The 920,748-nt window shown below is 47.0% G+C and overlaps 132 protein-coding genes, 12 long non-coding RNA genes and 3 other non-coding genes across 307 annotated transcripts; 74 read left to right on the forward strand and 73 right to left on the reverse strand.

Annotated features, from left to right (window-relative positions):
* Positions 1-1,155: 1,155 nt before the first annotated feature.
* Positions 1,156-12,973, forward strand: LOC137840803 (macrophage mannose receptor 1-like). The gene is made up of 37 exons (XM_068652620.1): positions 1,156-1,406; positions 3,721-3,920; positions 3,985-4,091; positions 4,241-4,353; positions 4,426-4,470; positions 4,543-4,698; positions 4,785-4,870; positions 5,270-5,384; positions 5,455-5,505; positions 5,577-5,744; positions 6,862-6,981; positions 7,056-7,163; positions 7,252-7,281; positions 7,625-7,827; positions 7,892-7,998; positions 8,112-8,224; positions 8,289-8,342; positions 8,412-8,567; positions 8,658-8,743; positions 8,914-9,025; positions 9,105-9,152; positions 9,232-9,399; positions 9,647-9,769; positions 9,854-9,961; positions 10,027-10,059; positions 10,131-10,268; positions 10,505-10,648; positions 10,771-10,905; positions 10,988-11,136; positions 11,218-11,338; positions 11,413-11,464; positions 11,531-11,594; positions 11,664-11,794; positions 11,862-11,911; positions 11,972-12,145; positions 12,226-12,371; positions 12,450-12,973. Exons 1-37 carry the CDS (start codon positions 1,346-1,348, stop codon positions 12,558-12,560), a joined length of 4,086 nt encoding a protein of 1,361 aa, XP_068508721.1. The 5' UTR covers positions 1,156-1,345; the 3' UTR covers positions 12,561-12,973.
* A 1,867-nt stretch (positions 12,974-14,840) lies between these two features.
* LOC137840832 (uncharacterized) lies at positions 14,841-16,308 on the reverse strand. The gene is made up of 2 exons (XR_011087927.1): positions 15,977-16,308; positions 14,841-15,882 (listed from the first exon to the last, which is right to left on the reverse strand). It is a non-coding gene; the product is annotated as an uncharacterized lncRNA (long non-coding RNA).
* Positions 16,309-16,582: 274 nt separating this feature from the next.
* LOC125981402 (C-type mannose receptor 2-like) lies at positions 16,583-28,425 on the forward strand. The gene is made up of 37 exons (XM_068652614.1): positions 16,583-16,841; positions 19,139-19,338; positions 19,403-19,509; positions 19,658-19,770; positions 19,843-19,887; positions 19,960-20,115; positions 20,202-20,287; positions 20,689-20,806; positions 20,877-20,927; positions 20,999-21,166; positions 22,286-22,405; positions 22,480-22,587; positions 22,676-22,705; positions 23,049-23,251; positions 23,316-23,422; positions 23,536-23,648; positions 23,713-23,766; positions 23,836-23,991; positions 24,082-24,167; positions 24,338-24,449; positions 24,538-24,585; positions 24,665-24,832; positions 25,080-25,202; positions 25,287-25,394; positions 25,460-25,492; positions 25,564-25,701; positions 25,928-26,071; positions 26,194-26,328; positions 26,424-26,572; positions 26,654-26,774; positions 26,849-26,900; positions 26,967-27,030; positions 27,100-27,230; positions 27,298-27,347; positions 27,412-27,585; positions 27,653-27,798; positions 27,877-28,425. Exons 1-37 carry the CDS (start codon positions 16,781-16,783, stop codon positions 27,985-27,987), a joined length of 4,089 nt encoding a protein of 1,362 aa, XP_068508715.1. The 5' UTR covers positions 16,583-16,780; the 3' UTR covers positions 27,988-28,425.
* A 1,011-nt stretch (positions 28,426-29,436) lies between these two features.
* Positions 29,437-32,529, reverse strand: hdac8 (histone deacetylase 8). Of its 2 annotated transcripts, none has more exons than XR_007486161.2 (11): positions 32,300-32,529; positions 32,177-32,229; positions 31,987-32,117; positions 31,601-31,742; positions 31,419-31,531; positions 31,273-31,350; positions 31,084-31,192; positions 30,779-30,951; positions 30,360-30,454; positions 30,068-30,163; positions 29,437-29,812 (listed from the first exon to the last, which is right to left on the reverse strand). XR_007486161.2 is itself a non-coding variant. In XM_049741683.2 (11 exons), the coding sequence occupies exons 1-11, from the start codon at positions 32,411-32,413 to the stop codon at positions 29,790-29,792; spliced, it is 1,137 nt and encodes a 378-aa protein (XP_049597640.1). In that variant the 5' UTR covers positions 32,414-32,528; the 3' UTR covers positions 29,437-29,789. The 2 variants fall into 2 exon arrangements, 1 of the variants encoding a protein (XP_049597640.1); XM_049741683.2 differs by having other exon boundaries at positions 30,068-30,173; positions 32,300-32,528.
* A 737-nt stretch (positions 32,530-33,266) lies between these two features.
* phka1a (phosphorylase kinase, alpha 1a (muscle)) lies at positions 33,267-43,705 on the forward strand. Of its 9 annotated transcripts, XM_049741538.2 has the most exons (33): positions 33,267-33,524; positions 34,124-34,282; positions 34,792-34,839; positions 34,932-35,100; positions 35,579-35,661; positions 35,744-35,824; positions 36,502-36,600; positions 36,882-37,028; positions 37,118-37,171; positions 37,255-37,377; positions 37,505-37,600; positions 37,664-37,771; positions 37,848-37,926; positions 37,998-38,132; positions 38,200-38,309; positions 38,425-38,569; positions 38,647-38,725; positions 38,803-38,966; positions 39,627-39,788; positions 39,868-40,111; positions 40,326-40,479; positions 40,560-40,718; positions 40,784-40,913; positions 41,036-41,137; positions 41,205-41,320; positions 41,558-41,593; positions 41,795-41,830; positions 42,046-42,075; positions 42,241-42,285; positions 42,397-42,558; positions 42,648-42,701; positions 42,804-43,004; positions 43,085-43,705. In XM_049741538.2, exons 1-33 carry the CDS (start codon positions 33,447-33,449, stop codon positions 43,256-43,258), a joined length of 3,762 nt encoding a protein of 1,253 aa, XP_049597495.1. In that variant the 5' UTR covers positions 33,267-33,446; the 3' UTR covers positions 43,259-43,705. The 9 variants fall into 9 exon arrangements, with proteins under 9 accessions (XP_049597495.1, XP_049597470.1, XP_049597494.1 ...); XM_049741513.2 differs by having other exon boundaries at positions 42,046-42,285; XM_049741537.2 differs by having other exon boundaries at positions 38,803-38,870; positions 42,046-42,285.
* Positions 43,706-43,794: 89 nt separating this feature from the next.
* Positions 43,795-50,892, reverse strand: ache (acetylcholinesterase (Yt blood group)). The gene is made up of 9 exons (XM_049741558.2): positions 50,750-50,892; positions 48,106-48,598; positions 47,582-47,805; positions 47,241-47,501; positions 46,921-47,143; positions 46,648-46,848; positions 46,352-46,541; positions 46,101-46,279; positions 43,795-45,962 (listed from the first exon to the last, which is right to left on the reverse strand). The coding sequence occupies exons 2-9, from the start codon at positions 48,557-48,559 to the stop codon at positions 45,841-45,843; spliced, it is 1,854 nt and encodes a 617-aa protein (XP_049597515.1). The 5' UTR covers positions 48,560-48,598; positions 50,750-50,892; the 3' UTR covers positions 43,795-45,840.
* A 4,431-nt stretch (positions 50,893-55,323) lies between these two features.
* Positions 55,324-58,157, reverse strand: si:ch211-63p21.8 (kelch-like protein 33). 2 transcript variants are annotated; one of them, XM_049741551.2, is made up of 5 exons: positions 57,340-58,157; positions 56,699-57,264; positions 56,241-56,611; positions 55,997-56,167; positions 55,324-55,918 (listed from the first exon to the last, which is right to left on the reverse strand). In XM_049741551.2, exons 1-5 carry the CDS (start codon positions 58,079-58,081, stop codon positions 55,399-55,401), a joined length of 2,370 nt encoding a protein of 789 aa, XP_049597508.1. In that variant the 5' UTR covers positions 58,082-58,157; the 3' UTR covers positions 55,324-55,398. The 2 variants fall into 2 exon arrangements, with proteins under 2 accessions (XP_049597508.1, XP_049597507.1); XM_049741550.2 differs by having other exon boundaries at positions 56,699-58,157.
* Positions 58,158-58,303: 146 nt separating this feature from the next.
* ltb4r (leukotriene B4 receptor) lies at positions 58,304-60,622 on the reverse strand. The gene is made up of 4 exons (XM_049741701.1): positions 60,483-60,622; positions 59,810-60,325; positions 59,470-59,746; positions 58,304-59,400 (listed from the first exon to the last, which is right to left on the reverse strand). The coding sequence occupies exons 2-4, from the start codon at positions 60,277-60,279 to the stop codon at positions 59,017-59,019; spliced, it is 1,131 nt and encodes a 376-aa protein (XP_049597658.1). The 5' UTR covers positions 60,280-60,325; positions 60,483-60,622; the 3' UTR covers positions 58,304-59,016.
* Positions 60,623-60,714: 92 nt separating this feature from the next.
* LOC125981771 (leukotriene B4 receptor 1-like) lies at positions 60,715-63,644 on the reverse strand. 2 transcript variants are annotated; one of them, XM_049741713.1, is made up of 5 exons: positions 63,523-63,644; positions 62,303-62,861; positions 61,593-61,793; positions 61,486-61,526; positions 60,715-61,271 (listed from the first exon to the last, which is right to left on the reverse strand). In XM_049741713.1, exons 2-5 carry the CDS (start codon positions 62,849-62,851, stop codon positions 60,974-60,976), a joined length of 1,089 nt encoding a protein of 362 aa, XP_049597670.1. In that variant the 5' UTR covers positions 62,852-62,861; positions 63,523-63,644; the 3' UTR covers positions 60,715-60,973. The 2 variants fall into 2 exon arrangements, with proteins under 2 accessions (XP_049597670.1, XP_049597680.1); XM_049741723.1 differs by having other exon boundaries at positions 62,303-62,864; positions 63,523-63,638.
* A 1,632-nt stretch (positions 63,645-65,276) lies between these two features.
* On the reverse strand, positions 65,277-69,939 carry tec (tec protein tyrosine kinase). Of its 2 annotated transcripts, XM_049741555.2 has the most exons (17): positions 69,755-69,939; positions 68,832-69,019; positions 68,663-68,767; positions 68,120-68,201; positions 67,920-68,048; positions 67,780-67,832; positions 67,527-67,702; positions 67,381-67,446; positions 67,240-67,294; positions 67,052-67,134; positions 66,853-66,989; positions 66,700-66,774; positions 66,451-66,622; positions 66,090-66,371; positions 65,901-66,019; positions 65,667-65,824; positions 65,277-65,599 (listed from the first exon to the last, which is right to left on the reverse strand). In XM_049741555.2, exons 2-17 carry the CDS (start codon positions 68,967-68,969, stop codon positions 65,516-65,518), a joined length of 1,914 nt encoding a protein of 637 aa, XP_049597512.1. In that variant the 5' UTR covers positions 68,970-69,019; positions 69,755-69,939; the 3' UTR covers positions 65,277-65,515. The 2 variants fall into 2 exon arrangements, with proteins under 2 accessions (XP_049597512.1, XP_049597513.1); XM_049741556.1 differs by lacking the exon at positions 69,755-69,939 and having other exon boundaries at positions 67,920-68,071; positions 68,832-68,981.
* Positions 69,940-70,068: 129 nt separating this feature from the next.
* Positions 70,069-71,953, reverse strand: mrpl48 (mitochondrial ribosomal protein L48). Of its 2 annotated transcripts, XM_049741747.2 has the most exons (8): positions 71,717-71,869; positions 71,547-71,575; positions 71,449-71,480; positions 71,281-71,369; positions 71,040-71,209; positions 70,854-70,956; positions 70,299-70,388; positions 70,069-70,229 (listed from the first exon to the last, which is right to left on the reverse strand). In XM_049741747.2, exons 1-8 carry the CDS (start codon positions 71,735-71,737, stop codon positions 70,152-70,154), a joined length of 612 nt encoding a protein of 203 aa, XP_049597704.1. In that variant the 5' UTR covers positions 71,738-71,869; the 3' UTR covers positions 70,069-70,151. The 2 variants fall into 2 exon arrangements, with proteins under 2 accessions (XP_049597704.1, XP_049597695.1); XM_049741738.2 differs by having other exon boundaries at positions 71,449-71,575; positions 71,717-71,953.
* A 156-nt stretch (positions 71,954-72,109) lies between these two features.
* Positions 72,110-76,070, reverse strand: LOC125981729 (E3 ubiquitin/ISG15 ligase TRIM25). 3 transcript variants are annotated; one of them, XM_049741646.2, is made up of 9 exons: positions 75,433-76,070; positions 74,195-74,848; positions 74,004-74,112; positions 73,818-73,916; positions 73,522-73,755; positions 73,406-73,428; positions 73,165-73,313; positions 72,954-73,102; positions 72,110-72,884 (listed from the first exon to the last, which is right to left on the reverse strand). In XM_049741646.2, the coding sequence occupies exons 2-9, from the start codon at positions 74,833-74,835 to the stop codon at positions 72,633-72,635; spliced, it is 1,656 nt and encodes a 551-aa protein (XP_049597603.1). In that variant the 5' UTR covers positions 74,836-74,848; positions 75,433-76,070; the 3' UTR covers positions 72,110-72,632. The 3 variants fall into 3 exon arrangements, with proteins under 3 accessions (XP_049597603.1, XP_068508750.1, XP_049597596.1); XM_068652649.1 differs by having other exon boundaries at positions 72,110-73,102; XM_049741639.2 differs by having other exon boundaries at positions 72,110-73,102; positions 73,818-73,913; positions 75,433-76,069.
* A 475-nt stretch (positions 76,071-76,545) lies between these two features.
* supt16h (SPT16 homolog, facilitates chromatin remodeling subunit) lies at positions 76,546-84,110 on the reverse strand. The gene is made up of 24 exons (XM_049741547.2): positions 83,780-84,110; positions 82,839-82,931; positions 82,590-82,760; positions 82,153-82,305; positions 81,933-82,079; positions 81,708-81,859; positions 81,424-81,596; positions 81,236-81,326; positions 81,100-81,173; positions 80,895-81,007; positions 80,732-80,797; positions 80,558-80,656; positions 80,167-80,282; positions 79,940-80,093; positions 79,740-79,867; positions 78,779-79,041; positions 78,593-78,711; positions 78,282-78,520; positions 78,022-78,097; positions 77,774-77,943; positions 77,574-77,703; positions 77,367-77,493; positions 77,217-77,291; positions 76,546-77,092 (listed from the first exon to the last, which is right to left on the reverse strand). The coding sequence occupies exons 1-24, from the start codon at positions 83,843-83,845 to the stop codon at positions 76,992-76,994; spliced, it is 3,096 nt and encodes a 1,031-aa protein (XP_049597504.1). The 5' UTR covers positions 83,846-84,110; the 3' UTR covers positions 76,546-76,991.
* Positions 84,111-85,064: 954 nt separating this feature from the next.
* On the reverse strand, positions 85,065-90,271 carry tox4b (TOX high mobility group box family member 4 b). Of its 2 annotated transcripts, none has more exons than XM_049741554.2 (8): positions 89,714-90,271; positions 88,574-88,642; positions 88,218-88,502; positions 87,888-88,148; positions 87,437-87,760; positions 86,682-87,353; positions 86,137-86,291; positions 85,065-86,043 (listed from the first exon to the last, which is right to left on the reverse strand). In XM_049741554.2, exons 1-8 carry the CDS (start codon positions 89,717-89,719, stop codon positions 85,986-85,988), a joined length of 1,830 nt encoding a protein of 609 aa, XP_049597511.1. In that variant the 5' UTR covers positions 89,720-90,271; the 3' UTR covers positions 85,065-85,985. The 2 variants fall into 2 exon arrangements, with proteins under 2 accessions (XP_049597511.1, XP_049597510.1); XM_049741553.2 differs by lacking the exon at positions 89,714-90,271 and adding an exon at positions 88,744-89,702.
* Positions 90,272-90,513: 242 nt separating this feature from the next.
* anapc10 (anaphase promoting complex subunit 10) lies at positions 90,514-91,893 on the forward strand. 3 transcript variants are annotated; one of them, XM_049741778.1, is made up of 5 exons: positions 90,515-90,707; positions 90,809-90,931; positions 91,176-91,266; positions 91,332-91,452; positions 91,564-91,893. In XM_049741778.1, the coding sequence occupies exons 2-5, from the start codon at positions 90,817-90,819 to the stop codon at positions 91,792-91,794; spliced, it is 558 nt and encodes a 185-aa protein (XP_049597735.1). In that variant the 5' UTR covers positions 90,515-90,707; positions 90,809-90,816; the 3' UTR covers positions 91,795-91,893. The 3 variants fall into 3 exon arrangements, with proteins under 3 accessions (XP_049597717.1, XP_049597735.1, XP_049597726.1); XM_049741769.1 differs by having other exon boundaries at positions 90,517-90,707; positions 91,561-91,893; XM_049741760.2 differs by having other exon boundaries at positions 90,514-90,707; positions 91,332-91,893.
* A 113-nt stretch (positions 91,894-92,006) lies between these two features.
* LOC125981741 (F-box/WD repeat-containing protein 7) lies at positions 92,007-97,154 on the reverse strand. Of its 2 annotated transcripts, XM_068652653.1 has the most exons (13): positions 97,009-97,154; positions 96,010-96,092; positions 95,792-95,921; positions 95,267-95,401; positions 95,052-95,175; positions 94,877-94,992; positions 94,702-94,815; positions 94,437-94,618; positions 94,137-94,362; positions 93,668-93,734; positions 93,444-93,587; positions 93,235-93,384; positions 92,007-93,104 (listed from the first exon to the last, which is right to left on the reverse strand). In XM_068652653.1, the coding sequence occupies exons 1-13, from the start codon at positions 97,045-97,047 to the stop codon at positions 92,923-92,925; spliced, it is 1,692 nt and encodes a 563-aa protein (XP_068508754.1). In that variant the 5' UTR covers positions 97,048-97,154; the 3' UTR covers positions 92,007-92,922. The 2 variants fall into 2 exon arrangements, with proteins under 2 accessions (XP_068508754.1, XP_068508752.1); XM_068652651.1 differs by lacking the exons at positions 95,792-95,921; positions 97,009-97,154 and adding an exon at positions 96,320-96,467.
* Positions 95,915-97,816, forward strand: LOC125981825 (uncharacterized). Its single transcript, XR_007486175.2, has 3 exons — positions 95,915-96,014; positions 97,400-97,519; positions 97,672-97,816. It is a non-coding gene; the product is annotated as an uncharacterized lncRNA (long non-coding RNA).
* trmt44 (tRNA methyltransferase 44 homolog) lies at positions 97,566-101,348 on the reverse strand. Of its 2 annotated transcripts, XM_049741566.2 has the most exons (12): positions 100,916-101,348; positions 100,770-100,831; positions 99,963-100,080; positions 99,581-99,800; positions 99,427-99,495; positions 99,241-99,348; positions 99,048-99,119; positions 98,844-98,950; positions 98,582-98,765; positions 98,212-98,488; positions 97,999-98,115; positions 97,566-97,875 (listed from the first exon to the last, which is right to left on the reverse strand). In XM_049741566.2, exons 1-12 carry the CDS (start codon positions 101,107-101,109, stop codon positions 97,640-97,642), a joined length of 1,764 nt encoding a protein of 587 aa, XP_049597523.1. In that variant the 5' UTR covers positions 101,110-101,348; the 3' UTR covers positions 97,566-97,639. The 2 variants fall into 2 exon arrangements, with proteins under 2 accessions (XP_049597523.1, XP_049597516.1); XM_049741559.2 differs by having other exon boundaries at positions 100,770-101,348.
* A 2,008-nt stretch (positions 101,349-103,356) lies between these two features.
* On the forward strand, positions 103,357-108,207 carry tnk1 (tyrosine kinase, non-receptor, 1). Its single transcript, XM_049741886.2, has 13 exons — positions 103,357-103,636; positions 104,501-104,710; positions 104,849-104,919; positions 105,002-105,166; positions 105,288-105,440; positions 105,516-105,793; positions 105,950-106,076; positions 106,142-106,383; positions 106,600-106,821; positions 106,915-106,976; positions 107,058-107,476; positions 107,655-107,750; positions 107,858-108,207. Exons 2-13 carry the CDS (start codon positions 104,554-104,556, stop codon positions 108,032-108,034), a joined length of 2,169 nt encoding a protein of 722 aa, XP_049597843.1. The 5' UTR covers positions 103,357-103,636; positions 104,501-104,553; the 3' UTR covers positions 108,035-108,207.
* Positions 108,208-108,769: 562 nt separating this feature from the next.
* Positions 108,770-111,609, reverse strand: LOC125981856 (phospholipid scramblase 2). Of its 2 annotated transcripts, XM_049741897.2 has the most exons (8): positions 111,324-111,608; positions 110,981-111,049; positions 110,618-110,871; positions 110,367-110,409; positions 110,083-110,303; positions 109,336-109,497; positions 109,097-109,258; positions 108,770-109,021 (listed from the first exon to the last, which is right to left on the reverse strand). In XM_049741897.2, exons 2-8 carry the CDS (start codon positions 110,985-110,987, stop codon positions 108,962-108,964), a joined length of 909 nt encoding a protein of 302 aa, XP_049597854.1. In that variant the 5' UTR covers positions 110,988-111,049; positions 111,324-111,608; the 3' UTR covers positions 108,770-108,961. The 2 variants fall into 2 exon arrangements, with proteins under 2 accessions (XP_049597854.1, XP_049597862.1); XM_049741905.2 differs by lacking the exon at positions 110,981-111,049 and having other exon boundaries at positions 111,324-111,609.
* A 591-nt stretch (positions 111,610-112,200) lies between these two features.
* On the forward strand, positions 112,201-115,869 carry LOC125981868 (uncharacterized). Its single transcript, XR_007486189.2, has 5 exons — positions 112,201-113,442; positions 113,926-114,009; positions 114,094-114,233; positions 114,520-114,589; positions 114,666-115,869. It is a non-coding gene; the product is annotated as an uncharacterized lncRNA (long non-coding RNA).
* A 13-nt stretch (positions 115,870-115,882) lies between these two features.
* Positions 115,883-127,965, reverse strand: LOC125987913 (C-type mannose receptor 2-like). The gene is made up of 37 exons (XM_068652659.1): positions 127,697-127,965; positions 125,162-125,364; positions 124,991-125,097; positions 124,734-124,846; positions 124,617-124,661; positions 124,389-124,544; positions 124,220-124,302; positions 123,701-123,818; positions 123,580-123,630; positions 123,341-123,508; positions 122,142-122,261; positions 121,960-122,067; positions 121,842-121,871; positions 121,296-121,498; positions 121,125-121,231; positions 120,899-121,011; positions 120,781-120,834; positions 120,556-120,711; positions 120,380-120,465; positions 120,098-120,209; positions 119,962-120,009; positions 119,715-119,882; positions 119,343-119,465; positions 119,149-119,256; positions 119,051-119,083; positions 118,842-118,979; positions 118,472-118,615; positions 118,215-118,349; positions 117,960-118,108; positions 117,760-117,880; positions 117,634-117,685; positions 117,504-117,567; positions 117,304-117,434; positions 117,187-117,236; positions 116,953-117,126; positions 116,740-116,885; positions 115,883-116,662 (listed from the first exon to the last, which is right to left on the reverse strand). The coding sequence occupies exons 1-37, from the start codon at positions 127,755-127,757 to the stop codon at positions 116,534-116,536; spliced, it is 4,107 nt and encodes a 1,368-aa protein (XP_068508760.1). The 5' UTR covers positions 127,758-127,965; the 3' UTR covers positions 115,883-116,533.
* Positions 127,966-129,437: 1,472 nt separating this feature from the next.
* Positions 129,438-137,067, forward strand: LOC125979791 (FH2 domain-containing protein 1). 9 transcript variants are annotated; one of them, XM_049738404.2, is made up of 15 exons: positions 129,438-129,766; positions 130,786-130,888; positions 131,983-132,297; positions 132,361-132,519; positions 132,711-132,772; positions 133,586-133,688; positions 133,786-133,871; positions 133,959-134,059; positions 134,138-134,208; positions 134,275-134,382; positions 134,505-134,575; positions 134,648-134,765; positions 134,876-135,040; positions 135,168-135,263; positions 135,330-137,067. In XM_049738404.2, the coding sequence occupies exons 3-15, from the start codon at positions 132,109-132,111 to the stop codon at positions 136,941-136,943; spliced, it is 2,943 nt and encodes a 980-aa protein (XP_049594361.1). In that variant the 5' UTR covers positions 129,438-129,766; positions 130,786-130,888; positions 131,983-132,108; the 3' UTR covers positions 136,944-137,067. The 9 variants fall into 9 exon arrangements, with proteins under 9 accessions (XP_049594361.1, XP_049594380.1, XP_049594400.1 ...); XM_049738423.2 differs by having other exon boundaries at positions 132,019-132,297; XM_049738443.2 differs by having other exon boundaries at positions 129,438-129,622.
* A 757-nt stretch (positions 137,068-137,824) lies between these two features.
* Positions 137,825-139,291, reverse strand: LOC125979825 (uncharacterized). The gene is made up of 2 exons (XR_007485420.1): positions 138,970-139,291; positions 137,825-138,509 (listed from the first exon to the last, which is right to left on the reverse strand). It is a non-coding gene; the product is annotated as an uncharacterized lncRNA (long non-coding RNA).
* A 391-nt stretch (positions 139,292-139,682) lies between these two features.
* Positions 139,683-142,981, forward strand: ccnb3 (cyclin B3). Of its 2 annotated transcripts, none has more exons than XM_049738514.1 (12): positions 139,683-139,831; positions 139,984-140,048; positions 140,129-140,233; positions 140,598-140,713; positions 140,776-140,887; positions 140,948-141,046; positions 141,220-141,312; positions 141,395-141,532; positions 141,634-141,789; positions 141,997-142,146; positions 142,214-142,344; positions 142,674-142,981. In XM_049738514.1, exons 2-12 carry the CDS (start codon positions 139,989-139,991, stop codon positions 142,765-142,767), a joined length of 1,254 nt encoding a protein of 417 aa, XP_049594471.1. In that variant the 5' UTR covers positions 139,683-139,831; positions 139,984-139,988; the 3' UTR covers positions 142,768-142,981. The 2 variants fall into 2 exon arrangements, with proteins under 2 accessions (XP_049594471.1, XP_049594482.1); XM_049738525.1 differs by having other exon boundaries at positions 140,132-140,233.
* A 9,294-nt stretch (positions 142,982-152,275) lies between these two features.
* Positions 152,276-169,921, forward strand: htr2cl1 (5-hydroxytryptamine (serotonin) receptor 2C, G protein-coupled-like 1). 2 transcript variants are annotated; one of them, XM_049761246.2, is made up of 7 exons: positions 152,276-152,734; positions 164,528-164,653; positions 165,602-166,241; positions 166,352-166,552; positions 166,934-167,209; positions 167,348-167,541; positions 168,187-169,921. In XM_049761246.2, the coding sequence occupies exons 3-7, from the start codon at positions 165,854-165,856 to the stop codon at positions 168,757-168,759; spliced, it is 1,632 nt and encodes a 543-aa protein (XP_049617203.1). In that variant the 5' UTR covers positions 152,276-152,734; positions 164,528-164,653; positions 165,602-165,853; the 3' UTR covers positions 168,760-169,921. The 2 variants fall into 2 exon arrangements, with proteins under 2 accessions (XP_049617203.1, XP_068508236.1); XM_068652135.1 differs by lacking the exon at positions 152,276-152,734 and adding an exon at positions 152,833-153,319.
* Positions 169,922-170,974: 1,053 nt separating this feature from the next.
* Positions 170,975-179,011, forward strand: zgc:109889 (uncharacterized protein LOC553542 homolog). Of its 2 annotated transcripts, XM_049761214.1 has the most exons (11): positions 170,975-171,199; positions 173,637-173,770; positions 174,634-174,768; positions 175,549-175,702; positions 175,766-175,883; positions 176,232-176,300; positions 176,651-176,698; positions 176,896-177,029; positions 177,091-177,366; positions 177,438-177,856; positions 178,013-179,011. In XM_049761214.1, exons 2-11 carry the CDS (start codon positions 173,638-173,640, stop codon positions 178,168-178,170), a joined length of 1,644 nt encoding a protein of 547 aa, XP_049617171.1. In that variant the 5' UTR covers positions 170,975-171,199; position 173,637; the 3' UTR covers positions 178,171-179,011. The 2 variants fall into 2 exon arrangements, with proteins under 2 accessions (XP_049617171.1, XP_049617178.1); XM_049761221.2 differs by lacking the exon at positions 176,232-176,300 and having other exon boundaries at positions 170,977-171,199.
* Positions 179,012-179,466: 455 nt separating this feature from the next.
* Positions 179,467-184,707, reverse strand: gpr185b (G protein-coupled receptor 185 b). 2 transcript variants are annotated; one of them, XM_049761711.2, is made up of 2 exons: positions 184,157-184,707; positions 179,467-183,422 (listed from the first exon to the last, which is right to left on the reverse strand). In XM_049761711.2, exon 2 carries the CDS (start codon positions 183,418-183,420, stop codon positions 182,383-182,385), a length of 1,038 nt encoding a protein of 345 aa, XP_049617668.1. In that variant the 5' UTR covers positions 183,421-183,422; positions 184,157-184,707; the 3' UTR covers positions 179,467-182,382. The 2 variants fall into 2 exon arrangements, with proteins under 2 accessions (XP_049617668.1, XP_049617667.1); XM_049761710.2 differs by lacking the exon at positions 184,157-184,707 and adding an exon at positions 183,638-183,739.
* Positions 184,708-189,265: 4,558 nt separating this feature from the next.
* On the forward strand, positions 189,266-204,284 carry si:dkey-172j4.3 (diacylglycerol kinase delta). The gene is made up of 31 exons (XM_049760482.2): positions 189,266-189,598; positions 189,687-189,879; positions 189,960-190,106; positions 190,580-190,684; positions 196,788-196,898; positions 197,008-197,088; positions 197,161-197,265; positions 197,371-197,503; positions 197,578-197,684; positions 197,759-197,884; positions 198,189-198,291; positions 198,362-198,521; positions 198,586-198,694; positions 198,784-198,923; positions 198,996-199,083; positions 199,155-199,246; positions 199,324-199,423; positions 199,686-199,751; positions 199,813-199,984; positions 200,054-200,237; positions 200,324-200,431; positions 200,565-200,661; positions 200,743-200,850; positions 200,918-201,031; positions 201,160-201,294; positions 201,459-201,622; positions 201,715-201,820; positions 202,089-202,178; positions 202,261-202,374; positions 202,457-202,565; positions 202,850-204,284. The coding sequence occupies exons 3-31, from the start codon at positions 190,023-190,025 to the stop codon at positions 202,981-202,983; spliced, it is 3,345 nt and encodes a 1,114-aa protein (XP_049616439.1). The 5' UTR covers positions 189,266-189,598; positions 189,687-189,879; positions 189,960-190,022; the 3' UTR covers positions 202,984-204,284.
* Positions 204,285-204,542: 258 nt separating this feature from the next.
* On the reverse strand, positions 204,543-214,929 carry nfkb1 (nuclear factor of kappa light polypeptide gene enhancer in B-cells 1). Its single transcript, XM_049760597.2, has 23 exons — positions 214,617-214,929; positions 213,392-213,443; positions 213,205-213,289; positions 212,484-212,524; positions 212,241-212,339; positions 211,942-212,093; positions 210,253-210,416; positions 209,674-209,832; positions 209,418-209,522; positions 209,248-209,339; positions 208,758-208,896; positions 208,497-208,643; positions 208,304-208,408; positions 207,891-208,119; positions 207,691-207,808; positions 207,404-207,602; positions 207,145-207,314; positions 206,955-207,057; positions 206,733-206,854; positions 206,367-206,433; positions 206,066-206,229; positions 205,416-205,536; positions 204,543-205,309 (listed from the first exon to the last, which is right to left on the reverse strand). The coding sequence occupies exons 2-23, from the start codon at positions 213,428-213,430 to the stop codon at positions 205,224-205,226; spliced, it is 2,706 nt and encodes a 901-aa protein (XP_049616554.1). The 5' UTR covers positions 213,431-213,443; positions 214,617-214,929; the 3' UTR covers positions 204,543-205,223.
* Positions 214,930-219,759: 4,830 nt separating this feature from the next.
* tnfsf10l (TNF superfamily member 10, like) lies at positions 219,760-230,050 on the forward strand. The gene is made up of 7 exons (XM_049761784.2): positions 219,760-220,160; positions 224,779-224,922; positions 228,422-228,458; positions 228,535-228,642; positions 228,707-228,855; positions 228,931-229,041; positions 229,105-230,050. The coding sequence occupies exons 1-7, from the start codon at positions 219,927-219,929 to the stop codon at positions 229,288-229,290; spliced, it is 969 nt and encodes a 322-aa protein (XP_049617741.1). The 5' UTR covers positions 219,760-219,926; the 3' UTR covers positions 229,291-230,050.
* Positions 230,051-235,111: 5,061 nt separating this feature from the next.
* Positions 235,112-241,891, reverse strand: LOC125992128 (H(+)/Cl(-) exchange transporter 5). 6 transcript variants are annotated; one of them, XM_049760778.2, is made up of 16 exons: positions 241,753-241,891; positions 240,821-240,993; positions 240,630-240,729; positions 240,348-240,535; positions 240,060-240,182; positions 239,763-239,969; positions 239,543-239,623; positions 239,236-239,470; positions 238,989-239,164; positions 238,783-238,923; positions 238,505-238,691; positions 237,649-237,791; positions 237,423-237,572; positions 237,165-237,270; positions 236,872-237,088; positions 235,112-236,396 (listed from the first exon to the last, which is right to left on the reverse strand). In XM_049760778.2, the coding sequence occupies exons 2-16, from the start codon at positions 240,950-240,952 to the stop codon at positions 236,309-236,311; spliced, it is 2,274 nt and encodes a 757-aa protein (XP_049616735.1). In that variant the 5' UTR covers positions 240,953-240,993; positions 241,753-241,891; the 3' UTR covers positions 235,112-236,308. The 6 variants fall into 6 exon arrangements, with proteins under 6 accessions (XP_049616735.1, XP_049616743.1, XP_049616747.1 ...); XM_049760786.1 differs by having other exon boundaries at positions 240,821-240,996; positions 241,753-241,888; XM_049760790.2 differs by lacking the exon at positions 241,753-241,891 and adding an exon at positions 241,490-241,687.
* Positions 241,892-246,877: 4,986 nt separating this feature from the next.
* LOC125993397 (uncharacterized) lies at positions 246,878-253,599 on the forward strand. The gene is made up of 2 exons (XR_007490191.2): positions 246,878-247,888; positions 247,989-253,599. It is a non-coding gene; the product is annotated as an uncharacterized lncRNA (long non-coding RNA).
* On the reverse strand, positions 248,049-258,862 carry znf219 (zinc finger protein 219). Of its 7 annotated transcripts, none has more exons than XM_068652100.1 (6): positions 258,343-258,862; positions 258,160-258,260; positions 253,295-253,366; positions 251,199-253,215; positions 250,974-251,126; positions 248,049-250,490 (listed from the first exon to the last, which is right to left on the reverse strand). In XM_068652100.1, exons 4-6 carry the CDS (start codon positions 253,210-253,212, stop codon positions 249,493-249,495), a joined length of 3,165 nt encoding a protein of 1,054 aa, XP_068508201.1. In that variant the 5' UTR covers positions 253,213-253,215; positions 253,295-253,366; positions 258,160-258,260; positions 258,343-258,862; the 3' UTR covers positions 248,049-249,492. The 7 variants fall into 7 exon arrangements, with proteins under 7 accessions (XP_068508201.1, XP_068508204.1, XP_068508199.1 ...); XM_068652103.1 differs by having other exon boundaries at positions 251,199-253,218; XM_068652098.1 differs by having other exon boundaries at positions 258,157-258,260.
* Positions 254,252-257,279, forward strand: LOC125993408 (uncharacterized). Its single transcript, XR_007490202.2, has 2 exons — positions 254,252-256,719; positions 257,087-257,279. It is a non-coding gene; the product is annotated as an uncharacterized lncRNA (long non-coding RNA).
* Positions 258,863-260,257: 1,395 nt separating the features above from the next.
* arhgef40 (Rho guanine nucleotide exchange factor (GEF) 40) lies at positions 260,258-271,743 on the reverse strand. 5 transcript variants are annotated; one of them, XM_049760115.1, is made up of 28 exons: positions 271,595-271,743; positions 271,156-271,296; positions 270,626-270,771; positions 269,108-269,197; positions 268,928-269,035; positions 268,015-268,300; positions 266,906-267,944; positions 266,443-266,660; positions 266,230-266,367; positions 266,048-266,153; positions 265,884-265,977; positions 265,737-265,817; positions 265,491-265,607; positions 265,283-265,381; positions 265,081-265,226; positions 264,476-264,614; positions 264,280-264,399; positions 264,006-264,197; positions 263,475-263,939; positions 263,070-263,407; positions 262,749-262,998; positions 262,591-262,680; positions 262,243-262,455; positions 261,644-261,841; positions 261,376-261,556; positions 261,143-261,232; positions 260,960-261,066; positions 260,258-260,791 (listed from the first exon to the last, which is right to left on the reverse strand). In XM_049760115.1, the coding sequence occupies exons 3-28, from the start codon at positions 270,626-270,628 to the stop codon at positions 260,765-260,767; spliced, it is 4,935 nt and encodes a 1,644-aa protein (XP_049616072.1). In that variant the 5' UTR covers positions 270,629-270,771; positions 271,156-271,296; positions 271,595-271,743; the 3' UTR covers positions 260,258-260,764. The 5 variants fall into 5 exon arrangements, with proteins under 5 accessions (XP_049616072.1, XP_049616081.1, XP_049616089.1 ...); XM_049760124.1 differs by having other exon boundaries at positions 266,906-267,941; positions 271,156-271,252; positions 271,595-271,647; XM_049760132.1 differs by having other exon boundaries at positions 263,484-263,939; positions 271,156-271,252; positions 271,595-271,647.
* On the reverse strand, positions 271,723-277,484 carry apold1b (apolipoprotein L domain containing 1b). Of its 4 annotated transcripts, none has more exons than XM_049760940.1 (21): positions 277,323-277,484; positions 277,155-277,216; positions 276,893-277,070; positions 276,414-276,585; positions 276,304-276,342; positions 276,178-276,234; positions 276,031-276,102; positions 275,242-275,301; positions 275,093-275,161; positions 274,837-274,899; positions 274,646-274,711; positions 274,472-274,504; positions 274,295-274,336; positions 274,155-274,232; positions 274,028-274,081; positions 273,926-273,946; positions 273,788-273,862; positions 273,638-273,677; positions 273,518-273,563; positions 272,934-273,348; positions 271,723-272,276 (listed from the first exon to the last, which is right to left on the reverse strand). In XM_049760940.1, the coding sequence occupies exons 4-21, from the start codon at positions 276,582-276,584 to the stop codon at positions 271,803-271,805; spliced, it is 1,875 nt and encodes a 624-aa protein (XP_049616897.1). In that variant the 5' UTR covers position 276,585; positions 276,893-277,070; positions 277,155-277,216; positions 277,323-277,484; the 3' UTR covers positions 271,723-271,802. The 4 variants fall into 4 exon arrangements, with proteins under 4 accessions (XP_049616897.1, XP_049616905.1, XP_049616915.1 ...); XM_049760948.2 differs by having other exon boundaries at positions 277,155-277,213; positions 277,323-277,478; XM_049760958.2 differs by lacking the exon at positions 276,893-277,070.
* A 755-nt stretch (positions 277,485-278,239) lies between these two features.
* On the reverse strand, positions 278,240-281,383 carry mettl3 (methyltransferase like 3). Its single transcript, XM_049761131.2, has 11 exons — positions 281,128-281,383; positions 280,544-280,743; positions 280,022-280,474; positions 279,760-279,935; positions 279,482-279,695; positions 279,232-279,419; positions 279,059-279,097; positions 278,879-278,987; positions 278,749-278,814; positions 278,569-278,681; positions 278,240-278,480 (listed from the first exon to the last, which is right to left on the reverse strand). Exons 1-11 carry the CDS (start codon positions 281,240-281,242, stop codon positions 278,354-278,356), a joined length of 1,800 nt encoding a protein of 599 aa, XP_049617088.1. The 5' UTR covers positions 281,243-281,383; the 3' UTR covers positions 278,240-278,353.
* A 171-nt stretch (positions 281,384-281,554) lies between these two features.
* Positions 281,555-284,174, forward strand: ttc5 (tetratricopeptide repeat domain 5). Its single transcript, XM_049761518.2, has 9 exons — positions 281,555-281,820; positions 282,059-282,191; positions 282,280-282,491; positions 282,557-282,707; positions 282,793-282,884; positions 282,957-283,160; positions 283,327-283,541; positions 283,611-283,755; positions 283,823-284,174. The coding sequence occupies exons 1-9, from the start codon at positions 281,782-281,784 to the stop codon at positions 283,940-283,942; spliced, it is 1,311 nt and encodes a 436-aa protein (XP_049617475.1). The 5' UTR covers positions 281,555-281,781; the 3' UTR covers positions 283,943-284,174.
* A 1,306-nt stretch (positions 284,175-285,480) lies between these two features.
* si:ch211-212k18.5 (sal-like protein 2) lies at positions 285,481-290,951 on the forward strand. Its single transcript, XM_049760538.2, has 3 exons — positions 285,481-285,823; positions 287,221-290,246; positions 290,316-290,951. The coding sequence occupies exons 1-3, from the start codon at positions 285,748-285,750 to the stop codon at positions 290,469-290,471; spliced, it is 3,258 nt and encodes a 1,085-aa protein (XP_049616495.1). The 5' UTR covers positions 285,481-285,747; the 3' UTR covers positions 290,472-290,951.
* A 1,462-nt stretch (positions 290,952-292,413) lies between these two features.
* On the forward strand, positions 292,414-297,278 carry slc7a7 (solute carrier family 7 member 7). The gene is made up of 12 exons (XM_049761361.1): positions 292,414-292,565; positions 292,706-292,842; positions 293,032-293,151; positions 293,315-293,931; positions 295,147-295,272; positions 295,344-295,488; positions 295,834-295,957; positions 296,035-296,138; positions 296,221-296,317; positions 296,392-296,541; positions 296,607-296,790; positions 296,986-297,278. The coding sequence occupies exons 4-12, from the start codon at positions 293,442-293,444 to the stop codon at positions 297,057-297,059; spliced, it is 1,494 nt and encodes a 497-aa protein (XP_049617318.1). The 5' UTR covers positions 292,414-292,565; positions 292,706-292,842; positions 293,032-293,151; positions 293,315-293,441; the 3' UTR covers positions 297,060-297,278.
* oxa1l (OXA1L mitochondrial inner membrane protein) lies at positions 297,279-315,439 on the reverse strand. 3 transcript variants are annotated; one of them, XM_049761496.2, is made up of 11 exons: positions 315,277-315,439; positions 301,079-301,213; positions 300,923-301,000; positions 300,635-300,854; positions 300,239-300,382; positions 300,071-300,156; positions 299,810-299,974; positions 299,630-299,734; positions 299,378-299,540; positions 298,928-299,008; positions 297,279-297,469 (listed from the first exon to the last, which is right to left on the reverse strand). In XM_049761496.2, exons 2-11 carry the CDS (start codon positions 301,142-301,144, stop codon positions 297,363-297,365), a joined length of 1,215 nt encoding a protein of 404 aa, XP_049617453.1. In that variant the 5' UTR covers positions 301,145-301,213; positions 315,277-315,439; the 3' UTR covers positions 297,279-297,362. The 3 variants fall into 3 exon arrangements, with proteins under 3 accessions (XP_049617453.1, XP_049617450.1, XP_049617441.1); XM_049761493.1 differs by lacking the exon at positions 315,277-315,439 and adding an exon at positions 315,165-315,183; XM_049761484.2 differs by lacking the exon at positions 315,277-315,439 and adding an exon at positions 301,795-301,954.
* snapc2 (small nuclear RNA activating complex, polypeptide 2) lies at positions 302,407-304,408 on the forward strand. Of its 2 annotated transcripts, XM_049761600.2 has the most exons (6): positions 302,408-302,743; positions 303,169-303,342; positions 303,409-303,535; positions 303,608-303,790; positions 303,912-304,000; positions 304,080-304,408. In XM_049761600.2, the coding sequence occupies exons 1-6, from the start codon at positions 302,528-302,530 to the stop codon at positions 304,296-304,298; spliced, it is 1,008 nt and encodes a 335-aa protein (XP_049617557.1). In that variant the 5' UTR covers positions 302,408-302,527; the 3' UTR covers positions 304,299-304,408. The 2 variants fall into 2 exon arrangements, with proteins under 2 accessions (XP_049617548.1, XP_049617557.1); XM_049761591.2 differs by having other exon boundaries at positions 302,407-302,743; positions 303,912-304,408.
* Positions 305,100-311,422, forward strand: LOC137840375 (mucin-2-like). The gene is made up of 13 exons (XM_068651585.1): positions 305,100-305,160; positions 306,097-306,218; positions 306,261-306,512; positions 306,723-306,974; positions 307,107-307,394; positions 307,857-309,032; positions 309,117-309,368; positions 309,453-309,620; positions 309,705-309,998; positions 310,083-310,418; positions 310,587-310,712; positions 310,755-311,313; positions 311,385-311,422. Exons 1-13 carry the CDS (start codon positions 305,100-305,102, stop codon positions 311,420-311,422), a joined length of 3,924 nt encoding a protein of 1,307 aa, XP_068507686.1.
* Positions 311,804-316,665, forward strand: LOC125987824 (uncharacterized). The gene is made up of 12 exons (XM_049752341.2): positions 311,804-312,288; positions 312,365-312,480; positions 312,787-312,851; positions 312,931-312,982; positions 313,071-313,126; positions 313,366-313,487; positions 313,956-314,015; positions 314,088-314,262; positions 314,348-314,509; positions 314,661-314,758; positions 316,037-316,218; positions 316,301-316,665. The coding sequence occupies exons 3-12, from the start codon at positions 312,787-312,789 to the stop codon at positions 316,346-316,348; spliced, it is 1,020 nt and encodes a 339-aa protein (XP_049608298.2). The 5' UTR covers positions 311,804-312,288; positions 312,365-312,480; the 3' UTR covers positions 316,349-316,665.
* Positions 316,666-317,653: 988 nt separating this feature from the next.
* On the forward strand, positions 317,654-322,154 carry htra3b (HtrA serine peptidase 3b). Its single transcript, XM_049761294.2, has 10 exons — positions 317,654-318,215; positions 319,637-319,754; positions 319,820-319,952; positions 320,025-320,114; positions 320,253-320,447; positions 320,519-320,551; positions 320,616-320,833; positions 320,914-321,012; positions 321,140-321,314; positions 321,837-322,154. The coding sequence occupies exons 1-10, from the start codon at positions 317,810-317,812 to the stop codon at positions 321,885-321,887; spliced, it is 1,518 nt and encodes a 505-aa protein (XP_049617251.1). The 5' UTR covers positions 317,654-317,809; the 3' UTR covers positions 321,888-322,154.
* A 399-nt stretch (positions 322,155-322,553) lies between these two features.
* acox3 (acyl-CoA oxidase 3, pristanoyl) lies at positions 322,554-328,371 on the reverse strand. Its single transcript, XM_049760858.1, has 19 exons — positions 328,227-328,371; positions 327,531-327,660; positions 327,371-327,468; positions 327,156-327,291; positions 326,989-327,063; positions 326,816-326,905; positions 326,581-326,724; positions 326,420-326,508; positions 326,139-326,235; positions 325,889-326,071; positions 325,081-325,203; positions 324,847-324,967; positions 324,640-324,762; positions 324,403-324,516; positions 324,220-324,335; positions 323,653-323,827; positions 323,359-323,426; positions 323,164-323,250; positions 322,554-322,979 (listed from the first exon to the last, which is right to left on the reverse strand). Exons 2-19 carry the CDS (start codon positions 327,648-327,650, stop codon positions 322,860-322,862), a joined length of 2,079 nt encoding a protein of 692 aa, XP_049616815.1. The 5' UTR covers positions 327,651-327,660; positions 328,227-328,371; the 3' UTR covers positions 322,554-322,859.
* A 103-nt stretch (positions 328,372-328,474) lies between these two features.
* On the reverse strand, positions 328,475-334,815 carry pelp1 (proline, glutamate and leucine rich protein 1). Of its 2 annotated transcripts, none has more exons than XM_049760230.2 (19): positions 334,630-334,815; positions 334,323-334,387; positions 334,139-334,244; positions 333,915-334,064; positions 333,698-333,769; positions 333,578-333,637; positions 333,339-333,495; positions 333,134-333,266; positions 332,867-332,954; positions 332,697-332,785; positions 332,511-332,624; positions 332,288-332,438; positions 332,056-332,209; positions 331,925-331,980; positions 331,689-331,822; positions 331,241-331,343; positions 329,706-331,169; positions 329,048-329,317; positions 328,475-328,802 (listed from the first exon to the last, which is right to left on the reverse strand). In XM_049760230.2, the coding sequence occupies exons 1-19, from the start codon at positions 334,768-334,770 to the stop codon at positions 328,710-328,712; spliced, it is 3,600 nt and encodes a 1,199-aa protein (XP_049616187.1). In that variant the 5' UTR covers positions 334,771-334,815; the 3' UTR covers positions 328,475-328,709. The 2 variants fall into 2 exon arrangements, with proteins under 2 accessions (XP_049616187.1, XP_049616186.1); XM_049760229.2 differs by having other exon boundaries at positions 329,048-329,320; positions 334,630-334,814.
* Positions 334,816-335,145: 330 nt separating this feature from the next.
* med11 (mediator complex subunit 11) lies at positions 335,146-336,180 on the forward strand. Its single transcript, XM_049761938.1, has 3 exons — positions 335,146-335,342; positions 335,714-335,844; positions 335,915-336,180. Exons 1-3 carry the CDS (start codon positions 335,273-335,275, stop codon positions 336,065-336,067), a joined length of 354 nt encoding a protein of 117 aa, XP_049617895.1. The 5' UTR covers positions 335,146-335,272; the 3' UTR covers positions 336,068-336,180.
* On the reverse strand, positions 336,080-340,551 carry arrb2b (arrestin, beta 2b). Of its 2 annotated transcripts, XM_049761633.2 has the most exons (14): positions 340,425-340,551; positions 339,475-339,505; positions 339,354-339,414; positions 339,241-339,285; positions 338,260-338,453; positions 338,063-338,190; positions 337,828-337,963; positions 337,526-337,610; positions 337,379-337,451; positions 337,162-337,299; positions 336,978-337,061; positions 336,707-336,768; positions 336,561-336,618; positions 336,080-336,294 (listed from the first exon to the last, which is right to left on the reverse strand). In XM_049761633.2, exons 1-14 carry the CDS (start codon positions 340,445-340,447, stop codon positions 336,219-336,221), a joined length of 1,194 nt encoding a protein of 397 aa, XP_049617590.1. In that variant the 5' UTR covers positions 340,448-340,551; the 3' UTR covers positions 336,080-336,218. The 2 variants fall into 2 exon arrangements, with proteins under 2 accessions (XP_049617590.1, XP_049617582.1); XM_049761625.1 differs by having other exon boundaries at positions 338,063-338,453.
* Positions 340,552-341,005: 454 nt separating this feature from the next.
* Positions 341,006-344,010, forward strand: cd99l2 (CD99 molecule-like 2). Of its 2 annotated transcripts, XM_049761857.1 has the most exons (10): positions 341,006-341,173; positions 341,610-341,663; positions 342,263-342,283; positions 342,362-342,397; positions 342,505-342,591; positions 342,755-342,823; positions 342,905-342,958; positions 343,034-343,153; positions 343,224-343,289; positions 343,686-344,010. In XM_049761857.1, exons 1-10 carry the CDS (start codon positions 341,101-341,103, stop codon positions 343,745-343,747), a joined length of 642 nt encoding a protein of 213 aa, XP_049617814.1. In that variant the 5' UTR covers positions 341,006-341,100; the 3' UTR covers positions 343,748-344,010. The 2 variants fall into 2 exon arrangements, with proteins under 2 accessions (XP_049617814.1, XP_049617823.1); XM_049761866.1 differs by lacking the exon at positions 342,505-342,591.
* Positions 343,637-349,813, reverse strand: mtmr1a (myotubularin related protein 1a). Of its 3 annotated transcripts, XM_049760887.2 has the most exons (19): positions 349,671-349,813; positions 349,406-349,559; positions 348,728-348,818; positions 348,503-348,568; positions 348,115-348,196; positions 347,918-348,012; positions 347,541-347,648; positions 347,381-347,479; positions 347,228-347,311; positions 346,930-347,079; positions 346,385-346,573; positions 346,134-346,319; positions 345,905-346,063; positions 345,783-345,830; positions 345,545-345,637; positions 345,362-345,475; positions 345,255-345,298; positions 345,058-345,190; positions 343,637-344,811 (listed from the first exon to the last, which is right to left on the reverse strand). In XM_049760887.2, the coding sequence occupies exons 2-19, from the start codon at positions 349,492-349,494 to the stop codon at positions 344,662-344,664; spliced, it is 1,980 nt and encodes a 659-aa protein (XP_049616844.1). In that variant the 5' UTR covers positions 349,495-349,559; positions 349,671-349,813; the 3' UTR covers positions 343,637-344,661. The 3 variants fall into 3 exon arrangements, with proteins under 3 accessions (XP_049616844.1, XP_049616852.1, XP_049616860.1); XM_049760895.2 differs by lacking the exon at positions 348,503-348,568 and having other exon boundaries at positions 349,406-349,723; XM_049760903.2 differs by lacking the exons at positions 348,503-348,568; positions 349,406-349,559; positions 349,671-349,813 and adding an exon at positions 349,140-349,342.
* On the reverse strand, positions 349,783-361,193 carry mtm1 (myotubularin 1). 2 transcript variants are annotated; one of them, XM_049761049.2, is made up of 17 exons: positions 361,064-361,193; positions 357,460-357,679; positions 356,483-356,557; positions 356,334-356,406; positions 356,175-356,269; positions 355,816-355,926; positions 355,631-355,732; positions 354,801-354,884; positions 354,593-354,742; positions 354,327-354,512; positions 354,076-354,258; positions 353,370-353,525; positions 353,244-353,291; positions 353,069-353,161; positions 352,408-352,521; positions 352,131-352,307; positions 349,783-352,017 (listed from the first exon to the last, which is right to left on the reverse strand). In XM_049761049.2, the coding sequence occupies exons 3-17, from the start codon at positions 356,537-356,539 to the stop codon at positions 351,817-351,819; spliced, it is 1,830 nt and encodes a 609-aa protein (XP_049617006.1). In that variant the 5' UTR covers positions 356,540-356,557; positions 357,460-357,679; positions 361,064-361,193; the 3' UTR covers positions 349,783-351,816. The 2 variants fall into 2 exon arrangements, with proteins under 2 accessions (XP_049617006.1, XP_049616997.1); XM_049761040.2 differs by having other exon boundaries at positions 349,783-352,020.
* On the forward strand, positions 359,288-367,547 carry nat16 (N-acetyltransferase 16). Of its 7 annotated transcripts, none has more exons than XM_049761778.2 (7): positions 359,289-360,007; positions 362,273-362,647; positions 363,002-363,133; positions 363,980-364,205; positions 364,447-364,671; positions 364,741-365,078; positions 365,154-367,547. In XM_049761778.2, the coding sequence occupies exons 4-7, from the start codon at positions 363,987-363,989 to the stop codon at positions 365,380-365,382; spliced, it is 1,011 nt and encodes a 336-aa protein (XP_049617735.1). In that variant the 5' UTR covers positions 359,289-360,007; positions 362,273-362,647; positions 363,002-363,133; positions 363,980-363,986; the 3' UTR covers positions 365,383-367,547. The 7 variants fall into 7 exon arrangements, with proteins under 7 accessions (XP_049617736.1, XP_049617735.1, XP_068508249.1 ...); XM_068652148.1 differs by having other exon boundaries at positions 362,355-362,647; XM_049761774.1 differs by lacking the exon at positions 359,289-360,007 and having other exon boundaries at positions 361,385-362,497; positions 362,578-362,647.
* Positions 367,548-372,251: 4,704 nt separating this feature from the next.
* Positions 372,252-373,373, forward strand: zgc:92664 (uncharacterized protein LOC436695 homolog). The gene is made up of 5 exons (XM_049761889.2): positions 372,252-372,392; positions 372,576-372,670; positions 372,736-372,923; positions 372,992-373,096; positions 373,181-373,373. Exons 1-5 carry the CDS (start codon positions 372,306-372,308, stop codon positions 373,243-373,245), a joined length of 540 nt encoding a protein of 179 aa, XP_049617846.1. The 5' UTR covers positions 372,252-372,305; the 3' UTR covers positions 373,246-373,373.
* A 1,003-nt stretch (positions 373,374-374,376) lies between these two features.
* Positions 374,377-376,840, reverse strand: si:dkey-6n21.13 (P2Y purinoceptor 3). The gene is made up of 2 exons (XM_049761725.2): positions 376,347-376,840; positions 374,377-375,484 (listed from the first exon to the last, which is right to left on the reverse strand). Exons 1-2 carry the CDS (start codon positions 376,375-376,377, stop codon positions 374,379-374,381), a joined length of 1,137 nt encoding a protein of 378 aa, XP_049617682.1. The 5' UTR covers positions 376,378-376,840; the 3' UTR covers positions 374,377-374,378.
* Positions 376,841-376,977: 137 nt separating this feature from the next.
* On the reverse strand, positions 376,978-379,607 carry si:dkey-6n21.12 (schwannomin-interacting protein 1). Of its 2 annotated transcripts, none has more exons than XM_049761843.2 (7): positions 379,329-379,607; positions 378,441-378,644; positions 378,096-378,259; positions 377,897-378,014; positions 377,649-377,777; positions 377,459-377,576; positions 376,978-377,363 (listed from the first exon to the last, which is right to left on the reverse strand). In XM_049761843.2, the coding sequence occupies exons 2-7, from the start codon at positions 378,618-378,620 to the stop codon at positions 377,257-377,259; spliced, it is 816 nt and encodes a 271-aa protein (XP_049617800.1). In that variant the 5' UTR covers positions 378,621-378,644; positions 379,329-379,607; the 3' UTR covers positions 376,978-377,256. The 2 variants fall into 2 exon arrangements, with proteins under 2 accessions (XP_049617800.1, XP_049617799.1); XM_049761842.1 differs by lacking the exon at positions 379,329-379,607 and adding an exon at positions 378,851-378,987.
* A 404-nt stretch (positions 379,608-380,011) lies between these two features.
* Positions 380,012-384,433, reverse strand: abce1 (ATP-binding cassette, sub-family E (OABP), member 1). The gene is made up of 19 exons (XM_049761120.1): positions 384,265-384,433; positions 383,540-383,681; positions 383,390-383,475; positions 383,234-383,331; positions 383,052-383,169; positions 382,805-382,942; positions 382,652-382,721; positions 382,489-382,585; positions 382,324-382,413; positions 382,035-382,156; positions 381,834-381,958; positions 381,636-381,732; positions 381,504-381,563; positions 381,358-381,416; positions 380,999-381,109; positions 380,785-380,927; positions 380,575-380,697; positions 380,355-380,466; positions 380,012-380,289 (listed from the first exon to the last, which is right to left on the reverse strand). The coding sequence occupies exons 2-19, from the start codon at positions 383,640-383,642 to the stop codon at positions 380,242-380,244; spliced, it is 1,800 nt and encodes a 599-aa protein (XP_049617077.1). The 5' UTR covers positions 383,643-383,681; positions 384,265-384,433; the 3' UTR covers positions 380,012-380,241.
* Positions 384,434-385,496: 1,063 nt separating this feature from the next.
* LOC125991780 (C-type mannose receptor 2) lies at positions 385,497-397,585 on the reverse strand. Of its 3 annotated transcripts, XM_049760191.2 has the most exons (38): positions 397,467-397,585; positions 397,315-397,375; positions 394,805-395,007; positions 394,634-394,740; positions 394,379-394,491; positions 394,262-394,306; positions 394,034-394,189; positions 393,865-393,947; positions 393,349-393,463; positions 393,228-393,278; positions 392,989-393,156; positions 391,764-391,883; positions 391,582-391,689; positions 391,464-391,493; positions 390,918-391,120; positions 390,747-390,853; positions 390,521-390,633; positions 390,403-390,456; positions 390,178-390,333; positions 390,002-390,087; positions 389,720-389,831; positions 389,584-389,631; positions 389,337-389,504; positions 388,967-389,089; positions 388,775-388,882; positions 388,683-388,709; positions 388,471-388,608; positions 388,091-388,234; positions 387,834-387,968; positions 387,601-387,749; positions 387,399-387,519; positions 387,273-387,324; positions 387,143-387,206; positions 386,943-387,073; positions 386,812-386,879; positions 386,574-386,747; positions 386,361-386,506; positions 385,497-386,282 (listed from the first exon to the last, which is right to left on the reverse strand). In XM_049760191.2, exons 2-38 carry the CDS (start codon positions 397,373-397,375, stop codon positions 386,172-386,174), a joined length of 4,098 nt encoding a protein of 1,365 aa, XP_049616148.1. In that variant the 5' UTR covers positions 397,467-397,585; the 3' UTR covers positions 385,497-386,171. The 3 variants fall into 3 exon arrangements, with proteins under 3 accessions (XP_049616148.1, XP_049616140.1, XP_049616157.1); XM_049760183.2 differs by having other exon boundaries at positions 397,315-397,573; XM_049760200.2 differs by lacking the exons at positions 397,315-397,375; positions 397,467-397,585 and adding an exon at positions 395,380-395,484.
* A 1,541-nt stretch (positions 397,586-399,126) lies between these two features.
* phf23b (PHD finger protein 23b) lies at positions 399,127-403,191 on the reverse strand. The gene is made up of 5 exons (XM_049761836.2): positions 402,694-403,191; positions 401,194-401,225; positions 401,016-401,108; positions 400,284-400,821; positions 399,127-400,171 (listed from the first exon to the last, which is right to left on the reverse strand). The coding sequence occupies exons 1-5, from the start codon at positions 402,719-402,721 to the stop codon at positions 399,978-399,980; spliced, it is 885 nt and encodes a 294-aa protein (XP_049617793.1). The 5' UTR covers positions 402,722-403,191; the 3' UTR covers positions 399,127-399,977.
* A 93-nt stretch (positions 403,192-403,284) lies between these two features.
* Positions 403,285-405,338, forward strand: elp5 (elongator acetyltransferase complex subunit 5). Of its 2 annotated transcripts, XM_049761833.2 has the most exons (9): positions 403,307-403,398; positions 403,497-403,570; positions 403,639-403,699; positions 403,767-403,847; positions 403,921-404,132; positions 404,210-404,379; positions 404,447-404,527; positions 404,955-405,055; positions 405,136-405,338. In XM_049761833.2, exons 2-9 carry the CDS (start codon positions 403,516-403,518, stop codon positions 405,236-405,238), a joined length of 864 nt encoding a protein of 287 aa, XP_049617790.1. In that variant the 5' UTR covers positions 403,307-403,398; positions 403,497-403,515; the 3' UTR covers positions 405,239-405,338. The 2 variants fall into 2 exon arrangements, with proteins under 2 accessions (XP_049617788.1, XP_049617790.1); XM_049761831.2 differs by having other exon boundaries at positions 403,285-403,570.
* Positions 405,339-406,134: 796 nt separating this feature from the next.
* LOC125993029 (CTD nuclear envelope phosphatase 1A) lies at positions 406,135-408,868 on the forward strand. The gene is made up of 8 exons (XM_049761875.2): positions 406,135-406,722; positions 407,164-407,230; positions 407,311-407,429; positions 407,537-407,608; positions 407,684-407,800; positions 408,026-408,137; positions 408,209-408,293; positions 408,397-408,868. Exons 1-8 carry the CDS (start codon positions 406,618-406,620, stop codon positions 408,455-408,457), a joined length of 738 nt encoding a protein of 245 aa, XP_049617832.1. The 5' UTR covers positions 406,135-406,617; the 3' UTR covers positions 408,458-408,868.
* A 1,276-nt stretch (positions 408,869-410,144) lies between these two features.
* Positions 410,145-422,384, forward strand: kif1ca (kinesin family member 1C, a). 4 transcript variants are annotated; one of them, XM_049760247.2, is made up of 27 exons: positions 410,145-410,395; positions 412,625-412,740; positions 412,808-412,884; positions 412,955-413,033; positions 413,095-413,195; positions 413,364-413,429; positions 413,492-413,670; positions 413,811-413,922; positions 413,989-414,066; positions 414,123-414,188; positions 414,285-414,363; positions 414,668-414,746; positions 414,805-414,953; positions 416,229-416,428; positions 416,529-416,608; positions 416,674-416,749; positions 416,867-416,946; positions 417,033-417,127; positions 417,635-417,718; positions 417,784-417,964; positions 418,050-418,122; positions 418,207-418,305; positions 418,382-418,543; positions 418,789-419,058; positions 419,226-419,339; positions 419,417-419,609; positions 419,791-422,384. In XM_049760247.2, the coding sequence occupies exons 2-27, from the start codon at positions 412,635-412,637 to the stop codon at positions 420,477-420,479; spliced, it is 3,567 nt and encodes a 1,188-aa protein (XP_049616204.1). In that variant the 5' UTR covers positions 410,145-410,395; positions 412,625-412,634; the 3' UTR covers positions 420,480-422,384. The 4 variants fall into 4 exon arrangements, with proteins under 4 accessions (XP_049616204.1, XP_049616196.1, XP_068506289.1 ...); XM_049760239.2 differs by having other exon boundaries at positions 412,629-412,740; XM_068650188.1 differs by having other exon boundaries at positions 412,629-412,740; positions 416,253-416,428.
* Positions 422,385-422,580: 196 nt separating this feature from the next.
* Positions 422,581-425,691, forward strand: LOC125992263 (platelet glycoprotein Ib alpha chain). 3 transcript variants are annotated; one of them, XM_049761154.2, is made up of 6 exons: positions 422,581-422,777; positions 423,098-423,193; positions 423,259-423,450; positions 423,526-423,621; positions 423,679-423,858; positions 424,271-425,691. In XM_049761154.2, the coding sequence occupies exons 1-6, from the start codon at positions 422,616-422,618 to the stop codon at positions 425,258-425,260; spliced, it is 1,716 nt and encodes a 571-aa protein (XP_049617111.1). In that variant the 5' UTR covers positions 422,581-422,615; the 3' UTR covers positions 425,261-425,691. The 3 variants fall into 3 exon arrangements, with proteins under 3 accessions (XP_049617111.1, XP_049617120.1, XP_049617100.1); XM_049761163.1 differs by having other exon boundaries at positions 423,259-423,621; positions 424,271-424,775; positions 424,876-425,046; XM_049761143.2 differs by having other exon boundaries at positions 423,259-423,621.
* A 358-nt stretch (positions 425,692-426,049) lies between these two features.
* Positions 426,050-429,124, forward strand: badb (BCL2 associated agonist of cell death b). 2 transcript variants are annotated; one of them, XM_049761899.1, is made up of 4 exons: positions 426,050-426,217; positions 426,530-426,694; positions 427,361-427,584; positions 427,696-429,124. In XM_049761899.1, the coding sequence occupies exons 2-4, from the start codon at positions 426,538-426,540 to the stop codon at positions 427,831-427,833; spliced, it is 519 nt and encodes a 172-aa protein (XP_049617856.1). In that variant the 5' UTR covers positions 426,050-426,217; positions 426,530-426,537; the 3' UTR covers positions 427,834-429,124. The 2 variants fall into 2 exon arrangements, with proteins under 2 accessions (XP_049617856.1, XP_049617864.1); XM_049761907.1 differs by lacking the exon at positions 426,050-426,217 and adding an exon at positions 426,292-426,433.
* On the reverse strand, positions 429,114-431,489 carry zgc:101765 (uncharacterized protein LOC450036 homolog). Of its 2 annotated transcripts, none has more exons than XM_049761837.1 (6): positions 431,331-431,489; positions 430,594-430,861; positions 430,310-430,455; positions 430,104-430,243; positions 429,877-430,035; positions 429,114-429,749 (listed from the first exon to the last, which is right to left on the reverse strand). In XM_049761837.1, exons 2-6 carry the CDS (start codon positions 430,842-430,844, stop codon positions 429,570-429,572), a joined length of 876 nt encoding a protein of 291 aa, XP_049617794.1. In that variant the 5' UTR covers positions 430,845-430,861; positions 431,331-431,489; the 3' UTR covers positions 429,114-429,569. The 2 variants fall into 2 exon arrangements, with proteins under 2 accessions (XP_049617794.1, XP_049617795.1); XM_049761838.1 differs by having other exon boundaries at positions 430,594-430,850; positions 431,331-431,453.
* A 968-nt stretch (positions 431,490-432,457) lies between these two features.
* LOC125992525 (WW domain binding protein 1-like) lies at positions 432,458-436,479 on the forward strand. The gene is made up of 5 exons (XM_049761643.1): positions 432,458-432,607; positions 433,264-433,730; positions 433,908-434,072; positions 434,153-434,354; positions 434,419-436,479. Exons 2-5 carry the CDS (start codon positions 433,586-433,588, stop codon positions 435,140-435,142), a joined length of 1,236 nt encoding a protein of 411 aa, XP_049617600.1. The 5' UTR covers positions 432,458-432,607; positions 433,264-433,585; the 3' UTR covers positions 435,143-436,479.
* On the reverse strand, positions 436,470-438,658 carry cyp17a2 (cytochrome P450, family 17, subfamily A, polypeptide 2). Of its 2 annotated transcripts, XM_049761398.1 has the most exons (9): positions 438,517-438,658; positions 438,325-438,445; positions 438,121-438,259; positions 437,724-437,953; positions 437,578-437,664; positions 437,310-437,504; positions 437,083-437,249; positions 436,916-437,019; positions 436,470-436,846 (listed from the first exon to the last, which is right to left on the reverse strand). In XM_049761398.1, the coding sequence occupies exons 1-9, from the start codon at positions 438,609-438,611 to the stop codon at positions 436,575-436,577; spliced, it is 1,410 nt and encodes a 469-aa protein (XP_049617355.1). In that variant the 5' UTR covers positions 438,612-438,658; the 3' UTR covers positions 436,470-436,574. The 2 variants fall into 2 exon arrangements, with proteins under 2 accessions (XP_049617355.1, XP_049617344.1); XM_049761387.1 differs by having other exon boundaries at positions 437,083-437,504.
* Positions 438,638-440,980, forward strand: LOC125992336 (uncharacterized). The gene is made up of 2 exons (XM_049761282.2): positions 438,638-439,612; positions 439,731-440,980. Exons 1-2 carry the CDS (start codon positions 438,994-438,996, stop codon positions 440,639-440,641), a joined length of 1,530 nt encoding a protein of 509 aa, XP_049617239.1. The 5' UTR covers positions 438,638-438,993; the 3' UTR covers positions 440,642-440,980.
* Positions 440,981-442,177: 1,197 nt separating this feature from the next.
* LOC125992081 (E3 ubiquitin-protein ligase Topors) lies at positions 442,178-446,494 on the forward strand. 3 transcript variants are annotated; one of them, XM_049760674.1, is made up of 4 exons: positions 442,178-442,306; positions 443,513-445,404; positions 445,499-445,597; positions 445,824-446,494. In XM_049760674.1, exons 2-4 carry the CDS (start codon positions 443,516-443,518, stop codon positions 446,209-446,211), a joined length of 2,376 nt encoding a protein of 791 aa, XP_049616631.1. In that variant the 5' UTR covers positions 442,178-442,306; positions 443,513-443,515; the 3' UTR covers positions 446,212-446,494. The 3 variants fall into 3 exon arrangements, with proteins under 3 accessions (XP_049616631.1, XP_049616640.1, XP_049616622.1); XM_049760683.2 differs by lacking the exon at positions 442,178-442,306 and adding an exon at positions 442,846-443,076; XM_049760665.1 differs by lacking the exon at positions 442,178-442,306 and adding an exon at positions 442,847-443,037.
* LOC125992618 (methylcytosine dioxygenase TET) lies at positions 446,384-450,791 on the reverse strand. 5 transcript variants are annotated; one of them, XM_068652380.1, is made up of 5 exons: positions 450,383-450,791; positions 449,852-449,998; positions 448,217-449,194; positions 447,569-447,650; positions 446,384-446,789 (listed from the first exon to the last, which is right to left on the reverse strand). In XM_068652380.1, the coding sequence occupies exons 2-4, from the start codon at positions 449,966-449,968 to the stop codon at positions 447,603-447,605; spliced, it is 1,143 nt and encodes a 380-aa protein (XP_068508481.1). In that variant the 5' UTR covers positions 449,969-449,998; positions 450,383-450,791; the 3' UTR covers positions 446,384-446,789; positions 447,569-447,602. The 5 variants fall into 5 exon arrangements, with proteins under 5 accessions (XP_068508481.1, XP_049617675.1, XP_068508480.1 ...); XM_049761718.2 differs by lacking the exon at positions 446,384-446,789 and having other exon boundaries at positions 447,173-447,650; positions 450,383-450,448; positions 450,595-450,791; XM_068652379.1 differs by lacking the exon at positions 446,384-446,789 and having other exon boundaries at positions 447,173-447,650; positions 450,078-450,448; positions 450,595-450,791.
* A 569-nt stretch (positions 450,792-451,360) lies between these two features.
* Positions 451,361-451,432, forward strand: trnag-ucc (transfer RNA glycine (anticodon UCC)). Its single transcript has one exon. It is a non-coding gene; the product is annotated as a tRNA-Gly (tRNA).
* A 607-nt stretch (positions 451,433-452,039) lies between these two features.
* Positions 452,040-456,493, forward strand: cnga1b (cyclic nucleotide gated channel subunit alpha 1b). Of its 2 annotated transcripts, none has more exons than XM_049761062.2 (15): positions 452,040-452,293; positions 452,400-452,481; positions 452,787-452,834; positions 452,909-452,959; positions 453,210-453,290; positions 453,507-453,611; positions 453,695-453,801; positions 453,871-454,045; positions 454,125-454,261; positions 454,336-454,508; positions 454,568-454,693; positions 454,842-454,994; positions 455,076-455,307; positions 455,421-455,596; positions 455,663-456,493. In XM_049761062.2, exons 2-15 carry the CDS (start codon positions 452,420-452,422, stop codon positions 455,867-455,869), a joined length of 1,833 nt encoding a protein of 610 aa, XP_049617019.1. In that variant the 5' UTR covers positions 452,040-452,293; positions 452,400-452,419; the 3' UTR covers positions 455,870-456,493. The 2 variants fall into 2 exon arrangements, with proteins under 2 accessions (XP_049617019.1, XP_049617026.1); XM_049761069.2 differs by having other exon boundaries at positions 452,403-452,481.
* Positions 456,494-456,531: 38 nt separating this feature from the next.
* nfxl1 (nuclear transcription factor, X-box binding-like 1) lies at positions 456,532-462,374 on the forward strand. The gene is made up of 25 exons (XM_049760611.2): positions 456,532-456,666; positions 457,014-457,178; positions 457,248-457,418; positions 457,512-457,621; positions 458,207-458,337; positions 458,414-458,458; positions 458,523-458,656; positions 458,731-458,816; positions 458,880-458,955; positions 459,030-459,127; positions 459,208-459,322; positions 459,407-459,531; positions 459,592-459,714; positions 459,776-459,866; positions 459,930-460,050; positions 460,261-460,417; positions 460,513-460,604; positions 460,681-460,702; positions 460,780-460,902; positions 461,042-461,196; positions 461,287-461,356; positions 461,569-461,673; positions 461,746-461,826; positions 461,929-461,982; positions 462,058-462,374. The coding sequence occupies exons 2-25, from the start codon at positions 457,055-457,057 to the stop codon at positions 462,244-462,246; spliced, it is 2,598 nt and encodes an 865-aa protein (XP_049616568.1). The 5' UTR covers positions 456,532-456,666; positions 457,014-457,054; the 3' UTR covers positions 462,247-462,374.
* A 65-nt stretch (positions 462,375-462,439) lies between these two features.
* Positions 462,440-470,248, forward strand: corin (corin, serine peptidase). Of its 6 annotated transcripts, none has more exons than XM_049760410.1 (24): positions 462,440-462,688; positions 463,241-463,388; positions 463,960-464,184; positions 464,493-464,604; positions 464,677-464,781; positions 464,843-465,024; positions 465,332-465,445; positions 465,524-465,631; positions 465,735-465,845; positions 465,927-466,049; positions 466,125-466,196; positions 466,296-466,536; positions 466,694-466,836; positions 466,911-467,018; positions 467,096-467,209; positions 467,533-467,643; positions 467,756-467,879; positions 468,027-468,155; positions 468,309-468,358; positions 468,440-468,626; positions 468,741-468,903; positions 468,971-469,079; positions 469,243-469,376; positions 469,495-470,248. In XM_049760410.1, exons 1-24 carry the CDS (start codon positions 462,440-462,442, stop codon positions 469,678-469,680), a joined length of 3,348 nt encoding a protein of 1,115 aa, XP_049616367.1. In that variant the 3' UTR covers positions 469,681-470,248. The 6 variants fall into 6 exon arrangements, with proteins under 6 accessions (XP_049616367.1, XP_049616376.1, XP_049616336.1 ...); XM_049760419.1 differs by having other exon boundaries at positions 463,244-463,388; positions 466,305-466,536; XM_049760379.1 differs by having other exon boundaries at positions 468,309-468,626.
* A 146-nt stretch (positions 470,249-470,394) lies between these two features.
* On the forward strand, positions 470,395-474,059 carry LOC125992399 (sodium/hydrogen exchanger 9B2). 10 transcript variants are annotated; one of them, XM_049761433.2, is made up of 13 exons: positions 470,395-470,755; positions 471,204-471,374; positions 471,440-471,582; positions 471,644-471,771; positions 472,097-472,178; positions 472,268-472,361; positions 472,427-472,533; positions 472,602-472,751; positions 472,866-472,974; positions 473,045-473,181; positions 473,271-473,445; positions 473,602-473,717; positions 473,932-474,059. In XM_049761433.2, the coding sequence occupies exons 1-12, from the start codon at positions 470,668-470,670 to the stop codon at positions 473,676-473,678; spliced, it is 1,461 nt and encodes a 486-aa protein (XP_049617390.1). In that variant the 5' UTR covers positions 470,395-470,667; the 3' UTR covers positions 473,679-473,717; positions 473,932-474,059. The 10 variants fall into 10 exon arrangements, 8 of the variants coding, with proteins under 8 accessions (XP_049617390.1, XP_049617398.1, XP_049617379.1 ...); XM_049761441.2 differs by lacking the exon at positions 473,932-474,059 and having other exon boundaries at positions 470,395-470,606; positions 470,668-470,777; positions 473,602-473,733; XM_049761422.2 differs by lacking the exon at positions 473,932-474,059 and having other exon boundaries at positions 470,395-470,606; positions 470,668-470,755; positions 473,602-473,733.
* A 183-nt stretch (positions 474,060-474,242) lies between these two features.
* LOC125992024 (sodium/calcium exchanger 1) lies at positions 474,243-499,785 on the forward strand. 3 transcript variants are annotated; one of them, XM_049760567.2, is made up of 17 exons: positions 474,243-474,389; positions 490,309-490,496; positions 490,714-490,853; positions 490,928-491,080; positions 491,223-491,450; positions 491,618-492,004; positions 492,075-492,185; positions 492,279-492,431; positions 492,535-492,631; positions 492,699-492,890; positions 493,268-493,460; positions 496,435-496,541; positions 496,718-496,833; positions 497,292-497,327; positions 497,676-497,775; positions 498,302-498,574; positions 498,702-499,785. In XM_049760567.2, exons 2-17 carry the CDS (start codon positions 490,355-490,357, stop codon positions 499,079-499,081), a joined length of 2,808 nt encoding a protein of 935 aa, XP_049616524.1. In that variant the 5' UTR covers positions 474,243-474,389; positions 490,309-490,354; the 3' UTR covers positions 499,082-499,785. The 3 variants fall into 3 exon arrangements, with proteins under 3 accessions (XP_049616524.1, XP_049616533.1, XP_068508465.1); XM_049760576.2 differs by lacking the exon at positions 474,243-474,389 and adding an exon at positions 477,597-477,751; XM_068652364.1 differs by lacking the exons at positions 474,243-474,389; positions 497,292-497,327 and adding an exon at positions 477,598-477,751.
* Positions 499,786-502,319: 2,534 nt separating this feature from the next.
* LOC137840752 (uncharacterized) lies at positions 502,320-504,123 on the reverse strand (the record flags this gene model as incomplete). Its single annotated transcript, XM_068652806.1, has 3 exons — positions 502,320-503,351; positions 503,907-503,916; positions 504,049-504,123. Coding segments are annotated over 3 exons (690 nt in total), but the record flags the coding sequence as incomplete, so codon positions are not given.
* Positions 504,124-504,775: 652 nt separating this feature from the next.
* Positions 504,776-506,815, reverse strand: bmp15 (bone morphogenetic protein 15). The gene is made up of 2 exons (XM_049761708.2): positions 506,300-506,815; positions 504,776-506,086 (listed from the first exon to the last, which is right to left on the reverse strand). Exons 1-2 carry the CDS (start codon positions 506,637-506,639, stop codon positions 505,209-505,211), a joined length of 1,218 nt encoding a protein of 405 aa, XP_049617665.1. The 5' UTR covers positions 506,640-506,815; the 3' UTR covers positions 504,776-505,208.
* A 992-nt stretch (positions 506,816-507,807) lies between these two features.
* Positions 507,808-525,743, forward strand: shroom4 (shroom family member 4). The gene is made up of 11 exons (XM_049760141.2): positions 507,808-508,017; positions 513,184-513,335; positions 517,619-517,804; positions 519,564-521,883; positions 521,987-522,045; positions 522,818-523,507; positions 523,577-524,173; positions 524,248-524,374; positions 524,464-524,736; positions 524,829-524,971; positions 525,037-525,743. The coding sequence occupies exons 1-11, from the start codon at positions 507,895-507,897 to the stop codon at positions 525,191-525,193; spliced, it is 4,827 nt and encodes a 1,608-aa protein (XP_049616098.1). The 5' UTR covers positions 507,808-507,894; the 3' UTR covers positions 525,194-525,743.
* A 173-nt stretch (positions 525,744-525,916) lies between these two features.
* Positions 525,917-529,985, forward strand: btr12 (bloodthirsty-related gene family, member 12). The gene is made up of 8 exons (XM_049761176.1): positions 525,917-526,060; positions 526,473-526,936; positions 527,019-527,210; positions 527,293-527,388; positions 528,124-528,357; positions 528,605-528,752; positions 528,837-528,863; positions 528,977-529,985. Exons 1-8 carry the CDS (start codon positions 526,054-526,056, stop codon positions 529,513-529,515), a joined length of 1,707 nt encoding a protein of 568 aa, XP_049617133.1. The 5' UTR covers positions 525,917-526,053; the 3' UTR covers positions 529,516-529,985.
* Positions 529,986-530,057: 72 nt separating this feature from the next.
* On the forward strand, positions 530,058-533,731 carry si:dkey-46i9.6 (E3 ubiquitin-protein ligase TRIM39). 2 transcript variants are annotated; one of them, XM_049761015.2, is made up of 7 exons: positions 530,058-530,133; positions 530,515-531,331; positions 531,528-531,623; positions 531,682-531,912; positions 531,988-532,135; positions 532,777-532,803; positions 532,875-533,731. In XM_049761015.2, exons 2-7 carry the CDS (start codon positions 530,543-530,545, stop codon positions 533,426-533,428), a joined length of 1,845 nt encoding a protein of 614 aa, XP_049616972.1. In that variant the 5' UTR covers positions 530,058-530,133; positions 530,515-530,542; the 3' UTR covers positions 533,429-533,731. The 2 variants fall into 2 exon arrangements, with proteins under 2 accessions (XP_049616972.1, XP_049616983.1); XM_049761026.2 differs by having other exon boundaries at positions 530,066-530,133; positions 530,568-531,331.
* Positions 533,732-533,806: 75 nt separating this feature from the next.
* Positions 533,807-539,374, reverse strand: casq1b (calsequestrin 1b). The gene is made up of 11 exons (XM_049761612.2): positions 538,981-539,374; positions 535,939-536,032; positions 535,775-535,875; positions 535,580-535,691; positions 535,437-535,510; positions 535,196-535,326; positions 535,076-535,121; positions 534,933-534,987; positions 534,756-534,856; positions 534,602-534,676; positions 533,807-534,518 (listed from the first exon to the last, which is right to left on the reverse strand). Exons 1-11 carry the CDS (start codon positions 539,215-539,217, stop codon positions 534,270-534,272), a joined length of 1,275 nt encoding a protein of 424 aa, XP_049617569.1. The 5' UTR covers positions 539,218-539,374; the 3' UTR covers positions 533,807-534,269.
* Positions 539,375-542,859: 3,485 nt separating this feature from the next.
* On the forward strand, positions 542,860-551,298 carry LOC125993237 (astrocytic phosphoprotein PEA-15). 2 transcript variants are annotated; one of them, XM_049761936.2, is made up of 4 exons: positions 542,860-543,244; positions 548,837-549,046; positions 549,125-549,280; positions 549,548-551,298. In XM_049761936.2, exons 2-4 carry the CDS (start codon positions 548,875-548,877, stop codon positions 549,610-549,612), a joined length of 393 nt encoding a protein of 130 aa, XP_049617893.1. In that variant the 5' UTR covers positions 542,860-543,244; positions 548,837-548,874; the 3' UTR covers positions 549,613-551,298. The 2 variants fall into 2 exon arrangements, with proteins under 2 accessions (XP_049617893.1, XP_049617892.1); XM_049761935.2 differs by having other exon boundaries at positions 542,864-543,236.
* Positions 551,299-551,534: 236 nt separating this feature from the next.
* On the reverse strand, positions 551,535-557,449 carry abcg2a (ATP-binding cassette, sub-family G (WHITE), member 2a). 2 transcript variants are annotated; one of them, XM_049760917.2, is made up of 19 exons: positions 557,309-557,449; positions 556,866-556,919; positions 556,666-556,793; positions 556,201-556,260; positions 556,002-556,116; positions 555,329-555,481; positions 555,113-555,270; positions 554,827-554,929; positions 554,711-554,759; positions 554,540-554,638; positions 554,374-554,472; positions 554,153-554,298; positions 554,002-554,084; positions 553,574-553,663; positions 553,373-553,497; positions 553,110-553,264; positions 552,950-553,039; positions 552,732-552,808; positions 551,535-552,021 (listed from the first exon to the last, which is right to left on the reverse strand). In XM_049760917.2, the coding sequence occupies exons 2-19, from the start codon at positions 556,902-556,904 to the stop codon at positions 551,874-551,876; spliced, it is 1,917 nt and encodes a 638-aa protein (XP_049616874.1). In that variant the 5' UTR covers positions 556,905-556,919; positions 557,309-557,449; the 3' UTR covers positions 551,535-551,873. The 2 variants fall into 2 exon arrangements, with proteins under 2 accessions (XP_049616874.1, XP_049616885.1); XM_049760928.2 differs by lacking the exons at positions 556,666-556,793; positions 556,866-556,919; positions 557,309-557,449 and having other exon boundaries at positions 556,015-556,116; positions 556,201-556,235.
* On the forward strand, positions 552,353-567,411 carry LOC125992528 (protein phosphatase methylesterase 1-like). 5 transcript variants are annotated; one of them, XM_049761676.2, is made up of 14 exons: positions 552,360-552,533; positions 558,545-558,792; positions 559,260-559,458; positions 559,536-559,593; positions 559,730-559,781; positions 560,210-560,442; positions 560,613-560,703; positions 560,776-560,841; positions 560,915-561,062; positions 561,238-561,400; positions 561,808-561,872; positions 562,036-562,103; positions 562,180-562,202; positions 562,301-567,411. In XM_049761676.2, exons 2-14 carry the CDS (start codon positions 558,764-558,766, stop codon positions 562,303-562,305), a joined length of 1,200 nt encoding a protein of 399 aa, XP_049617633.1. In that variant the 5' UTR covers positions 552,360-552,533; positions 558,545-558,763; the 3' UTR covers positions 562,306-567,411. The 5 variants fall into 5 exon arrangements, with proteins under 5 accessions (XP_049617612.1, XP_049617618.1, XP_049617633.1 ...); XM_049761655.2 differs by having other exon boundaries at positions 552,353-552,533; positions 562,180-567,411; XM_049761661.2 differs by having other exon boundaries at positions 552,353-552,533; positions 558,640-558,792; positions 562,180-567,411.
* Positions 562,503-566,821, reverse strand: LOC125992479 (RING finger protein 150). Of its 2 annotated transcripts, none has more exons than XR_007489650.1 (6): positions 566,365-566,821; positions 565,460-565,710; positions 565,073-565,227; positions 564,594-564,690; positions 564,178-564,516; positions 562,503-564,108 (listed from the first exon to the last, which is right to left on the reverse strand). XR_007489650.1 is itself a non-coding variant. In XM_049761560.1 (6 exons), the coding sequence occupies exons 1-6, from the start codon at positions 566,819-566,821 to the stop codon at positions 563,990-563,992; spliced, it is 1,323 nt and encodes a 440-aa protein (XP_049617517.1). In that variant the 3' UTR covers positions 562,503-563,989. The 2 variants fall into 2 exon arrangements, 1 of the variants encoding a protein (XP_049617517.1); XM_049761560.1 differs by having other exon boundaries at positions 564,273-564,516.
* Positions 567,412-567,974: 563 nt separating the features above from the next.
* On the forward strand, positions 567,975-576,785 carry LOC125987830 (SH3 domain and tetratricopeptide repeat-containing protein 1). Its single transcript, XM_049752355.1, is given in 20 exon segments — positions 567,975-568,058; positions 568,253-568,300; positions 569,032-569,162; positions 569,234-569,339; positions 569,412-569,552; positions 569,775-569,973; positions 570,220-570,296; positions 570,706-570,792; positions 571,432-571,457; positions 571,459-571,573; positions 571,662-571,798; positions 571,800-571,841; positions 571,843-571,882; positions 571,978-572,024; positions 572,026-572,159; positions 572,237-572,387; positions 572,619-572,747; positions 573,591-573,741; positions 574,956-575,152; positions 575,365-576,785. Coding segments are annotated over 20 exon segments (2,223 nt in total). The 5' UTR covers positions 567,975-568,027; the 3' UTR covers positions 575,599-576,785.
* A 68-nt stretch (positions 576,786-576,853) lies between these two features.
* On the forward strand, positions 576,854-595,287 carry LOC125991676 (secretory phospholipase A2 receptor). Of its 3 annotated transcripts, XM_049759976.2 has the most exons (61): positions 576,854-577,065; positions 578,894-579,093; positions 579,172-579,272; positions 579,417-579,523; positions 579,612-579,665; positions 579,743-579,898; positions 580,010-580,089; positions 580,431-580,548; positions 580,634-580,678; positions 580,752-580,919; positions 581,452-581,565; positions 581,644-581,751; positions 581,855-581,896; positions 582,134-582,330; positions 582,394-582,494; positions 582,616-582,728; positions 582,811-582,855; positions 582,924-583,079; positions 583,157-583,227; positions 583,749-583,860; positions 583,958-584,005; positions 584,088-584,252; positions 584,639-584,767; positions 584,833-584,940; positions 585,011-585,046; positions 585,826-586,022; positions 586,088-586,188; positions 586,308-586,420; positions 586,503-586,559; positions 586,626-586,781; positions 587,872-587,942; positions 588,422-588,533; positions 588,612-588,659; positions 588,760-588,924; positions 589,350-589,469; positions 589,536-589,652; positions 589,717-589,749; positions 589,922-590,124; positions 590,198-590,298; positions 590,419-590,534; positions 590,604-590,657; positions 590,733-590,888; positions 590,988-591,052; positions 591,162-591,273; positions 591,350-591,583; positions 591,683-591,802; positions 591,916-592,029; positions 592,105-592,212; positions 592,283-592,315; positions 592,385-592,519; positions 592,782-592,922; positions 593,051-593,182; positions 593,267-593,421; positions 593,490-593,619; positions 593,701-593,755; positions 593,828-593,894; positions 593,953-594,086; positions 594,157-594,197; positions 594,260-594,433; positions 594,524-594,669; positions 594,733-595,287. In XM_049759976.2, exons 1-61 carry the CDS (start codon positions 577,005-577,007, stop codon positions 594,877-594,879), a joined length of 6,798 nt encoding a protein of 2,265 aa, XP_049615933.1. In that variant the 5' UTR covers positions 576,854-577,004; the 3' UTR covers positions 594,880-595,287. The 3 variants fall into 3 exon arrangements, with proteins under 3 accessions (XP_049615933.1, XP_068508263.1, XP_049615950.1); XM_068652162.1 differs by lacking the exon at positions 591,916-592,029; XM_049759993.2 differs by lacking the exons at positions 582,134-582,330; positions 582,394-582,494; positions 582,616-582,728; ... (7 more) ...; positions 584,833-584,940; positions 585,011-585,046.
* Positions 580,921-583,755, reverse strand: LOC125993386 (uncharacterized). Its single transcript, XR_007490185.2, has 3 exons — positions 583,103-583,755; positions 582,599-582,757; positions 580,921-582,487 (listed from the first exon to the last, which is right to left on the reverse strand). It is a non-coding gene; the product is annotated as an uncharacterized lncRNA (long non-coding RNA).
* Positions 585,440-586,790, reverse strand: LOC137840686 (uncharacterized). The gene is made up of 3 exons (XR_011087590.1): positions 586,653-586,790; positions 586,286-586,449; positions 585,440-586,181 (listed from the first exon to the last, which is right to left on the reverse strand). It is a non-coding gene; the product is annotated as an uncharacterized lncRNA (long non-coding RNA).
* Positions 595,288-596,723: 1,436 nt separating the features above from the next.
* Positions 596,724-599,254, reverse strand: si:ch211-63p21.1 (uncharacterized). Of its 2 annotated transcripts, none has more exons than XM_049761929.2 (5): positions 599,091-599,254; positions 598,040-598,098; positions 597,906-597,972; positions 597,660-597,831; positions 596,724-597,320 (listed from the first exon to the last, which is right to left on the reverse strand). In XM_049761929.2, exons 2-5 carry the CDS (start codon positions 598,070-598,072, stop codon positions 597,302-597,304), a joined length of 291 nt encoding a protein of 96 aa, XP_049617886.1. In that variant the 5' UTR covers positions 598,073-598,098; positions 599,091-599,254; the 3' UTR covers positions 596,724-597,301. The 2 variants fall into 2 exon arrangements, with proteins under 2 accessions (XP_049617886.1, XP_049617878.1); XM_049761921.2 differs by having other exon boundaries at positions 597,902-597,972; positions 599,091-599,246.
* Positions 596,904-598,142, forward strand: LOC125993345 (uncharacterized). The gene is made up of 4 exons (XR_007490156.1): positions 596,904-597,037; positions 597,148-597,339; positions 597,666-597,793; positions 597,860-598,142. It is a non-coding gene; the product is annotated as an uncharacterized lncRNA (long non-coding RNA).
* A 2,249-nt stretch (positions 599,255-601,503) lies between the features above and the next one.
* ndrg2 (NDRG family member 2) lies at positions 601,504-609,481 on the forward strand. 2 transcript variants are annotated; one of them, XM_049761740.2, is made up of 16 exons: positions 601,504-601,821; positions 604,392-604,476; positions 605,431-605,475; positions 605,546-605,651; positions 605,726-605,846; positions 605,959-606,021; positions 606,101-606,161; positions 606,241-606,327; positions 606,409-606,465; positions 606,624-606,727; positions 606,808-606,846; positions 606,932-606,983; positions 607,053-607,100; positions 607,172-607,207; positions 607,783-607,834; positions 607,919-609,481. In XM_049761740.2, the coding sequence occupies exons 2-16, from the start codon at positions 604,402-604,404 to the stop codon at positions 608,080-608,082; spliced, it is 1,110 nt and encodes a 369-aa protein (XP_049617697.1). In that variant the 5' UTR covers positions 601,504-601,821; positions 604,392-604,401; the 3' UTR covers positions 608,083-609,481. The 2 variants fall into 2 exon arrangements, with proteins under 2 accessions (XP_049617697.1, XP_049617702.1); XM_049761745.2 differs by having other exon boundaries at positions 605,434-605,475.
* Positions 609,482-610,154: 673 nt separating this feature from the next.
* Positions 610,155-617,503, forward strand: LOC125991927 (uncharacterized). 8 transcript variants are annotated; one of them, XM_049760354.2, is made up of 34 exons: positions 610,155-610,300; positions 610,382-610,435; positions 611,269-611,334; positions 611,407-611,463; positions 611,541-611,582; positions 611,722-611,748; positions 611,849-611,887; positions 611,970-612,646; positions 612,737-612,824; positions 612,897-612,998; positions 613,062-613,154; positions 613,234-613,284; positions 613,345-613,404; positions 613,475-613,510; positions 613,571-613,636; positions 613,697-613,741; positions 613,809-613,877; positions 613,951-614,019; positions 614,099-614,176; positions 614,239-614,304; positions 614,371-614,448; positions 614,519-614,629; positions 614,740-614,781; positions 614,842-614,895; positions 614,980-615,072; positions 615,160-615,261; positions 615,332-615,442; positions 615,502-615,546; positions 615,621-615,683; positions 615,937-616,011; positions 616,089-616,128; positions 616,233-616,284; positions 616,364-616,709; positions 616,799-617,503. In XM_049760354.2, the coding sequence occupies exons 1-34, from the start codon at positions 610,280-610,282 to the stop codon at positions 617,198-617,200; spliced, it is 3,420 nt and encodes a 1,139-aa protein (XP_049616311.1). In that variant the 5' UTR covers positions 610,155-610,279; the 3' UTR covers positions 617,201-617,503. The 8 variants fall into 8 exon arrangements, with proteins under 8 accessions (XP_049616311.1, XP_049616261.1, XP_049616281.1 ...); XM_049760304.2 differs by having other exon boundaries at positions 611,970-612,824; XM_049760324.2 differs by having other exon boundaries at positions 611,970-612,824; positions 615,505-615,546.
* A 2,717-nt stretch (positions 617,504-620,220) lies between these two features.
* On the reverse strand, positions 620,221-627,248 carry LOC125992023 (retinal guanylyl cyclase 2-like). Its single transcript, XM_049760551.2, has 23 exons — positions 627,067-627,248; positions 626,296-626,543; positions 625,978-626,208; positions 625,742-625,897; positions 625,438-625,580; positions 625,155-625,310; positions 624,933-625,082; positions 624,504-624,868; positions 624,314-624,398; positions 624,127-624,243; positions 623,978-624,061; positions 623,744-623,920; positions 623,526-623,679; positions 623,286-623,429; positions 623,076-623,224; positions 622,822-622,985; positions 622,637-622,760; positions 622,507-622,575; positions 622,246-622,420; positions 621,945-622,043; positions 621,763-621,848; positions 621,278-621,363; positions 620,221-621,206 (listed from the first exon to the last, which is right to left on the reverse strand). Exons 2-23 carry the CDS (start codon positions 626,534-626,536, stop codon positions 621,119-621,121), a joined length of 3,243 nt encoding a protein of 1,080 aa, XP_049616508.1. The 5' UTR covers positions 626,537-626,543; positions 627,067-627,248; the 3' UTR covers positions 620,221-621,118.
* Positions 627,249-628,013: 765 nt separating this feature from the next.
* On the reverse strand, positions 628,014-630,441 carry LOC125993043 (eukaryotic translation initiation factor 4E type 2). Its single transcript, XM_049761876.2, has 7 exons — positions 630,149-630,441; positions 629,506-629,581; positions 629,295-629,429; positions 629,111-629,215; positions 628,891-629,043; positions 628,356-628,492; positions 628,014-628,178 (listed from the first exon to the last, which is right to left on the reverse strand). The coding sequence occupies exons 1-7, from the start codon at positions 630,163-630,165 to the stop codon at positions 628,139-628,141; spliced, it is 663 nt and encodes a 220-aa protein (XP_049617833.1). The 5' UTR covers positions 630,166-630,441; the 3' UTR covers positions 628,014-628,138.
* Positions 630,442-630,487: 46 nt separating this feature from the next.
* On the reverse strand, positions 630,488-635,796 carry atp1b2a (ATPase Na+/K+ transporting subunit beta 2a). 2 transcript variants are annotated; one of them, XM_049761829.2, is made up of 9 exons: positions 635,519-635,796; positions 633,880-634,008; positions 633,699-633,803; positions 633,483-633,562; positions 633,288-633,413; positions 632,506-632,565; positions 632,372-632,398; positions 632,052-632,147; positions 630,488-631,711 (listed from the first exon to the last, which is right to left on the reverse strand). In XM_049761829.2, exons 1-9 carry the CDS (start codon positions 635,622-635,624, stop codon positions 631,547-631,549), a joined length of 894 nt encoding a protein of 297 aa, XP_049617786.1. In that variant the 5' UTR covers positions 635,625-635,796; the 3' UTR covers positions 630,488-631,546. The 2 variants fall into 2 exon arrangements, with proteins under 2 accessions (XP_049617786.1, XP_049617787.1); XM_049761830.2 differs by lacking the exon at positions 632,372-632,398 and having other exon boundaries at positions 635,519-635,794.
* A 2,148-nt stretch (positions 635,797-637,944) lies between these two features.
* mogat3a (monoacylglycerol O-acyltransferase 3a) lies at positions 637,945-640,759 on the forward strand. The gene is made up of 9 exons (XM_049761749.2): positions 637,945-638,203; positions 638,708-638,886; positions 638,959-639,019; positions 639,082-639,225; positions 639,465-639,595; positions 639,974-640,017; positions 640,123-640,213; positions 640,362-640,470; positions 640,555-640,759. Exons 1-9 carry the CDS (start codon positions 638,110-638,112, stop codon positions 640,707-640,709), a joined length of 1,008 nt encoding a protein of 335 aa, XP_049617706.1. The 5' UTR covers positions 637,945-638,109; the 3' UTR covers positions 640,710-640,759.
* Positions 638,599-658,682, reverse strand: hmgb2b (high mobility group box 2b). Of its 2 annotated transcripts, XR_011087183.1 has the most exons (11): positions 658,489-658,682; positions 656,834-656,992; positions 656,603-656,754; positions 656,325-656,499; positions 651,199-655,078; positions 650,719-650,872; positions 649,547-649,673; positions 649,215-649,458; positions 642,099-648,016; positions 641,286-641,347; positions 638,599-640,646 (listed from the first exon to the last, which is right to left on the reverse strand). XR_011087183.1 is itself a non-coding variant. In XM_049761879.1 (5 exons), exons 2-5 carry the CDS (start codon positions 656,981-656,983, stop codon positions 655,718-655,720), a joined length of 603 nt encoding a protein of 200 aa, XP_049617836.1. In that variant the 5' UTR covers positions 656,984-656,992; positions 658,489-658,679; the 3' UTR covers positions 655,125-655,717. The 2 variants fall into 2 exon arrangements, 1 of the variants encoding a protein (XP_049617836.1); XM_049761879.1 differs by lacking the exons at positions 638,599-640,646; positions 641,286-641,347; positions 642,099-648,016; ... (2 more) ...; positions 650,719-650,872; positions 651,199-655,078 and adding an exon at positions 655,125-655,843 and having other exon boundaries at positions 658,489-658,679.
* Positions 642,137-644,931, forward strand: LOC125992936 (TSC22 domain family protein 4). 3 transcript variants are annotated; one of them, XM_049761844.1, is made up of 4 exons: positions 642,137-642,634; positions 643,369-643,490; positions 643,571-643,607; positions 644,210-644,931. In XM_049761844.1, exons 1-4 carry the CDS (start codon positions 642,137-642,139, stop codon positions 644,417-644,419), a joined length of 867 nt encoding a protein of 288 aa, XP_049617801.1. In that variant the 3' UTR covers positions 644,420-644,931. The 3 variants fall into 3 exon arrangements, with proteins under 3 accessions (XP_049617801.1, XP_049617802.1, XP_049617803.1); XM_049761845.1 differs by having other exon boundaries at positions 642,137-642,571; XM_049761846.1 differs by having other exon boundaries at positions 642,137-642,472.
* On the forward strand, positions 647,661-654,181 carry zgc:158659 (uncharacterized protein LOC791141 homolog). Of its 3 annotated transcripts, XM_049760467.1 has the most exons (26): positions 647,661-647,814; positions 647,882-647,985; positions 648,352-648,514; positions 648,589-648,798; positions 649,102-649,169; positions 649,246-649,374; positions 649,438-649,491; positions 649,570-649,679; positions 649,741-649,882; positions 649,949-650,034; positions 650,131-650,236; positions 650,315-650,467; positions 650,544-650,675; positions 650,762-650,886; positions 650,971-651,052; positions 651,210-651,478; positions 651,547-651,646; positions 651,714-651,785; positions 651,859-651,965; positions 652,117-652,238; positions 652,317-652,395; positions 652,465-652,635; positions 652,792-652,909; positions 652,969-653,120; positions 653,196-653,344; positions 653,552-654,181. In XM_049760467.1, exons 1-26 carry the CDS (start codon positions 647,661-647,663, stop codon positions 653,674-653,676), a joined length of 3,282 nt encoding a protein of 1,093 aa, XP_049616424.1. In that variant the 3' UTR covers positions 653,677-654,181. The 3 variants fall into 3 exon arrangements, with proteins under 3 accessions (XP_049616424.1, XP_049616416.1, XP_049616407.1); XM_049760459.1 differs by having other exon boundaries at positions 649,246-649,491; XM_049760450.1 differs by having other exon boundaries at positions 652,969-653,344.
* A 1,328-nt stretch (positions 658,683-660,010) lies between the features above and the next one.
* On the forward strand, positions 660,011-667,380 carry ctc1 (CTS telomere maintenance complex component 1). 3 transcript variants are annotated; one of them, XM_049760290.2, is made up of 24 exons: positions 660,011-660,169; positions 660,537-660,624; positions 661,069-661,159; positions 661,226-661,448; positions 661,548-661,759; positions 662,093-662,222; positions 662,297-662,578; positions 662,642-662,764; positions 662,987-663,216; positions 663,281-663,422; positions 664,009-664,223; positions 664,443-664,606; positions 664,682-664,796; positions 664,866-665,217; positions 665,275-665,364; positions 665,438-665,583; positions 665,660-665,745; positions 665,820-665,955; positions 666,035-666,103; positions 666,173-666,332; positions 666,553-666,608; positions 666,675-666,831; positions 666,909-667,005; positions 667,199-667,380. In XM_049760290.2, exons 1-24 carry the CDS (start codon positions 660,110-660,112, stop codon positions 667,282-667,284), a joined length of 3,510 nt encoding a protein of 1,169 aa, XP_049616247.1. In that variant the 5' UTR covers positions 660,011-660,109; the 3' UTR covers positions 667,285-667,380. The 3 variants fall into 3 exon arrangements, with proteins under 3 accessions (XP_049616247.1, XP_049616226.1, XP_049616238.1); XM_049760269.2 differs by having other exon boundaries at positions 664,866-665,364; XM_049760281.2 differs by having other exon boundaries at positions 664,866-665,364; positions 666,176-666,332.
* A 1,692-nt stretch (positions 667,381-669,072) lies between these two features.
* LOC125992118 (disks large homolog 4) lies at positions 669,073-676,832 on the reverse strand. Of its 2 annotated transcripts, XM_049760755.2 has the most exons (20): positions 676,700-676,832; positions 676,507-676,617; positions 675,885-675,955; positions 675,087-675,203; positions 673,282-673,332; positions 673,031-673,155; positions 672,799-672,968; positions 672,594-672,730; positions 672,372-672,522; positions 671,976-672,244; positions 671,796-671,898; positions 671,627-671,723; positions 671,381-671,557; positions 671,278-671,315; positions 671,168-671,206; positions 670,959-671,060; positions 670,198-670,370; positions 669,977-670,086; positions 669,811-669,902; positions 669,073-669,427 (listed from the first exon to the last, which is right to left on the reverse strand). In XM_049760755.2, exons 1-20 carry the CDS (start codon positions 676,734-676,736, stop codon positions 669,321-669,323), a joined length of 2,277 nt encoding a protein of 758 aa, XP_049616712.1. In that variant the 5' UTR covers positions 676,737-676,832; the 3' UTR covers positions 669,073-669,320. The 2 variants fall into 2 exon arrangements, with proteins under 2 accessions (XP_049616712.1, XP_049616721.1); XM_049760764.2 differs by lacking the exons at positions 675,087-675,203; positions 675,885-675,955; positions 676,507-676,617; positions 676,700-676,832 and adding an exon at positions 674,536-674,679.
* Positions 675,202-680,761, forward strand: LOC125993375 (uncharacterized). Its single transcript, XR_007490175.2, has 2 exons — positions 675,202-675,358; positions 679,216-680,761. It is a non-coding gene; the product is annotated as an uncharacterized lncRNA (long non-coding RNA).
* LOC125992280 (7SK snRNA methylphosphate capping enzyme) lies at positions 676,853-680,389 on the reverse strand. The gene is made up of 7 exons (XM_049761188.2): positions 680,112-680,389; positions 679,654-679,898; positions 679,225-679,495; positions 678,370-678,910; positions 678,085-678,297; positions 677,901-678,009; positions 676,853-677,819 (listed from the first exon to the last, which is right to left on the reverse strand). Exons 1-7 carry the CDS (start codon positions 680,387-680,389, stop codon positions 677,782-677,784), a joined length of 1,695 nt encoding a protein of 564 aa, XP_049617145.1. The 3' UTR covers positions 676,853-677,781.
* Positions 680,762-681,745: 984 nt separating the features above from the next.
* Positions 681,746-683,778, reverse strand: trappc1 (trafficking protein particle complex subunit 1). 3 transcript variants are annotated; one of them, XM_049761930.2, is made up of 5 exons: positions 683,665-683,778; positions 683,126-683,224; positions 682,362-682,432; positions 682,031-682,169; positions 681,746-681,953 (listed from the first exon to the last, which is right to left on the reverse strand). In XM_049761930.2, the coding sequence occupies exons 2-5, from the start codon at positions 683,222-683,224 to the stop codon at positions 681,825-681,827; spliced, it is 438 nt and encodes a 145-aa protein (XP_049617887.1). In that variant the 5' UTR covers positions 683,665-683,778; the 3' UTR covers positions 681,746-681,824. The 3 variants fall into 3 exon arrangements, with proteins under 3 accessions (XP_049617887.1, XP_049617888.1, XP_049617889.1); XM_049761931.1 differs by lacking the exon at positions 683,665-683,778 and adding an exon at positions 683,479-683,658; XM_049761932.1 differs by lacking the exon at positions 683,665-683,778 and adding an exon at positions 683,442-683,658.
* Positions 683,779-683,859: 81 nt separating this feature from the next.
* LOC125992462 (voltage-gated potassium channel subunit beta-2-like) lies at positions 683,860-687,903 on the forward strand. 4 transcript variants are annotated; one of them, XM_049761538.2, is made up of 15 exons: positions 683,860-684,923; positions 685,394-685,667; positions 685,872-685,915; positions 685,988-686,025; positions 686,105-686,184; positions 686,255-686,299; positions 686,393-686,437; positions 686,509-686,552; positions 686,653-686,739; positions 686,821-686,906; positions 686,976-687,096; positions 687,158-687,252; positions 687,354-687,474; positions 687,557-687,645; positions 687,738-687,903. In XM_049761538.2, exons 2-15 carry the CDS (start codon positions 685,396-685,398, stop codon positions 687,828-687,830), a joined length of 1,260 nt encoding a protein of 419 aa, XP_049617495.1. In that variant the 5' UTR covers positions 683,860-684,923; positions 685,394-685,395; the 3' UTR covers positions 687,831-687,903. The 4 variants fall into 4 exon arrangements, with proteins under 4 accessions (XP_049617495.1, XP_068507623.1, XP_068507625.1 ...); XM_068651522.1 differs by having other exon boundaries at positions 687,557-687,903; XM_068651524.1 differs by having other exon boundaries at positions 687,030-687,096; positions 687,557-687,903.
* Positions 687,904-688,536: 633 nt separating this feature from the next.
* Positions 688,537-690,819, forward strand: slc25a11 (solute carrier family 25 member 11). Its single transcript, XM_049761730.2, has 9 exons — positions 688,537-688,720; positions 689,099-689,251; positions 689,324-689,441; positions 689,517-689,605; positions 689,823-689,913; positions 689,993-690,083; positions 690,148-690,247; positions 690,318-690,369; positions 690,469-690,819. Exons 1-9 carry the CDS (start codon positions 688,656-688,658, stop codon positions 690,622-690,624), a joined length of 915 nt encoding a protein of 304 aa, XP_049617687.1. The 5' UTR covers positions 688,537-688,655; the 3' UTR covers positions 690,625-690,819.
* A 1,247-nt stretch (positions 690,820-692,066) lies between these two features.
* eno3 (enolase 3, (beta, muscle)) lies at positions 692,067-695,699 on the forward strand. The gene is made up of 14 exons (XM_049761577.1): positions 692,067-692,226; positions 692,871-692,960; positions 693,037-693,132; positions 693,201-693,259; positions 693,639-693,708; positions 693,792-693,925; positions 694,051-694,167; positions 694,241-694,346; positions 694,580-694,777; positions 694,859-694,935; positions 695,013-695,137; positions 695,216-695,324; positions 695,408-695,466; positions 695,555-695,699. The coding sequence occupies exons 2-14, from the start codon at positions 692,876-692,878 to the stop codon at positions 695,622-695,624; spliced, it is 1,305 nt and encodes a 434-aa protein (XP_049617534.1). The 5' UTR covers positions 692,067-692,226; positions 692,871-692,875; the 3' UTR covers positions 695,625-695,699.
* Positions 695,700-698,138: 2,439 nt separating this feature from the next.
* On the forward strand, positions 698,139-698,858 carry zgc:85858 (uncharacterized protein LOC405879 homolog). The gene is made up of 3 exons (XM_049761940.2): positions 698,139-698,358; positions 698,488-698,563; positions 698,629-698,858. The coding sequence occupies exons 1-3, from the start codon at positions 698,275-698,277 to the stop codon at positions 698,667-698,669; spliced, it is 201 nt and encodes a 66-aa protein (XP_049617897.1). The 5' UTR covers positions 698,139-698,274; the 3' UTR covers positions 698,670-698,858.
* Positions 698,708-707,718, reverse strand: camta2 (calmodulin binding transcription activator 2). Of its 6 annotated transcripts, none has more exons than XM_049760214.1 (26): positions 707,624-707,718; positions 707,043-707,137; positions 706,874-706,962; positions 706,257-706,324; positions 706,062-706,197; positions 705,923-705,994; positions 705,702-705,849; positions 705,500-705,628; positions 705,032-705,215; positions 704,038-704,776; positions 703,390-703,851; positions 703,056-703,182; positions 702,839-702,973; positions 702,307-702,497; positions 702,065-702,246; positions 701,903-701,981; positions 701,624-701,831; positions 701,415-701,549; positions 700,865-701,019; positions 700,616-700,788; positions 700,300-700,504; positions 700,158-700,229; positions 699,960-699,980; positions 699,354-699,550; positions 699,202-699,276; positions 698,708-699,144 (listed from the first exon to the last, which is right to left on the reverse strand). In XM_049760214.1, exons 2-26 carry the CDS (start codon positions 707,077-707,079, stop codon positions 699,090-699,092), a joined length of 4,074 nt encoding a protein of 1,357 aa, XP_049616171.1. In that variant the 5' UTR covers positions 707,080-707,137; positions 707,624-707,718; the 3' UTR covers positions 698,708-699,089. The 6 variants fall into 6 exon arrangements, with proteins under 6 accessions (XP_049616171.1, XP_049616182.1, XP_049616181.1 ...); XM_049760225.2 differs by having other exon boundaries at positions 700,868-700,995; positions 707,624-707,717; XM_049760224.2 differs by having other exon boundaries at positions 700,865-700,995; positions 707,624-707,717.
* A 749-nt stretch (positions 707,719-708,467) lies between these two features.
* On the reverse strand, positions 708,468-714,733 carry plod3 (procollagen-lysine, 2-oxoglutarate 5-dioxygenase 3). Of its 2 annotated transcripts, none has more exons than XM_049760840.2 (19): positions 714,527-714,733; positions 713,015-713,106; positions 712,823-712,959; positions 712,591-712,754; positions 712,083-712,195; positions 711,940-712,003; positions 711,757-711,854; positions 711,527-711,622; positions 711,321-711,452; positions 711,131-711,252; positions 710,954-711,058; positions 710,738-710,863; positions 710,519-710,660; positions 710,318-710,431; positions 710,158-710,229; positions 709,780-709,884; positions 709,528-709,674; positions 709,199-709,324; positions 708,468-709,120 (listed from the first exon to the last, which is right to left on the reverse strand). In XM_049760840.2, exons 1-19 carry the CDS (start codon positions 714,648-714,650, stop codon positions 708,965-708,967), a joined length of 2,235 nt encoding a protein of 744 aa, XP_049616797.1. In that variant the 5' UTR covers positions 714,651-714,733; the 3' UTR covers positions 708,468-708,964. The 2 variants fall into 2 exon arrangements, with proteins under 2 accessions (XP_049616797.1, XP_049616789.1); XM_049760832.2 differs by having other exon boundaries at positions 711,521-711,622; positions 714,527-714,732.
* A 711-nt stretch (positions 714,734-715,444) lies between these two features.
* On the forward strand, positions 715,445-716,687 carry cyb5d1 (cytochrome b5 domain containing 1). Its single transcript, XM_049761878.2, has 4 exons — positions 715,445-715,668; positions 715,824-715,900; positions 715,965-716,183; positions 716,264-716,687. The coding sequence occupies exons 1-4, from the start codon at positions 715,545-715,547 to the stop codon at positions 716,492-716,494; spliced, it is 651 nt and encodes a 216-aa protein (XP_049617835.1). The 5' UTR covers positions 715,445-715,544; the 3' UTR covers positions 716,495-716,687.
* On the reverse strand, positions 716,575-717,889 carry LOC125993340 (uncharacterized). Its single transcript, XR_007490155.2, has 3 exons — positions 717,700-717,889; positions 717,047-717,173; positions 716,575-716,902 (listed from the first exon to the last, which is right to left on the reverse strand). It is a non-coding gene; the product is annotated as an uncharacterized lncRNA (long non-coding RNA).
* asgr1a (asialoglycoprotein receptor 1a) lies at positions 716,859-718,685 on the forward strand. Its single transcript, XM_049761847.1, has 7 exons — positions 716,859-716,916; positions 717,065-717,175; positions 717,259-717,348; positions 717,750-717,815; positions 717,937-718,029; positions 718,095-718,365; positions 718,465-718,685. Exons 1-7 carry the CDS (start codon positions 716,859-716,861, stop codon positions 718,610-718,612), a joined length of 837 nt encoding a protein of 278 aa, XP_049617804.1. The 3' UTR covers positions 718,613-718,685.
* On the reverse strand, positions 718,635-723,682 carry si:ch73-71d17.2 (RPA-related protein RADX). The gene is made up of 19 exons (XM_049760717.1): positions 723,549-723,682; positions 723,027-723,129; positions 722,786-722,960; positions 722,591-722,685; positions 722,416-722,526; positions 722,158-722,327; positions 721,945-722,101; positions 721,543-721,654; positions 721,364-721,452; positions 721,178-721,294; positions 721,000-721,095; positions 720,760-720,915; positions 720,344-720,468; positions 719,911-720,044; positions 719,790-719,837; positions 719,672-719,715; positions 719,371-719,616; positions 719,017-719,166; positions 718,635-718,940 (listed from the first exon to the last, which is right to left on the reverse strand). The coding sequence occupies exons 1-19, from the start codon at positions 723,636-723,638 to the stop codon at positions 718,819-718,821; spliced, it is 2,340 nt and encodes a 779-aa protein (XP_049616674.1). The 5' UTR covers positions 723,639-723,682; the 3' UTR covers positions 718,635-718,818.
* A 438-nt stretch (positions 723,683-724,120) lies between these two features.
* On the reverse strand, positions 724,121-726,252 carry ift46 (intraflagellar transport 46 homolog (Chlamydomonas)). Of its 2 annotated transcripts, none has more exons than XM_049761782.1 (6): positions 726,007-726,252; positions 725,683-725,745; positions 725,269-725,576; positions 725,081-725,174; positions 724,876-725,007; positions 724,121-724,722 (listed from the first exon to the last, which is right to left on the reverse strand). In XM_049761782.1, the coding sequence occupies exons 2-6, from the start codon at positions 725,737-725,739 to the stop codon at positions 724,375-724,377; spliced, it is 939 nt and encodes a 312-aa protein (XP_049617739.1). In that variant the 5' UTR covers positions 725,740-725,745; positions 726,007-726,252; the 3' UTR covers positions 724,121-724,374. The 2 variants fall into 2 exon arrangements, with proteins under 2 accessions (XP_049617739.1, XP_049617738.1); XM_049761781.1 differs by having other exon boundaries at positions 725,644-725,745; positions 726,007-726,251.
* A 22-nt stretch (positions 726,253-726,274) lies between these two features.
* On the forward strand, positions 726,275-731,484 carry LOC125992048 (serrate RNA effector molecule homolog). Of its 3 annotated transcripts, none has more exons than XM_049760628.1 (18): positions 726,275-726,398; positions 726,473-726,583; positions 727,249-727,423; positions 727,503-727,613; positions 727,686-727,829; positions 727,893-727,953; positions 728,043-728,340; positions 728,555-728,694; positions 728,761-729,054; positions 729,131-729,192; positions 729,257-729,335; positions 729,420-729,584; positions 729,667-729,822; positions 729,889-730,042; positions 730,511-730,623; positions 730,699-730,930; positions 730,999-731,191; positions 731,267-731,484. In XM_049760628.1, the coding sequence occupies exons 3-18, from the start codon at positions 727,305-727,307 to the stop codon at positions 731,340-731,342; spliced, it is 2,397 nt and encodes a 798-aa protein (XP_049616585.1). In that variant the 5' UTR covers positions 726,275-726,398; positions 726,473-726,583; positions 727,249-727,304; the 3' UTR covers positions 731,343-731,484. The 3 variants fall into 3 exon arrangements, with proteins under 3 accessions (XP_049616585.1, XP_049616595.1, XP_049616579.1); XM_049760638.1 differs by having other exon boundaries at positions 728,764-729,054; XM_049760622.1 differs by having other exon boundaries at positions 728,555-729,054.
* Positions 731,485-732,420: 936 nt separating this feature from the next.
* On the forward strand, positions 732,421-734,304 carry gabarapb (GABA(A) receptor-associated protein b). Its single transcript, XM_049761937.1, has 4 exons — positions 732,421-732,655; positions 733,408-733,486; positions 733,630-733,748; positions 733,830-734,304. The coding sequence occupies exons 1-4, from the start codon at positions 732,566-732,568 to the stop codon at positions 733,908-733,910; spliced, it is 369 nt and encodes a 122-aa protein (XP_049617894.1). The 5' UTR covers positions 732,421-732,565; the 3' UTR covers positions 733,911-734,304.
* Positions 734,305-734,535: 231 nt separating this feature from the next.
* On the forward strand, positions 734,536-737,888 carry gps2 (G protein pathway suppressor 2). The gene is made up of 11 exons (XM_049761780.1): positions 734,536-734,706; positions 735,562-735,679; positions 735,770-735,879; positions 735,979-736,091; positions 736,169-736,248; positions 736,362-736,441; positions 736,742-736,913; positions 736,993-737,076; positions 737,277-737,353; positions 737,425-737,520; positions 737,599-737,888. The coding sequence occupies exons 2-11, from the start codon at positions 735,586-735,588 to the stop codon at positions 737,689-737,691; spliced, it is 999 nt and encodes a 332-aa protein (XP_049617737.1). The 5' UTR covers positions 734,536-734,706; positions 735,562-735,585; the 3' UTR covers positions 737,692-737,888.
* Positions 737,889-738,515: 627 nt separating this feature from the next.
* LOC125993162 (eukaryotic translation initiation factor 5A-1) lies at positions 738,516-741,778 on the reverse strand. Its single transcript, XM_049761913.2, has 6 exons — positions 741,471-741,778; positions 739,826-739,995; positions 739,646-739,750; positions 739,442-739,573; positions 739,037-739,107; positions 738,516-738,893 (listed from the first exon to the last, which is right to left on the reverse strand). The coding sequence occupies exons 2-5, from the start codon at positions 739,991-739,993 to the stop codon at positions 739,045-739,047; spliced, it is 468 nt and encodes a 155-aa protein (XP_049617870.1). The 5' UTR covers positions 739,994-739,995; positions 741,471-741,778; the 3' UTR covers positions 738,516-738,893; positions 739,037-739,044.
* A 388-nt stretch (positions 741,779-742,166) lies between these two features.
* Positions 742,167-747,177, forward strand: LOC125992884 (tetraspanin-5). 2 transcript variants are annotated; one of them, XM_049761839.2, is made up of 10 exons: positions 742,167-742,629; positions 743,037-743,087; positions 743,549-743,695; positions 743,809-743,979; positions 744,361-744,486; positions 744,578-744,625; positions 744,721-744,837; positions 744,912-744,973; positions 745,333-745,432; positions 745,839-747,177. In XM_049761839.2, the coding sequence occupies exons 1-9, from the start codon at positions 742,549-742,551 to the stop codon at positions 745,403-745,405; spliced, it is 876 nt and encodes a 291-aa protein (XP_049617796.1). In that variant the 5' UTR covers positions 742,167-742,548; the 3' UTR covers positions 745,406-745,432; positions 745,839-747,177. The 2 variants fall into 2 exon arrangements, with proteins under 2 accessions (XP_049617796.1, XP_049617797.1); XM_049761840.2 differs by lacking the exon at positions 745,333-745,432 and having other exon boundaries at positions 742,169-742,629.
* Positions 747,178-747,314: 137 nt separating this feature from the next.
* Positions 747,315-755,244, reverse strand: rap1gds1 (RAP1, GTP-GDP dissociation stimulator 1). Of its 2 annotated transcripts, XM_049761083.2 has the most exons (15): positions 754,861-755,244; positions 753,885-753,992; positions 753,693-753,815; positions 753,410-753,535; positions 752,233-752,379; positions 751,763-751,891; positions 751,354-751,479; positions 751,023-751,166; positions 750,821-750,952; positions 750,601-750,735; positions 750,323-750,448; positions 750,069-750,208; positions 749,853-749,979; positions 749,642-749,770; positions 747,315-749,492 (listed from the first exon to the last, which is right to left on the reverse strand). In XM_049761083.2, exons 1-15 carry the CDS (start codon positions 754,862-754,864, stop codon positions 749,365-749,367), a joined length of 1,824 nt encoding a protein of 607 aa, XP_049617040.1. In that variant the 5' UTR covers positions 754,865-755,244; the 3' UTR covers positions 747,315-749,364. The 2 variants fall into 2 exon arrangements, with proteins under 2 accessions (XP_049617040.1, XP_049617049.1); XM_049761092.2 differs by lacking the exon at positions 752,233-752,379.
* A 60-nt stretch (positions 755,245-755,304) lies between these two features.
* On the forward strand, positions 755,305-762,531 carry slc1a1 (solute carrier family 1 member 1). The gene is made up of 12 exons (XM_049761269.2): positions 755,305-756,509; positions 757,549-757,689; positions 757,752-757,844; positions 758,160-758,274; positions 758,340-758,382; positions 758,448-758,570; positions 758,910-759,094; positions 759,282-759,389; positions 759,683-759,805; positions 760,068-760,262; positions 760,329-760,463; positions 760,643-762,531. Exons 1-12 carry the CDS (start codon positions 756,410-756,412, stop codon positions 760,881-760,883), a joined length of 1,602 nt encoding a protein of 533 aa, XP_049617226.1. The 5' UTR covers positions 755,305-756,409; the 3' UTR covers positions 760,884-762,531.
* Positions 762,532-763,294: 763 nt separating this feature from the next.
* trmt10a (tRNA methyltransferase 10A) lies at positions 763,295-765,708 on the reverse strand. Its single transcript, XM_049761791.2, has 7 exons — positions 765,299-765,708; positions 764,979-765,147; positions 764,851-764,922; positions 764,585-764,659; positions 764,266-764,415; positions 764,055-764,160; positions 763,295-763,981 (listed from the first exon to the last, which is right to left on the reverse strand). The coding sequence occupies exons 1-7, from the start codon at positions 765,484-765,486 to the stop codon at positions 763,797-763,799; spliced, it is 945 nt and encodes a 314-aa protein (XP_049617748.1). The 5' UTR covers positions 765,487-765,708; the 3' UTR covers positions 763,295-763,796.
* A 2,719-nt stretch (positions 765,709-768,427) lies between these two features.
* Positions 768,428-771,843, forward strand: serpine1 (serpin peptidase inhibitor, clade E (nexin, plasminogen activator inhibitor type 1), member 1). Its single transcript, XM_049761717.2, has 8 exons — positions 768,428-768,592; positions 769,433-769,680; positions 769,788-770,012; positions 770,090-770,284; positions 770,365-770,563; positions 770,861-770,961; positions 771,148-771,234; positions 771,533-771,843. Exons 2-8 carry the CDS (start codon positions 769,434-769,436, stop codon positions 771,655-771,657), a joined length of 1,179 nt encoding a protein of 392 aa, XP_049617674.1. The 5' UTR covers positions 768,428-768,592; position 769,433; the 3' UTR covers positions 771,658-771,843.
* A 716-nt stretch (positions 771,844-772,559) lies between these two features.
* Positions 772,560-775,545, forward strand: LOC125992755 (Y-box-binding protein 2-A-like). Of its 3 annotated transcripts, none has more exons than XM_049761820.2 (10): positions 772,560-772,753; positions 773,485-773,548; positions 773,623-773,656; positions 773,722-773,811; positions 773,910-774,128; positions 774,255-774,337; positions 774,414-774,600; positions 774,672-774,785; positions 774,847-774,920; positions 775,032-775,545. In XM_049761820.2, the coding sequence occupies exons 1-9, from the start codon at positions 772,669-772,671 to the stop codon at positions 774,880-774,882; spliced, it is 912 nt and encodes a 303-aa protein (XP_049617777.1). In that variant the 5' UTR covers positions 772,560-772,668; the 3' UTR covers positions 774,883-774,920; positions 775,032-775,545. The 3 variants fall into 3 exon arrangements, with proteins under 3 accessions (XP_049617777.1, XP_049617770.1, XP_049617766.1); XM_049761813.2 differs by having other exon boundaries at positions 774,258-774,337; positions 774,844-774,920; XM_049761809.2 differs by having other exon boundaries at positions 772,561-772,753; positions 774,844-774,920.
* A 72-nt stretch (positions 775,546-775,617) lies between these two features.
* Positions 775,618-780,369, reverse strand: LOC125992377 (solute carrier family 2, facilitated glucose transporter member 4). Its single transcript, XM_049761340.2, has 11 exons — positions 780,106-780,369; positions 778,964-779,059; positions 778,583-778,743; positions 778,052-778,176; positions 777,858-777,973; positions 777,621-777,783; positions 777,179-777,366; positions 777,010-777,114; positions 776,798-776,899; positions 776,521-776,724; positions 775,618-776,358 (listed from the first exon to the last, which is right to left on the reverse strand). Exons 1-11 carry the CDS (start codon positions 780,136-780,138, stop codon positions 776,140-776,142), a joined length of 1,512 nt encoding a protein of 503 aa, XP_049617297.1. The 5' UTR covers positions 780,139-780,369; the 3' UTR covers positions 775,618-776,139.
* A 1,562-nt stretch (positions 780,370-781,931) lies between these two features.
* Positions 781,932-788,278, forward strand: c1h4orf54 (chromosome 1 C4orf54 homolog). Of its 2 annotated transcripts, none has more exons than XM_049760228.2 (2): positions 781,932-787,053; positions 787,858-788,278. In XM_049760228.2, exon 1 carries the CDS (start codon positions 783,357-783,359, stop codon positions 787,044-787,046), a length of 3,690 nt encoding a protein of 1,229 aa, XP_049616185.1. In that variant the 5' UTR covers positions 781,932-783,356; the 3' UTR covers positions 787,047-787,053; positions 787,858-788,278. The 2 variants fall into 2 exon arrangements, with proteins under 2 accessions (XP_049616185.1, XP_049616184.1); XM_049760227.2 differs by having other exon boundaries at positions 787,861-788,278.
* A 307-nt stretch (positions 788,279-788,585) lies between these two features.
* trnas-uga (transfer RNA serine (anticodon UGA)) lies at positions 788,586-788,667 on the reverse strand. Its single transcript has one exon. It is a non-coding gene; the product is annotated as a tRNA-Ser (tRNA).
* Positions 788,668-791,688: 3,021 nt separating this feature from the next.
* zanl (zonadhesin, like) lies at positions 791,689-824,415 on the forward strand. Of its 3 annotated transcripts, XM_049759529.1 has the most exons (92): positions 791,689-791,831; positions 792,615-792,640; positions 793,058-793,207; positions 793,282-793,550; positions 794,570-794,654; positions 794,724-794,876; positions 794,952-795,116; positions 795,732-795,829; positions 795,906-795,984; positions 796,156-796,251; positions 796,508-796,701; positions 796,787-796,928; positions 797,051-797,295; positions 797,402-797,550; positions 797,678-797,806; positions 797,904-798,042; positions 798,147-798,288; positions 798,409-798,605; positions 798,700-798,838; positions 798,937-798,984; positions 799,065-799,258; positions 799,343-799,484; positions 799,607-799,851; positions 799,958-800,106; positions 800,234-800,362; positions 800,460-800,598; positions 800,703-800,844; positions 800,965-801,161; positions 801,256-801,394; positions 801,493-801,540; positions 801,618-801,811; positions 801,896-802,037; positions 802,155-802,399; positions 802,506-802,654; positions 802,782-802,910; positions 803,007-803,145; positions 803,244-803,385; positions 803,504-803,700; positions 803,795-803,933; positions 804,032-804,079; positions 804,157-804,350; positions 804,458-804,599; positions 804,722-804,966; positions 805,073-805,221; positions 805,347-805,475; positions 805,573-805,711; positions 805,810-805,951; positions 806,074-806,270; positions 806,365-806,503; positions 806,602-806,649; positions 806,724-806,917; positions 807,011-807,152; positions 807,231-807,475; positions 807,577-807,725; positions 807,813-807,941; positions 809,670-809,805; positions 809,886-810,027; positions 810,270-810,466; positions 810,560-810,698; positions 810,776-810,892; positions 811,139-811,263; positions 811,721-811,866; positions 812,035-812,178; positions 812,616-812,723; positions 813,036-813,205; positions 814,061-814,263; positions 814,437-814,581; positions 814,656-814,906; positions 815,034-815,211; positions 815,603-815,711; positions 815,844-815,938; positions 816,024-816,200; positions 816,579-816,932; positions 817,553-817,650; positions 817,735-817,881; positions 817,947-818,111; positions 818,368-818,495; positions 818,712-818,983; positions 819,113-819,321; positions 819,474-819,618; positions 819,757-820,007; positions 820,403-820,532; positions 820,616-820,820; positions 820,907-821,068; positions 821,164-821,294; positions 821,618-821,820; positions 822,141-822,276; positions 822,588-822,725; positions 823,091-823,187; positions 823,566-823,610; positions 823,756-823,796; positions 824,139-824,415. In XM_049759529.1, the coding sequence occupies exons 1-92, from the start codon at positions 791,749-791,751 to the stop codon at positions 824,192-824,194; spliced, it is 13,854 nt and encodes a 4,617-aa protein (XP_049615486.1). In that variant the 5' UTR covers positions 791,689-791,748; the 3' UTR covers positions 824,195-824,415. The 3 variants fall into 3 exon arrangements, with proteins under 3 accessions (XP_049615486.1, XP_049615494.1, XP_049615729.1); XM_049759537.1 differs by lacking the exon at positions 823,566-823,610; XM_049759772.1 differs by lacking the exons at positions 796,508-796,701; positions 796,787-796,928; positions 797,051-797,295; ... (5 more) ...; positions 798,700-798,838; positions 798,937-798,984.
* Positions 824,416-824,491: 76 nt separating this feature from the next.
* trappc14 (trafficking protein particle complex subunit 14) lies at positions 824,492-828,751 on the reverse strand. Its single transcript, XM_049761201.2, is given in 11 exon segments — positions 824,492-825,350; positions 825,437-825,588; positions 825,742-825,925; positions 825,927-826,130; positions 826,193-826,254; positions 826,383-826,530; positions 826,592-826,712; positions 826,791-826,877; positions 827,006-827,135; positions 827,475-827,558; positions 827,833-828,751. Coding segments are annotated over 11 exon segments (1,677 nt in total). The 5' UTR covers positions 828,220-828,751; the 3' UTR covers positions 824,492-825,232.
* LOC125993337 (uncharacterized) lies at positions 827,974-833,773 on the forward strand. Its single transcript, XR_007490154.1, has 3 exons — positions 827,974-828,120; positions 828,765-828,842; positions 833,420-833,773. It is a non-coding gene; the product is annotated as an uncharacterized lncRNA (long non-coding RNA).
* On the reverse strand, positions 828,914-834,792 carry gal3st4 (galactose-3-O-sulfotransferase 4). Of its 4 annotated transcripts, none has more exons than XM_049761326.2 (4): positions 834,532-834,792; positions 831,732-831,848; positions 831,304-831,601; positions 828,914-831,033 (listed from the first exon to the last, which is right to left on the reverse strand). In XM_049761326.2, the coding sequence occupies exons 2-4, from the start codon at positions 831,845-831,847 to the stop codon at positions 829,957-829,959; spliced, it is 1,491 nt and encodes a 496-aa protein (XP_049617283.1). In that variant the 5' UTR covers position 831,848; positions 834,532-834,792; the 3' UTR covers positions 828,914-829,956. The 4 variants fall into 4 exon arrangements, with proteins under 4 accessions (XP_049617283.1, XP_049617275.1, XP_049617271.1 ...); XM_049761318.2 differs by having other exon boundaries at positions 831,304-831,604; positions 834,532-834,791; XM_049761314.2 differs by lacking the exon at positions 834,532-834,792 and adding an exon at positions 833,434-833,575.
* A 76-nt stretch (positions 834,793-834,868) lies between these two features.
* On the reverse strand, positions 834,869-837,213 carry tm4sf21b (transmembrane 4 L six family member 21b). Of its 2 annotated transcripts, none has more exons than XM_049761882.2 (5): positions 836,760-837,213; positions 836,199-836,264; positions 835,971-836,122; positions 835,653-835,839; positions 834,869-835,108 (listed from the first exon to the last, which is right to left on the reverse strand). In XM_049761882.2, exons 1-5 carry the CDS (start codon positions 836,949-836,951, stop codon positions 835,106-835,108), a joined length of 600 nt encoding a protein of 199 aa, XP_049617839.1. In that variant the 5' UTR covers positions 836,952-837,213; the 3' UTR covers positions 834,869-835,105. The 2 variants fall into 2 exon arrangements, with proteins under 2 accessions (XP_049617839.1, XP_049617838.1); XM_049761881.2 differs by having other exon boundaries at positions 834,869-835,111; positions 836,760-837,207.
* Positions 837,214-838,408: 1,195 nt separating this feature from the next.
* Positions 838,409-839,815, reverse strand: mblac1 (metallo-beta-lactamase domain containing 1). The gene is made up of 2 exons (XM_049761877.2): positions 839,279-839,815; positions 838,409-838,836 (listed from the first exon to the last, which is right to left on the reverse strand). The coding sequence occupies exons 1-2, from the start codon at positions 839,687-839,689 to the stop codon at positions 838,594-838,596; spliced, it is 654 nt and encodes a 217-aa protein (XP_049617834.1). The 5' UTR covers positions 839,690-839,815; the 3' UTR covers positions 838,409-838,593.
* A 443-nt stretch (positions 839,816-840,258) lies between these two features.
* On the reverse strand, positions 840,259-841,200 carry lto1 (LTO1 maturation factor of ABCE1). The gene has a single exon (XM_049761933.2). The coding sequence runs from the start codon at positions 840,894-840,896 to the stop codon at positions 840,471-840,473; it is 426 nt and encodes a 141-aa protein (XP_049617890.1). The 5' UTR covers positions 840,897-841,200; the 3' UTR covers positions 840,259-840,470.
* Positions 841,201-843,845: 2,645 nt separating this feature from the next.
* mpdu1b (mannose-P-dolichol utilization defect 1b) lies at positions 843,846-850,473 on the forward strand. The gene is made up of 14 exons (XM_049752369.2): positions 843,846-844,068; positions 844,284-844,349; positions 844,441-844,573; positions 844,650-844,735; positions 845,122-845,240; positions 845,438-845,548; positions 845,733-845,869; positions 846,864-846,994; positions 847,127-847,192; positions 847,349-847,481; positions 847,544-847,629; positions 848,248-848,366; positions 848,439-848,549; positions 848,811-850,473. The coding sequence occupies exons 1-14, from the start codon at positions 843,942-843,944 to the stop codon at positions 849,021-849,023; spliced, it is 1,638 nt and encodes a 545-aa protein (XP_049608326.1). The 5' UTR covers positions 843,846-843,941; the 3' UTR covers positions 849,024-850,473.
* Positions 850,474-852,110: 1,637 nt separating this feature from the next.
* LOC125992750 (transcription factor Sox-19a) lies at positions 852,111-855,504 on the reverse strand. Its single transcript, XM_049761799.2, has 2 exons — positions 854,490-855,504; positions 852,111-853,205 (listed from the first exon to the last, which is right to left on the reverse strand). Exons 1-2 carry the CDS (start codon positions 855,146-855,148, stop codon positions 852,947-852,949), a joined length of 918 nt encoding a protein of 305 aa, XP_049617756.1. The 5' UTR covers positions 855,149-855,504; the 3' UTR covers positions 852,111-852,946.
* Positions 855,505-858,210: 2,706 nt separating this feature from the next.
* Positions 858,211-863,230, reverse strand: LOC125992577 (eukaryotic initiation factor 4A-I). Its single transcript, XM_049761709.1, has 11 exons — positions 863,112-863,230; positions 861,991-862,033; positions 861,777-861,909; positions 861,534-861,673; positions 861,287-861,455; positions 860,637-860,746; positions 860,403-860,546; positions 860,197-860,334; positions 860,026-860,115; positions 859,624-859,703; positions 858,211-859,550 (listed from the first exon to the last, which is right to left on the reverse strand). The coding sequence occupies exons 1-11, from the start codon at positions 863,132-863,134 to the stop codon at positions 859,406-859,408; spliced, it is 1,215 nt and encodes a 404-aa protein (XP_049617666.1). The 5' UTR covers positions 863,135-863,230; the 3' UTR covers positions 858,211-859,405.
* On the reverse strand, positions 860,836-860,976 carry LOC125994103 (small nucleolar RNA SNORD10). The gene has a single exon (XR_007490496.1). It is a non-coding gene; the product is annotated as a small nucleolar RNA SNORD10 (small nucleolar RNA).
* A 483-nt stretch (positions 863,231-863,713) lies between the features above and the next one.
* senp3b (SUMO specific peptidase 3b) lies at positions 863,714-869,909 on the reverse strand. Its single transcript, XM_049761233.2, has 12 exons — positions 869,552-869,909; positions 868,449-868,574; positions 867,416-868,081; positions 867,096-867,209; positions 866,903-867,014; positions 866,654-866,801; positions 866,084-866,131; positions 865,907-865,984; positions 865,700-865,837; positions 865,479-865,562; positions 865,324-865,374; positions 863,714-864,571 (listed from the first exon to the last, which is right to left on the reverse strand). The coding sequence occupies exons 2-12, from the start codon at positions 868,534-868,536 to the stop codon at positions 864,461-864,463; spliced, it is 1,638 nt and encodes a 545-aa protein (XP_049617190.1). The 5' UTR covers positions 868,537-868,574; positions 869,552-869,909; the 3' UTR covers positions 863,714-864,460.
* Positions 869,910-870,558: 649 nt separating this feature from the next.
* afap1 (actin filament associated protein 1) lies at positions 870,559-884,227 on the reverse strand. Of its 3 annotated transcripts, none has more exons than XM_049760660.2 (18): positions 884,048-884,227; positions 880,545-880,673; positions 880,221-880,303; positions 878,642-878,750; positions 878,335-878,546; positions 878,083-878,262; positions 876,443-876,523; positions 876,177-876,252; positions 875,929-876,084; positions 875,315-875,526; positions 875,073-875,218; positions 874,893-875,007; positions 874,283-874,447; positions 873,438-873,567; positions 872,926-873,090; positions 872,444-872,634; positions 872,154-872,321; positions 870,559-872,026 (listed from the first exon to the last, which is right to left on the reverse strand). In XM_049760660.2, the coding sequence occupies exons 2-18, from the start codon at positions 880,669-880,671 to the stop codon at positions 872,000-872,002; spliced, it is 2,343 nt and encodes a 780-aa protein (XP_049616617.1). In that variant the 5' UTR covers positions 880,672-880,673; positions 884,048-884,227; the 3' UTR covers positions 870,559-871,999. The 3 variants fall into 3 exon arrangements, with proteins under 3 accessions (XP_049616617.1, XP_049616608.1, XP_049616618.1); XM_049760651.1 differs by lacking the exon at positions 884,048-884,227 and adding an exon at positions 882,846-883,053; XM_049760661.1 differs by lacking the exons at positions 874,283-874,447; positions 884,048-884,227 and adding an exon at positions 882,846-883,051.
* Positions 884,228-884,581: 354 nt separating this feature from the next.
* Positions 884,582-897,567, reverse strand: ablim2 (actin binding LIM protein family, member 2). Of its 5 annotated transcripts, none has more exons than XM_068648853.1 (21): positions 897,317-897,567; positions 893,862-894,011; positions 892,615-892,798; positions 892,087-892,199; positions 891,868-891,994; positions 891,690-891,783; positions 891,470-891,557; positions 891,333-891,391; positions 890,721-890,798; positions 890,478-890,621; positions 890,280-890,397; positions 889,890-890,123; positions 888,378-888,485; positions 887,966-888,019; positions 887,692-887,729; positions 887,396-887,504; positions 887,257-887,315; positions 886,808-886,868; positions 886,675-886,682; positions 886,524-886,604; positions 884,582-886,371 (listed from the first exon to the last, which is right to left on the reverse strand). In XM_068648853.1, exons 1-21 carry the CDS (start codon positions 897,327-897,329, stop codon positions 886,258-886,260), a joined length of 2,034 nt encoding a protein of 677 aa, XP_068504954.1. In that variant the 5' UTR covers positions 897,330-897,567; the 3' UTR covers positions 884,582-886,257. The 5 variants fall into 5 exon arrangements, with proteins under 5 accessions (XP_068504954.1, XP_049616958.1, XP_068505067.1 ...); XM_049761001.2 differs by lacking the exon at positions 897,317-897,567 and adding an exon at positions 896,120-896,307; XM_068648966.1 differs by lacking the exons at positions 887,966-888,019; positions 897,317-897,567 and adding an exon at positions 896,120-896,304.
* A 383-nt stretch (positions 897,568-897,950) lies between these two features.
* Positions 897,951-902,411, forward strand: zcchc4 (zinc finger, CCHC domain containing 4). Its single transcript, XM_049761472.2, has 14 exons — positions 897,951-898,029; positions 898,168-898,430; positions 898,499-898,617; positions 898,939-899,021; positions 899,105-899,377; positions 899,583-899,663; positions 899,777-899,849; positions 900,007-900,157; positions 900,239-900,339; positions 900,996-901,117; positions 901,191-901,266; positions 901,804-901,855; positions 901,996-902,134; positions 902,301-902,411. The coding sequence occupies exons 2-14, from the start codon at positions 898,343-898,345 to the stop codon at positions 902,386-902,388; spliced, it is 1,446 nt and encodes a 481-aa protein (XP_049617429.1). The 5' UTR covers positions 897,951-898,029; positions 898,168-898,342; the 3' UTR covers positions 902,389-902,411.
* Positions 902,412-903,783: 1,372 nt separating this feature from the next.
* Positions 903,784-905,939, forward strand: LOC125987844 (uncharacterized). The gene is made up of 7 exons (XM_049752381.2): positions 903,784-904,152; positions 904,780-904,831; positions 904,917-905,080; positions 905,149-905,213; positions 905,283-905,440; positions 905,556-905,776; positions 905,871-905,939. Exons 2-7 carry the CDS (start codon positions 904,801-904,803, stop codon positions 905,937-905,939), a joined length of 708 nt encoding a protein of 235 aa, XP_049608338.2. The 5' UTR covers positions 903,784-904,152; positions 904,780-904,800.
* The last annotated feature ends 14,809 nt before the right edge of the window (positions 905,940-920,748 follow it).

The following is a 920,748-nucleotide window of genomic DNA, read 5'->3' on the forward strand; positions in this document are numbered from 1 at the left end:
TTCCGGGATTATTTCGGACTGCCTCAAACTTAATACATGCACAGCACATTGTCAATAGAATTGCCACTTTGTTCCGTTTCACTCCATTCCAGGTTTCTCAGTATGGTTCGCAAATGAGTCACGCCTTTCTCCTCAAATGTATCACTTTGCTGATTGTCACTCCGTGTGTGTGTGTGCGTGCGTGTGGATGTAGGGTGGGCTCGTCATCTTACACCGAGTGTTTACAAGCAATGCCGAAACGAAACTGCACGTTCACGGAGGAGCTGAATGAAAAATTCGATAAGAATAATATGAGACCTTTTCTTGTTATATTTATATTATAAATATTATTAATCAAAAGTATTTTACGTATGTTTGGCGCTATTCAAACCAATAAATGCAATTGCGATACAGACATGTCATTTGTGTCATAACATACACAGACACATTCATGACCCCCCCCCACCCCCCTTCCTTTTAAAAAACCCAAATCTGGTCGCCCTGTGTAAGAGCCTGAAAATGCGTACAAGATAACAATCCCATCGAGGAGTAGTCTGAGTCATCAAGCGTTTGCTTCCCCCAAAGAGCCAACAAGCCACTAGATCCGCGCATGGTGTGCAAACTTTTGCACTCAAGGCCCGCAAGGCTCAATTGGAGACGTTTCTCCCTCATTTCTCTCAGATTCATTTGCTCATCGTCTCCTCGCTCATTTTCATTCACAAGTACGTCCACTAAATGTATTTATTTTCTCGTGCTCTCTGAAAATCAACACAAATTCTGAGAGGCGTGAATGGAAAAGTTTCTCCATTCTCGTCTGTACTTGAACACAAATGCAGTGACACCTCATTTCATTCCCACTTTCATGCTTGGATTTCATGATTTCCATTTACTGTTAAATGAATACATTGAATGACACCTCCTTTCATTCCCACTCTCGTGCTTGGATTTCATGATTTCGATTTACTGTTAAATGAATACATTGAATTACACCTCATTTCATTCCCACTCTCGTGCTTGGATTTCATGATTTCGATTTACTGTTAAATGAGTTGACTGCTTCTTGCTGTTGTTCACGCATACACCAGAACATTTACAAAGTAACAAAAAAAATAAAGCAATCAAAGGCAACAGTGCGTCCGTCACACGCGCTCGCCACTCCCACATTTTGTGCTATGTGACGTGGTTGGCGTGTGGGCTTGGCTTGCCTCTGGCTTGGAGCAGGCACGCCAAACGTCCATCCATTTGTTTCTTCTGACTGGAATCCACAGGCCATTGTCAGTAAGACGACTTATCGTTTCTCTTCTCCTGACTGCAATCGCTGCGACACTCAGTGAGGCGATTTTTTTTTTCGCCCTCTCTCTCCAAGATGTGGGAGGCACTCGAGTGGTCTATTCTCATACTTGTCCTATATTGGACATGCGTGTCAGGTAAGCAATTGAGTCCATTCAAAACAGTCAGTTCAACGGAGTTCATTGCTAAAACAATACCGCTGTCGACAACGTGATGAAATGTACTGTACTGTGAGTTCGCATGACTGCATCTGCTTCTACTCTTGTCAAAACGTTACGGTGCCTGAGATCAAAACACTTTATTGCAATGTATCCAATTCTGAGCACAAAGACTAGCTCTTGTGAACTTTTGAATTATTCGGATGCTGTCGCTGTGTACAACTTTGATGACGTCACTCTTGCTCGAGTGAGCGCAATGGCTTCCTTCGTACCGTTGCCAGTCTTGGTCTTTCCATTCGTTTATGTTGGCTGCTGCTCTGTCAGAATATACGACCAACTTGACTTTGAAGTAATTACAAAGGGCCCATAGAGGGAGTCGAAATTGACAAACTGTGCCGCTCTACTATGCTCCTTCAAAGGGCACGCTCACTCAAACGGACGAGCGCATCTCGGTGCTCTGGGGAGACCTCTAGTGGTGGATGTGAGAAATAGGAATGACGGGCGACGGACGGCAGGCAGCCAGCCACACGTTTCAAACGTCCGCCATTTCTCCACGCCACATAACGATACAAAGTAACACGAAAACAACGTATCATGCAACAACAACCACCGTGTACAAAGTAACTTCTTTGTTGGCCGTGAATCCTGCCGAACTTGCTGAACTTCACATGAACTTGTAAAGCACTACTTTACGAAACTGCGCTCTTCCTAACTAAACTATTATCATTATTGATGTTATTGAGACATATTATGAATAATTATTTCTTACATCCCTTTATACAACTGATAGTTCTTAGCGCCTCTATTATAAAGATATTTCTCGTTTTTTTAATCTAAATATAATTAATCATTGAAAATGATGTACATTGTAATGAAATTATAAATGATAAATACTCATTATAATTTAACATAATAACTTCTTACAGCCCTTTTTACAATAAGCGTTTCTTCATGAACAAAAATGTCTCATGAATTATATGATCAAAAACCTCATCAAAGAGACATCAATAAACACACAAATCCATAGGATGATTTGTTTAACTTGCGAGGCTATTTATTTTGCCAGCCTTATCTTTCACAATCGGGACAATATCGACTTGATTAAATTTGGCTCGAATCGAAAGCCCACAAAAACAGATGGCTGGTATTGTTTTCCCATTGAAAAGTGTCAGTGCTCAGCAGATAACTTGTGGGCACAAGATGCCTGATTTCTTCGGCTTGATAACAATATGGTTGACTTCCTGTACAGAAAAGAATCACACCTTCCTGTTTGTTCTGTTATCGCACACAAAAAGAACTTGCGACACTGTTGCTAATATTTCTGCCATGAGTCTTCCATTTGCATCATCTAAATGTCTTTTCAAAGAATTCACTTAGTCGTAGTTCATTTCTTTTTCATAATGAATTTCGCTCCGAAAAATGCAGTTCTTTTTCTCAATGGATTTCGCTTCCAAAAATCCATTTCTTTTTCTCAATGAAATTCTTTGCAAAATTCCGCCAGACCTTTTCGAGAGAGACTGATTTTCAGTGCGTGTTCATCTGCATATTGCATTTGCCCCTCAGAGTCCATTCGAGGCCCGTGCTTATTCGGTTTACTTGACTGAGCCCGCAGTTTAAAAGCCCCTCTTCCCCATGAAACCCCTGCTCAGCTCAGCTCAGCTCAGCCCAGCCCAGCCCGGCCTGGCTTGGCTTTGTACTTTGTGTCTTTTAATTCAAGGAGACGGGCTTCCTGAGATAAAGAGTGGAGCGGGCTCCAACTGTTGCAATGTTACAGTCAATTGAGTTGCCTTGTGCTTTAGCACCCTCCAGTGGTGAAATGTGCGATGACCTGATTTGGGCTTACGTCATTGGTCATGGATATGCCACACGTGCGTGACTGGTGGGTGGGGATCGCTGATGGTGAAGAAGAAGCGCTAACACTGTGAGTTTGAGTTCGATTCATTTAGTCTCTCATGGTGGCGCTGATGAAAGTTACAGGCATCTTTTAACTTGCACGATTGGTGGCTGACTACATCCTTTGTTTGCCACACCGAACATCTGAAGCTTAATAGCAGAACTTTGGGGCAGTTGTGTGCAATCTCATGTCATGATCAATGCACATGGAATCATGATCAATGATGTTGTGAAGAAGTGAATCAATAAACCAATCAATCCTTGGCAGGACAATGGGCGTTGTCCCCCCGACAGAATCCTCGTGCATTTGGTTGCCATGCCTCCAATGAAGAGCATCGAGTGAAAACATGTCATCGGTGTGCTCTGATCTGTCCGCCTGTTCCCCAAATTGTGCCCTCAGCCAGCCAGTGTTCTCCCGGGTGGCGCAGGGACGGCACCAGCTGCTACAAGATGGGAGTCCCCAACGGTTGGCTGGGCGCCTGGCACCACTGCGTCTCTGAGGGCGGCAACCTGGTCTCGATCCCCTCCTCGGCCGAGGAAAACTTTGTGAAGACGACCATGGCCAAGTACGACCGCTTCTGGCTGGGACTCTCCAACCAGGTGAGACGGAAGCGGCAGTGGACTCTGCGGCGACAACTGGAACCGTATTCTTTTCTCCCACCAGAAATGCGACAAGGTCTGGTGTCGCTTTGAAGGCGGGAGCCAGAACCTGACCTGGTCCGATGGCCAGACAACAACATACCGCAACTGGGCCCCAAATCAACTCGAAAGGTAAGACCTCACAACTCTGCATGCTGTTGTCAGGCGGAGAGGTCGGCGTAAAGGTTCTGGAACCAATTTTGAGAAGGACCACTCAAGGAAAAATAGGAAAATGTTCCTTTTTTTTTTTTTTTTTTTTTTTTTTTTTAATCTACCGACAGCGCCGACGTCGCGTCCTGCGCCTACGTCAACCAAAACGTTTATCACAATTCCGGGAAGTGGTGGTCTGGCTCCTGCGCTTCCTCCTTCGCCTACATGTGCAAACGGCCGCTGGGTAAGCCTGCATGTTTGTAATCAGGTTGACTTTGAAAGGAGAAAAGCTCAAACAGGGTCTTTTTGTATGCAGACTGCCCGACGTGTCCCGTCAAAAGTGGTCCTGCTGTGGTGAAGAGTGAGTTACTGCACGCCTATTTGCACCATCTCGTCATGGTTTCCTCCTCAATGTTTTTCTATGTGGCCTCAGCTTCTGACTGCGACAATGGCGAGGTCCTTTATGGCGATCATTGCTATTTTTTTGGCCCGACTCATAAAACTCAAGAGGATGGTGAGGATTTCTGTCTCGCCCGGGGAGCCCACCTGCCTCGCATCCACTCTAAGCAAGATGCCCGATTCCTGATTGGTAAGCACCAAGAGGAACCGCCGTAGTCGTCACTTGGCTGAAGCTCTTCTTGCCCTGAAGCTCTTGTTCTCCCTCCTTTCATCAAGGTCACGGTTCCCAAAGATCCAATGCACCTTGGTTGGAACTCAAGAAGAACGGGAAAGACTACAAGTGGAGTGACGGAACAGCTTTGGTAAGTGAATTGCTGGAGGCCTTTGGAAAAGTCAGTTTGCAGGCATCTGTTTTGTCTTGAGGCATCGGGCAGCCGATGACACATTTTTGGCGCTCTGATTTTGGAGACAGAGGAGGCAGTTAAGATGTCCAGGAAATATCCTGGATGGTGGCTCTGGTTTGTCTTTAGGTCTTCAGGTTTAGTTGCCTTGTGCATGAGAACTTTGGCTCGCCAGAAAGGGCACAACATGCTTCATTTCATTGCAATGTTCATACTACTTTGACTGACAATAATGTGAAGCCGACAAACCAAAGTGAAACTTGAATGAGAGAAGGTACGCCATTAAGTGAGGAAATGCGGCAGGAAGACGACCAGATCAAATGCAACACGCTAAAGTTCTGTCCAAAATCTCGTCCGCAGGACTACGACAACATTCAGTACTACACCTATAGTGGTGAATGTGCATACGTTTGGAACGAAGTGATCTACCTGAACTACAGATGCGGATATAAGCAGTCAGTTATCTGCCAAACAGGTGCTAACGTCGCTCCCGAGCGCTCCTTTTGGACGGGTCCCGCATTTGCTTATAGCTCCTTTTTCTGCAGCCAAGCGCGGCGGAGGGCGTCCACAGCTGCCACCATTGGTGGGCCAACCTGGTAGGTGTCCAGCACTGGCGCCGTCTGTCTTGCACTGTCTTGCGTAACGCCGTCTTATGTCTGTCTCGCAGACTGGACTGACAAATGCGGCTGGTGGCTGGACCAGCCCTCCAGCGACTTCTGCTACCTGATCATCCCACAGCCCACCAAGACCTGGCAGGAGGCGCAAGACCACTGCAAAGCCCACGAAGGGAACCTGCTCAGCATCGCCGACTCGCACGAGCAGGACATTGTACACGGTAGGCGGCCGTGAATTGAAATATTGGCCATGAACAAGTTGTTATGTTTATTTTGCACATATTTAAAACGTGTAAATAGGAAAATGAAGCACTTTAAAGTGCCATATCTAAGTCACCCGAAATGAAAAAACAACAACAAAGAATGCTGGAGTAGGAGGAAGCAGAGCTTTTTAGATTCCCAGCCTAATCCATTCAACAAATAATTCGACTTACAAATCAATAAAACAGAAGTAGACACACTTGAAGGATTCCTTTTTGTCACTTTGTCTTTTTTCTCATGCATGTTAAGAGACCAGATTTGATACACTTTTTTGAGCAGTTTTTACGTGCGCTCAATTTCTCGACCATTGCACCATTTCACCCCACAAACACTTCTACACATTTGTATGGTTGTTCAGCAGACTTTTCCACTCCTAATATTCAGTTTCAGGATGGATCCAGTTTCCCTGCCTGCCTTTCCATAAAAAAAAAAAAAAAAAAAAAAAAAGTGTCTCCCGCTTGGAAGAAGGTCACCATATCTTGCTGTGTACATCATAATTTGAGCTGTCTTGTGTTTGATCAGGATCCCTGAGTGACAAAAAGTTTTGTCTGGTATCATAAAAAGTGCGTTTGTATTCTCCTTGTTATTTTTCTTATTGCTTGACTTATTCGGTGTTAGCCCATATTCCCCACGGAGTAGTTCAGATATGGCAATCTGAGTAGATGTCGGTATCTGGAGTCCGCAATGCTTCAGAATTGCCTTTGACATTTTTTGTTTTTACATGACTCATGTGTGTGATTTCCAGCGGATTTTTATTGTCAACAGTCACAGCCAGGAATTTTATTTCGGAAGCTCTTTCCATCATAAGATTGTCAATTTTCCCTTCCAAGTGAGGTTCGACACGTGTACTTTGCAAATCATACAAATTTCACCCGTTTTTTTAAACATACATTGTTTGTGTATCAATAAGTGGACATGAAACCATATAAGCGCATATAAGCGTTATCATTAGAACATGAAATAATAGTTCAAGCTTAGTATACCGCACTGTTATTGCTGGCTCGGTGTTGATACTACTTCTCGTCATCCTGGCTAACATCCCCCTATTCCTCTCGCATGTTCTCTTTTGATCCACAGTTCTCGTCAAGAGTCAGGCACAAGCGTCCTCTCTGTGGTTGGGCGCCGATGTCTCACTCGACGACGACGACGGCAAATGGATTGACGGATCCTCGTTCACGTACAAGCGCCAGACTGACGGTCGGTGGAGGACGGTTGCATGCTGCATTTAGGAGGAACAGAGGAGCACTGACATCTAACCTCCCTCCCTCCAGGTGAAGCCAAAGGGGCGAACTGTCTTTCCTTGCCCACTGGCAGCGACAACTGGAAGTACGACCCGTGCGGCAACAAGAGAGGCTACGTCTGCAAGAAAAGAGGAAAAGGTAAGTGAGGCATGACGCCCCGCCGACCGTTCTCGCCCCTTGACGTCCGTCTGTGCCTTAATGTCTATCTTTTCTTTTCCTCTTGCAGGAGTGAAAGAATCTTTGCCGTCTCTTGACAGTAAGTCAGACTGAGCGTCAAAAACACATGATCCTGGAGTCACACCATGCCAACCAACAAATTCTGTCCTTTATTTTTTTCATTTTCATTAAGTACTCAGCCACGCGTTGAATGCTTTTTGCATCGTCTTAACTTGTACACTTTGTGTGCGGCCGCGGTTGTTTCTCAAGCGTGAGGGTGAATTTTCCGGAATCATTTCAAAAAATGCACGGGCCTGAGCTTAACCAAGTCGAGGGATCTTCCAATTTGCCCGAGCCGAGAAAATTACCCTTTGCTCAAAAAGGTGGACTGCAGGGCAAAACCAGGAGTGTGCTCTGATCTGTTGCCCAAATTGTGCCCTCAGCCACTAAGTGTCCTCCCGGGTGGCTCGAGCACGACTCCAGCTGCTACAAGAAGGAGGTGAAGCCCAACGGTTGGGTGGGGGCCTGGCACCACTGCGTCTGGCTGGGCGGCAACCTGCTCTCCATCACCTCCTCGGCCGAGGAGGACTTTGTGAAGGGGACCATGGACAAGGACACCCCCTTCTGGCTGGGACTCTCCAACCAGGTGAGACGGAAGCGGCAGTGGACTCTGGAGCGACAACTGGGGCTGTTGTTGTTTTTCCCCGCAGAAATGCGACGACTCCTGGTGTCGCTTTGAAGGCGGGAGCCAGAAGCTGGCCTGGTCCGATGGCCAGACAACCCCACACCGCAACTGGGCCCCAAATCAACTCGAAAGGTAAGACCTCACAACTCTGCATGCTGTTGTCAGGCGGAGGTTCTGGAACCAATTTTGAAGACAGACACTTGGGAAGGAAAAACAAAACGGGAAATGTATTTTTCTCCCGACAGCGCCGACGTTGCGTCCTGCGCCTACGTCAACCAAGGGGGAATAGGAGCGCCTGGGAAGTGGCGCTCTGGCTCCTGTCATTCCTCGTTGGCCTACATGTGCAAACGGCCGCAGAGTAAGCCTGCACGTCCGTGCTCACGTTGCCAATGAAAGAAGCAAACGGGTCTTTTTTTGTGCAGGCTGCCCAGAGAAACAGACGTGTTCCCCCAAACATGGTCCTGCTGTTGTGACGAGTGAGTTGCAGCACGCTTATTTGCACTTTGGCCGTCTTGTCACGGTAACGTTTTTCTTTGCGGGCCCAGCTGCCTACTGCGACGACAACGCCTTCCACGATGACGATTATTGTTACCGTTACGTGAAGACGCATGAGAATTATGACGATGCCGAGAAGTTCTGTCAAGCCCGGGGAGGCCACCTGGCTAGCGTCCACTCTAAGCAAGAGGCCCAATTTGTGTATGGTGAGCACCAAGAGGAACCGCCGCACTCGTCATTTGCCTGAAGCTCTTCTTGCCCTGAAACTCTTCTTGTCCTTCCTTCCTTCCCTCAAGATCACTCGCAGACCTCACAATCTGCTTTGGTGGGACTCAAGAAGACGACGGGCGGCGACTACGAGTGGAGTGACGGAACAACCTTTGTAAGTGAATTGCCTATTTTTCAAAAGCTGCACTGTGAAAGTCCAACTTTGAGCAGCATCAAAGAAAGGGGAGAAATGCCGCTCAACGATTGGATTGTTTTGGGCAAAACGTGGGCGCGAGTGAGCCGAGGAAGGGCGTCGGGAGTCCAATACACTCGTGTCGTCCGCAGGGGTACAAAGAGTGGGAAAAAAACACCAAGGGGGACTGCGCATTCCCAAATTCTGTTGGGGAGTTGAGTGGCTGTCAGTGCTCAACGGCGCGGCCATTCTTCTGCAAGACAGGTGCAAACGTCGCTCCCGAGCGCTCCTTTTTGGACGCATCCATCGCATTTGCTGATATTTGACCCCCCCTTCCTTGCAGCCAAGCGCGGAGGGACTCGACGGCTGCCATCATCGGTCAGCCTAGTCAGTAGGTGTCCCGCACTGCCGCTGTCTTATGCCGCACTGCCGCTGTCTTATGCCGTCTTACGCCGTCTGTCTGCTCGCAGGCTGGACTGACAAATGCGGCTGGTGGCTGGACAACCCCACCAACGACTTCTGCTACCAGATGATCAGCCAGCCCACCAAGACCTGGCAGAAGGCGCAAGACCACTGCAAACGCCTCGAAGGGGACCTGCTCAGCATCACCGACTCGCATGAGCAGGGCTTCATAGAGAGTAGGCTGACCGTGAATTTGCGTATGACTCGATAAAGAAACTTTTTTTTTTCCTACTTCACCTTCCTTTCCAAATCGAAACGTGATCAAGCTGAGATATGGGTAGCTTTGCTTGGTTGTTTTTTGTTGTTTGCTTCACTCTTTGTTGCAGTATTGTTAGCACTTTGTCATGACTGTGCCACACCCGTCAAGTTGTAGTCAAGTGTGAGTCGTTTTGGAATCTTGCGTGTTCTCCTTGGGATCCAAAGGTATCGCCAAGATTATGATGGGTGATGACGCCTCCCTGTGGTTGGGCGCCAACGGAGGCATCGAGGGTGACGGCAGCAAGTGGGCTGACGGATCCCCCTTCTCTTACCTCCACTCGAGTGCAGGTCGGTCTGAGGCGGTTGTCAGCTGCACTTTGGAGGAACGGATGAGCGCTCAGATCTTGTCTCCCCCTCCCTCACTCCCTCCAGGTGACGCCAAAGGGGGGAAATGTCTTTCCTTGCTCACCGGCAGCAGCGACTGGAAGCGTGACAAGTGCGACAACATGAAAGGCTACGTCTGCAAGAAAAGAGGAAAAGGTAAGTGAGATGTGACGCCCCACGGTGGGTGGACCTTAATCACACGTTCTGGTTCCCACTTCTAGGAAAGAAAGCAAAACCCCAGCTGCTACATGACAGTAAGTTGCCTTCAACGTCTCTGTAAAAAAAAGACGGAGAGAAGTCAACGGTTGTGCTCTCTCGCTCTCAGGCTACAAGAAGGAATTTTTCTGCCAAGACGATTGGAAAGTCCTTAAATGTTCAGATGAAAGAGTTATCCGCGTACAGTCGGCTTTCCTCGGACGGAGGCGTAGCGACGTCTGTCTGAGTAGCGGCGCCAAATCAGAGGGTAAGAATCCTCCAGTGGCATTGTTGATTTTAGCTCGCTGTCCTGGAGCCGTTTCTGTCGCGAGGTGTCACACGCAGTCCAGTAACTCATTTGTAATCTATAATTCAATACCAATATGCATGGACTTAGACAGACGCTTTAGTCATTAACCATTGAAATTCCCTTTGTCCTGCAACAAATTGAAGTCGGTATGCGAATGAAATGTGCATAAAATGGCGCTGTGTTGTCATTTGCAGATCGCTGCAGGATGAAAGGGGCTCTCTCTCACTTTAGAGCATTGTGTGACAAACATCAGCGTTGCCCCATTCAACCTACGGGTACGGACCCCTGCCCTGGTGTCTCCAAATACCACCACATCGTCTACAGCTGTGAGGAAAAAGGTGGGCTTCACAAGGAAAGAATCCAACGGATCCCCAGAAAGCGCGTCGGCTAGGGACGGACGGCTGGCCAGACGTGAGAGTGAATGAACGAGCGTTCCTTCCACTTTTTTGTCTTTCCTCAGTGTGTCTTGACAGTCTGGGCATCGCCGGCGGGACAATCCCAGACTCCTCCTTTTCAGCCTCTTCGTATGAGATAAATGGTGAACCTCACAAAGCGCGTCTGGGGGGCAGCGGTTGCTGGGAACCGTCCAAAATATGTATGTAAAAAAAAAAAGAACCCCACAGCTCTCCGTCTCCGTGGTATCCTGAGCAATGCAATGGAATGCCTTCCGCCCTCAGTCGGCAGCTGGATCCAGGTGAACCTCGGTCAGCGCTTCAAGGTGACGGGCATTGTGACCCAGAGGTGTATGTACCAAGAGTATTCTTACAGGAAGTTTGAGTTGGAGTTCAGTACTGACGGAAAGACTTGGTATCGCCACCCAGAGCAGGTGAGCGAGCGGTAGCCGACTCCAACTTTGTCATCCAGGCTGTTGTCATTCATTGCAAACGCGCGTGTGTTTTGATTCCAGCCTGTTGTGGGGACGCACATGCTAACCACGTTCGTGTTCGCCCAGTATGTCCGCCTCCTGCCAAAGTTTCTTGGCCTTCGCTTTGACGTCTTAGGGTGCATGCCTGACGACACCTCTCGCGGTGAGTACCGATGTTTGGAGGGCAGTGGAAAACCCAGCAAGAAACAGCCTTTGATATGCCCTTCTGACCTGCAGACATCTTATGCAGTGACACAGCCACCAGCCTCGGCCTCGACGGTTCAATGACGTGAGTCGAACCCGCCATCAATTTTTCTTGCGGAAAAGCCTCCTTGTAACTCAAGGTCTCCCGCAGGGTACGGTGCCCGTCGGGTTGTGCCCAAACCTACAGGGTCTACGGAACACATATCTACAAACAAGTATGTTAATTAGTTCACCACCTGCCAGCAGAGTTCTTTTTCTTTGTCCGAGATGTTTTCTGACTGCAGGAGTCAAACATCTGCGCGGCTGCCATTCACTCGGGCGTCATTGAGAACGCGATCGGAGGAATTGTGACTTTGCTGAAGAGAGACCCACAGAAGGCCTACAACAGCTCCCCCAGGAATGGGATCACCTCGAGGTTGGCTCTCACTGCAGCGTCTATTTGAAGACGCCCGGCTCATTCTCACTCTCTTTACTGTCTGCAGCGGTGGTGACGCTTTGGCTCAGTCTCCGTCTTACACTTTTGTTGAGCAGGGTGAGTAGGCTGTCTAGAATAGAAAGCATACTTCATCACGTGACGCCATCTTGTGCGCAGAGCCGAGATGCTTGGGACCTGAATGGGAGGAGTTTGCGGACTTTTGCTACAAACGTTTTGATGAGAGAAAGACGTGGGACGGCGCTCGACAAGCCTGCTGCCATCTGAATGCCAAGCTGGTGTCCATTCGCTCCAAGGTTGAGCGGGATTGGCTGCAAGACCTCCTGATGTCAGGTGCGCGCTCGCCAAGCGTCGCAACTGCTTGATCGCTGCCATATCTGGAAAGCAAATGAGAGCTCTCTTGCTGTTTGCAGCCCCCGGCGACACGTGGATCGGACTGAACGCCCTGGTGTCTCCCGGCAAATTCGCGTGGTCGGACCACCAGAAGGTGACCTTAACCGACTGGGCTCCGGAAGAACTTGCCGACAGGTTGGAGAATTGCGTGGTCGCCTCGAGCCAGGTGGGTGCGGAAAAGATTGACCCGCTCGCCGGAGACGAGGTATTTTTGCATTAAAATCAATCTCACTTGGACTTTCAGTCTGGCAAATGGAAGATGATGTCGTGCGTGCAACTCAACGGCTACATGTGTAAGATGCCCACGGAGCGTTATGCGCTGGATAAAAAAGGCGCCAATGCAAGTGGCGAGTAATCACATGAATGCAATTGACCTTGCATGATCGTTCTGTTTGATTTACCATGCATTTGGATGGACTGATTGATGCATTATTATGATTGATTTACCATGCATTATTCCTTTGTCTAATTTACCATGGTATTATTCTCTCAGATTTACTGTTCATTTCCATCATTGATTTCTTATATTTCATTTACTTATTGTTAAATTTACCATGCATTATGATTATGCCATCTGATGATTTACCATGCATTATTAATCCTTTGTCCAATTTAGCATGTTATTATTCTCTTAGATTTACCGTGCATTTTCATCATTGATTTCTTATATTTCATTTACTTATTGTTAAATTTGCTATGCATTATTATACCGTCTGTTGTTTTACCTTGTTTGTTAGACCAAAAAAATAAATAAAATAATAAAGACAATCGGTGTGTCACCTGGTTAACTCATTTAATCGTTTACTGGTTTGGACAGGGCAATTTTATAATCTGGTCAATTTGATCACTAGTTTATTACGCCCGAGGTACGAGTATTAGTCAGACTTCCTCATGACGCCATTTGGGTGCATTTTGTGTTGCTCTTTGGAACCATTTGGAAAAAAATCATTGTATACTGCTTTGTAACAATTTTAATATCGCTATTAATGGATAGACAGACCTTGGCTCTTTTATAAACAAATGTGCAAGGAATTTGTGGTTTTCCCGATTTGTTCATTTGTGATATGGGTCCAGGTGCCAGGCTTCAAAATTGTATCTTCTCGTCCTCTTTTTCCCGGACATGTCCTACTTTTGAGCGCTACAAAGATGTCTGGGGGCAATTTCAAAATCTTCCGGGATTTTTTCAGACTGCCTCAAACGTAATACCTGTACAGTACATTGTCAATAGAATTGCCACTCCGTTCCGGTTCACTCAATTCCAGATTTTTCTGTATCGTTCGCAACTATGTTCACGCCCTTCTCAAATCTAGTCACTTTGCAACGAAGGAGGGTGGGGTGGCCCGTCTACACCGAGTGTAAATGCACGTTCACGGAGGAGTTGAATCAAAAAATTCCCGTGCTTCCGCCAGAGTCGTGATTCTTGCGAAGCTGAGTGCTTGACATGAAAGGCAGGCACTTACATGTCTGGGGCAAATAAATAAAGGTGCCAACGCAAGAGGACTGAAGAAGAGCCCTTTTTGTTTATCTTCAAATGCACCGATGGCCGTATATATATATATTTTTTTACTTAGTGTACCACTACAAAACTAAAAAATGTCAGTGTACACATGTCTTAGTTAGTGTAAATATGCAATTGCTAGACAGACACCATGTCATTTGTATCATAACATGACAGAAAATGACGCCCCCCCCAATTAAAAAAGACCCCGCCTCCTCCATAAATGACCACGCCCCCTTGCAAAAAAGGTGTCCCCGTTTTCACAAATTAACCCATGTCGAAGCTGACGTTACACTGCGACCACCCACTAGAGGGCATTAAATACTTGAAATGTTGGAATTTATTGTCAATATCATGCAATATTGGTAGAAATAAATGTTGACACTTTTATGACCGGCTGAAGTAGAAAGTAAAAGAGACCAACGATACACGTTCCAAGTCGCCTGGGACCACTCAAACCAACCGCTGCTTGTCACTTGCTTGTCGTCACTCTTCTGTCATGCCACTGGTGTCACGCTGCAAGAAAAAGAAACAAGCCCCGTGTTTTTATGGATTGCGTTTTCCCGCTGACGGTCGTAGTGCGATGTCAAGTGTCAGAGGCTCCAGTTGCTCTGATAAGACTCAGGGTTGAATTTTTCTCTTTTTCTCGGTATGTTTGTTCTAAATGTTGGAATTTGTTCATGCTTTGCACTTTTGTTTCCAGCATAGTAACTTAAATAGTTTCGTATCTTCTTTTATTTTAAACTACTATATATGGATGGCCCATTTTTTGTTTTTTTGTTTGTTTGTTTGTCTCAGGTGACAGAACAAATCCCTTGTAGTTCTGCTTTAATGAAATGGACATTTTCCTCACTCATTGACATGCAGTTTCTTCTCGCCATGACACATTCCTGTGTAACTGCAATACTTCCAATATCATGAGCAAAAGTCTCAGAGGTTGACCCTCGTGGACGTCATGTCTGGGAGAATGAAACAAAATGAGGCATGGACCATCCAGGCAGAAATGACCAGTATGCATGTGTGGAATTTTATAAATGATTCATGTCCTACTGTCTGTATGTGTGTGAATGAGCGCTTGTTTCTAAGGGTGAGCTGTAACCTGTTTTTTGTTCTCCAAATTTTTGTGTTACGGTGCAGGGATTTACTTTTGTTTTTCAAACGTTATTGTATTTCCTGTACATAATGACAGAGATTCCAAGATGTATCTTTTTTTAATTACACAATTGGCATAAAACTTGTTTGGTTGAACATTTTGGGAATAAAGTGATCCAGAAGAAACAAATGTTGCCCCTTCAGTGAAGTTCTCCTACAGTAACAATTTCAATGATTTTGCCTGTCTCCGCCCCACCTGCCTGTAACAGCTGTGAAGGCTGAAACTGTCGAAATTAATTGTAATTCTTCAAAGAATCTATTTCCTAGAAATTCAGATCTAAATGGGGTTTTTTTGCGCCCTTTGTCTCAGATTTTGTTCTCTTTGTGCCCAGGCTGCCCTTTGTCTCTGATTGTTTTCATAACATTTATTGATGAGAACTTTAATGTTACTCCATTTGCTCCCAAACAATATTTACTCAATCACAAAATAATAATACGTATTAGTACTACTACTGCTTCTTCTTCTACTACTGCTTCTACTACTACTACTTCTGCTACTGCTACTCTTACTATTACTACTACTACGACTACTACTACTACGGCTACTACTGCTGCTGCTGCTGGTGGGTCTCATCACCAAGGGCGACAAGACTCAATACAGGTCGGAGGTTGTCCTTCTGGCCACATGGTGCAGGGACAACAACCTCCTGCTGAACGTCAGCAAGACCAAGGAGATTGTTGTTGACTTCCGGAAGGGTTACACCCAACACCTGCCACTGACCATCGACGGTGCTGTGGTGGAGAGAGTGAGCAGCACCAGATTCCTGGGGGTGCACACCAGTGAAGACCTCTCCTGGACCACCAACACTGCATCACTGGCGAAGGAAGCTCAGCGACGCCTAGACTTCCTGCGGAAACTCAGGCGAGCAAGTGCTCCTCCAGCCGTCATGACTACGTTCTACCGTGGCACCATTGAGAGCGTCCTCTCCAGTTGTATCGCTGTGTGGGGTGGCTACAACTTGAAGGCCCTGCAGCGCATAGTGAACACAGCCGGTAGGATTTGATGGTGCTTCACCTCCCATCTCACCTGCAAGGCGACAACGATTGTGAGTGATGTGAGTCACCCCGCTCACTCTTAGTTTGATCTTCTGCCCTCTGCGCTCCTGCACCACCAGACTCACCAACAGCTTCGTACTCCAGGCTGTTACGATGCTGAACTCTCTCCCCCCTTCTGCGTAGCGTCCTGTGCTTTTGAGCCATATTCTGACTGTCTGCTGTTTGCACACTTGCTCCATTTTTGCTCCTCTTATTTATTGTGTTTTGTTTATTTATGATTTATTCATCACTCCTATTTATTCATTGTTTGTGCCTTCTTGTTTTTATATATTTTTTGTGTTGTTTACTTGTATGTATATTGTGTACTATGTCTTGTCACCGTGGGATAGTGGGAACGTAATTTCGTTCTCTTTGTGTGTCTAGGCATGTGAAGAAATTGACAATAAAGCAGACTTTGACTTTGAACACAAATGCAGTGACACCTCATTTCATTCCCACTTTCATGCTTGGATTTCATGATTTCGATTTACTGTTAAATGAATACATTGAATTACACCTCATTTCATTCCCACTCTCGTGCTTGGATTTCATGATTTTGATTTACTGTTAAATGAATTGACTGCTTCTTGCTGTTGTTCACGCATACACCAGAACATTTACAAAGTAACAAAAAAAATAAAGCAATCAAAGGCTACAGTGCGTCCGTCACACGCGTTCGCCACTCCCACATTTTGTGCTATGTGACGTGGTTGGCGTGTGGGCTTGGCTTGCCTCTGGCTTGGAGCAGGCACGCCAAACGTCCATCCATTTGTTTCTTCTGACTGGAATCCACAAGCCTTTGTCAATAAGGCGACTTATCGTTTCTCTTCTCCTGACTGCAATCGCTGCGACCCTCAGTGAGGCGATTTTTTTCGCCCTCTCTCTCCAAGATGTGGGAGGCACTCGAGTGGTCTATTCTCATACTTGTACTATATTGGACATGCGCGTCAGGTAAGCAATTGAGTCAATTCAAAACAGTCAGTTCAACGGAGTTCATTGCTAAAACAATACCGCTGTCGACAACGTGATGAAATGTACTGTACTGTGAGTTCGCATGACTGCATCTGCTTCTACTCTTGTCAAAACGTTACGGTGCCTGAGATCAAAACACTTTATTGCAATGTATCCAATTCTGAGCACAAAGACTAGCTCTTGTGAACTTTTGAATTATTCGGATGCTGTCGCTGTGTACAACTTTGATGACGTCACTCTTGCTCGAGTGAGCGCAATGGCTTCCTTCGTACCGTTGCCAGTCTTGGTCTTTGTTGGCTGCTGCTCTGTCAGAATATACGACCAACTTGACTTTGAAGTAATTACAAAGGGCCCATAGAGGGAGTCGAAATTGACAAACTGTGCCGCTCTACTATGCTCCTTCAAAGGGCACGCTCACTCAAACGGGCGAGCGCATCTCGGTGCTCTGGGGAGACCTCTAGTGGTGGATGTGAGAAATAGGAATGACGGGCGACGGACGGCAGGCAGCCACACGTTTCAAACGTCCGCCATTTCTCCACGCCACATAACGATACAAAGTAACACGAAAACAACGTATCATGCAACAACAACCGCCGTGTACAAAGTAACTTCTTTGTTGGCCGTGAATCCTGCCGAACTTGCTGAACTTCACATGAACTTGTAAAGCACTACTTTACGAAACTGCGCTCTTCCTAACTAAACTATTTCTTATCATTATTGATATTATTGAGACATATTATGAATAATTATTTCTTACATCCCTTTATACAACTGATAGTTCTTAGCGCCTCTATTATAAAGATATTTCTCGTTTTTTTAATCTAAATATAATTAATCATTGAAAATGATGTACATTGTAATGAAATTATAAATGATAAATACTCATTATAATTTAACATAATAACTTCTTACAGCCCTTTTTACAATAAGCGTTTCTTCATGAACAAAAATGTCTCATGAATTATATGATCAAAAACCTCATCAAAGAGACATCAATAAACACACAAATCCATAGGATGGTTTGTTTAACTTGCGAGGCTATTTATTTTGCCATCCTTATCTTTCACAATCGGGACAATATCGACTTGATTAAATTTGGCTCGAATCGAAAGCCCACAAAAACAGATGGCTGGTATTGTTTTCCCATTGAAAAGTGTCAGTGCTCAGCAGATAACTTGTGGGCACAACATGCCTGATTTCTTCGGCTTGATAACAATATGGTTGACTTCCTGTACAGAAAAGAATCACACCTTCCTGTTTGTTCTGTTATCGCACACAAAAAGAACTTGCGACACTGTTGCTAATATTTCTGCCATGAGTCTTCCATTTGCATCATCTAAATGTCTTTTCAAAGAATTCACTTAGTCGTAGTTCATTTCTTTTTCATAATGAATTTCGCTCCGAAAAATGCAGTTCTTTTTCTCAATGGATTTCGCTTCCAAAAATCCATTTCTTTTTCTAAATGAAATTCTTTGCAAAATTCCGCCAGACCTTTTCGAGAGAGACTGATTTTCAGTGCGTGTTCATCTGAATATTGCATTTGCCCCTCAGAGTCCATTCGAGGCCCGTGCTTATTCGGTTTACTTGACTGAGCCCGCAATTTAAAAGCCCCTCTTCCCCATGAAACCCCTGCTCAGCTCAGCTCAGCCCAGCCCAGCCCGGCCTGGCTTGGCTTTGTACTTTGTGTCTTTTAATTCAAGGAGACGGGCTTCCTGAGATAAAGAGTGGAGCGGGCTCCAACTGTTGCAATGTTACAGTCAATTGAGTTGCCTTGTGCTTTAGCACCCTCCAGTGGTGAAATGTGCGATGACCTGATTTGGGCTTACGTCATTGGTCATGGATATGCCACACGTGCGTGACTGGTGGGTGGGGATCGCTGATGGTGAAGAAGAAGCGCTAACACTGTGAGTTTGAGTTCGATTCATTTAGTCTCTCATGGTGGCGCTGATGAAAGTTACAGGCATCTTTTAACTTGCACGATTGGTGGCTGACTACATCCTTTGTTTGCCACACCGAACATCTGAAGCTTAATAGCAGAACTTTGGGGCAGTTGTGTGCAATCTCATGTCATGATCAATGCACATGGAATCATGATCAATGATGTTGTGAAGAAGTGAATCAATAAACCAATCAATCCTTGGCAGGAAAATGGGCGTTGTCCCCCCGACAGAATCCTCGTGCATTTGGTTGCCATGCCTCCAATGAAGAGCATCGAGTGAAAACATGTCATCGGTGTGCTCTGATCTGTCCGCCTGTTCCCCAAATTGTGCCCTCAGCCAGCCAGTGTTCTCCCGGGTGGCGCAGGGACGGCACCAGCTGCTACAAGATGGGAGTCCCCAACGGTTGGCTGGGCGCCTGGCACCACTGCGTCTCTGAGGGCGGCAACCTGGTCTCGATCACCTCCTCGGCCGAGGAAAACTTTGTGAAGACGACCATGGCCAAGTACGACCGCTTCTGGCTGGGACTCTCCAACCAGGTGAGACGGAAGCGGCAGTGGACTCTGCGGCGACAACTGGAACCGTATTCTTTTCTCCCACCAGAAATGCGACAAGGTCTGGTGTCGCTTTGAAGGCGGGAGCCAGAACCTGACCTGGTCCGATGGCCAGACAACAACACACCGCAACTGGGCCCCAAATCAACTCGAAAGGTAAGACCTCACAACTCTGCATGCTGTTGTCAGGCGGAGAGGTCGGCGTAAAGGTTCTGGAACCAATTTTGAGAAGGACCACTCAAGGAAAAATAGGAAAATGTTCCTTTTTTTTTTTTTTTTTTTTTTTTTTTTAATCTACCGACAGCGCCGACGTCGCGTCCTGCGCCTACGTCAACCAAAACGTAAATCACAATTCCGGGAAGTGGTGGTCTGGCTCCTGCGCTTCCTCCTTCGCCTACATGTGCAAACGGCCACTGGGTAAGCCTGCATGTTTGTAATCAGGTTGACTTTGAGAGGAGAAAAGCTCAAACAGGGTCTTTTTCTATGCAGACTGCCCGACGTGTCCCGTCAAAAGTGGTCCTGCTGTGGTGAAGAGTGAGTTACTGCACGCCTATTTGCACCATCTCGTCATGGTTTCCTCCTCAATGTTTTTCTATGTGGCCTCAGCTTCTGACTGCGACGATGGCGAGGTCCTTTATGGCGATCATTGCTATTTTTTTGGCCCGACTGATGAAACTCGAGAGGATGGTGAGGAGTTCTGTCTCGCCCGGGGAGCCCACCTGCCTCGCATCTACTCTAAGCGAGATGCCCGATTCCTGCATGGTAAGCACCAAGAGGAACCGCCGTAGTCGTCACTTGGCTGAAGCTCTTCTTGCCCTGAAGCTCTTGTTCTCCCTCCTTTCATCAAGATCACGTTTACAAACGAACAGCGGCACCTTGGTTGGGACTCAAGAAGAAGGGCAACGACTACAAGTGGAGTGACGGAACAGCTTTGGTAAGTGAATTGCTGGAGGCCTTTGGAAAAGTCAGTTTGCAGGCATTCGTTTTGTCTTGAGGCATCGGGCAGCCCATGACACATTTTTGGCGCTCTGATTTTAGAGACAGTGAGGAGGCAGTTAAGATGTCCAGGAAATATCCTGGATGGTGGCTCTGGTTTGTCTTTAGGTCTTCAGGTTTAGTTGCCTTGTGCATGAGACCTTTGGCTCGCCAGAGAGGGCACAACATGCTTCATTTCATTGCAATGTTCATACTACTTTGACTGACAATAATGTGAAGCCGACAAACCAAAGTGAAACTTGAATGAGAGAAGGTACGCCATTAAGTGAGGAAATGCGGCAGGAAGACGACCAGATCAAATGCAACACGCTAAAGTTCTGTCCAAAATCTCGTCCGCAGGTCTACGACAACATCAACTCCAACCACCAAACTGGTGGTGACTGCGCATACACTTGGAACGAATGGATCTACCTGAACTACAGATGCGGAGCCAAGCACTCAGTTATCTGCCAAACAGGTGCTAACGTCGCTCCCGAGCGCTCCTTTTGGACGGGTCCCGCATTTGCTTATAGCCCCTTTTTCTGCAGCCAAGCGCAGCGGAGGGCGTCCACAGCTGACACCATTGGTGAGCCAACCTGGTAGGTGTCCAGCACTGGCGCCGTCTGTCTTGCACTGTCTTGCGTAACGCCGTCTTATGCCTGTCTCGCAGACTGGACTGACAAATGCGGCTGGTGGCTGGACCAGCCCTCCAGCGACTTCTGCTACCTGATCATCCCACAGCCCACCAAGACCTGGCAGGAGGCGCAAGACCACTGCAAAGCCCACGAAGGGAACCTGCTCAGCATCGCCGACTCGCACGAGCAGGACATTGTACACGGTAGGCGGCCGTGAATTGAAATATTGGCCATGAACAAGTTGTTATGTTTATTTTGCACATATTTAAAACGTGTAAATAGGAAAATGAAGCACTTTAAAGTGCCATATTTAAGTCACCCGAAATGAAAAAAGCCCAACCCAAAAAAAACAAAGAATGCTGGGGTAGGAGGAAGCAGAGCTTTTTAAATTCCCACCCTAATCCATTCAACAAATAATTGAACATACAAATCAATAAAACAGAAGTAGACACACTTGAAGGATAACTTTTTGTCACTGTCTTTTTTCTCATGCATGTTACGAGACCAGATTTGATAGACTTTTTTGAGCAGTTTTTACGTGCGCTCAATTTCTCGACCATTGGACCATTTCACCCCACAAACACTTCTACACATTTGTATGGTTGTTCAGCAGACTTTTCCACTCCTAATATTCAGTTTCAGGATGGATCCAGTTTCCCTGCCTGCCTTTCCATAAAAAAAAAAAAAAAAAGTGTCTCCCGCTTGGAAGAAGGTCACCATATCTTGCTGTGTACATCATAATTTGAGCTGTCTTGTGTTTGATCAGGATCCCTGAGTGACAAAAAGTTTTGTCTGGTATCATAAAAAGTGCGTTTGTATTCTCCTTGTTATTTTTCTTATTGCTTGACTTATTCGGTGTTAGCCCATATTCCCCACGGAGTAGTTCAGATATGGCAATCTGAGTAGATGTCGGTATCTGGAGTCCGCAATGCTTCAGAATTGCCTTTGACATTTTTTGTTTTTACATGACTCATGTGTGTGATTTCCAGCTGATTTTTATTGTCAACAGTCACAGCCAGGAATTTTATTTCGGAAGCTCTTTCCATCATAAGATTGTCAATTTTCCCTTCCAAGTGAGGTTCGACACGTGTACTTTGCAAATCATACAAATTTCACCCGTTTTTTTTAAACATACATTGTTTGTGTATCAATAAGTGGACATGAAACCACATAAGCGCATATAAGCGTTATCATTAGAACATGAAATAATAGTTCAAGCTTAGTATACCGCACTGTTATTGCTGGCTCGGTGTTGATACTACTTCTCGTCATCCTGGCTAACATCCCCCTATTCCTCTCGCATGTTCTCTTTTGATCCACAGCTCTCCTCAAGAGTCAGGCACAAGCGTCCTCTCTGTGGTTGGGCGCCGATGTCTCACTCGACGACGACGACGGCAAATGGATTGACGGATCCTCGTTCACGTACAAGCGCCAGACTGACGGTCGGTGGAGGACGGTTGCATGCTGCATTTTGGAGGAACAGAGGAGCACTGACATCTAACCTCCCTCCCTCCAGGTGAAGCCAAAGTGGGGAACTGTCTTTCCTTGCTCACTGGCAGCGACAACTGGAAGTACGACCCGTGCGGCAACGAGAGAGGCTACGTCTGCAAGAAAAGAGGAAAAGGTAAGTGAGGCATGACGCCCCGCCGACCGTTCTCGCCCCTTGACGTCCGTCTGTGCCTTAATGTCTATCTTTTCTTTTCCTCTTGCAGGAGTGAAAGAATCTTTGCCGTCTCTTGACGGTAAGTCAGACTGAGCGTCAAAAACACATGATCCTGGAGTCACACCATGCCAACCAACAAATTCTGTCCTTTATTTTTTTCATTTTCATTAAGTACTCAGCCACGCGTTGAATGCTTTTTGCATCGTCTTAACTTGTACACTTTGTGTGCGGCCGCGGTTGTTTCTCAAGCGTGAGGGTGAATTTTCCGGAATCATTTCAAAAAATGCACGGGCCTGAGCTTAACCAAGTCGAGGGATCTTCCAATTTGCCCGAGCCGAGAAAATTACCCTTTGCTCAAAAAGGTGGACTGCAGGGCAAAACCAGGAGTGTGCTCTGATCTGTTGCCCAAATTGTGCCCTCAGCCACTAAGTGTCCTCCCGGGTGGCTCGAGCACGACTCCAGCTGCTACAAGAAGGAGGTGAAGCCCAACGGTTGGGTGGGGGCCTGGCACCACTGCGTCTGGCTGGGCGGCAACCTGCTCTCCATCACCTCCTCGGCCGAGGAGGACTTTGTGAAGGGGACCATGGACGAGGACACCCCCTTCTGGCTGGGACTCTCCAACCAGGTGAGACGGAAGCGGCAGTGGACTCTGGAGCGACAACTGGGGCTGTTGTTGTTTTTCCCCGCAGAAATGCGACGACTCCTGGTGTCGCTTTGAAGGCGGGAGCCAGAAGCTGGCCTGGTCCGATGACCAGACAACCCCACACCGCAACTGGGCCCCAAATCAACTCGAAAGGTAAGACCTCACAACTCTGCATGCTGTTGTCAGGCGGAGGTTCTGGAACCAATTTTGAAGACAGACACTTGGGAAGGAAAAACAAAACGGGAAATGTATTTTTCTCCCGACAGCGCCGACGTTGCGTCCTGCGCCTACGTCAACCAAGGGGGAATAGGAGCGCCTGGGAAGTGGCGCTCTGGCTCCTGTCATTCCTCGTTGGCCTACATGTGCAAACGGCCGCGGAGTAAGCCTGCACGTCCGTGCTCACGTTGCCAATGAAAGAAGCAAACGGGTCTTTTTTTGTGCAGGCTGCCCAGAGAAACAGACGTGTTCCCCCAAACATGGTCCTGCTGTTGTGACGAGTGAGTTGCAGCACGCTTATTTGCACTTTGGCCGTCTTGTCACGGTAACGTTTTTCTTTGCGGGCCCAGCTGCCTACTGCGACGACAACGCCTTCCACGATGACGATTATTGTTACCGTTACGTGAAGACGCATGAGAATTATGACGATGCCGAGAAGTTCTGTCAAGCCCGGGGAGGCCACCTGGCTAGCGTCCACTCTAAGCAAGAGGCCCAATTTGTGTATGGTGAGCACCAAGAGGAACCGCCGCACTCGTCATTTGCCTGAAGCTCTTCTTGCCCTGAAACTCTTCTTGTCCTTCCTTCCTTCCCTCAAGATCACTCGCAGACCTCACAATCTGCTTTGGTGGGACTCAAGAAGACGACGGGCGGCGACTACGAGTGGAGTGACGGAACAACCTTTGTAAGTGAATTGCCTATTTTTCAAAAGCTGCACTGTGAAAGTCCAACTTTGAGCAGCATCAAAGAAAGGGGAGAAATGCCGCTCAACGATTGGATTGTTTTGGGCAAAACGTGGGCGCGAGTGAGCCGAGGAAGGGCGTCGGGAGTCCAATACACTCGTGTCGTCCGCAGGGGTACAAAGAGTGGGAAAAAAACACCAAGGGGGACTGCGCATTCCCAAATTCTGTTGGGGAGTTGAGTGGCTGTCAGTGCTCAACGGCGCGGCCATTCTTCTGCAAGACAGGTGCAAACGTCGCTCCCGAGCGCTCCTTTTTGGACGCATCCATCGCATTTGCTGATATTTGTCCCCCCCCTCCCCCCCTTCCTTGCAGCCAAGCGCAGAGGGACCCGACGGCTGCCATCATCAGTCAGCCTCGTCAGTAGGTGTCCCGCACTGCCGCTGTCTTATGCCGCACTGCCGCTGTCTTATGCCGTCTTACGCCGTCTGTCTGCTCGCAGGCTGGACTGACAAATGCGGCTGGTGGCTGGACAACCCCACCAACGACTTCTGCTACCAGATGATCAGCCAGCCCACCAAGACCTGGCAGAAGGCGCAAGACCACTGCAAACGCCTCGAAGGGGACCTGCTCAGCATCACCGACTCGTATGAGCAGGGCTTCATAGAGAGTAGGCTGACCGTGAATTTGCGTATGACTCGATAAAGAAACTTTTTTTTTTCCTACTTCACCTTCCTTTCCAAATCGAAACGTGATCAAGCTGAGATATGGGTAGCTTTGCTTGGTTGTTTTTTGTTGTTTGCTTCACTCTTTGTTGCAGTATTGTTAGCACTTTGTCATGACTGTGCCACACCCGTCAAGTTGTAGTCAAGTGTGAGTCGTTTTGGAATCTTGCGTGTTCTCCTTGGGATCCAAAGGTATCGCCAAGATTATGATGGGTAATGACGCCTCCCTGTGGTTGGGCGCCAACGGAGGCATCGAGGGTGACGGCAGCAAGTGGGCTGACGGATCCCCCTTCTCTTACCGCCACTTGAGTGCAGGTTGGGCTGAGGCGGTTGTTAGCTGCACTTTGGAGGAACGGATGAGCGCTCAGATCTTGTCTCCCCCTCCCTCACTCCCTCCAGGTGACGCCAAAGGGGGGAAATGTCTTTCCTTGCTCACCGGCAGCAGCGACTGGAAGCGTGACAAGTGCGACAACATGAAAGGCTACGTCTGCAAGAAAAGAGGAAAAGGTAAGTGAGATGTGACGCCCCACGGTGGGTGGACCTTAATCACACGTTCTGGTTCCCACTTCTAGGAAAGAAAGCAAAACCCCAGCTGCTACATGACAGTAAGTTGCCTTCAACGTCTCTGTAAAAAAAAGACGGAGAGAAGTCAACGGTTGTGCTCTCTCGCTCTCAGGCTACAAGAAGGAATTTTTCTGCCAAGACGATTGGAAAGTCCTTACATGTTCAGATGAAAGAGTTATCCGCGTACAGTCGGCTTTCCTCGGACGGAGGCGTAGCGACGTCTGTCTGAGTAGCGGCACCAAATCAGAGGGTAAGAATCCTCCAGTGGCATTGTTGATTTTAGCTCGCTGTCCTGGAGCCGTTTCTGTCGCGAGGTGTCACACGCAGTCCAGTAACTCATTTGTAACCTATAATTCAATATCAATATGCAAAGACGCTTTAGTCATTAACCATTGAAATTCCCTTTGTCCTGCAACAAATTGAAGTCGGTATGCGAATGACATGTGCATAAAATGGCGCTGTGATGTCATTTGCAGATCGCTGCAGGATGAAAGGGGCTCTCTCTCACTTTAGAGCATTGTGTGACAAACATCAGCATTGCCCCATTCAACCTACGGGTACGGACCCCTGCCCTGGTGTCTCCAAATACCACCACATCGTCTACAGCTGCGAGGAAAAAGGTGGGCTTCACAAGGAAAGAATCCAACGGATCCCCAGAAAGCGCGTCGGCTAGGGACGGACGGCTGGCCAGACGTGAGAGTGACTGAACGAGCGTTCCTTCCACTTTTTTGTCTTTCCTCAGTGTGTCTTGACAGGCTGGGCATCGCCGGCGGGACAATCCCAGACTCCTCCTTTTCAGCCTCTTCGTATGAGATAAATGGCGAACCTCACAAAGCGCGTCTGGGGGGCAGCGGTTGTTGGATACCGGCCAAAATACGTATGTAAAAAAAAAAAAAAAATCCCACAGCTCTCCATCGTAGTTGTTGGTAGTTTGGTATCCTGGCAATGCAATGGAATGCCTTCCGCCCTCAGTCGGCAGCTGGATCCAGGTGAACCTCGGTCAGCGCTTCAAGGTGACGGGCATTGTGACCCAGAGGTGTATGTACCAAGAGTATTCTTTCAGCAAGTTTGAGTTGGAGTTCAGTACTGACGGAAAGACTTGGTATCGCCACCCAGAGCAGGTGAGCGAGCGGTAGCCGACTCCAACTTTGTCATCCAGGCTGTTGTCATTCATTGCAAACGCGCGTGTGTTTTGTTTGCAGCCTGTTGTGGGGACGCACATGCTAACCAGGTTCGTGTTCGCCCAGTACGTCCGCCTCCTGCCAAGGTTTTTTGGCCTTCGCTTTGACGTCTTAGGGTGCACGCCTGACGACACCTCTCGCGGTGAGTGCCGACGTTTGGAGTGCAGTGGAAAACCCAGCAAGAAACAGCCTTTGATTTGCCCTTCTGACCCGCAGACATCTTATGCAGCAGCACAGCCACCAGCCTCGGCCTCGACGGTTCAATGACGTGAGTCGAACCCGCCATCGATTTTTCTTGCGGAAAAGCCTCCTCGTAACTCAAGGTCTCCCGCAGGGTCCGGTGCCCCCCGGGCTGCGCCCAAACCTACACGGTCTACGGAACATACATCTACAAACAAGTATGTTAATTAGTTCACCACCTGCCAGCAGAGTTCTTGTTCTTTGTTTGAGATGCTTTCTGAGTGCAGGATTCAAACATCTGCGCGGCTGCCATTCACTCGGGCGTCATTGAGAACGTGATCGGAGGAATTGTGACTTTGCTGCAGACAGACCCACAGAAGGCCTACAACAACTCCGACAGGAACGGGATCACCTCGAGGTTGGCTCTCACTGCAGCGTCTATTTGAAGACGCCCGGCTCATTCTCACTCTCTTTACTGTCTGCAGCGGTGGTGACGCTTTGGCTCAGTCTCCGTCTTACACTTTTGTTGAGCAGGGTGAGTAGGCTGTCTCGAATAGAAAGCATACTTACTTCATCACGTGACGCCATCTTGCGCGCAGAGCCGAGATGCTTGGGACCTGAATGGGAGGAGTTTGCGGACTTTTGCTACAAACGTTTTGATGAGAGAAAGACATGGGACGGCGCTCAACAAGCCTGCTCCTGTCTGAATGCCAAGCTGGTGTCCATTCGCTCCAAGGTTGAGCGGGATTGGCTGCAAGACCTCCTGACGTCAGGTGCGTCGCAACTGCTTGATCGCTGCCATATCTGGAAAGCAAATGAGAGCTCTCTTGCTGTTTGCAGCCCCCGGCGACACGTGGATCGGACTGAACGCCCCGGTGGCTCCCGGCAAATTCGCGTGGTCGGACCGCCAGAAGGTGACCTTAACCAACTGGGCTCCGGAAGAACTTGCCGACAGGTTGGAGAATTGCGTGGTCGCCTCGAGCCAGGTGGGTGCGGAAAAGATTGACCCGCTCGCCGGAGACGAGGTTTTTTTGCATTAAAATCAATCTCACTTGGACTTTCAGTCTGGCAAATGGAAGATGATGTCGTGCGTGCAACTCAACGGCTACATGTGTAAGATGCCCACGGAGCGTTATGCGCTGGATAAAAAAGGCGCCAATGCAAGTGGCAAGTAATCACATGAATGCAATTGACCTTGCATGATCGTTCTGTTTGATTTACCATGCATTTGGATGGACTGATTTACCATGCATTTTGATTGACTGATTGATGCATTATTATGATTGATTTACCATGCATTATTCCTTTGTCTAATTTACCATGGTATTATTCTCTCACATTTACTGTTCATTTCCATCATTGATTTCTTATATTTCATTTACTTATTGTTAAATTTACCATGCATTATGATTATGCCATCTGATGATTTACCATGCATTATTAATCCTTTGTCCAATTTAGCATGTTATTATTCTCTTAGATTTACCGTGCATTTTCATCATTGATTTCTTATATTTCATTTACTTATTGTTAAATTTGCTATGCATTATTATACCGTCTGTTGTTTTACCTTGTTTGTTAGACCAAAAAAATAAATAAAATAATAAAGACAATCGGTGTGTCACCTGGTTAACTCATTTAATCGTTTACTGGTTTGGACAGGGCAATTTTATAATCTGGTCAATTTGATCACTACTTTATTACGCCCGAGGTACGAGTATTAGTCAGACTTCCTCATGACGCCATTTGTTCATTTGTGATATGGGTCCAGGTGCCAGGCTTCAAAATTGTATCTTCTCGTCCTCTTTTTCCCGGACATGTCCTACTTTTGAGCGCTACAAAGATGTCTGGGGGCAATTTCAAAATCTTCCGGGATTTTTTCAGACTGCCTCAAACGTAATACCTGTACAGTACATTGTCAATAGAATTGCCACTCCGTTCCGGTTCACTCAATTCCAGATTTTTCTGCATCGTTCGCAACTATGTTCACGCCCTTCTCAAATCTAGTCACTTTGCAACGAAGGAGGGTGGGGTGGCCCGTCTACACCGAGTGTAAATGCACGTTCACGGAGGAGTTGAATCAAAAAATTCCCGTGCTTCCGCCAGAATCGTGATTCTTGCGAAGCTGAGTGCTTGACATGAAAGGCAGGCACTTACATGTCTGGGGCAAATAAATAAAGGTGCCAACGCAAGAGGACTGAAGAAGAGCCCTTTTTGTTTTTCTTCAAATGCACCGATGGCCGTATATATATTTTTTTTTTTTACTTAGTGTACCACTACAAAACTAAAAAATGTCAGTGTACACATGTCTTAGTTAGTGTAAATATGCAATTGCTAGACAGACACCATGTCATTTGTATCATAACATGACAGAAAATGACGCCCCCCCCAATTAAAAAAGACCCCGCCTCCTCCATAAATGACCACGCCCCCTTGCAAAAAAGGTGTCCCCGTTTTCAGAAATTAACCCATGTCGAAGCTGACGTTACACTGCGACCACCCACTAGAGGGCATTAAATACTTGAAATGTTGGAATTTATTGTCAATATCATGCAATATTGGTAGAAATAAATGTTGACACTTTTATGACCGGCTGAAGTAGAAAGTAAAAGAGACCAACGATACACGTTCCAAGTCAACTTTAAAAGTTTCAAAAGACACAATAACATGGGTAAAAGTATTTACAAGTAGCAGTGCAAAATTCTCAGAGCTGTACTGTTCCCATGGGAATAAACCTGCAGGTTGGTTTGAACTCATTCTAAACAAGTACTTGTGGACTCAGTGAGGCAACCGTGTAATTAAAATGCACTTTTATAAAAAGAAATTAAAAAAACAAGAAACAGACACATCCAAACATGTGAATATTGTACAATCCTCTTCAAGGTAGCAGTGTGCCAAAAGTTCCCTAATAACCTTCCGCATTCCATATAAGGCAGACGGCTGAACGAACGCATGCCTTCCATATTGTCTTTGGCTTCTAAACCATATTCTTCAGATTTCCTGAGAAAAAAAAAAAAAGAGAAGCTAACTGGCTGTCCTCCCCAACTAACAGACTGATTAAATAAAATATCACTTGTCTCATTAATTGGTTGATCAGTTTGAATTAATTTGTGACTTTTATATTATTCACATCATACTTGAGCCCCAAAACATTTTCATCACCATCATCATCATATATGGTTCACAAAAGCCAGCTGTCATGTGTGCGTTTCACTAACTCACTAAAACCAGTTCTGCCGATTTCCTCTTACGTACGTTTAATGGTGGCCACGACCTGGTCCAGATGTTTGGCGTCGTTGCGGTCTGGTCGGCAGCTTGGACTGATTTCTAGCGAATAGTCAGGGCCGTACTCTGTAAAAAACTAACAAAAAGACCATAAGCGCTAATTTGGGGCATGAATAGATGGGAGGGGATGGCGATCGGTTAGAAAGTAGAAAATTGAAAATGAAACAATTTGAAGACTATATCACCCTCATGGTTGGCGTTCCATCTGACTGCATTTGCCTCGGACAAGCTTTAGGTTACTTTTGCGTGTGTGACATATTACCTCGTGGTCAGGTATTTCTGAAGTGAGGGTCTTTCCCAGAAGCACTGCTGTGAGGTGGGTCCAGCAGCGGGCTGTGTTGGCCAGATTGTATCCCCCTGGTGGAAAACAATGACATTACTGTTAATAACGTTCTCATGTTGCCCAATATTCACATTAGCGGTTACAAGTAACCATACATAATGCTTTTGAGTTGATTAGTTACTAATGATTAGTATGATGGTAAAGAGTGAAACTTGGTTAAGTAATACATTTCAGATGTAAATTAATTAACACAGGGAACCACTCATCAAAAGTATAAATCACTGGTCATGTAAATATTGACTTTTTTTTAGGTTGCTCTACGTCATATTTATGTGACCAAAAGCTGAATTGCTGCAAGGAAATAGCGCCCTCCTCTGGAGGACCAAGGCAACACTCACCCCCTCCCAGCAGCAGAGTCGGAAGGCGCCACTGCAGCACGTACTGCAGGCACTTGGCCACCCCCGGTGGCGTCATATTAAACGAGCACATAGGATCGCCTGCCATGGTGTCGGCGCCCAGTTGCATCACCACGGCGTCCGGGTTGAAGTGAGCCCGCACGTCAGGCATGACGCTGCGACGGAGACAACGGCGTTAGCGCTCAAGCACTTTTCAGACTCACGACAGGGAGCTTCAATTCAACATAGTTCCACGGCACCGAAGCGATCTTTTAATCTTCCACTTCATTGGCATGGCAGTGACTTGCCTGGAGAAGATTTGGTAATATCGGTCGTCTCGGATGCCGTCCTCCAGAGGAACGTTAACCGTATACCAGCGGCCTTTGCACAAGCCAACATCAGTGACATCACCCGTGCCTACACACACAAGCACAGAAAGTACACGGCTATAACAGAAATGTCACCTGAGATGAATATCACTTACAAAAGGTAGCGACCTGGGAAGAATCCTGGAGAAAACTTGTGCAGGGACACCGTCATGACTTTGGACGTGAAGCTGAAGGCTTCCTCAACACCTGCGTGGTTAACAAAAAGGACAGGAAGTAAAACAAAAGGATCGAAGTATTGCAAAGGTCCTGCGTACCGTCTCCATGATGTAAGTCCACATCGACGTAAAGGACTCTGTCATATTTTTCCCTCAGCTTGAGGATTCCCAAGACGACGTCGTTGACGTAGCAGAAGCCCGACGCTTGGTCCCTGGAGGACAGGGAGGGAAGCGGATGAGAGGCAAGTGGTCACATCGAGCCCCGGAAGAGCGACGCTTACTTCTTCGCATGGTGCCACCCACCGGCCCAGTTGATGGCCACATCGCATGCCTGCTCCAGTAGGCACTTGGCGGCTGTGAGTGTAGCGCCCCCTACTGCTGCCGCATAGTCAAATATGCCCTCCACTACTGGGCAGTCGTAACCTGGAGCAGGATGAATGGATTTTGTGGAGAAAGTGAGGTCGACAAGGTCCCAACTTGCTTCTCCATGTTTATTTACATCTTAAAATGTCTTTAAACCCGCAATCACATCTATCAGTCCAAATCTCAACTGTGCTTGAATTTAATGCGACTAATTTATGCTGCTGAATCACACAACTGGTATTAGGAGACTTTGAAAAAAAATGATTTGGACATTGTTGTTGAACAATTTAGATCAGGTTCTCACCCAGGCCGTAGTCAACCGAGTGCGGGTCATCGTTGTCTCCGTCCTGACTGATTTTGTGAAGATGCTCCAGGTAGAAGTCTGAGTGGAACTCAGCCATATCCTCTATGGTGGCCACACGAGGTTTCACAATGCTGGAGGGAGAACAGTAGGATCCAGCTGATGCCTTCCTAATTGCCCTCATGTCACTTACCTCATATGTTTCAGGAGTCCATAAGCTTCTATCAGTGAGTGGACCATACTCGCCTATAAAAAGGATACAACTATTCTCAAACTGCATTACCAAATACTACACAATGCAAAGATCCAAACTCACCCGGTTCGGCACTTTGGATAAAGAATCGCAAGTTTCAATGTATTCCTGGCTAAAAATATATGCGACTAATCGTTTAGTGGCACCAGCGTCATCGGCGTCCCCTTCACAACTCATATTGTGTGGATAAAATCTACAAGGGCGATAAATAAATATCAAAAATAAAAACAGTCAAGAGCGAGCGGAAAGTATGGCTCGCTTCTGGTGTTACACTGTAAACGTTCCCCCTGACAACTTGAAAAACATTTGTTTTATGTCTTCTCCCGACAAAAAAAACATATCGGAATTAATGCCAGTGTCTTTTTGGTCGTAACTTAATCACTGGAAAATTAAAATGTTAAATATTCGATGGGAAGAGTAAACAAGGTAAAACTTTGTCCCCGGTGGGACATTTTAGAAATGGGGACTCAATTGGGCAAATGGCCTGGAGCATGCTGGGACTGTTTGTAGTTTATAACTTGCGTTTTATACTTGAATGAATGAATCAATTTATTTCGAGCTTAAAAACAGGAAAATGTATCAATAAAATATAAAAGGAAAAAAAAGAAAACAGGACAGTAACAAAACGTCCCAAGTAAATCATAAATAACTTAAACAACAATGGCATATTTGCAAATATTCTTTACGACTTGTAATCCATTTCACATTAAAATTTTCAAATTAAAGCCGTTTCTTTAAATTTTTTATCTTCTGTTCAGATTGCTGCTTATATTTGACATTTTGCCACAACCGATCGGGACATCATTTCCTCTTTGTTTTGTCCTCGCATCGGTAGCGGGTGCGAATGCTTCGGTGTCAGAAATGTCATCACAATGCCATCATAAGTTTATTTTTCATGTATCCCTTATATCTGCAATTCATTTAATAACACCAAATAATAAACATCAAAGTTGATTAGTTTTAGTTTGAAAGTAAAACGTGGCGCTCATTTGTCGTTTATCTTACTTTGAAAGTTCAAACTATATCTATTTATATCTATATATATCCGCTTTTCCCGGACCGCGAGCTTACTTTGGCTCCCCCAGCTGGCTCGCTGTTTGGTCCGAAGTTGACCGTCTTTCTCTCTTTCTGAGCAGCAATGACTTTAGTGCGGGACATTTAGCGAGTTTGTCAAGTGCTTACAAGCGCGAGTCCCACACACGTTGTCGCCATGAGAAGCAGGAGCAACTCGGGCGTGAAACTGGACAACTATGCCCGGATCGTGCAGCAAACTATTCTCCAGCACCAAGTGAGTGTTTCAAACGGTGTAGTATCACAGTAATAAACTTAAATAACAGCCACCTCCCCTCCCTCCATACATTGCCTCCACAAAAGGGAAGTAAGCGCTGTTGCGCAATTCTTTTCACATTGTTAGTATTGACCTAAATGACGTAATTTGCCTCTTCACACATTCATCCATGAACCTGCACTGACAGGTGGTAAAAATGGAAAGGTTTGGCGCTAAACATCTGCTAAAACTATAAGAAGAGCCCATCAGACTCAGTATTTGCAGCCAGTGTTGAATGCTGAAGGAGTTTCCAAGTAAGCTGTCTTTCACACCCAACTCCGGCTTATTCAAAGGCAGATTTTTATTTATTTATTATTCTCAGTAGGATCCCCACATGACAATTTGTGGCAGGCATGTTTCTCCCACACACATTTGAACGGACTAAAAGACACTTATTACAAAATATTTCTTAGTGCCTGTACTCACTCATACAGTTCTCCAAATAAGATGCCATGTGTGCTTGCTTCGATTTGTGAAATGCTTGGATGTCTTACGAATTATTTTTTTTTTTACTAAAACAAGTTGCGAAAAAAAAATCATATGTGGCACGTGCTCCACAGGACCCCGTCACGGGCCTTTTGCCCGGAAGCAGCGAGCAGCCGGACGCTTGGGTCCGAGACAACGTTTACAGCATCGTGTCCGTGTGGGCGCTGAGCCTGGCCTACAGGAAGAACGCCGACAGAGATGAAGACAAGGCTAAGGCCTACGAACTTGAGCAGGTTTGAAGTCAGAAAGCATAAATACTTACTTCATTATTTTTTCAGTACTGCGGTCGCTTGAGATGAAAGTAGTCAGAGCTACGAGATTTTTGTCATAAGAGCTGTCAATTATCCAATGAACCTCCATTGCACAATACCGCCCCCCGGTGGCCAAGGCAAGCATACCGGAAGGAGCAGCACAATGAGCATTAAAGAATGATGAAAAAATTGTTTGAATTCTTTATATTGTATTTAATCACAATGTTAGTCTATATTATATCAAAGTAGAATGCTAATTACTGTGTTTTATCTTAAAACATGTTTTGTATGGTTTTGTAGGTAAGCTAGAACGCATTAAAGGCATTTCCATTCATTCCAATGGGGAGTGATGATTTAAATGTTGTATCCCTAGGTACCACTGTACATTGTCAAAGTGGTCTCGTTAGTTTAAACAACAATGTCTCCAAAAAGAGGGAAAGCCAATTGTCTGTCATTACTGATTGTGTCCTTTGGTTTGTGCGTTTCTGCAGAGCGTGGTGAAGCTGATGAGAGGAGTGCTGCAGTGCATTATGCGCCAAGTGTGTGGGCCCCCCCCCCCTGCGTACAGGAAGCACCACGACATTTTCTGGTCCGCTCTGATCTTGCATTGTAATTTTTTTCTCGCTTGCAGTTGGATAAAATAGAGAGGTTCAAGTACAGCCGCAGCACGTCCGACTCGCTTCACGCCAAGTATAACACCAGGACTTGCGCCACTGTGGTCGGCGATGACCAGTGGGGCCATCTGCAGGTGGACGCCACCTCACTCTTTTTGCTGTTCCTGGCTCAGATGACAGCATCCGGTACGAGCGCGATTCCTACCGTTTCGATGAAATGGACTCAAATAAGCTCTTTGAAATGTGCGCTTGTACAATGATGCAAAAATACGCCCCACTGAAACCATCTTCAGGTAGGTGTAGCATGCAGCTTTCTTCAAAAACAAACAGTTAGCTTAATCTGCTCGCCAAGGTCATTCATTTAAAATTCAAGACTCAAGCTTTCATTTTTGCAGTTTTAGTCGGTCCTAGAGACCTTACAGTCAGTTTCTTGACGTTGTTCTCGAAGTTCCTCTCTCCTGAATTTCACAGTGAGACTTTCTGCGTCACTGAGGTTTGCTCATAATGATTTGGCATGAAGAGGACACATTAGATAATATTCAAATTGGCTTTTTTGTTATTATTACAATGCAACTAATAACACAAGTCAGTTTTCCCAGAGCTTACCTGACCCCGATACAGTTAGTGTGTTTGGGAATGATCACGTTTTTTTTTTGTGTGCCAGGTCTTCATATCGTCTACACGCAAGATGAAGTGGACGTAGTGCAGAATCTCATGTTCTACATCGAAGCGGCTTACAAAGTGGCAGTGAGTGGTGGTATTTTTTGGGCTTTGTTGATTTGTATTCATTTTCGGAGTACTCACAGAGTCTGTTAATGGCTGCTCGCAGGATTACGGGATGTGGGAAAGAGGGGACAAAACCAACCAGGGCATCACTGAGATCAACGCCAGCTCTATCGGCACGGCCAAGGTAAGTCATTGAAGATCGCCCGCCCGCACGTGGTGTCCGGTCGCTCTTGTGACCTTTTTGACGATCTTTAAATGACCTCCTTGCTAGAGAGCAACTAGGGACAGTCAGTCAACAGACTTTCACTGCAAAATAAAATTCAAGTCAACACAATCAAAATTTCAGGCGATAAAGGTTGTAAGATTTTACTGATGTTGCAAAACTTGACATATTGATGTGGAGCCGCGCAGTCAGCAAGGTTCTTGGCCTTGTGGCGATCGAGAGGGATCAGGTTCCCCATGTCTTCCAAGAATGGCTTCACACTCTGAAATAACACACACACACACACACACACACACACACACACAAAATGCATGGTGGCTAAATTAAGATGCTAGGAATCCAGTTTCACAGTGGAATGTAATTATCGTCAAAACATAGTAGCAAGCCGTCCATTTGTTATGACAAAATGTGCAGATTGATACAGATGTTTAATCTTACAACTTTTGGTCTGACCAACCGATTGGGATCTCAAACAGCTGCTTCAATCAAGGAAGTTGTGAGGACAAATTGGAAAAACAGTCCAAGTGTCACTTAGCAGCGCAGCCAAGACACACTCAAAACGTTTGAAATAAAATCACGCCAGTGTCATTCCTCGCTAACTTAAAACACGTCGCTTGATGAATTTCATCCACTTCCAGGCAGCTCTGGAGGCTCTGGACGAGCTGAACCTTTTTGGAGCCAAAGGTGGACCAGGATCGGTGGTCCACGCCCTTGCTGACGACATCCAGCACTGCCAGGTAGTGTTCATGTTAGGTCAGTGGTCGGACTCCCTCTAGTGGTCAGTAAAGGAAGCACAGAATCATGCTCATCATGTTACAGTGGTTACTTGCACTTTTTTTTTTTATTCAGTTCAGAATGTTTATTAAGTTCAGTTTAAATGAATTGAACTTTTTGCATTTAATGTTTTTCAACCATTTGTTCTTAATATTTCGTTAGGTAAAATTTACATACATTGAAGCACTATTGACTTCTATGATAGTGCTAATTGGAGCGACTTTGACTTTCTCCTTGTCATTAGTCCATCCTGACCTCCATGCTCCCCAGAGCATCCGTGTCCAAAGAGGTGGATGCCGGCGTCCTGGCCATCATCTCCTATCCGGCCTTTGCCGTGGAGGACATGAACATCGTCAACATGACCAAGGAAGAGATCATCTCCAAGCTGCAGGTACTCATATCAGGAGCTCCCTTGTGGTTCAATTTTTAAAAAAGAGTAGTCCGATACCTCCCTGCCTGCGTGTGTGTGTGTGTGTCCAGGGTCGCTACGGTTGCTGCAGGTTCCTCCGAGATGGACACAAAACTCCCAAAGAGGTCCAGAGCAGAGAAACAAAAGCTTAAGTAACACGTATGGAGTCGACACCTTTGATTGCCGCCGTCTTTTATTCCACCCTCAGGATCCCAACCGTCTGTATTACGAGTCGGCCGAACTCAAGTTGTTTGAGAACATCGAGTGCGAGTGGCCTCTCTTCTGGACGTACCTCATCCTGGATGGAATTTTCATCAACAGCCCCGAGCAGGTACAGCAGAACCTCGTCTCAGGAATTTGCGTTACCAAGCAACGCTCACTTGTTGAGAGCTTTATCTGCTCTGTGGATCTCTCCCCAAAAAGTTTTTGCGTAATTCTATTATTTGTGCTGCACGCAGGTGCAAGAGTACCAGGACGCTCTGGAGAGCATCTTGATCAAGCGAAAGGACGGAATACGACTATTGCCCGAGCTCTACAGTGTCCCGCCGGACAAGGTCCACCCTTTGACACGCTCCAGTCTGCCACTTTTGTTTTTCATGTTGTTTGTTGTCAAACAGGTGGAGGAGGAGTATGTCAATCCTCACACAGTGGAGAGGGTTCCCATGGGGAAGTGCCCCCTCAAGTGGGGACAATCTCTTTACATCCTAGGAAAACTTTTATCTGAGGTCAGTGTGGCTTTATTTCGCCCCCAAAGATGATGGTGCCATTATGTCGACTTCCTCGAATCGTCCCTCCCCGCAGGGTTTTCTTGCGCCCGGAGAGATCGACCCTCTAAACCGTCGCTTCTCCACCATCCCCAAGCCCGACGTGGTGGTGCAAGGTTAGCACACTCTAATGCGCTGGGCCGGTTCAGCTTGACAGCTGATAGTCACGCCGGCCCTCTGCCGGCAGTGTCCATCCTGGCCGAGACGGAGGAGATCAAACAGCTACTGTTGAAGGACGGCATTAAGGTGGAGACGGTGGCCGACATCCACCCCATCCACGTGCAGCCTTCCAGAGTGCTCAGCCACATCTACGCCCGACTTGGTACGCCCGCAACGGTCTGTCCCACGACATGGAGAGCGGTCGGTGTCTCAACGGCGCTGTGCTTCAGGTCGGAACCCCAGACTGGGTTTGACAGGACGACCCTACAGGAGGATCGGAGTGCTGGGGACCTCCAAGTTCTACATCATCAGGAACACCATCTTCTCATTCACGCCTCAGGCGAGTGCCCAATGGAGCAAAGAAATCCTCAAAAAAGTCCATGTAAAATACTAAATGCCTCCTTTCCTGGTGTTACGTGAAATCCTGAAAAAGTTCTTTCTTCATCGCTCCATAGTTTCTGGACCACCAGCAGTTCTACCTTGCCCTGGACAACAAAATGATCGTAGAGATGCTGAGAACGGAAATTTCCTATCTGTCGTCCAGATGGAGGATGACAGGGAGACCCACCGTCACGTTCCCCGTTTCGCAGACAATGCTGAGTGAGCGCACGGAGACGCTGCCACATGTTGTCTTCCGCGCTTATCAGTTCTAAGGTTGATCCTCCAACGCCTTACAGCCGAAGACCACAGCAACTTGGACCCTGCTGTGCTGGGAACCCTGAAGAAACTACAAGACGGCTACTACGGCGGAGCAAGGTCAAGCTGCCACCGCCGCGCCGGGTGCATCTCCTCACACGTTGTGACACTTCCTCCTCCTCCCATGCCCGCTCCAGGATCCAGACCGGAAAGCTGTCGGAATTCTTGACCACTTCGTGTTTCGCTCACCTCAGCTTCTTGGATGGTAAGGGCTCGTCGGGCAGCACGGAGCACCGTGCCGAGGACGAGTTTGCTGATGCCGACGGCGAGGGATACGTGCATGAGTTGGGCTGTGATGACGGTAAGCAAACGGCAGAGGAGTGATGGATGACGGGTCGCCTCTTTGTCGTTCGACCGGATCCCTTCCGGTCCTTTATAATATGTCCATCCATATGTCAATCAAACAGCACCCGGACCCCATCCCCTCTCGCCACCTCAAGACGATGTCTTCTTCATGACAGCATCGCTTCTCTTTGCTTTCATGGTGGGCTAGCCAAAGGCTTCTCAAACCGACAACATTTATGATGAACAGATCTCTTGACAAAACGTATATACAGGAACTGGCGCATTCATTTTGAAAGTCATGTCAAGCAAATTTGGTTATCCCCATTTGATATTATGACTACCTTGGAGAAATTTGATGAGAAAAAGAATTTATTTCTTTTCAAAAGTGGGCAACATTTTAATCTCATTTAGGGGGTACAGTTTGAGAAACCCTTGTCTGGTGTATGTATGCTTGACATAGTTCTTTCTACCTTGGAAACTGGCCTGCGGGCTTTCTGCTTGGAATTGCTTACACTCCTTTTTCTTTTTCCGCCATCGGCCCAAAACGTGCATGTTAGTGTGTGAATGTCGCCGACATTGTGTCCGTGCTTCAGCGTTGATTAGCAACAGTTGCTAGATATTTCAGTAAAACAACAAACCGCAGCGTTAGTGTCAATGACGACTCCCCCTCCCATAGAGGCTGACGACCTCGCTCAGTACCTGGACCACCTTCTGGCCCATGCCGCCCCCAAGAAGACCAAAGCGGAGGTCGGAGGACTGGGCAAGTTCAAGGCGGCCGCCACCAAAACAAAAGAGATGGTGAGCCTGATGAACAAAGCTCAGGGCCTCAACGTGCAAGGTAGGCAGAGCTGTACAACTTGTCATGCTCAGAGAAAAGCATCGTCACCCACCCTCCTCTCTGCCCCATAACTTTCTAGAAGTCAACATGTACCTGCCCAATAAGCTGTTCCGCTCACATCAGACGTCCCTCAACCTGAATCTTCCGGAATCTCCCACACCTTCACCACTGGTTCAGGTCCAGGAAGTGACGGTCTCGCCTCTGAGCGGCGTGCCGCGGGATGCCAGTGGAGCCGTGGATTACCACGCTCTGGCACACCTCCTGAAAGACACGAGAAATCTGCAGGACCAAGCCGACATCCTCTACATTCTGTTCAAGGACAAGTGAGCTTTGCATCAAACACTGCTGCCTTGAGTTACATGCGGTCCAATTCACCAGTTTCCAGCAGTTAGCAGATGTCCGCCCTTGCGGCTACGAGACCATGACAGGCCACACGTCGCGACTAGTCTACAAAAACACGTGACAGAATCTATAATGACGCCAGCGTATCAGGCGTGCCGCTACTGGCTGTCGTTCTAAAGCTTGTATCCGACGCAGGGGCATGGACTGGGACACCGGTCTGCACGGCAAAGGCCCGACAGTGAGGTCGTTGCTCAGCGAACTGTACGAGAAGGCTGGCGAGCTGAAGCACTGGGGGCTCATCAGGATGATCTCCGGCATGCTGAGGAAGAAGGTGGAGGAGCTGGACTCGGTACGTTTTGGCTTTGGGATTCCCACAAAGCGGTCCAATTATGGTGACTTATTTTGGGTTGAACTCCCCCGCCCATCCAGGCCTGCTCTGATTTGCTGGCCCACCAAAAGCACCTGACGGTGGGTCTGCCCCCGGAGCCCCGAGAGAAAACCATCACGGCCCCCATCCCCCTGGACCAGCTGGCGTCCATCATTGATAAGGCCAGCGACAACAACATCAGCGTGGCTATTCTTACCCAGGTGAGTCCGCAGACCCCCCCTCCCACCACCCGCCCTCGTTCACCGTGGGGCTCCTCCCCTTTCAGGAGATCATGGTGTACTTGGCCATGAGCATCAGGACGCAGCCCAACTTGTTCAGCGAGATGTTTCGTCTCCGCATCGGGCTCATCATCCAGGTCATGGCCACGGAGCTGGCCCAGTCGCTCAACTGCTCCGGTACCGCTTTTTACAGTTTGGCCTTTTGACCTAGAGCAAACTAACACTTTCCTAGTAGCATACAAACATTCAAATAGAGTACCTATGTCAACCCAACTGTTGAGCTTTCCATTTGCGTTTAGGGGAGGAGGCCACCGAAAGCCTGATGAGTCTGAGCCCCTCGGAGCTGAAGAACCTCCTGCACCACATCCTGAGCGGAAAGGAGTTTGGCGTGGAACGCAGCGGTGAGCCCGCCTGTCACCTCAGCTTCGGCGCGGTCGCCTCACTCTCGCCGCGTTTGTCGTCATGCAGTGCGAGACGTTGACAGCGGCGTCAGTCCGGCCATCTCTATCCATCACCTTGGCAACGTGGGCGCCACCAAGAGCGAGCGGGCGGGTATCAGCAAGCTCAAGAGCGACATGAAAATGGTAGGAAGGGAACCTCCGTTAGCATTTCCCGCTTGGTACTTTTCTACAGTTGGCTTGCGGTGTGTGTGTGTGTAAAATAATCATCTGTGATTCACAAAATTCAGCATGTTGGTAATGACTTCAAAAACAGATTCAGGACATCTTCTCATTCCTCAAGTTGCCATACTCTGAAATTCCCTAGCCACCTCGTCCCGTCCGTTCAACCTTTTTCAGCCTTCCCACTTGTTTTCTTTGCAGCTGGAGCACAGGATGTCTTTGCGGGGCCCCAGTCAGGTGAAGATGTCGCTATGCTTGGGTGCTAATTTTCAGAGACAGGGCTCTGTCAAATAATTCCCATCAAGGAAATGATTGCACTTGCGTTCCTGATTTGAGTTTTTAATTAGCGCAATTCCTGGACTTTGGTGGTGTTTCCCCTCACTTCCTTGTGATGGCCACGGATGGGGAGAAGCATGTCATTTGTTGTTTTTGTTGCAGGCGGATCGCAGAGTGTCTTTGACAGACGCAGTCAAGGTGACCCCGTTGAGCCAGGATCGCATACGAGCTGAGACGCTTCATGGGCCAAAGTTTTGGGATACATTCCACTGGCAGAAAATGAAAAATGTGCTCGTGTGAAGTCGCGAGACTAAGAGTTCCTGATTGAGCCGTTCATGAATCGTCCCAAGATTTTGGTCCGTGTTGTGTTGGTGTAAAGTTTGAGGCCCTAAAATGTCTTTCCTCCCTCTTAGCCGGAGCAGAGCTCAACATCCGCTCGCAAGGTGATCATCGCTCAGCCGCCATCGCTATTTATTTATTGCTTGCTAGCTTGCTTGCTTGCCTGCTCGCTTGGGTATACTCCAATTTGCTCTCCTGGCCATTATGGTAGCGTGAATGTGTTGATTGGCGTTGTGGGTTTTACTGCTCTTCCTGCATCTTTTCATCAGAACCTTCGATCTCAGTCACTGGACATCACCAACGTCCAGTCAGGGGTAAAAATTGTTGTCTCGTTGTTCGCTGCGAGAGAAAACTTTTTTTTTTGGTCACGTTGAGGTGGCTCCTTTCTCTCTTACTTACCCGCTTGCTTGCTTCTTCCGCCTCAGAGCTACCGACTTCCTTCCATCGAGTCACTTGACATTCCCGTGAGCGCCTCGGTCGCCAAGGATACGAAACACGGGCAATGGCTGCGCAGGAGGCGCCTGGACGGATCGCTCAACCGCGTCCCGGTCGGCTTCTACCAGAAAGTTTGGAAGATTTTGCAGAAAGTGAGTTGCTAAAATTTCAGAGTCAAAACTTTTGATTTCAGACTTGCTTGATTTGCCGGGACTTTGTTATCTCCCACATTGTCGTGCAGTGTCACGGGCTGTCCATCGAGGGCTACGTCCTCCCGTCTTCCACCACCAGAGAGGTGAGTCTGTCGAGGGTCAGATGTCAGAAGTCATGCGGTCGGAGGCTGACATTTTATATGCAGGAAAGCACTCATGATAGGGATGATGTGAACGATCCCCAGATGACACCCGGTGAGATCAAGTTCTCGCTCCACGTGGAGACGGTGCTGAACCGCGTCCCGCAGCCAGAGTACCGCCAGCTGCTGGTGGAGGCCATCTTGGTGCTCACCATGCTGTCTGATGTGGACATCCCCAGTATCGGCTCCATCGTCCATGCCGAGAAGATTGTGCAGCTCGCTAACGATATGTTCTGCAAAGATCAGGTGGGAAGGCAAGGGCGGCAGCTGTATTCTCGCTCACCTTGCAACCCCCCCTCACTTAGCTTTGGCTGTCATCCCTCCAGAGAGACCTGGGCGCAGAGGAGCACATGCTGGAGCGGGACGCGGCCACCGGTGTGTGCAAGCTGCTGTACGATAGCGCCCCCAGCGGGCGATTTGGAAGCATGACCTACCTGACCAAGGCGGTGGCCGTGTACGTGCAGGACTTCCTACCTGGTGGCTCGTGTGCCGTCCAGTGACTGGGAGCTGCATTTCAAAGTTTATTTATTTCAGTGTTCTTCAAAAAAGCAAATTAAGTGCCTTCAAGGAAATCGATTGTGTGTGGGTGTCTTTTCCCCCTAAAAATTGACAACACTAATATCATAATAAAAATGTCCTTAGGTCAAAGCTCACAGCACATTAAAACAATTTTGCTAAATGCATGGCTGTCAAACAAGGGGGGAGTCATATTGATACCTGTAGCCTCTCTCACAATACTTTAAAAGTCAATTTTTTTTTCCGAGCGTGTAAGGCATGCTTTCATAATGCATGACAGAAAAAAATGAACGTTGAGTGTAGTAGGATTCCATCCAATTTGAAGTCATAATGTAGATAGCAGACATGTTGCAGTAAGACTGTCAAGTTGATTTCATCTCATAATTGGCGTTTAATGTTGTTGAAAAGCAATAAAATGAAGATTATGACCATTTCTTACCTTAACATGTCTTGATTAGAGAAACTGGCGTTAGCTTGTGAAACTGACTGGCCGCAAAATGAAGCAGACATGAGGTCAGGCTGGACAGAAGCACAAGGATATCTTTATTCATTGCTACAAGTCAGCATTCAAGATACACAGACATATTGGAAAGCGACAGAAGCCTTCAACATTTACTACTTGAACTGTGAGGCTGAGGGAACGCTTTAGCGTCATTACTGCTTCGGTTCTATTGCTTTGAAAGCCTCTTCATAGTTGGAACACTTCCCGGCCTTTACCACATTTGGAAATAAATATCAAATATAACTTGTATTTTTTTATGGCTAACATCAAACCTAGCAAACAGTTGAGATACAGTTCTCACTTACTCTTGAAAAATAAATAGGAAATAAGAGTCTGGAGCAATTTTCAGGAATACTGGAGGACATGCATTAGGATGGAATTGCTTGAGGGCAAAGGGTAACATCAGATGAGAGCATGCATTTGGACATCAGCTTCCTCATCCATTCAACATGCCGACGCGCATTCATTTCAAGTCCGGTTCAAAAAGAATTTTTGGTTAGTTTTGTTCCGAAAAACTGTTGAGGGACGGATGAGAACCCATCTCAAGCCACCCATTAAGTGACCAAAATTTGATACTAACAGTAAAATATGTGATATACAGTTAGGCCTTGAGATAGTGTCTGAACATGACAAATATCAAACTCACGATGAAGATAATGAGGAACTCTATTGTCTTAATGTGTCCCGTTTGAGTTCAAATATCTATTGCTTCTGAAACAGCAACTAGCGATGCTAAGGTTAGCATGTTTTGCATTATTTGGTAGCATTAAGCTAGTGGAAGCCTAATTTATGTAGTTTCAAATACAACACATTCTCTCTGACTTCTGAACTGTGTATAAATTGAAATGACAATGGTTTTTTTCTTCAACAAATGGCCTACACAAAGCCCAGAGGGTTAATGCTCTAAGCAACATTCAGTCTCCTATGTGTGTTATGCAAGGATGTCTTTTCTCTTCACCCCCCCCCCCCCCCCCCCTTTTCCATCCATTCACTGTGCTCCACTGGCTGGCAGGCCAGAGGCTGAGCCAACGCTCTGTCACATCATCCCGCCGCTGAGTGAATTACTCAGCCTCCATTAGGCTAACGAGAAAAGAGAGCGAGATGGCAAAAGGGGCTGCGGATGCAGGTCGGACGCAGAGAAGAGAGGGATGACGGATAATAGCAAGGAGGAAGGTAGATGGTAATCGGCGGTGACGTTGACAGCCACGAGAACCGAAACTAATCACCTACGTAACAGACAACTAATGCCATTATTGTTGCCACACAACATCAAAATCAGTTGGTGGACATTTTGGAATAAATATTAAACAAACAAGGTGGTTGTGATGCCCAACCCACAATGCAACTTCAGTGAACACAGCAAAAATAAAACAACACGGCGAATAGAAACCTACCAAAAGGGGGTCATAATTGCCTACGCATGCCACAAGATGGCAACGACACATTTTTTTTTCTATTAGACAAGGCTACGGCTTGCCCAAATGCTCTCCCCTCTTTTCAACAATTTCCCCAAGATGGCACCAACGACTTATCAAAGAAACAGAAATGATCTCTGCGTATATTTGATTTTCTTCTCAGAAAAGCATGGGAGGGGGCGAGGGGGGTAAACTACTCACAACACATTCCAAGAGCACTACAAAATGGCCAACTCACTATATAGGCCACAATATAGTGGCTAGCAAATGATTTCCAGCTAAGATGGCTTATGTTGAAATTGAGGGATGGAATTGTTTTTAAAGCCCCAGTGGCAGAAATCAACACAAAAATAATTAAATCCTGATGTGTCGGAAAAAAAAAAAAAAAAAGACGAGCGAGGAGACGCAGATTCTCTCCATTCCCTCAGACGCAAAACACAGAGAGCGAGAAATAAACAGTCAATAAATTAAGAATTATTCAAAAATAATAAATATGGACATACAGTGCTCGAGCAGTTTATCTACTGTTGTCATTAAAGTGGCTGTGGAGGAAATAAGCTTGCCTGCTCCGTTTCGCCTGTGGCTTGAACCCGCTGGCGCCCCCTTTTGGCTCCACTCCCTCCTCCACGCCCTCGCCCACCCGGGAACCTCAGAGCTCGGTGCAGCGCTCCTGCCTGCTGTAATGGTCAAACTGGCTCTTCCAGTGCATCATGTAGGAGGACCAACGGTGGAACTCCACTTTCCACTGGCGCTCGGCCTCATCGATATTGTCTGGGGGAGGAAAAGGCACAAGTAGCGATCTGTTAGAATTGCCTCTTGCATAGTGCTGCTATTGAGAGGCCCGCACGAGATTTGAGCCCAATTGGGTTTGCCTGTCACCGTTGCCACGGTTACTCGGAAGGGCTTAACCTGTGATGTTGAGGAGGCGTGGCAGGAAGTGGTTCCAGAAGGCGCACATCTGGTTCCTCAAACCCCTGTGGACCTTGACGGGCTCCGTGTTGAGCGCCACGTATTTCTGCTCGGCCACGGTGAAATGAGGCCAGCGTTTCCTGCTCTCCACTGAGCCGTCCACGTTCACGTTGGGATTGCTGAGTGGTGACAAGATGGCAGAGTGAGCGGCGGATCCGGTCGACCCGCTGACCGATTGCCGCCACTCTCACCCGGATCGTGCAAAGTTGGCCCAGTATCTCATGGTGCGGCGACTCAGCTTCTCCTCCTCATGGGTGTAGTTTAATCTCTTCTCTAGGGGAAGGCCGAAGACAAACTCGATCTCGTAGCCGTGGATGACGCCCATCCACTCGGGCCAGGGCAGGTTGGACGCTCGGTGGTCAAACAGGTAGAGATAGACCCCTGATGGTGGAGCGTATGATGACAAAAAGCTTTGTGGATTGTGTTTTGGAAGAAATTGCGGGGGGTTAGGGTTAGTCGGGTGAGATGGAGCGGCGGTGGAGCGTACCAGTGTTGGACTTGAGAGCGTTGTGCTGAGCGAAGGCGCGGGCGAAGAAAGCCAGAGGGCAGATGACGTTGTGGTCGCCCACAATGTCATCCAAGGCGTCGCGGTTCTTGAGGCCGTTGTTCTCGTCCATCCAGTCGGTGTACTGCAGCACCACCGCCTCCAGGCCGATGTCGTTGGCGTGCGGCACGCTCAGCTTGGCACCTTGCAGAAAGAAGGCGCCGTCGGTGGCTCAGCCGCAATTCGACATGGACGGCCATCTCGGGAGAGCCTCACCTTCCAGAAAGTCCCCCCTGGAGATGAGGCTGTCGTTGTCCTTGCTGAAGCCAGGGGCGCCGTACAGCAGGAAATAGGTGCCCTCGTCCTGGTTAACCCCGAGTAGCACCTGAGTGTCCTTAAAGTTGCCCGCGTTCAGCATGGCCTCCGGCGCGTCGGGCACAAAGTCGCCGTCCACCACGGGGACGAACGAAAACCGAAAGATGGACATCCACGGGAGGACCTGCTCGGAAGATGGCGCCAATGCCACAAACGTATTGTTGAAGTTATAGATAACATTCCGAGTGTGCAAGGGTTGCGGGCGTCGTGGTGGTCCTCACCTGAAACTCCTGGTCAATCAGCTCCTGTGGCGTTTTAGTGCGTAGACAGTCGACCAGCTCGGTGTCGTTGCCCCAGCTGCAGCCCACCAGTTTGGCCAGCTGCGTGGCCCGTCGACGGGCCTCGGCCGGGCTGACGGTGGCCCAGGGGGTGTTGGGAACTCCGCTTTGGAGGATGGCCCTGGTGAAGAGGGGCCGACTGTCCGGAGACAAGAGGTGGAATCCCACCGAGGCGCCGCCGGCGCTCTCCCCGAAGATGGTTACCTTTTATTGAAGCAGAAAAACACGCCCGAGCCGCTCACAGCCTGCCGACATCGGATTAAGTCTGCGGGCTTGAAAAGAACCTGCTTGGGGTTTCCGCCAAAGTAGTGAATGTTGTCTTGGACCCACTGCAAGGCCATCCTCTGGTCCAGCAGGCCTACGTTGCCGGGAGCCTCCGAGGAGCCGTCCAGAGCCAGGAAACCGAAAGCGCCGATGCGGTAGTTCATGGACACCACGATGACTGTCTCGCTGTAAGCCAGGTAACGGCCATCGTACACGTCCAGGGATGAAGAGCCGCTGTAGAATCCTGCAAAGCACAAGAGCCTGACTATACTAATGGAAAATGAAAACAATCAGGCATCATTGTCAGGTCAGTGTCACATGACGTACGTAGAAAGTCTACACACCCCTGTTGAAATGCCAGGTTTTTGTTTTCATAAAAAAATTAAATAAAAAAAGAGCTGAACGACTGCAATAACCAGATTGAAGTGTGCATCAGCATCATCATCATCATCATCATCACCGGTTTAAAGTCCGCTTTCCAGTTATAGGAGGGTGTGTACACATGTGCAAATCCCAGAGTATTTTAACAAGACAAGTAACGTACCTCCGCCGTAGATCCACACCATGACGGTCAGATTGTGAGGTCTGGGCGACGGCGGCACCCACACGTTGAGGTAGAGGCAGTCCTCACTCATATCCCTGTTGGGGTTCCACATCTCAGTGCCCATGAAGCCAGGGAAGGTGACGTCCACAAACTGATAGCAGGCGTTGGGGTAGTGATGGGCGTCGTACACTCCCGCCCAGTGACGTTTGGGCTCGGCCGGGCGGAACCGCCCCTTCCCCACGGGCGGCTCGGCAAAGGGGACGCCCAGGAAGGCCGTCACGTGGCCCCGCTCCAGCACGGGCATGTGGATGCCCCGGACTCGGCCCGCCTGGGTCATGACGGTGAGGTCCGCCTCGCTCTGAGAGGATGCGATCGGAGCCAGGAGGGAGAAGAGGACGAGCGGGGACAGGAGAAGGACGGCGGTCTGCATGACGGCGACCGAGACGCCAAACATGGAGGGCTGCGGGGCTCGGAGATCTGTTTCCTCGCAGACCTGCAGATGGACGCAGGGGGTGACGAAGTAATTGGATTAAGCGGAGCCATGGCGAACAGATCCAAAGTGCAAGAATAAATCAGTGGAGGACATAAAAGCGAGGACATCCGGAAGTATCTTCAAGGTGACCACGTGGAACGTGAACTCAAGCTCGGGTCGGAGGCCGTTAAACTGAGACAATGCGACAGCAAATACAAAGACAAAGGAGTTGACAGGCTACAAACAAGTGTGTCCTAAAGTGCAGTTATTGTTGTTAAAAAAATATTTGGGAAAGTGCACAAGATGGCTCAAATAGACTGTCGATTAAACAGAGAGGGAATGTTCCAAAATAGTGGCTATATCCTCCACATGCTCACACACACACACCCACACACGCACGCACGCGCACACACACACACACACACACACACACGCACACACGCACACACACACACAGTAGGGCCTAATGCTGACTTTGTCACTATGACAACCATACATCGCAAGACATAAATAGCCGCCTCGAGGCAGACAGGTGCTTGTCGTGCATATTGTAGCACATTTACACTGCAACTAAAATCAGCTCGTTGATTCGTTTCGTGGGATCCTCCCCATCGGATGGCGGCGTGGCGGCTCGCGCCGTAGCTTCAATACAACAGCGAGAGACTGAACGAGTGGAAAGAAAGTGTGTCACTTCTCAAATTAGCCCAAAGAATTTGTGTGTGAAGTTCACAGGAGGATTGAATTTACAGGAAGAGACGCTGGCAAGCGAGGGGGGGGGGTCATGTCATATGTTTCCAAATCCCCTCATGGAAAACACTCCGAATGAGCGTTCATCAAAGGACAGTTTATTAGGTACCTCTGCAATGTGGAATCACCATGAGGATTATCTTCTGCTAAGGAAACTGACGTGAAGTCATCCCAGTTTTCATAACCCAATGTTTATAATGTGCATTTTGGTGGACGCTTCAAAGTGTCAAGAAGCCAATAAATCGCCGCGACTTATTCGAGTGCTGCAGTGGCTTGACTGGCAGCGGGGGAATTTTCCATCTGGCAACAGCCCGAGCGGATAAACATAAACACACCAGCACACAGAATAGATCAAAAACCACAACGTACAAATGCCAGAAAATGGGCACAAATGTCGATCATTGACAGGCAAAGCAATTGTTTATAAATGTCTTGTTTGGAAAAATATTTAGGCTGCGTTCATGTCCCTCAACAGAAATAAAAAAATATTTTCTGTTTGAAGCCTGAAATTCAAAGGATTTGGACTAATTTAAGTGATAACGTCACTTAAGGATTAATCGATTTTGAAAATAATTTTCGATTCAGTTGGTAATCAATTAGGTAAGTGTTGCAACTCAGTCTGATATGAAGAGGTTATGAAACGGTCTGTTCTGATGCAAAAACTAAAAAGCACTCTCTGTTGCTAGTGGCAGCATATATGCGATTTAATGGAATCAATCAGGTTTCTATTTGACTATATATTCTATAAAGACTATTTGTTCTCCAGCAACATTGATTTAACATAAACAGACAACATTTTTAGATCGTTTTCACTTTTCGGAATGTCTGAGGAAGTATCCAGCGGTACAAAATAACCCACATCCTCACAAGTGTGAAGCCGATGTACTCATTAAGTACTCACTCACCAACTTGTCCAGAAATTAAAAAAAAAAAAAAAAGTTTATTAATTGTGGAAAAGTTGAGACAAAACACTGCTGCTTAGCTTCAATGATAATTAGGGAAAATATTGTAAAAGCAAATTAAAGACGTTTAGAAAATGTCATTAATTTTTGGGTGCGTGTTTTTTAACAAAGCGAAGAGCTAAGAAAATGAGCTGAATTGTGATGTTTGCTTTTAGTTTAAGGCCACGTCAACGTACATTAATTAAATGCAGTAGTTGTATTCTCGGGCATTGCGAGTAGATCTGGTAACCATGGCTACGGGCGATGTTGCAAAGATGAACTTAAGGGCGTCATGTCATTTAACGTCGTGCTTGCTAACAACGTCAGCTGAGTGATGGACGAAGCCAGCACAGGTTGTGATCAAACGCGCCTCTCCTCCGCTCGCGCTGGCGTCGACAGTCACGGTAAGCACATCATTCCAAAAACAAAGTGTTCGTCATTCGAATTATAGGGAATAAGCTATGACTTTAGGAGTCCGACCTACCTGGCTGGCTTCCCTTCGGCGGCAAAGCGAATATGAGCACTTGCTAGCAGTCGTCTCCTCCTCTTTCTCTTGTCTTTTTCGGATGGACGTACAAATGCAAAATTGTGAACAAAATGTGGCCCGGTTCCTTTTACGAGCAGGGGCGAGGGGGGCTCACATCCAGCAGCAGCAACAGCAGGAGCAGCGACTGCAGCAGCACGACAACACAGAAGTGTGAGGGAAGAGGAGGCGGGGTGTTTGGGAAGGGCTCACCAAGTCTCGCGAGAACTCACCAGCGTGAGGTCCTGTCAACGACTTCACTTTCCTTCTGTCAAGTTCACGTTCAAGATGCACAGTAAAAACGCAACGGCAGCACAAAGCAATTCATTTCTTTGCTAGTCTCACTCTACATATGCTTATATGATAAAAGATTTAAAAAATAAATGCAGAAATTCATTATTTTGATATTATGAATATAGACAGACGTGTTTTGCTGTGAACAACCAATCAGAAAATGCTTTAGTCATTGTAATGCGATATCTTCTGAGGTAAATTCAAGAGTTCCGAGATTTGAAATTGTACTTTCGACTCATTACTGTCAAAAATGCATTTTACTCGTGCAATCGATCATTTTAGAACTATTTGTTAGTGACATCCCAAATCTTTCATTTAAAAAAAACATTTGTACTAAATTACATTTTGTTGGATCAGCAATTGTACCAAGTATCTGAGTGTAACAACCTTAGCTGCCGATGCTGGGCGATACGGCCGGAAAATGGAAAATGCTACGATCGGTCGACTTTGGTCAACATGTCAGGAATGTCGGGAAGAGACGAAGGGAAGGGGGGAGTGGACGAGGCACTGCAGCTGACAGATTTTAATCAATTTAAGTGGCATCAAAACGACCTGTCCTGCTTCTCTCTTCTCCTTCGGGTAAATTAAAACACGCACGCACGCGCGCGCGCGCACACACACAGCCGGGCAATTGCTGCAGTGCTCAATTTTTGGTTTTCTTACATTCATCATCCATGAATCCGGCAACACTTCTCAGGTCAGTTTACAGAAATAGCCATAATAAATATAATAGCATATATATTATTGCAAGGCACAAATGTAAAAGTAACTCAATTGGCCAGGAAGTCCCGAGACATGTCAAAATAAAGTAATGATAAAGAGATAAGAAAGATTGTTTGAATGTGTTGGAAAAATGTGCTCAAAATTGCAAAAATCAAGTGTTTAACGTGCACAGACGAATGAGTGTAGTTTTGAACAGTTGAGTTTTGCGAGTAGAATAGTTTTGAAGTCAATGAATAAATGTTTTGAAAATCGTGATTTCTGTATTTCTTTTTTTCTATAATCACCCAACGCTTCATAGTTGACTTTCTTTCCTACTTGGACAAATGTTTTAATGATGCTGATATTGTGTCCAGTTCTGTGACTGATGTGAAGCGACAGAAACAAATATGACAAGCAGCCATTTGGATAGCTTTTTTTCTTGTGTCAGTCATGCACCCCCGTTTCCTCAGTGGCTACGGTCATGTTGGCGACAAATCTAATAGGCTGACTGTGGCCCAAGTGTGCTGACTGCTAATCCAGACCTCTTATCTAATTGCCACTGCAGCAACACTGACTGGGCAGAAGACATCAATCTCTTGCTGCTTTCTTCTTCCAAGCTCTGCTCTGCCAGTCCCTCCCTCCTACCCGGCCGACTCATCTGCCTGTGCTTGCTGACACGCCATTTGTGACTTTTGCTCATCCGCTATTGTTTGGATCACGTTCGATTAGACTTAGACTTAGACTTAGACTCAACTTTATTAATCCCTTGGGATCACTCCTTCAGGGAAATTCTGTGTCCAGTAGCAGCAAAACACAAAATACACAAGAAAAACACAAGAGATCAAGACACACAGAAGATGCAGAAATACACACAGTGCAAGAGACAGCAATTAAATGCAAAAGAGGCCAAAAGATTAAACTAGGCAAGAAAACCGAGGGAGGTAAAACACTACACAGTAGTTGCCATAACATGGCATGCATAATATGTCCATGTCACCTCCTCCCCAGTGAGGAGTTGAATAGCTTGATGGCTTGGGGGACAAAGGAGTTCTTCAGTCTGCTTGTCCTACAATTGGGGAGGAGCAGTCTCCCACTGATCCGGCTCCTCTGATTAGTGATGACAGAGTGCAGAGGGTGACTGACATTGCCCATAATGTCCAACAGTTTTTTCAGTGTCCTTGCCTCTGCCACCGTCTCCAATGAGTCCAGCTTCTTGCCGATCAGAGAGCCGGCTCGCCTGACCAGTTTGTCCAGTCTGGAGGTGTCCTTCTTGGATGTGCTGCTGCCCCAGCACACCACGGTGTAAAACAGGACACTGGCAACCACGGACTGGTAGAACATCTCCAAGAGTTTGTTGCAGATGTTAAAAGAACGTAGTCTCCTCAGGAAGTACATCCTGCTCTGTGTCTTCCTGTGAAGGTGGTTGGTGTGAGTTGACCAGTCCAGTTTTTTATCCAGCCACACCCCAAGGTACTTGTAGGAGTCCACAGCCTCCACCTCAGCCCCCTCCAACAGTACGGGCCTAGGCTTAGGCCTGTTCCTCCCAAAGTCTATGACCAGCTCCTTGGTCTTGGAGATGTTGAGCTCCAGTTGATTGGCACGGCACCAGGTGGCGAAATCCCCCACCAGGCTCCTATACTCCTCCTCTCTATTGTCCCTGATACACCCGACAATGGCTGTGTCATCCGCGTACTTCTGTATGTGACACAGCTCAGAGTTGTAACAGAAGTCTGAGGTGTACAAGGTGAAGAGTACAGGGGCCAGCACTGTGCTCCTCTCCAGTGCTACTGACCACAGTGTCAGAGATGGTGTCTTTTAGTCTGACGTACTGTGGCCTGTCTGTGAGGTAGCTGGAGATCCAGGTCACCATGTATGGGTCCACTCCCATCCTGCCCAGTTTGTCTCTGAGCAGGGGGGGCTGGATGGTGTTGAACGCACTGGAGAAGTCTAGGAACAGAATCCTCGCTGTGGCGCTTCCCTTATCCATGTGGGAGTGAACTCGGGATTAGTCCAATGTTTAGATGGACTGCATGGAAGGCTCACTGTCATTCCCTGATGAAAATCAAGTAGGTCAAAAGAATGACTTGAGTGAGTAGAAAGGCAACCATGAGAGCAAAAAGCTCCAGCGAGCTCGACGTATGGCAAGGACTTACGACAAGAGCTCAACTCTCATAACGACATGCACGCAGCAGCTAAATATACTGTGGTGCACTTTTAAAATAAGCAAATGCTCTCAATATGTCAGCCTCACAATCCGATTGGTCAATCGCAGTTATTTTTAGCGCCTATTCAAGCCAAACATACTCCCCCCCCCCTCTATGTTCAAAAGTGTTTTGTACACCTTTATTGTTCTGAGGCAGCTCACCACAAGCGTCTTTCACATTTGTGAATGACCAGATTCCTTTTTCCACATGTGACTATTCATCTTACATCTTATTTCATGCTTTAAGGGTTGAACATTTTGGCTCCACACAGGAAGAAGCCTGGCAGGCCCCAGTTCCACCCATAAAAAAAAAAAAAAAGGATTACAGTGACTCCCAGTGGCTCAACAATGACATTACTTGACACCACACAAGTGCCCAACTATCCACCCATCCACCCATCCATCCACCCATCCATCCATCCATCCATCCATCCATCCATCCATCCATCCATCCGTCCGTCCGTCCGTCCGTCCGTCCGTCCGTCCGTCCGTCCGTCCGTCCGTCCGTCCGTCCGTCCGTCCGTCCATCCATCCATCCATCCATCCATCCATCCATTTTCTGAACCGCTTAGTCCCCACGGGGGTCGCAGGTGTGCTGGAGCCTATCCCATCCGTCAACGGGCAGTAGGCGGGGGACACCCTGAACCGGTTGCCAGCCAATCACAGGGCACACAACTACTAGTGCCTAAACATCTTTCCTCCACATCCAACTAATGCATGTACGTTCTTTATTAGCGCCATTTATTATTATAATAATAAGCATCATTATAAATAACTACATAAAACCTTTTTGTGATTAGAAATATCTTTAGTAAAAAAACAGGTTATCGGTGAGGTTGACACCTGCTCACTGGCTGAGCTAGAAGGGGGCCAAAGAGGCACTTGCCCCCTGAAATCTATTAATTAGAATAATAATAATGCGTGCTAAATCAAACATACTAATCATTATGCATGGTGAATCAAACAAAATGATGCATGGTAAATAAAACAGAAGAATAATGCATGGTAGATTTATCATAATAATTGTTCTGCCCTCTGTATGTTTTGTATTGGAAGGTCAACATTTTCTGTTTACTAGTTAAGAGCACCCTCCTGTGGACGCTTAGTGCAAGTGTTTTGCTCACTCAGTAAGAAATCCGTAACACCGTGGTTTCACCGGAAAATAAATGTCAAAGCTCTTCAGCTTTACTCTTGGTCGCTGTCATTCTTGAGTGTCTGTGACTAAAATGAAATAACCACATTAATATACAGGAATAAAAAATACTTTTGTATCTGTTGTCCTTCTACCTGAGTTGGTCTATTCAGCAATTCCTCTCACATCAATCTGCAATGTCACTTTTGTTCATGTTACCATCCCTTTATTCGCAAAGGCACACTGGTGAGAAAGCCAGTCCACACGTGACATTTCAAGCTAGCATCGCAAGTGCCGGGGCAGTCCAAGCACACAGGCTCGAATGTCAGTAACGGCCGCTGGCACTTTTCCCATCCTCTCCCAGCGTTGTGTGACAAGGTTAAACCTGTGGACGAGTCCAGATTCGCTGTAGTCTTCCTGACAGTACCCTCCAAGGATGTAGACATTCTCCTCCAAGATGGCCGAGGCTGCACCCACATGAGGTACGGGCAGCGGCGCAAGACACGTCCAGCAGTCAGTAGAAGGATCGTAACGCTCGCAGGTGAGCTGGTCTGTGTAATACTTCCTCAGGTTGCACATGCCGCCGGCCACGTAGAGGCGACCTCGCAGCGCCTCCATGCAGTGTTGGGCCCGGTTTTGAAGCATATCAGCCAGGTGGGTGCTTCCCACCTCGGGGTCATACACGAAGAGGGAAGCGACACAAACATACTGAGGGTCAAAACCTCCAGACACCAACACCCTTCCATCGAAGACTGTGGCGGCATGGCCGCTTAGCGGCTGGTGCAGAGGATGGGCGAAGCTGAGAGAACCCGGGAATGGCGTGAGACAAGAAAGAAAAACAAATCAAGCCAATATATTTGTCCTGACTTAAGCTCACCTCCAGCTATCATCCTCAGGGTCATAAATCTCCACACTGCTTAAATTAGTGTTGAGTTGCTTATCTCCACCAATGGCACAAAGATGACCTCGGTGCATCACCATTGAGAAGTTACTTCGACATTCCTGCATGTCAGTGCACCTTTTCCAGAGGTCTTGCTCAGGGTCATAGCTGGTTCGATGGGGAAAAAAAACAACAGACTTGTGAGCGCCCACCACTGTGGAAGAGCATCAAGCGTGCTCACCTGTAGGTGGATTTCATCACGTTGTCTTTGGCGTAGAAGTGACATCCTCCGACCACAAACAAGCGCCCGTTGAGTCTCGCGACGCCGTGTCTGAATTTTGGCTTATCTGGAATGTGGCCCAGCCTCCTCCAATCAATGTCCTTCACCAGGCCTATGCCGGAGCGCAGGGAGTTTACAAACCACATTTCGTCGCTTGGTTTGCGTTGACCCGTATCTGGGTCCAGCCGGTCCCCGCCGACAAGAACCAGGGAGTCTTTGGGGCGCCTCACCCGACAGTGATCCTCCATTGAGAAGCTGGATCCAAATTCCTTAAAAGCGGCAACATGAAGTTGCACGTCTTTGGTCTCCATTCGCAGGTTGATGGCCCTAACCTAAAGCAAAGATCACAAAGTGGGAAAGGAGGAAAGCATGTCAGTGCAACTCCACTTCGTTAAGATGCCTTGAACAAGATCACTGACCTCCCTGAACTCTCGAAAGGTCATGAGAGGGAAGCGAACTCCTCTCATCAGTTTGTCGGCGTGTCCCAGGCGCTCCTCGGGATCCGCCTCCACCCAGGAGACTAAAGCTCGAAACACGATCAGCTCAGACGGCACGCTGAGACCGTCGCTGCAGAGAAACTCCAAAAGCTTCTCAGCTTGGAGGTCCAGAAACTTTTCAGTAGCCGACACCTCCGAGAAGTGTCGCAGCACGTAGTCATTGGCTTCCTCGAGGAGATCTGCCATTCCGTAAGCTTCAGCAAAAGAAGCCACATCCAGGCAGGAACCAGCATCCATTTCCTGTTTCATAAAGAGGAGGCAAAGCGAGACAGCCGACCGGAACTGGAACTGGAGCGCCGTGCAGGCCAGCTCGAAAACGCAGTCCCAGTTAAGAGGAAGGCTCCCGCGGTAGCAGAAGCAAACCAAAGCCGCCATCTCTGGGGTTACTTGGCAAGGAATGGCAACACTGCTTTGACGAGACTCCCTCATACCGCTGGCGAACATTCCTCGGAAGTAGTCGCTGCTTGCTGCCAGGATCGCCCTGTGGACTGCCACGAGCCGAAGTTCAGTTCGAGCAGAAGCAAACGTAAAAATAACTTCACAATCAGACCGATTGTACAAACCATGGAAGAAAGCTCCGTCCACGTCCAAAATGACATCACAGCCCACACCTTCAGCCCACAGCTGCTCTACGGAACGAAGGGTTTGTCTCATTTCCTCCTCGGCAGAAATTGCTCGTCGCCTTCCCGGACCCGCCTCGGCTCCTGCGGTTTGCTCGCAGAGCTCCGACAATCTCGGAACGCCGAGCCCATGAGCCGCTGCCTCAATTTGGGGTAGGGTGTCGCCCATTCTGAGCTCCCCCGTGTAGGCAAAGTCTACAACTGCCCGCAGCCCACAATGACCCACGTCTGGACCCAGAAGCAGACACCATTGATGGGCAGCGGTGTCTCCTTGATGGCCCTTGAGCATTTCTTCCTTCACCCTCGCCTTAATCAAAACGCTGACGGCGGCAAGGATGGAAGAGTGAACGTGGACGCTGCTCCCGTCTTCAGTAGTCAAGGTCAAGTCTGTGAGGAGACGCGAGTCGAGAAACTCCCTCAGGACCTTGAACGTCTCACCGGGAAAGCTTTCGCTCCAATATGGTCGGACATCGTCTCCATCTTCCCTGAGTTTGGATCCGCGTGGTTCCGCCTTCTCACTCGTCAGCCCCAATCTGGAGTCATTAAAGGCCACGATGGTCCTTAGCTCACGTTTGTCCTGCTCGACACCTTCCCTCCCTTCTCCCAGTACTTGTGTCCTCCTTTCCTTTTCCTTTCTCCACTGCTCTTCCCATTCCACTGGCAGGCCACTGCCGCTCGCCTCCATGTCGACTCAACCGAATTTTTTTTTTTTTTTTTTAAATTACAAATGAAAGTGCGCCTTGTGCACTCTTCTCTCCCTGCAAGATTCAAAGCTGTCTGCTCGTGCTGGACAGCAACAAGATTCTATTCTAAGCGCGGTCGTCCCTCGGATTCACTTTCACACCGAGTTGGCACCATAATAGCATCGTGTGTCCGATTGCTCGCTTTCACAATCAAGAGGTGAATCTTACTTTCCAGCAAACAATTTATTTAATACTTTTCCCGCTCTAAGAACATGACGCAAAGATTCTGCTGAAGCTGACAGTTCTCAGATGAGCCAAAAGTCTCACGTGTGGTTTTGAAAATAGCGTGTGTTGAAAGACAGGAAGTGCACTTCGCCACAAATCTTGATCGTGCAATTTATGCGCGAGCGGACCAACTCTTGCTCTTATAGTAACAATAATAAACATACAGTGATCCCTTGCTACTTCGCGTTTCGTTTATCGCGGCTTCACTACATCGGGGATTTTTTTCCCCCAAATTAAAAAAAACATTTAAAAGTCCAAATAAAACTTCTAAATGGAGGAAACATGTGTCTAACCTTTAGGATAATGTAGTATTGCTCCAAATATTCGTTTAAATTCCATTAGAAGTCCGTTTTCGCGTGTTAGCGCAATCGTGAATTAGCATCTTTCCGCTAACTCGTTAGCCTGCCCAGTACTTCTTGATGGTGACCGTACTTCGTGGATTTCACTTATCGCGGGTGGTTTTTGGAACCAATTATTCGCGATAAACGAGGGATTACTGTATTACATGAATAGCTCTCTCAAAATGAAGCAATATTAGCTGTGTGAAGGCAGCATTGTGACAATGTAAACAATGGAAGTGGGTATCATTGTAGGTATACAAAAACAAAATGAAGAATCCACCTTAGAAAGAAAGATGATCAGGGTATTCACGCTATTCTAACGGCTCGACACTTGCCAGAGTCTTCAGTTCCGGCTCGTCCATCTCTCTTGTTGACACGTCGCCGCCGTCTCCCTGCCTCACCCTGAACGGCTTCCCCAATTTGACCGACAGGGTCTGCAGCACCGAGGTGTCTTCCCGCGACGAGCTGGTGCGTCCGCTGCGGGTGAAGGTGGACGTGCTCCTGCTCTCTGAGTTGGTGGCCTCAAAGAGCTTGCCCATGAAATTGAGGCCGGCCTGGCGGATGTGAGAGCTGCCGGCAAAGACGTAGAGAATCGGATTGACGGCGCTGCTGAAGTAGGCGAAGGCGGTGACGTTGGGGCGGGCCACCAGGGCAGCCTCTACCGTCGGCTCGCTGCCCTGCAAGAGACCGATCACCTGGCGGAGGGGAGCACGGGGTTAAATGCGGGAACGTCCACCATCCTTGCATACGGAAGATCGAATCACCTCGATGGTGTTGACGATGTGATACGGCAGCCAGAAAACGGCGAAGGCGCAAATGATCATCAAGATGAGCCGGCTGCCTTTGCCGCGCCGCTGGAACATGGCGCTCTGCAGGCGGCAGATGACCGACGAGTAGCAAGTGTTGATGAGGGAGAAGGGCACCAGGCAGCCCATGATGGTCTCAAAGGTGTACTGAAAGACCCGATGGCCCACACTTTGCCAGTGGTACGGCATGCAAAATTTCAACGTGGCGTTGTTGGGGAACACTTTCCTCAGGTTGCTGCGCACACACACGAGAAAACGTCAGGCTGCAATCAACGATCGGCGCACACGCGGGACTTACCTCCGGTAGAAGGGCATCGGAAGTGACAGCACGAAGGCCATGGCCCAGACTCCCAGGAGGAGAATCAGCAGGGAGCGCTTAGTCCGCATCCTCTGGGATAGGAAAGGCCTGCTGACAGCCAGCCAGCGATCCATGCTCATCAGACAGATGAGGTAGATGGACACGTACATGTTGACACTGGACAGGTAGTGCACCAGCTTGCAGGCAGCCGAGCCAAACTCCCAGCCCTGCCCCCCGGCCAGGTAACGCAGGAAAATGGGAGCCGTGAGCAACACCAAAGCGTCGGCCACCGCCAGGTTGAGGACCAGCAAGCATGTCACTGAGCGCTTTTGAACACGACAAACCACCGACCACACCACAAAGAGGTTCCCTGGAAAGCCCAACGCGAAGGCCAAGGTCAGGATGGCGATGCCGACCTTGGCTGAGGTGCTGACGGGGAAAAAGAAGGCGCCGGTGCTATTGGACACCATGGCTTCGTCGGCCGAATACTTTGACTTCTCCTATTGTGGACGACGACTTTTCATAGACAGAACAGGAAACAGGATATGTTGAATTAACCGCAGGGAGGACAACTAGTTTCTGCTCGAGTCACGTTACAACATCGGCGTTTCGCAAAAGGTGACACGGCCAACAATAAGATCTTCAAGGATGAGCAAAACAAAATGAAGCTTACCTGGATGGATGAGAATGACGCTGTTTCGAATATTTGGAACCAATGTTGGAACCAGTGATGCAGTGTCAGTTGTCTTGTTCAATGACAAGTGTGGGTCTCATCAGCTTGTACGGGTTTGCCCAACGAGAGGGCGTCCGGTTGTGAAAGCAGAACATGAATGAATAGAACAAGAAAAACCTCAGGAAGTTTCCTGACGGCAAGTCGGGGACATGACGTCTCCAGTGAGTCGTCATTTTTGTAATGGTGCGGCTGGAACAGCTTGTTTATTTGGACCTTTTCTGTTATGCAAAGACATACTTGCATAAGACAACAACACAGACCATGGCAAGAAAAAAAAAATGGACATCAAGAAGTCCCCGAGCTCTTCTTTTGAGCTTCAACACGACAACGGCTCGCCGTCCTCATTGTTCATCAGGACAGCTCACCGTGCCAAAGGACGGACGAGACATTGGGAGATGCCAGCCAGCAGCGGCATGATGTCGGAGGCTTCGTCACGTCAGAGACTTCATCACTTTGACATTGGCGCTCGAGTTGGAGTCCTGAAATTTCTCCTTCAGCATGACCCCATCTGCCTCTTTGTCCTTGTCGCGGCTGTTCTGGCTGTTCTGACGGCTCTTCCTAGAGATGGAGTCCAGGCCGGCCGCCTCAAACAGGCGGGCCATGAAGGCCAGACCCTCGCGCCGGATGTATGACTTGCCGGCGAAGAAGTACAGCACCGGGTTGGCGCAGCTGCTCATGAAGGCCACAGAGGACGTGACAGCGCGACTTCGGTGCCAGATTTTCGCCAGCCTTTCGGACAAACAAGCTCTCATGAGATGAAACGGACAACTTGTAATTCCACAATCAAAACACTGAAAAGGAGAAAAGCAAATTTGGGAAAGCCAACGAGACATGGACAGTTGACTGAGACCGACAGCAGAAGATCCCCAAGGAACCACAAAGATGACGGAAGGCAGCCGAAGCATCAAGACATCAAGAATTTAAAGGACGCGTGACGGCTTACGTTGTTTTAACCGAACCTTCAGGACAGAGCGCCCACGTGACCTAAGGAAACAAAAAACGGAATATAAATTGGTTTGTGGACATCACGCGTGCGCGGCGAGCACATACGTGCACCATGTTGACGATGTGGTAGGGCAGCCAGAAGACACAAAAGGTCACCACGATGGCCAAGATGAGTTTCTCACTACGAATGCGTCGGCGGAATTTGGTCTGTCGGATGCGGCGTAGGATGCAGATGTAGCTGACCACCACGATGCTGTACGGGATCAGGAAACCCAAAACAAGTTCCAGCATGTACTGGACCACCGTCTGCAAACAAGAGGAACGAGACGACGTCCTCCTGTGAATGAGAGTGCTCAAGGCTCCGTGAGTCATCCGAACAATTGAGTCATTTCAATATGGGGGTCAATTTTTAGTTTTTTTTTTTTTTTTTTTTCTTGGACAGCATCTGGAGTTCAAAGCGCATTCTCACTAACCGAAATTTGGTTGCAAAAGTCTACACACCCTCTTAGAACTGGGGATGTGGCTCTGTTAGGAATGAACCAGTCATATTGAATCTCGTGCAGCTGCTAACATTTGAAGTGACTCCGATTAACCCAAAATATAGTTGAGCTGTTCTACTGGACAGTAACATATTTCACGACATGAGGTTTTGGAGGATTGTGGTCTAGTGAAAACTTGAAAAGATCTTTGAGGCCATAATTACTAAAAGTATGTTTGGCTGAAAGACAATTTGAGCTTCTGCTAAAAATATATTTTTCAAAAAAGTCAGGCTTATTTCTTTTCTCTGGGGAAAAAACAAATAGGAGAAAACTCACGTGACTCTCGTCGTCGTGGTAGGAGTCGCAGATGGCGCGGTCGGCATTCGTCCTCACGTCGCGGAAGACGATTGCGGGAACGGAGGCGATTGCCACCAACGCCCACATGAGCGCCAGCGTCCACGTCACCGTCCGGTGGCCCACCAGGACGCTCACGCGCTGCGGCCGCAGTATGGCCAGCAGCCGATAGAGACTCATGATGGTGATGATGTGGATGGAGGCGTACATGTTGGCCAGGCACAGGTAGAAGAGCACCTTGCACATCACTGTCCCAAACACCCACCTCTTCATCACCAAGTAAGCGATGAAGAACGGCGTCAGCGCCATCAGCGAACCGTCAGCGATGGCCAGGTTGAGGATGAGGAGCGTGGTGATGGTTTGCTTTCGGGCTCGAGCCATGATGCTCCAGATGACAAAGAGGTTGCCCGGTAAGCCCAAGAGGAAGACCAGGCTGAGGATGAGGGCGCCCACGGTGGTGGCGGCCGTGCTGTCCACGATGTTTTCGTTTTTCACCGGGTGCAACGTGGAGGAGCTATTGGCTAGCGCCATCGGGGCGCAGCTGCTGGGAAAAAAAAAAAAAAAAAAAAAAAGCACAAGCAAGTTTTGTCAAAGTGTGTGGGGTGGGGTGAGCTTAACGAGTTTTAACAGAGACTCCTAATTCCAGAGTCCAGACCAGACATGCTTGGGTTAAGCAACATGTGATTCTTTTTTGTCAAGCGACCTCGACGCAACAAATGTTTCACGAGTATCTTAATCTCACCGACTTCTTCTTGAGCTCTCTCTCAACTTGGAAACGGGACAGAAAAACAGGCAGATAAGAAGTTTGCTCCGGTTCTTCTCGGCTGGGAAGCGTCTGATGCTTAGGGCTTTAAGAGCAGGCACGTTGCCATGGTAATGAGGCTACAACATGTTGACCCACACTGACAGAGAAAACTTATTTGGGTTTGAACGATTTCTTTTGGGTCGCCAATTGTTGAGCTTCTCCAAAATATCTCATATTTTGTTCTCGTTCTCTAATGTTCTCGTATGGTTGCGCTCCACCACATTGCTACTGAAAGCCAAATATTGCGCAATCAGATTTGTCTTGTGTGTGGCTGCGTTTGTTTCCTGTGACTCACAACCTGCAAAGGAATCAAAGCAGCAACACACCCCTCTCAAATCGGAGTCTCTTGGAAAACGGATACGCAAACACTCCCAAAGCGAAAAAACTCAAAACTCACCTGTGAAAACCCAAAAGGGAAACAGACGGTGTCCAAAAACAATTGTGAGGCTGAACTTGCTGCGGTGGCTCGTCTTAACCTTTGCTCCCGCCCACCAGCTCGTCAAGGAGTCGCGCCTGCTGCAGCACGCAAGCTTAGGAGGGAGGGGGGGAGGGAGGGCCTTTCTCGTTACCTCTCCGCCTACGCTTACCTGGATGTGGAGTGTCGTAGAGCAACGAAGGTCAAGGAGTGTCGGCAGCGGATTGTGAGACAACAATCATAAATGTCAACTTAATATCATTTTCTACAACAGAAGTGATCTCAAGGCGCTTGAAACAGAGCTTCTGTGGAGACAAACGTGAGCCATCCTTGACTATGAGCTTGATCATAAAGAAAAGGTGGAGAGACGGCGTTTGCCCCCCCCAGACTGCATCAAGGAGAGGCCCCTGTTGGCGAAAGGCTCAATCTGTTACTCATTCCATAAAGTCATACCTGGTAATCATTTGACTGAGCCCTCTTTAAATGTGTTGGAAGGAAAATTTACATCCTACAAATGTAAACATCGGGCTATGCGCTAATGACGGCTGGGAACATAGCTCCAGGCTTGTGAAAGGCTTAAGTTTTGAAATGTCAATAAAAAAAAAAGGGGCGGGGCGGACTCCTTGATGGAAACGCATCCATTTTCCAGGTGTCACTGGAGCTGTCAGACTTCGCTTGATCTAGAACATTCTATACATACGTATAATAACTCCACAATGGGCCCTGGACCAAAGTGACTTTGGATGGTTCGTCACAAGATGATGTGAGGCAGGAAGATTAAATTTAACATTAGTTCTGGTGTGTTCCAAAGACTCACCACAGACCACAGATTGTATCGCGCCCCGGATGAGCATCAAGATTTTTTACTCCGATGTACTTGTGGCCGCTCCAGGAAGATGACAACCATTTTCCTGATCACTCTGCTCATCGGCCTGATGTTTGTCAGCGTTTGTAAGTTGTCCTAATCTGACGCATCTGATCACGTAACCTGAGTGCCCTCACGTTGACTTCTCCAGGCGGATTAGACGTGAACGTGACTCAAGACTCCTACTGGGCCCGAGAGAATGACAACATAACCCTGGGTTGGAAGTTCACCAGCGATCCCAACATGTCCCTCACCTCGCTTCGGATCCGCTGCGAGTTCTTCAGGGAGGGTGAGGTCACCGTCCTCTTTCAACTGCAGGACGGCGTGGTGGTTCATTTGGTAGGACGGGTGCGGTGCGACTGGGATGCTCTGAGAAGGGGACAAATAAGTCTGCAACTGTCCAGCCTGCGAATGGAAGACTCGGGCGTGTATCGGTGTCAAGTCAACACCAGCAATGATGTGGACTCTGGAAAATATCACGTCATGGTCACAGGTGAGCTTTAAAAAAAAAAGGTGAAATGCAAATGGTGCGTCATAACCTTGGCTGCGTGTCGTTTTTGCAGCTAGTCCTGTCGACGGGACGCAGGCGAGACCGTCGACGGGCAACGCGCTCATCCTCAAGGGACTTCTCCTGATTGGGGCGGCGGCGGCGGCCGCTGCGGCAGCCATTGCCGCCGGCTACCTATTCTCACTGATGCAGCTTTGACATTTTGTGCCAACTGGAGCCTTGGCACTGGCTGCACAAAATGGCTGCATTTGTATTGTTAGGATTATTTTCACGACATGAAATTGTTCTTGCATATGTCAAATTAAAATTTGGATGGGATGATAAGAGAGACAATGCAATCGTTTGAGAAATAAGTACAGTGCCTCGAGACGCAAGTTTAATTCCTTATGCAAAAACAATGTGTTGTTTTTCTCAATAACACTGACAGACAGGTCAGACATCTTTTTTTCTCGTCTGCCAAACTTAATGTGAAGTAAGTGGACCCGTACAGCACTCATATCCCAAAAATCAGGGGAGAAGAACGATCATCTAGTTTGCATGCTAAAGCGTCCAAAAGGCACAGTCTTTGTCTCGGACCGCTCACCGCACGACCGCCGCACGTGTCAGTTGGCGAGCGCAACATCGCCCTCCAGAAGATCAGCGACCATGAGGCAGAGCTGCGAGAAGGATGGACGGTCCTCGGGTCTCTGTGGACATAGCAAGAGTGACTCATTGGTACTAAGAAACTTCTTCGTGCGCGTGGGGTGGGCTGACCTCCTGCCAGCACAGCTGCATGATGTCATAGATAGTCGCCGTGGCAAGTTTGGGCCGAGGGAGGCGGTGGCCCTTCGTTACCAAGGTAACAACCTCGTGGTTGTCACATTGCTCAAACGGCATGCGGCCTTCAGTGAACACCTCCCACATCAGCACACCTGCGTGGTCGCAGAAATGAAAATGCATCTGGATCTGCTAAACGTACATGGGAATTTGTGAAGTGTGATGTCTGACCGTAGGACCAGACGTCAGATTTGCTGCTGTATCTGCAGAAGTTGAAGACTTCTGGAGGTGACCACTTCACAGGGAACTTGGAGCCCAACGACGAGGTGTACTGGTCATCCAAAATGTACCTGCACCGCACAGCGGAACACCTGCCAACGCCGCTTCATTCACGTGATGGGCAGCAAACGCCACGCTAACCTGGCCATGCCGAAGTCAGACACCTTGACCACCAGGGCGTCGTTCACCAGGCAGTTCCTGGCCCCAAGATCTCTGTGAATGAAGCTGCTGCTCTCCAAGTGCCGCATGCCCTCGCACACATCCAGGCAGACGCTCATCAGCGAGGCCGCGCCAAAGCTGCCCCGCCGACTCCGCAGGAAGTCCAGCAAGCAGCCGTGCTCCATGAACTCGGTGACGATGTAGATGGGCCGCTGCTGGCTGCACACGCCGTACAGCTGCACCAGCTTGGGATGGGACAACTTCCTGGAGGGATAACAAAGCCTCCGGGAAGACTACAATTGTCCAGAAATGTCATCGCAAATAGCGGCGGGGTTCCTCATACATCATGACCTTGGCTTCCTCGATGAAGTCCTCTTCATACATGGCGCCCGGCTTGAGGGCCTTGATGGCAATTTTATGCTGCGCTCTCCACATGCCGAGCCGCACCACCCCTGCCTGACCGCTGCCAACCTCTTTCATGAAGGTCAGGTCACTGGGGTTGATCTCCCACTTTTCTGGGGGGGGATGGACACGTCTCAATAGATGAAACTAGCTGCATCTAAGCAGCATCATAAGGGAAAAAAAGTCCCACCGTAGCTGAAGCCAGCTGTGGACGGAGCCGACCTGTCCTGTTTCCCGACAGGATATCTTAATCTGGTGACCATCCCTGATGTGATGAGAGGTGTTCTGTTTTTCTACCATACGTGAAAATTGTTTGCACTTGACTCTTTCATAACAGCCGTACCTGCCGCGTTGTGTTGATGGTACGTGATGAGCTCAGCGATGGATGGAAACATATGTTTTCCCGCCAGGTAAAACTGTTTGGGCGAGCCTTTCGTCTCCCGGATTCGGTAATGTTTAATGGCGCCGCCGCCTCCCTTCCTACGGACCAACGCGATAAATGTGACACCCGTCGTCATCCCTCGCGCGAGTGTGGCGTTTACCCTGCCATGGACTTTGTGTAGAGCGAAACTATGTAAGTCCCCCTGGTGCTGGACTCTCTGACAATGAAGGCTCCTTCTTTCTCCTGTAGAGGGCGACAGAGACACAGGTAGTAGCATGGTGGAACCCCCTATTATTTGCAAGGATAACAATTTTTGTATATCAAGAAAGGATAGCCAGAAGTCTTCACCTCTTTCCGCAGGAGCTCCTCAGCCTTGTTCCGGTTGACATGTTTGCTGTACCAGCTTGCACACACACAAAAACACACACGTTCCTCTGAATGCTTTTAAACGGCAAACACACTCCCCTCTACTGATTAAAAACAACTCACGCAAACTGCGCCAGGTTGCCAGATTTCTTCTCAGTGACGTAGTTACTCGGGATGTAGCCTTCATCCCTGTGTGGAGAGATGATGCTGATGTTTATTAATGTGATAACGATGTGCCTATGTGGGTTGCAGTAAGGTTTCCAACGCACCCGTCTTGGTTGCGTGCTTTGTACCAGTTGACGTCACAACGCTCCACGATGACGTATTCGTCTCCTTTGACAAGACTCAGGTCGTGCGGCTCGCTGCCGGTAAAGTCATAAAGCGCCACCACAGTGTCTTCAGCGTAGTCGTCGTCGCACACCTCGGGGAGGAGAGGTCGCGGGTGCTAGAAAAAACGGGGCGGGTCAAAGGTGGACCATGTGTGTGTGGAGGGACAACGGGAGTGAGTGTGCGGGCGGTTACCCTTCCATATGTGCCGTCCTCAGCGGGAATCGGGGGTAGCGGTTTCCTGGAAGCTGCAAAAGAGGAACGGAAAGTGGAAGATGAGTAAATAAGTGCGAGTGGTATTGGATTGTTTGGAGGATGGAACGGCGGCCGCTCACTATTTCCAAACGGGTTGTACTCCTCACAGCCGGGGGCTTGCTTCTCCACCTGACCACAGCACAGCCACTCGCCCTCCCACCAGAAGCGCGGGTGAAACTTGGTCAGGATCTCCAGGTTGTCTCGGATCTCTGCGCGCGTACGTGGGTGCATGCTGGCATTGGTGCAACAGTTGAAAGGCAGAAAAGCAACCTGAACTAACCCTCTTTGATTCGCTGGACCCAGACGCTCCTGCTGCCGTGGCTTGGCGTGAACACGTACAGCGTGTTGGTGTTGTGCACCACCTGCATGGAGAATTGTTTTGGCCAAATTACAAAGTTAAGGGCACCTGTGATTCACAGTGCAGTTGTTAATAGTAATAAATGTGGGAGAGAGAAATCAAGTGTTAAATATGAGCTTCTCACGTTTATGAGACTCATAAAGAGCTTTTGGCATGTAAATTGAATAGAGTTTGTGTAAGCAATTTTTTTTATGTTGCACTTATGATTATTTTAATCATTGTTTGATGACTAAATCTAGATTCGATTAAAACTCAACAAACACACCAAGCATTTAAAAGATAGACATTTTTTGGTTTTAAAGAGGGAGTCAAATAAAAAATGTTATACATGGTGTCAAAGGTGTCACATGACCAAGCAAAGCGGCAAGCGGGCGAGCCGTGTTTGGTCGTTACTATTTGTAGTGCTTCTTTTCAGTGTGGTTGTGCTAGCACTGCATTTTTCCCAAATGAGCTCACACGACCTACCTGGAAAGGATATTTGTTCTGGCAGGGGTTGAGCCCAACCTCGTCCTTGACCACCTCCACACATCGGATGCGACTCAGCTCGATGCAGCCTCTTTGGAACTTTTTCTGAGAACAAAAATACAACTTGTTAGTTCTTGACTTCTTATGCACGGCAAAAGAGAAACATCACCTCCGCCCTGCCGTCGTAGTAGCTGAGGCTGTGCTTGGTCAGGACAAACAGCCTCTCCTTGAAGTTGAGCGGCGAAATCCTCCTCTTCTGCTGCGATCGCTTGATCAGCTTCTCCTCCAACAGCGGCTCATCACTCATCTTGGCCAAATGTCATCCCATGGCCGGTCGCTGATGCAACTCTATCTGAGCTGTGGGGGAAAACTCTTAGCTTTGTAATCATTAATCACAGATCTGGGAAAAGAACGGCCATGGGACACATTTTTAGCATCCATAGTCTCTGACTGAACCTCTGACCAAAGTTTTTATGCAGTCAAAATAAATCTTACTCAAGAATTGAACGATGATGATTTTTACATGGGCGTTAACCATTCACTCCTTAAACGGAGTCATTTTTTGCTCACAATCATGACATGATTGACACATAAATCATGATCCTTCTGACAGATGAGCGAACCATTAAGTCCACGAAACCAAAATAATTGGTGATTAGGGAGTCAGTAAAGTATTCTAAACACAGGCCACCCTGATAATAATCCAACTTCGTTAATAAGGTGCTAACAAGCTAATCAGCACCATTAGCAGCTAGCTGACGTCTACAACTATCTACAGATTTTTTTGTATTTTCTATAACAAAGTTTGTTTGATGCAACGTTTTTCAACGTTTGATTTAACTTAATATGATAAAAAGAAACAATCATTTCTCTGACACATCATTGAAAGAATATTTAACAGGAATATTTGCACAAAAGTGAGTTTTGGAATAAACACGAGAAGCTTTTGTTTTCCCTTCATCATGCCACCCCAGTTGGCAAAAAGGTGCAGGGTTGAACAAATGAGATGGCGTTAGAACGACAAATTCAATCAGAGCATGCATTTCTTTTGAGAAAATGTGTACACACCCAAAGACGTGATAAATGACTTACAGGTCAAGGTGCCCCAGCTGTCTTGTGCTGGATTTTCTTTTTCTTCCACGCTGTTTCTCAAGCCAAGTGTGGCTTGAAGGATGATCTGACTGATATGATATGTTCTGTCATTTATTTGCAACTTTCGCTTCTCCTTTTGTCTGCCTCTCATGCATTTGTGACACGCATGCATTGGTCCAAGTCAACTTCCTGCCAAAGGCACAAACACTAAACACAAAGTGGACAAGAAAATGTTCAACTCAAATCAAGAATTCATTCACACCCTCGATAATCACATTTTCACTCCATGTGTAATAAAAGAAAAACACAGAAAGGAAACAACAGACATGATTTTATTTTTTTAAAAACCCACCATACAGTGCCAGCCTTTTTTTTTTTTTTTTTTTTTGTCCACAGCCTATTGGCCCATCTGAGCCATGAGACCCTCCAGCTCAGGTCGTGCCTTGAAGCGGGCTAAGAAGTCCGCCTCCGTGTGCTTTAAGGAAAAAGACAAAATAAAACGTTAACGTGGAGGAGACGAGGTCTTCCACCAAAGCCAACTCACCTCCTTCACCGATAGGTTGACTCCCTCCGGCTGGTTCTTCACGAGGATGTCCATCAAGACGGGACACAGCGTCGCCTTCAGGCTGCTCAACTGTGTGTGCACCAGAATAAGTGGCAGAATAAGCACTTCAAACTTTTACTCCCAAACAAAACATTCTACACAAACATGTGTATGCAACAATTTTGCTTTTGGAATGGCCCCACTTGCTTAATATGAGCACATAATGACATGCCATTGACTGGCTAACAAAAAGCAATGGCTATGTGAAGAAAAATGTTTAGGAACTGTACTATTTTTCAGTGCTGCCCCCTGGTGTTCAAAGAAGGCACAATTGAATTGATGCATCAAATCATAATGCGCAAATTGATTAAGTCTCTATTCTATTTTTTAGTTTAACTCGGTTTTTAGTTCATAAGTACAATCACATAGATTGCTATATTTCTTGATTAAAAAACATTTTTTTCTTGGGTTTTCTGAAACGGCCCAGACAGATTAACGGCTCTTTCTGCAGTGCTAGGAAAAGGTGACATTTTAAAACATCTGTGCAAGTGTTACCTGAATGACACGTTTATGCGTCTTCAGAAGCGAGTCGACGTACATCTTGGTGCCACTCTCCTGCATCAGCATCACCTCAGTGCTTTTGGTGGGCAGCGCGTAGCTAACCGGGGGCCAAACAATGCACATTGGATTTCATGCGTCTGCAGCTTTTAAACAACTGAGATTTTGCATCCCCGATGTCACCTCTCTGCCACGGTGATGTCGAGCCGGTTGCACAGGTTATGGAGATATTGAGCGTAGTGCTCCACCGTTGTCATGTCGTACCCCGACACGTGGATGTTGAGGGTACCGTACGCCACGTTTGTAGCGGCCATGATGCTCTGTATCTGATGCTTGTCTTTCTTTTTCTTTGGCTGTACATGAATAGATTTTATTTCCAGGCTGTGATGTTGGAATACCGTTTAAGCTTCTAGCCACCACTCACCACTTCTCTGGGCAAGAGATGCCGCCACCTCCCAATACCTTTGGTGGGCGAGCTTCTGTATGTCCTTTCTTGAGGTTGGGCCAACCCTCCTGCACGCCACACAGCAACATCTCAGGTAACCAACGCGCACAAGCCATACAGTTCCACACATTTCTCGTGTGCGCTTACCCCACGCAGAGAGTCGGGAGCATACTGGAGCCCTACAAGGACAAAAAGAATAGTCAACACAAAAGGAGACTTTTCTGAGCGCAACTTGGAGTACTTGCCTGCAGAGGTAAAGCGCTTGACTCGACACCTGGTAATTCAAACCAAACATCATCACTCAGCAATCATGGGAGGACGGCATCAACATTGAAGGAAGCGAAAGTCAATGACATTTTAAAATAAAAACAAGACTTGATCAGCAAAACAAGTATCAAATATACACAATGCATACCTTTCGCAGGACAGGATTCATATTTGTACAATTTAGCAATACAATGGCGACAAATGACTTCCACTAAAATCGCTAACCGTGAAAGCTCTCGGGAAGCTGGTACGTCATCTTCACGTGTCCGTGTAGAGAACAAAATGTGTCTTGTGGTCCGTCGTTTTTTTTAAGCATATAACATTCTAACTTTTGACGGTATGATAATGGAACTATAGTATCAGACGAAATATTTAAAGTACCACAGCATATATTGTAATTTTGAAAGCTAATTACAAAAATGTTAAGTGTTAACCAAAAGTGAGTACGTCGCTTTTAAGCGTCCGTGTTTGCGTTTGCTTCCGCTTTACAATTTTATTTTGACAAAAAAAATGTTCAAGTGTGGGAGAAATAAAAAAAAAATCGTTCATGCCATTTTATTACAAACTTTCATTTCAAAAACTATTTTATTAACAGTTTTCCTTGTCCCAAAATCATTTATATGAAAACATTTAGATTCAACATTCAAATATAGTAGGCCCAACATAGCATAGCAGCCAATTAAATTAAGTGCAAACTCTTGCTTAAGTGAACATTCTAAGTTTGGCAGAAATAGAACACACCCAGTTGCTGATATTAGCAGAGGGCAAACAATCTTGTATTTGTCCACACAAAATATACACAAAATATATTTTTTACACCTCTTTGGCTAACTACCATGAAGGAAGGCATTAATGCAATACAATAGCTATTCTACTGACCCCAGTTAGCTTTGGGCGAGAGGTAGAGGTTGCCCCGGAATGATTGCCAGTCAATCATTAGTTATGTTATCGCCAAACAAGCGTTTGCGTGGAGAGCCTCTAATTAAACTAGGATAAAAAAAAAAATCACAGAACCCAAGTGACGTCACTGGATTCTACATTCAGCTGTGTATTTGTGCGTGACTCTAATCTCCCTCTTCCCCATCCTCAATATCTTCATAGTCCTCATCCTGAGCTTCCTCTCCCCCCTCATCCCTCCCCTCTTCCCCATCCTCAATATCTTCATACTCCTCATCCTGAGCTTCCTCTCCCCCCTCATCCCTCTCTTCTGATTCTTCTTCCTCCTCCTCTTCGGGGATGTAAAGTGTATCAGAATCACTCAGTTCATGACTTTCATTCTCCTGCCCTTCTTCTTCCTCCTCTTCCTCCTCCTCCTCCTGTTCGGGGATGTAAAGTGCATCAGAATCACTCAGTTCATGACCTTCATTCTCCTGCCCTTCTTCCACCTCTTCCTCACTCTCCTCCTCATCCTCGCTTAGCTCTTCTTCGCTGCCATCATCGTGGTCACTGCCTTCATCAGGTTCGGCATCTTCAGTTTCCTCCCTGATCACGTCCTCGTTTTCATAACGCTCCTCCTCGTTATCACTCTGTTGACCTGATCAAAAGGAACATTTAATCTTGTTGCCGGGTCGGATTGAGTGGACGGCGTTTGCTCACATATTGAGTTGATGGCTGCAAAGATGTAAAAGGTGAGATCCAGGTTGAGGAACTTTTGCATTTCCTCCTCCATCATGATGGCCAGAAGCCCTGGATCTATATCCACGTAGTCTGGGTCGAACATGTTCTTCTTCAGCAGTTTGCGACATCTGGAGAGCGGAAAGATGATGCAATGATTCTTTAACATATCACTAGGTAGAGGAAGTCCATACCAAACTGCAATATAGAATTGGCAGCTTACTGTTTTCCTGTTGTCTTGTATGCCTGGAGGTGGGCCGGGAGCACGACATGAAACATGGTCATGATAAAAGTTGAGAGACTGGGACACACAAAGACGTCTATGAAGACGCGAGTCACCTCGATGAAGCGAAACGCGTCTCTTTCCTCCATGAGGCTCTTGATGCCGCTATGAACCTCCCAGAGACGAGTCAGGTCCTGGTTGATGCGGGTGATGTTCTTCTGAATGGTGGGCATGATGGCTTCGCAGTTGGTACGCGCACACTCCAAAAGTCGGTTCACAAAGACCGCCACTTTAGCCTCCAGATCTTGACGCAGCCTGGTCAAGCAGGCATCAGAGTCCTCCAAGAACTTCTGCAGAAGAGACGGGGTCACGGAAAAGAACGAATAACATGACACGCCAGAGCCTTCCTTGCCTTGTTCGCGCTCTCCTTCATTGACTGCTCGTGGAGCATCTTCTGGGCCAAGGTGTACTTTCTCTCCATCTTATTGAGCTGCTTGTGTAAACGCACCTGCTAAAGGACACCAACATTGCTTCATCTGAAAGTCTCCAAGCCGCACGCCGAACATTCCTGTCAAGTGCCGAATGCTCCGTGTCACACCTTGATGTCGATCATGGTGTTCCTCAGGGTCTTGATTGTGTGTCCAGTATGTCGTCCTTCAACGGTGCAAGCGTTGCACACGCACACTTCATCCTGAAGGCAGTAGTACCTGCAGAATAACAGAATTGGAGACTTTCTGAGAGAGGGCATTGTTGAGTCTCGGCGGAGCGTGCGTCTCCTCCAACACATACTTAAAGATCTCATCATGGTCAGGGCATTTTCTCTTCCAGAAGTCCTTCATAGGTTCTGTCAGCGGATGCTCTCGAAACGCAGGCAGCTCCAAATGGGGTTTGGCGTGCTCTGGACACATTGACACCTCGCATTTGAGGCACATCGTGATTGCCATGTTAGAATCGGCAGCGGAACCAGCCTGCATGTCTCCCTTGTCTTGCGAATTGCCAGCGTCTGCAGAAGTTCCAGGGCCTGACGACTCGGCAGTGGGAGGTGGGCAGTAGTCACACGGGACGCATTCTCGTTGGCCAGTCGAGATGGATGTAACACACACTTTGGGAGCCAGGGCTGACGCGTCAGCTCCAGTAGAGGAGTTGGCCGCTCTGCGGCGACGGCGGAAGTCAAAGGCGATGTTGGCCAGCTTGAAGTTCTTCTGGAAGCTCCTGTTGCAGCGGTGGCTCTCGCGGCACTCTGGGCACTGGAATCTGCTCTGATCCGTCAATTGCCGCAACCGATCCAGGCATATTTTACAAAAGTTATGGCCGCACGGAAGCAGGCGTGGGTCGTGGAAGACGTCCAGGCACACGGGGCAGGTCAGCTCCTCCTGAAGGACTTTAGATTGGTCCAATGGGCTGGATCGGTCCAACGGGCCCGATGCCATGTTGGTGACGGTCCTGAGAAGTGCAAGTGATGACACGAATGGAAGAGGCACGGCACATTTGACCGGAAAGAATCTCCATACAAGTGTATTTACATGATTAAAACTAATGCAAACTAAAAAGACTGGTTGACATAAAGGACTTAAAACAGGCCACCAAAAACAAAACATGGCATCTGCATGTCCCCACTAAGCTTTTTTTTTTTCTTTAAGTCAAACATTTATTCAAACACTAACACATTATGTATAATAACATCTCTATCCCCACCAAGCTTCTTCTTCTTCCTTTATCTATGCAAACGTTTTAAGCAGTGCTCCCTTGTGGTCAGACTGAATAATACAACAACTGAAATACTACGTATTTTAGGTTATATTTGAGGCAAACGAGGGAAAGACTTGGACAAACGATGGATAGCAAAATGTCACTTGTGATAAGTTGCACTTTTTGTATTAAAATGTCAAAGTTACCCCGAGGGACACCGCTGACAGACAAGTGGAGAAGTCCAAAAGTCCAAAACATTCAAGTCAACAAGCTAGCATAGTAGCGACAGCGGTAAATCCTCTTAGCGATTTTCTGATCTGGGGCTGCCTTGTACTCACCTTAACGGGCAAGGCGGACCAGCCTGTTGTCGGAGCTCACCGACCAAATACGACGCCGATGGAGGGCGAGGACCACTGACCTCGGATGTCTGGGCTCACAAGCCGAGACGAACAATCTCGAAGCCGTGCTGCACCTGCTGGGCTAGCTCCCGCGTGACGCATCCATGGACACAATCCCCCAGCTTGTTGTACAATTGGTCCACAGTGTGTTTCTTCCTGGAAATTTCCGTAGGTTACACGACAGTTCGAAACGGACTGAACTGTGGGATTGACACGAAAACGAGATAGAAGAAGTCAAGTCGCACGTTGATGAGGCGAGAGACTTTCAGGTCGCCTCGGATATCCAGCAACCTGCCATACCCTATTTGCTACTTTCACGGCAACGCCGTTACACTTAAACAAATATAGTTAAAAAAAAAAAACAAAAACAAAGAAGATACAACGGCGTTCTGGTTAACATTCTACGACGCCATTTCATGTGTAAATCAAACACACAAAATATTCGAGTCACGTTAAATTAGAATAAGACGAAACGGAAATGAGACGTCCATGGCACTCTTGGAAAAATGGCCGGTCAAATGTGCCGCATCGTCTTACTTTTCTGCTACGTATCTGTGGAAAGACTCGTTTTTGTGTGACTTTGTAGCAGTAATAATACCTTAGATAGAACAGAACGCTCACTTCGAGTCGTTGGCGCCTGCAGAGAGACTGTGATGTTTCAAGGCGCCTTAATGCTCGTGACGTTAGACGCGAGTCCAAAAAGTTTCTTTCGCGTTACGTCACGGTGACGTCAGCGACCATGGCCTTGCTCGCCTCACAGTGTACGTATTTGAATAGTAAGTAAGGGACTATTATCTGCGCATGGCTTGTTTCTTCTTTGCTGTCACCTAAAATGTCAGGTTTTTGTCTCACAAATCAAAACAAATCACTTGAAAACCTTTTTATACTCAGCAGAGCGTAAAGTATGCATGTGCATGAGGAAGCCAACAGCCATTAACATTCATTCAAATCACATGAGTCGATGTTTCCCTATACTTCCCTTCTCATATTTAGAAAGAGAAAATATTTTAAAAAGCTTATCAAAGCTTTTTAGAGATCCACGCAAATCAGTCATGTGTTCCTTTTCATTTTATTACAAAAACAAAAAAAATGGATTTTTAGAATTAAGTACAACAAACATCTATCCAGAAAAGAAGACAAAGGAGGCAGACTGTGTGTGTTGTTTACAAACCCCATTAAAAAACAAAATACCCCCCCCCCCCCCAAATCATGTTGATTTCACAGTTAACACAACACATGGGAGGGACTCATCATAAAAAGACTGTCAGGGGGGCATGTCAAGTGTTTTCTTTGGGAGCCAACAGAAATATTGGTGGTAAAAATGCATTTTGCGCGCACACACACAATGTAGAAGGTTGAGGAATGAAGAGAAAATGAACTTTGCTGGTACGTCACCATGATGACGTGACGTGGCTGGCGACCTCTACGCCGACACACGTCGTGTGAGCCAGAGTGCGGGAGGGCGAGACGAGTTGGGGCGGGCGGAGCGAGGCAGACATCTAGGACCGCCTCTTCTTCTTGACTGGCTGCATCCTTGACGACCGGTGCTTTCTCTTCTTGTTGGATGTGTCCTCGTCCTCGTAGTGACTTTCCTTGTCGGCTGCGTACGACAACATAAGCGGGCTTCACCCTTGGACTTTGTTCGATAGAATCATCCGTTTGAAAAAGATTGGATAGTGGCGGCCCAAGTTGAACTGAAGTCTGGTGACAATGAGTTGACGCACCTTTCCTGGCCTCTTCTTCCAGCTCGTCCCAGTCCTTGCCACTCTCCTCCTCGCTGCCCAGTGATGCACTGTAGTCTGCGGGCGACAGACATCACGCGGCTTTATAGGTCTTGATGCAAGTCTCATATCGGGGTGGCAGCGCAAACGTACCGGAATTCTCCGTCTCGGAGCTGTAGTCTTCGTCGCTATCTTCCTCCTCCACCTCCGTCTCGTCCGCAGAGGGGTTGAATGTCTCGTCCTCCATCTCAGACTCGGAATCTTCTTCGGCGCCGCTCCCCTGGTAGCCAAAGGACACAAATTGAGCCGAGTGCGGACGCAAAAAGGCCGCCTGGCGCGGCAGACGAGTGCCGAAAGGACCTCGCTCTCCGGGTCCAGGAAGGACCAGCCTCCTTGCTCGAAGAATCCCTCGGGGTCGTCCACAATGGTCTTCATGACCTTGGTCCAGTTGAGGGACTGGACGCCCTCCGTATACTTAATGTCACACGAGCTGCAAAGGAGAGGAAGAAGCATGATGAACCCGGCACGGCGGGTGTCTTATTTGGCGACGGCTATCTTACTTGAGCCACTCCTTGATGGGGTCCAGGGAGTTGACAGGCACGGCGTTGATCATGGTGACCTTTTTGTTGTAGTCCTTGTAAACGATGACCACATCAAAGTTCTTCAGATGGAACTGCACACGCTCAAAGTGGACCAGCTCCACCTCGTCCAGAGTCACCACGAACGGCGGCTGCACACATTTCGGATTTATGAGGAGGAGTTTAAACGCACGTGCATTGTTGAAAATGGCTGCGCGTGTTGCACTCACCCATTCCGTAACGTTGACAAGGGAACTGGAGGTGGGCTGCAGCAGGCAGGTACTCCTGTAAGGGGCGCCCTGGAAACTGCAAACACATTGGAGGGCATGTTAGCCGGTTGAACGATTCAAAATCCATTCCAATGGAATCAACTGGTTGAAAACTGTAATTGACCAAATTGAAGGATGGCTCTTAGTTGTCTTATTTTGCATGGATGTCAGGTTTTGGGGAAGGAAAAAACAAATCCTCTACTTATGCTAGAAAATCTCACCCTAGGTCTCTGAAGGGAACCTCGAACTCCAGCTCTTCTCGGGTGAGCGTCTCAACCTTCTCGATGAAATTCTTGAAAGCCGACTTGAGCTTGTGCCGCATTTCGCGCTCCATCTGCTCAGCGTAGAGGTCGTCGCGGTCGTGCATGTGCTGGTGCTTGCCCAGGTCGGTGGTGATCTCGCCCACTTCCGTGTAGAACTGCACGTCCGTGTGGCGGCGCTTGCCGAACATGATGGCGTTCTACAAAGCGGACACTTTTCAGCCCGGCCGGGGAAGAACGTGGCCGCGTTTTCCTCGATCGCCCGGCGGCACCTTGAGGTGGAAGTGCAGGACGATGATCATCTCGCCGTCGCATGGCTGGAAGATGGCGTGCTTGATGTTGTTGTAAAGGATGTCCACTTTATCACCGCGGACAGATGTGAAACGGAAACCTGACCCGGGAGACCATTGTTATTATGATGAAGTGGATGCGGGCGGAGGCGCGACCTCCGACCTTACCGTTGGTATGCGCCTCCAGCGAGCCCTGCATCCTCTTCTGGGCAATGTTGGGGCGGATGTAGAGGTCTTTGAGTTTGGGGTTGCTGCGATTTAGGTTGATGACCAATGAGTCCTGCTTGACAATGCCCTCTTTCTCCTTCTCCTCGGCCTCCCGCGTCTTGTAGCGCTTCTGGACCTCCTTGATGATGCGGAAGGCATTCTGCAGGTTGGTGGATGGCACCGAGGTGTCGCCAGGCGTCTTCAGGTTGGACGCACGGTACGTGCTAACGGTGCAGGAAAGAAGAGTCACTTGACAGTCTAACATTCACTGTGTGAGCAGTATTATCGCTTTCAAATTAATTTATATTTTAAAGACTCATTTATCATGAAATATGCACGGGGTGAAGCTTTTTTTTTGGGGGGCCACATGGAGTAGCTATACTCGTGTACTGGCGAATTTGTGACCCAGTGTGTGTGGCTTTAAAAGGCGGGGCCTAGCCAGGTGTGTCAGGGAGCCAATGGGAGGCATTGATTCCGCAGGTATGACTTAGGATAGGAACTAAGTAGCAGTTAATTTATTCCAATACTTTTTAATCGTGATTCTATTTTTCTGTTCCGTAACTGCTTGCTCTCCGCCCCAACACAGTTCTAGTCAGACTTTGGTACTGTACACCAAAGCGTCTACTTGTAGCCTTATTCTGGTCTTTTGCAACTGTGCATTTCACAAAAGTGCTTAGCATTAACCTCTGTCTTTTCTCTTCTTGTTCGGATCGCTCCTATTACATAAAATGATTTGATGTGCAATTTGAAGTACCATTTCGAAATTTGCGATGCATTGACACCTCAATGTGGCGAGGACCAGACTTATCCCGATGCCGTCTCAACATTTAAGTGTGAAGAATATTTGCTCAAAACACGTAGTCACTACAAGAATGCAATCCTTGAACGGCAACCTCCAATCTCATGCTGTTAAGATACGCACATTTCCTTAACAAAAGTGGCGTCTGGATTGGGGAAGATGTTCCCTTCCTGTCGGCCCAAGGAGCTGCCGGGAACGTAGAAGTTAATTCTCAAGTACGTGTAATCCCCTTCCACAGACATGCTGATGTTCTGGACAAGGACACGGAGGTTAGCTGCAGTCCAACTCAGAAGTGGCGGGAAAAGGAGGCCCAGATGGCTTACCTTGATTGTGGCGATGTGAAACGGCGTGGCAATGCCGAAGATTGGCATGACGACAGTCTCGTATTTCTTGTCTATGAAGATCTTCATTTCTCTGATGTCCTTCTCTCTGGGCATCTGAGACACGTTCTTGTAGGACACGTTGGATTTTCTGGCCCTAAAGAGAAAGAGGTGAGAAGTGGAGTCTGGTTCCAAAGCTGATTCTGGTTTCATCTGCAGCCGACACTCACTTTTGGATCTGCTGCTCGCCTTTCTGCTCCGTCAGTCGTCGTTTGGCCTCTTCGTTCAAATTGTTGGCGAGCTCCTTCTGGTGGGTGCGCCGCTTCTCCTCCGCCGTCATCTCGTTCTGAGAGCACACACACCCGTACGTCATTTTGGTGGACCGACACACTCGACACAGACATGCGATGATAAAATGTTGAACATCAGAATATGGAATACAAACGCAAACATAACCACACAAAAAATACAAAAAGGACATGTGGTGTCTTTCAGAGTGATTTGAAATGAATTGCTGCCTACTTACCTTCCCAAGTAGCTAGTAAAGACCAAAAACACGCACACGCTTAGTCAGCAGCTTTCACGTGCGCATCAGGTCAACGCACCGCCGCGTAGACTCACCCGAGTTCTGTCAGCTAGCAGCGCCGCGCCACGAGCGCCCTTCCCCAGCAGCTCCTCTGCATCGTCTCCGTCCTCCTCCTCGTCTTCCTCGTCGTCATTCTGAGGGAGGCCACGTGTTCAGAAGATGGCGGTTGCAGACCATCGGGACTTCAGAAGGAAAGCAGCTACGCTTACCTTGAGGAAGATCCCCACGTTTTTGATCTTCTTTTTGACTGGTGTGAGTACAGTGGCCACTTCCTCCTGTCACCACCGCGCACAATTAGAGGTGCAACAATTAACATCTAATTATGAATTTCTAAAGAAAAATTTGACAGCTGTAGCTTGAAGCGCATCTCACCTCATTGATCTGCACCGTGTCGCCGATAAACAAGGCATACTTCTTCTGCTCTTCCTTTTTGCCTTCTTTATTTGTGAGGTCGGCAAACCCTAAACTGACACTCAGCACCATGCCTGACACGGGACCAAAAAAAAAAAGATGAACATAAAAACAAAATGAAGACTCAGTCAACTGGGTGGTCAGAATTTAAAGTGACAGTGGAAACCTTTCTTCAGTTTGTATTGATTCTTTGCGTTGAGCACCAAGGAGCCTTCTCTGAACTCGATGCCCATGGCAAACCTGCAAGCGGAACACACGTGAGATGAGCGTGTTACAGCGTGCAGTTTTTCGCAGGAACCTACCCGAGGTTCTTTGTTAGCTTGGCGACAAGATCCGGTTTCTCCTTCTTCACGTACTCCAAAACAGTGTTGTAGGCGTCAGAGATTTTTACACCTAGAAAAAGAAGGCAGGTCATATGCACGCAAAAAAAAAAAAAAAAAAAAAAGCAAAAATATATATATAATTTTTCTTTTTTTATAAAACCACACACCATGCTTGAGCTCCTTCAGCAACTCCTCCTCCAACTGCAGCAGGAAGTTGTAGTTGTCTTGCATCTCCTGCGGGGGGTCCACCATGAGGGTGCGCACCAGATTGGAGCAGTACGACTTGTAGCGGATGCCCATGGCGCACGTGATGGCACCAAAGTGCATGTGGTTCTTGTCACTGGCAGGAAGAAGACAAGTTCAACTTTGCCTTGAATCATATTTTGCGGGTCATGGCTAGTTTTCGGCTCCGATGTTGGTATCAACATTGGTGTCGGTATTGACGATCTACCTGACAACGCTGAACTTGAGGCTGTAGTTTCCACCGCTCTGGATGATGGGAGGGTAACACATCTCCACAGTGGAAGGATCCACTCCGCCCAAGTACTTCTTCTCCTCAATGGCCTTTTCTACAGATTCGGCCAGTTTGCTGTGGCGCACTTTCTGTTGGCGAGATAAAAACACGCACATGAAGGGGGGGCGAATGGCACTAGTGCGTTTATTCAGGCGTCCTCACCTCATCTGCGTCGACAATCTCCATGACTCGCTCCTTAAAAAACTTGGAGTAGACCTCGCTAGTGATTGCCGCTGCTTTCTTCATTAGGCCAAGCTCGCCGTCCTCCTTCACCGCCATGGTGTACGCCACCACGGCGCTGATGTCCACCTGCGGGCAAAGAGGAAGTGACATCACACCCCCTCGGTTGAATGCCGGTTGGCGGCCACGTCGCTTCTCTTGCCTTCTCCAGCCCCTCGGCCGCGAGCGTGTCGTTCCAACTCTTCATGTACTCGCCGGGAAATTTGTCCTTGCTGAACACACCCACCGTCTTCCCTCCACGGCTGCCGCGAATGGCCTCGATCATCTTGTCGAAGTTGGGCTTGTTGCTCTCGTTCTGAAAGAGACGCCGCATCAGCCGCCGTTGCAATTGTGTTTTTAGAATAGATTAGATCTTTATTGTCTCACTTGTACAACAAAATTTAAAAGTGCCAGCTGATCAGTGCATAAAATAAAATAAATAGAATAAAAAGATTAAAAAAAGTACAATCTAAAAGACCTACAGAAGAACATACACAGACATACAGCGACAATCTTTTCTTTTTAGCGGCATTTAACGTGACTACCGCTGTGTCACGTTTCCTTCAAGAAGTGAAACGGGCACCCGTCGGCCAATATCACCTTTTCCCTGGTGAGAAGCGTGATGGGCGGGACACCGTTGGCATTTTCGTTGCCCTTGGTTAAGGCCACCTGTTTGAGGAAGTCCACCTTCTTCTTACTGGCGAGGAAGAGGATCTTGGTTTCGCAAAAGACCATGATAGTGTCCGTCACCTCGTAACCAAACAGCCAAGTCTGAAGACAGAAGAAGAGCCTTAATAAAACACAAGGCCTCGTTACGTAGTTGCTGATTCTCTAACCACGTGCTCTCACCTGTATGGCTGTGGATTTAGCGTAGACAATTTCTTCATCCACTCCAACAGACACCACGATGGCATCAATTTTACCAAACTCATCCTCTCCTTTCTGGGAAGAAAAGCACGTTGACAAGCCGTTGAAATTGAGCAACGTATAGAGAAAATGCAAATCTGCATCAAGTTTGAGTTGCAATTGACTTATCGGAAAAATTCGGCACTTCCCCCCGATTCCTCAGTGCAACACAGATTGTAGTCAGGTTGAAATGGCCTTTCCATTCAGGCATTTGTCAGGTCAATCTTGACACATTGACCGACATATGCAAACTCTGTTTGACTCTTACCATTATTTTGTAAACTCAAATTTCATTCTGATTATATATTGCCAGTTTCTGTGTTCGACAACCTTTCCTATGATACCATACCAGCCTTTTAAAAATGGGTCAAATGGGACAAAAGTCTCGAGGAAACTCTTGTCACGCTGCTGGTACTTAAGTCAGAAATTGGTACCTTTTTACTGCTTTTAAAAAGAATAGTCGTAACTGTCCAAACATTTATCTCAGGGAAACTTGCACTGAAATAGTCTGATAATTATCTTCTTGTGTTATATACCTACACGGTGGTGTGGAGCATGTGTGGCGCTGGAGAACAAAAGTTGAGCTGCTCTTGCTCGCATGCACGCTGCTTGCCTGCCTCCTCAACCACTAACTTGGCAGCTAGCATTAGCGAGTAGCGGAATTGCTGCTCGTAGCGGGGAAAATGTCAACACAAACGACTGTCGAGACTTTCTTGATGTTAGCACGTTACCTGGGTGCAATTTTGGCCACGCCGACGCTCTAATTTGGTGAATAACAAGTGCGTTGGCGCGATGCTGCGCTAGCTAGCGAGCTAGTTAGCGGGCTAGTTAGCTAATGGTGATTTCGGCCAGTCCGAGAGCTGCAGTGCCGCTCACAAATTTACCTTCCAATTGCCGTAGAGTCTCTTAATCCGCCGGTAGTAGGCTTCCTTGTCCAGGTTAGCCGCCATGGTGAATCTGGTGTCGCACACTCCCGCTACCCGCCGCCGCCGGCCTCGCGTTCAGCTCAGCAGGCCGGATGGTGAAGATGAGGAAGATGATGATGACGATGATGCGTGTCACACCACACACAACGCGCTGTCGTCCCCCTCTTCTTCCGCGCACAAAGATGCTGCTGCTATTGTAACGCTCTTAAAGCTGCGGATGTTACAAAGGAATATTACGGTTTCGTGTTTCTCTTCCTTCCGAGCACGCGCACCAATATTTGAGTCCACCTCTCGACCCCCTCCCCTTTTCGAGGTTTTGGAAAAAAAAAAAAAAAAAGAATACATAAATTCACAAATATCACGTCGAGGATCAACACCTGTTTGTTTTTATTTATTTATATTTTTTTTATTTTGTCTTTTAAATTAATTAATGGCCGTATTGTGATTGCAACACGCTCGTCTCACGTGGACTGTCCTATTTTGCTTCTCCCGATAGCGTCTCCTGTCGCGTGTTGACTTTGTTGCTACTTTCCCGCCACGCTTGGTTTTTCCCGCCGGTGTCATCTAAAGTCGTCAACCGCCTCAAATCTCGCGACAAAAGGAGAGAAGAGGACACGGAAGTTAACCGATGTTATGACAAACTTTTTTTCTTTAAGACAGACGTTTGCGTTGACGGATCGTGAAATTTTGCGAAATGTCCCCAGAAACATCTATTCGGGCAATATCGCAAAACTATTAATTCAGAAATTTAAAGATGTATCTTTGTATATCTTTGATAACACTGACTCGCACCTTGTCATTGAGGAAAAAAAAATGTATTACAGTATTTGGTTTCCTTAATAATGGTAAGAGCAAAATAACACGTTCTTTGTTATTAATACTTCCCGTTGCAAAAACAAATGCCAAACAGACAATTTATCGTTTTGTTTTCTATGAAAACGAGGTAATATCTCATTAGCATTTTTCATTCAGGGAATAGTAGTTCCATTGGTCAAGAGATCAGCTAGCTTTGTGACGTCACACTTCTTTTTTTCCGGCTGGACAGTATTTGCGTGGGTACCTGAGCGCATCTGTGTTGTGTGCCCAGGTCAAAGGAAGTTCTGCCCCGCTACCAGCTGTGGTCTGCTACATTTTTATATACCTACATTTTTACCGCTGTATTTTTTTAAAATATAATATCGAGATGCAAAATTGTGACAATTTCAGATGTAATTTGTGAGCTCTCAGCCATCAAAACATCAGCTATATTAAAACGTAAAATATTTTATTCGCCCTTCCTGGTGAATTTCTCAGCACACAAGCGCTCAATGATATTTCATATTCCTTTTTTAAAAAACTCTTAAATTCATTTTCAGTAGCATCAACAGAATTGGTGTATTTTTCTTGACACCTCAGCTGTTCCACACGACACGAAATATGCATCACAGTTAATAACAACGATAATCCAAGCGAGAGGACAGTTCTTGTTTTGTTTCTTGAATCTTAGCACCAGTTCTCAAGTGTTGCTTTGTCCTGAAGGCGGCTAGTACATCGCTAAAAACCTTGAGCCCTCTCTTTTAACCTCAAACTAAAACCTAAAGTGCCCCCCCTCACCCAAAGTCAGAAGCTGCCTTTTATAGCAGTCACCTTGCAAGCACGACAGAACGACAAACCTGATCCAACGATCCAGACGACAGACGGAAAATAATTGTGCGTGATGGAATGGGGTGCATTTGTTCCACCTTTTGCCATGGCCCGAATGTTAACAGGGTAGCAGGCTTTTCACATTTCACTCACACACCTCAATCATCAATATAACACAAACACACAATTGAATCGTCACAAAGAGCTGAATAAAGAAACATCCGGCAGCAGCGTCTTGACTCCTCAAACTGGATCAAAGATGTGTGCCAATACCTGAGCCTCTCCTAGCCTTCACTTGCTCACTGGGTGGGTGGGGGTGGGGGGGACTGGGGGTCTGATTTTGTGACTGTAGGTGTAAATGGTTGTTTGTGTCTATGTGCCCAGTGATGGGCTGGCAACCAATTCAGGGTTCAGTCCACCTTTCAGTCACTATTAGCTGAGATAAAAACTCCAGCTTCCCCATGACCCTGAAATGGGTAAGCGCTAAAAACAACAACAACAAATAGGATGGATGGATGGATTCCTTACAAAGGTTCCTCCGCTAGGTGACGGTGGTGGAGTTCTGCCCTCGGATGGCGCACCAGGCCGTGAACACATCCCTGTCGAGGAGCAGCAGAGAAAGCATACGCTGAAATGTCAATCAAAGCTGCTGTATGAAAGAAACAACAAAGTTTGAAGGAGCAGCCAGCCACCTGCAATGTGTGGCGACACACTCGTTGCTACAGTACTCTTTGTCCCAGTCTTTGCTGTCCACCGCTGGGTTGGTGCAGCCGGTGCGCACGCAAATGTTTGGACTGCCAGCGGGCGTGATGCCGGGCCCGGGGGCCACTTTCACCTCCACCTCCATCTGACACACAAGAGACAATGGCAACGTTAGGCCTAGCCAATGCATTTTCCAGAGGAACTGGAACACATTGTAGTTGTATTCAAATTACATAAATGCAAATACAGAGTTATCCAAAAACAAAAAAAAACCCTTTTTGTGTTGACATTTTGTAGGGACAAGCGGTATGGAAAATTTTGGAGCCCCAACCTAGAAAAGCTTTTTCCACACTGCACTTAGCACGACCAGGCTATTCATTTGTATGTAGTGCTGCATGCCTATGTCCCTGCACATCACAATATTTGTTTCTGACTTCATACAACACTGTGGAGGGAGGACACACTTTGCCCAGGCCTGGTTAATGTTGACAGCAGCGCCCTCTGGGGATCAAACTACAAAATCAAACGTGCTTACTCCTTCCTCCGCTTCCATCACTTCCTCCCCTCTTGTCACGGCAGCAGCAGCGGCCGACTGTCCCGCCGCCTTGGTCGAATCCGAAGTTTCACAAGACGATGCCACAATGAGTTGAGTGCCAGGGTCCACCTGTCGTACCGACGGGACCACCTTGATCTGTAGCGGCGGTGGGGCGGCTGAAGCCACGGCGCCGCCGCCCCGAGGTTTGGCCTGCAGGGGCGGCGGTGCTTGGGCGTGCACCATCTGCTGCAACCTGGGCGGCGGCGGCGTGCTCTGCATTTGCTGCAGCGGCGGCGGCTGTCGGGGCGACGAGGCGGACATGGCCGTGACGGACACACCACCCGAGGGCAGCTGTGTCTGCTTGATGATGATCTTGGCGACAGTGGGCGGGTTGGATTCGGTCGGTGGTTGCGGTCTAATGGCGCCTGTGCGGGAGCGCGTGGTGACCTGAGGCAGGTCCAAGATGATATTGGAAGTGCAGATGTTGGTGATGGTGTTCTCCTCAGGGTTGTACTGCTGGGCCCTGCTAGGGCGAGAAGAGGCTGGGGCCGGAGGAGGCGACGGTGCCGAATCCAACACTTCGATGGGAACCTGACAGCTGAGGTTGGCCCTGTACTCTGCAAGTGCTCTCAAGTAATCCTTCTTGGCTAACTCGTTTTTCCTCTTATAAACCTGTAAGAAAGGAGACAACCATTTATCACCTGTGAAGTCACTCCAAAGTCAAGGCAGCATTGCAGACATATTAGGCACATGACCTGCTTCTGTTCCTTTCCGAGGCTGTCCCACATGGAAGCCACGATCTTTGAAACTTCTCCTATGGTAGCTTTGGGGTTTTGTCCTTTGATGGCCGCCTGAGTGTCCCTAAAGAAGAGAGCGTAGGCCGGCACGGGCTTCTGTGGCTCGTTAGGGTCTTCCTTCTTCTTCCCCGTCTTCCCGCCCCTGCCGCTCCCTCCCTTCCGGCTGGAGAGCGGCAAGGCGCCGGAGGCGAGGCCAGATGGCGGCGCCTCGGCCACAGTGGGGTCCAGGGAGATGACGCCGGGACAGAAGTTCTGAGATATGGGAGATTCCACCAGAATGCTCTGATGAGCAGGGAAAGAAACGGTGTGTCACATCTCGTGAAAAGTCGGCATGAAAAAAAGTTGCAAGCTTGAAACTTTCCTCAAGAATTAACAAGAAATTTAAAGGAAAAAGGAGCGGGAATCTCACCCTCCGGAAGTCGTCCATGTCATCATCCTGCAGCGAGCTGGTGGGTGACGCCGTGGCCGACAGCGGGCGCTCCGGCGACTGCGGGCGCTGCAAAATATTCCCAGCCCCCAATCCGAGACCCAGTTGAGCGCTGAGCTCTGACTGGTCAATGGTGGTCAGCTGGTTGGAGCCCAGCAGGCCTTGGCTCATGTCTCCCAATGGAACGTCGATGGTGACCGGAGATGAGCTGCTAAACTGCGAGCCGATGGGATGGCCCAAATCCTGCGCACATGGAAAGGAGAGGAGCGTGTTTTCAAGTGTTGGACAGATCGCATCTTAGAACACCCTCACCATTCCCAAAGACGAGCCCAGCAGAGCGCCTCCAGACTGGTTGATGACTCCCAGACTTAGGTGCTCCAGACCCTGGGAAGGAGGGTGGACAAACGTGGAGGCAAAAGAGGGGTCGTCGCCTTCCACCACGGCATTCCCAGGGACCACCACGCTGTTTGAGGGACTGGCATCCGACAGCTCTCCAAAATGGGACACCACGTCGGAAACGGTGAGGGATGAATCCGGGTCCAGTGAGATGGGAGGGATCTCAAACTCCTCATCGCCCAGACTGGGAGTGTGAAAAGTCTGGAAGGTGGGATGAGATACATCAATAGTAACATTTATATCATCTGGAACATACAGGAAGGCTTACTCACCTCCGACGGAGCCAGGAAGGGGTGGCCTGACCCGGAAATCGTCAGGTAGTTGTCACTGCCACCCGGGTACTGAAACATTGAGGAGTTTGTCAAAAGATGGAAACATAGTTGAAATGATGGGAATGATAAATGACTTCAGCCTCCCCCCTGCACTCAACCAACGGGGTCACCTTGTTGTCTGAGTCAAATCCATTGAAGGACTGCGGGTCCAGGAACCCTGGATCCCCGTCGTGCTGCCCGCTTCCGCCGGTAAGATGGGAGTAAAAATTCAGGTCCATCACGCCTCCCCCACGAAAACAAACGGAACGGCGACTCGTTGCTCAATAATGCCAATAACGCTCTCACGCTCTGCTTCTGGCACAATTGACAAAAGCCAACAAAAGCAGCGGCGGCAATCCAACATGTGGACGCCCAAAATAACCCCTCCTAACGTGGTTCTCTCCACGTCGTACGGCCGTTTAGCTTTTAGCCGGATTTGACGCAAGGCTGCGGTATTGCTGCTCACTTGGCGGCCGCTCGTCTGTTTGTCTGTCCCCCCAATATGAAAACACCCTCGCTCCCCAATCAGCGGGCACACGCCGGCCAAGGTCCGGGCATGTCACCGCCGGTTCAAACCACTTGAAGCGTGACCGTCGCGCGCGACCCAAATCGCAGACGTCTGGCACGGCCCAGGCTGCTCAATGGAACCCGAGCAACCGATGGGGGAGGAGGAGTCAAGGTACGCTAAACGCCAGAGCGGATATACTCCTTCAAAATAAAAGCTCATCACCCCCCCCCCCCCCTCGGGGATTACTTCACAACACCGCGCTAATTGTGTGTGTCACAATCGTTTCCAAGCAACAATACTGTCAAGCGCCAACCCGAGTTCCACCGGCGTGTGATTTTACGCTGACAAATCCGCTAAACTTTGCATCGCGCTCAACAAATACCAACAAGGTTAATCTTTCTTCAATCCGAGATGTTCGTACAGTCTCCACAACACAAACAAACGCGTAAATTAAAATGAAATCGTTATTTACGCCAAGCCTGTTGAGTTGAAGTCAGCCATTATTTTTGTTTATGTATTATCACCGTCAGTCATCACTTATTCCGACAAATGTGGACATTCTTTTTCGTCATTTGGTGTCAACTCCCCCTTACCTCCATGGTCCTTGTCAAATTGTGCTCTTAGTAGAGTTTTAGATCCACTTTGCCGAGTGAACTTCGGCCACAATCGATTTCCTCAACGATCACAACATGGCATCGGCGGCGCCGGCCGGATTGGACGACGTCCGATTGGAAGTGACGTCAGTACGTCCAAGTGGGGCGTTTGCTGACCTAAACTCAAGGTAGTACATTTAAAAACGGAACGAGACAACACAAGGCAAAACAGGTTTGCCGAATTGCTAAAATAAAATGAAATAAATGAAAACCCATCAATCTATTCTCTTGCATTTATCAGAGATTATGTTGAGAAGACAGCAACTATAGCAGGGATGCCGAGTCTTCCCTCTCCCCAGCCATTTCGTCCAGCTATTCCACGGGGCTCCCAGGTGTTCCCGGGCCACCTGGGAGTCTCTCCATGGCTCCTGGGTCTTCCCAAAACACCCCCTCCACGGTACGTGCCTGGATCACCTTTGCAGGGAGGCATCCAGGCGGCATTGTAACCAGTTACCCGAGCCACCTCGTCAGGCTCCTTTTGGTGTGGAGGAGCAATGGCTCTAATAAACGTAAATATCGACGCCATATTGAATGTGGCAAATGAGATAAATCCGGGAAATAATATTATAGATAATTGAAGACGCAGTGAAAAGTACAGTACCACACATGATACATTTGGACATGACTACCCATTTATGTACTAAAAGATGCATTATGCCGGACAAATAGCATTTGTGTGTGACTATACAATACCGTTTAGTTCGTTTCCCCTCCAGTCCGGAAGGTGGCGGTAATGTACATAAAACAGTATTTTTGCCAAACGTAGATTCCCTCGAAGAAAAGCAAAACGCAGAATCGTCTTCAAGCTCTTGTATTATTTTGCATCGACGCAGTAGAATTTCGGGACTTTTCCAAATGTTATTTCTAAGCGCCAGGGGCCCGTCGTAACCTCCGTTTAAATCGTGAGCGCGGACTACAGAGGGCCTTGAAAAAGGTCAAAATTAACAACACAAGTGTTGTGTGTCAGCCAGTTTCTGCTTGCCAGGTCCAAAGCCGCCAATCTAGTCCGTTCACGGTCTCTTGTTCCTTCATCAGATCAGTCGATGGCCACGCCGAGCAAGACGCCCCCCGGAGCTGATCCAAAGCAGCTCGAGCGGACTGGTACCGTCCGAGAAATCGGCTCACAGGCGGTGTGGTCGCTGTCCTCCTGCAAACCGGGTCAGCACCCTGCTGCTAAAGTTTGTAGAATTCAAGGAGGTTCCTGCTAAAACGAAACAACAGGATTATGGAAAATAAACGTGTCTGTTATGAAATTAATGACATAACAAAAGAATAATAGTTACCCGCATTGTATCAATAACTGTGCAAAAGAGTCAGAATAATGCAAATAAGCAAACCAAATAGGCAAGTTTGCCATTCACACAGATCAATGTCGACACCACCTGAACGATATGCCACTTAGGATTCGGCGTGGACCAGCTGAGGGACGACAACCTGGAAACGTACTGGCAGTCGGACGGATCCCAACCGCATCTGGTCAACATCCAGTTTAGGTAGGTGCTTGTGCGCCTGCCCCTTTTTGTGTGCCACCGTTTAGTTGTCTCATTCCTGCATCCAGAAGGAGGACCACGGTGAAGATGTTGTGCATCTACGCTGATTACAAGTCGGATGAAAGCTACACACCTAGCAAGATTTCCGTCAGAGTGGGGAACAATTTCCATGACCTGCATGAAGTCAGGGTGAGAAAGTCCATACCAGAAACTCGCACGTCAAACCTAAAATTATGTTTGAAGTCATACCTGATGTGGTTGTCGTCCGTTTGCTTTTCTTGGTGTTGGTGCCTGCAGCAGTTGGAGATGGTGGAGCCCAGCGGCTGGATTCATGTGTCACTTCTGAACCAGCGGAGCAACGAGCCCGTCCGGACCTTCATGATCCAGATCGCCGTGCTGGCCAACCACCAGAACGGCCGGGACACGCACATGCGGCAGATCAAAGTGTACACACCGGTGCAGGAGAGCTCCGTGGGCAAGTTCCCACCGTGCACCACTGTCGACTTCATGATGTACCGAACCATCAGGTGATAGGCGGGTGCACCTTTTGCTCTTTTTTTTTGTAATTTGTATTTTTTTTTAACCAGAGCCCCTTTTGTCGATACCCAAATAAATCTCTTCTTAACCTCGTTTTTGGTGTCACTACTTATGGCCAAAATGTTGCCAAGGTAATTAAGATGGCTCAGTTGAAGGATGGCTATGCAGTTTGCCGATTCAACTCAAATGATGGTGTCACGCGCACATCTTTCGAAAAGTCGTCTTTATTGACATCTTCACCGTTACGGTTCGTTTTGCAAAAGCACAATATGTACACGCTTTCTCATGGATTTACACTTTCTTACAAGAGCTCTCGTACTACAGATGCAACAATTTAATCAATTAATCGTCAAATTGCTTACTAATATCGATTAACTTCAAATCGTCCAAATGCTCAGAATTTCAAACTCTCACCAGTAACAAAAAGTCTTTTAGCAATATAAGACATTTGCAAACATTCGCTTTTAAAACAATCCAAACCATTTTTGCCGATTTTTGGACAAATGCCATTGACCAATCCAGTGTTTGAGTCCTTCATTTATGTTTTCTGAATTGTCCATTTGCAATGTCCTGATTTTTAATTGAGGGATGTAGATATAATGCGCTCTTAAAAATCTACTTGAATTAATCAAAAGTTAACTGACAGATTAATCGATTATTGTTTACATCATTACTTGAGCTGTATCAGTCAGACACTCGCGTCTATCTAGTGGATGCAAGCGGTAAGCTTCGGTTTTGGCAGGCGGCGGTGGTGGTGGAGTTCTTCACAATAATGATTCTTAGCATTCCAGTTAAAACGTTTTGATTTGGGAGTCACATTCTCACTCTTCACAGTCAATTAAGTCCCCAAACGATACGCAAATTCATGACAGCACAACATTTTGGCCACTGAAAGAGTTAACAAGAGCGTCAATCGACGGGAGCCAAGGAGGGAAACGATCTCGGCAAAGCGTGCACTGGGGATGTCCACCGTTCGGACCGCGACCGCACTCTTGTCGGTCTGATGTGAACTTCCCCATTGGATAGCAGCAATAGTTAAGTCAGCACTTTCTGGTGCTGGAAATGTTCCGCGTCCTCAAAACTTGGATCACCATGCGTACGGGTCCAGCGACAAATCCGTTTTTAATGAACGGAATCCTCAGCGTCGGAATCTTGGTCTGACTCAGCCGGTTCTTTTTGGTCCGTCTGGTGTTCGTCCAGGTCGAAGTCCAGCACCAGCAGTTTGGTCTCCTCGGTGCCCATCCTGCTCCCGGCCGCGCAAACCAGCCTGGTGTCGGAGGCCTTGATGCGCCACACCACACCACCTGGACAGCGATTGCATTGGAGTTCATCCAGAGAAGTAACCATCCCGTCTTACATTCTGGATTCACAGGTCCATTTACTCAGGTGTCAGGTTGTTACAGCACCTTTGTGTCGTGTGGAAGCGGCGCTTACCGGATCCGCAGCTCTGCAGCGCCACCACGTCGCGCAGCCATGCGCCTGTTCGGAGGTCCCAAAGTTTGACCGTACCGTCGTCTGAGCTGGACAGGACCAGACCTCGGCAGAACTGGAGGCACGTCACCGCCGATTGGTGCTTGTTGGGACCTGGCGGTGACGACACACGGTCGGTGACGCGTTCTCGTGACGTGGCACCGATGGCTCACCTTGGAGGGTGTGCAGACAGCGTCCCGTCCGGATGTCCCACACGCGAACGGTGGAGTCGGCGTTGCCGGACACCAGTATGCGGTCCCGCAGCTCCATCCCGCTGGTCAGAGACTGGTGGCCCGTCAGCGTGTGGACGCAGCCGCCTGCGGGGAGAGACAAAACCGCTGGAAATCACAGCCCTATTTTTTTACACGCCGAACCTTCCTCCCATCAAACGTCCCACCTGTTTCCACGTCCCACACTCGGATGGACGTATCGAGCGAGCCGCTCACCACAAAAACGCCGTCAAACTGCACAAAGCAAAGATCTGTGGATCAGCGCTTTCAAAGTTAGGACAAACTCATTTTTATTCAGCAATTTCATCGAGGTTCAATGACACATTTTCACACATCACTCACCAATACCAAGTAGATACCTCCAATATGGAACATTGTATTATGGCCAGCAAAACCAAATCTTGTGCATCGACTTCCACGATTCTTGCTCAAACATCGCAAAATATCACATTTTCATTCGTGATAAAAATCTTCACCATCACTTGAACAATTCTTTTCCTTGACTTCTGATTTCAAAGTACGTTATTCATCAAATGTGTACGCATTTCCAAATGACATCACAATCAATGATTGTAAAATAAGTTGTGGACAGCAAAGCCTTTCGCCACTTTAAATCTTGAGCATGTGCGTGCATACCTGAAGTGAGTACACTCGGTTGGTGTGTCCCTGCAGAGTGTGAAGACATGCCTCCGTTTGGGGGTCCCACACCTTCACCATGTAGTCGTAGCCCCCCGACACGATGCGGCGGCCGTCGTACTGGACGCACCGCACGGCCGCCACGTGGCCAGTCAGCACGTGCTCGCAACGACCGCTCGAGACGTCCCACACGCGCACGGTCGTATCTCGGGAGCCCGACACCACCCTGAAAGGCGCACACGAACAAGGCGCCGCTCTATCCGTTGTCCAAAAACGCAAGTACAGAGAGCGTGTTGTTACCGGTTGCCGTGGAGATGCATGCAGCGCACGGTGGACGTGTGCCCGTGCAGCACGTGGACGCACTCGCCGTTGTGGGCGTTCCACACACGCAGCGTGCGGTCGGTGGAGCCGCTGATCACCGTGGCGGCCGTCATCTGACTGCACCACACGCCGCCCGTGTGGCCCGTCAGCGTACGCAAACACTGACCGCAACACAGTAGACACCGTGTGGTTGCATAAGTGTCCACCCCCTACGATAAATATACACGCACGCATGCACTCCCACCTTGCCAGTGATGGCCGACCACACGTTGAGCGTGTTGTCGTCAGAGCCGCTGACGATGAGGTCGCCGCTGAACTGGAGACATGTGATCACATGGTCGTCGTGACCTTTCAGCACCTGCTGGCCACACGCGAGCACTCAGTCCACGTTTACTAGCTTTGTCCGGGCATGCGCGTACCTTGGGCTGGCGCTCGTCCCCCTTCCTCCAGTTGGTGTCAATGCGGTGTTGTCGTATGTACTTGGACTTCCACGTGACGCATTCTCTGCGGCGAGGTGACGCGCACTCGGACACACCTACGCACGTGATAGTCAGACGGTTTGTTTCCCAAATACGCGCTCGGCGGTTAGCTCACCTTCCTCGTGACACTTCTCCCTCCACAGCAGGTTATCCTCGGCCAGGATCCGCCAGTACCTGCAGGTCTGTGCAGCCCGCAGCAGGTCTTTGGGAGCCAGGAAGTTCAGCACGTATAGAGCCAGCTGAGACACACATAGGCGTATGTATCATGTGTAAAAAGCCCCAGGGGAGGAGGAGGGGGGGGGGGGGCACCAGTGCGGTCGGCTATGGCACCTCTTTGGGCAGTAGGGAAATGAAGTCCCTCTGGAAGTGCGGTTGGATGAGCTGCATCACGTGCTTGAGCTGGCCCGTTTCACACACGTCAATCAAGTGATCCAGCACCAGTAGCCTCTCAGGTCCACTCCACGCCTGCAGAGTGGGACGCAATCGTGTACTTGACACACTCCCCCAACACTGGGACTGATTTTCACACAGGCCGGCCGTGGGTAAGGATTCCATTTCACTTCAATGGCCTGAGGTGAGTTTTTATTTCTGATATAGATTTTTGTTCCGTAAGTTATGCCGATGACATATGACAGGCAGAACATAAATTCTGGTCCACTTCATGGCTGAATAAGAAACAGTCAATTTGTAAGCCCCACCAGTTTTTTGAAGCCAATTCCAATAATGGGTAGAACAACATAAAAAAAAAAATACAAACAAACATAACGCTGACGTTGGCATTATCACTCCCGAATATGACGAAAGGAAAAGTGCGGGATGTTCGTACATGCGAACAACAAAGAAAGAGGGCAGTGCCTGAAAGGTGTGAAGCCAGTCTTGCAGGCCACGAGGGGGAGGGCCCGAGGTGACGCGCCGCCGCTGAGCTGAATGCCCGTTGGCCAGCCGGAGTTCCCCGAATGTGGTGGGCGGGCTCTGAACCGGAGGACTACAAGCCGCAAGGGAGCAAGGAAGTAAGGAAGCAAGAAAGGAAAGCAGTCCATGAGCATCTGGAGCGCTGCGGCTTCCCAGCGTACCTGAAGTAAGCGTCGCCTCTGCAATGCTTCTTTCCTGAGGAAAATGGCCGACCGTCAGGACCGTAATCCAATTTCCTTTTCACCTAAATGGAGGATAGAAATACAATGATCATTCAGCATTTCTTACTCATATTATATAGGGACGGTTTAAATTATGGGCTATACCAGGTGGTGACAAGCATAGTTCAAGTGGGCACCAGATAGTTCTCAAGGGCCACATGAGTAACCCACAGAACGCTTCTAATAATAGGTCACCACTCAACACTGATTTAAACAATGGTAGCGGTTTATTGGAAAATTGCATATTTACCTGTTTTCTGATTGTGTGAAATCCTTGATCATTTTCAATTATCACTCCTAGATACTCACTAAAAATCTCAGAAATTATTGGGAAGAGTCAGGAATCATGAATGACTAAGAACGCAGTTTCTGGAACTATATCTGTGGCGTTGTACTGAAATGTGCTGCCATTGAAATCTTTAGAAAGCCAGCTTCAAATTCAGCTGCAAAACGTCACTTCCGAGTCTCTAGGCCAGCTGGGCCTGCAGTCAGCAATCAAGGCCAGCCAATCAAGGTGCTCCATCGGCTGCTTTGGCCTGGCATCTCCGAGCAACCCGGAAGTGACATTTTGCAGCAAGCCAAATGTGCAGCTGAATATTGAAAATGTATTTGGTGCTGAATGTTGAAAATTGATTTGGTGCTGAATGTAAATTAAATGTTTTACAGTTCAGTGCCAGGAATTCAAACTGTGAATGTCCAAACATGTCCTCCTGTGGGAGCGGACAATCTCCCCAATGCAGAGCATTTCAGGCGAGAGCAATCAATACCAAATATGTCATTCGAGTTATATTTGTCATCGTCGTTCTTGCGGTTCTCATCACGAGCACTCTCCTCATCCACCGAGCCGCAGTGGGCCACGCGCACGCGCATCACAAAGCGCCTCGTCATCGCCAAAGCGCGCGCACACTTGGCTTGGTTGGGAAATGTTTGCCGGCTCACCTTGTAGAAGATGAGCTTCAAGGTCCCATAGAAGCCCATGGTCGCGAGTTCGAAAGCTACCAAGGAAGGATGAAGGAAGGAAAGAAGAAGCCCCCGCAGCGCGAGAGGGGTCGTCTCGTCTTGCGTGCGCGTTCACGACGCCGCTGAAGTTGGCTGCATCGTCGCGCTCCCGTCTATTCCATCCTGCGTTGTGATTGCAATTGTGCTCCCTATCCAATAGGGGGCAATGTTTGCCGGTAGAGAGACTGCTTTTCATCGGAGTGAGAAGAAAATTTCTCCCACTGCCACAAAATTAATTCGGCATTGAGTTTAGTTTTTTTTTTTTTTTTCATACCACTTTGATCTGGTGAAATCATAACTTCATTTCTGCATGTGTTTTACTTTCCATCAGGTAAAAAAGGTTGCTGTTTTATCAGAATAACATTACCAGAATTAAGTTGGAGTATCATGAGAAAAAGTCAGAATTTCACATCAATAACGCCATGAAGATGGAATCGTAGGCCAACAGAGAGTAAGTGTTCATTTTGCAAGAAAAACTCACAAACAATGAAAAGTCATCATTTTTAACAGTGTATTTTCTCAAAAAACATTTGGTGGTAACATTCCCAACAGTCAGTTGAAGGCGCCAAACTCAAATATTCTTATTTGTCTTGTTCCTCACAGGTCTGGTGGACTCTCGCAGCTCCTCAAGCCCGTGCGCAAAGGTGCACTCTTCGGCCAGTAGGGGGCATCCCTGAGGGTGGTGACGGTCAAACCAGCACTGGCGGGTTTTAAGCGCGTTGGAGGAGGCCTCCGCCTTTCTTTTGCCATGTGTCCTCCAGGGCGTCCCATCCCGCCAGTCCCGGATGCGCACCTTTCCCCCTTCCACTGAAAGAAATGAAAAAAGCCTTTTTAACAACAGCCAAAATGAAATCGGGTGACACAAGAACCAATTTTCTAAGAAAGAAATAAAACAATTGGCCTTACTAGCCAAAGCAGTGCCTTGTATACCTTGAAAAACTTGATGGTTGTTCTTAAGAAGCGTCTGCAGGCCTCCGCATTCGTTCTTGAGCTGCTTGAGTGTGTCCTGTTCCAACAGCGCCGCCACCTCACCCACACACAAGCTGCCTAGAAGTAAAGGGCAACAAACACAAAGCAGAAAGTTAAAGACGTTCGATGAGAAAGCCGCATTTTCACGTCAAAAGGCATACGAGGTTTGTGTACCTCCTCGTTTCCAGTCGTCGGAGGGCCGGTGCTCGTCGCACATTCCCAGCAGGGCTTGGGCCACGCGGAGCACGACGCCGTCCACCAGGTCGCGAGAGAGCGCCATGCAGTTGCGCACCGTTTCCGCCCGCTCTCGAGGCCGGAAGCCTGATCCCCAGCCGGTGACAATGTCGCTTTCGGGAGCGGCGTGGCGGCTCCGGATGTAACCGGCTCGTTGATCTTCCGCTTGATCTTCCTCACTAGCCTTGTACGTCCGCCTTTTTCCCAGCAGACACACCTGCATCAACAACAAATAAAAATAAAAAAAAACACTTAACTTTTTTTCCAAATTGATTTTCAGTCCAGTAATTAAAAAAAAAAAAAAGCATACCCGTTTAGTGGAGGGAATCCTGAGGCAGTCCCGGAACGTGTGGAAGCCACTAACTCGGCTCACTTCGTCAACAAAGTCAATGTATTCCTTGTACTGAGACTTTTGGCTATGCCGCCGCCGGTACTTTCCGTAAAAGTCGAAAAAGCAACAAGGGAGAACGAAGTATCGGCACGTGTAGGACGACCTGCAAAGCACACAAATGCCATCAAAGTTTCATCCAGAAGCCCCTCCCTCTTAGCCACTGCAGAACATAACGCCTCGCCTGGCCGCCATGATGGGGATCCAAGGCGTCAGCTCATCCGAGTGATTCCCGATCAACCAGTCCGTCTCCGGGAACAAGAAGTCCTCGCCGGGAGTGATGGCTTCCTCCTGAAAACGCAGACAAGAAACAACAGGAAATGGAAGGTTTTGCACAGCTAAACTAAACCGATCAATAATATGGAAAAGTGGCCTTCTACTTGCTCACCTGTAGCACAGTGTCGGTGCCGTACATGTCCCAGATCTTCCGCTTACGAACATCAATGCCCTTTCCTGGGTGCTGCGAAAACAAAAAAAATGCAACCAATTATAGTCGCAATGTTATAAAGACCATGTCATTTGACGAGATTAAATCTGTTACAGGACCAAAAATGCATCAGAATTGAAAATCCTAATTTTACCCCTTCGTTAGCAAGGATGTGCACAAGGAGTCCATTTCCGCAGCCGAGGTCTACAAAGGACTGGCGAGCGTCCACGTGGAGTTCCGCTCGCTCCTCGGACCAAAGCACCTGCGGTGGTGCCAGCGCGCATCGATTAAATAGAGTCAAGTTCAAGTCCCATCAGTGGAAATGAAACGACACACCCACCAGTAGATACGTGGCGATGGCGACATCTTCGTAAACAAACTTGTCTGGATCCGTCACCTCGGGCCATACCTAACGATACCAAACCATGCGAGAAACCTGACAATTTTTTTTCTCTTCTCCTTTTTCTGACTATCTTACATTGTTTGAAACCTACCTTGACCAGGGCCTTGTACTTTTCCTTGAGCCTTTGGTAGACCAGGCTGTACTTCTCGACGGGCAGCAGCGACAAGGTGTTGGGGAAAAGGCCGCTTTTGCACGTGACGGCCCAGCGTAGAAGCTTGGGCAGCAGGTCGGTCGCCAGCCAGGCCAGATTGGGGTAGGATACGCCGTCCGAGAACCACGTCTCCGCCGTCCGCACGTGCAGCTCCAACGCCCTGAAATTCATCAAGCCCCAATTTGTAATAATAATACGTGTGACAAGTACGTCTAGAATATTAACAAAATAGAGAATTAAATAATATGATATAAATTGACAGTACTAAAGCCTATATAAAGGCCTCCTGCCTATAATAGATGCCCGATGGCCACTCAATCACCACTGGCCGGAGTCCACCGCACACAACTTGATGCTGTAAATGTTGTCCTTTTTCCAAGACACCTGGCCGGCTTCGGCCTCCTCAAAGGGAACAAATGTCACCTGCTGTCCGTCCAAGTCTACAACAAAGATAACAGAAGTCAACAAGATATAAAACAATATAAATAAAATACAAGAACGCAACAAAATAAGATGACGCTAACGACAACAACAACAAAGCTGTTAGCTTAATCCTGTTGTCATATAATATAATTTTACTGTTCTAGATTGTGTATATATATTAACCTTGTTTTGTGTCATTTTCAGCATCCCGTTCCCCACCCTCCTCAAAGAGTCACTGTTCTTTGGGTCAGGCCGCGATTGTAAATGAGAACTTGTTTTTAATTGTTTGCCTGGGTAAATAAAGGTTAAATTAAAAAAAAAAAAATAACCAGGCAAGAAGTCAATACTACAAGGCAAAAAGTCAACTGGAATACAAAAAGACCACAAAAAGTCAACAAAAACATGACAACACACACACACACACACGCACGCACGCACGCACGCACGCACGCACGCACGCACGCACACACACACACACACACACACACACACACACACACACACACACACACACACACACACAAAGACAAATCAAGTGTGACGATCATTGGGACTTTAACTTGAAAACAAGACCCCGAGTGGAAGTAAAAAAAATAAAATAAAAAATAAAAAGCAAGGCGGGGAAACAAGAACACACAAAAAACCTACAACAAAGCAAGACAGCAAGAAGAAATCAAGAAGTCTTGCTTTTGCTTCCAGCTTTTACCTTTGACAACAACCTCTTTCTGCTTGCGTGTTCCATATGTGTTGACTTTAGGGATAAACGTCCTGATATGAGAGGAAAGACATGTTCGGTGAGTGTTGTCTCTGCAGCTGCCACTGAGCCAAGCCACAACATCATGGGGCAGCAACCGTAGCGCTGCTTCTTCATCATCTCCGTCCATCGTCTCCTGGACGCCGCACAGGCGCTTGTTGACAACGTGAGGTTTCTTTATCCAGACGTCCACGGCTGACCAGAAGCCATCGGGAAGGTTTTCACATTCCGCCGGAAATCTGACCTCAAATTGTTTGGGCATAGTTGAGCGTAAGAGACGCTCCAGCCACATGCGTACATGAGCAGCGCGATTACTTCCGGGTTTGTTTTTCTCTTGACAAACGACCGCTTCACGATTTTGACAAACACCGATGTCTGAGCATTGATTAAATCACAGAATCGTACTTTGTGCTAAAAACACAAAATGAGTCAAATTGAAATAAGTTTCTCAACAGAGGAATATATCTATTTGTGGAGCTGAATATTCTTCTCTGTGATGGCGTCTTCACACGTGACGACCAAAGAGGGCGGGTTTGAATAAATGGCATGCGCTAGGGAGATAACAGTCTGTTACCACAAGAGAGCGCTATTTATTTGTATTTGAGACGTGCACGAGCGAAAAAATACTTGTAACGTCCCTTTTTCACGTTTTCAAAACATTGTTTTTAAATGATGTGATGTTCTCTTGTGTGTTTTACAAAAATAACACACGATTTGTAAAATAATAGACGGTTGGATGGATGGATGGATGGATGGATGGATGGATGGATGGATGGATGGATGGATGGATGGATGGATGGATGGATGGATGGATGGATGGATGGATGGATGGATGGATGGATGGATGGATGGATGGATGGATGGACAAACGGAAGGACCCCCTTCTGCGTAGGGTGCGGCACCGTTGCGCTATTTTCGGGAATGTCTGCTGTACGCGCACTTGCTCCTTTTTTTTCTGCTCCTCTTATTTATTTATTTATTGTTGTGTTATTTATTCATCATTTATTCAGCACGCTTTTGTTATACTTGTTTACTTGTTTGTCTGTTGTGAGCCATGTCTTGTCACCGTGGGATAGGGGGGAACGAAATTTCGGTTTCTTTGTGTGTCTTTGGCATGTGGAGAAATTGACAATAAAGCTGACTTTGACTTTGACTTTGAAATGAATCATCAGAATCAGCTTAATTGGCCAAGTTTGTGCACGCCAAATAAGAAATCTGATTCCAGTTGATCTCAGCCTCTGGACAACATTTAAGTGACTAACAACATTCAGGTGACTAACAACATTATCAGTGTGTCATCACATACCACGAGGTAAAACTCGTTAAACAATTTTAGAAGAAAGGGAAACATTAGTTACATATGTTGTGAAATACTCAAGACATATATCGAAGAAACATAATGGCCTGTGATTGGCTAAAGGTAAGTCAAGGCAGTCACCCACTCGTGAAATGAGAAATTAAAAACAATTCCCACACTGGAAGTGTTAGCTGAAACTAAACTTCCCCCCCAGAAACTGCTCATCCATTACTGGAAATAAACAGGGTTGCGCAATACAGTCCATGGGCCTACATTATTCTAAACGTCTCTTCAGAATGATTTTAGGGCCAGGGACCGTAGGTTCCCCTCCCCTACCGTAAATGGTTATCATTGCTCTTTTCCACTCTGAAAAGCAACAAATCATCCGGTCCGATGTGGAGGACTGACTGTGGCAGGAAGTGCAAAGTTCAGACAAGATTGGATTGCTGCATACAAACGCGTCAGAGGCTGCAAAGAAATCCTGTTGAACCTGCTTAGCAGGCGCCGCTATAGAGTGGGAGAAACCCTTGAAAAACACATACTTCACCCGGAGAACATCTTTTCAAAACTGGAAACCACTCATGTAGCCATCATGAAACTAACATTTTATACTTTTAGAAAACATGATCATATTTGGTTATATTATCCCGAAGAAATACTATATGGTGTAGGTTTGGCATTTGTAATTATATTCGTAATTGTATTTGGTCAATTAATTAAATTGTTTTGGATATCTTACATGAAACATACTGCAGTAATACTAAACAGTCATTATAAAATCAGATTAACCAAAAGAGGCCAAATTGCCAAAATATTGAATTGCTTATTTTGTAAAGGCTTTTCATGATTTATATAGTCTTTATGCAGGTTTTCATTGTATATTTTGATCATCTATATTTAAATTTGTTTTAATATTGGGGAAAATATAAAACCAATTTGAGTAGTATAATGTTGTAATATTAAATGTAGCTACGATGAACGATATTTAATGGAAAGAAAGAAATAGGCGTTTCTACATTTTTTTTTTGCCTTTAAACAAAAACATTTTCATTAAGGACTACATTTTTAACACGTTGAGCACAAAGCCCACCCCGGCTGTTGTACTTTCAATTAAGTACTAGGTTTATTTTAGATACTTAAAAAAAATATTTTTATTCATTTTCTTTTGTTTCAAATGTCACTTGCGTCCTTAACGCGTCGATTCAGGTGAGGCATGGGCGGAAAAAGGTGTAACTTATCCCGGAAATGAGAAAAAAAAAAAAAAAAAAAGACAGGTACGTTCCTGGAGTCTCACTGACTTTTTGTTGACTCGCTCCGAATTGAAACCGAACGAGCTTAAAGTGACGTTTAGCGGATTTTTTTTCTTTTTCTGTTTGTGAAAGACAAGAGGGAATTCTGGAATCTGTGGCGCTTTGTGAAGACTTTTCAAAAGATTTGTGGGGTGGACGAAGACATGCCGTCTGGAGTAAAGGTGTGTGTGGGGGGGTGACGACGAGCTGTCAACATTCGTCGCTTACTCTATGTAAGTTTCAAATAGAAAGCACGCATGACACATTGGAATTATATTTTGCATATCTTTCATTTGTAATGAATAACTTATTAACACTTGCATTACACTGCGATACACACCACTGTATCTACTCCGATATAGTGACGTTTTATTATCGATAATAGTTAATGTATAGAATATATTTGTCGCGTAAAATGACTCACCTTTACAGTATATAATTAAATAGGAAGTGTTTAGCTTGTCCGCCTTACAATTCTGAGGGTCTGGGTTCGAACCTGTGGAACTTACACTTTTGCAAGACTAAATACGATTTTCAGCATTATCAAGAGTCCAGTCAATTTTTGTGAACCAATTTAGGTGTTTGTATTTGTTGTTCATTATTAAAAGAATTAAATGTAAGCAAATGAGAAATGTAAATATTTAACCGTACACACTTTAACTACTTTTTTTTTCCAACGTCATCAATGATCAACCTGGCCATGACTGCCCTTTAAAAAGATGAACTAAAATGTCCATAGATGTGAGCGCTATTGCTCGTTTATCATATGGTAGGTCCCCTGCTCGTGGGTGCACCCAAAGTCAGGTACCATGGATGGATACCAACTGATGATTGTGTTGACGTTACGGAGTGTGATCACAAGGAGTCAAGTGTGTTTTCAGTAGCTGAGCCGGTTAAAGATTCATCACTGTGCACATAAACGTTAGCATCACAAGCGCTAACTTTGCTAGTTCCCGTTCATTTGTCCCCCCACATGCTGACAACTCAGGGTAGTTGAAGGCCAACTGGGCATTAAAACACATTTAACATGAGCCACATCAAGATCAAACAAAACAAGTTATTTGTCTCCTGCTAAAATCTCAGTGAAACTATTGCAGAAAAGCTTCAGTATTACCCGCCCGCTGCCTGCTTGCGCTCCGAGCGCCCGCCAATGGAGCAGGACACACAATGGTTGTATCAACTCCTGGCTGACGTGCAGCTGGAGAAGTTCTACCTGCGCGTCCGCGACGGCCTCAACATCACGCGCATCGAGCACTTTGCCTACGTCAAGGAGACCGACCTGGAACACGTCGGCATCAGCAAACCCGGTGAGCCTCATATTAAAGAGAGTATGCGCCATTGCAAAATGTCCAAAGCGTCGTAATACATTCAATCAAGCGCATGTACTTGGTTTTCATTTTCCATCGGCCGATTCTATTCTTGACATCGCACTTTTTTTTCTGAAGCACAAAGAAGATTATGGGACGCACTAAAACGTCACAAGACATCTCGAAGCTGGCGCTCGTGGGTGCCTAAGGTATGAGAACATGGAAAAAAAAAAAAAAAACACAACTGCATTCATGACGCACCTGAGCCACCGTGATGTCTCGCACACGCAGGGGCCGAGCGGTCGCGGTCCAGACAGCGAGCCCAACGTGGAAAGCGCCAGCCGGGCGCTCCCCAGCCTCATCCAGGATAGCGAGCTGGTTCTCGGGGAGAGGCTGGGCTCCGGCTCCTTTGGGGTGGTCAAGAAGGGCGAGTGGCACACGCCCACCGGAAGAGTTGTAAGATAAATGCAAACGTGGAGGTTGGGGGTTTGATGTTTTGACGGTCTTTGGATGAGAAAAGTTTCTAAAATAATACCGCAAAATGAAGAAAATGTCACTTTGTTTTGGTTTGCTGCAGGTACCCGTGGCGGTGAAATCTCTGCGGAGCAGTTTGTCCCGCCAGGCGGACACCTTAACAGACTTTTTGCAAGAAGTCACCTGCATGCAGTCGCTGGACCACCCGCACATCATACGACTTTACGGCGTGGTGCTCACGCAGCCCCTGAAAATGGTGAGTGAAGCCCCACCGCTAACGCCCGCCACCTTCTTGGTGCTAACGAGCCTGCCGCTCTGCCCCCCCTTGCAGGTGACCGAGCTGGCCTCGCAGGGCTCGCTGTACGACACGCTGCGCTCGCGGCAGTTCGAGTACCCGCTGTCGCGTTTGTGGCTCTTCGCCTGCCAGATCGCGTCGGGCATGGACTACCTGGAGACGCGGCGCTTCATCCACAGGGACCTGGCGGCCCGCAACGTCCTGCTGGCGTCTCGAGAGATGGTGAAAATCGGCGATTTTGGCCTGATGAGGGGCCTGAGCCATGACGCCGACCACTACGTCATGTCGGCGCATCGGCGGATCCCCTTCGCATGGTGAGCGCCCAAACTAACTCATTCGCTCGTGTCAAATGGATATGACGTCTATAGCCGTCAATGGCAGTAAAGTTAAGCAGCAATTGACTACAGTCGCCGTTTTGAACTTTGGTACCCCAATTGCTCTGCTATTCACAATTTTTTTACGCCTGCCAGGTGTGCTCCGGAGAGCCTCCGCGTGGGTTCCTTCTCGCATGCGTCCGACGTGTGGATGTTTGGCGTTACCCTGTGGGAGATGTTCACTTACTGCGAGGAGCCGTGGTTCGGCCTGTCGGGAAGACAGGTAAATGGGCGGGGCACAGCGGCCAGCTGGGCTGAGCTGAGCTGAGCTGAGCTTTTGTTTTGCAGATCCTATGGCGCGTGGAGCGCGAGGGCGAGCGGCTGGAGAAGCCACCCGACTCGCCTCAAGAGTTGTACGCCGTCATGAGGAAATGTTGGGCGTGCGAGCCGGCCGAGCGGCCCGATTTCGCCCGCCTCATCGCAATGGTGACCGAGGCCAAGCCCATGGAGGTCCAGGCCGGCCGGGAATTCTCCGAAGCCAGGAAGCTGGCGCTGGCGCCCGGGGATCTCGTTACCGTCGTCGAGCACGGGTAACTAGGACTGGGCATCTGTAAAGCTGTCGCTAGGCTATGCCTGATAAATTTTCCTCACAGAAATATATTTTTCGTTGGATTATGACTAAATTATACAATTCATCTCTGATAAGACGGCAATTGTTTGAAAGAGTCGTGAGGCGCGGGCAAATTAAAAATGGAAGGCGTATCCCAAAACTGACCGAGCTGATGCGATGTCCACCTACCGTCCAGCCTAGAGCTCAGCGAGTGGCGTGGCCAGAACCAGAGGACGCTCAGTGTGGGCTGGTTCCCTCCGAGCGTCATCGTGCCCCCCGCTCCGGCACTAGTCCCTCCCGTTGCAGTAAACCCCACCTCCACTTTCATCTCACCCCCGCTGAAGGGCAGCCTGCATCACGCGGCGCATGGGGATGTCCACGTGTCTCGTAGCTGGGGATCGCCCGACAACCTGGACGAGTCAGTCGCTGCAATATAATACAATACGCGGCGGGGGGGGGGGGGGGGGGGGGGGGGGATGCTTACCTACTCATACTTGTGTGGTGTGTGCAGAGGCAGTAGCAGCTGGAAGCAACCCAGGGAGAAGGAGACATCCAATCTGCTCAAATTGTCAGGTACTGTATTTCTTCAGATAATTCCCTCCGATCCAGAAAAGGCCCGACCTACATTCTTCATTAGTGTCGTATGTCCCGCAGGTATTTCCCGAAGCCTAGAGTCAGTTTTGAGCGGTCGGCAGTCGCAAGCGCCTCCACCGCCCCCCTCAGGGAGGGCGGGAGCTCCGCCGATGGTGGCCCGCAGCGTGGTTGTCCAGCAGGACCCCCGGCGTTTCAGCGAGGCCAGCGTCCTGCCGCCTGCCCGACCGCCACCGCCCAACCTCAAGCGCTCCAACTGGAAACCTCAGAAAAGGCCCACAGTGCACCCGATCTCGGGCTCCCACTGGCTGCCACCGCCGCCGCCGCCACCTCCTTCAGGAGGGGGCGCCAACCTGGCCAAAATGTCCCAGCTGGCACGTTCCACCCCTCAACTGGATGATTACGGGGACGGGAGAGAGCGGCTTCGTGAAAGGGAGAAGCCGTCCCCTGTGCTCTACACCAGGGACACGCTCATCTCACAGGTATTTTATTTCCTCCCCGTAATTAATTAATCCAACGAGATTACAACTGTACTGGGGAATATTTTCTCCCAACATTTGTTGCTCATATATAAATGTAAAAATCGTATAAGATGACAATCTAATTTCTCGTAAAATTAGGACGGTCGTCTCTTCTCACTCTTCTGGTTGTTGTGTTCAGGTGATGGAGGCCGTGCACGGGGTAACCATCGAAGAGGCTCACGGCGCTCTGCAACGCAACGACTGGAACCCGCTGCGAGCTGAGCAGCAACTTAAGGTGAGAAATCAGACCTTTTTTTTTTTTTTAATCCTGCGAAGATTACGACTTTATTTTCTCGTTTGTTTTGTCAAAACCTTTGCACTAATACTTTGGACTGTCACTAGTTGGAACAGCTCTACTCGCTGAGTCTGTGCTCTCGAGAGGACTGCCTGCGGATCCTGACCAGGTACCAGTGGAACCTGCAGCTGGCCAGCCGCTACCTCATCCGCTGGTCGCGCGACGAACGGTCCGCTTCGGCCGAAAGGGAGCGGGCAGCGCTTAGCGGCGAGCGACGGCTGTAAAACTGCAATGTCACTTTTCAAAAGACACTACTTACACTTTTTTAAAAGTATATTTCCTGGGATGTTCATATTGTTCTGTTGAATGAATTGATTTTGAGAAGTTCTTGCATCTTGTATAACATTTACATTTAAAAAAGACATTTTTGTGCGATTCATTTTCTTTTTAACTCAAATGTGTGTTTGATATTTATTTAAGTACAACTACTGGTAAATTGCTGCGAGCATGTAGCTTTCCTTATTATGGAGTGGGCTCAAGTTTTTTTTTTTGGTCCTATATTATTTAAACAAAAACTGAATTTATCAGAAACTAATGATCACAATTATATAGGTATAGATGAAAAAAGAAACAACGTGACTAGCAGTGTCATGGGTATATTAATACACAGTGCTTCTATTTTTACATTCATATTGATTAAAAAATGTCAGAAATGTTTCAAACAGATATGTAGAAAAGTGACTATTGGATGAGAGGTAGTGTCAATATCTGCCAACAATTCTCGGAGTGGCTAAATAATCAGGCATGTGAGTAGGAGCCTGGCACATTATCCAAGGAGAATAAATGAATTTTGCGGGATGACTGGCACGGCTTCAGTGGAGGAAAAATTTCATTAAAATCGCATTATTTACAATTTGCACATATTCGGACTGAGCCTCATCACACAGCCTGGACGTGACACGCCACTACAATGCCCGCTGTTGGATGTCTTGACATAAAGTCAGTTCAAATCCAATTCGTTTTTCTTTTTTTTTTTTTAGCTCTTGCAAGTTTTTTTTTTTTTTTGCCATGTGGCATATTGTGTTTGGGGGAGCCTCCTTAAACATTGCAGTACTATCCGACCCAGGATACACAAAGTGGAACTTCCTATTGGAGTGATAAGTGGCGGTCGGACAGATATTCCCAAAATTCTTAACTATTCATTTGCTTTTTTAAGAGAAGACGGTGCTGCGCTGATTGGCCTCACCCACTTTCTCAAAGAACATGAAATCCTGTCAAGAAAACGAAAAGGAACCGCTCAGCAATGCGTTTTGGGCGTAAGCGAGATGAAGAGGAAGCAAACTTACAATGAGGAAGCAGGTGCCCAGGAGGACAGCTTTCATTTTCACGTCCAGATCCAAAGGGAACTGGATGCCAAAGTTGTCCGTGTCGGTGAAGACTTCCTTCAAGAGGCCGCTCCACTGCTTGCTGATGCGACCGATGGGCTGACTGCTATCTTTGCCCGTCAGCTGCAAAACAAACAGCGAGAGTCACAAATGTACAAGGGAAAAAAATAAATCTATAAAAGTGCTGTAGTTTGTTTGACCTCAAAGTTGACATCCCCGCAGCAGTTGCAGGCGAAACAAGGCCCCTCCAGCTTCAACAGGGTCTCCTTGTTGGGCCCCTGGATGGAGAAGCGTGGAATGAACGGGTGCCAGTCCTGCTTGACGAAGCCCACGGTGGTACCTGGCGGCGCCTGCACCTCCATCTGGGGAGAAGAGGGAGGGGCCGGGGCATCAGACACAACCACAGAATTCACACTTGACAATCCTTGACAATCCCACCATGTCGCTAGCGGTTCAATGTGGTTTCCATAGTCCTCTTCAAAAGTATTGGAACACCAAGGTCAATTTATTTGTAATCAAGCCTTCACTATAGTCATCGTTGCAGTATACAAATTGGCCTTGCTGTTCTAATACTTTTGGCACGGACTGAACAGCTGAGTTTAGAGAGCGCGTTAGCAAACATCACCGAGGTGGCATGACTCCAGTTAGGAGCGCAAACAACAAGCGAGCAGTCAAAGAAGATCATGTGTGTGCTCAAACCAGCTGCTCAGCTTTCCATTCCACAAAGCACAGTGGGTTTGGGAAATCCCACGGGATCAGGACTAAATTTGATTGATTTGATTTGGATTCAAATTGAATCAACAATTTCAAATGTGATAGGTTTAACAAAATGGCTCATCGCCAATCAGATTGCAGCGACAACGCTGAGCGGGCAGATTAGACTGACATGGCAACACGGAGACTGAAATGTGATTGGAACAAAAAGAAAAATGAGAAGGAAAGCAAACCTCTTGCAGGCAGCACGGACACCAGCACGAAACGCAGCGGAAGGGCCTGATGAGGCGGATGACCTCGCGGTCACTGTTGTCCTTAATCTTCATGTCAAAGCTGCGCAGCGAGCCGCAGCAGTTGCGCGTGCAGCAATCGTTCTTCTCCTTAGCTTTGTAGATCTTCTGACCAAGGCTGTTCTTGATCTCATACTGGTTGTTGGTCTCGAAGCCGATGAACGCTAGCAAACGGCAATCGGTTACCTTGCGACGTTTTTAGTCGAGGGGGAGCCGGAGCAGCCTACCTTCCAGAAGTTCCACTTTCTGGTGGATCAGAATCTGGTCAATCTAAAAAGAAAACAAACAAGGAGATGAACTGCATTGTTTTTCTCACTGCTAAGTGTTTGACTCATAAAATAATCACAATCTTGCACAACGTACCGTACAAAGGTCAAAAAGCAGAAGCTGAACCTTTATGGTTTCTTTTTTTTTTTTTTTTACAAACAATACTAATAGAGTCAACCACACACTAAGACATGCTGAAGAATCGAGTTACCTGAGTGAGGTATTCGAGCCCGGGAGGAACCCCAACAGGTACCACAGGAACTGGGGCTGGCGCAGGGCTGATGGCCCCTGGGGAGCCGCCCATTGGTCCCGGTTGAAACACAACAGGAGGTGGACCTTGGGTGTAGTCAATGTTGAAACCTGGGGTTGGAGCGGGGGCCCCATACCCGCCTTGAAATGTAGGATAGGGGGCCACCGATTGGCCCCCTTGATGAGTCATTGGGTAGGGCACCTGGTTGTTGTAACCTGGCAAAAACAACAGAGCTCAGCAGCACAAAACTGGTGTGACACAACCATGCAAATCTTGTTAAACAACTTAAAAAGTAAAAACAGATCAAACATGTGTGCAACTAACCTGACATAATGAGTGGTTGTGACTTCACGTTACCTCTTTCTCAACTTCCTGTCACTTCTTCTGGGGAAACTAATGGGAGTGACGGAAGCGCGTTTAAACTTTTTCAAAAATGTTAAAGTGACGGTTTTGAAAATGTATACAGATACACAAACAATGCCCCTCTACAAATAATTATTTGTTTCCATCACTAGCGAGTGCGGGCCTTCGGTGACTGGAACAAAGTTAAACGACATTTGACCGCATGGAAACGAAACATTTTTTTTCGTCCGACCACTCAAAAATAACGTTGTTTTTTTCATCGTTGTTGTTTTTAAAGCTGAAGCTACAGTCGACATAAACTCACCAGTTGAATGAGCAACTGTTTGAGCTCCTCCAAGGTAGAAAAAGTCCACAATCTCGTCGTTTGGTTCGTATATGTTGCTGTAGATTCCTCCCAAGGAAACAGTCTTCCCGTTTGATCCACGCCCCTTTCTTTATCCTTTTTTTTTTTTTTACGTTCGTCATCACGCACAGTGAAAAAAGTGAACGCCCAATCTTTAAATAGTCACGATTGTGGCTCCATAAATGCTACGGGATGTATGGATGGCGTTTCAGCTTGTTCTCTTCGATTTGCGTTGTTTCGATTTTGCTGAAAGATAAGTACCAGTGGATACTGACGTCATTGGATTTACTGTTATTGTGCTGTCCACAAGAGGGTGCCATTACGCCACTCACGCTTACCTCTGAAAAATATTGCAAAAGTTTTAGTTTTTTAAATACATTAAGATCATTGCTTACGAAATAGAACTTGTCTTCATTAAATTAGTTATGGGATATTATTGCATTTCTAGTTATTATTTTATCGTTTTTCTTTTGCTGTCATTCATTCTTCACTCGATTTTTTTTACTTCAGAAATATATATTTTACGAATAAAGACATGACCACAATGACAGTAATAATAATAATAATAATAATAATAATAATAATAATAATAATAATAATAATAATAAAAATTTGTTGGCAGACAGTCATGGAATACAGACATCTTCCTCTCTTTTGCCACAATATAATAATATGAATACAGACACGCAATTCATTAAATGTAATCAGCAATAATTGTATTTGTTTTAATTCATTTATGTATTATTTTTAAAAGCATATTTCTCATACATTATTATTATTATTATTATTATTATTATTATTATTATTATTATACATACACACGTTCACATACACGCATGCATACACACTGTATATACAACTGTCATGTTCTTTCTGTCATGTCCTTTTTTAAATTTAGTTTGTATTTAGACTTTCTATGTTTTCCTTGTTCCTATATATATAAATGTCATTTTTCTCTTGCGTTCCAATTTTTCAATATCTCGTTAGGTTATTGTTTCCACCTTGTCTTGTCGGTTTGATGTGGGTCTTGCGGTATTATCTCCATCCGCACTGGGTGGTCCCCATCTACACGAGAAATTTGATGAGTCCTCGATAAGGACGCTAATCAGTCAGTGTGCAAAAGCGGCGCTGCCTCGCTTCATTTACGTGTGCGCTCGCTCAACGCTGGAAAATGCAACTTCAAGACTGCTCAACGCACTTAGCCGCGGGAATTCGAGACGTAAAATGGGCACAAAAGTCTTTTGTAATCGCTCCCGAAACAAAGTCGGAATTCTAATGAGAAATAGTGCCCATTTAAGAGGAAAGAATTAGGAGAAGAAAGTCACGATTCCTCACACAATTATTATTTGTCGTAAATGTTACTGAAACCTTACGGGTGGTTCTGAAAAAGTCATTTTTAAGTGAAGCAGTTGTAAAAAAAACATTTCTTTGCGTATGTAATATACTGCCTCCTGGTGGCCATGGCGCGGACATAAACAGAAGGAGCTGAGCAATGACATTTAAATTGTATTCAAATTTTCGTACACCTCTTATACCACGAATTGTATTTGATTATATTAGTATTTTAGAATATTAGTACTGTTGTATATCTTTTTATAAAATACAATACTGGTGAAAATTAGTTTTCAGGGCGGCTGGAACAGATGAATGGCATTTCTATTCATTTCAGTGGGGTGAGATGATGTGAGCTGCGCTTATGCTCACAGTACGAATCAAACTCATTGGTCAATTAAAACATGATTTAAAAAAATATACTGTTTGTTTTTCCATCCAAAATGTAAGACAAGAGGAAAAATTAGTAGCAACGTCTCGTTTGGCGACGTGAGGAAATTGCTATGATATGCTCTTGGCATGTGAACGTGTGCCAAGGCGTGTCGCGCACATTTTTCCTGTTGTTGATAACGTGAAGATGGAGATGGAGCGTAATTGTCTCGCGCAGCCTAAACAGCCCTGTGTCATATAAACCCTCCCAGGACTCGGAGCTACAAAAAGCCCGCACGCCGCATTTACCCACAACACTACACCGCGCCACCACACCACGACATCATCGCCCCGCTTACGAACTGAAAATCTCGAAGAGGTAAGAGCTTCACGAGCACATTGAAACGGAATTAAAGTCGATAAAAATGCTAAATTGACTAAATCATTTGTGGATTTTATATCAGCTACAAGTTTTCAAGAAAAAAAAATCATTTCCAAAAGTGATGTCAGAACTTTACATAAAAAGTCATCAATTTTACAACCATTTTTTTTTTTTTACAAGGAAATGTATTTAAGAAAAGGTGTCAATTTTACAAGATAAATGTAAAACCTTTGCATTGTAAAAACATTCTGAGAACAGTCATAAAGTTGCAACTTTGCCAGATTAAAGGTATTGGGAATTAGACTTTCCTTTAACAATTAAAAAAAAAAATCATAAACTTGTCAAAGAAAAAATATATTTATGGGGTTTGCCTTGGAAGCTAGCGTACTTCAGCAAAATAATTATTTCAATCATTAGTCTTATTTTGTTGCTTCTGCTGGATTACTTTTCTTTTTTTCCCCCCTCTTGTCGGTGTTTTAGATGCTTTGTTCCAGGTGTGTGCTGCCCTTGTTGGGTGTGTTCCTGTTCCTGGAAGTTGCGGCCGGAAGACCGAGGACCAGAAAGGTAGTTTGTTCTGCTGCTATGAGATGCCATGATTGGGTTGTAATCTCTTGCTATTCTCTGGTGACCTGCCGCTCGCCACATCAGGAAGTCAGCACGGTGGAACAAGAGCAGGAACAGGCGCAGATGGCAGGCTGGGATGTCCCAGCCATCGATGGCGAGTTCAACCCACAGCCAACGGCAGTCCTCCGCACTCGCCACAACCAACATACCAGCAACCAAAGGAGGTAAACAAGGAGCTCTTTAAAATCCAAAAACTATAAACATATTGGAGGAAAAAATGCGATGAGTTTTCATTCTGAATAAGAAAATAAGGCAATATATGACAATGAAGGTTCCAATTTGACATGCAGAAGTCCTATTTTAGCAATTAAGGCAGTCACAAGGATGATGTTGCTTGACGACAAAACCAAACAACTCCCTTTAAAAACAAGACCACAAATACAATTTGCAGCATGACAAAAATATCTCCCAATTATGATTGTTACGAGACCAAAGCTTTTGTTTTTGCAGAAGGAAGGCGAAAGTGGCTCGTGTGGATTCTATTGGCAGTTCGCTGATGTCAACTTTCAGGAAAGCAAAGGTGCTCTCCCCAAAATCAGCTCACAATTAACAAGTGCTCAGTTGCGTTTGAATAACACAGAACTTTTTTTTTGTAGGATTAACCGGACCACGACTGGCAAGAACGCATTGGCCATCTTTCATTTGAATTATTATCATTATTCACTTCACTGGTTCTTTTATCTCAAACAATTTATTTTAGGTGCATTACCTGACATGTTTCGGTTTGTACTTCCGCCTTCATCAGAGTGCCAAGGTCTGTCTATACGTTGGGCTCAAATAATTACACCAAAATCAGAGAATACTGCAAGAAGTGTCCATGGCCTTCTCAACATGAATTGTGGCCGAGAGCCCGAAATGAACCGCCCAATCATATTGAACTGTTTCATTAAGAACAGTCATGACTCCCTACAGAGAGTTCAGGATCCTAACAGCCTGGAGTACGAAGCTGTTGGCGAGTCTGTTGGTGCGGGAGCGCAGGCTCCTGTACCTCTTCCCAGAGGGCAGCAGATCAAACAAAGTGTGAGCGGGGTGACTCACGTCAAACACAATCGTGGTCGCCTTGCGGGTGAGATGGGAGGTGTAAATGTCCTTCAGGGAGGGGAGTGAAGAACCATCAAATCCTACCAGCTGTGTTCACTATGCGCACTATGCAGGGTCTTCAAGTTGTAGCCACCCCACACAGCGATACAACTGGAGAGGACGCTCTCAGCGGTGCCACGGTAGAATGTACGCATGATGGCTGGTGGAGCACCTGCTAGCCTGATGTTTGCATGAAATGACTTTTTTTGTGTCTTTCTTTTTTACGCTACACTAGTGTGGAGGACTTTGGAGAAGCTGTCGGTGAATGCTTCATTTGCGCAATACTACATTAGGCGCAGGGTTCATTGCCATCGCCGGCCATCTTGTGTGGGCTTTGCATGTTTTCACCCCTTCCCTGCGTGGGTTTCCTCCCACGTTCCAAACACACGCATGATAGGCGGAATGGCCGCTCCTAATTGGTTTTTTTTGTTTTGTTTTTTTAATGGTGACAGACAGACTACCCGCGACCCTCGTGGGGATAAGCGCTTCAGGACAATGGATGGATTTGATTACGTGAATAGCAATATCAAAATTGTTACAAAGCAGTATACAATCATTCTTTTCCAAATGGTTCCAAAGAGCAATACAAAATGCACCCAAATGGCGTCATGAGGAAGTCTAATACTCGTACCTCAGGCGTAATAAATTAGTGATCAAATTGACCAGATTATAAAATTGCCCTGTCCAAACCAGTAAACGATTAAATGAGTTAACCAGGTGACACACCGATTGTCTTTATTACTTTATTTATTTTTTTGGTCTAATAAACAAGGTAAAACAACAGACGGTATAATAATGCATGGTCAATTTAACAATAAGTAAATGAAATATAAGAAATCAATGATGAAAACGCACGGTAAATCTAAGAGAATAACAACATGGTAAATTGGACAAAGGATTAATAATGCATGGTAAATCATCAGATGGCATAATAATAATGCATGGTAAATTTAACAATAAGTAAATGAAATATAAGAAATCAATGATGAAAATGCATGGTAAATCGAAGAGAATAATAACATGGTAAATTGGACAAAGGAATAATAATGCATGGTAAATCATCAGATGGTATAATAAGAATGCATGGTAGATTTAACAATAAGTAAATGAAATATAAGAAATCAATGATGAAAATGCACGGTAAATCTAAGAGAATAACAACATGGTAACTTGGACAAAGGAATAATAATGCATGGTAAATCATCATATCACGTTAAGTCAAGAAGAAGAAGAAATAAACAGAATCATAACGCTTGGTAAATCTTAACAAAAAGACTAATGCATGGTAAATCAATCATAATAATGCATCAGTCAGTCAATCAAAATGCATGGTAAATCAGTCCATCCAAATGCATGGTAAATCAAACAGAACGATCATGCAAGGTCAATTGCATTCATATGGTAACTCGCCACTTGCATTGGCGCCTTTTTTATCCAGCGCATAACGCTCCGTGGGCATCTTACACATGTAGCCGTTGAGTTGCACGCACGACATCATCTTCCATTTGCCAGACTGAAAGTCCAAGTGAGATTGATTTTAATGCAAAAAACCTCGTCTCCGGCGAGCGCGTCAATCTTTTCCGCACCCACCTGGCTCAAGGCGACCACGCAATTCTCCAACCTGTCGGCAAGTTCTTCCTGAGCCCAGTTGTTTAAGGTCACCTTCTGGTCGTCCGACCACACGAATTTGCCGGGAGCCACCAGGAAGTTCAGTCCGATCCACGTGTCGCCGGGGGCTGCAAACAGCAAGAGAGCTCTCATTTGCTTTCCAGATATGGCAGCGATCAAGCAGTTGCGACGCACCTGACGTCAGGAGGTCTTGCAGCCAATCCCGCTCAACCTTGGAGCGAATGGACACCAGCTTGGCATTCAGACAGGAGCAGGCTTGTTGAGCGTCGTACCACGTCTTTCTCTCATCAAAACGTTTGTAGCAAAAGTCCGCAAACTCCTCCCATTCAGGTCCCAAGCATCTCGGCTCTGCGCACAAGATGGCGTCACGTGATGAAGTATGCTTTCTATTCTAGACAGCCTACTCACCCTGCTCAACAAAAGTGTAAGACGGAGACTGAGCCAAAGCGTCACCACCGCTGCAGACAGTAAAGAGAGTGAGAATGAGCCGGGCGTCTTCAAATAGACGCTGCAGTGAGAGCCAACCTCGAGGTGATCCCATTCCTGGCGGAGCTGTTGTAGGCCTTCTGTGGGTCTCTCTTCAGCAAAGTGACAATTCCTCCAATCGCGTTCTCAATGACGCCCGAGTGAATGGCAGCCGCGCAGATGTTTGAATCCTGCACTCAGAAAGCATCTCAAACAAAGAACAAGAACTCTGCTGGCAGGTGGTGAACTAATGAACATACTTGTTTGTAGATGTATGTTCCGTAGACCGTGTAGGTTTGGGCGCAGCCCGGGGGGCACCGGACCCTGCGGGAGACCTTGAGTTACGAGGAGGCTTTTCCGCAAGAAAAATTGATGGTGAGTTCGACTCACGTCATTGAACCGTCGAGGCCGAGGCTGGTGGCTGTGCTGCTGCATAAGATGTCTGCGGGTCAGAAGGGCAAATCAAAGGCTGTTTCTTGCTGGGTTTTCCACTGCCCTCCAAACATCGGTACTCACCACGAGAGGTGTCGTCAGGCATGCATCCTAAGACGTCAAAGCGAAGGCCAAAAAACTTTGGCAGGAGGCGGACGTACTGGGCGAACACGAACCTGGTTAGCATGTGCGTCCCCACAACAGGCTGGAATCAAAACACGCGTGTTTGCAATGAATGACAACAGCCCGGATGACAAAGTTGGAGTCGGCTATCGCTCGCTCACCTGCTCTGGGTGGCGATACCAAGTCTCTCTGTCAGTACTGAACTGCAACTCAAACTTGCTGGAAGAATACTCTTGGTACATACACCTCTGGGTCACAATGCCCGTCACCTTGAAGCGCTGACCGAGGTTCACCTGGATCCAGCTGCCGACTGAGGGCAGAAGGCATTCCATTGCATTGCCAGGATACCAAACTACCAACAACTACGATGGAGAGCTGTGGGATTTTTTTTTTTTTTTTTTTTTTTTTTTACATACGTATTTTGGCCGGTATCCAACAACCGCTGCCCCCCAGACGCGCTTTGTGAGGTTCGCCATTTATCTCAGACGAAGAGGCTGAAAAGGAGGAGTCTGGGATTGTCCCGCCGGCGATGCCCAGCCTGTCAAGACACACTGAGGAAAGACAAAAAAGTGGAAGGAACGCTCGTTCAGTCACTCTCACGTCTGGCCAGCCGTCCGTCCCTAGCCGACGCGCTTTCTGGGGATCCGTTGGATTCTTTCCTTGTGAAGCCCACCTTTTTCCTCGCAGCTGTAGACGATGTGGTGGTATTTGGAGACACCAGGGCAGGGGTCCGTACCCGTAGGTTGAATGGGGCAACGCTGATGTTTGTCACACAATGCTCTAAAGTGAGAGAGAGCCCCTTTCATCCTGCAGAGATCTGCAAATGACATCACAGCGCCATTTTATGCACATGTCATTCGCATACCGACTTCAGTTTGTTGCAGGACAAAGGGAATTTCAATGGTTAATGACTAAAGCGTTTTTGCATATTGATATTGAATTATAGGTTACAAATGAGTTACTGGACTGCGTGTGACACCTCGCGACAGAAACGGCTCCAGGACAGCGACCTAAAATCAACAATGCCACTGGAGGATTCTTACCCTCTGATTGGTTGCCGCCACTCAGACAGACGTCGCTACGCCTCCGTCCGAGGAAAGCCGACTGTACGCGGATAACTCTTTCATCTGAACATTTAAGGACTTTCCAATCGTCTTGGCAGAAAAATTCCTTCTTGTAGCCTGAGAGCGAGAGAGCACAACCGTTGACTTCTCTCCATCTTTTTTTTACTGAGACGTTGAAGGCAACTTACTGTCATGTAGCAGCTGGGGTTTTGCTTTCTTTCCTAGAAGTGGGAACCAGAACGTGTGATGAAGGTCCACCCACTGTGGGGCGTCACATCTCACTTACCTTTTCCTCTTTTCTTGCAGATGTAGCCTTTCATGTTGTCGCACTTGTCACGCTTCCAGTCACTGCTGCCGGTGAGCAAGGAAAGACATTTCCCCTCTTCGGCGTCACCTGGAGGGAGTGAGGGGGGGGGGGAGACAAGATCTGAGCACTCATCCGTTCCTCCAAAGTGCAGCTGACAACCGCCTCAGCCCAACCTGCACTCGAGTGGCGGTAAGAGAAGGGGGATCCGTCAGTCCACATGCCGCCGTCACCCTCGATTCCTCCGTTGGCGCCCAACCACAGGGAGGCGTCATCACCCATCAGAACTTTGGCGATACCTTTGGATCCCAAGGAGAACACGCAAGATTCCAAAACGACTCACACTTGACTACAACTTGACGGGTGTGGCACAGCCATGACAAAGTGCTAACAATACTGCAACAAAGAGTGAAGCAAACAACAAAAAACAACCAAGCAAAGCTACCCATATCTCAGCTTGATCACGTTTCGATTTGGAAAGGAAGGTGAAGTAGTAAAAAAAAAAAAGGTTCTTTATGGAGTCATACGCAAAATCACGGGCAGCCTACCCTTTATGAAGGCCTGCTCATCGGTGTTGGTGATGCTGAGCAGGTCCCCTTCGAGGCGTTTGCAGTGGTCTTGCGCCTTCTGCCAGGTCTTGGTGGGCTGGCTGATCATCTGGTAGCAGAAGTCGTTGGTGGGGTTGTCCAGCCACCAGCCGCATTTGTCAGTCCAGCCTGCGAGCAGACAGACGGCGTAAGACGGCATAAGACAGCGGCAGTGCGGCATAAGACAGCGGCAGTGCGGGACACCTACTGACTAGGCTGACCGATGATGGCAGCCGTCGAGTCCCTCCGCGCTTGGCTGCAAGGAAGGGGGGGAGGGGGGGGACAAATATCAGCAAATGCGATGGATGCGTCCAAAAAGGAGCGCTCGGGAGCGACGTTTGCACCTGTCTTGCAGAAGAATGGCCGCGCCGTTGAGCACTGACAGCCACTCAACTCCCCAACAGAATTTGGGAATGCGCAGTCCCCCTTGGTGTCTTTTTCCCGCTCTTTGTACCCCTGCGGACGACACGAGTGTATTGGACTCCCGACACCCTTCCTCGGCTCACTCGCGCCCACGTTTTGCCCAAAACAATCCAATCGTTGAGCGGCATGTCTCCCCTTTCTTTTCTGCTGCTCAAATTTGGACTTTCACAGTGCAGCTTTTGAAAAATAGGCAATTCACTTACAAAGGTTGTTCCGTCACTCCACTCGTAGTCGCCGTCCGTCGTCTTCTTGAGTCCCACCAAAGCAGATTGTGAGGTCTGCGAGTGATCTTGAGGGAAGGAAGGAAGGACAAGAAGAGTTTCAGGGCAAGAAGAGCTTCAGGCAAATGACGAGTGCGGCGGTTCCTCTTGGTGCTCACCATACACAAATTGGGCCTCTTGCTTAGAGTGGACGCTAGCCAGGTGGCCTCCCCGGGCTTGACAGAACTTCTCGGCATCGTCATAATTCTCATGCGTCTTCACGTAACGGTAACAATAATCGTCATCGTGGAAGGCGTTGTCGTCGCAGTAGGCAGCTGGGCCCGCAAAGAAAAACGTTACCGTGACAAGACGGCCAAAGTGCAAATAAGCGTGCTGCAACTCACTCGTCACAACAGCAGGACCATGTTTGGGGGAACACGTCTGTTTCTCTGGGCAGCCTGCACAAAAAAAGACCCGTTTGCTTCTTTCATTGGCAACGTGAGCACGGACGTGCAGGCTTACTCTGCGGCCGTTTGCACATGTAGGCCAACGAGGAATGACAGGAGCCAGAGCGCCACTTCCCAGGCGCTCCTATTCCCCCTTGGTTGACGTAGGCGCAGGACGCAACGTCGGCGCTGTCGGGAGAAAAATACATTTCCCGTTTTGTTTTTCCTTCCCAAGTGTCTGTCTTCAAAATTGGTTCCAGAACCTCCGCCTGACAACAGCATGCAGAGTTGTGAGGTCTTACCTTTCGAGTTGATTTGGGGCCCAGTTGCGGTGTGGGGTTGTCTGGCCATCGGACCAGGCCAGCTTCTGGCTCCCGCCTTCAAAGCGACACCAGGAGTCGTCGCATTTCTGCGGGGAAAAACAACAACAGCCCCAGTTGTCGCTCCAGAGTCCACTGCCGCTTCCGTCTCACCTGGTTGGAGAGTCCCAGCCAGAAGGGGGTGTCCTTGTCCATGGTCCCCTTCACAAAGTCCTCCTCGGCCGAGGAGGTGATGGAGAGCAGGTTGCCGCCCAGCCAGACGCAGTGGTGCCAGGCCCCCACCCAACCGTTGGGCTTCACCTCCTTCTTGTAGCAGCTGGAGTCGTGCTCGAGCCACCCGGGAGGACACTTAGTGGCTGAGGGCACAATTTGGGCAACAGATCAGAGCACACTCCTGGTTTTGCCCTGCAGTCCACCTTTTTGAGCAAAGGGTAATTTTCTCGGCTCGGGCAAATTGGAAGATCCCTCGACTTGGTTAAGCTCAGGCCCGTGCATTTTTTGAAATGATTCCGGAAAATTCACCCTCACGCTTGAGAAACAACCGCGGCCGCACACAAAGTGTACAAGTTAAGACGATGCAAAAAGCATTCAACGCGTGGCTGAGTACTTAATGAAAATGAAAAAAATAAAGGACAGAATTTGTTGGTTGGCATGGTGTGACTCCAGGATCATGTGTTTTTGACGCTCAGTCTGACTTACCGTCAACAGACGGCAAAGATTCTTTCACTCCTGCAAGAGGAAAAGAAAAGATAGACATTAAGGCACAGACGGACGTCAAGGGGCGAGAACGGTAGGCGGGGCGTCATGCCTCACTTACCTTTTCCTCTTTTCTTGCAGACGTAGCCTCTCTTGTTGCCGCACGGGTCGTACTTCCAGTTGTCGCTGCCAGTGAGCAAGGAAAGACAGTTCCCCCCTTTGGCTTCACCTGGAGGGAGGGAGGTTAGATGTCAGTGCTCCTCTGTTCCTCCAAAATGCAGCATGCAACCGTCCTCCACCGACCGTCAGTCTGGCGCTTGTACGTGAACGAGGATCCGTCAATCCATTTGCCGTCGTCGTCGTCGAGTGAGACATCGGCGCCCAACCACAGAGAGGACGCTTGTGCCTGACTCTTGAGGAGAGCTGTGGATTAAAAGAGAACATGCGAGAGGAATAGGGGGATGTTAGCCAGGATGACGAGAAGTAGTATCAACACCGAGCCAGCAATAACAGTGCGGTATACTACGCTTGAACTATTATTTCATGTTCTAATGATAACGCTTATATGCGCTTATGTGGTTTCATATCCACTTATTGATACACAAACAATGTATGTTTAAAAAAAACGGGTGAAATTTGTATGATTTGCAAAGTACACGTGTCGAACCTCACTTGGAAGGGAAAATTGACAATCTTATGATGGAAAGAGCTTCCGAAATAAAATTCCTGGCTGTGACTGTTGACAATAAAAATCAGCTGGAAATCACACACGAGTCATGTAAAAACAATAAATGTCAAAGGCAATTCTGAAGCATTGCGGACTCCAGATACCGACATCTACTCAGATTGCCATATCTGAACTACTCCGTGGGGAATATGGGCTAACACCGAATAAGTCAAGCAATAAGAAAAATAACAAGAGACAAAACTTTTTGTCACTCAGGGATCCTGATCAAACACAAGACAGCTCAAATTATGATGTACACAGCAAGATATGGTGACCTTCTTCCAAGCGGGAGACACTTTTTTTTTTTTTTTTTTTATGGAAAGGCAGGCAGGGAAACTGGATCCATCCTGAAACTGAATATTAGGAGTGGAAAAGTCTGCTGAACAACCATACAAATGTGTAGAAGTGTTTGTGGGGTGAAATGGTGCAATGGTCGAGAAATTGAGCGCACGTAAAAACTGCTCAAAAAAGTGTATCAAATCTGGTCTCGTAACATGCATGAGAAAAAAGACAGTGACAAAAAGTTATCCTTCAAGTGTGTCTACTTCCGTTTTATTGATTTGTAAGTCGAATTATTTGTTGAATGGATTAGGCTGGGAATCTAAAAAGCTCTGCTTCCTCCTACTCCAGCATTCTTTGTGTTGTTTTTTTCATTTCGGGTGACTTAGATATGGCACTTTAAAGTGCTTCATTTTCCTATTTACGTGTTTTAAATATGTGCAAAATAAACATAACAACTTGTTCATGGCCAATATTTCAATTCACGGCCGCCTACCGTGTACAATGTCCTGCTCGTGCGAGTCGGCGATGCTGAGCAGGTTCCCTTTGTGGGCTTTGCAGTGGTCTTGCGCCTCCTGCCAGGTCTTGGTGGGCTGTGGGATGATCAGGTAGCAGAAGTCGCTGGAGGGCTGGTCCAGCCACCAGCCGCATTTGTCAGTCCAGTCTGCGAGACAGACATAAGACGGCGTTACGCAAGACAGTGCAAGACAGACGGCGCCAGTGCTGGACACCTACCAGGTTGGCCCACCAATGGTGGCAGCTGTGGACGCCCTCCACGGCGCTTGGCTGCAGAAAAAGGGGCTATAAGCAAATGCGGGACCCGTCCAAAAGGAGCGCTCGGGAGCGACGTTAGCACCTGTTTGGCAGATAACTGAACCCTTATTTCGGCATCTGTAGTTCAGGTAGATCCATTCGTTCCAAGTGTATGCGCAGTCACCACCAGTGTGGTAGATGGAGTTGATGTTGTCGTAGTCCTGCGGACGAGATTTTGGACAGAACTTTAGCGTGTTCCATTTGATCTGGTCGTCTTCCTGCCGCATTTCCTCACTTAATGGCGTACCTTCTCTCATTCAAGTTTCACTTTGGTTTGTCGGCTTCACATTATTGTCAGTCAAAGTAGTATGAACATTGCAATGAAATGAAGCATGTTGTGCCCTCTCTGGCGAGCCAAAGGTCTCATGCACAAGGCAACTAAACCTGAAGACCTAAAGACAAACCAGAGCCACCATCCAGGATATTTCCTGGACATCTTAACTGCCTCTTCACTGTCTCTAAAATCAGAGCGCCAAAAATGTGTCATGGGCTGCCCGATGCCTCAAGACAAAACGGATGCCTGCAAACTGCCTTTTCCAAAGGCCTCCAGCAATTCACTTACCAAAGCTGTTCCGTCACGCCACTTGTAGTCGTTGCCCTTCTTCTTGAGTCCCAACCAAGGTAGATTTCCTGGGTAAGTGTGACCTTGATGAAAGGAGGGAGAACAAGAGCTTCAGGGCAAGAAGAGCTTCAGCCAAGTGACGACTACGGCGGTTCCTCTTGGTGCTTACCAGTCAGGAATGGGCCATCTTGCTTAGAGTGGATGCGAGGCAGGTGGGCTCCCCGGGCGAGACAGAACTCCTCACCATCCTCTTGAGTTTCATCAGTCGGGGCAAAAAAATAGCAATGATCGCCATAAAGGACCTCGCCATCGTCGCAGTCAGAAGCTGAGGCCACATAGAAAAACATTGAGGAGGAAACCATGACGAGATGGTGCAAATAGGCGTGCAGTAACTCACTCTTCACCACAGCAGGACCACTTTTGACGAGACACGTCGGGCAGTCTGCATAGAAAAAGACCCTGTTTGAGCTTTTCTCCTCTCAAAGTCAACCTGATTACAAACATGCAGGCTTACCCAGCGGCCGTTTGCACATGTAGGCGAAGGGGGAAGCACAGGAGCCAGACCACCACTTCCCGGAATTGTAAGCAACGTTTTGGTTGACGTAGGCGCAGGACGCGACGTCGGCGCTGTCGGTAGATTAAAAAAAAAAAAAAAAAAAAAAAAGGAACATTTTCCTATTTTTCCTTGAGTGGTCCTTCTCAAAATTGGTTCCAGAACCTTTACGCCGACCTCTCCGCCTGACAACAGCATGCAGAGTTGTGAGGTCTTACCTTTCGAGTTGATTTGGGGCCCAGTTGCGGTGTGTTGTTGTCTGGCCATCGGACCAGGTCAGGTTCTGGCTCCCGCCTTCAAAGCGACACCAGACCTTGTCGCATTTCTGGTGGGAGAAAAGAATACGGTTCCAGTTGTCGCCGCAGAGTCCACTGCCGCTTCCGTCTCACCTGGTTGGAGAGTCCCAGCCAGAAGCGGTCGTACTTGGCCATGGTCGTCTTCACAAAGTTTTCCTCGGCCGAGGAGGTGATCGAGACCAGGTTGCCGCCCTCAGAGACGCAGTGGTGCCAGGCGCCCAGCCAACCGTTGGGGACTGCCACTTTCTTGTAGCAGCTGGTGCCGCGCCCGAGCCACCCGGGATCACACTGGCTGGCTGAGGGCACAATTTGGGCAACAGGCGGACAGATCAGAGCACACCGATGGCATGTTTTTACTCGATGCTCTTCATTGGAGGCATGGCAACCAAATGCACGAGGATTCTGTCGGGGGGACAACGCCCATTGTCCTGCCAAGGATTGATTGGTTTATTGATTCATTTCTTCACAACATCATTGATCATGATTCCATGTGCATAGATCATGACATGAGATTGCACACAACTGCCCCAAAGTTCTGCTATTAAGCTTCAGATGTTCGGTGTGGCAAACAAAGGATGTAGTCAGCCACCAATCGTGCAAGTTAAAAGATGCCTGTAACTTTCATCAGCGCCACCTTGAGAGACAAAATGAATCGAACTCAAACTCACAGTGTTAGTGCTTCTTCTTCACCATCAGCGATCCCCACCCACCAGTCACGCACGTGTGGCATATCCATGACCAATGACGTAAGCCCAAATCAGGTCATCGCACATTTTACCACTGGAGGGTGCTAAAGCACAAGGCAACTCAATTGACTGTAACATTGCAACAGTTGGAGCCCGCTCCACTCTTTATCTCAGGAAGCCCGTCTCCTTGAATTAAAAGACACAAAGTACAAAGCCAAGCCAGGCCGGGCTGGGCTGGGCTGGGCTGAGCTGAGCTGAGCAGGGGTTTCATGGGGAAGAGGGGCTTTTAAACTGCGGGCTCAGTCAAGTAAACCGAATAAGCACGGGCCTCGAATGGACTCTGAGGGGCAAATGCAATATGCAGATGAACACGCACTGAAAATCAGTCTCTCTCGAAAAGGTCTGGCGGAATTTTGCAAAGAATTTCATTGAGAAAAAGAAATGGATTTTTGGAAGCGAAATCCATTGAGAAAAAGAACTGCATTTTTCGGAGCGAAATTCATTATGAAAAAGAAATGAACTACGACTAAGTGAATTCTTTGAAAAGACATTTAGATGATGCAAATGGAAGACTCATGGCAGAAATATTAGGAACAGTGTCGCAAGTTCTTTTTGTGTGCGATAACAGAACAAACAGGAAGGTGTGATTCTTTTCTGTACAGGAAGTCAACCATATTGTTATCAAGCCGAAGAAATCAGGCATGTTGTGCCCACAAGTTATCTGCTGAGCACTGACACTTTTCAATGGGAAAACAATACCAGCCATCTGTTTTTGTGGGCTTTCGATTCGAGCCAAATTTAATCAAGTCGATATTGTCCCGATTGTGAAAGATAAGGCTGGCAAAATAAATAGCAAAGACAAATCATCTTTGCTCGCAAGTTAAACAAATCATCCTATGGATTTGTGTGTTTATTGATGTCTCTTTGATGAGGTTTTTGATCATATAATTCATGAGACATTTTTGTTCATTAAGAAACACTTATTGTAAAAAGGGCTGTAAGAAGTTATTATGTTAAATTATAATGAGTATTTATCATTTATAATTTCATTACAATGTACATCATTTTCAATGATTAATTATATTTAGATTAAAAAAACGAGAAATATCTTTATAATAGAGGCGCTAAGAACTATCAGTTGTATAAAGGGCTGTAAGAAATAATTATTCATAATATGTCTCAATAATATCAATAATGATAAGAAATAGTTTAGTTAGGAAGAGTGCAGTTTCGTAAAGTAGTGCTTTACAAGTTCATGTGAAGTTCAGCAAGTTCGGCAGGATTCACGGCCAACAAAGAAGTTACTTTGTACACGGTGGTTGTTGTTGCATGATACGTTGTTTTCGTGTTACTTTGTATCGTTATGTGGCGTGGAGAAATGGCGGACGTTTGAAACGTGTGGCTGCCTGCCGTCCGTCGCCCGTCATTCCTATTTCTCACATCCACCACTAGAGGTCTCCCCAGAGCACCGAGATGCGCTCGTCCGTTTGAGTGAGCGTGCCCTTTGAAGGAGCATAGTAGAGCGGCACAGTTTGTCAATTTCGACTCCCTCCATGGGCCCTTTGTAATTACTTCAAAGTCAAGTTGGTCGTATATTCTGACAGAGCAGCAGCCAACATAAACGAATGGAAAGACCAAGACTGGCAACGGTACGAAGGAAGCCATTGCGCTCACTCGAGCAAGAGTGACGTCATCAAAGTTGTACACAGCGACAGCATCCGAATAATTCAAAAGTTCACAAGAGCTAGTCTTTGTGCTCAGAATTGGATACATTGCAATAAAGTGTTTTGATCTCAGGCACCGTAACGTTTTGACAAGAGTAGAAGCAGATGCAGTCATGCGAACTCACAGTACAGTACATTTCATCACGTTGTCGACAGCGGTATTGTTTTAGCAATGAACTCCGTTGAACTGACTGTTTTGAATGGACTCAATTGCTTACCTGACACGCATGTCCAATATAGGACAAGTATGAGAATAGACCACTCGAGTGCCTCCCACATCTTGGAGAGAGAGGGCGAAAAAAAAATCGCCTCACTGAGTGTCGCAGCGATTGCAGTCAGGAGAAGAGAAACGATAAGTCGTCTTACTGACAATGGCCTGTGGATTCCAGTCAGAAGAAACAAATGGATGGACGTTTGGCGTGCCTGCTCCAAGCCAGAGGCAAGCCAAGCCCACACGCCAACCACGTCACATAGCACAAAATGTGGGAGTGGCGAGCGCGTGTGACGGACGCACTGTTGCCTTTGATTGCTTTATTTTTTTTTGTTACTTTGTAAATGTTCTGGTGTATGCGTGAACAACAGCAAGAAGCAGTCAACTCATTTAACAGTAAATCGAAATCATGAAATCCAAGCACGAGAGTGGGAATGAAATGAGGTGTAATTCAATGTATTTATTTAACAGTAAATCGAAATCATGAAATCCAAGAATGAGAGTTGGAATGAAATGAGGTGTAATTCAATGTATTCATTTAACAGTAAATCGAAATCATTAAATCCAAGTATCAAAGTGGGAATGAAATGAGGTGTCACTGCATTTGTGTTCAAGTACAGACGAGAATGCCGAAACTTTTCCATTCACGCCTCTCAGAATTTGTGTTGATTTTCAGAGAGCACGAGAAAATAAATACATTTAGTGGACGTACTTGTGAATGAAAATGAGCGAGGAGACGATGAGAAAATGAATCTGAGAGAAATGAGGGGGAAACGTCTCCAATTGAGCCTTGCGGGCCTTGAGTGCAAAAGTTTGCACACCATGCGCGGATCTAGTGGCTTGTTGGCTCTTTGGGGGAAGCAAACGCTTGATGACTCAGACTACTCCTCGATGGGATTGTTATCTTGTACGCATTTTCAGGCTCTTACACAGGGCGACCAGATTTGGGTTTTTGAAAAGGAAGGGGGGTGGGGGGGGGGTCATGAATGTGTCTGTGTATGTTATGACACAAATGACATGTCTGTATCGCAATTGCATTTATTGGTTTGAATAGCGCCAAACATACGTAAAATACTTTTGATTAATAATATTTATAATATAAATATAATAAGAAAAGGTCTGAATGAAAGGGCTGAATGAAAAATTTGATAAGAATAATATGAGACATATTATTCTTACCGAATTTTTCATTCAGCTCCTCCGTGAACGTGCAGTTTCGTTTCGGCATTGCTTGTAAACACTCGGTGTAAGATGACGAGCCCACCCTACATCCACACGCACACGCACACGCGCGTGCGCGCACACACACACACACACGCACACACACACACGCACACGCACACACACACGGAGAGACAATCAGCAAAGTGATACATTTGAGGAGAAAGGCGTGACTCATTTGCGAACCATACTGAGAAACCTGGAATTGAGTGAAACGGAACGGAGTGGCAATTCTATTGTCAATGTACTGTACATGTATTACGTTTGAGGCGGTCCAACAAAATCCCGGATGATTTTTGAAATTCCCCCGGCCTTTTCTTTTTTCTTTTCTCAAAAGTAGGACATGTCCGGGAAAAAGAGGACGTCTGGTCAGCCTAACGCAAACAAATTTAAAAATAAGAAATGTGGCCCGTCACACCTCAGTGAGTGCGTGCGTGCGTTCGTACAGCGCGTGAGCGTGTTCGTGCGCGCGTGTGTGTACAGGCAGAAATCTGTTTCCGGTGAAGGGTGGGGCACGCGCAAGTCTTATCTTTGCCGCACACACCGGAGTACGCACATAAGCGCTCGTTTCGAAATAGTCTCTCATGTGTTGCGCGTGCATGCCGCGGTAGTCACGCATGCGCTGTGGTCGGCTTGCGACGCACACGCGCTGCAATTGAGTATCACCAGCGGCTTCTCGGGAAATAGTTCATTTTCTCGGTGTGGAGACTCGGTGAGTTGTTTTTGATTCGTGTTGCTGTTGTGGTGACTTGTGGCTGACTAGCGGCCAGGCTAACTAGCGCCACAATCGACTGACTACTGAGGCGTTGTGGTCCGTCAAGGAGCCTCACCTGCGCTAAACATCTGTCACATTTTGGTGAGTCAGATATTTTCCATATGTACTTGGTGGTAGTCTGAGTTCGACATAGTTGTTCTCACGAGACTTTTTATTTCCTTGTGAGCAATGTACAGCGCGAAAACATCTGTCTTTGTTGCCATGGAAACTCGGCCCCTGCTTCAGCATCCTGACTCCGAGCAGGCGAGCTGCCCACTCCCCCCACCCCCTAGAATATCAAATACAGTCTGCGTGTCATGATTTGATGCTGTAGTCGAAGTCGTGCTGCTCCTTCTGTTGTGCCTGCCTTGGCCTACTAGGGGCGCTATTGTGTAATACAATCATGCAAAATACACTTGTTTCCAGACGACTTTAAAGTTGTAATGTTTGTAGTTTTTGAGAAGACAAATATGCCTGTGGTAATTGTACTGTACGATCTCTCTACATGTTCAAATAGCTCAACTATCTACTCTATTATTGGTTGAAAAATGGGGGAGTGGGGGTGTTTTTAGCATTTACCCTGCATTTTACAGTACTTTTAAAATCTTCTTCCCAAAAAACATCAGCAGAACTTCTTTGCTTGCTTTTTTCCACTCTTTCTGCTTCTTGTCTTATTTTTAGGCGTGTGATGTCACACCCATCTGCAGCCTATTTATCCGTTTCTCACCCATTCCCAAGTTTAACAGCTGAAGGTGTTAACAAGGCCCCATGCTTCTTTTTACCATGCACGTGATGGAGCTTCTCACCTCACATCCGACACCTTGTCACTGGTGTGGAAAAGGCTGTAGAAACTTCCACATGATTTGTCACCTTGTATGAGTCAGCCCTCATTTGTGGAAGTGTGACAGGTCAGATGAATTAGTAGTGTCAATATTTGCCCGCGTTGGGTCGACAGAGGTGTGCGAGTGCCTGTTCTGTAAAGCACATTTGATGTTCCGGCCTGGTGTTAAGTTCCCAACGTGAATGCAAGTGGACGCCGTGTTCTGACGAACCGGAGCAATCTTGTTGAACGAGCGCTCTCCTCAATCCCCCCTCCCCCCTCTGGATTTTTCTTCAAACAGATTCTACTTCTGTGGTCTCCTAGCTGCGTTTTTGTTCATCGCATGCCCGTCAGAACTGCCAAGAGAATCGGTGGCAGGTGATCCGGTTCAGCTCTCCATAAAGGTCAGTGCTGACTGTGGGAGCATGAAGCCAAGTTTGTTTGGATCGATGGTTCACGATGGGGTCAACAGAGAGGCTTTTTATGGTATGTTTGGGAAATTGCATGGGATGGTGTCATCGGGGCTTCGAATCAGCTCCAGGAGGCGCCCCATTAAAAGCCGTCGCCACACATGCGGCGACTGTCATGTCGGCATCAGACAAACAAAGCCCCGTTGTTGGTGAGTCGCTTCATTGAGCGCGGCGGTTTTGAGCGGTTGCCACGGTAGCACGTGGCATCTGGGCAACAGCCGCGAAATAGATGATTGAAGCCCATTGGATATTCTGCTGACTTTTGAGTGACCCACCTTTCACTGCTTTTTATTTCTTGTTTTGCTCTGAGCTCAAACTGTCGTGACCAGTTAGGTCAAGTCAAAAAGGTGCACTTATGTTACTTGTGTTGACATATACTAAGGAACATGTACTAGTACACAATTTAAAATGTTTGGTGTTCAAACACCTTTTTCACTTTCACTCATACAAAAGTACATATTTGTACAGGTATCACAACAAGCAGCAGGTCTTCTTCATTGAACCGTTTTAAAGAAGATTGCCTCACTCATACGACTTCTTTCGTGTCTGTGCATGGTTGGCGTTTTAAGTTTTTAATGGTCTGATGTCCTGTTCTGTCATGTTTGTTACTGTGCATAGTGAATAGTGCACTCGAGTTGAATTTGAAGAAAAGGGTGAATTCAATCCAAATCGCTATACCGGTCAGAAAATAACAATTCAGTCTTTTGCTCAAATCGTTTTGCTTTGCGTCTTAACATTAGCGCCGCAAGAGGAAGAGCTATTGGGGGGGAGCACCTTGCATGCGGTGCCAAGAAAAACCAGACCAGCAGGTTTCACTCACAAGTACACAAAGTCAGCTCGCACGTGAACTTTCAAATGACATCAATGTGAAAGACACACGCACGCACACACACACGAGCACACACGCACACACAAACACACGCTTAAATCCAGCAAGCTGTGGTTTTGGGCCTGTGTGGAGATGTCTTCAGGTAGTGGCTGCTTAACCGCAGGAGTTTTTTTAAATTGTTTTATTATATTTTTTTTAGTTCCTCGTGTGTGAACATGGACTGTCAAAAACGCAGGCTGGGAGGTGCCATTCCGTATGAAGCAAAATGATTGGCCATCATGCACGACCGTGACCTCGCCGCCGCTCCCGTCTGTCTGCCGCCGGGATGCGCATGATGGACGGCGTGTCGCCGGCCAGTGAGAACCAGACGGCGGACATGATGCCGCCGCCGCCGCCTCCTCCACCACCTCCGCCTCTCCCTCCGCCGACTCCCCTTCCAGGAGCGTCCACAGGAGGCCTGAGGCTCAGTAAGAGGGTGAGGAGTTTCTTCTGGAAGACAATCCCGGAAGAGCAGGTAAGGAAGGAAGCGCACCTCGTCCGGCTGCGTGTGAAGGCGACGTTTCCTTTGGGCCGGCAGGTGCGGGGGCGCACCAACCTGTGGACGCAGGGCCAGGCGCAGCAGCACTACCAGATAGACGCCAACACGGTAGAAGAACTCTTTTGTCAGACACGAGACGGCGACACACCTGCAAGGGGAGGGAGGGGCCGCTCCTCCCTGCGAGACACAAAGGACCAGGTTGGTAATGATGAAGACGGTGACGATGACAACAGTAACGATAAAAAAAAGTTATGACAACGGCAGTGCCGTCAGCAATTCACTTCAATTCCACCTCTGTGACGACGACGATGATCAAAAACAGCAACGAGGTCGATTCAATGTAACTTGGTGTCGACGGCGGCAACGATCATTCCAATGTCGGCCCGCAGGTCTCCATCTTGGACAACAAGCGAGCGATGAACGTGGCCATCTTCCTCAAACAGTTCAAGAGGTAAAAAGCGACAGAGGCGCCCTCATGCCCACAAGGTGTTGTGGGTAAAACACACGGCGTCACGACCATTGCATGTCCGTGAGCATTTTAGGACAGTGTGCAAAAAGAAAAAAAGTTAAATATATTGTTATTTTGCTACTATTGGGATCCCATAAATTAATCAAATGTCACTGCTATTTATTAATTTAAAATGAATTAACCGCATCTTTAAAGCGAACCTGGCAACTGATGTCATTTTCAGGCCACAGCAACTGGCAAGATGGCTGCCCCCTGAAAGAACAGGCTGATTTTGCCTGTTTAATTCAAATTCCTACTATTAATCAAAACACACGACTATTTAGGCTACACAGAACGCTACTACAAAAAAAAAAAACATGGTTGGGTTGACTTCCGCTTTAATTCCTATTTGACAAGTGCAATATTAATCAGAATACAGTGTTTGGAATAGTGTAAGATTGTAATGAAAAAAAATGGAGTTGATTTTGGTTTAAAGGTATATAAATGTAACAAAATATACAAATTATGATTGTGTTTGAGTGATTAGTTTTAAGGGAAAACATTGTAAATAATTGCAACAAGGACAGCATGGTCAAATGCATCATCCAGAAAAGTAAAAGGTGAAAACGTCACAGATGTTTGTCAAGCTCCAAGTAAGACAAGACGCAAAACACCGAGTCAAACGTGACATTTGTGTTTGCGTGCTGTTGAGCGTGTTTACTCAACACTGCGGCGCACACAAAAGCCCTATTGCACCCTTGCTAGCAGGAAGCGCTCGCTTCAATTTAAGGATTAGCACTCGTCCTTCTCGTTCAGGTCCAATCAGGCCATCGTCAACGACATTCGCAATGGCAACAGTGAGCCTTACGGGGCGGAGCCTCTTCGAGAGCTGATGAAGCTTCTACCAGAGGCGGACGAGGTATGGTCCACTTTTCCGCTAACTGAGGTCATTTTGCATGTGCGTAAAAGCGCAAGTGTGTGCTAGCGAGTGATTCCTAATTTGTGTTTGGAGCAAGGTGAAGAAGATGAAGGCGTACGACGGCGACGGATCGAGGCTGCCGTTGGCCGACTCCTTTGTCTTCCTGCTCATTCAGCTCCCCAGGTCAGCCGCTAAGCTTTCGCACGCTGCGTCGCCGCTGGCGGATGGCGGATGGCTCGTCATCATTGCGCTGTCCTGATCGGTCTGCAGTTACGCCGCGCGCATCGAGTGCATGCTGGGCAAGGAGGAGATTCCTGGCATGTGCCAAGCCATGCGGGCACATATTGACGTCCTTCGCTCTGCAACCAAAGGTGAGGCCAAAGCCATTAGTGTCGGCTCCTCGTCCTCCTATGTGTTTTGAGAGAGTGCTAATGCTTTCTCCGCTGCAGAGGTTCTGGGCTGTAAGGAGCTGCACACCGTCCTCCACTTGGTGCTGCAGGCCGGGAACATCCTTAACGCTGTGAGCCACTCCTTAGCGTGTTAACGTTGTTACAGGCGTGATAAGTCACACACGCGTGTGTTGCAGGGAGGTTACGGCGGTAACGCGGCGGGTTTCAAACTCTCGTCGCTTCTGTCTCTGGCGGACACCAAAGCCAACAAACCTGGAATGAACCTGCTGCACTTTGTGGCTCTGGTGGGTCGCCACAAACAAAAACAAGCCAAGTTCTCCTTTGCCCTCGTCTTCTTCCGCCGCATCTTTCCTTCAGTGACGTGACTGTTGGTCGTCCTCCTAACGGATCAAACTCATCTTCCCAGGAAGCCCAGAAAACCGAGGAGAAGTTATTGGACTTCCCAGTGAAGTTGAGTCATATTCAGGCCGCTTCAAGGTTAGACAGAGTCTTCTCTTCTCGGTCATGGGGTGGACGTTAGTGTGTGTGGAACTTTTCTCTTTTGCAAAGGGTCTCCTTGGAGACGTTGGATGCCGAACTGCAGCGGCTGACGTGCCACATGCGCGTTCTCGAGGAGAGTGTCCAAAAGGACAGTGAGCTCCTGCAGCAGCTGGCCGTTTTTCTGCAGGTACCGTTGACAAGTATCTTCATGACTTGCCCTATTTTTGCCAGTGTCGCTCGAGACTTGCCTGAAACTTTGTGGTGAGGATTCCTCAATTCCTTCTGACCGTGTTTTAGGACACAACAGCGGAGCTGTGCTCGTTGCGCAGCAGCCGCCAGCTGCTGAGCAAGGAGGCCGGCGAGCTGATGGACTTCTTTTGCGAGGACGCCGACACGTTCCGACTCGATGAGAGCTTTGCTGTCCTGCAGGGTTTCTGCTGCAAGTTCAGCTGCGCTGTCAAGGTAGGCTGCTGGCACAGTTTGAACAGGGCGAAAAATGTCTGCAGCAATATTTCTCGATCATATAGTACATGCTCGCAGAATGGCTCAAGCGGTTGTTGTTGACGAATGGCTCGTGTGCTGATTGAAGGAGAACAAAGAGCGGGAAGCCAGGGAGCGGTCTCGGCGCCATCGCTTGCAAGTGCTGGAGGAGCAGAAGAGACATTCGTGGGCCGGCGGCGAGGAGGTACAACCGCACCAAATCCCAAAGCGTGCTGTAAATCAGTTGACCGACCACTTTGCACTGTGGCAGGTGGGGGGCACAATCAGCTCGTACTACAGTAGTGAAACAGATCTTTCGGCAGCCACGTCGGAGCATGACGAGGCCAGCGTGCTCCTGGAGCTCCTCTCCCCCAAGTCGCGCAGCTGGCGCGCTTCTCGACGGCGTACGGGACACGCTCGACACTCGCCGTCGCAAAGCCCATCCTCGCCCTCCTGGAACACGTCGCCGTTGACACCGACAACTCCATACATGGCCTCCGACTTGGACAGCACCGGCCGAGACCACGCGGTTGCCTCCGTGACACAGCCGGCGCGTCGTCGCTGCAAAACACCTCCCGAAGACGGCCACGGTGACGCTAACGACGGCGGGAACATCGTGGCGCTCCTGGAGAACTGTTCGCTGGTCCCTGAGCCAAAGACCTCCAGAGAGATTGGTGTCATTGCTTGCCTCCGCGATGTCGCCACCGTGGGTGCGGTAGAGCCGCGAGCTTCCGAAGAGGCGACGACAGCGCAGGCGGCGGTGACGTGGTGCGTGACGGCCGTGTGCGAGACTGACCAACCGGGAGAACAAGACCCGGCGTCCTTTGTTGCTCCGACCCATTCCGAGCCAGTCAGTCACCAACCGCCGCCTTCCTCGTCGCTTTCCGTCCCACCCGTGGATTTTCCTCAGCCAGACCAGCGCAAGAAGTCTGGCTCGTCGGAAGCTGTCGCTACTGTCGCGAGCGGGATCCCATCCAAGCTGGTGCGCACCCTCACCAGCTCTGAAAATCAAAACATGAGGAAAGTAGTGCCCATTTCCAGGACAGGCAGAGAGAAACGAGGAGAGAAGCCCTCTCTTGCTCAGTCATCCCGACGCGCCAGCCTCCAGCTCCAGGATTCAACAGCACGCCGTGTTCCTTCTGCTCGCAAGCCAGCAGAGAAGATATGTCGCTCGACGCTGCAATCGCATGGCGTTAAACGCAGCGGCGGCCCTGCCGCCGACGGCTCACCTGTTGCTCGTCCTCCCAACCTGTCGCCAGGCCCGTCTTTCGCCCGAAACACCGCTTCTTCCTCTTTCAGACAAACGCAAGCCGGCTGTCCGCCAGCGAATGTCCCCAAACATGCTTCTGAAGCATCCTCCAAAGCTTCCGCATCTGCCGCGTACCCTCGCGCCTCCTCATCTTTGTCCTCGCCCAAGAGGACTCTGAGTAAGAAGGGACCTCCAAGCATTGGCACACAGAGTATCAGGCCATCGGCAGGCATCAGCACGCCACCAAACATCAGGCCCACTTCGGAAATCAGAATCCCAGCGAGTGCCAGGGCACCAGCGAGTGCCAGGGCACCAGCGAGTGCCAGGGCACCAGCGAGTGCCAGGGCTCCCTCGAGTGCCAGGGCTCCCTCGAGTGCCAGGGCATCACCAGGAATCAGCACACCACCAAACATCAGGCCCCCTTTGAGAGTCAGGGCACCTGCAAGTGTCAAGACTCTTTCGAGTGCGAGATCACCTCGGAATTCCAAGACGTCGTCAACCGTCGGGAAGCCTCTGGACTCGACAGCCCCCAACTCCCCGGCCTCCTCTAAAAGCCACAGAGGTGACGGAAGCTTCTCGGACAAGTCTGGCCAATCGCGGCGTTCGCTGGAGGTCCGCAAACCCAGCTGGAGATAACACGAGACACGGATAACATGAACTACCACAAGCAGATACTCTCTTCACGAAATGAGCATTTGTGATTATTCCATGCTACGCAAGTTTGGCTTTACTCAATAAAGGGAGCAATTTGTACTGAGAACAGTGAATTCCTTGTTAGATGATTCACAGCTGTTAACTTGACTGACATGTTCATTTCTGTGTCACTGGGAGTCTGGTGGCTTTGGGAAGCTGTCGCTCATCGAAGAAAAATGTCTCGGGAAACCTTCGCAATGCCAAGATTAGATTAGAAAAAGCATTATTTGTATGAAAATGCAGGAACTGTAGTAGAACCCTTCCATTTTTATTTTCATGTATTTTCAAGCTTCTTGCAACTCCTCCCACAAAGCAAAAAAATGAAACCCTTGTTCCAATTCATGACATTTGCCAGTTCCAAAATAGGAGGAGCAAGCTAAACGCTTCCTTTCATTCCTTGTCACAACATACAGCAAAGCTCTAGTGGTCATCTGTCACGCCAGGAGGTCCAATGTCTCAAAGTGCGGGGTTCCAATGCCTCCATGTGATCATGCTTTTAGGAACTAGCTACTCCCATCTTGTCCTCTTGTGTCAGCCACTCAAAAATGATGGCAAAATTCAAGTCGCTGCTTTGCTTTGCTTTGCTTTGCTTTGCTTTTCTTCCCCTCGCCCACAGTCCAATGAGAGTGGTGTCGTCCGGAGAAGAGTCGCCTGAGGGGCAATTGTTGGTGTAGAGCAGTGAGGTGCGCCCCCCTAGGCGGTGCGATACCAAGGGGGGCGCGTGTGACACCAGGCAACATGCTCTTCCTTTGGCTGTACTAGATTAAAGGAGTATCCGCTCTAACGTGGAGAGAGCACGGAACACTCGCATACAACGCACAAAGCAGGCGATAAAAAGTATTTTTATTGTATTTTTTCCAACATAAAATGGCAGTTGGTCAAGAATATTTATAGTTTAAATAAATTATAATTCATTTTTAATTTCAGGCAAAGTGATGCACATGGAATTTGTTCTGTTACAGACTAAAAACCAATGTTATTAATAGTTATTCTTTATTGTAAGTTGATCTTTCCTTTTTATTTATATTTTGTTTTCTTTAATGTTAATAACATGGGGAGGGGGGGCCCGAAATGATTTCTTCTCCTTGAAAGAGAGAGAGTAGGTGATAACGGCGATGGAGGTGTGAGCATGGGGGTTGTGGGGGGAACTGTACTCAGCCAGCTCGGCCTCCTGTTAAAGTTTCCAAAGGGTGCTCCCATCTTGTGGACAGTTTGACCTTTTGTGAAAACAACCGTGGCGCCTACGCGTTCTCATATCAAAGTTTGAAGAGAGGAAGTGATGATGCTTCCAGCCAGTTGTCGGGCGAGTGCACCAACTGGGTCTTGGTCACCCGGTCGGCTGCTTTTGCCACGCAAGAGTTGGCCGACGACGTCGCGGGCCAGATAGTCGGCGAAAGTATCCAAGGCGGATCTGGGAATGCAGGTGGGCGGATTGGATCGCTGCTGCCCTTCCTTCACGTGTCCGGATAACCCGCTGGGATTTTCAGTCAATGTATTCATCGTGGTTCCCTATTGATATGGAAACAGAGTCGATCAGACAGATCGGATCAAGGCCAGTCCGATCAAAGCAGCAGCAGTGGTGATTTCTTTTTGTTTGTTTTATCACGCCATCACTCCAAAGAATCTTCACACACATCAACAGCAGACCACATTACTGCTCATGCAACATGCGTGAAGGACGAGGGCCTCTTGCAACAGTTGGAGGCCACGCATAGGCCCGTTCCCTATAGCTGTTCATTCTTTATAGTGACCTGGTTTTTGGTCCCCGTGAATGTTGTTGGCATCAGGCGGAATCATTGTATCTCCGAAATCATCACTTTTCAGTAGAACCCCAAAATGGCGGGATTTGTTCAACCATAAGCAATGCATAATAACAACATGTACACACTTTGCGAAAATATCACCACAAAAACAGTACAATGTAGAAAACAAAAACAAATAAATGCAATCATTGTTACATCGAACTCACCTAAAGGTTTTCTCAATGCTCCCACGACACTTGTGTCACTGAGTTTGAACACAAACCACCACGCTCACTTCCTGAGCCTTTAACAGGAAGTGTATTGAGTGTGTGTGTGTGTGTGTGCGTGCGTGCGCGCATTAATATCCTTGATATGACTAGAAATCGAGTGTGCTGTTTGCATTGTATTTGTGCTGTCATCCTGACCTCTGAGGCCTATTTGGAACAATTGCTGGGATGTGTGTAAAGTTTGCAAGTAGTAATAATTGACTCAGTTGTCATCACTTGGTGAGAAAAAAAGCACATGACTGAATCTAAATGTTACTGTGTGGATGGTGGTGTCAAGTATTGTATTTTTTCAGAGGACACTATTCGTTGGTCACGTGTTTCAAAGCTATATAAATTCGTATTGGTCGATTCCCAGCCTTGGCCCTTTGTGTGTTTGAAAGTAATGCAGGATAGAAGAATCCCGGTAACATTTGGAACTCGACCACAAATACAAGATGAGAAGTTGACTTTGTTTTTGCATTGGGATTCATTTAATGACCTTTTAAATGACACATAAAATAGCACCAATCAACTGAGTTACTTGGTGTTTGGCTTTGAATGCAGTAAGACCACGCGTCTCTCCCACTTGGGAGAAGACATCCAAAAAAACGAGCAGTCCTTCAAAGCCGCATTCCTAGGAGCTCGCTGATTGGTTCGCATTGCTTTAATTCTAGCCAATCGCGAGGCTGCACCATGATTCGAGTCTGCAAAAGAAAACATAACGTCGGTCTTGGCGGTTGGTAAAGCACGGCTTCCAATCTTCTTCAAGTGAACATCCTCCGCCGTTTCCCAAGCGCTCCACTTGCGGGCATCGTCACACAAGGTAAGCAAAGCGCTCCTGTTGACAGTTTGGATGCAAGCGAGTTCAGAGATTCTCGTGTTGTCCATACAAGTCGATACAGAATTGCTCCACTTTGGAGGCCTGAGCTTTGGGGCTTACGCGTTCCCCCCGATGCCAAACGCTCTGTTGTGCAGGTGCCATGCCTTCCGTCAGAAGCAGGAGAGCCCCTGTTGCTGCTGCCCTTAATGTTCCCGTTGAGGTAGGCAAAAATGTAGCCGAGTTATGCGTGCGCATGTTGTGACGCCCCTGTCCCACTCAATCATCTCGGTTGTTTTGCAGCAGCAAAATGAAGAGCAAGAAGTTTCAAAGTCCAAGAGGTCCACTTCGCCTTGCCTCGGAGTCCCCAAGCTCAAGAAAAGGACAGCCCTCGTCGACATGACCAATGTGAGCATCGCATATTGTTTCACCTCTAAAATTCACTACCAACCATCACGGCCATAGTCATCAAAGTGTCGATCAAAAAACATCACGCACGCAGGCTTTTGCGCTTCACCCCTTCGGTACACTATTGCTGTGCACATGACATGGCTGCGTGTCTTAACCAATAAAAATCACAGCATTTTTGATGATTTCAGCACGCCTGGTTTATGTTTGAATCCTAGCAAATCAATCACAATCAAGTTAGCAATCAACAATCAATGCTCGTTTTTTGGAGCCATTACACGAAACGATCGTTTTCCTGCCGCACACCCGACGATCCCTTGCCGCGTTTGGGAATTGTTGCATTCATTTGCATTGTGCTTTACAGGCTCACAAAGTCCACATCAGCTTCCTGGGCAAGAAGAAGAAGAAAAAGAAGCAGCAGCAGCAGGAGGTGACGAAAACCAGCTCGCTGTCAGAAAAAAGTCAAGCCGAGCAGCAAAGGTAGCGTCCCGCGTCTTTGGTTTCCTCGCACCGTTTCCAGCAGCTTGTTTCACGTTGCACAGCTCGACGTCTGAGGGCACTGAGGGAAAATCGTCTGAAAATGATGAAGAGGAGAAAGAGGAAGCTGAAGAGCAAGCGGTCTGCCACGTGGAGCAGGACCTTGTTACACCTGAGGTGAGCCCCCCCCCAAATCCTAGCCAGGAGAGCTTTCAATATTCACTTCCACCTCTCCAGGTTCCGGTCGAGTTTGATGTGGACTCTGAAAACCGCAACGATTGTTTCATGATTCCCGAGTACGCTAAGGACATTTTCGACTACCTCAAAAGTCGAGAGGTGAGCGGTGCAATCTGGTCCCGGCAGGAGTCTTTCTTTCTTTCTTTCTTTCTTTCTTTCTTTCTTTCTTTCTTTCTTTCTTTCTTTCTTTCTTTCTTTCTTTCTTTCTTTCTGTTTAATGATCCTTTTGGACTCTCTGGGGCCCCACGTGTATTTCTTACGCTTGCTTTCAGGAGAAGTTTGTGCTGCAAGATTACATGTGCCAGCAGCCCAACATCAACGCCGGGATGCGCGCCATCCTTGTGGACTGGCTGGTGGAAGTACAGGTGAGTGGCGTCGTCGCGTGCGACGGCTACCCGTGCCACTCTCACACTAACCCCCCCCCCACACACACACACACACCACCAGGAGAACTTTGAGCTCTACCACGAGACTCTTTACCTGGCTGTGAAGCTGACGGACCACTTCCTGGCACGGACCCCCATTCATCGTGACTCGCTGCAGCTAGTGGGCTCTACCGCCATGCTGCTGGCTTCCAAGTTTGAGGTACGCGGGTGGGGGTGCCTTTTGAGACCTGACAACCCGGAACCAAGGTTCATTCCCGCTAATAAATAGACAACACCGTGTTGTGACCGTGTGTTTTGCAGGAGCGCGACCCACTTTCCGTGGACAACTTCCTGTACATTTGTGACGACGCCTACAACAGGGAGCAGTTTCTCCGCATGGAGGCCAGCATCCTGCAAGCGCTCTCATTCGACATCGGCATCCCTGTTGCCTACCACTTCCTCCGGCGCTACGCCAAGGTAAGTCCCGAGCCAGTGTTCCTTCTTTGCATTTTCATTTGGCCAAAAGACTATAGGGAAAAGAGAAACTTTTGGCAGTGGCTTAAAGAGATCAATTGAGATAATAAATGGCGTGATGTTTAACACACATATTTTATGTGTGTGTGTTTGCAAAGAGCAAGAATGGCAGCTACGCAAGTCACTCATGTGTTTGTGCCGTGTGTGCAGTGCGCCGGCGTGGGTATGGACACGCTGACACTGGCACGCTACTTTAGCGAGCTGAGCCTGATGGACTTTGAGCTGGTGCAGGAGCGAAGCTCGCTGCTGGCGGCCGCCTGCCTGCTTCTTGCTCTGCTCACCAAAGATCGGCCAGGATGGGTACGGATTTGTGGCGACGCGTCGCCGGACGCCTTTCGTCTTGTCATTCTCGTTTCTGTGCTCGTAGCCGCCCGTCCTGCAGTTTCACAGCGGCTACGAAATTTCCGAATTGGCCCCCGTCGTCCGGAAGATTTACTCGATGGTGACGCAGCCTCCCGGCAGCGAGCTGAAGGTGGTCCGCAGCAAATACTCCCACGAGTAAGATGACACACTACAAAATTATTATTACTATTATACATTAAAACAAGGAAGAATTACTACATCTTTGGGAATTTGGGTTTCTAATTGTGCATCAGAAACCACACCGAGTCATCGTCCAACTTTTTTTTTCTCCATTTGACTGTCAATTCAACTTCATAGTCTACTTCTGCAAACAAAAAATGGAAAGAGGAAAGACTTTAGTCCACAGCCAAATAATCCCCCCCCCCCCCCCACACACACACACACACACACCTTTTCTCTCTGATTCAACATTGATATTTAACAGGTGATTTTCCAATTTATTTGTGTTCTATTCCCCTTCCCAGGGTATTTTTCCGAGTTGCTTCCCTGCCACTGGTGGGCTATGATGTCTTGGAGAAGACTTTAGAACCTCAAAGGTTCCCTCTGATACAGTTGTAAATAGTTAATATGTTAAATATTTATACTCATTGTTTGTCCCATTTTATTTCTCTAGCAAAAAGTGTTCAGGTTCTTAAAAACATTTTAGTATTGATGTTTGGCCGTTAAAAAAAAAAGAAGGTAACTTGGCAAAGGTAATTTTGTCCATTACTTTTCTAATGGCCCATGTGTATTAAGGTTTGCCAGTGTTTTAAAATAAAGATGTTTCATACTGTGAACGTCTCCATTTGACTTTTGTGGCGATTAAGACACAAGCCGCTAGAGGGCAGAAGCAGACCAGCTAGCTCGTCTGGTGAGGTTAGGGTTAGTTTCATCACGGTTCATTCGCTCGCGTTTTGTCATGACGTCACAGGTGCAGCCTTTTGGCAACAATAGTAAACAAATCCTAACTATATACCCCATATGTACAGTACAATTTGCAATCATGAATTAAATACATTCTCTTTCTAATACAAGTATTTACGCTTAATCAGCTTTGTCAGCATTAATTTGATGACGTATAGCTTATTCAACTTTATTTTGTCGGGACTATCCTGATTAGAATAGAGTCTAAGATGTATTTTCATTGCAGTTTGAATTTTAGTAAACAGCAACCTCACCCTCGGTTACCGTAAAGGATTAATTTAATGGGTTTTGAGGCTTTCTGTGTAATTTTTTGCTGTTCTATTCTTTTTCTAAACCACGAGGTAACCCCTAAGGACCACTTGCTGTTTGTATTTTAATTGTGCTGGGAGAAAATAAGTAATCTTATCACTCAGCTGTGTTTAATCTTTTGAAATAATTTGCACAGAAGTAAATTTGGTCACAATATGGGGGGTATAGGGCAAAGGTCACCCTTGTACCGAACGACTACATAATATTGTTCATAGAGAAGTGCTTGTGGCAGAAGCAATTATGAGGGGGATATTTTATTACCAAGTATTTTGAAACAATTTGCTTCAAACTGATGGTAGCCATTTGCATTCAGCATTAACCACGACGCCGCTCTCAGTTTCAAAAAGGTTGCTGACCCCTGCTCTTGACACATTACAATGAACCTGTTAATTTGCTCTTCATGGCTGGTTGCACTTTTAACGCGTCTCCAACCAGACTTGTGTGGAAAGTGCTCTGTTCAACACCAAAGCACTCTTTCACATTAGCTTTGCAATCTCATTTCTTGTTTGGTGAGTCTCACGGGCCGCTACCCCTACTTCGCCTTTAGCCATCACGATGCTTATTAGAAGTGTAGCTTATTTGCTGCCATGGAGGCGAGGAGTAGTTAGAAGAGATGATCTATACTTTGGGTGGACAATGTTTAGCCACGTCAGCAAGCAAGCGCATGAGCATGCCTTTTGAGTTAGGGTTGAAGTAAGACAAGCTTGAAAACGTTCGGTCCAGACAGTGCAAGAGGAATGCATATCCTTTAATTTGGGAGGTCCCCCAGGGGTTAGTCCCAAGTGTCCCTTTGTGTTCCCTTTGAGTGATGATCGCGATGATCTTTGATGAGGCCCCTTGCGTTGGGATTGCTCGAAAATGAGAACAGCCTGGTATAAACGGGGACATGTCTTCTGTTTTCGATCTGTGTGGTTTGATTAAGCTAGAATGCAGATGCCAAATATGAATTGGGAGGGTTAAGCGCGGCATTTTGATCTAATTACGATCAGTTGTTGGGAGATTAACTCATTATCCAAATGATCATTGGAAAACGCTTTTCACTTCCCTCGGGCGTTGACTCATGCGCTATTCTGTATACTCCCTCGCTCAGCTGCTTTGACTCCCATTCAAATTTAAGTGACGTACTTACATCCCTTTCATCCCTGGGGTCTCATATGATGTGATTCATATCCCGCTGTTATGTTTTTCCAGAGTGCGAAGAAGGCGCCGTTGCCTAGTCAGACCACAAGACAGACACGCCGTCGACGCAACAACCCAACGTCCCGTCGCCTTTCCGTGATGCTCGTAGGTGAGCTCAACACGCAATTGAGTCCTTTACATCAGGTTTAAAACTTTTAGATAGAGTACCAGAAGTTATGGAATGATTTTGCCTCATGTTGCCTTCAAGTAGAGTCACAAGTTAGCTTTGTGAAATGTTGACTTTTGTGTCCATTCTTGTTATGATGTTCTTGCGCTTCTTCGAGTGAGGATATTTTGAAATTTATCTCGTGGCCAAAATCACACCTTACCCTGGACCCTCTTTTTCCTTGAGGAGCACAATGCATCATCAGATATATATTGATAACTGCTGCGCTCACTCGGGCTGGTACCAAATATCGACAAACTAAGGCTTGGCTACGCTCGCCCTGCAAATTCAATATTGATTCAGCACATTCACAGGTTGTTTGGTTTGAGGTTGCTTTCCTTCCACCAAATAACAACAAAATGACGAGGCAAGCAAGTGACGGGCCTTTTAGCTTTCAAATCTGAAGATTGGATTATTGTGCAAGACAAGAAGTAGTTGAAAGGAAAGTTGTTCCAAGTGCCCTTTGGGATACATGAGGCTCAACCTTCAGGCCTTCAGCTTCCATCTCTCAGTTGACCGAATGATGGTCACCAAACAGCGTCGTCATGTTCCCAAACATTACAAATACCCATGAGCTGAAATACACTGGTACAAATCCACTTTCCAATCCATCTTTGGGCATTAATCAGGTGTCGCATCCCTGCCCCCCTAATCTCTTTTGTAATATCACACACACACACACACACACACACACACACACACACACACACACACGCACACACACACACACACACACACACACACACACACACACACACACACACACACACACACACACACGCACACACCAGTTGCCACCCTTCATTGTGCGTCATTATGCAAACAGGACTGGAACAGTCTAGAAAGCTCTTGTGTCTTATATAAATTCAAAGTGGAGCACATACGCTGACGCCTACAGGTGTGTCGTACGTCCACACAAATACACACACACACGCACGCACGCACACACACACACTTACACTGCACACACTCGAGCAGTATTATCATCCGCCCTCCTGACATGACACAAAATGTCTTTTAAAAGATGGCCGGCATGCGTCATCAGCCTATGTTTGTATTTTTTTTCCACCATCTCCACAAGCTTGTAACTTTTCTTTCCTTTTGATCCTGGACTGTATCATATTGACAGATCCTAAAAATATATTTTGTATGTGGCCCTTTTGGATCAGTATAGCATGGCCACACTATTTTTTCAATGCCAAGGCGGCTTCGGTCTAGGGATGCAGCTGCAATTAGAATTGGCTCTATCTAGTGGTCACGAAAGAAATTATGAATCGGGGGCACCTTATTCCACTCGAAATGAAAGACGTTTCAAAGTCCTCGTCTAGTCGGAACACAACTCTTTTGTCTCGCTGTCTTCGTACTGCCGTACTAATCATCCATCTGGGAGATTCAGACGTGTGATCAGCTGCTCTCTGTTCGTTTAACTTCTTCAAGGTCACAAAGATAGAAAGCCACAGAAAAACTTTGCCAGCCCTACAAGCTGTCTCAATGTTTTATGTTGTAATTGGCTTTTGTGCATCTGCAGAAGTGTGCAATGGAAAAAGTTTTTTCTTCGAGGACAGGGACTTTGGCGCCATTCACACGAGGGAGATGGCCACCAGGTCTCAGCACACACAGATGATATTTTTTCCGTTTTTTTTTTTTTTTTTTTTAATCCCACTTCTTATCAGTAAAGTTGGATTTTGGAGTCAAGTTTCCAATTCGGTTGCTTTCCCGAGGTTCAGCTCACATTTAAGTCATTGCTCATTTGCTGACAGAAAGACCAAGTGCTTGTAGAATTCAAAGAAACCGCAAGCATCAGTCTTGCAATATCATCTTGTTCCCTTAGGGGGTGCCATTGAACCTCAACCTGGACTCCGAAAGTCATTATGATGCATTATTTACCATACGTCAGTGAAGAGGTGTGTGTGTGTGTGTGTGTGTGTCTGATTTGATCACATCAGAAAAATTGACGTCATGCAACTCGGAGTTCAGATTGCACATTTGTAAGCTTTATATTATTTATATTATTCTGCCATGTGCTTGTCTTCAGTCACTCTGAAGTGACCGATGGAATCTTTATCGAAGCAAACGATTGCTGACTTTGGGTCATTTTAAGTGGATGCAACGTGTGACGCTTGCATGAGTGGATTCAGCACCTCGCGAGCTGATTGGTTGACTTGAAAAGGAGCGCTGACAAATTTGCATTTATTCTTCATATTCAACTTGAAAATGTTTCCCATGCATCCATCCGTGAAGATTTTTCTTCCTTTTTGCACTGCTGCCTTTTTTTTTCTTTGCGTTCCCACTCATCCACAGAAGTTTCTGCTTCTTTCTGCTTCCCTTTTTGGGAAGACCCCCCCCCCCCCCCCCCCTTCCACTTGCGCCATCTTGCACTGTCAGTGTCAGAGCAAGACGCATCCGTCTCAGAGCCTCATTTGCGCTCTCCATCTGCCGGCGCCTCGACTCGGGCTCGGGGCTCAGACGCACACTCACCTCAATTAAAGCATACATGTTTGATGTGTCTTTGCGGCTGCCTGACCTGAAAAGATGCTCGGCGTCAAGAGCACACGTATTTATTCTGTGCATTGGCTCGCAAGAGTGCAATCGTGGGTGATTGTGGCTTTGAACAGATTGGAAATCCCTGACCTTTGTCTCCTTAATGCTGCAAAACTACTTGAGCATTTTTCATTGACTTAAATGGATCAATAGGCGGCTAAGTGCTACTTTTGTCTAAACGGAGTTCCTCAACTCGCTTCAACATACGGTATTTTTTTGGCGCCAATATGAATTGCTTTGGCCTGAGCAGAGCAAAGGCTCTTAAACAAAAGTGCGTGTCAATTTGAAAAAAGCTGGATCCCCTGGCATGTATTTGCATTCCGGGGATCAAATGGTTTGTGTGCCATAACGTGACGAGCTCAAATGGCTTTTGTGGCCCTTTTCAGGATTTACTGCATCAAAAAGAGCTTTTCTTTCCCGTTGGACTGATGATCACTTGTTAACTGGGAGAGTAGGTGTGTCTCGTATGTGCGTGCCCGAGTGTGCGTGTAGTGACTTAGTGTGCCACTTGGCTCTGGCAAGCGAGTTCATTCTCCTTCTGCCAATATAGTTAAATCGTTTGTTGCTGTGAGGGCAAAATCGTTATTGTGCTCGAAGACTCCAATGCTCTGTGTGGTCAGCTGCGTGCGAGGAGAGACAGAGAGAGAGAGAGAGAGAGAGAGAGAGAGAGAGAGAGAGAGAGGGAGATTATGCGCAGTTGTATCGTGGTTATTGCTTTGGAGGACATGCTCACTTTGATCCGCGCTTACCTCAGCATCACATAAAACATGCCGTTGATGGCACGATCCAAATTAGCATCTGCCGCCATGGGCTGCAAGCACACTCGTACCGCATTAAGACGCCGATTGCATCAGCGATCAATGGCGCTTGAAGGCAGGCGGAGCCCCCGAAAGCAAAAGATTACAAAACGTGACGACTCGACAATGAAGGCCGCTCGCTCTGTTGCATGTCGTTTGAATCAACAGGATTTTTTTGGTCCAAACTGTCAGTAGGAAGAAGCTTCACGCAGAACGACTGGCTGAATGTAGGAGCAGCCGTGCTGATTTGGTGACGTTGAGATGAATTTGTTTGATGGACTTGCATCAGTCTGGTGGTGCAAGATCGTGCAAGGCTTCACTCTGGTTTGGATTTGGTGGAACAAAATGCTTGAAATATACGGGGAAGAGAAATTGCAATTGAAGTCCATTTTGGGGAACTTGCAACTGTCTCGCCCCCCCAAACTGAGTGTGTCAGGAGCAAAGATGTTTTCTTTTAAGAGCGAACCTCAGACCATCTTCCAAGTTTTGTTAACATCCTCTTCCTGAAGGCCATTGTTAGAGTGGTGCTCACTCTAACTTATTTGCAAGAACCACACGGGAGACAGTTTGCCTTTTGAACACTTGCAAATGGAGAGGTCGTTCGTCACTGTGCATACAGACATGTTCGAACGAAGTCTGCCTTTGGTCTCTTGCAAGAGCATATTTATTGAGAACAAGCAGGGTGGGGGTGACATTGGACATGTTTGTTGGTCACCTCAGCAACTGGTTAATCAGTGCGGAGGGTCCCAGCTCATTGTTTTACAAGGTCCTGGAAAATAGAAACTAGTGGAGCATTTTAGATGACTAACTAAGCAAGAATGTTTCCACACCATTTGGAAAGTTTCAACAACTGAATGGTTAAACTTTACAGAGTCAAGGAAAGGTAAAAGTTAATAATTCTAGTCTACATTCCAACAGAATCATACGATCAAGATAATTTGTCAATTCTAACAGCTATCTTCAAGTTACTCGATATATATATAAAAATCCCATGTGGTGTTCAACAAGGATCTATCCCGGGACTATTTCTATTTTATATCAACTTGCTGCCTCTTGCTCAGATTATGCCGCACCATTCCATTCCCATCTAGTTCGCGGGGAATTGCGCAATCCTGGTAAAGCTCTCAGGTGCTGCTAAGCGTCTGGACAAGCCACTCTTTAGCATCCCGACAGTTTCTGTTTATACGAGATTACTCACTAGGACAGTTACTTCTGGTTTCGGCTTGACCCCGGTGGCGCTTTGATTGTGACCTTTCCTGTGTTCCAAACAGACAATAGCGTGTGTCATCAACGTGGTCGTTTAGCGCCTACTCACACCGGCTTGTGGATGAGCGACAAGAGGGATGAGAGTGACTACTGTTTAGCTCGGAGTGGAACTAAATGAATTTTGCACCATCTTTTTTAATCCGGTCAGTGTCGAGACCCAGCAACAAACGAGATGAAATCTATCTTCTAATCTTTATTTTCATCACTATTTTATCTGGGATCCAGTTGGAAACCAATTACATCCAGGCAACGTGGCTTCAACTTTGACCTTGAAGGAAATCTCAAAGAGTCTCCTCTCTCGTTTTCCAATCTCACAGGGTTGCCCGAGAACCACGAGTGACTCTGATTTGTCGAAAGATTTCCTTTCGATCCTGGAGCTTTGAGGCTGAGTCACAACATGACCAGGAGGCTTATTTCAATCTTTGCTCACTCTCCACTTCAACTCCAAAGTCTTTGGCACACAATAGAGTTGCTAGCAAAGCTTTTTGAATTTCGACAGAGTGAGAATGTCAACGTTTAGCACGAGTGGCTATTGAGCGCTTGGATGGAAGCCACCGTTTATAGGATTATACTGTGCTCGACACCATCAACACTACGACTCGTCTTGTTTGCGCCGTGGGCCATTTGGAAAAAAAAAAGACAGCGACTTTTTTGTGAAAGTCCACCTCGTCGTCAACTTCTGGCCTCGGGCGACTTTGTCACCAAAAGTCTAAATTGGACGCAGGTCCACGCCATCTCTTTCTTTGTTCTAATAATAGTACTTAATGATCTGTTTGAGATCATTCCTGATTGATGTGCCCATTGGGAACGTATGCCTGCGGAAATGTAAACAGGAGTGTGTCTGCGTGCGTTCCCCCTCCACCGCACCCCCGAATCTAATTTTAGAATCGCGACGCATGAGTCGTCAATCACAACCGACATTTTTTTTTTTTCCCAGCAACTTGTCTGGCATATTTTACCTTGCACTGGAAAGGGGAGGAATGGGAGGTGGATCGAAGGAAACACAACTAATCCTGGATTTGGGGCAACTGGACTGTCGCGGTTGTCGGAGATGTTTGGCCTCTCGTCGGACTTCATCAGCTCATCTGTTGGCTCGTTTGAAGCGGCAGTTGGGATTGAGTGGAAACGCTCTAATGTGGTTCAGGTGCTATTTGGCAGCCAGAACCTTTTGTGTGAACCACTCCCACTCTAACCAACTGTTGAACGAGGTTCCACAGGGTTCCGTTTTAGGGCCCCTGCTGTTTTCATTGTATTTGCTGCCCCTCGGCTCTATTTCAAACCATGGTAATGTACTTTATTTTGGAGACAACCAGTCCTCCCTCAGGTGTCTTCAGTAGGTCCAAACCGCGTCTTCCGTTGGTCCAAAATGCTGCCGCTCGCCTCTTACCTGGAGCTCATAGGAGGCAGCACATAATTTTAGCCTTCTTTAACTTAACTCTTTTAGAATTTGTCGGAAGATTGTTTTGTCTTTAAGTGGTCTCGCCCCACATTGCCTTTCTGAGCTCTGCTACCTCTAAGAACCTGTGTGGCGCCGTAACCATGCTGTCATAGATCACATAGATCTTTTTTTTTAAACGAGCATAACACTGCCGTTGCTACTCGGAAGATTTAACGGGAAGTTCAAAAAGAGATAAATGTTATTAGAGAAAAATGTCTCGTCACCCGCTTAATTCGTCATCTGAATGACATTTCCTCTTCATAATAATAAATCAAGATTTACATTGCTCCATTTCAAGGATGCTTGAGTACCGCAGGTCGTTCAGACGCATCAGTTTGAGCCATTGGAGCTGCAGGATTTTTCCTTTCAAAAACGAAACGTAAATGGGCAAGACTTGTCAAGTCGTGCGCTTCAAATCAAAATCAGGTGGAATCTTTCATAAATTCTCAAACAGCAAGTTCCAAGAAGTCTGAGTGGAGTCAAATCACAAGACTGCATGGAGGAAATGTCCCAAAATTACACATTTTGTTCTTCTCCTGTCTTTTCCTGAATGAATTGGATAAAAAATAAAATAAAAAAGTGAAGCGTACCCATATGAAGCGTGCTCTGTTTTACCGATGGGATTGTTCATGCAACCATTATGGGATTAAGGGAAGCTCTGATTTTTATTCCTCCAATAATCCTGCTTTTACGTGCACGCGAGAGAATTTCAATGCTAGTTGCCTAAATGCGAGTTAGCCAGTAAATCTTAGGTTTTAATTAAACATCGGCAAGCACCATCAATGTTTTCCGGGAAAAGCAAAGACGATTGAGGGTCGAGGCAGGAGTCACACTAACGCATCCCATCAATAGAGACCCCCGGGTTGCATCACAGTCGACATCTTGTTAAATCCCCTTTAACGTATTGGCAGAAGGTATTATCGCCGTAATCATGGTGCGAAGAAGCCCCGAGCACTGGTCTCTGGATTCCTTTCTACTAATTCTGTTTGTTCCGCACATTGCATATTGTATTCCATCTGCTCCTCTGATTAAGATTTAAAGTGTGTGTGTGTGTGTGTGTGTGTGTGGGGATCAGGATTCAATTTCCTTCTTGTGGAGTAATGCAAACACATAGTACAACTCATGACCCACTAATGCTGTATTACAGGAGTTTCGAGGGGCTTGACGCAGATGAGCACACTGAATGATCATTTAGGTCGCTTTTCGAATTTAAAAATGGTTGTTGAATAGTCTAAGGTGTAATGAATGTGTCGAACAGGGGCGTCTGCCCAGAAGTTGAGCAGAATCAATTTCTGTACTGCGTGAGTGAGTACCTGTTCAGCGTGTTTTGCCCGTCCTATGTAATTTTTTTTCAAAAAAGAACGTTTTGACAAGTGCTGTGAGGAAAGGTGTTTTCGTCACGCAGTGCAGCCTGCTCCCCCTGCCGCGCGCGCGGTTGTGAGATCAGATCTGCCTACTGCTTTTGATTTCTTCTCTCCTTGCGTCCTTACCGCAGGGACGCGCGCGACAGGAGCTTTTAGCACACGCACACGCTGGCTTTCTTGCAACGTGACGGCGAGAGGTAGCTGCTTTCCTTCTTTTCATGCTTTTTTAACTTTCAACGAGGCGTATCTTGACGCCTTTGCATGAGCAAATGAGCGGCATCCCTAGTGGACTGGACACGCGAGAGGGTCTTTTGTCACCGCCCCCTCCCTCCTTTCTATTTTTTTTTTTTTTTTAAAGTCAGCCTCGCTGCAGGACTGCTTTGCGCACAGGCAGCTGAGTCCGGAGACGGAACCGAACCGAGAGCACTACGAGGCGGGCACCTTGCCCTGCCTTCGCCCTCTGTTGGGAAGTGACAAGTTCTCTCAAGTGCGCCCAGACAAGCTGCTGCTCCTCAAAGCCACGACGTGGAGCGATCGGAGGAGGACGAAGACGAGCTGGCAGGTGAGACGCGACTCTCCCCATTCAGCTCGGATTTATCCCATCTCTCTCCCTCTCTGCTTCTCTCTCTCTCTCTCTCCGCTTCTCTCTCTCCCTCTCTGCTTCTCTCGCTCTCTTTCTCGCTCTCTCGCACTCTATTTTTTCTCTCTCCATCTCGGTCTCGCTCTCAGTCTTGGATGCATTTGGAAGCAGATTTTGGGTGACACAACAAACAAATGCGTGCAGCTTTTCCGGGTCCTGGGGGAGCAGGGGGAGCTGGAGGGCGTGGCCGTCCCTGCCGCTCTCTAAGCATGAATGGGCGGGACTGTAGCGCGCAAATGTCTGCAGCAAAAGTGCCAGTCGAATAACGCCAAGTGGCTTCGTGACACCTGTCGTCGAGATGCTCAACTGAGCGATGCTCTTACTGCTACTCAGGTGTCCCAAATAAAGAGGCAACGCAGCCGCACGTGTTAGTGCGAACCGCATGTGCAATGCTGGTGTTCCTAATATAGTGGCCGCGATGTGTCGATATTTCAGGCTCTGACGTCAGTCATCTGGCGGTTCTCCAGGAAGCCAATGAGAAGCGGCGAGATTTAAAGGCTCCTTCGGGTACGTCCTCGGAATTGAAATTGTTCCTCAAGTCTCATTTGAATGCACGCCAGAGCCTCGCTTGTTGCCTTTGTCTCGCTCTTCACTTGCCACTTGGACACCGCGTAAAGAAACGTTGGGGAGGATTGTGTCCCCCCTACGACCCCCAACAGTTGGCGCTTCGTATTTCTCAGGCTCATCTCCACTGGGCTTGATTGTGTGACCTTCTCTCTGTCACATATGCTTTTCTTTCGTCCGTGTGTGTGTGTGGGGGGGGGGGGGGGGGGGGGTGCGACAGACCTCATCAATCACAAACATTTGATTGTTACGATATTTTTTTTCTGAAAGGCGGAACACTGGATGATGTCATTTAATGGCTTGACCACAACGAATGTTGTACTCGTGACGCTGAGCCAGAAACACCAGCCAGCTTTGCATCACGCCGTCGCTTTCGAGTTGTCACTATGTGCCGTTGAATCTTGAATTTGCTTAGCTATTCGGATTGTTCTTCTGGAACGCTCGTACCAAATGCTTCCTCTTAAGCGGCAGAGGTTCGATTAGCATCTGGGCTGACATTAAGGACATTCCAAAATCCACAAGTCGTGTAAGGTTTCGGCGTGCGGCCTTCGAGGACTTTCCCCTAGAAGGAGCTTTCTTCACTTTCGGAAGACCCACTGGGATTTACAACTGGGACTTTGCTCAGGATTTTCCCAGACCAAAATGACTCCTGTGTTCCGTCATCCTTCTCCTCTCATCTTACGAATGAGCCTTTAACTGTCCTCACCCATATTCAAAGAGAGCCTTCCTTCCAAGCGCTCCGAAACAAAAGGCCAGAGGGGCCGCTCGAGCGCGCAATTGGAGTTCATATCTTCAGTTTTTCTTATTCAATGTCGAATATTGGACTTGCCATATACGTAGTAGGAGCACGAAGTAGTGCATGACTGTCTCGCATGGGGAAAAAATGGCGCTTTCTTTTTTGCTCTACCTCGTCACTCATCTAAATGCGGTGCCACACGTCGGGGTGAGAAGTCAAAGTCAGGGACGGCGTAAAATGAGATGATGTAAGAAGGAGCTCAAGTTAAAAATAGCCAAAGGACGAACGTATAGGAGCCAGGTTAAGAGTGATGGTTGTAAGAGTGGTGCTCACTCTGACTTATTTGCAAGAACCGCACGGGAGACAGTATGCCTTTTGAACACTTGCAAATGGAGAGGTCGTTCGTCGCTGTTCGATGTTCGAACCAAGTCTGACTTTGGATTCTTGCAAGAGAGTATTTATTGAGAGAAAGCAGGGTGGAGGTGAGAGTGGACAGGGTGGGGGTCAACCCCTGGCCTCTGGTCAAATCATAGCAGGGGGTATTTTACAATGTTGTGTAAACAGAACAACTTAGATTGCTTCCTCTGCAGCTGGTCTATCAGTTCAAAGGATATTAGCACTTTGTTCTACTACTATGTTAAGACAGGACAAGTTTGGTTAATTATTACAGGTTACATTCCAACATAAGCATAGGATCAACCCTAACAATGATTGCTGAAGCGGGCAGAGAGTCTACATATCATTGACATCAAATGCTAAAAGCAGATTTGCACGTTAGCCTTCCTTTGCATTGACCATATTTGGTTAGACGTGCAGAAGGCGGGATTCATGTCTAATCGAGAGAAAACATCCGACAGGTGGATTTGTGTCTGGGACTGTTTTCCGTTCCGCCAAAAGTTCGCTGGCAACACCACGGCTCCTTTTGCCCACGTGCTTAGCATAATTGCTACCCCCGCACCCCACCCCCGCTCCTGTGCGCAGGGTCCCGTGAGGTCGAACTTTTTCACGCGTGTCAACCGCCAACGCAGCGCCGATGCTCCCTTTGATCATTTGCCAGATTAGTCGACATGTTCTCGGCCGGTTTCACTGACATGATGTGACGGGTAAAAAGGAAAGGAAGAGTGTTTGAAAGATGAGCCATGATGAAATTGGGCAATTGTGCAAGAAAGTCAGCTGCTGTTTTGTTTTGTTTTTTTCCTTTCCCCACATGGACACGATCGGTCTATATGAATACTTGAGTTGTTGCTTCGGTGGATCCATCCGGCGCTTCCTCCTCGTTGGTGTGACCAAGCTGCCTTGCCATTTCTTTCTTCCCATCACATTGGAGAGATTGCCTGGTGGACCCCCCCCCCCCCCTCCCGCTTGCCTCCCACCATCTTATTTCCCGCTCTGCTGCTCGATATTCTTCTCGCCTCTGAACCAGTCGGGCGCCTTCCCTCTCTGGGCGCTCACAGCGACTGCCGCCTTTCTCCTCTCTTCTGAAGGCCTCGGGGATTCGTCTGTTCCGCCCTCGCCGCCTGACAGATTGACACCAGGATGAGCAGTTGAGTTGGCGTGCGTGCCGCCGAGTACTCGCCGTTCACTCACTGGCTCACTCTTGCGTTTGTCACTTTCCTTTCTTTTCCCGCACTTTTGCAGTGGAATGAGGCAGACTTTCAGTTAGGCCAATTTCAGGGAGTCCTTGCGACTAAATTATTGACCAACTTGGCTCTCAAGTTTGACAAAGAAGGAATTGTGAGCTGCTCGGCTGAGGCTTCTGGTTTTCAAACGTGTACTTGGCTCTGGTCTTGCTTTTTGCACGCTTAGTAGATGTGAGACATTTTACTGGCTGCCCTTATGGTTTGGATACTACCTGATTGATTTACATAGTTAAAAAAATATATATATATATAAAATGAAATGCACCCTCATCAACAAAATGTATTGAAATGTTGTTACTCTATGCAGCACTTTTGCTGACATTTTTTTTTTTTTTTTTATTGATTTGTGTCAACCTCCTGTGTGCTACAATCCAGGTGATGTCCTATTTAATACGGTGAAAAGGAAAATCAAATTTTATTCTATGCCATCTATGCTGTTTTTGGTGGGCGGGAGTAAAACTGTTATTAAATTTGGAACAAATTAAAATAAAAAATGAGTGATATTAATAATGTTGGTTAGCACAACAAAGCAAGCATAGTAAAGTTGTTTTGAAAGTTGTTTTCTCTCTCTCTCTCTCTCTCTCTCTCTCTCTCTCTCTCTCTCTCTCTCTCTCTCTCTCTCTCTCGCGCTCTGTGTGTGTGTGTGTGCGTGTGTGTGTGACAAATGGGGAAAAATATGTGGGAAAAACAATTTTCACTAGCGTCACGTTAGCTAACTGCCCAAATTTGATCAAAGTTTGATGGCTCAAAAGTTTGATTTTGACAGTGAGCTATATTCCTCGTGATGTTCTATCGAGTGCTGTGAAAAAGGCTCCATTGAAACTAAAATGATGGGTTGATGTTTGGAGCGTTTTGCTCAGTTTTTGCTCTGCAGTTTGTTGTCCCGCAACAAGCACAAAAGTTTCTGGTGACTTGATTCATTGCTGCTAGCGTTTAAGGGAAGCCGGAAGGGGAAAAAAATAAAGCGTGTTCCTACTACCGCCTGCTATCTGTCAGATGGAGTTTGATGGCTTACTATGTTTTACTGTAATTACCATCAATTCTGGGATTTGCGATGGCCGTCGTCTGTATTTATCGGTCGTGCAGCAAATTGTCCTCCTTTGTTCCCCTTCAGGCACGCGTAGCATTTGCACACGAGCGTTCCAGAAGAAGGGAACTTTGGAATGAAAAAGGTTTACTGTGGCTTCATTTTTTTGTGTGCGTTGGAACAAATCAATGGATGGAGCAAAAATAAAGAAAGCAAAGCAATAAATGCCAAAGCCAAAGGCAAAAATCCCCACAAGTGGATGTTGATATATACGAAATTGAAAGCTTGAAAAGCTTGAAAAGTCAACGCGGGTCGGGAGGTTTTTCTTCCCAGACGAGGTTTGACTTGATGGCAAACATTTGTAGCCTGTAGCGAGTGCAGGAGCCGCCTCGGGTGATTAGAAGCCACACGGCTTTTGTGGCTTCGCTACAAACACTCGGCGTGCGGGACTTCAATGAAGATTTATTGATGTGGAATAGCCGCGCGCTCGCCTCTCTTTTCCCGCCGGCAGGCTCGCGGCGGTAAATAAACGAGGGCTCTGATTCTCGCTTGATTCCGGGTCCGACACGATTGTTCCGAACTGTTCCTGCCGTCTGGCCCGTCGGGTGACCTTGACGCGTCCTCGTCCCTATTTTTTTGCATTCCAACCTCTCGCTTGGCTCTTGCAGGCTGCACTCGAAACACAGGGTGCCGTTTAATACACTCAAAGCAAACTCCTCAATGTGTCATAACCGTGAATAAACATCAGCGATAAACGAAGACGTGGGCTGATTGATCGTGACGGAATGTGCAATCCAAAGTGCTCACCTTGGGAGGAGGGCACGGGTGGAGCGGAGGGAGGGAAAGAGAGGCGGCGGCGGCGGCGGCAGCGGCATCGCATTTGATGAATGGAAAGAGATAAGCATTGGAAATAATTAGCTGACCAACCAACCCGGCTGCTTTGCCTTGAATGCGTCCGACGCGTCAATATGCAGCAAGCCCCCTCTGCCTGTTTATTGACTTGACCAGAAGAATCAACAATGACAAATGAAGGCAGGGAAACGTGTGTGTGTGTGTGTGTGTGTGCGCGTGTGCGTGTGTGTGTGTGTGTGTGTGTGTGTGTGTGTGTGTGTGCGCGTGTGTGTTTTGAGAATGAATTAGAGGAAGTGATGTGCCAAGGCGCCCAGGTTGACCCTTTGTTGGGAGTTAGCCTCACAGCTTCTCCAGCGTGCCGCTTCTAAACATGAAAAGCATGGGTAGCCCCTCTCAACAAATTTTCCGTTAAGTGGAGGTCATAGTGGCTTTTCCTTATCAGAGCTCTCCTTTGACGTCAATAAAGCCAAACTACTGCACAAATGGCTTTTTACATTTTCAGAGTTGAAACATGAATTTGGATGACAACGAGTCATCATTTCAGAACGTGACAAATCCAGGAAACAAAAGGCCTTACAACACTGCTGCAGGCTGAGATGATAAATAGTCCGGCAGCAAAAGTGGGTGGGATTATCCGTGGTTTAAATCCCACAAAATCACTACATTCTTTTATTAAGAGCTAACGTGCTGTTTACATTCAGACCTGTGCCAATGTTGGACCCACTGAAATGGCCTGCCGCACTAGCTGTTGAGACTTCTTTTCTTTACGCCTGACCTGTCTTCATCCGTCGTAGTCTGCCTTGGCGCTGCCCACAAAAAAGTACACATTTGACTCAAAATCCCATAGGGGCATTTTGAGGATATTTGCCATGTGACGGTATTCCAATTTTGCTTCAGCTCTCTTTCTCTCTCTTCCATGGGGGGAGGTCGTGTTCAAGTTACTCTGGTTCCTCTACTCCACAAGAAGGAAGCGATCGATTTCTCACGTGGGATTCTTCTGGGTTTATTCTTCAGCCTCGCCACGCTTGCCCAGTGCAGCCACGGTGTAAAGTTTTCCTCTCGTAAGGCTGACTCGTCCTTGACAGTGATGACGTTCCACTTATGTGGCCTCCAATTAGTCTGAGAGTGTCGCTCAGCGCGGGACATTGGGCGGAATTTATCTCTCGACCTGTCACAGCGTGCGACTCGCTATTGGCCGAGCGAGGAGAGGCAGGCTTAAGTGTTGCCGCTCGGCTCGTTAGTATGGACGGCGCGGCGCGGCGCGCGCGCGCTGATGCTCTCTTCCTATTTTCAAAGACGCCGAGTCACTCGAACTGATGTGGGCCCGCCGGGCCGATTGATTAGGGACAATCTTTTGGTCTCTGAAACGGTGGGTGGCGGTCTCCTCATTGTGCATGCTGTGTGTATGTTTGTGCGCACCACACAGCGCCTGCAATGTGGAGGCCGGGACACACGCAAACTCCGACCCGGTGGCTGCCATCTTTAGCGCTGTCCGTCTGTTGGCTGAACTGCTGGCTCACTTGTTTGTTGGGATATTTTATTCAATTCAAATATATTCCCTTTTAAAGCGCTGTTCAGACAACTCGCTAAGGATGCCTCGATAGCACTTTTTTTCATACCGATACTCAGTCCTTGAATAGTTACCGATACCAAGCACTGATATCACTAGAACGTTTGATAAATGAAGTTTCCCCTCATTTTGAAAAGGACATTAATATACCAATTTACCTCAAAATTGCATGAAATTAATGTCAATTTTCATTTCGTTTAATTTCTAGTTCCTCAACATCGTAAATACAGATTTTGTGAAATAACGCCGGTATCGACAGCGATACCTGGAGCCGGCAATCGCCCACCCCTTGTATTCAGGATATTGTACATGAGTTAATGGTGGCAAACAAGAAAGACACATTTTGGTGTTTTGGGAATGCAGAAATCTACTTGCACATCTGAGGCGGCAGGCAAAATGATAACCACAGTTTTGTTTTACTTTGGCTTTCTTAATCCGAGGAGGCCGACTTTGATGATTCTCCGTCCAATAATTGTGACGGTGTAATTTTCTCATCGCCGTAATTGCTGTTTGTCTGTTTGTATTCCTTTCATCTTTCCCCGGCCTTTTTTTTTTGTTTGCGAAGAACCATTTGCCATTGTCAATATTGCAAACAAACGTTGATCACTCTCACGGCAAGATGGAACATCAGCCAGCAGAGGGTGCTGTCAAGCACAAAGGGAAACCTACCAAAAAACCTACCAGCTTGGCTTATGGTCCTCAGCAGTCTCGAGTCTGTACTTTGCGTGCGTTTGAACAGTTGGCGCCGGTTGTCAGGAGTCAGACGTGTACTGATAAAGGCTGCCTGTGATCTGCTGATCAGAACGTCGTTGGAGACCGTTCCCTCAGCAGATAATTTTCAGTGAGTTTTCTGCCAGGGCAGGCCTTGAAACGAAGAACTCATGTTTGATCATTTTGCTCTATGTCTTCCATCTAGTGGTCATTGGTGGCATCACAACTCACATCAATTGATGGGAATTTATTTTCCTTTTTTCCTCAAGATTCTTTCCTTCTGCTCAAGGAGAATGAGAATCTGGCGTGTCATTCCCCAAAATACACCCCTTATTGACAGGTTGTCAAGTTCATGCCAAAGCACCAGGTGGCGCTACACCCAGCCCAGTCAGAAGCTGAAATCAAGCAGACAAAAGCTCATTGTGCGTCATTTGAGCGAGAAAGGCATTGAAAAATTCCGTTTCCAGGGCTTCCAGAGTCTTTGTCGTCTCATGCGGCAGAAGGCCCCGCAAATGTGTTGGAATCTTTTCAAGCAGCTTTGTGCTTCTTGTTGCTTGTTGACTTGTACTGCAGCAGCACTGCGGACAACCTCTCCTCACTCACTCACTCACTCACTCACTCACTCACTCACTCACTCACTCACTCACTCACTCACTCACTCACTCACTCACTCACTCACTCACTCACTCACTCACTCACTCACTCACTCACTCACTCTTTATTCTCACTTTTCCCTCCCATTCTGCACCTTGGTTTTTATCGGCTCACCAGTGGGGTCCGTTCGGTGTGTCCTCCTTCGCAGTCGTCTGCCTCCGAGTGTGTGCCGCCGTTGCTCGATTGCATGTGACAGACACTATCAGTGACTGCGGCCGCGCAGACGTGCACAATCGCACACAAATGCGGCGCGGTGGCTTCTTTTCGTTTTCTGTTTTTCCTGCCTCTCGAGGAGGCAATTACACGGGTCATCCTGAATTTTAATGCGGAAATAATGGAGTCGGTGGGAGATAAAGACAATGAGGCGCGGGCGGGTGGAGGGCTTGGGAATGGCTGCAGCAAGCAAAGAGTGAAGAGCGCCGAATAACAATCAGCAAGCAGAGTGAGGAATAGCAATCAGACACGGAAGGCGCGTGCCAGGCCGATTGGCGTCCTGCACATAGACGAGACGCCACTTTGCACAGCTTCCCTTTACACTTGGCATTGCCGTGAGAAAAATGAAGCCAAGAATGTTGCTTGATGTCTACCGCTGCTTTACCATGGCAACAGTTCTTCTTTGGGCTCAAAAGCACATACCTTGAATCAAAAATGTCCACAATGACTTTTTTTTTTTTTTTTTTCTTTGCTCATTGTGTCTTTTTGTCGTCGTTTACTAGCAGGATTAAACTTCCTGGTTGCTTTCAAATCAAATCACTAACGTGGTTGGAAACGTTATTTTGCCTCAACGGTCAACACTGACTGTCCTTTTTGTAAACTAGCTTCTTTCTGTGATAATAATCTTCGTGTGCGCTTGTAAGCATTTCTGCGTCATCTGTGCTCTGCAAAGTGCCCATTATTTATTTACATTTCAATTTTGATTGTAGTTTATATTTGTATCCTTCTCTTTGCACCGAATGGTCTAAACTTTACGTTTTGTTGCGGTGGCCTGCGCTACTATTGGGATCAGAGAAAAAAAAACATCTGGCATCTTGAACGTGCTTTGTAACATGGATGTGCTCCAGCCCGAGCACTGCAGCTTTTGCTACTTGTCGCTCTGTGACGTCACGGCTGCACGCGATGACTCTCGTATTGATTCACAACACGCACACATGCAGATGAGGCAAGAGGAGGGAAAGGTCGTGTCTCTCATGCTAATTAGCCTCCTTTGGCCTCCGGGTGAGTCTGGAGGAGCTTTCCAGCCCTTCTCATGCCTCGGGTCCTCCTCTTCCGCCTATCTGCGCCTCCATCCTTCGATGTACTTGACCCCCCCCCCCCCTACACCATGAAGGTCAAACATCCTCTTGTGCGCTTTCAGTCACTCGTTAACTGTCAAACAGAGTGGTGTGACGAGAATTTAAAAAAAAAAAAAAACTGGCATAGAAAACAAACATGACGCTCGCAGGCATCAAATTGACTCCCAGTATATTCAGATGCGAATACACGTCATGCTAAAGGCTGTTAGCAAGCACAGGGCTCTTGATAAACGACAACAACGAACGGATTATGTTCGCCTTGGCCCATCCCGTTCGTCCTCGCTTCGATCGCTTCGAGGCTTCGTCGGTTCCATTCGGATTGATTGTCCTCTCCAGCTTGTTTGGCTTTCAAAGCTTTCACCGACGTACGCACGTTTGCGTTTTGTGCTTGAGAACATTGTCGGATAAAAATCAAACACATTTTCGGGACCTTTGTATTCGCGAGTACTCGTACTCGGTCTGAGAAAAATCTGGGCGCATTATTGTCACATTAGGAACGGTTCTAATTCAATGCGTGTTACGATCTCCAATGGGCTGCCTGTTATTGGCTAGCAAAGCTGAGGCGTGCAGTTGATGTGTGTGACATTTGGCGGTGGGGCAGCGAGCCAGATGACTCTCATCATCACTAATAGACGGCGCATAAACGCCTTTATCGCCATCAAGTTCCCATGTGACTGATGACGGAATCGCGTTGGCCGGCTGGGTCACCTTCAGCAGTTTTGGTCCGCTCTATCCGCTAACGTTTTCTTGGCTCGGGATGACAGCTGCAAAATGCGCTAAAGCTGGCATCTCGTTTACGTTTGTGCAATTGGTGTGACGGCTAGAGTGCATTTGCATCTGCCCTGCGCTCCGAGGGTGTTCATCCAGGTTTGCTCGTCGTTGCATGCAGGACAAAATTGTTTTGGGGCTGGAGGAGCACCATTGATATGCACAAAGTGGCTGTTCTCCTCCAAGTAGAAGATGGAGAGATGGATAGCGTGAGTGCAAAGCTGCCCACTCAAGGGCAAAGAGCACCTTGACAGCCTTCCTGACAACAGATGTGTCCCTTTCTTTCTTTCTTTGCTCCCCCCCATCGCTGTTACCCTTCCCCCCCTTGCTCCGACTCAAGTCTGAAAGATTACGACTGGATTTGACGCGGCTGATTATTTCGTACACGAGACCGCACAAGGACTGCAGAGAACCATGGTGGCATCAATGAAAGAGTCCCAACAATTGCCTTTAACGTGCAAATGAACGCGAAGCCTCATTGATGGCTCGGGTGTGAGTGGGAAGACAAAAAGCGGACAGCTTGAAGGTCTTTTGTGCGCGTCTGCCTTTCAATCCTCCTCCGGCCTTTCCAAACCAAAAATACTACTTCAAGAGCATGTTATCTTTTTAAACACACACGCACGCACACGCATGCGCACACGCACACACACACACACACACACACACACACACACACACACACACACACACACACACACACACACACAGCTGTCACGGACTGAACGAAGGGTGCGAGTCATTTGAAAGGATTTTTTTCCCTCAACTTGTACTTGTTCACTAATATATATATATATATATATATATATATTGATATATATATGATATACATATATATATGTATATATATATATATATATGTATATGTGTGTGTGTATATATATGTATATGTGTGTGTGTACATATATGTATATATGTGTGTATATATATGTATATATGTATATATATATATATATATATATATATATGTATGTATGTATGTATGTATGTATGTATGTATGTATGTATGTATGTATGTATGTATGTATGTATGTATGTATGTATGTATGTGTATATATATATATATATATATATATATAATATGTATATATATATATATATATATATATATATATATATATATATATATATATATATATATATATATATATATATATATATATATATATAATATGTATATATATATAATATGTATATATAATATATATAATGTTGAAGTCAGGTCTTGATACAAAGGCTAACCTGTTGCCACCAAGTTCCAGATGGAATACATTTCAAAGAAGCTTACACATTCCTCCCTCGCTCGCTCGCTCGCTGGCTCCCAGCCATAGCTGCGTAATGGTATTCCATCTGTGAGCTCCAGTTGGTGGCCACCTGGCTTAGTCCCGATGACAGAGTCCTTTGGCCTGACATGTTCCTACATCATTGCTGAACCCCGGTTTACAGCGGGAGAGTCATTCTAGGTTAAAGTGCATTCCGAGCTCAGCACTGCCCAGCATGTTGCGACTGTAAAAGTCACCAGCAAAAGAACGCATATGGACAGACAATCATCAACACTCACATGAGCAATTTTCAATTTTGCATGAAGCTAGCATGTTTTTTAGCAGCGCTGGGCACTTGCGTAAGTTCTGTTGGTCTGTCATTTGTCATTCGCAAGCGGCCCACTAGTCGGCCATCATGAGTTCAGGCCGGCCCAGTCCGTCGCGTCGTCATCTACAGTTGGTCAACGCTATTTTAGGAGAGTCCGTAAAGCAATTGTTTACAAGGGTATAAAATTGTTTATGGACCCCTGTGCGCGAAATGCAATTAAATTTTTAGACTTATCGCCAAAGTGCCCCTTGTAGCAGCTCCCGACAGTCGTGGTCAAAAAATAAAAAGCCTATCCTCCCGTCCTGTCCACGCAGGCGCAGGGACACCCGTGATCCCGCCGCTGGACTGATAGATGACGAAAGCGACAACCAGGTGGGAGCGTGACAGGAAGAGCCGGACGACATCGGGAAGGCTCACAAATAGCGGCCGTCCCTCCCGAGGTGAGAAGCCGTCCAGCGACTTTTTTCATGTTCCTAACGTGGTGTGTTTAAATTTGAGTTTGAGTGACACGTGCCAGATGTATCTCAGCAGCGTTTCTTCTTCTTCATGCCAGTTTGGGACTCTAAGGCTGACTGGCAGATCCGCACCTCACGCGGAAACGCCCACGCAGCCTCACACTCTGCCATCCTGTGTGTGCAAACACAAGCTTCGCAACTTTTCACCCACACGCTTTGAAATGGCCGACTCAGCGCGCCGGGAAACACTCGCATATGCCAAATGGCACTTTGTGATCTTTGCGATTGTGGCATCCAGTCAGTCGAGGACACTTATAATCCTTACCGTGGAAATTCTACCCTCAAAAAATTTGTCATTGTTTTTCGTTGTCTTTATTTCGGGAGCAAAGCCAAATAATAAGGTGGCAGCGGAAGTGGATGGAGACCTCTTGCCAATAGCAAAAGTCCACAAGTGGAACCGTGAAGTCCCGCTCCACTCATGCGGAGAAATTCATCGAATGTACCTATCTCGGCTCAGTCCTCTCCAGTCGTACCATCAAACGTACTCTCTGAGCAATTCCATTGACCTCATCTTTCCCAGACCGAATGAACCACTTTGATTTTCTTTTCAAATGTCTCCCCCCGGAAGACTGAAGCACCCTGCAGCAAACAATAAAACTCATCTCAGTCATCCTCATGTCAGAATTTCAAAAGTTGACTTACCTTCCTCTCCCGCAACCAGGTTGCGGATAAAAGAAGGGAGAGGAAATGGGATGAATCACAAAAGAGAGGACAGTGGGAGGGAGTAGACATGACTTACTTCACAGTTAATGTTATCATTTCAAGTTTTCAAGAAATGTGAGGTGAAAATTTAATGAGAAGGGACTGAGGGAAACCTGACAAGCGGTATATTTCCAGACTTTAATGGCATTTTATGAATCCTGTCCTCCCCAGATTGGTTCCCACGTGACAAAGGACATCCCCGTAAGCGTTTTCCAAGTGTGCCATGAACATCGCGAGCCCACACTTGAGATCCAGACGGAGGGCTGTGGAGCTTCCTAGGTGGAAACCTTTGGCATGGGATTTGAACTTGAACCTGAAATGATCATCGGCACTCGTTGTTTTAAGAATTGCCTCCAAAGCGGTCGAGTAAGTCTCTCTTGATGCCTCTCCGACCTCCGACGGGTTAAGGCTCTCTCCTCGGGGATGGGCAGCCTGGCGACGGCTCCCCTCGGCGGCTTCGGGACCACCGTCGCCGCCTCCCCGGAAGTCGCCGGCCGGACATCCTGGTCGGGTAATGGCTCGCCAGAGCTCAACGAGAGCCTCGGCACGGTGTTGGCGACGAGTGCCGGCGTGGACAACTTGACGTGGGAGGGGGTCACTCGCTCGGCCATGAAGGAGAAGAACTGGCCGGCGTTGCTCATCCTGGTCATCATCGCGCTGACCGTCGGCGGCAATATCCTGGTCATCCTGGCCGTCTCGCTGGAGAAGAAGCTTCAAAACGCCACCAATTTCTTCTTGAGGTCTCTGGCGGTGGCCGACATGCTGGTGGGCATCCTGGTCATGCCCATCTCACTCATCAACATCCTGTACGGTGAGTCCGCCGACGCCCCCGCCCCCCTCACCCCAACTGGAAGACCAATGGGAAAAGCTCTGTTTGGGATTGGACTAACAGTTGCTTTTTTTGTTGCGTCGTCAACGTAGATTACGCTTGGCCCCTGCCCAGCGCATTGTGTCCCATCTGGATCTACCTGGACGTCCTGTTCTCCACCGCCTCCATCATGCACCTGTGCGCCATCTCGCTGGACCGCTACGTAGCTATTCGCAACCCCATCGAGCACAGCCGCTTCAACTCCAGGACCAAAGCCATGATGAAGATTGCCGCCGTCTGGACAATATCCATAGGTATCCATATATTGAGTCCTGTCTGCCAATCAATCGCTTTCCGTCACTTTCTCTCATTCTATCCAAGAGACACGGAACTCGGTCGAGTGAAATCAATCCATTATTCATACGGCCGCTGTTTTCTTTTTTAATATTTGCATCTGGAATAAAAAGCTTTCAATGGCATCCTCTCAGGTGAGGCATAAATTCCGCGCTAACAAGAGAGAACGCAGCAACAAGCCTTAGAGAGTGCACTTTTGATGCGCGTCGGCACTCCACAACCAAAAGACGTCATTGTCTCATTACGTTTGACTTGTGCTTGTTGAGATGAACCAAAAGAATCTCCTCATCCAAGAATTGAAAGTGAAAAGCTTGAAGACACAACACTTTGGTTGTTCGCAGGCGTCTCCATGCCCATCCCGGTGATCGGCCTCCACAACGAGGACAAGGTCTTTGTCAACGGCAGCTGCGTGCTCAACGAGGAGCGCTTCATACTGATCGGCTCCTTTGTGGCCTTCTTCATCCCGCTGGTCATCATGGTGGTGACGTACGGCCTCACCATTCAAGTGCTGCAGAGACAGGCCACTGTTTTCCTGTGCGAGGCCAAGACGTCCTCCCAGCAGCCTTTGCAGCCCTCCACCTCGGAGATCCACCCGCAAGCCTCGCCCGAAGCATCAGGTGAGCTCCCGCTTCACAACTTTTGTCTACCATAGGCGGGGTGTGGACACTTTCAGATGGCAAATACTGTATGTATACCTCAGATGGTTTCCTCCCAAAATTTGACAACATTTAAGATGGACGCCTCTCCTAAAACAGAGCTCAAGCCGGCGTCTGAGCCCGGTATCCTCCTCAGCGTCTCCACGTCGGAAAGCGTCAGCATCCTTCCGGGATCAGAGGCCACGTCGCAGCTCAGCTCGCCGGCCGCCGGGCCCGGACGGAGCGAAGGCGGCGGTTGCCACGGGCGACGGGGGATGATGCAGGCCATCAAGAACGAGAGGCGGGCCTCCAAGGTGGGATTGGCTGTTTTTTCATGAGCTTTTAGTTTGAAAAGAGTGCCAAATGTTGCAGTTTGATGAGAGTGCAGAAATCTGAGTGGTGACCTTTTTATATTTGCACTTGTCAAGCTGCTTCAAGTTAAATCATTTGTGTACTGCAATTTTGAGGTCTGATCTCAAGCAGCTCAGCTCCATTTCTGGTGCAAAAATAAATATTAAGAAGAGGGGAGGCGTACAACCTGCGTCCTTGAAAGATGAATTGCATTTGCAACTTGTTCACAATATGATGAAACGCACGTCGAAAGGCTACGACTTGACTGGGCATCTGGAGCGTCAAGGCTGTAATTAAAGCCTGCGTGGAATTTTCCGCCACACCAGACCTTGAGGGGAGCAGAGAGGCCTTGGTGTTTCATTTAAAAGTATAGCTAAAAAATGTCTTCATTCTATAAAAACTTCCAATTAACTTTGAATGTTGTCGGCATCTAATAAAATAACGTGTAGTAACGTGAGTAAGTAGTAGTAAAAAGTAATCAAAAAGTAATCAGGTGACGTACTGCCCCCTAGTGGATATGTATGCGCAATGCTTTTAACGTTCTCTTCATCAGCCCGTCTTTCCCATCACTTCAACTTCCGCTTTACTCCCACTGTGTCCGCCTCCAGGTGTTGGGAATTGTCTTCTTCCTCTTCCTTGTAATGTGGTGTCCCTTTTTCATCACCAACGTCACCCTGGTGCTGTGTGGCACCTCCTGCGGCGAGTCTCTGCTTCACGAGATGCTCAACGTCTTCGTGTGGGTGGGCTACATCTCGTCGGGGGTCAACCCGCTCGTGTACACCCTCTTCAACAAGACCTACAGGAGAGCCTTCTCCAGCTACATCCGCTGTCGCTACAACATGGGTGCCAATGCCAACGTAGTCGGGGCCGGCCAGGTCTTCAAGAACCCACTTATGGCGGCGCCGCCGTCGTCGTCGCATGCCGTCACGCCGCTCCGAGTGGACGGCCACAGGAAGCCGAGCGCCGAACGGGGTAACTGTCGAAACGGCGGTCAGCCGCCACCTGACTCGGAGGACGCCACGGACGACGGGACACAAATGGCGGGAGGCGTGGTGCCAAGACTCTCCCTGTGCCACGACGTTGGCGGGGCCTTGTCCGAAACCGAAGCTGAAACAGAGGAACAGGAGCTGTCGCTCATTAGCTGCAGCCCCGCCTCCACGGTCCACACAAGCAGCGTGTGACGTTTTTGGACGTGCTCTCTTCTGGCTCAGCCTAGCCTGAAAAGTGGAGGAAGCCTCATCCGTGTAGTAGTGGAAGCCAGCAGAACCCCAAACACGAATGTCTCACAGCGCCTCCTGGTGGCTATGTGCCCCATCTAAAACGCGTGCGTGTTTGCGTACGTACGTGTGTGCGTGTCCTGGTATGTCTGTATATATCGTTTTAAATAAACAAGAACAAAGGATTCATTAGGGAGCGTATACACACAGATGCATTCACGCACGCGCGTACGTGAGTTTCTATATGTATATATATATCTCTATATATATGTATTTATACGTGTATATACGTGTATATGTGTGTACAATGTACATATATACACTGACACATCCACACATACATAGTAGGTCTTCCGCAAATGTGATCTGGTCACGTTTGCACTGTGAAAATGAGAAAGATTAACACAGAGGTCATACGTTAGAACGCCTCATTCATTTTCCTACAATGCCTTTTTTTCTGCACGAGCACTTCAAGTGTGACCACACTGGCCTCCTGCTCGTTCAGTCCGTCTATCCCCTCACTAATGCACGGAAGAGTGTGAGAGCTGGCCGGGGAAGTCAAAGGCCCTTGGGTTCATGCTCAACGTTTGATTTGATCCAAACTGCCCTGATTTACGAGAAAATATCCTAATTTCCATCTATCCAAATCCATCCCATCAGAGGGATCCTACGATTTATCCTAAGTAGGTGAAAAGAGATTCTCACTCAAGTTGCATTGAGTCAAAGAGGAGATGTTTGTCATCAGAGTGGAGAAAGTAAAAACAGTACGTAGGAAGAGAATGCATGTGTGTGTCCTTCAATGAAAACTTGCAGCAGACTTTTTGTTGCTAGGCAACAACGTTTTGCAAAAGATCAAGCTGTATTGTTGTCCCGTAACCTCCTGAACGATTCAATATCATCACAGCCTCATAATGGAATATTGATTCATTTGTGTGTGAGCATGGTAACACTTTTGTTGAATACATCAACAAATATATCCTCAACTCTGCCTGTGTACAACCAGGAAGTCGCCAGCAGTTTTTTTTGTGACAATAATCGACCACAGAGCAAATGACCAAATGTCTTGTTTTATTTCTTTCAAGCGGGGTGTTGCAATTTATTGACATAAAAAAAGGATTCCAATGGATGGCCGCGTGTCTTTTATCCAACCTGCAGCTGTCCAAACTTTGTTCACAGAAGGCCACACAGAAAAATGAAAAATGGTTGCATGTTTCAACACACTGTACGTCAATATATGCAAAGCAATTCAGAAATATGTATGTTTTCAAAGCAACAGTTTACTTTTAAACTTTGTCTTCTGGTGTTATAAGCACAGTAGAAACAACGCTCTGAGCAACAAATGTCTTTTGCTCACCTGTCTCCACTTGTAAAAAGTATAAATACATTTTTTAATATAGAAGCAATTTTAAATAATGTAAGATTGATTTAAAAACTAAAATTTAAAATGGGAAAAGATTGTAATGTGAAAAATTTGGGGGCCTTCAAATTACTGCAATTCTATACATAAAAAATATCAGCATTAAATATCATTAAAGATCAATTTTAAAAAAGTGTAGTGATTTGCACGATGCAACATTCAACTTGAATTCATTCTGCCATGAAATATTCATCTTGATCAGGACCGCGGACAGCGAATCGCAAACTTGTTTCTATTGCCACAGCGACACCGTGTGGCAAGAGGACGTACTTGGTAGCGCGTGACGCAATTGAATTTCACCTGAAAGTTGAAATAGATGATGATTATGGTCAAAATTCAGCTAAAGAGACCATTTATTGTTGAGCAGCTTCCATCACGTGACGTCATCTTAACAATGACTACTCGAGAAATCATTTCGAGAGGCCGTTTTTTAACGAAGGAATCGCTGACGTCAGAGTTGAACGTGCACGCACGGAAGAACGGACATTCCTATTCATTTGATAAACGAGTACATAAAGAACAGTATTATAAATAAATGTAAATAAATTGACATCACACACACACGCGCGCACACACATTAAGATGTTAAGATGTTGCATTTGCAATGAGTGATTTGTAATAAAACCCAATATGTAAAAGTGTTGATATGCAAACTATAGTTCGTTGGTAGTCGAAATCCTTAAAACAAACGTGCTCAGCGATTTGAGTAGCTCATGTCGTTAAATTCTGCAGTGCATTTTGTTGTGAAACTCATACCGGAAATTGTGTGTGGTTCACCGCAGGGTGGCTTGACGCTTATCATGTCGACGTCGCTACCGTGGAAACCACACACGGGCAGCCCGGCGACAGTCGAGCCTCCATCCGTCTGCACGTCCATCCACTGATCCCCCAAAACATGGACGCCGTCAACTGAGTGGGAGGCGAGGGGACAAGCGGAATCGTCGGAAGGCTCGAGAAGCAAGCAGCAGCGACAAGCCAGGCGGCCAGGTAAGTCTCATAAGCGGGAGCGTGCACACGCACAAACGATGAGGCCCCTCGCGCGCGTTCTCATACGAAGACGCGCTTCATCCGCAAAGGCCTTGACAATGTACCCCACCCCATGCCTCCACACGCCCCCCTTTACGCGTGTTTGCGGCGGACCGTCGTCGACGTCCAAGCGCGTGTTCGTCTTACGAATTTACGTGCAAGGGCGTGCGTGAACGAAATCAGGACAAAGCTCGTTCCAAACAAGACACGAGTGCGCGCGCGGAGGGCAACGCACGTTTGTGTGTAGTTTGTGTGTGCCATGTGCGTATGTGCGTATTGGATCGTGTACATCCATCGCATGTACGACGACGTGCCTGCCCCAGATGCCTTCGAGCAAGGCACCAATCCGCCCCCCCCTCTCTCTCTCTCTCCCTCTCTCTCCCTCTCTCTCTCTCTCTCTCTCTCTCGCTCCCTCGCTCGCTCTCTCATTCATTCTCTCCAGCCCGAGCTCTCGGACATTCCGGTTGCCACGGTAACCCCAAGACATGCTCTGTGTGTCAGTCATGTTGCACTAGACTGGAGAATCTTCAAGCGTCGTTTGTGTGGAATATTGGAGTCGTTTTCCACCTTCTTCGTGCTCATTTGCAGTCTGCAGAGATTCTTCTGGCTCTTACGTCACCAAATTGTGGCAGAAGGAGCTCAAATGTAGTACAGGCGCTCACTGGTGCCAACTTGAGGTGGTGTTCGCATTCGTCCGTCTTGTCACAATCACTCAAAGTCAGACGGCACTTGAGCCCGCTCCTCCCTCACTCGTTCGCACCAGTAGACCCCCAAGTTGACCCCATTGGGCCCCCCGAGCTCACTGACACTTTTCTGTCGCATGACTGCGGCCGCGCTGAGATCAACACATTCAATTGTGAGGCACCGGGGGTGCTGCGCTGTGCGGGGGGCGGGGAGGCTGCCGCCGCCGCTGCTTTAGCTCCTGACCTGTTTACTGGGTGCATCAAGTGAACGTGGCCGCTTCAAGTTATCTTCTGAACTTGGGACAGACGACTCCTGAGACCTGTTTTCACGTGTCGCCTGAGGACACGCAGACGGAGCGTTAAGAGCATTAGCGTCAGTCGGTTGGGTCGCACAGAGCGAGGAATGATCCAATTACACCTAATTGTCTCCCCCCTAAAAAAAAAAAAAAAAAAAAAAATCAAACTGTATGACTGCAACCAATGTCGGTTATCTCCGTTCACTTATCCAAGCTCGCGATAAATGTCAGGCAGAACAATGAAATAGTAATCCACTAGATGGCAGAAGCTGACATTTTGTTGCCATTTATCCAACAAAATGATTGACGGGGGGGGGGGGGGGGGGTCCTATTCTTGAGCCCACATTTCCATTCTAAGGAAATTAAGATGAGATCAGCATTATTTTACTTTTCACACTTTTGGTGATATTTCTTTTGGTGTGCCCATGCTGTGAGATTTTCCGAATGCCAAATGCCCTTCTTGGTTTAAAAAAGGTCGAGACACACATGGATGATGATGATGGTGGTGAAAATGACGAGGACAATGCTAAAGGGGAGGAAGAAGTGTGTAAAGGTCTCTTCATCCATGTTTCAAGTTCAACACCAAACGTCCTGAGTCCCTTCCTGCATGTTGCAGTTTTCAGCGGACATGTTGCCATGGCAACCCTCCGTCCCTATCACATCATTGCTTCCCACTCATCGGGATCTGAGTCAGCTCCATCTCCAAAATTTAATTTCGCTTAGAGCCTTCCATCTCCGCCAACCATATTGCTTATTGATTCATTATTGTTGAAATTCTACTTGAGAGATTGGAACGAGGATAATAAATGTCGACATGACATGTTCAACCGTCCCCAAGTTCTTAAAAAATCTGACCAAAATTTATTATGTGGGGACATGTTGATTATTTTTTGGCCTGGCACCTGCAGCATATTTCAGGGGGGTGCAGTGGCTCCTCTTCTAGATCCACAAGGGGTGCCAACCATGCAGCCCTGCAGCATCCAGATCAGTGGTTCTTAACCTGGGTTCGATCGAACCCCAGGGGCTCAGTGAGTCGGCTTCAGGGGTTCGGCAGAGCTGGTATGTCATTGCCACGCCCCTGCCCCGCCCCGCCCCATATCCGCGGATGGCCAAACACACCGCTAGCACCCCCCCACCGACCGCGGATGGCCGAAAACACCGGTAGCACCCCACCCACGTCCGCGGATGGCCGAACACATCGGTAGCACCCCCCCTCGACCGCGGATGGCCGAACACACCGGTAGCACCCCCCCACCCCCACCCCCAAGAGGGGTTCGGTGTAGGCACATATGAACCTGATGGGGTTCGGTACCTCCAAAAAGGTTAAGAACCACTGATCCAGAACCTTTAGGAACCCAGGCGAATCTCACCCACCCTCTATCTGGACTGTTATTGTGTGTGTGTTTGTTTTGTGTTTAGCATGCCGCTGGTGAAGAGGAGCATCGAGCCCAGGCACCTGTGCCGAGGGGCGTTGCCGCACGGTGTGACCAGCGAGCTGGAATGCGTCACCAACAGCACGCTCGCCGCCATCATCAAACAGTTGGGAGGCCTCAGTGAGTACGACAAATTTCTCCTTTGGTCTTTAGATTCTTCTTTTTTTGTAAACGTTTTGTAAAACTCGTGCACTACATCCCAAAACTCGCCACTGTGGCTATAAATAAAATCCCTTGCCTATAAAATCTCATCCTTAACATTAACAAAAGAAAATAAATGTTGGTCAACTTACAAAAAATAATACCTTATTGGCCCGAATATAAGACGACCCCGATTATAAGACGACCCCCTCTTTTTCAAGACTCAAGTTTGAAAAAAGCCATTGTCTAGACCCCAAATGTAAGACGACCCCCCCTTTTTCAGTTTTATTTCAATGAAAAAAAAACTCGTCTTACATTCGGGCCAATACGGTAACATGGATAAATAAATAATGAATTACTAGTTCAAAAGATGTGAAGTGCATCAATTTGCTTGATTTAAAAATAAAAATAATAAAAAATAATAAAAATAAATAAATAAATAAATAAATAAATAAATAAATAAATAAATGGACGGACGGACGGACGGACGGACGGACGGACGGACGGACGGATGGATGGATGGATGGATAGATAGATAGATAGATAGATAGATAGATAGATAGATAGATAGATAGATAGATAGATAGATAGATAGATAGATAGATAGATAGATAGATAGATAGATAGATAGATAGATAGGAGTGACACTGCCACCTATTGTTGTGGATGTGCAATTACACTTGATTCTTTTACGGCAAAAATTGCCCTCCTTCAGACATCACATTGTGCTCCTCTTTTGAGAAAGCTAGTGTTAAATCAATATTGTTGAGCAATATCTGAAGATGTCTATATATTTAGCAGTTATGTCCGACTAAAATTGAAAAGTCTGTGCGTGTGTGCAGGTCGTCACGCTGAGGACATTTTTGGGGAGCTGTTCAATGAAGCAAACAGCTTCTACCTGAGGATGAGCAGCCTGCAGGAGCGCGTTGACCAGCTCGCCGTCAAAGTCACTCAGTTGGACTCCACGGTGGAGGAAGGTAAGCGAGCGTGCGTGCGTCTGTGGCTGCGTGTACTTGCCGTTAATATCAACGTATTATTTGGACTTTTAGTTGCAACCAAAAGGTTGACGGCTCGCTGGAATTGATACAAATTGCCAAATTGCCTTTTTTTTTCAAATTAGACAGCAAATTTTGGAATGGCAATGGTGTAGCTAGTTTTTCTGTTGTTGTTTTTTAACCCAGGGAGGGCAACACGGGGAGGCTAAGAATATCACAGCGGGTTTGAAAAACAAAAATTACCAATCCAAATAATTCTGAGAAAGAAAAAACGCTGATAAAAATTTACAGTATGTTTCTTTGTGAGGTTGGTCTGGCACCTGGTCCAAATATATTCTGGCCTCCCGTCCAGCTCCGCCGCTGGTCAAGAGTGTTTTTTTCAGATAGCACATCTTGTCACTCAATTCTGTTACTCCACCGAGATGACAATCTACTGCACATCTCAACCGCACTTGACTTTCCCTTTGTCTATTTCTGTCTTTTTGACATTGCGTTGCCATTCGTACACATGGGCAAAGAAGGTAATCTGTTTTCAAAAGGAAAGCCATCAGAGAAACATATGCAAATTGGGAATACATACCTGAAAAATTGGCTCACCCTCACACACAAATGTCAGTGAATGTTGGGAGCATATGCCATATCAATGGGGGGGGGCGTGGCCATCTGGTAGTCCTTGGATAGTGTCTCAACCGTGCTAAATCTCCAGTACAGCGCACCCATGAGGATGTCAGCATGACACGTTGTGTCTGTTGTCGTTCTCAGTATCCCTACAGGACATCAACATGAGGAAGGCCTTCAAGAGCAGTACCATCCAGGACCAGCAGGTAGTGTCCCGGACGTCGGTGCCCAACCCGGTGGTGGAGATGTACCGGCGCTGCGACAAACCTCCTCCGCTCAACATCCTCAGCCCCTACAGGTCAGTGCACATCGCAACATGACATATATGTTTGTGCCGTGAGTGAGCAACGTTCCTCTTCAGGGACGACAAGAAGGACGCGCTCAAGTTCTACACGGACTCGTCTTACTTCTTCAATTTGTGGAAGGAGAAGATGCTGCAGGCCACCGAGGACAAGCGCAAGGAGAAGAGGCGGCAGAAGGTGAGCGCCGGTGTGGGTTTGCGCCCTCGTTCGATTGCCTGTTCTTTTTCTTTTCTGCTGCTCACGCGGCAGAAGTTGGTCAGGCGGTGTCAAATGCGCCAGTTGGCGTACACTTGAATCATCTACAATCTCATTGGACCTCCACCATGACCCTGACCAGCTTCCGCCCAAAGCCTTTGCTCACCTTGCTCTACATATCTTCATTTTCTCATGCCTCCGCCGGCATTGCGTCTTTTTAGCACTCCGTAGCACGAGCTGGCTTTCCTCTTTGAGGCCCTTCCTCTCCTCCTCCTCGTCCTCCATCTTCTCAGTCTAACGCAGCAGCTTGTGTCTCCCGTGTTTCCATAGGGCTGTCCGGCCCATCCAGACAGGTCCCACTCCAGACAGGCCCCACTCAGGAGCCCCCTGTCTATCTGTGTAAGACAACCCTGACCCCTGACCTCGCTCCCTAAGCTCTCCCCCTTCACCCCGCCAACACGCGCACTCACGTATACACACATACACACACACACACACACACAAACACACACACGCACGCACACACATCACTGAGGATGTATCGTCTAAGCACGCACACGCTCATCTTGCCTGTGTTTTGTGTTGTGTTGGTTCGCATTGTGTTATATCTGCATTGTGTTGTATCTGCAATTTTGTTTTATTTCTGCACGTGTGTGCGTGTACGTGTGACGTCGTGACAACGGGGTCTTCACCCACCTTTCAAAGTCGAGCGTAACGCGCAATCAAGTGTCTGCGTTGTCTTTGTGTAGCAGGAGCAGCAGAGGCAGGTGGACGACCCGGGGAGAGAAGTGAAGAAGGTCAGTGTGGAAAGGAGCACCAAAGCCCCAAAAGACCCAGCGAGTTTATTCGCATGTGTCGTTGCCATAACGACTGCACATCATCTGTCACCCTCGCTCTCTCGCTCTCTCTCTCTCTCGCTCTCTCGCTCTCGCTCTCGCTCTCTCTCTCTCTCTCTCTCTCTCTCTCTCTCTCTCTCTCTCTCTCTCTCTTCAAGGTGCGCAAAGCTCGTAACCGGCGTCAGGAGTGGAATGTTCTAGCCTACGACAAGGAGTTCCGACCCGATGCCAGGCTCACGCCGTCGCCTTACCACGGCACCTCTCCTGAGGGCTCCTTGTCACCCGACAGCAGGTACACTGCTGAATGAGCTTTTTTTGCTCCGCCGCCTTTAACTGACGCCCCTCACTGTCAGATCGGCGGCATCCGATTCGTACCCCGCCAGTCCCAGCCACCCCTCCAGCCAGGTGGCCGCCTCAGACCGCCACGCCAGGGACCACACGGGGGCGGCCGCGCAGACCCAGTCGCTGGATCGGGGGCTCAGGCCGGCCAACCAACCTGCGGCAGGAGCGGGGCCCGCCGGGCGCCATGCCGCCTCCCTGGGCCGGACCCCGTCGGGTCAGGCGACACAGGCCGCTGGCGATCTGACTGTCAATGGGCCGAGGCAGCCGTCGATCAAGGATTACCGCGGGTACGCCCATTGCCATTCGTCCGAGCTCGTGTCTGACATCTGACCTCTGAAATGGTTTTGTTCCCCCGCAGTGGCAACCAGCCCTCCACAATTCCAGAGTACTATATCCCGCCCGCACCACCCCCACCTCCCCCAACCATCCCCTCTGCCCAGACCGCCTTCGACCACACACCGGGCCCGCCCTCCGGAACGGCCTCAGCCGTTCTCCCCGCCTCCTCCGCCCTCTCCCGTCCCTACTCGCCCTCCCCTCCTCCGCCCCCCGTCAACTATGTCCCCTCTCCCGCCCACCCCCCTTCCGGGGCGCCGCCGGCCGCCCCGCCGCCACCTCCGCCCGGAGTTTCCGTGGGCCACCAGGCGCACGCCTCGCCCACGCGCGCCGCCGCAGGTCAGGGAACCGCGGACGCCGCGCCCCCTGCCAGGAAGGGCGCCGTGCTGGGCATGATCCCCATGAGCGACGCCCGCTCCGACTTGCTCGCTGCCATACGCAGAGGTGGGTCTCCGTTACTTTTATCCTCCCACCAAATTGAAGCATCCAACTTTTGTTCATCCGGGTCGAGAGAACATTTAACAGAAGAATTGCAACGGGTGCGCCGTTTCACGCCTGCAATTGGACCGGTGCTGATTGGATCTTCCTCTTTTGCTGCAGGTATCCAGCTGAGGAAGGTACAGGAGCAGAGGGAGCAGGAGGCCAAGCGCGAGCCGGTCGGCAACGACGTGGCCACCATCTTGTCTCGGCGCATCGCCGTGGAGTACAGCGAGTCGGACGACGACTCCGAGCTGGATGAGAATGAGTGGTCCGACTAAAAATCTCCGGTGAGCTCACGCACACTTTGCCGACACATTTTCACGTCATTGTAAAGTGACCATAACGTATCTGCTAATATTGAACTGATCTTCAAATCTAAAAAAACAAAAAACAAAAGGAACCGTTACCCCATATGAGCACACGTAACTAACCGTCGTCAGTCACATGAAGCTAGTCAGGTGTGTCCACAGACGCGACGTTTGTTGACGTACCAAAGCGGCCAGTTAAGCGCCAGCAATTAGCCAACCCCGTTTGCTGCTTCGCCGTTATTTGTTTTGAATCTTCTTTGACTTGAGAGAAGTGTGGAGGTGTTTTACTGTAGACAAAATGAACAATTGTACAGTGACTTTGTTGTAACTTGTTTTGTCTTTTTTTGTTATTTGAATAACAAGTTGCGTTAATGTGGCGACGTCCTCACTTAGCTCCGACTTGACTGTTTTGTTGAAATGCACTGCTGTGAGTCATCTGCTACTGTAGTATTATTTCATAATTTCTTTTTAGGCCAAAACTGAAACATTGTGCTTTGAAAAAAAAGAAAACCAGTCAAATAATTGACTTATTTGCAATTGTGATGATAGAATACTTGATGACACACAGTAAACATGAAAATGTGTGAGTTGAATGGACTGTTGAATGCTACTGTTTGAGCTAAATAGTTCCATAGATGTAATTCTAAGAAAACGTTTTCCAGGCCCATGTCAAGTTTTCAATCTCGTGTGCTGTATTGGATTGACATCTGCAAAATGCTGCAGTCAGATTATTCTTATTTATTCAAAGACATTTGCTGTAAGCGAGTATGCATGCAACTATAGACAATAAATGCTCACTTTGTGTCTTTAATGGATGTTGAATATTAGTCTTTTTTTTATTCATTTGTCAAAAACTGTCCTTGGATTTCAGTCGTCAGTCATCAATACTCGGTCAACAACAAAAACACGAGGTCTAAAATGACGTTGTTGGTTTTTTGTTGTTGTGTGTGTTGGAGGGGAGGGGCGGAGGCTGCCATTTTTTTTTGGTCACACAAACATTCCCACCATCATATGAGGAAATCAAACTTACGGTACTCAACTCATGGAACTCAAGGGAGAAAAGAAAATTAGATTGCTATTTGCATTAGGCATTCTGGAAAATGAAGTGCATCACTAGGTTGGAAAGGCTACCATTTATTTTGGGTGCGTGGAGGGAGGGTATTGTGACGTCAAGAGGCCGATGTTTGTCATCGTGAAACTCCTTGTGACAACCCGATGGCATTCTTCCTCCATGTCTGCACCCGTGATGCAACAAATAAGAAACGCTCACCATCTTGACTTCATTTTATTTTCTGATTTCACAGTCAGACGTTTTCTTTTTTTATTCATGTACAATAATAAAAATAAATCTTTCTCTTCACGGTTCTACATTCGACATACAAGTGCAACAATTGTGTCCCACATATAAAGTGCGTTTTTTTTTTTTTTCATCCTGATGCTGTTTAAACGGTCACAGTATCACGCACGCACGCATTCACACAAATAACACAACATGCAACTCAAATAACATTTGTCAATGAAGGCCATACTCGGTCCATATATTAGCTCTGTCGTGGTTTTTCTGAATCGATCCTGTATGTGGGACTTCCTGAATTGCGCACGGGTTCATTCCCGACCGACTTCGGACTCTTTGACCTGAGCCCAGTAATTTGAAAGCCTTGTGTGAATGCTGGACACCCCAAAAGTGACTGAAAACAACTCTTGAATGGGAATACATGAAGAAGAAATGAGCGTGACATTCCGTACGTATGTTTTCCAAAAGCGCTCAGGCAGAATGAAAGATGTCAAATGTTTTTTGTCCGACAGACACGTACAAACAAAAATAATACACCAGCAAGGTGGAAAGTATGGCCCTTTTTTCCTAACGCACCATTTGTCCCAGAATAAAAAAAAGAAAAAAAAAATCCCAAAGTGAGCAGGAGGAACAGCAGCCGACATGTCCCCTGATCAAACATTACAAAAATAGACATTTCTGTACAGAATTGCATAATAAAAATAATACAATTAGTTGCTTGGATCAGAATGTCAACTCCATATCACGTAGTGTGAGCGAGCGTGTGTGTGTTTGCTAATGGGGATGATTTCATTCCAATTTGGCTGTGTGAGTGCTCGCTCCACTCTTGCTCCAGAAATGCTTTAATATTCATACATGACAGAGATGAATTGTGATTCAAATAAATCCGACAAAGGATGTTTTACATCAGGGGTCCCCAACCCCCGGTCCGCGGACCGGTACCGGGCCGTGGGCCACTTGGTACCAGGCCGCCAATCCGCACAGAATTTTTTATTTTTATTTTTTATTGACGATCAATTAATTCAGGTCAAGACGCTCGTCCCGGTCACGTGACGTTTCCCCCAGTCGAGCCCGCAAAGCTAGCAAAAATGAGTAAAATTTTATTTTGAAAAATATATATTTTTTTTAAATTGGCGATTGTTTCCAAATTACATCCGTCGGGTCAGAGTCAGGACGCTCGTCTCGGTCACGTGACATGTCACCTCAGTCGAGCCCGAGAAGCAAGCAAATATGAGCAAGAAACAGATGTTTGGAAAGCTTCTTCGGAAAGGGAAAAAAACTCAATGAGAAGAAGAGGTTCTAAGAATCGGAAAGCTGCATTTAAAAGAATATTTCTGGAGTCCTACTTAAAATATGGGTTTATCGCCACACGTGACCAAGCCCACTCTGCATAATATGTGGCGACAGGCTAGCTAACGAGGCAATGAAGCCTTCAAAACTGCTTCGGGACATGGAGACCAAGCATCCTGCGTTAAAAGACAAACCTTAACCGCTTCGGGTGTCATTGTCTCCGATTACGCCGAGATGATAAGGCTCAGTGTTCCCACTATTTCAACGTAATGGTGAGTTTTATTTTTATGTCGTTTATACTTGTTTTTATGCCAGTCGTATCATTTTAGTTAATCGTATTTATATATTTATTATAAATGTTTTATTTATTTATATAAATGTATTATTCATTTGGCGCAAAAAAGGTTGGGAACCCCTGTTTTACATGATGCCACATTCACCAGAATGACTTCTTGGGGATGGCGCTACACTTGAGCTAGGATGGGCTATGACCTCCTCAAAAATGATTATAGCCTCGTTTAAGCCCCTTTATTTGATTAAGTATAATTAATTATATTTATTTTAATTATTTTCAGAGCTCCCTATGTATTAGTCACATGCCCCCCTTTCTCCTTTTCCAAATTCTGGAGCTGTGCGTGTTGCTAACAGAAGATTTCATTTATCCGTGTGTTCTACCGGCGCCAAGCTACCCTGAACAATCATCTCGCGATAACGACAAATACCCACGAGCTACCTCACGCGCTGTATGCGCTATAACTAGCTTAACGTGTACCAAAAGTTAGCTTCTGTGCAAGAGTTGACTGCAAAACATGTGCTTCAGAGAGAAGGATTAATTGATGGTTATGCTGACCTCAATGATGAGCTTTGGTGTGTCTCTGACAAATTGTTGGAAATGTTGCATGAGAGCCAAAAGAAGACACTGAATGGCCGTGAAAGATGTGCGCAAGTTAGAATGCACACCAACAACCTGCGCTTTTGGTTTTGTGTTCACCAACCATTTCCCCTCTAGTTCACCATCAAGTCCCCCAAATACCACATTTGAATGTCGTCGACACATTTCATGTCGTCTCTGCAAAACACGTTATGGAAAAAAACTTAGATGGCACATCTTGATGGCTCTGTGAAAGCAGATACCAGCTCAAAGAGCACTTTGTCACATTGTTTCCTCTGAATCAGGCCGTTGACAGAAGAGGCTGTGATCCGATCACGAGGCACACTGAAGGAAACGAGCCCACCCCGGCCGCCAGCCCGACTGGCCGTGGCGCTGTCCTTGGTGCCTAATTCAGGCCACATGCTTCCCTCGCGCATAGCAGGAGGGTTAGCATTGACGTCAGACGCATGCTATCCCTCTCTTTGGATTGTGCGCTCGTTGGTCCAAATGTGCTTGTGATGGAACTCAATGGAACGATGAGATGATTCCACACTTGAAGCCTCCGCCTCATGGCCTTGTTTGTGGGGCAGGCTTGCTCGACAGGGTCCTGGTGTTCATGCTACTCCTGAGAAAGGCCTCAAAGAGAGTTAGGCCGGCCCCAAGGTCGCATCTCCGGCTGCTCACGTGTAGAGTATCAGCTTCCGCCGCCAGATTCCACCTTCCCGGGCTACACGTCGCTGGAGGCCCGCGGTCTGAGCGAGAGGTTGGACGGGACGCAACCGCAGCAGGCCATCCATAGCGATTTCTGGATGTCCGGGTTTCGAAAGGCGTAGATGACGGGGTTGATGACGGAGCAGCAGGTGGCGGGCAGCGCCGCGGCATAGGTGTACACGGCCGGGTAGCTGGAGTCAGCCACGATGGAGTACATGGCAAACGGCAGCCAGCATGCCCCGAAGGCACACAAGATGGCCGACAGCGTAGAGACGCCCTTGGTGGTGGAGATAACCACAAACTGTTGCTGCACGGCGATCTGCTGCGCGTGGCGGAAGGCGATCTTGCAGATCTGCAGGTAGAGCTGCATCATGAGACCGAAGACCAGCAGGAAGGCCACGGCGAGCGCCACGGCGTTGCTTTTGGTGACCGGCCGGCAGATGCTACACGCTGTCTCGTCTCGCAGGCAGTTCCAGCCCAGCGCCGGCAGCAGGCCCAGCGTCACGCACGAGAGCCAGATGAAGAGCACCATCACGTAGGTGAAGGTCAGCGTCCGCTCAGTGTGGTAGGTCAGCGCGTTGTACAGCGACAGGTAGCGGTCCACCGTGATGGCCAGGATGTTGAGGACGGACGCCGAGAAGGCCGACAGCAGCAGTCCCGCCGACAGCAGGCTGACCGGCTCCGGCGACCCGTCGGCCAGGTAGGTGAAGACAAAGTTGAGAATGAGGCCCAGGCCGGCCAAGAGATCGGCCACCGCCAGGGAGCCGATCAGGATGAAGGTGGGCCCCCTCAGCGTAGGCGTGTAGAAAAGCACGGCGATGACTAGCGCGTTCTCGCAGGAGATGAGCGTGCCTGTCACGCACAGCACCACGTCCCACGGGCTCACCTCCGGGCCAGCCGGCCGCAGCTCGGGGCTCATCTGCACCGTCGGCTCCGAGGAAAAGTTGGACGCTTCTTCCGAGAGACCCCACCACGACCACGAGGGCGTGGACGAGTCCAGGGGGGAGGAGGAATTGAGGCCACTCGCGGTGGCCGCCGCCAACGACAGGGTCATGGCTGAAAGAGGAAGTGCAAAGGAAGGACGGAAGCTTGTCAAGCGGGTCGGGATCGGCACGTGGAGAAAACGGCACCGAAATAATGCAGAGGGGAGGCTGACGGCCAGTGGCTGCCATCCCCGTCGTCTCACTCGTGCGTTCATTCATTCACTAAAAACAGCGCACGCAAACCATTCTTCATGCAGCGGAACACGCGCACGGAACAAATCGACATACCGATAAAAGCTTCCATCGGAAGGCTTCTCGTCCTCATCCGGAGGAATAGGTCTCGGGCATTATCAACAAAAGCTATTTTTAGAGCGCCTCTAAAATTGGTGCATGACGTTCTAGGGCAGGCGCGATTCTCAAGCTGCGCGAGTGTGCAATTTATAGAATTACTTCGACATCATCATCAGAAGATGCTGATGATGCAGTCTGGAGGGGGAAAAAAAATCCTGCTAATTTTAGCTCAGCGAGCCAAAAGCTATTTGGAGCTCCATTCACAAAAAGAGAGGAAAAAGGGCTAGCAGCAAGACCCCCAGCTGCTCCTCCCCCTCCGTGTGATTCTGGGAAGGTCACCACAGCCGACTAAGACCACCCCTTTCCCCCAAAACCCTGTCGGCTGTGCGGTGCACATCACTGCAGTAAAAAAAAAAAAAATGTAAAATGGACTTCCAGACTTGGCAGCTCCTGCAAAGCGGAGGACTTCATGCAGCAGCAGCAGTAGCGGCAACGCATAATCAAACAAGAATTCACCTGTTATTCAGCTGCAGCGAAGCGGGAGTACGAGCGAGCGGACGGGGGAGCACGTCTCGCTGAAGAAGGGGGGGAAGGGGGCTGACCTGCCTTGTTGTCGTTCCCTGCAAGAAAGAAACAATGTTCTCCCCTACTCCTCCTCCTCTTCCTCCTCTTTGTCTGCTCCCTCTTTTTCTAGGCAGTTAGCATCACGCGCCTGCCTGGGCGCTTGGCTGGCATGGTGAGTCGGCTGCCGTCTTCACGTCGCATGCACGTCCGCCCGCCCGCCTCCACACACGTGACGTCACCAAAGTCTCCTCCTGAGCCGCCAGCGTCATCTTGAATCATGCCAGGCGGGATGAAAAGCATCCAGAGGGAGGGAGGGAGCTTGGAGGAGCGTTTACGTGCACGGAGCTCCTTGGGACGCATTTGTCCTCATTGGCGTATGGGCACGATCTTGATGAGGATGATGACGATGTAAAGATTTTTTGGTATGCACCACACGAACCGTGATGCAGCTGGACATCACAAAAATGATTGGGAAATTCCTGCTCCTCAAAATGTACCCGTGACTCAACATTGCATCATCAGAACTGATGACCTTTGCGAAAGGTCACCCGCACAGGAGTTTTTGCAGTCTGCTGCGGCGCTCATCACATGAAGCCCAACTTCAATGCCATTGTTGCTTTTATGGCCCCATCAAAGAAAACAGAAACAGCATCGTGTCAATTTCATGGCAAAGCTACTTCCTTTGAATAAGATGTCAACAAAAGCCAACTCTCCCCTGAATGTAAATAAGTTTCTTTTTTTGCCATATTTTTTTTATGAAGGACTTCTCATCATTTTTAAATCATTTTTTTCCTTGTAGTAAACTCTTTGCTTTTTTGTATTGAATATTGTGAAAGTTTCATGGTAATTTGAGACAATGTTGTAACATTGCTTCAATGCTTTTGCATTTTTTGTCTTTGCTTGTGAATGAAATTAATGTGCTATTAGAAAAAATCGTGTATTTGGGGGTAAATTTGTACTTGTTAATACTTTGACCTTCTGTGTCAATGAGAATCTGTTCTTAATGGGCTTACCTGTAGGCATTGGCGGAGCTAAGGGGGGGGGGGGGGGGTTACACTGATCCCCCGCTCTAAAATATGCTTATGGGTACTTCACAGGAATCTTTCCCTCCATCCCCTGTAGAGAATATTTAGTAAATTTTTATCAGTGTTTTTTCGTAAATTTTAAAGATTTGTATTTTTAGCGTGTGCATTTTTTTTTTTTTTTTAGTTTGTTTTGCAGACACGTCCTTGCAGACTATGTCGGTGACCTTCACAAATAGTCTCAGTGGGACACATCAGTTGTGGCTGCGTGAAGGGACATATACACCGTTTATGTACAAAATGTCAGGTGAGGAAAAAGAGGCTCCCTCGAACCGGGATGCTCGCCTTCCCCGTCAAAGTTGTATCCTGCAAAGAGAAAGTGCTGCGTCACTGCTCTGATTTTCTGACACTTGCGGCGGTGACTCATCCCTCGCTCTCCCCGCATCATTGAGCTTACAGGGTGCCACAAACAGCGAGTGCTTCGCCGGCTCTCAATCGAGACGCACGAACGCGATGACCGCGTTGGGTGTTCGATGAAAGGTCTCCGAAAGCGCAAGAGGGAGCCACTCAAGTGAACTTGGGCGCCCCAAAAGCTAACTTTGTGAATGAAAGTCGCCAGGAGCGTCCGCAGTCGTGTCAGCCGATGCTTTTTTCCTGCCTGGTCCTTTTGTTTTGATTTGGATTGGGTGCCGACGGCCGCTAGGGGGCGCAGTTACACACTGTCTGGGGAACATCGGCTCATTTGGCTGTGATGTGTGTGTTAGTCGTTCTTTATTTGGCCTTCTGTTTCATTTGTCAGATTTATGCTACATTTATGTCCTAGTGAGACAACCAGGTGTGTGTGTCCTATTGACTGAAGGAATTCCCTTCAAGAGCTGTTCCAATGCTGACAAAGGCAGAAGGCCGCCCGCTGTCACTTTCATGACTGCAAGAAAAAAGCCTGAGGCAACAGAAAGACAAAACAAACAGGAAAGGAGTGCATCCCTGTATGCAACAATGTGCAATGTTACTGACATCATTAAAGTGCACTAAGCCAAGAAGCAAGTAGAAGCAGCGCTGTTGGGAACGCAAGCCTCGACTCGTTTTGTGTGTCCATAGCGCATGCATGGCCGCTTTCTGTGTCACGTGTCTAGACCAGTAGTTGTTGCCATGGAGGCCGCTTGTGCCTTTAGTTTGGTGCAAGATGGAAGGCTCCATGGTAGATGACGTAGAAGCTTTAATTTGGTTTTCTTCCATTACTACTGCTGCCCTTAATTGAAGTGCTTACAGTTGGCCCGGTTCTTCTCTGTGCATTGTTCGGAATCTTCCGGTAGACTTGCGTTCATCCAAACACAGCGGCTGTTTGTAAAAACCGTGGCTCTCACCTGTTTGTTCCCACAATTTCCTGCATGTTGTCATGGGAACCAATCTGCTGACGGGTCCAGCACACAGCGGCCTCTTTGTTTTTCCACTCTGCCTGCATGTGTGCCATTTTGTTATTGACTCGTTCTCTTGGATTCCATCAAGTTGCTTACGTGCAGCCTGCATGGCCGCCACTTGTGGATCAACATAGCCGCTACAAGCAGATGACTCAAATGATGCCCATCCGCCCGCCTCCCAGCGGTATTTATATCTTGAATAGATATTCTCCCCCCCACACGTTTTCAGCGCTTCACTCTCTGGCTATCGACATACCGACTGTGGCAAAGGAGCAGCATTCCATTTGCCGCGCAGCCGGTGCTCTGCCTCATTAGCGTTACCAGCCTTTGGCCCGTCCCTCTGATCAAAAGGCAAAAGACGTGACTCCTCTAAATAAATGATCTCCCTCACGGTTGATGGATGGACGGATGGATGCCCTTTTCAAACTTGTCCACACTGAAGGAGCGATGGACGGCACGGCACCGCTAGGTGGCAGCATTGCAGTGCGCAGGGGCCAAATACAAATGAGTGCTCCTGCTCCATCCCTTCATCTTCTCATCTATCACTGAGATGCTAATTAGCTGATTGATGAGACGTCGCTCCCCGTGACCCATTAATGACCTTTCGAAATGTAGGTCATTCTAAAATGACGATCGATGCTTTGCTCATACTGGTGTACTGTTAAATGTTGCCCTTCTTGGTTTTGTTTCCAGTGTGAGCTGTGTGTCCTCTCTGCAGCTATACTTTTGTCCTCTTCAGCTAGCGTGAAAAATTACCATCAGCCTCCAAGCTTTTGATGGAGTCCTTTTTCAGTACTTTAGCTTTTTCTTGTATTCCTTCATCATACTAGGCCACATCTCCTTTTAAGTGGTGTCTTTTTGTTAGCACCTTTGCTTTTTTTCCCTATCATTTAGACCTTTTCAGCTAGTCTAAATGCTATCCCAAGCACTGACTTGTATTTAGAACTCCTATTCCTTTTGTTTTCATTCGGAATTTACTAACTATCGTTTTCTTCCTTGTCTCCTAGTTCAACTGTGTCCTTTACTTTCTCCAGTCCGTAAACCAAACAGCATGTTGACCATTCGTCATACTTTAAATAGACCCACATACGGACTCGCAGATTACAAGTTTCAATAATAATAATAATTAATTATTATTATTATCATCATCATCATCATGCTGTTAAAAGGGGGATTCTGTGTGGTAAGCCCCCACCGAACGCTCACATCTCCAAAAACATAGTCCTGGCACGATGGAAGCCCTGACCACCTATCCTAGAATTGCCCCTGATATGCCAGAATTATTATGATCCATCATTGTATTTATTAGCAGGGTAAAGAAACGTGAGAGCTACTTTTTTCTTTATTCTCTCTCGCTCTGCAGCAAAAGAGGAAACCTTGGAATGCTGTGAAAATCATCGCCTCCTCTTCTTGCTTGCGTCATCTTTTTGTTGTTAAGGGCAACCACAGGATGGAGTAGAATGCAGGAATGCTGTCACCTGAGCACTGTGTGTGTCTGTGCGTATGTATCATTCAAATAGCCTGAGATTTCACAAGCTGGTAGTATATAGACAAAACACACAGAATGAGCTGTACTTGTGTTTATTTCAAGCAGGAAGCACCCAGGTGACCTCTGCCCTGGGCCAACAGTTGCTACCAAAGGGGACACATTTGTGATGAATGTGACGCTTGTGCACATTTACGCAGGACTGTATCACAATGTACCGACGAATGGAGGTTATGACGTGCATTGGCGATCGATCGAGTAGTTATGGACAGCAAATGAATATTTTTTAATTATTTGTTTGTTTGTCAACCATCTGCCATTTGGAATAACTTTTTTTTTGGAAGGTTAAGAAGTCTGGAGGTTCAATTGAGTCCAAGGCTAAAAGATGTTAGTGACTGTAAATGTAATAGGAGAGCGGGGATGTCCATTTACTGTGTTGGGCTTGAATTCCTCATAGCTCGTCGGGTTCTATACCAATTTTGACATGGATTCTCAGCAGACATGCATTCATGATATCAGACTGGAGGGTAGTTTTATAATTGGGCCTTTCAAAACATATCAAGGTGGGAGCTAATGGCATTGGTGAAGCTAGTTTTTTTATTTTTTATTTTTTACTGCAATGGCAATGGTCAAGGATATTTCAAACATCTAAACTTTTTTACTATCCAAAGAATTCTTCGGAAAATGCGCATAAAAATTCCTTACATATTACTGACAGGATGGGTGGAAATGTGGACAAAAAAATACCTGTAAATATATCCAAATGTCAATTCACTGGCCTGGCACCTGGAGAGTCAAGTATGTTTCCGGGAAAGGGGGTCGATTGCCCCGCTACCCCCTTCTAGCTGAGCCAATGCCAAATAGGCACTTTAAAAAATTTTAAAAGACATAGTAGCTACAAACCTGTCTTTGTATTGAATTGCAGCGTTGTAATTGAAAGCTTTCAATGAAGGTCAACTCTGAAATCGAGGCTAATCTTCCATCTTGGCTTCATTTCCATTGCTTCGCCAGTTATGAACCTCGCCGCATTAATGATCATTAATAATTGCTCGCTGCACAATACTCCCGTGCATTTGGATCTGCTTGCCGTGCGTGTGTACTTGCGCGTGCGCGCGCAACAGTTTAACCTCGGAACCGCAACAACTGACGCTTTCTAATCTGTCTCTCACTCCTTCCTCCTCCACCCTGCAGCCTCGCTGTAGCCGCCTTCTCTCCCTCTCTCCATTTGTCCCTCTCTCCCCTCCTGCCTGCCTGCTTGCTTGCCTCCCTCCGCTCTTGCTTCCTGATCCGACTCGTTTCTGACACCGCGAGCACTACGCCGCCGCGAAGCAGAGCACCAGCGGCATAGGAGGAGGAGGTGCAGGAGGAGAGGGCCCCGGTAGCGAGAAGTCGGAACCGGCCAACGAGCGCGCGCGCTCGCGCGTGGCAGGTCGGCGAAAGGTAAGCCGACTGTGCCCTTGGGTCCACGGTGAGTTGCCGAATTGACCGACGGTGGCTTGATTTCGAAGCGGCTTGATTCCGCCACTTGAAACCAGCCGCTTGCCTTCGACGTGCAGGGCGGGATGGGGGATCGAAAGCGCGCGTGGATCTGCCAGCAGGCTACATTGCTACGAGAGTCATTTTCCTTCCGTCTTTGCCCATCATCATCATCATCATTATCGTGGTCCTCCTCATCATCACCACATATGTCGCCATCCTAAAGGGCTGTTCTGTAGGTCAAAAACGGAGGAACTTCCTGTACAGGAAAAGGTTTGTGTGCGCGTGCATGTGTATAAGCTACGATGCGCGGAGAGCGCAACTGATGCTCCATTTCGTCACCTCATCTGCAGTTGGTGCCGGATCGAACCTAACCAAGCGGACCTCATCCCAAATCTTTCCAAGCCCCCGCCACCATGGCTTCCAAACTGAACCCCAACGTGCTCTACGTGGCCGAGCCCAGCGAGTCAGCCCAAGCGGATGGCGAGAGGACACATCTTGTAAGTTCCGTTTTAAGACTTGCATTTAAAGCCATACTGACAAAGCCCCAAACTCAACTGCTATTCGTAACATCTCTCTGTGTGATGCATGATGAATGGCATTGCCTCCTGTGGTTGAACAAAAAGAAAATGCTGTACAAGCTCATGGACAAGCCACAGTATCACTTATTTGTTAAACCTTTAGTTTACGGCAACTGAGAACATCCTCATTCTCATTTGGAATGCGTACCTGGTAATTGACTGCAGAGAAAATGAAAGCAAAAGCAAACCAAATACAGGTGACAAACAGAACATTGGTTGCATAGTTTCATAATAAGAAAATTACATTGCATCATCGCAATAAATGAAAGGTTCCAAACAGGCTACTATCAGGTGAAGGTGAGAAATAGAACGTGAAATCCGGTTTGTGCTGGAGGCGCTTGGCACCCAGAGCAGACGGGCAACTTTTTTTTTTTTTGCTGGTACGCTTGCAGGCCGGCGATGCGGGAGACGAGTCTTCCGACAGCGACGGTGAGCAAGAGGAGACGTCGCACAAGCTCATCCGCAAAGTGTCCACTTCAGGACAGATGCGGGCCAAGGTAGGCGCATTTTAAATTGAGAACGCCCCAAAGTCTTTTTTTTTTTTTTTTTTTTTTTTGCGACAGGACTAACTACATCAGACACGTTCTATTATCTGTCATGTGGCCAAGTTTTCTCCATTAATACTCTCTGGGCCAGCTTTTACTGTAAAGCATGAACGGAAACTCTTGTCATATGAATCATTAATCATGAAGTGAAGCACCATTCGATCCACTCCACTCAGGCAAGCTCAATGTCATGGTGTCAATCTATCACCGCTATCAAACGTTTGCTGTAAATCACATTCAGATCAGAAACAGCATCCCGCTGCCTGTTGCCATGGCGACCGGCGGGCGGACGGGATATTTTTGTGGGATTTTTTGCCCCGGTGAGGCTGACCTTGATAGAGAAATGAAAAGGCGATTGAATGAGAAATGTGGGCAACTTTGGCACGAAGTAAAGCCATGCCAGGGCTGGACTTGGCCTCTGGCGTGCAGGGCTGATGCCCGCTGGGCCGCTTTGTGATTGGGCCCGCAACAGTTTGTCCTTAAACTGTCAGGTTGTGACCAAACGCTCAACCTGCTTGTATGACTTGAATCCATACTTATGTTTTCTTACCGTGTCCAAGGAAAATGTGTCTCCTCATCCTCCTCTGCTATGCGCTCACTCGCTTCAGGCTCCATTACATAAGGTTTCACACTCTTCTTTTTTTTTTTTTTTTTTTTTTGTTCCTTCTCACGTGTTTCACTTTTGTAGCCCAAGTATGCTTTTGTTGGTGTGCGACGCAAATGCAAACATGCAGGAATGTCAAGTCAACTTTGTCGCTGAAAAAAAAACTACACGCATGCAAGCCCAAGTATTTATTTTCATTATTTATTTATTTTTATTATTTTATTATTTATTTATGATTTATTAAAGATATAGATAAATACATAAACTTCTATTTCTATTTACTGACCGTAAAAGGATGTACTTGAAGGAAAAAAATAACCCTATCAATGCTCGCTTATTGGGGATAGTTTCTGGGAAAATATATTGACAGACCTGCATCTATGCATATTCTTCTTCCGGATGTATTTTGTCTTTTGCACTCTTTCTCCCCCCCTCTCCTCCTATAGCTGAAGAGAGATGTATTTTTGTCTTTTGGGTTGCGTCGATCCTTTTGCCCTCCCAGTGAGACCGTTGTCATTTTAATTGCCTCGCGTCCGGCGGAGCTCCAAAGTGGCCTACTGAACTGCTTGGAAATCTTTGTTGGCGCTATGAGAGAGTCAAACAAACGTATATGTTGTTCCAAATGCGCCAGGAAAGCGCCACTTTCCCAGAGTTATTCTGGCCTCATCGCATTTGTTCACTTTTATCTTCATCTCGCTCGCCTGCTATAGCGCACCACTCGATGCGCGTGTGGGTGTCGAATGTAGCCAAGATGAGGACGAGTTCGAGGTGCGCGTGTGGGTTGGCGAAAGCAGCGCACACGCCGTTGTGTGGGATCGCCAACGTCGCGCCCGTGTGTCTTTTTGTGTGCGCGCTTTGATTTATGCCCCCCGGCTGGATGCGATAGCGTCGCAGAGCTATACGCCGGGTTCGATATATAGCCAAAGAAGGGGGAGACAGACGGAGAGACAAAAGACTGGAGGTGGGAGATATTGTCCAACTGGAAAAAGTACACTGTTCAACACCTACAGGTGTTCATTTTTATACTAGCGCAAAGTGTCTAAGTAACATTTACGTAAACATAGTTTAAAACTATAAATGTTCAACGTTCAACACGCTCGCACACACACACACACACGCACACACACACACACACACACACACACACACACACAACCAAGTGCAGTGTTGAGTATTTAGATGAACACAAATGCCTTACTGCCTTAAACACAATACAAAATTTCAATTCCATCCATCCATCCATCCATGGTTTCAATTTCCACTCCAATTAGAGTCGAAACAAGATGACACCTCATTTTAACACTTAACGAGCTTTTTTTTTTTTTTTTATAGCCGAGTGGTGTTAACGCGACACCGATATTCTGTTTATGACACCGTCAACCAACTCTCGACATTTGCGGCACATCAATGTCATTTTTACGATTTGGATTATTGGGCCTTCGCTCCGCTGTGGTCTGCTCGCACGTCTACTTGTCCTTCATGTCCTTCTCTTGTATCCATCCCGTCTTGTCCCTAAACTCCCGCTGCGACATCCCTTTTTATTCTCTCCTTGTTCTTCCCTTGTGTCATTCTCTTGACTTTTTTTGTCTTTTCCCACTCGGTCACGCCCCGTCCTTTCTCCTCCCATAAGATCTCCTCCGCCTACCCATTAACGGGGGCCGCGCGCGAGCGAGACAAAAATACCGCTAATGAGCTATCTTCGGCGCCTGCGTCGAACCGGTGACATGGACTCGCTTTGTAAAAAGCGCTAATGACAACGAAAAGAACGATGTCTCCCGCGCTTGCCCGTGTGCTGAACTCAAAACGACTGCTCTCAGTCGGGACCGCTGGTGCGTTTGCGTCATCGCTAATGACCTGACTTGTGTTTTTGTAGCCATCCCAACAACTGCAATCGATAACTGGCGCGTGTGTACGCGTGCCAGTTGCGTGCGTGTGTTTGCATCGATCACTCTCCATCTCCCGTTTGATTCCTAATGGAGGCTGACAGCGCAATGTTTGTTGAGAATAGGAGCGACTGCACATTGCATTTTGAATCGCAACAAAGCGTCCGGGGGTCATCTCGCTCGGCCGGGAAAGGAGAGTTCCGAATTCATGAGCGGAATCCAAAAAGGCGCACTAAATTATATGGCAGCCCCTGCACTTGTTTTTTTTTTCAAGTGTGCAATCCGGGTAACGAGGCCACACAAATCTTTTGCAGTCGCAAAGCGCTTGCAGGCCGCCAAGCGGGCAACCACATCCTTCCAATGCAAAGCTTCTGCTCATCATATATTTGGAGCGACTCTTTTACGAACCCTTTGCTTACGTTTTTGGGGCGTTTGTTTCACAGAAAGTGGAACGTTGAAAAGGTGTCTGCAATTGTCATTACGATGGTGCCTTTAATCCTGGGCCGCGCCAGACTGAGCAGATATGAAAAATCTGATTACTTTATGGAACCTGTTGATGATAGATGTTAGCAAGGCCCAATAAGCAGGTCATGCCTCCAAAAGTGTCAACAAATGATATTGACGGAGGAAAGAATGTGGCCACTGTCTCGCCCAATCCGAGTTTGACTGATAAATTAGCAAAGTATTTGAAAGGTGATGGAGCTAGATAGTTGCTAGGTCCCAAAATGTTCTTTGCATCCCCAATGACTCGTGTACGCCTAAAATTTTCATGAGGTTTAAAATGCTGTGACATGATTTGATATATTCCTCAAATGCACATGATTTTTAATTTTTTTTTTGTTCCATCACAAACACAATTCTTGTCACATTCAATAAGAACATGCTAATCACATCAGGACATTAGGGAGAAGCGGCTGTCATCACTTTTCCTTTTCCTGTGTGTGTGTTTGTATGTGTGTGTGCGCGCGTGGGGATTATGCAGCGGCACACCAGATTTGGTCCGTATGCTCTGACGAATCCCCCCACACTCCATCCTCCCTCCTCCCGTCACTGGCAGGAGATTATGTGTCCTTTCACGCACAAACCCTACAGGCACAATCCCAAAAAGGGGATGATAGTACGAAATTACATTAACAGTAAAAACGTGGCGGAACTTGACTCTGTGTGTGTGTGTGTGTGTGTGTGTGTGTGTGTGTGTGCGTGTGTGTGTGTGTGTGTGTGCGTGTGCGCGTGTGTGTGTGACAGCGTAGACACTCATCCGTTTCTTTTCCTGTACAAGTCATGTGTGCTGTGTGTGTGTGCGTGTGCTTGTGTGTGTGCGTGTGTGTGTGTGTGCGTGTGTGTGTGTGTCTATAAATACATCCACGGGGGTGCATGAGACAGGATGTGGTCGCCATGGTGCAAAGTCCTCCCACGCCTTGTTTTAACTGCGCCTCCGTGCTAGCGGTCAGAGCTACATGTTTGTGGGGCGTGTCTATTTCAAGCCTCCTAAATATTTGTTCTCTCTCTCTTTCTGCACCCCGCCGGGCAACACACACGTCCCGGACTGGTGGGACTGGAAAATCGTGGGCAAGCGTGTGTGAAAAGATCGCAGTCCCTGCATTTTATTAATAAGCAGCTACTGAACAAAATAAGCAGCACCGCCCAGAATAGAAATTTTTCAAATGAAAGCCCACATCCTTATAGATCCAAGTTAACTTTATCAGCTTTTGTTGCAAATTTCACATTTTCCATTTAAACTGTCAAAATGATGGATAAAGCATTTGATCACTAATGATGAAAAAACAGCACTCAACGTAATAATAACCCAACACAATAGTATTGTCATGAAATATAACTTTTAAATGTAAAGTAACTCGGAATTTGAAATATATTACATTTTCGAAGGCCAACATTACAATTGAGTGTATGTTCAAGTAAAGTTTATCAAACACAGCAAAGAAAAACTTTTTGAATGAACACATACGCATCTTAAGCATGCGCTTGTCTACTACTGTGAAAGTATTTTGCATCATATCATAAAATGGCCAGATGATAGGGAGAAGAGAAATTCTATTTTTTTTTTTTTTTGTCTTTGTAAAACAATAAATTGGAGCCCACAAGTCAGTATGTTTTCAAGTCCGCCATACAAAAGGCTGACTCTGAAATGATGGGTTTATTTTAGAGGAAGTGTGAGAGGCCTTCAGGACGAGTGAGTCGCTGGCTTTGAACGCATTAAAATAAAAAACCAGAACAACAAGACACACACACACGCGTGTGTATACACACCTACGCACACACAAGCGCACACACACCGTAGAGGTGTGGTGTGTGTGTGTGTGTGTGTGTGTGTGTGTGTCCGTTCAGGTAGGAGCTTATTTCCTTGTGGCTATAAATATTCTTGGTGGAACCTGTCTGGCCGGCACTGATAGTAAACATGCAAACACTGAAAGGGGGCGGGGCTTCCAGCATACCTGAGGGGGTGTTGCCAATACGCAAGGTGCGAGAGGCAGGAAGTGGTAGCGGCCACGTATTGTTTGAGGAGCCGCTAGTGTACAAAGTAAGTTGCGAGCTAATCCGGTCGGGGCGGGTTAAAAAGCAGCAGCTTGAGAGGCGTCGTGTGTTGTTTCATCGTTTTGGGTGAGATTAGTTAGTTTTTGGGTGAGTGAAAAAAAACCAGCCGGTCCGCTGAGGTCCATCCTACCGATGCCGGCCCTCTGCCCAGCGAGCGGGTGCTGCTTGGCTCCTGTGTGGTTCCGGCGCAAGGGAGAGCGGCTGGGTGAGGATGAGCATCTGAGCCAAGATGAGCGACCGGAACCCCTTTTGGCCCAGAGCTGCTGCTCCGTGCAAGAGGTCAGTGCCTCCGTAGTGACGGGGAGCGAGGTTTCGTTACTTTGGACCCATTCTGTGTGCTTGTGCCATGTTGGAACAAAGTCCAAGCTGCCATAAAGGGGAATGCTGTCAAATCGCCTCTGGGGCTCAACTCATTCTCCCTGACACTTTGACAAGTGCCACTTTCTGAGTGACAGTACTTTGGACCCCCACCCACCACACACACACACACATCACACTCATACTTAGCCACCATTGCACACATAGTTGACACCAGTGCCAATTTGATGCGCCCGCGATGATCACTGATGGCAGACAGATTACGACCAGTGTTGTTTTTTTCTTTATGGAAGGTCACCATTGCTGACTGTTGTCGGGCACTGTGTAGCTACGATTTTTTTTTACCTTTCGGAGAGGATATCCACAAAACAAAATAAGATTTTTTTTGTACACTTTTTTTTTTTTTTTTTTTCAACAAAACGCAGATTCTTATGTTGAAATGTGGAAGAATATTCCTGGAAAATATCTAAAAGTCAATTATCTGGCTTGGCATTTGGGGGAAGGGTCCTAGCATATCTCGGGGAAGCCTCCCCCCCCCCCTTGCTCCGCCAGTGTAGTCAAGAGAGTTTGCAAAGTGGCCTGATAGATAAAGGACTCGCCCCCCCCCCTCGAATGTCCCATAGTGCGCAATCTCTTTACAAAGAAGGAAGCAGCCACAGCTTCCCAGTCATGTCTTCCCTTTTATTTGTGTGCTCAGAAGAGCGTGAAAGAGGGAAACCTGTTGAAGCAGACAAGTTCCTTCCAAAGATGGAAGCGCCGCTACTTCAAACTCCGAGGGAGGACGCTCTACTACGCCAAGGACTGTAAGGTAACAACGTCTGCAAAAAATAAAAAATAAATCATGTTCGGAATTGCTGTCAAATTGTCATTGTTGTTGCAGAGAGCAATTTTAACCTGTTGTCATTTTCTTTCTTTAGTCTCTTATTTTCGACGAGGTGGACTTGTCAGACGCCAGCGTGGCCGAAACCGGCACCAAGAACGTCAACAACAGCTTCACAGTGAGAGAGACCCGAATGTTGCCGATGACCGTGAGGCCGCATTGCTAAGGTGCCGTCCGTCATCTTTGGCAGGTGATCACTCCTTTTCGCAAATTGATGCTGTGCGCCGAGAACAGAAAGGAAATGGAAGACTGGATCGGGGCACTCAGATCTGTCCAGAAGTGGGAAATCTATGAGGTGAGCGAGCTCTCCCTCCATTGGAGCGGCCTGTTGGACTCTTTCTTCATTCATCACGTTCTCCACATGAGAGCACGTTTCATGAGGGCTTCCCTCTCGGTGCAGGCCAGCCAGTTCAACGTGGAGCATTTTTCGGGCATGCACAACTGGTACGCCTGCTCGCACGCCAGGCCCACCTTCTGCAATGTCTGCCGGGAAGCTCTGCCGGGCGTCACCTCTCACGGCCTTTCCTGCGAAGGTACACACGCGGCCTTCTTTTTTTTTTTTTTTTCCACGGAAGTCAACGCATTTTTCCTTGCTGTCTTCCCAAAGTGTGCAAGTTTAAGGCTCACAAGCGCTGCGCCGTTCGCTCCACCAACAACTGCAAGTGGACGACGCTGGTTTCCATCGGCAACGATATCATGGAAGATGAGGACGGGGTATGTTGTTGTGGTCTCCCGCGACCTTTTTTCCTAAGCGGGCTGGAATGTGCTCACACGGTGCTTTTCCCCAGGTGGCCATGCCCCACCAGTGGCTGGAAGGCAACCTGCCCGTCAGCGCCAAGTGCGTGGTGTGCGACAAGAACTGCGGGAGCGTGCGGCGGCTGCAGGACTGGCGCTGCCTCTGGTGCAAGGCCATCGTAAGAGCGATCATCCCGGCATTTTTGCCAAACCAAAACGATCGTGGAAAAGAATGAGAAAATATGCTACGTGATGCGAACTCCATCCCACGCTTGTGTTTAACAAGGTGTGTGTTGGCGTTGGGTGTTTTGGTCGCGCATGTGAGATCCTCACGCTTGAATAAGTACTCACACATACACCCACACACAGGCACACGCACACACAAAAGTCCCACACTGGTATTTGCAAAGGTTCGTCAAGTGTCATCGATTTGCATTTGTGAACTGGAATGCGGAGACGACCGCACTTTTCTGTACACGCCAGGTCCACAACAGTTGTAAAGAGCAAATGGGAAAAGTGTGTCCCCTGGGTCAGTGTCGAGTGTCCATCATCCCTCCTACTGCACTTAACAGCATCGACTCTGACGGTGAGAGGCCTCTCGCGCACGCTTCGTCCCGCCCTCGACCTTTCCAGTTTATCAACCCGCTGCATTTTAGGATTCTGGAAGGCCACGTCGGCGTCCTGCTCCAGTCCTCTCCTGGTCCTCGTCAACTCCAAAAGTGGCGACAACCAGGGAGTCAAGTTCCTACGCAAGTTCAAGCAGCTCCTCAACCCGGCCCAAGTCTTTGACCTGATGAACGGCGGGCCAGAGCTCGGGTAGGGTTTGGCCGCGTCCTCCAGAGCTAGCGCTTTTCTCATCTCGTCTTGTTTGGCGTTCCAGCCTGCGCCTCTTCCAGAAGTTTGTGACGTTTCGTATCTTGGTGTGCGGGGGTGACGGCAGCGTGGGCTGGGTGCTTTCGGAGCTGGACAAACTCAACCTCCACAAGCAGGTGAGGGCCTCGACGGTCGAGACGTTCGAAAACGTGGTTCCGTTAAGGGCGTCAGTTCAAACTGTGGATTGACTTCCCGCTTTGTCAAGTGCCAGCTGGGCGTGCTGCCGCTGGGCACCGGGAACGACCTGGCTCGAGTTCTGGGCTGGGGAGGCCTCTGCGACGACGATGCGCAGCTGTTGCAGATCTTGGAGAAGCTGGAGAGGGCCACCACCAAAATGCTGGACCGGTAACGCAGCTTGGGCGGATCTCAAAGAGCGTCGTTTTAGTTGGAGACAGTTTTGACGTAGTATGTGCACAGGTGGAGCGTGATGACCTACGAGGTTCCTGCCACCTCCAAATGCGCGCCGTCGGCCAAGGAAGACGACACCCTGGACTCTTCCCTCCAAGTGAGCGCGTTTGGCGTCGATCAGCCGCGCCGCCATCTCCCCGATTATCATCACCATGTGGAATTTTCCAGGTTCACATCACTCAATATGCCGACTCCGTGGCGTCCCACCTGGCCAAGATCCTGGATTCAGATAGACACAGTGATGTCATTTCCTCCGCAAAGTATACGTCCGATGCAGCAGGCCCGTGGTGGAGCTGTCACGTGACCACTCACAACCTCATACCTCCTCCCTCGACAGGTTCCTCTGCGGGACGGTGAATGAGTTTGTGGCAGAGGTGGGCAAAGCGTACGAGAGAGCCACGGAGAACAAGGAAGAAGCGGATGCCATGGCAAAGAAGGTGAACGTTATACAAGGAAACCTACAAGTGTCCTGTCACAAGTATTTATAAAAAAGAAAAAAGGATATTTATCCAAAATGCTTCCACTAAATTACAACCCCCAAAAATATAAGAAAAATAAATAAATGAATGAATTAAAAAATACTAAATAAATAAATGCATACATGCATAAATACTTAAACAATAAATAAATAAATACAAATACATAAATACAATAAATTAATTTAAATAAATAAATAAATTGTCTTTTCTGTTCTCCCAGTGTGCTTTGCTGAATGAGAAATTGGATTCCCTGGTCAAAGCCTTAAGTGAGGAAGCTGAAGCTCAGGTGAGAAAAAGGACGGTGCCTTTTGTCCAGGACAGGAAAAAATGAAGTTCTGTTTTTCCAGGTCGTTCCTGCGGGTTCCCTGGCCAGCCCGGAAGGCGGTGGCTCAGACCTCGATAAATATGGAAGCGACGCGTGCTCCGACGGCCAGACTTACCGCTCTCGGGAGCAGCTGATGCTGCGGGCAAACAGTCTGAAAAAGGCACTGAGGCAAATCATCGAACAGGCCGAGAAAGGTGAAAGAGCGACGGCCGTTTGTTTGGGCTCTCTCAGTGGCCCGCTCGCTCACTCACTCACTTTTGCAGTGGTGGATGAGCAGAACCGACACACTCAGGACCACAAGATGTGGTCGTCATCTACCCTCAAGCGGGAGAACAGCGAGGAACTTAGCCAAGCTTCCTTCTGTCCCAGCTACAGATGTCCGTCCTCGTCCATCGTCCTGGAGAAACCGGCGAGCCTCCACACTGTCAACTTCAACGACGACTCGGTGTAAGAGTCCATTCGCTCGTCGTCTACTTGGTGTCACGCTCATTCTTTTTGTTTGTTGTCCTCACTGAGTATCTGTTCATCTGCAGACAATGTTGGGAGAAGTGTGTGATGAACAATTACTTTGGCATCGGTCTGGATGCCAAGATCTCGCTGGAGTTCAACAACAAGCGCGATGAGCATCCGAAAAAGTGCAGGTAGGCAAAAAAAAAAAAATGGAGCACCACAGATGACGGAAACGGTTAGGATTTGGGTTGGGGTTGCTGTAGGTCGATGTTTAGGATCCCACTCGGTCAAAACGAACGAAATCTCTTTTTGCGTGTCCTGCAGCAGTCGCACAAAGAACATGATGTGGTACGGAGTTCTGGGGACGAAAGAGCTGGTCCAGAAGACCTACAAAAACTTGGAACAGAGGATTCAGCTGGAGGTTTGGTGGAACGATGTTTTCAAGAAAGACAATATGGCGGTTCATGAAAGGCCAGCCGTTCAATTTTCCTTCTCTGTTTAGTGCGATGGTGTGGCCGTTCCTTTACCAATCCTCCAGGGCCTGGCCGTGCTCAACATTCCCAGCTACGCAGGAGGCATCAACTTCTGGGGGGGCACCAAAGAAGACAACGTAAGCGCATCTTGGGAGTGAAAACCTGGGTGCCGGCGAGCTCTTTTCATTTTCGCTCTCCTTCCAGAACTTTGGTGCTCCGTCTTTCGACGACAAGAAGTTGGAAGTCGTGGCGGTGTTTGGCAGCATGCAGATGGCTATGTCCAGAGTTATCAACTTGCAGCACCATCGCATTGCGCAGGTTAGACACACACACACACACACAATTTTTTTTTTTTTTTTTTTGTGACACCGATGAAAGTCAAGTTACGTAACTGCGACGTCATGGTCACGTTGAGTTTTGCTGATAGTCGTCTATCTTATGCTCAGTGTCGCCAGGTGAAGATCACCATCCTGGGGGAGGAGGGCGTCCCCGTGCAAGTGGACGGCGAGGCCTGGATCCAGCCGCCGGGGACTGTCGAGATCCTCCACAAGAATCGAGCGCAGATGCTGACCAGGGACAGGGTATGTTGATGATGTCATTCTTGGTGAAAGCTCTCAGGTCGGGAGACTTGTCGTTTTGATTCCATGAACCTGACGCGTCCTCACCTGAACTGAGGTCATCTCTGTTCTTTTGGAATCTTCCTCACCATCTCTTGCTGCGGGTCGACGCTCTCGCGTGCGGCCAGGCGTTTGAGAGCACGCTCAAGTCGTGGGAGGACAAATTAAAAATCGACAGCGACCGTGCCAACAGACCCCGCCTCAACTCGCAGCAGTCCATGGAGTACCTGACGGAGGAGGAGTGCGCCCAGGTGCAGCAGCTGGGCATCGTGGCCGACACGCTCATCAGCAAGTCGGTGACCCCGCCCCCGCGGAGAGAATTTTTGCGTTTCGCCCACCAGAGCAGTCGATCTTCATGACTCTCCTGCTCTGCTTCCTCCCCAGGATCCGCGAGACCGCTAAGACCCACAAGCTGGTGGAGCAAGAGCTGGCGCATGCTGTCAACGCCAGCGCCATGGTGCTGACTGAGGCCAAGCTGTCCAGCCCCGAGGTAGGAACGCCAGGCGGAGGCAGATGGGTCCAGACGGGTCGGCAGATGGGCCCTTGGACCCACGCAATGCGCATTTGTACACGAGATGTGCGGGGACACCGTTACATGTCAAGCCTAACCGTCTCGCAGCGTGTCAAGACCGAGGACGAGAGATATTTACGTTTACATCGCCACACCTTTTGTGCATTTCATACCAAACTCAGCCAGTGCAAATGTTTCACTGTATTGGTGTCAAGTTTTAAATGAAAGGATCATTATTTATTTTCAGTTTCTGAGTCGCAGTACGGCCGTGGAAATCGTCAACAGCAGCAAAGTTCTGCAGGCAGAGACGAGCATGCTTTTGGACGGACAACATCTGGTAATGTCTCTCGACAGTCGCCGCAGCCACCTTTTGCCGTCTGGTCTATGACACACCCTCCCCTCCGTCTCCTTCGCCCCAGTCCGAATGCCCCGAGGAGGCAGAGCTCCGTTTAACCCTGAACAGCTTGGGTGCTGAGCTCCACAAGCTGGTCGATATCCACTGGATCTGTCCGCTGATGCACTGTGCTGAGGGAGTAAGATTTGCAACACATTGTGGTGTGGGCGCACGTGCCTGCTTGCCTTTCTGATGGCACACGTGATTGTTTCTGCGTACAGGAGTCGGTGCGTCCCAGCAGTAAGAGCAGCATAAAGCTAAAGATCATGCCTAAAGTCAAGAGGGAGAAGGAAAAGCTCCACAAGCAGAAGTCCAACAGCTCACTCTCAGGTTGGAACAGCTGACCAAAATCATCTGTCGGACAAATTAGCTTCAAGCTCTTCACGTATCTAAGTCGCCAGATCGTGCAAAATCAACTTTTGGCGAATCATTTTGAGATGTCCTACTCCATGAACGGTCATTGAACACAACTCGAGTCAACATTTGTCACAAAATAACTCGTATGAAATTACCTACCCCATTGAGCCACAGCTGATCTATGTAATCCAGTTGTAGCCGTGCATGAGCGAGCGCACATTTGGAGTTTCGAATTGTCTGTCGTCACTCTGCTTTAGGAACATCGTCAAGTGCGGGACTCTTGAAGCCCAATCTCCAAGCAAGTGACGATCTTTCCCGGCCTCTCAGTTTGACCGCCGCCGATGGCGAGACGCCTTCCCCCAGAGCTGGCCTGACTGAGAGCCACCGATGATGAGCTGGTCGTTTTACGTTTTCCTGCTGTAAGGTTGTTTTTAAAAGGGTCTGCTAGCCTGCGCTATCAAAGGAGCCTTCAACAAATGTGTCTTTTTGTCAGAAACAATGTTTACAACGTCGCTTGCATGCCGGGTGCAGCCATCTGTTCCGACCCGCCGACTGCAGGCTTGCAAACGGAATTACGCTCAGATTCAAGTGAGACTTTTGGCGACGCCTTGTTGTAACCTTCCATGACAACCGAATCCGATGTGCAGAAAAAATCTTACTTGCTGGGGGGGGAGACAAAAAACATTATGAATGTAATTAGTGTAGTGAGCTATGAATAGTACTCCTGATAATAATCCTAATCTTAATAATGTGCACATCCAAGGTTCTCAAGTGGATCTTTGTTTTGCTTGTCGTGGCCTCAGCAGGTAGTCCAGAGGTCACAGGTTGACTTACAAGCAGCTGATTGTAAATGTAACGCACCAATGTGAGCCTTCGCTTTGCAAGTGGTTCCCAAATCTTCTTGTGGCTTTGCTGCTTTCCCGTGCAGAGCGGGAATGGAGAAATCATGAATTTAAGTAGAGCGATAAGTAAAAAAAAAAAAAAAAAAAAGTGTTTAAGATGGGGCGAACAAAATCATACTGCGTGGTGTTAAATTCTTATCAGGAAAATGCTCATTTGCACTCACGCTCGCCCCTCTGTGGTGGGATGCTGTTACTGCACCCATCTAGACTGCTGCCGCCTTTTTTGCCTTCCGAGGCTTTTGTGGTGTTGTGCCAAGTCGAGCGAGCGGCACACTCCCGACAGTGTGTCACTTTGTGTGTTGTGATGCAAGGGGTGGCGTTCATTTCAAGTTTACGGTGTCTTGCCTTGCACTTTACAGACTACTTTAAGAGTGTGTGTGTGTGTGTGTGTGTGGGGGGGGGGGGGGTTAAATGCGTATGCATGTGTTTGTTTACATGTGTGTAATATTAGGTGAGTAATATGGAAATTAAGATTAACTATAAAAGATGAGAAAACACGTGCGCGCATGCCAGTTGATGACATGTGATCCGTGTCGTTCCTCCTGCTGCTCTGCTGTTGCGCCGGTCCAACATGTAACTATGGTAACCATGTCAGCCATTTGACGTTTGAAGCCAAAGCTTAAGTGGACTCATGAAATATCACTGAAATATCGATTAAGATGTTTGTGCACAGGATGTGTAACTTTTTGAAATTCTCAACGTGTTCTGAACATATGATTGCAGCGCGTGTATTGGTCTTAAAATGAAAGCTTATGCATATTTAATTTTATAAATGATTGTTTTAACGTCATTTAATGGGGTTATTGATGATCCAGCATTGTGTGTGCCCGTGCACGCTGCCAGTTCTGTCTGCTCTGTACCCTGTGATGGCATATAACAAAGATAACAAGTTTTGGAGATTAAAATGACTAAACGGGGGGGGGGGGGGGGGGCAGCTTCTCTTCCTACAGAAACGACCAGATAAATGTAAAGCATACTGTATTATATCGTGTTATTAGCTTCCTTTTTTTTATTTGAGCATATTTGGTATGGGAGTAAATCCAAAATGTAACTGCAAATTGTTACTTTAATGGTATTTGGATTACCAACTACAAATCTTCAATCAGTAACTAGCAACACATTTGGAGAAAAAAAACTCCCAAGCCCAGTGTTGGAGGTGGAATCATAGTTCAGGGCACTTTTGCTTCCTCTGGGCCTGGATGCACTGACACAAAAAAAAAAAAAAAGGTTTGAGGCACTTTGCAGGAAAACTTGAGAATCCGTTCAACCTCCAAAGCCTGACAGAAGCTGGCCGAGGCAAGAGGAAACCACCTGAAGGACACCATTCAGGTCATGTATGTCAACTGTTGTGCGTTGGATGAAGATCCCACCATGTTTCAGGAGCATTTTATGTACACGTTTTTTGTGACGGAGCACTGAGAGCTTCACTTTCCGAGCATGTGACGGATGGAGTTTGCATTTGAAGGAGTGTGCCAGGTGACTTCCTGTTCAGGCGTGCGGAAGAGAAAAGTTCCTACGTGATGTGCGCGTAGCTGTCCAATCCAAAGTTGTCCACAACTCATGTTGACTGCTCCCGGAGTGGAGTGTGTATGTGTGTGTGCGCTTTGACTTCTCGAGCAAGTTTTACTTCCTGGCCCAAGATTGGTCTTAGCAGTTAGGGGGGGGAGGGGTTGACAGAGAGGTCAGGGTCTGTGAGCATCTGCCAGTCTTCTGGCAACCAATCAGACACTCACGCCACAGAAAGCTCCACCCCGCTATCGCACACGCCGTCCACCTTGAGGTTCTCCAGCTGAGTGCACGTCATGTCATCGCCACCTGCAGGTGGTGACAGGAAGTCCCATTTCACAGTTGCCAAGCAGTTGAAAAATTAAGTGGGGACGGCTGCCATGGAGACATGAAAGGTGTGGACGCTTTCCTTTACCTGTTGTCAGGTCACGCTTGTCATCTTGGTAACACAGCGCCTCCTCCAGGACGCTCAGTGCTTTGCCTGAACCAACTGATCTGAGAGCAGCCTCGAGGTCCCGCACTGTACCGCCAGACACCTGAAACACATGCGAGTACCTCAACAAACACTCCAGAAACATCAAGGGTATATTTAGATCAGAAATGTCCTCAAGTCCGGTTGTTTGGTCCGGACCAAAAGCGGACTTCATTTTTTTTCATTTGGTGCGGTTCCCATTCAAACTGTCCATTTTATAAGTGAAATATATTTTGTAAACACATCCACGCTTGTGACGATCTATGGTCCAGCAATGATCAGGGCGGCACACAGAACGCTGACCTGGAAATGGAGGAGAACGTGCCAGCGGATCTACGCTGTTTGCATTCACACCCAAAGCGAACCGCACCAGAGTTCGTTTGGAAGTGAACTGAGACAACCTGAAAAAGTGGGTCTCGGTCCCTTTCTCTAATCCGCACCAGGATTTGTTTGCGTGTATTCACACCTGCGCAAAAGGTTTGGACCAGCCTTCCAATCATACCCTGGTCCGTTTTTAGCGGACCAATCAGTCACACCCTGACATGCTCGATGTGCTCAACACGACATAAGCGGTTCTTGTGCCACTGTGTTACCTCGTAGGAGTCGACGAGCGTCTTGACCGGGTCCGAGCTAAGTCTGAAGGCGGCCTTGAGTATTCCTAGCCCGAGAGCGTCGGCCAGCTTCTCCCAGAGCGCTTCGCTCATCACGGCGTTACACAGCCTCGTTTTCACCGAGGCATCCAAACTCTGAAGGTCGCCTGGCTCAAACAAATGCACTCAAAAAACAAAAAGTCTGTTCTGTGTGTGTGTCTAGAACGTTTCAAACCCAAAAGGCGGAAGGTTGGAGAATGGCAAATTAGGATATTCATGTATCTGGTTGACTTCACAAACTCACCCTGAGGCGGGAGAACCACACTGGGACATTTGGGACGGTATTCGCTACCACTGAGAAGCTCCAGCACCTGACAACACACAAAGCATCATCTTCATTCATTCCTTCCTTGCTTCAGCTCACATCTGGAAACATTTTATGTCAAGCCTCTAATGAAATTGATGTTAATTATTAAAAATGATGATGAAATCATATCAAGTGGTTTCCTAAACGGCTAAATCCATGGGAATGTGCAAGTTGCAAACATTTGATTTTGGATATTCTTGACATTGCACTTGTTTGACCATGTCTGATCGCTTATGTAATTTGCAACAAGATCATTCATTATCAACACAAGTGAATCATTTCCAATTGGACTTGGCGATGTACCTGCTCAGAGGCAGCCAAGTTAATGGGGCTGGTGCCGGGAACACAGCCCTCGTCGTCGTCGTCGTCGTCGTCATCATCCTTGTAGAAAAGTGGCTCCAGATTCTCCCTGTGAGGGTCCGCACCTGAACACGCACGCAAGCACGCAGGCGACAAGCATCAACACATAAAGACGTCAATGGCGCACGAATATAATCAGGTTGATCAGTATGCTTATATATGTACCTGCCGCCATGAGTAGCGCCGTCAGTTTGACGGAACCCCGCCCGGCGGCCACGTGCAGGGGGGTGGAACCGTCGAAGGTGCAACAGTCCACCTTGGCGTTGCCCTGGCGACAAGTGCACAGGGCTGATGACGTCATCACGCAGGGCACAAGAGCAGAAGGTTCGCGTCACGCCGACAACGCCATCGTTACCTCCAGCAGCAGGCAGCCGGCGAGCGACACGTTGTCGGCTTCGGTGGCGAGATGCAGGGCCGTCTTCCCGCTGCCCCGCTCCTGAGCCTCCACGTCGGCACCCCCCTCCAAGAGCTCCCGAAGAGATCGCAGCTGATTGGAGGCCACAGCCAAGTGGATGGCACACAAGCCTGCCAGCGAAAGTCAGTCAAAACACTGTGTGTGTGTACTTTGTGTGTGCGTAGTGTGTGCGTGGATATGTTTGTGTGCATGTGTGTACCGGCAGCGTTGCAAGCATCTACGCTCCGTCTGACAGCGTGATGACCTAAGAGCAAGCGCACCATGGCCCCCCCCTGTCGCGCCGCCAGGTGCAGCGGCGTGTCGCCGTGGCGATCACCCAGCGTGGGGTCAGCCCCGGCCGCCAGCAGCGCCTGCGCTGCGGATGGCTGCTGCGTTGTCACCGCCAGGTGCAGAGGAGTCTGACAAAAGCGAGAGAGCGTCTTGTAGGACGTTACATAATCCATTGTTTGTCTCCATGCGCCCCGATAATGAGTGATGTGAGCCTGCCTGGTAGAGATGGTTTCTCATGTCGAGAATTCGGTCCCCGGGCGGCCGCACTGCCAGCACCCGCGTCAGACTGTCCAACGCCCCCTGCTGGCCGTGGAGGACGGCCAGATGGAGTCCCCTGACAAACGCAGCGGCGATCGCTCATTGGACTCAAATGTGTGAGCAGCAGAGGCGATGGACTCGAAGCGAGGCGCACTCACGTGTCCCCCTCGTCGTCCTGCGCCGCCAACAGGGGATGCTGCCCAGCAAGCAGGTACGCGGCATCGCCCGTGGCGGCGTACAGGAAGACGGCTGACGCTTGCCTATCGATATCCTCGTCCTCGTCTTCTTGCTGAACATCCTGTTGCTGTGGCGGAAGCGCCACTGTGCACGCTGCTGAGTCGTCATCGGAATCCGAGTCTGTGTCGTCGTCATAGCCAGGAGTATTTTCTATAAAGACACAATCAAAATAAACACATTTTAGTCATTTAAGGAACAGCAGTCTGAAGTAGAACAATTAAATAAATGGGTCAAACATAGTGGAAATTTAAGGTGTGAACGAGAGGGAAAAAAATCAAACTTGAGGCTTGTCACTACTAGGCCGAGGTTTGGCAACCCCAGTTGTTTTTCTCACCGTGTTTGACTCCACCTCCTTCTAGACCCGTCGCGTATCCTGTGGGAAAAGCTCCGCCTCCAGCTCCTCTCCCATAGTTGAAGGTGGACAAACCATGGAAGTAACCTGTCAGAGCAAAATAATTGGTCAGCCTTTCACCCACCTGGCAGGATCGCGTGCGAGAGGGGCTCAAAATCGGCGTGCCAGGTTTTACCTCCTCCTGCAGAGCCCGGCTCCCCGCCTGCTCCGGGGCCTCCTCGGTACAGACTGCCGCCGCCGCCGCCACCTCCTCCGCCGAGGCCGCTGAAGTCCTGGAAGTTGGGCAACGTCTTCTGACGCTTCCTCTGCACTTCCTCTTTGTCTACGCACGCACACTCGCATCAGCCATGACTACACTCAATACTTTGTGTGCTCCATTATCATCATTTGGCTGACATGTTTGTATCGCGCTATCGTTGTGGCGGAAAGAACGTACCGACAATCTGAGGGTGGTACGTGAAGGGCTTGGGCTCGCTCGTCTCGCTGTCCGACTTTCTCTTGAGCTGCACAAAGACCTGGGTGGGCTTCTGCAGGTTCTGGTCATGGTACTTGGGCGTCTTAAACACGATGGCAAACTGGAGAGCCGCCGCCGTGGTTAGCAGGTTTGTAGCAGTTTGGGACGATTCATTAGGTTTAGTTATGGATTGGATTTTAAACTAATTTAGATTTTATTCGTTTTTGGAAAGTTCATTTCTTGGCTATAATTCCTCTCATATTTGATCATGATATTGAAAAGGTTGAGAACAAAGGACACATTTGCTCTGATTAGTTTTAGACATGTAAGATGCAATTTGAGTTAGTTTTTTAGTAACTAGCTTTTGATTGCATTTGATCTCATTAATGAAGATGTTTTTCCAACAATTTTATTACTTTATGTTCAGTAGTGTAACTTTGAGTTAGCACGGCTTGCATGCGAGGGCACTTACCTGTCTGTGCACGTCCGTTGGGGAAAAATCTCCCAAAGCTTCCCAGGTGACACCCGAGTCGTCTTCCTCGAAGAAGCGCACCTGGATGTCGTCTGACGTACGTACACAAACGCACGTTGGTCATGTGATATTCACGAGAGCTCAACGTGCATTTTGTGAGTGTGCGCAACCTTTCTGGACTTTGTCACACAGAAGGTAAACTTCCTCTCCGCCGCTCACGCAGCCAGCCGTCCGGTCCATCCGCACGATCTTGAGGTTGGACGCGTTTGGAGCCTCTGAAATAACAAACAATGAGTCACTAAGGTGCGACGTTTGGTCGTCTTGGAAAACTTTTCTAATTGTAAAGTTATTTTCCTCATCCATAACGATTTAAAAAAAAAAAAAAAAAAAAAGTACTAGCAGGTGCTTAGTGGTGTGTGTACTGACTGCTGTCATAGATGGGGTGTGAGAGGACAGGGTGCAGCGGTCTGGTGAAGCCGCCATCGCTGTCGGGGAGAAAAGCGGTGAACATGAGGCGCACCACGCTGAGGTCCATCTCTTTGGCCTGCGCACACGACGCGCCGCAAATGGCGCCGCGCTGCTGCTCTGCACACACAACACACCAAAACACCGCAAACCATGACGCTCGACACCTGAGAGGTAGGAGAAGCCAAAGGTGTCCTGGGAAATGTGGAAGGAGCCTGTCCGGTCCAAATACAAAACAAGAATTACACAGTTACCTTAAAACCAGCCTCCTAAGCTCGATGTTAACAAGAATGGAAAATGCCACAGGCAATGACAGGCTAACAGCTTGCATTGATAGGCGCCATTAGCACAATATCTGAACACATCCGGGGGGAAAAAAATAAAAATTCTCCATCGACAGACAAGACTCAGATGTAGAATATTCTTTATCCTCTGCCAAGAGCGACAAATAATAAAGCAATCTATGGAGCCGTAGCCGGCAGCTTTCACACAGCAACACAGGAAAAACACGCAGAAGGCTGGGTGGCTGGATGGACACACCGGAGAGCTGTCGGGGCACGTGAATGTCGGCACGCGGGGTGTCGACCTCAGGGTGAATGGAGACTCCGAAGTTGTAGCCCATGCGGACAGCCTCACACATGCGCTCCTCTAACGTCTTGGCCACGTTTTTCTTGGTCACGTGCTGGATTCCCAAATTGGGGAAGCTGAATACAACAATGGATCAAAGTGAGAACACTGAAAAATAATGTGAAAAATGATAAAATGCCTAATTGAGATTAAAAAAAAAAAAAAAAAAAGTTTCGTTTACAAAATAAAATGAATGCAGAAAAAAAAAATCAACTGAAACTACTACTACTTTACACCTGGTGATCCCCTTTTTTTTTTAAACCTGCATCCATATTGTCGGCCGTTATGCATAATTGCAAGTTTTAATATTTGGATAAAACGAGAACAAACAACATTTAGAACCCCGCTATTTTTTTTTTTGTTGAAGTTTTTATTTCAATATAATTAAAAAAGTACAAGTTGTGCGTTTTCTAATTTTTGAATAAGTTATTGCAGCAGTCCCCAACCTTTTTAGTACCACGGACCGGATTACCGTCAGAGAATTTTTGCTAAGAAAACTTCTAAAAACAATTCTAGAAAAATCAAATGCATCAACAAATAAATAGCCGCAATAAATCAAATAACCACTGAATTTCTTTGAAAAAAAATTGTCCGTGTTTGAACTCCAATCTTGTTTCCCACATTCCTAATCGTAAGGTAATCGTACTGTCTTTCCAGCCCATCACATAACAGAACAACGGAAGTACGTCACCACATAGACACCACCAGTTCCACACACCCTTCGACTATTAGTTCCATGAGGGGATTCTTATGGGAACACCACAGTATTATGTAATAATGATACTAGTAATAATAATAAAAAACGGGAATCCACTGTATATTCTATGCAGCATCCTCATAACGCCACGGCAACAACATTACATGAGTGATGTTATGTACAGGTCACTGAGGTGTAAAATAATGCATTATTTATTCTTTCTTGTGCGGCCCGGTACTAATTGATCCATGGACCGGTGCCAGTCCGCAGCCCGGTGGTTGGGGACCACTGACTTAAAGTCCCAAAGTCCCAAGTCCCAATGATCATCGTCACACACACATCTGGGTGTGGTGAAATTTGTCCTCTGCATTTAACCCATCCCCATGTGATTTTGATCCATCCCCTGGGGGAGAGGGGAGCAGTGAGCAGCAGCGGTGCCGCGCTCGGCAATCATTTGGTGATCTAACCCCCCAATTCCAACCCTTAATGCTGAGTGCCAAGCAGGGAGGCAAATGGGTCCCATTTTTATAGTCTTTGGTATGACCCGGCCGGGGTTTGAACCCACAACCTTCCAATCTCAGGGCGGACACTCTACTACTAGGCCACTGAGCTGGCAACCATGCTATGTGGCCGAGGACATATTAATAGAATAGAACTAAACTAAACCAAAATGGAAATCTAATAAAAAAGGAACAACCTTAGCTCTGATAAGAAAAAATGAATTTGAAAACGTCAACACAATGAAACTAGTTAGATTAAAAAATCTATTTATTTATATATAAAACAGATACTACATAGAAACAGAAATCGGAAACCTGCTCTGAAGTGCATGGCTGTACAAATGCGTGTTTACGTCTGCGCATGTGTGTGTGTGTGTGTGTGTACGTGTGTGCGAGAGACCCTACGTGATGCTGTCATCTTTTGGGGGCACGTCCAGGATGCAGATGCCCTTGTCACACTGCTTTCCCACCAGACTGTGTGCGTGCAATCGGGGAAGAGGCGTCAGCGCCGTCACCAGCTGGACCACCACACGGGCCGGACCCTGGTAGTTGCAGATCTAAGCACACAAAACTAGAAATGTCAGTTTCTTTTCAATCTGTTGCTGCAATGCTTGACAGCTAGGGTAGAATAGATTTACGTTAGCGTGAAGCTAGCAGAATGTAAAACTAAGCTACAAAAATAGAATGACATTGTTTTTGTTTGCCTTGACAGTAGGATACGTCTTCTTGTTCTTCTCGCTGGAGGCTCCGGGCAGGCCGCCGTGAGACGGACCCTCGCAGCCGTAACGAAAGCGAAAGCCTCGCTGTTAAAACACAAAGCCGGAACAAACACGTCGCGAGGTGTCGGACTTCTTTGGAATGTGTGTGTCAAGGGGACTTTGCCCCTTGGATGAATATGATGGGAGACAGGACGAGTGTAGTCAAGTTGACATATGGTGGCCACGCACCTGTTTGGGCTCCTCCAGAATATGCAGGAAGGGACCGTCCCCTGGAAAGCAAAAGTTCCCCATCATGGTCCGTTTAGCGTTACAGTTACAATCAATTTGAGTTTAAGGTGACCGCCGTTGCTGCGCGAGGTCCGTTAAAATGCTTTTCGATCAGCAAGTTCTTTTTTTTTTCTTTTCATTTTTAAAGTCTCACTGTGCCGTCAACATTCAGAGTGCGTCACCTCAGCACTGAAACGTATAGGCGGCCGATCTCGCATGGAGAGCAGCAAACAGGAAGTGAAAGCGGAGGGACGCCGCCCGCCACGTCACCAAACTCTTCTTTCACTTTCCCGCCACCGCAGCGTATCACTTGACATTCAAATTTGCCTTTTTTTTTTTTTTTTATTATAAACTTCCTCAGCTTGAAGTGCTGTGCTTACAAGGCAAAAAAAGAGCATTTCATTTTCAGGTTAAGGCTTACGCAAATCCAATATAACTATTCAAAAGATCAACTTTTAAAGCCTGTAGGGGGCTAAAACTAGGAATGATTTTTTTTATGCACTGCAATTTGGGGACTTTAAATGGTTTCAGAATACAAGTTATATTTTTGGCCCAAGAACAGCAGAGCTCAGAAAGAGCATGTTGAAGACATCAACACAAAAAAAAACTAGTTAGAAAAAAAATCCATTTATGTATGTATATATATAATAGGGGGGGGGGGGGTGGGGGGGGATACACTCACCCATCCTGGAGGACGCCGGGTGGGACTGCAGCGTAGGGAATTGTGGGACGTCCCACGAAGGGTCAATCATCAGCGTGTCCAGGATCTAGCGCCGCAAACAAACACAATTATTCAACAAATGAAATAAAACACAAGGTGGTGTTTACGTACTTTGATACAACACAAACAAATAAGAGCACATACACACCTGACCGCCAACAGGAAGGAAGTGCTCATCTCCTGCCATGGTGCCTGAAAAACTGAAAAAGGAGGGGGGGGGCAATTGTTTACCGAGTCGGGCGCAGTTGAAAGCTTTGATTTTCTCGAAAAGCAAAGGTGCACCTTTTGTGTGGACCGAACTGCAACATCAGTAAATGTGCTTGTGTGGCACAATTCAAGCCAGGATCATTGCCGAAGAGCAACGTAACAGCGAGTTAGACAACAGCGAGAGGGAACTGTCACTGTCTTGCTCCTGTTGTGTTTTTTTTTTTGGCGTGTCTACCATAAATTATGGCATGCTTCCACACTTTAATGCAGTGCACCCTCTGAGCGGATTAAGTACAGAATTGCCCTCGCAATTGAGTTTGTGCCTTTTAATCCCAAGCGCCTTATTGTGCGGAAAATACGGTAGCTTGTAGGTGGATGACATTCATACAGTACAACTTTTACGTGATAGACAGGGTTGAAAGAATGTGTAGGTGCACACGTGAGTTGGTCTAAGACGATTTTTGGTTCCAATTCAGAGCTGGCAGTGAATACCTCCCACCGCCATGCTCGGGGCCCCAGACACCCCCGCCGATGGCCCCGCCTTCTGGACGCCCCTGAATAAGATTTCATTCCAACAAGATTTTAAGTAGAGCATTATTAATGAGCCGACTACATGCAAAGTACGAGTGGAGTCGAGTATTTTCGACTTCAATTCCACGTACAAAGTAGTGATAATAATAAATCAGCTCTGCAGTTTCCGAGCCCCAGCTAAGTAGCACAGCAACTTGCTTGCCAAACACTTTCATCTTGTAAAAGTAAAAATCATTCATGCTTGAAATTCGAGCAAAACGAGGACGAGGAGGTGACTCGAGGTGAATGAAATGTTCGCGACTTCCTCGAATGCTTTAAAACTTCTTCTCTGTGGGCATGTAGGGGGAGTAATCGTGCACAATTAAATCTCTTTCAGTCTTCCGGGGGGCGCTTTTCAATCCCGCGCCCAATTCCTGCGCTATTGTCCAACATTCCCGAGTGGTCCGCCTCCACGCATAACAGCGTTTCGTGGGTTTTGGCCGATGTATGGAGCGAAGCGGTCGAGTTTCAAAGCGACTTAAACGAGGAAGTGAGCAGGCGACAAAAGGACGCTTTACTTGCCCTGGCAAAGTGACTTTGAACCAACATCGGTCAATTTTCACTGATGGGTCTCGCAATCACACGCGTGTCGTTACCTTGCAGGTGAAGTGGCCTCACTCGCTCCTTAGTATTTGTGTCAAATTGACGTCTTGATTGACACGCGCGGCGCCGCCATTGCAGTCACAAGCCGTCGTGACGTCATTTCGCTCAAAGGCACGGAAAGCACGGGGGAATAAATTTACAAATGTCCACCAGCATGAACACACTTGCTTAACTGGTTCCTCATTAGAAAAACATAACAAAACAAAAACGCGAATAGAAATTCTAGGTACTAAAGTTTGACTTGCTTCCCGTCGGGAAATTCCCCGTGACGCGCTGCAAAGATTCACACTGCGAGAAGATGTCTCACTCTTGATAGCAGAAAACCAAAACGTGCTGATTTGTCATTTGGAGTAGTTCTACAGCGAACCAAATTTATTTTATAATCAAGCAAAACGTCCATTGTTTTCGAGTAATTGTTGTTTTTTGTTTTGTTTAGATATATATTTGGAAATCAAATAAACCAATGAGGCACGGTGAGGCACTGCAGTGCTAACCATGGTTAGCGCGTCCGCCTCACAGTTAGAGAGTGCGGGTTCGATTCCACCTCCGGTGGGCGTGCCGGAGCCGATCCCAGCAGTCATCAGGCAGTAGGCGGGGGACACCCTGAACCGGTTGCCAGCCAATCGCAGGGCACACCAAGATGAGCCACCATTCGCACTTGCACTCACACCTAGGGGCAATTTGGGGTGCTCAGTCGGCCCACTATGCATGTTTTTGGGACGTGGGTGAGGGGAACACACACAGGCACGGGGAGAACATGCAAACTCCACACAGGGAGGGCCGTGGAGGAATCGAACCTGCACCCTCCTTTATGTGGCAAAAGAAAAAAAAAAGACCCATTCTGATGACGGGAATAAGCGGGGGCAACGAGCAGCCCTCTGTTGATGGAAAATCGTACTCCGATTTATCACAAGAGAGCTCTTGATACCATCTAGCAAATCACACGTTACATTACAGCCGATGCGGCCATAAAGCCTGTTTGGTGTTGACAAACTCGTCGGTCCATTTGCCAAACGCGAGGATCTTGCACTCTGTTGTCAAAAAGGGGCGCCGATTTTCAGGTTTTGGAACAAGCGATGTTACTACATTTAATCAGTTGAGATATTTCAAATAGATCCATGCATCCATCCATTCATTATCTGTACTGCCTTTTCCCCACAGGGGTCGACGGCGTGCTGTAGCCTATCCCAGCAGTCATCGGGCAGTTGGCGGGGGAAACCCTGAACTGGTTGCCAGCCAATCGCAGGGCACATAGAGACGAAGTACCATTCCCACTCGCACTCATACCTAGGGACAATTTGGAGTGCTCAATCGGCCTACCAAGCAAGTTTTGGGGACGTGGGAGGAAACCGGAGTGCCCGGAGAAAACCCACGCGGGTCCAGGGAGAACATGCAAACGCCACGCAGAAAGAGCCGGAGATGGAATCGAACCGCACCCTCCTTACTGTGAGGCAGTCGTGCTAACCAGTGCCCCACCGAGCCTAATTATTAGCATATTAAATTATAGTATTTCATATACATGTGAAAGAAAATACAATGCAGTACACGTACACGGCCGGTCGGATGGTGGGTTTGAGAATTTAAGAAATAAAAGCCAGCGTCAGTGTGCTCCGCCCTCTAGTGGTTGGCGAGGGGAAGCAAAGCAGCGACTTGAATTTTGCCATCACGGCTGAAACCTTCATGTTTATTGGCAAAAACAGGAAAAAAAGTGTGTGTGGTGGTGGTGGTGTTTTTTTTTTATAAATACATGCAAGAACGTTAGATTAAAAAATCTCACCTGTCTTTAAAACGTCCATTTTTTTTAAAAGTGCACGCAAGAACGTTTGATACAAAAATCCCACCGGTCTTTTGGTAAAAAAAAAAAAAGAAAAAAAATGTCAATGTTTTGAAAAGTGCACGCAAGAAAGTTCGATCCAAAAACCCCACTTGTCTTTTGGTAAAACTGAAAAAAAAAAAAGTCCTTCAATTTGATTGAAAAGTGCATGTAAAAACGTTCCATCCATTCATCTCAATCTGTGTTGTGTAATGGGCCGCAATGCATCGCCCCGTTGGCCCATAAGATGACATCGCGCGCGCGCTTCATTGACATCAAACGCCACCAAGTGGGATGAGGACTCTATTGCGGTTTCGACTCCATACACGACACCAATGCAAAGTTGCACCATCAAATTCGAGCAATCCCTTCCAATGCGCTGCAAGCAAAGCAAATGCATCAAATTCAGGCAAGCCCTTCCAATGCGTTGGTTGAAAGCAAAGTTGCACCATCAAATTCACCACCTTCCTTCCACAAAACGTTTGCCAGCACCCCCGATGCTAAAGTTCAAGTTGAAAAAAATTGCAATAAGTAGAAGACAGAACAAAAAGGTTGCACAATCAAATTCACCCCATGGCATTGACCACCTTCCTTCCAGAGCATCCCAACAAAACGTTTGCCAACCTCCCCACCCGATGCAATCAATAGTAAATAACATCATCAATGGAGTTGAACATTGAATAAGACCAAAAAAATGCACTTTCCCGCTCCAAGAACATGTGGACCATTCTTCTTTAGAAAACGGAGGGGTATTTAAGGCGGCCGGCCGCCCACTTGCAAGTTGTTCTCCTCTTTGCATCTCCTCTGAACTTTTGCATCTCCTCTGAATTCAGAGCGGCAACATGGGAGCCTCCAAACAACTGGCAAGCGACCTGAAAACAAAGATTGTTCAACGTCATGGTTCAGGGTAAGGATCCAAAAAAAACACTTAGCGCAGAGATTACAGCTGTCACTGACAGCGAGTGAGCGAGGAACATAGTGATGCTATTTAGCTATGTAGGTTATGTTCTTTCTGGAAAAGGACCAGGTCCTAAATATTGAGTGACATGGCACTTTTCTGTTGGGGTGCCCAACGTTAGGCAGCGGCCTCCTTGGGTCATCTTTCGCTCAATCGTGTAAACTCCACTTCACTCTTTTTGTCTGCTACTATATGACGACGGACTGAAGTGAAATTGCTGATCCCAACAACCAGCCATTTTTCGAATGGAACATCTCGAAAGCAATCAGGGCTGCCCCAACCACTGAAAATAACACAATCCAAAGAACTTTGGAGAACACCCGCCCAGCCGCCTGGCACTCGGGTGACAGCTAGCTGCCTCTCTCTTCGCTGCTGATAGATGCAAAGGGTGACCAGTTGGATGGCAAATGACTTAGTATTTGTGCTTTACAAAGTCATATAAACGACATGTAAAGGTCATTGCATAAACAGTTTGGGCCTTTAGTAGGTAGTAAAACATGGATATTTAAAAAAAGCTTTTTGAAAACAAATGCATTTATTAACAGCATTAAAAACAAAAAAAGAAAAGATTTCACCCCAAAACTACTGTCAATGATAAGAGCAGGTCAGATTTAACAAAAGATGTTTATCTTAGTAGGCAAACTCAGATCAAACGACAAACACTCTAACCAAATACATCATTGTGAAGAATCAGTGAAATAATACACGTAAGTTATGTAATGAAGAAATCAAAACGGCAACATGGTGACGCATATTTGAAAATCAGAGCAGAGCTTTAACAGAGGCGAGGAAACGGGAAACACTTCGTTCAAGTTGGCCTAAAGAACTCTTGAAAGTTAAGATTAGTTGCAAACAGGTGGTGTATCAATGTCCTTGAGCATCCTGCAGTTTCAAAGTGAAAATGGTCTCTAGTTTCAATCTCTGCTATTTGTACAAATGATGTTCAAAAGGCTTCTTTTTTTTTTTTTTTAAAACAAACCAGAGGATCCTCCATTGTTTGATAATGAGTATGGTCCCTCATTTCAATCCCTGCTATGTGTACATTTTTTTTTCTTTTTACAACAAACCAAACTCCCCTTCATTTTCAGTGGAAACAGTGTTGTTGGTCAAGTTTAAGACTTGCTCCCATCTCTGCAAATCAACATGTTTTCTCCCTCCTAACCAGTAAGCACCTGAGGCGTCATGTTCGCAGGTGCTGAGCGCCCTTTTGTTGAGTGTGTCTGCGGTCCGCCGTGCGACCTTGCAGACTCCAAACATACACCCGCTGCACTTTCCCCACAAGTCGTCATCCAAAACATCATCGGTGTCTGCAATATGTTTTTGGCTCAACTCGCCTTCTTTCTCTCTACATGAACCCAAGCTAAGACGAGCACACGTTCAGTCCTGCTGAGTCGTCGCATCCCACAAACAGGAATCTTGAGCAATAATTAATAATCACAACTTAAAAATACTCTAAATCAATTATTTATTTGAACATTTCCTCCTTATGTTTTTGTGTTTATTCTTGAATGAATAATAATAATAATAATTCTTTTTTGTTTTGCATGTTCGAAATAAAGATATCAATCAATTTTCTCCAACAAATTGATTCATTTCAAATCGGATATTGCTTGGCTCCCGCCTACCCCAAGCCGCTCAGAAGTTTCATAAAGTAGTTTCACCAGATACTTTTGGGTTGGAAGGCCAAACCACTCGTACCCGCTCTTTAGGTTATCGAATAAAAAAAAAAGTCCCAAGTCTACCGGGGCTAGCATTTTCTTCCTTGCGGTTGACAAGGATTTCTCAGGGGGTTCATTTCCCCCCACACACATTCATTAATAAATCCTGATAAACATTCAGTAAATATTTCCAGAAAAAAAAGAAAAACAAGAGGAAAAGAACCAAAATTCATGTGCATAAAAAATCGATACGACAGAAGAAACGACATGAGCCCTCATCTTGGTTACTTGAAGAGCTGGAGCGCTCTCGTGTGGCCACAATGTGTCACTGCGCGTTTATTGTCCGTCAAAAGAAAACTCCAGGCATGGCAGCAGCGTAGCAGCACCGAACAATTTGCCTCTCCACGCCTTCTAATGTCTTTCATGTTTCTTTTATGTCTTTTAAGCCTTGTCATCTTAGCCACGTTATTTTTCATTGATGTCCAGTATGATCGCTTAGGTCCTTCGAGAGTCTCAGAGCAAAAACGTGTGCTGTGACCTAAATACAAGCGTCTACCAAAATGGATAGACAGAACAATTCGAAAGAGAAAGCAACTTTCCACTGTGTGAAGAGGGTGTAAGTTGTTTGCTTTCAGGCCTCCTTGCTGCTGCTCCTCCTCCCCCGCCCTCCCCCGGGTGACGAAGAGGTTAAGACAGCCCCCTCCGTAGCTTCTTGTTGCAGCCTCGTCCTGCGGCCAGTTCCACTCATCCGTTCGTCCGCTCCAGCAGGCATGGTGGGCACGTCCCCGCTTTAAGTTGGCGTCCTCTTGCGTGGACATTGAGCGTCACCGTTGTCGCTGTCCCGTGGGTTCCATGTGCGGGGGAGGGGGGCGCCATGGCCAGTCCGAGTGAACAGCAGCAGCAGCAGCAGCAGCAGGATTATTTCCGATCGGTGAGCAGCGAGTCCACAACCTACATGATGGTTCCGACCGGGGGGCCCAGCGGTGGCGCAAGTCGGCGGGAAGCGCCGTCCAAGATGTGGGTGGCCCTGGTGGTGGCGGTAGTGGTGGTTCTGCAGGTGGCTTCCACCACAGGGCTCTTTGTCTACCTGAACATGTCCATCTCGCAGGTAAGAACAACTCAACTCTCACACTCTGTAAAAGTCGAGTGAAATATGGACGCCCGCTCAGGACATTTTTCTCTCCTGAAGTCATAATAATTAGATGTCTTTCCCCCGCACTGGAGCTCATTTATGGACTTAATCACAGCAGTATGCTCCTTTCTGCACAGCAACAATCCAAACAAAAATTTTGTAGAGGTGAAGATCGAATCCATCTGGAAGCATTCTTGGTCAGGGGGGAAGTGAAAGCAATCAAAATGTGCATTTTTGTATTTAAAGTCAGAACCCCCCCAGATGTGCCCAGCTTTGAAAAGACGCGCTGCAGTGGTCAGTGGCGCGACGGAACAAGACAGGCTGCAGAGGAGAAGGACCATCTTATGTTCGTCCTCATTACACACATGTGACTAGATAAGACCCCCCAAAGGGAACAGTGACAGCAACAACCTCTCTTTATCTTTATTATTCCAAGCACAATTTGCCAAAAGCCCAACGCCGCCACGCTCTCTGACACAAAGAGGCGCAATGACAACAAGTTCAGTCACACTCAAGTGGGCACATGCGGTCGAGGAGCACACAAAAAAACTTCTTCTTCCAATAACACTACACGTATTGTGTGTTCAGCTCTTAACTTGTTTTCAGGCCATTCACAGGCCTCATGAAATGCATGAGGCCTGAATATGTGTGTTTGGGGTGGGGGAATCCCCCACCCCACCCCCCTTTGTCTGAATGTACCCCCTTCTGTTAGCAAACAAGGGCAACCTGTGGAGAGCAACAACACGGGACAAGGAGGAATTCTCCAGCATTGCCACCAAACAAACATTGCGTGCCATGCACCAAATGTTAAAAAAAAGACTTGCCACAAAGACCAAGAAGTCCTTTCAAGCAACACACGTGCCGCCGCAACGACCTGAAAAGTGGCTGTGAGGAAAAACAAGTAGGGCAGCAGCAGCAGCAGCAGTGCCTCCACAGATACGGAAATCACTTTATGACACCAGAACGTTCCATCGAACATTTACAAGAAGTCTGTACGACAACCATTTCAATTCAGCGCCCAGTGGCATAAAAAAACTGATTCAATATCAGTATAGAAATATAATGACTGGACAATTGATTAGGCAAATGCAGCACACCTTCTCGCTTTTCTCTAGAAATGCTTGTTTTCGTTTGTTTGCATGTCATGCCTGAGGCACAATAGTTTTCCGTAATAAGGATTTAGAAACATTCATTAAAAACCACAAATGGAAACCATTCCGGGAAATTGACAAGAGCAACGCAGCTTGCACATGATGACAGAAAATCTGGATACTTGCCTATTTGCGCGTGTGTGTGGGTGCGTGTGTGCGTGGGCGTGTTATCACTTTGTTTGCACCCTTTGTCTGTCAACAAGTCCTGATAAAGGCTCAAAGCCAGATTTACAGCGCTGATGCTGGTGCAAACAAGTGTAATTGTCGCACTGCAGGGAGGCTGGCGTTTGCAAATGTGTCAGGTGGCACGCAGCCAATCACGTGGAGCGAGCGCGACAAGACGACGGATGGCACTCGCTCGTCAAGACGTCTCCATCGTATTTATGACCGGCTCATTTGTGTGGCTTTAGAGGTTAAAGCACACAAAAGCACCAGAGACATAGCAGCCCACCCACATGCTGGTCCGAGAGGTCCCGAAGGTCTGGGACACACTCAACCGTCTTCAATTTTGTCCCCCGAAGCCGCAAGTGAGCGCTACTCAACCATAGCGGACGCCCTCGATGAAGCGTCATCTTAGCTTCTGTCTAAATCAAAAACTCGCTTCCTTAGAGCGGCCGGAATGCCAAGTGTGGGTCTTTCCGATAACATCAAGCCATCGTTTTGATTTGCTGTGATGTGATGACCACTATCTTCTTGCCCATCTTGTCATACTCGACCATTAGCATTATTTGCAAAGAGCCGAGATGCAGCTTGTGGGACGTCGATCCATGCTGCCGTGCGCCGAACAAGAGTCCTGACCCATTTTTCAACTGTTTCCTCGTTCCTGGCCCGCTTACGAGAATCGTAAACAGACCTTTGGCCTTGAGCGTCAGATATAAATCGCTATCTTGATGGCCATTAAAACGAGTTCGCCCTGCGTATCAGTCAAAGCAAGACAGAATCTAGAGCAGTGTGGCTGACAATGGCGGGTCAGAGGACAGCATGCCAAGGCCCGAGAGTGGTCTTGTTGCATAGGTGTGTGTGTGTGTGTGTGTGCTCACAAGCACACAGGTGCACACAAAAGACATCTTGAGACCGGTTTGGCCGCTCGCAGCATTCCTGAGTGGACGCGGCCGCTCGCTGGAGCCTTGCTGAACACGCAACGCAGACACACGTGCGCACCACATGAAGCGCCTCGACTGGGAATTCAGCACGCACGCACAACAGCTCATTACGCAGCAATGATGATGGAGCATCATCTATTAACCCTCTCATGGCTCGTCAGAGTCCAGAAACAAAATGACATGGCCATCCACCAAGTCACACTCATTTTTTACAGCTTGAAAACAAAATCATGTTGTGTTTGTCAATGCTTCCGCAAGGTTCTCTGTGCACATGAGGACTTGCGTGTGCAACAGGCGTGTGCATGACAAAGCCATGTTGGACCTCTTCCCATGTTTGCTCTTACTTTGACATTTGAGCTTCTCTGTCTTTGACCAAAGTGATTTATGCCTTAAGTCCAGCTGTGACCACTGGCCATGTATATGATTGTATGTGTGCGTGTTTGTGTGTGTGTGTGTGTTCGTTCACCCCCTCCACCCCCAGCCAGTCTGTTTTTGGCTGGCCTTCGCTGGACACCAAAACCCGAAAAGTATACTTTATCTCTGAGGGCTCCTTGGAAAGCGCTCTGAAAAAATGTGTATTGTGAGTGCGCGTGTGTGTGCGTGTGTGTGTCAATGTGTGTTTGCATTTGGCAGTGCACAGCTCTCATTTGAGAGGATTAGCGAGAGTTGAGAGGGGCCACGTAACTCAAATCCAGCAGGCAAGAGGGACAGACCAGGCTATGGCTCTAAATTTAGACGTGCACTTTCATGTAATGTGCATGCTATGGTGTACGCACACACGCACACACACACACACACACACACACACACACACACACACACAGGGTGGGAACAGTAAGGTATTGTTCCCCACTTCCTGAGAGTCGGAGCTGCTACATCCAGACTTCGTATGAGCTCGTTTACTCTGGTTGCCATGGTGATGTCCCATCAGCGTGTGGACAAAAATGAGCCCGGCGGTAGACAAAGGAAAACTGCGTTCCACAATTCCATTTAGCTTCCAGTTGAGGCTCAATGTTGGATGGCTACTTTTGGGAGTACTTGTGAGACGGAGAAGAAAAAGACTCGGCTGCCGCAGACACGAGTTGTCTCGCAGCGCTTGATGGGAAAAGCTCGCAGTGGGAGGACAAAGTTAGAAGAAGTGGTTTGGCGCCAGTCAGCAGCCACACATTCACGAGTTGCGCTCAGGCATCGCATTCTAGTTTTCAGTGGGGGCATTGATGGCTCTAATCAATTAATTGGTAAAGGACAAGAGAAAATGTTACCTTAGCTAACCGCTTCACTTTAAAGTTTCAAAGTCTCTTTTTTGGATGAATTTATTCATCCCTTAAAAATAAAACTTATACAAGAGCCATAAAGTAGATGCTGAATCGGCTTTAGTAGACCCCGTTAAAATGATGAGCCAGGCCGCATTTGGCCCCCCGGCTGCATGTTGGACACCTTGTATTGCTCCTTTGACTTTGAACGTTCTTTTTGGCCGAGCGAGCGCGACGACGGCCACGGCCGCCTTTCCCATCGTAGATCAAACCCTCCCCGCTGGCCTTGTCGAGGTGAATGGACACAACGGAACGGAATAACAATTGCAAAGCAGGGAGGCTGTTTTGGCGAGCCGCACGGACGTGAGCCCGCTCCTGGACTCCGCCGTCAGCACTTTGGGGTGAAAAGATGACAAACATAAATGCTTGCAGTCATGCACCTGTTTTTCGTTAGCGCTTCAAGTAGCGCAGACTGGCTGCTCATCCATCCGTCGGATCAGCGCGGCGGGAAGCCCGTTTGTCAGACAGAAAAAGCAAACGCTAACATTTCTAAAGCGTGACAACGAGGCGAGTAAGAAAGTACCGGAGCCGTGGCTCACGAGCACCTCGCCGCGAGCTTCTGGAGAGAATCCAAGCAACACAACAATGCAGTTGAAAGCCTGAAAGAAGCAAACGGCAGAATACGGAAACATTGGGGTTCCTTCCGACATGTGAATGTCATTAGAGCAGAAGGCTGAGTCACTCGCACTGACGCTTCTTCGAAGAATCTTAACCTCTCCCGCAAACTCGTCAACCCCCACCGCGTCGACCCACTTCCACAGGCGGACGGACCGGCAAAACATGGAGACAGAAAAAAAAGCGCATGCTGTTGTCTTTGCTCACGCTAGCTCAGCGTGGTCGTTAGCTGCGCTCTCGCACCGGGCCCGAGCATCACGGGGGGGCTCTGGGGCCAGTTTTCCCAGATAGTCATTTTGTTGGAAATGGTCGGTCATTCTGCTGAAACACCTCATCAGAACTTTTGGTGGAATTTTCCCTAATCAGTTGTGCAGATGGCTGCTGATGTTTCTTCTTTGTGTCGTGCGTGCAGGTGCGCAGTCAGGGGGTGACGGAGGAGCTCAAATGTCTGACTTTACTCAACGCTCTGGACCAGGACATCCCCGAGCAGCTGGCCAAGCTCCTGGGAGAACCTTGCATCAAACTCGCCAAAGGCATCAAAGCCTACATCTCCAAGGTAAAGTCCCACGACACCTCTCAATGGAGGTCGTCGCGGAGGAATCCATAGCTCTCACTTTCAAAATGAGTCAAGCTGCTAGCATGTTTTGCTTTGCGCGTTGTTTGGCTTGCTGACTGCAGACGGACAAAGATTGTTGTTCTTTTGTCAGGCTGCCGCCAGCCATGACTCACACATAAACACCGTTGACCTTCTTTTTCTGCTTACATATGTAGTGTGTGTGCATATGTGTGTTTGTCCTCATCCAACACTTCAAATTAAGTAAAGGAGGGTTGCCTTGTCATGTCAAGCGTAGACCAATCAGAGGTCAGCCATTGCTAAATTCGACCTGATGCTATTTTTAGATTTGATGAGAGAGCGCGGGTGACGCTGACACAAGATGATAAGCTTTGGCTTTCTTTTCATCTTGTTTGGCTCAAACGGAACTTTCCCGATGCGTGCGTGAGAAAAGAAAAGCAAGCAGAGAGAGGGAGGGAGAAAAAAAGGACATCATGAGCTAGTAAACGTCTGCTGAAAACAAATTCAATTACACGAGTGCCATCTCGAACTGAGCAGCTACTGAGCAGCTGATGGCTGCAGAAGTTGAATGTTCACCATCGAGTTGGGATTCATGACGAGTCACAAACCCGACTTTTTAGAATTTGATGGGCGCCCCCAGAGCACAAATCTGCGAGCGGAGGGAGGGAGGGAGGACCACACTGAATGGAAGGACAAAGAACGTCACGTGACTGGCGTTCCTCGTTTGCAAAACATTTCATTTTCATCATCTCGTGTCAGAGTTGGGCCGTTCTGCGTCGTCGTTCTTCCACACGGGACTCAGTGGAGTGTGCAACAGAAAAGGAATTCCCCCAAAGTGGGTAGCTCCGTTTATAAATAAGCTTCGGCATTCCGTCAAACCTCCAAAGTCGCCAAACTACCACAGAAGAATATAAAAGCAATTCTGTGTTTCTATTTATATGCTTTCCCAGAACACTTGACATGAAACTCAAACAATTTCCTTTTAGTGCATTCCCGCTTCCTCCTGCAAATGTCACGACACTCTGTTACGGCGGATTATTAATCACCAAGCCGCCGCCGTCGCCACACAGAGCGAGCCGGCCCGGGCCTGTCGAGTCGTGAGCGGCGCATTCAAGTATTAGGTTGCAGCTCCCACTCATTTGCGGGAGAAAAGTTCCTTCATGTGCCTGCTTGCCAGCCAGCCAGCCAGCCAGCCAGCCTTCCTTCTTTCCTTCTCCTCTTCCCCGCACGGGGCGTCCTCTCAGCAGCATCTTTTGCGCTTCACCTGCCCAAGAGAGAGAGACTCGAGCGGCACTAAATCCAGCAAGTCATAAAGCAGCGGGCGGCAGCTTTTTTTTCACAGCTTGTATTCACGAGCTTGGTGGGGAGAAAGTTGACCTTGCTCCATTTTGGGACGGAAAGCGTGAAGCGCCGGTGTGGCGAGGTCACGCTGGAAGCAAAGTTGAAAGGCTCGTTTGTTGACGAAACAGCCAGAGAAGGAATGCAGGCAGTTTTGCTGCCTGCCGCAAGAGCGCCGTTGTCACGTTTTGAACTGCACAAAGCTTTTGCTTTTGCTTCTTTGTGCTGGAATTCTTTGTCTTCTCGGTCTTCAACGTCCGAGAAAGAAGAAATGGGTGGCTCTGAGAGTCCTCTAAGGTCAGACGCTTCAGAAATTAAAAAAAAAAAAAAAGGCTCCCTGTCCGCAGAGCACTGAATCATAGAACCGAGACGCATTTTGTTCGACGTGTTTCTTTCTCATTTCGGTTTCCCGATGGAGGCGACGCCCAAGTTAGATGACGTTTGTCTTTTCTTCAACTGGGCGCACATGGAGACGATCCAGATGACGTTTGATGGCGAGACGTCGGAGCTCAGTCCAGATACTGCCTGTTTTTGGCGCATCACAAAAAACACAGACGTGCCTTTTTGATGACTTGGAAGCATTTCTTCTTTCAGGCCCCGGAAGGAGAAAACGGCGTTCACACGGGTGCACACACAGCTCGACGACGGGTTTCACTTTTTGTCCACCCGGTGGCTCATTATAAGTCAGCTTTGTTAAGTCTTGTGAAGACAGACAACCAGCCGCTCTGGAATCAGACGAAGCCCGGCGGCCGGCCAGAGGATGAAAAGCTCATTTGTTCACACAGAAACAAATGTGCTGCCAATTTTCTTTCCCCTCACGGGTGAGGAGGCAATTTTCTGCTCCCAGGACCTGAGGAACGCAAAGCCCAGACGGACATGCTCGGCCGAGCGTGACCGTAGACTGCACAAACATGTGGAGGAGGCCACGGTGACCGCCAATAGGAAGCCAATGCGACCGCGCCGGTGAGCGCAAGACAGGACTTGCCCCCCCCTCCCCACCCCCGGCACCTGACCAGATTGTTCCAATTGGGCTAACATTTGTTTTTGTTTGTTTTGCGGACCCTCTGAGATATCCTTGGCCAGCCCATGACCCTCCCCCCCATAAAAAAAATAAAATAAATCCTAGCTTCGCCACTTTTGTCCCAAAAGCCTCCCGCGTTGAAGTTTGCAGCTTCTCAAATGAAACCAACACCTGACTGAACGAAGCCAGAAGCATTGAGTCCCATTTGCAGCTGGAGTATTAGCTGAAGGAGAAGCTGGCCGGCTGCTATGCTACCACCACTTGGAGGTCACCATTAGCTCACATTCCGCCTTTTCGGGCCTTTCAGGGAGATTCATAGCAGAAAGGCCAAGTTTGTGACACCAAACTGCTAACATGGGAGTAGAAAAGAAACAAAACAAGGGAAGATCCCTCAGCTTGATTTACAAGGCGTGCCCGCGTGCTTCCGGGACTCCCGGCGACATGACGGACACCAGCGGGACTTTCGGGGAATTAAAAGTGATGGGGAAAGAAAGTGAACGGTGAAGTTGACGGTGACAGGGTGAACGGGAGAGAAGAAACAGATGGCGGCGGGCAGGGACGCCGCACCAAACCGCCGTGGAGTCGGATATCAGAGAGGGGGGGGCGACTTCACACAACTTGCTGACCAACCATGCTTGAGTAATGGGAGGTCATAGGAATGTGTAAATGTTGGACATGTTGTGACTTCTTGCTCATCCTCCAAACAAATCCATTCACAAGCTATTTAATGAGATTAATCATAACAAGGACCCAAACGATACAAATACTTTAAGGCTGATACCGATTTTTGGCAGATTACACATGAATTAGTCGATCAATTAAAAAATATAGTTGAATGGGTGTTACATTTAACACACATTTGTTTGATTTATTTGGCACTAGGTTTTTATTTTACATAAAAAAAAAACGTACCCTACTGTAGGGTGTGTGTAAAATTATTACATGCTGGCGCTTCTTCATTTTCAGTCGACATCAAGTGACAAAATGGCCGACCCGGAGACCTTAATGAATGAACACATTTCAATTGAATGAATGCAACAACTGTTTCCTAACTGTGTCAATATTATCTTAATCATGTCACTGCTTGGTATAAAAGTTGTTTCCACATTTTTCTTCTTCTAGGTGACTGAGAACATCATCTCCAAACAAACCTTCATGGGTGAGCACATGCACACAAGCACACGCAGATTGGTGTTGGTTGTAACCTTACTGTATCTTCCTTCATGTGCCCTTAGTGGCCAGAACCATGCCTCGCTCTTTCAACAACTCGGGCTCAAAGTTCTTGAGCTCAGTTGTCCAAAGGCCTTCGGCCCACTTGACCCTACAGGACAACAAGTCGCAAGGTGAGACACGTCGATCGGAATCATCGTGAGATTAGTCGCGACCTCAACGTGACCTCTCCAACAGGCTACCCTCAAGCGGGACTGCACCAGTCCTGCCGCCACATGGTGCGCTCGTGGGCCAATAGGAGCTTGGGCGCTCACCTGCACAACATGACTCTCAGCAATGGCAGGCTGCGAGTTCCCCAGGACGGCCGCTACTACCTGTACTCACAGGTGAGCGTCCTTTTCCTCGCGCCGTGTCTACTCCCTGAACGTTTCCAAAGTCAGCCGCCTGGACGTCCCTTCCAGGTTTACTTCCGCTACCCGTCGCCCGCTACCGGTGACGTGGACCAGCGCAGCGTCAGCCACCAGCTGGTGCAGTGCGTCTACAAGAAGACCTCCTACCCCAGCCCCATCCAGGTATGCCGGCCGAACCGCTCGCAGGCTCCGACCTTTCCCGACTAACCCGTTTCCTCCCGGCAGCTTCTAAAGGGGGTCGGCACCAAGTGTTGGGCGCCCGACGCCGAGTACGCCCTCCACTCCGTCTATCAAGGGGGACTCTTTGAGCTGAGGGCCGGCGACGAACTTTTTGTCTCGGTCTCGTCGCCGACTATGCTCAACGCGGACGATTCTTCCAGCTACTTCGGCGCCTTCAGACTCGACCTATGAGCGCCTGTGTGACGGAGGAGCCCGTAGAACTAATTGGAGAAGGACCACGGTCCGGAGGATGAGTTTCTCGCATCGCTCGGAGGGATGCGCGGAAACACTCGATCAGCGAGGGACTCTGAGAGTGAAAAGGCGGGACAAAGTCCTAACAACTTCTTTGAGCCAAAGCAAACCACTAAAGGAGCAGAAGATGCAAGGCTGCTGATGAACAATGTTTTAATCCTCCAGGAAGGATTCTTTAAAAAAAAAAAAAAAAATGTATAAGCAAAAATGGGTCTGCTGCTTGTCTTGTGAGGGAATCCTAAATTTTGGACTCCGGACCGAAGAATGTACAGACTATAAATCGTTGAAGGAATGCAGAGGAGAAATCACACGTGTAAGGACTATTGTGTACAGAGAAATCAGTGAAGGGTGGAGATATGAAAAGTCATCCATGTCAACTTTTAATTTGACCGTTTAAAGCCACTGGGAACTTTTTAAGGGAGGACAGTGATGAAGAGGAGGAGGAGGAGGAGACTGAGCCAGATGATGAAGGGAAAAAAACTAGGTCGAGGCTCACCAGCAGCCAGACCAGTTTAGCCTTGTCTTTCTCTTTCCCATGTAAATAGTAACAACGCCAACGACAAACCTGGTCTTTCCTGCATAACCTGCAAAGCCCAGTGTGGAACATTTGCACAAGTTTCATCAAAGTTTACATTTTCTACACAAATCAAACCCTTGGACCATGTCCAGTACTCAATAAAGCAAAATAATGTTTTGAAAACATGTTTTGTGGAGCGAGAACACGGTGAGTTGATGCTGGTGGGCATGAAGTTGATCTGAACTTTGAAAAAGAATTGCGTTTCAGCTAGTAGAGCTTCAAATGCGCAGTAGGTAAACACGTGCAAACATTTTGCTGACAGCGGCTCCGAGCCGAACCATCTGCTGCTCATTTGGAGCAAGCCAAACAGTTTGTCCGGCAAATTAGAGGAGAGACAGTGAAGAGCAAAGAAGACATCTACAGACGCACCCTGGACCCAGCCCGGCGCATGTGCACACACGTCACCAGCCAACAAACATACACATTTGACCACACCCATTTCCGCCCCACCCCAATATGCTTGGACCCCCATGTGTCAGTCCAAATATTTGACCTAAGGGTATTTTCATAATTTTCCATGTTTATCAGAATCTTTTGAAGAATTTTAGGGGTGTGATCAAAAGTAAAGGTCAACTACAGTATGGACACGCCCGCACGACTGATAACCTAGTTAGGCTTCCGGAAGGCCCCGTTCCACATTTGAGCTGCGGGAGGGATACTAAAGCAATGAGCCGGAAGAGGAGAACTTTCCACAAGTCCCGCTCGGCTTTTCTTTCAAACGAGTTCTCCACAGTAGTGAGCGTTTGAAGGAACAACAGCGACGTTGCGATCGCTTTGTCAGCTTGAGCTTGGCACGCCAGCGCATCGGAACGTTTGTTTTGGCCATGTCACTGGCCCAAAAAATAAAATAACAGTCTATCCATCCATCTAGCCGGAGAAAATAAAGGACATTTAAGTCCAAAGTCCACACCCTGGTGCCGCCTCGACATGGCACCGGTTCATCGGAGCCACATTGGGCCCAAGATCGCATTCCCAGCAGAGTGTGCCCGGGCTTGTAAAACAATCCGAGTGCTCTTTTTCTCATGGAATCAAATGGCGATTCGCAAAGACATTTTCCACCTCTTGTTGCCGTTTGCTCCGATAGGCACGCCTGTCAAACTCATTTTTGTCACGGGCCAGAGTTGTTCTGCTTTCCCTCAGATAGTTGCTAAGGAAAAGAAAAAAGTCTTAAGAGCCCTGTTCATAAAGAGCCAAGTTTTAGTGATTTAAAAAAAAAAAAAAAGGCCATGATAAGATAACAATCAAAATTTTTTCCCCACCATTAATGTGACCTGTAAAGAATAAATGTTACATGCAGTCAGCACAGACCTGATTCAAATGATCAGCTTACCAGATCCTGATCATTTGAATCGGGAGGGTAACATCTAAAACATGCCCGTTTGAACACACACACAAACAAACACACACACACACACACACACACACACACACACACACACACCAGCTGGCAGGCGCCACATTGCTTCACGCCCTTCCTCCATTCTTTTGAAACTTGTGTTGACCTTTTGAAATCATGGCCGCAAAGTTCAAGCACACATTCATTGTGTGATTTCAAGTGTTTTCTTTTTCTTCTCTATGGAAGACTTTTATATCGCCAACATGAGCACGACATATGAAGATGACGAGAGGTTGTTGTCACGTGTTGCTAGTCTGTGCCGTGAATTGTGACATCCCTCCCAGAGGGTGCTGCAAGATGCGACACAAACACAGAAGAACCTTTGAATTTCAAAGCCATTTGAAATGGTGGCGGGTGTGACTCCCATTCCAAAAGTTTGAACGGGTAAAATCCCCAGTTTCAAGAGGGTGTGAACACTTGTGCAACTCCCTTACTATTACTACGACTACTATCTGTACTTTCAGAATCCAATTCAAAATGAAAATGTACATTTTGGGACAGATTTTGTGCCAAAATGAATCAAAGAATCCCAATTGCGTGAGACTATTTAGAGGCCCCACAAAATGACGCAAAGGGCCAGACAGGGCCCCCGAGTTGAAAATTTGACACCACTCTCACGGGCCTTCAACTGAGATGTTTCCGCCTGTGGCCTCGCAATCATTAAAGAGGAATGTTATGCCTTTCTTTCCGGTGTTGTAAAAACGTCGTGCACGGACATGAAGCCAATCAATGAGCGATGCGAGGGCTTAGATGATGGATTAGAAGCAGGCCAGCACCATTTGTTTTCTTCTTTGGCATTTAGAAGAACATATGAAGGTTTGTTCTTTGGCCGCGAAGATGTGCAAAGCTCAGAAGCGGGACTTTATGTACTCTGATGATACTACAACGTGCATCTCATATTCGCACGACATGAGCTCAAAATGTCAACATGTGACATTTCGGGCATAAAACACAAGGGCTCAGTTACGCCTCTTTGTCAAAAAATAAAAATAAAAAATGCTAGATGAGGAGCGCTTGGAAGGAGAACAAAAGCCAATTCCAAACGTGCTTTTCAAGTTGTGCGGCAACATTATTTGTTGTCAAGCGGGCGTTGACCTGCCAATTTCTTTGATCATTTCTAATCAAAACGGGAAACGGCAGCATGCTGAGACCGCAACTTTATCATCGGTCACAAGAAAAGCCAGTAGGCTGCTGTGGCCTTGAAAATTTGAACTTGTTAAACTCATCTGTTGCCAAACATGAATAGGGCAAAATGCCGGTTAAGCAAAAAGGATCAAAAACGACCGCATGCTAACTGCTTTGGGCCCTTTCCAAAAACGATGCCATGCAAACATGCGGGCTAACTAAGCCACGCGCAGACTGCAAACATCTGTTGTGACCGAGCTAACTTGCGTGAGACTTGATCAGGTCATGACTTGACCCAACTCGAGCCGCTCAATTCGGAGGAACGTCGTCCCACTTGAGTTTGAAGTGCAGCTCGCGGCACGAGCCACAAGCAGCACGACGCGCGGCTCTCGGCCGTCAAGCTCCCGCCGTTTGACGACCCGTTGAAGACGAAGCAAGCGTGGCGGTCGCCACACGAGGCGCTGATGTAAGAGGGCCGACGTCCACGGACATCCAAACGATTGACGTGTCGAAATGAGGTCGAGAATCTTGCTCGGCGTTCACAAAAGGCCGAGTGTGATCGTTGAACCTTCGCCACCCATCCTGCGCCCGCTCACCTCCGAGCAGGCACTATCTGAAGCCGCCGTCTCACTTTCTCACACACGTCGTCATTTATCAACAACGGCCGGCGCTGCCAGGTTATTTTTATTAGCCGCTTTGCACTGTTTTCCTTCAAGCAAATCAGGAAATGACTTCTCAAACGCGTGCGTGTCTACGCACGCGGATCCCCAAACATCCTGAGGAGACGAAGCGGGGCCAGGCAAGAACTGCGGGCTGAAAGCCACACAACAATACTTTGGTTGCGGCCCTACTGGCCCGACTACCGGCCATTGCAAAAGCGCTATCGTTATGCTATCGCAATCCCTGGCAGGGCACCTCAAACAATGCAATAAAGCCTCAAGCATTACTGAGGTCTTGATAAGGTCTTTGAAAAGGCTTCCCCCCTCCACACGAAGTCACAAAAGGCTTAGTCGCAGGAAGCCGGAGCCAAATGCGCCTGGGAATGCCCACGCACGCCCAAAAGTTTTGGAAACCTGAAATGCAGTCTGGTAGCAAACTGCCCCTCAAGTAAGTTGCTCCCCTGAAAGTACAGTGCTAAACAAGAAGCCAGAAGTCGAGCTTTCCTTCTACCTCAGTGGAGAGTGACGACTGTGTTCACGATGGCACTCCATAACATTTTTTGCATATTTAACAAGACGAAAAAGACCTGCGAATACTCAAGACAAACGCTTGGAGTGGACATCTCGACATGTTTCGGCGACAAAGGTCAACGGCGTCATTTTGCTTTACGTGAGCGACTGAGGCTGTGGGAAAACACCTCAGGTGAAGCCAAGCCGGCACACGCAACACCGCACAGCCGCTCGGGTTGCATTCAACACACAAGCACGCGTTTGCAAATATGCACGCATGCGTCACGTGTGGGTGATGTGACACTTTGGGGTGTAGGGTGACACCTTGAACTGGCGTTGGCGCAGCCAAATGCTTTGAGCGCCTTGTAAGACTTGCCAGACAATGGCGGCGTCCATGGGAACCCAGGACTGGCTCACTTCATTGTGCAACAGCCCCCCCCCCCCCTTCCAAGTGAAAGTGCAAGGTGACGGGATGGGGCCGGAGGGGAGGCGCAGAACGCGTGTGAGAGCAAGTCAGGTGGGTAACTCGAGCCCCATGTGAAGTGTCAGCCGGCGCGGGAATACAAGCCGGCCGTCGAGACGCCGCACACATTCCGCACACCCCCTCCCTGCCTCCCGCTGCAAATACCTTCTAGCGGAGACTGTTCAAATCAAGTGCACAAGTGGATGTTGTCTCTCGACAGCTATTTTGGCTCAGACATCTTGAGCAAAGTGCGCAGACCTTCCTTGTTAGGTTGAGGCCTCCAGATGTTTCAGTTTGTGTCCAACAGTATTATACAAATGATCACAAGACCATTGCCCCACAGCGGCCAGCAAATACGTATTTCAGCAAATTCGAGCCTCACGCTGCAGTTGGGGATCAGGCGGACAGATCAGAGCACACCGATGGAATACTTGTGTTGCTCTTTGTGTAGTTCCACACGTGGGAGTTAGGTGGTACCATTGGGGCATCGCAACCAAGTGCAGATCTTGTCAGGGGAGTCAACGCCCATTGTCAACTTCTGGGTTCCCTCCCCAAGACCCAAAGAAACAAAAACTTGTCTGCCCTTCATTCTCTGGCCTGTTGCCAACAACATGGAGCTAATTCTGTCAGCATAAAAGCATCACTTATGCCTGCCAAGGCTTGCATAAATGATGCAAATGATGATAAACTTTAGTTTGTTTTGGCTTTGATTTGGATTTGTCATCTATCATGTTTTAACATTTCACTGAATCCCACCAGGTAGTTGAATTATACAAGTAGGATTAAAGATGGCCATGGAAGACAGTGTGCACAAAATTGAGGGATTTTTTGAAAGGATATATTTCAAGTTACACTTTGATACCAATATTTCCTGCTTTTATAACAACTCAAATATATAAACAGTATTTTTTTTTTCAAAAAACAAAGAAAAAATCAGAAGAGGCAATTATGAAGCAATGTATTTTCAAGTATCTTATTTAAAATTTTAATATTGTCCAAATATTTATGGACAAAAAAAGGTGGTGCCAAAAAATGTTTTAAGTTCATTTATTGAGATGGGGGATTCTATATAGTTCCCAGACTGCATGACACCAGCCAGCCCTTTCTAGACCTTTGGCCTTAGCATGACCTTTACAACTTAAAAAATACCATACAAATACATTTACTTATTCCAAAATTAAGTCAAGAATATCATTTTGCTTTTCCTTGTCCTATCAGCTAATGTATGGAAACATGTACGTTACCCGAAAAACAGTTGTGTTGCAGTAACACACACACATGAACATATTTTCTGCATTTCAGACTTGCATTGACATTTGTTTACCACCGTTTGTTCTTTAATCCAGTTTATTTCTCTCCGCTAACTCACATAGCGATTAACTTTAGTGTGCAATATGTACAGTACATACGAGTGGCAAAAGATCTTATAAAGAATTAGTCATTTTGAAGTTACTAAAAGTTGAAGGACATTACTAAAAACATGAGAGGAAGTTTAGGCTTACCTCGACTGTGAGTGACTGAGTATCTCTGTGCCTTTTCCGCCATTTTGTAATCGCGCGGTACACTTGCTCTGATAACTGCCAATAACGAGACCACTTATTCCCACATCGTTGGCTTATTCTAACACAGAGTACTCTGTATGCTCTTATCCAGGGCACTCCTGACACCTGCTGGCCATTACGCCTCATTACAATCATTCACAAGGTTGATATTTTGTGAACCGCGTTAGACATCAAATGAAGTCAGAGAAATAATTTAGTAGGGTGAACTGTTGAACATATTCGACATGATTTCTGTTCTTTATTTGTTCCCTCGACTCGGTCTTTCTCACACTGAAGGCATCGGCAGCTTGGGGGGAGGAGGGAGGGGCAATCCATCAGGCCCGACTCGGAGCACTCTGTTTGGCCTCGTCCGACAGGCACAGGGCAGGCACAAAGATTCGCAAACATTATCTGCTCTGACGTCCTGCATTCTTCTATCGGCTTACAAATCCTCTGCGGGCTGGATGAGGAGGCGGAAGCTGCGCACTCCTTCGCACGGAAGGATGACAACAACAACAAAAAATGGAGCAGATGTGAAATATTCCAGAGGCCCTGCCTGCTTCCACGTGACATTTCCTTTTTGTTCAGGTGCCAGACTTCCAAACGGATCACGTTGTTGTCACTTTTGTGTGAGGTGAAAAAAAAAAAATGAAAAAAAAAAAAAAGAGTAGTACTGGATCCAAGCATTCACTTGAGATGGGAGTTGGGGTCTCTGTTGGCTAGCTGCATCATGTATTTGATGGTATCCTTTTTGGTGATAATGCCCAGAAGCTTCCTAAGCCACACAAACAGGAGACAAAGGACAAGCTGAATGAGGCCAGACCACACAACACAGGAGGTCATGGAACAGCAAGTCAAGTGTGACGGGCAACTTGTAACAACACGAACCACGCCGACTCAAAACGCTAAACTGCTTCAGGGGGAGCTATGACGACAATTAGAGCTTCAACTTCCGCACCTCGCGTGGATCAGATCATTTCTATGACTGACTCCAGAAAATAAACAAGAGAAATGAAATATACACAACTCGCGTTCCATAACTGTAAATGGAATTTGCAACATAAAAATACTCATACGCAAAAAGAATCATGTTGGTCGAGAGCCAAAACAGAGCAAAAGTACACAAGCCATCTTGGAATGTTGCATTCTTATTTCACAACACGCAAGCCTGATGGCACTGAACTCTCGGATTGGCCAAGTACGTGAGAATGTGAGCAGTCAGGTTTTACCATATTGGGGGGTTCTCTTACCTGTTGCGGGTGACCAAGCATTGTCGCAAGCCCAGTTTGCGGAAGATGTCAACAGTGATGCTCATGGGCGTGCGGTCAGAGATGGTGAAGGGGCTAAGGTCCAAGATGTCCCGGAGGAGGATATAAGGGGGGGCTTCGGGAGGCTGGGTGGGGACGTGCTGTCTAAAAAGCACCTGGGATGCGCTGACCACACCCTTCTGCCACTGACGAGCATTATCTGGATGGAAGCGAGAGAGCACCAAGTGACTTCATTTCTAGCCAAAGTGGACACCTGGACATGCGCGCACACATACCTATGGCTATGAGGAGATCGCTTCGGAGCACGAATCCCAGCAACCTCTTGGACTGCCGGGAGACGACCACCGGAAAGCCGCTGAAACATGTGCTCGTCACTAGCGCCTACCCACCGACAAAGTCATTCAAGGTCAACGCAATATCAATAATTAAGTACACTCAATATAAAATAAAATGACACTTTATATTCCAGCTGAGCAAGCGTCCGGTACTTTAAGACTAGCTTCAAGTCTGTCTCTGTCTGCGTGAGTGCATACCTCCACCTGGCCCAGCGTCATGCCGTCCTGCGTGAGCACGACCAGGTCGGGGTCCGACTTTGTGGGCCTCATCACGTCCTTGGCCAAGCTGCTGTGCTCAAGGTCCACTTTGGGCTCCAGGAACGGGTAACCTCTGAGGCGGATGAGCGCCTGATGAGAACACAGGCAAACTTGGACTTGCAGCTTGAACGTCACGCACGCACGCACGCACGCACGCACGCCTCACCTCGTCGATTCCCACCCGTCCAAATATGTCGGCTACGCATTTGCTGGTCAAGGCGGCGGCCATGAGCGGGATGACGTGCTCCCGTTTTCCCGTCAGCTCAAACATGATCACTACCAGGGACACGGTCACACGCGTGACGCCACCTGCAAATACGAAGGTGCGTCTTAGAAGGGACCTTTGACCTTGCGGGATAATTACAGAAGTGAAGGAGACAAAATATTGAGGCTTCCACAGCAACTCCACCTTGTGTGCAGAAAAAAAACAAATGTTGCGAAAGAGCAAAAGCAAGGAAAAACACTTTATGTACAGTATTGAAAAACAGCAACGAGCATAAAAAAACAAAAAAATCTGCCAGACTGCGGAACAGCAAAAAACAAACTGGAATGTTCATGTCTGGAAATCAGTAAGCTGTCGAGCAACATAAGCAAAGCAACAAAATCTCACATATTGCTGAAAACTTGAAATTTGAAAAACTATTTTTTTCTACATTTAAAATTCATTTGTGAAGTGCGATATCTTGTGATATGTAAACAGTGACCATTTGTATTATTAAATGACTGAAAATAAAAAGAGTTATAGCCTGTAATTTTTCTACTTTTTCTTGTACGCTCGTCATGCGGGCTGTCTTGTGAGAGCGGGTGAGCTGACAAAAGTTCATCTCGCATTCAAAGCCAAGGCATGTCAGCACACGAGACAAAGCAGCGCTCTCTAGTGGCTGAAACCTGTATCCGGTCTGACTTGGAGTTTCGAAACACCGACCGAGGTTGAAGTGTCAACAAGTGTCAAGGCCCATAAATGGACTTGCTTATCCCTTTTCCAGTCCTTACAACCGTTAAGATCAGGCAGGTTGTCTTACCGAGGCAGGCGGTGGCGCCCACTACAGCATAGAGGGCCGGGGCAATGCATTCGGAGCGAGGCGAGCACCAGCCTCGGAAGAGCAACCAGTCGTGATGGTAGTAGGCCAGCTGCTTCATGGCCACGCCCAGCAGCCGTCCCGCAATGGCCCCCACCGCCATGCTTGGAATGAACACGCCCGAAGGAACCTACAGCGCACACACAAACGTGACCATGAATTCACATTTTGTTGGAGGAAAAAAAAATGCATGTGGGTGCGCGCCTGTGTGCGCAGAAGACCTTGATGCCAAACGTGCCGATGGTGGTGATCATTTTGAAGGGCAAGGCCAGAGCCAGCTGCCACGAAGCCATGCGTAGACCTTCTTCAGCTGGCCATTGTGCCACATCTTTGCCTGTGCCGGTTTGGGACGTGTTGGTAGGCTGATGGGCGTACGCAAGCACTGAATCAGCCAGCCGCAGCAAAGACAGGCACAGAGCACGCCAACCTGTTGGTGTCCGCAGAGCTGCGAGGAATTGAACAGCGAGCAATCATCGAAGAGTTTGGAAATGAGCTCCTCTCCGCTCATCCTGGTGTAGACGTTTGGGAAGGCCAACAAGGCGGTCAGCGCCGTCACCAACAGGACCTCTATCACCGGGTAACGGCCCAGACGTGTCGAATTATCTGCGGGGGACGGACACGGGCACGTGCTTAGCAACTCTCTCGCACGTACACCAGCACGTGGAAGCTCTCACGTGTGCGGCACCACGCAAGGTTGGCTTTGATGAAGAGCGCCCCCCACAGGCCTCCAAATACGCCCAAGAGGATGAAGGGCACCAGCTCTACAGGGTGCCAGCCAGCGTGGAAGTTCACATTGAACGGACCGTGGTGGCCGCTGACGGATGGGTTGATGGAGTGCAGCGTGAAGACGGCCACCAGGGCGGCGAAAAACGAACGGCACAAAGTTTTCAGGGAGAAGTAGTAAGTCACCTGCAACAAGCAACCGACATATTTAGCACGAGGGCACACCTCGCTTGTTCAGAAGGCGCCGGTGAGGCTCACGTCCTCCAAGCTGAACAGGGCGCCACCGATCGGAGCTTCGAATGCCACCGACAAGCCCACGGCCACGGCTGCAGACAGCGCCTGCGAAAAAAACGGTTAGTTTGCAAACAATGACCATGAAATAGTTGCCGTGAAACAAAAGAAGTTGAATAAATTGATGGATGATTTGACCGAGGCCCAATTTATGGCTAGCGCTATGTCCAAGTATCATTTTTGACACCTCTCTCCGCTTGGCCTCGTTCAGGCGGAATTTGGTGAAGTAGTGACAAAGGATGTTGGCGCAGCAGCAAGCCACATGGATCAGCGGCCCTTCCTTGCCCAGGCTGAGCCCAGATGACACAGCCAACACCAGCGCCATCGTCTTTATGATCAGCGTGCCCTTGCCCAAATAGCCTCGGACACGGAAACCGCTCAGGATGGTTTTAATCTGGAAGACCAAAGTCACATTAAAGCAGACAGGGAAAAAAACAGCCACAGGTGAGCGTTTCGACAAAAGTGAGACCAAGAGTCGACTCACCTCAGGGATTCCGGAGCCCCTTGCGTACGGAGCAAAAGCCCGGACTAGCACCACGGCCAGGAAGGCAAAGAGAAGAGCCCAGAACATGTACATCAGGTAGTCCACGGTGTAGGCAAATGCACCCTGACACACACATGCACAAACACACAAGATCTTTGGCTTGAATTACAAAACTCTGAAACCGCAGGCTCGTCTGTCTGTGCCCCCCCTCCCTCGTTCTCGTTGTGTCGGCACATTTATGACTGAGGGTAAGCATTGTTTGTCTCATTTGCAGAGATGCTCCATTACCTGGGATGTCCCAGTGATAAGCAGAGACCAGCTCTGCCACTTTGGACAGCGCTCACGCTCCAGAAAGGTGTTCTGGCGAGAGGTGGCACAGCAGTGTCCATGGTTGGACCAGAAGCTCGTCAAACACACGCCGTCCTTCATGTCCGACAGCCAGCGGGTCATAAAGTCGATGCCAGCTGCCACTGCGCCTGCCAAGGCCAAAACAAACAAAAAAAGCATTTTAGTCTACACTGACGTGAATGTGATGTGAACTTGATGGAGGTAACGACCACGCGTACGAACCTGACATAAGGCCTACCAGAAGCATGAGCAGCCATCCCGAGAAGGCGTAGCTGATGCTGAGCAACAAAGCTGACAGCGACTCCTTCCTTTTGTTGCTAATCTAAACAAACACACAAACAAAACAAGAGCCACAAAGTCAGCCACCATGTCAACAAAGCACCTACAAGACGAAAAAATAGGGCAGATGGTACTTTTTGATGCCTGTCGCGACCCTTGCTCTTCTCCCGGATCCAGTCGATGGTGTTGAAGTCCTCGAAGCTACCCAACCCCAGCAGCGGGTCCTCCTTGGGGTCTGCCGGCTTCCCCACACCACCGCCGTTCATGGATCCACCGGCGCCGCCACCGTGCTCTTCTGTGGAAACTCCTGCTGGAGCCATGGAGGGCGATAATAATGATCATTGTGCTTACGTTCTTTAAGTTAACTTTGCTATGGAAGGCTGATTGTCCTCACCAATCAGACAATTCCGTGCACAAGTAGAACTGTGTCACAACAAGTTAAGTTTTCAAGTTGATGGAAAAATTGAGCCTTGGTGGCTGAGTACTGACGTGTTCAGGTTCATCCTTCATATCTATGTCAACTGTCATCAAATTGCATGTGGACATCTCTACTTATGTCCACTTTCAGATATTCGATGTGGGCATGAGTAGATACGTGAAAATACATTTTGGTGACGACTGATGACGGGTTTTGAACATGAAAGGACGTTAAACTTTTTGACATTGAACGTTCTCGTCTGACTCTCGTGCCAACAACAACAACAACACCAACAAAAGATGTGGGTTTCCTTCAACTGTCGAAGTGATCGCTTTTAATATGTTTGCCTCTTCCACTAACAGCACAAAACCAAAATAGCGTCTACCTCCTTGTTGTCCCTAAAGAAGTGGCCGATCCACCTGCTCGCTACTTGAGGTTGCCACGAAAAGAGTGGGAAAAAAACGATGAAAATGTTTTCATGGTGTTGTTTGCCTTGCTTGTGGTTGTAAAAGGTCACCAACTTGAAGTCGTTTTGCTGTTTTCTCCAGAGTACCACCGTGAACCATTAAGCTACGTACGAGACGTATATCGCGCTACAATAACCTCAAGTATTGACGTATATGTATTTGTTTGAAAAATACTACTCACGTCATTCTGCGAAATAATCGTTTGCCTGGAGTCTGCTTTGAAAGAAGATCATCTGCTTGCATCGCGATATAAGAATCAGGTCTTCTTTTTCTTCTTTGTTTTGTTTTGTTTTACGGCGGGGCAACAGCTTCAAGATACATTACCGCCATCTACTGTGTTGGAGTGTAAGAATAAGCTGGATGTCGATGAAGCGCGCGCGCGGCGCCATCTTCTGGGCCAACGGGGCGATGTATTGCGGGCCATTTCACTCGTCACACAACAAACAGATTGAGATGAATGGATGTAACGTTTTTGCATGCACTTTTCTATCAAATTGATTGACCTTTTTTATTTTTTGCAGACAGGTGGGGTTTTTGGATCGAACTTTCTTGCGTGCACTTTTCAAAAAATTGACTTTTATTTTTTTGCTAAAAGACAGGTGGGATTTTTGTATCAAACGTTCTTGCATGCACTTTTCTGCCAAAAGACCGGTGGGATTTTTGTATCAAACGTTCTTGCGTGCACTTTTCAAAAAAATTGACTTTTTAAAGACAGGTGGGAGTTTTGTATTAAACCTTCTTGCATGCACTTTTCCCCAAAAATTACTTTTTAAAGACAGGTGGGATTTTTGTATCAAACTTTCTTGCATGCCCTTTTCCAAAAAGTTTAGACTTTTCCACGAGTCTGCGTGGTGTATACGCTGCGCACCACGACCACGGCCAGGTAAAACCTTGCCTAGGGCACTAAATTGCTCAGGCCTGCCACTGGTTATCGGCACCTCCTCATATTAGGTCGAGTGCAGCAGCCGGATACAGCCTTGGTCAACATTCTCATCAAATAAATTTGGACAGTAGAAACTATCAATGTGTGTTTTTCAAACGAATAGAGCATCCTCCCCTTCTGGTAATGCTTTTCCTCTTGACGGGTCACCTCCCAGGTGAGCTTGGCGGTGATGAGAACGGAGCCAGCTCCTCTGGAAGAGGATCATTCTGGTATACTTTGACTTCCTTCTGAGCAAACGCACAAAAGGCAGACAGCAACACGACTGGAATGCCAAATGCAGCAGATTTTATTGAGTGCACAAAAAGAAAAGTGTTGTGGACGTCACATGCCTCCAGAATAGGAATAATACACAAAGCATTTCAACAAATAAAAACAGCAGTCATGTGAAGAAACACTGTAGAGGACATCCATCGTTAGCTTGGCTGTGTTTGGAATCGCATGCTCACGTGCTAATGCGCTAAGTTTGACCTTCCATGTGTGCAAACAAACTACGGCAGCGACTTTTTGCGGGGACAAATTCAATTGTCAATTCAATTATCATCTCGATTCGTCTAACATAATCTTGCCCTAATTGCATTTGTCCTCTTTAAACTCATTTGAATCTTTTTCCGGGGATTGTCATACGCGGCGATTTCAAGCACAGCCCGAAACACTTAGTGATGCAAATTCAGACTTAAATGTTCGCCGATACAAAGAACAACAAAGAAAGCGAGTAGAGCAACAAGGAAGGGTGTGTCGAATAGAACAACTCAAGGGTACCCGAGGAGGAAAAAGGAGGAAATGGTGCCTGGCTGTCTGGAAATAGAAACGAGGTTACATTCCAATAATAATGGACTAATTAGGCTCTTTTTAGCAGTTAGCGAAGCGTCGCAAGGTGGCACCGTGTGCTTGGAATCTAGGCCGACTTTTGTCCTGGTTTGTCCCTGTCGATGTCCTGAAGGTGACGAGCTAACGGACGGACGTTCAAGCTGGCAGGCGCCAAAGTAACACAATGCCGGCGTGAGGAGTTCAAGTTACCAAAGTTAAGAGGCTGACGTCAGTGCTAGTGACACCTCGGATCTAATGACCGGGGAAAGATTCAAATACATTGGGCTGCACTTTCCATGTCCGTCCCGTCTGAGACACAAGGGACAACTGTCACCTCTGTCAACTTGGTCGTCGTGAAACCGGACGCCGACCGAGTGTGCTTATCTTTTGTCGTCTGTGTTTGCTTTTGTGCGTTCTGAGCCGCGGCCATCTCCGGGATGTGCTCCTGAGTTGCATTTTTTTTTTTTTTTTTTGGTACCCGGGTGCCTCCGCTCAATCTCATGCAAAAAAAAAAAAAAAACCTCTGATACTTTGCAAATAATAGCAAAAAACCCTCAACAGTTAAATAATAACCCCACCCACCCTAAAATTTCTGTACATCCATTTTGTTGTTTTTTTGTTTGTTTTTCGTTTGATATTTTTAGTCTCCCATTGTGGCAGTCTCTATTTCTTTTTCTTCTGGAAACGCCTGAACTGGTTTTGGATGGCCAGCGCCGCCTTCTCCGTTTCCGGCGCCTCCAGGTCAATGTCAACCTCCTCCTCCTGCTCCTGAGGCTTCGCTGCCGAGGCCTTCTCTGCATGGGGAGCGACCAGAAAGAGGAGCTCACTTAAATTTGTCCAAATCAAACACAATCTTTTCTCAATTAGCCATGTCCTTACAAATCCTGATGACAGTTGTCCTTCTCAAAAAAAAAAAAATCAAACATATTTGTCGACTACAAACAGTAACCCACACTTTCACAACCACAGCACAAAAGCCAAGGTGTCGAAGATGTTCTGGCAGAAATGTGGTTGTGTTTACGCACCTTTGTTGTCGTCCGTAGCTGCCTGGCCGCTGTTGGCCGACTTTGGAGACGTCAACTAGAGGAAGAGGAAGGGGGGGGAACATGTTAGCGTAAATGTTCATCAAATGGTGTGGTATCAGGAACTCTGGAATCCTGCCAGCGTGTGGCCGAGAGGAGATGGCATGATGCAAGCGGAAGACAAGTGTGTTTTGATGATGTCTGAAGGATGCTATTTTTCACTCCCTGAATTCTAAGCAATCACTTGATACGTCTCAAATTGAACTAACACCGGAGATGACCGATCAGACTCTGAGGAGCTCATCCGTTGCCTTGTCTCATCTACCTGATCCCATTTCAGTAGTTAGTGTTTGGTTTGACATTACACCCACAGATGCTTTACAAACAGTGGCGGCGCTAAGGGAGAGGCAGTGGGGGCAGTGGGGGCACTGACCCCCCCCCCCCCAATATACATGTGCCAAGCCATATAATTGACATTTGGGTATTTTCAGTTTTTTATGATTTTTTTTTTTTTTTTAGGGGGGGGGGGATATAAAAACAATTTGTTGAACAACCAAAGTCAGGATCAGGCAGGCTGTCGGTGGCACTGAGCCTGAGAGACAAAGACAGATTGCAGCATTTAACGAGAAGCCCCCGGGGGCGGACGGCTGACGGCGAGAGAATGACACATATGGAGCATGAGGAGAAGAAATGCGGAAAGATTGGAACAAACGCGGCGTATTGAAGGAGAAGTGGGCCAGCGTGAATGGGAGCCAGATGGATGCACAAGCAACAAACACCCCCCAGCCCCCCCAGTGTGCTTGTCTTCTTGGAATGAGGCGCATGTGATATGCAGTGATGCTTCTTGTGATTCCTCCGCAGTGGGAATACAAACCAGGAATATAGCTCTTATGTAATCCTACAATACCTCCATTTTGTCCTCCTAATGTTACCTTGAGAGCTTTTTGCCTTGATTTGGTCGTACAAGTCCCGCTCCCAACCACTGCGTTTCGGTGGTTCCTTGCAAGAATGACGATTCAATTCCCAAACGCCGATGGTGGTGGCGCAGCGGTGTACGGCATTGTGCTCTTAGGGCAATAGTAAAGATAGAACAAAGCTCTCGTGGGTAGAAATAGTAAGGGGCACTTAGCCAGCATTCGACTCGTCGCTCTTTCTATTGAAGATGTCAAAGTAGGGCCATTAAAAATAGTGCCTTAATGGCTTTATGTAAGACACGTGGGTCTGAAATGGTCCTGAAGGGAAAAAGCGGCTGGAGAAGCTTATGTTCTGCTATGAATGTTTGATGGAAAACACACACACACACACACACACACAAATATAGAGGAGAGAAAGCAGCAGGAAGTCCCTCTAGTGTATTTTTAAACACGTCAAAGCATTCAATGTCCACATTGCTCACATTGAGGACCATCATGTAAGCTGCGACCATAAAGATTAATATTGTGCTAGAGGCCGGTAGGTCTGTGGGTGTGTGTGTGCGTGCGTGCGTGCGTGCGTGTGTGTGTGTGCGTGCGTGCGTGCACGAGCATGTATGAGTCAAAGTAAGTGTGCGAAGTGTGAGAGCGCGAGGAGAGGAAAATCCAGCAAGCAGCTGTCACACAGCGGAAGCGCTGCAAACAGGAATTCTACCATTACATAAGGGCTCTCCTGCATCCTCCCAAAAAGTGCCAAAACTCTTTGCGGGGGTGAACATGCCACCCATGCCAACGGATCTCTCAAGCTGATGCCAACGAGAACACAGTCAGAATGTGAGTGTGTGTTTATTTGTGCTGAATAGAAGCCGGTAAGAAGAGTGAAAAGGAAGCGGCTTTTAGCCCGAGGAGACGAGCTGTCAAACCAAGTCGTGCACGGCTTCTGATGTCAAGTATGCACCATGCAGGAAAAAAACAACAGCTAAGCGAACAAACTTCAATTTGACCATATCAGCAGAAGACATACTGACCAAAATCAGATATGACAAACAGACATGAACAAATTACCATTCATCCATTTTTCTTTTCTTATTTCTCTGCTAACCTGTCACACAGGTACAATGGCCATCAAAGCTAGTTTGAAAACTTGTTTGATGCTGCCGGATGGAGCAAGCTTGGGTTAGCTTTGCGCTAACCGGAAAATAAAACGATATTAGCAGAAAATTAAAAAAATAATAATAATAATACGCAGTTCAAGAAATGGATCTATGTTAGGACCAGTCCAGTATATAGCCAGAGCTCATCGAGAATAAAATAAGACATTTTAATCTAAATCCAACACAAACAAATCAGGCAGGGCGCCACCAGCTGCCGATACATTTACTGCTGTGTTGAATTTGTTTTGTTTTTCAGGTTAAAGCCCTCCTGCAAATAAATAAATTAATTAATTAATAACGTAAGGTTATCAATGAGCACTTGGTGACAACAAACACAATTCACACTGCCTTTTAAATGTTCTTCGAGATGGTGATTAAAAGTGCAAGTGTTGGTAAACTTTTGAAAATAAAACGGAAGTAAACGTGTTTGGCAAATGAGCTGGTTGAGTTTGAGCGCGTTTGCATTTTGTGCAGCAGGCCTCCGCAGTGCAACAACACTGCGACAAAAGCACAAGAAGAAGAAGAAGAAGAAGAAAGCTGGAGAGTTGACGCCGCACCTTGAGATCGAGGAAGACTCGGGAGAGGAAGAGGAAGAGCTTGTGGTGCATGATGAAGATGAAGCATTGGCTTACACTTACCTCGCTCATGGTGCAAAACTGCAGCGCTTCTGGACGATGAAGAAGACGATGAGGAAGGCGAGTTTCTGCCGCCGCTAAAGTCAGCAAGAAGAGAAAGAACAACGAGAAGCAGGGAGGAAGAAGAAAGAAAAGAACGAGAAGAAAGGGAGAGAGCAGAAGACTGCGACTGCTGCTGCTACTGCCGCTGCCGCTGCTGCTGCTGCTGCTGCTGCTGCTGCTGCTGCTGGAGCCGGCGGATGCTGCGAGAGCGAGTGAGGCTGCAGCTAACTGAGGAGGAGGGGGAGGGGAGGAGGTGGATGCTCGCTCGCTCGCTCGCTCTCCTCGCTCGCTCTCCTCGCTCGCTCTCCTCGCTCGCTCTCCTCGCTCGCTCTCCTCGCTCGCCCCCCACCCCTTCAACAGGAAGACTAATGGAGCGTCAGAAGGAGGTTGAGTCCGGAGCTGTCGATCAACTGCTGCGTGCTTTTGGTTGATTGTCCGTGTGCCGCTGCTGTTGCTGCTTCTTTGCCTCAAAAGCTCCAAAGTTCATCAGTGAGCTGACAGCCGAGTGCACTAGAGGGCGCAATTCCGTCAGCAACAGATCAACATCGAAGCATCCAAATTTAGACTTTACACAGATATGCAGATAAAACGGTTTTGTGCGTGTAATGTTTTTGGGTGGAGGGAGTTGCGTTAATTACCGGCTCCGTGTTTTTGTTTTTATCTGCCTCATTTGTTTGTCAAATGAAAATGAATTTTCTCTTGCGTTTTCTCTTTTTGTTACTGCTGCAGACACCTGTTGAAACGCGTGGCCCATTCCAAGCAACGTCAGCGCATCCGCCATATTGGAAATGGCTCTTTTCAAAGTAAATGCAAATACGCGCGAGATTAACAAGAGTTTTTTCTCAAGCAAACGACATGTCACTCAAGTACACATCTAATGTACAACTTTTTTTTTTTTTTTAGTATACCCGAATGGCTGTTCTGCTGTACAACTTGAGTGTGGTGAAGAAAAACACGTTCAAGCACGTCATCTATTTGTTTATTTATTTTTTGTTGATGTTGATGATATTAGTCACGACTAGAATATGTTAGCTGACTCGGCCCTCGCTGCAATGGCAGTCAACTACTCGAGAGCTCAAACCCTGCGCTGCCTTGTGACACCGGTTGATTAACGGGCGGTAGATAAGGTGCAAATATTCCAGATGACCAATTGCAGATTGGATTGCGGGAGGCTTGATTATTATTTTATTTTTTTGCCAATTCAGTGCCGGGCACATCACCATACATTCAAAGCGAGCTCTTCTCTACACCAAGCCGATGATCGGATTGCCGGGCTCTTTTGAGTCAGGAGGAGCGGTTACTCGGGTTTGTGCTCTCACTCTTTAAAAAAAAAAATACACAGTACCAGTGACACCTCTAAACTAGCTATCTGAACAACATTCAACAAGACTTTTCTTTTCAAACACAAGAGCATGTTTCAAACATGTCAAACACACACATGGAAGTCCAAGAAAGGCTTCTGGACCACAAATGGACGGATGGGCAGGGAAAGAAAATGATTGGTCGCCGTCTAGTTTTAGTGTCTCGTTGGACAGATTTGGACCAGATTCAATCCAGCCATTGGACTTGACCCTACGTGCTTGCGATAGGGTCTGGTCTCAGTGCTTCCTAAGACCGTCTTACACTACCCGCAGTAACTGTTCTTCATAAAGTAGAGAAGTTAAGTACGGTTGAATGATGACATTATTGACGAATGAACTCATCATCACGTCCCGAGTCATTTAACTCTCAAGTGAGTCGTCTTTTAATTAAGGTCATGTCAAGTTAGAAGTCAGTCCACTCCTGTTCGGTCCAAGTCACATCGACTCGAGTCTCCGCTTTGGCGCAAAGGACAGACAGAACGAAGCCGGTTGTACAAAAACAGACCAGGAAGTGCTTGAAACAGAAGGCACGGTGGAAATGACGCTCATTAGGAGCGTCCAGTCGGAAATCGGCCGTACAATCCCGCGGAAACACACAGCTCGGACCGGGAGCTGATCCGTCGCGAATAAAAAAAAAAAAAAAAAACGTTTGATCGACTAAAAGAAGAACAAGTTGCACAGTGCTGCGTAAGGACATTCAGTTCACAAACACCAAGTTCATTTTTCCCACCAAACAAACACCATTAAAAAGCTTTTTTTTCTCTCTTGTGGTAAAAGCTACACTTTCTACTGGGACATCTTTGCTTTTCATCATTGCCTTTGCACATTCTTATTTTCAGCTTTTCTTAATTCACAAAAAATACCGGAAGCGCGGACATACCCACCTCCAGTCTGAAAGCGTCGATGACCAGAATATTCCTCCCCCGAAGTCTGGATGTGACCACTCTCACTGGAATGCTTTTCTTGAGCTCACAAATGTGTTTTGGGAAAGGAAAAAAAAAAAAAAATCTGGAAAATGTGCGGTTGTTTTAACGTCCACCTTTGTTTTAATCGGCGAGGACATTCCCTTCGTGTTGGTCCTCCGGGCAGCTGCTGCCCTCCTCTTCGTCCTCCTGCTCTTCATCATCATCACCGCCCGACTCGCTTTGGAGAGCCGGCCCGACACATAAAGGCCAGTTGGACTCCGTTTTTTCACCACGATGGTCCAGAGGGAGCCCATTGGGGGTCCAGTTCTGGATTGAGGAGCCTTCCTGGGCTCTCGCTTGGGACTCGTCGGTGTGTCCCCAAATCCCGAGGGAGTCGGGTCTGTGGCAGGATCCGGCGCCCTTCGGAACCGCGTACTCGTCGTCAAAGGCGGACAAAGAGCTGATTTTGCGTCGGGACTTACTAGTGTGGTTGACCTGGAGGTGCATGGTCATGAGCTCAGCAGAGGAGGTTCGAAATGGACAGTCCAAACATTGCTTCAGTTTGGTCCCTTCTCCTCCAGCCGCTCCCCCTTCTTCTTCTTCCAGCCCTTCGAGGCCCGGCGTGGGACGGCGGGACAGATCGAGAGGTTCAAAGGTGCCCGACTGATTCTGGGCGGCCGACGCTGGTTTGTCGGAGGCCACCACCACCCGGTTGGTGGTAAGGGGCTTACGGCGGGAAACCTTGAGGACTTTTGGAGGAGGAGACGCCCTGATCCACGCTCCTTCCATTCCACCAGGGTAAAAGGCCCCCATTGCCCCTGATAGGTAGTGGTACTGGGTCTCTGGGTCGAGGGCTCCTTGACTGGGACGATGCTCCTGCTGCTGTGGTAGTCCAAGAAGCCAAGATTGCTGGGCGGGCCCCGAGGACGGACCGTCCGACTGAGCTTTCGGATCAGTTTGCGCTCGACGTCGCTTGACGGAAGTTAGACCGTTGATGGCGGCAACAATTTTTCCCACGGAGGAAGTGGCGGAACCTGAAGAGTTGCGTTGCTCCCTGTGGTGTCGCTGAAGGTGGTATTTGAGCGAGCCGGACTGGGTGCCGGCGTAGTCGCAGTGGGGGCACTTGTAAGGTCTCTCACCTTGACAAAACAAAATGAGCCTTGGTCACGGAAAATTGCATTGTAGTAACACAATGGTAAGGCAGAGGGCAGTGTTACATCATCGATTGAAATCAAAGTTCCAGATGTGTGATCAACTGGAATTCTTGAAATATGACCCGTCAGCTGGTGGTTACCATTGATGGATAGTACGTAAATGAGCTCAGAATCATTGTTTTGTGAATCTCAGCTACATTTGACATCATTTGGGTGGATAAACAATTGAAAAAATTAGCTGGAAAATAAATCAAGTCTTAATAATAAATCCATTTCATTTTGAACAATGTTCCAATTATTTTCCATTTCCAATTTCGCAGACCACCTGCAATACCGCCAAGGACCACTAGAGGGCTACGGACCACCGGTTGACAATGCCTGTCGTAAACAATTTCCCAAGCAGATCCGCTGAGTCATGCTGACAGTGTAGCTTTGATTAAGATAAAGTCAACAGCAGAAGCTTCCTACCTGTGTGGACTCTTAGGTGCACTTTGAGGTGATGGGATGAGCGGAAGGCTTTACCACAGTAGGGACAATCCTTGATCCCTCGACTGCGGACGCGCTCCCTGCTAGTGGGAAGCGAAGCCACAACGGACAGCGCCGCCATGGTCCCGTTTTCTCCTATGAAAGCAGCACGAGCAAACGTGAGGAAGGCGGTGAATGCAGTGAGCAAAAAAAAAAGTAGAGGCTGACCTTTGAAGCCAGGCATGACAGAGGGAAAGCTAGCCACGGCTGCATGTTGCACTTTGGATTCCGGCCTCAGGTCACCTTGGCTTCCTCTGGCTTGGCTGGAGCTGCAAGTTGCGTCCGTGTCACCTGCAGCGCCTTCCTCCTGGGTCTTGTGAGCGTGAACACGAGCGTGAACGAGCGCCTGCTGAAGGCTGTGGAAGAGCTTTCCGCAGTCGGGGCATTCCCACGAACCCTCCGCTGCGCCGAAGGCTCCTCCGGAAGCTCTTTTGGGATCCGAAGCGTCAGCGTAGGCTCTGAGCCGATCGCTCTCTCCTCCTAATGTCCTGGTTAGACGAGTATGGTGAGTCCTGTCTTTCTCTCGCTTCTGCTGCTGCTGCTGCTGCTGCTGCTGCTGCTGCTGCTGCTGCTGCTGCTGCTGCTGCTGCTGCTGCGCCACAGCGAGGCTTCGAGCCACCAGCTCCCACCAAGGGGTTTGCTCGCCTCCTTCAGTGGTGCATCTGGGTTCCGTCCTCTCTCTTCCCATCTCCCCTCCTTCCGAGCTCACGCCGCCACTGTTGTTTCCCCTCTCAGCCACCTGGGCCACGGCTTGGAGTCTCTCCGTGCAACTGGCCCCGCCGCTGTCACCGGGGAGGCCCAGGTAGCCCAGGATTGCTGACTTGCCGGAAATCGTCCGCATCCTGCTCGCAGTCTCCTTTTCCGCTCTCCCTTGCTCTGCTCTGCCAGAACCCTGGTGAGCCAGAAGAAGGCTGGAATAGAGGGCGTTTAGGGACAGGTGACCCAAAGAGCTTTTGGCCTGTGGGTCGGCGTCGCTGCTTCCCAAACTGGCTTTGAGACCGAGCTTGTTGAGGTGCACTTTCATGTGGTTTTTGAGGAACCAGGGCTCCTTGAAGCCCCGCCCGCACACCTGGCACTTGTGGTCCAAGGAGTCCTTGTGCTTTCGCATGTGTCCCTTAAGGAACCACGATTGAGTGAAACGCTGTCCGCAAGTATCACAACGGAATGCCGGCAACGAGGACGATCCTGCTACTTTGGCAGGCAACGAATTCTGGGGAGCTTCTGAGGTTGCACTGACCAGGTTGGAATTAGAAAAGGCGCGTGGCAAAGCGGGCCCCTCTGGTGAGGGGTGGCACTCCTGCAGATGGGACGCCAGGGAGCCTTCCTGGTTGGCAGAGAAAGGACAAAGCGTGCATTTGTACGGGTTGTGCAGAATGCGGACGTGGCGGGCCAATTCGGAAGCCGTGCGAAATTTTCCTTTGCAGGCATGGCAACGGAATGTCGGTGGGGCAGGAGCGGACACCGTCCAAGGAGCGAGGTCTTGGTTTAGCGGAGGGCTCAACCTCGCGCTGTTCTGGACGGATTCTGTACTTTTGAGCTCATCCTCTTCGTCCTCCTCTGGGAGCGCGCGTGTAAGATTCCCGCTCAGCGAGAATCTTCCGTGCTTCTGAATCCGCTCTTTTTTGTTCTGTTGGACGATGAGGTTCTGTTTGAGAGGCGCTGAGGAGAGAGCGCTCCGATAATGCGATGAGGCCTGGCGGTGTCGGTCCAGACTGTGGGCTCTGGCGTGAAGGGACAAAATACTTTGGAATCGGAATCTCTTCCCGCAGACGTGACAGGAGAACCGCAGCGACGGTCCTGTTGCTGTCCTGGTGAACGCGTCCTTCTGGAAGAGCTGCAAATCCAGCTCATCATTGCAGCTTCCGCTGGGTCCAGAAGAGAGCGCGAACTCCAGAGCTCCAAAGCCAAGAGGAGGTGCCGAGGGCGTGGCCGGCGGGGAAGAGTCCAAAGTCGGACTACGTCTCGCTCCCGGGAAAAGAGCCACGGCCGGGGTGGGGGACGGAAGAGCATCGCCGTTCTGTTGCTCATCTGCTTGGTCCTCGTGGTCCTCCTCAGCCGGGGGCGACGCGGAGAGAGGGGTGCACGGTGCTGCCTCCAGACCATGAGGGGATGCTTCCGGGCTTTTGGCTTGGGGCAGAGGCTCAGGGGAGCAGGGCAACAAAAACTCTGACGGGGAATCCATCCTCTGCTTGGACCACATGCGAGCACACATATTAGCAACCCAAAAGACCACTGCGGTGCTCGGCGGCACTGATGAAACCTACCTGGAACGTGTGCGGCGTTATGCCATTCTCCAGGGTCTCGGCCGGCAGGGGTGCAACTCCTCCTTCAATCCCCTGCCAAAAAGCAGAAGACAATGCGTATTAAAACTCCTAAGCTGAAAAGCAAGCTTCTCAGTCAAGTTAACACAATAACGCTCATGTCACATCACTTATATGATGAAAATGTACATAAACAGCATTTGTGCAGATAAGAGCAGGTGTTTCTTTGTTCTTCTGTCACTTATCTTACAAGCGATGGAATTTTTCTTTTTTATCATGCCCAGTGGCAATAAAATTATTGAATCTAATCTGACATATCTTTCTTCTTCAGTGTGTGTGTGAGCACGTGTGTGTGTGTGTGTGTGTAACAGGTGTGCACTTGTTACACACACACATACACTTTAGCCTGTACTTGTGTGTGTACGTGCATGTGTGTGATTATCTGTTCGGACACCAGCTCCGGACAGGAAGGGCGGTATTTGGACTTCCCAACACGCCCTTCCTGTGTGCACACATGAACATATACACTCGCAGATGCACACAGACACACACACACACACACACACACAATATTTGGGAAAAGTGGCTGCGGCGGTTGCAAATGAAAGCTGCACACTCGATCGTTCATTTGTTGGGTTGCTCAGATCCGTCATGGCCAAGATGGAGGTGTGCCACGACACACAAGGTCGCGACGTGTGACGTATGTGTGGATGGCGAGCAGCCGGATGACTTTCCAGCTCGGCTATGAGTCACAGTGATGTCGCCCGCCGCTCACAGGTTAATCCATGGTGATTGTTCTTTCTCTCCTGTCTGTCTTTTCTCGCCCTGACTGTTTCCTCCCATCCCCCTCTCTTCTCCTCTCTCATGTCTCTCTCTTGGTCCCTCCCTCCCTCCCTTCGTCAGTCGGTCCATTATTCACTAATTTTCTTTCATTCTCTGCCCCCCTGCCCTGGCCCCCCTTGCCCCCCCCACACACCACCACCACCACCACTCTCATCCTGCAGTGCTGTGAGTTGGCGCCATGCCAGAGAATGCTGATATCAGCTGGTAGACTGGAGGCTGCCAACATGGCGAAGTGCAAAGAAGCCAAGGCACAAGAGAAAGAAAACACGCGGCGCTTTTACAAAAAGAACATCAACCCAAACCTGCTGTGTGTGCGCGCGCGTGCACGTACGTGCACGCCTGCGTGTGTGTGCGTACGCATGAGTGTAAGCTAAATGTATCTGCAGCTTTTTCATAAGCCCCGGCTGGGCTTTGTTCTGCCATGACGGATCCTGTCACTACGGTGCCGCCGGGCCAACATGGTGCCAAGCGGCGGCCGTGGAGGTGGAAGGAAAGCCCCCAGAACCGTCAGAAACGGATCAGCGCAAAATGGCAGAACCTAAAATAATGAAATGCCTCACATCCTCAGAACGTCAGCTCGGGAGATTTATTTCTCAAATGGGAATTTCGTTAGTCCGTTTGAAAACGGAATGACTTTTTATTCGTACTTCAGTCCAATCAGTGCCCATCACAGTGTGAGCACTTTTGTGCCAGCACTGGGGCGCCACCTTAAGAGATTCTACAAAAAATCCGAATCACTCCTCCACTTTTGCACAAGTGGTAAACAGTGAGCAACAACTGGACCTATGAGGAACCTATCAGTCATGAAGACGATGGTCCGAAGGTCGCCGATTTTAATGAGAACATTCAATCCGCAAATGGCTGCGCTCAGTCACACAATTTGACCACCTCCACTAAAAGCTTGTGTCCGCCTCCAGGGGGCGCCAATACAATATGATGTCATCGTATAAATATCCAGAGTTGATCCGCAAGTGCAGGTTAGCGCACGTCTGGCTCAGCGCTTCCGTACGCTGTAGCGGAATTCTAAAAATGCTTCGGAAAGGTGCTGAGACGACATCAGTGTACGTTACTCCTCACTAACCAAGTCAAAATTCTTAAGGTTGCTCCGAGCAAGAGTCGACCGATGACGACTTGCGTATAAGCGAACGATATGTGACGAAACAAGAACTTACGGGCTTCACATTGGACGACACCATAGTAGCCAATAAATTAGGACATAAGAAATCAAATGTGAACTTATTCCCTTAAAAAAATATATATATAAATAAATAAATAAAACTAGCGGACCATACACTTTGCACACTTTTCATTTAGTTGGTGACAAGCTGATTGAAAGGAATGCGTCAAAACAAGCACGCTAGGAGACTGACACCAGCAAAACTTGCTAAACACTTTCTGGTGATGTCACTTCGGAAAGGCAAATAGAAATTTATTTTCAACAGTTCTGTCCTTTCGCAAAAGTAGCGCGGTGACCTCATGACCTTTTCTACAAATGTTAAGGAAGGGTGCAAGAAAGTTTTAGATTAGACTTTTTCCCCTTGCATCTACGCCACTATTTTCTGCTGTTGCTTATTTTCTGAAAGATTTTTTCAGGCTTCTGATTGGCCACCATGACGTCCACTTGTTGCTTTGGAACTCAAGTAGTAGAACATCTACGAGGGCACCGCTTAGTGAGGGGACTTCAAATGTTACAATACCGACAGGCCATGCCAGGAATCACAGACGCACATACACACTCAAGGAGCCACCTGGACAGCGTGCACAAAGACGTCCGTGTCATCTTCAACAAGAGCATACGCACACACCTGAGCATGAACTCTCTGCTAAATCCCGAAACAAAAATTAATAAAAGCAAAGAGTCGAGAACGAGGACAGAAGTCACGTGACTAGAACTTTGCAGAGGAACTTCCTCCTGATTTGCGTTAAAACACGTTAAAACATTTTCACGAAAGAAGACAAATCGTTTACAAAGTGGCAAAGTAAAGCGAACCGAGAAGTGAACTGAAGTCATGTGAGACGCCGGCTCCATTTTGCTCCCCAAATGTTCGAGGGCAGCACAAGGAGGAGGAGAAGGAACGGGTTAGGAGGAGGAGGCAGGAGGAGGAATCGCGGATCACTTGTAAAAAAAATCTCCACAAGCGAACGAAACGAATTCAAGTTCCATGCGGACCAGTCAGCACACTTCTTATTTTTCTCCTTACGTGCAACGTCCGGAACAATCGGATTATGCATGTGCGTGTTTGCGCGCGCCCTCCCTGCCTCCGCAACAAAAGACTGATTGCCGCAAATCTGCGTGAATGCTCGCAATTTAAGCGCCACATGTAATTTGAGCTCCGGTGACTTGGGTTTCGATTCCCTCGCGCAACTTGCTCAAAGTTAGCGAAGACAAGAACGGGAGAAAGTCCCATATGTGACTTGTGTGTCACGCGTGTCGCGCTCACAAACATGACGCACGCGCACGCGCGCGCACATTTGCAGAGGTGCGCGCGCGAGGCTCCACGCATGAAAAGTGCTTTTGAGCACAAAGCCACGAGCTGACAATAAGCTGCAAGAAAACGCGTTCCGGGAGCAAAGTGCACGTCGAGGTAAGTCGGCGCGCACACATGTACACGCACGCGCGCACATACGTGCTCACACGCACATCCATGCACATTTGTCGGGCGGGCAGGCGGCAGCAACGGAAAGCGTTCGTACTTACGCGTGAGCTGGCTCGCAGATTAATGACGCGACACGTCATGATTACGTTCGGCTTGAATTAAATACATTACGACTTGGGGAAAAAAATGGAAATCAGGCTTGTGTACAAGCATACGGCGGCTCCCCCTCCCTCCCTCCCTTTCTCTCTCTCTCTTTCTCTCTCCCCCCTCCTTCCCTCAATTCTTCGGGGTGGAGGGCTCCGTGTAGGTTGGAAATGTTAATTATGATCTCAGCACGGGCTCCATTTTACAACAGCTCATCGCGCCGTCCCAAATATGGCAGCTGACACGCAGGAGGAACAAGAACAAGAAAAAAGCGTTTCAGTTGTCACACGGATGGAGGGTAGCCACAACAACTTCTTTCAAGATGACAATTCAAGACTGAGGTCAAAGTGGCAAGCCGGAATATCGGCTGGTGTGGAAACAAAATGAGCCTTTTTCCCAAGTCACACTTGTCTTTCTGTCTTTTGTTTGGCGGCAAAGCTAAACTGTGTCCTACTCCGTTGGCTTCTGTGGGAAAGGCAACACCGTCTGAAAGACGGATTGGCCCACTTATTCTTCTTTTCTTCAGCAAGCCTGTCAAATGTCCTTTACTTGTTCCAAGCTCAAGATCACGCTACTGTAGTCAGTGGCATCGAGTGGCAAGTGTGCTGCCACTGAAATAACAATCAAACATGTTTGCATTTGTAAATACCTTGACTAAGATAACTTTTGATCTTTTTAGGTGCTTTGTTCAAGTTTTTGGACAAAACAACAGCAGCGTTTTTTTTTGGTTTTTTTTGGCTGCTTCTTGAGTTCATTGGCACGCTTGGGCCTTCTTGAACCGTCAATGTTAGAAAGGGGCCTACAATATCACACATTGTTTGCAAGCTTGCATCTTGGTGACCGATCAGACACGTCAATGACTATCAGACAAGGCTCCAAAATTCACCTAGAAGGTGGCCATTTTGTCTTAAAGCAACCATTTTGGGTCAATTCCAGGGCTTGGACTTTGACAAATTCCAATTGGGTATTGGTGCAAATGAGCCCCAATCTGGAGCAGGTCGGCTTGACAACAACACGTTGACATAGAAAGCTTTCAAACGCCAGTGGTTAGCCTTGCTAGCTTCTGCTAGCCCCGTCGCCTCTCGTCTAAGGACAGAAACGTATTACGTGTTGAAAATAAACTAACCATGTTGATTCTTCTACTTTGACTCCATTTTCGTTTACAAAAAAAATATTTGCCATGAAAAGTAGGCACACTGGTCTCTTTCTGTTGGTGTGTTTTTTTTTGTTTTTAAATTCTGATCCCATTCCCAATACACAAGCTTGACTTTGATTCCTTACCACCTTTGAAAGTGGACACCTGCGTTCCTAAAGAGTCCAAAAGCGCTGCGTGCCTGCACTGTCCTCCGATGGTCCAAGTGAGGGTCCAAACTCCTTCCCCGCCCCTACACACACACACACACACAAACAAGTGTGAAGAAGACAAGAGGAAGCTTCGACAGACTGATGAAGGTGCCGAGTACTTGCCTGGAGTTGACGAGCTGCGGCGGCCTTCGGGTTTGATGCTCACCACACATTTGCTGAGATTCCAAATGTCTGTGCTGACACTCGACATATCTGCTGGATGAGCCATTGTGTGCCGCATTTGTGTCAGCAGTCATGCCAGTCTACAGGAGCACACATGTGTACATTTGCCATTGTGCGTGTGTGAGTGTGTGTGTGTACAATAATGGCATGAGCTGCCGCCGCCGCTGCTGCCGCCTGTGATGCTTTGATTGTTTGCTCCGCCGCAGCAGAAATGCACCAATTAATATGCAGAGAGAGCGTGAGACACACACACAAATAAGAAAAACAGCCATGAGGGAGCGGGATGGGGGCGAGGGTGGGTGATGGAGGGAGAGAGAAAGAAAGAAAGAAGAGAGAGAGAGGGGCAGGCGAGATGGCAGACAAGAGGGAGGGGGTATGAAATGAAAGATAGGGAGACGGGTGAGGTAGCAGTACATGTTTGAGTGGGGAGGAGGTGGGGTGAGAAAGTGTGTGCGTGTGAGTGAGGGAAATCAATGGAAGGGAAGAGAGATTGATTTAGGGGTGAGGAGGAAGAGGAGGAGGAGTGATATGTGGCTAAGGCGGCTGTCCTTTTTGTCGCAGTGTCAGTGTATTGATACTGTAATACACTCCAACCAACCACACGCGCGCGCGTGCACCCCCCCCCCCCCCCCCCCCCCAACAATGCTACCGTGACAACGGCTGTCACGGCGACGCCTACTGGCACAATGCTGCCACAATAGTGAGGGCATTGAAGCGGCGCTCACGGGCAAAGAGGGAGCGGGGATGAAAGGGAGTACGGACGGACGGATGGACGGACGGACACGAGCGTGATGAAGACGAGAGATAAGATTACAAGTGGAAAACACGCGCACACACACGATGCTTTGACAAAGCATGTCTCCTTGCAATCAGCGTTTTGTTCTTCTTATTGTCTTACTTGAATGGGCAACTTGTTGGAATTTGTCACAACTTGTCCTCGTCTGCATGATTGTCATGACTATGCTCATTAAGTGTATTTTTTTATTTATTAGGATTGGTGCTATATACAATGCGTAATGTCCGTTTGCTTTAGTCAAAAGGTGTCAGTCAAAAGGTGTCAGTGCTTCTGTCTGCCTGGGATTCGTGTGTGTGTGTGTGTGTGTGTGTGCGCGCGCGATGTATAGTGTATCAGGGCCCTCCCCCACCCTTGCGTGTTGCTAATATGATGTAAAAAGCTAATGGCATGCAAATGTCTGTTGTCCCGGTAACCAGGCCTGAAAAATCCCTTTGATGTCTCCCCCCGACTCATTCTCTTCACGTTCTCTTTGTTTGCCACCATCAACACCCCCCCCCCCCCATTGCCCCCTCCCACCTAACCCACCCGCCGCTCTGTCTCTCTGCCTTCCTCATTTCAGTTAGAGTGAGAGGAGGGGGAAAAAAAAAAAGTTCTAATTCCACTTTTTGTGTCGCCGTCTTTCTTCTTGTGAGCCCTCCACTGAGCTGACCCGTCTGCCGCTCATTTCCCATCATTCCCACCTCGTGTGCCCCCACCCGTGTGCTGCCCCTTCCTGTTGCCCCCCTTCCTCCCCTTACAGCTAGGCCTTTATCTCTTAAACCTCGCATGCGCGCACGCACACGCGCGCACAGAACCACAGCCTTTCGGAGAATTTGATCCCTGCAACTATTTGATATTGTACTGCGTCTATTAAACAGCAGAGAAAGGCGGGGGACAGGGTGGGCTCAGCATGAAACAACTGGCTGTTCTGTGGAGAGACCATCGCCCCCTCCAGAACCCTAAAGATGCAACAGTTAATCCATTAGTCAACCTTACACAAAAAAAGTCTCACATATTTCCCTTCAAATGATCACGTGAGCAGCTTTACCACGCACGCACGCACACACACACACACACGTGTTAACTTCCATCCAGTTTTAATGTCCAAGAAACGTGTCAAGGAATGTGGTACAAGAGGGAGGCATCCCAGACCCGAAAGAGGAAAAATATTCACACAACAACGCACAAATGATCATTTGATGCTTGTGTAAGATGAAGATGATGATGATGATGCCTCTAGTGGGTAGAGCACCGAAGCGTGATATCAAAATCGAAGCCACGACACCTGCTAAGTCTCACGCGCCACCGGAGGCTACGCGCCATTTCCTGTTTACCATCAGAAAGCTGGGTCATGTGACGCAGGCGGCCGTTCGGGCCGAGCGCTCGCTTTGTTGGCGCACAATGGGCGCTTTGTTGGCGCCATCCGCTCCGGAACCCTCCGGGATTTTGCCAGCTGCCGAGACTGGCGCATCCAAGATGGCGTTTGGGTCTCGCTTTCAGTGGCGTCTGGCTGCTGCAGATGTGACGTGGCCGTCGAGCTGGTCCATGTGGATCAAGAAGCGTCACTCACTTGGGCTGCCATGACAGCTACACGGCAGTGGAGGGTGACTGACCCTGGAGGGGGCGCACACACACACACACACACACACACACACACACACACACACAAACACAGTATTAATGTTCGGAGTGACATTTCCCAGCCACTGCCACAATTCTCCAATTTCTATTAGTTTCATTAATTATTCTTATTATTGTTCATTTATTCATTCTATAAGGCACCTGAGAGCAGCTAGCGGAGCTCCTCCTGGTGCCCCTCCCTGATGCCGGGGAACCCCCTCCCTCCTTGTGGCTGCCGACGGACGACGAGTCAGAGCAGCTGCTGTGCACTAAGCGGGTGGGAGAGTTTGTAGAGGTTGGACGGAGCGCAAAAGATACCAGAGGGCCTGGTTGCGCGGCCCTCACCTCTCTCCAACTTGGTGGTTTCACTCCCGCTGGCGTCCAGCAGCAGCTTGCTGGACACGCCAACGCATAGCGACTCCTTCAGACACAACTCTGCAAGTGGAAATTTGGACATTAGAGGAGAAGCACTCCAAAAGTTGGGCACTCCAGTCACAAGACTTGAGTCGCCATCTTTACCATGTGGAACTTGCTCGGCTGAAACTTTGCAAAAACTCCAAGGAACTTGTCCGTCTCACCTGTGTTATTGATGGCGTGCGTCCACAATAGGCGAGCCACGTCCCGAGTCCAGGCCTTGCGCTGCTCTTCGTCCCGAGCCTGGAGCGTGACGGAGTCCCTGAGGCGAGGAGCCTGTCGTATCCAAACTTCAAACTTGACGCCGTCTTCGCCCAGGCTCTGCGTCAGACCCATGTCGGCCGTCTGGGAGCGGCGCCGATCATGACGTCGCGAGAGTTAGCGGGCAGGCGGTGGCATCCCAAAACATTTGTAGCGTGACTACTTTTGCACCTTCATGCTGTGTTTGTAGCTGTAGGTCATGCGTCCCGGTCCAATGCTGCCGCCACCTCCTCCGCTCTTCTGTTTGGTGAAGATGATGATGTGTTGGTAGAGGAAGACCCTCCTGACGCCCACGCGCTTCCGCCGGGTGCCGCCGCACACCGTCAGCTCGCCCTGACGCACCAGCTCGCCTCGTTCCTCCACAGGAATCTGACGCACATGATAACAGCTCATATACATTTTTTCTTCCCGAAAATGTTGAGGCCATCATTGAAGAGTTTGGACAATAGTCAGGCAAGATGGAATTTCCATGTGCAGTACCGCATTGTGCCACAACATGCCAGGCAGCACTGAGCACTCCTGAAAGACACGTAGTGTAATTAAGGGCAAGAAGAAGAGGAAGAGAGCTTCTGATTCTTTGAAAATGTTGGTTTGAAACATGCAATATTCAAGTCAGCCCAGTTTAGCTGCAGCTCAGCCGCAAGCCCAGAGAGGACGAAAATAGAGGGCTGGTATTTATTTAAAAAAAAAAAAAAAAAAAAAACCACAATGGCTGATTAAACTTTTCATCTCCAAAGTCGAAGCAGAAAAAGTGGGACAGGGCCTCTCACCGGACACCCGATCATCAGGTCACTGGCCCTCAGGTCCTCGCCGTTCTGCTGGACTTGTCTCAGGAAGGAGAGGGTGGAGTCAGAGGTCGGGTTAATGGCACCCAGCTCCTCAAGGACTTCGCAGTACTGCTCCAACCTCTGCGGCGGCGCCTGCAGGCACTGAGGGAAGCACAGAGGCGACAAGGGGGAGGCGGCGGTTGCGGGGAGTTTGGACTGACCCGAGGGTGAAGGGGGAGGGGAGGAAGAGGACATAGAGTCAGCATATTTGGGTGGATCGTGGACTTAAACAAGCATAGCAGCCATATTTTACAGATGATTGTTCAACGCTATTTAACGATGGTGACTCACTTTGAAGAAGTCTGCAGCTTGTGTGACCAGCGACGAATCCGGTTCCGCTTTGGTCCTGATGTAGTGAGAATAATGCAAGAAGTGCTCCCGCTGTGAGAAGAAATCAGCACGACACGTTGAGTGAGAAGAAAAGCTGCCGCTGTGGACTTTTCACTCACAAATTTACTGAAGCAGTCCTGCTGGAGCAAGCTTTGCACCAGCGCGTCCTCCATGGCGGGCAGTAGATTTTGCGAATGGAATTCGCTCAGGGCAGCCCAGCCGGGGAAGAGGGCGTCCGCCTTGCCTCGAATAGATTCCGGCGCCTCCGAAAGTTCCAGCAGGGGGAGGTAGGTCTCCTGCACCCCCTTGAGAAGGGCCACGTACTGTCGCTCGCTGCTCAGCATCCTGCACCACAGCAGGTAGAGTTTGCTGCAGAGGAACACAAAGACGGCAGATGAAGGATCAATGGATGGACCAAAAGGCAAAAAAGCAGCAGATACCTTTGAGCCGTGGATCCGGCCCGTTCCATGCCCATCTCCCTCTCGGTCCTGCCCAGCAGCACATGTTGCCGCGGAGAGCCCGTGTGGTCCACCACTTCCTTACTGCTGACCTCCACCCCCCTGATCAACACCCCTCCTCCCCCTTGGACGGCAGCGGCCATGCCAGTGGTGACCACTGGGTCCACTAGGGCCCGGCGTCCCAGCCAGGACTTGGGGGAGGTACGGCACTCGGGGGTTTTGGGATTGCCGGCACCTCTGCGGGGGGCCAGGAGGGCCTGGAGGTCGAAGCTGGGGTGTCTCTTTCTGGGGGGCTTGGGAGGGAGGGGCGCCTCTGTGGGCTGAGAGGAGACAGACGTGGGTAAGAATGCCGAGGCACGGCTGGAGAAGCAGGAAATGAAAATGGACCATGCTCACGCTCTTCTTCAAAAGGTTCTGCAGAAACTTCCCTCCACCCCCTGCGCTCTCCTTTTTGCACCCCTTCTCATCTCCTATCTTCAGCGTGGAGCAGGTCTGTGGTCTGAACAGTGAAGCCAGTGAGCCCCAAGACTGGAGCCCCCCCTCGCCTCCTCTGGCCCCCGGTTCCCATTCGCCCTCTCCGTCCGCATCCCACAGGTTACCGGTGAGCGGCGTCTTGCCCTTCCCCTGGCTCTGGTTTTGGGCTCGCTCGGACTGGAGGAAGCGTGGCTTGACCTGTGCGACCGTCTGCTGGTAACGCTCCACCGTACGACTCCAGAGATCAAGCAGCTCTCCGCCACCCAAGTCCACGGCCAAGGAGCGGGCATCCTGGAAACGGGACGGCGGAATGGGGGGGAGGGAGGCAAGGGAGCAGACCGGCGAGGCGGAACACACCTCATCGCACCACTGTGAAGCCTGGAAGAACAGGGGACATGTTCAAGTCTGGAGGTGGGTGCGGGCACGGCGCTCCATCACACTCACTTCGGTCAGGGTGGAGAGTAGCCGCTGCGTGTTATCCAAAGAGGTCCAGCGGTCGGACAGACAGTGGGACATATCTCGCAGACGCTCCCTGAACGTAGGTACTTGGAGCTGGATGTCACTGAGGCCCGGCCAGTCCAACTCGCTCCAATTCTCCAAGTCGGTGAGCACAGACAGAGTCCGGCTGTGCAGCTCCTGAAACAAAACAAGATCTTCCCCGTTCTTCACATGACCATGGCAACTTTTCTCAAGAGTGTTGATGAAGCCATTTTCTCACGTTTGCCGTTTCTCGCAACTTTTTGAACTTCTGCTGCTGGAGCGACAATCTGCTCAGCGAGAGAGGCGGGTCTTTGTAGGTTTGCACCTGCGACTGCACTCGCCGCATATCCTCGTCACACTGCAAAGTTCAAATTGCTTTTTGGTGCTGGTCGCAGCAAACCGCTCTTCCCGATGTTCTCCATTTGCAGGCTCACCTTTTCCAGCTGGTCCACCAGGCCGGCCAGTCGGTCCAGCGCGTCCAGGTCGCGAGCCCTGCGGTTGGATACTCGCACCAGCCGATGAAGGGCATCGTCCACGCTGTCATAAAGTATGGAGGCGCTGGCGAGCGCGGCCCTGTAGGGGTACAGCCGTCACGGTTCGATCAGCGGGGGTAACCAAGAGCTTGGCTGTTTTTCACAATTTGGAATAAAAGCGACCGACTTTATTCTCAGCCTGCAAGGTTTCTGCTGAGTGGAATATGGAACGCACACAGGGCGACATCCAATCAAAATGTTTTCTACCCGCATCGTGTTGAAATCTTTGTGAATTTGCGCCATCTTGTGGAGACAATAAAAAGGGCATTTGACATTTTGGTTATTCGACTCTGTTTCGATAAGGGTGGCTATTTTGTTGTGTCCGCGACCCTCTTGAGGAGAAGCGGTTCCGAAAATGGATGGATCATGTTTTGTAGTCGTTATGTTTAATTATTTGTTGAACCCACGTCAAATATCAAACTCACAGATCCAACAGCTTTTGGTCAAACTAAGACGTTAAATCAGCAACACACTGAAAAGACACACACATTGAAAACACAGATTACCTGCAATCCGGGGACGTCCGCGCCAACCCGCTATTGGTCAATCCCGCCAGCCAGGCCCCGCCCCCTCGCTGAAGCTCAGTCAAGCGGTTGTCGGCCAGTACGCTGGCCATGAGGCGTCGGTGCTTCTCCGAGCTCGCCGAAACCTCCTGAGGAAGTCGCGATCAGATTTGCTGATCCATGCCCGGGACACGCTGGCACTCACCTTGATGTTGTCAACCGTTGGCTCGGCATCCATCGACTGCAGCGCTTCTTCCAGCAGGAGGAGGGCGCTCTCACAGCGCTCAGTCAGACTCTCTAAGCTCTAAAGAAGAATCCCAGGTTAGTACGTGTCAGTCATCATCGAAACACTACGATCTTTGGGGAGTTGAAATGGAAGTGAACCCGACGCAGGATGTGTTTGAGTTACCTACCAGTCTGAAGGAGAGCCAGTCTGAGTGGCAGTGGCTGAAGTCACCGCCCATTTCTGTGGGCAGCTGTTGCCTGTCTACAAACTGCTCAAGGACTGCTGTTCCTCGCACCATGTGGACCTGGGATTGACGGGACGAGAAGGAAGGGGAGGGATTGCATAAATCAGAGGCTGCAAGTCCTCAAAACATGACTAGCTAAAACCAGACACGCACTCTTTCTCACCAAAAATCACTTCACGTGCGGCTCACCTCTGTTGCCTCCAGGTCACAAGACGGCTGCTGCTTGTCCAGCAAGAAAAGCACCGCTCCGAGACCACCAGGAACCAGCCGCTAGAACGCAACATGTAAAGTTTGCTTTTTGCTTTTTCGGCAAAGCGTCTCAGCGTGACTTCTCACCTGGAATAACTTGAGTGCCGAGAGGCAGAGCGAGGACGGCGGCGAGCGCCTGCTGTCTATCAACACCGTCAGACCTTTTTCTTTGGCTGCACACCTGATCGTGGCAGACGGCGGCGGAGAAGGGCCGTCAAGGACCGCTGCCATCCACTCGCACCAGAGCTTACCGTGTGATCCTGTGGTAGCAGGCCAAGATGCGCGCCATCTCCTCGTTGCTGCCAGAATCGCCAATGTCTGCTATGACAAGGGCGCGTCCCAATCTGTCCACCGTACCTGTGATCACTTTTCATCACTCAACCGACCAATCGAGAAACCAGTCATGATTATTTTTTTGGTTTTGTTTAAATACCTATCAGCCGTAGCTGTCCAGACCGGAGGAGCTCTGCGTCTAATTCCCGTAGCAAGCGAGTCTCTTTACACGATTCCCCCGACTCTGCCTCCTCAAATGCGGCTGATATGCCGTTGCAGATTGGCAGAGATTCCGCCTCTGCCCACGTAAACGAAGGAACATTCACTCATTGGCTGGTATCTTGCGGGAAAGAGGCGTCCCGGTTCATCTCACCTGCGCTGCCGGTTGCAACACTCTCCGACAGGCACTCGCCATCGGACGACGGTTCCCAAACGCGCTCCTCCTCTGCGATTTGCCGCTGCTGCGTTGAGCCAGAGCAGAAAGCGGAGTCCAGATGAGGAGTAGCTTTCCCCTGCGGTTTGGAGCCAGTACGGAAAGCGCGAGCGCCGGCTCGACCCCTCCCTTTGGCTCCCCTTCCCTTCCTCTTCCTCCTTAAAGTGAAGGACAGTGAAGGTGAACATGATGCCAACTTGCGCAATATCATGAGCTCCACAGTGTGAATGTTCACTTTAGGCGGTATTCGTGGGACGGAAGGTTTTTTTTTCTCTTGGTGAGCGCCAGGTCTGATATTTTGGTGGCCTCCGTAATTCGCATCAAATATTTGAAGCGGCTCTTTTTATGAGGTTGCACGAAGCAGTCAAAAGTGAATATTTGGAGCTGATCATGCCGGCCTTACCTTGGAGCTCTGAAGCCAGAAGCTTTGACTTCCTTGCCTCTCGTGCACTCTTGAGTCTTCTTTGTCGCATCGTTGGGAGTCACATGATTGATATCCACTGCACCACTGCTAGCCTCCATGCTATCGCTAGCCACAGCGGCAAAAGTTGTGTCCGGTACGTTCCCTGTTGGCGTCGCGGCATCACTGTCTCCACTGGCTGGTTTGTCCGTGTCCTCGAAAACCGAATCCGAGTGGGACCCCGGGTCGGAGCAACCCTCCACCACATGACCCCATGTGTCGGGGAACTCTCTGGGGCATAGAGTGCTCTCAGAGTCTTCCCTCCTTGCCTGCGTCACCTTGTTGATCTCACCCCCAACGCCAGGGCACCTCATTCCTCGTCCATCTGCAGCTCCTTTGCTGAGATGGCCACCTTTATCGTCAAGGTCGCCGTGGGCTGGACACGGGAAAGATTGTGTTCCCGTGCTTGTTTGTGTGACTCCTACAAGTGCATTCTCTTTGGGGGCAGTCAAATTTGAGGTAGCTCCACAGATGCTTCCAAAGCTACCGGAGCTGTCCATCTGGCCGGATCCCAGCAGCTTTCCTCTCCGTAGTTTGATGGCATTAGTCCTCTTACAAAGCGGCAAAGTCTTTGTTTTGCATATCCCGTGCATCTCCAAGTACCTGTGCTTCATGTCAACACCTCCATCCGGTCCCCCTCTTGGCTCCAACAGCTCCACGTAGTCTCCATCCAGCTCGGGATGTCTCGCAGTCCGCCCAAGCCCATCTTCGCTGCGCCGCCGCCGGGGAAGAGCAGGGTCCGAGGCCAAGCCGTCCGGCAGCGAGGCATTGTCTTCCTCCCCCTCCTCCTCCTCAGCCCAGCCCCAGGAGTCTCTGCACCAGCCCTCGGACAGAGCCTTGGACACGTAGCCTTCAGGCTTGGGATGCTGGCTTGCCGCCTCAGACGGGTCGTGGATGAATTCGGGGTAGACCACCTCCTTCCACGGGAGGCGCAGCACGCCGTCACAAGTGCTCACCAAGCAGGTGTCGAGACCACCACCTGCTACGTTGACGGGAGAATAAAAGTGACTTGGGACTGCTGGATGGATTCAAAGCCTGAATGGAAGCGTTACCTTCCCTCCTGTGGCCCCGTTCTTTGTTGATACTGTGCAACCACTCGCTGGTGAACACAAGGGGATGCTGAGACTCAGGCACGAGGATTTCCTGAACAGTGCGTCCCCCGGGGGCCAGACACTTGAGGGCCAACCGGGGACAGCGAGTAGAGAAGGGTACCACCTGCAGGTAAAAGTCATTGCCGCGCAGCAGTCTCCAGTCCAGGGTGGAGAGCTGGACCACCACTTTGTTGCCCAGACAAAGCGGCCAGCCGGAGTGGAGGAACAGGCAGCCCAGGTACTGAGACTAAGGAGAGGACATAAAGTCTCAAAATGCACGCATCTGATGGGAATAGCAACTTTCAATCAAGTTTGGAGAACATTGAGCAGGAACTTTGGATTAACCAGATGTCAGCTCAGCTCTCTGGAACTTGCTTCTCTCATAGCCCGCTGGACCCTCATTCAATTCACATCCACATTCCGCCTGTGTTTATTTTCACTCCCTTAAGGCCTTTCTTCCACGGCGACTCCCTCTCGCGGCCCCGGTTTGGACTCCGGCCCGTCATGACTTTGGCACTCTGAAAGTCGGTTGCGGTTGTGCCGCTCCACTGTGTCCGACCCCTACCGCCCTCAAAGCGACCACTACATGTAACGTTCAGGAGCTTCCATTCTTTTTTGACGCAGGTAAAGGAAGCCAACGGTAATATCTCTAAAGATCTCCTTGACTTTCTAGTTAAAGGTCGAGGTCTCTCCGTTTGTCTTTTTTGCTTCTTTCACATCTGGAAGGAATTATTGACATGACTCACCATCTCACTGCAGCTCAGCGACAAGGAAAAACAAGCCACTTGCGAGTGCACGTGTTTGCGGTGCACACACGTGCGCGCTCGCAAACTCAACTCACTGAGCTCATCTGACAAAAAGACAAAAAACTCACACAGGCGTGCTGCTGGAGCTTGTGAAGGAGGTGCTTGGCGGGGACAAAGTAGTCCAGGAGGTAGCGAAGGCTGTCTTGCTGGTAGGTGGACTCCAACACGGTGAAGACCTTCGTGGAGGATATTGGCGACCGCTCAAGTTTGTTGGACGGCAGTAGCCGAGGCACGCGTGTGATGCATACCTGCGAGAGGAGGGGTGGGGCGGTGCTTTCGAAGGGTGGGTACAGGGATGAGAGCGCCCCCTGCACGCAGTCCTCCATGGCCTCAGAAGCCTGATTAGGACAAAAGAACGAGAATCAACTTTCGTTTCAGCTTTAAGTAGACGCACACAGGCGCCACAGTCACTCCTGTTTCCTGTTGAACATTCTGGGGAGTGTCAAACATTTCCTTGCGGGGGCTGGCACTCAGTGTGGAACCCTGACTCTCCCTCTCACACACAAGGGGTGTTTATTTCCGACGTGGCCTGTTGACATGGCAACATATGCAACTTCTGCTCTCACTTTCTCAACTTTGTTTGTCCAACATGCACCCCTCCGCCTCTCATAATTGTTTTTTCAGTCCCTCAGTTTTCCTTGTCTTACCTCCAACCGACCACGTTTGTCATCTGACAGCAATTACCTGGGTTTCGTCTCCTGCGGTCGCCGTCATAAAATAAAAAAAGAAATAAAAAAAGGACAGAAAAAAGCTTACACCTGCATGGACAAGTGAGGAGCATATTATTGATAGATTGCAATGCTTCATTTCAACATGCCGAGTGTCAAATTCCACTTAGGCGGGGTCCGAGTGGAAAAGTGTAGAGTGGGTGTGAAGGGTCCCAAAGTTGCTCTAGGAAAGAACGATTTGACTTTCCAAATTCTGAGTTTGGTGGTAAAAGAGAAAACAAGTGCGTTTTTTTTTTTCACTCAAGTTGGACACTTAAGTTCCACTTCAATTTTTTGCAAAGAAACAGTGGGATTCATCGACGCCTGGCCAAAAGACAGAAAAAGATAGACGACTCCAGACAGAATGTGTTTTGTAAGAAACAGAGGAGGGGCGAGGGGGTGGGGGTCAGAACGGTGGGAAAGCTGAGCGTCCATGATGGGAAGCAGATGTGAGGAGCGTCCACAGACTTGCGGGTTTTGGCCAGAGAACTGCCAAAGAATCCCCGACGCAAAAGGGAAAAGCAGACAAATTCTGTGGACGACTTCCAGCTGCCCGCGTGCATCATGGGAAATGAGGTGCCTGTCTCATGTCCGCCGGGGACAAGCGACTCGATTGTCTGCAACCAGCACACGTCAGAGTTGCGGAATGGGCTCGGGTTGATGTGGTCCACATGCATTTGTTGATCAGTTGGGACTCACATAAGCTGTCAACAAAGGCAGGAAGTGGCGTTAGCAGGGGATGTCTGTGATTGGCCCCTTGACTTCCATTCGCGCCTCAGAAAACAAGACACAGAAGAGGAGCATGTGTGTTTTCCCCAAACCTGGCTTCAGCTTTTTACCTTTCACTCTCTCTCTGTCGATTTCTTTCTCTAGTGTGGAAAATGCTGCCTCGGGTCTCAAGGCTCCAAGTCCCCCCCCCCCCCCCCCCCCCCCCCCAACAATCCAACAACAATCCAACTACATGCAGAGTCCTAAAAGTCATTTCTGGTGAGAGTCCATCTAAAAGTTCAATTGGGCTGAGCAAAACAAAAGAGCAAAAAGGCTTTCATCGGATCTTACCATGGCTGAGACTGCAATCAAAGTCAGTCCACGGCTCCTTTCCTAGACTGGCTTCCTCTCGGCATCTCCGCTGCGCTCTTCAACTCTTAACAGGCCGTGTTCTCCTCATCTCCTCGTCCTGCGTAATCGCCGCTGCAATTGCCAGCCTGGAAATGTACAAGCTGAATAGTCCTCACTCCCACAAACGTCCCACCACCACTCCTCCATCTCCTCCCCCTCCCCCCAGTAAGCCAACAAGAGCGCCACAGTCTCGCCGTACGTACACTCAAACTTTCCATTCTTAGCCCTAGAGGGAGCTATACTAATGGATAATGAAAAGGAACTTTCAATCAGATTAGTAATGGCAGGAGAGGGGAGGGTGTGCAAGGCGGACAATTCATTGGAGTGTGAGTTGGAGCAGCAAGCAATAGATTAAAATTCGTGAACAGCTAAAAAAAAAAAAAAAAAACCCAGCACGACAATTAAAAACAACAACATTTTGGGATATTTTGATGTCTGACATTGCTCCTGCTCTTCCAACGTACACTTACAGTACACTGGGTAGTTCTCCAAAAGTATGGTCCACTCGAATGGTCAGACGATGACTTCAAAAATACCTTCAACCAGAATCCAACCTCTCATTGGAAGCTATAGGAAGTGTTTGGAGGCTGTTATTTCTGCAAAAGGAGGATCTACAAAATATTGATGTCATTTTTCCTGTTGGGGTGCCCAAATTCATGCACCTGTCTACTTTTGTTTAAGTAATGATTGCACACTTTCTGTAAATCCTATAAACTTCCTTTCACTTCTCAAATATCACTGTGTTTGTCTGCTATAGGATTTCTTTAACTGAAATTGCTGATCCGAACAACAATGATTTATAAAGGAAAATCTTGAAAATGTTTAGGGGTGCTTTTGCGTACCGCTGTATCCGAAAATATGTGCTAAGACTGAGAACAATTTAGTCAAGAATTGCAAATTAGAATTAACCTCTTTTTCTTGTTGCCTCCTCAGTAGCCCAGATTTTTCAGGGGTATGGCCAAAACAGGGCCCGGTGACTGAAGCAGCTTCTCCCATAGCTGGCAAGCAGACTGGCTGTAACCAAGACAACAAGGACGTGTCAGAAAAATCACCGTTTTATTGAAAGAAAATTAAAAAGACAAGCAATGTAAAGCTTGGCAGCTGTAGCCAGGTTTGGTCACTCCTCCAGCTCAATAAGTTTCTTTAGCTCCGATTTGAAGTCGTCATCCTCTTCCTCTTCCTCCACCTGGATGCCGTCCATTGTCTTCTGCAACTCTTCCTTGATGCGGTTCAGCTCCAGGAGCCCATCCTGGAGGTCCTTGCAAACCTCTCGGATTTTGGCGGCAAACTCCGTCTTGGCGCCCTTCCGCAGCTCCATTGAGTCCTTTGCCAAGAAGAAGAGGTCGAGCGCAAGGAAGAGTCCTGACATGACCCCGGTGGTGACACTTATGACTTGAGCGGCTTTGGCAGCACCGCCCGCCACGCTGAGAATCTGCACGGTGTTGATCAGGCTCTCAGTGTTGATGACCAAAGCCTTGCCGGCCCGGCCGCCCTCCTTCATGACGTGCTTGACGTTCTGGTTCAGATGCTTCTGGGAGATGCTCTGGGCGTACTGCTCAAAGTTCCACTCCTCCAGAGTTTCCATCCCTTCCTGGAGAGGGAGAAAAGCACATGATAGCTGACACTTAATACAAAAAGAAATGTGAAGTTGTTTAACACAAATTAACCATTTGGAATCCCTTTGATGAATTAAAACGTTTTTAAACACTACAACAAGTAAACACCAAACATTTAAAATTTAAAAGTATTGGAAGACTACAGATGTTTACTGAAGCCTTCCGGCAGCATAACCCCTCAATTAATTCCGGACATTTCCCCAACCAAATACTGGGCAAACTTGTACAAGATATATTTGTTCTGTTTAGTGATTATAAAATGTAACAGGTAAAACAGCAAAGCTGTGGATGCGTTAGAAACCACAAATTGCGCATTTTAATAATGCATTGGACTTTTTTTTTTCCACCCGAGTTAGTTCTACGGTGTAAACTGTCTTTGAATGCATCCCTTGTCTCATGCGAACGTGTGTAAATTTCCTGGCAATCATTGCAGCCCCCAGAAGACATGTGCACCACCGTAGTTCAGGTGTTCAATCGTAACTGTTTCCTCTGTTATTCACTGGGGGGAATTTCATTACTTCGCCTTTGGCGCGCCCTTGTGGACATTTAGAAGAACACATACTATACAAAACAAAAACATCAACAAAGCGTGTATCGTACTAGAAGATGATAAAGAAAGAACCTTGGCTAACCTCCAAGAACTGCAGACACTCCTTGATGTCATTCATCTCCTCCTGGTAGTCCTGGATCATCTTCTCCACCTTCTTGCGGTCCGTCTTGGAATGCACCGTGTCGGTGATGTTGGCAGAGGCGGAGGTGATGCCGCCCGCCGTGGCTACGCCGATGCCCACGGCCGTGACGATGAGTGACGTTCCGGCCGTGAAGGGGGCCAAGATGAGTCCGGTGATGGTGGTGACAGAGCCGGCCACGCCGGCCACGCCGCCGCCCACGCTGGCCGAAACCGTCTTCTTGTGGAAGTTGTCGGCGGCGTCGGCTAGCGCCAGCAGCGCCAAGACGCGCTGCTGCAGCGAGGCACCACGCCAGTTGAACAAGCGCACAAACAGGCGCGCTGCCATGTACACACGGTCCGCCGCTTCTTCCACCACCCTGAGGCCCAAATAGGCGTTGTCAGTGCTCGCAGCGCTACTAGAATCGATGAATCAACACGTTCAAAATCGAGCCCAATAGCTCTTGCAATAAATTGACTGAGACAAAAGTTTGAATCTTGCTCGGACAGAAGCAGAATGTTTTAGAACGCAATATAAAGTCAACTTACTCTTCAGACTGGTGGTCTTGGGTGGTCTCGTTCCACTCGGCCCAGCCTGAGCCAAATGACGGCAATGAACGGGTTGCGCCCGCGAGCTCATCTGCTTTCCCGTCAAACGCGCTTACGTACCGTCAACTGTTCTCCACCATGCCAAGAGTCCGCCTTCATCCTTGGGGTGTGTGTGTGTGTGTGTGTGGAGGGGGGGGGGGGGGGGGGGGGGGGGGGTCATTTCTGTTCTGATTTCTCACTCGTACAGCATTCAAAGAAAATCTGAAATACCTCCAGCGGGTCGTCAGCGCCGGCTTCGTTCAACGAGGGCAAGTTGGCCATCTCCAGCGTTTGCACCTCCACCTCCTAAGTTCAGACGCAGTGCCATGACATGACGGGAACTTCCACTTGAAATTGATAAATCGCTACCTGAGTGCGAGCATCAGAATCCTGCGGCGGCCCACGCAAAGCGAATCAGAAGCCATACTTGGAAACAATATCATAAAAACGAGCCGCGCGGTCCACTCATACCTTGGCTCCGGAGCCAAAGAATGAAGCAGGCAGAATTCTTTTGATTCTGAAGGTCTACCAGACGAAGGGAGCAAACAAAGGGTTACAAGCAGTGCCAGGGTGATGTTTTGGCAGACACCGATCAAACCTTCTTTCTTTTCTTTGGCTGCTCGGTCGCACGGCGGTTCGGCTCAGCGTTGCTTGGATGCTCCGCGTGACCAACAGACTGCAGCAAAAAACAAATGTTTGCCCACGTTGACGCGACAAAGCGCGGCGGCGGCATCTTACAGCGGCGCCCGACCTCTCGGAGTCGGGTAACGATGCCACGTCCTGGGGGAACAGAAAATAAAAAAAATTCACAAGGCTATTCATGATGACGGGTCACAAAATTTTTAAACACGCCACACACCTCAACTCCAAATCTTTTCAACATGCTGACGGCCGAATAAATTTTTGGTTATTTACCTGCTGAACAGAGTCCGTCTCCTCGTGTGCTGTCTGCATTGCCCATACAAAACACACACACAAACATCACACACACACGTTCGCCCCGTTAGTCAAACACCCTTGCGATTAAATATAAAATCGTTTTTTAGAAAGACGGTCAAATAAATAAATAAAACAATAAATAAATCCCACCTCTGTCATCTTATCAGGCAGATTGCTGAGATCCGCTGGACTTTCTTGGCTGGAGGCTGCGTCGGGCTGGAGGGGGGGGGAATAAATAAAAATATATTAAAAAAATTTTTATTTTTAAATAAATCAAGAATCTGTCATTCAAACCGTAGCAGAGCAAAAGCAAATGTGAGGCTCCTCCAATAATCATTTACCTTTGACTGCCATGATTTGAACGGGTTGACCTTCTGCATGACACTCGCAAGCATTCCAGGATTCTAAAGAATCACAAAAAACACAAACGTAACAAAAATTGAAAGGCCACCAACCATAGTTCATTTAAATAATCAATCTTTGTGGTTCGATTAGGAAAAAAAAAAAGAACATTTGGAAGATTTAGAGCATTTGAATTGTGGTTCTTAACTTGCCCACCCCCCCTTCACTTTTGGTGCAACCCACTGTTTTGTCTACCTGTTTTCCATCCAGTCCATCAGTCTGTGGGGTTTCTGTAGACTCCTCCTGAGAATCCTTGTCAGCCGCCTAAAGTGGAGACCACGTTGAGTACCTTTCGGCACCACTTGAGCTCATTTTGACATATTTGTGCTTGGGGGAGGTCACACCTGTGTTGAAGACTTGAACGGATTGACTTTCTGAATCATCCCTTTAAGCATTCCCGAATTCTGAGGGATGAGAGATCGTTTTTTTCAAGATTACCATTTCTCATCCGAACACAAGAAGGCAGTGTTGTTTCATTTTCTTGTGCTTCTGCTTCTAATATTACTGAGACTCATCAACATGCTCCTCTTCATTTTCTTGGTCAATGGCGTGACGTCATTGTCACCTAAAGCAAATTGTTCATTGATTTACCTTTTTCCACGTTTGAGAAAAATTCAAATTGTCGTTGGCTAATTGGAGATGGAAATAGGTTGCTCCAGTTAGCAACGGGTCAACATTTCCATCAAATCACTGCCTTTAAAAATGCTGTATTAGCCAACTCGTGGACTGAGATCCTCGCTAAAATGTAGTGATTGGGGAGTATGAACAAATCATCCTTTCCTCTCCCGACTCACGAGAATAAACACACAAAATTTCCCAGAGAGAAATCTGTCATTATTATTATTAAAATCTGCTTGAATATTAAAATCTGCTTAAAATGTTCCTTCAAATTATGTTTGTAAAATATATTATTTTTTAACATAATTCAGGCTGAAACTTGGCGGGTTCTAAAAAGTCGAGTCATCGAATGACATCAAAACGAGACTTTGAAAATGATTGGTGAGGAAGAGCTCATGTACTTAACTCATCAAAGGGGAATCTAATTTGTTCTGGACGATTTCGAAGCAAATTGAGGTACTCATTCGATGTTTGTTTAAAAAAAAACAACAACAACAACTTGTCATTCTACTGACCTGTGTTGAGTCAGTTCCCATTTCGGTTGAGTCAGCAGTGACTGTGGAAGGAGTCTGTGAGAGAGGAGGCGCCTGGGAGGGAAGGGGGGGGGGGGGACATTTTGAGCCAGAACTGCCAGCACCTCAAAAGCACATATTTTTTCTTACCTGTGATGAAGCCTTGAAGGGGTTAACTTTCTGCATCACGTCCATCACCCGAGTCCTCTGCAAACACACGTGCCATTCATGTGTAGTGTTTGTTTGGATTATTCCGCTTCATGTGCGCGCACACACCTTGGACTTTGGGAGACTTGCAGGTTTCTGGTTGCTTCCCTAGAAGTAAGTCGATCCAGTCAAAAGATGGCACAGTGCCAACATGTCAATGTTTGCATGACAACACTTACCTGTTGAGCCCCGCCTGTCATCAGCATGGCCTGCTCTTGCGAGTCAAGGTTTGCACCGGAACCTCCCGGGACGGGACCCAAATCACTTTCGTCCGTCCCGGCCTGTTTGCTGGGCCGCGGCGGAAGCGTCGGGGTCGCCGCTGAGCCTTTTTCTTTCCGAAACATGTTCATGCTGAAACACGATCGTCATAGACAAGACTGACAATACATTCAATGAATAGACACACTAAGTTTTAATTACTGGTTTCTTTTCAGGGCCAGCCCAGAACAAGTTTCTTAAGTGCTTGAGCAAATGAAACCCACACAATATCTCAAGGACATTTCTGTCCAATATTTGAGAGGCCTTATTAAGTGACTGTCCCTTAAAATGAACGCAGGAACGTCACTGAAATGTTAGTGCCTTCACACAATGTCAGATTTGAAACTCTCAAGTCTCAATCGTTCAACACGTTTAGAAGAAACAAACATGAGCAACTTACCAGATGCTAGTACTTGTAAGGCTACAATTTAGTCCGACTGATAGAAAATAACGAATCAATTTGTTCTTTATTCATCTTTAGCCCAAAACGTTTGCTGGGCTGGATCGTGGACGGTGAAGTGCGTTTGTGGGGGGCTGTTTAAACATAGCCAGACGTGTGTGGAAGGTGAGCCAAAGTGCTAAAACGGAAGTGAAGGCAAAAGCCAAGGATAAGAAAGATGAGCAACAGTCTTAGTCAAGCTAAATAAAAGATAAGCGCTTACCTTCCGCCGAGAGCTAAATGTTAGGTGAGAGTTGCCCGGAACGCGCTGAGACGCTTCCTCTTCTTGTGCGCGGAGGAGAAGCAAGAGAGACGAAAAACTAGTTAGTCAGGTCACAAAGTGTCGCGTTTCACGCAAAGTGGGAACAAATAACAAGGAAGGGACACTCACCTGCCGGCAAAATATGGAGAAAAGTGCCACTTGTGCTCAAAAGAGCGAGGTACGTGCGCACCTGCGACACCTGTCCCGAATGCGATGGGACGAGTCCAATCCCGACCTTTCCGTCCGGCCGCAGTCAAGTCAAACAAGATGGCGTGAATCCAGCAAAATCATGAGAAAGCAATGCACTGGGAAAACTGTGACGTGTTTTGACTTTCCTAAAAGCTCACCCCACCAAAAGTAAAGTTAGATAAACTTGAGATACGAGTTTAATTTGCTCCCAGACCACGCCCTTCACTCAAAAAACAAACACTGATTACACAGAACACTGAAATGAATACGATTGACAATCCGGACGCTAAAAAAGTTTTTGAATGAGAAAATAGCGCTACATGACAATATATTAAAAAAAACAAAAAAAAAAAAACACGCACACCTTCAATAACGTCACCATTACCTAGACTTGAATAGAATGAAAATGCCTTCTAACGATGCTTGTGAATATTCTCATTCATTCAGATCTTCATCTTCGGAGATGTTTGGCCTTTGAGCCAAGAAGGCTTCATCAGTTGGAACAATTAAGTATACATAGTATAGGCATACAGCGCTCGTATCTCAAGTTTGCAAGTTACAGCAAAGGAAAGTAAACAGTCGGTGTCACAGAGCTACAAAACACAAGTGGGGTCAATCCTGAACATCGCAATGTAGTTGGTGTGATGTGAATGTCCACTGGCAAGTGACCTTCTGGCCATCGCAAAAAAAAAAGAACAGAAATATGGTGGTGAGAGGGCCCCTAAAAATCAAATAGAACCCCTTCGAAGTTTTGAGTTGCACTTGTTCATTGGAAAGTCTGCCATCTAGTGGTAAAGCATTTAATTGTTCCGCCTGTCATTGTACTTCAATGGTGTCAAATTTGGACATAAAATAGCTCAAAATCATTTTGATTTATTATTAAAAGAATAAATCATGGGTTGTAGAGGATAAAAAAGGGCTAATGGAAGCCCTGCTGAGCGTATGATGTCAACCGCCCCACCACGCCCAAATTAATTATGCTGCGTCTGCATGGTCTTGGGTTTGGAAATGACGCCATCCGGGTAGCGTTCCTTGAAGCGGGCCACCACATCTGGATCCAGGAGGTGAATGCCGTCCAGCTGGTTCCCAAGCGTCACCCTGGGAACGAGCAAAAAAATAAATAAATAAATGAGTACCACGGCGGGGGCACACAGAGCAACGGTCACTTAGGATTAGCGGCGCCTACCAGTTGGGCTGGACGTTGTGCGGTCGACCGAACAGCTCGATCTTCCGGGTTCCTGGCGAGAGTCTCTCGATCATTCCGTAGATTTCGTCCGGTTTGTGACTAGTGGAACGGACCTGATTGAAGACAAATGACGGTTACCACGCGGTATTCTCAGGCGGGCCCTGAGTGTGGCCGTATTACCTCGGCAACGATGACGTCGCAATCCAAACCTCTGTTGAACCCCTGAGGGTTGCCTTTCACGCCCACCTGGACACAAACACGTTTGAAACACCGAGACGGCGGCCCGGACCCGTGTTCGACGTCAACGCACCAGGCAATGCTCCTTCCCGTGGTTCAGCCAATGTCCTGTTCTCCCGGTGCGGATTATTCTCTGAAGCTGGTTGGTCTTCACCCAGATAATTTCATCAATACTCTCATAGCTGACACAACAGGGGTCAGGTCATGTGCGTTGCCAAGTTGCGGAAGACATTGCGGCGGCGGCGCAACTTACCCCCACAGACTCAGACACTCCCTCCCCAACTCCATCGCCCTGGAAGAAAAAAAAATTCTAATCACATTTTGACGGGGGAAAAAAAAAACACGTAAATGGCCATTGTTCAGTTTGGCACCGCCTAGGCTTTCATTTAAGCCAGAAAAAAAGCGCTGACAAAAGGTGGCGCTTACCTGCCAGTGACCCAAAGGAAGAGGAAGCCATCGTCCTGCAGGATGGGGATGTTGAGTTTCCTCATCTCGTCATCCGTCAGAGTACCGTAAGGCAGCTCCATGTGAATGTCCCAGGGTGGGTCTGCCATCACCACGGCAAACTTGCCCAGGATGGACACGTCCAAGTAGCGGATGTCGCAGCAGATCCACTGCCGGTCCGAAGAGCAAGGTCAGCTTGGCGTTATGCACTTAATACCACGCTTCACTTCACCTGAGAGGGGAAGAGTTTGCCCACGTTGCTGTCAGCATCGTCGCCGTGCAGGCCCGGCTCGGCGGCCCCCGGCTGGGCCCCCGCCGGGCTCCCCTCGGCTTCGGGAGGGCTGTCGATCTCATAGTGGACGTACTTGCAGGTGTCCATGTGGAAACACGTGTTGAGGAAGGAACAGTCGCCCAGGTTCTCGTCTGTATGATTGTTGATGATGCGGCTAGAAACAAACGGAGGCAAGTCAATTCAGAGTTGTCACCCAAGCGACGGACCAACCAACGGACCGGAAGTGGAGCTTGGTGCACGGTTGGGGCGTATCCACCGAGCGGACACACTCCTCCTTGGTGCCGTGGTCGCAAAATTCCTGAACTTGGGCGCGGCCACGAGAACGAAACTTCTCCACTATCGATTGTTCCTTGGCTGTGCTAGCATTGAGCAGCTCCAGGATTTCTCGGCTCACCTACCAAAAAAAAGAAATCAAATGCACGTCAGAAGTCACCAGAAATAGCAACAAACTTTTCCCGCTGGCCGCCTTGTCTGACTGACCTTCTTGCTCTGCTGCTCTTTTGTGGACTGCTGGTTGAGGAGGCTTTCGATTTCCATGTCCACGTGAGATGACTGGCTTTTACTGCTCCTGCTTTTTTTGTCGCCGCCACTCCCCGATGCGCTGACCATGCCCGCCGTCTGCCAAGACGCCACGGGCAAAACGGAGGTGATGGAAGCTGCCGCGGGTCGCGGCGGAGAAGCCGGGCCCTGCAGCGAGGGCGAGAAACCCGGACTTCTCGTGCACTGGGACTGGTCCTCTGCTTTTCTCTTGACACCCGTCCGAGGGGCGCCGGCGCCTGATCCGATCATAGCCCATAATTTGGTATGGTCCACCGCTACGACCACCGTCGTACAAGATGAGGACATAGCCGGCTGCCGGACTTCAATGAGCTCCTGAGCAGAGAACTTGAGCAAAAGACTCTGGATCCATTCGTGAGCGATGGCCGTCTCCGACTGCAAATAAGAGCACTGAAATGAAGGCAACATCCACACACCTGGTTCATGACGTTCTGCTCAACTCACGCCATTCAAGTCTTTTGTTATAGTGAGGGAATCCTTGGGCAGTGAGAGACTCAGATCGGACAAATAGGCCAGCATTCTCTTTTCCAATTCAGGGTCAGGAGGTTTCGGTGTGTCCTCCCGAGTGCCGCATGGCACCGACGCGGCTGACGGGGCAGGGCTGTCACTCCTGGACGTGGGAACATCTGCACTTGCACCCACCTCTGACACACAACGCAAGAGGAAGGAGAGAAAGTCAACAATGAATAGAATACGATTGTTGTTTTGAGGCTGAAAAAAGGAATCAATGACACTTTTCATTCACATTCTGAACCGAATGGGACATTTCAAACACCTGTTTGCTTCGTTTTATTATGCTCTTTTAGTGACAACAATCTTTAGGATTTAAAAAATAAGATTTGTTCTGTCATAAAGTTAAACGGCATGACTTTCGAAGTTGATCTCAATTGCAGGTTCTGTCGTTTTTTAATCATTTGCATCGCACTGGATTTGATACAATTAAGCTTAAAACATATCGAAATGTTTTTATTATTGTTATTAATGCTTAAATGAATGCAAACGTATTTGCAGCAAGGGAATTATCTTACCAGCGGCCAGTTGTGTCACTTGTGATGTCGGCTCTTTCCGCCTCCGCTGCAGCCTCTCCCGCAGAGAGTCCAGCTGCTTCTTGTGCGCCTGGATGTTGCTCCATGTGTCCGACATGGCAACCTGAACAAACAGCGGCGGCTGTAAAGTTGGCTTAAAAAGCCATAAAAAAATAACGCCAGTAATGAACGGAGGGCTACGGAATTTGCGGATAGCCGCAACGCGTGGTGCACATCTGAATATTGTCCGGGCAGCATCATATTAATCCGTAAAGTTTTCACTAATTTTCCAATTTCCGAATCCAAATAATTTACTTCGGCCCCAATAGAAAAATCGTAAATTCTGCTCTACTAACATTTACAATTTCGTATAACGTGTCCAGACATCAAAGACCGTAAGATCAAATGAATGGATTGTGATGATGTTGCTCGTCGGATCGATTTGGTAGACGGACTCCCCTCATTTCCGTGAGAGTCGAAAATCGTTATTCTGAAACCCGTGACAACATTGGAACAAATCTGTCAAAAAAAAAAAAAAAATTCTTCACGGGGAAATGAGTCCTTATCATTCTCATCCTAAGTGCAGAGTGTTGCCTTTAATGCTCGAGTCGTGACACTTTTTATCAAGCTTAACTCTTTTGTGGCGGACTGGAGAAGATGGCGGAGGAAAACGAACACGAACTCCAAAATATCAAGGCAATTCTTTTTTGTGTTTCCACTTGTGATAACGTACGCGTTGACAATGTGTTTTCTATGCTCACCTTCTACGCAGTCATCTTTGCGCCCTGGACAACATCTAAACAACGTGTGTGTGTGCGCGTGCGTGCGACAAATATATATTTGATGCCTTTTCTTTGGCTGGGTGACTTGTGGGATTATTTGTACTTGCATTTTACAGTTAACCACTTTGACTTTCTTACTTTGACGGTTCCAGGAGCTGGTGGATGAGTTGTACAATTATAGAGATTGTTACTTTGAGACTCACACTGTGGAGGAGGCGGACCGGAAACAACAGGACGTCGCGCTCGAGTTGGAAAAGTTGCTGAAAAAGCTGCAGGAGAAAGAAGGTAAGTTAGCAGGTGCGCTCCCGCTGCTGCTTTCTATGTGGGTGACTTGTTGAGCAAAAACTCCTGCATGCCACGCTTCTCCTTCTAGAATGTTACAAGCACAAAGCGGAGTTCCTGCTGCAGAAGGGCCGGTGCCTCAACGTAGCTCCAGATTTCAGCGCTGCCGCAGAGGATTGCCTTTCCCGAGCTGTCAAGCTGGAGCCTGGCCTGGTGGAGGGCTGGAACATTCTGGGAGAGCAGTACTGGAAAAAGGGAGACCTGATGGCCGCTAAGAACTGCTTTACGGGAGCCTTGCAACAGGTACACGATGACGTGGCGAGAGGGGGAGGCGTGTCTTTACTCAGCCATTGTGTGCTTGCTTTTAGAGCAAGAACAAGGTGTCTTTGCGCAACATGTCCATGGTCCTGAGGCAGCTCCCGGCGGCGGACGGCGACGCGCACAGCAAACAGGTCATGGAAAGCGTGGATATGGCCCGCCAAGCTGTCCAACTGGACGTCTCCGACGGGACATCCTGGTGTGAGTGTGCCGAGCGGCGAACGGTTGAGACGGTTTCATAGCTGATATCTTTCACTCGCTATCTGCTGCGTACTTGTCTTTGCAGATATTTTGGGCAACGCCTATGTCTCTCTGTTCTTCTCTTGTGGACAAAGGCCACAGTTGTCCACGCAGGCTCTAAGTGCCTATGCGCAGGCTGTTAGTACACACCACACATTCAAATGAATCAACACATGAATCAATGCTCAAATGTCACCCCTGCCTCGCCAGGAACGAGTGGATCGAGCTGCCGCTTGTTACCCAGAGCTGCACTTTAACCGAGCCACCCTGTTCCAGTACGAAGAAATGTTTGGGTCGGCGCTTGGGGGCTACAGCCGGGCGGCCGCTTTGGACCCTGGCTGGCCAGAGCCTGCGGAGAAGGAAAAGCAGCTGATGGAGTACCTCCACAACGTCACGGAACTCTGCCAGACAAAGGTGGCCGTGCTCTTCTTGCATCTTCACTTGTGATATTACACTTTTGAAAATGGAGGCGAAAGAAAATTAGAATTGCACATTTTGCCGTACAATAGCGGAAGGTAAAAGCTGCAAGAGGTTTGACAATGGGGGGTTGAAGGGAGCGTCTGTTGGACACTGTCCGCAGGGAAAGGTAAAGGCGCGCCGTTTACGGAGCATGCTGTCCAACCTGAGCACGTCGTCTCTGGGCCCGTGTTCCTCCCCTGAGTTCCGCTCATGGACGGGCCGCGTGGGGAGCCTGGAGCCACGGCCGTCGTCCTCACTGACGCACGGCCTCAACGGCGGCGTGGCCGCCATGGGCAAGGTGGTCTTCAGTCTGGCGTCCCGGGCTCGCATGGCCTTGTAAGTAAGGGCGTCTCTTCTCTCCTTCTTGCGTCCGTACTGGACACTGGTCTTTTCTTTGCTCTCCAGTACGTTCGGCATGATTGATAGCGAGGAGACTTGCGTGGTGGTGATGGTGTACAACACGGCCGACAGCTGGGGGGTCCTCATCGGAGACACGGTGGTGGTTCCTGAGCCGCAGGTCAAACGACACAGTATCACGCACAAAGACACGGTGAGTCAAAACGGCTCCGTCGCGGAACAGTCCCACCCCTGCTGACATTGTATTTTTTTCCCCCCAGTCGTTTGACTTCAAGAGCATCCGCGTAGACTCGCCTTTGTTTCTCGTTGTCAACGGCAAGGCTCAAAATGCCCAGAGTCTCATCGTCACTTCCGTCAGTTACAAGCCTCAAAGTGAATGAGGACCAAAAGACACAATTCGCTTATCATCTTTTGTACATAATGCCCGGCCATCGTGCGACTTTTTTTTATTATTTATTTGAGCGTATGTTGTTGTCAAGGCATCAACTGGTTGCAAAATAAAGTTGAATGTGCCATGCTGCTAGATAGAAGTGGTTGAACTGTTTGGAGGTTTACTGGATCAAATCCAGTCTTGAGGTATTACATAATAAACACTGAGTTATTCTTTGAAAAGTGTCAAAGGTTATCTGTTTTTTGTTGGAGATTGAAGATAAAATCTTAAATTGGCTGAATTAATTGCAACACAACTACAAGTCTAAAGCAAAGACAATTCTTCACGTCGTAGTTTGTTCAAATTTACATTTTGCGCTTCAAGGCAAAACTGCAAACAGGCGTTTTACGTAGCACAACGCAGAATTGCCGAGTTGCGGAAATCACTGAACGCGCCCGTAGCATCATCAGAGTGGTCGCTCATATCACACCTTGTAGTCTTTTGTTTCCATTACTTACTTTCAGCACATGCAAGGTGCCAGAAAATAATGTCAACAAATTCTGATACCTGATTGGATAAGAGGAGGAGCCCTGCTGAGTTCACCTTCATTGAAACTATCAAAGGCACTGGACAGACGCCGTTGCTATTTTTTCCCTTGAGTCTACTTCCACCAATGCACTGTTTTGAAAACACAATAAAAAAAACAAGCACAAACTGAGCAGCCTCAACCAACATATATTAATGTTATATATTTTATATTTCACATACATAAAATGCTCTTTGCATAATGTCAACTCTCGCTTTTGGAGTCTCCTCACCCAAAAGGATGAATTGGCAGCTGAGGTCAGTGCATTTCCTCGCACAGGTTCAACATGTCCCTACAGTCTCCTTCTCTTTCTTTTATCCAAAGCTCCATACGGTACGGGAGGTGACAGGGGGTGAAAGGGGAGCATTGTCCATTGCGCCACGGGATCCGGCCTGGGCTTCATAGTGAGCGGGGTGGTGGGAGAAGGGGAGGGGACGCTCACTCAACTGTGTCCTGCACGTCATTGTCACACATCGTGCCATCTATTCGCTCGCTGCCTTTTAAATAGAGCTCAAATGCATTAATGCCTGCGTGCGTGATTACGCGCGCGCACCCGCGCCGCGCTCGTTTCACACATTGCCTCCAATAAGCATTTAGAACTCTTGATTTCGCTTTTGACTCCGCAGTGAGAGACAAAATAAAAAAACAGCGCGCTCTTTGGAACACCTGTTGTAGTTGTTGCCTCAATTTCTCTTACGACTTAATTATCTGTCCACACTAAATTTGCAACGTTTGGTGAATGAGCCAAAGCGAGACAAATGACGCCGTACGTGGGGGAGACAAGAGGAGAGAAGAGGGGAGGCTGCGAGTTCCACGCCATTGAAATGCAAATACGGCAGAACAAGGAGCAGTTGTGTGTACGTACGTACGTACGTGTGTGTGTGCGTGTGTGTGTGCGCGCGCGTGTGTGTTCGCTACATGTGCATGCAGCGGGGCAAGCCGTGGGAGAGGAGGAGCGCAAATTGGTCAAGTTTTTTTTTTTTTTTTTGTGAGGGGGGAGCGGAGACTTTGCTAAAGCACACACACATACACACTGCGGTCGGTCTCTTATGAAGACCTGCAAGAGCTCCTCTCGCCTCTCCTTTTCTTTCCAGCGAATTGTTTCACGGGAAACTTGCAGGAACTTTTTCAATCTCTTGTCGTGGATGCATTTGAGGAGCGTCGCTAAACCATTGGCAACAGCCAGCAACCCTCCTCCTCCTGCACCTCCTCCTGGCTCGTCGTGAATCATGTCACGCCGGAAACAGAAGAGACCCCAACATCTCGTCAACGCCGATCCGGGGGGCCCGAAGGTGCTCGCTCACGGTAAGAAATCAAACGTGTGTCTCTATCGAAATGTCTTCCTTGATATTCAGCTTTTTCTGCTTTGGGACTTGGTCATTGGTACCAAAGCAACAGGCTGATCAAGGTCTTTGACGGTGTGTTGTTGAGGGTTTAGGTGGTGGTGGTGGTGGTGGTGGTGGTGGTGTTAATCTCGCACCCTTCTTTCTATTGTGATAATCTTTCAATGGCGCCCCCTTGCTCTCTTTCTCCTGCTTCTCTATAGAGGAGCTCAAACTTTCTGTCCAGAGTGATATTTTTTCAAAAGAAAGCCCTCACAGGCATCCCGGCACTTAAACAAAACTACGATATGTATGTGGGACTATTTTTGAGTGGTAATTTTATAAAAATAATGTTTAATGAAGAAGTTCATTTCAAAAATACAACTTGTAATTTTGCACCTCATAATCTAAGTTAACGCACGTTTATTTTTAAATAAACGCGACTTTCATTCTTTTAAAACCAAAACAGTGAAACTTTCTTCATTTGTCAATGTTCATTTGTCACTTTTACATCAGAACTTTTAATTGGCTGATGTAGTGTTGATTGATTCGTTTCTTTTACAAAATGATCAAATAGAATTCTTCATTGCTAAATATTTTTTGTGAGCCCCTCGAGCAACTGTGCAGCTAATTGGAGACTTTAGGTCTTTGAGTTGGACTTTTCAATGCGAAAGGCTTTGAGTTTTGATAAATCACTTTACCTCTGCAGGAGGGAATAGTTAAGTTACTCTCGCCATTGTTGCCCCCCCCCCCCTTCTCCGCACACATGCACTTTGCTTTTTTTCTCACTCTGAGCTCAAGATTCTGAAAGAATTTGACCCCTGAGCAGCAGAGGTCAGATGAGTTGACCAATCAGAATGTGCAGACAGTGCCAGGACCCTCAGCCTGGCCTGACCCTTGACCTCCTCTGTGACGTAAGGGGGGAAGGGTAAATGGGGAGATGAAAGACAGGGACAGAACGGGGGTGGAGGCTGTGGGGGGTTTAAGAGGGGTTAGGGGTTGTCTTGGTGATGCCCATTGTCCTGGGAAATGTGTTGCCTTGACAACAAGGTGGACTGGGAGCTTTTTGTGTGTGTGTTTGAGGACTTTGAGACAACACACACACACACACACACACACACACACACACACACACACACACACACTACTACTACTACTTGAATACTCCGAGATGTTTTTTTTGTGAGATGTTCTTAACGAACGCTTTAGGTGACTTTGATCTGACAACAATGTGTACCCAACAAGGCCACACAATCGGTGATATGGAGTCAACGCGTACAAATCTAGTTTAGGGCTGGGATAAAAATGAATTAAAATGGTGGCTCACAACATCAAGTGAGCAAAAGCATCCTGGTACATGTTGCCTTTCTTTCCTTCCAGATGATCCCCTGCGCATAAAGTCGCCATCCACCTCTCTCGGGTCCGAAGTCACCTCATCGGGGTCCTCTTCCTCCTCGCCAAGATCACTCCAAGACTGCCAGCCCCCTTTGGCCCCTCGCCCGTCCCCCGGCGGGCTCCACGCGCCCTCCTTGCCCAACGAGAGCTCCCCCCCTCCCCACTGGCCCAACCACATTGCGACCTTCGCTAGCTCCCTGCCAAACACTCACTCCTCCCTCTCGCCGGACTTTCCTCACCCGTCGCTGTCTTCGCAGACACATTCGCCTCCCCCCGTGGGACAGACGTCCGGCTTCAAAGCCATGTCACATTCTACCATGGGTGTCTCCTCCACCAACACTACCTCCTCGTCATCCTCCCAGTGCCTTCCACAGCAGTGTGGCGGTGACAGCCCACCTCAGCAGCAAGCCTCCAACTTGCTGGGTCCCCAAGTTCTTCAGGTGCCGCCCACCCTCGCAGTCCTGCTGGAGGAGCTTCGAGTTTTACAACAGAGACAAATACACCAGATGCAGATCACGGAGGAAATTTGCAGGCACGTTTTGAAGCTCGGAGGCGTCGTCCTAGTTCAGGAGAGCAACCTGCGAGCGGGTGGGGCCGAGAGCCAACAGAAAGCAACGTCTTTGTCGCCGGCGCGCCCCTCAACTGGCACGCCTGTCACCACGACGGCGGCATCGCTGTTAAGCGGCCTGCCGTCGGCCCTCTTTGCCCAGCCGCCTCATTCCAAACAAGGCGGTCTGCAGGTCAACGGCAGCAGGACACCGTCGTCCATATCGTCCGCCGTGTCGACCTCGTCCGTGGCCTCCCTTCACCCGCTCTCCTTGTCTTTGGGGCTGCCGCCACGCTCCTCGTCCAACACAGCTTTATTTGCTCACAGCAACGGTGTTAGCTTCTCCGCCGGAAGCCATTCCCAAGATCTCCCGTACGTGTCCTCTCTAGGCTCCGCCTCAGCGTCGGGACGACCGCAGCACATGTGCCGCTTTTGCGGCAAGATTCTGAGCAGTGACTCTTCGCTGCAGATCCATCTGAGGTCGCACACGGGAGAGAGACCGTACCAGTGTCCGGTATGCCTGAGCCGCTTCACCACACGAGGAAACCTCAAAGCTCATTTCCTGCGCCACCGAGAGCAGAACCCGGAGCTTTCCCTTTCTCTGCTGCCCCCCGCGCTTTCGGAGCAGACGCCGAGCGCCTCGGCCTCGGCCTCCAGCGCCGTCCAGAGGCGGAGGAAGCGGCGAGCTGACGACGACGAGTCCTTTCACGGAGTGAAAGGAAGCGTTCCCTCCAGCTTGGCGGAGAGCATGGCTTTGGGATTCCTGTCCAGCACATCGCCACGGCCGTCTCCTTCCTCTCTACCTCTGCCGCCCTCCGTGGACATGGCGCTGTTGTCAACAGCCCATTCCTTGCTACAACTGAACCGGGCCTCAGCGGTCGGCGGCGCACCCAGCTCCGTGCCGCCGGCTTCCACGTCATCCTCTTCCTCGCAGTTTAAAGGGGCGAAGCAGCAGCGCTTTGATGAAAACACTCCTCCTCACTCAGCCCTCCACACATCTGCCTCTTACTCCCGCGTGGCTCACCTCCCCAAGATTCTCTTCCCGGGAGGCGCGTCCCCTCACCACATGGCCCTTCTGCGGCCCGCGGGTCACCCGTCCACTTCCCACCTGACTTCAGCACATCAGCTACCCTTTCCTTTCCCGCCATTCCCCAAAGCGTCCACCTCTTCTCCCTCCTCCTCTCCCTCCACTCTGGCTCAGACCTCAGACACTTCCAAGCTCCAGCGTCTGGTACAGAAGCTTGAGAAGCAGCCGCAGGAAGGAGCCTCATCTTCCTCTGCCTCCTCACTCACCCTGGCCGAGGCCAACACTAACGGTCACGGCCTGAGTAGCGTCTCCGCCGCCTATCACAGGGAAATGTTATCCACCCTCGGCCTCGGTCCCAACGCCAGCCAAGGAGTTCCGGGCGCCAATTTGACCGCCAGCGTCTCCGCCGCTTCCCCTCTGCCTGCCGCTCAAGTGGCCAATCAGTGCGGGGTGTGCCTGCGGGTGCTGAGCTGCGCGCGAGCCCTGCGCCTGCATCAGGCCACTCATCTGGGAGAGCGCCCTTTCCCTTGTAAGCTCTGCGGTCGCTCCTTCTCCACCAAGGGCAGCCTCAGAGCCCACCTGGCCACTCATCGGGCCAGACCGGCCAATTCCCGGGCGCTTAACTCCTGCCCGCTGTGCCCACGCAAGTTCACCAATGCCTTGGTGCTTCAGCACCACATCCGCCTGCACCTCGGAGGGCAAATACCGCCCAATGAAGATGCAACGCAAGCAGAAGATGGTACAGAAATGGAGAGCGCAGTCTTTGATGCAGAGAACGAGCCGGGCGGCTCGCCGTCGGAAGCTCAGCAGCTCCTTCCGCTGGCTCTCACAACCTCCAAAAGTGCCATTTCCAAGACCGCCGCCACTGGCGATGTCAAGATGGAGGAATCTGAGGGATCAGCACCCAGCGTTAGCCCACCGCTAACCCATAAAGCACATTTGGTAGGACTTGAGGACCCCCTAGATCTGAGCGACACCAACCTTGATGACGCTAGCCCCTCAAACAACTCCCAAGAGTTGGCCCACACTGACGTGGGAAGCCCTGGCAAAGCCCCCACAGTGAGCTCTGCTTCTGCCGCAATGAACGTTAGCGACGGCCCATTCTCCTTGTGCGTGTCAAAGCTCCATGAGACCAGCGAGGTTGACAACAACGAGGAATGCACGCCGGATGGAAATCCCCAAAGCCCTCCAGAGAGCCCAGCAACTTGCAGCACGGTGGTAGACGTCAGCGTCCCGCCGGACGCGTCTCAGAGTGACAGCGAGAGAGACAACATGGTGCCACCACCTCCTGCTGCAGCAGAAGCAGAGAACGGAAGCTCAGAGAGTCTGGAGCTGCCCGTCATTGCGTCAGGTGCGCGCTCCCAACCTCCCCGCTCGGACAAACCCTACAGCTGCGCCCAGTGCGGAAAGCTGTACGCTAGCCGCAGTGGCCTAAAGGTACAACTTTTTGATTTGAAAATTCAGTAGCATGACACGATTGAATACAGCCGTGCTTCTCGTTCACAGGGTCACATGAAGATTCACCCTGTGGCTTTGCCTGCCTCCACCAAGTCTGAGAGCAACAAGAGTGATGCTTCCGAGGTTCCGGGCTCCAACCAAGAAAAGAAAGAAAGCGGCACAGACCCAGAAGCAAAGCTTCTTTGTGATGAGGCTTCCTGCTGAACTTATGGACAAGTCTAGGACGGCACTCTTGTCAGGCCAATGGCCGTTTACTAGTCCCTTCATCTCATACAGGTGATAGATAGATGAATAGTTTGTGTTGTAGTGACTCGCTTTCGACTCTTTTTGATGTATTTCCAAGAGCACGGCGAGGTCTTTTTGTCGACATATCAGACAGCACGGTCAATATTTGATTCAAGTGCACGCCAAAAGCAGCCGTATGACACTGCAAATCCACCCCGACTTTCACGATCCTCTTTGTTTTGTTCTTTTTGCTGTGGAATTGTGATGCTGCTACTGAACACGTGTGCTGCTCCAGCATCTCCAGCTGTGAATGTCTCACTGTAAATGGATAATGCTACCTGAGATGATTGTTGAACCAGCCCTTTCGCTTAAACCATGCCCCCTTTTTGACAGTCCAGCCAATATATATATATGTGTGTGTGTGTGTTCCAAGGTAATAAAATAATGGCCATGTGAAAAGCGCATTGTTTCTTTTCTGTCACTGGACACTACGTTAGCTAGCGTAGCTCAAGCACTCAACCAGTGATGTCATAGTTTCTCATCAAATTATACTCGGTTGCTCCCGCTGTACTTCAAACACCCACTAGAGAGCATGATTGTGTGGAATCATTTAGATTGCTGTGATGCGCTGTGATTTATTTTGGTTTATTGGTTCGTGCAGAGGGCGGCACTGGTTAGCATGATTGGCTGGCAACCGATTCAGGGTGACCACCCCGCCTACTGCCCGACGATTGCTGGGATAGGCTCCAGCACACCCGCGACCCCCGTGGGGACAAGCGGTATAGAAAATGGATGGATGGATGGATGGATGGATGGATGGATGGATGGATGGATGGATGGATGGATGGATGGATGGATGGATGGATGGATGGATGGATGGATGGATGGATGGATGGAGATGTTGGCCTCTATGTGAATGGATGGATTGAGAAGTGGAGGTGAGTGAGAAGTCTGTGTGTGGGGGGGGGGACGTTCCTTTGTCTGCGCCTAATTCAGCTTTTCTTGCCCAGTGTTTTGTGTGTGTGTGTGTAATCAAAGGTTGTGAGAGTGTGATTGTGTGTGCAGCTGGAGAGGCCATCACCCCCCCCCCCTCTGTGTCATACTTTTTCATGCACATTCTCTTTCATTTTCGTTTTCATTTCACTCCTTCGCACCCCCCACCCTTTTCCATATCCCACCCGTGTAATGAGCTGACACACAGGAAGCTCTAATCCCCAACACAATACTACCCCCTCCCACTCAAGCCCCCCCAGGATCTCTCCAGAGTGACTGGAGGCAGGATTGGTGAAAGTTCGGGGGGGACCTGGCCCAGCTGTCCCCAAAAGGGCTGTCTTTCATCCACCATAGTTTTTAGACTACATGGCAACCGGTCGTCAAGAGAAAGAACGTCCAGGGGAAGCGAGTGGAACAAAGAGGTTGAGATCCCCGTGTTTCTCAATCACATGTTGATCAGTCACTTCAATACACATTCATCAATGCAACACACTTAATCATCCTCAGTGAAAAGACACAATCACACGCAAAATGAGTAAAGGAATTTGCAAACGCAGAACCCAATGGAAAGACAACCGTCAAAGGTACCTTTTCAGCCCATTTAAGTTTTTATGACGGCTACTGCGTTTGGCCACAAGAGGTCGCCATGCTCCTTATGTGCAGTGTGTACGTGTGATCCTAAAATCATTCAGTGCACAAACATACAGTATTAAATTCTGTTTTATCCGGAAATCCAACTGAGACTGTTGGTCCTCTGTGAAGATGACGACAAACAAACTTTCAATCGAACCGAGTGGCAATAATTATGTGAAAGAACCCCCCCCCAGTTAGATACATGTTATAATCTCATTAAAAGTCACTCAGGAAACACAAAGACAGTTAGTTGTGACTGCCCCCCGACCCCCAGCACCACCCACCCACCCCAGCCCGCCACACGCCCTTCCTCAGCAGAAAGCACGAGTGCATAAAAAGGCTCAAGTGCACGAGGAAGAGGAAGCAAGCAGAGGAAGAGGACACATCAGCTCAGCACATAGCAACAACACAACACTTGTTGAGCCATCTGCAAGGACACTGGACAAGGTAAGCTTTCAAAGGGATCATTTGATCACCTTTGCCTCTCTCAATCCCAACAATGAAAGTGACATCTATTTTTAGACTAGAAATGAATCCCGAGAGCCATCAATGACGGGGATTGATCTGTCTTTGTTTCTCTGATAAAGAGCCAAGGCAGAATCTAACCTTGAGTAGGTGGACTTATCAGCGCCTTCTTTGGACCTTGCTCCCACGCGTATGTGGAGAGGCCACTTTGATCGCTAGCAAAGAAAGTCCTGGGCTGCGCCTCTTCTCCTCGTCAAAGGTAACAGCTTCTCCTAAAGCAACGAACGCACCGTAAAGACAACTTCTCCTCTCCCGGGACTTTTTTTTATTCGCTCGTCGTTTGTGATTGTTAAAAGAATGCTCGTGGAGACAAAAGAGCAAGCTTAAATCATATGTGCAGAGGCGTGTTTTTACAATGTGCTTACTTTTGCAATCTTCATCCATTCAGGGACTGGAAATGCTAAGAACGAGGACAATATTTTAGATTGCAGGGTGAAGAACAGCCTGACTCGGCATCAAGCTCCATTTGTATTTCCTGGAGCTGTTGATAATGAACTTTGGAAAACATGTGAGTAGTCAGCATGCTGACACTGTCAAAGTGTTTACGATTTGAGAAAGAAAAAAAAAAAAAAAAACACCGCCGGCAGCTGAAAGCTCTGAGCAAGGCCCTGTGCGGTCGGTCCCCATGCTTGACGGCATCTTTTTATGTCAACTTGGGTTTTTCTCCACAGATGGCAGGAGACCATTTGAGATAGCCAGAGACATTTCGGAGAGCCATTTGGCTTGGCCTGGTTCAGATCCTAACCAGACTGCAGAATTTAAAAAAAAAAAAAAAAGTGCGAGCCAAACACAGACAGGATGTCCTTTAGTCCGCTTCCATCAGAAGAGCCCTCCAACGGCCGCCCCCCGTCGGTCAAGGCCGAAAAATCTCAGGAGTCCATGAAGCTGAAAAAGGAGATCTCCCTTGTCAACGGGGTTTGCTTGATCGTGGGCAACATGATCGGCTCGGGCATCTTCGTGTCCCCCAAGGGCGTCCTCATCCACAGCGCTTCCTACGGCCTGTCCCTGGTGGTGTGGACGGTCGGCGGTATCTTCTCTGTCTTCGGCGCGCTGTGCTACGCTGAGCTGGGGACCACCATCACTAAATCGGGGGCTTCCTACGCGTACATTCTGGAGGCTTTCGGGGGCTTCCTAGCTTTCATCCGCCTTTGGACATCGCTGCTTATCATCGAGCCGACCAGCCAAGCCGTCATTGCCATCACCTTCTCCAACTACATGGTGCAACCCATCTTCCCCACCTGCATAGCGCCCTACGTGGCCAACCGGCTGCTGGCGGCCGCTTGCATCTGTAAGTAGACCCTCGCCCGTCCCGTTGCACAGAAGTGAAACCGCTCTGGAAGAAGGAAGTCTGCTGAGGGACTGCATGTTCCCGTTTAACAATCCTGCTACTAGTCACGCTCTTTGCTCTGTTTGCCGTGGGAACGGCAAGAAGCTGTTCTTTGGTCAGCGGCTGGCTGACCTTTCGCAGTTGACAGAAAAGAGCAACGCTGACGCATTGACCAAAGTATTAAGAAACACACATGTGACATGCTCGCTAAGCAAAAACGTGCCAACGCTTGGGCAACCAGAGGCCTAGACAACCTGAGGCCCAGAAGCAAAGCCAGAACTTGTAGCGGAAGTCACTCAGATAAGCCTTCATAATGCCGTCACTTGGCAAGTGATGAGAACTTGCGCATCTTTAAAGCGTTTTTATCACATTCACGCACACACGCGCGCAAAGCGATAAGGATAGCTGATTGCTTCGAGTTAAAGTCCTTACTGAGCTGAGACTCTGACCCCAACTGCTCGTCATACAAACTGAGGGAAAAAAAAACCTTTGGGTCCAAGATGTTAAAATACAACTGAGACCAATAGGGTTTTTTTTTTCGTTTTATGATTGCTCCAATGCCACTTTGGTGAGATTCTCAGACCAAATCCCAAATCGGAAGCTTTGTGTGACGATCTGGCTCACTTTGGCAATGTGATACAAGACACAAAAAGCCACCTGCCAATTGTGAGTTCCAAAAAAGCAATCACAAATGTGAAAACTAACGGAGCAGCTTCCCAGCAGCATGTGAGCAACCAAGTCGCGACTCCCGCCTTGTGAAATGCGATCCGAGCGCTTTCTTTCTTTTCTCTAGCAACACGCCTTAGCTTAGCTCTCAGATGACCTCGGTGTAGCGCTTGTTGTCTTTGAGCCCCCTTCCTGCCGAGTTCCGAATTATTTTGATCCGGGAGCTGTCAATATTCTGGAAGATGATCGAGGTGGTGCGGACCCTTGGTGGCCGGCGTGTTTTGGTCTTTCAGGAGGGTTGCCGAGGACAGGGAGCGAAAGGGAGGACGAGATTTTTGAATGTATGTGCTGTACTCGGTTGTTTCCTGCGCGCTCCAGTCAGCAGCAGTGTTTCCTAGCGCAGCGCAAACGTCAGCAAAGGATGGAGCTTGTTGAGAGATTTGAGGGTGTGCATGTGTGCTGTGGCAATATAACATCCCCCCCCAAAAAATGCATTTTGTATCTCCGCAGGTTTGTTAACCTTTGTCAACTGTGCCTATGTGAAATGGGGAACCAGAGTTCAAGACTTCTTCACCTACGCCAAAGTCATTGCCCTCATTGCGGTCATCATCACAGGCCTGGTCAAGATCTTCCAAGGTTCTTAGAAGATGGACGATGATTGATCGTCAGCACGGTGGTCATCGAACCTAATTTTGCACTTTTGGTAGGTCATACACAGAACTTTGAGGGCCTCTTCGATGGATCGTCTCAGGATCCTGGAGACATCGCTTTGGCTCTCTACTCTGCTTTGTTCTCCTACTCCGGATGGGACACGCTCAACTTTGTCACAGAGGAGATCAAGAACCCAGAAAGGTACATGAAGAAAATCTGTCAGAGGGGTTTTACAAAAGAGACAGCTAAGAAGATGACCAATCAGGGCTGTTGTTAGAGGCAGAAACTAAAAGTCACACCGTTAGGGGAACTGTTTCTGAAGATGTATGGTAGATTTGAATTTTGGTTGTCATCCATACAAGAGAGACAATTTGACAGAATTAGAGTTGCCTCGAGACAGAACCGTGGGGGACGCCAGAGGGCGATTGAAATGACCCCAAGTCAACAAAAGATGGGCCAAAAATGGCAGGTTGACGTGTGAGGTGAGTGGGGACACACACACACACACACATTAAATGACCCAAGATGTGTGCTATTGCCTTGCAGAAATCTGCCACTGGCCATCGCTATTTCCATGCCCATCGTGACGGTTATCTACATTTTGACAAACGTGGCCTATTATGCCATTCTGCCCATGAACGCCATCTTGGATAGCGACGCCGTCGCTGTGGTGAGTGCGCGAGCAAAGAATCACTGTCTGCCCAATAATCTTGGTCATCATGCTTGCTATGACGTGTCCACCCGCAGACGTTTGCGGACCAAGTGTTTGGTGTGATGAACTGGACCATTCCCTTGGCAGTGGCTCTGTCCTGCTTCGGAGGACTCAACGCTTCCATCCTGGCGTCCTCTCGGTGAATACAAAGACACAGCTCATTGTCCCGCCGTCCGTTCCTGTGATCCATATTCCGTTTTGTTGTTGTCATGCGTATGAAGGCTGTTCTTCGTGGGCTCCAGAGAAGGGCACCTGCCCGACAACCTGTGTATGATCCATGTGCACCGCTACACGCCCATCCCGGCGCTGCTTTTCAACGTTGGTCACCTCCACTGCACTTTTGCCCTCCATTGTTGCATTCTCGGCTTTTCATGTTCTTCTTCTCCCCGCAGGGCATCATGGCGCTCATCTACTTGTGTGTGGAGGACGTCTTCAGGCTCATTAACTACTACAGCTTCAGCTACTGGTTCTTTGTGGGCCTTTCCATTCTGGGGCAACTGTACCTGCGCTGGAAGCAGCCAGACAGGAAAAGGCCGCTGAAGGTAGGAACCAGTTGAAAGGCCGTTTCCCAAAAGCTATCCCATCGCTAAGTGCCTTTCCCTTGCAGCTCAGCCTCGTCTATCCCATCATTTTCTGCCTGCTCAGCATCTTCCTGGTAGTGGTGCCCCTGTACAGTGACACCGTCAATTCCTTGATTGGCATCGGCATCGCACTGTCTGGTGTACCCGTTTACTTCCTCTGCTGCTACACTCCTGCCCACAAGAGGCCCGCGTGGTTACGGAGCATCATTGGTAAGCAAATATGACCGCAAACATGAAATATTAGCATACAAAAAGCATCACATAGGGGAACAGTCAGTTAAATCTTTGCTGTGTCAAGAAAAGAACAGTTTTTCCTTGTCACAACTTAACACAGATGAAAGATAACACTCCTTTCACAAATGGGTGTGCTTCTTTCTAACCCAGCTTCTGTTCATGTTTTTTCAGCTCAGTCCGGAGTGCTCATCCAGAAGGTGTGCTTCTCGGTTTTAACAGAAATGGACGTCGATCATGATGATTGAAAACGCACACACCAACACACACGTACACAGCTCTTGTGATGAAAATGGGTTTTCGAGGAGATTTAAGTGTGGCATCACATGATGGGAGAGATTTATTTTTAAATGGACTGCTTTTTTGAGATGACAATTATTATATGTTACTCCAACCACTGTTCTTCATGGTCTTTCGAACATTGAGAGTGCTGGTGGAGCTATTTATAATAAAACAATGAGAAAGGATTTGTGTCAATGCTTTTTCCATTTTAATGTAAATAGAATTCATACAGTGACAATATTTATCAATAAATATGCACACGACACACTTCATCCCATCGTGTCCTTCCACGGCCTTGTCTTGGTTGCGCTCTTTGTATCTTTGGCGGCAGGGATCTGCTGTAGAGGATTGTGGGTAAATGTTTGCCTCAGTGGACCTGAGAAAGAAAGAAAAATAATAAAATAAAATTAAGGGGCTGGTCAATTATGGGCAAAATAACCATCACAATTATTATGATAAATAATGTCATCACAGTTACTGATCAGAATTATTCATTATGTTATGGAAAACGTGTTTTTTTTTTTTTACTACTTTTACAACACTTAGGTTGTTTGCAAATTAATGTAAAAATTGTACTACGAATAAATGTTTAAAAAATATATAAAATCTAACCAAGAATTAACATTTTACCAGAAAAAAATATATACTAAAACAAATTGCATTTAAAAAAAAAAAATCAAGACAATGATGTCGACCCCTTTGGAGAATCGAGTTCCTCACCGTGATGCGTCATTTCCAGTTTTTGCTGTACTTTCTTCTCTCGACGCGACTTGCTTTCATCAGTCAATGGGGACTTCGTTTTTATACAAGCAGCTTCGTAAAGCCTTGAGCATGTGTTTGCCCACAAGTGCTTGGCTGACTATCGGTTAAAGTGCTTCAATCGACACGCAGCAGAGCCTGCATTAATATTACAGACAGTCGGGATAATTTAATGGTGGCAGCCAAAATTGTGATCCCCATGAAAATTGGACACACCGAACCTTGATTGACGTCCAGCTAGCAAAAGCTTGAGTTCCATATGACTTCAATCACACAGTGAAGGTAAGTCAATCACTTATTTTAGAAGATGTAAACTATACTGTATACATGAGCACTTCTAGAATTGGCATCAGTCCATCTTAAACCCACAAAAAAACTTTTGATTTGATGGAGCACTTTTTTTTGTCCACAGTCATTTTCATCGTTTTCATTTACGACATTTTGATACTTTTACACGTGCAAAAAGGTCATTTCACTTTGGTCAAATGAACCGCAACGGACAGGAAACACACATCATTCCAGAAACAAACACAAATGTTATTGTTGACCATGGATGTCCATTAAGTACCTCTAAGTAGCTTGCGTTGGTAGCTCTCGTGGCGGTGAAGAATATATACCGTGGCTAAAGCCCGAAATATTTTATGCTACTGATATAGCACCCAGTCAATGACAGTGAATGACTTTAAAAATAATAACATTGCACTTATGCAAGGGACATCAATAGATACTGTGCAAACAAAGAATTTTACATTTGTAAATTGTCCTTTTATAAGTAGCACACATAAGTAGCATGTTGTGAACACTTGAGTTGAGACAGAGCAATTAAATGCTCTTCCACTCGAGTGCACACTTGTTTCCATTCACGCAACAAACAAAGTCAAGACACACCAAAGTCGATTGGTAAAATGAGACGAGTAAGCGAACCACAATTCCAATACAGAATACCTTTGGTGTTTTGGGCTGAATTGAGGTCGCGAAAGATACGGCACAAGCAAGCCTACTCGACAAAAAACTTCCCTTGGTGTGTGTGTGTGTGTGTGTGTGTGAGAACATTTGAAGGTCTCAGGTCACTTACCTTTCGCAGCGAGGTCCAGATGATTTTTGATGCGTCTCTCTCGCTCTTCCAGCTGCTGAGCCAGCTGCGCGTTCTTCCATCCTGGAGGGCACAGAGGAAACATTTTAACAGGTCTGACATCAGAGTGGAGCACAGCCTCTGGTCTTTTCTTAAAAAAGGGAACCAGCAGCCTAGTCTGCCAACCTAGACACATCATACCTGATGTTCTTGCGAAGTTGCAGATTTCAACCACTGGGAGTAAAGATAAACGTCCTTGGAAAAATACATTCCCAAGTAAAGGGCAGATACTCAACACTTATGGTACGAGCAAACTTAAACTACGCTAAAAGTAGATGGCAGCAGGGAAGACCTCGACATCTGCGTCTACATCTACATCACGACATCCCCAAAATGAGTTGTGAGTTTAGTCACGGAACCAGTTAGCATCCTACATCTCACATTTGAACCGACCTTTCTTCATGCTGGCGATGAAGCCGTCATTTTGAGGCAGCGCCGAGGCCGGGTGCTTGATCTTCTCGGGGATGGACAGCTTGTCTCGGACCAGCGGGTGTCTGAGCAACGCCACTTGAGCCAAGGAGAAGCAGTTGGAGGTGAGCCAGTAGGTGAACACGGCCTGAAGCCACAATGGAGGGAGGGGATCGCCCTTCATTTTTCGCCCAGGTGCAAAGACGAGAAAGGTGATAATGTCAATGATGACCTCACCGTGGGGAAGTTGATGGTGAGCGGGAGGATGACGAAGGGCATGATCCGGAACACGGTCTTCATGGCACGCAGGTTGGGGTTGTCCACGCCCGACTCGGCGCCCAGCTAAGCGCAACAGAGCACATGCTGACGGTTTGGATGTAACAAGAAGCCTCGAGGATACGCATCAGGGACTCGTACCTCCAGAATGAAGAACATGGTTCCCGTGACAGCCAAAGGCAGGACATAGAAGGGATCGGCCATCGTTAAATCCGGAAACCACAGCGCGCCTCCTGTCTGCATGCTCGGCACTGGCAAGTACGACATCTGCCTTAGCGCCATGAAAAATGAGATGAAGATGGGAGCCTGGGGAGAAGGACAAACATCAGCCAGACAGACCCAAAAAAAAAAATAACACCTTCATACTGTGGAGGATACAAACCTTCCAGAACAAACACTGACCTGCACCAGAGGAACCAAGAAGCCGCGGAGGGGGTTGACGTCATGCTTCTTCTGGAACAAGGTGAGGTCGGTGTACGCTTTGGCGACTGCAAAGGACCAGCGTGAAGGTCAGCGAGCGCAAACGCAAGAGGAACGAACCCGAGGGGAGCCGAGCGCTGCTGCGCTTACATTCAAACTTGTTCCCGCTGTTTTTGGCCTCCGTCATCCTGGTGTTAAGTCGGCTCATCTCGGGCATGACATTGTTGAGTTTGGCCGCCTCCCGCTGGCCCTTCACGATGACGGGAAAGATGGCCAGGCGAGCCACCACCGTCCCTGATGACACACAAACAGTCCACCTTAGATCAATCACATTCTTAACTGGCGCGTGAGTGAAGTCCTTGCTGCCCTCTACTGGTTCATGTACTTTTCAAAGGGACCTTTTTATCAAGCCCTGAAGCGGGTGAGTTTTTACTGTGCCCACATGTACATTTCAGCGTAGTTCAATTTACTCCGTTCAATGGACATTTTCAGCCAAAGACCTTGCAGCAGTACTTCCAATGATGTGCTGTTGTTGCGGTTGCTTACCGATAACGATGGCCGCCCACCAGGGCAGCCCCACATCCATGTGCGCGAACTCCAGCAGGTTCTGGATGACACCCACCGGGGTGTGGCCAGCCAAGCCTAGGTCGATCAGACGGGCTTCCGGATCGGCAGCTCGCAGGACCTCCGCTCCATCCGCCGTCGCCTGCGTCAGCAACAGGGCAGCATTGTCTCCCGTTGCCACGGAAACAGGCCCAATTGGAACCTGGAAGCACCGACCAAATGTAAGATAACACATCTACCAATTTGTCACACTTTAGATGTTCTACTGACCTGTTCGGGGATCGCTTGCTGAAGGACGCTGGTGCTGTCGGCCGCCACCACAGGGTCACCCTCACTCAGTATCTGAGTCTGGCAAAAACAAAGAACGCTGTTCAAATAGTTGCGTGGCTTCTGAGACCTCCTGAGTTCAACAGCTTGCATACAGACCTGGGAGCTGTTGTATCTCACGGCCATACAGAGCAGCAGCTTCTCATGGCGCCGCCTGCGCAGCATAGATGTGGTGCCGGCGGACCAACTGTTTGAGTCAAATGCCGTGTGCACATGAGACCTCTGGAGCCAGCGCTAGTTTGATAGGGAGACGGAGCAACAGGCAAAGTTAAGCAGGAGCTAGGTTGGTGTTTCGCAAACATTCTCAGAAAATTCATAGGGTCAAAGGTTATAAATATTGCTCCCACATCTGGAAAACCTTAAAGTTTCAAATCAACAGCAACTGGTGATATTCACTTTATAAAGTGCCCCCCAAAAATTCTGGTGTGACTTCTGAGTTAGAAATTGGTACAATGGTGAGAGGAGAGCGCTTAACGGTCAGGATTTCACATGTAAACATGCTCGGTCGGATTCGAATTTGCTTAGGTCACAGACTAGTTTGTTGTAACTGTGACTGATTTGGAATTTCTCTAACTTTACCGTTTGTTGAGGTTAACCGGTCTAATAATATTACAACCGGAGAAACCGCGTTCATAGTTCTCCTCAATACAGTCGTCCGTCGTGTTCGGTTGAGTAAAGTCTGCTGTCTTGATGCTCTTGTCAAAGTCACAATCCGATGTGGTGATGCTAGCTGGCTAGCCAGCTGGAATGACCCTTTCGGCCGTTTTCTAGCTCTGGGAATGAAACCTAAAGTAGGAGACGGAGGGGAAACATACGTGCTTCCAAATGTCCGACCACGTTTGCCTGCCCGCGTTCGGTCTCGCAGTTTGAGTGAGGACAAAACGTCCCACGAGACAAGCCGGAGTCAGGCCATTCCTCATGGCTGCCATCTTGACACAGGAAATGATATAACTACGGAAACCCAAAAGGAAGCCGGTGGAGATTTTTTTATTTTTTATTACGTTAACTATTATTGAGCGACCGAATCACAAATTGACAATAAGTTGTAAATTTAGAGCATAGACCAATAGTTTAAAACGGATTTGGTTTGGTAATTGAATAGGTTTACTCATGCAAATTATCTGCAAGTTTCCCCCAAAAAATTTACCAGGTTGGAATGACGAATATTTTTTTATATTTATAATAAAGACTCCATAATCAAGACTCCAGCGAGGCGAATTGAATTGCACGATCATAAATTATATTTGCTGAAGAAAGCGCTAGTTGGCTAGCGACATAATCTTCAACAGTCGTCTAACTCAAAAAGCTTTTGGGTCTTCTTATTTAGGCGGACACTGCTCAACAGTAGGCAATTAAAAGCCATGTAAAAAGTAAAATACTGGAATATGTTCGTAATTTCAAGTGACGCTATCGGAGATGGTTGGGACGCTTTCACCGGAAATATGCGTGACGTCACGAGCAATACGGGAAGTCAGTCTGAATTGTGTTTTGCGTTTTACTATTAAACGAGTCAGATTGATTTGCAGCCTTGAGCGCAGTCGAATCGACATGAAACCGCCGCCTCGCACGCGCAAACCGGTTCGCAACCTGAACCCGGACCCCAAGCCTTGCCGAACCAAGCGAGCCTGCGCGTGGTCCAGAAAGGAGCAGCGAAGGCTGCTGGACGCCCTGAAGAGGCAGAGCTCCTCCCGCGACGGAGGCACGCTGGAGAACATCGACTATAGTCTGCTCAAGACGGATGTCCCTTCTCGCTCCGATTGCGAGGTTCGTTACTCTTCAGTCTTCCGAACAGTTGTTCTGACACAGTCGAACATGGCGTCGGGACTGTCGTGTCACCTGCACATATGAATTTATTCGTGGGTTCTTTTGCCAATTTATCCACACGTTCCCTAATCACCATGAATGACGTCATTATTGTCGCACAGTTACAACCTCGCGGGTGGGAAATTTTGGGAAATACAAACCTTGCACTACATCAGTTTAATCTTTGACGCTACAATCTCGTGACAAAAATCAAACCCTTGGAACGGAATAATAATAATAATTTAAAAAAAAAAACATTCTATGGGTGCAATGTATCATCAGCTAAATTTCCAGTGACGGTTGTTCACGCCTGTGTGTTGTGGGGCACTATATGGCCAAGTCAGTCATTCTTTACAAGTGTCTCAACACTGGTTTGGTCTTCTTAGATCCGGTCTGTGGTGGAACGCCTCCAGAACAAGGTGATCTCTGGCGCTATCCTGCAGCTGAAGACCAGAACATTGGCAAAGAAGAAGGCGACGGTGCCCATCCAGATGTGGACTCGTCTGGCCCAGGCCGTGTCTGGGAGCTTCAACGGACCACTTTCCAAGGCTTTCGCTCAGGTGCCGTGGGCCAAATGATGCTCAAATGTGTGTACGTGTTGCTCACCAAAGTTTTCTTGCCAGAAGATGTGGACCGTGGCATCCACGGAGCCTCACACTCTCAGGAACAGTCAACTGCCCCAGCTCGATGCAGCGATGAGCAACGACAGAACCGTCTGTCTGAGTGCTGCTGTTGGACCCACGCCGGGCGAAGGTATGGACCAGGATGCAGACAGGGATTGGGAGCAAATGTCTCAACACATTTGGCTCTTTGCCTTTGTCCAAGTGCTGGTAAAAAGTCCAGCTGCTGCCAGTGCGGGTCCGACGGCCTCCCCTGCAGTCCCAGTTGAGCAGCTGAGTCTTTCGAGTCTAACCACCTCTGAGGACTTCGCGGTGGACTTTGAGAGGATTTACAATTACCTGAGTGGCCTTCACAAGTCAGAGGACGAGTGCGAGCTCACGGCCATGGGTGAGTTCAGGGCGAGTCCATTTCAATTGGTCCTTTTTTTTTTTTTTTTAATTTTAGTAAACAAGTTGGCTCTGTACTTGTACTTTTACCAGTCTATTTACGCTCTTGTCATGTTCTTTAGAGAGCGCCGTGGTCTTGGACTTGGTGATGTCTCTCCCAGAAGAATTGAGTCTCCTCCCCTGCCAAAGTTTGCACAGACATCTCATCCAGGTGGAGTCACTCCAACAAGAAGACCAGCACCGAGGAGACAGACCACTGACTAATTGCAGCCCTGCTCTCCGTTCCGCAGGCCCACCAGAACTTGTCCGAAGCAAAGGACTCCGAGAAGGCGCGACAAGTTCTGACGGAGCTTCAGAAGCAGCAGCGAGGACGCGATCCAGAGCCTCAACAAAACGTCGCAAATGCCGCCAAAGGGGAAACATTGTGGAGGGGCGAATCAAAGTGGATGGGACTCTGTCCCCCTCTCAACCCATTCATGATTCCAATGGAACTGCTGAAGAGAAGATAGGACTTCATATTGCTTTTAGGCCCACGACATTTCCATTGGGTGTAAATTCACTCTTGTATTACTGTTGATTCTTGGCTCTAATAAAACCACTTACTCAAAGGGCCAATCTTTCCCGATGCTGCACGTCTGGTGAATGGACAAAGAGTTTTAGTGATCCTTGCCAATGCATTGAATGAATGTCAAAGCAGGATCATTATCGTAATCCGTACGATGATACGTCGTGTTTTTTTTTTAATCTTCCCCACAACCAATACTGCTGATGGTCAAACTGAGCTGCTAATGTGCTGGGGAACCTGTTTTTGATTATATACTACAGCAAAATTTGAACAAGGCGTGGTGAAAGACGCTGCAGCTAACTCAAAATAAGGCGTAGAGCACTTTTATTGCTTTATGACATTTGGCCATCGCCTAAGCATGATTGTGTAAACTGGCAGTCACTCATTTAACAACAAAAATTCCAATATGACTGGAACCAATCTGACTTCCTTATTGGAGAGGGCCTCAACCAAGCAGGCATAACGTTGCCAATGACGCATCGGAAAGCAAAGGCTTGCTTTTGTTTGTTTTTTATCACTTGTCATAAAATGCCGCCAGAGTGTCCAGGTGTAAGAGGGCAGAGTGCAACGGCGTGGCAATACGGCACATTTGTTCGGCTTTATCTTCTTATCGGTGACAAAGCTTTTTCCACTTTGATTGTGTGGGTGGAGGAAAAACCAAGTGTTGTGAGACATCTTGCCAAAGTCCACGCAGCTCACACCTTGTGCCATTCATCAGCGTCGACCGTGATGTAAAGTAACGCTCATGGCGTCGCTCTCTATCGTGATTGTAGCTGCGCTACTTGTCGGACTGTCTTCTGCCAATGGTAAGCTTGAGGTCATGTTTGTTCTCTGTTAATTTCGAGTTGGGCGTCCAACGCGATCAAGTAAAAGGCTGTTTAGGGCCCCAAACATTATGAAACAGACGTATGCTGTATTACATCTCGTCGTGTGGATTTTCACAATAAGAGTAAAGAGGACTTGAAACCGCTCTTTTTGTTTGGGGGCGGTATACGATTAGCAATCAATTATATATATTAATATGAGCGTTCAAACCAATATTCTGCACAGTTATACCCAATCCTCTTGAACGCGATGACATTCAATACAAATCCAACAACAGGAATCGTCCACATCAAAGGTGTCATGTTATGTGGTCCATGAAGACAGATATTTGCATAGACTTTGTATCATTACTAAAATTACCAATTGTCTTCACTTTAAAAAAAATTAGCCATATTACCATTTGTCTTTTTAAAATATTTGAACAGTTTTTTACCAGTCTCTGATTTCAAAGCTCGTTATTGATCAATTTGTTTTATAGCCTACACTGTATATACACCGAAGACGTTGACAATCATAACGGCCCTCCGAGGGAAACTATGATTATGATGCGGCCCGTGACAAAAAAAGCGTTTGACACCCCTGGTCTACATACATCAGTTAAAAATGGACAAAAACACGCTAAGATTGTCTTTTGGAAAATGATGTACTGCTCTTGTGTATGTTTCAAGATTAAGATGGAGATTCTTGCTCATTGCCAATAAAGCCTCATACTAAGTAGCTCACATTTGTAAAGCTTCCCCCATGAAGTATCACTGCTGCATTTCCTGGTATACTGTAATACGAGGATACTGGAAGAAACAGGAAGCCTCTGTTGTGTGGCAAATGTATCGATGCTTTGTTTCATGAATGCAAAATTCAATTAATACTACTGCTCACTTCCTAAATAATATGTTGACTTCCATTTCCTCATCCTACAGACCCCTTCAATGTCCTAGAATCTAATGTTTCAGACAGTACAGTGACACCAGAGACAAGCGATCCAGCCACTACCGAGCAGGTCCAGACCACAAGCCCAGCCAGTCCGGCCACAACCGAGCAGGTCCAGACCACGGGCCCGGCCAGTCCGGCCACTACCGAGCAGGTCCAGACCACGGGCCCAGCCAGTCCGGCAACAACCGAGCAGGTCCAGACCACAGGCCCAGCAAGTCCACCCACAACCGAGCAGGTCCAGACCACGGGCCTGGCCAGTCAGGCCACTACTGAGCAAGTCCAGACCACGGGCCCAGCCAGTCCGGCCACAACCGAGCAGGTCCAAACCACGGGCCCAGCAAGTCCGGCCACAACCGAGCAGGTCCAGACCACAGGTCCGGCCAGTCCGGCCACTACCGAGCAGGTCCAGACCACGGGCCCGGCCAGTCCTGCCACAACCGAGCAGGTCCAGACCACGGGCCCGGCCAGTCCGGCCACAACCGAGCAGGTCCAGACCACGGGCCCAGCCAGTCCGGCCACTACCGAGCAGGTCCAGACCACGGGCCCAGCCAGTCCGGCCACAACCGAGCAGGTCCAGACCACGGGCCCGGCCAGTCCGGCCACTACCGAGCAGGTCCAGACCACGGGCCCAGCCAGTCCGGCAACAACCGAGCAGGTCCAGACCACAGGCCCAGCAAGTCCACCCACAACCGAGCAGGTCCAGACCACGGGCCTGGCCAGTCAGGCCACTACTGAGCAAGTCCAGACCACGGGCCCAGCCAGTCCGGCCACAACCGAGCAGGTCCAAACCACGGGCCCAGCAAGTCCGGCCACAACCGAGCAGGTCCAGACCACAGGTCCGGCCAGTCCGGCCACTACCGAGCAGGTCCAGACCACGGGCCCGGCCAGTCCGGCAACAACCGAGCAGGTCCAGACCACGGGCCCGGCCAGTCCGGCCACTACCGAGCAGGTCCAGACCACGGACCTGGCCAGTCCGGCCACAACCGAGCAGGTCCAGACCACGGGCCCGGCCAGTCCGGCCACAACCGAGCAGATCCAGACCACGGGCCCGGCCAGTCCGGCCACTACCGAGCAGGTGCAGACTACGGGCCCAGCCAGTCCGGCCACAACCGAGCAGGTCCAGACCACGGGCCCGGCCAGTCCGGCTACTACCGAGCAGGTGCAGACCACGGGCCCAGCCAGTCCGGCCACTACCGAGCAGGTGCAGACCACAGGCCCAGCTAGTCCGGCCACAACCGAGCAGGTCCAGACCACAGGCCCGGCCAGTCCGGCCACAACCGAGCAGGTCCAGACCACGGGCCCGGCCAGTCCGGCCACAACCGAGCAGGTCCAGACCACGGGCCCAGCCAGTCCGGCAACAACCGAGCAGGTCCAGACCACGGGCCCAGCCAGTCCGGCCACAACCGAGCAGGTCCAGACCACGGGCCCGGCCAGTCCGGCCACTACCGAGCAGGTGCAGACCACGGGCCCAGCCAGTCCGGCCACTACCGAGCAGGTCCAGACCACGGGCCCGGCCAGTCCGGCCACAACCGAGCAGGTCCAGACCACAGGCCCGGCCAGTCCGGCCACAACCGAGCAGGTCCAGACCACGGGCCCGGCCAGTCCGGCCACAACCGAGCAGGTCCAGACCACGGGCCCAGCCAGTCCGGCCACTACCGAGCAGGTCCAGACCACGGGCCCGGCCAGTCCGGCCACTACCGAGCAGGTGCAGACCACGGGCCCAGCCAGTCCGGCCACAACCGAGCAGGTCCAGACCACGGGCCCAGCCAGTCCGGCCACAACCGAGCAGGTCCAGACCACAGGCCCGGCCAGTCCTGCCACAACCGAGCAGGTCCAGACCACGGGCCCGGCCAGTCCGGCCACAACCGAGCAGGTCCAGACCACGGGCCCGGCCAGTCCGGCCACAACCGAGCAGGTCCAGACCACGGGCCCGGCCAGTCCGGCCACAACCGAGCAGGTCCCGACCACGGGCCCGGCCAATCCGGCTACTACTGAGCAGGTCCAGACCACGGGCCCGGCCAGTCCGGCCACTACCGAGCAGGTGCAGACTACAGGTCCGGCCAGTCCAGCCACTACCGAGCAGGTCCAGACCACAGGCCCGGCCAGTCCGGCCACAACCGAGCAGGTCCAGACCACGGGCCCAGCCAGTCCGGCCACAACCGAGCAGGTCAAGACCACAGGCCCAGCCAGTCCGGCCACAACCGAGCAGGTCCCGACCACAGGTCCAGGCAGTCCGGCCACTACTGAGCAGGTCCAGACCACGGGCCCGGCCAGTCCAGCCACTACCGAGCAGGTGCAGACCACGGGCCCAGCCAGTCCGGCCACAACCGAGCAGGTCCAGACCACGGGCCCGGCCAGTCCGGCCACAACCGAGCAGGTCAAGACCACAGGCCCAGCCAGTCCGGCCACAACCGAGCAGGTCCAGACCACAGGTCCAGCCAGTCTGGCCACTACTGAGCAGGTCCAGACCACGGGCCCGGCCAGTCCGGCCACTACCGAGCAGGTGCAGACCACGGGCCTAGCCAGTCCGGCCACAACCGAGCAGGTCCAGACCACGGGCCCGGCCAGTCCGGCCACAACCGAGCAGGTCCCGACCACGGGCCCGGCCAGTCCGGCTACTACCGAGCAGGTCCGGACCACGGGCCCGGCTAGTCCGGCCACTACCGAGCAGGTGCAGACCACGGGCCCGGCCAGTCCAGCCACTACCGAGCAGGTCCAGACCACAGGCCCGGCCAGTCCGGCCACAACCGAGCAGGTCCAGACCACGGGCCCAGCCAGTCCGGCCACTACTGAGCAGGTCCAGACCACGGGCCCAGCCAGTCCGGCCACTACCGAGCAGGTGCAGACCACAGGCCCAGCCAGTCCGGCCACAACCGAGCAGGTCCAGACCACAGGCCCGGCCAGTCCGGCCACAACCGAGCAGGTCCAGACCACGGGCCCGGCCAGTCCGGCCACAACCGAGCAGGTTCAGACCACGGGCCCAGCCAGTCCGGCCACTACCGAGCAGGTCCAGACCACGGGCCCGGCCAGTCCGGCCACTACCGAGCAGGTGCAGACCACGGGCCCAGCCAGTCCGGCCACTACCGAGCAGGTGCAGACCACGGGCCCAGCCAGTCCGGCCACTACCGAGCAGGTGCAGACCACAGGCCCAGCCAGTCCGGCCACAACCGAGCAGGTCCAGACCACAGGTCCAGCCAGTCCGGCTACTACTGAGCAGGTCCAGACCACGGGCCCGGCTAGTCCGGCCACTACCGAGCAGGTGCAGACCACGGGCCCGGCCAGTCCAGCCACTACCGAGCAGGTCCAGACCACAGGCCCGGCCAGTCCGGCCACAACCGAGCAGGTCCAGACCACGGGCCCAGCCAGTCCGGCCACTACTGAGCAGGTCCAGACCACGGGCCCAGCCAGTCCGGCCACTACCGAGCAGGTGCAGACCACAGGCCCAGCCAGTCCGGCCACAACCGAGCAGGTCCAGACCACAGGCCCGGCCAGTCCGGCCACAACCGAGCAGGTCCAGACCACGGGCCCGGCCAGTCCGGCCACAACCGAGCAGGTCCAGACCACGGGCCCAGCCAGTCCGGCCACTACCGAGCAGGTCCAGACCACGGGCCCGGCCAGTCCGGCCACAACCGAGCAGGTCCAGACCACGGGCCCAGCCAGTCCGGCCACTACCGAGCAGGTGCAGACCACAGGCCCAGCCAGTCCGGCCACAACCGAGCAGGTCCAGACCACAGGTCCAGCCAGTCCGGCTACTACTGAGCAGGTCCAGACCACGGGCCCGGCCAGTCCGGCCACTACCGAGCAGGTGCAGACTACAGGTCCAGCCAGTCCAGCCACTACCGAGCAGGTCCAGACCACAGGCCCGGCCAGTCCGGCCACAACCGAGCAGGTCCAGACCACGGGCCCGGCCAGTCCGGCCACAACCGAGCAGGTCCAGACCACGGGCCCAGCCAGTCCGGCCACTACCGAGCAGGTCCAGACCACGGGCCCGGCCAGTCCGGCCACAACCGAGCAGGTCCAGACCACGGGCCCAGCCAGTCCGGCCACTACCGAGCAGGTGCAGACCACAGGCCCAGCCAGTCCGGCCACAACCGAGCAGGTCCAGACCACAGGTCCAGCCAGTCCGGCTACTACTGAGCAGGTCCAGACCACGGGCCCGGCCAGTCCGGCCACTACCGAGCAGGTGCAGACTACAGGTCCAGCCAGTCCAGCCACTACTGAGCAGGTCCAGACCACAGGCCCGGCCAGTCCGGCCACAACCGAGAAGGTCCCGACCACGGGCCCGGCCAGTCCGGCTACTACCGAGCAGGTCCAGACCACGGGCCCGGCTAGTCCGGCCACTACCGAGCAGGTGCAGACCACGGGCCCGGCCAGTCCAGCCACTACCGAGCAGGTCCAGACCACAGGCCCGGCCAGTCCGGCCACAACCGAGCAGGTCCAGACCACGGGCCCAGCCAGTCCGGCCACAACCGAGCAGGTCCAGACCACGGGCCCGGCCAGTCCGGCCACTACTGAGCAGGTGCAGACCACAGGCCCAGCCAGTCCGGCCACAACCGAGCAGGTCCAGACCACGGGCCCGGCCAGTCCGGCCACAACCGAGCAGGTCCAGACCACGGGCCCGGCCAGTCCGGCCACAACCGAGCAGGTCCAGACCACGGGCCCGGCCAGTCCGGCCACAACCGAGCAGGTCCCGACCACGGGCCCGGCCAATCCGGCTACTACTGAGCAGGTCCAGACCACGGGCCCGGCCAGTCCGGCCACTACCGAGCAGGTGCAGACTACAGGTCCAGCCAGTCCAGCCACTACTGAGCAGGTCCAGACCACAGGCCCGGCCAGTCCGGCCACTACTGAGCAGGTGCAGACCACGGGCCCGGCCAGTCCGGCCACTACTGAGCAGGTGCAGACCACAGGCCCAGCCAGTCCAGCCACAACCGAGCAGGTCCAGACCACTGGCCCGGCCAGTCCGGCCACAACCGAGCAGGTCCAGACCACGGGCCCGGCCAGTCCGGCCACAACCGAGCAGGTCCAGACCACGGGCCCGGCCAGTCCGGCCACAACCGAGCAGGTCCCGACCACGGGCCCGGCCAATCCGGCTACTACTGAGCAGGTCCAGACCACGGGCCCGGCCAGTCCGGCTACTACTGAGCAGGTCCAGACCACGGGCCCGGCCAGTCCGGCCACTACCGAGCAGGTGCAGACTACAGGTCCAGCCAGTCCAGCCACTACTGAGCAGGTCCAGACCACAGGCCCGGCCAGTCCGGCCACTACCGAGGAGGTGCAGACCACGGGCCCGGCCAGTCCGGCCACTACTGAGCAGGTCCAGACCACGGGCCCGGCCAGTCCGGCCACTACCGAGCAGGTGCAGACCACGGGCCCAGCCAGTCCGGCCACAACCGAGCAGGTCCAGACCACGGGCCCGGCCAGTCCGGCCACAACCGAGCAGGTCCAGACCACGGGCCCGGCCAGTCCGGCCACAACCGAGCAGGTCCAGACCACGGGCCCGGCCAGTCCGGCCACAACCGAGCAGGTCCCGACCACGGGCCCGGCCAGTCCGGCTACTACTGAGCAGGTCCAGACCACGGGCCCGGCTAGTCCGGCCACTACCGAGCAGATGCAGACCACGGGCCCGGCCAGTCCAGCCACTACCGAGCAGGTCCAGACCACAGGCCCGGCCAGTCCGGCAACAACCGAGCAGGTCCAGACCACGGGCCCGGCCAGTCCGGCCACTACCGAGCAGGTCCAGACCACGGGCCCAGCCAGTCCGGCCACTACCGAGCAGGTCCAGACCACGGGCCCAGCCAGTCCGGCCACTACCGAGCAGGTCCAGACCACTGGCCCGGCCAGTCCGGCCACTACCGAGCAGGTCCAGACCACGGGCCCGGCCAGTCCGGCCACAACCGAGCAGGTCCTGACCACGGGCCCAACCAGTGCGGCGACTACTGACCAGGTCGAGACCACCAACCCAGCGAGTACGGCAACACCAGACCCTTCAGCAACCAGTCCAGGATCACCATCACCAACACCTTTTGAGCCCTCATCGGATCCCACAACAGTGGCTCCAACAACATCAGAGTTCCTTCAATGCCAAAACGGAGGAACATTTGATGGAAGCAAATGCCTTTGTACCAGTGGGTTCAATGGAAAGCTTTGCCAGTTCGTGGAGGAAAGTGTGGAGTTAGGTATGTGCTAACCCGTCAACAACATGCTTGCCGTCTGCTACTATGGTTTGCCCTAATTGCGTTTTTTGTACCGTAGAGAACGTTGAGCAGTTGGTGAAAATTCAAGTGGTAATCGACCAGGAATATAATCCCAATTACGACAACTTGAGCTCGACGGAGTACTTGGTCTTTGTTAAAGACTTTAAGGATAAGGTGAACATGTTTTTTTTTTTGCTTGACATGATGATGATGTGCTTTGTAGTCACAATTTGACTACCCGTTCAGTTTGTAATGTTCCACAACGACTGAGTTTTGCTTAAAGTCGAGTTGATTTGCTTATCTGAGATCATGTTGAGAAAACATTTGCGCCAAGAGCAAAGATGCAAAAAGTTTCAAAACTTAACTGAAGAAAGTGAAGCTGCAGCAGTCAGCGCCTCAGCCAATGAACTCTAAAGATACAATTTTGTTTCAATAGTTCAATCATTTGTGATGACTGTTACTCCATTGTTACTATTTCAGATGGAAGACTTTTACAGAAGATCTAACCTATCAAACTTTGAGAGACTAGTGGTAACCAAAGTGAGGTAATTGTGGTCCACGCAAATTGTATTCTTGTCCTGCGATCAGGCCAATGTCTAAATCTTTGTGATTTGTTTTTCTCAGCCCGGCGGCTTTGCCAGGTTTGGTGAGACGTTCGTCTTCTGGAGTGGAGCAGGTAAAGCCAATCAACCGACTTACACTTTGGATATCACATCGACCTTTGTGGATAAGAACAATACTCCATCTTATTATCTTTATTGCAGCGCAGACTAGTTGTTGATGCCATGACCGCCGGCAGAGTCACACAAAGACCACCAGGGTAATTGGACAACGGAAAAACACATGTCACACAAAACAAAAACAACTTAGTTGCCATTTTCCACTTCCCGTATGGTCATACGGACTCCAACAACAATGCTACCAACGCTAAACATGAAAAAGTCGTTAGTAACACAATTTCTTCCCACGAGATGTCATGCATTTTTTATTCCGCATTGTCGGTAAAGAAAGCCTTCCTCAAATTCAAGACTATCGTCTAATCGTGTAATTGTGTTTCAGCATCAACGTCAGCCACGATGTGGTTTTGATTATTCCAAACAACGGCGACTTTGAGAGCCAATACGAGACGCAAGTGAATGCTGTCAATGAGACTTTGGCAAATCTTGTTACGTGCACAACAGGTGGGCTGCAACACTGTGTACGAGGTACAGTCAGAGTTGACTATTCGAATTGGAGACCCCTGGGACTTGTGCTGGTTGCTGAAGATGATTGCCCCTTTAACTCACAAAGCTTCTTCACCACACTACAACAAACTTCAGGGAACCAAGTCCTAGGCGACACACCCACCACAGCTATCGTTAGAGGAACTCCAAAACGATTTTAGACTTTCACTCGTAAAAGCCTTTTGGGTACAAAGTGAAACAAATCAACTAGTTGGGTCACTTGGTAAGGTTTGCAGTTTACCGACAAGGACTATGATCTCTTATTCGTCCTGCACTCGCTATTCAAATGATTCTGAAGATGGTTCTGGTCTCTCGAACGTGAAAGTGTCTTCACATAAGTTCTGTTGTGAATTTATACTGGAGGAATGAAGCGGACAAATCTTGGACAAATGACGCACTGAGTCATATAAACACTTCCATTTTCAGGTTGTCCCTTCAATGTGACAACGCAACCGACTGTAACCGCAACTGAAGTGGATCCGAAAAGTAAGTATATTTCAGTCAATGGCGAGCGAGTGTGATCCAATGATCGACTCTTCCCTCGTCTTCTCCCTGTAGCCTTTTGTATGTCATACGTGAAGGATCCGGACCTGGCCCGGCACTACAGGGCCGTGACCCACAACAATACCCTGGTGTGCGTCACTCGATGCCATGCCAACTATGACCTCGACAAGCTCACCTGCTACAACGGTGGCGCGTGCAGGGTTTTCAAGGATGTCGGCGCCGTTTGCGAGTCAGTCCTGTTGGAGCCTTTCATTTGCCTTCATTGTCGACGCTCGCAGAATACTGTTCCTATAATCTCAGTTGCATGTTTTCAGATGTAAGGCTTTGGACGCCACATGGTACTTGGGCTCTAACTGTGGGCTGCCTATCAAACGTGTGGCCTTCTACGCCGGTTTGGTGGTCACTCTGGCTTGTCTCGTGGTCACCGTGTCAGGCTTGATCGCATACGTGATCATCAACAGAAAAGAGCAAATGAGGTAAGGTGGGCCAAAACTACTACACTGGTAATATTTGTGTGTGAAATCATCAGCAATTTTCACACAATTTATTCACAAATTGCACTCCAGTTTCTGCACGTTATATTGGACTTCAAATTGACTAAAAATTGTGTTAATTACCACCTTCCAGGAAAAAAGACGTGAAAAAGAAGCTGGTGAACAAATGGCTGAACGACGAATTTGAGTGGTCCCGATCTGATAAACTTTCGACAGACACGTTAAATGCCGGTAAGAAAGTCATTTCCATTTTAACCTTAGCATAGCAATTCATCTCAGTGACTCCTCCTAGCTTAATGCTAACATATAACGCAACACTTAACATACGTAACAAAACACAAAAGACAGAAAATGACAACACGTAGATGTGAAGCTAATTGTAAACCTCCAAAGAATTTTCTCCTAACTTTTTACATGTGGAGCGCCAACTTATATAAACAGTGCACAGCAATATTCACTGTATTCCCTCTATGGCGGGAAGAACAATTAGTTGGCGACCTTCGCTGCCATGTCCTCTTAATCAATTGGGGAAACTTTTTAGCGCCACGGACCGGTTACGTATCATTAATATTTTTGCGGACCGGCCTTTATAACAAATATAACGAACAAATATAAACCGCATAAAAATAAAACTCACCTTTACGTTGAATTATTGGAAGCTTGTTTCACAGAAATCTTCACCAATAGTGAGGTTTCTTCGCCTTAGCAATACGGTTAGCCACTAAGAATGATTCTCTCAGTGAACTCACATTTGTTGATGTGGTTGTGCTGGCCTTCAGTAATGGCTTCTATCCTTCTTCCTTACGTCTTTTTCTTTCAGAAAAATTCCAAAGGTTTGTCTTGTGCCGAAGCAGTTTTGAAGGCTTCATTGCCTCGTTAGCTAGCCTGTCGACACATATACAGAGCGGGTTTAGCGTGTCAGAGTCACCTGTTGCGATAAATCCATATTTTAAGTAGGACTCCAGAAATGTTCTTTTAAACACAGCTTTCCTTTACTTAGAAGTCGTAGCCTCTTCTTCTTCCGTTTCCTCATTGGGCATTTTTCCCTTTCCGAAGAAACTTTCCAGACATCTATGCCTCTTGCTAATTTTTGCTAGCTTCGCGGTCTCGACCGGGGTGACGTCACGTGACCGGGACGAGCGTCGGGAGACACAGATGCGCCGACGGATGTAATTAGGAGAGACTCGCCAATTGTTTTTATTTTTCAAAATAAATTCTTACTCATTTTTTGCTAGCTTTAAGGTTCGACTGGGGGGGGGGGGGGGGGGGGACATGTCACGTGACCAGGACGAGCGTCTTGACCTGAATTAATTGATCGTCGATGAAAAAATCGTCTTTCTGTGCGGCTTGGCGGCCCGGTACCAAGTGACACGCGGACTGGTCCGCGGCCCGGTGGTTGGGGACCACTGCTCTTACTGATGCTGCGTGTCTTCCAGTTGGCACGTTGTGTCACATTGCGGTTCTAGACTGAAAGCGAAATAAAAATAACATGAGCTTGCATTTTTTCAGGACACCTGAACCCGTCGTTCCCCTACGACGCGCCACCGCGGTCGCCGCATACTCGCCAGCACACCGACTACAGACAGTCGGGCCGGTCCAGCCCGGCCGTGAGCATGTACAGGCTGGACGGAGCGGCCCGCGGGTATGACGCCTCGATTCAGCACAACGGATTCCCCCCCTCCGATCAGGTGGTCAGTCAGAGGAATTTTCCGTCCGTTTGTCTGCATGTCGGTGACTGCTTGTGAGACGTTGCTGTGTTGTGCGCTCGTCTAGCAGATGAGGATCCACAGGCCGCAGATCAGGTCGTCGTGGGACGTCTGACCGCCACCGGCGTTCTTTCAATAACAAGCACCTTAACGAGCCATCGGGAGCAACAACGCTTTTCATCTTCGGGAGTTAATTTATTGGATCGCTTTTCTTATAATGTCGTGAGAAATTAATGATTGTCTTTAAATTCTATTTGCCAGTCAAGTAGTAACAAAAAAAAACATTGTGATCATTGCTTTGTACACCATTCACGTTACGCCTTAGTTGTATTTACGCATCAAGTGTTATTTTGTTTAAATTAACCAAACGTTCGTATGCACCAATCAATGTTTGGCATTCTTTGCTGCATTAAACACGATTGCAATTATGAATTAGTCTCCACAATAGGCCCACGCACCAATTGGAAGGCCCATCGTCACACGATGGTGACAATATTGTTGTTGGCGTCTAGCAAACGGCAAGTCGACTGACTTGATGAGTCATCCGTCAAATGAATTGAAAACATGTGCTGGCACATGCTATACCAAACACAGCTCACATTCTGGAACTCTATATTTTTTTTATAACAGCACAAACAACACTTGTGCAGAGTGAAGTCATTTTCAGTGCCGTTAAACTTTTCCCCCAGCCAAAGATATTACTGCAAAAATGTTTGCAATAGCGCACGAATGTACACATGAGCTCATTTCCATGGTTGGCTCCATGCAAGGACATGAGCGCTTTTAATCAAGGGGGTGAGGTTGACCCACATCCGGGCAAAGAAAAGCATCATCCAATAATATTACTCGGCATATTTGAGCTACGCTAGATCTGGTGACGACAAAACAACCTTCCCCAACTTGGGTGAACCTTAACTCTGAAGAAACGCCTCCGACATGATAAGGTGATGACTCAGAAAGGAGATTTGAAAGCTCTCCATTATCATGACAAAAGATGCATATACATTTCGATTCTATTATTGAAACTAAACCTAATAGCACCTTCTGAAAATATGTCAATTAACTTTGGCTGATAGCGGATCGATATCAATATCGTGTCTTTCCTACTGTATTCCCAATCTAACCTCTCGCATTATCCAGCGAGGTTAAAGGGAAGGCATTTGGCAGTTTACTTTCCAAACCACCAGAGACAAACAAATGCAGGCTGTGGCTCAAGCTCTTCAAAAAGTCTTCCACGAGGAGCATTTCAAAGATCAAAATCCAAAGTCGGTGGCGCGTGCTGACTGCAGTCGTTCGGCCTGCTTTTTCCTTGGTGTTCAAAGTCAACCGCACACAGCACAGATGTGAAAGTGGAGACATGAAAACAGAACCTCGGTCTGGTCGCTCCTCCTCCAGGGCCGCCTCCTCCTCCTCCTCCCGAACTGCGGGATGGCAGTTTCCCGCTGCAAAGAGAGACGGGACAAAGGCGATTCCTCGACAAATCCGGAGGCAGCTCGAGGATGCATTTGGCACGAGGAAGGACACGGCCACCGCAAGCACCAGGAACTCACTTTGCACATCTTTAAGTTGAGCCAAAATGCAGATGTTGCTGTTGGTGTGGGCATTGGCGCTGCTTGGACCAAAGGCATCCCTAGGCGCAGAATGTCCGTCAAGGTGCGACGTGAGCGCCTGCCCCAGCCCCAGTTGCCCCGACGGCTACGTGCCGGACCGCTGCAACTGCTGCTTGGTGTGCGCTGCCGGCGAGGGCGAAGCGTGCGGCGGCCAGGACGCCCCGGCCTGCGGGGACGGCCTGGAGTGCCGACGCCCGGACGCCGGGCTGCCGTCACGGGCTTTGTGCCGCTGCAAGCTGCGCCGGGAAGTGTGCGGCAGCGACGGGAAGACGTACGCCAACGCGTGCCAGCTAAGGGCTGCCGGCAGGAGGGCGCGGCAGTGGGGGCTTCAGCCCATCAGCCAGGCCCCGCCTGGAGCCTGTCACAACGCAGGTAGGACAAACGGCAAAGCACACATCACGTCACCATCGATTGCTGGCAGGCAGAAGATCTCACGGTGCACCACTATTCAAAAATAGCACAAATAGTACAAGACACATCAGTGGAAGAGAACGAAATCCTACTTGAGTCTTACAAATCATAATCATCTCAACTTGGCCTGTTCAGTTGAGCACTTTTCTATGAGGTCACACAAAGGTTAACTGGACTGTCTGCCATGTGGCAGGGCTTGACTGAAGGGCTTTTTCTTTTCACTTGAACAGAAACGTTCTTCAGTCCTCTCCGGTAGACGCACTATGACTAAAATCTTCCAGGTGTTACCAGGTGTCCTCCCTGTCGCTTTCACATCCCTGGCACATTGTAGCGATTGAGAATGGCTGCTATTTGAGCGTGGCGGTGTTTTTGAGGAGTGCTGCAACAGCTGCCTCACACATTTGTTTTGGCACATTCCACAATGACACGCCAGCCATTCTCCTGCTCACTGACTCATTCAAAGCAGCAAGAAAGCAAAGAAACCTGCAGGGAGAACTGAGGAACTTGCCCCAAAAAGACAGCAAACTAGGCTGACATCATGCCGGGCTCGCTTCCAACTTCAGTCTCAACATGGCCATGTACCTCAGATCGCTTTAGCGACATGCTATTCTACGCTACATAAGATTCATTTACTTTTAGCTTTAACTTTAGTTTACTTAAGTTCCCAATTGGGAACAAGTTGGTGGCAAGCCCCTTGAATGTACTTCCACGTTTCAAACAATTCAATATATGGAAGCAAAAGAAAGATGCTGGATGATGTAGCATCCTTTTTTTTTTTTTTTTTTTTTTTGCCGGGTGTCGTTTCAGTCTGCGGACATGGCCACAACGTTTGAGTGGCATTTTGGCTATATTTTTTTTTTTCAAGCAATTACATTTGGAAGTATATTTTTTTACAACACTCTCTCTTCGCTGTGGTGCGTCAAATGTACAAGTTACAGTTTTGACTTTACACAGACTTTAAAAATTGTGGATGTGAACGTTGCTCATTATAATTTTCTTCCCATCCCTGAAAATCTACACCGGCAAGATTTAGCAAGAATGAGACCTATATTTTTAGTTCACCACGCCCTTTACATATGTAACGCACCAGCGAAACTGCGTGTGTGTGTGTGCGGGCGTGCGTGTGTGTGTGAGTACACGCCAGACAAAATAGAGAGTCAGTGATTAAAGACAAACATAAGGCCAGTCGGCCACAATTTTGAGCTGGAAGGATTTCCTGTTTCCTTAGTTGCTATCTGTGTGCGTGTGTATGTGAGTGTGTATGTGTGTGTGCGCTTTCCAATGACTGAAATGAGGCCAAGTGGGGATGATGTTGTCCCTGCAGCTGTTAAAAGCGTTTCGAATTCATCAGCATTGAAGGCAACTCGTTTTAACCCATCCAGGTACTCTCGTTACTGTCGGTGCATCAAACGCTGTCAGCCCTCGATACAAATTCAACTTCATCGCCGACGTGGTGGAGAAGATCGCCCCAGCAGTGGTTCACATAGAACTGTTCCTCAGGTACACGCTCTACTGTGTGTGTATGTGTGTGTGTGCGCGCTGACGTGTGCATGTTCTGACCCAAGGCATCCCCTCTTCGGGCGCAACATCCCCCTGTCGAGCGGCTCGGGTTTCGTCATTTCCCAGCACGGGCTGATCGTCACCAACGCTCACGTGGTCTCCAGCAACTTGCCCGTGTCAGCTCGCCAACACCTGAAGGTACACAGACCAAAAAATAAAAATAAAAATGACACATCAGCAAACGACTGACAACTTTGTCTTTTCTTGAAGGTCCAGATGCAGAATGGCGACGTTTATGAAGCAAGTATCAGAGACATCGACAAGAAGTCAGACATTGCCACCATCAAAATTAACCCTAAGGTCAGTTGGAATTTTGTTCTCTGAAAGTTAAGGAAAACTGGTTCAAAGTTTTGCTGGCTACACACGATGAGGTGGACACGTTTGGGTTGGGGTTCGGATGCCAAGTGCCGGTCTTGAGTTTCCTGTTTCCAATCCCAGAGCGAGCTCCCCGTCCTGCTTCTGGGTCACAGCGCCGACTTGAGGCCGGGAGAGTTTGTGGTGGCCATTGGCAGCCCCTTCGCCCTGCAGAACACGGTCACCACCGGCATCGTCAGCACCGCCCAGAGGGACGGCAAAGAGCTGGGCCTCAGGGACTCGGACATGGACTACGTCCAGACGGACGCTATCATCAACGTGAGAGTCCGCCAGGGTTCGTCGGCGCCGAGGGAAAACCTCACTTGGCTTTTTTGTTTTCTCCTTCACAGTTTGGCAATTCCGGAGGGCCTCTGGTGAATTTGGTAAGACTTTCTCGAGCCACCTTGCTTTCCGAAGACAAAGCGAGCTTAGCGTCTTTTATTTGAGGACGGCGAGGTGATCGGCATCAACACCCTGAAGGTCGCTGCGGGAATCTCCTTCGCCATCCCCTCTGACAGAATCACTCGCTTTCTCAACGACTCCCTGGACAAGCACGGCAAAGGTGAGATGTTAAACGTGCCTCCGCCCCCCCGTCCGTCTCCTTCGGATGTCAGGCCGGTCAAGAAGCGCTTCATCGGCATCAGGATGCTCACCATCACGCCGGCGTGAGTGCAGCCGCTCGGCTCTCGTTTACTGCCGCCTTCGGGAATCGTTCGGTTCCCCTCAAGGCAACTCTGTCCCGCAGGCTCGTTGAGGAATTACGACAGCAGAGACCCGACTTCCCCGACGTCCCCGGCGGCGGCATCTACGTCCACGAGGTGGTTCCTCACTCCCCGGCGCAGAAGTAAGACTTCTTACAAAAGCTGGGCATGAAAATAGACCGAATGAGCCAGACAGGATTACGATTCCTGGATGTTCTCCAGTGTGAGCTTGCTGTCCTCACAAACAGAATGTGACCCTTGTGCTTCCAGAAGCGGCATCAAAGATGGCGACATCATTGTCAAGCTGAACGGTCGGGCAGTGGTGAGCACGGCTCAGCTGCAGAGGGCGCTACGGGAGGAAACGGCCCTCCTGCTGGAAGTCAGGAGGGACAACGATGACCTGCTCTTCAACATTGAACCAGACGTCATCATGCAGTACACCACAGTGAGACAAGATACACGTAGTCATACATATAATACGTAGATACAAGTCGTTGAGTAAGCCCAGTTTGTGTGGCGGAAAGATCCCAGAACCACCCAAAATCCCTCGGACATCTTTCCAACACACCGAGACTTTCTGATACTATACAAAGCATTCCTGAGCGCCCGTTCCCTCTCTGTCATCGTCCAGAAATTTGAGAGGAATAGATAACATGGCTTTGAGGAAATCAGCTTGTAACCCCGCTCCCAGGCGCCAAGTCAGATCATTGACTTTTGCCGACATTTCCGCTGCTTTTTGTATAGAATTATTTGGGTTTGCATTTTTTGTTTTGCGGGCCCGCTTCTTAGCCTTCTTGGTGCCCCCCCTCCCCGGAAAAAAATCCTAGCTACGCCGTACGGAAAAAAAAAAAAACGGGGTCATATATGTATGTTACGAGGTGTTGCCGACTCACCGCCACAGGAACGCTTTGTAAACAAAACTGCCATCGTTGTACTGAAGTCGCTTTCTTATCGACCTCATGGATAGGAGCAGCTTGGGGGCGATCAAGGAACCTCTTACGAGCCCGGACAGCATTGAGGAGATAAACCAACCCACACATCTTCAGCATCAGCTGCAAAAAAAGAAACAGAGACCCCAAGAGAAGCTATGCTTATATTTGCAGCTCCTTCAGATGGCCATCATCATGTTTGAAAGTTGACATGCTAACAAAAGGACGCCCCACCCTTAAAATGTATCAAATAAACATTGCTCGTTTAAAGTATCCTGCTCTAGTAGATGTTGGGCCGGTGTAGCATGATTTTTTTTTTTTTTTTGAAGAGTCAATAAATCCATGAGTCCTCAGTTCTTACCTTCTCCTTTTTCCTTTGACTCGCCTCACGCAACTCCTTGGCTTGATGCGTACACCTAAGAACAAACATTCCTGCAAGAACTTAAGACTCATGAAATCCACCCCATCTGCATTTCCTGCCCTGAAAATAAAGCTCAAAGGTTACGAGATGCGCCATCCTACCCTTTGCTTCTTAGCTGACGGCAGCTGGAGTAGATTCTACTTTGCGATATGGATCGGATACGTTTAACGTGCACGTACATACAAGGCGTTTCCTTTCCAGACGGCATGAACTTATTTTGACCCGCTAGGCCGGAAAAGTGACCGCAAAAAGGCTTCTGACTCACAAGGAGCGTCAACAACACTTTGCTTCGGGGAATTCTCCTCAATGAGCATTAAGAACACAATACCCAAAATACGGAATTGATCAAGTTGGTATTTTATTGGTAAGGCACTAATTAATAAGTTATAATCGTCTCTCTATATAAACACACACACCTATGTATATTTGATCAATTTTAGTTTTAGTTGAAATTCCCAGATGAAGAGAGCAGTGTCATGAGTCTTTTCGGTTTTTGGTCACATTGCAAAGAGGACTTTTGGGAAACAGATTTTTTTTTTTGTGGGGAGTAGAGTAGTATGGAAGCAAAGGCAAAAAAGAAAATGAAGCGAGTGTGTGCCGCGAGTGTGTGCCGCGAGTACGCTCGCCCGGCGTTTGTTGTCTAGAGCTTGGGTCGCAGAGACCCCACGGCGGGCTTGTCGGCACAGAACTCTTTCCACCAGGACGGGCGCTCCAGAGCTTGGTTGCCCTGCATCACCGTGGACCAAAGGTTCTTGTAGAGCTGTGGTCGCGGGGGACAAACAATTTGCATCACTTAACGGGCTTTCTTTGCCACTGGCGGAGCTTAAAAAAAAATTAAATATCATTTTTATGTTGTATGTCATTGATAGTAAATTTTCAATTGGACTTATTGAAGTTGTGTGTCCTGAGTACTGTGTGAATAGTGCACGTGACGAAGAACTTGCCTGTCCATCAGCGTTCCCGATTGGGGAGTTGAGAATGAAGTCCGGGGGAGCCATCGCATCCACCAGCGCTACCGCGTCGTCCTTCAGCTGCAAACAACTTGAATTTACTCGACTTTTACAGCAGCCTAATTCTACAGTTTTACATATCGTCATCAACATCATCATCATGATCAATCACGATGGAGTGTGTGAGACCTGCGTGCAGAGGGTAAGAATGGCCGTCTGGATCAAGTGGGCTGGCTCCCTTCCGCTCAGGTAAGCACCTGCACACAAGCACTCAATGACTTACTATTGATAATTTAGGGGGGGGGGATGTAATGCCCAAAAATATCTATTCAGCTTTTTTTGTTGTTGCAACGTTGTTGTTTTTCTACTCTTTAATTGCTCCTTTTGCCAGTTTACTTTGTACTCTCCATTGTGCGGCTGATTTGTGACTGTTGTTTGAATCTCCTGGAGAAAGTGCGACGTCAAGTGTGTGCGTAGGCGCACCTTGGTACAGCGTGGCCATGTGGCTGCTGAGGCTCCACAGTCCATAAAGCGCACAAAGCTTCCCGAGGACCGCTCGCAACTGGCTGGGCGTGTCGTCGTCTCGAGTCCAGTCGTGGAACCTCTGGAGGCAGCAGTGTTCAATGTAGGCCAAGGCCAGGTCACGGCAGTAGTAAACCTGGACGGACAAACGGATCGACGGACACCGCTTAACACACTGCAGCCATATTTGCTCACTCAGCAAGATTAGAAAATACAAGAGTGACATTTGAGCCAGCGATGAACCGAAATGCCAAATACTTCCCAATATGGCCGCAATGAGCTGAATAATTGGAAACTGAATCAAATATGGAATGCGGGAGGTCTCTTAAATCTCAACTCATTTGTGATGTAAACAAAAGTGAGGCTGAAGATTTTTGTTGGCTGGCTCACTGACTTGGAAAATGTGAAATTGGGCCCAAATGTCTTGAATGTTGTGACTACTATTGCAAAATTGTTTTGAGAAAAGTGGCCACCATGACTGAAATCAAGAACTGCGGTGCAGAAGGAAAAAGGCTGTCTGTCTCCTGCCTGGCTATTGTTCCGGGCCTCAAAGTCGTCTTGGCCCAAAGTCCGGAGCTGCTGCAGCCGCCCGTGGCTCTCCTCCAGTAGGTAGCACACCAGCCACTTGTAGGCCGCCAACGCCACTGACAGGGAACCCATCCAGCAATGAAGCCACGTCGCATTTGGATCCCGCAGAACGAAGAAAACTACCTGCAGAGTCCATGCAGTCTTCGAGCGTGCGTGCCGTGAAGCTGCCATCTCTGATCTTGTGGAAATGGTCCAGGAAGTCCACGGTGTGAAGAGGGGACCGGATCGGCACGCCGTCTGAAAGCATACTCAGCGTCAACACTGGCTCAAGAACAGTTGCGGGTCGTCTGAACCAAAAGCTATTGTGGTTGCAGACGGCAGCCCCTCGGCCTGTCTTATTGTTAAAGGCTGAGGACTGACCGCATCGCTTGGCGTCCATCCACGCCATCAGGTAGTTGCTGGTTTGCTGCAGTAACACGTTGTTGTCTCCCTCATACGTGCAGTTGGGGTCGTTGTCATCGCGCAGGTTGCCCAGGCGGTTCACTGCGGAGGCCAGCAAAGCAGGGGGAAGTGTGAGGGTGGCGTGTTCCATACGCGGGCACCGTCCACGAGGCTTAAAATACTCACTGGCTAGGTAACCGTGACCTCCGCAAGCCTCGCGGCACTCCTGGATCCCGCGCTGAGCCATCCACGAGGCCAAGGGCTTGCCGGAGCAGGCCAGCGCGTGGAGCTCTCGGCCCAGCTCAGCCTGACAGACACACACACACACGCACACATCATCAACTCAATGGCAGAGTTCCAACGGCACGCACTGTGCTTGCAAGATGTTTGATGGTGGACAATGACAGCAGATGAACGCACCTGTGTGTCCGAGTGATCCTTCATTATTTGCCCCAGGCTAAACTCCACGAAGTTACCGAAGAGGGATTTGGAGAAGCGCTCCAGAGCATACGCTGCTGCCAGATACGGAATCAGACGCCATTGCTGGAAAGACACAAAAGATGGAAAGTCTTGACTGCGCTGGGAATTACGTCCAGAATACCGTGACCCATATAGCCGGTTGTATTGTGAGAAGGTGGAGTGCGTGTCTCTCATTTGGTAGATCTCGGTGCAGCATTTTACACAGTAGATCACAATATTTAGTTTTCTTGCCTGGAGCACTGGATTGGGTTAAAGGTTCAGTCAGTCTGGAGTTTTTTTTTTTTGTTTTTTTTTTTTAAGTCATAGCTGACTGAAAGTAGCTTCTTCATCAGTGTCGGGGGACATTGTATCCTCCGAGGCATCGTTCCGCGACGGAGTGAGTCAAGCCTCATACCTTGGACCAATGGTATTTACGCTCGGGCTACCAGGAGGCAATACAGTACAGTAGAGTGTAGTCATTTCAAAAATTTGCAGAAATGTCTTCTTCTATGAGTGATTCAGTAAAATACTGCATCATGTGAAGTTATTATTTTTTTGTAGAGGACAAACAACATATGCGTGGGAGTGTTATGTGATGTTTGGCACCAATGATTGTGTTAAAAAATCCTTTGCTTCTAAAATCACAATGCAAAGCATTAGCTTGCAAATTATGTTAAATAGTTATTTAAAATACCAAATATACAGTCACCTGTTTACTGCTCAGAAAACACTGAGACCATTGTGCGTATTTTAGAGCCTTGGCCCTTACCTGCAACTGGTACTCCAGCACGGGAAGCTCCTGTTCGTCTTTGGGCCCGAACTGCCTCCTGGTGGCGGAGAAGCGGACCGCCACTGTCAGCGCTAGCTTGAGGTTGACCAGGGCCATCCTGGCGATGGACACCCGGCCTCCCGACAGGGCGCCCAGGGACGCCCCGAAACGCTTGTCGGGGTCCTTCACAAGCACAAACGCGTTGGCCGCGGCATCATCCATAGCGGATCGGGAGTAGGGCGGCATTTACCCGGTAAGGGGTCACATAAGTGCCGGAGGGAGTCACATCGCCGGTCTTATTTAGGAGATTCTCCCGCGGGATCCTCACATTGTGGAATAGAGCAAACCTGCGCATGGTCATTCACACCGAGTCAGTCATTGACGTCCGCAATCGTCCACTTACTCATTCACACAAGCAAATCAATGACAAATGTGACCAAACTTTTGACAGTCGTCGATTCATGGATTAATTATTGCGTGTGTCTATAATGAACAAAATGCAAGGTTTAATTCCAGACATTGCGAGTGTACCCGTTATCCAGTCCGTTCTGGCCCAGCTTCTTGCCCATATCGCCAACGAGAACGCCAGGAAGCGCCAGCAGCGTCTTGGGATCTCTCACCTGTATTCAACACTCGCTTACATTGGCACTCAAGCACCTTATAGAGCGAAAGCTCAAGGCGAGTCAGCGTACCGGAACTACAAAGGAGTGCAGACCATGGCAGGCTCCGTCTGCCGTGTAGAGCTGCGCCAACACCAGTGCGTGAGTGGCCGTCTTCCCAAGGTTGCCCACCCAAAACTTGGCTGCCTCGAAATCTGGAGAGTTGATGACAAACTCCTGCAAGACAACCCGTCCCGGAGGACCTTTTGGCCACGTTCGGGAACAACAGGCTTTTGGCTACTAGTAACAACGGCGAGAGTTTTCCAACCTGTGTGGATGGCTGGTAGGTGGCGGTGGTCCTCATGGCTCTGGTGTTGCTGCCGTGACTCAGCTCGGTCAGCGCAAAGCATCCGAACGCCTCCGGGAAAACGGGGAATAACGAGAGTGGTACAGACAGAGGGCGTGCGTTTGACGTGACACGGAGATGAGCATGCCGCTTACTGTCATGTCGTCAGCGTCGTCCACAAACTTGCGATGTCGCACTGAGCCGCTGCTGGCGACCGTCCTTGCAAACATCTGAGACACAACACCAACAGGTGACATTTAACACAACAGACAGCATCTCAAAACTAGTCCGGAAAAGTTGTTTTCTCATAAAACGCACTCACGCCTTTGCTGAGGAAGTACTTGGCCGACAAGGACCAATCATACATTCCCAAGCAGTTGTTGAGGACCACCGTCAACCACGGGTTGGCCATGGCCTCGTCATTGGTCAGGAAGTCATAGCAGAACAGCTTCTTCACCCTGCATGTTTCCAGACCAAATGGATCTTTGAGTTTACGCTGACAATGTGTGCAAAATAAATGTACAGTCCACCTTGCACCTGAGGAAGGTGAGTTCCCGCATTTCCGCCATGGGCAGGTCTTCACCCGGCGTCCTGGAGAAAAGTGGATCGTTCTCCAACGCCGTGAAGACTCGTTGCTACGGCACAACACAACAAGAAGCGTGACCTCAGAAGAAGATCATGAGCCATCTCGTCATACCTTCAATGCCATCTCGTCTTCTCCTTCCAGAAGCACAAGCATGTCCTTCCATGGGAAAGAAGCTTTTTGTCTGTAGACGTCCAGAGGCCCGCTCGGGAGGTCAGCCACTCGTTGCTGCATCGTCTTCAAACTTTCCAATTAAATACAGGGTGGACTTTCTTTGGTCACGTTTCTTCCATATTCAATTGATATTTTTCACCGCTTCTAAACAGCATTTTAATGGCATTTCAGGATAGTGCCAGCTCCTTAGCAATCCCACAGAATCTCTACAGAAATAGCCTTCTCGTGTTACTTATTTTTAATATTAAGTCAGTGACCTGGCAGAAGGCAGATTAGTCGCCGTTTGGCATTCAAGTGTTCAGAGCAGAGCAGAGTTCAAGGTCTGCCTGTCCGTCCGTTTTCACGTCAAAACGATGACATGAGGATTATATACGGATATTCAACTCCAAACAGCAAAGTCTAACGACAGCCAAATTAAATAAAAACAAACATTTGCATATTCAAACAAGAGATATGAACTGTAGTTTGTTTGGCAATGCTTATTTCTGTCCCTTTTCGAATATAACACTTCATACACACATTATTTACTTTCGTGTTGTTTGAATTGTGATTGTAAAGATCAATCAAAGATTTAACCAAACCAAAATAACAAATTAACTTGGAATTGGCTTGAGACGTGTTTTCGGTTCATCCTACCTGTAGACAGTCGACTTTCTGTGAACGCTGAAAGCAGACAATCAAGAAAAAGTAAGGTCGGTGGACATTGGTCCATGACATGCCCACTGCACTCTGAATCCGGAAGTAAACCAGAGTGGGCCGGCCGTCATACGCATACGTCAGCGCCATCTTGGGACAGTTTTTGTGCGCTTTTTCCTTCTTTGAAAACTAGAAAATTACTCTAGGCTGTACATATTGCATGGAAATAAGGCCAAATATATCGACAGTCATTTTTTTCAATGCTTTTATTCTTTTATATCAAAGCACATGACATGTGACGAGAGAACCCAAAAGTAGCTTGAACTCAAGAAAGTCACAAATGGGAGCACACTACACACATAAGGCTTCACTACTTTAGTTTGATAGACAGTCAATGAAATGTCTCATTGTCCAACTGAGGTTTGTGTGAAACAAAACAAACGATGCAAAACTGCAAAAACAACCACAGCGAGCCCTCTTTCGTCAGACGTTTGACCCGGAGGCTGCAACCTCGTCGTCGTCAGGTGGGCAGGGGACAAAATCGGCCAACATGGCGGCGATGGAGTCGTCTTGCTTCTGAGAGAAACAAAATGCAGCCAGTGTTCAGTAATGCCTGTGTCAACGACCAGCCTTCAAAGATCGTGACCTTTGGTGGGAAAATTATTTTTTCAACCCTCATGGGCACCCTTCCCAGCATCGGTACAAGGTAAAGGAAAAAACTACCAGTTTGTCATTTTTCCTGCTTAATGATTTGCACTTGTTCTTTTGCTCTCAACTCAAATCAAACTGAAATCTAATGGTGGAAATAGTGTATTGTTTACCTTTTTCTCATCAGTGCTTGGTCCCGCCTCTTCGTCGTCGTGCTCGTGGTCTCGTTTGCGCTTAACTCCTTTCGTCTCAGCCGCTTCACGTCCTTCCGTGTCTTTGGCCTTTTCTTCCTCCTGGGGGCACTCTTCAGGGCCTGACAAGGCGGCAGGTTCCGAAGGCAGTGGGCTGCCGCTATCGGGAGGAGCCGCCATGAGTTCGTTTTGAAGGACAGGCGGCTGGTCGTCACCGGTGCTCGCTTCCTGCGTGGGGGCCAACAAAGCTTCCTGCTGGAAAGTCCAATCATTGCTTATAATGCAGTGAGAACACACGCAGACGTTTTCTATTGTCTTATTGTCGAGTTTCTATTTTGACCTGTCAAAGTCCTGCCCATTTATGTAGGCCAGTAACTGGAGTCAGGAAAACATGCTGAAGTGAAACATCTCAATCATCTCAAGACAAGCTCTACATGTCGTTCGCTCGCATTATTCCAAAATCAAAACAACTGTAAAGCATCTACATATTTTGAAAGATAATTTCAGTTGCGTTCGAAACAGCAAAAGTGTTTTGGGATCATTCTTTGTGTGTTCTATTGAGAGTTAAATCTATTAGTGCTAGTAGTAGTGGCAGCCCAGGTTAGGTCCTGTGTTGATGCACCACCTTGTTTTTGCCTACCTGCAGCGGCGGTTGAAACTCTGCGACAGGTGGCTCGTGTCGAAAGGAGGCCGCTCCCGCTGTCTCGTCCTCGACCGGCTCTTCCCTCTCCTCTGGCGCACCGCCTCCGGTCACGCACAGGATCTGAGGCATGGTGGGGTCGTCCATCCTCTCACTCTCCTCCTCCTCGTCCTCTCTGGCCCCCTCCAGGACTCCAATGCTCTCCACCTCCTGCACTGGGGCACGCTCGTCGGCGACGTCAGCTCTGCTGAGCTGGATCTCCTGGATGCCTCCCACGGTTTCTCCATCGGTGCTTGAGGCGGGCAGCATGACTTCTGCACAAGGCACCTTCTCCTCCTCAATGCCGCCCACGTTCGCTTTGTCCTCCGCTCCCTCTAACAAAGGCATCGTGCCATCTTCACCCCCCTCGTCTTCTTCCTCGTCCTCCTCGTCCTCCTCATCTTCCTCCTCCTCCAGCTCTTCCCCTTCCTCATCAAACTCGTCAAACTCCTCGCCCTCATAAAACTCGCCCTCAGGGAAATCGCTGACTTCCTCCTCCTCGTCCTCATCTTCCTCCAACTCTTCGTCATCCTCCATGTCTTCCTCTTCGTCCTCATCGTCCGTGCTGTTGATGTTGATGACGCCCGAGTCTTCGTTGTTGGAGTCGGCGGGCAGCCTTGCCTGAGGGGGGGCCAGTTGGTTCTGCAGCTGGTGCATTTGGAGGGGCAGCCCCAGGGCTCCGGGGGTCGAGGGCTGCATCAGCATCTGCTGGAGCTGAGGTCTGACGGCCGCCGTCTCCCCCTCGCCAACCGGCGGAACGAGAGAGACCACCGAGGAGGTGTGGGGAACGAAGGAGTTCACAGCAGCGGCGGGAAGAGGCGAGGCGGAAGAGGTGGCCAGGTCATCAGGGAGGGAAACCCCATCCGTCACAGCTGGAGCCACCGCTACGGGCTCGGCGGCACCGGCCAGGGGCGTGGCGGCGGCCGGGTTCTGTGGCGGGGCCGCGTTCTCGACGGGCTCGCGTGTCTCTGTCGCGAGCATCCCCGGAGGAACGATGACCACGCTGTCGTCAGAGTCGCTGGCCAGCGAGATCTCCACGTCCTCGGCTTCCTCTTTGTCATAGCGCACAAAAACAGGTCTCTGCCCCTCCGAGGGGCCCAAATTGGCCGGCTCTGGCTGGTGGTGCGCGTGCGAGGACAGAATGGCATCGCCTGAGGCGTGGCCTGGAACCAGAGACAGGTGGTTCTCCAGAGAGCCCAGCAGAGCAAGCGAGTGGCGGGCGGCGGGGAAGGGGCTCGAGGAGCCGGGGCCTCCAAGGAGGGTGGGTAACGGCAGGCCGGGGGTCGGGCCCTGAGAGGACGCAAGGACGGGAGCTGAAGGGCTGGACTTCAGTGTGAGGGGTGGTAAGGGGATGGCGATGGAGGGAGCGCGCGGGTGGACCAGGGCGTTACACATAGTCAGCGCCTCGCTACAGAACGAGGACACCTGAAAGGGAGCGAGGACAGCCCACTGAGTATGCTTTTCGTGACAACACCAATGACGACATCACGTCCAACCTTGAGGTTGCGGTCTGCGCGCCCTTTGCTGAGAATAGACACGGCGCAGGTGAGAGGCGGAGGCCACGTCGGGGACGGAACCAGGATGAGAGCCAGTAACAACCTGAGAGTCCAAACACATGACGATGACACGCAAACAAGCAAAGTAAACAAAATGTTTTTGAAGGCTTTTATCAAAAAACTGCCAAGCTCCAACTTAGATAGATAGATAGATGGATCTAAGTAAATTTGGAGTGTGAGGCAGAGACTTAATTGAAGGTTCTTGTTTTTAAACAGTTTAAATGTGTTTAAAGCATTTGAGAGGTGCAACTATAATCATTTTTTTTTCTTCTCCGTATCACATATTTTCCCAATCACCTGCCGTGGGAGGGTCGTTTGAAAGTAAACGTGTAAGCGTACTTTTCCAGACACAGCCCAATCGAGTGTTTCCTGTACATGCGTAGTGTACCTGTAAAGTTCCCGCCGAGTGAGGACGCCGCCATACTGCCCGCTGACGCCCCCTGCAGACTCGGAAGTGCCGTTGCAGCTGGACTGCTGCTGCTGCAAGCGCACACACAGCGGCAGCAAAACCTCGTGGAGGCGCTATGGCACAAAATACACGGCGTCAAATAATTACAACCTTTGCGCGTTTACAACGCAAATTGAAGCTGAACGATAAGTGCACCATTGTCGGTTTGTTTTTACCTTGTGAAGGTCATCCTTTAGGAGGGTTCCGCTGGTCAGTATGATTTGTCTTAAAGCTTAGCGGGAGAAGAAAAGAATTCAAATAGGCCGTCATTTTGAAAGAGGGTGAGAGCATTTTTTCAGTAACTCACCCCTGAGAGCTGAAAGGCAGGTATCCTGGTTGGCCAAAATGTCGCCTTTCTTCTGAAGGGAGGGCCCAACCGCATCAGCCATGACCAAGGGTTTGGTCCTGCGAGGGCCCGGTTTGCCACCGGGAACCGCATCAGCCGACAAGCCAGCTCGGAGCTGCGGGAGCCAAAGAAAAAGGACACGGCTGGGTTTTGCGATGTCGTACACTCACTCAAAAAACAAATGCAACAAGACCTTGACGGACTCGGCCCCGGGTGTGATGTCACCGAGGAGGTGGGAAAAAAGGAGCTCGGTGTGGCTGGGGCTCCCCTGGAGGATGCCGGCAGACGCGCCGGCCACCTGCACCCACGCTTCCAGGCTTCTGTACACGGACACGCGCACCGAGCTGTGGGATTAAAAGATGTCGGGATTGAATTGCGACTCACAGTTCACATTGAGGATGTCTGGCGTGACTCACCTGTAGGCTCTCTGCTGCCCGGGGTTACTTTCAGGCGGAGGCGTCCACGCACTCAAGGTTTGAGAAAAGAGCCTCTGGAGGACCGCGGCGTACTGCACCATGCTGCTCCGCACGCTGCAGTCAAGACGAGGTCAGATAAGTACGTGGGCGCTTTTTCACTAGGCGGGTGCGCATCGTGCAACTTACACAGTGAAGAGCGCAGTTAAGACGTCCAGTGTGCTGGTGTGAATGGCAGGCAGGAGCAGCAGCCTCACACTGCCGTCGCCTGTTAAATTCTGGTACGGAAAACAAAACGAGCGCAAATGACCCGTGGGGTGGCGTGTGCGGTCTTGGTGTCGGGCACGCGGGATACTCACGATGCTCTTGGCGCTGATAGCGAGAGCTCGACACACCAGATTGAGAATGGGTCTGACGGGCAGACGCACAGCCGACGCCGGATCCACCCTGTAGAAGTTCACACCATTTGCACAACTTTGGCACAGTGAACCCGCCGCCGTTCATCATTTACACTCTGCCGCCATAAACACGGATTCGAACGTACACGCTGGACCTTAAGTTCCCGTACAAAGGGTTCGTATGTCTATGATACCTAAAACACATTTACTCGGTGTGCCTGTACATACCTGAGCGTGTGCTTGAGCGCGAGACACACGGCCGTGTATCTACGCTGGAGCTGCAGCGGCAGCAAGGGATCCGATTGATCGAGATGAGGAAAGCCGAGCTCCACCCCGGGACCCTCGTATTGCGCCGTCCTGTCTGTGGTGGCCCACAACAACAACATTTCAATAGGAGCAAAATGAGGCCCGGACACGGCGGGTGAGCGCGTACCCAGTTCGGAGCCGAGGTAAAGTTGAGACAGCGCGACATTGGCCGTGGCCACGAGGCAGTGAACCTGATCGCGCCATCGGTCGGCTCGGCCAGTGCCTGACGCTCGGTCTGTCAGACCGCCCAGACAGGGGAGGCAACCGAAGCACTGACAAGCCATCTGATGGGAACACACCGCGCATACACACAATGTGACGCGACTCGCCAACGGAAGCTGCGGCGGCCTGAGCGGGAGAACAAACCTCTTGGCTTTTCTTGTTGTAACTGTCCATTTTGGAAAGAAAGTAGGCCCCCAGCTTGTCCTGAAATAATTAGCAACTTGAGTATTGGACAATGACGACCAAGCAAATGAAAGATGTTACCCGCAGGGATCCACACGCTCGGGGGTAGTAGGTCATACATGCCATCATTCCCTCCATGGCCGCTAGCTCACACTGACATCACAAGAAGACTACAATCAGACACCTCAAAATAAAAATACCGAACAACCATAGCATATGACATCTATAAATGTTTTTTTTTTTCCTTTGGGGGTGACTGTACACATTGATCGGGTGCCATCTTGGTTTCTTGGCTCACCTCTGTCTTCAGGCCCAGCAGTGACGTGAGGATGCCCAGGACGCAGTTGAGGCCCACCTCCCGCGCCAGCTCTGCCAGCTGAGACGAATATTGCAGCAAGTCCTTCAAGATGGTCACGGCCAGCTGGATGGTATGAACGGGAGCCTGGGACTGGAGAACAGGCTTTGAGGAAACATCCTCCCGGATGTGGACGACGGTGACAGAGGCGCAGCATTGAGTGTCACCTGTATGACTTGCTGAAGCGAGCGAAGCCAGGAGAGACAGTGTTGCTGGAACAGCTCACATGAACTGTCCTGAACCAGCATGGCGAGGAGACACAGCCCCTCAAATCTGCACACAAGCACACAAAGACGACTTGGTGATCCAAGCGGATCTCTGACACATGTTGATTCGGAAAAAGAAACTTACTTGGTCTTACTGGAAGCCAGCTTGGCGTTGCTAAACCCAAGCAGACCGGCTGCAGCGCTGGTGCCCTGTCAACATCAGTTTTGTTACACGTTACAATTCGTACGGATGATACTATTACTCATGCCCACTTCCACCTCTGAAAAAAATCAAAACGATAACCCCAGTCCACGTTAGGCCTATGATTTTTAATTTAAGGGTTCCCTTAATGCGACGAAACATGATTTTCTTGTGCCAGGTGAACAACAAAAGCGAGCAAGTTAGCAGATGGCTAGCTAGGAAGATAGAAGGCGGGCGTTCTTCAACCTACCTGCGTGCGGAAGACGCCATGCTCTCGGAAGCTATCTAGTAAACTGGGCAAATACTCGGGACGCTGCTCCTTCAGAACCGACAAGAAACCTTCAGTCAAACGCAGAGCAGACGGACCATGCAGGAAAGACGATGCCGACATCTTGCCTGCCTGCCTGCCTGCCGGTCCGCTAAGTCGACGTCATTAAGACGCGACCAAGCACAGCGTGATGTTTTTCGAAGGCGACCTCCATGACAAAAATAATATTTTTCCACGAGATTAGCAACATTTAATTAAGGACCAGCTACATGGAACTATCAATACCCCGTTTCCCCCGATTAAGATAACACGGTTTAAAATGATGAATCCTATTTTGCTAAATAAATAGGATCATTAAGATGTTCATTTTGGTACAATCATTGTCTAATAATCCTCATTGTGGCAAGAAGTTATAAATAGCCTTACATCTTAGTAACAAAATTTAAACGAATCGCATTTTGCATACGTCACATTTTTGACTTGGAAGGCGACCCGTAGAAGCCCAAAAAGATGGCGTCCTTCGAGCGCGTGCGCAGTTTACTTGCTTTGCTGGGTTTGCTCTTCGGTTCGGACGCGTTTGGTGTTTCACGACGACACTTCCCTCCAAATTTAAGCCCACTTGACGATGGCGAACGAGCGCCTGCGAGTCCTGGAGGAGGTTGAGAAGGAGATTGCGATGATCCTGCAGTGTGCTGGTCAGCTAACAAAGGACTTTAGTTGTTTTTCCATTACGCGGATGTTGCCGTTTTACCTGCCAAATGTAACAAGTGATGCGAACGTGCCTTTGAAATGCAATGATTGATAATTCCGTGATCAGCTATGATAGACACGTGACACCACAGCAAGCATTTCACACCTTGGCAAGGCATATTTTTTAATGCACTGTAAAAACATTCCAGCTCAGAAATGATAGTTCACTAAAATTTGACAAAACAAAGGAAACTGTATTGTAGCCAAAGCATCACCCCCTCATGCACAGCACTGCATTTCTGCTGATTCCGTCAATATACTTTTATGCTTAACTCAAGATTTGGGGCTGACCGATTCGATTGTCATTTTTGTGCAGGCAATATTGTGATGGAACTTTCCAAAGACAAACACAACGCCAGCCTCCTAGACAGACAGCTGGTCCAGTTCCAGAGCTCCGTCAACAGAGTAGAGAGTGAATTAAGTGGCCAAATCCGCTACCTGACGCAGGTAACACACGTGCACATGGCACATTTTCAAGCTATAATATAACATGGATTTGTCACGTCACTCCATTCAGGTTGCCACCGGCCAACCTCATGAGGGTTCCACTTATTCCTCAAGGAAAGACTGCCAGATGGCACTCAACAGAGCCGAGTACGCCAAAGTCAAACTGGGAGAATTGGGACGAACCTGCGAGGTCATGTTGGAGCCACCGCTGCAGCAAACATGAAGAGAAGTCAAGTTGTTTTCTGCACCTTTATTTGGACAAACTTTTGCACGAGAGCAACATGGACTGTGAAATGTTTCCCACCCAGCTAATAAAAAGATTTGTGTATAATCAAAGATCGTCACTGCTGCTCCGATGGTAACCGTGGCGGCAGTTAACACAGAGGGTCATCCTCTAAATCCAGGCGGCCAAAGTCATGGAAAACCAGGTCGTCGGCTTCAGGGGAAGGGCTGCAGAAGAAAAAGTAGATGACAAACAAAATGGCCACAAGCGTGTCAAAAATCCTCCTCAACAAAATAAATCCCCGACTAACTATTCTACCGCTTCTCTCACCAATAATGGTTGGTTTAGGTCACATTTTTAGCAAAAAGCAACGCTCATTTAAAGTGACTTGTCATCGTTCTCAAATTGGAGTAGCTCTTCAGACCATTGGTCATTTGGAAAAATTGGGGGACTCCCGTCACGTCACACCACTGGCTCGGCCAAGCTCACTTACTCGTGCTCGGGGTCGGTACCCGCGGCAGCGGCAGCTCCAGCTCCAGCTTGTGGAACCGCTGTGAACACCATAAATTAAATTGTGCTTTAATCCTGACGGTTTATGAAGATTAATCGGGATGATTTTGGTGTGTGTGTGTGTGTCACCTGGGTTTTGGTTGCTGGGTTTGGGATGCATCAAAAAAAAAGGAAGCTCCACTGCCATGTCCCTGCATTCATGCACACACACCAGCCACAAAAAAAAAAAAAAAAAAACTATTGAAGAGCGAGATTAGCAATGTGCACATCCAAATGATCAAAGTAGAAGTTAAGGTTTTTATAGTTAACCAAAACCAATAATACACTTGGCTCGAAAAACGACATTAAAACTAACCCTGGACACATCTAAACGAGCAAGGCATAAAGGTTTTGGACGCACCCGCCCCGAGACACCACCAGTTTGACTTTGACGCGATAGGACACCATGATGCCCAGCATCTCCTTGTTGCAGCCTTCATTCATTCTGCAACAGAAATAGTTGTCCAAAAACAAAGGATAGCGGGCGGACAGAGAGGGACAGACCGAAACACACAGACAGTGTGTGTGTGGGAATATATATATACATAGTGCTGGAGGCCAGGTTGGTGTTGTGGTGATTGAGGTCGCCATCCATCGCCAGGCCTTGCTTATGGCGGTTATCCCCCATGGACGGGGTCAGCGTGTACACCTGGCAGAAGGTGGAACTGGCGCAGACCTGCTCACTGATTGACAGTCGTAAGAGGGTGCGCCAAAAAAAAAAAAGCCAACAGGATGGCGAAAATTTTGCTTGCACAAACTCACTCGACCTCCAGCTGGGCTACGGGACACTTAAACTGATCCTTAAAGAAAATCCAGACGTCAGTGTACTGGCGCACTGCGGGTGAGCAAGATGGAGCAAACGGCGTCAAGCGACGGAGACATGTGCGCGAGCGTCCGACGGCAGCTCACCTGCGATCTTCACCTTCTTGACAGTCTTGCTGGAGTTGTTGGAGACATGCACGTTCACGTTGATGGGCTCGCCGTGGTAGTACAGCTGGTATGGTAGAGCATGTGGCACAATTTGGGGGGAAAAAAAAAGTGGATCAGACACATTTCAAGATGGCTGCTTGTCATGAACTTCAGCTTTGTAGCTGCTCGAATGGCGTGGAAATATTTTTTGAAATTGTTATTGGGATGCCCTGGACCGAGCCATCGGGTTATCCCAAAAAGTTGATGCTCCGTTCCGATGACACGTTTGGAAAAAGGTTCACCTCCTTATCCAGTGATGCCTCCAGGTGGAGCGGCCTCTCGGACAACAAGAAGCTTCGAGTGCTCTCCGCGCTGGGTTGCGGGCCCATCTTCTCCGGAGCGTACTGCACCTTTCGGATAACCAGTTCCACAGTGTTCCTGGAAGAAAGCAGAATTTTAAAAAAATATATACGTATATATACACATTTTGTAGGGTATGTATGTTGTAAATGACTCCGCCATTCATCTGGAGGCAACCTTTGAACGATCTTCTCGGTGACTGACTTGGCGCAGTAGGCCTGGATCTCAAAGTCCACACCGCACGCCTTGCCCACATCGTCGTGTGCGGGCTGCAGAACGACCGAGCAGGGCAGGTTCGGGGGGATCTGAACACGGCAGCCCGTTAGGCTCCTCCCCAAAAAGCAGCTCGACGTGACGCGGCTAAGCAGTCTTACGTTGAAGCAGAAAGGGTGCGCATGCTGGCCCAGTTTGCGCAGCAGTTTCTCCTGGAGAACACTCAGTGGCTTCTGATCGGCGTCACGAGGGAAGGCTTGGACACAGCTGATGAAGAGATCCTTCCGGTAGGGCAAACCCAAGACATCCGACTCCTCCCGACCGTAACGGAACACGCAGGTCAGGGTCACGAACACTGCCGACACAAACGACACTTGCGTTGGACATGAGAAGGCATCGCCATGTTTTCACACCAAGTTGAAGTTAAAGTGTGCTCATCAAAAATATCGATTCTTGAAATTTGACAAAGGAAACCTTGATGATCCAATAGAAACATATGGACGGTCAATCGGAATTCAACCAAATTAAAAGTTCAAAATAATCAAATGTACGTGGAAGTTGAAGACAACTGAAGTGCAAGTCTTTAGTGTACCACTTTGAGGCAAACAAATGCACATGGCATTCAATTACAAGTGCCAAGAATAGAATATAAAAAGTCTACACACCCCTGTTAAAAAGCATTTATGACAAAAAAATAAATAAAATTAAAAAAAAACACGTTAAGGTACTAATGAAGGACAGTAACTAGTCAAGCTGCGGTGACCTCTACCACTAGTGGTACACTGGTGCCGTCGAGCGGTGCCTAAAGTAAATTACTACCCATGTAGAATTCAACTGTATTTCACTTTTTTAATCTAAAAAAAAAAAAAAGGTTGTTTCATAATATTTAATTAGGTTCAATTTTAAGTACAATGTTTTATTGAATCATGATTTTACTGCTTACAATTGTTTTTTTAGATTTAAGATTTTTTGTTCTAACTACGTGATGGTATTTGGCTTACAATAATATTAAATCCTTTTTTAGGAAAACCACTGGTTTTGATGAACACTTGCGCCAACTATGGTTTTGTATTTTGATGTTGGCGATAATGGTGCAACTTGGTAGAAAAAAAAATGAAGATCAGATTGCTTGCTTGCTTTACCTTTGCGATCTTGTAGATACTCGGGATCCACCAGGATAACTCCATCTGCACCAGCAAACATCTCAACATCACTCTGCAAGTTTTATGTACATGTAGTGTACATGTACACTTACCCACTGGATCCACGTGATCAAAGTGGTCAACATAGACACGCTTGCCCAGATACACGCTGAGCTGCAAAGTGGAGAATCGTCAGCGCTCACCTACACATGGTGCCGGCGGAATTGACCCTACCTTGCCGTTGGGGCTGATCTTCTTGAACACTCTGGAAGGAAACGAGCGGCACTTGCTCAAATGTGTTCTTCACAATTCATTTTTCACAAGACACTTTCATGTAAATTTGGTGTTTTTTGAGGAATTTTTTTTTTCTATGCAAACAAGCAGTCACGCTCAACACTGGCTCCTATTTGCAGTGACCTTGAGACCGATTTTATAGATACGAGATGACTAAAAAAAGGGAAACGAACACCTCATCACATTTTCTGCCTTTGGTGAGTCTCAATATCGGACCCCCCCCCCCCCCCCCCCCCGACCCAAAAAAAGCAGGATATCAGGCAAAAGTGCAACGGTGCAGATTGGAAGCAAATCCGGTCGTTAAAGAGGAAGCCAGTGTTTTGGGAGCATCACAGTTTGTGAAGGATGAACACGTGTGTTTTCTGACTTGAAAGAAACTTAGATTTGTGCAATTTATTTTTTTTCCTTGATGGCCAAAAGTTAACAAGTACACTTCAACCTATGCAAGACATAATGCCAAAGATGTTTGACGTTGTATTATATTTGAGAAAGTTTTTAAAAAAAAAAAAAAAACTTTTTTGCGTTTGTCACACAAACCTGAGTACACACAGTTTTGAGGGTTTCTTCCCCCCCCCCATGACATAATTCCTAGCAATCCCATGCTATTCAATGCCGAACCTTAAACAGCTGAAAACGCCCCCGACCACCAGCACCAAATCACCTAATCAGCTTATTAAACTTCATCCCTTTCTTTTTTCCTTGGGTTTCCTCACAAATATTCATTGGGTGGTTGCACCACCGCTTTTGTTCCTGACGCATTGTCTGTTAGAGATAGTTTTCTAAAAAAAAATACAAAGTGCTGGAAAAGCCACGAGTTGCTTTTGGCATGCAATCAAGCTATGAGCGCAAGCAAAGGAAAATGCAAAAAATAAAATAGGTTGAAAAGGTACCTGGTGCCCTCTTTATCGCTCATCTCGTCGGTGCCGCTCAGGTCGGGTTCAGCTGACGTGTGGCATGCTTCGAGTTAAATGTCCCGGTTTTGGGCTCCTTGCCGTCCCCGACGACACAAGCCACGCCCATAATTTGTGTTTGACACCTTGAGCAACGCACGTGAGGTAACAAATTGAGGGGTGAAAAACCAATAAGACAAATTGTTGCTTTTCTTCAGATCCTGATTGCACAATATTAACCGAAGAGCATAAATCCCCATGAGATTTCGTTAGGTCATTTGAAAAATATTTTGGGGAGAATCTCGCCTTGATTCTACCTACCTATGGGGTTTATTGTAACCTCAGTAACAAAAAACACACTCACAAATGTTTATTTATTTATTTTTTTGCAAGTGTGAGTCATTTAAAAACGAGTTGTCCATTATCGTTATGCAAAAAGTTATTTACAAATTTTTATGACTAAATTCGTCAGATTTACTTATGGGCTGTTTGTAGCAACATAACCGAAAAATAACAGCTCCCCTGTTTTCTCCGGAACTGACGCCACATATTATTTTATTTTGTAAGGACATACCGGATGCCACAGGGTGGGGGCTTGAACACGCCCCTTAAAAACTCCTACTTAACACATCCGACGGCTCGTGGACTGCTCGTGGACGGTTCGGTTCTGTTCGTCATGGCGCCTGCTCATGAAAGTCCGTCGTTGCTTCCGCTGGCGATGATGATGATGATGATGCTCGTGATGCAAGGTAATCAACAACATTAATAAGAACCAAAAACAAGAGGCACCCATTGTCGTGCGCATGCGTGCTGTCTATTTTGTGTCGCAGCCCAGGCCCATAACAAAGAATAACGGTCCGGTCCATTGATTATGAGCGCATCGTTCATCGTTCTCTTGTCCATTGTCATACCCACAGCAATAACCATCCTTTTTGTTTTTTTAAGGTGATTGGTTTCCTGAACGCAAGTGAAAATGCACTTACAATAGCCGTAATTATAATAACGATAACAATAATGGTCAATAGAAGGAGAATGAAAAATACATTGACTCACGTTGAGCTTCCTGTGGGCTGCAAGAAGGCGCACAAAAGTCCCTTTGTCGTCCTTTTGTGTGCAGCAGAATGCCAGTGTGTTCTGGAAGGCAAATTTGGAATTTATTGTGTATTTTTGTGTTTGTTGCTGCAGTGCGGCCTCAGGAATTCAAATTGGATGACGCGCTGGACGCCGCCAACGCGCAAAGTAAGTCTTCATAGGCACACCAAGTGGGGACAACATGCCCAAAGTTGACCACAACAAATAATCAACAGTGTGGCTTTACAACTGGGAATTTGCTACCCAAAAAGTTGACCATATTGCACCTTTAAGATGAAATTGTGGCCAATTTGAAAATGCATCAAAGGTACAAGGGTGTATTACTCGCACTCCAGGAAAAAATCAGTCCAATGTTTTTACATTACGTTTAAATTTCACAAATGAAAACAAAGCAATTGCTTCCAGTTCAGGTGACAGGTGTTACCCGGTGTCGATCGTTTTAAATACTTACTGATTATTTTACAGTAGTATTACTGAAGAGCAGTTTAATAACATTGCTAATACAAAGGAGGAGTCAAAGTCTTCCAATTTTAATGTTATACTGTGTTAATATTATACTTTTTTCCTGGTACTGCAGCAACATGCATCTGTACTATCATAAGTAGAGCCCTCAAAAGTCTGAGAACGCTACAGCCCAAAGGAGAGGATGTCTTCCATTTCCAGGCATTGACCAAATAGCAAATTTGAAAACTCCTATCAAATATGATACTTCTGACCTCATGTTTTTTTTTTTTTTTTTATCACAGCCACACCAACGCCTTTGCCAGGTAAAATACATGCATCATCCTATTCCAAATAATCCAATAATAATACATGCTATCCATGTGTCACACCGCCCCCTACAGGTACCAAGGCTCCGGTCAAGCCCAAAGGCAAACCAGGTAAGTGACGTTTCATCCAGCATGCGGCCACACGGCTCGCCATTTTCTTTCTTTTGGCTTTTCCCTTTGCCACGTTTCCACCCGTCCCTCATTTTGAACACCGGCAGCCGCGGGCGAATTTGACCTGGCCGACGCCTTGGATCCCAACAACGACATCACCACCACCAATAAGGGCAAGGGGGGTCGGCCCGCAGGTGGGTCATCCAGGGTTAGGGGTTAATAGTAGCATTCCTGTGTTTCCCTCCTGCACTTATTCCCGATTCAGTTAATTATTGGCTGCATTCAATGGTACGCACATGCATGAAGCATCCTGCTTTTACATCTCTGACCTCTCACCTGCCGTGCTTGTGAGTACAGGCGGATTTTCCGACAACGACCTGATAGACGTCAGCAACGACAACAGCTACAAACCTGACAAAGGCAAAGGTGACGACCACCGCCGCTTGCCCGTCAAGACGAATCGTTTGCCAAAGTGGTGTTGACGCATTTGGTTTTGTGTGTATTCAGGTGGACGACCAAGCGGCGAACGCGATCACGTCAACCAACACGATGACAACATCGGTAAGTCTACTGCAGATGACTCGGATGCGTTTGACCGAGGAGTGTGAGAAGTTGAGCGGATGCTTGTGCGTGTAGGGACCACAGCGGAGGTCGGCACCATCGCGGGAATCGTGAGCGCGGTGGGCATGGCGCTGGTGGGTGCCATCAGCAGCTACATCTCATATCAGAAGAAGAAGTTGTGCTTCGGCATCCAACGTAAGATGCACGCACACGCATTTCTCCAACCGTCTGTCCACTCACCCCACGCCTTGTGTGGCGATGACAGAGAGCCTGAACGCGGAGATGGTGAAAGCTGACGCTCCGGATTCAGTGCTGGCGACAGAACCACAAGGTAAACAACAGCCTGGTTAAAAAAAAAAAAAAAATCTTGTCTGTAGGTCAGATGTACATCTTATTTTGCCGTTATGGAGAGAGATTTTACGTAGCCCCTACGTAATTTCTCTATACTGACGTAGATTCTCTATGCTGAGAGGTTTTACTTCACCCCCTAGGTAATTTCTCTACACAAAGTAAGCCCAGCCCTGTCCGGCTGCCATCTACTGCCCCCGTGAGGGCAAGATGGGCACAGCAAAAACGGTTTCATTTGTTTGAATTCTCGTGAATGATGTCTGGGAAAAGGTTTGAGATAGGAGTTTGGTCACAAAACAAATCCAACTCGTATCTCAAAGCACGGCTGTATTGATACGAGTGGACTTGAGTTGATTACTTTTTGTTTGTTGTGCTGCAGTGCAGCAAACTCTCCTGGACCATGCCAGCGCTGAACCTGGACATGGCCGCAACGTGGTGTGACGACACGCAAACGCAGAAGCATTGAAACGGTGATCGGCGTGCACACGCCACACACACACACGAGCGTCACAATGCACATTTTGGTTTAATTTAATGAGAAATGGTAAATTGTATACACAATCAGTTGAGTTGACTGACATGAAGCTTTCGAGCATCCTGGAAAATGTGACTTTTTCTTTCATCCATTGATTGATTCCTTTTGTCGGCAACAGTGTAGCGAACATTGTTGGTAGTTACTTGGTAGTAAAGGGAGCTTACTTGGACATTTTTTTTGACTGACTCTCAAACTGGAGAAACGTGCGCTCCGCTCTGATTGTCTTGTTGGCAACCGCAATGCTTCGTGCTCACGTTTGCTGTGTTCTTTCCACGACGACGACCTATATAATTATTCCATCATACTAACCTCCTACAATGAAGACAATGAAGATCACAATAGCAACAACAATAATATTAACCAACATTTAGAAAAATGTGTTTCAAGACTGACAGCGGAATGTTTAACGTGAATGAGTGCATCTATGAAGCTGTTTACGTGCGACCGGGATGCAAAAGCTAAATAAAAAAAAAAAAAAAAAAACAGAGAATGAGACTGGGAGTTATTTTTGTTTTGTTTTTTTTGTCCTGGCCTTAAAGGCAGCACAAGCACACACCAAAAAAAAAAAAAAATCTAAAAGTTCATACCAATACATGGAAACAAATAAGTCTTGCTTGCATTGGCAAGGCCCTGAGATATTTACACCACAGTCGGCTCCCGATCGATCACCCATTTTCAAGCTTAGTGCGTGGGAGGGGTCAACGTGACTTCAACGTATTTTGATGCACATGTAATCTGACAAAAAGGTAAGGGCCACTCTTGGGGAGCGCTTATGTTGTGGAACTTGTCGTGTCAATGGGCACCAACCAGCGTGTGTCCGTCAGACTGGGGTGACCGCAGCCATCGCGGCGGCGCGTTCGGGCGACGCCGCTGGAGAGTTGGCCTGGACCTCCCTGCGCAGCTCCTCTACCCTCTGCTCAAGTTGAACCCGCAACAGCAGCAGATTGTTCAGCATTTGATGCTGAGCCACCTGCAAAGCCAAGCAGATCAATTCTCCACATTGCACAAACACAATTTACAACACCTGAAGTCATTTTGCACACCCATATAGCCAAACAGACAAGTTTTGCTTTTTTTGTGTTCCGTCAAGATTCTCAATGAATGAAGCACATTTCAGGATCAACCGAGTTCAAGTCCATGGTCGCCTTGAGATACGAGCACCTTGACTTGTGTGCTTTTGAGATACGTGCTGTCATTCGAGAGAGGAGATGCCCACCTGCGGTCTCATGCGAGGGTTCCATCGTGCGTAGTACGTCGTCCACAGCTCCAGATGCATGCAGGACGCTAGTGGATAGAGCACGCTGTGGCGCTCGTGGACATACAGAGGGTTGCTGAAGTCCTCGGGCTGGCTGAGTGCGACACAGGCAAACACAGGTCAGACTGGACCGCGATGTCGTCAACCTGTCCTCTTACCTGTTGATGTAGGACCACAGAGACGCCGTTTGGTTCTGGAGCTCCTACAGAGGACGAGAGGAGTTAGCGAAGCGCCGTCATCGGGCCGCAGGTTCGTCCGTGCTCACCTGGGTCGCGCGCTCCTGCTCGCTGTTGCACAGGAAAGTTCCGAAGAGGCAGCTGTACAGGTGGTCCAGCAGCGTAATCAGGAAAAGCTCGTTGAACTCAAAGGCTGCAGGAAACTGGAAGAAAAGGTCACGGGGGTCACGGAGGAAAGGCCCTGGAGAGTTTTGTCCTGGCCGGCTACGCACCTGCCGGCTCATCTGCCACACGCAGTCCACAAACTGAACAAAGAGCGGCGAACGCTCAGAGTTGCCGTGGTCGTCGTCGCCGTGGCCCACGCGCTGAGGAACCAAAGATGCAAAACCATTTCAGTCATTTAAAAAAATTAATAAAAATACTTGCAGAACATCTGTGTGCAAATAAAAGACAAATTAATTCCTAATTCCAATTTAGGGGTTTAACTGTGGTCAGGCCTGGCGTTCTTACGGCAGCAAACTTGTGTCCAAAGCTGATCCACTCCTTCTCCACCAGAACCTACAAGAAGAAGAGAAGAAAGAGGAGACTGAGGACAAAGTGTGCGTGTGCCGCCTCCGGACCGAGAGACGGACCTGGAATCCTCGGAGCGTGCGGTAGTAGCTGTCTAGCATGAGCATCGTCAGAGACGTCAGCTGAGACGTCCTGTCCCAGCCGTCGCTGCAGTGGACCACCACTGATGTCTTTGCACGCTCCAGCTTGGATGCCATTTGGGACGCTCCACACAGAAGCAGCTAAAGGAATGCACAGATTGGAGGAATAAAAAAAAAAAAAAAAAAAAACAGAGTTAGGCAACGACCATACCTGAATGTAGTGGAGCCAATGTGTGTGATCAAGGTTGGAGTGCCAGCGCTCTTGTTGGATGTCAGGATACAGCACATCCTTCAACTTCCTGAGGGCCTCGCGCATCACGTGAATGTTGGGGATCTCCAGGAAGTTGAGCTCCGCGTTAGCGTACACGCTCTCGCTCTCGTAGCCGCCGTCCTTCGCCTGCGAGAACAAGCCGAGTTTCAGCGATGTGCCTCCCGTGTCGGATGGCGTGGCGGTTGACGCACTTTGTTGCTACGGGCGACGCTGAATTGTCGGGCGTCGAAGATGCTGAGCTTGTGGGAGTGCGCGTTGGCGTCCATGATGGTCTGGAGGAGGCGCTCGTCCTCTTTGCAGCGGCGGTCGGCCGGGCCCACCAGCGGCTGGCCGCAGCGCACCAGCGCCGCCTGCGACTCGGGGTGGAGCCACGACAGCACCTGACGAGAAAAACACGTGTGACTGGGCAATCATTGGGATCAATAACAATTTATTTGATATTTTTTTAGAAATCTCCTCTCTCAGTTCATCAGGACAGCACATATTTTAGTCCTTCTTCACAAAGGATGACGATTCTCTGCATATGCAATAATAAACAGAGATGAGAAATGCTAATGGTTAGCCCTTGAGCCTACGACATTTCCCTTCATGGTACGTTAGCATTTAATTCTCAGTTTCATTTTGATGCTCAGCTTCAGGTAAGAATTGCAATGAACAACTTGAAATGTATTTTGGACCAATATTGACTTATATAAAGGATGTGTTGTGGTGTAATGAGTGATGCCCTAAAGCCCACCGGAATGCGGCGCTTGGCCCGGAATGCCGCCACTCGCTTGATGTCCTCGTCCGAGACGTTGGCGGGGACCACCAGGGTGGCGGGGTACGTGTCGCACAGCTGGTAGGACGCGTTCAGTCGGTTGATGGTCCAGCTCTCGTTGGGGAGACCCTGAGCGTTGCAAGGTGATGTTAGAATAGGCCTCTTTGGCTAGTTAGCGTGAGCTGTAACCTTTCTTTTTATTTTACTGGCTTTTCCTTCTCTATGTTACTCTTTGCACATATGTAGAAGTTTATCTCACATTGAAGCGGGTTCCTACCTGCCGCCGCAATTCGGCCAGTGGCTCGTATACCTTCCAGCCATCAGAGGGGAAGCGCTGCTCGTAGCGGAAGGCGAATAAGGTCTGCGCGTGCACAAGGGAGATAATGACATCGATTGCCAAACTGTTTTAACATGACAACTTTTAACTGACCAGCTGGTGGGAAAGCGGGAAAGCTCGCGAGGCCAGCATCTTCGCTATGTTTGCGTGGCCCCTCCCTGTCTCGTAGGTGAACTTCAGGCTCCTCAGGTCCTGGGCAGATAGGTCCAAGAGATTAGGGATAGGCTGGGCCTGCGTGAACGGCATTCTTTACCTTGCAGACCAGCTCCAGTCCTTCGGTGTTGTCACCTCGGTTGGGGATGCCCACAGTCTCCAGGCGGCTGATGACGCCCAGGTTGACAGCCAGAACAAATGGACTTTCCTGAATCCAAATATATCATTCCACAGTTGAAATCAGAGTACCGTATTTACCGCAAAACCTGGGATTGCTGAAAACACTCTCAAACTGAAATGCTGTAAAACGACATGAACATGAATGGCAAAGTGTGTCAAAAAAACAAAATGAGGAATGTACGTGTTGCCCTTAATTGACTTCCTACAAAAAGGAATTGGAAAGCTGATCATAAACATAACTGACAAAGTGTAGTTGCGGAGTAACTTGTCTTGACAAGATACAGAGTTGTGCGCTACCCTTTCTGTGCTGCTGAAGTAGAGCTTGTAGTCAGTGATGGTCAGAGTTCCGTTGAAAAGGCCACTATAGGGACAAATATACATCACGTCCTCAACTGCAAACATGGAGGAAAAGAGGGGAGGGGGTATTAAAAAAAAAAAAAAAAAAGAGACATTTGAAGAGCAAAAGTGTCACAGGACAAGCATTTGAAGCTCACTGGTGGTCTGGATGCTTTCCCCTGGCAGGAGAGGAACTGCAGTTGCCTTGTCACTCATTTTCAGCCTCTGTGCTGGAGGTTTCTGTGTGCACACGGACACATACAGTCGAGCGGTGGGACTCCTTAACGCCACAGCGCTTCTCAAAGACATCAGCATGCATTTTTCATTTCATTTCTTCAACCTAACATAGACTAACGATAAAAGCTCAGCATTTTCAGGCATTTTATACTATAAACTATAATAATAATAATAATAAAATCAATTGTTTGGGATCGTGGGGTGCTTGGAAGAAAGACACTGGACCCCAACAGTTTGTGAAGCCACATATAAGAGAAATTGAAAGCAAAACGAGGAGAAAGGCCAGAAAAAAGAGAAGCCGACACTTGCCAAAGCGATGGGGGAATGCTCGGCGTCTTCGTCACCGTGGCAACGGAGACTCTCATCCGTAGAGTCCTGCCGTGCGTGCGCCCAAAAGGGTCCGCGAGAGAGAGAAATGGAGAAATGGAGAAGGACACAGCAAAGAAAGAAGGGGGTCGCACACGTAGCAATGCTGCAAACGAAGCGTGTACGCAATCGCGCTCAACCACAACAAACATCCATATTGCGTTCTACCTTGGTAATGACGTCACAGGCGGCTGAGATATGACTGGACAAAGTTGCTGCAATCAACTGTTTACACCACTCCACGTGACCACCCGATGGACTAAACATACACACAAACATTAAATGTTGATTTCTGTGACACGCACTCAGAAAAGTTTACATTAAAATACGAGTCTTTGTGACTCATGCTGCCTTCACGTTGTATGGGAAAGATGATATTTTCCAATTGGGAAATTACGAGTGCAGGAGGCTACAATGTTTTATCCTCGACTGACTGCTAGCGTCTGCTTTTTAAAACTAAATAACGGTGTTTTTAAACACGACAACAAGTATAAATGGAGATTTTGCAATTGTGTATGCCACATCACAATGGAGGCCACAAATTAACCAACTAGAGAACGTTTAACAATGCAATATTCACCTGAGGACGTGAAGGCAGCATCACTCGTGCGCTCAACTAACGCGCGCATGCGCCAGTGGACGATGCTAACATGGTAAACATTTGTGTGGTCGGTTTACAAGCTTGATCAACAGCAAGGCCAAGTCCTTCTAATTGTCTTCAGGCCTATCTCAGATAAAATGAACCCAAAGTGTACAAGGATGTGCCAAGAAGGTTTAAAAGTAAACTAAAACCACATTTGAAAGAAAAAGAAGCGATTGAAGCGGAAGGAAGTGAAACGTAATCACTTGTCTGGATCGGGTCCACTTTCGCTGCTGATGACGGTCGAAGTCCAAGATCCAGTTGGGTCCTCCCCAATTCCGGCTTCGTCTGCCATCCCTGACTGTGAGATGGACACTGGTTCGCAGGCGTAGGTTTTGGACCAGGGGGCGGGGCTCGGTTCTGTTTCTTCAAATACGTTGGATCAGGTCCAAGCCAAGCTCAACGAAGAAAAGCACACAATCAGCCGGATGCACAAGAAAAGAAAACACCGGGACCGACGCAACGTCCAACCTGAAGAAAAGATGCTGGCAATGAAGATGCACGAAGGCGACGATGCTTTGTCTCGACCAACCCGGAACGCAGCATCCCACTCACAGGCCACGTGACAGACAGACGTCACACGTCAATCTTAAATTAATTTAATCAATAATATTTACAGAACCAAGCAGTTGTGGAGGTTTGATGGCGGTCTTGTTTGCTTCTTCCCTTTTGTGAAAAACAAAGAGCAGCAAAGGAACCAAACCACAAAAAGACACGTCAAGTTAAGTCGAGTAGTATACGAGCGCTTCCCACAAGAAAAAAACCCGGCAACCATTCCCTTCATTTCCCCATTAAAATAAAAACATTTGACTCTCGATAATTGATTGTTTTACATGAGAGCGCAAAATAGCTTTGGACTGAGGTAATCACATCCTGATCCTAGTGTTTATAGAAAAGACAAGAAAAATAGATTTCATCTCAAGTGAATGTCCGCAAAGCTCAAGGAAAGCCTCTCGATCGGCTGCATTACCCTGTTTGCGAGCTTTTCAGGACGGATGCCGGGAAATGAGCATGGCTGTTCGTCAACTTTCAAAAGAACTCTCTCCGACTAAGAGCAAGTTGACGAGAAGAGTGAATGACGGCACACAAGAAATACCGGGACAGATTGACGCTTAACACTAACGTGAAAACTGGAACGTCGCTTACAGTCAAAAAAATCGGGATTATCAGTAACCAAAATGTAGAATGAAGATATTTGTACTTGTGGCCACTTCGACCTCTGGCGATCGTTTAGCGGCATGTAATCTGGTGACGCAACTTCGATTTTTTTTTTTCCACGCTGAACATTTTGGAACTGGCCAGCGGGCCCGGTACGGGTTCCGCTCTCAACAGAAAATAATGGGAGTAAACAATGACTAAAGGGGCAGCTAAACATGTAGCTTAAGAAATACTGACCAATTAAGTTCATCCCCATCGATTGTATTATTCCCAGTGAATGATTTTAACAAGTGCCACCAAATTGATGTGGAAAGCATGAATATTTGAGTGGCGTCGCAGCAATCACGCAAGAAGCATGCTGACCAATTTAAAAATAGTTTTATATTTTAAGGCGTATTCATTATTCCTGAGCAGTCTTTTTTTTTTTTTTCAATGCCGTTCTACAGTTGTAATGTTGATTCAAAATATTTGACTTTGCTCATCTTTCTATGCGGTTCTAAATGTAATAAAATACTCATCTGTCTAGTTATCTTAGTTTTCAGTGCAGATGCTTTAAAACAGGAAATTTAAAAATGAATGTGGTCGTGATAAGACCCACTCGCGGATCCCAGAACACAAAAAGCACATATTGTATTAATTGGTCAGCAACGGGCCACAGGACCACTGTTTTAGAGCACTTTTGGGACATTGTGATTTGACGGGCCCACGAAAATCGTACCCTGTCAAGTTGACTGGAAACCAAAGCGCAGTCATGTGAAACGCGGGGGGAATCAAGGCACACATTTGGACGACGCTCGAGCATCTGACGAGCTCGGCGGGGGTGTCGCCGATTTGCTTTTTGGCTCCGGAAAAGACCGTTATTGCATCAAAGGACAGCAGGACTTTACGTCACGGACATTTCTCCCGATGGACCAAATGCAAATCGGAATAGCTGCGAAGACATAAGGAAGAGCGTCACTCGGAGAATACGCGCAACTCTGAACGTTAACAATACCATCTCTGGCGCGAGCGGGGAAACGTCCGCATCTGACACGACAATGCGTCGTCCGACTTGTCCGCTCTCTTAAGAGCCGAGCCGGGAGAGGAACCGGCGACTGAACAGACGAGGGGGATTCCAATCTTTTCGTGACCCCATTTTTCCCCTCGCAGGACCTCAACTCTGTGTGCTCATCTCCACTTGAAATGAATGGTGTGTGCGTGCGTGCGTTTGTCTTTAGTGCGTCTTCAGTCAGCACAGTGGCTTCATGACCTGTGTGTGTTCAAGCCCTTGGAATGATAGTTAGCAGACATCATTAAGGCTTGTGTGTGTCTGTGTGTGTGTTGACAAGGCTGCACGGTGCCATATTGCATACGTAACCACCTGCTAAATAAAAAATGAAAAGTCCTATTAGCGTTCTCTGTTAGCACTGCACGGTCACACTAGCATTGAAGAGTGGGTGCGCGCATCAGAGGTCAACCCTCAGAAGGGCGTGTGTAGGTGTGTGTACTGCTGCTGCGCTGGCGACGACGCGGACGAAGACGAGGTGTTGGCGCTGGAGCCGCTATTGGCCAGCCGCGCCGAAGGGGACGCTGGCGAGTCGGAAAGCTGCAGCTCCTCCAGTTTCTTGATGTACTCGTCACGAAGCGCCAACAGCTCCAGGTAACGCTGCTCCACCGGACTCTGCTGTTTCCGTACACGCGTGACCATACAATCATGCATGCAGACAGAGGACCATAAACACGTTGACCCAAAGGTGCACACAGTGCTGCTATTGTCTGGCATGAGTTTCCCACCTGCTGCTGGATGCGGGGGTTCCAGCGTATGTAGTAAGTGACCCAGAGCTCTAGGTGGCGCATGCTGGCTACCGGGTAGAGGACTCTCCCCGACTCAGGCGTGTAGAAAGGGTTCAAGTAAACGTCCGTCTTACTGTTGATCAACGACCACAGCGACACAGTCTTCTGCCGCAGGGCCTGCCAATTAAACACGCGCACGCTCGGTTAGCCGCTTTCCAGGTAACGCTGCTCCAGCGGACTCTGCTGTTACACGCGCAGCCCCCTCCGCCGTGCTCACATTCTGTTCTCGCGCACTCTCGCAGTTGTAGAGGAAGGTCCCAAAGCGGCAGCTGTAAAGGTGGTCCAGGATGGTCAGCAGGAGACGCTCGTTGAATTCAAAGGCCGTGGGGAACTGCAAGAACGGGCAGCATCAACATTACTTGAGAGTGTCAGGGCAAGGATATCGCAGGGGCGCCGCAAAACCATTTATTATTATTTATTTTTTTATTACAAACCCTAGAAATTCTTCAGAAAATGCAGATAAGCATTTACTAGATGTTGCCTACGGCAAACTGAGGAAAATTCTGGGGGGATTCCCGGAAAAAAAACAATAATATACCCAAATGTTTTTGTTTGCATTAAAAACTACTTCTCCAAATCAAAACAAAGGTGTTGTTTCAGTTGTGTGCCGTGCCGTTCCCAAAAAAAAAAAAAAAAAAAAATATTCTTGAGGCCAGCCTTGTTAACAAAAAACAGGTCGTAGAGTTGACTTGAAGAGCAGACTTTAGTTTTGTTGAATATCCACTCTTGGGTTCTTTGTCATTGTATTGACAAAAATGATGCTTTTAGGCAGTCCCCGTTTTCTTTCCATTAGTCACATGACACACCTTTAGTGGTACCAGACAGCATACAACTACAAAACGACAGTGTGTCAAAAGTGAGAGAGGTGACTCTCATACCTGCTTGGTCATCTGCCATATGCAGTCCATGAACTGAACAAAGATGGGCGACCTGTCTTGGTCGGCATGATTCTTGTCACCGTGACCTATCCTCTGCACACAGACAAAGACCAATATGTTTTTGTAGAGCCAAGTGAACCTCCACAGCGGCGCTTGGGACAGACGGGTTCCTTACTGATGCAAACTTGTGTCCGAAGCTGACCCACTCCTTCTCAATGAGAACCTGCAGAGACGGATGCGAGACCTGCTTCATCACTGCTGGGCGGTAATGGTGCGGCCGGGACACGGCGCACCTACTGACCTGCAGTCCTTTGAGCGTGCGGTAGTGGCTGTCCAGCATGAGCATGGCCAGAGATGTCAGCTGAGCCGTTCTGTCCCAACCGTCACTGCAGTGGACCACCACAGAGTTACCGCTGGACACTTTATCTGCCACTTGGATGGCTCCTGACAACACAAGCTATACACACACACACACACGTTTACATTTTACACAGACCTTCTGGTGTGAAAGGGCTGGCTGCCAGTTTGGTATAGGCTAACGTTAGCTTTGTTGTGCTACTGTCAATTACTTTATGTTGTCCACATGAGTACGCAAGGCTTGAAATAAATAGTTTGGGAGTCAAAATTGGTATTTTACCCCTTACTATAGTCGCAACGAATAAGAAAACAGATTCCAATCATTTTCAAGTGTGTGCAACGCTACATCAGTCACCTCATGAGTGAAGTAAGAGGCTGAGGCAAATTTTGTGCCACTTTAGCCAGAGCAGCGCTGTAATATAATTGTAATGCGCTGGCTGGCTAGCTAGTGTGGCTAAATGCTTGCAGTGATCAGTCATGGGCGCATATTAAAGATTTCTGAAAAGGAGGGATGTTGAGGAATAATTAACAGAAGACGGAGTAACAATGCTAATAACTCAGCAAACCTAAGAATGGCATCAAACAACAAATAAAGCACTTAAGTGATTGATTGGCCATTGCTCAGAACGAAGATGTGAAAACTGGCTGACCTTGATGTGTTCAAGCCAGTGTGTGGACTCCAGACTGGACAGCCAGTGGGATTCCTCCACTGTGGGGTAGACAATGTCTTTGAGCTTCTTCAGGGACTCCCGCATGACGTGGATGTTGTGGATGTCCAGGAAGACCAGCTCGGCGTTGTGGTACTCGTCGCCCTCGTAGCCGCCGCCTGTGGCCTGCGAAAGGAGAAGCCAGGAGTCACGGCGGGACGGAGACCAAAAATGTTCAGGGGAAGTCGAGCGACCTTGTTGGCCACAGCGTTGACGTTGGGACGTGCGTCATAAATGGTGAGCTTGGCGGTGTCGTTGGCGTCCCTGATCAGGTCCAGGTACCGCTCGTCGTCCTTGTTCCTTTTCCCCGACATGCCCACCAGTGGCTGGCTGCAGCGCGCAATCACCGCCTGGTTCTCACGGTGGATCCAGGACAGGACCTGCGGCGGAGTTAACATCAAGCGCTTAGCGCCAGGAGTTGCCCGCCAGCCCAACCCAACCCAACCATGTGAAGTCTTACGGGGATGCGGCCTCTGGACCTGAAGGTAGCCACTCTCCTCAGGTCTTCCTCTTTACACTTAAAGGGCACGGCCAGCACGGTCGGGTACGTGTCGCACAGCTCGTAGTTCTTGTTGATAAAAGTAATACGCCACTTGCTGTTCGGTAAACCCTGAAACACATGTACACTGTCACACATCCATTTTTTTTTTTCGACTCTCCAGTCTTACCTGTCGCCTGAGCTCCTCAACAGGCCTGTAAACGCTCCAGCCATTCTCTTCATACTTCTCCTGAGTCACATAAGCGAACAGAGGCTGGACAAAGGGGACAAAATAATCAAGAGGGACGTCACATGGGGGGGAAAGAAAAAAACAAAAACAAAAAAAAAAGGATACATTGCAAGTCCAACATCTGTTCAGCAGGTTCACGTATTTAAAGAAAAACAAACATAATCTCAGTTCAGTGTTAACGCTGCCAAAGCACCTTACGCTCACTTCAATATTATGTGTAACCACTTATGTTTTATATTAAAACAGACATTCTAGAACAATATAAATATAAAAGTGTTCTATTTAATGATTTATTAATATTCTGTTGTTGATGTTAGTATTGTCTATCTGTTTATCTCTGTGTTCTGTGAGACGTTTTCACTAACCTTTCTTACATCAAAAAATTGGGCTCTTAACTCACATTTATAATTTCAAATACAAAATAATTGTCAAATTTTAATGACGTTTAAAGACTTAGTTTTACAATTTTAACGCCAGCGAAACACTCAAATTAGTACTTTATAGTTACAAAAAATTAAAATAAGTGTGCTATCATGTATCTTTCAAAATTGTTTACAATTTTAATACAAAAAAGGGAAACATTTTCATGAATATTTGATTTGAAACAATTTGATTTAAAAAAAAAAAAAAAAAAAAAAAAAACCCAGCGAGGTCCATTTGACCTTATATTGTAAACGTTTGATTTGGGCCGTGTCGAATTTTCTATTGGCATACAATACGGCAAGATGATAAACTTGCAGCAGGTCAGATTTGGGACATGGTGTTCTTACCAGGCCGTTTGAGACGGGGAAGGCGTGTCTGAAGAGCAGCTCGAAGATGTCTCGCCGGCTGTGGCCCTCCTGCTTCAGGGCAAACCTCAAGTTTCGCATGTCCTGACATAACAAAGAGCAAATCAAGGAGAGTGAGAAAACTCACTTGGATCTAAACGTCAAGATAACAGCTGAGTGACAAGGACCTTGCAGGTAATGTCCAGGCCGTACGAGTTTTCTCCCCGACTTGACGCCCCGCCCATTTTCTCCACGCGGCTGATGGTGCCCAGAGGAACATCCAGTGTGACTGCTACATCCTGGAGAGGAAAAAAAAAGTCAACTCATTGTTCCAATCATGAGGCCAAATACCAAGCTTTGAGCTCGCATTCTATTTTTTTTCCAGTAAACTTCAACTGAAAGTGACAAACAGATTGAAGCAGGGACGCTTGGCCTCTAAATGTTAAAACTGCGCAATTTTTTTTCTGTCCACATGGTGACATTATGCGACATAGCGCTTTGTAAATAAAACTGAGCTGCCTGAAATACAGCGACAATGTGAACTTACCGCATCTGAGCTCTTGAAGTAGAGTCGGTAGTTTGTAATCAACACTTTGCCTTTGACGGCGCCGCTGAACGGACACACGTAGATGATGTCCTTGTCTGCACAGGGAAAGAGGAGGTCAGAGGAATTGTCGATCAATGAAGAGCGCCAGTCTCCCCTCACCTATGATTCTCTCTTCTCCAGGCAGCAGAGTGACGTCGGCCAACAACTCCATCTTCAGAGACTCTCGGGAGGTCTATGGGGATAAATTCAGGTTTTATTTCTTATTCCTCCCCTTCCACTGATGTTCACAAAAAGTGTCTCTGACTCACGCTGGAGATGTGTGCGTCCAAGACGCTGGAGTTGTAGACGGACACCGGTGAGGCCATCGTTGACTTTTTCACAGGCTGAAGGACACAAGGAGAAGCAGAAAGCATCAGGGAATGTCTGCCAACCTGTCTTGTTCCAGGAAGATATTTTTTCATTGCATCACTAGTTGGGAAACAGTGGCACTAAGGGACATATTGTGCATGTTCTTCAGCTTCGTCTCCACATGAAGGCTTTGACACTTTGATATGTCTGCTTTTTGATTTCTTTTTTTTTTTTAGGAACCGACATTAACCTTGGCGGAGACTCAACAGTGCAAGTGCAACAGCCATTGCCTGCAACGGCCTTGATCTTGATTGCATAGACAATATGTGTGGTGGAAAGACGCATTTGTTCACTTTCTGATAAAGGACTTGTCTCGGTTCACTGCAAAGCACAACTGCAAAGGCTGGCAAACCCAACTGCGCATGTGCTATTATTTATTTACAGTGCATGTATGTACTTAGTCTGACATTTGGGCAAACTCAGACTAAAGAGAATGCAAATTGAGTTAGAAGGCAAAGGCAGCTGTATGGTCATTGTATTGCTAAAAACCAAAACAAAAAAAAGTGCACACAACTGGGCGGCCCGTGGTGCATTGAGAGCTCGATGGCTAAACGTGCTTGAGGACAAGCTCTCACATCGGGACGGGGACGGCTGAAAGAATGCCTTGTTGACTTCGGTCACGACAACTGCCAGGAAGGCGAGAGAGTTTTTATGTAAGGCCCGTAGTCAACTTTTTCAACTTGTTCCTTCCAGCAGGCACAGCTTAGGAGCACTTTACCAGGAAATAGCCGAGGCCCGGGCGCCCAGCAAAGCTCGTTCTCGGTAAAACGCTCGAACCTTCTCGGACAAACTCAGACTCGACCGTCGGCCAAAACCTTTCTGACGACCCTCGAGATGCAGTCGGGAACACGCATCGCAGCCAAACGAGTGAACTTACCCGCAAAGCGCGATTCTCCCGTGGGGGGAACGTCGAGCTGTTCGCCGCCAGGAACTTTCTTCAGCCCACCGACGTCATGTGCCGGCCTGTCATGGCGCCCATTGGCTGCTTGTCAAATGCACGCTCCCGAAGCATGCTGGGAAACTGAGTTCCGAGGGTCTTCCTCTTCATTTCCTCCTCTACTTCCGGATGTGGGAGCGACATATGTCGTCCTTAACAGCTTTCAAAACAACAACAAAAGAAACATTTTCTTAAAACAATTCTCTTCATTGAAAAACATTCACCAGATGGATAACACCCATTCATACCTTTAAAGTGTACTTCTATGGGATGATCGGAAATGTGAAATATTTTGTTATTTGGTAAAAAGTGTCCTTAGTAAACAATAATAAGTGGCTATGAGATGTTATTGAATAAAGTCCTTAGTTTGGCTCCATTTTGGAATCTCAGTTTCAACATCAAGTCAGTATCATCAAGTTATAATTTCCAAGCCAAAGAAGTGGAAGACATGGGATTTTTGGAGCAGGGCTGCATAAAACGCCTAAAAACAAGCTGATAAATGACTAGGGGATAGGATTCGTCACAAACTCAAACCATTTACAATTTAACTATCTTATCAAAAAGCGTTATAAGATAGGAAATTTCCCACAGTGGAGACTCCACCTGATCGACCTCACAGTGGAGGTCTCAAGTCAGGTGCCTCTCTCACAACACTTGCAAATATCCTCCTCAGTTTTTGTTTTTTGTTGCAAACAAAATGGGCAGGCTTGGAAGAACCGACGGTTCGGGCACTTGGCAACCTGTTCTAGAAAGTATGCCAGACAGGAGGGTCTGCTTTGCCAGGCATAGTATAAGTGCAACTCAGCTATGTCTGCCATCCACTGGTAAATGGTGATAGTAAAACATATAATCACAGCCCATGCATAATTGCAGTCTGGCACCAGCAAATTTGCAGGATGCGCGTCGTACGGTCACTGAGTAACACTCCAGCACAGTAGGTGGCGCTAACGTTCAGAAAATTACAGTCCCCTCCAAAAGCGTTGTGATGGACAAAATGCTTTTGTAGACTTTACAATTCGTTCTGCTGCTTCCATCATTGCGGCCTTGAAAAAGCAGTTGCATATTTAGTCACAATATTCCCTCAATATTGCTAATAAATTATTTTTCCAACTTACTTCACCTTGCTATTCGGCACAATGCAGTCGCATCCTTTGTCTTTTGGTTTTCCTTCCGTTCTCACACTTTTCATTTAATTTAATGAACTGCACAACAACAAAGTTTTTTTGTTGTTGTTGCAAAGGCCTGTGATTGGTTGAAGCTTGGAGGCCAAAAGCGATCAAAATATTAAGATTGTAAAGTACACTGAAACCTAGTCGCTAATCACACAAGTCAAACCGTCGTATGAGATGATGTACTAAGTAGACATCATGAAAGATGAAGAAAAGATCACTAAAATGCCACGATACAACAAAAGAAAATGGCCATCTTCCGAGGAATAAAATTACACTAATGTCTGCCCACCATTAAAAGAGTAAGATGAGCAAAGTCTGAACTATCCCAAAACCAAACAAATTATTTTGTCTGTTCCTATTAAAACAAGTCAGAACATTAAGAACGAAAAGAACAAGTCGCAAGTGAAAATCATAAAAGTGATCATCCATCGCATAAGCAATTAAAACACATAATTAAAGCAATTCAAATAACAGAACTGTCAATCAACTGTTGAACGTCATAAAAGCAAAATAAGAAATCGTCCCCACGGTTCAAAAGTAGCCCGATTGAACATAATGGTGGGAATTTCTTGACAATACATTGTCATAAGCGTGCTGCTGCTGCGCACACGCGCTTGAGACGTGGAGCGTGTAAACGGCTTGGAATTGACAAGGACATTTTCAAGCGTTCCGAATTTCCGACGGCGTCGACAAAAACAGTTTTCAAATTTGTTTGCATCCATGACGATGGAAGGTTTTGGGGTGGTAGGAGCTATTGTGTTGCAAGACCATCTTTCTCTTTAATTGGGTAGCTGGTGGGGGTAATGGACCCATGCATGCTGCTGTTGTTGCGTGGATTTTATTTATCCGGCCAACATTGCCGCAGAAAATTTCATTTCACTTGTCTTAAAATGATTATTTACGTTTCCATTAGCATTATTCCAGTTTTTGGGCTATTTTTGTTGGTGAGTGCATCGTGAGGCATTTCAAATGTTGAATTCATGCTTGGGCTCAATACGAGATGAAAATGTCTCATTTGATGGATGCAGGATGAGGAGTTTGCTGGTTCGCTCCTTGGAATTCCGCTCACGTGCAGTCTCCGAGGAAGAGGAGTGTGCACGCAGGGTGGATACTGGCCCGCTCCAGTGAGTCCAGTTGGCTCCTCTCGTTGGTTCGACGCGGACAACTGGTAGGGGCGGGGCTACAGTGCCACGATCAACCGCGGAGGACGTCGCTCGTCGTCTCTTCATCAGCGGAAGCAGCCTCCACCATCCGCGACCTCCACCATCCAAGGACGTACGGCTCGACTCGACGCGGCACCGAGCCCTCATCCTTCGGTAAGAGCCCGCGTTAAGGTTTATCTCAGGGATGGGGGGTGGGAGCGTAGTCCGTCGAACGTCCGATTAGGCCCGCCGTGTCCCATTTGTGAAACAGTCGGCCGGATTTGTGCACAGCTCCATCGTCGTACATAGCGTCCGATGCTCTGGAATCCCCCCATATCCACCCCCACGCGAAGGTAACATATTTCGACGCTTTGACGACATATTCGACTGGGGTTGTAAGTGGAGACGCTCCGCTATTTTATGCCGAGGATGCTGCCGATACGGTCAACGTGTGCAATCAACATTTAAAAGTGCTCATGGAAAATCGCCTATGTCACTTTGAATCCTGCTTCAGGATGCATGGCCTCGTTATTTGCATGTTTCTTATTGCCATAGGGATGGGAGCAAGTCAAGATCGCGCAGGGAAAAATGCTGATGATGCCATTTGGCTTGCATTGACGTTTTGGAGGGAACACAAGTGTCGATAAGAAAAAAATCATTAGTGTCAGGCAGCATGTTCAAGCATCAACTGCAGTTAATTGTAGTTGTGTAGTTTAACAGCATTTCTGCTGTTGTGTTCTTTGCACACTTAAATCCTATATGAGCGTAGCCGCCATCCCGTTCCATCCCACATAACTCATTTGCCATTTGTCGTGACGTCACGAGCCGCAACGTGAAGCAGTGCCTACGTGGTATCCATCACTTCGTCTTTTTTTGCAACCAATTTTAAAGCAGCGTGTCCTGATTGGCTATTGTTATCCACCAAGCATTTTTTTTTTCAAGAACCCCTCTACAAATGAAAGAAAGCGGCTCAAAATAGCAAATCGATGGATTCTTGTTCGTTTCTGGGCATGAGACTTTTTTGTGCGTCTACTCATTTTAGACATGCCTACAAAAGTTCATGTTGAAAAATCAAACTGGCTTTGTGGACTGAATTTAAAGTAAAATATTCAGCATACATTTCTATTCGTTACTCAATGAGCAAAAGCACAAGAATCATTTCTGCAATTTTCTTGAGTTCATGTGGTTAACATTTGCGAGGAATTCTATTGGAAAAGTTTGAGGACAGACCTTGACTTCGTCGTGGGCGGCCTTAGGACAGCAGTCTTAGCACAGTGTCATTGGCAACTTGAAAGATGTGAAGAGAACAGGATACTTTCCCTTCAAAGCGCGGGACCTCAACGAAGGGGCGAGCGTTCCCCTGTCAAATGAAGGAGGACAGAGAGCGAGAGCCAGAGCGAGACAATGTGAGCTGATGCCTTCTGACAGTCTGGTATTCGCGATTGAAAGAGTGTATTAATCATGGAAGGGAGAGGCAAAATGGACAAACACAACACAAAGCCGCCCTTTCATGAACACCTTTCCTCCAGCTATCATCACACAGTTCCTATGCAAAAGATATTTGGTGAATGAAAACCAGCTAGCACGAGATAGCCGCTCATTACCTGACCTGGTGCGCCATTTGAGCTCTTTCAATTGTTTGTGCTGCTCAAAAGAAATCTTTAGTTTTATGGAGGTTATCCTAAAGTCATTTTAGGTCTTTTTGAAATTTAAAAAAAAATGCTGCAAAACAGGAGTGTCAAATACATTTTTGTCGTGGGCCGCATTGTCGTTAGTTTCCTTTGAAGGGCCATTATGACTGCCAACGCCTTATATTGTGTAGGCCACACAACAAACTGATGAGTTTTGAAACCAGAGAGTAGTAAAAACTGTTCAAATATTTTAAAAACTTAAATGGTAAGAAAACAATTGCTAGTAATATCTCTATTTTTTTAAAAGGTCAACTCAATTTTCAATTTAGTACCGACACAATGTGTCTTCGCGGGGCCACATAAGATGACGTGACGGGCCGTATCTGGCCCCCGGGCCTTGAGTTTGACACCTGTGCTGTAAAACAATTGGAAAGGGCTTGTCAGGCTCTTTGTGCTGAAAAGCCAAACAATGTTTGTGTTGTGTATTGGCACTGGGACCCTTTTGGGTGACATAGTTGGCTCAGAACGTCAAAGATTAGATTGAACGGCTCATAGCGACTGGACGCCAAGAAAGAAGAGACCACCGTGTTTGGACACAGGAGAGCGGACAGCGTGTCATTTCTTGAAATTTTATTCCTTAAATACAACACCATGAGGCCTTTCTTTTTGACGTCTTATTTATTCCACTCAGCAAAGCAATACAAACAGCAGGAGGAGTGGGATAATCCCACCACTACCCATCCCCCCCCGTACTATCCTCTCCCCACTTTGACCCTGCTTTGATAACAGGAAACATTTGCGCCCACAGCGTTCCGCCTGCTTTGTCCTCAACAGGCCAGGAAAACATTCGGAGGAGTCCCAAAAATAATTTATCGCTTCAATTAAATCAGAATAAGTTAAGCGGAAAAGGCTTTTCTTCAAATCCACCGAGATGTTTGAAGTCTGGATTGCCATGAATCCATATCGTCCGAGCTCCAGAATGTCGGCAAAGGCATTTTGCGTCAGGAAAGCCAGGAAGCTTTTACTCATGGAGGTAAGGTCATCCACTCTCATGACACGTGCCACGTAAAAGTGCTAAGTGTGTGGAGAATGACGCTTGGTTTTTCCTCGCAGAGGGACGAGGCGCAAGACTTTGGACCCGGGTGACTTCTGTGGCGGCGTTCTGTAGACAACATGTTGGACCGTACGTGCAGAAAAGGCTGATATTGGCATCTTCTAGACTCAAACACGGCTTGTTCACTCTTGCTTCGAGTTTCACGTGTCTGTCAGCCTCAATATTTGGTGGAGGGACTTCTTTAGTTGTTGAGCGTGTGTGTGTGTGTACGCGTGTGTGTGTATGAGGCGTCACCGTCCAACTCGAACGGTAAAGACTCAAACTACAGAAGAGCTTGGCCATTTACCAAGACATGAGCATGTACGTATAAAACGATACGTTAGAGTTACGTCTAAAATGGTTTACGACACGCGGACATTTTTTTTTTTTTCCCCCAACTAATCCTGTTGCGGTGACTGTGTGTGTGTCACTGGTTCGTTCCAGGTTTAGCTACAGTATGTGCAAGTAGTAGCAACAACGTGGAGCCTTTGGATGGGCGCAGGATCCGCCATGACTCCTTTTTGGTGTCCGTGTTCTCAAGCACCTTCCGGACAGGATAATCCCAGCCTGAACATGGTGTGTTCCTTCTCACGTTTTGCTGCAGAGGTTTGGCGAGGCATAATAAAAAATAAAAAAAAAACCGCAAAAGTCAGTTCTAGCTGATTGGGTCTTTAAAGTGGAAAAAAAACATCAATCAACTGACAAATGCAAATAGAGTAAATTTCGGTCAATGGGAAAACAGGGAGCACGTTTTGCCAGCAGTTAGCCTAGCGTGTAAAATGGACACTGTACGGCGCTCGGCGATGTGGGAGCCCTCGTTAACGTGTTTTTCTTGAACATCTTTCTTCCGCTCGCTGTGTTCTCAGGCCTTCACTGGACCCTCCAGTTTGTCCTTTCCCGAAGAGAGGAACGGAGTGATTTATTGCCGTTCGTTGTCTTTGGACAATGGCCCACTCTAAAGCTCCGTCAGTCTGTTGGCACTGTTGATTTACAAATCCGTGTGTAGCTTTTTGGCCCATTGGCCCGCTGATCTAATTGTGTTGGTTGCCATGAACAAAAGTGGAATGCAAGGCCTTCTTGTTGGCACTGCCTGTCGTCATACTCATACAACACGTACATGAAATCGCCGTTAACAATTGGATGTGAAACTGCCGAGATTGTATCCTCAGTCCTCCCTTGTTACTTTTCAAATGTACCACAATGTCTTTTTTTAACCTGATTAAAAACACGACTTTTAGCGTTTATTTTTGTCTGTTTTGTTTCTTTTCCTTTGCACTGTTGTGAGCCTCTTTTTCGGTCAGCGCCTCGGTTTCTCGCCTTATTTCGGAGAGAATGAACGCAGCAGGTGTTGTTACGCGTTGTCGCGGCTCTGACCAAATCGATCCAACGTAAGCTTTTTGCCTTCGCTTGTTGTCTCATCAGTTGTTTCATGATGAAGATTGACAACAGCCTGAGCGCGCCCCAGCTGTCCGAGTCCTTGTCCCAGGCCGGCCTTCAGTTCACCGTGGCCACCGAGGAGGACTTTGACGACATCATGGCCATGAGCCAGGACATCTACGGAGGCCTGGACTACCTGCCCACCAGGTACAGCAGCTGGCTGCAGGAAACCAACCGCACAGTCATCCTGGCACGCAAACAGGGAAAAGTGGTACGTCATACTCGCCGGGCGGCCTTCCCCAACTCATGTGAAACGAGTCAGCTGTGCTCAAAAGTTATAAATAGCCAGAGAAAACAATATTTGATTTACTTTGTCAGTCAACTTTGTCGTTTGATTGGATTTGAAGGATAGTTCCATCTTTTTTTGTTTGTTTTTGTTCTGACCCTGAGCTCTAAACCACCCAAAGCATTGACGACAAGAGCCTTTCACGATTTTATCATGTTCCTGAAAGATCGCCCTGGAGTCGGTATGCGTGATCGACGAAGGCGAGACCATGCTAGTAGAGGGCCTCCGCGTGGCCCCCCAGGAAAGGGGCAAGGGCGTGGCGGGGGTTCTGCTGCGCTTTTGCTCTGAGCTGGTCAAGTCCAAATACCCCGAAGTAAAGGTCAGCCGCCTGACCCGCGACGATCAGCTGGGTCCCAAGGATTTCCAGAAGTATCGCATCATAACCAAGCAGGTACGGCGGCTGCCGATCCACACGAGGTCCCGTCCGGCTCGGATGCTAGCGCGGCTTTCCTCTCCGCAGGGCATCCTACTGGTGCGCTTCCGAGCCGAGGAACTCAATCGCCGACTCACTGACCTCGGCCACGGGGAAACCCAGCCGGCGTCCGCATCCTTCCCAAATGCGCCTCCAATTCGTTTGGACCAGGGCGCCGTCCTTCGGCTCTTTCTGACGAGCGACCTGATGCGGGGGGTCCTCCCGAATGCCACCATCATTCAAGACTGGCAGCCTTTCAAGCCTGTGCCCGGGAACATGGCCATCTTGATGAAGAAGGATATTGACTGGATGGTGGATGACGCGTCAAAGCCGAGCGTGGGGAGCCTGTGTACCTTTCCCTTTAGGGTCCCTATCGGAGAGGACTGGTATGCAGCTTTTCGAGGCGGCGTCCTATCAACATTACGGTTCAGTCCACTGACTCCCGCTTTGTTTCCCACCAGGTACTACCTGAACATCGACATGTTCGGCAAAGACCTGGATCTGGTGCGCCAGCAGTTCTTGAGCCACCTGCAGCGTCACACGGCCACTTTGAAGGGTCACGTCATGTGCCAGATGTTCCTGGACCCGCCCCTGTGGAAACCCATGGCCGATTTTTGCCGCCACGCCCTGAGCGTGGAGCTGGTGAAAGAATACACGGAGCAATGCGTGGTGGAGGCTGACGTCATGTAGTCGGGAAGGATGAGGGAACGGACACGGACAGATTGTGGTGTGGAGGGGATGGAAACCAAACCGACTAACTCTACTAGAAAAGCACCACAAGTCTACGCCCCCCTTGTGTTACCATAAGCAGTATTTGATGTCTTTTTGTTTTTTTTTTTCCAGAGCAAGTGGATGATTGAGCGGTTGATTGATTGTTGTCATATTCCAGATACTACATCCCAGCACAACCTTATAGTCTCACAGCCGTGCATTGAGGCCCAGATGGTATCTCCAAATCACTGGAAGCGGCTTACAAGTACGCGCACAAGTCTGAAGGCACTTTAAATTCCCTTTCAAGAGAATCCTCCCCCCCACCCCACCCCGCTAAAACAATAACAGCATGGACCAGCGTGGTAATGTTGTCTAGATCGGCGCTCCTGAACCTTTGCCCAATTGCGTAACCAAGCGAGGCAAAGCCACCCAGCGAGACCAACGTGTTGAGGTTGCCCTGCGGGTCGTCGGTGGTACCAGCAAGATTCCAGCTGGTCACCAACATTCACCAGCTCCTGGTGGGGCCTCAGCAACATGTTGACCCTGCTGGGCGGCTTGATTGAAGGTTCGGCTGTTGAATTCCAGTTTTGTTGCACCCTTTGACATTTCTGGTGACATCAGCACGGGAACGCAACAAAACCATGCTGGCGTTCTGTGTTTTTGTAGGGACACCAACTACTGAGATCAAAATGACATTCCTTATCGGCTGCTTAACTGCTCTTTACTGTAAATAGATGTAACACAAGTATGTTACTAATTCACTAGTTTTTTGAGATGTGTGTCAAATAAGTTTTTGTTTGTTTGAAGGTGGCTACTCTGGCGCCAAACTAAATGCTTGAAAAGTGTGCTAAGATGGTGAATGACGTTCGAGTTACTAATACCTCATAAGGGTCGTTTCCAAAGCACCCTGACAACAATAACGGCAAAGAATTTTCCGTTGTAAGGTTCAGCCTGGTATTTCAAATCGATCATATGACATACGGTTGTGACACAGGACCTCGGTGGTCATGAGAATAGAAATATTTTCCATGGTTATCTTTTGATTCTTGACCTCTGGTCATAAAGTGTCAATGACAAAACGCATACAGAAATTCTGTAGTCCACTCCAAGCTTTTCATTGCAATGCTCAAAATGATATTTGTGGCGGAAGATACAAATACGTTCAGAAGTTTTGTTCCTTCCATCTTTCATAAAGTTAGTTTTAACCAAAGAAGTTCACGAATCATCTAAAGAACCTACTCAAAGTTCTAGACACGAAATCCGGGGTCACCGACATGGTCATTCCTCAATAACCACGCGAGGCTTGCGCTAATGCTATCTCACTACTGCTGAGACGTTGTGATTTCTTAGGAATAGTGCTGCATATTGATATTTTCAAATCATCATTGATCATGATTGTAAGTGCCATACATCTCTCAAATATTTTCTCAATCCTAATCAAATATGAAACCTGGCAGAAAGGTTTCATTCAAACACTGAGCCTTTTCGTAGGTCCAAACTGCACTTTGCTCATGCTAATAATTGTCCACCCTGACTATTAGTTGGACTCTGTATGTGTATTTTTAAGCAAGCCATTGCATTGTCATGCACTTTTGTGGTCAGTGGCAATAATGTTGGAGTAGGATCCTTACCTACAACTTGTCATCAAGCAGCAGTGCAGAGCAATCCTAAAGAAACGAGAGGCAGATTATGTCAGGACTGACGCGCGTACATTATACATAAGCGATACATGCTGTCTATTTTTGGAAGGAAATTTTTAACGAGATCATACAGGCAAAAGAAATGTCACGCAAACTACCGCCGCTCTTTATAACATAGTGAACATAGAATTACGTCTTGTGTATACTACTCGTGTCTTTTTAGTGATAATGTGGATGATGCCTTGCTAAAAAAAAAAAAAAAAGTGTGAATTTTGGAAAGGGGTGCGTGCATGAGCAAAGCGTCATTCCTCATTTAAGTGTTTGTAAAGATGACTAGAATCTCTGTTTTCTTTCAGCATTTACATTCAACTGATGATATAGCCACCAGCATCATGGCGTTCAATGCTGCTCAAGTCACCCATCACTTTAGTTTGGTAGAGTCATGTAATATTTGAATTTTGGTTTCATGTTCACCGTCTTGAAATAAACCCCCGTCTCATCCTTTTTGGTGTGAAGCACAGTTGAACTTTGTTTTGGTTTTAGCCATTATGAACAAGCTGTTCGTTTAAGCTTCAATGGCTGTGTTGATGTTTGTTACGTAATGGTGTGTGCGTGCGTGTGTGTGTGTGTGTGTGGAGTGGGGCTGTACACACACACACACACAAACACACTCACGTGCTCACACACACTAAGGAATGCAGGGGAGGTGTGTCCTGAAGTGCAAAAAGCAAATCGCGACCAAGTCCGGGAGACAAGGCACAAGGACCCTAACACAACCTGGTAAGTACTTGAGCCGTGTACGCGTACTTAATTTAAGGTCAGCAATTGTCTTCTTAGGCACACATGAGTAGAGGAAGAGCTTGAGTTCCAAGTATCTCCACCACGTCAGTGTACTAAATACATAAATGCATCCTCAGATTGAAGGCTACACCGTAACCGTGGTAACAGGTACATGGGAACACTCCGGGATCTTCTCGGTTACGGGTCCCATGATGCAGAGCTCATTCCCTACCAGAACCATCCTGGACAAAAAAACTCAAGGTCCGCTCGACGTGGCTTCATCTTGTGAGTTTCAGGACCATAAAATAACACCAACACAGATTGAGTTGGAGATTGAATGAAACAGCATTTGGGTTAATGTAGAGATTTATTGGTCATTTCTATATTCCTCCATATTGATCTGCATGCACTTCAGCTCCTGGCCCCTCATGGGCGCTACATTTTGGGGGCGCACTCCGCCCATCTCTGCAGATGGCATCTGAATTTCAGGCCTCCCGAGTGAGCCTCGAAGTATAAAGAGGAACGGTCCACCTTGCTGGCAGTTGTCATTTTCACAAGCAGCAGAGTTCAGCGTGCTGCGTCGTCAAACAATGGACATGGTCGCGTCCTGTACTGGCCCCGACTCTTGTCTGTCGTAGTTTGACTGGCGCGCAAATGTCCATCACGTGGCACCTGGGACGAGTGCAACAGGAAGCTGTCCATGCTCGACGTTTCTTGTGCCTAGATTCCCTAGAGAGAGGAGCACTTCACCGAGGGGCGAAGGAAGGAGCTGATAGGTACTTTACAAAAGCGCTCAGATTGAAGACCACATCCTGAATCAGAATGAAGGGCAGGAGCTTGCGTATCTCTTCCACCTTCCCAGCATCACCATATAGAAAAGCATGATTTCCGTGGACCATCATTAAAAATAACAGCATTGCTTTGCCATACTCTTTTTTTTTTTTAATACAAAGAAATAAATAGAATTAGTAGAAAGAGCCTTCTCTCTCTGTCTCTGTCTCTTTCAGTGGTGATGGCGTTGAATGTTGATCAGTCCCTGTCCTTCTACCTCTCGTTGCCAACAACTCCGGATCTCTTGCCCTACTTCCAAATCGAAGTGACTTTCTTCAAGATAGATTTGATGGCTGGTTCTGCGGCTTTGCCGTCTGAGGCCACGCTGTCAGTGGGGCCGGGTGAACAGCGGCAATCCAAAAGACCTGGCAGAATCTTCTTGGCCCGTCTCATTTTCCACCTCTTCCACAGGGACTTTCGCTTGGAATCCAGTCCCTCCGGCGGCGCGGGGCCTTTCAGACACGTATCGGATAAATGCTTCCTGGTCATGGCGTCTTCTAATAACTGGTAGCTGGTGAAAGACGCGAGTGAGGTGGAAGCGCTCCTCAGCGAGTCTCGCGGACCCACCTGCGAAGTATCAATCTCCCGTTTTGCGCAATTGTTGGCGCTTTGGAGGGATTCTGTGGAACCTCTGTCAGGGACGTAGACACGGACTGCATCGCATATGCCCTGTTTGAGGGAATTTTCTAATTTTTTGGAAAACTCCTCTCGGAAAATGTTCTCAAAAATACTGTAGATGTTTTGTTCCGATCCGTCTTCCTCCGACTGGAGCGGATTTATCTCACTGGCCTGGTCGTCATCCGTCTCTACGAGTTTCACTTTATTCTCTGAAATGGACGACCTGCGGGTGGATTTGCAGGACGGTACTTTTGGGGTACGTGGCGTTCCAGTTTTGGCCTTCCTGGGAGTGGCTTTAGCTGAGGAGATGGGATCGGAAGATCCTACCATCCGGCTGGGTGAAAATGGAGTGGAAATAACAGAAGGGGATTTGGCCTCAACGCTCAACTTTTCTCCTGCCACGTCTTCCATGACATGTGCAGATTTTTCAACGGTCTTGTCCTCAGTGATGCACGGAGAAGCTTCTGGGGAAGCCACGACCTCACTGTCATGCTTGGAGTCCACCTCAGTAGTGCTCGCTTCCTCCTCGCACCCTTCCACCGTCTCCTCCTCCTCATTGCCATTTTTTCTGTTCAAAATATCTCGACGTCCGCTTTTTTTGCCACTCTTTCCTTTACCTCGCTTTGCCCTCTTCCTGCACGAGCGATACCTGCACATGGACCTCACTTTTTTAGCAATGGATTTGCCGGCTGTTTTGGTGACTTTCCTGGCGGAGCCGATGGATTTGACAACAGGCTGAAATACTTGGTTGATGATCATTTTGGCCTTCTCAATAATGGGAGAAGAAGTGACAGGAGAGGGAACCGGGGAGGCGCCCAAAAGTCTGGAGGTGGACCAAGCCTCAATGGCAGAGCATGGTTTTACAGCTTCTTTCTCAGAGTACGACTCGGCATCGGAAATGTTCTCATCCGTGCTGTTTGGCTTCTCGGGACTAAATGGCGAAACCCGAGGGGTCAACTTCTTGTCGGCGGTGCGGGGCCTCGAAGGCACGTCGCTTTGGATAGTTTTTGTCTTCCCGAGAGCGGATCTAGAGGTGGCGGGAGTCTTGTCCAGTCTGGCTGAAGAGGAAGCACACGAATTTGTCTCCCCAGTCTCCTCCAATATGGGGGAGAGCCTGGGGGTCAATTGCATGTCAAATTGCAAATTGCCAAACTCGTCCATTACGGCCTCGTTGAACACCGCCAGGGTGAGACGATTGTCGTCTTTCCTGCCACCCTTAATCTTATTTCGAGGGGAGTCGGATGAACCGTCCTCCTCCTCAGACGGACGAGGAGCCCACTTCTGCTGTGCGCCTTCATCCGGCTCTTGGGCGTCCCGATCGCTCCGCGTCAACATTTTGACGACAGCTTTACTGGCAGAGTCAAAGGTGTCGACGACGGGTTGGATCACGTGGCTGATCATATTCATGGCCCTCCCGAGAATGGGAGATGACTGAGACGACAACGAGCCAGGGCCTTCTTCCTTTGTCACAGGGTCCAGCATGAAGTCTGCGCTGTTGAGATCGATCGTTGGCTCAGCAGACGCGAGGCGCTCCGAGAAGAAATCCCTTAGGTATTGTTTGATTTTCTGCTGGGTGACAAGGCCATATGACGACTCGTCAATGTAAGAGTTGGATGTGGAGCGCTCCTCCGCATCCCACAGGGCGATGAGCTGCCTCATTTTGGCGATGTCCGCAATGCTCTTCTCAACGATGCTCTTGATGAGCTTGTTGATCTTCTCATCCCTCTCTTTGGCCTTTAGGCTCGATACTTGGTTGACGTCCCCAAACATCCCCCGCTGGACGAAGAAGTCTTTGAGGCATTTCTGAGTGTTGAGAAGATCGTAAATCCCGAATGGCGTCGGGTGGAGAGTGCCGTCGCACATTTGGTTCTTTTCGTTGACTTTTCTCAGATGAGCCTTGTTCAAATTTGACGCCATCTTTCTTTTAGCATTTGATCGTAGCGTTGTTGTCGATTTTCAGTGGACAATCACAAACCTTTTCTTTCGCCTCTTTGATCTGAGCCAGCCAAAGGACATCAGAAGCATGACATCAGAACATTTTGTCACGGAAGCGTGACATCGACACCTTTTTGTCATCATAGCTTCATGACTCATAAGGTCGACTTGGTTCTGTTGAAATGCAAAGGCAGCATTTGTTTTTTGTTTTTTTCAAGAAGGTGGGGATTTATCAACTTCAATGAGGACCAACACAAAAAGTCCCACTTGTGGCTTTTGTCTAGAAAGTATTTAATTTGAAACAGTGAGAGTTCATTCTCAAAATACTTCGTAGGTTTCCCTTGTAAAAATTAAACTGCAAAAATATCAAATTAACACAGACTATTCTTCTCTTTTTGTTTGAATGAAGAGGATCCCATTTGCTTTGGGAGCATACTTCTGCTAGCATTTTTGGACTAACCTGTTTATATTTAAGACATACGTACTCTATTCTAATTATTTCATATTTTATTCTAATTTCAATTAGAATTGTTATCATATTATGACACGAATGTCACGGGATTCCACACGTCTTTCTCAAACGAGTTAAATGTCTGACTAGATAAAACACCAAATACACGTTATATAATACACACTTTAGTGGCCGACTCGTGTGAAAAATACACTCTTTTAGTGACGTTGTTTTCACGCGACGCTGACGTTTATTTATACCTGAACGTTGCGTTCAAGTGAAATCGGCAAAACGAGTGGCTACAGCGGAACCACTTACAGTAAAGGTTAAGACGCATATTCCTGATAGCGGCGCACCTCTTAATCACGAACCGTACTCGCTTAAATATTTTGTTTAGCATTACTTAAGCTAAAAGCTACAACAGTTGGCGTGGCTTCCAAATTTCCGGGGTTCCGCGAAGGTATCAGCCGACTTCATTCAGTTGGCGGACACGCTCTTGTTGTAATGTAAATTTCGCGGAGCTAAAAGCTTCTGCCTTACGATGCGCGGTCGGATTTATTTTCGCATGCCGAAGCTTTCGCTTTCGTGACCACGACACCTCGAGCACAACCGACCGCCGGCACACGGAAACCGTTCGTTGGCTGCTGATGATAGCTAGCTCCATTGTTGTTAGCATATTAGCTGCCATTGAAACCGCCCGCAAACAGTCAAACATGACTTCAGCTTCCACAAAAGTGAGTCTTTCAAAATGACAGGATAATGCACAGCTTTGAGGAGCGTGGGGACTATGATTACTGTTAAGAATTCATTAATGGCAGTGAACCGGGTAACCATAGCAACGGTGCTCACCTCTTTCCCTCCTTGTGTTTCTCCGGAATGAACCAGCAATTCCGCTTGTTTGATTGTTCTTCACGCAGGTTGGAGAAATCTTCTCAGCAGCCGGTGCTGCTTTCAGTCGACTGGGAGAACTCACCATGCAGCTTCACCCTATGGCCGAGGCCAACCCCACTAGGTCGGTCAAGCAATATTAGCCAATGTCTGGGAGCGGCTTGAATCCACGTGCCTTCTTGTCACCAGCGCGCACACGAAGAGTCCGGTCAAGCGCAAGCATGAAGACAACGCTCGATGCAGCCCCTCCGAAGGTATCCCGCCCAAGACCACCAAGAAATCTGCTGTGACATCGCCCAAAACCGGCGGCACCGCCGCTGCCGCCCAGCCCGGCATGCAAGTCAACCACCCCACCACCAAGAAGCCGAAGGCCTCGGGTGTGTTCGAGCGTGAGCACAAGTCTTGGAACTTGCCAGTAAACCGAATCATGTGCACGTGTGTTCAGATGTTACCCTGAGCGCCCTCAACGACTCGGATGTCAACAGCGACCTGGTGGACATTGAGGGACTGGGCCAAGCGTCCCCATCCAAAAAGCTCAATTTTGATCAAGGTGCTCGAAACCTCCATGACACATATGCATCTTTCACGACCAAAAATCCAAAAGTGGTTATGATCAAAGTTTGTCTCTCCACAGATACGTTGAACCTGGACTCAAACCTCATCATGAACTCCAATAACCTTCCTCTGCTGTCACGCTGACGTCATCACAGAAAGTGTGGCACCATCTGGCACACGCACTGTATCATATTACACACGGCAGATTGCGTTGAAACTTCCGCAGTGTTTTGGGAATAAAAGATCAAACTATTCTTAGGGCTGGAACAACACACATGTCGTCCTGCCTGTGCATTCGAAACACACACAACAAACATTTCAAAACACAATCACCCAAATTATCCGCAGCACAAGTCAGCATTTATTATTGAATGTTGCGTTTTAGTCAAATGTTGAAATATTTTTTACATTTGTGAGTGTATAAGTGCTGTGAAGCAGATCATTTTAACATTCTCCAATGGAATTTACACAGACGACTACGTTTGAAGACTTGAAAAGCCCCTATGCACATAAATTCAGCAAAGTATAGGACAGAACGCCGTTTCTTACCTTGATGGATGTCTCCGGTTGAGGAAAAAAAGAACTGGAAGGCGGAAGCGGATTTTTTGGAAGTTGGGGGTGGCTATCGGTGACCCGTTCGAAAATGGCGCCGCGTCTCATTTGTAAACACAAAAGCCAAAGCATTAGGCGAGCACCTACAAACTCTCCACTTGTAGTAAGATGTGCCAACTTGACGCTACTAACAAAATGTGGCGTCCGTTTAGAATAAAAACGCTCGTATGATTTTTAAACATTGTGTAATATTCATTTGGGCTTTCGTTTTTTCGAGTTTGTAGTGGGGTGCATGTCGGGAGATAGCGCCTCGCGGTTGACGTTTGATATTTCCCTTGGTGTCTCCCCCTGCCGGATGGGAATCATGTATGACAGCCACTCCACTTTCCGAACAACAAGTCAAAAGAACGAATAAAACATAAACAAGTGAAGAGTCGGACTGCCGCCTTTTCCTCGCCTGTTCGACCACTAGCCGCAAGAGGTCACTAGAAAAAGAATCAAGTGTCACGATCTGTCTGTCCCCCTTTTTCATGGAAAAGCTTATGAGCGTTTTGAATCATTTTCAGGCTTAAAAAAAAAAAAAAAGATCGTTGCTATATTCACATGTGTCATCACTAACAAATCCGTGTTATTTGATTAATAGAACATGATTAGTATGAATCAAATCAAGTCTGTTTCAAAGAAAAAGTCTCTGCATAGTGAGCGTAAAAGCAGCCGTCTTTGTGTTAGGTCAATAAGGCGCTTTTGCCGTGCCGGTGTACGTGTTCGTCTCCTTTCGCTACCATCCTCAAGGGCAGCAGCGGCGCGGCGGGCGCAGGCGGTGGGCAGCATCCGCCCTTGTCTTTGGTGAGGAAGTAGAGGAGCGCGTTGAGCCAGGCGTTGAAGGACGCCAAGGGCCGAGTAATCTTGTAGCACATGGACACGGTGGTCATGGTTTGGCACGGGACGCCCTTGCTCACCTTGAGCAGCAGGAAGACGGTACGCGTCACGTGGAAGGGGAAGAAGCACAGGGCGAAGAGCAGCGTGATGGTGACGATGGTGCGGATGGACTTGCGCCTACGGCCGGCGTACGGCGAGTCTGCGCTAAGGAAGACGGAGACGCTGGCTCCGCCTTCCCTGCCGTCGCGTGGGCGAGAAGGCAGAGTCTTGAAGATGGTGACCACCACGTGCGAGTAGCACCAGGCGATGACGGAGAAGGGCACGAAGAAGCCCAGCAGGTGCAGGACCACGCCGTACGGCACGTAGTCGGAGAACTCTTGGTCGATGGCGTCGTCCCAGCAGTTGTCTACGCCGCCGCCGGCGCGGGCCGTGCGGGCGAAGCGGAAGATGGGGCAAGTGAGCGCGAAGACCACCGCCCACACCAGCACGCATGTGCACTTGACGGCTTTTTTGGTCTCCAAGGCGATGACCCGCATGGGGTGGCAGATGCCCATGTAGCGGTGCACTGAGATGCAGGTGAGGAAGAAGATGGAACAGTAGAGGTTGAAGTAGAAGAGGAAGCGCACCAGGCGGCACATGAAGTCCCCAAAGACCCAGCGGTCGCGCATGACGTAGCTGGCCACTAGGAAGGGCAGCGACAGGCCGTACATGAAGTCGGTGGAGGCCAGGTTGACCATGTAGATGAGCGAGGCGTTCCAGCGCTTGGTGCGGCGAAACGAGCGCAGCAGCACCACAGCGTTGAGTGACAGGCTGAAAACAAAAGTGAAGGAGTAGCAGGTGGGCAGGAAGATGTACTTGTACGACTCGTCAATGCTGCACAGCGGCAGGCTTCCGTTGTCGACGCCCGCCGGCGTCATGGCCGCCCCTGTCCTCGTCACCGGCCAACACTCACCTGGAAGGTAACCCAGGGTCACAGTCAGCGTCGGGCGGATTTAGTTTTCAAAGCTTGTGACTATTCCATCTTGATGTTTTGATTAAAGGGAAGGATCAGCAACAACAAAAAAAATCTTTCAATATCTCACCTCAGTGTTCAGGTTCGATTCCACCTCCCACCCTCCCTGTGTAGAGTTTGCCTGTTCTCCCCATGCCCAAAATTGTTTGTTTTAATTGTCATTGTCAGTTGCGGTTTTCATATCAATCAATGTTTATAGGAAATTGAACTTTTGTGATTTGGGTTTAAGGCCGCCTCTCCCCCACCTGCCCCGCCCCCTCCCCTTCTCTTCCGTTCCGTTGCTGACTGGGCTCTTTGCACAGCGCCCCTCACCTCCTGTTGTCTGTGCCCTCGGGTGTTTGCCTTCCTGCGGACGAGGGCACGCCGCTGCTGATTCAGTCTCTTCTCAGGCCATTAACTCAGCAATAAGTAACCACGCTCGCTCGCGTCACGCTACATGCTGTTGATGTTCCAAGAAATTCAAATGCGCTTTGCGTACTTGCCGCTCATTAGCCTGACCCACGACATCAACATCCGATTACAACTTCAATCATTTTTAAGGGGTTAACATGATAGGTTGGAGTCATCAGCGTTCATGTTTCAGTTGCGTGCGGCGAGGGAAACGGGTGTCCTGGCCGGTCCGCGCACATCACGACTACGTTAAAGAAGATGATGTGGTCAGAAAAGGGAAAAGATGTGAAATACGCTGTTTTTTTTTTCTTTTTTTTTGTCAACGTAGCCGTGACATAAAGTCTCGTTTGGACGATTGAGGAATTAACTTTACAGCTGTTAGTGTTGGTGTGTGTGTGGGGCTCATAAATACCTGCATCACTGCACACACACGACGACTCCATATGGCGCCGCTGCTGACCTCGCCCTCATGGCAAAAACCCCAAGACGACAGCCACTGATCCAAAAGTGCAACAGACAATGGAAAAGACACACAACTGCTCACAGGCGGAAAAAGTTAGCGCCTTTCTCCTCTTGTCTTCTTCTTGGCATGTTGCCATGGTGATGCAGCCCCTCCCTCGAGCCCTCTCTGTGTCATCCCCACTTGCCCACCTGCGCGCGCGAGAGAGAGAAAGCGACAGAGCGACAAAGAGAGGGAGAGCCCGACTGCTCATCTTGTTTTGAAGCCGAGCTAACTGTCAAACATACGGCCCGTGGCCTGCCTGGGGGTCCTACCGGTATGCCAAGATAATATTTTTTCCCCCGAGAGGAAACCATAAGTGTAATTTTTCAATCCCAGCAACTGTTGTTTCTAATTTGCACTGTGGAATTTGGTATGACTTTAGAAACTATTTCCAAATGTCCGTCAACAGTCCTGAATTACTTTTTGGATTATTTGATTTAAATTGCATGTTTTTTTGTTGTTGTTGTTGAGGAACTTGATTTGCAACAAGACAATCCACTATGAGTATTTTGTCATTATAAACATTGAGAAGAAGTCATGATGATTTCAACAGAGTTTAATACTTGTAAACATATTTGAACAAGTGGACCACATTTTTTTCCCTCATTCTGACATTCAAGCTTTTAGACCAAATGGCGCTCATTTTAAGCTAACATACGGAGACGGAAAACATCTGCGGCATTATTCAGACAAAGCCATGATCGTCCGTGTGGATATAAAAAAAAAAAAATGCTTGTTGTGAAAATTCCCTTTTCATACGTGAAAACAAACACGTGTAGTGTCACGCAACCGTGTTGAAATGGTCAGACGTTGGTGTCCGTCAACCTTGCAGGGATGTGAGGTCCTGAACCTCCAGCAACATAGCGTCCTGTTCCGTCCTCAGCTGGTCTCGCACCTGCAGCCCGGCCACCAGATCCGAGCTCAGCTCTGCGGTGAAACAAATATGCTGTTTGCGGACCGCCTTCCCAAAAAAGCTTCGAAGAACTGCATTGCAACAAAAATTTCAAAATGTGTCCAATCACCTTGCACCGTTTGGGTAAGGAAAGATCGTTGCGCGCGGAGCTCCCCGAGGTTCAATTTGTACACGTCGGCGCGCTCCAAGCGTCTCCCGCGGAGCGGTGGGTCGGCGCCAGCCGGGTTCTGAGGGGGAGGGCATAAGCCGCTGTTAAACGAGAAGAGCCGGGGGCTGAGTGCTGCTTTTTGGTCACACACAGGTGGCTTGTGGTCCGCTCGCAGCCGCTCTCGCAGCTTCCTCCAAGTGTTGCGGAAGCCTCTGGACTTGCTTTTCTCTGACTTTGCCGCGGGCATGGCCATCTTGAGACCCGGGACGACGCTTCCGCTCTACGCCGGTGTGCAAAATAATATAGAGACACTGTGTATAGTGTATGTATAAGATGATGTCAAAGTATTTGCCTTTTTCTTAAATAAGACGTTTTTTTTTTTTTTTAAATGGTGCACACCAGGGCTGCACTGGCATCTCCCTCCCTTCGCTCTCGCTCTTCCTCTTCTTCTTGCTCTTCGTCATCACTCTCGCTGTTGTTGATGAAGCAGAGCTGAAGGTTCATTTGCGTCTGCAGTCTGCAGCACAAGACGAACAACAACAAAATGAGCGTGCGCCAGCACGCCTCCGGAAATTCAACATAGGTTCGCTTGGACTACCGTGAGCCGAGAGCAGACACGTCTCCGCTGTCATCGCTGTTGTCCTGCCCGTCGTAGTGGCGCCGATGGCGCCGGCGCCCGTCCTCATTCTCCCGCCCCACAGCTCCTTGTTCGCCCGTGCAGCTGACGGGAGCTCGGCCTCGCTCCAGGGTCGCCGTGCCGCTCTGACCGTCCCAAAAAAATCAAATTTGTCAACTCGAGCTTATTCTCCACTGGCGACTAAACACAATAATATCGAATAAGCAACAAAAATGGCGTCCAAACAAGAAGCAAGTGTAGGTGAAGCTGGTCCCTCATTTCATCTCATTTCTGCCAGTTCCTGCAAATTATGCAGAGGCGTCCAACCTTTGCCAGCTTGTCTTTCTTCTCCTCTTCCTGCTTCTCCAGCTCGGCGATGCGAAGGCTCAGCGCCTCCCAGTGCATGATGGGAAGGCCCAACTCGTCCCGGGGCTCCTGGGTATGGTCGCTGTCCTTGTCCATGTCATCTCCGCCCCACTTCTGCCGTTCTTTGTCACCCACCTCCATCTTGTCAGCGCCTCGGCATCTTTTCTTAAGCAGTAAGACACGACAGGCTTTTCAACCAACATTCACCAGCTAACGATGGCAAGCCATGAATCTCCCAATGCAAGCCTTCCAAAATTTGGGGCTTCCAGCAAAGACCATTTTCTATGGGGGACTTGCAACCACGGCACGTACCCCCTAGAGCCACAGAAAGTCAAATGTTGCCTAGTTCCCAAAATATGAAATAAAATTACATCAGTGGGGGATATCTCTGGTGGTGTCATCTCTGAAGCCTCCGTACCAAATTTAAGTCTTCAACGTGCTTTTCGGGGCGCGGCCGGAGGAGACCTTCGGCAAGAAAGGAACTGCCTGGATTGGTCACCCCCCCCCCCCCCCCCCACCCCCCCCCCCCCCAGTTAATGACAGGACGTTTAAAGACAAACAAGCTACAACAATTTGCACGTCTGGACAATTTGGCGTCAACCACTTTTTGGATGCATGTGGGAGGCACATATTGAGAGGCGGCATACCAACATAGCTCCGAACTGCGAGGCAAAAACCAAAACCACTTTTTAACCACGCTGCTTGCCAGCTTAAGGCTGGTAGTTTGACTTGAATGGCAAAAGTTGATTATAGTTTTCGAATGATTAGGGGCGGAGAGTTCCAAATGCCTTTCAGACGTCTTGCGTTTTCTCCCCGAAGTGGTCGGATAGTTGAAGATAGTTTACTTACTTGGTTGCTCACTTCCACCAGTTGCTTGGCCAACGCCGCCGTGCTTTTGTTTGCCACATACTTCACATCTGCAGCGCTTGACAAAGTCCAAAATTAAAATATCCCAAACCTTTTGTGGGTCTTTTCAAACCTTTGCGATTGTTTTCGGCTTCCTATAGCTGCCTTTCAACGACTTTTATTGAGTTTTACTGTTGTCAAACAAAAGACGCAAACTCCAATCTTGTGGAATTTCAAGCAAAGATACAAATGTGTGCGCGCGTGTGACTTCCGGCGGGCTGTTCACAACAAAAGCTTAGCTTGCTGGCAGTTCCGCTAGCCGTAGCTTGAGGATTACGCAACACTCTGAGAAGGATTGCTCTATTAAATTTAACGTTGTATATTTTCCGTCCTTCTCACTTTATGAATGACTAAAAAGAGCTGAGGGCGAATGAAAGGCTTACTCCGTAGTTGGTTGCATTATGCCACAAAATGTGACAGGAAAAGATGTAATTGGTCACTGTAGTTGTCATATTCATTGACATTGTATATGTTCAAAAAGTTCCACACTTAATTCTACCTGAATACACCCTGGAGTCATCCAAACCAACAACATAAGATGGTGCAGTTGAATCAAAGTTAAATGCTGAAAGCTTAATCGAGTCACCAATAGCTCTTCACCTAACCAACCAAATCAGACAGTCGTTGTCAACATCATATTTATTGTTTGATGTATCGATGCTGTCGTTATGACTGGAACTCGACAGGATGCCACTCGGAACATTTGAGAACAGTTGCGGATGTTGAACGCAGGCCCCGACAGCTCCCGCATGATGATGAGATGGACGTTGCGTGTTTTTTCTTTTTCTCCTGCTCACTCGGTGCGGTCATAGTCGGTATGGGAAGAGTCACACTCGCTCACACGCTACGAGTCGCTCTAGTCATCCAGAAAGAAGTAGTTCCCGCTCTTCTTCTGTTCCGTGTCCTGTGAGTTCAAGAAGACAAAAGGTCAAAGTTGGGGGTAGGATTTGAGCAAACGTGTTGAAGTACCTTGATGGAATTGAGCTTGTTGATGCGTGGCCGGAAGTTGTTGGGATCTCTACGAAACGTTATCTCCAGCAGAGACAGAAAGCGGTTCATGCCCGCCAGGAGACCCTGTGGACTGACACACGCACAAGCTTGGACAAACTCCCCAAAACCGCCATTCTAGCTAAGCGCTGTTCGGTGCGTTCGTTTGCTCAAACGGACACAGTCGCGAGGCGGTGCTTACGTGTTGGCGGCCGTGTGTTTGGAGGGAATCCCGTCAAAGACGATGACGCGGTCCGCTAGGTACGTGGCCATGATAAAGTCGTGCTCCACCACGAACGCCGTCTTCTTGGCGTGCAGGATGTACCTGTGACGCACACGCATGTTGAGTTGAGATGCGGAGGTGACGAGCGCACAGGAACGTACACACAAACACACAGAGGCATCAGCGTACCTCTTGATGACCCTGGCTGCCATCAACCGCTGCTCGGAATCAAGGTAGGCGGAGGGTTCGTCGATGAGGTAGACGTCGGCCGGTTTGCCCAAACACAAGGTAAGCGCAACTCTCTGAAGCTCACCACCTGAAAGGTTCTGGACCTGATGGAGAGAAAGTGCAGGAGAGAGGGACTCGTCAATGGCACCAAAGCATGCGGCGTTTGCATTCTTACGTCCTGGTCGATGATGCTCTCAATCTGCATGGGCTTCATGACGTCCGTGATGAACTGAGGGTGCGTGTAGGCGTCTCGGATCTTTTCATGCAGAAGAGCACGGACGCTGCCCTGAGGAACGCCGCCACCCGCGAGTAAGCAAGACACACACACAGGATCGAGGATTAACTTTGGAGTAGCTTGTGCTGATTGAACCCAAAGCCAAGTGGCCCCTCCAAGGTGGCCTGTGGTTTTGAGGACAAAAGCTAGACTTACGATACCAATACATCAAAAGGCCATTGCAAAGTGAGCAAATTCTCTCGTCTGGCAATGGCCTAAGCTGCCATCAATGGTACCAAATGGGAAGTCAGAGCACACACCTTGAACTTAGGACTGATGGTCTGAGGCTTGTAGCTCACGTTGAGGATGGGCACATCACCTTGCCAATGCAAACGCACACGTTAAAAGCCGGGCGGGCATCACGACACACACACACACGTGACATGCGTGATACACAGTTTGCCACCTCCGCCATCCGGTTTGAGTCCTCCGGCTAACATCCTGATGAAGGTGGTTTTTCCTGTGCCTGTACACCCAGCACACAGAACAAATCAGAGCGCCGTGTTGTCACGTCGCGGTGACGGCCGTGCCGACGTACCGTTCTCCCCCAGCATGACCATGATTTCCGAGTCGGTGAACTCCCCTCCCTTGATCTCCAGGGTGAACTCGCCCATGGTTTTGGCCATGTTGGGATACTACGGGTTTGCACACAGCACATTTGTGAGTGAGTTAGAAGATGCTGTTTTTAGCAAGGCAGCGGGATAAGTCGCAAGAAAAGCACAAAGCTGGCACTGACCTGGTAGTGCCGAAGCCGCTTAACTTCCTCCTCGTTGGCCGTTTCGGCCACTTTGAACACCAGGGAGGTCTCGCGGAAGCGCAGGTTCTCCGTGGGAACGTAACCGTCCAGGAAGATGTTGATGCCTGAGGGCCGCGACAGCAACAAGCGCCGTGTTAGCGACTGTTTGGGAGGAGCCGAGAAGTCTGGGCGAGCCCTTACCCTCCCGCACGCTGAAGGGCATGGTGACCACTCCGTAGGCACTCGGTACGCCGTACAGGCAGCAGATGAAGTCAGACAAGTAATCCAACACGCTCAAGTCGTGTTCCACTACGATGATGTACCTGCACACACGCGCAAAGCTCAATTTTCCCCATGCCGCAAAACGCACCACCACTTTTTTGAACTCATTGACTGCCATGGGAATGCAAGCGGCAATCCAACGTTGTCCTGGGGATCATTTCACTGCCCTCTCGGAACGGCCGTGTGTCCGTTTGCGAAGCGCACGTACCTGTCTGGCGTGATGAGCGAGCGGATGGTGATGGCAGCCTTCAGCCTCTGTTTGACATCCAGATAGCTGGACGGCTCATCAAACATAAAACTGCAGGACGGGAGGCGCACGTGTGAGCACAGCGTTGCGGGCGTCACGCAGCAGCGAGGGCGTCTCGTTTCTTACATGTCGGCTCTCTGGATACAGACGACGGCGCAGGCGAACCTCTGTAGCTCTCCTCCCGACAGGTCCTCCACATTCCTCTCGCGCAGGTGACTCAAATCTGCCCGGTAACAAGACAACCAATCACAATATGTCCTTTCTATTGCCAGAGCGTTGTGGGTCATACCGAGTTGCTGGCAAACCAAGTTCTGTGTGTCCATGTCATCTTTTCTGCTCAGGATGGCGCCGACCGATCCCTGCAGGGACAAAGTGACGACTGCAACGATGAGCGGAGCCGCAGTGATCCCGCGCCAGACCGGCATCGCTGCCCACCCTTTACCTTGACGGTCTTTGGGATCTGGTCCACGTACTGTGGCTTGACGATGGCGCGCAGGTCGTCCTCCAAGATTTTGGTGAAGTAATTCTGCAACTCCGAGCCACGAAAGTACGTCAGGATCTCCTGCCAATCTGGAGGATTCTGGAACATCATAGCATGTCTGCGTGTGTATACATGTGAGAGATTGTGTGTGTGTGCGTGTGTGTGTGTGTGTGTGCGTGCGTGCGTATGTGAGAGCGAGAGAACCTACATCAAACTTTCCCAAGTTGGGTTTCTGTTTGCCCGCCAGAATCTTGAGCGCCGTGGACTTGCCAATACCGTTGGTCCCCACCAGCCCCAGAACCTCGCCCGGTCTCGGAATGGGCAGCCTACACGCAAACAACAGTAGATTTCAAGCAACTTCGCAAAATGAAAGTCCATCTCTCCACGTACCGGTGCAGTTTGAAGGAATTGGCGCAGTATCTGTGTGTGGTTTCCTTCTCCAGGTTACTGGGCAGGTTGACGATGGACAGCGCCCCAAACGGACATTTCTGAAACAACACCGCCGCGTCATTTGGAGGAGATCAGGTCGGGGCCGAGTTCTCGTACCTTGATGCATATTCCGCAGCCGATGCAAAGCGACTCCGAAATCCACACGATCTTACTCTGCGGGGTCACCTCGATACACAGCTTGCCTGCAGACGGACATCAGCTCGTCACATCTTCGCTGGGAGCCTCTTGCCTTTCCCGCTCACTCACCCATGCGGACCACCGGGCAGCTCTTCTTGCACTCTTGCCGACATTTCTTGGGTTTGCATTTGTCATGGTTGACGATGGCGATCCTGGTGTTTTTATCCGCCATGGCGTGCTGCTGAAATAAGGGAGGCCAAGACCCGGCGAGCTGAGGGCAAAGCGATGACATTAAATTAACAGAACACTGTGACATTAAATTAACAGAACACTAGAGTCAAGAGGCTCGTTGAAATGTTGCAGGGCGAGTGGAGCTGTTGGACACGGAAAGCATAGCTCTAGCAAACATAACATATTGAAATGAGAGTGCTGGTATACATGAGATGTCATCATAAAGTGTCTTCGACTTTTGGTAAAATAAAAGAAATAAAAAGATATCAATTAGATGCTCAAAACGTCCAACGGAGTCAGGCTCACTTTGCTCGTGGAGATACAGCATCATTAATTGTGTTCGACGCGTTCATAGCGCATCACAACATTGTCCACAAAAATGCACGAGAGTGTGGATCGCCTATGTGCTTGAACGGGGCAACGCAGACTGGAAAAGAGAAGATGTACATGAACGTGTTGTTTAGCGCAGTGTAGTGTACTTGTTATCGCCTTAGCATTTAGCTTAGCTTGGGTGTGCGGCCTTCGCGTGTTATCTTTGACAGCCGGTGGCTCGCCACCTCACTAAGAGGTTCGCTGAACAAATGTCGGGTATCCAGGTCGCTGGGGGAATGACGCCGACTCACCCTGCTTTGCTCCAACGGATCCGAATTCGGACAAATGAAAAGAGGACAAGCAAAGAGAAAATACAATTTGGTGAGAAACTTCTCCCGTGCAACGTGTTCCTTTCCTGGATGCCGGCTGGAAAGATGGCGGCATCTGCGCACAGAGCGGGCGACGGTTTGGGGTGTGACGTCATAGAACGCGACACAGATAGCTCAAAATCAATCATGTTCTATTATTATCAAATCTTCTTCGTGGATTACTTGCATTTCTCTCTTTCAGATGCCATTATCATCACAACTATTATTGTTATCATTATTAGATGGATATTATTATTTTATATTATTATTAGTAGTAGTAGTAGTAGTAGAAGTAGTAGTAACGTCAAACTCTGCTTCATTGTCAATTTCTTCACATGCCAAGACACACAAAGAGATCGGAATTTCTTTTCCCATCATCCCACGGTGACAAGACATATTAATATATATATTATATTATATAGATCCACAGAAAAACAAAACATTCAAGAAAACAAGACAAAACGTAAAAACAAGAAGGCACATACAATGAATACATAAGAGCGATGAATGAATGAATGAATAAATAAATAGGAGCAAAAACGGAGCAAGTGTGCATACAGCAGACGGTCAGAATATAGCGCGAGAGTAATGCAAGGCAGCCAACGTGGCCCAAAAGGTCAGGACGTTATGCAGCCGAAGGTGGAGATGGGAGAGAGTTCATGATCCTAACATCCTGGAGTACGAAGCTGTTGGAGAAGCTGTCGGTGAATGCTTCATTTGCGCAATACTACATCAGGCGCACGGTTCGATGCCATTGCCGGCCATCTTGCGTGAGCTTTGCGTGTTTTCACCCCTTCCCTGAGTGGGTTTCCTCCCACGTTCCAAACACACGCATGACAGGCGGAATGGACGCTCCTAATTGTTTTTTTTGTTTTGTTTTTTTAATGGTCACAGAATGACGACCTGCGACCCTCGTGAGGATAAGCGCTTCAGGACAATGGATGGATTTGATTACGTTAATAGCAATATCAAAATTGTTACAAAGCAGTATACAATCATTTTTTTCCAAATGGTTCCAAAGAGCAATACAAAATGCACCCAAATGGCGTCATGAGGAAGTCTGACTAATACTCGTACCTCGGGCGTAATAAACTAGTGATCAAATAGACCAGATTATAAAATTGCCCTATCCAAACCAGTAAACGATTAAATGAGTTAACCAGGTGACACAACCATTGTCTTTATTATTTTATTTATTTTTTGGTCTAATAAACAAGGAAAAACAACAGACGGTATAATAATGCATGGAAAATTTAACAATAAGTAAATGAAATATAAGACATGAATGATGAAAACGCACGGTAAATCTAAGAGACTAACAACATGGTAAATTGGACAAAGGATTAATAATGCATGGTAAATCATCAGATGGCATAATAATAATGCATGGTAAATTTAACAATAAGTAAATGAAATATAAGACATCAACGATGAAAATGAACAGTAAATCTAAGAGAATAATAACATGGTAAACTAGACAAAGGAATAATAATGCATGGTAAATCATCAGATGGCATAATCATAATGCATGGTAAATTTAACAATAAGTAAATGAAATATAAGAAATCAATGATGAAAATGCATGGTAAATCGAAGAGAATTGGTAACTTGGACAAAGGAATAATAATGCAAGGTAAATCATCGTATCAAATGTTAAGTCAAGAAGAAGAAGAATTTGAAGAAGTAAACAGAATCATAACGCTTGGTAAATCTAACAAAAAGACGAATGCATGGTAAATCAATCATAATAATGCATCAATCAGTCAATCAAAATGCATGGTAAATCAGTCAATCCAAATGCATGGTAAATCAAACAGAACAATCATGCAAGGTCAATTGCGTTCATGTGATTACTCGCCACTTGCATTGGCGCCTTTTTTATCCAGCGCATAACGCTCCGTGGGCATCTTACACATGTAGCCGTTGGGTTGCACGCACGACATCATCTTCCATTTGCCAGACTGAAAGTCGAAGTGAGATTGATTTTAATGCAAAAAAACCTCGTCTCCGGCGAGCGGGTCAATCTTTTCCGCACCCACCTGGCTCGAGGCGACCACGCAAGTCTCCAACCTGTCGGCAAGTTTTTCCGGAGCCCAGTCGGTTAAGGTCACCTTCTGGTCGTCCGACCACGCGAATTTGCCGGGAGCCACCGGGGCGTTCAGTCCGATCCACGTGTCGCCGGGGGCTGCAAACAGCAAGAGAGCTCTCATTTGCTTGCCAGATATGGCAGCGATCAAGCAGTTGCGACGCACCTGTTGTCAGGAGGTCTTGCAGCCAATCCCGCTCAACCTTGGAGCGAATGTACACCAGCTTGGCATTCAGACGGAAGCAGTTTTGTTGAGCGTCGTACCACGTCTTTCTCTCATCAAAACGTTTGTAGCAAAAGTCCGCAAACTCCTCCCATTCAGGTCCCAAGCATCTCGGCTCTGCGCGCAAGATGGCGTCACGTGATGAAGTAAGTATGCTTTCTATTCGAGACAGCCTACTCACCCTGCTCAACAAAAGTGTAAGACGGAGACTGAGCCAAAGCGTCACCATAGCTCCAGACAATGACACCGCTGCAGACAGTAAAGTGAGAATGAGCCGGGCGTCTTCAAATAGACGCTGCAGTGAGAGCCAACCTCGAGGTGATCCCATTCATGGCGGAGCTGTTGTAGGCCTTCTGTGGGTCTCTCTTCAGCAAAGTCACAATTCCTCCGATCGCGTTCTCAATGACGCCCGAGTGAATGGCAGCCGCGCAGATGTTTGACTCCTGCAGTCAGAAAACATCTCGGGCAAAGAACAAGAACTCTGCTGGCAGGTGGTGAACTAATTAACATACTTGTTTGTAGATGTGTGTTCCGTAGACCTTGTAGGCTTGGGCGCAACCCGACGGGCACCGCACCCTGCGGGAGACCTTGAGTTACAAGGAGGCTTTTCCGCAAGAAAAATCGATGGCGGGTTCGACTCACGTCATTGAACCGTCGAGGCCGAGGCTGGTGGCTGTGTCACTGCATAAGATGTCTGCGGGTCAGAAGGGCAAATCAAAGGCTGTTTCTTGCTGGGTTTTCCACTGTCCTCCAAACGTCGGTACTCACCGCGAGAGGTGTCGTCAGGCGTGCACCCTAAGACGTCAAAGCGAAGGCCAAGAAACTTTGGCAGGAGGCGGACATACTGGGCGAACACGTACGTGGTTAGCATGTGCGTCCCCACAACAGGCTGGAATCAAAACACACGCGCGTTTGCAATGAATGACAACAGCCTGGATGACAAAGTTGGAGTCGGCTACCGCTCGCTCACCTGCTCTGGGTGGCGATACCAAGTCTTTCCGTCAGTACTGAACTCCAACTCAAACTTCCTGTAAGAATACTCTTGGTACATACACCTCTGGGTCACAATGCCCGTCACCTTGAAGCGCTGACCGAGGTTCACCTGGATCCAGCTGCCGACTGAGGGCGGAAGGCATTCCATTGCATTGCTCAGGATACCACGGAGACGGAGAGCTGTGGTTTTTTTTTTTTTTTTTTACATACATATTTTGGACGTTTCCCAGCAACCGCTGCCCCCCAGACGCGCTTTGTGAGGTTCGCCATTTATCTCATACGAAGAGGCTGAAAAGGAGGAGTCTGGGATTGTCCCGCCGGCGATGCCCAGACTGTCAAGACACACTGAGGAAAGACAAAAAAGTGGAAGGAACGCTCGTTCATTCACTCTCACGTCTGGCCAGCCGTCCGTCCCTAGCCGACGCGCTTTCTGGGGATCCGTTGGATTCTTTCCTTGTGAAGCCCACCTTTCTCCTCGCAGCTGTAGACGATGTGGTGGTATTTGGAGACACCAGGGCAGGGGTCCGTACCCGTAGGTTGAATGGGGCAACGCCGATGTTTGTCACACAATGCTCTAAAGTGAGAGAGAGCCCCTTTCATCCTGCAGCGATCTGCAAATGACAACACAGCGCCATTTTATGCACATTTCATTCGCATACCGACTTCAATTTGTTGCAGGACAAAGGGAATTTCAATGGTTAATGACTAAAGCGTCTGTCTAAGTCCATGCATAATGGTATTGAATTATAGATTACAAATGAGTTACTGGACTGCGTGTGACACCTCGCGACAGAAACGGCTCCAGGACAGCAAGCTAAAATCAACAATGCCACTGGAGGATTCTTACCCTCTGATTTGTTGCCGCCACTCAGACAGACGTCGCTACGCCCCCGTCCGAGGATAGCCAACTGTACGCGGATGACGCTTTCATCGGAACATTTAAGGACTCTCGAATCGTCTTGGCAGAAAAGTTCCTCCTTGTAGCCTGAGAGCGAGAGAGCACAACCGTTGACTTCTTTCCGTCTTTTTTTTTTTACAGTGACGTTGTAGGCGACTTACCGTCAGGTAGCAGCAGCTGGGGTTTTCCTAGGAGCGGGAACCAGAACGTGTGATGAAGGTCCACCCACTGTGGGGCGTCACATCTCACTTACCTTTTCCTCTTTTCTTGCAGATGTAGCCTTTCATGTTGTCGCACTTGTCACGCTTCCAGTCGCTGCTGCCGGTGAGCAAGGAAAGACATTTCCCCCCTTTGGCGTCACCTGGAGGGAGTGAGGGAGGGGGAGACAAGATCTGAGCGCTCATCCGTTCCTCCAAAGTGCAGCTGACAACCGCCTCAGCCCGACCTGCACTCAAGTGGCGGTAAGAGAAGGGGGATCCGTCAGTCCACATGCCGCCGTCACCCTCGATGCCTCCGTTGGCGCCCAACCACAGGGAGGCGTCATCACCCATCATAATCTTGGCGATACCTTTGGATCCCAAGGAGAACACGCAAGATTCCAAAACGACTCACACTTGACTACAACTTGACGGGTGTGGCACAGCCATGACAAAGTGCTAACAATACTGCAACAAAGAGTGAAGCAAACAACAAAAAACAACCAAGCAAAGCTACCCATATCTCAGCTTGATCACGTTTCGATTTGGAAAGGAAGGTGAAGTAGGAAAAAAAAAAGTTTCTTTATCGAGTCATACGCAAATTCACGGTCAGCCTACTCTCTATGAAGCCCTGCTCATACGAGTCGGTGATGCTGAGCAGGTCCCCTTCGAGGCGTTTGCAGTGGTCTTGCGCCTTCTGCCAGGTCTTGGTGGGCTGGCTGATCATCTGGTAGCAGAAGTCGTTGGTGGGGTTGTCCAGCCACCAGCCGCATTTGTCAGTCCAGCCTGCGAGCAGACAGACGGCGTAAGACGGCATAAGACAGCGGCAGTGCGGCATAAGACAGCGGCAGTGCGGGACACCTACTGACTAGGCTGACCGATGATGGCAGCCGTCGAGTCCCTCTGCGCTTGGCTGCAAGGAAGGGGGGGAGGGGGGGGACAAATATCAGCAAATGCGATGGATGCGTCCAAAAAGGAGCGCTCGGGAGCGACGTTTGCACCTGTCTTGCAGAAGAATGGCCGCGCCGTTGAGCACTGACAGCCACTCAACTCCCCAACAGAATTTGGGAATGCGCAGTCCCCCTTGGTGTTTTTTTCCCACTCTTTGTACCCCTGCGGACGACACGAGTGTATTGGACTCCCGACGCCCTTCCTCGGCTCACTCGCGCCCACGTTTTGCCCAAAACAATCCAATCGTTGAGCGGCATTTCTCCCCTTTCTTTTATGCTGCTCAAATTTGGACTTTCACAGTGCAGCTTTTGAAAAATAGGCAATTCACTTACAAAGGTTGTTCCGTCACTCCACTCGTAGTCGCCGTCCGTCGTCTTCTTGAGTCCCACCAAAGCAGATTGTGAGGTCTGCGAGTGATCTTGAGGGAAGGAAGGAAGGACAAGAAGAGTTTCAGGGCAAGAAGAGCTTCAGGCAAATGACGAGTGCGGCGGTTCCTCTTGGTGCTCACCATACACAAATTGGGCCTCTTGCTTAGAGTGGACGCTAGCCAGGTGGCCTCCCCGGGCTTGACAGAACTTCTCGGCATCGTCATAATTCTCATGCGTCTTCACGTAACGGTAACAATAATCGTCATCGTGGAAGGCGTTGTCGTCGCAGTAGGCAGCTGGGCCCGCAAAGAAAAACGTTACCGTGACAAGACGGCCAAAGTGCAAATAAGCGTGCTGCAACTCACTCGTCACAACAGCAGGACCATGTTTGGGGGAACACGTCTGTTTCTCTGGGCAGCCTGCACAAAAAAAGACCCGTTTGCTTCTTTCATTGGCAACGTGAGCACGGACGTGCAGGCTTACTCTGCGGCCGTTTGCACATGTAGGCCAACGAGGAATGACAGGAGCCAGAGCGCCACTTCCCAGGCACTCCTATTCCCCCTTGGTTGACGTAGGCGCAGGACGCAACGTCGGCGCTGTCGGGAGAAAAATACATTTCCCGTTTTGTTTTTCCTTCCCAAGTGTCTGTCTTCAAAATTGGTTCCAGAACCTCCGCCTGACAACAGCATGCAGAGTTGTGAGGTCTTACCTTTCGAGTTGATTTGGGGCCCAGTTGCGGTGTGGGGTTGTCTGGCCATCGGACCAGGCCAGCTTCTGGCTCCCGCCTTCAAAGCGACACCAGGAGTCGTCGCATTTCTGCGGGGAAAAACAACAACAGCCCCAGTTGTCGCTCCAGAGTCCACTGCCGCTTCCGTCTCACCTGGTTGGAGAGTCCCAGCCAGAAGGGGGTGTCCTCGTCCATGGTCCCCTTCACAAAGTCCTCCTCGGCCGAGGAGGTGATGGAGAGCAGGTTGCCGCCCAGCCAGACGCAGTGGTGCCAGGCCCCCACCCAACCGTTGGGCTTCACCTCCTTCTTGTAGCAGCTGGAGTCGTGCTCGAGCCACCCGGGAGGACACTTAGTGGCTGAGGGCACAATTTGGGCAACAGATCAGAGCACACTCCTGGTTTTGCCCTGCAGTCCACCTTTTTGAGCAAAGGGTAATTTTCTCGGCTCGGGCAAATTGGAAGATCCCTCGACTTGGTTAAGCTCAGGCCGGTGCATATTTTGAAATGATTCCGGAAAATTCACCCTCACGCTTGAGAAACAACCGCGGCCGCACACAAAGTGTACAAGTTAAGACGATGCAAAAAGCATTCAACGCGTGGCTGAGTACTTAATGAAAATGAAAAAAATAAAGGACAGAATTTGTTGGTTGGCATGGTGTGACTCCAGGATCATGTGTTTTTGACGCTCAGTCTGACTTACCGTCAAGAGACGGCAAAGATTCTTTCACTCCTGCAAGAGGAAAAGAAAAGATAGACATTAAGGCACAGACGGACGTCAAGGGGCGAGAACGGTCGGCGGGGCGTCATGCCTCACTTACCTTTTCCTCTTTTCTTGCAGACGTAGCCTCTCTTGTTGCCGCACGGGTCGTACTTCCAGTTGTCGCTGCCAGTGGGCAAGGAAAGACAGTTCGCCCCTTTGGCTTCACCTGGAGGGAGGGAGGTTAGATGTCAGTGCTCCTCTGTTCCTCCTAAATGCAGCATGCAACCGTCCTCCACCGACCGTCAGTCTGGCGCTTGTACGTGAACGAGGATCCGTCAATCCATTTGCCGTCGTCGTCGTCGAGTGAGACATCGGCGCCCAACCACAGAGAGGACGCTTGTGCCTGACTCTTGACGAGAACTGTGGATCAAAAGAGAACATGCGAGAGGAATAGGGGGATGTTAGCCAGGATGACGAGAAGTAGTATCAACACCGAGCCAGCAATAACAGTGCGGTATACTAAGCTTGAACTATTATTTCATGTTCTAATGATAACGCTTATATGCGCTTATATGGTTTCATGTCCACTTATTGATACACAAACAATGTATGTTTCAAAAAACGGGTGAAATTTGTATGATTTGCAAAGTACACGTGTCGAACCTCACTTGGAAGGGAAAATTGACAATCTTATGATGGAAAGAGCTTCCGAAATAAAATTCCTGGCTGTGACTGTTGACAATAAAAATCAGCTGGAAATCACACACATGAGTCATGTAAAAACAAAAAATGTCAAAGGCAATTCTGAAGCATTGCGGACTCCAGATACCGACATCTACTCAGATTGCCATATCTGAACTACTCCGTGGGGAATATGGGCTAACACCGAATAAGTCAAGCAATAAGAAAAATAACAAGGAGAATACAAACGCACTTTTTATGATACCAGACAAAACTTTTTGTCACTCAGGGATCCTGATCAAACACAAGACAGCTCAAATTATGATGTACACAGCAAGATATGGTGACCTTCTTCCAAGCGGGAGACACTTTTTTTTTTTTTTTATGGAAAGGCAGGCAGGGAAACTGGATCCATCCTGAAACTGAATATTAGGAGTGGAAAAGTCTGCTGAACAACCATACAAATGTGTAGAAGTGTTTGTGGGGTGAAATGGTCCAATGGTCGAGAAATTGAGCGCACGTAAAAACTGCTCAAAAAAGTCTATCAAATCTGGTCTCTTAACATGCATGAGAAAAAAGACAAAGTGACAAAAAGGAATCCTTCAAGTGTGTCTACTTCTGTTTTATTGATTTGTAAGTCGAATTATTTGTTGAATGGATTAGGCTGGGAATCTAAAAAGCTCTGCTTCCTCCTACTCCAGCATTCTTTGTTGTTTTTTTCATTTCGGGTGACTTAGATATGGCACTTTAAAGTGCTTCATTTTCCTATTTACGTGTTTTAAATATGTGCAAAATAAACATAACAACTTGTTCATGGCCAATATTTCAATTCACGGCCGCCTACCGTGTACAATGTCCTGCTCGTGCGAGTCGGCGATGCTGAGCAGGTTCCCTTCGTGGGCTTTGCAGTGGTCTTGCGCCTCCTGCCAGGTCTTGGTGGGCTGTGGGATGATCAGGTAGCAGAAGTCGCTGGAGGGCTGATCCAGCCACCAGCCGCATTTGTCAGTCCAGTCTGCGAGACAGACATAAGACGGCGTTACGCAAGACAGTGCAAGACAGACGGCGTCAGTGCTGGACACCTACCAGGTTGGCCCACCAATGGTGGCAGCTGTGGACGCCCTCCGCCGCGCTTGGCTGCAGAAAAAGGGGCTATAAGCAAATGCGGGACCCGTCCAAAAGGAGCGCTCGGGAGCGACGTTAGCACCTGTTTGGCAGATAACTGAAGCCTTATATCGGCATTCGTAGTTCAGGTAGATCAGTTCGTTCCGAATGTATGCACATTCACCACCACTGTGGTAGCTGGAGATGTCGTCGTAGTCCTGCGGACGAGATTTTGGACAGAACTTTAGCGTGTTGCATTTGATCTGGTCGTCTTCCTGCCGCATTTGCTCACTTAATGGCGTACCTTCTCTCATTCAAGTTTCACTTTGGTTTGTCGGCTTCACATTATTGTCAGTCAAAGTAGTATGAACATTGCAATGAAATGAAGCATGTTGTGCCCTCTCTGGCGAGCCAAAGGTCTCATGCACAAGGCAACTAAACCTGAAGACCTAAAGACAAACCAGAGCCACCATCCAGGATATTTCCTGGACATCTTAACTGCCTCTTCACTGTCTCTAAAATCAGAGCGCCAAAAATGTGTCATGGGCTGCCCGATGTCTCAAGACAAAACGGATGCCTGCAAACTGCCTTTTCCAAAGGCCTCCAGCAATTCACTTACCAAAGCTGTTCCGTCACGCCACTTGTAGTCGTTGCCCTTCTTCTTGAGTCCCAACCAAGGTTGATTTCCTGGGTAAATGTGACCTTGATGAAAGGAGGGAGAACAAGAGCTTCAGGGCAAGAAGAGCTTCAGCCAAGTGACGACTACGGCGGTTCCTCTTGGTGCTTACCAGTCAGGAATGGGCCATCTTGCTTAGAGTGGATGCGAGGCAGGTGGGCTCCCCGGGCGAGACAGAACTCCTCACCATCCTCTTGAGTTTCATGAGTCGGGCCAAAAAAATAGCAATGATCGCCATAAAGGACCTCGCCATCGTCGCAGTCAGAAGCTGAGGCCACATAGAAAAACATTGAGGAGGAAACCATGACGAGATGGTGCAAATAGGCGTGCAGTAACTCACTCTTCACCACAGCAGGACCACTTTTGACGGGACACGTCGGGCAGTCTGCATAGAAAAAGACCCTGTTTGAGCTTTTCTCCTCTCAAAGTCAACCTGATTACAAACATGCAGGCTTACCCAGCGGCCGTTTGCACATGTAGGCGAAGGGGGAAGCGCAGGAGCCAGACCACCACTTCCCGGAATTGTAAGCAACGTTTTGGTTGACGTAGGCGCAGGACGTGACGTTGGCGCTGTCGGTAGATTAAAAAAAAAAGAAAAAAAAAAAGGAACATTTTCCTATTTTTCCTTGAATGGGCCTTCTCAAAATTGGTTCCAGAAACTTTACGCCGACCTCTCCGCCTGACAACAGCATGCAGAGTTGTGAGGTCTTACCTTTCGAGTTGATTTGGGGCCCAGTTGCGGTGTGTTGTTGTCTGGCCATCGGACCAGGTCAGCTTCTGGCTCCCGCCTTCAAAGCGACACCAGACCTTGTCGCATTTCTGGTGGGAGAAAAGAATACGGTTCCAGTTGTCGCCGCAGAGTCCACTGCCGCTTCCGTCTCACCTGGTTGGAGAGTCCCAGCCAGAAGCGGTCGTACTTGGCCATGGTCGTCTTCACAAAGTTTTCCTCGGCCGAGGAGGTGATCGAGACCAGGTTGCCGCCCTCAGAGACGCAGTGGTGCCAGGCGCCCAGCCAACCGTTGGGGACTGCCACCTTCTTGTAGCAGCTGGTGCCGCGCCCGAGCCACCCGGGAGCACACTGGCTGGCTGAGGGCACAATTTGGGCAACAGGCGGACAGATCAGAGCACACCGATGGCATGTTTTTACTCGATGCTCTTCATTGGAGGCATGGCAACCAAATGCACGAGGATTCTGTCGGGGGGACAACGCCCATTGTCCTGCCAAGGATTGATTGGTTTATTGATTCACTTCTTCACAACATCATTGATCATGATTCCATGTGCATTGATCATGACATGAGATTGCACACAACTGCCCCAAAGTTCTGCTATTAAGCTTCAGATGTACGGTGGGGCAAACAAAGGATGTAGTCAGCCACCAATTGTGCAAGTTAAAAGATGCCTGTAACTTTCATCAGCGCCACCATGAGAGACAAAATGAATCGAACTCAAACTCACAGTGTTAGCACTTCATCTTCACCATCAGCGATCCCCACCCACCAGTCACGCACGTGTGGCATATCCATGACCAATGACGTAAGCCCAAATCAGGTCATCGCACATTTCACCACTGGAGGGTGCTAAAGCACAAGGCAACTCAATTGACTGTAACATTGCAACAGTTGGAGCCCGCTCCACTCTTTATCTCAGGAAGCCCGTCTCCTTGAATTAAATGACACAAAGTACAAAGCCAAGCCGGGCCGGGCTGGGCTGGGCTGAGGTGAGCTGAGCAGGGGTTTCATGGGGAAGAGGGGCTTTTAAACTGCGGGCTCAGTCAAGTAAACCGAATAAGCACGGGCCTCGAATGGACTCTGAGGGGCAAATGCAATATGCAGATGAACACGCACTGAAAATCAGTCTCTCTCAAAAAGGTCTGGCGGAATTTTCCAAAGAATTTCATTAAGAAAAAGAAATGAATGTTTGGGAGAGAAATCCATTGAGTAAAAGAACTGCATTTTTCGGAGCGAAATTCATTATGAAAAAATTGAACTAGTACTAAGTGAATTCTTTGAAAAGACATTTAGATGATGCAAATGAAACACTCATGGCAGAAATATTAGGAACTGTGTCGCAAGTTCTTTTTGTGTGCGATAACAGAACAAACAGGAAGGTGTGATTCTTTTCTGTACAGGAAGTCAACCATATTGTTATCAAGCCGAAGAAATCAGGCATCTTGTGCCCACAAGTTATCTGCTGAGCACTGACAATTTTCAACGGGAAAACAATACCAGCCATCTGTTTTTGTGGGCTTTCGATTCGAGCCAAATTTAATCAAGTCGATATTGTCCCGATTGTGAAAGATAAGGCTGGCAAAATAAATAGCCTCGCAAGTTAAACAAATCATCCTATGGATTTGTGTGTTTATTGATGTCTCTTTGATGAGGTTTTTGATCATATAATTCATGAGACATTTTTGTTCATGAAGAAACACTTATTGTAAAAAGGGCTGTAAGAAGTTATTATGTTAAATTATAATGAGTATTTATCATTTATAATTTCATTACAATGTACATCATTTTCAATGATTAATTATATTTAGATTAAAAAAACGAGAAATATCTTTATAATAGAGGCGCTAAGAACTATCAGTTGTATAAAGGGCTGTAAGAAATAATTATTCATAATATGTCTCAATAATATCAATAATGATAATAAATAGTTTAGTTAGGAAGAGTGCAGTTTCGTAAAGTAGTGCTTTACAAGTTCATGTGAAGTTCAGCAAGTTCGGCAGGATTCACGGCCAACAAAGAAGTTACTTTGTACACGGTGGTTGTTGTTGCATGATACGTTGTTTTCGTGTTACTTTGTATCGTTATGTGGCGTGGAGAAATGGCGGACGTTTGAAACGTGTGGCTGCCTGCCGTCCGTCGCCCGTCATTCCTATTTCTCACATCCACCACTAGAGGTCTCCCCAGAGCACCGAGATGCGCTCGTCCGTTTGAGTGAGCGTGCCCTTTGAAGGAGCATAGTAGAGCGGCACAGTTTGTCAATTTCGACTCCCTCCATGGGCCCTTTGTAATTACTTCAAAGTCAAGTTGGTCGTATATTCTGACAGAGCAGCAGCCAACATAAACAAATGGAAAGACCAAGACTGGCAAAGGTACGAAGAAAGCAATGGCGCTCACTCGAGCAAGAGTGACGTCATCAAAGTTGTACACAGCGACAGCATCCGAATAATTCAAAAGTTCACAAGAGCTAGTCTTTGTGCTCAGAATTGGATACATTGCAATAAAGTGTTTTGATCTCAGGCACCGTAACGTTTTGACAAGAGTAGAAGCAGATGCAGTCATGCGAACTCACAGTACAGTACATTTCATCACGTTGTCGACAGCGGTATTGTTTTAGCAATGAACTCCGTTGAACTGACTGTTTTGAATGGACTCAATTGCTTACCTGACACGCATGTCCAATATAGGACAAGTATGAGAATAGACCACTCGAGTGCCTCCCACATCTTGGAGAGAGAGGGCGAAAAAAAAATCGCCTCACTGAGTGTCGCAGCGATTGCAGTCAGGAGAAGAGAAACGATAAGTCGTCTTACTGACAATGGCCTGTGGATTCCAGTCAGAAGAAACAAATGGATGGACGTTTGGCGTGCCTGCTCCAAGCCAGAGGCAAGCCAAGCCCACACGCCAACCACGTCACATAGCACAAAATGTGGGAGTGGCGAGCGCGTGTGACGGACGCACTGTTGCCTTTGATTGCTTTATTTTTTTTGTTACTTTGTAAATGTTCTGGTGTATGCGTGAACAACAGCAAGAAGCAGTCAACCCATTTAACAGTAAATCGAAATCATGAAATCCAAGCACGAGAGTGGGAATGAAATGAGGTGTAATTCAATGTATTCATTTAACAGTAAATCGAAATCATGAAATCCAAGAATGAGAGTTGGAATGAAATGAGGTGTAATTCAATGTATTCATTTAACAGTAAATCGAAATCATTAAATCCAAGTATCAAAGTGGGAATGAAATGAGGTGTCACTGCATTTGTGTTCAAGTACAGACGAGAATGCCGAAACTTTTCCATTCACGCCTCTCAGAATTTGTGTTGATTTTCAGAGAGCACGAGAAAATAAATACATTTAGTGGACGTACTTGTGAATGAAAATGAGCGAGGAGACGATGAGAAAATGAATCTGAGAGAAATGAGGGGGAAACGTCTCCAATTGAGCCTTGCGGGCCTTGAGTGCAAAAGTTTGCACACCATGCGCGGATCTAGTGGCTTGTTGGCTCTTTGGGGGAAGCAAACGCTTGATGACTCAGACTACTCCTCGATGGGATTGTTATCTTGTACGCATTTTCAGGCTCTTACACAGGGCGACCAGATTTGGGTTTTTGAAAAGGAAGGGGGGTGGGGGGGGGGGTCATGAATGTGTCTGTGTATGTTATGACACAAATGACATGTCTGTATCGCAATTACATTTATTGGTTTGAATAGCGCCAAACATACGTAAAATACTTTTGATTAATAATATTTATAATATAAATATAATAAGAACAGGTCTCATATTATTCTTATCGAATTTTTCATTCAGCTCCTCCGTGAACGTGCAGTTTCGTTTCGGCATTGCTTGTAAACACTCGGTGTAAGATGACGAGCCCACCCTACATCCACACGCACGCACACCCACACACGGAGTGACAATCAGCAAAGTGATACATTTGAGGAGAAAGGCGTGACTCATTTGCGAACCATACTGAGAAACCTGGAATGGAGTGAAACGGAACAAAGTGGCAATTCTATTGACAATGTGCTGTGCATGTATTAAGTTTGAGGCAGTTCGAAATAATCCCGGAAGATTTTGAAATTGCCCCCAGACATCTTTTTAGCGTTCAAAAGTAGGACATGTGCGGGAAAAAGAGGACGAGAATATACAATTTTGAAGCCTGGCAGCTGGACCCATATCACAAATGAACAAATCGGGAAACCAGTTAAAATTCCTTGCACATTTGTTTTGAAAAGAGCCAAGGGCTCTTTTGGACACTTTGATGAAGGCGGAATTACAAGCCGTAACATGTCAGGTAATTAAATAAATAATTAAAATAATTAGTTTGAGATAAAAGAACCAGTGAAGTGATTAAAAAGAAAAAACAAAATGAACTTAGTACAATTATTATCGTTATTGTTTGTTGGCTGCTGACTAGGCATTTTAAAAGTATCTCCCCACCACCCCCAAAAAGAACTGTACACTAGGTTTCAGTATTATGTTCTCAAAGACTTTTATTATTCTTAAACTACAATTAAAGAAAACAATAATGGACTGCAGAAAATATAGATTTTTGCATTGGCTTTCACATATGTACAGTTGTCCAGGAGGATATGTACAGGGCCCCCGCCCCCCCCAACGCGGGAAGCAAAGAATAAAGCCAAAAACATCCAACACATTCTCCAATGGGAAGAAAACAAACAAACAAAGAAAAACTTGTTATCTTTCATGAGGTGCACACACGCCTAACAAAATCAAACCCATACAATCATTTCTGAAATGAGGTGCCCGCGAGTTCTTCTCAAATAGGGGAGGGGAGGAAAAAAAAAAATACCATCGGCATTGCTAAGAGCTCCGTCGTGAACGTATTTCCCTCGACCCCATTCCAAAAAGTGCAATGCTTCAAATATCTTGCGTGCTGATGACCCAAAAAAAAACATTTTGCCACATTATTTTATTTTAACACTGAAAAAAAAAATAATTATGCAAGACAAAGTGTGTGTTTGTTCCAAAAAGGGGACGAAACCAAAAATATTTTTCTGATCAATAGGCAGATTTTGTTGTTGACATTAAGAATCAGTGTCCTTACCACTGACAACTACCTCCCCAAATAATTACAAACAAGTTCTTCAGTGAAAATTTCTATTTTGATGACTCTAAGGAAGGCGCTCGAGACAAACAAAACCCATTCTTACATTTCCTCTGACACAAAAGGCTGCCAGGGATACAAAACCTTGATTGTCTAAATAAATCATCCAACTATGGTTTAATGTTGGGCTCTTTTGGCTTTAGCGAGGGGGAGGGGCACGCAAAGGGAGAATTTGCTTTTGCTGCTGTTTTGTTTCTTTTAAGTGTCTTTTTTGTGCCCCGAGCGCCTGGAGTGCATGCACTTGTGGCAGTAGAAGATGTCTGGGACGTTGGACTTCTTGATCTTGACGCAGGACAAGTGCACCCAGATGGCGCACTGGTTGCACTCGATCATCGGCCGCCCGGCGAACGGCTTGCCGCAGTAGCACGTGATCAGATCCCACGAATCGTCGCCTGAAACGCACACACGCGTGTCCATTTAGCACATGCATGCTAAAGCGGGTGTAAAAAGCGAGAGAGGCCCCGCCCACTGAGAGCGGCTGCTTCCGACAAGATGGCGCCCCACCTGACTCCACCATGATGTCTTCGTCGGCGATCCAGGTCTCGCCCTCGCTGGAGCTCATTTCGGCGTCCCCGACGCCCTCATGCGGCGGCGTTTTGTCTTGGGCGGCCTGCGGCGAGGGCCCCCCGCGGAGGGGCCGCCACTCCTCCGAGTCGCTGTGAGGTGGCAGCGGCGAACTCTTGAGCTTCTTGGCTTTGGGCTGCTTGGAGTTCTTGCTGCGCTTGATGCGCGCCCGCTTCTCACCCTCGCTGCTGCCACTATCAGCCGCCGCCAGCGACAGCCTCTTGAGCTTTTTGTCCTTCTTGCGCTCGGCCTTGGCGCTGGCCGCCTGGTTCTCGTACAGCGAGTCCTTCAGACGCATTTTGTCCAGCAAAGCGCTATCGGGGTGCGTGCTTTTGCCTTTATTGGCACGAGCTTTGTGGACAAACGTGTGGATGGTGTGGATGTCCGGGCCGCCGTCCGTCCACGTGCTGCTCACGCCGCCGCCGTCTGCTGACGAACTGTGGGCGGAGCTGGACGACGTCGGGGACCATGAGCTTTCCTACGAGACAGGAAAAAATGCTTTTTGTTGCTGATTTTTTTTTTAAAATTAAAGTCAACTGCAGCTGTATTTGAAATATGTGATGTCACAAGGACTGGACTCTTTCATCGCGCTGTTGTTATTGCCATTAAAAAGGCATCACAGAGAACTAAGCTGGTGTTGTGCATGAATCTTATGTGAATATTGAAGCTGACCTCTTTGGGACTGGGGATGTAACCAGCGTAGGCCAGGACAAAACTGCAGAACTTGTTGAAGTCCTCCACAGTTCTTCTTTTCCTTTCTGGGGGCTACACAAAATAAATACTTAGTCCAAAGCAGTTGTTTATTCAACAATAGTCAAGAGTCCAGCTTTAGGGGGGGGGGGGGGCTTACCAAAGGTTCAGTTTTGCACGTCAAAAGCGAATCTGTAGACAGAGAAAGAGATGAAGTAGTAACATGACAAGATTTAAAAAATGCTGAGTCTAGTTAGAATGACCAGTTGAAACATGATAGTCTCCGGGTAACCTTTTGTGCGATATTGCATATAGAATATGTGGACCTTGATTAATTATCGCCCCTTTTCATTTCATCTGTTACTCAGGGAACCCACTCTGCAATTGCCTGACCAGTTTGAGTTCAAAATATCCATCAATACGGTGTTAAAAGGACCATGAGGTTTCCATACAGTGTGGCTTGGCTTACAAACACCACTTCCACCACATAAAAGGAACATTATTGGTGAGAGTTAACATGGGAAGTGGGCTGGCCTTTTAGTTCAGTCATCAATTGTTTTTGCTGATTAATCTATTTGAGGACTTCAAGGCCTCTGAAGTGCTCACTCCATGTTTTTAGACAATTCCACAAAGATGGCAGCCACTTGTCAAGACGCAACATCAAGTTTTTGATTGACTCCTTTTACTGTTTACTATGATGAATGATGAACCCTGGAGCCCATTTGCACAAGTTTCATTCATTTGTCGAAATGCATTCACGTTTAGGACGGGAGCCATGCTAACTGAAATTAGCATTAGCCGCTAAACGGCTCAATCGCTTCACAGGGGATTCTTCGTAATACATGTGAAAGGACCCAAACACACAAAAACGGATGAGTCATAAACATTATGCTTAGCAGTAAACCTGAATCGATAGAGGCGAGCGTACGCGTTGATTTCACCGCCTGTAGTGAGCGTTTAATGCATAAAATGACGCTGGTTGGTTGACCGGGTAACTTGCAGAATGTTTTAATTGTCTTGGAGCTAAGCGTTGGCCAACAGCCCTGCCAGTGCGGGGGCACAGATATTGCGTTCCGATTCCGTAGTTATTCGATCGCAACGAGTTTGTCCCGATTAAAACCGCCGGTGGCAAAACATCAAAGATGTGAAAGTTGCCTTTTAGCCGTTTGTGGCTTACGCGCTAATCTCGCCGGAGATCGTAAATGGCAAGTGGAATGGGTCTCGATCTCGCTTGCGAACTCGATTTAAGAGACATTAATCGACGTAAATTTGATTTGTTTGTAGGAGGAAAAGTGTTAACTCCGCGGACACCCGCACAACTTTAATCCGATATGCGTGTTGTGCAATATAGGCTAGCTCGGCGCGGTTATCAAGACAAACCGACCGCCACGTTAAGACACAAAAAGCAAGCAGCACCATCCAAAACGATACAAATCTCACACAAGAAGGCATTCAACTGCATTCTTTAATCAACATTCTTGGCGCTAGTTGTCGCGAAAATTGGGAATTGTGACATACGCAAGCGAACGTAACAGGGACGTTAGCCGCTGAGCTTTCAAACGCTCCGCTGCCCCTCGACGAACGTGCTATTTTAAAACCCTCTCAAAGCAAAGCAAAGCGGCTTACTTTATGAAGCCCTCATCAATGTCACAAAACATACCTTGGTGCTCGGACATTATGTCAAGCATTGTCCCCGTCGACGAGCAGGCCTTAAGGTCCGAGAAACGGAACCAGCAGCAGGCGCGCTAGCCGGAGCAAGGCAGCCGTCGCTCTGTGCCTTCTCCCGGCGTGACTGCACCCAAACTGTCGGGGAAACTGCTGGAACACCGAGGCAGGGAAAACGATCCTTCAGCAACTACACAAGTTGAACACTCTTCACCGTGTGTTGCTTCGTCCAGTTGCGAGAAAAAACACTTTTTCCGTCTCTCGTACCATTCCACTGCATTTAAAATCCGTGCCGCCAACGTACAGGTCGGCAGTAAAACATTGCTAAATTCAAGCCGGTGGCAGGTACACCGCGCCGGGAACTCCTCCGATATGTAGAAATATATGTGTAAATATTTTAGCTTTCGTCGTCGGGTACCACGACAGGGAGAATTCCCCACAGGTCTACGCGCGGCAGAAGCTCGTAGAGTCTATCGGCGGAATGGTTCACCCCAGAGGATGATGGGTAATGAAGTTTAAGTGGGTGACGAACAGCATCGAATTCCTCGTAAGTAAACTACGTTTCCCGTGGGGCACTGGAACACAACACCACCCCCCCCCCCCCCCACCACCACCACCACCACCACCGATGCCATTTCGCCGGGTTACGCTACGAAAAATATCGGACTAGACACTGCGATGTATAAAGATTTGTGAGCTGGTATGTCGGGGGCCTAAAATAGAAAATGTTCCCGAAGTTTTGCGGCCACTTTGACCCATTTTGTGTCAAGAATAGTAACACTGTCGTATGATAATTAGCTTTAGCATCTGTAGCACCATGTTGCACGACCTGCTACATGGAATTGACCCTGGAGGCTTTCTTATCATACAAGGTACTTGGAACTCAACACGCTTTACAGTGACATTTGAACAGGCTAACAAAATCTGTATATAATCAAAGATTCCTGTAGTTGTTCTGGCCGACGACTTCTATGGAGCTTCATCAAGGCTGCATTGAACAGGTTGTCAACATGATGCTGTAGGCGTCTTATGAAGTGTTGAGACATGAATTCATGCTGTGAATTTCAGGACGGAAGCAGTCCATGTCCTCAGCTTTGAAGTCAGCGAGGATGAGCTGAAGAATGGCTTGAAAGGATCACCGATTGAAAGGTATTTGTTTCAACTTGGGGTTACGTTGGAATCATCATGTCTTTCAGGATGCAAAGTGCTGCCGTGATTTCAGGCTCCACTTTCACAACGCTTACGACGACCCCTTGGGCTGGACCAGGCGCGCCGCCTTTACGGTGGACCACTTCTGTGTGGAGAGAGTCACGCAGCTCGTCGAGCAGTCCTCACAAGTGAAGCCGGCAGTTTTGATCATTGACTCACTCTCGTGGATCCTGAGACATGTGAGCCCGTCTGCGGTCTGCAGGACTTTGCAACAACTTAACAATGGTGATCGATTAACCCGTAACTAATGACAATTGTGTTTGCGAGATGCGTGCAATAACTCCGTCCCCTTTGTGCATAAGGTGGACCTGTGGGAAACATCATCGGTCTTCTCCATTCCGATATGCACCCACGAGGTATGGTGGGCAGCCTGTGCCACTTGGCTACGTCACTCATCAACGTTGTGACGGGACCGAGAGGAGACCATGCAAAGATAACCAAGCGCTTGAAGTCAGGAAAGGTTTTGCAAGATGTAAGTATTAAATATGAGATGAAGAAAAAAAAAATGGAAAGAACATGAAGTATTTGTTGATGCGTAGGAGGAGGTGTTCTCCATCAAAGATGACCTGACGGTGGTTGGACAGAGCAAATTCAGTTTGGCCGAGCCACAAGAACAGAGGGTACTGTTCAACTTATTCAAATTTTTCAAATCCACTTGGGCACTTGACATGTTCCCAATTCGTTTCTGTAAATTGCTCCAAGTGGCGCATGGCAGCAGCCCCCACTGGTAAGAATATCTTAATTTCGTTGTACATCACTTGTACAATGACAATAAAGTCTATTCTATTTCTAAATGCAAAAAACAACAGTCTTGCCTCTTCCCCCCACCATTAGAGTAATTCATGTAATACAAAAGAGACAGAACAAAACGAAACAAGTTTGAGAACAAGGCTGAAACAATAAAGTTTTATTGCTCAAACATAATTTTACTGTTCTAATCAAACTTTTTTTTTTCCTAATGGAGTAATTTGTCTCATGTGTACCATGAGAAAATGCGTTGAAATGAATTAGTGCTAAAAAAAAAAATCCCATCTGGGGTTCTTGCAGGCAGACCCAACAGCAAATTTGACTTTCAACCTACGCTTGTCCGACAGCCAGCGAGAGGCTAAGGAGAACCTAGCTCTGCCCTTTGTCTTCAGTAAAGAGAAGTAAGCGACACTTTTTTTTTTTTTTGTTGCCGTATTACAGTCTTCACAACCTTGACTCTGCTGTTGTTTTTTTCTGGTAGAAAAGCAGCACTTCTCCACACCGGCTCAGGGAGAATTGTGTACGAGCCCGACGCAAACGACGACTACGACCAGGAGGATCCCGATGACGATCTTGACGTGTGATGGTCTTATTTGTTTTATTAGCACGGACTTTGTTTTCATGACTTTAAATAAAATGTTTATTATTAAATCGAACAATGGGATAATAAAAATGTAAAATAAACTGTCTTGTGGTTTTCTACAACCATTCCTTACCCTGGAATTTGATGTAGGACATATTCTGTTTAGTTTATGTACATGGTGGGCCAAAAGTAGGTATAAAAATGTATTTTAGTACATTTTGTCCTCGCATCCTCTACTCACTGACCTGCTTTTTTTGCAACCTTCCTCCAGTAATGTTATTTTTGCAGATCCAATAATTTGTCATTACTCAAGATATCTGTAAAAAAATACTGATGGTTTATGAAGTGTGCACCTAGTTTCGGGCCCACTCTGGGGACAAATGAAGTAGGTCAGTGACACATTATCAAATTTTACATCTTTGTTCATCCATACCAGTGAAGTGGCAGAGAAGATTAAATAACAGGATGTCTAATTAACTTGTTGCCATTTGTGCATTGTGTCAGACCTCACAATCAATTTGTGAGCAAATTGAAGCAAAATGATGACAATATTTTAGTGGAGATACTTATTGAGATCTCGGCTCTATTACAACAAGGTTTGAGGTCAGGGAGAAATCTGGTCCTCCATTCAATAAATTCACGGGAGCACCAAGGCCGCAGTCTAGAAACTAAACAGACACAGATTTCAAATTGGTGAGTCAAATGATGTATTAATTCAGTACATTATATATTTTTTGTGGCATTTGTTTGGTGCAGTGATATTTTCCCAATGTAAAATAAACTGGCTGCGTAAAACGTGGGCAAGAGTTAAGTAGTAAATTACTGAAACGAATGAATGAAGTGAACGCATCGCTGTCCACGTCTGTTTAGTTTCCTTCCACGTGGACGTGCCGCGCGCGACCCCGAGATTCCCTTCAGGAAGTGACGTCACGTCGCCAATGGCGGCTCGCAGTTTCATTCCGGATTTCCAGTGGACTACAAACTGATTTTAGCCCCACAAGTTGGACTCTGTGGAAGTTATTTTGTTACAACGACTTCAGACACCGCGCACAGCCAAGCCCAACCGAGCTAGGGTTTGAATGCAAAGTGCCCGGCGGTCGATCGACTTATTTTGGAGCTGGGTTCAAGGTGGTCACCCTGTCGAACGAGCTAGCGGGAGCTAACGCCACTTAGCTCAACGAGGTCCAAAACATTAGCAGACCTTCTCAGTGCGATCGTGTTCGCCTGCTATGCCATTCGGCTCCATTTAAGGCTCATCGTGCCACAAGCGTGCAAACCGAAGTATTCACTCCTCTGCCAGGAAATTGCTCGATTGGCGGCTAATGCCGACCGTCAGCCGCAGTTCTTCCGCCGACTGCTGACTTGCCGTGGCCCGTCAACATGCTGAAGACCCGCCAGTGTTTACTCGGCATCCGCACTTTTCTCGGCGTCACGTCCAGAATATGGGGCTTCTTCATGTACATCCTTAGGAAGCACCTGCGAACGGTAAGGCGTGCGCGCTCGTGAGACACACCTGAACGGAAGAGACGTGCCTGTCAATGCGTAACTGGACTCTTGGTGTTGTTTTCCAAGACGTTAGTGGCCTCATCAGCAGGCTCAGTAGGTTGTCCTATCATAGGACAGCGCTATCTTGAGTGTTAGTCTGTGACTAAAGACTTCTTTCTCATAGGATTATGAGTTAATCCAGTGTGTACCAAGAGTTATTGAGCCAAGGCACATATTTTACATCTCACACCGCACAATCAAACAAAAATGTCACAAAAAGTATCATCGGAATGACGACGTCATCTCACAAATTGCAGGAATGCATGAGTAATGCATGTTGATTAAAATAGCAACCTGTGGATTCACATGTTGAGAAAAGCATTTACTCCTTCAGTTCCATATTTTTCAGATGTCTCTCAATATTTCGTGCTCGCTTTGCAGATCATCCAGTATCAGACTGTGCGATACGACACTTTGCCTCTGTCGCCTATCTCCCGAAACAGACTAAGTGAGTATACGCTCGGCTAACAAGGCGGCTAGCACGTCTGCGTGAGTGTAACGCGAGCCGCTCGTTGTCTTCTGCTCCAGATGGGGTCAAGAGGAAGATTCTGGTGCTGGACCTCGACGAGACCCTTATCCACTCTCACCACGACGGGGTCTTGAGGCCCACGGTGAGGCCAGGAACACCGCCTGACTTCATCCTCAAAGTAAGCACGTCGTTTTGAGATCAGCATGATTTTTGCCTCTGCGTGACTGACTGACTGACTGACTGACTGACTGACTGACTGACTGACTAGCTTGTTTTTCCACTCAGGTCGTCATTGACAAGCACCCGGTGCGATTCTTCGTACATAAAAGGCCACATGTGGACTTCTTTTTAGAAGTGGTACGTGTTGTCGCTCGTGGTGTGCGTGTGTGCGTCACCGTGGATGTATTAGAACATGTCACGTGGTGCGCGCAGGTGAGCCAGTGGTACGAGCTGGTGGTGTTCACAGCCAGCATGGAGATCTACGGCTCGGCAGTGGCCGACAAGTTGGACAACAATAGGAACATTCTCAGACGCAGATATTACAGACAGGTAATGCATTAAAAGCTTCAAAAGCCAATAAAGCAGTTTGTAAAAATCATAACAATACTATAAAGATTGACGATTGTAACGTTTTACTCCCAATATTATGACTGCACTCTCCAAAAATGGCCATTTTTCTCTGGGAGCACTCAATTTTAAAAATCAATTGAATGTTTTCTTTTGCTTTGTCTTGGTATGTATTTGAATATCTTTTGTTTGTGTCTTTTCTGGCAGCATTGTACATTGGATTTAGGTTTTTATATCAAAGATCTGTCGGTCGTACACGACGATCTGTCCAGTATTGTCATCCTTGACAATTCCCCCGGTGCTTATCGAAGCCATCCAGGTAATGAAAACATCTCCGTCTCTCGATGTCAAATGTAAGCGTAAAAGTAAGCCAATCCCTGTGCTCCCTAGATAATGCAATACCTATCAAGTCCTGGTTTAGTGACCCCAGTGACACCGCACTTCTTAACTTGCTGCCTATGCTGGATGCGTTAAGGTAAGCATTTGTGTGTTCTTTAAAACTGATTACATTTCCTTTTTAAAAAAAAAATAAAAATAATAATCTTCTTGAGCTACCAACAATTTTGTGCCTATTTTAGGTTCACCGCCGATGTTCGCTCCGTCCTCAGTCGAAACCTCCACCAGCATCGGCATTGGTGATTGGCCGAATGAGAGATTCGGTCAAAAGACGACCCACCGGCGCCCCCTCGTCGGAGCGGAGGGTTGGGATGAACACTTTGGGTGCCAGATTTTTAGCCCCGCCGCAATTTTAGTTCTATATTTGAGCCCTTGCCCTGACAAAGAAATGGATCTTCTCAGACAACTTTCTAAACTTTTTTTTTCTGTCTCTTGCTGACGATGCAATGAAAAGGATTCGCATATTCAACAATACTAAGACACGTTTTCACGATTCACTGATCAAATATGCTTTTGGTCCCCTTTTTTCCCCCCAAAAGGATACAAACAATGTTTTTTTGCTTCCAAGACACCGTTCATCCTCGGATATTGTTTTGTGGGTTTTTAAATAAGACTGAAAATCCTCAGATTAAAACATGGCTTGTATCCATTCTATAGACTGCTGTGCCGTCTTTTCCATATCTGTCATCATCAAATAACATTTCACTCTGCTCATGGAATTGCACTTGATTCTGTTTTTTGATTGACAGCCCTCCCTTTACTGAGAGCCTTTCAAAATGCCTTCTGAACAATATTTCCAGGCTCCAAAGCCGCTTCTTTATTGGCTCTGTCTTACTAATTAAAAAAACACACAACACTCAGATGGAAGTACTGATAGTTTTTGTCCTTATTGAGCATAAAAACGGTCCTTTTAAAAATGAAACATTCCCCGTCAGAACCCTTCATTAATTTGACTCACGGTGTCTACATGTCATACCAGTGTAACAAGAAGCTTGAAAGATGAACGTTCATTATTTCTCTCAATTGTAACATGTTTCCTCAGCTTTATTAAAACATGCCATATACTGTATTTTACATGAGCAAAATATCACCAAAAGCACTGGGAAAAAAAAGTATGCGCTCCTAATTAACTGACAAATGCACTTAGCGGGTGTAGGTCTCTTGCGTTTGAATAAGAACAGATACAAAGGTCAATTGTATCTTCTGCCATCTAGTGGAAGAACATTTAATTGTTCTGCCTATCGCTATACGCATGGAAAGATGAACGAGATACATTATTTGTAGTGAATAATTTTCAAACCAATTCAGCGATGCTGTGCCAGGATTGATCCAGGAAGTGGAATTATGATATAGCATTTTAAAATAAGAGCTCACAATAAAAAGACAGCTTTTTAAAATCGATTTTCCAAGATTTAAGAGCAGTGTTAATGTTCACACTGTCTTTAATCGTTTTTATGCCTGTCTCGTTTCTTGGTGAACATTTAGGTCTACTATGCTACAATGTTGGTCATGATAGATGAGTGAGGAAGGACTAATGCACCTAATGCTTTTTTCCCGAAGTTTGTAAATGTTTCCTAACAAATATTAAACAAGTTAAAAGCTGCGAGTGGCTCTTTGGTGGGGTGTTTGAGAGTGAATTTACTGGGGTAGACTCAAAAGTTGACTCAATTTTGCAGGAAAAGTGCGTAGTTGGCATACATTATTGCCACTCGCAGGATGGCACCACCGTACGATTCTATCCAAATGTGATGTAGCCTTTCAGAATAAGAGCTAGCCATTCCGGTTCTGGCAGTAACTCGACTCCTCCTGGATATTGGGCGGGCCCACGCGGGTCTCGAGGCGCTGCGTCGTGAACGCGCTCGCCAGCTCAGGCCACGGCTCAGGCACGCACCCGCCGCGCGGCCACGCCACCGGCCAGGCTCTCTCTCTCTCTCTCTCCCCCCCCCCCCCACCCCCGTCTCCTTCCTGTTGTTCCAACTCCATTTTCCCATCTCAAAAGTCCACCTTGGCCGCTGTCTACCGCGGCGACACCGCGCGGAACAGCGGCGGAGCGCCAAAGGTCGCCGGCGACCACAGACGCCGCCGCCGGCCGGGTCTCGATACTACCGAGTCCTCCGGATCTTCCGCTCGACCGGCCCGCAACTTTTCCAGCGGTCACCGTGACGTCTGCTCCGTCACGCCGTAAGTCCTTCAAACTTTTTCTATTGCCCGGCGTGTGCGAGCGTGACATGAGCGCTCCTCGCCAACTTAATGACGGTGTGTCCCGATACCGTCAGGCCGGGAGCGGAAGCAGCGCGCCGTGGCTTCCGGACACGGTGGTCGCGTGAGGCGATCGCGACACTTCTCCCCCACTACGACACACACACACACGTACACCCGTCAGGTAGAATCGAGTTGGATGACGTCACAGACGGTCTTTGTTATGTAAGCGTGTTATTAACAAATTAGTTTGCATGTCTGCCTCGCATTTCTGAGGTTTGAGATTCGAATCTCGACTGCGACCTATCCGTGTGAAGTTTCCCTGTGACATTGCCTCTTACATTTCCATTTGTATTCATTGAAGTCATGAAATTATACATTGGCGAATGTCAACACTTGTTTGTTTACATGCACCCTGCGACCGACCAGTCCACCTCAGTCAGCCAGGTTGATCTCCTGCTGACCTGTGACCCCAATGAGCGTTCGACTTCGATGCTATAAGCCTGGATTATTTTCAATATTTGAACACGTTGCGTGTCGTTTTGCTTCAATTAGCATGGCGGCTCGGATGTTGGAATTTGGGCTCCGGCCTTCCTGTGTGGAGCTTGCGTGTATATTGTGTGGATACTTCCTCCCACATTCCAAAGACATACGTGATGTGCTGGCTATAAAGTGCCATTAACTTGCGATGGATCTTTTGATCAGGGGTCACCAACAAGCTGAGAGCAACTTTTTTCTCTACTGACAAATTGCTATCAATTAGCTCAACCCTTTTGAAATAACAAGTTTGCTCAAATTACATTTAATCATATGTTACAATTATTATTGCTATAATTAGAGCTGTGGATGAAATCGGTTGGCTCAGCTAAATCATCCACAACTAATTGACCAACACAAATTGCGCTAATTCGGAATATGCCATTGTTTTTTTCTCTGGCACTTAGGTTTTTCATAAAAATAAAAATGATATAAGCACTACGAGAGATGTGCAATACTGCGTAGCGTGTCGAGCTTTATTCTAATCTAATGTATCCATACTCGTGGAAGCTGCCGATACTACAGACCGATACCTAAAACAATAAAAAAAACTTGAGTAAGTCTTCCTCAGCGGTAGTTGGCACCACACTGCAGCAATATGACGTATGGGTTCATCATCATATGCTTCAGAAAGATTTTTGTTCACAGTTTTATGTCATTGTGTTAAAGGACACATTTTATATATCAAAAGTACAAGAGGTGTGTTGAGAATCCCTAATAATAACACAATAGGTAACATGGTAATATATTCCAAAATATTAATGGAGTCAGCAACAGGTGGATTTTTTTTCAAAACCATCAGACTATAGACTATATATATGTAGACTATATTTTTGTATAAATTACAAAAATTGTATTGCGTAAGCTTTTATAGGTCAAATTTCAAAATGAAAATATCTGCAGAATCTGACGTGCGTGACAAAAAGAAAAGACATTTTTGAAATCAGCATTGAAAATAAGTTAGGCGACACCTAAAGCCACCAATGATTTGAAATTTGTTGTTGACAACAAGTATACTTGATGGAATAATTCTAAAAAGTTAGTTAGTTCATGATAGTCAGTCCTTGTTAAAACATTCCTAGAAATTCACAATGCCCCATCACTCGTGTGCTATTTTTAGAACACTATTCATGTTGGGGTGATCCCTGCTTTAGATGGACCCGAGATGTTCTATGAGTCAATCAATATTGACCTACACCTTGTTTACTCGGGGTGTGTTGCCATGGTGACCGCTGGACGCCGCCACAGGACAAAAGCACAGCAAATAGTACGTGCCCCGCTACACCGAAGCGGATTCATCCCGCCGGGTGGCCGCTACACTCGAGTTGTTGCTAAAGTTAGCGTGCGTGGCTAAAGTGGGGCTCGCTCGGCATGTCAACAATTTGTGGTCGCATGTGTGTGCAGAAGTGTATTTTTAGCTCCATGTTGTTGTGACAGGGCTGATCTCCACCACTTGTATTGTCACTGATCAATACACACGCAAATGCACGCGCAAGAATGTCACCAGGTAACTCCGGGGGCCCGAGGCCAGGGCGTGGGAAGCGCCACGTCGACCGAGGTAGCAATCAAGCGAGGTGGCGAGAGAGTGGGGGGTGAGGGAATGAGGAAAAAGCTGCGCTCAAAGAAATCCATTTCGAGGACAACCTTTAACCTTTGTCTTTGGTTCTTTGAAAGGTAGGCTGAAATGGCGGGTGCGTCGGTCAAGGTGGCGGTGCGCGTCCGCCCGTTCAACGCCAGAGAGACGGGCCGCAACGCCAAGTGTGTCATCCAGATGCAGGGCAACACTACCTGTAAGACACACACACACACACACACACACACATGCGTGCACACTCAACTTTGTGTTGTCCTTCTCAGGCATCGTCAACCCCAAGCAGCCCAAAGAAGCGGCCAAGAACTTCACTTTTGACCACTCTTATTGGTCGCATACCACGGTAATGTCGCCAACACACGCACACACACGCACGATTACACAACTTTGACCGAGTGTGTGTGCGCACTCAGCCCGATGAGCCGACCTTTGCGAGCCAGCGACAAGTGTACCAAGACATCGGCGAGGAGATGCTGCTGCACGCCTTCGAAGGTGACCCATAACGACGACATGGCGGCAAAAAGTAGGTGCTCACCTTTTTTGTCTGGCTCAGGTTACAACGTGTGCATTTTTGCGTACGGACAAACCGGGGCGGGGAAGAGCTACACCATGATGGGAAAGCAGGAGACGGGGCAGGAAGGCATCATTCCACAGGTAGGTCAACACATACTTGATTTTTGTTTTGTTTTGGTCTTAAATACTTTGTGCAGATTTACTGTTCTGGATTTTGTCAGAACTAAACAAAGTTTAATTGAAATGTTATGTCTCAAAATGACTTTTGATATCGGTGATTACTTAAGATTTAATTGCGCCAACATTTAGCTGTGCGAGGACCTGTTCCAGAGGACGGGGGGCAACACGGATCCCGACCTGACCTATTCAGTGGAGGTAACCCCCATCTCGCCACACGCTCGGAACCAAGCACCCAGCTGACAACGATCCCGCCGCAGGTGTCCTACATGGAGATCTACTGCGAGCGTGTTCGAGATCTGTTGAACCCAAAGTCCCAGGAGACCCTGCGGGTGAGGGAGCACCCCATCCTGGGACCCTACGTGGAGGATCTGTCCAAACTGGCCGTGACCGGATTCCCTGACATTCACGATCTGATGGTTGCCGGTAACAAAGCCAGGTCCGTTTTTTGCACCGCTGGAGACGTTCCGCTATCCACGTTAAATATTTGTTCCATAACCTTGAAGTGTCACTTAAAGGTCGACACGTTGGCTTGCATTTTGAGACATTTTCATTGATTGTGTCGGATGGGACCGACAGAACGGTGGCGGCCACCAACATGAATGAGACGTCGTCGCGCTCTCACGCCGTCTTCACCATCGTCTTCAGCCAGCGGCGCCGAGATCTCCTGACCCAGCTGGACACGGAAAAGGTGAGCGCCGTGTGCGACAGGACGCACACACGCACACTTGACACATGCGCGCCTGCGTCTTCTCAGGTCAGCAAGATCAGTTTAGTTGATCTGGCGGGAAGTGAACGCGCTGACTCCTCAGGAGCCAAAGGAACCCGACTCAAGGTAGGAAAACACTTTTTTTTAACATTTGGAGAGTTACTGTGACATTTTATATGCAGGAAGGAGCAAACATCAACAAATCTCTCACCACACTGGGAAAAGTCATCTCTGCTCTGGCCGACATGGTACGAACCTCCCTCCACTCCAACTTTTTTTTGTCGTTCCTCCGCTTTGTTTTCATAGTCTTCTTTATCTTGCCCTAATTGGTTTTGATGGTGCAGCAGAGCAGCAAGAAAAGGAAAAGCGACTTTATACCCTACAGAGACTCGGTGCTGACCTGGCTCCTCAAAGAGAACCTGGGTGAGAACGTCACCGTCTGTGAATCAATTATTTCTGTCATTTATTTTTAAGAAAGGAAAATAAAAAAAACACTAGAAAAATAATGAAATGAAAATGTATTGCATTTAAAGTTCAAAACAAATTAAGATTAAATGCAAATGTATTGACCTTGAAAATTCAAAACTGAACTGTATTTGGCTTTTTTAACTGAGCGTAAAATCAAATCATGAATTGTCCTAAATAAAAAATAAAAAAGATACGAATAAAGCAATCAGTCCCTTTTATTTTATTGCTAATCGAAAATCAAATTTTCCTTCCTTTTCAGGCGGAAACTCTCGCACAGCTATGATCGCCGCTCTCAGTCCTGCCGACATTAACTACGAAGAAACCCTCAGCACTTTGAGGTGAGGGCATCTTCGCGCCTCCTACCGTGGACATAATCTGACCTGACCGCGCCTGCAGGTACGCCGACCGAGCCAAGCAGATTCGCTGTAACGCCATCATCAACGAAGACCCCAACGCCAAACTGATTCGAGAGCTGAAAGGGGAAGTGGAACGACTGCGGAGCCTCCTCTTTGCTCAGGGCCTGCACGAGCTCATCCACAACCAGGGTATGCTGCATTCCACTGTCGGCGCTTGCCGCATTCCATCATCCCTGCGCACTGCATTCCACACGGCTCGGCTACGCCGCTGCTCCAAATCATGTTCTGTGTGTGCATGCGTGTGTCATATTGTTCAACATCGGCGAAATCAAACTCCAATTCACTGCGGTCCACAAATTTCCCTCAGAGGGTCGCTATGATCAGTAAATAATTTCATTAATATTATCTTGTATATCTTCTACAGAGGTAGCTTGACGTATGAGTTTAATTTTGGGATCTCCAAACCTTTTCCACGCAGGGGCCCAGACAGCGACAAAATGGAAGAAAGAAGACAATCCAATGTTGGACGTCAACAAATGCTAAACAGTCGAATGTGCAAAGCAAAATGTTATTAGGTTTAGTTATAATTAACATTAATAATGTATACACTAATAACATTGAAAATGCATTCCATTTTGAGGGCTTATTTCAATTTTAAAAAATAATAATAACCAGTCTTTTGTAACATTCCACGTTTTAAAATACTAAATAAAATGTAGTGTATATTGTAACATTATTTTGTGACAATTAAAAAAGGCACATCTAATTTATGACAATAATAATGATAATAATAATTTAAAAAATAAATGTTTTGCCTTCTAATCACCTTTTAACAAATTAGGATAATGTAGGATGATGTTAAGGGTATTTTTTTATTTTAAATTTGTTACGCCGCCACTTTTTAAATCATTAGAAGATATGGCGGATCCAATGAGAACGTGCAATAAATAGCCCCCAGGCCGGACTTTGGAAACCCATAATTTAATTCATTCTGTGATTAAGTTTGTTAATGAATTCACCCATACTGTACACTATATCAAATTAAAAAAACAACAACACTCAAGTAAGGCACTTTTAAGAATACCACTGTGTATTTAAAAAACGAAAATATCTAATCTGAAGTCATGGACCCAATTATTCAATATTTTACGAGGGAAACGAAATGGTTGTTATCTACAAAAATGAAGAACAATCGCAATTTTAGCCCAGAATTTCTGTCATTTAGCAAGGTACGGAAAGACACGTTGTTTTCAAGGGCCGCAAAAAATTACGTAACAAGCCGGATCTGGCCCCAGGCCGTGAGTTTGAACCATGTTCTTCAAGTACACGTGTGCGTGTGTGCGTGCATGCTATGTTTGCAGACCGGTATTTACAGATGTGCGCATGCCCGTCAGCCTTGACATTCCAAAAGAAATGTGAACCCCCCCCCCCCACCTCGTTCATCTCTCCTCTCGCTCTCTCCAGCCAACAACCATGACTCCTCCTCAGGGGGCGTATCCTCAGCGCTGACTATCACGGCCATTGGGACGGTCGATCCCAAAGACTCCGCCTCTTCAGGTGTGTTTGAACTTAGTGAGTCGGCGGATGTCAATCATCTTCCGGATGGGGAAGAGGAGGTTGCCACGGAAACCATCAGTAAAGAGGAGGCAGCTGAGAGACTGCTGGTATGATGATGATGATGATGATGATGATGAGAATGATGTCCCAGGAGATGCATACACACACACACACACACACTCACACTTGTATGTGATCGTGTGGCAGGAGACAGAGAAGATCATGGCTGAGCTCAACGAGACTTGGGAGGAGAAGTTAAGAAAAACGGAATCCATCCGTTTGGAGAGGTGAGCCGAGCTGGTCGGAACATGTCCAGCCTTTTCTTCGCGTGCTAACCGCGTACGTGTGGCAGGGAGGCGCTCTTGGCCGAGATGGGCGTGTCCATTAAAGAAGATGGGGGGACTCTGGGTGTCTTCTCTCCTAAAGGGGTGAGTAACTTTCTTTCTGCGGCCATGGAAATTCATTTCAAAATTGGGTCAAGATTTAGGAATATAATCTGAGCTTTTATTTTGAAAGGCTCACTCTGCCTTTGTGTCTGTGATTAGACTCCACACCTTGTCAACCTGAACGAGGACCCTCTCATGTCCGAGTGCCTCCTTTACTACATTAAGGAAGGGTTCACCAGGTTGGACCTTTTTCTCCTTGTATGCACCTCAAAGATGAGGAGACATTTTAAAGTGTGTTCCATGTGTGTGTGTGTGTGTGTGTTAGGGTAGGACAGCAGGACGTGGACATCAAGCTGTCTGGTCACTTCATCAAGGAGATCCACTGTGTGTTTGTGAGTGAGACCAACGAACAAGGAGAAGGTGAGCCTGAGCACAACAGTGTGCATTTGTGGGCGTGTACACGTTTGTGTGACTTTCTCTCTCCTTGTGTGTGTGTGTTTTGTGTCGAAAAGCTGCCAGGAAGTGTGTCAGGTATCGCATTTAGTTGACTTTGTGGCATGTAGTTGTGTGTAGTAGTTGCAAAGTCGTGTCAAGTTTCCAGTCTGTGAAATTGTGGTCATAGGAATTATGCTAAAGAATTTTGAGAGTACAGTGTAGCATCATGTTTGCAGATTTGCTTGTTCATTGATTATTTTTAGAACCTTATTTGTCGACGAATTCACAGATTCACCGTTTATGCGCTTGGGCCAAAGTGGTATTCAGTCAGGTCAGGCTTGGCAAATGGCGGGCGATCCCTGTTTTCCCCCCCCAAAAATCTAATTTCATCTTCATCAATCTTGTTTTGTGTCAATTTTTGATTAATTCCAATGGAAAGTTCCCACGTTTGGAAATTGGAAGCGCCTGACATGTGACACTGCATGTTTGTAGTGGTGGTCACTCTGGAGCCGCTGGTGGGGGCGGAGACTTACGTCAATGGGAAGCAGATCACGGAGGCGGTAGTCCTCAAGCAAGGTGAGCTGGCCACGCGGATGAACGGCACAGAGCGACGCGACCCGCTAACGTTTTTACTCGCCCAGGGAACCGCATCGTGATGGGCAAGAACCACGTGTTTCGCTTCAATCACCCGGAGCAGGCCCGGCTAGAGCGGGAGCGCAGTGTCACGGCCGAGCAGCAGGGGGAGCCAGAGGACTGGACTTACGCTCAGCGGGAGCTCTTGGAGAAACAAGGCATTGACATCAAACTGGACATGGAAAAGAGGTGCGCCTGCCACTGACCTTTTGACCCCATGCCGCAGTCGTGGCTTTGATTGACAGCTGACGAGGGGATGATTGACGCGTTGCAGGCTTCAGGACATGGAGACGCAGTACCGCAAGGAAAAGGAGGAGGCCGACTTGCTGCTGGAGCAACAGCGGCTGGTGCGTGCCGTTCCTTCATCATTGTCAGCATCACCTTCACCACACACTTGACTTCAGACCCTTCTTGTGTGTGCTTGTACAAAGTACGCAGACAGCGACAGCGGAGATGATTCCGACAAACGCTCGTGCGAGGAAAGCTGGAGGCTTATCTCCTCCCTCAGGGAAAAACTACCTGCCAACAAGGTACCAGTCGTGTGTGTCGCCTGCAGTGATGCCAGGTTACTAAGTAATGTGTGTAACAACTCATCTAATGCGTCAGGTGCAGTCCATCGTGAAACGTTGTGGTCTTCCCAGCAGCGGAAAGAGGAGAGAGCCTCAAAGAGTCTATCAGATTCCTCAGAGGAGGCGGATCAGCAAAGACCCCAAGCGCGTCACCATGGAAGATCTTCGCTTGCAAGCTGTCAAAGAGATCTGCTACGAGGTCTTCCTCACTCGCTCGCACAAACACACACAAAAGAAAAAAGTTGCCAGTCCCAGCCAAATCTAGACCAGATCAGCAAGTCGCTCTTTGTCGTTATGCTGCTCTTTCTGAAACACCAGAAGATGGCTCCAAAGCACCCGGTAATAGGAAAGCAGTAATTGGTGTCATAGAAGTATTGCCGAGTGGTACATCTCAACCGAGAGAGAAGCTTTGTATGTCATTTTAGCCTGGTCGCTTCTCCTCAGGTCGCGCTGGGAGACTTCCGACACTCGCGGCAGGAGATCGAGGCGCTGGCCATCGTTAAGATGAAGGAGCTGTGCCGCATGTACGCCAAGAAGGACGCCAACGAAAAGGACAGCTGGAAGGCGGTGGCGCAGGACGTGTGCGACACGGTGGGCATCGGGGAAGAGAGGAGCCCCCCGTCGGAGGAGGGAGGAGCAGGAGGAGAGGCCGGCGAAGGTGGAAAAGCCTACGACCTGAAGGCTCACATCAACAAGCTAACGGACATCTTGGAGGTGAGATGAGAAGCTTAGCCGTGTCGGCCATATTGGATGTGAGATCTGGCTTTGAGTGTAACGCGGTGGCGACATCTTCACCTTTGCCACAGCGGCGATTTGGGGGAAAAGCGACTTGTCATATTTGATATTTTTGCTCATGTGACACCACACGATGGCATGTACAGGAAGTGAAGCTGCAAAACAACATGAAGGATGAGGAGATCAAAGCGCTGCGTGACCGAATGATCAAGATGGAGAGCGTCATACCCGTCAAGGTGGAGGGCGCTGCGTCTGAGCAGGTAACACACCGGCGGCGGTGCCTCTATTGGGTGGCGCTGACCCAATCCACTCGACGCTGATCTTCCGCCTCTGGCAGAGCGAGCAGGTTAACAGCGAAGAAGCGGAGGGGCCTCCGCCGAGGGAGGACCGTGTGCAGCGTCTCATGGAGGAGGACCCGGCGTTCAGGAGAGGGCGTCTCCGCTGGCTGAAGCAGGAACAACAGAGGATCGTCAACCTGCAACAGCAGAACATCAGTAAGAAGCTGCGGGGCCTCAACCAAGGCGAACCTGGTGAGAAGAACTCGGAATGCCTCTTTCATGTGCTGCTTACGTTACCCAAAAAAACTCAGATTGGTCTTCATTGCTCTGCTAACGTTTGTTATTCTATGGTGGTTTTTGAAAATAAAGAGAGGCGGGCTTTTCTGCTGGTTTCTCTTCACTGGTTGTCATTGACACTGATCACCCTCCTCAGGTCAGATTGTGCATCTCCCCGGGACGGGACGCTTCATCCCTCCCCAGGACTGCAAGCTTAAGTTCCCCTTCAAGAGCAACCCTGCGCACCGCTACTCGTGGGGACCGGCCAGTGCCGCCCTGCAGGCGCTGGGTTTAGGAGAGGGGGGGCTTCCGGGGGAGGGAAGGGGAGGAGCCGAGGGAGGTGGGGAAGACGGGACCCCGGTTCCTCCTTTCCAGTCACCGCCCCCGCGCATTCGCAGCCCTAGCCCGCAACGCGCCTGGCAACAGAGGAGCCACAGCAACCAGCGGCAGCCGCGCTACCGCCGAAACTCATTCGACGGCTCCGCCCATAGCAACGGTAACCACGACGAGCAGCAGCAAAGGGGCGGGGCTCACCAAGGAAGACCAAGGCAGAGGAGGGGGCCGTCACCTGGGCCGGGTGGACACCGGGGGGGAGGTGATGTGGGCTTCCTCTACAACCAACATCCTGCCCCTCCTCCTCACCACCATCATCAGCATCTTCATCATCCCTACTACAACCCCCACAATGCACCATTTCCAAACTTCCATCCCGCCCCGCCCCCTCCCGCCCAAATCCTCCTGGGTCCGCCCTTGACCGGTTGGGGCTTCACTACGCCGCCGCCACGAATGAGACGACAGTTCAGTGAGCCGGACCTCAACAACCAGCAAGCCCCCTCTGACCTCTGAACTCTGAGCCTGGATTCGCTACTCCGACATGCTGTATACAGTAAAGCCCCGCAATTCACCGGCTGTGGGGACCAGCGGCCGCAAGCCATTGACACTCGCCCTGAATGGGTTTACAACTGCCTAGTTTTGTAGCTAAAACCACAAACCAGGATCCAAAAACACTAACTACATACTACATCTAGATGATTTTATTTTATAAGAGCAAACATGTACACACACAAAATCAAACATTGGTTGAAATTACGCCTGATATTTTAGCTTTAACTTTTGTAAACGATTCATTTAGAACAAATTAAATAGTTTCATGTCATCTAATTTCATAGGGTGAAACGAACCAATTATTTGAATTGGTGACAAGTTAGCACATCTGCCCCATAGTTTAGCGATTGAGAGTTTAAATCCGAGCTCTGGCCTTCCCGTGTGGAGTTTGCACATTCTCCCTATTCCTGCGTGGATCTGCTCCTGGTCCTGCAATTCATTTCCTTGCATGCCAAAAATATGCACATTAGAGTCATTGAAGAATCAGAATCATCCCTAGGTTCCAATGTGAGAGTCTTCCATCATTCAAAAGTGTTCACATATAGTCTTTTTTCTTTTTCGCTTCAACTGAAAGGATTCTTTGCATTAATTTATAAAGCCAACTTAATTATTTTAATTCCAAACGACTTGAAAAGATTGGTTTGCTTCCGTTCAAGTATTTTTACATGAAGTGAAATACTTCAGGTTCTACTATGTTATTTACACGAGTAAAAGCTAAAATATTATGACAGATTACCTCAATTTTTTTTAAGGTTCAAATCTCCGGAACTTCCACTAACATCCCAGGCTAAACATAGCTCCGACCCGACTTTGGTGCCACGTGTTGCAGAAAGAGTACAAAGTCCGAAAGATGCAAATAGTTGACTTTTGCAACAAACAATGGAGGAGACGCTCCTCGAAAAATAGAAACGAATAGTTGATTTCCTGAGAAGTGTCAGGACTATGCGGGGGATTCTTGGTAAATCTATGTGTGCATGTGTACACTGTTACCACGGAAACAGGTCATGTGCATGCGTGCAAGCTGTTTTGTTGACTTGATGGTGGTCATATGATCACCTGTGAGCTCCTGTGGCTTACTGCTGTTAGCTTGTTGTTGTTTTGCATTTTTAGCCCAGGACGCTAGATGTCTTATCATGCTAAGGCGTAGAGTAGCATCGGGAAAGCGCTTGAACACACGGACAACATTGTGTACAATTATGAAGGTAAACAATATGTACAGAATGGCTTTCAAAGTTAGCAGGTTAGCCGCCTGCTAACCAGTCAAACCAAAGATGCTGACGCGTTTTTTGTGTATGTTGAGATGGACTGCGGGTAATGGAGCAAGTGAGGACGTTAACTGGAAAGTGAAAGGTTGTGGAGTTGTAGAAGAACATTCAACTGTACTCATGGAATTATGTTTTGGGAGATTTTTTTGGGGGGGAGAAGAAAGTGCATAAGGTGCAGTCATTGTTTTTTTTTTTATTTTATTTTTTGAGGTATTCTTTTTCACCCCACTGTCATGTTAGCCAACGGTGGGCTCAACAAGACCCCGCTGAGCATGATGGGAAATTATGACCATGCCTTTAATGTAAACTTTTTTTTTTTTTCATGTGTGTGCTTTCTAACCTCATCCTCACTCATATTATTCATTTTATTATTATTATAATAATTGTTATAGTGCATCTTTAAGTGGGGGAATCTTTTGGGTGCTGCTTATCAACGTGTGTGTGTGCGCGTGCGTGTGTTTAGAATCACAAGTGAAGGTTATTTTGACTTCTATCCAAGCTTTTGCTTTGTCATCGTCTCTGAACTTTTATTTTGCAGTCTTGAACCCCTAAGCCTCAAAAGACTGGAGCCCAATAAACACTACAGCTTCACAACTTTCAAGTGTGTTTTGTCTAGGTTTTTTTTTCCAACAATTTGCTACACATTTTGCACCTTTACTACAATGTTGACATTCAAAGATCAGCACTTGAGTATTCACATGTAATTTCCATAGCAACACAAGGAGTTATCATAAAACACACTTCCTGCTGTCAATCAAAGTGCACACACACACAAATGTGCAGCCATACATGGAGAGCATTTCATTAGCGTCACTCGAGTGTCACCATCAGCATGAAGCTCTTCTTCTTCGTTGTCCTCCTCTGCGCCAGCTTCAACGTAGTTACGGCCGTGGATGGTTGCCATACCGACCGGGATACGGACCACCGTGTGCGGCTCAACTGCACAGGGGCCGGTCTCAGCGGCCTTCCTACGGATCTCAAACGCACCACTGAGGTAACCACGCCATGGGATAAAAATGCAAAATTTAGATTTATTTTTATTCATGACAACTTGCAGTATAGTGAGTTTATTCTTATATGTCTTGTGACATTTTTAGTTGGTGGTGTGCTTTGAGATTGTTCTCATGGAAAGCAAGTTTGGGAAACGTCCTTTCAGATGATTTCTTAAACCGTGTATCGGTTCTTGTCCGTCACTGTCCTATGAATTTCAAGAAATGTCACTTTTTCTCCCGCGATTCGACGTTGAATGACACATCGCAGACAAGCGCACACTTCCTGATTCCTGTTTGACAGTTTTATCTCTTCCCTTGTGAGGTTCTCTTGTTCCCCAGGAACCAGTTTTCCAGCCTACCCTGGGAATCCTACCAGATCTTCAGCAAGCTCTACGAGCTGGACCTGACAGGCAACGAGGTGATTGGGAATCGCGTGATGCGGATCGGACACGTGGCACTAAATCCACCTCGTTGTCACCTCAGCTGGGTCAGGTGAAGGTGAGCACCACGCCGCTTCTGCCTGGGCTCAGTGTCCTCAGACTGGGCCATAACCGCCTCACATCTCTGGCCGGCGGGGCCTTCTCGGCTTGCCTCGCCCTGACACATCTCTACCTGGAAGACAACGCCATCGAGTCTCTGAGCGACAACACATTTGCCGGACTCAGCAAGTTGGAGGTTAGCTGTCAACATACTCGACTTCTTCAAAAAAAATCCCTTTTGTTTTCTGTTCTTCCACATCGTTCCTTTCAGGTCCTCGACCTGACGTCCAATCGCATCAGGGTTCTCCCGCCGCTCTTGCTCCGCCCCCTGGTTGCCATAGAAACACTCTACCTAGAAACCAATCAGGTGAGAGATGAAAGACGTTTTCCAATAGAGTCTTCACTTCCTCCGTTTCCTCCGCAGATCAGCGAGGTACCGGACAATTGGTTCAACCCGAGAGAAGACGTGCCCTACCTGTACCTCTCCGACAACCCGTGGGCGTGTTACTGCAGCCTGATGTATCTATACACGTACTTGCAAGACTTCTCCATCAACTTCTACGTGCGCGATGGGAAGAGCATCTCGACAGACCCACAGAGTTTGGTTAGTCTGCGCACGTGCAAAACAAATCAATAGAGACATTTTACATTTCATTGCACCAAATTGACCTTCTTTCAATTCGTCATGCCTGGAGTATGAGGCCCGATGATGACATGAGGAAAGTGGCAGCTGACATAGCAACAGAGCTAACCCAATATTGTGATCAATTTGTAATATTTAAAAATTTGTCGAATTAAAACAATCCAATCTTTTTGTACGTAATACCAATAAAATAGAAATGAGGTGATCGGCCCCGATATCCCATCACATGATCAGATCGGGCAACTTTCCCATCAATTAAAACCAGCCCAACTTGAAGACAGCAATCTAAGAGCATTTCTGTCTACCTTCAGTTCATAACAGTCTTCGGTCAGATGTGTTCCGTTAAAAGCCACGCCCCACTCTGGCCTTGCAGGTGTGCCAGTCGCCGCAGCGATCTAAAGGTCGAGCGATCGTCCAATTGAACCAGGATGACATCTGTCCTCCTACGACGCCGCGGACCCCCGCCGCCACCGCCACCGCCACCGCCACCGCCACCACCACCACCACCACCCTAGCGCCCAGCCCCACCTTCTGGGTCACCGAGGGTCCAGATGAGGAGAGTGAGGACAGCAGAGGCGATGGGGCCATTTTTGGGCGGCTTGCAATGACTACTTCCAGCACTTCACTTCCTGACCACTCTAGCCCCACAACCGCCCTGTCCAGCGTTACGACTTCGACCGCATCACTTCCTACGACCGAGTCACTTCCGACAACTCAAATGGCGTCGCTTCCTGCTACTACAGAGTCACTTCCGATCACTCCGACGGCATATCTTCCTTCTGCTCCCACAGCTGTAACTGCCACCAGCTCTGAGGTTCCACGGACATGGGGATGGGACGAAGGTGGCGCCACTCCCCTCCGCCACGTGCCAGTCACCGGTGTGTTTTGTGTGTGGTTGTTCGCCGGTATCGCATGTCTGTGTGCAATGGGGGCGGTGAGTTCCCTCATGACTGTCATTCGACTGGTGGTCTTGTACAGGGCAGCGTACAAGCCACTGAGAGCCGCCGCGCTGGTGAGAGGGGGCGGACCCCGCCAGGTGAGGCTCTACGGCGGCACTGCAGCAGTTTATCGTTCGGTTCTCTTTGTGAGCCGCGAAGAGGAGGGTGATGGTCCAAGGCAGGTGTACAGGACATCCCTGCAACGTACGCCTGGGACACAGGTGGCCCTGCAGCAATGGAGTGATGTGTTGGGAGAACGTCAGAACGGCGAGGGGGGTGCGGGGTGGAGGCAGCGCTTTAGCGTGCTTCTGCGGCAGGAGAGGGAGGGGCCAGACGGCAGGAGAGAGGAGCGAGATTGGGTGGTGGGTGCTTGGCTAGCGCAAAACCTACCCAGCGTGACCGCTGACTGTCAGCCCTCCCACTGAGGTCCTCACTTTGATTCCTGTTTGCAAAGTAACGCTAACAAGGTTTTCTTTCAAAGTTTTAATTTTTAGAACCCAGAGCCCAATGCGTTTGCGCACGCATGCTCACAAGGCCAAGAATGATCTCTGGGAATTGTGTAACTTTATACATTTAAATTCATTTATATTCACTGTCAAATCAGCCTCCGGTACGAAGTTTCGTACGGGTAGGACATTTTGGCAAAACATCGGAGTGACCCCTGATGTTGCTCGTATTAACCTTTGTCTTTTCCCTCGGTTTTAAGATCATGACGACAAATGTGTTGAAGAAATGTACAATTTTAGTGTTTTTTTTTTTTTCATTCGTCTGAAGCTTTCTTCTATCAGGAAACTGTGAAGTGCTTTGTGATGTTTGTTTACTTATTTGTAATTATATTAAAGTAGCATTTAATCAATTCAAAGTTAATGTGTGCATTCGTTTGGTACCTTTTGGCAAACGCTTAAATCTCACGCATGCGCAGATGAGAGATTCAAGTGCATTCTGAATGCGGTGTGGAACCGTGCTGCCCCTCACAGGTCTGTGTTGGTACTGTGACACACATAAGCATATGATGCGCTTCGCAGCACATACTTTAAATACAGTAAACACACACGAACAATGTTTTCCTCGTCATTCGAGAGGTTTGGCACATATTTTGAAAAGTTATTCGATGTTCAAAATCGGCTTGTACCCAAGGGCGACAACAAATAAAAACCATAGCCAGTCCTCGCTCGCAACAGTGACGTCATCGCGCGCCAATTGGCTAAACCCGCAGCTCCCAGAATCGCACTAGGGGGAAGAAAAAATAAAAGAGCGAGGTAGCAACAACAACAAGCAGGGCGACGACGACCAAAACGACTGTAGCTGCTCGTTCGCCGGGCGCCCCCCCCCAAAAAAAACACACTTTGGGCCTCGTCGCCTCCTCGCCAACAAGGAAACCGGTGAGGAAAATCGCCGCGCTGGCTTGTTTGGCTTCTTATGACTCGGTCCGCGGTGGCTTCCGCCCAGTCGCAACTTTCTTTTGTTCACCCCAAGAGAACAGGTCGGCGTTTCAGGGCGTGTTTTTTTTTTTTGTCGACTGAACTTGTAACAACCTTTGTCGAGGATTTTCTCGTCGTCGGAACAACCTTTGGAACGGCTGGTCGAAGGCAGAGATTGTTAGAACATTGCTTAACATCGTTGTTGTTGCCGCTACTTTACACCTATTTTATGACTATCAACCAAACTCTGTTTTTGTTTTCCTTGTTGCCCAGATGTCACAATGGCCGCAAAGTTCAGCATCTCCGACAGCGAGTCTGAGCCCTCTGAGGAGGTAGACGAAGGGGACGACGGCCAAGGAGCCGCTGAAAAAAGAAAGGAGCAGAAGGAGAACCTCCGCCAAGGCCTTCAGCTCACCTTGCCGGAGCTCAGAACAGCAGGTGAGCATAAGATCGGAGCGGCCTCGCTCAACTTTTTTATGACCCGACTCGGTCTTCGTTCGTTCGTTCGTTCGTTCGTTCATTCATTCGTTCATCCATCCTGAGTTGGAAGCTCATTCGGATCCGGCCCAAAGCAAAATGTGTGTCAGCGTGTGTTTTTTTCCCATTAATCGTTCACTGTAAAATTTTGGCAGATCTTTGACTACAAAACCAGCTTAACTACGTAGTATGCAGGGTTTAGCAACCATAAATAGCTCAGCAGCAATTGAACAATGAGAATTTCTAGGAATTTTGTAGAAAACATCATCTGAACAAATGCTTGTAAAGATGTACAGAAGTGTTGCTTATATTGATAGTTATTTGTTCCTAGTTTGTTAAAGCTTTGGTGAATTACAAATATGATCAGTGTCTCAGTAGTTAATAGTGCAACTGCATTGTTTCATAAGCGTGTATACTTAAAGTAACAAAAAAGTAAACTCATCTGGTTTAACAATTTGGATTTGAAGGACCTGTAAAGTAATCCCTTATGCAAGAACAATTAAGTGCTCTGCCCCCCAAATATAATGAAATTGCTCAAGAATATAAAGAAGCATGAAAAACAAAAATGTTCAGTAAATAATAAGTATAATAGTTACCAAAATATTACATTTTGTCCACCCCGTCTAGCGACGTCCGGCCGGATCCGGCTCAACTCGGAGTCCCTCACTTCAGCGGGTTCCCGAGACGAGGAGTTCCAGCCCAGGGCGGAAGAGGAGGCGGGCACGCCCACCGACGGAGCGCCATTCCGGGGACGCTCCAAGTCGGCTCCCCCCTCACTCTGGGCCGCCAAGAAATACGGCCGGCAACTGCGACGCATGAGCGATGAATTCGACAGCCTGTTGGACAAAGGGGTGAGAAGTGGCCCACCTGGGGTCTTAATTTGTATTTATTTTTTCCAGAGAATTGCAATATTGACCAGAAATGACCCACTCTCACCCTGTTGTCCAAATATTTGGTTTCAGGAGTTGAAGTTCAAGACCGCCGGCGGCACATCCCGGTCGATCCACCACTCCAAAACCTGGTGGAGCTATCTCTTCAGCCACCAGGAGACGGAGAGCGAGAACAACCACCATGACAACCACGCTTATCGTACCGAGTAGAGACCACGAAGAGGATTGGGGGGGACTGGGGGGGGGGGTGTCCTCCTTCACCGGACTTTTTGTCTCCAATCAGTGAAGAGACGCAGTGATTTTTCTTCAACTACTTTTTATGTGACTTTTGACCGTATTTCACAGGCGTGGTCTCGCGCCAACACTATGCAACGTACTGTAGACGGACGGGCAGACAGGTGCGTAGATGTTGTCGAGTAAACAAACGGTGGACCTCAAGCCCGGCCGGTCCAACTCGTAATGTTGCGCTGACTCGACTCAACAATCAGATGACGTGCAAAGATTTTTGGTCATTGTGGCCTGATGCTTTTGCACTCTGCTGTAGGAAATCAATCAAGGAAAGAACAATCTTGTACACAGACAATCTAAATCCTATTTCTGGTCATATGTCAGGGTTACTGAGAGGAAGTGACTTTTAAAAGCACAAATTCATAGGAGATGTTTTAAAAGATTTCTAAAAGGTGTAAATATTGTTGTGGCGCGGCGGCGATCGGACCGTCTTGTGGTGTGGTCATGTCGTGTTTCACAATGTGTTTGCCTTCCATGACGTCGCGTTTTGTGACACCAGGACAGATTTGCTCGCGACTGAAGCGCTGGCAGGGACAGCCATTTTGGCTCAAATCGTCACGCCATTTCCAAATGACTTAACACTGGATCAATATATCTTTTGGCTTGTTCTGATTTAGCCTTGAGCCCTATGTGATGATTAACAGATGATAATCGGTGCGCTACTTCTGTCTTTGAATGCTTTTATTGTAGATTCATCAAACAGAAATCAAGACAATCTAATTGGCCATTTTTTTTCTTCCTTTTTTGACATTCACCCAAGTGTGTATTTCGATATTATCATCCCAGTTGTGATTATAAATAGACTGAAAATGATATCTATACCCCACAAGACTTTTTAAGAATATTCTGCAAAGGAGTGATGCAACCATTATGTATGAAATGTTTTGGGACAAGTATTCCTGTCAGGGTGGCGCTGCGTTTAGCGACACCATCAACTGAATCTTGTCAAATGCCTTCAAATCATTGTGAACGCGACGCCACACGGTACCGCCTTAAAACGTCAACACGCAATGATGCTGAAGTCACACTGAAGGAAAAAAAAAAGAAAGAAACTTGGGCATGTGCAGTCTGGCAATGGTATTACTTGAATCTGTGTGGAAAAGATTTGAATTGTTCTTTTTTTATGGAGATTTGTACATGCATTTTCTCTACAGCTGTTAAACTTCATATCCTTAATGCTGTCCTGAATAAATACTACTTAGGACACAAAAAAGTGGCATTTATTTTTGGGTTGGACAAAAGCCTCATAATGTGACTCAGAACATTTACATAAGTTACAGGCCTTGGTAACTTGAGAACTGATACTGCAAATTTGTCCTCGTTGGCTCTTGATGACATCAGCATTTTGCTGTCCTTTGATTGGTTAATGAGAACAAAACTTGTTACAGGCAAGTTGGACTGGCAAAATACATCTGTGGAGTGGACATACTGATTTATTAATCAGCATCTCTGGTGAGTATGATGCAATCTATTCATCAGTCATTTTTTTAAGTTTGTTGTCATGATGAGATAACTGTTGTCAACGGCTCCACATGATGTGGAAGGCACAGCAGTGTGCGATTAATTTTGCCTATGGTTGTGAATTGTAATCACGATGTGATGGCGGCGCTATTTAAAGGATGAATCAAGTCAAGCCAGGCTGTCGGCGGTGGGTCCCGTCACACCACTTGGGAGGGATCCCAGCAGAACCTGTGTCCTCGTTCCAAAGCTGACAGTTTGACCATGTCGCTGTCACTCAGCGTGAAGTCAAAGATTCTGGCGTTTTCTCGGATCCGCTCCGGATTGGACGACTTGGGGAGCACCGGGACGCCCTGCTGCACTGCCCAGCGCAGCAGCACCTGAAGCAAACGGGAAATACAACAAGAGCGGGAATCAGCAACTTCAATACGGTTTAAAATTTTGCGGTCACTTTAAATGCTTTTTGATTTGTGATAGAAAAGCTCAGTTAGTAAGTGAGCCGTTCACCTGAGCAGGGGTGCGCTTGCAGTTCTCGGCCACTTGGACCACCTGCGGGTCAGTGAGGAGCTCCCCCCTCCCCAGGGATGAATAGGCCTGGAAGCACACGCCAAACTCCCGGCACACGTTCCTCAGCTCGGCCTGGCGCTCAAGTGGGTGGAACTCCACCTGAGGGAGGGGTCAGCGTCAACATCGAGGTGGATAAAGCACGTCCGATATTTGGTCCTCCTACGTACCTGCAGCACTGCGGGCCGGACTTTACAGCTTTCCATGAGCTCCCTCATGTGTGCCGGCGTATAGTTGGACACCCCAATGGCCTTAAGTTTCCCTTGTGCGTGCAGCTCCTCCAATGCCACCCAACTCTGAGCTCTGTTTCCTGCTCGCCACAATCGTAATAAGCGAGGAATGCGACAGAAGCTCTTACGCAAATCCATCTACGCGCCTGGGTTCCGCTGGTCAGTCACATCCAGGCCCCGAGTCCCGGGCCAGTGGATCAGGTAGAGGTCGATGTAATCCATGCCGAGGTTGGACAGGCTGTGGAGGGCTCCTTTCGTGGCGCCCTCGCCCTGATCGTTGGGGCCCAGTTTACTGCAGAGATAAGAATTAAAGTATCAACAGTCGCCAGGCCAGTTGGATTTGTATGCAGTCAAAGTACTCATACAACACCTTTAATTGGGGTGGTTATCATAAGTCTACAGCCAGTTTGAATAAGACACACCAACACACCTGGTGATGAACACATCCTCTCTGGTCAAGCCGTATTTTGGTAGGAGCTCCTTGAGGGCACGACCCAGCTCGGCTTCATTCCCATACACGGCGGCGCTGTCAAAGGCCCGGTATCCCGCAGCCAGGGACGCATCCACAGCTTGGAGCACGGCCTCGCCACCGCACAGTTTGTACATGCCCAAACCCAAAAGAGGCATCTGAACCCCAGTGTTGAGGGGGACGGTCGGCGCAGTGGAGGCTGAAGAGGACATCTTGGTCTGTGGATGTTCTTCAAGCAAGGAGGAGAGTTATGAGAGGAATTTATGAAAGCCACAGTGTGTGCAACAGACTGAGCCAATGGCCCACTGGTCCCATGACAAAACTGCAACAAGTAGAGCAGTGTAGTATAGCACCACGTAAAATTGCTTTAGGACAATTGGCATTCTTGTATAAGTTAATGCAAGAATTTATCAAACTCCGCAGAAGTAATAGAAACTTTTCCTAAGAAACAAAACAATGGATCGTGAGAAAACAAGCCTACCTATATTGACTTTTTTAACAATATTTTGAACTCAAATACACGAATAAACGTGACAAAGTTCCGTGTACGTAAGTGAAAGTATTGGTAAAGACTCGTGTAGTGCATGTTATGGTGCAGTACAGTAATCAAGTAAATTGACTTGGTGGCGAGTATCCACCACTGACTACCACAACTAGCTGGTCCTTTGCATTGATATGTTAGTGAAACGCGATCTCACCTATCTTGGTCTTTCTGTTGCCTTCTTCGTTATAAAAGGGTGAAAAGAGGAAGTAAGTGGAAGAAACGAAGATTGCAGGCAACAAACACGCACAAGGAGATATTGGCTAGACCCTTGGACTGGTTGTTTATACTGTTCAAAATTGTACGTACACACTGACGCCATATTGGATGTGGCAAATTTGAGCCAAAGGTTTATTTAAGTATTTATTTACGGTTACCAATGTAAGCGACTTTGGTATAGTGATATTAGACAAATATTAAATGTAACAAAGCCTATGAAAGTACATTTTATTCATCACATTAAAAGTGGCTGGCATATATGTACTAAAATACAGTTAGTGTGCATGTGAATGGATTAATGACAGTCAGAGCACAAGTTGTGCACTTTCAGTCTTGCAACAGGTTCCACGTGAGAATGATCACAGCAAATCGGATACGATTGATACAGATTAATTTATTGCTTCTGTGTTTATTAAAAAGTTCACGAGATGAGGACTGTGAAAAATATTTGCACAAAACACAAAATCGGGGGCGGGGTTTGCATTGTATTAATACATACATAAAGAATTCTTTTTCAGAATCGTTCAATACAAACGGGTGAAAGATTCCGAACACATCTTTCTTTGCCTTGTTGCTAGGGGAAGAAGCATGTAGCGTACGACGCGCTGTAATTGGCCAGGAGCCTGCCTCATCAGCCAATCAGATATCAGCAATTCCTCCGGCATGTGAAATCAACAGTGATGATTATATATATATATATATATACATAAAAAAAAAAAAACTGGTCAAAATAACATGGACACTTTAAATGGAATGATAACAAATATCAGTTATTATGACTGCTTGCTTTTTTTTTGCTAACGGCAAAAAAAAATTAAACAAAGTCAAGTCGAAGTGATTATGTTCAGTTTGCTGCTTTTCAAAATAAGTGCATCAGCTGGAACCAATTTTAACATTGGAGGACCGCTGTATGATGTTGTTGATGTTTGCTCTTCTTTATCAAATGTAACCTTAACAGTCAAATATGGCAAGAGAATCGTGTATTAATTTATCGTCCCATCACATTGAAACAGTCCAAGGAGAGAGCTTTTGTTTCGAAAGTGGATCGGACGTATGCAGCGCAGTGCGACGAGCTCGACGCGCGACGGGAGCTGATGGCGGCCGGGCTGGCGGAGGGTCTCACCGAGGAGGCGGGGAAGGCTCCAGGCAGAGCGAGGAGGCCCCGGTGGCACCGACGCAACCAACCAGATGCCTACAGCGAGGACAAATGGAGCGGTACGCGTCGTGTTTGTCTTGTGTGTGGACAGTGCGTGTGTGCGGATGTGGCGTTCACGGGCCACACGCCATCATCTCTTGGCTGTTTTGCTCTGAGCAGAGTGTGAAAGCGATAAACCTGGTAGCTGCCTCTTGTAATGACATTTTTGAAAGTCAGGGGACGCTAGTGAGTCGGTGCGCCTACAGTTGTCATGGCAACTGCAGCCAATGCACATATGACCGCTGGGGGCAAAATCAACATCGTATCCTACTAAAATAGCTACTAAGAAGCTCGGGGGTACATTTATTGTCCAAACATTTATTGAGCCATGGCACATATTTTACAATGGGGATAAAATGTGGCACACCTCTAAAAAAGTTATATATATATATATATATATATATATATATATATATATATATATATATATATATCTTGAAATTTACTTTCAGTGTTAATCATTCTGTTTACATTGTGACATTATGAGACTGAGATGACACTAACAAGGATCACATTTTGAATTGCGTACTAAAACATGCAACAAGTTGGACAAGGTGTTGACAAGGCTGAATGAAGTTCATAGGGAACATTAAAGTGTGACAACTATGCACATCATCAAATGAAAATCAGGTCGCAAATGCTTTCTTACAGCATTGTATGCCTTGTGTCTCCGCAGCGGGGATCGCCTCTCGGCTGCCAACTTGTCTCCACCTGCTGTCGTGTCCCCCTGTGTGGCGCTTGAAGGATTTGGCCAGTTAGCGGTGTAGCTTGCGACCTCTGTGCTGTCAAAACATGAACAGGCTAACAACTCAAGACGATTCTTCTCTCAGTTAGTGGCTATTAGCTAGCTGGGTACTGGGGGCCTAGGGGCAGAATTGACTTGCAGTAGCAATAATGGACCAAAAAGGATCAGCCTATTTCGTCATTGGCTAGCAGGTGGTTAGCACAAGCAGCTAGCGGTGGCGCGGGACTAGGGAAGAGGGCGGCGCAGGGGTGCGATGGAGTACCACTCCAGTGGTAGCCTGCCCCTGCTGGGGAGACCGCGCTATTGCCCTGGTGCCAACGCTAACGGCGGCTACCTGTGTGAGACGGGCCACTGCTGCGGCGAGACGGGCTGCTGCACGTACTACTATGAGCTTTGGTGTGAGTTGTTGGCAATCACTCTTTACACACTGTCTCGTCACCATAAAGTGACTTTTATAGTGCCTTTTCAATGTATCTTGAGTATTGTCATGCCCTTATTGTAGCTCACAATACATCTTGAAAAGTAATGACGGTCATTTGATGCACTGAAATATTTGATGATGATGTCGCATGCAGGGTTCTGGCTGCTGTGGACGGCCCTCATTATGTTCAGCTGCTGTTGTGCGTACCGCCACCGGCGAGCCAAAGTGCGAGCGCAGCAGCAGCAGCGGCGCCAGCGAGAGATCAGCCTGCTAGCTTACCAGGGCACCGCCTCCTACCGGTCCTCCATGCTGGACCTCAGTAAGTGGGCCGCACCTTGTGTGTCTCCGAACGAGGAGCTGCACCGTCACAGCGAATGTTGACGTGTGACCCGTGCGCAGGTTTCCTGGCGTCGCTCAAGCTGCCGTCGTACGAGGAAGTGGCGGCGCAGCCCTCCACTCCGCCGCCCCCCTACAGCTCTGTATTCACCACGCCGCGATACCCGCAGCCCCCCCGCACTGCCGACCCCCACCTGCTCATGCAGCACGACCCGCTGCTGCACCGCCCGCTCAGCGGCCCCTCCTCACTCAGCTCGGACAACAGGTGCGTAGCCGAGACGTTTGTCCGAAGAGGTCAGGTTAAAACGTGCTATTTGCCTTTGCTGTAGCTCCAGCTGCTCCTGTGACTCCTGCTGCCCCTCCTCTCCGTGTAGCTCCTCCCCCTCCGCACCCCTGACTTATGAGACAGACACAAGCCACCCTTCCACACCCAGCGAGGTGGCATCCCTCGCATTTGATGTCGCCATGGAGACCCCCCCGCAGGCACCTCACTCTCCTGGCTGCGACACTATGCCAGCCCTCGCCGACACGGCCGCCTCCTCAAAAGTCAGCTCGCCGCCGGCCACCAGTCCGCTCGCAAACCCCATCCCACCTCTGCTCATGGACCAGGATTCCGCTCCCAAGATGCCGGGGTCACCCGGAACCGACGGGTGTACGACCCCCCCTCCCCTCGCCCCTCCCTCCACTTCTTTCATCCCGGATGCTCCCTCACCCACACGGTCAACTCAGGCTCCGCCCAAGCAGACGCTTTTCTCACCGTGCGTGGATGTGTTTCAAGCGGAGCCGCAGGAGGGGGAGAACGAAGATGACGTGGACGCCGACGAGAGCCAATACCGTCATCGGAGACTGACAGGCGACTCGGGCATCGAGGTGTGTCGCTGCCGTGTCCAGGGCCAGGAGGCGCGGGAGGAGGACGGCGAGCCAGAGAGCGGCGCCGGTGAAAAGAACTCTTTTCTCCATGACAGCGCGGACTGTCCCTCCAAGTGCGCCGCCACACCGTGCCACCCCCCTGAGGAGGTGGGCGAAGTTGTGGTCGTCGTGGACACAGCATGATGGACAGAGGCGGTTGTCCCGGCAGATGATTGACAGGCTTGTCTTGAGATCCCAAAAGATAGAAAGCTCCAGCCATCTTCATTTCTCATCTGCTTCCCGATGAGATGTATGATGACACTTCCTTTTTGGGAAGTAGACACATTCGGTTTGACATGGCCTTGTCCTGATTGGACACGGGCACCTCCCGACTGGACGTGGACATCACCTGGTTGTCTGGGCAACCTGCCGATTGGACATTGGGGCATTGTGTTTTATGCATATGGGTCCTCATTGGACGTTTGTTTCCGGTTGGGCTTGTATGTACATATTCTGATTGGACGTGAATCCACACCGATTAGACATGTATATTTGTCGTTGGACAATTTCTGGTCGGACGTGGACATGCATGTCTCACGTGACACGGATGCGTCCTGATTGGACATGCATTTTTAGGTGGGGTTGACTTCTAGCTTGACATGTAGACCGCCCGACTTGACATGGACACTTCTTGTTTGAACGCAAACGCATCACTTACGAACTGGACATGCACTTCCCGATAGGACATGTACACTCCAGGTTGGACATCTCCGGTTTGAATGTCAACACGCACTTCCTCATCGGACACGTATACTCCCTGATTCAACATGGACACGGATACCTCCTGATTGTACGTCTACACTTCCTGATTGGTCATGCACACCTTCTGATTGGTCACACTTCCTTAGTGGACATGGACACCTGCTGATTTGACATGAACTCTTCCTGTTTGGACATAGACACTTCCTGTTGTACCGTTTACTTGACAGACAGGTGAGTGGAAAATAAGACTCCACTTCAACCTTCTTTTCTGTGCTAGATGTGGTGCTTTTCTTCTTTAGCTGAGGGACTGCATCTGCAGAGCGCCCTCTGTGGTGGATTACTGTTACTACAACTAGCCAAGTTTGTAGCGCTCTTCTTCTTTCTCACTTTTGTCGCTTTTTACTCTAGTCAGAACACACAACTTGATTGTAAGTGCTAGCCAGATGCTAACTCCCCAGGAGCCTAGCGCTAATCACCAGTAGCGCACAGTTTGTCACCCAAAAAAATGAATGTTAGCAAGCGTTTGAAAAGGGACACCTAATCTATTGTAAAGCCATTAAAACGGATGTGTGTTTTTTTTTTAGCTTCTTCAGTCACAACACTTGCATTTGGTTTCCGACTTTTATGCGTCGACGGGTTCAGTTTTTCTCTGCTCGTCGTTAGTTCCTGTTTGTGTCGTGACGAAGCGCTAGCAAGGCCAATTCTTGGAAAAATTATGATCTTGAATATGTGTCTGTGTGTGAGCTGTGCTAAATAAACGGATCACGTGTGCAACACAAGTATTTATTGAAGCACATGATGTCATTTCAGATCTTGCTTATGTTCATCATTGAATGAGAAAAATAACAAAATGTGATGTTTTCATAGCGACTGGTTAGGAAACACGAGTGCCAACTTCCCACCCTGCCCTCGGCCTGACGGCGACCTTATAAGGCAGAGGCTGCAAGACCACGCCGAGGCGCCCCTGCAGGTTGGGAGGGGAAGCCCCATCCGGCAGTATGAAGCTCATTCGCTGGAGCATGCAGGACAAGAATAGGAAGAGTTCCATCCTGGCCAGCGATTCGCCCACACAGATGCGTGGCCCCGCCCCAAACGGCAGGAAGCAGGAGGGTGTGACCCGCTGACCCTGATCATTCAGGAAGCGATCTGGAAAAGTTTGATGACAACTTGTAGGTCCAATTTACCATTTACTTGTGGCATGTGGGGCAGAGTTACCTGGCTTAAACAGATCCGGTCTGTCCCAGTGGTCAGGGTGGTGATGGATGGCCCACATGTTGACCAACACGCGAGTTCCACTGGGGATGGTGTGACATCCGATGCTACGGCGAGAAACCGACGTCAGCCCGCACACGCGCGTGGCACCCGCTGCTCGTTTGGTGTACCTGCTGTCGGTCACGGCGATATGTGGGATCAGCACCGGGCTCACTGGCCGGATCCGCATCCCCTCGTAGATGATGCTGTCCAGATACGGGAGCCTCCCGCGATCCGACGTGCGCACAGCTCGTTCGCCCACTTGCTCATCCAGCTCCTTCTGCGCCCGCTCCTGGACCTGCATGAGGTGCCGGTCAACAAATCCGGCGAAGCAAACTAAATGCTTGTGAGCGTGTACTTCGGGGTGGTGCAGTAGGTAGGCCAGAATCCAGAGCAACGTGGTGGATGTAGTTTCCACGCCGGCGCCGAAGGCTTCCGCCGCCGTCATTAACACATGGTCGTCTGTGATGGTTGCCCCGTCGGGCCCGGGGGACCCTTGACCCTTCAGCAAGGCGTCCAGGAGATCTCGAGGGTCACCTTTGCTCAGTGCTGCCTGGAGGCGAGACTTTTCTCAGTGGAAAGTCCCCACATCCGGGAAGCTGGTGGTCTCTCCTGACATCGTTCACCTTGTGTTCATGCAGTTTTTGCGTGAGGAGGCGGTCCCGCACGACGATGCACGATCGTAGCTCACTCAGAGAGGCGTTGGGGAACACCTGAGCAGCAGCAGAATGTTCGTGACCTGGCCGAGTTACACCAATGTGATGTCTCGTACCTTCATCCAGGAGAAGATGTCAACCAGTCCTCCCCTGGTGATGGTCCGTACAATGCCGTCGTTGTAGCGCATCACCTCCTGAAGCTCTTTGTCGCCGTGCTTATAGGTGGTTCCGAACACCAGCGTGCACACCACGTTGGTGACGGCCGTGGTCACCGCGAGGGACGGGTCGAAGCTGCACCCCTTGCTGGACAGCAGCTCTGCGCACAGACCGTCCACCTCGGACAGAACTGACAAAATGTCATCATCGGAGGCTGTCACCTCAGACCATTCGGAACCTCAGATTTCAAACTTAGCTTGGTCTAAAACATTTGTCCATCCTCCAGCGAGACCAGCATGGAGACAAACGGAACCGCTAATAAAGCAATGACTTGCTACTTTCTCGGCAGCCACCTACCAACGTCCTGCAGGCGGTTGCTTCCTTCTCCAAACAGAGCGAAGGAAGTGTGCACCAGGCGGCGGTGCAGCTTCCACAGCGGCGAGTAGTCGGAAAAGGCGATGTCTTTCCCGCCTCGGGTCAGCAGATCGGTGGTCACCTGCCGAACGTCACGTCTGTTGAAATGTGCCGCAAATAGCGCACGAGGGCTTCATGAGGCGTCACCATGCTGGGGCGCCCGGCGAAGTCTCGCCCTCGCTGCAGCAGAACCTCTCTGGCGTGTTCGTAGGCGTTGACTACCACGGTGCGATGCGGCCCCAGGAACAACTCGAACAATGGCCCGTACCTGCCGCGCACACACACGCAACCTTTAGTGAGCGCAGGAAGCCGTCCCGGTCCACAGGTTCAAGGTCTCACTTTCGGCCCAACTGTATGAAAAGCAGGTGTGGAGGTTTGTCACCCCTCATCCAAGGCAGACTGCCCACCACGGGCAGACGGGGCAGGCCCGGCATCCCGATGGAGCGAGGAGCAAGCGCCACCAGCACGGCGAGTGCGGTGAGGACAAGGAGCACTGGAAGGAATGGCGAGACGGAAAAAACATACTCAGCCATGGCGAGGGAATCAGAACATAGACGAAGCGGCCCGCCTTTTAAAGTCTGAGCCGTGGAGAGACCTTGCGCAGGTCAGAGGTTGCGTGCGCGTGTTTGTCTGCGTCAGACGACCTTGCTGATATCTTGGCGCGTCCCAATCCAAAACAGGCCCAATGTAGATTGGCGCATGTCATGATAAACACAGGCTAGGTCTTGGATGGTTGCCATGGAAACACCAGCCACTAGGAGGCGATGATGAGCATGTTGGCGTCTTTGATTTTTCAACTTATTAACGCTTGTGTGAATGGGCTCCGGTCGCCATGGAAACCACATCCCATCCTCTGCAGCAAACCTGAATGTTGAATGTTTGTGTTTGCTCTTACAGACAATATTGTTGTTTACGCTCATCTTGCAGATTTTCACACACACGCACACACACACGCACGCACACACACACACACACACACACACACGCACACACACAGCGCATGTATCGGCAGCGGGTGTCAGAAGCATTGCCGCAGTGAGGAAAGCCCGCCGCTCCTTTTATGGCGCGGGGATGCCCACCGTCACCACAGGAAGTCGGCCATGTTTGGGCATTCTCGACGTCCACGGTGGGGGGAATCCCTCGCGCCGCTCTCCGCCAATGGGACAGCACCAGCGTTGCCACGGAGACAGAGGGTATAAAAGGACCAGCGAGCGCAGGATCTCGGCATCCTCGGCACCGAGTGAGTACAGCGACGCAAACTCCGGACTCGCCAACCCGACTGAAAACCACTCAGAGGGATTTCCTACCTCTTGGTCGACCGCCATGCTTGCCGAGCGCCACTGCAGCTTCCTGTCCGACTTTGAGGACGCGTGCAGCGCCTGGGTGGACAGCGTGGAGTCCAACCGCTACGACGTCAACGAGGCCGACCTAACAGGTGAGTTGCCGAAGCATCGCCATCATCGTCACTGTCGTCTCCTTGCTTGCGCGCCGATGTCATCGTGCTGTTATGCAACAATAACAAATGTCCCCCCTCTCCTTTTTCTGTCATCCAGTTGTCTCACCGGGAACCGACGCCTCCGACTCAGATTTCTTCTCTGACTTCAGCGACTCAGACTCGCTCTCTCCCTCCTTCGACTTCAGCGGCAGCTTCGTGCCTGAGCCGCCTGCACCGGCGGCCGTGGGACTGAGCAGCACAGCGGACGCCATCCTCAACATGATCACGGAGATTGTAGGAATCTGCACCGAAATGGAGCAGCAGGGGGACGCCACCTACCCTCCTTTGGCCACCGTCAAGAGCGAGTCTGCCGGCTCCAGCTGCAGGGCCGAATACCTCGCAATGGTGCCTGCTCCGGACTTTATCGAGACTCTTCTGAGTCAAGACGCGGGTCAGGGCGAGATGAAGGCATTGGAGGTCAAGCAGGAAGTGGTGGCACCGGAAGACTGGCTGAAGAACTGGAAAGTTGGCACTGGAGGAGACCACGTCAAAATGGAGGTGGACCTCCACTGTGCCGCCCCCTCCACCCTTGACCCCGACCTACTGTCGTCCCTCCTGCACGGCGCCTTCCCAACCGTGCACTTGAGCAGCGTGACAGCGGGCGCCAAAGTGTCCCGGAAAGGCCGCAGGGCTCTGGCCAAGAGCGGCACGAAGGCCAAAGCGTTCCCGTGCTCGGTGGAGGGTTGCGAGCGCCGCTTCTCACGCTCGGACGAACTCAACAGGCACGTGCGCGTCCACACGGGACAGAAGCCCTTCCAGTGCGGCGTGTGCGCGAGGAGCTTCAGCCGTAGCGACCACCTGACCACGCACACGCGCACGCACACGGGAGAGAAGCCCTTCTCTTGCGACGTGTGCGGCAAGCGTTTCGCACGCAGCGACGAGAGGAAGCGGCACGGGCGCGTGCACATCAAGCAACAGCTGCGAGCGCAGATGATGGCCGCCTATTCGCTTGCCGTGGGCGCCGTGTGAGGCGCGGCGCAGCATCTAGTGGAGCGTGCCACGGTGGTGGCGTTGGCAAAACCTTCGGGACCTGAAGAAGATCCACTTTTGGCCTCCTCACGAGACGCACGTGGGCCCAGCAGGTGCATGCTGGGAGTCAGAAAAGAGGCTTGGACGGGTCCAATAGACTTTCCTGCATGAGGGTGAAAAGTGACGTGGCCTCCATGTTTGTACAATAGCTCTATTTTTCTAGATGTTTCTATGACATGTCATGTGACTTTTCAGTGACGTGCACTGATGCATTGTGGGATATGTGTTTAATGTCCCTGCTTGAAGATGCTTCAATAAAAAAAGCAAGAAATAGCTGGATCGAATCTTCCTTCCTTCCTTATCCTTCCTTAGCGTCGTCATCATCATCATCATCATCATCATCATCATCATCATCATCAACTGTCACCGTGTGTGCGTGTGTCAGTGTTTGAGTGAGTGTGCGCACGAGCGTGCGCCCTCCTGTGTGTGTGAGTGTGGGAACTGGGAGATTGGGTTACCATAGCAACAAAAGTTGTGTGAGCCATCTCGACAGCGCTCCGTAGACAAGGTCGCTGTGGCATCGTGAGGCGTCGCCATGGCCACGACGCGTAACAATCAAGGTCGGCCAACCTGATTTTGTAACAACGGTTGGTCATGTGACCCTGAAGCATCTTAGCCCAGGATAAAGCAGTCAAGTCAGTCAAGTAATGCAACATCCATCCATCCGCTTGTCCACACGCGGGTCGCGGGCATGCTTGATCCTATCCCAGCAGTCATCTGGTGGTAGGCGGGGGAAACCCTGAACCGGTTGCCAGCCAATCGCAGGGCACACAAAGATCAACAACCATCTGTAATCGCACTCACACCTAGGAGCAATTTGAAGCGCTCAATTGGGCTACCAAGCATGTTTTTGGGATGTGGGAGGAAACCGGAGTTCCAGGAGAAAACCCACGCGGGCATGGGGAGAACATGCAAACTCCACACAGGGAGGGCCGGAGGTGCATGCTGGGAGTTGGAAAAGAGGCTTGGACTGAAGAGAGAGCAACAGCATATTCAGGTCCAATAGACTTTCTTGCATGAGGGTGAAAAGTGACATGACCTCCATGTTTGTATAATACGCGGCTCTATTTTTCTAGTTGTTTCTATGACTTGACTTTTCAGTGACTTGCCTAATGCCATAACACACACACACGCGCACACGCACACGCACACACGCACACAGTTGATAATGATGATGATGACGATAAGGATGGACATAGATTCGATTTGTAAATATTAAATATATTGTGTTTACTATTAATATTTCAATGTATATCTTTACAGCAGCAATGATAAATACATTGGCAGATGTAGACTCATGTAGTTTTGGGATTGTTTTCATATCTGCTAATCATATATGCAGCAATAACAGTCATTTGAATTCTATTGATGCTAAAATGTTGACTCTTTAAATGTATAGGAAATACAGTCATCATTTTTACATTGCGGCAAATTTAAAGTGAAGGAACACGTCTTTATGACATAACTGTCTATCAACTACTGTAGCTAGATACAAGTCATCAAAGCAACAAAGACAACATAAACCCCCACCCGTAACTGTTAGCCTGCTGAGTGAGAAGCCTGATACTGAGGTCTGCCACAACATGGCTCTTTACAACTCACAAGGTACGTAACGCAGTTAATTGTGATTATAATTGTGAAGTTGAATAACAATTTAGGATGTCTGTGATGAGCGGTTTGGAAAATGCATGGATGAATGAATTGTAATTCATTTAGTCATGTTGTAGAAGCAGACCTTTGGGGCCCACAAGAAATGCATGAGGGGCCCAATTCGTGTAAACTACTGCCTGCGTACGTAAATGAGTGGCTTGACTGCATCTATGCAAACACACACACACAAACCTGCTTTTATATTTGAAGGGGCAAGCAAAACATTCAAAAGTAGAGCAGAGGAGGGAGGCATGAGATAATACAAATATATCAAATATAATTTATTTGAAGGGATTTAGTTTGAGGGGGCACAACTTTTATGGAATCGGGCCAGCCCTGCCCCTGCCTTGACCCTGGTTCTGTGTAAAGTACATTTGCCACATCTAATATGGCAGGCGACCTGCCCTAGTACGCGACAGGCTAACCCATTCTAGACATCTTGTCTATGAGCTGCATCATGGAGGGGCAGGCACATCCGGGCACTTGGAGTATCCCACTTCCGTCCACCACTGATGACGTCTCAGAAGTCCACCAGAAGCAGAAGCTCAGCTTCTCGTTTGTCGGCCAATATGGCGCAAAAATTCACCGATACGTTGACGGGATAGGGGCGTCTTTCCCTCCTCGAGTCACCCAAAGTCAAGGAGCAAGTTCGGCTGCCGACGGATGAGTGAGAGCCTCATGAAAAGGTGCCAGATCGAGCAGCGAAAGTGACTGATCGCGCCTCGGTGTGGAAGCTAACCAGCTTAGCATGCTAACATAATTATCAAAGAGGATCTTAATGTAGTACAAAGAACATCAAACAAGTTTCTCTTATTGAGACGGGACGCAGCTAATATGCTGTTGTCAAAGCAAGGTTTTATCTGTGGCTCCCTTTGCCTTATACAGTCAATTCAAGTGATGGTGTTTTTAATTTTGCTCTCTAAATGTTTTTGATCGGCCGCATTCAATCACATATGAATAAAATATCACTTTTATTCGCGATTCACCTGCACCCAGTCGCTTACGCCAAATGATGATTTGCCATAAACAACGAGGTACGATGTTAACATCGTGCATCGGTCACTGTTAATCAAGTGTTGGTGTGCTACTGCTTCAATTTTCTCACACAAATCTTGTGTTTCCACAAACAATGACATTGTGTTGCGTCTCTTGTGTGCTCAGGTGATGGCCCCCACGGCGATGAAGCTGCGTCTTCGCCGCCGTCACACCAACAATAGCGACCGCCCACCTGAGGAAGCGCTGAGGACTCGAGGAAGTCGCAGAAGGAAGAAAACTAGCGCCGATACGCAGGCCGCCGCGTCGTCAGGTTCCACGACGTCCGCCCGAGCAGCTCTGATGTCGGAAGAGACGTCGCCCGATTCCAAGTGTCCCATCTGCTTGGACCGCTTCAACAACATGGCGTATTTGGACCGCTGCCTGCATCGCTTCTGTTTCCCATGCATCCAGGAGTGGTCACACAACAAAGCCGAGTGTCCGCTTTGCAAGCAACCCTTCGCCTCCATCTTGCACTCCGTGCGCTCCGAGGATGACTTCAAGGAATACATGCTGCGTCCCGCCCCCAACGACAGCAGTGTGGCGGCCACTGCGGCCATGGTAGCCGCCATGGCGTCGGCGACGAGGGACCAGTTGAGGCTAATGCTCAGGAGGCATCGGGTGAACGAGGACACCGTACCTGCCACCAGAAGCCGCAGTAGGGAGCGAGGAGGAGCGGGAAGGAGCGAGGATGAGCAAGGGGTTTTGGAGTGGTACCTGGACTGGGCTGACCTGGCTGATCGGGGCGTCATATTTGAAGGCTTATCGGGCCTCGGTGAACCCGCGGCGGGTCAAATGTCGCGCCGCCTTCTCACCCGATTGGCTGCCAGGCTCCGTCTTCAGCAAGAAGGCATGGCGGCGCGGCCTCTGAGGGAGGGCGAGATGATGGCCTTTCGCCGCGACCTATATCGTAGCGGCGTCCGTGTGTGCGGCGTGGCGGGTGCCGGTGCTACCCAGCCGCAGCGTGATATTTCGGCGGATGGCTTCCGCCGGGACCCAAGCCAGCCCAGCCGACTGCGGCCTTGGCTGAGGCGCGAGCTGACGGTGCTGTTCGGCGCACGCGAGCCGGTGATGAGCATTGTGCAGCGTGTCATCACAGCGCGAATGACCCACCTCGGCTTAGAGGACACGGCCAGCGTGGAGCAAGAGCTGCAGCCCTACTTTTTGGGGCAAACGGCACACTTCGTCCACGAGCTGGTCTGCTTCGCCCGCTCGCCGCTCAGCCTGGACGAGTATGACCTGCACGCCGCCTACCATCCAACGCCTGCCGACGGCAGCGGCTCCGCTTCCAGCTCTGTCATTGCCATCTCCGAGGAAGAGGAGGAAGAGGGCCAGAGGCAGCGCACTGACCAGACGCCAGGCCCCTCGTACTCGTTGACGTCGCCGCTCTCCAGCCCCGCCACGCAGGAGGACGAGGGCGAGTGTATGATCGTGGGCTACAAAAAGCCCATGGCCGAACGCACGCCGGAGCTCGTGCACTTGTCGTCCGACTCCGAGCGTTCGTCGCCCGTCGTCCCGCCCTCCACCTCGGCCGCCTGCCAAGAGAAAGAGCCCGCGGCGGGCTCAGTGAGTCCGGTCCGCATGCTCACGTCGCCGCCGCCACCTGCTGCCAAAAAAAAGAAAAAGAAGAGGAGGAGCCAAGAGCGTATGAGGAAAAGCGGCACTTTGGCCAATCCCAACCGCTCCATCTACCCGGCCATGCTGCGCTCCCTTTCCTTCTCCAGCATTGATTCCGGATCTCCGCTCGCCATCAGCTCGTCACCCTTCAGCTGGGAATACTCCCAATTGTCAACATCCTCATTATCCCTCTCATCTTCTTCCGCCTCCCCCGCCTGCTCCTCATCACCTGCGCCGTCGTCCCCTCTCTCACCGTCACGCTCCTGCGGCGAGAAGCCCGGCGGGAAGAGGAAGTACAAGAGCCGGCACCTGGATGAGCACAACCAATCCGGAAGCAGGCGGCGAGGGAGGGAGCGCAGCAAGAGAAAGAATGACGCAAGCAAGATGGCCGGCGGCGGCGACAGGTGGGACCTTCCTGCTCTTTGACATCAAAACAGCCGGACGTTCACATTGATGAGTTTGTTTGAGTGATCCTGGACCCCATTTTCTGTCCGGCAGCACGAGAGAGCTCGAACGGGAGCGTAGTCCCAGCGTGGAGATCGTGTACGAGGGCATCGTCCCACCCAAACGCCATCGGAAGACGCAGCAACACAGCAGGTAAAAAGGGAAAAGACCCTAAACGCGTTCCCTGATAACCAATCGGTAAAAGCCACATTTTCATCACAATCTCAATCAAATGAGAAAATGTTTGTCTTGAACATACAGTACAAGTAGTAATAAAAACATAAAAAATGGCTACCGGTAGTTTTGATAAAGCTTCGAATAGGTGTCGGCTTGTCGCGGCGAACAAATTCACTCACAAGTTACATTGCTTGTCTGCCAGGGCACCGCCCGTCATCACGCTGGACAGCAGCGACAGCGACAATTCTTCAGATCTACCCGCTGTCCTGTCTCTGAGCTCAGATGCCGCTGGTGTGGTGTGCGGGCCGGCGGACGTCATGGACGTCATGGACGTCATGGACGTTGACCTTTTAAATGAGCCGCCGGCGGCTGTTTGCCAGGTGAGATGCCCCCCACTGACACCTGCACCCCTACTCAAACTTCAGAATGAAGGCACCAAGGAGGATGAGGAGGAAGTTGCCAACTTTTCCCCACCCTCCTCTTCCCTTGCCTTCCTCTCTCACACCACTGACCTCTTCCAAATCGACGCGGCCGCCGGAGGCGAGCTCGGTGCCCCGCCCTCCCCTTCTGGCATGTCATGTCCCCTCTGATGTCACCGCTGGCGTTCTCCAATCACGTGAGCCCAACTGTTCTTTTATTCCGCCTCTCGATATTCAACCCAGTTTCCATGGCAACGCATCCCGGACTCTAGTCAGATCCCGTTGTGTTCATTCATGGCCACTGGATGGCGTACCTACCGAGGCTTTAAAATAATGTTGAGCCTTATTTCTAAGTGCATTTAATGTGAAATTGAGTTAGCAGTGTGGATGTTGATGACCTCACTCACACACGCACGCACTTGATGACAATAAAACACTTTCAGGGGATTCAAAACGTGTCTGTCATTGTGTGGAAGCATTTCCCCGCCACGCCCACATTGGAGCGCTCAAGTGCTGGTCCATTGTTAGCAGTTTCCTAGCAACAAGGCGCTCTGTTGTCAAGGACGACCAGCGTTCTGCCTCACCAGTATGGGGGATGATGAGCACACGCGGAATGATGCAACCCGTGCACGCGCGCTCGTCGGGCAACTTCCTCGTTCCTTGTTTTGTCTGGTCCGTGAATGCGTTTGTGGTCCTTGTAGTCCTCCTGAGGAAAGTTGTAGTCCTTTGACGCGCGTCCCACATAAAGTCTTGCCGGACAGTTGACAGCAGGTTGAAGAAACAGAAGACATGGTCCGTCCGAGTTGTTCACGAAACGTATTTACTGACAGCTCATCTTCTGAGCGGCCAAGTCCGTGTGTCTTTCTTTCTTTTCATTTTCAATCGGTGACAAATTTAAAAAGAACATTTTTTTATATTTTAATTCAGGGCTGCAACCAAACGATAATCAGACTACTATAGAAATCGGGACTACAGAAATCAGAGATTATTGACTGTTGAAAAATTGACATTTTGAGGATTAGGACCATTTTTAATTGAACTGCCTCTAAAAGATCAAAACAGATTGTGATCAAACGATTTAGCCGTCAATTGATCGATAAATTATTGTACCACCCAATCCAAAACTAAACGGTGAGAAAAATACATGATTTATTGTTATCATTCATTTTAAGGTTCAGATTAAAAACACAAAATTGGCCAACAGGACTAAATTTGTTTAGATTATTTAATTGAGTTTACGTCTCGCTGAAGTTTGGGGACAAGCATTCGTAAAGCTACGTTAGCGCATTAGCTACCATCACTGCAACCTTTAGACGATACTACAATTAGATTTTGCATTTTCCTCACCCTGAAAATAAAATATAAAAAATCTAACATTTGTGACAGATTTTAAAAAAAAAAAAAAATCAAAATAATTAGTCACTGTCTTATTTTTGAGAAAGAAGGAGTGACACACGGATTCTCCACTGCTAGCAGCCAACAGTGGGCAGCTTGTGCCCCAACTGTCCTCAGTCCAGTGCCAACGTACCAGTGTCGCTTCCTGCTTGGGCCCCCGGCGCAGACTAGAAGAACCACCGGAAGGCCTCGCCGGTCGGGACGGATGGCGGCCTCTAAGGATGGTTAAGGCAAAAAAAAAAAAAAAGTGAGAAAGACCTTCTGACCACACGCACACATACACCACGTCGTCACTCACGCTCGCACCACGGCTCCAATTAGCGTGTAATTGACAAAGATTAGCCTAATGTGCGAGCACGTGCGCATCCTGTCGCTGTGCGCGTGTGTGCGTACGGGCCAATTAGCTACGGTTTTTAGCGACTCTCTCGGGAGGAAGTGAGGATGAATGGAGATGTCGTCCGGGTCCAGCAACGCTCATTAAGTGAGCCGAACGTGCGTACGTACACAATTAAGAGGTGAGCTGAGTAGGGCCAATTTCGACTCGCGTTCACAAGAAATAGTCACGAAATAAACGACTTTTTTCTTTTAATCTAGTTAAATGTGATTTATAATTACCATTAACTCACCAATTATTTTGAGGAAATAAAAACTTTGTGTTTGGCGTTGTGTGGCCGGAGACCGTGGATCCCAAAAAAAAAAGATAAAATTGTGACTGGTGTGAGTGAGGCCGGTGCCGTCAACTTTGAATTTCACATTTAATGTTCATTTGGATTCCCCTCACCTCGAGCGCCCCTCCCCCGCCGCCCCCCGGCTTTTTCTTGAGCTCCTCGCACTTCCTGAACTTGCAGATCTGGTGGCCCGTCTTCCTGTTGCGGCAGGACGAACACACGCCACAGTTGATGAGCCGCCGGCACGGCCCGCACACACCGCAGCGCTTCCGCTTCCTCTTAGACGACGAGGACGAAGACGATGACGATGGTGGCGACAGGACCGCGCCGCCCGCTGCCACGCCCGACGACGAGGGCGAGGTTGAGGAGGGGCAGGGCGAGGAGCCAGAGTGCTGCTGGCAGTCCGCGGGCCCCCGCTGACCACCCGTCATCTGGAAAGCGCTGCCGGCATCTGACATCCCGCCCGCTGTTGAACCCATCGCCATGACGATGACGCCCGGGGGTAAGCCCAGTCCCCCCAGGAAGCCACTTCCCAGAACACTGCCCCCGTTGCAGCTGCCCCCCTCGGATAGGCCCATCACATCCGGGTGGGTGTGTCCTTGCTTGCCCGCTCCGCAGTCGCTCCCCCCACCATAGCCGGGCAGGAAGTTGGCGTTGCTGGGCGCCATGGGGTGGTGGTGTGCCGTTTGGGTGACAGGTAGCGAGGCGGCTGAGTGTTTTTCAGTCCTTCCCCCCTCCTCCGCTCCCCCGCCCTGAGGCATGCCACTCCCGTGGGAGTGCGATGGGGTCATGTGACCCGCGGGCGCTGACGGGTGGTGGCGGTGGTGCGCTCCGGCCGGTTTGGGTCGGCCCCAGAAGACGGCCGCCGGGTGGTTGACGTTGTCATGGCAGCCCCAGGGCGCCGTGGTCATGGCGCCCAGTCTGGTGGCGGCGGGGGGGAAGATGGGAGCGGCGGCTGCCAAGCGTGCCGCCAGCTTGGCCGACTGCGGGAAGTTGCCCACGTCTACGTTGGTCTTGTAGAAGCTGGCGATGGAGGAGCGGTAGCGGTCCATCTCGCTGCTGTAGTCCAGCATGGGCGCCAGTGTGGACACCTGCGACCACAAGGGGGCGACACGGACCAGACGTAAGTTGATTGTTCGATTAATCGATCATTTGCATCAAAAAAGCATTTTAAAATTTGCATTGCTATGTTGAAAAATGAAATGATTTCAAAATGAGAGTACACAAAACACAAGATGATGAATATGGACTCACTGGTTTAATGCTTAACGTCAGTCAGAAAATCAGCACACATGTCGATTTTAGTCAAAGATAATCTGTTTGTTTTCATGAAGAACAGCAATCGGAGAGTAATTACCGGTGAGAGGCTGAAATTCTAAAGATTTGGGTAATTAGCCTTTTGACAAGGTCTCAACAATTATTCGATTATCAAACTTGTCGATTCGTTTCATCGCGGATTAGTCAATCAGTCACAACAACAACTAGTGCCATCTTGTGCGACAAGACGGCTAAGTTACATTAACCGTTTAGCTCACTGCTAGTTGGTCAAACATCGACCAAGTCAAAGGCAAGAGAGAGTCTGAGATGATTTTTGACTTACTTCACTCAATTTCATCTCAACTTGAGTGGCTTAATTTGGATGCCACCGGAACTTGGGACTTGTTTGAAACCCGATTTTTGCCACAGTGAGTTTCACGCAAGGTCAAGACTTGAGATGTGTGACTTGACTTCAAGTCATCTTGACTCACCTGGCCTTGGCCTCCGTAACCGTGGTGATTGGGGTGGTGATGCGAGGAGGCCGAGCTCCGCTGGAGCACGGACGACAGGTCGCTCTCCACACACACGCCGCTCGTCATGCCTGACATGGCCGCCGTCCGCACCTTTTGTTTACTTTCCTGCAAGGGACAAAACACACGCACGTTGACTTCCTGTGACCTCTGACCTGTGGCGGGAAGCGGCTGCATGAGAGCGCACCCTGGAGGCGGGACTAATTATCCGATCAGCGTGACAGAAGGTCACGGCAGCCGCCGACCGCGAGAGGAAACCACTCTCCCGGGCGGCACATTAACGCCCCCCCTCCTCCTCCTCCTTCACACTGCCCCTGCCTCCCCCTCATCCCACAGGCGCAGCAGGAGGAAGACGAGGGGGGAGGTGGGGGGCTTGAAGGCGGCTCGTAAAAGGCTAAAAAGCGTGAAGGCGGCATGCGGCGGTCCAACACGCGCACGCACACACGCACACAGAGGCAGAGGAGGAGAAGAGGAGGAGATGAGGCTACTCACCAGGCCCGCGAGGACGACAAGAGGAAGAGGAGGACCGTCTGGGAATTAGCCCGCCACGGATCATGGCTGGCGGGGAAGGAGATGGAGAGAGGAGGAGGAGGGGTAGGTGGGGGGTGGGAGAGGAGCACCGGGAGGGATTTGTCGGTCTGTCAGTGGCGGCGAAGGGGAAGGGGGGGGAGGTGATGGATAATGGGAGGGGGGCGTATAATCACCTGGGCTTGGCACAAGCGAGCTCGCGCGAGGCAGGAGGAAGGAGTTCAATTAGCAGGTGGCGTGGAGACAGCGAGAGACCCTGCAGGGGGGGAGGGGGCGATGAATAATGGCGGAGGTTATGAACGAATACGTGTGTCGTCCTCACGACGCGGCGGAGGGGAGGGGGGTGGCGTGGGGCGGGATGGTGGAGGGTGGGGGGGCTTGTTGGCAGGCTGATGCTCGCTGACAGGAAGGGGGAGGGGAAGCGCGTGTTGACTCGTGCCCTCCGCTGCGTCTGGCGCCACCCGTGGCCGCGCGCCGCGTGGCGTCTGATTGGCGCCCGGGGAGGAAAAGGAGGCGGCAGAGTGTGAAGATGATTGGCGGCCCGCCAGGAAGGGATGTCACACGCACACACACGCATTTCCACGCACACACGCCAGCGTGAGGCCTCTGCTCCACTGTCATTGGTTGCAGCCTTTATTCGGCAAAGGTCGCAGGTCACTGTTGGCCTGTTGAGTTGGGTGGTCCGGAGACCTTTCACCCCCTTCACAAAACAAATGAATTTGGAACAATAGGTGCGTGGTACACCGCCCTCTAGTGGACCATAGTGGAAGGTTCAACTTCGAGCGGCATAAACGACGACTCCTTTATGTTGAGTAAACAACAAAGAAGGGAGGAGAATAGTTTAGACATGTAATACAGTTCATACATAAATAACGCTTGTAAATCGGAACAAAGGAATCGGAAAATCTTTAAATAAGACTGTTGTTCCGATTACTGCCACATGCGTTGGTGGTATAGTGGTGAGCATAGCTGCCTTCCAAGCAGTTGACCCGGGTTCGATTCCCGGCCAACGCAGATGATCGTTTTGAGTTTGTATTTTCAATATTTGTGATGTTTCCATTCCTTGTTGTCTCCAAAAGCTAAATCAACAACTACTCACAAAAATAATGTTCCAAAACTATTTTTCATTTCACCCGATCTGAGTACAATATCCATTCGTCTTCAAAATAAAATGAAGATACTCCTTTTTTGGGGGCCATATACGCGTGTGCACACGGCACAGTCTGGTTGTGGGATCCGCTAGCTGCTTACGTGTCCAGGTAGCCGTTTGGAGTATCGGTCTTGCTCGACATTGCAGCCTGTTTCTGGGTGGATGGTCTTGAACCAGCAACCCCCCCGGTCTTGGCCACGGCTCCCAAATATAGTTCCCTAGCTAGCGTTTAGGAAGCGGGGAAATAGCGACCCTTATCTTCAGCGCTACCTGCTGGTCACTATATATACTGCACCGTACCGCCTCACACAACGCACATTTAAGCTTGTCAAAGCTGCCTGTGTGTGTGTTTGTGTGTGCTGACTCATCTAAATGACCATAGGTCATTCTTCTCTTCGTCACTTTTTCTACACATCCTTTCTTCTTCCCCGTTGTCCACTGGTGTTATTCCAAGTGCAAAGTTTGTTCAGTTGAAGACAAAAGTTGCAGATTTCCAAATGTTTATGCCAAGGTTAGCTACGCGTGCGCGTGAGCGTGGGTCGCGCCCGATCATCCGTCCGCTAATCGCTTTATCTGCGACTGAACGCTTCTGCTGGGTCGGGGGAAAGTTTTTCTTTCTTCTGGTGGATTTCAAGGTTGTTTTGGGGGTCGCACAGTTGTGTTTCCATGGCAATGGCTTGGATGTAGACGGCGTAACCCGGGGGCAAGTGAATATTACCTGACAGGTGAGTGATGCAATGGCTGCAAATTGCAATGCAAAAGACACTTTGTGCGTATTGTGTGAGTGTATTCGTATGCGTGTGTGTTCGTGCGCGCGTGCGCGCATACCAGAAGGGAAGAGAGCACACCCCATGGCCCAGGTTACACCGGTTGACGCAGCCGCCCCACTTCTGGACGATATGGATGACCACAGGTGAGCCACAAGCGCAGTGGTGGGACGTAATAAAGTACAATTACTTCACGAAAGGACCTTTGTAGATTTTTCTGTTTCACCTATGCTTGAATTTAGCAAGTACAATAAATATTTTTCTTTTGGACTTAAGTTTGTTTCTCGATTTGTACTTTTTTATCGTAAGAAGTTGAATGAGTGGCTACTTGTACCAATTTATTTTTTATTTTTTTTTGCACACGTAATAGTATTTGTGCTTAAGTACAGAGTGTGAGTACTTTTGTCATCTCTGCTTCTGCATTGAGTGTGAGAGCGGTCATGTGTTTCAGGTGTGCAGGATGTCTCTTCAATGTCAACAATAGCAACAACAAAGACAAGTAACACACTGACACTCACGCATTCAGGTCACTCAATATGCTCGCCACTGCACACATTTTTTCTTGTCTTGTAGGGAAGAGAAGAAGAAGAAAAAGAAGAAGAAGGAGAAGAAAGACAAGAAAATGTAAGACAATTGGTTCGTTTGGTAGTTCATAATTTCAATAGTAACCACAATTCTCTTCATAATGCCCTGATAAGGACTGATTGGAAGCAAAATTGATTTTCTGATCAAATATGCTTGTTTTCAACCTGAATGTGGCGATACCATGCAAACCGAATGGGACCTCTCCAAGACACTTTTTTCCGGCGTTTTTGTTGTTCTCGAGTGGGATGCTGATTTTCGCCTCCTTTACTTCCGTTTGCTTCCTTCACAGCAAGGAAGGGAAGAAGAAAGCGAAGGAGGAAGAAGGGGAGGAAAAGAAGAAAGCCAAGGAAGAGGAGAAGAAAGAGGCAGTGTAGGTTGCTTGTGACGATGAAGTCATGTGACTTAACATCTCTCGCCACTCCTCGGCACAATCTCCTCGGAAGTGTCGTTTGCTCACATTGAAGGCCAAGTGGGAAAGTTGTGGCTTGAAATTTTGCAGCACCACTCTTGAAACTCGCCTGACATACTTTATGTGACTTACTCCCACTTCTGGAAGATGAACTAGATGTATGTGCATTGTCCTTAGTCCAAAAGAGATCACAGTGGTGGATCCGGCGGGTAACACATATTACCACTGGCTCCTCATCATCACGCTTCCCGTCATGTACAACTGGACCTTCATCATCGCAAGGTAATATTCCCGGTCCAAGTCAACCCATTCTTCCCAGTTCTCTGCTTCCAACGTCTGAAGCTTTTGTGGTGGTACCGCATCAGGGCGTGCTTTGAGGAGCTTCAAATGGACTACCTGCGCTTCTGGTTCTTCTTGGACTTTCTCTGCGACTTGCTATATGTGGCCGACATGGTCTTCAGAACCAGGACAGGTTTGTGCACACAGCTGCGGTTTTGGATATTGTCACGGTGTTATGGTGGTGGTCACCGTGTGCATGCAGGCTACCTGGAGCAAGGTCTTCTGGTGAAGGACGAGCAGAAGCTGCGGCAGCGTTACATGACGAGTTTACAGTTCCGACTGGATTTGCTCTCCATGGTCCCCACCGACGTTCTGTACGCCACATTGGGCCTCAACTACCCCGAGATCCGCCTCAACAAGCTGCTGAGGTTCAACAGGTGGAAATTAGAAGCAGCGTGACATTGAAATCGGCATTTCGGGCCAGGGGCTAGCTTGACACATGTCTCCTCTTTTTAGGATGCTGGAGTTCTTCCAGAGAACCGAGACCAGAACCAACTACCCCAACGCGTTGCGGATCTCCAACTTGGTCATGTACATCGTCATCATCATCCACTGGAACGCTTGCCTCTACTATTCTTTCTCCAAAGCCATTGGTGGGCTTTCCTAGATTTTGGATTCTAATTTGATGGGTATTGCTTACTTAGCATTCCTCCTGTGCCCTCTTCAGGTTTTGGCTCGGACAGATTCGTGTACCCTGACCCGACAAATCCGGAGTTCGGGCGCCTGGTGAGGAAGTACGCCTATAGTATGTACTGGTCCACACTGACGCTTACCACCATTGGAGAGACTCCGCCCCCCGTGGAGAACTCTGAGTACTTCTTTGTGGTCACCGATTTCCTGGTGGGTTTCACCACATTCGGCGTCGAAAGCCCTCGTCACTCACTTCCTGTCCACGGCAGGTGGGCGTGCTGATTTTTGCCACCATCGTGGGTAACGTGGGCTCCATGATTACCAACATGAACGCCGCCCGCGCCAGTTTTCAGGCTCGCATCGATGCCATCAAGCAGTACATGAGCTTCCGTAAGGTCAGTCTGGGTGATTTCCAGATGTGGCAAAACTTGACAAACCACATTCTGCATCTATTCCAAGTTGTGTCTGATAACTCGAATACCAAGTCAAAGTCGATTCGGCTCTTATTTTATCCAACGGTGTGACCCCGTCGCTGTCCCCCAGGTTACCAAGGACTTGGAGAAGCGCGTCATAAAATGGTTCGACTTCCTGTGGACCAACAAGAAGGCGGTGGACGAACGGGAAGTCCTCAAGTACCTTCCGGACAAGCTGAGAGCAGAGATTGCCATCAACGTGCACCTGGACACACTCAAGAAGGTTAGAATCCTAACCCCTAACCTCAAACTCTGACATTTTGTCCTCAAAGATTGATTTCAAGCTTTGTATGTCGGCGCGCAGGTGCGCATCTTTGCCGACTGCGAGGCGGGCCTGCTGGTGGAGCTGGTGCTGAAGCTTCAGCCGCAGGTCTACAGTCCCGGAGACTACATCTGCAAGAAGGGCGATATCGGGCGCGAGATGTACATCATCAAAGAGGGCAAGCTCGCCGTGGTGGCCGATGACGGCATCACGCAGTTTGTTGTCCTCAGCGACGGCAGCTACTTTGGCGAGATTAGCATCTTGGCCATCAAAGGCGAGCATGAGAAAAAAAAGTCAAGGAGACCAAGTTCATCGCGCTAGAGCACGTAAACTTCTTTACCCAAGTACAGCTTGTGATGTCTTTTTGCCCGTCTTCCTCGCGAACAGGCAGCAAAGCCGGAAACAGGCGAACAGCAAACATCCGCAGCATCGGTTACTCCGACCTCTTCTGCCTTTCCAAAGATGACCTAATGGAGGCGCTAACCGAGTACCCTGACGCTAAGGCCTTGTTAGAGGAGAAGGGGAGACAGATTCTATTGAAGGACGGCTTGCTGGACCTGGAGGTACCCTCGGTGCCACAGCTACCTGGAACCCGCTCAGTTGTCACGGCTTCTCTTGTTCCGCCGTAGGTGGCGGCGCAGGGCCCCGACCCCAAAGAGATGGAGGAGAAAGTTGAACGGATGGCGAGCACGCTGGACAGCCTGCAGACACGATACGCGCGACTGCTGGCTGAGCACGAGGCCACGCACAGCAAGCTCAAACATCGAGTGAGCAAGCTGGAGAAGAAGCTGCCCTCCCCGGCAGGCGATGTGCCAGCGCTGTCAGCCACTGAATGACGAGCAGTACTAGATAGCGCGACTGCACATTAAGCATAGCTGCACGCTATTGAAACTGTCATCAAAATTTAAATATTAATCATTGCTAGAATATTCGTACTGTTCTCAAACATTTGTGCCGGGCATCCAGGGAGAGAATTTCCTCCGAAGGCCCAGGTCATTATGCTAATGTAACGACCATGTGTCGTGTAAATCCCATTCGAATAATTATTATTTTTGTTTGTTTCAACATAAAAATTCATCACTTGTTTTATTATGACGGATTTTTACCAAATTGAATCAAACTCAACAAATTACCATTGTCCCAAGTTGACGTGCAACACAAATACACAATCAACATGACTGCGAAGTTAGTTGACAAGTAGTTTGCTTCATTTGGTATAAAATGCTTAGGAACTAACAACGTAGGTGGAATCACGTAGACGCATATAATGTTAACAGCAAATTAGTTGATTGCCACGCGCCCTCCGATAAAAAGTAATGGCTAACGTGCTGATAACCGCGCGCTAAAGCACCAACGCTAAATAGTCAAAATATGATTTAAAGCAGCAACATGCCAATCACATGTTTTTTTCTTGGAAAGATGTGGACATCACGAATGAAATTAAACAATATTAATAAATAGTCTGTTGCAGCGTCCCTCTTCTACTGTTTCTACTGATAGGATTTGTAGTTCTCTTGTTCCGGCACGCTCCTGTAGATAGACTACAAGTCCCAGCATGCAACGCAAAGTGTTGCGCGTGGCAGCTGCGCGTCGAGTCTCAAGTCCGCACTGGTGCAGCTGCGAGAGAACCGAGGTTTGTACACTCGCTTGCAATGTTTTTTTTGCATGTGCCATTCCTTTCTTATAACGTGCTCGACTCTATGTAACTCGACGCTTATTATTATCATTGTTTTTTTTACACTTGTGACTTCCAGTATGACGTTCATGTTGCTTTTCGGCCGCCTCCTCCGCACGTCTTCGTGATACCTCGCTAGCCGGCGAGTTAGCTTGTGCTAACTTTTGGAACGTTATCTGTCATCATTTAAAACCTTGCCAAACAACCATGACTACTTTTACTGTTATTTTTTTTCCATTCCGTTACGGGACGTTCAAACAACAAAAAACAAAATGTTGGTCAACTAAACCCTGATTTTTTTGTAGGAGATCAGGTTGAACGTGGGATTTCGATCCTCGTGGCTGCTATGCAGCCAGCCTGGAGACCTCAGGGCAGGGGCCGTGGGCGGAAGCAGGAAGATCCTGGAGAAAAGCCTGGAAGTGCTGTAGGAAGAGCAGACAGTACCAAGACGACGGTTCCACTACACCTTGGTGAGGATCACATTACATTGTGTTTACTTTAGTAGTGTGCTGACACACTTTCTTTGTTCTGGCGGACAGGCGCTTCCAAGTTTGAGGAGATCCGAAAGTCCAACCAGGCCGCTGCGCAGCGACTAATGGAGCGCCACACCAACTGCTCCTCTGAGGATGATGACGACGATGACGACATTAAGGAGCATAATGACGCTCGCGTCCTGGAGTCCACCTTCACTACTTATACCAGTCATACAGGTGAGCCACATCTAATGGACCTTGGTCAAACTGCCAATTGAAATTTTGCGATACATTGCGATAATTTGTTTCTCAAACATGTTTCTTCACCAGATGGTGACGTCACAGGCCTGCAAAGAACGGGCCAGTATGTCAGCGAACTCTTCCAGTCCGGCGCACTCACCTGTCTCATCTGCATCGCCTCGGTCAAGCGGACTCAGCCGGTGAGGAAGGGCTAAGACTTTTTGGTCAGGTCTAGTGTTGTCAAAAGAACCAATACTTTCAGTACCAACACGCAAAAAATACAACCTGCTTTTTGTGGTACCGACTACCAAATATTTAACTTTTCACTCGGCGAGCTGTGTTGATTCTTGCTGGAACTGAAGGGGGCAGTATACACATGCGAGCAGCACGGAGCAGCAGTCAGCAGTGCTGGAGAAGAAGAAAACATTCGGTCTTTCATAACAACGGCTTCAGCAAGTGCGAGTGGAAGTCCAACACGCCGGCTTGTTGAGAAGCCAGGTCGCTCAAAGAGTCGTGTGTGGAAATATTTTGCATTTGATCCGGGTGCAACCGGAGCAATTATAGATTTGAACAACCCAACGTGTAAAAAATGCTTGAGAGGTTTGAGGCTTGAGAGGCTCCATGCCACTGCTGCTCTTTTGTAATGTATATATAGTTGAATATTGTTATTTATTATCAGTCTTGCTTGTTTTTATAGATGTGTGGCTCTATGGCACTGCTGCTCTTTTTTAATGTCAGGTCGTGTGATGCCACCGCTTTGCTAACATTTCCCGGCCCCCTTCCAGGTGTGGAGCTGCTCCGGCTGCTACTCTCTCTTCCATCTTCCGTGCATCCAAAAGTGGGCCAGGGATTCTGTGTTCCTGCTCTGCTCGGCGACGGACGAAGACTTTGGCCGCAAGCAACATCCGTGGCCCTGGTGAGGCAAAAGTTACCAGAAAGAAATCATGCAGTGTTTATGTTGTTCTGAAGTGCAATCTTTTCCCTTTCCACAGTCCCAAGTGTCGGGCTGAGTACTCCCACGCCGCCACGCCCACCAGGTAAGCAGCTACCAGTACGAGCAACCCAGTCGTGGATGTGATTGTGCACGTGTGTTGTATTCAGGTACGTGTGTTACTGTGGGAAGCTTGAGGATCCTCCCGCCGATCCCTGGTTAGCACCTCACTCATGTGGCGCCGTGTGTCATAAGGAGTTGAAACCTTCCTGTGGACACGCATGTCTGCTGTTGTGTCATCCCGGTAATTGCCCACACAAATGCGCTTGTGCGAACACACTTCCCGTTTGCCCTCTGGTGAACTCCTTGTGTCCGCAGGTCCGTGCCCGCCCTGCCCCAAGATGGTGTCAGTTTCCTGCTTGTGTGGCAATGCCAAGCCTCTCCCCCGGCGCTGTAGCAACAAGGTACTCACACACACGGTTTGAAAAAGTTTGCACAGCTTCACAGATTACCCCCCGCCCCCCCAGGGCTGGTTATGCCAGCAACCGTGTGGAAAGTTATTGCCATGCCGCCAACACAAGTGTTCCCAGCCGTGCCACTCTGGTAAGCACACGTGACGAAACCAGTGGCGTCGCTTTCTACTTGCTGTATGCTCAGCGTCTTTCTTTGTGTGTCAGAGTGTTCCCCCTGTCCCAAATTCAGCGTTCAGAAGTGCGTGTGCGGTCGGCAAAAAGCGGAGAGACCTTGCGCTGACCCCAAGTGGAAGTGCGAACGTGTAAGTAGACGACCGGCCGTATCATTAGGAACAGCAGGCTTCCACATAATGTCTGACCGCGCCTTTGTCCTGTTCTTCAGATTTGTGGTGCCGCCCTCTCTTGTGGGAATCACACCTGTGAGCTTGTGTGCCACGACGGACGTTGCCCGCCGTGTCCGCGCTCGCTCAGCAGATCGTGTCCCTGCGGCAAGACCAGTGAGAGACACGCAAACACACTCTGGGTCCTGACTGTGGTTGCAAATGGCTAGAAATGTTCCAATAAATGTCTGTTTGTGTCAGAGTCCAGCCTGCCGTGCACGGAGGAGGTGTCGCTGTGCGGAGACACGTGTGAGCGCCCCCTAGCTTGCGGGAAGCACACATGCTCCAGAAGATGTCACCGTGGGAATTGTGACACCTGCCGAGAGGTAACGCACACGCTTGTGTGCGATGCGCTTTTTTTGACTCGTTGTGTATGTGTGCGTCAGGAAGTGGAGAAAGAATGCCGCTGCGGTAAATACAGAAAGCTGATGGCGTGTCACAAAGAGTATTTATGTGAGTCGAAATGTTCAAAGAGCAGAAACTGCCAGAAACATCCATGTCGAAGGAAGGTGAGTCACCGTGCCCGTGCTCGTCCGCAGCCCCCCGCTAACCCGCCTCCCCCTCTGTCAGTGTTGCCCCGGCAACTGCCCCCCATGTGACCAGATCTGCGGTCGGACTCTGGGATGTCGCAACCACAAATGTCCGTCGGTGTGCCACCAAGGTAAGGCACCTTTACTTTGATGTGCGCGCTTTCAGCATCTGATGGGTCTTCCCGCACCGCCAGGAAGTTGCTATCCTTGTCCGGAGATGGTGGACGTCCGATGCTCGTGCGGGTCCACCTCCTTGACGGTGCCGTGCGGGCGTGAGCGGAGCACCAAGCCTCCTCGCTGCAAGGCGCTCTGCAGGTACGCGCGCCTCTTGTCATCTTTTTCCTCCTCCTGGTCATTGGACGAGCGTGTCCGAAGGTCGGGTGACGACAATGTGGGGACTGAGCTTGTAATTGGAGGTGGACATATTGTTCAAAAATACGCGCAATGTCATCAAAGCGTCAATTCAGCTGTTAGCACCTTTGCACCGTCCGCATTCATTTTGAAGTTGTCGGACCCCCATCATAGGTCTCCATCTTCCTGCCACCATGCCGCCCGAGAGCGCCACCGTTGCCACCCCGGGCCCTGCCCCCCCTGCACGCAGCCCTGCCTGCAACCTCTGGCGGGCTGCCCGCACACGTGCCCGCGGCCCTGCCACGACCGCGTTCTTCTCAAGTCCCAGCAGGTAGCGCACGCGTCCTCGTCTGGAATGTTCTTTGTCCCGCCTTGGCATACGTCTCACCTGGAACGGATGTTGTCGTCCCCGTCGGTGTGTCTCAGGTGCAGCTGTCCGGGCCGTGGGAGCAACCGGCAGAACCGGCGTTTGTGACCAAGGCCCTGCCGTGTCCTCCTTGTCAAGTGCCAATACAAGTGTATGACACGCGCACGCACACAAACAACACACAGACGCATGCAGATTTTGATTGCCTCTCTATGTCTCCCTTGCAGCTCCTGTTTTGGAGAACACGAGGTAAGAGTGTTTCTTCAGTGCACTTGTCCGATGTGGCTCTATGATGTCACAATGACGATGTCGCCGCGGGGGCCCAGGTGAGCGCGTTGCCGTGTAGCCGCCATGACCGCTTCTCCTGCAAGAGGCCTTGCGGGCGACCGCTGCGCTGCGGTAACCACACGTGCGCCAAAGAGTGCCACCTGCTGGACGATGGCAACAAGGTAAAGCGGCTGTGTCCATCCCGCCGTGTCGAGTGTGTCAGATGTGTCTGGTCAGCTCGTGCAAGCCAATGTAAAACCAGGCGGAACACCGCAATGAATATTGAAATATTAACCGGGAGTCGTGTGTGTTTGTCGCTAGTGCGATGACTGCGAGCAAGGTTGCTCCAAGCCTCGGCCACATCTTTGCCCCCACGCCTGCCCGCTTCCCTGTCACAGTGGCGACTGCCCGCCGTGCCACCAGATGATTCGGCAGCGCTGCCACTGCAAGATGAGCGCCATCTATGTGGAGTGCAAGTGAGCATACAGAATGATTGGCTTTGTCGTCGTGGGGGCGCATCAGTCATTCCACGATCTGGATGTTATGATGTCATCGTTGCGTGACAGGAAGATGACCATGGCTGACGAGGAAACAAAGATGGCTTTGGGCTCATGCAAGAACCAGTGTCCCAAAGAGGTACGTGCCACTCACTGAGATGCCTTCTTGTTGGCATGGGATTGGGTGGTAACATGGCTTCCCGCACTTCAGAAAAATAGAAGACTCATCTGCAAAATGTGTGTGTGCGCATGTTTGTTTGTTCCCGTGTGTTTCTCTGTGTGTATGCGTGTGTGTCGTGTCTTTTTCTGTGTCTCTGTTTTTATGCTTATTTTGTATGCGTGTGCACATAGCTGAGCTGCGGTCATCGCTGCAAGCAGGTGTGTCACCCTGGGCCCTGTGGGGTCGAATGTCACCAGAAGGTCAAGCTGCGATGTCCCTGCAGGAGGATCAAGAAGGTACAAAATGGACACCTTATGTTCCGCCAGCCTCTTGTCGCATCGTCTCAGCTTCATTGTGTGTTTGCATAGGAGTTGGCGTGTGCACTGTCATCTGCATGTGTTGTCGAGTGCGACCACAACTGCATAGAACAACAGAAGAGAGTCAGCGAGGTGACCACGCACACACACACACACACACACACACATGAATGTGTCGCACAATGATGTCACAGAACAGTGTCAATGAGCTCTGAATGCATGTGATGCGTCCAGCTGAAGAAAGCAGAGGAGAAGGCGGCTCAGGAAGAAGAGCAACGGCGACATCAGGTGACGATAAAAACTGTCCTGGTCCCCCCGCTATGCTAAACTAACTTGCTCGAGTGTGTTTGCATGTTTGTTCAGGAGGAGCTCGACGCATTCACCAAGCGGCGAGGAGGACGTCGCATCAAAAAGCGAGGGAGGCGGGATGAAGACGATGAAGAGGATGGCGGACGGATTGGGCGATGGCGGAAGTGTGCTGCGGTCGTCCTCATCCCGCTGGGTGGTGTCGCGCTGTCACTCGCCGCCTACTTGATTATGAGAACTGCTTAAGAAGGCGGGTGGGGGGGGGGGGGGGCGTGTTGTCGGCTCACGTGTTCTCATGTCATAGGTGGTTGTGTAATGTCATGATTGGGGGAAAAAAAAAAACCTTTGTTTGACAAATAAAAGGGTCAGTGTGATGACGTCTCCCTGTTGAGATCACTTGAGTGTGTGCGTGTGTGTGTGTGTGCACGCGTGAGACAGAATGAGAGTATGTGTGTGTCAGTCAATTCTTTTCCAGCGCACACTCTGTCACGTGCACGCGCGTGGCACGTCCAGGCGCGGTCACGCGGCGAGAGGAGGGGGCGGGAGGAGGAGGAGAAGAGGGCGGGCCGTTCAGCTGCTTGGTCGGCGGCGGCCGCAGACTTCAGTTGGCGCGTTCTTTGTGGCGGAGGCGCAGAGGAAGGTCATGTGCTCGTTACCGCGTGTCACCTTCAGCGCGGGAACGGACACGGTGAGTGTGCACGCGCGCGCGCGCGCCCACGTGGCTTTTAGCGGCTCGAGGAATAAACCGGAAGCAGAAAAAGCCCAGAAGTATCGGCTTCTGACTTGCACTAATTGCCTCACGTGACTTAAGATTCGTCCAGCTCCGCCCATCGTGTTTACGTCATCGTCTCGGGCACCGTGAGCAAACTAAGGCCCGGGGCCCATCGAGCGTCAAGAGATCAAGAATCCTTTATTGAACTAATTTTCCTTATTGAAATGTATTCATTGTTTTTTTTAAGTCAAGTTTTTCTTGAATGTATTTATTCTTTTTTTAAGTTAATTTATCTCAAATTACTATTTCATTGATGTTATTCTTCAATCATTTATTCAAAAGAATCACTTCTCCAAGTAAAGTAATTGTAAAGAATAAAACTATTTCGAACATCAAAAATGAATTAAATTGCATAATTGGTTCACTGACTTCTTGCAAATAATAAAACTAAAACGGTGAGATATTTTTAACAAGTTTTCATACTGTGTAACCCAAGAGTTAATGTCCAAAGCTACCTTTGTGCTCCAGCAGGTGACCGGTGGAGTAAATGAAAGCGTGATGGGTGAGGATGTGCGTCCTCACAAGCCGCAGACGTCTGGCCGCCTCCGACTTGTTTACGTCCTGCTTCCCGTCACTGGCCTGCTGGGCGGCATGATGCTCGTACTCGCCCTTACCGGTATTCGCACACACACACACACACACACCGACAAACACCTCTGGAGGTCCTTCCAACACAAAGAGTGCATGTGTCTGGTGGTTGTCATGACAACTAGTGGGTTTCAGCCAATCAGGAGCATGTAAAGTGAGGAGGAATGTTAAATATTTACAAGTGCCGTAAAACATTTTGTCACCTTTTCGGCGTCTTTATTGTGTCCAAGTCTTGTTTAATGCTGACCTTGACACAACATTGAAAGGTGCGATACGCTCACACACATTCCCCCTTTAGTGTCGGAAACTAACCCCGGCTGGCACTTGTGGTGGAGAACTCCCCCCCACACCCTTCCCGAATGATTGTTATTATTAGCTAACATGTGAGTGTATGAGACATGTAACCGGGGTCGTCATGGTAACCAGATCCCTCTGACACTATTCATAGGCGTGTGCACTTGTGTATTTAAAGTGAACCAATCAAAAAGCTCCTTGCCCATGCACACACATATACACACACACACACACACACACACACGTATACATACACAAAAACAGGCACTGAAGTTGTGAAACAGTTTTTTATGTGCTTTCCTAAGGTGTGATTGGCGGCCGTGTCTCGGACTCCAGCCCGCTCCCTTCCCCCGAGCCGATAGCTGACAGGGTGCCTGGTTACCGTGGGAACCGTACAAGCCCCTCCCTCCCGGCAGATGCGTCTCAGGCCTCGTCCACTCCGCCAATGACGACAGCTGCAGATTTGCTGACGTCTGTCCCCTCGCTGAGCTCCACCTGGTTGACCGCCGCCACCTCTACGCCGCATGCAGGTAAGTGTGTGTTTGCGTGTGTCCAGATGTGTAAACATCGTTGGTGTAGCAATACATGTAGACAGACAATGTGACAGGCCTACAGTATTCTTTATCCTCTTTGAAGAATGTCAAATTAAAGTTTATTTTCCCCCCTGGTGGTCTAGAAACACACCAGGCACACAATGCCCATTGAATTAAAGCTTGACATCATGGAGCACCAAATGCTTCATTCTTTGCATTTGTTTTGATTAGGTTACTCTTGTATGTTTTTGTAAAGTATAAAACTTGAAAGTTTTTTGTTTTTTTTAAATCCAAAATGTATGCAGGTGGTTGTCAGCCCCTGGCAGAGCCTCAGTGTCACATGTTACCATACAACCAAACATGGCTGTCCTCCTCCGTCGCCGTGGTGAAGAGCTCGGAGGTAGACATGTTGCTCAGGTAATGGTGGGCGGAGCTTGGTGGGCGCTCGGGCATACGTGCGTTGGGGATGTGACATGATGTGTGTCGCAGGTTCTTCAGCTACCTGAGCAGACTGTCCTGCTACAAGCACATCATGTTGTTTGGCTGCTCTCTGGCGCTGCCGCAGTGTTTCCATGACAACGACGCTCAGCACAGGTAGCCGCGGAATACTCCGTTGTCCACATCTCAGAATATTCGCTTACCCGCTCCACCACAGGTGGGTGGTGTTGCCGTGCGCATCCTTTTGTGAGGCGGCCAGAGAAGGTTGCGAGCCCGTCCTGCAGATGTTCAACATCTCCTGGCCCGACTTCCTGCGCTGCTCGCAGTTCAGCCGGGCCACCTCATCCTCTGCAACGTCTCCTGCGTGCTACACTCCCCGACAAACAGTGGGAAAACCCTGTGAGTAATTTTGATTGGTTTGGCGCAAATAGGGTAGGACAGGACGATAAAAGGAAGGTCCTCTGATTTGCTGACACACATATCAGAAATCAAAAAGGAAGTATCAAATAGACTGGGACAGGTTAGTAAAGGACGAGGTTGGACAGAGCACTACAGGATAGGGCAGGACATTGTTCTGACATGTTTAGTGATACCAAGCGGTGCTCTTTTATTGATCAACCGTATAATTAGTCAACAGGAAGTAAATCGGACCGAGCGGTACGGGACATTTGGTGTTACTATGCGCCACTCTCTGATTGGCCAATAGCGGCGTGCGGCGGGAAGGAAGACTTCCTGTGTGCCACGGGGATTTGTGTCCCTCAGAAGCTGGTGTGCAACGGCCAAAACGACTGCGATGACTGGAGCGACGAGGCCCACTGCGGTGAGTGTGCACACAACGTATGTTCGAAAAGTTGTCGTGATACCGCACCATCACCACATCGATGACATCATCATTCAGTGTGTTCAGACACACAGTTCCGCTGCTCGACGGGCCGCTGCTTGCCGCCGCTTCTGCTGTGCGACGGCTACGATGACTGCGGAGACCTTAGCGATGAGCTCAACTGTGGTGAGAGCGTACGCGCTAAACTTCTAGAACTGGCAAAGTGCCCAAAATGTTTGAGAACCTCTGCGCTAGGATAGGTGTGGCTAGCCTAACTGTTGCTTGTCAGTGTGCGACGCAACACGGGAGCATCGCTGTGGCGACGGCCGCTGCGTGTCCTCAGATTGGCTATGTGACGGCGATCACGATTGTGTCGACAAGAGCGACGAGCTCAACTGCTGTGAGTTGCCTCGTCCTTGACGCGCACATTGCAAGAACGACTAACCTGAGTGTGCGTGTGTGTGTGTGTGTGCGTGCGCAGCATGTCGGAGCCAGGGTCTTTGGGAATGCCGCAACGGTCAATGTATTCCTCCGGCCTTCCGTTGTGACGGCGAGGACGACTGCAAAGACGGCAGCGACGAAGAGCATTGCATGCGCGAGCAGCGTGAGACACCCGCCTGGGAACACACTGCCTTGGTGAATGTGTATCACTGTCTGACGGTGCGTGTGCGCGTTACAGCTCACAACACGTGCCCCCCCACTCAAGTGGGCTGCGCGTCTACTTCCTGCGACACGCGACACCACAACTGCAGTAAGCCTCTGACAAATGCGTCGATAGGCAAGGTTCCTATTTTTATTCTAGTTCACAAAACATCTTTTCCATTCTTTTGACTGCCTCCTCCCCTCATGGGCGTGTCAGCCGGCTGTGAGCCAATCAGCTTGGAGCTGTGCATGAACCTGCCTTACAACCACACACGCTTCCCCAACTTTCTGGGTCACGTATCGCAGCGGGAGAGCTCCGTGTCGTGGGAATCGTCACTATTCCCGGCGCTGGTCCAGACGGGCTGCTACCAGTATCTCATGTTCTACGCCTGCACGTTGCTCGTACCCAAGTGCGACCCACTCAGCCTGAGTACTGTGCCGCCGTGCAGGTGAGGGTGCGTTCTGAGTGTGTGCCCAACCTGTCCTGCTCCGCTCCAAGTAGCAGATAGGACAGGACGGGACAGAATAGGATAGGACAGCGTTAGTGAGCTGGTGCGGGAGAGAGCGTCACTTCATTGTGATTACACGGAATCTTCCCACTCGCAGGTCTCTGTGTCGCACGGCCAAGGAGAAGTGCGAGTCGGTGCTCGGCATCGTGGGATTGCAGTGGCCCGACGACTCGGACTGCGCTCAGTTTCCCGAAGAGGGCGGAGACTCGACGTGCCTTCTGCCCGAGGCCGGCGTGGACGGTGCGTACAAATTGCCGCTTAACTCATTTTTTGCTCATATTCTGTTCATGTTTACCACGTCGTCGTGGCAACAGAGTGCTCCCCCAGCCACTTCAAGTGTCGCTCCGGGCGCTGCGTCCTCGCCAGCAAGCGCTGCGACGGCCTCGCCGACTGCGACGACCGCAGCGACGAAGACCACTGCGGTGAGGACACCGCCTTAACCTTTGTGACACTAAAATCGAGCCTGCCGTGTTGACGTGTCTTTGCGGGTATGTGGAAGGTTGCACCGAGCGTTCTCTGTGGGAATGTCCGGGCAGCGGCGTGTGCATCAAGACCAGCATGATCTGTGATGGCATCCCAGACTGCCCCCTGCTGGCTGATGAGGTCAACTGCTGTGAGTTGTTGCCGACATGTGGCGTTATTGTTGTAGCTAATAAGTTCTAGTTTCTAGACTTTCCATTTTCAAATTTAGCTTACCGGTGCTAACTTGCAGGTGCGAGGAACAATATTCTAACTTTTTACGTTTTAGCACTATCTTGTAGTCTGGCGCAACTAAACCAAGTAGTTAAGGTCAGCTATGTTTATCTTTCAGAATTTTTAGTTTCCAAGTCCTGACTTCTCATTCCTAGCCTATGTACCAGTTTCTAATCTTAGCTTCCATGTGCTAGCGCCTTGACTCAACCCAGTGTGTGTGTGTGTATGTGATTGTTGTGTTAGCGGCGTGTGGCGATAACGAGTTGGCGTGCAACAATCACAAGTGCGTGCATAGGACGTTGTGGTGCGATGGAAAGAAACACTGCACCGACGCATCGGACGAGTGGGACTGTGGTAACACACACACACACACACACACACACACACACACACACACACACACACACACACACACTTAGACAAACACACGTGATAGGAAGATGACTGAGTGTTTTGTTGTGTGGAGTGTCTCTGACCCAGTCGTCAGGTTCCATTCTGACCGTGCAGAGGACGGCCGACCACTATCACGTGTGTGCAGACGAGTGGAACCAGCAGCTCAGCAAACTGACCTGTGACCAGCTGGGTCTAGGGTAAGGTCAGTAGCACACACATACACACACACACACACAGACACACACACGCACACACGGACACACGGACACACACGCACACACATACACACACACACACACACACAGGTGACGCGGCCGGTCCATCACAGTTAGCGTGCCCCGCAGGGTTCCCGCCTCCGTTTCCATGGTACCTGAACAGGGTGGTCCTCCGGGTCGCCGTCGCTGGTTACATGTTCATCCAGAGTGGGAGGAACGCAAAGGCTCGGCTCTACAGGCTCGCCTCGAGAAGAGAAGGTGTGTGTGTCTGTGTGTGTGTGTGTCAGGAAGTGAGTAAAATTGCTAATGCTAACATTAGTCTCAATATTTAAGCTCTGAGTGTGTGTGTACTATGTGTGTGGGTGTGTAACTTTGTGCCTATCTCGGCTTGTGTGTGTATACGTGTGTCAGTCATTCGTGTCATTCTGGCAAGCGAGTGGCTCTCGTCTGCGTCAGAGACAGTAAGCTTCATCCATCCCTCCGACTCGTCTCCTCCGATGGCCTGGGCCGAGTCTACTTCCTGTTTCTCATCTCTCGGCCAGAGTGCGGCCTGCGGCCGGCAATGGACGCGCGTCTCTCCAGGCAGAAGAGGATTCTGGGAGGTCGTGTGGCCAGGCAGGGGGCGTGGCCATGGCAGTGCTCGCTGCAGAGCGGTCAGAGCGGTCACGTGTGCGGCTGCGTCCTCATCGGCACTAAGTGGGCCTTGACAGTGGCGCATTGCTTCGAGGGGTGAGCCCGTCCATGTCTAGCTTTTGGGCTTCGAGTTTCAATCATCCAGGCAGTGACACTTTCAAGGGGGCTTGCTATTAACAAGGATTCCATGACCTTTTCTTACATGCGTAGGAGAGAGAAGGCCCACTTGTGGAAGGTCCTCTTGGGTCTCCACAACTTGGACCATCCGGGCGTGCACAGTCAGAGGCGTGGCGTGCGAGCCATCACAGTGCACCCGCGTTACAACCGCGCTGTGGTGGACTACGACATCAGCGTTGTGGAGTTGGACTCCGAGGTGAGTCCTCCCTGCGTTCCCGGGTGACGAGAATATTGTTGCTGAGGTATTGTTGGAATCACACCAGGTGGAGGAGACGGAATGGGTACGGCCTGTGTGTCTGCCCGGAACCAATCAGATTCCCACTCCGGACTCCTACTGCTACATCACAGGATGGGGTCACATGGGCAACAGGAGTGAGTCCAAACACCCATTTGCTGGTTCAAGATCATCATAGTTACAGATTTTGAGTGCTAGCTTCTATGTTTTAGGTTCTAGTGGTCAGGTTCTAGCCAGAAGGCACTAGCCTCTAGGTTCTCCCTTTTAAAGCCTAGCTTTTAATGTCGAGCTCCTCCGCAGTGCCGTTCAAGCTGCAGGAGGGCCAGGTACGGATCATCTCCATGTCCCAGTGCCAGTCCTACTTCGACATGAAGACCATAACTGCCAGGATGCTTTGTGCTGGTTACGAGGCCGGGACCGTGGACTCCTGCATGGTAATCATCACACGCTTACAAGTTTTAGCCGCTAAGTTGAAGTTCTGAATGACAGGTTCCAAGTCCGAGCTTCTAGGCTGGTGTCGAGCGCAGTGTGTTGCTTCCGTTCCCTTTCTAGGGTGACAGTGGCGGTCCGCTGGTGTGCGAGGAGTTATCTGGGGGGCGCTGGACGCTATTCGGCCTGACGTCATGGGGCAGCGTGTGCTTCAGTAAAGTGCTGGGACCGGGCGTGTACAGCAACGTGAGCCACTTCACGCCGTGGATACACCAGCAGATCTTCATGCGCACGTACCTGCCCGACTGAGGCGCGCCGCCTCGGGCATCCGGTTACCGAGAGGAGTTGACGTGATGCCGCACCCGCTCGTTTAACACCGTTAGCCTTTTGATGCTAGCTGCTGTAACATTGGCATCACAGATGCTAACATGTTAGCTACTTTGAACGCTTACGTGGTTGGCGTACTAGCTAGGGCACAGTAGTGTGTTGTCGGTGATTAATCCTGTGTTCCGTCAGTGTTGTTGCTAGCTCGACTAACCTAGCGCCGGCCAAAAGTGAGAGCTAATGCGCTAATCACAGACGATGGCCTGTGACGGATAGTCTGTGACTTGATGTTTGCTCATTCCTTCACGTCCACATTCCTGGTTGCTAGTTGTTAGAAATCATTTGGAAGATTTGCTTCTTTCAAGAGTATTTTTCTACACTTTTTTGTACATCACGCGTGTATGTGTGTGTGTGTGTGTGTGTGTGTGTGTGTCGAAATAGGAGGGGGGGTCCTCCTAAGATGTCACTTCCTGCTTTTGTATTGTGAAGAGCCATGTAAAGGAAGTGTAATGTTTTTGTGTTCAACAGTAAAGCTACACACACCTGCTCTCAACGTCTATGTACGTGTGTAATATGTATGTTTTGGTTGTGTGTCTCTCCTTCTGTGTGTGGAAGTGCGTGTATGTAGTATGTCTACACGTTGTGTGTGTGTTTTTGTATGTGTGTATGTTTTCATTAAGTGTTTATGGACTGAGACAAGAAGAGAGATGGATGGAGAAACAACAAGGAAGGAATTCACAAAATACACACATGCACATACAAGTGGGGTCAAAGTGCGGGACTTTATTGTGTGTGTGAGTGTGTGTGTGTGTTAAAGTCACACTGGTTACAGTGCACGGAGGTAGTAAAGGTCAGGAGGGTTCTGAGCAATCCCAGCGGTGGTGACGACGACGCACGAACTGGATGACACGGTGAGGTCCGTCAAGCACGCACAGACACACACAGACGGTGATTATGTCTTTGTTTGTCTAGATGTGTTCCTGCTGCGCCTCGTCCTTCAGCCGCCTGAGGAGCAGATGTCCTCGACCTCGTGGAATTATCAACCTGATCGTCACCAAAGGTGCCAACCAGCCAATCCATCAGTCAGTACACGTTTGGGTCCTCCATTAATGTTTGTCTGCGTTTGTGTGTGTGTGTGTGTGTGTGTGTGTGTGTGTATATGTGTGTATATGTGTGTGTGTGTGTGTGTGTCTTAATGAACATCTGTTTCTGTATGTATGCCTGATTTTTTGTGTCTGTCCAGTTGAAATATTTATATTTGTGACCCCCTGCATGTCTCTCTTTGTGTATACAAATGTGTCTGTGTGTGTGTGTCTGTGTGTGTGCGTGCGTGTTGACCTGTGCAAGTGCACTTCTGTGTATGCATATGTCATGTGTGTGTTTGTGTCTTGTGTCTCTGTCTATATATGGGTTTGTGTGATTGTATGGGTATGAGTGTATTTCTTTGACTCTGTGTGTGTGTGTGTGTGTGTGTGTGTGTGTGTGTGTGTGTGTATGTGCTTGCCCAGCATGTATGTTGGCGCTGCTCTTTGGTGCAGTGTGGTCAGTAACAGGGACAGAATGTTTGCCGGGAGGGCGAGTGTTTGGTGTGGTCATCATCTTCATCAGCGCAGTGTTGGGGGGGCGACTAGTCGGGATGGTTCAGTTTCCTGGCTTGCCCCCCATCCCGCCACTGCTTGGTATGACCCGACAGTAGTCCACCTCACGCACTCGCAGACCTGATGCTTTGTATGTCTTTGGGCAGGCATGCTGCTGGCCGGCCTGATCCTGAGGAACGTTCCCTACGTGACAGACGCCGTCTACGTGGACGCTGCCTGGTCCGCAGCTTTGAGGAGCATGGCTCTGTCCATCATCCTGGCCCGAGCCGGTCTGGGTCTTGACCCCTCGGTATCACGCACGCACACACACACGCGTGCATGCACAGGTGGTGACGGGGGTCTTCTTGCAGGCGCTGCGCCGCCTGAAGGCCGTGTGCCTACGTGTGGCGGTCGGGCCCTGTGTCATGGAGGCGTGCGTGGTTGCCGTGGTTTCTCACTTCCTGTTGGCTCTGCCGTGGGGGTGGGGATTCCTGCTGGGGTATGTGTTGTGTGCACTGGCGGAGCTAGACGGGGGACTGCGGGGACACTGGCCCTCCCTGAAATATACTTGGACCTATCTAGATGCAAGGCCAGATAACTGACTTTAGGGTATTTTCAGATTTTTTTCCAGGAATTTCTTTTCAATATGTCTTCCACAGGGAACCTACATTTAATCTTTGTCAGATTTTCTGGATAATTTTTAAAATTTTTGTTTTGTAGACCCCTTGAGATACTCCCCACCAAGTTAGCTTTGCCAGTGGTTGTGTTTAGGTGGTCTTGCGTGGTTGTGGGACAACATGTGACCCGTCCTCATGCACGCGCAGGTTTGTCCTGGCTGCGGTGTCTCCGGCAGTGGTGGTTCCGTCCATGTTGCTTCTCCAGAAGGAAGGTTATGGACGCGAGAAGGTAAGCTGCTGTATCTCTCGGCTTTGCTGTACCGGGCTTCTCCTGAAGTTCATCTTGGATTCCACCAAAGATATATGGGGATTCTGCAGGGCATCCCGACACTTCTGATGGCTGCCGGCAGCTTTGACGACATTTTGGCCATCACGGGGTTCTCTACGTGTCTGGGCGTGGCATTCTCCACAGGTTTGTCTTCTGGTTTGCTTTGAGCTGGGTTGAGTTCTGCTCTCCATGCATGCGAGCATACGCAGGTTCCACATGGATGAGCATCCTGAAGGGTCTCCTGGAGGTGATTGGTGGAGTGGTGGGCGGGATCCTTGTGGGCATCTTCTTGTGTTTCTTCCCCAGCGTGGATCAGGTACGTGTGAAAAGCCGTTTGAGCCTTTGGTCCGTGTTCTTGTTGTGCTGAAAGTGGTACTAGTGCAGGAGGACGTGGTGGCGACCAGGAGCTTCCTCCTGCTGGCCTTCTCCATCTTTGCCGTCTTCTTCACTCAAGTGGTGGGCGCCTCTGGGGCTGGTGGCCTCTGCACCTTGGTTCTGGCTTTCCTGGCCGCGCTAGGTTGGCGCGCTGACAAGGCAATCATGGTTAACCTGTTGAAGAAAAAGAAATGATACTGTGCTCGCCACTTGAATAGATGCCGTAGGCCCGTACCGCGACTGGGCAGCCAATGACATGGTGTTTCCCTGCAGGCGGGCGTGGCGGCCATATTGGGGAGGTGCTGGGATGTGTTCCAGCCCCTCCTCTTCGGCCTGATTGGAGCAGAGATTGTCATAACGACGCTGAGCCTCAGCACTGTGGGTGAGAAGTACGCCACGTGATGGGGTGCTGCCCCATCGCGTGGCGTCCACTCAATTGCGGTCCCGTGCAGGTTTGGGTGTGGCTGTTATCGCCATCGGTCTGGTGGTGCGACTGGTCACCACCTTCGCGCTGGTGCACGGTGCGGGCTTTGTGCTCAAGGAGAAACTCTTCATTGCTATCGCCTGGATGCCCAAAGCCACCGTGCAGGTACGCACCCGATCCCTTGGTCAAAGTTTAGCGGAAGCCGAGGAACTATTTTAATTATTCACCGATCCCAAAACGCAAACGTGTGACAGGCGGCCATCGGCTCAACGGCGTTGGACACGGCGAGAGATAAGAATGACGAGACGTTGGTGAAGTTTGGTTTGGACGTGCTAACGTTAGCCGTGTTAGCCATCTTGATCACCGCGCCCATCGGAGCACTGAGCATCGGCCTGACAGGACCACGTCTCCTGAGCCGGCAGGTCAAAGGTCAGCACGGAATTTCTTTATTGTGGAAATTGTATCTCCTCATCCGATTCAAACCGTTCCAACGTCAAACTCTTCAGCTCATTCGAGACATCTGACAATCTATTTTTCATCTCAATAAAAATTTATTGACATGTTTTTTCTTTTTATCTATGATAGTACCGGAGGCAGTGGGTGGAGCACCATCTCAGGCTGGCCAAGGCGAAGACCCTGTGATTTTGGAGAGCAGGCTGTGATGACATTTAAACCCCAAAAATACAAACAAAATTAAAAAGGTAATGTTAGACCTTATTTTTGGGTCGTGTTTGTATCCAAATAATTGTATCTGACTTGGCTTTACACATAGAGAAATAACGGTCTTTTTCTAAAGCAGACTTTGACTTTGACTAAACCTTTCAGGCAAATACTGCATTCAAACAATTTCTGTAGCCTTCAGAGACACTTGTCCACCTCTCAGCAGGTATTTTTTAAAAATGTTTTTGTCCCCAGTTGTTCCAGGTTTGAAAGGTGCTTTCTCCAGACGCCATGTTTCAACTCAACCAAGAAGTTCAATAGGATTTTAGATCAAGGCTCATAGAAAGCCATTTAAGAGTAGCTCAGTGAAATATGTAATACCAGTGTTAACCACGGGATGGCAGTCATCACTCACCAGCTCCGTCAAGCCCTCCACTAGCTGAAATCGTGAAGAAGATCGTGTCATGGCCGTCCTGACATCGAATTCAGAAGTACATAAAAAAAACAAGGGTGATTTCACCACCCCCCAACAACTGCCTGTTAGTTTAAAGTGAACGAGGAGTTAACAAGTTAGTGTCCTAAAAAAATGAACATATTTAACTTTTAATAGTGTTTTAAGCGTATATGGTGGTGTAATTGGACAATAAGCGGCCTTGTGATGGACTCGCCGATGGCGCGCAAACAGGACCAACTTCACTGGGTAGTTCACACAGGTGAGTAAGCCAGCCTATCCATTTAGGGATTTGAATGACATGCAAGAAAACGTATGGTAGTAAAACCTTCAAATACGATTTTTGTAAAAAACAAAAATGCACAAAACGAGTACTTGCACTTAATGAGCATTTGCTGCACATCTGTTTTGTTTTACTTCCACCTTTGAATGATACTTTTCTGCAACAGAGCCATTTTTGTTTGAATTAGAAATCCAACTATAATATTATTTTGTGTAGTTGAGTATTGCCAGTTGAGTTCTGATTCCCCACTTTGTTCTCTGGAGTCGTTTGACCTGCTAAGCTCAGACGAACGGGCAAAGTCCATAGAGCAGTACAGGGCTCTATTTTAGGGGGAGATTAAAGGAGTAAATGCACGGAAGAAATGGTTATGGTTAGATTTTGCTGTCAAACGAGAGGCATAGAATTATCATCCGTTTAAATGCGCAACGACACGTGACATTTTGGAGCGTGTAATGACGCAAGGAGAGTGACGAGAAGGAGCATTTTTTATGTGCACGCTGAAGAGTGTATCTCTTGTGTGTGCGTGTGTGCGCGCGCGTGTGTATTTTCGTTAAGTCCTCTGCTTTTTAATCTGACTGAGCCATACAATTAGTATCCATTTATATCCCCCTGTGCCAACCTCGCCCTGCCTCCCTGCTCCTCATCTGGCGGGTTATATTTGGAAAAACACACACACGCTCACACACGCAGGCAAGGGTTTGTGCTTTATAGTGCCACCCACTTTGCTTGTGCGCTCATTCGCAAAACTGTTCGAGCGCGTTTATTCACCATTCATGGACTAGTGTGCGCTCTTTGTCCTTATTATTGTAAGACAATCAGCACTCTTGTTGAATTACCAGGATGTTCCTCCCGGAAAGGTGTAAGCCGTTTCACTAAGTCAACCAACGGCAGACATGAGAAAGTTAAGCGAGTCGAGTAAGAACAGACGCCGGACTTGAATCCTGTCATTTGTACGTGGTCATTATACGCCCTGCCGCTCCCTCGCCGTACGACTGGGTGATCACAAGGTTGAGACATATGGCTGCCTTCTAATTCCGTCTGCCCCGCCCGCCCGCCGCGAAAGTTGGCCGCTGCAGATGATGCTGCGGGCTGCTTTCGACACACAAATGTGGCATTTGGGGGGGGGGGGGGGGGGGGAACAGACACTCTCTGGCCAATTCCAAGTTGCGTCCTACACAAGTGATGACTTAAACGTTTGCAGGCATGTTTAACTGAGCTGCTTCTATCCGGAATTGATTTTGCTGTAACAAATACAATTGTTTGAATCTGAAAGATAACATGTTTGGGTTTTGAATGAAAAAAAAAAAATGGTCAGACCAAAATATTGTATGGCTGCTATGAAGAGATCTCTTAACCTGAAAAAAATGGGATGAAAATCTCTTTTGGGATGTTGAGTTTTCTTAAAAGACAAAAAAAAAAAAAAGCGTAGACGTGCGATGCTCGAGAAGTGCATTTGCTCTGCTCGTTCTCCGAGCGTCCTGGTTACTCTCGCATCACTCTTCTTCTCTCACGTCATCCCCCCCACCCCCCTCTGTATCTTGGATGCTGACTGAACTAGTTCAGGCAGAATGTGACGCCGTCACGGCTCGTGTTTAATTGATGTTGTTTGATAGGCGCAAGCTGCTTCAGTGGAACGGAAGCGCAGCAGAGCTTAACCACGAGAGGAAGCCGGCAAATACGAGTCAACCATCGGCGCCACCCCCTTTTCAACTCTTGCATAAGCACGGTTTCCTTCTTCCCTTTTTGGGGGAATTCATGCTTTATTGGCGCTGTCACTTATACATTTTGCCAGGTTGTTGTGTTGTGTTCCTTTAGGCCCGTTGTATTATTCAGATGAACTGAGGTCAGCCTGTTTTTCTTTCCGTCCTATTTGTCAAGTTGGCACAGTCGGGGTGTCACTCGCTTTTCGGTCGGCATCAAATTGGCATGTTCTGACACAACATGGGATGTGCTGTAGTGTTTACAGGTGTGTGTGTTTGTGTGTGTGAGTGTGTGTGAGAGAGAGAGACAGACAGCGAAAGAGAGAAGGAGATCCTTTGGTTTATACAAAATTCAAGACTTTGGTTAAACTTATGGCGGATTGAAATATACAGTGTTGGATTGTCTTTTAGTTCTGCTTTAAAGAAAATTTCAGCTGGGAATGAAAAAAAAAAGCTTGAAGCAAGCACACTGTGCCTCTTTGGTGCTGTACAAGCGAGAGGGGTCTTCCCCCCCAAGCAGTTCTGAAATTTTAGTAGAAACAAACAACTGTATTTTTGTTTTTTCTTAACAAATGAGGGCACATTTGGAATGTGTGTTTGCGGGGGTCCCGATTGGTTTCTTCCTCTTGATTTATCATCAGCAACAAGAATTGATTTGACAAGATGGATGGAGGGTGGTCCACGTAATGATCGTACTGGATGGGGATGTGCCAGTTTGTCTGCGTGTTGTGCGTGTGCGCAATTAACAATCAGCTCTGATGGCAAGACGGGGGGGCTAATGAACGTATCGCCAGATGCTTTGATTCAGTTGTGTGGCTGTTAGCGCCCCTAATTCCCTCAAGTGGATGGAAAACAATCATCCCACGAGTGCGGCAGCATTCTGGCTCTGGAAGGAGCCGAACCTCGGTGTGGCTTACAAGTCGGTGGCGTGCGACTAACGAGTCTGGCGAATAATCAGGAGTTAACAAACGGGGCTTTGGGATATGCTGCATCCTGATTGATCGGATGCAAAGACTTTTCAAATTTGAAACTAGCTTGCACATGGACGCCGGCAGTTGCTATATGCCTTTCGCAACGGCTTTCCAAAACGTCGGGGTGTTGTCTCTAAGCATCGCTAATAGTCGCCAAAGACAAAGTATCCCCTGATTCTTGGCAGACAAGTTTACAAATACTGCATAATATTTCGCTAGCCTCCAAACATATATTGATGGTCAAATGGACAAAATTTGCTGCTAATAATAACAACTGTGACTGTTAAAACTGTTTGCGAATGTCTGGCGAAAGTCTTTCCGACATTTGCAACATTCGCTAAGACTAGCAAGCTTTCACTGATAGATGTTGCTTTCACTTCTCCTCCGCTAAGCAACCCCCATTAACAACAACCAGCGTACGTTCCAATTGAGATCATTCAAAGGACCTTTTCTCAGTGAAGGGTGAGCGACGTGCGAAGGGAGGAAGAGCGAGAGCGAGGGAGGGAGCGCGTATCGAGCAGTGCGCATGCTCAGTAGTCGCCGCCAGCGGAGGAAGAGGAGAGAGAAGAGAAAGAGCGCAGCGGCGCATTGAGCCCCTGAACGGGTCCGCTGAAGGCTGGGGATGATCACACGCGGAAAGGATGAGCCACTGACCGAGTCTTCGATCACGGTGAGCTGCTGCGTGCGTGCGCTGTTTCCCCGCGAGCCAATTGACACCGGATCGCAGCCCGTTGGCGAGCGCGCGATCGTTTCGAGAGCCAATCGGTTACGCACGCGTGCGTAAATATGCTGCAGCCTGCATGCGGCGCGCGTGGATGCAGCTTGAGGGTGGCACGCTGGTTGTCCGACGAGAACACGTCAAATTTGGACTGTGTGCGTGTGTGCTCCAGGGGCCAAAGGCTGAGTGGTGGAAGGTGAGAGAGGGGGAACGTGAACTCACCCCAAAGAGCTGCCACGGGCTGATGCATAAATCATGAAATCATGTTGAGGATTTGTATGTATTTTGGATTATTTAGCGATTTATATCAAACCTGCTTGGGGTGGTGCTGATTTTTTTTTTCTTTTTTGAATGATGTTTTGGTTTTTGATCCTTTGTATCGTTCATTATGTTAGTGGTGGTGCAGCAGGAATGCTGTCACTGACGCTGTCATTGCAAAAATGCCATCGGTGATGAATACACAACAGGATTTCTTTCCAGAAAAAACCGAAAATCATGCTTATTTGAAAATACCTTTGTGTGTTGGGGAGCCTTTTAAAGGGGCGTGGCGTACATAGTGAGAAACGTCAGGGGTGTGATTGCCTTGTCCACGCTCCTTGTGAGTGTTTTCATTATTTGGATATAAGATGATGGCAACAATGACATCTTAAAGGCACCCGGCGAAGTTTTGGTGCTGACAGTGGGTCAAGAGGGCCGCGGGTCATCTGTCATGATGATGACCAAGAATTAATGGCAGCGTTCAGCCACGATGACGTTTTCAAGCGGGCTAAATAATTCAAGCCAAGACATGTCACCCACTGAATAATTGAGGCGCGCAAGCTGTTGAAAGAAGGCTGCAACTTCATTTGCATAATTTTAAGATGACCAGTTTTTGGTGGACTTGTTGAAGATGTGTGAAGTGTTTTATGCCAGCATTTGGAATTGCATGAGACGGAAAGCACTTTTGGAGACAACTGGAAAAGACATCGATTATTCCGCCTAGTTGCTTTGTGATGATTTGCTCTCCCAAATGACTGCAAAGGGAAAAACATTTGCTTGTTCTTCCCCCTGAGTGCATGTTCACCTCATCCAGACGTTTCATGGTCAACAAACAGCCGAGTGCAATCGCGGCTAAGTCAATTTTGATTTTTGTCACGCTGGTGGTTAGGCACGGACGCAACGTCCGCGTGAGTACGGACCGAGGGCGGCCGCAACTAATCCATTAACGACTCCGACCAAGTGCCGGCGTTCCTGCCTGCCCGCCCACACCTCGGCCTCTATTCTGGTGCACGCTAAGCTGGTTATGTGTGTCGCCGCTTCATCGACACTCTGTCAACTTAGTCCATCTGGTCCAATGGCTGAACGAGACGGCCCCTTGGTCCTAATCCTCTTTCTCCCGTGTGTGGCTGCATACTCCTTGTGGGAGGGGGAAACATACATCTTCGGAGTATTTGGAGATAGTTTGAAACACATTTCAACTTAGTGAAAGAAACTTTCAAGCATTGTTGTCACGCTCTCACTCGCAGTTTTTCAAATCAGAGGCAAAGCGTGCTTGACGCTGTTTCTTTTTCGCATTTCTGTAAACTCCCCACCCCCCAAAAAAATAGTGAAACAATGTGTTTTTAAACACCAAAGTATTTTTTTCAACCAAACTGGTGAAAGTCCAATCGCCTAATGCTATCATGCTAACGTAAGTTAGCATAAATGCTGTTTGAAACCCTCAAACAATTTCTCTGCTTCTTCTTCTCTGCTGTTATTTACAATGTATCTCGGCTCCTTGTGGCAGAAAGTGGTACTGCACACTAAATTGGCAATAAAAAGCCAATGAGGTTTAAACGTCTAATAAAAATGAGCACAAAGATCCATTAAAAAGCCCCCCACACGGCCACGTCTGGCCCGTTGCCCTTGCGGGAGCACTTGGAGTTGAGGGCGTGTCAAAATTTCGAGTTCCTGGTGGGTCCTCGTGATTGCATACCGGAGGAGGTAGCAGGGAGCAGATGGAGCACTTGTTGCGGGAGTGCCTGCTGACTTGTAAGTGGCCTCTTTCCTCTCGTCCTCCTCCGCCCTTGACACCCTGTCATTTGGTGTCTCCACCCAGCTTGTGCGGCTCACGCTCTGGCACTGCAACCTCTGCCACGGGAGCAACTCCACAGGAAAAAAAATCCCCAAAAGACGTAAACCGCTACTAATTCAGGCTCAAACATTCGTTCGCCGTGAAATGCAAGAGCAAACGTGGAGGCTCAAATGAGGTCAAGTTCCTTACGGATGTGGAATCGCTTCTGCTTGCTTGGGTTTCAAAGGTGCTGTTTTTGTAAACGCTGAGCGGACAAAACTGTTGGAAAAGTAGGCTCAAAGAGTTGCCGTGTTAAACCAAAGTAGTGCTTTTCCGACATTTTCCGGCATCTTTGTGTCAATGAACTCGCAGTTCATTGTTGAAGTGAGTTGAAGAGATTCTTTTAGATATCAGTTGTGCCTTGTGCGTCTTGGAAATATGTTGAGTTGAGGAGATTCGATTCGACTGAAATAGTGCTTTGCCGCCTGTTTCACATTCTTGTGACCAATAAGAAAACATTGACGTCACGTGGCCCGTTGTGATGTAATTTGCCATCCCAGCCGCACGTATCTGCCATTTTCTTCTGTCATTGTTATTAGCATAGAGTGCTAATCCTACCAACAGTGTTCATTTGCTATTTCCACATTTTTAGCTACATAAAGCAAAAGTGACTGAATAGGAACATTCAAGATTAGCATCTTGATGTCTGACTAAAGTGGCCGCAAACAAGCTTGCTCTTGTTTCTTTTGCGTTGAGCCCCCCCCCCCCCCTGCCTCCAGCTCGTCCATCTTGCTGGCATTCCCGTTTTTCGCCGTGTCTGTAACCATGGCGTCCTGGCCTTCCTCCTTCTCCTCATCCTCAGCCTGCCTCCTCGCCGCTTGCGCGCTCGTCCTGACTGCTTTGCGCTCTCCTCCATTATTCATTTGGCTGTAATCTGTCGCTGCTGCGCAAACCTGCCTTACATAATCTGATAATCACACACACGCACGCACACACACGCACACCGATTGTGTAGGCCTGATTATGAGGATCATAAGCAACTGACCGGTCGGCAGGAAAACAATGGCGTAGTAAATTGAGGCAGTGTCGAATGATGACTACTCCTAATCCTTCATCTTCTTGATTTTCCCTTGTTGAAAGGCCACAACCCTTGTGGCCTTCCATAAATCAAGCTTCCTCTCAGCGACGTCCTAGCAGGAGTGTTTCGGCGTTGGGGCGAATTTGCCGCAAAACAAAGCTACTGAGTCTTTCTTTCGCAATGTAATGGCCTTCCCGCAAAAGGCGTCTCCGAGAAAGACACTCACTGTGTCCAGTTATTTGTTTGCCACAAAAAAGTGGGAGGAAATCAAAGTTTGGATTTAGGAAAGCAGCAAAAATGTTCCTTCATTAGAATGTGCTACAGCGAACCGCCGCTACTTTACAGGTCATTTATATGGCAGTCATTTTTTTCCCCTTCCCCTTTTCCTTTTGTATGTAGTGGCAATTCTCAATTTTTTGTTGCACGTCTTCACAACATGTCAGGCAGCACTGAGCTCTACTTGATGTCCATAAACACAACATACGAGCAGCGACCTAGAAAGCAAGAAGAGGCAGAGAAGGTCCCCTACTAAGGACTACTTTGGTGATTAAACTTGAAAGTTTTTATTCCCCTTTGAAAAAAATAAAATTTGAATCTAGTTGGTAATATTACTAAGGGATATTTTTTAAAAGTAGGTTTTCATCTGTTTGAATCCATTTAAAATGTGTGGATGGGGTAAAACTACAAGGGCCCAATTATGTCAGCTGATATTTTTTTATTGGCCCTTGTCAAAATAATCCTACTTATCCAGAAGTTAAATGCTGATTCTCGCAAAAGAGTAACTGCCGTTCATCGTTGTAGTCGGTCAGAATAAACCGTGCCCTTACTCCATATGTTTACCTTTAGCGCTTTCGCTTTAGCCTGTGACGTTCACGCTGCTGCTGTTCCTGAACCTGATGTTGCTTCTCGAGCAACATTTTCTGCTTCTCGACTTTGGCAACAAGTGGACATGGACGGTATGTAGCGCAGGTTCTGGAATCCACCACCGCGTCTAACAACCAGAATCGGACACTATATTACATTCTATTTACCACAGTTATGTCCTGCTAATGAAAACAAGGCAGAATATGTTTACACACACACACACACACGCACACAAACAATCTGAGCAGGAGTCGATTAGCGAGGCCGTCTTTGCTAAGTTGAAGCGGGCGAGTGTGAACTTTGGTTGACGGTTGCCAGACGCTGACCCAGAAGCACTTGAAAGCACTGCTGTAGCTGGAAGGAATATAAATCATTTGGAGACACAGATGATGGGAAACATGGCCAAAGGAGGAGATGATGGGGGAAGGAGGATGGGCTTCAAAAAAGATCCCAATTTACTTGGGCTTCAAATCCATTTTTCACATTGAAATGAAGCCCGCCCCTTCCCAAAGTGTTTTTAAATGAGGTTAACACTGTATTATATTCAAACATAACAGTTGCCGAAGCGATGACTCGTAAGTGGCATCAGACCATCGTCAACGAAGCCACTTTACCGCCTCCGACTTCTTGTGTCACATTCTTTCAGCGCAACGGGCATTTCTCCTCCGTGCGCAATGTTTGCCGCTCGGCTAAATAAATTCTCCAACCCTCCAAAGTTAGCCTTGCCCTGAAATCTTTTTTTCTTCTTTTCCGCTTTATGGCTCACTTGTGTCAACTAAACAGTGTGCGTCCTTTTATTCCATTGGTCTGTTTTGTGCTCTTCTGTTGCTCAGTGAGCAGAGATGTGTTCGCGTCAAAAGACAAAGGATGTCCATACCAGGCAGACAGGGAACATTGTGTGCACGTGCGCGCGTGCGTGCGTTGTTCCATTGCTCCTTCCCAGTGGTTTTGTGTGCCTCCTTCAGCGTCTCTGTTATGCGAACACTGCGCCGCCATTGCCTCTCACCATCACATACATGCACAACGCATACATAATCGCAAGCATGCTCGAGCTAACACGAGACGACAACCAATCAGAGCGCGGCAGGCGGCTATTGTTCCGTGAACATCTGCAATCCGACCAGTGTCGCCGGCGAGCTCATCTGCGCCATTCGCTCGGGCCGGAGATTATGTGCGTTGCGTAATGCCATACGTGTCGTATGCATTATGGGATTGCGTACATTACTCGACGGCCGCGGCGGATTTGGGTTAAATCGCCACGGCCAGTTAGAGGGATGAGCGGCACATCTGTGCGCAGGCCCAACACCTTGATTCCACTGCACGCAAACACGCACTCCACATTTTCAAAACTGATGAATTTTCCATCCGTACGATTAAATAGGCGTGTTTTATCACTTTTAAATCCATATTTAGTATGTGGGTAATTTTCGTTCATGATAAATGATGTCACTGGACAGGTGGTGAGTCTTTGGCTCATCCAGATGATCTCAACGTGTTGACAAGTTAGGATAATGATGATGATGATGATGATGAACACACATGATAACCTCACTGTAAAAACATACAACTTGTATTTTTTACAAGTTGGAACAAAGTATGAATTATTAACATGAATGGCAACAATGTTAGTTAGCACAACAAAGTGAGCTAAGTAAAGTTTGACATTTATCCAACTTGGGGGACCATAAGAGTGACATTTAGTTCTGTAAACTCTTATTTGTTAGAAATGTGAGAAAGACCATTTTTACATTTAATTGCTCAATTTCTAATTTTATTGCCTTGAAATTTGGAGCGTTTTTGTTTTTTTTAACCATGCTGTTTCACCTTTAAACATCACTCACTAGGCCCCGCCCCTTAAAGGCCCACATCTGCTCTGACACAATCACACGCACACTCACACGTTTCTACGTAGGCGCTGTCGTTCGTATTATCTTGCGCAATAAAACATTTACACACGCTCAAACACAGACTCGTATATTAACACACATGTTCATCTGTCTCCTTGGATCACAGTGGAGTTGGCTGGCCTGCTCACCCCAAAGGGCCTTTACGCACTTTTTGTCATTTCCTCTGGTTTTTCCTCCTATCTCTTTCATTTCTTTTTTTTTTACCATCCTCCTACCCCCTCCCGACCGCCGCCCTCCACCCCGGAATGTGTCACATGTCTCTTTGCCGATCTGTTGCTTGCTTCAGTCGTGCTTTTATGTGGATCAAAGTGGACATTAGCACACACGCGAGTGACGCAGAGCCTGCTGCTGTAGTTTATGGCTTCAAAACATGGATATACGTGCTGCTCTCGCTTTGAATATTCATTCAATGTACACACACACACACACACACACACACACACACACACACACACACACACACACACACACACACGCACACACACACGCACACACACACACACACAAAGACACTTAGCATGGAGGAACATTAAAAATGTATAAGTGTGGAAGCGTTAACAGAATAAGGCGTGATGGGATGTGTGATCGCTTGTGGCCTTCACTGTCATGCTATCAGTAATTTTATATTTTTCGTCCAATCAGATTTCAGCCTCCCTATGTTGTTATGTTAATCTCTACATCTAGATTAGCAGTGATAGTCTCTCTTTGACCATTCAGATTTCATATTTGAGTCAGAGGGCCAGAGTGCGGGCCGGCTCTGGATGACATCAGCATCCAGCATTTCTGCATCCTTTTGATTGGTTGGTCTGAACAAACCAAGTCAGACTCGCAGAAGACATCTGCAACAATCTGCGGCTGCTTGATTAATTGATTAATCATCAATTCGGGAATGATATACATTGTTTAGAGACCTTGTTTGTGTTCAAATTGTCCAAATGCTCAGATTTTTCTCAACAGTTACTATTTTCTGGTTTCTATCATCATTTAGAAAACAATCATCAACATTTTTGCCTGTTTTCTGACGAATGTAGCCGACGAAGCCGGTGACTCAATCTTTATCGATTCATAGAAAAAGTAAGTCTTTTTTTTGTTGTCGTTAGGAAACGAGTCGTTACTTGCAGACTTGCAGTTACTTGCAGTAATATGAATAACATTAATTACGTTGTTTAACCAAAAGTAGCCTCAGAAGTGACGACGACGGCAACAAAAAAAAACGTGCCAAAAATGGAAATGCGCACTACCGATGGCACTCTCCATCCTTTCAGAGGCGTGTGTGCCTGCAGCGCTCATTCCAAGGCGGCACTTTAAATTCATTTTTCACGAGCAGCGCCAAGGGGGTCGACTCGCTGATTATTTTTTTCATTTAAATGGCTAAGCCCCGCCTCCCTCCGCTGAAGTCAAGGAAACGAGCCCAAGATAAAAGAGGAGAAGCTTCTTGTGCTCTGCTCAAGACTTTTGTAGCTTATTAATCGCCATGGCAACGGCATTGGAGCTACTTTTTGCACCCTTTTCACACTCACTCACAAACGCACACAGAGTGATAGATGACGCTTCCATTCACATTGGCTGACTATTATTGGATGCGACGCAGTCACTGTTGCTTCCATTTTGTCTCTGCGAGTGTTGACGTTGGAAAGGGAACTCGCTCAGAAGTCAAACAAACTTAAGCGAGTGATTTGTGGACGACGTCAGCTTGGCCGCCCGCGTGAATCCACTTTGTGCGTTGTCCAGAGCTGTGAAACAGGTGAAAAGAGCTCAAGGTGTCGTCAAGCCACAGCAGATGGGAATTCAAATGTTATTGGCGCGTATGCTTCATGACTCATTCATGGTGTGAATATGCATGCACTTGATTTTGTCACCCCCGAGGGTCTTATATAAACACAATAACACTCCTGCCAAGACACACACACACGCACGCATGCACATAAACTCAGGTTGTGACTTTGCTTTGAGTTGGTGTCACTCGGATGGTGGCAAATTGTGACTAATGGTTCAAAAAAAGCTCCTCCAAGCTCTTGAATGTAATTGCCAGATGAAGTGTGCTGTCAATCTAATGGTAAAAGATGGAAATGATACATTTAAAACATGGAAATAATACATTTTAAAACAACCAAACAAGCCATAGCTTACATGCTAATTATGCTAACATGTTAAGTGATATTCCAAAACAAGCGATGCTGCGACACACTTCAACATTCAATTATTCTCTACACTCAGTCCTATATTCTTTATCCTCTGCAAGGAGCTGCGGCAACAATACTGTGCACATGTCTGTCTTATTCTGCCCCCAGATGGCCAAAATGGGCAACAGCGCAATGACCACGAAGTGTGAGGAATTCGGCTCATGACGTCATTGTTGGATTTGAATAAAGTAGAATATGAGAGTGCAATTTTTCTCATCAAACAAGAACATAATTTTCAGGGGAGGAGGCAGGAATTGACGATTTGATTATATGTAGATAATACATATGGAAGGCTTGACACGGAAATCTTTGTGTGTATTTTTAAACCTGCATTTATTTGTGTGTGTGTGTCGAGACAAAGTCAAACCTTCAAATGTGCACAGCAGCGTGACTCACCTGCTCTGCCCAGCGCACATTAGCTGTGTGTCTGTTTGCGCGTGTGTGCATGTATGCAACAGCAACCCTTTTGTGCACCGCTTTTCGGCTGCGCTTTACCGTTTTTTATTTTTTAAATCATTTTCTTCGCCTCTCTGAATCCGTCGGTTTAAATAGCGTAAACGAATCGTGTGGGCCAACAGAACGATTTAAAGCCGCACGCACGCGCACACAATGATTGCGAGGTGAGCTTGTGCTTGTTTTGTTGCCGTTTGCGACCTTTGCTGTTTGGTTCCATTTGTGTGTGTGTGTGTGTGCTGGGCTGCTTGTAGTGTATAACGTAATCTATTAGCCGGTGGATCTTGATCGATATCGGAGTTCCAGCATCGAATCAATTGTGATTACGCGGATCGTTAATTGGAAGGACTTCCCCGAATGGAGGGAGGAGCCGCTTGCTATGAATCAAGTGAATGCGGCTCATCCGATCGATGACGCTGCGGACGAATGATCGAAGCTCGGAGATCTCATTTGACTGGCTAATTGCTTTTAACCGCAGCGACAACATGCGAATAGATGATATAGTATAGTAGTCGCAGGCAGGCATATATTCTTTATCCTCTGCGAATGGTGATGACAGCAATTTACTGAGACGTAAGTCGATCTAATCTGTTCTCTTGGTTTGTGTTTGCGCGACTGGCCTGTACAGTTACATCGTGATGAGCAAACTGTTTCACACTTTACATCAAATGGGATTATTTGATGACGTTATTATTTTATGCAATGCGCTCATTTTAAACCAGATGGGAGGTGACTGGAACTGATTAATGGTATTTCCATTCATTTCAATGGGGAAAGGTGATTTGAGATATAAACGTGGTTACGGAACAAATGACATTTTTTTTGTGGATTTTTGCCTCTGCAATGTGCACCCCATGATAATCAAGGCTTCACTTTTGGAACAGGATGTCGCTCTTGGCACATTCCGATGTTAACGAGCATGCTTTTAGGCCCTATTTTTGTGACATTTGCGCCATTGTGGGAGTGAACACATCCAATGTGAAGCCTGATCAATTGAAGCAGCTTTCCTCATTCCCTTGAAATTCAGCACCGGAGAACTGGGATGCTCTACACGGATTCTCTGGCGTTCGTGCAGCTAATAGGCGCGCACATAGCACATTTGAAAGGAACTGCAAGAAGATATCTGTGTGCGATCCCCCACCAACCCAATCCCCCGACCCCTTGAACCTTTGAGCGGAATAAGTGAGAGTGTGATTCAAAGGCAGAGATTAATAGCGGTTCCTCGGCCATCCTCTGCTGCCCGCTGACAAGCACACAAATCCAGCGACTGCTGACAAGGTTGTTATCTGCAGCTTCCTCGCTTCGGGTGATGCAGGAGGCGTCGGTCCCAACAAAAGAGGTCGCCAGACTTTGAAAGGTGGAAGACGATTGGAGGCCAAATTGCTCTTATTTATGGCCGCGGCGTGATTGCGGAGGTTGCGTACAAACCGCTTCAGAGCTGAATAGCAAGTGGGGGACGTCACATCCAGGGCAGGAGGCATTTTCGATATAGTATTTCTCTACTACTCTACTCAAGGTATATTTATTGTCAAAACATATAAGATTTTCTTGATTTATGAAAAGTGGAATAGGATAAAGAAAGTGACGTGCAGCCCATATTACACTGGTACCTAGTGACCCGACGTTTTCCGCTGTGACCTGCGAGTGCAACTTGCCTTTATATGTATGCCTTTATATTTATGGTAGCAGTGACTCAAGTCAATTTACAACAAGCAACAGTTCAGCAGATAGAATTACTAAACACTTCTTCTGAAAAGATGCGTGAAGCTCTTAATTGCAAACTAAACAACACACATTCTGCCTGGAAACAGTTAGTTAGCCTATGCTAGATTATTGCTAACATATCTTGGTAAACACCATCGGCTCGTGGGCTAATTAGCACCTGGCATGGGTAATTAAATTAAATTAAATTAAATTAAATTAAATTAAATTAAAAACAACTACTGTAATACTCCTGCCGTAGTGACGAAGGTGGGCGAGCGAATGGCTGGCGTCCACTAGATCACGTTGACCTTGGGCTCGGCTTGATCCGACCTTCCGTGCGTCATATGATGCCCACATCAACACGCCATGCTGTGCCTGCGTGTGTGTTGTGTGTAACCTGTGGCTGTGTGTACATGACACACACACGCATCCAGTCTGCTGGTGAATCAACCGCAATAAGATTGTCACGTAAAAACCAAACCAAGTGTTTGTGTTGTACAAACGGAAATATGGGCAAGCACTTAAGTGTATTTGCTATTGTCATTTTGTATTTGTAACAACTTTTTTTAACAATGCACATGACAGTGTGTCAAACTTGTGACTTTCCTGCCAAATGTTCCATCCTGTCGCGTCACATGTGGTGACATGTTTGTGTTTGTGCGCCCATGTCCTTCCTCGGCCGACTTAGCGATGCGTGGCCTACCAGAGTGCCGTCGGCCCGGCTGCTTTTCTTTCCGCTGGGCTGCCTTCGAAGGCCCGGGCGGACTCGCCGGTCTCCCCTAACCGACTCGGACAGCTCGGGATAGCGGCGGCCCACTTGGGAACCGTCATGGCGGCCCTCCGATCCAACTAATTAGAGGGCGCATCATCTTCCCACTTGACTCGTTTTTTTTTTTTTTTTTTACATTTAGAGTTCGCTTTAAGGCTTGGATCATCATTCTCACTTCCACTACTGCTTTGCTTCCTGCTACTATTTCTATGCACTAGTTGACAACTGGCTTCTACTAGTTCTAAATGTAGTAGTACTAGGAACAGACAATTGTCAACTAGTGCACAGTTTTGTCTTTATAGTGGCCGGACACATTTTGTAATCCTAAAAAAACAAAACTAAAAGCTTACAGATATGAACCACTTTTGTTTTTTCGTTTAAAAATGCAAACATGACAAAAGGAATCCCGCGTTTTATTCTTAGTAACACAGGTCATCCCACATTTGCTGCCAAGAAGGTTTCGATTGAAAGTGCCAAATGAAAATAGCAGACAGACAAACGTTAGCGTCCTTGTGGTCTTGTGTGGTCTTTTCTGGAGAGGAAACAAGCAAAGCCGAGACGCAGCCAATCAAGATTGGTTCAAGCCTCAGACAGCGTTTGCCCTCGGCGCTGTGCATATGCGCGAGTGCCGACTCGTGGCGTCAAACGAGGCAGAAGAGCAAAGTGCGGCTGATGTGATATGACTCGGCGAGTACGCTCCGCGAAGGGCTCCAAACTGGACACAAATGCTCTTCTTCAGCTTTTTTGAAAAGAAGAAAAAAAAAAAAAGCTCATATTTGTTCACCCTTATCGTTGTCAAGACAGAATTGTTTTGCGAAAGCTGCCCCGACAGACGTTATGTTATTTCTTGTTTTCAGTCACTTATTGTGGCCACAGATTGGCGTGCAGATTTTGACGGCGAGCGTACGAGGCGCGAGAAGGTCGAGTGGACGTGTGGAAAAAAGAGCGAGCGAGTGGGTGTGATGTGAGGAGGATGTGAAGAGGGAGTTAGTGTGTAGAGAGAGGAGAGGCGGCGCAACTGTGAAGTGAGCGTGAGTGCGCGTCGGCGAGGCCGCAGGATGGCGATCCGTGTCCACCGGCTATTTTTTCTACCAGGCCTTTCAATGAAGCAAGAACAAATAGCTTTCAAAGTTTTACAGGAGAAGCAATTGATTTTTTTTTTTCCTGAAAGAAAAAGATTGAGTTTGTTGCTTCTGATTACAAAATGTGATGTGCTTGCATTGTTCTCAGTGGCCCCCAGGGGGCAAGCTTAACCTCCCAAACGGTCTCTCTCTCGAGAGCGTATTTGACAGCCCACCCGCTCACATGTGCACGCCTCTCGACGCTTTGGTTGAAGGGAGAATTTGATCAACCAAGAGAAGGTCAACCACTCGCACACGTGACAAACTGCCTTTGGGTTCCTTCTCCAGTATAGTTCAAGGGTGTCAATGTTGTTCTCGCAGGTGGTTCAAGGATCAATAATACAGAGCGACACGGCCGTAGAGAGTGGCCTTCATTTTTGCTCTTTTCTTCTTTCCAGGTTGGCATCTTGTAAGCGCAGTTGAAAGTGGTGAGGAACCGTCAAAATGCCCCCGCCTACTGCCTACCCATCCTCCTTCTGTCTTTGCTTGTGCGCCGCTTCGCTTGTGCTCCTGTCCTGCGCCGGATGCGTCCATGCCCATTCACCTGAGAAGAACTGCTCCGCCGGGGGGGACCCGTGTCAGGATGGTGGGTCTGAAACTGGCATATTTCTTGAACAGACATGCTTTGCATGTAAAGAGTGTTAACCAAATCCCTGCCCTTGGTTTGATCCACGTGGGAGCATATGGAATTGCGTAAAGAATCCTCGCTCTGGTAGATTATGTACAGGATTCGTGGAGAGGAGATTATGAGCCATTTTGTTGCATTCCTCCAGCATCATATTTTCTCTCTCCCCTCATTTTAGGCGTGCTGCTGCCTGTGTGGAACCCCCAAAACCCGTCGGTGGGTGACAAAGTGGCTCGGGCGATTGTGTACTTTGTAGCGCTCGTCTACATGTTCCTGGGCATGAGCATCATTGCGGACCGATTCATGTCCTCCATAGAGGTAGGCGCTTCTCAGCGTGCAAAAGCCGTGTGCATGATAGTTGGAGTCGCGCATCATGTCCCCTCCCGTCCCAGGTTATAACATCACAGGAAAAGGAAATAACCATCAAGAAGCCCAACGGCGAGACCACCACTGCCACAGTCAGGATTTGGAACGAGACCGTTTCCAATCTCACCCTCATGGCCTTAGGCTCCAGCGCCCCTGAGATCTTGCTGTCAGTCATCGAGGTGTGTAGTACAGTTAGCAGGACTAATGCATGATCATTGTACAAGTGGCGTTCCTCAGGAGTCATGCGCAAGTACTCTGCACTTGTGCTTTATGCAACCCTTCAAGACATACTGATGATTTTCCATGGGCTATTTTCCACAGGTGTGCGGTCACAACTTCTCTGCGGGTGCTCTGGGCCCGAGCACCATCGTGGGCAGCGCCGCCTTCAACATGTTCGTCATCATCGCGTTGTGCGTCTACGTGGTGCCCGACGGCGAGACGCGCAGGATCAAGCACCTGCGCGTATTTTTCGTCACGGCCGCCTGGAGCATCTTCGCCTACATTTGGTTGTACCTCATCCTCAGCGTCTTCTCTCCCGGCGAGGTGGAGGTGAGGCAGCAGAAGCCACGTTTGCAAAATCCAGAATTGAAAACCTGACGATTTGTTTTGGGTTTTTTTTACACCCAAAAATGATTATTTTGAAAATATTTCATATCAGCCTTGCTTGATTGGTTACGTTTTTTTTAATTAATTAATTAATTAATTTATTTTTTTAGATATGGGAGGCGGTGCTGACCTTCCTTTTCTTCCCGCTATGCGTGGTCCAAGCCTGGGTGGCTGACCGTCGCCTCCTCTTGTACAAGTACACCCGCAAGCGTTACCGCGCCGACAAGCACCGAGGCGTCATTATCGAGACGGAAGCGGGACCGGACGTGGGCGGGACGCTTGGCCAGGGCGGCTTTACCAAAATGGACATGCTGGAGCTGGACGGTCAGATGGCGCTCAACTGCCACGGCGCCCTGGACGGCGGACTGATGGAAGAAGGCGTGGCCAAGGACGAGGAGGACGAGGCCCGGCGGGACATGGCCAGAACGCTGAAAGAGCTCAAGCAGCGGCACCCCGATAAAGACATGGAGCAGCTCATTGAGATGGCCAACTATCAGGTCATTCAGAAACGAATGAAAAATCCATTCCAGGACCCCCTGTTCTAACTTTGCGGTCTTGCTCATTCAGGTTCTAATGCAGCAGCAGAAGAGCCGAGCGTTCTACCGTATCCAAGCCACTCGAATGATGATCGGAGCCGGAAACATCCTCAAGAAGCACGCCGCCGATCAGGCTCGCAAGGTCGTGACTGAGCCACTCCCCCTAACCCTAACCCTAACCCCCCCCCCCGGAAATATCGTGTACTCATTGATTATTATTTTTTCTCCCCCACAGGTAGTGAGCAGCCATGAGACCCAGGCCCGAGAAGATGACCCGCACACTGTCCGGCTAGAGTTTCAGCCCGCGTTGTACCAGTGTTTTGAGAACTGCGGCTCCCTTAAGCTGACCGTCTCCAGACATGGAGGAGACGCTGGAGTCACTGTCAAGGTGGGCCAAGGGTGACACACCTCCAAACGTGTGTGTGTGCGTGTCCTACCACGGTGTTTTGCACGTTGCCTCTCTCTCGCCCACGTCGTTCTTGCGCCTCCAGGTGGACTACCGCACCGAGGACGGCACAGCCAATGCCGGCTCAGACTACGAGTTTGCTGAGGGAACGCTTCTGTTCAAGCCCGGCGAGACCCTCAAAGGTAGAAAATAGGAAAAATGCCCCCACAATCCACAGTCCCATCAGTAGTCTGGAAATTCCATCCACAGAGATCACGGTGGGGGTTATCGATGACGACATTTTCGAGGAGGACGAGTACTTCTACGTGCACCTGAGCAACCCGCGATTGGTGGGCTACCCCGAGATTAGCACCTCCCCCCTTGACGCCGGCTCTGCCCCCAAAGCTGTGCTGGGTGACAACCACACGGCTACAGTGACCATTTATGATGACGACCACGCCGGTGAGGCTTTTAATCTTCAATAAGTGTATTCTGTATTTGAACTGCCCTAATAGTAAGGTTGCAAGGATCATGGTTTATTTTGCACAATATTTTATTGTCAGATGGATTAAGCGATGAAGATGGCTTTTTTCGTCAAGTATACTTTGAAATCAGATAATGGTTTGGCTCAAGAAGCTGAAGGTAGGATTTATTGAAATTAGTGAGGCGCCTGCGGAAAAATAAAACAAGTGTTTGATCATCAGCGTGGTCGTTCTGCTGGGATGTCATCAAAGCTTCCAGAACGTTCACAACACGGGGGAGCCATCCTTGAGATGTGGGGGTGTGCTTTGATCACTTTTAATCAAGAGCTTTTCAATCCTCCTCGTCTTGCTCTTCAGGTATCTTCACCTTTGAGAGCAGCAGTCAGCGAGTGAGCGAGAGCGTGGGCGTCATGGAAGTGAAGGTGCTGCGGACGTCGGGCGCTCGAGGGCTGGTGGCCGTCCCCTACCGCACGCTCGACGGCACGGCCAGGGCGGGAGAGGACTACGAGCCGGCGGCGGGCAAGTTGGAATTTCAAAACGACGAGACCATGTGAGTGCGTGATCGAGTGAAGCGCTACATGCTAACTAGCCACATTTAACAAATGGAGGGATGGATGTTGATCCAAAGAAAATATGGAGATCTGGCACTTTTCTACACACAACTTTTGTCATTCCCGCAATACTTTTGTGACCTCACTTGATGTTTTTGTCACGTATATTTGGATACTTCTCTTTGTTTGTGTGCCGTTTCATCCGTGCAATGAAGTGTGCAGTTGGGGTTTAAGGAAGCTTGAAATGTTCCCTCATTAGTGTGATCCCGTGAGCTCTTGCTCTTTTTATCCCTCCCCAGCGTTGACTTGTCATCATCTCTGGCGCACGCTCTTCCGTGACGCGCTTCTCGCTCCTTGAGGAGAAGAAATTGAGAATCGCTTTGGTTTCGGCTGCCACCGCTGCGGTATTTTTTGCCGTCTTGTAGACAGTTGCTGGGATTGGCTTTTATTTGAAATTCACTGCAAAAAAAAAAAAAAAGTAAAGCGTGACTGGAGGCAGCTTCTGGAGTAGAAGGCTTAAATCCTGCCTCCTGTTTCGACCTCTCGTTCTTTTCTTCGATGTGTGAAGGCTCTCATGCTACCTTGCTTTTTCTCATATCAACTCGCTGATGATTCTTTTGCTCTTGAACTGTTGACTTGGTTTCCCCCTTCTTGCTTCGCATCTCAACTTGGCCCTCTCTGTCCGGCCTATCTTTTCTTTGGGGGTGAGGTGGGGGGTGTCCTAATTCAGTATAGCTGGCTTCGGAACCCCTGTTGTAAGTCTTTGTCCTCACACTCCACCCTCCCTCCTGGTTCTTCCCGGGCCCTCCAGAATGCTTGTGTTTACTTGTCACATCTCTTGTTTGTTCTCTCTGTTTGAATGAGCTCCCTTTCCAAGTCTGGCACAAGATTCGAGTGAGAAAGAAGATTCAAGTGATAAAAGTCAGGGGAGAAGATCAAGTAATTGGCAAGGACGAGGAAGGAAGGAAGGGAGGAAGGAAGGAAGGAAGGAAGCAAGGAAGGAAGGAAGGAAGGAAGGGAGGGAGGGAGGGAGGAAGGAAGGAAGGAAGGAAGGAAGGAAGGAAGGAAGGAAGGAAGGAAGGAAGGAAGGAAGGAAGGAAGGAAGGAAGCGAGGCTTGTCCATCAACATTGCTACCCATCCAATCCTTTTTATTGCGCCAATCGGTGTAAAGCTCATATAGAAGACTTGTTTATAGTCGTACCTCTCCCGCAAACGATACCACACTCAAGCCTACTAAAACCGATTTTTGCAAGTATTCCTCAGTGTTTCGTTTGTCCAAAGAGGATCCAAAATGTGTTTATTTGTCACCCTCAGCTAAAGTTTAAAGTGGACACAAAACAAAACAAATGAATATTTAAAACTCTAAATTGCTCAACCAGTCCACATCATTCAGTCAAGCAAAAAGCATTTTTATTTACGAACGCTGTCCATTGAATTAATTGGAACTGATGAAGTTCACAAATCAGAGCGCGTGTAGGTGATTTGTGTGTGGTTTGCGGCGGGCTCCGTTGCCATGGTAATTCCTGCTCAGACGACCGTGTACACTGCTCTCCGGTGAAAACTTCCTACCTCCAAAGGCGCCGGCGTTCAAGTTTGAGTAGCCGCTAATTAAAAACGAGCCGGCTTTTTAATTAAACGGGAAGTAGGGCGTGAAGCTTCGCCAAACTTGCTTAATCTGGTTGTTAGTGGTCGGCCATGGCCACGGGAAAAATCTTGTTTTTCCACACACTCGTGTGGAGAAAGAATGCATAAATAATGCATGAATAATGTCGCCATCTCTGATTTCTCCCGCATTCAACCCTCCATCCGTCTGTACGTCTCGGGAGACCACGCCCACCAGAGTCAGCGTTAAGGAGCTTAAAGTCATCATAGTTTTCACAGCTTTTGAAACACTTGCACTAGTTTTCTCTGTGTGTGCGTATGCGGCCATTTGTGACTCCTCGTTCATGCGTGCATCCATGTTCACATTGTATTCAACATCCACAACAGTAACAGATGTTCTCAATTGAAATCTTACCCGCCGGCATCTTGCTTGTTGCCATGGTCACCCCCCAGGTCTGCCCTTTAACCTCAGCCCCGCAGGCCGGCGCAAAGTGCCAGTCTCGGCCGGCTGCGCTTGAACGTCGCGCTTGAATTCTCTGTGAGCATCCAACCCTAAGCTCCGCCCTGGCGGGCATCGTCCAGCCCGGCCGACTTCTCTGCTTTCCATTCTTCAAGCAGGGTGGCGGTCGTGGATTCGATGACGCGTGTGCACCCAGTCGGGTGGATGCCCAGCGAGAGGAGAAACTTGCGCCAAGTTTGTCGCCGTCGACCATCTGCTGTAGACTTGGAGGAGTTTACTTTGAAAGAGCAGCGCAGCAATTTCATTGGGAAATAGAAGCAGGCATTTGGGATTTTTTTTTTTTTTTTTTTAGGACATCATTATACCTTCTAATTTGTTATTGAAAAAAAAAAACTAGAGGACTGAGTTCGGGGTGAGAGGTGGTGGGCTGCACCTTGGACAATGTCAGGCACTAAACAAACATTAGACTGGTCGCCAGTAGAAGATCCTTGAATTTCTTTTTTTTTTTAGGTCGATTCCAATGTGTCTGACAGAGTCCAATTGTGAAAAAAGAGGAAGCAAATGTTTGCAATGATGAATTAACAATAACACTGCGAAGACGCTCCCGTGGGGGGGGGTGGGGGGGGGGGGGGGAGGAGGAGGAAGAGCTGTGCTGAGATGAAGATCGGAGGAGAAAGGAAGAGCATGTTTGCGTGCCCAAGTTGGCCCGATGATGCTCTGCAGCACTGGGAACACACAAACGGATTTGTGTCATGTCCGATCCCATCCGCTCTTATTTTTACGTAGTCCGAGATGCTTGGGTCTGTGTGTGTGTGTGTGTGTGTGAGAGAGACACTATGACATCATCACTCGAGCAGACTGTAGATGGCCTGTTTCAAATTAATGTGGCCACAAACATGTTGTCACGCAGGAAGATCATCGAGGTGAGGATCATTGATGACGAGGAGTACGAGAAGAACAAGAGCTTCACCGTCGAGCTGGGCGAGCCGCTTCTCTTGGAGATCGGACAGAAGCACGGTGCGTGCGCTCTCTCGTTTGTGTGCGTGTGTCTGTGTGTGTGTGTGTGTGTGTGTGTGTGTGTGTGTGTGTGTGTGTGTGTAGGCCAGAGGCCAAAAATAAGAACACGGAGTTGAGGGGAAATTGAGAAGCTCTAAAAGGTAGAATGTTGGGATGGTTGTTGCTCGCTCACTCAGGAGACTCCAATGAGAACAAACCGGCGGAGGAGGACGAGGTGGCCAAGATGGGCTGCCCCAGCCTGGGCGAGCACACGCAAGTGCACGTCGTCATCGAGGAGTCCTACGAGTTTAAGGTACACCCGGCCGGCCTCTCGACATGTGCCTCGTCCATCCATCTGTCCGCCTGTCCATTTCCTGGGGCTTGTCCTCATCTAGGTTGCAAAGATGGTGAAAGATATTTCCAGAAAATGACCCCGGGATGTTAAGATGTGGAATTTTGGAAGGATACCAAATTGGAAAGTTGCAGGAATATTGCTTTTAGAGAGCCAATTCCCACCTAATTTCTACAATCCAAATCCTTTTCATTTTTCCACCCCGTAAGACCATATTTGATGACTTATATAAATATTTTTATTCAAACGGCTACTGAAACAAATGAGGTTGCCCACGTTATTACAATTTATTTCCATACACCTGGAGCCCGATGACAGACTGAGGTTGTTCAGGTGTCCCTAATGAAGTGACCACATGAGGCCAGCTCTGAAAAATTCATTTTTCATTTATTTCTGTGTACATGTGTGTGTGTCTGCAGAGAGCTGTGGATGTGCTTTTGGAGAAGCGTGCCCAGGTTGTCCATCTCTCGCTCTCTCTCTTACATACTCTCTCTCTCTGTGTCTCTGTCTCTGTGTCTCTCTCTCTCTCTCTCTGTCTTTATCATCCACTCGCATGCTTTTTTTATTTGTCCTTTGCCTGTGTGTACAAACACGTACACTGGCCATTTCCTGCCGCTTTCAATTGATATCATGTATTTTGCAGCTCTTTGAAAGGCTTAAAATCAGCACTTTCCCCTCCGTCTGGGAGTGATTTAACAACCGGAGATTTCTCTTGCTTTGCTCTTTTGCGCTGTTCCTGCGTGTGCTCGTCTATATGTCTTTTGTGTGTGTGTGTGTGCGCCCGCGTGTACGTGCGTGTGCAGAATACAGTAGACAAGCTGATCAAGAAGACAAATCTTGCCTTGGTGGTGGGAAGCAGCAGCTGGAGGGAGCAGTTTGTTAGTGCGGTCACTGTCAGTGCAGGTACACACGCACGCACGCACGCACACAAACACACAAATATTCTATTACATTTATTACATCTACCTTGCTGCACAGAAATATCACTTTGCACAAAAATAGGCGGTGGTGGAGCTAGACACGGCCCCTCCTCCTGAAATATGCTCGGACCACCAAGTGCCAGGGCTTGATAAATGGGTATTTTGGGATTTTTCCGGGATTTTTTTTTTTTTTTTCGTCGTTAACCCCAGGTTTATCAATGTTTTCTAAAGAATTTTTGGAGTTTATAAAATATTTTTGTTGTTTTGCATACCCCTAAGATATGCCCCTTCCCAAAGAAAAAAACTTTGGGTACACTAGGTTTTTTTGTCATTTGCACAGAATAAGAAATTGGAATATCTGATATGGAATATCATGAAATACAGGAATATCTAAAGCCAAAGTAGTCTTCCAAAAAATCCACAAATATGCAAGTGAGCATATAAATATATAGACATAAATTCCATTTTCAGCGGATTTGAGTTGGCCTTCTTCTTTTTGGGTCGAGCAGGAGACGACGACGACGACGAGAGCAGCGAGGAGCGCCTGCCGTCGTGCTTCGACTACATCATGCACTTCCTGACCGTCTTCTGGAAGGTTCTGTTCGCCTTTGTCCCGCCCACTGAATACTGGAACGGCTGGGCCTGCTTCATCGTGTCCATCTCGTTGATTGGCGTGCTGACGGCCTTCACCGGCGACCTGGCGTCGCACTTTGGCTGCACCATCGGCCTGAAGGACTCGGTGACGGCTGTGGTCTTCGTGGCGTTGGGCACCTCGGTGCCAGGTGAGGTGCCGGCGGGGGCAGGGAAAAACTTTCCTCATGTCACTCATGGTAAAGTGACACAAACATCGTGCTAGCTAGCACACAGTGCCAAGCGTCAAGGTCTTCCCGTGTGTGGTGTGCCCTGCAGACACGTTCGCCAGCAAGGTGGCGGCCATCCAGGACCAGTACGCCGACGCGTCCATCGGCAACGTGACGGGCTCCAACGCCGTCAACGTCTTCCTGGGCATCGGCGTGGCCTGGACCATCGCCGCCGTAGCCTGGCGCATCCGTGGCAAGACCTTCCTCGTGGACCCTGGCAACCTGGCCTTCTCCGTCACCCTCTTCACCATCATGGCATCGTTGTGCGTCGCCACGCTGCTTTACCGGCGGCGTCCCACCGCGGCCGGCGGCGAGCTGGGCGGCCCGAGGACTTGCAAGTTTCTGACCTCGCTTTTCTTCGTGTCACTCTGGCTAGTTTACATCCTGCTGGCCTCGCTGGAGGCCTACTGCCACTTGCCCACCTTGTAGACGCACATGTGCGCGACGGGGTCCAAATAATCCAGCCACCACGTTTTGCTGCGGCGCAGTGCCAAGCTAGAGGAAGGAGAAGTTGCACCCAGTAAATTCAAGAAAAGAAGGAAAACTAAGTTGACATGGAAAGCGGCGGCTGCGATGAGAATCGTTCAGTTTCTACTCCTGAATCACTATGGTGGGATTTTCAAATAGTAGACCTAAATAATGCCTCTACGTAAAATGTCTTTGTAGTAATTACGGAGTAGCATATAGCAGGATATGGCCGCCAGACCAGGAAAAAAAAAAAAAATCAATATAACACATGGCCATTCACGCAATCTACAACCTCACCTCAACTTAGTTTTGAAAGAATCAATTCACCTCCTTTTTCCATTGTCTTGATTGTGTTAAATTGTAAAGGAAAGAAGGACCGGGAAAAAACTGCTACATTTGCGTTCGCATCTCGAAATCAGCCATGACGTCTCAGAGCCAGTGCTGACCTGCACTGTTTTTGTTTGCCGCCAGAGTGCGAGAAAGCCAAACTTCTTCTCCCTTAGCTAATACATCTTATGATTTTCCTTGCATTTCATTATGATCTTGATTTTGGAAGAAAACAAAATGAGAAGAAAGCTCCTCTTTGTTTACAATGCAGGGACTGAGGAGTGAAACACCAAGTTGAGCCAACCACAGATTTGTTTTTTTTGTTTGTTTTTTTGTTTTTTTGCTCCAAGAAACCCGACTTTTATTTTGTTTGTTCCCCCTTACGCACCCTCGCTAATTATACAAGTATTTTAATGAAGGGGTTTTGCGTCCCAAAGTGTGACGTCCCCAAGTCAACGCCATTATGCATTCCTTTATCGCCACCTGCTGGTGGAAATGTTGCTTTCCAGTTGTCGACTACAATTACGATAGCATAAAGTAAACCAATATTAGCTACAAAGTTGCTATATGACAATTTGCGAATGAAAACAATTTACGGTTTGAACAGTCAGTTTGGACTGTTTTCCAAGCACTTTGAGGAGAAACTTTTGTACATACACAGCATTGAAAATAGTACAAATGAACTGTGGGAAAAGAACATCAGTCTCTGGCGCCATCTTGTGCCCTTCAGTCGCTAATCACGTGCCGTACTTTTTTTTTGTACCTGAATTGAAAATTGATACGTTTCATTGAGCTGATTTTCTTCAGAAACAAAACCCAAGAAAGGAATTAAATGGAAACCATCAATCATTTAAAGCATTCCGACCTTCACTAGGTGGGAATTAACTTAATATTGATGCGCCCCCCTTAACATTTGTCCAGTTCAGTATTATTCACAAAGTGCTTTTGTTCAAAACACAAGAGTTCAAAACATAACATTCTTCATTTTTATTTATTTTTTTCATTACTGTGATGTGATTTGTCAACAAAGCACCCAGAAGTCAGAATATCGAGGGGGGAAAAAATGACTTTGAGTGTGTGTGTGTGTGTGTGTGTGCATTTGTGTGTGTGTGTGCGCGCATAATTTTTTCACGAGTGTGTCGATGCATGAATTGAACACATTCAGAATAGACTGTTGATGTTTCCAAAGTAGTAAATAGTATTTTTAAAATCTCCAAATGAACCTTGTACAAGTGTCATAAATGTTTACAATGACCTACCTATGTTTTGTGCGGGGGTCTCAGCTTAAATTAAATATGCGAGGTAAATCATCGCAGAGGTGTTTATCAATACTAACAAGATCTATGTGTGCCATTAAATAAAATATATAGAGCTGTCAAAAACAAAGGGACGATTTTTTTCTTTTGAATATATATATATATGTACACTATAGTATTTATGTGTATTGGTCTCAGAGTTGAGAAAATCTATATTTACACTAACAAGTGTATTCATTCTCTTTTGTGCAGTATCCCACAAACCTATTGTAATGGACTGGGTAATGTGGTTGAGGTCAAGACATATGATGCACCTTTTCCCCAAATTAAAGCTGTCCCTGGTGTCTTAATGTCTTGTCTGTTGCATGCTTATGTTAAAATGCCCCAAGGATCAACAATTAGACTTTTTTTGTTTTTTAAATAAAAAATGGTTGCAGCTCTGCATACTGTGTGCGAAATCTAAGCTGATTACTTTAATTATCCCAACTTTTGCCAAACGGAAGTGCCCACAACCTTAATTTCAGAAGCAGTCAGATCACGTGAGATTGTTTTATTTCACACTTAATGGGTGGTCAGAGACTAGATAGAAAATTTCTAGTCTAGTGATGCTGGAAAGCCATTTTTTCCCGAATCCCCTTAAATATTAACCGGCTCATCCATTTGGGCTAATCACGTGCTTAATTGGAGTGTGTTTCATTCCCATGGTTCCTAAAAGCACCTTTCGCAAGACTTTGATTGGTGGAAAATACGGAAGCGAGCGGAAGTTAACGTTCATAACAACGTGTACTTTTTAGTGAATGTTGCGCCTGACGATCGGCTTTTACAAGCGATTACACTAAACCCAACTACGAGCAGCAGCACCTCTGGGTGTTTTTGGGACGCAGCAGTCAAGATAATTTACATTTAAGACAAACCCGAAAGGCGCGTTTGCGCTGACTCCACTGCGCTTGCGTGATGCTCAAGGTACGTTTGATTAGATCTTTTTAAAAATATATAATTCTTCTTTTTTGGAGGGGATTTTTAAATTCAGGGATTTAGTTCTGATTCACGTTTTGTTCATGTATATGTATAGTTATACATTTTTACATTTGCGATGCTGGCGTTAATCATTCTAGCGCCTCCTAGTGGCAATAGAGGAAAATAATGTCTGAATAAATAGGGACATTGGCCCATAATGGATTTGGGGGGGGGGAAATCAACCATCACTTGCACACATCAACTCAGTGAGTTTGTGTTTTATTGCAGCTGCAACACAGAGTAGACAACCAACAGTACAAAGATATTGGGGCTTTTTGAAAGTGCTAAGTTTCTTCATCAAAGTGCACCACATCCACTTGCAAGTCTTAGAATAATAATAATGCTAATAAGGTCTTGCAAAATTGTGTCGCTTGATGTGTGATGAGTGAATGCGGTGGAATAAATAAAATATGGAGGAATCAAAAGTGGATTAGGTATGAATTGCAAACACAACACAAATGTGTCAAGGTTTGTGTCAAGCTTTGTGTCATGCTTTGGTCTCATGATCGTTCTTTTTACTCGCCCTCGGTTGCTTCTAGTCGTTGAGGGGCTCGGAGGGTGGCGGCTGGTGGTTAGAGCAGCGTCCCATCCTGGAAAAAAAACAAAGTTTTTTTATAGTTGTGCAAGAAACAATCCGATTTAATGATGGAAGAAGTCTGGAAATATTTTTTGGAGGGCTCATTCTTTTTTAATACAGAACCCTGTCATTTGTACAAGGGTGTGTAGACTTTTTCTACCCACTGTGCATGTTATAGCTAATTTGTGGCCACAATACAGGCATAATGTAGGCATAAAATTCAAAAGAATCATATAATCTGTAACACAATGGAGCTCATCTTTTCTAGAAATGTCATTTGCAGCTTTTAGCAAAGGTGCACTTCAATTGCTTTCCAGTTTCACAGCAATGATGCCAAACCCACAAATTAGTATTTCATGCACAGCCCCACTTAACTCTGCACACAAATTAGTTTTGTGGTATGTTATCTGTATTTATGGGCCATATATTTTTTTTTTGGGTGGTCACAATTAACTTTTTTTTTTTTCCCCTATCAGATGTGGTGCTGCTGCATTAGATTGGGAATGCCTACAACAGTACCTGCAAAGTCCAGTGGAGCATTCATAGTTGTTCTGACAAAAAGCGCCAAAAGGTTTGCTGTTCATGATCCTCCACAGCGGGCTCATGCGGGCTAATCTCTTGTGCGCCGAGTATGGACTCTGCACCGGCGAGGCCAACGGACCCGAGCACACCTGCCACAGGCAAGCACACACATGCACGCTGGAATCGTTCAGCCCCGATGCGCTCAAGCCTGTTAAAGCGGGACTCACCTGCTGCGACAGGAGCAGCAGCAGCATCAGAAGGTAAAGAGAACGTTTCCTCAGTGGGACGGCACTTTTCTCCTGCATGTTGATTCGAACTTGTAAAAACAAAAAATGCAAAACACCAAAAAAGAAAACCGACTGTTGTGAGCTGGTTTTGGTCGTCTTGGTGGTCGTCTTGATGCTCTGACGTTGACTTTGGGTCACGAGTGGCACCAGTAAGTCGGACCGACTGCGCCGCCTTATAAAGACGCGCTGGCCTGTCGGTGCTGTGTGTGTGCCACATTTTTGCAGGGTCATCACTTGCTCACTCCCTTTTAGGGGTGGAGGAGGTGGGGGTCATGGGGGTAATCACCTCTGTGTCCAAAATGGGATTTGGTGTTTGCAAGCACACACACACTTTACCCTCATTTCATGTGTGCACATCGATAACACAAGCTTGCACACGTGACGCCGTGTTTAAATTCTGTGGGTTTGTGTTATATGTGGCAAAGGTAGTCATACTGTGTACTTAAATAGATGTAAAGATACTTGTAAAAAAATGTGGAAGATTAGAAGTTAAAAAATTAGGGCCTCAAAGTGTCTGTAGGTGTGTTTATATAAGCAACGTTGCAGTGCCAAATCTCCACCTGGTGGTGGCGCTGCTGTCATTTGGCAAGAAGTCAGTGTTGATTCAGGCTGTCCTTCAACACAAACACTTGGCATAACATTTTGGGACAGCAATGAGGACTTTGAGTCCTGCTATGTGGACATAAAGGAACGGTGAGCAGATGCATGTCTGCTTCTGGTAAACCTTTCTCAAGGTCTGGAGGGTCACAGTTCAAATCTGGACTCCGGAACCAGGATTCAGATTCACTCTTTTTACCAACCCGCTTCTTCCTTGACCATCAGATGCAATCAGTCTGTTTTTTTCCCTTTTGCGATGGATTAGAATCTGAACTCATTTTGGATTGTTAGCATCAAGCTAGCTGACTTAAGTTAGTTTGACAGTCAACTTCAGAATTGATCAACATGTTGATAATTTGGAGAAATTGGCGAACAAGCGAGTGTGAGCAGGCACTGATAAATACTTAGAAATGAGATAAGTGTCAATGAGGTCAGATTTTTTTTTTGCGTCCTCAATAAATTGTGGCTGAACGTGTGTGTGTGTGTGTGTGTGTGTTAGAAGCACGCGGGCCCAGACGTGAGCCGCGTGGCAGCGCTCAACTTTGCTGTCCCCTCTAACAGACGCAGACATGACCTCATCGACCAGCTGGCAGGTTCTCATAACTCTCCAACCTGGAAGCCTTTAGTGATAATGCAATTGTGGACTTTGCTGTGTGTGAGCATGGACCGACGAGCGAGGCCAACACCTCAGGGTGACCCACTGATATGTTAAAAAAATTGGCTTTACTCTGTGATAGCAAATGTGCCAATTTCCAAGTACGTCCCCTTCTTGACCTGTCAGTGACTGTACTAGTCTCTCTGTCGCCCGATGATACTCCTGGTTCATGATTGTCTAATTGCCAACCACGAAAGAATGACAGATTTGCGTTCAACAAGGTGATAACATTTTTAAGGTGATATTTGTGACGAATGAATTATTGTCCTCTTGTTGTCGAGGAGCGCCATCTGCTGGACTGGCAATGTTGCTACACAAGCATTACAAATTATGCAGAGTGAAGAATTTGATTTTGAACATTTTGTTCACACAAGTGCAGGTTTTGTTCCCCTCCCAAATTTAGTGAAGACAAAGAGATTAATCCTTAGAAAACATACATTTTATTATTTACTTTCACTTTGAATAAAAAATTGCATTGATGAACATTTCCTTCTTTTGTGCGGTTTCCTGGGACCCCCTCCTGTTAGAATTAGGTACAAAACAGATTATTCGAGCTTTGCGTCAGACATGTTAAAATCATATTGGTCAGCATCATGAGTCTAAGTCTAATAAATAAGCCAAAGGCAAAAACGGTGCTTCAGTATTCGGATCAACGCGGCATACAAGATGACATGCTTTCAATGTTTGAGTTTGGAATGCTTTGGAGCAAGTTAGCCCTGTTTATTTTCACTGCTTAACACAAAGTGACGGTGAATGGCGGTTCGCATTTCGGCATGAGCGCAGAGTCCAAACACGGCCCCCGGCCTGCGCCTGCTTGTGTGGAAAGCCATTGTAGTGGCCGCAGCGCCCCCTAGCGGCACGTGCACGACTCTGCCACCATGTCCTCCAGTTCCTTGTACTCTACCTTCTTCTTGTGCACCACCAGCACGCTCATGGGCATGTACTTGTAGGGCACGCAGGAGGGCAGCGGGACATCGCCCACCCCCAGCTCGTGGATGATGGTCTGGATGATGGCGTGATTGGGCGAGTGGTAGCCGTAGGTCAGCACACGCGGGCAGTCGCCCTGGCAGAAGCGAGGGTTGTAGACGGGCGGCGCGATGTAGTGACCCCAGTCCAGCTCCTCGAAAGACAGGCGAAAGGAGTGCAGCTTGCAGCGGTTCTTGGGCGTCCCAGTTTTGCTTTTTGCCGCAGCGGGAATGTCGGCGATGATGGAGGCGGAGGCGCGAGTGGCCGGAGGATCCGGCGGGGAGCTTTTGGAACTGCGGCGCCGGCGGAGGAAGGGGTGCCAGCGGCTCAGCCAACTCATGAGGTCTCCCCCTTTGGTTGAGGGCAGCTGCCTCATCATCCAGTCCTGGCCTGCCTGCTCCTCCTCCAGGTACAAAAGAAGTGAAGGGGCTTCCAAGTGGTGATCCCTTCGCCACTGATGAGACGGGCCTTCGCCCTCTTGGTTGCCCTCCTGCTCTGTGCACCAGTACTGAGCAGTGAGGGTCAAGCGTCCCCCGTCCTTTTCGCCTCGGAGCACGCGAGTGCCGATGTCCGCCTCTGTCCAGCGCTGATGGGGCTCCATGGTGGTGAGCAGGCTCTCCTCGCCTGGCCACATGACCTCGGCGTGGCAGCGGGGAGGCATGAGAGCGGCAGAAGATCGAAGGTGAACAAAGGATGCTCGGATCAGCTGCTCCGAAGAAAGAATGTCCACATGGTACTGGACACTGAAGTTGTAGTGGTGGTCTTTAAGGTAAGACCAAAAAGACACGTTAAGATGACTAGACCTATGCCAAGGCTTTGGCATCCCATGAAAACTAGTAATCCCATATAAAGCAGTCAAATCAGATCTGATTAAAGCTGTTTTCAGACTTTCAGCCAGAATAAAGCATGTTTGCACATGTCAAGTAATGGCCCACTAATACAAAAAAAAAAAAAAGCTCACAATGTATTTCTTACCTTTGGACGCCGGCAGGTACTGCACCGACGACGAGGAGGGTCTGAGCAGCCGTACTGTGTTGGAGCCGAACTTCCGGTGTTGTTTGGGTCTACCGCCCGGTCCCGCCGCGCTGCTGTACAAACTCAACATGAACTGCAGGTTCTGGTCGGCCTTCTGTTCGTCGGTCAGCGGCCGGTGGTGGGCGCCTCGGGCCTCGGCGTCGCGGCGGCGCCTGCCGCGACGGGGAGACATTTTGGATTCGGCCGCAATCCCACACGGCTGGAACGCCAGAAAAGCGAGGACCTGAACCAAGGCCAGGGACAGGAGCAAGACGCACGGGAAACTGTGCTGGCCGCGCATGTTCGGCACGAGAAGCTCTGGGCACTAGTGAGCTCCGCTAAGGAGGCGACAGACAGCGACCATCGTCGGTGTGGCCGCGGGGGCGACTCACTGCAGGCTCACGGGATCGCAGACCATCGTGGACTCGACTTCACGCTGGCCGGGACTCAGGGTGAACTCAATTAAGCCTTTCGGGTGTGGGGGAACCGCCCACCGAGCGCCTTGACGCCACGTGACCCGTGCGTAAAATGTGCGTAAAAGTTGCTGCGCCGTAGCGGCCTCCGGTGGCGGATGTAATTTGTTATTTTTGTCACACACATTCAAATGTGGGAATCGAACTTACGGTGTCGGCACACAAGACAAGCAAGTGTACCCCTACGCCATCTGCCACTTCCATGGAGCATGTAATTAACTTACACAATACTTTCTCTCATATCACTTTCAATCACTTGAATCTTGAATGCAAACGCAGAATCTCCCACCTCTTCATAGTACCATAAGCTTCATTGTTTTGGTTGGATATTACTTTTTAAACATGAATAATTGGACTTGACTTTATTTATACTTGTAAACCCCTTCAGTATTTTTTTGAAAAACCTGAGACCTTTCAAGCTATTAAAGCTCATAGTAGCATTACCTAATATTTTGTTCCAGGTCTATTTACAAAAAAAACAACAACAACAACAACAACACACTTAAGGTACTGACCTAAAAAAGTTGTTTAAAACGTGTGTTTCTGAGTTTTGATCGCAAAATAAAAAGCACACACGATGAAGGTTAAACTGAGTTTTTCCTAACTTAGCAATAATTGTTTTTCGTCCTTAGAAATAACATCTTACTCGGGACATTTGTGCCGAAAAGTAGCAGAACGACCAGGGGGCGCTAGAGGGAAAGCTAGTGAGGCAATACTGCGCACTAGTTGACAACTGACTTCGACCAGTGCTACTACCGACATTCTACATTTCTACTAGTTAACGTTTAATGCCTCGCTGAATTTTCTCATGAGCGTAGACTTAAAAGCGCATACAACTACACAAGTAGGAGTTTTGAGCGGCATGGCAACTTTTGCGTTCCCATTGGCGGAACTTGCCGTCAATCATACCCTGGGGGTCGAGCCAGTAGGCGGGGCTACAAAGTGGCTCTCCAAACTTTGCCCAAGTCCCTCCCACTCTCTTGAGCCGCCCTGCTCGCGTCCTTTGCTCGACTCGGCGGCTAGTGCATCCATTGTGGCCACGGCGCCGATGGGGAAGCGGCGGCGGCGACGACAACCGGCATTATGGAGACGGTGGAGCAGCTCGTCTCCTTCCACCGCATTCAGGTGCAGCTGAGCGGCGGCGCGCCGTGGGGGTTCACGCTCAAGGGGGGCACCGAGCACGGAGAGCCGCTCGTCATCACCAAAGTGAGTCAGGCGTTCTCGGAAAGTTGCTGCATGTTCTCCTGGCCTTTGCATTGTTGCCCAACGTGGCTCGCTTGATTCCATCCCAACTCACTTGTAAACTGTGGAGTACGTACTCCGAGTACTCAATGTAGATGCGTTTGTTTCGTTATTATAATGCACTTACACTGATTTGTTGAAAAACAGGATGGCATTTCAAACTGACAATGGACTAACGTAAAATGACGCTGATTTACCAATTTGGTCTGTAACGCCTGTCAGAAAATCGTCAAAAATGTTGTTTTTCAAAGTAAAAGCTGTGTTTGCAAAAGTTTTATTTAGAAAACACTATGATAATCAATCCTGCGAGAATCTTTTCTGTTGAGAGGCTGAAATTCTGGAGATTTTCACCCTTTGAAGTGTAAATAAGCCGTTCTCAAAATAGTTGTCAATTTGATTATTGATTAGTTGTTGATAAATTATTGCACTTCTAATTTTTACTGGCAAATGTGTACAATAGCCGTTTTTGGGACAGTACCACGAAAAATCTTTTCAATACAAAATCACATGCCTCTTTTATGAATTAACGTCATGCTTACTTTTCATATTTTGTCATTTCTTCAAATCAACGGCTAGCCAGCATTACCTTGACTTTCCCAACATGTTCCTGACAACATCAGGACCTTCTCTCAAGGGCAACGGATGGGAAATACCTTGCGTCTCTTAATCAATTGCATTATTTCTGTTATTCAAAGTGAAGTCAGTTTGAAATTTTGGGACAGATTGGAACTTCAAGTAGCCACCTGTTTTGTTTCACTGTTGGAGAATCTTTCTGAACCATGCAGAGATCCAATCTGTTGACACTGTTGTGTTTGTAAAGTCTGAAGCTGAGCTACATTGTGTTTGTTTACCGCTGAGGCTTCAAAGCAAAGTCAAGGAACGCTCCAGAAGCTTGGCAGCGTCTTATTGCAGTGTCCTCATGAATAAGTGTGTATGTATGACTTTGACTGCCAGGAGTCATTGCTGTGGCTGATTGTGTACTTTTATGTCACATGACTGTCTATGGTGAACATTTTGCACAGCCTCCATCTCCATTGACCCGGCCAGGCAGTGGAAAAGCATAGCTCATTCATCTGGAAACACGCACACACACAGACACGCACGCTGGGAAAATGTGAGTGGGAGAGATAAAAATCAAACTGGACTGTGTAGCTTTTTTGTGTCCTGTGGCGATGTCAAGCTCAGAAGGTCTGAGTGTTTGTGTGAGCTGTTCTGGTTCCGCGTGAGAGTCCAACACATACGCAGAATTTGGTGTGTGTGTGTGTGTGCGCGCGTGTGTGTGTGCTGGTGCCCAGCCCTATGAGAGTGTGTGCACTTTGTCTGAGGGGCAGCTTGTGGGGTCCCCCAGGCTTTTAAGACAGCAGAAGGATTGAAGCCATTTGGTCAACATTCCAACAGAAGCACAACAAATTGCTGCTGCGGGGTGCGTGCAGACGTCCGTGCGTGTGCGTCACACACCCATCATCAGTTGTGTGACGGCACGTCGGCCGCCGGGCGCGTCACTAGCTTGCACAACGTAAACATTTTTCAATTGCCCAACTATTGTCAGTGGTGATGTGGAAAAGATGCAAGTGTGGCAAGATTCCCAATCCCCGATCAGACACACACACACACACGTATGCATGTACTTCTATCCAAGGGAGACATCGCCAATGAGCACATTCTTCATCTCTCCTTCTGCCGCTGTCAATGTTGACACAAAACTCAAGATTGTGCCAAAGCATTTTTGGACATGCTGGAAGGCGGGCAATGCAGTGACCCCAGGGTGTGTGTGTGTGCGTGCGCGTGCGTGTTTTAGTTTTTTTATTCCAGTAAAAGTAGACCCCAGGCAGTCTTCTGGGTGGTGCCATCAGATAGCAATGCAATTGTCCAGTGTGTTATTGTCCTGACTAAGCAAAAACACGTGACGTCACAGCAATTGTGTACAAACAATAAGCGAGACTGCAAATATTCATGACGCAAATGCACCTTGTGTGTGTGTGTGTGTTTCATGAATATTGTGCCACACGAGTTGGTTATTTGTCTCTGTTCAGGTGATGTGCATCTTGTCTAATGATTTCTGGACTTTAGTGTGGCTATGTTCAAGTGTGTGTGTGTGTGTGTCTCTGGGTGTGTCTGGAATGTGTCTATCTGCAATCTGGAGCCTTAAGCACTTTCACCCGGGCAGCGTCTGGACACAGCGGGCGGAGGTTCCAGTCAATTTGAGGCCCTTGATTTTTTTGTGTCATTTCAACACAATTTATTCCAAAATGACCACAATATAACTTGGACTTTAATCTGTTTTTTTTTTAACTTTAAATATAACAAAAATGTTGTAACGCGTATTTTAATCTGTGATATCGGACTCTATAAAAGCCTGCAGTGATAATATAATTAAATTGACTGAAATTCGATTCAAACCATTTGTGTCTCCGTCGCTTGAATGGCTGTTATGTTGTTCTTGCCGTTTTGGCCACCTGGGGGCAGTAGAACCCGGATGCGTATACTGTTTATTAACGCTGTCGCAACTCGTCTCAGCTCATCAGGACGACACTAATATTCAGTCGTTCTTTGCGCAGGACAAAAAACGTGTGTGTTATATTGGCTACTTGTGTTGCTTAGCTGATTGTGTTCAATTTCTTCCTTTAAGCGTTAAAGTACTGCATCGAGAATGCTAGTTAGCATTAGCATTAAGCTAGTGAACGTTTTTAGTTTGAAAGTAAAGCTCATCTTTTAGTGACAATTGCTGCTCAATCACATACACACAAAAGAAATAGCACCACTCAGATGGGTTATTATAAATGGAAACAAAATTCATAATGTAAAATAATCAAATAAAACAATCGACCGGACATTAACGAACTAATAAGTGCAACTTTAGTTCAAGTGGTATTTCATTTCCCATTAACACTGCTGGTATTGTGATTATGTGCAATTTTGCACCAAAAAAAAAAAAATATATATTCTGAGAAAGTTGGGTCTGTGGGTTGCTGCAAAATGTTGCTGTCGCCCCTTTTCTAACATGATTCATTCTTGCCGGGAACATTTCCTTTTGGTTGCGCTTCTGCTTTGGCTTTTCCACCAGAGGCCTGCTTTGTCATCCTGTCCTCCCATTTTTCTTGTTGTCATGTTTACAGTTTCTTGCCACTTTAGATGCACATTCCAGGGCGGGAGCTCAGCACTGGTGGCTAAGCTTGGCCAGAGTCGAGATGGAGGTGGAAAATGGAGACAAAACTCTCATTGTGCGCGTAACCTCGCTGACTCCGCCCCTTACCGCGAGAGCCATGGGAGTTGCGCTGAGAACATCAAGTTGGGATTTGTGTTCCGTCTTTGAAACACACATTTGGATTTTTTTATGTAAACTACAAATTAAAAAAAAACAAAAAAAAAAACAATGATAATAATTTATAGTGGTTTTTGTTCGCGTATTGATGTGCGCCTTTAAAGGGGTGTGGCCTAGCAAATGACATGTGGTTGGCCATTTAGCATTTGCTCGCAAGTGTTCTCATTTTGAATCAATAAAAAGCCACGAGTATACCGGTGCTCACTTGACTGCACATTTGAAGCTGGCTCAAAAATCCAACTTTGGCCTGCAATATCAAGCCCAAAAAAAACAACAAAAAAACGGAGTGAGCAACGGCGACGGCTCGTAACTTGTGGCCGGTTCCTACTCTGTGAGCGTGGGAGCTTTTCCTTTTTCCATGCGGGCCCCCTCCCTTCATCCCGTTTTGATAAAGAAGGCCTTGTACGAGGAAGGGAGGAGAAGCTCACACGGCTGTGAGCGGAGGGCAGAGGTCCAAAGCGTATTTGTCCGATGTGCCGCGGTTCCTCTCCTTGTTCTCAGAGGAGGCCTCACCACTTTGAGGTCTTCTGGATTGTCTGAGGGCGTCTTTGTTAGGAGCCAAACGCTAACAGATGTTCTTCTTCTGGATGGCTAATGGGCGTTAGAGCGCCACCGCAGGACGACTTGTAGTATTTTGAAAGCAAGCACTTTATACTAGAGGTGTGGATGTTGGCACTTGGTGAAACGCTCGTGACTTGACTTGCTCAAAGCGTCTTTTGTCATCGAAGATGAATAAAGATGCATTAATCCGTTCCAGGCGATTCCCCCCTCTCAAAAAAAAGAAAAGGAAAAAAATAATCTAGCAGCATCTACAGTATATCTGTTGCACTGCTCCTTCTGCGAGGAGTACAAGACAGACAGACAGGCGGACATACTGTCAATTGAGACATCTGAATTCCTCAGCTCATTAGTACGTCACCAAGATAATTCTTTCTTTGGAGAGGATAAATATAGTGAGCACAGTTGTTGTCTGTCTACATGTGTTGCTGCACCATTGTATCCTCAAAAACAAATAAGCTTCTGCCCCTTTTTCCGTTTGTGGAAAGACCCGCACACACACACACACACACACACACACACACACAGACACACACACTGTTGACAGACTTTGTCCAAGCGAGAATCTATCATTTTCTCGGCCTTGACCTCACACTAATGTCAAGTTTCACTTGCAGCCTTTTTGCGTGGAGCCACCGCCTTACACATACTACATAGACAAACACACACACACACACATCTGCACTTTATGGTTATTTCAGTGTGTTAATCCGATCTGTCTGAGCACACAAACGCACACTCATCAGACTGGTGGGGATTGTTCGTGATGAAAGAACCTCTTGTTAAATACAGTTAGATGAGTGTGTGTATGTGTGTGTGTGTGTGTGCAAGTGCGTGTGTGTGTGTGTGTGTGTATATCAGGTGATTGTTGAGTGCTGACAGGTTGTGGCCAACGTGGGATTTTTCCAGGGTACAATCATGGGAAGTTAGCCGTACACACGCACATGCACATGCGCACGCGCACTCACACACAACAAGGTGAATTTCCCACTTGGAGTTAAATAAAAATGAAGTGTGTGTGTGTGTGTGTATAGAAAGTGCACAGAGCAGTTCTTATTCTCTGTCTCACTTTTTCAAATGGCGAACGTGACCTCACCCTGTCTGCATGCGCACGCATTGTAGAGGAATGTGAGTTTGTGCATGCCATCTGAAGATGCGCCATGAAGAAAGGGAAAGTTGCCATGGTGACGGTCGGTCACCTTCCAAATTTTTGTGAGGGTAACTTTTCCCGGTGTGTGTGTGTGGTCCAGATCGAGGAGGGAGGCAAGGCGGCCCGCTGCGAGAAGCTGAGAGTGGGCGACGAGCTGATCAACATCAACGGCTCGGCCCTCTATGGCAGCCGACAGGAGGCGCTCATCCTCATCAAGGGCTCCTACAGGATCCTCAAGCTCGCCGTCAGGAGGTAAAATCACCTCCTCCAACCCCAAGGAGTTTTCATTTCACACATGAATGAGTGTTAGAAAAGCTCGGTTTTCGTATTCCCCATTTTTCCAAACATGTGCTTTTGCGCTATTTGTTTTGATGAAATTATTGCCAGGCTTACTCGGCGAAGCTTCAGTCATTGGCTGTCTGGTTGCAGAATGAACCTTTTGCCAATAAAAAGTAAAACTGATGTTTAATGCTCATTCATAATAGCCATTTACATTTTTGATATGGTTTTCTGTATGTTAAACTATTCTCCAAAACATTTGTTTTTTTGGCTGTCTGGAGCAGATTGATTGGATTTGCATTATTTCGATTTGGAAATTTTGCTTTGGTTTTCATACGGTACGCTTTTAGTCTGACTTTTTGGGGCAGATTTGTCACAAAAGCCTAGATTTCACTTTATAAATGATAAAGTTAGGGGGAAAAATGATATAATATATAATTTGATTATACGTAATGAGCTGCAAGCTGTTAGAGTCAGTTGAGTTTGCAGAAGACGCGCGCAAACCCTCACACAGCATTTTGGATTTTTACCCCATGATGTCAGCGTGGAAAGCCAAGCTCCTCTTTTGCAGGAGGCTTGGAAATGTTTTTCGATATTTCTTTGTTGTTGTTGTTGCTTGGGGATTTTGTGTGCGTTTCTGGGCCGTTGTTGACCAGATGAATTCTTGAATGTTGTGATGGACATTTGCTCGCAACGTGTTCCCATCAAGCATCTTGGTTTCCCGACAGAAAGACGAGCCAGCGGGAGGCTCGCAGGCTAAATATGGGGAAACCACGAGAATTCCAAGTGCCGGCCAGAAGCTCGGGTGGACGGCGGTTTATGTTTTGGTCCGTTTTGGGTTGGATTTCAGCAAGGAAGCTTTTTTTGTACGTGCTTAAACAAGTCAGTGAGGATCAAGAATGCAAAGTTTAAAAAAAAAAAAAAAAAACGTTCATGTTCTTTCACTATGTGGGCTTCCTCCCACATGATTGTGGTCAGTTGAACCTTTGGCTCTTTCGTAATTCATTTTTCGGATGAGAAGTCATCGTGACGGTTTTGTTGCCATCACCTGGAAATGTTCATCTCGCTGCCTTTCCTGTTTTGCCGCAAATGGACATTCCGCCACTTGTGCGCAATTTCCTCTTCTTCCCAAAGTCGTATCCTGTTCAACTTTGGACGTTTGTGGGAAGCAAAGTAAGATGGCAAGTCGTACGAATACTGTAGAATACAGTAGATGAACTCAATTTAGAAATAATATTTTTTTTACATATATTTTCAAGCTCTCGTACATTTAAAAATACATTTTATCATCTGTACGACTTTCATTTATTTTCTTGAATTCATTTTTAGCCTCTGATCAAACTGAGTTCCATTTTTCATTTTCAAATGGCACTTTAAAATGGAAGAAAAATCACAACTAGCAGAGTCGCAGCTGGTGGCAAACCATCAGCTGGTTTGCCTTGCACTTGCTGACTGCCGCTTATCTGTTGTTAGCAGATGCTGGTTCACTGCACCACAAAGACTTTTGCTGGCTCACATTCATGCATGATTGTTTGGGAGTTTGACTGCGCGCACACACACACGCACGCACACATGCCGTTGTTTAGCTGTAGTGCCACCGGCTCTCCGGGGACCAGTGCAGGACTGAGTGCCCTGCCAAGAAGCTTGCAACACAATAGTCTGACCCCCACTACTGCCTCCCCAAACCAACAATACACATTCTTGGGATTCCTCAAGACCTCTTGCTCACTCACTCGCTTACTCAGTTCAAATTTACTATTAAAGTAAACTTAAAAGTGAATTTTATCTTGAGTCTGCTGCTTTAATGCTAACATAACGGAAAACGCCATAGGCAACAATGAAAACCCGTGAAGCAAAAAATATTTCAAGGTCAGAACGGATTAGTGGAATTTTCATTCATTTCAGTTGGGAGAGTTAATTTGAGGTTCAAGTGTTTTGAGTTACGGGCACTGGCATGGAACGGGTTCTACTCGTGTCTCAAGGTACCGCACTATTTTGTTCCCATTCATTGACGCCAAACAGTTTACAATTGCTTGCATTTTTCTTGGTCTGTGTATTTTATTTTTTTTAATCCAATCAGATTGCCACCTCTGTGTTGCCTTCACAAGCCATAGTTGTGGCTCATGTAATGTAAATTATTTTCTTAGTAGGACTAATAGTTTTTTTTAATGACCAATCATCACACACACACACGCACACACACACACACACACCACAAGAGCCTTAAAGCAAACAAATGGTAGGCGGCAACACAACGGCAGCAAGCGGAGGAGGTGAGCTTGTTTAAGCTTTCCCGCATCAGCCCTTTGAAGGCAATGTGCGGAATGTAAAGAATCTGTCAAGCAACGCGCATGTACGTAACACACATCCTCATGGAGTCTGCCCAGGAAATAGTTAAAGGCCACTAATGACCTCAGGTTGTTAGTTGTAACTAACCGTCCAACACACGGACCAAGTTTGGTACGCTGGCCGTAAACTAAACGCAGCTCGTTTCAAAATATGCTGAACACATTTTCAAAAAGAGGCTTCGAGATAGCCAGTGACGCTCAAACTACAGCATATAAAATAATCACATGACTTTGCTTTAGATCAATCAGTTTAGCTTCATGCTAACGTGCTATGCAAAATGCCATAGAAAGGCTAAGAAAGGTAATCTATGTGGCAGCTTTATAATGTTTTAAGCAACAGATGTTGGAACACAAAAAGTACAGCAGCACAGGTAGACAAACAACATAACAATAGTCCTTTTATTTATGACTGCGAAAAAACGATCCGGTCCCCGTCTCGTTACTTTGGTCGGTCTCATTCGAATGAGTGCAACTGTTCTCCTTCAGAGCTCCTCTTTCAGCATATGTTGTTTTTGGAATGGAAAAAAGCCCCCTAGTCTGTCACCTTTCCTCAAAGCCATTTAGGAGGAGGAAGTACCTCCGCATTTTCCTCCCCATCAAACAATAACAGCACGGAACCCTTTGCTATTATTTTAGCGGCGGTGCCGTACTTTATCTGCCCTCCACAAACTTCCTCTGGGACTGACTCACGCATCCTGCGTACGAAGGAGGCAGATGGGAGAGAGAGAACGAGAGGAAAGGGCGGGAGCGAGAAAAAGTCACATTTTCGAGTGAGAAGAAGGAGTGAGGAAGAAGGGACAAGGATGGAGAGAGCACGTGAAAATGCTTGTCCGGCCTTTCCCGCTTAGTCCGGAGCCGGCGGCGCCGCGAGCTCCTCGTCGGGATCCCCTTTTTCCGAGACCCCCCCTTGGTGGTCCCGGCCGGGCGCTCCGGTCCAGTGAAAGGAGGAGCTTGAGCCCAGAATCCGGGATCTCAGAGGCTTCATTGTTTGGACGTGGAGAGCAAATGCGTTGAACTTGACATTTGCCTTTGGACAGTTCCGTCATTCTGGTGGATTTCCGCGTCAACGTGATCCAGTTGTGAGCAGCAAAATTTCTTATCGTCTTTGTCTGGCCGCTTATCTTTTTGTCTGGCATTGGCGGGCGAATGTAACGTGTGGCTGTGAGTCAGATTAGGCGCCTCGCGATCGACCTTTGCGTTATCGTTCAGCTGTTGCTCCATGAAGTGGCACATTCCGGCAAATCCTTTCTCAATGTGACGCTTCTCTTTTGATTTCCGTCATTATTTCAATTCTCTTGTCCAGCGTGGATGCGCTCTCAGCTTCTTTGTGGAACTGCCGCAAAAGTCTTTTTTGCAATGTTTCATCGGGATGCAGCGAAGGCACAGACCATAGCCAGCGTGCATTCATCGGCAGAATTTCTGGAACTTTCCAGAAAATAATTCTTCATTTAGTTAGTACTTGAATTTTCAGTAAGTGATATTTTGCAATTGTTTAATTCCTGCTTTCTTCCAGACGTACAAGTTTGTCACCGGAAATGTTTCTGTTTTACGCGACACAATCCGAAAGGCTTTGCTTTGCTTTCCTTTCCTTGTTTATTCCTCATGGTGCCAACATCCGGCATTCCGTCCCCCCCACCCCCCCCTCCAAGCACGGAGGTCATAGTACATTTCACTGTCATGACGAGCAGAATTGGCACGGTGCGATGCTAAGGCGGCATGTGTGACTCCAGGGAATATGCTAGGTTAATGTGTAATTACACATTCACCACAGTAGGTGGCAGCGAGGGTCTCATCTGCGCATCGACCAAGTTATAATGCAATTCAGTAAGGTTTATTGTGTAATTTCCCCTGAAGCTTAATATCCCGAACGTTTTGTCACCATTTGCTTCTACCTGCTTGTCTGTGCAGGCGCAGCATCCCACACATCAGACCTCCCTCCTGGCTTCCGATCGAAGTGCCCCCTCCTCCTCCGCCTCCCCTGCCGTGCCTCCCTCTCCCGGCCGACTCCCCCCCGCTGCCCCCGCCTCCCGCTCCACCTGCCATGCAGCCCCACCCCTGCGCCTGCACGCTAACCTGGAACACGAGTGACAACAGGTGAGCAACAACAGAACTTAGTGGCACATCTTGGATGCAGTACCGCTTTACGCCACAATCGGATGGGCAGCACTGAGCTTTACCGCTTTATTGCTTTGGAATTTAGGGCAAAAGGAAAAAGCAGCGAAGGTCCCCAACCAAACTGTACTTTAGTGCAAAGTGCATTCTGAAAATATACTCTTTTGTTCTCTAATTGCAGTGTACAATTAACAAAAATATTTCCATTGAATCTTGTATAACAGCCACGTTTCAGAATGTCGTTTTAGTGGTCATCAGTGCACCATCTAGTGGACAAAATTAGCAACAACAGTTCATTTTTGTGAAAAAGTCGTTTGTGTTCTGTCCTCAGGGACCAGTTTTGTCCCTCGCTCTGTACGTTTGACACCCCTGGTTTACAAATACTACACTAATCCGATAAACTGGGCTTCACTGGACTGTTCTGTTGGACTCGTGCCTCATTTTGTATTTTGCCACCGCCAGTAGCCAAATCTCACTAGCGTACGGTTGACATCATCGCGTTTTAATCCCACGCAGGAAGGCCCTTGTTCTATTTATAACCCTCTAAGTCAACACTTGAGTGTGATAACCAATCAGAAAAGTGAGCTGTTCTTTGTCTGTCTGTTGGCCAGGCAATGAGGATTTCATTTGTTTTGCATTTAATTGTCCCACCGGGGCTGCAGTCGAGTGGACCTTGTGCGTAATCATTCCATCCAAAGTGTGTTGACATCTCAAGCGACAACGTTGAGAGCGTCTGCTCGGGAAGATTCATATTTGGACAGTCCGGACGGCCGATGTGGTGAATCACTGGGATGTTGCGTTGTCAAAACAAAAAAAAAAAAAAAAAACACGGCTCCAAATAGTCTCGCGTATAAGTATGTGTTTTCAGACGTGTTTTTTGCAGGGACCCCTTACATGGGATCTTGGAGAGATCTTTTCAAAAACGCCAATTCAGCGACACTACCACTTGTCGTGAAAGTTTATGTATGTATGTATGTATGTATGCATGTATGTATTTATTTATTTTTAAGTCAGATTTATTTGTGCCCAGGAACGATTGCAAAAATAATTTTTGCAGATGACCAATCTTTAGCTTGCAGACCACCAGGGGTCCAGGTACCCCGGTTTGAAAACCACTTATCTAATTGATTTCCACACCCAAACCGTGTTTTCCAGTGGATTCATTCATTTGTTGTATTCTATTATTTGTGTTATTAACTTGTGAAGTTGAAAATGTTGTTCCCTCAAAGGGAATGGGAACTTGACTGAGTCAGAAAACAAAAAATAGACTTTGTCTTTGTTTTGCAGCCTCTGATAGGAATCAATTATTTCATACTTTAGATGGCAAAAGATGTGTTTGTGTGTGTGTGAGTGTGTGTGTGTGCGCGCACAATGGCATGCGACTTCCAGACCAAGTGGACAAAGAGAGGAAGAAGTCCAGCAAACGGCGCTTTCTTTGTGCCGTGCACACAAGGCGCACGCTGGAAATGTGTTTGGTGCCGCTGCGTCTGTGCCAAGCGGCTGGCTTGCATGTTCCCCGTCGTGCCTCATTGGCCACGAGTGACTGTCATTTCCTGTCCCTGCTCCTGTCTCATTTCCTCTCTTCCTCCCACTGTTGTGCAGGTCAAATCTATATACACAGACCAAACTGTCCTTTTTATTTAGCGAGACAATAGTTGTGCATTTTTTGTGTGTGTTCATTTATTTACGATATGTTTAAAAAGTACATTAATTTTTTTTTTTTTTTTACCAATCTCCTCAGTGACCTGCCCATGCAGTGGGGCCAGTTGTGCAGACCTTACTCATCCACTGATCGGAGCAGTTCCCTGGGCTCCATGGAGAGCTTGGACACAGCCACGCCCATCCCGCAGCCTTACTCCGACTCGCGCAATTCGCCCGTAGACCAGACGCTCTTCAACAGCAAGAGAGACTCGGCCTACAGCTCCTTCTCCGCCAGCTCAAACATGTCCGACTACGGCGCGGTACCTCTCAGGCCCGTTGACGTATGCTCCGCCGACGGCTTCCCGCAAAGCCTGGCGCCGACTCGTCCGAGCTCCGCCGCCGCCGCAGACGGGCGTTTATCCGACGAGGCCCGGGCCGAGGCACGGCGGGTGGGCTTCAAGTTCAGCTCATTGAACAGACCCAGGCAGAAACTCAAAGAGAGACCCTCGTCGTGGAGGGGCGGAGACTTTGACCTGATAAGAAATGGAGAATGCAGAATAGCAGCACACGGCAGTCCCGCTCACTCTCCAAACAGCGACCACAGTCTGGAGAACAATCCGGGTTGCCCTAATCTTCCAAAGCAACGTTGCGCTTCCGCTCCGACTGATATCGCCTACGAGGAAACGGCGCCTTCTCCGACCAATGAACCGGGAACTGCTAACGGCTTCCAACAAGTCGAAGAAAGCAGTCATTTAGAATGCATCTACAGTCAGAGCGAATGTGAGCTGAGTGACAAGTTGGACGCAACCGTTCGTCAGCTCCCTGCGGCCTCTGACGGACCTGCTTCGTTCCCTTTACACGCTTCAGTGGAGCTTCAGGAGGAGTCGCAAATCAATCATTCCGCTTCTACTGGTCTTCAGTGGCAAAAAGACCCTGATGAGACACAACTTGGATGTTCACAGCTGACTAGCAATAACTCCTCGCCGGAAGCTTACAGTCATCCTTGTAGTCGGTGGTCTTCAGCATCTCCAGATGCAGCGGAGAGTCAGGAACGTTGCCGGGAGCCACCCAAGAAATGGGGGCAAAGCTGCTGCTCCACTCCTGAATCTGTGCTCTCGGAGGAAGGAAGGGGAGCCATCCAACATCTCCACCCTTGGGGCCGCTCTGTGAGCGCACCTGAGGACACAGCAGAGCCATCAACACAAGGCGGGGTGGACCCTGCTGACCAAATGCTCGGAGGAGATTTTCAGCCTCTTAGTGCGGCCGCAAGCGTCGACACTTTACTGGAAGAGCAAAGGGCAGATGAGAGAAGAGGTGAAGTCAACTTAAATGTCAGTGACGCTACGGCGAAAAAACCAAACTCTTCGAGGAACCATCGGAGAAACCGTCGCCGTAGCGAGCGCTTTGCGACCAACCTCCGAAACGAGATCCAGAGGAAGAAGGCCCAACTTCAACGAAGCGCTGGCCCAGGAGGGTTGATCTCTTGCGGGGAAACGGTCCAGGAAGAAGACGGTGCAGATCTCCACGAGGAGTCTGAAGACCCGGACGCTGAAGTCAACAACAGCCAAACCAAAGTGATATTTGGTGCACAAGATGAGAAATCAATCAATTCGGTCAAACAGAATTGCGACGATTCAGTATCTACGACCACATCCGTTCAAATTATGGACACGGGCGTTCCCAATTTCCGTGTCGGCGTCCGAGTGGTGGAGGAGCCGGCTCCGGCCGGCAAGGCCCGCCGCTGGCGTTGGACTCCCGAGCATAAACTCCAACCGGAACCCAGTAGACTGTATGGCGTCGTTGGCGAGAGCGTGTCGAGGCACGGCGTTTGCGCCTTCACTTCCGCGCCCACCTGCGCCCACTCTGCTTCCTGTTCCCGGATGGAAGAGTCCGACATTCTTCCTTTTGCAGATAGGAGGAAGTTCTTTGAAGAGACCAGCAAGGCGTCCGGACTTCGGAAGTATCAGGAAGGGAGCGAGCGGGGCCCGTTCACAAACCAACGGAGGCACTCCTACCAGGGAGAAAAGCCGCGGCATTCAAACGCAGACCAAGACAAAAGGCCGTCGGTGTGCGACAGACAAAAGAAGATGGAGCGCGCGCAGAGTAAAGAACGGGAGGAGAGCGCTCGGGACAGAAAGAGGGACGACACGTCGCGAGAAGTTGAGATGCAGTGGGAGAAGGAACGACAGGAAAGGGAAGTGGAAAGAGAAAGGCTCAGGGAGAAAGAGCGACAGGAAAGGGTGAGACTGTGGGAACGCCAGATGGAGCTCCAGTTGGAGAAGGAAGGAGAGGAAGAGATGAGAAGGCAAAGGAAAGAGTTTTGCAGGAAGCGAGACGGGAATCGTCAAGACCACCATCTGAGCAACGGCGGCCAAGTCCAACCAACATTGTACCAGGGAAGGAGGGACATGCCGACACAAGTGAGTGGGACCGCTTCTAATTTATCATCACATATTTGATGTTTACAAAAAACAAGAAAACGCCATCTTTTTGTGTTGTGATCACCTGGTAATGTCCTCCCAGTATCCTGCCCAGCAACATGAAACAAGCAAACTGAACAGAAAGTACAGCCTGACGGAGAGGTGAGACATTTCTTTTAGGTATTCGGTGACCTTTCTGCAAATGTGCGCTCACGTCTATCTTCTCTGCCTGATTGTTCCCGAGTGACTCCCAGGAGAATTAGAACGGGTGCTCGGGGTTGTTGAGGGCTCGGCAGGAAAGCCCACTCCAGTCATACTTGGCTGGAATCAGTTTCAAGTGTGGAAAGCAAAGCAATCATCCAGACTTAAAATGGAAGCCAGTGGCTGGATGGGGGATTCCGCTTTATTAGGACGTGCACTCAGCTTGTTTTTCCCTGATCTTAATCTAAATGCCAGGAAGTTGGTCTCAACCCAAACAAAAATAGCAATTTGTTGAATAAAATCAGAGTGAAAATCGGAGGCCTCTTTGAACACATTTAAATTTCTCAAAGTATTCTATGCGCATATTCACACACCCTCGCTCGATATGAATAAAAACAATTCTTACCCCGTATTGTGTAACATCACTTTCGGGAGGCTAAAAGTCTCTCTGGTCCCCACCTTTTGTCAAATAAGAGACCAAGTGTGCTTGCTTCAAGCTGTTTATGAAATAATAGCAAATGAAACATTGTCGATGTAACCAAGAAAAAAAATATATCCTTTTATGGAAGAAAAGTCATCATGCTAACATGAATCATTAATCATTATAAATCTTCGAGACAGTTGATTTTTTATTTTTATTTTTTTATGAGAAGGGGAGGCGGGGCTCCATGGTATACTTAGATTTTTGTCGGTCCATCTGACTCAATTTGTTAATATTTTGCGCACGTGGCAGAGACTGCACCGGCTGGAGACGGGAGTCGCAGCCTGCGGACGGCATCGGTCTGCATCATCAGCCATCGTGGATCCCGGGACGGGCGAGCGGCAACAGAAACGATTGCAACGGACACCCGGCAGCCCCCCTCTCGCAGTGGAGCCGCACCATGTCGGAAAACGATCTCCATACCGGTCAGCGCCGGTCACGTTCCGTCGGCCCGATGTTGAGGGAAGTGGAGGAAGGAGCGGACGTGGCGGAGGACCCGCTGAGCCAGAAGAAGAAGAAGAACCCACCACCGAGGCCCCCGCCGCCCAAGTGGGAGCAGTTCCACCGCAGGCGATCATCGCACCACACGCTATTTGCTTCTTCTTCGACCGCCCCTCCGCAACATCCCTGCACGGAACCGCCCTCGGAAGAGCAGCGCTTTTCTAGCGCCGAGCCGTCCAGGCAGAGGTCGTATAGCCTCCCGCCGCAGAGGCAGGAAGCGGCGGCGGAGGGCTGCCCGCGTTGCAGCTGCCACCAGCCTCGGACTCCGGATGCCGCCTTCGCCCACATCCCGCCCGATCGCCCTCACTTTGCTGAGCTCTCCTTTTCCATCGCCCCACCCAGTCCCATGTTCTCCAGGCGGTCCTTCAGGCCGGTGATGCCGACCTACTTGGACCACCAGCACGAGAGCGAGACGGCAGCCCCGCCTGCACCTCAAAACAGGTCCGCTAAAATATGCTCACTTATTCATTTGCTAGCCTGAGATTGTTTTCATCTTGTGTGTCTTTGCAGTGATGAGATGTGGAATTCTCACAAGCCACCATCCGGACCTGGAGCTGAGTGGGAGCGAATTCTGTCATCCGGAATTCAAAGCGACTACACGCTTCCACTTGCTGTGGCAAATGGACACCTCAGTGGTGTTTTACTTCCTGAATCCTTCTCTGTGCTGAACCACAAGCAACAGCAGCAGCATCAGCAGCAGATGTATGTCCAGAGTGTTGAGCCACCAAAAGTCCAGGAAACCGGAACCGAGTCGGAGACCACCCTCAGCCCAAGTCCCACCCACAGCCTGGAGGCAGAACTGGATGTCCCTTTCGAAACGGACATCGACGACTTCCAGGAAGACGAGGGACTTCCCGCGGAGGAGGAGCCGCTCACCAGCGAGCTTCCTTGCTTCGCCTTGCCGGCCACCGTCCTGGAGACGGACATCGACACCTTAACTGAGCCGCGGGCCGATCCGGTGGGCAGCGTCCGGACGGAGTGCAGCTCCGCGGAGGAGGAGCCGGAGAGCGGCAGGGAGAGACTGAGCTTGGAAGAGCACAGCGGTGAGGGAGAGTCGGGTACGGAAAGCTGGAAGGGGGCCTTCCACAACACTGATAGCTTGGACAGGTAAGCAAAGTTGAGTCTGGGAAGAGAAGAATATCCCGAGCTTTTTGTTATATCTCGTCGTCCTCCCCCGTCAGGCAGTCCGGCGCGAGTTCCAGTTGCTCCTCCTATTACAGCACGTCGGCGGCCAAGGCCCAGCTCTTGTCCCAGATGAAGGATTTGACCGACCGAGAGCGGGAAGAAGACGACGAGCTTACCTACAAGGTGAGCTACCTCGCCGTCACCCGCTGTCGCTCGGCAGCCCGTCTTAACCGCTTTTTTTTTGGTGCCTCCCCTTCGGTCCACACGTATAGAGACAGCTGATGGAGAGCCTGCGAAAGAAACTGGGAGTACTGAGGGAAGCCCAGCGGGGGCTTCAGGACGACGTCCGGGCCAACGCGCAGCTGGGGGAGGAAGTGGAGGGCATGGTGGTGGGCGTGTGCAAGCCCAACGAGGTGGACAAGTTCCGCATGTTCATCGGAGACCTGGACAAGGTGGTCAGCCTGCTGCTGTCGCTCTCGGGGCGTCTGCTGAGGGTGGAGACGGCGCTGGACATGCTCAACCCTGAAACTGAAGATGATGAGAGGGTGAGGAGGTCATTCTCAACAGATGGCGGTCTTCTCAACCTCCGCTGGAGGGAAACTCAATCCAATCTTGCGCTCCTCTGCCTGCTCTCTAGTTCTCCCTGCTGGAGAAAAAACGCCAGCTCATGAGGCAGCTATCTGAGGCTCAGGACTTGAAGGACCACGTCGACCGCAGGGAGCAGGCCGTCAGCCGGGTTCTGGCCCGATGCCTCTCTCCCGAGCAGCACCGAGACTACAGGTAGGAGGAGGGTCCCGCTTCTGCTCGATGGCTCCCACCTCATGTCTGCTTTGTGTCCCCTTCAGCCACTTTGTGAAGATGAAAGCGGCCCTGCTGGTGGAGCAGAAGCAGCTGGAAGACAAGATCCGGCTGGGAGAGGAGCAACTGAGAGGGCTCAGGGAGAGTCTGGGGCTGGGCCTCGGTCTGGGATTGGGAATGTCCGTGGGATATGGACATTACTGACTGGATGAAAAAAAACGTTTCTCAGGTTGCCATGCAGAAATTCAAACAAGATTTCCAACGTGTGGGAAGTTCAGTCGAAGCGCTACACGGAAGCAACTGTGCCGCTTTGAAAGACGACTTGATATCAGCGAGACGCTCCGCTCGTGGGTGTCATTCCACTACCAAAGAAAAAAGGCCAGACTTTTTGTGTGTGTGTGTGTGTGTGTGTGTTTTGATGGTGCTTTACATGCAATTGCAGTTGATTTGTTTTGTTACATTTGATTTGCTGCGCTGGGTTTGACACTCCGCTCACGTAAATGTATAGAAGATGCCCCGTGTTGATAATGTATACATTGTGTGTGTATATAGATTTGAATCGGGCTGCAATGGCCGGTAAGAAATGCTTAGAAAATGAGCAGCTGTCTGAATACTGATTTTTTACTTTTATTCATAAACTGCATAAATCTACTCAGTTGAACTTGACTTTTTTTTTTGTTTGTTTGTTTTTTTTGCTTTGATGTTTTTGTTTGTTTTGGTCATCATCCATTAAACTTTATCCAAGTGCCCACTATGCTTTTTTAGCGCTTTTGTGTTGGTTCATTAAACTGTCACGGAAAACCAAAACGCTTTCATTTGAATGTAAATATGGTGTTTGACTTCAATTCTTCCTTCCCAGGTGTGTTTGTCAGCGAGTGCTGCTCATATGGAAAGCAGCTACAATACGTTTGAAAAAACAAACAAGTGATTTTGTGTTTTTGGGTGTCTGGTTTCAGGACGCCGCCCTCGGAGCTGGCGTGGGAGGGGCCCCGCCCGGTTGGCTTCCGTGAGTATCGGCAGCGGCCTGTCGGCTTTATTGCCGGGGTGAGCGTCGTCGGGACAGCATGCAGAGTGAGTTTGAAGGGGGATGAGGGAATTCTTTCACTTATCTTTCACCTCCAAAGTATTTTAAAAAATATATTTTGGCAAATGTATTCGAGTCGAGTCGCCTCAAATCAACGGTCTTTGTCATGTTTAATACACCTGTGCGGCGAAGCTTGTTAACCCAAACGATCTTTTAGTACTAACATATAGACGTGTATTTTTGTTGTCGTTTGGGCCCGGGAGAGTAATTCACAAGATTGGTCCTTGATTCAAATTTCAAGTTGTTATTGATTTGCATTCCACAAGGAATGGATTTTGCGCCGCCAGGTGGACGCTCCTGTCGGTCGACATTCCTCACGTGCTACTTCCTGCTTGACTTGAGAGTGATGACAAATGCTAACTTTCAAACCGGACATTGAGTTCCTCTCCTTGATTCTAGGCGTGAGTTCTCCAGGAGGCGGCGTTCTCAGCGAGGACCAGTTCACCTGCTCCATCTGCCTGGAAGTGTTTGTGGAGCCCGTGTCCACGCCATGCGGCCACAGCTTCTGCAAAGCCTGCCTGCAGGGCTACTGGAACCACAGCAAGAAGTTCCTGTGCCCCATGTGCAAGAAGAGCTACAGCAGGAAGCCTGAGATGAGCGTCAACAGGGTCCTGGCGGAGATCTCGTCTCAGTTCCAGGGGATGGCGTTGGCTGGCGGGGCCGAATCGCCCGGGGCGTCCACGCGAGCCTCGGCGCTCAACCTGAGTTCCGAGACGGGATCGCTGAGCTATGACACCGGCGAGTTTGCGCGGGCCGGAGACATTCCCTGCGACGCTTGTATCGGGAGGAAGATGAAGGCGCACAAGTCGTGCGTCAACTGTCCCGGGTCCTTCTGCGAAACCCATTTGAGACATCATAAAAAGGTAGTCATAGTAGGAATGGTAACATTTAGGGGCTTCAAAAGCACCGACTTCCTGTCTCGTGACGTTGGACTTAAATTTCCAGGTAAAGACTCTGACGTCCCATCGACTGATTGAGCCCACCTTCAACCTGGAGGACAAGATCTGTAGAAAGCACACGCGTCTTCTGGAGCTTTACTGCCGCACCGACCACATCTGCATCTGCTCTGCCTGCGTGGAGACTGCTCACAAATCCCACGATGTGGTCTCCGCAGACCACGAGTGGAAGAAGAAGTTGGTCGGTGGCAAGCGGACTCCGGCATCGTCCTCTGGCATCATCATCATCCTCCTCACATGACCGCGCTGTCTTTCTCCCACAGAGCAGCCTGGGGAAAAAACGCTCCGAGCTGAAGCACCTGATTAAGGAGCGTGCCAAAAAGCTGGAGGAAGTCAAGCAATCCATTAAGGTCATCAAGGTCAGAGGTCAATCAATCCTCACCTAGTATCCATATGCGCAGGTCACTTTTACCCAAGCCAGGAATCTCCTCGTACAGCGCAAATCTCAGTTTTACCTGGTGACAGAGGTGTCAAATCCAGGTCCAGAAAGAAGAACCCTGCCACAGCTTAGCTAGAGCCACATGTGCTTCTAATCAACCGGGATGTAAACAAGCTCGTAGCTTGTTTACCTGCCAGCTTGTTTGAGAAGTAGCACCTTTGGCTAAAGCCAAACTGCGGCGCGGCTTTTATTTTCCCGACCTCTTAAAGACGGACAGGTATGCAAATATTTCCTGAAATCCTTCATTCACTGCCACATTTAAAATCTATCCAGTTGGAGTGATAGAAACTTTGTGGTCATTCCACTCCGGGGCTGTAGGTGACACCAAAGCGGGTACCTCACACCGCCCTGAAACCTTTCATTCTCAGCCCTTCCTGGTCCATTTTATCGTGCTGCTCGCGAGGCATTCACATGTGCTCGTCCAACCAGTGGAACCGGTATGGAGCAAAGCCTCGCGTGCTTTTGTTTGCGTAGACCTGAGGAGTGTCTTGGTGTTAGGGTTGAGCTTTTAATTGCCTCCGCCATGGAGTGCGTTCATCTGCATGAGGTTGTTTATGTGCAACCTCCTGTTGAGTCACTGTCAAACTTATTGATATTCAGCTTTCGGGTTGTCTGCAGAAGACAATCCACAATGTAAACACTGTGTGTGTTCCAGACCAACGCCCAGAAGGAGCTGGAGGAGAGCTGGCAGGTTTTTGCCGAACTGCAGCGCCTAGTGGAGCAAAGTCAGGCCGAGCTAGTGGAGCTCATCGCCACGAGGCAGCGCGAGGCCGAGCGCCACGCGCAGGAGCTGGCGCGAGGCCTGGAGAATGAACTTAGTCAGCTGAGGAGGCGGAGCCATGATTTGGACACCCAGGCCCAGAACAAGGACAAAGTGGTCTTCTTGCAGGTAGTCCAATATCAAAGTGATTGCTGCGCCAACTTTCTATTGTGCTGTAATTGCCAATTGATGTCAACAGATGACGGCAAATGACTACTTTTGCCTAAACAAAGATGCCACCAATGCGGAACTGTGTCTGTAGTATATAGATTCTCAGTCATCCTGGTCATGGACGCGAATGTTGAAAAATCGTGACTCTTGTATGTGTTTCACGTTGCTGTTGTGGTTGTTTATCATTCCCATTTGCTCCGTGCAGCACATGGCCACCCTGCCACCACTTCCCGAGCTCACCGACTGGTCCGCCGTGAGCATCAACACGGACCTCTACCTGGGGACCATCCGTTCATCGGTCAGCGGCCTCGTCGACAAGTTTCAAGAGGAGCTGAAGAGGCTGTACGGCAAAGGTGAGACAAGCGGTTCTGTTGCTTTTCAAACGGAAACTTGTGCTTTTGCCTTGTGTGTAACGCAGCCTCTGTCTTGTCCCTCAGAGCTCCGCAAGGTGCAGAACTACGCGAGTGAGTCACTTTTGTTCAAATATGGCCACCAGATGGCGCTTCTCACCCAGTCACTCACGTTCAAGTGCCGTTTGAATTGCCCGTGAGTCTCAAAGTTGTATTGTATTGCTCAGGTGAGGTCATCCTGGACCCAGCCACCGCCCAGAAGAACCTGGTGCTGTCCGACGACGGCCGCCAGGTGAGGTACGAGGAACGCAAGACGGCTCACTCCGACGGCCCCAAACGTTTCAGCCTGGCCCTCTTCGTCCTGGGCCGGGAGGCTCTGAGCTCGGGACGTCACTACTGGGAGGTGGACGTGGCTCGTAAGACCTCCTGGACTTTGGGCGTGGCCAACGCCTCGGCCCGACGCAAAGGCGAGATCACGTTGAGTCCCGCCGGCGGCTATTGGTGCTTGTGGCTGAAGAACGGCCAAGTGAAAGCGCTGGCCACCTCCCGCCTTCCTCTCACGCTGCCGTCCCTGCCCGCTAAAGTGGGAATTTTCCTGGATTACGAAGGCGGCCAAATCTCTTTCTATGAGCCCAAGGCCCGCCTGCACCTCTACACCTTCGCTCACAACTTTACTGAAAACGTGTACCCCATCTTCAGTCCCTGCCTCAGCCAGGAGGGCAAGAACACGGCCCCTCTCGCCATCACACCTGTCAAACATACCTGACATAAAGATGTTCGCCTCACACAAAATTCATTCAATATGGAAAACATGGCGCTGTTTTGGCCTTAGATGGACTTTGGAGTTTAAAGTTTACAGTCTATGCGCAGAGGTGTCAAACTTTGGCCCGCAGCGCAATTACATTCGGCCTAAATTGTGGGTCGACTCTATGCTAAAATTGTCTTCACTTTTAACGAATAAATGTTTCTAGCAATTATTAATAGAAAAAAATAGAGATATTCCTAGTAATTATTACCATTCATCTTTGTAAAAATTTGAACAGTTCTTACTCGTCTGTGTAGCCTATACTGTATATGGTATGAGACATTCATACATTTATTTGGGTCGACAGTTATAATGACTACGTTTCGGCCCGCGATAAAAATGACTTTGACACCCCTGGCCTTACGGGCTCGGTAATCAAAACATACGGTGATTCCGACTTGCTTTTGTTGAATAAAGATGCCGGAACAATATCACAGTGCCACAGACCCTTCCGAGGGCCTTTCCATTCTCGTGTATCTGGGTTAAGGGGAGGGGGGGGGGATGTATTTTGGGTCGTAGGTGTGTGTCGCTTGCAGCCGGTTTCACGTGTCAGTGCACTGCCGAGCTTCCAAGCCACTGGTGAGTCTCCCTGATTTTATGAGAAGTGTGTCTTCTGCTTTTTCTTTGTTTGGATTTTGGCATTTAATCTTGTCAGTCGCCATGACGATTAGGGCGGCTTATTATGCGGCCCGGCTTGTAATCAGCGAGTCGTCGTGTCTTTCCGTTTTGGTCCGGCTGCCAGCTGGCTGCCTAAATGTGGAGAGGGGGGGGGGGGGGGGGGGGTCAGACGCAATTTTAGGACTTGGGACTGAGTTGCTCTTCCTGTCACATGTGATTTGATTTTTGCCATAGTCATTTGGGATTCATTTGAAGGTCAGGCAAGAATTGAGACTTGTGACTCGCACACGCGTAACTTCAGTGCCACTTCCGCATCTAACCCTCACAACGTCGCTGTCACAGCAGGTGGGAAAAAGGCCGCGGGGTTAAAATGACGCTGCCTCTTCGCCGTGCAGGGATGTCGTCCCCTGGGAACCTCTCGGAAGAGCAGGTGCACTGCTCCATCTGCCTGGACGTCTTCACCAACCCGGTGTCCATCCCGTGCGGACACAACTTCTGCCAGACGTGCATCTTGGGTTACTGGAAGAGCAGCCCGCTGTACCAGTGCCCCATGTGCAAGAAGTCCTTCTACAAGAGGCCGGACTTGAGCGTCAACACCGTCCTGAGGGAGATTGCCGAGCAGTTCAAGGAGATGCGCTTGAAGAGTGCGGCGGGGAAGGCCGCAAGAGGGAATCGGTGGACTGTGGAAAGGCGCAGGGAGGAGGATGAGGAGAGGCTTTTGGAGGACAACCGTGAAGAGGAGATGAAGACCGAGAAAAATGACGACGGGAGAAGCGAGGCAGCGGAGACAACCGGATTGCATCCAGAGGAGCCGTCTGCCTCTCTGTCTCCACCATCTCCCCATCCAGCATTTCCGCCCTGGCAGGAGGTCCTCTGTGACGTTTGCCTCGGCAGCGGTCGTCCCATAGCTGTGAAGTCCTGCCTGGTGTGTCTGACCTCCTACTGCGAGGAGCACCTTAAGTTGCACGCCGCCAGATTCACCAAACACAAGCTGATGGAGCCTGTGGCCAACATGGAGGACCGCATGTGCCCCAAGCACCAGCGCCTCCTGGAGCTTTTCTGCAAGAAAGACCAGACGTGCGTGTGCGTCCTGTGCACAGAGACTGACCACCGGGCGCACTACACTGTCCCCGTGGAGCGGGAATGGACCGAGAGAAGGGTGAGTCAAAGTGAGACCCGGGAGGTATTTCACAAAGCGGGTCACGTGAAAACCGAGGTGGCCCTGTTCCAGAAAGCCAGCTGGTTGTGTTCATCAAACTGATTCCAATCGGCAACTCCGGGAATCGGCTCCTCGTTGGAAGTCAACTCAGAGTTCAGGTTTGGACTCAACTTAACTTGTGTTGTTGTTGTTGCAGGCACAGCTGAAGAAAATCCAAGTGGACGTGCAGCAATTAATTCATGACAGAGTAAGGAAGGTGGAGGACATCAAACGCTCAGTCGAGCTCAACAAAGTAAGAACACGTTCGCAATTCTTTGAGCTGCTTCTGACTTCTTGCCTTATGACGGCAGGAGAGCGCAAAGCGAGAGACAGAAGACAGCGTGCTGGTCTTCTCCGACCTGGTGCGCGCCATCCAGAACACTCAGGCCCAGGTGGTCGCGACCATCGAGGAGAAGCGGAAGCGCACGGAGAGCCGTGCCCAAGATCTGGTGGTTGAACTGGAGCGGGAGATCGAAATGCTGCGAAGGCGCGGCGTTGACCTGGAGAACATGGACAGGACCGACCACATTCACTTCTTGAAGGTGGGTGAGAGTTCTCCAAGAAGAAAAATTGAAAAAACTCACAAGATATTTTCTTTTCCTCTTTGGTTTGTGTAGAACTTTCCAGCTATGAGCGCCACCCCGTCCATCCACGACTGGACTGACACAAACGTTCCCACTGATGTCAGCGTCGGCTTGATCAGGACAGCCGTGTCCAAACTGGAAAGCACTCTCAAGCAAATGGTGGACAAGTTGGCAGACCGAGGTACCGCCTCCATGTTGGAAAGGATCATTTACCGTAATTTCCGGACTATAAGCCGCACCAGCTAAAATTTCATTTTGTTCATATATAAGCCGCACCGCACTACAAGATGTCATCAACAATAGCGCAATGCCCTCTAGCGGCCACAGGAAACCTCTACAGTACATCAGCAGCTCTATTTCCTATGTTAAGAGCCATATCGACTGCTTTTAACTTAAAAGCGCCATCATAAGCATTTGTTTTGTCCCCCGCAATGAGGGTTTGTGTATAAAAGCTTCCTTTCTCCAGTAGTGTCCATCTTGATCTCGTTCTGTCTCATGCGGCACGATTTGCCTAGCGGACGGAAATGCAATCGAAAGTGACCGTGTGTCTAGTCACATATCCCTCCGCCCAGCAAAGCGGTGGCGCACAAGAGCGGTCCACAACCTTTTTGCTGACGAGGGTACAAGTGTATTAGACATCACAAAAATCTGACTCGATGACTGAAACGATTTATCGAACACTCACCAATCACTAAATTGGGCTTTTTATACTATAGTCTCCTGAAGAACTAAAGCCGTGATTTATTTTTTTATTTTTTTTGGCTCCCTGCTCACAATGCATACCACAACCGGCACTTTTATTTTGCTTCTTTTTTCCTACAGAGATCCAGAAGGTTCTGAAGTACACAGGTATGCGGGATGTCACGTCGCTCCATTTGCTTCCACACTTCCTGACTAACGATGCATCCTTCCTTCTGTAGAGGATGTGATTTTGGACCCGGACACCGCCAACCCGTGGTTGCAGCTCTCCCAAGACAGGCGGCAGGTGCGTCACCTGGGGGCGTGGCAGGACCTCCCGGACCACCCCGACCGTTTCGACACCGTGGTCATCGTCCTGGGCAGGGAGGGCTTCACCTCCGGCAGACATTACTGGGAAGTCCAAGTCGGCGAGAAGGACGACTGGTATCTGGGCGTGGCCAAGTCGTCCGTCAAGAGGAAGGGTCGCATCTCGGTGAGCAGCGCACACGGCTACTGGGCCCTTGCCATGAAGAAGGGCCACGGGTACCGCGTGTCCACTGTCCCGCCGCTCTCATTGGCGCTCGAGCCCAAACCCAAGAGGGTCGGTGTGTACGTGGACTACGACGAGGGCCAAATCTCATTCTACGATGTCAGAGCGCGCACCCACCTTTACACTTTCACTGAGAGGCTGAGCGAAAAGATTCTGCCTTTTTTCTACTTGTACTGCTGTGACAAAGCTTCCGACACCGTCGGAATCTGTCCCGTTACAGAGAAAGCCCTGATTCAGCAAAGCTAAAACGAGACGGCAAAAGTTTTTAGGTAGAAGTTTCGATTCAGTCGGGAAAAGTAAAAGTAGCGTACCGAGTCAACTCCACAAAGTAACCAAGTAAAGAAAAAAATGAAATCCTAATTAAACCTGGCTAGCTAGCTTCGCTTGCTTTCCAAGCTTTCTGCTGATCATAACTTGTGCTTGTAAGATGTGACGACAAAAGACAAAAGAAAATAGTTGACTTTTATATGCGCACGAGTAGAATGAGTTAGGAGCTTGGTTGAAGACGGTGTTACCATCATCAATAAATAACCATAAGATAAACATTCATATCTTGACAGAGTATGAAATCATGATTTGCCCTATTTGCGCACTTTACAGGAGGAATAAATACAAGTAGGTCTGTTTGTGTTTTTATTTTGTTTTTAGTTCGTTTTTATTTAGGATGAGAGAGCAGAAACAGTTACTTTTATAAATACATTTTGTGGCAGATTTTTCAGGGTCATTTTACAACTCGAGCAATTTTTTTTGTCTTTTATGCGTGTGTTTTTCTTTCATGCGTGTGTTTTTTTTTATTGTCCTTATTTTTGACACATTGACGTATGTTTCTGAGCTCTGGTCATGTGGATCAAGGTACAAAACACTGGCGGCAGTCAGCTTGTCAGGCAAACCTGTGGTTTCATTCAGTGGTGGGAGAGAGCGCCTCCCAGTGGTCGACCCACTCGGGGGAGTGAGAGGAGAAATCCTCCTCACTGTCACGAGTGGACGGGAAGATGGGCGCCATGTTTTTATCCATCGTTGTCATCGTGATTTTTGTCTCAAACAATTTTCTACGTAACAACAGGAGTGAAAGACTGTCGGGATGTTTCTATTCGTCATCGTCTTCCTCGTCTTCCTCGTCTTCATCGTCTTCATCGTCGTCGTCGTCGTCATCATCGTTATCGTTGTCATCGTCGTCATCGTCGTCATCGTCGTCGTCGTCGTCATCATCGCCGTCATCATCATCATCATCGTCAGGGTCAATCTTTCCTGAGAGAACATCCTCAATCCAGCGTTCCAGCTCGTCCGCCGTGGGCATTTCGTCGTGGTCGTCCATTTCCATCCAGACGCTGTCCGCCTGGCAAATGCAGGAGACCAAGAGGAAGAAGAAGCGCCATCAGCCACCCAATTCCATGCAGAGAAACAACAACCATCGCTTACGTCCGCCACGTCGACCACGCCAATTTTAGGCGATGACAGGTCAATGCCGAAGGTCCTCTCCCAGTAGGGGACCAGCTGAGAACAAGCGGACATCAGGCATTAGAGGACATTGGGTTCTCCGACATTTTGGGTTGAGAGATTTTTCTCCGCCTACCAGGGGGAAGTTGTCGGGGTCGATCCAGATGATGCTCAGGTTCGGATTGTCCGTGTTCTCGCGTGCCACCTCCTTCAGGATCTCCAGGAATTCAAAACCATCTAAGGAGTCCAAAATCAAACTAAGGAGTCACATAGGCTCGCTAGGTCCAGTTGGGCGGACGCATCCGACTCCCACCAGGGTCATCTTCCTCTGCGAAGGCCACAATGTGCTCGCCGTCGATGTCGTCCTCCTGGCGTGAGAGTGTTTTCAAGCCGATAAACGCTCGGAGGGCTTTGTCGTTTGGAAGATAAGAAGTGCGCTTTTGGAGACGTTCTTACCCAGATCTCGTACATGCTGTGAGGTTCCAGCTTCCTCAAAGTGGGTCTGAAACAAAGGAAACGAGACACGGTAAACGGTGACCAGCTTGTCCATCGGCTTGAGCTTCCAGCTCGTCGTACCTGTCGTGCTGCTCGATGTACTCAACCAGCTCAGCCTCGGTGTACGGCTTTCCAGGTATGGTGACCGATTCCTCCATGAAGGGCTCGTAGAAATCCACCTCGTTCATCTTCAGTTTCAGTTTCTTGGCGATCTAAAGCCAGGCAGAGAGGAACCCCTGAGACACAATCAACGTATCTTCTCGGATGATGCACCGAATTACAATCTCTGCGCTCCGAACGCTAACAAGAAGGCTTTGCAAACCTTAGGGTCAAAGGTTGCAAAGAATTTGATGAAGGGGTGGAACTCCTCAGCGGCGTCGACGAATTCCGTGAAATCTGCAAAAGACGTCAGGGCTGAAAGGACGTTGCCGGCGGCTCAGGCGTCCCTTTGCGTCGTTCACCTACGAGGAGATTTCTCGCTCTTGAAGAAGCCCACCAGCTTGATAACCTCCTCCATGTTGTGGAAGCCCTTCAACTCCCGCTCGTTGTCGATGATCTCCACGGGCTCCTCCATCACCTGAGGGCGTCCAGTGTTGGGAGACCGTTTCCGGCATTGTAGCTCAGCGTGTTCCAAACGCAGGCCAGCCGTTTCGTGCTTACATCATAGAGGAACTCCACCAGAGTGTCTGCGGCCAGCTCGCCGTCATACTCGATGATCTCGTTGTTTGCAAAGATGTAGACGCTCTCCACCTCATCCAGGCCTGGCGGTGGATTACAATGAGTTGGGCGGAGCATCAAGAAGAGCGAGCGAGAGAGTAGCCTACCGAGCTTTTTGGCCACCGCGCTGTCTTTCTTTTCATCCACAAGGCCAAATCCAATGTCTTCATCCTCAAGATCGTCCAGAACCTGAGCTGCCAGCTGTGGAGAAAAGAGAAGGGAGCATCGGATGGGGGAGGGGCAAGATGGTTGGACCGTGAGCCGTTGGACTAAAAGTCTTCACACCCCTTTTCAAATGGCAAATTTTTGTCAAAAAAGAAAATGGGAACAATCCTTTAAAAAAGACATCCACCATTAATGGCTTGTAACCTGTGTGACTCAATTGAAAAAAAAAAAACAACAACCTAAAACAATGTGGTTGCATAAGTGTCCACACCCTGTTACAACAAGGGGATGCGGCTGTGTTTTGAATCAACCAATCACATTCAATCTCATATTAAATGAAGAGGACACACCTGCCGCCATTTCAAGTGCCTCTGATGAAGCCCAAACAAAATCAGGCCATGGTACGACATTCCAATTTCCCCCCATTTTTTTGTTTTGTTTTTATTGATCAATCCGTCTTTTGCCACCTCTGCAAACTTCCTGGGCGTCACTTGTTGTCCACCTCGAGACCTTAAAAGCAAAAGCTTTGGACTGCTGCCTTGCACTTTCTAAATCGGAGTGAAACCGGAGCCAACAATTGACAGCCGCCCCCGTCACGCACCCCACCCCTCCCCTCCTGCCAAACCGCCAAGAACGCACAAGAGAAAGGAAACTCTTGGCAAGGGGCACAACTTGAGGCACTGCAACAGGTGCTTCGCTACCTGCAGGTTAGTGCGCCGCACCGAGCAACAGGGGTATTTGGAGGAGAGGTGAGGGTACATTCCCCCCCCCCCCCCCTGCTATTTAAGGTCTTGAAGAAGGCATGTCGGGAGCAGAAAACCATTCGTCGCAGAAGACGCACCTGACACACTCGCATGTCTCATTCCACAGGGCTCTGCTTCTGCATTCAAGTGCCAATTTGCCAATCTTCCAACTTTTGGATTATTTTTGTCCAGATTTCATAATGGTGATAAATTATTGACATGAATCATTATCCTCAGGTAGAAGATGTTATTTATAACAACGACGTATCATAAAAACTTTCAAAGGTGCCAACAAATTCCAGAAGTATAAATGCAGATGTGCTTTTTTTAACCATATTTTTGATTAAGATCATTTAGACATTTATGTATATTTCATTTATTCACTTTCTGAATTACTATTTTTTTTTTGCCTGCCTGCCTTTACTTTGAAACATTTTCCAATTTTTCAGTTAACATAACTTGTTAACGTACTTCTAGCTATTTTGGTAGGCTACTTTTGCTTTTAGCTGTTAGCTTTGTCTTTGCTTGTGTGAAATACATTGAGGTGACTTGAATACACACACACTTGTATACCGTGTGTTAACAGTACATGTATTTATGGACATATTTGTGGACTTTTGTCACTCTACCAGGTTGTAGCCCTGTGTAGCTATTTCAAAACTCACAGCATCTGCTTATCTTCTGTAGATGGACAGATGGTAATATTTGGAGACATTTTCTTTCTAGATTGTTGAACCACCGTATGTAGGCCCATCGACATAGCTTTGTGAATGGATGTGCTTATCTACTGTATACACAGTCACAGTTGAATAGCTGTACACACACGGTAAATTAATAATGGGTGCTGCCGACTGTTACGCAACATCATGAAAGATGCATGCAAATCTATGATTGAGCATAAACACAGTGGCCTGACTGAGACTGGCCAGCAGCTGTCGTTTTCTGGTCCGGGTTTACTCAGGAGGCCTCAAATCTCCTCATTGGACTTGACGGCGAGGTCACGCGGGGCAGGTGACGCAACACAAGCTGCTCCACAAACTCACTGCCAAATGGGTGATGTCACCTTGGCCTTGTTGCAAGGTTGAGTCGGGTGGTTGTCACGGTTACCAAAGCCTTCAATTTTGCATTTGGCGACTGCAGGGTGACTCTGAACCCCCCCCCCCCCGATGTGCAAATGGCTTTCTCTTCCAACGCGCATTAACATTGTTTAAACGGAACCGTTTTGTCCTCGATGGGACTGCGCTTGAAATTGTGTTTGCAGCTAATGTTCACATAGCAGTGGTTTAAATTTAACTGTGGGCCGCTTACATCATCTGATACATACACGCCAAATCCGTGAGCAACACGCATGTGCTAGAAATCAATACTTTCCAAATGTTTGGGGTCCACGTAAAGAGAAATTTGTCTATGGACGCTCTAATTCAAAGTCTGGCCTAATTCCATTTCAATTAAAAAAAATAAAACTTAATTCTCATAAAATGATGCCCTGCTGAGCATCTCACAGAGGTCTCAACAACATGACAAAAGCACACCTGTCACCTCAGCTTGGCGACTGTTCTAATCTGGAAAGAAAAGTCACTGAAAGGGGCTATCAATTTTCAATCAACTTTTTTTTTTTCTAGCACAAGGAAATGAAAGAAAGAAATTTGTCAGCGTGAAATGTTCTGTTGGTCACCCTGCATGTGCTTTGGTTACCATAGCAACATTCTGACTTTCCTCCCAGCACGCCAAAAAACAGATGAGAATCAATTGTAAAAATACTCACTCAACGCAGAAACTCAGTTAGCATTAGCATGTTGCCAACAAAACACTTTGTTTTACTTTCCCTTTTTTTGCAGACAATAAGCTAATATTTGTATTTATCTGACTAGCGCTGTGATGTCACGTGTTGTCTTTTTAGAAGGTTAGAAGGACCTCATAAACAAACCCAGTGCTAATGGCTAGCTAGATAAATATGCCACATCAACACAGAAGTGGAAAATAATAAGTCCTACGTTCCTGTACTTGAGGTATCTGTATTTGAATTAAGTTTGATGTTGCCAAAATGATTGGTGGAAGGTGTATTTCTTTCAGTCATTTAGTAAATTTAGCATAAAAAGTAGAAAGCGGTCGAATTGTATCCAGGTGCCGATTGGAACCGAAACTCCACGGGCGAAAAATCCCGACGGCACCTCAAGAACCTGGTTCTGTGTAGGCATCCACAAATCTTGGCCCCCTTGTCCTCCCTCCCCTGCGACCCACCTCCAGAGCCAGCTCCTCGATCTGGAGCTGCTTGATGGCGTTGCGGTTCCCATGCACGTTTTTGTGGTAGTAGACAACCATCACGTCGTACTTCTTCATGATGGACTTGTAGTTCTTGGCGCTGAGGTCGTGAACACGATCCCTGCCGTCATACTCTGGGATCCGCAGGCCGTTTTCGCAGGATGCCAGGGCCCCCAAGGAGAGAAGGACCCCCAATATTGCCCAGCCCCACTTCATGGCTACCGTCCTCTCGTCCACTGTGAACCTTGACTTAATGGTCCCGAAAACCAAGTCTGCTTCCTGCCCCCGTTGGCGAGAGAAGAGCAGGACCGACAGCAAGCGGCTCCCTTTAAGAAGCGCGTCCACGTGGATTTGCTGACCACGCGGGGCAAGGCGGGGGGCTTCGCTCCTCCGAGAGAAGCCCTGCCAAAAATGTCACAATTAGACGGGTGCGTGGAGGGTGGAGTTTGGGTTGCATGGCCACCTGTTGGAAGTCTCTTGTCAGGGGAAGCGTACCGTCTCGAAAGAAGACCCTGACGCCCGACATGCCTTTCCCTTATTAAGCTCGACCGGGCTGCCAGAGTCCCACTAAAAATAAAACTTCTGCTGGACAACGCTGTGGATGAGACATCATTCATGGACAGAAGGCAGCAGCGTCAACTCGGAGGAAATCAGGGCCCGAGCCCCAGCCAAAAAACGCCAATGATTCACAACCTGCTGAAAAATGTTCCAAACTGCCAATGAAGTCATTCTCTTGAGAAGCATCATTTCTAAATCTAGCTCGGAACTTGAAGCCCAGCTCGCAACACAAAACAAACAAAGCAAACAGCCGTGCGTAACTTACGCTAAAGTTGGCCTTCAGTATAAATTTGGACTTTGCTGAGTAATTGCAATACGGCTCACCGTCTACGTCTGCGTGTGAAAATTGCTCCATTGCACATGATATGAATTTTGGTCTCACTCCGAGGCGGGTAAAAAAAAAAAAAACTCAAAGTGTTTGTTGCACGGCAGTCTAATTACAATCGGTAGCGCAATCCGGGGCTTCTAAACTACGCTGCCAATGGGATTGTTCCCTTAACTAAACACATTTCAAATTCCTCCTTCCAGGCCCATGGAGCTGACCCTTTGACCTTTGCCAGCTGCCCTCTGATCACAGCAAAACAAGCGAGACAATCAATATGCTGTGGTGAGTATGATGTATCTTTTTGAAATCTTTTATTTTTGCCATGTTCTTGGATAAATATTAACCGCTCCAGCTAAGCTACAGTCTGTTGTGTGCTTTGAGTTGTATTTAATTGTGTTGAAGGAGGGTGGGTTAGGTTCACTCGGTTAAAAGGATTCAATGAGGTCTCGATGATGAAGCATTGAGGTCAACAGCGCCCTCTTATGGCGGGCGCGCGCACGCGCTCCTCTTTTTCCCCCTCCTCTTCCTGTCAACGCCATGACGGTTGAGGCACTGTTGCCACGGCGACAGAGCGCCAAAAGACGTTTTAACATTGATACCGATGCGATGTGTTTTCAGACATTTTTTTAAAGGCACTTAACCATGAATTTCGTTCGTTTTGATTTTTTTTTTTTTTGGGGGGGGGGGATCACATGGCAACTGAATGAAAATCAAAAAACTAATACTATGCTGCAACATTTCAATTTGTGACCAACTAAATTTTAAATAATTTTTGCTGAGCTAAACAGTCAATTTAACCAAATTGTGGTTATCCTTATGTGCGCTGCTCCTTTTGGCGTGAACCACCAGGAGGCAGTACTGTGTAATGCAGTCATGCAGACACAAACCAGAAGAAAAAATAAACTAATACTCACAAATTTGCTGAAATATGAGTCGTTTTTCTACATGAGAAAGAATATTATCTATTCAATATAATATTGTCTACATGTATTGCTCCACCATTTGTGTTCAAATATCGATCGCTTAAAGGGTTGTTTGCACGTCAATAAGGATCTTACATAAGATGTAAGCATTCAAGTGGTATGGCAATGAAATTTGCTTGTTTAAAATATTGAATGTGTGATTGTCTGTGATTTCTGATTTGCTTGTAAATTTCAAGTGAAAGTGAGATTACAGTCAAAGCATAAAATCGGCCAAATGATCGCTCGTAAGCCGATTTAGCCTTTAGACTGCAAGCAACATCTCCTGAAAAGGAATTGGCAACAGTGGAGCCAAAGAGTGACATCATCCGGTCAAAAAATGTTCAGAAACAAGTGTGAATCTTTTTTTTTTTTTGGTGCTATCTTGCAGGCTGCAAAACACCTCCTCCACCTCCTCCTCCTACTTGCCAACACTTCATACTTTGTTTACCTTTTGTTTCTGCAAAAACCTAGCCCGCAAATCTCTCACCTGCCTGCCCGCGCTCTCGCAATATGAAATTAATTGCATGACCGACATTGGGCGGCATCCGGAAAGGAATTTGTGCATCATTGCGTGTGAACGTGAACCTTTTTGGTCTCGAAATGTGTCAACATGACAGCTGGAGGATGAGTGGAGGATGAGAGGTTGCCTAGTAACCGCAAACCTCACTCATCAAGTGTCAGCCTGCAAACAGTTGGTGCATGTAGGATGCTAAGTGTGTGTGTGTGTGTGTGTGTGTGTGTGTGTGTGTGTGTGTGTGTGTGTGTGTTTGTGTGTGTGTGTATCGCAATCTGTGCAACAGATATGCAGAGCGAGGCAGGGTCACAGGGTCTAAACTGGAGAGGGGACGTTTATACAGAGAACTATTGAGATGTTAACGCAGCACCAGGGATTTGCTTGCCAGTTGTCTTGCATCAATGCACCCTTTTTGTCTAAAACCGTCGAGTTGTCTTATCTGCTCCATGACTGCCATGCAGGCGAACGTTTCGACATGTTCGCTGGGCACCCACGGCAGTCACGGCCCATCGCTTTGTCCGTGGAGGCCTGAAACGAGATGATGGATGAGTGAATGGTTTAAGCAGCACTGTTGTCATGGAAACAATCCAAGGGTCCACTTCCTCTTGGTCATTTTCACAAATGTAAGAAGGCCTCCTGCCAAGACTCGGCATTTTTCATTGACTTGGTTTCAGCCTTGGCAGCTTTGTCTCACTTCCTGCTTCTCCTCACTTCCTTTTCGCCGTCAAAGTCAGCCGCTCTGAAACGATCGCGTCCTCTTTGCTTGTCTGGGAACCAAAAGAAACTCGTGACTCTGATCTGGCCAGCATTTGGCCTCTCCTAACGGCGCACGCCTCGGGTGGCGGACCTGGCAACAGAAGACTAATTCACTAGAAGGTCACAAAGTGTCTTAGAAAAGAAATAAAAACCTTAGATATGACATGCTAGCAAAAGTGATCTCAAAATCTACATTTAAGCAGTAAAGAAAAGTAAAAATAAATTCAGGTCATGGTACTTTGAAAAAGAAACGATTTGAAATTGCACATGAGCAGTATGTGGAATGAAAGTCTTGTCGCATCACACAGCCAATTGCACAAACTTCTCCGGTTACACGTTTTGGATTTGGATGGAAGGAAAGCAGAGCAGCAGAAGGGATTTGCAGGCCGGAAGAATCTGGTGACATCAGCTTTGAAAAATGTGTGGATGAGTGTCCGTGTGCTTGTGTGACTAAAAACCATGGAATCGGAAAAAAGAAGTAAGAGAGCTCCTACTCTCTTTTTGGCTTCATTTTACAAGTTTTTCTTTTTTTTTAATGAAATGTTGGAATGATGGTGAAGTGGTTCTCTTGATCACCTGTCAGCTCACACGTCTCGGGGTCAAGCTCCCTCAGCTGAGTTTTATAAGCCTGTTGCAAAAGACAACTGAAACGTCCGCTTCATTCCAGTGAGCCACTGTCGCTTAGAGACAATCTCTGAGTGAGAGAGTGAGAGAGATTGCGCGCGAGAGAGAGAAAGGGAGAGAAAGCCAGAGGGAGAGAGAGACAGAGAGAGAGACAGAGAGAGAGAGAGAGAAAGGCGTTTTCACGCTCGCTCGCCGGTTTCAGGCTCCTTGTTCGCGGAGAGCAGTCACGACCATCCTCGGCTCGCTCGGTGCCTGCGCGTTCACGTCACGGCCTCAGTTCCCACGCCGAGGACCCCCTGCCTCTTGTGCTCTTCGTTTGGCTCCTCTTTGCATCACCGAGACATCGAGGAAGTGGACTTTTGGCTTTTTTTTTTTTTTTTTTTTACCACTCTGTCAATCGGCTGACCCATTTCCGGCTCCGATTCAAGCTCCACGCCGCGATCAAATCCCTCACGACGTCTGAGCTTCCTCGCTGCAACGCCTGGCTCCGCGCAAGGTCAGTATGTGAGTGTGTTTTATATTTGTTCCAAAACATAAAGCTGGAGGCAGCTGGCATGCCTTTACGTATCCGTGACTACCTCCTCCCCTTACTCTTCTTCTTTTTCTTCTTGTCATAAATGTCCAGTTCTCCCACTCCCAAGAGGTCTTTCAACGCATCATGGTAAAACCACATCGTACCGCATATTCGCGATTTCACCTATTCGCTGTAATTGTGCTCATTCCAAAGCAATAATGGTGTTATTTTGGTGCCATCCTACGGCATATTCCGCAACTATATAAAAGCAACTTGAGGATTTTCACTTGAACAAAAATAGTGCTTTCAAACCACTTGTGACATCTTGTTGAAGCGAGTCCGACATTTAGAGAAAAGTAGCGCTTTGCCATCATCTACAGCATCTACAGACACGAGGGTACAGTTACTCATGTATTTTCACGATTCCCAGCAGTGCTCGGCCCCCGATCGCCAGCAGCTGCATTGTGACTTGGCATCCATGCTGTGTTTACTGCCTTTACATCACTGCCATTAAGGACTTCCTGTGTGTGGCACTCAGAAAGATCAGCTGATGTTTTTTGGGGGACGCACCCAAATGTTACCACAGGGTATGAGTCAGCAAGTCCAAACACAGAAAGTCATTAAACGCTTCATTAGGAACTACTTTCCCTTTGTGGTTTTACTGTCCCCAAGCGTCCCACCGGCCCAAATTACATCGTGTGCGTGTGTGTGTGTGTGTGAGAGACGTGTGCGTGCGTATGCGTGCATGTGTGAGTCAGCTTTTCAGGGATCGATGCATCCTTGGGAATAACACAACTCAACCTTTCTTTGCTCGACTTTAGGTTGTCCGCGTCTTGTTTTTTGGCTTGCTCGAGTGTATTGTTGTGAAGTTTGTGGTGTAGCCCCTAACCCTAAACCCAACAAAGGTGGGAAAGCGTTCAAACATGTGAGACTTGTTGACATCCCTCACGAGAAAGCAGCCCTGGTGGCCTCCGCGGTGCGTTCAAGAACCCTGTGAAAGCATGCGTGATGGGCATTGTTAACACAGGCCTGTGCTTTACTTCCTGTGTGCCGGGGTATGCCTTCGGGCACCTACGGAATGTCTGATGACCATCATGTGCCTCTTGTTTTTCCCACATTTTCCACAAACACTTGAATGCATCATGCTGATGTGGTTTGTGTTTGACCCTCTTTTCCGTCCATCTTCCTGTTGGATGTCATCCAGAGTGACTGGCCTACACAAAAACTTCCTCACATTGTCCCTTGTGTGCCACAATTGTCATGAAACACACACACACACATAGACACGCTAGCTTCCTTCTCTGGCTTTCCTGTCATGCTGCAAACAAAGCTGTTTAGCACAAAAGTTTGCCCAGCCATGATTTAGCATGATGAAAATGAGGATGATGATGAAGCAGGAAATGGAGGATATTTTTTCCTCTGGCGTCGACTCCTGGCGTGTTTTTCCCCCTTTACTGTCTCCATAGAAAAGAAAAACAAAACCACTGATGCGTGCTCTCTCGCAGGAGTCGGTCGGGGTGGGGATGGGGGGGGGGGGGTGATGGACGCTTCCACCCTGGTTTAATCAGCACACCGCCTCTTCCTCTTCCTCCTCCCAGTGGCACTGTGATATTTTTATCCGCTCCAAAGCTTCCAGGATAATGAAGCATCCACCTCACAGACGTTGACGCGCGTCGGCTGTTGTTGCACGTTTATGATGTCATCAGCCTCAGATGCTCACAAGCTGCGATGAGGTCACACGACTCTCCCGCTTAGCCATCTTGTGGCTACTCAAGTTTCATTTAGACAAAAGTAGTGACTTGTTTCCGTCTTATAATGACATGTACGTGTGTCAAGCAGCGACTGGATGTTAAAGTGAATTGAGGGGTTTCATTTGGATGAAATAGTGTTTTGACGCCATTTTGTCAAGGAACTACGTCAAAGTGACGGTTGAAGTTATGATAAAAGTAGCGCTGCGCCAACTTTAACGAAAATGTATGCTGTCGCATGAGCAGTGTGTTGTCATGTTGTGCCTCGTCAGGTGGCGCTTCCCGCGAGCCCGCCCGCCGTCTTAACGGCAGGGAGGCGGAATTTGAACGGATTAATCAATTAGGTGTGACGGCGCTTGCGTGACTGCACGCCGTCTTTGTCTGCCTTGTCACGCTGCCCTTTAGGCTCCTCCCCCTCACCCAGGGTTCACCCGCTTGGAATTAAAGGCACCTTTGCTCAGCTCTCGACGCGCCGGCCTCATCCTGAGCCGCTCTCAGCTCTGAAGGCGTCCCAAAATTCAGTTTTGACCAGATGAATGTGGAAAATGGATTCCAAATAAGTAAATGAAGTCACACGCGAGCGCATGAAGCTCATGGGATGAAAAAGTGCATTTGGGTCAGAGTCTGGAAAAGTCCTCCATGCGAGCTTTCTCATGCGTGCGTGCACGTCTATGAAAACATTCTCTCTGTGCCCGAGGGTGGGCGGAAAGATGAGGAGGAAGGGCGGGTTTGCTACACTTTTTCATGCTCTAGTCTTCCTTTTCCCAGACACTGCGCCAGGAAGCGCGTCGTGCCGTCAGGAAGTCGGCCGTTCGGATCCTTGCCCTCTTTTCTTTCCTTCTTTCTTGGCCATCTGGCTCCAAGCAAGTTTAGATTAACAAATATGTTACGCTATGTGCATGCGGGACACATCTGCGTGCGCCCGCAATCTGCGCGTGTGTCTGGGTGTGTGTGTGCGTGCGTGTGTGTGTGTGCGCGCACGTGTGTGTGTAGACACACACACACGCACTCCCTGCTGACACCATGTGCTGGAGCTCAGACTACAATGAGAGAAACATATGTGTAAAAAAAAAAGCGCACTCGCCAATACAGCACCCAAATTCAAATGACTATCAAAGTAATTCATTGATACAGTTTGTTTAAAAATAAAAAAGCAATTGACAGTGGAAAGAAGTTTTGTTTTCCCGCTTTTGTTTTCGTAATTGCTCTTGATACTAAACAAGACTAGAAGGTTTTCAACGGTGTTAAAGAATCAAATCAAAAATTGGTTTGCAAAAATGTCTAAACACAGTATTCCGATTAATTTTGTGGTTGTTGGATATAAGCGAAGCACCAAAATCCAGCTGTCTCGGGCGGCGGCCATTTTGCTACCTGCTGTCAACCAAAAATGTCGTGTCATAGTCGCTCAATTAAACCAACTTTTGCCATTTACTCTTCAAGGTACAAAAACAATAAAACCAGTGATAAGAAGTGCTCCATTACATTATTTTGTGGAAAAACAATAATAATAAGAAATAGGTCGCCTTGGCAGCCTGGCGAAATGAAAGTAAAAAAAAGGCCATTGGGCCACGCTTGGGTGTTGTTGCCATGGCGTCGGCTGACGATGTTGCAGCAGAGACACGAAATGGAGTGTTTATCTGGCACCAATGAGAAGGCCAAGCGAAGCGCGCTTGCATACGGACGCACAGATGTGTGCAAATCTTCTTTTCTGCTCAATGGCAAGTGGGCCGCTGGCCTACATTCTTCCACGCGGATTAGCGAGCGCTTCGCCCAGCGACATGGCAGCCACCGCTGACACAGACTTTGACAAAATATTGGCCTGTGTTGGGAAGCATTTCATTGATTTACAGTGGTGCCTTGATATCATTTGTTCCGTGATCTCGTTTGTATCTCAAATCATCTTTGCCCATTGAAATGAATAGGAATGGCATTCATTTGTTCACCCCCGCTCCCAAAAAATGTGTTTTGTAATGCCATAACAGTATACTTTATTAAATCATACCATAATAACGTTACAAAATAGAATCCAAAGCATTAAATAGTTTGTGCATTATGATTTAAAGCTGACCTCCAAATTATTATGCAGACCTTCTTAGATTGCCTGCTACAATTTTTACTCAGAAAGGTGCTGTAATAAGTTTTATTTTTCACAGCAGATAAAGAATATATGCCTGTGAATGTTGTTTGAGCATCTGTCTAAATGTATTGCCTCATCATTTGTGTTCAAATGGTTGTTGTTTAATGTGTTTTAAAAGCACACCTCTTGATGCTAAATGTGAGCATGTAAATGCCATTCCCATGTTTGCTAGCATGGAGCTAAACAAATAGAGTTAGCTAAGCAGGCAGAGTTACATCGTTTCTCGTATCTCGCAAAACTGGGTCGCTTGCACCTCAAGGCACCTATTTGGCATCTATATTTGTTTCCAGTCGCTGCAGTCAGAATCATTCTCTCATTCCCTACTCAGTCACTTCAAAGATGATCAATTTAGGAATTATCTTGCTCATCGACTGTCTTTAGAGAACAGTAGAAATCCCGTTGTGAGCGATAAGGGAGTAAATGATTCCAAACAGTCAGGGCTTTTGAATTTCTCAGCCTCTGATTCAGTTGCCATGGCGACCACCGAAGCCAAGAGTGCACTTTTATTTGGTGAGGGGGGAATGGAAGGGGGTGGGGGGGGACCTCTGCCCTGGCTGTTGCTAGGTAACAGTCTCCATTGTAAGGCAATACATACTGTAACTACATCAGTGACATCGCATCAACTTTCATTTGACGCCTTCTGTCTCTTATCGAGCATGTTAAGTTGTTTTCAGCGATGGGTAAAGTAGTTCAGTCAAATGACTGAAAATGTTAAAAAAGAGTCTTTAATTTGTGCTTGAACACGCTTCATTAACTGCCAGTGCATGTGGTCGCGCAATCTCGCACACACACCGAGTAAGACAAAGGCGTGTTTGTGCGAACGGGAATGTGAGGCGCACACTGTCGCTTCTCGCCGTGTCACGCTCATCCCAGAGGGAGCATGGGGGGGGGGGGGGTGTCAACTTGGGGCTCTGGGTGAGTTGGGTAGGTAATTTGGAGAAACATTTCTGTATATTTCATTTCTTCTTGCGCTACTTTCATTCTATAACATCATGGCAGGAGTATGTCACTCGTTTTGTCAAGTCATGTTGGTGTGTGTGTGTGTGTGTGTGATGGGAGGAGGGGGGAGGTTTGTCCCTCAAAGAAGCGGCTCTGTCCATTGTTGTCTTCTTGTTCTCCAAAGTGCACAAAAGCCGCATTGGATGCTACAATAGTCAGCGTTGATGCTAAACCTGTCCGAAATTAGAACATCTGAGCTTTATTTTAACCTACGGGCAACTGGTGAAAATGTAGAAAAAAATTCCAGGAAAAATTGGCAAGTACCCAAAAGTCACTTATTTGGCCTGGCACCTGTGGGGTCTAAAAATATATCAGGAGGGGGGCAGTGTGCCCCCTGTGCCCCCCCCCCCCCCCCCCCTTTAGCTCTGCCACTGGTTTTCACAATGTGGGTAGAGGCCAGAGTCAAGATTTGACCACCCAACCTCAAAAGCGTGAGGCAGATTTGCTTGCCACTTGTCCCCGATGCTGACTTGAAGTCTGATTGAGTGTCCCCAAAGATTTGGCGACCTCCAACGGAGCAAAGCAACAGCAACCGCCATTTAGGTTTGCCTGTCCGTGTGTGAGTGCGTCGAAATCTGCGCAAAAACAGAGTGAGACGCAGTCACGGGTTTTAGAAGATTCATGTTAGTTTTCTTTCTCTTTTTCTTAAATATCGTGACTGAAGTTAACAAGTTGTTTCATAACTTTGCCCACCACAGATCCAAATTGCGGTTGCTTGCATTGTGTGGCTCGGAAGATGGCCGAGTACAGCTCTCTGCTCAGCGACCTCTCGGACAACATCACCAACGAGGACCTGGAGCAGCTCAAGTCGGCTTGCAAAGAGGACATCCCCGAGGAGCACAGCAACGCCATCACGTCCAGCAAGGAGTGGTTCAGCTACCTGGAGAAGAACGACAAGCTAGCCCACGGTGACGCAATCGCACACATGGGCGCCAGCACACGCATGCACACGCAGGCACTCATCCGGTGTCGCCGTCTCTCCGCAGACAACTTGTCGTACATGGAGCACATCTTTGAGATCTCGCGGCGTCCCGACCTCCTGACCCGCGTGATCGAGTATCGCACTACCGTGCTCAAAATCGACGAGGACGATGAGATCGACACCAAGCTCACACGCATCCCCTCGGCCAAGAAGTACAAAGGTTGCATGCATTCTTACTTGCGTGCTTTGCTCCGTGGATGGATGGATGGATGGATGGATGGATGGATGGATGGATGGATGGATGGATGGATGGATGGATGGATGGATGGATGGATGGATGGATGGATGGATGGATGGATGGATGGATGGATGGATGGATGGATGGATGGATGGATGGATGGATGGATGGATGGATGGATGGAATCAAATAATTACAATAATAAAATGAAAGCAAAAATGACATTGTGTCCCCTTCCTGCCATTGCAGACATCATCCGCCAGCCATCTGAAGACGAGATCATCAAGTTGGCTCCGCCCCCTAAAAAGGCGTGAAGCCGGCGGCATGTCACCACTCCCGGCGACCTGCCAGCTAACGCAAGGCCCTTACACGCACACACGCATGCACACACTTAACGAAACTGACAACATATTTGTACTCTCCTGTCATGGATTGGGTTGCTAGTGTGACGCTTTTGCCCCGTGTTTCGATGTTTTCTTTTTGTTTCTTTCCCGCCTTGTTAGTTTATGTCCATCAGGAGTGGCGCAAACTCCCTTTCGTGCACTAATTTTGTATGTCTGTCTTGTCTCGAGAATTGAACGCCTCAACTGACAGTGTGTGCCCCGCCCTCTACCTGCACCCCGCCCCCCACCCCACCTTGCCATTTAAAACACCTTTTGGTTGTGGAACGACCTCCTCTTGTCGTCGTCGTTTTAGCCGCTAAGCGTCTTGTCGTTGGCACTCCTCGCAGTTGGAAATGCCCACAAAGTCTCTTTTCAATTCTGAAAACGTTTTAGGAAGCCATGAGGGAGATTTGTTAAGCAGTCCACATTTTCAGAAGAAACAAATAAAAATTGAAGCGTCAAAATGTTCCGCTCATTCAGAATATCTTCTGATCACATTTTTAACTTTTTCAGTCTCACCTTTGACCTTTTCCATCCGGCAACAACTCTTTAGCATTAAAGCTTAATTTGTGCATCAGAATTGTAGGTTTTTTTTTTTTTTTTTTTTTCATTGTAAATTGACTTTGGAGACTGGCAACTGCACTAGTCACACGCGCTGCATCTTCTTTGTCGCATGGTTATCAAGTGGAAGGTCAATGTCTACCCTGTCGTGAGTAGGAACTTTTCAAACTGCACTTTTCCCGGCCAGGACCTCCTCCACTGAGTGGACAACCTGTGGCCTCTGGTTTTGGGTTCCAGCTTGCTTGCACATGTGAGGCAAGGACAGAATGTCAAAGTTGTCGCTACTACTTTTGTTCCTTCCTTTTGAAAAATGTGCGTTTGTGACTGTAACATTTGTGAGCGGCCGATTTCCTCTTTTGTCGCTTGTACGTTCTTGGTCCAAGTGTGCGCAGCCTTTTTGCATTTTTGTGGCGCGCAAGCTTCCACCAAAAACACCTGCAACAAACCCCCACATCCCACCCGCCGCAGCTTCCCGCTCGGTCGGCATGGTAACTGTGAGCCAGACGTCAATGAGGCACATAAACAGAACAACATATCAATGACAAATGATGTCCTATATTGATTTCCATCTCAAGTACATATCAAGTTAGGAAACAAAAACAAAACAGAGAGGTGAATATTTGGTGAAGTCATTTATGCTTAAAGACTGTTTGGTTTTTCATTTTCTTGAATATGTAAATATGTATTTTGAATATAAACCACTGTGTTCATTTGATGACGATTAATTTATTTCAAGCCAATATATTGTTGTTTGTGCGTGCGTGCCCTGATGTTTGACTAACTGGCAGTGCTGTGACGAGACCTTTTACTTCCCGAACGGTGACTTGCGTGGGTCGCGCGTCGCACGGAAGGAGTGCCCGCTTCTGGAGTTTGCATGATGCCATTCCAGCCGTTTTGGGGAAGTCATTCCGAATTGTTTTTCCGACAGTGTTTTATTCCGCCGAGCGTGAAATTGCTGCTTGTTGTCATGACTTCAAGTCAAATGTAATATTGCCATTTTGTCATTGTGCTAAAATGAAGATAAATATTATATTTAAATATATTTGCTAACCTACACTGTTGACTGTGGCTTTTTTTCGGTTGTAATTTCAGTACTAGGATTGCGGGGCAGCTCGGTTACTAAGTGAAGATGTTCGCGTCACCATTTTGAGCTTTAGAATCCATTTTTAGCTTTCGAATCTGCGCTCATCAGTGAAATGCAGGCTCTTAACTCCCCGCCATACAGAAAATAAACAATAACACTTATGTCTGTGTAGATGACAAAAAAAAAAAAAAACACGCGCACACACACAAAAAGCACATGGTTATTTTTTTATTGTTATTGTGACGGTACAATAAAACTTGACAGCTTAAAACTGAAGTAGTGGAACCAAACATAGCCAATTAAAAAAACAAATCTAACCTATACAGTACATATGCATATTTGTCAATTAGATACTAAAATACAAGTCAAGTTAAAACTATTAACTGATAAATAATGAATGTGAGGCAGTACAATTAATGAAATTACTGCAAATCAAATGTGTCGATTATATTTTTTGTGTGCAAATAGAGACACCAGTATTTTCTTCACCACCCGCAATTTTTTTTTTTCAATATCTGCTTTTGTTTCCAAGCATGTCCAGTATAGTCTAGGTGAACTTTCTTATGTAGCGCAGTTTGAGGTAAGCAATGGCGAGGAAGGAGATGGTCATGACCCCGAGGGCAACGTGGTTCTGCCAAAAGCCCCAAGCCGAGTAATCCACGCCTTGCTCCTCCAAGAAGTCCTGGCCCCTACAACTGGAGAAAGTCACAAAACAAATGACACTCAGGCAAATATCTCTCTCTCACGTACGCGCACGCGTGCGCGCAAACGCACGCACACACGCACACAAATCCAATCGAAAGGAATGAAACTTTTTAGAGTTCGTCAATGTCTGAAGATATAATAACGTGGCTATATTATAATTTCTTCAAAAAATGTAATTTTGAAGATGCAAGAACTATGCAAAATGCTTCACAAATAATTTACCCGATTCAGATTGTCGGCGCCAATACCGTGCTTGAGCGCAATCAAATTTAAAAACGGAGCAATGGCGTCACCTGGCGGCTATTTTTTGTAGCCTCCAGCCGAGGATGTCGTGTGCGCGCACTCTCATGAACGTGTTTACTTGATTGGAACAGGTGCGCTTGTTAGAAGGAAACGTTTGAGCTTGAAACTTTTGCCACCTCGAATGCGGTCCATTTTGTAAGATTTCAGACGGCGCTTTTATTTTTGATGCTCGTGGGAAAAGAAATGAAGTCATCTAAAAGTAAGTCATGCGAACGTTTTAGGTCTACGGGAGCACATTAGCATTGATTCACTGGCATGTAGATTTTGTTAGCTCATTTGAAAGGACAAGAAATTCTCAAATCTAAACCATTTCAATTCCCTCAGGACCTTTTAGACTTAATTTTCCACATCTTCCAAAATTACATTCACCACTTGCTGACATTTGAACGGTTCTTACATTGTCCCTGGGGGGACACTGCTGCTGTTGAGGCTGCGGCAGAAGTCCAGCCCGTAGAACTCATTCACCTGCAGAGCCTGGGGACCCGGAAATAATGTGTGCTGCTTACTGTATGTGTGCTTACAAATGTTTTGCAAAATCTTGCGTATGAATTAGGCTGGATGACTGAGAGAGTCAAGTGACATACGCTAGGTGGGGCTTATGTGTGTCTGACTTACACCGAGACCATAGCGAGGTATGCTCAAGTATTTCAACCAAGCCAGCCAGCTGACGATGGAGGGAAGATTGACCAGCAGGCCCGCAAAGATCTGAAAGGACACGCCCAGTATTGGTCATTTGTCCGTTTACAAGCACCTAGACATCTGATGTGAGCCTCACCATCATGAAGACGCAGGCGATGGTCATGAAAATGTTGGCGATGGCCACCACTGTCTGGTCGGCAGAGATGGCCAGCGCCATGGCAGTGGCGGTGTACGCCACCAGAGTCACGGTGAACATGAAGAGGAAAAAGGCCTCCACCGTTGGCTTCAAGCCTGCACGCAATCCAGATGTGGATTTTAAAGCGTTTCATCAGCGTCAACCAAACCATGGCGAGAAGCCGTCCGTAAACCAAAAAGAGGAGAACAGCCGGTAGTGCCCACCAATCATGAAGTAGGCCACACAGCTGAACACCATTGCGGGGATGGTCCTCAGCGTCACGATGTCCGAGAGGATCTTAGACAGAAAGTAGACCGACACCCGGTAGTAGCCGCTGATGTACTCGTGACTGCAAAGATAGCGAGCGAGATCTTCAGCTGTTGCACGTTTTCACGCGTCGCCATGTTTTTCTGTGTCGCACGCACATGAAGAGTTTCCTCTCGGCGATGAAGAGCTCGGCCGACGACAAGGAACTAAAACACTGGTTGACGGTGATGAAGAAGAGGGCGCCGAACCTGCAAAGGTGGCCAACCAGCTGTGTTTGGAGACGGTAGCAAAGACCAGAAAACAGTACACAACGCATCGGGTGGCTGGGTTGAAGCTGCTGAGATACTTTTGGGGGTGTTGACGATGGACGAGAACGAGAATGATCTCATCGGAGGGACAGCACAGACGGAAAGGTTTGGAGAGAAAGCTTGGGGTGCCACAAGTTTGGATACTTTCAAAATCAATTGGAAGAGGAAGGTAATAAGGCAAGAGTTGCCAGCAGGTGAAGCTAGAGTAGATGGTAGAGGACGATTTGACTGTGATCCATGAACGGGGTTTGGCCTCAAGGACAAGAAGGGCCTGTAACCTGTTTTGGATTCCGCTCTGGTCTTCCTGGACGTTGAAGAAAATGGCTCCGACAACCAGAGCCAGGAACAACGTGACTGCCACCTAAACAAAAACTCCATTAGCTGCAGTTCCTCTCATTCTCCCTCGATGACGCTATTGACTAGTCTCACCTGAGCGATGGAGGTCTGCGGGTTGAGCAGGAGGTTGCGGAAGGTCCTCTGAAGAACCCAGCGGAACTGCGTCAGGAAGCTGGTATTGTAGGTGATGGTTCTGGAGCGAGCGGTGCTGCTCGCCTTTTTACCTTGGAGAATTCTCTCTGAGGGAAGACAGTGAGGCGCCGTTTCCTTTTCTGCTTTTTTGTGTCTTTGCTGTAATGCAGACTTGTCCCTACCCAACTCTGCTTTGGTTCTCTTAAAGTCAGAGCAGTTTCTGTATTCCTCCACCAGTTTGTCCTCGATTCCCTGTCTGGATTTCAACACAGAGTCCGAATCTAGAAGGAGGATTAGAAGCGGGTTAAAAGAAAAAAACAAAACGTGAGCATTCATTTGGCAGCACACCTTCTCCGTCTATGTTGCCGACGGCCATTGCGGTGGAGTCTCCGTTGATAACGTCCAGGAAGAAGTCTGCAGGGTTGTTGTGAGGCTCACAGATGTACCCTGAGAAAGGAAAGGGGGACGGACGTCAGGCCTCGGTCAAGCAAACGCGGCTAAGACCGGCGCGCTTCCTACCGATTTCTGAAAAGTAGTCCAGAGCGCTGTTTGCCGGCCCGTGGTACACCTGAGTGAGTATTTCGACAGTGTAAGAAGTCACTTGAGCGCAATGTACGTGAATTGGTGCAAGTGACCTGTCTGCCGTTGACGAGCAGAGTGAGGCTGTCAAAGAGGCGATAAATGGAGTAGCGAGGCTGATGGATGGACAGGATGATGGTGCGTCCCCTGCTGGCCATCCTGGAAAAATATTGAGGCGGCAGGTTGAGATGCTCTTGTTGATACAGCTGTCGTTGTGCTTATTGTTCTCCTGTCGCTCCCCGAGGGCTCTCCTGTTTCCGTTTTCTCTGTCCACCCTTTGAACTTATCGTCTGTCTTCCTTCCCAACGATTTGACTTTTGGTTGCCGTGCGTGGGCAGGCACCTTTTGAGTAGCATCAGCACAGAGTTGGCGGTGCTGGCATCCAAGCCGGTCGTGGGTTCATCCAGGAAGAGAACGGGCGGGTCGATGATTAGCTCCATGCCAATGTTGGTGCGCTTCCGCTCGCCCCCGGAGATGCCTCGAATCAGCTGGGTGCCCACCTGCGCACCGTGGCCACGTTAGAACGCAGGACGACCACCGACCTATGCCTCGCCTCACCCGGGAGTCGGCCACGCGGCTCAGTCCGAGCTCCTGGATCAGCTGGACCACTTTCTGCTCCTTGGCTGCCCGAGAAACACTGGACGGAAGACGGAGCGCCGCCGAGAAGCTGAAGTTCTCCCTGACTGTCAGTGTTCCCATCACCACGTCATCCTGTCACCCAACGCAAAGCAAACGTTTTTGATGGCGGTCCGACGTAAAACAGACATTACGACACAGATTGTCACAAAATCGTATCTAAGCAACTGACAAGACAATGATATTTCGCTCCGTACATTTTCTTGCCCTGACATGTTTCTGATGGTACTTTTCTCACCCGCGCCTCGTTATCCCAGATCACTTTACATATCTGTCTCTGTCTCGTCATACCTCATTTTCAAATTGTGGCACTGGCAACATTACGACGAGGTCACTGGATCACAGTACGCTTAAAGCTATTGTGTTTATTGACCTGACGCTCTCGAATGTTTTCAGACTCGATTGTTCAAATCAAATAGAGGTGATTTAAGGAAGGGTATTGGAAGAAACATTTGTGGCGGAAAACTCGGGCAAATTACAGAAATCTGATTACAAAGTCAAAGCAGCAGGAAACATTTTCCCCGTGTGGTGCTCACCAGAAGTTCTCGTGCCGACGTGCAATGGATTGTAAGAGGCAGGGGTACTTGGGTCTCACCTGCACCACGTACCCTGATAGACACTTAAAGTTGGGTGGTTGAGGGGCGCCGTCAATGAGGACTTCTCCCGACAGACCGGCAGGATCCTTCCGGGCAGCCAAGACATCTAGGAACCTTCAACCCACCCCCCAAAAACAAATGCGTGGTGGTGATGATGAATGTGGCTTGGTGACATTTTTGCCAATTGACGACACTCACGATGACTTTCCACTTCCGGTTGCTCCCATGATCGCATTGAGGCCCGGCTTCATGATGCCACTGTGGAGGGCAGCACATTTTCGGCTCGTCTACTTGTAGGCATCAGGTTGTGATTTCAAAATCATCTCAAAAAACTGAGAGCAGGGGAACGAGCTGTAAACACGTGAGCGTTGACTTGAACCGGCCTTCACCTTTAGCTTCAATTGGTCAATGATTACACGGGCTGGATCGTAAAACAGACCGGGTGCGGCCTTCGTTCAGACATTCGTGACAGGGACGGACGTTTTGTCATTTCAAAACCACGAGCATGCTGGATGGAAACTGGAATAGGAAGAACCGAACCCATTCCGCTTCTCTTGGAACAATTCGCGAGTGTGTTTATTGGTTAAAGCCCAGCGCATTTCCTTCCTGCTCCTCTGGCACGTACACGGACGCTCGCTTCCACGTTTCAAAAGAGTTTCTCACTTGAGGTCAATCAGGATATCTTTGGAGCTCCTTTTCTTCCTCCAGCATAAACATCCTTGAGCTTGAGTCACTTTGTAGTGAATGTTGTGAAAGCTAACCGCGGCGCCTCGTTGCGGCGCATCTGCGCACTGAACAAGAAAAAGCACACATATGCAGACGTCAACTGAACTTCTAGTTGTTGTGGCGTCGGAATGAGGTACCTGCTCTTTGACTGCGTTCGTCTGCTGCAGTTCCATCATAACTCGCTCGCCCTCCTACAAAATGCAAAACAAAACTCATTCCTGACCGTTGAAGTATCGTAACAGAGGCTGAGTCAACCAATGTAGAAACAATGAACGAGCGCCGTTCAATTTCAAAATCGTCTGGGGACACAAAACGCTGATGTCAGCACAATTCCCTTCAAACGATTGCCTCACCCATTTTTGTGCCCCGAATCAAAGCGCTCAGCTATCGGCATCAGACACAAATTCACAGATTTTGCACCAAACGTAATCATGGCAGGGGAGAAACTTCCAAAAATCTATTCTAAGCCCGCTTTATTTGACAAACTTCGATCTCTGCCCCTCCTCCACTCCTTTACGATTGCTCATTTTTCAACTTAAGCGTTAGTAAACGTTACACGGGAATTGAAAGGCTCACTCACCGGGCGCGGCAACAATCAGCGTGTGTGTGACTGTCATCCAAACACAAAGCTCTGCTGCCGCCACTGCTGCGCTGCAGGAGGGATTACACGCGTGTGCTGTTTTACGGCGGCGCGCAACTCGCTTTTGTAACTGCAGATCTGACCCATGGTCCACATAGATACCGTGCGCAAGGTGTCATGCTCATTTTGCACTCATGGAGAAAAACAAAACTTGCTGGACCGAGTGAGCGGCTTGGGAAAAGGAAGTCTGGGATTTCCCGGTATTTAGTTATTTTATGGATAATTGAGGACACAAGTCGGCTTCGACTGGTTACTAGGATACTGTCTGTCATTCACACCTGAGGAGAATGTTTGCTGCCTCTGCGTATGGGTCACTCCCAAAGGAAAGTGAAATGTACGTGCTGAAGTTGTCTAACAATGCTGTTAATTGGGGACTTGTAACCCTCCGGCCTTGTTTGAGTTTTAGGAGCCTTTGCTGTGTAGTTATAACATATCATTAGTACTTTAACTGTTTTACCCTTTTCAAATTCGTTGGAAAACAGCAAAAAAAATGAAATTCAGATCAACAGCAATGTCAAGAGATACAAGTTTAATTAGATTCGTCACCACGGTAGTAAGTCAAAACATAAATTGAAATTAATGGATGTTCATTGAAGACCATCAGCGGGAAAAAAAAAATTTTTTCCTCTGAGCGAAAATATTCTACATCACAAAAATATGGGGTATTAATCTAATTAAATAGAATGTGCATCATGATTTTAGTTGCAATCTGATTCAGTGTGTACTCCTTCTGGTGTGCCCAATTTGGCCACTAGAAGGCAGTAGGGTCTCGTAGAGACATGCAGACACAAATCAACTTCCACGAGTGCTACTGACATTTTGTAAATTGCTGTAATATCTAATATATTACTATGGTCATTTCCTGTAATATCAAGCTCGTGGGGTGAAGCTAGCTATTTTTAAGGTAGAGTTGTCCCATTGTTTTTTGTCTCTTGTAAATATATTTCAGGTGGCAGCATGGTTTTACTTATTAATGATCTGATTTAATCATTCTCAATCATTTTCATGGGTTTCAATTAGCCCTCAGTTATTGATGGATTGAGAACAAATGCCCTGTAACTTCATTTGAATCAATGCCTGCAAAGTCATTTTTCTCTTGAGAACGGCATCCAGTTTGTAAATTCTGCCACAAGTGTAAATGACATACGTGAAAGTTTGAAGTGCGTCAACCTGCAGGCCCACTCCTGTCGCCGTCAGCCAATGGGCCGCCGCCGCCAAGATGCTGCCTGACACAACCAGCTGACTCGGTATTGTTCTGCCGTGCGTATCAGCGCTCACGGAGCGTCATCATCTTATTCGCTGGATGGACGTCGGCCCTTCTGCCCAACGTCGTGGAGCGCGGGAGAGACGTTTGAGAGAAAGGTCTGGCTCCACTACAGCAGCTGAGAAGCAAACATGTGGGAGGAGAATTTGGACAAGGAGCAGTAAGTCACATTTCCAGATCCAGCGATGCCTTGAGATACAAGTTGAATTCGTTCAGTGACTGCGCTCAAAACCTCAAACTCTTGTGCAAGTATCTCAGATCAGGTTTCCCTGTGGAAATGAATGGAAGCACCCCAATTTTTGCGCATTTCTGTTTTCAATAATGAAAATCAAGTCCTGATCAAAATAATGGCGTCATAACAAAGAAATAGAATGTCAAGAATTCAATAGATTGTGCCTCGTGAGCTAGTGCTGCAATCCAATTCAATGTGGCGTTCCTCCTGGTGTGCCCGCCTTGTCCACCAGGAGGCAGTATAATTGCACACCTGCTCATTTGCCAAACTGCTGCTTGTTAAGTGAGTCGAGTCGACTGCTGTCAAATTTCAAGTCAAAGCAAAGAATCAGCCCTACAAGAGCTTTTATCTCAAGGCGCCAGTGTGAGAAATTGTCACTTCTTGTGTGCCCGCATGTGGACCAGTGACGTGGGCCAGAACCTGGACTACTCGCCCGTGTCATGGGAGGAGTATTTTGAGCAGATGGAGGACGTGAGTGTGGTCCAGGCTGACGGCCGAGACATCTTCAGGGTGTACAAAGCTGGACATGAGGGCCCCCTGTTGGTTCTTCTGCATGGAGGAGGACACTCGGCCCTGTCCTGGGCAGTTTTTACGGTAAGTGTGACTCCAGAACTGTTCCGGAACATGAAATGCTTCCAGGACTCGCCATAAGACTCTTTTGTGCGTTGTAGACTGCCATTGCTGCCAGAGTGAGCTGCCAGGTTCTTGCCATGGACCTCAGGGGGCACGGTGAGTCTCGCATGTATTGTTTGCGGTATTATGCAAAATCACAACTGTGATTATTTAAGACTAAAGTGTAGAATGGTAAATAAAAACTATTTGCCAGCTCCAGTCCTAATAAAGTGGATTTTGTCCTCCTGTAAAGGTGACACACTTGTCCGCCAGTCGGACGACTTCTCCACTCAAACTATGTCCAGGTACGCAATTAACTTATCAGCAATTTAGGTTGAAAAGTCAGTTTCGTAAACATAAATCTACACTTGCACGTTAAAGCAAAATGTCCTTTCTCTTGGTAGTTACGTCACAAACGTTTGATTTGGAATGTAAGTATATATATTTTTTTGCCTCGGCTGGTTTTACGACGACCGTAAGTAAGGGAGGAAGGTTGAGCAGTCGTTTGGGAATTGGAGTTCACGTACGGTGTGTTGCCTAGAAACAACGTCACCATATTGGCTAGCACTGAAACTCGCTGCCAGTTGATGCTCACCTTCTTGTCACTCAGCTACGCAATGCTACGTAGCAAGTGCTCTCCTGGTTCCCTTCACTGTGCTAACAGAAACGGACAACAAAACTAAATGCACAAGAACCAGAAAGGATTATAATATTGCAAACTATTCCAACCTAGGGAAACACGTGTGCACAAAAGCGGCCAGCCTGTCATCCAGCCGCCGCTAACCAGACAACCTGTACATGCCGCCCACAGCGACGTCGCCAACGTGGTCCGGGCCTGCCACGGGGAGATTCCTCCTCCCGTCATCTTGGTTGGCCACGGCGTTGGCGGCGCCATCGCTGTGCATGTGGTCAGTAATGAGCTGATGCCCACCGCTGTTGGACTCGTGACCATCGACGTGGTGGAGGGTAAGGCCTTTTCATTTAATTTTGGGTCATCGCACATTGGCTTTGTTTGTCGTTGCAGTTTTACGTATATATTTAAACTTCAAGATTGTGGAGAAACACATTTAGGCTGTGGTCCTGTTTTGGGTGTGATCGGGTCCAAAACGTACCTCCGCCATGATCTCTGTGGGCAGGAAGTGCAATGGAGGCGCTTCACAGCATACAGAACTTCCTGAAGGGGAGACCCAAGTCCTTCAAGTCTTTGGACCACGCCATCGAGTGGAGGTGAGCAGTCATGGAAGGAAGTAGACCCCAAGACCTCGTTGCCATTGAGACCTTTGCCTTTGGTTCTTCAAGCGTCAAGAGTGGACAAATCCGAAACTTGGAATCTGCCAGAGTGTCGATGGTTGGTCAGATCAAAAGGTCGGTTTGGTTTCGGTTCGTTAGTTGTGTGACTCGGTCTTCGGCTGCACGCGAACTTGTGGCTGTGTGGCAGGTGTGAGGCGGAGGAGGCCGACACCCTGGAGGGGGCCGGCCCAACGAGGGAAGACGCGGTGGAAGACCGGAATGAGGAATTCTATGACCGAAGCTACGTCGACGATGCGAAGAACGCCGCCACGGAGGCCGGCGGTGGACAAGGCCAGGTATAACGACATCATTGTGTATGATTTTGTCTGACGTATACGCTACGTTGAAAAAATTCTAGGCTTTTGGATGTTTTTTTATTTTGTATTTTGCATTACATTTTCGCTATTAGCCTTGTTATTTTTTAAACACGTTTGACATCATAAGACTAAGGTGACAAGGCTTTGTCTGCAGAGCATCTACAAATGGCGTATAGACCTGTCCAAGTCGGAAAAGTACTGGGACGGCTGGTTTCGGGGGACCTCCAACCTTTTTCTGGCCTGCAACCTGCCCAAACTTCTTCTGTTAGCAGGAATAGACCGGTTGGACCGGGACCTGACCATCGGCCAGATGCAAGGTGTGCAGAAAAATACCATCAAAGGCAACTTTTGCCTCTGTTAAATGGGGGTCCTTGGAAAATGTTCATCCAAACATCCGGAAGTTAGCTAAGCCCTGTTGTAGACAGTCAACTCTCCTCTTTTGTACAGCTTTACTCTCGTTTCCATGGTGATAGCTTCTTCACAGGCACCTGCTGCTGTCAGGCAAGTCAGTCAGACGCCGCCCACGAGTGACAGCCCAGGTGGGGGAGGGGCGGGGGTGTCGGTGGAATCAAGGTGGCTACAATAGGTACAACATAGGAAGAAAATGATTTGTAGCCACAGAATAGTTGTGGATCCTTACAGGACCAGAGTTGGCTTTGCAAATCATCTCCCCCCCCCTCCCCCTCCTTCTATCGCCGTCTGAGGCTTTGTGTGTGTTCCGCAGGTAAATTCATGATGCAGGTGCTGCCGCCCTGTGGTCATGCAGTGCAAGAAGACCAACCAGACAAAGTAAGAAACCACTCAGTTCATTGGTGCAGTCCATATTTGGACTTAAACTTTTTTTTTTTGTAGCTTGAGTGCATCAGTATGTCAGTACAGGGGATTTTGTTTTATCATCTTACAAGGAATAAATAAGAATTATGTAAATAAAGGTAGTCATGATTGTGTGAAGGTTTCTGATGCCGTGGCCGCATTTCTGCTGCGATACAAGTTTGCCGAAGCCAAAAGAGCAAGAACAAGGTAACAATGAGTCAGTGGATTGAAGAAAGAAAATTGCTTTTGGTTACACTTGTCTTTTTCCTCATTCTCTCTCTAGTTCAACTGCTTCTTTGGCCACTGGTAAGTCGACTTTCAGCCTTTGTCATGAGTGAAGGATGTGGAGAAAGGAGCAGCTAGAGGTCAAAGGTCAAACACTCTGTATCCTCACTGTCTTTCAGAATAGCACAAAGATGATGGACGGATCTGCACACATGAAACAACACAAACCTCCATCTTCATCACTGATGTGAAGCTGCTAAACAACTCCAAACATTAAAATGAACTCAAATTTGAAAAAAATAGTGGCCAAGGCGTTATTTTTTTGTTACTTTAGCGCTGGTAAAAAAAAAAAGTCTCAGCCAATAAGAACGCGTGAACGCATACAACACAACAGAGAAGTTTAATTCGAACAGCATTCACTAGAGAAAAAGCAGCCGTGACGATGAGTTGTCGTCGTCACATATTACAGCGAACAAGCTCGGCACCGGGGTCAAGTGCTCACATAAACGGGGAGCAAGGTAAGCTTTGACCACAACAACAAAAATCCTTTGCATTTGCCAGCAAGCTTGAAAGAAATTTGCAGCCTGTGAAATTTTTATGACGCACCGAGAGAGTGTAAAATGTCAGACTTGAAATGCTCTCGTATACAAATAACAGCGTTATTGCCGCTTCACAAAACCGATGGTGCCAAAAATCTATTTAACAAAAAGCAAAACCGCTACTGGGATTCTTGCTTGATGCATTTGTTCCTTTCATTTTGGCAGAAAACTTGGCCTGAAAATATTGCGTGACGTGCCACAAAAAAAAACTTCACACCACTTTTGTTTTGGATCCAAGCTGTGCAAGTTCATGTTTCAACATGGGAAAAAATGTTGACCTTTAGGATGTCCGTCACTTGGCGTCGTTCTTTATGTACAAGACACCGCCAGCAGGAGGAGGGGCGGGGCGGGAGCGGCGTCGATTTCATCTTTCTGGCATTACAAAAATAAACATCTCGTCTGATAGCAAAATAGATGACAATCTGGAGCGCTTGTCGTTACGCGCCGCCTCTCTGTCCTCTCCCCATGGTCACGGCGGGAACAGTGAAAGAGAAAAACTTTAAAAAATTGATTGTCAGCGATGGGACTAAGGAAGAAATGTTGCTTGCTCGCCGTACCAACATTTCTTGCCATCTTATTGGGGACGGAAGGAGAAGCAACACTACAATCGCACACACGAGCAACTACAAGGTCAACACAAATGTTCACCCAGTGGCCTCGTTGGGCGAGATTGCGGAGTAGGACGAGAAGTGAGCGGGACCAGGTCCTGGAACATTCCACAAAAGGTAGATGACGCAGACAATCACCAGTGGGAGGAATCGCATGTGCAAGTCCCAAGTTTCTCTGACAAAAACAAAGTTAGTCAAATAGCTGGTAAATTTCAAGCGAGTTGGGCAATCTTGCTGAGTTGCAATATTGACTTGCCACAAACCAGTCTCTCTCTTCTCTATGACTTCCTTTTCCATTAAGTTTTAACCTGACAGGACGTAATCCATGGATCTTTTCATGTCAAGTCCCAAGCAGTCGTTCATCAGCCAAATGTAAAATTGGCAACCTCGTGACTGGAGAGGGATTTGCTTTCAGTCGTTTTCTCATCAATGCTTTTTGTTCTCTTTGGATTCAGGAAGTCCAGCGTAACCCCGAGGAAATTTGGAGTTTTGGAACGCCGTTGGGATACACGTTGACGAGTCTACTGTTTCCATCCTGTAACCAGGTTTTTGGGGAAAACGTGGTGTGGTTGAGGTGCCGGTTGTGAGTAGGCCAAGCTCAAAGAACTACTTTTTCCATTTTGCTTGTTTGGATTTTTTTTGGGGGGGGTTTCGCTTCCTCTCAGGACTTGTCCCCTATGTGAGATGCTTGAACGGATCCCTCCTCATCTGACAGACCCGTTTCCACGGCGATTACCAGCGATGCCATGGAGACGCTGCTCACCATCGGCTGGAGCTCACCTGCAGGTAGCAAGACGGAAAGCGTTCAAACACTCCAATTCATTGTGCTGCTCGCTCCGGTATACCTGCCTTGGCCACCGGGGGGCAGTACTGCGTAATACAGCCATGCAGACACAAAGAATAGACTTCTACTGCATCTGTGACTCATCGAGAGGCAGGCTGACCCGTGTGAGTGTCGGTGGTGGCCGTCATAGGACTGTCCCTCAGAGTGTCTGGCGGGTCGTGGTAGTCCTGCGGGAGTCCCATGCGTCGTACCCCCGGGTCCAGAACCACAGAAGAGCCTCCCTCACTTAGCGTGCCGTCGCTGGCCGCCCCAGAGACTACGGCCTCCAGCGCTAGGGGCCCCGCTCCGCCGCCCGGAGCCAGGTCGTAATCCAGCGGCAGGTCGTCCAGGCAGTCTGCGTTTAACTGGTAGATAGACAGCAAGGATGACGCCACGAGCCCCCCATTACCCCCTCCCCTCTCTGGTCCGCCGTCGTACTCACAGCGATTCCCAGTGCTTTCAGGATGTTCATCTTGCACATTGGACACGTGCGATGGTCCAGGAGCCACGGGTCTACGCAGCTCTTGTGGAACAAATGTCTACACACAGACACAGATTCTTACAGGGTTAGCGTTCCAGGGAAGTTACGCTGGAGAACTTTGTCAACTTTTCATGGATATTAAATGGAAAGGTCAATAGCAGTTGAAGTTTATATACTTGCTTTATTTTCAGAGCAACCAAACACCCTCGAGCTCAATGCTGATTATTAATGGACAGCCCTATTTAATGGTTAGCATTGGCGATTGTGGTTTTAACAGTACTCGTAGGCACATATTCTTTATTATCTGCAAAGAATGACTAAATTGGATTGCCGCATTAAACAAGTACTTTACATTGTATCTGTTATAATATCGTGCAGTGCAAAACAAAAATCTGTCTCCCGCCAATAGGAATTCAAAAATAACGAGAGGGGTAAAATACCTGCACGGCAAGATGCGGACCACGTCGTTGGCCTTGTAGCCTTCGATGCACACGGCGCAGTTATCAAAGTCGGCCTCTATCTCTTGGTCGCCCTTCCTGATGGTGCGCACCTGCAGCTTGCTGATGGCCTTCTTGGCTGCGTCACCGAGGCGGCGCTGGAGAGGAGGATGGTGACTTAGGCTTGGAATTGTTGACTAATGTATACATTGTTTAGTTTGGCGCAATCTTGTGGCATATTTCGACTGGGAGAGTTCCTGAAATAGTTCACTCAAAATTCTATAGTTGACATGATCATAAAAAAAAAAATAAAAAAAAAAATCTCTTTCTGGTAATCAGGTGACGAATATGCGTTTGCCATCAGCCCCCGTGTGGCCATCCCAGTTGTACCTGATTGCGGTCTCGCGCGTTGGCGTATCGGAACCTCTGGATGTAGTAGAAGACGAGCCAGGCCAGCGAGATGATCATCAGCACGATGAAGGAGATGGACACAAAGACCACCGAGGTACGGCTCACATACTTCTGCAGGTTCCTGGTCCCGATGGTGATGGTCATGGTGACGGTCACGTTGCGCTCCAGCAGCGACACCACCTCACGACCTTTGGGCTCCGGAATCATGATGGCCACCACGTCGCCTGTGCCTGAGTAGGGGAGAAGGACAGCTCAAAAGGTCAGAGGGAAAATTCTGAGTGGCAACATTGCTTGAGGACGTCTCGACTGCTGACACCTTCCGCAAGCAACGTTCTCGTTTCAAGATGCTTGTTACAGCGTTTACTCCTTTGCAGACAGCTCCACTCGCCTTGCCTTTATTTCTACAAGTGACCATGAGTGTCACTTGATAGAAACGGAACAAAACATGCTACATAGAAAAGTACCCCAAAAGGTTTGGCCTGTCTGGCTTTGAGGTGAAACTTCAGGATGAACCAATACTGATCTGCAACTTTTACAGATGAACCTGATTCGACCCGCTCTGAACACTTGAACGCCTGTATCGCAAACTGTTCAATGTTGTTGTCAAATCAGTCCCAAATGGACGTCCACCCCCTTCCTTTCTGTGACTCGTCAAGTCCCTTCAGTTACAACACGCTGATTTGACGCTGAGACTCTTGCCTCCTTCTCCCGTTTGAGGGATTGTTGATCAATTGCTTGCTCTGACGATAGTCGAGAGAGATTTCCCTAGAGCATCATAGATTCACCCCGAGATATCGCACCAAATTCCGGCGATACTGGCAAGATATGTACGAATAAGCGTGAGAGGTACGAAGAAGGGTGAGAGAAGGAAGCGGTGGGCGCACCCGGATGAGGCATGGTGATGGTGTCGTTGGCGTTGGACGAGCCCACGTTGAAAATGACCACGGCCGAGGCGTTGCGCTCGGCGGCGTGCCGGATTTTGTCCCTGTACGTGCAGTTGCCGCGGGCGATCAGAGCCACCCACGCACCGGCTTGGGCTGGCACCACAAACGGGGTGGAGGGGTCGCAGGCCTGGCGATCGTGCGGAGCGGCGGGCAGGACGACTACCCCCTTGGCGTCCCGCTTGGGCGAGTGTTCCCCGTAACGCCCGCATTCGGACTTGTCGATGCGCAGCGTCTTGGTGGCGGGCTCCACGTAGGTGATGTTGACGAAAGCCGTGTACCATTCCTCCCGCTCGGCCACGGTGAAATCGAGGCACAGCAGGTGGACGAAGCAAAAGGACAGCAGCCACGTCGAGAGGGCCAGGCTGCGGCAGGCCGCCGCCACGGAACACGGAGCCATGACAGAACGGAAAGCGAGTGCTAGTCGGCCATGGGGCTTGGCGCCCGGGCGGAAGCAGGAGCGAGGCGCGTATGGATGTCCTCCGTTTGTCGCTCGCTGTCTTCCCCTCTTTCAGCTCTTGGATCCCCTGCGGCAGGCTACGTCAAGAGCAGGCGCTCGCTAGCCGCCTCCATCTGCAGCCAACAAAAACATCCGCACGAAGTCGGGGAAACGCAAACAAAGCGTCGGTGGCGCGGCGAGTCGAGTCGCTAATCAAAAGGTGGCACCTCAAAAATTGAGCTGGGGGCGTTCGCGTTTCCCGTTAAATTGTAGACGCCATTTAAACTGCATTGTTTTGACAGGGCCCCAGCTTTCCGGCAGCTCCTGATTTGACAGGGCATCAAGGTAGCGCCTCGCAGTTAGAAAAGAAGGCTACTACCGGTTGTGGGTTGTCAAAACAAAGGAAATGTAGCTCTGAGGGAGGGCATCCAAGCAGCGGTTGCAGCGGTTCGTTGGGTTTTGTACGAAGAAGTTAAATTTTTGTTAATCGCTCGTTTTAGTTTTGTTACGATCGTGGAACCGAAGAATAAAAACAGAATCTTTGCATTTTATTCTGAAGTAGGAATCATTTAAACATCTGCTTTCACCAGCGTCAAATTCGAATCGCGGTGTGTTTCGAGATTATGTTGTTGCGCCACCCAGTGGTCTGGCATGCTGGACTGTATGGAGTACACTGTACTGTACTGTATATAATCTACAGTAAAAACTACAAAACAAACTGACAAATAACTCGTTTTCAAATCAGACGAGTAAAAACTGGTCAAATACTAAAAAAAAAGATATTAAAAGTGAAGACAATTTGCAATTCTAGTAATGACACACGAATTTGAAGCACAATTTGTTTTCGCGGGCCACATAAAATGATGAGGAGTAAATCTTTGTCAAAATGGGTAAATGAAGCATTCCTTTTTTCAGTCCACGTAAGCAGGAAATTGAGGAGTCTAGGCTCAATGTAAGAGTCGAAACGTGAAGGTAAGGATTCCTTTTAAATGCGCAACATTTCATTTCTGAAAATAAAGTAATGAATTTAAAGTTTTTCTTTGACTAGTGAATTAACCTTTATTTTGGAGAGCCAGAGCAGCCGCTGTGGGCTTGACACTTGTTTCCTTCTCAGAGAAATGCTCACTTGTGTCTTCTGTGTCGAAGTGACCAGCAGAAGCGAACGCAATGGAAAAAAGCAGACGACAAAGTCGACTTGGTATGAAAAAATAACTTCTTTTTTTTTTAAATCTATTTACCCATTTTATGTTGTAACCGATCCTGTCACGGGCCATTCTTACGCATTTTTCAACAATGCCCATTAATCCTAGTTGCTTTCTCGGCGAACGGCTCTGCGGCAATTTAAGCAAATACATCTTTGTCTTCTTATTTTTCCTCTCCATCTTCCTCCAGGTGTTGCTGCCACTCTGAAGGGAACATCTGACGAGAACCTTCCAACAGGTTACTAACCTTTTTTCTTTTATTTTCCACATTGCACGCATGACCCCAGCTGGAGACATGTCATGTGAGCCCATTTCAAGTAGATTACACATTTACCCTCGGAAGTCACCCATTAATCTTAAAGTGTGTATCAAAGTGCAGCTACAACAGGCAAATGCATGTTTTCATATGATTAACTTGTTGTTGTTTGTTTTCTAACACAATTGAACAATGAAACAAAATACAGCCTGTTTTGTTTTGTGGTGTTTAGTGACTAAAACGGGCGGCTCGGTGGCGCACTGGCCAGCACGTCCGCCTCACAGTTAGGAGGGTGCGGGTTCGATTCAACCTCCAGCCCTCCCTGTGTAGAGTTTGCATGTTCTCCCCGTGTCCGCGTGGATTTTCTCTGGGCACTCCGGTTTTCTCCCACATTCCAAAAACATGCTGATTGAGCACTCCAAATTGTCCGTAGGTGTGAGTGCGGATGGTTGTTTGTCTCTGTTTGCCCTGCGATTGGCTGGCAACCAGTTCAGGGTGTCCCCCCGCCAAGTGCCCGATGACTGCTGGGATAGGCTCCAGTACGCCCGCGATCCCCATAGGGGCAAAGCGGTACAGAAGATGGATGGATGGATGGATGGATGGATGGATGGATGGATGGATGGATGGATGGATGGATACTAAAACCGACTGATGTCGTTCGAAGGCATGCAGGGAGATTTGGATGATGATCCCTGACTTTTGTGCACTTTCAGCTCTGCCCGTGCGCCTGGATGCGGTCACGGGTCACGAGCGTCTTCCTGCACACGAGGAGTCGCAGGAAATGCTGCGAGGGAAACTGCGCACTCAGCAGGCTGACAGCACTGAGCTCAGCACTCTCATTGAGGTACGTCACAAAAACACACTCGGAAGGTCATTCGGGGGAAATCAGCAAGCAACAAAAACTGTGTCAAATAGGAGTTGTCTGCTCACCTCGTTGCCATTGACCGTGAAGACCAAGTGATTTTTGTCACGTTCCAAACATTCGAGGAAGTGTGGATGTTCGCAACGCACTACACACTTGGTACGTTGGCAATATTGGTGCTGTTCTCCCCCAAAAATGTTTCGTGCGCTTCTCATATCGTGTTTGTCATAGGCCGGCTTGGTCATTGCATGGAGCTTTTGTTGTTTGACAAGGAGTTGTGGCTCCTCTCCTTGGAAAACCATCTTGGAATCAAAGTTTCCGTTCCGGAGGACACTCTACATGTTCTCTACACGTGCGTCCTCATGGAAGAAGGTACAAAGTGGGTGGTAGTCATGAACAAACACACAACAACAAAACAATACAGTCGTCTAAAATGACATCCAAAACATGACTTCAAGTCAAAGTGAAGTGGATACATTTGTTATACATATTTATCTGCAAATCCTGACACATGGTGACTCGAGTCAGGTGACACGAATCCCTTCGAGTGTCACTTGATCGCAAATAGCGAGTTGTGATGATCTGTGTCGTCAGCGTCAGTGTTTGCTCGCTGCACCGCCAGTCGGATGTTTGATAGTTGCACCTCCAGACCCGACCTGTACCTGGAGCAGGGAGACGTCGCGCTCTTTGAGCCTCCCTTCCGGAACTCGGGCTGGACAGTCCTTTGCTTGTCCGACGGCTCCCGAGGCACCGGGGCCAAACCTGCGCTGGAGCCTGTGATACCTTTTCATCGGTGAGTTAAAACAGCAGGCACATAGAATGCAGTGTAGCTCTGTTGAGCGCAGCTTTACTGGGTTCCAGATGAGGTTCTCCTGCCGATAGGTGGGGGCGGAGAAAAATCACAACAGTAACCTGTAAAAATCTTTGGAAGTCATTCTCGTTGAAGTTGACTGTAAAACCGGCACCGAAAATGAAAGCCGTAGCGCACTCGACGATGGTGATAAAAGTGGCCGTTGGCATTCATGTGATGTTTCCGCAGGTGGTTTCTCAAGTCTTGTCCAGAGAAGATTTTGGTGGGTGATGGCAAACCGGCCCGTGACTTCCCCATGCTCTTCGGTGAGGTGGCAGTTTGGATTATTGCGATTTATCTCCACTTCTCACCCTACACACATTCAATGGTGTCTTGAGAGATGAGTGACTCTAAGTTTTTTGAGACATGAAATCGTTTTAGACTTGCTCTAGTGCAGACTTGAAATACAAGCACCGTGTCATAGCAGTTGGCTCAAACTCGACACTTTTGCCGACCATCATCACCACTGAAAAATAATGGCGAGTATTGAGGTTTTCAATAGCAGTCCCAGTTGAAGTATACTATAAAAGTGAGCAGAAAATCTGCAGAATTAGCCAATGTATTCAAAGCCACCACATAGATCATTGGGACAAAAGAAAAAAAAGATGACTACCCTTTACGCCAGTGGTTCTTAACCTTTTTCCTTCTTCGCACCCCATTCAATTCACCAACCAGTTCACAATGTTCAACCCAGCGTGGGACTGCGCGTCTTGGACTCGGTCTTGGCAGCTTTGCCGGAGTGCTGCGCCACGCCGCTGGAAGGTCTTTGGATTTTGGTTCCTGCTTTTGACCAAAACCGGAGGACTCGAGTGACGTGACGCGAGGTCCCTGGATTTTGGTTCCTGCTTTTGACCAAAACCCGAGGACTCGAGTGACGTGACGCGAGGTCCCTGGATTTTGGTTCCTGCTTTTGACCAAAACCCGACGACTCGAGTCACGTGACACGAGGTCTCTGTATTTTGGTTCCTGCTTTTGACCAAAACCCGACGACTCGAGTCACGTGACACGAGGTCCCTGGATTTTGGTTCCTGCTTTTGACCAAAACCCGACGACTCGAGTCACGTGACACGAGGTCCCTGGATTTTGGTTCCTGCTTTTGACCAAAACCCGACGACTCGAGTCACGTGACACGAGGTCCCTGGATTTTGGTGACTGCTTTTGACCAAAACCCGACGACTCGAGTCACGTGACACGAGGTCCCTGGATTTTGGTGACTGCTTTTGACCAAAACCCGACAACTCGAATCACGTGACACAAGGTCTCTGGATTTTCGTTACTGCTTTTGACCAAAACCCGAGGACTCGAGTCACGTGACTCGACTCCAGCCAGCCTCGAGTTTCCGAGTCACGTATGAAAGTTGGCCCACATGTCTTGAGTGTTAACTTTTTGATTGGCGTCCAGGGTTGGTGCTCAACATGCGCGGCGTGGGGTCTCCGTTGTATGGGTGACCTTCGCAGGGCGGCAGAGAGCTACCACGCCGCTGTGGCCATCTGCCAGGAGAACAAAGACGTGCCCAACCGAGCGATAGCGCTTGCCAACCTCGGTAACTTATCTGCTTATTAGCGTGCCTCCGATGATGACTTGAGTGGAATTGCAGTAAACGACGTGGGCAATGGCTTCTCCTCACAAAGGCCTGCTGTGTCTCAAGGCCGGAGCTAAAGGAGTCGCACGGAAGCACCTGATGGAGTCCGTGCGGCTCTTTTCCTCGCTGGACGGAGGGCACGAGACGACCTTTGTCGCCGTGCTCCTGCGCCTGGGTCAACACTGGGGTGAACGAGCGGCGGATGCATTTTGGGAAAGGATGCTACGAGGTGGGCTTTGCTGCTGGCCATCAAAGCCAACCTCCCAGACTGTAAGTTGCTAAAAAGAGGACCTTCTCATAGCCAAAACGAGACATGAATTCAGACGACGACAACATCAAATCATCCCAATGTTAATATTTGCCAGGCCAGCTGATGGCGGTAAGACGTCTGTGCCACTTTTATGAGTGGGAGAAGTCCGGACCGGGCCCGGCGCGTCATCTACAGCCAGTACCAGGTCCGACTGCTTCAAGGGACACCCGACCGAGAACGGGAGGGTGACACATTGGAAGCCATCAGCCAGCTCTTCCTCTCGCTGGCCACGCAGAGGTTCCCCCACCCGGTTCGACCGCTTGACGTTCCTGTGTGGAATTCTCCCAAACGTGAGCTCCCACATCATCACGTAGGGCCTATCGCGCAGCTCTCGACCACACCAAGAGCAGTCTGGCTATTTTCATCGACCTGGGCCTGAGTGAGAAGGAAGCGTACGGATGGCTTCAAGCTGGCAAGATCTACCACCTCCTCGGCCAGGCGGAACTGGTGGAACTTTACGTACAGGTGTGGAGTACAGCTGCCAGCTGGCCCACGACATCACCAGCGTTTTTTCTGTCCTCTGATTTGTTGGTCAGACCCAAATGCAAATAGGCACTAATTGGCATTTTGGGGTCAAATTAGATGAATTTTGTTGAATTTATTTTTGTCTTGTCGAGCTATGAAGATTGATTCCGAATTGCACTGCGGATGAGTGAAATTCCCCCGCACACATTTTTTGTCCCATGTGGTGGGCAGGTCGCACTGAATGTGGCTCTGAGCACAGGAGACAACAAGTTCATCTTGAAGATGCAGGAAGCTGCTGGAGATATCTTCTTCAACAGTCGCCATGATCAAGACAAGGCTATCATCTACTACACAGGGTACGTGCCCCCAAAACAATGTTTGGACTCTCTCTCTCTCTCTCTCTCTCCTCTCTCTCTCTCTCTCTCTCTCTCTCTCTCTCTCTCTCTCTCTCTCTCTCTCTCTCCTCTCTCTCTCTCTCTCTCTCTCTCTCTCTCTCTCTCTCTTCTCTCTCTCTCTCTCTCTCTCTCTCTCTCTCTCTCTCTCTCTCTCTCTCTCTCTCTCTCTCTCTCTCCCTCCTCTCTCTCTCTCTCTCTCTCTCTCTCTCTCTCTCTCTCTCTCTCTCTCTCCTCTCTCTCTCTCTCTCTCTCTCTCTCTCTCTCTCTCTCTCTCTCTCTCTCCTCTCTCTCTCTCTCTCTCTCTCCCTCTCCCTCCCTCTCTCCCCTCTCTCTCTCTCTCTCTCTCTCTCTCTCTCTCTCTCCTCTCTCTCTCTCTTTTCTCCCGGCTCGCTCTCTCTCTTTTCTCCCGGCCAAGTCAAGTCAAGTTATTTGTATAGCCCTAAATCACAAAGAGTCTCAAAGGGCTTCACATAGCCAAAAAATGACAATTTTTTCGCTCTTATTGCTACATGAGTCATTGGTCCTCAAGTTAGGCAGGAATACCCTTGCAAAAATTGAACTGCGATATTGCCAGGGAAGACTGGGATACGTGCTACAAAATGGCGTTAAAGCACCATTTTGTTGTATCACTGTGCAACCTCTCGATTAACTGTGGTTCCGTGGCACCAAGGTAGTGTAAAGTCATCTTTTCATTACTTTGGCCTGAGCACAAAAACAGAACTTGCGAGTTTTGGACAGACAGATAATGGATTGATTGAATTTGGTAGCTTTGCTCATTCGTTGTGCTCCCTGCCTGCCCTTGACGCAGGATGGCGCTCTTCCCATGGCGGACAGGTGCGGCGCCGTTTCGAGCAGGCTGAGGCTGTGCAACAAGCTGGCAGAAGTCATGTTCCAACTACAACTATACGGAGAAGCCTTGGAATTTGCTCACAGCGCTCTGGAGATCAGCGTCAAGCTAGGTAGGAACCAGAAATGGTACCAAGTCACACATGTGCAAGTCTCAAGTGAGTCTCAAGTCTTACTTAACCTTCAAGTCTCAAGTAAGTCCCAAGTCATTTTTTTTCTTGGGCAAGTCAAGTCAAGTCCAAGTCCTTAAATAGGTTAAGTCCAAGTCAAGTCACCTTATTATTGCAATTTTACCCACAGAATCTGATCTTAGTAACGTGAAAAGACAAGATATAAGTAACTTTAAGTAACCATCATTGTCCAATGTGTCGAACCTGTTTAAAACATATGACAATAATTTGGATTTGCACTGTAATTACTGATACTCAGTAAAATACACCATGGAATCAAACAAAGAAGACATTACCTCATACAATGATTGACAGCTCAATCCAAACAAATGAACGTCTGCCGACAGTGTCCGACACATTTGAGTTGCAAATATGAAAAAATAATCTGAAAAAAATCTGAAGGAAGAAACACATTAAAGAGCATTAGAAACTTTTCATGTTTCATCTGTAACATCTGGTTGATGTTACAGATGAAACCCGAGCTCTATAAACTTCAAACGGACAAAGTTTGAAGTTGTCGCCTGGCTGTCTGAAATGTCTCTGTTGCATATCTTGCACTGTGCCGTCCGTCTTTTGCCGTCATAAAGGTAATTCCGATAGCCGAAGGCACCGCTCCCGCTGACATGTTTGTGCATGTCTGATATAAAGGGGCGTGATTCTCCAATAAACGCGTTAGGTAGGTAGAGAGGGCACGACTGATTGATTGACAGGGTAGCGATCCAATCATGACAACGCCATTCTCAGCCTGCGCTCCTACCGTGTTATCGATATTACTTTTTTAAATGTATTATTAATTTCATATTCAAACTGAAAACATAAACTAAATAACACTCAAGTCATCGTGTCTCAAGTCAAGTCAAGTCCCGAGTCTTTAACTCCCAAGTCGAGTCTCATGTTTTTTTTATTTTTGTCAAGTCAAGTCACAAGTCATCAAAACAGCGACTCGAGTCGACTCGAGTCCGAGTCGCAGTGACTCGAGTCGACTCTCGTCCAAGTCACAGTGACTCGAGTCCCCATCTCTGGTAGGCACTACCTGCACGTCTTGCTTATGGCAGCCCACATGGCACTGGTCCAAGTCCTAGTGCATTTTCATTTGCGCAAGGAAAGGGTCTGATGTTAGATTTGCCTTTCGTGGCGACCGGCCACGCTCCGTGCAGGTGAGGTCCTGAACGAGCGAGTGGCCTACCATCGTCTGGCCTCCTTGTACCACCGTTTAGGTCAGTGCGAACTGGCTGAACACTACTACCTGAAGACTCTGAGCCTCTGCCCGGCCCCTCTGCAGTTTGACGAGGAAGCCCTCTACTACGCCAGGGTATACCGGACCTTGGGGGACATCCTTTTCTACGATCTGAAGGTACTGGATTTTTGGACTCAAAGTGTGATTGTTTGGCCAGGCAGCGGGGCAAGCAAAGAATGAAGTTGGCAAATATTTGCCACATTGCCTACAAATGAAAATATGACCAACAAGGGACCCTCACCCAAAGAAATGGGTATACTCGACGTAACGTCAAAAAGAAGGCATTTGGTCGACTTTTTTTGGTCAGAGTTAGTTTTTGTTTTCTCCAGGACCCTTTTGACGCAGCGGGCTACTACCATTTTGCCCTGGCCGCAGCCATGGATGTGGGCAACAAGAAGTGGCAGCTGGTGCTGTGCACCCGCCTGGCCACCCTCTACCACAACTTCCTCATGGACCGCCAGCTCTCGCTTTCTTTTTACAAGCGATCCCGAGGCCTCGCCGCGGAGCTCAACGTGAGGAGGATGAACACGGCCGCGGACCGCGCCAACGTTCCAGTTTACTAGGTGCCGCCAGGCGACTGTCTTTGAGTAATTCCGCACTACCCTCTGACGTTTCTGTGCACTAGAAGAACTACTTTTTGTTACCGGTGAGCTGAAACTTGGCGACAACTGTGTCCTGTTAGTCGTGCCAGTTAACCTTAGTAGTAGTGCTAGCAGCAATTGCACTGGCATAGCTATGATTCTTTTATTTTTTGTAGGGGTAGGGTGGAAATACGCAAAGGGTCTCTCTGAAAAATCTGAAAATACTTGAGTTGGTTAAAGCCCACGCAAGCACGGGGAGAGCATGCAAACATTGAGACCGGAAGAAATGAAACGTCTTGGGTACAGAAATAATCATAACTCAGTTGCTACGCGCTTCCCATGAGAAATTTGCGCCGACAAACGAGTGCACATTGGTTGGAAAAATAGCCAAAAGACCGCAATCCTTAATGACTTGGCATCAAGTTGGTTGCCTTTCAACATGCGTTGCGTGATGAAGTAAATATAAGGACAAACAAGATGAATTTTCAAGTAATAAAGTGTTAGTTCTTGCACTGGGCTCCGCCGATTAGGTCTCCCCTTGTCCCTGTTCCTATCGCCTCCTTCCCCCAAGTGAGGAGTTGTACAGGTTGATGGCATTTAGCAGTCTATTGGTCCCACACTTGAGGAGGAGCAGGCTCCTCTGAATGATGCTAGCCTTATTAAATCAAAGTCTGCTTTATTGTCGATTTCTTTACATGCCAAGACACACAAAGAAATCGAAATTAGGTTCCCACTATCCCACGGTGACAAGACATAGTACACAATATACATACAAGTAAACAACACAAAAAAACAACAACAAGCCACAAACAATGACTAAATAAGAGTGCTGAATAAATAGTAAATAAACAAATAATAAATAAGAGGAGCAAAAATGGAGCAAGTGTGCGTAGAGCAGTCAGAATATAGCGCAAAAGTACAGCACGCTACGCAGAAGGGGGGGAGAGAGTTCAGGATCCTAACAGCCTGGAGTATATTTTTAATTCATGGCAGATTTGTAAAACTGCTGTTATGACTTTTCGAAAGCCAACCAACTTGATGCTTTACTAGCATTCCCTGAAGGGCTAACGCCTTACTCAAGAAAGTTGGGTGTAATTGATTATTAGAATGATTCGCTGGTTGTTCAAGTGTAGAAATAAAGACCATTTACGAATGTCAAAGAAATGAAAGCGTCCGTGTGCTTGCAGGCTTTGTGAGGTGTGTGACGGTCACATAGCGCGTGGGCGCGGCCTGTCTTGGGGGTAGTCAAACAAGTCGTTTGAGCTTTCTTCATCATTTGGCCGTTTTGACTTAATTCACCTACTTTCGGTGACTTTGTGAGTTTGCGGACGGTCTCTTCTACTTTCAATGACTTCGTGAGTTTGCGGAAGGTCTCTTCGCCACTAAACATGTGGGAGCGACTTACCTGCTTTGTAATCTTGATCAGTATCCACTGGACGTGCATTACAGGTCAGAAACTTTCCTCACTTGATTGCAACTTGGATGGCTTTGTGCTGCGCGTAGAGTGCAGCCAGGCGTATTTTTTTACTTTCTCATAATGTAACATTGAGCCATCATTGGATTGTTAAGAAGCCCCATGTCATTATTTCAAGAATCATTTGGCGGCTGATGTGTCCTTTTTGGTCATTTTTATGTCCAACACCGGCTTCGTGGGTTACTGTTCTGTCACGAGAGCATGGGAGCAACTTTACTTTGAAATGATCAGCTACTACCGTTGAGTCAATTGAACGCCGACCTTATCATATCGTGGCTCAGCGCCATATTATTATTATTATTATTTTCAATACATTGGGTAGAGATGTCTAATGCAGTTCACAAAATATCAACCTTGAGAATGAGTGTAATAAGGCGAAATCGCCAGCAGATGTCGACAGTGCCTTGGACGAGAGCATCCAGTGTACAAGTTAATAATGAGCCCACTTTGCAGGATGTAAAGTTGTAATAAGCGTGTTGCATTTGCCGAAATGAACAAAATCAAAACAAGTTATCCCGTTATCGGCATCGTAAAACCAAGTGTTAATAAGTTGCACTTTTTATTCTGATCATGATCGAGCAACATAAAAATGCTCATGCTGCGCTTCTTACATTGGATGACGTGTCAATTGAAGTGATGCTAAAACATAGAAATGCTCATGCTGCTCTCATCATTGGATGACGTGTCAATTGAGGTGATGCTTAGGCGTTATTTTCCTCATGATCGATCAGCATAGAAATGCTCATGCTGCTCTTCTTATCGTTGGATGACGTGTCAGTTGAAGTGATGCTTAAACGTTATTTTCAGCATGATCGATCAACATAGAAATGCTCGTGCTGCTCGTGTCATTGGATGACGTGTCCATTGAAGTGACGCTAAAACGTTATTTTCATCATGACATCGATCAACATAGTGCTCATGCTGCTCTTGTCATTGGATGACGTGTCAGTCGAAGTGATGCTGAAACGTTCTTTCCTCGTGATCGCGATCAACGTAAAATGCTCGTGCTGCTCCAATTCTCATTGGATGACGTGTCAATCGAAGGGTTGCTAAAACGTTATTTTCATCATGATCGATCAATACAGAAATGCTCATGAGCAGCCTTAAAGTCGGTGTTATTATCCCATTTATCCATGTTTATCAGGGAAACTGTTTTCACAATTTGTACTTATTTTGTTAATACAAGTTGTCGTAAAAGCAAAAACCTTTGGTTTTCACAAAGCCCTCAATTGTCTTAACATTACCGTCTTTCATTCCACTTGTAGAATTCAAACTACCCAGTCGTATTTCGAGAAATGTTCAAAAAATGGTGGGCATCAAATCCAAATCAAAGCCAAAACAAACTTAAGTGCTGCTTTTATGCTAACAGAATTAGGCGACAGGCAAGAGAATGAAGGGCAGACGAGCTTTTGTTTCTTTTGGTCTTGGAACCCAGAAGGTGGGCGTCGTCACCCCTGACCAGATTGTGCACTTGGTTGCGATGCCCCAATAGTACCACCTAACGCCCACGTGTGGAACTACATAAATTGCAACACGTGTACAGTAATCGCTCGCTACATTGCGGTTCGTTCAGTACATCGCGGATTTTTTTTTTTTTTAATTCCAAATGAAAATTTAGTATTTACATGTTTGAAACTGTTCATGTTTGAATGATGACATATGCACTTATATGGTTTAATATACATTTATTGATACACAAAAAATGGATGTTAAAGGGGGAGAGGGTGACACTACTTTGCGGATTTCACCTATCGCGGGTGATCTGATCTGTCCGCCCGCTCGATCCCCAAATTGTGCCCTCAGCGCAAGTCTGTGGTTTCGGATGGCTCGAGCACGAAGGCAGCTGCTACAAGAGGGTGGATGCCCCCAACGGTTGGCTGGGGGCCCGTCACCACTGCGTCTTGGAGGGCGGGGACCTGGTCTCCATCTCTTCCTCGGCCGAGCAAGCCTTTCTGAAAAAGATGATGAAGTCTAACGAGTTCTGGCTGGGACTCTCTAATCTGGTGAGACGCGAGAACAATCAGCCGTGGGCTCTGTTGCGCTACTGGATCGACAAATTCAATGTTTTTTTTCCCACTCAGAAATGCGACGTAGCCTTGTGTAACTTTAAAGACGGAAACCTGACTTGGTCCGACGGCGAGACGACGACATACACCAACTGGGCCAAAGCTCACCCTAGGAGGTAAGAATGAAGTCACAACTTGGCATGCTGTCGTTGTCAGGTGGGCACACGTTGATGTCACTCGAGAGAAACAAACATGCCCAATCTTCCAGTTTGGCCCATTTTTGGTTGTGTGTCTCGCCTTAACTCGAATTCTCTCGGCAGCACCTCGGTTGCATCCTGCGCCTACGTCAAGGTTCTTTGGTCATATCTTCCCTGGATGACTGTTTCCTGCACTTCCCCGTTGAAATACGTGTGCAAACGGCCGCTGAGTAAGCGTGCACGTCCGTCGTCATGCTGCCGTTGAAAAGAGAAAAGTGCAATTGCAAAAATGTTTTATTTTTTTTATTTTTTTTGCAGAATGCCCAGCTGGGCGGACGTGTACCCCCAAAGACAGTTTTACTGCAGTGACAAGTGAGTTGTAGCACGATTTTCACCGCATTTATCATCATGGTTTCCTACAAAATGTTGCTTTTTTTTTGTGGCCTCAGCTTCCGACTGTGACAATGGATGGATGCAGTATGGCAATTTTTGCTATGATAAAGTATATTACCCCGGTAGCTGGGTGAAAGGCGAGAGGTACTGTCTCAAGAAGGGAAGCCACCTGGCCAGCGTCCACTCTGAGGAAGAGGTCCAATTCATGTCGGGTGAGCCTCAAGGGGAAGCGCACTTGTCGTCCAGTCCCGCAAAGTTTGACCACGGGCATCAGTTGGCTGAAGCTCTTCTTGGACTGAAGCTCTTATTCTCCTTTCCTCAAGATTTCACGTATCACAATTGGATTTGGGTGGGACTCAAGGTGAATAACAACAACTACGAGTGGAGTGACGGAACAGATTTGGTGAGTGAAATGCCCTTGAAAAAGGCGTTTTGCACGAGCTGAGTTGGCAGGTCCCTGGCACCATAAGATCCAGGACGTTCGTACTTTACAAGACTTGCAGGTAAAAGTCCTGACCTACTGACCTCTCATCTTGGAGACCGTTTTTGAAAGTGCCAGGGAGGGCACAAAATGTACGTCTTTTGAATGTACATAGTGTTTGGCCACCAATAAACTGAAACTGACAAAGTGAATCTTAAATGTGAGAAGGTACAAGGGCGACACCGTCATGTGAGTGATGGTGGTGGGAAGCTGACCAGATCAAATGCAGCAAGCTCAAGTCCTGTCCAAAATGTCATCCGCAGGACTACACCAGCCGGATAAACAGACGACGTGATGGAGTGGGATTGTTAAAACCTGATGGGACAATTCAGTTATGGGATGATGGCCCATATGTCACAGACTACGTTATGTGCCAAAAAGGTCCCAAACTCACACGCGCACACTCACTCCTCGTTCCATCAAGCGCTGCGCTCTCATATCCCCCAACCCCCTCCCTTCCCTGCAGCCAAGCGCGGCGGGCTTCGACAGCTGCCATTGGTTGGCCAACCGCGTAAGTGGGCGGGCGTCCGGCACTTTCGTTGACACGCCACTGCGCTCTCATGCGCTGTCCGTCTCGCTCGCAGGTTGGACTGACAAATGCGGCTGGTGGCTGGATGACCCCTTCAACGACTTCTGCTACCTGATCAACCGGCAGCCCACCGAGACCTGGCAGGAGGCGGAAAATGATTGCCGGCGCTTCGGAGGGAACCTTCTCAGCATCACCGACTTTCACGAGCAGATCTTTGTACACAGTAGGCTGGCCATTCTTTATTTTCTTCCCCCCAAAAAATCATTGCTATGTTTGTATTCGTTGTCTAGGCGCCACACTCGGTCTGCCTGCTCCTCCATCAATTGTTATACCTTCTCTCTGTACTTTTTTGGATTTGCCATCTCTCTGCAGTTCTAACCGATGTTGAAAGTTTTTTTGGCTTGGTTAGTTCCTGGCCTTAAAGTGCCACCAGCCTGTTTTGTTGTTACCACGACCTTCCTTACGAGCAGCAAACTGGATCCTGCGCCGTGCTGTAAATTGCGTTACCGGTCCACTGAAAGCACGCATGAATTCAAGGACTAAACGGTTTGAAACAGATATCGAGTAATGAGGACAAAATTCTGATGTTGAAATACTATGTCTTTTGGTTGGTTGTAAAATGTGTCAATCATTTTGTCCCAATAAGATTGTCAGAATGGAACCCAGTCACAATTGGCAACTGTAATTAATAACCGAATTGAATGGACGCTTGAGTGAATCATTTGTCTTGTTCCATGGTCTCCTTGGATCCAAAGGTTTCATCAAGGCTCTGGCGATGGATGCTTTATGGTTGGGCGCCAAAACCCCCCTGGACGGAGCTGCCAAGTGGACTGATGGATCACTGATAGCTTACGTCCACTTGATTGCAGGTCGGTCTGAAAGCATGTCTGATGTCTGTCGGCTGCAGTTTGGAGAAATGGGCCAGCGCTTCTATCTTCTCCCTCCAGGTGACGCCGACAAGGGGAAATGTCTGTCCTTCCTCACCGGCAGCGGCCACTGGAAAGCCGACACGTGCGACAAGAAGAATGGCTACGTGTGCAAGAAAAGAGGAGAAGGTAAGATGTGACACTCCACTGGCCGTCATCACGCGTTGACATCCATCCATCATCCATCCATCCATCCATCCATCCGTCTGTCTTTGCTTCTTTGCTTTTCAAGCTCTTGCACGAGTGCCAGAACCTAAGCCGTCTTCTGACGACGGTAAGTTGCCATAAACTCTGCGTTTAAAAGATGCGAGACAGAAAAATGCTAAAAATGTATTATTCACATGGACCTGTCGTCACGGCCCAAGCAGCAAAAATGACTTTGCCACTGTTAGTAACAGTAACGTAATGAACATAGCAATTGAGTAGATCTCATCCCTCACTGGAAAACTATTCCCAGTCGTCAGTGTGCTCTGATCTGTCCGCCCGCTCGATCCCCAAATTGTGCCCTCAGCCAAGCGCTGTGATCCCGGATGGCTCAAGTACGACGGCAGCTGCTACAAGAAGGTGGAAGCCCCCAACGGTTGGCTGGGGGCCCGTCATCACTGCGTCTCGGAGGGCGGGGACCTGCTCTCCATCTCTTCCTCGGCCGAGGAAGACTTTGTGAAGAAGACCATGATGGCCCACTTCTGGCTGGGACTCTCCAATCTGGTGAGACGCGAGCACAAGCGGCGGCTCTGCAGACGAGCTTGATTGTTGTTTTTTTCCTCCCAGGAATGCGATGACATCTGGTGTCGCTTTCAAGACGGAAACCTGACTTGGTCCGACGGCGAGACACTGACACACGCCAACTGGGCCTCAGATCAACCTGGGAGGTAAGAATGAAGTCACAACATACAGTCGTGGGCACAAGTTGATGCCACTCGAGAGAGAAACAAACATGCCCAATCTTCCAGTTTGGTTATGTGTCTCGCCTTACACAACTTCTTCTGACAGCACCGACGTTGCGTCCTGTGCCTACGTCAAACAAGGCACTTATGATCAGCCTGGCAAGTGGATATCTGGTTCCTGCGCTTCCTCGCTGGCATACGTTTGCGAGCGGCCGCTGAGTAAGCCTGCACTGCACGTCCGTGTTGCCCTTGGAAGGAGAAAAGCGCAATCGTAAACGTTTTTTTTTTTCCCCCTCCCCAGATTGCTCTACGTGTGCTCGCAAAGACAGTTTTGCTGTAGTGGCGAGTGAGTTGCAGCACATCTTTATCAGCTTGCCGTGTGTCCTACTAAAAATGTTTTCTTTGTGGCCTCAGCTTCCGACTGCAGCGAGGGCAACTTATTGTATGACGATTACTGCTATCATTACGAGAAATCGGCTGAAAGCTGGGAGGAATCTGAGAGATTCTGTGTCGATCGGGGAGGCCACCTGGCCAGCGTCCACTCCGAGGAAGAGGCCCGATTTGTGTATGGTGAGCACCGAGACGAAGCCCACCTGTCGTCCAGTCCCACAAAGCTTGACTTGGCTGTCTTGTCGCCTTTGCTCAAGGTCACGGACAAAGCCCGTATTCGTCTTTCTTGGGACTCAAGAAGAACAAGTGGAGTGACGGAACAAAATTTGTAAGTGAAATGCTGAAAGCATTTGAGAAAGTTATTTTGCAATAGCTATGTGCAACAAGGGGACAAAGAAATGTCGGTTTCAAGAGGGGAAATGTCTAAAAGAGGGCGAGAGCAGAGCAGCCCGATGACACGCTGTGCAAACTATTTTGAACGAGGATGGCGGCGCCGTCGTGCGCTGGGGATTTGTCACAGCAAGCAAAACAGTTTGATCGGACACTTTGTTGTGAACCGAGGCTTAGCCAGGGGGAAGGGCTTGGTCCGCAATGGGCTCTGTATTTTTGTCCTCTAGTGTTATTTTTGGGTTGTTGTCATTTGCCCTCCACGCCACTAGAGGGACTCTATAAAACTTGCGGTGAATTTGAACATTGCCGGGATTGACAGGAGGTTTATGACCGCGTCAATGCCTTGGGGCTATTTGTTTATGTTGTTTTTATGATATTTTTACTTTTAGAGTTTGCCGTGTTTTGTTTGAACAATAAACCTGCACGTCAAGAGTCCCAACACGCTCATGTTGTTCACAGGACTACCAAAAGAGGGAAAATAACACCGTGGGAGACTGCGTGTTCCCAACTGCTCTTGGGGAGCTCAGTTCCTGCCACTGCACAGTAAACCGGCCATTTGTCTGCAAAATAGGTGCAAACGTTCCGAGCGCTCCCTCTGGACTCTGTCGCGGCACACGTTTGCTCATATTTGCCCCCCCCCCCCCCCCCCACTTTGCCCTTCCCTGCAGCCAAGAGCGGAAGACCTCGACAGCTGTCTCCATTGGTTGGCCAACCTGGTAGGTGGGCGGGTGTCCGGCACTGGCCGTCGATACGCCGCTGTGCGCTCATGCGCCGTCCGTCCGTCCGTTTCGCTTGCAGACTGGACTGTCCAATGCGGCTGGTGGCTGGACAACCCCACCGACGACTTCTGCTACCTGATCGTCCGCCAGCCCAAGACCTGGAAGGAGGCCCAAGAAGACTGCCATCACCTGGAAGGGAACCTGCTCAGCATCACCAGCTCACACGAGCAGACCTTTGTACACGGTAGGCTGGCCATTCGTTGTTTTCCAATTCGTAGGAATATAATGAGAAGAAAATGGATGAGGAGGAGGTTACGGTGAACCTGAGATGAAAAGATTCTTACTGCTACTCTTGTAAGTTGTATGAGTAAAACAGCAACACTACAGACGGCGTCTTCAAAAGCGGCGTGCCCATCGTTGGAGCAAAAGAAGGCAGGCCCACATCGTGTGGATGGCAAGAGTTGCTTTGCTGCTTTTTTTTGTGTGGAATCATTTTCACCGTCTTTGTTGCAGTATTGTTATCCAATGCGTAGTGCATTTCACAACGGCTGCAGCTGTCGTGAAATGCGCCACACCCATCGAGTTGTATTGCAAGTGTGGTCCGGAGAGACGTTCTCCTTTGATCCAAAGGTTACATCAAGGCTGTGGCGCTGAATGATGATGATGCCCCTCTGTGGTTGGGCGTCAAAAGCCCATTTGACGATGATGACACCAAGTGGACTGACGGCTCACTGTTCAAGAAAATCAAAGACTTTGAAGGTCAGTCTGAAAGCATGTATGTCGGCTGCAGTTCGCAGGAACGCTTAGATCTGGTCTCCCTCCAGATGACGGCAACGACGAGAAATGTCTTACCTTTCTCACCGGCAGCGGCGACTGGAAAGCCGACGCGTGCGACCACAAGAGTGGCTACATGTGCAAGAAAAGAGCAAAAGGTAAGTAGAAAGTGACGCTCCACTGACCGTCATCGCGCGTTGACGTCCGTCTTTGCGTTTCCTCTTGCAGGAGTGGCAGATGCTATGGCGCCTTCGGACAACAACGGTAAGTTGCCGTAAACTCTGTGTTGAAAAGATGCCAGACAAAAAAATGCTTCTCAACCAAAAAAAAAAATTGTAGATAACAAATATTCACCTAATGTTTGCATTTTTTAATAAAAAATTGGTTGGTCGGGTCATGTCAAACTTACAAAGTGTGCAATGACTGTCACAAGAACAAAATGTGACATTTCGCATTTGGCAGATCAGCCGAGTTGGATTTGTTTTCTCCATTTTCAAAAGACTCATCTTAAAACGCATCTTTGGTCTCCGCCTCTTGACTCAGTGCCCGCCTCCCTCGGCCACGGTTTGCAGCGTTGGGCAAATTGCTTCCAAAATGTAATGTTATCTTTCCAAAAGCAGTTGACGGTGTCAATAGAAGTGCATCGATTGGAACTTATTCACTTGAATATTTATTGAACAACAATGCAAATTTTTCAATTGTCAGACAATTGGCCGGAGTGGCTGGCAATTCGCAATATGGGAACGTAACAATGCTCCCAATAGCTGAAAAAAGTCAACATACCGCTGGTGCCAAGTTCCTCGCTCAAAGTCCTCCAAGCCGGCTCCCGGTTTGTTTTATCTGGCGATAGGTAGAGCTTGGAATGCGAACGCACGGCGACAATGATCACTTTAGTTTTGTTTTTGAGCTGCCGTTCCATTGCGCAAAATGTTCTGCGAAACATTCCTTGAAGCTGATTGAGTAGATTATTCCTTAACTGTATTCTCAGCCAATCAGTGTGCTCTGATCTGTCCGCCCGCTCGATCCCCAAATTGTGCCCTCAGCTAACATCTGTGGTTTGGGATGGCTCAAGTACGATGCCAGCTGCTACAAGAAGGTGGAGGCCCCCAACGGTTGGCTGGGGGCCCATCATCACTGCGTCTGGGAGGGCGGGGACCTGCTCTCCATCTCTTCCTCGGCTGAGGAAGACTTTGTGAAGAAGACCATGATGACCCACTTCTGGCTGGGACTCTCCAATCTGGTGAGACGTGAGCACAAGCGGCGGCTCTGCAGACGAGCTTGATTTTTTTTGGTTTTCCTCCCCAGAAATGCGATGACATCTGGTGTCGCTTTGAAGACGGAAACCTGACTTGGTCCGACGGCGAGACGCTGACACACACCAATTGGGCCTCAGATCAACCTGGGAGGTAAGAATGAAGTCACAACATGCAGTCGTGGGCACACGTTGATGCCGCTCGAGAGAAACAAACATGCCCAATCTTCCAGTTTGGTTATGTGTCCCACCTTACACAACTTCTCCCGACAGCACCGACGTTGCCTCCTGTGCCTACGTCAAACAAGGCACTCATGATCAGTCTGGCAAGTGGATGTCTGGTTCCTGCGCTTCCTCGCTGGCGTACGTTTGCGAGCGGCCGCTGAGTAAGCCTGCACTGCACGTCCGTGTTGCCCTTGGAAGGAGAAAAGCGCGATTGTAAACGTTTTTTTTTTTCCCCCTCCCCAGAATGCCCGGCTGGGCGGACGTGTGCCCGCAAAGGTTATGCCTTCAAAGCAGTGAAGAGTGAGTCGCGTCTTTATCCACAGTCACCAGCTTGTTTCCTACTAAATGTTTTCTTTGTGGCCTCAGCTTCCGACTGCAGCGGTGGCGACTTACTGTATAACGATTACTGCTATCATTACGAGGGTGAGGCCAAAAGTTGGGAGGAAGCCGAGAAGTTCTGTCGGTCTCGGAGAGGCCACCTGGCCAGCATCCACTCCAAGGAAGAGGCCCAATTTGTGTATGGTGAGCACCAAGACGAACCGCAGCAGTCGTTAGTAGGGATGCATACCGCGGACCGCTAGCACAAAGATTCTTTACGAACAATACCACAAACATTTAACGTAGATCAAATAATAAGGAAATAAATAGCTGAATAATAAAAAGCTTCATTAAAGTGACAGACAACTCACTGCACCGTTTGTCAAAGTAGTTGCTACCAAGGGGGGTAGGAGAAACACACGCAACCCTACGAAGCATTAGCTTACAGTGCTCTCGCTCATGGGATAAAGCTAAAAGACCGCCCAGTGTTTGACGCTTTGCGTGGAGCGGCTAATGCTAACACAAACTCCGCATCTTCGACGAATTCGCACAGCGCTTTTAATTAACCGTGCTTTAGTCAAGGTAAGTAGGCTTGCTATGTTTGTCGCGGCGCGGCTAACGCTAACACAAACACCGCATCTTGAACGAATCCTTGCAGCGCTTTTAATTAACCATGCTATAGTCTATCGTTAGGCCTTGCTATGTTGTCGTGAACTGCGCTAATATATCTGGCCTTTATTGTTTTTTTCTGTACAGCCACCAAAGAATCCCCATTCACTCTCGCTAAAAGATAAAGATGACTTGTTGCACGACGTGTACATTGGCACTGAGCACAGTTTGTTGTTATGCCCCCCACAGTAAAATACAAGAGCTGTAAAAATATTTTATCTCTCATCACATCTTCAAATTACATACAGTAAAAAGCAGGGGTGTCAAACTCATTTTTTTCACGGGCCAAATTGTAGTCATAGCTTCTTTCGGAGGGCCATTCCGACCGTCAACCCAAATACATGTATGAGCACCTCATATACAGTAAAAGCTACAAAACAAACTGACATATAACTCGGTTTCAAATCGGACGAGTAAAAACTGGTCAAATATTAAAGAATAAAAAGTATCTGGCCCCCGGGCCTTGAGTTTGACACATGTGGTATAAAGTATGGAGAACGCTATTGATAAACATCAGCATCGAAAAGGAATGTTCATTCTAATGATATGCATCCCTCGTCGTCGTCCCCACAAAACATGACAACAGGCATCATTTGGCTGAAACGCTTCTTGCCCTTTCCTCAAGGTCACTCGTACACCCAACATTCATCTTTTGTGGGACGCAAGAAGGTCGAGTGGAGTGACGGAACAGAATTTGTAAGTGAAATGCTTAAGGCCTTTGAAAAAGTAAGCTTAGCTGGGAAAGTCGAAATTCTTCTTCTCTTAAAAACCTTTCAGATAGTTTCGGCAGCAACTTCTACCTTCGTCAGAGTTCGGCCGGAAGTTGCTGCCGGAACTGTCGGAAAGGTTTTTAAGGTAAGACTAACACAGCTTGAGAGCAGAGAAACCCATCATGCTGACTTTTTTACCTCCTTGAAGACCCTTATTGCTCCAAAGCAGGGGATGGGGAGTGGGGTGAACAGGTTCCGGGGTCGACTCTGCAAACTGTTTAGTCAGTGCATAGGGGTCCATGTCTTACAAGGTTGTGTATAAACAGATTCTTGGCCAAGCAAAGACATTTGCACAAAAAAAGTAAGAGGGGAGAGCAGTTAATGATTCGTAGTCAGCACTCAAAAAACAAAACAGTTTTCTACCCTAACAAAAAGGGGGGGTTCCAACACTCATGTTGTTCACAGGACTACCAAGCGTTGGAAAATAACACCGTGGGAGACTGCGCGTTCCCAACTGCTCTTGGGGAGCTCAGTTCCTGCCTCTGCACAGTAACGCGGCCATTTGTCTGCAAAACAGGTGCAAACGTTCCGAGCGCTCCCTTTTGTCACGCCACACCTTTGCTCATATTTGACCCTCTCCTGCCCTTTCCTGCAGCCAAGCGCGGAGGACCTCGGCAGCTGCCACCATTTGTTGGCCAACCGGGTAGGTGGGCGAGCGTCTGGCACTGCCGTCTGCACGCCGTCTGCTGTTGCCCGCCCGCGCGCCGCTGTGCTCTCAAGCGCCGTCGTCTGTCTGCTCGCAGACTGGACTGACCAATGCGGCTGGTGGCTGGACAACCCCACCGACGACTTCTGCTACCTGATCGTCCGCCAGCCCAAGACCTGGACGGAGGCCCAAGACGAGTGCCAGCGGCTGGAAGGACACCTGAGCAGCATCACCGACTTTAACGAGCAGAACTTTCTACACGGTAGGCTGGCCATTCCTTTGTGTCCACTCATGAATGAATAAATTCTGTCGTTCCCCGTTTGGGCAATATGCCGCATTGGGATTGATTGGAGACTTTACAAAGAGGCGATTGTTAGATAATTTAGCGTACGGACGTTTGCCGTAGAGATAATTTAGCGTGCGGATGAATGGCCCTCTCGGGAGTTGGAACATTTTCCGAAAGGGCATTCTGACAAGACGTTCCCAACAAAACCTCACAATACGTTCGTTCTGTGTGCTGGCTTGAGGACAACATATTGGCGGCCACTAGGGGGCCACGACCGCTCGTTTTCGGAAAGCAAAAATACATTCAAGCAAAGTATGGGCTCGAGCACAAAGCTCTATGAACCGCTGAGTAAATCTCTGAAAGCTGTTTCCAACCGTTCGTTGTTTGCCTTGGCTCCAAAGGTTACATCAAGGCTCTGGCAAACGCGCCCTCTCTGTGGTTGGGTGCTAACACCTCTATCATTGAAGACGACACCAAATGGACTGACGGATCCCCGTTCGCTTACATCCGCTCGAGCGCAGGTCGGTCCGGAAGCACGTCTGTCGTTTGGAGGAACGGAGGAGCGCTTAGGTCTTGTCTCCCTCCAGGTGACGCCGATGCCAGCTCTCGGAAAACCTGTCTTTCCTTCCTCACCGGCAGCGGCGACTGGAAGGCCGACAGGTGCTCCCACATGCGAGGCTACATGTGCAAGAAAACGAAAAAGGGTAAATGAGATGTGACGCTCCACCGGCTGTCATCACGCGTTGACGTCCGTCTTTGCTCTTGCAGGAGTGACGGCACCTTCGCCGTTTCCTCTCCATGGTAAGTCGCCTTGAACTGTGCGTCACAATGTATACGACTAAAACAACACACACTTGCAACGGCCAGTAAATGTCCTGCTCCGTTGATCTTGGCAAAAAGAAGTTGCAGCGGGGCGCTCAAGTCACACCGTCTTGCCAAATGTGTCCGCCTGATCCCCAAATTGTGCCCTCAGCCAAGCTCTGTGATCCCGGATGGCTCGAGTACGAAGACAGGTGCTACAAGAAGGTGGAGGCCCCCAACGGTTGGCTGGGGGCCCGTCGAGACTGCGTCTGGCAGGGCGGCGACCTGGTCTCCATCACCTCCTCGGCCGAGGAAGACTTTGTGAAGGACGCCATGGGCAAGAAGACCCCCTTCTGGCTGGGACTCTCCACTCTGGTGAGACGCACGCACTGGCGGCCGTGGACTCTTGGAGCGACCGCCTTGATCGTTTTTTGTTCTCGCGGCCCAGAATTGCGACGACGTCTGGTGTGACTTTGTGGGCGGAAACCTGACTTGGTCTGACGGCAAGATGCTGACAATCACCAACTGGGCCTCAAATCAACCTGGGAGGTAAGAAATCTCAACTTTGCATGCTTTCCTTGTTAAGGGCACTCGAGAGAAGGAAAACATGCCCAATCTTCCATCTCGGCCCATTGTCGGTCGTGGGTCTCTCGCGACTTGTCTCGACAGCACCGACGTTGCCTCCTGCGTCTACGTCAACCAAGGGGCTTGGAGGCAGCCTGGCAAGTGGAGATCTGGCTCCTGCGCTTCCTCGTTGGCGTACATGTGCATGCGGCCGGCGGACTGTAAGCCTGAGCATCCGACGTAATGATGCCGTTGAGAGGAGAAAAACTTAACTGGGCCTTTGTTTACAGTCTGCCCGGATAAAGAGAGGTGTTTCCCAAAAGGGGGTTCTGCTCTCGTGGCAAGTGAGTTGCAGTGCGCTTGTTTGCACTTTCACCATCCCCTCATGGTTTGCTACAAAATGTTGTTTGCGGCTTCAGCTTCCTCCTGCGACGATGGCCACTTCCTGTATGGCGATTACTGCTATCGTTACGAGGAAATGCTAAAAGACTGCGATGAAGCTGAAGATTTCTGCCGTGCGTGGGGAGGTCACCTGGCCAGCGCCCACTCAGATGGCGAGGCCCAGTTTTTGGCAGGTGAGCACCAACGCGTACCGACGAGGGCGGAGGTGGTCCCTGATCACATTCAACGGGCTTGGCACTGATGGTTCAAAAACTCTGTTTCCTTTCCTCAAGCTCACAAGCAATCAGCAATGATGCCTCTTGTGGGACAAAGGATGGGGGTGAACGGAAAATATTATGTGAGTTGATGATGGCAGTCTAAAGATGAATCATGTCAATAAGTTGCACCGAGAATGTCACGTGATGAGGATAGATTGCAACCATACAACGTTGTGGCTTGGCATGCAGGACTACAGCGAGTGGGACAGCGCCCCCTCCATGGACTGTAAACGACTGGCATCTAATGGAAAGCTCCATGATGTCACCCGGAATTCCACCAGGCCATTCTTCTGCAAAAAAGGTCCAAAACGTCCCAAACACTCATTTCCCACACACGGTGTGTCGCGATGCTCATATTTGGCCCGGCGTCCCTGCAGCCAAGCACGGAGGGCCTCGACAGCTGCCAGGTGGGCGTCCGGCACCGCCGCCGTCCGTCTCGCTCGCAGGCTGGACTGACAAATGCGGCTGGTGGCTGGACGACCCCTCCAGCGACTTCTGCTACCTGATCAACCGCAAGCCCAAGACCTGGAACGAGGCCCAAGACGACTGCCAGCGGCAGAAAGGGAACCTGCTCAGCATCACCGACTCGCACGAGCAGAACTTTGTACACGGTAGGCTGGCCATTTGTCGATTATGCCTGGCATCTGTCTTTGGCCATTCTGCTCTCTTGAGCTATATTTCCGAATGACGATTGTGCTCCATATTGTTAGGTTACTTCAAGGCTCTGGAGACCGGTCCCGCTTTGTGGTTGGGCGCCAATGAAACGATCGATCTTGACGGCGGCAAGTGGGCTGACGGATCCCCCTTCTCTTACGTCCACTTCAGTGCAGGTCGGGCGTGGATGTTTGTCGGCTGCAGTTTGGAGAAATGGACCGGCGCTTAGATCTCAGATGTTCTCTCTCCAGGCGCATTTCTGAATGACGATTGTGCTCCATATTGTTAGGTTACTTCAAGGCTCTGGAGACCGGTCCCGCTTTGTCGTTGGGCGCCAATGAAACGATCGAGCTTGACGGCGGCAAGTGGGATGACCCCTTCTCTGACGTCCACTTCAGTGCAGGTCGGGCGTGGATGTTTGTCGGCTGCAGTTTGGAGAAATGGACCGGCGCTTAGATCTCAGATGTTCTCCCTCCAGGTGACACCGATGGGGGCAAATGTCTTTCCTTCCTCACCGGCAGCGGCCACTGGAACGTCGACGCGTGCGACAACACGAATGGCTACGTGTGCAAGAAAAGAGGAAATGGTAAGAGGCGATGCTCCGCTGACCCTCATCTCGTGTGTCATGACATCCCCGTTCTGGTTCCCGGTTGTAGGAAAACCGTCAAAACCCCTGCCGCCAAATGACGGTAAGTTGCCGTAAATGTTTTTTGTGAATAGAAGCGAGAGAGAGAGAGAACAAGGTTGTGCTCTCACAGGCTACATGAAAAAGATTGTCTGCCAAGAGGATCGGGGAACTCTGAAATGTCCCGAAGAACGAGTCATCCGGATCCGGTCAGCCTTCTACGGGCGGAGGCGTAGCGATGTCTGTCCAAATGGCAACGCAACAGATGGTAAGACAAAAGGATCCATGAGTGGCGACCTTGACTTTGGCTTGGCGTTCTGGAGCCGCGTTGGTCAGACTGAAGGAATGCGAGCTTTAGCATTTCTGTAGCTGCGTTTCCACAAGTGTTGCAACTCACGCCTTAGGATACTTAATTATCAAAATGCCCTGCGATTGACACGTGATTGATATCAATTGAAAATACCTTGATTCCTAAATAAAATCAGAAGTGCCCATATGTTAAACGGGTGCCGGTGTGTTGTAACTTGCAGGGACATGCACGGTGGACCTCTCTTTCTACAAGACACTGTGTGACAACGATCATGATTGCACCATTTACCTTTCGGATTCAGATTCCTGCCCTGGTGTCTCCTCCATATACTTGCACATTGTCTACAGCTGTGAAGAGACAGGTGAGCTTCACATCCCGACGCTTACTGTTGTGCCCAGAAAGAGCTTCGGCAAGGGACGGGTGTCCAGATCATTGAATGTGTGTCAACTGAGCATCCCTTCCATATAACTAACGTTTGTCTTTCCTCAGTGTGTCTTGACAGTCTGACAACTGACGGGAGCGTCGCAGACTCTGCCTTTTCAGCCTCTTCCTCTATGATCAAGGACAAACTTCACAAAGCGCATCTCGGAGGCAGCGGGTGCTGGTTACTGAGGAAAAAGTGTTAGTTAAAAAATGTGTTAAAAAAGCTGACCTTAGTTGTGTGTGATTTGGTGTCCCAAGCAATGTAATGCCTTCCTCGTTCAGCCGGCAGCTGGATCCAGGTGAACCTCGGTCAGAGGAAAAAGGTGACAGCCCTCGTGACCCAGAGCTGTAATACAGACGTTAGGAAACGGTACACCGTACTTGAGATGCAGATCAGCATTGACGGAAAGACTTGGTATACCCACCCAGACGGGCAGGTAAGCAGCCGGCCGGTCAGGCAACCCATGCTCTTGTCATTGCAAACATGCACGTGCTCTGTTTTTAGTTTGGTTTGGGGACTCGTCTACTAGCCACGCCTGTGTTCACCCAGTATGTCCGCCTCCTGCCAGTCGACTACAGATTGAATGACGGCTTTCGCTTTGATGTCTTGGGGTGCGCCGTTGACAACACCGCTCGTGAGTCAAACACTCGGCCGCTCTGAGCGCTGTGAGGAAACCAGCTTCAAATGTGCTTTGATTTTCCCTTTTGACCCTCAGACATCACCTGTGCCAGCAATTTCAAAAGCCTCACCAAGTTCACCAGTTCAAAGACGTGAGTCAGACCCGACATGACGTTTCTTGGCGGGGAAGCCTCCCCTCCCAACTCCCACGTTGTTTTCCGCAGGGTCCTCTGCCCACCGGGCTGCGGCAAAGCCCCCCACATTGTCTACGGAACATCGATCTACAACCAGGTATGTAAATACTGAACGACCCTCCGGCGGCTTTGTCTGAGACGTTTTCTGAGTGCAGGACTCAAACATCTGCACGGCCGCTATTCACGCGGGTATCATTCGGAACGAGATCGGAGGAGCTGTGACTTTGCTGAAGGCGCCGCCACAAAACGCCGACCTCATCTACACCGAGAACGGGATCACTTTAGTTCCGTGAGTGGTCAGCTCTCACCGCCGAGTCGGCTCATAGAGGCCCGGCTCATTCTCACTTTACTGTCTGCAGATACGGTGGCAAAACGGCTTCTTACGCCTTTGCTGAGAACGGTGAGTAGAATGTCCAGAATAGAAGGCATTTCACACTTGATGTGACGGCATCTTGCGTGCAGAGCCCAGATGCTTGGGACCTGACTGGGAGGAGTTTGCGGGCTTCTGCTACAAACGTTTGGATGATCAAAAGACATGGTACGGTGCTCAACACGCCTGCAGGAGCGTCTGTGCCGAACTGGTGTCCATACGCTCCGAGGCGGAGCGAGATTGGCTGCAAGAAGCCATTAACTTTGGTGCGTGCGCCAACGCCCGACAGTCTTCCGTCACAACTACTCGATATCTGGGAAGCGCATGAGAGCTCTGTTGCTGTCTGTCCTCTGCAGGCACCGGCGACGCGTGGACCGGACTGAACGACCTGGTCGTCAAGGGCAGATTCATGTGGTCGGACCGCCAGAAGGTGACCTTCACCAACTGGGCTAAGGGAGATCCTGCCCGCCTGTTGGAGAATTGCGTGGCCATGTTGAGCCAGGTGAGTGCGGTTATTTGTCAACACCTGCCCAACTGTTTGAAATCATCTGATTTTGACTTTCAGACTGGCAAATGGAGAAAGATGTCCTGCGTGCGACTCAACAGCTTTGTGTGTAAGATGCCCACGGCGCGTTATCCAATCAAAATGCGTCTTGCATCTGGAGTGGCAGCCTGCCGTGATGGCGTCCGGGTGTGGAATAACTCTCAGTGAGTCTTGCATCTGGAGTGGCAGCCTGCCGTGATGGTGTCCGGGTGTGGAATGACTCTCGATGAGTCCAAGTTGCTGGTCTCAGTACAAATATTCTGATTTGATTATTTAAACTTTTATTGACCATGAATCTTGTTATTGACCATGCATTTTTATTATTCTGTTTAATTTATTATGCATTCAAAGTTATTCACATGCATTATTCTTTGGTTTGATTTACCATGCGTTATTATTCTGTTTAATTTACCATGCGTTATTATTATTATTCCGATTAATTTACCATACGTTCTTTTCATTCTTTCACTATTATTACTATTATGATTAATTGACCATGCGTTATTCTTCAGATGAATTTATTATGCATACCCTGTTGTGAAAAATACATAAAAACAATAAAAATTTAAAAGACAATTCCCGTTCATACCTCATTCTTATTTTCCCATCCAGCTTCTATCACTTAAATCTGGGGGCAGCACCTTTAGGACGGGCGCCCATCCTCCTCCCCTTTAGTCCAGCTCATCCCGGGAAATCGATCCCAAGGCGTTCGCAGGCCAACCGAGAGACATAGGGTGTACCCATTTTGGCCGCTTGTAGCATCACCCATCTCGCGGTCTATCCTGCCCTTGCTCGTGAACAAGACCGCAAGATGCTTGGACTCTACTCGCCTACTGCCCCGATGACAGCTGGGATAGGCTCCGACATGTCCGCGATGCCTGTGCGGACAAGCCGATGGATGGTATAATTCTCATTAATTTGATTTTCTGATGTGTTCTTGTTCTGCCCTCTTTGGTTCGTGTTGAAACGTCATTTTCTATTTAATGGTTAAGCCCGCCCTCCTGTGGATGCTTGGTGTAAGTGTTTTACTCAGCACGAGACGATTGTATGTTCATTTTATTTACGTGTCGAAGTGACGTCAGCCAACATGCTACAAGCTAACGATCGTTTCACGCGGTGTTTTCTTTCTTTTGTATTTCAGTTTTACGATGGTCTTAAGAGGGCAATGGTTTGAGGCCATTCGTCAATAAATCGGCATGTAAGACAACCAAGTCTGATGATTCGCTGATGGAAAAGTCGCTTCGGAGTGAGGACAGCACATTCTGTTTGATTTAACGTGTCCTATTACGATAACGCTACCATGCATTCTTCTGTTTTATTTCCCATGCATCAAGTAAGTTTGCACTTGAATTAGGGTGACATTTATTTTCTGGTGCAATAAAAACCGTCAAAACAAAAATCCCACCCAAAAAGTCTGCACGCACTCAACATCTCACAAAATCTTCGCAGCACATTCAAAATCTAGATGTTGTATTCGAAGCACTCGGAGCAATGTAAGCAACATATCCTTTCCACACGCGCACATGTGGCGGCAAAAGAAGCACAGATGCTCGCAGGTCGTTGTTGGGCCCCGGCATCTTTCCCACGTTCTTCCACCGGTGCAGGGCGGGGTCGTCCCGGTGGACCGTCTTCGTATCGCTGTCGTCCTCCTGACTGTAGCCGCCCAGCACGTACAACTTCCCCTCGAGAACGGCACTTCCCGCCCCCGGCAGGCCTGAGAAAGTCATCCACGAATCTACGACAGGATCGTACACTTCGCAGGCCAGCTGATCAATCGCTACCTGGTTAGCGTCCGACGTGATCCCGCCTGCCACGTAAAGGCGGTCGTTGAGAGTTTCCATGCAGTGGTGAGAGCACGTGCGTGAGACATGTTGGCCAGGTAAGCGCTGCCTTTTTCCGGGTGGTACACAAACAGTTTTAGACATTTTATTAGGTACACAGACACAGTCTCATTTGATCTATTACTAGGATAGCTATGTTCATATTTGGGAAGTCATTATTAACACATAAAGTCAAATTTGAAAAAAGTCATTTTATTGAAAGACTGTGGACCTTGAAACACTTGAAATGATGATTAAAACCACAGTTTAGCTTCCAACAATGGACCAGGTGTATACGATGGTGTAGAAAGTTCTAAGATGGCGCACGTCTGCTATTGCTTTTCAAATCGGGTCTGATTGTGCTTCCACAAGAGGGTGGGGGGCGGAGCTGAGACAGCGACAAGGACATCGGGGGCGTTCTTCAGAACTGTGTCAACTGGCACAGTCGAAACCAAGGAGTTGCATAGTCGTCATTGTTGGGAGTGCGCCTCTATTTTGAAAAGGAGGTGAGACCAAAACCGGCGTCCAAGACACGTCAACGCTCTGATGTTTGATGCAGAGACAAAAATAAAGTGTTTGTGCTTGAGCTTATTGGACTTTCTGCTCGTCTCATCAGGTTCTGACCCACGGGAGCAGGAAGGACGCGATGGCGGCTGCGAGTGCGAGCAATAGGACAACCAGCGGGGGCGCGAGGGGCGGCGCCCACCCGCACGTTCGCGGTTCCGCTTCTGTCCGCTTGTTCGCACTGGACCTGGAGATGACGAGGGGCCTCACTTGTGAGATACTTTCCTGTCGGACATCACAAAATGTGAGCATTGTTGCCGTTGTTGCGATAAACACTTTCTGTCTCACGTTTACAATAAAAGTACACAAGCTGCTTCATTTAGACAAAGGTAGTCTTATGCCGCCATCTTGTGGCACCTCGGGGTTGATGAGCTGTGTAGATGTGAATTGAGTACTTACTTGTGGCATTTTAGCATCAAGGAACTATGGTGAAATGAGTTGAGGCAGTTTATCGACAGAAAAAATGTAATTATAGACCTTTTTAGGGCGGGCTGTCAATTACTGGTAGAGCTTCTTGATTTGCTTTCTTGTCTAAAATTGACTTGTAAGAGCAATTTTACTTACTTCCAGGATGGTGCGGCTGTGCGTCCTGTCCGGACTGAGCCGCAGATTCCACCGATGCGAGGCGTGACTGAGGCTGCCGTCATCTTCACTCTCAGTGGTGTCCTGCCGAGCCAGACGTTGACGTTTGCGGCGCCGTGAGCTGATTCTCTGCAGCGACCCGGGCTCTTGGAGTCTAGAGGTAAGATGTTATTTGCGTTCAGGTAAAAGCTCCGGTGAAAGGCGAAGGGTGTGAGCCGCGCCACCTGCAGTCGGCGTCCTCAATGTCGGCGTCGGCGTCGCTTTCTCCCTGAGGGTCGGACAGAACGCACTCCTCCTGCGTAAAAGGGCAAATTAACTTTTGTGCTACTACTGGAAAACTAAAAGCTACGTCTTTAAAGTACCTCGGTTCCGTATCCCTCAGAATAACGGGTCATTGTGACTCAACTGCGTTCACCTGCTCCTGTCAATCACACGAGAAAAATAAATGGTGTGCTAAGATGTCAATTCTAATTTATTATCTTACCATTTGATCTCCACCCTTGACCATGTGACTTCTTTCAATTAGATCATTCAAAGTCTCGTAATAATTGCATAAATTAATTTTCAGAGTGGTCCATGAGCTGTCTATTGTGTTTTGGGTAAGAAACCATTTAGACACTTCAGTTGTATTTAATAGTTGTATTCCATCCATCTATTTTCCAAACCACTTTTCATATTTAGTTAAATAACATTTTGCAATGATTCTCAAAGAGCGGTTTAGGTTCTAACACTAAATTAGATGCAATTTTGATTTCACATTAATGTACAGTACATTATAAATGATAGTTTTTCTTTAATTTAAGATCTTCAAGTGCTGCATGTTACAGCAATTTATTGCAATTTGTGAGTATCCTTTTTTTGTCGTAAATATAGCTTTTTCTGTATTTCTTTATTTTTTCATTTTACTGATACTTTAGAGAAAGTGTTTTAGGTGGTCGTGTAAAGAAGTGTGAGAACCATTGGCTTTATGAAATTACTGGCACATTTATTGATTTAAATTTCTTTTTTACTTGTTTGCTATAAAATCTAGAGTCGAAACGATGAACAGAAAGAAAACAGCATTGATGAACCAAAGCAACCGGATTCTTCTTGTTTGTTACATTTGTATTTTTTCTTTCTTTCTTGTTTTCAGAAAACGTGCAAATTTGAATCAGGAATTATGTGATTTGCGTAACATGTCATCCTGTCCGTTAAACATATGCGTCCTGATGTCCATTACGTGCCGCACTCCCGTTACGTAACGCGCAACTTTTCACATCAGGACCAGACGGCGAATGATGCCTTTGAAAACGTTACGATCTCCCATTTAGCACAACAGTCCGCTTTTCTCGACTTTCACATGAGCCGAAAATCCTCAAAAGCAATCATTTGACGCGGTCACATTTTGAGTAAAGAGATAGTAGCGAGTCTTACCTCGAACACATGTGGAACACGCAATACGACCTAAACGCTAAACGGAGTCTGGCGATTGGACGCTGAACAGATGCACGCAGCGACGTTTGACATTGTCGCAAATCCCTCGTGACGTCACTCGCAGAGATGATTGACAGCTCGGGCCAGGCAAATATCAGTGGGATTCGGGGCGGAAGTGCGTAGGAGAATGGATTTCAAAATAAAGCGAATTTTTCCGAGGCTCAACGTTTTGCTTAGACGTATCAATGTCTGGCATTTAGAAAGTTATGTTCCTTATTAAAAGCTCCCAAGTGGGTTTATGTATTCACTTAAGATGTTAACATTCAATAACGTTGAAAATACAGAAGATTGGTAAAACAAGTCAAAGTACTTTCCAAGCATTTGTGGCGTCATTAAAGTTGTAATTCAAATTAAACTAAAGTCGACGCGACCTCATCTTTAGCCTGACATTGCGCTCTAGCGCCGTCTCATGGAGAGACGATGATCAGCAACGTCTTGGGCACTATCAATCAAACACACCTCCAATTACAAAATAGATCAATGGTACCTTGGCATAAGTGGCCCAAGTGGCTGTATGTTATACCATTAAGATAAAGTATTTGTCAATTCCCTAGTATTATGGACACAAAAGGAGCGCGATTATTTTTTTTATGCCATTCTAATCTCAGATGGTTGGTTCCATATGGTAGCAGCTCCTCAGGTCAGAGCGTTTTGTTTCGTCACCGCATGAATATTCATAAGCAGAGATTTCATCTTGGTAAAGAGGTTATTGGCAAGTGTAAATGAATGATTCATGGGGTTTAGCGGGACAGCGGGCGGGGGGCTTGTGGCGGATTTTTAGTTTTACAGAATGGAGGCGATAAATGCGACGTCACGGGTGCTTAAAGTAGGTCAGCCATCAAGTTGTGACGTCACACTGGAGCCAGTCCCACTCCTATTTTTCATTCTGGGAAAAAAGATTGCCCCCACCCACCTCTCCACCTTTTTTTTTTTTAATCTGAACCCGTCTCAATCCAACAAGAGGAGCTTCTTTATGTCAGTCACATGGACAGCTACAGTAGAATTCTTCATCGTCTACACCCCCAATTAGACAAAACGCCCCGAGACCACCTTGTCCTCCTTCTCCAGGCGCAGAGGATGTCTGTGAAACACATTCTAGGCAAAGCTAGTTTTGATTTCATTTCAAGTTGCAGCATCAAACAATTCCACTGGGCCCGTGTGATGTTGGGGGGGGGGGGGGGGGGGGCGTGTATGTACTATGTATATGTATACATATAGAATAATATAATATACTACTATACTATACTTTTTTTTTTCTTCAACGAAACAGGTTTATTAGCGTAATGCCGACACTGCATATGAAGTGAGGCGAAACAAATGCACCCTCACGGCTTATTGACCCATCAGGCGAAAGGACTGAGTGAGTGTGTCTCCTGCCAACACATACTAGCATCAATTAGTTTGGGCCCTTGACTGATTACGGTGGCACCCGGAATGTTGCCATGGTAATGATATTGGATTTTATTTCACCTTGCCAAAGTCCAATTGATCGTCAGCCAAAATCTTGCATAGTTGAATCCTCGCTTCATGCCTGCCAAAACAAATGTCAACTTTATAAAACAAAAAACAATTACATACCAAATATAAAGAATTTAACTGTTTTTGTTCCATTTTTTGTTTCACTTTTAATTGTGCTGATCCTTCTGGTGTGCGCACCTTGGCCACTTGGGGGCAGTCACTCGAGGTGTGCTGTGTCATGTTATGTTGTGGGTGCGTTACATCACCGGAGGGCTCGTTAATCTGTCCGAGCGGGACAGCTGGCAGCCTGGGTCCAGCAATGTTCAACACGCTCGACATGTGTGCAGCAGTTGTTTTGCTCATGCTTATGTTCATGTATATTCATGTATTAGTGCGCACACGCACACACACACGCCCACACACATTTAGTTTCAGACTAGAAGCTGGTAGGTAATGTGTAACATTCAGGCCTGAAACACATTTATCTCAAAGTACAGTAGGGGAAAAAAAAAACCACTTGTACACATACGCATATTGAAACGTTACCGTTAACTTTTTTGATGTATAAATACTGTATCTCAATTCTGGGGGTTGTACATTTTTCATTGTCAATGTGACGATTTGTTTTCTTTGTGGAGTACAATGTCAATCAACTGCATGAGATAAATAAATAAATATGGAATTATCATTTTAAGGTATCATTACATATGATATATAGGATTATCCTATTTCTTCATGTGATTTAATGTAATATATTATGTAACGTTATTTTATCTACGTGCTCAACAAGGCTGGACTGTACCACTGTGGCGCTGAAAATAAGATGGGGGGGGTCCTCAGGACCCGTGAAACCTCTTCATACTCACACGCGCGGGCACGTCACGGAATATGCGTGCACGCGCTTACCTCTGCCGAACTATACAATAAACACACAGTGAGCGCTTTGTGGTGCATGTGAGGACATAATACTTGCACCCCGCTCCCAGAGTCCACCATGTCGCCTTTTGATTGACGGGCCCAGCCAGCCCCGCCCCCCACTTGTGCAGAACTCCGCTCCCGTTGGAGAGAAAAACACGAGTGGACCGGAGCGGAAACCAGCGTGGACGCGGAGGATCTGGGACCCATTCGATCTGTACCAGAACCCGTGCGGAGCTCGTAGGACCGACTTGGACTTCTTGTGAGCCGTTTACCCGAACTTGTGCCGCACAACCAGGTAACATCCCCAGATGCACTCGCTGTGAGTGATGCTGCGCTTGAACGAGAACAACGTGGACGCGCGCGCGCGCGAAATATTTGTAAATATAAATGGTTGTTGGTGTACCCCCTCCCCCATGAAACGTTCTTTGTCCACTTACCGAGTGTGCGTTTATTGACGCGCACACGTGGCAAGCCCCCACTGCCCACCCCATCATGACAGCTGCAAATAGGTCACTATTGACATTCTCCTCTTGCATGAACTTGAACAATTAAAGTAAACAGCGTGCACGCGCTTGCAACATCATAAAATTGGGCTCAGCTTCCAGAATGCCTTTGTTAGTCAGAAATTTGTTTTTGTGTAATTTCTAGAGGACATGGGTGGTATTTTGGAAGAACCTAGAGGAACGGTGGGGGGGGACTGTTGTTGCCAGAACATACAATGGTCTTCAATGTCAAAATGGGGGGTGTCTCCGTTGTCCACCTTTTCAGAGCTGGCTGGAGAGAAAAAGAAAAGAAACACTGCTGGACTTGATTTGAATGAAGGGTCTATCTATTGCACACACGAGCACAGACTGTTTTTCAGCAAGCGCGTGCACGCACATTCTGTGAGTCATGCCGCATTTGGAGCCCCTCTCGCACACGCGCACACACAGCGACTCACCCTCTTACCAAAAGCAGAGGAGAACCTGCTGTTGTTTTCCTTCCAGGCCTGCTATGTGGTAAATGAAAGAAAAAAACAACAACAACATGGCCTACTTTTGACCTTTATGCTGTTTGACCTTCGGATGACCTGTGATGTGAGTGGAATAGGCTGTTTTCTTGTGATAGGATTGCACCTGCAAGGTCCTAAAGTCAACAGCCATGGAAACACTAATGTTCTATTCTCATGAGCGCTTCTTCTTGTTGTAAGGATATTGACAATGATGGCCAGACATGTGGCCTGGACCAATATTAACATTTCCTTCTGCCATGTTTGCTCAGGCATTAGCTGGGATCACGAAGGAAAACGTCACTGGCTCGTGGGCTTTTAACGAACTGTGGGGGCTCAGTATACTTCCTGCAAAATTCGAATTGGGGGTTCCTGTAACTTGAGCTGTTGCTGTTGTTCAGTGTTGCCTCTGTGAGTGTCCAGCTTGTGGAAACCCACTCGAGGAAAGCCGTCTCTCTGGTGTCTTGGCTGACTGAGTAGTGTGGGCGACATGTAGATATGATTGGACTAACGATACTGCTTAAGAAGTGAAGCCGCCGGTGGCCATCTTGTGTTGCCACTCACTAAGCGAGCCCAACTTGGTGTGTTAGTTACGTCTCGTTCTCCTCTAGTGATGAGAATACCTGTCAGAAACATATCTTGTTTGCAGCCCCAGAGGTGAGGATTAGGTTTATACAGGAGATGATCCACACAGCAGGAGCATGATATTTAGACGCAGCAGCTAGCAAGCCACAGTTTGTACAGTAGGTGTGTGTAGACTATTCAACATATATGCCCCATTTATTTTTTATTTCTTCAAATAAAATGCCAGCTCAATATTGACACTAGGACAGATATGATTGTGTTATCAGCAAGAGATGTCCTGATTTTCTGACAAAGGGCAAATTTATAATGTCTACCGCATACACCGTAGCACACACACCTAGTGTGCGAAAACATCTTGTTGTTTGTATATGTGAGAGCGACGGGCCTCGAGGGGGGGGTGGGGGTGGGTTTGGCATGGGGTGCTCAGCACTTCTGCTGGCTGGTGTCCAGATGCTGGCAGGCCACAAAGCTGCTCTGTTCTCAGTGCTAACTGCCTAATAATAGCCCCATTTCCTTCACCTTTCTCAGGAATGCCCCAATGATGAATCGGCCGCTGGTACAGCAGAACTGTCCGAGAATAAATCCGTCGGCATTCCGCTGGCAAATCCATTCCATCGGGCCATTATCGATTCCTTGCCACTGTGTCACCCATCTCCTAGCAACAGGGGTCGGCACCATGATGCCAAACATTACCAACCCACTATTGTTTATTCTTGCAGCAGAAGAAAAAAAAAAAACAGCGCTGTTTTTTAAGCCCCGGTCTGTAGAATGCCCGGAACGTGAACCTGCGTTCACTCTCATGCCAGTGTGTTCTGGAGACTCAACGTGGCCTGACTGTGCCTGTACCAAACTGTGGCGAGGAGGGTCTCCGCAGCGGAGGTGCTAGCTGACTCCTCCATGATCACAGCGTTAGGCCGATTAAAACGTGACAGGATGTGAGGGGGAGCAGATTAGACAGAGCTGCGTTATCAGTGTGGTCACGTGAGCATCATCTTGAGCGTCAAGCTGCATATCTTCATACCTTGCACGTCTGCAAGAGCAATTCATGATACGTCTGATTGAGCAGATAGTTTGCTCAGGCCGCTCGAATCTCACTCACATCAACCATCCAAATCATCTTCTCGGTATGCGTGCACCTGCCAAATCTTTAGAAGGAGCTTGCTGTTCACTCACCAAAACGTTTTCCTTTCAGCTCTGCTAATTGACTTTCATAAGCCCCCACAGAAACTCTGCACCTTATACTGCGTGTTTGCGTCACGTTTTGACATTTTACTGTCTTCTCTTCGGTCAAGACGAATCGCCATGACAACGGAAATGCAAGAGATCACCATCACGGAAGACAAGCCGCTGCTCACTGGTCAGGCCGACTCCAGCAAGGTCAGAGAGGACACACACGCATGCACGCGCGCGCTTTACACTCACTACATGCTGTGTGGCATTTCAATAAGCTGCCGTGCGTTTGTGTGCTTGTGTGTGTGTGCGTGTGTGTGTGCGTGCATGCGTCTACGGAAAACTATATATGTGTGTGTGAGAGTGTGTTTGATGCACACGAATATGCTGCAGTGCTGGCTGGCTGGCTGCGATGCAGCCAGTTTGACGTCAAAGCCCTCGGGGAATGGGGGGGGGTCTCTTCGTTTTTTTTTTTTCCTCCTACTGATGTTGCTTTGTAACCTCTCTCTACTGACCTCTAGTGGCAATAAGTAGACGTACAACAAGTACAAGAAGTACAGCAATGTCGGTGGGTTTAATTTGGTCCTTGACCCCGCCTGAGACATAAAACCTATATATCTCACATCGTATTTCCCTGCTGAAATGAATAGAAACTGAAACTGTTCTATTAAAAACCAACACATATTTCATTGTGTTTTTATTAAAGAAAAATAGCACTTTACAGAATTGAATAATTTGTGAATAAAGGTGACTGTAATCATTGTACAGCATGTTCTGGTCAGTCCACCTTGGTCAACAGGGTGCAGTATATTACAGACATACATGGCACACAAAGAAGAGTTTCACAAATAAATTACGCAGTAAGCTGCAGCAAGATTAGTCAATACCACCACTACATTGATTCTAGTTTTGTTAGCCTGTCTGATGTTTTGCATTGTGTGTTAGCATAAAGCTATCACTTCCATGGTTGAAATACTTAACCTTTGACAGTTATCGTAAACTGGGAGTGAAACTTTCAGGCAAGCACTTGGTCTGTGTTTTGAGCAACTGGTAACTCTCTGCAAAATGGCTGCTTGATATGAAAAGAGTTGTGTTGAGAGTGCTGGCACCACCTGTCATTTGGGCCAGTGGGAAGTTAAAGTGTCTTGATGTGGTTTCTAGCAGGATGCTGAGCTGGCAGCCAGGATCCTCCTGGACCAGGGCCAGGTAAGAATGCAGCGCGCGATGGTTGTAACGTGCCACAGGGTGCAGGATGAACATGAACTCTTGTTTGCAGGAGCACAGCGTGGAGACCCCTCACGGCGTCCTACACGTGACGCTGCACGGCACGCGCAACAGCCGTCGGCCCGCCATCCTCACCTTCCATGACGTCGGTCTGGACAGTGCGTGGCTCTTTTGTTGTTGATTTGTTTGGTTAGCCGCACGTGACATTTACGCCTCTCGCTGACGTTGGCAGGCAAGAGCTGCTTCTTGCCATTATTCAAGTTTGAGGAGATGCAAGAGATCGTAAAGAATTTTACACTGATCCACATCGACGCTCCGGGCCAAGAGGACGGGGCGGCCGTTTACCCGGCGGGGTGAGGTCACATTCTCTCATTTCCCCGCTGTAACCTTGAATCCTGTCGAAAGTTTCAGATCCGAATGATAAATGTTGCGTAACTTTCACAAAGATGCTCCCTTTACCAACAGCTATCAGTACCCATCCATGGAGACCATCGCAGAGATGATTCCTGCCATTTTGCAGTACTTCAAGTAAGTCCCGAAACAAGCAGAAAACATCACGGCTAGCTCGCTAAGCGAATGCGTAACGTGGGCTTTGTGTGTCCCGCAGCTTCCGTACCGTGATTGGAGTGGGTGTAGGCGCCGGGGCGTACATCTTGACCAAATTCACAGTGAGTGTCCCCCCCCCCACACACACACACACCTTTTTAAAGGGACGTTCCACCATTCTTTCTTTTTGTCTGCGCCCAGCTCGCTAACCCAGATTCTGTGGAGGGTTTAGTTCTGGTCAACATTGACACAAACGCTCGAGGGTGGATGGACTGGGCGGCTCAAAAGGTAAGCGAATACTCATGATGGAAGGTGGTGTTGGTTGCCAACAATGTTGGCAAATGTGAAATATTCAATCCATGTCTGCAGCTCAGCTCTGTGACCTCTTCGCTCACCGAGCAGATCATGACGCACCTCTTCAGCCAGGTGCGTCCCATTCCGAAACGCACGCACAGACATTGGGCCTCTATCACAAACAGTTCATATGTAGTCACACATTCTCACATGGGCCAAGTGATATCAAGTCAATTTTCAGCATTGTTATTTTTAATTTTGGGTTCTTCTCTGCCACATGGGGCCCTCAGGAGGAGCTGTCATCCAACACAGATGTGGTGCAGTCTCATAGAGAACGCATCAACAAAGCGCCTCACCTGCTCAACATAGAACTCTTTTGGAAATCCTACAACAGGTCATCTCACCCACACAAAAATGCCAAGCCAAAAGGCGCCCACAGCAATCACATCTTTTTTTTTTCCCCCATCCCTACAGCCGCAGAGATTTGAACCTGGACCGCAGTAGCACCTTCAAGTAACGTCTTTATTTATTGACATCATCCAAGTTGCGTGATTTGTCCGAATGATGTTGACTGTTTTCTCTCTGCGTGGCCGCTTAGGTGTCCCGTCATGTTGGTGGTGGGGGACCAAGCGCCGTACGAGGATGCCGCCGTAAGTGTAGCGAGCGGCAAGACTCCTCCTGCGCCTGTTTGCGCTTCTCATGGTTGTTTCTTGTGACAGGTGGAATGTAACAGCAAACTGGATCCCACCACCACCTCCTTCCTCAAGGTGACGTTCTTGCTTTCCTTTGCTCCTGCAATCATTGTCATTTTTTTTTGTACTGACCTTGTTTTTCTCAGATGGCGGACGCCGGCGGCCTGCCTCAGCTCACTCAGGTAAAGCAAAGCAAAATATCACAACAGTGTGGTAACCCCGAGATGAAACTGTCCATGCTCTTAACCCAAAACTCTTTTATCATCACAGCGAAGATTGATTCTTCTTTTTCTATTACTACGTTTCTGTCAAAGTAGTCCTATTTTGCAGAGGAAAAACAATATATGGCTGTGAATATGGTGAACATACATTATGTTTACATGTGTTGCTTCAGCCTTTGCGTTCAAGTATCCCCTTGCTTCTAAAACCACGACTATGCTAAACGTTAGCACGTCAATAGTGTTTAGCATCGCTTGTTAGCCTTAAATAAAGCGTACTCTTCAAAGGCAAAAAAAATGGTTGCTTTTAAATGTACGGCATGTGGTAAACATCAGCCGAGAGTGGCGTTTAAGAGCTTAAGCTTCTTCTTTGACAGATTGTTGGCTATTTGCCAAAGTGCAATGCGTTCACAGCTACCATACAGCGCGTGCAATCTTCCGAATGACAGTTGACATCTTTAAAAAGTCGCGGTCCGTACTGACAGTTCGGACAATTAGTGAAAAGTGGCCACGTGACGGGAGAATTTTTGCTTTTGCAGCCTGCCAAACTTACCGAGGCGTTCAAGTACTTCATCCAGGGAATGGGCTACAGTAAGTGAGCGCCGCACGTGTCCTTTGCGCCTGCGTGTGCCACGTGCGCATTCTAACCTGGCCGCCTGGTCCCTGTGCCCACAGTGGCTTCCTCTTGCATGACCCGCCTGTCCCGCTCACGCACCACCTCGCTGTCATCTTCGTACTCCATGGAAGGCTCGCGCTCGCGCTCGCGCACGCTGTCCCAGGGCTCGCAAGGGGGGCAGATGCCGCCCAGCCCTTCGCAGACCATGGAGGTGTCCTGCTGAAGAGAAGGCGGGCGCAGACGGGGGGCGGGAAAGAAAGCCAAGAGAGATGGAAAAAGGTCCAGACCAACGAGTTGCTGTCATTGTCACTACAACTCCCGTCGTTCGCCGGCTAGGCAGAAAAAAAAGGCGCAAAGGGAAAAGGGGGAAACATCTGTGGTCTAAATCCTTGCATCCCCGCTGTCCAAAAGGAAAGATTTGATGTGAATAGAGGGAGGTGGGCACAACATGGCGCCCCCAGCTCTGTTGGTAGCCCTTTAATTTAGCACATGTGGTCGCTAGAGGCCCTAACTCCTAGTAATAGTCCTAAAAAGAAGCTGACAACTGATGTACACAAAAGGTAGCCTAGAGCAGACATCATGTGTCTTGACAACCTTTCCCAGCTTTGTTTTCTTTTCCACTCCTTAGCCCATTTTACGTATTAGTACTGTTGTCAGGTCGTTACGTCTTCCAGCCTTTGTTTGACGCTTTGTTGTGTTAGCATCCCAGAAGACGGATGGGAGAGCTTTTCTTTATTATTTTTATCTTGGGCCTTCATAAGGAGGCTCGTCCGTCCAATGACAGCTTGTAATATGCGAGTGCGAGCGGCGTCAGAGGTTAAAACGTAAAGACACCGCTAACTCGACAAGTGCTTCCGTTCCCCCGCGCAGTGATGTCGCTACGTAGCATGCTAGCGTGTTCAGAAGTGATCACTGTGTTAACTTCGGGGTTTTAAACTCTCTAAACCTCAGATACCTCCTAATAAAATCCAGCCACCACACTTGAGTTCATGTGCGATCAACACAGCCGCCATCTTGCTCAGACGGGGTTGGAGCGCTAAAATGTCACTGCCAGCAATGCGACAAGACACTTTGAAAATGTGAACAATCATCAGTTTGTAGTCTCAATTGCTTCTACTTTTGAATTCTCTCTTATATGCAGCTGGAAACAAAAAATCTGCAGTGTTTTGAACCTTCCAAAAATTTAGCGGGGAAGAAACTCACTGAAAAGCTAAATCACTGCCAGCAGGTCCATTAGCTGTGTTTTCAACATACATGGACTGAATCTGACACAATTTGTGTTGGTGCTTGATCATAAAGATATGCTTTGGAGAAAAAGTACAACGTTTAGTGTCCACCAAAGGGAGTAAAGAATTAAAGGGAAAATGGACAGCTCTCACGTGAGGATTCAAAAATGGATGTGTGACGTTTTATCCATTTTCTTTCCGAGTTGTCTCTCATCTTTATGTGGATTTTTCCTCAAATGCTCACTGTGTGATAATTCACTTGTAACTTTTGTTTTTCGGCCTTAGGCAATGTCATGTAATAATCTTTGAAAAGAAACTGCAATCCCATTTACTTGTGTGACAAAATAAGTGTGTAACATAATGAGATATTATGAATAAAACCTTGTAAACATCTTACGTCTTTGAAACAGTCAACTTACTTCTTGCCAACACAATTCTATTCAAACCATACAGAATTCAAATTGTGGATCCAGAGGCCAGTCTGCAAGTAGCATGTTCACATGCAGTGATGTGACCAGAGATAGCACTCCACCGGGGTTCGGGCAGGAGTCTGTGTAGTTTAGCCCCGCCAACATTTTATTTAACATTTAAGATATATTTCTAAATTATTTTCTCAGTCCCCATAAGTATTGGTCAAGCCCGTCCAGCCCATCCATGCATTTGACCCATACCCTAAGTTTGTTTTTATGTTAAATTCAATCTAATTTTAAGTCAGGGTGTAGGTGGGTAGTTACGAAAGAGCAGCAGGGCGAGGACAACCGGTCGGTTTGCATTGTGATCTTCCAGACATCTTGCTCACTTGATACAAGGAGGACGCACACATGTGTCAAGTGTACTTAAACAATCTACTTACTCAGACACAAACCGGATAAGCATTACTAAACATTAATGTGCAGCATACATGACAGAGACAAGAATAACAAATCTCAGAAGCTGGAGACGTAAAAAAAAAAAAAAAAAACCTGCCTCAATTTGATGCTGTCACGTTCTAAATCTGTATGAATTAAGGAGCACTTTAGCGCCTGATAGGAATCCTTTTTGTTCCCCCTCCCCTCGATTCGACTCTTACTCTGAAAGTCACGTAGCGGATATTGCGCTCTTGACATGGAGACTTGACACAGGTGCATTCAGATGCTGGATGGTAATGAGCACAAACACTCGTAGAAAGCGGCAAAGAGCGAGCAAAAAGGCAACATGAGTGCCATGATGAGCGCGGTAAGTTGAGCACAACGTGGCAAAGATTGCCCTGCTTACTTTTATTCGAATTTGAGCCTCTTTCAATGTTGTTCAAATTAGGAGCCCGAGGAGGGAGTGAAGGGCGGTCGAGAGGACATCATCCAAAGACGACCCGTAAATCTTATTTGGATTTCTTTCTTTGTTTTCATCGATGTAGTTGTAACCAGAAAAAAAAAAAAAAACGCCACCGAAAGCGGATGTTTTGCACTGTCATCATGTGACATCAACTTTTAAACTGGCGCTCCCCAAGCGTCACTAAACTTGTATTCTTATTTCAACTAACTTTGCTCTTTTTATTTGTTGTGTGCTTAGTATTTTCCAGACTACCTAAATTAGCGTAATAGTACAATAATTTCTATTGATTTGAACACTGTATAAAGTGCAGCGGCTTTATAGGGCAGCTGTGTTCTGTTTTGTATGGAAAATACTGCAGTAGAGTTAGTAAATTGGAAGTTTCTAACTATTGTTGAGCCAAGGCATCCATTATACATCAGAAAAATCTCACAAAAAGTATGAATACTGAAGTGATGATGATTTTGTTTCGCTTTGATTTGTTGTGTGGTGTGAATGGCTACAGGTGGACGCAAAGGTTAGATTGCCACGATTAATAGCTGGCATAGCGAGATGGACAAAAGTTAATAAGAAATAAACTGATCAAGTGAACGTTATGTTTTTGTTTTGTAAAATGATGTTCTTAAACCAAATTTCTAAAAGATTGAAAGGGCTGTACTTGAATTTAAAATAGTTTTACTCGATTTAAAGCCACTGTAAAATGCATATTTTGAACACGTAATTGTGTCATTATTTTGCTTGACGCTAGAGGGAGCCCGCCTGTTGTATCGTTTAGAAGAAGTCAACAACTGTCAAATGATCCCAAATGACCTGATTTGCTTTGCACCTTTTGTTTACAATTGATTTACTTGTTAAGTGAATATGTGTTCTTGCAGAGTATTGTGATGCTGCAAAACATGCTTAAGAAAATCCCCCAAAGCTCATCCATCAATCAGCAGCAGGTATTTATCCCTTTGCCATCGTTGCGTTTTCCGTGATAGCAGGACTTGAATGATCTCGTCCGTCCTCCTCAGACAGTCATAGCGGCATCCTTGGAATCCAGCGAGTTGGATAGCTGGAGAAGCAACCGAGTGAGAGAAGCTTTTACAATGATGGCGTTTGAACGCTGGGAATTTAGGGGGACTTGAATTTTTCTCTGCTTTTATAGGATGCCGCAGCGTACGTGACCACTGACAATGAGCTGACACAGGTGAGGTCGAAATTGTTTGCTGTCTCCACCCGATGGCAACACACCCTTTTTTTTCTGCTTTTCACCTTTCCCACACTTTGTGATGTGCACAACCAGTTTGTTTGTCGCGTCTGTTAATGTTAAATTTGGTTTGTTACAGAATGGAGCACACCAGTCGAACCCTCAGGTGACGTTCCTGCCCCACCTCCCTTCTGACCTGTTGGGGGGAAGAAAAAGAAAAATCAACCAGATCTAATTCAACATGTTTCTTTTTTTATTGTTTACAGTCTGTGGCCAGCACTAACCCCTTTTATTCCTATCACTTGGTATGGACCAGCCGCATTCCTACTTTATCAGTTTCTTGGCAATGGCTCATGTTTTTTTTTTTTTTTGCGGTGGTCACCTTAGGAATCCGAGAACAAGTACGACGGAGTCGAGGATGATAGACAGAAAACGTGGCAGCAAGCGCGAGGCCATGGCGACTTTGTTCCTCTGCCTGAATTCCAACGTTCCCCTTTGGATTGGCAAGGAAATGGCGTCACCGTTTCTGAAGCTCAGAAGGACTTGACCCACAATAGCTTCAACCATATGTCGGACAGCTTTTTGTCAAGCGGGCCTGCTGACGAGCAACATCGCAACGTAACCCCGAGCTCAGCGGAAAGCCCTCCTGAGAACTTCTTCAAGAGCTTGCAGTCAAAGAGCTTGCAGGACCTTTTGCAAGATTCCTCGGAGGATTTTAACCTCAAGGCACTTTCATCGGGGAAAGTCTCGGATAAGCCTCGCGGTGTCTTACCGGATCCCTTTCGGCTTTCTCCCAACACGCCGGAGGATCTGTTTGTCTCTCCAGCGGAGAATCCGTTTTATTCTGCCTCGAGCACCGCATCACATTTGTTTCAGGCAAATGGAGACAAACTGTCTTATTCCGGATTATCTGGTTCTGATCTGGATGTGTTCTCCCCTTCTTCAAACATCTCGAGCCCAATAGCGAAGGAGCTATTCCGTGACGGCGGCAGCACGAGCGAGCAGTTTGGTGCAACGACGCCCGACGGCGGCAAGAACTTTTTCACAACGCTTGGCGACGGCGGGTTGGCCAAATCGGACCTCTCGGAAGGGACGCTCCTATCCAAGTATTCCGATCCGGGACATGACGTTCTGCTCACCACTCCTCAAGGAAGCAAACACAAAATCCTCCAGCCGACCCCCTTCAGTCAGGCCCGCAATCGGAGCGTGTCGTCAGACTCGTCTCCGACCGAGCCGAAGCACGTGCGTAGCCTTTGCTCGATTGCAAGTTGACGTTATCTTGCCTTTTTCTAAATGTCCCCTTGGACTTGACAGATGACGCTCACCAGGCGCCCGCCAAAGCCGCTTCCTCGTTCCAGACCTCCCAAGTTGGGGAAGCCCCCCGTTCCGGACAAGTCCACCAAGCCGGCCTTTGTGGTAAGGCGCCTTGGACTCCGTCGGCGCAGCGACATTTCCTCGACCGAGATTAATCTTTTTCAGTCGGAGCCCGAACTCAGCGGGCCACCGAAGCCTCCTCCAAAACCGTCAAAAGCTCTCCCTGTTTCGGTCATCGGTGCCACAGGCGAGCCTCAGGTGTGCCTCGCTCGTTCTTCGTCAGGATCTGCTGGATCGAGATATCGATCCGAGTTGATCGACTTTGTGTGTCTTGTAGGGCAAGAAAGCGGACTTTGAAGTCTTTGAGGACATCCTGCTGATTGGACAGGTGAGCTCCGATCGGAAGGGCGATTGAGTTATTTTGTCAACGCTGCAATGTCTCAAACAGGAAAAGTGCGTAGAAGACTGGCCAGAAGACAGTCCTCAACTCCACCCCGACTTCAAACCGGTAAGCCGACGGCTGGCGCGCTTTTGTCGCTTTGCACGTCTCTGCCCACGTTTGCCTTTTGTCTCCCCAGTCCGGAAAACTTCGACTCCGCCGCGAATCCCTCAAGGTGAGTTTGTCGCCAGCAAAAAGTAAAAAGGAAGTAAGCGAGCCGAGCTTCTCTTTTCAGCTCAAGATGGACTTTGAGGAAGCAGCAACAGGAGACGTTCAGGATGACGCCGGAGTGCAAGTCAAGGTGATTTCTGTACTAGAGGACTTTATTAGTTCCTGAAGAGCTCATGGTATTCTTTGACAGAGGAAGGACAAGAAGTTTTTGCTGTTGTCCAGAAGAAACTCAAAGGTACAACAAATTGCTCAAATTGAGACATCAGTTGTGTTCTCGTGCTTACAAAGATGTTCCTCGCTAGGACAAACTACCTGATGATGTGAAGGACGGCCGGAGCTGGACTTTACCCTCTCAGGGGAAGGCCTCAAAGGTACTCGGCCGGCGGCAATCAGCTCGCATCTCTTCCAAGGAGCGTCCTTTGATTTCGCCGTTGTCACTCTCAGGACAATTTCTACGAGATGAACTTACCAGTCAAGAGAGAAGATGGAGAGCAAAGTTGGTCTGAGGGCAAAGTAAGTTTTCTTGTAGCCGTCCTGCTATCTTGTTTTTCAATTTCCAAGTGTGACCGCTGTCACTGTTTTGACTCGGAAGAAAAAGCCTCTGAAGAAAAAAGTCAACCTACTGCTCAGGCGGGCGTCAACCAGCCTCGTCCAGCACCATCCGAGCAAGGTAAGCATCCACACGACCGTGATCACGTCACCTGCGCTCACCTCTTTGCCTCTCCCCGACAGGACGATGGCGACGACCTGAAGAAAAGGATGAACACGAAAGAATACACTCTGAAATGGCACTCTCAGGTAACGCTCGCACACACCTGCTTTGGCTATCTCATCGGCGCTCACATTCCCAAACGGCTTTGCTAGGAAGCCATGTTTGATAAAGGTGAGGAAGATGAGGCGGCGCGAGCGCAGCTGGACGTGGCCGACACCTACTCCGGCAGCGTACGTCTTTTCGATCCGTGAGCCCCTCCCCGAGCTTTATCCATGTTGCTGACGTGCCGTCTCCCTTCAGAAAGGCAAAAAGAAGCTCAAGATGAAGTTTGGCCCTCAAAAAGGATTTAGCAGTTCTCAGGAAGAGCAGCCCCAGGGCGCATATGGGTACACCCCCCGCAAGGACTCAAAGGTACCCATGGAAATGTGTGTGTGTGCGTGTGTGTGTGTGTGTGCGTGTGTGTGTGTGTGTGTGTGTGTGTTTCACGAGAGCTACAACCTTGTGGGTTTGATATCCTCCAGGACGGAGAAGATCCGTTTTTTGGCGGCGCGGACATGTGGCAGGTACACTAGCATGAACTCTCATTTGTGACGGTTGCTGAAATAAAGTGAATGTTCTCTCAGGAGCACAACTTTGAAGATGAGGAGGAAATAAAAAGTCTGCCTTCCAACAACCAGGTAGTAGATATTGTTTTTTTAGCTGCATTGTTGTTTTGGACAGAAATACAGTGCAATGTCCTTTTTTTTTTTTTTTTGTACAAGGAGGAAGTGCCTGGCTTTCTTTCCAAACAAAACCGATTCCCAGCAGAGCAGCTGGATTACGAAGCGCCGAATGCGACGGATGACTTCACAGCGGTTTGTTGCCTCGTTTGAAAGATTTCTCGCCGTTGTCTTTGTTTCTGAGATTTCATGTTAGGATGTCTTTGCTTTTTTTTTTTTTAGAAAAAGAAGAAGTTCAAGGCCCCGGTCCCGTTGCCGCGTAAATCAAAGCCCAGCTACAGTTCACCTGCATCGGGCGAGCCGTTGGTCGCGCAGGCGTCCTGGGTACGATTTGGATTTGATGTTTATCGAGCAAAGTCATCCATTTTTTGATTTTTTTTTTTCTCCATCTCAGCAGGCGGGCAACTGGACAGATGAGGACGACGTCTCCTTGAGCGGAAGACAACACGGGGATCCCGTCGTGGACTACAACTACAGACAGGATGAGCTGGGCCTTCACAAACGGGTAACATGGACAATTTTATTTTTATTTTTTTATTTATTATTAAATTTACTCTTCCACAGCAGAAAAAGGGGAAGCACAAAGTCTTCCGAAAGCACAAAGCAAAGGTGAGCCACCTGATGGCTAATTTAGGCTTTTGTTGTTTTCAATCACGTGTGATTCTAATTGTGTCTCTTGGCAGAACAAAGCGTGGGAAGGCCCGGTCGAGGATGTGGCAGTCAACCACCTGTCGGAGGCAGCGCAGGTCAGTTGCGCCGCTCATCCGGTGACACCATTTCAAAACGTGGAGAAATATAAGTGCAGCGCGTGGAATGTAAACACGCAAGAAATCGGTATTTGTTTTCCTTCTCTGCCAACTGGCAGGGCAACATAGCGCCAATCGTCTGTCACGCGGCAATTACATTGCAGCCGAGTTATGATTGATCGCTGAGCAAAGTGAATTTTATTGCGCAGCGTATGTTCGATGACCAACTTTCTTTCTGTTCATTTTGGTCCAGGCCGAGTGGTTGGCGGCACAGAAGGATGAGCGCATGGCGGCGGGACTGGAGGACGGCGAGGGCGAAGGCGACGGGGTCAGCGTGTTGCTGATTTTTTTTTTTTGTCTCATACGTGGCCATGTGGTTGTCTCACCGTATTTCTTTTGTCTCAGGACACGGACAGCTTGATGGAGTGGTGGCACACGGTAAAAAGTGAGTTCCAAAACGCAGACCCTTCCCACAAAACATCTGCTCGTTTTTTTTTTTTTTTTTGGGTTAGTTTACCCCCCACCCACCTTCCATCTGTTCTCTTCCAGAGTGGGATGAGGTGCCGTCGGACGAAGACACCAAACAGCCTGACGAATCCCAGTAGGCGCTTCAAAACGCTCCCACCGGCGGCCTGGACATCTCCGCGACTCGGCAGCTCACAAATCTTCTCCTCCGGCAGGTCCTTCACCGTTTTGGCCGACAAGGTGAACCGAGGCCTGCGCGTGTTCAACAAGATTTTCACAGAACGCGCCGAGATCTTCTGGCAGCACGTGATGAAGCTCCACGCCCTCGCCGACCACCTCAACACCTTCCACCAGAAAGCCAAAGCGGCCGGTATCACGGGCAGCACCACGGCGGCCGTCGGGGGCGTGACAGCCATCGCCGGCCTGGCCCTGGCCCCGTTCACCTTTGGCGCCTCGCTCATTGTCACGGCAGTCGGGGTGGGTGTGGCCACCGCCGGAGGGATCACTTCCGCCTCTGCCACCATCTCGGATAACGTCAACCACATGCAGGAGCGCAAGAAGGTAAGCGCAACGGGGACTACCTTCAAGCATTTATTCCATGTCCTCCATCTACAGCCGCTTCCCATCTAGCGTCATGTGCCGGTTTTCAGGTGGAGGCGGTGCTGCAGGAGTACGAGTCGGACTTTCGTATCTTGGCCGAGATCCTTCACTTTGTCAACCACGGCTTGTACAAACTGCGCGGTCATCCTTTCCTCCGCTCCGGCACGCAGCATTATTCTGAGGACTGGGAGGTGCGCAAGGCGGTGCAGATGATCAGCTTGGTGGACTCGCCCGTCTTGCGAGCCATGGATGTGACGGACGCCATCTTACAGCTACTCCAAGGACTTCAAGGCGGCATGGACAAGTACTTCAGGGACAACAAGAACTTGAAAAGAGCCTTCAAGAAGGAAGTGGTGGCGCGTATCAAAGAGGCAGCCAACGTGCTGAATGACGGCGTAGTTGAGCTCAACGCCATCAGGGAAGAGCTCCAGAAGGCCATCGGGAACTTTTAAACGTGTTTGTCAGTGATGCATATGGATTAGTTTGAAGGGCAGTAGCAACGACTGCATCGAACGACACCTACCTTTTGTAAATGGATCTCGTCCTTTTCATCGATGTCATTCTTTTGTGCTAATTATGGTTGCTATCCCTTAAAGTGCCAATTTCAGGATTACATGTAAGCACCGCTAGTACACCGTCATTGTCTTTGTTTATGTTGACATGTCAATTGACGACACGGTTTTGTATGTTAATGAGGAATGTTTACAACTATCTAAGTGTATACGCAAATAAAGTTGTTTGTAATGTTTTGTTCACACGTGTTTGAGACAATCTCGTTCTGTTCAATTTCAAATGTAAATTCCCCGGAGAACTGCACTAAAACAAAATGGTGCTTTCATATTGGGATTTTAAACCAGGCCAGGCAGGGGGAGGCATCATTTTACGTTTCCACAGGGTTTACAGATGAGCTGCAGATTCAGGTGTGTTGGAGAAGTTCGGGTTTCAAACTACAGTTAGGGTTTTGAACTAGGGTTAGAATTTGGAGCTCGGCTTTCAAATTAGTGTTAGGGTTTGGAACTAGGTTTTCAAATTAGTTTTAGGGTTTCAAACCGGGGTTAGGGTTTGCAACTAGGTTTTGAGTATTTTTATGTGTGAAAACTGCTGATATGAGATTTTGATTAAAATAGTTCAAATTAAATAATGAATAAGAAACACTAGAGCAGCGTTCCCCAACCTTTTTTGTGACACTGTTAGGTGCCTGATAGTTTTGGCTCGTAAGTGAACGATCCGTTCAAAAGAACGGATCTTTTCAGTGAAGAAAAGTGAACGAATCACTTCCTAAAGTCATTCGGGTTTTTTTTCAGTTCATATAACTTTAACCAGTAGGTGTCGGTAATGCGCATTGAAGCTGGTGCCACCTTGCTGTAAAACAAAACGAAGAAGAAAATGACGTAACTTCCCGTTCACGAACGAGTCGTGAATTGCATTTCCCGTTCACCAACTGAATGGATTTGTGAGTGAACGAGTCAGTGATTTGCATTTCCAGTTCATCGCGAGAACGGAGCAGTGAGGGAACAAATCCTGACTTTCCCGTTCGCGAACGAGTCAATGGGTGAACTGCCTTCCTTCCCGTGCATCAGTGGATCAGTCAGTGAACGTGTTGCGTCTCCCTACTGGCGTGAACTATGTAAGCCAGAATGTCGATTTACGATTTGCCGAGGAAAGAAAGAACCACTTACTGAAACACCACTTCTTTTATGCACGTTTTCTCCAAGCTAACGGCTAACTTTATTGCATGAAGGGATGCGCCGTTATGCAAAAACGGGGACATTATGCTTCTCTTTGGGTAATCTTTATTTTATAACACTTATAGTAGTTTTTAAATAATGTGTATGCATATATATGCCTAAATATTGTTATCCAATATATCTACTGCAATTTCACATTAGATTGCTGGTTTGAAATTTACTTTTATTATTATTATTATTATTTTAATAAACATTTATGTTAAAACTTGTTTGGTGTTTTATTCCTTGTTTTTATATTCGCCAATCAAAACATAAAAATCAGACATTTGGTTAACTGCTTTATATGACAATATGTATGTGCTTTACGTTGTTGGTGTCCCCCAAAATAACAAATGTCGGCATAACGGATTTTTTTTTCTCCCTTTTATTCAAACACAAACACATTCGGTATAATAACACCATCAATTACAATCCAACAAATACAAAATTAAAACATCAATGTCGGCATAACGTGTCGGCTGGCATAGCAACAACGCTGTCTGTCACTCACTCGTGAATCTTCGCGAACGAACCTGAAAATAGCGATGTACCTAATAGAGTGTCCGAATGACGTCACAGATCAAACAGCCAATCAGAAAGCGGGGGTGAGGGCGGGTGTGGCACTTTTCACTTTCAGTTAAGCATTGGCCATGATTTTTCCCTAATGAACTGGCCTGTTATTAGGTACAGCTGAAAATGGCGGTGTACCTAATGAAGTGTCCAAGTGATGTCACAGATCAACCAGCCAATTAGAAAGTGGGGATGAAGGCGGATGTGGCACTTTTCACTTTGACCATGATATTTCCCTAATAAAGTGGCCTGTTATTAGGTACACTTGAAAATGGCGGTGTACCTAATGGAGTGTCCGTGTGGTTCCCTCGTTAAACGCAGGTGCGTGAAAACTTTTAGCTCCTTTTGAACGTGAAAGAAGCTAAAAGTTTTCACGCACCTGCACTTAACGAGGGTCACTTGGAAAACATGTTGGAACACGGCCCAGAGTCCTAGAGCTTGACACCTGTGACCTTTGACCATGATATTTCCCTAATAAAGTGGCCTGTTATTAGGTACACTTGAAAATGGCGGTGTACCTAATGGAGTGTCCGTGTAGTTCCCTCGTTAAGTGCAGGTGCGTGAAAACTTTTAGCTCCTTTTGAACGTGAAAGAAGCTAAAAGTTTTCACGCACCTGCGCTTAACGAGGGTCACTTGGAAAACATGTTGGAACGCGGCCCCAAGGACTAGAGCTTGACGCCTGGGACCTTTGACCATGATATTTCCCTAATAAAGTGCCCTGTTATTAGGTACACTTGAAAATGGCAGTGTACCTAATGGAGTGTCCGTGTGGTTCCCTCGTTAAGCGCAGGTGCGTGAAAACTTTTAGCTCCTTTTGAACGTGAAAGAAGCTAAAAGTTTTCACGCACCTGCACTTAACGAGGGTCACTTGGAAAACATGTTGGAACACGGCCCAGAGTCCTAGAGCTTGACACCTGTGACCTTTGACCATGATATTTCCCTAATAAAGTGGCCTGTTATTAGGTACACTTGAAAATGGCGGTGTACCTAATGGAGTGTCCGTGTAGTTCCCTCGTTAAGTGCAGGTGCGTGAAAACTTTTAGCTCCTTTTGAACGTGAAAGTGGCTAAAAGTTTTCGCGCACCTGCACTTAACGAGGGTCACTTGGAAAACATATTGGAACGCGGCCCCGATGACTAGAGCTTGACACCTGTGACCTTTGACCATGATATTTCCCTAATAAAGTGGCCTGTTATTAGGTACACTTGAAAATGGCGGTGTACCTAATGGAGTGTCCGTGTGATTCCCTCGTTAAGTGCACCTGCGTGAAAAGTTTTAGCTCCTGCAGACGTGAAAATGACCAAAAACTTTTCACGCAGGTGCGCTTAACGAGGGTAACTTGAAAACATGTTGGAATGCGGCCCAGAGGACTAGAGCTTGACGCCTGTGACCTTTGACCATGAGATTTCCCTAATAAAGTGGCCTGTTATTAGGTACACTTGAAAATGGCGGTGTACCTAATGGAGTGTCCGTGTGATTCACTCGTTAAGTGCACCTGCGTGAAAAGTTTTAGCTCCTGCAGAACCTGAAAGTGACCAAAAACTTTTCACGCAGGTGCGCTTAACGAGGGTAACTTCGGAAACATGTTGGAATGCAGCCCCGAGGACTAGAGCTTGACACCTGTGACCTTTGACCCCAGTGGGGGTCAGTGCCTCCCAAGTCATGAAACTCACAGCAAGTCACTGGTTTCAAACTAGAGTTTTAAACACGGGTTAGGGTATGGAAGTAGGGTTTAAAATTAGTGTTAGGGTTTCAAACTAGGTTTTGAAATAGGGTTAAGGTAACTTTGGCCGAAAGGTTGAGCCTTCACCTGAGGTATACTCCAAAAAGTACAATGTCCACACAAATTTTGTTTGATTTTTTTTCACCTTAAAAAAACACATTTTGCTTTATTTACACTAAATTGTTCAAAAGCAGACTCAGAGGTAGTGTGTGTGTGTGCGTGTGTGCGTGTGTCTGCGTGTGTGTGTGTGTGTGTGTGTGTGTGTGTGTGTGTGTGTGTGTGTGTGTGTGTGTGCGTGTGCATGTGTGTGTGCGCGCGAGCTCGCGAATGTGTGCAACCATTGGCAATGTCTATTTCTTTATTTTCTTCTGTCGGTCCAGAAACTTCTGTCTTCTCTCGACTGGGATTTCATCGAGGCTGATTCCATGGTTACTGGCCCTGGAACACACACAGTCACTTCAGTGAACTCATTCAACAACTGCTAAAGAGTGTCACGTGTCCATCCTTACCCCCCCTGGAGGTCCGGAGGAACAGGCAGAGGTTTACTGAAGCCGTCACGTCCCACGAGCCAAAATGTGTCCTCGGAACCTTTCACCTAAGAAAACACAATTGGACTGTAGATAAAGTGCTTCTTTAAAAAAAAGAATGTATGGTGCTTTATGTAGTTACACGTGTATCCTAAACAAATCCTGATGCTAGATGACATATAATCTGAAGAAAATTTTCTTTTTTTCCCCCAATATGATCTATTGCATTTTTTAAAGGCAGTTTTATTCTATGACATGATTGATTGACAGGTGATGATGAGAAGGTGAGTTGTAAAGAAAGGCATTTTTAACCACGGGTGTGTACTAAAGTTGTTTTTGTTTAGTCTTTTTTTGAAAACATTTTACTGTACAGGATTATTCTAAAAAAAAAAAAAAAAAAAAAAATGAGTATGTATGATAACCAACATAGTCCGATTTTAAACGAACAGACGAGAGACAATGCGCACCTGAGCTTTTCTGGTTTCCATGTGGTAACCCAGTTTGAGGCTCGTCAGGACCTTGACCGTGCTCAGACTGATGTGGATTCTGTATGCTGCAAAACAAACAGAAAAAAAAATAACAATGTTTTGCTTATGTTTTCTTTGGCACACTACACAACCTTTGCCAGAAATTGGATTTTTGCACATACGAAGTCCGGAGGCTTCCATCTGTGAAGCAGTGGTCACAGTATCGCCGAACAGGCAGTACCTGGGCATGGTGAGACCCACCACGCCTGCCACAACTGGACCTAAGGACACGTTTTATTTGTTTAATTCTTGACATTTAATTAAATAAAATACAAAATGTAAAAGGTACATCTGGCATACATGTGAAGTATACAAAATGCAAAGTCTTTTTTTAAACTGAATGATGTACAGTTTCAGACTAATAAATGATGTGAATTGTCTCACACACACACACACACACACACACACACTTTTTTTTCTTACCGGAGTGGAGTCCAATTCTTATCTTGACTTTAATCTCAGGCATGTGCTTGATCTTAAACGTTCCGATGGAGTGCAAGATGTCCAGCGACATGTTGGACACCTCGGCTGCGTGTTGATTGCCATTCCGGTTGGGAACGCCGGACGCCACCATGTAGGCGTCGCCGATCGTTTCCACCTGAACACAGACAAGACCAAAAATCTGCTGATGTAAAGCAGAAATATTTCGTTTTTCAACTCCTCCTTGCTGAAGATGAGTCCTACCTTGTAGACATCATGAGACGCGATGATGGCATCAAACATGGTATAGAGGTCATTGAGCAGGTCCACCACCTAAACGATCAATGATGTTTTTAATATGTGCCAAGTAGTCGCACACGGTAACGGCTTGCACCTCGATGGGTTCGCTGAGAGCCGAGATGGTCGTGAATCCGACGATGTCGCTGAAGTAGAGAGTGCAGTCCGAGTAATGCTCCGGTCGAACCGGCTTCCCTTTCTTCAGAGACTGAGCCACCGACCTGAAACGCTTGTTGGAGTAAAAAAATCCGCCATTTCCGCGCTCAACAATGGATGTCTCACTTGGGCAGCAGTTGTCCCACTAGCTTATCCGTCTTGTTTCTCTCCACCTCCAGTTCATCGGTTCTTTCTCGGATCAGATCTTCCAGGTTGGAACTGTATTGCTCCAGCATCCGAAGCATGGAGTCAATGATGTTCGCTTTCTTCCCTCTGTTGATGCCCCGAAACTGCGACAACATGAAAACTAAGAAGCGGACTTCAAATTTTCAAGATCTGATTGGCCGGTTCAACAAAAGAGCACGGTGGGATCGCTTCACCTGCTTGAAGATCTCATCAAAGTTCGGCCTCTTGGCTGGGTCTTCGTTCCAACATTCGTTCATCAGCGTGAGACATTCGGCCGGCGCTTCGTCCACAGAAATGACGGGCCGGCAGAGAGGCGGCGGTTGCTTCAACCGCTCCACGATGTCTGGCGGAAGACGAGCGATCTGAGTCAGCGGTGACACACGCACACGGGAGGACGTTCTCACCTAGAGCAGGCATGTCCATCATGGCGTAGGGGGGAGTTCGCGATATCACTTCTTGTATGATGATGGAGAAGCTGAACACGTCCCCGGCCATGGTGCCTCCTCTGACGGGACACCTCAGAAGCTCAGGTGCCGTCCACAACAGTTCTGCAAAAAAAAAAAAAACGATTTTAGGAATCAGGCTAGAAGATGAAAGATGGAAAAAGCGAAGCAGGTAAGAAGACGGACGCTCATCGTCCTCACCCTGCGGTTCTTCAACAGTGTTGAGGCTCTCCGAGTGAAGGATCATGGGAATTCCGTAATCCGTGATCTTCAACACAAAACGCCCGTCAACCAGACAGTTTGTGGATTTGAGACGTCCGTGACTTAAACCCCGCAGATGAAGATGCTTCATCCCCTGAAACACAGCAGACGATTCCGATCAGCTGCGGTTCCCATTGAACTTGACTTCGTGTTGTCACCTTGATGAGGTCCATCAGGAGGGACGACTTGAACATCCAATCCAACCTCATGTCACCGTCGGCTAAAAGGTCCGCCAGGCTGCCGCGAGGACAGTGCTCCACCACGATGGCAAAGATTCCCGAGTCCACAAAGAGGCCCAAGTAGAGATTCAGGTTTTCGTGTCTCATGTCCCTTAACTGGAAACACAGAAATTCAGAAACCTGGCAGAGTCCTGCCACACATCGCTTGCATACCTGGCTGAAAAGCCTCTGTGTGCGTTGACTGACAGCTGTCGTGGTCCCCGTCACCGGGAACTTCTTGAGCCAAACCCAGTCTCCCTGAGAGAAGCGCAGAACTAGGAAGTAAATGCGAGCGGACGCTTCCGGGCAAAGCCCCAGCGTACCTCCAGGATTCCGATATTGGAGCTCTCGGGTGTGGTCAGTATGTAACTTCTGGCGATGGAGCGGAACGGCGTTTTGATTTCCAGAAGACTCCTCATGATCGATTCGTCGTTTAGCTTCTACGGAATCGTGACACAAGATGAGTTCCCCCACTCGACTGAACTAGAACTTATGAAAATCTCTTCAAACCTTTCTGCTGACTTGAGTGTCGATGAAGACTATGTCATCCAGCGTCAGAATGAGTTTGGAGGTGTTCTCTGCTCCCCTCCATTTCCTGTGCAAGTGTCATACTTGATGTTTTTTTTATTTGATTGTTCTATAATTACAACCTAGAAGTGTTTATTTTTTTTTTACAAATACTCAAAGTATGAGTCCTTACCTGAACCAAAAGAAAATGGCTCCAAGCAGAACGCAGACGATTAGGAGAAAGAATCCCGTCACAGCGTCCGTGTCTACGGACAAAAATGAAATCGCACGACGTACACAAAACAAAAAAAATTTGGTGGGCGCATTTGTCTTTAGCGCACCTTTGCAAGCCTCATCAGGATCGAACCAACAGAAGCTGGCGCTGGGCGGTCTCCCTCCCGGGAAGCTGAAGGAGCGCCTCAGCGGCAAGAGAGTTCCAACCGGCCCGATGGTGGACGTTGGAGCGAGCGTGTGCGTGGGCATAAGTTTGTCGCCGTTGCAGTCCAGCACCACGTAGCCCGCCTGCATCCCGAGGCCGTCGCTGCCGCCGTACAACACCTGGCGGCGCCCCAAGCGGCGTGTTATGAACTGGGAACGACGTGGATTTGGACCAAGCACCGACCTGGTTGAATCCCTGAAAGTCGAATCCTCCGTCCGAGCGGACCAACTGACCGCCCGTCACCCATCGCCCGCCGCCCGCCTGACGACGTTCCTCCACGGCCTTGGCCACGAAGTAAACCATGTTGAAGATGGTTCCGAAAAGCGGAGACACCTGTTGAAAAAAAAGAATACCGTGTCAGAGTTAACATTTATCGAGGGATATTCGCACTGATCATTTCGGTACCTCCGTAGCTGCCACGGCCGATCGGATCTCTCTGTTCATTTGGGCCTGGCGAAATGCTTCGTAGAAATTCTGATCCGACGCCATGGTGACAGTCAGAACGGCGCTGTAGGCATGACGAAGTTGGGTGCTGTTGGTCAGCTGGGGGAAGGTTGTGTCCTTCAATGAGGGAGCAAAATAATGCAGTCAGCGCTTAAATACCATTAATTGTTGCAGAAATAATTATGTCAACCATAAGTTTGGAGTCATTCTAATAAAGGTTTGATTTCTCGTGCTGATCCGATACCTGGTAGGGCAGCGCGTACAACAGGGCGTCGTATGGAATAAAGACGTAGCCGGCAGACACCATGCCCATGTCCAGAGCGGCCAAGAGGAGCTTTCGCTGATCCTCCCCACCAATGAGGACAGACGTCATGCACAAGATCACAACTGATAAAAAAATAATTAAAAAAAAGGGATGCTGCTGTCAGATAGAAAACTTTTTGTTTGAAGCTCCAAGGTGTCCCCCAACAAAGTCAAAGATGTTTAAGTGGCGTGAGAAAAAAACCACACCTGAGCCTTCCTTAGCCACAGGAAAAAGCTATGCTTACCTTTGACCTTGTCCGCATTTTGGATTGCTTGAAGTGCATCCCGAGCACCCTCCTTGGCGTTAGTTTCCATGGTGACAACGGGGCCCACCGGGAGGCCGAGAGCCCTGAGTGAGGCGGCAACTCCTTCTCCGGTGCTCCTCCAAATGTCGGCCGGAGCTGAGAAGGGAACAGAAGACAAGCCGGTCGGTGAGGGAACTTTCAAGATTCGTGACAAATTATAAAAAAATATTCCTAACCCGAGATGACGCCAACGTGCGCCCAGTGGAAGAACCGGAGCACAGCGAACAGGACCGCGCTGGGGCGAGGGATGGGTGGCAGGTTAGGCCAGTCGGCATCCAGGCAGCTGGGCGACGCAAGCCCCGCCTCCCAGTGTTGAGCCAATAAAGAGGCAGCGTGGCATAGGGCAGGATTAAAAAGTCCCACGTAGGCGTGACCGTAACCTTCCATGTCACCGAGTTCTATTAAAGCTTCCAAATCACAGCCAGCAGCGTGTCAACATTTCTGCTCGTATGTTAACTTTTGTACAATACAACCACCCCCCCAATTTTACACACCTTTAGAAGTGGAACATTCCTCATCCAACAGTTTGACATCATACCAATAGCCTCGGCTTAAGCTGCGGTCAACTCGTAACCTTGAGAGCGCCAAGTTGGCCGCCGCTGTCGGCATTGCCCTGGAGAACATCGGATCGCAGGACCAGGGACCAATGAGTGCCAACTTGAAGGTAGCGGTCCATACTTCTGCAACACTCAGCCACCACAAACACAGACCCAGCAACCACCTGGGCAGCAGCATCCTCACTCTGGAAGGCAGAACCCCAAAGACCCAGTTTAACACAAAAGAAGGGGGGGGTGTCCATGTGTGTGCACGTGCGTGCGTGCACGTGCCTAATCCAGGTTTCAGGGATATTTTTACTTGGCATCTTTACAGGATTAAACACCTCACCAGGGCAGTCAAGCAAGCAGCAAATGTCACACTCAACACTGACCGTCAAAACGATGTGGCAAAAGTAGTTTCCTACAAATTCCTGCACAACTACATTAAAAGGATTCAACTAGCTCTTGCTGCCATGAAAATTTACAAAACGAGGGCATCATAGCTAAAAGAGACATCTTCTAGTGGATATCAGAGTCCAATCTGTGATCCATCAATTGGATTCTACTGAAGACAAAAATAAAATACGTAATATTCAACATCTGATTTCACAAAATTAATGTAATTGAACCAGCGCTAATGATCTCCATTTATCAAATGCACTTGACATTTTACAAAAAAAAAAAAAATTCTCAGCGATGAGTAAATGAAGTCAAGGAAGCGTGACTTACTTTTGTCTCCGAGCTTCATTTGCCCACAGAAAAGCCAGCAAACTGACGCTGAGTCAGGTGCAAGGAGCCGGCCAGCGCGAGAAAGAGGCTTTGACTTTAATCTCGTTTGCCTTCAAGTGACATCTAATGAGAGCTTGATGGCGGTGTGTGTGTGTGTGTGTGTGTGTGTGTGTGTGTGTGTGTGTGTGTGTGCGCGCACGGGCGTGAGTGCAAGGTGAGCTACTCCAACAGAGGCCAGAAAAGCAAAACTATTAGATGATTAATGATTTGGGATGAAATGAGTTAGCATGAACTAATTTAGCTTTCTTTGTTACTTGTTTAGTTCAAACTATTCGAAAAACTATGGGAAGTATAGTTAACTCTTTGACAAAATGTAAAAAAAAAAAAAAACCTAGCAATATAATCAAACTTTTGACTGAGTTGAACCACATCGTACAGTGTTTTTTCTTTAAATATCTGTACAGATTGTGCCACAATCTTTTCACACCTCTGGCTTTGATGGCCACCATGCAAGTCTCCGTTGTGCGCGGATAGACCGATTGTGTCTTTGCTGCCCTCTAGTGGAAGTGCGTTAAATTGTCTATATACAGGGATGGCTCGACGAGGCACCACTTTGTAGAAAATATAACATTTTGGGATGTGTAAGTGAATCATTTCCCAAAGCACACCTGGTGCAAAGTGGTTGGGAATCTGATACAGCAGATAAGAAGTCAATTTGAGATTATTAGTTTAATTCTGGAACCAAATTTCACTGAGTGTGGTGCTTTGCCATTGAGAGCCAATCTAATAATCCAGATCTGGATTAGTTCTACTGTCGCAGCTGGTCTGCAGCCAAGAATAGAGATGGGATTAGCCAAGGTCTGGAAGAGCGTCAGATAAGCGCTGTTCTCATTTACAGAGTCAAAAGTGAAAGGCAAAAAAAAAAAAAAAGACAGCAACCAGTTCAATGACTTCCACTGGGTTTAATCGGTACCCTGTGCCAACACTCAAACACAAAAAACATAATCCGCTGCAAGGTAACCTCGAAGAACTCAATACAAGGACGTAACGACAAACATTCCACTCCCAAGCGTCAGTGGGACATCTTCATGTTTCTGAAGCTGGAGTTGTCCCTACAACAAAGCACAATGTGAAGTTCAAATCTCAACAATTTCCACATAACCGATCTGGCAAAATTTTAGAATATGACAATTGTTGTCCTTGTATGCCTTGCTGAAGTTACAATGATCCAGTTTGACTGTTACGATACCAATTAGTCAATCAAAGAGTGTTTGTGCTTGCGTTCATACCTGAGGCTGTCATTGTGGGTCTTGTACTCCATGATGGTGCTGGCGGGAAGGTTGAGAACCCGTCTCAAAGTGTCTCGGATTCTGGAGGTTGTGGTTTGATCGCTGGACGTCCTGTTCCAGATTGAAAGGAAGTCCTCCTGACACACACACAAACGTTTCATTTCGCATGTGGCACTCGCTTGGACGGACTCTTCTGCCACTGTGCAAATTAACCAATTAATTAATCAATTTAATCGAATTAATAAATTAATCTAAATACCAATATTGAGCCACAAGACAAATTTTATATATATTTTTTTAAATTCACAACATACCACCCAAACAAAAATTCTCCACATTTGGAGGAAAACAAAGCTGAAATTGTGATGATTAGAACAATACGAATTGCAATGAGGTCGTGACAAACGATTGATGCTCAAAATTGTTGTCGACTAATTTGATAATGAAATGGGTGTTAATCATCTAAAACATCCACGTCCTCTAATCACATGAACTGCAATTAGACGAAGGCAGAATTCCAATCATATTTTCATACCTGGAAGCGTATCGATACGACGGCGCCGCAAATTTCCTCCCCCACCATGAACTGCTCCCCCACCATGGCGAGAATCATGTTCTCCCAGAATCGGCTTGCGAGCCCTTTCCGCAGCCGAATGATCCACTTGCCCCCGCTGCGGTTGCACTCGTCCTGAAAGGAAGACAAAGACTGTGAGGTCAGTCTTTGCCTTCCATTATCATCACGTCAGCCTCCTTACCTCCCACATCGGTTTGATGCCCTCCTTGAACAAGTGGAAGTCGCTGGGTCCACTCAAGTCTCCTGGATGCACCAGATGACTGTAGAACTTCCAGAACTGCTCCACCTGGACACACAAACTTTTGAACACTGGAAATCCAGAGAGGCGAGCGCGTTTGAGTGTGTGTGTGTGTGTGTGTGTGTACCGATGCCACAGTGCCAATCCGTCTAATGTTTTGCTCGTAATTCTGCGTGCTCGCGGGACGACTCGGCGATCTTCGGCTGTACCAGAATGTGTAGTTATACTGGAGAGGATGTTCCCCCGGACCTGGACTCACCGTCTGCACACACAGTCACGTGACAAGACGTATAGACACAAATAGACAGACCGTAGGTGTGACGCGGAGGTAACGTCACCTTGCCGCGACTGTTGTTGTTGGAAACTTCACCGTTGTCATGACCACATCTGGTTTCTTCCGCCTCTACATTCGGACTGCAATGACAAACTGTGTTATTATTCTCCACAAATGATGAGGACAATTGGCTCATTAATTAACTTGTCTTTGCATTTAACATTTGTTTTCACAACGTTTTAATCATTTTTGACAATACGAGTCTGTCAAATGTCACTTGATGTATAAAACAGAAAGCAGAGTAGTGAATAATCATAAAAATAACTTTTTCAAGAAATACTCAACTCAAACGCTTGGGGACATTGGATTCACTGTATTTTTATTTTATAATTTGATTGTTGTTTTCACTTTGCTATTGCAGAAATTATGAAATAAACATCGTGACTCCGGACTACAATAACAAAACGTGTTATTAAATGTTAAATCCTTCCTTTGAGCAAATCGGAAGACAACACCAGGCTAAATACAAGAATATAATACAACAATATCTTTTTTTTTTAATTAATCATTTGCTGTCTCGGTCCGTGTTAGGATTTGTTCAAGTCCCTGCAGAAACTAATCCACCTGTGCGACTGGTCAGTATGCTAACAATGGCTAAAATTTCAGATGCTTTCTTCATCTGTTTCTCAGATTCAGTTGTGTCTTACCACTGAAGCGGGTCCATTGCTTTTCTGACGGATCGCCAGCAACTTGCCGGAGTTTAGTTCGCCACGTCCTTTTGTTGACGCTTTTAAAACTTCAATTTATTTGTACTCGTGACTCTCATCGCGTCACAGCTTGCCTTCTGTAGTGTCGAAAACGCGCATGCGTCGTAAAAGCAAAGCGCTACGGTGCTCGGTAAAAGACAAGCGAGGTCATTTGCCGACAGAGAAACACCATCCACGAAGAGCAGTCTATAACAACATATGGTATTAAACGTGACTGGCTAAATAAATCCTTTGGTTGAGTCAGAAAAAGAGACAAAGAAAAGCCATTCAAAAATGACAGAAGGAGGAACAAAATCGCTGCGTCTTTAATCACGTGGTTATGTTCAGACAGGACAACCCAAGTCACATGACATCATACAACATCTTGATTGGCTGCACATGAGCTAAGATGATTGGAAGAGAAGGCTTGTGAGGAAAGTACACAAAAAATGTCAAAATGTCAAGGCAGAAACTGAATGTAATACTTAATTAAAATTAAAAACAACGTGACTGCCAACAAACCCAACAGTAGACCTGCATTTATGACTTTGCAGTAACCAATTCATATAAAAGAAGAAACGACACAACCTTATAAGACTAAGGTCGTAATTTTTCAGCAAAAGTAGCACTTATTACAAACAGTCTTAATCCTTTGTGAATAGTTATATTTTTCCAAGAAATAATATGAAAGTCAAAATTTGACAAGAGAAGGGAGTACAGTGCGACTTTATCGTCTTTTGTTTGGGATGGAAAAAAAAAACAGGACTTTATGCCTTTATGTGAAATTTACTTGATAATAAATAACCTGATCAGAGCTCTTTATTGGCCCAAAGCGAGGGTAGGGAAGCGTGATTGGCTTAGGTTTGCATTATTGACGCACCTGTCCTCATATGTAGTAGGTATGCACTTATTCAAAAAATGATATGAAATATGACCTTATTGCAAATTATTTTGCGAAGTCTCAAGCTACGGCTTGTGCACTGAGGCGTGCGGATCCCAGTTTGGGAAACACTGAACTCAATGACAGAAATGTCAGCCAAGGTTCAGCGATATGGTGACAATGAGTGTATGAAAACAAACAAAAACAAACAAACAAACAAACAAATAAATAAAAAAATAAATTAAATAAATAAATAAATAAATAAATAAATAAATAAAGAAAGAAAGAAAGAAAGAAAGAAATAGCTTGATTGAGGTTAGGTATGGTAGACTGAGATTCTGGTGGGCTGACGTCAAACTGCGTGGGGGGGGGGTGATTGGTCATCGAGTTTGCGTGTGGAGTGGGGAAAAATTGGGAGTGGTCAGAGTCATGATTGCAGTGCGGTGACGTTTGCGGCCTTGCGCGTCTATGCTGTGCGTCTACTTGTTGTCGATTCGTAGCTTGAAAGACACGCGGCCGGCAAATTTGTCCCGCTCGCTGCCGGGGGTGAGCGTGTTGGAGGTGATTTTGCACTCGACATCGATGTCGGTGTTGAGGGAGGCGTTCAGGAACTTGACGGCCACTAGTGGCTGAGTGTAGTTCACCTGACACACACAAAACGCAACATGAATGAATATCAACTTCTCGCAGTACATAGACGTAGCTGACCACCACTTTATCACCTCACAAGTCATCAACACTATCCAAAATTGCAACATGACAGCATGCAAAAATACCCTGTTGGAGCACTTCAAATTAATATTTATGTAAAAATATGAAAGGAACAGTACGTGCAAATATTTAAGATATTGTGATGTTGAGAATGTCAACTGTGGCCATGTGAAGCCCTTTGAAACATGTTTGAGCTATATAAATAAAATTAACTTAACTTAACTGATGTAACTTCAATGCAAGAAGGTGAAATGACGTGTAGCTTCGTGTCACCTGAGCTTTCTTGCCATAATAAGGGTAATACATAAGGTTGAAGGTTCCATTTGGAGGATAATAAGCCAGAGGTCCCATCTTATCACTGTCCTCTCTCTGCGTACAGAAAAACACACACATAAATGCCAATTGATTGGTCGCAGAGGAAATAAGCATGTGCAGGTCCCACACATGACACATTTAGGAAGTTTCTGAGTAAGAGTTACATTGCAGCTAACAAGTGCCTCTTATCGACGTAAGAGCAAGCATTCCATTCGAGGACTGACTTGAAAGCTATGTGGTGACTTCTAGTAAGCTCAGCGAGTTTCTATTCATCTTACCAACTCGTCTTCTTCCACTTTGTACAACTGAGGAAGAGAGGAGGATGACGCGCCGTGTACACAAAGAGAGCGACAGATGTGCGGACAGACAGATGTGCACACAAACAGATGTGCAGGCAGACAGACAGGCCTACTTTGGAAGCACAGGTGACAAAAGGAGACTGTCCATCCTTTCCCGGATACATCCCAATCACCTGCGGGTAGACAGACGGAATCTTGTTAGGATGAATGCATCATAATCAAGTGACTCCATCAAAATGAAATGAAATGCTGTTAATTCAATCCAGCCCCAGAGAAAATAACCCGCTGACATAAGTAGACGGCTATACTGCTGGCTCATATGTATGAGTGTCACAGTGGTTAAAAAAAAAAAAGAAAAAACTTTCCTACCATCTACAATCATAAAAGATTTTTTTTTCAAGGTCAACTACTCATAACCACAAACTAAACTTTAAAAGCAAGTTATTATATTTTTCAAAAATTCTCTTACACAAAGCATGTCACAGAAATTTATTGAGACATCAGGAAACTGTTTAAAATTGTGAAGAAAAAATAATAAATGTGTTTGTGTTTTGCAAATTGATGGTGTTGTTTTTAGAAGATATTAATCAAACCAAAGTCTGGGAAAATAGCATTCTATCTTTAAAAATAACTTTTTAATTTTGGTCAATTTCCTGAAAATACATTATCTTGTGTCGTCCAAGTTCAACTGGGGTAGGCCCAGTCACTCCAAACCCAACAATGAGGTTAAACGCAGCAACAGACAGATTACGCTCAACAGCTCCCCCTGGTGGTTTTCTTGTATTTGGACGTCAAAGCGATGATAGGCAAATAAAACTGTCAACGTCATCCAGATGTGGAGAAAGTGTGAGTGCGTACAAGTGTACAGACAAGCGTTTCGAAGGTTTGAACATACCCGGTTGAGTTTGATCAGCACACAGGGTTGCCCTTGGCTGTAACCATAGAAACGATCGGGAAACCCTGAGCATTCCTCCAACATTGACCTATTGAACTGACAGGAGCGCTTGGGATTATTCCTCACCTGCAGACAGACAGATAGACAGGTGAGACAGATGCAGAAAGCTGGGTAAAAGACAGATGGGTTTACGACCTCTCCACTGTCCTCCTGGATGAAGTATTGGTCTGGGGGGCAGTTGTCATTCATTTGAACCTGCTGGGTGTCGTCGTACGCTGTAGACAGTCAAAAATGATAGCACGTGTATCACCTTGTGGTGTTGTATTTTCAAAGCTTACGTCCATAAAAAAAACTAAAAACAAAGAAAATGCAGATTTTTAAAATGTAGGCTGGTCATGTTCTTCTTCTTACGGGTCAAAAACGAGTCAAGATTCTGCACGAAGCCTTCCCAGCTTTTCGTCTCAGACAGGGAGTAGGTGAGCTCCAGTTGATTGCCCTTCGGACGAATCATCATCCCTGAAAGACGGCAACAGATTCAGCCAATCACAAACTGGACCTTATCAACCAATGGCAATTCCCTCCGCTCTCCTACCTGGGGTGGCTAGGCGGTCCTGCCATGTGGGTTTGTAGTCGTCCAGCGTCAGCAGCATGATGTACATGGTGAGCGTGAACATCCCAGCCAAGAACAGGTAGAAGACCAGGTAGAAAAGCAGAATCAGACCTAGGGAGGGAGTGGGCCACACTCATTATCTGGGTCCACGGGAGCAGTCTCCCTTCCCCCGTCATGCTCTCAATGTCTTTAATCCTCTTGTGTTATTAAGCGCCGCCCCCCCACCAATGACCCAATTCAGATTGAATGGGGATGGAGGGTGTTGTTTTTCTCACTTATTGACACTTTTGAGCCAGCGACAGACCTTGTCCGAAAATCGTCTTATCACAGCGATCAGTACTTTCCCGTTCCTGCATCTGCTCCTGCCTTTCACTCCAGAACCACGAACGTAATTGGGGAAAGCCGTTAAAGGGTCTTCGAGAAGAGCCCCACGAGAGGCTCCAGACTCGCAGGTCTCATACAGACTTAAAGTCGTTAAAAGTGTTGCTCTGTGTGGAAGATTAACGCGTTTCGACTAATAGGATTGCTGCAATCCTTGGACTGATCTCACACGACAGAACTGGACCAGGCCCAGACCCGACAAGCATAAGGCTTTTGTTTTCACTTTCATTCCTGGCATACTTTAACAAAATTCAGCAAACCAAGACCCACCTGTATTTGGTTAATAACCCATTATATAGTGTAAATTAAAATATATATTTTTATCCATATCAAACAAAAATATTTTCAAGCAAAACACATTGAAATCGTATATGAATGAGCAAAATTGCAAGCATAAAAAGGATAGAAAATGCTTCCTGTATTGTTGTGTCTGTGGCAGAGGCATTATAATAGAACATGCCTTTAAGAGGCGGAGCCTGTTGGGATATCATGTGAGTATTTGAGCGTGAACTGTAGCCAACAGCAGCGCTGGTGTGAACGTGCTCACTGTGTTTAACTGTTGTTAGCTTTTCAGATAGCAACAAAGAATAAATATGAAATTACAATCAACTGTCTTTACGTTCCTTTCTGTTAAACAGGTCATGAATGTTTGGATCAAAACATGAAAACAAGAAATCACTGCCATGGAGTTTTTGAAGGTACACAGCAGTTATGTGATAGACACACTTGAAAGAGCACTGGTCATTGGAGGTATGGAAAATGTTTCAACAGATTACAATCCACTCATCTGCGTCCCGGCAAATAATCCTGATTAAAGTACACACACACACACTTACACACACGCACAGATTTTCTCCCTCTGTGAGATGCGTTTGTTCGTGTGTGTGTCCTTCAGCTTCCATCAAGGCCAAAGCGCCACTGCATTGGTGCATGCTGGGATGTATGACATCATCGCAGGAGGTTATGCAAAGACTGAATGTCCTTATGTTTTTGTGTGCGTGTTGCAAAAAAGTAACATGAGCGCCACCAGGGGGCAGCTTTCACATCGTTGGATATTAAAAAAAAAAAAAAAAGACAGTCAGCATCCAGAACCACACATTCAGGCAACTGATCGTGAAAAAAAAAAGCCAATGCGTCATAAATATTTCATTTACATTACGTAAAATTCTATTTCGAGTCAAGTATCACTTTTTTTGGGGCAGGGGGGGCGCTATTTAGTGTGCGCGTGCGCGCGACTCACCCCAGCTGGCCGCGGTTCGACCCAGCAGCTCGTGCGTGCGCGGGTTCCAGAAGAACTCCCGCCAATCGCCCGAACCCTTGCGGTCCTCCTGCTTGGCGGCGGACATGATGAAGAGGAGGAGGATGAAGGCCTTGCGAAAGGACAGACGAGAGTCAAGCGATGAAGATGGCGATGGCGGAGGTGAGGGGGATGCTTTGCCAGAAGGGAGATGGACCGAGAACGACAGTGGAAAGGACGAGATGGCGTCACTTGCAGCGCACCTCCCCGCGTGACGTCACAAGATGCCGTTCTCTGCGCGTGCGCCCAACGCCGCGTCACGCACGGGAGAGAAAACACATTTCAGTGAAATTTATCGTCACAATATTTTTGACTTGGAATGACAATTATTCTGCGTTTTACACCATGCTATGAGATTGACTTAAGAGCATGTTTGACGATTTGAAGTCTATTTTTTTATTTTATATTGTAATGATGGTTTTGCGAGGTGATGTTTATGGGAAAGAGGTGGATTATGTTCAATTTTCACTTAAGTGCCAAACGCACAGGCCGCTGCTGGATTCAAAGTTGGGACGGGAAAATTGTTTGCTGCAAGCACTCCCAGGATACACATATTTAATTCAGTCCATTTCAAGTCATCTCAATTAAATGCACAGCATTTACCTTAGCGATTCCACTTATTGATTCCATTATCCATTCCTGGAGCTCGCTTGCTGGTGAACCACTTAAAGTGCATCTTTGTCAGTTGTTCTTGTTCTTAAATCACAGCAGGATTTTTTACTCGTTTGTATTTTTGGATAATTTATTGTTTCCTCACTGGGAAAAAAAAACCCCAAGCTCTCTGGAATGGTAACGTATATTTCATCAAGTCAAAACCATGATCAATCTCTAATAGGAAAGTAGTAATTGGTATTTTTACAGGCTGCAAAGTGACATTAACCCCAGTGTCCTCGGACCTTTTATGCATTTTTTCAAAACCAAAATATCTGAAAGACATTAATTCACAAGGAAAATGTTATAAGATGAGTTTGTGTTAATTTTGTGTAAATGTTTTAATTTATTGAAAGGGAGATTTATTGCATCTGAATTTTCAGGGCTCAGTTCCAAACTCTAAGATATAATAAATGTTAACATTTCATAAGCAGCCTTCATGACCATGTGGGTTAAGGATCTTAAAAAGTAAAACCCAAGCTCAAAAGAGTCCGTTGCGGATATTTCCCAAATGTGGATTGGCTGCCCCGGAATATGCCTCCTGCAGGAGGCTGCTGGACACTGGCCTGCTGATATGGTAGTTCTGGCCCAGACATTCATCTGTTCATGTGGGGCCCAGACGCTTGTCTAAGTTCACAAGGACTGACATCCCTGTCCACTAACTGTCCTGGGTCAAGATGTCTCCCATCGGGTCTGTGTATGACGAGTCTGTATCTGTAACTATAGAATCAACAAAGACAGGCACGCTATGTTAACGTCTTAGTAAACATACTGATGGCTGATTAAATAATAGCAGTACGGTATAGTTACTGAATACTTGCTTGACCGGTTTGGAATGGTAATTTATGATTTGCTTGTACAGTACACATGAGACAAACGTGGTAATCTCTACTCCATACATTCCCCTTGTGTTACTTATATTGTATATTTTCTTTCTTATGTATTGGCCTGCCTTGGGACTATGGATAAAAATGAATTTTATAGCTATAAACCGGCATATCTACATTTGTTTTTATACTGATTGTCATTAATGTGCGTTATTCCTATTGAAATAAATATTATTCTGCCACTACTTAACCTTTTAATTGTTTGTAAAGAGATGGTAGCGACAACCTATATAATAAGAGGACGACATTAAGTAGAAATGAGACTAAAGTACAAAAACTGGAAGAAAACCGACGGAGGCAAAAAAAAAAAAACTGGAAGCACCAACTCTTTACATACACGCCCCCCTATTTATGATTTGAATCGTTAGCCGATTCGGATCATGTAACACACCTGAAAACGCAAAAGCCCGTACTTTTTTAGCCTTTAATTATTTGACGTTGATGAACGAACACAATAATGACATTGAAATTTATGCTGATGTGAACGTACAAACCAGTAAATTGTGGTCGAGTCCCGCTTTTGCATTCGTCGTGGTCTTCTTTGGCTTGTGCGTGCTGAATTTATGAGCTGTTTTATCTTGCTCGCCATCTGCTGTCCAAGGATCGGACTGCTGGTAGACGTCACTTTACCATTTTTTTCCAATCTGCTCTTCAATTTAAATGTGCGACATATTACATTCCACAGGGTAAAACAAAATAGGCTACAAGGTACAATGATAGCACAATAATAAGACAAAACAGTATTTGTCAAAAAAAGTTACTTTCGAACTTCGGACCATCAATATTTAACCAATCACGCCACACCTACATGAACGCGCTCCACTCAGTGCTGTGATTGGCGGGTGCTGTACCGCCCACAAACACGAGCACCTCATATGAGCGTAGTAGGGACGAGTCTGTTTACAAAGTTTGGTGGAGCGAAAAGTTTGTTGGAGAATATCTGACAGCCTTCAGACGAGATTGAGTCTGCGCGACTCCCTGCGACGCCTTTCTCCCATGAAGATCCACTTTGCCCCGCTCAACGTCCCACTGAGGCGAAGATTGCAAACCGCCGCCGTGCTGCAGTGGATCTTTTCTTTCCTGGGTTTAGGTAAAGTAAACTTATCCTCATTTACTCTCGCGAGATTTCTTTGACGACGCGCTCCATCGATACATTGAAAGATTATCAACGAGAAAAAGGGGGAAAGCTTAAAATGCATTTTATGCAGTTAACTCAAATAATACAAAATACACTCTCTCTCTCTCTCTCTCTCTCTCTCTCTCTCTCTCTCTCTCTCTCTCTCTCTCTCTCTCTCTCTCTCTCTCTCTCTCTCTCTCTCTCTCTCTCTCTCTCTCTCTCTCTCTCTCTCTCTCTCTCTCTCTCTCTCTCTCTCTCTCTCTCTCTCTCTCTCTCTCTCTCTCTCTCTCTCTCTCTCTCTCTCTCTCTCTCTCTCTCTCTCTCTCTATATATATATATATATATATATATATATATATATATATATATTTTCCCATAGTGACAACAATGTTTTTTATTTGTAATTTTGGGGTGCAAGAAAATAATGATCAATAATTTAGACATGTCTTCCTGCCAACCAACCTGTCTGTCCCTCAGCCCAATGCTGTCTGGCCACCTTCATCCTCCTGTCTTTCTCTGCCTGGTGGGTGGCGGCGCTGCTCTACGTTGGCTGGTTGTGGCTGGACTGGGACACGCCAAACCGTGGAGGTCGTAAGTGCCAGTGGATCAGGCGCTGGAGCGTGTGGGAATATTTCCGCGATTATTTTCCCATCAAGGTATCTCCTGCTTGCATGCATGTCACAAGTGTGTCAAGCGACGCAAATTTGACAAATGTCATCTATCTTCAGCTGGTTAAAACAGTCAACCTGGACCCTGGCAAGAACTACATATTTGGATTCCATCCACATGGTGAGACGCTCACTTAAATGTCCACCTGGCTATCCGTCTCACTTGCCTCTGTTATTCACCAGGCGTACTGGCCACAGGGGCGTTCTGTAACTTCTGCACCGAGTCCACGGGTTTCTCCAGTCTATTTCCTGGACTCAACTCTCATCTGCTGATGCTCCCCTTCTGGTTCCGACTGCCGTTCTTCAGAGATTACATCATGTGTGCAGGTAAACAAACACCTGACTGACTGGATTACAGTTAGCCTGCCTGGGTGAAAGCGTGACTCGTTTGACGGGTAGTTTCTGCGTCACCACTGCGGAAGAGCATCCCATCACGCAGCACTTTCCTGCAGCTTCTGCGCACGCATTTACATATGATATCAATACCTATCCACATTGGCATGCCGTTGACGGGTGAGCACAGGATATATACGTATATAGGAGTAAAACAATGTGGCACCTCTCAGGTCTGGTATCAAGCTCCAAGTCCAGCCTTTCCTACCTGCTGAGTCGTCCCCAAGGAGGAAACGTTGCCGTCATTGCGGTGGGCGCAGCCCCAGAGGCACTAGATGCTCGCCCAGGAGCTTTGACGCTACAGGTATGAACGTCCAACTAAAAGATTTGTGTCAATGAATGTTCTCATGGGGACATGGAGAGACTTGTTGGGACTTGTAAGGACATAAAGTATACTTGTAGGGACATGAAGATGCTTTTCGGAATGTATAGACACGACATGTTGGCACCTGAAGAGACTTGTAGAAACTTGTCTTATAGGGATATAAAGAGAATTCTAGGAAATTGGAGGACCTTGAATAAACTTGAAGGTATATGACCTGTGGGAAAATGAAGAGAAAGCCGTAGGGACATGAAGACCCGTAGTGCTACGAAGAGACTTTTAGGAAAAATCGAAAGGTCATGACTTGAGGATGGAATTAGGGACATGGAACTAAAATGTTCATTTATCTGCTTCTTGCAGCTTCGGAAAAGGAAGGGCTTCATCAAACTGGCACTGAGACACGGGTGTGTGACATGGCCATGAGGGTCGGACGGAGATGGGCGGGGTTGGCCTGCGTGACAGGCATTTTGACGTGCTTGATTTTGTTTTCTACCCGTGTATCTGCGCAGAGCTCATCTGGTGCCGGTCTTCTCGTTTGGAGAAAACGAGCTGTTTGATCAGATTCAGAACCCGGCAGGCTCTCCTCTCAGATCGCTGCAGGTGAGTTCAGTTGTCATAGTAAGCCTACTTGTACACGAGTGTCATTGCACCTGGACGCTTGTACAAGCTTGAAGGGGCATGACTCTTAAGGACATTGAAAGACTTAAGAGAGTTTTATAGGGACATGAGGTCTGTTGCTCTGTGACAGGACCGTCTGCAAAGCATTATGGGAATAGCACTGCCTCTGGTCAAGGGCAGAGGAGTCTTCCAGTACAGCTTTGGGCTACTGCCGCACAGGAAAGCCATATTCACAGTTGGTACGATCCATCGAGACATGTCAACCCCCATCTGCGGGGTCCGCGTCCGTTTCTCCGCGCCACTCAGCAGTGTCTTTTTTGCAGTGGGGAAGCCAATCCAGGTCACAGCCAGTCCGAGTCCGAGCAGCGAGGATATCGACGCTCTTCATGAAGTTTATCTGGAGCATCTGAGCGAGCTGTTTGAGCAGCACAAACATGAATATGGTCTGCAGGAAGACCAACACCTGACCTTCACCTGACGTTATTGCACTTTTTTCTATTTCCAATAAAAATGATACGCACAAAAACATGCAGTAATTTGAATCTACATTTTTGCTTTATATAAGGAGCAGCCCAAGTATTCAATTCGGCACACCGAGCATTTACATCATCCAAATAGCCTGCATTATTGTTTGTAGCATTGATCCAACTGTTTTTTTCTAAAAAAATAGTTTTATGTCTCTAAATGTTTGACTTCTTGTAAATAAAACATTTACTGTTATTGTAAATAATTATACATGCTTAATGAATTTGAATAGGATTTATATGATCAGATTTGAAAACGTAATCAAATAGCTACGTTAACACATTGGAAAAATAATCTTTGGAGTTGTGCATGTGCACCGAGATGGTATGCACTGAAGAAAAAACACAGAATTGCTCCATTGTGACGTCATCGCAGGACGGAGGAGGAGCTGTGTGCACCGAGTGTTCTACTTGAGTCCCGTGACGTCACGCGTACCAAAAATGCCATTTAACCGCATTGTCGCGAAAGTGGACGAGGACAAAACTATTGTGACTCGTCGTGCAAGCACTCGGAATAGTTTTATTCTTACTTTTTTCTTTCGCCCTTCAGAAGAGAAGCCTCTCGACGCACGCGCAGTAACGTAGGGGCCAGCTAAGAGAACAAGCGAAGAAGAAAAGTTAAGGAGCGCAACAGGAAGTTTGACAACAATTCCAAAGACGCAAAAAAACAGGTGAGACAATACACTTAAAGAAAACATTAAGTGCCAGCCGACTTTACAAAAATGCAGAAAAAAACTGCGCTAAGAGAGATTGTTCTTAGATTAAAAATGGAGGATATACTTCATCCTCAGTAAATTCCCAGTACTAGTGCACCATGAAAGTTGTAAATGCTCCTCCCTCTGTGCAAACATTTTGACATGTTATTTGCGTTGTACTTCCCTCCGTGTAAATATATTTACATGGTTTTTGAGCTCTACATAGAGAAGGGTCTGGTAAAACTTGCAGTTCTACAGTCTCCATCCAGCTATTTTTCAACGCGCCTCTCCTGATTTGCGTCTCACCAGATCCCAGCTGACTTGAGGCAAGAGGGGATTTACACTCTGAATTGGTCGGCAGCCAATGGCAGCACCAAATAGATAAACACGCCACCATTTTTTTGGTGCTCATTCTCATTAGGGTTACAGGTAAGCTGAAGCCCAAACGGCATGACACACCCTGGATTGGTCGCCGGCCAATTGCGGGGCACATACAGACAAGCAACCATCTATTAATGTGTTACGATGCCTGTCCTTAATTGGGGACATTAAACAACCTGGTGCATATCAGTGTTGAAAACCAACCACATGACACACGGTCTAACCTATGGGTCAATTTTGCTTCGGGCCTCATTTTCAACGGCCTACCTTTCTTGTGTGTCTTTTCAGGGGGTGTATCCTTGGTGATGACCTGTGAAAAAAAGCGCAGTGGCTTCCAAATCACCAGCGTGACATCCGATTTAAGTCAAAGCTGGGCCGGCCAATCGGCTCCCGGCGTGATCCTGACTGTTGTCCAAGCGTCGTCCGCCTCCCATAGTCCGCGGGGCAGCTCTTCCCAGCCCACGACACCCTCCCTGAAGAGGAAACATATATCCCATGATGCATTAGGGCAAGGGGCAAGCGCCTCCTCCAGGTTCCGACTGGTCCGCTTAGCAGGAGGCGGCACGGGCGGGAGAGGACATGGCGACACGTATGGGCGTGGCCGCTGGATGTGCACAGACTTTACTGAAGGGCTGAAGCGGGTAATGGACAGCATGAGACACGCCCAATCACTGGAGTCTCTGGAGTCAATTAGAGGAGCAGTCCATTCACCATCTCAGCCAATCAGAGATGGTGAAACGGTGGCGAAACTAGTGCCTTCCCCACCTTCTCCATTACACTTGGCCTCTAATGTCGGAGGGCAGGTATGACAAAGATTTGCCAATAGGGACATGGAGCCAATTAGAGACATTTCTTAAAGGGACATTAGGAGACTAGGAACTTAGAGGGACACGCCTTGTAAGGGTACGAAGCGACTTAGGACATGAAGAGACATACCGATTTAAGTTTTGGGGACTTGTAGCGGGCTTGGAGGGACTTGAAAAATTCGTAGGGACACGAAGAGACATGAGACTAGGGACGTGACTTGACGGTACATGAAGAAATGTGTCTGGACTTGTAGGAACATGAAACTTGAGACTTTCTGGGACATGGAGATGGGAATTTTAGTCATAAAGGAACTTGAAGAGATATGAAGGGACTTGTAAGAACATGAAGAGATTTATAGAAACCAAGAGACGTGTAAAGACTTATAGGAAGATGCAGAGGGATGTAGGGAGATCAAAAATATGCTGGGACTTGACTTGAAGAGACTTGTTGAGATTTGTTGGGACTTGAATAGACTTTTAGGAACATGAAGCGTCATCTCTGGACTTTCAGAGACATGAAGGTATTTCTAAGGACATAAAAGGACTTGTCGGGGCATGAAAAGACTTTGAGGGACATGAATGGACTTGGGTGGACTTGCAGAGATATGAAAGAGACGTGGGAATGATGATGGAGAAAGCAGAATGATAAACTTCAAGACGGCAGTGTGGGCGTAGATGATCAAGAATCAGATGTATTTAAAGAATTTCCCATTCTTGTCTCTTTGTGTCAGTCCGTCCTCAGACTCTCTCGCTCTCAGCCAAGCTCGCCACCTCCCACTCTGACCCTCATCCCGACTCCGGCCACGTTCAGCCTGGACAATAGCGCTGCCTTCAGCCTGCCGACAGACATCAGGTATAGTGTTTGCGCGGTTCTGGAGACAACGTAACAAGAGCGGACTTTTTGTGATTAATTGTGTTTTTGTTTGTCGCCAGTGTGGTTGCCATCGACAACAAGATAGAACAGGCCATGGTGAGTGGTGCACATTAGGAGACAAATGTTTTCCATGATACTTTTATCGGGCACAGTGTTAACCCCGCTAAATTGTAGTTCGCCTACCTGCAAAATTGAGAGAATTCATTAAGACACTCGAACGCTGACGGACTTCAAGAGATGTTTCTGGACTTGAAAACACTAATAGGGATTGAGAGACTTTGTCAGAACTTGGTGGGCCATGACTTTAGGGGACATGAAGAAACATGACCACATTTTTAGAGACTGAAGATTCTTGCTGGACAAAAGACACTTTTGGGGACTGAAGATTCTTGCTGGAAATTGGAGGGACATGGCTTTTGGGGAAGAAACTTGTTAGGACTTTTATGGATTGAAAAGACTTTTAGTAACGGGGCGACCTCTGGACGAGTAAGGACATTAGGGCATTTGTAGTTACTGAAGAGACTACCAGGAGATTACTTTTAGAGACTAAAAAAGGACTTGTAGAGACTCTGAGGGACATGAAAAGACTTAAAGGAACATGAAGCAACTTAAATAGACTTTTAGGGACATGAAGATACCTTTAAGTGTAAGGTTGGGTTGTGTCTACTCCCATTTTAAATTTCTCTGTACACATTCAGGACCTGGTGAAGAGTCATCTAATGCTAGCCGTACGAGAAGAGGTGGAGCTTCTGAGGGAGCAAATCAGGGAGCTGCAAGAGCGGAACCAGCAACTGGAGGCCGAGAACCGGGTCCTGCGCGCTCAGGCACACTCGGACCCAAGGCCTCCCTCGCCTGGTCCTGTACCGACGAGCCAACGGGACAACAATCCGACGCAGGGGGGAGTGTGAGCGTTGCCACGGCAACAGCACGTTTCACTTTTTTGTTGAATAAACTTCAGTCCATATTATAGTACGCTTAAATATACAGTTCCGAACAAACATCCATCCATATTGGGAAAAAACAACTTCCATTATCATCTTGAAGTGCACCATTTTTGTCAAATAGACTAACCCGTGGATCCATTTTTCTTAGGCCATCCTTGCACCCATCCATTTTGTACACTGGCAAGGGCACACCCTGGACTGGTCACTACCAATTGTAGGTGTTACATTGACACACACACATACACAGCCCAGACAAAACCCTCACAAACACAGGAAAACATTTACACTCAGGAAGGCTGTAGCAGAGATTTTATTGCCGAACCTCAGAACTGTGAGGAAGACATGCTAACCACTATCCACGGTACCGCCCATTAAATAATCATAGATAGTTGATGAGACATCTGATCGCCCTGTGTGATTGAAAGGTGATCAATGCAGGATGTAGTGATCTTAAAATAAATGTCTGCGCAACAATACTCTGTTGTTTTTTTAAACACACACACACACACAGTGTAGAAATGACTGCTCAAAGGTTCTAATTTCGGAACTTGTGCTTTTTATAACCGCCCGACATCAAGAAGACACTAAAAAATATGCATGGTGATTTTCTTAACACATTCTGTTAATCCCCTGCTCCCCTAATCTTTGCCTAAATTCTCTTTGTTGACAACTACTGATGGCGAGAGAGAGTGTGTGTGTAACATTAACAGCTGATGTGACATCACTGATCCTCTGCTTGTTCAAAGATGTCATCCACAGACAGAGGCATCACTCTGACACTCAAGCAGAGCCCAGCAATGTTCTGTCACGTTTTTTTCCTCCAAATATTATTCGGTATCTATTATGGAAGAGATTCAAAAATGCTTGTCCGAAAGTCATCAATAGCAATAATCCTGAGGCAAAACGGCCTCCTGATGTGACAACAGAGTGAGAGCACTTTGTTTCCCCCATTTAAAACACTTTGGGGGAGGATGCTGGCCCTTTAAGAGAGGAAGAGGGCAAGATAAGCACCCCCCTGAAACCCCCCCCACCCCCTTCCTCTAGCACATTGTTCTGCCACTGCCGGCAAGAAGCGGCTTCCTCCACACGCCGCCCTCTACGACAAACACACACGGACAGACTGACGGACGCCTGGGCTGGATGTGGACGCACGCCCCACGGTGGAGGGGGGGGGTGTGCTCGCCTGGTCGCCGTTGATGACGCACAATTAGGAGCCTGACACCCAAACCTGAGACAAAGACACACCAGGTGGCTACAAGGATGCTCTGAGTGAAGACACGCTGGTGGACTGGGAACAAGCTCAGGTAACACACACACACACTGAACAAAGGGGTAATCACAGCTTGATGCTACCTTTCCTGTTGTCATGGCAACCATATCATAGTCTGAAGTCATGAGGAGGAGGTTGTTGGTTCATTTTGATCAAACCAAGTCAAGGTCTTTTCAGCAGATGTAAATCATTTTAGTGACAAATCCTCTTCCGCGCAGAGCAACAGGAAATGTGTGCGCGTGCGTGTGCATGCATGTGTCCTACTTTTTGGCCTTTGTTTGACGGCCCCATAGAAAACACACAAAGATGAGAAGACGCCAACGGAGATTTCTGAGAAAATAAGACAGCCGATCGGGTGCACCAGAAAGGTTCCCCAAAGAGAAAGAAAAGGCCCCCCAGACGTTAACACGTCCACCTGTCTGTCTGTCTATCTGTCGGTCTGTGTCAGCTGCCAGAGGTGAGGCGGTTGCCATGACACCCTCAACATCGTCAAGGGAACTAGACTTGTAGGGACTTTCAGAGATTTGAGCAACATGGAGACTCTTAGGAACATGAAGAGACCTACCGGGGTTTTTATGGGTGACACGAGAAGACGACAATCCAAGGAACAATGGTCACAGAGATTGTTGGCATGGCGTACTTGTCAGGGGAAGTATTAGACTTGTTGGACTGGCAAAAGATTTTTAAGGGTTTTTGAGGACATGATGAGACTTGTGAGAATTTGTATGTACATGGATGTACATGAAGAGACTTGGTACCTCCACTTGGAAGGACATGAAGAGTTGTACATGTAAGACTTTTAGGCACATAAAATGATTTGCAGGGATTTTTAGAGACATGATGGGATGGAAGAGACTTGTCGGATAGACTTGTAGTCTCACATACTGACTTGAGAAAAAAAACAGACTTGTAGGAACGTTTCGATACATTAAGACACTGTTTCCCAACCAGTGTGCCGTGAGAGATGTTCGGCTGTGCCGTGGGAAATTGTCCAAGATTAATTACGGAGCGCATTGTAAACAGGTTCGCCAAACCACTGGTCAGTTAGCACAAGGCCTGGTCAGCCACTTGCTAATCGCGCATGCGGGGCAAATTGGAGAATCTTGAGATCTCATGTTGTGGCATCGGCACATACTCGGTTTATGTGTGTGTTGCTGTGTGCTTTTACTAATAGTGACACTATGACGGCTGTGGTGCGTTTTTGGTCCGATGGAAATCAGAGCATGTAGTTAGTTCAATGGGAGAACCTGGATTGTTAATTTTTTAACCAACATAAAATACACAGTCAAGTCGAGACACCTCGACTGTGATAGCCACTGAGCCGCTGTCAGAACAGCAGAGCGTCTTTAAAAGTGACTTTGTTCTTAATGTCGCAATATTTATAGAGCTAGTCTAAAACAGTAAACAAAATCATATTGATTCTTTTGGATTTTAATCACAATCACTTTCAAATGTTTATTCCTTACACTGTCTAAAAGCTTTTTTCAAAAACTGTCACTTTTATTTACAAAAGAAATACAATTAAAGAATATTTAGTATTTATGTTTATTCAATTATTCGACTCTCCGTACATAGATAGGAATGGAACTTTACGTCCTTTGTTGTAATATAACTGATTTTAATATAGAAGCTGGTGTAACACTTAACCGATTTTTGTTGGTGGTGTGCCTCGAGATTTTTTCCAATGAAAAGGTGTGCCGTGAATGAAAAAAGGTTGGGAAACACTTGGAGGGACATGACTGAAAGGCGCATAAAGTGACCTGTAAGCATTTTGAGGACCGTGACTTGGCTTGTAGACATTTTTAGGGATATTACGAGACTTTAAGGGACACGATGAGATTTTTAGACACATGAAGACACTTGTTGGGTTTTTCATGGACATTACAGAACTCGAAAGGACACGGAGAGACTCGAAGTAGAAATTAAGATGAACAAATGCCACGTACACGATCTCATCGACCTGTCTGTCTGTCTGTCAGGTGCTCCGAAGGTGAGGCGGTTGGCATGGCACCCCGACCGTCCTCAGGAGAATTATGGGGTCTCCATCTGATGCCCCCGCGCATCCTGGTGGACTGCTGTCTCCCCAACGGTACGAGTTTCCTCCCCTGTTACATGTTCCAATCCAACACAGGTTCCAATGTCCGTCTTGTTTGCAGGGATGATGGTGAGCCTGGAGTGTCTTCGAGAAACTCCTCTCATCAACATCAAGCAGCAGCTCTTCACAGAGGCCAGGAAGTATCCTCTCTACCACCTTCTCCAGGTACGGCCATTCTCAGGAACAGAGGACTTGACTGCAGAGAACATTACTGGTAGGGACATGGCGAGACTTGTGGGCAAATGAAAAGACTTGGACACAAATTGACTTGTACGGAAGACATTTGTCCAGACTGATGGGGACAAGATGAGATGTAAAGAGAGTTGACTTGTAATGATACAAAGACAAGTTTAGGGACATTTGGTGATTTGTGAGAACAGTGAGGAACCTGAAGACGTGTCTGGGTATGAGAAAACTTGAGGGGGCATAAATTGAAATGCAAAGACAGAGGCATGAAGACACTTATTGAGACTTGTTGGGGAATGAACATGAAGTGAAATATAAGACCCTTTGCTCTCTGGTCGACTACAGGAGGAGTCCAGCTACATCTTTGTGGGTGTGACCCAGGAAGCAGAAAGGGAAGAATTTTACGATGAGACCAGGCGGCTGTGTGACCTTCGCCTGTTTCACCCCATCCTGAAAGTGATTGAGCCGCTGGGAAATCGCGAGGAGAAGATCCTAAACCGAGAGATTGGTAAGACGTCGGGGATAGGTGTGTGTTTGGGGGGTGAAATGCTTGCTTACTGACGAGAATTCCACAACCAACAGGATTCGCCATCGGGATGCCAGTCTGCGAGTTTGAAATGATGAAGGACCCGGAAGTTCAGGACTTCCGTCGAGCCATACTGGGTGTTTGCAGGGAGGCCATGGAAGAGCGTGAGGGAGGTGGCGCCCACAGCCAAGCACTCTATGTTTACCCCCCAAATGTAGAGTCCAGCCCCCAACTGCCTCAGCACATCTACAGCAAGCTGGACAAAGGTAGAAGACGTAACTCACGTCCATCACTTGGCACCTACAAAACTATATTTTGAATGTCTGAATGAAACCTGACTTCACTCAGAAAGCTTAAAGTGAATTCTGGGAATATTAGGAGACTTGTTGGGACTTTTAGAGCCATGACTTGTTGGTACATAAAGACACTTATTGCCATAAAGGACATGAGGAGATTTGAAGGCACATGGAGAGACTTGCAGGGACTTTGAAGGCCATGGAGAACCTTTGTCCACTTCTTCCATCAAGGCAACAACAAGAACTGACTTGCTTCCTTGTGTCTCTCCACAGGAAGACTGATTGTAACCATCTGGGTGATCGTGTCACCGACAAACTCCAAACAGAAATACACGCTCAAGGTAACCCTGCAGAGGCCATATTTTTTTAAAGACAAAGTAACTCACCTGAAAGGTGTATTTTCCTCGGCATGCACAGGTGAGCCATGACAGCCTTCCCGAACAGCTGATAGCAGAGTCCATCAGGAAGAAAAGCAGATCCATGCACCTTTCCCCTCAGCAGCTCCGCCTCTGTGTTCAGGAGTACCAGGGCCAGTACATCCTCAAGGTACGCACGGAAGTCAACGCTCAGCACGCTGGCCCGTGTTACGCACACGATCCATCTCCTCAGGTGTGTGGCTGTGACGAGTACCTGTTGGAAAAGTATCCGCTCAGTCAGTACAAGGTAACGCCGTTCGTGGATAGGTGCTGTTACGGCCCAAAAAACAAACGGGTCTCACTTGTGACTTCTTTCCGCCTGCAGTATATCCGCTCCTGTATCATCGTGGGTCGTCTTCCTCACCTCATGCTGGTCTCCAAGGATAGTCTTTACTGTCAACTTCCCGCTTCCAGCTTCGTCACACCTTCCTACAGGTACGGCACGATGACAGAACCAATCATGGGGCGTGTAGAGGACTTTGCTTTTGCGTTTCAGTCGCCGGACTCCCCAGCCATCTCCCTGTCCCGGAGGGTCCGATGGCTCTCCGCCACGCTCGCTGTGGGCCTTCAACACCCGGCTGAGGGTCCGACTGCTCTGCGCCACCTATGTCAACGTCAACATCCGAGATATCGATAAGGTTGGTCTCGTCCGTTTGTCTCTCACGATCTTTTACCTGACTCTGTTTGATGTTCTACCTACCTAGATCTACGTACGAACGGGGATTTATCACGGAGGAGAGCCGCTGTGCGACAACGTCATCACGCAAAGGGTCCCGTGCTCCAACCCGAGGTATCACACACTGCAGTGACTTTTGTTAGCAGGGTCTATTTTTCTTTTCCCCGCTAGTATCAGTGCACAGTTTGAATACTATTGCGTCACGCATAGGTGGAACGAATGGCTGACCTACGACATCTACCTGGCTGACCTGCCCCGCTCCGCCCGACTTTGCCTGTCTATCTGCTCAGTGAAGGGAAGGAAAGGGGCTAAGGAGGTAGGAAAGGATCGCACGTTGGAGAGAAGAAGAAGAGAGCCCAGCAGATGAATGTCTCTCTGTCCACTTGTCTGTCAGGAACACTGTCCTCTGGCCTGGGGAAACGTGAATCTTTTCGACTATAAGGACATTCTGGTTTCAGGAAAAGTGGCACTGGGTTTATGGCCCGTTCCCCACGGCTTGGAGGACTTGCTGAACCCGATCGGGGTCGCCGGCTCCAATCCCAACAAGGCACGCCACTTGGGGGTTTTGCGTCTGTCCTTGGGTCCCAGATCAGCTCCCCTAATTGGTTGTTCCTGATCTCTAGGAATCTCCCTGTGTTGAACTTGAGTTCTCCTGGTTCAACCAGCCGGTTGTTTTTCCAGACGAGCAGCAAATTGAAGAACATGCCAACTGGACCATCAGCAGGGAGCTGGGCTTCAACTACACACATGGCCTGGTAACACACACACACACATAAACACACACACACACGTACACACCTGGCTTGGCAGAAAGCCGGATGGAACCTGTCTCACTGTTTAGAACAGTCGCCTGGCGTGCGACAGCAGCGTCTCGGCAACCGATGCTGAGCAGCTTCGATCTCTCTGCTCCAAAGATCCTCTCTACGAACTCTCGGAACAAGAGAAGGACTTTCTGTGGAGACATAGGTGAGGACCAAATTTCCAATGCGAGCAACCAAGCGTCAAATTCTTCCTGTCTAATTTTTGTCTGTACATCTCTTTTTTTTTCAGACATTACTGTGTCAATATCCCCGAGTCTCTACCTAAGCTGCTTCTTTCTGTCAAATGGAATTCCAGAGATGAAGTATCTCAGGTAAGAGCTGTGCAACCAAAGGGGAAGGGAGTCATCTCATTTGGCTTCACGCCTCCAACTTTTGCACTTGTTCAGACGGACTAGATACGCTGTTTGTGTATTCTGTTGTGATCCAGTAATAAATGTAGAAAGAAAACATTTCTTACCTCTCTACCAGATGTACTGCCTTTTGAAGGAATGGCCTCTGATGGAATCCGAGTCGGCTCTGGAGTTGCTGGACTGCAACTTTCCTGATCCGATGGTGAGAGAGTTTGCACTACGCTGCCTGGTGCAGAGCCTGACGGACGACAAGCTGTCCCAGTACCTACTGCAGCTCGTTCAGGTGTTGAAATACGAAATGTACCTGGACAACCCCCTGGCTCGTTTTCTTATCAAGAAAGCCCTGATCAATCAGAGGATTGGACACTTCTTCTTCTGGCATCTCAAGTGAGCAAGAAGGCCAATGGATGATGACTTGCGAGGCCAAAGCAATATTAGCGTTTTGTTGTTGGCAGGTCCGAGATGCACAACAAAACGGTGTCGCGCCGCTTTGGCCTGCTGCTGGAGGCCTTCTGCAGAGCGTGTGGCATGTACCTCAAACATCTGAACCGACAGGTGAGGTGGTTCTTCGGACGCTATTTGGTCCTCGATTGGTTGATCCACAGGGCGTGTGTGCATGCAGGTGGAGGCCATGGACAAACTGGTGAACCTCACAGATACCCTGAAGCAGGAAAAGAAGGACGAGACACAGAAAGTAAGGAATGGAAGCGAGACGTGCACTTGGGTCTGACTCCTCACATAATCCCCATGCTGCGATTTCTTTTTAGACTCAGATGAAGTTCCTGGTTGAGCACATGTCCCGTCCAGATTACATGGAAGCTCTGCAAGGATTCGTCTCTCCTTTGAACCCCGTGCACCAGCTGGGACACCTCAGGTGACACTCGTGTGGGACATTTGACTTGAGTCGGAGTCAGTTTTAGGAATTTGGGCTTGCTTGACTAAAACTTAGGAAACATTCCACTTTTTGTATTTCTGTCTTGCCCCTTCTACCTGTGTGAGTCCATGAAACTCCACATGTTTGGCAGACTGGAGGAGTGCAGGATAATGTCGTCTGCGAAACGTCCCCTGTGGTTGAATTGGGAGAATCCTGACATCATGTCGGAGCTGCTCTTCACCAACAACGAGATCATCTTCAAGAACGGCGACGGTAAAACGCTTGACATGGGATAGTGGGGGAACGTGACTTGGTCACGTGTGACTGCTGTGCCATTGGTGGGTGTTGCAGATCTACGGCAGGACATGCTGACACTACAAATTATCAAAATTATGGAGAATATCTGGCAGAACCAAGGCCTGGACCTGCGGTGAGACATCAGCGAAAAAGAGAGGCATCCATGACATATGACTCACACTTTTGTGTATGTTGGTCTCAGCATGCTCCCCTACGGATGCTTGTCCATCGGCGACTGTGTTGGACTCATCGAGGTGGTGAAGAGCAGTTTCACCATCATGCAGATTCAGTGCAAAGGAGGCCTAAAGGGGGCGCTGCAGTTTAACTCCAACACATTACACCACTGGATTAAAGACAAGAACCGTGGAGAGGCGTCAGTGTCTGTCTGTCTGTCTGTCTGTCTGTCTGTCTGTCTGTCTGCCAGTCAGCCAGCCAGCCAGCATGAACCAGTTTCCGCACCTTGAGTAGATCTGTGATACCGCTTGGTTGCATTAGGTGAACCACATTTTTCTTTACCTGGCTCTTGCAGGTATGACCGTGCCATCGACTTGTTCACCAGATCATGTGCCGGCTACTGCGTGGCCACGTTCATACTGGGAATCGGCGACCGCCACAATTCCAACATCATGGTGAAGGAGAATGGACAGGTGAGTCCTCCCCCTCACCAATACGTCCGGTCTGTCTCTGACGTACAGCTTTCCCGCAGCTCTTCCACATTGATTTCGGTCACTTCCTGGACCACAAGAAAAAGAAGTTCGGCTACAAGCGGGAGCGTGTCCCTTTTGTCCTCACACAGGACTTCCTGATAGTCATCAGCAAAGGAGTCCAGGAGTCGACCAAGACAAAAGAGTTTGACAGGTGCTCTTGCACTTTTTGCACCCGTCTGTCCATGTCCAGGGAAGTTCCTCAACCACCCGTGTCTGTCACTGGCAGGTTCCAGGAGATGTGCTACAAGGCCTACCTGGCCATTCGCCAGCACGCCAGCCTCTTCATCAACTTGTTCTCGCTGCTGCTCGGATGCGGGATGCCTGAACTGCAGAGCTTCGACGACATTGCCTACCTGAGGAAAACACTGGCACTGGGTAAACACATACACAAGCAAATAAAATCCACCAAGGCATCTGGGACATACTTGCAGTATTTATTCAATATCCTTGATTTCCAGCTTGAGGCTTGAGTTGCCCTTTTTGAGGCCATACTAGTAAATTGGGCAACAAGGAAATTGAATATCTCAAAAGGCTTGCTACAAAGATATCTAATTAAGTGTTTTTTTTGGGGGGGGGGGGCAGAGAAAAGCCAGCAGGAGGCGCTGGAGTACTTCAGCAAACAGATGAATGACGCTCATCATGGAGGCTGGAGCACCAAGATGGATTGGATCTTCCACACCATCCGACACATGCCTAATGAGCACTAATTAACTAACGCACACACACTACCAGCGTTGTCACAGCAACAACGCCAATCTCAGGGTTGCGAGTCCGAGTATGCCAAAGGCGTCTTCCCTTTCTTCGGTGCTAATGTTAAAGCCAGTGAGCTGCTGTTGTAGCATACATTTAAAACAAACTTTATTGACCAGCTGCTGTGATAACACAAAAAAAGCAATAAAAACTTTTGAGACAATCAGCCCTAAGCTAATCAGGGGGTAAGGGGAATCTCATTAGCAGTGCACTGGTAAACTTCCTCTATGGGGATAAAACTTTGAAATTTGGGGTTAAACCTTTGAATAACGTCATCAAGAGGCACAATTGGTGAATGATGAAGCTTATATGCTTCAACGAATGACTGATTGATGATGCAATCACTGTGTATTTAGTTCACTACGTGTTTATTGATGTTTGCACTGTGTGACAGTACTTTGCTTGAACAAAGTGTGACTTTTGCTAAATAAATTAAATAAAAAGATATATAAAAAATGAAAGCAGTGGTTCTCAATTGTTGGCACTCAGGATTGTGCTCTAAATAGCACTCCGCTTTTAATTCATTTGGCTTTGGCGACATCTTGTGGTAGTTATTATACAACTTTTCAGGCAGGGAGATAATTGTCCACGAATTTTTGCTACTTTTTCTTTTAAGCCAACAGCAACTTATACAGCTTTTCTTCTTTTTTGAGAAGGTGAATAATCAAGTTTGTATTGTTTGTTAAAGAACATGTGCAGTACAAAAATATGTTAGTGTTCTGTTCGAGTCAGTACAACAATAGTTTAAGTGCGATATGAACAGTTAGTGGTATGTCACTGAGTGTCAATTTTTTGAAACACAGAAGACAAGAAAAACTGTAAAGTACAAGTAAAATCTATCGGCGAACATCTTTGCAACTTTGATTTATAAATCCTGACAACAACAAAAAGTAAACTGTTTGCCCCTCAGTGATATACCACCTTTAGGATCGTGCAAGATAGTTTGTGCTCTCTTTAAGAAGGTGCAGCACCAAGATTGTCTTCTTTTAAGAAAATAAAGGACACAGTTGTAAGTTTGAATGATAGAAATTAAGACACCGATGGCCTTTGAGGTAACATTTTCAGGATGAATGTGAAACTATGCAACATTAAACCAGTGATTCCCAACCAACTGCCACAGAAAATGCTCAGATTTCACTAGACTATTTACTACTTTGTCTTTAGTTCATCTATGCCAATTGTATACTAACAGGCAGGCACCATTGTTGCCTGTCGCCATTCATAGAATAGAATAACATTTAATCTGTTGTCATGAAGTTTTTATTGTGTAGGTTGGGAAACGCTGCATTAAACCTCCACCGTGACTTTCCACCAAGAGTACTTGTACTCACCACCGAGTCGGCCAGCATGTGACACCCGCTACAATGACAAAGAGAATGGTTCAAACAGGGAAAAAGAACTGATGTTTGCGTTTTCCTCTCTTGTTTTATTATAAAAGTTGTTTCTACATTGACTGTGAACAAAAAAAAAAAAACATGACAATGAAGAGTCCAGGGTCTCCATGGCAACATACAGGTAAGCATGGCTGAGGGGAGGGGGCTGGTGTAGGGGTAACCATGGCAACAGTGGTGGTGGGGGGGCTCTATTATCATCGTCCTCGGACCTCACCTTACTCACACACACACATGCACGCACTTACGCACAATCACTCATCCAGGGTGTGTTTCTGACACATCTGGAACCCACCACACAGGAAGCAAGGTGCTTTGAGAACTCAAGTAATTAATTAAATTTTTTTTTTTTTTTTTAAAAAGGCATCAGCCTTTTGGGGTGATATGCTCCCACCGCGGCAAGACTAGTGCCTCTGATTGGCTGTAACTGAGCCTCTTGTGAAGCTCCGCCCCTGCCACTTTATAAGCCAATCAGCAGCTTGGAGACATGTTGCCTAAAAAAACGCAAAATGTTTGACTGTTTGACTTTACCCCTCCTCTCTCTCACGCTATGTCTCCCTTTCACACACACACACGCGGACGCACGTACACACGCACACACGGGTCCCTACTCATCATCCTCCTCCTCCTCCTCCTCATCCTCGCCTTCATCTTCCTCCTCTTCTTCACCGCCCTGAGCGGACGAACCGGGGTTCCTGGCATACGAGACCCCGCCTCGATACGCTACCATATCCTGGGAGGATACGGAGTAGAGTCAAGTGGTGCCCTCGCTACACGTTTTAAGCACATTTAAACGTACACAAACACGTTGCTACTTTGAGAAGGGACGGAAATACAGCGTCAATATAACGGGAGCTTCATTATGTCCCTCTCCAAAACATATTCAGGAGTTTCATCTTTTACTGAATGATCAGGATCGTCCTCCGGCGCATTGGCTCACTACCATAAACCACCGCAAGGCTTAAAACCTACAATTGCTCTATATAACAATGTTTGACATTACCTGCAGCCAAGAAAATAAATAATTTATCGAAACATTGACATTTTACCGCATTTATATTTGACAGTATTTATATGAGTGTACAAAGCTGAAAAATATAGCTGTCCATGACAAATAAGTAAATATGTTCCGCAAAATAGCAGGTCACCAGTAGCAGGGGGGTTGGGCACTGTTGATGTGTGACGCACTTGTATGTATGTGTGCGTTTTCTCACCCGGTCATATTTCTCCCGGAGTTTCTGCGCCTTCTCCTCATATGGCAGCTTGTCGGACTGCGTCAACTTGCTCCACATCTCGCCCAGCTTTTTGGCGCAGTCGCCTATGGAGAGGCCGGGGTACTGCTGCTTAACACTTGGACGGTACTCGCTGCAGAACACGAAGAACGCAGACCTACAAGACACACATGCACGTCAGATCAAGAATATTGCGCCCTCTGGTGGTTGGAAAGCATCAATTTCAATCTTCAGGCCCTTCTCAAATGAATTGGACTTACGGGGGCCGCTTGGGTGCGTTGGGGTCTTTCCTCTTGCGACCCCTCTTTCCGAAACCTTTGGGTGGGACGTAGTCTCTCATCTCCCTGTTGTAGCGCACTTTGTCGGCCTTGGCCATGTCCTCAAAACACTTCTTATCGCCGGGAGACAAACCCTATCAATAGACAAACGTTCACCTCCGTTGACAGGTTCACCGCCCACCTCCGCGACCCCCTCCCCATGGCGGATCTCACCTTCCATCGCTCTGAGCACTTCTTGGAAAACTCGGCAAAGTTGACTGACTGCTCCGGGTTTTTCTTGCGATGCTCCTCTCGACATGTCTGCACGAAGAAGGCGTACGCCGACGTCTTCCCCTTGGGCTTGTTCACATCCTTTCGCATCATGGTGGCGGCCTGAGATATGACACAGAGGTTCAACATCGAGTTTTCTCTATATTTTTTCTTTTGTGCTATGTCCGTCACTCAGATAGCAGTGGGACAGAGAGAAGTTCAAAAAAATTGAAAGTGGGCATATTTTCTCCACATCTTTATTCACGACTATACAATTGATACGCAATAAAAACACCCATAAATGAATGCTGTACGTATCCTTATTTGGGTTGCAGGTGAGCTGGGCCCTATTTCCAGTTGACTTAGTGCGAGAGCTGGGATACTTACAACTGACATTTTTATTTGTGTTTTCCACCAGATTCAACCATTTTCACCTCAATAAATTATTTTGTCTTTGGCAGTTATGTTATGGACACTCTTCATTTTGTGGCTTATCTTTGACAAAGCCAAGACTCTAATCATTACCAAAAATGTATTGATTTATTCCCTATGTTTCTTACACTCGGTCAGAGTCAATCATTTTCCCTATCGTAGGCCGATTTACTACTACTTTTAGTTTGCCACTTTTATTATGCTTGCAATTTTTTTGTTGTCTTATCTTTGACATATCCGAACTCCATCTCAGCATATGTCCTTGGGGTGCGAGGGTGGGTATACCCTGGATTGGACGCCGGTCAATCACTGGGTAAATTTATCATAAAATAAATCCAAACGTGTCATTTTAATCTGAAGCTAAAGGTAATAAATACAACTAGTTGTAACAATAACTTGCTATTTACTTTCAAACAAGCGTCAAGTTCACGCTCCACTCGGGGGGCAAATAACGGCCCATCCTCCGGCCACTAACAAAGAACTGATGGGGATCCATTTTCTCCACAGAGTCGGGGTTCGCGGGGGCTCAACGTGACAGGGCCAGGACGTGTCGCGTGAGAGAGGAGGTGGGGTGCCGCGGCCCAAAAGCCGCTCGGGGCCGCGCGATATTGGGGGAGGAAAAGAAGAAGGCTCGGGGTCTGGAAGGATGGATGGATGGTGGGCAAGCAGTTAGCCACGGTTAGCTTAGCCCGGCTACCAGAACAATGAGCCACCATTTGCTTCCCGCCCTCTGCGGAGCGAGCCTCCCATCCCCCTACAAGACGTCACAACGGGGCCGTTTTGGAGCACAAAGGGGCCCTGAGAAGAGATCATTAATCTCCAATTTCGACTTTCTTATACAAGCGACACTAAAGAGTTCGCAATGGAAATAGGCTCACGAGTGCCACACAGCTGCGTAGTTTGCAACACGGGGGCTACGTCTATACTCCGGAGAGTGAGCGTAGCACGGGGTGGCGTAGACTATTTCCTGGCGTTCACAGTGCCTCAAAATGGGCGTTTCTTGGTCAACCGCAACGCGGCTTGAAGAGTCGCCGGAGGGCACGCACGTAAAACGACAGTAGCAGAGGTACATTTTGAGGCACCCCGAGATGCATTTTATGCCCTATTTCAATGGCCGAACCCTGTGGAGCGCTGCGCCCCAGCTTTTGGAATCCCGCGTCCCATACAAGATGGCCGGCTGTACTCACTCGTTAGGAGGGCCGGCGACAGGCTGAAGCACACTTGGGACCAGGGATTTTGTTTCTTTTTCTTTTTTGTTGTTGTTGACAAGTCGGCTTATTGTTGACGTCTGGTGTCTGAAGCGGAGACTGGACCGTCCGTTCACTTTCAAACTGGGTCGAGCTGAGGACCGCTCCCGCCCCCAGAACACGCCCCTCACCTCGGTTCTTCCAAATCAGAGGGGCGGAGGGAAGGAGGCGCTCTGGGTGGGGCTTGTGACAACAGTCATATTTGATTGGGTGCATTCTTGACGTGGGCGGAAATTGTAGTTTCGAATAGGCGTGGCAAGTTAATAGCGCAGCACGATTGGTTACAGTCTATGTCCATCAAAGTATGACGTCGGCATCACATTTCGTTGTTTTGTTTGGTAAAATGGCGCCGATAGAAATCATTGCAGTTATTCTCACTCCATATGTAAGCAAACACAGTTATATTTACTGCACACAAGTTGTGGGAATAGAAAAATACACATACATATGTAAGTGCATATAAGACAAAACGACAACTCAAACAATGCGCCTACATAAATGTATTTATCTGATTTAATCCGATTTAACCCTTTGGGCACATTCGTGGCAAACTGCAATAAAGTCTGTCTATCCATTTTTCCTCTCCTCACTCGGGTCGCGGGTAAGCCTGGGGTCTTACCTCTGCTGACTAGGGCGAGAGGCGGGAATCACCCTGAACTGGTCGGCAGCCAATCGCAATCAATTTACTCAACTACACCGATTAAGACTAATCGAATATTTGATCATTTGGGGATTTTAACGCATAATATACCACGTTAATTCATTTTATTCCCCCCCCCCCCAAAAAAAAAAATGCACTATTACTTTCCCACATTGCAAACATGTCCTTGATAAAGACAGCAATAATGTCTTTATTGGGGACGTTTACATTTTCGCTGCTAATGATTGACATATTTGTATTCATCAATACTATTTTTTAAATACAGGATAATTATTTTAAAAAAATATTGTAAAGATTGTAATTATTAGTACAAGAATCACTGAAATGAATACAAATACAATTTATATGTAAAATATGCATTGCAATCATAGCAGAATGAATATCGTCTCAGGATTGTTTTTATTTTTCAAGGTAAAGTACAGTACAAAAATATATTTAAGCTGTATTTAATTTTCTATTTACATGTAGTCAATTTCAACCAAGTAATTTAAGCATTTTTTTACACTCTTTGAGCACAGTGATGATGTTCAAAAATATGCTTTACAGCATATTAAAAGTAATTTCGGGTCATAAAAACTGCATCGTTTTTGATTAACATTTATTTTTCTGTGTTTTTTAATGTTTGTCATCGTGGTACTCGCCCTATATTATTAGACAGTAACAGTACAATAGTGCAATAGAACAGATTCTTGAGGAATTTGTCTGGGGGGGCGGCTGGATTAATGAAAAAGATACTTTTGGATTGTAAATGGTTTTTATTACTTGAAACAAAGACGCAGCAAACGCGTTATATTTGAGCCTCAGCGGCTACCGTTAGTGCCGTAGAAATCCCGGAAGCGCAGTGTTTACCGCGGGATACTTACAGCTCATTTTATTTTTAAAAATATAAATGTACATTCTATGGATGACATGGACGCAATGCAGCTGTTCCGGGCACAATGCAATCCGCAGAGTGAAGCCGTCAGTATCACAAATATTCAATGTTAAAAAGTGTATTTTTTGCTTAGGAATAGTGCCATTCATCGGCTTTTTATCATTCTCTGGGCATTAGCGCGATCGCAATGAGAGCATTGCGGGTGTCTCAAAAAACGTTTCGACTCTCATCCAAAGAATTTACCCAGCCTTTGCATAAACAGATGATTCTCGGCAACTACCACAACAACAAACCAGTAGATGCGATCGATTCAAAGCCTGAGTGTGCTCGCCCAGTGTTTCATGTGACTCAGGAGAACCGACATGACAGAAAACATACGGAAAAGTAGCAATCGTTGTAGTCCATTCAAATTGGTAGGAGTCTCAACTGCAAAACCTCTGCTGTTCTCTGCAGGAGGCCAAATGGTTAGAAGGACTATTTCACTTCGTCAGAGAGTATGTGTGGCCTATAAATTCTGGCCCCGCCCCCTGTTCTCAGACAGGTGAGTCTACATATATGTAAAAATCTATACACTATATTTTCGTTGTTTAATGTCTTTTCAGACCGATCCCAGTACAACTATCGACTCACCAATACCTTATAACTCTAGTACTTTTGGAACTTACAATTTCTATTAAACCAATGATAGATAATTTTAAAGAATGACCTATCATTTTTTTTTCAGTTATTTAGTATTCATTTGTGTCATGCAAAATCAAATTAAACTCCATGAGTTTTAGTCTATGTTCAATATAAATTGAAGTGCAAAGTAATCCAGGTTCAACTGTTAAGCATGACACGGTAAAGTTGGAAAATAAGGCTGGATGATACAGCTGAAAGTTTTGCTACGATGTTAGTATGTGTGTGTAGCGATACTGTAATATGTACACGCACACACTGAGTTTCCACGTTCTCCCCAAGTTTGACCAAATTCTCTAATTTGCAGCTGATGAGGGTGTGTCTCACCTGAGTGCAACTGTGCTGAAGAGGATACGAGGGAAGATGTCCAGCACGCACACGCTGCCCATCAGCTACAGGTAAGGCATGCTGTCCCGTCCCGCCCCATTCAGACACGTTGCTGACGTTTTGCGTCGGCTCACCAGGCTGGTGTGCGTCTCTGAGCTTCTCTCTCACCAGCGGCTGGCGTGCGTCAGTAACCTGTCTTGGAGCACCAGTCAGGAGCGTGCGTTAGCCGAGGAAGCGGCGGTGGCGCTCCCGGGTCGGCGGGCTCTTCCCCGGGCACACCTCCTGCTGATCGGGCACCTGACGCATGGCCGTGACGGAGAGTGGACGTTGACAGACGCCAGTGGCAACGTTGGGTGCAAGGTGAGTTGGTGCAACCATTTTGGGGGAGATCACCAGGTGTGCCGCAGGATATGTTCCAGATTAACAAAGCTGTGCAAGAAATGATGTTTGCCTGTCTAGGTTGTCTCTCCCTCACCTTTGTGGATGGGTCGTCTGGTCTTCCTCCCCCACTGGCACTACATCCCCCACGATGCCCACTTGCAAGCGCAGCCGGAAGCCCGAGGCTACGTGGAGCTGATTGGCTCTCCTGTGCTGCTGTGTCCCGGTCCTGCGCAAGGATTGGCCGCCGGTGCTGTCGCTGTCAAAGAAGCTGCAGCCTTAATGCACGACAGGTGAGGTCATACTTTCATATCATTTCAAACTCACCTGTCAACATTATCAAATGACAGATTTTGATTTGATTTATAAAATTCGCAGCACATTCAAGTACCACCAACTACTTTCCTCTTAGCCATGCCATTGCGTTAGTACACGTGCATGTATTACAAACAAATGTCTATCTGACGTTAGCTTCCATTGTTCGCATCCACATTAGCTACTGAAGTTGGCTTCCAATGTGGAGGCCAGAAAAAGCTTCGCCCGCCCACCTGACACCAAGACGTACTAATAGGTGTGTTTTTCAGCTAATAGTTTCAGTTCCACCTAACCTCTTGTCTGTCTGTCAGGGTGCAAGGATTGCGTCTGTCCATCTACGGTAAAGTGGCTTCCGTCTGCCCCCTGCTGGTCATCTCAGGGACATCTTTCTTCTTCTTCATGCTGTCAGACGAAACACACACGCTACCTGTCCTGGTCAAGGTAAAGACAAAAACACACATGAAAAGTAGTCATTGTGTATTGAACTTTTGTTTGTGGTGTTTGTTTGTGTTTAGAATAGCAGCAGGCTGTGGTGGGCACAGTGCGTGTCGGTCGGCGAGTGTGTATGCGTGACAGCGTTGCGTGTCTGTGTCTTACGACCGTGGGGAGGGAAGAACATCCTGTGTGCGACCGAGCACTCCGAAATGCACAAGACGCAGCGGTGCGCCCCAGGCGAGGATGCGCCGTCGACCATGCCGCTCTTGCCGCCGTCTCCCTCATCAGAAATGTTGCAGCCCGAGGAATGCGAGGTCCAATCTAATGACAGGACCAAACAGTCCAAAATCATCAGTTACCAGGTGAGAAACATTTTCTAATTCTTTGCGGATGCTTCTCCTAATGCTGCCCCTTTCCCATTTTAGGGGACAGTCACAGAGGTGGTGAGCACGGGGGCGGGCCTTTACGTGATGGACAGTAAGCTGGGACTGTGCCTGGCCTATCAACCCAAGCTGAAGAGGAAGCTGCGAGCCGGCGACGTGTTGGCGGTGAGGTCTTGTTAGCCATTCCGACCTAAGATGGCTTTTAACTTTTTCGGGGCTTCACATGTTCGCCATAATCGGGTTAACTTATGCCTTCCTTTCTGCCTTCCTTCTTTTGTTTGCCGAAGCTCATTTTTTTCTCCAAAAGCATAATTGCAAAAGAGCTTGCTTGGTGGATTGATTACGTGATAAGTAATTTGACACATCTACGTTGCCATCCCAATCCAGATCCATCACGTTCACTTCCTGTACCGGCCCTGTCCCGACTTCCCTCCCAGTATACTTTGCACTTGCCTGCGATCCACTGTGACGGTGGCAAAGTTTAGCGCCGTTCTAGGCTCGGACCCTGACAGAAACTGTCCAGACGATGGCGTGTTGCGGCGGTTGCTGGTGGAGAGGAACCTGGATGTGTCCCGGTACATGTGGACGTGCCACCTGTGCTCCCAGTTTCAACGGAGGTAAACCATTCAAGGTGGGGGATCTCTGTTAGCATTCACGCGCTAACTCGCGTGTCCGTCGCAGCCTGCTCCCGAATGCGTCACAACAGTGCACGTGCGTGTTGTCATGGAAAGTGATGGAGGTCGCGTTTGGACAAGGGCATCGACACAGACGAGACATCTACGCCGAGATGTTGGACGAGCCTCACACGTGTCCGCTGACACAGGTAGACCCTCCCTGTCATCACTAATCATTTTTTAAATTGATTCCCTAAACCTAAAAAAAAAAAAAAAAAAATCTCCAAATTGCCTTAAGTCTTCATCAAAAGCTAGGCGGAGGTTTAATTGCCAAAAAGTCATTATTCAAGGTCAAAGTCTGCTTTATTTCTTCACGTCAAGACACACAAAGAGATCGAAATTACGTTTCCCACTTATTGAAATTATTAACTTATCTGAACCTAAGGTTAATACAAATTCTATCTAGATAAATGATTAAAACCAAACAGTAAGTGTTTTATGTAGAGAGAGAGAGAGAGAGAGAGAGAGAGAGGCTGTGTGCCACTCCTCGACATTTATTTAAAATACAAAAAAGTGTAATGAACTAATGATAGAATTAATTACCACCTCAGGGGTGTTCTTATCAATACTGTACAGTTCAATTATTTTATGATTGCATTTTAAAAACATCAGATACTTAAAGGTGTTCTTTAAATAATATGTATTTTAAAGGTTGTGGGAGAAGTGAAATGATATAGATAGATGCGGATTTTCACCTTTTGTGGCTGTGTGTGTGTACCTGCGTTATCTCTCCAGTATGACGGTGACTTGGTGCAGCATCAGTATGTCAGCCTGTCAGAGCTCCAAGAGTCCCTCCAGGAGGACTGTTGGGCTTCCTTGTGTCTCCGCTCTCTGCTGCCACCTGCTGGAGTCGGTCTGACCCGACCTCAGATGGACGCCGCACTGGCCTGGTCATGTAGAACTTTGACATCGGACTCAAGGCGCAAACTGCAGCCCGAAGAGACGCTCAGGTAATCCTCCACCTCTGTGTGAGCCTGGTTACGAAATAGGGACACAATGTCACCAAATGTGGGGGAAAACTGCACGTGTGTGTTGTAATTTGTGTATTGGTTTGTTTTTTCAAAATGTGAAAAAGTAAAAATGGAATTAAAAAGAGATTTAGCAAAATTAACAAAACTACAAAATATGCACACAAAAAAAACTTCACACCTGATCACGTTGGTGCACAGACAGCGCCCCCTGCTGCTCGTGGGTGTACTGGAGCTGCCATCAAGTGCGTCCCAACATACGCTGCAGCTGAGAGACCGCACGGGGACCATCGCCTGTGTCATCACGCAAACTACAGAGAAAGCGGCGGGAGGCCACGGCACGTCATTCAATACGGCGTGGATAGGTACACATGCACACGCTGATTGACAGGAAGTACAACCTGTATTTGTGTTTTATTTGTTTGTTTGTTTGTTTTCAGGTTGTCTCATATGTGTCCAGCAGTTCACCATGGTAACAGAGCGATTCATTCAATCAAACTTCCCCTCCTACCAACACCTGGATCAACACAAATACATCACATACAAACAGTGCAGGTACACACAAACACACACACTTCATACTTGTGTGGTTTCTGATCCCGTGCGTTTGTGTTTGTGCAACAGCGTTTACCTCCAGTTCTCTGAGGACAGCATCCACATTTTGAGCCCATCTGCTGCCATGGAAATGCATCTGCGTAATAAAGGGGAGGATTCAGGGGAAGAGGAAGAAGAGAAGGAAGATGTGGCGAGGAAGCAAAGTCAAAAGGACAAGGATGAGGACACGAAGTCCTCGCGCCCGTCTTCATCATGCGTCTCGGTGGTCCTCCAGGTGGAGCAGAAGAATGGCGTGATATGGCGGGAGAATGAGCAGGCGTCTTTCTCCGTCACAGCGACTGTGATTGGGCCCGTGGCGGCCTGGGGGCAGGACCCCAAAAACCGGCCAATGAAAGCCTTTGAGACAGGAAATGAGAAAAAGGTGACGTTAGCAAAGCCTTTGGGCTTTACCCAATCAGCATTGTGTGCGTGTGTGCAGGTGACCGTGTTGTGTTCAGGCGCGTCTGCTCGCTGGTTTCCTCTCCTGCAGCCGGGACGCTTCTACAGACTGGTAGCGACCGGCACCCACGTACGTTTGCCACTACATCATCGCCGCGACTCTTCCCTCGCCGTCCGTCCTCTCACTGTCAGACGTCAATCAGGACGTCGCCGTTCTGGCGGGCAATGCCACACTGCTGGTCCAATCCGGGTGGAAGTTTCACACGTTGACACGGCCCCTCCTTGTACCCGTCTGCCAAAGGAGCGTCTGTCCTGCGACATCTACCGTGTCGCAAGTGTTGGATGGCTGGTGAGCTGTGCTTGTCATGTGATGTCACCGTCATCGGACAATCGATCAATCAAAGTTTGTGTGTGTGTGTGTACAGTGCAGATGTAGTGTCTTTTCAGGGTTTTGTCTCAGACAGGATCAATCTGAATGACAGTACAAGGGATACTGGACAATCTAATGTTGGTGTGTCTCTCTCACACACACACAAGCACACATTTGACAAAAGAAAGCAGTTCACCGACTGTGTGTGTGTGTAGGTGCACGTCTCACAGTGTGTGACCAAAGTGGAAGGAGCATCCATGTCTTCCTGAACTTGAACCATAACGCGTACCCGCTCGGGATGTTGCCAGGCAACACGCTGTTGCTGTCTGCTTTCCGCAGGAGGGTATCCAGGTGACACACACACTCTGGGAGACACACACACTCACACAGAATGTTTTATAACCTCTGCCTGTGTGTGTGAATTTTACAGGTCAGGGCATGTATATTGCAGTAACATACCAGTCAGCTGGGTGGCAGTGCTGCGGGTTCGAGACGAGAGGTATCAACAAGCATCCGACTGCCTGAGTCTCTCCTGCACGCACACACATCACCTGGACTTGTTGTCTAGCAGGTGGGAGGGGGAGGACCGACCACCGCCTCCCATCATGCACCTGGCCCTGTGGACGCAGCAGAGCCGCACTGTGGGCCGGGTCAAAGGCCATGTGGTGTGTTTCCTCTTTATGCAGCTGCAGTGGAACTGCTTCGAGTGTGGCAGTGTGTACAAGCAGGTACACACACAAACACGCAAAGACCATAATTAGAGAGTGGTTTGTGTGTGTGTGTGTGCATGCGTATTCATTCATTCCTGATTACAATTCAGGGAAACTGAGAATGTTTGACTTAAGACCTTGGGTAGAAGACACAGCTTTAAATCCCCAAAATTTGGGGGGAATGAGTTTTAATCAAGGTACCACTCATAGTGTGGTCCTTCCTCTCTTTGTCTCTCAGTCTGGTTGCAGTGGTCAGTGTCCCTCACCATCAGCTGTCTTTGACTGCACCGCCAAGTAAGTGTGCCAGATAATCAGTGACTGCTTACCTTGATGATGATGAAGATGATAATGGACCGTCAGGTTGGTGATGGAGGACGGCACAGGCGAAGCTCACGTGCACTTCACAGGGGCGCTCGTTCGCCAGGTGCTCGGGCTCAACCATCCCCAGTGGGAGGGACTTCAAAGAGCGGTGAAGGCCAGAGGACACATCCAAGTGTACCCCCGTGGGAGGAGCCAGGTCGGGTTGGACCCCTTACCATCAATGAAGGCGATTTGCCGCTCGTTAATAAGACACTTCCTGCTTCCTTTTTGCAGGCGTGTGATGACGGGCTGCTTGACTTCCTGTTGTTGTGTGCCGCCGCCGTCAAATCGTTGTTTCTGACCTGCAGGATAGAAAACCAGGCCAAAGAAGGTAACACACACAGATATATTGGCACACACGGAACAACAGAAAGCCTTTCAAAACATTGAACTCGCACATAAACACACACACACACACACACACACACACACTGGTATTCAAAGACAAAATACAGCAGCACTCACAAAGAGCACAAAAAAACTGAGTGTGTTGCTTGATGGATCAGCACAGTGGTTTGTTTCAGAGGTCAAAAGTTTGAGAAGTACCAAAAGCAACTTCCTGACAAAGATGGCACCGCCCCTCAAGCTCACCTGTCTGCAAATACACTGAACGAACAACACTAACATGTATGGTCGGTCACCATGGCAACAATGGACATAACAGAAACTCATGTTTGCAAATGTAAAATAAAGTGAAGTAAAACACGCTCTGAGTCGCCTTGATCTTTTTTCTCTCTCTCACAAAATCAACATGGAAATGTTGATTGGCTGAGAGTTTCACTTGACTAAAAGACAATTTTAAAGTGTGTGACTTTTTCCATATTTAACCAGCAAAAGATATTTTCCGATATAAAATGTACAGTATCTGAAATGTGAGCGACTATTTTTTATAAATTATTTTTTTCCCATGTTGTGCATTAGTTTAAGATTTGCCTGTTGGCACATGAACGAATTTAGGTGACCAAGAGAACCATAGGCCAAGAGAAAAAAAAAGTGCGCTCATTAAAAAAGTACTAATACCTGCGTGTCATTTACATAATCTCCCTCTAGCGGTATCCCACCGCATTACAGGAAGGACTCTTCCCGCGATTTGTTGCATTTAACTTCCATTTAATTCAACTCTATTTCTTACATTCTGCCTTTAGTCTGGAATAATGTTGATTTTATTTTCTTATAATGTATCAACTTTACTCCTGTAAACACAGGGTTTGTTTTTCCACATAATACCACAACTTTACACATAATAAAAATTGAAGTTTGAAAATATTTTTTCTATCCTGATATTACAACTTTTAGGAATATGACTTATCATAGTTTTTTTTAATCAAAATTTTATTATGCCATGCTACTGGATTTCAATCTTGGCTATGATGGTGATAGTCAGTGAGCAAAATATTTTTTGAGGTGCTACATGGTGTTAAAAGTTTGGAAGAACTGCTCTAACATCTGACTTGCTCATCTGTGTCTCTGTCAGCTTTGCTCACTCACTCCATCACCACTCTCATTCTCACTCACCTGTTCGGATGTGTGTGACCCTCGGCTCCGGGTGGATCCGAGCCGGGGAGAAACAAGTTGGCCATTGGCGTGTGTGTGTGGACGGACTCTGGGTGTGGTCCTGTTCCTGGAAGGCTTCTTGTACTACTGCAAGCAATGTCACCAGAGTCCTTTTGCCTCTTTTTGACTTTTCTCCTGCTTCTTGACTTTTTGACACAGTTCACATTCTGGTCCCCCTGACCAACAGTCAGCTCCTGGATCTGTTCGCTTGGGACTTTCTGCAATTGATCTCGATTGTATGAGTTGGCAAGCACAAACTTGGTCAATAAAGCTGATTCTGATGAGCGGTCCAATCCGGCCCGCAACTGGATTCCAAAATTATGAGGATCAAAGAGAAAATATCATGTGGACCACAATAAAGCAACTGAAGGAAATCAAAGGTGAGACAACAAGGAAAAATAGTCACAAATAAATGTGCCCTACTCATTCCACTGGTGCGCTGGATTGTCTAACCCTAGCGTACTGGTACACGGACAATTGAGCGCAGGGCTGGGTGTTTTAATATTTGTTTGTATGCAGTCACGACTCGGGAGGCTTGGCTTTTTTTTTTTCTTAGCAATTTATTCCAAGATTTCCGCAAATTCGTTCGCCGTTCTTTCTCCCACTGACGAATCGGCGGAGGAAATCATTGGGAAGTCTCGAGTGACAGTCGTTAGCTGTTAGCGTTAGCTCACTGAGTCTCTGTGCTGTACAGTGGACGGGGACGGAGCCATGGCGTGGCCACAGTGTTGCACAAAGGGATTGTGGGAGATGTAGTCCATGTGGGCTGGGGAGGGGATTCAGACATGACCCAGTGTTGTGCCCGAAGCAAAGCATCATGTGATCTCAAAGCCCTGAATTCGTGTGTGTGTGTGTGTGTGTGTGTGTGTGTACATGTGTGCGTGTGTGCGTTTGAGCCCCATTGTTGTATTTACACACGCACACGGTGTGTGTAGAGCACATCCATCAATCAATCAATCAATCCATAAATAAATAGCAGAATATAAACACATTACCTACACTCTATACTGATCATACTTCGGCCGCGCCAGCGTTGTCATGGATACACAACATGTGCACGGGAGGGGGGGGGAGAGAACCTCTGCTGAAAAATCAGAGTCGGTCACGGGTCACCACCCAGATGTATGGGCCGCTCTGCTCCTCAATGACCACTTTGACTTGGTGGTACACCTCCTCAAAAGTGTCCCCGTGCACGATGGCTGCACACACATGTTAACAGCCGTCAATGGACAGCGCATCCACATATGTAATCACAGCGCTTTATTTACTTATGGCAAAATAAAAAAATTATAATTCGGATAATGGATGTTACAGGTTAACAATGACGAATTAAAACAGCGAAATACAATTTAAGCTCTCTTTAAAGGTTTAAAAGAAAATGATGATAATTCATAGAGATCAATGAAAACTGAAATGGAATAAATATTCTGGTTGTCTTTTGTAAATTTGTTAGCCCCGGACTCCAGAACAGTAATTTAGATATGGATGGAGTAAACTAGCATATAATAACTCGTAAGATGTGTAAAAAATAAGCGCTGTGTGAATACTTTGTGGGCGCACAGTATCTGAGAAATATATTCACCAGTGAAACACTCGAGGAAGTCTTGTTCCATTTTGATGGCTCGATCCAAAACTTTCCTGGCCTGATCCTCCGACAGACGCTTATTCAGGTCGCTACACACACAAACACGAGCACGCAAAATGAGAATATGTCCTAACCGGTCGGCATAGTGGCCTGACGGACTCACAGGATGTTCTCCAGAGATCTTGGTCGGATGAAGATTGCGATGGGGTGAAGGTGAGCAGCCTGGAGTCTCCTGACGGCGTTGGCCGACACGTCCAGGATGCAGTGCTTGCCCTACACACACGCACGCATAAACACATACAGCAGAGCAGATAAATCACATGGGCAAGCATCGCAATGGCAACGTGAAGTTGAGCCATCGCCGCAGCGAGAGGAGCATCTCACCTGGCGGGCCACTTGTCTGACGCTCTGCACCGATGTGCCGTACAGGTGGTTGTTGTACTGGCCCGCCTCGATGAAATGATGTGACTGGATATCGCGCTCCATCTGCTCGCGGGACGACACAAAGTGGTAGTCCCGCCCGTCCACCTCGTAGTCCCTGCGGGGGCGAGTCGTGTCTGCGGAGGAGTAAATTGAGTTTTGCTTTTTAAATAAGAAAACATCCATATTATATTTTCTAAAAACATAGTAATGACACGATTAAATAACATGGCAAAATTGATGCCCGACTGGGCCACCTGAGGGCAGTATAAGACAGAGATCCGGATATACTGTACAGCTGTCTCAGCTCCTCGCAGAGGATAAAGAATTTATGACTGAGAGCTCTTATATTGAAAGTCTACATGTGTTGCTGCAAAGTTTCTGTTCAAATCAATTGCCACACATTCCGTCAGTATACGAATGTTAGCATTAGCATTGGGCTAGCGGACTAGAGTCTAAGATATTGACTAATTTTAAAAACACAATGTGTAATTCTCCAAGTCGTAGCTTCTGTTTGACCGTAAATCTCAAGTAGGATTTGTAATAAACTGCTGGAAACCTCCTTTTTCAATAATTGTTCAGCAAGTTTTCACACGCAAGTCAAAGCAATAAAATTGTCCAAATGGCAGCTTGTATGGCAAAAATGTCCTAATTGAGGCACCACCGATTCATGTCTCCGAGGAGTTGAGTTTTAGCTTAGTGAGTTGCACGTTCCTCCAACTCACGTGGCACGCAGGAGCCAAACTTGTCTGGGAAGTCGGTGAGCAGGTCGTCGTTGATTCGGTCTTTGGTGGGTCCCAGGACGATGACGGGTCGGGCGTAGTCCACTGCGGAGACAGCGGTTATCATATTGTCGCGGTCGCTTGCTATGTTTTACTCGTATGTTGACGTCATGTGTTAGCCTGCAAATATTTTTCAAGCCTCCTCAACCCACCTTCAGTCTGCACTACCGGCTCGTAGCTCTGGACCAGCCCTGCAAGGGGAAACCATAACAGTCAGGCATTGCCTCGTCGTCCCCTCATCGCCTTGGTCATCAAAACTCACCTTGAGTCTTCATTCGGGACCACTCTTTCCTCTCGACCCTGAAACACACACACGCGCACACGTCAGTGGCAAAGCCGAGGCCAACGCGGCAGCCGCGCCTCACCTGTGTTTGGATGGGATGTATCCCAGCTCCTCCAGCTCCCCCTGCTGGTTGACCCGTCTAGCCTGCCACCATTCGTCATCGGCGCTGTCGATCACGTGAAGCACCTCGCCGAAGTTAAAGTCAAGAGCTTGCGAGAGAACGCCGCAGTCCCACGTCTTATCGTAGTCGAACAAGGCCCTGCGACACACAGGATGGCGTCGGTGCTTTGTTGAGTTATTTCTGGCGCACTTCCTGTGTGTGCGTTACCTGACATAGAAGCTGCGGTTGGCTCGCAGGGTTCCTGGCGAGCTGTTCATCATCTGCTCACGCAGGTCGTGGATCTTGGCTTCAAAGCGGCTATACTCTACATACACATACACACGTTGACATGACATCAACTTGCCGATGATGCAAAAACGCAGATGCGTGCACTCACCCTCAGGTCTGTACTGCGTTACTATGGTAACCGTTTGACCGGCGTTCTTGAGCGCCGCTGCGGCCTGCTCATGCGTTGCAAACCTGAGATCCACGCCATTCACCTGCCCACGCATGCATAATGTTGCTCAAATTGTGATGTCACAGAAACGACGTGAGTGTATGTGTGAGTCACACGCACGCTGAGAATCTGGTCGCCCTTCTGGAGTTCTCCGCTGAGGTCCGCCGGCCCCCCGGCGAGGATGAAGGAGATGAAGATCCCTTCGCCGTCCTCTCCGCCCACAATATTGAAGCCCAGGCCGCTGGCACCGCGCTGCACGCACACGCGGCGGGGCTCTCGGCCGTAGTCGTCCTCTAACATCATGCCGCGGTGGGGCGGTGAGTAGCGGCGAGGCGACGGCGGCGGGAGGGCTTGGGGGTAATCGCACATGTAGTCCGGCTCCATGTAGGCTGCACAGGCAAGCCGGAAAAATGTCAAGATGCTGGATGATTTCCCCCCACCCTCCCTACAATATGAAGCTCCTCAGCTCATTTCAGGATACGACCCGCTAATTAAAAATAAAGACAGCGGACGTACAGCTGGTAAGGTCCGGGGGGCTGAATCGCTCAGCCGGGTGGATGTAGTGCGAGGAGGGCGTGGCCACCTTCAAGTAGACCACCTCGCCTGTATTTTTCAGTGCCGACACAGCATCTTCGTGCAGGACGTCTTCCAGAGACAAATGGTTGACCTGTAGACCACCGGTAAGGGCTATGAGGGGCGTTGCAAATGCACGCAGACGGAGTGACACGGCGTACATACGGCCAGAATCTTGTCGCCGATCTGAAGCCGCCCGTCCCGCTGTGCTGCGCCGCCCTCAATGATCTTGGTAACGTAGATGCTGTTGTCGCCGGGGACGTGCTGGTTGCCGATCCCGCCGGCGATGCTGAAGCCCAGACCTGCCGGCGAAATAGATCAAAATTTCTCCTTTCCAAGGGGTAGCAAAGTCGGATGCCCCGCCCCCTACCTTTGGGTCCCTTCATCAGTTTGATCTTGGCGACGTGCTCGCCGAGCGGGCGTCGCCTCAGGACGTATAGCCGTACCACGGGCCCCGCCTCTTTCAGGGCCTCCACGGCAACCGAGTGAGTGACCTCGCGCACGTCCACGTCGTTGACGAAGACGATGCTGTCGTTCACCCTGCGGACGGACGCGCAAACGTCGGTGTGTGTTCGCGCACGAGGACGCGCATACGTATGTACCTCAGACGTCCGTCCTGGGCGGCAGCTCCTCCGGGAATAATTTTGGTGATGAAGATGGACGGGTCATCTCCAATGTGAGGGTTGTCGGTTCCTCCAGCGATACTGAAGCCCAACCCGGAGTTTCCCTGCACGTGCACACGTGACAGTTGATGGTGTTTGTGAATTTAGGATCCATTTACTCATGAGCGGTTTTCTTTCGGAAAAATGATGCAATAGCGAATAGGTGCCTGTGCGTCAGTGTGCGTGCTCACCCTCTCCAGCGTGATCTCCTCATACTCCAACTCGCCTTCGGATCCGTTCATCTGTGAAAACACACCAAGGGTTAAATCGCATTCCGAGCATCCCGCACCCCCCACCCACTTCTGACGACGGGTTGCCACGGCAACAGTCGCCTTCAGGGCCCAGGCGGCTATGGCGAGCGTCTCTCTCTCTCTCTGTCAAATCACGGCCGTTGCTATGACATCACTTCCGCCTGTCCTGCGTGCGGCTTGTGCGACGAGGCAGCAGATGGCGCTATGCAGTGTACAATATTCGTAGGGGGTAGCAAAAAAAATAAATAAACAAGAGCAATACCCTTTAAAAATATTCCTAATTGCATCTATGACTAGTTTAAATTTTAAACTAGTGCAAAAAACACAGCAGAAGTGCTTTGCAGAAATGTGCACTCTCCACTAACAACCCAGGTTAAACTGTCATACTAAGATGTTCTCAGTCAAGATGTATCCCTTCAAGTCACGTGTACAATATGTTGTTATAGAAACTAGCATTTTATTTTATAGCGCTTGTCCAAAATAAACAGAATTCTAAAACATTAAATAATTTGTGCGCCACGATTTAGTGCTTCAATCATATTCAATCGCGCTGCTGGTGTTAGCTAGTGGGGGCATTTTTAAGGTAAAATTGTTTTGTTGTACGTAGTTTAATTCTCTGTATTTTGTTTGCTTTGACACTAAACTTTAATTGGGACTGTCAAACTGCTGCTTACTGTGAAGTCAAAGTGAAGTGAGGTTTTTTTTTTTTTGCAAACATCTGGATTTATTCTTTAGGATTAATTCCGACTTGAGCCGAGGAGCAAAATGGGTCTGTGGCAGGTGGAAGGATGAGATGACTTGCTTTATGACGAAGAGGAGGAGGAAGAGGAGGAGGTTGTAGAGTCGGTAATTATGTAACAGAGATATTAGTTACACTTCACACTCAGTTTCCCATGACACCTCCGTACACTTGGAGGTCAAAAATGAACGTTTATCGCAAGATGAGGAGGAGGCGGGGGAGGCTCTTGAAGCTTTTTGGAATGTGGGAGTTAGCTGGGCCGCCCGCAAACGTGCACAACCCCACACGAGAAGGGAAACGACCCCCCGACCTCCCAACTGTGCGGCAGATGCTCGACGCGGCAGTGCCCATGATGTCGAGCAACGCAACCGGCTAGCCGGGCGTTAGGTCAAACCCGCCCCCTACACGCCCCCTGATTGGTTGAGCCAGGCAAAAAGGTGAACTTGTAACGTTACCATCATTCTCTGTCTGTGTCTCTTGGCTCTGCGCACATTGTTGATGAAGCGTCGTCCCATCTTTTTGGCGTACCACACCGAAACGAACATCACTTCCTGTCTCCGCGGCGTCTTGCCCCCTTCGCGGTAAGGGGGGGTGGTGGTGGTGGGGGGGTTACATAAAGATGGAAGGAGTGATGAACGACTAAGACGCCTTCTCGTGATCGTTGACTCGACTCATACCGGTAAGACAGAAAAAGGGGAGAAAAAAAAAAAAAAAAAAAAAAAGACAAACCGGCCTAACGAGCAAATCCGGCGATGAGAGGACGACGCTCTTCGGCGCTCGTCATCCTCATCCTCCCCCGCTCTCTGTGCTCAACTCAACTGCTGCGTTTCTTCTCTCTCTCTCTCTCTGCCCCCTCCCCCACCCATGCGAGGAATCACCTCCCCTGCGTGATGTCACACGCACACACACACGAAAAATACTGCTGCCATGGACACCCTCCATCCCCCCATCCTGCCCCATCGCTATGGCGACAAGCGGGAAAGCGTGTGCGTGTGTCAGTACGTACAGTGAGCGCAGCAGGGCGTGAGATGGTGTCCAGGTGTGTGCGCGCGAATTCGGGGGCGTGTCCGTCAGTCACGTTTCCAGGGCTTGACTGGTCGTCGTCGTCATGGTAACGATACTTCTGCGGTGGGGGGGACACACACACATACACACGCAGACAGTCACAAAGCGAGCTTCAGCATTCGGCGACTAACGTGACCCGGAAACAGCCGGCGGCGCCGTCTTCCGACATTTGTGTGACCCGAGTGAGAAGCAGGAAGTGAAGACACACGAGTGGTATGTTCTAGTCAACACATGCACACACAAACACACATGCACGCAAACAGGTGTAAATATCGGACGGCTTCGTTAAAACACACATGAGCACGCTGATGTGTGTTGCTCTGCTCTTACCTTGGTGGTGACAATGCAGAGGCAGTCCATATCCACACACACACACACACAGTCACACACACATTTTCACACACACACACACAGACACACACACACTCTCACACACTCACACACACACACACTTAGATCGCGCTTTGTGCCCCCCCCCACTCTCCGCGGTTCTCCTCCTCCGCTTCCCACCGTCTGTCGACAATGAGCCAATGAGGAGGTGGGGGAGGAGGAGGAGGGGGGGGGGGCACGATGCAACGAGTGTTATTTTCTGCTGGGGGGGGTCACCTCCTTGACGACAGAAAGAGAGAGCGAGCGAGCCAGAGAGAGAGCAGAGAGGAGGTGGGCTGTGCTCTTGTTGCCATGGTGTGATGCAGCTGTTGCTAAGGAACGGCGGAAGGCTGTTGGACGGAAAGCGTACCTGGACAGGTGTCTGCGGACGGCTCGCCGCGTGGTTTTCACATACAGTCAGCTCGTAGAACTCCTGGATGTCTGCGCACAGGTTTACATATTTAGTGCTTGGAAATACAAATTAAAAAAAAAATCAACCTTGTCGAGTGAATTCAGAGATTTCAGAGAAGTGATGTAACAAAGTCTTCTCGCTATCATATCTGCTTTAGAGAGCTTCGTTGTCACGGCGTAGAAAAGTCTCGACAGGACTGGGTAGGATATATTCCAGCCAGATGAGGCTTTTAAGCAAAAAAGAGGGTGCAAAAGTACGAACACAGTAGTATCTTTTTTAAGTTACTCCAAAAAAGGAAAAAAATATGTGATGAAATTACACACTCATATATTAACACGGCACAATGAAAAATGTCAGGAAATCCTTTCTAGAATTTTTTCGAATTCTCCCTGAATTTTATTTTATCATAGTAGTTGTGTGCTGACTTCTATTTACTTTAAGTCTGAAACGCTTACACAGTGCCCGTTTGTTTTTCCGTCACACAAACCTGACATTTGAGCAGGGGTGTGCAGACTTTTTATATGCACTTCATACACGTTCCAACGCTCGTGTCAGTGTCCGAGAAGTGAAATTGCAGTACCGAGCAAAGCCTGAAACAGGTCACTCTGGAAGATGTTGAGCAGTTTCTCGGCTTCTCTCGTTTTGACCCCATCGGAGCAGGCCTCCATCAGTTGCAGAGCTCGCTGAGTGTCTGGAAAAACATGCAACACGTGAGCCGAGGCATCTCTCACAAGAAATTATTTGAAAATGACAAAAAGGTTATCATCTCTCACCGTCTCTCTTCAGCGGCATGTTGTCCTGCGATCCCATGGAAATCCTCTTTAGGGATTTGCCGGGCGCACTGCATGCTGGGTAGTGAAGTACGCCGATAGACGGACTCCGCTCAAGCCCAAATGCACACGTGAAGCAATCACTGACATCGGTGATGAAATGCAAGTCAAATGTATTGATTTATTTGAATGATCAGGCAGTGCGGGCAGAATGGTGAATGAGTTGTGGTTTCCCTCAGTTTTTTTCAGTTCTTTGTCTTCTGTGTAAAGTCTCTGCTCATATTTACATAAAACAAAAGAAATATTATCGAGCCTGACCGATTCAACGATTAATCGTTATTGACTGGAGTTCTGCCGATTAAACACAGTTATAATCATTTCTCATGACCCCGTAAATGATGTTTAGTGTCAGAGCGACATGTGGGATTTTGAAGTCATCACTTCCAGCAAAACTAAATAGCAAAAGCGAAGTAAATGATATTTTATGTCATATGGGCTGCATCATTTTTCCCCAATAACAACGATGACCTGCATCTAAAGATAAATTCATCAGCTGATGCTTTCTTGCACTTTTTTTTTTTTTTTTGCCACTTGAATGTGTGTTTTATGGATTAGAAAAAGCTAATTCATTCTTGAAATATTTTTGAAATTATTCAGACGTTATTTTGATCAAATCGATACTCAGGCCTCAATCTAAACTATGGCTTTCCTTTCACAGTTATTAAGGATTAAAAAATGCTTTGTTATAAACCGACGGTGTAAAAGCCTATAAGCAATACACTGAGAATCTGTACATTGACAATTTGACCTTAAAAACACAACGTCCTGTCACCTCAAGTTCAGTTGTCTTACTCCAGAGAACTCGGAAGGTAAGCTCTGATGAATTTCCACCATCTCGAACACAGTCAGCTGGGATAGGATCCTGCTCACCCGCGACCATAATGAGGGCAGCCGTAAAAAAAAATAATAATAATCTCCCCGCCGAATGGATGACGGGAAAACGTCCCATCTTAGCACCACACAAACAAATGAGCGTCACTTCCTGTCTGCGATGCATTGTCCAATCACGAGCTCAAGTCAGCATGTCACTTCTTGTGGAACAGGTAAATGGGCTGTTTCTCACCTGGAAACAAACTTCAAATCAGTGTGTGCTTGTGCCAGTGTGTGTGTGTGTGTGTGAGTGTTCCTGTGTGTGCTCGGGTACCGTTGTGTGTGAGGAGCCTATAGGAGCTGAAGCCGACATTGTCCATCAAGTAGGAAGTGAAGTGCTCTGGTCTCAATTTTAAACTCCTGTAGCGATGATATGTGATTGCCTAGGAGACAACACCAGTCCCGGTCAATCAAGCCATACAGTGAAATTCAATTAGTGTGTATGTGTGTAGTACTACCGAGGCTTTCTTGCTGCGGCCGTAGCGTCGCCACGGCTGCGGCTCGAGGATAAACAATCCGTCTGGCGACAGGCTCTGATAGGCTCGTCGGAAGAGTCGGACCACGCCTTCATCGCCGGCTTGCAGTTGTACCCACTTCGTCACGCACATACACATGATAATGTCATACTGGCCCTTCCCGGGCCACACCTCCTGTTCTGACACGTAGTCCCCCTGTGGTAGGAGTCACAAATAGGCGTAAACTTCTGAAGCGGTCACAAACAGGAAGTGGCGCGCAACACTCACCTGGATGAAGGAGATGTTGTTGGGAAACCTGCGTGAGGGTGGGGGAGTGGCGTGGAGGAGAGGGGCTGCGGCCAGAGGACCGCGACTCACCCTCAGAGACAGCGGGAAGGCCATGAGACGCACAGCTTCCTCCTCCTTGAGCGCCTCTTGCCTCTTCTCCTCCTTTTTGGCTGCCTCTCTACTTGGGGAGGCCGAACACCTTCTCTTCCGCTCTTCCTCCACCAGGTCATGTGACAGGAAGTGCCTGATGTTCTGCTTGGCAGCATGCACGAGTCGCCCATCCAGCTCCACCCCCAGGATGTGCGCAGGGTTGAAGGCGCGGGCCACGGTGAGCGTCAGGTGACCGGCGCCGCAGCCCACGTCCAGCACCTTCTTGTCTCGGAACCAATCAGCTTGGAGCAAGCGCAGCCGCGTGTCCTCAGCCGGCCCCACGCGGCCCTCCCACCCGTTGCCGTAGAAACCGTGGTAGCCATAGAAGCGGCAATGGTTGCCATACTGGTAGCGGTGTTTGTCCTTCTTCTCCGGGGGCTTGCGTATGCACCTGCAGAGCAACAGGCGCGTGGACCAGCAGACGATTAAAACCTTGTCAAAGTTGGAAACATTTCACATCAGAAATTTACAGAGTCGAAGGTTGGCTCTTAATAGGGAAACTAAATATAGTGGGCAGAAATTAATTGATCAAAAAAAAAAATCCAATACTTGACAAAGTTCTACTTGCAAATAAATCTGTTGAAATGGTTTGCAATTTTATTTCATTTGTCCTCTTCTACAAAATCACCAGAAAAATTCACCAAAAATTCTCCACCAACCACATTCTGATGTTTGCAATCTGATGTTTGTAACCAGGGCACTCACCTGTTGGGCCCGAGCCCTCCTGCCAGCGGTGTGTGGAACTGGCTCGCCTCTATCGTGTCGGCGACGCCACGCGTCGACCTTGCCGAGGTGGTCCGCCGTCGACCCCTCTGCCGCCGTTCACCGGATTTGCGTGTGGCGGCCGGAGGAGGGTGGGAGTGTCTCCTGGGAAGGATCGGGGGTGGGGCAATGTCCTCTCGACAGGTGATGGCCGTGTTGAGTTCACAAGGAAGAGGAGACACTCCTGCGCTGCCTTCTCTGGACAATACTGGAACTGCCACAACAAAACTTCACCATGTACATGTGTTTTGTTTTGTAGTAAGTATCAACAGTGAAAATGAGCAATAGAGACCGCATTGAAAACATGTTTTTTCTTATGTAGTTAGTTTTTCCACTCCCATGCTGTACTGTATGCATGCCAGTGTGTCTCACCAGTTATTCCATCTGTGGAGGGAAAGATGGGACGGGTCGCTGCCTCCCTATCACTGCAATGATGGTTCCTGTGTCTCCTCCGGGACTTGATGGGAGAGAACAGGACGCCTTCCGCCTTGCCACCTGGTTTTCCCTCTCCCTTCAAATTCAAAGGGTCAGTGATGTCTCGAGGAACCAGTATGTCCACAGGCTCCGTGCTACGGGACGGCAGTGGTGAACACTTTGGAGTAGTTTGATTGGTGGCCCTGATGGTGAGTCAGACACATGGATGTTACTGGTAAAGTACAAAATGGATATATAGTGCAATGGTGGTTAAGTACCCAAGAAGAAATATGTCATTACTGCACTTGTACAAAAAAAATAATATAATGTCACGAAATAAACTGCTTTAATTGGCGCAAGTGTGCGTGACTTTCAGCGTAGCCTTTTTTCTCCTCCGGCTCTCGGCTCTTCCTCACCTGTTGACGTCTTCGTCCAACAGCGAGTTAAGGTTGAGCGGGTCAAAGATGTTGCCGCCCAACAGGAAGTGAGTAGGCAGCAGGGACTCCACATGACTCTCACTGCGGGCGCGGCGACGGCGCTTGGCCGGACCCTTGAAGGCGACACCCACGGAGTAGCGCTTCCTCGGGAGGCGCTGAACGGGCGCAGCCAGCGTGCTTTGACCGCTGCCGTTTGTCGGAGCTCGGGGTTGATGGCCGATGGAGATCTTTTCGGACTTGTCCACCGACATCATCATCCAGCTCTTTTAGCTCCTTGCTGGAGAACAGCTAGACAAAGTAATGAGAAGTTGAACAGTTAGGCATCTGCATTCTAGTTCTCAAGTTAAATTCCTTTGCAAAGATTGTTGATTTTTAATGTAAGTCCAATATTCTGAAATCTTAGTGAGTAATGCACACTTGCAAAGGCTTTTTTGTTTGTTTTCTGATTTAAATTCCTGTTAAATTCCTTTGCAAAGATTGTTGATTTTTAGTGTAAGCCCAATATTCCTAAATCAATTCCTGCACACTTGCAAAGGCTTTTTGGTTTGTTTTCAGATTTTTTTTACTGTATAACTTTTATAAATAAAAGTTAAAATTCAGTTCCCACTGTCATAACAGTGGACACCTACTATACTAAATATTTGTGAAGCTTTGCATGTCTCCACACACCCCTGTTTACAACCTTTGCCTTCTGTATGCAACATGCTGTCAGAAAAAAAATGTCTGCTAGTTGCAAGTACAAAGATCTATTATTTTTAAGGGGGGGGAACTTACTTGGTCTGAAGACTTGCCTTCTCCAGCGTGTTGTTGCCAAAAGACCCTCGCGTCCACTCCAAGTGTGTGACAGGCAAAAATAGAAAAGTGCCTTTTTCTTAGTCCCGCCTACCGGAAGCTGAATGCTCCAATCACAGACCAAGCCCGGCGGACAGTTAGCTTCTCACTAGCAGTTTAAAGGAAGTGGCTAGCACGGTGCTAACTCCACTCCACCGCGAAGCATAACGAGTACAAACATTGCGTACCGTGCGTTTGGAGTCTACGTTCTTGTCCAATGTACCTCGACGAGACGACATAGCTAGCATGAGCGCTCGCGACCTGTTTGGCATCGTCTCTTGTACTGGTGAGACGGCCTGTATTAATTTACACCAGTCCGAGCAGGGGGGGAAACGCCAGCACAGCTGATTGACGACAGTAATGACCAATCACAAAACAGACTGTCTGTCCGTCTCCCAAACGCACCAGTCAGAGGGGAAGGATGTCCCTAGCGACGCCTGACTAAAAACAATCAATGTGAAGGGTGGGCCAAAAGTAGCTGAGCAATTCTTAAATTAAATTAAGGAAGTAAGCAAAGACGGAAAGAAACAAGTGTATATGAAAGTAAGGCAAGAAAGATGGGTAAATGGAAACAAGGATGCTATGAAAGGAAGGATAGAAAGTATTGAGGAGGGATGGAACGAAAGGAACAAGGATGTATGAATAGAGCAGAGCACCTTTATTTGAATGAATCACAAAAGCATCAAGAAAAATGACGAAAGAAGGATAAGATGAAGTAGGAGAAGTCTCATACTATTATAAATATTATACATATTTTGCATTGTTAAATAAAAGACCCGAAGTTCACAAGTGTCGCACCACTTTAATGCTTGACTCAAACATCCAGCCGCCTCCATCGGAACCCGCAAAATGAGAAACGTGTCAAGTGGTGCGTGGGTTGTAATATGGCAGAGCTCTGATGAAAGCATCCAGTCGTGTGCTGAAGAGATCACTGTCCAACGTGTTACCCAGGACACACGTTGGGTTCTTGACTATGTTCTCCACGTACAGCTGAAACACACACACGTGGGCGCACACGTCATTCACGTGGACGTGTTGGAGTGGATTTGTGTGGCGCGTTTACTGACATTGCTATAGATGTGCTGCAGCGCATCTCGGGCATTGCTCACGGACAGATCGGTGTTCATGACAAACTTGAGTCCACTGGGCGTTTCATAGTAGTGAAGACGATAGCGGCTGGTCTGAAAGGACTGGAAGCCCTCCTTGCTGAAAAGGGGCTAAGGAACATGAGCGTGACGCAGACAATCCGACTGACAGACAGAAGGGCTGTGCTGTAACATTCATGTCCACGTTGTTCAATTTTTCAGCTGGAACTTTACCCCTATAAGGACAAATACCTTGGGAAATTAAATGGGTGACAAACGGACTGACAGACTGACCATGTAGTCCAAAGGATACGAGTCCAAAGGAGACATTTTACTGACGAAGGAGCGGATAGAAAACAGCATGCCGTACATCAGCTTGTACTCCTGCAGGCAAAGCAGTCACTTTCCTTTTTTTTTTTTTTTTAAACTCCATCTTGAAAACAGGATTTGATTTGTCAAACTCAAATCTCTTGTATCACAGTCAACTTGGAATGATTAGAAATGTCATGAATTTATTCTACACCCAAGATTGGGACCATTTCTTAGTACCGTATTTTCCGCATCATGAGGCGCTTCGGGTTGAAGGATACGGACTCAATTCTGGGGGCTTTTCTGTACTTCATCCACACATAGGACCGCATTATAGGGCGCATGCATGCCATGACTTACCGTTAAAAAAAAAAAAAAAAAAAAGTCACGGGAGCAAGACGTAGCGGAAAATACGGTACTATAGAAAAACCATGGTGTTAGCAATTAAATAGATTGCAAATAATTGAATTACATGATTTCATGCTTCAAGTCAATGAACATTGTAGTATTTCTTATGGTGTGCACGCTTTGCCCACCAGGGGGCAGTATAATAATACAAATGATACATAATATAAGCTGCTGTACTTCATTTTTGGCAGCACATAAAGAAAATATCCCTGTATGTTCTGTCTGCATGTAATGGAATGCATGAAATATGTTCAAACTTAGTTTACAGTTTACAACTACCGCGATATTGCTGATTTTACAATTTAGAAAAAGCTGTACATTGGACAACTCGTAAGATAAAAACAAATAGTTCCACTGTACCTCCTCCTTTGAGATACCAGCTTGCTTTTTTCGGTTCCACTCGTTGTAATATAGGCACTTTCCATTTCGGTCGAATATGTACAGGTTATGGACTGTCATCTGAAACACACACCACAAAATAATGATGATTAGAACACCATTCTATCAAATGTTCATTTCAAATACATTGTCTATGGTGCTTTCACTTTTCAGGGGTGTGTAGGTAAACTGCAGCCGAGCAAGCAAATGTTTTTTCTTTGTTTGTTTGTTTTTTAAGTGGGAGAAGAAGCCCCCAAACAAGCACAGGGGTAACATGCAAGATGCAATTCGAACCTACCACCCGAGTGAAACAGACGTGTAAACCACTTATTCACCGTGCATCTGCCACCGACTTCCCAGGTGTACACTCGAAATCTAGTGATTTAAACGGCCAATTCCCCCATTAGTGCGGGCTCGTCGTGGCAGTATTGTTAGAATACAATGTCTTGAAATGTAACAGTGAAACGAAGTGATCTAAAGAAAACCAGGGCGAACATTCAAGAAATGTAATCTGTATTTACCCTGTTTTCATGTTTCGCATGGGACCTCAAACGCAGAGGAACCTGTTCATATGCCTGATTAAAATATCGGCTGCTTATAGCCGTTAGAAAAAGAATATATTTTGAAAAAGCGAAGTTTAATCACCTAAACTATCCAATGAAACATATGTATGTGCGACGTTGGGAAACTAAGATGTATAAATTATTTTACATGAGTGGTGGACGTGGGCGACGTCAACGGGCAACTATACCGGGGCCCTGTTTGAGGCAATATGATGTTGCCTTTGCGATGTAAACATTTCTAAGACGAAACGACCGTTAGAAAGTTACTGTTGGGTTTTACCCCATCACTGCGGGAGGATATGATACGAAACATGTTTAGTGAGACTCTATCTCAGTCACGTTGGTACGAACGTCGGAGTTGTCGCTCTACTAGTGTCCAGCAGGTGGCGGCAGATCATTGTCGACCTAAGCAGCGTTCACACAAGAAGCATAAACGGACGGCCTGGTGACGTCATTGACCCGTTTACGAACCTAACAAGACAGCCTGATAAACTAACCGAGTTCCAGGCGCAAACGAAAGATTCTGGGTGCAAATCCAACCTTTGCATTAAAGTGAATTGAAGACTCTAAATTGCCCATGAGTGTCGATAGTACGTGGCCTGTGATTGAGTAGTGGTGATCAGTCACACTAAGTCAACTGTAATTGGCTCCAAATGACTTGAGGACAAGCAACAAAAAATGGATGGTTGGAAGGCTTAAGCAAAATTCACCTATGTGTATCAAGAGTTTGGATAATAGAGGCTGTTTTTTCTACACTAATCTCCTTAAAGTTGTTTATCACTTGAGGAAAAACGGTATAGAAATCTGATTGATGGCCTGAGCAAAAGTGACCCATGGTTTAGCTCATGTGTCGAGAAATATTTTGAGAGGTTAAAATCGCAACGAATGCACCTGAAAGACTCTCAAAACAGGAAAAACCAAATCATGTGTCCTCCATTCAAGGTCATCATGGATTGTGAGCTAGTCTGGCCTTACCGGGGTCAGACGCCACAGCTGTAACCACATATGATGGGGAGAGGGGGTAAGGATTAGGATGATCAAATCAAAAAGTGGGCAAGTGTCCACGTGTGCCATCTGTACACAGGCCCTAGTATTTTGGCATTTTTTTTTATTATTAATCAGGATATGTGAACCGTGATAGGTCGGATTAGTGCGAAGGCTTAGTATAAAATCATGCGAACCCGCGGGTGGATAAAGGTGGACGGACGGACAACCAGGTAGTGAAATGTACTAGTTTGTCGCTAGCGTTTGCATCGTTAGTTACAGCATTGTCAGCTCATGTTGCTTTTTAGCATTTATATAATGTCGGTCGATGGTTGCTAGCGACGTGACGAAAGAGTCCGGTAGAAGTCAGGTATGCGTTAACAAAGCTAACTTCAGAAACTAACATTACGTGAAAGTTAGCATCAAAGCTAAGTTTAGAAGCTAACCTTGATAGTTAACATTAGAGGTCAAGTTAGAAGGTAGTTTCGGAATCTAACATTGGATGGTAACGTTAGAGCAATGTAACACTGAGGAAGCTAACATTAAGGCTAACTTTCAAAGGAACAAAGATTTGGAATGTAAATTTCAAAGGAACTTTGGAAGTTACATTCCAACTCTTAGTCTGGAAGCTAACTGCAGAAACTAATTTTGAAGCTCATTTCAGTCACCAATGTTAGCGGTAATGTTAGCGCTCCTTTTCCAGCCATGTTTGCAAGCCGGGCCCCAGCCACGGTGGGAAAAGGCGCCAAGTTTTCTGTGGAAGAGCTGTATGGTTTCACCAAGAAGCCCAAGGTTGCCAGAGGACATTGTGGCAAAGCGGACAAAGCAGACAGCAGGAAGGATGTGAAGGAGAAAGAAGAATCGATGCTGGCGTCTCACATTCTGGAGGCGGCCAAGAAGGTGATGGAGAGGCGGCGGCTGGAAATCTACATGAGGGAGTGTGACGTCACCATGGAGGACAGCGACATGCCCTACAGGTGAGTGAACATGCCCACAGCACCTCCACTTCGGTCTGTTGGCTGTCATGGTCACAAATCATTTTAATCAACTATTCCCCTGAAATGATGAACCAACCAAAGAGTTATTCAAATCAAGTTGTATTTTTTGCTTCTTTTCTGAGATTCACTCAATTTCTCCCGATGCCAAAGACACAATGTTAACATTGTTTGGTCTTTTTCCAGATATCTTGGAAAAACTGGACTCAGAGTGTCCTGTTTGGGACTCGGTGAATACACACACACACAGACACACACACGCACACACATACACTGACTTCTATGCTTATTTCTCTTCACAGGAACGTGGGTCACGTTTGGCTCTCAGATCTCAGATGAGGTGTGGGTGTGAGCATTTTTTGTGATTACGTCACAAACGTTCTCCTTGAACGCGTGCGTGCGTGTGTGTGTGTGCGTAGATGGCAGACAGTCTAATGACGTTGGCATACGACAATGGCATCAACTTGTTTGACACGGCTGAGATCTACGCCTCTGGCAGGTACATTGCACACCAGGTGTGTGTGTGTGTGTGTCTGGGATGGAATCATGCAACCATGTGTGTATTCCAGGGCTGAGACAACTTTGGGAAACATACTCGAGAAGAAAAGCTGGAGGTATAGTGAGCATAATTATGAAGAAATGACATACGTGTCCCCCTTGTTGTTGATGCTGTGATTGTTGTTGTTGTTGTTGTTGTTGTTGAACAGGCGGTCCAGCTATGTGGTGACCACAAAAATCTACTGGGGAGGACAGTGAGTATGATAGACGGCCCCACACAGCCACTAGACAAACTCAGATGTTGACTTTACGTTGCATTTTGCAGGGCCGAGACAGAGCGGGGGCTGTCGCGGAAACACATCATTGAAGGTAGAAGCACACGCACACACCTAAGAGACAAACACAAGCTTTGAAGAATTGAAAGCGACATAGCAGAAGTTAAATATGTGTGTGTTTGTGTGTGTTTAAGGACTGCGCGGTTCTCTGGCCAGGCTGAAGCTGGACTATGTCGACATCGTCTTTGCCAACAGAAACGACGTCAACTCGCCCATGGAGGGTTCGGTAGCGCACTTGACAGCTAATGCTATGATGCTAACATTAGCACACTAACACAGATCTGTGACGTATGTCTACGCAGAGGTGGTGCGAGCTATGACATTTGTGATCAACCAGGGCATGGCCATGTACTGGGGCACCTCACGCTGGAATGCGATGGAGATCATGGTAAACTCCATCTGGACCTTGAAACCTTTGTGTGCTACAAGGATGTCTTGCGTGTGTGCGGTCTTACAGGAAGCGTACTCCATCGCTCGACAGTTTAATCTAATTCCTCCGGTGTGTGAGCAGGCCGAGTATCACTACTTCCAGCGAGACAAAGTGGAACTACACTTGCCAGAACTTTACCACAAGATTGGTACCAAAACACACACGCCTACAGAGACCCACACGCACCCAGCTAATGTGACGTATTTTAGGAGTCGGGGCCATGACTTGGTCACCTTTAGCCTGCGGAATGCTCACAGGAAAATACAACGGTGGCATTCCTCAACGCTCTAGAGCGGCCATGAAGGTGCGCATACAAAACAACCATCATCACAATGATTTATCAGTATTATCGTCTCAAACAGGCGTCTGTTGCCATGGTGAGCATTCGAGCACATGCATGTGCAGGGTCACGGGTGGCTCAAAGAGCGTCTCTGCAGTGACGAGGGGAAGCAGCAGTTGAGTAAAGTCAAGGAGCTCTCCCTGCTGGCGGACAGGCTCGAGTGCACCCCCGCTCAGCTTGCAATCGGTACAAGCGCACATGGAAAGGCACACGCAAATAAACAGCACATAAGTGCGACGTAGTAAAAGTCCAACTTTGTGTGTGACAGCCTGGTGTCTGCGCAGTGACGGCGTCAGTTCAGTTCTACTGGGCGTCTCCAACACAGAGCAGCTGATGGAGAATCTCAGCTCCATCCAGGTAACCCGCGGCCAAAACAAGCAAGCAATCAGACGCCGGCTGCATCACCGAGGGCCAAGTAATCACACTCGGAGCGATTCCCTCGCTTACAGGTCATGTCCCTGCTGACTCCAGCCCTCATCGCAGAGATGGACGAGTTGCTAGGCAACAAGCCCCGGAAGCCTAAAAAGGAGGCAAAGATCTAAGAAGCAGTGTTTAAAGTGACCCCGATGACAATTAACAACATTTCCCATTTGACAAATAAAATCAATTAGTTTATGTTATTGTCGAATGAACTTTTGTACAAACTCCCCAGACAGTACACACAAGGACAGGGGACTCACACATACGAACGCGGGTACCTTTTGTAAGTTCTACGTATGTTCGTTGTTACACTTTCTCCAACTATCCGCAAGATGGGAGCATTGCATTGTATTTAGAACGTGCCACTTAAGAGTTTTATTTTTACCAACGGTACCTTTTAAATTGTGTTACAATGAAATAATAACTCATCGTGTTTTCTAGGCTTCACGAACCGGTTTCCCCATTGACGACTCAGAGTTTTGCTCGAACATGAACGAGCAGCGCCCCTCGCGTTCTCAACCAATGAGCGTCGACATGGAACGTTAACAACTCACTTTACAAACGAAAAAAAAAATCTCAAACAGCTTTAAAAAAAAGATTTGAATTTAACTTCTGTGGCTGTTTCTGCCAATATCACCGAGCTTCGATTCGAACTAAACGTTCAGGTGTTTTTTCTCGTTGACGTCAGTGATCGGTTCTTATTTCCGAGCTACACTGAAGGTAACTGCATGTTCGGAGCTATTATGGTAAGGCTACTGATTGGTCCGCTGCCCGAACAAGCGTTCGGAATCATTCGGCTACAACTGCTGATTGGCCTGTCGCATCATGTGACCCGCCGTGCCTCTTCAGTGTCACCTTGGCCCCGGCTGCTGCAGGTGACTGTCCGGCCCACAGGCAGGCACAAAGACAGGAAGGGAGTCGGGAATCGGAATCGGAGCGGGCCAACCATGACGTCTCCGAAGAGCAAGACGTCTCCGAAGGCCATCAAGTTCCTCTTCGGAGGCTTGGCCGGGTAAGCGGCACCGCTTGCTGACCAGATTAGCCTGCTAACAGCTAGCAACCGGGCTCTTTAGCCAGCTAGCAGCCTCCAGTCCCAGTTTATCGATTATCTTTGAACTCACCGTGTCTGACTGATAGTTTTTTCAACCCAAACCCATCTTTATGGGCAATAAAGAGCGACCTGTACATTAGTTACTTTATCTGCAAGAACCCTCAATAATGTTGAAAAAAAAAACAAGTCCAGCTATGTTGGAAATGGTTCAGCCGGTTTTGAGAAAACTGCTGAAACAAAGCCAACTTTTATGAACGCCAGATTAACTGTGTGTGTTTTTTTTTGTGCTTGTGTGTGCCTGTCCCTGCGTGCGTGCATGTTTGTCTGTGTGGTATATAGGATGGGCGCTACAGTTTTCGTGCAGCCCTTGGACCTAGTGAAGAACCGCATGCAGCTGAGTGGTCAGGGCACCAAGGCTCGAGAATATAAAACCAGCTTCCACGCACTCGCCTCCATCTTGAAGAATGAGGGCATCAGTGGCATCTACACTGGGTAGGCCGCCATGACCTTTCGCCCTCCTGTCTAGTGGCTTAATGCCCACTGCATGTGTGTCCGTCGTCTCAGTCTGTCTGCAGGTTTGCTACGCCAAGCCACCTACACCACCACCCGACTTGGCATCTATACCATCTTGTTCGAGAAGATGACCTCGGCCGATGGTCGCCCGCCAAACTTCTTCCTCAAGGTGTCCAACGCCTCCTTCTCCCTCACCTCCCACCAAATAAAGCTACTCTTATGCTAACCTGTGCACCCCCTGCAGGCGCTGATCGGGATGACAGCTGGCGCAACAGGGGCGTTCGTGGGCACGCCGGCCGAAGTGGCTCTCATCCGGATGACGGCCGACGGCCGGTGAGGGTCACGCCATCATACCACCGCCACTACTACCTCTTGTGTACATCCCTACGATGTCATCATATGTCACTAGTTCTTCATATGGGACCACTACATCATTGACGCGTGACTAAATCATACTTCCCGACTCCATCATTCACATGTCACAGCAACACAGGGGATGGAGTGTGATTGCGCAATTGTGGCATTCTCTCAAATGACATCATGCGTGCAGACTTCCCGCTGACCAGCGACGAGGGTACACCAACGTGTTTAACGCCCTGGCTCGGATCATGCGTGAAGAGGGCGTCACTACGCTGTGGAGGGTGAGCGCCTTACATGCTTGCAACATTTGTCTTCATGTTCTGGCTCACTAGAGTCAATTTTTTTTTTTTTTTTTAAAAGGGGTGCATTCCCACCATGGCTCGGGCGGTGGTGGTCAACGCCGCCCAGCTGGCATCTTACTCACAGTCCAAACAGGCGCTGCTAGACTCGGGTAAACTCACAAACGTGCACACAAACTTACATTCATCCACTCACTTGCCTCTTGTGCCCTTTAGGCTACTTTGGTGATGACATCCTGTGTCATTTCTGCGCCAGTATGATCAGTGGCCTGGTCACCACGGCGGCGTCCATGCCTGTCGACATAGTGAAGACAAGGTGAGGGAGACCCCCGGTGGTCGCTGGACTGAGCCGCGCCTCTCACTGCCGCCCTGATTGTCTTTTATAGGATTCAGAATATGAGGATGATTGATGGCAAACCCGAGTACAAAAACGGACTGGTGAGTCTGCGCCGGGAAGATGATCCACTAAACATTCCAAAACTTTCTCAAATGGTGAAACAAACCCAGGTGTGAGCTCTGGTGTGCTCTGACCTGTAGGAGGTGCTGATGCGCGTGGTGGGCAAGGAGGGCTTCTTCTCATTGTGGAAAGGCTTCACGCCGTACTACGCTCGCCTCGGACCGCACACCGTGCTCACCTTCATCTTCCTGGAGCAGATGAACCGCCTGTACAAGACCCACGTGCTAGACCGCTAGCACACACGGACAGAGACAGACGCACACATGCGCACACACACTCACGGGTGTTATAATTCTATTCTTTTTGTAAAAAGAAAGGAACATATGAGGATTTAGGTCATGGATTAGAGCTTTCTGTCACTTACAAGAGTGACCATGGTCACAGATGCTGAATATGATAAGCAGGGCCCCATTAAAAACTTTGGGACAGTTGGTTGGACTTGGTTGGTGTCGCAAACACAGAACCATACACACATACAGAGACACATGCCAACAGACAGGGACGCACAAAAACATACTTTGAAACTTCCAGACGGACACAGAAACAAACAAACACGCAAACAGACAACAAACCAAGGGAACACAAACATGAAGACACGCACTAATACAAACAGAGGCACATACACACAGAGGGGGAAAACAAAAGTTGGGCTTCACACAGACACACACAAATGTGAAGCCCAACAGGACGTACAAGGAGACAGATGGGAAAAAAACTGACAACATCCAAGACATGCAGAGAAACGCATTGTCACACAAACGTGGAGACACAGAGTGAAATAAACTCACAAACACACATTTACAGAGATGCACAAAGACAAACAAAATGCGAGAGAGACGATGCCCCCACACACAAAAATGGAGACAGACACATGGACAGTAAAGAGGTCATGTGACACTGAATACATGATGACAGCACTCAAAGCGTGGACGACTACAACTGTTACACAACAGTGCCGCCGATGTAGCGTAGCCGTCCGCAGTCATGAACGTCTGTTCTCGACTGTGCTCTAATCTGCATTGCCACACTCTGGACTGGACAACCAGTCGCAACACACGTCAAGACAAAACCGTTGAGCACGCATCCAGGAAGGTCACAGCCCGGATTCAAACTCAGGGCCAGACAATTGCGAGGCAGACGTGCCTGCCACTTGGGCGCCAAGCCGACCAGTCCTTAAGATTATTTCTATTTCTGCTCCCCGCCGCTAAAGGTGAATGGAAAGGTTAAAGTGTGTGTGTGGCTGTGTGACTGACCTTTGCTTGAAGGCTGAGCGTTTCACATTTCTCCTTTAAATGAACTCTGACCTTCTCTTGCGCTGCGCCAGGGACCGTCAAACTGTTACACACGCACACACTGTAAAATGTCACTTTTTGTAACAGCAATGGAACAAATGTTGGTTTAGTGAATGTGTTACTTAACATCCCTGCCCAGCTAAGTAACCGTTGTTACAACTGATGATGAAGACCAATTCAAGCAAGCTGGCAATTTGTTGCATCATGTGACCGTCGTGACCCATTGCCACACACACATCAGTATCGCACACGCTTGCACATACACACGTTCACTAACACTGACACACATCACACACCTTAGTCTTTCTCTCACACGTTATGTAGTGTGACACACCATATAGTCAAAGACATACACGGAGATGTCAGCCACAAAAATTTCCACGTGCTCCCTTGGCCTCAGGCTGGGCCCGCCCCCCCAGCCGGCGAGGTCCATAAAGGGCCTCTTGTTGCCCCCCTTGTGGGACACTTCCTCGTGGCCGTGGGACACTTCATCTCCGCTCGGACAAAGCACCCGCACCAGCAGCCCCCCCACTGAAGACAGCTGAGGTAGGCCCCCCCCATCCCTCCACGTCCCTTCCACTTGTGCTTTTCTTTTGTCATTTGTGAGCGACCTTCAGCACAAGGTCAAAGTTGAGGCAAACAGGAAGTAAGGACAAGGTCCAGAGGGATGAGCAAACTTTGGAGCTAAAGGCCCACATTTGACTGAGAAAACAATGTCACTCCTAGATTAGAGTAAAAAATACATAATGTGAATTGAAAAAAAAACAATTCATGCTGTTGTATTGTTGCTAACTAATCAAACCATATTTAACTAAACAATTATTTAATAAGGGTAAAAACATGCAAATTACTGAATTCACAAAATTGCTTTGTACATGTCAAATTATTTATTGTTTAGTAGTTTATCAACAATAAGGGAAATACTGCTCAGTGAATGTAAGAAAAATATTTAAAGATATTTCACTATCATAGAATAGCTTGCCAACTATTTCCTGCAAAAGCTTGGAAGTTAGCAAAGTGCCAAATGCTTAGCTCACTGAAATGATTAGAGAAGGTCACGGTATTTATAGCGCAAATACTTCTGTAGAGTATTGCCCCCCCCACCCCCCCTCAAAACACTCATGCTGATTCTGATTGGCTGGAGGGAACGGGGATGTTTAAGTGATACATGCACTATTTCTCATCCACAGACAAGATGTCCATCACAAAGATCCACGCTCGGGAGATTCTCGACTCCAGAGGGAACCCCACAGTGGAAGTGGACCTGTGGACCGCCAAGGGTGAGGGCCTAGCCTAGCCTAGCTAAGCGTAGGTGAGCATAGCGGTCACAAAGACTCAAGCGTCTGTTCTCCCTAGGTCACTTTAGAGCAGCGGTCCCCAGCGGCGCCTCCACTGGCGTCCACGAGGCCCTGGAGCTGCGAGATGGCGACAAGAGTCGCTACCTGGGCAAAGGTATGCCTCTGTTGGCGCCCTTCCCCACATGGTTGCGACATTCATTATTTGTTTTGTTTGCTTTTTAGGGACCTTGAAGGCCGTGGAGCATGTCAACAAGGACATCGCCCCCCAGCTTATTGCAAAGGTTAATACAGCCGAGCCTTGGGATACAACTGACCCTACTTGAGTTTTTCAAGAGCTGTAAATTAGAATGACTGACATTCTAGTTAGCATCAATAGTTTTTTTTTTCAATAGTTGCATAAAGTACAATATTAGAGTGCTATTCTTCTTTATTAAAAAATGGGGGGGCTGGAACCGATTAATGGCATTTCCATTCATTTCAATGGGGAAAGATGATTTGAGTTACAAGGGTTCTGATTTACGAGCATGGTCAGGGAAATAATCAAACTCGTAACTCAAGGCACCGCTGTTTAGTGCAGATTCACAGTTTACGATTCGTGTGTAATAGGAAAGTAGTACCTGTTTTTTTGCACTAAGCGGATGCCTGCTCCATTCATTACAGAACTTCAGCGTTGTTGAGCAGGAGAAGATCGACAACTTCATGTTGGAGTTGGACGGCACAGAGAACAAATGTGAGTCCGTCCATCTGTCCGTTTGTGTGTCTCAGGCTTCTTGGTCTGCGTCTGACCTGTCCATCGCCCGTCTGTCTCCGCAGCTAAGTTTGGCGCCAACGCCATCTTGGGCGTGTCACTGGCCGTCTGCAAGGCGGGTGCCGCCGAGAAGGGGGTCCCTCTCTACCGCCACATCGCCGACCTGGCCGGACACAAGGACGTCATTCTTCCCGTTCCCGTCAGTAGTAGATAAACATTCCTAAGACAGTGGTTACACAAGTGCATCATAGTTGTTCAACTAGTGTGCGTAAATGTCAGTCAGTGGTGGGAAGTCATCTTATGAGATGTGCGTGTCGCCGGCAGGCATTCAACGTGATCAACGGGGGCAGTCACGCCGGGAACAAGCTGGCCATGCAGGAGTTCATGATCCTGCCGGTGGGCGCCGCCAACTTCCACGAGGCCATGAGGATTGGTGCCGAGGTAAGCCTGTTTTTTTTTTTTTTTTTAGGTGGCTTGACGCCAACGTTTTAGTCACCCGTCTTCTGTCCTGCAGGTCTACCACAACCTGAAGAACGTCATCAAAGCCAAGTACGGCAAGGACGCCACCAACGTGGGTGATGAGGGAGGCTTTGCGCCCAACATCCTGGAGAACAACGAAGGTGAGACGCCAGCGCTACGTCATCATCAATGCACGCAAAACTTGTTTTTTGCTGGGATGCGTCACTACGTCGGCCATTTTGAATGTGCCAGATATGCACTTAAACTTAATGCACGTTAACTCACTTAATTTCACGCACTTCAGTCTCTCTCACTTGAGCACACTTAACAGTATCCCTCTCTAATCTCTGTGCTCGTGACATGTTGATGACATCATCATCATCACGGGTGGCAGCTCTGGAACTGTTGAAGACGGCCATTGAGAAGGCCGGCTACCCGGACAAGATCATCATCGGTATGGACGTGGCGGCGTCCGAGTTCTTCCGTGCCGGAAAGTACGACCTGGACTTTAAGTCGCCCGACGACCCCTCCAGACATATCAGTGGCGAGAAGCTCGGCGACTTGTACCGCAGCTTCATTAAGAACTACCCCGGTGGGCTACAAAAAAAAAAACCCAAAAAAACCAGTGAGGTGGCTAACAGCTAGGCGGCTAACCTTTGCCTTTTCTCACCAGTCCAGTCTATCGAGGACCCGTTTGACCAGGACGACTGGGAGCAGTGGGCCAAGTTCACGTCCTCCGTGGACATCCAGGTGATTGCGGCTGTCTGGCATCACACACCCACAAACACGTCCACCTTTGCGCTCGAGCTAAGACAGCAACCCATCAGATCGTAGGCGACGACCTGACGGTGACCAATCCCAAGAGGATCCAACAGGCGGTGGACAAGAAGGCCTGCAACTGCCTGCTTCTCAAAGTCAACCAGATCGGCTCTGTCACCGAGTCCATTCGCGCGTAAGACGCTGGCTTACTTGTCTGTCTGCCTGTGTATGTGTGTGTGTCTGGCCTCACCTTTGAGTGTGTGTATGCCAGGTGCAAGCTGGCTCAGAGCAGCGGCTGGGGCGTGATGGTCAGCCATCGTTCCGGAGAGACCGAGGATACGTTCATTTCCGACTTGGTGGTCGGACTCTGCACTGGACAGGTCACACACAAAATATGCAAAAAGCATCAAGATGGACGACAAAAGGCTTCATATGTAACAACCTGTATGTGCATGTGCTGCAGATCAAGACCGGCGCCCCCTGCAGGTCCGAGCGTCTGGCCAAATACAATCAGCTGATGAGGTTAGCACTTCCTGGTTTCCGTTCTAGTTTACTTCCTAGCTTCGTTCCACCCACCCGCCTCCTCATTGCCGTGTGCCCCCCTCCCCAGGATCGAGGAGGAGCTGGGAGACAAGGCCAAGTTCGCCGGGAAGGACTTCCGCCACCCCAAGGTCAACTGAGGCCCCGGCCACTGTTTTCTACAGAAGACAAAACAGCAATAACAACAATAAAAACAATGAAAAACCAAAATATAACAGCACCAAGTCAATAACACACACACACGCCTCCGTGACGTCAACATGGAAGTTTGGGTGAAGGCTGCCGGTTGCTTGGCGATGAGCAGCAGCCATGTGACAAGACATCATCAAAGACAAAACCATTGCCATCAATGTCCATGTCCAAGTGTGTGTGTGTGGAGAGAGAGAGAGAGAAAGAGTGAGGGGCGAGAGAAAGACGGGAAAGAGAGAGAATGAGAGAGAAGGACAAAAAATAATTTTTGTTGCAAATTTGATTTTAAAAAGTCAATGATTTACTTTTTTTCTCATTTTAGTATTGAATAGTGTTTGGTTTTGGCTTCAATCTCACCGGAGAAAACTGCATTATGAGGTATTGTGTGTAGATTTTAAGGGAATAAGGAGGCTGTAGCGTGTGCGTGTGCGTGTACGTGTGTGTGTGTGTACGGCAACTCTACTATATATTGCTAACACACACAATAGCACATCAATCACAAGGTAAAAAGGCCCATCAGTGTGAGTGTGTGTAATGACGTCAATCTGCTGAAAGGGGTCCAAGACAAAAAAGAGGCGGGGTGGTTCGTTAGCCGCACCTTTGGGTCAGCACTATGTGAACGTCCGGCGCGCTGCTTCCCCCCCTCCTGAGCCCCTCCCGCAGAAAATATTTCACCGGGACCATCCGGTCGCCGCGGTGACACTTTACGAGGGGGCGGGACGCAAAGTCCAGGGGTCACCGTGTGGATAAAAGTGATGATGAAGAAGAACGCGGACCTGTTGGTAACCAACGATTTTTCCCACAAGAACCTAGATGGAGGTGACACGTGCAAGTGAAATGTCCTGGGGTGTGTATCAGAACGCGCGTTTGTCTGGACGAGCCCTTCGAAAGGCCGACAACGGATGAATCTATTTGCGAACGGTCGGTGAGCAGCCCATCAATCATCATACCGTAACATGCATGGTTGTGGAATGAACATGCATGTAAAGTTCACTCAAAACTCAAATTTGTCCATAGGTGCAAATGCAAATGGATGTTTGTCTATAAACATCTTGTGATTGGCTAGCGAGCAGTCCAGGGTGTGCCCCGCCCCTTGCAGAAGAAGATGGATGAATGTAATCATGTCCAGGTGACTTCCCATCAAAGCCTAAATCCTGCTTCAACACTCCCAATCACCACTTGCAGACTTTCAGATTGTGAGTGTGCGTGAGAGAGAGACTTAGTCACCACGGCGACCCTAGCGCCAGGCATGCGTGACATCACGCCACCCAATCGCTATAAAAGGCCGGCCGGGACCTCGATCCTCAGACGCGTCCCGGCTGGGAGTTACGTTTTTTATTTTTACTCAGAGAGGATTTTCTATTGATTAGTTATTGACAACCGACTCGAGATTGGTCGGGATTTGGGGACACGTATCGAAACGAAAACGAGTGTCAGCTTCTGACCAATCACAGTGCAGCGTTACTGACCTGAGTATGGATGCTTCAGCCGTTTCCTTTCTCTCCTTCCTGGTCCTTATCTTCATCTTCACCGCCGAGTCCAGGACGGCACCTCAGAGGCAGGATGTCAAGGTCGGTCCGGTCCGGGTTCACATCGTCTTCCATCACCTACCCATAAAGAGTTTTAGTCTTCATGTCATGACTTCATCTTTCAACTATTATGTGGAAAATGATCACTTACAAAGAAATTAATCAATCAATCCAAACTGCATGACAGGCCATGACCGCACTGTTTGGATCGCGGCTCTCTTCTCTCCTCATGGCTACTCCGCTCCCATTCGAGGGCTCTGCACAAGGCCCGGTGGTCCCCCCAAAACAGGAGGAGGCTGTGGGTGCACGCTTACTCGTCGACGTCCTGCGGCGGCACGCCAAGATCAGGCGACGCGGTGGGAAGTGGACGTCGCTTGGAGGACGAGGATGCTTCGGTTTGAAGATGGATCGCATCGGCGCAGTTAGTGGACTGGGATGCTGAACTCTGACATGCTACCTCTGACCCCTGGCAAAAGCTGCTAGAAGACTGTCTGTGTAACAAGACAAGCATGTGTTAAACATGTACATTTGTTTGTTGACAAGTTGTTGTTCCGTGACAACATTCCATTTACAAGTGTGTATGTGTACCTGGATTAAAGAAGAGAAAGTTAATTTCTTGTTTGTTCATTTAATTTATCACCTGCTTGTATACACTAGCTTTTGCAAATTATCTTACACGCACACACACACACCCTTGGCACATCCTCATATGGACTCAAATATTGTGTGAACAGAAGACTGACACACATTTTTTTTTAAATTGTGCGCTATAGATTTTTCTACGCGTTCTAATTTATTAACTATGATGATTCCCAAAAATATTCCACCAATTGCGAAACCTAACCATCAATTTATAAAAACTAATCTGGTCGGGGTTATCAAGACAACCCACCAGGTGGCGGTGTAAACACCTAAAACGCGTTAGTGCCGCGAAGAAGCCTTAATACGTCACGTGACGGGCTGGCATCAGTCTGGCTATTGCTAACAGTTAGCATCGGACGCGAGGGGCAGCGGCTCTTTTCTCGGCACCAATCCGCGTCGTCGCCCTCCCGTCCCGGTCTCACCCGCAACCATGTCGGCGGTGCAACGAATGAAGGTGGCGAACGAGCGGCACAGCAAAACCATCACGCAGCGGGGACACGTCCAAAAAACCTCGGTTGGTACCCACAGCTAAGCTACACAGCTAACTGGGCTAACTGTCTTTTCATCTCGGTGCTGAAAACGTCATTTATGGTAAGGACTTGCGTCCGCCCCGAAATGACCGCGGGACTTTTTCCTCTTGCAGCGACCGGTCAATGAAGAAAAGTCACCTGTAGGTCCGTGGCTTCTGGCGCTTTTCGTCTTTGTGGTTTGTGGATCAGGTGAGTTAGATTACTCATCACTTCGTCTTCCACTATAACGCGTGTTGTCGTTTCGTGTGTTGCAGCCATCTTCCAGATCATCCAGAGTATCAGACAGGGCATGTGATGAGCTGTTCCCCGTCCCATGTTGACACATACACACTGTTCTCGTTTAGTCATTGTTTAGTTGTTTTTCATTGTTGATCAAACTGTTTGTTTTTTTACACGTACACTCAAAGCATGTGAACCACACATCTCACGATGCTTTGCTTGATTGATGTTCAAAGCGTGTGTGAATTAAAGGTGATATTTTCTCTACACGTCTCCTTTGTTGATGGCATCATGCAAAACAAGCCAGACTGCGGCCTCTAAATCACAGTTCAGTTCATTAAGACTCACTTGCAGTCATAAATAACAATATTTCAAAAGTCCCGTGTATTATGTATGGATACATGCGTACCAACATGTCAATAAGAACAGAGATGGACATTTGCCACCATGCGCTCCCTGCTGGGAACTACATTCATCAGGATGTCGAGCGATGGATTTACGTGGTCAGGCCTCGTCTCTCCAGCTCCCGGTTCTGCTTCAGCTCCTTGATCCTGCGCCAACATGAGTGTCAAATCCGTGGCTTGTCATATGGCGTGTGTGTGTCTTACCGGTGCCTGCAGCGTCTCAGGAACCTCATGATCTTCCGTGCAGCCTGGTCCTGTTTCTTGGTCAGGAAGGTCCCCCTGGTGGACATAGAAAGCTGATAACACTGGATAGGCCCAGTTGACACACACATGATGGCATTTGTCCACATGTTTACTTGAGTTTGGGGGTGTGGCCTGTGCAGCCGCCGCCCGGGCCCTGTTTGAGCCTCTCGTACTCCTTGTAGCTGCGGTAGTACTGCTGGATGAGCACGGCCGCACGTCGACTCTGCTGGAAGCGCTTCTGCTCGTAGTATGAGCGAAACTTGGACTGGATCAGGATGGCCGCCTGGGTCATCTTCTTGTAGAGGGCGTACTGGGGAGGTGGGGCCAAAACAAGAAAAGTGTTAGGGGGATAACCTATTTGCTGCCTCAACGGGTGGCGCACAGCAGCATTAATCGCGTAAAGTATTTTCTTCCCAAAATGTGTTGCAGAGGGTGGTGGTAAGGGCTTAACCGGTTTGATTCCCAAACTAGTTACACATGGGAGCATTAGAGGCCAAACTAGTTTGCTGACTAAACGGGTTTCATGTCATAGCAAGTTTCACATGGGTAGGGTTTAAGGGCTTAACTTTTCTGCCATTACGCACTGTAAGTCTTTTCTGTCTAAACGGGTTGTTTTATTCTCAATTGTTCAGTTTCAACGCCCAGTGTGAAATGGGCTTCTCTCACTTACAAACACACACACTGACATACACATCTACATCTACTGGTCACCATATTACCTTGAGAGCTATCCATGTTAGCTAGCCAGAGAGGTACAGAGAGAGAGTAGTAAAGTGTTAGTGAAGATGGAGGACACAAAATAGGACTGAGCAACATGGCCTTACTAAACAAGCCTTCCCAGATTTGTCAGAAGCAGTAATAATATTTGAGTTAAAAAATGGAAAACCCATTTAAAAAAAAAAAAATCACACACGTACCTGTTTATATTTACGGTAGCATCTCTGAATGACGGCGGCGGCCATGTCCTGCTGCTCCTTCAACCTGCGACCCTGCACGTACGCCAACAATCACACGGGCAGTGAGCAGGGTGGCCTAGCAGGGGGCAGGACAAGCGAGTACCTTGTATCTCCGGAAGGCGTTCTGAATGATCCTGGCAGCCTCATAGAGCTCCCTCTGCTCGCCGTCCGTCAGCGTCAGCAGGGCGAAATCGCGCTCCATCCGACCGTTGGCCGACGCGTTCAGAAACTCGGCCCACGCCGCCGAGGAGGGCGGTCGCAGTCTCTGGAGGGCCAAAGCGCTGAGTGGCGAGGGGGGGCAGACCCGCCTACACAGACGGAGACCACGCTTGCAATGCGGACAACTTGTACATTCATTTTTACCTCATGGGGACTTTAAGCCCATCTTTGCGATCAAAGTCTGTGCTAAGGGGGCTTACCTGGGCAGGGACTGTGTATGGGCGTCAATCGTGTCCAGGTAGGTCGCCAGCCAGGTGTCCTGCACATCCCGCCTTTCACGGAGCAGCGACTCGGCCCCCCCAGCAAAGTCCTCGTGTTTGATTCGCTCTGGCGTGGCCTCAATGATTTGCTCCGCCAGCGTTGCCATGTCGACCTGTTGTGCATGAGGCCACGATAAACACGCGTGTCGCCGTGGCAATAGACGGTTGTGGGTCGCGCGGCAGTACTACCACCTCCTCGTCGTCGTCATCCTCGCCCTCATTCTCCACGTTGTCGCTGTAGCTCAGAAACTGCTCTGCCAGGGTGGGTGGCAAGCCGGGGCACGCGGGGCCCTCGCTCGTACACCCGGAGAGGGTCAAAGCTGGAAGTAGCAGAGCAGTGAACACTTCACTGACTCGTGAGTCTTTCTTACTAGTCATTTGCGATATGTATTAGAATTCTGAAAGTATGTGTGCGTCATAGTCAAAAACACAATCAGCTATTTAGAAAGTAGCAATTGGTATGCTTATAAATTGCAAAATGCTGACATTTACAGCAGACGCTTCAGACTTCTGGGGCTGTAGGGGACAAGTAGCTCTCTTGTGGCAAAGTACAAGAAGAACAGTGCTAAACTTAGCGCCTCCCTAACAGAGTTATGACTTCAACAGACTTCCTTGACCAAATCCTCTTTAGACAGTACTTTGGCGCCACCTTGTGGCTTTTCAGGAGCGCACACAAACTGGGAAATGAATCGTGGGTATAAGTGAGCGTTCACTCTGGTGTAGACTCATTAAATGTTACCTGCGTGCGGCTCCTCCACAGGCAAGGAGGATGATGAGGATGAGGAAGGGGATAAGGGAGACGAGGGCGAGGTGTCCATGGGGGCCGCCGAACACTGAGAGGGGGACGAAGGGAGGCTGCTGGAGGAGCTGAGGCCTGCAGGGTCGAGGCAGAGGCCAAAGTGTTAAAAGGCAAAGAGCGGCAGCTTTCATTGTGACAGCGCGTGTCACCTGTGTCCGGGCTGGTGGAGGCAGGCGAGGCGGCAGCGGCGGCGTGCATGTGCAGCTCCTCCAGAGCGGCGGCCAGACCTGTGTGCCCTCGCGAGTGGGCCACGGCCAGCGGGAGGCGGCCCAGCGAGTCCGGGATGCCGAGAGCCACGGCGCTCCAGCCGTACAGGAGCTCGGCCGCTCTCCGATGGCCCAGAGCGCACGCCCACATCTGAAACCACGGCAACATGCCATTTTGACGTGGCGTCTGAGCCGGCAGGCGGAGAACGGAGCGAGTCGTACCAGTGGCGTGCAGGAGAAGTGGTCCACGTTCAGAGGGTCAACTTCCTGTTCCAGGTCCAAACTGTCGCTGTGTACACGCCTGCAAACCACAAAACTTTTTAAAATCATTTTATTGAATCACTGATTAAACATATAGATGTAAAGATAGGAAGGAATTTTTACCTCCAGGTGATGAGCGTGTGTATCAGATGCGTGTAACCCTGCGCGGCGGCCAGATGGAGCAGCGTCATCCCGCGGTGACGCGGCAAGTGCTGAAGCCGCTCCTCGTCACCTCCGCTCCACCGCACCCCTCTCATCATCCTCTCGCACACGCCGATGATCCTCCTCTCGAACCACTGGGACGACTGACACACGAACGTAGTTAGACGACGACGCTGTCACGACTGTGGCTCGGGCCTGCTCACCTGCTCGCGGTCCTCGGGTGTGTGAGGAGGAGGTGGCACGGCGGCAGCCATTTGGTTGCCATGTTGTTGCCGCTGCTGCTGATGTTGTTGATGCTGTTGTTGTCGTTGCGCGACGTCGCGGGCCGCCATGGCCGCCATCCTGCGCTCCATCTGCTCAAGGCGCTCCAAGATGGACACCCTGAATTGATTGTCTGAAGGACAGGAGAAGGAAAAAAAAAACCTCAGCTCTCACTACAATAGAATAAAAATGATGCAACGTATGGGGAGGAATACATTTCAGTAAAACTCAAAATTTGCGTTAAAAATGACAACCACTTCTGAAATTAACAGAAAGACTCAATTAAAATATTCCAGAAGATATAATGAACAAAGACTGCTGGATTTTGAAAACATACGGACACCCTTTATGGCTTATGAAACTCCACTTGGACACGAACATATGTAAACGTTGGGGCTTGCTAATTGTTGAACTTGAGTCATTTTAGATCATTTGTAAAATGTGGAGGATCTATATTAATAACGGATAACACACCATCCAATGAGAGCCAGTCGAGCTGTGAGCTGGGCAGCGAGCTGGCATTCCTAGCGCGGTATTCAAACAGAACCGAGGACGACACGGAGCCCCCGGACTCGACGACCTGAAGACACACCAGACCGGCCTCGTGGGCTGCGGCAAAGAAACCAAGTGATCCAGTTAGACTTGGTGTGTTTGTGTGTGTGTGTGCAGGCATGCGTGTGTGTGTGTGTACCAGGGCAGTAGCAGCGCAGCACGCCAGGCTGGATTAGTGAAGCCGGGACTGCGCTCTGATCAAACACGCACGAGTACCGACCCGTCTGCTCGCTCCATGGTCCTGTGATCAATACTTTCACCCCACCCTACACAATGCACACACAGTGATATTAATGGTGATTTGCAAACATTTGGCGATTTTGGAAAACAATATATGTTCTTAGACCATTTTTTTTTTTTTACTTTTACTTAAGCAAACCCTGGGCAGGAATTAAATAAGAACTTTGAAAGAAAGTGTGAGTACTTTTGCCACCTCTGCACAACTACAGCTGGAGGTGGTGACTGCGGGTTACCTCGGGATACGACCACTCCGGTGAAAAGTCTGTGATGGAAGCGAGCGGCGAGGTAGACGGCAGCGGCTGAGGAAAGGGCAGGAAGGAGGTGGAGGGGGAAGGCTGAGGGGGCACCATGTAGCGAATCCCGGCAGAGAAGACGGCCGGCCCGGGGGCCGCCTCGACGGGGGCGGAGGGAGGCGGCGCCGACTCGGGATTGGTCTCCACCGTGATGAGGTCAGAGATGAGGTCCGGAAACTGGCTGTCGAAGGAGATTTCGAGCTCCTCCGCTTCCTGCTGCGTGTCCATGGGAGGGGGGTCGGCATCGGAGGGTGGGCTGTCGACCTGCTTTGCATGAGACGCCGGGATGGATGTTTCCATGGTGATGTTTTGGGTGGTGGGGGAGACGGGGGGTGCGGGCAGGTGACCGTAAGGCTGCTCCTGTGATGCGACGCCACTTCCTGGCATTGATGATTGGCTGGGCTGCACCACACAGACACGTTGTCATGATTATGCAAAATGGACTCAAATTTGTACTCAGGGGAGGTGAAATAATTATTTTTTTTGTTTACCCCACACAAAAAGTTTTTTGTTTTGCCTCTGACAGTGACATGTTTTGCTTTCTGTTTACTTTGAGCCAAATGACTGAAAAGTCCAATTGGTCCTCACCTGCAGCAGGTTTGACGGATGCGCTAAGATGGGAGCGTCACGTCCCTGCTCCTTCTCCTCGTGGGTACCTCCCACCGTCTCCGCCGGTACCCCCACAGCTCCCAACTCCAGACAGAGCGGTAGGAGGGGCGGGGCCACCGAGGAAGTGGGCGACAAGAGGAAGGAGGGCGGGAGAGAGGACGCGTCCTTCCTGTCCGTCTCGCAGGAGGACGACGAGAGCGACGACGGTGGGGAGATTGACGAGGGCGGGGTGGACGTGGGGGACAGCGCCAGAGAGGAAGGGGAGAGTGGCGATGAGGAGGAGCAGATGATGGGAGGAAGGGGCCCGCCGTACGTCTGGCCTTGCTTGGGGGAATTCAGAAAGGAGTCGGGGTCAAAAGCGGGCGGGAGGAACGGCGGGGGGAGAGAGGGTGAGGAGAAGGATAAGGGAGGGGAGGCGGAAGAGGAGGGAGTGAGGAGCAGGCCTCCTATGACGGGAGAGGGAAGAAGGGTGAGGGAGAGGGTGTGGTGCACAGGGGCGGGTAGGGAGGGGGGTGTGGGGGAGGGCGGGCAGGGCGAGGGAGGCTTGGCATGGGGAGGGAGGGGGGGCGAGAGAAGCAACTGGCTGGAGCGGGTGAGCGCCAGGCTCTCCTTGGGGGCATCCTCCCCACTGCCCCCGGTGATGGCGCCAGTGGTCGCCATGACGATGACGGCGTTGTGCGGCAGCGCCACGGTGGTCAGTGGGGAGGATGTGACCGAGCTGTAAAAACACAGTAAAAGAATCATTTGGGATTCAGCATTCATTTTAATTAGGATTTGAGAGTTTAATATCGTTTGAGATTCAGCATTCATTTGAATTTGAGTGTTTCATTTTTGAATTCTGTTCAATTTGCATTAAAATGGTTTACCAATTACCAGTAGAAACCACATAAGAACAAGCATGCACTGTTAGCTAATTTAAGGGCGTGCAATGAATTCAACTCATACGGCAACATTTCATTTTAGGCTCACTTACGTGGAAGTGGGGCCGGGAGAGGAGGCGGGGCTTCCCTGAGCCTGGAGCTGGGGCAGTTTGGCGTCACCCCCGCCGCCCCCGAGCTCCCCAGTCTCTGAGGAGAGCGGCGAGGATGACGATGGGGGCAATTTGGGAGAGATGATCCGGTGCTTGGTGCTGTTGCAGCTGTGGGGAATGTTTCCTCCTGACACACACACACACACACACACACACACACACACACACACACACACACGCAGGACATTCAAGTAAATGTGTGAACAACACATTTGCCACTTGTCCAACTCTAAATCACGGAATGATTTGTCTAAACAGGTGTCTGCAAGCTTTTGTTTTATTGATGCGATTAATGAATAAATACATTCTAATTCACAATTTTTATATTAATAAAAAAACAATCTAAATTAAGGCAACAACTATAACAGGACTCGATGGATGACATGAATATCTTGGCGGGGGGCGCGTTACCCTGGCTGCCGTTGCAGAGGCACGCGTGTGTGCGCGGCTGCGGTTTGGTTCTCTGGCGCTCCAAGATGAGCTGCACCAGATCCTCGATGCTGAAATCACCGCTCCCGCTGGAGCACTTGATGCTGTGAACTAAAAGACACTTGCGCACTCACACACTGCATTGACGTGTGTGCGTATGTGTACACGCGTGCGAGCGTCTTACACATGGGCTTGAGCTGACCAAGCAAGTCGTCACGGCTCCATTTCACGCTGTCGTGGCGACTGGTCACAGCGCACAGCAGCGGACTGCATTTGCCGGAATCCTCCAAGGAGGGCACATTCAGGTAATGGACCAGCACAATGTCTGGATTCTTTTCAAATATAAAGGTCACAATAAAGGGAGGGAACAATGGCGCTAATGTGGGCGTCTGTCTGTGCATTTACCTGCAGCAGCCAGTAGCAACGCCGGTGGAATGTTGGCACAATGGCGGAATGGACGTAGTTACCGTAGAGACACTGCAAGCGACATGCTCCAGTGAGACAGAGATAATTGTGAGTGAGTTTCGTGGGAGGGGCTGCTCACCTCCATGCCCTGCACCTTCAGCTTCATGTGGTCCTCTCTGGTGTCCTTCCCATCCTTGCGTTTCTTCCAACAGTAGCCATCCTTCCTGTACTTGACCTTCTTCCGGTTGTAGAGGATGATGCTGCCGTTCTTTGGCCTGAAAAAGCGCATAGTGAGCAGAGGCCACCATCTTTGTGTGTGTTTGTGTGTGTATACCTGGTTTTTAGGGTGCAGGAGAGCCACTCGTCATGCTTATCGAAGCTTACCAGATAAGACGCGATCTCCTGCACACATACGCAAAGGCTTTGGCATAAAAACTACATATACTGCATTCCGGAACTTGACTTAATCACAATTATTTTGATAATAATTAAATTACAACTATTCAAACAGTCATTTATTTATTTGGTACAAAAAAAAAAAAAGACTAATTCCTTTGAAACACTAAATCCCTTCGGACCAAACTCAATTTATGAAATCAGTTATTTTAAAATAAAAAGGGTGCAAATATATACATTAAAAAATATGGTTTCTTGTATAAACAGCATAAATAATCATAAGATAACAGTATAAAAAATAATCTAAAGTTGTATAAATTATGCTAAATTGTAATCAAGGAGTGTAAGAATCGCAATTGTAATTGAATTTCGATTAATTGCACAGTCCTACTATTGAATTTTTATATTATGTTTTAAATAATGATTAAAGCTGATGAAGTCAAGTCCCCACTGAAGGGGAGCAAACAGCCATCCCACATCCGACTAACACAGCAGTCCATCTCACAAGTCAAATATTCGTTTGTGCTTGTTAATTTGAACCTGGCACGCACTGACCTCATTAGTGTTCCATCTCAGACGCTCGTTGGGCAGACAGGAGGAGCGAGGGAGGCATTCCAGCAGCTTGTTCCTCTGTGCTTTACTCTCTGACACACACACACAAAATCCATCAGAGCTTGATCTTCCCCATGTCCAGGGTTACCATAGCAACAGAGCTGACACCGACCAGAGTGACCCGTGGAAACCATCTCCTTGTTGCTCATGGCGACGAGCCCATGTAGGGTTGCTCTCACACGACGCACAGCCACCTACACTGACCCACTACACACATACAAACACGCAGGCTGAACTCACAGCGTCCAACTATAGGAAAACACAGTTCCTTGTTGCTTAGCAACCACCGTAAAAAGGAGCACTTGCTTGTGGAGGCCCGAATCAGACCGGGCACTCGCCGAGCTGCTTGCTCCACTTCTGGTGTATCTCTGCCGGCTACAAGCTGTGCCACTCCCGGAGGCTAACTTTTGCTTTGCTTGTTAAAACTATTTAAATAAGTGTTGCCGCTTACATAACACGCTCAATTAAAACAACAGGTTTTGATCCCTGATAAAGTGGTCAAGTGGGAATATTTACCTTTCGCTGTTCGGATAGCCCAGCTGTGCTAGCCATGCTAAAAGCACCGATTTGACGCCGGCGGAAAAAGCTCAGCGGGACTTTACCTCCGAGTGTGGCTGCGCTGCCTGACGCTAAAGCTGGGGACGCGTCACAACAATTGCAGTTCGACACAAACACCTCCACAAACTACTTTACCTTCCGCCTTCTGCCCGGCAGCCATCTTCCTTTCCTCTGACGTCTTTACGCCGAGACCGTAATGCCTAGTAGAGGAATTTTACCGTAATGCCGCCAGAATAGGCGTAAACGTACTGGAACTGGCTTCGGATGGAGAAGCCAAGGATTGCATTTGATTTGATAAGAAAACACACACTTTAAAGTATTGCAATTTGCTAACGCAACCATAACGCGAATATATATATATATATATATATATATATATATATATATATATATATATATATATATATATATATATATATATATATATATATATATATATATTGCGGAGGTAGCAAATCTAGGTCGAGAAAAATACAAAAAAAAAAAAAAAAAAAACAGCCACAGATGCTTCTACTGAACCAGCTGGTAAACGATCTCCTTTAAAAGAAACATCTGCGGATAAAGCCAAACCGTGACGGTTTTGTATTTCTTTCTGGCGTTAGATTTACCACCTTTTGACACAATGTAAAGAATTAAACAGTTTGTGCATTCAAACTGCTGTGCACGACTTGGCCACTAAGCGGCAGTACAATACAGTCATATGGAAAGACGAAGAAGTTTTGCAAGTTTATACAAGCTACCTGTACTTCTACATAATTCACATTTCACAAGTCAGAACAGATTTCAAGGCATTGGTTTGAAAAACAATGACCAGAAAAGCTTTTCTTGTGATTTTGCAGGCAAAAACAGGACAAAAATATCAGTGCTTGAGGATGACAGTTTAAGTTCATAATACGAGCACAAACAATGTAAAAATGGGCCTGTATAGTTTTTGGTATGGTCTTTGTGTTCTTCATAAAAGAAACAGCCAATCCATTCATTGTCATTTTAAGTCTATACTTTATTTGTATAGCACTTATGTTCACACTGTTAAAACAACACAGCTCACATTCTCACTTGTCAGTGGTGCTTGCTCTTGATCCAACATAATTGGTATAAAATCACAAGAGCTTGGAGTTTTGTCTTTTGTCTTAAAATTCTTAAAAGTGTATTCATTCGCTTTTAAATAATTTAAAGCATTTTATACAAAGCCAAGCATGAAGGTGGATCTTTTTGTTCAAATATAAATAGTCCTCGTAAAAGCCCCACTTACATGACCAAGGTAAAAAAGTTAATTCAACACTAAAATCTTTTTTTTCTTTTTGCTTTTTCAAACCTGTCGTAGAAGTCACATGCACACACACAGTGTGTTGGAGTTTCTAGAAAAAGGCACCACTGTGACAAAATGATCCCATTAAAAAAATAGAGAAATCCCTCCAAAATGCTAGAGAAGTGAAATCCTGGAGTTTCTTAAGCAAGTTTCTCCTTTCACGGGACTTAGGGGTCCACAAAGGACACCATGATGTACCTGGTTCCGCTGGTAGTGGGCAGACCTTCGTGGTAATGAGTCAGGCGGCCAGGGTGCATAAAGGACCAGCCCTTTCTGGGCGACTCCACCTTGCAGTCGTAACGCAGGAACCGGCAACCTCCGCCCTGACATGCGAAAACATCTCAGTCAAGCCTTGAGTAGGACGGAAGCTAAACGAATGCTAATAAGGTCAGCGCGAGTACCTGGTAGTCGACGTTCTTGCTGTTGAGGGCGATGTTGATGGTGAACGTGGACGAGTCGTGATGCGGCCGCAAAGATGGCTGCTCGTCGGGACGGTAGCGCACCACGAAATTCATGATAGCCTGAGCCTGCATGTGGCACAAGTGAAAAAGATAAAGGAAATGTTTAAATAATTTGCATGATTGAAAACATCCCCGTCCCTATAAATACTTGTTTCGAGTTTCTGTCTGGCAAAATCCTGACATTGATTCTTTAAATCGAAATGGAAAACCTCAGTGTGGCCACCATCATCCCTGACCTCAACCCTATTGAGAGTTCAGGCAGCTCGTACCTTCGGTGAGTATCCGGGATAGAGTTTTTCCGTGATGGGCGCAATGTACTCTTTAAGGAACTTCAGCCATTCCTTCTCGAATCCGATCTGATTCATGTGGATGTCCACGGTAGGAACGTTTTCGTATCCACCGGCCAGACGCTCGTCCTGCATGACACACACACGCAAACAACCAGCGCCATATATCACCTGCGGACATCTTGTGGGCTCTGGCGCGCGCACGCAGACTAGTGAGGAGAACAGGGTGTCAACCTTGTGCTTTCCCCCGGACCATTCGCCGTGGTCTTCCATGGTCTCCACCAGGTCGTCGCACATTTTTTCAGAGAAGGCCGGGAACCAGTACACATCCGGACACGGCTGTAACGACACCGAGATGGTCCACGGAATAATTTGCTGGGTAGAATAGATTTTAAAATTCAGCTACTGATCAATAAATTGCTGAACTGTTTAGTTACTGACGCTAATGGAATAATGCTAATATGCTATAAATGCAGTAGGGCCTTCAGGTCTGCAGACAGTCAGGTTGCAACCAAGTGGAATAAGCTGCACAATAATAATAATAATAATAATAATAATAATAATAATAATAATAATAATAATAATAATAATAATAACAACAACGATGATAACCTGCTCCACAAATCTTTTGGGGTCCTCAAAAATCTTGGAGTAGTTCTCATTGACATACTTGGCCTTCCAATCCTGCCACAGACACACAAAGATTAATGACAAATATACAACGAGCAGACCAAATATTGCATGTTGAGGTGTTTTTGTGTGTTGGGAGCACCAGAGGGTTGTCAAAGATCTGCCACATGTCCGGGTGCAGCCTGGACGTGTTATAGTTGTTGGACGACACCAGACGGCCAAAGTCGTCGCGGTTGGACACGAACATGAACACTCCCTGGTGATTGAGAAGGAAATACAAGGTGGGGTCACTTTACAGAATTTCTTCCCCCCCACCTGCAATGACTGCGGCGAAGAAAGCTACCTGCTCTCGGACCCTCCGACAGAACGCCATGTCCGGGTCTAAGTTCGGGTCCACGTACAGGTTAATCTTGGCCAGTTTGGAGCGCAGCACGCTGCCTTTGATCAGATAGGCCTGTGACATGTATGGAACGTTCCACAGGCCGCTGCAACAAACACACAAGCGGGGTGAGTCATCGGGTGGTCGGGTCGCTGTGAGAACAAGATAGACGTAGATGCTCACATCCTCTTCCCTTGAACAATCTCGATGTAGTCTTCCGATCTGGAGTAGAAGCCTTCGGCGCTCAGGGCACCCCAGAAGTTGCTCCACAGCTTACCGGGTTTGGACAGCATTGGCGCAATGACAGACCTGGAAAACATTTCAGCATTCGTTCAACGGGAATAAAACAAACGTCTAAGTCAGCGTATCCTGGCTAAAACGAGCCCATTTCATGCTTACTTGTTCTCCTCCATGAGGATCCTCAGGGCGTCGGGGTTGGTCAAGACAACATCCGAGTCGATGCTGAAGTAGTAATCACAACTGGAGTCCTTCCGACACGCATCCCTACAAACACGCATGGCGGCAAGCTCAAGTTGCGGACGCGTCCGAGCTGACCGCGACCGGTCGTGCACTCACACAGCCATCTTGCGAGCACGGTCCTCCTGAAGGTTCTCCTCGGGTCCGACCAGCACGGCGTTGGGGAAAAGAGAACGGTGGCGCTGCCAGAACTTGTGAATGTGCTGCTCGTGGTACACCACCTGCCATTGGACGAGGGGGATGGGTGTTATTAATATTCAGGGAAATGAGTGGTCCAGAGACGACTCACATTGTTGTGGATGAAAAGGTGGATGCGCGATAAAGGGTAGTTGAGTGTGGTCAGCCGCTCCAGGAATTCCTCCATGAAGGGTGTGGCGTGGTGGATGAACACAGCCACGTGCACCAGTGGCATCTCCTGGTCCTGAAACAAAAATATTCTTGAAATGGCCTGCTTGCAGACAAAAAGAGCAGCGGCGACGTCTGACGAACGTCTACTTCATCAAAGAAAATGAGGTCGTCGTCACAGTTGCCGCAGCCCTCCTCGTACGTCCACGCCGTGGGGACGTAATTAGCCAGGTAGTTGAGTTGCAGCTGTAAAGTAAAAGTGAGAATTATGAATTTCCTCCAAAAATGCATCTTGGGTCATTTAGTGACAGGTAGAAGAATGAAATAACATTTTTTGTGAAATTTTGTTTCTGTGGTCCGGAATGTGTTGAGCAGCCTACCTTGGTGGGTCCGTTGCCGTGAATGACGACAGGAAGTGTGTCATAGGCGACGTTCCTCACGCGGACTCTAGCCTTCTCAAACTTCAGGACGACTTCATCTGACAAAAACGACGTCGAGAAGTCCGCAAATCCTTTCAGTAACAGCTCGCTAGCTAATGCAACTAACGACTAGCGGACTCTTACCGACGGCGCCGTTGAGGTTCTGGAAAATTCTGGAGCGGTGGTCCAGCGTCATATTGAATTTGGTCTAAGGGGGGAAAAAAAATGACAGTGACAAGATAGAAAATGCTCATGACGTCAGTGTGGCAGGCCAGATGTCATTTTACCCGCTGCGTCTGATCCAAGTAGATTTTGGTGTAGAAGAGTTGGTCATCGTCATCATCTTTCAACTTCCACTGCTGGACCAGCTCGTTGACTTCGCGCGCGAAGCCTATGAACCCTGACGGACACATGATTAAGTTAATTTTTAGTTCCCACTCGCAGACTAAGTTCTTGACAAAATCAAATATATTAGTTTTCATCCAATCAGATATCAGCCTGTATGTGTTGCCATGTGTTGCTTCAGAATAAGTAGTGCAGATTTCAAATTTATCCTAGAATATCAGCATTTTCTCATCCTCTGATTTCAGTTCGAGCCAAGTTCGAGCAGCAAAAAGAAAAATCCAAAAATGACAGCAAGTCTACACGCAATTGTATCTTTCGCTACTAAGCGGATCTCTTCCAACTCTAGCGATAGTTCAAAGTTTTACATGGTGCGCAAATTATTTTGGTGTGAATTGGTTTTTGTTTCTTGTTATTTGTACACAGTTTGTAGCAGTGTATTGTTAATATTACCTCCCGAGTTGAGGTACCGTTTCCCCGAATGCACGGTTGGGTACTTGGGTGCCAGCCTCTGGTCTGGCCAGCAGAAGCCTTCAGCGGAGAACACCACGCGGTGGCCAAACCGGGAGAATTTGTACAGGAGTTCCTCAGGACCCGACGCGAATACAACATCGTAGCTGGAGGTAGAGAGAGCAGGGCGCGCTTGAGAACTGGGCAAATGTCTCAAAACCGGAAGGCGTGTTACCTGTCGACAAACAAGACCACCAGGTCTTCCCGCTGCGATTGTTTGAGCAGCTCCTTTTTCAGCCAGCGCACCTTTTGCCCGCCGCCCACCGTACGAGCAACGTCACCCCCTTTCCATTCTTCCCCCAAGCCCAGAACCTAAAGACCAGCATCGGCGTCACCAACCATCAAATCATCATCGGCACTAGATTACCTTCACAGTGTAGTTAAACTCTCTGGCTGTTCCCATGAAGCGCAGAAAGCCATCTGTCTCCTCTGTTGCAGCTGTGATGACCAGAAGATTCTCTGTACGCAAACAAACACACGCTGGAATTTTCCAAAAGAAGGAATTCAACACTGAGGTGAAAAAAGTGGGGAAGGACAAGTGGCCATGGCCATTTATAAGAGTGCAAAAATTGCAGTCATTTCTATGACAACAGCGTCTTGCTTCCCTCTGGGAAGAGGTACAGGAGCCTGCGCTCCCGCACCACCAGACTCGCCAACAGCTTCTTTCTCCAGGCTGTTAGGGCCCTGAACTCGCTACCCCCTTCTGCGTAGCGTGCGGCACTGTTGCGCTATTTTCTGGAATGTCTGCTGTACGCGCACTTGCTCCTTTTTTTTTTTTTTTTCTCCTCTTATTTATTTATTTGTTGTGTTATTTATTCAATATTTATTCAGCACGCTGTTGTTATACTTGTTTACTTGTTTGTCTGTTGTGGGCCATGTCTTGTCACCGTGGGATAGGGGGGAACGAAATTTCGGTTTCTTTGTGTGTCTTTGGCATGTGGAGAAATTGACAATAAAGCTGATAACACTACAATATAGTTATATACTAGATCTGTGTAATAAAGACGAGGCTGACGTCATGGCGAGTGACACAGATGGTTTTATAAACATGTTATTCATGTAATAGTTGTCCTTAAAGTCAAAATCAAAGTCAGCTTTTATCACTCTATATGTTACGTCAGACCTGTTCTCAGCTCTTTGTTTGTGTTTGTCACGTTAGCATACCTATCGTTTAGCCTGTTGTTGCTATTTAATGAATTGGAGTGACACCGATGGTTTTATAATCATGTTATTCATGTAATAGTTGTCCTTAATCACTCTATATGTTACGTCAGGCCCGTTCTCAGCTCTTTGTTTGTTTGTCACGTTAGCATACCTATCGTTTAGCCTGTTGTTGCTATCGTTTAGCCTGTTGTTGCTCGTTCATGACTGTTTTTGGGGTGGGATTTTGTCGAATAAATTGCCCCCAAAATGCGACTTATACTCCAGAGCGACTTATATATGTTTTTTTTCACTTTTTGGGGCATTTTATGGCTGGTGCGACTTATACTCCGGAGCGACTTATAGTCCGGAAAATACGGTATGTAAACTAAAGTGCAATCTCAATCTGAAGTGAATTTCCCCACCCCAGGGATCAATAAATGTTTTATATTCGGGCCAACACGGTAATCCGGAAATTGTGTGTGCAAATATTAATGTACGGAGTTTTGAGTCTTTAGGAGGGAACACAATCAAGTAGCTGGCTCTATCTGGTTGAGAGGTAGGAGTGACTTCACGAGAGTTGAATTAAGTATAAAACATCAGTAAATAATAGAATTTATAATGACGTAATGTGAACGGAAAGTTAGTAGAAGGCAAGACGCAGAAAAGGCGTGGGCAGACTTGAGCAGAACACGGCGGTTCTCCTGGCCCGCCTGGAGACCCTCCAGAGCGGCCCTACCTGGGGAGAGGCTCCGCGGTTGAGCCCCGGAGGCAGCATGGAGTATGACGCCCAGTGTTAGCAAGCCGAAAAGCCAAGAAGACGTGGCGACGACCATTTGTCGATGTAAACGCTTCCGTTCCATCGCAAATTACTCCTCTTCTCCACTCCACTCTCCTCTCGTCTCCGTTTCGCAGATTTGATGGAATCTTGGCGAAATCTCGCGAGGACACTATTCCCAGTTGGTCGTAAACGTCACTGGGAAGTGATTGGCCCGTCGTTTCAACCAATGAGAACGGCCGTAGTCTTGATTGACGAGACGTTTTACCAATCACAACTAAAACAATGTGATTTTTTTTCGTTGCGTCGTCCTCTAGCCTCAGAAACTTCGTGAAAGTGGATCTCAACTTTGCCTCGTCGTACTTTCACTTTTTACGTTCTCATTGTTCATTTAATGACTGCTCTGACAACTTTAAAACACCATATGAAGTCATGAAAATGCATATTTGCTCGTCTAACAACAAAGTAAATGTAAACGTCAACGGGAAGTGTTGGCCTCCCACGCCGGACTCCGTGACCAATGAGAATCTAGCTGAAGGGGCTCCAAGCCAATCGGGCGTGTCGACGAACGAGCCAATTACAGGAAGAAAACTGGTATTTTTTTTTTTGTGTCCTGAGGCTATAGAAAGTTCTGGTTTGCCACGTCACACACTTTCACGCCACGATTTTATTGTCAACCTACTGTGATACTCAAGCACCGTATGACGTCATGACAATATCTATATTTTAAAAAAATATTTTGGAGGGAATAAGGCTAGCATCTTAATTGTATTTTGCCATTATATATATATATATATATATATATATATATATATATATATATATATATATATATATATATATATATATATATATATATATATATATAAATAAATAAAAAACACTTAGTGAGGCCCACCCCTTAATGTCATGGTTACCTAGCAACAAGATAGCGACAACAAATAGCGGCCTCTTTTATTTTTGAATTTTGGAGAGTATAATGCCAAAAAGGCCACGCTTCTTCACGCCTGCACAGGTATCGGCTCACAATACTGCGACTGACCTTTGGGTGTCCTTCCTAGGCAAAGTGTGTGACCTGACCCCCCTGATGAAGAAGCATGAGGGTAAGCATGATCATTAGAACTATAACTACCAAATGCTTTTGGAATTTTAGTTTTTGGAAAATGTGTCCTGTCTATTAGTAAATGTTACCATGTAAAATATGATATATTGGACAACGCTCTTCAGCATTCACACAATTATCTTTACCTTCACCCAGGTGATGTTTTACTGCTGCCTATCATGGAGTTTGCAGGCAAGGATATCAGCAGCTGGTTTGACCCTGAGACCGAAGACGTGAGTGTGCACACGGCAACAAATCATACAGCGGATTTTAGAGCCCACCCGTACCTGTGCGCAGGTGTTGACGTTTGTCCACCCGCTGACGGACTGTGTGAGCTACTACACCCCCAGAGGACGATTCGTGCATATCCCGCCGGCTGGGCCGCGCTCCGACTGGGCCAGCGACATCGAGCCGGCTTGGTGGAAGGACCAGCGCTACGAAGTGGGACGGCTATCCGCCAAGACCAGGTGGATACGCGTCATCAACACGCTGACGTCACAGGAGCAGCGGCTGGAGGTGGACCATGGCCAGAGCCTAGCCTCTCGTCCTGTGTGCTAAGCTAGGCTAACAGCTCCTCTGCATCTCTTCTGATTCAGGTGTGTTCTGAGGAGACACTGGCGGAGATCCTGGAGCGCTACCTGCCGTACAACTCGCATGCGTGCAGCTACACGTGGAAGCACAACGGCGCCAGCCTGGACATGAGCAAGACCTTAAGTGAGAACAATGTCCCCGATGATGACCTCAAGCTCCAGAATCTGCGTCTCGACTGCGATCTCTTCACGCCCGCCATCCTCCTCCACTTCAACGATGACCTCACTGAGGGGTGAATGCTGTGTTGTTTAGTGACGCTGATTCCATATTTTGTTGTCGTACTATTATACAATCGCAGTTTGTGTTGGACCATAAATTCAAATCATCTGTTTAATGTTCCACTATGCCATGTTTTATCATACTGCGCCACAAAGTGTTGTGAGGGATAACTTCTTTGTACAAATAAAGCACATTTATGTCAATTTGAAATTTTGAATTGTGTGATTTGTTTTGAAAGTCGCCCCTGCCACCGGATCTCACACAAAGGCAAACGATCCAGTTCAAAGTTCGCTCGGCGGTCAGTCACCTCAAGCCGACGTTGACTTTCTCTGTCGCCGCGCTTCTCTCCATCACAAAGACGACGCAAAGAAGCTGATCACCATGACGATAGAATACCATGATGACATCGACGAGTCCAGCAGCTCCTTTTGGAACAAAAGTACAAATTACGTGTGTGGTCGAGGCATGTATGAAGTGTGTGTATGGTAGTGTATGTTGTAAGGTTTGTGTGTAGTGGTGAATGTGTTAGTATGTTTGGTATATGGTCTGTGTTGTGTGCATTAGCTCACATTTGTTCCGTATATCAGATCCCACATTGAACCCTCGCTCAGGCGGCGTGTCCAGGCTCACCCGTCGATTGTTTCCCATTCTGACCACCGCAGCCATCTTGATTCTGACAATTGCGCTGGGAGCCAGCTGTGAGAGCAAAGAAAATACACACACAGAACACAACTTTGTAAAATCGTCTTTCAATCACAGCAAAGAAATGTGTGTGTGACAGACTCGAGGATGGCGAGTCGGTTGTGGTCGGCGGAGCAAAGGGTTTCCAATATGAGCCAATCACTGAGCGGCATCCAGCAGTTTACTGCAGGTAACCACCCGCTTTAATGTCATGTCGTGACGTTCTACTGTACAATGCAAGATTAGTATGGTTAATGAAAACTCTAATTCTAGCAAAAATGGCCTTCATTTTCTTATTTGTCATTTAATATACATAAGTTTTAGGGTTAATATCAAACCTATTTAATTCTGTATTGTTGAAGGAAGGTCAAATAGTCATTTGATATTATCGTGTAGTTAACTTTACTACGCTAAAGTTAATGAACTTTTTTTAAAATATAAAAACTAAAGTAAAATAAAGCATTTATTTCTAAAACAATAAACAGTCTGATTTTAAATTTATTTATTTCAAAACAAAGTCAAATGTAACAACGTAGCTCACCACGTTTGTCGTGTCGTCTCCTCCCTCATCACAATGCGTCCATGTCGTAGACGCCGCCAAAGACGTGGAGCGACTCAAGTTTGCGGTGGCGGGCAACAAAGACGAGCTGCGCTCAAGTGAGACGTGATGAAAATTGTGTTGTGACACCATCTCATCTTATGGAATGTTCTATCGTGTTGCACAAAGCTACTTTTCTTACCGCGCGTGTTATCACATGATGACTTCCTTGCTTTTCAGCCTCTGAGGCCTTGAAGCAGCTCGCCACTCTGGACACCATCAGCAAAGCAGTAGCCACTCTCCAGTGCTCCCTTCAACGCATCATCAACAATGGTACACTACACACGCAACACCCACACACACATGGAGTCGATATTTGAAGGCTTGCGATTTTGAAGGTTCGACATCGAAAGACAGCGGCTGCTGTCCTCTGGGCTGGGAGAGGATAGGCTCCAGCTGTTTGATGTTTGCAAAGTTGCTGCTGTCCTGGCACGACGCACGCGATTGGTGCAACGGACACGAGTCGCACTTGGCCATCATCCTGTCAGATGAAGAATGGGACTTTGTGCGCCGCCACTTGTCGGGCGTCTTCTTTTGGATAGGCCTGAGTGACGAGAGAACGGGGTCGTGGGAGTGGGTCAACCAGACCCCTTACGTCATGAACCGCAGGTGGGTCGCGTCCGGCCTCATTCTATCTAATCCTCTGATTTAAGAGAAGCGCTTGTTAATAGCGGGGGGCGGGGTTTGGGGGCGGGTTGGTTGGGTTAGGCACTGGCGGCCAGGCCAGCCTGACAGCTGGACGCACCACGGCCTGGGACCCGGAGATGAGGACTGTGCTCACGTGCACACGGACGGACGCCTCAACGACCTGCACTGCTCCACCAGGCTGTCCTTCATTTGCCAGAGGCAGGTCTGACCAAAAAAGTCAGGAAAGCACCTGTGCTGACACTTTTTAATGAAAACAGAATAAAGTGTAAAACATACACTCACACAGGGAAATGGCTTTCATTAAAAATGATAAGTAGTGCAAAAAGGTCATCAGTAACGTACAAAACAACACGGCGATCAAAATTTGTCCTACGTGATGCAAACGTGCTGTCGGAAAAACAAACACGGGAGTCTTCAGGTCATCCGGAAGGCCCGGCTGATGACCACCTCAGTCGATTCTCCGCCCAGATTGCAAACATCCAGTAAGCACGCCAGCCTTTGATTGGCCAGCAGTGTTGCTGTAGCGATGAGATCCCCTGGCGGGGCGAGACAGGAAACGTCGTCACTTCTGAGAGACAGTTTTCTGTTTCTTCTGTGTGTGAGCGTACGCACCTGGCGAGGGCGGCGGCGCGTGGGACGAGAAGGCTCCGTGGGACAAGACGGAGGCCCAGGTGTTTCCGTGTGAGCGGGAGGGTGGCGAGAGGGAGGAAGAGGACGACTGAGGGAGGAAGATTGCGTCGACGCACACGCCATCCGACAAAGCTGCGGGGGTGGGCGAATCAACGTCATGTGTTACGTGTCGGCAAGCGTTTACCAGAAAAGGGGAATGAAATAAAAGGAAGGAAGGAAGGCTTGGGGAATATGAATTAATAAGCAAAACTTTTCTCCATCTCAATCGCTGTTGACTGAAAATCAAATGAAAGGAAAAACAAAGAAACAGAAGGAAGACGTATTTTGTTGACGCACCTTTGAGACTGAGCGTGTAATAGTCCTCGCAGGCGAAGACGGCGGCACAGGTCAGGGTTCCTCCCATTGTCACGGAGGCCACCTGCTTTTTCTCATGGGCGGGGTCGTAGCGCATGGCCAGCGTCTCCACGAAGACACGAGGGGGATCCGGCGGGGAAGGGCAGGTGGCGTACGACGAGCTGTCGTCGTCTTCCTCTTCCTCGTCTGTGTCTTGTAGGAACTCCATGGACGTGTCGAAAAGAATGGCTGCACATGATGACACCTCAGTAAACGTCATGACATGCTAGACACGCAGACGCACCTGTCTTGTTGCCGGCTTCAGGCTGGACGGTCGCACGAGGACGTCTGCGGAGACACAAGAACAATGTCATCGGTCTGGCCAATCGGAGTGCTTCTTTTTGAACGTGCCCCAGTCTCACCCCTTTTGCGGCGTGTCTGAGTGGAGCAAAAGCTTTCTTTTGCAAGTCCTGCGGCACACAAACACGCTTGTATGAACACGGTAGATTTAAAGGAGGAAGCCGAGGCTGGAAATTCTGTCACCTGCCACTGGCGGGAGATGGCAATGAGCGGGGAGTCGAGTGATTGACAGCTGATGGCAAAAACTTGGAGGATGAGGAGGGTGAGAAGGAGGACAGACACGAAGACGTATCTCGCCAAAAGATGCAACGATTCTCCTAAAACAACATAAATCATACCAACTGACACCTAGTCACATTTTTAAAAAATATTTAAAAAAAGACATGCAAATAGTTTTCTTTATGCTGATTTTGAAGATGGTCTTTATTTTCTGTCGCATGTATCGTTGTAAAAAAAAAAAAGTAGTAATTGTAATAATGATATGTAATCCAGTAATACATTAAGCAATATTTATGAATTAATGGTTAGCTTTAGTAACTGGTGGAAATATGCTCTTGGCCATTGTTAACAATTGATCAATAGAATTATTGGTGAGTGCATGTGTTTGTGTGTGTACCTTTCCTCTGCGACAATACCTAACCATGCTAACGGTAGCCTGGATACAGAAGGTGCGTCGCTCCCTATAACAAAGGGTCTTGATCTCCCTCAGAAGCTCCGCCCCCTGGAGGAAACCAGGATCCCCTAAAAGACAAAGGTAGAAATGAAGGACGGAAGGTGGGGAATAAGGAGAATAAAGGAAGCAAGGAAGGAAGTTAAGAAGGAAAGAAAGAAAGGAAGGAAGGAAGGAAGGAAGGAAGGAAGGCAGGAAGGAAGGAAGGAAGGAAGGAAGGAAGGAAGGAAGGAAGGAAGGAAGGAAGGAAGGAAGGAAGGAAGGAAGGAAGGAAGGAAGGAAGGAAGGAAGGTGAGCAAAAAGGACAGACAGAACGATCTTCTCAATTTCCTTTTCAAGCACGAAGATGTCGGTCAGCTGACCTTGCCTGTGTCTCATGTACTCTTCCAGGGAGACGGGAAGGGGCGGGTACGTGAAGAATCCGCCAATCAGAGCCGAGCGCAACAGGCGTTTCTCATCCTGTTGCCGGAACCAGTCGAGGAACTGCTTGACCGCCGGCAGTTGGCTCTTGCGTTTACCTGTCAATCAAGCCCGGCGTTGACATGACGGCAAGATGACGACGTCGCAAAAAAAAAAAAAAAAAAAAAAAAAAAAGTTGCTACCTGAGCGGTGCAGCTGCGTGAACGGGGTGTTGGTCAAGTACGAGGCGCCCGCGGCCGTCTGGACCACCTTCAGGCAAGAACACAACAGCACCATCACTGCGCACACACCCATGCTGCTTGTTAGCTTGTCTTCTATCTTTCCATTATCTTCTGAATTCTTGTTTTCCTTCAATCTCACATGGGTGGAGGTGGTTGTGCGTCTGCGGCTGAGAGGTGGCGAACAGCTGGATCCAGATTGGGCAAGAGCTGCGTCCATCCTCCAACCGCAGCCAGCGATACTCCAACAACTCTGAATCTGCGCGCGTCAGTGTTGAGTTTGAGTAAGCTTGCGTCCGCATCCCATTGCCACGACGATGTCCCTCACCCTTTCTCATCCGCTCGGCACGCCCCGTGAAAGTCAACAAGCCGATGACGTCGCACAGGGTGCCCGGAGAGCGAGATGGAAGTTCCTCACTAAGAGAAGAAAAGCAGAAGGCAATCACAAAATCATTCGAATTTCAATTTGGCAAAATGTCACCGTGTCTGCGGTGGGCGTGGCCACACCTGTCGCAGAAGTTGGAAGCGGGTGCTGGCGGCGGCAGGCAGTCGGGCGCCACCGACCCCTCCGAGATCGGCGCGATGCGAGTGGCGGGATTCCGGCTGTTCACGCTGATCTCTGTGGGCAACATCACACGTCTCCGAATGTGTGCACGGAAATGAATGAGTGAGGGAAGGAACGGAAGGAAGGAAGTAAAAAAGAAAGATGGAAAAAAGGTAATAAGCATGAAAGAGAATATTGAATATTTTTAAGGAAATAAGCTGAAAACTACATCAGTAGACAAGATTTTAATAATGCTCAAGAAAGGAAGGAGAGTGAGTAAGAAATGAAAAAGAAAGAAAAAAGAGAAAGCAAAGTGAATATGAGGAAAGAAAGCAAAGAAGGATGGAGGGATGAGATGGAAGTACCGATGTCGTCGCCTTCTGATTGGAACTGGTTCTTGACGCGGAAGTGGCTCAGGCTGACCACGTCGCCGGGCTTGAGTGCGCGGTACCAGTGGACGCACGCGCTGTTCCACAACACCAGCGACACACTTCCCGAGGAGTCGTGCGCCTTTAACAGCGCCTGCACGCAGGACCCGCGTTAAACGCCACGTCCTCGTCGGCCCCGCCTTCACCCACCTTATAGGGGACGGCGCAGTTCTTGTCTGCTCTGCCGTAATACGTCAGGTGCGACTTGGCTGTGATGCGTAAAATCAGCCGGCGCTGGATGGTGCGAAGGGCCCAGACGTCGTGAGCCAAGAAACCCTGGCGGAGGTCTTTGACAGTCACGGTGGGGCGGAGAGCTGTGGCTAGAGCAGACGGGAGGAGGAGAGAACGAGGGAGGTGAGAGAAGATCAATTATATATTTTGTATGCGTAGTGCACTTGTTACACTCACGTGTCTCCTCCTGCTCCTCCGGGGGAGGCGGCGTCTTCATCCAGGCGTCCCCGTGAAAGTCCACGTTGTTCCACAGTGGCAGAAACAGCTTCCGATTGGCCAACAGAGGACCTGAAGCAGACCAACGTCAACCAATGGCACGCCGCTTTAGGCCGGCGCCGATCAGCTCGTTCACCTGACACGTCGGACGAGCCGGTCCAGGGCAGCGAATCCTGGTCCGAGTTGGTTTTTGTCTCTGATGATATCATCTCCACACTTACCAGGATGAAGCTGCGCAGATGAAAGTTGAAAAGTGACTTCCCTCCTGCTCTGTGATTATAATCTCCCCATACAGGAAGTCTTGTGCCCCTTCACAAGCCAAACATCTTACCTTTCGTTCTCTGTGCGGTCCGTCAAGCCAGTCATGGCGGGGGCCAGTGTGGCGTTCTGCACGGCCAAGCCCCGCCGCAGCACATACTTCTCCACCAGCCCGTTGAGCCTGGGATCCAGAGTGACGCGCAGGCGGCAGTCACCATCACTCAGCGTGACGTCGTACAAGTTATCGCCTGGATACAGATGCAGCTCGGGGTCAGAGGTGAACAAGAGGGCCCGGATAAGGGCAGCGTACTCACCGGTGAAGATGGTGTTTGGGAAGTAGACAGAGGAGCCCTGGTCGCTGGTGTAGCGCGAGATGTCCAAAAGGTAGAGCGTCTCTCGACAGACCACTTGAGAGCGCTGAGAACACATTTAGTGATCAAGTGGCACCTTGATTTACAGATTGTTTTGTTTTGACTTGTCTTGAGTCCAATTTAGACCGTACCCGAAATAATCTCTTGCTATAAAGAAATGCCACCTCAAAAAGATGCCCCCTTTCCTCTGAATGAAAAGGTACAAATAGGTGTCATACACAAGCTGTGTAAAATAAATTCAATAAGTTCAATAATTACATTTTAGTCTTGAAACTAGACAGAGGGCAGGGCTCCTTTATACAGTCATTGCTCGAAACGAAAATTAATGAAATACGTGTGTACGATAGTGATAAAACTGTTTAAGAATCGATTTCGAAACTTACATTTAGTTTCACAAAGCATGTGTGAATTCCTGTTTTTTAATATTTATTTCACAAGATAACGAGGAATAAATTAAGTAAGAACCTGGTCCGTAGCAGTTGTGAACGGCGCCAGAGTTCGGCGTAAGATGCAGTCGGGTACCGCCAAACTGCTACAGCCCGCGAGCCGCGACATTGCCAAGCAACACGGCGAGTGCGCATGCGTCAATGGTTGTCTTCTTCCTCTTCTTCTTTACTTTTGGTGTTTAATGGTGGTTGGCAACCAGCTTTCACGGAGCATTACCGCCACTATCTGGACTGGAGTGTGGACGAACCAACCATAAGTAATCAAATATACAAATAAATACATAAAGTCCAGGTCGTTAATGGTCGTCGACGGCAACCGATAGAAGACATACGTGACATTCGAAAAAAATTTGTCCCCTAAACTGTCGCCTTCTGATAAAGCCTTTAGTGCTGTAAATTATAAATCATAATTATGCATAAAAAAAGAAAATACAATGAATCCATCTTAAAATTGCCACAAGATGATGCCAAAGCCCTGAATTTACTTTCAAGTCATTGCTGTTAATCATTCAGCTAAATAAAGACACTTTTTTTTTCATTTGCCATCAATGATTTAACAAGGTAGAAAACATAAAAAAGTCATATGCAGCATTCTATAAATATCAAAACTGTTTTTATTTTCAAACAAACACATCTACAACATTCCCTGGTGATATAGTTTAAGAGCAGGCTGGACGGCATATATGATCCATGGTGGCGAGTCCTGACGGGATTAAGCGATTAAGAGACTCTTAGTTAGTTTGGGTGATACAAATTCAACCTGGGTCAGTAAGGGAAGTTAACTTATAAGCACACTTGAACATGATTTCACAAGGAAGTCATGAAAAATATCACTACGCACATGGTCAAGTGCGTGCAAAGTGCTGCGAGTCTCTGAACTCAAGGAAGAGGCTGAAGAGCAGGTGTAGCGCTTGGATGCGGCTGCAGTAGACGGGGACGTCAAGCAGGGCGCACACGATGTCGCAGTACTGTTGCAGGCTGCAGCAGAGGCGGGCAGGGGGCAGGCGTACGCGGCCCAGGGTCTCCTCCACCTCTGGTGGCCACTCCTGCATGAGGGCGTCGATGTCGGGCATGGCGCGTGCGTACTGCACGCTGGCCGCCGCCTTTGAGCGGTGAAGGGCGCCGATGCTCTCCACCCAGCTGTCCACGGCACGAGGGTTAGATTGAGGACTGGACACACTGGTCACCTTCAGCTGGAAAAGCGTGAGAAAAAAATGATTTAGCTCGTAACATGACAAAAAAAAAAAAAAGTATAATACTCTTTAGAAATGCTAACTAAATGTTAACGTGTGAAGGTAGTTCAAATCTTATTTTGCTCATTGAACTTAGCTCACTGGGGTTCATACCTCGCTGGTGGCATGCTGCTTGGTCTCTTCGGACAACCACAGTGACAAGAGAGTGGGGTCCGATTGTTTCACACTGGGCTCGTCTAGAACCAGAAGGCCCAGCCCGTCTGCTTTGGCGTCCGGCCTTGGCACCTGCGTGCCGCAGGGGGAACAGCCTGGTGATCTTTTGGCTTGGGTTCAGGTGGAGCAGCAAGAAAGAGCCTACCTTAAGAAAGGCATCAATGTCGCCCACAGCCGGGATGAAGTCCGGGATGAAGGGTCTCAGGCTGTGTTCTAGTATGATGGACTTGGGAGAGTACCTAGCGCAGACCACAATCACAAAATCGGTCAGCCAGTGCCAATAATAGTGTTGGTTACTTATTGTCAGTCAGTCAGACATCACACCAAACTCACCGCACGATGTACTGGAACAAATCTTTGATCTCGGTGCTGACGGGCAGGTTGGCATAGTCGGCGGGGTCGTACGCGCCCTCAGGTGCCTCGCCGGTATCGTCGTCATCATCATCGTCGTCGTCGTCATCGTCCGCATCCTCTGACTCTTCCTCCTCATCTTCGTCGTCTTCCTCGTTGGGGCTGACCCCAGGCTGCCTGCTGACTGGCCCTTTGGCCCTTGGAGGCTCACGATCTTCATCCATTTCGTCACTGCTGCTGTTGTTGCTGGATAACATGCTGCGCCCCCTCCTGTTCCTCCCGCGGTCAGCCTGCAAAAGCAGAAATAGGTGAGCGTTGGTAGCCAGTTAAAGATAAGGATAGGCGGACCCTTCTTACCTGGCCGCGGATACTCGCCTCCTCTGCCGAGTCACTCACCTCCACACTCTCGTCATATGGTTGGTTCTTCACAAGTCGCCGGTCGGCTCGCTCCATCAACAACTACGCAAACACAAGATTCAATAAGAGACAACAAAAAGACACAAAATACATGAATGCAAACATACTGAATCTAATTTTACCACAGGACCACCCATGTTGGGGTTGGGCTGAATTCACACGACTCATCTTGTTACCATATTATATAGATAATGTCTGACTCGAATTTAATTCAAATTTAATAAGTGTTAGCGTAGCTTACTTTAAAATACATTAGAATTTCTGTTTTCATTCTTATGAGTGTGCCATCATAGCAGAGCTTACATGCTAACGTCAGCCACCTAGCATCAGCAAAAATCGGGCTTCTTGTTGCCAAAGTGAGAGAATTTCCGCCACAGTTTTCCAGCCACTGTTGTCGTTACGCGGGGTCACCTATCACATAAATGTAGAAATCAGTGTATCACTCCAAGTCTAAACTCGCTCGTACGCCACTAAAGCACAACCGTGGACAGTTCTGTAGCCTAGCAACCGGAGACGCCATGTTGTTTTCTTCTTCTACTAATAATCATGTCGTTTTATCTTCTTCACCTATCGTCAAACAAAGCGGTTCGTTGCACCTGCGCTCTATCGCCACCGTGTGGTCTGGTGCGCACACGAGTTAAAAATGCTCACTCTCCACGAGAAAATGGACCAATATTACATCAGAAGCCACAGAAGTAAAGATTGACGCCTTAATAATTCTTTGAACACAAAAATTGCATCTCAAGACATGTTTTTTTTGTCCCTTCAGGGCACTAGAGGGCAACTTGGGCCTGGGAGGCTGTCGTGATTGGCCGTTGTGGCGGCGGGACTCTTGTTGTGTGTGAGCTGGTCTCATTGTTTTCGTTCGCAACGTTTTCAGGTAAATTGTGCAATAGGAACAAAAAAATATACGGTACAAAATTGTCAAGAGCGTTTTAGTAAATTGGGTCTAAAGTCCGAGCCCTAAACGGAGTAGGCGGGAGTGGAGCTAACAAGCCGCGCTTAAGCTAGAGGAAGGCTAACCTCGAGCGAGCTTTAGCTGTTAGCGGCTAATAGAAAGTTAGTGTTCCAGCAATATTCGATGTTTCACCAAACAGCGAGTTGTAGAAATTATTTTGTATATTTTAGCTAGTAAATAACGAGAAACAATCACTAACAGATAGGAACAAGTTTGTCTTTATCTGGCGGCTGCTAGGTCTCTGCATTTGTCTAGTGTAGGCACAACTAATATGCATGTGTGATATTTTATTCAGTTTATCTACAGTACTGTGCAAAAGCCTTGGACCACCACCACCGTTTCCCAACTATTTTTGTGCCAAGGAATAAATTATATACTTTCAAATTATCATGCTGAGTTAACGAAGACGTCGTTCCAATCTATCATAAATGCATTTACTCCGTGTTAAATCTGAGCGTGTTTGATACAACTCAAAGCTACCATTTTATTGCATGAATGGCAGCATGAGGAAATGCAGGTTAATTGTAACTGCTAACTGTATAACACAAAGTCTTGGGATTTTTTTCCTTTTATTGTTTTTGTAACAGTTCACGAGAAGCCAGTGAATCCTCAGAGACCAAAGAGTGGATTCGCGCGCAGACAAATGGGGGACAGCGATGATGAATTCGACAGGCGGCGTCGAGACAAGTTTCGAAGAGAGCGAAGTGACATGGAGCGATCCCGAGAGCGAGAAGAGAGGCGGCGCGACGACTGGCCCGACAGGTGAAACTAAGATTATAGAACAATCTGTATTTAGGTAATGTCAGGATAGTTCACGTGATGAGTAAACGTGCACACTCAGGGATTGGGAGCGCGGGAGAGAGAGAAGACGTGACTACGATCGTGGTCGCAGGGAGAGGTTTTCGCCGCCAAGACATATGAGCCCCCAGCACAAGCGCATGAGGAGAGATTGGTGAGTGCTGGCCCGTGTATAGTTCACATAAATCTTGATACAACGCAGCTCAGGGCGTGCTGGTTTTATCAGGGATGACCACCGGGGCGAGCCATACCGCTTCGAGCAGCCCTTCGGCGGAGGTGCAGCTCTGTTCCCAAGGGTTGGGCCTCAGGGGTGGCCTCCCGACATCCCCCAACTGCCCATGCATCACGGAGCTCACCCGCTTCAGGGAAGGTGCGTACACGGGCGTGTGAGCATGCTCGGCGGCATAACAGACGCACCTTCGCTTTCCCTTAGGTTGGCGATGGCGGATCCTGACCTGCCGCCACCCGGACCTCCAACCATGAGAAGCTTCAAGGTGAGCGAAGCCACTAGTCACCCCTAAAAAATGGATTGAAAAAAAAAATTGTCCAGTCACTTGCATAACCTCTATTATATGATGCACAGGACTTCCTACTGAATACAGAGGACAGTGTGGATGAGACGGAGGCGGTCAAGCGCTATAATCAGTACAAAGTGGACTTCCGGCGCCAGCAGCTGCAGGACTTTTTCATCCAGCACAAAGAGCAGGAGTGGTTCCGCTCCAAATACCACCCCGAGGACATTGCAGCCCGGAAGGCGGAGTCTCTGGCCGCGCTCAAACGCCGTCTGGGCGTGTTTCTCTTTCTATGGGACAACAAGTGGCTGGATGACGTGTCGCTCGACATGGAGCACACCACCGCCATCATCAAAGTGCTGGATGCAGGTCAGGGTTTGAGGCTTTGTTAGTTATTGGTTTTATTTTTGAAAAGTTTTCTTGTGGTCAAGGTTATAAAAATATTACGGTAAATATTGTGTACTTAAAAACTCTAAACTCTGTTGAATTATTTAATCCAATTGTACTGTGTCCTATTTTTTATACACATTTTATTCCTTTTGGCGAGGTTGAGTCCTCACTAACCTTTGTTTCTCGCCCGTAGCCGTCATCAAGATGGAGGGTGGCACAGACTTGGACCTGAAGGTCCTGGAGCCCGGAGGGGAGCGCGCCGGTGCTGGCGATTCGGTGCCGAATCCGAGCAAAGAGCCGGCTGGCAGCGAGGCAGGGAGGACCCGAAGCAAGGTGAGAATAGTACAATTTTACAGAATAACTGTACGAATAAACGGTGCTGACGATTTTACGCTTCAGAAGGATGAGGATGGCAAGCAGAACGGGGAAGATGAGGATGAGGAGGAGGAAGAAGAGGAGGAAGAAGAGGAGGAGGAGGCGGAGCAGAAGGAGGAGGAGGCGGCGGCTAAGAAAACCCGAAAGAGGAAGCGCAGCATGTCGGCCGACAGTGGCGAAGGCTCGGCCTCCGACTCCTCCCACTCTGACGGCGAGAAGGAGCCCGCGTCGCCGGCCGTTCCCCGGCCGCTGCACCTCACCACCTCGCTCTTCATCCGGAGCGTCCCGCCCGACGCCTCCAAAGAAGAGATTGCTGCAGTGAGTGGCACCTCTCGTCTCTCGCGGGTGTCTTTCATCATCCACAAACGTGTACTCACCCTCGCTGTGTTTGCAGCTGTGTCGCAGGTACCCTGGCTTCCTGCGGGTGGCGGTGTCAGAGCCTCAGCCAGAAAGGGGGTGAGTAGAAAGTACGTGATTTTCAAACATGAGAGCAGCGCTTCACAGTACAAATATACCTCAGGTTCTTCCGACGGTGCTGGCTGACGTTCGACCGCGGCGTCAACATCAAGGAGACGTGCTGGAACCTGCAGAATATTCGGGTAAAGGTCGTCCCGCACTCGCCTCTGGACATTGTGTCCTCCCGTCTCCTCTCATTCGGTCCCATCTTCTGCGGCACCGGGCAGCTCCGAGACTGCGAGCTGTCTCCAGTGGTCAACCGCGACTTGTGTCGGCGCGTCCGCAGCGTCAACGGGTTGACTCAGCACAAGCCTGTGGCGAGGAACGACGTCCGCCTGGCCGCCAGGCTGGTGCACACGCTGGACCAGAGAGCGGAGCTGTGGCAAGACCAGGTGAGACTTCCTGTTAGAAGCAACCCCCCTCGCCATCACTTCCTGCTTGACTCTAAATCCACACGTGAATGCGCCACCACAGACGGACACCAACCCGGTCCTAAAGAACATCACCGATTACCTCATCGAGGAGGTGAGCGCCGAAGAGGAGGAGCTGACGGGCGGCGAGGCGGGCGACGCCAAAGACGCCGCCCCGTCCTCCGAGGTTACAGTAGAGACGGATAAAACCTTGATAAAGGTGAGCACCAGCTTTTTGTTTGTGTGGTGTCGTTGTGCGCTTTTGCAAGTGTTTGTGTGTTTGCAGGTGCTGGACACACTGCTGCTCTACTTGCGTGTGGTCCACTCTGTGGACTACTACAACTTCTGCCAGTATCCCGCCGAGGACCACATGCCCCATCGCTGCGGACTGATCCATGTGCGAGGACCTCTGCCCGTGGCCAAGATCACGGCGACTGAAGGTATAACACACACATACATTAACATAAATATGTAGACGGCACATTCAGCATGCCTGGAAAATGGAATTAGTTTTGAGAGATTGTAGTAGATAGTCTCAAGGAGTCTGGTCACAAGAGAAGGTTTTACTCCAGAGGTAAGGTTCTGGCCCCTGTTGAAGTTTCAAGGCAGTCTACATAATGTCAGTACAGTATAGTTAACGGAAACTAATGAAATAACTAACAGTTGTTTTGAGAATTGTACATAACTATTTTTTTTAATCATGTATCAAATAAAAAAAATGAAAACAAAATGTTTTGGAAAAATTCAAAAGCGACCCAACTTCTCTAACAAATAATTACAACTAAATTTAAAAAATACGTGAGTCAAAGCATAATAAAAATGATCAACCGTGAAGAAGGCAAAACAACTGACACACACATACCCGTGTGATGGAACCCGCCGTGACGTACTTTGTTGTGGTCGGCCAGTGAGTGAACACCTGAAGATGTGCGAGGAGCGTCTGGCTCCTCTGCTGAGTCCGCCCGAAGTGTTGAGCACGGAAGACGCCGTGCGCCTGGGGAAGAAAGACCCGGAACAGGAAGTGAGACTCGTCCGCCCGTCATCCACCACAACAGCATGATCTCTCTCTTGACAGCGTGTGTTTTGATGCTCACAGGTGGAGAAGTTCCTGGCGGCCAACACTCAGGAGCTCAGCAAAGACAAGTGGCTGTGTCCTCTGAGCGGCAAGAAATTCAAGGCGCCCGAGTTTGTGCGTAAACACATCCTCAACAAACACGGCGACAAGGTGGACGCCGTCAGACAGGAAGTGGATTACTTCAACAACTACTTGTCGGATGCGAAGAGACCAGCACTGCCTGAGAACAAACCCCCGCCACCCCCACCTCAGGGTAAGCTCAAAAAGTGACGACGAGAGTGCAAATGGTCCCCTCACCCCGCTTTGCATTTCCTCGTTCAGCACCGCCCGCCAGCTTTCCCGCTCAGTCGCCTCAACAGCAAAGCCTTCTGGGATACCCGCCCGCCATCAGGCCACTGCTGCCCACCTTCCCCGGCGTTCCTCCTTACCCCGCCAACCAATTTGGGGCCAGTCGCGGTCATTATGACAACTTCAGGGGCAACTTGGGGTTCCCGGGGAAACATCCAAACAACAGGTCAAGGAAACACGATGATAGTAAGCGTCCATGTTGGTATACACGTTGCGTAATTTTGTGTACACGCATGTGCAGGGGAATGCGAGGAGACCCGCGCTCCATCATCGAGTACAGAGACCTGGATGCCCCGGATGACCTGGACTTCTTTTAAACAACAGGCAACCTTGCTTCCCAGGATTTACTCTGTACTTTTTTTGTGTGTGTGCGTTGACTGAGTGCGTGCGTTCCTTCCAGCTGGACCAAGGTTACTTTTGCAAGTCATGATGTCATAATAAAGAAAAACAATAACCACACCTCCTTATAACTGGTTGTAGTCTTATCAAGACACACATTGGTTTTACCTCAATGATGAAACCTCACACATATCGGCAGCAGCCCATGGAGTGTTTCGACAAATCACTTTAAAAAAAATGTCTTATTTTCCACTGAGAATTATTGATAGTTATGATGGCGATTCTCAACGCTTGTCTTAAGGATTCAAGAAGAATACATCCCGCTGATTAGGGAGTAACCCAGAATCCAGCAATGCACCACTGAGGCAGCTGACGACCAACTTTCAACGAAATCAAGGGGCGCTGACCAACAATAATTTTATCACCACTGATGCTACCTTTTTCATGATTTAGATCAGACTTTTTAGTTGTGCTTTTATTTTTACATAGATTTGTCAATTCTTGCTTTGATTCAGTGTTACCTGTGGTTATGAATTTTTAATAAACTCAATCTATAAATCTCAATGTCAAAAATGTCACAAAATTTACAGTTATGTATGTTATAAAGACCTTATTCTGAAATGCTACATAAGATTTGATAACACCTTCCTAAAGGGGTAATGAATAACATTTGAGGGTGATTTCTTTTATTAACGTCGTTCTAAAATTTCAAACGTCAATTGCGTAACATCACACTGACTGCTGCCGTATTTTGATTTTGAAAGCGGCGCTTTATCGTAACGTTTTGAGTTCAAAGCGGAAGACAGCCAAACCGCAGTGTCATATGAGCGGCCGAATCACCACTTTGTTCCGACGGGTTCAGGCGCAGCGTGTGATCAAAATAAAGTAGTCCCTCAACTCCCGCTCCCACTCACACGCACACGCACACTCGACTTTGAACTATGTCGCCATTCAGTAAAGGGATTGTTGTTCTAAGATACCGACCGAATTGCCATCATACGTTGATGTGACTTTTACGTGGACGTAGCCCCACTTACGTCACATTGTTATTGTATATCCCTCCGCGCGCTATAGCTAGCCACTTTAGCGTCGTTTGTTGTTGTCGTGGTCAGTTTGTCAGCGATTTTCTTCCCCCCCGAAACCTCAGCCCGAACACGGAACGAGCGTCCGACCGACTCCTCGTCTGTCATCTCGCGTAACAATGAAGTTCCAATACAAAGAAGAACATCCTTTTGAGAAAAGGCGGTCCGAAGGCGAGAAGATTCGGAAGAAGTATCCCGATAGGGTTCCCGTAAGTAGTCGGCTAACGTTAGCGGTTAAGTAGCAGCCTGGCTATCCTCGAGCGAGTCAATCACGACTCTCTCTTGGGTTGGCCGAATGTGTGGATTTTAATCCGCCCATTCCACAAATGTGCTGAAAATGAAGTCAAATGTCGCATTTGCGGGGGTAATGACGAGAATGTCGATCGGTGGGCAGCAACGGGCCTCTTGGCTTTGCCTTCAACGTCGTAGTAAGCTTCCGCATTTAGCAGCGACACAATTTAGCAAATTGGCTTCATCTATTCATTGATTTGTTGTAAGGGTGAAAGTAATGTGTGTGTACATGTATATTATTATATTCTTGATTGATTAGAATGAGTAAAAATAAGCATGAATTACATAACAATTGAAAGTAAACGATATTGCCCAATCAAAAAACAAGTTTTGCTTATGTAATGAAATACGTGCATCTTGAAACCGAGTACAATAAACGAGAATAGTGAAATAAGCTATAAAACAATTTGTACTTATACATGAAAAATATTTGACACACAATATAAACATTTTAACATGTTTGCCAATAGCTAGTTAGGTAGGTATTACATACATTATTAATAAAATACAATAGTACCATCATTTATTAATTAAATGGGTTTCCCAAAGGGGAACTCAATTATTCTTTTTATTTGTAATTATTAGGAATAGTCTAATTTCTACAAATGCATGCACATTCATGAGTTATTTTCATTTTATGCATTCATTATGATAAATGTGTATTTTCCAGGTTATTGTGGAGAAAGCTCCCAAAGCCAGAATAGGTGACCTGGACAAGAAGAAGTATCTCGTCCCCTCCGACCTGACAGGTGACTAAACATTTTTCTGCTTCTACCAATTCTGAACAAAATAATTTTTACTTGCTCAATTGAAATCACGTATAATATTTTGATAATTGTTTTAAAATATTTATTTTACTTAAAATATTTTTTTCGTCCTTTTCTCAATGCAGTGGGCCAGTTTTATTTCCTCATCCGAAAACGAATCCACTTGCGAGCTGAGGATGCGCTCTTCTTCTTTGTAAACAATGTCATTCCACCCACCTCGGCCACCATGGGACTGTTGTACCAGGTGAGGTCATCGCTTTCTCAGTTTCCTATTTTAGATTGCCACCGTCGTTAATTTACATCTTTCTATTTTTTGTCAATTTAGGAGCACCACGAAGAGGATTTTTTCCTCTACATTGCCTACAGTGACGAGAGTGTGTACGGGAGCAGCCAAAGGGAAATGTGATCCCCACTCTGTCGCTTGCCCGCCGCCTTCCCGTGACGCGCACATCCATCCATTGGAAATATTTAATCTAGCTCAGCAGCTTGGAGTTCACAGAGCAAAAGGCGTCAGATGCACTTTCACCGCCCTTCTCCCTTTCGTCTCCATTAGTCAGTCTCACATTGTATCTATCGGCCTCCATTTCTTATTTCCTGACTGCTAAGGAACTATATTATGTTGAGTATGATTCATTGTGGTTATTGTTAATTTTAGATGGCTTTATTTACCGTATTGTGAAGATGAGTGCAATTTTTTTTTCATTTTTTTTTTAAAAAAAAAAAGAAGTCTATAGAGCTGCATTACTGGCGCTTTCTCTCCACTCGTGAGCATTAAATGATAAAATGTGATGAAAAAGTTACTCGTGTCTCTTGTCTTGATTTTTATCCTGTCAATAAGGATTGTCTGAATTAATGCCTAAAATTACACGGAACTTTTTTAAAAATCGACTGTTTTACACCTGGGCGACATTTAACCATGAAAGTACCAAGGCAAAAAGTCTTTCCTGTTATTGATCAAATTATATGAAACTGATCAATATGCGGTTAACTCCCGCAGATGCTAATCTCGCGAGAGAAAATGTTGCCTGAAGGAAACTACATTTCCCAGAACGCATCAGACACCAGAAGTGCGTTTTAGTTGTCAACGCTCTTGTTTGTCGTTAGCGGCGAAATTTTCTTTTATGGAAAATCCAAACATCAAGACTAGAATATAGTTAAACAATCAACTGAGCACACGTTTAAGGACACGCACGACGTCAAAAGTAAGCGTTTTTGACTTTATTTTTACGATTTAGCGGCCTATATGACGCCGTAAGCTACGTTGGGCGAACTGTTTCAATTTTGCTGCAGAAGGTGGCGTGCTACCTTAAATGCAATGTGCACTTTCTTGATTTAAATGAACAATTTCAGTCTCTACTACGCATTACGTTAATATATATACACAGACTTAAATTTAACTGCAGCTTCCTAATGCAGGGCTAACCTGGCAGCTTGTCGGTGTGGTGTGTAGGCCTTGATCAGCTTCTAGCTAGTTTTATAGCTCAGTAATAATGATTTTACAGTTAGTTTGTTTGCGTTTCCCATGTTACTCTGATTCATTTGGCAGGAGTAAAAGGAATCAAATAAAGGATAAAACATACTGTCAATCGATACATAATATATGTAACTAAACCATATCTAATTCGTTTGACTTTTTTGCAAAATTAGTTATTGGTAGGAAGTGCAGACTGGTAATCTGCAACGATATATTCAAAATAAATTAGTAATATTTTACATATAAAATTAATTCCATTAAGTTACAAATAGATTATATTCAAAATGAGAAGCCCGAAATGCTTCAGAATAAATCTGCAATGGGAAAAATATTAAATTGAAAGTAATATGTATTTGAAGAAAACTATGAAAAATGTATAACTTTATTTTTCACGATAAGAAATTAGCACTAAAAAAATAACCTGCCACTATGCTTATATTAAAATGTTCCTGTTATATACTCTAATAACTGTCACAAAAACTTGAGGTAAAAGCAAATATATTTGATTAGATTTTGTATGATTATAAAATGTAAAAAATTAATTAATGAAAATGATTCCTGAAGGTGTGCTGTTGCCTTTTAGCTGGCCCCTCCACTGCCTGTCACCATGCCCGCCCTGCTGGAGAGACCCAAGCTGTCCAACGCGATGGCCCGCGCCCTCCACAAGCACATCATGAGGGAGCGAGAGCGTAAGCGACAAGGTGACACATTGCATGCCCTCTCCCTGCTTTCCTTTTGCACACACACTGCTGAAGTGGCATTCGGGTCTTTTTTTTTTTTTTTTTTTCCAGAGGAGGAGGAGGTGGACAAGATGATGGAGCAGAAGATGAAGGAGGAGGAGGAGAGGAAGAGAACCAAGGAGATTGAGGAGAGGATGTCCTTGGAGGAAACCAAAGAACAGGTTTGAATAAAAAAAAAAAAAAAAAATCAAAGTACAAGTTTCAATTTGTATGGGAAATATTTAAATTGGTGGATAAATTTGATAATGGATATTGTTCAGGTGATGAAGATGGGCGAAAAGCTTCAAGGGCTCCAAGAGGAGAAACATCAGCTCTTTTTGCAACTCAAGAAAGTCCTCCATGAAGAAGAGAAAAGACGGCGCAAGGAGCAAAGGTGGGTACCGCTTACCTGCTGCTTGACTCGTGCCCTTATTTGCTGACGCGCCGCTCGCTCACTTCCTGTCCTTTCAGTGACATCACCACGTTGACGTCGGCCAGCTACCAGGCTAGCCTTCCCATGCATGCTGGCCAGCACCTCCTCAATATTCAGGGTGAGCGCCACTCGAGATACCTTGGAATACGTGAATAAAATGAGGATATTTATGCTTGAATGCGATACGTGACTTTCAACAAAGTTTTCATAATTGCCCACCTCGTTCATCAGGCAGTCCCGTCAGCCACAGTCGACCCGGCGCGCTGCTAGGAGATCGGAGCAAGCAGCTTTTCCAGAGCGCTGTTCTTCCTGTAAGTGACCGTTGGTATCTTTCACGAAATTGCGTGCAGCCAACCCAGCACCATTCAGAAAATTGGCTCTTTTTTGCCCCACTGTATGTCTTTATAACATTTGGGGCAGAATTTAGATGAAACAAATTTGTCAAAACCCCAAATCGCACAAAAAAAAACCCCACAAGAGTCTGCTGGATGTTGTTTTCTGCTTAGTGTCATTTACAAAATTAGCCCAACTCAAATGGGACTACAAAATGGCCGACTAACTACCAAGCAGGTATGGAAGGATTTTGAATCCAATGTCCTTTCTTTGACTAGACACGTCACTATCAAACGCCTGCATTCAGTTCGGGTTCAGCGGAGCACGGCCAATTCAGTGGGGCCCAGGCGGTCCATGAGTCCTATGGGGTGGCGCAGGCCCAGCATCCCGCCACCTACGCTCCCGGACCGTCCGTGCCGGTCAGCTTCGCCAGCGGCTCTCAGATCCGAGGTACGGCCTCGCACGCGTGTGGAATGCTATGCGGCGTCAGTATTTGTTAACGTGTGGCTTTGACCCCTCGCCCCTTTAGGAGCGTCCGCCTTTCAGGCCATGCAGTATCTGCCCCACCAACAGCCTGCCTACCCGGTCCACAGTCACTTTACCTCCCAACCTGGTCAGTTCTCAAAAATATTTGACTGGCGTGCACATCTCTTTTTTGTTTCCGTTTCCCCAAAATACATGTATTTTTTCTTCGTTATTTTAAAATATAACATTTATTAACTAACCTATTAATTACCCTTAGAGAAGCTATTGTTAATTTTGTGAGCTGTATGATGGACTGAGTAGTTGTGATTTACTGTTGTCGCGCGTCAGGCTACATCCCTGGTGCCGGAATCCCTCTCCAGAAGCAGTTGGAACACGCCAATCAGCAGTCGGGCTTTACCGACGCGGTACGTAGCCCCTTTTTGCCGGCGTAAACAGCAGCCTGAATCACCCGTCGTTTGCATTTGTCGCCACGCAGGGTGCCCTGAGGCCCATGCACCCGACCGCCATGCATCCATCGGCTCAAGGCTTGCTGCCTACACCATCCATGGCCGTCCAGATTCCCACAGCAAAGGTGACCCTCCCCCCCGCAGCGAGTCGCCCGCCATGACTTGGTGATGTCATAACACGCCTGTTCTGTGTTTTTGCCTAGGCCGCATTCCAGAGCTCGCCGCAGGCTGCGCCACGTCACGGCTTCCTGCCCCACACCCAGAGCGGCCAGAGGTTTTACCACCACGCCAAGTGACTCATTCCAAGTCGTCCTGAAATTTGGAGTTTCGACTTTTGTTTTTGACATGTCGTTCACGCACGGTATCTCTCATGGAAGGAGTATTGAATACCCCCTACCCCGTTTTCTTTATTGTAAGCTTGTGTACAGTTTCTGTTACGACAATTTCCAATGAGAGATTTTACTGTATGTTGCTTAATAAAATGTTGAGCATGTCCATGGATTTGTACTCAGTCCCTCGATTCACGTTTGTTGACTTTGTCAATTGTTTATTTCAAAGGATTCGCATCTTAGTCCGTTTTTCAAAACACATTTGACTGACAGACTTAATTGATCTTGTTTGTTGATTTCATATATAATTTATTTAAATTTTAAATCATCATGCATGAGATTATCAGCCGCTCCCATCAAATCCATGATTGATTCAGTTTTTACTTGTATTTTTCACACTATTTGATTTGATTGACTCCCGCAGCTATTGCTGAATTACTTTTAGATTATTTTTCTATGGATGAAGTTAATTTTAAAACCAGATTTTTTTTTTTAACTTTGTGAAGGATAATTTTGCCCCAAAAGCCTCTCAATTGATCAGTTTATAAGTCTCATACATTTTTAACAATTTCTTAAATCATCGATAATGCACCACATTGACCATCCCCAGAAAATCTGATTAATTCAATTAATTTAGGCACCCCAAAATGTATTTAATCTATCCATTAATATACGATACATATTTTTTTCAACGGCCCAATATGAATCAGTGTTTGCAGTGACCATATTTGTGCTACTTTCCTAACAAGCACTACGTAAATTGAATCAGCACTCAATTACAACAACTGGACTAGTTGGTTACCTCCATTTTAATTGGACTTCCTGTAACGAGCGTTTGGAAAATAAACACGGGCGGGAACCGAATTTAGCCGCGCTTGAGAGGAAACCGCAATGTATGGCAAGCTTCCATTATTTTTGCAATGAAGCCCTTTGACAAAACGGGGGATCAAGTAAAAAATATTCAAAATAAAAATAGAGTAACATTAATGCCACTTGGATAATCCCAAATTGCTCAGTGGGCATTGAACCCAATTGCTCCTAATATACAATCATAATAAACATTAGAAACCCATGCTCTGAAGTATAGAGAGAGAGAGAGCTATGAAAAAGAAAGAAGGAAAGGAGGATTGCAACACGTCCTCCCTTTTTCCCCCAAGGTCCGGCAGCCCCTGTAACACAGTTGTAAGAAGAAAAAATGAAAAGAGTGAAAACTGGGAAAGAAAAGTCAGAAAGCAGGAGGAAAAGGAGAATTTTTATGATGCCACACCTCAAAATGGAAAATGGTGCTATGATGTATATGCTTCTTGTTTACCTTGGTGCTTATCTCCCAAGAGCTTTGATGCCGATGGCAGCTTCCTCATCCATTGCGCTGAGAATGGTCACCTGAATAACAAAAGTCAACGCCTCGCCATAAATAGATGTCTCCATGGGGGAACCAGCATCAAAATAACAGGTGGTATCATTCAGTAACTTTTCCTAAATTTTGGCTTTATGCGTTGCTATGGCGCAAATGATACAATTATAATAAAAGCCCGAGCTCAGTGGTTCTTAACCCGGGTCCGATCGAACCCTAGGGGTTCGGTGAGTCGGCTTCAGGGGTTCGGCAGCGCTGGTATGTCATTGCCCCGCCCACTTTTAATAGATACCATGTCTTAATTCATTGGCATTGCCCTCTACTTAAAAATCATTAGCTAAGATAACCTTGGTAAATACTGACCAGGATTTGTTCCCCAGCTTCATTTCTGCTCTCGATCTCTTTGCCCAGGTCACCATCTGGGATCTTCAGGTCCTCTCGGACCTCCCCGCTGTCCAGGAGTAGGGACAGGTAGCCATCTTGGATACCGATCAGCTAGGAGTGAAAAAAGGGGAGGTTTGTAAAGAATTTGGGATTCGGTGTCTAGTGGTATTTACAAAGTCTCACTTGGTAGTCAACCCTCTTGATGCTGGGAACGTCCATGTTGTGGGTGGAAGGGCAGATATCTTCATACTTCTTTCCGGAGAAGATGTCGATGCCAACCAGGTGGACCTGTGGAAGACAGCAGAACTCGGGTTTGGCTTTGAATACTGAATGCGTGATAGGGGGCGGGGCATGGTGGCTCACCTTGGCGTGGCCGTGCTTGCCCGTTTTGGAGGTGGACATCTCCATAATCTTGCAGGGGCGACCTTTAAGCACAACGTGACCGTTCTTGCGCAGGGCTGAGCACTGCATGGGGTAGGTGACTGACGCGCCGGCGTCGCCTGTCTGAAAGTCCAGCTCTGCATCCGCCATGTCTGAGGAGGAGCCACACGAGCGCACACGGTGAACACATTGTCTCACGCAACACTCCGCATGGCATGTCCACTTAAAGCACAGGTGTCAAACTCAAGGCCCGAGGGCCAGATACGGCCCGCCGCATCATTTTAAGCGGCCTGCGAAGACAAATTGTCATTACTAGAATTGCAAATTGTTTTCACTTTTACTAATATCTTTTTTTTTTTTTAATATTTGACCAGTTTTTAGTCGTCTGATTTGAAAACGAGTTATTTGTCAGTTTATTTTGTTTTGTGCTCACACATTTGGGTTGACAGTCATTATGGCCCTCCGAAAGAAGCTATGACGACAATGCGGCCCGCGAAAAAAACTGTTTGACACCCCTGACTTAAAGAAATGCCTCACCTCTAACAGATACATTCTTTCCTTTTGCCCCTCAGGAAAAACATTTATATCCTCCCAAATAAATGTCTTACTTCAAATCAGTAGTTTACGCAGACTTAACAAATCTGGTGAAATGCAGTTGGGCTCATTTTTGCAGTAATTGCATCAAACAACCATGAACGTATTCCCTGAAATAATAGCCTACAATCTAATATTAGATGCCATGCCGCAAACAATCAGTGAGACTTGAAGAAATACCTCACTTCAAATCAACACCTGGGCCGTTTGTAATGTAAAAACTTTGCCATACATGACATAATATATATTTATATAGCGCTTTCACAACAGCTCTAAACATAAGCATTAGGTGTCCAAAAAACGCTTGGCACTCTTTAGTTGTGTCAACAAAGTAAAAGACATTCACTAAATTGAATTAGACTTAATGTCATATAAACAGGAATCACGTTGGGAATGCTTTTATTTAAACCAAATAAAATGAGGACAAATAAGCTGGATGATTTTAGGTATTTAGACTCACGTTTTAAACAAAACAATTGACTTCTATTTGAAATACTGGTGCAGGAGGCCTAGTCCGTGCGTGCCACGGCGGCCCCGCGTCAGTGTGACAGCCGCATCATCCCATCAGCTCCCCCCCTCAAAAACTCCGCGCTCCAAACGTAACAATAACACAGCCCACGCATATGTGCCATTTCCACGAGCCTTCCTCATCCTCCACTTGAATGTTGGCCCGCTAACATAGCTGCTGGTGCTGGTGCTGCTGCTGCGAGCTAAGCTACAGCTGTCATGACTAAGCCATTACTTGATGCTCCACTTTGTTCCATCTCACTCTCTCCTTGAAGTCAGCCAGCAGACTCTTCAAAATCCTGTACACGACTCCAAGTACTAATGTTGATTTAAAACGTGGCAATTAAGTACGTGGACATGAAATCAAAATGTTGTCGGTGTTTAATTAGCTTAATGTCAGGTGTGTGGAATTCAGCGGGGGAGGATGAAGCCGATTCATATGAATGTGTTTGGTGCTAAGGAGAAAATATGGATATTCTGAATTCTTATTTATGTTCTATAGGACGTGTTTTGATACGTAACTCACCCTTGTTGTACAAAGAATCTCCTGTGTGGCTTCACTATTAAGTCCCCCTGTGGAGTGGCCTCGTCGTCCACTTGCTCTCCCGTGTCTAGCTACCTCGTTATTAGTCTTTAATTTCAGTCCCGATTGGCTTTGTTGCCGCTGATGTTGTTGTTTCACTGTTGTTGGTTTAGGTAAGCACGCTACTGCGGCTTTTTCATCCCTCGGCTCAATCGTCAAAAGTCCGACGCCGGACTAGAGAGGACACGCCCGCTCTACGATCCAGTTATTTGGTTGTGGCGTCAGACGGCCCCGGTACGCCCCCTCCGCCTCTCCTCCCTCCCTTCCCATTCAGCCGTCTTATAATGGAGCAGGAAGCGAAACGTCCGGTTCGGACCTTCACAATAAAAAACAAATTCGAGACGTCTGTTCTCGTTGTTGTTAGCGTGTTCGCGTGAGTCATCTAATTTACCTCAAAATGCCTACAGTCTCAAATGTGGGTTTTGACAGTGTTCGAAACCAACAACTAATTTATTATTTTCACACATTCACTTTAAATAATAAAATTGTCTTTATTTTTATTCACGTTCAGATTACTATTATCGGACGTCTGATGTATTTAAATGGTAGTTACGAATGGTTGCACCGGAAGTGCAATTGTCTTCTGTGTTCTGATTGGCTCGTGGCGGCATCTTTCAATGTTGCCGTCGGCCAATGAGAGCACAGCACCTGCCTCGTCGGTTCCGCCTTCCGTGGGGCGCACTATCCCAAAGCGAAAGGACGCATCTTGGAATTTAGGAATCAAAACGGACGGATGCGCTCGTAGCTTTTGGATTGCGGCGTGCAAACGTGCCAAGTGAGCGCCTCATCGTGTGAATAAACTGGCCTGGCAAAGACTTTTGAGACTATTGCGACTGGCCTGAAATGGTGATGAGATGCATCCGCGGAGTGCTTCTTGAACCCGCTCCCAAAAGCCCGTGAAGCAGGCCCGCCCTTGTTTTTGTTTTCCATTGAGCTGCACTCCATTTCCGTTCCTTGTTTTCCTTTTCTTTTCTATTTTTTTTTCCCCCTGGGTCGCTCTTGCAGCCGATGATGAGCAAACATGACCGGGAATCACTACAAAGGCCACGAAGTCAGCTGCTGCATCAAATACTTCATTTTTGGATTCAATATCCTCTTTTGGGTAAGCGAGAAGGCCCGCGCCGTTATGTCTGTGCCAATTCCAATCGGGATGAATCCAAATGGCATTAAAAGACGGCGTTTTGTTCTGACAATAACGGAATGGAGCCCTGCTGGTGCAATACCAAAAGATGGGTGACAGCTGCTAATCGGCTTGTTGGCGTCCTTTACAGTCAGCCTGACAAAGACGTCCAGAACAAGTTTAGTGCAAAGCTCCAAGTCATTTTCCGAAATATTATTTTGACTTTTTAAATATTCCCTGTGGTTTTTTTACTTTTTATAGCTTCTCCATCTTTTTTTTGTGGCCAGACGTATGTGTCAATTCTAAAAAGTAAATCTAAAGCTCATTGCAAACGTCAAAGATTCTCTTTATTCTACCTTCTACTAATTTCTTATTGTTTTGTTTTGCAGCTGCTGGGCATGGCTTTGGTTGGAATTGGCTTGTGGGCATGGAGTGAGAAGGTGAGTGAAGACTCAATAATTTCACAAAAATAATTATGATCCGGTTAGTGTTTTGTGTCGTATCGTGTCAGAAAACAGGAAAACATATTGTTTACTGTTTTCCCAAGCTAATATTGCTAAACAAATGTATTTGGATTCAAGGCAAAGATAAGCAGTCTGCTTTCATGGTGGACTACAGAAATCCAATATCTACTGTTAAGAATATGGAATTCCGAGCATTTATGCAATTTTAAATACAAAAATCTAAGCAATTGATTCTGAAAAATTATTAATTTGATTAGCTCTTGATTAATTGTGGCATCATAAGTTGAGACATTCTGGTTCTGAAAAAAACTGACTTGACAGCACCCTCCACTGGACACATTTTTAAGAAACATTCTGACTTTAAACATTCTCTTACCTCGGTTTGCCTCTCCTCAGACGCAATTTGTCTGCAGTTTTTCGCTGTGTGTCTCCTCCAGGGGGTTCTGTCCAACATTTCGTCCATCACTGACCTGGGTGGTCTGGACCCGGTGTGGCTCTTCATGGTGGTCGGGGCCGTCATGTTCATTCTGGGCTTTGCTGGATGCATTGGAGCGCTGCGGGAGAACACTTTCCTGCTCAAATTTGTACGTTTCGTGCAATTAGCCAGCACTCACATTCATTCAGTCATGATGGATAACCATCGACTGAACTTGAATGGTGGTCTTCCCCGTGTGGATGAAATCTTTTCTCCCTGCAGTTCTCTGTGTTCCTGGGAATCATCTTTTTTCTGGAGCTGACCACCGGAATCCTGGCTTTCGTCTTTAAGGACTGGATCAAGGACCAGTTGAACTTGTTCATCAACAACAACATCCGTGCTTACCGGGATGACATCGACCTGCAGAACCTTATCGATTTCACTCAGGAGTATGTAAGTGCAAATCGTACAGTCAGTGTTGATTTAGAAAATGTTAAAGAGGAAGTCAAGCCCAATATTTTTATTTTATGATATTTTCTGTGCAGACCAACTAGTCGAAACAGTGTTGTGATTAAAGTTGTATTTGTGAAATATGAATTCAACAAACTTCACCTCCATCTCAGTGGGCGGCCATTTTGCCACTTGCTGATGACTGAAAATGACATCACACTTGTCGGCAACTGTGATATCATTTTCGGTCGCTAGACTAGGCAAAATGGCCGCCCCTTAAGTGCTATTTTTAGTGGTCCATTTTATCGCATATTTCCGCATCCATGTGCATATAGGCACTGTAAATAATGTAACATGCCTTTTTTGTTCATTGCCGCGTTGCAGTGGGAGTGCTGCGGTGCTTTTGGAGCGGACGACTGGAACCTCAACATCTACTTTAATTGCACGGATGGAAACCCCAGTCGGGAAAAGTGTGGCGTTCCCTTCTCCTGCTGCACCAAGGACCCCGCAGTACGTCCATAGACACCTCATCTTTATGAACACATTATTGTTGTGGTGATACTGAAACAAGATGGATGACTTTTTTTGCGTGTGTCTTTAGGAGGATGTAATAAACACTCAGTGTGGATATGACGTTCGAGGCAAACCAGTAAGTGTGTTTTTAATTGACATACTCGTTAAATGCAAATGGCCTGTCTTTCATTATTCTTGCTCCTTCATTTGTTTGATGACGATTTTGCGCAGGACTCGGAGCAGAAGGATTACATCAATGTGAAAGGCTGCGTGCCACAGTTTGAGAAGTGGCTACAGGATAACCTCACCTTGGTGGCGGGGATATTTATCGGCGTTGCGTTGCTTCAGGTGAGTCTCGCTGACTTGTATCGCTTTTCTTGAATTGAACATCATTCAAAGAGTTGCTCTTGTGCCGTTTGCAGATTTTCGGAATTTGTCTGGCGCAGAACTTAGTGAGTGACATTGAAGCCGTGCGGGCGAGCTGGTGAGTTACGCCAACAAAGCTTTTTTTCCCTCCAATCGCTTCGTCTTCATCTCGACACGTTGTAGCTTCCATTTTGCTACCTGGCCCATCATCATACCATCGTTGAATTTGCATCGCTCTACATCTTTGCGATTACTTTCCTTTCCCTGTTCTCTGGTCATCCTGGCATTTTTTTTCTCATTGTGGTAATATTTTTGGTGAACATCTAGCTCAAATTATAAATTTTTCCAGCTGCGTAGCCTATTTTCTGTTCTCTAGTTGCCTTGAGAACAAATTGACGTCATAGGTTCCTCCAAGCAGGTAATACAGGAAGTCACTTCACCCTTCTTTCTCCCCACCCATTCCACATGCTTCATCAGGGTGCCCCCCCAACTCTCCATACGTCGATCCCCGCCACACTCGGGCAAGAACGTTCCGGCGTACTACTCGTGAGGCACATGCTATGCGCGTTTATATCCGGTGGGTGTTGATGTGAAATTTGTATAGTAAATTGCACCACCAGTCGTTTTGTACGAAAAGAAATTGTAATTTCCTAAAGGACAAAATGCCAACAATGTGCACCGGTTTGTAATGAAGACAATCGCATCTATTGTCAAGGTGACCTAGAATCACCTACAGTACTCAAGATTGGTGGAGCAGCCAGGACATTTCTCACGTTAGCGTTAGCATCAGTGCTTTGTGTCTTCAGTGTGACGTCGCTTAAGTATGTTGTGATGTCTTAGCATGCTCGCTACTCAATACTTTTTCATTTTTCCCCATTACCATGGTCGTTTGCTAGAATATTGCCAATGACAAGGACACCCAAAAATTGAGTATCCGCAACAAAACAACCGGATAACTTTATTTTTCTCTGATTTTGGTCTAGTGGATTTTGAGTCAGCTGCAGGACTTGAGGCCTCCGTGAGGACGTCAATGAAGGGGACATTCACGTGCACTACTCACTGAGCTAGCACCTTTTTAAAGGTACTACGACTACTACAACTGTGTGAAAAGGATAATGTATGTACAGTATATATACACACGTGTAAAAAGAAAACATTGCCCGTCTTTGGTTACTGTTGTAGTTGAGACACTGTTGCCGTTAAGTTAGCTAGTTGTGTATTTACCATTACCATCAATAAAAAGAGCAATACGATTATTTTAATGTGGGTCACCAGAAGCTAGCCTCGTTAGCTTACCAAGCTAAGCTTGCTAGTAGTTCAGACCCACATTAGTAGTGTAACGTTAGCATTTTGAGCTAACATGGCTAACACATTGCTTAACTTAGAGCAGTCAAACATGCCTCTTAATTCTTGAGGGATTCAAATGAATGGTTTTGATAAATAAACAGCGTTTTGATAAATGCTTTTAACATTAGATGAGTATTTTCCATAATGCGTAAAGTTCATAACAAAGCCCTGCTATGGTTGAATATTTGAAACGGTCTTTAAAAACATAACATATTGTACATGGTTTTTGTTCAAAGGCTATTTTTAAACAACAAAAAATAGTTATTGTTTCAACTTCTATAAAAGTGGGTCATGACCTTGCAAGAACAGTAGTGAACCACTGCTTTAGACCATGGCTTTAGCATTACTGGTATTTTAGCTCCAAAAAAAAAAAAATTTGCTTTACAATATTTGATGTGACTTTTTACGTAACGTGTTTGAGGGCGCAAACTTTACCCATGCAAAACGTTACATTCTTGATGATGTTTCACGTATCAATTTACATAACTCAAGTCGTTTGAGGGTACAATTTATTTTTCTAGATTTTGACATTTTTGACGCTGTGAAGTATTTAGGGTACAACTAGGTGTTTTTTGAAGGCTTTTAATGCACTGTTTTAAAAATGAGTCAATAAGGACTGCTACACGTTAAGTTTTGATTATTCGACACGAAATGTCATGTTTTATCATGTTTTTAACTTGATATTATATTTGCTGCTTATTTGTGACGTACTCTATCTAACTGCACTTGAATCAAACCTGACACAAGCATCATGTACGGAGTTGTTGTTGTTTTTCTAAACTTGACTCACCCACTGAAAAAAAGGCATTGTATTTGATATGTTTCACGAGTGTGTCATTACTTATCACTGGCCATTGTACTACCAAATTGGGTAGTTTTAGATCACAGTAGTTCCCACTAAAGTATTATTTATGACATGTTCTCATACATTACCTTGAAAATGAGGCTGCATTGAAAATAAATGACTGAAATGTGGATCAAGATTGTGTGAAAGAGCTTTGTAGCCAACACGTTCCGTTTGGGATTTGTATTGCATTCATGCTTTATCATAGCTCTGCATTCAGCCTAACATAAAATACTTCTAAAATTCTGATGATAAAGAATCAAAGAGATTTACCCCCGCTACCTATCATCTTTTAATTATCTTGTTACAATCTTCCAAATGTACAACTTTTTGACATTTACAACAAACATTTACGCGTATAGTACTTTGATGCTGTTGCTATGGATACGACTCATTAAGAGCACAAATCTGATAAATAACCATTCAAACTTGTTTTTTTAAAAAACAGCAACAATGATATGGTAACATTTGTCATCGATTGGGACATGCCAAGATTTACAGTATATACGATTTATATGATGTATATGATAAAGCAATCTTCAGAGATTCATTGGGGTGCCGGCTCATGCATGTCTTCACTAATGTGCATTGAATTACCGACGCTAGCTGCGCTTTTATTCACTGCTGAAAGTGTAAACAAAAAAATATTTTCCCCTTTCGTGCTCCCAATGAGTAACGTCATAATATATCAACAGGTATTCGACAATTCACAGGCAGGGGGTGGGGGGGGGGGGGGGGGGGACTCACACAACCACGATCTGTATTTACTATGTCCTGAACATAAACCATAGTTTCCAATGAGTGGCCTCCGTTTAAATAGACACTGCACCCCAATTTATTTCTTCTACAGTAGAAAGAGCAGTGACAGGGAGTGGAATAATTCAGAGTCACTTGCAGTATTCATTTCTTTAGCCCAGATGTGGCATCTGTAAAGCTGACTGTTCCCACAGGCAATGATGAAAACACGAATGATTTGCAATTTGGTCTAATATGCCTAACAATCAAGCAAAAGTCCTGGAAAACTCCTAGAAATGGCCCCAAAAGACCCTCAAATGGCTGCTTCAAGCCAAAATGGCTGACTTCCTATTTTTGAGATGTTTTGTGGTTCTACCCATGATGAACATGCCGAGCGAATTTAAATATCCTGCCTTGGCTGGGTTCTGTGTAAAAGGATCCCCGCCACAGAGAAGTCAACAAAAAAGCCGATCTGTGAGTCATTTTCTTAGTGGATGAGACATGACTCATGAAAGGTGCCTCCGTTCTTTTGTTCTGACTTTCTCCATAAATCTGTCGACCCAATGTCAGCAGATGGAACACGTAATGATCAACATAAATAAAAAACAAAACAAAAAAAATAAACAAAATACACATAAGACTCAAAACCCAACAAATCAAATAAAGGTGGATAAGACTGGAGGAATCAGCCTATTTAGAGCAGGGGTGGGAAACCTACCTGTGTCGATGAGCATGCGTAATGTCCCGTTAAATAAACCTCTCCCAAAAAAAATAAAATAAAGATCAGGGGAAGTGGGTGAAATTTCTAGATAAACTGAAAATAATGAATTTGACTTCTCAACTTTAAATGCATATATCAAATATTTGTAATGCTTTGAGAGTGGTGTATGGTGTGTGGCATGTTAGGTGTTTCTAAAAACCAAATTTTTTTGGGGGGAAAAAGCCAAATATTTACTAAAAAAAGATGATTTCTTAAAAATAATAAAAGGGTTTCTTGCGTCCAGCTGTTCATATCTAGCGTATTTCTGATCAAATATAAAAAAATTATCTCCTGTTACACGACCGTATATCATGGCGTGCAAATAAATTTGATATTTAATCATTACATGTATCCTGCCCAATTTTATTTCGAAGTACAGTACTAAAAACACTAACAATTTGAAGTTCTGTGGTTTTTTTAATCCACGATTTCACTGCTTCTATTGACGTTTTAGATTTATGCCGTACTTTCTGCACGTGGTTTCAAAGTCAGAATTTTGTGACTGTGACAGCACTAACATGTACATGTAGGGCTGAGGAAAGACTGACGCGTCGTAATCTGCTACCTTACCTAAAAAAAAATCTCATTATAATGGCTTTTGTGGCTTACGTGGTGGCAAGTGTAATAACGTATTCATACGTGACATAAATCAGTCTGTCCTTAGCACGAGTCAAGAGGATGTCTGTGTGGCAGTTAATGCAACATGGTACCTTGGCACATGACGATGGGCTTACAGTACAAGGGGTAGCGCATTCATCGGGCGTTTGGGTGCGATGGCTGGGGATTGTGAGAGGAGGGTGGGTTGACGGCGAATCCGGGCCACTTAGCTCTGAGCGGTTAGCCTCTGCTCCGTGAGCGACGCCTGGTGGGACACCGTCTTGTTTTCGTGCGAACGAAGCTTGGACACCACGTCGATGAACGCCCGGCTTTGGACTTCTTTGTGGAGGGGCTCTGAGAGCAGAGAGGAGGAGTCAACGCTTCTTCCTCAACATCCGAAAACAATCAGGACGACATTTGCTGTTTAAATATTTTCAAGTCAGATACTGATCTAAGCCCACTAAGACAACAAAACTAAACCATAATCTCGTGGGTGGTCTCACCGGAGCCCATGACAGCACAGATGAGGATCATGGAGTTGTATTTAATCTCCGGCGCACTCCTCTCATCCGACAACAGTTTATGAAGCACAGCAACGAGGTTGGCTCCTTCAAAGTCCTTCTCCGCTGCAACTTTGAATGGCCGATAAGAAAAATTCATTTTGCGGATTGATTCAAACGTCACGTGCAAGTCATTTCTTGACATTATTCTCACCCAAATCGAGCGCCGCAATGAGGCCCAGCGCCACCAGTGCTTCATTCTGCATGATCATGTGCTCACTGGTTGCCATGGTGACTAAGTGCTTGACTCCTCCTCCCTGGATGACTGTCCTAACGACATCCTGAAAAAGCACATTAAAAAAATGTCAAATTTAACAATCAGTCCAAATGAGCCCAAAATATTTGCTTCAAACCAAAGTGGCCTTGAGACCTTGCTCTTGCTGTGTCGGATGAGAGCGGAAAGAAGCCTGTTGGACTCGCCCATCACCCCAGCGTGATCTTTGGCTTCGCACCACTCCACCAGCCGCTCCACCAGTTTCCCGTTGGTGCCAAGCTGGTCCGCTGCTTCCACTGCAACAAATATTGAGCAGGATTTTCACAACCACTTGCTCTATACGGAGATCCGCCAAGATAATCGCGGCCTTGCTGTGTTGCTACGACAGGAAAGGATGAGAAGACTTTTACCTTGTGTGTCAATGAGCATACGCAAGGTCCCCAGAAGCTTAAACTGGACAGGCGGCATCTCAGACTGCAAGAACTTCAACACCACATCTGCAACTCCAGCTGACAGCATCTTGGATTTGTTCACAACTGGCGGGACATGACAAACAACATGATCGCGGTGGATTCTTGGCCCTCCTATGAGGAAATACACCACACGACTGTACTATACGTTTATATAAACGGTCAGAAAGCTTGGACCTCAGCACGAGAGAGTGTGTCCGAACTAAGATTCGGCTCACCGGGTATGGCCAGGTTCCGAAGAGCACTGAGAGCTGCGTGTTGAACTGTGACATTGCCTTCGTCAATGTGCCGATCCAACAGCTCCAAAAGCATCTCCACGATACCAGTGTCCACCATGTGGATGCAATTTCCATCTGTCCGCAGGGTGAAAATAAACAACGGGTTTGGGGTTCGAATGATCACAATCGTGGAACAAACCGGCATCTTAGTCAGTCTTACCATTGCGGGCAAAATTAGCAATGGCAAGCGCACCAGCCAGTTGCAACTGGTGGTTGTGCGATGGGATCCAGGAAAGCACCCTCTGGAAGACACTGCCCTTCCCTCCCTCAAACAGCTTCTGCATGGACTCATCTGCACAGACGGTCAAGAATTATTAACAGGGATGGAGCTGGAGCGCAGATGTAAAAAGTGACTTTTTTACCTCCGAGCAGCAGGAGCACCATCAGGTCAGAAGCTGTCTTCAGCTGGGCAACATCCTCTTCCCGCTTGCTGTCTACAGTCTGGCCCACCACCTCCAGGAGACATTCCACCAAGCCCGCCTCCACCATCTGCAACTTGATCACATCTGGACAGGAGCGAAGGGCAAGGATATAGATGATGTGAAACATTAGCACGGAACAATATCATTTGCTTTTTCTAACTCGAATAATTATACCCTTTCTACTATTATTAATAATATTTAAAAAATATAGCACTCAGAAATGCTTATCTAAGAAAAAAAAAAAAAGAGAGAGACAAATATGGCACATTACCATTTTCTGCAAGAGGAGCCAGGACCTCAAATATCATTTCTCTCTTTTCATGCTCCACTTGTTTCTGGAAAAGGCGCACCAGTTCCTCAGCGATGTTGGTGGAGGCAAACTGCTCCTTGCTCGACTCTGACAAGACAACAGAAGCTGTTTCAAAAATTGCAAAGGACGTCATCTCCATGTAGAGCTTCAATAACCATTTTACAATCCACATTTGTCTGAGCGATTGCTTTCGTGGCTTGGTCAGTCATTCTTAAGCAGCTATTTGAGGGTTATTTTAGCCATTTACGGAGTTACTTCAAAAGCAAACTCGAGTTTGCGTCTGAACTCAATCAAGTCCGAAGCACGTATGCAGAACAGATGGATGGCACAAAATTTCAAATTTCTTCCTGGGTGCGGGCTAAGCGCTCACCGAGCTCGGCTAAATTCCCAAAGGCGATGAGACACATTTCCGTCAGGGCGGCGTTGTGGGAATGGATGCCGAGCAGCTTCACCAGAGTGGGGATCACGCCCATGCTGATCAGCTGGCCTTGTAGGGAATCTAGAAGGGAACGTAAAATCGGAAAAACAAGTTGTTAAAACTATTACGACTGTTCAGGACGCCATTAAAGGTTGTGAACACCTTCAACACATCTTCCACCAAAAAGCCCCAAATGGGTCGCAGGTCCATTTTTTATTGCCTCGCTGTATGTTATTGATTAGTTTATGAAGTCTATATGTCGATCTAATTTCAGAGGTGAAACTGGGGGGAAAAAATAGCAGAGCATGGCAGAAAGATGAGAAGAATGAAAAACGGCTGAGCTTTTTTGGTTTGGTTTTCGTTTTGATGGCGTACAGGAGAAGACCGGCGTATTAGATGACGGTTGTTCTGATGGTCATTACCATTATCATTGCTATAGTTCATCAGCATGCCACAAAAGACTGTCAAGAGCTTCTCATTTTCCGGCTCTGTATTTTGGGAGAGAGTTTTAATGTGTTCAGCTACTATCTGAGCCCCTCCTGCCAGGTCAACTGCACTCCTGCCCTCATCTGCAAAACAAAAGAGGCCGGGACAAATAATCAACCACAAAGGGGGAAAAAAAATAATAAGGAAAAGAACCACTAGATAGAAGAAAAAAAAAAAGAAAAAAAAACACGGTTATGTATTGTTTTATTCATACACTATCTCTGTAGCGTAATACAGTCAGTCCAAAAATATTTTTGTTGTTAATTTCTTGCACGATTAGTGTTTGTCAAACATTGATGATGCACACTCCTGACAATAATTTTTTTTTATTTTTTTGTCACTAATAGTACAGAGAATGATACCTCTAACTTTTATTTTGATCAGATTTTTAGCTAGGACACCTCAGACACTGCGCTAGCTCATGTAGCTTGCCTAATTTTTCGAGCAACCATCTGCAAGTGAAGAGCAAAAGTCCAAACGATAACTCCAGAAATTCTTGTCATTAAATGTGCATTGTTGTTGATTTCAATATTAATGTGAGGAATATGCATACTTCACAATTTAAATGCCCATATGAGAAACTAAAAGAGAAGCTCTATTGTCTTTCCCCAGCACCATTTTAAACAGGAACTGGTTGAGGGACACTCTTCTTTACACTCCCACCATTGAGTCCATAATCAAGCCAAAACAAATGTCACATCCCACGGAATTCCACAGATGAGCGGGCTTTTCAGCACGGAACGCGCCAGAACCGACAGCTGGTATTTAAAGCTTGACAGCAGGCTGCGCTTTAATCCGTCTTTAAAACGTATCAAGTAGTCAAAAATTCAAAAGCAGTTTGCACATCGGAAAGTGTCCAATCCCCATCTTTCAAAGAAGGAGGAAAACAATTAAAAAAAAAAAAAAGCAACCATTTAGTATATCAATTGCTGTGTTTTATTGTTTTGAAGCAGACTGACGTTTACAGTAACCGAGACGATCTGCGTTACTGACGGCTCTGCTGTCCCCCCGCAAATGTCACATTCCAAAGCACACAACGCTGGCGACCTGTTGGGCCCTGAAACCCAAAACCAGCTTCATGGGATTCTGCGTTCATACGGCAGAGCTACTTACGGCTGTCATAACAGATGTTGCCAAGAGCCCGGCCCGTCTGCAGTAGAATCTCCTGATCGGTGGAGTTCAACAGCTGAATGAGTGGAGGGATGAGGCCAGCTTCCACACACGGAGTTCGCATGAACTCTAGGGGAGGAAAAGACTGTCAGTGCAAGTCATAAACCAGGGGGGCTCAAACTAAGTGTCATCTAATCTCTGGTTCAAAAATATTACTATAAAATGGCTGCTTCAAAACAAAATGGCTGACTCCCTATATCTTTTTTGCTTGGAGCTGGACCCTCACCATTTTTGGCCACCTCTGCGATGATATTGGCAACTCTGGGTGCGCAGGATGACTGGGGGCTGAGCAGAGTGGCGAGCAGGGGAAGAACGCCCATCTCCTGGACCTTCACACTGGCCTCCGTGGCTACGGGAACCACACCCAGTTAACGGTAACCGTCAGAGCTCGGGTGAACACGTCTGGAAGAGTACTTACTGTTGTTGAGCAGAGCTTTCAGCAGACAGTCCAGACAACCATCCACGCTGTCCGAGGCGCTGTCTGTGGACGCCAGTTTAAGTTTCGCCAAGGCGTCACTCAGGTTGTCTGGAAGCAAAAAGTTTCCGCTGAGTGACGGCTGTATTAAGAGATTCTTACCCCATCGCACATTTTACTGCAGCACAGACATGGTATCTATAAATCTGATGCTAAAATGCATTATTACGTTTAATATCACAATTGTGGGAATTGAACATACGTCAGCAGTTTTACTTCAATATACATGATATAGAAATATGGATGTGCAGTAGTGCTTTGAAATCCGAGTTGAATTCATTCCCTGACTACGTTTGTAACTCAGAACACTCGGACAGTATCTCAATTCATCTTTTGTCACTGAGATGACTGCATGTAATTTGAAAAAAAAAAAAAAGAAAAAACACTCCAAAAACGAGAACCAACCCGTGGCTGCCACCAAGCCTTACCACAATGGCTTTTCAACAATAAATGCGCAAGGGTGAGTTGCTGAGCGTAACTTACTAGTGACTGTCTAGTTCAGTTGCTGGTTCTGACTGGCAGCTAGTATGTGGCCCTACTTTACCGGAGCCCTGACCTAAATGAAGAAGGGGAAGCTCCAGTGAAGTAATATGCAGCCGGGGATTGTGTTGCGTAACAGCTGTAAAGATGAAGGAGTGCCATCTGCACCATCAACGGCGCAGCCAGCGGTGCCATTTCGGAAGATGGAGCCCACACCCAAGCCTCCCGAGAAGCGGTACACTATTTACTGCCGTTGCAATGCAGCATCCTAATCACACATACAAGACACCCCCATCCGCTAGGCTGCCATTTCCCCACAGCGTCGCTAATAACATAGCAACAGTGACAGGGGCTGTAATGACGTCATTATTAACAAATACCCGCCAAGGTGAATTAGATTGATAGGCTAGCTTGTTAGCTTAGCCGTCTAGCGACTCACCCATCTCGACGGGATGCTGCACCGGGAAAGAGACGAACGTGGGGGGGTGTGGAAGCTCTCCAGCTCGTCGTCGCGGGGTCTATTGAAGGCCAGCTCCCCCCGCGCATACACATACGCGCTGCTGATGCTGCTTCTGCGTCTTCTTCTTCTGCTTCTTCTTCACGCCACGCTTATCTTATCCACACAACGTCTTCGCTGATGTGGCGCGTGAGCTAACCAGTTAGCAATCAGCCAACCCAAGGGTAATAATCTGCGATTCGCTGTTGCTATACGATTAACTTCCTGTCATTGCCACCCCAACCCAAGAGTGGAGTTTTTTTTTTTTTTTTAGTAAGAGCGTCCTTTAAACTAAAGTACGGTCCCACTGATGAGTGTGAGCTCGGCAGGTAAGAGAAGTTTTCCGGATAAGCTTTCACAATAAAAAGGCGCAGGCACTCCCCTTCAAAGTGAAGGCGGTGATAAATCGGTAAGTAAACACTTCCGTCTTGCCTTTCAAAATAAAACGTCAACGACACTTGAGAAACGCATCAAATGGCAACGGAGATTTTTTTCTTTTTCAAAATATTCATACATCCACATGATTAACGTCTGTAATGATGTGGTTCAAATCAAGTAAATTGGTAAAATCTTTTGTTCTTAACTTTCAAACATTTGAAAATCTAATCTTTATCAGCAGGTACTGATCAGATGAAATTCACGTGATTGGTCCTAATTTCCGATCAAGTCATTGTGATTGGGTCAGGACTACCCTATTTCATTTCATTTATTCGTCTTTATTCTCGTAACAGTGCAAAATTGTTGTCTAACATTTCTTCGATTTTATTGTATAAATTGTTTTTCCCCTATTTATACTACAATTTAAATCGTTGCCCTGTTTTACAGTTTTAATCTTGTGAAACTAATCATCTCCTCGTAATATTGCACTTTTAATCTGCAAAAAACTGCAAAATTTCCCCGTCTTCATGACACATTAATGTCACAATCCGGGTTTGTTGATGCTCTGCTTTTTTCTGTTGCAATTTCCTTAGAAAATACTGTCGGGCGTAGTCTCGTGAACCAGTAACTTTTATCACGTGACTTTTCGATGTTTGCGCTTCCTTCGGGCTTGTGTGCTCTTTTCTCGTCAATATTTCATTAGTTGCTTTTACCAGGTTTTTACCCCACCCTACCCTTAGTATTGTTAACACCTTATACTCAGATTTTTTTTTTACGACCGTTTGCTTTCCTTGTAACATTGCGTTTTTTCTCGGTATATTCTTTTTTCCCTCCCGTTTCGTTATGTGCAGGTTAATGTTTCCCCCCATTAGTCATCACTGTGACCCTTTTGTGTTGGATTCTAATTTCCAGTAGGGGAGGCGAAAATGTCTGGGACACCTTGCTCTCCATCTTTCCTGTTTCGCGCGCGCACGTAGCCGTCCTTCCTCACCCCCTCCCTCCGTTTCTGGCCATCAGCAGCGTCTGACGCGACGCAGCAGAGCCTCATCTGCTCGTGACATTCTGGCTTTTGTGTCCGAGCGAGGAAGGGGGGAGACCTTCTTCGTGGACCACCATGGACATGATGGGCGACAAAGAGCGGCGACGCCTCAGTTGCAAAGGCTTGCTGAAGAAGAACTGGCTGCTGATCGCCACAGTGGTATCAGTGCTGCTCGGTATGCGTGCATGTGCATCCATCTCCATTTTATCCTTCAGCCTCTTTTGCGGTGCACGCCGAGAGCATACGTGATGCTTTAAATGAAGGGTGGGGGAGCCTTTTCCTCATCGGGGGCCATCCCAAATGCATAAAAATAAAATAGGATGCAACCATTCAAGCAGCACTTGTGTATTCTACGGTGTGGTTCCATCTTGATTTGACTGCATGCCACCAATTCCATTTGCAAACAATAAAATTAGCACAATAAAGCCCTTATCAGAATAAAGTCAGAATCTTTAATCATTTGGGACTCGATTCATGTAATATTACGACATCTGTTGACATATTATTATGTTATTCTCGACGTTTTGACTTTTTGCTGAGCTTTTATTTTCGTGACATAATGTCATAAATTCATCGTCATAACATTCAATCTTTTTTGTAATATAACTTTATTCTCATTGCAAAGATGTATTGTAATATGTTGTCTTTTGTTGCAATGTTCTCGTAATATCGCACCTTTATTCTTTTAGCAATACAAAATGTTTTCCTATGACCTTAGTCTCGTAACATTACGGCTTTTTCAGATCTTTCCGATTTTATTCTTCCAAAATTGCGTCTTTATTCTTCTTAGAATGTTTCGACTTTGTTTTTGTACAACTCTATAACTATTTTCGTAACTTAGAAGATTACATCTTTATTCTTCGGATTTTCTCACAAAATTACTGTCCATCTTTATTCTTAGAACATGACTTTTTTTTATCTCATAAAATAATCCCTATAATACAATGACTTTATCGTACTTCACTCTTGCCACATTGCGGATAAAGTGTTTTAAAGTCTCGCGAGATTTGTTAAGGCCTTGTGTGCTTTTGTCATTTGTAATGGTTGCGTTCAATCAAACTGGCGTTATACGAGCCATATGCGGTAGTTACAATCAATGGCTAATAGCTGAGTTGAGCCTTTTTTTTAATGATGAACACAACTCTTGTACTGTATATGGCATACCATTAGAGCGTCTACCTCCACAATTGTTTTGTTGTTGCAATTATGTCCAGGGATCAGTCTGGGTGTTGCCGTAAGAGAGTACACCTCTCTGTCCCATCTGCACAAGCAATATTTCGGCTTCCCGGGAGAGATTCTGATGCGAATGCTAAAGTTGGTCATCCTCCCGTTGATCATTTCCAGCATGATAACAGGTAAAAACACGTGACACAAATCGTGTGAGCTGTATGTTACAGTATGTGCGTCACGTGCACAGGGGTCGCTGCCCTGGACTCGGAGGTGTCGGGCAAGATCGGCCTGCGAGCTGTCATTTATTATTTCTCCACCACGATTATCGCCGTCATCCTTGGTGAGTTCAATGCGCATGTGTTTTGAAATACACTTGGGCGGTCGCGGGTGATCATCAAGCGGACCTTTCCCCGCATCATCTTGAGAAGCTCGTTTGTTATTTTGAACAAAAACTGCAACGTCAAGGCTTAATGTGACTTTGACACTAAGCAAGTAAAAAAAAAAAAAAATAATAATATTAGATATATTTTTAGTATAAGATGTGGCCCACTAAAAAATGGAGGCCGTGCCACTTTTGGCCCCCGTGCTGTAGTCTGGACACCTTTTTTTGGTCAAATCAAAATAGCTGATGGCATCCCTTGTGGACCCTTGGCAGGCATCATCCTAGTGATGACCATCAAGCCCGGAGTCTCTCAAACGGCGCAGCACATTGACAGAGCCGGAACCACGCCCAACGTCACCACCGTTGACACGCTGCTGGACCTCCTTAGGTGTGTCATTGAAATATTTCTGTTTGCATTATAACACATCTCTAACCGTCATTTCTGATCAACAGAAATATGTTTCCGGAAAACTTGGTGCAAGCTTGTTTCCAGCAGGTAAGCCAAAATACACCAGCGGGTGGCCCTCAGGTCACATGACGCTAACAAGTCTCTTACTTTAGTACAAAACCAAGCGCAAGGAGTTGGAGCCACCTCAGAGGGTACCGGTCGCAGGTACGGACATTCCTCCTGTCACAAGTACGGACGTTCCTCCTGTCGCGACCACTGTCTTTGATGCCGTGGAGGTAGGCAACTCTTATAATTTATCGTGACATTATTATTTGAAACGTTAGCTTTACAGATACTAAGTCTGCCACATATTTGATAGTATTTACATTTATTTTCATCAGCAATTCATGGAATTTGTTCCTGGACAAGACCTGGATAATTTGTTTTAATGTGGCCCTTGAGCACAAACGTTTGCGCAGGTCGAGGTGTGGCCTAAATCCATTTTTCCAAGTCAAAATGTTTTTTCTTTGAGGTGCAGCTAGCATGCTTGGGGGCGGGGCAAATCTGTTAATTCACTTAATTAGAGGAGATATGGAAATGTGAATAAACTGCCTCCTTGTACTCACTGTGGTCAGAACATCACCATAGACTACAAAATCAGCGGGACGTATTCGGACGGAATCAACGTTTTGGGTCTCATCGTGTTCTGCGTCGCGTTTGGACTCGTCATCGGGAAGATGGGCGAAAAGGGACGCATCCTTCTGGAGTTTTTTGATGCCCTTAACGACGCCACCATGAAACTGGTGCATATAATTATGTGGTAGGTGGTGCGCCATCAGTAAATATCATTTTGATTTTGAAACTATTTGTGTTGAATTGAATTGAGGCAGAATTTGAAATAAATGGCAACGGGATTTCTGATTGGCTTGCTAATAGCCAATCAGAATGATCGATTGTCACAGACATCATCTTGCATCCTGGTACCATTCACTATCTGTTTTCTTTAGCTACATGCCAATCGGGATCCTGTTCCTAATCGCCGCCAAGATCATCGAGGTGGAAGACTGGGAGATCTTCCGCAAGATGGGTCTTTATATGGTAACGGTGCTGAGCGGGTAAGCCGGGCTGGATTTATACTTGACATTTGGGCCAATTCTCCCGTCCAGTGGCCACAGATAAGGCAAGGACATTTTGAAACTGCTCAACCTGCACATAGCGTAATGAAAGCTATAAGATCACACCTGTAAATCTAAGTAAGGGTCAGTACATTCTCTGCGGTAAGGTCTCAAGAAGGATACGGTTACACACTTCGATCATTATCCAAGATCAGTGGCCTTGTTTTGCTGCATGCTTGGAATGGGCAAAAGGAAGTCGCATCAGCCACCATGCGCCGTTGTTCTCGCCGTAGACTCGCCATCCACGCCATCGTCTGCCTGCCCCTCATCTACTTTGTCATCGTGAGGAAGAATCCATACACATTCACGCTGGGGATGGCGCAGGCCCTTGTGACGGCCCTCATGATCTCATCCAGGTATTGTTCTCTTCATCCTCTACCTTCTCGGACGGCTTAAGGGTGAGTCTGCTTTGAAAGAGGATAAAGAATACGTGCCGGTCTACATGTGTCGCTGCATCATTTGTGTTCTACCTATCCATGCTAAGTGTTAGCCTGTCAATGGCTTTTCCCATTATGTTTTAGCACTAAGCTATGGAGCTATGTGGTTGCACATCCAAAAAACGTGCCCGATAGCAGTGTTGCGGTAGGTGAACGTCGGTGACTAGATGATGTGTTGCAGCTCTGCCACCCTGCCCGTCACCTTCCGCTGCGCTGAGGAAAACAACCACGTGGACAAGCGCATCACCCGCTTCGTCCTCCCCGTGGGGGCCACCATTAACATGGACGGCACGGCGCTCTACGAGGCCGTCGCCGCCATATTTATCGCGCAGCTCAATGACTACGCCCTGGATGTGGGGCAGATTGTCACCATCAGGTATCATGCAAGCTCACCTACTGTAATCTCAGCTGCCCCATGTGACATGTCGCTTCTTCCTTGTAGCATTACCGCAACTGTGGCGAGTATCGGAGCTGCAGGCGTCCCAAATGCGGGCCTGGTCACCATGGTAATAGTTTTGACAGCCGTCGGACTACCTGCCAGTGATGTCACGCTCATCGTTGCTGTGGATTGGTTGCTGTAAGTGATACGTTTCCATTCAGCTGGCCTGGGATCTGCTTATCATTATCATGTGTCCACTGTATAGCGGCAACAATTAGCATTTTATGACACCATTCCTCTGCCACGAATAAGACGAAACGTTTTATTTGAAAAATACTCCAGTTCATAAGTAAGCCGTACGTGTGGTTCTGCTGCAGAGACCGTTTCCGCACCATGATCAACGTGCTGGGCGACGCGTACGGCGCCGGCATCGTCCAGAAGCTCTCCAAGCGCGAACTGGAGAGGATGGACCTGATCTCGGACGTGGATGTGGCAAACCCCTTCGCCTTGGAGGCTACGCCCGACGGCGACGAGTGCGACAAGAAATCCTACGTCAACGGGGGCTTCTCCGTCGACAAGACGGACGCCATCTCCTTTACCGAGACGTCACAGTTCTAGAATCCCCCCCCCCCTCTCTCCTGACCCCGCCTGAAGAAAGTGCCATATACTCCGAGGGGTAATACCTTCTATCAGCACCTATCATCAGCAATAGCAGCTTCCATTCATCATCACTGACATTTACTACTGATTTCAAGTGCTTCCTTTTTACACTGAAATGATACATTTATACTCCAGGAAAAGTCCTTTAGTGGGTGGATGGATGGATGGATGTATGGATGGATGGATGGATGGATGCGAGGTGTGTTTATTGAGCAGCGACATTCCACAGCGCAGCTTTATTTGCTTCTGAGTAGAAATGCACGGCTCCTATTAACTATTTGTACAGAATGTTACAACTGTGCCAAGCCTGTGAAGAGGTGAGTTGACTTGAAGGTTCGAGTCGTGAAACACTGTGAACTTTGGCCGCATAATAAGCGTACCGCCCTGTTCTCGAGAGAATTTAAGCCCAACGCGGGGAGGGGAGGGTGTCTAATTGCGATATTACGAGGGGAAATGATTATGAGATTAAGGTGGTGAGAAAAAATGTTGAAGGGGTCATATGAGAGGGGGAAAAGTGAAATTCAAGTTGTGGAGGCAAAAGTTGTAATTTTGCGTCAAATTTGTAATGTTGCAAGAATGAGATGTGATATCGGAACGAGTCCAACTGTTGCGAAAAAGTCGTAAGGTTTGAAAAAAGCGGTAATATGAGAGAAATGTTGTGACGTCACGGGGGAAAAAAAAGGATTATTAAGGTCCCGATAGAGAAAAACATCAATGTTGCAAAAAAAAAAAAAAAATTGTTAATGAGAGAAAGATTGCAATTTTTTAATGAGTCAAATGCTATGAGGAAAAAGATTAAGAGTGGAGTATTACAAAAAACAGAGTTAGTATTCTGTAAGGGGGGAAAAGTCGGACGGAATGTTGCCAAGTTGTGATTTTACAAGGTGGGGGCGGAATTGCAACTTCAGAAATGACGGTCGAAAAATTAGTCGGAAAAAATGGCAGCGTCGTGTGAAAAAGCAAGAAAGTGGCATGTTATAAGAAAAAAAAAAAACAAATAGGAATTTTTAAGACTTGCTTTGAAGAAAATACCATATTTATTGTAAAGAAATATATTAATATTGTACTACACGACACTATTTAATAATAAAATCAAAATGTTCATAGGCAATGCAATGAGAATGTGGGAATGTTATTAGGAAACAAAGTGCATTTTCAAGGTGATTTATATTTACGAAAATTCAATATTTTGCTAATATTCTCCTATACTTGAATGCTATCATATTCAAATTATGTGTAGAATACAACATTATATCAAATGTAGTAAATTCTCCCGAGAACAGGCTTCTTGAGTAGTGTCTTGTATTTAGGCTGTTACAAACTCGATAAGAACTTTTTTTTGTGTGTGTGTGTGTTGTTGTTGTAAAGCAGCCAAATTACGCACACGCACACCGAGGAGACCAACGTACTGTACTCTATGCTCTTGTGACCTCCAGTCAGCTTTCCAAGTGTCACTCCGAGACACGACTTAATATCCGCATTTTTGCCATCGAAAGCAGGACAAGGTTCTTCGGAGCAAACGTGGCTCGAGTGCTTGATGATTTTGTCGATTCATGTATTTGCTGTCCAGTATATGAATAAAAACAAGTCGCTTCCAAAGCACAAATGACTATTGATTGTTGCCAAACGGGTAATTCGCTGGGTTGTGTTATTTACGAGGTGGTACGGGAAGAAAAAAAGCTGACGGAAATAGAAGCCCGCTTCAGCACATCTCGTGCAATAGATCCCAATGTTCTTCTCGTAGCCGCTGATGTACGGCCGTGGACACTGGCTTCGCCGTTGGCCGTTAATGGCCTTGCCTTGATTTAACGCGAGTGCGCGCGCTTAGCCAGGCGCCGCGTGAAAAGTCAATGCACCTCCAACATTGCTTGTAGCCGATCCTTCCACAAGAGCTTATCGACTCCAATGTTGTTAAATTGTGAAGAAAAAATAAATAAATTACATTTGCAAAGTTACGACAAATTAAAAATTAAGATAGTTATAAATAACTTTATAGGCGCTAAAAAGAATGATTACGTGTCATATTTAATCTGAGATATACGTTTTAATGTTTATTTTAAAAATATCTTGACTTTTTTTAGCACATTAGGTTTTGGAGATTTTTTTTTTTGTTGTACTTTTGACCTATAAAGCTTGCGCAGTACAGATTTGACCAAATTATAGCAATGAAATTTCAGGAGAAAAGTCCACCTTTTGCTGAGCAGTTTACTTCCAGACCTGATTATAATATTGTCAACATTTTTTGCCCAGTGTAATTTGAGCAAAAAAAAAAAAAAATGTTGATTCCAAATTAATTTGAAGAGAATCAAACTGTAATGGAGCAAATACATCAATTGTAATTTCACAAAAAAAGTTTTTCAAGAATAAAATCATTATACCATGAACCTCTTTGTTTATTTGACAAGTGGGAATAAATGGCCATTTATTCTAAAAAAAATAATAATTTACAAGAATAAAGTTGTAATATTGCAATTTCATGAGAAATGGATAAAAGGAAAATTACTTTAAGAATAAAGTTGTAAGATCACGAGCATTTTTTTAAAGAATGAAGGCGTGTTATGAGCAAAAAAGTCATTCTACAAGAATAAAGTCGTAATATCAGAAAATTACACAAATCTTTAGAAATAGAAAATTTCCCACCTCAATAATCCAACTTCATTCCTGCAAAATGACAACTTTGTGTTTCTAATATGTCTGTGTAGCATTTTAATAAACATCTACACATTCATGATGTCATCCCATTGGATTTGAAATCAATTTGGCACATTCAAAAAGCAAAATTCATAATATGGAAATAAAATGCCAAGTTAACTAAGGAAAGAAAAATAAAGCTTTCAATAAATAAATTATCCGGTAGCACAATCTCTTTGCTCACTTGTCGTTTGGTTGGGGCTCCTCAAGGTCCGAGTGCTCCTCTGGTTGGTCCTCTTGGCCATCCCCGTCCGGGTCTGCTGATCCCGAAGTCACGGCCTTGGCTCCTTTCCTCGGAGGTAGTACGGAGAAGAATGCGTCCTGCCAGCTGCCTTTCTCCACATATGCCAGGATGATCTCGAACACTGACAGGGGAAAAAACACAAAGCATGCAAATCCTGACAAGACAAAACTAAGAAAGGGAGAACATTACAATACCGTGATTGACCGCCAGAACTTTGCGACTGTTCATCTGGACGAAGCTGTCGAGGGGAAGCTGGGCGTGACAGAGTCCCAGATTCTGGGCCCGCTCCATTGTTATTCCCTGCAAAGTCGGAACAGAGACAGAAATGAAGGTGGGCAGGGAAATGCACCTTGAGGAACACCTCGGATATTATCCGAGACAGCTTTTGCCGCATGCGATCCAGACCTTGTGATGATTGTGGTCCACCAGCCCGCCAATCACATACGCCTTTTTGGGATCCAGTTCTTTCAGCACGTTGGGGGAGTCTGACGTCAGGTAGACCACATCCTCCTTAGCCAATACTTCACTGTAGTGCTCCAATTTAATGTGGATATCCTGTGCAAACAAACATATATTTTTTGAGTGAAATTACAAATAAATACTATATAAAAAAAAAAAAAAAAAAATCCTGGAATGACTTCTTCTCATGAAACATCTATTTTTCGAGAAATATTCAGAAATGTCTATTACGTTTTTTGTCATAATATTGAAGAGGTGTGCTCACTTTCCAGTTGATCCATCCTTTGTCTTTTTCATCCATACTCTGTTTGAGTTGTCCTCCAAGGCTTGTCAGATAAAACTGGACAAGAGAAACAAAAAAGTTGTCTGTAGTCCTGAATTGGATAAAACACATCGTTTCCTTTGATGCATTCAGTGCAGCGTGTTTTTAATCATTTGAACCAATCGTTACAAACACGCTGGCTTTTTTTTTTTATTCAATGCCCCTTGTCTCTTCTGGAATAAAATCTGACAAAGCGAGCGGCAATCCACCTGGACTGGATGAGAGGCTCGTCTGTTTTCAGCATAGCATCTCTGGATCTGCTTGTGGAGCTTGTGCACATCCTGAGGAGAGATCAACTGAGAACTGGGACGGCGATGTTGGAATGGATCCAGTTTACCTTGGTTAACATGAGGTCGTCAAAACTGCAGTCCACTACCAGCCTGAGCGAGGTGGGCGTCACCTCTCGCCGTGGGCGCTTCTTGGCCCCGCGGTCTTCACCTTCATTCTCCTGATGATTGTTTTGCCTCTGGATCCGCCGCTGCTGCTTCCTCTCCTTGCGCTTCTGCCTGTACCACGACACGTCGTTAATCAGGCAGCAACATGATCTTTATGTAGGAGAAACTGAATCTGTAAAATTCAGTATTTGGTTTAATCCAGGTACAATTTCATTTAATTATTTATTGCGATTTATAATATGATAATAGATTGTCTCCTTACTTTCTCATCTCCCTCTCCTCCTCCCATTTTTGCTGTTTTAGAAGCTTCTTCCTTTGCCTTTTGGACAAAGGTTGCTTCCCAGTGGCTTCTTCGTCTTCTTTGTCAACCTCCACTATATTATTTTTGAGAACATTATGATTATTTGGGATTTTGTTGTCATCGGTCTTCACGCGGTCCTCATCATCCATTTGTTAATTTAAACGTTCTACCGCAAAACGCGCAAAGTAAACGACTCAGCAGAGTTACTATTTGATTATTTTAACACCTGCATAAAGAATAAAGTATGTTTAAATACAATCATGAATTCAACCAACGATTGTAATCAGAAGTAAATTATAACGCGTAAACAAGCACGTCAACGTTCATCTGAGTTTACACATGGCGGCGCGTAATTTTAACGTCATTTAAGTGCGCCTGGTGCGTTCAAATGCCTCCGTTCACCTTACCTTCGCTTTTTTTCAGCCATTTAAACGTCATTTAATCGACACTTTCTTTTGGTTATATTTACACTATTTCAATTACAAATTACATTAGTTTCAAAACTGCGTTTCAATTAAGGTTTAGTGTCTTAATGGGGGATGTCAAGAGTTTATGTTAGGATTCGGAGTTACTAAACCAAACTAGCTTTAGCCTTTTAAACATGGGTTAAGGGTGAAAATGATGGTTTCAAGGCTAATTTTGAGGTTTTCACCTTTTGTCTTTCTTTACATACTACCACGAATATATCGCCTTTTCTTTCCTTCCTTCCACTCTATCTGTGATACAAATTGTTTGCTCCATATTATCCTTACTTAGGATCGTCGTTCCTTCATGCATCCTTTCTTTTACACATCCTTCTTTCCTACAATTCCTAATTTTTGCCACCTTGTGACTTTGTTCTTATTATTGCAATATTTATAGACCTAGTCTAAAACAGTAAACAAAATCACGTTGATTCTTTTATTTTAATCACAATCACTTTAAATAGTTTATTTCTTACACCGTCTAAAACCTTTTTAAAAAACTGTCACTTTTATTTAAAAAAAGGAATACAATTTAAAGAATATTTAGTATTTATTTCTATTAAATTATTCGACTCTCCATACATATATAGGAATAGGACTGTACGTGTTTCGTTGTAATATAACTGATTTTAATATAGGAGTTTAACAGATTTTTGTTGGCAGTGTGCCGCGAGATTTTTTCCAATGAAAAGGTGTGCCGTGATTGAAAAAAGGTTGGGAAACACTGTTCTATCTTACCTTCCTACAGTCCTTCTTTCCATCATCCCTCCATTCCATTTAATTTTTTCATTCTTGAAGTCATGTGTATTATCTAACCTGGATGATGACATTTAGAAGTATTTTTCCCAATATTTCCATGTTAGTGTTCAGAAAAACACTTAAGCACACATCAGGAGTCATTGAGCAGTAAGAAGGAATGGAAAGGATGAAGTGTTGCTTAGTCAGCGAGGCGGCGGCCAACTTGAACACAACGCACTCACGCTTCTCTTATACAATCCACCAGTCACAGCTTGTATGTACTGGACAGTTGCCATGACGATAGACGCCATCAGTAGAAACAGGAAAATAATTGACCGTCCATCATCAAAAATCCTCACTATATTACACTTTTTAAAAATATTTTTTTTTTGCAATTGGTATTGAGGACACTTTGGATGCTTTTGCCATGTGTAACCATTTATGGGCTTAGTAGCTTCTTAAAAAGATCCCAGGGCTATGTAACTAACAAAAAACAGATGTTTTGATGCATCTTTTTATATTTAGAAACAATTGTTCTCGTCTGTCTAAAACTTTCCTTTTCCATATATGGTGTGGGTGCCTAAAAGTCTTCCAGTTAGATAAGAAATGATCCCATTGGGACTATTTGGGGGTTGCCAAATGTCTGCCCCCCCTCCTACAGAGAATGGAAAAATCATGCTGCTTCCCGTTTCTAACCAGATGCTTGGTGAGTAGCATGATAAGGAATGCTAGTATTCCCTTGAAATTATGTTCTTTTAATGTGTCACCCTCCAGAGATAGCTCACATGTATGACTGTATTAACGATAAACTAAATAACACATTTTTTTAGGTGCGTGGGGTATGCATAAAATAGCATATGACGAGAATGAAGTTGGAATTGTACCTCGGGGAAAAAGTTGTAATAATATCTGTGGAAAAAACGGGAAAAAATACGTTGCGACTCATGGGGTTAGTACGTTGTTAGGAAAAGCTGGCCATCGTCAATCCGGTCAAAACCAGCTAGAAAAGTTGAAGAATTCATGCCGATTTATGTATTTGTGTGCTTGTGTATTTTTAAACAAATAAAAATGTATTTCAATACCTTCAGATACGCGTTTCATTTGTTCCGTTACTACTACCACTAATTCTGCTACTGCTTCAACAACACATTAAGTTGCTGTCATATTAAAATCATTTTTCATAGCGATTAAAGAATTTAGGCCTAAAAGGATTGTTATATTATATGTCTACATGTGTTGCTGCATAGTATGTGTTTAAATCAACACTCAAATTGATGCTAACCATTAGCATGTCAATGTGATTTTCCATCACGTTAGCATGAAGCGGCAGTTTTGAACACAGCTTGTAATTATCTTTGTTTTCTGTGGGTCGGTTTGATATGTCAATCATATGCACAATTGTGATGTCGTAATGCAAGATCATGAGTTGGCATATATTTTTCCGCCTTTGGCTTGACTGAAGCGTTATTCGACGGCTTCCCGGTGCTGACCCAGTCACTCGTGTGTCAATCATTTTTTAGTTTTTTTTTAGATTACGTTGAGCAGAAAGAATGAATTTGGTTGTTAGCAAAACAAAAAAGATCTGGAATGATCTAGATGTTAGACTATTCCCACAATTTGGGTATTAGTAAGCATCAAAGTATTTTTGTTCATTGTTATGGCATTGATCATAGCAAAGGGCGCACTTTCCCCTTCTAGGGACAGTGACTTTCCAGCATACCAGAAGTGTGTGTGTGTGTGTTTTGTTAGCAGCGAGGAGAAAACACCAAAGTGACTTTTTCCACTCACTAAATAGAAAGGAGGAAGACGTGGGCGGACGTGTCAATGTGTCAGTGTACGAAAAGGAAGCCTTTCCAGACAGTGCCAAATGACATCATCATCACAAATAACCTCTGTGTGCACAAGCGAGGGGGGTGAGGCTTCAGACCAGACCACGACTTCGTGCGTATGCGTGGGTGTGCAATGCCTATAAAAGTAAAGGAACTCCCCGAGTCATTTACATTCAAGCAGTAGCCGCAGTAAAGCAGACAGCCTAGTAGACGACAGCCACAAGGTAAGAATTTATTTCGAAATTGTTTGCTGGCTTCATTTTTTTTTTTATCCTGCAATGCTTGTCCATTCAAAGAGATTTTCTTTTGTGTTTGAAAACTTGGGCGTGAATTTGAAGGGGGAAAAGCTGCAAGGAGAAAAATTGTAAGAATAAGAAAAAAGGCAATATTGTTACATGAGAAAAAGTTGGAATGTTATTAGAAAATGACATGTTGATCGCGTAATGAAAAAAAATGCAATTTTGCAATTTTTCTAGAAGAAAATGGGAATTTTACAAGAAAAGTAGTAAAGTTGTAAGAATGGATTGCAACGCAACATGAAAAAGGCTAGAAAAAAAGTAATTTTCATATCGACAAATGTTATGGGTAAAATAATTGCATGAGGGGGGAAAAAGGAAAAATACTGAAAAATAGAAGTTGGAAGCCACATAATGAAGAAATGTCAACTTTTGCAATTTGCTCCGCAATGTTTGCGCAACAGTGACTGGTTACGCAAACACAACCAGGCTGAAAGGTCAGCGGCCATAAAGTGCACTTGTCTGCTGTCTCAGACGGCAAACATGTGTGAACACGTGGAAACTTTACCGGAACGGTTGTCATCACTTCAAAAGATGAATTACCATTTTCCATCTTTGAACAATACAGTCGCAAATCGTAATGTCACGAGCCATTTTTCGGAATTTAATTCTCATCAATATTGATGAGAACCAAAACAGAATTGTACCAAAAATATTTCTGAGAATAAAATTGTTATTCTAAAAGAAAAATGTTAGGAGGGGAAAAAAAAAAGATATCCTAAGAGTAAGGTTCAGCTGTTCATTCTGACAAAATCTTTTCTTCGGCAGGATGTTTTGCAAGTACGTAAGCGTTATGCTGATGCTGGCCGTGAGCGGAGAAGTCGTGATGGGCTCTCTGCAGGATAAGCAGAGCGACTTGGGTTTGAAGGTCTTCGGCCACCTGGCCGGAGCTTCGTCCCATCAAAATGTGATTTTCTCCCCGTACGGCGTTTCCTCTGTCTTGGCGATGGCGCAGCTCGGCGCCGCGGGGAACACTCGCAAGGCCATGACCACCGCCATGGGATTTTCCCTGCAAGGTGACGCCCAGAACATTCATCCATTCATCTTTATTTGGATCAAATATTGTCACAATCTTTATTTGGAACTTTTGTGAAAATTCCAATGAAAAATATCTCTCTTGCAGAACGAGGAATGTCTCGACAGCAGCGCTTGCTGCAGCGCGACCTCCATTCTGAGGAAGGCTTAGAGATGGCCAGTGGAGTCATGGTGGAGAGGAAGATGAGCCTGGAGAAGGGATACCGCCAGGCCCTGTCCAAGGCCTTCAGGAGTCACCCGCACCAAGTGGACTTCACCAGGCCTGACCAAGCGGTGGACATCATCAATGCCTGGGTCTCCGACCACACTGCAGGTACTGAAAAGTCAAAGTATTACAACCGTCCGTTCAGGAATCAAACCTTTTTATAACGTTGCGGCTGATTTTTGCAGGGGCAATTCCCGAGTTCCTGTCTCGGGGATCTCTGAGCGACGAGACTCGCCTGGTGCTTCTCAACGCCCTCCACTTCCAGGGACTCTGGAAGGTTCCCTTCGACCCCAAGCTGACACACGAGAGGATGTTTCACTGCGCTAACGGCAGCGCCGTACCCATTCATATGATGACACTCACCAACCGCTTCAACTACGGTAATGTCAAAACAGCAGAGAAAAAATTACTTGAGTATTTGTATTTCTTAGTTTACAAATATCTCCGACTGCATCCACAGGGGAGTTTGTGACCGGCAGCGGCGTGGACTATGACGTGGTGGAGATCCCATACGAGAGCGACTCACTGAGCATGCTGCTGGTCTCGCCCTTTGAAGCCGACGTGCCGCTGAGCACGCTTACCGATGACCTGAGTAGCCAGCGGATCCGGCAGTGGAGAGCCGAGCTAAGGAGCGTTCGGAGACAGTTAACCATGCCGAGGTATTATTTCCGACTGTGAGAAATCAAGTTGCCGTTTTACAGAAATAAAATCATTTTCATGTCAGGGGGGAAAAAAAAACAACGTGTCAGGTTGCGAGAAAAATCATCTTTTTACGGATTTTTTTAAAAAATAATTATTTATAAATGTATAAATACAAAATAAATATATGATTAATAATTAATGAAATAATTGGAATGAATACAAATTAATTTCTAATATAATAAATAATTTTTGCTCTTTTTTTCCCAGCTTCTTAGCGTAGAACAAGAAGATGTAATGTTTGTTGCTGTTTGCAGGTTTACGTTGAACTCTGAGGTGAACTTGAAGGCTGCACTCGTCAGCATGGGCCTGGGCAACATGTTCAATCTGGCCACTGCCGATTTCTCCCGCATGACAAGTGAGTCAAACTACAAAACACATTTGACCAGATTGTCCCACAATTGAAAGTATGAAATGAACATTCACTGTCATTAATGGATAGAGAAGTCAAAGATCCATTATTTTAACTGGACTGGCACTTATTTGAGCAGACCTCTGTATTTTTGCAACTACAGTGTATTTAACGGCTGATTCTTTCCTTTAGCTGACGAGAAGCTATGCGTGTCCAAGGTCCTGCAGACGGTCAAATTTGAGGTCAACGAGCAAGGAACAAAAGGAGCCGCGGCCACAGGTAATGCATTACTTCAATTGCAAATGGGAGAGGTGTTTATTTGTAAACGTTTAAAGATGCACACATTACGGGGCAACCGCATAGGATTACTCATTTTACTCGATAAAATAAATGATCACGTAAGAATAATGTCATTGTGGGAATAACATAATTGACAAAAATGGTACGAAGATGAAATGGTAATTTTACAAAAAAAAAATGGTCACGTTACAATAAATAAGCCCTGACGTATTTGACAAATTATGAGAATAATGTTGCAATTTTGTGTAAACAATTTTGCATTTGTGTGTTTTTTCAGCCGCTGTGCTGTTTTCCCGAATGGCAGTTGAGGAGCTCACTTTGGATCGGCCTTTTCTCTTCTTGATCCAGCACAAACAAACGGGAGCCATTTTGTTCATGGGCCAGTTTAATCATCCCGCTTAAGAAGCCAATAGAACTACTTCCACTGTGCCCGACTACTGCTGGACACCAGAAGAGAAATTTTCAAAACCAGGACTTTACTGACATGAATGACACTGTTGCACTTGCTTTTTCGACTCATTTTCATTCGTTGTCTTGTCGCCATGCTATTTGTATTTATATTGTATTTATTAAAAGATTTATATTCTGTTTTAACTTCCTTTTTTGTGAATTTTGAAAAGTCAATCATTGCAGCCTAAGCCACATTATTTTTCACCAGGAAATTCGAAAATTAACACTTATTAATGAAAAAAGTGGTAACAGTACAAAAGTATTTTTTTAAATATATATTTAAAATAGTGGTAGCATTATGAGAATACAGTATATGGTTAGAAAAATACTTTATGAGTTTCAAGAATATAACGCAATTTTTATGAGAATAGTAAACTGCAAGAATAAAGTTTTTATTATATATGGAATAGAAGTGTTAATGTTCAGAGCTTTGGTATTTTGGACAACAAAAAATGATGAGAATAAACTTGTTCATGAATTAATTAATAACCAATAATTGTTTGCAATAAAAGTCATACTGTTATGAGAATAAAGTTGTAAATCAACATTTTTAAAATGTGGCAACGTATGAAAAATCCTAATTTTATTTTTAGTGAGAAAAGTTGTAGGCTAATACTTGGTTTAAGAAATGGCCACGCCATGTCCCATTGTGCCAAACCTCTAAAGATTTATTCATAATTTTTATTTTAGATTGCTTCTTTTGAAACATGGGTGTTGTTGATTCGGGCAATCAAAATGAAGGGGAGAAAAAAAAAAGATGATGTGCACTTCCGCCGACTATCAAACAAAATCCCGCCCTTGCACTCGTTCCACCAATCAGGAAGCGACTTCCGCCAGGTGGCCCGGGCTACGCCTGGATAAAAACCTCGGCAGGTGAAATAGCGTTCCGAGTATTTTCGGTCGGGGCGCTAACCGCGGCATCAGACCGAGGAGTCACAGCCGGCAATTTCAGCAAACAGCAGTATGACCGACGCCGAAATTGATACGCAGAGCGCTCCACCTTTGACCACTGTGGAAGACAAGCCACAAGTGGAGAGGAAAGTTTTAGGTGAATCTGCGCGCGTGTGTGTGCGTGTTGATTGACTAATCACGGCGTGAGTGAGCTCACCTGCATAGCCATTTTTGTAGTCCTATTGTCATGTGCATTTTGGGGGGTACTTGCTGTGCCATGTTGAATGCTCAAGTGCAATTTTTTTTACAGTGTAATTCACCAGTTAAATTAAAATGTGTGTAAATACGCAAGTACTGCTTATTTAGCTTTTTTTAAATTTAGAACTTGGATAAGATTTATTATGATTATGTCAAAGCTACTTAGTGAAATCAATGGAAGAGGAGAAAAAGCTCAATAGGATCTGTGAAAATTTCTTAAAGATGTCCACTTGGCTGTTATGACCAATCTTTGAGGCAACTTGTGCTGTTGATGATTGTGAGAGTCCTCTTGGTCTCAAGATGTCAAAATGTGAACAGGATGAAGATGTTTAAAGTCAAAGTGAGAACCACTGACTGGATTGTATTTAATGATTAGTACAGAGATTCAGTTAAAAAAAAATTCAATGGATGGCATAATGCTTTTTGTTTTCTTTTTATGACATTGTGGCCCTTCCCAGTGACCTGCTGTGCACTTGATTTCAAAGTCTTGCTGTTAATGATTGTCTCGTACACACATCTCAATCAATGGGTCATTCCCAAGTACTTTGCTACCGTGCTAGTTGTTAGCATTATTAGTTTTGTGTGTAGATTTTGGTGACTGCTTTTAATCAAATGCTTAAATTGTTTCAGCCACCTTGGTACAAGGGACAGTGAAGTGGTTCAATGTACGCAACGGATATGGCTTCATAAACAGGTATGTTTTTCTTTTGTGACTCATGAGCAATATCATAAATGGAGGTTGATGGTGATTTGTTTTTTTTTCCTCAGAAATGATACCAAGGAAGATGTGTTTGTTCATCAGGTAACACGAGGTGAACGTTTGGTGTCGGCCGACGTCTTTCGGTGATGCTTGTTGTATTTTCTCAGACTGCAATCAAGAAAAACAACCCGAGGAAGTTCCTCCGGAGTGTTGGCGACGGCGAGGTGGTCGAGTTTGACGTGATCGAGGCTATCAAGGTAAGCTCTAACCCCAAAAAATTTATTGATATTTAAAAAATATATATATATCTACCCATTATATATATTTTATTTATTTTTGTGTCTTCCTTCCTTAGGGTTCAGAAGCAGCCAACGTGACGGGTCCCGGCGGGGTGCCGGTGAAGGGTAGCCGCTACGCGCCCAACAAGCGGCGCTTCCGGCGGCGGTTCTTCCCACGTGTTGCCGACAAACCAGCAGACGGTCAGCCCCCCGACGGCGACGAGGAGGGACGCGTCGACGATGGCAAACCCCAACAGCAGCGCCCTAGACCTCGGCGACCGCAGCCACAACAAAATGTAAAATGTTGACCGGAAATTGCTTGACCAAGTTTCTTAGTCTTGTTTGTTTAGTGCTAATCATCATATCGAGTTAGCATGTCTGCATTTTCATAAAGTATTTATTTGGTACCTGGTAACCATTAGCAGGTTGAGCCTGGTGAGCCAAAAACCTCAGGAGATGAAACACAAAGACCACCACGACGTCGGTTCTGGCGACCATACCGACGGTAACGTGGCATGTTTGTGTTTTATTTTTTTCTGGCGCTTTGATTATTGATGCATTTTTTATCTCGCCGCTTCCAGACCGTTCCGTCCACGAGTTACTTTGGCGCAGCCCAAAGAGGAAAATCATAAGCAGCAACAACAGGCGAGTGCACACGAGGAGCAAACCGAGTCGTCAGAAAACAACACAGATGCCGCCGAGGTCCAGAAGCAGCAGCGTCAGTCCAGACGCCGCCGGCAGAGGAACTCGGAGTCCTCGGTCTCCAAAGTGAGCTGGCGTCAAGTAAATGCCGTGTTTTGTTGGGTGCTTACGGGAATTGAGCTTCCGCTCCGCCGTAGAACGGTACTGAGAAGTCTGCCTCGGAACCCGGCACCCCTCCCCAGACAGCCAAGGAAGACGTGAAGGCTAAATCTCCAAAGGGCTCCCAAAAGAGCTCGCCCAAATCACCAGAGGTGAGACGTAAAGTAAACCACCGGCCATTATTGAGGGTGACTACTTTTTGACTTGCAGCAGGACGCCGACACAAATGTACCGGCACCGACGGAGTGACACTTAGGAGTGGACAGTCGAGGGACCCTCGGGACAAGGTGGGATTTTTTTTTTTTTTTTTTTTTGTCCAGGTCCATCATGCTACACACATTTCAATAGCCTCAGCAAATTATTGCTGACTAACACATTTCCCCAACTGTTTTTGAAAGATCCACGGGTTGGAGGACTGGCCCCATTTGAGAACGCATGTCTCCCCTCCTTGCACCCCGCGCCCCCCCCCCCCCTCAACCTGCGTCACCCCCTCGAAACACCGCTGCCCCGCCCTCACCTTACTTCATAGGCAAAGAAAGGACATGTGTATTTTCATCTTTAAAAGGGGCATTAAAAAGGGAAATGAATAAAAAAAAAAATGCATGTTCCAATTTAAAAAAAAAAAAAATCTCTTTTCTTTAAAATGATGCATCAAGTAGTTACTTCAGGAACTAGCCTTGATTTTTATTTAACTTTTTAATTTAGTTAAAGAGGGGAGAAGAAAGCAGGTGCATTACGGGGCTGGGATTAGTTACCACCTGACAATTCTTAAAGCCTCCCTTCGTTATCCTCGTTTGAGGGGGAATTATTAATGAAAAGACTTTGTTTTACTAATGAATTTTTTTTTCATCATGGAGGGGATAATGTGCAATGTGAAAGTCAATGTGAATAAAACCATGTTTGCAATTCTGACAGCTTAGTCCGCTTCATTATTGTCATTTCTGTTTACATTATGAGGACAGCAAATGTACACAAATGTCACACTTTCAAATAAATTCATTTATATCAACACAAGAGGTATTGCTGGAATACTACATTTCCTATTAGTATGAAAAGAATCCAAAATTCAGCCGATGTATTTAACAAGGATGTGCATTTGGCTAAATTTCATATCTGGTAGTGGCCATTGGGACAAATGGCTAAGACTGATTTGTATGACTGCCAGGAATTTGCCTGCACGCTACCACAAAAAGGCTTTTTTTTTTTTTTTTGTAATCTGACAGTTCTTGTACCTTTTCAGGCTTTATCAAACTTTGTCCCCTCGTGCTGACAAGTCACTTTTATAATTAAGAGTTAAAACTGGATGAAACTTTTGAGATGTCTCAAAACTTATTTTTGAAAAATTCCGAAGTATCATTAAAGTGCAAAAATTCCAATGAGTGGAATTAGAAGTATGTGTAATGCGTATTTCCCGGAAATAATTGTTAAAATACTTTTCTCAAAACACTACACACAGATTATAAACAGAACAAAAACCCCGGCAAAGAAATGAAAAATGTCCAGTTCTCAATTAATGCTCTCGTCCCCCAAGTAGTCCAGTTCCGTGCCGGTCTTGTTGAGCTCCATATCCATGTCCATCATAGCGTCGGCCGAGGCGTGGTGAAAGTTGGCGGAAATCTGGTCGAAGGTTTTGCCCCGCGTCTCGGGCACGCGGAAGAAGGTATAGATGAGGAAAAAGAGCAGCAGCGCGGCAAAGATCAGGAACACATATGGACCGCACAGCTCCTGTGGGCGGGGACAATTAATTGAACAGTTCACGATCCAAATCATACCATCTGTATGCTTTGAATGGACATGTTATATATTTGGACCATGAAGCCTTTTTTTTTTTTTATAATTGTGTGACATGGTATGCTTTGGATCATGCTTTTTTTTTTTTGTACTCACAGCAATATACTGGAAGCTCATGCCAATAATGAAATTAGCAGTCCAGTTTGAGCATCCCGCCACAGCCATGGCGGCCGGCCTGGGACCCTGCGAGAACAGCTCGGCGACAAAGAACCAAGGGATCGGACCCGGACCCACCTCGAAGAAGGCCACGAAGCCGAAGATGGATAACATGCTGACGTAGCTCATGGCCGGGACAGTTTCCTATGAGGAGTGGGAAGGAGAAGTGTTAGGAAGTAGCTCCGGATGGATTGGAATGCTGGGGTGGCAAACTGACCAATAAGGCGAGAGCTACGGTCATGATCACAGCGCAGACGCACATGCCGCCCAATCCCAGCATGTGGAGCGTCCTCCGGCCCGTCCGCTCAACTAGGAAGAGCTGTCAAAAAAAATTTACACTGAATTTTACACATAATATTTTTTCTTTTCAGGTCTTTGCAAATGTATCCAACATAAATGAAACTAAGGTTATGTTTGCTTCCAACTGACCGAGACCACGGTGAAAGCGCAGTTCACAACTCCGGCTCCAATGGTGGCGTACACTGGACTTTGGACTCCGGCCTTGGTGAAGATGCTGGTGGAGTAGTAGAAAATCTGCACGGAAGTGGGCGAAAAACATCACAGGATTGATTTTGTTCACGTGCCGTTGACGCCTTACCGCGTTGATCCCGGAGAGCTGCTGGGAGAGCTGCAGCAGGATGGAAATGACTATCGGCTGGCGATGCAACTGCGAGCGGAACAACTCCGGGATAGACACCTTCCGCTCCATGTCCATCCTCCTCTTCTCCTCCTTCATCTCCGCCAACAGGTCGCCAACCTCCTGGCGGCCCGTCAACCTCCTCAGGCCTGCAAACCCGACACAGGAACGTTACTTCAGCTCCTACTGGTCAACCACGTGTGTTTGTTTACTAACAGAGATGAGCAGGAAGGAGAACAAGACAATGAGGTGGAAGAAAAGGAGAATCAGAGAAAAAAAAGGGAAGATGAAGAAAGATACAGGGAGAGGATGGTGATGAAGAGATGAAAGAATAGAAGGAAGATGCAGAAGAAGAGGAGCAACTCTAGTAGGAAGATGGAGTGGAACCTTGATCGTGGCTCACCTCTCTTGGCGTGGTGCTCCTGACATCGGACGATGTAGAGGAAGCGTGGACTTTCGGGACAGAAAGGAAGCAGCGCCATCTGGAGGACAGTTGGCAGCACTGTCAGCCCCATCAAGACGGGCCACAGCTCCTCACTTCCCAGCAGTTGCTCCAAGCCCAGAATCTGAAAGGAGGCGCCGTAAAATCAGTGACTGTTCCACGAATGTCCTTCTTTGGAAAAATCATCAGCCATCTCACCTGCGCCAGGAGAATCCCCGTCACAATGCCCAACTGATGCAAAGTGCCCAGTGCCCCGCGCAGACCGGTGGGCGCAATCTCGCCCACGTACATGGGGGTCAACCCGGACGCCAGCCCTAAAGGCGAAAAAATAAAACGTGGCGTCAAATGCGGTGGTGGCAGGAGAAGCAAAGCACATCAGGGCGGGCGCTGACCGCTGTAGGCGCCGATCACGAAGCGTCCGATAATCATCATTTCGAAGGAGCGACACAGCTTGGATAGGCCCATCAGGCTCCCACCCAGGAAGGCCAGCACGTTGTTGACGAGCATGGCTTTTCTCCTGCAAACAGGCACTTTGGATTTATCAAAATTGCGCTTCGTCCAAATAAAAGTTTTCTAAAATAACCCATTACTGATTAATTCATATTAACTTACAAAAAAATATTTTAAAATGTCCGCTTCGCCGTTCCAATTATTTTTTTTTAATGCAGCTAACTGGCGTTATGATGTAAATGTCAGCAGATTTTGATTTTTGGCTATCTTCAAGTGGGCACACTTAACAACGCAGATGTGCGTCCACCATGTTAAGACTAGTTTGCTCCATATGAACAGAGCCGCCTTGATTGGCTATGATTGAAGTCCTCTGTGAGCACTCCTACAGTGGCGCAGCCCTCCCTCTGTGAAATTACATCACACAGGAGTCACGCCGGTGGCGGCCGGTAAAGTTTCATGTAGCGTTCCCTTACCTGCCTAGCCACTCAGAAACAAAGCCAACGCAGAAGGAGGAGAGCATGCCTCCGATGGAAAAGATGGCCACCGACAAAGACCACAGGGACGTGAGGGTCCCCGGTGGGATGGCTTGCCCGTAGCGATGCACCCATGTGGCATTGTAGTCCCTCTCGATGATCTGAGCACATGACAACATCAAGTCAGGAGCCCGCACACCCCCCGCGCCAATGCTTGTGTTCAACAGTAAATATCAAGGCCCCTATTTTGGTTTTGCTTGTCAGCTGGTGTTTCCGTGACGTTCAAGGTGAAACAGGGCACGTGACTCACTGTGACAACCACGAGGTTTCACTTCAATTGATGAACGGCCGAATGTCAGGAAGGGGTGCTCTCGCTCATACCTGCTGAGGTGCATTGATGACGCCAATGTTGTATCCAAACTCTAAAGATCCCAGGACAGCAGTGAACACTGATAGGGCGAGGGTTCCAGTCACCGTCTGCAACACGCACACACGCGCGAATGTTGACATATATAAATATAACCCAGATATTCCCATCTGGCTACAATACAGGCACCTGTTTCCACGGTGACAGACATGGCACCTCTTATGTTATGTTTTGAATAAATGGGACTGCCCACAAAGTCAAAAATATAATAATAATAATGACAACAACAATGATAATAGAAATGTACTTTTTCAGACAATAGGATTCCATTGTATGAAAAAATACCCAAATATATTTTCCATAATTCACACATAATTTTACAATATGAATTAAAACAAAATATAGACATAAGATAATGAACCTAAAACAATTAGTTTGATATAAAAGAAACCAGTGAAGTGATTAAAATATAGACATGGTTTAAATGTTAATTATTACTATAGTTTAACGGGTTTATATTTATAAATATGAAAATAAATATTGGAAAATTTGAGAAAATATTAAATTGTAAAGTAGTTCTAGCATTTTCAAATACATGTAACTAAATATGTAAAAGCTTTTATAGTCATTATCACATTGTTATTTATAAGCAAATTAAAGTACACACCACTAAGGTTCAATAACATCTCTCTAAATGGTGTATGTTTTTCACAAAATGTGTTATGATAATCAATTTAAAAATATATACTGCAGGGTAACTGATATTTTGTATTAAAATTATATATACTTTTTTTTAACAAAAATAACAGTAATATTTTTAAATTAAAAAAAAGAATACTTCCACCCAAAATTATAAGCAGTATAAATATTTATAATTAATCATATTAAAATCAAACTTGACTGATATTTTCTACGAGGGAAACAATTTTAACTAAATTATAATAATTTAGCGGAGACAGCATAGATAGTTGACATTGTTTGTGCAGGAAGCAGTCAAGCGAGGTGACCTCAAGGTCAAACCACAGAACCAAACCTTAAGTGTTTTGCTTCCGGAGGCTGGACTTTTTCAACAAAGACACTCTAAAAGCCTTTCATCTCCATGATGATCGGCGGCTCGTCCGAAACCCCAGCGAGCGCACCTCCCGAGGCCACTGACCTCTCCTCCCAATTGCTGAAAGCCGGCCGGCATGACTTTTGGCAGCTTCGTCCGTCAAGCTCCACCAGAGAGAGAGCACGCCCGGCAGCTCCCCTCTTGGACTTCAAGCTTGGAGACAAAACGCGATCCGATCCAAAAGGCAAACACGGCCCGTCCTGCCTTTCAGCAACACTGTCCGCTGTCCACGGCTGGCCTGTAAAGTGACACCAAGCACAACCACGTGCACGCCTCTATCCAAAGTAGAGGGGGGGAGGGGGGGAGGGGTGGTTGTTGGTGCTGGGATTGACGAGGATTGGGGGGTGGTTGAAGCTTGAAGAAGGTCAAAAAAGCAAAGCGAGCTTTCCAGCTCTTCCATTAAAAGCTTTTATGAAAGAGGGGCTCGTCTCCGATCCTCTCATTGCCATTGTCTGTACTGCCCACAACCCATACATGGATATCTATTTTAGGGTACATACCGAAAGGTTGCCCCCCCCCCATCCACCCCACCACCAACACACAACACACAACAAAGCTGCAGGAGAACAGGTGGGTCCTAAATTTGGGCATGAGTTTTATGGTACAGAGACCTATTGGTTCATTGATAAGGTACGCATCTCTGTAAAACCAAATGTGATTATCCTGTTGTTCTGATGTCATAGAGTAGATCAATACTGTTTTGAAATGGATAATGTACAGCAGGGGTTTTCAACTGGTTTAGTCCAAAGACCACCACTAAAATCAAGAAGCAACTCGGGGACCACTGCTTCGGCAAAATATTATTTTATTTTGCACCAAAGGAGGATAGACTTATACAGGCAATTTATTTGCATCTGTATGTGTATTTTGGGAATCTCAGCTACATTTGACATCATTTGGATGGGTAAATGATTCACAAAATTATCTGGAAAACAAATCAAATCTGAATAATAAATACATTTCATTTTTAAAAATGTCAAATCATTTTCCATTTCCAATTTCGCGGTCCACCTGCAATACCGCCCTGACCACTGGAGGCCCGCGGTTGACCATCCCTGATGTACAGTATACATATATATTCGAGATATCAATGTTCTATCAACTTCTTCGAACAACATCCAAACAACATAAAAACACATTTGGTTTTATTTTTATTGCAAGAAGTGATGATGTCTATCTCCCATAATCTGGTGTATTTGTCCAGTAACGCACACGATAAACACGGTGATATTAAGAAAAACCAAATATTGTTTTTTGTTCTTCGCGTTGTTTGGATTTTGTTTGGTAAAGTAATGGAAAAATAATGAGCATATTTGATATATATTATAAGCATATGGAAATTAATCAAATATATTTCGTAATTAATTGATACCGCCATGTTTTGTTATCAATACAGCATGCGTGCTGAAACCACGTGACATTCGCAAGTCACATGACTGTCATCGGTCCACATTGGAAGACATTCTCCTGAAAATATCTGCTGTGGCTAGTGTGGTACCGATCAACCATATCCGGCCCCTCATTTGACACTTGGGTGTGTCTTTTTTTTGTTTAAAATCATGTTGCGGTTAAATAGAGTCACATGATCCACCGGCAGGTGCTGCGCGTCGACTGCCGGTGAACTTTGTGTGGTGCTTGTGGTTCTGCACGAATGGTATGTAAAATGGAATAATATATTACTTGATGTGTTGGAGGTGTATCTGTCATCAAGAGCCAAATTTTATTATTAAACCCACAGATTCATAGCTGAGGTTGTATTAAGAAAAAGTAATTAATAATTAACAAATATTACTTGTCATAATTTTTTTTTTAATTGTTCTTATCTATTTATTTGAGCCAAAATGGCGACCTTACTGTATTGTTCCCGATGGACTTTTGGATTTGTGCTTAGAATGTTTTGGCTTAGCGACAACACAAATCAGCCATTTTAGTTCAAAGCTACAATGTCATTTATTTTTTGTACTCTTCTACTTAACGAGATCCCGATAATGCTGTGAAAGCTGACATTTTATTACCCCCTCAACCACCTCACATCCACTTGGATGCTAATGCCAATGCTAAGTGACAGCTGTAAAATAAATCAAGAGGAGCAAGCTCACTTCCTCTCCTCTTAAAGGGCTTGTAAACATTAATTTTCTTACTTACTTGACATAATTTTAATGAGTACATACATAAATTATGTAAAAGTCTATACAGTATGATTATAGTAATAATGTTTTTACTTCTACATGAATATCTATTTTCGGCCACCATTTTATAATGTGGTCTCCAAAAGAAACAGTATCCTCTCAAGTCCTGTAGTTACACTCCGATACTGTGCCAAATATAGCACCTGTGTATGTAAACAGAAACCCCCGCCCTAGAATTCAAATGGTAGAGTCCTATCCGTTTAATATCATGTCTGGTGTTGAACCTTTCAAATAATTTTTAAATGGCAGTGGAAATATTTTTCCCCCGAGAATGCAAATGGTAGTCCCATTTTGCTTTGTCATTCCTCGTAATGCTAAAAATTAGCTAACATACTGTACCTAAGACTTGTTTTTCCATGTTTAACTCAAATGGAAATGTTCTCCCCTTCTCACAGAATGCAAATGGTAGAATCTCGTCCGTCTAATTTCACCATTTGGTAAACCTCGACTATTTGTGGGGAATAAAGACGTCCTACTAACCCTGAAAAAGTGAGAGCCCACCTGTAGACTCTCTGTAACTTGCACTAACAACTCAGCTAAATTAGCTTCTACACAATGAGAGGTCTGACTTGAACAAACTTCCCTGACACCAATGTCTACTTTGGTATTTGTTCGGACTTCGGGACTATCTTCGGGTAGTAACCCAAAGAGCCCCTTGGCCATCAGGGCATAGTAGATTCCTAAACACACAGATGAGTTTCACAACTTAGTGCCTCAGTAAACTGCAGCATCGTGGTTGGACTCGCTTTCATTTACGGGACAGATGTCACGTTATAAATGAGCGACGTATCCCCGGAAAAGGCCGACGCACTTGAGGCATTCATGATGTCACCCGCCACATATGTTCCTGTTGACAAAGGAGTGATTAATTTAGTCAGATTTTGCCTGTAGTGCTTGAGAACAACGTGGACGGATGAGTTAATTTTGAGGAAGGCCTCTGATTGGTTCACATCTTAGAGTATCATGTGGCCCAGACAGGGGTTAATAATGTCTCGCCGCCTTTTTATACTCTTCCGTGTCAGCTGGAATGGAGTAGGGGGTGTTTAGTGCGCCACATCGTCTGCAGCAGCAGCACCCCGTGGTGCTCTTTCTCTCTGCGCTGAAGCTATGAAGACTGAGCGAAGCCACGCGGTGACTCCTCCGCCGCCGCAGCCCCCGACCCTCCGGGAGGTGACAGATCTCCTTCAAATTGTAGATTCCGACGGGAAGTCGAGCGAGTTTGACCCTTGGAAGCAGGAGCTTGAAGACGTGGGTCAACAAATGTCCGATTTGGGGATTGAAACGGATTCCGACGAGTACGAGGACGAGGACGAGGACGACGTGACCGTGGTAACCGAGGATGAGTCGCATTACATCACCACGCACGCCATCCGGCTCTCGGAGCTGTCCGACGGCCACGACGGAGACTCGGACCCGGGTGCCGGTTCCTCCTCCTCGTCCACGTGGGACGCGGAGGATGGCCAGCAGGTGTTCTTTGTGGATTACGCCTCGTTTGACTGCAATGGAGTACTGATGATGAAGAGGGAGGGTGAGGCTGCAATTACTAGTCTGCACGAAAGCGATCCGTCCTCACAGTTTAGCGCTTGTGGCCAGGGTGGCGGACAGGTCCACCTGTCAATCAAAACCACTTCCCGGGCTATAAATGACCCGATCCAAGAAAATACTGTTTATCATGCCAAAGACGCCAGAGATACGAGCCCCTCGGCAGCGGGGGGAGTGGATGGGAACATTGAGGTGCTGCGTGATAGGGCGAAGGGTCTCATTCCGGCACCGGGCGGCAAATTGAGCGCAAAGGAAAGCGCTGAGTATTCCAGTTGTGCTTCCAGCGAGCTCGACGACGCTGACAAGGAGGTGCGCAACTTGACGGCCAAAGCCTTCAAGAGCCTGGCTTATCCTTACTTGGATGCCATCAACTTCAGCACTTCAACCAGTGAGTCTTCCACATCAGAGCGTGGGATCAACAGATGGTCCACTTTTGTTGACCTGAAGTACTCCAACGTGAGCCAGAGTCTTGTTTCCCAATCAACAGCTGAAAGGGGGGGAAGTAACAGTGACTTTACCGAGCAGCTGAATGGAAATGAAGCTCATCAAAGTGCGTCGTCCACTAAGAAAATCGAACTAATGAGGAATTTTGGTCAAGAACACAACGGGGTGATACACCTCACAGAAACCCTGAAGTTTCGCTGCAACGTAAAATCGGGAATGTCCACCGGAGAAAGACGCGCTAACGTCGCTCCAAACCCCACGGGAGCGGGATCACATTCCACGGATGAGATTACCGTTAACAGTTTGCAAGGAGGCAGGGGCAGAGGAGCCACTGCTAAGTCGAAAAGCATGGAGGACACTCACAAGAAAGCCATCTTCGCGTCCAGCGTCATTCAGAATGTGCTTTCCAAAAAGATGCAGTTTGAGCAAGAGCGCCGGATGGAAAGGGGGGAGGTGAGGGAGCCCCACCACAAGGGGGACTGCCACAGGGGCAAAGGACTGCAAAGACAGAGCTCCAAACCCTCTGAGAGCAACTCTGACAGCGCAGAGGACTTGTCTGATAGTATGGATTGCGGCTCGAGACGGGACTCTCTGGTGCGAGACACTCCGTCGGAGGCGCCGGCGAAAGCAATGGATGCTATAAGGGGTGCAATGGAAGCGTCCAAAGGGACTTTGCTTCGGAGCCAAAATAGCGCCTTCAGAAGCTGGAGGAATGAGCAGCTAGAGTTTCCACAGGATCATAAAAACCATAAAACCCCAGAAGAGACGCCAACCCCTGAGGGAATGGGGGTTCGCTACTCACCGAGCGGAGGAGGCAAACTGACTAAAATGTCACATTTGTTTGTGCCAAACATCCAACGTGTGGCCAGTGGCGGGGAGCTGGATAAGGCGTCCCAGCTTGGATCCGACCACACTTTAAACATACCGGAGTCCCGTGTGAGTGTCGCAGCATCCAAATCCCCAGAAATTAAAATTAATCTCCAGAGCTGTCACACGGCCAATTCCATCAAGACCGATGACTCCAAAGGCCAGGGGGTCCTGGCTGCAGGTTTGAAGGGTGAGTCCTCGGATAAAGTGCCTCATTTTATGATTCGGGACATCCGAGATGGAAAAGGGAAGCTTCAGACGCCCATACACCAAGTTAGAGATGTCCGTAAATTGGTTAAAAGCTCCTATCACTTTGTTTCATTGGATCATAAATCCGATTTCGCCACCGCCGACAGCCACCAAGACCATCGATATCCTACATCTGTTTCCCCCATTGTGATAAAATGCCAGTCAGTAAATACAAACAGCAGCAAAGGTGACTTATCTGAAGATACGTCGTCTCCAGAGGGCAATCAAAGTTTGTCAATGCAAAGAGTGACAGGGAAAGTGTCCCCGCGGATCATAGAACATCCCTCGGAGGAGATGAGTTTAAGAATGGAAAGCACATTGGCTTCGAAGAAAGAACAAATGTTTGAGGTCACTGATAAGCAACAAATGTCAAACCAGGTGGCTTTGAAAAAGCTCCAGGCAGCAGTGAAAACAATGGAGCAGCTTTATGTGTTTGACAAAAATGAATGGAAAAGGAAAAACCAGCCACGGCCCCTGATGGACAGCCATGTCCTCTCATTGATTGCAAGTGAGGAGAACAGTGAGGAGGAAGCACTGAGAGGCTCAGTGGTGGAGAACATAGCAAGAAAGGATTCTAACTTGAACAAGACGCCACCAACAGTTGAGAGCTGGCTAAGGACGACTGGCGACCAAGACGATGCCCTTAAAGCCAGGTCGGTGGCCGCGAGTGTCAATTCCAGCCTCAAGGCGTCTGCTGGCATCACCATGGGTCTTACCGCGAAGACTCTGCAGCCCAACAATGCCACGCCTGTGTCTTACAACACTAAAACCTTTGCCCCCAAGTCGGCAAAATTACCCACGTCCTTGAAAGTCTGTCCGACAAAGACATGCGGCGAGTCAAAAGAAATTCTGGCCACGGAGCAGAGCTCTGACTATGAGAACTACCTGACCATTCCGGTCAAGTCTCAGGCCAGCGGCAGTAAAGAAGGCTTGTCCGTGTTTAGCGGCCAGTCCCGCCCAACTTGTCTTCCCTTGCACATCCCGGCATCAGGCACTAAAGGTCAGGAGGAGCAGTCCCAGAGAAGCTCCAACACTGCTATGGCAACCCACCCGACCGATGTCCCCCCAGCGACTATTTTTCACTCCATGCCACCGGGTATGTCCACAAATCAGCCCCAGGTATACTGTATCTCCCCTGCCATCACGCCTGCACCTGTGCTAGATCCATTCCAGACCACACAGAGGAAGATGCTCCTGGATCCCACCAGTGGAAACTACTACCTGGTAGACACCCCGGTTCAACCCTCCACACGACGCCTCTTTGACCCAGAAACGGGCCAGTATGTGGAGGTTCCCATGCCCCAACCTCCCATGACCCCCCTTTCCATGCCAATTTCCCCTATGGCCCTGGGTGCTGCCGCGTACGGACACACCTACATGATCTACCCCGGTTTCATGACGTCGCCCCCCGTGATTTCGACTCGGACGCTGGTGCAGCCGCAGGTGCTGATGGACAGCGGGGAGAAGGCGCCACCCCACCAGTCCGAGGGTATGTACATGGAGACGCCATCCTACATGACTACTGGAAATGCCACTTCCATGACACCGAACGTGGTCAGCATCGCCAGACCACAGCAAGGCATCCTCGGTGGCAAGCAGCCGGTCATCAGCATCACGTCGCAGCAGGGTCCGCGGATCATTGCCCCGCCCTCGTTTGACGGCACCACCATGAGCTTTGTGGTTGAGCATAGGTGAAAAGGAGGTGAGCCCCCCCCCCCTAGTCATATCAATTTGAGTCTACAAAAAGGGCCACATTCATTTATAATACACTTCCTGAGAAACCCTAAGCGAGTATCCTAAATTTGATTAAGTTGCAAGGTAGCAGAGTTGGTTGGTAGGCATGTAAACATGTTGATGGGTAGTTAGATAAGTAAGCCAGAAAGAAAGCGTGACAGAAGCGAAAGGACCCAAGGGCAGCCTTAGACCAACTGGGCTGCCTTCAGCTGCTGCTGAATGTCAAGAAGCCGCTTAGGCGGGTTGCGGCAGGTTCAGCGGGCTTTTTATAGGAGACAGCGAGAGTGACAAGTCAAATTCTCACAGCTTCCGATCAACACCAATTATATAAACACAGCATGTGACGTGGGAGCTGCCCTTTCTTGTCAGACCTGCATAGAGAGGGGCAGAATGTTATTTTTGTTTGGGCCAAACATATCCTGAAACATTGGTTAGGTAGGTAGTTATGTAGGTCTGGTGTAGAAGTAAGCAAGTTGCTCACGCCAAGAAGGTAGAAAGCACAGATTTTGCATCGTCATGACTAAAATTACAAATTGTCTCCACTTTTTTTAAAAATTGTGATATTTCTAGCAATTTTTGCTGCCATTCATCTTTTTAGACTATTTGAACAGTTTTTACTAGTCTCTGATTTCAAAACTAGTTATTCATAAAAAATAAAAAAAAGAGTTTGACACCTCAAAAGGTAAATTGCGCATGAAGGTGGGTAGGTTGCTCACTTAGTTAAGTCCTTTTGTTTACAGCGCTTGACTTGTTTTTGCTTGTGTTTTCCAAGCAGGCTGGAAGACGTGTGTGGCCGCCATTTTACACTTCTGGATTGGACTGCTTTAGTTTCAATGTCACATCTTTTTATAGGAATGAATGTATAGTAACTTGTATTTTATATTACTATTATTGTTTTTACAGGGTGACGCTGCAAATGGATCCGAGTTAAATGATATGTTCATATGCATATGCTGCCTCATATGTATTCTATATGAAAGGGAAATGTAGGTGGAAAGAGGAAGATTTTGTTTTAATTTTGATAGTAAGGCAAGCTAGGGTGGTTTGAGAACGGTGATGTTGAAAGGGAAAAAATGTGAAGGAAATATTGTAAGTCAAATACATATTTTGTTTTCTCAACTCATATTTGCACATTGGCAATTGATCTGGAAAAGCACTTCAATAAATGTTTTTTCTCCCCCTCTTTCCTTTTACTTCAGTGTGTAAGTCAGTTATTTCAACGTAGCCATTTTGCTGTCTGACTCATCGTAAAAAGTATGACAGATTAGATTAGATATAACTATCTTTACGATATTATATACATATATTAAATTATATTATTATTTAATTATAGAGTTTATGTTAATCATTAAACAATAAGAATTAATATAGTCAGATATATTAATTAGATTATATATACATCTGTACTGAAAGGGAGAGTATGTAGAGTTGATTTATTATTTAAATTAGTTTTAATCTTACCAAAATCTAAGTATTCCACGCAAGAAAAAAATTGGTTGACGCTGCGAGCAGGGTTCGAACCTGCGCGGGAAGATCCCATTGGATTTCAAGTCCAACGCCTTAACCACTCGGCCATCGCAGCTGCCATACAACGGGTCTACTCTTGCTTTATGTAATACAACAAAGTCTTGCGTAAATCACTTCCGACAGTATTCTACTAGGTAAAAAAATGTATATTCTATATTCTGTCTTTTTGTAGTACGAAATTTTAATCCACGGTCGTGCCTCTTTTCGTCCGACAGATGTCAGCCCACCCACGAGGGATTTTCGTTAAGACGATGAAAGTCAAAAGGCTTTCACTCGCGTGTGATAAGTCAATGGATTTTTTTTATTTTTTATAAAATACCTGCATAAGAAACACTTTCAAGACACGATTGAACATTGAATGCATGAAAATTGATTTGTTGTCGTTACCCGGAACCTCCGGAGTGGCATTATGGTTGCCCCTTAAAGTGCCTGTTGTAAACTATTATGCTCATCACATATTCTTCCGCGCTTTTCAGCGCCCGTGTTACTTACGTTTATAACACACAAATCAGGGCCATACTGTATATTTCAAGTTTACATTCAGTCACGTTTTACGTGTGTAATGGTGACTAATTGACAAAACCAAGCTGCATTTTAACGCATCTGAAGCGGCGAGAAACGCGAGTAACCACCGGGAGTGGGACTTTTATTGAAGAGAACATGATTAAGGTGAACTGCTTCTGGTGTATATTTACGCGACGACGGCCAGCAAGAAAGGAAGAAGGTAAACTAATGACATCACAGTTGTGCTTATTTACATTATTAGTAAGTTGACTAGTTAATGTTCTTGTTGGGCAATGCCGCAAGAGACGAATGCCCCAACTTCGCCAAAAGCTCTTCTGCGCATGCGCAAATTGGTCGCCTGTCGTAAGCCACTACGGCATGTCCGCGCGGACAAATTTGAAAAATAAAAAACTATATACATAGTTTCCCATAGTTTTTGTTCAATATGTTCATCACATTCACGCGCCAATAAAACAAATAAGTATACATACATTTAGAGGGTGATAAACTGCTGCTACTTTTAATACACACGTTTTTTAAATAAAAATTTGTATTTATAAAATTCTATCTCCAGATTTGTAACAACTTCTGATTTTACACCAAAGATTTGTCTCTTAATTGTCACAGATTAATAATTCCTAAAAATTGCCCTAACCCTAACCTTGTTCTTTTAAAAATTGAAAGAATTCAAATGTGGTAACATTTTATTGGCTCATATCCCAACATTTCAGTATTCCTAAATGCGTAGTTTTGACTCAAGCCAAAATGGGTAGTTCATCAATCGCACTCATTTGAGCAATTGTCATTCTATAAGTACTATAATTATTTTCCTTTTAAGTCTCACATTTAATACTTTTGAACATAAAACAATGTTCATTTCCTCTTTCACTTGATTCTACAGCAATTCAATTCAGCATCAGCTCTTCAATCATCCACCCTAATTTCAACATAAATTGCTTTTTTTAAAAATTCACATTCTTCTTATCCTCATTACCGTAAAAGTGTGGTACTCGTGTAACACTATTACAGTAGTTTTGCCTGATTCATGTTTACGAAGAGGTTATCACTTGATGCCGAAAGTCCATTCATGGTTGATAAAGGTGCTTTTTATCGCAAGAAAATATGTGGGATTACCCTATGAGTCACTCCCTTGGAGACACTAAATGTTATTGTGTTGCTGGTACCACACTGGGAAGCAGCAAAAATAAGGCACTTAAAGGAAGTTGAGGTGATTGGGTTGGGAACAGCAGTGCCTGTTGACTTTAAGGAACGGTCAAAAGATCATAAGGGAAAGAAAAGAACATTCTTGACTTATGTATGATTTAAAAAAAAAAAAAAAAAACTTGTGACGCACCCTACATTCAGACACTACATTCAAGTCAACTTTGATCTGCGTTGATAAATGACGAGACTAGTCCAGCCGCAGCTGGAAAAAAAAAAAGATAGAAATTCCAATTTTTCCATGACTCAAGAGGAACACAAAACTTCAGTTCAGTGAGCCATTCAGAATTAATTGGATCAAAAATTCTATTTCTTTATTAAAAAAATATAAGGAGTATTTTCTGCACCAAAAACTTTCCTGGGAAAAAAAACCCCACAATGTTGTTTTTTTTGGAATGTCAAATACTTGGAAATGCGTATACAAAAATACACAATCGCAAGCTAGTTGTATTCAAATGATCCACTTGAGATGAAAACCTTGATTACATTTGATGTAACAGAATGTTTTTGTTTTGCATGTTTTGCAGTGGTGAGGCACTGGTTAACATGTCCGCCTCACAGTTCAAAGGATTCGAGTTTGATTCCACCTCCGGCCGTCCCTGTGTGGAGTTTGCATGTTCTCCCCGTGCCTGTATGGGTTTTCTCCGGGCACTCCGATTTCCTCCCACTTCCCAAAAACATGCACGATAGGCTGATTGAGCAATCCAAATTGCCCGTAAGTGCGAGAGCGAGTGCGGATGGTTGTTCGTCTCTGTGTGCCCTGCGATTGTCCGGGAACCGGTTCAGGGTGTCCCCCGTCTACTGCCCGATGACTGCTGGGATAGGCTCCAGCACGCCCGCGACCCACGTGGGGACAAGCAATACGGAAAATGGATGGATGTATTTTTCCTTCAAAGTAGCCAAAATCCCAATACAGTACATATTTAGCTTTTTCGTAGCCTTTTTGAAACACAAATTGTAATTCATGTTTTTTTTTTTCTGGCAATTTTTTACTTGAATGACAAATTAAACAACACCAGGTTGTTAAATAAACAAGGCTATTTCCGTAAAACTGGTTGACTAGAGGATTGTGCAATATTTGGGCTGTTTTACAACACAATAAGAAACTCATTTTTACACATTCACTGTCAGACTAGATTTATACTCACGGAAGAAGTTTGGATTTTATAAACTAATTTCTGCCAGGAAATCACACCCTCTATGTGAAGTGCTTTGAGTTCAAAAATCAGATACACACCTACAAAGAACACACCCTGTCCATATCAAGCACTGTTACTTATTTACACATTTTGCAACAATCACAGTAAACAGTGCAGTTTCCACCCAAGGGCCATTCACAGTGTAAGGACAGTCCAGTGTGGGGATATATATATATATCAAGTCGCCCACTGTATCCCTGTGCCCTCTTTCCATGCTAACTGCACAGTTAGCAATGGACACAATGCGGTTTCTTATTTTGCTCTTATGGATGTGTCCGCTTACAAAGCAGCAGAGGTGAGTCCAAAACTGTGGAGGGTCAGGAGAAAATGGCTTTAACAATTTAATAAAAACATCTTCAGTGAAAAGAGATATTTAAATGCGATTTTTTTTTCTTCATGTTTTTTTTCAATAATGATGAACTAGTATAGCACACTTTTATTTAATTAAGATTAAATTGAATAAAAATGTCCTTTTTTGATCAATTAATTAAGCAATTTTGATCCCTCTATCCATCTATTTATCACTATGATTATAGTGTTATATTACATAACAGTTTAAAATGTTTATTAGTCTTCTGCTCAGAGAGGAATTATAAAATGTTAACTCTTTTATTTAGATTTAATTACATTTAGTAATGCTACACCAGTAAATCATATTTAATTTTTTTTGTGTGTTTTAAGTTACTACTCTTAGGCAAGTGCTATTTTAATAATCTTGCAATCAATATGAGGTATTGAAACATTTTTCAAGACATGAGTATTAATTGAAGAAAATATATTTAAAACTAAAAACTTAATATTTTACTATTGTGATTCAACTATTATATATATCACAGCTGTGTGAAAAAGGATATCTTTTACTTTAATGTTTGGATCACCTGTAAAAAATGTTTCTCAAAGTAGATCACATTATTTAATAATCATATATGTATTAATATATAATACAATATATATTTAAAAAAAGGTTTTGACGCATTAAGATCATAAAAGAGAATTCTTATAGATTTGTTAAATATAAGTTTGTCATATTAAGGTGTGACATTTGTCAAATCATTGATTTGTGTCCTTTTCTTTTTAGCCTCCAGAGCGTGCTCACCAACAATGGTAAGTTTAAGCACCAGTCTTATTAGCATCTAGCGCGCTAATTTTTAGTATGTAACAAACGCTTTCCATCCTATGACAACACCTTAGTTTTTCAGTATAAAATTTGCAATATAGACACAAACAAAAATGCAATTTTACCGCACTACATTGAAATTTATCAAAACACTCATGAAAAACAATCATTATAAACCACACTTTCTGAGAATTTCTGTGACAGAAAGATAAAAAAAAAAAAAAAAATACAGCATGTGCGTGAATGAGGTCACTGACCACCATTGTGAGCTCAACTATAATATTGGATGGAGGACCAACAATAAAGTAGGATGACCTGTCCAAGTTGGACAGTTCCAACTTCTTTCTCTGCCAAGCTTTAGTCTAGTCCTTTTTCTTGTTGATTCCCGTGTTGTGTCTCCCCAGCTTCCGTGCTGACGTCCTGCAACTTCAACAACGATGACGAGCCATTCTGCAGCTTCCGACAGGACCCGCTTGACGATGGCGACTGGATCCGGCATAGAGGTTCAACCCCGACACCTGGAACGGGTCCTCTGGGAGATTACCCCGATGGAAGTCAGTGCTGCACCTCATCAACAGTCAGCAGTAAATTCCCTCATGAAAATAATCCAATCTATTTTTATTTCTAGATGGATCCTACATCTACCAAGAAGGCGACAACTTTGGAAAAGGACAGAGAAGTCGCCTGCTGAGTCCTCCTTTCTTCTTAACATCGGCAGCACAGATCTGCGTCCAATTCCGATATTACATGTACGGCTCGGACAATTCCAATTCGTTGAGGCTAATGGCAAAGTGGCAAAATGGCCAGGAAGAGCTGTGGAAAAAAACTGGACTCCAGAGTCCATCGTGGCTAAAGGGTGCCGTCACCGTGACCAGTTCAAGTGATCAGGAAGTCACTGTAAGTGTTTACGCTCAAGCAAACAGCACACAGTACATTGTGGCTTCAAAAGCACCATAAGGGTTTGAAATAAGGAGAAAGGTTTTCACAAGTTTTCTAAAGCTGAGCTGTGATTGGTTGTGACCTGAGACAATCATTTTCAGTCAAAATGCCCATTCTACAAACATTAATCGGAATCCCATGTTTAGAATAGCGGGGTCGCACAACATATTGTAAAGAAAATGTTGGGGTTGACTTTAAGTGTGAAGTCAGGTCAAAGCTGGAGCTGGGAGTACCGTTAGAGACTTAAGTTTGGGTGGTCTAAAGGATTAGTGTTGCAGTTGGAAGTTGAGGTCCGAGTAAGGTTAGATCAGAGGGAGCTGGTACAAGTTAGGTTAAGGGTGAAGACTAGAGGTGCAGGTTAGAATTGAGAACTAAGGTAAGACTAAGGTTGGTACGAAAGGTCAAGTTAGGGATTACGGTACGGTGTAGTGAATTAATGTTGCCAGATCGGGTAAGAGTATGACACTACAATATATAGAATTCAAGTTGAAAACATACATGAGCTAGTTTGGGTTGTCGAAACCAAAAATCACTGTTTATGACTTAAATACGGTTTCAAATTGATAATTGGTTCTCCACCCCTGATTTGCTCTGGACCTTGTAGTGAGGAATGGAAAAGTGTGCACTGATCAATATCTTATCAGTGCAACAACACGTGTGCAGAGAACAGCTCGTGCTATCACTTCATACAGTCGTAGTTCAGTTATGTGCCCTTGTGTTGCTTTTATAACCACCATAAAGCTGTTGCAGCAGTGTTAGCAATTATGGTTGTTTAGGAAACCACACCTAGGACCTGCTTGATAACACTATTCAGCATTCTCCCAAGCGTAGTTTGCAAATACTTAGCTGTACTCAATTAGAATTTTCAGGTATCTGTACTTGAATTCATTTTTCAGGCTTTTGAATTTGTCTCCCTGCATTTTTTTATGTATTACCCTTTCAGATTATTAACCAAATTGTCTCTTGGGTTCTTTTAGATTGTCTTTGAGGCTCAGCGAGGCTTTACCGTTTTCTGCGATTCAGCACTCGACAACATCGTCATTAGCGAAGGAGCATGTCCCAGTAAGTGAACTCACAATATACGACATAGGTAAACGACAACAGACGCAAAATCTAATGTTTGTTCCACAGCTTGCGTTTCAGGCTGCGACTTTGACAACGTGGACGACATCTGTGGGTGGACTCTTTCCGCATCTGACGAGACAATATTTGGCTTTGAGCAATGGATTGGCCCAACAGACACTGAAGGCACCGGACCTGATGATGACTTCTCCAAGCCGGGATGTAAGTAGAATAGGAGTAGGGCTAATTTACATATCAGGTTTTCAAGTCACTCATGGCTCCTTAATGACCTCTTAGTGGGACTCTACATGCTGATGGATTCTTCCTTTGCTACACCCGGACTTCAGGGACAAATCATAAGTCCTGTGATAAACACTTCTTCTGGGTGCCTTGATTTTACGTTCCATTACTATATGTATGGCACCAGCCGTACCATGCAGCTCAGTGTCTTCACCTTGACAGGTAAGAGACATTTTGAATAGTAGGCCTGACCCCCTAAAAACTTGTCCTGAAATGTACATCAATAGATTAATTCAAAAATTATGTACACGGTACCACAGGCGGGGTGGGGCACTGGTTAGCACAGTTCAGAGGGCACGGGTTTGATTCTACTCCGGCCCTCCCTGTGTGGATTTTGCATGGTCTCCCCGTGCCTGCGGGGTTTTTTTTCAGGCACTCCGGTTGCCTCCCTCTTCCCCAAAACATGCATGGTAGGCTGATTGAGCACTCCAAATTGTCCGTAGGTGTGAGTGCGGATGGTTGTTGGTCTGTTTGCCCTGCGATTGGCTGGCAACTGGTTCAGTGTGTCCCCCGCCTACTGCCTGATGACTGCTGGGATAGGTTCCAGCACGCCCGCGAACCCCGTGGGGACAAGCGGTACGGAAAATAGATGGATGGATAGATGCCAAGACAAAATTCAGTTTGGAACTCAAGCAGCAAAACGCACACAGGCAGCAAACCATGCTGCTTTCACAGATTCTGCCAATTTCCGGGGCCCAGATGAATGCCACCCAATCTGAACTCCGGACAAACAGACTTCTTCTTGTTGGTCTTGAATTTGCGGTTTGTACTTACCAGAGGGAGTCTTTGGAGCCCCTCTCTTCACTGTCACTGGAAACCAGGGTCAAGCCTGGAAGCCTGCTAATGTTCGTTACCTTGGCAACGCTCCCATCCAGGTAAACGCTACAGCTACTGTCTATGTATGCATGCTGATATGGAGCATTGAAATAAACTATTCACATTGAATTTCAGTTTGTTATTTTGGGGACCTATGGAGAGACTCCAGAAACCGATATTGCTGTTGATGCTGTGTGTGTTATGGCCTGTCAAGGTGAGAAAGTGGCCAGGAAGGAGAGTAAAGTTTTTGACAACAATCATGATGGCTGAAATATAAATTTTAGTGTTAAAATTTCTTTCATTATCTGTCTATTTTGGAAAATATTTTTTTTTACTCCTCATGTCAAAGATTCTGTGCACACTGACAGTACTCTTCTTGAAAAAGGTCAGCTAACCACACCACAACCACCCGTGCCAACTCCAACTCATGGAACATCTACACCGAAACCCACCACTCCGAGACCAACTACGCCAAACCCAGGTATGCAATGCTTTGTTTTGCCCGAGTCATTACCCTATATTTATATTTTGCGTACACAAATGTTTTCCTTCAAGGACGGCAAACAAAAAATCCATAGTATGCAAAGATGCACTTTGTCACACAGATCAAATTTTTAGTACAGATAGATTTGGTCAAGCGGACTTTGCACACATAAACAGTTTGAGAATCTTTGATTAGACCATACCGTAATTATCTTTCACAAGCCAATCCATTCCTTTTTCTTTTTACTGCACAGTTCAGTGCCCTCCCAATGCAGAGTACATAGAATGTGGCCCAGCTTGTAACCCTACCTGCATGGAACCCTCCACCAACTGCAGCGGCCCCTGCATCACCGGCTGCTTTTGCAAACCAGGCTATGTCTTCAAGGGGAAACACTGTGTACCACTGGAGAAATGTGGCTGCCTGGATCACAATAACAACTATTATGAGGTCAGTATTAGTACACCATACCCAACACTTGTAGTGAGAAATAAGGCAGTACTTCCTTACCAAGTTGCTGACTTTTGTCTTTTAGCCTGGTGAGATTGTATTTGGAGACGGCTGCTCCAAGCTCTGTCGCTGTGCAGGCAACTACACTTTGGAATGTGTGGATAACAGCTGTGATCCCACGGAGGAGTGTCGCGAGGTTAACGGTGTCGCCGGATGCTACCCGAAAGGTAACACGTCAAGGGACCTTCCTCTTGTCACTTTAAACTTCCCTGCTTGATCAGTAAGGACTCTTGAGAATCTGTATCGTCTGTAATCCGAGTGTCACACAAAGAACTCGTTTTCCATCAAGGTACCTCCTCGTGCATTGCCTCCGGCGATCCACACTACACCACCTTTGATAAGCGCAAGTACAACTTCATGGGCAACTGCAGTTACCAGATGACCGGAGTCTGCAATGAGTCCGCGTTACCAAACTTTGCCGTCTACGCTGACAATGAAAACCGCTACAACAGACCCAGCATCTCCTATGTGAAGGCGGTTCATGTGTATGTTGTATCTGGTCGTGTCTCCATCTTCAAAGGTGGTGCTGTCCATGTAAGTAGGAATGAGGGAAATTTGGTCCAGACTATGATCATACTGATTCATTTGGTTTGCTGCGTTGCCTGCTCAGTTCTGACTCTCACCTGCTTTCCACATCCAGGTGAATGGAATCAAAGTTAACCTGCCAGTGACTCCGTTTCCAGGCGTCTCTGTGTTCAAATCAGGAAAGCTCTACACCGTGTCTTTGGACTTTGGTGTGACTGTGCGCTATGACGGAAACCACTTCATGGACATCAAAGTGATTAAAGAGTAAGCGTAACGGACTGTAACATGTTGTTATGGTAGTGCTGCTGTTGACCATCATCAAATTGCAAATGTTTAAGGCCCCTCCTTTTCAAATTCTGGACTGAAAAAGCTTGTGACATGTCGTCCGCAGCTATAAGAGTCTACTGTGTGGATTGTGTGGCGATTACGACGGCGATGCTAAAGACGACTTCCGCAAACTAGATGGATCGTTGACCAACAGTCCGAATGACTTTGGAAACAGCTGGAACACTGATCCAGAGTGAGTCTTACTCTTTATTTTTCAATGTAATTGCCAAATATTCGATCATTCCAGATTCTGAACATTGTCTTGCGTGTACTATTTCCTTTTGCACAAGGTGTAACAAAAAACCAAACACCACTCATCCCGGATGTGATGCAGAGGAGCAGAAGCTCTATGAGAGCTCTGGATACTGTGGCATCCTGCTGAACAAAAACGGTCCTTTTGCCGCCTGTCACGCCAAGGTCAACCCCAATGTAAGTCACAAGTACTTGGACCGAGGCACATGGCCCAAAGTTGGAGTGTTGTCTTGCAATTGGGTATTTGGAATTGGGTTGTAGCGTGCTGGTTGTGTGTTCAGGAGTACTTCAAGGACTGCGTCTTTGACCTTTGCGTGCTCAATGGCACTCATGCCATTCTGTGCGAAGCCATCGAAGCCTACGTCAATGAGTGCCAGGACCGTGGGGTCAACATCAGACCCTGGAGGAACGAAACCTTCTGTCGTGAGTCCAAAGTATAGATTGTTGACAATGGATTCTCCTGTAGCCTTCTCTCTGAGTGCGCCCAGATCTGAGACTTTGAAAGACATGCCTCTGACCTGAGTCATCTCATCCGCCGCACAGCATTTAGGTGCCCCCCTAACAGCCATTACCAGCCCTGTGCGGACCCCTGTCAGGAGACATGTACAGGGAGACCCTCATCCTGCAGCGGACCGTGCACCGAGTCCTGTGTGTGTAATCCCGGCTACATCCTGAGCGCCGGCAAATGTGTCACAAACTCTTCATGTGGCTGCACACACGTCAATGGCCAATACTATCAGGTACCGTGAGAAGGACAAGCAACTGTACACTTGGACTGTGTAACACCCCCCAAAACCTAAATGATATACTGTATCAACTGTGCGTGTCTGTCAGCCTGGAGAGGAGTTCTATGATGAGAACTGCAACTTGAAGTGTCGGTGTGACGCACCCTCGGTTACCTGTCAGGCATCTCAATGTCCCCCAATGCACGAGTGCCGAGTCCAAGGGGGAGAGTTGGGCTGCTATCCCACAAGTAAGCACATATCCTTTCAACCGTACCCCTTCATTTAACCTCAAGACAAAACCAATCGTTGTCATACTTATTTAAAATGAATGTCGATGACATCTTAGGTACAACACCCGGACCAACAACTCTGAGGCCGACGACACCAAAGCCAAGTATGGTGTCGTGTGTAAAATCCTAATAAAGCTACACAGTAGCTTCTAACCTATTGATTTTTTTTTTTTTACCTGTGCAGTTCAGTGCCCTCCCAATGCAGAGTACATAGAATGTGGCCCAGCTTGTATCCCTACCTGCATGGAACCCTCCACCAACTGCAGCGGCTCCTGCATCACTGGCTGCTTTTGCAAACCAGGCTATGTCTTCAAGGGGAAACACTGTGTGCCACTGGAGAAATGTGGCTGCCTGGATCACAATAATAACTATTATGAGGTCAGTATTAGTACACCATGCCCAACACTTGTAGTGAGAAGTAAGCATGTCCTCCTTACCAAGTTGCTGACTTTTGTCTTTTAGCCTGGTGAGATTGTATTTGGAGACGGCTGCTCAAAGCTCTGTCGCTGTGCAGGCAACTACACTTTGGAATGTGTGGATAACAGCTGTGATCCCACGGAGGAGTGTCGCGAGGTTAACGGTGTCGCCGGATGCTACCCGAAAGGTAACACGTCAAGGGACCTTCCTCTTGTCACTTTAAACTTCCCTGCTTGATCAGTAAGGGGTCTTGACAATCTGTATCGTCTGCAATCCGAGTGTCACACAAAGAATTCGTTTTCCATCAAGGTACCTCCTCGTGCATTGCCTCCGGCGATCCACACTACACCACCTTTGATAAGCGCAAGTACAACTTCATGGGCAACTGCAGTTACCAGATGACCGGAGTCTGCAATGAGTCCGCGTTACCAAACTTTGCCGTCTATGCTGACAACGAAAACCGCTACAACAGACCCAGCATCTCCTATGTGAAGGCGGTTCATGTGCATGTTGTATCTGGTCGTGTCTCCATCTTCAAAGGTGGTGCCGTCCATGTAAGTAGGAATGAGGGAAATTTGGTCCAGACTATGATCATACTGATTCATTTGGTTTGCTGCGTTGCCTGCTCAGTTCTGACTCTCACCTGCTTTCCACATCCAGGTGAATGGAATCAAAGTTAACCTGCCAGTGACTCCGTTTCCAGGCGTCTCTGTGTTCAAATCAGGAAAGCACTACACCGTGTCTTTGGACTTTGGTGTGACTGTGCGCTATGACGGAAACCACTTCATGGACATCAAAGTGATTAAAGAGTAAGCGTAACGGACTGTAACATGTTGTTATGGTAGTGCTGCTGTTGACCATCATCAAATTGCAAATGTTTAAGGCCCCTCCTTTTCAAATTCTGGACTGAAAAAGCTTGTGACATGTCGTCCGCAGCTATAAGAGTCTACTGTGTGGATTGTGTGGCGATTACGACGGCGATGCTAAAGACGACTTCCGCAAACTAGATGGATCGTTGACCAACAGTCCGAATGACTTTGGAAACAGCTGGAACACTGATCCAGAGTGAGTCTTACTCTTTATTTTTCAATGTAATTGCCAAATATTCGATCATTCCAGATTCTGAACATTGTCTTGCGTGTACTATTTCCTTTTGCACAAGGTGTAACAAAAAACCAAACACCACTCATCCCGGATGTGATGCAGAGGAGCAGAAGCTCTATGAGAGCTCTGGATACTGTGGCATCCTGCTGAACAAAAACGGTCCTTTTGCCGCCTGTCACGCCAAGGTCAACCCCAATGTAAGTCACAAGTACTTGGACCGAGGCACATGGCCCAAAGTTGGAGTGTTGTCTTGCAATTGGGTATTTGGAATTGGGTTGTAGCGTGCTGGTTGTGTGTTCAGGAGTACTTCAAGGACTGCGTCTTTGACCTTTGCGTGCTCAATGGCACTCATGCCATTCTGTGCGAAGCCATTGAAGCCTACGTGAATGAGTGCCAGGACCGTGGGGTCAACATCAGACCCTGGAGGAACGAAACCTTCTGTCGTGAGTCCAAAGTATAGATTGTTGACAATGGATTCTCCTGTAGCCTTCTCTCTGAGTGCGCCCAGATCTGAGACTTTGAAAGACATGCCTCTGACCTGAGTCATCTCATCCGCCGCACAGCTTTTAGGTGCCCCCCTAACAGCCATTACCAGCCCTGTGCGGACCCCTGTCAGGAGACATGTACAGGGAGACCCTCATCCTGCAGCGGACCGTGCACCGAGTCCTGTGTGTGTAATCCCGGCTACATCCTGAGCGCCGGCAAATGTGTCACAAACTCTTCATGTGGCTGCACACACGTTAATGGCCAATACTATCAGGTACCGTGAGAAGGACAAGCAACTGTACACTTGGACTGTGTAACACCCCCTAAAACCTAAATGATATACTGTATCAACTGTGCGTGTCTGTCAGCCTGGAGAGGAGTTCTATGATGAGAACTGCAACTTGAAGTGTCGGTGTGACGCACCCTCGGTTACCTGTCAGGCATCTCAATGTCCCCCAATGCACGAGTGCCGAGTCCAAGGGGGAGAGTTGGGCTGCTATCCCACAAGTAAGCACATATCCTTTCAACCGTACCCCTTCATTTAACCTCAAGACAAAACCAATCGTTGTCATACTTATTTAAAATGAATGTCGATGACATCTTAGGTACAACACCCGGACCAACAACTCCGAGGCCGACGACACCAAAGCCAAGTATGGTGTCGTGTGTAAAATCCTAATAAAGCTACACAGTAGCTTCTAACCTATTGATTTTTTTTTTACCTGTGCAGTTCAGTGCCCTCCCAATGCAGAGTACATAGAATGTGGCCCAGCTTGTATCCCTACCTGCATGGAACCCTCCACCAACTGCAGCGGCTCCTGCATCACTGGCTGCTTTTGCAAACCAGGCTATGTCTTCAAGGGGAAACACTGTGTGCCACTGGAGAAATGTGGCTGCCTGGATCACAATAATAACTATTATGAGGTCAGTATTAGTACACCATGCCCAACACTTGTAGTGAGAAGTAAGCATGTCCTCCTTACCAAGTTGCTGACTTTTGTCTTTTAGCCTGGTGAGATTGTATTTGGAGACGGCTGCTCCAAGCTCTGTCGCTGTGCAGGCAACTACACTTTGGAATGTGTGGATAACAGCTGTGATCCCACGGAGGAGTGTCGCGAGGTTAATGGTGTCGCCGGATGCTACCCGAAAGGTAACACGTCAAGGACGTCTTGTCCCTCCAAACTTCCCTGTTTGATCAGTAAGGAGTCTTGAGAATCTGTATCGTCTGCAATCCGAGTGTCACACAAAGAACTTGTTTTCCATCAAGGTACCTCCTCGTGCATTGCCTCCGGCGATCCACACTACACCACCTTTGATAAGCGCAAGTACAACTTCATGGGCAACTGCAGTTACCAGATGACCGGAGTCTGCAATGAGTCCGCGTTACCAAACTTTTCTGTCTACGCTGACAATGAAAACCGCTATAACAGACCCAGCATCTCCTATGTGAAGGCGGTTCATGTGCATGTTGTATCTGGTCGTGTCTCCATCTTCAAAGGTGGTGCCGTCCATGTAAGTAGGAATGAGGAAAATTTGGTCCAGACTATGATCATAATGATTCATTTGGTTTGCTGCGTTGCCTGCTCAGTTCTGAGTCTCACCTGCTTTCCACATCCAGGTGAATGGAATCAAAGTTAACCTGCCAGTGACTCCGTTTCCAGGCGTCTCTGTGTTCAAATCAGGAAAGCTCTACACCGTGTCTTTGGACTTTGGTGTGACTGTGCGCTATGACGGAAACCACTTCATGGACATCAAAGTGATTAAAGAGTAAGCGTAACGGACTGTAACATGTTGTTATGGTAGTGCTGCTCTTGACCATCATCAAATTGCAAATGTTTAAGGCCCCTCCTTTTCAAATTCTGGACTGAAAAAGCTTGTGACATGTCGTCCGCAGCTATAAGAGTCTACTGTGTGGATTGTGTGGCGATTACGACGGCGATGCTAAAGACGACTTCCGCAAACTAGATGGATCGTTGACCAACAGTCCGAATGACTTTGGAAACAGCTGGAACACTGATCCAGAGTGAGTCTTACTCTTTATTTTTCAATGTAATTGCCAAATATTCGATCATTCCAGATTCTGAACATTGTCTTGCGTGTACTATTTCCTTTTCACAAGGTGTAACAAAAAACCAAACACCACTCATCCCGGATGTGATACAGAGGAGCAGAAGCTCTATGAGAGCTCTGGATACTGTGGCATCCTGCTGAACAAAAACGGTCCTTTTGCCGCCTGTCACGCCAAGGTCAACCCCAATGTAAGTCACAAGTACTTGGACAGAGTCACATTGCCCATAGTAGGAATGTTGTCTTGCCAATTGGGAATTGCAAAGTAGCATGCTGGTTGTATGTTCAGGAGTACTTCAAGGACTGCGTCTTTGACCTTTGCGTGCTCAATGGCACTCATGCCATTCTGTGCGAAGCCATCGAAGCCTACGTCAATGAGTGCCAGGACCGTGGGGTCAACATCAGACCCTGGAGGAACGAAACCTTCTGTCGTGAGTCCAAAGTGTAGATTGTTGACATTGGATTCTCCTGTGGCCTTGCCTCTGACTGTGCCCAGATCTTAATGACTGAAAGACATGCCTCTGACTTGTCATCTCATTCGCCGCACAGCTTTTAGGTGCCCCCCCAACAGCCATTACCAGCCTTGCGCAGACCCATGTCAGGAGACGTGTACAGGGAGACCCTCCTCCTGCAGCGGACCATGCGCTGAGTCCTGTGTGTGTAATCCCGGCTACATCCTGAGCGCTGGCAAATGTGTCACCAACTCTTCGTGTGGCTGCACACACATCAATGGCCAATACTATCAGGTACCGTGAGAAGGACAAGTACCTGTACACTCGGACTGTGTAACACCCCCCAAAACCTAAATGATATACTGTATCAACTGTGCGTGCCTGTCAGCCTGGAGAGGAGTTCTATGATGAGAACTGCAACTTAAAGTGTCGGTGTGACGCACCCTCGGTTACCTGTCAGGCATCTCAATGTCCCCCAATGCACGAGTGCCAAGTCCAAGGGGGAGAGTTGGGCTGCTATCCCACAAGTAAGCACACATCCGTTCAACCTTTCCCATTCATTTAACCTCAAGACAAAACCAATCGTTGTCATACTCATTTAAAATGAATGTTGATGACATCTTAGGTACAACACCCAGACCAACAACTCCCAGGCCGACTACCCCAAAGCCAAGTATGGTGTCGTGTGTAAAATCCTAATAAAGCTACACAGTAGCTTCTAACCTATTGATGTTTTTTTTACCTGTGCAGTTCAGTGCCCTCCCAATGCAGAGTACATAGAATGTGGCCCAGCTTGTATCCCTACCTGCATGGAACCCTCCACCAACTGCAGCGGCCCCTGCATCACCAGCTGCTTTTGCAAACCAGGCTATGTCTTCAAGGGGAAACACTGTGTGCCACTGGAGAAATGTGGCTGCCTGGATCACAATAACAACTATTATGAGGTCAGTATTAGTACACCATACCCAACACTTGTAGTGAGAAATAAGGCAGTACTTCCTTGAGAAGTAAGCATGCCCTCCTTACCAAGTTGCTGACTTTTGTCTTTTAGCCTGGTGAGATTGTATTTGGAGATGGCTGCTCCAAGCTCTGTCGCTGTGCAGGGAACTACACTTTGGAATGTGTGGACAACAGCTGTGATCCCACGGAGGAGTGTCGCGAGGTTAACGGTGTCGCCGGATGCTACCCGAAAGGTAACACGTCAAGGGACCTTTCTCTTGTCACTTTAAACTTCCCTGCTTGATCAGTAAGGAGTCTTGGAAATCTGTATCGTCTGCAATCCGAGTGTCACACAAAGAACTCGTTTTCCATCAAGGTACCTCCTCGTGCATTGCCTCCGGCGATCCACACTACACCACCTTTGATAAGCGCAAGTACAACTTCATGGGCAACTGCAGTTACCAGATGACCGGAGTCTGCAATGAGTCCGCGTTACCAAACTTTGCCGTCTACGCTGACAACGAAAACCGCTACAACAGACCCAGCATCTCCTATGTGAAGGCGGTTCATGTGCATGTTGTATCTGGTCGTGTCTCCATCTTCAAAGGTGGTGCCGTCCATGTAAGTAGGAATGAGGAAAATTTGGTCCAGACTATGATCATACTGATTCATTTGGTTTGCTGCGTTGCCTGCTCAGTTCTGACTCTCACCTGCTTTCCACATCCAGGTGAATGGAATCAAAGTCAACCTGCCAGTGACTCCGTTTCCAGGCGTCTCTGTGTTCAAATCAGGAAAGCACTACACCGTGTCTTTGGACTTTGGTGTGACTGTGCGCTATGACGGAAACCACTTCATGGACATCAAAGTGATTAAAGAGTAAGCGTAACGGACCGTAACATGTTGTTATGGTAGTACTGCTGTTGACTATCATCAAATTGGAAATGTTTAATTTCAAATTTTCAAATTCTGGACTGAAAAAGCTTGTGACATGTCGTCCGCAGCTATAAGAGTCTACTGTGTGGATTGTGCGGCGATTACGACGGCGATGCTAAAGACGACTTCCGCAAACCAGATGGATCGTTGACCAACAGTCCTAATGACTTTGGAAACAGCTGGAACACTGATCCAGAGTGAGTCTTACTCTTTATTTTTCAATGTAATTGCCAAATATTCGATCATTCCAGATTCTGAACATTGTCTTGCGTGTACTATTTCCTTTTGCACAAGGTGTAACAAAAAACCAAACACCACTCATCCCGGATGTGATGCAGAGGAGCAGAAGCTCTATGAGAGCTCTGGATACTGTGGCATCCTGCTGAACAAAAACGGTCCTTTTGCTGCCTGTCACGCCAAGATAAACCCCAATGTAAGTCACAAGTTCTTGGACATAGGCACATTGCCCAAAGTAGGAATGTTGTCTTGCCAATTAGGAATTGGAAAGTAGCATGCTGGTTGTATGTTCAGGAGTACTTCAAGGACTGCGTCTTTGACCTTTGCGTGCTCAATGGCACTCATGCCATTCTGTGCGAAGCCATCGAAGCCTACGTCAATGAGTGCCAGGACCGTGGGGTCAACATCAGACCCTGGAGGAACGAAACCTTCTGTCGTGAGTCCAAAGTGTAGCTTGTTGACATTGGATTCTCCTGTAGACTTCTCTCTTAGTGTGCCCAGATCTGAATGACTTTGAAAGACATGCCTCTGACTTGAGTCATGTCATCCGCCGCACAGCTTTTAGATGCCCCCCAAACAGCCATTACCAGCCCTGCGCGGACCCCTGTCAGGAGACATGTACAGGGAGACCCTCATCCTGCAGCGGACCGTGCACCGAGTCCTGTGTGTGTAATCCCGGCTACATCCTGAGCGCTGGCAAATGTGTCACCAACTCCTCGTGTGGCTGCACACACTTCAATGGCCAATATTATCAGGTACCGCGAGAAGGACAAGTACCTGTACACTCGGACTGTGTAACACCCCCCAAAACCTAAATGATATACTGTATCAACTGTGCGTGCCTGTCAGCCTGGAGAGGAGTTCTATGATGAGAACTGCAACTTGAAGTGTCGGTGTGACGCACCCTCGGTTACCTGTCAGGCATCTCAATGTCCCCCAATGCACGAGTGCCGAGTCCAAGGGGGAGAGTTGGGCTGCTATCCCACAAGTAAGCACATATCCTTTCAACCTTACCCCTTCATTTAACCTCAAGACAAAACCAATCGTTGTCATACTTATTTAAAATGAATGTCGATGACATCTTAGGTACAACACCCGGACCAACAACTCCGAGGCCGACGACACCAAAGCCAAGTATGGTGTTGTGTCTAAAATCCTAATAAAGCTACACAGTAGCTTCTAACCCATTAATGTTTTTCCCTGTGCAGTTCAGTGCCCTCCCAATGCAGAGTACATAGAATGTGGCCCATCTTGTTTCCCTACCTGCATGGAACCCTCCACCAACTGCAGCGGCCCCTGCATCACCGGCTGCTTTTGCAAACCAGGCTATGTCTTCAAGGGGAAATACTGTGTGCCACTGGAGAAATGTGGCTGCTTGGATCACAATAATAATTATTATGAGGTACATGAAAACTAACTACAAATATGTCTAGAGCAAATGTATAAGAAAGAGATGGCATCCTTTACTAAGGAAATCGGTTTTGTGTCTTTTTAGCCTGGACATATTATGTATGCGGATGGCTGCTCCAAGCTTTGTCGCTGTGCAGGGAACTACACTTTTCAATGTGAGGATAGCTCTTGTGCTCCCACTGAAGAGTGTCGAGAGGTTAACGGTGTCCCAGGATGCTACCCTAGAGGTAACCCTCCCAGAAATGGTAAAATGTTGTTTGAAACTCACCATGATTGCCTTTACAACTGCTGGTGATTCTGTGTAGGAGCGTCTACGTGCATTGCAACGAGTGATCCACACTACACGACCTTTGACAAGCGCAAGTACAGTTTCATGGGCAACTGCAGCTACTTGATGTCGGGCGTCTGCAGCGCAACACCTTTCCCAAACTTTGAAGTCTATGCTGATAACGAGAACCGCTATAACAATCCCTCCATCTCTTATGTGAAAGCCGTACATGTAGACGTACACAAGGTCAAGGTCTCGATCCTTAAAGGTGGCTTGGTGCTTGTAAGTGAACAGTACTCACAATCGGGATGTTTTGATCTTTCAAAGTAATAAATTATTTCATCTTGCTCACTTATTTCTATAATCTACTTTTCTCCATTCAGGTGAATGGGTCTAAAGTGAACCTGCCTGTGACTCCGGCTGCGGGTGTTTACGTGTTCAAATCCGGAAGGCACTACACTGTATCCATGGATTTTGGTGTGGTTGTGCGCTATGACGGAAACCACTTTATGGACATCAAAGTGATTCAAGAGTGAGTAAAAACTGGACACAATGAATAATTCTGGATCGTTTCTTTTGAAGTTAAAAATGGATTACTCTTGTAACGTGCCACCCACAGCTACAAGAATGTACTCTGTGGACTATGTGGGGATTACAATGGAGACTCCAAAGATGACTTCCGCCAGCCGAATGGCTCATTGACCAGCAATATCAATGAGTTTGGACACAGCTGGAACACTGATCCAAAGTGAGTACTGAAAACAGAAGTTTCACCTCACAATCATCTGACCTGGAGGGGCTTGAACCAGGGTTGTCAGAAATTTGGTGTTTAATTATTTGACAGTGATAGGCTGTGTCAAGTAATCAAGTTTTCCAGTTAATGCACCTTAATACTACAGTGATCCCTCGCTACTTTGCGTTTCGTTTATTGCGGTTTCACTACATCGCGGATTTTTTTTCATTTTTTTTTTTTTTTTTAAGTCAAAACTAAACTTATAAATTGAAGAAACATGTGTCTAACCTTTAGGACAATGTAGTGTTACTCCAAATGGTCGTTTACATTCCTTTAGAAGTCCGTTTTGGCGTGTTAGCACGATCGCGAATTAGCATCTTTCCGCTAACTCGTTAGCCTGCCCAGTACTTCTTGTTGGTGACCGTACTTCGCGGATTTCACTTATCGCACGTGGTTTTTGGAACCAATTATCCGCGATAAACGAGGGATTACTGTATTCTCATTAGTAAATATCTTCAAAAATAAAATAAAATGCAATAAAATATCCCCCTTACCCACCCCAAGAATGCCATTATTGCTATCGTGAGTGAGCCCATAACCATAATTGGCCTGCAATTTATTCTTGTTGATTTGTGAAACATATTCCCCACACAAATTTACATCTCGTCACACATAAGGAATCTCCTATCGCGATGCTAAGTTTAGCATTCTTGCGGTTCAACACAAATGATGTTCATTTTCTAACCATTACACATCTTAATATGATATCTTGTCTCCAAATACCATGCAGTACTTTCCAACTAGTAATACTGGGGTAACAACGTTAGCAATGGTAAATTAAAAATAAGTTACCTTAGTTGCACTGATCACTAGGGTTGATTGTTGCCGTTCAAACAGATAAATACGTCACGACACGAATATCCTCATGGGTAATTGACTCCCGAGTCTGTGTTAAAATTAGTAGGATGGGTGTCAAAACCATAGTTAATTGTGACAAAATTGGCCTTTTCGGCAACATGACGTCACATCTCGCGCGACCGGATCACACGTGGTTTTCCGGCTGGCTTGTTCGACGGAGCCTCCATGGACTGAATAAACCGGGACGAATTTGGACGGACTTAATATGACCTTGGCACCGCGCACGGTCGAATCGCGCTGTAAGTGGTTAATTTGAACACTATGTCAAATACATGTATTACTGTGGCGGCTTGTACACTGTGGAAAAACTCTCTGACAACTGTGTCAACTTTCCACCAAAAGAGGGTGCTAATAGACTGTTCTAAAAGTATATTAGTTGGTTCAAAAAACCACCCGCGATAAGTGAAATCCGCGAAGTACGGTCACCAACAAGAAGTACTGGGCAGGCTAACGAGTTAGCGGAAAGATGCTAATTCGCGATCGTGCTAACACGCCAAAACGGACTTCTAAAGGAATGTAAACGAACATTTGGAGTAATACTACACTGTCCTAAAGGCTAGACACATGTTTCTTCAATTTAGAAGTTTTAGTTTGACTTTTAAATGTTTTTTTTTTAATTTGGAAAAAAAATCCGCGGTGTAGTGTAGCTGCGATAAACGAAACGCGAAGTAGCGAGGGGTCACTGTATAGCATTATGCACTAGCAGTTTGGTTTCTAATTATCCGTGTAAATTGGGAAGGGTGAAGCATATAAAGGCACCAAAAAGTGTTGACTACTTTGGTTGATTCCCCAGCCCAAGTTGAAACGTTGCTCTTGTTCCAAAAGGTGTAAGAAGCCCAACATCACTAATCCGGGATGTGACGAAGAAGAGGAGAACCTCTACGAGAGTTCTGCATATTGTGGCTTGCTACTGGACAAGAACGGTCCTTTTGCTGTGTGCCATCCCAAGGTCAACCCCAATGTAAGTCTCCCCAACTGAGATGTAGTGAAATGTGTCTGGATTATGGTGGGGACTTTCAAATATGCTTTTTTTGTGTTCAGAATTACTTCCAGGATTGCGTCTTCGACCTTTGCGCATTGGATGGCGCCAAGCCTGTTTTGTGCGAAGCCATCGAATCGTATGCTAATGAGTGCCAAGATCGCGGAGTTGACATTGGATCCTGGAGGAACGAAACCTTCTGTCGTGAGTTTTCACACAACCGAACTATTTGTATTTTTTGTTACATTTTTGTTAAGGTGATAAAGTATGAGGCACGGCTTAATAAAAGTTCGACAAAACACTGAACTATGCCATAAAATTCTTCGTCACCCTAACGGCAGACAACAAAGAGATCCGTTTAGTTTGTGTAGTAGTAGATCTTATAAATTGCGACTGTGATATATAAAAAAAAAAAACTCTTTGAAACTCTTTTCCTGTTTTATTAGCGTTGAGCTGCCCCCCCAACAGCCACTACGAGCCATGCGCGGACCCCTGTCAGGAGACGTGTTCAGGCAAACCGCCATCTTGCAGCGGACCGTGCACTGAGTCCTGTGTGTGTAATCCCGGTTACATCCTGAGTGCTGGCAAATGTGTCAGCAACACTTCGTGTGGCTGCAAACACACCAACGGCCAATATTATCAGGTACTGCGTTATGAAAAAGCAACCTTTTACAGTACCGTGATAATAAATACACCCCAAAACCTAATTGGTGTATTCTTGGTGTGTTTCTGTCAGCCTGGAGAGGAGTTTTATGCTGAGAACTGTAATTTGAAGTGTCGATGTGACGCACCCTCGGTCACCTGTAAGCCGTCTCAGTGCCCCCCAATGCATGAGTGTAAACTCCTGGAGGGGGAGCTGGGTTGCTATCCGACAGGTGCGTAACCTTAGACACTACTCCTCGAAACGTTAGCTTTTGTTATGGAACGAAACAAGACCCCCCCACCCCTGCAGGCTCACAGGACTGCATCATCTCCGGAGATCCACACTACAACACATTTGACAAAAGGTTCTACAGTTTCATGGGCACCTGTACCTACACGCTGGCCAGAACCTGCAGAAATAACACCGGTAAGGACAGTATTGTCGCTGTTGGGTGGAATTATCGCAACTCCAAAATCAATACTTTTCATGAAGAAAAAATGCGATGCAAACAAATTTAGCTTCAGACAACAAAGAACAACAATTTTAATTATTTACACATCATAAATTACCCACATATATACACTATGTATGTTTTGAATATTTTTTACTTTGGTATCAATGATTTTGTCATTTTTTATAAATGAAATGCAGTGATTTATTTGTTTGGTGCAGGGCCTTGGTTCTCAGTGGAAGGGAAGAATGAAGAGAGAGGGCTACCGGGAGTGTCCTACCTGCGAAAACTCTACATCACAGTGGATGGAATCACTGTGACATTGATGAAAGCCAAGAGGACCCTGGTCAGTACGGCAGCCCGGAGTCCAATACACCCAAATCCTACATGTTGCTTTTTCTCTCATGACCGACCTTTTTATTCTTAACGCCGACTGCTTCGCTAATCCCGGTTTAGTTTTCTTGCATCTCAGTCATTGTCTTCTTCATCTTCCTGCTTTAATCCCACAAATCCCTCATCTCCTTGACCACTCAACAATTATATTAGTAGCCTTCATATCTTTTAATATTCAAGCTTTTATATTTCAGTTTAAGCTTAATGTTTCAAATTACGTAATTTGTCAGTGGTTTAGCATGTTAGGAATAAAACTGCTGTCCTGCTTTTGATGAACACATACACTTGCGCTGCTGTAGTATTTTTTTAAAAAGTACTTGTAAAAGAATATATCATAGCAAATGGCAATATTGTGATTGAGCAGAGCGTAGTAGCAACGTTTTGCTCTGTTCCTCGCTGCATCCTCACAGGTGAACGGACTACGTGTGGCGCTACCTCACTCCCCGACTCCCACTGTGATCATCAGTCGTGCCGGTCAGTATGTCACGGTGCAGACGTCCTTTGGCCTCCAAGTACGCTGGGATGGAAACCATTTTGCCCAGATCTCAGTACCCAGGTTGGTCAGTGGGATTTTTACCCCCCATAAAAACCCGAATGAGTTTTCAATGACCTTTTGTTTTGCTAGTCCTCTGATGTAATTTTGATTATTATTCAAATTCATTTCCGCACTTGGCCATCTGCGTGCGACAATGTCTTTATATCCTAAGCCTGCTTTTTTCGCCAGCTCCTATCAAGACCAGATGTGCGGCCTGTGCGGCGACTTAGACGGGAACCCGAACAACGACTTCACCAAACCAGATGGCGCCCTCGTCGCTAACGTCAATGACTTCTGTAACAGCTGGCAGATGGAAGAAGATGAAGACGACTCGTAAGTTTGAGCATTAGGAAATACGATGGTCAATAATAAGAGTTCCTAATTGACATGAACAAGAAATTACTGCAACGTGATGACATTATTTTGCGTTACTGCATTTTTCTTGTAGCATTACAACTTCATTCTTGGACAACTCATTCAATATTTTTAGTCCTTCTTTTCAGGAGTTATTAGGACTGTATAACATAACTTCTCAACATTATAGCTATTTTCAAGTGTTATTTTTTCTTCTAATTGTTAGTTTATTATCCTTTATATTTTTTCCTGTATTGTTTTATATTAGAATTTTTTTAGACTTCATTTGCTTATCATTACATCTTGTTATGACATAGTGACCTTTGTTTGTTTATTTATTTATTTGATTGATTGATTCCATTCATTCATTCGCTATATGCTGATGTATTTCCTACTGTATTGATTTGGTTATTCAGGTGTACCCCAGGCACCAAGCCAGACCCGGAATGCGATCCCAAACTCGAGGCCGAGGTGGTCAAACCGGAGAAATGTGGAAAACTCAACGATACAACGGGGCCCTTCCGGTAAGTTGCTTACCTCGCAGAGTTGTCTTTGTCGTTGTTGATTGTGGTCATTTATTTTATACATTCATTTTGAGTTTATTTGTCAGGATGACTTTTTTTTTACTTCTTTGGGTGTGTTCTGTAATTCAAAGCGCAACCTTGGTTATCATCATCCACCTATAAAGATTAGTACACGTCCTATCGTCATATCGCTCAAATCAGATTAGCATTATTGTTGCACATGCTGGACTCTGGTCTACAGTAAAACAGACACACCCTTTGCATCACGTTTTGGATTTTGGGCCTTATCTGCGCTTCCCCCACCTCATTCAGGGAGTGTGTCAATGTGGTGAATCCCACCCCCTTCTTCCTGAGCTGTGTGTACGACATGTGCCGGTTCAACGGGCAGCAGCAGGAACTGTGTGACCAGCTCCAGGCCTACACGGAGGCCTGTCACAGTGCCGGTGTCAAAGTCCACCAGTGGAGGAGTCCCCACTTCTGTCGTAAGTCGTCATTAAGCAATCGACAATTAATATTTAATACACATGGGCTGATAATGAGGACACTTCCCAGCCTTAAAACACGCTGGAAAAAATATTAGAACTTCTTGAAACACATATTGTAATTGTGTTTGAACAGCAAAAAAAAATAAAAATAAGGGCATCAAATGCATATGAAATATGTAATGTCAATAGTAATGGCATACAAAAATAATTGTTTCAAGCCGTAAAATTCGTATGTGATATAGTGGGGGAATTACTTTCCTATTTATATGTAATACTGTGTAAAACTTACAAGACATACTACAACAAATTAAAGCACTACATATATGTACGTAATACAATTAAAAATATATCTAAATACAGCTATAAATAAATATTTGTTGGAGAGGGTGTGCGTGTGTACCCTTAAATTTTTTTAAATAAATAACAAATGATATGATTTAAAATCATGAAATGTGTAAATAAATATTTATATCAGCATTAAAACAAATAAATTAAACTATAGTATGTTAAAAGTAATGGTAGTACTAATATCTTAAATGTCTTCAAACATTCCAAATTTACAATATAGTATGGTAAAATAAAATCACTGTAAAATAGAATTTTGTTTTTTGAATAAGCATACATAGTAAAATATCTGTTCAAAAATAAATAAATAAATAAATCAACACAAAAATACAATCCAAAATGCAGCCACATTCTAACGCAATGAGATGAGGAAAAATATTACTGGCTAGTGACATTAGCAGCTGACAGTTTTTGGCATGGGCACAATGTACAGCCAGTGATTTGTTGCCATTAAGCATCTGAGGTACTCATGACACTATTTGTGTTTGCGCCTTTTCCACCGCGCAGCCCTAGATTGCCCCGCCAACAGCTCGTACTCGCTGTGTGTGAGCTCCTGTCCGGAGACGTGCACAGGCATGGTGGGAGCCCCCGGCTGCGGCGACGTGTGCGTGGAGGGCTGCGCCTGCAACCCGGGCTTCATCCTCAGCGACGACAAGTGCGTCTCACTCAAAGACTGCGGCTGCCTCGACCCAGCTGGAACGTACCATCCCGTAAGTTGGTGCTCACACACACTGAAACACTCGACACGCTACAAAAATCTGTTGCACTCAAACTTACCTAATCTAAATTACAAGAAAAATGCTCCTAAGAATAAACTCTTCACACATATTTTGGCAATGCTGTCACATGATTATGCACGTTGAGAGATGTTTTTGTGTTCGAGGTGGGCGATGGCTGGTACTCGGAGGGTTGTAAGCAGAAGTGCACGTGCCAAGATGGAGGCATGATCCACTGCTCCAACAGTGGCTGCCAAGCTGCAACCGAGACCTGCCAGCTACACGACGGAGAGTACAAGTGCCGTCCTTTGGGTACGCAATGTTACAAATTCATATTTGGGGTACATCTCTAGTGTGGGAATCTGAATTGACTGATCTCAAAACAGGAAATGGCATATGTTCGGTATCCGGTGACCCGCACTACACCACCTTTGACAAACGCACCCACCATTACATGGGAGCCTGCTCGTACACGCTGACCACGCCTTGCAACGCTTCGTCATCCGGCTTGCCTTACTTCAGCGTGGACACCCAGAATGAGCGCAGGGGCAGCAACAAGAAAATTTCCTACGTCAAGGCTGTGGTGATCCAAGTGAACGATGTGACCGTCATCCTCGGCAAGGGCAGGACTGTCCAGGTGCACGTTGTCATTTTTAATATTGCCAACTGAAGTGAGACGTAAAATGATTTTCGCACTTTTGCTCTTACTGAAGCAGCTTTGCTATTTTTGCACAAGTTAGTCATAGCGTGTATGTGGCCTGCAGGTAAACGGGACGGCGGTAGTCCCACCTGTTGCGTGGATCGGCGGCGTTAACATCTACTTTAGTGGCAAGTTTGTCGTCCTGGAGACGTCTTTCCACCTGAGGGTGAGATTTGATGGTAACCACCATGCTGACGTCACCGTGCCCACTTCCTACAACGGCCTGCTGTGCGGAATGTGTGGTAAGAATTTTTATTCATACCATATTGGTGGTGCAGTTATTTGGTCTTCGTTTAAATCATTTGTAGCAGAAAAACAAGCTAATGGTAATTTCCAAAGTTACCGCAAAAAGATCATGTTAACATTCGGAATGTCACATGAATTAGTTGAAAAAGTTGAAAAGTCATCAAGATAGAAGATCTGGTTGTAGTTGAGCAAGAGAAGTCACAGTATCTTGAGAAATACAATCTCAATCTTTCTGGTGAAGTTGTAAGTATACATTAGATAAGTTGTTAGCATTACAAAAAAAAAGTACTAATATCGTAGTTCAACATTAAATGGTCACAATTTTGCAAGTCCAGTTCCGGGAATATCCAATATTGCTGTAAAACGCAAGCTTGTATTTTGGGACAGGAAATTTCAATGGAAATCCCAAAGATGACAACTTGAAACCAGACAAGACGCCCGCTTCCACCACCAATGAACTGGGAGACAGCTGGCAGGTTCCTGACCCAAGGCCTGAGTAAGTGTGTGTGTGTGTGTGTGTTGGGTGGAGTGTGGTTAAAAACAGGAAAAAAAAAAAAGCCAATTGTAAATTTCCTGGGTTTTGCTATAATATTGAAGATGATGCATGTCCTTCCCACTTGTTGTCCAGTTGTACCAACAGTGGCGGCCAGGAGGACTGCGACCCAAAAGTGGTGGAGGAAGCGCAGAAGCCGACAAGCTGCGGAATGATCGCTGATCCAAAAGGTAATGTCGCTAACCTTTTTTTTTTTTTATTAAGAATTTTGCTCATTTTCATAATTAACATCCCGATAAATTGTCCCGACTTTAGGTATCTTCAAGCCGTGTCACTCCGTCGTCCCCCCTGAGCCTTACTCGGAAAACTGCGTGTACGACATGTGCGCCACGGGCGGCCAGACCGTCGCCCTGTGCCAGGCGGTGGAGAGCTACGCCGACATGTGCGCCGCGGCGGGAGTCCCCATCGCGTGGAGGAGCAACACCTTCTGCCGTAAGTCGTGGCGGATTCGTAAACAAATGTTACATGTGTAAAGTCACAATTTCACGAGAAAAAAAGCCAGTTAGTACATCATTATTTTAAAAAGTAACAATTTTATGACAAAAAAAATAATGTCATTTAAAAAAAATATATATACGTAAATATATATATATATATATATATATATATATATATATATATATATATATATATATATATATAAAAGTGGCAAAGTTGTCAGATAATTGAGTAAAGTCACAGTATTATGAGAAAATATTTGCAACAAATACTTTAAATATTAGACGTAGTCTCCAGAGTTTTCATTTTAGGCAAATAGCCTCAATATGAAATCTTTTTGCAAGTAACGTTCTATTCCTTCTCCCGACGTAGCTCTCAAATGTCCCACTGGCAGTCATTACACGCCGTGCGGGTCCGCCTGCGCCCAGCCCAGCTGTCAGGATCCGGCAGGCCCGGAGGGCCCCTGCAACCAGCCATGCGTGGAGGGATGCGTGTGTGACCCCGGCCTCATTTTGAGCGGAGACAAATGCGTGCCGCTCAGCCAGTGTGGCTGCACCGACGAGAACGGAAAGTACAGGCCGGTCGGCGGGACGTGGTTCACGGATGCCGACTGCTCGGAGCGTTGCAAGTGTCACGGCAACCACAACGTCACCTGCGAGCCGTGGCGCTGCAGCCCCGCCCAAGAGTGCAAAGTGCTGGAGGGGGTGCTGGACTGCCACTCCACAGGTGAGCCATCACTAAAAGTCCAGTTACCATTTCATGTCATTGAAGGGAATTATATCAAACCCAAATCGGAATGTTACAAGAATAAAGTGGCAGAAAAATACTTGTATTATGAGAGAAAAAAAATCTTAGGCCGTAGTATTTCAAGGAAAGTTCCAACTTTGGCGAACTAAAATCCTAATATTACAATAATAAAATTGTAATTATTATAAGAAGCATATTTATGAGATAAGCGGCAATGTGAGAATGTTTTTTTTCCTTTTTCTTAAAAGTTGTAATTTTACAAGAAAGGTCTGTGTGAAATAAAATCGTAATTTTACAAGAAATAAGTCACACATTTTAGGAGAAGACTTTCTAATATTTGGGGAATAAGGTCACAATTTGACTTAAAAATGACATTTTTTTTTTAACCAAGATTCCTAATTCTGCAAGATAAAAAGAATTCACGAGAAATGTTGCAAAATTCCGTGAAATAAGTTGTTGATTCCCATAAAGGAAAAGCAGTTGTAAATTTGGAATCTTACAAGTCCTGAACAAAAATTTAATTTTGACTAAAATACTGTTTGTAAAACGATAAGACATTCTGATTGAAAGTGAGAATTTCTTTGTGTTACTTTGCTCAGACAAAGGAGTGTGTCACGTGGCTGGAGACCCTCACTATTACACCTTTGATGGCCTCATGCACACCTTCATGGGCACTTGCACTTACACTCTCGTCGAGGTACCACTCCCGTTTTGTTCTGTTCAAAAATGGAGGCCGCGCTCAATGTGACGGTTGGCTTTCTTTCTCCCGTCTTCCCATCAGGTATGTGACCCCACCATGGTGACCCCTTTCCGAATCGTGGCGAAAAACGAGGAGCGCGGCCAACCGGAGGCCTCCTACGTCCGCTCCGTCAAGGTTTACCTGCCTCACGACACCCAGATTGAGCTGCAGAAGGGCCGCCGAGTTCTGGTAAGGCGGCGCGGCACGTCACACGTCTTTAACGGTCAAGTTTCAAGCACGTTCCATTCCCACAGGTTAACGGTCGACGGGTCCGAACGCCGACTTCTGTGACCACGGACGGGGCGAAGGTGATCAGCAGCGGTGCCTACATTCTCTTAGACACCAACTTTGGTCTCCAAGTCAAATTTGATGGCGTTCATCACCTGGAAATCACTGTACCCGGGCAATACTTCAATAAGGTACGTACCGTAAAAGATGGAAAATTAAATCTTTAAAGTCGCTTAGGAGAAAAGACATTCCAATTGTGAATAAATGAAGTTACAGTTTTGATGAAAATAGCTTCAATATTATGATTTAAAAAAAATCAGAAGATTCAACTTTGCCTGAAAATTTTTACCCTTCCAGTCTTAAAACTGACTTTTTATGTATAAATATATGAAGCACCGTATATCGCAATTGTGACGCAAGATAATTTGCCTCTGCTTTGTTTGTCAGCTGTGCGGCATGTGCGGCAACTACAACCACAACTCGTCTGACGACAACCTGAAACCCGACAAGCAACCCGCCAAGGACGTCATCCAACTGGGCAACAGCTGGAAGTCTGAAGGAGACAGCGATCCCGGGTCAGCAAATCCTTAAAAGTTTAGAGATGATTAATTAAATAATAACAGAAGTCATTTTTATAAATAAGAGACATGAGGAATAAACATTTTAGCAAGATGAACTTATATGTATTTACTTTTTTTGGGGGTAAAACAATTCAGGATTTTTATCAAATCAATTATCAATGATCTGAACTCAACTAAAGTGCCGCTGCGTTTGTCTGTTTTCGGTCGTAGCTGTCAGCCTGACAAGCGGCCCGACGTGCACCCCAACTGCACGGCGGAGGAAGAGGCGGCGTTCGAGTCCCAGTGCGCCAGCGTGCTCATGTCAGACAGCTTCCGGGCCTGCCATTCTCTGGTGCCTCCCGAAGCCTTCACTGGCAACTGCGTGTACGACATGTGCGAATACAACGGCATGCAGGCCACCCTCTGCGACAACGTGGAGGCCTACGCTCAGGCCTGCAGCAGCGCCGGGGTCACCGTTAGCTGGAGGAATCAAACCTTCTGCCGTAAGACCACTTTGGGCGGAAAAAGAATGACATTGGAAGATTGACGGAAAAAAGAAGTCACCAAATGAAAGATGACTATTACAAAAAAATACATTTCAATGATTGTTTTTTTTTTTTTTTTTCTCGTAGCGTTGCCGTGCGCCCCTAACAGCCACTATTCGGACTGCACGGTCCCGTGCCCCCCTACCTGCTCGGACCTGTTCCCCATCTTTTGCCACCTGCCGTCCACCACCTGCGTGGAGGGCTGCCAATGTAACGCCGGCTTTGTCCTCAGCGACGGCAAGTGTGTGCCTCTGGAAAAATGCGGCTGTCTGGATTCCGACGACGAGTACCATGACGTAAGTCTGCAAATGGCAAAAGCAGTCCGCAGGACAATTCTCCGAATTTGCATTGGCAGAAAAATGCTGATGCAGATCAATTAGAATGAGAAAAAAAAAAAAAAGTTGCAATATATTGACTTTTTCCTTGCATGTTTTTTTTTCTTTTGTAGGTGGGAGACTCATGGCTGAGTGCAAAATGCGTTTCCAAGTGTACCTGTAACCTCGGCGGCCTGGTCTCATGCACGGAGCACAGCTGTGATTCCAACTCAGTTTGCGACCTGGACAAATTCGGAGATGTCTACTGCAAGCCTGCCAGTGAGTCCTCGTTTTTGTTCCTTTGAAAAGGAAACGAAGGCTTACCGTTGAACTTCCGTTAGTTGAGTTGGAGCATTGAAATATTGTAAAAGAAAAAATCAAACCAAATTACTCTCCTCCCTTCAAATCCTTCTGTAGAATTCGACAAGTGCAGCGTGTCGGGGGATCCTCACTACCGAACCTTCGACGGATTCACGCACCACTTCCAGGGGCCTTACACGTACGTCCTGACAAAGGACTTCCAGCAGCCGCAGAGCTCGCTGGCTTCCCTGACCGTCAGAGGCAGGAATATCCGACGAGGAGGCAACAGGAGGGTGTCCTTCCTGGACCAGCTCTTTATCGACGTTTATGGCGTCGACGTACGCTTCTTGCAGGCCAATCGAGTCCTGGTATGTCGTTTTTGTATCACTGAGATTTGCCATTTCCTTCTTTTCATCATCTGTTATGCTTTGAGTGAGTCGAAAAACATCCACCTTAGCAGATCACTTTTTCATTTTACAACAAAATATTATGAGGTGATGTTAACATTTATTATCATTTTTATTTTATTATTATCCCTACCGAATTTTAATTATTCCTTGTTGGAAGTGCTTATAGATGAAAGATGAGAGATTCAAGAAGTTCTAGAAATTTACGAGCTTTCAGTCACAATATTCTGCGAGGATAAAATTGTTGTTCAGTTTTAAGAATTGGTGCAGGAATCAAATATTTCTAATTTCGCAAGAAGAAAAACTGGTAGAATTCCATGATGTTCGTCAAGTCAGCGTTTTTGTTTGTCCCTTAGGTGAACGGGGAGCTCATTTTGCCCCCTCTGAGTCCGGTCGAAGGTTTACTCATCACCAGTAACTCCAGGCAGGTTCAGCTCACCACCGACTTCGGACTCACTGTGCGCTTCGACGGCAGAAGTCGTGCAGGTAAAAGAGCCTCAATGAGACCCCCCCACCCGCAATCACTTTTTTTTTTTTTTTTTTTTCACATTCCACTTTTGTGCTTCCAGAGATCATCCTGCCTAGCACGTACAAGAACGCCGTCAGAGGGCTGTGCGGAAACTACGACGGAATCCGCTCCAACGAATACATGAAGCCGGACGGAACCATCATCAGGAACCTGAACGCCTTCGGGGAGAGCTGGAGGGTCACAGACCGACTGGCGCGCGCTCCCTACAGCGCTTTGATAGCGTCAAGCCCCGTCCATCTTCACAGGTACAATAAAAAAACTCTTGCTTGGTTACATTTACAAGAAAAACATCATCCTGAGAAACGTGTTTGGCGGTTTGTGTGGCGTTCAGGCGAGAAGTGGACATGGATCCAGATTCGGGATTCGAAACATCAGACTGCTCCGAGGACGAACTTGCCGACTACAGGAGTTCCACCAAGTGCGGCGCCATAACTGATGCCGTGGGTCTTTTTGCCCCCTGCCACGCTGTCTTGCCACCCGCTGCCTACCACGAGTGAGTCCGCGGCGACAACTGTTTTGCTCTCTGCTCCTTTAAATCAAGTTTTGGGAAAATCTTAAATCCACACTATCTTTTTTTTCTTTGCACAGAGACTGCATGTTTGATCTGTGCGCTGAAAAGGGCAGCGAAGAACTGCGCTGTGCTAGCTATGACGCCTACGCCGCCGCCTGCCAGGAAGCCGGAGTCAAGCTTGGGGCCTGGAGACAAAAGCTGGGCTGCGGTAAGGAACCTTTTAGTAGCGACATTTGCATTCTTCCCGCAGCAATTATGAACACAGGAAATCTAAAAAAAAAAATTTAAAAAAAAGGGTAAGACTCGATGTTGAGGATTGAGAGGAGGAGGAAAATGGAAAAATATTACATGAGTAAAATTGCAATATTGGAATACTGTCTGACAAAAGGCAAAGTTTCATTAATACACATTCCACAAGAATAGTCAGGTGTCAAAAAAGAAACATTTTTAATCTGTTTTTCAAGAGTAAATTATTATTATTGTATTAATACTCTTGCACTTATCCTCGCCTTTTCTTTTTGTGTGAGTCAGTGCTGTCGTGCGAAGGCAACAGTACGTACACGGCGTGCATGTCTCCGTGCCCGGCCTCCTGCGCCGATCTGGCCGCGCAGTCTGAGTGCGCCGCCACCGCCTGCGTGGAAGGATGTCAGTGCGCGCCCGGCTTTGTCATGAGCGGGGGCAGCTGCGTGCCATATGCGCAGTGCGGCTGCAATTTCCTCAACAGATACTACCCAGTGAGTACTTAGACTGATTACATAATTCCGGGGATTACTTTTGGAATATTGGATTTACTTGGAATCAGTAATATTAGTCATTCTTGTTGATTTGTGATTCTTCTCAGAGGATAAAGAATATATACCTTTTTAATTTTAGTCTTTCAAATTCAAAACCATGAGACAGAGGCTAGTTGTGTCACTTGTATTTAAGGTACTCATTTTTCAGATGGCTTTTCACTTTGCGCCCTCCATTTGAAAACAAATGTTTGCAAACTGATTTTACATACGCGGATGACAACATGAGTTAATGTAACGAGAATGTGGGTTTTTTTTTCCAGCTGAAGGAAACTTTTGTGACCGAAGACTGCGCACAGGCCTGCGAATGCACCCCCACCGGTGCCGTGTGCCAAGCCAAGAGCTGCCGGGAGGGCTACGTCTGCGCCATTTACGACTACAAACGCGACTGTCATAGAAGTGCGTGCATGTTTGGAGAAATTGAAATTGAAAAAAAATATTGATCATGACAAGAAATTTTAGCTGGAATTAATAAGATTAACATTAGTTTTCCACTAGTAAAAATATAATATTTGGAGAAAAAAATCTGCAAAAATCTCATTTCTGTTGTGATATTCAAGGGGTAAATGGTCAAAACATGGCAAGAGAAAAAAGAAAATAATTTTTAAAATCTGGCAGGTAAAAAGCAGAAAAGGTACAAGATCAAACAATGTTTTTTTTTCTCCAGTTGTGACTATAAAACCTGTTCTTGTACATGTGTTGCGTTTCAGCGAGTCCGTGCCTCAGCAGCCCCTGTCAGAATGGAGGAACGTGTAACGAAATCAACAACGCGTCTTACTCGTGCAACTGTGCTCCAGGCTACGAGGGCTTCAATTGCCAGGACGTCATCACGGGCACTGAAGGACTTGGTAATAGCTAACTCCAGGGCTACGCGATCAGAGCTGGACAAGAAAAGAAAAAAAAAAAACACAGAAAAAGAATTGCGTCATAATACTGTATTCATATGAATCAATTTTGACAGAAGTCACATTACAAGAATCATCTTATCGCACCAAGGCTTTGACAATTACACAATAGCCGTAATTGAGAATAATGTTGGAATATAAGAAAAATCATATTGAAGGTGTCATTATACAGAAAGTGCAATATGAGTTTTTTTTTTTATTGTAAATTCTTATTGTAATTGTAAGGAAACACAGAGTGATGCAAATTGTTGCCTTTTTGTACATTGCAATTTTTTGGGGGTGTAAAAATGACAAATATTTCCTTGCAGAAACCAAATGGATCATTCTGATTGTTGTACTGGTGTCAGTGGCCGTCGTCGTCGTCATTGTGATCACCGTTGTGTGCGTTTGCAAAAGCGTCAACAAGTAAGTCATTTTTTTATATTCCTGTGTGTTTGTGTATGTGTTTGTCTATGTGTTTGTGTGTGTATCCAGTAATGAAAAGATGAATTGAAAACATCCAATTTAATAATATTGTAAATACTATTATATTGCACTTTACATATATTCATAAAATAATAATGAGATTGAATTTTAAAAGTAGTAATATTAAAAATAAATTCAGCTGAAATTGAATAAAAAATGGCACCATAAAATCGGTAGGATGTGTGGGGAATGGCATGCAGCATATAATGATGCTATCCAAATGATTCGAGTGTCTGACTGTGGCGACCCCTAATGGGACAAGCCTAATTGGCAATATTTGTTATATTAAATCTAAGTAATTAAGCTTTTTATTTCCAGGTCAGACCGTTATGTAATTCAGAGGCTGCCATCGTCTCACAGCCGGTGAGAGCACGGCGATGGGAAGAACCCGCTCTTTAGTTTACCTGTCATTCTATAGTTATTGATCTTGGATTGTTAAGTATTAGTGGAAAATGAAAATGGGCAAAATGTCCCGTCTAATGCACGTCTTTTGTCATTGTCTTCACAGAAACAAGAGGAAAGACCACGAGATCCAAATGTATTCAAACAGTATGTAAAATCAATATTTTACAACATATTAATAATACAGGGCTTGCGGTCATTTTCAATATAATAAGTAATATAAAATTAGCATTAGTCAAATTTTTACTATATTTTAAAATGAAGTAAATTAAAAAAAATATTGAAATAATTTATTGTATTACTGTAATATTTATTCTAATTTTAAAAAAATGCATATCAATTTTTATATCTTTTAATATCAATTAATTTCAAATGTAAATAAAAATCAACTTAGTTAAGCACTCAAATTATAATTTATTAATTTCTAATTATTTTTTTATCGTATAGTACATTAGCTGATATGGATTTTTGGTGTTATTTCTCTTGTAGATGTGCCATATGAGAACATGGATGAAAGGACAACAAACAACATGACAAATATGTGATATTAATAATAATCATCCTCATTTTCTGTGTGATTTGTAGTTTATTCCTCAGGCCAAATGAAATGGAAAGGAATAGTTTTGGTCAATGTTCTATGTACTCCACTTTTGTGTTGTTTTCTTAACTTATGCAGTCAAACATGTAAATGAAACAATGACTAGTACTTTTATGAATTTTTTGTGAACTAAATACCAAACTCATTAAAAAATATATTTTAAAGATCTTTAATGGCATTTTTTTTATTTTGATGAAGAACTGCTTACCTGGGGATTTAAAGTACTAATGTCTAGTCAAAATGATTAACTTTTTTAAATTATATTTTATTCCAGTTTGATGAGATGCTTTCAGAAAGAAAAGAAATTCACATTGATTCTTGAAATATACATTCAAACAGCAAAATTTGACATTTTGCATAAATATTTTAAAACATTTGACCAAGCAATGAAATGAGTACAACACGCTAAAATAATTACCTAAAATGATCACATAATTACTGATAAATTGTCATAATTTTAATTTGAAGAGAAGTCATAATTTTGAGAATATTGCCATATTTGTGCGAAAACAATTACTTTTGAAAAGTCTCAAGAGAAAAAAATAATTACTATGTAAATATGAAAATAAAGGCATAAAATTCTGTGAAAAGGAAAAAATTTTATGTGAAAATATGATTGTCTTTTTGCAAAGTCATAATTTACCCAAACTAAACTCTCATGAGGACAAAAGTCAAGTCTAAATATTATAGGAAAATAAGTCCATGTATTAGAAGAATAAAATACAAGTCATAAATAAAGGACAAATATGTAAACATTAAAATAATAAAATTGAAACATTCGGAAATAAGTTTAAGGTAGGTCAACATGGCTTTATGTGCTATGGCCAGTGTAGTATAAGCACTGAAATGAGGAGAACACACTAAAATAAATATTTGAAAAATAACTCACATAAATAATGATCCAAATAAAACCAGTGTTAAGACTTCAGTTTGGTTGCCATATCCTAATCTAGAATACAAAACACCCTTAAATGGTCCGCAATTATCAGCTACCGATGTGCTCCAGCACAAACACCTGACATTGTCTTTTAGCAACCTGGTCCGGTGAAACGAGACTTTGCTCTGGAGTCGTGGCGAATGGACGCTCCACCATGCTGCCGGTCCTGCAAAGGGGCAAGCGTTAGCATTAGTGAGAAAATCGGCTATGTTAGTAGCATCTAATGTTAGCATCTTTTGCGATCTTTCGTACCTGACGTGGTGTGGTCTGGGAAGGTGCGGCTGTTGGGAGAAGCTCAAGGACCGTTTGACGTTGTCGACTGAGGCTTGCGTGCACCTCTGGGGCGATCGGGGCTCCTCGGGTGGCGCCGTGAACTGTAGCTTCATTTTCATGTGCTGACTTAACTGAGGTATCGGGAATGCATCCGACAAATGAAATCAGTAAATTGTCAATTATAAATTAAATATAAACTTAACGGCACACGATGAACTGCAATTACGAGATAAAAGCGAAGGCTGAAACGTTTGACAATGCAAACGCGGTTTGCTGGCCCGTACCTCAAAGAGTCCCGTTTCAAGTATTTGGAAGGCGACGGTAAAAGAAATGTTGGAGCCTTTCTTGCTACAGCCAAGGTTGCTGAACGGAGACTGGCACACCACGGCTGTCACCTCGCGGTCTCGGTGGCTTCCTCCTCCTGCGTGACCTGGATGAGCGAAACACAGAAAGGGAGCCGGCCTCCGGACTGGGCGAGGCTACGTGCTGGGAGAACTCACCCTGAAAATTCCAGCGCAGCCGGACAGACAAGAAGTCGCGCAGGTTGTTGACTAGGGTGTACTTGACCGGAAAGCTCTGGCGAGGCCTTACAACCCTCGGGCAGGAAGCGATCATCACCAACCGAGGACGATTCAAGCTGATGCTCGGCAGTGAGTAAAAAGTGGCTATGTGCCTGGCGGGAAAATGAAGGAACGTTAGCATGTAGCATGTGGTGCACGCTAATAGAGCGCTCACCTCGTGTGGGGGGGTGATGACGTGTGCCATTGTAGCACAGCAACCAGTGGAATTTCCAAACCCTTCACACAAAACATACAAAAATACACCACTCACAAAAAATCAGTCTGCATAAATCATGCCATATAGTGAGTGTCGGCTGTATACGAAACAATTCAAAAGCACTGCTGCTGGTGCTTCAGCCTCTCACTTCACTGGAGTCGTGGTCTTCTTTGTCCTGGAGCTGCAGCCTGAACAGGAAGTTGTGCTCCTCCAAGGTGCCCAATGTGCTTGGGAGAAGCGAACACTCGCTGTCCACGCGGTAAAACGACGCCATGGTCACCTCAGCTGATCGGTGGCTTTGGCAGCGAGAGAAAGGTCAGATAAGGGGGAGAAAGGCACCTCAGCCTTTTCACTTACCAGACATTGTCTACGACCAGAACGGAACCGTCCGGCATCATTGGAAGGTAGGACGAGTTGTAGTTGGGAAGGATTCTCACGTCTGTGATGCAAAGCTCCTCACAAGAGGTACCGTTCAAAACTGAGGGCGAGAGGGCGGGGGCGTCAAAGCCGGAAGACTCATGATAACATGCATGGCTTGGGAAAGAAAACGCCTGACCTTTCAGGAAGGTCAGGTGTTTTCCAGAGACGGTCAGGTGCTGACACCCGACACTGGGGGGTGGCAGAACATTCAAAGTGGCACTGACTAGAGGAGGAGGAGGTCATAGAGCAAAGCTTACAAGTTAATGCACATATTTGTGATGTTGTTCTTTTAATGAATGTCATTTACGTAATGGGTTCCAGATGCTAGACATATGGAGTGATTATTTTTACCCTGCGCCTTGAATTTGTTGAGGTCCTCTCGGAAAGTGCGTGCAGGCGAGCAGAGCTGCAAGACTCCGAGGTAGCCATGTTCCCTCACTTCCATCTGGTCTTCATCCTGCTCCCACACGCTCACCACAATCTGGTAAAAGCACAGTAAACCATTTTGTAAAACTTGTAGTCACGCATCTAATTAGTCTGAAAAATGCTCAGCCATATTTCAACATCATTCTCATAATGACCCATTATTTTCCATGTCTTTGCGTTTTTTTTTTCTAAGTTGAGTTATTTTTGTAATATTTAGTCTCACTTCTATTATGTACCATTGTAACTTTACTCCTGATAATTATGACTTTCTTTTAATGTATTGTGACTTATTTCTGTTTGAAAAAAACTAGTTATATTCAACACAAATGTAAATGGCTGTTCTTCCTATAAAAATAATTCATTGATATCTGGGAATTGGCAAAAAAAAACTGACCTTGGCTTGAAGTGTGTCAACGGGGAGCTTGTCCAAAGTAACCTTAAGACTGAAGGAAATCTGTTCTTCTGACAATGAAATTGACTGCAGAAAAGCAAATTTCAAGATGTCAACCTTCAGTTGAGGAATTTCAATGCCACTTTCAGCATTTATAGAATGGGAAAAATACACAAATGCAAACTGAGAAGTCACACAAAAGGCAATTACGAGCCACGACTCATACGCAGGTACAGGCCACGCCCCTTAAAGGTACACATGCAATACACAAAGAAAGCAATTATACATATATAAATATAATATATATAAATTATATATATTTATATATATTATATATAAAAGTTTCAGCGGTCAGGCTTACTTTGACCGGTTCCATCCTATGACGTGCATTGTTGTGGTTGAGAAGCGGGCGGCACTCTACGAATTTGCGGGTTGCACTGATGCTTCTTCTTCTGTGGTGCTCAAGCAAATCGTCACCTTGTTGGTCCTCCTTCGCTTCTGTTTCTTCTTCTGCGTTGTTATTAGGGTCGATCAGACTGTCGTCGAGAAGGGCGCCAACGGTCGCCACAGCGAACAAGTCGCCCATTTGCTTTGCCCTTAACAAACTACCTTTACGCAGAACCACAAGAAAATGGACCGTCTCCCCGAGGTAAAAGTGCGTTCTCTGCCGAAGAGTGTCGCATTCCGCCGGGTCCACCAGTTCCCCCGCGGCGGGAAAATACACACTGTGTTCAAACAGCGGCTCCATGGCCGTCGAAAAAGTTGCCCTAACTAACCATATGTTGCCATGTAAATAAACATGGGAAGGCGGATGTAGTCAAAGGCGGACACGCGGCGAAGACATACGTACGTACCGAAAATGTGGCAGGGCATAGAAAAAAAAAAAGTCTGCAGTTAGTTCGCGTTTAATGGTTATTTAGTGATAAACAGAAGAGCGGTTAATCGATGCGACTTTGGAGCGACTAGTTTGTACCAGACCAAAGTAATCAATGGACGAGAGCCAGTTGATTCCGATGAGCTGATTGGTTGAAACGTTATATTATTAAAATTATATTGCACAAGTTAGGTTTGGGTCACGGTGTAAGATTTGGATAAAACCACAACCTAATCTTTTTAGCATTTGTCATTATATTATTGTCATTATTTACAAATTGAAATGATAAAAGAGGACGTACTGCCTTGGTAAAATATAATTACTTTAAAAATAATGAAATAGGATGTACTGCCTTGAACTAAATTGATAAAATATACTTCCTTTTTGTAACATTGACGTGTTGGATGTTTGCCTTTTAGTGTGGTCTGGTGCGTGACACCAGGAACTGGATTGGTGTGTGGCGTCGGGACGTCAGTTGTGGCCTACAGCAGCTTTTGGTGAGTGTTCCCATTTTGTATCGACCCTAACGTGTCGTTGTAGAAGAACAGAAAAAGTTAACAGTACTCTGTTGTCCGTTGGTGTGACTTTTTATTTTATGGACTTGAACACTAAAGTCATTGTCAGCTTGAATATTGAGAGTCCGGTGACAAGTTATCAATGGATGCATTGTTGGGTCCACCAAACCATGCGGTGATTAAAAAAAAAAAAAAAAAGAGAACGAGAGAGAGAGAGAGAGAGGACAAGTATCACATGTTTTGGCTTCTCTGGTGGCAAAGTATTCCTCCAATGGTGACTAAGGATGTTTATTTAGTGCGGAGTACTGTGTGTTTATGAAACAGAAGGCCTTCATTTGTAAGCATTATTAGAATATTGAACATCAGACTGTACAAATAAATACTCAGCAATAAAATAATACTTTAATAAATAATTAAAAAGGCTGCTTATTTGCTCATTTGAATTAATTGAGGCACGGTGTCTAAAAAAACGGGGGGGGGGGGGGCACTATTTGGGAAAATTTGGTATGTATTTCTTGAGAGGATTCCTAAAAATGTCTCAAGAGTTTAGTGGTAATGAGCAAAAGGCTTCAGCTGTCTTATTGTCATAATTTGATGAATTAAAAGCATGACGATTTTTCAAATATTCCCACAACATACATGAATGTTCCTGTCGTTCACCTTGCTTTACAGCTACTACATTCTCGTAGTCATTGTTGTGCAACACAGTAAATGTACTTCATTGTTCCAGTCTGACAAAGTACCTTTCTAAATAATGCTTTTTCTGGTGCGTTCCGTGTAAGAGTGTGACATTATTCCTGATAACTTTTAAGACTCTTTTCTTGCAGTACCTTAACTTTATTCACATAAAATAATCAACGTTGTCTGGTAACTTTCTTTTTCTTGCAATATGACTTCATTTTTTTGCGACACTGCAACTTCTTGAACATTTTTTTTCCATTTTCTTATTTTTCTCATTTCTTTTTCCTTGTGGCCTTAATGCACTTGTCCTTATGTCCTTTCGTTGAAGACAACAGTCTTGCAGTTGGAAGCATCGACAAACAAAAGTTGGGAAAGTGGAATTACAATGGAAACTTTTCGTTCAAGCTCAGCCCACTTAAATCGTTGGCCGCTTCTTCCTCCTCACTACGGACTCGTTTCGGTTGCGGCTCAGTAAGCGACTTCCGTCCCAATCCCGCGGCTCCTCATCCCCTGTCCTCCCTCCCGGGTCCCGTCCCTTTTCCCCGGTCCGGGGTGGGTCTTGTTTGAAAAAAGACCTATCAGAAGCTAACATGGGGCTCTGCTGCCCCGGCGGGGCGTGCAGCGACTGTGCCTGCGGGAACTGTTTGGCGTCCAGCGCGTCTTTGTACTGGATCTCGGGCCGGATCATCCTCAAACAGGCAGTCCTGGTGCCGTTGTCCAGCCCCGGCTGCAGCTCGTAGCCCAGGATCTTCACCAAGCCGATCTGGAAGGGCCTGATGGTTTTGTCTCGGATGCGGTGGGCCTCCACGGGCTTTCCGCCGTCCCGCAGGCAGACCCCGGCGAGGGCTTCCCGCCGGCTCCGCAGGAGAGCCACTTCTCGCTCCATCCGGGCCTTGCCGAACGCAGCCACTTCCCGCCAGAAGGTCCGGTTGAAGGCTTGATACAAGTGCCAGTCCAAGGCGTTCCACTGGCGCAGCTTCTCCCGCTGCTGCTCCGTGAGGACCAGGTTGGGCGGCGCTTTGGCCTGCGAGCGCCCACCTCGAACTTTTTCCGACCAGCCGTCGGCCAACGCACCGACGCCTGCGCCGTCCTGCTTCTGCTGCCGCGCGTTGAGGCTGAACGACACGACGGCATCCAGAGGCCAGCACAGCGCGTGCCGCAGGAGTATCATGGACTGGTCGAAGAACTCGGACACCAGGATCAGCTTAAAGGTCTGGCGCACCACAGCCTCACCGTGGCGCGCCAGAACCGCCGAGAAGTTGGCGTTGTTGTCCATGCCGAAGTCGAACCACAGCAAGTTGCGGGCGTAGTGGTTGTTGCGGGCGCGGGGGTCGTAATACTTGCCGGGATCGTCGGCAAAGTCACCCAAGCCTTTGGCTTTCCGGAAGGCTGGCGCCACTTCTTTGTAATAAGCGAAGGACGACTCGGCCAATGCCACCGGGTCCCTGATGATGGAGAAGTAGAAGGTGTCTGCAGGCATCACCTTCTCCACCTACGAGATCACCGAAGACAACCACCGGAAACTTGGAATCAGACCATACTTGCACTTGTTGCCATCAAAATTATGACTTTTGCTCGTAACCTTTTTCCTCATACTATGACAATTATTTTCTCTTTTTGATCTTTTTTTTTTTTTGTCTTTTTTGTTTTGTTTTACCTCATAACGTTGCATCTCTGGATGAATCATAAATATTTCCAACTTTTTCTTTTCATTTGGTCTTTTATCCCATATTTAGTTGTTCCCATCTTGCCACGCACTCACCTCCGTTTTATGAAACCTCATGTGGTTGGCCATGATGTGGAATTCGACAACTCGAGGGCCCCTGTAACCTTTGACCCTGTGGGCATTGAAGGGCAGCGGGTAGCCCAGCTGGTAGCCCAGCGGCAGGGCAAAACGCAGGCTGCGCTCCTCCCCGAAACGGTAGAGCATGTTGAGCACAGTGCTGCTAGCCGTCTTGTGGGTCTTGAGGAACATGATGTGCGTGTGGGGCCGACAGGGGCCCAGAGACGGACCTTGGGCGTCAGGGGACGAGAAAATGGAGCGAGCGGCTGGCTGGGTGCTGCTGGCAAAGACGGAAAAAAAACGTCTTTGTCGTTACTTATCTATTATGCCATTTTTTTTTCTTTACGTTATATTGCAAGTGTATTTGTACGACTCGCTAGCGAAACAAAAAGCAAATCCCCGCTTACCTCTTGCTGAAGATAATTCCCAGCAGTTGTCCGGCAAAAGCGATGGCCACGAAGAGCAGCAATGCTTTCCACATCCAGCGCGGCCCCAGCCAGCCGCGCACCAGCCCTCGCAGCATCCTGCCACATACAATTTGATGTCAAATGCTAAAATTGATACCAAACTCAATTTTTATGTCAGTATGGTCTGTTCAAACTGTCACAAATTTTTCATCCATCCATTTTCAATACCGTTTATCCTAATCAGGTGCTGGACCGATTCATCTGATATTCCGTTGTCCCGCAACCATCCTTTAATTTGCGTGTGTGTGTTTTTAATATGTCTATGGCCTATTACTAAATGGTCCGCAAACTGGGCCGTGGACCAGGGGTTGCAGACCACTGCAGTCAGGGGGCCGAAAATCCGATAAAAAACAATCGGCACTGTTGCGCTATTTTCTGGAATGTCTGCTGTACGCTCACTTGCTCCTTTTTGCTCCTCTTATTTATTTGTTGTGTTATTTATTCAGCACGCTGTTGTTTACTTGATTGTCTATTGTCGGCCATGTCTTGTCACCGTGGGATAGCGGGGAACGAAATTTCGGTTTCTTTGTGTGTCTTTGGCATGTGGAGAAATTGACAATAAAGCTGACTTTGACTTTTGATCCACCTATTTCTCACAACCTAAAGTTGGCAATTAAGATTGTGGCTTTTTGCCGTGTAACATTACGACTTATTCTAAAATATTACGACACTGCCACGTTTTTCTAGTTACCTTCCGATTTTTTTTCCCCCCCACACAATACTTTATTCTTGAAACATTACAACTTTTCGGGAATGTGACTATTTTCTATTGAAGTGGTATTCTGTCACATGTGGACCCAGAAGCAGACATGACAATGAAAGTTGAGAATTAAAAGTTTTGGTCAAGTATCAACAGAAAGCGGACATTGCACCTGGAAGAAAGCTCGACGCACTGACTTCCCTCAGAGTAAACTGAGTTTATATACTGTAAAACCTCAGGTCTGTATGAAAGATTAATGGTTGACATAACAGGATAAAACGTAGAAGGGAACGACAACTTTGCAGCAACTGATACATTATGGAATTACGCTTATAACTTGAAAATATAACATAAAGCATAAGGTATCAGAAACGTCATTGTAAGTGATACATCGAGAAAGGACCAGTCACATTCTAGAAGATATTTTTTCAATTACACATTATTTCCTCACCAAATAACGCTTTTGTTCTTTCTTCGTCACGTTACACCTATTCTCCTAACATTTTAATCATTTTGTAACACAAGGTTGCTTTTTCCCCCGCACAATATCACCTCTTACTCATGTGAGGTTGCGACTTTTCCCCTCGTAACATTAAGACTTGTATTTTCATGTAATTTGACTCTTACGGTATTCAGATATTTTTTCACAGTATTGCAACGTTTTTTGCTTTAAAAAAAAAAAATGTACAGATTCCAGGACTCGGTGGGTTAGATTTAAAAACGGAACGGGCCATTCTTTGCCCACCTCAGTTTTAAGAATAAAATAGAGGGGGGGCAGAAAAAGGCCTTTGCGTGAGAAAGAGGGGGAGGGAGCCCCCACTCCCCACCCCCTCTATCTCTGCATTTATTTCCCTACACAATCCCAGCAACGCAATACCACCGATTTTTTCTTTTATCCTGCGTCGTCCCCCGCCCCTCTTTTCTGCAGAAAGCGAAGGCTACCTGGCTCTCCGTTTGAGAAGCATCGCTGTGTTCCCGGACCGGTATCGGCTGCGCTGTTCGTGTGCAGCCGCCGGGAGCTCGGAACATCTCGCCGCGGGGATGAGGTGAACCGGGCCGGGCCTGGGGTTTGGATAGGGAGCGGGCCAAGACGTCGCAGACGATGTGGATTTTATCTCCTGGAGCCGCTTAATTGTACACGCAAGAGATAGATGAGTTGGCGGCGCGCGAGCGAGACAAAAGATGCCGATGACTTCCGCTTACTTACAAAATAAAAGCTGAGCGAGGGTGACATGCACGTCCGTTTACTTCCAAAATAAAATCATTCAGCCTGTGGCCTCATATTTTCTCTCTGAATGTTTAACAAACCATATTATAACATTTTAGAAGTTTTTTGGGGAGGTGCGGAATTTACATTATTTCCCAAAAAAGTATATATTTCTTTGCTATGATACGGAACGACACAACCACAACTTTTCTGACTTTGTGACTTAAATTAGAACCTTCTTCCTTTTTGTATTATGCAAGCGTTTACTATTCCTGAGCAGCATTAACCTGTGTCCATTCAGACTATATTCCTCCTGCAGGATCAGTCAAACAAGATTACTCCCAACTGTTGTGCCAAATGCTTACACCATAAGCTGATAAGTGGGGAATGAGAACTGGCCTTAAAGCAAGACGCAAGCATCGACAAGAAGCAACGACACCAGCACTTCCTTCACGGAGCTCCAGCTTTTACCCACATTTCAACATGTCTGTACTTGGCCCCAAAAAGTTTGGAACAAAAAGAATGTGAAAGTTGAAGCACACTGGAAATCAACGCTTGGAATGTCTTGCGTAATTCCACATTAATTTTTCACTGATGTTAATTAATGCCAGATTTACAATGATACCATCTGTAATCGTCCATGGAGAATTGATTTTTCCTCATCCCCATAAACTAACTGGATTGGAATTTCTGACACAATTTATGCAGAAAGACAGCATTGCGTTTCACCGGACCACAAGTGCCGCTCTTACTCGACAGCTATAATGGGCCAAAACCCTCCCCCAACAAGTCTGACTTGAAATTTCACACACAAATGTGCCCCGGTTACTCACCTGCTCTTGGAATTTTTTGCTGATGTGGCCTGCAGTCAAGTCCTCATCTGCATATGGCAGCCAGTTAAAGTTCATCTCCAGAACGCACAAAGAAATATTTGGCTGTGCAGTATCCCGTTAGCGGCTAAACATACGTTTATTCCCCTTGGAGTCTCCATGCGAGACTTGAAACCTGACCACAAGCTTCCACAACCCCCCACTCCAACAACATGTCCCCTCTGTCCTCTTAATCCAGCCTGTCAGACTAAATAAAGGCTCAGAGGAAGTGTTAGGAAAAACGGAGGATTTCAGATACTCATAACAAAGTTTCTATTTTATCCTGTCAAACACGAAGCCGTTGTTTTTATTGGGAGATTTATTACAAAATATCTTCAGACACACACAGACAGAAATGTCCCATAGCTATTGAGAAAGCAGAGAATGGAATCACATAATTGAGCAATAAGGAGAGCCAAGACGATGTAGCAATGATTTCCCAAAGTGTCCATTTCCAATTGTGAAACGGAGCTCAAGTCGATAACGCTCGATGGCGTAGATGCAGGTCGTCTCGTCTTTCAGGGTTTATCCGGCTGGCTTACTGCTGAAAGACGCATGAAATCATCTTGGTTATCATCACATCGCAGTCGGCAACATTGTTATTAACATTGACAAACGATGTCATCACTGATTGATTTTTTTTTCTTCAACTATATCAAATGTCACATAAACACCATATTGTGATATCATTGGCAAAATGTTGCGATATTGTTAAGTGGTACAATTTCCACCTCTAACACCATTGACACCATTTTTGTTTTTGTTTTGATATTCCAATATCAAGTCAAGTCAGTGACATGACTTGACTTGACTTGATATTCCAATATCACTTTACCTAGTTACTCTAGCATGATATCACCATTGACAACATGTCATGATGTCACAATCAAAGTCATTTAGTAATTGCCTACCTCAAATTGACGTACCGTACGCGTTTTTTTTTTCTTGCAATACACATAAGCACCGTATAACGATATCATCGGTAAAATAATATTGATTTTGTCCATGAATCAACACAATGCTGATTCTTATCCCCACCATTTAATTTGACTCCGCTAATGAAAAGCGGGTCTCCGGGCCCCTACCTCTTTTCCGGTACAAGTGCCACAGATGCATCCGAAAAGCCCGTTGATCATTTGAATGAGACAGAGGATCAATTCAAGGGAGGCCGCCGCCAAAAGGGTGGAGAACAGCCCCACGTTGAATTCAACGACATCCTCGGGGAGCTTGCACCATTTCCACATATCCTTATCTGTCAGGTAGCTCCCAGTGCTGCAAGGATAGGGAGCATAATATGTTTCTTTTTTTATTTCTTGACATCCCATTTCATTTTATTACTGTAGTGTCAGCAAGTATAGAATTATGATTATTATAGAGTCATGCCATGCAAAATTGGCGGATACCTGTTCGCAAAGGGAACCCCCCATCTTGGAACGGGATTTTTCTGATTGCTCCAGTAGCACAGTGGACCGTTGGAAAGCCCGAGGGCAGCCGTGCTCAAGCTGTATATGGCCCCGACCACGCCCGCAGCCGCGAAGCCGATGGACAGGAACATCTGCGTCGAGTGACATTGTGTCAAATGTGACAAGCTTTTTTTTTTTTTTTTTTGCTTTAGCTTTTCATGTGCTCACCCCACAGCGGTTGGCACAGCATTTGCCAGAGCTGGTCAGGTGAATATGGATGGCAGGAATGAGGACCTTTCACATAGAAGCAGAAAAAACAAATGGTATTTAAAAAAAACAAACAAAAAAAAAAAAAGGACATTTGTCCTCATCAAATTTTATTTTGCTGGAAAACAGGAAATTTGCTATTTTTGTTCCAATCACCCATTTTAGAGACATATTTCCGTAGCAATGTGAAATGAGCTGAGCCACCAAAAATGAACCTATACGGATAAACACGCAGTAAATCGTCCATTTTGAGTCAAAGCAGCCATTTTAGGGTTGTTTTCACCATTTTTGCCCATGCGTGTGGACGGAGCTCGGTGGCGAAGTATGATTTATCAAAAAGCTTGAGGATTCAGCCCCAAAGCCAGTTTTATTTCGCAACATGAAATTTAATAACCATGTGTACCATAAGCAAAGCCACAAAAAAAGTCTCGTCAACCTATGCACGAAAACATAGGAAGTCTGCCATTTTGGTTCAAAGCGGCCATTTCGGGGTCATTTTTCTCCCAAATTTCAATAACTTACCATTATGCCTCCCCCGATCACTCCCCCCATGTATTTAACTTCCTCAGTGATCCGGGGTTTTCCATCACGATCCTCGGCCGCATATTTGGTTTGGAGGTCGGGGAAGAAGAGCACGATGTTGCAGATGATGGACAGCAACGCCAGGATATAGAGGGGTATGGCGATGACCTTGGCGCACGCTCCCGTACACATCTTTGCAGGTGAACACACAAAATGACACAGAGGGAATTCCTCTGTCAGCTATATTACTATTTATGTGATTTGTCCTTTAGTGTATGGGTGGGTGGCTGGGTGTGGAAAAAGGTGGAACGATCGTTGATAAGCACACACAGCCTGATTAGATATTTTATGACCTGGACTTTATGTTATGGGAGTGTGTAACGACAGCGTTTCCATGAGTCATAAAAGTCTACTCTGTTTGCTTTGCACCTTTTTCCTTACCAACAATACATGTTATAAAGAAAATTATTTGAATATTGTAAGATTAAAAAGGTAATCATGAGAATGAAGTTGTAATTATTACACAAATAAATTGATCAAGAAAAAAGAAGTCATAATTATTCTGGAAATAAAGATTAATGTTAAAAATGGAGAAATGTGACCCAAGGCCAGATAAGTAGAAGAAAATGGATGCATGATTTAAAAAACTCAAAATTCATAAAAACATGATGCTGTGATTTCATGTAAAGAAAAAGTTGGGATAGTGTTTTTTTTTTCTTGATCGTTTTAATTTTATACATTTTGATTAATGGAAAAAAATAGATGTTTTTAAAACATTCTTGACAGTTAAGACTAAAATTTAAAACATGTAATTTACAAAAGATAGCTCAAAATTATTACAGAAATGAATAAGAAGAGCATATTACAAAAATAAAAGCTATACTGTTTTTTCAAAACATATTTTGTAATTTATTAGGATCATTTATAATGTATTAGGAACTGTGTTAAAATATTACAATGACCAAGTTGTACTTTAATTCCTAAAAAGTTGTGATATTAAGATTTTAAAAATTTTATAAAACAAGTTATAATCATGACAGATTAGGAAAAGTGCAAAAATTACATGGGGGGGAAAACTCAATTTGAAACAGGTTTATATGGTTATGAGAATCAAGCAGTTTTTTCTGGAAGAGGAACTGCTCACAAGCCAAAGCACACCACACCAAAATGCAAATCCGACGTATCCAAATACTTTTTCAAGCAGCCGTACACTGAGTAGTTATTATGGGATTGCGCAATATGTAAAAAAAAAAAAACCTGCATAGATACTTTCCACAGTGTTTGTGTTGTAATTTGATGATCTTATCAGTGAGTTATGGTGCTATTTAGATGTATAGGGTGTGTCAGCGTTTATACTCACAGTTGAAAAACACTGAGGTTATTTGTCCGGGTTGTGTAAACAGTTTTAAGTGCCTGGCAGTACCATTCTGGAAGAGTTAAATTAGGGTGGTAATAATGTCATGATATCACAGAAAAGAATTTGCTAAATGACAAAATAATTTTTGCCAGTCCAGAATAAAATGTTACTGGAATAGAGACGTGATGGTTTGTTAAACTGAAAATTTGTCAGACGTTTTTTCCTCATAAAATTACAAAATAATTATCGTGATAGTTCCATTTAATTTGTACAAATCACAACTTCATACTCGTTTGCATTTACACTTTTTTATAAATTCTTCATTTTGCAAGACCATCGTAATGAGAACCTCAAATTATGAGAATACTTGGATTAATTCCATGCGGGACAAACACACAAGCAAGTAGTACAAACAAAGGTCTTCTATTATTGATTAATACATATAATATTTTATTGTCAAGCACCTGACTTCTGATTTCAGGAATTTCTAAGGACCCGAAATGGTAGGCCGTGACCCGGTATGATGACGTCAGCCGTGCGGAGCGCCTTTTGGCGGCTGGTCTCCTGCACGGTGGGGTTCAAACTCAAGTCCCTCCATGAGTCGTCATCGTCGCAGCAGTCAAAGAGGTCCCCCGCTACGAGAATCGTACCCACCGAGGTTCCCTTCACTTGGACGCTCACGTCTTGTCCGCTGTGGCCTGGGCTGGGAACCACACACACCTGGAAGACAGGTGAGATGCTTGGTATGTTGAATCTGAATTTTTTTTTTTCTTTTCTAAAAAGAATTATATGATAGTTGCACAAAAGCGAAACATATTACATGACCATTTTTTAATGTAGTTTCTTTATGTGGAATTTGTGTGATTTTTTTTTGCCAAGGAGGGTGGGTTGATTTTTTTTTAAGTGGTGCTTTTATGTGCTTTTTAATATGGATATTTCGTTTTTGCGTACTTTTTGAGAATTTTTGGTAGATTTTTTGTGTGGGTGTTTTCTATGTGGATTTTTAGATGATTATTTTTTTTTTCATGTGATTTTTACGTGGATTTTGATGGGGATGTCTGTGGTGCATTCTGTGCGATTAATGTGGGTTTTGTTTGATTTTTTTCATGTGGATTTATTTCTTGTAAAATTACAAAATTTCCATTTAAACCAGGTGTCTTACGTGCTCGTCCACGACGTGCGCGTGTCCTTGAGCCATCTTATTGGGCCAATACACGTCCCCTCGGCTGAAGTCATGCCCTACAATGACGACGGCGGACGGGAAAAGATTGAGGTTCCCCACGTGGTCAGAATGACCATGAGTCCCCACGACTATCTGGATGTCCGTGGGATCCAGACCCTTTTTTCGGAGGCTTTCCACGAGAAAGTCCCTGTCCCAAGGCCCGCCGGTGTCCACCAGGATGTTGTTGCCATCTCTTGTGACCAGCGTAACGGTTCCGTCGGCACGAAACGTTCCGTTGGTCTGTGGGTGGTAGTAGCCCACCTTCAGGACCGACACTGAGTAAGGTTGGCCGGGAAAGTCCAGTTGAGTTTCACGGAGAGGGATTTTTTGGATGTCAATAAGGGAAGCCATTCACTTCCACTCGGCCGCGCTGTTAGTGACGTCATGGCCGTCGCACTGTTTGACGTACAAGTAGCGAATGTATCGCCTGCCTTCAAGAATTCCAAATTCCAATCTGAGAAAACATATCACCTTTAATAACAATCCAGTCCGTTTAAAGGGTGTGTTAAGTAACAATCTTTAGACTTTAATAGGCTTCTATTATATGACATAAGAATAGAATGTCCGGTAAAAATACTTTTTATTTTTACTCGTGAATTAAATTACAGACTCATTACTTTTTTACTTTTGCTTAATTCTTTGGGGTATTATGAGTATTTTACCAGTTATTTTTATACACCCATTTTCGGATTAAACAGTTTCGAGCCACGACCCGTTAATTTGCCTTCCTTTGTCGCCATCGTGCGGACAAGAGGCGTCACTGCCGCAGCAACAAACAACTTTGCCAAGGGAAAAAACGTCATCTTTGAAAAAAAGTAGTCGTTTTCGTATATAACGAGACCTATAATTCTCGTTGTCCTGTATGTATAATAAATAAGTCATTCGTGGGAAAAACGTTGGCACGACTAAGATAAGTCAGACAAAGTTAATGCTCCCTGAGCTTTATTTTGCAATAGTTCATGTTTAATCTTAAAACTATTGAAGATATTTTCTCATGGTCAAATTGCTTCAAGCAACAAGAACTTGTCCCCATTCAAGTGTAGAAAATGTAGAATTTGTTTGTGTGTCCCATGACAGTTTCCGTGCAGGCCAGCCATCATGTGTGCGTTGGCCACTCAAGTCTTGTCAAGATTTAGAAAGAAGCTCCTTGCGACGTTTTGGTGTAATCCTTGAAGTCAGTGTGGATGCTGAACATAGAGCAGACTTGTTTGAATTTGCATCGAAGTTTCTCCATATCCTCCTGCAGCTTGGCAGATTTGGGATCATCACAGTTTGTATTTTGGATCAAGCACAAAAAAGACTCAAGGGCTTTAGCGCGTTTTCGTAGTTTGGGGTCTGATCCCTGTTGAAGAAGACATTTCCACGTAATGGCAAATCCGTGATAGAAGGAAATCTCCGTGGACAGTTTCGCCCCGTGAGAAGCTCCATGTCTACGGCCAGTTTGCAGACCTTGGTACGTCCCTTTCTCGAAGCCTTCTTGGTAGCCCTCGCCACGGAATTTCTCCTCCGCCATGACAATACAGTCAAATATATCGGTGTTGTCAGGCTCAAATGCCATTTTCGGAATAGTTCGTTTTCGTCTTCAGTCAGCTCGCAATCGTTGAATAGTTGAGCGCATTTGTGACGTAATCGAGAGGCGACGGAGTAGTGAAACACAAACGTGAACAATTATCTAGCCATCCATTCATTGCTTCAGAGTGATTTTTAAGCAAAGCCACGGGTTGATGGTTACTGGGATTCGCTTCATAATATATATATTAGCCCGAATTTCAGTTTTATACGGAATATTTGCGTCGATGCCATTGCTGGCTAATAGCCGGTGTTACATGTCAAGTTGCTCCCATGTTATTTTGCTCCCCGTCTCGAGTTACGACTGTTATTGTAAGGCGAGTTGCGCAGTTTTGTGTTTTACGACTGCAGATTCGTTACAGCGACTTGGAACGTCCCTGATTCCAAAACTGTTCAAATTCTCAATAAAAACGGTGAATGAAACGTCTCGTTTGTATTTCCGACTGGCTGCAAAAAAAAACAGCAAACACTAAAAAAATAAATAAATAGGAAAGTCATTAACAGGATTTGAACCGTGATGCAAAGAAATAAGAGTAGTTTGAATAGACCCTGAACCGCTGTGCTATCGTTACGCAGAGCAACTGCAACAGAAAATGTTAAATATAGCCAACAACACTAAATTACCTCGTTTTATTCCATCAGTATGATGAAGAATTGAACTGCAAACGCATCCAAAATGAAAAACTATGTCACGAGTGTTGCAGAGTTAATGCTGATGACTTAGAGTTCAACAAGTCTCTGGTCTGCTTGAGCTGCTCCATTAAACCATAGTGTGCCAAGCTACGTTTGTGAGGCTTCCATAGTGTAGTGGTTAGTGCTCTGGGTTCCCACCCAAGCCACATGGGTTCAAATCCGGGTGGGGCCATCAAAATGTTTTATCATGGAAAAATTTGCAACACAACCCTAATCCTAGCTCTAACTCTAACCCCTAACACCGCCATTTTCAGGTATACCTAATCACAGGCCACTTTATTAGGGAAATATCATGGTCAAAGGTCACAGGCGTCAAGCTCTAGTCCTCGGGGCCGCGTTCCAACATGTTTTCCAAGTGACCCTCGTTAAGCGCAGGTGCGTGAAAACTTTTAGCTTCTTTCACGTTCAAAAGGAGCTAAAAGTTTTCACGCACCTGCGCTTAACGAGGTAACCACACGGACACTCCATTAGGTACACCGCCATTTTCAAGTGTACCTAATAACAGGCCACTTTATTAGGGAAATATCATGGTCAAAGGTCCCAGGCGTCAAGCTCTAGTCCTCGGGGCCGCGTTCCAACATGTTTTCCAAGTGACCCTCGTTAAGCGCAGGTGCGTGAAAACTTTTAGCTTCTTTCACGTTCAAAAGGAGCTAAAAGTTTTCACGCACCTGCGCTTAACGAGGGAACCACACGGACACTCCATTAGGTACACCGCCATTTTCAAGTGTATCTAATAACAGGCCACTTTATTAGGGAAATATCATGGTCAAAGGTCAAGTGTCAAGCTCTAGTCCTCGGGGCCGCATTCCAACATGTTTTCCAAGTGACCCTCGTTAAGCGCAGGTGCGTGAAAACTTTTAGCTTCTTTCACGTTCAAAAGGAGCTAAAAGTTTTCACGCACCTGCGCTTAACGAGGGAACCACACGGACACTCCATTAGGTACACCGCCATTTTCAAGTGTACCTAATAACAGGCCACTTTATTAGGGAAATATCATGGTCAAAGGTCACAAGTGTCAAGCTCTAGTCCTCGGGGCCGCATTCCAACATGTTTTCCAAGTGACCCTCGTTAAGCGCAGGTGCGTGAAAACTTTTAGCTTCTTTCACGTTCAAAAGGAGCTAAAAGTTTTCACGCACCTGCGCTTAACGAGGGAACCACACGGACACTCCATTAGGTACACCGCCATTTTCAAGTGTATCTAATAACAGGCCACTTTATTAGGGAAATATCATGGTCAAAGGTCCCAGGCGTCAAGCTCTAGTCCTCGGGGCCGCGTTCCAACATGTTTTCCAAGTGACCCTCGTTAAGCGCAGGTGCGTGAAAACTTTTAGCTTCTTTCACGTTCAAAAGGAGCTAAAAGTTTTCACGCACCTGCGCTTAACGAGGGAATCACATGGACACTCCATTAGGTACACCGCCATTTTCAAGTACCTAATAACAGGCCACTTTATTAGGGAAATATCATGGTCAAAGTGAAAAGTGCCACATCCGCCTTGACCCCCACTTTCTGATTGGCTGGTTGATCTGTGACATCACTCGGACACTTCATTAGGTACACCGCCATTTTCAGCTGTACCTAATAACAGGCCAGTTCATTAGGGAAAAATCATGGCCAATGCTTAACTGAAAGTGAAAAGTGCCACACCCGCCCTCACCCGCACTTTCTGATTGGCTGCTTGATCTGTGACGTCATTTGGACACTCTATTAGGTACATCACCATTTTCAGGTTTGTTCGCAAAGATTCACGAGTGAGTGACAGACAGCGTTGCTGCTATGCCAGCCGACACACGTTATGCCGACATTGATGTTTGAATTTTGTATTTGTTGGATTGTAGTTGATGGTGTTATCATACCGAATGTGTTTGTGTTTGAATAAAAGGGAGAAGAAAAAAAATCCGTTATTTTGGGGGACACCAACTCATATAACAACGTAAAACACATATTGTCATATAAAGCAGATAACCACATGTCTGATTTTAATGTTTTAATTGGCGAATATAAAATTAATAATAATAATCTATTCTTATTTCTTTTCATCATGGGTTCAAATCCCGTTAATGGCTTTTCAATTTTTTTTTTTTTAGTGTTTGCTGTTTTTTTGCAGCCAGTCGGAAATGCAAACGAGACGTTTCGTTCAGCGTTTTTATTGAAAATTTGAAGTTTTGCAATCAGTTCCAAGTCGCTTGTGACAAATCTGCAGTCGCGAAACACAAAACCGCGCAACTTGCCTTACCATAACAGTCGTAACTCGAGACGGGGAGTAAGATAACATGGGAGCAACTTGAGGGGGACTCTTTACGCTGTAGCACATCCCAAGTCACGTGACTTGGCGGCAGGACAATGGCGGAAGAAGTCATTCTAGAGAAAGGTTCCTCTTTCATGGAACCTTTTAAAGGCGTCTTGTTGGCGTATTTGATACCAGAATTATGCTACGATGAGCTTTTTCTCAATCTCAATTTTCTACACGGTGAGTGACAAGTTTTGGATGCCATTGAGACTCTTAAAAGAGTCGCGAGCAAGAGATTGTAAAATCTAACTACTCGCCCTGTTGAGAATATTGTCTTTTAGATTATATGCAGTATATGTTTGGTTTTTCATTATGTAGTCTTTTTAAGCGGATTTACAAGCACTACTTACCTCGAATGCAAAACATCTCATTTTTTGAACTTTTGTGTGTTTCAGTACCATGTTTAAAGATTTTACTCAGCAAAGGCCTGGGGATTGGCATCATCCTGGGTTCAGTGATGGGTAAATCACTCAAATGCAAATAAACTGTATTTTAAAAAGTCTGAAAAACGTTGTCTGTTCATTTGATCCATTTTTTTTCCCATGTTCCCAGTGAAGCTGCCTCAGATCTTGAAGATGATGGGTGCAAAGAGCGGCGAAGGCCTGAGCTTTCAGTCAGTGCTCCTCGAGCTGCTGGCCGTCACGGGAACGATGGCCTACAGCATCGCCAACAAGTTCCCCTTCAGGTGGGATCCTGCTCGGGCCAGAGGGTCACAGAGCCGCCATGCCTTATTAAAGGAAACGTTATTTGGGTTACAACAGCGCTTGGGGCGAGGCGCTCTTCCTCATGCTACAGACTGTCACCATCGGCTTCCTCATTCAGCACTATAGAGGGAGAAGTGGCAGAGGTGAGGCTAAACATGAGCAAGTCACAATTTTGTTTTGGAAAGTTCTGAGAAATTCCAATCATTGCACACTCTAATAAGACATGGGGGGTTTAAAGTATTTTCGAGGTCCCTTATTGTCTTATATGTACAGTGCCAAAACACCGTAAAAGACGAATTTTCGAACGTGATCCTGTCGATTGTACTTACATTCCGACACAGACGAGACACACTTCAGACGAACTATTCACCACATTGTTGGGAGAGCGAGTGCACACACCACCCGGTTCTCAAAGAGAGCATTGACGATAAAAACGTTTTGGGGGGAGCAAAGTCATATATAAAAAAATTCATGTTAAGTGAGTAAATACTTATTTTGAGGACTGAGAATGCCGATTTGTTTTTGGCAGGTTTCCTTTTTCTGATCATATACTTGGGTCTGCTGGTCGCCGTGCTGTCACCAGTCACCCCCATGTCAGTGGTGACCACCTTGCAGGCCTCCAACATGCCTGCCATCATCGTCGGCAGGGTAGGCACACATCCACGCTAACCATGAAATTACAATTGGAAATAAAATCTAGATGTTGTGAAGGGAAAAAAAAATCAAACATTTGGAGGGATATTAAAGAATTGCTACTAAGTAAAAAAAAAAAACTGTTAAAACAATAATATAGTAAGTCAAATGGTTCTGAGCGACTCACTGTTGCAAATGTCTTTGTGTTGCAGCTGATTCAGGCAGTCACTAACTTCCGCAACGGCCACACGGGCCAGTTGTCGGCCATTTCCATCTTCCTGCTGTTCGCTGGATCGCTGGCACGCATCTTCACCTCACTGCAGGTAGCGGCCATTTTGTTTTCAAGGGCACTTTTGTCCCACTGGACCTGAATTGAATAGAACACTTTTGACGACACTACACATAAGAGGTTTAATTTGCATCTTCAGCCAGTGAATCCTTTTTCACCTTGTTGCAGTTTTTTTTTTTTTCTTCTCCCACTGATGAACTTGTTGCACGTGTCTGCAGGAAACGGGCGACACCCTGATGGCCTTTACCTATGTCATCTCCTCGGCCTGCAACGGGATCCTCGCCCTGCAGGTTCTCTACTACTGGAACAGCTTGGCCGAGCGCAAGAAGAAGAAAAAGAAGAAGAAGAGAGAGTAGGCAAATAATCCATCCCCGACTACAGAGCAACACGCTCGCACTGTAAGGTATCCAGGAAACTTGACCAGAAACACAGCATGCCCCCCCTCCCCCCAAAACAAATCCACAAAATAACATTCCTTCAAGTTGGAAATGAATTCTGATTGTGATCATGAATAAAATTGTACAAAGTTTGAATCTGATTCGCTGTCTTTGTCCATCAGTTCTCTCGCTTATTTGACCGGCTTGCGTTTTGTGAAGTGGCACGTGTTTCACATGTACCTTGCAAATAGGTTCTATTTATCTTATCGCTTATCTGTGTGTGTGCGTGTGTATAAAGTAGGGTGGAGTAGCGCACTCTAAGCACATATCTTGATAACTGGAAAAATATTAATAGCAAATCTTGATAACTGGAAAAATATTGATGATTGGTGGAGTAGCACATGTTAAATAATGTAAATAATGATAATTGTAAACATACAGTCCTTGCCCCCCCCCCCCCCCTTCCCTTGTAAATACCTGAGTTTATAAATTTGGCATCTTTTGAGGCTATGAAATGTGACATTTTTCAGGACACTATAGTATATTGAAATTGCTCAGGTGTCGTATTTGTAAAGGATATACAAGCTAATACATGAAATGATTTAATGTGCATTTGTGTCAGCACTTTTTTTTTCATTATCAGTCTTGTCCATCAAAGTAATAATGTAATGAAGGTACTATGAGATAAAAAAATGTCTAAGTAACATATTAAACATTTCAATTTCAAGCCCTACAATGGTTATCCCTATTAAAATACTTTTTTTTTTTAATCAAGACTTGTTATTTTTATGATTTACAAAACCCTGTTATCCAAGTATTAGTAATTTAGTAGATAATATTCTTGTCGTATTGAGTACTCTCACGATGCATCATAATTACATGTTGGCTATTTACAATGTGATTTGAGGTCCAACGTACAAGTGCGTGATAGTCGACTGAACTTTGAAATAGGTTTAATCATTGAAACAGAAGCGAAATGGCGGAGGTAAATCTTTTGCATAGCGGCACGTCTTTGCCTGATCCTTTTGAGGGGCTTTTGTTGGAGTATTTACTGCCGTCGTCATGTTCCGACGCCTTTTTCCGGCGCTTCAAATTTACAGACGGTGAGTGCAAGATGGCAAAACGCTAATGTGCTTTAATGATGCCGATGATTGCATGAGGAAGATCTGACCCAGAACCCTCCTCCCCCTCTTTCTAAATTAAAGTGCAAAAATGAGTGAGTCTTTCTCTTACAGGGCCATGTCTGAAAATTCTGCTCAGCAAATGCCTTGGGACTGTCATCATCCTGGGGTCAATGTTTGGTATTGCGCTTAATTTCTTTTTGCTCTTTCAAGCAGCTATATTTTGAGTGTAAATGTTTCAAGGGATTAGTTTGAATGCATTCAGATTCATTAACAAAAATAATCCATACAATATTTGATTTTAATGCCGAATTCAATTGCATGTGTGCCCTCTAGTGAAGGTTCCTCAGATCGTGAAGGTGATTGGCGCTAAGAACGCCGAGGGCGTCAGTTTCCTATCGGTGTTGGGCGAGCTGCTGGCCATCACCGGATCTCTGGCCTACAGCGTGGCCTATAGCTTTCCCTTCAGGTGAGGCCCGAGACGACGTCGGGTAGCGCCTGCCGGACATCCACTCACCTATCGCGTCGCAGCGCCTGGGGCGAAGCGCTCTTCGTTATGCTGCAGACGGTCGTCATCGGCTTCCTCATCCAACACTACAGTGGAAGAACTGGCAGAGGTGAGATGAAATTATACATGGTCATTTTTTGGTAATTTAAAAAAAAAAAAAGAAAAAAAAAAGCCTTACCGTTCTCAGGGGTCAAAGGTTAGGGGTCAGGGGTGAAGGATCAGAGGTCAAGGTTTGTGGGTCAAAGCTCAGGGGTCAAGAGTTATAATTTTTTTTCAAGAGTCATACATGGTCATTTAAAAAGCCCTGCTAAATATATACATGGTCTCGTTTTTTTTTTTTAAAAAAACCTTACTTTACATTAGCTTTAAAAAAAAAAGCCGTACTATAAATGGGCATATTTTTTTACTTTAAAAAAGCCTTTCCAGGCTTTATTAATTTATTTACAAAAAATGTCTTAGTCTACATGGTCTTTTTTTTTCTAAATAAGCCCCTCCCTAAACATGGTCTATAATTTTTTTAAACTTTTTTTTCTGAAAAGCGTTGCCATTTATTTATGCATTAGCTTTTTTTTTAAACCTTACTACACTTGGTCTTTTTATTTTAATTAAAAAGCCTTACTAATAAAGAGTTGCTTTTTTTGGTCATACAGCACTGTTTGTCCAAATTGAAGTTGTGGGTCTGGCGCCCTCTGCTGGTCACTTATTTGTGCATCTTGTCTGCGTAAAGGTGTGCTGTTTGTGCTGCTCTACTTGGGCGTGCTGTCATTTTTGCTGACCCCACTGGCCCCTGCCACCGTGCTCACGGCCATGCAGGCCTCCAACATGCCCGCCATCATCGTGAGCAGGGTCAGGCAAAACTTCACCCGGACTGACGTGTTGAGCTTTTTCCTTCTTTTTCTTTTTTAATCATGTGTGCAGGTTATTCAGGCGGCCACCAACTTTCGCAATGGACACACGGGCCAGTTGTCCGCTCTGACTGTTATTATTTTGTTTGCTGGCTCACTGGCACGCATCTTCACCTCAGTGGAGGTAAATGTCATAAAAATGGTGCCGTTATGTTCATTTTAATTCTTTTTTTTTTAATTCGAATCCTATCACATAACTGTCATGTTTTTAAATATAATACTTTTTTTTTCTCAATAAAGCTCTAAAATTAGTTCACGATAATTCATACATACGACGCTACATTTGTTTTTACAGACTTTCTCATGGTTTAGATATGCCAGTCTTAGGTCATTTCAATCCTCTACGGATTTCTTAATTTTTGATGCATGACTTTTGCATCCTCAGGAAACAGGCGACACCCTGCTGGTGGTCACTTATGTGGTGTCGGTGGCCTGCAACGGCCTCGTTGTCGCGCAGGTGCTCTACTACTGGAAGTCCACCAAAAGGTTCCTACAAAACCAGCGGGAGCAGATGCACCCTGTCGATGTTGTCCCAATCCCCATCAACACTTGCCCGACAGAATTTAAAGTCCATGCGAAGGTTTGCGCGTGCATATAGCACGCAGCACTATTCTGAGGACTGGGAAATGCGCAAAGCTGTGCAGATGATCAGCTTGGTGGACTCGGCCGTCTTGCAAGCCACGGAGGTGACGGACGCCATCTTACAGCTGCTCCAAGGACTTCAAGGTGGCATGGACAAGTACTTTAAGGACAACAAGAACCTGAAAAGATCCTTCAAGATGGAAGTGGTGGCTCGTATCAAAGAGGCGGCCAACGTGCTGAATGACAGCGTAGTGGAGCTTAACGCTATCAGGCAGGAGCTCCAGAAGGCCATTGGGAACTTTTAAACGTGTTTGTCAGTGATGAATATGGATTAGTTTGAAGGGCAGGAGCAAAAACGGCATCAAACGTCACTTACCTTTTGTAAATGGAACTCGTCCTTTTCGTCGCTGTCATTCTTTTGTGCCAATTTTGATTGCTATCCCATAAAGTGCCAATTTTAGGATTATATTTAAGCACCGCTAGTATACTGTCGTTGTCTTTATGTTTATATGTAGATTGACAAAAAACATTTTCTATGTTAATGAGAAATGTTCACTACTGCGTGTGTGTGACCAGTCAAACAGGCAGCAAATGTCCCACTCACCACTTGTGACCATCAACCTGCTCAAGTAGTTTCCTGCAAAAGAGAAGCAGACCATCATTTCATTACATATATTCATATACATTAAGTGGCTCATAAAGAAAGATAAAAAAAACCTGCAACTCAACTATTTGCAAAATTCACACAAAAACAGGGCTTAATACAATCTTGATTAGTTTATAAAAAGTGTACACACACACACACACACACACACACACACAAACACACGTACACCACACACACAGCTCTTTGTACTAAACTTTTAAGTCAGCCTCGGCGCTTCCATGACAACCACTTGTTGAAGCCTCGCTGCCTGTTGCTAGGTGACTGGAGCTACTGGACCAGAAAATCCCTCCATTGACACCCCCCCCCCCAACACACACACCAAACCCCCAACCACCCCCCATGGTCTCCAGCCATAACAACACTGTCATTTATCATTAATTTGACATGATTTTTAATTAATTCTAGCCTCAAATCTACTCACAGAGTTCTTCATGCCGGACTAGCATAAAAATGAGTAAATAACTAAAAATGAAGTAAACTCTTTACCGTTTAATAAGTTGGTCAATGTGAGAGAAAGTAGACGGCCAGCTTGTGAAACAGAAGCATAACCGTAATTGCTATTTCCTTATCAAATGGAAATTTTCAGACTAGTTTGTCAGTGACATCGGCAATGATATAATGGCAGTCAAAGTGGTGTCCTTAGATGCACTTTTTCCTGTCGGAACGGCAACTTTTTGTTTTCTTCATTATTTCCACAGCTATTTACAAAAACTGAGGGGCGGGGGTAATACATTTCGTCATACTTGAAAGTTTGCAAATGTTTCAAAAATAAAAACTCCATTGGGAGAAGTTTGGAATACTTTTGGCTGGAACCCCCCCCCCCCCTGTCTCTCTTTTTCCCGACCTCCGTCCCCTCCCCTCGCCGACCGATTAGCCGGTGCAAGGGTTCTGGCCCATTTCCATGTGAAAGGCGGCGGTCGGTGAAAGGGTTAAGCCTGTGAGGACCAAGCAAAGCAGAAAGCAGCCCTCATTTTCTGCACAGCGGGGGGGCCGGGAGATGGGAACAAAGACGCCTGAGGGAGGAGCGGAGACTCCGGCTTTACTATATGCACCTGCGTGCTGAAAGACGGCGGACAATGCGCCTCCGAAACGGCCAATTACGCGCGGGACATCCACCACATTTGTGTGCGCGAGCGTGCGCGTGCACACAGCGTGTGCGTGTGTTTGGGTGGGTGTATGTTCGTTGGGGGAGAAAGTGAATTTTAAAGAGGACAAAGATAAGAAAGTAAAGCTTTAAATCATTCCCGCCAGCATCCCCCCCCCTCCCATTCACCGACATGTTCCCATGCAGCCAAGGCGATGACTATACGTCATCCGCCATGTCGCGAAATGACGTCATGTTTAAAGTGCCAATACATACACACGTGGACAATAATAATAATTAACCAATGGAGATCAGGCATTTGTTTTGTATAATTCAACAGAATTATTTAAAAAATCGTTATACTGGTTTTTATGTACACATTGCCAAAGCAAAACTCGAGAGCCTTAAAACCACATGAATAGTAAACACATAAGAAGTATATATGTCATCCAAAACCAAAGATTTTTTTCATAACCCCCCCCCCCCCCACCAAATATTTAAATTTCGACGACAAACTTCATGACATCGTAGAAAATTCCAAAGACCCCAAAGGTTTAACATAGCACCAGAAAAGAGTTAATAATAAGTCACACTCGAATCAGTTGGATTCACAGACAGGTTTGATTAACTAGTCAACAAAGCCTGCCAGCCTAAAAAAACGAGATTGAATCAACATAGTTTTGCTCCTCTATTGCAAAAACCCTGCAACAAACACAATGCCACTTTAAAATCATGAACAAATAATATTTTTCTTTTACCTGAGAAAAGGCGCAGTGCAGCTGCTCGCCATCTTGTTGCATATGGCCATTTTGTTCACCTGTGTGTGCGCACCACACTTAATGGGACGCACTTAATTGGGGTCTGACACCATAAACGAAAGCAAACCGAAACACAAACTACATTTATTGTCATACACATTCGCGTACTCATGCTGGGACAGTTCAAAAATGGCGCCACTTCCGGGAATGGGCGTCGCTAACACGCCACCCTTCGTGGTTAGCGCCCTCTCACGGCCAATTGCATGAACAGCAACTGTACAGAACTTTTACAATTTAAAAAAAAAAAAGAATGAAGCCGGTGTCTAAAATGGCTTTTTAAGAACATGACTTAAGGCTTTTGTATAGTAACTCTTAAATTAAAAACATACTTACCCCTTTTCCACCTTATTTTACATGTTTTAAACATATTTCAAAGTAAAAAGAAAAAAGAAAAATTCTACTATATGAATAATTTTTCAATAAATATTTAACTTCGGGCTACATCTAATGTAAGTCACACAAATATTCATTTGTAGAGAATAGAAAACAATATGCCCGTTTCTATTGTTATATACATAAATAATAAGACACCACTGAGACTTACTTTTTATTAATAGTCATGAGAGTAATAAAGATTTTTTTAATCAAAAAGGCAACAAGACTCTTAGTATAAGAGCCTATAATGTGTACATTATTTACAAAACCGCTAAATACAGTAACTAAGCCTCACAATTGTTTCTACGGAAAGGATAAAAATCAGTTAAAAAAGTAAACATGACATTTAAAACATTTACAAAATATCGTTAGTAATGATGTAGACAAACCAAATGTAGGTCCATAGCAGCAGCTACTGTACAGTATATACACACACGCACGCGTACTGTATATGGAAGCCAACGATTTGGGGGGGGTTCTCGTTTGAAAAAAAAAACAACAACACACATACACTTGATGGTTGACAGCAGCAATTCCCAACCAAATTATCCAATTTTCATGGAAATTGCGTGTGTGGGGTCTTTTGTGCAATGAGTTAATTGATGATTATTTGCAGAGTGTATTCTTTTGATGCTATGCCGTGGGATTATTCTAATTCCAGCAAGGTTGGATCCATTTGGTTTGGAAAATGACTGTGGGCCATGGGTGAAGTTAAACAGCAACGTTAGCAGGATACATCATCTTTACACATTCAAACTAATTGATAGGCGTGGAGAGGAAGGGCGAGACAAGTGCTTCGCCACCCTTGCAGTAAAGCTACTCAGAAGGAGTATTTCCAAATTCATCTATTTTGTCTTCAAAAGCAAAAAAAAAAAAAAAAATAGAAGCACAAAGAATCAATCTAAAAGTGTATTAAAAACATCGTACAATGCCGAATGAAGACGCCCCAAAGGAGCGGCATTGGCCGAGAGTGCAGACTGTCCCGTGCAGTTCTACTAGATGTGTGTTAGGGGTACAGTGCCGGTGAGGTAGTGCTGCTGGACGCCGCCGTAGCCCCTGGGAGCGGCTCCCCCTGCCGGGTCGCCGCCGTCGCCGCCCCCCGGGATGTACATGCTGATCATGTCCCGCAGGTCGCCCTGCAGGGGCCCCCGGTGGTGGGTGGGCGTCGGGGGGGAGTGAGACACGGCTTCCGCTTTCACCATGGACATGGGGACCGGGCTGGGCTGCTGGGGGCTGCTGCTGTACGACATCGGGCTGTGCATGGGAGATTTTGGTTACAATAGTTAGAAGCGGTACATGCAAAAAAGGATCCAAATATATCCTTTTTTGGATCCAAATATATATATATTTTTTTCTATATACAGTTTGTTTGGTTTACAAATTAATAATTGATTATAGAGTAGTCAGGGAAAGCCTTTTATTGGCATGGGGTCTATTCGATTGAGTAAACTATAATGCATTTCGTGAAAAAAATAGAAATAATTTATACATGTAAGCAGCAGCATAGACTGCCGCCACACATTGGATGGGGCCCTTTTTTGGAGGGAGGTACCATTTGCTTTTCTACCAATGAGAGGTACTCTTACATTTTCTCAGCTGCAGAGCTTATCAGATGACTGATATTACTGGTGAGGCATTTATGGAGAAGTCTTTATTTGCACAGATGCAGTTAAATGTTACATAAATATGACATTTATACTCAAGTACAGAGAGTAGCAGGTGTGTGTGAGGGGTAAGCGTTGAGGCAGCACTGAAGCATTGTGGGTACATGGACCACACACGCAAGCATCAAGTGTTCCTGATCAGCATTCCAGACACAGCCTGGATGAGTAAGGTGCAATCCAAACAAGCAGGATACACTAGTTACCACCTCTTTGACATACTTAAAATCACTTGAAGAAAAACCTTTCAAATATAAAATATTTTGATTAAAAAAAGTTTGAAATTTTGGGATAAATATTAGTGCAATACTTTCTCCAAAGGCTCCAAAAGATGCAAGGTTGAATGCTTCTGCATTTTTTTTGGTTCTAAAAATAGGCATTTTTTTTTCGCATACTATATATGAATCGTCACTGAAGACTGTGTGGGCGCCAAAAAGATTACTTGAGATAGATTATGTATTTTAGGTGGTATATCTTGTTTTGTTTTTTTTAAACACGTGAAAAACAAGACTGAACAGACAAAATGTCACTTAAGATGTTTGTTAAAAAACAAAAAGATTAATGCGTTACATAAAATACGTTTTAAAATGTGGAAAAATCTATACAAGACTAAAAAAAATTATTCATATCATACAATGTACAACTTATTTGTATACATTACTTAAAATGTCTCAAACATTAGATGACATTCTTCCCCGTTAACCTTTTTAAGATTTTAAAACAAGTTTTAAGATTTCTTTGCTGACATAGATTTTCATTTTCACGACATTTGTCGATCTTAAAATGAAAAACTTTCCCCGCATATTAAAAAAATATTTTTTTTCCCCCTGAAACTGACGCTCTTTTCAATAAGTAACGCATTTGGCGGTGTGCTCACCTGTACGAGTTGTTTCCGTTCATGTAAGTCTGAGCGGCGGTCATGGCGGGGGGGTACTGGAGGGCCGACAGGTCGTAGCGGTGCAGCTGCTGCGTGTAGCCGAGCGCTTCGCCCTGCATCCCGGCGTAGCCACCCGCGGGGCCCCATCCGTAGCTCTCCATCCTTGGGCTGGCGCCCTGGCCTTGCGCAGTCACCAGCAGGTTGCCCGCGGCCAGCGGGTACTTGGGCACTTGCACCGCGTCCTTCTTGAGCGCCGGCTTACTCTTGCGCCGGGGCTTGTACTTGTAGTCCGGGTACTCCTTCATGTGCACGGCCCGCAGCCGCTTGGCCTCGTCGATGAACGGCCGCTTCTCGGCGTCGCTCAGCAGCTTCCACTCGGCTCCCAGCCGCTTGCTGATCTCGGAGTTGTGCATTTTGGGGTTCTCTTGGGCCATTTTGCGCCTCTGACCGCGAGACCACACCATGAAGGCGTTCATGGGCCGCTTGACCTTATCCATGGGGTCACCTCCGCCGGGAGCCTGGAGGGCGCTTTTGGAGCCCGGGTGAGGCACGCCGTTGCCCGGGGTCATGCTGCCCGGAGGGACCGGTGACATGCCTTGCGCTGCGTGGTGCACCGGCTGCCCGCCGGGCTTCAACTCGTGTTCCATCATACTGTACATGTCGACGCTCAGGATGAAGGTTCGAACGACAACGAATGTTTACCTCTTTTGGGGATCGCCGTGCACCTGGCCGGCAAAGTCCACCTGGTGTTCCCGCAGCTCGCGCGGGAGCACCGGGTGAACCGAGTTAACTTATTAGTCTTGACGCCTACCGGTCAGCCGTTTTCTTCAAGTCCGTCCAAAAACACGCACAACTTTGTTATACCGTTTTTTTCTTAAAGCAGGCGCTTCGAAGACGAAATACATAAATAAATAAATAAATACTTGGCTCTCTTCGTCGCAACTTGTTATTCTGAACCACTTGTTGTTCGAGTGCGCCCTCCCGATTCAAGCCCAACTTGCACCCCCCCCCCACCCCGGCTCAATCCTTTTCTCCAGCCGGCCTCTAACCGACCAATCAGGAGTGAGCGCGACTATTAGCATCTCAAAGACTTTTTAGGGAGAAAGCAGAGCGAGCCAATATCTTAATAAGGGTGAAACGAGGAGAGTTGCACAAGCTACACTTAAAAAAAATTAAAACAAAAATCAATCAGTCAATCTTTCATAACTAATGTCAACTAGCTTTGAATTGGAAAACAGGATCCGCAGACTGGGGTACAAATATTTTCTTCCAAGGAATGAAAAATCAAAGAAATTTCAGATTATCATTTTAAAGATAACTATGGAAAATCATAAAAATTAAACAAGTACACAAAAAATACAAACCAAGATAGGCTAATGAATTAAAATTAAAACAACCTAAAATAACTGAAAATACGGTAATGATATTAACATGAAATCATACAAATTATAAATAAAATAAAAATAAGCAATATAAAAAACTACCCAATATCTAATGCATTTAATTACTATGCGGTAGAAACAAAAATAACAACTGCCATAAAAAAAATCACATAAATGCAATGAAATAAAATGTATACACAAATAAAAGCTTAAATGGACATTTGATAGGTAACATTAACCTCCAACATCAGTTGGACCAGCCAGGACATCACTTGTTATGTATGTACTATTATGACTTTTCAGGAAGTTTTCAGAGTACTTTTCTGCCCCCTAGAGGCTGAACTTTACAGTATGCAGGAAAAACAAACAGATAAAACCAATCAAACAAGTTCTAAATTTTATTGCTCCTTCAAAAGTGGATGCTGCGTCACACGACTTGCTTTTGCATTAATAGCATGACTCCTGACTCCCATGTGACGGAACTCACCGGATGGTTGGGAGGGGTCACTAGTGTGCGGTGTTGATGGAAAGGAGGGGAAATGTGAAGGAACAGAAATTAAGTGGGGATGAAATCAATAAGTAAGGATGGCCGCGATGATGGAGGCCGAAATGGAGGAGGGATGAAAAGGATGAAGGGATGGATGAGGAAGGGGGAGCAGCGGTGTGTGTATGTGTGTGTGGGGGGGTGATTTGAGGGTGACAGGCCTCCCTGAATAGGCCTCTATTCTCCCCTCTGCTGGCTCCTCTTCTCATGCAAAGCAGGCCCCCGTTCAGCCTCCCAGCCATCCGTCACACAACAGAAAGAGCCTGGCAGACCCTTTACGAGCCTCCCACTCCGCATAATCCCCCCACCCAGCACCCAACAGGGGGTGACAGGGGTGTGTGTGATGGGCCAGTAGGGGGGATGGGTGTGCATGGGGCGTAGCCCTGAAAGAAGGAGAAGAAGAAGGGGCCACCAAGAACGACAGCACATTTCGCTCTGCGCTTACCAACACATGTAGGAAATTGTGGCATTCATAATGACATTCAAATTAAGTGAAATTACTCACCATTCCACATGGCAGGGCATAGCATGGTGGGCCAAATGTCTACAGTGGAATGTAGTAGACGTTAAAGTAATTGCCGTGTAAAACGAAGGAAAAGTACTCATCACTCCACGTAGTTTGACGGAATGCTAATAGGCGAAATGCTCAATATATATGTATAAAAAAGTACAATTAAAGGTGAAGTCAGAGCCCAAATTTTCTTTCCAATATGTTGTATGCAGTCCCACTAGTCTAAAAACAGTATTCTAGTTAATATTGGGTTTGCAGAATATGAATTAAGCAGAGGACTGAGCAATTGCGGTGTCATTTTAAGTCGACGGCAAGTGGCAAAATGGCTTCCCCGAGAGGTGGATAAAAAGAAGTGGATTTTTTTCATTCATAATCTGCAAACTTTACATAATATTAATCATAATACTGTGTTTCGACTAGTGAGGCAGCACACAACATTAAACGACTCCAGCCTGCACAATAAGACTAACCAAAAAAGTAAAACTACTTATTTGATGTTGTCTGACAGTTGTCCATGTTTGCTATAAATTTTGTCGATTTAGTCCTCTCAGTTGTTACAAAATAGTAACATTCTTTTTCACATTTTATGCCATTTTGTGTAAATATGCGTATGAAGAGTGTACAATTAGGTAAAACCACTGAGCGTTCACGTGGAGGTTGTCGTTGTTGATTGTATGGGGAATTAGCGCCCCCTTTTGGAGTTTCTTCACATCTGCAGAAGTATTAGGAGCCACGGAATAAACCCGACCGATTGTACGCAACTACGCTTGCAGGCAAATCGTTTCGCCAAATATAACAGTAAACGATTTCAATATGTTAGTGAACTTTGACGGTGTTGACGAAGTTGACTAAAAAGTTCTCTCACTTGGAAGTCATTTTAATGAGGGAAGAGTAGCACCCTCCAGTGGTGAAATTAATATTGTTTAAAATGGCTTCTCATGAGGCAGGCTTCAGCTCGGTCGTAACTTTGTTCGGTCTTGACGTCGCCCTGCTTTAGAAGGAATTACAAATGTTACCTCAGTGCCGTATGCAAATGTTTAGTCGATTGCAGTGTTTCTTGCGAAACGATAGTCAGCATCACACACTCCTCCACGACTGCAACGTTTAAACATTAATTTGGGGCGTGACGGTTACAAAGACGGAAGCAGGAAGTGTCCACGATGATTCCCGATAGGGCAAGGTGCAGGGGTCGCGACATTCCCTATTTCGGCGCGGGAATCTGCCACCAAAACTCTTAAGATTGGACATTTTATTTATTTTTACACTCAAACTCAACAAGGCAGATTACACTGTTATAAAGGTGATATTTTTATTTTTTTAAAGCCCATTAAAAATAAATACTATACAGAATCCAATGTAGAAAATTTTGATACACTGTTTCTGTCTCAAAAAGGTTAACAATTTATTTTTCTGTTCAAAAACGAAAAGAAACAAAAAAAACACCATACACCTCCAAATAAATGACAGGTTTTAAGAGTAAGGAGGCTGTGGAATCTCTGAACTGCAAGTTTGGTCCTTAAAGAACAGCAAACACCCCAAACCACCCACCAATCAACCCACCCACCCACCGGGCACACAATTTTGTTGAGGTAGATCACACAAAGTGGCCACCATCTGAATAGAAAATAAATGCAACCTTTAAAATACACAAACTACAAAGAGGACCGGGCAGTTGAGAGGAGGGAGGCAGTCTTAACTATAATACACTAAGACCCCCGCCCCGCTAAAACCCATCATGAACCAAACTCACCGTAAAATTCTATAGGCAGCCGTCCTCCACTCAATGATCATAAAAGGGACAAATAAGGATGCTGATAGAACAACTTGTAAAATGCAATAAAAAAACTCGTCTTTCAAATTATTTTGGGGTTGCTCTAGACTAAAGTATGAAACAGCATTTAAGAGTCTCCAAACGGTCAAAGTTGATTTTACTATGCAGGTCTTTTTATTGAACATGCCCTGTCTAAGTCTAAGCCCCCAGTGAGCTGGATTCAAGTTAAGTACATCGGAAGTCTCCTTAACACTGTTTGCATTACACCAAATTTTCCAAAGGATGCCCTCTAGGATGCTACTTTGGGTTAGCGTTTAGTTATTGTTCTGGGATGCTGTCACTAAGGTTGTGCTTTTTTTTTGGCGAGGGAGAAGGGAGTTTCCCATGGTTAAAAACGTCATGTCAATGATGCAGGTTAGCACAAGAACGCCCCACCCCCCCAAGAAAAATAAATGCTGGAATGTCCACATTAAATTAAATTTCAGTGAGATTATGTCGCAAACAGTGTTAAGCAGGTGGAGTCAAAAAGTAATATGGGAGCAGGGAAGGAATCAAGGCTGCAAAGTCTTCCTTCCACAGTGGGAAACGGTCAAGTCCACCAATTTGAAATTGTCATCAAGTTTTTTTCCCTCATTAAAACTGTAGATGTAGGGGGGAGGGGGGGAGGAACAAGGCCGGCTGGATTTTGCTCGCTCTTTTTTTTTCTTTTTAGAAAAGATCAGCCACATTCATTGGCATCTCCTCGATGGTGGTGTTGTAGAACGTCTCGATGTCCCGCAGGATACGCTTGTCGTCATGGGTTACCATGTTGATGGCGACTCCCTTTCTGCCAAAACGACCGCCGCGACCAATCCTGACAGTGGCATAGGAAGGTGGTTAGGTGGGCCGTTGGCATGTCATTTTTGGGCGACCGCAGCACGACTTACCTGTGGATGTAGTTTTCCCTGTTGGTCGGAAGGTCGTAGTTGATGACGAGAGAGACCTGTTGCACATCGATGCCACGAGCCTAAGGAGGCACGTGGGTTACTTGTTACACCGGGATATCGTCGTCATGTGAACGGCACGCGGGAAATGTGGTATGCTAATTTAGTTGTTGATCAGGGACAAGAACCCAGCCACAGTGGAGTGCACACAGCAATTTCTCTACCAAGGAATTTTCAGTCCTTCACCAACACCACAGTTGGAAGGAGAGGGTATCCTGGACAGCGCCCCCCTCAAGTTGTTACATTATGCAATTAATTGAGGCAGAGGCAATACAATACAATACAGAGAGGAATACAAGTGAGGCACTTTAAATGGACGACACACTAACTAAATGAAGCACCTACCAGCAGGTCAGTGGTGATGAGGACTCTACTGGAGCCGGAGCGGAACTCCCTCATGATCAAGTCGCGCTCTTTCTGGTCCATGTCACCATGCTTCAACACAACAACAATGCCGTTGTAACTCCGAGGAGCAACATGAGCGAGTGACCGGTTTTTAGGCGGAGGAAGCGTTACCATGGCTGAAACGGTGAAGTCCCTGGACTGCATCTTCTCAGTGAGCCAGTCCACTTTCCTCCTTGTGTTGATGAAGATGACGGCCTGGGTGATGGTCAGGGTCTCGTACAGATCGCAGAGAGTGTCTAGCTTCCACTCCTGGAATGGTCACCAGCAATTACCATGGAGCCTCCTTTCCCACCCTTATGCCCAGCCTTCACACAAACCTCCTTTTCCACATTGACGTAGAACTGGCGGATACCCTCAAGGGTCAGCTCCTCTTTTTTGACCAGGATGCGAATAGGCTCACGCATGAATTTCTTGGTGACCTCCAACACGTCAGCCGGCATGGTGGCTGAAAGTAGGACAACCTAACAAATAAAAAGAGCAGCATTTGTTTAATAAACAGAAAAGCAACCCCGGTAGCACATTTCACAAAAAAAGCCCTGAGGAACTCTGACCTGGATGGTCTCATTCAGTTTCCGGAAGATCTCGTAGATCTGGTCCTTGAAGCCTCGGCTCAGCATCTCATCAGCCTCATCCAGAACAAACATTTTGATGGTTTTAGGCGCTTCAAAGGGGGAGAAAAAAAGAAATTTAGTTCAACTACGCACAGGTGACAATAAGACCACACAGCAACAATTACAGGTAACTGCAAGCTGTATTCAGAAGTGTGAGTATGATCATATCTCGGGATCCTTGGCGGGTAGCAAACTTTGGCCGGCAAAACGTCAGCCAGAGTCACAACACACCACAGAGCTTCCAGAGTCAGTTGACACGCATGGGTTTCATCATCATACAGCAAGTAGTTCATGTTCCTCTATTCCTCACAAAGGGCCACGTTGATGTTTAGGCTAAGTGACATTTATCTACAATATGTAGCAGAATAAAGCCCTGAAACACAACTTTCAAAATCCAGGGCCAATAAACAGTAGATACCCATTGAGAATAAAAGAATTCATTTTTTGATGCATCCAGCATTTTGCAAAAACGTCATGCCTGAAGAAATGTAAAACTGAGGCATCTTCTAAACAGAGCGCCTAACTGTTTCAAATGGAAAGGTTTTCTTTTATTTAACAAATGGTGTGCTAGAACAACAAAGCCAACTCACCAATGTTCCTACGGTTCAACATGTCAAAGACACGGCCGGGGGTCCCCACCACAATGTGAGGGGCTTCGGCCTGCAGCTTCTGGGCCTCGTTGCGGATGTTGGTTCCACCGATACAAGCATGGCAAGAGGCGCCCATGTAGTCACCCAGAGACAGCACCACTTTCTGGATCTGATTCAACGCACAGAGAGGGAGGACATACTTGTAACAGGTCAACTTTTACGCATGCATAACCAAAAAAGGCCTTACCTGTTGAGCCAGCTCCCTTGTGGGGGCCAAGACCAAAGCCTGGGTGCCTTTCAGCGTCACATCAATCTGCTGGAGGATAGAAATTGCAAAAGTGGCAGTCTTTCCAGTGCCAGACTGAGCCTGGGCAATCACGTCATAACCTGAAATGCAACAAGGAACAGAAGATTGCAGTTTGTTGTTCTACCCAACTTTACTTATAAAAACATTATGGGACAAATGGGTAAAAAAAAAAAAAAAACTCACCCTTGATACAAGGAAGAATAGCTCTCTGTTGGATGGCAGACGGCTTCTCGAAACCGTAGGCATAAATTCCACGGAGCAACTCTTCACGCAGGTTCATATCATCAAAACTGTCCACAATTTCGTTCCAGTTACTCTGCAGGGGGCGAGATTGAAAGGTCAACGTTACTGGTCCAAATTGATGTTTGAACCACCTAACACTAAAGTGAAAACTTACCTCAATGATGCCTTCCGGCTCCATACCTTCGGGGCCATTGTCTCTGTGAATGAACAACAACTTTTATTCTACTTCAGTCCTTTTTTTTTTCTTCCCTCCCCAAAGGTGCATCTCTTTTCACGTGTAATCAACCATTAATATCGAGCAACTGAGCATACGTCCATTCAAACAAGTCCGCCATTTTAGCTTCTCCGTTCAAGATGGTGGTGGCTACACGATCGATAGGAGATGCTACGAAAATAAACCACGACCTTACTGAATGCGATTAAATCACCAACATAACACTTTAATTTGCACAACTCAGCCCTGTATGTCGCGTTGGTTTGTCATAAAACTATGAAAGCTAACTCTTTTTAGCATCGCGGCGCTAACTTTTCTTCACCGCAGCCGCGTTTTTTCGTGAGGCATCAGCATCACCACCGATGCTACAGAGTCAGCCATTACAAGATAAGAAACAATACGCCCACTCAAAGGCAGCAAAATGTAATTTTCCTCACGATCGGGGGGGCTGCGGCCTACTCTTCCGGCATTGTTACCACAGGCGTATCCGCCACCAACATGTGCCAACAACCTCACCTAGCGAAAAAACCTCTTTGCATCACATTCGGCCTCAGAGTCAACGAGCGAAGATATACAAGTGGCAATGTTGCACATATTTTCTGATTAAACAGCTCACAGCGTAACGCTGGTTGAGAATTAAATAGCTTTTTTTTTTTTTTACACGAGAGGCCTACCTACCGCTTTCACATGCAGTCACATGCTACACCACCCGGCGACATTAGCTCCAGCTCGAGGCTAAGCGTTAACCCAACCCAAATATGCGGTAAAACCACTCGGAAATAAACAACTAACCAAAAATACAATCAGAAATTTTTTTACAAAATTAGACATAGAACGAAAGATAGAACGCCGACAGCTAAAACCGGCACATTTCGTGAGGAATAGCTTCATTTCCACGTAATAGGCCCGAACACAAACTAATCATGTTCCGTTTAACAAGAGAATTATATGTACAATACTGTATAAATAAATATATATAGAGAAACAATGATGGCAATTATGGAGGAAAATCCACTCCGGTACGTTTCTGTAACTCGTTTGGTCGCACAAACACTCCTTACCTATCATCGTTGTTTGCCGACATTATTACAAAGAAAGAAACTACGGCGAAAATTTCTTATATACGTCGACGGTACAACCAAGCGTTCTCATTGCAACGAGCCGCCGTCATTTACAGGTAGTCCCGCCTACAGTAGCCTTTGATTGGTCCAAATGTACGTCAACGTTAAATGGGTGGGCCAAAAGCCTGATGAACATCACTTCCGCTTTGAGAGGAGTTTAACAAAATAGCCAATTTTTCTCTGCGCAAAAGATCGATTTGTAGTCTTATTCTCGAAATGGCGCAAATCATCATGTTTTATGGCCTTTAATACAATGATGTTTTTATTCAGTCACAGTTTTGTAGAGTGAATTAGAGCACAGGACGTCTATTTGTGAATATTTCAGCAGATCAGATACGATTTCCCAATTATTCCCTGCATTAATGCAGTTCCCAATTAAACTATCAAAGACAGTTATTATCCGATTTGTTTTTCCGTTCATTCCAGGATTTCTATGTCTGTTTTTCTGGTCCTGTGTCAATAAACTAACTTTCCAGGCTGCAGAGAAAACTGCTACTCTATTCATTGTATTTGTTTCCTTCCACTACAGAAACACACAAATATCCATAGGCCAACTTTTTTTTTAATTCTTTCTAGCAACCATTATGCATTGTAGAAGATATATAAAACAGTCAAATCAGTTGAATCACAACTTTGAGGAGGGGACAGCAAGGGCTAAAAGTATTTTGTTAAAAAAATAGGAAAATTAAAAAAAAAAAAGGTTATGGAGAATAATTTGTTTGATTGAGAAAAAAATAGCCAATTTACACTTGTCCCCTCCAGACAAAAATAAAGTACTCCTCCCGTATTAACAGTTGTCAAAGCATCGCAATATATTTTCCGACATGAACGCATGTATATAAAAAAAACAGATAAATGCAAAGTAAATCACCTCAGTAAAGGACACATCACGTGGCAAAGAAAAAAAAAAATTGTTGGCGACCGTTGCTGCCCTGTCAGCACAGGGCTGGGGAACCTTTTGAACAAAATTTATATTTGAGAAAAAGTAAGACAGAAGTCAGTTATATGTGAGGCCTTAAACGCTTGGCGGTCGGGGCACCGGCAGCTGCCCGATCATCACAACTGGGATGAGAATGAACCATTGGTCATTTTGTACACTCAGACATCATTTAGCAAAGAAAGTGAGCTTTGGGCTTATCTACACGTGTAGCTTCCACTGAAGAACCCACAAGAGTTGGGATGATCGACGATGGATGAGGTGTTTGCTGAGAGTGTTCTGTCTTGGGCGCCCCCACCCCCCACCGTGCTCCATCTCTCTGTGGCTGATGTGGTTTCGGTGGGGGTGGGGGTCACAGGGTGAGCTTACAGTGACACAGTTCTTTGTACATTTGCCTCCGCAGGCGAGGCATGTCCTGCTGACCGAAGCTGAACGGCTGCCCCAGGGCCAGACACTTGCAGTACTGTACAGTTAAGGCAGCGGAAAGACAAAACGGACAAATGGTCAGTCGGGCTCGGTTAACTCCCAGCCTCTGAACGCTAGGTAGCGCTGATGCTTTTTCAGCCTGCCAGAGACTCTGAATTCTTACATTTACAGTGGTACCTTGACTTAGGAGCTTCAGATATTCCAGGAAGTGAATTAAAAAAAGCAGAGCAGATGCACTTTCAGCCATTTTAACCATGGGTCAAATACTTCAATACAAAAGCAAAATACTCGCAAGGACCATGAAGAAGATTGTACGGTCAAGGTACCACTGTATCTAAAATAAATACTTTTTTTTTCTACTTAAGTAACAACTGTGAATCAAAGTAACTGCCTTGTTTGTTGAAATCATTCCAACTTAGACCCAACAGAAATTTTCAGCACCCAAAAAAAAAAAAAAATCAACGCATTGCTGTGAGCAGACGGCGCTTCTTTGGGTCCAGATTTGGGAATTGATTTGCATCTCAAAACCAAGAGACTGAGAGCAACGATAAAATTTTTGAAAGATGTGTGAAAGAAATTGTTTATGTTGTACCCCAAAACTCTGTAAACGAGAGAAGGATCTCGCCATCAACTATTGGCACCTGCTGAATGTATGTGTTATGGCCACCAGCACAGAGTAAAAACCTCGCCCTCTTTGAATAAACACCTCACTATTTTCCCAATCAATAGATTGATTGAGCAATCAAATGAATGAATAAATAAATGACAAACACTCCGTAACAGACTTACCTGTAACACAAATGCCCCGCAGTCGCTGTCATTGTTCTGCCGGCCCACTTTCTGCAACAAACAATTCCGCACAGTCTTAGTAACGCACAGCGGAGCAACTGAAGCGCCACATGAACGAGTCAGTTGCAAATGTGAAAGACAGTTGTGTGTCTCACCATTTTGAAAAAGCCTTTCCAGCCGTTTAAAAAGTCTTGCTGGTCTTTTTTGATGGCCTCCGCTTGCAGATACTTATAAATGTGCTGGGGGGGGGGAGCACACAGACAGATTCGGAGTCAGGCAGCGTGAGAGAGGGTGCAAAACGTTATTCGATACATTATATTGCGGTTCACAACATAACAGAGGCAGCAAAATGTCATCATCGGCTTTTCTGCACCACCTTGGGGCAACGTCTGTTGAGGGTCCGCTGGGAGTCAAAGTAGATGATGGATTTCCGAGGAATGTCAACACTGACCAGTGACCAGTGGACCTCCAGGTGGATGGGTATCAACAGCAGATCCTTCTGGAAAATATCCACCTGGCAAGGAGGGAGCCGTAAATGTACACATATCATCTGGTTCCCGCACTTCAAATAGCGCTCGCTTACATTTTTCGTCCACCGCTTGACTCCTTCGTAGCCTTTTGTCCTTAGCTTGTCGTAGAAAAAGCTGTTGAAAAAGTGAACCTGAAGAAAGGACAGAAAAACGGACCTCACCAACTGATTCACGGTGATGGAATCCCGGTAAAAAAAAAAACTCAAACATTTTAATTGGTCAGCGCGCACCTTCTCTGGAACCGAGTCCATGACGAGGTCACCATACATGTTCATAATCTGAACAAAACAAGAAAACAACAACAATTAGAAACAAATGAGCAGCTTTAGTTGTATTAACATTGTGAAAGGTCAGGTGAGGGTTATTGTTCTTAATAAATGCCAGCAACTAACCGTTTTCATCTGAAAAAAAAATCAACTAATATTCTAACTGAGCATAAACAACGCCCTCTGGTGGCCAAAGCATACACACCAGAATGAGCAGCACAATGCCCATTGAACTGTCATAATACACAAGTTGTGCTTCCTTACATTTTTTTATGCCGAATTGTATACTTTGTAACATTTTTTATGACATTACGGCATGCTTACATAGAATACTGTAGAATACTATTTGTGTCATTAAAAAACACATTACAGAAATGGTTGGTATTTTGGAGGCATTGGAACAGATTTACAATTTATTTAAACGGGGAAAGATGATCTGAAATGCCAAGAGAATTAAATGCTTAAGTCAAGGCAGCACTATATGGGGCCTTGAGACATTTTTGAGACAATAGGGTTTATTGGTCACGGTGATACCTGGTCATTGAGCCAGTTCTGTCCATAGAGCGTGCCGAGGTCATCCATGGTAAGAACGTGACGTTTGTAGTTGACTCTGAAGGTTTTGGCCAGAGCTGATCCCGAAGAACGCTGGAAGGATTGTATCAAATGTTGGACCATGGTTTTCCTAGACAGCATTCAGGTAGAGATGAGTGGGGGGGAAAAAAAAAACCAAGCTGAGATTATACAATACCAGACAACAAACCATGTTTATGGAATGCGCCTAACCTGTGCGGCTGTGCAAAATTCTCACTGAAGATGTCCTGAAGCCTCTCCACGATGTCATCTACGTGGATTGGGATCAAACTGCCATATTTCTGAAGGGATTCTTCCAGAATACCTGAGCCGCGCCAAAAAAAGGGATCGATCAGATTAGAAGGTTACGCGAGTCGGCTGCACAAAAGGGGCAATGAACGCTGACCTGTTACGCAGCTCACGTGCTCCTCGGAAAGCGTCGGCTCCGCTCGTTTATCCTCCACTTCCCGTCTGCCTCGGTCGCCGTGTCTGTCTGGGGAGTAGCCGCTTCTCTCTGGATCTGCGCAAAGGAGATGGAAAAACATTTCCAGTTGGTCTTTGCATGACCCCTGGTGGATTTTACGCTCATCTTGTTTAAACAGGTACAAGACGAGGGGGATTTAAGCTAGTCTCTTATTAACCACCAAAAATGTCTGACTTGAATTACTGCGACGTTAACTGGCGCAACAGTTGTAGGCTTGACAGCAATCGTGTGGATTTGAATACCTCTACCAGCCTCTGTGAATCTCTCGTCGTCGCTGATATCGTCGTCGGTGTACAGCGACTGACGATAGCGTTTTATACTCCTTTGCTTGCTGTAACAATTGTACTTCTGTCCTTTCAAGCTCCAACGGAGGCTGAGGGAGTACACCCGCTGGGCCCGTTGCCGCCAGCTCTTCCATTGCTGGCTCAGCCGAGAGCCTAGGGCGCCGTGGAATCTCGGCCGATGACGGGATCGGGCGCGCCGCAGGGCCAAGTATCTGTGGAGGTGGGGCTCCGACGTCTGCCTCCCCGTTCCAACCTGAGGGACCGACGCTGCCTCGTTCTCCTCCGTCCTCACGTCTTCTTCTTTCTGCAACACTCTAAAGTTTGCATGTTGGTAATGTTGGCTGGACTGGGGAGGAAAGTCTGCCACGTCCCACTCTACCACAGCCCCCTGCTCTTCATCCTCGTCTTCTATTTCTTCTTCCTCCTCATCATCCTCATTCTCCTCCCAGCAGCCGCCCTCAAACTCGTCGTCTGCGTCCTCGGCGTCAATGTGGCCCATCCTGACCTCTTCCGCCTCATCCTCGCCGCTCCATACCCTTTCTTTTTGACCCAGGCGGAGGTGCATGGGGCTGGGGATGCTGTGGTCAGACACCGGGACAATGAGGTGGTCTCCGGGAATCCCACCTACCAGTAAACAGAAGAAACATTCATAACATTTTTGATCACTTCACATTCTCAACAGCACAGTGGGGCACATGGTCAAATTCTTTGCCTTTAATCTAGTGTTTTTAACTTTTCAGGGAAAGCACGGCACTCCTATTTATGAAATACAATCCCAAATAGAATGGCTATTCTTGTTTGTATTAGAACAGCAATATTGCCTTCATGCATGATACATTGTAAGATTTTTCCGGGGTGAGGTAACCTTTTGAAAGAGCTCAAATAATTAATAACTTGGATATCTATCTACAGTGGTCCTTCATTGATTGGACCGGCCCCTGACCACTCAAAATAGCACCAAAAAAAAAAAGAAAGAAAAAAAAAAGATCACCTCCTCCTGTGTCTTCCTGGCCCACTGCAGTCAGACCCAGATCTCCCTGCCAACGGTTCTGGGTCAGGCTACCCCCACTGTCTCGCATTATCCACGGACACCCCGCCACCTGCGCCAGCGCGACACCTACACAGACACACAAAATAATCATAAAAACAGAAAGGCAGGTAGAAAATTCCAAACAATATTCACTGTCCCTTTATTTTATGCAGACAGAGTTGATATTATTATGTCATCTTCTAAATCAAGAACAGAGGAAGGGGTGAAGGAAGGAATTATCACAAGAGGCAGGCTAGAAATAAAACAGGAAGAAAGAAAGGAAAGAAGACTTAATAGAAGGGGAAAGGATGGAAAGATGACTAAAGGGGAGGATCAGGGGAAGGAAAGTATAGGGAACTAAAGAAGGATAGAATGAAGAATGGAAGGAAGCAAGGAAGGACAGATGAGGGAGGGAAGTTGATAGAAGACTTAATTTTTGAAGGAATGATGGGAGGGTGTAAGGAAGGAAAGAGAAATGGGTGGAAGGGGGGGAGGATAAATGAAGAGGTGATGGGGATAAATATTAAATTTAACCCTACATAATTTGGTTAGGTTGCCTTATATTAAACGGGCTCGTGGATATTTAGTTTGACTTAAAAACAATCAAATGATTAATCCTATTTGTATTGAGATTAGGATTTAATCTAATTTGCCTTTGCTACCAAAAAGTTTGAAAGCCTAATTTTCACACATTTAGAGCAAAAAACAAGACGTTTGTGCTGTAATTGGGATACAGCATAGGAACACTTCAAAATCTGTTAACGGGCTAATATTAGCCGAGAGAAGCTTTGGTGGGAAATGGACCCGATTAAGCAATAGCGGTGGCATATGACAAAAAAAAAAAAAAAAAAAAGAAAGAAAAGCAGAGGAAAACGCCTTCTTATCGAAGCCTGCGTTCTTTTTAATTTTCTTTTTTTTTTGTGCCGGCGGGTTAGCCATGTTGTCGTTGGAAACGCTTGCTAGGCTAGCTGGTTAGCATCTTGTGGTTTTTTTTTTATTTTATCGAAACGTCACATCACGTAACCCCCGTACGGGATAACCACCCGGCACTAGTGCACGCTTACCGTTTAGTCACCAATGCTGTGTAAAAAAATATCCGAAGGATGTCGAAGCGCGTCGAAAGTGCGTCTTTTTGTGTGACAAAAACAGATGCTAAGTATGATGCTAACACTTCATTGAATGAAGTCAGGTGTGGGGGGCTGTCGGGAGACTGGAGAAAGCCAGCTGTCGCCTCCTCTGCCGAAAAACTTCAACGCGACGATTTAAATTCAGCAAACAATCGAAGGGGACAACTTTAGTGTCCGCATAACGCCAGACGTGAAGTTGGAATGTTTCATTTGGCTCCGAGAGCTAACAGATGAGAGCGGCTCTCGTCAACATGTCTTCGAGGCCGTCGCACAGCAAAAGCGTCACACAGCCAGTTCCGAGAGGAAATCCCAACACAAAATCAATTCCGCAATCTATAAAAAACTTTATTTTATTTACTTTTTTAAATTCAACGAGCTGATTCTATACTGCTTTTCCGCCCTTTTTAAATAAAGCGTACTGCTGTATAAATGTGATGCACAGAGCAATTTCACGATTGGGGGGGGGGGTAAAAAAAATCTATATCGTGGATGTGATTTTTTTTTTTTTTTTACAAATTAAGGAACAACAACGCGTTGAAAATGTTTATAAGAACTATTAAGTATATACGCTATAAAATACATATAGATACAGGGTCTGCCTAAAGTTGATATAACCGTGTTATTTTTTTTAGGCAAGGGCCGGGACAAGACGGTAGGAGTTAAACAAGGATGTATAAAAGGTGACAAGGAAGGATAAAAAGAAGTGAGGAGGGTCAAGCAAGGATAGAAGGAACGATGGTCGGAAGGAAGAAAGCAAGGAATAAGAAAGAAATGAAGTATAGACAGGAGGAAGGATGAAAGGAAGGGAATGAGGTTGGAAAGGATAAAAAGATACAAAGAAAGAAAGAATGTAGAAGGGAACAAGGAAAAGGAAGTAATACAATATTTGTAATATTAAACTAAATGTCTTGTGGTTTTGTACATAAATTTCTAAAAGCAACAAGGCAACTTTAGATATTTATTGATATAATTCAGTAAACACAAGTCTCTCAAACTATATACAAAGCATGTTACCGTCGTCAAGCTGACGACTGTCCAATATGAAATGAAGTACAACACTTATAAGGTGCAAAAAACAAACAAACTCTCCCCAAACCAATCTGCTAAGCTAAGCTATGCTACATATGGCAGGTTCACATTTATTGGCAGAGTAAAGCCGCATCATGCTAACATCATAAAACGTCTCATATTTACTAGTATTATGGATAATTTTATAAAACAACCAAGGACGACCATTGGGGCCACGTTGAAAATATGAGATGATTTTTCCTTGTAATATTGCATTATCACAGGTAAAATTATTCTCAAATAACGACTTTAACTCCAAACTTTTATTTGTAGTAAGTGTAAATAGTTTTTTTTTTTTTAAAAAAACAACCTTGATTATTGTTGAATAAAGCGTCTTTGAGTGTCCAGAAAAACTCTACATAATAAATCAGATGCTTTATTGTTATTGCGAGCGCACACTGGCACTGTTTTTGGTGTGTTCTGAATTTCTGAATGGCAACATTTGCAAACTTGGAGTGATGTCGCTCGACAGCAAGTGAGAGCGCAATTGTAAAATTTACACTTGTTTCTAAAATTACAACTCTTATCTCGCAATTTCATCATAATGCAGCATTTTTTGTAAAAAAAAAAAATCCTCCAATTACAGCTTGATCTATTAATGTGATCTTTTTCTTTCTGAACATTTTTTCCTTGTATGAATGTAAAATCAAGTTTTTGTTTCTTTTAAAATGACTATAGTGACACAAAATTCAAATAAAACAAACGTATCATTGCATCAATAATAAAATGAAAATGGAATGTACAAAGTACATGGAGCTGGGATAGGTCTTAGTATTTGTGGCTTTTTTCTTTCCAGACTGCTTGGAATTCTTGGAAGAGAGCAATCAAGAGCCATAAGCATTCCAAATAAAGCAACAGTATTGACACGTTAAAGAAGGCTTCCCAAAATTTGGGGCTGGACCCAAAATGCTTCCCCCGCGGGGGTCCAACCCCAAGTGTGGGAAATCTGCAGGGTGTAACGAAATTCCTTTTCTACATATATATACTTTAAATAGATCAACATAAATAGAGGGAAGCGTCTACATTTTTCCTTGAAACATTTACAAATAAATATTGGATTTGGACTGAATATGTGGACAGAGACTTTGGATGGAAAGCACAAAAAGAAAGTCAGGCAACACAATACGCACAGCAACAGTATGTACAACAAGCATGCTCAACAGTAGGAAAGTGTCTGAAAACCAGCATTTTTTTACTTTTTGCTTTTTTTTTTTGGTTAAACAAAAAAAATGTGTGTAAGGACTGTTTCAAATAAATACATAGGCAATGTATCCTAAATAAGATAACCTAAGAGCAAGTTGTGTGTGTGGGGGGGCTTTATGTTCCACTCTTCTGTTCCCACTCCTGGAAAACAAATAAACATTTATTCATAAACTGTTTGACTTTATAAAATATGCATTGTGAAAATATAACATACAGTATTTTATAAAATCACCGCAATTTATTTTCCTTTGTTTTACGTAACACTGACCTTGGCCTTCCTCAGGACATGTCCTCGGACTGGCGAGGCCTTGGGGAGGCCCTGCTGGCGGCGGAGCAGCGAGGCGCTGTTCACGGGCAGCGAGCAGGTCTCCGTGTCGCTGGTGTCGCAGCTGGAGAAGGGCGAAGGCTCCTGCACCCGTCGTAACGACGCTGGTGACTACGTTGAAAGAAAGTTAGAAAGAAAACCCAGTTACTGGATGAATTGGCCTTTTACATACGTGCATACAGGTGTAAACATATAAATACTACTAATACTTCATACTACAGTAGCCTAGCGACCTGGACTGAAGCTGGAGCAGTTTTGGGTTCAATGGTGAGGCCCAGTGTGACACCTCCGCTCAGGGCTTTCTTCAGGCTGTCTTTGACCTCAATCAGCTCTAACTCCAGGTTCACTCGCTCCTCCTCCTTCTGCCTGCACTCATCCTCCACCTTCTTCAGCCGTTCCGACAGCGAGGCCTGCGATCGTTTGCCTGCCGGGACAAACCCGTTGAACTTTATTGTCCAACTCATCGTAAAACAAAAGATGATTACATCTTAGAACCGCCGAATTTGACTTTAACACAGAACGGAAGCCGCAAACAAATTGCATCAGTCGCTTGAAGCACGGGAAATTTGAACACAAAATTCAACTTTCTAAAAAAAACTTTGTAAAAGCTGCGGATATTGCGGGATCATGATAGGTGAGCCGCAATTTAGTGGGGCAACACCGAAGTCGCACAATTGTTTTTGGCATGTACGCCTTCCTCTATCCTCCGTCTCACCCGAGGCTGCCTCAATGGCGCTGCGCAGGTCCCTGCGTTCCTTCTTCAAAGCGGCGAGATGGTTCCTGAGGTCAAGTTTCTTCTTGGTCAGCTCGTCGTCTTTGGTCTGCAGCCGCTTGGCGTCCGCCTCCACGCGGTTTTTCCCATATTTACATTGCTCCCCAGCTGGGACACAAACCAAGCAGGTCCGATTGAAATTCGTGCCAGAGATGCAATTTGGAAAAGATCCAGATTAAATTTGACATTGTAGATTTTAACGCTACGCTTACATAGCAAATTCAGTTCCGTTTGGATAAGTTTTAAAAGGTATGCAATATTTTATTTGCCATGGATCATTTCAATTGTGGCCACTCTGGATCACATTCAGGTCAAATTGGGTATCTGACATCTGGATTTTGGCCTGCTTTACTGCCGCTTCTTCTCTCTTCTAATCAAATAGCTAACAGAAACAGGATTCAATCTCCTCAAAGACAAATACTCATTTATTGTTATTATTTTACATGAATACTTACTGGAGTTGTTGCGTTTCAGTGACTGTGTCCCGTTCATTCCAGTCACTCCGTTCTTCTTTTGCTGACTTCTTGGATCTGCCTTCTGTTTGGATGCCAACCCATTGCTTGTAGTTCCCTTCTTTCCCTTAAACTAGTTGGACCAGAACACGGTAGAGGGGCAATTAATGGCCAACTAATTGATTATCAAATGAATCAAAACCAATTTTTTTCCCATTAGCAATTCATTGTTTGAAGCCCTCGCTTGAGTGCAAATTGTCCAAATCCTCAAGTCAGCCTCTCACCAGTAAATCATGTACTTGGAATTTTGAAAAAAAAAAAAAAAAAAATCTCTCGATGAATTTAGATTTGTGCATTTTCTGCAGTAATTAAAAAAAATCGGATTAATCAATTAATTGAATAGATAATCAACAGATTAATTTGATGATCATAATAATCAATTGTTACAGCTCTACAATAGTACACAATTATTAGTGCTTAATTATTATTAATTAATTATTCATTATTAGTGAGTCGGGGCAAGGCACTTTTCTAGCTTTCTGCACTAGTACTGGAGCCGCAAACTAGGTGGTGATGCATAAAATACTTCCGATACAAAAGTGCACGAAAATTTGCGTTATTTCCTGGAAAAAAAAAAAACTGCTTTAATGGCCAGTGATGTCAATTGAAACATTTATGGATATGGCTTGATTCACTGGCAATTCCATGTAAAAGGCAACAGACTGATAACTTTGCAGTCTTTCTAATGATAGAAGCTCATGTGAAAGGGAAAGTTTGTTAATCAGGTAGCAGCAGATTTGTATTGGAATGTTAAGAGCAAAAAAAAAGCATCATGCAATGTTAGTCACCTGAGCAGCAGCTTTGGTTTTACTATCGGCAGTGAGGAACTTAGAAGAGACTTTAGAGTCGGGTGTCTTATAGTGATTTGTCGAGACGGTCGGCTTGACTGAGGGCACGTTTTCGTAGGAGTTCTCATCGTGCGCTTCCTTCCCACCTGTGCCTGGAGTGGAGTGCTGCACATTGACGCCAAGAGGAAAAGAAGAAGAAGAGAAGGAAAAGAGAGGATGCAAGTAGACAGAAGGGCGTTAGAGAAGGAGAGTTGTTAGTAGATTATGAGCTTCAGACGTTTTTGTGGTTTTGTGGGTCACCTTCTGACTGATCAAAATTTCAAATGGCTGAGAAACCAGATAAGGGACTGAATTTTTTTAATTTGAGTGAATATTCAAAATGACATCAAAATGACTGCTTTTAATCAAAACGGCCAACTTCCGGAGTTTTTGTGGGTCACCTCCTGACTGCTATGCCTACCAAATTTCATGTTGCTAAGTGAAGACCATATGGTCTATTCAGGGTTTTCTGAGATGTTTCTTTTAGTGAGTTAAAATGACAACTTGTCTCCCATCACCCTCCAATGGAATGAATTATTTCTGATGGGAAAAGGTCAAATGGGAGCTTTACCATTCCATTGATGGGTACGTCATGGTAGTGCAGAGCCGTCCCGCTGGGGCAGGCGTAGCTGCCGACGTGATTGTCCAAGTACGGATTTGGCGAGATTGCACGCTTGCTGGTGAAACTGGAAGAATCATTCATTAGTCATTAAAAGAATTCTGATAGTGACATCCGTTGCACATCTCTCACCAGAGGGACTGTTTGGCCAGCTGGATTACGTTGGCGGTGGTCTCCACGTCAATGTAGTCGTAATGCAAGGTGGCCGGGTCTGCGGTGGACCCCGTCTCGGCCAGTAAGACCCCCAGCCAGCGACCCATGGCTTCAGAGGAAGATGCCTGAACAGAAAGGAGAAAAATGAAACAAGTTACTTTCATATTATTAACATTAGTGCGCATATGTTATTGAAATAAAGCCTGGGATGTTTCAAGCACCTCCAGTACTGCGACCTCTTGACCATTGCGTAACAAGCGGAAGGCAAATGGATGCTTGTGGTCCAGGCCGGGGCTGACTTCGCAACCTCGGAGGGGCAGCGAAGCGATGTGGCTCTTCAGGTCATCCTGGTCCTTGTGCAGCAGCAGCTGGTTGTCTTTGAGACGGCACCAGCGCTCTCGCCAGCGGTTATTGGACAACACGTTCAGGTAGCCTTTTGGTGAAAAAAAAAAACCCAGAAGTTAAACCACATGTGGAATTTATTATAACGAACTATTTTGCGCTAGATGAGAAAAACATTTTCTCTGTTACGGAAAAACGTTTTCGGAATTTGAAGGCTGAATAAACTGAAACGCTGTGGAATTGATTAAATTTGTTGAAATGTGGAATACAAGATTTGATGTTGGAAAAGAATTGATCAACAAATGTGGGACGAGGTAAATAGTGTGTGACAAATATAAAATACTGCCTACTAGTGGCCAAGTCACACACACCACAAAGACCCACAAATAATTTATTATGATGCACAAACTGTTTAATTCTTCACATTAATCTTTTGTGTTATTCTATATGGGCACAATATTATAATAAAAAAACTTTCCACCACTGAGCTTACCACACGTGGGAACATCTTCCTCTGCTGATGACGTCTGCTCATCCATCGACGGCTTCTTCTTGCCCAGCCCAATGATCTTGGTGATCTTCTTCCCAGCGCCTTTCCCAACAGTCCCGGTCTTGCCCTGCTCTGACTTGGAATTTTTCTTTCCTTTTCCTGGAATGCCACCACAAAAAGATCCCATGGATGGAACCACACGAAACCCTCACATAAAAATAAAAAATAAAAATCTCCATATTGATGCGTACCGTGGTCCTTGTTGTCGACATGTCCGTTCTCGTGCGGTGCTTCGCCGTCTGAGCTTGGCCTGTCACATGAGGACTTCTAAAAAAAAAATAGTGGACCAAAAACATGTTTCATTACAAACTAAAAACCTAAAGAGTGTGGAATATATGCAAAGACAGAACACAAAAGAATCACTGCCTAAGTAAGATTCAGCATTTAACTTTTAATTTCACTGTGATACTAAACATTTGCTGATCATACGATTCATTTTTTTTTTCAACAGTTTTACCTTTTCCAGTTCAGGTTTGTGGACCGGGGATCCGGAGCGATCCAATTCAAAAGTCCCGTTGCCGCACATTTCTCTCATGACCTAGAAACATGTAATACAGTAACACAGCATTAGCAGCAAGGGACTGTCATTGCCATTAAAAGAAGTGGAAAATCTACACGCATTCTGAGGATTGCGGACGGGTTTATATGGTGCCGAGCCTCGCTTGGCTAGCGGAAAGTTAGGACCATAAAACATGGCTGGATTAGGAATCCTGAAATATTTCCAGAGAATGAAGATGCTCATTCATTAGCATTACATAAGTAAACAGGGCAGGGTCCACAAAGGTCTGCTTGCAAATGTGCAGCTTTGGAAGGAAAATGGAGAATGCAGAAGATATTTTACACGACCACGAGTCAATCTTGTAGTTTGTTGTTATCTGCATTTTACTTGAGAATCTAGTTTTCAAATGACTTTTTACTTTTACTCTCTATATTAGAAAACAGATCTGTATGTTTGACTCCTTACCAATTCAAAATACGTCCCCTTTTTTTTTTTCAACCTACACCTAAAAGAGAAGTCAATAAAGCTAAATACATTTTATGAAAACAATCTAAATTAGTCATGGATGAGCAGCTGCAAAAAAAAAATGGTAGCAGGCGTTTGAATGTGATTGGTTAATTCTGAACCCGCATCTTTTCAGGCGTGGCTTCTTGAGACTTTTTTTTTGGGTGGGCGTACTTGTGTTAGGCATGCCTACCAAATTTCACGTTGCCAAGTGAAACCGCTGTTACACACATTAAATGGTCCAGAGTTTCACAATGGCTTAGGAATCTCAGTGCGACCATGCCAAGTGAGGGTTAATGAGATTTGCAGGGCCGCATGGGGCGCCAGCGTTCATTACAGTGACCCTCTTGCACTGTGGACCTGGATCTGCCAGGGAGGCTGGGTGATGCACGTCCACCCTCATCTTCTTGCGTTCCGAACCACGGCGCACTTAGCTCGCTGCTCTTGGCTTAGGGAGAGCAATTATGTTTGGAGGGGGGAAATGACAGGCTGTGGCTCCAGGCGAGCGAGTGCAGAAGACACATGCACACTGGAATCTCTGAAGTTGGAGATTGATGAAGCTGATCAAATTTGGGCTCCACAAACTATTTTGCAATCAATTACTATGGTGTATCATTTTTCAGACTTAAGTCTACAGGAGGCATGTACTTGTGCGCCCCAAAAAAATCAAATATACAATGACTCCTTCCTACCTTAGTGTTGGGACGATTTAAAGTTTTAAATGAACTTGTTAGACTTTCGTCCATTGGTCAGCAAATTTTACTTTTTTTTTTTTTAAACAGAGATGCAAGTAATCTTCTGGATTAACTATTTTTGCTGAATTGGATATCCCCCTGTTTTTTCTCTATTACATCAGTTTTATAATAATGATCCAATAACAATAATATTATATGGAATATTTAAGGGTTAATGTGTAATACAATGAATGATAAAATCCCTTTTGCACAAGCTTTTAGAGGTCAACTTAAAAACAACATATGAAAATACCTCAAAACCCTTTTTAAATCAGTGTCACATGAAGCAATCGGCAATTAAAATCTGTGCAATCTTTTCCCAATATAAGTGTTCCCTCCCTCTCATTGCACGTGGGTTACCTTGAGCCACTCCTCAGCTTGCTCCTTGCTCTGCACGGCGAGCACCAAGGCATCCGCCCCCTGATGGACAATCTTCAGTTCATGCCGTTTCTTTTTACCGTCTTTGGGGATGTGGGTGATGCTGCAACTTGACAAGGTCAGCTCCATTTGGGGCGTGTGGTCTTTGGACGACTTGTAACACTACGGAGCAAAACAAACACAACACAGCATTGATGTTGCACTTTCTGGAAATGAAGAAGAAGCAGTTCTCACCAGAAGTTTGTTATCTTTAATAACGCAGAGAAGCTTGGACCACTGGCCGAAGCGTTTCTTGCGTAGCAGGAAAGCGCAGATCCGGGCATCTTTGACCAAGTCCATGGAGGCCTCTTCGGAGGGCCACTGGTGGCGTGTCTTCCGACCCTTGTCGTCCTCTTCTTCCTCATCGTATGACTCGTAGGAGCTGCTCATAGCGTCCGAATCGTAGTCTGCGAGCGGGAGTCATCAGGGAGGAATTTATAAAAAAAAAAAAAAAAAAAAACAATGGCTCGACGCATCTGTTGACAAAGTGCATATCACTCACTCGACGTGATATATTCCGGTGCTTTGCCGGGGCTTAACGGCACGGCTTCCTCGTAGTAACCCTCTGGTAGCGAGGAGCTGGGTAGAGGAGGAGGCCCGTTAGTTGGAGCCTGTGAGGAGGACAGAAGATTGGAAAAATTACAAACAACATTCCTAAATAGGCATAAATTGGACAAAGAACATTGGAATGGCATCTGTTGAGAAACCGATGTGAAATCTGTGCTGAAGAGGGATGAGACGCACTATTGGATCTGTCGAAAGAATGCTTGCGAGGGGGAGAAGACAATAATTACACGGTGCTGCACGACAGATGAAAACAAGAAAAAAGCCAAGGACAACTTTGGGTTTGAGAGATGTATAATTACGCCTCGCAACGATGAATGGAATTGATTCAAGAGTTGTAAAACAGAGTCAAAGTTGAAAAATTATCAGAAAACGCCGGCACGGTTTGCGTGATAGCGTTCATGTCTTCTTTTCATTTGACAGGATGGCCTCTGTTTGACCACTAAATAGCGAAATACGTTTACAAATAATGCATCTTGTGCAGGAGCAGGGACATTGAACGGTGTCAACGGGACATGTCGGTGACCTACATACGCCCAGCAAAACAAAAGCCAACAAAAATGATGTATGCTTTGGAATTTTAGCGCTGGCGTGACGCAACGCCCTGTGTGTTGACTTGCCAAGTAGAGGGAGGGTCCCACCCCGAGGGGGTTAGCGAGAGAGAAGGAGGGGGGGGTCATTGCTCTCCAACATCAACACATATGGAAATCATTTGTGCACCATTGAAAGGAGCGCTGCACAAAATGTAGCGCGTGACGTAAACTGGAAGTAGGTGTGAAGGACTGCCAAATATTTTCCTGGACAAAAAAATGATGATTGAGTGGCGACCAAGCTCTCACTTGTGAACCTTAGTAGGCCCTTAAATGATCCCGCGAGTTGTTATGAAACAGTAAAGCATCGAAATCGGTCGGTAAACGCGAGAGCTGATTGTCTCCGGAGTGGCTGCGATTCCCCCAAATGGCCAGCGCAGACTTCAGGATGGAAAGCGCGTTGTCGGGAGCTCCCAAAAGCCGCAGGCTGGAAGTCTGGCCGAGCGCGCCGGTTTGGCCGGGCTGGCGCGGGTCACAGACAGACTGTGGTCAAGGCTGTCTCTTCCTCCCCCGTGCTGACCCGCTCTCGCGCAGTTCACGTCTTTCGCTCGCAGATAACGACATGTTATCCACGCACAAAATCTTAGTCTGGTAAAGCGACAACTTCATTCCTAACTTGAGCTCTGGTTTATTTTCCTCACTCTTGTAAAATCCCATCTATCTGTTAACTTTACATCTGGTTTCTATTTTTTTTTTTTAGTTAGTTCCTTTTAGTATTTAAAACATTTATCTTGTAGCATGTGTTTATTCTTGGAATAATCATTTTAAATTACTGTTTCATCAGACTATCAGGTACTTTTTCCAACCTTTTTTTCTGTGGTAAAAGCTCTTTTTTTCTTGCCATGTTTTATTACTTTAGTCAACCTTCTTTGTAATTACAATGATTAACTAGCAACACAAAAACAAAAAATTGGGGTCCAGTTTTACCAGCCAGGGGTGAGGAATTTCAGGCAGCGGCATCTGAGGCGGCGCGGGAAGTCCACTGTGGAGCTCTGCTTTACATAATGGTTCTGTGGAAAAGTGACAAAAAAATGTCCCATAAATCCATTTTACATAATACATAATAACAGTTCCCAACATCCACTTGAACAAATAGGCAGCACGGCTTGTTTAAAAAACAAGAAAAAACAGGTAGTATCCTTGAACTCAGTTGCTAATCAAAACAGCAGCACTTACACAAAAACAGTCACAAATTCATCTCATAATTGGCATTATGTTGTTTGTAGCATTTTCTGTAAAGTTTAGTTGTACCTTTCTCCGACAGGACTCTGTTGAGGATGTTGGAGAGGTGCGTTTTCTTCTCACGGATTCCAGCACTTAGATATTCCCGGTCCAGTAGGTCTAGGAACAGCCGGAGCTCGTACACCAACTCCTCCATTGCTGCACAACCAGCCACATCATTTCGTCAAAGATCATTTTTTAATTTACTCCACTGATATACTTTTTTTCTCTCATAGTTCTATAACCTAGCAACTTTTATCCGAGTAATTATTCTCATTTTCTTTTTAGTGCAGACCTAATAGTACATAGACCGATACCATAAGCCGTATTGGGCCAAAATAAAAAAATAATAATCGAAGGTTCAAGAGGTATTTGGTATGGTGAGTACTCAAAAAATGAATACTCGTACTGGCATCAGTCTGGAAAAAAATATGGTTTTGAACATCCCTAAAAAAAAATAATAATAATTTGTGGTTGTCAGCAATTTTGTAACTACAATGTCTTCCCCGCCCCCATAATTGTATTGTTTTGTTCTTTTTCGTTCATTTGTCACCATGTACAGAAAACATTTCAGCTCTGTAAGAGATCTTTGAAAGCTATGGTTTCTCTTGTCTAATGTTTTTTTCATATGTTCTTTCTACTTCAAGTATTACAATGCCACTCTTGTGACATTACAACTTTTTTTCTCATCGTCATGAAAGTATTTTTTCTCCCCCGAGCATTACTCGACACTCCGCCCAACGGTGGAACGTTACGGACAAATCACAGGATGGTCGATGCGGCATTAGTTTCTGGCGAAAGACGAGCAGTCTCAGATCTGTAATTACAACATTGCGGCGTTCACGTCATTCCGTTGAAAGCCCGGTCCGAACATCACAGGGCCGACTTGATTGCTATCAAACAGGTGGTTTAACGTACAAGCAGATGTTTTCCGACCCGAAAGTATACATCTGTGAAACCTCCGCGTGGAGCTGGAGGGATCAGGGCTAAGTCACTTTGGAGAGAGTGAAGATGCACCCTCTGGTATTTCTTTCCCAACGATAATTAGAGGGTACTCAGATGCTAACCACAAGCTTGCAAACTGCGAACAGCCGGGGATGAATGAGATGAGTGTTACACAGCAAGGAACATTCATATAACCAATTCTTATTGTATTTGAGTGGATTTTTCAGGTATCTTTGCAGCTCTTCTAATTATCTTTAATAATACTAATGTCTATTAAAGATAACTGTAGCTGTTTAAAATGATAGAATCATTGTTATTTGTGCTAGCCTATTGAGAATGCTTCTCATTTTATGTTAGCATGAAGCTAGCAGATATTAAATGTGTTTAAAAAGTGGTGAGGTGGAATTAAACTATATTAAAACAAATAGAAATGTTGAACAGAATTCAATCCTGGATGTATCTGGAATGGATCACCACGATAAATGGGGTTCCCTCGACCTCTGAAAACAGTTTTTAACTTGCACTGATGACAATAGTGAAAAAGATGTAAATATGAAGAAGTCATTATACTACGGGAATACAATTGCAATGAATGAAGAATTTTTTAGTTTTCGTTCTCACATTTATTTTTAGGTTTTTGTATGTAACACGAGTGGAAGAGACTCTGGAACAGATCAACTGAGTTTGTGTTGAAATGGCTCCCAAAAGTTGAGTTCATGAGTAAAATCACATTTATACAGTGTAAAGAATGACCGTAGAATTTTTTTTTTTTTCCTTCTGGGTGATTTTTCTTTGTATGACAATTTGACTCTGGAATCAAGTTTTCTCCTTACTACTGGTGAACTGGCTGCAAAAATGTAATAATGAGAAAAGCAATTTACTCCTAGTATGACTTGAGAAGTTTTAATTGTTTATAAAATGTTCCCAGCACTTTGTGAGGCAGTTTCACAGTGGAAAAAAAGCTAGACTTGTTTTTTTTTTTTTTTATGGATGAAAGAGAACCGCAAACTGTTAGCAGCGTGGATATTGACACATACAGGCATTCTCCTGCCCCCCTTCACCCCAATTATACTGGAAGTAGCCTGGGGGTGTGAAAGTAGATGTTTAAAAAAAAAAAAAAGGTAAGTGAATGGAGGTGGGAGGGTGCATTATGGGGTGGGGGTCCTCTGACCTATATAAATCATAACCTTTCAAACATCAAAACTGTTCTTAATTACAAAACACTACTTATTCGATGAATAACTTGAAACAACAAAGCAAGACATTTGAGTGTAAATGTAAATTCAAGTCGCTGTGTACATAAAGAGGGGAAAATGTCGCCATCAAGTCCGAAAAAAAAAAAAGCATCCAAGTTGAAGCCACTCACGAAGTCAATCAGAAACTCACCCCCGCTGGATGTAAAAAGCACAGGCTCGCTCCTCATCATGTAATCCGCCAAACGACGGTCCATACACGGTTAGACGGCCACGCTGTTACTTTTCGCCGTGGTTCCAGGCGTTTTCGCCCCCGATTTTTCCTCCTCCTTCTTTCTCCCTTTTCCTCACTTTCCCCCACCGTTTTCCTTCCTCACCGCCCTCGACGCGACGCCTTCACGGACCGTCAGAGTTACCAGTTTTATTTTACTAAACATACCACGTGTACCATGCCGTAAGGAATGTAAAGTACCCCTATATAGTGATGTAACGATTTAAACAAAAACAGCAAGAACAGCAAATTTTTAATGTTATCTCCCTTCAAAAGCCGAAACTCAAAGTCCTAATCTTGATAAGAAAATGCTTATTTGACAAGATAAAAGTTACAATCTTGCAAAAGATAAAGTCCTAAAGGTAGGAGAATATTTTTTAATGCAATACAGTCATCAAAATAAAGAAACAATTCTCTTACGGAGAACTATGCAATGTTACGAGAAAAAAAAGTCGTAATTATGCTAAAAAAAGTCAGAATCTTAGTCATTTATCAAAATTTGGCCGTTACTGCATATTCCGAGAACTGTCAGAAATCTGCAAGACTAAGTCAAAACGTTTCCCAAAAAAATAGTATTACCAGAAATAAATAAAGAGGAAATATGGTAATAATTTGACCAGGAACGTCATAAGGTTATAAGAAAAAAATAGATTATGAAGAAAAATATTTTTAGAAATAAAAAATCAAAACATCATAAATGTAGAAGATTTTTTTTTTGTAATGACATACTAATGAGAGAAAAACAATTTTACAAGAACAAACAATATTAGAACAAAACTGGTATAATTTTATTATAAAGAATAAACTCATTGTTTAGCCATTTTGCCTGGGAAAATTTCATGTTATTAACGAGTAACATGGATGAGAAATCCTTTTTTTTTTTCTTTTTTGCCAAGACAGCGTGTCTGTTGACGATCAATAAAATGAGCTTTCATTCGTCTCAATGACAAGACAATGCAATACTACGCCCCCCCCCAGCCAGCCAGCCAAGTCAGCCAGCCCCCCTCTCCTCTTCAGCCAAGTAACTGCCCAAGTAACAATTCACAGGCAAATATATGACAAAACACTCCAAAACATAAATAAGTAGCATAAAAGAGAGTGAAATCGATGAAAACAAAGCTCACCTCGCTCCTTTCTCAGGTTGCTTATTGTTCGCGTACCGGTGACAATCAGAGGCTGGACCGGAAGTGACTTCGCATCCTACAGCCAATCAGCGCTAAAGAGGCAAGGCTCGTTTGTTGACGATCCGTAAGGATATAAAATAAAACACGAAAGTAATAATGAAGGGAAATGGAAATGAATTCGGCATATATAAAATGTTTATATTTCCATATTAATATAAAGTATGTATTTTTTTAAATTTCCCAACTGTTAAATTGCCATAAATTTAAAATGATAAATAATATATTTCTAGATATAAACAAATCTTTTATATTTACGAAATATATATATGATTCTGACAGTTTCAAACTGATTTTCATTCTTGTTAAATACTAGAAATATTTTTAAAATGTAGATGAACATTTTTAAACATTAAATTCAACTTTAGATTTATTTTACACTAATATAAACCTATATATTCTCAAAACCAAATTTAAATCAAAACTAATAATAAATCTTGTATTGGCGCAATAATTTCAGTCGACAGGTGGCCAGCATGCGGTTGGTTAAAGCACTTTAATGGCAGAGGAACATTAGAAACAGGAAACAGTTAGTGTTTTACTTACAAGGCGCAAAATAAACTCAATATGTATGTATGTAACTTCAAAACAAATACAAATAAAATCCCTTCCTTCATATCACAATTACTATAAATAAGTTATGGTGAGCAGCTGATCTTTCATTTGACTTAATCGTTTCAGCAGAAAATCATTATCATTATCATGCAATGACTTGTATAAATATATCCTATATTGTATATGTAGTCAGTAGTAGATGCTTACATACAGTACATCTTGCAGTATTGTTGTGAGTTTTAGTTTTGCAGTATGCCATGATGCCTTCAAGCAACAAACAAAGCAGGATGAATAAATAATGCTGAAACAATCTTACATGCTACGCTATCGCTTTGGATTCATTTTGGAATCATTGCTTTGACAATCGCTCAGTGCGGGATCAACAATAGAAAGAAAAGATGGTACAGTGTGTCTGAATCCAAACAACCAAGAGGTGTGTGCAAAAACACGAAAAAATCATCTGATGTTCTTACGAGAATTTAGCAGCAAACCACAAAAATGAAGCGATGATAAAAGTTTCAATATTACCTGAAAAAGCTACAAACCTAAAATAATAAAGTTGTAATATTACGAGTGAAGTCGAAATAATATGAGAAAATGTTGTTATATTATCAGACTAAAACCCGACTATTACATGAACATAAGTATAAAGTCGGTATATAACAAGTCATGATGTTATGAGAAGAAAATTATGAGATATCTGAAGATGTTGTAACTTTGATTTAACAGAAGATGAAAAGTCAGAATGTTTTGAGAATAAACTCGTAACCTACGCAAAAAAGTTGCAACGTTCTAAGTCAAGTCAAATTAATTAGGTCATCGTAATACAAGAGAAAAAGTTGTAATATTACAACAACAATTGTATTTTCAAGAGTTTGCAAGCCCAATGTTAGAAGAAAGAGTCATAAATGTATGTCAATAAAGTTCTAAAAATAACAAGAATAAAGTCATCAAAATGCAAGACATAAAGCGATGATATTACTAAAAAAGTCATCATTTTGCAATTTAGTCATAATGTAAGAATAAAGTCGTCAAAATAAAATAAATACAGTATTACAAAATGTCTTTTGTCATAATATTAAAAATCGTCACAATAAAAAAGAAGTCATAATATGACAACATTTTCTCGTAACATTGCAACCTTTGGCCTTAGCATTTTGAGAAGATCATATTCTCAAGAATTTCCAGTTTTACGCGGAAAAAGAACAAAGTTGTAATATTCCGATAAAAAAAAATGTATTGTTGAGGGTGGGGGTTATGATATGACAAAGAAGAAAGCGTAATTTGACGAGCATAAATGCGAAAAAAAAAAAAAATGCAATTCCACGGGAATTAATTGGAAGAGAATGCAAGTTTGGATGCAGAAAAATAGGAAACTTTAAAAGTGAATTATAGGATTTTCTGAATTTTCAAGCTAAATGAAGGTGAGAAAACTTGAGCGTGGAAAGGAGCTGAGAGCAGATGTTTGAGTGCGAGCGGCGCTACAAGCACGGGCATGCAAACATGACTGCAGCTCATCTGGAAGCTCGCCAGTCCAACATTGCCATCGTATTGCACACACAAAGCTTTGGAGCGAGGGGGGCGGGGGGCGGCATATGCTAAAAAAGACGAGCCCTCTTCTTCAAGTCGTTCTTTTTCCAAAGTGCCAGACGCTCAAATTGATCCAGAGTCATTCCAAACACCTTCTGGAAGTCTTCGGGCGACAGATGTCTCTGGTCGACCGAGAGAATCGAAGTCAGTGGCGGAGTTCGTAATGAGAAGCTTTTGAACTATTCAGGCTCTTTTTTTTTTTAGAGGATCTCTATAGTTCCTACAAAGTCTACAAAAATCCCTTTTTGAATTGATTAGAAAATGAGCCGCTCACCTCCAATCGGGTGCGATCGATGTCTCGGGGAAGCTTCACTTTCACTCGATGTGTCACCGCCAGCATTTCATAAGGATACACCTGCAGGTATTATTTTAAAATGTATTCAAATGCTCACGTCATTGTAAAATATTAATCACAGAAATCTTACCTTGTACTCTGACCAACACAAATGGGGAGGAAAAAAAGAGAATTAATATGATGAAACACATAAAAAATGTAATTGTACTTGAAGAATGAGTAATTAAATCATCCCCACCGCAAAAAAAATAAAACTAAATTACCTCTCATGCCTCCCCAGCTTTGGGAGTCAGGATCCACTTCATGCTCAACCATCTCAGCAGCCTTTAGAAAAATATGTCAAATAATAATAATATAAAAAGACAAGATCCAAAAAAAAGTTCATAACATTTTAGAGCACTGAATTAAAATCAAATAACTGAAATAATGTGGTTGCAAAAGTGTGTACACCCCCTTGTAACTAGGAAAGTGGCTGTCAATCACATTCAAAACATCATTTAAAGTGCCTCAGAATATAGTTCTGATGTTCTAGTAATCTAGTAGTATTTAGAATTCCCTCCACCTTGACAAAGAGATGTGTCGATTTTTTCTCTCCACTTTATATTAAAACCACGCAAAATAATGGCCTCCTTCAACTCGATGCCACTTTCAAGATAAGCACCTGCTACACTCTGCTGCTTTCATTTTTTTTTTTTTTTTTTTTGTCGCTCACCTTGTAGATGCCGTTCCTTCCGTAACCAGGTAAGGATGCAGATTTATAATGAGGGAAATCTGACAAAATATTACAAAAGAGACATTTATTTTAAGTCTTTTTGATGGACACCACACTCCCTTAAAACAACATGACTCACTTGGCTGAGAGGTATTCATTGGCAAACTGCAGGTTGACTTAGACGGGTCGTGGTCTTCTGGACCCATGTGTCCATCAATGTCGCTCTTCATGATCATCCAATTACTCCTCTAAAAATGAAAAAAAAAAAAAAAAAAAACTAAGCCGGAAACACACATAATTGACTGTATGCCCTAAAAAAAAAAAATCTTTTGTCCTTGAAAGAAATAAGAAATATATTTAAACAAAAAAGGACATAACAGAACACTCTGAGAAAAACAAAGACTTATAACGGTAAATTAGAAATGACTCTCTCACCTTGCCATCATCGCCATCCTGCCAGGATGTTCTAGAAGCTGTGAAAGAGTCAAACATTTGGGCCAAATCACAAACAACATAGTCATCACCTCACAACAAAGTTGAGAAGGCACCCTGTATGATCTTAAATGTGTTGAGATGTTTTAACATTCAGCAAGTAGCTTCGTTACGGAAAACGTTTCCATGTCATTCTGATGCATTTGCCAGAAATGAGGAGCAGAAAAGGTGCATGCAACACAAGAGAGGGAAGTGTTAAATACGAAGTGGACTGTACCATGCTGTTTGTAGATGGGGGGTTTTCTATAGATATTATCTTTGACCTCAGTCTCTGGAAATGGGAATAGGCAAAGAGAGGGAAATCAAATAAAAAGAAGCCAACATCGGAGAGACACAGAGAGGAAGAGTGGAGACACAGAGAGAGAGAGAGAGAGAAAGAGAGAGAGAGAGAGAGAGAAGCATGAGTTAGCAGTTATTTGGGGATGGGAAGCCAAAAAAATGTGCATTGCAGAGCTCTAGTCAACACCATTTTTTCATTTTCCAAATAAAAAAAAATCATATCATCCATGCATTCCATTTGTACTAAATGTAACATAGTTGCCGATCTGTGTGGCAGGGCAATGAGAGGTTATTTCTTAAAATTAAAGCCATCAAATCAATGCACTTGATTGGAAATCTCACAGGCCTACCTGGTATGTGGAAATGGCGAGGGGCAGCCACGTACGTTGATGTGGACGATGGGGATTTGCAGTCAGAGTAGGCGGATAGGCTGGGGGTGCTCCGCCCACTTTCGCTACCTCCAGTCAGGAACGGATGACGGGTGAGCACAAACAGCAATTCGTCCGGTTAGTGATCGACCGCAGTCGTGGATGTTTCTTACGAGCAATGTCTTCAACGGATGCACCACACTACATGTTTGGGGTTCTCAAATTTTTGGGGGTCCACCATTTTTTTTTTTCTTTACAAAGCCCCCCCGCAAAAACATAACCTTGTGAAAATTATTTCGCGGACCTGCAAGCTACTGCTCACGGACCCTCGGTTTGAGAACCCCTTCACTCTCACAGGCAAGACTAGATGTGGAAGAGCGCCACTTGGACCACAAACACACACAGCGGTGCTGTTAAAGCAACTCGGACTGCCCTCCGACTGAGACCAACAAGATCTCGCCCAACTTGTCTGTGAAATCCACCTCACAGTGGAACAGCGCACGTCTACAAACACTACGTTTCATGGGTAGTGACAAAATATGACGCCGAGGAACGCAATACTGCCAAGACCCCGGAAGTGGCCACAAGCTTGTCTAGCAGGATGAGAAACCCAAACGGACCCGATGACATCACAACAGCAGATGACGTCACAAAAAGCGGCTAACCGTTCCACTGAGGTGGAGGGACAGAGGAGAACCGGTGTTTTACCATTAGGGGAAGGGAAAGTGAGATGCAAGAACATCCGAGGTACTTGTCTGAACCCTGAGAGATAATCAGGAGATTAGTAGGATGGCATGCTTCAAACAAAATTGCCGTTAACAAGCGGGGGTATGTTTGGGAGGGAAAAAAAAAACGAATCACAGCACGCCATTCTTCAAGTCCACTAGAGCCCAATTAAAATACAGACAATGGCAGGATTTGCTGGTGCTATTGATGGAACAATACTGAAAGCTCAAAAATAATGAGACAGTGAGCTGTTATGCAATTTTATGCATTTACTGGTGATCTTTCCTCGATTTCTACCGTATTTCTTTTGATTTTTGTCATTTTTCATAAAAATCAATCAATCAATCAATCACCTGTAAAGCTGAAGGTGACTGGATGAAAAGATCACAAATGTAATTCTCATTGAGCTATGGAAGCCGTAATACAATCGGGTAATTTGGGATTATTTCATTCCATAACACAGACTATTTTGGAAATACTGTATATACTCTTTAAATAAATGCTGCACTGGAAAAAAAAATCCTTTAGTTCCATTGAATTTACTTAATTCGTACTTAATTTGTTATTTGCGCATGATTAAAATGTGCTCAACTGAATAAAATATCCATTTCGTGAAAGTACTTTTACTTCATTGCTCTAATAAAACTTCCTACAACGGGGTCACTAGAAGGCCTCGGCCCCGACTTGAGTAAAACACGCTCCTTTTTTTCCATCCCTCCAGCAAATAGTCCATCGTCTGCATAAAACGTGGCCTCGATGGAGGGATACCTCGGAAGTAAGGGATGAAGTTGTGCTGCTGCAGCATGGACAACGTGGTGGGGTTCAGGTGTAATGACACACCTCGACCTCCAGGCCACAAGATGGTGCTAGCAGCAGCGCTACACCCTTCAGTCCCCTGCGAATGGCGCACGGGGAGGGAAGGGGAAGCCCCGGCCAAGCTGGAGGTGAGCTTGACACCACCCAAGAAGAGCCCGGGTGTACCCGGGTACTCTACTTCAGGTCCTGAATGTCGAATATTGAGTCACAAAATGAGGAAAACGCAAAAAAAGGATGAAGATCACAAAGTGAGCCCCGTTTATCACGGGAGATAGAAAAGCACCAAAAATTGGATTGCTGCATACACAACGGATGATTTTAAAAGATAATCAAAGGCAGTACCGGGTCGGCTGTTGTTCTGAGGGGACCGGGACGGGGTGTAACGTCCGTAACCCCCCAAAGAGCTGTTGGAACTGGGGCTGGAGGGCCTATGATGACTCGGTGACTTCTCCCCATCACCCTGCATGCGCAAAACGAATCGGAAATCAACATTTTGCGATGTAGCGGAACCCAAATACCCGACACCAGACTCCAGTCTACCTCGCTGTAGTGCCTCTCTTCAGACGTGTAGCTGACGTAGGGCGAGTACGAGAGCATGTCTGGTCGGTCTATGTTGTAGATGGCTTTGGTTTTCGGAAGCGCTGCCAGGTCCTTGTAGTCCAGCAGCTCTTCTCCAAGTTTGGCCTGGAGATGACCCCAACCCGAAAAAAAAAAAAAAAAAAATGGCAATGAGTGAATCGTTAACGGCTGAAGAGTCGAGTCGAGTTTCCAGAAATGTCTTACAAAAATGACTCTGTTGGGAGAGCCTGAGGCACTGGACGCCGGGACGGATGTGATGCTCTCGGACGAAGTACGAGTCACCTGGAACAGTTAGGGGATTATTTTTACTTCGTTTTTATTGATGAGTATGTTCTTTTAAATTCACTTCACAAGTTTGTTAATATTTTTAGAAAATGCTTTGTACCCCGATAGATTTGACAGTAATGCTTAAATAAATACATTTAAAATGAATCCCAAAACTCACTTATTAACAGACAAAGACAAAAATGATGAACTTTTTCTACCATAATTATCGTCATTTCTGTAAATGTAAAATGTAGTCTCAGTTATTTTGGGGGGTTTTGTTAAAAGCATTTTTATTTGATTTTGTTAACAGAAATGCATTTTGAGTTTGACATTTTTTTACATACATTTTCATCACCCATAATGGCCTTGCCTGGAATATATGCAGTCTCCGTTGCATTATTTTTCGCACCAATTCAAAAATGGCGGCCGGCCCTCAAATAACCATTGCGGGCCAATTAATCAACGTAGATTTGTGGCAGTGTTCCCCAATCAATTGTTTTAATACCGACGTGTACCCGACTTTTTTTAACGGTAGCATGGCGATCTTACCTTAGTCTTCTCTTCCTGCTTGGCTGCTTGTCTACATGGGGGATGCCAGATTGATGATCCTACACAAGAGCGCCAAGTTTTTAGTCTTCGCTGACAACCGCCCGCCTACGTTGGAGGACAAATGATTTTGGCTCTACCTTGGAGGTACATCTCTTCTCCTTCTGCAAACATCTGCTCACAACGGGCGCAGCGGGCACATGACGGGTGATAGTGCTTCTCCCCGGCCTGTTGAGCGACAAAACAAACCCCAAATCATTGAAGTTTAAACTTTAGAATTGCCACCTGACCACTAGGTGGCGCCAAAGAGTTGCCTTCAATAAGCAAGTTTGTGTAGGTGATTGGCAATAACAGTTTTACCTCTAGGACCTTTCCAGTGATATACTTCTTGCAGCTCTCGCACTGGATGCCGAACATGGCGTGATAGTCCATCTCGCAAAAGGGGATCCCGTCCCTGGAAAAAAAACAGGAAGGAGCTCGCTTTGAAAGAAAAAAAAATATATATCATCAAGGTAGCGGCTGCCGTCGGAGGACTCACTTGCTAATGTACTCGGCATTGAGGACCTTGTTGCACACTTTGCACTTGAAGCAGCCCAGATGCCAGTGCTTGTCCAGGGCTACCAGGGACTGTTCGTTTTTAAACTCTTTCCCACAGCCGCAGCAGTCTGGATGGGGGGTGGGGGGGGGGAAGCGACGGGTCCAGTTGGCTTTCGATATATACAGAAACATTTGACGGTGTCATGAAGGCATTACTGACTGTGGACAGCCTGGATGGGTGCAGGGCTGTTTGCAGGAAGCGGCTGGGTACAGTTTTGGCAGACGCACTCCTTCCCGTTAAAAGTCACACGGTCACCAGCCGGAAATGGCTGCCTGCAAGATAAATCCATCGATGATAACGCGGCAACTTGAGAATATTAAAGCACACAATCACATTGAAAGTCAGACAAGATTGTTTTTTTGTTCTATGGTAAGAGAGCAGACAGCTTGTACAAAATAAAGAATACTTCAAAGCTAAATTTGACGATGAAAATTTTTTCAGGGCCCACATTGAAAGACAGCTTGAGAAAAAAACGGAATAATATGCTTTGTAATTCCACCTATGTTGCAGATTTTGTAAGAGAGGAGACATCTTGAAAAAAAACTAAAGACATCAGCTTGGCAACTTTCATGAAATCTGCTAGATTGCAGTTGATTTGGAATTCAATACGACTCAAAACTTCAAGATATCGCATAAAGATATATCGGCTGAACTATGCATAGTGTTTTGATTTTTCTGGTTTCTTACTTGCAAGCGGCGCAAACAAAGCATCGCGGGTGGTAGGTCTTGCCAAGGGCGGACACCACCTCTCCTTCGATGAAGTCCTGGCAGCTGAAGCAGCGCGTCCCGTACAGCCGCTGGTAGTCCAGCGTGCACATGTACTCGCCTTGTCGCAGGAAGAAGCCCCCATTGGCCAGTTCGCATCCACATACTGGCCGGGACCAAACCACAAACAGCTCCATCAATTGCACAGTAAGAAAGGCTTCCTCGACAATAGTTCCAATGGTGGGAGTTGATGGTTTTTTTTTTTTTCAACTTAAGCAAGCTTTTCATGTTGAGCTCCGAGCTGAAGCATTTTGCACAAACATGGATGCCAACTCGCAGTAATGTGTGAAGCTTTGTTGGGGCTTTTTGCAAGAATGTGAGAGGTATGCACTCCAAAGTCTCACAGTCCAGTTACTGGACCGTTGATATCAGGAATAGACACTGGGTAGCTCTTATGCTGCTTTTATATGACGATAAGAATTAAGCCTCCAGTTATATTGTAGGTCATTGTGATCCATTATAACATTTCTGGCTTGTTTAATTTGTATTGGGAATTTTGAGGAATTTATTTTCTGGTTCTGACATTTTTTTGCATAACAGTTCAAAGTGACCCTGGATTATGATTAGTGTTCCTAAAAATACAATGTGATGGGAGGAGTTAAAAAAAAAAAGACATAAATGTAAGCAATAATTGTTATGGCTATAACCTTAAAAGCTCTTTGCTCAATGTTTGAGTTTCTGAATAATTCAGTAATTTCAGAGCTGCTGTTTTCCTCAACTGGATTTATATTTACTACGGTGCCATGTTGCTTGATTAATGAGGCTAGCAAAATTAGCAAAGCTAAGTTAGCAAGCCAGCAAAGTTAGAAAATCTACGTGTCTACATCTTTGGGATTTCACAAATTTCATTGAGCTGCCGTTTTTCTTTGCTGAACGTACACTTAACTAAGTGTGGTGATTAAATAATGGTGTCAGGTTGCCTCGACAGGCAAAAATTAGCAAGTGAGTCAACATGTTGGCATATTTGCATTTCAGCGGTTCCGGAGCTTGTGCTTTTTTTTTCTACCGGACTGTTCCGACAATTCTTCTTTTGTGTGTTGAAAATAGTGGAGTAAGGTTAGCAAGTGGACATCCTTAAAATTCAGAAATTGAAGAGCTGGTGTGTTCATCTTCTGGACTGAGTGTTTGCATAAACAAAAGTCGAGGACGAACGAGTGAGTGAGTCGCACCTTTGCAAACGAAGCACTTGATGTGGAAGTGTTTATTTTGGACTCGCAGGGCCTCCCCTTTGCAAGGCTTCCCGCAGTTCTGGCAGGGGACGGGGCCTCGCCCCGTTTTCTGCTGTGCCGTCGGGCTTTGCACAGCCTGCTGCTGAATCACTAAAGGGCAAAACACACACACACAGAGAAGGAAGTCAAGAATTTGTATGAGGGAACATGATTAGAGCTCCTATTCCTCTTCTTCGGTGAGTAACCTTTGTAAGGAAGAGGCCTAAAGGGTTTGGCTTAATTGCCTTTAATTCAAGAGGAAACTGTCAAGTCAGCAAACCGGTTTCATCCCCGTCTCGGTAGTGTACATACCCCGGAGATTTAAGTTCACTTGTGAATCGAGACCAGCTCTTGATGTAGAAAAGGAATTTCTTTGTCTTTAGACGTGGTGAAGCAGCATGTGGTTCATTGCTCAAGGTCATATGGGTACGCTCGGAGAAAAAAATATTTGGTCTGGAATTCTTTTTTTTATTTATGAAAAATATACATATTCATACATCTTGTGGAAAATAATTTTACATTTTTTTAATTTGGATTTAGTTGATTTTTAATTGAATTTGATTTTTCTAAACTCACGCATGAGCTCATGTGTTGGCCCACCCAAGGACTATACCATGAATCCCCTTTTAAAGGTGCCAAGCTATACTGTATGCCCCCGTCTAAAAATAGGATACCCCATAATACTCGACAGCATTCTTGTTGCTGAAGGGTCGCATTTAGAGGTGCGGCCCAATGCTCACATTACCACAGAGGGCAACTTTGACTTGACTTTGCTGTCTAAAGAAGCGCAATGCCACTCTGTCCGTTAATTAACATTTGTATTATTTCTGGAAAAAAACAGAAGGTCCTGAAATGGTTGCTTTGTGTGTCTTGAATTTTATTTGTGGTTCTGGGCAAAACCCTGTGTTGATCGGGTGGCTCGGAATTTATCTTTTAAAAGGATCCCGGACTTGTGCTAGAAGTGTCATATCGGTGCCATGTCTTTCGGGGTCCGCGTCAACCTGATGCGCAAACTCAGCTGACAATCTGTGACTTATTTTCATTTCTAGACTCTTTGGTTATAATCACACCTATTACGCAACTCGTCTCTCACCTTCAAGCATCTGGATTTTAGCCTGTTTTACTTCTGCCCCCCCATGACTGTGCAGCAACCAATCGGGTCACGTTCACATGTGCTAACGACTCCTTCACCATGCCAGCATATTGAAATAATAGTTAAAGGTGATTGATGGATTGATGTCGTGTTTGTGTGAATTTCCCACAGTGCTGATGCTTGCATGGAAAAGAGGAGCTCAGAACATTCAGAAAATCTCCCATGGCTTGAAAATTGTTGACAAGAAATTGTGAATACAAAGGATGCTTAAATCTCAAAGTGGCAGGTATGAGTCACAAAAAAAGCCTTGTGCATTGTCGTCAATTCTTTAAGCAGATCTGCTGTACTGCCAAAACACAAGCTGAGCAGGTTTAACAAGGAAGAGTGCCGAGTAAATAAAAAAAAAGCTCATATATTTGTTTTGAAAACATTTCAAACTGATGTAAATAATTGAAAGTTGTTTTGAAATATAAACATCAATATCTAATAGTTTGGGGAGTACAATCTTATTATTGTTATTGTATATTTGAAAATCTAACCCTAATCCGATCCATGATACATTATTTCATAAGAATTTATGGAAAATAAAAGAAATTAAATATGTGCCATAATAATTACTAGACAAATACGATATTTATCAAAATGTTCTATTAAAATGTGTGATTTTTATTTGAGGAGAACATGTGGAGATAACCAATGACAATAATATAGAATAATTCCAAAAATTAAACAAAATGAGAAAAACGGTTAAATAATTAATATACAAAAGCTAAAAACAACAAATTTTCTTGTAATAAATGTGAATACAAATAATTTTAAACCATAAGTCCAAAGCATTCAGATTTTTCCCACTCAATTGTTTACAAATATTTTGTAAATATCCGATACCGACGCTAATCATTCCTATTAAAACAGAATAAACAGTTTTAGACACAAAAGATGTTACGATTCAAATGATTATCATCATCTATGAAATGCTCCATCTGTAAAGCAGACATGCTCAAGTCTGAAGTTGTTCTCCACACACTTATATAACCAGAAGAAGCTCATCCTGCTGCAGGTGCTTCACCAAAACAGCCCAATATGTTTTTTGTCTTCTCTCATGGAACAGCACGCTCGTTCCTACCTGTTTCTTCTGGCATCGCAACGGATGAAGTCCTTTTTTTGTGTGTGTGTGCACGAAATCCAAGCAAGCTTTTCAGAGCTCCTGGATCGTCAGCTATGCGGCAATGGTGTAATAATAAATGAGAGCGTGCCTTCTATCCCCAGCTCTGGAATGAGCTGCAGGTCATGTGACTTTCTCGCTCACTCTCGCTCTGTGTTATTCCGGACATGTGGTATAAATAGAAGCATATGGCGCTCAAAGAGAATGACACAAGGTGGGTGGGGGAAATGTTTTTCCTATTGGGGTGGGGGCATTATGGTCTCCTAAAAATGGGGTTCTCAAACTTCTTGAGTCCAGGGACTTCCTAGAAGGGTAATATGTTTCCAAGAATCCAGTCCTAATGCCAAATAAACATAACTACAACGTGTATGCTGTAGGAAAAAAAGGTTTCCTCTTTTACAGAGAAAATGTTGTAACATCATGAAATTGAAGTTGTGATGCAATGGGAGCAAAATCCTATTTTTCCAAGATTAGGTCAGAATATGACGTGAATAAAAATAAATCCCTTAAAATTGCAAACAAACAGCTTAACATTTAACACCATACAAAAACCAGACCAAACACCTTAAAATGGGTTAGTTCAAAGAAATATTAATAGTTGTGCCATCTTTAGTGGCAACTGTAGAGCCCAGTGGTTGGCACCAGGGTGCGGAATTTGGATTGTGGGGAAATCAAACACCTTGACAACAGCTGGATTGTCATACTCTGTCTGGGGATGGTTGCTGTTGGGGACACAATCCGCCACCTGCAGTGGCAACCCCACAACTCAGTCTGGGGAGTGTTGCTAAATGGTTGTTACTGTTGAAGGTGCCATACGCCACTTGCAGCAGAAACCCCTGAACCCTCAAAGATGGACCATTAGGAAAAAAGCTTGGATTGTACGGGGACCAACACATTGACAGGGATAAATCTGTTGTACTTTGTCTCAGGATGTTTGCTGGGTGTGCCTTCCTGCTGGGGTCATCATCCGCAGTGGCAAGATCAGAACCCCACAAAAGACCCCAATAATAAATAAAGAGGTTGAATTCTGGGGGGGACAAACCCCTAGGACAGGATCTTAATTGCACCAATGGTAGTAATTTAATTTCCTGCTATTATAATGGTTGCAGAACACCAATAATTCCATATGATGGGCTAGCACCAATCAAAATATCTTACCAGTGCTGCTCATGATGTCAGTCAGATGATGCGCTGTGAATAAAGAGCCTCTCCTCACCAGTCTAGCAGCTGAATGATGCCAGCAGCTGCGGTGCGCCGCCCACTAGCCACTAGCCACCTTACGTGGGTGCGTGGGGGAGTTCTTCGTTGGGAGGGCCCCACGGACAGGCCCGGTGGCTCCTGGTTTGATGTTACTGATATATTGGGGCCGCAGACACTGCGGCAACGCCTCTCCAAACGCAGACAGCTTGGGCGTGGACGCACTTTGCAAAACAATCCACTAGAAGAAACAAATAGAAGTCCACAAGTTTCCTTGGTGCACTCCCAAAATAAAAGCATATTATTTCGTATTCATTATCGAATAAAGCCACCTACCAAAACGTTGAATTTTACTAATCAAAGAAATTTAATGTATGGTTAACCTAGAGTATCGACTAATTTAAATCATTTTCTCTATGTCTCTTTTTCTAGGTCTTAATTTTTATGCTGAAAGGATACTTCCTCAATTTTCTTAACGGAATAGCGTTAAAGTGACATCTTACACTGACGCATTCGGTACTGCACTGCATGGGAATTGTAGTCCCCAAGAGAAAGCAACCCCACTTACTTTGCTGGGCACCCGGCATGTTTGGACTACAAGCTTGAGGGAATGACACGAACTGTCCTGAAAGAAAAGAGAGAGCAGACGCAAGCCGCAGTAGCTAAGAACAAACGTACGCTAAGTCATGTGACTTACTCACTACCAACTGTACATTAATGTCGTGATACATTTTTTTTACAACCTATAATTTTCAGTCTGTTGCTTATTTAATGTCACGTTTGTTTTTTTAACTGTACGTTTAATAAGACAGGGGGCGTATCCGAAAGGTCTTTTCTGCTCACGTGATACATGACTGTCCAATTACGCAAAAGGCCACGCCTTTCAAACCGGAACTCAGCACTACACTCATCTAAGTCCAGATGAGTCCGCACGTTTAATCTTTTTATTATCGAAATATTATAAATTAATATTTACACGTTTACCACATGGATACAGCCTCGCTAGACGACAGGTGTTTGGGATACGAGGTTGTTCTCAGGGATGACGACACATCAACGCCACGATGCCCACATGGTAAACATGAAATCAGACCCAGCTAATCGATCATGATCGTTGCGATATCATTTCCATCTCGTTTGCAGGACCGACTTTGTTATTTGAAAAAGTTGGGAAACAAGGCGAGGAAGGAAAGAGGTTTTACGCGTGCTCGGCTTGCAGAGACAGAAAAGACTGCAACTTTTTCCAGTGGGAGGACGAAAAGGTAGTCATTTGGCAGAAATGTATCAACATCCATCCATCACCCATCCATCCAGCTTCCGAACCGCTTACCCTCATGAAGGTCGCGGGTGTGCAGGAGCCTTTCCCAGCTGTCTTATTTTTTACTTGTCTAGCTATATGCGAGCGATGTATTGTGACCAATCAAACTTTCTTCCAGTAGATGTTTATATAACTTATGAAAGTAAATCTAATGTAATGTCTTCCCTGGAACAATAATGTAGGCCTATACAAAAGCAAAACACAGGCATATGTTTAAGAAGGTAATCGCTGCAGGGTTTCAGTAACTAACCTGGTTGGTTTCAAGGTGTCCGAGGCCCGAAAGTTGGCCAGGGAGGTGGAGAACAAAAGGAGGAGGCCCCCATTCAGCCAGCAGCAATACAGCGCAAGGTAAGAGGCAATTATAAGACAAACTTCAATTAAATGTTATTTTGTACCCCATGGCTGTGAAACGTGCATGATCACCCCTGCAGGTTACAACAGTTTGTCTCCCTTCCACCTGATGAAAAGACGTTCTGTCAAGATTGCCAGCTCCTTCTCCTCGCGAAGGAGATGGGTGCGCACGCCGCCCATGCGTGCATCCCCGTGACAGCCACCCAGTTGCGGCAGCCAAGCAGGTTACTGCTTCCCTTGGACAACAAAAAGAGCAACGCACAGTATCTGTTCACTGAGCGCACCACCCGCTTTCTGCTGGGCACCCTGGTTGCCCAGGGTTTCAACAAGGTGTTGTGCGTGGGCACGCCCAGGTAAGCCATTGACCTTAATACCAACACATAATATGCATGTGAGGGATAGGTATTATTTTTGTCCACTTGGCGTTGTCATCCTCACATGATACACTTGTAGTATTTGTGACTTTGAATGCATGTGGATTTAAAAGATGGGTCTATTCTGATGAGTGACGTGGGAGGCAGCCAATGAGAAAACTCCAGGATTTTTTTTCCCCCCCAGACTCCACGAGCTGATTAAGTTGGAATACCCGCGTGGGAAGGCAAATCCAATAAAAAGCCTTTTGCTGGACATCGACTTCAGGTCAGTTTATACATTCTCATCAGAAAAATGTGCCGCATTGTCAACTTTGGAAAGTGCTGTGGTGGTGTTCTACGTATGACAAAAAAAAATCTTCTATGCCCTTTCCGTCTCAGATATGCCCAGTTCTACGGCCAAGATGAGTTCTGCCATTACAATATGTTCAACCATCACTTCTTTGATACTGAGGTAATTAATGACGGACTCAATATACATCAATATCCCAAATGCAAGTTTCACTGAACTGTGATATCGTTGGCAAAATGCGGTAGTATCATATTACAATTCCCACCAATCGGTATCATAATTTAATTGCAATATAGATAATTAATATGCTCATTATAAGGTCTCAAGCGCAGTGGTCCAGGCCTTTCTCAGAGAGTCAAAAGGAGAGAAGGTGGTGATGGTGGCTGACCCCCCGTTCGGGGGTCTGGTGAAACCACTGGCCAACAGCTTCTCTCGGATCTCGCAGGCATGGGCGAATCAGCAAAGCTCTGGTTAGTAATTTTTATTCAGCATCCAGAACATACTGATGCGGGGGAATTTATGGCAACTCATTTTCATTTCTGTACATGTAGACTGCAGTTGTGTTGACATGCCCATGATATGGATCTTTCCGTATTTCTTTGAACCTCGCATTCTCGGCTGCTTCCCTTCTTTCACTATGCTGGACTACCAGGTAAGAGCAGCTATTGCGAGAATGTGTTTTGCTGCCCTCTTGTGGCATCTTGGTGCCAAGCAGGGTCATAATGGTTTTGGAGTTTTCATTGCCGTTAGGCTTAATTTAATTTTTAGAGCAAGTTAGTCAATTTTTAGTCAGATTTATTTATTTTTTACATATATGGAGTATTTGTCAAGTACAAGATAAATAAGAGTCACTAAATATTGGGTAATGAAGTAAATTGTAATTCTCCAACAAGTGTTTGACCTTCCTTTTTCTGTACGCATGTACCAAAATAAATACATTTAAAAGAACCCTGAAAGCTCATGTATGAAAGTAAGACAAAAACAATGGATATTTTGTGACTTCAATTAGTTTTCTTTTTTTTTTTACAGAATTTTCATTTTCAGATTAGTTTTTTTCATTAACAAAAATGTTTTTTAATCTTATTATGTTGTATTTCGTTTATTGTTAATGTTTAATTTTCATTAACTATAATTAACCTTGACTCAAGAAGTTCATTTTTTATTTCTAATTTACTCTCATTAACAGTGCTTCAAATACTGCACATTATTATCCATGTTGTCCTTGCAATTTGTTTTTTACACGTTCAAATATTTACAATTGTTGTCATATTCCATTTTGAAGGATTTTTTTTGGGCTCGTTTCCCCAGGTGGACTACGACAACCATTCCCTGTACAAGCACGGGAAGACAGGAAGGAAGCAGTCCCCAGTTCGACTGTTCACCAACATTACTCCTGCTAAAATTGTCCTACCCGTGGAGGAGGGTTACAAGTAATGCCAAAAAGTTAGACAAAAAAACAAAACGTTTTTGCCACCTGAGACAATGCTTTACCCCCCCCATTAGATTTTGCACCATTTGCGAGCGATACGTGTGGTCCCTCAACAAGCACTGTACCAAATGCAACGTCTGCCCATCCAAGGTAAATGACGAGAGGCATGAGGAAAAATCTTTTGCAGAATATTAAAATTACAATATATGAGTAAAATGCCAATGTTCCTTAGATATTGGTCTAATGTTAGAATAAAATATTAATTTAGATCAAATGAGGGGGAAATTCCCTCTTACAAAGTAAATTTAGAAAAGTCAGAAAAGTAGGAGAAAAAAAAGACGTGATTAGAGAATAGAATTTTACAAAATAAAGTTGGCACAAAAATAAACAAGGAAAAAGATGTGACTAGGACAAAAAAAAGAAAGCCATGATTAAAATGAAAATGAGGAATACGTTTTACACGAATGAGAAAATGAAAATCGCAATTAAATCTACTTTTACTAGAAAACCAAGTTTTACTTTTACAAGCATAGCACAAGAAAACAAATAGCAACGTTACAATGAATTCTCATGATGGGATTAAAATATATATATATTTTTTTTAATGTGGCAATATAAGTTTAATTGGCCAGCAATGTTGTCAGAAGTAATTCCAGTTGAGCATTTTTTTTCCTCCTCGATTTACAGGATGGTCGGCAGTGGAAACACTGCTCTGCGTGTGAGCGATGTGTGAAACCATGTAAGTGAAAATTTCACACTATATTGGGGCTTCAATTTTTTTCATCAAAAATCATACGATTGTGGAAAAAAAAAGTTTAAAATCTAACCAAATAGTAATTTGTCTATCTTTAACAAACTTTCTCTCTAACCCTCCTGAAGCATGGCAACACTGTCAATCATGTGGCCGCTGTGCCCTTCCGGACCACCCGTGTGACCAAAGCCAAGGCGAGGTGGGTTGCTACAACTGTGCAAGCCTGGGGCACAAACGTAAAGCTTGTCCACGAAAACACGTCAGCAGGCAAGTACAAATGAAATTCTCAAACTCTGCATAATGTTACTATGGCGTCAACTTTTTAATACAATACACTAAATTGGTTGAGTACAGTTCCTTGATACTCAAATTTTATGAGCATTTTTTTTACCATTTTGTAATTGATTCTTGACTTTTAATTTGCATTCCACAGTCATGGGTCCACTTCCAAGAGAGGACGAGTCATCAAGACCAAACGGCAAAAAGAAAAGAAAAAAAAGAAAACATTTAATAAGGAATAAAAAAGATATGGAAAAAAAAAGTCCCATTTTGTCTAGTTGTATTTCCAAAATAATTTACACACACACACTATATATATACATATATATATATATAACTTTGAATCATCACAATGAGGCAGAGTCACAACTGGGGGTGACCCAAAATATTGATACAGTATTGTGACGTATCATAATTTGACTTCACATTCCTCCCACGCGCAGTCGTTATATCTGCCCAAATTGATATGAAAACGCTTAAGCTGGCGGATTGCGAGTGAACCGGTGGAACTTGTGGCTAACAAAATAAACTGCGTCAAATGACAGAAATGAAACGTCGCCTTTTTCAGCGTTATGTAAGATGAATCAATGGACACAGAATGGACATCATCATCATCGGTTTAAAGTCCGTTTTCCAGGCGCCGCTGGGTTGGACTGGGTTCTTGATATGGCTTTCTTCCACCGGGAACGGTCCATGGTCATCTCGTGGTTGATGCCGAGTGCCTTCATGTCGGCTGACACGGGCATCTGCCAGGTCTTTTTAGGTCGGCCACTGGGTCTTGTTCCCTCTACATTATACGACATAACTTTCTTCACCCAGTCGTTCTCGTCCTTCCTCACTACATGTCCGTACCATCGCAGTCTGCCTCTCCTCACCACATCCACTATGGCCTCCACTCCCATCTTCTTTCTCAGCTCCGCACTGTTTTTTTTCTCCCTCATTGACACAGCCCAATAATAACTTCAACCAATAATAACTTGTGATATATATTGGTCTCTCCACTCTATTATTATTGGTTCATTTTAAATAAATCCATCTTGCATAACGCTGAAAAAGGCGGTTTCACATCGGTTATTTGACGCAGTTTATTTTGGTAGCTACAAGTTCCACCGGTTCATTCGCAATCCGCCAGCTTAAATGTTTTCAAAACAATCTGTGCGGATTTATCGACTGCGAATGTGAAATTATGATACGTCACAATATCCATTTTCCGTACCGCTCAATCAGCCCACCGTGCACGTTTTTGGGAAGTGGGAGGAAACCGGAGTGACCGGAGAAAACCCACACAGCCACGGGGAGAACATGCAAACTCCACACAGAGGTGTGGAATCGAACCCTTACCCTCTGAACTGTGAGGTGGACGTGCTAACCAGTGCGTCACCATGCCATATGTATGTGTGTGTGTGTGTGTATGTATACACACACACACACACACACACGTATGGAGAGAGAGATAGGTTGATGTTGATTTTTCAAAATCTAAAATTAACGATGCGAATAATTCTCTGGCAATAATTCTGACTTGATTCTAACCAACCGATACAAATAACATCATCATTACATATCCAATCAGTAAGGTCTTACTGCCATGCAGCAAGTCCAAACCAGAGTTCTTTTTCAGAAGCGATCTGTTCATTCGTTATATTTTCGTTGTTGTCACGTGTCATGTTCAAACCTCTTTCTGTCATGAGCTTATGTCCGCAAATAGACACCTCATCTAAATGGCATTTAGATTGAAAGGTGATTTCAAGGAGTTGTTTTGAATTTTATTGTCTAACAAAAGGTAGAGAGGAATCCACAGTGCAGCGAGCCAAAATGCTGTCAAGTTGAGGACCGTATATTGTCAGTGGATTAAGAGTGACATTTCTGAACCATGTCTCATGGCAACTTGATAAAAGGATCCATGTCCAAAAGGTGAACCACAAAAGGACGACGGGGTTTGTGGCATCTTCAATCTCTACAGGATTCATTACGAAAAGGACTCTTCTGACTTTCTTCCAATTGGGGTAAGTCGAGCTTTTAATTGTTCAGTGTGGAAGAACCAATTAGAACCATGTACCATTGGAATTTGTTAAATATTTTATGTTCCATGAAAGAATGGGACATTTGTTGATTTGATTGGAAACATCATGTATTTGTTTCAATATATTATTCAAACCAAAAAAATGAGTACTTTTTTTTTTAACAATTTATGTACGTATACTGTTTGTAAATTATAGGTTATTTGAAAAAAATGTACATTGAATAAAAAAAATATTCAATGATAGTTATAATTTCTTTTTTGCTAACTAAAATTCGGAACAAGAATTTGGCTGTGAAAGATTTTTGTACCCTGAGAATTTTTTTAAACGACTTGTTTTAAGATTTTTTGTGTATCTCGTGGTCAAGATTTTTTTCAGTGCTAATTTTAGAAATAAATTTTCTTTTATTGAGTCTGATATCACTTGGAAATTTTGTGAAGAAATTTTAAGTTGTAATGAGAATATTCATCATATGGTGAGATTTTAAATTACAATATGTATTTGTAAATTAGAGAAAAATCTTTCGATTGAAATAAATATCTGATTTTAAGGAATAATTCATTCTTGCTGCTTGCTACTGTTTAGAAGTAAATCTACTTATAAACAATTCAGCAGGTACAAGAAGGAGACACTATGGGTGCCGGGACTATTGCAGTCCTTCTTGGTGAGTGTAAAAAAAAAACCGTTCAACTCTTGGGTGACGAACCAATGTTTTGTTTTCAGAAGTATAACTGTGACTTTCAAAACAGGGACAGTGGCATTTGGCATTTCTGTTGGCGGATATGTTGAAACTGAAATAGGACCAACTGTCGACGTGTCTCTTGTGATGACGCTGGAGGAATATTTTGTGGACGAGTTGAATAATCGCAGCAGTGAACAATACAAGCGTCTTGAAGCACAAGTGGTGGCAATGGTGCGTACGATTTGATGATGAACTCCTTTTATGAATTCTTAATGACTAAACTTTCATTCTTCTTACAGTGCGACTTCATTTACACCAAAGTATTTAGGACTAATTTTATCAACACCACCTTGATTGGATTCAGGTAAAAATTTATAGATAATTCCATCAAGTGAACATTTCAAATAATCAACGTTTCTGTTCCAATTTTAAGCTCTCAAATGGGAAACACACAAGTGGAAGTGGCACTCAAGTTCTTAAATGATCAAATCCCACCAGATGACGAAGTTGTAAATAAATTGGTATATGTTGTGAACAGTACCAGCAACCCTTTCAAGTTCACTGTCGCTCCAGAATCAATTGCAGTAATTTGTAAGCAATATTTTTTTTTAATTATTTCATGTATTCCTATTAAAATCTTTCATGTATTCTTAGTCCTCACCAGAATCACAAGTAACAACTATGATCTATGACTTCCGAAATACAGCAAACGTATCGACGACCACCCAAGAACCGACGTCGTCCCTCGGCTCAACGACGTCCGCCAATGACTCGCCGTCGGCGACGACACAAGGGGCGACGACTGCCGTCCCAGTTGCCCCACCAGCTGTGTTTGTCGAAGCCATTTTGTTGGAGCCTTTTGTGGAAGAACTGAACAATCGCAGCAGCCAACAATTCCAGCAACTCGAAGCACAAGTGGTATCAACGGTGCGTGCGTACAAGCAACATCTCGCTATCCCCATTTACTCTGTACTCACGAAAGAAGATCCTGTGGTGTTCTAAAAATGGATTCCTTCTACAGTGTGACTTCATCTTCTTCCAAGAGTTTGGCTCCATTTTCTTTGGCACTTTTGTCATTGGATTTCGGTAAGACTCCAAAGATCAGATAGACCGTAGAGCACGTACGTACATGTTGCGCAATTGAAACGTACCAATTTGGACATTCAAGGCCACAGATGGGAAACACGCAAGTCGACGTGGAGCTGCGGTTCAACAATTCGGTACCGGCCGAAGCCATACCGGAACCCGATGCGGTCGTAGAAGTATTGGTGGAAGCCGTGACGAGTCCCAACAACACCTTCGACCTCGCTCTGGATCCAGACTCGATTGCAGTCAGTTGTAAGTAACCAAATGATTCAGATCCGCATTCAGATCCACTTCCGTGACTCACGGTGTTCCTCAGGACTCAGTAGCGGGCGGGGCCTGGTTTGTTCCGCGACTGACTTCCGCTTGCCTGGCTAATTTCTAACTTGGAGAGCCATTTTCTCGACTGATTTGTCTTTGTCAGACAGACAGAAGGGTGCATTTTTCCAAGTGAATACTGATCTATGACTTCCGAAATACAGCAAACGTATCGACGACCACCCAAGAACCAACGTCGTCCCTCGGCTCAACGACGTCCGCCAATGACTCGCCGTCGGCGACGACACAAGGGGCGACGACTGCCGTCCCAGTTGCCCCACCAGCTGTGTTTGTCGAAGCCATTTTGTTGGAGCCTTTTGTGGAAGAACTGAACAATCGCAGCAGCCAACAATTCCAGCAACTCGAAGCACAAGTGGTATCAACGGTGCGTGCGTACAAGCAACATCTCGCTATCCCCATTTACTCTGTACTCACGAAAGAAGATCCTGTGGTGTTCTAAAAATGGATTCCTTCTACAGTGTGACTTCATCTTCTTCCAAGAGTTTGGCTCCATTTTCTTTGGCACTTTTGTCATTGGATTTCGGTAAGACTCCAAAGATCAGATAGACCGTAGAGCACGTACGTACATGTTGCGCAATTGAAACGTACCAATTTGGACATTCAAGGCCACAGATGGGAAACACGCAAGTCGACGTGGAGCTGCGGTTCAACAATTCGGTACCGGCCGAAGCCATACCGGAACCCGATGCGGTCGTAGAAGTATTGGTGGAAGCCGTGACGAGTCCCAACAACACCTTCGACCTCGCTCTGGATCCAGACTCGATTGCAGTCAGTTGTAAGTAACCAAATGATTCAGATCCGCATTCAGATCCACTTCCGTGACTCACGGTGTTCCTCAGGACTCAGTAGCGGGCGGGGCCTGGTTTGTTCCGCGACTGACTTCCGCTTGCCTGGCTAATTTCTAACTTGGAGAGCCATTTTCTCGACTGATTTGTCTTTGTCAGACAGACAGAAGGGTGCATTTTTCCAAGTGAATACTGATCTATGACTTCCGAAATACAGCAAACGTATCGACGACCACCCAAGAACCAACGTCGTCCCTCGGCTCAACGACGTCCGCCAATGACTCGCCGTCGGCGACGACACAAGGGGCGACGACTGCCGTCCCAGTTGCCCCACCAGCTGTGTTTGTCGAAGCCATTTTGTTGGAGCCTTTTGTGGAAGAACTGAACAATCGCAGCAGCCAACAATTCCAGCAACTCGAAGCACAAGTGGTATCAACGGTGCGTGCGTACAAGCAACATCTCGCTATCCCCATTTACTCTGTACTCACGAAAGAAGATCCTGTGGTGTTCTAAAAATGGATTCCTTCTACAGTGTGACTTCATCTTCTTCCAAGAGTTTGGCTCCATTTTCTTTGGCACTTTTGTCATTGGATTTCGGTAAGACTCCAAAGATCAGATAGACCGTAGAGCACGTACGTACATGTTGCGCAATTGAAACGTACCAATTTGGACATTCAAGGCCACAGATGGGAAACACGCAAGTCGACGTGGAGCTGCGGTTCAACAATTCGGTACCGGCCGAAGCCATACCGGAACCCGATGCGGTCGTAGAAGTATTGGTGGAAGCCGTGACGAGTCCCAACAACACCTTCGACCTCGCTCTGGATCCAGACTCGATTGCAGTCAGTTGTAAGTAACCAAATGATTCAGATCCGCATTCAGATCCACTTCCGTGACTCACGGTGTTCCTCAGGACTCAGTAGCGGGCGGGGCCTGGTTTGTTCCGCGACTGACTTCCGCTTGCCTGGCTAATTTCTAACTTGGAGAGCCATTTTCTCGACTGATTTGTCTTTGTCAGACAGACAGAAGGGTGCATTTTTCCAAGTGAATACTGATCTATGACTTCCGAAATACAGCAAACGTATCGACGACCACCCAAGAACCAACGTCGTCCCTCGGCTCAACGACGTCCGCCAATGACTCGCCGTCGGCGACGACACAAGGGGCGACGACTGCCGTCCCAGTTGCCCCACCAGCTGTGTTTGTCGAAGCCATTTTGTTGGAGCCTTTTGTGGAAGAACTGAACAATCGCAGCAGCCAACAATTCCAGCAACTCGAAGCACAAGTGGTATCAACGGTGCGTGCGTACAAGCAACATCTCGCTATCCCCATTTACTCTGTACTCACGAAAGAAGATCCTGTGGTGTTCTAAAAATGGATTCCTTCTACAGTGTGACTTCATCTTCTTCCAAGAGTTTGGCTCCATTTTCTTTGGCACTTTTGTCATTGGATTTCGGTAAGACTCCAAAGATCAGATAGACCGTAGAGCACGTACGTACATGTTGCGCAATTGAAACGTACCAATTTGGACATTCAAGGCCACAGATGGGAAACACGCAAGTCGACGTGGAGCTGCGGTTCAACAATTCGGTACCGGCCGAAGCCATACCGGAACCCGATGCGGTCGTAGAAGTATTGGTGGAAGCCGTGACGAGTCCCAACAACACCTTCGACCTCGCTCTGGATCCAGACTCGATTGCAGTCAGTTGTAAGTAACCAAATGATTCAGATCCGCATTCAGATCCACTTCCGTGACTCACGGTGTTCCTCAGGACTCAGTAGCGGGCGGGGCCTGGTTTGTTCCGCGACTGACTTCCGCTTGCCTGGCTAATTTCTAACTTGGAGAGCCATTTTCTCGACTGATTTGTCTTTGTCAGACAGACAGAAGGGTGCATTTTTCCAAGTGAATACTGATCTATGACTTCCGAAATACAGCAAACGTATCGACGACCACCCAAGAACCAACGTCGTCCCTCGGCTCAACGACGTCCGCCAATGACTCGCCGTCGGCGACGACACAAGGGGCGACGACTGCCGTCCCAGTTGCCCCACCAGCTGTGTTTGTCGAAGCCATTTTGTTGGAGCCTTTTGTGGAAGAACTGAACAATCGCAGCAGCCAACAATTCCAGCAACTCGAAGCACAAGTGGTATCAACGGTGCGTGCGTACAAGCAACATCTCGCTATCCCCATTTACTCTGTACTCACGAAAGAAGATCCTGTGGTGTTCTAAAAATGGATTCCTTCTACAGTGTGACTTCATCTTCTTCCAAGAGTTTGGCTCCATTTTCTTTGGCACTTTTGTCATTGGATTTCGGTAAGACTCCAAAGATCAGATAGACCGTAGAGCACGTACGTACATGTTGCGCAATTGAAACGTACCAATTTGGACATTCAAGGCCACAGATGGGAAACACGCAAGTCGACGTGGAGCTGCGGTTCAACAATTCGGTACCGGCCGAAGCCATACCGGAACCCGATGCGGTCGTAGAAGTATTGGTGGAAGCCGTGACGAGTCCCAACAACACCTTCGACCTCGCTCTGGATCCAGACTCGATTGCAGTCAGTTGTAAGTAACCAAATGATTCAGATCCGCATTCAGATCCACTTCCGTGACTCACGGTGTTCCTCAGGACTCAGTAGCGGGCGGGGCCTGGTTTGTTCCGCGACTGACTTCCGCTTGCCTGGCTAATTTCTAACTTGGAGAGCCATTTTCTCGACTGATTTGTCTTTGTCAGACAGACAGAAGGGTGCATTTTTCCAAGTGAATACTGATCTATGACTTCCGAAATACAGCAAACGTATCGACGACCACCCAAGAACCAACGTCGTCCCTCGGCTCAACGACGTCCGCCAATGACTCGCCGTCGGCGACGACACAAGGGGCGACGACTGCCGTCCCAGTTGCCCCACCAGCTGTGTTTGTCGAAGCCATTTTGTTGGAGCCTTTTGTGGAAGAACTGAACAATCGCAGCAGCCAACAATTCCAGCAACTCGAAGCACAAGTGGTATCAACGGTGCGTGCGTACAAGCAACATCTCGCTATCCCCATTTACTCTGTACTCACGAAAGAAGATCCTGTGGTGTTCTAAAAATGGATTCCTTCTACAGTGTGACTTCATCTTCTTCCAAGAGTTTGGCTCCATTTTCTTTGGCACTTTTGTCATTGGATTTCGGTAAGACTCCAAAGATCAGATAGACCGTAGAGCACGTACGTACATGTTGCGCAATTGAAACGTACCAATTTGGACATTCAAGGCCACAGATGGGAAACACGCAAGTCGACGTGGAGCTGCGGTTCAACAATTCGGTACCGGCCGAAGCCATACCGGAACCCGATGCGGTCGTAGAAGTATTGGTGGAAGCCGTGACGAGTCCCAACAACACCTTCGACCTCGCTCTGGATCCAGACTCGATTGCAGTCAGTTGTAAGTAACCAAATGATTCAGATCCGCATTCAGATCCACTTCCGTGACTCACGGTGTTCCTCAGGACTCAGTAGCGGGCGGGGCCTGGTTTGTTCCGCGACTGACTTCCGCTTGCCTGGCTAATTTCTAACTTGGAGAGCCATTTTCTCGACTGATTTGTCTTTGTCAGACAGACAGAAGGGTGCATTTTTCCAAGTGAATACTGATCTATGACTTCCGAAATACAGCAAACGTATCGACGACCACCCAAGAACCAACGTCGTCCCTCGGCTCAACGACGTCCGCCAATGACTCGCCGTCGGCGACGACACAAGGGGCGACGACTGCCGTCCCAGTTGCCCCACCAGCTGTGTTTGTCGAAGCCATTTTGTTGGAGCCTTTTGTGGAAGAACTGAACAATCGCAGCAGCCAACAATTCCAGCAACTCGAAGCACAAGTGGTATCAACGGTGCGTGCGTACAAGCAACATCTCGCTATCCCCATTTACTCTGTACTCACGAAAGAAGATCCTGTGGTGTTCTAAAAATGGATTCCTTCTACAGTGTGACTTCATCTTCTTCCAAGAGTTTGGCTCCATTTTCTTTGGCACTTTTGTCATTGGATTTCGGTAAGACTCCAAAGATCAGATAGACCGTAGAGCACGTACGTACATGTTGCGCAATTGAAACGTACCAATTTGGACATTCAAGGCCACAGATGGGAAACACGCAAGTCGACGTGGAGCTGCGGTTCAACAATTCGGTACCGGCCGAAGCCATACCGGAACCCGATGCGGTCGTAGAAGTATTGGTGGAAGCCGTGACGAGTCCCAACAACACCTTCGACCTCGCTCTGGATCCAGACTCGATTGCAGTCAGTTGTAAGTAACCAAATGATTCAGATCCGCATTCAGATCCACTTCCGTGACTCACGGTGTTCCTCAGGACTCAGTAGCGGGCGGGGCCTGGTTTGTTCCGCGACTGACTTCCGCTTGCCTGGCTAATTTCTAACTTGGAGAGCCATTTTCTCGACTGATTTGTCTTTGTCAGACAGACAGAAGGGTGCATTTTTCCAAGTGAATACTGATCTATGACTTCCGAAATACAGCAAACGTATCGACGACCACCCAAGAACCAACGTCGTCCCTCGGCTCAACGACGTCCGCCAATGACTCGCCGTCGGCGACGACACAAGGGGCGACGACTGCCGTCCCAGTTGCCCCACCAGCTGTGTTTGTCGAAGCCATTTTGTTGGAGCCTTTTGTGGAAGAACTGAACAATCGCAGCAGCCAACAATTCCAGCAACTCGAAGCACAAGTGGTATCAACGGTGCGTGCGTACAAGCAACATCTCGCTATCCCCATTTACTCTGTACTCACGAAAGAAGATCCTGTGGTGTTCTAAAAATGGATTCCTTCTACAGTGTGACTTCATCTTCTTCCAAGAGTTTGGCTCCATTTTCTTTGGCACTTTTGTCATTGGATTTCGGTAAGACTCCAAAGATCAGATAGACCGTAGAGCACGTACGTACATGTTGCGCAATTGAAACGTACCAATTTGGACATTCAAGGCCACAGATGGGAAACACGCAAGTCGACGTGGAGCTGCGGTTCAACAATTCGGTACCGGCCGAAGCCATACCGGAACCCGATGCGGTCGTAGAAGTATTGGTGGAAGCCGTGACGAGTCCCAACAACACCTTCGACCTCGCTCTGGATCCAGACTCGATTGCAGTCAGTTGTAAGTAACCAAATGATTCAGATCCGCATTCAGATCCACTTCCGTGACTCACGGTGTTCCTCAGGACTCAGTAGCGGGCGGGGCCTGGTTTGTTCCGCGACTGACTTCCGCTTGCCTGGCTAATTTCTAACTTGGAGAGCCATTTTCTCGACTGATTTGTCTTTGTCAGACAGACAGAAGGGTGCATTTTTCCAAGTGAATACTGATCTATGACTTCCGAAATACAGCAAACGTATCGACGACCACCCAAGAACCAACGTCGTCCCTCGGCTCAACGACGTCCGCCAATGACTCGCCGTCGGCGACGACACAAGGGGCGACGACTGCCGTCCCAGTTGCCCCACCAGCTGTGTTTGTCGAAGCCATTTTGTTGGAGCCTTTTGTGGAAGAACTGAACAATCGCAGCAGCCAACAATTCCAGCAACTCGAAGCACAAGTGGTATCAACGGTGCGTGCGTACAAGCAACATCTCGCTATCCCCATTTACTCTGTACTCACGAAAGAAGATCCTGTGGTGTTCTAAAAATGGATTCCTTCTACAGTGTGACTTCATCTTCTTCCAAGAGTTTGGCTCCATTTTCTTTGGCACTTTTGTCATTGGATTTCGGTAAGACTCCAAAGATCAGATAGACCGTAGAGCACGTACGTACATGTTGCGCAATTGAAACGTACCAATTTGGACATTCAAGGCCACAGATGGGAAACACGCAAGTCGACGTGGAGCTGCGGTTCAACAATTCGGTACCGGCCGAAGCCATACCGGAACCCGATGCGGTCGTAGAAGTATTGGTGGAAGCCGTGACGAGTCCCAACAACACCTTCGACCTCGCTCTGGATCCAGACTCGATTGCAGTCAGTTGTAAGTAACCAAATGATTCAGATCCGCATTCAGATCCACTTCCGTGACTCACGGTGTTCCTCAGGACTCAGTAGCGGGCGGGGCCTGGTTTGTTCCGCGACTGACTTCCGCTTGCCTGGCTAATTTCTAACTTGGAGAGCCATTTTCTCGACTGATTTGTCTTTGTCAGACAGACAGAAGGGTGCATTTTTCCAAGTGAATACTGATCTATGACTTCCGAAATACAGCAAACGTATCGACGACCACCCAAGAACCAACGTCGTCCCTCGGCTCAACGACGTCCGCCAATGACTCGCCGTCGGCGACGACACAAGGGGCGACGACTGCCGTCCCAGTTGCCCCACCAGCTGTGTTTGTCGAAGCCATTTTGTTGGAGCCTTTTGTGGAAGAACTGAACAATCGCAGCAGCCAACAATTCCAGCAACTCGAAGCACAAGTGGTATCAACGGTGCGTGCGTACAAGCAACATCTCGCTATCCCCATTTACTCTGTACTCACGAAAGAAGATCCTGTGGTGTTCTAAAAATGGATTCCTTCTACAGTGTGACTTCATCTTCTTCCAAGAGTTTGGCTCCATTTTCTTTGGCACTTTTGTCATTGGATTTCGGTAAGACTCCAAAGATCAGATAGACCGTAGAGCACGTACGTACATGTTGCGCAATTGAAACGTACCAATTTGGACATTCAAGGCCACAGATGGGAAACACGCAAGTCGACGTGGAGCTGCGGTTCAACAATTCGGTACCGGCCGAAGCCATACCGGAACCCGATGCGGTCGTAGAAGTATTGGTGGAAGCCGTGACGAGTCCCAACAACACCTTCGACCTCGCTCTGGATCCAGACTCGATTGCAGTCAGTTGTAAGTAACCAAATGATTCAGATCCGCATTCAGATCCACTTCCGTGACTCACGGTGTTCCTCAGGACTCAGTAGCGGGCGGGGCCTGGTTTGTTCCGCGACTGACTTCCGCTTGCCTGGCTAATTTCTAACTTGGAGAGCCATTTTCTCGACTGATTTGTCTTTGTCAGACAGACAGAAGGGTGCATTTTTCCAAGTGAATACTGATCTATGACTTCCGAAATACAGCAAACGTATCGACGACCACCCAAGAACCAACGTCGTCCCTCGGCTCAACGACGTCCGCCAATGACTCGCCGTCGGCGACGACACAAGGGGCGACGACTGCCGTCCCAGTTGCCCCACCAGCTGTGTTTGTCGAAGCCATTTTGTTGGAGCCTTTTGTGGAAGAACTGAACAATCGCAGCAGCCAACAATTCCAGCAACTCGAAGCACAAGTGGTATCAACGGTGCGTGCGTACAAGCAACATCTCGCTATCCCCATTTACTCTGTACTCACGAAAGAAGATCCTGTGGTGTTCTAAAAATGGATTCCTTCTACAGTGTGACTTCATCTTCTTCCAAGAGTTTGGCTCCATTTTCTTTGGCACTTTTGTCATTGGATTTCGGTAAGACTCCAAAGATCAGATAGACCGTAGAGCACGTACGTACATGTTGCGCAATTGAAACGTACCAATTTGGACATTCAAGGCCACAGATGGGAAACACGCAAGTCGACGTGGAGCTGCGGTTCAACAATTCGGTACCGGCCGAAGCCATACCGGAACCCGATGCGGTCGTAGAAGTATTGGTGGAAGCCGTGACGAGTCCCAACAACACCTTCGACCTCGCTCTGGATCCAGACTCGATTGCAGTCAGTTGTAAGTAACCAAATGATTCAGATCCGCATTCAGATCCACTTCCGTGACTCACGGTGTTCCTCAGGACTCAGTAGCGGGCGGGGCCTGGTTTGTTCCGCGACTGACTTCCGCTTGCCTGGCTAATTTCTAACTTGGAGAGCCATTTTCTCGACTGATTTGTCTTTGTCAGACAGACAGAAGGGTGCATTTTTCCAAGTGAATACTGATCTATGACTTCCGAAATACAGCAAACGTATCGACGACCACCCAAGAACCAACGTCGTCCCTCGGCTCAACGACGTCCGCCAATGACTCGCCGTCGGCGACGACACAAGGGGCGACGACTGCCGTCCCAGTTGCCCCACCAGCTGTGTTTGTCGAAGCCATTTTGTTGGAGCCTTTTGTGGAAGAACTGAACAATCGCAGCAGCCAACAATTCCAGCAACTCGAAGCACAAGTGGTATCAACGGTGCGTGCGTACAAGCAACATCTCGCTATCCCCATTTACTCTGTACTCACGAAAGAAGATCCTGTGGTGTTCTAAAAATGGATTCCTTCTACAGTGTGACTTCATCTTCTTCCAAGAGTTTGGCTCTATTTTCTTTGGCACTTTTGTCATTGGATTTCGGTAAGACTCCAAAGATCAGATAGACCGTAGAGCACGTACGTACATGTTGCGCAATTGAAACGTACCAATTTGGACATTCAAGGCCACAGATGGGAAACACGCAAGTCGACGTGGAGCTGCGGTTCAACAATTCGGTACCGGCCGAAGCCATACCGGAACCCGATGCGGTCGTAGAAGTATTGGTGGAAGCCGTGACGAGTCCCAACAACACCTTCGACCTCGCTCTGGATCCAGACTCGATTGCAGTCAGTTGTAAGTAACCAAATGATTCAGATCCGCATTCAGATCCACTTCCGTGACTCACGGTGTTCCTCAGGACTCAGTAGCGGGCGGGGCCTGGTTTGTTCTGCGACTGACTTCCGCTTGCCTGGCTAATTTCTAACTTGGAGAGCCATTTTCTCGACTGATTTGTCTTTGTCAGACAGACAGAAGGGTGCATTTTTCCAAGTGAATACTGATCTATGACTTCCGAAATACAGCAAACGTATCGACGACCACCCAAGAACCAACGTCGTCCCTCGGCTCAACGACGTCCGCCAATGACTCGCCGTCGGCGACGACACAAGGGGCGACGACTGCCGTCCCAGTTGCCCCACCAGCTGTGTTTGTCGAAGCCATTTTGTTGGAGCCTTTTGTGGAAGAACTGAACAATCGCAGCAGCCAACAATTCCAGCAACTCGAAGCACAAGTGGTATCAACGGTGCGTGCGTACAAGCAACATCTCGCTATCCCCATTTACTCTGTACTCACGAAAGAAGATCCTGTGGTGTTCTAAAAATGGATTCCTTCTACAGTGTGACTTCATCTTCTTCCAAGAGTTTGGCTCCATTTTCTTTGGCACTTTTGTCATTGGATTTCGGTAAGACTCCAAAGATCAGATAGACCGTAGAGCACGTACGTACATGTTGCGCAATTGAAACGTACCAATTTGGACATTCAAGGCCACAGATGGGAAACACGCAAGTCGACGTGGAGCTGCGGTTCAACAATTCGGTACCGGCCGAAGCCATACCGGAACCCGATGCGGTCGTAGAAGTATTGGTGGAAGCCGTGACGAGTCCCAACAACACCTTCGACCTCGCTCTGGATCCAGACTCGATTGCAGTCAGTTGTAAGTAACCAAATGATTCAGATCCGCATTCAGATCCACTTCCGTGACTCACGGTGTTCCTCAGGACTCAGTAGCGGGCGGGGCCTGGTTTGTTCCGCGACTGACTTCCGCTTGCCTGGCTAATTTCTAACTTGGAGAGCCATTTTCTCGACTGATTTGTCTTTGTCAGACAGACAGAAGGGTGCATTTTTCCAAGTGAATACTGATCTATGACTTCCGAAATACAGCAAACGTATCGACGACCACCCAAGAACCAACGTCGTCCCTCGGCTCAACGACGTCCGCCAATGACTCGCCGTCGGCGACGACACAAGGGGCGACGACTGCCGTCCCAGTTGCCCCACCAGCTGTGTTTGTCGAAGCCATTTTGTTGGAGCCTTTTGTGGAAGAACTGAACAATCGCAGCAGCCAACAATTCCAGCAACTCGAAGCACAAGTGGTATCAACGGTGCGTGCGTACAAGCAACATCTCGCTATCCCCATTTACTCTGTACTCACGAAAGAAGATCCTGTGGTGTTCTAAAAATGGATTCCTTCTACAGTGTGACTTCATCTTCTTCCAAGAGTTTGGCTCCATTTTCTTTGGCACTTTTGTCATTGGATTTCGGTAAGACTCCAAAGATCAGATAGACCGTAGAGCACGTACGTACATGTTGCGCAATTGAAACGTACCAATTTGGACATTCAAGGCCACAGATGGGAAACACGCAAGTCGACGTGGAGCTGCGGTTCAACAATTCGGTACCGGCCGAAGCCATACCGGAACCCGATGCGGTCGTAGAAGTATTGGTGGAAGCCGTGACGAGTCCCAACAACACCTTCGACCTCGCTCTGGATCCAGACTCGATTGCAGTCAGTTGTAAGTAACCAAATGATTCAGATCCGCATTCAGATCCACTTCCGTGACTCACGGTGTTCCTCAGGACTCAGTAGCGGGCGGGGCCTGGTTTGTTCCGCGACTGACTTCCGCTTGCCTGGCTAATTTCTAACTTGGAGAGCCATTTTCTCGACTGATTTGTCTTTGTCAGACAGACAGAAGGGTGCATTTTTCCAAGTGAATACTGATCTATGACTTCCGAAATACAGCAAACGTATCGACGACCACCCAAGAACCAACGTCGTCCCTCGGCTCAACGACGTCCGCCAATGACTCGCCGTCGGCGACGACACAAGGGGCGACGACTGCCGTCCCAGTTGCCCCACCAGCTGTGTTTGTCGAAGCCATTTTGTTGGAGCCTTTTGTGGAAGAACTGAACAATCGCAGCAGCCAACAATTCCAGCAACTCGAAGCACAAGTGGTATCAACGGTGCGTGCGTACAAGCAACATCTCGCTATCCCCATTTACTCTGTACTCACGAAAGAAGATCCTGTGGTGTTCTAAAAATGGATTCCTTCTACAGTGTGACTTCATCTTCTTCCAAGAGTTTGGCTCCATTTTCTTTGGCACTTTTGTCATTGGATTTCGGTAAGACTCCAAAGATCAGATAGACCGTAGAGCACGTACGTACATGTTGCGCAATTGAAACGTACCAATTTGGACATTCAAGGCCACAGATGGGAAACACGCAAGTCGACGTGGAGCTGCGGTTCAACAATTCGGTACCGGCCGAAGCCATACCGGAACCCGATGCGGTCGTAGAAGTATTGGTGGAAGCCGTGACGAGTCCCAACAACACCTTCGACCTCGCTCTGGATCCAGACTCGATTGCAGTCAGTTGTAAGTAACCAAATGATTCAGATCCGCATTCAGATCCACTTCCGTGACTCACGGTGTTCCTCAGGACTCAGTAGCGGGCGGGGCCTGGTTTGTTCCGCGACTGACTTCCGCTTGCCTGGCTAATTTCTAACTTGGAGAGCCATTTTCTCGACTGATTTGTCTTTGTCAGACAGACAGAAGGGTGCATTTTTCCAAGTGAATACTGATCTATGACTTCCGAAATACAGCAAACGTATCGACGACCACCCAAGAACCAACGTCGTCCCTCGGCTCAACGACGTCCGCCAATGACTCGCCGTCGGCGACGACACAAGGGGCGACGACTGCCGTCCCAGTTGCCCCACCAGCTGTGTTTGTCGAAGCCATTTTGTTGGAGCCTTTTGTGGAAGAACTGAACAATCGCAGCAGCCAACAATTCCAGCAACTCGAAGCACAAGTGGTATCAACGGTGCGTGCGTACAAGCAACATCTCGCTATCCCCATTTACTCTGTACTCACGAAAGAAGATCCTGTGGTGTTCTAAAAATGGATTCCTTCTACAGTGTGACTTCATCTTCTTCCAAGAGTTTGGCTCCATTTTCTTTGGCACTTTTGTCATTGGATTTCGGTAAGACTCCAAAGATCAGATAGACCGTAGAGCACGTACGTACATGTTGCGCAATTGAAACGTACCAATTTGGACATTCAAGGCCACAGATGGGAAACACGCAAGTCGACGTGGAGCTGCGGTTCAACAATTCGGTACCGGCCGAAGCCATACCGGAACCCGATGCGGTCGTAGAAGTATTAGTGGAAGCCGTGACGAGTCCCAACAACACCTTCGACCTCGCTCTGGATCCAGACTCGATTGCAGTCAGTTGTAAGTAACCAAATGATTCAGATCCGCATTCAGATCCACTTCCGTGACTCACGGTGTTCCTCAGGACTCAGTAGCGGGCGGGGCCTGGTTTGTTCCGCGACTGACTTCCGCTTGCCTGGCTAATTTCTAACTTGGAGAGCCATTTTCTCGACTGATTTGTCTTTGTCAGACAGACAGAAGGGTGCATTTTTCCAAGTGAATACTGATCTATGACTTCCGAAATACAGCAAACGTATCGACGACCACCCAAGAACCAACGTCGTCCCTCGGCTCAACGACGTCCGCCAATGACTCGCCGTCGGCGACGACACAAGGGGCGACGACTGCCGTCCCAGTTGCCCCACCAGCTGTGTTTGTCGAAGCCATTTTGTTGGAGCCTTTTGTGGAAGAACTGAACAATCGCAGCAGCCAACAATTCCAGCAACTCGAAGCACAAGTGGTATCAACGGTGCGTGCGTACAAGCAACATCTCGCTATCCCCATTTACTCTGTACTCACGAAAGAAGATCCTGTGGTGTTCTAAAAATGGATTCCTTCTACAGTGTGACTTCATCTTCTTCCAAGAGTTTGGCTCCATTTTCTTTGGCACTTTTGTCATTGGATTTCGGTAAGACTCCAAAGATCAGATAGACCGTAGAGCACGTACGTACATGTTGCGCAATTGAAACGTACCAATTTGGACATTCAAGGCCACAGATGGGAAACACGCAAGTCGACGTGGAGCTGCGGTTCAACAATTCGGTACCGGCCGAAGCCATACCGGAACCCGATGCGGTCGTAGAAGTATTGGTGGAAGCCGTGACGAGTCCCAACAACACCTTCGACCTCGCTCTGGATCCAGACTCGATTGCAGTCAGTTGTAAGTAACCAAATGATTCAGATCCGCATTCAGATCCACTTCCGTGACTCACGGTGTTCCTCAGGACTCAGTAGCGGGCGGGGCCTGGTTTGTTCCGCGACTGACTTCCGCTTGCCTGGCTAATTTCTAACTTGGAGAGCCATTTTCTCGACTGATTTGTCTTTGTCAGACAGACAGAAGGGTGCATTTTTCCAAGTGAATACTGATCTATGACTTCCGAAATACAGCAAACGTATCGACGACCACCCAAGAACCAACGTCGTCCCTCGGCTCAACGACGTCCGCCAATGACTCGCCGTCGGCGACGACACAAGGGGCGACGACTGCCGTCCCAGTTGCCCCACCAGCTGTGTTTGTCGAAGCCATTTTGTTGGAGCCTTTTGTGGAAGAACTGAACAATCGCAGCAGCCAACAATTCCAGCAACTCGAAGCACAAGTGGTATCAACGGTGCGTGCGTACAAGCAACATCTCGCTATCCCCATTTACTCTGTACTCACGAAAGAAGATCCTGTGGTGTTCTAAAAATGGATTCCTTCTACAGTGTGACTTCATCTTCTTCCAAGAGTTTGGCTCCATTTTCTTTGGCACTTTTGTCATTGGATTTCGGTAAGACTCCAAAGATCAGATAGACCGTAGAGCACGTACGTACATGTTGCGCAATTGAAACGTACCAATTTGGACATTCAAGGCCACAGATGGGAAACACGCAAGTCGACGTGGAGCTGCGGTTCAACAATTCGGTACCGGCCGAAGCCATACCGGAACCCGATGCGGTCGTAGAAGTATTGGTGGAAGCCGTGACGAGTCCCAACAACA

This window comes from Syngnathus scovelli, chromosome 1, assembly GCF_024217435.2.
Source record: "Syngnathus scovelli strain Florida chromosome 1, RoL_Ssco_1.2, whole genome shotgun sequence".
Classification (NCBI taxonomy): domain Eukaryota; kingdom Metazoa; phylum Chordata; class Actinopteri; order Syngnathiformes; family Syngnathidae; genus Syngnathus; species Syngnathus scovelli.

Excerpts from the sequence above, each read along its gene's own strand:
- LOC137840803 (XM_068652620.1), top strand. The coding sequence starts at position 1,346 with ATGTGGGAGGCACTCGAGTGGTCTATTCTCATACTTGTCCTATATTGG. Across the intron at positions 6,982-7,055 it reads GTACAAGCGCCAGACTGACG|GTGAAGCCAAAGGGGCGAAC; the intron begins GTCGGTGGAGGA and ends CCCTCCCTCCAG. Across the intron at positions 10,269-10,504 it reads TAGCGGCGCCAAATCAGAGG|ATCGCTGCAGGATGAAAGGG; the intron begins GTAAGAATCCTC and ends TGTCATTTGCAG.
- LOC125981402 (XM_068652614.1), top strand. The coding sequence starts at position 16,781 with ATGTGGGAGGCACTCGAGTGGTCTATTCTCATACTTGTACTATATTGG. Across the intron at positions 19,339-19,402 it reads GGCTGGGACTCTCCAACCAG|AAATGCGACAAGGTCTGGTG; the intron begins GTGAGACGGAAG and ends TTCTCCCACCAG. Across the intron at positions 25,493-25,563 it reads ACCCCAGCTGCTACATGACA|GCTACAAGAAGGAATTTTTC; the intron begins GTAAGTTGCCTT and ends TCTCGCTCTCAG.
- hdac8 (XM_049741683.2), bottom strand. The coding sequence starts at position 32,413 with ATGAGTTGTGAAGGGGACGCCGATGACGCTGGTGCCACTAAACGATTA. Across the intron at positions 32,118-32,176 it reads GGACTCCTGAAACATATGAG|CATTGTGAAACCTCGTGTGG; the intron begins GTAAGTGACATG and ends TTCTCCCTCCAG. Across the intron at positions 31,743-31,986 it reads CTCGGTTGACTACGGCCTGG|GTTACGACTGCCCAGTAGTG; the intron begins GTGAGAACCTGA and ends ATCCTGCTCCAG.
- phka1a (XM_049741513.2), top strand. The coding sequence starts at position 33,447 with ATGAGAAGCAGGAGCAACTCGGGCGTGAAACTGGACAACTATGCCCGG. Across the intron at positions 37,601-37,663 it reads ACAGTGTCCCGCCGGACAAG|GTGGAGGAGGAGTATGTCAA; the intron begins GTCCACCCTTTG and ends GTTGTCAAACAG. Across the intron at positions 40,480-40,559 it reads AGGTGGAGGAGCTGGACTCG|GCCTGCTCTGATTTGCTGGC; the intron begins GTACGTTTTGGC and ends CCGCCCATCCAG.
- ache (XM_049741558.2), bottom strand. The coding sequence starts at position 48,559 with ATGTTTGGCGTCTCGGTCGCCGTCATGCAGACCGCCGTCCTTCTCCTG. Across the intron at positions 46,280-46,351 it reads GCCAACTTTGCACGATCCGG|CAATCCCAACGTGAACGTGG; the intron begins GTGAGAGTGGCG and ends GTCACCACTCAG. Across the intron at positions 45,963-46,100 it reads ACGCCTCCTCAACATCACAG|ACAATATCGATGAGGCCGAG; the intron begins GTTAAGCCCTTC and ends TTCCTCCCCCAG.
- si:ch211-63p21.8 (XM_049741550.2), bottom strand. The coding sequence starts at position 58,081 with ATGGAGGCGAGCGGCAGTGGCCTGCCAGTGGAATGGGAAGAGCAGTGG. Across the intron at positions 56,612-56,698 it reads CCTTTCGAGAGTTCAGGGAG|GTTAGGGCCATCAACCTGCG; the intron begins GTCAGTGATCTT and ends TCTTTGCTTTAG. Across the intron at positions 55,919-55,996 it reads CCTGAGGATGATAGCTGGAG|CTTCGCCCATCCTCTGCACC; the intron begins GTGAGCTTAAGT and ends GGGTTCTCTCAG.
- ltb4r (XM_049741701.1), bottom strand. The coding sequence starts at position 60,279 with ATGGTGTCCAATAGCACCGGCGCCTTCTTTTTCCCCGTCAGCACCTCA. Across the intron at positions 59,747-59,809 it reads CCGATGCCCTTCTACCGGAG|CAACCTGAGGAAAGTGTTCC; the intron begins GTAAGTCCCGCG and ends GTGTGTGCGCAG. Across the intron at positions 59,401-59,469 it reads ACATCGTCAACACCATCGAG|GTGATCGGTCTCTTGCAGGG; the intron begins GTGATTCGATCT and ends CCCCTCCGCCAG.
- LOC125981771 (XM_049741713.1), bottom strand. The coding sequence starts at position 62,851 with ATGGCGCTAGCCAATAGCTCCTCCACGTTGCACCCGGTGAAAAACGAA. Across the intron at positions 61,527-61,592 it reads ACATCGTCAACATGGTGCAC|GTCACGTGGGCGCTCTGTCC; the intron begins GTATGTGCTCGC and ends TTGTTTCCTTAG. Across the intron at positions 61,272-61,485 it reads GAAGGTTCGGTTAAAACAAC|GCTGGCGAAAATCTGGCACC; the intron begins GTAAGCCGTCAC and ends TTTGTCCGAAAG.
- tec (XM_049741555.2), bottom strand. The coding sequence starts at position 68,969 with ATGAGTGATGAGCCGCTGTTGGAGGAGAAGCTGATCAAGCGATCGCAG. Across the intron at positions 66,623-66,699 it reads CACAGCTGGCTTCAGCTACG|AAAAGTGGGAGATCAACCCC; the intron begins GTGGGACTTTTT and ends ATCCCCCCCCAG. Across the intron at positions 66,020-66,089 it reads TCTGACTTCGGCATGGCCAG|GTACATTTTGGATGACCAGT; the intron begins GTTAGCGTGGCG and ends TGTGCGGTGCAG.
- mrpl48 (XM_049741738.2), bottom strand. The coding sequence starts at position 71,737 with ATGAATCCTGTCCTGCGAAAG. Across the intron at positions 71,576-71,716 it reads TGAATCCTGTCCTGCGAAAG|GTGTCGAGTCAAGCGCTTTA; the intron begins GTATGCATTGTG and ends TTGAATTACCAG. Across the intron at positions 70,957-71,039 it reads GACATCACCGTGGCAGAGAG|CTACGCGCTGCCCACCAAAA; the intron begins GTGACATCGGGG and ends GCCCCCGGTTAG.
- LOC125981729 (XM_068652649.1), bottom strand. The coding sequence starts at position 74,835 with ATGGCATCGGGCCCGTTGGACCGATCCAGCCCATTGGACCAATCTAAA. Across the intron at positions 73,756-73,817 it reads TGAAGGAGAGCGCGAACAAG|AAGTTCTTGGAGGACTCTGA; the intron begins GCAAGGAAGGCT and ends TCTCTTCTGCAG. Across the intron at positions 73,429-73,521 it reads ACGCGTTTCGCTTCATCGAG|GCATACAAGACAACAGGAAA; the intron begins GTGACTCGCGTC and ends GCCCACCTCCAG.
- supt16h (XM_049741547.2), bottom strand. The coding sequence starts at position 83,845 with ATGGCGGCTAACCTGGACAAGGAAGCCTACTACCGGCGGATTAAGAGA. Across the intron at positions 80,094-80,166 it reads GGCGAGCAGCAGATCCAAAA|GGCCAGAAAATCCAACGTGT; the intron begins GTGAGTGTCGGC and ends CTTTCTCTTTAG. Across the intron at positions 79,042-79,739 it reads GCCACTTTTGTTAAGGAAAT|CACGTACCGTGCGTCCAACC; the intron begins GTGCGTATCTTA and ends CTGCACCGTTAG.
- tox4b (XM_049741553.2), bottom strand. The coding sequence starts at position 88,851 with ATGGACCTGAATTTTTACTCCCATCTTACCGGCGGAAGCGGGCAGCAC. Across the intron at positions 88,643-88,743 it reads GATTTGACTCAGACAACAAG|TACCCGGGTGGCAGTGACAA; the intron begins GTGACCCCGTTG and ends TCAATGTTTCAG. Across the intron at positions 88,503-88,573 it reads CCTTCCTGGCTCCGTCGGAG|ACTTTTCACACTCCCAGTCT; the intron begins GTGAGTAAGCCT and ends CCCACCTTCCAG.
- anapc10 (XM_049741760.2), top strand. The coding sequence starts at position 90,817 with ATGGCCACGCCGAGCAAGACGCCCCCCGGAGCTGATCCAAAGCAGCTC. Across the intron at positions 90,932-91,175 it reads GCTGTCCTCCTGCAAACCGG|GATTCGGCGTGGACCAGCTG; the intron begins GTCAGCACCCTG and ends TATGCCACTTAG. Across the intron at positions 91,267-91,331 it reads CTGGTCAACATCCAGTTTAG|AAGGAGGACCACGGTGAAGA; the intron begins GTAGGTGCTTGT and ends TCCTGCATCCAG.
- LOC125981741 (XM_068652653.1), bottom strand. The coding sequence starts at position 97,047 with ATGGGCTTCTATGGGACCTTGAAGCTCATCTTCTACAAG. Across the intron at positions 95,922-96,009 it reads AGAGGCGACGCTTACTTCAG|TCCTCCGGTTCAGAGCCCGC; the intron begins GTACGCTGGGAA and ends TGCGGCTTGTAG. Across the intron at positions 94,619-94,701 it reads GGTCGGCCATCACTGGCAAG|TGTTTGCGTACGCTGACGGG; the intron begins GTGGGAGTGCAT and ends TGTTGCGGTCAG.
- trmt44 (XM_049741559.2), bottom strand. The coding sequence starts at position 101,109 with ATGTGGCTGGAGCGTCTCTTACGCTCAACTATGCCCAAACAATTTGAG. Across the intron at positions 100,081-100,769 it reads GAAAGAGGTTGTTGTCAAAG|ACTTGGACGGACAGCAGGTG; the intron begins GTAAAAGCTGGA and ends TCTTTGTTGTAG. Across the intron at positions 98,951-99,047 it reads GCACCGACACTGTGCTACAG|GAGGAAGCCATCACTCCCGG; the intron begins GTGAGCAAGTAG and ends CTGCGTTTTCAG.
- tnk1 (XM_049741886.2), top strand. The coding sequence starts at position 104,554 with ATGGAGCAGGACACACAATGGTTGTATCAACTCCTGGCTGACGTGCAG. Across the intron at positions 104,920-105,001 it reads GGCGCTCGTGGGTGCCTAAG|GGGCCGAGCGGTCGCGGTCC; the intron begins GTATGAGAACAT and ends TCGCACACGCAG. Across the intron at positions 107,477-107,654 it reads GGGACACGCTCATCTCACAG|GTGATGGAGGCCGTGCACGG; the intron begins GTATTTTATTTC and ends TGTTGTGTTCAG.
- LOC125981856 (XM_049741897.2), bottom strand. Across the intron at positions 110,304-110,366 it reads GAAAGTGGAACTTCTGGAAG|CGTTCATCGGCTTCGAGACC; the intron begins GTAGGCTGCTCC and ends GCCGTTTGCTAG. Across the intron at positions 109,498-110,082 it reads GTCCGTGCTGCCTGCAAGAG|ATGGAGGTGCAGGCGCCGCC; the intron begins GTTTGCTTTCCT and ends TCTTCTCCCCAG.
- LOC125987913 (XM_068652659.1), bottom strand. The coding sequence starts at position 127,757 with ATGTGGGAGGCACTCGAGTGGTCTATTCTCATACTTGTCCTATATTGG. Across the intron at positions 124,847-124,990 it reads GCCCCAAATCAACTCGAAAG|CGCCGACGTCGCGTCCTGCG; the intron begins GTAAGACCTCAC and ends ATCTACCGACAG. Across the intron at positions 124,545-124,616 it reads TGGTCCTGCTGTGGTGAAGA|CTTCTGACTGCGACGATGGC; the intron begins GTGAGTTACTGC and ends ATGTGGCCTCAG.
- LOC125979791 (XM_049738404.2), top strand. The coding sequence starts at position 132,109 with ATGCGCATGATGGACGGCGTGTCGCCGGCCAGTGAGAACCAGACGGCG. Across the intron at positions 132,298-132,360 it reads AGACAATCCCGGAAGAGCAG|GTGCGGGGGCGCACCAACCT; the intron begins GTAAGGAAGGAA and ends TTGGGCCGGCAG. Across the intron at positions 135,264-135,329 it reads CGTGGGCCGGCGGCGAGGAG|GTGGGGGGCACAATCAGCTC; the intron begins GTACAACCGCAC and ends GCACTGTGGCAG.
- ccnb3 (XM_049738514.1), top strand. The coding sequence starts at position 139,989 with ATGCCTTCCGTCAGAAGCAGGAGAGCCCCTGTTGCTGCTGCCCTTAAT. Across the intron at positions 140,888-140,947 it reads AGGACCTTGTTACACCTGAG|GTTCCGGTCGAGTTTGATGT; the intron begins GTGAGCCCCCCC and ends CCACCTCTCCAG. Across the intron at positions 141,047-141,219 it reads ACTACCTCAAAAGTCGAGAG|GAGAAGTTTGTGCTGCAAGA; the intron begins GTGAGCGGTGCA and ends GCTTGCTTTCAG.
- htr2cl1 (XM_049761246.2), top strand. The coding sequence starts at position 165,854 with ATGGGCAGCCTGGCGACGGCTCCCCTCGGCGGCTTCGGGACCACCGTC. Across the intron at positions 166,553-166,933 it reads CGTCTGGACAATATCCATAG|GCGTCTCCATGCCCATCCCG; the intron begins GTATCCATATAT and ends GGTTGTTCGCAG. Across the intron at positions 167,542-168,186 it reads ACGAGAGGCGGGCCTCCAAG|GTGTTGGGAATTGTCTTCTT; the intron begins GTGGGATTGGCT and ends GTCCGCCTCCAG.
- zgc:109889 (XM_049761214.1), top strand. The coding sequence starts at position 173,638 with ATGCCGCTGGTGAAGAGGAGCATCGAGCCCAGGCACCTGTGCCGAGGG. Across the intron at positions 173,771-174,633 it reads CAAACAGTTGGGAGGCCTCA|GTCGTCACGCTGAGGACATT; the intron begins GTGAGTACGACA and ends GCGTGTGTGCAG. Across the intron at positions 176,699-176,895 it reads CGGGGAGAGAAGTGAAGAAG|GTGCGCAAAGCTCGTAACCG; the intron begins GTCAGTGTGGAA and ends TCTCTCTTCAAG.
- gpr185b (XM_049761710.2), bottom strand. The coding sequence starts at position 183,674 with ATGAGGACGAGAAGCCTTCCGATGGAAGCTTTTATCG. Across the intron at positions 183,423-183,637 it reads TCCGATGGAAGCTTTTATCG|CCATGACCCTGTCGTTGGCG; the intron begins GTATGTCGATTT and ends TTCCTCTTTCAG.
- si:dkey-172j4.3 (XM_049760482.2), top strand. The coding sequence starts at position 190,023 with ATGGCTTCCAAACTGAACCCCAACGTGCTCTACGTGGCCGAGCCCAGC. Across the intron at positions 197,504-197,577 it reads TCACGGCCTTTCCTGCGAAG|TGTGCAAGTTTAAGGCTCAC; the intron begins GTACACACGCGG and ends GTCTTCCCAAAG. Across the intron at positions 198,924-198,995 it reads ACCACCAAAATGCTGGACCG|GTGGAGCGTGATGACCTACG; the intron begins GTAACGCAGCTT and ends GTATGTGCACAG.
- nfkb1 (XM_049760597.2), bottom strand. The coding sequence starts at position 213,430 with ATGGCAGGAGATGAGCACTTCCTTCCTGTTGGCGGTCAG. Across the intron at positions 209,833-210,252 it reads CGTGCCCCGACAGCTCTCCG|AGCAGCAGCGCGGCGCCATT; the intron begins GTGTGTCCATCC and ends TTGTGTGTGCAG. Across the intron at positions 208,897-209,247 it reads CAACGGACGTGCACAGACAG|TTTGCCATCGTGTTTAAGAC; the intron begins GTAAGTGCCCTC and ends GCGGCTCTCCAG.
- tnfsf10l (XM_049761784.2), top strand. The coding sequence starts at position 219,927 with ATGGCCAGTCCGAGTGAACAGCAGCAGCAGCAGCAGCAGCAGGATTAT. Across the intron at positions 228,459-228,534 it reads CTCCAAACAAACCTTCATGG|TGGCCAGAACCATGCCTCGC; the intron begins GTGAGCACATGC and ends ATGTGCCCTTAG. Across the intron at positions 228,856-228,930 it reads GCTACTACCTGTACTCACAG|GTTTACTTCCGCTACCCGTC; the intron begins GTGAGCGTCCTT and ends CGTCCCTTCCAG.
- LOC125992128 (XM_049760778.2), bottom strand. The coding sequence starts at position 240,952 with ATGAACGGCGGTGGTGTGGGGAAGCCGGCAGACCCCAAGGAGGACCCG. Across the intron at positions 240,183-240,347 it reads TTATCACTGGGACATCCCAG|GGTGCATTTGCCTACACCGT; the intron begins GTAATGGAGCAT and ends TGTGTGTGTCAG. Across the intron at positions 237,271-237,422 it reads TGACGCTGGGCCAGGTGGAG|GCGCTAGTGACGAGCACATG; the intron begins GTATGCACTCAC and ends GTCGGTGGGTAG.
- znf219 (XM_049760496.2), bottom strand. The coding sequence starts at position 256,871 with ATGACGTGTCGCGTCATTAATCTGCGAGCCAGCTCACGC. Across the intron at positions 251,127-251,198 it reads TGTCATGCCTGGCTTCAAAG|GAGAAAACGGGACCATGGCG; the intron begins GTCAGCCTCTAC and ends CTGCTTTCATAG. Across the intron at positions 250,491-250,973 it reads GCACCTAAGAGTCCACACAG|GTGAGAGACCTTACAAGTGC; the intron begins GTAGGAAGCTTC and ends TGTTTTGTCAAG.
- arhgef40 (XM_049760104.1), bottom strand. Across the intron at positions 264,615-265,080 it reads CGGACGTCCCCGGATTGCAG|GGCCGCGCTCGCCAGCGCCT; the intron begins GTAATCTGTGTT and ends GTACCCCTACAG. Across the intron at positions 263,408-263,474 it reads TGAAGAAGAGCGTGAGCATG|CCCACAGAGGCGCCCCTCCC; the intron begins GTCCATTTTCAT and ends GTCTCCTCTCAG.
- apold1b (XM_049760958.2), bottom strand. The coding sequence starts at position 276,584 with ATGAACATGTTTCGGAAAGAAAAAGGCTCAGCGGCGACCCCGACGCTT. Across the intron at positions 276,343-276,413 it reads TGACAGGCGGGGCTCAACAG|GGAAGCAACCAGAAACCTGC; the intron begins GTAAGTGTTGTC and ends ACTTACTTCTAG. Across the intron at positions 272,277-272,933 it reads AGTGTCTGCAGTTCTTGGAG|GAAGGGATGGAAACTCTGGA; the intron begins GTTAGCCAAGGT and ends CTCCCTCTCCAG.
- mettl3 (XM_049761131.2), bottom strand. The coding sequence starts at position 281,242 with ATGTCGGACACATGGAGCAACATCCAGGCGCACAAGAAGCAGCTGGAC. Across the intron at positions 280,744-281,127 it reads AGTGACACAACTGGCCGCTG|AGGTGGGTGCAAGTGCAGAT; the intron begins GTAAGATAATTC and ends GTTGTGTGTCAG. Across the intron at positions 280,475-280,543 it reads TAACAAAAGACTTGAATGGC|TCGGAGACGGCCATCGCTCA; the intron begins GTGAGTTGAGCA and ends TCTTATTTGCAG.
- ttc5 (XM_049761518.2), top strand. The coding sequence starts at position 281,782 with ATGGCGGAGGAAAACGAACACGAACTCCAAAATATCAAG. Across the intron at positions 282,708-282,792 it reads CTCCGACGGGACATCCTGGT|ATATTTTGGGCAACGCCTAT; the intron begins GTGAGTGTGCCG and ends TTGTCTTTGCAG. Across the intron at positions 283,161-283,326 it reads CGGAACTCTGCCAGACAAAG|GGAAAGGTAAAGGCGCGCCG; the intron begins GTGGCCGTGCTC and ends CACTGTCCGCAG.
- si:ch211-212k18.5 (XM_049760538.2), top strand. The coding sequence starts at position 285,748 with ATGTCACGCCGGAAACAGAAGAGACCCCAACATCTCGTCAACGCCGAT. Across the intron at positions 285,824-287,220 it reads CCCGAAGGTGCTCGCTCACG|ATGATCCCCTGCGCATAAAG; the intron begins GTAAGAAATCAA and ends CTTTCCTTCCAG. Across the intron at positions 290,247-290,315 it reads CTAGCCGCAGTGGCCTAAAG|GGTCACATGAAGATTCACCC; the intron begins GTACAACTTTTT and ends TCTCGTTCACAG.
- slc7a7 (XM_049761361.1), top strand. The coding sequence starts at position 293,442 with ATGTCCTTTAGTCCGCTTCCATCAGAAGAGCCCTCCAACGGCCGCCCC. Across the intron at positions 296,542-296,606 it reads ACAGGAAAAGGCCGCTGAAG|CTCAGCCTCGTCTATCCCAT; the intron begins GTAGGAACCAGT and ends TTTCCCTTGCAG. Across the intron at positions 296,791-296,985 it reads GTGGTTACGGAGCATCATTG|CTCAGTCCGGAGTGCTCATC; the intron begins GTAAGCAAATAT and ends ATGTTTTTTCAG.
- oxa1l (XM_049761484.2), bottom strand. The coding sequence starts at position 301,908 with ATGGCAGCCATGAGGAATGGCCTGACTCCGGCTTGTCTCGTGGGACGT. Across the intron at positions 300,383-300,634 it reads GTGGGCGGCCATCGTTATCG|GGACGGTGGTGGCTCGCCTG; the intron begins GTAAGCAACCGC and ends GTGTGTCATCAG. Across the intron at positions 299,975-300,070 it reads TCTTGGTTCCTCTGGTGCAG|GCTCCCATCTTCATCTCATT; the intron begins GTCAGTGTTTGT and ends CCTTCTCCCCAG.
- snapc2 (XM_049761591.2), top strand. The coding sequence starts at position 302,528 with ATGAAACCGCCGCCTCGCACGCGCAAACCGGTTCGCAACCTGAACCCG. Across the intron at positions 302,744-303,168 it reads CTTCTCGCTCCGATTGCGAG|ATCCGGTCTGTGGTGGAACG; the intron begins GTTCGTTACTCT and ends TGGTCTTCTTAG. Across the intron at positions 303,791-303,911 it reads GTGCGAGCTCACGGCCATGG|AGAGCGCCGTGGTCTTGGAC; the intron begins GTGAGTTCAGGG and ends CATGTTCTTTAG.
- LOC137840375 (XM_068651585.1), top strand. The coding sequence starts at position 305,100 with ATGGCGTCGCTCTCTATCGTGATTGTAGCTGCGCTACTTGTCGGACTG. Across the intron at positions 306,513-306,722 it reads GTCCGGCCACTACCGAGCAG|GTCCAGACCACGGGCCCAGC; the intron begins GTCCAGACCACG and ends ACTACCGAGCAG. Across the intron at positions 309,999-310,082 it reads GTCCGGCCACAACCGAGCAG|GTCCAGACCACGGGCCCGGC; the intron begins GTCCAGACCACG and ends ACTACCGAGCAG.
- LOC125987824 (XM_049752341.2), top strand. The coding sequence starts at position 312,787 with ATGGAAGACTTTTACAGAAGATCTAACCTATCAAACTTTGAGAGACTA. Across the intron at positions 312,983-313,070 it reads CGTCTTCTGGAGTGGAGCAG|CGCAGACTAGTTGTTGATGC; the intron begins GTAAAGCCAATC and ends TCTTTATTGCAG. Across the intron at positions 314,263-314,347 it reads GATGTCGGCGCCGTTTGCGA|ATGTAAGGCTTTGGACGCCA; the intron begins GTCAGTCCTGTT and ends GCATGTTTTCAG.
- htra3b (XM_049761294.2), top strand. The coding sequence starts at position 317,810 with ATGCAGATGTTGCTGTTGGTGTGGGCATTGGCGCTGCTTGGACCAAAG. Across the intron at positions 319,953-320,024 it reads CAGCTCGCCAACACCTGAAG|GTCCAGATGCAGAATGGCGA; the intron begins GTACACAGACCA and ends CTTTTCTTGAAG. Across the intron at positions 320,834-320,913 it reads ATGCTCACCATCACGCCGGC|GCTCGTTGAGGAATTACGAC; the intron begins GTGAGTGCAGCC and ends TCTGTCCCGCAG.
- acox3 (XM_049760858.1), bottom strand. The coding sequence starts at position 327,650 with ATGCAGCAACGAGTGGCTGACCTCCCGAGCGGGCCTCTGGACGTCTAC. Across the intron at positions 326,236-326,419 it reads CAGAACGGACTGGATAACGG|GTTTGCTCTATTCCACAATG; the intron begins GTACACTCGCAA and ends GACCATGCGCAG. Across the intron at positions 324,517-324,639 it reads GATGGACGCCAAGCGATGCG|ACGGCGTGCCGATCCGGTCC; the intron begins GTCAGTCCTCAG and ends GTATGCTTTCAG.
- pelp1 (XM_049760229.2), bottom strand. The coding sequence starts at position 334,770 with ATGTCGGCATCGTCTTTCCTGCATGGTCCGTCTGCTCTGCGTTTGACT. Across the intron at positions 334,245-334,322 it reads CTGGCTTCCAGTAAGACCAA|ATTTGAGGGGCTGTGTCTCC; the intron begins GTAAGTTTCTTT and ends GCTTGTGTGCAG. Across the intron at positions 328,803-329,047 it reads CAAGCACTGATGAGAAAAAG|AAGCAAGACGACTCCATCGC; the intron begins GTAAACAATACA and ends TGTTTCTCTCAG.
- med11 (XM_049761938.1), top strand. The coding sequence starts at position 335,273 with ATGGCGAACGAGCGCCTGCGAGTCCTGGAGGAGGTTGAGAAGGAGATT. Across the intron at positions 335,343-335,713 it reads GATGATCCTGCAGTGTGCTG|GCAATATTGTGATGGAACTT; the intron begins GTCAGCTAACAA and ends ATTTTTGTGCAG. Across the intron at positions 335,845-335,914 it reads AAATCCGCTACCTGACGCAG|GTTGCCACCGGCCAACCTCA; the intron begins GTAACACACGTG and ends CACTCCATTCAG.
- arrb2b (XM_049761625.1), bottom strand. The coding sequence starts at position 340,447 with ATGAGCGATAAAGAGGGCACCAG. Across the intron at positions 339,415-339,474 it reads AGATCAGCCCCAACGGCAAG|CTCAGCGTGTATCTGGGCAA; the intron begins GTAGGGTCAATT and ends TCCACTTTGCAG. Across the intron at positions 337,964-338,062 it reads ACCGAGAAGATCGTTCAAAG|GAACACTGTGGAACTGGTTA; the intron begins GTTGCCTCCAGA and ends GCTTTCTTCCAG.
- cd99l2 (XM_049761857.1), top strand. The coding sequence starts at position 341,101 with ATGGCGCCTGCTCATGAAAGTCCGTCGTTGCTTCCGCTGGCGATGATG. Across the intron at positions 342,959-343,033 it reads CCAACACGATGACAACATCG|GGACCACAGCGGAGGTCGGC; the intron begins GTAAGTCTACTG and ends TTGTGCGTGTAG. Across the intron at positions 343,154-343,223 it reads GTTGTGCTTCGGCATCCAAC|AGAGCCTGAACGCGGAGATG; the intron begins GTAAGATGCACG and ends TGGCGATGACAG.
- mtmr1a (XM_049760887.2), bottom strand. The coding sequence starts at position 349,494 with ATGGCAGACGAAGCCGGAATTGGGGAGGACCCAACTGGATCTTGGACT. Across the intron at positions 348,013-348,114 it reads GGAAAGCATCCAGACCACCA|TTGAGGACGTGATGTATATT; the intron begins GTGAGCTTCAAA and ends CCATGTTTGCAG. Across the intron at positions 347,080-347,227 it reads TGGCCGAATTGCGGCGGCAG|GGTCTCCCCAACGAGAGCTG; the intron begins GTAGGAACCCGC and ends TGCAACGCTCAG.
- mtm1 (XM_049761040.2), bottom strand. The coding sequence starts at position 356,539 with ATGGCCTCACCGGTGTCCGTCTACAACTCCAGCGTCTTGGACGCACAC. Across the intron at positions 356,270-356,333 it reads TGGAGAAGAGAGAATCATAG|ACAAGGACATCATCTACGTG; the intron begins GTGAGGGGAGAC and ends TTCCCTGTGCAG. Across the intron at positions 353,162-353,243 it reads TCGGACACAAGTTTGCATCA|AGGATAGGTCACGGTGACAA; the intron begins GTAAGGAACCCG and ends GTCTGTGTGCAG.
- nat16 (XM_049761779.2), top strand. The coding sequence starts at position 363,987 with ATGATGAAGATTGACAACAGCCTGAGCGCGCCCCAGCTGTCCGAGTCC. Across the intron at positions 364,206-364,446 it reads CACGCAAACAGGGAAAAGTG|ATCGCCCTGGAGTCGGTATG; the intron begins GTACGTCATACT and ends TGTTCCTGAAAG. Across the intron at positions 365,079-365,153 it reads GTCCCTATCGGAGAGGACTG|GTACTACCTGAACATCGACA; the intron begins GTATGCAGCTTT and ends GTTTCCCACCAG.
- zgc:92664 (XM_049761889.2), top strand. The coding sequence starts at position 372,306 with ATGATAGCTAGCTCCATTGTTGTTAGCATATTAGCTGCCATTGAAACC. Across the intron at positions 372,393-372,575 it reads TGACTTCAGCTTCCACAAAA|GTTGGAGAAATCTTCTCAGC; the intron begins GTGAGTCTTTCA and ends TTCTTCACGCAG. Across the intron at positions 372,671-372,735 it reads GCCGAGGCCAACCCCACTAG|CGCGCACACGAAGAGTCCGG; the intron begins GTCGGTCAAGCA and ends TCTTGTCACCAG.
- si:dkey-6n21.13 (XM_049761725.2), bottom strand. The coding sequence starts at position 376,377 with ATGGAGTCGTCGTGTGTGTGCAGTGATGCAG. Across the intron at positions 375,485-376,346 it reads GTGTGTGTGCAGTGATGCAG|GTGAGTGTTGGCCGGTGACG; the intron begins GTATTTATGAGC and ends GTTACCTTCCAG.
- si:dkey-6n21.12 (XM_049761842.1), bottom strand. The coding sequence starts at position 378,880 with ATGACACCACCAGAGATATCCCCCACTGAT. Across the intron at positions 378,645-378,850 it reads CAGAGATATCCCCCACTGAT|AAAAGATGCCGAGGCGCTGA; the intron begins GTAATTTTATTT and ends TTACTGCTTAAG. Across the intron at positions 378,015-378,095 it reads GTGTCTGCTCTCGGCTCACG|ACTGCAGACGCAAATGAACC; the intron begins GTAGTCCAAGCG and ends CTTGTGCTGCAG.
- abce1 (XM_049761120.1), bottom strand. The coding sequence starts at position 383,642 with ATGGCGGATAAAAACACCAGGATCGCCATCGTCAACCATGACAAATGC. Across the intron at positions 382,414-382,488 it reads TGTATCCAGAGAGCCGACAT|TTTTATGTTTGATGAGCCGT; the intron begins GTAAGAAACGAG and ends CCCGTCCTGCAG. Across the intron at positions 381,733-381,833 it reads AGCGGCTTCGGCACTACCAG|TATCCCAACATGGCCAAAAC; the intron begins GTCAGTGCCAGC and ends GCAAACCCGTAG.
- LOC125991780 (XM_049760191.2), bottom strand. The coding sequence starts at position 397,375 with ATGTGGGAGGCACTCGAGTGGTCTATTCTCATACTTGTCCTATATTGG. Across the intron at positions 387,520-387,600 it reads GGTATCGCCACCCAGAGCAG|CCTGTTGTGGGGACGCACAT; the intron begins GTGAGCGAGCGG and ends TTTTGATTCCAG. Across the intron at positions 387,207-387,272 it reads GGCCTCGACGGTTCAATGAC|GGTGCGGTGCCCGTCGGGTT; the intron begins GTGAGTCGAACC and ends GGTCTCCCGCAG.
- phf23b (XM_049761836.2), bottom strand. The coding sequence starts at position 402,721 with ATGCTTGACATAATGTCCGAGCACCAAG. Across the intron at positions 401,226-402,693 it reads CATAATGTCCGAGCACCAAG|ATTCGCTTTTGACGTGCAAA; the intron begins GTATGTTTTGTG and ends CTCTGTCTACAG. Across the intron at positions 400,172-400,283 it reads AGACATCATGGTGGAGTCAG|GCGACGATTCGTGGGATCTG; the intron begins GTGGGGCGCCAT and ends TGTGCGTTTCAG.
- elp5 (XM_049761831.2), top strand. The coding sequence starts at position 403,486 with ATGATAATTAGCTTTAGCATCTGTAGCACCATGTTGCACGACCTGCTA. Across the intron at positions 404,528-404,954 it reads CCGAGCCACAAGAACAGAGG|GCAGACCCAACAGCAAATTT; the intron begins GTACTGTTCAAC and ends GGGTTCTTGCAG. Across the intron at positions 405,056-405,135 it reads TTTGTCTTCAGTAAAGAGAA|AAAAGCAGCACTTCTCCACA; the intron begins GTAAGCGACACT and ends TTTTTCTGGTAG.
- LOC125993029 (XM_049761875.2), top strand. The coding sequence starts at position 406,618 with ATGCTGAAGACCCGCCAGTGTTTACTCGGCATCCGCACTTTTCTCGGC. Across the intron at positions 407,231-407,310 it reads TATCTCCCGAAACAGACTAA|ATGGGGTCAAGAGGAAGATT; the intron begins GTGAGTATACGC and ends CTTCTGCTCCAG. Across the intron at positions 407,801-408,025 it reads GACGCAGATATTACAGACAG|CATTGTACATTGGATTTAGG; the intron begins GTAATGCATTAA and ends CTTTTCTGGCAG.
- kif1ca (XM_049760247.2), top strand. The coding sequence starts at position 412,635 with ATGGCGGGTGCGTCGGTCAAGGTGGCGGTGCGCGTCCGCCCGTTCAAC. Across the intron at positions 412,885-412,954 it reads CTTATTGGTCGCATACCACG|CCCGATGAGCCGACCTTTGC; the intron begins GTAATGTCGCCA and ends GTGCGCACTCAG. Across the intron at positions 417,128-417,634 it reads GACCAACGAACAAGGAGAAG|TGGTGGTCACTCTGGAGCCG; the intron begins GTGAGCCTGAGC and ends GCATGTTTGTAG.
- LOC125992263 (XM_049761143.2), top strand. The coding sequence starts at position 422,616 with ATGAAGCTCTTCTTCTTCGTTGTCCTCCTCTGCGCCAGCTTCAACGTA. Across the intron at positions 422,778-423,097 it reads ATCTCAAACGCACCACTGAG|GTTCTCTTGTTCCCCAGGAA; the intron begins GTAACCACGCCA and ends TTCCCTTGTGAG. Across the intron at positions 423,622-423,678 it reads TCTACCTAGAAACCAATCAG|ATCAGCGAGGTACCGGACAA; the intron begins GTGAGAGATGAA and ends TTTCCTCCGCAG.
- badb (XM_049761899.1), top strand. The coding sequence starts at position 426,538 with ATGGCCGCAAAGTTCAGCATCTCCGACAGCGAGTCTGAGCCCTCTGAG. Across the intron at positions 426,695-427,360 it reads GCCGGAGCTCAGAACAGCAG|CGACGTCCGGCCGGATCCGG; the intron begins GTGAGCATAAGA and ends CACCCCGTCTAG. Across the intron at positions 427,585-427,695 it reads ACAGCCTGTTGGACAAAGGG|GAGTTGAAGTTCAAGACCGC; the intron begins GTGAGAAGTGGC and ends ATTTGGTTTCAG.
- zgc:101765 (XM_049761837.1), bottom strand. The coding sequence starts at position 430,844 with ATGTCCTCTTCAGCCTCCACTGCGCCGACCGTCCCCCTCAACACTGGG. Across the intron at positions 430,456-430,593 it reads GAGGATGTGTTCATCACCAG|TAAACTGGGCCCCAACGATC; the intron begins GTGTGTTGGTGT and ends TTATCTCTGCAG. Across the intron at positions 429,750-429,876 it reads GCAAGCGCACCCCTGCTCAG|GTGCTGCTGCGCTGGGCAGT; the intron begins GTGAACGGCTCA and ends CGTTTGCTTCAG.
- LOC125992525 (XM_049761643.1), top strand. The coding sequence starts at position 433,586 with ATGGAGTACCACTCCAGTGGTAGCCTGCCCCTGCTGGGGAGACCGCGC. Across the intron at positions 434,073-434,152 it reads GTCCTCCATGCTGGACCTCA|GTTTCCTGGCGTCGCTCAAG; the intron begins GTAAGTGGGCCG and ends ACCCGTGCGCAG. Across the intron at positions 434,355-434,418 it reads TCACTCAGCTCGGACAACAG|CTCCAGCTGCTCCTGTGACT; the intron begins GTGCGTAGCCGA and ends CCTTTGCTGTAG.
- cyp17a2 (XM_049761387.1), bottom strand. The coding sequence starts at position 438,611 with ATGCCGGGCCTGCCCCGTCTGCCCGTGGTGGGCAGTCTGCCTTGGATG. Across the intron at positions 438,446-438,516 it reads TTCATACAGTTGGGCCGAAA|GTACGGGCCATTGTTCGAGT; the intron begins GTGAGACCTTGA and ends TGTGCGCGGCAG. Across the intron at positions 437,020-437,082 it reads ATCGCCGTGACCGACAGCAG|CATCGGATGTCACACCATCC; the intron begins GTACACCAAACG and ends TTCTCGCCGTAG.
- LOC125992336 (XM_049761282.2), top strand. The coding sequence starts at position 438,994 with ATGGGCTCCGGTCGCCATGGAAACCACATCCCATCCTCTGCAGCAAAC. Across the intron at positions 439,613-439,730 it reads CAACGAGGCCGACCTAACAG|TTGTCTCACCGGGAACCGAC; the intron begins GTGAGTTGCCGA and ends TCTGTCATCCAG.
- LOC125992081 (XM_049760674.1), top strand. The coding sequence starts at position 443,516 with ATGGCCCCCACGGCGATGAAGCTGCGTCTTCGCCGCCGTCACACCAAC. Across the intron at positions 445,405-445,498 it reads ATGGCCGGCGGCGGCGACAG|CACGAGAGAGCTCGAACGGG; the intron begins GTGGGACCTTCC and ends TCTGTCCGGCAG. Across the intron at positions 445,598-445,823 it reads AAGACGCAGCAACACAGCAG|GGCACCGCCCGTCATCACGC; the intron begins GTAAAAAGGGAA and ends CTTGTCTGCCAG.
- LOC125992618 (XM_068652380.1), bottom strand. The coding sequence starts at position 449,968 with ATGTCAGGCATGACGAGCGGCGTGTGTGTGGAGAGCGACCTGTCGTCC. Across the intron at positions 449,195-449,851 it reads GTTACGGAGGCCAAGGCCAG|GTGTCCACACTGGCGCCCAT; the intron begins GTGAGTCAAGAT and ends TTGTGGTCGCAG. Across the intron at positions 447,651-448,216 it reads GCGGGGGAGGGGCGCTCGAG|AGGCCGCCATCCGTCCCGAC; the intron begins GTGAGGGGAATC and ends AACCATCCTTAG.
- cnga1b (XM_049761062.2), top strand. The coding sequence starts at position 452,420 with ATGGCCCAGGTTACACCGGTTGACGCAGCCGCCCCACTTCTGGACGAT. Across the intron at positions 452,960-453,209 it reads GAGAAGAAAGACAAGAAAAT|CAAGGAAGGGAAGAAGAAAG; the intron begins GTAAGACAATTG and ends CTTCCTTCACAG. Across the intron at positions 454,995-455,075 it reads ACCTGGACACACTCAAGAAG|GTGCGCATCTTTGCCGACTG; the intron begins GTTAGAATCCTA and ends GTCGGCGCGCAG.
- nfxl1 (XM_049760611.2), top strand. The coding sequence starts at position 457,055 with ATGCAGCCAGCCTGGAGACCTCAGGGCAGGGGCCGTGGGCGGAAGCAG. Across the intron at positions 458,338-458,413 it reads AAGCAACATCCGTGGCCCTG|TCCCAAGTGTCGGGCTGAGT; the intron begins GTGAGGCAAAAG and ends CCCTTTCCACAG. Across the intron at positions 458,956-459,029 it reads TTCCCAGCCGTGCCACTCTG|AGTGTTCCCCCTGTCCCAAA; the intron begins GTAAGCACACGT and ends TTTGTGTGTCAG.
- corin (XM_049760379.1), top strand. The coding sequence starts at position 462,440 with ATGAGAGTATGTGTGTGTCAGTCAATTCTTTTCCAGCGCACACTCTGT. Across the intron at positions 465,632-465,734 it reads TAGCGATGAGCTCAACTGTG|TGTGCGACGCAACACGGGAG; the intron begins GTGAGAGCGTAC and ends GTTGCTTGTCAG. Across the intron at positions 466,197-466,295 it reads CACGCGACACCACAACTGCA|GCGTGTCAGCCGGCTGTGAG; the intron begins GTAAGCCTCTGA and ends CTCCCCTCATGG.
- LOC125992399 (XM_049761433.2), top strand. The coding sequence starts at position 470,668 with ATGTGTTCCTGCTGCGCCTCGTCCTTCAGCCGCCTGAGGAGCAGATGT. Across the intron at positions 471,375-471,439 it reads CCCCATCCCGCCACTGCTTG|GCATGCTGCTGGCCGGCCTG; the intron begins GTATGACCCGAC and ends GTCTTTGGGCAG. Across the intron at positions 472,975-473,044 it reads GCTGAGCCTCAGCACTGTGG|GTTTGGGTGTGGCTGTTATC; the intron begins GTGAGAAGTACG and ends GGTCCCGTGCAG.
- LOC125992024 (XM_049760567.2), top strand. The coding sequence starts at position 490,355 with ATGCCCCCGCCTACTGCCTACCCATCCTCCTTCTGTCTTTGCTTGTGC. Across the intron at positions 492,005-492,074 it reads TTGAGATGGCCAACTATCAG|GTTCTAATGCAGCAGCAGAA; the intron begins GTCATTCAGAAA and ends TTGCTCATTCAG. Across the intron at positions 497,776-498,301 it reads TGCGGTCACTGTCAGTGCAG|GAGACGACGACGACGACGAG; the intron begins GTACACACGCAC and ends TGGGTCGAGCAG.
- bmp15 (XM_049761708.2), bottom strand. The coding sequence starts at position 506,639 with ATGCGCGGCCAGCACAGTTTCCCGTGCGTCTTGCTCCTGTCCCTGGCC. Across the intron at positions 506,087-506,299 it reads GTACCTGCCGGCGTCCAAAG|ACCACCACTACAACTTCAGT; the intron begins GTAAGAAATACA and ends CTTACCTTAAAG.
- shroom4 (XM_049760141.2), top strand. The coding sequence starts at position 507,895 with ATGGAGACGGTGGAGCAGCTCGTCTCCTTCCACCGCATTCAGGTGCAG. Across the intron at positions 508,018-513,183 it reads AGCCGCTCGTCATCACCAAA|ATCGAGGAGGGAGGCAAGGC; the intron begins GTGAGTCAGGCG and ends TGTGTGGTCCAG. Across the intron at positions 523,508-523,576 it reads CCGCCTGCACCTCAAAACAG|TGATGAGATGTGGAATTCTC; the intron begins GTCCGCTAAAAT and ends GTGTCTTTGCAG.
- btr12 (XM_049761176.1), top strand. Across the intron at positions 528,753-528,836 it reads GAAGAGGCTGTACGGCAAAG|AGCTCCGCAAGGTGCAGAAC; the intron begins GTGAGACAAGCG and ends CTTGTCCCTCAG. Across the intron at positions 528,864-528,976 it reads CAAGGTGCAGAACTACGCGA|GTGAGGTCATCCTGGACCCA; the intron begins GTGAGTCACTTT and ends TGTATTGCTCAG.
- si:dkey-46i9.6 (XM_049761015.2), top strand. The coding sequence starts at position 530,543 with ATGACGCTGCCTCTTCGCCGTGCAGGGATGTCGTCCCCTGGGAACCTC. Across the intron at positions 531,624-531,681 it reads GCTCAGTCGAGCTCAACAAA|GAGAGCGCAAAGCGAGAGAC; the intron begins GTAAGAACACGT and ends TTATGACGGCAG. Across the intron at positions 532,136-532,776 it reads GGACAAGTTGGCAGACCGAG|AGATCCAGAAGGTTCTGAAG; the intron begins GTACCGCCTCCA and ends TTTTTCCTACAG.
- casq1b (XM_049761612.2), bottom strand. The coding sequence starts at position 539,217 with ATGAAGTGGGGCTGGGCAATATTGGGGGTCCTTCTCTCCTTGGGGGCC. Across the intron at positions 535,692-535,774 it reads TGGTGGAGTTCCTCTATGAT|GTGATGGAGGAGCCCGTGGA; the intron begins GTAAGCACGAAA and ends GGACGCCCTCAG. Across the intron at positions 534,519-534,601 it reads GCGTGGTCGACGTGGCGGAC|GCGGACAGCGTCTGGATGGA; the intron begins GTAAGCGATGGT and ends TGCATTTGCCAG.
- LOC125993237 (XM_049761936.2), top strand. The coding sequence starts at position 548,875 with ATGGCCGAGTACAGCTCTCTGCTCAGCGACCTCTCGGACAACATCACC. Across the intron at positions 549,047-549,124 it reads GAACGACAAGCTAGCCCACG|ACAACTTGTCGTACATGGAG; the intron begins GTGACGCAATCG and ends GTCTCTCCGCAG. Across the intron at positions 549,281-549,547 it reads CTCGGCCAAGAAGTACAAAG|ACATCATCCGCCAGCCATCT; the intron begins GTTGCATGCATT and ends CTGCCATTGCAG.
- abcg2a (XM_049760917.2), bottom strand. The coding sequence starts at position 556,904 with ATGATGGAACTGCAGCAGACGAACGCAGTCAAAGAGCAG. Across the intron at positions 553,664-554,001 it reads CAGAGCGGAATCCAAAACAG|GTTCGGCGCCCTCTTCTTCA; the intron begins GTTACAGGCCCT and ends CCACCTTTGCAG. Across the intron at positions 553,040-553,109 it reads TCGCCTGCGTCTTCATGATG|ATCTTTGCGGGCCTGCTGGT; the intron begins GTGAGGCTCACA and ends GTGTCCTTTCAG.
- LOC125992528 (XM_049761655.2), top strand. The coding sequence starts at position 558,764 with ATGTGGGAGGAGAATTTGGACAAGGAGCA. Across the intron at positions 559,459-559,535 it reads TGTCCTGGGCAGTTTTTACG|ACTGCCATTGCTGCCAGAGT; the intron begins GTAAGTGTGACT and ends TGTGCGTTGTAG. Across the intron at positions 561,401-561,807 it reads GACCATCGGCCAGATGCAAG|GTAAATTCATGATGCAGGTG; the intron begins GTGTGCAGAAAA and ends TGTGTTCCGCAG.
- LOC125992479 (XM_049761560.1), bottom strand. The coding sequence starts at position 566,821 with ATGGCTCCGTGTTCCGTGGCGGCGGCCTGCCGCAGCCTGGCCCTCTCG. Across the intron at positions 565,228-565,459 it reads ACGCGCGAGACCGCAATCAG|CGCCGCCTCGGTGACGCAGC; the intron begins GTACAACTGGGA and ends CCTCCTCTCCAG. Across the intron at positions 564,109-564,272 it reads CACCACCGACACTCACACGG|GTGAGCTCCAGCCGATGGTG; the intron begins GTCAGCCTGCCT and ends TGCTACCTGCAG.
- LOC125991676 (XM_049759976.2), top strand. The coding sequence starts at position 577,005 with ATGTGGGAGCGACTTACCTGCTTTGTAATCTTGATCAGTATCCACTGG. Across the intron at positions 580,090-580,430 it reads GGAGTGACGGAACAGATTTG|GACTACACCAGCCGGATAAA; the intron begins GTGAGTGAAATG and ends TGTCATCCGCAG. Across the intron at positions 590,535-590,603 it reads GTGCATGCGGCCGGCGGACT|TCTGCCCGGATAAAGAGAGG; the intron begins GTAAGCCTGAGC and ends CTTTGTTTACAG.
- si:ch211-63p21.1 (XM_049761921.2), bottom strand. The coding sequence starts at position 598,072 with ATGACCCGTTATTCTGAGGGATACGGAACCGAG. Across the intron at positions 597,973-598,039 it reads CTGAGGGATACGGAACCGAG|GAGGAGTGCGTTCTGTCCGA; the intron begins GTACTTTAAAGA and ends CCTTTTACGCAG. Across the intron at positions 597,832-597,901 it reads ATTGAGGACGCCGACTGCAG|ACTCCAAGAGCCCGGGTCGC; the intron begins GTGGCGCGGCTC and ends TCTTACCTCTAG.
- ndrg2 (XM_049761740.2), top strand. The coding sequence starts at position 604,402 with ATGACAACGGAAATGCAAGAGATCACCATCACGGAAGACAAGCCGCTG. Across the intron at positions 606,728-606,807 it reads TTTTGGAAATCCTACAACAG|CCGCAGAGATTTGAACCTGG; the intron begins GTCATCTCACCC and ends CCATCCCTACAG. Across the intron at positions 606,847-606,931 it reads GACCGCAGTAGCACCTTCAA|GTGTCCCGTCATGTTGGTGG; the intron begins GTAACGTCTTTA and ends GTGGCCGCTTAG.
- LOC125991927 (XM_049760304.2), top strand. The coding sequence starts at position 610,280 with ATGAGTGCCATGATGAGCGCG. Across the intron at positions 613,285-613,344 it reads ACATCCTGCTGATTGGACAG|GAAAAGTGCGTAGAAGACTG; the intron begins GTGAGCTCCGAT and ends TGTCTCAAACAG. Across the intron at positions 614,020-614,098 it reads AAAGTTGGTCTGAGGGCAAA|AAAAAGCCTCTGAAGAAAAA; the intron begins GTAAGTTTTCTT and ends TTGACTCGGAAG.
- LOC125992023 (XM_049760551.2), bottom strand. The coding sequence starts at position 626,536 with ATGCTGCTGCCCAGGTGGTTGCTGGGTCTGTGTTTGTGGTGGCTGAGT. Across the intron at positions 625,581-625,741 it reads AAATGCGGACAAGGTCAAAG|TTGTGATCTTGTGCATGACG; the intron begins GTAAGCATAGCT and ends TTTTTTTATCAG. Across the intron at positions 624,062-624,126 it reads CCAATATCGGAATCCTGGAG|GGAGACTGGGTTTGGCTCAA; the intron begins GTACGCTGGGGC and ends CGCTTCTCTCAG.
- LOC125993043 (XM_049761876.2), bottom strand. Across the intron at positions 628,493-628,890 it reads TCGTATCGATACGCTTCCAG|GAGGACTTCCTTTCAATCTG; the intron begins GTATGAAAATAT and ends TGTGTGTGTCAG. Across the intron at positions 628,179-628,355 it reads ACCCACAATGACAGCCTCAG|GGACAACTCCAGCTTCAGAA; the intron begins GTATGAACGCAA and ends GCTTTGTTGTAG.
- atp1b2a (XM_049761829.2), bottom strand. The coding sequence starts at position 635,624 with ATGTCCGCCGCCAAGCAGGAGGACCGCAAGGGTTCGGGCGATTGGCGG. Across the intron at positions 633,563-633,698 it reads TCTTGACTCGTTTTTGACCC|CGTACGACGACACCCAGCAG; the intron begins GTAAGAAGAAGA and ends GACTGTCTACAG. Across the intron at positions 632,399-632,505 it reads TTGTCACCTGTGCTTCCAAA|TTGTACAAAGTGGAAGAAGA; the intron begins GTAGGCCTGTCT and ends TCTCTTCCTCAG.
- mogat3a (XM_049761749.2), top strand. The coding sequence starts at position 638,110 with ATGAAGATCCACTTTGCCCCGCTCAACGTCCCACTGAGGCGAAGATTG. Across the intron at positions 639,020-639,081 it reads ATTTGGATTCCATCCACATG|GCGTACTGGCCACAGGGGCG; the intron begins GTGAGACGCTCA and ends GTTATTCACCAG. Across the intron at positions 639,226-639,464 it reads AGATTACATCATGTGTGCAG|GTCTGGTATCAAGCTCCAAG; the intron begins GTAAACAAACAC and ends GGCACCTCTCAG.
- LOC125992936 (XM_049761844.1), top strand. The coding sequence starts at position 642,137 with ATGACCTGTGAAAAAAAGCGCAGTGGCTTCCAAATCACCAGCGTGACA. Across the intron at positions 642,635-643,368 it reads CCTCTAATGTCGGAGGGCAG|TCCGTCCTCAGACTCTCTCG; the intron begins GTATGACAAAGA and ends TCTTTGTGTCAG. Across the intron at positions 643,608-644,209 it reads ACAAGATAGAACAGGCCATG|GACCTGGTGAAGAGTCATCT; the intron begins GTGAGTGGTGCA and ends GTACACATTCAG.
- zgc:158659 (XM_049760450.1), top strand. The coding sequence starts at position 647,661 with ATGCCACGTACACGATCTCATCGACCTGTCTGTCTGTCTGTCAGGTGC. Across the intron at positions 649,375-649,437 it reads AGGGCCAGTACATCCTCAAG|GTGTGTGGCTGTGACGAGTA; the intron begins GTACGCACGGAA and ends CCATCTCCTCAG. Across the intron at positions 651,479-651,546 it reads TTCTTCTTCTGGCATCTCAA|GTCCGAGATGCACAACAAAA; the intron begins GTGAGCAAGAAG and ends TGTTGTTGGCAG.
- hmgb2b (XM_049761879.1), bottom strand. The coding sequence starts at position 656,983 with ATGATGCGAAAGGATGTGAACAAGCCCAAGGGGAAGACGTCGGCGTAC. Across the intron at positions 656,755-656,833 it reads AGTGCTCAGAGCGATGGAAG|GGTTTGTCTCCCGGCGATAA; the intron begins GTGAGATCCGCC and ends GTCTATTGATAG. Across the intron at positions 655,844-656,324 it reads TCCGGGAGAAATATGACCGG|GATATGGTAGCGTATCGAGG; the intron begins GTGAGAAAACGC and ends GTATCCTCCCAG.
- ctc1 (XM_049760269.2), top strand. The coding sequence starts at position 660,110 with ATGGATGACATGGACGCAATGCAGCTGTTCCGGGCACAATGCAATCCG. Across the intron at positions 665,365-665,437 it reads TGGTAGCGACCGGCACCCAC|GACGTCGCCGTTCTGGCGGG; the intron begins GTACGTTTGCCA and ends GACGTCAATCAG. Across the intron at positions 665,956-666,034 it reads TTCCGCAGGAGGGTATCCAG|GTCAGGGCATGTATATTGCA; the intron begins GTGACACACACA and ends TGAATTTTACAG.
- LOC125992118 (XM_049760755.2), bottom strand. The coding sequence starts at position 676,736 with ATGGGATCGCAGGACAACATGCCGCTGAAGAGAGACG. Across the intron at positions 673,156-673,281 it reads AGGAGATCACGCTGGAGAGG|GGAAACTCCGGGTTGGGCTT; the intron begins GTGAGCACGCAC and ends GTGCACGTGCAG. Across the intron at positions 671,316-671,380 it reads TACATCCCATCCAAACACAG|GGTCGAGAGGAAAGAGTGGT; the intron begins GTGAGGCGCGGC and ends TGTGTGTTTCAG.
- LOC125992280 (XM_049761188.2), bottom strand. The coding sequence starts at position 680,389 with ATGATGATGTCGGTGGACAAGTCCGAAAAGATCTCCATCGGCCATCAA. Across the intron at positions 678,911-679,224 it reads GGAGGGCTCGGGCCCAACAG|GTGCATACGCAAGCCCCCGG; the intron begins GTGAGTGCCCTG and ends GTTGCTCTGCAG. Across the intron at positions 678,298-678,369 it reads ACAACATCTCCTTCATCCAG|GGGGACTACGTGTCAGAACA; the intron begins GTGAGTGTTGCG and ends CTCCTACCACAG.
- trappc1 (XM_049761930.2), bottom strand. The coding sequence starts at position 683,224 with ATGACAGTCCATAACCTGTACATATTCGACCGAAATGGAAAGTGCCTA. Across the intron at positions 682,433-683,125 it reads CTGGTATCTCAAAGGAGGAG|GAGTACAAGCTGATGTACGG; the intron begins GTACAGTGGAAC and ends CTTTGCCTGCAG. Across the intron at positions 681,954-682,030 it reads TGCAGCACATCTATAGCAAT|CTGTACGTGGAGAACATAGT; the intron begins GTCAGTAAACGC and ends TGTGTGTTTCAG.
- LOC125992462 (XM_068651521.1), top strand. The coding sequence starts at position 685,396 with ATGTTTGCAAGCCGGGCCCCAGCCACGGTGGGAAAAGGCGCCAAGTTT. Across the intron at positions 686,740-686,820 it reads CGTCAACTCGCCCATGGAGG|AGGTGGTGCGAGCTATGACA; the intron begins GTTCGGTAGCGC and ends ATGTCTACGCAG. Across the intron at positions 687,097-687,157 it reads AGAACTTTACCACAAGATTG|GAGTCGGGGCCATGACTTGG; the intron begins GTACCAAAACAC and ends GACGTATTTTAG.
- slc25a11 (XM_049761730.2), top strand. The coding sequence starts at position 688,656 with ATGACGTCTCCGAAGAGCAAGACGTCTCCGAAGGCCATCAAGTTCCTC. Across the intron at positions 689,606-689,822 it reads CGGATGACGGCCGACGGCCG|ACTTCCCGCTGACCAGCGAC; the intron begins GTGAGGGTCACG and ends TCATGCGTGCAG. Across the intron at positions 689,914-689,992 it reads GCGTCACTACGCTGTGGAGG|GGGTGCATTCCCACCATGGC; the intron begins GTGAGCGCCTTA and ends TTTTTTTAAAAG.
- eno3 (XM_049761577.1), top strand. The coding sequence starts at position 692,876 with ATGTCCATCACAAAGATCCACGCTCGGGAGATTCTCGACTCCAGAGGG. Across the intron at positions 693,709-693,791 it reads GGACGGCACAGAGAACAAAT|CTAAGTTTGGCGCCAACGCC; the intron begins GTGAGTCCGTCC and ends CTGTCTCCGCAG. Across the intron at positions 694,168-694,240 it reads CCATGAGGATTGGTGCCGAG|GTCTACCACAACCTGAAGAA; the intron begins GTAAGCCTGTTT and ends TCTGTCCTGCAG.
- zgc:85858 (XM_049761940.2), top strand. The coding sequence starts at position 698,275 with ATGTCGGCGGTGCAACGAATGAAGGTGGCGAACGAGCGGCACAGCAAA. Across the intron at positions 698,359-698,487 it reads GACACGTCCAAAAAACCTCG|CGACCGGTCAATGAAGAAAA; the intron begins GTTGGTACCCAC and ends TTCCTCTTGCAG. Across the intron at positions 698,564-698,628 it reads CTTTGTGGTTTGTGGATCAG|CCATCTTCCAGATCATCCAG; the intron begins GTGAGTTAGATT and ends CGTGTGTTGCAG.
- camta2 (XM_049760214.1), bottom strand. The coding sequence starts at position 707,079 with ATGAGCAACAAGGAGATGGTTTCCACGGGTCACTCTG. Across the intron at positions 702,247-702,306 it reads CACCCGAGGACCGCGAGCAG|TCGTCCCAGTGGTTCGAGAG; the intron begins GTGAGCAGGCCC and ends TTCGTGTGTCAG. Across the intron at positions 699,277-699,353 it reads GGCCACACCCCCAAACTCAA|GGGGACCTTCCTGACCAAGA; the intron begins GTAAACATGTGG and ends TATGTCCACCAG.
- plod3 (XM_049760832.2), bottom strand. The coding sequence starts at position 714,650 with ATGGAACGGAAGCGTTTACATCGACAAATGGTCGTCGCCACGTCTTCT. Across the intron at positions 712,004-712,082 it reads ACTTGGATCAGACGCAGCGG|ACCAAATTCAATATGACGCT; the intron begins GTAAAATGACAT and ends TTCCCCCCTTAG. Across the intron at positions 709,121-709,198 it reads GCAAGAACGTCGACTACCAG|GGCGGAGGTTGCCGGTTCCT; the intron begins GTACTCGCGCTG and ends TTCGCATGTCAG.
- cyb5d1 (XM_049761878.2), top strand. The coding sequence starts at position 715,545 with ATGCCAAAAAGGCCACGCTTCTTCACGCCTGCACAGGTATCGGCTCAC. Across the intron at positions 715,669-715,823 it reads CCTGATGAAGAAGCATGAGG|GTGATGTTTTACTGCTGCCT; the intron begins GTAAGCATGATC and ends ACCTTCACCCAG. Across the intron at positions 716,184-716,263 it reads CACAGGAGCAGCGGCTGGAG|GTGTGTTCTGAGGAGACACT; the intron begins GTGGACCATGGC and ends CTTCTGATTCAG.
- asgr1a (XM_049761847.1), top strand. The coding sequence starts at position 716,859 with ATGACGATAGAATACCATGATGACATCGACGAGTCCAGCAGCTCCTTT. Across the intron at positions 717,349-717,749 it reads CATCCAGCAGTTTACTGCAG|ACGCCGCCAAAGACGTGGAG; the intron begins GTAACCACCCGC and ends TCCATGTCGTAG. Across the intron at positions 718,366-718,464 it reads CCTTACGTCATGAACCGCAG|GCACTGGCGGCCAGGCCAGC; the intron begins GTGGGTCGCGTC and ends TGGTTGGGTTAG.
- si:ch73-71d17.2 (XM_049760717.1), bottom strand. The coding sequence starts at position 723,638 with ATGTCGCGGCTCGCGGGCTGTAGCAGTTTGGCGGTACCCGACTGCATC. Across the intron at positions 722,102-722,157 it reads ACTGCGCCGTCCCCTATAAG|GCGCTGTTAAAGGCGCACGA; the intron begins GTGGGTGAAGGC and ends TCCTGCGTGCAG. Across the intron at positions 720,045-720,343 it reads GGTATTGTCGCAGAGGAAAG|GAGAATCGTTGCATCTTTTG; the intron begins GTACACACACAA and ends ATGTTGTTTTAG.
- ift46 (XM_049761781.1), bottom strand. The coding sequence starts at position 725,739 with ATGGAGCGAGCCGACCGGCGACTTGTGAAGAACCAACCATATGACGAG. Across the intron at positions 725,577-725,643 it reads AGGCGAGTATCCGCGGCCAG|GCTGACCGCGGGAGGAACAG; the intron begins GTAAGAAGGGTC and ends CTGCTTTTGCAG. Across the intron at positions 725,175-725,268 it reads TTGTTCCAGTACATCGTGCG|GTACTCTCCCAAGTCCATCA; the intron begins GTGAGTTTGGTG and ends GGTCTGCGCTAG.
- LOC125992048 (XM_049760622.1), top strand. The coding sequence starts at position 727,305 with ATGGGGGACAGCGATGATGAATTCGACAGGCGGCGTCGAGACAAGTTT. Across the intron at positions 728,341-728,554 it reads CATCAAAGTGCTGGATGCAG|CCGTCATCAAGATGGAGGGT; the intron begins GTCAGGGTTTGA and ends TCTCGCCCGTAG. Across the intron at positions 729,823-729,888 it reads CGGATAAAACCTTGATAAAG|GTGCTGGACACACTGCTGCT; the intron begins GTGAGCACCAGC and ends GTGTGTTTGCAG.
- gabarapb (XM_049761937.1), top strand. The coding sequence starts at position 732,566 with ATGAAGTTCCAATACAAAGAAGAACATCCTTTTGAGAAAAGGCGGTCC. Across the intron at positions 733,487-733,629 it reads CGTCCCCTCCGACCTGACAG|TGGGCCAGTTTTATTTCCTC; the intron begins GTGACTAAACAT and ends TTCTCAATGCAG. Across the intron at positions 733,749-733,829 it reads CCATGGGACTGTTGTACCAG|GAGCACCACGAAGAGGATTT; the intron begins GTGAGGTCATCG and ends TTGTCAATTTAG.
- gps2 (XM_049761780.1), top strand. The coding sequence starts at position 735,586 with ATGCCCGCCCTGCTGGAGAGACCCAAGCTGTCCAACGCGATGGCCCGC. Across the intron at positions 735,880-735,978 it reads TGGAGGAAACCAAAGAACAG|GTGATGAAGATGGGCGAAAA; the intron begins GTTTGAATAAAA and ends GATATTGTTCAG. Across the intron at positions 736,442-736,741 it reads TCCAGAGCGCTGTTCTTCCT|ACACGTCACTATCAAACGCC; the intron begins GTAAGTGACCGT and ends TTCTTTGACTAG.
- LOC125993162 (XM_049761913.2), bottom strand. The coding sequence starts at position 739,993 with ATGGCGGATGCAGAGCTGGACTTTCAGACAGGCGACGCCGGCGCGTCA. Across the intron at positions 739,751-739,825 it reads GCAAGCACGGCCACGCCAAG|GTCCACCTGGTTGGCATCGA; the intron begins GTGAGCCACCAT and ends TGTCTTCCACAG. Across the intron at positions 739,574-739,645 it reads TCAAGAGGGTTGACTACCAA|CTGATCGGTATCCAAGATGG; the intron begins GTGAGACTTTGT and ends TTTCACTCCTAG.
- LOC125992884 (XM_049761839.2), top strand. The coding sequence starts at position 742,549 with ATGACCGGGAATCACTACAAAGGCCACGAAGTCAGCTGCTGCATCAAA. Across the intron at positions 743,696-743,808 it reads ACACTTTCCTGCTCAAATTT|TTCTCTGTGTTCCTGGGAAT; the intron begins GTACGTTTCGTG and ends TTCTCCCTGCAG. Across the intron at positions 743,980-744,360 it reads TCGATTTCACTCAGGAGTAT|TGGGAGTGCTGCGGTGCTTT; the intron begins GTAAGTGCAAAT and ends GCCGCGTTGCAG.
- rap1gds1 (XM_049761083.2), bottom strand. Across the intron at positions 751,892-752,232 it reads GAACTATAGCAATGATAATG|ATTCCCTACAAGGCCAGCTG; the intron begins GTAATGACCATC and ends GTTCCCTTCTAG. Across the intron at positions 750,449-750,600 it reads TCGGAACCTGGCCATACCCG|TTGTGAACAAATCCAAGATG; the intron begins GTGAGCCGAATC and ends ATGTCCCGCCAG.
- slc1a1 (XM_049761269.2), top strand. The coding sequence starts at position 756,410 with ATGGACATGATGGGCGACAAAGAGCGGCGACGCCTCAGTTGCAAAGGC. Across the intron at positions 758,275-758,339 it reads ACGCTGCTGGACCTCCTTAG|AAATATGTTTCCGGAAAACT; the intron begins GTGTGTCATTGA and ends TCTGATCAACAG. Across the intron at positions 759,390-759,682 it reads ATGGTAACGGTGCTGAGCGG|ACTCGCCATCCACGCCATCG; the intron begins GTAAGCCGGGCT and ends TTCTCGCCGTAG.
- trmt10a (XM_049761791.2), bottom strand. The coding sequence starts at position 765,486 with ATGGATGATGAGGACCGCGTGAAGACCGATGACAACAAAATCCCAAAT. Across the intron at positions 764,161-764,265 it reads TGGACCACAATCATCACAAG|GGAATAACAATGGAGCGGGC; the intron begins GTCTGGATCGCA and ends CCGACTTTGCAG. Across the intron at positions 763,982-764,054 it reads AGTTCTGGCGGTCAATCACG|TGTTCGAGATCATCCTGGCA; the intron begins GTATTGTAATGT and ends TTCCCCTGTCAG.
- serpine1 (XM_049761717.2), top strand. The coding sequence starts at position 769,434 with ATGTTTTGCAAGTACGTAAGCGTTATGCTGATGCTGGCCGTGAGCGGA. Across the intron at positions 770,013-770,089 it reads GGTCTCCGACCACACTGCAG|GGGCAATTCCCGAGTTCCTG; the intron begins GTACTGAAAAGT and ends TGATTTTTGCAG. Across the intron at positions 770,962-771,147 it reads CGATTTCTCCCGCATGACAA|CTGACGAGAAGCTATGCGTG; the intron begins GTGAGTCAAACT and ends TCTTTCCTTTAG.
- LOC125992755 (XM_049761809.2), top strand. The coding sequence starts at position 772,669 with ATGACCGACGCCGAAATTGATACGCAGAGCGCTCCACCTTTGACCACT. Across the intron at positions 772,754-773,484 it reads AGTGGAGAGGAAAGTTTTAG|CCACCTTGGTACAAGGGACA; the intron begins GTGAATCTGCGC and ends AAATTGTTTCAG. Across the intron at positions 774,338-774,413 it reads TTCTGGCGACCATACCGACG|ACCGTTCCGTCCACGAGTTA; the intron begins GTAACGTGGCAT and ends CGCCGCTTCCAG.
- LOC125992377 (XM_049761340.2), bottom strand. The coding sequence starts at position 780,138 with ATGCCGGCCGGCTTTCAGCAATTGGGAGGAGAG. Across the intron at positions 778,177-778,582 it reads GTTTCTGAGTGGCTAGGCAG|GAGAAAAGCCATGCTCGTCA; the intron begins GTAAGGGAACGC and ends GCCTGTTTGCAG. Across the intron at positions 777,367-777,620 it reads GGAGCACCACGCCAAGAGAG|GCCTGAGGAGGTTGACGGGC; the intron begins GTGAGCCACGAT and ends TCGGGTTTGCAG.
- c1h4orf54 (XM_049760228.2), top strand. The coding sequence starts at position 783,357 with ATGAAGACTGAGCGAAGCCACGCGGTGACTCCTCCGCCGCCGCAGCCC.
- zanl (XM_049759529.1), top strand. The coding sequence starts at position 791,749 with ATGCTAACTGCACAGTTAGCAATGGACACAATGCGGTTTCTTATTTTG. Across the intron at positions 799,852-799,957 it reads TCAAAGGTGGTGCCGTCCAT|GTGAATGGAATCAAAGTTAA; the intron begins GTAAGTAGGAAT and ends TTCCACATCCAG. Across the intron at positions 810,893-811,138 it reads AACCTGCAGAAATAACACCG|GGCCTTGGTTCTCAGTGGAA; the intron begins GTAAGGACAGTA and ends TGTTTGGTGCAG.
- gal3st4 (XM_049761306.2), bottom strand. The coding sequence starts at position 833,456 with ATGCTTCTCAAACGGAGAGCCAG. Across the intron at positions 831,849-833,433 it reads CTTCTCAAACGGAGAGCCAG|GATGCTGCGAGGGCTGGTGC; the intron begins GTAGCCTTCGCT and ends TGTATGTGGCAG. Across the intron at positions 831,034-831,303 it reads TGAGGTTTCATAAAACGGAG|GTGGAGAAGGTGATGCCTGC; the intron begins GTGAGTGCGTGG and ends GTGATCTCGTAG.
- tm4sf21b (XM_049761881.2), bottom strand. The coding sequence starts at position 836,951 with ATGTGTACGGGAGCGTGCGCCAAGGTCATCGCCATACCCCTCTATATC. Across the intron at positions 836,265-836,759 it reads TGATCGGGGGAGGCATAATG|GTCCTCATTCCTGCCATCCA; the intron begins GTAAGTTATTGA and ends TCTATGTGAAAG. Across the intron at positions 835,840-835,970 it reads GGGGTTCCCTTTGCGAACAG|CACTGGGAGCTACCTGACAG; the intron begins GTATCCGCCAAT and ends CTATCCTTGCAG.
- mblac1 (XM_049761877.2), bottom strand. The coding sequence starts at position 839,689 with ATGGCTTCCCTTATTGACATCCAAAAAATCCCTCTCCGTGAAACTCAA. Across the intron at positions 838,837-839,278 it reads CGCACGTCGTGGACGAGCAC|GTGTGTGTGGTTCCCAGCCC; the intron begins GTAAGACACCTG and ends CCTGTCTTCCAG.
- lto1 (XM_049761933.2), bottom strand. The coding sequence starts at position 840,896 with ATGGCATTTGAGCCTGACAACACCGATATATTTGACTGTATTGTCATG.
- mpdu1b (XM_049752369.2), top strand. The coding sequence starts at position 843,942 with ATGGCGGAAGAAGTCATTCTAGAGAAAGGTTCCTCTTTCATGGAACCT. Across the intron at positions 845,241-845,437 it reads CTGCCATCATCGTCGGCAGG|CTGATTCAGGCAGTCACTAA; the intron begins GTAGGCACACAT and ends TTTGTGTTGCAG. Across the intron at positions 847,482-847,543 it reads GCCTATAGCTTTCCCTTCAG|CGCCTGGGGCGAAGCGCTCT; the intron begins GTGAGGCCCGAG and ends ATCGCGTCGCAG.
- LOC125992750 (XM_049761799.2), bottom strand. The coding sequence starts at position 855,148 with ATGTACAGTATGATGGAACACGAGTTGAAGCCCGGCGGGCAGCCGGTG. Across the intron at positions 853,206-854,489 it reads AACGGAAACAACTCGTACAG|CCCGATGTCGTACAGCAGCA; the intron begins GTGAGCACACCG and ends TCCCATGCACAG.
- LOC125992577 (XM_049761709.1), bottom strand. The coding sequence starts at position 863,134 with ATGTCGGCAAACAACGATGATAG. Across the intron at positions 860,116-860,196 it reads ACTTCACCGTTTCAGCCATG|CATGGTGACATGGACCAGAA; the intron begins GTAACGCTTCCT and ends GTTGTGTTGAAG. Across the intron at positions 859,551-859,623 it reads AGGGAAAACTACATCCACAG|GATTGGTCGCGGCGGTCGTT; the intron begins GTAAGTCGTGCT and ends TGCCACTGTCAG.
- senp3b (XM_049761233.2), bottom strand. The coding sequence starts at position 868,536 with ATGCGAGACAGTGGGGGTAGCCTGACCCAGAACCGTTGGCAGGGAGAT. Across the intron at positions 866,802-866,902 it reads AATTTTGCACAGCCGCACAG|GAAAACCATGGTCCAACATT; the intron begins GTTAGGCGCATT and ends AATGCTGTCTAG. Across the intron at positions 864,572-865,323 it reads GCGGGGCATTTGTGTTACAG|TACTGCAAGTGTCTGGCCCT; the intron begins GTAAGTCTGTTA and ends TTAACTGTACAG.
- afap1 (XM_049760651.1), bottom strand. The coding sequence starts at position 882,909 with ATGGACCGTCGTTTGGCGGATTACATGATGAGGAGCGAGCCTGTGCTT. Across the intron at positions 880,674-882,845 it reads GCTTTTTACATCCAGCGGGG|CAATGGAGGAGTTGGTGTAC; the intron begins GTGAGTTTCTGA and ends CTGGTTGTGCAG. Across the intron at positions 878,751-880,220 it reads AAATTCCTCACCCCTGGCTG|GCTCCAACTAACGGGCCTCC; the intron begins GTAAAACTGGAC and ends TCCTCCTCACAG.
- ablim2 (XM_049761001.2), bottom strand. Across the intron at positions 888,486-889,889 it reads CTTCATCCCTTACTTCCGAG|GTAGCGAAAGTGGGCGGAGC; the intron begins GTATCCCTCCAT and ends TCCTGACTGGAG. Across the intron at positions 887,730-887,965 it reads CCCCATCTACAAACAGCATG|CTTCTAGAACATCCTGGCAG; the intron begins GTACAGTCCACT and ends ACTCTTTCACAG.
- zcchc4 (XM_049761472.2), top strand. The coding sequence starts at position 898,343 with ATGGATACAGCCTCGCTAGACGACAGGTGTTTGGGATACGAGGTTGTT. Across the intron at positions 899,664-899,776 it reads TTGCTGGACATCGACTTCAG|ATATGCCCAGTTCTACGGCC; the intron begins GTCAGTTTATAC and ends TTTCCGTCTCAG. Across the intron at positions 901,118-901,190 it reads CCCGTGGAGGAGGGTTACAA|ATTTTGCACCATTTGCGAGC; the intron begins GTAATGCCAAAA and ends CCCCCCCATTAG.
- LOC125987844 (XM_049752381.2), top strand. The coding sequence starts at position 904,801 with ATGGGTGCCGGGACTATTGCAGTCCTTCTTG. Across the intron at positions 904,832-904,916 it reads GACTATTGCAGTCCTTCTTG|GGACAGTGGCATTTGGCATT; the intron begins GTGAGTGTAAAA and ends CTTTCAAAACAG. Across the intron at positions 905,214-905,282 it reads ACCACCTTGATTGGATTCAG|CTCTCAAATGGGAAACACAC; the intron begins GTAAAAATTTAT and ends TCCAATTTTAAG.